The 934,540-nt window shown below is 31.2% G+C and overlaps 33 protein-coding genes, 1 long non-coding RNA gene and 2 other non-coding genes across 60 annotated transcripts; 21 read left to right on the top strand and 15 right to left on the bottom strand.

Annotated features, from left to right (window-relative positions):
• The first annotated feature begins 59,056 nt into the window (after positions 1–59,056).
• LOC130442953 (enhancer of split malpha protein-like) lies at positions 59,057–59,561 on the top strand. The gene has a single exon (XM_056777370.1). It carries the CDS (start codon positions 59,057–59,059, stop codon positions 59,534–59,536), a length of 480 nt encoding a protein of 159 aa, XP_056633348.1. The 3' UTR covers positions 59,537–59,561.
• A 62,303-nt stretch (positions 59,562–121,864) lies between these two features.
• LOC130443181 (enhancer of split mbeta protein-like) lies at positions 121,865–123,098 on the top strand. The gene has a single exon (XM_056777689.1). It carries the CDS (start codon positions 122,093–122,095, stop codon positions 122,720–122,722), a length of 630 nt encoding a protein of 209 aa, XP_056633667.1. The 5' UTR covers positions 121,865–122,092; the 3' UTR covers positions 122,723–123,098.
• A 2,692-nt stretch (positions 123,099–125,790) lies between these two features.
• LOC130443221 (enhancer of split mbeta protein-like) lies at positions 125,791–126,684 on the top strand. The gene has a single exon (XM_056777748.1). It carries the CDS (start codon positions 125,890–125,892, stop codon positions 126,445–126,447), a length of 558 nt encoding a protein of 185 aa, XP_056633726.1. The 5' UTR covers positions 125,791–125,889; the 3' UTR covers positions 126,448–126,684.
• A 621-nt stretch (positions 126,685–127,305) lies between these two features.
• LOC130443220 (transcription factor A, mitochondrial-like) lies at positions 127,306–129,538 on the top strand. The gene is made up of 4 exons (XM_056777746.1): positions 127,306–127,480; positions 127,543–127,924; positions 127,980–128,264; positions 129,030–129,538. Exons 1-4 carry the CDS (start codon positions 127,413–127,415, stop codon positions 129,066–129,068), a joined length of 774 nt encoding a protein of 257 aa, XP_056633724.1. The 5' UTR covers positions 127,306–127,412; the 3' UTR covers positions 129,069–129,538.
• Positions 129,539–129,808: 270 nt separating this feature from the next.
• On the bottom strand, positions 129,809–136,821 carry LOC130443218 (uncharacterized). 5 transcript variants are annotated; one of them, XM_056777741.1, is made up of 10 exons: positions 136,645–136,821; positions 135,922–136,276; positions 135,412–135,872; positions 134,589–134,800; positions 134,304–134,534; positions 132,835–132,985; positions 132,519–132,770; positions 132,126–132,454; positions 131,627–131,908; positions 129,809–130,734 (listed from the first exon to the last, which is right to left on the bottom strand). In XM_056777741.1, exons 2-10 carry the CDS (start codon positions 136,193–136,195, stop codon positions 130,674–130,676), a joined length of 2,253 nt encoding a protein of 750 aa, XP_056633719.1. In that variant the 5' UTR covers positions 136,196–136,276; positions 136,645–136,821; the 3' UTR covers positions 129,809–130,673. The 5 variants fall into 5 exon arrangements, with proteins under 5 accessions (XP_056633719.1, XP_056633721.1, XP_056633717.1 ...); XM_056777743.1 differs by lacking the exon at positions 136,645–136,821 and having other exon boundaries at positions 131,623–131,908; positions 134,589–134,812; positions 135,922–136,195; XM_056777739.1 differs by lacking the exon at positions 136,645–136,821 and having other exon boundaries at positions 134,589–134,812; positions 135,922–136,195.
• A 1,312-nt stretch (positions 136,822–138,133) lies between these two features.
• Positions 138,134–144,008, top strand: LOC130443219 (stimulator of interferon genes protein homolog). Of its 2 annotated transcripts, none has more exons than XM_056777744.1 (8): positions 138,134–138,350; positions 138,402–138,513; positions 138,585–138,626; positions 138,685–138,959; positions 141,574–141,849; positions 142,689–142,869; positions 142,940–143,050; positions 143,197–144,008. In XM_056777744.1, exons 1-8 carry the CDS (start codon positions 138,321–138,323, stop codon positions 143,295–143,297), a joined length of 1,128 nt encoding a protein of 375 aa, XP_056633722.1. In that variant the 5' UTR covers positions 138,134–138,320; the 3' UTR covers positions 143,298–144,008. The 2 variants fall into 2 exon arrangements, with proteins under 2 accessions (XP_056633722.1, XP_056633723.1); XM_056777745.1 differs by having other exon boundaries at positions 138,210–138,350; positions 138,748–138,959; positions 143,197–143,978.
• Positions 144,009–145,655: 1,647 nt separating this feature from the next.
• LOC130443627 (glyceraldehyde-3-phosphate dehydrogenase 2-like) lies at positions 145,656–149,912 on the top strand. The gene is made up of 4 exons (XM_056778416.1): positions 145,656–145,837; positions 146,498–146,936; positions 146,993–147,233; positions 149,371–149,912. Exons 2-4 carry the CDS (start codon positions 146,511–146,513, stop codon positions 149,700–149,702), a joined length of 999 nt encoding a protein of 332 aa, XP_056634394.1. The 5' UTR covers positions 145,656–145,837; positions 146,498–146,510; the 3' UTR covers positions 149,703–149,912.
• A 1,175-nt stretch (positions 149,913–151,087) lies between these two features.
• On the top strand, positions 151,088–151,608 carry LOC130443628 (glyceraldehyde-3-phosphate dehydrogenase-like). Its single transcript, XM_056778417.1, has one exon. The coding sequence runs from the start codon at positions 151,231–151,233 to the stop codon at positions 151,552–151,554; it is 324 nt and encodes a 107-aa protein (XP_056634395.1). The 5' UTR covers positions 151,088–151,230; the 3' UTR covers positions 151,555–151,608.
• Positions 151,609–152,238: 630 nt separating this feature from the next.
• On the bottom strand, positions 152,239–196,941 carry LOC130443113 (uncharacterized). 3 transcript variants are annotated; one of them, XM_056777584.1, is made up of 11 exons: positions 196,804–196,893; positions 192,952–193,064; positions 189,690–189,929; positions 154,874–155,027; positions 154,431–154,656; positions 154,252–154,372; positions 154,024–154,194; positions 153,836–153,963; positions 153,146–153,389; positions 152,916–153,080; positions 152,239–152,391 (listed from the first exon to the last, which is right to left on the bottom strand). In XM_056777584.1, exons 4-11 carry the CDS (start codon positions 154,944–154,946, stop codon positions 152,359–152,361), a joined length of 1,161 nt encoding a protein of 386 aa, XP_056633562.1. In that variant the 5' UTR covers positions 154,947–155,027; positions 189,690–189,929; positions 192,952–193,064; positions 196,804–196,893; the 3' UTR covers positions 152,239–152,358. The 3 variants fall into 3 exon arrangements, with proteins under 3 accessions (XP_056633562.1, XP_056633563.1, XP_056633564.1); XM_056777585.1 differs by lacking the exons at positions 189,690–189,929; positions 192,952–193,064 and having other exon boundaries at positions 196,804–196,941; XM_056777586.1 differs by lacking the exons at positions 189,690–189,929; positions 192,952–193,064; positions 196,804–196,893 and adding an exon at positions 156,112–156,463 and having other exon boundaries at positions 152,293–152,391.
• LOC130443112 (reversion-inducing cysteine-rich protein with Kazal motifs) lies at positions 157,785–208,746 on the top strand. 2 transcript variants are annotated; one of them, XM_056777581.1, is made up of 15 exons: positions 157,785–158,053; positions 164,136–164,188; positions 193,816–193,899; positions 196,198–196,234; positions 203,082–203,246; positions 203,303–203,497; positions 203,550–203,683; positions 204,446–204,701; positions 204,763–204,918; positions 204,980–205,396; positions 205,456–205,828; positions 205,882–206,030; positions 206,673–206,993; positions 207,054–207,288; positions 207,355–208,746. In XM_056777581.1, exons 1-15 carry the CDS (start codon positions 157,963–157,965, stop codon positions 207,590–207,592), a joined length of 2,904 nt encoding a protein of 967 aa, XP_056633559.1. In that variant the 5' UTR covers positions 157,785–157,962; the 3' UTR covers positions 207,593–208,746. The 2 variants fall into 2 exon arrangements, with proteins under 2 accessions (XP_056633559.1, XP_056633560.1); XM_056777582.1 differs by lacking the exons at positions 157,785–158,053; positions 164,136–164,188; positions 193,816–193,899; positions 196,198–196,234 and adding an exon at positions 201,432–201,623 and having other exon boundaries at positions 207,355–208,740.
• A 10,883-nt stretch (positions 208,747–219,629) lies between these two features.
• LOC130442542 (synaptotagmin-15-like) lies at positions 219,630–300,581 on the top strand. Of its 3 annotated transcripts, none has more exons than XM_056776723.1 (10): positions 219,630–219,756; positions 257,308–257,534; positions 269,983–270,163; positions 271,371–271,525; positions 271,594–271,804; positions 272,859–272,952; positions 273,015–273,176; positions 273,834–273,941; positions 298,226–298,430; positions 299,169–300,575. In XM_056776723.1, the coding sequence occupies exons 2-10, from the start codon at positions 257,342–257,344 to the stop codon at positions 299,294–299,296; spliced, it is 1,437 nt and encodes a 478-aa protein (XP_056632701.1). In that variant the 5' UTR covers positions 219,630–219,756; positions 257,308–257,341; the 3' UTR covers positions 299,297–300,575. The 3 variants fall into 3 exon arrangements, with proteins under 3 accessions (XP_056632701.1, XP_056632700.1, XP_056632702.1); XM_056776722.1 differs by having other exon boundaries at positions 219,677–219,756; positions 298,226–298,436; positions 299,169–300,581; XM_056776724.1 differs by lacking the exons at positions 298,226–298,430; positions 299,169–300,575 and adding an exon at positions 275,234–275,613 and having other exon boundaries at positions 219,677–219,756.
• LOC130442928 (uncharacterized) lies at positions 227,469–237,478 on the bottom strand. Its single transcript, XM_056777337.1, has 2 exons — positions 237,090–237,478; positions 227,469–232,577 (listed from the first exon to the last, which is right to left on the bottom strand). The coding sequence occupies exon 2, from the start codon at positions 232,401–232,403 to the stop codon at positions 227,469–227,471; it is 4,935 nt and encodes a 1,644-aa protein (XP_056633315.1). The 5' UTR covers positions 232,404–232,577; positions 237,090–237,478.
• On the bottom strand, positions 271,916–272,031 carry LOC130443630 (U4atac minor spliceosomal RNA). The gene has a single exon (XR_008909870.1). It is a non-coding gene; the product is annotated as a U4atac minor spliceosomal RNA (small nuclear RNA).
• LOC130442539 (aldehyde dehydrogenase, dimeric NADP-preferring-like) lies at positions 275,997–284,208 on the top strand. The gene is made up of 4 exons (XM_056776719.1): positions 275,997–276,276; positions 279,494–279,722; positions 279,892–280,146; positions 282,535–284,208. Exons 1-4 carry the CDS (start codon positions 276,037–276,039, stop codon positions 283,395–283,397), a joined length of 1,587 nt encoding a protein of 528 aa, XP_056632697.1. The 5' UTR covers positions 275,997–276,036; the 3' UTR covers positions 283,398–284,208.
• On the bottom strand, positions 284,726–296,337 carry LOC130442540 (aldehyde dehydrogenase, dimeric NADP-preferring-like). 2 transcript variants are annotated; one of them, XM_056776721.1, is made up of 7 exons: positions 295,781–296,337; positions 290,075–290,268; positions 289,560–289,806; positions 288,857–289,045; positions 288,118–288,333; positions 284,961–285,117; positions 284,726–284,907 (listed from the first exon to the last, which is right to left on the bottom strand). In XM_056776721.1, the coding sequence occupies exons 1-7, from the start codon at positions 296,151–296,153 to the stop codon at positions 284,796–284,798; spliced, it is 1,488 nt and encodes a 495-aa protein (XP_056632699.1). In that variant the 5' UTR covers positions 296,154–296,337; the 3' UTR covers positions 284,726–284,795. The 2 variants fall into 2 exon arrangements, with proteins under 2 accessions (XP_056632699.1, XP_056632698.1); XM_056776720.1 differs by lacking the exon at positions 295,781–296,337 and adding an exon at positions 292,358–293,166.
• A 14,515-nt stretch (positions 300,582–315,096) lies between the features above and the next one.
• LOC130442875 (uncharacterized) lies at positions 315,097–322,702 on the bottom strand. The gene is made up of 2 exons (XR_008909802.1): positions 322,588–322,702; positions 315,097–316,262 (listed from the first exon to the last, which is right to left on the bottom strand). It is a non-coding gene; the product is annotated as an uncharacterized LOC130442875 (long non-coding RNA).
• Positions 321,327–322,501, top strand: LOC130442874 (troponin C). The gene is made up of 4 exons (XM_056777261.1): positions 321,327–321,496; positions 321,805–322,082; positions 322,142–322,290; positions 322,347–322,501. The coding sequence occupies exons 1-4, from the start codon at positions 321,494–321,496 to the stop codon at positions 322,373–322,375; spliced, it is 459 nt and encodes a 152-aa protein (XP_056633239.1). The 5' UTR covers positions 321,327–321,493; the 3' UTR covers positions 322,376–322,501.
• Positions 322,703–323,230: 528 nt separating the features above from the next.
• Trnap-ugg (transfer RNA proline (anticodon UGG)) lies at positions 323,231–323,302 on the top strand. Its single transcript has one exon. It is a non-coding gene; the product is annotated as a tRNA-Pro (tRNA).
• An 18,578-nt stretch (positions 323,303–341,880) lies between these two features.
• Positions 341,881–344,054, top strand: LOC130442760 (trypsin-like). Its single transcript, XM_056777112.1, has 3 exons — positions 341,881–342,270; positions 343,298–343,583; positions 343,637–344,054. The coding sequence occupies exons 1-3, from the start codon at positions 341,904–341,906 to the stop codon at positions 343,899–343,901; spliced, it is 918 nt and encodes a 305-aa protein (XP_056633090.1). The 5' UTR covers positions 341,881–341,903; the 3' UTR covers positions 343,902–344,054.
• A 2,551-nt stretch (positions 344,055–346,605) lies between these two features.
• LOC130442549 (uncharacterized) lies at positions 346,606–722,512 on the bottom strand. 5 transcript variants are annotated; one of them, XM_056776740.1, is made up of 9 exons: positions 722,271–722,512; positions 719,509–719,879; positions 712,450–712,772; positions 690,434–690,479; positions 349,322–349,524; positions 348,518–348,875; positions 348,239–348,449; positions 347,936–348,170; positions 346,606–347,874 (listed from the first exon to the last, which is right to left on the bottom strand). In XM_056776740.1, exons 3-9 carry the CDS (start codon positions 712,654–712,656, stop codon positions 346,735–346,737), a joined length of 2,400 nt encoding a protein of 799 aa, XP_056632718.1. In that variant the 5' UTR covers positions 712,657–712,772; positions 719,509–719,879; positions 722,271–722,512; the 3' UTR covers positions 346,606–346,734. The 5 variants fall into 5 exon arrangements, with proteins under 5 accessions (XP_056632718.1, XP_056632720.1, XP_056632717.1 ...); XM_056776742.1 differs by lacking the exons at positions 690,434–690,479; positions 712,450–712,772; positions 719,509–719,879; positions 722,271–722,512 and adding exons at positions 403,597–403,631; positions 478,408–478,435; positions 536,437–536,482; positions 557,512–557,772; XM_056776739.1 differs by lacking the exon at positions 719,509–719,879.
• LOC130442550 (clavesin-1-like) lies at positions 445,207–449,894 on the top strand. 3 transcript variants are annotated; one of them, XM_056776747.1, is made up of 6 exons: positions 445,207–445,532; positions 445,585–445,744; positions 449,189–449,234; positions 449,291–449,401; positions 449,455–449,557; positions 449,675–449,894. In XM_056776747.1, exons 1-6 carry the CDS (start codon positions 445,397–445,399, stop codon positions 449,821–449,823), a joined length of 705 nt encoding a protein of 234 aa, XP_056632725.1. In that variant the 5' UTR covers positions 445,207–445,396; the 3' UTR covers positions 449,824–449,894. The 3 variants fall into 3 exon arrangements, with proteins under 3 accessions (XP_056632725.1, XP_056632724.1, XP_056632722.1); XM_056776746.1 differs by having other exon boundaries at positions 445,334–445,532; positions 449,024–449,234; XM_056776744.1 differs by having other exon boundaries at positions 445,334–445,532; positions 448,982–449,234; positions 449,675–449,893.
• Positions 722,513–725,333: 2,821 nt separating the features above from the next.
• LOC130442810 (uncharacterized) lies at positions 725,334–737,957 on the bottom strand. 2 transcript variants are annotated; one of them, XM_056777166.1, is made up of 5 exons: positions 737,817–737,957; positions 727,491–727,674; positions 727,346–727,426; positions 727,085–727,276; positions 725,334–726,914 (listed from the first exon to the last, which is right to left on the bottom strand). In XM_056777166.1, exons 1-5 carry the CDS (start codon positions 737,883–737,885, stop codon positions 726,634–726,636), a joined length of 807 nt encoding a protein of 268 aa, XP_056633144.1. In that variant the 5' UTR covers positions 737,886–737,957; the 3' UTR covers positions 725,334–726,633. The 2 variants fall into 2 exon arrangements, with proteins under 2 accessions (XP_056633144.1, XP_056633145.1); XM_056777167.1 differs by lacking the exon at positions 737,817–737,957 and adding an exon at positions 728,707–729,121.
• Positions 737,958–738,625: 668 nt separating this feature from the next.
• Positions 738,626–743,532, top strand: LOC130442715 (interleukin-1 receptor-associated kinase 4-like). Its single transcript, XM_056777052.1, has 7 exons — positions 738,626–738,938; positions 738,990–739,310; positions 739,911–740,317; positions 740,609–741,174; positions 741,945–742,100; positions 742,582–742,788; positions 743,091–743,532. The coding sequence occupies exons 1-7, from the start codon at positions 738,754–738,756 to the stop codon at positions 743,298–743,300; spliced, it is 2,052 nt and encodes a 683-aa protein (XP_056633030.1). The 5' UTR covers positions 738,626–738,753; the 3' UTR covers positions 743,301–743,532.
• A 1,006-nt stretch (positions 743,533–744,538) lies between these two features.
• Positions 744,539–754,100, bottom strand: LOC130443192 (cyclin-dependent kinase 5 activator 1). Its single transcript, XM_056777706.1, has 2 exons — positions 753,226–754,100; positions 744,539–751,598 (listed from the first exon to the last, which is right to left on the bottom strand). Exons 1-2 carry the CDS (start codon positions 753,973–753,975, stop codon positions 751,194–751,196), a joined length of 1,155 nt encoding a protein of 384 aa, XP_056633684.1. The 5' UTR covers positions 753,976–754,100; the 3' UTR covers positions 744,539–751,193.
• A 1,669-nt stretch (positions 754,101–755,769) lies between these two features.
• On the bottom strand, positions 755,770–857,355 carry LOC130443245 (glutamate receptor ionotropic, kainate 2). Of its 4 annotated transcripts, none has more exons than XM_056777779.1 (19): positions 857,226–857,355; positions 854,814–855,070; positions 792,581–792,742; positions 785,947–786,198; positions 782,432–782,607; positions 780,713–780,766; positions 780,311–780,475; positions 779,206–779,361; positions 776,375–776,578; positions 772,657–772,860; positions 771,375–771,479; positions 761,926–762,216; positions 761,220–761,423; positions 759,738–759,935; positions 759,351–759,443; positions 758,824–759,121; positions 758,507–758,760; positions 758,198–758,349; positions 755,770–758,121 (listed from the first exon to the last, which is right to left on the bottom strand). In XM_056777779.1, the coding sequence occupies exons 2-18, from the start codon at positions 854,890–854,892 to the stop codon at positions 758,284–758,286; spliced, it is 2,961 nt and encodes a 986-aa protein (XP_056633757.1). In that variant the 5' UTR covers positions 854,893–855,070; positions 857,226–857,355; the 3' UTR covers positions 755,770–758,121; positions 758,198–758,283. The 4 variants fall into 4 exon arrangements, with proteins under 4 accessions (XP_056633757.1, XP_056633755.1, XP_056633759.1 ...); XM_056777777.1 differs by having other exon boundaries at positions 857,230–857,355; XM_056777781.1 differs by lacking the exons at positions 761,220–761,423; positions 761,926–762,216 and adding an exon at positions 764,809–765,066 and having other exon boundaries at positions 857,230–857,355.
• LOC130443249 (uncharacterized) lies at positions 853,418–887,719 on the top strand. The gene is made up of 3 exons (XM_056777786.1): positions 853,418–853,541; positions 880,391–880,549; positions 887,300–887,719. Exons 2-3 carry the CDS (start codon positions 880,409–880,411, stop codon positions 887,510–887,512), a joined length of 354 nt encoding a protein of 117 aa, XP_056633764.1. The 5' UTR covers positions 853,418–853,541; positions 880,391–880,408; the 3' UTR covers positions 887,513–887,719.
• LOC130442924 (uncharacterized) lies at positions 867,184–872,991 on the bottom strand. The gene is made up of 8 exons (XM_056777333.1): positions 872,835–872,991; positions 872,440–872,775; positions 871,797–872,073; positions 871,471–871,717; positions 868,683–868,773; positions 868,286–868,621; positions 867,586–867,865; positions 867,184–867,497 (listed from the first exon to the last, which is right to left on the bottom strand). The coding sequence occupies exons 1-8, from the start codon at positions 872,913–872,915 to the stop codon at positions 867,247–867,249; spliced, it is 1,899 nt and encodes a 632-aa protein (XP_056633311.1). The 5' UTR covers positions 872,916–872,991; the 3' UTR covers positions 867,184–867,246.
• Positions 875,091–876,415, top strand: LOC130443248 (uncharacterized). The gene is made up of 3 exons (XM_056777785.1): positions 875,091–875,426; positions 875,793–876,069; positions 876,149–876,415. The coding sequence occupies exons 1-3, from the start codon at positions 875,214–875,216 to the stop codon at positions 876,397–876,399; spliced, it is 741 nt and encodes a 246-aa protein (XP_056633763.1). The 5' UTR covers positions 875,091–875,213; the 3' UTR covers positions 876,400–876,415.
• LOC130443247 (cathepsin L-like proteinase) lies at positions 878,124–879,474 on the bottom strand. Its single transcript, XM_056777784.1, has 4 exons — positions 879,300–879,474; positions 878,904–879,236; positions 878,477–878,756; positions 878,124–878,391 (listed from the first exon to the last, which is right to left on the bottom strand). Exons 1-4 carry the CDS (start codon positions 879,378–879,380, stop codon positions 878,141–878,143), a joined length of 945 nt encoding a protein of 314 aa, XP_056633762.1. The 5' UTR covers positions 879,381–879,474; the 3' UTR covers positions 878,124–878,140.
• LOC130443246 (cathepsin L-like) lies at positions 881,220–885,714 on the bottom strand. Of its 2 annotated transcripts, XM_056777783.1 has the most exons (7): positions 885,581–885,714; positions 883,289–883,498; positions 882,984–883,091; positions 882,619–882,836; positions 882,210–882,560; positions 881,784–882,024; positions 881,220–881,677 (listed from the first exon to the last, which is right to left on the bottom strand). In XM_056777783.1, exons 1-7 carry the CDS (start codon positions 885,624–885,626, stop codon positions 881,346–881,348), a joined length of 1,506 nt encoding a protein of 501 aa, XP_056633761.1. In that variant the 5' UTR covers positions 885,627–885,714; the 3' UTR covers positions 881,220–881,345. The 2 variants fall into 2 exon arrangements, with proteins under 2 accessions (XP_056633761.1, XP_056633760.1); XM_056777782.1 differs by having other exon boundaries at positions 882,619–883,091.
• A 171-nt stretch (positions 887,720–887,890) lies between the features above and the next one.
• LOC130442732 (trafficking protein particle complex subunit 5) lies at positions 887,891–890,286 on the bottom strand. Its single transcript, XM_056777080.1, has 4 exons — positions 889,975–890,286; positions 889,788–889,914; positions 889,542–889,724; positions 887,891–889,466 (listed from the first exon to the last, which is right to left on the bottom strand). The coding sequence occupies exons 1-4, from the start codon at positions 890,127–890,129 to the stop codon at positions 889,368–889,370; spliced, it is 564 nt and encodes a 187-aa protein (XP_056633058.1). The 5' UTR covers positions 890,130–890,286; the 3' UTR covers positions 887,891–889,367.
• A 152-nt stretch (positions 890,287–890,438) lies between these two features.
• Positions 890,439–893,613, top strand: LOC130442456 (serendipity locus protein alpha). Of its 2 annotated transcripts, none has more exons than XM_056776576.1 (10): positions 890,439–890,670; positions 890,723–890,899; positions 890,955–891,242; positions 891,458–891,779; positions 891,836–892,032; positions 892,325–892,523; positions 892,588–892,746; positions 892,906–893,037; positions 893,208–893,324; positions 893,419–893,613. In XM_056776576.1, exons 1-10 carry the CDS (start codon positions 890,548–890,550, stop codon positions 893,469–893,471), a joined length of 1,767 nt encoding a protein of 588 aa, XP_056632554.1. In that variant the 5' UTR covers positions 890,439–890,547; the 3' UTR covers positions 893,472–893,613. The 2 variants fall into 2 exon arrangements, with proteins under 2 accessions (XP_056632554.1, XP_056632555.1); XM_056776577.1 differs by having other exon boundaries at positions 890,439–890,634; positions 893,419–893,612.
• Positions 893,486–896,522, bottom strand: LOC130442457 (uncharacterized). 2 transcript variants are annotated; one of them, XM_056776579.1, is made up of 7 exons: positions 896,053–896,311; positions 895,683–895,867; positions 895,491–895,631; positions 895,253–895,432; positions 894,471–895,196; positions 894,288–894,408; positions 893,486–893,820 (listed from the first exon to the last, which is right to left on the bottom strand). In XM_056776579.1, exons 2-7 carry the CDS (start codon positions 895,806–895,808, stop codon positions 893,510–893,512), a joined length of 1,605 nt encoding a protein of 534 aa, XP_056632557.1. In that variant the 5' UTR covers positions 895,809–895,867; positions 896,053–896,311; the 3' UTR covers positions 893,486–893,509. The 2 variants fall into 2 exon arrangements, with proteins under 2 accessions (XP_056632557.1, XP_056632556.1); XM_056776578.1 differs by having other exon boundaries at positions 895,683–896,522.
• Positions 896,523–896,682: 160 nt separating this feature from the next.
• On the top strand, positions 896,683–897,036 carry LOC130442923 (SOSS complex subunit C homolog). Its single transcript, XM_056777332.1, has 2 exons — positions 896,683–896,713; positions 896,768–897,036. Exons 1-2 carry the CDS (start codon positions 896,683–896,685, stop codon positions 897,034–897,036), a joined length of 300 nt encoding a protein of 99 aa, XP_056633310.1.
• Positions 896,885–898,046, top strand: LOC130442455 (rRNA N6-adenosine-methyltransferase METTL5). Its single transcript, XM_056776575.1, has 4 exons — positions 896,885–897,170; positions 897,383–897,597; positions 897,698–897,838; positions 897,896–898,046. The coding sequence occupies exons 1-4, from the start codon at positions 897,036–897,038 to the stop codon at positions 898,044–898,046; spliced, it is 642 nt and encodes a 213-aa protein (XP_056632553.1). The 5' UTR covers positions 896,885–897,035.
• An 11-nt stretch (positions 898,047–898,057) lies between these two features.
• LOC130442454 (transcription initiation factor TFIID subunit 3) lies at positions 898,058–903,050 on the top strand. The gene is made up of 6 exons (XM_056776574.1): positions 898,058–898,270; positions 898,872–899,067; positions 899,307–899,692; positions 899,750–901,105; positions 901,476–902,151; positions 902,651–903,050. Exons 1-5 carry the CDS (start codon positions 898,058–898,060, stop codon positions 902,148–902,150), a joined length of 2,826 nt encoding a protein of 941 aa, XP_056632552.1. The 3' UTR covers position 902,151; positions 902,651–903,050.
• Positions 903,051–934,540: the final 31,490 nt, after the last annotated feature.

Genomic DNA, 934,540 nt, shown 5'->3' with positions numbered 1-934,540 from the left:
GTTGTTAGATAAGAAAATTCGGCGTGTAACTTTCGGAATCAATTCGAACGAAGCTGATATTTGACAACAGACAAAATAAAAATAAATTCCCGAAACTGTTTGGATTAATTAAAAATATTAACTAATAATATTGTTAAGTTGGTAAAAAAGGCGCCTTGTACGGCAGCATCTTCTTGTAGAACTCCAACGGCAGGTGGTTGGTCTTTAAACTGAGACCCTGGGAAACTGAGTTTCAGCAGAGTTCCCACACATCGCACGCACCTGGCGTACGTCGAGGACACGGACTAGGACGATGCCATTCAATAATAATAATAAAAAAAAAATCAACCCACTTGGATTTACTGATTATTACTTGCACGTGTAAGGAGGGTGGCAGTTAAAAACGGTTAATTTGACAATATTACATAAAATAATAAATTTTTGAAATACATTTTCCGAATTATTTATTGGAACATTACGTAATGATCTATAACTTTTATATGGACAACCTGTACAATCTAAAAATAACTAAAATGTATTCTCTAATCGATTTTCTAAACCCTCTCCCGTGTTGGCCAGATACTTTTGGGACCACCCTCGTAAACTGCAATTGATAACACAAAAAGACGAACCATAATTTTGTTTCTTATTTTTGTATACTTTCCATTTTAATTTTACAGTATTTGTTGCAATTTCAAATTAAAATATCAAAATTATACGTTAATTTTATTGGTGTGTGTATTATTAATATTTTCATGGTCTGCGCCTCCTATAGAATTTAACTTAACACCAGTAGCAACATCATAAAAGATGACTAAACATTGTAGCGACGTTGCCATATATAGCGTATTCCTTAATCACTGATATATAATAGTAAAAATACAAAAGTAAAAACATATATTTCCCTATACAATTATTACATAATATATTATTTAATTTTATATTATCACTGTATTATATTTTAAAATGTATTAAAAAAAAGAATAAAAACTTGTCGATCGTATTTATTTATCCGTAGCACTGGCAACGCTGTATTGTTCTTTAAACTAGACTTGTCCATGCATCTTTTTCTCGCGAATGAGATAAAAAGAAACAATATATTTTGTATACTGACATCGAAAGATTTCAAGATTATTGTTTATAGAACAAGTTTAAAATTATATGTAGTTTTATCAATAATTTACTTTTTATTATTTCAAAGGTATGAAACTAAAAAATGGATTAATATTTTTGTAAATTAATATAGGCGAGAGATATTGTCATAATTTAATCAGCGAAAATGTGTTTTACAATTGATTAACCCCACTCTTTATTGTATAGATCAACTAAATGAAATCTAGACTATAATTGCTACCAAATAAATTTTTTCATGATCCAACAAGTTTTTGATCTTCAACAATGATTTTCAGTATCATTTTTTGAGCCCAAAACGTCACAATTTTGAGATTATTTTGATTTTTACACAGTGCATAATCAACTTTAATACGAGGGCTGCTACATAAATTTTGAGATAGACAAATATTTATAATTCGATTAGGCTTTATTATTTTTAAAATAGTTTCCATTGAAATCTATACACTTTTGTATAGGTTTGAAACAATTTGGCTCGTCATAGAAAATCATCGAACGAAAATGTTTCCGATTTGATTCCAATTGTTCACGAAAATGAATGTTTCGAGTAAACAACTCAAATAACACTCGTACTAAGTACTTATTAAAAATGTCAAACTTTATTATGGCAATGTCAGATTTGACATTTTGCAATTTTAGGTTAAGATTGATCGACAAATTAATTTCGTATATATTTCAAGAATAACAGCGACCTCTATTAGCATAAGAAATTATCATTTCTATAGCTTCTAAACTTTCCCGTTTATTAATATGACAGATGACAGATGACCATAGAATAATGAATTTAATATTTTTAAAACTTCTAACGAAAAAAACGAAATAGTTCTACTATTAATAATTAAATAAACCCTGTATATGATGTAAGAGATTCTCGAGTTTTGAAAGCCTGAATATATTTCACAGTCAAAGTTGGTTAATTTAAAATCAACTTGTATCGCCTACCGAATTAGCACAAATAAAAAAATTAAACTCTTCTGGCAACTAAAAAAGTTCGTTACAATCTTGAGAAGCAACAAAAAGAGAAGATGGAACAAATTTCCATCTCAAATCGAAAAATTTAATGCAAAGACGACAAAGGATATAAAACGAAAACTAAAACAACCTTATGAAGTGAAATGGACGGTGTTTAAATGAAACTAAGTGTAAAGGGTCTTAAAGGCGAGTTTCGATATTCATGATAACGTCAGTAGTTTTGTACAGATTTTATAGTGCAGTTATTTTAAGAAGTTTTTATTGTTAAGTTTATAAATATAAAGATAAATAGATTCAATTATATTAGTAAAAGAATGTATGATAAAGAAATTTCGATAAAATCGGAATATTTATATTGTAGAAACACTTTTAAAACAAAATGTCTACCAACGCGATAACCAATGAAAATTTGACACTATTTTTACAATAACAATTTTTAGCGAGGAAAAAGTTTATACAGGTGATAAAGATATTATACAGGGTAAAAAAATGTAGAATGTAGAACATTCCGATTTGATTTAAAATTTGAAAACTCCAAGGAAAATATTTCAAGATTTAGACATTTAAGCGGGGAATTTAATTTTACGATTGACACAGCGTTGCCAACTATTTAAAAATTTAGTTATTTTATATTTCAAGTGATACAGTTATAGTAATAATATTCTGATTTGAGAAAACATTTTTTGCGATGATATATATACAGTATGTCCCGTCTAAAACCTAACATAGAACAGATGCGTATAGGGAAGCTTAAAATATGTCGATTGGGAAATTTTGGGCCCCAATTTGAGTACCTTCAATTCCTCAGTGTTGCAACTTGGTTTAGACGTAAATCGATTCTTATTATCATATCTTTGATTATACGCTTCTGTTTTGTTCGGTTATTAATAATACAAATGTATTTATATTGATAAATGTTTATATAATTTCGAAAATTTGTCTGTACTATAACTGGTGAACGTGACGGAAAAGGACGGGGCTATATCTTTGGCTTGGGCTAAGCGTACGCCTTTTCAGTCGCGTGTATAACGCGCGCTAAAAATCGTACATGCGCGGATCGAATATCAGATACGAGTCGCTTATATAAACTACGAGCTGTACCATTTGGGCACATTCACCCTTCGAACTTAACTTAAAGTTAGTCGTACTGTGAGTTTTCGGTACGTCGTGAATATATTACGTCGTAATTTGACAATCAGCTGATTTCTGTTTTGGAAAAATGTGTCTCTGCAACAAGTTAATCGAGATGAATAAAATTAAATCGCCGTATAGACGACAACAACGAGAGGTAAATAATATATTTTTAAATACGAGTTTGTAGATTAATTTTAGTACGTTAGCTGATGGATTTTTTTTTTTATTTACAGCTTCTGAAACCTAAGCTTTCGCGAAAAATAGTTCCTAGCGCTAGAGTCAATTTGAATAACTTCTGGGATAAATTTGCGGAAATTTCTGAGGAAAATACGTCTCTGGTTACTTTTGATTCCGGTTCAACTGCTGGAATAATACGGAGTATTTCGTATTCTACTTTTAACGATAACGAAATTAATGAAAATTTGGTTAACGAACTTTTAGAACTTGGAAAATTGTAAGATGTTTAATTTTAGTATAGTTTTAAAAGTAGGGTTAGGATAAATTTAGTTTGCATGAGAAGTAATCAATGTCTTCCAGTTAGGTTAGATTAATATTATGGTTTTCCGAGCTATTGATCTTTTTTTTTTATATATATATATATATTTTGGTTAAGCTGACTTTTTAAAAGTGCAATTTCAATACGTGCAATATTCAATAATTTTAAGTAAAATATATTGTGATATTAGTGTAGGTTAAATCTGTGATAAAATTTTTTTTAAAATAGCTTACAACCGCTTGTTTATTTTTTGTACATTTTTTTTCGACACCTTTAACTTTTGCTCAAGCTTTAAACGATGCTTTGAAATTTTTAAAACTTGGCTTTAATTAGTTTTAAATATTTTTATCTGTGATAAATTCGGAGCTTTAATTTTTTTTAGTTTAGTTATGCTTTTTCGCTTCAACTTAAAATAATACGATCGTCGTATTGTTTTTTGTAAAGCATAGGCCGAAAAGTGTCAATTTTGATGTATATAAGACTGAAAAAAGAAATTTAAATTTTAGTTTGCACATATTCTTTGATCCTTAGCTTTATAAATAAATGTAATGCTCTGGCATGCTATGTGATAGGAATATGATAAACTTTTTGTACATTTTTTCTGTGATATCAGCTTAACGAATGATTTCTTCCATTACTGTTTTATTGATAACGAAATTTAGTTGATAATTTTTTTCGTATCTTAATCTTTAAGTCTTTTTTCGTAGTTTTTCGATAATCTCTCTCCACAAATCTTTCATTAGCTTTAAGATTTTTCGTCTAGTATAGTGTTTTGTAATTATACATTATTCAAAATAAAAGTTTGTAGTTTCAATTTTTTCATTTTTATTTATCTCCATATCCATCAAAAAAACCGACACAAACTGGATAAATCTTGTTTTATCTATTCTGCGCATGCTTGAGAATGCGCAGAACCGACTTCCTTAGTCAAAACAGCTTCCTAATATAGAAACTGTCCATAAAGAAATACTACATATATGAAAATAAGCAAGAGGAAAATAAAAATTTGATTTTCCGTATATACAAACGAGAAAAGAATTAATTGAATCGATTATTGAGATATTGCATCATGTTACGAAATAATTTTTTTGCTTTAACGTAAAATAAACTACAAGGCGTTAATTTATGTACAAGTTGTTTCTAAACGTATCCATATTTCATAAAATACCCTTTATGAATACCCATAAATCATATATTTTTTTTTTAAATATATTTTTATGCCCATTTCGTGAACTGTTAATATTTTTAAAAATCGTAGTAACCGCGTCTCGATAGTTGAGTGATTTGTGTATTTGCCTCTCGCCAAGGATAAGAAGGTTCAAATCCCAGTAACACCATTTTGTTTTTTTTTGCATTTAACGATATTTCTATTGATTCCAATCTTATAAAAAAGATTTATGCTTAATAAAAACCGATAATTATAAAAATTTTATACCAAAAAAAATCCGGGCAAGTTATAGTTTAAAAAATATGATTTATCTGTTAATAGGTCAGTTAAAATTTCTGAAACCGTTGATGATATTCATACTAAATACTCAGAATTACAATTAAAATATCTGAAGACGATAATTTAGTTAATACTACGAGGGTTGTTATTGAAGTTTTGAAATGTGAATACGTCAAATCTGACTTAATGACATTTGACATTTTTAATGGTGAATTTAATCAGAACGTGTCGTCATACGAGCTCAAAAACAAGTTCGTGTCTGTAAACTGAACAACGATCAACTGTATGAACCAAATCCAATAAACGTTGTTTATTTATAAATTTAAATATGATATATTCCAAAAATTTCAATAAAGAATTTTTTTTAAATACATATAAAAGCACCTAACATTTCTCCTACCTGTTTTAAGTGTTTATACTTATCCTTTATAAAAAAAAAGAATTTGTCACTATATAAAACAGCCCCTCAGGTAAGTTGGGCAACCCTCCGAAATTACGACATATTGCTAGTAGGTGGCGGTACTGGTTCAAACCCGTCGAACAATGTGGATCGTCTACTTTCGTTAAAATTTTGTTGAATATTTTCTTTATTTATGTCAAATCGTCAGTAAAATAAATTCTAGATTTTGTGGTAATATTAAAATAAAATACAAGTTATGTTACGAGAATGTGGACAGATAATCAAACAAGGAAGCAAATTGTATTAAAAAAAAACTTACAATGTACAAATTACAATTAAAAAATATCATAATCATATGCCTGTATATATTCTACGGGATTAAAAATACATCTCTTTACATATACAGCAAATATACTATAATAAAAAAAACCTTTGATTCGATTCTTAACCTCAAATTTTATCTCTTGAATCTTACTGCGTATGAATTATTGAACACCAACATGGCCGCGCCCATCGACTACTAACTGTAATAACAAATTATACCTTGTCAAAAATAACAGGCCGTATAAATTAGTCTTCAAATTATGCATACTCTATTTAATTGCAGATTTTATTGTCCACCACATTTTATTTACTCATAGGCAGCGTTTCAAATGACAAGTAGAAATTAATGCACAGGGTCGAACTCGCTCTCGATGTTTAAAAAAATCTTACAGTCGGGCGTAGTGTATTAAAATGTTTGTTAATTCTAATTTTGGAGTGATTATTTAAATTTTGTTATTTTTAAGCAAATAATTACATACAGACAATTTTTTTACGAACATTTCGTAGAAAAAGATGATTATATGATTATAAGCATAACTCAACATAACCTCAAATTTTTAAAAGTCTACAATTCCATCTAACAAGAGTTGCGGTTATGTCAAAACATGATTGTCATTTGGGAAAGTTTCTTATACATATGACAGTTGTTTACAGATACTCGAAACATTCGTCTTGATAAAAACGTGGAATTCAAACGCATTTTCAATTATAATCTGTGACGTGGAACAACTTCGATATTTTTTGATGACATAGTATGACGTTTAAATATCTTGAGGACCAAGATTATTTTGTATATCATGTTTTTATGTTATTATTAGTTGTATATAATGTGACATCAAAAAAATTAATGTCGTTATCTTTGATTCATGTCTTCAACTTTCAAAAAAGCAGTTTCCTCGAGATCCTTCAATACTAACTCTTTATACGGAAGCTTTCATACCACTAGCGACACGCCACGCCATCCCACGCCATGCGACCTGGGTTCACGTGTTTTGTACATATTTGTAACAAGCCAAATGACGATACGCTCATTTGATTTTATACTTTGGAGAGTAGTGCGTTTGGTGACTAGGAATTTTTAAAAGAATCAATAAAAATAAACCAGATGCTATAAAAATTTTCCATACATTGGTATATAAAGGTATTTACGTGTCTATTACATCTGAGAGAATTGATTTAAATGAAAAAACATTTGTATACATATTCGATACGTGGCGTGGAGTAGCGTGGCGTGGGGCGGCGTGTTCGATTCATGTCTGCAACTTCATTTTTTTCTCAAAAAATCAGTTTCCCCAAGATCCTTCAATACTAGTTGTGCTATAACTCTTTATACGGAAGCTTTCATACCACTAGCGACACGCCACGCCACCCCACGCCATGCGACCTGGGTTCACGTGTTTTGTACATATTTGTAACAAGCCAAGTGACGATACGTTCATTTGATTTTATACTTTGGAGAGTAGTGCGTTTGGTGACTAGGAATTTTTAAAAGAATCAATAAAAATAAACCAGATGCTATAAAAATTTTCCATAGATTGGTATATAAAGGTATTTACGTGTCTATTACATCTGAGAGAATTGATTTAAATGAAAAAACATTTGTATACATGTTCGATACGTGGCGTGGAGTAGCGTGGCGTTGGGTGGCGTGGCGTGTCGGTAGTAGACGCTGCGTTTATCTGGATTATTTTTTATTTAGTTTTTGTAATGTTATATATCGAACAAACAACCCGAATTCGAAACTATTCAACCACGAAAACTTCTCATAACTTATCAGATAATCAACTAATACGGTTTAGGAAATATTTCTTCAATTATCTACCCCAAACACGGGATAAAATCTATTTTCAAACCTTCTTAAAATATTTGCACTATAACTAAGAAATCTTATACCTGCCATCTTCCAACAAAAAGTATCTGGCGATGGTTGAGTGCATCTTAACTCAAAAATTTTGACAATTTTCAAAATAGAGATGACACATGTTTATCTTTGTGTACACAAAGATTTTGGTAACATAATATTTTGTGTAATATTACGAGGGTGGTGGTGGTATTATCAAATCTCGAAGATTAACCGATATGTTTGTATAGTAGTTTTATTTTTTTTTTTTTTTATAAAAGTTCATCTATGCGCAAGCAATGGGATTCGATATTTTTGATATTTGTTAAGATATATTCAACGACGTATGTAACGATATATAAAAATACCTACACAACAAAGATACGATACAAACATGGATTATAATATTGAATTACAAAAGCTTTCTGTTGGTTTAGTAGATCGCAATTCGGTAAACAAATTATAGGATCATATTTTACATTTTTCTTCGACGTTTTCACTTGATTTTTGCATTCGAACAATCCAAAAACTTTCTGTAGTCTTCGCTATTGATTGACTCCGAAGCCGTAACCTTCCCAGCTGACTTGGTGGCTCACCGACTGCAGTCCACTCGTGACAAAAATCTGAGATAGTTCAGACAGACATAACCAAATTTGGATCCACTACTGTACACCAGGATTCTAAACAGTCGAATACGAACTATCGTATTTTCCAGATTTAACACCTTGCGATTTGTTTTTGTTTCCAAACGTGAAAAAATCCCCGGACTAAAAGTAAAATCCAATTAATCCAATCCAATTTGCAATCCTTAATATCCTGGTCGGAAATTATGGTCAAGTACAATATAAAAATATGTTAAATACTATAAAAATGATAAAAATTACTTACATTAATTAGTTGACAATTGTGGTGATTTAAATTGTACATAATATCGGAAATATATTAGAGTTAGTACATTTTGGTGTTTGATTTTGTCACAATCCCATTTTTCTCGAAAACGGTGAGTATTATCGTGAAAATGTATTAGAAAAAAATTGTAGATCGTAAAATTTTCCACAAAAATAGTCCAGTCAATTTTTCTCCTACGATTCACCATTCGTGAGATATCGCGGTTTTAATCATTAGAAAATTTGTGTTTTACATAATTTCTGTTAAAAGTAGTAAATTGAGGTTTTTCTCATTTTTCTCTAAAACGGTGAGTATTATCGTGAAAATGTATTAGACAAAAATTGTAGATCGTAAAATTTTCCACAAAAATAGTCCAGTCAATTTTTCTCCTACGATTCACCATTCGTGAGATATCGCGGTTTTAATCATTAGAAAATTTGTGTTTTACATAATTTCTGTTAAAAGTACTAAATTGGGGTTATTCTCATTTTTCTCGAAAACGGTGAGTATTATCGTGAAAATGTATTAGACAAAAATTGTAGATCGTAAAATTTTCTACAAAAATAGTCCAGTCAATTTTTCTCCTACGATTCACCATTCGTGAGATATCGCGGTTTTAATCATTAGAAAATTTGTGTTTTACATAATTTCTGTTAAAAGTAGTAAATTGAGGTTTTTCTCATTTTTCTCGAAAACGGTGAATATAATCGTGAAAATGTATTAGACAAAAATTGTAGATCGTAAAATTTTCTACAAAAATAGTCCAGTCAATTTTTCTCCTACGATTCACCATTCGTGAGATATCGCGGTTTTAATCATTAGAAAATTTGTGTTTTACATAATTTCTGTTAAAAGTAGTAAATTGAGGTTTTTCTCATTTTTCTCGAAAACGGTGAATATAATCGTGAAAATGTATTAGACAAAAATTGTAGATCGTAAAATTTTCTACAAAAATAGTCCAGTCAATTTTTCTCCTACGATTCACCATTCGTGAGATATCGCGGTTTTAATCATTAGAAAATTTGTGTTTTACATAATTTCTGTTAAAAGTAGTAAATTGAGGTTTTTCTCATTTTTCTCGAAAACGGTGAATATAATCGTGAAAATGTATTAGACAAAAATTGTAGATCGTAAAATTTTCTACAAAAATAGTCCAGTCAATTTTTCTCCTACGATTCACCATTCGTGAGATATCGCGGTTTTAATCATATTATGTAAAATATGAATTAAAATCGCTATATCTCAGGAATGGCGAGTCATAGAAAAAAAAGTGACTGAATCATTTTTGTAGAGAATTGTATGATCTACAACTTTTGTCTAAACTATTTTTACGATAATACTCGCCGTTTTCGAGAAAAATAGAAAAACCTTCAATTTTGTACTTTTAACCTTGAATAAATTTTTTTTCAAAAATAGGATCGAACTGGATTTTTGACATTTCATTTACAATGATGTATTCAACGTTTCTACCAATTTTCAGCTCTATACGAATTTTGTCAAGTCAAATATCTATTTTGACCGGACTAACAAGTTATGAGATAAGGATATTCATCTATTCATTACCGAATTTTTTGCAGTTGAACCCTTTATAAACTTATTTAAGTTCATTTTTTCGTGTTGGGTGTTTAAACGAATCAATTTTTTATATTTTTTTCATTAGAATATAAAAGATGCAATCGAGGCAACGACCCCTCGAAGCTCTTTAAATTTTTTAATGAATAGATACCAGTCTTATGTGGCGGCCATTTTTAAATGTCTAAACACCTGCTCTTTGGGCTTTACTACCCGCTACAGGTTGTTGTTAAAACAATAAAAAATTTATCGTATCTCATATACAAGTTCAACGAACTCTCCCAAGTCCATCTAAAGTTGATATAAGTACCGCTCAATATACTTGAAGTTGGGATGGACACGCTCTTCGAGACTCGGACAATTTCAAGCGATTCTGAGGAATATTTCAATAGTTAAGCGAATCAAATCGATTTTAATGACAAAAATATTTCAATTTTAATTATTGCTTGTAGGTTAGGTTAGGTTATGTTAGGTTAGGTTCGTTGAAATGCTTGATTTGTTAGCTCAAACAATACAATAAGTTCGTAAAACACACATCGTGGATAATTTTTCCTTTTTTTTACTATAATCAATGAAAATTATCCCAAAAAACAGACGCCATGAACTTGTTTGCAAATGAAACAGTCTTTGCATTCTTTGGAGCCGGTTCTCCCTTTTAATTTCATTGTTTTTTTTTGTTTTAGGTGTGGAGTGATGGATCAAGTTATATATTACATCTTTTGCTGAATTAAAATAATTAAATTTCTGCATATATACAGGATGTCCCACGACGAGTTAAAACTATCTGTATATGGCAAAATACTCATAGTAGAATCGTGAAAATTTCTACGTTTGGGTTTTCGGATACGATTTTTTTAACTAAAATATTTTCAAAGATGGCCGACTTCCGGTAGTACCGGAAGTCAACTATAACTTTGTTATTTTAAATAGAACACCCTGTATATTAATACATTTTTGAAATCGACGTAAAATTTTACTATACTTTTATCTAAAAACTTTTTTCGAAAAATGCATATTTTTCGAGTTATTAATATTTTCGTAAAAGATTTGACCTTTGTAAATTATTTTTTTACTAGGATACCCTTAAAGATATGAAAATAGTTTTTATTCGGTCGCTTTTAGCAAAATCAGACGTATTTCAATCTATATTGAAATTTTTTCTATTTTATACAGGGTGCGTATAAAAAGTGTTCAAAGTTTAACTTTATGAATATCAATTTTCTCATTTTTTTAAATAGAACACCCCATATATTAATACATTTTTGAAATCTACGTAAAATTGCAATGTACTTTTATCTAAAAATTTTTTTCGAAAAATGTATACTTTTTGAGTTATTAATATTTTTGTAAAAAATTTGACCCTTATAAATTATTTTTTTACTAGGATACCCTTAAAGGTATGAAAATGATTTCTGTTCGGTTGCTTTTAGCAAAGTCAGACGTATTTTAATCTATATTGAAAATTTTTCTATTTTATACAGGGTGCGTATAAAAAGTGTTCAAAGTTTAACTTTATAAATATCAATTTTCTCATTTTTTTAAATAGAACCCCCTATATATTAATACATTTTTGAAATCTACGTAAAATTGCAATGTACTTTTATCTAAAAATTTTTTTCGAAAAATGTATACTTTTTGAGTTATTAATATTTTTGTAAAAAATTTGACCCTTATAAATTATTTTTTTACTAGGATACCCTTAAAGATATGAAAATGATTTCTGTTCGGTTGCTTTTAGCAAAGTCAGACGTATTTTAATCTATATTGAAAATTTTTCTATTTTATACAGGGTGCGTATAAAAAGTGTTCAAAGTTTAACTTTATAAATATCAATTTTCTCATTTTTTTAAATAGAACCCCCTATATATTAATACATTTTTGAAATCTACGTAAAATTGCAATGTACTTTTATCTAAAAATTTTTTTCGAAAAATGTATACTTTTTGAGTTATTAATATTTTTGTAAAAAATTTGACCCTTATAAATTATTTTTTTACTAGGATACCCTTAAAGATATGAAAATGATTTCTGTTCGGTTGCTTTTAGCAAAGTCAGACGTATTTGAATCTATGTTGGAAAATTTCTCATTTTATACAGGGTGCGTATAAAACGTGTTCAAAGTTTAACTATAAAATTTTTTTATTTTTATCAATAGAACCACCCTGTTTGTTCTATTTTAATACATTCAGGTACATATATACATACCGGTAGAACGGCAAGTTAGTCATCTTTGAAATTATTTTCGTTAAAAAGATCCCAACATGATTTTTAGAAACAGTTGGGGATACCCTGTATATACGTCAACGAGGACATTTTTTACACCCACAAATACAAACAGGAACACGTGGTATTGACTTTTGGCTAAAATTATTTACTCCGTCAGTCAACTTTATATTCTCGAGGCAATAATCTTTCCTGAATAAACAAAACCGAAAAAATGGGTTCTCGAAATGTTAACAACGTGTCAAAATAGGGGAATCGTCGACGTTTTACAATATTTCAAGATGATTCTATGAGGGCTAAAAAAAATTTAAGAAACTGAATATAAAAATTGCCAAATCATTGCACTCTAGGTTTTTTGCTTGTAGCTGGTAAACGGTGCGTCGAATGAAAAATTTCAATATATTCAAAAAAATACTAGACTAAATTCCCCGTCGATTGACATATAAAACTTTAAATTCGGTTAAGTAGTATAGCCGAAATCGAATGTTAAAAACCAAAAAAAAATCGTATTTGGAAAGCCACTTATTTATATAAATCATGATATAAAATATAAATTAATATACTTAATTGACAAAATATATTTTGATTTGATTTAAAAACAAATATTTGTATTGATATAGCTGAGAAAAGACGTAAATAAAAATCACCTAGATCCGATCTCCCCTATTAAAATCCCCGACACCAAAAAATTAAAATATAAGACACGATCCCAAGTAGTCTAACAAGGATAATACATCCTCAGACAAGCTGAAAAGCATGAGTGTAAAACGATAATTTACACTTTATAATTACACAATAATTAATTAACATTCAGCGCCATCTTACAGTTGTTATATTTACAAAATTATTTTGTACTACGTAAATTTTGTATACAAATATTAATTAATTAACTAGTCATTCAAATAAGACGGACGGAAGACTAAACTGAACGATCATATGATATGTCGTCTGACAGGGACGCCATTTTGGTCAAATTTTGAATTATAATTTACCGTCTACAAGCAGACAGTTTTTAAGTTAAGCCCCCATATGAGATATTCCTCCTTACTGAAAACTTTATGTGTCTAGTGTACCGTACAAAGATCTACCTATTCTAGTATTATATTCGTTTCTGGTGTACCCACAAAAGAAGTTTGTCTAATAGGAATAGTTACAGGATGGGTATAATATCGAGCTTAATTTTTTTCTATTGTTCGGTTCACGGTTAACAACAATCGGTGGTGCTTTTGAGGATTAAACATCGTGTATAATATTATTTCATGCCTATTTCTTTTTGATTATTCAAAAATACAATTTGTTTGTTATAAGGAACGTTGTGGTACTCATAGTATTTACGAATAATTATATTGATACGAGGATCGTTCCAAAAGTATCTTCAAAATTATTTCGTAAATACTATGAGTACTCTAAGGCAATTAGAGGTATTTCTCGTATATTTTCAAGTATTTTAGGATTGTAAGGCATGTCTCTGAAATAGTTAAGAATTTTCTACAGCCAAAAAAAAAATAGTTGGTCAATAAATATTTATAAAATCCCAATTTTTGACACTAATTTCACATCTAGAATATCGGAGAGGAAGTAATATTTTTTATTACTATGTGTATTTTGATTTATATACAGACTTTCGACGTTTCCTCAACAATCATTTATAAAAAATTTGACCTCCATTTCAGGTGGTCTGCTTCCTTATATTTTTTTCCCCACACGCCTCTAAGCAAACCATATGTTGCCAATTTTTGAAGAATTCGCGATTTTATGGAGATTAAAAACAAGGTTAAAACTTATTAGGTCAATAATGTGCCAGATGACGTACTATTGAATTTCTGTATACAATCAAATTTGTCCAATTAAGAAAATTAGTCCTAATAAGAGGGAAAATTTTAGAAAGTTTGAGTATATTATATAAAAAAACTTTTTACGGCAACGGTTTGATGAAAAAATGAGCTTTCAATTCATAAAAAATTATTAGTATTAAAATCTTAACCTACAAACTTAGTATAACGAGAACAGGGTCTGATTCAGGGGCAAAAACTACAATACTACAATTAGTGAAGAAAGAAAATCTAAGTCACAAGAAAAGAGATAGCGCAGGAAATAGTGGGAAATAATCAAAAATAGGTACAAACAAAAACAAAATAGAAATTTTGATCGATGATTATTCGAAATATGACGAAAAAAAGTGTCCCTTGGCGTATTTCTTCGAAATATAATATATAGTCTGGGATAAACAGTGGCGTAGCTCGGTGAGATTCGTTTAAACCATAAATTTCTTTAAATTAGTAGAAAGATAGGTAATTGTACTAATAATGGTTTACATATACGAACACAACAAGTTTTTCAGGACGATTTAATTATTTTGACAACTAAATCATCGAAATTGGTGTCTATAAAGTGATGAAATTTCTTTATATTTGAGAAAAAACTATTTGGCAATACCGTAAACTCCGAAAGCTACTACGAGGGGTATCTAAATAGATTTTTTTAAATGTCAACTGTCAAATTTGTAAAATTTTGTATAATTTCGGGAAAAATCGAATTTTGACAACTACTCCATCTAAATTGGTGTCTATAAAGTGATGAAAGTTCTTTATATTTGAGAAAAAACTATTTGGCAATACCGTAAACTCCGAAAGCTACTACGAGCGGTATCTAAATAGATTTTTTTAAATGTCAACTGTCAAATTTGTAAAATTTTGTATAATTTTGGGAAAAAATCGAATTTTGCCAACTACTCCTTTTAAATTGGTGTCTATAAAGTGATGAAATTTCTTTATATTTGAGAAAAAACTATTTTGCAATACCGTAAACTCCGAAAGCTACTACGAGGGGTATCTAAATAGATTTTTTTAAATGTCAACTGTCAAATTTGTAAAATTTTGTATAATTTCGGGAAAAATCGAATTTTGACAACTACTCCTTTTAAATTGGTGTCTATAAAGTGATGAAATTTCTTTATATTTGAGAAAAAACTATTTTGCAATACCGTAAACTCCGAACGCTTCTACGAGGGGTATCTAAATAGATTTTTTTAAATGTCAACTGTCAAATTTGTAAAATTTTGTATAATTTCGGGAAAAATCGAATTTTGACAACTACTACATCTAAATTGGTGTCTATAAAGTGATGAAATTTCTTTATATTTGAGAAAAAACTATGTGGCAATACCGTAAACTCCGAAAGCTACTACGAGGGGTATCTAAATAGATTTTTTTAAATGTCAACTGTCAAATTTGTAAAATTTTGTATAATTTCGGGAAAAATCGAATTTTGACAACTACTACATCTAAATTGGTGTCTATAAAGTGATGAAATTTCTTTATATTTGAGAAAAAACTATGTGGCAATACCGTAAACTCCGAAAGCTACTACGAGGGGTATCTAAATAGATTTTTTTAAATGTCAATTGTCAAATTTGTAAAATTTTGTATAATTTCGGGAAAAATCGAATTTTGACAACTACTCCTTTTAAATTGGTGTCTATAAAGTGATGAAATTTCTTTATATTTGAGAAAAAACTATGTGGCAATACCGTAAACTCCGAAAGCTACTACGAGGGGTATCTAAATAGATTTTTTTAAATGTCAACTGTCAAATTTGTAAAATTTTGTATAATTTCGGGAAAAATCGAATTTTGACAACTACTACATCTAAATTGGTGTCTATAAAGTGATGAAATTTCTTTATATTTGAGAAAAAACTATGTGGCAATACCGTAAACTCCGAAAGCTACTACGAGGGGTATTTAAATAGATTTTTTTAAATGTCAACTGTCAAATTTGTAAAATTTTGTATAATTTCGGGAAAAATCGAATTTTGACAACTACTCCATCTAAATTGGTGTCTATAAAGTGATGAAATTTCATTATATTTGAGAAAAAACTATGTGGCAATACCGTAAACTCCGAACGCTTCTACGAGGGGTATCTAAATAGTTTTTTTTCAAATGTCAACTGTCAAATTTTGTATAATTTCGGGAAAAAATCGAATTTTGCCAACTACTCCACGGTTAAATTCAACTCTAAAACACATTTAAATACAGTTCTATCATCGGCGGAGAATATTTGAAATCAAATATACCGTAGGAACTTTGGAGGTTATGGGAAAAGTTCAGTTGTTGGCGTAAGGACTACACCAGGACTCAACGTGTTAAGATCCTCGTCGTAACTCATATTAGCATTTTTAATTGATTCGAGACAGTAAATAAACGCAATTTAAATAAGCGAAACCTGTTTAAAATCCCTAATAAAACTCCAATCGATTACAACATCTTTTTGTTATAATTTGCCACAAATTTTTTCAAATATATTTCGACGGTCTTTTGTATACAATTTCCGTTACAAAAAGACATCGAATTTACCCAGATATCGTCGCCTCGGAAGAATATTTGCCGTCCCTTAACAGCTTTCGAATTCAACTGAAGCCTCGTTCAGATGTTGAATAGAAAAATTGACATTTTTAATTGTAGCCGTGGCACACGTGTTGACAAAACCGATACTTTTCAAAAAGCGTAATTTATAACTATTATAAGTCAAATTGAAAAGATTTCTTTACATATTTAACACTAAAGAGCGAATGTGTCGAAGAAAACGCATTCGAAAAGATTTTGAAAACCACACCGACCGTAACGCGATTGTATGGGGGATTCCTTTAAATTCCGGCCCAGTTCGCCCTCGGTCCTGCCTTTGTCAAACCTTTTTCCATCAATACAAAAGAACAACTTTTGATTTTCGATTCAAAACGTTTCTTATATTCAGTCCGATAGTTTTCTACCCGCAAATACGATAAAAACGATAAAATCTAACTAATAAATTTGATGTATTAATCAAGGATTTTCTTAGAGCTACGTCCGCGTCAACAAACGATTTAAAGGCTTTACCGACCTTCCGAATAATTAACAAATAAGTCAGTTTCGTCCGAAAACCACCCTTATCCGCCCTATTTAGACCTACTTAACCAATATAAAAGCCATATGTATTTACTAATGTTTACCACATGGGTGACATTCTCTAATATTTACCGAAGACAGTCACAGACTAAATCCTCAAAGACGCCCTTTCACTGAAAACTAATGATGGAACGTCAATTATGCCCTTTGGTGTTTTTTTTCTTTTTCTTTCGGTCATGCGTATCGAATTTCTTTTAAATTTCGAAGATTCCAGTGTAGTAGCCTTTATAAGGGACGAAATAATTATCAAAATCGATCCGAATTAAATTCAACCCCTCAACGTTGTGAAAATAAACGTCGTTTACAGTTCTGAAGCGCCTCAAATCATCACGAAATCCGTGGACAAAATAATAACGATTCGGTATCAATCGGCAAATGATTATGCACCTTTTTGCGTTGTAAAATATCGAGCCTTATAGGCGTTCCTAAGTGGATATGTGTGAAACAAATGATTCTGGAGAAGTTAAAACCAGGAAATTAGAGTCGCTCCAGAAGGAAAGGGACTTTTAAGGTCGGTTCTTTAGGAACCGATCTCAACCCCTCAACGTTGTGAAAATAAAAGTCGCTTACAGTTCTGAAGCGCCTCAAATCATCACGAAATCCGTGGACAAGATAATAACGATTCGGTATCAATCGGCAAATGATTGTGCACCTTTTTGCGTTGTAAAATATCGAGCCTTATAGGCGTTCCTAAGTGGATATGTGTGAAACAAATGATTCTGGAGGAGTTAAAACCAGGAAATTAGAGTCGCTCCAGAAGGAAAGGGACTTTTAAGGTCGGTTCTTTAGGAACCGATCTCAACCCCTCAACGTTGTGAAAATAAAAGTCGCTTACAGTTCTGAAGCGCCTCAAATCATCACGAAATCCGTGGACAAAAGAATAACGATTCGGTATCAATCGGCAAATGATTGTGCACCTTTTTGCGTTGTAAAATATCGAGCCTTATAGGCGTTCCTAAGTGGATATGTGTGAAACAAATGATTCTGGAGGAGTTAAAACCAGGAAATTAGAGTCGCTCCAGAAGGAAAGGGACTTTTAAGGTCGGTTCTTTAGGAACCGATCTCAACCCCTCAACGTGGTGAAAATAAACGTCGTTTACAGTTCAGAAGCGCCTCAAATCATCACGAAATCCGTGGACAAAAGAATAACGATTCGATATCAATCGGCAAATGATTGTGCACCTTTTTGCGTTGTAAAATATCGAGCCTTATAGGCGTTCCTAAGTGGATATGTGTGAAACAAATGATTCTGGAGGAGTTAAAACCAGGAAATTAGAGTCGCTCCAGAAGGAAAGGGACTTTTAAGGTCGGTTCTTTAGGAACCGATCTCAACCCCTCAACGTTGTGAAAATAAAAGTCGCTTACAGTTCTGAAGCGCCTCAAATCATCACGAAATCCGTGGACAAAAGAATAACGATTCGGTATCAATCGGCAAATGATTGTGCACCTTTTTGCGTTGTAAAATATCGAGCCTTATAGGCGTTCCTAAGTGGATATGTGTGAAACAAATGATTCTGGAGGAGTTAAAACCAGGAAATTAGAGTCGCTCCAGAAGGAAAGGGACTTTTAAGGTCGGTTCTTTAGGAACCGATCTCAACCCCTCAACGTGGTGAAAATAAACGTCGTTTACAGTTCAGAAGCGCCTCAAATCATCACGAAATCCGTGGACAAAAGAATAACGATTCGGTATCAATCGGCAAATGATTGTGCACCTTTTTGCGTTGTAAAATATCGAGCGTTATAGGCGTTCCTAAGTGGATATGTGTGAAACAAATGATTCTGGAGGAGTTAAAACCAGGAAATTAGAGTCGCTCCAGAAGGAAAGGGACTTTTAAGGTCGGTTCTTTAGGAACCGATCTCAACCCCTCAACGTGGTGAAAATAAACGTCGTTTACAGTTCAGAAGCGCCTCAAATCATCACGAAATCCGTGGACAAAAGAATAACGATTCGGTATCAATCGGCAAATGATTGTGCACCTTTTTGCGTTGTAAAATATCGAGCCTTATAGGCGTTCCTAAGTGGATATGTGTGAAACAAATGATTCTGGAGGAGTTAAAACCAGGAAATTAGAGTCGCTCCAGAAGGAAAGGGACTTTTAAGGTCGGTTCTTTAGGAACCGATCTCAACCCCTCAACGTGGTGAAAATAAACGTCGTTTACAGTTCAGAAGCGCCTCAAATCATCACGAAATCCGTGGACAAGATAATAACGATTCGGTATCAATCGGCAAATGATTGTGCACCTTTTTGCGTTGTAAAATATCGAGCCTTATAGGCGTTCCTAAGTGGATATGTGTGAAACAAATGATTCTGGAGGAGTTAAAACCAGGAAACTAGAGTCGCTCCAGAAGGAAAGGGACTTTTAAGGTCGGTTCTTTAGGAACCGATCTCAACCCCTCAACGTGGTGAAAATAAACGTCGTTTACAGTTCAGAAGCGCCTCAAATCATCACGAAATCCGTGGACAAAAGAATAACGATTCGGTATCAATCGGCAAATGATTGTGCACCTTTTTGCGTTGTAAAATATCGAGCGTTATAGGCGTTCCTAAGTGGATATGTGTGAAACAAATGATTCTGGAGGAGTTAAAACCAGGAAATTAGAGTCGCTCCAGAAGGAAAGGGACTTTTAAGGTCGGTTCTTTAGGAACCGATCTCAACCCCTCAACGTTGTGAAAATAAAAGTCGCTTACAGTTCTGAAGCGCCTCAAATCATCACGAAATCCGTGGACAAAAGAATAACGATTCGGTATCAATCGGCAAATGATTATGCACCTTTTTGCGTTGTAAAATATCGAGCCTTATAGGCGTTCCTAAGTGGATATGTGTGAAACAAATGATTCTGGAGAAGTTAAAACCAGGAAATTAGAGTCGCTCCAGAAGGAAAGGGACTTTTAAGGTCGGTTCTTTAGGAACCGATCTCAACCCCTCAACGTTGTGAAAATAAAAGTCGCTTACAGTTCTGAAGCGCCTCAAATCATCACGAAATCCGTGGACAAAAGAATAACGATTCGGTATCAATCGGCAAATGATTATGCACCTTTTTGCGTTGTAAAATATCGAGCCTTATAGGCGTTCCTAAGTGGATATGTGTGAAACAAATGATTCTGGAGAAGTTAAAACCAGGAAATTAGAGTCGCTCCAGAAGGAAAGGGACTTTTAAGGTCGGTTCTTTAGGAACCGATCTCAACCCCTCAACGTTGTGAAAATAAAAGTCGCTTACAGTTCTGAAGCGCCTCAAATCATCACGAAATCCGTGGACAAAAGAATAACGATTCGGTATCAATCGGCAAATGATTATGCACCTTTTTGCGTTGTAAAATATCGAGCCTTATAGGCGTTCCTAAGTGGATATGTGTGAAACAAATGATTCTGGAGAAGTTAAAACCAGGAAATTAGAGTCGCTCCAGAAGGAAAGGGACTTTTAAGGTCGGTTCTTTAGGAACCGATCTCAACCCCTCAACGTTGTGAAAATAAACGTCGTTTACAGTTCTGAAGCGCCTCAAATCATCACGAAATCCGTGGACAAGATAATAACGATTCGGTATCAATCGGCAAATGATTGTGCACCTTTTTGCGTTGTAAAATATCGAGCCTTATAGGCGTTCCTAAGTGGACTGTTAAGTTCAGTTCTTTTTTGAACTTTGAGACAGAGAAGATGATTTGAATGTGAAAAAGCACACCCCCAGTCATCTGAATACTCCAACTGAAGACTAACACCACTTCCAGAGGGAGAGTTTCCCGCAGGGGAATTTGAGGTTATAATTTTTTAGATTTGTCCAATGGAATACGTTGTAAAAGTTTTAGAATGAAAGTTTCCAGGGATCCTGTGACTGTTTTCGAAAATTTTCGGTGTATATATGTCGAAGCAAATTGTTATTTTGTTTAACAGGGAAAGTTCGGTTGTCCTTGAATTAATTCGAGTCGCACCCCCTTGTATAGGGAACAAACCGTTGCCTATAATTTAGAGGAATGTTCTTGGCGACTGAAATTGATATTTTCACCAGGAGAATGACGGTATCGAATTACCGAAACTACGTTTCAAAAAACACGTGTTGTTATATAAACACGTGTCAAAAATTGAAAATGATAAATGAAATATAACAAACGGTTTAGTGTTTTTATCTGACATCGTTGGGAAAAAAATGTCCGTCGAGCGGATACACATTAAATGGAATTTCAACTTGTTAAAAATTAATGTATTCCGGAATTTCAGGGTTCTCCGATTTAGGGAAAGGTGGACCAATTATAAATAATAGTGTGGCATGTTGAATGTTTTGCCAAATATTTTTCTTCTTCTGAATTGGTACCATATGTTAAAACATTTTTTTTTTTTAATAATTCCAGAGATTTATATAAACAATGACATGACTGTATAAAAAATTCGATATATTCGAAACTATTCGAGATATCGATTCATTTTTGACACGATCGATCAAATAAACTTGTGTCTAAGTAACTTTTTATATAAAAAAATGACATGATTATATAAAAAATTCGATATTTCCTAAATTATTCGAGATATCGATTCATTTTTGACACGAACAATCGAAAAAACTTGTGACTAAGTGACTTTTTATATAAAAAAATGACATGATTATATAAAAAATTCGATATTTCCTAAATTATTCAAGATATCGATTCATTTTTGACACGATCAATCGAATAAACTTGTGTCTAAGTGACTTTTTATATAAAAAAATGACATGACTGTATAAAAAATTCGATATTTCCTAAATTATTCGAGATATCGATTCATTTTTGACACGAACAATCGAAAAAACTTGTGACTAAGTGACTTTTTATATAAAAAAATGACATGATTATATAAAAAATTCGATATTTCCTAAATTATTCGAGATATCGATTCATTTTTGACACGATCAATCGAATAAACTTGTGTCTAAGTGACTTTTTATATAAAAAAATGACATCATTATATAAAAAATTCGATATTTCCTAAATTATTCGAGATATCGATTCATTTTTGACACGATCAATCGAATAAACTTGTGTCTAAGTGACTTTTTATATAAAAAAATGACATGACTGTATAAAAAATTCGATATTTCCTAAATTATTCGAGATATCGATTCATTTTTGACACGATCAATCGAATAAACTTGTGTCTAAGTGACTTTTTATATAAAAAAATGACATGATTATATAAAAAATTCGATATTTCCTAAATTATTCGAGATATCGATTCATTTTTGACACGATCAATCGAATAAACTTGTGTCTAAGTGACTTTTTATATAAAAAAATGACATGATTATATAAAAAATTCGATATTTCCTAAATTATTCGAGATATCGATTCATTTTTGACACGAACAATCGAAAAAACTTGTGACTAAGTGACTTTTTATATAAAAAAATGACATGATTATATAAAAAATTCGATATTTCCTAAATTATTCGAGATATCGATTCATTTTTGACACGATCAATCGAATAAACTTGTGTCTAAGTGACTTTTTATATAAAAAAATGACATGATTATATAAAAAATTCGATATTTCCTAAATTATTCGAGATATCGATTCATTTTTGACACGATCAATCGAATAAACTTGTGTCTAAGTGACTTTTTATATAAAAAAATGACATGACTGTATAAAAAATTCGATATTTCCTAAATTATTCGAGATATCGATTCATTTTTGACACGAACAATCGAAAAAACTTGTGACTAAGTGACTTTTTATATAAAAAAATGACATGATTATATAAAAAATTCGATATTTCCTAAATTATTCGAGATATCGATTCATTTTTGACACGAACAATCGAATAAACTTGTGTCTAAGTGACTTTTTATATAAAAAAATGACATGATTATATAAAAAATTCGATATTTCCTAAATTATTCGAGATATCGATTCATTTTTGACACGATCAATCGAAAAAACTTGTGTCTAAGTGACTTTTTATATAAAAAAATGACATGATTATATAAAAAATTCGATATTTTCAATACCATTCGAGATATCGATTCATTTTTGACACGAATCCATCGAAAAAACTTGTGTCTAAGTGACTTTTTATATTAGATTCCTTCATTATCATATTTGTGAGATATATACAGGGTTAAATTTAGAGTCATTTTTTTATATACATACTTACTTATAAATTCCCTAAATTAAGCGATAAAATCTTTATGTTGGCAACACTTGAGTGGAACGTAGTTTTCAATCTAATCGATCGGAGTAGTGTTGCCACATCAGTTTTAGTAATAGAAGCTAATACTAAAGCCAAAAAGAGCTAAATCGAGCTAAATGGAGAGCAAATTAAATATAATACATTATTTTTAATTTGAATTACAATAAAACTAAATTGATACCGTTATCAGTGAACGACGAGTTCTCCTACTATAAAAAGTGCTAGATCTAGTTCCAAAAGTACTAAGGTGGCAACACTGGATTAGTTCATTCGTTAGTTCCTAAGATATCCATTCATTTTTGACACGAATCAATAGATTTTGAATTTAAAATAGAAAATATACTTTTTACTTGTATTTTGAATATAAAAATACTGAAAATTATTTTTATCGGATTAAAATTTATTAAATTTTTGACAGAAATGATTTGTCCTTTTCATCGTTTTCCAATACAACGATAAAACCTTCTTATTGATGCAGGAAATTTTTTGAACGAATTGAAATTAATCGTAAAGACAAAAATTTTACAATACGTTGAGTTTTTCACAACACCCTGTTGATTTTCCAACAAATCTTTCGACAAATCCACTCTAAAACTGGTTCTCTATTAGTTTCAACTGATTGACTGTACGAATTTCAAAATTTAGGTCTAAGTTTGTGATTATAAACGAAGCATTTTCTAACCTTCTGATTATTTATTCAAATTGATTATATTGATTAAGTTATTTATGTCGTGATACATCTAGTCGCGTAAACTTGAAGAAAATATAAATTTGCTATTTAAAATTAAACGTAAAATCGAAATTTTTCACATTAACAACCGAACACGTCCGACAATACCCAAACGACAAGACGTCCAATAAAATTTTAACACAAAACTTTTGTATTGGACGTAATAGATTTAGCTACAAGCACCTGGTTTCTTTTGCTAAATTCTCAATGAAAAATTCGTCTCGCAAGAAAGACGACGATTCGTTCTTTTTGACTTTTTTTGTCGAAGGATTATCAATAACCCGTATCGAATTTGCGAAGTCGCTTTTTTTGGACTTTTTATATCAACACGTGAATTCTTAGAATGGTACAGGGATTAAACCTTCTATTAAATTTCGTTCTTCTTTTTTAAATCGAAAATCTTTTCACTACACTGACTATATTAACAGGAAGTGGACTTACTTGCAATTTTTTCATCACGAAACGAAGAATATACAAAATGTCCATTTAATCCCACACAATTAATGTAAATAATAAAAAAAAGTTCTGTATGATGGAAAATAATATAAAAATTAACACTTCTGTTGTTCATATACTTAATGAAAACATATTTCAACTGAAAGACTTCAACTGGAACTTCTTAATTGTTTTAAAAACGACAACCTAACCTTCAATTCAATGTATTTGAGGTTGCATAAGTTCCAGGCGAAATTTGACTTTTTCGAGGAGCGAAAACTTTATATATCGTTGATTTTTCATATTAATTATAGGACCTTTTGATTTCATTTTGATCAATATCTAATCAAACAGTATTTGAATCAAACTGCGTCTGTTCTCGAACTGACGAAATCAATCAGCCAAAAACATTCAAGATATACAAGTGTTGATTGCTACGTAAATAACTTTTATGTGTGCGTGTTTTATGAAGGTTTTATGAAGATCTAGAAGCTTCTCTATAGTCGCGACCTGATTCTGAAGCTGATAAAACAGATACTCAATTGCTAAGTCCTTTCATTCGAGCTTGAATGTTTGTAGATGTTTTGAGAAGACATAAAGATTCTTCGTGAAGTGAGAAGAAGAAATTCAGCACTACAGGGTGCATCTGCAAAAGCCGACAGAGGATGTGATTGACAATAAAGCAATTTTTTTTGTTGGATGTCACTGATTACCGACAAAGGAACCGTTTCACGTCCACCATTATTCTTTTCACCGACTTTTGGTATTTAAAAATTGGCACAAAACCCTATTCAGTCAGATTTTAATTAACCATGAATTCTAGTGAATGCCCCTTATATCGATTGAGCATTGTATTTAAAAAGTGCGTGTAATTTTCAAAATATAAAGTGCAGCAGTAAATTTTTTGGTAATAAACCATAGATAAAAGTCAATTACACATATAAAAAATCATTTGAAAGGACTATTTACGTTTAATTGATGAGATATAAATCGAGTTATAAATATAAAAAAGAGAATCAAACTTTTGTACTTTAGCTATGTTGGAAATTGATTTTTTGATCGAAAGTTTTAACTCACAATATTTAAAGAAGCATCAACTTGTAATACAATATTTTTTTAGTCGAAATCAACTATCAATTTTGAGGTTAGTTTGCATACTAAAAATTTACGTATATTTACAATAAAACAAGGATTGTTTTAGCAAGTAGAATTAGTGAATTCGTGAATAAATATCATCTGGAACTGATTAATTGACGTTTTATTTCAAAATGGCACCCCAATTGCTATAATTAAACCTCTAAAGTACAACTAAAAAAAAAATTTATGATGCTAGCACATTATTAAATAATTGTTGTACAAGAAACTATTATTTACAAATAGAGATGGCAGCTGCTTTTCTTCGTATTTGTTAAAATATTTCAAGTTATTTACGTTTGTTTTGCATTTAGTTCGACACGTTTTGGCCTATAGCTTTATTGTGCAAATAAAAGCGACGCGTGAGGTAAAACTTTTCGAAGGCTTAGAAGTCATGTCGAGCGCCCTATTTATTAGATTAATTGTTAGAGACCTGTTAAATTTTCGAAAATACTCTATACAAACGACTAGTGACAAATATATTTTAGGTTTTGAAAACTTTTTTCGAACTTGAACTTGAATTTAATGTTAATCATTAGGTTTACATTGCACTTGATGTTCGTTGAACTAAGAACAGCTTTCGACACAATCCAAATAAACAACGTGTGGAAAATATTGAATAAACTATATATAGGGACAGTTTAAACCTAATATTGTTCATACTAACAATGGATAAAGTAAAGTTTGGTTATTTAAGAAGCATAGATTATTAAAAAGTATATAAAAGGCAACAACTACAGAAAAAAAGAAGAAGAAGTGACAGACCAAGAAAAACATTAAACTAACAAATAGCAGAGATTAAAAAAGTGACAGGCCATAAATGAAATGATGATACTGACATATGGCAGAACAAGATGGAGGAAATAAGCAAATGTGTAAAATAGTGATTAGCAGTGTATACGAGGTGACATACTCTTTATGTAAAATAAGGGTTAAGAATTTTTTATCTACGGGGTGAGTTGATATAACTAAAAATTTTAATCCGATTGGGTTAGGTTATGTTTTTGGTCATAAAATTTCAACTAATCACTTGTAGTTATTCCAATATTAGAGGGGGTCTAGTGATATTTAGAAATCGATATTTTTTTAAGGATAATTAGCTTTCGGAAGTATTTAGTACCACAATTCTTGGAATATCTTCGGTAGAATCGAAAGTCGACTGTAACTTTGTTATTTTAAATATAACACCCTGTATATTAATGCATTTTTGAAATCTTCGCGAAATTTTAGTATGCTTTTGTTTAAGAATTTTTTTCGAAAAATTTTTACTTTTTGAGTTATTAATTTTTTTGTAAAAAATTTGACCGTTGCAGACCTTTATAAATTATTTTTTTACGAGAATACTTTTAAAGGTATGAAAATGGTTTCTATTCGATTGCTTTTAGCAAGGTCAGATGTATGTGAATCTATGTTGAAAAATTTTTCATTTTATACAGGGTATGTATAAAAAGGGTTTAAAGTTTAATTTCATAAATATCAAAAATTTTTATTTTTTTAAATAGAACCACCCGGTTTTTTCTATTTTAATGCATTTTAATGCATTTAGGGGTAGAAAATAATGCAAATTCATGTATATTTTTTTATACCTAAACCTCACCGTTATCCAGATATTAAATTTTTAGAAAAAAATAAAGAAATTTATTAGTATTTATTTGAATATTTTTTATAGACGCCCTGTATAAAATGAAAAATTTATCAATGTAGATTCAAATACTTTTGACCTTGCTAAAAGCAATCGAATAAAAACCATTTTCATATCTTTAAGGGTATCCTCGTAAAAAAATAATTTATAAAGGTCTGCAACGGTCAAATTTTTTACAAAAAAATTAATAACTCACAAAGTATGCATTTTTCAAAAAAAAGTTTTTAGACAAAAGTATACTAAAATTTTACGTAGTTTTCAAAAATGTATTAATATATAGGGTGTTGTATTTAAAATAACAAAGTTACACTCGATTTCCGGTAGATCCGGAAGTCGGCCATCTTCGAAAATATTTTAGTTATCTCGTCGTGGAACACCTTGTATACATAAAACACTAAATGTGTATTTTGTAAAATAATATTTAGTATTTTCGTTGTGAAACAAAATCAAATTATATAAATAATGAAATAAATGATTTTAAATCCGATCCTGTTAACCACATGTAGTCGGTTATTAAGTTTGAAAGACAAACTGCAGATTACAAGCTTTAATTTATCTCTTTGGGTATTCGACACTCGAATATATCATCAGTCGACCCATTATGGTAGATAAGTGTAGTAATAAAGAAAACAACCGTCTAATAAGATCGAACTAAACATTTTCGGTTTTTTCAGGAAATAAACAAAATATTTGTGGCGCCCGATAACGGACAGACAGACTACCCTATATTCGAGTGGGTGGTTATTGAAAGGAAATTATAATCCGGTCAATTTAAACATTCGAAGTTACATAAATTAAATGTTCCCCGCCATTTCCTTGTATGCAAAAAAATTTTATTCAAGGTCAAATGTGAAAAAAATGAGTTTTACGTAATTTTCAGCGAAACGGTGAGTTTTATCATAAAAATACTTCAGATAAAAATTGTAGATCATAAAATTATCTACAAAAACCGTATCAATACTTTTTTCCTACGAGCCACCGTTTCTGAGATATAATGATTTAAATAATAAAAAAACAAAAATTTGGTTATTTCACTTTTTCACATAAAATTTGAGGTTGTGGGAAAAAGTTGTAAATACAAAAGTTGTAGGTCTTTTTATTACCTACAATTTCGTTATTTGACGTTTTCCCGCAGGACTTTTAGTTTTTCCGGAAATCGAGATAAACAAAAATGATCGACCCTGGTATATAGCTTCCCTTATGTATCATAAAAAGATATAATCCGGTCAATTTAGATATTCGAAGTTACATAAATTTCCATCAAGCTGAAAATCAGTAAAATTGTTTTTTTAATGTTCCCCGCCATTTCCTGGTATGCAAAAAATTTTATTCAAGGTCAAATGTGAAAAAAATGAGTTTTACGCAATTTTCAGCGAAACGGTGAGTTTTATCATAAAAATACTTCAGATAAAAATTGTAGATCATAAAATTATCTACAAAAACCGTATCAATACTTTTTTTTCTACGTGCCACCGTTTCTGAGATATAATGATTCAAAAAATAAAAAAATACAAAAATTTGGCTATTTCACTTTTTCACATAGAATTTGAGGTTGTGGGAAAAAGTTGTAAATACAAAAGTTGTAGGTCTTTTTATTACCTACAATTTCGTTATTTGACGTTTTCCCGCAGGACTTTTAGTTTTTCCGGAAATCGAGATAAACAAAAATGATCGACCCTGGTATATAGCTTCCCTTATGTATCATAAAAAGATATAATCCGGTCAATTTAGATATTCGAAGTTACATAAATTTCCATCAAGCTGAAAATCAGTAAAATTGTTTTTTTTAATGTTCCCCGCCATTTCCTGGTATGCAAAAAATTTTATTCAAGGTCAAATGTGAAAAAAATAAGTTTTACGCAATTTTCAGCGAAACGGTGAGTTTTATCATAAAAATACTTCAGATAAAAATTGTAGATCATAAAATTATCTACAAAAACCGTATCAATACTTTTTTTTCTACGTGCCACCGTTTCTGAGATATAATGATTCAAAAAATAAAAAAATACAAAAATTTGGCTATTTCACTTTTTCACATAGAATTTGAGGTTGTGGGAAAAAGTTGTAAATACAAAAGTTGTAGGTCTTTTTATTACCTACAATTTCGTTATTTGACGTTTTCCCGCAGGACTTTTAGTTTTTCCGGAAATCGAGATAAACAAAAATGATCGACCCTGGTATATAGCTTCCCTTATGTATCATAAAAAGATATAATCCGGTCAATTTAGATATTCGAAGTTACATAAATTTCCATCAAGCTGAAAATCAGTAAAATTGTTTCTTTTAATGTTCCCCACCATTTCCGTGTATGCAAAATTTTTATTCAAGGTCAAATATGAAAAAAATGAGTATTTCGCAGTTTTCAGCGAAACGGTGAGTTTTATCATAAAAATACCTCTGACAAAAATTGTAGATCATAAAATTATCTACAAAAAACATATTAATACTTTTTTTCCTACGAGCCACGGTTTCTGAGATATAATGATTCAAAAAGTTGTAAAAACTTTTACAACTTCTTAAATCCTTATATCTCAGAAATGGTGGCTCGTAGGAAAAAAAGTATTAATATGTTTTTTGTAGATAATTTTATGATCTACAATTTTTGTCTGAAGTATTTTTATGATAAAACTCACCGTTTTGCTGATAATAGCGAAAAACTGATTTTTTAACCTTCGACCTTGAATAAAATACAGAATATTTTATAAAGAATAACTTTTTTCCGTAAAATTAATAATAAAAAAGTTTCCCATATACCGCCGACTTACGTGGACACACTATATACAACAACTTTTAGATTCTGTATTATCCACCTTTTTTGATATCTTCTTAAATAATTTCGTTATTCACGTAACAGAGATCATTAATTATATAAATATCAATTCCGTTTTGTCGATTTTATTCAATCTTCCTCGAGTCGCCAAATCATTTGGTCGACCACTGTGCTGCTGGTCTTCCCAAGTCGTACCGTCTCGTCTAAACTTTGCTACCCAATATTTTATTGTAAATCACCCAGACTAATGATAAGAAATTCGATGAAAACGTTCATTATTGATGACAAAAACGTCTTCAAACTTGATTAAATACTTGTGGTATTATTCAACAAACTACCGCCATCTCTATGTCAAGCCAGGTACTTCCTGGACTAACCTCGTACTTTGTATCTACCCCAGTATGAATGGTAAGCAAATATTTATTTAATTATTGCCTTTTAAACCTCATTTTATTGATTGGAATTTGATATCAATTCGAAAACTTCCAAAATATCTTTCTTTGAATTATTTCTCAATAAAATCCGTGAGAAAAATTTAGTGTTTATATAAATAATTATGAATCTATTAATCACATTTTTAATATTATAACATTTTTTTCTGTTATTAGATAATCTTGAAAATAAACCATAACCTACAATTTCTAAATCTAAACTTATAAACCGAAGTTTATTTTTTGTCGATGATCTGATTTCCAAGAAATAATTTCTGTATGAACCACGTTAAAAAAATGTAAAAACTTCCACATAAATAACTCACTTTGTTATTTTAAACACTCTTGAAAGACGTGTACCGTCTTTTATACCATATTGTCCAAAAAAAAAAAAAAACCATAAATCTATACATATTTAAAGTGATTGAGTTCATTGATGTGGTACCACACAGACAAGACCTTTCGGTGTACGAAATTCGCCACGCAAGATTAGAAATCCGTAAGTTCGATCCGTTTGTCAGAAAATCCGAGTCCGTATCGAATCGAAGGTTTCTATGAAAAATTATTAAATCTATACGGAGAATCAGCTGTCGCATTATGAGTTTAGAAAACTCGTTATTTTGTAACCTACCGACGAATTCTCATTGTGTTTTTGGATATAGCGTATAAATTTTCGAAAAATTCTGATTCGTCGCGTGAAATTTTTTTTAGTTATGATACTCGGTGTTTATTAAACGGCCATTTAAAGTGGGTAGGGCACTTCGATGTGGATAAATACTAAATACGTTTTGTGTTTGATTTAATTATTATGTTACTATCAATGTTTATATGAAAATAGTTGTTTTTTTACGATTTAATCGCTTTATAAGGTAATTTTCAAACCAAATTATCATAATTAGTTTTAAACTACGTTAAAAAAGTTAAGCTTAGAACCAGCGCTAACTTTTAACGAAGTTTTTTATTGTGGACTCGAATATAAACGAAATTTGCTGTATTAAACTCAATCAGATCACATCCAGAATGTTTCCAAGATGGATATTGAAGCTGCCCGCGGATTTTAGTCCGGTCAATCGAGCTTAAAATCGAACGAAACTTCTCAATTTTAAACACCTTCGTCGATCTTCTTGAAAATTTGGAATTAAGTTCTTCTTACCCTCCTCTTCGAACCTGACGTGGTAGCAAGGTATGCTTTTTATTTTTAAGGGGTGAAAACCACCCTTTACACCGATAAATTGAAAATTAATGAGTTAAAGCGGTATTGGGCTATAATTATGTTCAAATATAATGAATGTCGATTGTTTTGTATCATGACTTTAATATTTCGATATTTTACAGCTTATCTACCCTTAAAAACATCCCTTATACGAAGATTGTTTAAAAAATGTGGTAAAAAAACATGGAATTTTTTTTATTTTCGGAGAATTTTTTATAAGAAGTTTGACCCTCAATATTTTTGATAATGTAACCACCGAAAACCACCCCTCGGGATGGAAAAACATTGAAAATTACTAAATGGAAGCAGTTATATTGTTGTTTTTTAAAATGTAGTCATATTTCTATGTTTTATGTGTAACTACCCTTAATAACTACCCTAATACAGTTATTATTATTTTTTTGCATGTATTTATACATGTGGAAATCCAGATATATTACATATATTACATTTTTTCTTTTTCAAATTCGCGTTACTCAACTTATTTTCGTCATAACTCCCTCAATTTTTATGTTAGGTGGTTTTGTAAAAACTCATTTTAAAGGTCTCAAAAAGTACTTTAAAAATGCTCATTACAGTTTTTTATGAAAAATTGATGGTTTTTCCGTTATTTGAGATCAAACTTCTGCATAAATTTACGTAAACAAAAAATTGACTTTTAGTGACTCATAAGTTGCTGAATATCATTTTAAAAAATCAAATCAATCTGACTAATTTCTTTGTTTTTTTATAAGCTTCAATTTTGATGAGAATAATTTTTTCCAGAAAATGCGTAATTTTCGAGTTTTTCATGAAAAACTGTTGAAAACGTTTTTTTTTTTAATTTTAGTCATAACTCGCTCAACTTTCATGCTAGAGGGTTTTATAAGAGCTCATTTTAAAGGTCTTAAAAAGTACTTTAAAAATGCTCATTACAGTTTTTTATGAAAAATTGATGGTTTTTCCGTTATTCGAGCTCAAATCTCTGCATACATTTATGAAAAATAATACATTTTCAATGACTCATAAGTTGTTGAATATTATTTGAAAAAATTAATTTAAACTAACTAATTTATTTGTTTTTTTATAAACTTCAATTTTGATAAGAATAATTTTTTCCAGAAAATGCGTTATTTTCGAGTTTTTCGTAAAAATATTGAAAAACGTGTTTTTTTTTAAATTTTCATTCGCAAATAACACAGAAACTATTAAGTTAAATAAAAAACTTCATTCTGCATTTTCTTCATAAAATTCAATTTTCTATCGATTCCCGGTGTTATTTGGAAATTTTAAATTCCCACCCCCGAGTAAGGGTGGCATTCACCCCTGGAGTAGAAGCATACAACGGCACCAAATCAGGTTTGTTATTTGCATCATTTTTGAGCTTCTATCAAAATTTCAAATGAATCCCTAAAAGTGTTTAAAATTGCGAGGTGATTCACTGTACTATTGGGTGTTCATTCGAATTGAATAACGTTTTTTCTAATAGCACATTCAATCTTCTAATTGATTTATGTCATAAGTTAATCGATGTCGTAATTTTAGTTCGCGAATATCCCCGTAAAAGATTTACTAATAATTTACGTACACCGAATCGAATGGTCGAAATGATCTAATCAATCAAATTAATTTTTTCGGTAACTGAAATTAATGATTCCAAAATTAATTTGTTACGTTTTTGAATATCAACCGAGATTAAATTTATTCCATATCGAACGTGCTTTTCGGTCGAGTGAACAATAACCCATCAAACTATTGAAATGTTTTTTTTTAACCATACTGCAACTAATTTAGTAAAAGTAAATTTTAGATTCAATTCATTTATACATTTTTTTCTGTATACTCTAGATATCTCCTCGTATTAATTAGAAAAAAAAACAAGTTTTATTAATAATACAAATAATTACACTTGTCATTTGTCATTTCTAGACATCTGTCACCATAGAGATATAAATTGTAACAAGTTTAGAAATGACAGTTATGAAATTATACTATACAATAAAAATCGATTCAACTCGAAATTCACTCGCATTTTTAATCATTAAGTTATGCCATTCATAATTAAATATTTTCTATAAAATAGATAATATTGAAGGTTAATCACTGTAATTGACCTTGGCCAGTGGATTATGGTTGATGTAGCTCAAAAAACAGCTGAAAGAGCGAGATTTAAATACCGAAAGTAATAGTATTTATAAGAATTGTATTCCAAGCGTATTACGAATAATGTTGGCTCAAATTTGAAGAAACGATTCCTTAAAAACGCCGGTTCTAAATGGACAAGTTCGATACAAATAATCCACGCAACGTGTACAAGCGTTGTAGGGATTGTGGATTTTTTAATAGGCGATCAGGAAAAAGCAGAAGACGATTTACAACTTATTAAAACTCATCGACAAGCACGCATGCGTTTTATACAGGATCATTTGTATTGAATAATTCGAATGTAACCTGATTATACGCCTAATAGTGTACGAGATGTTATCAGGATAACAGAAGATTGTTGAGAAATGAAGTGTCAAGTTATGGTCAATAACCTTATTTATAATATAATATTTACAATATAAATTCGGAAAGTAGTCTCGTATATAAAATTGTTGAAATAAATCATTCTGAAAAGTATAGTCGTAGTAAAAGCGGTAGATGATTATCATGGAAAAAAAATTAACTCGAATTACACGTTGATAATTTTATCTACACAAGTAATTAAGATCGATAATCTTGAAGATTGTGTTATACGACACCGTACGTCAAGTTGAATACGCTGCGAGTACAAAAAGAAATCCTTTTGTTGCCTATACAACTCGTTATCAGCATCTCAGATCGATAGAGATTGAAAGGACTAGAGTTTTATCCGTACGGGATATCGGCGCGCCATCTGCTGATTGAAGATCACAATCGAATCGGATCTAATCGGAGATCTGATCTCGGATCTTTTGATTTTTCTTTTTTGAAAGACGTTAAAAGGGACATTATTGTGTTGGTTAAAGCCACGGCAGCTAACCAAACATTGGCCTGTCTTTTAAAAACTTTGAATAGAGTTTTGGCTCGGGCTCTTCATTGTTAAGATACAATCTTTTACAATTTATAGTATTTTATTTTTAGGGTTTGTATTGCTAACCATCTAGTCGTGAAGAAATTATTTCTCTATAATAATATAATATAACACATTTTTTTCTTTTAGTTGAAGGAAACGAAATGCCTTTAGGGGGTATGTTTTCAATTTTCTACCTTAGAAATGTACGTACGCATGGTTAGGTTAGGTTAAGTTAGGTTAGAAAAGAATTTACAGATTTGTATACTAGTTTTACAATTGTGCCTTTTCGGATTTGCAAATTTACGGACTTGTGAGTTTTTTCAAACGATTTTTTGGATTTCGTGATGTGTATATAGACGATTTAAAACTTATTTGAGGGATATAATCGACAGATTAATAATTACAACACCTCAAATACGTAAATATTTGTAATAAAAATCGTTTTGATTTTATGTTAACTGTACTATTTCAATTTTAACTATATGTTTTAATCTGACTATAAATTAATAAAAACTCTAATTTTGTTGTAAACTTTGTTTCTAGAATACAAATATAGGAAAAATGTCATAGAAAAAACGGGAGGCATAAATAAAACTTCCAAATCTAAATAAAATCGTTGACACTCAATTTGTATCACGTGCTTAAAATCTGTTCAAGTTCAAGAGCTTTTTAAAGCATCCTCTTAATCGAAAGATAACAGGAAATTAGCACTTTAGTTTACCCACGATAATTATCGTTTAGTTTTAAAAGGATCAGGGACTCAGAAGTGTCGATTGGTTTGTAAAAGTATTGAAAACATTAATGATTTGAAGCATATAAACTAAAATTATCTCAAATTTTTAATGATTTATTAACGGGACATCCTATATAACGAATTCCTTTTGAAATTCTATACCGCAGAAATATATATATATAAGAGCACACGTGTTGGTTTTGCGATAATTTTTTAAATCCTTCGGTAAATTTGTTGTTTGGTTGAATGGAAGGCCGCATTTGTAACATGACACTCTAAAAAGGCACAAGAAGCAACAGCAAGGTAGCATTTTAGGTCTTGTTTCGTAACAAAACCTTAAAACCAACCGTGCGAATACCAGATCATTCGTCAAATTGCTTTTCTCATTTTCTTCTTGCTTTCAAAAAGAATATAATAAAACGAAATAACATACTTCCTATTTATAATACATGACTGGCTTCTAGTGAATATTCAATAAAATAGAAGGTAAGTTTTGTCCGAAAAAAAGAGGATGTATGCTTTTTAAAGGGCGTATGACTTGTCGGAAGTAGTTGTGATAAATTAATTCAGTGCTTAAAACGCTGTATACATGATAATTACTACAAATTCAATTTATAACTCTTTTAAATTGTTGTATTGATGGTTGCCTATACTACTGGGGTATAATAAATTAGTATCATTATTTATTTATTTGAAATAAAGTTTAGATGAAATTTAAGAATGACTGACACCGCAAAAACAGAAAAATAAAAAATTGTTTCAAAAGCTATTGCGAGTTGAATTTCAATTTTAATAAATATTTTTAAGTATGTATGTTGACTTGTTACGTAAGAGACCAATTCAACGACATAACTTGTCGAGATTGACATTTGGTTATATTTTATTAAAAACAACTTTAAAATTCTATAATGGTCATAATAACATTTATAGGAATAAGTTTTATCTTTTATATGATCTACAAGATTCTGAAAAAAATCCATAAGGTTCTAGAAAATCAGATATTTCGAGAATTAGTTACTGAATTATATCTTCAAGAAGATATTGTCGTAGAACGTGGAGACGGTGATTGTAAATGTCTGTTTATAGATTTTCCTTTGAGTACAGTTCAAATGGAATTAGAAAATGATGAAGTAAAATTACCGAAGAGGACGAGAAGTTGCTTAGAATTTTTAAATATTGATCATATTCCGTTGAAAAGAAGACCCAGTGAAGTTAGTGGAATTTAAATATCTTATTTTTTATAAAAGAAAGAATAAAAACATTAGTTCGATAGTTATTAATAAATTTTTTTATCAATATTTGTTTTAATATAATAGTATTTAGTAAGTAGTATTTTTTTTGCATAAAACCTCACTTTATATACGAGTTGTGTAAAAAAATTTCTATATAGTAACAGCGTTAAATTTCATCAAAATTCACCGTATTTCTCCCTTATTTTTTTGAATTATATTGTTTATTATTCAATATTACCGATAACAAAATAAATATTTTGATTATTATCCAACAATTTGTGATTTAAGTACGTCAAAAAATTATAAATGGCATTGTAAAAAAAACTGATAAAATCAAAGTAAACATTTCATTGAACTTGAAAACGTATCGCTGATTTATACAATCTGATAAACCGCAAACCAACTCTTAAAACAAAACAAAAATTAACGTCTAATTCCAACCCGTATAGAATTCGCAACGGTGGTGATTTGTGATAACGTAACATGAAATAAAAAGACCCTGTGTATAAATAAATGGTAAGTACGTACTACGCCAAGAGGCATTATAATAATAATTGATTGGGCAGTTGTTTTCCGTTTTTTTTTATTTCTTTTTATTCAGTATTTCTACCTCAATAACCCCCTTAAGGTTTAATACATTTTCATCTACAATTATCACATTACCAAGAGGACATTGACGAGTCACGACAATTTTTTTAATCAATTGTCACGTCAAAATTAATTTCGTAAATAGGTGACGACATTTTTTACCACTTTCATGCTTAATTTAATCTTTGACATCTGTCAAATGTCGAGTTATCTGATTAGAACCACTAGGATTGATAAATTATGAATATTTTCAGTAGTTTGACTAATCTTATTACAAAAAGGGTTATTGAAAATCGCTGGGAGAAGTGTTTGTTTTCTTTGTTGGGTCAGGTACTTTTGGAACCATCCTCGTATGTCTGAAAAACCGGTAAACAGCCATTTTGAAACTAAAATAGTGTACGAGTTGTCTTAGATATTTATTATTTGAACAAATTAGTTTTTACAATAGGTTTTAGTTTTAATGATGAGTATATTTTATTTAAGACCACCCTATTTGTAGATACCTACAAGTAGAATAGGTTAGGTCGTAGGAAAATAAAGATTGTTAACAGTGTCATTTCATTGTATTGATATGTTGCAACTGACTTCTCTACTTTAGCGAATATTTTCTATTATTTTCTTGGGGACTAGTCAAACAAAGAACGTCAAAAATAAAGAGACCCACCGTGTCGACAAAAATCAAATAAATACAAACATGATGGCCAGTTAGTTGAACCAACAATAGAAATTGGGCAGATGGTTTAACAACTAACTTATTATTACAATATAAAGTGACACAGCTATCCGAGAAATCGGACTACCTCAATTATACGACAATGTTTTTTTGACAAATCTTTTGTTGTACTACATCCTTACAATTTTTCCTTCAAATACCAAAGTTGCTAATAATGAAATATTTAAAGGATTTAAACGATGAAAGATAATTGGTTGATTTACATGCTTTCATACGACAAAATTTTCAATTAATATGCGATTAGTTCGTTATTGATGGTTGCCTAATAAATACTAAACAACGTGGTACAAGCGATTACCGCCATCTCTAGGTCAGACTAGGTACTTGTGGAATCATCTTCGTGAATAGTTTTTCTTGATAAATCTTTATGTTTGAGGAAAAATATAAACTATGTATTACGAATGATATAAAAATTAAAATATAATGACTAATTCTTAATTTTATATTTTACAAAAATTTAAAGAAAAATGGAGACAACGAACCGAAGCATTTTTCAAAAAATGCAAATGAAATAAAATCAAAATGGATCGAAACTAATGATCGTGATGCTGTTTACATAGGACAGACATCTCGGTATTTAGAAAATAGATTAAAAGCTCATAAAATCGAACAAAATCTCGAAATAAAAAAGAAAATTTTCGTAAATTGTTCTAGTTAAATATCAATGATAAAAAAGACGAAGATTTCGAGTAAAATTCAATGTTTTTTTTCGTAAATATCGATAAAATGATGATTTAATATTGAAAAAATGACTTTTGATAAAAATTCGATCGAAATAAAATCAAAATGGATCGAAACTAAAGATCGTGATGCCGTTTACATAGGACAGACATCTCGGTATTTAGAAAATAGATCGAAAGCTCATCAAAATCGATGAAAATCTCGAAATAAAAAAGAAAATTTTCGTAAATTGTTCTAGTTAAATATGAATGATAAAAAAGACGAAGATTTCGACTAAAATTCAATGTTTTTTTTTCGTAAATATCGATAAAATGATGATTTAATATTGAAAAAATGACTTTTGATAAAAATTCGATCGAAATAAAATCAAAATGGATCGAAATTAACGATCGTGTTGCTGTTTACATAGGACAGACATCTCGGTATTTAGAAAATAGATCGAAAGCTCATCAAAATCGATGAAAATCTCGAAATAAAAAAGAAAATTTTCGTAAATTGTTCTAGTTAAATATGAATGATAAAAAAGACGAAGATTTCGAGTAAAATTCAATGTTTTTTTTCGTAAATATCGAAAAAATGATGATTTAATATTGAAAAAATGACTTTTGATAAAAATTCGATCGAAATAAAATCAAAATGGATCGAAATTAACGATCGTGATGTCGTTTACATAGGACAGACATCTCGGTATTTAGAAAATAGATCGAAAGCTCATCAAAATCGATGAAAATCTCGAAATAAAAAAGAAAATTTTCGTAAATTGTTCTAGTTAAATATGAATGATAAAAAAGACGAAGATTTCGAGTAAAATTCAATGTTTTTTTTCGTAAATATCGAAAAAATGATGATTTAATATTCAAAAAATAATTTTTGATAAAAATTCGATCGAAATAAAATCAAAATGGATCGAAATTAATGATCGTGTTGCTGTTTACATAGGACAGACATCTCGGTATTTAGAAAATAGATCGAAAGCTCATAAAATCGATGAAAATCTCGAAATAAAAAAGAAAATTTTCGTAAATTGTTCTAGTTAAATATGAATGATAAAAAAGACGAAGATTTCGAGTAAAATTCAATGTTTTTTTTCGTAAATATCGAAAAAATGATGATTTAATATTCAAAAAATAATTTTTGATAAATATTCGATCGAAATAAAATCAAAATGGATCGAAATTAATGATCGTGATGTCGTTTACATAGGACAGACATCTCGGTATTTAGAAAATAGATCGAAAGCTCATCAAAATCGATGAAAGTCTCGAATTAAAAAAGAAAATTTTCGTAAATTGTTCTAGTTAAATATGAATGATAAAAAAGACGAAGATTTCGACTAAAATTCAATGTTTTTTTTTTCGTAAATATCGATAAAATGATGATTTAATATTGAAAAAATGACTTTTGATAAAAATTCGATCGAAATAAAATCAAAATGGATCGAAATTAACGATCGTGTTGCTGTTTACATAGGACAGACATCTCGGTATTTAGAAAATAGATCGAAAGCTCATCAAAATCGATGAAAATCTCGAAATAAAAAAGAAAATTTTCGTAAATTGTTCTAGTTAAATATGAATGATAAAAAAGACGAAGATTTCGACTAAAATTCAATGTTTTTTTTTTCGTAAATATCGATAAAATGATGATTTAATATTGAAAAAATGACTTTTGATAAAAATTCGATCGAAATAAAATCAAAATGGATCGAAATTAACGATCGTGTTGCTGTTTACATAGGACAGACATCTCGGTATTTAGAAAATAGATCGAAAGCTCATAAAATCGATGAAAATCTCGAAATAAAAAAGAAAATTTTCGTAAATTGTTCTAGTTAAATATGAATGATATAAAAGACGAAGATTTCGACTAAAATTCAATGTTTTTTTTTCGTAAATATCGATAAAATGATGATTTAATATTGAAAAAATGACTTTTGATAAAAATTCGATCGAAATAAAATCAAAATGGATCGAAATTAACGATCGTGTTGCTGTTTACATAGGACAGACATCTCGGTATTTAGAAAATAGATCGAAAGCTCATAAAATCGAACAAAACTCGAAATAAAAAAGAAAATTTTCGTAAATTGTTCTAGTTAAATATGAATGATATAAAAGACGAAGATTTCGACTAAAATTCAATGTTTTTTTTTCGTAAATATCGATAAAATGATGATTTAATATTGAAAAAATGACTTTTGATAAAAATTCGATCGAAATAAAATCAAAATGGATCGAAATTAACGATCGTGTTGCTGTTTACATAGGACAGACATCTCGGTATTTAGAAAATAGATCGAAAGCTCATAAAATCGAACAAAACTCGAAATAAAAAAGAAAATTTTCGTAAATTGTTCTAGTTAAATATGAATGATATAAAAGACGAAGATTTCGACTAAAATTCAATGTTTTTTTTCGTAAATATCGATAAAATGATGATTTAATATTGAAAAAATGACTTTTAATAAAAATTCGATCGAAATAAAATCAAAATGGATCGAAATTAACGATCGTGTTGCTGTTTACATAGGACAGACATCGCGGTATTTAGAAAATAGATTAAAAGCTCATAAAATCGAACAAAATCTCGAAATAAAAAAGAAAATTTTCGTAAATTGTTCTAGTTAAATATCAATGATAAAAAAGACGAAGATTTCGAGTAAAATTCAATGTTTTTTTTCGTAAATATCGATAAAATGATGATTTAATATTGAAAAAATGACTTTTAATAAAAATTCGATCGAAATAAAATCAAAATGGATCGAAATTAACGATCGTGTTGCTGTTTACATAGGACAGACATCTCGGTATTTAGAAAATAGATTAAAAGCTCATAAAAATCAATTTCATAGAATTTTATGTTTGTAAATAAAATAGATCAAATTGTCTTTAAATTTTATGATGTATAATATCATTATTAAGTAATAATCTAATCTAAATGATATCTATGAATTTCCTTATAAATAAAATTAATTTTTCACGCAGTTATTATTGAAATTAATCGTAGTTCTGTTACAACAAACATTTATATCGAAGTGGAAAAGAATATAAAGAAAAGTGGACGCGATTAACCTTGGAAGAATTCACAAGCTTAGACCTGTGAATCATCGCCGAAGATGCAGCTGTCGTTTTAAAAAGTTAATAGGTCGTGAAGAGATTGCCTTCGGATCCGTTAAAATCACGCAAATATTTGTGTTTAAATTACCTGCTTAACTACCTAATCAAGAGCTCGCGAAGCTCAATCCGAGCGGTTATTTGTACGCACATTTGCGAGTTGTATAAAAAAATTAACAAAGAACAACTTTTTGTTTCCCGAATTCATCAATTCTTGAATCGTTTTACCAAAACCATTCGTAACATCGAAAAAATCATGCATCGGCGCGCTAATATCAATTACCACGAAATCTAACCTCAATAACTTTATCGTCACTATAAATTGTTTGTATTCGATATTTATTTGTTTTGCGAATGCGACTTTGATCGATTATAAATAGATTTATCTACTTTTTATTTGTTTTTCTTTTTTTTTTAAAGGCGTTCTTCCTTCTGACATTTATGTAAATCAAACTCAACAAAACCTGTCAAGATTTTTTCTCGGTATAACAAATTGACACAAATAAAAAATCCTGCGTTTATAATTAAAAATATTTTGTTGCCACCTACTGATTTTTGGCTATTATATCTGGCATTAAAATGTAAAATAATGCCTTTTCTACCGCTAGCCCTCCATCGTCAAGATAATCTAGAAAAGCAATTTGAACACGTGCAAAAGATCCGACTACAACTACACTGAGAAAAAGCGATTATCGACGTATTATGGGCGGAGCTCGAAATTCGAAACTTTTCATGGACATTTTGTGTTTTTGATATATAAAAGTGAATCACGTGGTGTTAAAACTTCTGTAGGCTGTAATCTAATCGATTATAAACTAATTACGAAGCTATTTTCTATTATCTTTTCCTTTTTTCCTGTTTTACGTCCATAATTTTTTGTGTTGCTTCAAAATCCGCCATTTTCTGTAAAGTTATTCTTTTGGATCTCCTCGTTAATCGAATTTTAATTTTTAGTTTTGATATATAAAAAAAAATAAATCGTTTAATACTTTTTCTTAGTGTAGTACCTCTCGGAACCGTATAACTAAGACAGGTAGAAAGACATTTGAAACCTTTATTTAAGGGCAGTTTTTGTGAAGGTTGTTATAGTCTTTTTGACAGGTAGATTTTTGGATTCGTATAGGTTTATGCTTCACTTGTTGTTGTAGACTCTTTATTAGATAATAGATGAAAAGAGGGTGAAAAGTTTTGGTCATTTTGATTTGTGGAAATGGAGGTAGTCGAAACATTTTTTTAAAGGGATTATTTAAATCAGTTTTTTTAAATATATTAGTCTCGCGGTTACGCGAAATCATCGAAGTGAAACTGTCAACTGTCAATTGTTAAAGTTGTGTACTCTAGAGCGTCACGAAAGTGTTTTGCAAAACGAAACTGTCACTTTCAATACATGGAACTCTCTAAACGCAACTTTCGGTATGTAAATGAATACAGAACGAAACTGTCGACTGTCACATTTAAGGAAATTAAAGTTGTGTACTCCAGAGCGTTCCGAAAGTGTTTTGCAGTACGGAACTGTCACTTTCAATACATGGAACACTCTAAACGCAACTTTCGGTATGTAAATGAATACAGAACGAAACTGTCGACTGTCACATTTAAGGAAATTAAAGTTGTGTACTCCAGAGCGTTCCGAAAGTGTTTTGCAAAACGGAACTGTCACTTTCAATACATAGAACACTCTAAACGCAACTTTCGGTATGTAAATGAATACAGAACGAAACTGTCGACTGTCACATTTAAGGAAATTAAAGTTGTGTACTCCAGAGCGTTCCGAAAGTGTTTTGCAGTACGGAACTGTCACTTTCAATACATGAAACACTCTAAACGCAACTTTCGGTATGTAAATGAATACAGAACGAAACTGTCGACTGTCACATTTAAGGAAATTAAAGTTGTGTACTCCAGAGCGTCACGAAAGTGTTTTGCAAAACGAAACTGTCACTTTCAATACATGGAACTCTCTAAACGCAACTTTCGGTATGTAAATGAATACAGAACGAAACTGTCGACTGTCACATTTAAGGAAATTAAAGTTGTGTACTCCAGAGCGTTCCGAAAGTGTTTTGCAGTACGGAACTGTCACTTTCAATACATGGAACACTCTAAACGCAACTTTCGGTATGTAAATGAATACAGAACGAAACTGTCGACTGTCACATTTAAGGAAATTAAAGTTGTGTACTCCAGAGCGTTCCGAAAGTGTTTTGCAAAACGGAACTGTCACTTTCAATACATAGAACACTCTAAACGCAACTTTCGGTATGTAAATGAATACAGAACGAAACTGTCGACTGTCACATTTAAGGAAATTAAAGTTGTGTACTCCAGAGCGTTCCGAAAGTGTTTTGCAGTACGGAACTGTCACTTTCAATACATGAAACACTCTAAACGCAACTTTCGGTATGTAAATGAATACAGAACGAAACTGTCGACTGTCACATTTAAGGAAATTAAAGTTGTGTACTCCAGAGCGTTCCGAAAGTGTTTTGCAGTACGGAACTGTCACTTTCAATACATGGAACTCTCTAAACGCAACTTTCGGTATGTAAATGAATACAGAACGAAACTGTCGACTGTCACATTTAAGGAAATTAAAGTTGTGTACTCCAGAGCGTTCCGAAAGTGTTTTGCAGTACGGAACTGTCACTTTCAATACATGGAACACTCTAAACGCAACTTTCGGTATGTAAATGAATACAGAACGAAACTGTCGACTGTCACATTTAAGGAAATTAAACTTGTTTACTCCAGAACGTTCCTAAAGTGTTTTGCAGTACGGAACTGTCACTTTCAATACATGGAACACTCTAAACGCAACTTTCGGTATGTAAATGAATACAGAACGAAACTGTCGACTGTCACATTTAAGGAAATTAAACTTGTTTACTCCAGAACGTTCCTAAAGTGTTTTGCAGTACGGAACTGTCACTTTCAATACATGGAACACTCTAAACGCAACTTTCGGTATGTAAATGAATACAGAACGAAACTGTCGACTGTCACATTTAAGGAAATTAAACTTGTTTACTCCAGAGCGTTCCGAAAGTGTTTTGCAAAACGGAACTGTCACTTTCAATACATAGAACACTCTAAACGCAACTTTCGGTATGTAAATGAATACAGAACGAAACTGTCGACTGTCACATTTAAGGAAATTAAACTTGTTTACTCCAGAACGTTCCTAAAGTGTTTTGCAGTACGGAACTGTCACTTTCAATACATGGAACACTCTAAACGCAACTTTCGGTATGTAAATAAATACAGAACGAAACTGTCGACTGTCACATTTAAGGAAATTAAAGTTGTGTACTCCAGAGCGTTCCGAAAGTGTTTTGCAGTACGGAACTGTCACTTTCAATACATGGAACACTCTAAACGCAACTTTCGGTATGTAAATGAATACAGAACGAAACTGTCGACTGTCACATTTAAGGAAATTAAACTTGTTTACTCCAGAACGTTCCTAAAGTGTTTTGCAGTACGGAACTGTCACTTTCAATACATGGAACACTCTAAACGCAACTTTCGGTATGTAAATAAATACAGAACGAAACTGTCGACTGTCACATTTAAGGAAATTAAAGTTGTGTACTCCAGAGCGTTCCGAAAGTGTTTTGCAGTACGGAACTGTCACTTTCAATACATGGAACACTCTAAACGCAACTTTCGGTATGTAAATAAATACAGAACGAAACTGTCGACTGTCACATTTAAGGAAATTAAAGTTGTGTACTCCAGAGCGTTCCGAAAGTGTTTTGCAGTACGGAACTGTCACTTTCAATACATGGAACACTCTAAACGCAACTTTCGGTATGTAAATAAATACAGAACGAAACTGTCGACTGTCACATTTAAGGAAATTAAAGTTGTGTACTCCAGAGCGTTCCGAAAGTGTTTTGCAGTACGGAACTGTCACTTTCAATACATGGAACACTCTAAACGCAACTTTCGGTATGTAAATGAATACAGAACGAAACTGTCGACTGTCATATTTAAGGAAATTAAAGTTGATTACTCCAGAACGTTCCGAAAGTGTTTTGCACAACGGAACTGTCACTTTCAATACATGGAACACTCTAAACGCAACTTTCGGTATGTAAATAAATACAGAACGAAACTGTCAACTGTCACATTTAAGGAAATTAAAGTTGTGTACTCCAGAGCGTTCCGAAAGTGTTTTGCAGTACGGAACTGTCACTTTCAATACATGGAACTCTCTAAACGCAACTTTCGGTATGTAAATGAATACAGAACGAAACTGTCGACTGTCACATTTAAGGAAGTTAAAGTTGTCTACTCCAGAGCGTCCCGAAAGTGTTTTGCTGTCATTTTCAATACTTGGAACACTCAAAACGCAACTTTCATTATGTAAATGAATACAGAACGAAACTGTCAACTGTCACATTTAAGGAAGTTAAACTTGTCTACTCCATAGCGTCCCGAAAGTATTTTGCAGTACGGAACTATGACTTTCAATACATGGAACACTCTAAACGCAACTTTCGGTATGTAAATGAATACAGAACGAAACTGTCGACTGTCACATTTAAGGAAATTAAAGTTGTGTACTCCAGAGCGTTCCGAAAGTGTTTTGCAAAACGGAACTGTCACTTTCAATACATGGAACACTCTAAACGCAACTTTCGGTATGTAAATGAATACAGAACGAAACTGTCGACTGTCACATTTAAGGAAATTAAACTTGTTTACTCCAGAGCGTTCCGAAAGTGTTTTGCAGTACGGAACTGTCACTTTCAATACATAGAACACTCTAAACGCAACTTTCGGTATGTAAATGAATACAGAACGAAACTGTCGACTGTCACATTTAAGGAAATTAAAGTTGTGTACTCCAGAGCGTTCCGAAAGTGTTTTGCAAAACGAAACTGTCACTTTCAATACATGGAACACTCTAAACGCAACTTTCGGTATGTAAATAAATACAGAACGAATCTGTCAACTGTCACATTTAAGGAAATTAAACTTGTTTACTCCAGAACGTTCCTAAAGTGTTTTGCAGTACGGAACTGTCACTTTCAATACTTGGAACACTCAAAACGCAACTTTCATTATGTAAATGAATACAGAACGAAACTGTCGACTGTCACATTTAAGGAAGTTAAACTTGTCTACTCCATAGCGTCCCGAAAGTATTTTGCAGTACGGAACTATGACTTTCAATACATGGAACACTCAAAACGCAACTTTCGGTATGTAAATAAATACAGAACGAAACTGTCAACTGTCACATTTAAGGAAGTTAAACTTGTCTACTCCATAGCGTCCCGAAAGTATTTTGCAGTACGGAACTATGACTTTCAATACATGGAACACTCAAAACGCAACTTTCGGTATGTAAATAAATACAGAACGAAACTGTCAACTGTCACATTTAAGGAAGTTAAACTTGTCTACTCCATAGCGTCCCGAAAGTATTTTGCAGTACGGAACTATGACTTTCAATACATGGAACACTCAAAACGCAACTTTCGGTATGTAAATGAATACAGAACGAAACTGTCGACTGTCACATTTAAGGAAGTTAAACTTGTCTACTCCATAGCGTCCCGAAAGTATTTTGCAGTACGGAACTATGACTTTCAATACATGGAACACTCAAAACGCAACTTTCGGTATGTAAATGAATACAGAACGAAACTGTCGACTGTCACATTTAAGGAAGTTAAACTTGTCTACTCCATAGCGTCCCGAAAGTATTTTGCAGTACGGAACTATGACTTTCAATACATGGAACACTCAAAACGCAACTTTCGGTATGTAAATAAATACAGAACGAAACTGTCAACTGTCACATTTAAGGAAGTTAAAGTTGTTTACTCCAGAACGTCCCGAAAGTGTTTTGCAGTACGGAACTGTCATTTTCAATACTTGGAACACTCAAAACGCAACTTTCATTATGTAAATGAATACAGAACGAAACTGTCAACTGTCACATTTAAGGAAGTTAAACTTGTCTACTCCATAGCGTCCCGAAAGTATTTTGCAGTACGGAACTGTCACTTTCAATACATGGAACACTCAAAACGCAATTTTTGGTATATAAATAAATACAGAACGAAACTTTCAACTGTCACATTTAAGGAAGTTAAAGTTGTCTACTCCAGAGCGTCCCGAAAGTGTTTTGCTGTCATTTTCAATACTTGGAACACTCAAAACGCAACTTTCATTATGTAAATGAATACAGAACGAAACTGTCAACTGTCACATTTAAGGAAGTTAAACTTGTCTACTCCATAGCGTCCCGAAAGTATTTTGCAGTACGGAACTATGACTTTCAATACATGGAACACTCAAAACGCAACTTTCGGTATGTAAATGAATACAGAACGAAACTGTCAACTGTCACATTTAAGGAAGTTAAACTTGTCTACTCCATAGCATCCCGAAAGTATTTTGCAGTACGGAACTGTCACTTTCAATACATGGAACACTCTAAACGCAACTTTCGGTATGTAAATGAATACAGAACGAAACTGTCGACTGTCACATTTAAGGAAATTAAACTTGTTTACTCCAGAGCGTTCCGAAAGTGTTTTGCAGTACGGAACTGTCACTTTCAATACATAGAACACTCTAAACGCAACTTTCGGTATGTAAATGAATACAGAACGAAACTGTCGACTGTCACATTTAAGGAAATTAAAGTTGTGTACTCCAGAGCGTTCCGAAAGTGTTTTGCAAAACGAAACTGTCACTTTCAATACATGAAACACTCTAAACGCAACTTTCGGTATGTAAATGAATACAGAACGAAACTGTCGACTGTCACATTTAAGGAAATTAAAGTTGTGTACTCCAGAGCGTTCCGAAAGTGTTTTGCAAAACGGAACTGTCACTTTCAATACATAGAACACTCTAAACGCAACTTTCGGTATGTAAATGAATACAGAACGAAACTGTCGACTGTCACATTTAAGGAAATTAAACTTGTTTACTCCAGAACGTTCCTAAAGTGTTTTGCAGTACGGAACTGTCACTTTCAATACATGGAACACTCTAAACGCAACTTTCGGTATGTAAATGAATACAGAACGAAACTGTCGACTGTCACATTTAAGGAAATTAAAGTTGTGTACTCCAGAGCGTTCCGAAAGTGTTTTGCAGTACGGAACTGTCACTTTCAATACATGGAACACTCTAAACGCAACTTTCGGTATGTAAATAAATACAGAACGAAACTGTCGACTGTCACATTTAAGGAAATTAAAGTTGTGTACTCCAGAGCGTTCCGAAAGTGTTTTGCAGTACGGAACTGTCACTTTCAATACATGGAACACTCTAAACGCAACTTTCGGTATGTAAATGAATACAGAACGAAACTGTCGACTGTCATATTTAAGGAAATTAAAGTTGATTACTCCAGAACGTTCCGAAAGTGTTTTGCACAACGGAACTGTCACTTTCAATACATGGAACACTCTAAACGCAACTTTCGGTATGTAAATAAATACAGAACGAAACTGTCAACTGTCACATTTAAGGAAATTAAAGTTGTGTACTCCAGAGCGTTCCGAAAGTGTTTTGCACAACGGAACTGTCACTTTCAATACATGGAACACTCTAAACGCAACTTTCGGTATGTAAATGAATACAGAACGAAACTGTCGACTGTCACATTTAAGGAAATTAAAGTTGTGTACTCCAGAGCGTTCCGAAAGTGTTTTGCAAAACGGAACTGTCACTTTCAATACATAGAACACTCTAAACGCAACTTTCGGTATGTAAATGAATACAGAACGAAACTGTCGACTGTCACATTTAAGGAAATTAAACTTGTTTACTCCAGAACGTTCCTAAAGTGTTTTGCAGTACGGAACTGTCACTTTCAATACATGGAACACTCTAAACGCAACTTTCGGTATGTAAATGAATACAGAACGAAACTGTCGACTGTCACATTTAAGGAAATTAAAGTTGTGTACTCCAGAGCGTTCCGAAAGTGTTTTGCAGTACGGAACTGTCACTTTCAATACATGGAACACTCTAAACGCAACTTTCGGTATGTAAATAAATACAGAACGAAACTGTCGACTGTCACATTTAAGGAAATTAAAGTTGTGTACTCCAGAGCGTTCCGAAAGTGTTTTGCAGTACGGAACTGTCACTTTCAATACATGGAACACTCTAAACGCAACTTTCGGTATGTAAATGAATACAGAACGAAACTGTCGACTGTCATATTTAAGGAAATTAAAGTTGATTACTCCAGAACGTTCCGAAAGTGTTTTGCACAACGGAACTGTCACTTTCAATACATGGAACACTCTAAACGCAACTTTCGGTATGTAAATAAATACAGAACGAAACTGTCAACTGTCACATTTAAGGAAATTAAAGTTGTGTACTCCAGAGCGTTCCGAAAGTGTTTTGCACAACGGAACTGTCACTTTCAATACATGGAACACTCTAAATGCACCTTTCGGTATATAAATTAATACAGAACGAACTACTTTTAGAGGGCGTGGTCTAAAAACAATTTTGACAGGTAATTGTCAAAATATATGACCTCTCATCCATACTTTGTGTAATATTAATTATATTTTCTAAATCTAATTAATTTAAACCTTATTATAAGACGTGTATGAGATAATTCTGAAATTTCGGTTTGTCGATTACACAATTTTTGATTTGAATAGATACTTAAATAATTCGAATGCCTTCCAAATTTGAAACGAATAATGTCGAACTGAATATTTTCAACTTTACGTTTATTTTTTATTTTTAATAAAAAAGTTACACTGATAAAAAAACTACATAAACAAGTGGAAGTTTTAAATTTTCAAGTATGTCACTTCATTGTTGAAAGAAACGATTTTTTTTCCAAAATATTCCTAGATCCCTATAACCTACGTCTCTGGTGGATATGAGTCCTTAATTTTTGAGGGCTGCAGAGGGTTGAATTCGATTTGGGATTCTTTTATGTAACACGTACGGGTCCATTATATGTGGGAGAGATTATTTGCTATTGAGGGAAGCTTTGTATAGAAGATAATTGTATTTTTTTTTTTAATATAACGGCCTGGGTTTACAGATATTCGTAGTTTTTTTTTCGTAAGATTTATATAAAGGAAGCGGTCCTCCTATATATTTTTTTTTATTCATAAACATACACTGTTCAAAAACCTTTTCGATCAAAATCTTTTGTGGTATTCAAGAATTTGTTATTTAAATCAGTACTGATCCTTGGATTTGATTTTCGGCAAGTTATTCCACATTTTATACTTTCTTTTTGAGCTCCCAACAGTAACAGACCCATAATACATCTTAAACGACGTCTTACATGGATTCAAACTGAATATAATCCAAATATTTCATTCTAAAGTATTATGGTTGATTTTAAAGCATCATGGTACGTAAATAATTATATTGTACCATGATTTTGACATTTCTTCACTTAAATGGCTGTCCTGATTGATCGAAATGTCATGACATTTGACATATAGTCTTTTGGAAGCTGGTACTTCGTAAACGTCAAATGGATATGTCAATGGCGGCGCCATCTGTGTGTCAGTGATGTAATACTACCCAATAGTCGATATACCGACTGTGTAGATGTACAAAATGGAATTTAGATTGAATAATAAACTCAATTTTGAATAAATAACATTCTAATTAAAAAAAAATCCCAATTCTGAACCATCGTTGTATAAAAAGTTGAATAAAAAAAATCATCTTTTTTAATTGAAGAGCCCCTGCACGTGTACAAGACAGAAACTATCGTTTCAACAGGTTTTTACGTTCGAGCGAGCTTTTGGAAGCCCTACGAAGACCCGCCAGTAAAAAAAAACAATAAATAAAAAACCATCCATTAAAAATTTCGAAACGACTCTGCATACCAACACTGGAAGTCACTTAATGCGATATAATAATATGGTAAGAAAAAAATATATGTATTTAAAAAAACTAAGTAGAAATTCCCAGAAGGGACTTTCAGTCACAAAGATTATTATTAATTTGAAGTTTGTACACAATCTCAACGACTAAATCATCTAAAATTCCAATCGTTTAATTCCCCCCAAAAGCTCAGCTAGTTTTATGAAGTTTCCCCTCGATTTGGAGGCTTTGGTACAGAAATTTGCGTCACTATATAGTATTAGTCTCTTGGGGGATGACTAGTTTGGGTACGGGACAGTGTTTGGACTTGGTTGTGGTGTCCAATACATGTTCAAGTTTTGTCAAAGTTTTTAATTGTTATCTATAACTTAATCACAAGATATTTCAGTATAAAACTAAGAAAATTACCACTTGTACATAAATTTCGGTTGGAAAATCATCAAAAATGTTATAGAAATGTGTTGGGGCCATCCACCAATGTTAACATCAAAGTTGAAGCGACGATCTTTGATATACCAGAGGCTCTCAACATATCAACGTATCAATAATGGACTAGTAGCAAAAGTTTTTGCGAAAATAACAATAAAAGATCAGATTCATGTACTCAATATTCCTAGATCTTTCATCAACAATATTTCAGAACCTAACTCTTTTCCAAGTTTCAAAAAACGCGCCGTGTGCCTTTTGAAGCTTCATAAAACGCGCCGTGTGCCTTTTGAAGCTTAAAAAAACGCGCCGTGTGCCATTTGAAGCTTAAAAAACGTGCCATGTGTCTTTGGAAGCTACAAAAAAAGCGCCGTGTGCCTTTTGAAGCTTAAAAAAACGTGCCATGTGCCTTTTGAAGCTTCAAAAAACGTTCCATGTGCCTTTTGAAGCTTCGAAAAACGCGCCGTGTGCCTTTTGAAGCTTAAAAAAAGCGCCGTGTGCTTTTTGAAGCTTCGAAAAACGCACCATGTGCCTTTTGAAGCTTCGAAAAACGCACCATGTGCCTTTTGAAGCTTCGAAAAACGCGCCATATGCCTTTTGAAGCTTAAAAAGAGCGCCGTGTGCCTTTTGAAGCTTAAAAAAACGCGCCATGTGTCTTTGGAAGCTACAAAAAAAGCGCCGTGTGCCTTTTGAAGCTCAAAAAACGCGCCGTGTGCCTTTTGAAGCTTAAAAAAAGCGACGTGTGCTTTTTGAAGCTTCGAAAAACGCACCATGTGCCTTTTGAAGTTTCGAAAAACGCGCCATATGCCTTTTGAAGCTTAAAAAGAGCGCCGTGTGCCTTTTGAAGCTTAAAAAAAACGCGCCATGTGTCTTTGGAAGCTACAAAAAAAGCGCCGTGTGCCTTTTGAAGCTTAAAAAAACGTGCCATGTGCCTTTTGAAGCTTCAAAAAACGTTCCATGTGCCTTTTGAAGCTTCGAAAAACGCGCCGTGTGCCTTTTGAAGCTTAAAAAAAGCGCCGTGTGCTTTTTGAAGCTTCGAAAAACGTACCATGTGCCTTTTGAAGCTCCATAAAACGCGCCATGTGCCTTTTGAAGCTTAAAAAAACGTACCATGTGCCTTTTGAAGCTTCAAAAAACGTTCCATGTGCCTTTTGAAGCTTAATAAAACGTGCCATGCGCCTTTTGAAGCTTCAAAAAACGTTCCATGTGCCTTTTGAAGCTTCGAAAAACGCGCCGTGTGCCTTTTGAAGCTTAAAAAAAGCGCCGTGTGCTTTTTGAAGCTTCGAAAAACGCACCATGTGCCTTTTGAAGCTTCGAAAAACGCACCATGTGCCTTTTGAAGCTTCGAAAAACGCGCCATATGCCTTTTGAAGCTTAAAAAGAGCGCCGTGTGCCTTTTGAAGCTTAAAAAAACGCGCCATGTGTCTTTGGAAGCTACAAAAAAAGCGCCGTGTGCCTTTTGAAGCTCAAAAAACGCGCCGTGTGCCTTTTGAAGCTTAAAAAAAGCGACGTGTGCTTTTTGAAGCTTCGAAAAACGCACCATGTGCCTTTTGAAGTTTCGAAAAACGCGCCATATGCCTTTTGAAGCTTAAAAAGAGCGCCGTGTGCCTTTTGAAGCTCCAAAAAACGCGCCTGTGCCTTTTGAAGCTTCGAAAAACGCGCCGTGTGCCTTTTGAAGCTTAAAAAAACATTATTATTAATAATCCTTCAATTAAGGATACATTTACCGAATAATTCGTCCTATTATTTTATTTCCCCAATAATAATAACGAGGAGGGTCCTTTGTTGATATTTGATTTGATAGAAATTTGGCGAGCGAAAAGGGTTAACAAAACAACCCTTCGACAAGTGCCGTAGTACCGTAGACGGTACGGGGTGATAGCAGCCGACCCACTTAAATTCTATTATATCAAAAAGGGGTATATTATCGATAACTTCGACGAATCCCTTTTTCCAAAAGTGTAGATCAACAAAGGGATGAATAGAAAATAAAAAGTGCGTGTGTTTAGTGTGTACTAAACACCGAGGAATGTTGAACGACAACCGACACAGCTTTTCGGTAGGAAATAGATCGGGTTTCTTAAAAAAAAAAAAAAAAAAATAGCGGCGAATCGATAAGGGTTTTTTATACTATTTTTTTTACTAAAAATCGTTTTTATTAATCGATGAAATCCCGTTCAAAAAAAAAATACTATCGTTCCAAGGTTTGTGTAACTTCTCGATGTCGTGCTTGTACAAAAATTTGTCTTTTACCTCAAAATATGTTTTAATTTTAACAATTGCTACTATATTTGAGTCACTAGAGGTCAGATCTGGACTATATGGTGATTAAAAAACTAATTCTCTCGATTTAATCATCGATTTATTATAAAATAGTGATTTTTTCTTCGATGTTTTTACTCGATTTTTACATTCAAACAATCCAAAAACTCTATGTAGTATTCTATAATGATTGTGACTCCTTTTTGGACATAATTGATGAATAATATTCCTGATATACTGAACCCAGCTGATTCAGAGGCTTGGAACCTGGTCCACCGGCTGTAGTTCACTCAGATTATGATCGTTTCGATCCAGGAATGAAGTTAGGGATCCATATTTCATCCGTTATCAAATATCGACGCAAAAAATTTGATTTATTACGTGTAAACATGGTAGAAAACTACTTTGAATCATCATGTTGACTAAGAGCGTGGTTACTGTCAAATTTGGTTTCTTCTAACTGATTATGGTGATTACAAAATCCAAAATTTGCATTATACGGATGTTTCTGTATATGTTTTTGAACTTTTTTCAGTGATATTGCCCAACTCTTCTTCTTTTTCCACTTTTTAACCTCCAAAAAAACTTTTTTGTTCAATAGTTTCCATATTGAGCTTCCAAGCGGTTCGTGGTAATCTCTATCATCTCCAGCTGCGACCAAAACTTTGTCCAGCTGCCGGAAATTCTTTTCTAAAAAAGACCCGATGCACCAAGACTGGAAAACAGAAATCCTGGACATTAAATTTGAACTGCAGGTAAGTAAATACTCGAATACAACGGTTCTAACTAGTCCAAATTCGTTTCTTTGGTAATAGCGAACAATTTCGTCAAAGTTGAATCATCCAAGGAGGTTTTTTTCCCGATACCAAGTGCAGTGGTAGCTTCTGGAAGGTCTCCAAAAGAAATAACCTCTGTAATCATGAATAGTTGAGGTACAATCTGGAAAAACGTCTACATCTGCTTGATTTTTGGTTATCCTCATATGGGAACCAAAAAAGATTTACGGCGGTTTCGAGCGATCTAGGTCAAAATCTTTTAAACCTGGTGGTTTTGAAATCTTTCCAAGGATAAGATTTAATGACAATCTTTTGGTTGGTACATATTTGACTGTTTGACAAGTTTGACAGCGAACGGAAATCGGAAGTGTCCTAGAAAATTCGGAACAATTGGCAACCGTGGTATGTATTTTCGGTTTTGCTATTTTTAAACAAAATTTGACATGTTTCACGTTTTTATTTCCAATTAATAAACGAATTCATTTATTTAATCACACTTTTAATGGAAAAAAAAATCTGCCATCTGCTTGTTTACACCTTCCGACTTGTCCGAACAAGTTGACGATACCAACAAAAGCTACTGTTACATATTTTTCGATTTCTTTAACTTAACATCGCAAACAGGATAATAGAAAATGACTCGAGGTATATCCTTTTAAGCAAGGTTGACCTGCTTTACGTTTTTTTCAAGTTTTATTGAATAGATTGCGTCTACAAGCTCTAACTTGTTTGTCTAACATTTTAACGGTGACATTTGACACTTTTAGATATAAAACGAAATGATTTCGGAGTCCGCAAGTTGGAAAAATCGATTCTTAACTGGAATTCGAATGCGACAACTTTGTAATGTAATTAATGAGTCGATTAAACGTTATTAACTTCGATTTTTTGATAAGGATTGGTCTTTATATTTATATCTTGTTGGTTATTTTCTTCTACGACTTTTAACCTGTTTGTCTTTAGCTTGTGGTGTATTTTTGTACCAACGGAATCCCGTTGGATCATATCGAATACTAGATTTCGATTTTTCCCACTATACACTTCACTATTTACTAAAAATTAGTTAATTGGGAATTATTAGTTGTGGGATGTGATTAATAATCGATTAGGACGATGTTTTTTTTTTATTTGTAGGGTTTATTAATTTAAAAACACTTAGGGAATAAATAACGATTGGTGTGTGCTGAATAAATTCGTAATTGAAGTGCAGCTGCAAAAACATCGTTTTTCTTTAAAGAATTCCGCATCCTTTTCTTGAAATCCTTTCAAAAGGATTGTTATGTGTGTGTAGAGTATAAAATTTTGCACAAAAATATTCATTTAACCGAAAAAATCAGGTAAAAATTCCGTAAATATCGAAAACGACCGCTACAACCGAATCCGAAAAGGGAGAAGGGAAAAAAATCGAACGTAAAATGGGTTAAAATCCCTGCTTCAAATATAGGAGTAAATCTTTTTTGCCTAACCTTTTGGAAAGGATTTCATTTTCCAAATATGAAAATAGACTTTTTCAAATTGGGAAAACTGATTTCCGGTATCAATTGGCTTGAAAACTATTTAAATTAGTTTAAATTCGACAGAAAATTATTTATCTATACTCTATTTGGGGAAAAAACGGTTTTTTCTACTTTCAAAAACCGAGATTATTTTGAAAAATGACTTTCCAACTTTAGTTGGATTAAAAATTGATGGTTCAAGTTCAATTTCATTGGGAAATAACTTTTCCAGACACGTTTTGGAAAGGATTTTATTTTCCAAATACGAAAATAGACTTTTTCAAATTGGGAAAACTGATTTCCGGTATCAATTGGCTTGAAAACGACTTAAATTAGTTCAAATTCGACAGAAATTCAATTTTCTAGACTTAAATTTGGAAAAAACGGTTTTTCTTACTTCCAAAACTGAGTTTATTTTGAAAAATGACTTTCCAATTTTAGTTGGATTAAAAATTGATGATTCAAGTGCAATTTTTTCAAGAAATAACTTTTCCAGGCACGTTTTGAAAAGGATTTTCTTTTCCAAATACGAAAAGAGACTTTTTCAAATTGGGAAAACTGATTTCCGGTATCAATTGGCTTGAAAACTATTTAAATTAGTTTAAATTCGACAGAAAATTATTTATCTATACTCTATTTGGGGAAAAAAACGGTTTTTTCTACTTTCAAAAACCGAGATTATTTTGAAAAATGACTTTCCAACTTTAGTTGGATTAAAAATTGATGGTTCAAGTTCAATTTCATTGGGAAATAACTTTTCCAGACACGTTTTGGAAAGGATTTTATTTTCCAAATACGAAAATAGACTTTTTCAAATTGGGAAAACTGATTTCCGGTATCAATTGGCTTGAAAACGACTTAAATTAGTTCAAATTCGACAGAAATTCAATTTTCTAGACTTAAATTTGGAAAAAACGGTTTTTCTTACTTCCAAAACTGAGTTTATTTTGAAAAATGACTTTCCAATTTTAGTTGGATTAAAAATTGATGATTCAAGTGCAATTTTTTCAAGAAATAACTTTTCCAGGCACGTTTTGAAAAGGATTTTCTTTTCCAAATACGAAAAGAGACTTTTTCAAATTGGGAAAACTGATTTCCGGTATCAATTGGCTTGAAAACGACTTAAATTAGTTTAAATTCGACAGAAAATTATTTTTCTAGACTTAAATTGGGAAAAAAACGGTTTTTCCTATCTCCAAAATTGAATTTATTTTGAAAAATGACTTTCCAACTTTAGTTGGATTAAAAATTGATGATTCAAGACCAATTTTTTCAAGAAATAACTTTTCCAGACACGTTTTGGAAAGGATTTTATTTTCCAAATATGAAAAGAGACTTTTTCAAATTGGGAAAACTGATTTCCGGTATCAATCGGCTGAAAACGACTTAAATTAGTTCAAATTCGACAGAAATTCATTTTTCTAGACTTAAATTTGGAAAAAACGGTTTTTCCTATCTCCAAAATTGAATTTATTTTGAAAAATGACTTTCCAACTTTAGTTGGATTAAAAATTGATGGTTCAAGTGCAATTTTTTCAAGAAATAACTTTTCCAGGCACGTTTTGAAAAGGATTTTCTTTTCCAAATACGAAAATAGACTTTATCAAATTGGGAAAACTGATTTCCGGTATCAATCGGCTGAAAACGACTTAAATTAGTTCAAATTCGACAGAAATTCATTTTTCTAGACTTAAATTGGGAAAAACGGTTTTTCCTTCTTCCAAAACTGAGTTTATTTTGAAAAACGACTTTCCAATTTCAGTTGGATTAAAAATTGATGTTTGAAAATCAATATTTTCAAGAAAAAACTTTTCCAGACACGTTTTGGAAAGGATTTCACCGAATGAATTCTAGTATCAATAAAAATTCCGTAAATATCGAAAACGACCGCCACAACCAAACCCGAAAAGGGAGAAGGAAAAAAAAATCGAACGTAAAATGGGTTAAAATCCCTCCCTCGCATATAAGAGCAAATCTTTCTTAAACACCCCTACATAAACCATCTGCTTTTTATTAAAATCGTGGGAACTAAGTATACGACGCGATTCTCACGGACCCAACACCCTACACATACAATTTCCATCTCTGTCTCGCTTTCTAAAAAGTACGTACGTGCGACGATGTTCGAACTTCGAGAAACACCTGTCCTTATACTCGATTTTCATTTGTCGAGGGTGGAACCCCTCTAAGGGTCCGTGACGTCGCAGGCTCGGCGCTATAAAAACCCGGAACGACGCACCGAAATTTCATTCGCTATTTCGAACACGTTACAGTTAAAATGAGTTTGTACGATAACGAAATCTTCAATAATTCCGTCAACGACAACAAAGTCAACGACAAAAAATCCAAATCGACGCTGCATCACATCAAGAAATTGATCAAGTGCGTTTTGAAGACAAACAACTCGAAGAGGAATACGTACGCGAAAAATCCGCAGCCGAATTGTTGTTTCGACGAAGAGATCGCCGATAATTTGGCGAACGAGATTTTGGAAAACGAAATTTTCGAAGATATCGATAGTTGCGAAGAATACGCCGCCGTGGAGGTGTACGAAGACGGGGAAAATAATTTACTGCCCGTCGTTCGAGGTCGAAGGTATATTCCCGTACATTTCGCCAGAACGGACGCCGGGACTTTCTTCTGGACGTCGATCGCTACGCCAGACGCCGATATCTGCTGCCGAGGGGATAAGAACGCCATCTGCAATTACCAGGTACCTCAAAGGCAAGTACCTCGCGACAGATGGGCCCAAGCCTGATCGCTCGACGTTTTTTCCGGAAAATGGTTCTATCTGTGATGTCCCAGTGCCTTTTGAAAGACTTTTTTGTGATGGTATTTGCTCAATTTTACGACTGATGTCGAATGTGATATAATTTTTCCTTTTTTTATTTTTTAAACAGATTCTATAATTGTGATAAAAGCTTTAATTTTTTTTTCGTATCTTTGTATAATCGTGTCTTCCATTTTTATGTAATAAATAAATTTATTTAAAGATTATTTGTTCCGTTTTTTTTTATTTTTCATATATAATTCAAACATTCACGTAACAAAAACGAGTTTTGGAAATGTTGAAATTTGGGTAGTTTTAATTTTATCTACCCTCGCAGGTAAAAATTCTTAATGTGGACGTATTTTTGGTTACCTGTTTTTCGAAATGGTATTTCGAATGACCAAAGGGTGGGTTTTACGTGCTTACAAATATTTATTATTCATTAGAACTTTCTAATATACAGGAGGCTTCGATTGAAATACATTTCTTGGAAACATTTAGTAGAAATCGATCCGAGTGAATGTGGTGGATTAATTTTTGGCTATAATCAATTGATCACATAAAAAATTGACCTAACCTAACTATTATTGAGGTTAGATTAATAACTTAATGGATATACGAGGGTTGTTCTTTAAGTTTTGAGGTAGATAGATAATTGAGTGTGTTTGAATCGATTGTCGAAGATTTTTTTTCCATTTCGATTGAGGTAGTTTCAAATTATGAAAAAGACTTTTCAAATTCAACAAAAAATTACTCAAATTGATTTTCCTACGTCCAAAAGTGAGTTTTTTTTGAAAAATGACTTTCCAATTTAAGTTAGATTAAAAATTGATGATTCAAATTCAATTTCATTGGGAAATAATTTTTCCAGACACGTTTTGGAAAGGATTTTCTTTTCCAAATACGAAAAGAGACTTTTTCAAATTGGGAAAACTGATTTCCGGTATCAATCGGCTTGAAAACGACTTAAATTAGTTCAAATTCGACAGAAATTCATTTTTCTAGACTTAAATTTGGAAAAAACGGTTTTTCCTACTTCCAAAACTGAATTTATTTTGAAAAATGACTTTCCAACTTTAGTTGGATTAAAAATTGATGATTCAAGACCAATTTTTTCAAGAAATAACTTTTCCAGACACGTTTTGAAAAGGATTTTCTTTTCCAAATACGAAAAGAGACTTTTTCAAATTGGGAAAACTGATTTCCGGTATCAATCGGCTTGAAAACGACTTAAATTAGTTCAAATTCGACAGAAATTCATTTTTCTAGACTTAAATTTGGAAAAAAACGGTTTTTCCTACTTCCAAAACTGAATTTATTTTGAAAAATGACTTTCCAACTTTAGTTGGATTAAAAATTGATGATTCAAGACCAATTTTTTCAAGAAATAACTTTTCCAGACACGTTTTGAAAAGGATTTTCTTTTCCAAATACGAAAAGAGACTTTTTCAAATTGGGAAAACTGATTTCCGGTATCAATCGGCTTGAAAACGACTTAAATTAGTTCAAATTCGACAGAAATTCATTTTTCTAGACTTAAATTTGGAAAAAACGGTTTTTCCTACTTCCAAAACTGAATTTATTTTGAAAAATGACTTTCCAATTTCAGTTGGATTAAAAACTGATGTTTCAAGACCAATTTTTTCAAGAAATAACTTTTCCAGACACGTTTTGGAAAGGATTTCATTTTCCAAATACGAAAAGAGACTTTTTCAAATTGGGAAAAGTGATTTCCGGTGTAAATTAACTTGAAAACGACTTAAATTAGTTCAAATTCGACAGAAAATTATTTTTCTAGATTCAATTTGGGAAAAAAAACGGTTTTTCCTTCTTCCAAAACCGAGATTATTTTGAAAAATGACTTTTCAATTTCAATTAGATTAAAAATTGATGTTTCAAAATCAATTTTTTCAAGAAATAACTTTCCCAGACACGTTTTGGAAAGGATTTTGTTTTCCAAATACGAAAAGAGACTTTTCCAAACTGATTTCCAGTATCAATTGCCTTGAAAACGATTTGTACAAGTTCAAATTCAGAAAAAATGACTATTCCATATATGATTCATAATAAAGTGGCTTTCTCAATTTAATTTTCTTCAAGAAATCGCTTCCCTCCATCCTCCAACTTCTATCGTACCAAAAGGAAGCTTCCTTCACCTATTTACAATACCAAAGATTCTTTGAGAAGTATAATTTACCATCAATCAACATCAACTACCAATCGATGCATTTAAACTAATACATAGCAATAAATATCGTTCAATAAAATGATATTTATCTTTAAAAGGGTATATTTCAAAAAAAAAACTATCAAATTGACGTTAAATATTCCAAGTACTGCCCTTTCCCGCATTCCAAACACGTCACACTCCTTTGACATGCGACAACGGTCCTAATTCAACATTCCGCATACCGGTGGATCGCATGTGTTGCATGTGCATCAAGTGTGCAGTACATTACCACCCCTAAAATGCCATCCACCTGCTTTCCCCTTGCCGTAAACAATAACCAACACACACCTCTTCAACCATCAACCATCAACCACCCTCATGTGCAAGTAAAATCCATACAGAGTGTGGGAAAGTTTCGACTAATATGCCACGGAATTTTTTTTTTTTCGGGGTCGCTTTAAGGGTAGATCAAATATGTGGGCTGGCCGAATATCAGGTTGCAGCTTTTATAGGACCGTAATCAACATTTTTTCAATACTAAACTATATTTATATGAAATTAACCGAAAATTTTTCCTAAAAATATAAAAAACGTTTCCCTTATCCGTCGTATAATCCCGATATTGTACCTAGTGATTTTTATTTATCGATATCCGAAAATTTTCTTTCCGCGCGCGTAAATTTCCTTCTAAAAGGTAGTTAAAGCCAATTAGATGGAAATTAGCAATAAAATTGTAAATTATTAAGTCGCAACATCAAATTTCCCGCCTATAATCATCTACCAATAAAAAAAAGTCCATTATAATTAATACCGTGCCGAATATCTTCAAATTGATTATGTCTTTTTAGTTTTAATAGGAAATTACCGCCTTTAGAACACTCGTGAATTGATGTAATTATGGAAAATTACAATGCAATCGCCTTTCCATTTCTATTTCCGCTTCTCTTATATAATTATATATCTGCTACTTCATTTTTAAGTTTAATACAAAATAACCACAAGATCAGATTGATTACAAGACGTGACGGAATCGAAAAAAAAAAGAAATATCGAAATGAGTAATCAGTTTAATCATGAATCAAAAGAATATCGAGTTGAACAATCACTTTAATCATGAATCAAAGAAATATCGAGTTGAACAATCACTTTAATCATGAATCAAAGAATTATTCGAGTTGAACAATCACTTTAATCATGAATCAAAGAATTATTCGAGATGAACAATCACTTTAATCATGAATCAAAGAAATATTCGAGTTGAACAATCACTTTAATCATGAATCAAATAAATATTCGAGTTGAACAATCACTTTAATCATGAATCTAAGAAATATTCGAGTTGAACAATCACTTTAATCATGAATCTAAGAAATATTCGAGTTGAACAATCACTTTAATCATGAATCAAAGAAATATTCGAGTTGAACAATCACTTTAATCATGAATCAAAGAAATATCGAGTTGAACAATCCCTTTAATCATGAATCAAATAAATATTCTAGTTGAACAATCACTTTAATCAAGAATCAAAGAAATATTCGAGTTGAACAATCCCTTTAATCATGAATCAAATAAATATTCTAGTTGAACAATCACTTTAATCATGAATCAAATAAATATTCTAGTTGAACAATCACTTTAATCAAGAATCAAAGAAATATTCGAGTTGAACAATCCCTTTAATCATGAATCAAATAAATATTCTAGTTGAACAATCACTTTAATCATGAATCAAAGAAATATCGAGTTGAACAATCCCTTTAATCATGAATCAAATAAATATTCTAGTTGAACAATCACTTTAATCAAGAATCAAAGAAATATTCGAGTTGAACAATCCCTTTAATCATGAATCAAATAAATATTCTAGTTGAACAATCACTTTAATCATGAATCAAATAAATATTCTAGTTGAACAATCACTTTAATCAAGAATCAAAGAAATATTCGAGTTGAACAATCCCTTTAATCATGAATCAAATAAATATTCTAGTTGAACAATCACTTTAATCAAGAATCAAAGAAATATTCGAGTTGAACAATCCCTTTAATCATGAATCAAATAAATATTCTAGTTGAACAATCACTTTAATCATGAATCAAATAAATATTCTAGTTGAACAATCACTTTAATCAAGAATCAAAGAAATATTCGAGTTGAACAATCCCTTTAATCATGAATCAAATAAATATTCTAGTTGAACAATCACTTTAATCATGAATCAAAGAAATATTCGAGTTGAACAATCACTTTAATCATGAATCAAAGAAATATTCGAGTTGAACAATCACTTTAATCATGAATCTAAGAAATATTCGAGTTGAACAATCACTTTAATCATGAATCAAAGAAATATCGAGTTGAACAATCCCTTTAATCATGAATCAAATAAATATTCTAGTTGAACAATCACTTTAATCATGAATCAAAGAAATATTCGAGTTGAACAATCACTTTAATCATGAATCTAAGAAATATTCGAGTTGAACAATCACTTTAATCATGAATCAAAGAAATATTCGAGTTGAACAATCACTTTAATCATGAATCAAAGAAATATCGAGTTGAACAATCCCTTTAATCATGAATCAAATAAATATTCTAGTTGAACAATCACTTTAATCAAGAATCAAAGAAATATTCGAGTTGAACAATCACTTTAATCATGAATCAAATAAATATTCGAGTTGAACAATCACTTTAATCAAGAATCAAAGAAATATTCGAGTTGAACAATCACTTTAATCATGAATCAAAGAAATATTCGAGTTGAACAATCACTTTAATCATGAATCAAAGAAATATCGAGTTGAACAATCCCTTTAATCATGAATCAAATAAATATTCTAGTTGAACAATCACTTTAATCATGAATCAAAGAAATATTCGAGTTGAACAATCACTTTAATCATGAATCTAAGAAATATTCGAGATGAACAATCACTTTAATCATGAATCAAAGAAATATTCGAGTTGAACAATCACTTTAATCATGAATCAAAGAAATATTCGAGTTGAACAATCACTTTAATCATGAATCTAAGAAATATTCGAGATGAACAATCACTTTAATCATGAATCAAAGAAATATTCGAGTTGAACAATCACTTTAATCATGAATCAAAGAAATATCGAGTTGAACAATCCCTTTAATCATGAATCAAATAAATATTCTAGTTGAACAATCACTTTAATCAAGAATCAAAGAAATATTCGAGTTGAACAATCACTTTAATCATGAATCAAATAAATATTCGAGTTGAACAATCACTTTAATCAAGAATCAAAGAAATATTCGAGTTGAACAATCACTTTAATCATGAATCAAAGAAATATTCGAGTTGAACAATCACTTTAATCATGAATCAAAGAAATATTCGAGTTGAACAATCACTTTAATCATGAATCAAAGAAATATTCGAGTTGAACAATCACTTTAATCATGAATCAAAAAAATATTCGAGTTGAACAATCACTTTAATCATGAATCAAAGAATTATTCGAGTTGAACAATCACTTTAATCATGAATCAAAGAAATATTCGAGTGGAACAATCACTTTAATCATGAATCAAAGAATTATTCGAGTTGAACAATCACTTTAATCATGAATCAAAGAAATATTCGAGTTGAACAATCACTTTAATCATGAATCAAAGAAATATCGAGTTGAACAATCACTTTAATCATGAATCAAAGAAATATTCTAGTTGAACAATCACTTTAATCATGAATCAAAGAAATATTCTAGTTGAACAATCACTTTAATAGTAAATCAAAGAAATATCGAGTTGAACAATCAGTTTAATCATGAATCAAAGAAATATTCTAGTTGAACAATCACTTTAATAGTAAATCAAATAAATATTCGAGTTGAATAATCACTTTAATCATGAATCAAAGAAATATCGAGTTGAACAATCACTTTAATCATGAATCAAAGAAATATTCTAGTTGAACAATCACTTTAATAGTAAATCAAAGAAATATTCGAGTTGAATAATCACTTTAATCATGAATCAAATAAATATTCGAAATGAACAATCACTTTAATCATGAATCAAAGAAATATTCTAGTTGAACAATCACTTTAATAGTAAATCAAATAAATATTCGAGTTGAATAATCACTTTAATCATGAATCAAAGAAATATCGAGTTGAACAATCACTTTAATCATGAATCAAAGAAATATTCGAGTTGAACAATCACTTTAATCATGAATCAAAGAAATATCGAGTTGAACAATCACTTTAATCATGAATCAAAGAAATATTCTAGTTGAACAATCACTTTAATAGTAAATCAAAGAAATATCGAGTTGAACAATCAGTTTAATCATGAATCAAAAGAATATCGAGTTGAACAATCACTTTAATCATGAATCAAAGAAATATTCTAGTTGAACAATCACTTTAATCATGAATCAAAGAAATATTCTAGTTGAACAATCACTTTAATCATGAATCAAAGAAATATTCTAGTTGAACAATCACTTTAATCATGAATCAAATAAATATTCTAGTTGAACAATCACTTTAATCATGAATCAAAGAAATATTCTAGTTGAACAATCACTTTAATCATGAATCAAAGAAATATCGAGTTGAACAATCACTTTAATCATGAATCAAAGAAATATTCGAGTTGAACAATCACTTTAATCATGAATCAAAGAAATATCGAGTTGAACAATCACTTTAATCATGAATCAAAGAAATATTCTAGTTGAACAATCACTTTAATCATGAATCAAAGAAATATTCTAGTTGAACAATCACTTTAATAGTAAATCAAAGAAATATCGAGTTGAACAATCAGTTTAATCATGAATCAAAGAAATATTCTAGTTGAACAATCACTTTAATAGTAAATCAAATAAATATTCGAGTTGAATAATCACTTTAATCATGAATCAAAGAAATATCGAGTTGAACAATCACTTTAATCATGAATCAAAGAAATATTCTAGTTGAACAATCACTTTAATCATGAATCAAAGAAATATTCTAGTTGAACAATCAGTTTAATCATGAATCAAAGAAATATTCTAGTTGAACAATCACTTTAATAGTAAATCAAATAAATATTCGAGTTGAATAATCACTTTAATCATGAATCAAAGAAATATCGAGTTGAACAATCACTTTAATCATGAATCAAAGAAATATTCTAGTTGAACAATCACTTTAATAGTAAATCAAAGAAATATTCGAGTTGAATAATCACTTTAATCATGAATCAAATAAATATTCGAAATGAACAATCACTTTAATCATGAATCAAAGAAATATTCTAGTTGAACAATCACTTTAATAGTAAATCAAATAAATATTCGAGTTGAATAATCACTTTAATCATGAATCAAAGAAATATCGAGTTGAACAATCACTTTAATCATGAATCAAAGAAATATTCGAGTTGAACAATCACTTTAATCATGAATCAAAGAAATATCGAGTTGAACAATCACTTTAATCATGAATCAAAGAAATATTCTAGTTGAACAATCACTTTAATAGTAAATCAAAGAAATATCGAGTTGAACAATCAGTTTAATCATGAATCAAAAGAATATCGAGTTGAACAATCACTTTAATCATGAATCAAAGAAATATTCTAGTTGAACAATCACTTTAATCATGAATCAAAGAAATATTCGAGTTGAACAATCACTTTAATCATGAATCAAAGAATTATTCGAGTTGAACAATCACTTTAATCATGAATCAAAGAAATATTCGAGTGGAACAATCACTTTAATCATGAATCAAAGAATTATTCGAGTTGAACAATCACTTTAATCATGAATCAAAGAAATATTCGAGTTGAACAATCACTTTAATCATGAATCAAAGAAATATCGAGTTGAACAATCACTTTAATCATGAATCAAAGAAATATTCGAGTTGAACAATCACTTTAATCATGAATCAAAGAAATATCGAGTTGAACAATCACTTTAATCATGAATCAAAGAAATATTCGAGTTGAACAATCACTTTAATCATGAATCAAAGAAATATTCGAGTTGAACAATCAGTTTAATCATGAATCAAAGAAATATTCTAGTTGAACAATCACTTTAATATTGAATCAAAGAAATATTCTAGTTGAACAATCACTTTAATCATGAATCAAAGAAATATTCGAGTTGAACAATCACTTTAATCATGAATCAAAGAAATATTCGAGTTGAACAATCAGTTTAATCATGAATCAAAGAAATATCGAGTTGAACAATCACTTTAATCATGAATCAAAGAAATATTCGAGTTGAACAATCACTTTAATCATGAATCAAAGAAATATCGAGTTGAACAATCACTTTAATCATGAATCAAAGAAATATTCGAGTTGAACAATCACTTTAATCATGAATCAAAGAAATATTCGAGTTGAACAATCAGTTTAATCATGAATCAAAGAAATATTCTAGTTGAACAATCACTTTAATATTGAATCAAAGAAATATTCTAGTTGAACAATCACTTTAATCATGAATCAAAGAAATATTCGAGTTGAACAATCACTTTAATCATGAATCAAAGAAATATTCGAGTTGAACAATCAGTTTAATCATGAATCAAAGAAATATCGAGTTGAACAATCACTTTAATCATGAATCAAAGAAATATTCGAGTTGAACAATCACTTTAATCATGAATCAAAGAAATATCGAGTTGAACAATCACTTTAATCATGAATCAAAGAAATATTCGAGTTGAACAATCACTTTAATCATGAATCAAAGAAATATTCGAGATGAACAATCAGTTTAATCATGAATCAAAGAAATATTCTAGTTGAACAATCACTTTAATCATGAATCAAAGAAATATTCGAGTTGAACAATCAGTTTAATCATGAATCAAAGAAATATTCGAGTTGAACAATCACTTTAATCATGAATCAAAGAAATATTCTAGTTGAACAATCACTTTAATATTGAATCAAAGAAATATCAAGTTGAACAATCACTTTAATCGTGAATCAAAGAAATATCGAGTTGAACAATCACTTTAATCATGAATCAAAGAAATATTCGAGTTGAACAATCACTTTAATCATGAATCAAAGAAATATCGAGTTGAACAATCACTTTAATCATGAATCAAATAAATATTCGAGTTGAACAATCACTTTAATCATGAATCAAAGAAATATTCGAGTTGAACAATCACTTTAATCATGAATCAAAGAAATATCGAGTTGAACAATCACTTTAATCATGAATCAAAGAAATATTCTAGTTGAACAATCACTTTAATAGTAAATCAAATAAATATTCGAGTTGAATAATCACTTTAATCATGAATCAAAGAAATATCGAGTTGAACAATCACTTTAATCATGAATCAAAGAAATATTCTAGTTGAACAATCACTTTAATAGTAAATCAAAGAAATATTCGAGTTGAATAATCACTTTAATCATGAATCAAATAAATATTCGAAATGAACAATCACTTTAATCATGAATCAAAGAAATATTCTAGTTGAACAATCACTTTAATAGTAAATCAAATAAATATTCGAGTTGAATAATCACTTTAATCATGAATCAAAGAAATATCGAGTTGAACAATCACTTTAATCATGAATCAAAAAAATATTCGAGTTGAACAATCACTTTAATCATGAATCAAAGAAATATCGAGTTGAACAATCACTTTAATCATGAATCAAAGAAATATTCTAGTTGAACAATCACTTTAATCATGAATCAAAGAAATATTCTAGTTGAACAATCACTTTAATAGTAAATCAAAGAAATATCGAGTTGAACAATCAGTTTAATCATGAATCAAAAGAATATCGAGTTGAACAATCACTTTAATCATGAATCAAAGAAATATTCGAGTTGAACAATCACTTTAATCATGAATCAAAGAAATATCGAGTTGAACAATCACTTTAATCATGAATCAAAGAAATATTCTAGTTGAACAATCACTTTAATCATGAATCAAAGAAATATTCTAGTTGAACAATCACTTTAATAGTAAATCAAAGAAATATCGAGTTGAACAATCAGTTTAATCATGAATCAAAAGAATATCGAGTTGAACAATCACTTTAATCATGAATCAAAGAAATATTCTAGTTGAACAATCACTTTAATAGTAAATCAAATAAATATTCTAGTTGAACAATCACTTTAATCATGAATCAAATAAATATTCGAGTTGAACAATCACTTTAATCATGATTCAAAGAAATATCCAAGGGAGTTATCACTTTAATCAGGTGTCAAAGAAATGTCAATTTATCATTACCAGTGATACATTTTTATAATAACCAATAAAAACTATATTCTGTCAAAAAAATCGAAACAATTTTCAAGTATGTTTGAATAGCATTATTTTTCGCGGGCTTTTGGATGACGCCAATTTATTTACTTTACAAGTTTGACAGTTACTTTATAGGTTATGATAAAAGCCGTGAAAAAAGTTAAAAAAAATCGTTTTATATCTTGATTAAATGCAAAATATGCAGTAATTATGAATGCCAGAATGTTAGAAAAATAATCAGAATTTAAAAACGTAAAAATGAGCAGGATTTTTGTCCCAAACACAACCAACACTCTGTTTGGACCTTAATAAATCCAGGACGTGTCATTAGATGTCACGTTTATTAAGTTTGAACGTCTCTTTAATAATTGAGAACAAATTAAAAGATAATAAAAATTGTAGTTGACTTAAGAGTCATTAAATTCGAGCACTGTTCAAAATTCTAAACGTCGACCAACAGTCCTAACGTTGGTCAAAGATTACCACGTTCCAGAAGTTTATTTTCAAAGTTTTACAGCTCTTGATCTTGCCCCGGGATTTCACGAAATCAAAATGGATCATCTTCATTTCAGCTAGAACGACGACTCAGTCAAGTTTTTTTGAAAAATGGCTCAAATCAAAAACAGAACGGAGGCTTTTTATGGCGACTCGTGTCATTATCAACAATTAAAAATTTGCTGGAGACTGGAAGAAATTGATCGAAGGTTACCAAACATTCATCAATCTTTGTGTCTACTACAGTTTGAGAAAATATCTTCCATCAATTTACGGACGTGGAAGCAACAAAAATTAATTTATCTACCTGTTTCTTTTTCTCTGTCCGTATCTAATCATTTACATCCTGTCCAATATAGGTACGATGGCTATTAGGGTACGCCCACCTTACTTAGCGTCTTTTATGGGTCTTTTTTTACACTTTGGTCTCCAGTGACGGAGCCAAAAGGTTTTTTTACAAACAAACAGTCCTTGTTGGACAACTTTTAACCAAATTTTTCATTTGATCAAATTTTTAACTACATACGAAAACGATTCTCATTGGTTCTCAGTTATAACGTCATAGGTTTAATAAGAACAATGATGATGACGAGGTTATCGTTGCTGGTCATGTACGGTGTGTTGTTATAATACAGCTCTTATTTATAAATAAAATATTTCTTATATAAACGTATGTATATTGTATTTATACGTTATCGGTGATACTAAAATGTTTAAACTACCTACGAAATGTTTGAATTCTCAATATTATTTCTTTCTATAAATATTGATCAAAGAATTATGATATATACGATCCAAAACTATTTTTTTCGCAAAATAATTATGGTTTGCAACCCCCCAATTGTTGATACTAACATTTAGAATCTGATACGGGCTTATACTTACAGAGAAACAAGAAAAAAATAATTTTTTGTATTTGGAGATTTATATTATATATAAAAGTCGAACTAGTTCAAAAATATTTGTTCCAATGTATATATTTGACATGGGCAAGTGATAAATTTAAAATTCGGCGAATTCGCGCGACGCTTTTAACATTTTTTACGTATAAAAACTTTTTATTACAGCGGGTCTATTTATTTATTTATTTCGTTTCTTTTTTTTTCCAGAATTTCTTAGATTTTTATTTGTGGTGTATAAATAAGTGTATCGCGGAAATTATTTAAGTAAATTAGTTCAAGTTAAGTGTATAGTGTGTAAATAAATACGAAAAATGTTAGATTATTTATAAACTAGCATGACTGTGAGTTTAAATCTTTAATAATTAAGTTTTTATCAAATAAAAATTGATATATAATTTTGCCGAGTCGAACTGGTTCAAAAATATTTGTTCCAATGTATATATTTGAGATGGACAAACTTTTTTATTATAGCGGGTCTATTTATTTATTTATTTCGTATCTTTTTTTTCCAGAATTTCTTAGAATTCTATTTGTGGTGTATAAATAAGTGTATCGCGAAAATTATTTAAGTAAATTAGTTCAAGTTAAGTGTATAGTGTGTAAATAAATAAGGAAAACGATGGATTATATATAAACTAGCGTGACTGTGAGTTTAAATCTTTAATAATGAAGTTTTTTTCAAATAAAAATTGATATATAATATTGCCGAGTCGAACTGGTTCAAAAATATTTGTTCCAATGTATATATTTGAGATGGACAAACTTTTTATTATAGCGGGTCTATTTATTTATTTATTTCGTATCTTTTTTTTCCAGAATTTCTTAGAATTCTATTTGTGGTGTATAAATAAGTGTATCGCGGAAATTATTTAAGTAAATTAGTTCAAGTTAAGTGTATAGTGTGTAAATAAATAAGGAAAACGATGGATTATATATAAACTAGCATGACTGTGAGTTTAAATCTTTAATAATGAAGTTTTTTTCAAATAAAAATTGATATATAATATTGCCGAGTCGAGCTGGTTCAAAAATATTTGTTCCAATGTATATATTTGAGATGGACAAACTTTTTATTATAGCGGGTCTATTTATTTATTTATTTCGTATCTTTTTTTTCCAGAATTTCTTAGAATTCTATTTGTGGTGTATAAATAAGTGTATCGCGAAAATTATTTAAGTAAATTAGTTCAAGTTAAGTGTATAGTGTGTAAATAAATAAGGAAAACGATGGATTATTTATAAACTAGCATGACTGTGAGTTTTAATCTTTAATAATGAAGTTTTTTTCAAATAAAAATTGATATATAATATTGCCGAGTCGAACTGGTTCAAAAATATTTATTCCAATGTATATATTTGAGATGGACAAACTTTTTATTATAGCGGGTCTATTTATTTATTTATTTCGTATCTCTTTTTTCCAGAATTTCTTAGAATTCTATTTGTGGTGTATAAATAAGTGTATCGCGAAAATTATTCAAGTAAATTAGTTCAAGTTAAGTGTATAGTGTGTAAATAAATACGAAAAACGTTAGATTATTTATAAACTAGCATGACTGTGAGTTTTAATCTTTAATAATGAAGTTTTTTTCAAATAAAAATTGATATATAATATTGCCGAGTCGAACTGGTTCAAAAATATTTGTTCCAATGTATATATTTGAGATGGACAAACTTTTTATTATAGCGGGTCTATTTATTTATTTATTTCGTATCTTTTTTTTCCAGAATTTCTTAGAATTCTATTTGTGGTGTATAAATAAGTGTATCGCGAAAATTATTTAAGTAAATTAGTTCAAGTTAAGTGTATAGTGTGTAAATAAATAAGGAAAACGATGGATTATATATAAACTAGCATGACTGTGAGTTTAAATCTTTAATAATGAAGTTTTTTTCAAATAAAAATTGATATATAATATTGCCGAGTCGAGCTGGTTCAAAAATATTTGTTCCAATGTATATATTTGAGATGGACAAACTTTTTATTATAGCGGGTCTATTTATTTATTTATTTCGTATCTTTTTTTTCCAGAATTTCTTAGAATTCTATTTGTGGTGTATAAATAAGTGTATCGCGGAAATTATTTAAGTAAATTAGTTCAAGTTAAGTGTATAGTGTGTAAATAAATAAGGAAAACGATGGATTATTTATAAACTAGCATGACTGTGAGTTTTAATCTTTAATAATGAAGTTTTTTTCAAATAAAAATTGATATATAATATTGCCGAGTCGAACTGGTTCAAAAATATTTATTCCAATGTATATATTTGAGATGGACAAACTTTTTATTATAGCGGGTCTATTTATTTATTTATTTCGTATCTCTTTTTTCCAGAATTTCTTAGAATTCTATTTGTGGTGTATAAATAAGTGTATCGCGAAAATTATTCAAGTAAATTAGTTCAAGTTAAGTGTATAGTGTGTAAATAAATACGAAAAACGTTAGATTATTTATAAACTAGCATGACTGTGAGTTTTAATCTTTAATAATGAAGTTTTTTTCAAATAAAAATTGATATATAATATTGCCGAGTCGAACTGGTTCAAAAATATTTGTTCCAATGTATATATTTGAGATGGACAAACTTTTTATTATAGCGGGTCTATTTATTTATTTATTTCGTATCATTTTTTTCCAGAATTTCTTAGAATTCTATTTGTGGTGTATAAATAAGTGTATCGCGAAAATTATTTAAGTAAATTAGTTCAAGTTAAGTGTATAGTGTGTAAATAAATAAGGAAAACGATGGATTATATATAAACTAGCATGACTGTGAGTTTAAATCTTTAATAATGAAGTTTTTTTCAAATAAAATCTGATATATAATATTGCCGAGTCGAGCTGGTTCAAAAATATTTGTTCCAATGTATATATTTGAGATGGACAAACTTTTTATTATAGCGGGTCTATTTATTTATTTATTTCGTATCTTTTTTTTCCAGAATTTCTTAGAATTCTATTTGTGGTGTATAAATAAGTGTATCGCGAAAATTATTCAAGTAAATTAGTTCAAGTTAAGTGTATAGTGTGTAAATAAATAAGGAAAACGATGGATTATATATAAACTAGCATGACTGTGAGTTTAAATCTTTAATAATGAAGTTTTTTTCAAATAAAAATTGATATATAATATTGCCGAGTCGAACTGGTTCAAAAATATTTGTTCCAATGTATATATTTGAGATGGACAAACTTTTTATTATAGCGGGTCTATTTATTTATTTATTTCGTATCTTTTTTTTCCAGAATTTCTTAGAATTCTATTTGTGGTGTATAAATAAGTGTATCGCGGAAATTATTCAAGTAAATTAGTTCAAGTTAAGTGTATAGTGTGTAAATAAATACGAAAAACGTTAGATTATTTATAAACTAGCATGACTGTGAGTTTAAATCTTTAATAAGGAAGTTTTTATCAAATAAAAATTGATATATAATATTCGCAATAACAATTATAATTCCAATTAAAAGTTTTAATAAAAAATAACATTCTATTTTAATAATTTTTGTTGTGTAAGTCCCTCGGGAAAAAAAAGAATGGTTACTACCTTGGTTGCTGTGGTCGTGCACGTGAATTGCCTTAGGCTACTAATAAACGATCGGAGCTAGGCCTACTGAGATAATCTACGGTACTTCATGGTACTCGTATCGGACGTTGGGCACCGATGGGGACAGGGGACTGAAGTACCCTTTTGCCGAAATTAATGGCTTCGACTCGAACAATGTATTGATGTCAAATGCCGTTTGCATTTTTAAGATACAGTAGCCGTGAATTTTTCAATCGATACCCCCGTTTACCGAATAAAATAAATAACAATTGGGGGGCTTTAGATCAAAATTTTCGAAAGTACCTTTTCGAAAGGGTTTTTAATAGTTTTATTACATTATTAAAATGTTGGCGTTTCTATTTAACTTCGGTATAAATCGTTTCACATCTGGCTTCGTAAAAAATGAAAAAAAAAATGGTAAAATTTTTCGTTTTTAACCCATAATTTTATTCGCATTATTCCAATCTTATCTCGAAGCAAATCAAAATGTCATACAAAACGATGAAATTAATAATAATGGTTGTCGTGTTCAGAGACGTATTTTATCAATTTTTATTATATATTTATTGATTTATAATTGAAAATATACGAGGTAGTACACAAATTCAATAATAAAAATTATCGCAATAACATTCAAATTTAAATATCAATTGCAGATTATAAAAACTGAAAAGACGAGTAAAACGTACGGACGTTTGGTTTAAACAGTGTACCAGACCTGTACTGCGCCCTTTTTTTTACCCCATTCGTTTTGTTTTTCGGGAAAACGAAATTACAACGCAAAAACCATTAAAGAAAATAAATTTTCTTCTTTGGTAACATAATCAACACAGTTTTTCCAAATCTCTTAGCTTTCTTCAAGAGTTTTACGACTTGTAATCACAGAAAAGTATGACTCTGTTATTTATACAGCTTGTCTCACTAAGCCACGCCACTGTTTATCCCAGACTATCTATTATAATTCGAAGAAATCGGGTACATACGCCTTCCGACAGCTTCTAACACAATTTACTAATTTCTGATTTAATTATTAGTCTCAGCTTTATTATGAGGGGTTTATGTGATTGAATATTTATTCTTTTGGTAAAAAAATTAATGTATCAAAGTCTTCATGGATAGGATAAGCCTCCACGTGTTTTTCGTATGCAGTACTGCGTGAATCTTTCTCCAAATCTTGCTCGGGGATATCTCAGGACCTGTCTTAAGTCTTTTTCTGAGCGCCCCGGACACTCACGGCCTTTCCGCGTGTTTTTCTTTGGACTTGGACTAGTTATTAACCAAGATTTGTTCCGATTGAGGTTTGATGGTGATGGATCAGGTTTATAACCTTTTATAAAGGTCGATTACAGCTAATTAGCATTCCTGTTGGAGTGTGAAGAAGTGCGCGAACACGACGCTGGTGCTCTAGTAAACATAACCTCAAAATTGAAGTATATAACGTAATTTTATTGGTAGTTTTTGATATATTATGAACTTGATTTAGTGTATGGAAGGTGTAGAGGGGTTTATATCTCCTCCAGGTGTTTTTTTGTTTGCAATATTCCGTGGAAGTCTTGGAGATGTGTCTCTGATTTAGAGATTTCTGTAAATTCCAAAGGACGATAGCGAATTTGTGGCTACGTTTCTGTACGCTACGAAATGATTATTCAAGCACTTTCTCCTTGATCTTGTTTTTTACACAACCCCGACGATTACCTGTAATTACCGATTGAAAGCGTATCCTTGTAACGAGGGTAATATTTACCGTGGAAAATTTGTAATAATGAAGAATCAATTGGGCGTTCGTATATTCAATTAAAAGTGATTTATAATTTGAGCCAGACTAATAAAAATACAGGTGATCGGTCCTTTTATGGTCTTCGAATCAGATAAAAAACGATTATTTAATAATACCTCGTATTTAGTGAAAATTTGTTGTTAATAATAATACAATAATTGCGGAAGGAAAGTGGTATGGCAAATAAATGAAGAGATTACTTGATAAGTCGTCAAAAAATTCTTAAAATCAAATTGTCTAAATGGAAAAACTTCTTTTGGATCTTTTGGTAAGAGCGAGGTTTATTAAATTCATTTATTTATGGAAAATTGAGGAAAATCTGGGATATTTGATATATATACGTGACTAATTTGATTTTTTGTAAATGAATAATAAACTTTTATGTCAATCCAAAAAAGACTGGACATGCCTGTATGAAAAATTCGATATTTCCTAAATTATTCGAGATATCGATTCATTTTTGACACGATCAATCGAATAAACTTGTGACTAAGTGACTTTTTATATAAAAAAATGACATGACTGTACAAAAAATTCGATATTTCCTAAACTATTCGAGATATCGATTCATTTTTGACACGATCAATCGAATAAACTTGTGTCTAAGTAACTTTTTATATAAAAAAATGACATGACTGTACAAAAAATTCGATATTTCCTAAACTATTCGAGATATCGATTCATTTTTGACACGATCAATCGAATAAACTTGTGACTAAGTGACTTTTTATATAAAAAAATGACATGACTGTACAAAAAATTCGATATTTCCTAAACTATTCGAGATATCGATTCATTTTTGACACGATCAATCGAATAAACTTGTGACTAAGTGACTTTTTATATAAAAAAATGACATGACTGCATAAAAAATTCGATATTTCCTAAATTATTCGAGATATCGATTCGTTTTTGACACGATCAATCGAATAAACTTGAGTCTAAGTGACTTTTTATATAAAAAAATGACATGACTGTATAAAAAATTCGATATTTCCTGAACTATTCGAGATATCGATTCATTTTTGACACGATCAATCGAATAAACTTGAGTCTAAGTGACTTTTTATATAAAAAAATGACATGATTATATAAAAAATTCGATATTTCCTGAACTATTCGAGATATCGATTCATTTTTGACACGATCAATCGAATAAACTTGTGACTAAGTGACTTTTTATATAAAAAAATGACATGTCTGTACAAAAAATTCAATATTTCCTAAACTATTCGAGATATCGATTCATTTTTGATACGATCGATCGAAAAACTTGTGTCCAAGTGACTTTTTATATAAAAAAATGACATGATTATATAAAAAATTCGATATTTCCTAAACTATTCGAGATATCGATTCATTTTTGATACGATCGATCGAATAAACTTGTGTCTAAGTGACTTTTTATATAAAAAAATGACATGATTATATAAAAAATTCGATATTTCCTAAACTATTCGAGATATCGATTCATTTTTGATACGATCGATCGAAAAACTTGTGTCCAAGTGACTTTTTATATAAAAAAATGACATGATTATATAAAAAATTCGATATTTCCTGAACTATTCGAGATATCGATTCATTTTTGACAGGATCGATCAAAAAACTTGTGTCCAAGTGACTTTTTATATAAAAAAATGACATGATTATATAAAAAATTCAATATTTCCTAAACTATTCGAGATATCGATTCATTTTTGACACGATCAATCGAATAAACTTGAGTCTAAGTGACTTTTTATATAAAAAAATGACATGATTATATAAAAAATTCGATATTTCCTGAACTATTCGAGATATCGATTCATTTTTGACAGGATCGATCAAAAAACTTGTGTCCAAGTGACTTTTTATATAAAAAAATGACATGACTGTATGAAAAATTCGATATTTCCTAAACTATTCGAGATATCGATTAATTTTTGACACAATCAATCGAATAAACTTGAGTCTAAGTGACTTTTTATATAAAAAAATGACATGTCTGTACAAAAAATTCGATATTTCCTAAACTATTCGAGATATCGATTCATTTTTGACACGATCAATCGAATAAACTTGTGACTAAGTGACTTTTTATATAAAAAAATGACATGATTATATAAAAAATTCGATATTTCCTAAATTATTCGAGATATCGATTCATTTTTGACACGATCAATCGAATAAACTTGAGTCTAAGTGACTTTTTATATAAAAAAATGACATGATTATATAAAAAATTCGATATTTCCTGAACTATTCGAGATATCGATTCATTTTTGACACGATCAATCGAATAAACTTGTGACTAAGTGACTTTTTATATAAAAAAATGACATGATTATATAAAAAATTCGATATTTCCTAAATTATTCGAGATATCGATTCATTTTTGACACGATCAATCGAATAAACTTGAGTCTAAGTGACTTTTTATATAAAAAAATGACATGATTATATAAAAAATTCGATATTTCCTGAACTATTCGAGATATCGATTCATTTTTGACAGGATCGATCAAAAAAACTTGTGTCCAAGTGACTTTTTATATAAAAAAAATGACATGATTATATAAAAAATTCGATATTTCCTAAATTATTCGAGATATCGATTCATTTTTGACACGATCAATCGAATAAACTTGTGACTAAGTGACTTTTATATAAAAAAAATGACATGATTATATAAAAAATGCGATATTTCCTAAATTATTCGAGATATCGATTCATTTTTGACACGATCAATCGAATAAACTTGAGTCTAAGTGACTTTTTATATAAAAAAATGACATGATTATATAAAAAATTCGATATTTCCTAAATTATTCGAGATATCGATTCATTTTTGACACGATCAATCGAATAAACTTGAGTCTAAGTGACTTTTTATATAAAAAAATGACATGATTATATAAAAAATTCGATATTTCCTGAACTATTCGAGATATCGATTCATTTTTGACAGGATCGATCAAAAAACTTGTGTCCAAGTGACTTTTTATATAAAAAAATGACATGATTATATAAAAAATGCGATATTTCCTAAATTATTCGAGATATCGATTCATTTTTGACACGATCAATCGAATAAACTTGTGACTAAGTGACTTTTTATATAAAAAAATGACATGATTATATAAAAAATGCGATATTTCCTAAATTATTCGAGATATCGATTCATTTTTGACACGATCAATCGAATAAACTTGAGTCTAAGTGACTTTATATATAAAAAAATGACATGATTATATAAAAAATGCGATATTTCCTAAATTATTCGAGATATCGATTCATTTTTGACACGATCAATCGAATAAACTTGTGACTAAGTGACTTTTTATATAAAAAAATGACATGATTATATAAAAAATGCGATATTTCCTAAATTATTCGAGATATCGATTCATTTTTGACACGATCAATCGAATAAACTTGTGACTAAGTGACTTTTTATATAAAAAAATGACATGATTATATAAAAAATTCGATATTTCCTAAATTATTCGAGATATCGATTCATTTTTGACACGATCAATCGAATAAACTTGAGTCTAAGTGACTTTTTATATAAAAAAATGACATGATTATATAAAAAATTCGATATTTCCTGAACTATTCGAGATATCGATTCATTTTTGACAGGATCGATCAAAAAACTTGTGTCCAAGTGACTTTTTATATAGAAAAATGACATGATTATATAAAAAATTCGATATTTCCTAAATTATTCGAGATATCGATTCATTTTTGACACGATCAATCGAATAAACTTGTGACTAAGTGACTTTTTATATAAAAAAATGACATGATTATATAAAAAATTCGATATTTCCTAAATTATTCGAGATATCGATTCATTTTTGACACGATCAATCGAATAAACTTGAGTCTAAGTGACTTTTTATATAAAAAAATGACATGATTATATAAAAAATTCGATATTTCCTAAATTATTCGAGATATCGATTCATTTTTGACACGATCAATCGAATAAACTTGAGTCTAAGTGACTTTTTATATAAAAAAATGACATGATTATATAAAAAATTCGATATTTCCTAAATTATTCGAGATATCGATTCATTTTTGACACGATCAATCGAATAAACTTGTGTCTAAGTGACTTTTTATATAAAAAAATGACATGTCTGTACAAAAAATTCGATATTTCCTAAACTATTCGAGATATCGATTCATTTTTGACACGATCAATCGAATAAACTTGTGACTAAGTGACTTTTTATATAAAAAAATGACATGATTATATAAAAAATTCGATATTTCCTAAATTATTCGAGATATCGATTCATTTTTGACACGATCAATCGAATAAACTTGAGTCTAAGTGACTTTTTATATAAAAAAATGACATGATTATATAAAAAATTCGATATTTCCTGAACTATTCGAGATATCGATTCATTTTTGACACGATCAATCGAATAAACTTGTGACTAAGTGACTTTTTATATAAAAAAATGACATGATTATATAAAAAATTCGATATTTCCTAAATTATTCGAGATATCGATTCATTTTTGACACGATCAATCGAATAAACTTGAGTCTAAGTGACTTTTTATATAAAAAAATGACATGATTATATAAAAAATTCGATATTTCCTGAACTATTCGAGATATCGATTCATTTTTGACAGGATCGATCAAAAAACTTGTGTCCAAGTGACTTTTTATATAAAAAAATGACATGATTATATAAAAAATTCGATATTTCCTAAATTATTCGAGATATCGATTCATTTTTGACACGATCAATCGAATAAACTTGTGACTAAGTGACTTTTTATATAAAAAAATGACATGATTATATAAAAAATGCGATATTTCCTAAATTATTCGAGATATCGATTCATTTTTGACACGATCAATCGAATAAACTTGAGTCTAAGTGACTTTTTATATAAAAAAATGACATGATTATATAAAAAATTCGATATTTCCTAAATTATTCGAGATATCGATTCATTTTTGACACGATCAATCGAATAAACTTGAGTCTAAGTGACTTTTTATATAAAAAAATGACATGATTATATAAAAAATTCGATATTTCCTGAACTATTCGAGATATCGATTCATTTTTGACACGATCAATCGAATAAACTTGTGACTAAGTGACTTTTTATATAAAAAAATGACATGATTATATAAAAAATTCGATATTTCCTAAATTATTCGAGATATCGATTCATTTTTGACACGATCAATCGAATAAACTTGAGTCTAAGTGACTTTTTATATAAAAAAATGACATGATTATATAAAAAATTCGATATTTCCTGAACTATTCGAGATATCGATTCATTTTTGACAGGATCGATCAAAAAACTTGTGTCCAAGTGACTTTTTATATAAAAAAATGACATGATTATATAAAAAATTCGATATTTCCTAAATTATTCGAGATATCGATTCATTTTTGACACGATCAATCGAATAAACTTGTGACTAAGTGACTTTTTATATAAAAAAATGACATGATTATATAAAAAATTCGATATTTCCTAAATTATTCGAGATATCGATTCATTTTTGACACGATCAATCGAATAAACTTGAGTCTAAGTGACTTTTTATATAAAAAAATGACATGATTATATAAAAAATTCGATATTTCCTAAATTATTCGAGATATCGATTCATTTTTGACACGATCAATCGAATAAACTTGAGTCTAAGTGACTTTTTATATAAAAAAATGACATGATTATATAAAAAATTCGATATTTCCTAAATTATTCGAGATATCGATTCATTTTTGACACGATCAATCGAATAAACTTGTGTCTAAGTGACTTTTTATATAAAAAAATGACATGACTGTACAAAAAATTCGATATTTCCTAAACTATTCGAGATATCGATTCATTTTTGACACGATCAATCGAATAAACTTGTGACTAAGTGACTTTTTATATAAAAAAATGACATGATTATATAAAAAATTCGATATTTCCTAAATTATTCGAGATATCGATTCATTTTTGACACGATCAATCGAATAAACTTGAGTCTAAGTGACTTTTTATATAAAAAAATGACATGATTATATAAAAAATTCGATATTTCCTAAATTATTCGAGATATCGATTCATTTTTGACACGATCAATCGAATAAACTTGAGTCTAAGTGACTTTTTATATAAAAAAATGACATGATTATATAAAAAATTCGATATTTCCTAAATTATTCGAGATATCGATTCATTTTTGACACGATCAATCGAATAAACTTGTGTCTAAGTGACTTTTTATATAAAAAAATGACATGACTGTACAAAAAATTCGATATTTCCTAAACTATTCGAGATATCGATTCATTTTTGACACGATCAATCGAATAAACTTGTGTCCAAGTGACTTTTTATATAAAAAAATGACATGATTATATAAAAAATTCGATATTTCCTAAATTATTCGAGATATCGATTCATTTTTGACACGATCAATCGAATAAACTTGAGTCTAAGTGACTTTTTATATAAAAAAATGACATGATTATATAAAAAATTCGATATTTCCTAAATTATTCGAGATATCGATTCATTTTTGACACGATCAATCGAATAAACTTGAGTCTAAGTGACTTTTTATATAAAAAAATGACATGATTATATAAAAAATTCGATATTTCCTAAATTATTCGAGATATCGATTCATTTTTGACACGATCAATCGAATAAACTTGTGTCTAAGTGACTTTTTATATAAAAAAATGACATGACTGTACAAAAAATTCGATATTTCCTAAACTATTCGAGATATCGATTCATTTTTGACACGATCAATCGAATAAACTTGTGACTAAGTGACTTTTTATATAAAAAAATGACATGACTGTACAAAAAATTCGATATTTCCTAAACTATTCGAGATATCGATTCATTTTTGACACGATCAATCGAATAAACTTGTGACTAAGTGACTTTTTATATAAAAAAATGACATGACTGCATAAAAAATTCGATATTTCCTAAATTATTCGAGATATCGATTCGTTTTTGACACGATCAATCGAATAAACTTGTGACTAAGTGACTTTTTATATAAAAAAATGACATGACTGCATAAAAAATTCGATATTTCCTAAATTATTCGAGATATCGATTCGTTTTTGACACGATCAATCGAATAAACTTGAGTCTAAGTGACTTTTTATATAAAAAAATGACATGACTGTATAAAAAATTCGATATTTCCTGAACTATTCGAGATATCGATTCATTTTTGACACGATCAATCGAATAAACTTGAGTCTAAGTGACTTTTTATATAAAAAAATGACATGATTATATAAAAAATTCGATATTTCCTGAACTATTCGAGATATCGATTCATTTTTGACACGATCAATCGAATAAACTTGAGTCTAAGTGACTTTTTATATAAAAAAATGACATGTCTGTACAAAAAATTCAATATTTCCTAAACTATTCGAGATATCGATTCATTTTTGATACGATCGATCGAAAAACTTGTGTCCAAGTGACTTTTTATATAAAAAAATGACATGATTATATGAAAAATTCGATATTTCCTGAACTATTCGAGATATCCATTCATTTTTGACAGGATCGATCAAAAAACTTGTGTCCAAGTGACTTTTTATATAAAAAAATGACATGATTATATGAAAAATTCGATATTTCCTGAACTATTCGAGATATCCATTCATTTTTGACAGGATCGATCAAAAAACTTGTGTCCAAGTGACTTTTTATATAAAAAAATGACATGATTATATAAAAAATTCGATATTTCCTAAACTATTCGAGATATCGATTCATTTTTGATACGATCGATCGAATAAACTTGTGTCCAAGTGACTTTTTATATAAAAAAATGACATGATTATATAAAAAATTCAATATTTCCTAAACTATTCGAGATATCGATTCATTTTTGACACGATCAATCGAATAAACTTGAGTCTAAGTGACTTTTTATATAAAAAAATGACATGATTATATAAAAAATTCGATATTTCCTGAACTATTCGAGATATCGATTCATTTTTGACAGGATCGATCAAAAAACTTGTGTCCAAGTGACTTTTTATATAAAAAAATGACATGACTGTATGAAAAATTCGATATTTCCTAAACTATTCGAGATATCGATTAATTTTTGACACAATCAATCGAATAAACTTGAGTCTAAGTGACTTTTTATATAAAAAAATGACATGTGTGTACAAAAAATTCGATATTTCCTAAACTATTCGAGATATCGATTCATTTTTGACACGATCAATCGAATAAACTTGTGACTAAGTGACTTTTTATATAAAAAAATGACATGATTATATAAAAAATTCGATATTTCCTAAATTATTCGAGATATCGATTCATTTTTGACACGATCAATCGAATAAACTTGAGTCTAAGTGACTTTTTATATAAAAAAATGACATGATTATATAAAAAATTCGATATTTCCTGAACTATTCGAGATATCGATTCATTTTTGACAGGATCGATCAAAAAACTTGTGTCCAAGTGACTTTTTATATAAAAAAATGACATGATTATATAAAAAATTCGATATTTCCTAAATTATTCGCGATATCGATTCATTTTTGACACGATCAATCGAATAAACTTGAGTCTAAGTGACTTTTTATATAAAAAAATGACATGATTATATAAAAAATTCGATATTTCCTAAATTATTCGAGATATCGATTCATTTTTGACACGATCAATCGAATAAACTTGAGTCTAAGTGACTTTTTATATAAAAAAATGACATGATTATATAAAAAATTCGATATTTCCTAAATTATTCGAGATATCGATTCATTTTTGACACGATCAATCGAATAAACTTGAGTCTAAGTGACTTTTTATATAAAAAAATGACATGATTATATAAAAAATTCGATATTTCCTAAATTATTCGAGATATCGATTCATTTTTGACACGATCAATCGAATAAACTTGAGTCTAAGTGACTTTTTATATAAAAAAATGACATGATTATATAAAAAATTCGATATTTCCTAAATTATTCGAGATATCGATTCATTTTTGACACGATCAATCGAATAAACTTGAGTCTAAGTGACTTTTTATATAAAAAAATGACATGATTATATAAAAAATTCGATATTTCCTAAATTATTCGAGATATCGATTCATTTTTGACACAATCAATCGAATAAACTTGAGTCTAAGTGACTTTTTATATAAAAAAATGACATGATTATATAAAAAATTCGATATTTCCTAAACTATTCGAGATATCGATTCATTTTTGATACGATCGATCGAAAAACTTGTGTCCAAGTGACTTTTTATATAAAAAAATGACATGATTATATGAAAAATTCGATATTTCCTGAACTATTCGAGATATCCATTCATTTTTGACAGGATCGATCAAAAAACTTGTGTCCAAGTGACTTTTTATATAAAAAAATGACATGATTATATAAAAAATTCGATATTTCCTAAACTATTCGAGATATCGATTCATTTTTGATACGATCGATCGAATAAACTTGTGTCTAAGTGACTTTTTATATAAAAAAATGACATGATTATATAAAAAATTCGATATTTCCTAAACTATTCGAGATATCGATTAATTTTTGACACAATCAATCGAATAAACTTGAGTCTAAGTGACTTTTTATATAAAAAAATGACATGTCTGTACAAAAAATTCAATATTTCCTAAACTATTCGAGATATCGATTCATTTTTGACACGATCAATCGAATAAACTTGAGTCTAAGTGACTTTTTATATAAAAAAATGACATGATTATATAAAAAATTCGATATTTCCTGAACTATTCGAGATATCGATTCATTTTTGACACGATCAATCGAATAAACTTGAGTCTAAGTGACTTTTTATATAAAAAAATGACATGATTATATAAAAAATTCGATATTTCCTAAACTATTCGAGATATCGATTAATTTTTGACACAATCAATCGAATAAACTTGAGTCTAAGTGACTTTTTATATAAAAAAATGACATGTCTGTACAAAAAATTCAATATTTCCTAAACTATTCGAGATATCGATTCATTTTTGACACGATCAATCGAATAAACTTGAGTCTAAGTGACTTTTTATATAAAAAAATGACATGATTATATAAAAAATTCGATATTTCCTGAACTATTCGAGATATCGATTCATTTTTGACACGATCAATCGAATAAACTTGAGTCTAAGTGACTTTTTATATAAAAAAATGACATGATTATATAAAAAATTCGATATTTCCTGAACTATTCGAGATATCGATTCATTTTTGACACGATCAATCGAATAAACTTGAGTCTAAGTGACTTTTTATATAAAAAAATGACATGATTATATAAAAAATTCGATATTTCCTGAACTATTCGAGATATCGATTCATTTTTGACACGATCAATCGAATAAACTTGAGTCCAAGTGATTCCTCCATTACCATATTTGTAAGAACTATACAGGGTTCAATTGAAGTTTTTTTTTCGAAAAATAACACCATATTAATTGTAATATAATAAAATCGAAAAAAAAACGTTAATAATACCATAAAAAAATACAACAACTCTTTCTTGATTATAGATAATTAGTTATATAACATTAAGTTAGAAATTAGTAAAGTTCAGATTCTGCTAAATTGCAAAAATGTTTGAGCTGCTTATAAACACAGTTTTGACTTTTTCGAAGGTCCCAATACTATAAACCAAAATAAAAAGAATAAGAATTTCACAAAAACGCCAAGATACACAATCGTGGTAATTCAACAACATTTTTTTGTTGTTGTTTACTTTTAAAACAAGCCTTGTATTAGTATTATAATCAATTTAAATAATATAATTTATTAGAAACCTAATTTAGAGATCTAGAAACATTTCTGGCGCAGTCAATAGGATTTCCAAATTTAATACGAAAGAAATCGGTGTTTAGAGTCAAAAAATCGTAAATATTATCCATTGAGGACAAATACAATTTTTGTCACAACGTTTAACGTCGAAAATTAAGACTAAAACACCTCAACTTTGAAAAAAAAGCATCCGTATAATTTGAATAAGGAAATTTAGTATTTAAACTGCATATCAGAGTTTTAAACTGTGTTAAAATTGTTAAAAAACGATTTGCGTACCAATTTAACCTCATATCAAGTGTCTTATTGTACGAGGATGGTTCAAAAAGTACAGCATACTGAACAGAACCGGATTTGAAGACAGTTTATCAATAACAAAGTTCCAACTTTCCCCTACATCTTATTGTTCGCATTTGAATCAAACCTTGTAGATTATTTTCACTATTATTCACTAATTGAGAGATGTAGATACATTTCTGGCGCAGTCAATAGGATTTCCAAACTTAATACGAAAGAAATCGGTGTTTACAGTCAAAAAATCGTAAATATTATCCATTGAGGACAAATACAATTTTTGTCACAACGTTTAACGTCGAAAATTAAGACTAAAACACCTCAACTTTGAAAAAAAAGCATCCGTATAATTTGAATAAGGAAATTTAGTATTTAAACTGCATATCAGAGTTTTAAACTGTGTTAAAATTGTTAAAAAACGATTTGCGTACCAATTTAACCTCATATCAAGTGTCTTATTGTACGAGGATGGTTCAAAAAGTACAGCATACTGAACAGAACCGGATTTGAAGACAGTTTATCAATAACAAAGTTCCCACTTTCCCCTACATCTTATTGTTCGCTTTTGAATCAAACCTCGTAGATTATTTTTACTACTATTCACTAATTTAGAGATGTAGATACATTTCTGGCGCAGTCAATAGGATTTCCAAACTTAATACGAAAGAAATCGGTGTTTAGAGTCAAAAAATCGTAAATATTATCCATTGAGGACAAATACAATTTTTGTCACAACGTTTAAAGTCGAAAATTAAGACTAAAACACCTCAACTTTGCAAAAAAAGCATCCGTATAATTTGATTAAGGAAATTTAGTATTTAAATTGCATATCAGAGTTTTAAACTGTGTTAAAATTGTTAAAAAACGATTTGCGTACCAATTTAACCTCATATCAAGTGTCTTATTGTACGAGGATGGTTCAAAAAGTACAGCATACTGAACAGAACCGGATTTGAAGACAGTTTATCAATAACAAAGTTCCCACTTTCCCCTACATCTTATTGTTCGCTTTTGAATCAAACCTCGTAGATTATTTTCACTACTATTCGCTAATTTAGAGATGTAGATACATTTCTGGCGCAGTCAATAGGATTTCCAAACTTAATACGAAAGAAATCGGTGTTTAGAGTCAAAAAATCGTAAATATTATCCATTGAGGACAAATACAATTTTTGTCACAACGTTTAAAGTCGAAAATTAAGACTAAAACACCTCAACTTTGAAAAAAAAGCATCCATATAATTTGATTAAGGAAATTTAGTATTTAAACTGCATATCAGAGTTTTAAACTGTGTTAAAATTGTTAAAAAATGACTTGCGTATCAAAATAACGTCTTATTAAGTGTCAGAGAATAATTATACGAGGATGTTTCCAAAAGTACAGACGCTGCGTTGTTTGAAAATTATCCTGAATCAAATTTACAAGAAATCTACGAGGATTTATGGGAACTGTAGACTTAATAATGTTATTTACAAGATTTTTTAATCATATTATGTTTCATTTTAACTTGTAATATATGCAGTTGTTCATTTTTGAGTCAAATCTTGTCGAAAAATACCTTTTTTCGAGACCGAATTGAATAGTGATTCAAACTTAAGTGCTTTTGTAGTATAGTAAATCGTAAAATTTCTATAGAATCTCCTTAGAATACACCTACAAATAATTTAGGTCCATTCATAAATACTATTCTGATGTTTTCGAGTAGAAAACTATTTTCTGGTCCTTCATTTTGTTGCTCGTTGGAGAACGTTTTGATTTATAGGCAGTATTCAAACGTCTTTTGTATTTCCGCGCCATTAAACGTTTATTTCACCATAAGATATTTCGATATTGTATAATTATAAACTACTAAGGTTAATCCTTACTTTCCAAGTTGAAATTGAGCCAGAAAAATCCGGTTCTTTGGAAGATCGACATCTACGCCGATAAGACCCATATATACCTCGATAATTTATTAATTACTTTGTTAAAAACATTATATTTAACACTTTGTATACATCTCCTCCAAAATTGTAGAAGAAAATTTGTCGCAGTGACTACCACGTCCAATTGGGAAAGCTGAAGGGCTACATTAGACAAGACCACGATACTACGTAAAAAGAAGAAGAGTTTCTACCAAAATTCAACTCTCGACGTTGTCTAGTTGATAAATTATTTAATTTCGTATATAAATTTCAATTCAATAGTTTTATTGTCTTCAGTATCAATAACTTTAACTAGACTTTTAATTTGACGTTTCTGTAGACACTCAAGTTTACAAAATTTGATTTGATACCCCAAACAGGAAGTTACGTAACTAAAATTTGATACCCGAAACTAATTAATCTAAACTTTGATTTAATTATTATCTTTTGAAAGTTTTCGATATAAAATTACGTTCGGATGAATACAAAGCGTAATAAATAATAAATTTCTTTAGAAAAAAATTACTGTTGGTGTTCGAATTAATGCCTATAGGGGAGGCATGCCAAATCGTCCCAAAAAAAGTTTCAAATTCTTCTACAACTGCGGTTTACAAGTCGGGATTGGTGCTTGGTAGTTTGAGTCCTTTAGAAACCTCCAAAGGAAGAAATTACAAAGTTTTTCTCGAGGATTCTGGGCAATTACGTAGCTTTAAATCACCAACAATTGGATAATGGTAAATGGGATAATGAAGACCAGCTTTCGTACCATCTTGGGATCACTGGATACAGTGAATGATTCGGTTCAAACCTCTACGGCAACTTTTGTAAACTATCTTCGTCTTCTGAGACGATTACTGCTTCAACGGTTACGTTGGATGGACTGATTAACCGGTCCTTATATAAAAGAAGAAGTTTCCAAGTGAAAACAGCGACCTGATTGGTGGAAAAATTGAAACCAATGACGTAGCGTCGTAATTATGATTGTATTTTAAATAAACCCGGTTTCGTCGACTCGAAGGTGTATTTAAGAAGCTCCTCGTGACCGAGAGAGGGAATCGGGCGAGAAAAAGAGACGGAAAACGTTGAGATAAAAATGTTTATGTATAATAACGCGTGATGATTCAGAAGGAACACATCTGCCTTTATTCCCACGATACGAGAATCGAACACGTGTTTATCGAGTAGGCTGCGATGAGGCGGGAGCGTGCACGACGGACGCGACAGACACGCCGGACGCGGTTACTGAACGAGCCGCCGAGTAATTTCGTTTACAATTGGATTACACCATCTAGCGGTATTTATATCGATAATTATATTACAATTTATGATATTTTGTATTATCGGACATAAAAATCGACTCAACAGAACCGGATTTGAAGACAGTTTATCAATAACAAAGTTCCCACTTTCCCCTACATCTTATTGTTCGCTTTTGAATCAAAACTTGTAGATTATTTTCACTATTATTCACTAATTTTGAGATCTAGATACATTTCTGGCGCAGTCAATAGGATTTCCAAACTTAATACGAAAGAAATCGGTGTTTAGAGTCAAAAAATCGTGATTATTATCCATTGAGGACAAATACAATTTTTGTCACAACGTTTAACGTCGAAAATTAAAACTAAAACACCTCAACTTTGCAAAAAAAGCATCCGTATAATTTGATTAAGGAATTTAGTATTTAAACTGCATATCAGAGTTTTAAACTGTGTTAAAATTGTTAAAAAACGATTTGCGTACCAATTTAACGTCTTATTAAGTGTCTTATTGTACGAGGATGGTTCAAAAAGTACAGCATACTGAATAGAACCGGACTTGAAAACTGTTTATTCATAATAAAGTTCCCACTTTCCCCTACATTTTATTGTTCGCTTTTGAATCAAACATTGTAGATTATTTTCACTATTATTCACTAATTTTGAGATCTAGATACATTTCTGGCGCAGTCAATAGGATTTCCAAACTTAATACGAAAGAAATCGGTGTTTAGAGTCAAAAAATCGTGATTATTATCCATTGAGGACAAATACAATTTTTGTCACAACGTTTAACGTCGAAAATTAAAACTAAAACACCTCAACTTTGAAAAAAAAGCATCCGTATAATTTAAATAAGGAAATTTAGTATTTAAACTGCATATCAGAGTTTTAAACTGTGTTAAAATTGTTAAAAAACGACTTGCGTATCAATTTAACGTCTTATTAAGTGTCAGAGAATAACTATACGAGGATGATTCAAAAAGTACAGCATACTGAACAGAACCGGACTTGAAAACTGTTTATCAATAACAAAGTTCCCACTTTCCCCTATATCTTATTTGAAAGATATACTAAAATTGTTTTTTTTTTTTAATAAAAAATACGTAAAATTTGTTACAGAACTCGAATTGGACGAATCTAATACGTTTTTTAGTAGTATAGGTTAAAAAACCTCGACCTTTCCTTTTAATCCCTTTACGACCTTCGTACAAGTGAAATCGACCTTACAAGGACTTTTAAAATCCTTAAACGACGTTTCGAAAATGGTAATAAATCGATTGAAGTATACAAAAATGTGATTCCATACGAAATACGAGGGTTGTTGCTTAAATTTAAAAGAGAAACAAATATTAATTCGATGTTTTGACTGTTCGTGGTGAAAAATTATTCGTTTCCCCGATTTTTCCAAACATTTTCGCTAAAAAAACCATTCGGAATTGTTTGCGATTTAAATGTTTCATATATCTGTAACTTGGCATACTCAACACCCCTCGTATACTGTTTAATTCGAGTAATACCGTACTAGAAATTATCGAAAGTGTTTGTAAACAATTCCGTGTGAAAATTTTTCTTTACAGAATATACCAGTCGATGAAACTTCCCACATGCCTAATTTTAAAAACATTTTTTTCCAGAAAAAAAAAACGTTTCTTCAAACTAAACATATTGGTACCAGTTGCCGAACTGTATGGGAAGCGAGTGCGATTCTCGTCGCGTCGCTACGTCTTGAGAATGGTAAAAATCTTAAAACTGCACTAAATGATAAAAAATAATCTAGTTCTAATAGTTGGATACAAATGACTGATCCGAATCGTGATTAATTCACTTATGTAAACAATTCGAACACGGAAAATCGGTAATTAGACGGAAAACTATTGCCCGAACACGTCCCAAGAAAAATTTCATTCGAACAAAAAGTCTTGGTACTAAAATTATGAGGATTTAGTGAATGAAATTATGAGACACCCTCTATAGGTGCCATTCCAATGCTCAGTTAATCATCGACTAGTTTTTTTCGAATTCAAGCCTATTTCAAAGTTGTAGTTATTGAAAATTTTCACTTACCTTCCATTTTGTTTGGGTTAGGTATTAGGAAACAAATTATTTATAAAAAAAAAACTTTTTGATTTTTTTTTATCAAAATGTGTATATTAATATAAAAAATTTATAAGAAAAAATAAATGAAATTCCAAGGAAATAATTGTATACTTATTTCAATATCAATTGGAGATTATAAAGATTATTTACAACTTCTCGTTTGCAGTTGATCCGCGTACGTTAATATGAATTTTGAATTTAAGTAATTTATTTAGTTAGCGACATCGAGAGTTTGTTTAAAGTTTTTAAAATGTGCAACAGCTTAGTCGGGAGTCAAATTGTTGTTTGCTTTCGTTGGTATTTTTTTTGTACGGCGTGTGAAAGAAAGTCGCGGGAAAATATTTTCGTCTAAATTTAGTTAAGGCGCGAGAACATTGGTATGAGGTATAAATAATCATATGGTTCGTCGAAACTATATAAGATGATTTTCGAATTAATTGAAATAAACACGTGTGTTGCTATAAAAAACAAAGATTTCATTTTTATATAAATGATATTAATAAACTGTTTTCTATTACATAACTAAATCTTACCTAAAAAACAAATAAACGATATTTAATGTTTATTTCTTCATCTCTTTGTTAAATAAGCAATATTTCTTGAAGTACATTAATTAACTTCTGGTATTTTATTTTAATTAATCAAAATTGACACTTGTGACAGTGACATTTGTGACATCCATGACAGATCTATCATAGACATCATAACCCATAGATAAATAAAGTAAACGATATTAAAAACTAAAGAAGTGATAATTGACATTCAGCGTTAAACAGTAGCTTTTCTAGGTTATATTTACGAAATTATTTTGTACTACTTGAATAGTTTAGATTTTTTATACCAATATTTAATTAACGACTCTAGTCATTCAAATAAGACGGACGGAAGACTAAACCGAACGAACATATGATTTTAGTTTTATATACGAGGATGAATTATTTTACAAATTGAAATATGAACTATCATTTTCGAAGTGATTTCCTCAAATTCTTCATTAATTACAACAAAAATCTGTTATAAAAATCGAAATTGAGTAGACGCATAAATTAATTAACATTGTTTAGTGTCAAAAAGGCAATTGACTTGACGTGTAATACATAAAAAGCGGAAATTCTACGTTGAAAAAGTAGTACTTAATTGAAATATTGAATTGTACACAACATAACTTGTCCATTCTAATTAGGAGAAAATTGTAATTAAGCCTACAACATTCTATGACATCTTTTTATACTTATTTTACAAGGATACGAGGGTCGTTGTTTATATATAATGGAAATAAGGATAGATCGAATGAGTTTCGTCAAAATTACTTTTCTAAAATGTCTAAATTCCATCGATAGTTAACATCGATTCAGTATTATATATTTGCAATCATCTGTTAGCTAGTTGGAGTTTTGTGTTGAAAAATTTGCGTTGGCTGCACTGGCAGTTCAATTTTAACCAATCAAATGCCAGTGAGTTGACGTTTGACGGGCAGACTGTGTCAATCAAAGTATCGGATGAATCAATTTTTGATTCAAAATAATATATAAGTTGAGTATATCGAGTAAAAGTCGAAGTAAACAAAAATTGAGGTTAGAAAGTATCTTTCAACACCCGGTAAATACTTTCGTTATGATTGAACCAATCCACAGTCAACCACTCGTTCCAGTCCTGGCTAAAGTTTCGACGACGTCATTTAACTACCAAAAATTTGACGCCATTTGTTGTTATATATAATCCGAAATACCATTAACCTCAATCACCTCAGATAATGACGATTTTAACTGTAAACATTTGACTCCTGAGGAGGTAAAAAGAGAAAAGAAGAATATCCAATCGAAAATATTATTTTGAAACAAACCAAATTTATATAAAATATGTAGTAGATCGCGCCTTCTATATCGGTATCGTTATCAATAAATCTCACTTTCCAATATAATAAAATATATTATCAAGATTTAAGTGCCTGTCTCGTCGATCTCCATCGTTATTTTCCGGTGAATAGATCAAGAGATCCGTGGTACCCGTGCCCAGCACGCGTGTAACTAACCATTCACCGATTTAGTGATTACCAGTCTAGCAAGCCGTGGTCGCATACCTGTGTCCTGAAGCGTGTCCGACACTCGATTTTCACTTGTTTCCCACGGTCCCACGGATCTTCCCTCTCTCTTTTCAAACTCAATCTTCTTCTTTCTTTATTTTAACTAATGAAATTCGACAGTACCGGACTCTGAATATTTTTCCTTTGTTAAAGCGAATTTCGATCGATCGATAATTTATTATAATTATAATTATTTTACTGTTTTAATGTTAGTATCGTTTTTTTTGCGTCATGTGTGGTTAGTGTAAATATTTTTTACCCTTTTTAAAAGTAACACGCGGTTTTTGGACGTTTTTCTAGACAGATTTTCTGGATTTTTATCTACGTATATAAGGAATTGAAAGTCCTTCTCTGTTTCGTGTCCTTCTCGTTCGTGTTTTCGAAATATGATTGCGTAAAAATAGAAATATAAAAAGTAATCGATGTTTTGTTGTACGTACGTTGACAATAATTGTTGCCCATGCACGTTCGTCGATTGTTTATCATCAATACCGGTCATAGTCTCGACGAAACGTGGGAAAACAATAAAAAGAAATCGTAATCGTGTTTTACGATGAAAAAAAATCTATAAACTAGGTATTATCGTTTTGGCAATTGATTTTCTTATAAAAAACCATATTTTTTTAATTAAATACAAATTTTTAACCACAGAATCATTTTTTTAAGTCTAGGAACAGGAAATAAACCAAGGGAATTAAATCTGGCAAATATGTAGCAATTCAAACTCTAATTCATTAATTTTGGTGATTGTGGATGTGCGAGCTGGTGTTTTGTCTTGATGAAACACCATTTTTCTCGAAGTTTTCTGCTTGATTTTTTCGCTAAAACGCCAGGTAATTCTGGTAGTACAGTGAATCACGTCGCAATTTTAAACACCTTTATGGATTAGTTTGAAATTTTGATAGAAGTTTAAAAATGATGCAAATAACAAACCTGATTTGGTCCCGATGTATGCTTCTACCCCAGGGGTGAATGCCACCCTTACTCGGTGGTGGAAATTTAAAATTTCCAAATAACACCGGGAATCGATAAAAAATTGAATTTTATGGAGAAAATGTAGAGTGACGTTTTTTATTTAACTTGATAGTTTCTGAGTTATTCGCGAATGAAAATTGAAAAAAAACACGTTTTTCAATATTTTTACGAAAAACTCGAAAATTACGCATTTTCTGGAAAAAATTATTCTCATCAAAATTGAAGCTTATAAAAAAACAAAGAAATTAGTTAGTTTAAATTAATTTTTTCAAATAATATTCAACAACTTATGAGTCACTGAAAATGTATTATTTTTCATAAATGTATGCAGAGGTTTGAGCTCGAATAACGGAAAAACCATCAATTTTTCATAAAAAATTGTAGGAAGCATTTTTAAAGTACTTTTTGAGACCTTTAGAATGAGCTTTTATAAAACCACCTAACATGAAAATTGAGCGAGTTATGACTAAAATTAAAAAAAAAACGTTTTCAACAGTTTTTCATGAAAAACTCGAAAATTATGCATTTTCTGGAAAAAATTATTCTTATCAAAATTGAAGCTTATAAAAAAACAAACAAATTAGTCCGATTAAATTAAATTTTTTAAATAATATTCAGCAACTTATGAGTAACTGAAAATGTATTTTTCATTTTTCGTAAATTTATGCAGGTTTGAGCTGAAATAACGGAAAAACCATCAATTTTTCATAAAAAATTGTAGGAAGAATTTTTAAAGTACTTTTTGAGACCTTTAGAATGAGCTTTTATAAAACCACCTAACATGAAAATTGAGCGAGTTATGACTAAAATTAAAAAAAAAAACGTTTTCAACAGTTTTTCATGAAAAACTCGAAAATTATGCATTTTCTGGAAAAAATTATTCTTATCAAAATTGAAGCTTATAAAAAAACAAACAAATTAGTCCGATTGAATTAAATTTTTTAAATAATATTCAGCAACTTATGAGTAACTGAAAATGTATTTTTCATTTTTCGTAAATTTATGCAGGTTTGAGCTCAAATAACGGAAAAAACCATCAATTTTTCATAAAAAATTGTAGGAAGCATTTTTAAAGTACTTTTTGAGACCTTTAGAATGACCTTTTATAAAACCACCTAACATGAAAATTGAGCGAGTTATGACTAAAATTAAAAAAAAAACGTTTTCAACAGTTTTTCATGAAAAACTCGAAAATTATGCATTTTCTGGAAAAAATTATTCTTATCAAAATTGAAGCTTATAAAAAAACAAACAAATTAGTCCGATTAAATTAAATTTTTTAAATAATATTCAGCAACTTATGAGTAACTGAAAATGTATTTTTCATTTTTCGTAAATTTATGCAGGTTTGAGCTCAAATAACGGAAAAACCATCAATTTTTCATAAAAAATTGTAGGAAGCATTTTTAAAGTACTTTTTGAGACCTTTAGAATGACCTTTTATAAAACCACCTAACATGAAAATTGAGCGAGTTATGACTAAAATTAAAAAAAAAACGTTTTCAACAGTTTTTCATGAAAAACTCGAAAATTATGCATTTTCTGGAAAAAATTATTCTTATCAAAATTGAAGCTTATAAAAAAACAAACAAATTAGTCCGATTAAATTAAATTTTTTAAATAATATTCAGCAACTTATGAGTAACTGAAAATGTATTTTTCATTTTTCGTAAATTTATGCAGGTTTGAGCTCAAATAACGGAAAAACCATCAATTTTTCATAAAAAATTGTAGGAAGCATTTTTAAAGTACTTTTTGAGACCTTTAGAATGAGCTTTTATAAAACCACCTAACATGAAAATTGAGCGAGTTATGACTAAAATTAAAAAAAAAACGTTTTCAACAGTTTTTCATGAAAAACTCGAAAATTATGCATTTTCTGGAAAAAATTATTCTTATCAAAATTGAAGCTTATAAAAAACAAAGAAATTAGTCAGATTAAATTAATTTTGAAAAATGATATTTAGCAACTTATGAGTCACTGAAAATCAATTTTTTCTTTTTCGTAAATTTATGCGGAAGTTTGAGCTCGAATAACGGAAAAACCATCAATTTTTCATAAAAAACTGTAATGAGCATATTTAAAGTACTTTTTAAGACCTTTAAAATGAGCTTTTATAAAACCATCTAACATGAAAATTGAGCGAGCTATGACGAAAATAAGTTAAGTAACTCGAATTTGAAAAAGAAAAAATGTCGCTGAATTCGACACCACGTGCGGCAAAATTAAAATTAATCGTAGACCATGTAAAATTATCTTTGTTTAAGCCCTAACAACACGTTTCAAAAGTTTGAATGATTTGGAACACGTATATTTTGAAAAAAAGTTGTTTAATGTGAAATTTTTTTTTTCGATTTAAAAAAAAACGTTATTTTTTCAAAATATCTCAAAAACTATTGAATCGACGAAAAAATTTTAACTAACTAAAATTTAGCTTTTATTTTACTGAACATTTTACATTTTTTTAAAATCACGTAGCTTGAAAATTAAACGAGATATAAGTATTTAAAGTATCGATTTCAATAGAGAGGGTTTTTTACCCTTAAACATCAAATTTCTCCGAAGAAAAAGGTCTAAAAGGGTTACAACTCTCATGGTTTTGTAGCTTATGAAATTCCCTACAAAATGATGTATGAACAAATGCAAAAAGCTTAAAAGGAAGCCGAGTTATTATTAAAAAAACCGAATACATTTTTCTATATCTGGATTCCCAACAAAACTCTCAATATCACTGATTGGGGATGGACAAAAACGAATGGCACCAAACAAAATGATGGATCTTTTTGAACCAGAAGACCTACCTAAAATGATATTTTGCAATTTTAAAAAAGCATGTGGCAAACTTGGATTATATTGCAATCAATTTTGCGGTACTTGATCTGGTGAGAGCTGCCAAAATTTTCGTCCTGTCGACCAAGAAGAAAAGGAAGTTGATGAAGAAAAAATAGACGAATCAGAAAATTAAAGTTGAATTATTGATATTTCCTTTAAAAATCATGTTAAATCAAAATTTTCAAGAAGATCGATGAAAGTCTTTAAAATCTTTCGATTTTAAGCTTGATTGACTGTACTATGGGACAATGAATTTTCAGTTGTTCATTTTTTTGTAACAATCGTGATAATACGCAATCTTCAAAGAAACATATGCCTAATGTGAAATTTGTCTTTTACTTTGCAGTAACCTGACAATCAAATGTCATCTTGCAAAGGCCAAAATTTGAAAATGAATTACTTCAAAGTCAATGGGGGTTAAATTGTTAAAAATTATTCTTTTCAAAATTTTTCGTTCGTGGTTTTACAGCCGTCAATTTCGTTCTTTGTGTTATAAATTAGTTGCCCAAAGGTTCGAAAAGAGAAAACTCTAAACGGCAAATTATCATATACATATATATACAGGGTGAGTTTTTAGTATCTATAATTGGAAACTACAGCTTGACGTTTAATCGAGAAAAACACACAATTATTTAGTTTAGTTACTTCGAATTCCATAGATAAAGATTAATTATTATTATTAAACTAAAATATGATGTAATCGAAAACTTTTTATCATCTCACACGTGCACTTAGATCGTATATAGTTTGATTAAATCGTTTTTTACGAGATATTCGATACAGAAATCAGATCTCGAGTTTTTTTTTATGAATATTATTATACGTACGATGAAAATAACAACGCTGTATGAAAAGGATTTATACTTCAATAATTTCATTACGAAAAGGTTTCAGTATTGATATTAAATTTCGATTTATGTATAGATTTATGAACAGGAAACGAAAATCAACTAGAAATTTTCTTTTTTTACGTTAGAAGTTCATTTTGGTTGACAAAGTCAAATGTCAAAGTTGATTTTTCATGTATTGACTGTCAATTACTTTATTTTCATATTTCATATCGATCTGTCAACTTCAGAACGTTTTATAGTCGATATTCGATGGAACAAAACCATAGAATAACATGACGTGCAACTGTCAAAGTTTCAAAGTTAATTTTTCGTGTATTTACTATCAATTACATTTTTTTCATATTTCAAAGTCCCGTTTATTCATTACGAGGTATGTAAAGCTTTAAACATTTACTAAAAAAAAGTTTTTAATACATTTTCACCCAAATAAATTTACCAACTCGACTATGAAATTATTTATAAAGTACAGTCAATGTGTTTTAATTGTATTTCGACTTTTGTCGAGATAAATTCGATTATATTCGTTACGATATCGATCTGTCAACTTCAGAACGTTTTATAGACGATATTCGATGGAACAAAACCATAGATAACATGACGTTTAACTGTCAAAGTTAATTTTTCGTGTATTTACTATCAATTACTTTTTTTTCATATTTCAAAGTCCCGTTTATTCATTACGAGGTATGTAAAGATTAAAACGTTTACTAAAAAAAAGTTTTTAATACTTTTTCACCCAAATAAATTTACCAACTCGACTATGAAATTATTTATAAAGTACAGTCAATGTGTTTTATTTGTATTTCGACTTTTGTCGAGATAAATTCGATCATCTTCGTTACGATATCGATCTGTCAACTTCAGAACGTTTTATAGTCGATATTCGATGGAACAAAACCATAGATAACATGACGTTTAGCTGTCAAAGTTAATTTTTCGTGTATTTACTATCAATTACTTTTTTTTCATATTTCAAAGTCCCGTTTATTCATTACGAGGTATGTAAAGCTTTAAACATTTACTAAAAAAAAGTTTTTAATACATTTTCACCCAAATAAATTTACCAACTCGACTATGAAATTATTTATAAAGTACAGTCAATGTGTTTTAATTGTATTTCGACTTTTGTCGAGATAAATTCGATTATATTCGTTACGATATCGATCTGTCAACTTCAGAACGTTTTATAGACGATATTCGATGGAACTTAACCATAGATAACATGACGTTTAACTGTCAAAGTTAATTTTTCGTGTATTTACTATCAATTACTTTTTTTTCATATTTCAAAGTCCCGTTTATTCATTACGAGGTATGTAAAGATTAAAACGTTTACTAAAAATTTTTTAATACTTTTTCACCCAAATAAATTTACCAACTCGACTATGAAATTATTTATAAAGTACAGTCAATGTGTTTTAATTGTATTTCGACTTTTGTCGAGATAAATTCGATCATCTTCGTTACGATATCGATCTGTCAACTTCAGAACGTTTTATAGTCGATATTCGATGGAACAAAACCATAGATAACATGACGTTTAGCTGTCAAAGTTAATTTTTCGTGTATATACTATCAATTACTTTTTTTTCATATTTCAAAGTCCCGTTTATTCATTACGAGGTATGTAAAGCTTTAAACATTTACTAAAAAAAAGTTTTTAATACATTTTCACCCAAATAAATTTACCAACTCGACTATGAAATTATTTATAAAGTACAGTCAATGTGTTTTAATTGTATTTCGACTTTTGTCGAGATAAATTCGATTATATTCGTTACGATATCGATCTGTCAACTTCAGAACGTTTTATAGTCGATATTCGATGGAACAAAACCATAGATAACATGACGTTTAGCTGTCAAAGTTAATTTTTCGTGTATTTACTATCAATTACTTTTTTTTCATATTTCAAAGTCCCGTTTATTCATTACGAGGTATGTAAAGCTTTAAACATTTACTAAAAAAAAGTTTTTAATACATTTTCACCCAAATAAATTTACCAACTCGACTATGAAATTATTTATAAAGTACAGTCAATGTGTTTTAATTGTATTTCGACTTTTGTCGAGATAAATTCGATTATATTCGTTACGATATCGATCTGTCAACTTCAGAACGTTTTATAGACGATATTCGATGGAACTTAACCATAGATAACATGACGTTTAACTGTCAAAGTTAATTTTTCGTGTATTTACTATCAATTACTTTTTTTTCATATTTCAAAGTCCCGTTTATTCATTACGAGGTATGTAAAGATTAAAACGTTTACTAAAAAAAATTTTTTAATACTTTTTCACCCAAATAAATTTACCAACTCGACTATGAAATTATTTATAAAGTACAGTCAATGTGTTTTAATTGTATTTCGACTTTTGTCGAGATAAATTCGATCATCTTCGTTACGATATCGATCTGTCAACTTCAGAACGTTTTATAGTCGATATTCGATGGAACAAAACCATAGATAACATGACGTTTAGCTGTCAAAGTTAATTTTTCGTGTATATACTATCAATTACTTTTTTTTCATATTTCAAAGTCCCGTTTATTCATTACGAGGTATGTAAAGCTTTAAACATTTACTAAAAAAAAGTTTTTAATACATTTTCACCCAAATAAATTTACCAACTCGACTATGAAATTATTTATAAAGTACAGTCAATGTGTTTTATTTGTATTTCGACTTTTGTCGAGATAAATTCGATCATCTTCGTTACGATATCGATCTGTCAACTTCAGAACGTTTTATAGTCGATATTCGATGGAACAAAACCATAGATAACATGACGTTTAGCTGTCAAAGTTAATTTTTCGTGTATTTACTATCAATTACTTTTTTTTCATATTTCAAAGTCCCGTTTATTCATTACGAGGTATGTAAAGCTTTAAACATTTACTAAAAAAAAGTTTTTAATACATTTTCACCCAAATAAATTTACCAACTCGACTATGAAATTATTTATAAAGTACAGTCAATGTGTTTTAATTGTATTTCGACTTTTGTCGAGATAAATTCGATCATCTTCGTTACGATATCGATCTGTCAACTTCAGAACGTTTTATAGTCGATATTCGATGGAACAAAACCATAGATAACATGACGTTTAGCTGTCAAAGTTAATTTTTCGTGTATATACTATCAATTACTTTTTTTTCATATTTCAAAGTCCCGTTTATTCATTACGAGGTATGTAAAGCTTTAAACATTTACTAAAAAAAAGTTTTTAATACATTTTCACCCAAATAAATTTACCAACTCGACTATGAAATTATTTATAAAGTACAGTCAATGTGTTTTATTTGTATTTCGACTTTTGTCGAGATAAATTCGATCATCTTCGTTACGATATCGATCTGTCAACTTCAGAACGTTTTATAGTCGATATTCGATGGAACAAAACCATAGATAACATGACGTTTAGCTGTCAAAGTTAATTTTTCGTGTATTTACTATCAATTACTTTTTTTTCATATTTCAAAGTCCCGTTTATTCATTACGAGGTATGTAAAGCTTTAAACATTTACTAAAAAAAAGTTTTTAATACATTTTCACCCAAATAAATTTACCAACTCGACTATGAAATTATTTATAAAGTACAGTCAATGTGTTTTAATTGTATTTCGACTTTTGTAGAGATAAATTCGATTATATTCGTTACGATATCGATCTGTCAACTTCAGAACGTTTTATAGACGATATTCGATGGAACAAAACCATAGATAACATAACGTTTAGCTGTCAAAGTTAATTTTTCGTGTATTTACTATCAATTACTTTTTTTTCATATTTCAAAGTCCCGTTTATTCATTACGAGGTATGTAAAGCTTTAAACATTTACTAAAAAAAAGTTTTTAATACATTTTCACCCAAATAAATTTACCAACTCGACTATGAAATTATTTATAAAGTACAGTCAATGTGTTTTAATTGTATTTCGACTTTTGTCGAGATAAATTCGATTATATTCGTTACGATATCGATCTGTCAACTTCAGAACGTTTTATAGACGATATTCGATGGAACTTAACCATAGATAACATGACGTTTAACTGTCAAAGTTAATTTTTCGTGTATTTACTATCAATTACTTTTTTTTCATATTTCAAAGTCCCGTTTATTCATTACGAGGTATGTAAAGATTAAAACGTTTACTAAAAATTTTTTAATACTTTTTCACCCAAATAAATTTACCAACTCGACTATGAAATTATTTATAAAGTACAGTCAATGTGTTTTAATTGTATTTCGACTTTTGTCGAGATAAATTCGATCATCTTCGTTACGATATCGATCTGTCAACTTCAGAACGTTTTATAGTCGATATTCGATGGAACAAAACCATAGATAACATGACGTTTAGCTGTCAAAGTTAATTTTTCGTGTATATACTATCAATTACTTTTTTTTCATATTTCAAAGTCCCGTTTATTCATTACGAGGTATGTAAAGCTTTAAACATTTACTAAAAAAAAGTTTTTAATACATTTTCACCCAAATAAATTTACCAACTCGACTATGAAATTATTTATAAAGTACAGTCAATGTGTTTTATTTGTATTTCGACTTTTGTCGAGATAAATTCGATCATCTTCGTTACGATATCGATCTGTCAACTTCAGAACGTTTTATAGTCGATATTCGATGGAACAAAACCATAGATAACATGACGTTTAGCTGTCAAAGTTAATTTTTCGTGTATATACTATCAATTACTTTTTTTTCATATTTCAAAGTCCCGTTTATTCATTACGAGGTATGTAAAGCTTTAAACATTTACTAAAAAAAAGTTTTTAATACATTTTCACCCAAATAAATTTACCAACTCGACTATGAAATTATTTATAAAGTACAGTCAATGTGTTTTATTTGTATTTCGACTTTTGTCGAGATAAATTCGATCATCTTCGTTACGATATCGATCTGTCAACTTCAGAACGTTTTATAGTCGATATTCGATGGAACAAAACCATAGATAACATGACGTTTAGCTGTCAAAGTTAATTTTTCGTGTATTTACTATCAATTACTTTTTTTTCATATTTCAAAGTCCCGTTTATTCATTACGAGGTATGTAAAGCTTTAAACATTTACTAAAAAAAAGTTTTTAATACATTTTCACCCAAATAAATTTACCAACTCGACTATGAAATTATTTATAAAGTACAGTCAATGTGTTTTAATTGTATTTCGACTTTTGTAGAGATAAATTCGATTATATTCGTTACGATATCGATCTGTCAACTTCAGAACGTTTTATAGACGATATTCGATGGAACAAAACCATAGATAACATGACGTTTAGCTGTCAAAGTTAATTTTTCGTGTATTTACTATCAATTACTTTTTTTTCATATTTCAAAGTCCCGTTTATTCATTACGAGGTATGTAAAGCTTTAAACATTTACTAAAAAAAAGTTTTTAATACATTTTCACCCAAATAAATTTACCAACTCGACTATGAAATTATTTATAAAGTACAGTCAATGTGTTTTAATTGTATTTCGACTTTTGTCGAGATAAATTCGATTATATTCGTTACGATATCGATCTGTCAACTTCAGAACGTTTTATAGACGATATTCGATGGAACTTAACCATAGATAACATGACGTTTAACTGTCAAAGTTAATTTTTCGTGTATTTACTATCAATTACTTTTTTTTCATATTTCAAAGTCCCGTTTATTCATTACGAGGTATGTAAAGATTAAAACGTTTACTAAAAAAAATTTTTTAATACTTTTTCACCCAAATAAATTTACCAACTCGACTATGAAATTATTTATAAAGTACAGTCAATGTGTTTTAATTGTATTTCGACTTTTGTCGAGATAAATTCGATCATCTTCGTTACGATATCGATCTGTCAACTTCAGAACGTTTTATAGTCGATATTCGATGGAACAAAACCATAGATAACATGACGTTTAGCTGTCAAAGTTAATTTTTCGTGTATATACTATCAATTACTTTTTTTTCATATTTCAAAGTCCCGTTTATTCATTACGAGGTATGTAAAGCTTTAAACATTTACTAAAAAAAGTTTTTAATACATTTTCACCCAAATAAATTTACCAACTCGACTATGAAATTATTTATAAAGTACAGTCAATGTGTTTTATTTGTATTTCGACTTTTGTCGAGATAAATTCGATCATCTTCGTTACGATATCGATCTGTCAACTTCAGAACGTTTTATAGTCGATATTCGATGGAACAAAACCATAGATAACATGACGTTTAGCTGTCAAAGTTAATTTTTCGTGTATTTACTATCAATTACTTTTTTTTCATATTTCAAAGTCCCGTTTATTCATTACGAGGTATGTAAAGCTTTAAACATTTACTAAAAAAAAGTTTTTAATACATTTTCACCCAAATAAATTTACCAACTCGACTATGAAATTATTTATAAAGTACAGTCAATGTGTTTTAATTGTATTTCGACTTTTGTAGAGATAAATTCGATTATATTCGTTACGATATCGATCTGTCAACTTCAGAACGTTTTATAGACGATATTCGATGGAACAAAACCATAGATAACATGACGTTTAGCTGTCAAAGTTAATTTTTCGTGTATTTACTATAAAAAAAGGTTTTCACCCAAATAAATTTAGCGACTCGATTATGAAACGTGTTTCAATTCATAAATCATGATCGAATGATTAAATTCAACAATGGATCATACTACAAATAAAATTTAGTTGAGAAACAGTATATTTATGGAAGAAGAATATGGCGACCATCCATCATCCATTAAAAACCATCTGAACGGAGATCGAACGCTAAATTTAAATTATTCCGATGCGTGTAATCAATAAGAATGTGCGCCGACTAGAAATCTCGAGATTAAATTATCATGTCCATCGATACTGAACGGAAGCAGTTGCGAAATTAACACAAAAAGACTTTAAAAAAGAAGAACCGTGATGCTCGATGCCGTGGGAACGTATTAGTTGACCCGAGGCAGAGCGGAGTACTCTACTGGTGTCACAGGAAGTACGTAACTGATTTAATGACAGTGAAAGTACGGGACTTTAATGTTGGCAATTACTAACGATATTTGTGACAAGGAAATAAATGTAATAGACGAAATTAAGGTACTTTATTCATGAAAATATTGTTAATTAAGTACAAAAAATGTTTATGCATATTTAGTATCGTATATATAGTTAGTTAGTTAGTTCGAACAACTAGGAAAACCAAAATATCAAATAGAAAATTATTTGGAAGGAAAACTTCGGAATTTCGGGCGTTGTTTTTTCGAAAATGATTTCTATAGTTGACAAAGTTATTGTTAAACTATGAAAAGTGCACCACGAGAAGGTTAGGTTAGGTTATGTTAGGTTAGGTTAGGTTAAGTTAGGTTAGGTTGATTTTTCCAACTTCAAGTATCGATATCTCGAAAACGAAGCGAGATATCGAAAAATTTTATTCTTCATTTTCGACTTATTTTGAGTCGATTTACAAAATGACAGTCGAATCCAGGCGCCACGGAAATCGTTCGAGCCAATTTTCAGAAATATTTTTTTTTGAAAAAGTGTAAATTGGATACTATTACTGATAAAACGATCTGTAAATATCGGTTGGGGTAATTCATCCCCTGATCGATGTTACCATCGAGTGTTTCACAGAAATAAAACTATTCAGAACCATGGTTGAAGCTTCAAAGCTAAACAATGAACTGAATCGGCTCCAAGAAAGACAAAAATCGTTCCATCTTCAGACAAGGTCGATTTGTTGTTGTTTGATCGAAGAAATCAAACCAAAATGGTCGAATTTGGCTTGTTTCATCAAGAGAATACATCGACATGTCCAAAATTGGTCGAATTACTACCTAATACACCACATTCGCCAGATCTACTCCCTTTGGATTATTTTCTATTCCCGTATAGAGCTAAAATGGATATATTTTTGAACCGTCCTCGTATATACCGTAAAACGCAGACCACAATGAATCGAATCCGACATTTTATTAATCGTAGTTACGCAACTTTTCACGCATCATTGATCAAAGTATAGTTTTTTTTTCATGAAATTATATAAACAACATAATTTCGACGGTTTTCGGTTTTTTCGATCGATTGCAAACCATCCAAACGATTCGCTTTTATTTTAATTCACCGTAAACTTTTCGCAACAATTCATAACACCCCGTATAATCATATCGCGTTTTTATTCGTTACGATACGACTAATTAATTTAACACCTAATTAATTCGTATAATTTCGGCGCAATTAAAACCTAGTTGAAATCGCTCGACCCCCGTAATTGTTATATCAAACAACACCCCGAAAGCGATAAATTATATAATCAAATTAGTGAAAGGGAAATAAAAATTAGGTCCTTCGAACAACACACACGCCCGAAGGTCAACAACTATTTTATTTTGATGCCCAATTAAATGTCCCTTCCAGCTGCCCTATATTCAAACAACAGGATTGGATCTGGAGTTATTGACAGATATATTACAAACCCTTTGTATTCGTTTAGAAAATTGATTCCCAAACCTTTTTGATTCGCAAGAAAGCAATCAATTCGGTCACTAACATCGATTTACTTTCTGTATATTATCTGCCTACATTTTTTACGATTGTGGACCCCTATTTTTGTTATTCCCCTCGTAGAAGCCTGTCGAGTCTTCGGTGGACCCCTGGTAGTCCGTTTTATAGACAAAAATTCAAAGAAAAACCAAAAAAATAAACAAAAATCGAAGAAAAACCATGAAAATAGACAAAAATTCAAAGAAAAACCATGAAAATAAACAGAGATTCAAAGAAAAACCAAAAAAATAATAAAAATCGAAGAAAAACCATGAAAATAGACAAAAATTCGAGGAAAAACCATGAAAATAGACAAAAATTCAAAGAAAAACCAAAAAAATAAACAAAAATCGAAGAAAAACCATGAAAATAGACAAAAATTCGAAGAAAAACCATGAAAATAGACAAAAATCGAAGAAAACCATGAAAATAGACAAAAATTCAAAGAAAAACCATGAAAATAGACAAAAATTCAAAGAAAAATAAAAAAAATAATAAAAATCGAAGAAAAACCATGAAAATAGACAAAAATTCAAAGAAAAACCATGAAAATAGACAAAAATTCAAAGAAAAACCATGAAAATAAACAGGGATTCAAAGAAAAACCAAAAAAATAAACAAAAATCGAAGAAAAACCATGAAAATAGACAAAAATTCAAAGAAAAACCATGAAAATAATAAAAATCGAAGAAAAACCATGAAAATAGACAAAAATTCGAAGAAAAACCGCGAAAATAGACAAAAACTCGAAGAAAACCATGAAAATAGACAAAAATTCAAAGAAAAACCATGAAAATAAACAGAGATTCAAAGAAAAACCAAAAAAATAATAAAAATCGAAGAAAAACCATGAAAATAGACAAAAATTCAAAGAAAAACCATGAAAATAGACAAAAATTCAAAAGAAACCCAAAAAAATAAACAAAAATCGAAGAAAAACCATGAAAATAGACAAAAATTCGAAGAAAAACCGTGAAAATAGACAAAAACTCAAAGGAAACCCAAAAAAATAAACAAAAATCGAAGAAAAACCATGAAAATAGACAAAAACTCAAAGAAAAACCATGAAAATAGACAAAAATCGAAGAAAACCATGAAAATAGACAAAAATTCAAAGAAAAACCATGAAAATAGACAAAAATTCAAAGAAAAATCAAAAAAATAATAAAAATCGAAGAAAAACCATGAAAATAGACAAAAATTCAAAGAAAAACCAAAAAAATAATAAAAATCGAAGAAAAACCATGAAAATAGACAAAAATTCAAAGAAAAACCATGAAAATAGACAAAAATTCAAAGGAAACCCAAAAAAATAAACAAAAATCGAAGAAAAACCATGAAAATAGACAAAAATTCGAAGAAAAACCGTGAAAATAGACAAAAACTCAAAGGAAACCCAAAAAAATAAACAAAAATCGAAGAAAAACCATGAAAATAGACAAAAACTCAAAGAAAAACCATGAAAATAGACAAAAATCGAAGAAAACCATGAAAATAGACAAAAATTCAAAGAAAAACCATGAAAATAGACAAAAATTCAAAGAAAAATCAAAAAAATAATAAAAATCGAAGAAAAACCATGAAAATAGACAAAAATTCAAAGAAAAACCATGAAAATAGACAAAAATTCAAAGAAAAACCAAAAGTAGAAACCAAAGTAGAAAAAAACTTGTACGTTATTTTCCAAGTTATTATCAAAAAGCTGCTGTCTAAACTTTTTTTGAATGAATTTGTCAACTGTAGAAAGACATTCACGTCATTTAAACAACTCCAGGTCCAAACAGCACCGGTAAATAAACTCTGAAACACCTGATTATCAACCTTAAAGTCCAGACTTTTTCCTATGTGATTTTTACTTGTTTAGATCTACAAAAGTAACTTTTATTTACATAACAAATTATGTTTTGTAGTAAAAATATTGTAAATACACTAGAAATTCGTTTTTTGACAGTATCTTTTTTATAAATATTAAAAACAATAATCTATCAAGATAGTTACGACAAAATACGGTCCTGTATTAAAAGAAAGAGGAAATATACGGTGAATTTCGTTTTCTATAAGGGTATTCATAAGAATAAGGGGTAACTAACCCAATCTTCGGGTATTTGAACAAGATTTCGTAGCTTCCCACGGTATTCCAAGTGTGCTATGCCCGTTGCCCATATGTCGTACGCCGTGCACAAGGACGGTGACAACAGGACCGTACCGAGAGAATTTCTATAAAATTTTTATCAAAAAATCCACTGTTCAACTAAAATAAAATTCATATCGTTAAATACGTTATTCGAAAATATGATTTACCACAAATATAAAAATAATGGCAACGTTAAACAATAAATTCGAAACTTTTGTGGTTTTTTTCATAATGGATCATTTTACAAGTAAAAATATTTAAAAAAAACCACCAGAGGAAGCAATAATAGATGAAGAAACACCACATAATTATTGAATGAAAGATATTTCACAAGGAAATCAAACAAATGTATAAATAAACAAAGAATTAACGTTTTCTAACCTCAAACTTTTACTTGCGTGATATACTGAATATCGAAAGGCGCGTTAGACAGTGTAATGTCGGTGTAGTTTTAGTGTAAACAATCTGTTCGGTGTGAATATGAAGTTTTATGTTTAAAATTTAGCGGATTAATTCTAGGCGCCGGTCCTGTATAAACCAAAAGTGATAATCAAAGAAAAGGTGTTTCCCTACCGTGGGAAACAACTTTACACATTAATATTCCGCAACTGCTCAGCTGCGCCCTCCATCTTATGCTCGTAGGGCTTATCTTATGACAACAAAGATAGGTAGGAAAAAGGTAATTTTGTATGTGTGGCAGACACACGTATATTGTTCGGTAGGTATTGGGACGCCGAAAAAGAAAAATAGAAAAAAAAAAGAAACGGAATTTGATAAGTGTGGTCAAAACGTGGTCTACACGATTCTGAGGCAGATGATGGAAATTTATTTTTATGTCCTAACAATTGAAATTGATTTCGTTCAAACGGAAGTTGTGTTTTCGAAAAATTTACAGAAAACGTTTAATATCTGAATAACGGTGAGGTTTAGGTATAGGAAAGTATACATGAATTTGCCTTATTTTTTATCCCTGAATGCATTAAAATACAAAAAACCGGGTGGTTCTATTTAAAAAAATGAAGAAAATCGATAGTTATAAAGTTGAACTTTGGACACTTTTTATACACACCCTGTATAAAATGAAAAAGTTTTCAACTTAAATTCAAATACGTCTGACTTTACTAAAAGCAACTGGATAAAAACCATTTTCATATCTTCAAGGATGTAGTCGTAAAAAAATAATTTATAAAGGTCTGGAACTGTCAAATTTTTTACAAAAAAATTAATAACTCAAAAAGTATGTATTTTTCGAAAAAAAATTTTAAACAAAAGCGTATTAAAATTTCACGTAGATTTCAAAAATGTATTAATATATAAGGTGTTCTATTTAAAATAACAAAGTTACAGTCGATTTCCGGTAGAACCGGAAGTCGGCCATCTTTGAAAATATTTTAGTTAAAAAGATCGTATCCGAAAACGTAAACGTGGAAAGTATTTTACTATATACAGTCGTGGAACACCCTGTATATCTAATTTATTTATAAACAAAGTATATAATTGAATAATATTGCGAAATCGAAATAAAACTAAAATAACAGTTTGTCGCTAACTCGGTATAATTTCTCAATAGAGAGTTGCTTGGCTTCTACAAACGTTAATTCGAATGATAAATAATACTGCGAAAGATAAAATTTGTTTTTAAAAGTAAAAGATGATAAATAAAAAAAAATTCCTATGCGAGAACGAGATTGGATTAACTAACACCTGCTTCATTTTCCCACAGAAGAGAGGAAGTGTGCGAGCGAGATGAATATATACAATAATAACGCGTACATAACAAAGATAAAAGCACATCGACGATTATGTTTTATAAAAGATACATTTTTCAGAATACGGTAGGTCATACATATATAAAAAAAATTGTTATGACGCGAAATATTAATTTTCCACAACTTGTACGTAGATGGATACAGGGTGTTTGTAGAATTTCATATGCTAACAATATAGACATTTCCAAACGAATTTTTACAACGAAAAACATGTTTATTGGTATTGTATAATACATGTTGGGATAGTTTAGACCTCCCTCCTACTTTTCAATATCTTCTTTATGCTTGAGTGGTTGATAGTACAGACAAATTAGGCTAAAACCTTGAATTGAATTTCCTAACCTCAAAGTTTACGTTACAAAATGGATTTGAACGCTCATAAATATTTTAAGTTTTATATACCTACTACAAAGACAATTTTTTTATGTAGAGTTGTGTAGTTATTTAAAAAAACTAATAAATTAGAAGAGTCATCAAGGACTACGAAAAAAAAATAATTTTAAATCAAATTCCTCGTAATAATTATGATTATTTGAACATATTAGTGACAATATTTGAAAAATAGTAACAAGATATGACGAATAAAATAAAATTTTAATAATAAATCGTGAAATTGTAGAAAAAAATTGCATATTTGTGTATATGACAGAATTAAAGTAGTTCCATTAGTGATTAGTTATTTATAAACAAGCCTACAAATCGCGATACAAAATGAACATAGCAAGGCACTCTTTCTCATTGAGCACGTGCTTTGCAAAACGTTCCCACGGTAGTTTACCGCCCCTCCCGCCTCTCACCGCAACGCCAACAACCTTTCGTATGACGTCAAACGTGAGCCACTCACTGATTGTGACTGTATCGCCGTTGTTGTCAGATCTACATACTCGCAACATATTTTTTTAAACAATATATAGTCTTATTTGAAATTTGAAAATATCTGTTACCTACATCTCTAATTTAATAACTACTTTTCTATTTAATTACTAAAGCAATTGATGAAAAGTATCCTGTAATTTCAAAGTAGTTCTTAAAATGAAAATAGATCAATTTGTATGCACGGGTCAGTAACAAGTCTCAACAAGATTTACACAAATTTCATTTCATCAAATAAGTTGAATTCGTTGCCCGAAGCAAAATCGAATGAAACTTATCATTAGAAACTCTGACTTACTAAGAAACGATTTTACGTGAACGGCGCATGTTATATTAAATTTGCATTTGGCAACGCTGTAACGATAATATCCACGACCTACTGCTATCTGACACCGAACTGGTTCCCAGATCGTGCTGTGCATAATAACAAATGAATGATTATTATTTACATGTAATACACTCCGCTACCCACATTGCTGCATTATTGAGAAGCTGGAATTGATTATGTCCCTCAGATGATTATAGTTTCTTTATTCTTCTTTTTTATATCGATATATATATATATATATATATATATATATATATATATATATATATATATATATCGTAGATGGTAAATAAAACCGGCATATGCACAAAAATTGAATTCTTTAGTTGTCGATGTAAAAAAATTTCATATTACTCGTTAATTTGTCATTTGTCAGAAGTCATCCGTTGTTTCAAATACTTCTAGAACACTTATATATAACAGGAGTGCAGAAATCATACCGTAATATAAATAAATTATGGAGTACTGTTGAGAAAGCAACCAAGAAAGATTTCTATTATTATTGAAAGCTTTGCGATGTGATGGGAAAATAAGAAAAAGGCATTTGAAAATTCAGTACAATTCAAGAAACGTTTGAAGACTTCTACAGCATCCGAGATGAGATGCTAGAATCATTTGAAGGGAAATATGTTTCGATAATATATTAGTATCAATGTGGCAACTCTGGACCATTTGTAGTCACGTGTTTAGCCCCGCCCATTTAAGGAATAGGTAGAAATATCATTATACATAATAATCAACGACACATTCCAGAAGGGTTTAGAGATAAAAGGAAGACAAAGAGTTAGTAGTAAATTTGAAATTTTCGAAAACAATAATTTAGTATCATATTATAATCTAATATGATAAAAAACGAAATATTATGAACAATTTTGTATATTTAATTCAGCCACGTGCTGTCTGCTTTTATAACATGTTTGTGTAGTTCTAAAAATGGAAAAAAATTACGTAAAACGTCTGATACGATAAGGGTTTTAGTAATAAAATTATTTAAAGTATAAAACGCCACGTTCTAAAGATATTTATATAAACAAAATTTCAACGACAATCCAAAGTTCATGTCGAGAGATAACATTGAAATTCCATAAAATATTTGTTGTATTTGGACTAGATATTTTTAATTTTTGATTATGACCAGGGCCGGTTTAAGATTTATAATGACGGGGCCCTTTTAAGGAATTCGGAAAACCGGAAAAAGTGAAAAAAATATATCAATACGTTAGATTTACAGAAAATATAGAATTTTTTCCAAATGAGGGGGCCGGGGGTGTAGCCCCCCAAGCCCCTAGCTTAATCCGGCCCTGAGACTATGACGATACGATTCAATAAATATTGTTTCTGTGTAATGGGTACAAAAAGACATTGTATTTGTGGGTGTAAATAATGTCCTCGATGTATATACAGGGTGTCCCACGACGAGTTAAAACTATTTGTATATGGCAAAATACTTATAGTAGAATCGTGAAAATTTATACGTTTGGGTTTTCGGATACGATCTTTTTAAGTAAAATACTTTCAAAGATGGTCGACTTCCGGTTCTACCGGAAATCAATTGTAACTTTGTTATTTTAAATAGAACACCCTGTATATTAATACATTTTTAAAATCTACGTAAAATTTTAGTACACTTTTTGCCTAAAAACTTTTTTCGAAAAATGCATACTTTTTGAGTTATTAATTTTTTTATAAAAAATTTGATCGTTGCAGACCCTTATAAATTATTTTTTTGCGAGGATACCTTTAAAGATATGAAAATGGTTTCTATTCGGTTGCTTTTAGGAAGGTCAGACGTATTTGAATCTATGATGAAAAATTTTCCATTTTATACCGGGTGTGTATAAAAAATGTTCAAAGTTTAACTTCATCAAAATCAAATTTCTTTATTTTTTTTTTAATAGAACAGCTAAAAGTTGGAATAGGGTTAGTAGATACAATTTGATTTGATTTTTTCACAGACCTTGACAAGAGAAAAATAGTTAATGCTTGTAGACAACACCTGCAGCTCTAAACATTTAAAGAAAACATTTAAAATCTGGATAACGGTAAGGTTTAGGTATAGGAAAGTATACATGAATTTGCCTTATTTTTTATCCCTGAATGCATTAAAATAGAAAAAACCGGGTGGTTCTATTTAAAAAAATAAAGAAATTTGATTTTGATGAAGTTAAACTTTGAACATTTTTTATATGCACCCTGTATGAAATGAAACATTTTTCAACATAGATTCAAATACGTCTGACCTTGCTAAAAGTAACCGATTAGAAATTATTTTCATATCTTTAATGATATCCTCGTAAAAAAATAATTTATAAGGGTCTGCAATGATCAATTTTTTTACAAAAAAATTAATAACTCAAAAAGTATCCATTTTTGGAAAAAATTTTTTTAACAAAAGTATACTGAAATTTTACGTAGATTTTAAAAATGTATTAATATACAGGGTGTTCTATTTAAAATAACAAAGTTACAATCGATTTCCGGTAGAACCGGAGGTCGACCATCTTTGAAAATATTTTACTTAAAAAGATCGTATCCGAAAACCCAAACGTATAAATTTTCACGATTCTACTATAAGTATTTTGCCATATACAGATAGTTTTAAATCGTCGTGGGACACCCTGTATAACAATTTCAAATTATATTAACGATTGCTATATTATGTATGTCTCAACTATACTTTCTCTTATCTACAGACTACTCATAACATGGTTTTTCAATTTAATTGATTCGTAATGAATTTTATTTTTCAATGGTTATTGACGAAAAATATTTTTTTTATTAACAAATCGTGATAAAATAATAAATTATTGACAATAAGGAAACAAACCGAGATTACCATGTTTATAAAACGATTTTCAAAAACAACTATTGAACACGTCGATATACATTTATGTGAATAATCTGAAAATTTTCTTTCCTTTTTCATTTAATGAACAATATCTATTATACGTGGCCTGTTACTTGAGTTCTAAGACAAATAATAACAAATATTTATAATTGCAATTGGTTAATATTAGTAATTCAACTAAATTTGATACGAATCGCTTTGCAAAACGCTTTCTGTTCTCCTGTCACTATCTTTGCTGGTATCGCGTGACATTGACACTTATGACAACTGTTTGAGTTGTTCTTTGACATTTGACATAAGTAAATACGTTTTTTCAAAATTACAGATTCTCTTTGTATAAATATATATATTTATATATAGATTTATAATTCCGAACGTATTTTTTATGTATTCTAAGCTATGTTACGTAAAGGCGTTAATGAATTACCACTGATTGTTGTCAGTGATTCTAACTAAGGCAGGCACCAAATGACTAACGTCGCGGACAAGTCATAAACACACAGAAGTCGTTAAGTCGTTGGTAGAGGCCGTGGGAAAGTACAGAAGAATGTTTATTATATTGTTTGGGATGTATCGCATGGCACACGTTCCTAAACTCTCTTTTTTTATTTTATATTTCGGTCTACATAGCCCGAAGTTAACTTCGATGACTGCTAATGACGATTGTCGGTGTAGGAAAAAACAATGACTACTTTAATTCGAATTATTCATGCAAAAATAAATTCGACGTTCGCAAATAGTTTTTCCTTAAATATAAAGAAATTTTATCACTTTATAGACGTCAATTTAGATGGAGTAGTTGTCAAAATCGATATTATACAAAACTTGACACATTTGACATTTGACGTTTAAAACATCATAAAGTTTTAATGGTGAACGTACTCAGAACGTGTTTTCATAGATTTTTGGTGATGAAGCATCGTGTTTTGAAAAGATTTTTTCGCTCAAAAGCCATATCCAATTATATTGTATTATTTTATCTTAATTAAATGAAATATTCCAGTCGTCTGTTAAAATAATTGTTATCGTCAGACGATTAACGGTCAACAATTCATCCAAAATAATTATCAACGGAACTCGTGATAAAACTTATTTAGAATACGTACACTTCGAAGTCAAACATTTTTTATTTATTCAAGGTTTTCATTATATATGAAAAAATAAATATATTTAAGTATATATTTTTAACCACGTATATATCTCGTTTTTTATGGGTTTTACGCTATTTATGCCCTTTATCAATATTGTAGAGAATTTAATTTTCTACAACTTTTGTATTCAACATTTTTTTATACTTCGAACTGTTTTCGAGATACAGGGCGTAAAAATTGACCCCAAATAATTCTCTGATCGCGCGTTCTACGCCCTCTATCTCGAAAACAGTTAGAGGTATAAAAAAATATTGAATACAAAAGTTGTAGAAAATTAAATTCTCTACAATATTGATAATGAGTATAAATAGCGTAAAACCCATAAAAAACGAGATATTTGCAAAAACTTGCGACCCACGAATTTTGGCCGAATTTGAAACGGCGGCATATAGAATTTAACTGGAAGTACTAAGATTCCTATTGGTGCGATAAATCTCAGTAAATCATCGAATATTTTGTGTTTTGTTGACCTAAATCCTTATCAAACAATAATTTTGTAATCATTAACACGTGTTAAGATAAGTCTAGACGCTAGATGGTCGATTTTTACGGAATCTATCATCAACTTGAGACGTGTTCGTTCAATTTTTATCATGTAAATCGACTAAAAAAGTTTAATTTGTTTTATGTAAGTACCTATTTGATGTTTATCTATACGCGACATTATAGTAAATATCAGAATTTACGACGCAGTTTAATGAATCAAGATTCTATTTTATTGATTATAATTTGAGACTGAATGATTATTTATTTATTAATCAACATGGCGTCAATGAGTATTAACTAATGTTCAATACTCATGTTAACATAAGCTGCTGATAACAGGAGAGGAGAAACTACAGGAGTTGCTACCATTATGAAAATATTTTGAAGAAAAGAACTGAAGAAAAAACAACGTCTTACACTTGATAGGATAGAGAGACATTATAGTGCAGGCAAATTAAGCGAATTTGAGCTGAAGCCTTAAATTACATTGGGCGGTTTTGATTTTTCAGATTCTGTTGTTCTCAACCTCAAAATTTTCACCTCAAAATGGGTTTATACGCTCAAAAATATTTTTAATTGACAATAACTCGAAAACTACGAGAAATATGAAAAAAAGTGTGGAAACAGAAAACATAGAGTATCAAATTCTCTACAGATTGGTTCGAAAAAATTTTTTCCTAACCTCAAAATTATCACCGGAAAATGAGTTAATGTACTCAAAAACATTTTAAATTGCGGATAACTCGAAAACTATGAGGAATTCGAAAAAAAGTTAGGGGTCAAAAAATGTAGAGCACAAAATTCTATATAGATAAGTCTTTAAACATTTTTCCCTAACCTCAAAATTTTCACCTCAAAATGGGTTTATACGCTCAAAAATATTTATAATCGAGAATAACTCGAAAACTATGAGAAATTCGAAAAAAAGTGTTGGGACAGAAAATGTAGAGCACAAAATTCTCTACAGAATGGTTTGAAGAAATTTTTTTCTAACCTCAAAATTATCACCGGAAAATGAGTTAATGTACTCAAAAACATTTTAAATTGCGGATAACTCGAAAACTATGAGGAATTCGAAAAAAAGTTAGGGGTCAAAAAATATAGAGCATAAAATTCTATATAGATTGGTCTTTAAACATTTTTCCCTAACCTCAAAATTTTCACCTCAAAATGGATTTATACGCTCAAAAATATTTTTAATCGAGAATAACTCGAAAACTACGAAAAATTCGAAAAAAAAGTGGTGGAACAGAAAATGTAGACCACAAAATTCTCTACAGATTGGTTTGAAAAAATTTTTCCCTAACCTCAAAATTTTCACCTCAAAATGGGTTTATACGCTCAAAAATATTTATAATCGAGAATAACTCGAAAACTACGAGAAATTCGAAAAAAAGTGTTGGGACAGAAAATGTAGAGCACAAAATTCTCTACAGATTGGTTCGAAAACATTTTTTCCTAACCTCAAAATTATCACCGGAAAATGAGTTAATGTACTCAAAAACATTTTAAATTGCGGATAACTCGAAAACTATGAGGAATTCGAAAAAAAGTTAGGGGTCAAAAAATGTAGAGCACAAAATTCTCTACAGATTGGTTCGAAAAAATTTTTTCCTAACCTCAAAATTATCACCGAAAAATGAGTTAATGTACTCAAAAACATTTTAAATTGCGGATAACTCGAAAACTATGAGGAATTCGAAAAAAAGTTAGGGGTCAAAAAATGTAGAGCACAAAATTCTATATAGATAAGTCTTTAAACATTTTTCCCTAACCTCAAAATTTTCACCTCAAAATGGGTTTATACGCTCAAAAATATTTATAATCGAGAATAACTCGAAAACTACGAGAAATTCGAAAAAAAGTGTTGGGACAGAAAATGTAGAGCACAAAATTCTCTACAGATTGGTTCGAAAACATTTTTTCCTAACCTCAAAATTATCACCGGAAAATGAGTTAATGTACTCAAAAACATTTTAAATTGCGGATAACTCGAAAACTACGAGAAATTCGACACAAACTGCCGAGACAAAAAATGTGGAGCACAACATTCTGTACAAAAAAAGTTTCAACTTTTTCCTAACCTCAAAATTTCCGTTATAAAATGGGTTTGAAAGCTCAAAAATATTTTAAATCAAGAATAACTACGTAGAATTCGAAAAAAAGTGTAGCCAAAACTGTAGAGCACAAAATAAGTACCCAAATTGTTGTGCAAGAGAAACTATTGCTCTACATTTTTTATTCGAGTAGTTTTTTTCGAATTCCTCTTAGTTTTCAAGTTATTCTCGTTCCAAAATTTCCAAAGCCCGCGCCAGTAATTTCGTTGCTAGGCTTATTCAGTAACCTAAAACCTTCGAGAATCTAGAAAAGCAAAAGCGCCCAATTTAATTTCAGGTTTGATCCTATTTTACCTGTACTATTAATATTGAACAGCATTTATGACAGATTTAAAATTGCTTCCACACAACACATACATCTTTTCTTTTTGTTAAGAATTAGTTTTATTCAATTTCGCGTCTATTTTGCAAAATTAACTTTTTTCTTTGCCTATTTTTATATATTTCGAGTCCGTTATCTACATATATCCTTTTTTCATATACGTAAATGTAAACAAAACTCCATTTTGTAATCCACTGGTTGGAATTAATATATATTTCGAACAATCATTCAATCTCTTATAAAAAACCACCCTAAAGGTCATCAAACAAAGTCAAATTGATAGGGGACAAAAAATCAGAACACTTCAGTACGAAGAAATCACGAAAATAACAGCACGTTACAAGCACGAGCTTGCAGACGGAGATAGAGATAGTTTTATACTGTAATATAGAGGAAGAAACAATTATGTTTAACAGGTCTTCATAGATAGACCCATAGGCGTACGTATATAAATTCATAGTTTGTTCTTGCTGCTAATTCAAATAATAATTTTCGTAAAATATAAATTTATTGTACTCGATTTATATACATAAACTTCTCTTATTAATAGAAATAATATGCACAGCAAAAAAATAGTTACTTGTTATTTTAAACAAATAATTATGTGAAATTAAAATAACTTTAATTACACCTTATCATTAGCCTTCGTTGAAAAAAAAACGTTTAAATTCGATTTATATAAACAGTATTATAAATAAACAAAAAAAGGTGATACCAGACGCTGCAACGTGAAAACTTTTTGTATTACGTGGTAAACGACTAATAAACTTGAAAAAGAAGAATTATATTTTACGAAAAAGAAGAAATTATGTTTACTAAATTCAGATTCTAACTTTAAAATATGGTCAGGAAATGTAAAACATTAAGAGTATTGGTGAGAATAAGGAACTGGAGAATTGGTTACAAAAATCTTATAACATATTCTACGCAAAGTTTCTACTTGCTATACTAGTTCTATTAAAATCATAATATCACGAAACAAACTTCATTCTAGTCATTTAACTCCTAGCGGGAGAAAATGGTACTATTTACATGTTAAATTTTGTAACGTACTTGGTATTTAGAAGATATAGATATGTATTTTCATATTAAAAAATAACAAATTATATAAAAACCATCTACAATTAATAAAAAATTGATTTCAACGATTTGAATTACATCGTATAAGATAGTGTTGACGTAAACGCCGCCATTTTACTTTAACTGTCAAAAACAAATTATGTCATTTTATTAGAACAACATAGTAATAAAAAAAAAAACAAATTTTCCATTTAAAATCTTGTATTTTATTATGCATAATGAGACCCGTTGAATAAATTTGGCGCCGGCGATGTGTCTGACGTCAACTAACTGAGAAGAGAGAGCACTCTTGAAAGCGAGATGGAAATAAAGCAGCTGCACGCGCTCGAACAGTCACAGGTGGCTGAAGTGTGGGAACACCATAGCCTTTGAGATTCCCACGATCAAAAGCGCACAGCACAGGCCCGTTTAACTCACTCTACACACCTGGGTGAGTTATAAAAGCCGAGCCCCTTCCATTTTCACATTCATTCACGGTTTAACCGTCGAGTTGTTCAGTGCTAAATAACATTCTGTCCGCTTAGCGCGCGTATTAAGTTTTGACGTGTATTTTATTTACTATGTCTTACGAAATGATGACTGCGACTAACGTCGAGGAATCTCAACCGATTTCTCGGACGTATCAATATAGAAAAGTGATGAAACCGATGCTGGAAAGAAAAAGAAGAGCCAGAATAAATCGTTGTTTGGACGAATTGAAGGAACTTATGGTAACCGCTCTACAGAGTGAAGGTGAAAACGTATCGAAATTGGAAAAAGCCGATATTTTAGAATTGACGGTTCGTCATTTACATAAACTAAGAAAACAACAAAGATTATCGACGAATCCAATTATAGACGCTGACAGATTCAGAGCCGGTTATACACATTGCGCTAATGAAGTTTCTAGATGTCTGGCTTCGACTCCTGGCGTCGATATTCAATTGGGTACGAAATTGATGACGCATCTCGGACATCGTCTCAACGAAATGGACAAAGTTTCACCTTTAGTTATACAAGTGAGTTCCCCTTACACGCCTCCTGGTTCTCCGAATTCAGAAAGTGAAGTGCCTCATCATTACATCATGCCTTTGACTCCAGCTTCTTCGAGTTCGTCAAGATGTAGTCCATCCCCTAACCAACCTATGGATTGTTCTACGGCTGGGTTATTAAAAGTTGCTAAAAAAGAAGAAGTATGGAGACCGTGGTGAAATTTCGACGACTTATTTTTTTGTAAATATTCAAAAAATCTCACTTCTGTTGTCTTTCGTTTTTCATTTTTTCGTTGAAAGAAAAAAAATCAATTGCTCAATTGCTTTAAATATAGTTTTAATACTTAGTTTAAGGAAAGATCTCTAACGATTTTTGAAAAGCTTTAACGTTAAGAAGTATGTAGATTTTAACATTTTTCTATAAATATATTTGTGATATTCTTGTTGGTACCTGTGATTTTGAAAGCAATTTTAATCAAAACAAAAATGTTATGACAAGTTCGATAGTTTTTCTTTGTAATAGCGCCACTGTGATACAGTTTTTTTGTATTTTCATAAAAAAAAAAACTTGAAAATAAATATTATTTGTTACAATTATCTTCTTGTTCCTTTTTTTCTCTTTCTTTTTCAGGTGAAACGACACGAAAAATAATGAAATACCAAAAAACTTAAAACAATCAATATTTAACCTTCAAATCATATTAAATTCCATTCGTCACTATAATAAGGCGTGCAGTGCCACCTGTTGCAACAACTTGTAACTACGTTATACAGTTAAAACAGATAACGCTACAACACAATTAAAAAAAAATGTCATAAAAGATTCTATAATACTACTAAAAATTAATTGAATTATAAATAAAATTTGATTATATTCGAAATGTTATGATAAAATTTACTTTTATTACTAAAAAAGTCATATTTGAAGCGAATTAAATACATTCGTTTTTATCCCCAAGGTCACAATGTATTTAGTCAAAAAACTGAAAATAAAAATACTAATTTTACAACATTGTATTTAAAGTACCTGCTACTACGATTTATCAGCAACACCCTAAAATAATTCAAGCTAGGGGAGATCCCTTCTACCCTAAACCTTTATAAAAAGTCAACAAATATATATGCTAAATACTTTGAGTCATAAAATACAAAACATATGTTTTGAATAACTGTAAATCTTATAGAAATGGAGAAAATGTTTATTAAGCATTTTGTTCAAGTAACCATATTGTATTTTCTGGTTTTAGTTATCGTTGTAATTAGTCGAACGCGGGTCATAGCCCCGAATCAGACACACGAAAAAAAAGGGACATTTGGTGTAGGTTCATGGGAACGTGGCGGGTCACGAAACACAATGGAAACGAGACGGGGATGTGAAAAATGCATGGGAACGTGACTTACGCGCGTTCAACTTGAAATATTTCACCCATATGGTCGGAAATAATGAGAAACGGGAGCCACCATGCAAATCGAGGGATTTTTTTTTATAAAAAATTAACTACAATAAAATGTTTGTTGTTTAATTGGATTTTAAAACTAACGAAATGTTTTTAAAAATAAATTATTAATTTTAACTTGTATACGAGGTGATTTAGAAATGATTTTGACTATGCTCTAATTAAAAATCATATTATTTGAAGAGTTTATCTATTGGTATGGTGATACATATACAGGAACAACGAAAAATGCGATGTCGCGGATCAATTAGTGAGAAAGATGAAGAAAAACACGATTTTTTTAACGAAAAAATGAATTTCAAAGGTATTTTCAATTTTTCAGAGAAAATAATGGATTAAAATCGATATTTGTTCATACAATCACTGTGTATAATAATAAATAGTGTTATTTTTTTCTGACTTTTTATTAAGCAAATTTTTTTTTAACTTTTTTTAACATTTACGTGATGTTTTTGCTATTTTTTTCACCTATTAGTCAAAGATGTAAATATACTTTTACGAAAGCTTGCGATTTACTTACTGAAATCAAAAATTTATTCGTATTTTCATGATTTTGCATTACTAGGTTATGTGTTTAAATAATTGTGATGAAAAAAATAAACTTTCCGACTTTTTCGTTGAATCTAACGACTGTTGATAATATTTATCCGTTTTTACTTGTTTTTTATTATTATAACCAAATATGGATGATGTTCACTGCTGAAAGTATGTGGCAGAAAAGAAAATTGGGTATTTTTGTTAGTTTCAGCCATTTTGCGGTAGGAAAAACCTTACATAATGTCAAACAATAACAAGTATTATTCAATGAATGCTAAAAATTTCTCGTAATTTAATGCAGTTGCCTTTTCCCCCAAAAATTTCATGTTTCAAATACTTTTTCTTAAATTTAGTGAGAAAAAAACTAAGTTGGCATCAATGAATCACCAATACGTATATCTGTTAGCAAATTAATGTACTAAAAGCAATTTTCTCTATGATTTTACAATTTATCTATGCCAGAACTATATTTTAATTTCATTTAACCTGTAAAATATTATTAATTAGTTTAATACTTCCACATTATCAAACCATTTAGTTTGATTTTAATAGAGGTTGTCTTTTCCCCAAAAAAATTCAAGTTTCAAATACTTTTTCCAAAATTTAGTGAGATAATAACCAAGTTGGCATCAATGAATCACCAATATGAGTAGTTGTTGACAAATTAATGTACTAAAATCAATCTTCTCTACGATTTTACGATTTATCTATGCTGGAAACATATATTAATTACATTTAACTCGGAAAGATATTGTTAATTAGTTTAGTATTTTCAGATTATCAAACGCATACTTTTACATATCATTAATTTTTGTTAAATTATATATAAAAATATTTGACATTTCGTCTAAATCTCTTGTGTGATAAATTAATAAAAAACGTGTCAACGGCGTGGTTAATTACAAAGTCAAATTATTTTGCGGAATTATACCATAACCCTACTTTGAATTAATAACAAATTTTAAAATGAATATCAGTATAGAAATAATATTTAATAATTACTAAAAAAATGTTCCAATACGTGTTTCTTTATTCCAAACAATTATTTGTATTTTTTTTCTGACACGTCTTGAACGTAAGCGCGCCCGTCACGTTCCCATACACAATCGCCCAATTATACCCACCATAGACCCATTACATTCCAACCATATGGACATATAATCGTTCGACCGTCCTTTTAACTATTCAAAATAGACTCAGATCGACTCTCAGTCACCCTATTTCCCACGATCGCGTAGAACCGCCCCTACACACCACCTGGGTTCGCCTTCTATAAAACGAAGCGCTACGCCCATACCGAAACCATTCCAAGTCGAACTTCGAGAGAAGTACAACGTTGCCAAGTGCCTTGTTTTCAAAAAGTTTACGTTTTTATAAAAGTTTTTTGTGAAGATGACGAATCCCGTTGTTATATGTCAAGATAATCAACCGATTTCTCGCACTTTGCAATATCGTAAAGTGATGAAGCCGATGTTAGAAAGAAAAAGAAGAGCCAGAATAAATCGTTGTTTGGACGAACTTAAAGATTTAATGGTATCCGCTTTAGCTACCGACGGCGAAAACGTTTCCAAATTAGAAAAAGCCGATATATTGGAATTGACTGTTTCGCATTTAAGAAAACTCAAAAATCAACAACGTCTATCTGCTAATCCCATCGTAGAAGCCGACAGATTCCGTTGCGGATATACAACGTGTGCCAAAGAAGTCTCGAGATGTTTAGCTTCTATTCCAGGGGTAGATATACATTTAGGTACTACATTAATGACTCATTTGGGTCAAAATTTGAAAGGGATGGATAATTTGGATTTACCTAATGCGTATACACCGCCAGCATCGCCAGTTTATGAGGAGAGTATCCACTATTCTTCGCCTCCATCGCCTGCGTCGTCCTCAAGGAGTACGTCTAGCCCTGTTTATACAGAGAATAATCCCGTTTGGAGACCTTGGTGAAATTTTTTTTAAATTTAAAATTTATTTTTGTAAATTTTATGCTCATTTTTCAAAGCTTTAATTATTATTGTAAGTATCATTAAATTTTGTCTGTGATAGTAGTATTTGTAATAAATATAATTATAGGTCTCGACGTCTTCCACTGATTGATTTTACGTATCTGTACTTTTGAATTTTATCTTTGTATCAGTTTATGTTTTTGAACTATTTTATATGACAATAAATGAATTTTATTCAAAACTAGTCTCACGTTTTAGTGCTTGAACAAGGTTTCTAATTTTCATACATTTACATACCTATTACATGATTTTTTTTAAACGGATTCAATAAAAATATATTAAATAGGTATTGATTCGTTCAGTAAAACATTACAAGAATCAAATATTTCATATTAACTGAAATATATTAAAACTAAAGTTCAATGCTAAACTTGTAAACAAAATTGTCATTTAGTAAAAGTGGCGACACCTACTATAATATAAGTGAACATTATGTTTAGTAATCTGTAATTTCTAACCTATACTTTTTAGTTTCATACATAGATGACGCCACCATTCCTTTAGTTTAATTTCTTAAACAATTATTAGTGATAAAAAAGTATTATTCACAGTTTGTTATAAAAATAAAAATACTGTTGAATTCATTAATTGTATACAATGTTTCTCACTTTATACAAAAAAATAAGACAGAGTTTAATTACTTCGTGAATATATTTCATAAAATAGGTAATTGTGGTAAATGAATCGTAGAGTTTGCTATTGATAAAAAATTTAATAACATTTTACTCAATTGCATATTTACTATTAGATAGAAAACATCTTATACATCAATCTGTATGAGCTGTTGCCTAATTGAATTGACAAATGACATTTTACTTAACCTTAAGAATATAGTTTTTTTCACATTCTACAATATATATTTTTAATTCGATAGTTTTTAAATCCTTGTAGCAGTCCTAAAAAATCATGGCTGGTCAAGGATTTCTGTTAAAAACCGCAAATTTTATAAACGGATGGCTTCTGTCTACCAATAGGTAAACAAAATAGTTTTATTTTTATATATGGATCTATTCCGAAATAGCGGTCTTTATTTTAGGGTATGTTTAATAGCAAATCAAAATTCTGTTAGGACGTTAAAAGCAGAAACTCGGGAGAGGTTAAAATCTCTCAAAATTCCAGATAAACCAAAAAAACCACTAAATCCTTATATGCTATTTGTTGTTGAAACAAGAAGTAATTTAATAAAAGAAAACCCGAATTTGAAACCCGTAGATGTATTTAAAAAAGTCGCACAACAATGGAAGACAATCACGGAGGAGCAGAAAGCGAAATATCAGGAAATATATAAAAAAGAACAAGAAATTTATGATCAGGAAGTATTAGATTACAATATAAGTTTAAGTGAAGAGCAAAGGGAAGCGTTACACGCAGCGAGTATGGAAAAGAGAGAAGAAAAGAAAAAGAGAAAACTCACAAAGGTTTGTAATCAAATTTTTATTTCATAAGTGAATGAAAAATTTTTATTTTATCTAGTTGATAAAAGAAAATCACAAACCGAAAAAACCTCCCGGTCCTTATTTATTATACCTCATAGAACAAAGCCAAATAAAAAATATTCCGATTAACATTTTAATGAAATCTTCGAAAGATGAATGGTCGAAGGTACCTGAAACCGAGAAACAACGATTCAAAAATGTTTATTTAAAAGAAGTCGAAAAGTACGAAAAGGAATTAAAAAATTGGGAACAAAAAATGTTGGAAGAAGGTCATCCAGAATTGGTTAGGACCAAATCAAAAACTCCTGAAAAATCTTCAAGGGTACGTACTTTTCTTAACATTTTTCCCATTAAATTTAAAAAAAAATATGTGATTCTATTAGAGCAGTGATTTTTCATTTCAGTGTAATTTAATTTTATCTTATCTACCATAGTGGGCAAAAAATGAGTTTTGTACACTGAAAAACATACTTTTCCACCCTTCATTTGTCATTATACAGGGTTTGTCAAGAAAATAATGCATCAATTTTTTATTCTATGATTCTGGTATTGTAGTGATTATTTTTTTCAGTGTAGTTTAATCATAATTTTTGTCTCTTTAATCGTATATTGTATCAATTGGGACATTTTTAGAGGTTCATTTACTTCATACTCGTTCTATATCATACAGGGTTTACCAAAATGTATTGATTTAACAGGTACATTCGAAATTAACATTTTTATTGGAATAGGTCGAAATGTCATGTTTTATCTGTTTTTTTGATGATTTTCTATGTAAAGAAACTTGAAATCTTGATTAATTGTCAAGAAAAACATAGAAAAAGGTCTAAAAAGTCAAAAGTTGACAAAAAATATTATGTAGTGGTATATGTCGATAAAAGGTACATAGGGTTTGAAAAATGAGTTTTGTACACTGAAAAACATACTTTTCCACGTAGACTTAATCAATTCTTCACCCTTCATTTGGTAATTATACAAGGTTTGTGAGAAAAATAATGCATCGCTTGTCAAATTTTGGTTTTAAATACATTGATGACTGGTTTCAATTCCAGTACGTCCTTGCCAATTTCTCTGTTTTCTTTTTTAGATTTTGGCTGTAAAACATAAAAAATCTGATAAAGAATAGGGAATCGAGTGTCTTCACTCAAATTCATCCGCCACTGCGGGTGAAGACACGTTGTTTCATATTGAAACTACATCGAAACAAACTAAAGATTCATTAACGTTAAAAGAATCACGTGGTACTAGATCTGGTAATAAAAATGGTGACGTAAATAAAGAAATCATTTTAGAAGATTTAGGTTCTTGTTTAGTTTCACGAGATGGAGTTAATTCAGTGGCGGAGGAGGACGAGAAGAATTTGACGACCAACAAATCGGAAAATGGGAAAAAATGTAAAAAATCCAGTTTGGTCGACAAATTTTGGAAGTTCTTTAAAAAGTTTTAATTTTTTTTCCTTAGAAATTCGTAGATTTTTGTTGTTTCGAATGTTTAATCGACCCTTTTATACATTTTTAATTAACTGGGTTTTCATTATGAATATTATTTAAGTTTTACGATTTTAATTAAGAAAAAATTTGATAAATAAACAGTTTCAACAAGTACTAGCTTTTATTTTATCCTTTTATCCTTATTTTATGAGTGTTTATAATTTCTAGTAACTTTTTAGTGATGTAATTCAAGCTCCTTTTGGTTAAGGAATTGAATTAAGACTGAGGCTTTTTGATTAGTCGAATCACAGTCAGTAGATGCTCCTAACGAAGTTTCTTAAAGGATATTTCGTGTTTATCAATTTGATTGAGTTTGTGCTTCATCGTTTCCTTACCATATAAGTCATATTTATAGAGGTAATCAATAAAACAACAGTTATTTTTAAACAGATATGTATATATTACAATATTCATTGTATGCCCTGTAACATTCATTACAACTACTGGAAAGTCGTTTTCATTACATAAATATGTTTCTTCACTTTTTTTTTTAAAGAAATAACACAGTTTAATATATTTCAATTCGACAGAAAATTTCGATAGGGAATAACTAGGCCTACATTATCATTATTTTTTGGCTCAAGTAATTTTTACATGACATTATTTTTGAATAAAGAAAATATTTTGATAAAGACTGAAAGTAGTTGAAACGTAAAATTTTTATCTGTTTAACGAAAATTATAAAAAAACTAATTTGAAAACTGCAAAGACCTAAAATAAACAAGATTTGGAAACAAATATACATAAAAGGTTTGAAAAAATTGAAGAAAAAATATTTTTATAGACAAATATTCAATAAATCTATGACTAAATTGGTCAGTTTTTTAAGAAAAAATGTTAAGTCAACATTTTTGGAATTTTAATTCTATTTATAATCAATGTAAATTATTTATCACCATAAGACTTGGCTTATAGATAGGTAGAGATCATTTAATGTTTGTTTTCGTTTTTAATTAAAAATTGCATATAATTGGCGAACATATTAATATTAGCAAAATAAATTAGAGCATTGTTACAAGATCATTCAATTTTGAGAATTTTTTCAATACCCTGCGTATATTATCTAAAAAATGTTTGCCGCATATTGTGAATAATTTTATTAACAACAACACAGAGTCGAAAAAAATCCTTAACATTGACAATGGAATCGCTGAACTCCCATAAATCAGTTTATAGTAGTGAGATCATAATGAAGTTAATATAAAGACCAAGATGTACACATATATTTACTAATATATTCACTATGGACGCCAGCCCATTATTACCTTCTTGAAAGGAACGAATATACCATGATACGGCTCACTATAAAATTAATAAAACACAATAATAATACAAACCTTTCAAGACAATAGTTTTTCATAACCTATATTTACTTTACTTCAATCAAATTATATGACAATCTACTGTCATGACTGTAGCGCCTCAAGTGGAAAAAATATTAATTAGAAACCATAGAAATATAACACTTCGTTTTAAACTGAATTTTTACTGACGTTTATGTAAATTCTTTTATATGAATATACATAAATTGAAAATATTATAATTATATTTCCGAAATCGAATAATTTACAGTTAGGAAGTTTAATAAAGTCGATGAAACGAAATTAGTACAAACTACTCTAGAATCAAATTAATAAACATTGAAATGTCAAACGAAACGTCAAAATTCAAAACGAATCTGCTACAGAGCAAAGAGATCTTACTCAGAGTGTTAAAAAATGTATATAGCCGAACGCGAACCAAGTAGTGACATCGAAATAAAGTAGATTGCAGAACGATTCTGAACAGTTAGAGTCATTAGATGTGCATAGCCGAACGCAGTAAAAGTTTCATTGACAGTCATGACAATTACTTCTAAACAGTAGTTCAAATGTATTTAGATAAATAGTTTGATGTACTAAAATTCGAAAATTAAAAGTCGAAAAAAAGTGAAAATGGAAAATTAAAGGATAAATATGAATTAAATAAAATTATGTAAGTAGTTCTATTACGAAGTGTATCAATATATGAAAATAAAAACAATTTTATAATGTTGCTCATTCAAAGTTACAGTTGTTTATTTTTTTTAAATTACTAAATTTGTTGATATTGGTATTGATAAGATTGTTGATATTAGAATCAATGTTATTATAAGTGTTTTAAAAAATTTAAAGATCTAAAGTACACAAATCAAGTTATTTTACTACTTACTTACCATTGAAAATATCTCCTATTATTATAAGTTCCATCACAGTACCCATCCGGACAGCTCAACTGTACTCCAACAAACTGTTCGGTTTGGGAATGAACAGGTCCTATATACCTCACCCTACCGCCTTTAACTCTTCCCTCCGACGTAATAACTTTCACCCAATTGTCCAACTTTAGGTCCCTGGAAACTCTTGGTAAAAACGGTAACCATCCTGGAGGAGGAACGTTGTCACCAGACGGTTCAGGAGCAGATGCACGTCTTACACCCGTTTTAGGCCTAGAAACACTAAAAAAATTGCAAGATACACCACGAATACCAAAAATTTTCTACATTTAGTGACCGTTCATTGGATGAGTTGATTTTCATTGTTCACGTCCCAGTAAAAATACGAAATTAGATAAAAAAAAGGTTATAAATTCAAGATTTAATACAAATGTCAAAATATGTGATCCTGTCAAAGTATTAATACTGCCCCAGTTCAAATTATATATAATATAAATACCTGTAACTTGAAGAAGAATTTTCTCTGCCTATGATACAATCGATAGATCTCCGCAGATAATTCTCGGCTTCTTCTACTAAACTATCTGTGGAATCTCCGCTGTCGATAGTGGTCCAATCGCTTCTCAATTCCGGCAACGAACCATTAGCAAATCTGACTTTGGAAGGCGTGTGTTTCAACAAGCCTCTTCTAGATGGAGATACCGGAGCCGAGCATCTTCTTGATGGTATCGGAAGCGACGTCAACGGGTACATACTGTTGTAATGGGAATGAGACTGACTGCCTTCGCTCGGGGAAGCGGTTGTCGCACTCCAAGTGAACTTCTGCGACTGAAAAACAAAATTCGTCATTAACAATTATGTGATATTAAATTTGAGGTTATAAAATTATCACCGTATAAGCTGGAGAATAAAGATCGGTGGTTTTAAGAAATTGTCCGTAAATAGGCGCCACTCCGCCTGTTGGTCTCAGAGTCGGTGGAAATAAATGATCCGCTGATCGAGATAGTTCAGGTACCATACTGGTAAAACCGATGTCTGATAGTAAAACACGTCGAGCTTCGACAGTTTTTTCGGATAGACGTAACCGAGAACCCGGTAGTGGTAATTTCGAAGGTAAAGTAGTGAAATTTTCACCTAATCTTGCCTAAAATGAAAATAAACTTGGAAAACCTCATTTATTTTTCTTTCACTAGTCTTCAATAATTTACCTTGTTTGCTAAACTACTTTCTGATCTCCAATAAGACCCGGGAAGGGCAGAAATATCAGTTTGAGCTCCAGAATCTTTCCTAATGGCGTTGGAATGCGTCAAAATCGGTCTTGTTTTTCTAGTAGGACCTAAACCTTTCGAAAGGGCTTCCCTGAACACATAAATATCGTGCAAACGTTTACTTTGTGTATCAAAACAGTAAAAATGTGAATATAAATGTAGAATAAGAGTGCAAAAAGATCAGAATTATTCTGAGCCAAATAGTTCTCATGAAAAATGAATAAAATGTGTAAAAAATTTTTGAAGATAAAGCAACTCAACATGAATTGAATATTTTAAACAATGTCGAGTGAATTCAGATGAAATATAAAAGCTAAGAACGTCATAAATAAAAAAAAAAGTAAGTTCTTCACGAAATAATCTATAAATTCATTTTGTCCCAATTTCCCCCATTTTATATTTCTTTCTTCAATAACAATTCGTTGAGAATCAACTGTTGCTTTTTGGTTATTTTAAATATCTTTTTAATGAATTTCTGAAAATTATACTTATTGTATAGCCAACATAAATTCATAAACAAATATGACGGTTTTTAAGATATAAATTTCACTTAATTAAAAAAAAAACAGAAACGTTTGAAAAAATTGCTACGACCAAGTCTGTAAATAAAATAAAAACACAAATAAAAGAAATTAACTGTTAATTCAGTTGTGTAATAATAATTATTAAACAGTTACCGCCAATTAATCCACAAATAAGTAGTAAATAACAAATTTCTACACAAATTCTTAATTTTCAAGTTTAAAGAATCCTGTCATATATCACAGCTTCGTTCGTTTCCGAACGTTAATATCGTGATCGGGTTAACGATATCTTTGGTTAGTTGATTTTCATTGGATAAATCGATGTTCGAATTGGTATCAATCGAGCTTACCACAGAACTATTTTTAGAAAGATAATTGAATGACGTCTAAATGTTATACAATTTTTAAAAGTATTTAGTAAAATTTTCATGTATTTTATTAATGATACTGTAATGATCGAGTAGTTTTTTAACAAGATGAAATCTCAAATTTGTAAATTATGTTTTACAACAACTTGTTTAATTTTGTTCATTTTCTGTTCCTCGATGGGAATGTAGTAATCGAACAGATACTATTAATTGACAGCTTAAAGAATCAACGGCTTTATTTAACCAAGAAATTTTGTTTATGCATTTTATTGTATATAAAGAAATATTACGAATTAAGCAAAAATATTATATTTTGGAGAAATCAGACACAGTTTCTTTGAAAAATTTCGTTTTTATATAAAATTATACGCACATTTTGTATATAAATATGTGTATTAAATATTTGTTTAGACTGTCATTTTGAAGAAAAAACAAGATTTATAAGAAGAAAACTATCAAGGTACTGTAATTTATTAGCAAAATTTAAATTTTTTAATTCGATTGTTAAAATTCTTACCTGTGTAAGAGTGGTTTGTACTGCAACGGATTAGGACAAGTATTTCGTCTTCCTACGACATATTCTACGTCGTGTATCCCACATTTAGAAATATCAGTCTCCACAATTCGAATCCTCTCCTCAAATCTATCGAAACTTTCATCCTTTTCCAAAGATCTGTTCTCAAAACTAGAATCTTGTAAAGAATAATAACTTTTTAAGCTCTTTTCTTGATTAATCGAATTATCAGATCTACAAATCAATTTTTTATAACAATAAATATGAAATGTATGCAATAAAATTAACCTAGAATCGCACAATTGTGAATTATCTCTTTTCATATCGAACGATTGAAAATTTGAATTTTCTTGATTCTCATTTTCGAAATTATCGTTGAACACGTCGTCTTCCATTTCCTCGCGATCCGAAAGACTTTGATCCATTTCGCTTAAAGGTAATTGCAATTGATTAGACGTTTGAGCCACTCCCTCTCTGGCATCTATGGAAACCAGTTGCTCCTGAAAGTTCCTCTTCAATATCAATTTAGGTACAAATCATACTGTATAATATAAGAGGTTCATAGTGGTAGGCCAATGACCGTTAAGATCGGCTATACAGGGTGTTCTATTAAAAATTCAATACGTACATACATCTTTGTAAAAAAGGAACAATTTGAGGAGTTTTGGTTAAACTTTAAATTATGGGTCGTCGATTTATAGATTTTATACTAATAAAACCCCAAAATGTTAAATTTGTTGGAAATTTTAATTTATCAAAAAAGTGCATTTATGATAACAGACATAAACCTATATGAAATATTTAAATAAAATAGTTTTTTTCTGGATGATTTCATGACAAATAAACACGGAAAATATTATTTTCAGATTTTCTTTCTTGAAATTTGACACAAATGCACTATTCGTAGAGATTTGGTAATAAAATGAAATTTTACCAAGATATGTCAACTAATTTTCAAATACAGGACTGTAAAATTGTCATAAATGGCCCCTAAATCATTTGAATTGAGATACAGACATGGGATTGGTAACATTTTATAACATTATCAGTGCCCATATGTATAATATGCGACACATGGTATATAATTAAATTTATTTTTTGGCATAATTACCTTAAAATCTGAATCTTTGGTATCGTCTGTAGTAAATATCAGTTCGATATCATCGACTTCTTCAGTTTGATCCTGATCATTTTGAGGACTCGAATCTCCATCTTGCTCATCCACACTGTTATTATACTGTTCAGTATTCTTGTTACTCATGTCTTCATTTATATCTACGTTGAATTCGCGATTTATTTGACTGGATAAATTAGAAAAACTGAAGGTTTTTGAAAATGACAATTTATCTAAAGGAGATTTCAGTATTGTTAGACTTTCTAATGATCTGGATACATTTCTGGGACTGGTCGTTTCCGATTTTATAGATATCCTGGCTTCTATGTTACGGGTTCTTTTTGGACTTACTTTTGGTGTTACTATTGTCACTTTTTTAATTTTTGGTTCTCCTACATCATCATTCAACAAACTTCTAGGGGTTGTTGTTGAACTTTCTTGATTAGAACCGGTTTCGTCTAAAACAATCAAAATTCAACTTGTACTTCCCATTTTAATATTTTGTACCTTCTACGGCGTCAAATTTATTTAATTCTTCCTTATTATGCCCATTATCTTCAGTTTTTTTCAACTCGGCTTCTAATAATTTTCGTTTCAAACTCTGATTTTCCAATGACAGTATTTCAAAAGCTTCTTGAACGGAATCTATAGGCCATACTTTGCTTTTCAATTCCAATATTTCAGTTTTACTTTCTTCTAGAGCAGCCCTCAATGCAACAACTGTTTGATGCAGCGCTCTTACTGTTTGTAATCCTTTGTGATACTCCCCTCCATATTCCATTTTAAAATTATCTCATCCATACTGTCTTTTCCTGTCTAATACTTTTTTCCCTACATTATCTCTTAACTATCCTAACAAATTCTAAAAAAATATAGCTTTCTGAATAATCGAATATATAACACAGAAGGATAAATACAATAAAAAATAATTTCTGTAATAATAAATAAAAATTATATCAATATCATATGTTTTTTATTGAAAACCCAAAAGTATAAATTTTTAATTAGTAAAAATAAGTTTACACCAACATTTTTTCAAACGCGTAACCTTAATACACCCTATATACAATGTCACAAATATTCTCCATCCATAAACAAAAAAATAACTATAAATACAAATACTTTGTTTACTAACTTCAATATTAATAGTGGTTAAAGCAAATAATATAAATTTTTTATTTGTATGTACACATATATAAATATATATTGAAAAAGATTATTAATACGTACCTTAAGTATAATAAAGAACTCTTGTCCTTTTGGAAGCACTTCGTTTTACTGTGCTTGGCAACGCGATAAACAAGGTAAATTAGTCAAATCACTTAATTTTAACTCGGGTACCCTAAAATTTCTATTTCAAAACATTACAATCAATAAATGTAATTTTGTACAACCCCGGGAATTACTAAATGATCGCGGACGTACGGTTTAATAAAACATATGTTCCTGAAAGGTTAAACTTATCAAACAGTTGTCGTAACTTCATACATATAACTACGAAACGAAATCGTTCCATCTCTTATTGTATTGAGGGTAACATATGTATATCAGTATCCTAAATAAAGAAAATTTTTATCAACACAACAATTGTTTAGTAACAGTTCTACGTAGAAATAAAATTAGCGAGACGTATTATTTCACTATTTGTTTATTCTATGTATTATTTAGAAATTTTCATTCATTTTGAAAGTAAGATCACATAACAGTTTGTAATTCACAGCTCATTTTATATCCACATCTTTAGGCTTTTAAGTAACAGCTTTATAGAGTATTTAGGTTGTGTCACAAAACATACCCAGACTTGTGTCCAGTGTCTATATCATGATTTTCACAACTCGTCAATTGTTTCAAAATTTATTTTTTCTATTTTCCCTCGTGCCAAATAGATTTATATAGAACTATTAAACAATTTCATTTCAAGGAATAATTACACCCACCATTTTCTATTGATATTATTTCCTTTTATTTTTATTAGAAATTTAATTAATTTTATATGATCACATAACAGTTTCTAGTTCACGGTTTATTTTATATACACACATCCCTAAATTTTTACCGCTTAATAGAGATGGGTTTATTAGGAAAAACAGTTTACAATAACTGATCATTTATACTAAAATATTGAATTTTAGTGTCTTATTTCGTTATATGGAAATTGTTCTAAATAGATTAGTACAAAACTATCTAACAATTTCACTTTAAGGAACTATTACATATTCGAGATCAACCATCATAATATCAATATCCTATAAGTATAAATAAAGAAAGTTCTCATTAACACAACAATTTTCAAGTGATATTTATATATATAAATAAAATTAGTGAGATATACTATCTCACTATTTGCTTATATAATGTTTTATCAGGAAATTTAAATAATTTTATATGATCACGTAGCAGTTTTTAGCTCACAGTTTATTTTATATATCCACATCCCTAAGGTTTTAAATAACTGTTTAATAGAGATAGGCTTGTTAGGAATATGTAGTTTTCAAGAACTGTTAATGTAAAGTAAAATAGCTGGATTTCAGTGTCTGAATGATGATTTTAACAGGTCTGCTATTATTTTGACGTTGGATATTTTTTTTAGTTTTCTCATTTCATTTCGTTATGAGAAAATTGTTCCAAATACATTAGTACAAAACAATTTCACTTTAAGGAACTACTACACATTAGTTTGAGATCACCCATCTTTAAGCTGTCAAAATAATCATTCGTTAGAACCAAAAAGTGTGATTGTTTTTTGAAACGTGCTAAATTACTATTTTCATACAAACAAACTTTTTAAATATCTTAAATAAAGCATGACGTACTCTGTAACTCAAGATAACTGCATACAACTCGTGATAGATCTAGAAGCTTTATTAAAACCGATAAATGTAAATTAGTATTTTGAGTTTGATAATATGACCAGGAGTAGAATCGACTACAAAAAAGTGAGTAATAATGAATTTATTTACATTATTTATAAGTGATCAAATTTATAGTTATGTGTAAGACCGTATAAAGATGGTTTTATTTACCCAAAAACAATTCCAAAGGAAAGAGGACCATTGACCACTTATATTAGTATTTGTTTGTGCATCATTTTATTTATCTGTACGTATTTTAGTCCAATTTTATTCATAATGAGTATTTAAACAAAATTATTATGTATCATTATGTTTTAGATGACGTTTTATCTAGTAAAATATTATTTAAAGTTAGATTAAGTAAGTTGAATGATTCATTTGAAAAATCCATTATCTAATTATTTGCCATTTATTTCAGTGGAATATATTTTATATGTATTTTTTTATTTCTTTCTTCAAATATTTTATCGGATGATATTAGTTTTTGAGGAATGTCGTCATTTGAAATCACGATATGAAGGTAGTTGGTTTATTTTGTTGAGGGATGCTTTCCATGTTGAATATTATCAATACTTACTAATTCCAAGTATTGTTTATGTTGTATATTATTGGTCTACTGATGGAATACACGGTATATCAGTTTCCTGTATTCCCGTTGTGGTCATTTTCCTGCTCGGAAAAATTCTAATACTGGTGAGTCTTATTTGGGAAAATAATAAATTTTATATGAGTAATAGTGTGTTTATAAAACTAGCATTCGTGATAAATAAACCAGGATTTAAAGGAAATTATTTATTTTTCGTGATTAAACTAAGGAAATAAATTTCCACCACCACAGTATCAGTTTTGTCATAATTTGAGGTTATGTTCATAATTGTATCTAAGCCATAGAGTTAATATCAAACATAGTGGGAGTGGTATGTATCATAGCGATCCAATCAGAATAGAATACCAGGTTTAGTGGGTCTCTGATTTACGAATTATGGTGTTCCGATCCTGTATATAAAAATCTCTTATCACGATATGTATTTGGAATGAACTTTGAAACTACTGCATCTATTTTGATCAAATTGATCAACGACCTGTAATTTGGTTCGATTTAAAAAGATAAATTAATTTTATCTTATCTTCTACCTATGAAAAAATATATATTTTTCATTGCACATAAAACGATTATAATAAGAGTAGTTCCTATTTATCCGTTCATTCGATGAATTCTTAATAGATGGCTCTGCAGGTCAATTTATCATACAGTGGCTTGGTAGAGACGGAGTGGCCGTCATGTTTAATAATAAAGTTTATAAAATCCTAATTTATATTCTCGAATACGTAATAAAAAACTTTTCAAGTCTCGATGGTATTTTTAACTAAAAAAAAAAAAAAATGAGAAAATAATTTATTTTATGTCGTAGTTTGGATTAAAAATGGCGGCCACTCTCTATCTTTATTATTATCTTTTCTATCAGAAGATATCTAAAATCAAGACGATTCATCAAGAATTAATGATGTACCCAGTTCTTTCAAGTTAACAGTAACTTCGTTTGTTATAAAAGTTATTTAATAACAATTACTTTTTAACAATTTATTTCTTTTACAAAACAATAATACTGCAAATAATTTCGTTCGTGTATAAATAATACATAACCTCAAACTATGACACATCAATATGGTAATAAAAGAACGATACATAGATGAAAAACATGTGTCAGATGTAAATTCATGTAATTCGAAATCATTGAAATTATTTTCCAAACTATTAAAAATTTCAACGCATTCCTAATTATATTTCCAATATATTCCCACTAATTTAAATATAGGCTTTATTAAAGTTACTTTAAATAACAGTGACATCTCTAATAAATGGGGTTTAAGCGAACTCTGAACGTCCAGGACCGAAATAAGGTTAAATACCCTAAAAATTTAATTAAGTCAGAATCAAATTTCATTTTGGGATTACAATGATGTTGATTAGGTTTAATTACAAATTTCATCTCAATTTTTGTTATTGTTTTAATACTTAGAGTCACTTTATTCGACGAAAACAAATAGAAGGCATGATCTTAGCTTTTTGATTTTCCTCCCTAATCATATTCAGACATTTATTTATGCGAAAAAATGATATTTCCCAGAATTTCTATTTTGTAGAATCAAATATTTTTCAAAATTCGTTAGTTTTGATTGCGTGCCTTCTATTTTTTTTTTTTCATTAATTAAAGTGTCTCTAAGTGCTAAAGCGAAATATTTAGACGATATATGTGATAAAATCTAATTAATAAATCATTCTAATTCCAATATAAGATTTAGTAGAGCGTAATTGAATTTTTCGGATATTTTCGTAACAAATTTTGATCAAGGGCATTTCGATCGTTTCGACCCTGGATTTTCCGCGTCCGACTGATTTCTGTGAACAAGGGTTCCAGCTCCATCTCTAATAGTTATGGAAATATTTGGTTTATAAAGTATAAAATTGTTACGGTAATTAAAAGTTCAAAAATATTATCTTTATATAAAAGATCTACTTACTTACTAAATGTATTGTATCTTTTTTTAAGTAAATAACTGACACTACACACGCACACACACACACACATATTTGTATAACAGAACCAGACAAAATGATCAAATTTCTTGCTTTAATCATTATCTAGTAGTTTTCTGGGACTCCCCTAAAATCTTTTGTTACGTGAAACTTTGTATAAACACTTTACCGGTGTAAATAATATATTGAGGTAACTTATATTTAAATCACTAATATTACTTTAAATTTAAGTTCTGTTTAAATAACCTTATCTGTGAATGAAATATTTGGTTACACATCGACTGACACTATTAGAAATAGTGAGTGAAAAAGACATACAAATATCTAGGGCTAATGGGATTCGGCGTTGCCACATTTAAATAATTCACCGATATTTAGGATTTATTTTTATTGAATTGAAATAGAAAACATGAATAACATAATTTCTTGTTTTTCAATTGATTTTTTGTACAACGAAAACTACAATTAGAATTGTCATGATAATAATTGAATTGAATAATTTAAAAAAGTTGTTTTAATTAAATATTCTTTTTATAACACATCCAGTATACTTGTAAATCTAATATGGCTACTAATAAAATGGCGGAGTATAAATTTATTTGCATAACTCACAACAACGCAAATCAAATATGGCCGCCCACAAAATGGCGGAAACTATTTATTCGTAAATATTTCGATATAGTATTAAACGAAAGGGTTTGAGTAGTAGAATAAAATGCACTATCCAAACAAATGCAAATCAAATATGGCCGCCCACATCTTTTTTAGGATTCTAGCCCTTTAAACGACTCCTTGTGGGTCGCCGAAAATAATGGTTTAGATTATGGTTCGGGTATGGCATATTCGTTCTTTCATGGTTATTTGAATTTAGTGCTGCCCAAATCGGGCGGAGAAGAAAAACACCTCAAAGAACTCATGCAAGATTACGAAGATAAAAACCATATAAGATTCGCCGAATATAAATTATTCATATTGATACCGAAATCGATGAGGTGTTTTGTTAGTTTGAAAAATGATTATTCTCCATCGATAGAAGAAAGCACGGTACGTATCCGAATTTATAATTCGAAAATTTTTGTTTACATTACAGTTTATCAGTAGCTAAAATTTATTTACCTATTCTCCCCTATAACTTCCTACACTTTCTCTTACAGAAGCGAGAAGACATTAAATAAAGACAGATATATTCTATCTCCACAATAAATCACCGATCTCTGGTGGTCAGTGTAGTTATATAACATCGTTCACCAGTCTGTATCTTTCTCTATTCGTTATTAAAATCAACACTTGTTATATGTCTTCCTCGTTATTCCCACCTCTCGAAACAGAGTAGAGGGACATAAAGTGGTGTACCGATATTCTTTTGTTTCTATCTCTATCTATTACTATTTGAACAAGCTCTCATATATCGCTCTTTCTTTCTATAATATTAGATAGATATCCCGAACGTGTTCTGTCATAAGATTCATACGCGTCCTATTTGGTATTTACCATGAAGTGGTAGTTAACTTCATATTTACAAATGTCAAGAATTAATATTAATAAGTTAATTATGTAGTAAAGTGAATATTATATATTTTTTATTCTAATAGTTTTTAATTCAAATTATGAATTTAGATGTTTATAAATCCTTCGCAGAAGAATGTATATTCCAAACAAAGCATGCGCATTTGACACATTACATACCGCGAACAATATAAAATAAGTTACAATGTTGCCAAGATTATAAATATTGTCGTTATATTATAATTATGTCAGAGTGTGTTTTATATGTTTTTTTGGGAAAAGAATGACATAATTCGATCAATAATTTTTTTTTTTCGGTACGATAAAAGATATTTTATATTTCTATTTCTATATAAGTTTCTTCTTCCCGTTTTCAGTCGTTGGATCCAAAAATAATAACAGTGGCGGGTGTACAGAACCGGGTTTATAAAAATGCTGTTTATAAAATTGTGTCTGGTGGAGTTGGTAGCAAAAAAACTTACATTTACGTCAGCGCCGAATATGCAACTCCATTGAAAACATTCAAAGATGTATTCGACTCGAGGGGTATACATTCAGGTAGTTATTTTACAACGGGGCGAATAATTATTATTGAGGTTAAAAAATAAAATTTATGTTATTATTTCAGAATATTATAATAAACACAACAAGGACATTATTTTGCAATTTTACTTGACTTTGGGTAAAGTATTGAAGGAGAAAGGTTTAAGTGAGGCTTGCGAATTGATATATTACGAAGGTAGGAATGAATTTTTTTCTGTGGTTATTTTTTGGAAAAAAAATCGACGCACCCTTCAAGTTTTAACTTTAACTACCGGTCAAAAGTTCGTATATGAAATATTTTCGTTTTAAAATTGGTGAAATTATTTAGTTCCCACTTTTTAGATTGTTACCAGAAAGATGGCAGCACTTATTATTATGACGTAGGAGAAATAATTCAAGAGAGGTTAAAGTCATTGAAGGAACTAAAAAAAAAATTAATTTAGGTTATGTGATAGTTACCAGATTCGTTTTGTAAAAAAAAAATATTGGGTGGGGAGAAAAGTGAAAGTGCCTATTCAACAAACTGATTTTTCAAAAATATTGTTTTCCAATTTGATTTCATATTAATTGTCGAAACGTAGTGTATAAAATTTCTTGAAGTATTTTGAGATAAAAATTGATCGCGTCGGCAACACTGCGAGTATGGAACACGGGCGTTTGGCCGCGTGTATGGATCGTTCTACTTTGACGTCATGATGATCCAATCAGAATGTTGTACCATATATGATTCGTTTTCTATCTCTATTAGTAATTCGAACCGCTCTCTCTATCGTTAATATTAATTGTATGATGAATTTGATGAAATGACATAGCGATGTTGTCACGTATATTTACGTGAATTTCTTAAACATTTTTGGAAAATATTTATTTAAAATACGATGAATATTTTGATACATTTCGTGACAGGGGCTATTCGAAATGTACATTTATTGACAAATATTTTTTTAAAAATCGCTTATTTTACATAACTTAGTATTTCACGTTTTTAGATTTGTGCGAGGGCTGTTTATTATATAAATATTCTGTTTATCTGTATTATTGTTTTATTTTCTTATTTAAAAATTTTTATTGTATCTACCCGTAACACGAAACTAAATAAAATATTTAGAGATTTATAAATCTGCGTATTATTTATTAAAATTAAATTAGGGGAGGTGGGGTAAGTTGAGTCTACTCATTTTGGTCAATAAAAAATTCAAAAACCGTAAATTTCTCGATTCGTGTCCAAAAACTGCGATTAAAATTTTTTTTCGCGAAATTTCGTTTTTTTTTTCGAAAAGTACATAAAAAATTAACAATTTTTACTAAAATTGTAGGTTATGTTAAATTAGAATTCATTTTCCTCATGTTGTTGATTGTTTAATAAAAATAAATCTTATTTTTATTTATCAATCAAAAAAGTGTTGAAATTTTGATTTTTACACTTAGGTGCCATAGTCATCTTAAATACGTCAAAAAATGAAAAAAAAACTATTGAAAAAGCTATTTTGTCGAGTTATGACCAAATTTTCATCATTGTCATAATTTTTTGAAATCCCCCGTAAAAACAGACACTTCCAAACATTTCTCACTTATTGATATCGATATCTAAAATAAGAAAAACAATTTCGAACAAAATGCATAATTAACAAATTCGACATTCCTAATGAATCACTCTGTATAATTAATTTTGTTCAATAAAAAACAGACGTCACAAATTGATCAAGTTACCGTATATTAAATCACATTACAAGAAATTGCATCACGATTGCGTGATACAAATCACAAAATTAAATGAGATGAGGTATGAAATGATAATCACTGACTACAAATTATGATTTTTGAGAAATGTTTCCAAGTTGTGGGGTTGTTCTTTTGAACGTAATGACCGCGTTTAACCCCAGGACGCGGCCACTTTGTTCCTTGCTTATATGCTCGATGTCACGTCAGGTTTTCATTTTATACAACGAAACGCATGCTCCATTCTCTGATAATCGATACGACAATGTTGCCAAATCAATTTCAAATAAGCGGTATTAATGGTTGGAACGAAATTTAATGGGGGAGACTAGAGTAAATAAGTAAAATGTTAGCTGCTTTAAATTTAATAATCACAATTAATAGGAATTCAAATCACAATTTCGCGAGTAAAAAGTACCAATATGTCAAAAAATGAAGTTTATGTATATGAAAACAGCCAAAAAACATTACTAGTAGATTAATCTAGCAAGAATGAATTAAATATTTATACATTAATGTAATTTACTAATATATTGAAATTACTTGAATGGGGATAAAGTCAAATACAAACAGCTCCCTCTCTCACGAAATCCATGGATAAAGTACTGTTTCAGAGTGCTGTTTTGGCACAACTACACCCCTGCACATATAGATTATGGAGAAGAATCTGTATGTATAGAAATTGTTCTACGAAAGACCAAATTGGCTAAAGGGTAAATTTTAAAGGTAGCGCCAATTATAATTATTGCTTTGAACAACTTTTGCGCAACGTAAATAGTTGAAATTCTAAATAACAAATTTTGATTTCAAGTCAGCATACTTCAATTCGTCAGTTTTTCAAATTTTCTTCTACTCTCCATAATTCAGCCGCAATTTAAAACTGTTTTTCTATGGCATTAATTTTGAGGTTATAGAAGCAATTAACATTTATGTCATATACAAAAAACTAACCGTTCTTCGGACACTAATAAAAACGTGAGGTGAACGTTTTGATAAGTATGGTTGTTTTCCTAATTATATCTATATCCATCCTTTATCTATGATCGTTTCATATAAATGCTCAATATAATGATATAAATATCACTCGTTTCCCCTACATACTCGTGTTCTACAGCCGAAACAAAAATTTCAGTCACCTTGGCAACACTTCGAATCCGCTTTATCACGTGACACATGAATTTTATTTTTATGTCAAGATTTTTATTTAACTGACACTTTCCTAGTGGATTCCGAGTTGGTTTTTGGTTTCTGTAGTGTATAAAACGTAAGTAATATTACAATTATTACAAGTAAATCATGAATTATTATAATAGGTACATTTTCAATAGATTATCAATTAGATTGAATAAATTTACGTTGGATATTTTTAGAACATGTCTGTCTATTTTTAGTAGATGAAGTTTTTATATAACCATTTTTTTACTGCAAGAAAAAAAAAACAGTAGTTATCATAAAATAACATGTTAAGTGATAAAAACCTTGTTTTTTATAACAGTAATTGTTAAAAAATTACGAAATGTCGTGATTTGAAGTAATGAAGCGACCGGTTTGACCTTCTCTGACCTTCATTTGTACACACCCTGCTACAATATAAACCGAGTTTAAATAATTTCATATATGATCTGTAATCAACAAATTTGGATAAATTTGATAATTTATTTACATTATACTAAAGTTTACTACCTATTACTGATAACGAGGTCAGTTTATTAATTTAACTAACGATTATGTTTTGATTAAACTATTTTCTATAAAGAAAATTAAATATATTTAGCGATATACGTCTGATAAGCTATTATAGTACTAAAATTAAACTTTTTTTAACATTTCGGCGCATTAAAGGTCAGTAAAGGACATCATTTAAAATAACTTTTCATTCTTATTATAGTATATAAATATTGTACAGCCATTTATATATATTTAGATTTTGATTCAAAATGGCGAAAGTAGGAATAAACGGTTTTGGACGTATTGGTCGCTTGGTACTTCGCGCTGCTCTCGCTAAAGGCGTAGACGTAGTAGCCGTTAACGACCCATTCCTCGATGTCGATTACATGGTCTATTTATTCAAATTCGATTCGACCCACGGTCGTTACAAGGGTTGCGTTAACAGCGATGGTAAAAATTTGGTTGTTGACGGTAAGGCAATTGCCGTTTACCAAGAAAAAGATCCCGCTCAAATTCCATGGGGCAAACACGGCGCCGATTACGTAGTAGAATCTACCGGAGTCTTTACTACCGTCGAAAAGGCGAAGAAACATCTCGACGGCGGCGCCAAGAAAGTTATTATTTCCGCTCCATCCGCTGATGCACCGATGTACGTTTGCGGAGTAAACCTCGACGCCTACAATCCAGCCGATCCTGTAAGTACCGATGTTGAAGGTCGTTTTGTGGTTTGATTGTAATTTATGTTTTAAAGGTCATTTCTAACGCTTCGTGTACCACAAACTGCTTGGCTCCTTTGGCTAAAGTCATTCATGATAATTTTGAAATCGTCGAAGGTTTGATGACGACAGTACATGCCACAACTGCCACACAGAAGACTGTCGACGGTCCGTCTGGTAAATTGTGGCGTGACGGTCGTGGTGCAGGACAAAACATCATTCCAGCGGCTACTGGAGCCGCCAAGGCTGTCGGTAAAGTTATTCCAAGCCTTAACGGTAAGTTAAAATCATTAACAATAATTTTTCTTTACTCTTAAATATCTTTTTTCTCTTTCTGTAATTTAAATGAGCCTTTTAATTAATTATATTTATAAATTTTGTTAATTTCCATAATAATTTCAAAGTTTGGCAACGTTGTTGATTTATTTCAACCTTGGAATATAGCGTCCCCTACACTACTCTCGAAGTTAATCGAATAATATAGTTGTGTAAAGATGAAATATTTTAGTTCTCTTCACGCTATTATACTTTTTTTTCTTCAATCTCCGGTTTTTGCGCCTGATTCAAAGGATTTAAGTTCGAACACGGTGAATTCCTCGCGAGGATTATGCGTTTCGAATTTCGTTCAGCTTTGTCGAATCATTGAACGAGTAGTGTATGGTACAACTATAGTGTACTTTCTCGAGTTCCTGTCATTTTAATATATGTAGTTCAAAAATAACCTTTATTTCTTATATTAATTGAGATCATTTTGTTATAAGTTTACTCGTTTATGGAATTTTTAGTTTTAATAATACGGGGGTAGTTTGAAAAATTATTGTGTTTTGATTACGTTTCGAAATTATTTGATATTTTTTTCATTAACGTTGTTTAATACATTAATACGGGGGTAATTAATTTTTTTTCTCAATTGACTTAATAAAATAACAGAAAAATGTGCGGGGGAAACTAAAAAATAAAATATTTCGGTGCTAATATAAGAAATTCGTTTTATCATTTGAATTATTTCTAAAACGATGATAATACTACAGGGTTTAACGTATAAATTTGTTTTTTTTTTAAATTAATGTGATAATTAAAAAAATAATACGAGGGTAATTAAAAAAAGTCGCGTTAGAATTGAAACATAATATGGTGGTTTAGAAATTTCCTTCCTATCAGTTTATTATAAAATGTTGAGGCTCACTTCAGAAACTTGTTTTTTTGTTGAAAATTAACAAAGTGTTATAAGGGTAATTCAAGAAATTAGTTTTTATCACTTGAAATACGGGTTATATGTATAGTTTCTTATTAGTTAACATTAAGTTGTACGAGGGTAATTTGAAAAATTATTTTCTACCAGTTTGTATAATAGTTAAAATATAAATTTACGAGGGTGATTTTTTTGAGTGATAAAATTGAAAAAAATTTGAAATGAAATATTACGGGGGTTATTTCAAAAATTCGTTTCTACCACTTGGTGTGAAATATTCATATTAACATGAGGGTGATTCGAGAATTATTCAATTTAAGTTTCGATAAACTTGAAATATAATACGGGGTAATTCAAAAAGTTTCCATTATAGTACTACGAGAATAATTTAAAAAAAATTTTTTTTAAATTGTATTAAAATGAGAGAAAAAGTATGTGTCGTTTATGTTAAAGTGACCTATTGGAGAGTTACAGGGGTTATTTCAAAAATTCATTTTTACTGTTATTTTCAAGCTAATTTTAAAAATTCGATTTTATTTTCATACAATTTGATACAATTGGAAAATTTCGAAAAGTCATCGACTTAAAAGAATAATTAGAATTGATACGGGGGTAATTTCAAACGTTTTTTTTTTAATTTCGTAAAAATTCACAATTACCAATTGATATAATTACGAGGGTAGTTTTAGAATATCATTATCATTTTCTAATCGACGAAAATTGAATAATACAAGGCTTTTTTTTAGGTTATGTAATTTCAGTTATTAATTTTTTTTCCCCTTAAAATTTGTTAAATATTTACGTGGTGTATGAAAAAAATTTAAAATTGAAAATAAATTTTCTTTTCAACTAATGTAACAAATTTTGAAAAATCGAAATGTATAAAATTGTAAAATATACGAGGTGATTTCAATAATTCTTTTTTGCTAGTTTATATGATTATATACAGGAGCAATTTCAAAAATTTTCATCAATCAATTAACATGATAAAAAAAATTAACAATGATACGAGGGTGATTTCAAATATTCGTATTTGAAATACCATTTGATATAATAAAGTAGTTACGAGGGTGGTTTTAGTATTCTATTCTACGGGGGTAACTTTAAAAATTTACTCGATACAATTTATTATTATTTGAAAAAAAATACGATTGTTTTTATTATTTTGGTTATGTTATTATTTTTCGTCGTATATTGTTTGACGTTTGGACCCGATTTCAGGCAAATTGACCGGTATGGCTTTCCGCGTACCAGTTCCGAACGTTTCGGTGGTCGATTTGACCGTTCGTTTGGGCAAATCGGCGACTTACGACCAAATCAAAGCCAAAGTAAAGGAAGCCGCCGAAGGTCCCCTTAAGGGCATCTTGGGCTACACCGACGAAGACGTCGTTTCCAACGATTTCATCGGCGATACCCACTCATCAGTATTCGACGCAAAGGCCGGTATTCAATTGAACGACAAATTCGTCAAACTCATCTCTTGGTACGACAACGAATACGGATACTCGAACAGGGTTATCGATTTGATCTTGTACATTTCCACCAAAGCTTAAGATTTTCCTTTCTTTTTTTCTAATAGAAAAATCTCGGCAGGTTTCGATCGGTGGAGACTTTTTAGCGTCTCGCGGAATAAGTGAAAAAGTAAAGGATTAGTTAGTAGTCCTTTGTCGGTAAAAAAAATAAAAAAAAATGTTACTTTTTTCGATTTTACCGTTTATTTTCTTTATTTAAAATATATGTGTCTAAAATATACAAGTTCCGACAAAATATTCTCATATTTATATCCTTTCTCTGTTTCCTTTTCCACTTTCTTTTCAGGCGAAGAAAAAAAAAATACGCGTCGTTCTCCGGATAAAACTGTCGAAAATGAAATTGTAGTACTAGATTTTCATTTTTTACAAATTTTCAAAGAAAATATCGACGAAAATGAAAGTCAAACTTTTTTTTCAATTTCACGAAATTATAAGCTAATTTTTTCCCGTTTTCTAATACTATTTCAGATCCTAGTTTTTCCTTCCCGTTGCAATTTATTCCTCCGTCTTGTTTTCCCCAAAATTTTCACTAAATTTTTTGTTTCTCTTTTTCTGATGTTTCGAGATCCATTTTTACCACTATCTCCGGTTCTTTTTGCCCTTCCTAAATTCCTACACGTTTTTCCACCATTTTATCACTTTCTTTTCACCGTAATGTTTCCATTCCAGTTCTTTTTCTCTTTTCCACTACTTCCTGTTCTATTTTCATCGATACTTTCAAAGTTTTCCTTATTTCGTTTTCAGTTTCTTGGTTTCTGAAGAATTTCAGTTGCTTCTATTCCCTTTCTCCTATTTTAATCACCTTTTTGCCAATTTCCCATCTTTTTGTACAAATATTTTGCGATGGGTTTTGACTTTTCCATTTTCACTGCTTGGATCCCAATTATTTGCTTTTTTTCTGTCCCTTACCATCCCTTTCTTTATTCCGGTCTCTTTCATACGGTTTGTTTCCACTGTTTTCTGTTCTATGTCCATCAATACATTCGAATTTTTCCCTAAGTTTGTTCTTTGATCCTTATCTTCGTTTCTGAAGCATTTCTGTTTTCATTTTTTCCAAATTTTTATCGTTTTTATAAAAATGTTTCCCTGGTTTTTGTACTTTTCTATTTACATCAATACATCCGAAGTTTTTGTTGTTTTCGTTCCATCAATTTGCTATTCTCTTTCCATCACCGATTTTTCCATATTTTCTTATTAGTCTTGGATCCATAAAATTTTCATCCATCTTACCACCAAGGTCTTTAGTTGACGTACCTCTTCTTCTTTTAACGCTCCTTCTTCTATTTCGTTGTCTTCTAGCTTCATATTTTTTGTAGCTATTTCTTCCATTGGCTTGTACGATATTTTTTAATCCGTTACTTTTTTTAGTTGATGTTTTCGGTCATCTTTCGACACTTTCTTAGCTTCACCTCCTAATTGTCGTCTTTGTCTTTTCATTTTTCGCTCCACAACTCCCGGTGTTATTAACTAGTACTAGTACCACAATTTCTCGTGGGACAACTCGGTAAAATATTAATGTGCTGATTGTATCTTAGGAAAATTGACGGGAATGGCTTTCAGAGTACCGACTCCGAATGTATCCGTGGTAGATTTGACTGTTTGTTTAGGAAAACCGGCGACGTACGACCAAATAAAAGAAACTGTAAAACAAGCATCGAAAACGACGATGAAGGGAATTTTGAATTATACCGAAGAACAAGTCGTGTCGTCGGATTTTGTCGGCGATTGTCATTCGTCGACTTTCGACGCTCTAGCCGGAATCGCCTTGAGTGATAAATTCGTCAAACTCATCTCTTGGTACGATAACGAATACGGATACTCGAACCGAGTAGTCGATTTGATTACGCATATAGCGACAAAAGACAAATTTTAGATGAATGGAAAGTTGAAACTTGAAATTTTTCGTTTCATTATTAAAATGTATCGTTAAAACTAATCAATAATGAGTTTTATTTCACAATTACTATCATATTATCCCCAAGTTCGATTCTATTTACCCTATCGATCGTTTCCACCAGGGATTGGATCGAAAATAATCAAAAAAGTTGAAAATTTAAAAAAAAAAAACTTATCATTTTAATAAAAAAGAAGCAGTTTTCGGTCTTTTTTTTGTTTTGTCATTGCAAACAAATTCCAAAAATCAACAATTGTCATGATTATAACCTAGAAATACTCTACCGCTAAACTGATTCTGAAAACAGTTGGTGTAATAGAAGCAATTTTAAGTCTATTTTTTTGATTTTCCATCAAAAACGAATTCCAAAATCAACAATTATAACCTAAAAATGGTTCGTTCGCGGTTCTGATTCCGAATCAGTTCAGCGTCCGATCGCATGCGCACTTTTAAATTGTCGAACGCGAGTCGATGACTTGCCGCGAACTAAATCAGAATTCGACTTTCGAACGAAACTACATTCCCACTAGTTCTAACCAAGAATCTAAAAGAACGCGAATACATTTGAGTAATTTAGAAAAAATATGAAGAAATTCCAACATCAACTGTCAGGATTATAACCTAGAAATGCGAAATCTATCGATTCTCAAAAAACTCATAAAATACTTTTGTAAAAAATGTTTTATTTCTAATAATACACGAATTGTAATTCGGAGACGAATGATTATTTTCCTGACATTATCATTCGTACACAATCGTGTCGAAATGTATTCGACATCTGGTTCACGTAGATAAATGATTATTCTTTTTATAATCCTAAAAATAAAATTTATTAGATATTTCGAATTGTTTTTAAAATAAATAAATAACAAAGCACTTGAGTTTTATTCGAATACTTAAAATTATTCGATTCCAAATCTTTCATTATCATTTAGAAGATATAACGAAAATAAAAAAATAATTTTCACTTTTTACAAAAGAATCTGAAACTATTCGATTTATAAAAACAGCTGTAAGAGAATATAGAATCGTTAATATTCGTGCAAGATCGTTAAGGCCACTTCTCGACCGAAATAGTAGTCTATGATCCGCGATATAAAATTTATGATTTTAGTATTGTACCGCCATCTATTATAGAGTAGAGTAACCGTATTACATGAAGTGAAGTTTTCGACTACAATTTTTCGATTATTGATATAAATAAGTAGATTCCTTCCTCATTTGTTTCAAGTCGGTTCGAATTTTCGATAATAGATGAAGAACGGTTGTGTTTTAAAAGAACGGAGGAATTTAACTAAATAATATAAAATGAAATATTAGTTTAATAAAAATTTAAATACCATAATAGCTTTTATTGTAGGATAAGTAGATCTTTTAGTTTTCGTTTGCTTATTTAAAATTTCATCGGCATAAGCAAAGAATTTGTCATCGTCAGTTCGATTTAACGATTCCATTATCATCCCGTCAATTTCCTTTTCTTTCTTTTGCCGATTTTCATTTTCCGCCTAAAAAATAAACAGTACAATTAATTGTGTATATTGTAAATCGTTAACCTAAAACGTATACTTACGATTTGTTTTAGTAAATCGTCTCTGTATTTCAACATTTTATTTTTACGTTCGTTCGCACTGTTATTGTCCAATATTTTAACGGCTTCTGCGGTTTTGTATCTGTTCAGCATCTCCCATTTTCTCAATTCCGCTTCTTTCTTCAAACGCTCTTCTTCTTTTTCGAGAAACCGTCTTCTTCCCTCCAGTTTATCGCGCACCTCTCGTGCGTGAAGCTCCGCTTTTTTTCTTTCCTTTTCAAGTTCCCTTGAAAAATATACGGATAATTATTTAGATTGGGTTACATATCACCGATTTCGTTAAAAATTTAGTATGTTGTAAAGAAAGTAACGCTGAACAAGAATATATTTAAATATAGGGCGCGGAAATGATCCCTTCGGGTATTTTTTTCCGTTTAAAGATTCAAATAATCGTTGAAACCTAACCTAACCTACATCTCTACAAAATAAAAACCGATCACGATAGATAAATGAACCGTATGTTGAATCATCGCGCTTATTTTATTTATTGTCGACCATTTTAACAAGAAAAAACCATGGAATAGTGATTTTGTAATTACGTTTCAACGATTATTTGAATTTTTAAACGGAAAAAAGGACCTGAAGGGATGATTTTCGTTGGGGTTTAACCTAAAAAACCGTGTTTGTCAAGTTTTGATCGGAAATTTGTCGATATTTTCGATTTTTACTAACTTTTCTTCATATTCTTTTATCGCTTCTTCTAACGATCTTTGTCTCTTTTCTTCTTCTTCTTTTTCCGTTGATGCAGCTTTGGCCGTTTCAGATTTTTCTTCTCTATATCGAATAGCTTCTTCCCGCAACTAAAAATAGTTACATTGAGTAAGTGATTTTCTTGTATAAAAAAGATTTGTTGAACTTACTTGTTTTTCTTTAATTTTTCTCATACAATCGATTCTATCTTTGGCGATTCTGTAAGCTTTGATAACATCATCCAATTCTTGTTCTTCCGTAGCTAACAATATGTTTTTCTGGCGCTCCTTTTCCAACATATCTTCCATATCTCTGGCTATTTCTTGTTTCTTCTTCAGTTTCTACAATTTCATTTTCGATTTGTTACAAAATTCAATTAAACATATTTGACGTTTTACCGTTTCGAAATCTTTCCGTTTAATGCAATTCATTTCGTCTAAAGCATCGTTATAATCTTTATAATCTTCCATTCTCCTTTTTTCCGCTTCTTCGTTTTCTTTTTTAATTTTGTCGTCCAACCTAAAGCCAACATCGACATATATAGTTTTTTCAAATAATCCCTCGTATACAAACTCACTCTTTTCTTATTTGTTTACTGGCTTCGATTTTTTTGCGTTTTTCGTTTTCGTTATGAGCTTTTGTTTCTTCAACGAATTCTTTAGCTACTCTTCTAACATCCTCCACTTCCTTCGCGTATTCTTCGGCTTCGTGCTTCATCAGAAAATCTTTGAATTCTTTTTGTTTTTCTCTTTCGTACAAAACTTCGCTCAGGATGTAAGCGCTGGTCAGCTGTTTAGCATTTCCTAGATTCGTACAAAAATTTAATAGAATTTAATATAATCCATCTGCCGCTTCATATTTCATCTTTGGGGTTTCTGGTTCGAGTAAACCTTTGCAAAGGTCCTGCAGTTTTTTTCCCTCCAGTTCTTGTAGGACTTTCTGACATTTCAGTACAGGACAACGCGTGCGTAAGTTACAATGTGGCATTAATTATATATCAAAAACAATAATTTTGTTTACCTTTGTTCATGAATATTTTTTTATTAGCTTTTTCTACGAAAACTTTACGGATTTCTTCTTGTTCTTTGCGCATTTGGTTGAATTTTATCGCTCTTTCTATTTTTTCATTTTCGATTGCTTTCAGACGGTTTTCCTCTTTTCTCTTACGTATATTCTGAAATATTTTTCGTATGTTCTATACGGGATGTCCCACGACGAGTTAAAACTATCCGTTCTATCGGAAGTCGATCGTAACTTTGTTATTTTAAATAAAACACCCTGTATATTAATACATTTTTGAAATCTACGTGAAATTTTAGTGTACTTTTGTCTAAAAACTTTTTTCCAAAAATATATTTCGAGTTATTAATTTTTTTGTAAAAAAATTTGAACTTTGCAGACCTTCATAAATTATTTTTTTACGAAGATACCCTTAAAAATATAAAAATGGTTCCTGTTCGGTCGTTTTTAACAAGTTCAGACGTATTTGAATCTATGTTGAAAAATTCTCCATTGTATACAGGGTGTGTATAAAAAGTGTTCAAAGTTTAATTTCTTAAAAATCAAATTTCTTCATTTTTTTTCTAAAATATTCAATATCTGGAGCTTTAGGTATGAAAAATTTGCCTCATATTTTACCCCTGAATGCATTAAAATAGAAAAAACGGGGTGGTTCTATTTAAAAAAATAAAAAAAATTTACATTTATTAAGTTAAACTTTGAGCATTTTTTTATACACACCCTGTATAAAATGGAAAACTTTTCAATATAGATTAAAATACGTCTGACTTTGCTAAACGCAACCGAACGGAAACTATTTTCATATCTTTAAGGGTGTAGTCGTAAAAAAATAATTTATTAGGGTCAATTTTTTTACAAAAAAGTTAATAACTCAAAAAGTACGAATTTTTCGAAAAAAGTTTTCGTACAAAACTATACTAAAATTTAACGTAGATTTCAAAAATGTATTAATATACAGGGTGTTCTATTCAAAATAACAAAGTTATAGTCAACTTCCGGTAGTAACGGAAGTCGGCCATCTTTGAAAATATTTCAGTTAAAAAGATCGTATCCGAAAACCTAAACGTAGAAACTTTCATGATTCTACTATAAGTATTTTGCCATATATACAGATAGTTTTAACTCGTCATGGGACATCCTGTATAATTTGATCTTGAATTGGTGGTTGGGTTAAGTTAGGTTAGAATCGAAAGCAGTGTTCCTTAATATCCGTATACAAATTGAAATTTTAGACTTACTTCTAACGAGTTTGCCCAATTTTTTATCATAGATTTAGAGCCTTCGGCCAAATAAGCCTTGTGTCTCTGCTCTTTCTCTAAAGCTTCTCTATTCAATTTATTCCTATCCAAATGTTTCAAAAAACTATTCCATTTTTCCTCGGTTATGTATAATACTTGGCTGTCACTTATATTTTCTGCAGACTTTTCATTTAAATAATTCATCGTCGAATATTTTTTTTGTCACTGTGAAGTTTTTTCTCCAAAAAAATAACAATGTGTCATCTGGCTAAAGTAACTACCATGGCAATCGATCCAACCGTCGTCGTTTAGCAACGGTTAGAAATATACAGATGGATTCAATAACAACCGAGACATTTTTTAACATAACAGGTGAAAATTTGGGATTAGTTACAAGAAAAAAAAAAAAAAAAAAAGACTGTGGGGACAAAAAATCCGCACCAACTGTTTGGTATGATTCAAATCGGCCATTCGATCGTTCCACGTCTTTCGATCCGTCTATTTGAAACGTTTCTATTTGATTTTGAATATTTTTTACATGTCCAGTTCCACGAAACTCCTTTGAAGATCTTTTTGAACCACATTCTGTTCCTTTAGAATTTCGGTTGACATATTTTTCAACGGTTTTGATTATTTTGCCCAATTTTCGCAAACTGACTCCCAGTATTACGTTTTATTAGATTAAAGCTCTTGCCAAGAAGTTTTTTAGCCAAATATAACATTCCACTGTTAGACCACCCTCCTTATTTTCCAGATCTTGCACCGTGCGACCTCTACCTCTTCCTACTGTCGCGTCACGTGCTTGATTTTCTCTAGAGATTTTTCCTTCAAATATAAGCAAAGTTCTGGTCGGCGTATTGAAGTTGACGATGTCAAAATTGTAGAGGAACGCGAAAAACTCTTAAAAAGTCTTGGATTGATTAAGAAACTCGATATTTCAGTACCAAAGAATCAAAGTTTGCGATAAGCACCTTGAACGAATCGAAATTGTTCCTTTTTTGAAAAGAATCATCTCTGGCGATAAAAACTCTTGGAGAAAACACGATGAACCAGCACAAACCACATCGAAAGTTGAAAAACAACAAAAATAAAAAATCGTGCTGTCATATTATGTGTTTTTTGAGCTGCTTCCAAGGAACCAAATCATCGATTCCGATGTTTGCTGTGCAACAATTAATGAAACTGGATGAAGCAACTAAAGAAAAACGTCAAGAATTGTCAAATCGGAAAGGTTTAGGGTTTCACCATGATAATACAGTGTCTGATATATCCGGGAAACTATTGGAGCTTGGCTGGGAAGTGACGCCACGTCTCCCATACAGCCCCGATCTGGCATCATCCGATTATCGTTTATTTCGCCACTTGGTACGGTATTTGACAACTGGCGGAACTAGCGGCGTCGTACCGGACAATTTTCACTCATTCAACAATCTCCAAGTATTTGGAAAGAAAGTTTCTTCTAAAATTGCTTATTTCCTGTCGTTACAACGAACATTTTTCAATACTACAATATCTCATCGGTATTTAAAGTTTTGGCATCGATATTTATACTTGGACTCAAAATTTTTCCCATTAGATACACCTAGTAATTTATCGAGAGTCATTTCTTTGGAATTCGTGGAATTATCTACCAAGGCACGCTTTTCCCCAAGATCTACAACCTACAGAAGTTTACAAAACCGATTGTTACTTTCAATATAACCCTGTATACGCATTTAAAATCGAGATGAACACCTCCGGTCGCTCAACGGCCGCGACGCTTCGTTCGCTAGTCAGTTAACATCTCTCGCCGGAGATGGATCTGTGCTAGCGAGCGTAGTGACCGTTTCGGCACGTGTTTATATCGTCAATATGTCAAAAAGGATTCGATTTTGCGATTTTTACATTTTTGGCGGAGTTTTGTTAATAATTTGTTGGGCGTTGCAAGGAATCACGACTCAAGGTACTCATTTGTATATTTTTAATAACAAAATCCATTCGTATTTGTATAAATATCACTGTGGTGGTTTATTTTTTGATTTGGTTACAATTTGAGGTTAGGAAAATATTTTGGTTTCATTCCAGAATCGTTTTTAACTAAATATATAAATATTTATATAACTTAGGTGTCTTTTTATATAAAAAATCATACAGAAAAGGTCTAAGATTTGAAAAAATTAATATTTAAACTTTCTAATCGAAGACCCATGAAATTTCGAATGTACATCAGATAAACTGCGTCTGTACTCCGACTGATTAAATTATATCTAAATTTAGACTCTGCCTTCTTGATAATTTCAACTGTTATTTCAATTTATCTTAATTGATGTATGGGTTCAAGTATGTATAAAATTTCAATTGGGATAACAAAGTTAGTAGTCGTCGAAAGTGTTGTTAATTCGAGAAAAAGATATAAAAATCACTCGGAGTTAGATCGGAAGTGTACGGTGGGTGGAGTTGCCGCTTTTCGTTCTAAATCGAGCGATATTTTCGTATTTATAGAAAAAACTAATAATTGGAAAAGTTTATTCGACGCATCCACAGTTTTTTCGACGACGTCGCGGGTCAATCGAAAAGAAAAATTTGTTTTTCATATCGGGATTCATACCCAAACAATTCTGGAGATTTCTGAGAATATTATTACGCTTTAATGAGAATGTAGTAAATCTGAACCAAAAATAGAACCATTCGTTTCATTAATAGGACATAACCTAACCTAATTTAACCTAACTTAACCTTTATCTATGGATTTTTCGTGAAAATAACGACTTTTCGCACACATATAGATCTTGATGAACCTTCGAGTTCATCAAGACAAAAATCTTCCAAAACAAATCGAATTTTCGTGCAAGAATCGATAATCGCTACAATTCGAATTCAATTCTCGTCGAAGAATCGATAATCGCTTCTCGATTATTACGGAATCATTAATAAAAAGATTTTTGTCACTTTTTTAGTCAAAATAACAGTTTTTGTATGGTCTAAAAGCGGTATCAGTACAATTTTATTTGTTTCCAAGTGTGGAATGTGGAAAATCATCGATATCAATTATATATTATAGCAAACGTAGTGAAATTCGATAGTTATTGGTTTCGTCGTAAGCAAATTTGAAAGTTTCATGTATATAAAACGTGACTATTTAAAAAGAATGCGACAAACAATGTTATTATGTCATTCTGAGTAAAGCCTGTTTCATACGTATGCGGTAAAACACCCTCGACACGAACAGGCTTAATTTTTCCCTTTCTGTACAAAACAAACAAAACCATCACTTACCTTCTTTCTAATTACTACACTACAAATCACGATAATGCATTTAGTCTCAATATAAACCGTGTTTTAATTCGTTTCCGGTTCCTATCGGAACCGAACCGCATACGTATAAAACAGGCCTAATTATTCCCGTCGATTTTTTCCTCGAACTTCTTTGTTTGTTTTGACAGATACAGTCACCTCTTAAAAAAAGAAGAAGAGTGCGTGTTCTGTGTGCGTTTCGAAAAAAAGAAGATTCTTTGTACCATACTTTGTTCGGGGAACTTTTTTGATCAAATTTTACTAGAAATAGGCGATTTTGGGTTAAACTAAAAATAGAACAACCACTTTAAGAACGGGAAAATTCATTATTGACCAAAGTAGATTGAGAAAAACCAAATTTAACTTGAAAAAATAAACTTTGACAGAACTAGAAGTTGGAAAAGCCTTTTTAGACAAAGGAAATGTCCGTTATTGACAAATTACTCATACAAAAGTCATTTTTGACTGAATTAAGTTGGAAAATCCTTTTTACACATTATTGAAATCCATGTTTCATTTTGTTTATTGAACCAATTTGTAGTTTATTTATAGACAATTATAATATCTGCTTTAATTCCGTTTTATTTTATATAATTTCCAATTAACGATTATGTTTATAACCGAGTTGGATGAGTTGTTAAACTAATTTGCTTTTCGTAAACAAATATTGTTTGCGTTATAATAATGGATACTGGATTTATTGTTTTATAAATATTTATTTGTTCGTTAGTACCGAAGCATTGTTTGAATATAAATTGCAAATTTAAATATCCGAAAGTTAATACGTCCTAAATAACAAAGGAAATATTTTGTACAATGTATTAACCGACTTTCTATGGCCAACGCTTGAAAAATCATCGAAATGAAACTGTCAACTGTCAACATTGAAGTTTTCTACTCCGGAGCGTTCAGAAAAGCGTTTTGCAGTACGGAACTGTCATTTTCACTACGTGCAACACCCGAAACGCAACTTTCGGTGTGTAAATGAATACAGAGAGTTTAAAGTACCGTAGAATGTTACAGCAACATCTGTTTGTCAAAAGTGTTCGAAATAAACGTCAAAATAGAAGCGGTTGATACGTGCAAATTGAAATTTCTCAAAAAAAATTTTGTTCAAATGAATATTCAACTTATTTACATCGATATTATTCAATATATTTTGCAAATTTAAATATCCGAAACTCCGAAAGTTAATACGTCCTAAATAACAAAGGAAATATTTTGTACAATGTATTAACCGACTTTCTATGGCCAACGCTTGAAAAATCATCGAAATGAAACTGTCAACTGTCAACATTGAAGTTTTCTACTCCGGAGCGTTCAGAAAAGCGTTTTGCAGTACGGAACTGTCATTTTCACTGCGTGCAACACCCGAAACGCAACTTTCGGTGTGTAAATGAATACAGAGAGTTTAAAGTACCGTAGAATGTTACAGCAACATCTGTTTGTCAAAAGTGTTCGAAATAAACGTCAAAATAGAAGCGGTTGATACGTGCAAATTGAAATTTCTCAAAAAAAATTTTGTTCAAATGAATATTCAACTTATTTACATCGATATTATTTAATATATTTTGCAAATTTAAATATCCGAAACTCCGAAAGTTAATACGTCCTAAATAACAAAGGAAATATTTTGTACAATGTATTAACCGACTTTCTATGGCCAACGCTTGAAAAATCATCGAAATGAAACTGTCAACTGTCAACATTGAAGTTTTCTACTCCGGAGCGTTCAGAAAAGCGTTTTGCAGTACGGAACTGTCATTTTCACTACGTGCAACACCCGAAACGCAACTTTCGGTGTGTAAATGAATACAGAGAGTTTAAAGTACCGTAGAATGTTACAGCAACATCTGTTTGTCAAAAGTGTTCGAAATAAACGTCAAAATAGAAGCGGTTGATACGTGCAAATTGAAATTTCTCAAAAAAAATTTTGTTCAAATGAATATTCAACTTATTTACATCGATATTATTCAATATATTTTGCAAATTTAAATATCCGAAACTCCGAAAGTTAATACGTCCTAAATAACAAAGGAAATATTTTGTACAATGTATTAACCGACTTTCTATGGCCAACGCTTGAAAAATCATCGAAATGAAACTGTCAACTGTCAACATTGAAGTTTTCTACTCCGGAGCGTTCAGAAAAGCGTTTTGCAGTACGGAACTGTCATTTTCACTGCGTGCAACACCCGAAACGCAACTTTCGGTGTGTAAATGAATACAGAGAGTTTAAAGTACCGTAGAATGTTACAGCAACATCTGTTTGTCAAAAGTGTTCGAAATAAACGTCAAAATAGAAGCGGTTGATACGTGCAAATTGAAATTTCTCAAAAAAAATTTTGTTCAAATGAATATTCAACTTATTTACATCGATATTATTTAATATATTTTGCAAATTTAAATATCCGAAACTCCGAAAGTTAATACGTCCTAAATAACAAAGGAAATATTTTGTACAATGTATTAACCGACTTTCTATGGCCAACGTTTGAAAAATCATCGAAATGAAACTGTCAACTGTCAACATTGAAGTTTTCTACTCCGGAGCGTTCAGAAAAGCGTTTTGCAGTACGGAACTGTCATTTTCACTACGTGCAACACCCGAAACGCAACTTTCGGTGTGTAAATGAATACAGAGAGTTTAAAGTACCGTAGAATGTTACAGCAACATCTGTTTGTCAAAAGTGTTCGAAATAAACGTCAAAATAGAAGCGGTTGATACGTGCAAATTGAAATTTCTCAAAAAAAATTTTGTTCAAATGAATATTCAACTTATTTACATCGATATTATTCAATATATTTTGCAAATTTAAATATCCGAAACTCCGAAAGTTAATACGTCCTAAATAACAAAGGAAATATTTTGTACAATGTATTAACCGACTTTCTATGGCCAACGCTTGAAAAATCATCGAAATGAAACTGTCAACTGTCAACATTGAAGTTTTCTACTCCGGAGCGTTCAGAAAAGCGTTTTGCAGTACGGAACTGTCATTTTCACTACGTGCAACACCCGAAACGCAACTTTCGGTGTGTAAATGAATACAGAGAGTTTAAAGTACCGTAGAATGTTACAGCAACATCTGTTTGTCAAAAGTGTTCGAAATAAACGTCAAAATAGAAGCGGTTGATACGTGCAAATTGAAATTTCTCAAAAAAAATTTTGTTCAAATGAATATTCAACTTATTTACATCGATATTATTCAATATATTTTGCAAATTTAAATATCCGAAACTCCGAAAGTTAATACGTCCTAAATAACAAAGGAAATATTTTGTACAATGTATTAACCGACTTTCTATGGCCAACGCTTGAAAAATCATCGAAATGAAACTGTCAACTGTCAACATTGAAGTTTTCTACTCCGGAGCGTTCAGAAAAGCGTTTTGCAGTACGGAACTGTCATTTTCACTACGTGCAACACCCGAAACGCAACTTTCGGTGTGTAAATGAATACAGAGAGTTTAAAGTACCGTAGAATGTTACAGCAACATCTGTTTGTCAAAAGTGTTCGAAATAAACGTCAAAATAGAAGCGGTTGATACGTGCAAATTGAAATTTCTCAAAAAAAATTTTGTTCAAATGAATATTCAACTTATTTACATCGATATTATTCAATATATTTTGCAAATTTAAATATCCGAAACTCCGAAAGTTAATACGTCCTAAATAACAAAGGAAATATTTTATACAATGTATTAACCGACTTTCTATGGCCAACGTTTGAAAAATCATCGAAATGAAACTGTCAACATTGAAGTTTTCTACTCCGGAGCGTTCAGAAAAGCGTTTTGCAGTACGGAACTGTCATTTTCACTGCGTGCAACACCCGAAACGCAACTTTCGGTGTGTAAATGAATACAGAGAGTTTAAAGTACCGTAGAATGTTACAGCAACATCTGTTTGTCAAAAGTGTTCGAAATAAACGTCAAAATAGAAGCGGTTGATACGTGCAAATTGAAATTTCTCAAAAAAAATTTTGTTCAAATGAATATTCAACTTATTTACATCGATATTATTCAATATATTTTGCAAATTTAAATATCCGAAACTCCGAAAGTTAATACGTCCTAAATAACAAAGGAAATATTTTGTACAATGTATTAACCGACTTTCTATGGCCAACGCTTGAAAAATCATCGAAATGAAACTGTCAACTGTCAACATTGAAGTTTTCTACTCCGGAGCGTTCAGAAAAGCGTTTTGCAGTACGGAACTGTCATTTTCACTACGTGGAGCACTCGAAACGCAACTTTCGGTGTGTAAATGAATACAGAACGTTTAGAGTAACGTCAAAATAGAAGCGGTTGATACGTTCAAATGAAAATTCAACTTATTTACATCGATATTATTCAATATCTTTGATTGTGCATTACTTCCATTTCCTTTTTAATAACAAAATTGAAATAACCTTCACTTTCATTATTATCGAATTAAAAGTATCACTCTGTATAGTTCTTTGCATACATTTTCTTCCCCTGAAGGTTGAATCTACGTACGTGCATCCAACTGGTTATAAATGACCTGCAGCTTATTTATATTTTATAATGGTATGTCAATCATTTTATAGGGCTTCATATTCTACTTTTATTATTTTATTTGCACGGTTAAAATCGTAAATTACGAAGGGTCTATATACCGGACGGACCAATAAATTTGTGTTTGGAGTTTCATTGACAGTTTACGCCTTTCTTTTGTAGTTTCAATGACAGTTTGTATAAAATAGTTTCTTTTTGTCTTTCAGATTTGATGTGTTGTTCCCACGCGACTGGATCATGCAGAAGTATTTGCGAAAAGGTAATATTTTCAAGGTATATCGCATTAGATTTGGTACGACCCTTGTAGTACATAACAATTGAAAAAATTATGTCCAATTGTCGAGTGTTTAACGCTAACCACCCACTAAGTAATTTCAATTGAGGCAGAGACAAAAGTCGACGACACTACGACGATACGTGACAGGAAACAGCCGGGACATCTCGCGGATATTATAGGAAATATGCATCCGTTTTAAAACTTTTTAAGAATAATAATTTTGTTTCTTGAGGTATGGTCAGTTTTGTTGGTAACTTTTTAAAAAGAAACATCTTAAATCTCATGTGAATATTTTTTTTTTTCATCTTAGGTTTGTTCTTGGAAAAACTAGTTCGGGAAGTGTACACTAGAGCGCTGGATCAAAAGTACTAAATCCTTTTCTATTATTGGCCTAAATCAAATCAAATAACCTCAAACACAACAATCAACAAATGCTTCAATTCTGTCTATACGACATCGTTGTTTGTATCCGGTTCCATACACTCATGAACTAGCCTGCACTGGTGCAGTTCAGAACAGTTCTAGTGCAACTACCAAGAACAAAATTTTGGTTATAGAAAACGTTCGTGGTGTGTCGAATTAATGAATCAAGGGATGTTGATCTCATTTGGGGAAGATTGAAAGAAGCTGGTAGTGGGGATAAGTCAAAGTTTGAGTTTTTTGGGTCTAAAAGAAGATTGATGATGTTTTGGAGGAACGGCGATTGGATAAAAATGATTTTGAAGAAAGAATACGGTCGAAATATTAAAGGAAAATGTCGATTTATCTTGTGGTGGTTTAAACGAGGCTCGCAGTGGTCGAGAAATCTCGAAGGAACTGTGTTTTTTTTAAAACTTTTTTCTTTCGATTCCTAACGAGTCGTTTCTTCATATAAATGGATGTTTTTTCGCCGCAGGAGTGTACAAATTGATGCGTCCAGTGAATATGATATCCTTTTGAATATTTCATTAGTCACCAGGTGAGAAGCTCGACGGGTACGAAGTGATGAAAATTATTTACGATCCAGGGGTATGATTCGCGAAATGAATATTAAAACGAAAGGAATATTGTCGAACGGTTTTTCGACGCTATTAAATGACAGTGTCTCAAAGAAAACGATTCACGGTGACGGAATGCTTTGTGTCGCAGCTGCCGACTTGGTTTAACAATAATAGTTGTACTAGAATTAGAAAGAAATCTACTTGAAAGGCAGATCTGCACGTTTCCGTCTTAATTTTTGAAAAGAGGGCGTATTAGTACAAGAAGGGCACCATGCGGAGTCCTATTTACGTTTCCAGTTAAGCGAGTAATTTGAGAACAAACGCGTTTGATGTGGGATTTTACGATGTTGACATCATTTTGACAACGTTAAGGGAATATTTTCGGAGCTTAACCTTCTCACAATTTGCCACTTGTTATTTCATAATGCTGTATATTAGAAGAATTATACATTTATTATATGTTCTATGAGGTTTTTTTGAAAATTTTAATATTTATGATACGTTAATACAATTGTTTTATGACATGGCTGTTATTTTCCAAATTTATGACCCTAGAGTCTTGAAACAAAGATTAATCGTTTTAAAATTTATTGCTTTATTAACTGTAAACACTTCTCATTGTAAATGCTATTATTTTCTGAGATATAAGGCGCCAAAGTTCAATTTTTGGAAAATTATAAAATGATCCCATATAAATGCTGTTATTTCCCATACTAATAACCATAGACAATTTTAACATAAATCAATCAATTAAGGAGTTATTACCTCATGAACATTGAAAATATCAAATGTTTATTATCATTATTTTCGGAGATACAAGGCGTCAAAATTCGATTATTGAACTTTGACGCCGTGTATCTCCGAAGATAATGATAATAAACATTTGATATTTTCAATAGTTATGAAGCAATAACTCCTAAATTGATTGATTTATGTTAAAATTGTCTATGGTTATTAGTATGGAAAATAACAGCAATTATATGGGATCGTGTCATTTTTTGTAATTTTTAAAACATTGAACTTTGACGCCTTGTATCTCCGAAAATAATAGCATTAAACACGTGATATTTTCAATAGTTATGAAGCAATAACTCATAAATTGATTGATTTTAGTTAAAATTGTCTATGGTTATTAGTATGGAAAATAACAGCAATTATATGGGATCGTGTCATTTTTTGTAATTTTTAAAACATTGAACTTTGACGCCTTGTATCTCCGAAAATAATAGTATTAAACAAGTGATATTTTCAATAGTTATGAAGCAATAACTCATAAATTGATTGATTTTAGTTAAAATTGTCTATGGTTATTAGCATGGAAAATAACAGCAATTATATGGGATCGTGTCATTTTTTGTAATTTTTAAAACATTGAACTTTGACGCCTTGTATCTCCGAAAATAATAGCATTAAACACGTGATATTTTCAATAGTTATGAAGCAATAACTCATAAATTGATTGATTTTAGTTAAAATTGTCTATGGTTATTAGCATGGAAAATAACAGCAATTATATGGGATCGTGTCATTTTTTGTAATTTTTAAAACATTGAACTTTGACGCCTTGTATCTCCGAAAATAATAGCATTAAACACGTGATATTTTCAACAGTTATGAAGCAATAACTCCTAAATTGATTGATTTTAGTTAAAATTGTCTATGGTTATTAGCATGGAAAATAACAGCAATTATATGGGATCGTGTCATTTTTTGTAATTTTTAAAACATTGAACTTTGACGCCTTGTATCTCCGAAAATAATAGCATTAAACACGTGATATTTTCAATAGTTATGAAGCAATAACTCATAAATTGATTGATTTTAGTTAAAATTGTCTATGGTTATTAGCATGGAAAATAACAGCAATTATATGGGATCGTGTCATTTTTTGTAATTTTTAAAACATTGAACTTTGACGCCTTGTATCTCCGAAAATAATAGCATTAAACACGTGATATTTTCAATAGTTATGAAGCAATAACTCATAAATTGATTGATTTTAGTTAAAATTGTCTATGGTTATTAGCATGGAAAATAACAGCAATTATATGGGATCGTGTCATTTTTTGTAATTTTTAAAACATTGAACTTTGACGCCTTGTATCTCCGAAAATAATAGCATTAAACACGTGATATTTTCAACAGTTATGAAGCAATAACTCCTAAATTGATTGATTTTAGTTAAAATTGTCTATGGTTATTAGCATGGAAAATAACAGCAATTATATGGGATCGTGTCATTTTTTGTAATTTTTAAAACATTGAACTTTGACGCCTTGTATCTCCGAAAATAATAGCATTAAACACGTGATATTTTCAATAGTTATGAAGCAATAACTCATAAATTGATTGATTTTAGTTAAAATTGTCTATGGTTATTAGCATGGAAAATAACAGCAATTATATGGGATCGTGTCATTTTTTGTAATTTTTAAAACATTGAACTTTGACGCCTTGTATCTCCGAAAATAATAGCATTAAACACGTGATATTTTCAATAGTTATGAAGCAATAACTCATAAATTGATTGATTTTAGTTAAAATTGTCTATGGTTATTAGCATGGAAAATAACAGCAATTATATGGGATCGTGTCATTTTTTGTAATTTTTAAAACATTGAACTTTGACGCCTTGTATCTCCGAAAATAATAGCATTAAACACGTGATATTTTCAATAGTTATGAAGCAATAACTCATAAATTGATTGATTTTAGTTAAAATTGTCTATGGTTATTAGCATGGAAAATAACAGCAATTATATGGGATCGTGTCATTTTTTGTAATTTTTAAAACATTGAACTTTGACGCCTTGTATCTCCGAAAATAATAGCATTAAACACGTGATATTTTCAACAGTTATGAAGCAATAACTCCTAAATTGATTGATTTTAGTTAAAATTGTCTATGGTTATTAGCATGGAAAATAACAGCAATTATATGGGATCGTGTCATTTTTTGTAATTTTTAAAACATTGAACTTTGACGCCTTGTATCTCCGAAAATAATAGCATTAAACACGTGATATTTTCAATAGTTATGAAGCAATAACTCATAAATTGATTGATTTTAGTTAAAATTGTCTATGGTTATTAGCATGGAAAATAACAGCAATTATATGGGATCGTGTCATTTTTTGTAATTTTTAAAACATTGAACTTTGACGCCTTGTATCTCCGAAAATAATAGCATTAAACACGTGATATTTTCAATAGTTATGAAGCAATAACTCATAAATTGATTGATTTTAGTTAAAATTGTCTATGGTTATTAGTATGGAAAATAACAGCAATTATATGGGATCGTGTCATTTTTTGTAATTTTTAAAACATTGAACTTTGACGCCTTGTATCTCCGAAAATAATAGCATTAAACATGTGATATTTTCAACAGTTATGAAGCAATAACTCATAAATTGATTGATTTTAGTTAAAATTGTCTATGATTATTAGTTTGGGAAATAACAGCATTTATATGGGATCATGTCATTTTTTCATAATTTTTTAATCATTGAACTTTGACGCCTTGTATCTCCGAAAATAATAGCATTAAACACGTGATCTTTTCAATAGTTATTAAGCAATAACTCATAAATTGATTTATTTGAATTAGAATTGTCTACGATTATTAGTTTGGGAAATAACAACAATTATATGGGATCGTGTCAATTTTTATAATTTTTCAAACATTGAACTTTGACGCCTTGTATCTCCGAAAATAATAGTATTAAACAAGTGATATTTTCAATAGTTTTGAAGCAATAACTCATAAATTGATTGATTTTAGTTAAAATTGTCTATGGTTATTAGTATGGAAAATAACAGCAATTATATGGGATCGTGTCATTTTTTGTAATTTTTAAAACATTGAACTTTGACGCCTTGTATCTCCGGAAATAATAGCATTAAACACGTGATATTTTCAATAGTTATGAAGCAATAACTCATAAATTGATTGATTTTAGTTAAAATTGTCTATGGTTATTAGTATGGAAAATAACAGCAATTATATGGGATCGTGTCATTTTTTGTAATTTTTAAAACATTGAACTTTGACGCCTTGTATCTCCGAAAATAATAGCATTAAACACGTGATATTTTCAACAGTTATGAAGCAATAACTCATAAATTGATTGATTTTAGTTAAAATTGTCTATGATTATTAGTTTGGGAAATAACAGCATTTATATGGGATCATGTCATTTTTTCATAATTTTTTAATCATTGAACTTTGACGCCTTGTATCTCCGAAAATAATAGCATTAAACACGTGATCTTTTCAATAGTTATTAAGCAATAACTCATAAATTGATTTATTTGAATTAGAATTGTCTACGATTATTAGTTTGGGAAATAACAACAATTATATGGGATCGTGTCAATTTTTATAATTTTTCAAACATTGAACTTTGACGCCTTGTATCTTCGAAAGTAATGATAATAAACAATTGATACCTTCAAGGTTCATAAAAAAATATCTCGCAAATTGACTAATTTTAGTTAGACTTGTCTATAGTTATTAGTTTGGGAAATAATAGGGATTAGGTTAGGTTAGATTAGAATTAGTGTAGGGATAACTTTTATTGGATTTGAATCGTCTTGAAAAGCTAAATATCTTTCCGTTTATTTTGAGCGGATTGTCGAATTATTCGATATCCAACGCGACCAAATTTTTATGAAAACCAAATATTCATGCAATGTTGAATGTATAAGAGTGGAATTTTTTCCTAAATTGTCAGTTTTGCCATAATTTGAAATAATTTTGTTTTGGAGAGTTGCCTTTATTATAATCGTTATTTCCTGTAGATTGTTCGTTTTGATTGAATATTTTAGGAAATCAAGAATGTGCGAATGGCAGCTATTTCGAGAAACATTAATTTACGTGAGAATGAAAATAGAAACAAAAACAATAATTTAGATTTGGCGACGTTAGCCACTGGCACGTTCCCAAGTTATTTACATCTCGACTTGAAAGCGTTTCATCTAAAGCACTCATTTCTACAATCACTAATCACGTAGAAAGACTCCGTTCTTTCGATAACTGGGTAGAAAATTTTTCAAATAAATCAAAACTACAATAGATTTATTTATTTTTGACACCAAACTTTATAGTTTCTCCCTCGGTTATTGGCAATATTATTAAACTATTATTTATACATCACGACTGTTTAGATAAGCAGATTAATTAGATGAAAATATAAATGTACACCCTATTTAAATACGTGATATTTTCAATAGTTATTGAGCATTAACTCCTAAATTGATTTATTTGAATTAGAATTGTCTACGATTATTAGTTTGGGAAATAACAGCATTTATTTGGGATCCTGTCATTTTTCATTATTTTTTAATCATTGAACTTTGACGCCTTGTATCTCCGAAGATAATAGCATTAAACACGTGATATTTTCACTAGTTATTAAGCAATAACTCATAAATTGATTGATTTTAGTTAAAATTGTCTACGATTATTAGTTTGGCAAATAACAGCATTTATTTGGGATCATGTCATTTTTCATTATTTTTTAATCATTGAACTTTGACGCCTTGTATCTCCGAAGATAATAGCATTAAACACGTGATATTTTCAATAGTTATTAAGCAATAACTCCTAAATTGATTTATTTGAATTAGAATTGTCTACGATTATTAGTTTGGGAAATAACAGCATTTATTTGGGATCCTGTCATTTTTCATTATTTTTTAATCATTGAACTTTGACGCCTTGTATCTCCGAAAATAATAGCATTAAACACGTGATCTTTTCAATAGTTATTAAGCAATAACTCATAAATTGATTTATTTGAATTAGAATTGTCTACGATTATTAGTTTGGGAAATAACAGCATTTATATGGGATCATGTCATTTTTTCATAATTTTTTAATCATTGAACTTTGACGCCTTGTATCTCCGAAAATAATAGCATTAAACACTTGATATTTTCAATAGTTATTAAGCAATAACTCCTAAATTGATTTATTTGAATTAGAATTGTCTACGATTATTAGTTTGGGAAATAACAGCATTTATTTGGGATCCTGTCATTTTTCATAATTTTTTAATCATTGAACTTTGACGCCTTGTATCTCCGAAGATAATAGCATTAAACACGTGATATTTTCAATAGTTATTAAGCAATAACTCCTAAATTGATTTATTTGAATTAGAATTGTCTACGATTATTAGTTTGGGAAATAACAGCATTTATTTGGGATCCTGTCATTTTTCATTATTTTTTAATCATTGAACTTTGACGCCTTGTATCTCCGAAAATAATAGCATTAAACACTTGATACTTTCAATAGTTATTAAGCAATAACTCCTAAATTGATTTATTTGAATTAGAATTGTCTACGATTATTAGTTTGGGAAATAACAGCATTTATTTGGGATCCTGACATTTTTCATTATTTTTTAATCATTGAACTTTGACGCCTTGTATCTCCGAAAATAATAGCATTAAACACGTGATTTTTTCAATAGTTATTAAGCAATAACTCATAAATTGATTGATTTTAGTTAAAATTGTCTACGATTATTAGTTTGGCAAATAACAGCATTTATTTGGGATCATGTCATTTTTCATTATTTTTTAATCATTGAACTTTGACGCCTTGTATCTCCGAAGATAATAACATTAAACACGTGATATTTTCAATAGTTATTAAGCAATAACTCCTAAATTGATTTATTTGAATTAGAATTGTCTACGATTATTAGTTTGGGAAATAACAGCATTTATTTGGGATCCTGTCATTTTTCATTATTTTTTAATCATTGAACTTTGACGCCTTGTATCTCCGAAAATAATAGCATTAAACACGTGATCTTTTCAATAGTTATTAAGCAATAACTCATAAATTGATTGATTTTAGTTAAAATTGTCTATGATTATTAGTTTGGGAAATAACAGCATTTATATGGGATCATGTCATTTTTTCATAATTTTTTAATCATTGAACTTTGACGCCTTGTATCTCCGAAAATAATAGCATTAAACACGTGATATTTTCAATAGTTATTAAGCAATAACTCCTAAATTGATTTATTTGAATTAGAATTGTCTATGGTTATTAGTTTGGGAAATAAAAGCAATTATATGGGATCATGTCATTTTTTATAATTTTTCAATCGATGTATAACTTGAAAAAATTCAACAAACAAATAATACCAAACCTATCTGGTAATACTATAATAAAGTACATCCCTGTATAAAAAAATTTCATTCAATTTACATTCATTCAAAGTAAATTTTCAGTATATCTAGCGAGGTGTTCGAATTTCTTCGAAACATTATTATTTTAAAATATGCAAAACACGAAAACCTCGTAAACTGACATCTCAATATTTCGAAAAGAAGAAGAGGAAGGAGAGGCATTCAAACAATGAAACTTGTATCGGACGCATCACATTATCTATTAAAATTAATGTGTTTTTATCGTAATCAGCCACTGGCAGCGGTCAAAGAACTTAATTAATAAGACTTTATTGATGTTAAGTATCCGTTTTGAATAATGTTTGTCTAAATTGACTCGAACACTCGAACGAGATCTTCTAATTATAATAATAAAATTTGAATAAAAGACAGAATTATTTCTAGTAAAACTATAATATACTATACTACACACATTTCAAACGTATAAAACATCTAACAAACCGTCAGTCCACGTGGACTCACCATCTCCACTATATAACCAATGAAAACATCCAAAGATCCATGATCCAAAGATCCATGAAGATATTACAAAATATTTATTTGAAAAATGGTTTAATCAACAGCTTTTATCTAACATTCTACCACAGTCGGTGATCCTTAAGATACCAAATAGTAGTAGGACACGATTCAAGTCTGGTACACTGTTTAAACCAAACGCCATTACATTTTACTCGTCTATTTCTAGCTCATATTTTTTGTCCATGAAAAATGATGACTTACCAAAAGTTTTTCCACATTTTAGAATATGGAAAGTTCGTTGTGTGTTTGTATTGATGTTTCGATGCAGGGACTGGGTGTTGAACATTCTCTTTGCGTGATTTTTGTGTACCAGCGTGATTATTTGGGTTTTTTGAATAGAATAAAAGAAAAAAATATGCGGGAAATTTCGTTAGTTGAAACTGGCACGTTAACAACCATAAATTCGATGTTTAAACTACGTGAGGATGCTTTTTGTGAAGACCTCAATGAAATCTAGTGTGTATTCAATAATTTCAAAAGGAAACTATAAAATTTCAATCTGTTTGCACACTCATTACAAACTATAAATATAATTTTAATGATTTCCATTGAAATTGTTTATTTCAAAAAACACAGATTTATCTACTAGACGTTTAAGGATTGGATTTTGTAGTCTTCGTATATTTTACGAATGGTCGTTGAATGAAAGTATGTTAATGGAAATAATATGAAATATGAAGAAACAAAAAAACATTATAAAAATTTATCAACGAAATAAAAGACCAGACAAAAAACAAAGACTCAGGTCCAATTACACTTTATCGACAAATTTAACTTGAATCAATCAATTTAGGAGTTATTGCTTCATAACTATTGAAAATATCACGTGTTTAATGCTATTATTTTCGGAGATACAAGGCGTCAAAGTTCAATGTTTTAAAAATTACAAAAAATGACACGATCCCATATAATTGCTGTTATTTTCCATACTAATAACCATAGACAATTTTAACTAAAATCAATCAATTTATGAGTTATTGCTTCATAACTATTGAAAATATCACGTGTTTAATCCTATTATTTTCGGAGATACAAGGCGTCAAAGTTCAATGTTTTAAAAATTACAAAAAATGACACGATCCCATATAATTGCTGTTATTTTCCATGCTAATAACCATAGACAATTTTAACTAAAATCAATCAATTTATGAGTTATTGCTTCATAACTATTGAAAATATCACGTGTTTAATGCTATTATTTTCGGAGATACAAGGCGTCAAAGTTCAATGTTTTAAAAATTACAAAAAATGACACGATCCCATATAATTGCTGTTATTTTCCATACTAATAACCATAGACAATTTTAACTAAAATCAATCAATTTATGAGTTATTGCTTCATAACTATTGAAAATATCACGTGTTTAATGCTATTATTTTCGGAGATACAAGGCGTCAAAGTTCAATGTTTTAAAAATTACAAAAAATGACACGATCCCATATAATTGCTGTTATTTTCCATACTAATAACCATAGACAATTTTAACTAAAATCAATCAATTTATGAGTTATTGCTTCATAACTATTGAAAATATCACGTGTTTAATGCTATTATTTTCGGAGATACAAGGCGTCAAAGTTCAATGTTTTAAAAATTACAAAAAATGACACGATCCCATATAATTGCTGTTATTTTCCATGCTAATAACCATAGACAATTTTAACTAAAATCAATCAATTTATGAGTTATTGCTTCATAACTATTGAAAATATCACGTGTTTAATCCTATTATTTTCGGAGATACAAGGCGTCAAAGTTCAATGTTTTAAAAATTACAAAAAATGACACGATCCCATATAATTGCTGTTATTTTCCATGCTAATAACCATAGACAATTTTAACTAAAATCAATCAATTTATGAGTTATTGCTTCATAACTATTGAAAATATCACGTGTTTAATGCTATTATTTTCGGAGATACAAGGCGTCAAAGTTCAATGTTTTAAAAATTACAAAAAATGACACGATCCCATATAATTGCTGTTATTTTCCATGCTAATAACCATAGACAATTTTAACTAAAATCAATCAATTTATGAGTTATTGCTTCATAACTATTGAAAATATCACGTGTTTAATGCTATTATTTTCGGAGATACAAGGCGTCAAAGTTCAATGTTTTAAAAATTACAAAAAATGACACGATCCCATATAATTGCTGTTATTTTCCATGCTAATAACCATAGACAATTTTAACCAAAATCAATCAATTTATGAGTTATTGCTTCATAACTATTGAAAATATCACGTGTTTAATGCTATTATTTTCGGAGATACAAGGCGTCAAAGTTCAATGTTTTAAAAATTACAAAAAATGACACGATCCCATATAATTGCTGTTATTTTCCATGCTAATAACCATAGACAATTTTAACTAAAATCAATCAATTTATGAGTTATTGCTTCATAACTATTGAAAATATCACGTGTTTAATCCTATTATTTTCGGAGATACAAGGCGTCAAAGTTCAATGTTTTAAAAATTACAAAAAATGACACGATCCCATATAATTGCTGTTATTTTCCATGCTAATAACCATAGACAATTTTAACTAAAATCAATCAATTTATAAGTTATTGCTTCATAACTATTGAAAATATCACGTGTTTAATGCTATTATTTTCGGAGATACAAGGCGTCAAAATTCAATGTTTTAAAAATTACAAAAAATGACACGATCCCATATAATTGCTGTTATTTTCCATGCTAATAACCATAGACAATTTTAACTAAAATCAATCAATTTATGAGTTATTGCTTCATAACTATTGAAAATATCACGTGTTTAATGCTATTATTTTCGGAGATACAAGGCGTCAAAGTTCAATGATTAAAAAATTACAAAAAATGACACGATCCCATATAATTGCTGTTATTTTCCATGCTAATAACCATAGACAATTTTAACTAAAATCAATCAATTTATGAGTTATTGCTTCATAACTATTGAAAATATCACGTGTTTAATGCTATTATTTTCGGAGATACAAGGCGTCAAAGTTCAATGTTTTAAAAATTACAAAAAATGACACGATCCCATATAATTGCTGTTATTTTCCATGCTAATAACCATAGACAATTTTAACCAAAATCAATCAATTTATGAGTTATTGCTTCATAACTATTGAAAATATCACGTGTTTAATGCTATTATTTTCGGAGATACAAGACGTCAAAGTTCAATGTTTTAAAAATTACAAAAAATGACACGATCCCATATAATTGCTGTTATTTTCCATGCTAATAACCATAGACAATTTTAACTAAAATCAATCAATTTATGAGTTATTGCTTCATAACTATTGAAAATATCACGTGTTTAATCCTATTATTTTCGGAGATACAAGGCGTCAAAGTTCAATGTTTTAAAAATTACAAAAAATGACACGATCCCATATAATTGCTGTTATTTTCCATGCTAATAACCATAGACAATTTTAACTAAAATCAATCAATTTATGAGTTATTGCTTCATAACTATTGAAAATATCACGTGTTTAATGCTATTATTTTCGGAGATACAAGGCGTCAAAGTTCAATGTTTTAAAAATTACAAAAAATGACACGATCCCATATAATTGCTGTTATTTTCCATGCTAATAACCATAGACAATTTTAACTAAAATCAATCAATTTATGAGTTATTGCTTCATAACTATTGAAAATATCACGTGTTTAATGCTATTATTTTCGGAGATACAAGGCGTCAAAGTTCAATGTTTTAAAAATTACAAAAAATGACACGATCCCATATAATTGCTGTTATTTTCCATGCTAATAACCATAGACAATTTTAACTAAAATCAATCAATTTATGAGTTATTGCTTCATAACTATTGAAAATATCACGTGTTTAATGCTATTATTTTCGGAGATACAAGGCGTCAAAATTCAATGTTTTAAAAATTACAAAAAATGACACGATCCCATATAATTGCTGTTATTTTCCATACTAATAACCATAGACAATTTTAACTAAAATCAATCAATTTATGAGTTATTGCTTCATAACTATTGAAAATATCACGTGTTTAATGCTACTATTTTCGGAGATACAAGGCGTCAAAGTTCAATGTTTTAAAAATTACAAAAAATGACATGATCCCATATAAATGCTGTTATTTCCCAAACTAATAATCATAGACAATTTTAACTAAAATCAATCAATTTATGAGTTATTGCTTCATAACTATTGAAAATATCACGTGTTTAATGCTATTATTTTCGGAGATACAAGGCGTCAAAGTTCAATGATTAAAAAATTATGAAAAAATGACATGATCCCATATAAATGCTGTTATTTCCCAAACTAATAATCATAGACAATTTTAACTAAAATCAATCAATTTATGAATTATTGCTTAATAAATATTGAAAAAATCACGTGTTTAATGCTATTATTTTCGGAGATACAAGGCGTCAAAATTCAATGTTTTAAAAATTACAAAAAATGACACGATCCCATATAATTGCTGTTATTTTCCATGCTAATAATCATAGACAATTTTAACTAAAATCAATCAATTTATGAGTTATTGCTTCATAACTATTGAAAATATCACGTGTTTAATGCTATTATTTTCGGAGATACAAGGCGTCAAAGTTCAATGATTAAAAAATTATGAAAAAATGACATGATCCCATATAAATGCTGTTATTTCCCAAACTAATAATCATAGACAATTTTAACTAAAATCAATCAATTTATGAATTATTGCTTAATAAATATTGAAAAAATCACGTGTTTAATGCTATTATTTTCGGAGATACAAGGCGTCAAAGTTCAATGATTAAAAAATAATGAAAAATGACAGGATCCCAAATAAATGCTGTTATTTCCCAAACTAATAATCATAGACAATTCTAATTCAAATAAATCAATTAAGGAGTTATTGCCTCATAACTATTGAAAATATCACGTGGTTAAAGCTATTATCTTCGGAGATACAAGGCGTCAAAGTTCAATGATTAAAAAATTATGAAAAAATGACATGATCCCATATAAATGCTGTTATTTCCCAAAATAATAACCATAGACAATTTTAACTCAAATCAATCAATTTAGGAGTTATTGCTTCATAACTGTTGAAAATATCACGTGTTTAATGCTATTATTTTCGGAGATACAAGGCGTCAAAGTTCAAGTTTTAGAAAATTATGAAATATGACACGTTCCCATATAATTGCTGTTATTTCCCATGCTAATAACCATAGACAATTTTAACTAAAATCAATCAATTTATGAGTTATCGCTTCATAACTGTTGAAAATATCACGTGTTTAATGCTATTATTTTCGGAGATACAAGGCGTCAAAGTTCAAGTTTTAGAAAATTATGAAATATGACACGTTCCCATATAATTGCTGTTATTTCCCATGCTAATAACCATAGACAATTTTAACTAAAATCAATCAATTTATGAGTTATCGCTTCATAACTATTGAAAATATCACGTGGTTAAAGCTATTATCTTCGGAGATACAAGGCGTCAAAGTTCAATGATTAAAAAATTATGAAAAAAAGACGTGATCCCATATAAATGCTGTTATTTCCCAAACTAATGAGTTTGAAGTATTTTTTTTGTATACTAACACTTCATTTATAAAAATTGTTAGCCATTTCATACTTGAGTATCAGTTTCCACGTTAGTATTACATATTTTACCGTGTGTGAAAGACAAAAATAAAAATCAAATAAGAAACCGTCGATGGCGATTATCTTTCATTATGAAATGTACCTCGTACATTCACTTTATAACAATGATGGTATCAACGAGTGAAATATTAAAAGGAAATGGAAACGGTCTTTTCGCCAAGACAGGGAATTTGCATGACAAACACAGAATAATTCACTATGCTAATATACAAAGGGAAACATATCTAAAACTACCATTTTTCAAACAAAATCGAGGCAATTAAACGAAAAACCAACGACTGGCCTGTGAATAACTATTTCTATCACAATTTTATATCATCTTAAACCAAAGAAAAAGCTAAAGAAAGTCGAATGGATACTTACGACGAGGATCTTCGAAAAACCTCGTGTAAGCAACCGGAAACCTAAACACCATCAACAACAAAAAATAATAACGACAACTGGAATGGAAACGTTAAAAATTATTTCTCAGGTATAGAATAATAATTCAGGATGATGAGATATAGATTAGAAAGACGTAAACGAGAAGGAGACCACCGATCAGATCGTCAAAAAGATTGCGATGCAAAAGATGCTCTGGTGTGCCACAGGGAACCTTACTAGGACCGGTTATGTGTTTATTACATCCCACTAATAAGAATATAGATACTAGGATATATGCAGATGATACTGCCTGCTTGTCCTCTCACCAAGACCCAGCTGCGGCATCTTAATCGCTGGAAATCAACCTTGGGCGCTTTTAAGTCAATAAACGAAAGTTTATCCACATTATTTTGACATAGAGAAGGGTTTAACTGTCTTATAAAAACAAAGAATATTTTGGAATACAAAATTGAGACGATTCTAAGGCGCAGCGTCCAACTTCTACATGGAAATTCTTGAGGTTACCGTCCAAAGTTTGTACCTAATAATTTAATTGCTCAAGTTACCTAATCTATTCCACAAATACTCATAAATTTAGTAAAGTTTAAGGTTCTATTACAAAAAAACAATTTTCCTTTCGAAATTTTGTCATATCAAACCGTTTTTTCGATGCGTTTCTCAACCAAACGCTCTAAGCTGATCAAAGAATAACGAGAAACATCCTGTATGATATATGCGGTAACTACATGTTCGGAATGAAATTTTTTTTATGTATGTCAACGTTGTGCATGTTTTTATTGATATGAAAACACATTTTACGAGTGTGTCGACTGTTTATTTTTATTTTTTTTTTTTCCGTTTCATCGAATTACCCATCCGTGTCGTGCTCGGCGTGAGAACTCCGTATATTTGCATATATAAATATATTCGAAAATATATTTTAACGTGTTATAAATTTATTGTAATACATATTTTAAACTGGCGCGCAACTTCTTAGAAGTTAAAATATCCCGTTTGGAATATTTCGAAAAAAAGAAGAGTCGATATGTTTTAAAATATACACGGTTTCGGTTTATAAATAGTGATTGAATAAATGACTCCGGGTTCGCCACCTCAGCGGCACGAAATTCGTTCACATATACTTCAAAAAAAATATACGACTCGTCGTTCAATAAGGTAAAGATTTATGGAAACCACCGAAGTTGACGTTTCCGCAATGCGTTTGTTTATGGAATTGGATACAAAAGAACGCACCTACCTCGTGACTGTAAAACGCATTGTATTGAAAAACGCTTTCAAACTAGTCAATTTTTAGAACGAAATAATAATATTATATATAAATATTTTGGAAAAGAAATCTCATGAAATAAATTTATTCACTTCGAATCTGAATATCTTTTTGAGCTTTCAAAAATCAAAAAAACTTGACAATAAAAACGATTATCGTGAGATCTCGTGATAAATCGTGAGATCCGGCATCCCTGGATTAAATTCTCGATTGACGTAACCGATTCAACTATCTTTTGAGACGTCTTGTATGTTTTTGATAATAAACGGTCTCGAATTTAGTTACGATATGAATTTAAAAATTAAAATCTGCGTTAAAAACTGTATTTGCGTTATATACAAAACTACCGAAGGTCTAGTAGACGAATGGAGTAAAAAAAGGGCGCAGTACAGGTCTGGTACACTGTTTAAACCAAACGCCCTTACGTTTTACTCGTCAATTTACGTTTTATAATTTAATTTTCAATTGTAGCGAGCTAACGACTAATTAATATCGAAAAAACTATAAAATTTTTGTGAATTAGATTCGATAAGTTTATTTTAGACTGTCATGGACGTACCAAACATTTAATAAAAGGATATAAAAACTCAATGAATTGATACTAACTGTTTTGTTAAAAGGATCCTTTCAAAAATCAAAAAAATCTTGACAATAACAACGATTATCGTGGGATCTCGTGATAAATCGTGAGATCCGGCATCCCTGGACTAAATTCTCGATTGACATAACCGATTGAGCTATCTTTTGAGACGTCTTGTATGTTTTTTGATAATAAACGGTTTCGAATTTTAATTGGAAATTAATTTTTCCATTTTAATTTCCTTACAATATGAATTTAAAAATTGTATTTGCGTTATATAAAAAACTACCGAAGGTCTAGTAGACGAATGGGATAAAAAAAGGGCGCAGTACAGGTCTGGTACACTGTTTAAACCAAACGCCCTTACGTTTTACTCGTCAATTTACGTTTTATAATTTAATTTTCAATTGTAGCGAGCTAACGACTAATTAATATCGAAAAAACTATAAAATTTTTGTGAATTAGATTCGATAAGTTTATTTTAGACTGTCATGGACGTACCAAACATTTAATAAAAGGATATAAAAACCCAATGAATTGATACCAACTGTTTTGTTAAAAGGATCCTTTCAAAAATCAAAAAAATCTTGCCAATAACAACGATTATCGTGGGATCTCGTGATAAATCGTGAGATCCGGCATCCCTGGACTAAATTCTCGATTGACATAACCGATTGAGCTATCTTTTGAGACGTCTTGTATGTTTTTTGATAATAAACGGTTTCGAATTTTAATTGGAAATTAATTTTTCCATTTTAATTTCCTTACAATATGAATTTAAAAATTGTATTTGCGTTATATAAAAAACTACCGAAGGTCTAGTAGACGAATGGGGTAAAAAAAGGGCGCAGTACAGGTCTGGTACACTGTTTAAACCAAACGCCCTTACGTTTTACTCGTCAATTTACGTTTTATAAGTTAATTTTCAATTGTAGCGACTTAACTACTAATTAATATCGAAAAAACTATAAAATTTTTGTGAATTAGATTCGATAAGTTTATTTTAGACTGTCATGGACGTACCAAACATTTAATAAAAGGATATAAAAACCCAATGAATTGATACCAACTGTTTTGTTAAAAGGATCCTTTCAAAAATCAAAAAAATCTTGCCAATAACAACGATTATCGTGGGATCTCGTGATAAATCGTGAGATCCGGCATCCCTGGATTAAATTCTCGATTGACATAACCGATTGAGCTATCTTTTGAGACGTCTTGTATGTTTTTTGATAATAAACGGTTTCGAATTTTAATTGGAAATTAATTTTTCCATTTTAATTTCCTTACAATATGAATTTAAAAATTGTATTTGCGTTATATAAAAAACTACCGAAGGTCTAGTAGACGAATGGGGCAAAAAAAGGGCGCAGTACAGGTCTGGTACACTGTTTAAACCAAACGTCCTTACGTTTTACTCGTCTATTTACGTTTTATAATTTAATTTTCAATTGTAGCGAGTTAACGACTAATTAATATCGAAAAAACCATAAAACTTTTGTGAATTAGATTCGATAAGTTTATTTTAGACTGTCATGGACGTACCAAACATTTAATAAAAGGATATAAAAACTCAATGAATTGATACCAACTGTTTTGTTAAAAGGATCCTTTCAAAAATCAAAAAAATCTTGCCAATAACAACGATTATCGTGGGATCTCGTGATAAATCGTGAGATCCGGCATCCCTGGATTAAATTCTCGATTGACATAACCGATTGAGCTATCTTTTGAGACGTCTTGTATGTTTTTTGATAATAAACGGTTTCGAATTTTAATTGGAAATTAATTTTTCCATTTTAATTTCCTTACAATATGAATTTAAAAATTAAAATCTGCGTTAAAAACTGTATTTGCGTTATATAAAAAACTACCGAAGGTCTAGTAGACGAATGGGGCAAAAAAAGGGCGCAGTACAGGTCTGGTACACTGTTTAAACCAAACGTCCTTACGTTTTACTCGTCTATTTACGTTTTATAATTTAATTTTCAATTGTAGCGAGTTAACGACTAATTAATATCGAAAAAACCATAAAACTTTTGTGAATTAGATTCGATAAGTTTATTTTAGACTGTCATGGACGTACCAAACATTTAATAAAAGGATATAAAAACCCAATGAATTGATACCAACTGTTTTGTTAAAAGGATCCTTTCAAAAATCAAAAAAATCTTGCCAATAACAACGATTATCGTGGGATCTCGTGATAAATCGTGAGATCCGGCATCCCTGGACTAAATTCTCGATTGACATAACCGATTGAGCTATCTTTTGAGACGTCTTGTATGTTTTTTGATAATAAACGGTTTCGAATTTTAATTGGAAATTAATTTTTCCATTTTAATTTCCTTACAATATGAATTTAAAAATTGTATTTGCGTTATATAAAAAACTACCGAAGGTCTAGTAGACGAATGGGGCAAAAAAAGGGCGCAGTACAGGTCTGGTACACTGTTTAAACCAAACGTCCTTACGTTTTACTCGTCTATTTACGTTTTATAATTTAATTTTCAATTGTAGCGAGTTAACGACTAATTAATATCGAAAAAACCATAAAACTTTTGTGAATTAGATTCGATAAGTTTATTTTAGACTGTCATGGACGCACCAAACATTTAATAAAAGGATATAAAAACTCAATGAATTGATACCAACTGTTTTGTTAAAAGGATCCTTTCAAAAATCAAAAAAATCTTGCCAATAACAACGATTATCGTGGGATCTCGTGATAAATCGTGAGATCCGGCATCCCTGGATTAAATTCTCGATTGACATAACCGATTGAGCTATCTTTTGAGACGTCTTGTATGTTTTTTGATAATAAACGGTTTCGAATTTTAATTGGAAATTAATTTTTCCATTTTAATTTCCTTACAATATGAATTTAAAAATTGTATTTGCGTTATATAAAAAACTACCGAAGGTCTAGTAGACGAATGGGGCAAAAAAAGGGCGCAGTACAGGTCTGGTACACTGTTTAAACCAAACGTCCTTACGTTTTACTCGTCTATTTACGTTTTATAATTTAATTTTCAATTGTAGCGAGTTAACGACTAATTAATATCGAAAAAACCATAAAACTTTTGTGAATTAGATTCGATAAGTTTATTTTAGACTGTCATGGACGCACCAAACATTTAATAAAAGGATATAAAAACTCAATGAATTGATACCAACTGTTTTGTTAAAAGGATCCTTTCAAAAATCAAAAAAATCTTGCCAATAACAACGATTATCGTGGGATCTCGTGATAAATCGTGAGATCCGGCATCCCTGGATTAAATTCTCGATTGACATAACCGATTGAGCTATCTTTTGAGACGTCTTGTATGTTTTTTGATAATAAACGGTTTCGAATTTTAATTGGAAATTAATTTTTCCATTTTAATTTCCTTACAATATGAATTTAAAAATTAAAATCTGCGTTAAAAACTGTATTTGCGTTATATAAAAAACTACCGAAGGTCTAGTAGACGAATGGGGCAAAAAAAGGGCGCAGTACAGGTCTGGTACACTGTTTAAACCAAACGTCCTTACGTTTTACTCGTCTATTTACGTTTTATAATTTAATTTTCAATTGTAGCGAGTTAACGACTAATTAATATCGAAAAAACCATAAAACTTTTGTGAATTAGATTCGATAAGTTTATTTTAGACTGTCATGGACGTACCAAACATTTAATAAAAGGATATAAAAACCCAATGAATTGATACCAACTGTTTTGTTAAAAGGATCCTTTCAAAAATCAAAAAAATCTTGCCAATAACAACGATTATCGTGGGATCTCGTGATAAATCGTGAGATCCGGCATCCCTGGACTAAATTCTCGATTGACATAACCGATTGAGCTATCTTTTGAGACGTCTTGTATGTTTTTTGATAATAAACGGTTTCGAATTTTAATTGGAAATTAATTTTTCCATTTTAATTTCCTTACAATATGAATTTAAAAATTGTATTTGCGTTATATAAAAAACTACCGAAGGTCTAGTAGACGAATGGGGCAAAAAAAGGGCGCAGTACAGGTCTGGTACACTGTTTAAACCAAACGTCCTTACGTTTTACTCGTCTATTTACGTTTTATAATTTAATTTTCAATTGTAGCGAGTTAACGACTAATTAATATCGAAAAAACCATAAAACTTTTGTGAATTAGATTCGATAAGTTTATTTTAGACTGTCATGGACGCACCAAACATTTAATAAAAGGATATAAAAACCCAATGAATTGATACCAACTGTTTTGTTAAAAGGATCCTTTCAAAAATCAAAAAAATCTTGCCAATAACAACGATTATCGTGGGATCTCGTGATAAATCGTGAGATCCGGCATCCCTGGATTAAATTCTCGATTGACATAACCGATTGAGCTATCTTTTGAGACGTCTTGTATGTTTTTTGATAATAAACGGTTTCGAATTTTAATTGGAAATTAATTTTTCCATTTTAATTTCCTTACAATATGAATTTAAAAATTGTATTTGCGTTATATAAAAAACTACCGAAGGTCTAGTAGACGAATGGGGCAAAAAAAGGGCGCAGTACAGGTCTGGTACACTGTTTAAACCAAACGTCCTTACGTTTTACTCGTCTATTTACGTTTTATAATTTAATTTTCAATTGTAGCGAGTTAACGACTAATTAATATCGAAAAAACCATAAAACTTTTGTGAATTAGATTCGATAAGTTTATTTTAGACTGTCATGGACGTACCAAACATTTAATAAAAGGATATAAAAACTCAATGAATTGATACCAACTGTTTTGTTAAAAGGATCCTTTCAAAAATCAAAAAATCTTGCCAATAACAACGATTATCGTGGGATCTCGTGATAAATCGTGAGATCCGGCATCCCTGGATTAAATTCTCGATTGACATAACCGATTGAGCTATCTTTTGAGACGTCTTGTATGTTTTTTGATAATAAACGGTTTCGAATTTTAATTGGAAATTAATTTTTCCATTTTAATTTCCTTACAATATGAATTTAAAAATTAAAATCTGCGTTAAAAACTGTATTTGCGTTATATAAAAAACTACCGAAGGTCTAGTAGACGAATGGGGCAAAAAAAGGGCGCAGTACAGGTCTGGTACACTGTTTAAACCAAACGCCCTTACGTTTTACTCGTCAATTTACGTTTTATAAGTTAATTTTCAATTGTAGCGACTTAACTACTAATTAATATCGAAAAAACTATAAAATTTTTGTGAATTAGATTCGATAAGTTTATTTTAGACTGTCATGGACGCACCAAACATTTAATAAAAGTATATAAAAACCCAATGAATTGATACCAACTGTTTTGTTAAAAGGATCCTTTCAAAAATCAAAAAATCTTGCCAATAACAACGATTATCGTGGGATCTCGTGATAAATCGTGAGATCTGGCATCCCTGGATTAAATTTTAGATTGAGTTATCTTTTGAGACGTCTTGTATGTTTTTTGATGATAAACGGTTTCGAATTTTAATTAGAAATTAATTTTTCCATTTTAATTTCCTTATAATATGAATTTAAAAATTAAAACCTAAAATTTTTTTTATTGAAATGAAAATTTTCGTTGTCAATATTGGGTGATAAAAATATGATCAATTATTAACAGACTCGATACGGTTCTTCGAAAAATGGTATAATGGTGTCATTTAATTTTATAAAAAGGAAACGTAGCCCATTAATCTTTCAGCAATCGCTTGAAATAGCTCAGATGGCCCCATATGCTGATGAAGACGCTTCGACAAAAACCCAAACTTCAACTTTCAGGCCACTTAACATACACTAAACACTTTCTAATATTTTTCAAGCGAATTCCAAAATTAAACGACTACAATTCGCTTCTAATTATTTAATTTAACGTGTATTGTAATAATTTTATTACTAAACATCTGTTTGTGATTTAAAAATAAACAATTCTCATCAGATGTGGCAATTGTTTTAGAAAAAATAATAACTAAAACATATGACGTTAACTAGTTCACTCTTATTAATTAAATTAATTGCCAATTCATCAAGAAATATACAGAGTGACGTTTTAATCTTAAAAGTTTTTTCATTTTCTTATTTTTAAAAATGAATGAAATTTACAGGCGACGTCGATATTTTTGAAATTCCCGCGATCTCGCAAGGTCGAAAATCGCGACCAATTCGTGCGCAGGTTAGTAGAAGCGGAAATATCCGCCATTTTGTTCGTACATCGAATTAGTGGTAAATAAAACGTTGCAAATATAAAACGTGTTTTGTGGTTTGGTTTTTTGAGTTAAAATTAAAATGAATAGTAAGTAGTTTTTAAAAAATCCAACGATTCGTCAATTGATTATTTAAATGTATTCCAAAGACTTTTCCGTCATTTCTAGTATAATATGAATCAAATTAGTTTTCACGAAACGTGTAACTTGTGTAACGTGTAACGAAATGAATTAATTTGGTAATTGAACTTAATAATACGTTTACAGGGTTGTTTATAAAAACTAGACTCAATAAAGAATATGTTACAAGGTTAAACTAGTTACTAGTTCTATAATTAGATAAACGGTTGATGTGTAAGTTTACATTTTGAAAATGAAAAAGTGTCAAAAGATGAAACACGTTTACTTCCCACACCAGTTTTCCAGATAAGTAAACAAAGTTTTATTTTCTGTCTTTGATCTTCAAAGAGTCGAGATTTGCGTTTGGATTCGAGTTTTTCAAAGCGTTTAATTTGGATAAATAACGAAAATTATCACGCGGTTGTATCGCAAGTTTTGTACTATCGCGGTCCCCTCGTTTTTTGGATCTAGGTAATCGAAAAATCGTCCGATTTCGATGAATTTTTTTTTAAAATTTTCGTTTTTACCGCGGATTTACGAAAAAAATTATGGAAACGAAAAAAAATGAAAACTTATATTAGTTTCAGCGTTTTAAATGTTCATGAAAATGAACTCATTCATATATAATTGATGATAACTTTTTTCTTGATAATCAAATAGTGTTTTTATAATTTTTTTCGTAATCTACACAAAAAAACGAACAAATTGAAAAAAAATTTATACAAAAATGTTGATTTATCAAGTTTTTACAACTAAAAATAACAACAAGTTTAAACTAATATTAGTTAGGTTAGGTTATGTTAGGTTAGGTTGGGGGTTGGTGCTAAAAATTCAGAACAAATATTCACATTTGGTCTGCTTTTAAAACATTAAAAAAAACTTTAATGATTACTTAATAAAAAACGATTATATGTGAGAAAAGGTCAATTTTACAAAAATTTGTTATTATTTTTAATTGTAAAAACTTGATAAATCAACATTTTTGTATGAATTTTTTTTCAATTTGTTCGTTTTTTTGTGTAGATTATGAAAAAAAATATAAAAACTTATTTTGATTATTTGGAAAAAAATTATCAACAATTATACGTATATTAGTGCATTTTCATAAACATTTAAAACCCTGAAACAAATACAATTTTATATTTTTTTTCATTCCCATAATTTTTTTCGTAAATCCGCTGTAAAAACGAAGATTTAAAAAAAAAAAAATTCATCGAAATCGGACGATTTTTCGATTATCTAGTGCCAAAAAAGTATAAAACTACCGAAATGGAAATAAAACATCACTAATCATAATAGTTTTAATGTAAAAAATCAATTTTTTAAACGTTAACTTTGAAAAAGTTTATTATTAAGCCTTACTAGTATGAATTTGTACAAAAAATATTGGTGGAAATCATATTTTGTATGAAGTAAACTTTTCTCAATCAAAATAAAATATAAAAAACAAAAAAATTCATTATAAACAGAAATATTATATGTATAACAAACAAAAAATAAAATTAATCAGCTACATTATTAGTGCATCAACGTTTGCACCGTCTTGAGTTGCCTACGAAATATAATAATGACACATCAACATCATATTTCCATTCCTTCATTTTCTTAAATCTATAACTTTAATTATTCGCTGATATATAATAATTATTATAACATAGAAATTCCCAATAACAATAAATTAGAAATTACCATGAGATGGCGCCGATTTTCAGTACACAAATTTTGAAATACGTCAAATCTGTCATTGTCATTACAAGTTTTGACATTTTTAACGGTGAACGCACCCAGAACTAGTTTCGATTTTTGTCTTGGACATTAGTTCCATTCGCATACATCCAATATTGCATAGACATTTAGTTGTCAAAGATATTTGTTCATATTCGAAGCTCTTGCGAAGAAATGCTTAAGAAATTCAAACCGAATACTTCAAAAGATCGTGACAGGAGAAGAATCATAGATCTATGTTTAAGAAAAAACGTTTTTGAACTGTCAAAACATAGAATTGATTAATCATCCACTGGAAAAAATGCTTGGACTATTTTGAAATACCTTTATATTAAATTTATATCAAAAAAATAATCTAAGACGCCTCTGTAAAGCCATTAATTAATTTCGAACCACCATGTTTGTTAAATTTGTGAGTTTCGGTATTGCTTTAGAGGGTTAAAGTTTTTTTTTTTTTAAAGATGCCGACATTCAAAAGGGGACTAGGGTTGGTTTATACAATTTGTCACATATATTAAAACATAAATATTTTTTAAATAGATCTGGCGATCGAAAAAGATTGAAATTCAATCCAATATGGCAACAAAAATGAACATTATCTTAAGTAGAACGATTTTTTAACAATTAAACAATTTAAAAAAACCGAAAAAATTGAGGTTATGAAAGTTATTAGAAAGAATAAGAATGCAACGCGATCTAGAAACGTTTTGGCGTGAATTCAAAATAGAAATTTTTCAAAACAATTATTTTTTGTAAACAGAAACTACTTCTAAACATCGTAAAACAATTTATTGGTCGACTAGAATTGTGAATCCATAAACAAATCATCATTTAACTGAAATACTTACTAAATTAATGTTTACTCCTCGTATAAAACATCTTAGAAACCGTCAGTCCACTTGGACTCATCATTTCCACTGTTTACCAATTAAAACATCGAATCTATTGACCGAAAGTGTCGGAAGGCGTATGTACATAATTTCTTTGAACTATTCCTGTTAGACAGTCTGCGATAAGCAGTGGCGTGGCTTGATGAGATTCATTTAATTAATTAATTAGAAGTAATACATCAAAAGGTAACAGATTATCTGAAATACGATTATACCAGTTTAGAAACATTGTGTTTTATCAGCATGTGGTTTTGAACATAAAAAACTGAATCAACGGATGGCAATAACCGAATCGTTAGATGTCGATAAGATTATTAGCATTAGATAAAAGACTACCGAAGTTCTAATAGACGAATGGGGTAGAAAAAGGACGCAGTACAGGTCTGGTACACTGTTTAAACCAAACGTCCTTACGTTTTACTCGTCAATTTACGTTTTATAATTTAATTTTCAATTGTAGCGACTTAACTACTAATTAATATCGAAAAAACTATAAAATTTTTGTGAATTAGATTCGATAAGTTTATTTTAGACTGTCATAGACGTACCAAACATTTAATAAAAGGGTATAAAAACTCAATGAATTGATACCAACTGTTTTGTTAAAAGGATCCTTTCAAAAATCAAAAAAATCTTGACAATAACAACGATTATCGTGGGATCTCGTGATAAATCGTGAGATCCGGCATCCCTGGATTAAATTCTCGATTGACATAACCGATTGAGCTGTCTTTTGAGACATTAATTTGTATGTTTTTGATGATAAACGGTCTCGAATTTTGTTTGGAAATTAATTTTTCCATTTTAATTTCCTTCCAATATGAATTTAAAAATTAAAATCTGCGTTAAAAACTGTATTTGCGTTATATAAAAGACTACCGAAGGTCTAGTAGACGAATGGGACAAAAAAAGGGCGCAGTACAGGTCTGGTACACTGTTTAAACCAAACGCCCTTACGTTTTACTCGTCTATTTACGTTTTATAATTTAATTTTCAATTGTAGCGACTTAACTACTAATTAATATCGAAAAAACTATAAAATTTTTGTGAATTAGATTCGATAAGTTTATTTTAGACTGTCATGGACGCACCAAACATTTAATAAAAGGGTATAAAAACCCAATGAATTGATACCAACTGTTTTGTTAAAAGGATCCTTTCAAAAATCAAAAAAATCTTGACAATAACAACGATTATCGTGGGATCTCGTGATAAATCGTGAGATCTGGCATGCCTGGATTAAATTCTCGATTGACATAACCGATTGAGCTATCTTTTGAGACGTCTTGTATGTTTTTTGATAATAAACGGTTTCGAATTTTAATTGGAAATTAATTTTTCCATTTTAATTTCCTTACAATATGAATTTAAAAATTAAAATCTGCGTTAAAAACAGTATTTGCGTTATATAAAAGACTACCGAAGGTCTAGTAGACGAATGGGGTAAAAAAAGGGCGCAGTACAGGTCTGGTACACTGTTTAAACCAAACGCCCTTACGTTTTACTCGTCAATTTACGTTTTATAAGTTAATTTTCAATTGTAGCGACTTAACTACTAATTAATATCGAAAAAACTATAAAATTTTTTTGAATTAGATTCGATAAGTTTATTTTAGACTGTCATAGACGTACCAAACATTTAATAAAAGGGTATAAAAACTCAATGAATTGATACCAACTGTTTTGTTAAAAGGATCCTTTCAAAAATCAAAAAATCTTGACAATAACAACGATTATCGTGGGATCTCGTGATAAATCGTGAGATCCGGCATCCCTGGATTAAATTCTCGATTGACATAACCGATTGAGCTGTCTTTTGAGACATTAATTTGTATGTTTTTGATGATAAACGGTCTCGAATTTTGTTTGGAAATTAATTTTTCCATTTTAATTTCCTTCCAATATGAATTTAAAAATTAAAGTCTGCGTTAAAAACTGTATTTGCGTTATATAAAAGACTACCGAAGGTCTAGTAGACGAATGGGACAAAAAAAGGGCGCAGTACAGGTCTGGTACACTGTTTAAACCAAACGTCCTTACGTTTTACTCGTCAATTTACGTTTTATAATTTAATTTTCAATTGTAGCGACTTAACTACTAATTAATATCGAAAAAACTATAAAATTTTTGTGAATTAGATTCGATAAGTTTATTTTAGACTGTCATAGACGTACCAAACATTTAATAAAAGGGTATAAAAACTCAATGAATTGATACCAACTGTTTTGTTAAAAGGATCCTTTCAAAAATCAAAAAATCTTGACAATAACAACGATTATCGTGGGATCTCGTGATAAATCGTGAGATCTGGCATCCCTGGATTAAATTCTCGATTGACATAACCGATTGAGCTGTCTTTTGAGACATTAATTTGTATGTTTTTGATGATAAACGGTCTCGAATTTTGTTTGGAAATTAATTTTTCCGTTTTAATTTCCTTCCAATATGAATTTAAAAATTAAAATCTGCGTTAAAAACTGTATTTGCGTTATATAAAAGACTACCGAAGGTCTAGTAGACGAATGGGGTAAAAAAAGGGCGCAGTACAGGTCTGGTACACTGTTTAAACCAAACGTCCTTACGTTTTACTCGTCAATTTACGTTTTATAATTTAATTTTCAATTGTAGCGACTCAACTACTAATTAATATCGAAAAAACTATAAAATTTCTGTGAATTAGATTCATAGACGTACCAAACATTTAATAAAAGGGTAAAAAAACTCAATATTATTAAAAATTATTGATATTTTTTTTAGTACTAGTCATCAAATCATAATTGTAAACCTAATTTTAGTATAAATTCAATTTATATAACCGGAATGTATTTTTGAAATTGAATTATGAAAATAAATAGAATTCATTGCAATAAAGATTAAATTTCAAACGAAGTTGACGTGATAAATGACGGTTAACGAAGTGTTTAATGGAACTCAATATTTTTAGATCTATAACAGATGCTAGTAGTCAGCTTTAAACAAATTATATTGAAAGTTGTGACTTATTGACACATTAGAGTATAAAAAATAAAAAAATTAATATCCACATCAACTGTATAAACAAATAAATTTATTGAAACTGTAAAACTGAAAATTCCGATATAAAATCCACTTTCCATAAGTATATATCTTATTATAAATTATTTGTAATATGTTAATGAAGATTTTATTTAAGTTACCACGTATAAATCTCAAGTTGATGTATAAATCAACATATACATACCTAGTATGACTAAAAACGACTGAATAATGAATCAAAACGGAGATCGGTCGAAAAAACATGTCAATATGATGGACGGTCCGTGTAGTGCCTCCTGAAGAATAACCAGAGCCGGACTACGAAGAAAATTATACATATCTAATAAATCAAAAATTTTAAATTATGATTTTGGCGAATGAGATTTCGATTTTTTTTTAACAAGGAATCGAGGATCATCGCCAAAACTTCGTCCTAATACAATATAATGCCAATCCACATACAGCAGTTTTAATTACAGGAGTGGATCGGCCCGGACTCAAATCCTATCGAGAATTTATATTATAAACTTGCGCCAGTACTAGCCACGACTTCAGACCACAAAATGGCGCGCACTGGAGAATATGTAAAAATAACACGATATATAGAAAGGACTAGAGACGCTTGACCACGAACGTGCTACTTAAATCGATTTTTTTTCGTTATTATGATAAACAGTACTCTAAAGTATATTAAATACGCCCCTGGAAATATATATATATATGATGTACGATTCAATCGTTTTCTCTTGTAAAAGACACCAATAAATATCAACTGGTCACAGCGGGTAACACACCCTGTAGGGAACCCAAACATGTTATATACAATCATCCGTCTTGGTTGTAGTCGCTGTACCTTGAATTTTCGTTTTTTTTTTAGTCTTTATCGCTTCTACAGCCACCTTTTAATAATTCAATTAACTGCTCCATCGATATTTATAACAGAATTATCAGTTTCGTTAAAATGCGATTCCTTATCGTACCAAATGCGTTCGCCAAATCTACAAACTATCTATTTCAGTCTAGAGTCCCTCATATGTTGATGTTAATTTCTTTTTCTGCATTATTACAGATTTCTTTGGTCCATTTAGCCGCGGATATAGAACTGAGAAACCATACCATACAAGAAGTACAAACGTATTGTTCAACTCAGCTGGTAAGTCGGTTTATTACATTTTCCTATCTTCGAAAAATTGTCCATGGGAATACTGATTATATTGTTGTGTGACCTAGAGATGGTGGTAGTTGCTTGAAAAATACCCACCCAGGCTTTAGCTCAACTAATATAAAAGCTGTAGGTGAGTTATTAACTGTAAAACATTGGGTAGCACAGTTTAAACGAGACTGAACGACCTGCGAAGACCAGCAACTCAGTGGTCGACCAAATGAGGTGACGACTCCGGAAATATCGAAGAAAATCCACTGGATGATCGTCGACTGATAGTGCGCGAGTTGACAGACATTGTAGGCATTCCAAAAAGTGCGGTACAACTGAAAATTTGAACATGAGAAAGCTGTGCGCAAGATGGATGCCGCGGTTGCCCAACATTTAACAAAATCAGCGTTTCGAAGATGTTTCCATTGAGTGTTTCAAAGAAATAAATGACCTTGAAGGATAAAACTTAAGTCCAAACTGCTGCTTCGTTATTAACTGTAAAACATTGGGTAGCACAGTTTAAACGAGACTGAACGACATGCGAAGACCAGCAACTCAGTGGTCGACCAAATGAGGTGACGACTCCGGAAATATCGAAGAAAATCCACGAAGCGTTGGGGAGATGTTTCCATTGAGTTTTTTGTCAATGTTTCACAGTAATAAAGCAAAATTTTTGCGCCGTTTCATTAATATAAAAGGAGAACCGGATCCAAAAAACGATTCTACAACTATTGTATCATGTCTCTCTTTATAGGATCGTTTGATTGCCTACATATGAAGCGGTTCATAAAAAGAAAACAGAACAGAGTTTTCGGCGGGCAGTTATCTCACTAAAAACGTCGTTTTGCTAAAGATGAAACGTTTTAAAAAAATATCTGCTTATTCGAACTGTCATAAAAACAAAATTTGGATATTCTATAAATACCAAAACCAAAAGCATTTCGCCCACATAAAAAAGCTACTCGAAATCACGCAATTTCCGGTTTATGTTTACATTAGCTACAAATTTTGTACCACTAATGTGTTTTTCGAAAAACAGTCGATCCCTTACGACTTCGTGTTGTAATTTTTAGATTTTTTCACATTCTGATCTAAAATTCACTGAAAAATATGTTCTATTTGTTAAGTGCTTTTCTAATCATACAGAATGTCCCAAAGACGTTGAAATTTTTCGATTTTTCAAACTTTCTGTTTGATTCCTTTTGAATTTCAATTCCACGAAGGTAAATATCAAAAAGAATATCGATTGCCACAGTCCCACAACTTTAAACTTGGAATGCCAACAGTTACCCAATTGATTTTACTGAAAAAATCCCAATTTGGAAACCAATATTGTGGAATTTATAAATAATATCAATTTGAGAATGTGTTTTACCTTTTTCAATTGATCTAGTCATCGTAATATAAATTCTGATGAAGCCACGTTTTGATTTATATCTGTACGTCTGGTAATTTTCCTGGTGCTGAATAAATTTGCCAAGAATTGATACAAAACTACTTCATGAAACATTGACACACATAACCTCATTCAAAGATGATATAACTTTCTATGTAGAACTCAATCACCTCCACGTATCGTTAAACTGAGTTGAAGATCGAAGGAAAATATAAAAACAAATGAATAGACATTTCAAAGATGACAGCTACATGAATATTTTATGAGTACAACAAAACCGCGGCCATATTCTGCTCAGTACTTAATATCTACGTTCCGCGCATGAGGAGGTCATTGTTGCGTGGCGCCATCTACAAACCACGGTCCACACCCAACCAACTCGGCCGGTGCAAAATAATTTTATTGATAGGATGGAATCTGTTTTTCTTTAACAATGATAATTGACACTTTTTAGAAATTCACAATAGTTAATTAACATTCAGCGTTATCTCACAGTAGTTATATTTACAAAATTATTTTGTACTATGTGAATAGTTTAGATTTTGTATACCAATATTTAATTAACGACTCTAGTCAATTAAAATTTTTTAACACTTACAAATAAGACGGACGGAAGACTGAACTGAACGATCATATGACATGTCGTCCGACAGGAGCGCCATTCTGGTCAAATTATAATTTACCTCTACCCTCCATAATTTTTGTATTATATAAATCACATTATTGATAAAATTAATTATTGTAATTGTTAATGTATATTGGAAAGCCACTGGACTTTCGTGATATGTTGAAGATGCGTAGGTACATTCTATGTACAGAATGTACTATAAATTTTCAAATAGATACTATCAATACTGTTAATTGGATACTAAATTTGTTTGTTTTTTTCTATCTGTTTGCAGAATTCGTTTTGGGAGTGTTTGAATGCCACTTTCAAAGGTAAGTAAAACTTTTTAATGTTCGAAATTTTCGTTAAATAAACTGATTAAAAATTAAGTTATATTCAAATTAATAAAATGTCAAATAGCTTTGAATACATAAAGAAAAACTGGCTAATCCAAGGGTTTTCTTTAATACAGCTTCGTTAGTATTCTGTTGAGTTTCACAGTTTTCTATGCATAATACAAAAAATGATTATAAAAACGAAAATGTCTAGTCAAACACGCCGCAGTTGCCAAACTTCTTCCGACAAATTCTGCTATATTTGTGAAGAATTTATGATGAAATTGCAAGCCTTCGTTCCTCTGGGAAACTAAATAATAACTTGCAAATTGTCTGTTATTAACAATGTCTACTTAATAAATTATTCACCCCGGTTACTTCTAGTTAGTGAGGTTATATTTATTGAATAGGGGACAAATTCATATGTTTTCCATTAAATGAAAATACAGAAAGGTTTTAGAAATCTACTGAATCTGCTAACTACTAAAATATAAAGAATAAAAATTCGTGAGTTATAATAAAAAACAAAATATAGTGGTAAAAGTTTTTCTTAAAAATAAACTTACATAGTTGTTGAAACGTCACTCCAAATTCATCTAAAAGTTTTTTTTTAATACGAGGAAGGTGTTTGAAGTTGTTTGGCTCTAATGGAACTTTCGAGACGTATATAGAAAATTATAATAACAAATCGAACACTTTGTCACGCCTTAATACGTTTAACAATTGTCATATTCCGGAATTAGAAACAATTGATACCGACGATGAAGATCTAAACAGGACCGAACTCATTTCAGTCATCAAATAAGTATCATTTCACTCAATTTAAATTTAAAACATCAACTTTTTCACAACCTAACCTAACTTAATAATAAAAGAGTTACACGTAATTAATAAAGACACACGAAACCTCCGTTATTTTCAACACGAACAGCGACATCTTTTATAGAACAACTTTTATAGAAAGAAATCCAAAAAAAAAAATCAACTTCAAAGTGTTTTTTTTTTAAATAAATCGTAAAGAAAAAACTGTTCATGGAAACTAATTTTTAAGATTAAGTTTTCGATTTACAGAAGTACTTAGAAAACGGTCGAGTTGTGACAGTATTCTGGAAAAATTAATAATAATTTTCAGACTTAAAACAGTGTTTATAACAAGAAAAAACAGTTTCAAACAATCAAATATGTATTAAGGCAAAAACTTAAAAATAAATTCAACTATTTGGATAATATCTATCGAAACTAATTTAAAATTATTGAAAAACTCAATTTTACCTTTATTTTTTGCCTCTGAGACTACGGTTTTTGATGAATAAACTTTTTGCAGATATTCCTCTTGCTTAAAACCAGCCTTTGTTCGGTTTAAATTAAAAAAAAAAAACATTAAATCTATCATCAATTGAATTATTAAGTTATTCACATATTTTAAAGTCTTTTACAATGTTAAAATAAATCCACATCAACACGTTTGTTTTCTGAAATTAACTTGAAGAAACGAAACAAAAACAAAATGGCCTGTCAAAATAAAATGACGTTATATATACACGTTACAGATTTCTTTGTACTGGTATTTCTGCGCATGTACCTGCGCAGACAATCGACGCGAAAACAATTCTGCGCATCGCAAACGACGTGATTGTTGCTCGATTTTATAACCTTGAATACTTTAACAACAGTTCCACCAGGATCCAAAACGAAGATTAACTTATTTCGGGTTTATCCAATTTATGTTTTATCTCAGAAGTAATTTATGGTAGATGTTCTAGTCCATTGGGAGACAGTTTTTGAAATCCTTTAGTTCGAATAACAGCCTTTTACAAACTATTCAGGTTAGTTTAATGGAGGTTAACTGATTCGTGAAGCCGTATCTGAATTCACTTCAAAATTTATGACCAGTCATCTGTTATGGTAAACCGAAGTTTACGATTTCTATATGAAATCGTTTATTGTTAGTTGTACGGTTGTCATTTTTGTATTATAAAACTACCCACGTGCCTAACACAGAAACGGAATTTTAAAATAATGAAAAGTATCACGAATTCGAATGTCGAAAAATCTTATCATATACCGAGTTTATAATAGGTTTGTTTCCACTAAGAATAAATCAGATGGCTATGAGTTTCTAATGATTAACTGTGATAATTAGTAAATAAAAAAACAACTTTTCTACGAAAATAATAGAAGATTAATAATATTTTTGGAAAATTAAATCGAGAAAATTAGGCGTTTAATCACGTGATATTAAACACGAATCGGAAAAGTGTGACGTCACACCTGTTGTAGCTGTCATTTTCTATAACATGACCAAGTTATTTCGAGTTTTCAATAATTATTGTCAAATTAATAAAGTTCATTTCTAGTTTAATCTTGAAAGATAGTTATAATTTGCAATGGAATCAAGATTTAATAAAGCAAACTACAGTAATTTACCCAAAATTAACGCCGTTAGCTCGACAAATTTTTTACAATTAACAACTATTTTTGTTCATCGAAAATCCGCAGAGTTAAAACTAAAAATATAAATATTATGTGAAGAATGAACAAATACTTATTTAATTAGCAGTTACGCAGTCAGAGAGTCGAATTTACCCACTGTATAATAAAAATACTAAATTTGAGGTTAGCGAATACAAAGTTTCAATAACTTTAATTTAATTAAGTCGTAACATTTTATATGTGGTATATTATGGTAGATTTTGCAAAATTCATAACTCTTACTATACGTTTATAAATAAATACATCAAGTTTTGTTAGGTACTTACATCAAAATGATCTTCACAGAAACAATTTGTGGAATTAGTTGATAAAGTAACAGCATTTTACCTCTTTGCCCGTTTTAACCACTTTCTTCGTATTTCTTTATTGTTTGGAACGTGTATGAATAATTTGTCTGGCGTTTTTATCGTTGTATTTCCACATTAGGGCACTATACAGTATTTATAATACGAGGAGTTTATTATTTATTAAAAAACACGATTTACTGTCATAAACAAACACAGCTGTTTCTCGAATTGTGACATAATTAAAGACGCCATGACAGTCTTGGCCTTTTTCGCGGTCAATTTAAAATTTATTTCTAAAAACTCAAAATACTAACGTATAAAACCTATTTTTTCTTAAAATAATATATTTTTGTGATGAAATAGATGCTAAGCTATAGTTTTAAACTAATCGTCAACTATCCTATTAAAGTATTCAATTGAAATGGGTGTTGCCTGATTGGTATTCAACTAAAAAACATTTAAAGTGCAACTATGTAGATTGAATGAATTATCACTATTAAAAAATATATTGCGAATACTGATTCACATTATTTGAATAATATATGCCGATAACAAGTTACTATTACCATACGTAATTATGTTTTTTATTAAAATTCCTACTTTTTGTACCCAAAGAAATGTAATTGCAAGATGTTCGTATTTTCATTGGATTTGTTAAAATGTCCAACGTAATAAACAGTCAAACGAAGAACTTTTTGCATTTGATTGTTTTCGTTTCGATACTAAATCAATTAAGAAACTCTTTTGTTTAAAAAGATGAACCCAGTTAGTCTCTTTAGAAGTTTTATTAAATTTATTTTCGGTTTTTAATATTACCAATTTACAATGTGTCCAAAAAAAGTAACAGCTGTGCAGGCAACCTTAAAAGAGACATCCAGATAATTTCAAGACCCACCCTGGTATAATGACAAAGGAAGGAAGCAGGATGGGGGAGAAGATGAAACCATAGAATATACACACTTTCGATGAATCACCAATCAGATCGTTTATAAAGACAAGAAGGTTGCGATGAATAAATCACGAATGGACGAAGACAGACTCTGAATGTAAGATACCAGAGGGCAAGAGAAAAAAGATCTTAGGGATAAAAACATCCAGAGCTGGAGAGAGAATGCAAGGGATCAAAAGAACTGGAGAGAAATTACATTGTTATGGACTTAAATAGTTTCCAAGACGTAGAGCTCGATTGGTATTGGACAAACAACATTATACGATATATGAAAGCTTAGTAGAGATTTTTGAACTAGTTCCAAAACTAAACAAGAAGAAAACATAGTGAAAATGGATTAAAAACATCGAAAAACAAATTTCATGATCGTTAGACGATATTTCTAATGACAATAACATTAATGGAAATGAATTCGATGATGTTTAACAGGAATTTTTTCATACCCGCAAACTTACATATCTTTTTGAGGTTATAATAGATATTTTCTACACATATCCTGTTTCCATTTAGAATATAATTTAAGTACAAACAAATTATTGATGTCAACACAAAAATTAAACGTCTTATTCGCAAATCAAATTTGTTTTTATTATTTCTAGATATTTCTAAATCTAAAAACTCTAAATTTGATCTTTTTATTTTTAATATTTCGTGTGTATATAGATGGCGCTACCCAATGAACCCAAATGATTTTCAGTTAGCCGGTACGTTCGAAAGACACTTGTTTAAATTTGACAGCTGTCATACTATTTGTTTGTGAGCTAATATCATTTTGAGTATTTTAAGATAATTAACCAAAATCCCACCTGTTTCTCGGTCAATTTTTTTGTTATCGTTTCATTTCTAAATTTTCTTCTTATTCAATTCCAAATAATTTATTTTTACTTTTTTCGTGGAATAATATAATTGTTCAGTTTATTTTGGATCCTATTTACCAAACACTCCCGACGGACTTGTGTAGTCTCGTACTATCCTCAACCAGTTTGGTTTAATTTACACTCGCTTAATGATACAAAAAGTAAAAAGTGAGAAGCGAAAATCCCATCGTGAATTCAGGACCATCAAATGTTGTTTATACTTTTTCTTTCCAACTTAATTAACACCCAAAAATGATTACTACAAAATTTATCCATTTGATTGATGATTCATTTAATAAAATGATTGTTTCGAACAAAAACTATAATTTAATTTCGTTCAAATCTGTAACTCAAAATAAACTTCAATAGACTAGTTGACAAAATTTGGAAATTAGTTTAAAACTATAGCTTAGCATCTATTTCATCCCAAAAATATATTATTTTAAGAAAAAATAGGTTTTAAAAGTTAGTATTTTGAGTTTTTAGAAATAAATTTTAAATTGACCGCGAAAAAGGCCAAGGCTGTCATGGCGTCTTTAATTATGTCATAATTCGAGAAACAGCTGTGTTTGTTTATGACAGTCAATCGTGTTTTTTAATAAATAATAAACTCCTCGTATTATAAATACTGTATAGTGCCCTAATGTGGAAATACAACGATAAAAACGCCAGACAAATTATTCATACACGTTCCAAACAATAAAGAAATTCGAAGAAAGTGGTTAAAACGGGCAAGGAGGTAAAATGCTGTTACTTTATCAACTAATTCCACAAATTATTTCTGTGAAGATCATTTTGATGTAAGTACCTAACAAAACTTGATGTATTTATTTATAAACGTATAGTAAGAGTTATGAATTTTGCAAAATCTACCATAATATACCACACATAAAATGTTACGACTTAATTAAATTAAAGTTATTGAAACTTTGTATTCGCTAACCTCAAAATCAGTATTTTTATTATACAGTGGGTAAATCCGACTCTCTGACTGCGTAAATGCTAATTAAATAAGAATTTGTTCATTCTTCATATAATACTTATAGATAAGTTTTAACTCTGCGGATTTTCGATGAACAAAAATAGTTGTTAATTGTAAAAAATTTGTCGAGCTATCGGCGTTAATTTTGGGTAAATTACTGTAGTTTGCTTTATTAAATCTTGATTCCATGGCAAATTATACCTGTCCTTCAAGATTGAACTAAAAACGAACTTTATTAATTTAACAATAATTTTTGAATTAACCTTGTCAAATTATACGAAAATGACAGCTACAACATAGCGTTTCGCGAGATGTGACGACACGCTTTTCTGATTGGTGTTTAATGTCACGTGATTAAACGCCTCGTTTTCTCGATTTTATTTTCCAAAACTATTATTAATTTTTTATGATTTTCGTAGAAAAGTTGTTTTTTTTTATTTACTAATTATCATGGTTAATCTCAAACTCAAAGCCATCCGATTTATGTTTAGTGGAAACAAGCCTATTGTCAAAAATTTATATTTTTGAATATGTTTTATTCTGAAAACGTCTAATACAAAAAGAAAGTGACAAAACATAAATTATGAGTTGCTAGTGGAATCGTGGTACTATTCCGCACGAGTTTTACCCTATACATACAGGATGTTTCGAAAAACATTTTCCATGATTTTGCCGAAACATATCTGGAAATAGTGAATAGAGATTACGTTGAAAAATAAATATATTTTTTTTGTTTTCGTATCGTCTATAATTAAAATATCTTTTATATATTTTTGTTGATTTTGACTTATGTACTTCTTAAATGATTCAATTTATTCTATTATTCGAGCGTTGGGGTTTTTGTTACAATACACGTATGTGATTTTCTCGCTTTTTCATTTCTGCATTCTCCTCTAACATATCAAATATTTTTTTAATACCTTTTTGAATCTACTGTCCAAAATTACGTCATCTGTCATATATCTTGTTCTCTAATTGTTTTTTTAATCGATTAATATATAATATCAAGTTATTTAATATAAAAATGTATGAAATTTATCGATATCCACCTTGTATATTCCCACTAACCACGACTACGACCACGAACTTGAGGACCAGCCGTGGCGACTAACCAGCCCATAAATCTAAGTATATCGTGGACATCCCAGCACGGTGCAAAATCAAGTAGCCTCGTATCGCACATCTTCCCACTAAACAATGTCAATTGGGATCATTGGCGTCGACGGGGGTATTAAAAAAATATTTAATCATTATTAGTTTACTTATTTCTTTCTAGATATGTCGAGAGGTGATTCGTGGTCGGGTAGAAAATGTTGTCCGTTACCTCACAGCGATAGCTGTAGACGAGCTTGTATTACAGCTACTTCTAGTTTCGATCTTACCAAAGGCTGTAGGCATAGCGACGAAATCGCTTTCTTCAGCTGCCTCGAACGCCAAGAAGGTAAATATCCATTTCATTATATCAAATGTGATATTAAGATTATCTTTTGGTTTCAGCTGGTTCGGATTGTTGCAATAATGCAAGAAACGAAGACTGCAAATCAGCTTGCGTTGATTTATTCCACAGAGAATTATCACCTAGTAAATTACAAAGACAAAAAGTGAAAGAATATTGCGAAAATGACAATCCTCGCGTTACCGATTGCATTAAGAATCTTATTAAAGTGACACCTGTTAAAAGCACTCATAGACGTAAGTAATTTACCTACAGTTGTCTTCTTTTTATAACAAACCATTATTTCAGATCTGCATTGTTGCGATAAATCGAATATTATGAAATGTAGAGATTCTTGCAAAAAAGTATTGACTACAATGACAACCATTCAAGAAATTATTGATGGTCTTCAAGTTGGCGGTTGCGGTTTACCAAACCCTCAGGTAACCTTCGAAACGTACCTCTGAAAATTGTAGCATCTTATCAAAATATTTAGTTTTTGATTTTTATTATTTATGTAACTAAATAATGAAGGATCAAGCTTTTACCAAAATGAGTTAAATCGTCTTGTTAAAAGCTGTACTAGAAATCAGTTCATGAACAATCAAGTTCGTTTAACCAATGAAAAAAAGGTTTATTCCTACCCTTTAATAACTAGTCCTTTATTGGGCGCAATTTGAATTATCCATATCGTTTCTTGTTAATTTTACCAAGACTTAGGGGTGAAACCGATTACCTAAAGGTACCTAGAGGTTCCGGTACACTATTACCAGATAATATCTGCTGAATGTATCAGCCTTTTAAAGTATTTAAGACACAATAAGACACTTTCGAAATTATGTAATTGCACAACTTACAACCACATTGTCGAATCTCTGTTTTTTCTATACTCTACTCTAACCTAACAAAATTCCAGAACGAAATTTGAAATTATTAATAAACTGAAGCGTACGCCACCTATCGGCCAATAGCGCAATTACAAACGTAAGTTCACAAGTAAACTGTAAATATAATTAATGTTTTCTTTTTCACCAAACAGCATTTTTAAGAACAAGTGCAAATATGACTAGGAAATGACGTTTCCGATTAATCCAAATAGTACAAACCAAACGAAATCTTCGATGCATATTTTTGAAAGTACCTTCATGTAGTCAATAACACGAATTATTGTGAATATCTTGTTAAATATCGAAATTATTTTCTAGGAATACTTCTGGCAATGTTTTTTAAAACCAGAAATCGGATCTGAATCGTCCTCGAATTCCGAAAAGATATCCAGAATCGATAGAGTCGGAATAGACAGCGCCAAATGGCATTGTTGTCAAAGGGCCGCCTCTTCTCACTGCGCTAGATTGTGTTCGAAGACTTTCACGAAATTTTGGTCGACGTCTTGGGACGAATTTAGAAATAAATGCCTCAGTCAAGTAGCCGAAGAAAGTTTGAGATCTTGTATAGATGAAGGTGCGTATCGATAATAATAATAATAATAATAATAATATATATACAAGTTGTTGATTTTTAGTTGACGAACCTTGTGAATTGGGATGCGATGGACTAAGTTTTTGTACTAATTTTAATAATAAACCAACGGAATTGTTTCGCGCTTGCACTTCGCAAGCCGACGAAGCTGCGAGGAACGACGTCGCTTTATGGCAACAACAAAATAATATTTCTCTCGGTAAGAAAACCGAAATACGAATCAATATTTTGTTCGTAATGTATTTTTCTTTTTGTTTTAGCGCCAGATTTGACGCTTCCTCTTAAATCGACATCGAAATGTTCTCCGAATATTTGGAAAGCCGTCGCTTGTACTCTACAGATAAAACCGTGTTCGAGGACATCACACGCTAACCAAATTTGCAGAGATGTTTGTTTGGACATTCTGTATCAATGCGTGGATTGGACTAGAGTATCTCCCGCACATTCACCTGAATCTATCTGCGAAATTTTATCTCCCGAAGATCCGGACGATTCCTGCGTAAGATTACAAACGTATCTGAATCCTTCTTCGTACAAATCCTCGAAAATCACCGGACAAGTTTTTAGTCCTTGTAAAGGAAATCCTTGTGAATCACATGAAGTTTGTATGATAAACAGGGATTGTATGAATGGACATAATTGTAAACCTTACATATGTACTCCAGGATGTAAATTAGGTAATTTACCACATACTATATATGCATATACATTTTTTTATTTATATATTTATATTCAGGCGAAGTTTCACCTTACATGGTACCCGACGGTACTTACGTTCGAGTACCTATACCAAATCATCCGGAAGGTTGCGTGAATATTTGTAAATGTACCAAAAATAAAATAGAAGAATGCAAACGGTTAATCTGCGTGCCATTAACTTCCTGTCTTCTCGGTAATACTCAGGAGCTTCACGGAGCTGTTTTCAACCAGGATTGTAATAAATGCAGTTGTTATGCGGGGGAAACTATTTGCAGTATAAAACAATGCGAAAGTACTAGTTTAAGCGGTAGGAATACGGCTTACACTACGTTACCTTGTAACTGTCCTCCCCATTACGTACCTGTATGTGGAAGAAATGGAGTCACTTACGCTTCGACATGTTTAGCCAAGTAAGTTATTTCGATGAATTTTATTCAAATACATTCGTGGTTTTATTATTAAGGTGCGCCGATTTGAACGATGCGGATATTGAACATTATCCTTGTCAGAATCCTTGCAAGATGAATACGTGTCCTGTTGGTCAAAAGTGTGTTCCGAATCCACAAGTTTGTTTGACACTAATGCAAAAACCTTGCAAACAATACGAATGTAGTAAGTATTCATATTTCTTCTATTATTTATTTTTTCAACTATCACTGTATATTGTATTTCAAATATTTTAAAACCGATCTCGTAATGACCTCTTTCGTCGGATATATTAAGGAAGGAATAAAACAAACCTGTAAAAACGCAGTTAGGAACAGATTTAGCTATTGTCCGGAAGATGGCGCTGTAAACGTATCACTATTTTATTACCACAAATAGAATTTAAACCACGTGCTATTCTAACACATTATTATATCAAAAGCTATGAATTATAGTACGAAATAAATCTAGAAAATCTCTGATATTGAAGTATTTCAACGATATAAGTTTAGTTGTTATGCAACAGGTGGCGCTTATACAGAAGTTTCATCTTTCACTCTTTTTATATTTATGTTGTGAATAGTATTCCAATTCACAATCATTATTTCATTTAATAATCAACAATCAATAATTTAGTTAGATATAATGTTGCGCCCTCTCTGTCTAAACGGATGAATTACGATTCAAAATGTCTGTAAAATAGGTAGCTGCAACAAATAATATTAGTTTGTCTATTTACCGTAAGATGGATTATGTCATAATGTATACAGGAAGTTAATTTTCCTATAAATAAATTGATTTTCATGAATCCTACTTTTTTTTTTCCAGTAAATGGTTCGGTAACGTGTTCTCTCCTTCCAAAAGACCCCGTATGCGACGTAGATAATCAGGAATACGAAAATTCATGTCTACTAGCTCACCATAACGCAAAATTAGCATACAGGGGACCTTGTTTAACAAAATGCAAACACAAATCCGAAGTATGCGGTTTTAATGGTAAAACGTATCTATCTGAATGTGCCGCGTCAGCTGATATGGTAGCGGTAGACTACGAAGGACCTTGCGTAGCTATGGGACTCATAACAAATGTTAAAAGTAGACAGTGTCCTGGAGTACAATGCCCTAAATTACAGAATCCCAACTGTATCGGTAATTATTTCGATTTAACTAACATTTATCAAAAAATAATAATTTTTTTTTAATTTATAGGTGTTACACCTCCCGGTGCTTGTTGTCCTATCTGCGGAGGTGCTCTTCGTTTACTTTACTCAAAAAAACAAATAGATAGAGCTTTATTTGCTTTACATAACGTCACAACGAAACCTTTGAATTTACAATCGGTACTACAAGCGTTAGAAAGACAAATACAAGTGGCACAATGTACTTTGAAAGGATATTTAACAGTTGAATCGGATATATTCGTTATAGTACAAAGTACGGAAAGGTAAAAAAACAAAAAGTATATTTAAAACTATTTTTCTATATGTTTAACGTCGTTTTTTTTTAACAGGAATCCATCGGATCTTCAACAAGAAGCTTGTATAAGAGAAGCGGAAAAAATATCGAGTCTTATCACCATTCAAAGTCCTAGAATAGTTAGCGAATTGAGCCTCAGTTCCTTGACCGTTGCTAGTATAGTACATACACAGATAAACGCATCTGCTAGTTATCGTTTTATAAATTTGAAATTGTTACTATTACTTATTATATTTAATGCAGTAAACAAAAAATTATTCACAATTATTTGATTGTAATAACGTCGATGGTCACTTTTAGTAATAGTTTGTTATCGGTGAAATAGGTGACCGAATATTTTTGTTATTACCTGACTGATCCTACCAAAAATATATCGTGATCATGCTCAAGAAACTGAGGCCAAAGCAGTAATATTTTGATTTAAAGATTTATCATATATATTAAGAAAATTATCTGTGATACGTTATTCATTAAGAATTGTCTATCTATTATTATTAATTTAGTTGTAAATATATAAATAATATGGAACCTCATTACTGTATAAAATAGTTTAGATGGATTAAATTTCCTTTGCGGAAAGAACAATTGGTATGGAAGTTATGTCGATCCTTATTTTGTTTTACAATCATTTATTGTATTTATTTAATTTTTTCTAATATTTTTAATCGATACAGGATACGGCAGTCGATCCTGATTTATTATAATCACATCACGATTACTTTTAAGGAAATTAAAATCGATTCTGGAAAATCTTATAAACAGACTGTTTTCGATAAAATAACTTGACCCGATGAAGACATGCCACACTAAATTATTACCTTGGTTTAATGGAAAGATTGGTGAAGAAGTTGATGAAGATTTTGATCGGTCCAGTACTTTTGTTTGTTCAAAAATCCCTAGAGATGAAAATGTATCTGAATTTTTGGAAAAGAGACTTTAATCTGACACTTATTTTGTTCGCTGTTTTCAAAAATCTTCACCCACAACTTTATCTGGTTAGACTAGGAACTTGCTAATTTCATATTGAGTTCGGTTTGATAAAACGCTTTCACAGTAAACGCTCGGTGTCTCTAAATTTAGGTGGGAAACCCCAAAGTTGCAGCTCTGGGGAAGAATATAACGTTAACCTTGAAAACTCACCCCGACCAGTTTTAGAAAGATGCAGAATTGACTGTCGCACCCTGTACTCGTTTATTAAAATGTTACCTACTCGAAAAGTGTCTGAACGAATTAAATATTTCTAATGTTGCCAAAGAAAAATTTCTTGATAATTACAATCATATTAAAAAAAAATAATTTCATCGCGTTTTTACCCAATTGTACATTACATACATAAACGTCTATTTTATTTAATTTTGTTGTTTTGTATCTTAATTTTTTATCGAAACATTTTCCGTAAAATATAATAAAAAATTTTAACGTTGTTTACTTTTGTTTTATTTTAATAATAATAGACCCAACTAACATCCCTCTGAACAATATAATTACTACGAGGAACAGATTCAAGATCTATAAGGTTTGGGTGTGATCTTCAAAAATTGTAGCCTTGACAAGATCGGTTGTACGAGCAGACAGTAAAGGTTACAACAACAACTGGAAAGTGGGACTGTCCCAGAAAAATTGAGGAAACTGTAGATAGAGAACAAGAGGATACAAACAGTACAACAGCCTTTGTGTTGAGTGAAACTAAGTGAAAGCTATTGGTGACCTATTCGAAAGGAAAACTGTCTTTCCAGACGGAACAAAAGATGAATCAACTCTCGAAGGGGATTATTCTACTAGCAACCATCAATTTAGTAACAGACAGCTGCTTCAAGGAATAAGAAATGGTCTAAGAACTAATAAAGTATTTGCAGGATCAGTACTAAAATTAGTTTTAAGATTTTTGGAACGATCAATGAGAATTTAGCAAATAATAAAAATTTGTGGTCAGAGGTTCTTTGTGTTAAACTTTGTTTTCCTCATTTTGGAAACCTAGTCAACTATCAATCATCTTTTTCTATTTCATAGCTAATTTTCAAGTTTTTTCTTTCTCTATTTCCAAATTCTATTATTTCTTTGTCAAAATCTAGTCGATTTCCCGTCAATGCAGAACATGGACAAAGAAAATGTTCGACAACTTTTTATTTTTTTTTTTTTTCGTTTTCTTCTTATCAATCCTTGGTGATATATCCTGAGGTTTGGCTCTGATTCCCGTATCAACAGCACCTTCAATTGGCGTCTTTGTATTACAGTTTGATAAACCTAACCTAACTTATCATTATTTAACCTAAACTAACCTCATTTAACCTGACATAACGTAACCTAACCTTATTTAACCTTCAATTGGTGTTTGTGTGTTACTGTTTGATAAAACTAACGTTATTTAACCCAAACTAACCTTCAATTGATGTCTGTGTGTTACTGTTTGATAAAAATAACCTAACCTAACATTATTTAACCTAAACTAACCTCATTTAACCTGACATAACGTAACCTAACCTTATTTAACCTTCAATTGGTGTCTGTGTGTTACTGTTTGATAAAAATAACCTAACCTAACATTATTTAACATTCAATTGGTGTCTGTGTGTTACTGTTTGATAAAAATAACCTAACCTAACATTATTTAACATTCAATTGGTGTCTGTGTGTTACTGTTTGATAAAAATAACCTAACCTAACCTTATTTAACATTCAATTGGTGTCTGTGTGTTACTGTTTGATAAAAATAACCTAACCTAACCTTATTTAACATTCAATTGGTGTCTGTGTGTTACTGTTTGATAAAAATAACCTAACCTAACATTATTTAACATTCAATTGGTGTCTGTGTGTTACTATTTGATAAAAATAACCTAACCTAACATTATTTAACATTCAATTGGTGTCTGTGTGTTACTGTTTGATAAAAATAACCTAACCTAACCTTATTTAACATTCAATTGGTGTCTGTGTGTTACTGTTTGATAAAAATAACCTAACCTAACCTTATTTAACATTCAATTGGTGTCTGTGTGTTACTGTTTGATAAAAATAACCTAACCTAACATTATTTAACATTCAATTGGTGTCTGTGTGTTACTGTTTGATAAAAATAACCTAACCTAACATTATTTAACATTCAATTGGTGTCTGTGTGTTACTGTTTGATAAAAATAACCTAACCTAACATTATTTAACATTCAATTGGTGTCTGTGTGTTACTGTTTGATAAAAATAACCTAACCTAACATTATTTAACATTCAATTGGTGTCTGTGTGTTACTGTTTGATAAAAATAACCTAACCTAACATTATTTAACATTCAATTGGTGTCTGTGTGTTACTGTTTGATAAAAATAACCTAACTTAACCTTATTTAACCTTCAATTGATGTCTGTGTGTTACTGTTTGATAAAAATAACCTAACCTAACATTATTTAACATTCAATTGGTGTCTGTGTGTTACTGTTTGATAAAAATAACCTAACCTAACATTATTTAACATTCAATTGGTGTCTGTGTGTTACTGTTTGATAAAAATAACCTAACCTAACATTATTTAACATTCAATTGGTGTCTGTGTGTTACTGTTTGATAAAAGTAACCTAACCTAACATTATTTAACATTCAATTGGTGTCTGTGTGTTACTGTTTGATAAAAATAACCTAACTTAACCTTATTTAACCTTCAATTGATGTCTGTGTGTTACTGTTTGATAAAAATAACCTAACCATACCTTATTTAACCTTCAATTGATGTCTGTGTGTTACTGTTTGATAAAAATAACCTAACTTAACCTTATTTAACCTTCAATTGATGTCTGTGTCTTACTGTTTGATAAAAATAACCTAACTTAACCTTATTTAACCTTCAATTGATGTCTGTGTGTTACTGTTTGATAAAAATAACCTAACTTAACCTTCAATTGATGTCTGTGTGTTACTGTTTGATAAAAATAACCTAACTTAACCTTATTTAACCTTCAATTGATGTCTGTGTGTTACTGTTTGATAAAAATAACCTAACTTAACCTTATTTAACCTTCAATTGATGTCTGTGTGTTACTGTTTGATAAAAATAACCTAACTTAACCTTATTTAACCTTCAATTGATGTCTGTGTGTTACTGTTTGATAAAAATAACCTAACTTAACCTTATTTAACCTTCAATTGATGTCTGTGTGTTACTGTTTGATAAAAATAACCTAACCTAACATTATTTAACATTCAATTGATGTCTGTGTGTTACTGTTTGATAAAAATAACCTAACCTAACATTATTTAACATTCAATTGGTGTCTGTGTGTTACTGTTTGATAAAAATAACCTAACTTAACCTTATTTAACCTTCAATTGATGTCTGTGTGTTACTGTTTGATAAAAATAACCTAACCTAACATTATTTAACATTCAATTGGTGTCTGTGTGTTACTGTTTGATAAAAATAACCTAACCTAACATTATTTAACATTCAATTGGTGTCTGTGTGTTACTGTTTGATAAAAGTAACCTAACCTAACATTATTTAACATTCAATTGGTGTCTGTGTGTTACTGTTTGATAAAAATAACCTAACCTAACATTATTTAACATTCAATTGGTGTCTGTGTGTTGCTGTTTGATAAAAATAACCTAACCTAACATTATTTAATATTCAATTGGTGTCTGTGTGTTACTGTTTGATAAAAATAACCTAACCTAACATTATTTAACATTCAATTGGTGTCTGTGTGTTACTGTTTGATAAAAGTAACCTAACTTAACCTTATTTAACCTTCAATTGATGTCTGTGTGTTACTGTTTGATAAAAATAACCTAACCTAACATTATTTAACATTCAATTGGTGTCTGTGTGTTACTGTTTGATAAAAATAACCTAACCTAACATTATTTAACATTCAATTGGTGTCTGTGTGTTACTGTTTGATAAAAATAACCTAACCTAACATTATTTAACATTCAATTGGTGTCTGTGTGTTACTGTTTGATAAAAATAACCTAACCTAACATTATTTAACATTCAATTGGTGTCTGTGTGTTACTGTTTGATAAAAGTAACCTAACCTAACATTATTTAACATTCAATTGGTGTCTGTGTGTTACTGTTTGATAAAAATAACCTAACCTAACATTATTTAACATTCAATTGGTGTCTGTGTGTTACTGTTTGATAAAAATAACCTAACCTAACATTATTTAACATTCAATTGGTGTCTGTGTGTTACTGTTTGATAAAAATAACCTAACCTAACCTTATTTAACATTCAATTGGTGTCTGTGTGTTACTGTTTGATAAAAATAACCTAACCTAACATTATTTAACATTCAATTGGTGTCTGTGTGTTACTGTTTGATAAAAATAACCTAACTTAACATTATTTAACATTCAATTGGTGTCTGTGTGTTACTGTTTGATAAAAATAACCTAACTTAACCTTATTTAACCTTCAATTGATGTCTGTGTGTTACTGTTTGATAAAAATAACCTAACTTAACCTTATTTAACCTTCAATTGATGTCTGTGTGTTACTGTTTGATAAAAATAACCTAACTTAACCTTATTTAACCTTCAATTGATGTCTGTGTGTTACTGTTTGATAAAAATAACCTAACTTAACCTTATTTAACCTTCAATTGATGTCTGTGTGTTACTGTTTGATAAAAATAACCTAACTTAACCTTATTTAACCTTCAATTGATGTCTGTGTGTTACTGTTTGATAAAAATAACCTAACTTAACCTTATTTAACCTTCAATTGATGTCTGTGTGTTACTGTTTGATAAAAATAACCTAACTTAACCTTATTTAACCTTCAATTGATGTCTGTGTGTTACTGTTTGATAAAAATAACCTAACTTAACCTTATTTAACCTTCAATTGATGTCTGTGTGTTACTGTTTGATAAAAATAACCTAACTTAACCTTATTTAACCTTCAATTGATGTCTGTGTGTTACTGTTTGATAAAAATAACCTAACTTAACCTTATTTAACCTTCAATTGATGTCTGTGTGTTACTGTTTGATAAAAATAACCTAACTTAACCTTATTTAACCTTCAATTGATGTCTGTGTGTTACTGTTTGATAAAAATAACCTAACTTAACCTTATTTAACCTTCAATTGATGTCTGTGTGTTACTGTTTGATAAAAATAACCTAACTTAACCTTATTTAACCTTCAATTGATGTCTGTGTGTTACTGTTTGATAAAAATAACCTAACTTAACCTTATTTAACCTTCAATTGATGTCTGTGTGTTACTGTTTGATAAAAATAACCTAACTTAACCTTATTTAACATTCAATTGGTGTCTGTGTGTTACTGTTTGATAAAAATAACCTAACTTAACCTTATTTAACATTCAATTGGTGTCTGTGTGTTACTGTTTGATAAAAATAACCTAACCTAACATTATTTAACATTCAATTGGTGTCTGTGTGTTACTGTTTGATAAAAATAACCTAACCTAACATTATTTAACATTCAATTGGTGTCTGTGTGTTACTGTTTGATAAAAATAACCTAACTTAACCTTATTTAACCTTCAATTGATGTCTGTGTGTTACTGTTTGATAAAAATAACCTAACTTAACCTTATTTAACCTTCAATTGATGTCTGTGTGTTACTGTTTGATAAAAATAACCTAACTTAACCTTATTTAACCTTCAATTGATGTCTGTGTGTTACTGTTTGATAAAAATAACCTAACCTAACATTATTTAACATTCAATTGGTGTCTGTGTGTTACTGTTTGATAAAAATAACCTAACCTAACATTATTTAACATTCAATTGGTGTCTGTGTGTTACTGTTTGATAAAAGTAACCTAACCTAACATTATTTAACATTCAATTGGTGTCTGTGTGTTACTGTTTGATAAAAATAACCTAACTTAACCTTATTTAACCTTCAATTGATGTCTGTGTGTTACTGTTTGATAAAAATAACCTAACTTAACCTTATTTAACCTTCAATTGATGTCTGTGTGTTACTGTTTGATAAAAATAACCTAACTTAACCTTATTTAACCTTCAATTGATGTCTGTGTGTTACTGTTTGATAAAAATAACCTAACTTAACCTTATTTAACCTTCAATTGATGTCTGTGTGTTACTGTTTGATAAAAATAACCTAACTTAACCTTATTTAACCTTCAATTGATGTCTGTGTGTTACCGTTTGATAAAAATAACCTAACTTAACCTTATTTAACCTTCAATTGATGTCTGTGTGTTACTGTTTGATAAAAATAACCTAACCATACCTTATTTAACCTTCAATTGATGTCTGTGTGTTACTGTTTGATAAAAATAACCTAACTTAACCTTATTTAACCTTCAATTGATGTCTGTGTGTTACCGTTTGATAAAAATAACCTAACCATACCTTATTTAACCTTCAATTGATGTCTGTGTGTTACTGTTTGATAAAAATAACCTAACTTAACCTTATTTAACCTTCAATTGATGTCTGTGTGTTACCGTTTGATAAAAATAACCTAACTTAACCTTATTTAACCTTCAATTGATGTCTGTGTGTTACTGTTTGATAAAAATAACCTAACTTAACCTTATTTAACCTTCAATTGATGTCTGTGTGTTACTGTTTGATAAAAATAACCTAACCATACCTTATTTAACCTTCAATTGATGTCTGTGTGTTACTGTTTGATAAAAATAACCTAACTTAACCTTATTTAACCTTCAATTGATGTCTGTGTGTTACCGTTTGATAAAAATAACCTAACTTAACCTTATTTAACCTTCAATTGATGTCTGTGTGTTACCGTTTGATAAAAATAACCTAACTTAACCTTATTTAACCTTCAATTGATGTCTGTGTGTTACCGTTTGATAAAAATAACCTAACTTAACCTTATTTAACCTTCAATTGATGTCTGTGTGTTACTGTTTGATAAAAATAACCTAACTTAACCTTATTTAACCTTCAATTGATGTCTGTGTGTTACTGTTTGATAAAAATAACCTAACTTAACCTTATTTAACCTTCAATTGATGTCTGTGTGTTACTGTTTGATAAAAATAACCTAACCATACCTTATTTAACCTTCAATTGATGTCTGTGTGTTACTGTTTGATAAAAATAACCTAACTTAACCTTATTTAACCTTCAATTGATGTCTGTGTGTTACCGTTTGATAAAAATAACCTAACTTAACCTTATTTAACCTTCAATTGATGTCTGTGTGTTACCGTTTGATAAAAATAACCTAACTTAACCTTATTTAACCTTCAATTGATGTCTGTGTGTTACTGTTTGATAAAAATAACCTAACTTAACCTTATTTAACCTTCAATTGATGTCTGTGTGTTACTGTTTGATAAAAATAACCTAACTTAACATTATTTAACATTCAATTGGTGTCTGTGTGTTACTGTTTGATAAAAATAACCTAACTTAACCTTATTTAACCTTCAATTGATGTCTGTGTGTTACTGTTTGATAAAAATAACCTAACTTAACCTTATTTAACCTTCAATTGATGTCTGTGTGTTACTGTTTGATAAAAATAACCTAACTTAACCTTATTTAACCTTCAATTGATGTCTGTGTGTTACTGTTTGATAAAAATAACCTAACCATACCTTATTTAACCTTCAATTGATGTCTGTGTGTTACTGTTTGATAAAAATAACCTAACTTAACCTTATTTAACCTTCAATTGATGTCTGTGTGTTACCGTTTGATAAAAATAACCTAACTTAACCTTATTTAACCTTCAATTGATGTCTGTGTGTTACCGTTTGATAAAAATAACCTAACTTAACCTTATTTAACCTTCAATTGATGTCTGTGTGTTACTGTTTGATAAAAATAACCTAACTTAACCTTATTTAACCTTCAATTGATGTCTGTGTGTTACTGTTTGATAAAAATAACCTAACTTAACATTATTTAACCTTCAATTGATGTCTGTGTGTTACCGTTTGATAAAAATAACCTAACTTAACCTTATTTAACCTTCAATTGATGTCTGTGTGTTACCGTTTGATAAAAATAACCTAACTTAACCTTATTTAACCTTCAATTGATGTCTGTGTGTTACTGTTTGATAAAAATAACCTAACTTAACCTTATTTAACCTTCAATTGATGTCTGTGTGTTACCGTTTGATAAAAATAACCTAACTTAACCTTATTTAACCTTCAATTGATGTCTGTGTGTTACCGTTTGATAAAAATAACCTAACTTAACCTTATTTAACCTTCAATTGATGTCTGTGTGTTACTGTTTGATAAAAATAACCTAACTTAACCTTATTTAACCTTCAATTGATGTCTGTGTGTTACTGTTTGATAAAAATAACCTAACTTAACCTTATTTAACCTTCAATTGATGTCTGTGTGTTACCGTTTGATAAAAATAACCTAACTTAACCTTATTTAACCTTCAATTGATGTCTGTGTGTTACCGTTTGATAAAAATAACCTAACTTAACCTTATTTAACCTTCAATTGATGTCTGTGTGTTACTGTTTGATAAAAATAACCTAACTTAACCTTATTTAACCTTCAATTGATGTCTGTGTGTTACTGTTTGATAAAAATAACCTAACTTAACCTTATTTAACCTTCAATTGATGTCTGTGTGTTACTGTTTGATAAAAATAACCTAACCATACCTTATTTAACCTTCAATTGATGTCTGTGTGTTACTGTTTGATAAAAATAACCTAACTTAACCTTATTTAACCTTCAATTGATGTCTGTGTGTTACCGTTTGATAAAAATAACCTAACTTAACATTATTTAACCTTCAATTGATGTCTGTGTGTTACCGTTTGATAAAAATAACCTAACTTAACCTTATTTAACCTTCAATTGATGTCTGTGTGTTACTGTTTGATAAAAATAACCTAACTTAACCTTATTTAACCTTCAATTGATGTCTGTGTGTTACTGTTTGATAAAAATAACCTAACTTAACCTTATTTAACCTTCAATTGATGTCTGTGTGTTACTGTTTGATAAAAATAACCTAACCATACCTTATTTAACCTTCAATTGATGTCTGTGTGTTACTGTTTGATAAAAATAACCTAACTTAACCTTATTTAACCTTCAATTGATGTCTGTGTGTTACCGTTTGATAAAAATAACCTAACTTAACCTTATTTAACCTTCAATTGATGTCTGTGTGTTACCGTTTGATAAAAATAACCTAACTTAACCTTATTTAACCTTCAATTGATGTCTGTGTGTTACTGTTTGATAAAAATAACCTAACTTAACCTTATTTAACCTTCAATTGATGTCTGTGTGTTACTGTTTGATAAAAATAACCTAACTTAACATTATTTAACATTCAATTGGTGTCTGTGTGTTACTGTTTGATAAAAATAACCTAACTTAACCTTATTTAACCTTCAATTGATGTCTGTGTGTTACTGTTTGATAAAAATAACCTAACTTAACCTTATTTAACCTTCAATTGATGTCTGTGTGTTACTGTTTGATAAAAATAACCTAACTTAACCTTATTTAACCTTCAATTGATGTCTGTGTGTTACTGTTTGATAAAAATAACCTAACCATACCTTATTTAACCTTCAATTGATGTCTGTGTGTTACTGTTTGATAAAAATAACCTAACCATACCTTATTTAACCTTCAATTGATGTCTGTGTGTTACTGTTTGATAAAAATAACCTAACTTAACCTTATTTAACCTTCAATTGATGTCTGTGTGTTACCGTTTGATAAAAATAACCTAACTTAACCTTATTTAACCTTCAATTGATGTCTGTGTGTTACCGTTTGATAAAAATAACCTAACTTAACCTTATTTAACCTTCAATTGATGTCTGTGTGTTACTGTTTGATAAAAATAACCTAACTTAACCTTATTTAACCTTCAATTGATGTCTGTGTGTTACTGTTTGATAAAAATAACCTAACTTAACCTTATTTAACCTTCAATTGATGTCTGTGTGTTACTGTTTGATAAAAATAACCTAACTTAACCTTATTTAACCTTCAATTGATGTCTGTGTGTTACTGTTTGATAAAAATAACCTAACCATACCTTATTTAACCTTCAATTGATGTCTGTGTGTTACTGTTTGATAAAAATAACCTAACCATACCTTATTTAACCTTCAATTGATGTCTGTGTGTTACTGTTTGATAAAAATAACCTAACTTAACCTTATTTAACCTTCAATTGATGTCTGTGTGTTACTGTTTGATAAAAATAACCTAACTTAACCTTATTTAACCTTCAATTGATGTCTGTGTGTTACTGTTTGATAAAAATAACCTAACCATACCTTATTTAACCTTCAATTGATGTCTGTGTGTTACTGTTTGATAAAAATAACCTAACTTAACCTTATTTAACCTTCAATTGATGTCTGTGTGTTACCGTTTGATAAAAATAACCTAACTTAACCTTATTTAACCTTCAATTGATGTCTGTGTGTTACCGTTTGATAAAAATAACCTAACTTAACCTTATTTAACCTTCAATTGATGTCTGTGTGTTACTGTTTGATAAAAATAACCTAACTTAACCTTATTTAACCTTCAATTGATGTCTGTGTGTTACTGTTTGATAAAAATAACCTAACTTAACCTTATTTAACCTTCAATTGATGTCTGTGTGTTACCGTTTGATAAAAATAACCTAACTTAACCTTATTTAACCTTCAATTGATGTCTGTGTGTTACTGTTTGATAAAAATAACCTAACTTAACCTTATTTAACCTTCAATTGATGTCTGTGTGTTACCGTTTGATAAAAATAACCTAACTTAACCTTATTTAACCTTCAATTGATGTCTGTGTGTTACTGTTTGATAAAAATAACCTAACTTAACCTTATTTAACCTTCAATTGATGTCTGTGTGTTACTGTTTGATAAAAATAACCTAACTTAACCTTATTTAACCTTCAATTGATGTCTGTGTGTTACCGTTTGATAAAAATAACCTAACTTAACCTTATTTAACCTTCAATTGATGTCTGTGTGTTACTGTTTGATAAAAATAACCTAACTTAACCTTATTTAACATTCAATTGGTGTCTGTGTGTTACTGTTTAATAAACTACATTCCATTGTAGACTTCGTAGTCTTAATTTTTAGTTTATCTATTTCAAAATTTTTCATTTAATAAAATCATAAATATATAAATTGAAATTCGGGATGAATTTAGTATCTTGTCTATCAATTTAAACAGAACGTGTTAAAATCCAATTCATATATAACTGATTTAATTCCTAAATGAGAACGTAAAATAACTGGGAATCGTCGATTTTCGTTTATTCCCGAAGGAGTTCGCACCGACACACACTCACACACATACATGTGGGCGGTTCGGGTTCAGTTTTCCGTTGGAAGTTTATGCGAAGTTTTACGCCGCGAGTCGCCGGCGAAACTTCGGTATTTTCGTGATGTCGAAAAAAACTTTTTCTCTCCGAGTTGTTTCTCACAAACTTCATTGAATTACTGGTAAGTTTGATGTGAAATTTAGAAAAAAACTTATCGGAATCGATTACAGATTAAGTTTTTAGAAAGAATTTAATTCAATTTTCGTATTTATCATTATATCAGTAAATAAATTCAAAATAGACTCGGAAAGAAAACTGCCGATTCTATTTCATTATTTTCCATGAAAAGAAAGTGGAAAAATCTTTTGTACTGTACTTTTATTTATTATTCAAAAGATGTATATCGAAAATTCACTTTGATGGAAGCACTCAAAGACGCGGAAATCCTTTCGAACGATAGTTTGTCTCAAATATAATGAATAAGTTCAAAAAGAAAAGATCATAAAGACATCGACATCGCATACAGTCTCAATTTATTTAATTCCAAGCTAGATCCCCTTTCAAGTTGATCCAAAGTTGACCAAAAACTCGGAGCATGGTCCAAAGATAGATGACCTGACTTTGTCTACCAAGGTAGACGTTCTTCCAAGGTCCAGAATCCCACCCAGACATTTGGAAGACCTACTTCGGAATCACCTACGTCTTTCCCGAACACCACAACTTACAGAAGCTAAAATAAATGTTATATCTTATAAATATTTGACGCAAGTTCTGAAGTTTTGACTTCAATCGATGCTAGTTCGGATGATGACATTTCCATCGTCACAGCGATCGATATTCCGGTCGAAACTCTAATGGATGCAATAAAGAAATTGAATCAGCTTGGTGCTATGAGTTAGATCTGTTAAATATTAACCTGACCTAACCAAACTTTTTTCTTTAGTAAGAGTTTAATCCATCTTCGGTTGGATCTTAAAAATACCTTCAATAGACGTAGAAAATCAGGGGCTTGCCGTAATTCGTGTGATAATTCGATATACATATAGTCGAATTAACGACTCGATTGTTACATTATTTAGTGCAGAAGTCCCGTCTGCAAATGACGAATTAACTAATTAAACATTCCGCCCTTTGTATTAGTTAGTCCCTCGTCAATTATGGGGTTCGAAATATAACAGGCGTCGGTGTTTAGACAACAGCCGGTTGTTTGTTTGGATTGGTTTTAACATTACTACAAAATTAATATTATTTAAATGATGTGGATTAAACGATTCGATTTGGAATTTTATAAAATAAAAATTCACCTCCACAAGATTTAGCTTTTACAGCTAACGAAAAGACTTGCTGACAAACTTCTGCTTTGGTAGTTACGTCCAAGAAGTCACAAGGGACTGAATCTGTCACTATGATTGATCTTCGGGCCAAAAGCTCAAGCACAACAAACTATATCTTGATCCAACTGTTTTCTTGTACCAAATCGTGAACCATGTCCGTAAAGTTACTGAAAACAATCTTATCTTCAAATTGGACGTTGATTTTCGCTATTTTTTTTTGTTTTCTTTTCTTTTTTTGAGATTTGAACTCTCATCGACTCGTCCTAAGTGATGAATCGGTTCAGGAAGTTTAATTTAAACGTTTTTGTGCAGGAATTTCTTAGTAAGACCCTCAGTATTGATTAAAAAAAAAACCCATTCGATGTGAATTTATTATTCGTTGTTTTACATAACGTTTTATTTACGGGTCCCAAAAACGGAATCGCCGAAACGTCATCAAAAAATAATTTGATATTCCACCAACTGAAAAAGTCGCACCGAATAAAAAAAATATCAGTCGCAATGTATTTTTGATTGTTTATCGGCATTCGTGAAAATTTATTTTAAAAAACGAAAAGATACGAGGTGTAATGAGAAAATACAATTAATTTTGCTTGCGGTGAGATTTAGATCTTAGTTAGACCCTTCACAAAAGTCTTGGAGATTAAAAACATCGACGGGAGATTCGTTTGAATTCCGAATGTTTGTCTTTCGGTTATATTTTAGTTTGTATCTACAAATTATCCAAATTTTATGATTCCCCATGCTCTGTATCTCACTTTTAGACGTTTTTCATCTTCCACGAAGTTTTTTTGACAAGTCTTCGAGAAAAATTGATAATTTGCACGAAGGAGTCATTGACAAAAACATTATTTTGAAGCAGTGTATTGTCGTTTCCTATTTTTTCGCTATAGCAAATTCAAAATCAAACCGTCAACAGAAATGGTGTTGAATTTCAATTACCAAATTTGACCCAAAAAAACATCGGCGAGTTAAATGGAAACGTTTAATATTAAAATAGCCCGTAGCTGGCAAAAGATTGTCAATCTGTGAATTTAATTATAGAGATATCAATCAAACGAGAGAGTTTTATCGCTTCCGGTGCATCGAAAAGATTTAGGAGTATAGAGACTAACAACTTTTCGATGTGTAGTGGGAAAAGTGTTTTCATCTATCTTTGAGGGAATTTGGAACGTTATCGTTGATTGTATAGAAATGATAAACTAATAGATTTTTATACGTGACTCTCGTAATTCATATAAAAATAAATGAACTGTTCCAAATGTTGATAAGTGTCTATAAACACAATTTGCATGATCTTGTCACCGATTTGGGTCCTTAGACCAAAGAAAGCTGGTGTATTAGCACTTGCCAAACAAAATGAATTTTTTCTGGATCAATTACAATAGTTTTCATTCATTTTTGAACTGTCTAGATGATTCCAGAAGTTTTTACCAACTTTATAAAACATTCTGGATCGATTACAATAGTTTTCACTCAATTTAGAGCTATCCAGATGATACCAGAACTTTTTACGACTTTATAAAACATTCTGGAGAATCGATTACAATAGTTTTCATTCATTTTTGAACTGTCTAGATGATTCCAGAAGTTTTTACCAACTTTATAAAACATTCTGGATCGATTACAATAGTTTTCACTCAATTTAGAGCTATCCAGATGATACCAGAACTTTTTACGACTTTATAAAACATTCTGGAGAATCGATTACAATAGTTTTCACTCATTTTAGAGATATCCAGATGATTTTAGAACTTTCTACGACTTTATAAAACATTCTGGATCGATTACAATAGTTTTCACTCATTTTAGAACTGTCCAGATGATTCCAGAAGTTTTTACGACTTTATAAAACATTCTGGATCGATTACAATAGTTTTCACTCAATTTAGAGCTATCCAGATGATACCAGAACTTTTTACGACTTTATAAAACATTCTGGAGAATCGATTACAATAGTTTTCACTCATTTTAGAACTGTCCAGATGATACCAGAACTTTTTACGACTTTATAAAACATTCTGGATCGATTACAATAGTTTTCACTCAATTTAGAGCTATCCAGATGATACCAGAACTTTTTACGACTTTATAAAACATTCTGGAGAATCGATTACAATAGTTTTCATTCATTTTTGAACTGTCTAGATGATTCCAGAAGTTTTTACCAACTTTATAAAACATTCTGGATCGATTACAATAGTTTTCACTCAATTTAGAGCTATCCAGATGATACCAGAACTTTTTACGACTTTATAAAACATTCTGGAGAATCGATTACAATAGTTTTCACTCATTTTAGAGATATCCAGATGATTTTAGAACTTTCTACGACTTTATAAAACATTCTGGATCGATTACAATAGTTTTCACTCATTTTAGAACTGTCCAGATGATTCCAGAAGTTTTTACGACTTTATAAAACATTCTGGATCGATTACAATAGTTTTCACTCAATTTAGAGCTATCCAGATGATACCAGAACTTTTTACGACTTTATAAAACATTCTGGAGAATCGATTACAATAGTTTTCACTCATTTTAGAGATATCCAGATGATTTTAGAACTTTCTACGACTTTAAAAAACATTTTGGATCGATTACAATAGTTTTCACTCATTTTAGAACTGTCCAGATGATTCCAGAAGTTTTTATAACTTTATAAAACATTCTGGAGAATCGATTACAATAGTTTTCATTCATTTTAGAACTGTCCAGATGATACCAGAACTTTTTACGACTTTATAAAACATTCTGGATCGATTACAATAGTTTTCACTCAATTTAGAGCTATCCAGATGATACCAGAACTTTTTACGACTTTATAAAACATTCTGGATCGATTACAATAGTTTTCACTCAATTTAGAGCTATCCAGATGATACCAGAACTTTTTACGATTTTATAAAACATTCTGGATCGATTACAATAGTTTCCACTCAATTTAGAGCTATCCAGATGATACCAGAACTTTCTACGACTTTATAAAACATTCTGGATCGATTACAATAGTTTTCACTCATTTTAGAACTGTCCAGATGATTCCAGAAGTTTTTATAACTTTATAAAACATTCTGGAGAATCGATTACAATAGTTTTCATTCATTTTAGAACTGTCCAGATGATTCCATAACTTTTTACGACTTTATAAAACATTCTGGATCGATTACAATAGATTTCACTCAATTTAGAGCTATCCAGATGATACCAGAACTTTTTACGACTTTATAAAACATTCTGGATCGATTACAATAGTTTTCACTCAATTTAGAGCTATCCAGATGATACCAGAACTTTTTACGACTTTATAAAACATTCTGGAGAATCGATTACAATAGTTTTCATTCATTTTAGAACTGTCCAGATGATACCAGAACTTTTTACGACTTTATAAAACATTCTGGATCGATTACAATAGTTTTCACTCAATTTAGAGCTATCCAGATGATACCAGAACTTTTTACGACTTTATAAAACATTCTGGATCGATTACAATAGTTTTCACTCAATTTAGAGCTATCCAGATGATACCAGAACTTTTTACGATTTTATAAAACATTCTGGATCGATTACAATAGTTTTCACTCAATTTAGAGCTATCCAGATGATACCAGAACTTTTTACGACTTTATAAAACATTCTGGATCGATTACAATAGTTTTCACTCAATTTAGAGCTATCCAGATGATACCAGAACTTTCTACGACTTTATAAAACATTCTGGATCGATTACAATAGTTTTCACTCAATTTAGAGCTATCCAGATGTTACCAGAACTTTTTGCGACTTTATAAAACATTCTGGATCGATTACAATAGTTTTCACTCAATTTAGAGCTATCCAGATGTTACCAGAACTTTTTGCGACTTTATAAAACATTCTGGATCGATTACAATAGTTTTCACTCAATTTAGAGCTATCCAGATGATACCAGAACTTTTTGCGACTTTATAAAACATTCTGGATCGATTACAATAGTTTTCACTCAATTTAGAGCTATCCAGATGATACCAGAACTTTCTACGACTTTATAAAACATTCTGGGTCGATTACAATAGTTTTCACTCAATTTAGAGCTATCCAGATGATACCAGAACTTTCTACGACTTTATAAAACATTCTGGATCGTTTACAATAGTTTTCACTCAATTTAGAGCTATCCAGATGATTCCAGAACTTTTTACGACTTTATAAACATTCTGGAGAATCGATTATAATAGTTGAACATATTCCAGAACTTTCTAGACCATTCCAGAAATTTGGAGTTCTTTTCGGAAGTTCATATGCGTTAGAAAAGAACCGAAATATATATTTTTAACATTTTCCCCATCCACAACCATCCACTACCATCCACCCCGATCAAACTTCTTCAATATAATCGGGAGATCGAAGGGTATTTACCACCCCAACGGGAATTTGATTAGGATTCAACATCTCGGCCATTTTATAAACGCTTAAACCACAATCTGTTTATCTATTTTCACGACAAAACAAAAAACATCCTGTACATAAATGAAAGTCACGGTTTCGGACACGATCAGTGTTCCCAACTTTTAAAAATTTATCTCTCTAAAGCCCCAATCAAAATCCCCTAAAATAACATTGAGAATTATACAAATATATATAAAAATCACTAAAAATATACCATCCCGCATTCTCCTAGGGGGAAAAAATACTTAAGTTGGTAACCCTTGACACGATAGACATCGCATTCGAAAAATTAGGCTTCAGGTTAAACATCTGTTGTTAGTTCACTTTCGACGCATGTTATTTAATAACCACACCTCGTACGTTTTTCGGTGTTGTGTCTTTTTTCCCTCAGAAGCTTCGTCAGCCGTTATTTTGAATATTTATGGGTTTTTTTAATAAGATATTGTTTACTCGGATAAAATTATGGTTAATTCAGAATATTAATAACGGCGTTATATTTTAAAATTGAGCTGTGCATTAAAATTTACGACCCTCTCAAAAGATTTAAGAAAGAATCGTTTCTTTGCCACTAAAACTTCGAATATATTTATTCGTTCAACCGCAGTCTTTCTAAATCTTTTATTGCGTATATAAATTTTCTCTTTTTAGCGGGATTTGAGATTGTTTCAATTCACAAGAGATTGTCCAAAAAGTCACTTACTGAAAACGAAGTAAAATTAGATCTACAACAACTTTTCAATTAGTAATATCATCGAAAGAAGTTTTTAAGAAATGTTTTAAATCTGCTAGATCAGATAGTAAGTCAACAGCCCTGCGTCGATCAACATTTTGGCGACGAACCGTCCTATCCAGCTACAGGATGAATTTTGTGGAGATGGAGGAAAAAAAATCGATGGAATTGATGCATATCACGATGTTTCGAAACTAAACAACAATCGTTTCATTAGAACAACGTGGAACGGTTGCTGAAGATTAATTTGAACAGTCGAATTGATGGATCAACCGTCGTACGGACCTTATTTTACACCCAGTGATTTCTTCCTATCCCCGCAGGTCTAAAATAAATACAATCAAACGTTTATTGACTCGAATGAATTATAAATATTTTATTTTATTCGTTTCAAAAGTTAAGAACGCCTAAATTATCTCGATTTTACTAATTTACTGACAGTGGAACTTGTTGTGGGATTTCGGTTAGGATATAAATCATTACACGTTTATTTTTGTCTTTGTGAAAATCGTACAAGGTGTTTACGATATAATTGAGCTGTTGCATACATAAAACTCACTCTGTATATACGAAGTATTAAAATTCTACACATTTTTTTGGTAAAAATATAATTGGACAAAACATTTTGTTTCGTTATTTGAATTTTTTACTACAAATCGAAATTGCTTCATATCGAGTACTCGTTTTGGGTATTTTTTGAAAAATTCTAACCTAGAACAATAATTATTGAAAATTTTCCGCAGGAATGCTTCTCAGATTCCCGCTGAAGACTTTGTAAAGCCTTTTGGAAGATTTATCTTAATAGTCAGGGCCGGATTAAGCTAGGGGCTTGGGGGGGGGGCTATAGCCCCGGGCCCCATCATTTTGTATTTTTTGATGTGTTGATACCACAAATCTAACGTATTGATATTATTTTGTGAATTTTTCCGGGTTTCCGAATTCCTTAAGGGGGCCCCGTCATTATTTTAGCCCCGGGCCTTATAAATCTTAATCCGGCCCTGTTATTAGTAGTTGTTTCTACATTTTCTTGTCGTACTATGAATAGGTGTCATCATCTGGCGTATTTTCAAAGAAAAATTTGATTCCTCTACCGGAAATTGTTGCCCGTACAGTTATTTTATGACTAATCGTGATTTTTGGTGCTTGAGATCAAGCGTTTCATTAGTAAATGTCAAAATATCAAAATTTAATATTCAATCCAAACGTTTTTGTTTGTTGTATACATGTTGAATCAGTTAAATTTACGATTGTTGTCGTTTAATGTTTTAAGCTTCTCGTCGAAACGGTGGTAAACAAAAAGTCGCATTAGGAATATAGAAATACGAGCAAAACCAAATGGGATTCTTGAATCTATTTATTAAACAAATATATAAAATATAAATATTTACAAAAATCTATTTAAATAGGGGCGTAATAATACAATCTTTTGCTAGGATCTTTTACGATATTTGGTTTGTTTTTAAAAGCGAATTTAAGCATTTTTTCGGGTTCTTCATTTCCCTCAATTTCTTCATTTGTGGGTTTACTGTAGCTTTCCAAAGTATTTACGGATTTAGATAAATTTGGATCTTTGTAAAAAGATTCGGGTTTAGGAACGATGTCAGTTAAACGAGTCGGAGTAGTTTCATTAACTTGTTTATGCTTGTTACCTCTCGATGACTGTTTCCTGCTATTTGGTATTAAATCATCTTCAATTTTGGTAAATTCCTTCGGCAAATTCATCTTCATAGTCGTCGTTTCTTCATTTTCTTTCGATAAAATCAATTTATCTGATCTATTTGCGATTTCTTCATTATCGGCAACTTTATTTTCACTCGGAGCTTCTTCTATACTTCTATAATTACCACCGTGTTTTTTATCTGTATCATAATCTGCGATAATTTCGACGGTTGCGTTATTACAAGATTTTTCCGTATTTCTGTTATTTCCTTTTTTATTCCTGCTGTAATTCTCGACGACATTTTTAGTTTCATTAGTTCCGGTATTATCGGATCTTCTTTTAACTATTTTCGTTGCATTTTTTTCATCTTCATCCGAATGAAGATGAATAATCGGACGTCTCCTTCTTAATTTATTCGCTACTGGTTCCGTAGAAGATGGAATAGGTGTAGTTGTAGTAGTTGTCTTCATCCGTCTCCTTTGTATAGTTATTCCTTCATTTTCTTTTATTATACTTGGTTCTTTAACGTTGTCGGTTTCTTCGGTAATGATTAAAAATTCTTTTTGAGTGGTGGAATCTGCTTCATCTTCCTTTATTGGTTTAGATGTCGGTCTAGAAATAGTTTTGTATTTACTCGTGTCGTAAGAAGTTTTTGGTAGATAATTTTTCAATTTTGGAATAAAATCTGATACGTCGAATATACCTAGTTGTTCGTAATGTTCATTTATAGAACCGCCTGGAGAATTTTTTATATTTTCTTCTTCGTTAACAATTTCTTCGTAATTTTCCGTAGTAGTTTTAATATCTTCTATTATTTTGTAATCACTGTTTTGTCTAATTTTATTCAAAATATTTAAAAACGGAGGTGGAGTAGTAGATTCAGCTTTCGCTATAATATTAGTAGTAGTGGAAATTGTGTTAATTTCTTCATTTGTTTCAGTAGTAGTTGGATCTGGAATATTTTTATAACCGGATTCGTCATGGAGTTTATTTACGAAATCTACGTAACTTTTACCTTCAGGTGGAGGTGTAGCCGTAACGAAAACGGGATCTTGTAACGGTTTTAAAGTAGATGAAGGTTGTTCTGTAATTTCTTCATATTCTTCTTCTTCTTCTTCTTGAGATTCAGGTTTCTCCGTAGTGATATATACGATTCTACCAGTTTTTTCGTCGTAATAATAACTTTTCGATCGATGCGGTTTTTCATCTTCTTCGTTATCGACGACTTTTGATTTTTTTTCTTCTTCTTCTTCTTCTTTATTCCTCGATAACGTTGCGTACGTAGACGTACTCCTTTTAATTCTAACCGACATACGTTTATTTTTGATAAAATCCGAATACGAAGTAACTTTTTGTTTCGGAGGCGGTTTCAATCCTATAACGAAGTATTTATTCATTTTTTTTATAATAGAATTCGATATTTGAAGGGAATTATCTCGTTTAGGGTGCGAAATTGTTTTATAACGTCGCGTACTGGGCGGCATCAAACCCATTACTTCAGTAGTTTTATCGATATAATCGTTAATATTTTCTGTAACCGGTATTGTTATACCGTAATCTGGAGTAGTGGAATTTTTTTGTCTTTTCTTAGCTTCTAAAAGAGATAAATACAATTTAAGTTTTTCTTCTCTTTCTTTTACCACGGCCGGATCTACTGTTGGTCTAACTGGTTGTTTTTTCGTTTTTCTTTTAAACGTCGCAGGTATTAGCGTAGTGGTACCGATTTGAGGACGATAATTGTCATTTTCGTACGCTTGCAGATAAGTATCAGGATAATAGAGACTAAGTTTGGGATTCAAATTGAAATATACAGATTCGGACGATTGAATCGCAGCATCATCTGGTGATTGTTGTTGAGAAGAATTTTTGATGTTATTCAAAATATCTGTTAAAACGTACAATTGTTCGTTTGGTTTGATTTCGTCTTTGTAAGAAACTTCACTTTTCAATTCTGTATTTGTTGGGATCTTTTCGTTGAATATTGGGAAAGGCGTCGTAGGTAGGAATTTGTTTATGTCGAATATTTGAAAGGGCGGTCGTTTTCTTTTGATTTTTCTTCTTCTCAATTCCTCGGCTTGCGGAAGGATTTCTTTTTGATCTTCGTTCTCGTCGGGTACAGATTTAGATTGTCGGGAAATTTGTTTTTCTCGTCCTTTATCAACGTCTCTTATAGCAGAATTCGGTATTGCCGATACAAATTGTTCATATATGATTGTCCCCTTTTCTATATTAGTTTCTTCGGGAAGAAAATCTTGTAATTCTGTTTGACGATGTGTATGTTTGGGTTTTAAAGTTGGTGTATATGTAGGTGTCGTTAATAATTTGTTCGTTTCGATATTATCATCGTTTATATCGTTTTTTATTGAAACTTTATCAATATTTCGTTGTTTATTGCCATTTTTCTCGTTGCGACGTTTTAAAATATCAAAAATAGGCACCGGCGGTTGTATACTATCTTCTTTGAAAATAGGACTATCCAGAGGATTTTCTCCGAAGTATCTTATTTTCAAACAATCGATTTGATCTCCTAAACCTGTTAATCGAGGTGTTTTCGGTTGTTCGGCCAGTTTTTTTGGTTTTGGTATATTCTCTTCGTCGTCGTCGTCGTCTTCTTCATCCTCATCGTCGTTTTCGGCTTTTAGTACTCTTTCTGGAATGGCGTCGACGGTTTCTCGTACTTCCGGACATTTTACTTTACGTTCGGCTTCTTCGTAGAAAATCATATTTTCGCCAGTTTTTTTTGGAATGTTTTGTAAATTTTCCGCGTATCTAAGAGGCGAATTTTCGTTTAAACCTTTCTCTTTATATTTATCGTAATAAGGAAATTTTATATTATTTGTGTCGTCTTTTTTTACTTCACCTAATTCGTGGTTAATCGAAGGAACGAATTCGGAATTTAATCCGAGATTTGAGAAATCGTTCGCGTATCTTTTTACTCTTTGTTTCGAATGCAAAAAACCATCGAATACTTCTAAATCATTGTCTTGATTTGGTTTTGGTATAGCTGTAGTAGGAAGAGTTGTTATTGGTATTTCTTCTGGTAAATCTTCGGTAGGTGGAGTTGGTGTACTCGATATAATTTCTTCGATGAATATACCGCTAAAATCAACTGTTTTCGGAATATTTTCCGTTTTAGATTTCTGGATCGTTTTGTAAACTTTTGGATAAACCTTTTCGTATTTGTGAGTACCGTTATTCGGTTTTAATACCGTATCTATTCTACCGGAAAATTCCGTTTCCGTATTACCGTTATCTTTCTCTTTAGTCATCGTAGTTTTCGTTTCTTTGGTACTGATGAAATTTTTGTTTTCTTTTATAGGTTCACGCGTCGTGATTTCTTCGAATTGACTTCCCGCCGTATCCGTATCTTCTATATTAAGTTTTTCTTCTTTTAATTTTTCTATTTCTTCGTCGCTTAAAACGCCGTTTCCGATAGAAAATTTCGCGGTGGTAATTCGCGGCGAATGAAGATTGTATTTGCGATTAGCGGGTCTATTTTCGATTTTTTCCCTTTCGATATCTTCGAAACCTTCGTCGTTCGCCGCTTCTTTTTCGTGTCCGGCGTGATCGTAAGCGCTATCTTCGTAACCTTCCTCCGTATAAACGGTATGCGTTTTGGCTTCTTTAATCGCTTCTCGCAATCTTCCATCATCTTCGTCTTCCGGTAAATATTCCGTATTTTCGATTTCTCTAACTTGTGCGTACAATTTCGTAGGAACAAATTCGTTTTCTTCGTCGCTTTCATCGTTATCTTCGTTAACCTCATCGTTATTTTCACTAAATTCTTGTTGTTTTGGAAAAAGTTTGAGATTTCTTGTAAATTCTTTATTTTGTTTATCGAATAACTTTTGTCCGTTTTCGAAGGTTTCGAAACCGTCGGGTTTTACTTTATCTTCTTCTAATTCATCGTATTTTTGTTTACTAACGAAAGGTTTATGTTTAATACCCGGTTTAGCCCACAAACCTTGTCCCGGGTAAATAGGTTTGGTAGGAATATCGGCTGGAAATTCGTGGGAGCTCGTAGGGGCATTTTCATCTTCTTCTCTTTCGATTTCGGTAACGTCTTCGTTTTTATAATGAGGATCGTATCGATTCGGTTCGTGGGTTTTATCGTCTCGATAATTTTTGTCGAGATGACTGACGTATTGCGGTTTATTGTTAATGTTGACTTGTTTTAATTCTTCCAATGGTTTAAAATCATTAAAATTATCTACGTTTGTTCGTTTCCGAGGGATTTGATCGAATTGAGGTTTAGTAGTAGTAGTGGGAAATTGGAAAAATCGATTATTATCGAATGTATAAACCTGCGGTTGGAAATTTTGTTTTATCGGTGCGACGTTATCGAAAGGATCGAAGTAATTATTAATCTGTGGTTGCGCTTGCGCAAAATTATCTATTTTTGTACTAATATAATGAATTGGTTTATCGTAAATATTATTTTTACGGTAAATTTGTTTCGGTGGCGGTTTTTTATAATTCAAAGTATTAATTATTGGCGTTGATGTAATTGGGGACCATCTGTTATTAGTCGGTGTCAACAGGATATCTAATTCGTGAAAAGATCGTGGTTGGTTTGATCTATTATCTTTATAATAAACTGCATTCCAAGTTGGTACTCTTATAGTAGTACCGGTAGCAAATAAACTACAAAGTAGTATTATCAAATTATCCATTTTTAAAATGTTTTTTTAACGTATAACAACGTTTGAATGTGCAAATAAAAATAAATCGCCGATAAATATTTCGAAATGGCTGCCATTTTCTTCTTCTTCTTCTTCTTCCTCTAACGGGTTTATTTTAACGACATTTTCGTTATTATAACTTGAATCGGACTCTTTCTGAATATACTGAAACAGAAAATGATAAATAAATTAAATGAATTCTAATTGTTTAGTTCGCATTTGGGTTTATACGGTAAATGTTTTTATACGCCATTTCAAATAACGTTTCATCGTTCATTTTCCACTTGATTAGATTAACCAACTCAGAAATTGTCGAGAGACAAGGAATTACTTCGAAACTTACTAATATTAAAACAGAAAATTGTTGATTTTAGAATTTAAATTCGCGCGAAAAACTCCGGTTAACTTTTCGATTCAACGCGTATATTGTATCAAAAATTTGTTTTCCAAAAAGTTAGAATTGAAAATGAGAGAAAACCTATTTTCAAAATTAGTCCTTTTTGGAACAAATATGCCTTCCTAGTACAGAAATAAATATGGAAAGAGGTAAAATCGAAAATTTAACGAATACACTCACTTTAGAGGCGAAAAAATACGACACAACACAAAAACAAACAAATACAGAGCACGAGGGAAAATTTAGGTACAAAACTTAGATATAAATCATGTGACTGATACACAGATGGCGCTACGATTGTCCAATCCATATGACGTTTACGAAGTACCAACTTTCCAAACACTATATGTCAAATTTCATGACATTCATGACATTTCGACAAACTCAAAACAATAATTTCTTGTTCTTAGAATAATTTGAAAGTCCACTAAATAAAATGAAGTTATCTACTAAAAGAATGAGGGATTCTATTCAAGCCATCACAAAATTGTTGTCAAAATTATATTTTCTCGCTGTTGGGATTAGTTTTCGAAGTCTAAAATATTTCTATAGGATATCGAATAGTAGTTTTTAAGATTGAGTTCAAAAAAGTATCTAAATCGGTTTTCGATAACAACCAAAATCAACTAGAAAGATTACGAACCCTGTATATCATTTTATTTTTATTTTCTAACGTCTAATGGCAATGGGAAACTTTTTCGTAATATCAAAACTACTTTTCATATAAAATAAATGTACATGAACCTAACGAGAGGGTCCAAGGGTGAATAATCGTCGGGATTGGGAATATAAAATACATTTTCAGAAGATTACGATTGGGATGAGAAAGACTGAATCAAAGTTTTATTTTTTCTTTACTATTTCCAGACAAAAGTTGGGAAAAGGGTAAATACTGGATTATTTAATTTGTTTGTCTGATGCTACGTTGATGTATATACGAGATTATTCGATATAAAAGACAACAAAACGAAAAAAAATAAATTTCGACAACTAATTAGTCAAAAAAATACGATTACTAGTAGAATTTTATTTAATTTGTATCTTTATTTAGTTATTTTATAGTTTTATCTACAAATTGTAACAATTTTTTTATAATAAAGGATTTCTCTCTATCTGTCAAGGTTGTTCAATGATTTGTAGTGTTGAGGAATACGCTTGACATAGTACCCAACAATTACTCAATGTTTGGTGTTAATTGTAGACCATGACTGATATTTACAAATGAAAATTTGTGGTTTTTTCTTAGTTCTTATGAAGAACGTGTCCCGTTGTTGTTTAAAACCGTTTAACAAACGCGGTCGATTTCTAATTATGTTAATATTAATTATAACGTGATACTTAGTTTCATATTATACTGTATTATTACGAAAATAATGAAATTATGATAACTCCAACATTAAGAAACCACACCAAAAAGATATAAAGACAATACGAACGAAATTTCACAATAAAAACTTAAAATAAATATCAAATAGTTGTTGCAAATTAGCGATTGCTAGAAAATATCTTCACAAAATGTTTTATACAAATTTATTATCAAAAATTTCATACCTGCAATGATTTTTAACACTTGGTATGGTGAACAAACTTGTTGTGAACTCAAAAAAACAAAACGTTTCAATTTGTATGAAATTGAAAGATTGTCTTTGTACAAATTCCGATTTTATTGCTGAAATAGTTACTGAAGATGAAATATGACTTTTGAGGTTATGTGCCCGAGAATAAAATATAAAATTTTATATATGGAGAACCATCTCTGTACTACAGAAATTGTCCATCAAATTCTTAACTTTCGCATAAGTGATAATTGACACTTTCTTTCTAGAAATTCACAATATTTAATTAACATTCAGCGTCATCTCACAGTTGTTATATTTACAAAATTATTTTGTACTACGTAAATAGTTTAAATTTTGTATACAAATATTTAATTAACTAGTAATTTAAATAAGACGGACGGAAGACTAAACTGAACGATCATATGATATGTCGTCTGACAGGGACGCCATTCTGGTAAAATTTTGAATTATAATCTACCGTCTACAAGCAGACAGTTTTTAAGGTAAGCCCCCATATGAAATGGTCCTCCTTACCTCTATATATATATATATATATATATATATATATATATATATATATATAAAATAACCATTAAAAAGACACATTTTGATTTAATTCTTTTTACCGAAAAAACGATGATAGATCCATTTCAAAAAAACTACGTCTCGTCAATTTTGATTGAATTGAATGTTAAAAAATTGTTGAAAATAAAAAAAAATCCCGTGATTACTTGAAAATAAAGGATATGCCTACATTATTTCCTGTATATTAATACTATATTCTTTATTGTTAATACTTTCAACTCACCATATCAATTATTTGTTTTCTCATATAACAATTTTCAGTTTCTTGTATATATAATGACCTATCCTATATATATCATCACGATTATTTCGCAATTACTCTTATTGTTAGTTTGTTTACTTATTATAACGACTGAGTTAATGAGAAACTGTATTTAGGGCATGAAATTTAAAATGTGGAAAAACAAAAATTTGAAGACCCAATTTTTAATGTATCTCGTAGATAAGCATTACAGCATAAAAAAATAATAGACTATCAAGATAAAACCATTAGAAATAATATTCATAAGATGAAATAGCGAGCTAGTAAAAGTCCTATTAGAGTTTTGAGATTGTTTTCCAAAATATACTTTCGCATGAATTTAAGCTTCTCAATTCCGATTGAGGTACCTTCAAAATATGCGATTTGAACTTATCAACTACTTCTTCGGGTGTATTAAAACGTTGAACTCATAATTTTTTTTAATCTGTGTGGAAAAATAGCAAATCATTGAGTATCAAAAACGTGTATCCGGCGAACTACAGGGGGTGATGGAAAAACCAAAAAGAAACAGAAACGAAATTTGCTGTTGGTTCAATTTGTAAACAACAATCAAATAGTAATAGTATAAAAATATGTTTATTATAAAAAATATCAAATTTTACGACTCAAAAATTGAATACCAACCCTCGTATTTAATTTATAATAATAATTTTACAAAAAACTTTTCAATACTTAATTTAATTTCATTTAAACTGTTTATATTATCATATAAACTAATGGTACAGTAAAAACCGATTTATATTGATTAGAAAACTTGTTTGAATAAATTACTTGTTAGATAACCTCGACATTTTCAGCATAACTTTGTAGAACGAATAAATTCTAATCTAATAACTTTCTCTAATCGAATAGTTAATAATATACTTGGTAATTTATTTATTGGTAACTTGTACTGTTCAATAACTGAGTTAAATATTAATTTCAATATTCATAAGTTTCCTGATGGAATTGGTTTCTATGAGTAATACATACAATGTCTAAAGTCTCGGAAACTAATTTGTATATTAAAGGAAATGCTGGAAAGTACCAAGAAGTCAAAATAGATCAAATTTTTATTATTAAACAACTTCGAGAAAATGGTTACAAAGTCTGCATATGCTATTCATCGATTACATTCAAAAGAGTCAACGTGAAAGTTAAATATACTTTCAAGATTAGTTGGGGAGACTAGTAGAAATAATTAATCAAAACATTAAAAAATCGCAGTTTTTTCTTGTCTCAAAAGTACCTGGTTTGATTTTGAAGTGATAGTAGTTGTTAGAAAAATACCAGACTGAATACAAAGTTTTCATCACCAATACTCACAACTATATGTTTCGATAACCAAGTTATCATCTTCATAGACTGAAGGTAAACTGAAACTAAACAGTTTACAATGCTGAATTAACTAGAGTGAATAAATGAGTAGTTATGAAACGAAAAACATTTCATTAAAAACTGAAATCATTTTACAAAGCTACTTAAGATTTTATATTTAAATTTATAGTTTATATAAGATGCCAGTGGTTTTAAACACAAAAAACTGAATACCTAGTTTAAAAAATGACGTGTGGTATCTACGCCTATGGTAGATCAAACAAAATTATCGGCAAGGGTTTTTATAATTTGCAATTGATATTAGAAGAACTATAGAAACAATCTATCCAAGAATTTTGATGTATAGTGTATATAGAAATAATAGGAACTTATACTAAAGGGGAAAACGATTAGTTTCCTTTCTTTTTGTGTAGGAAGATCGAATACAAAGATACAATACAACATTAATCAAGTATTGGATGAAAAAGGTGTAAATCAATTTCTGTTGATCTGATATAATTAGAAATAAATTGTCACGTTGAATTTGATTAAAATAATATATTGATTCTAAATCTCACCTTCATTATAATAGCATCAAAATCACTTTGTTGATAATCCTGTTTGTCAGTATATTTTAGTTTGATAAATTGTTTTTGTTCAAAATCTACTTTCTACAAAAATTTTGTCAATTTTCTCATTAACTAATATATTAAATGAACTTTTTTAAATCTCTCCTAAAATGTATACGGCACGTATTTGGAAATCGATTTTCGCTCAATTTAAATGAAAAATATGTTACCGTTTTAGTATACTCGATTCGGTTAGAGAAATATCTAATCAAATCTGCATTGCAGTTTCCAATTATTCCGTTAATTCAATATCAAAATCAATTAGTCGAAAATATTTATCGCGTTAACCCAAATACAAACTTCGTATTATAAAATTGCTGTTTACATCCGCTGTGTTTGTACACTATACAAAAAAAAAAACTCACTTCACTTTCACGATCGACTGGCCCACTTCCAGTTGCTTCGATAGTCAACAATGAACTGATTTGTCCAACGGCACCATCGACTTAACGAAGATTAACCGTTAATAAGAACTATCACTTTCACACAGATAAGATCCAAAAAGTGTAGTTGAATAATTCGTCTCACTTTTTCTTAGGTCGTTGCTATTTCAATTCTATTTTCTTCTTGGTATTTCGCCGTAGAGATTGCATCTAACAAATGGTAAATTTCTTTGCGTTTGTTTAGTTTATAAGTAGGTACGTTCGTTTGATGTTATGGTACTTGTGGGGGTCTACGAGTTAAGTGTTAAGAATTGAATAGTAAAAGTAAAACACACTTAGAAATGTATGAAATTTGAGTTTTTTTTCACTACATAATATATTATAATTTGTTTTAAATTCGAAAGAAAAATCTTTTTATAAATCTTTGTGGTTTACCAAGAAAAATTCTACAAACAAACTACTCGTACTAAATAATGAATCATCGTACACTCTTTTTGTTGTGATATTAGCGTTTAGCGATCTCAAAAACCTCCAGGATGTTAATATTGGGTCAAAATGGGGCTTCAGGAGGCTAGTATAAACCAGATCTGATATCATTATTAAAATGTTCAAAATATTGATTCATTTTAGTTTTTTTTTTGTGATACAGACACTGTTAAAACCCAGTTTCCATTTGATTCATAGTTTATGTTGAATTGTAAAATGTTTAATTCCATCTTACATTACAACAGTTTGTGAAAGTTTATCTAACAAGGTCGAAGTTTCATTTTATTTTGTACCTTCATATCAAACAACAAACATTTCATAATAAATAAGTTTTAGAATAATTAGGTAAAAACGAAAATATTAAAATTCAGTTAAACTTTCAAGTTTGGATATAGAAATAAACAGAAAAATATCAACAATTATAAAAATAAACTTCAAAAATTACGAATTATTCTGCCAACTGCCAGCTGTCAATTGTCAACTGTCAAGGGTTAACTGTCAAGTGTTAACTGTCAACTGTCAACTGTCGACTGTCGACTGTCGACTGTCAACTGTCAATTGTCAAATGTTAGCGCCAATTGTATATCTTCGACATTATCAAGTTTTTTTGTTAAGCCCTTGTATCCAATCGACACCAACCCCTCGTGAAATTTAGTCTTCTTTGAACTGTCACGGGATGATGTCTTTCTTTGAGTAGATGACTGGTATCAATCCTCATAAGATGTCGTCTATAGAAAAAGTGTTTTTCCAAAGCTTTCGATCTGGAGGTTGCACCATCCACTTGTCTTGCAATTGCGTCTAATGCTTTTTTGACAGCCTCGTTTGGAGTATTGTGAGAGACGCTTTCTATCTCTAATAAGACCTTAATACACTTTCTTTATTGGTTCTGAATTCCAGAAGTCAATTGTACCAAACCTAACCTAACCAAATATTTGCCTATTTGGTATGTTTCAACTTTAGAATCTTTACAAAATGTAGTTGTCGAACTTTTCCCCATAGACACGACTAATTTTCCGATGGATTTCTGCACGGCCTTCATCGCGTAGAAAACGTATCACACTTCGCAATTGACAATTGGCGGGAGTATCAATAATGGCGGATATGTTTACGTAGTTTTAGCACAACGCCGACTGACGTCTGAATGTCAACAATGGCGGAGTGGTTTCTTAGGCCAGCGTAGCGTCTGCACGGAGCGATCGGAGGTTGAAAAAAAAACGGCTCTCGTATCAGAACGATTTAAACAACAACAGAGTTTCTTTCTTTAGAATAAACAATAAAAGCTGAAATTCTTAAACAATTTTTGTCAAAAGTAGTAAAATTGAAAAGCGGCCTTTTTGAGTTCTTCTAGTTTAATGAATAATGCAGTTCTTCTTTTTTATATCTGACATTTTCTTAACCTAAAAATTTTCATCAAACTAACAAACTAAATTTTTTAAATTACTGCTTGAAGACGACGGTTTGGTTAGGATCTGACTATCGAATTCACTTCTGATTTATGGTGGATTAAAAATGACGTAGAATAAAGTTCATTCGTTAAAAAAGGAATATGTATCAATCGAATCGATTATCGATATCGATTATATAAATCAGTTGCACGTCAAGTATAGTAATTCATTAGAAAATAATACAAAAAGTCGATGGTTGTTTTTAAATTGAAAAAAAGATATTCGCGCTTATCTAATATTATGAATAAAAGTGCAAATTAACATTGTTCTCAATTTATTTATAAAATCATTTTGTGGTAACATTAAACTGGAGAAACTTACTTTTACTTTATAGGCTTAAAATCTATCACGGATTTTATCCCATAAAATTATTTGTAAAGCGGAAACTGTACGGCGTCACGTTCCATTGGAATATATCTGAATAAAAAGTGGCTTAATAAATAAGCGCGAAATTTAAAAACAACTAGACTTTAACTAATTTCTAATTGCAAATATATCATGAAGTTCGAGGTCGCCAAATGTGCCAGGATTTGTTTCTGGTAATGGATACAATTAGAAATTCAACAATATCATGTTTAGTGATGATTCCGCGTTGTTTCTTGAGTTAATTAAGTGACAAATGACATTCATAGACAAATAAATCATTTTCGATATAAATATATTGAGTCAATTTTGTTGTGTACTTACCCAAATCAATGTCTAGTAAAGTAAATATACTTTCAAATACAATTGTCTAATGATTGTGCATTATTTTGCATTGTACAGTATTGAGCCTTGAACTGAATGTGCAAAACTCCACGCCACGCCACGTCACGCTTATTTTATTCTCTAAATTTAAACAGAAAAACTCTCAATAGCTTCGAGACTACTAGATTTTTTTAGATTAAAGTGCTGCCGCGACTGTGATTTTACACAGCACGAAAAAAAGAAGATTTTAGGTCAATAAAATTAAGAAAAAAACCTTAATATACATGATGAGTTTCGTGTATTAATACAAAAACGCGGTGTGGCGTGTAGTGTGTACGCAGATAGTTGAATCAAAAACATTTACACGCATATTCGATACGTGGCGTGGCGTGGCGTGTTGCTAGTAGGTTTTGAACTTGACTAAAAAATATCTATGATAAATCTCGAGGATTTTATGTTAATGGTGGTGTTATTTAGTACAAAAAGTTGCAACGTATCCTCGTATATGATAAAATTTTGATTTTAGTCTCATTTAAAAACAAAAAATTAGAATCGGAGCAGGGATTGTTCCAAGAAAAACTGGTATTTACTCGAGATCAAATACAGCGAACTATTCCAGTTGAATGACGCCATTTTATATTACATCGAAGGTCATGGAAAGAGCTCGCAGAATTCGTTTATGTATATTCCATATTTTTAGTATAGAAAAGTTGTAGGGAAATATTGGATTAGTTCAGATTATTATTAATGAATTCCGTGTGTGAATTCTGAATAGAAAAATTACTGTTTCTGATCCTGGTTATGATATTTCGTGGTAAATATTTGTTTCCAGTGATTCAATTAGGGTAAAAACGAGGGTAGTATTAATTTAATTCGTGTTTAATTCGTAACAGATTGAAAACTACATTCGTTCATAATAATTTTTTATTTAATCACTTCGATTTTTATCCATCGATAACCTTGGAGATATTCAGTTGAAGATTCAGCATCGTTTGCATTTTTCCGTTGTCTTAAACTTCTAACTACTTTCCAGACACTTGAAACAAGCCCCGATCTAAATCGATTGATTAGATCTAGTCTAGTATTTTTCGTACAGCACCGGTATGGCGATTAATTACTTCGTTGATTTTAATTGAATATATTTTCTCCACTACTGACTTCGAATTGTTTTTAAAACTAATTTATATCGTATTATTACAATTTTTTTTTTTTTGTTTAAAAGTTAGTTACGAAACATCGGCGTCAAGCAAATATTTAAATGTTTTTATTTTATCGAGCGATATATGGAATTGATGAAAACGTCTGCGGCAGACAGAGAAAATCAAGTTGGAGATATTCGTGGAGAATTTTCAAGATTTTTTAGTGTAGTGAACACGCACATTAAGTCGTCAACAAACTTTTACGCAAGTTGGATTTGACGTTGGAAAAGGGTTTACGTAATCAAATTTATGTGTCCAGATCCGATTCCCTAGGGATATTCATATGTCCCGAGGAATAAAATACGAGATGTTTAATCAATAAAAACGCATGGATTTGAATTTATAATACTGAAAACTCGATTATTTCACTTTATAGCATGGAGTTTTGTCGATGTTTCATCGTGCAAATCTGTCACAACTTTCCCAGTGTTTAAGACATTATTAAGAGATCCCAGTGCTCTAAAGCCATTTGGTATTCAATTTTCTAACCCTTTCGTCTAATTTTACGCCATTTTTACTAGTTTTTTGTTACTCTAAAGCCCCATTATATCGTAAACTGATGTAGTTCTAGATTTTGATTTTGGTTTTCGCCCTGTATATTCTTTAAACTGAAAATATGTTAGCAAATTTATTTTGAGCTTGTTTTTTCGCGTGTTTGAAATAACAAGAAAAAGCTATTTTGAGAATATTCCACGAAATTTTGAATAGGAAACCATAAATAAATTTCGAATTTCAATCGATATAATGATTTGTGTACTTGACCCTTTCGAAATTTATACGAATCATAAATTTAAATTATATCAAATAAGGTTTCTCAATAAGGGTGCGCGATATTTAAAAATTCTTCTACAATAAAACGTTTGATATTTAATTGAAATCATTTTAAAACTTTGGAAATTAACGTATCAGACACTAATTAAACTTATAGTCCAGTGAATAATGGTAAAAATATGGTATCGCCTCTAAATTGCATCAAAACGTCATGGATTTACGTTAAATTATATATATACGGGGTGCAAACTACCCCTTATTGTCGAAATTACATGAAATCAAAGTTGAAGCATTTAAAAAATTGTTTTAAAAACATTTATAATATTAAAATGAAGATCGAATGATTTTTTATGATACTACAAATGATTTTCAACCCTTAATTAATGTATTTCAACCCTTATTATAACCATGTATATGATCCGAAATTTGAAAAAAATATATGTTGGTTTGTTTCTCTTTAATTTTTGAGTTAGTTTATCGATTAAGAAACCATTTTGTAATCTATTAGGATAAAATGGTTTGGAATACATTGAATCCTTTATTTATAAAAGGATAACGGTCAAAGGACTATTGTGAAGTTTGAGGTTAACGAAATTTTCATTAAAAAAACCAATTTTTTGTTTTCCAGCACTTTGAAAGGTTTTTCAAAGGTTTTTCCCACTTTTTCCCAATTTATCAAAATCACTAAATAAGTTCCACCCTTAATAAATCATAACTCGGGTTTTTGATATTACATTTTTTACAATTTAAAAGTTTTTGAGTTAATAGCGACAAATATTTTTTGTAACAAAAATTCGAAATTTCAATCACGAATAAAACAAAAAGTATCGATTTTTCGAAAAATCTCCATAGAGTAATTTTTGTTTATATTGTTTTTTTATATCGATTTCTATACAAAAAACTTACCACTTCCTAGCCAGGGTGGTATTTACCCCCAAAGTACGAATACACATCGGCATTGAGTAGATTTATCAATGAAATCGATTATGGAAAGCGTGATTTGAAAAAAAAAAAAACTTGTGTAAGCATTTGACGTGATATTTTTTTTATTTTTCAATAAAGTTCCGTTACATTTTCATTTACACGAAACTATATTTGCTCACCGAAACCAATCGAAATACCTTAATATCGTTTTATTTTGCGAGAGCTGGTAATTGATATTGACATTTTCGTAGGAGTTTTATTTGTACAATATAAATTTATATAAGAGTTTGTGTCATAGGACATTTCAAGAACACTCAAAAATACTTACAAATCGACCAAATTTGTTGCGCAGAAACTTTTCTATGAAATAAACTTGCGTTTTTTCATTAAAACAAATGAAAAAAAAATGTTTTATTATTAATTACACATGATGTTGTTTACTTACAAAACAGAGTTTTCCTAAAAACTGACTATTTATAAGGTTTCAATTTGATATTGACAGACATACATAAATACGATACAGATTCGTAAATCTATACGTGAAATTATCCAATCCAAGTTGATTCCGCAAACTTCTACCTTCTTGCCTTGCGATTTATTTATGGTTATCGCAAATGCCAGACGTACCGAAAATTGTGAACGTTTAAAATCGGTATAAGCGCTGATTTGAAGGTAACTAACTGTCCCGGAAGAAAACTCTGATTGGTTGCATTGAGATCCTCGACATCTTTATTTCTCGCTGCCAATATTGCTCGTTAACTCAGCCAATTATGGTTATTGAACTGGGAAAACACGCTGAGTCTGTGATGTGACAGAAATCTGTAGGTAATAAAAATCATCTAGAATATTCTAGACATATATAGAATGGATGTACGACGTTATTGTCTAGTCTAGACGCTTCCAGGTTGAATAGGAAGCATCTAGAATACTCTAGACATATATAGAATGGATGTACGACGTTATTGTTTAGTCTAGACGCTTCCAGATTGATTACAAAGCATCTAGAATACTCTAGACATATATAGAATGGATGTACAACGTTATTGTCTAGTCTAGACGCTTCCAGATTGATTAGGAAGCATCTAGAATATTCTAGACATACATAGAATGGATATACGACGTTATTGTCTATTCTAGACGCTTCCAGGTTTAATAGGGAGCATCTAGAATATTCTAGACATATATAGAATGGATGTTCAACGTTATTGTCTAGTCTAGACGCTTCCAGGTTGATTACAAAGCATCTAGAATACTCTAGACATATATAGAATGGATGTACGACGTTATTGTCTAGTCTAGATGCTTCCAGATTGATTAGGAAGCATCTAGAATACTCTAGACATATATAAAATGGATGTACGACGTTATTGTCTAGTCTAGACGCTTCCAGATTGATTAGGAAGCATCTAGAATACTCTAGACATATATAGAATGGATGTACAACGTTATTGTCTAGTCTAGACGCTTCCAAATTGATTAGGAAGCATCTAGAATATTCTAGACATACATAGAATGGATATACGACGTTATTGTCTATTCTAGACGCTTCCAGGTTGATTACAAAGCATCTAGAATACTCTAGACATATATAGAATGGATGTACGACGTTATTGTCTAGTCTAGACGCTTCCAGATTGATTAGGAAGCATCTAGAATACTCTAGACATATATAAAATGGATGTACGACGTTATTGTCTAGTCTAGACGCTTCCAGATTGATTAGGAAGCATCTAGAATATTCTAGACATACATAGAATGGATATACGACGTTATTGTCTATTCTAGACGCTTCCAGGTTGAATAGGAAGCATCTAGAATACTCTAGACATATATAGAATGGATGTACGACGTTATTGTCTAGTCTAGACGCTTCCAGATTGATTAGGAAGCATCTAGAATACTCTAGACATATACAGAATGGATATACGAAGTTATTGTCTAGTCTAGACGCTTCCAGGTTGAATAGGAAGCATCTAAAATACTCTAGACATATATAGAATGGATGTACAACGTTATTGTCTAGTCTAGACGCTTCCAGATTGATTAGGAAGCATCTAGAATATTCTAGACATACATAGAATGGATATACGACGTTATTGTCTATTCTAGACGCTTCCAGGTTGAATAGGAAGCATCTAGAATACTCTAGACGTACATAGAATGGAAATACGACGTTTTTGTCTATTCTAGATGCTTCCAAGTTGATTACAAAGCATCTAGAATACTCTAGACATATATAGAATGGATATACGAAGTTATTGTCTAGTCTAGACGCTTCCAGGTTGAATAGGAAGCATCTAAAATACTCTAGACATATATAGAATGGATGTACAACGTTATTGTCTAGACTAGACGCTTCCAGGCTTAATAGGAGGCATCTAGAATATTCTAGACGATCGAGGTGTATAACTACTTCTCAAACACATTCGTAGTTTTATTTTGTTGCAAAAATATTCGCAATTTAGAGGTGAAGTGTCACTATCACAAAAGATTAACATCGACAGATCGAAATATTAGTTGGTTGTCAAATGTCGAATATGTCAGAAATTTCATTTGTGATAAAAATAAACCGTTCATGGACTTCTACGAATAATTTAAGACCAAAATTAGACAAATCGGTCCATTTGTTCTCGAGTTTTAACGAAAATAACGAACAGCAATTTATTTATATATACAGGGTGTCCCACAACGTGTTATAACTATCTGTATAGTAAAATCATGAAAATTTCCACGATTGGGTTTTCAGATTCGATCTTCTTAACTAAAATATTTTCAAAGATGGTCGACTTCCAGTTCTTCCGGGATCAGAAAGTATGCCTTATTTTTTACCCCTGAATGCATTAAAATAGAAAAAACCGGGTGGTTCTATTTAAAAAAATAAAGAAATTCGATATTTATGAAGTTAAACTTTGAACACTTTTTCTACACACCCTGTATAAAATAGAAAATTTTTCAACATTGATGTAGATACTTTCGACCTTGCTTAAAGTAATCGAACAAAAATCAGTTCCATATCTTCAAGGGTATTATCGTAAAAAAATAATTAATAAGGGTCTGCAACGGTCAAATTTTTTACAAAAAAATTTATAACTCAAAAAGTATGTATTTTTCGAAAAAAATTTTTAGACAAAAGTATACTAAAATTTTACGTAGATTTCAAAAATATATTAATATACAAGGTGTTCTATTTAAAATAACAAAGTTACAATCGACTTCCTGTAGAAGTTTTAATTCGTCGTGGGACACCCTGTATATATATAGTTTTTGTGATACTGGTTCAATTCAATGTTTTTTCGTAATACTATTATTTCATATCTAATGAAAAATGTGAAAAATATGTCAGGAGAATGTCTTTCTTTGGAATTACGTTTCTAAAATACATTATTAACTGTATTTTTCATACCGAACCGTTTGCATGAGTTATTTTTTCAAGTTGAATAAATTTCTGATCTAATTCCAAATTATTTTGTTGTCAGATGCCCGAGGGACATTTTCTTATTTTGATTTTACCGTATATTTGGTATCAAGATACCCTTATAATTGGATATAACGAGATCCAACAGTGTTTTTTCTTTCTCAAAATAATTACAATTATATAAGCGTATACGAGGTGTGTCGGAAAAGTTCCCAATCTCAACCTGAACATATTAATAAAAATTATGATAATTTCATACGCTTTATGTTTGATAATAGTGTAAGTATGTATTCTTAGAAGGAAAAAAATTGATTATCGAGTCTCAATCTAATATATCAAAAGGTATAAGAAATTAAAGAAATATTAGATATTTAGACCTGGGTCGATAATTTTTTAAAAAGAAAAAAATTGCAAAGGGAGGGGAATATGATAAAAATAAAAGGAAAAATAATTTACGGGCGATCTGTGATCGTCAAGAGAAAGGGGGTGAGTTTTTAAGGACAAAAAACGGTTTATCGCGATTTCCGGTTAAACTACAAGTCCTATGAAAAAAAGTTAAATAGAAAAATTGTAGATAATGAAAAGATCTACAACTTTTGTATGTATCGTTTTTTCACATAACCTCAAAATTTATGTGAAAAAATCAAAAAACCGAGTTTTTTATTTTTATCTTTTACAAATAACGTTTTTTTTACAAAATTTCGGGAAAAGTTACCTTTTTGTCTCTCATATTCACCAAATACTTATTTCTAAACCTTATTTTGGTCTAAATTTCTAAAAAACATCTCGATTTTTAATCGAAAATTCTCCCGTCAAAATATCAATTTTGTTTTTAAATACAATTTTTGGTTATTTATTGAATTTTTCGACTCTAATTACACGAAAAATATTTTATATTGATAAAAATGAGTAATTAGAATGTTAAATTTGAATAAATAACCAAAAATTATGCATAATGATTAGGAAAAAATTTGAATGCTAGTTTTTTTCGTCTTATTTTTTGCATTTTCCGGAAAAATTTACCAATTTACTTTTTTAAAAAAGTTATTTTCACGAAAATTGGGGTACTTTTTCGATATTATATCAAAATAAATAATAAAAAAATGTTTTTTGTGAAAAATAAAAAATCGATTATTTAGTTTTTTGAATTTTTCACATAAATTTTGAGGTTATGCGAAAAAATTGTAAATACAAAAGTTGTAGATATTCTTATTACCTACAACTTTTTTATTTGACGTTTTTCCATAAGACTTGTAGTTTTTCCAAAAATCAAGATAAACCGTCTATCATTTTTCCTCTCGTTTTTTTTTATATTCTATTATTTTTTTTTCACTTCCAACGCTTCCATCCTGGTCTAATTTGTTACTAATTCGACATCATTTAGAAAATATAAACTACGAAAGAAAGTACGTTCAATTATTTTATGTTTACCAATTTAAAACGAATTTATTTGATCTAAGTAGCCTCCGGTATAACTTTCTTATTCCAGATGTTTATATTTGTGAAACAATGTAGACTTGACTTGGAAAAAAAAACCGTTAAACTACTTTAATATATACGAGGTTTGGCCATTAAATAACGAGATATTACTCTACATCTTTCCATACGTTTTATCCATTGATGGAACCAGTGCTGGAAGTCTTCTTTGGTGAGGTTCTTTAGGAACTCTGCCATTTTTTGCTTCAACTCTTCCTTGGACTCAAATTTCAAAACAGATCTTTCTTTCAAAGGAATCCAATCAGACCCGTTGACGCAAAAGCTTTTGGTCAGTGTCAAATGTGTTATTCCTCGTATGAAATGTTTCTAACCGTTTCTTTATCGGTGTTAATAACCTCGGCAATGATCCTGATGCTCCTTCAACAATCTGGACGCACAATTTCGAAGTTGAAACACTCGGGCTTCGCTAGAGCGCTTACACCACTCAAAAACACGCGCACTAGATAGAGAATTGTCCCCGTAGGACTCTTACAACAATTTATAACACTCAGTCGTAGTTTTTTTCCAATTTAACGAGAAATTTGAGATTGATACGTACCTCAATTGTTTCTCTCAAATCTAGCATCGTGTTTCAAAAAAAATGACACGTAGAAAACTTGCGTGTTATCCAAGGGATTAAAATCGCGTGTCCGAGAAGGCCAATTAATCGAAGTTTCTGCACCTTTACCAATCAATCGATTCGGAAAATGATTATTCAATGAATTACCACATTTTTAATCAAAGTACGACGGAGTTCCTAGCTTTGAATCTTCTAATATCGCGAATAAGTTATTTCTTAAAAAACCCAGGCACATATCATAAAGTTGCTGCTCAAAAATGAGTCAATTTAATCGGTAGATCGTCTGGTAAGCACTGGAGCTTCCTAAGCAATCATCTAAACTTTTGATTAACATTATCTAATTCAACGAATAACAAGTTTTATACTAAGCTAGTCGTAGTACGGAACAAACAACAGTTTGAGTCCCAGAACCCGTCAAACATAATCAACGTCGATTTTAATTCACTTAATGCTTATTAAAAGTTCAATACAACTTGGTACGAACCGTGTAACTAGCTCCCTCTATGAGAGTCAGACATAAAAACAAATTGAAAAAAATGTATGTTTGGATGGCGTTGCGAAAATTATTTACTCGAGGAAACCCCAAATAGTTTTCAGATTTCGATGTATACTAGATACGGGATTCACTTGTTTATGAAACACCCTGTATATGGAACGTATTATTTTGTTAATGTCATAGTTAATAAAATATAGAACGTGAAATGGGACTGTTATATCACAATCGTGATTTTGAAAAAAGTGTTTTGATTCGACTTACTTAAGTCATATTAACTTTTTGCTAATATGTTACAAACTGATTACGTAAAAATTTGTTTACAAAAAAAGAAAACTGGCATTCGTGAGTCCCGATACAGTTCACTAAAACCGTTAATATAATATTGCAATTAATAATTTTTTTGTAACAAAACATAGAATTCCATTCAAGCAGAATTAAAATTCGTCTTAGTTAGAAATTATATCGAAAATATGAAAATTTCGTAATTTTACTTTTCTTTAATATTTCATTCAACTTGGTTTTTATCGTGGTAGCTAAATTACCTCCACAACGTCTTTGCTATACGCGTTCAAATCTTGCAGTTATCCAATAAGAGGTGTTATTTTGAACGGCCCGCCATTTCGGTAAATGTCACTTTTGAAGCTGTCATTTTTTTGACATTTGACAAGTAGAAACTACGCCATTAATCAAAACATTCACTATAAAAATGGTGAAAGTTTAGCAGAGACGGTTCGTAAAACTAAAACATTTTTGGGTCGACGTGAAGCACCTTCTCGGACCGCGATACAGAAATTGGTGGAAAAATTTGAGCTGTTCGGACAAGTTAGTGATGTGAAGAATAAAATCCGTGCACGTCGCTCGAGAAAATTCGAAAATCAAGACGTGGAACAGTTTGTGCAGACACAGTCTAACAGGATGTGATAATCCTTGTTTTTGAACCATCGTCATCATTTTGAAGTACTTCTTTATCCTCTAGGTCAACTCCGAATACTTCGTTTTGTACATTTGCGTCAATTTGAAGATGACGGACAGTATTTTCTGTATTCGTTTTACATTTAGGGTCCCAAGTATCGTGGTCATGATGTTTCTACGTCAGTTTTCAATATCTACGTTAAGGATTTCGTTAATTACGACGGTTATCGATATATTCCTTCGTATAAATTCTCATAAACACATAGAACCAAGCAGATGTTGTAAACTGATAATTGAATTTTCAATTTTGAACGAAATATCTGGGTGGTAATTTTATTTCTGCAGTTTCGTACACGTTCTCGTGAGGTTTCAGGAATGTTTTATAGCCTAACGCGGAACAATCTGGATATATATGAATTAACTACAATGTAGCAAACATCGGGAAATGAATTTTCCAGTTCCAACACTGAAAAAGAAAATGGCGGAATGAATTATAATTGCAACAGACGGGAAAAGCTCCTACCATAAAGGCTTTCAATCTTTCATCTTAATGTAAATCATATATTTGAATAAAAATTATATAATCGATACCAAGCAATGTCGAAGGATATAAAGGAACTGCCTCAGCTATCCTTGTGACCAAGTGTCTGGCCGAAAGCGATAGAAATAAGTTTAAGAACAGAAAAATAAAATGTGGTGTCATTGGACAAACACCATGGGAGTACAACGAGCTCTGGTGCATAATGGAGTCTTAAAAATCAATTTAGGATCAGGAAATAACAAAATAAAAGCGTATAAGGCAGTGAAAACGGTTAAAGAGAAGATACTAATCATAAAATACAAGCGACATACAAATTCTCCATAAATTTTAATAGTTATAGTGGAGAGAGTTTAACAAATTATATCGGATCTGTTAATAATATAGTTAAGCGATTCAAAGTGTCCTTTATATATATCTAGACACTTGAACCCAATTAAAAGTATAGTTATTTAGTATTTAAGGTAGCTTGTATACTGATACTGTATTATTAATAGTTTGATATTCGATTTTAGCAAATAACTCGGAATCTACGCCGAATTTCGGAAAAAGTAAAGATATCAAAAATAAAGTTTAGGAAATTTTCTACAAAAAAGCTTCTCTGTAATTTTTCCTCAAGTGCTGTGGTTTCTTTGTAAAATGCGCTCAAACTTCGTGGTCTCAATTTACTAAAAAATTTTCGCGCCACGTAGATTCTGACGCTGAAGAAGAAACTGCTGTATCTTCTCGAAAACTCAATATTTCGAAACGAAATAAAATGAATTTTACTCTTTAGAGTCTCTATTTTTTAACTGCATCGGCAAAAGAATCAAAATTTTCTTGGAAAATAACACGAACGGGATTGTTTTATTCAGGTTGCCTGGGCGAAAACTTAAAACACGTGTATCTTTGATTTTGCTACACCCAGCAGCGAACCGTTGCTTGAGGTCGTCAATTACCTCTAAAATAAGACCTATCATACCTTTGAACTTACTCTGTGATAGAAAAAAAAACTACTTTTACTAATATTAGATTTTTTATAGTAATCACAGTAAAAGTTAACATCAAAATTTTGGCCGCTTAGCGATTTTAGCAAATAACTCGGAATCTACGCCGAATTTCGGAAAAAGTAAAGAAATCAAAAATAAAGTTTAGGAAATTTTCTACAAAAAAGCTACCCTGTAATTTTTCCTCAAGTGCTGTGGTTTCTTTGTAAAATGCGCTCAAACTTCGTGGTCTCAATTTACTAAAAAATTTTCGCGCCACGTAGATTCTGACGCTGAAGAAGAAACTGCTGTATCTTCTCGAAAACTCAATATTTCGGAACGAAATAAAATGCATTTTACTCTTTAGAGTCTCTATTTTTTAACTGCATCGGCAAAAGAATCAAAATTTTCTTGGAAAATAACACGAACGGGATTGTTTTTTCTGGTTGCCTGGGCGAAAACTTAAAACACGTGTGTCTTTGATTTTGCTACACCCAGCAGCGAACCGTTGCTTGAGATCGTCAATTACCTCTAAAATAAGACCTATCATACCTTTGAACTTACTCTGTGATAGAAAAAAAAAACTACTTTTACTAATATTAGATTTTTTATAGTAATCACAGTAAAAGTTAACATCAAAATTTTGGCCGCTTAGCGATTTTAGCAAATAACTCGGAATCTACGCCGAATTTCGGAAAAAGTAAAGAAATCAAAAATAAAGTTTAGGAAATTTTCTACAAAAAAGCTTCCCTATAGTTTTTCCTCAAGTGCTGTGGTTTCTTTGTAAAATGCGCTTAAACTTCGTGGTCTCAATTTACTAAAAAATTTTCGCGCCACGTAGATTCTGACGCTGAAGAAGAAACTGCTGTATCTTCTCGAAAACTCAATATTTCGAAACGAAATAAAATGAATTTTACTCTTTAGAGTCTCTATTTTTTAACTGCATCGGCAAAAGAATCAAAATTTTCTTGGAAAATAACACGAACGGGATTGTTTTTTCTGGTTGCCTGGGCGAAAACTTAAAACACGTGTGTCTTTGATTTTGCTACACCCAGCAGCGAACCGTTGCTTGAGATCGTCAATTACCTCTAAAATAAGACCTATAATACCTTTGAACTTACTCTGTGATAGAAAAAAAAACTACTTTTACTAATATTAGATTTTTTATAGTAATCACAGTAAAAGTTAACATCAAAATTTTGGCCGCTTAGCGATTTTAGCAAATAACTCGGAATCTACGCCGAATTTCGGAAAAAGTAAAGAAATCAAAAATAAAGTTTAGGAAATTTTCTACAAAAAAGCTTCCATGTAGTTTTTCCTCAAGTGCTGTGGTTTCTTTGTAAAATGCGCTCAAACTTCGTGGTCTCAATTTACTAAAAAATTTTCGCGCCACGTAGATTCTGACGCTGAAGAAGAAACTGCTGTATCTTCTCGAAAACTCAATATTTCGGAACGAAATAAAATGCATTTTACTCTTTAGAGTCTCTATTTTTTAACTGCATCGGCAAAAGAATCAAAATTTTCTTGGAAAATAACACGAACGGGATTGTTTTTTCTGGTTGCCTGGGCGAAAACTTAAAACACGTGTGTCTTTGATTTTGCTACACCCAGCAGCGAACCGTTGCTTGAGGTCGTCAATTACCTCTAAAATAAGACCTATCATACCTTTGAACTTACTCTGTGATAGAAAAAAAAACTACTTTCACTAATATTAGATTTTTTATAGTAATCACAGTAAAAGTTAACATCAAAATTTTGGCCGCTTAGCGATTTTAGCAAATAACTCGGAATCTACGCCGAATTTCGGAAAAAGTAAAGAAATCAAAAATAAAGTTTAGGAAATTTTCTACAAAAAAGCTTCCCTGTAGTTTTTCCTCAAGTGCTGTGGTTTCTTTGTAAAATGCGCTCAAACTTCGTGGTCTCAATTTACTAAAAAATTTTCGCGCCACGTAGATTCTGACGCTGAAGAAGAAACTGCTGTATCTTCTCGAAAACTCAATATTTCGGAACGAAATAAAATGCATTTTACTCTTTAGAGTCTCTATTTTTTAACTGCATCGGCAAAAGAATCAAAATTTTCTTGGAAAATAACACGAACGGGATTGTTTTTTCTGGTTGTCTGGGCGAAAACTTAAAACACGTGTGTCTTTGATTTTGCTACACCCAGCAGCGAACCGTTGCTTGAGGTCGTCAATTACCTCTAAAATAAGACCTATCATACCTTTGAACTTACTCTGTGATAGAAAAAAAAAACTACTTTTACTAATATTAGATTTTTTCATAGTTGACGAGTTTGGTTACTTTTTTAGTTGTTGAATACCAGCCATTTTCGCAAAATAATGAGGAAACCAAAGCATAAATTTCGTAGCTGAGTTGTCGAGCCTCAATTTTCGCCAAGAGCTCCAAAACTGCCAAAAAGTTTGAAGTAAGTTGTGTGCAAGAAGACTGGACTGCTATGTAGAAGCCTGTGCGGGTCGTGTTTACAAAATTTATAGACAAATCTGATTCCTGCTGACTTGGGGAAGAAAAATTTAACTTTTGGAGAGACCAGTCCTGCAGGAGAAGGCAGTGAAAACACCCTGATGAGCACGGAATTGGAAGAAATGAAATCGACGAGATCGCTATTGGTTTTAATATTATCTCTATTTTTAATAAATGTTATCCGCGCCGTTGAAAAAATCCAGTAACTCTAAATTCACTTTTTGTAAGAGTAATTTTGATATTAGGAAAAAATTACAAGAAACCTTTTTTGTAGGAAATTTTTCGTACTACATTTTTGATACCTTCACTTTTTTCGAAATTCGCCATAGATTCCGAGTTATGTTGATGTCAACTTTTCATTTTTCGCTTCAATTGTACCGTACTCACTGGACTATATATATTTTGAGAAATATCGTAACTAAAACAAAAAATCAACGACTAACATTCCTTTTGTCGATAGTTTAAAGCAAACACCATGTGCGAAGAATATAATAAAAAAAATGATAATCACTGACTTCACTTAAGTAGGTTACAGACAAAAACGATGATGATGATGATGATTCTGTTTAAGTATGTTTATGAGAAACAAATCAAATTAGATTTAAAATATCAAAACACAAAGAAAATACGTTTCTATAGTTGTTTTTTAAAACAAATTTCCCGAACGAACCCAGAGCTAATTAACATATTGAGACAGAAGCTTTATTATAATTTTCAAAGAGCAGACGTTTTATACTTGACGTAATTTCGAACTAACTGGTTATCAAAAGATAATATCTCGGCGAGAATAATTAGATCAAAATGCCGTAATTATCTCACCAAAAATAAACCACCAAGTCGATTATACCAAAGTAGAACATGTCAATTTTCGTTAACAATCAACAATAATTATAAAAAAAGAATAGATGATAAGAGTTGATTAATTTGCTTCATCTCTAATCCATTTATGGTACAAAAATAGACAAATGCGGAGATTGGTTTCCAACGGACCTCTAAAATAGAGGTTCCGGAATATAGAGCTCAGAAATCGAGCTTGAAATCTCAAGGGATCAAAACTTTCCATTTCTCATGAAGAAACGTATTCTAGTTTCATAGTCTCTGTAAAGTTATTTATTCAGATAGCAAAACGCAAGATTCTGGTAGAATTGGATCAAAACTTGTAGAGAATTGCACCCAAACTTTGAAACTCATGGGTTTTGTACCAAATAGGAATGCAAGGCTTATCATTCTTCCAACTGGTTCCAAAAGGCACTTCCATTAAGCAAATATGACCTAAAAAGATTAATTAATATGTTTACTGGATGTTTGGTACGATGGTATGCTGAAAAAGTAGTTAGGAGTTGGTCTAGTTCTCCTCCAAAACCAATTTGCTAATTGCGCACCTCCTGGACCGAGCTAAGACGTTCCAGATATCTAAGTAACCACACACCAACCCAATCATCTTAACCGAAAAGATCCCAGTTTAAGTTTTCTAATGCTTATATCACAAGTTTCAGGGTATCGGCTCATTAATGACAAAGAAAACTGAGCGGGAAATTAAGAAGTTTCACTCCTATAGTTTCCATCCTCTTCAAAACAGATGTTTTTCTTATTAATTCATATGATTTTTATTCGATTCTGACGTTGTTAATTTATTTAAACACTATACACTACACTATCTTATAATAATTCACTTATCACTATCACTTAACTAACTTAAATAATTTATATTCCACTACGACTATTTATTATAAACTGAATTCAAATGCGCTACAGAAAATCTTTAGATTTACAAAAAAAAGGAACAAAACAAATAAATAAATAGATTTTCTTAGAAATTATTCGAAAAAACAATGTAAATAAACCGCTTGCTATGAAAACTAATATACACACAAGGATCAAACGAATTCCGGGTATTTCATCAAATGTAGCGCGTTCGCCGAATTTTAGCAGGACCGGATCTAGGGCGGAGATGATTTCGAATTATTCGGCGATATGAAGAAAGCGATATTGGTGGCTTATTTAATGGATCTGGATAAATGTTTAGACTGAATCTAAGTAAGTCCAGAAGCATACCTTAAATTGTGGAATCTGGTGAAAGTATTGGAAGAGTTTAAATGTGTACCTCTTCAAAACAGATGTTTTTCTTATTAATTCATATGATTTTTATTCGATTCTGACGTTGTTAATTTATTTAAACACTATACACTACGCTATCTTATAATGATTCACTTATCACTATCACTTAACTAATTTATTTAAATTCTTCGATTATTTTCCATTTCGGTCTGTCCACTACGACTATTTATTATAAACTGAATTCAAATGCGCTGAACCTGAAGTTTTTTACTGATTTTAACATATATACGTTGTATGTTTTGAAAAATACGGTACAGATAGCTGTACAAATATTTATATTATAGAAAGGTTGTTGATATTTGTTTATGACTCTAATTTATGTAAAATTTATGGAACCGTTTTCAAAAACAAACTTCAGCTCGAGAAAAAGCAAATTAAGATATCCAGACATGCAAACTTTGGCAAATAAAATGTTCTTTTACATAAATTACGAAGAGGAAAATAGATAACAAGCTGCTATTCCAGCGATTACATAAAATTAGTCTGAAGTAACCTTGGACTTTCATTTATTTTTAGATAAACTTTGTGAATACAAAAAGAACAGAAAAGGATGGATTGGAAAGACACGCATTTCAATAAAATATCGACAATTAAATTCCGAAAGACCAAGACCAAGTTTAACTTGACATTATTGACCATATTATGGCGATTTTACAATTCATTTTGGAGAAATCGCTGACCATACAGAACCATATGGATCTACTAAATTATCAAAATTGTCCCGTGTAATCATCTCCATCAACTTTCCCACCAAGTTCTCTTGAATTAAACCCAATGGATTCATATTTTTGAGGATATCTTATATAAGCAGCACAAGGAACGTAATTATTGATAGAATAAACTTTCATTGTGACCCTTTAAGGCAGAATATTGGATAGATCTTCCAAGTTCAAAGAAATATCCAAGTGTAACAAGTCCCTAAATGACTTTAACTTGTCTTTGGTAGATTGTGGATCTATTTGGTACTTCCCGAAGAGTTCTGCGTCTAGGATTCAATCCATTTCATGCTTCAGTACTATTTAGTAAGCACCGAAATGGGAATAGCTTCTCTGCAGAGCTGGGGTTGTGGCGGTTGCGTGGAGTTGCGTTTCTGAAGGAAGGTTTTGTCCAGAAGAAAACCAAATTGAAACAAAAACGATTTTTTTTTGATTTTTTAAGAAATTTACGTATCAAAGATAAACGGCGTTGAATACGAATATGTTTTACAAGCTGATACATTCAATGAATTTGTTTTTATATCTGACTTTCATAGAAGGCGGTATTATCTAATTCCTTTTCGTCCTTTTTACAGCTAAGAAAGAATATTTTATGAATCTACTCCAGATATGGATAAAGACTTCTGGAAACGAGAGTTGTTTCCATCAAGGCAACGCGGTTCAATAGACGTCAACTGGGAATCATTCGATCGACCAAAATCAACTTCGGCACCTATGGATAACGATCGTTCGAGTACAAAGAGCGACGTGAAGGAAGGAGTTATGTTCGAGCAGCAACCCCAAGACGGAGAAATTGAAAATCGTGAGTAATTAGTTCGTTATATTGTAAGGGAAAGTTTATTACCACATATTTGATAATTCTTTGAAAGTTTTCTTCGTTTTCTCCGATTTTTAGCTCGAGAAAGTTTAAGAACAACAATTTACGAGGGCTTACAAGAAAATTCATTTCAACCAACTGATTATTTATGATACCAGTTTATATTAAATGGTGCAGGACAATACAGAATCGATCTCAAACAAACATATCTCTCTTTGTGTCATGATGATAATTTTTTGTTGTATGATAGTTTGGAAAACGTTCACAAAACATTTCCAGGCGATTTTTTCCAGATCAATCAACTATTCCTCAAAGTTTGGTACCAATAAACTTTTACCTTCCCGAATTTGGTACTTTTCTGACGCTGTTGTTCTATTCGAAACTTCAAGTTAGTCTTTCAGAATTCGTTGAACAATCGCCAGTGATCCTAAGCTGAAGGTTCATAACTTGGATCACTTTTTGAGATAAATTATAGAGTTGATTAAGAAATTCCTGAGTAGAAAGTGTTTCTGATTGATTCGGAGGCTTTGGCTCTGCACAATGTAGGATTGGTCATAAAGAATTTGATGCTTTGCCAATTAATAGACACCATGGAGCTCAACCATAAGAACGAAGCATGCTGAAAGGCCAAATCGCGAGATAACACGCAAAAACTAGGAGGTAGTGCATTTTATAACAAAGAACATCGTGTCCAAGAAGGGGATTTGATTGATTCGGAGGCTTTGGATCTGCACTATGTAGGATTGGTCATAAAGAATTTGATGCTTTGCCAATTAATAGACACCATGGAGCTCAACCATAAGAACGAAGCATGCTGAAAGGCCAAATCGCGAGATAACACGCAAAAACTAGGAGGTAGTGCATTTTATAACAACGAACATCGTGTCCAAGAAGGGGATTTGATTGATTCGGAGGCTTTGGATCTGCACTATGTAGGATTGGTCATACAGAATTTGATGTTTTGCCAATTAATAGACACCATGGAGCTCAACCATAAGAACGAAGCATGCTGAAAGGCCAAATCGCGAGATAACACGCAAAAACTAGGAGGTAGTGCGTTTTATAACAACGAACATCGTGTCCAAGAAGGGGATTTGATTGATTCGGAGGCTTTGGATCTGCACTATGTAGGATTGGTCATAGAGAATTTGATGCTTTGCCAATTAATAGACACCATGGAGCTCAACCATAAGAACGAAGCATGCTGAAAGGCCAAATCGCGAGATAACACGCAAAAACTAGGAGGTAGTGCATTTTATAACAAAGAACATCGTGTCCAAGAAGGGGATTTGATTGATTCGGAGGCTTTGGATCTGCACTATGTAGGATTGGTCATACAGAATTTGATGCTTTGCCAATTAATAGACACCATGGAGCTCAACCATAAGAACGAAGCATGCTGAAAGGCCAAATCGCGAGATAACACGCAAAAACTAGGAGGTAGTGCATTTTATAACAAAGAACATCGTGTCCAAGAAGGGGATTTGATTGATTCGGAGGCTTTGGATCTGCACTATGTAGGATTGGTCATACAGAATTTGATGTTTTGCCAATTAATAGACACCATGGAGCTCAACCATAAGAACGAAGCATGCTGAAAGGCCAAATCGCGAGATAACACGCAAAAACTAGGAGGTAGTGCATTTTATAACAAAGAACATCGTGTCCAAGAAGGGGATTTGATTGATATGGAGGCTTTGGATCTGCACTATGTAGGATTGGTCATACAGAATTTGATGTTTTGCCAATTAATAGACACCATGGAGCTCAACCATAAGAACGAAGCATGCTGAAAGGCCAAATCGCGAGATAACACGCAAAAACTAGGAGGTAGTGCATTTTATAACAACGAACATCGTGTCCAAGAAGGGGATTTGATTGATTCGGAGGCTTTGGATCTGCACTATGTAGGATTGGTCATAAAGAATTTGATGCTTTGCCAATTAATAGACACCATGGAGCTCAACCATAAGAACGAAGCATGCTGAAAGGCCAAATCGCGAGATAACACGCAAAAACTAGGAGGTAGTGCATTTTATAACAAAGAACATCGTGTCCAAGAAGGGGATTTGATTGATTCGGAGGCTTTGGATCTGCACTATGTAGGATTGGTCATACAGAATTTGATGTTTTGCCAATTAATAGACACCATGGAGCTCAACCATAAGAACGAAGCATGCTGAAAGGCCAAATCGCGAGATAACAAACAAAAACTAGGAGGTAGTGCATTTTATAACAACGAACATCGTGTCCAAGAAGGGGATTTGATTGATTCGGAGGCTTTGGATCTGCACTATGTAGGATTGGTCATAAAGAATTTGATGCTTTGCCAATTAATAGACACCATGGAGCTCAACCATAAGAACGAAGCATGCTGAAAGGCCAAATCGCGAGATAACACGCAAAAACTAGGAGGTAGTGCATTTTATAACAACGAACATCGTGTCCAAGAAGGGGAAAGAAGATTAAGGGCTGTAGGTTCAAGGAAAACCATCGATCTATTAAATAAGCTCGATGCGTTTGAGGTTATAACTTGACTAGCGCCTTTAAAAAAAATGTTTTACCATTAGGAGTCGAAGCTTTCCGAGGATAATCGAATAACGAACCTTTTTTTTCCAAATTACAAATTGATATGCAATCAATTTGTAATTGTGAAGTATGCGTGTTTCGTTTTTCTATTTATGATTAAATTATACTATTCGGTTGCGTGTTCAACTTGAATATTTGTATCTTCCGAAATTTAATTACTTCTTCATTGTTCGTCTTGGCGGGTATATTCGTTTATAATTCGAAATAACCTTGGAGTAAATCGACGAAATTTATTTACTCGGAGCGTTATGTATTCACAGCAGATAAATAAACGCCGCAATAATTACATAAATTCATACAATTTTTCATTATTTAACTAAAACCTGAAAGAATTAACGTGTTATGCGCGCTCTTTCGATAACCGCTTTCGCTGATTTTGATACAGCAAAAAGTTACATAAGATTTTTCATTCATTTTTCCATAATTTTGTTAAAATTACGGCAAAAAGTCTTAATCTAACGATTATTTGAATCCAGTTTTATCAATCGCGATCACCGGGTATCGATATCCATGATTCGATCCGTATCTTTGGAGATCTACCCGCTGATCCTCTAGTGGTTGGATAGATATGCGCTATAACTCGGAACTTATTGAATTTTTTAGCCGTTTTCAAAATTCTGAAGGTACGTGGATGTGTTTAAAGATCCACCAGTCGACCAGCACTCAGAAGTATAACCAAGTTATCGTCTTCGGGTTAACCATGAATATCACCAAACGGTTCCGGAAATTCTAGCTGAGGTAGTCCAAAATCGCAAGGAAAAAGACTGTAGGAAGTTATTTGGGACTACAACCAAAAGTATTATATCGGGGAATCACTGAAAAGTACTGCACAAGAAGTTATAAAAGCGATAAATAAGTTTACAGCTTGTGGAGTTGTTTATGCGAAGCGTAAGCTCAAAATGGATTCCTACAAGATGAAAGACTAGAAGCGGTAATCTAAGTTACAAAGAAAGGAAATTGGTGAAGGATTATCCTGGATTTGGGCACCGGAGTAAGCCTCTGGTGCTTACCTGGACAATCTGTTTTTATTTGGTAGACGAAACGCGATATGAAATCTTTTCATTATTCAAAATCCCATATAAAATTTATGTTTAATTAAGTTTTATTAGCTGTCGAGTATAAAACTATCTGGTTATCAAATAGAACCAACGTTTATAGGTCATAACTTGACGTTTAATACGGGTGATCATCAAAACTTGTTTTATCGAAATACTCAGTTTATTACTAGGAAACCCTAACTTAGAATATTTCATTAGTTTTACGAATATTTTTCTATTTACTGTCAATATAGTAGATACGAACTCGTCCACAACTTGGACCGTGAAGCCGGTTATAATAGAATGCAAAAATTTAACGAATTAGACAAGCCTACAAACGGCGACGAGTTGTTTTTGTTATTTGTTGTGTTTATCTATTTTCCAGAAGCTTCGATACATTCGTTTTAGGTATATAAACGAGTTTAACGACGTTTAATATTATTTATCGCGTAATTTTAATTCTGATTGAGATATTTTTGCGGTAGAAATTTCATTCCCTTGTTAGATAACTTCTCTACCTCGAGATTAACAAGAAAATCCTGTTGTAGCTAAGACGCGAACGTGTTGGGAATCACTAAATATTAATCAGAAATAAACGTTCGGATTTTATTCAGAATACAAATACAAAATTATAAAATATCAAACAAAAAATGACAAAAATCGATAAAAATTGATGTTTTAGCTAATCTCGCGCACAAAAGTCGTACGAAATAGACTCAAATTTCTTCATTTTGGTACCTGATCTAACCTGGTACCCCTGCGACGTATTCTCGTGGTGTTAAGGGTTGCATACGGCTCCGACTGCTGAAAATCACACAGAAAGTTGAGCCCTTTGTACTCCAAAAGTGTTATCCGGAATCTGATCCATCGAAAAGAACAATTTGTTGATGGTTTAATGAATTTAAACGTGGTCGTACAGACCCCGATGATGGTTAACGTTCTGGTTTTACTCCAGAAAATATCAACATCAAAAATTGGTTAAATCTAATCAATAAATTTCAATTACGAGATATAGCTGAGGTCCTAAAGATATCAAAAGGCAATGTGGTTATATTTGACCGTGAGAAAACTTTTTCAAAATGGGCACCACCGCGTTCATTCGTAGTCGAGCAAAAACAACAACGACTTGATGATTCAGAGAAGCTTTTGACAATGTTCACACGTGATAAATCAATTTTTTTGCGTCGATATGTGATAATTAATAAAGTATGGATCCATCACTATAGTCCAGAATCAAAAATATCGTCATCTAAGTGGAGTGCACCACGTCCTAAGCGTCCTAAGTCAATTGAGAAAGTTGTGGCTTCAGTATATTGGGATACGAATGAATATTTATTCATCGATTATCTCAGAAACGAAGAGATAATCAATAGCAAATACTACTTAGGATTATTAAATCGTTTGAATGCAAAAATCGAGTAAAAACGGCCTCATATGTCGTAGAAAAAACCGCTTTTACACTAAGATAAAGCGACGATGTTAAATTGAACGAAGTACATTTCAAATTGCTTCCTCATCCACCGTATAGCTCAGATACGATACCCAGTGACTACTGATTTCAAAAAAATTGAAAATTTTGAGTCGAAAAACAAATTCTTTTACAAGCACGGCGTCGAGAAGTTAGAGATCGTTTTTTTTTGGCAAAAAAATGTACATGACGCAGCTAATTTATAACAAAACATTGTTCGATCTGAATATATAATAAATTCAATCCAGTGCTGCTTGAAGAATCCAGATCTAATACACAATTGGATGTGAACGTGATTTTTATAAAGTCGGAATACGTAACTAGATAATTTGAATATTTTAACAAACTCATGTTTCGTTTTTTAAAAAAAAATTACTACCAAAGGCGTTGAATACGAAGTATTTTTTAATTATTAACAAATTTCAAATTTTTTAGAACGTTTACCAGATTTTATGGAAGTCGAATTTTCTAGAACAGGTAGTAGGAGGAATAGACAAACGGAAAAGAGTAAAAAGGAGCGTAGAAAACTATTAAAAGAAGTAAAAAAACGGGTATGAAACGTGGGGAAACAAACGATAATAATAAAAATAATAATAAAGACAAAAACGAAACATGGAAAATCTAATTAGCCAATGAAATAGGAGGTAAATCAAATACTGGATAACTAAATTACTGATAAAACCAAAAATTAGATTATAGTGAAAAGTTGGGAAAAACAGCAAGAAGAAGAAGTGATTACATAAAAAAACAAAGTTAAATTGATTATTTATGGTCCAGTAGACAGAATAGCAGATTAGGAAGTGGTAGATTTTCAATTGGATCTGCACAATTGGATTTACACGTTTTTGTAATGAGAATCGGAAAGTTCCTCATCAACCGCAGACATCTACTCTCCATTGCTGGAAAATATTTGACCTCCGAACCGTTTTTTTTTAAATCTGGAAACAAAAAATGATCCCAGAGTGCTAAATCTAACGAATAGATTGTATAAAATAGCAATAATAACGGATTTGTGAGCTGGTGCATTATCTTGATGAAACAACAGTTTTTTTTTAGCCAAATTCTGATGGTTTTGATTGTTTTTTTCGCTCGAACGTCGCATAATTCTCTTTAGAGTCGATTCTCCCTTCGCAATCCATTCTTTTAAACGTTTTTTTGTCTCGAGTGTGAAATTATTGACCCATGGTCTCCATGTTACATCAAGAGCAAACGCTGCACGCATTTAAGGTCCAATTGTTCAATTTCTATGCGTTGTACTGCAATTTTTGAACATTAACTTCAACATTTCTGGTATCGTCGACCACTGTCGATGCTGCTACCAAATATTTTAGTGTTGATAACGAAGGTTCAACGAATAATAATCGAAACGTTGCCAGTTCGAATTCAATATCGAAGTTTTTAATATAAACATTTAGCGTATCGTCATAATTCGATATTTTCCCAAGTGGATTTTCCATTATCAAGGTTACGATAAACATCAAATAAGGAAAGCGAAGAAGAGAAAAATATTTATTTAGGTTTATGTGCGTATTGAACATAAGGGAAGTTTATATAGTCCATAAAATATATAAATTGATATCCTTGTGTGAAATATATTAGCGTTAAGGTTAGAAAAGAAAATATGTCAGGGTAAAACGCGTTGCTATACTTAAGGGATGGTATATCTCGACGATATGGATGACATTCGAAGGGATAAATTTTGGAACGCGGGAAATAATTGTAAAGGTTCAAATATTAAAACCGCAAATATTGAAAATCTGAAAGAATTAATCAGAAAATTATGTTTCAAAAATAATCTACACGCTACGAAAATTAATATCGAAATAATAATGTTGTCGTTTGATAAAATCAACTATGACTTCATTTTGTGTAAGAGGACGGTTCCAGAAGTACCTGGTCTGACCTAGAGATGGCGGTAGTTGCTTGAAACGTACCCACTGTACCAGAAAGTCCATCAGCACGTAGTTTAGTATTTGTTTGGTTTTTTGGGATGTGCGTGTGAAAATTTTTATTATTATGTCAACTTATTGCAGCTTTGGAGCGAAAAATTCAAACTAAAATGGCCGATTTTGGCCAAAATTAATAAATTATAGTTTGAATTACTACTTAATGCACCCTACACGCCAGAATTAGACCTTTCGGATAATTTTTAGTTACCAGTTTTGAACATTTTTCTCGTATAGAACTTATTGATATTGCTGCGAAAAGTTTATGGAACTAAAAGTTGAAAAATATATTTTTTTCCAAAATTTCCGCGTTTTCTTCGTTGGGCCGGGTCACGACGCCGGTTTTTTGGGTTGTGCGCGGGAAAATTTTCAAAAGTATGGAACTAAAAGTTGAAAAATATATTTTTTTTCAAAATTTCCGCGTTTTCTTCGTTGGGCCGGGTCACGACGCCGGTTTTTTGGTTGTGCGCGGGAAAATTTTCAAAAGTATTGAACTAAAAGTTGAAAAATATATTTTTTTCCAAAATTTTCGCGTTTTCTTTATTGGGGCAGGTCACGACGCCGGTTTTTTGGGTTGTGCGCGGGAAAATTTTCAAAAGTATTGAACTAAAAGTTGAAAAATATATTTTTTTCCAAAATTTTCGCGTTTTCTTCGTTGGGCCGGGTCACGACGCCGGTTTTTTTGGGTTGTGCGCGGGAAAATTTTCAAAAGTATTGAACTAAAAGTTGAAAAATATATTTTTTTCCAAAATTTTCGCGTTTTCTTCGTTGGGCCGGGTCACGACGCCGGTTTTTTTGGGTTGTGCGCGGGAAAATTTTCAAAAGTATTGAACTAAAAGTTGAAAAATATATTTTTTTCCAAAATTTTCGCGTTTTCTTCGTTGGGCCAGGTCACGACCCCGGTTTTTTGGGTTGTGCGCGGGAAAATTTTCAAAAGTATTGAACTAAAAGTTGAAAAATATATTTTTTTTCCAAAATTTTCGCGTTTTCTTTATTGGGGCAGGTCACGACGCCGGTTTTTTAGGTTGTGCGCGGGAAAATTTTCAAAAGTATTGAACTAAAAGTTGAAAAATATATTTTTTTCCAAAATTTTCGCGTTTTCTTTATTGGGGCAGGTCACGACGGCCGGTTTTTTTAGGTTGTGCGCGAGAAAATTTTCAAAAGTATGGAACTAAAAGTTGAAAAATATATTTTTTTTCCAAAATTTTCGCGTTTTCTTCGTTGGGCCGGGTCACGACGCCGCCGGTTTTTTGGGTTGTGCGCGGGAAAATTTTCAAAAGTATTGAACTAAAAGTTGAAAAAATATATTTTTTTCCAAAATTTCCGCGTTTTCTTCGTTGGGCCGGGTCACGACGCCGGTTTTTTGGGTTGTGCGCGGGAAAATTTTCAAAAGTATTGAACTAAAAGTTGAAAAATATATTTTTTTTCCAAAATTTCCGCGTTTTCTTCGTTGGGCCGGGTCACGACGCCGGTTTTTTGGGTTGTGCGCGGGAAAATTTTCAAAAGTATTGAACTAAAAGTTGAAAAATATATTTTTTTTCCAAAATTTTCGCGTTTTCTTTATTGGGGCAGGTCACGACGCCGGTTTTTTAGGTTGTGCGCGGGAAAATTTTCAAAAGTATTGAACTAAAAGTTGAAAAATATATTTTTTTCCAAAATTTTCGCGTTTTCTTTATTGGGGCAGGTCACGACGCCGGTTTTTTAGGTTGTGCGCGAGAAAATTTCAAAAGTATGGAACTAAAAGTTGAAAAATATATTTTTTTCCAAAATTTTCGCGTTTTCTTCGTTGGGCCGGGTCACGACGCCGGTTTTTTGGATTGTGCGCGGGAAAATTTTCAAAAGTATGGAACTAAAAGTTGAAAAATATATTTTTTTCCAAAATTTTCGCGTTTTCTTCGTTGGACCGGGTCACGACCCCGGTTTTTTGGGTTGTGCGCGGGAAAATTTTCAAAAGTATTGAACTAAAAGTTTAAAAATATATTTTTTTCCAAAATTTTCGCGTTTTCTTTATTGGGGCAGGTCACGACGCCGGTTTTTTAGGTTGTGCGCGAGAAAATTTTCAAAAGTATGGAACTAAAAGTTGAAAAATATATTTTTTTCCAAAATTTTCGCGTTTTCTTCGTTGGGCCGGGTCACGACGCCGGTTTTTTGGGTTGTGCGCGGGAAAATTTTCAAAAGTATTGAACTAAAAGTTGAAAAATATATTTTTTTCCAAAATTTTCGCGTTTTCTTTATTGGGGCAGGTCACGACGCCGGTTTTTTAGGTTGTGCGCGGGAAAATTTTCAAAAGTATTGAACTAAAAGTTGAAAAATATATTTTTTTTCCAAAATTTTCGCGTTTTCTTCGTTGGGCCGGGTCACGACGCCGGTTTTTTGGGTTGTGCGCGGGAAAATTTTCAAAAGTATTGAACTAAAAGTTGAAAAATATATTTTTTTCCAAAATTTTCGCGTTTTCTTCGTTGGTCCGGGTCACGACGCCGGTTTTTTGGGTTGTGCGCGGGAAAATTTTCAAAAGTATGGAACTAAAAGTTGAAAAATATATTTTTTCCAAAATTTTCGCGTTTTCTCGTTGGGCCAGGTCACGACCCCGGTTTTTTGGGTTGTGCGCGGGAAAATTTTCAAAAGTATTGAACTAAAAGTTGAAAAATATATTTTTTTTCAAAATTTCCGCGTTTTCTTCGTTGGGCCGGGTCACGACGCCGGTTTTTTGGGATGTGCGCGGGAAAATTTTCAAAAGTATTGAACTAAAAGCTGAAAAATATATTTTTTTCCAAAATTTCCGCGTTTTCTTCGTTGGGCCGGGTCACGACGCCGGTTTTTTGGGTTGTGCGCGGGAAAATTTTCAAAAGTATTGAACTAAAAGCTGAAAAATATATTTTTTTCCAAAATTTCCGCGTTTTCTTCGTTGGGCCGGGTCACGACGCCGGTTTTTTGGGTTGTGCGCGGGAAAATTTTCAAAAGTATTGAACTAAAAGTTGAAAAATATATTTTTTTCCAAAATTTCCGCGTTTTCTTCGTTGGGCCGGGTCACGACGCCGGTTTTTTGGGTTGTGCGCGGGAAAATTTTCAAAAATATTGAACTAAAAGTTGAAAAATATATTTTTTTCCAAAATTTTCGCGTTTTCTTCGTTGGGCCGGGTCACGACGCAGGTTTTTTGGGTTGTGCGCGGGAAAATTTTCATCGAAAAACGAAAAACCATCGATGGCGATTATTATGTCAACTTATTGCGACTTTTGAGCGAAAAACTCAAACCAAAATGGCCGAATTTGGTTGAAAAGAAAGTTTTGAACTCGCTTTGAAAAGTGTATTGAACTAAAAGTTGAAATATTTTTGTGTTTTCTTTGTAGGACCAGGTACTTCTGGAACCAACCCCGTATATATAAAAAATACCAACCGATAGTTTTAACAAAACTATTGAGATTATCCCCGTACGCTGAAATTATAAAATATTCTATTTAGGATAAAGTTTATGTAGTGAATTAGATTTAATTAAAAAGAAAATAGTTCAAGGTAAACTCTCTCGTTTCAGTTACATATTTTTTCTTATTCAAGGAAAGAAACTTGTCACTGACCTATTTTTTCCACGATTCGACGTCTATTCTACGTAATATATTGAAAAAGTTTTCAAAATTTCATACATATAGAATGAAAAGTTTAACCGGAACGAATTCTATAACTCAATAAATAGTTTTGTCAGTTTTTTTTTATTATTTTCATAATGCAATGATTACTTTTCCGTTTCCAAAGTTTTCCACATACAAAAAATGCCGAATTCCCCAAACTTCGTCCAATTTGTTGTCTATAACCTTAAATGATAATAAAAAGTTTGTACTGGATTTTTTGCAGTGTACTTTGGAAAATCCAAAGTTAACTTCATCACAATTTCCATTGTTGAGTATTATTCCCTAATAGCCCTTAATGGAAACAAACGATTATAGTGTCAGACACTTCTCAATAGATATAATACTGCGTTTTGTTATTTCCAAGGGTTGCTTTTGAAATTTTTAACATTGAAACTCGCACGGTAGCGATATTTCGAAAATATTTTAATTTTTTATTAAATAATTTATCAATATTGGATTGTTTTTATGAAATTTTGTATTTCCATGTTTTATATAACAAATAATTGGAGTTCTTAATCACAAATTCATCTAATTTTGTATACGACAAATTAATGAAATAAGTTTAATTTCGAAATACGACCCTGTACATTTAAATTTTCAAAATCGCCGGTATCTTTTCGATTAATTGTTCAAAAACTTGTTCTTTTTTGAGTTTCTACATCTTTATTTTCTTTGCTGTTTACCGTTTTGTAGTTTTCTGTGTCAAGAAAAAATCTTTTCGACAAAACGACGATAATACTAATAACGATGACGATAACGATGACGAAAATTATTGAATATTTTAGAATAAACAACTAATTATAACCTGGAACATGATCAGAGGTAAATCGCAGAAAGTTACAATGTGAATTTCATCCCTTAATTACTTTTAATAGGAAAATAAACCACATGTTGTGGAAGATACAAGATAAGTTTGAAGAACTTGGTGGTATCGCATCCACCAGATCAGTATTTACAAAAATTTGAACCCTAAGAAGATGTTGAAAATGCAGTGCTATAATTTTTTATATCCGAGCTCAAATAATGGTTTTACCAAGGTCTCAAAGATTTCCTTGAATACTAAGGATTCCTTTTTATATTTACTTGTATATTTTTCCCATTTTAACCCCTTAACTTGAATCTTGAAAATAAAGTTCGTCCCTTAATGGGAGAAGATTACTTTTAAAAATGGATTCGATCTTATTTTTTTCCCAAAACTCTATATTTAATTATAATATCTAAACGACGCCACATAAATTTTATATTAAAACCAAAATTGATTATGATCCATCATATTTTTATCTTATTTCGCAACTTCCAAGCGAATATTTCGAAAAAACCTTTTTCATGATAAAAAGCGATTAAGTATACGAGGGAAGCTACTCAAGATATTTTGAAATATTCGTACGGTTCATGGAAATGGAATGGTTCAAACACTTGCAAAAGTATATTGATATTAATGGAAAATATTTTGAAAAACAGTTATTTATTTGAAAATTTAGCATCCCTCGTATATTCCGAGACTCCTTACAAATAAGACACTCGATATTTCTTTAGGAAAAACCAAGAAATTAATATCTTCATCTTCGTTTTTACGCGCTGAACTTTTTAGTTACACCACAAAGATTTTTCCTTCGTAATAACCTTCCTGCTGTAACCAATTAATTATTATCTATGTGGAAAATCCTAAAATCGCGGTTTGAAAAGTGCAAAGTTAGAGAAAATTAGTTTTTCCTCGCATATCAAACAACCATCCCTCAAATGTTGATTGGATTTACTTGGAATTTCAGATCTATTCTACCCTTATTCCTTAGCCATTGGTGCAGCTTGCGGGCTATTGATTCTCACAATCTTATTGGTTTACGCCATTCTAAGAAGAAGCAGAGGAAAAAATAACAACGAGGAAAGACAATCTTCGACAAGTATATTAGTATACCCGTCCAAACAGACCGGATCGCCTCCACAATTTTTGTAAGTATTATTTTCAATCATTTTTATTTTACTAAACTTTCTACCAAACAAAAGTTTCAAAGATGGAAAGAAGCATCGAACCCAGAGGACTAAGGAAACCAAAACGATCAGTCGTTGGATCAATGAGTTGATCTAGATCAGTACAAGTACAAGTACAAGGCGAAGGACTAATCGGATTAGAGTTCCTTGTCGAAAAAGGATATAAAGTTGAATCACGACGACGAATAACTTCACGACATTTTGGAATCTCCTATAGAACTAGAAACACGATGAAGATCTGTCGAAATGACAGTTTGGTGTTTATCGATTTCTCCAAAGCTTTGGACAACGTCCAACACCAAAAACTTAAGTTGATAGTAAGACCAGAGATCTTTAAACCGAATAAACAAGATGAAGTTGGTCTTGTTAAAAACCAACGTTCGTAATGGATAAGAAGAAGAGTTTTGTGGTAATATTAATACGTATCTGAATTTCGGTATTTGTTTGTCACGAGTTCCCGTTGAAATTGAAAAAAAAAGTTTTGGGAAACTTTCAATCTAATATCGAATAAAAGTTTCACAAGATTGTATTAAAAAAGAAAAATTTTCATGGAAATAACTCATTTGAAATAAGAGTTTTTACTAAGCAGGGGCGGCTTTTCCCTTTAGAAAAAGCTGGTGATAAAAAATCTGATGGGAATCAAAACTATTTCATATTTTTTAATCTCGTCCTCGGGGACAAAGTAGATTGGGTCGTAGGCGTAAACAAATGGATAAAAAATAATGCAATTTAACGATTTAACGATTTAATTATCGATGAATTTATGTTTCAAAATCTGTTGTTATTGGATTGGCAAGAAACTTTTCGATAATTTGATCAAATACGTCATTTTGTCAGGTGTTATCAAAGATTAAATCCTTAACGGGGAAAGGTCGCAGACGATTGAAGGAAAAATAAAACCTCCAATGGTTTAAATGGCGATTTTGAGAGAATTTTTGATTGTCAGACGATTGATTCTAGCTTTTTCTGAAACTCATGTTCAACATAACCAACAATCGTCAAAAAAAATTAACATTTTCGCTTAAATCGAAGCTAAAACAACCGCGAACTCTTCGAAAATTATCGCAGATTAAGTTTTCAGTCTATTTTAACGTTTTTATAAGTAGAAACACACAAGTTTCACCTTCTACTAATATGATATATGTTTTTTTTTTATAATTTTTTACAGGACCAAAGAAATAAACTTCAGTTTACCTCCTTTACGAAGTAATTCTTTAGGAGACATCGTTCTATCTTCCGAAGAAATCACCTACGAACCCGAATTAGGAACTGAGTCCCTGCTTCTGCCGTTTGTACCGCATAACGTTAGATCAAACTCGTTCAGTAAGTCGATCAAACTACAATTTGTCCTCTTCGAAATTTCAATACAACTTTTTTTGCGTACCCCGTAGGTTGTTACGGTTTAGGAGTCATTGAACCAGCCCTATACAAGAGTACTTTGGATTTGGACGAGATACAATGGCCGGAAGGGCATATAGGACGATTGTGGTTTTCTCTAAGATATGAACCTTGCACGGAAAAATTACTTGTTTCTCTCCTGAAAGCGAAAAATCTACCTTCAAGAACCATCGGAACTGTTAACAGTTGCGATCCATTCGTGAGGTTAGTTTTGTTAAATTATTCATCGCATCTCGTATTTTTTAAAACGAAATCATATTTATCCTTTTATAGTAATGTTATTTTATTATTTCGGCCTCCATTAAGTAGGGAGGCACCTCCAAAAATTGCACTCGTAAATATATACGGGTGCGAGCTTTTAACTGGGCTCCAGCAGGGACGGTCTCACTAAACGATCATTGACACGTCTCGCTCCCATTGACAAGGAAGGTAGAATGTAGTTAAAAGCCGTGAGTTGCCTTAATATCTCAATAAGAAATCGGTACAACGTTCTCAACGGCACCTAACGACGAATACTTCAACTCTACTGGTTATAGTAGAAAATGGCTGACGTAACAAAGAGAAATCTTTATCCCTATGTGCTAAAGTGACATAGACTTCACGTATAGATGGCGATACTATTCAAAATATTGTATTTTGACAAATTAACTTATTCTAACAAAAGAAATTATTCTACATAATTGTCAACACCTTTTATTCATATTTTGAGTTTTTTATACTATAATTTCTATCATCTAGTTTCGAATAGTTTAATTAATATTATATATATTATGTTTCAAAAAGAGAAATCTATCATTTACTACTTTTATTTAATCGAAGTATTTCTATTTATCTATAGATGGCGGAAGAGTAGTTGAATGATTATATTCATAAATCATCTAATTTTAAAAGAATTATATAATAATATCTAATAGTAATTAATTTAAATATTAAACGTTGCAATATTAGACATCTAGCGTTGGGTAGTTGATTCATTTACTTTTCGTTGAATTACATGTAGTAGGATATAAGAGAAACCTGTTTGTAAACTTCTTACGTTTCGATATAGATGGCAGAGGTATTCGAACTACGAGAGAGCTTTATAAAAAAGCAATGAATGTACGTTTTTAAATACATTTTTCAAATAGATAAAAGAAAATAAAACTGATATATTTTATTATATATTATATCAAAAAATCTATCACATAACATTGCTCTAATTCTAATTGTACAAGTCTAGTACAATTTTGAGATATAATTATCGAATTGTTTGTTACAGACTGTACTTGATGCCGGACGAAAGAAGATATCTACAGTCGCGCCAAAAGAAGAAATCCTGTAATCCATATTTCGACGAAACTTTAGTTTTCCAGGTAATCGAATGGAAAATAATAAAGATACAGTGAATATTATCACAGATGATTAATTATTTCAGGTATCTCCTAAAGATATGGCCGATCATACATTGAAACTAACAGTCATAGATGGAGGAAGAACGAAAAAGAAAGGAGAAATAGGTCACGTGTCGTTTCCATTAAAAGATTTAGAAATAGGAGACGGTTTGGAGCAACAACTTTTCAAAATGGATTTAGAGAAAGTGAGAAATATAATTCAATATCATTCTTACCATTATTTGATTGATTGATTATATATTTATATATATGTATATTTTAAAAAATTATTTAATATAGTATGTTGCGTGTGAAAGTAGTTTGATCTAATTTATATATTACATACAGTGGTATAACGAAAACAAAATTATCTTTAATGGTATCGTTGTTACTTTCACTAGGTAATAGATTCAATATTATTTAAATAAATCTGTTGAATAACAGTCTAAGCGGAAGTATGTTGTTTTTTGTTCAACAATTAGTGGAAAAATTGTTATTTTGTAGGAAGAAAAATGTTTTATCTTCAATATAAATACGTTACCAATTTCTGGAGTAAGAAACGACTGTAAATATATTTTTGAAATTAGTTAGAGGTGTTTTTAGTATGACATGACTTTTTCTGCAGATGAAACGTTTTTTGGCCTGATTTTAGCCAAATTTTCGGTTCATTGATGCAAGAAACGTAGGAATTGGAGAAGGGCTTTCACAGATCCGAGAGGGATTCAAAACTATGTTGAAAAAACGCCGATATTTTCATTTTTGTTTGAAAATATTTAGAATTGAAAATTCTAATCAACGTTATTATATTAAATACTTTCTTATACTTCTTATATTTTGAAAATTTATATTTTTCGTTGTTTCAGGAAGCTCCAGAGTATAAGACTGATTTAGGAGAACTGTTAATTTCTCTAGTTTATAATGAGAATATTGGCAGACTTACTGCGACAGTTATAGAAGCCAGAAGACTTAAGGTAAGTTAATAATAAGAATTCATAAATTGTCCCATCGACAAATTTTAAGAAAAGCAAGTTGTTTATTGAAAAAATATTTCTTACATATTAAAATACTTTACTTTAAAATATATCATATCATCATAAATCTGAAAGTTACCTCCGAAATTGTCTGAAATAATTCCACGAACTTGAAGTAGAGATCTATTGGACGTGGTACCGAGTTTTTCTGTTATAACCATCAAAAAACACTGATAGCGTTTTGAATTGATTGTAGGAATTGCAGATGTTTGTATTTTGTATTGTTTGCACTTTAGTAGTGTCCATTAAAATAAACTCATCAACCAAGCAACGTCCTGTAGCTTCAATTCTTGCATCAACTTAATTTTGTAAGGGCGGAGCCCTAAATCTTTGTGTAAAGTGCAATACAAGTCTAAAAAAGGACATTTTGGTACTTTTCGTGCATTATTTGTACAAAAATTTTGCATTAAACATGTAAAACCTTCAATAAACACAATTAAAAATGATAAAAATAATTATTTAATCGAATAATTGTAACGAAAGACTTTTAATTATAAACTGACTTCGCGGCTCATAAATAAACTCGTTTATATACCCAAAATGAATTTCTGACTAATTCCAGATAACGAAGAAACGATAAATAAATGAAAAGGTCTTTCTAGAAAGTTGATAAATCGCGTTAATTTAGTTGTGACGATGACGAAACATCGAACTAATGAAAAAATCACATAAAATCCATTATTCAAAAAGTGAAACCTTCTTTTCAATTAATTTAATGATTACCCTCGGAAGTTATTTACGATTTATGGTTATTTATATTTTCCGAAAGTGAACTGAAACATCTGGTCGAATAAGGAAAATTAAATTGTAGTTTGTACCTCAAAGTAATAAACGATTTTTTCAATTTTACATGAAAATGTAAATTATAATTGCGGATAGACGGATATTTTAAATTGCAAGTTACCTTTCATAATAAAGCGAGCGAGAAATAATTTTATTTAAATATCTTGGAAAAGACTTTTTAATTATAGTTGTTATATAGTTGCCGGGGGTTACAAATTACTAGTGTCACTAGGTGAAAAAAAAAAAAAAAAAAAAAAAAATACTTTACGCTTCTGCTTCAATCACTTAGAGAAACTGCCATTTCGTTATTTGAATTTTTCAAGATTTGTACAAGGACGCTTAAACAAGCTTAAACTTTTCATTTTTATATATAAAAGGGTTCGATTGTCGAAAAACTTTTCTTTATATCATTCCTTTCTATAATAAAATATCCCACGCGTATTTTGTAGTTTTTTCAACTCTGGAGAACAGAAAATAATCCGAGGGAGTTAAATCTTGCGAATAAGCTGCATGAAGTAACGATTTAAACTAATTTTGGCCATTGCACCAACACGCGAGCCAAATGTGACCGTTTCTGCGTGATTTGTTCGCTCAAACTTTGCAATAATAATCGTCGTTTATATTTTATCGTTTTTCAATGAAAATTCTCCCGAAAAACCGACGCCTTGACTTTGTCTTCTTTGGATTCATCACTCGATTGTTTTTCTGTTGTGTGAAGTGATGGATTCACATTTTATCTGCCCAAACACTCGATGGAAACATCTTTCTCGACGCCGTTTTTGTTCCGTTACGAACAAACATGAAAAAACCTCCGAGAGTGAATTAAAGGGCCGGCGAATCAACCAGGTTCGGTTTCTATAAACCGACCGGTGCTGAAATGAGTGAATTTCCTGGTTCTAGTCTGACTCGTCGCTCCAATTTTTATTTTAAGCGATTCTTATAAAATTAAATTTGTTGGACCGATGAAAATAATTAATAAAACTTTTAAAAAATCCTTACCAGGATCTTTGATGAAGAAAAATTGTTTTTAGTTTTTATCGTTAGGTAAAACACGTCTCATTAATATTATAAACACCCGATTATTCGAAATAAAAATATAACGTGAACTCTTATTTATTCATCCCCTCTTTATATCGACCCCCTTTTTCCCATTACCGCCCCAAAAAACTTGTAGCCGAAGCGATGCGCCGGCTTCGATCCTTTCCATTTTTGTATTAACGACATCGTCGGACGGTTGTTGCGATATCCGAAAATGTCAAAAATCGAAAGTGAAAATAACAACACTAGTGTAGATAAGAACGGTAATGCTTGGGAGAATGTCATCGACATCGAGGAAGATACTAAAAAGTCGGCCGTCGAGGTCGTAGACATTAGCCGCAGGGCTTTCGCTACCGGAAAATCGAAATCTTTGGAGTTTAGAAAGGATCAATTGAAACAACTTTTGACTTTCTTACAGAAAGAAAAAAATAAAATTATTGAAGCTCTACATAAAGTAAGTACAAGTTTTTTTTTACTTAAATTGTTTTATAATTAGATTTTGAAAGAAAAAAAACCTTGTGAATATTAAAAAATACGAGGGTTGCTACTTAAATTACCAACATTTTGAGTTCGTTGTATCAAAAAACTTCGATGCCGTGCCTAAACTGATATTGCAAGATTTTGAGATTCTGCATTAGCTTCACTCCCATACAATTAATATCGCTCAAACATCTGACTATTAAATAGATTTTCTCCCATTGGAAATCGCTCAAAAAAAACCTCGTTTCGATTGACGCAAAGCTCAAACATCTGACTGACGTTCCTCTAATTGGAAACCGCCCAAAAAAAACTCCGTTTCGATCGATGCATAGCTCAAACATCTGACTGACGTTTCTCCCATTGGAAACCGCTCAAAAAAACCTCGTTTCGATCGATGCAAAGCTCAAACATCTGACAGACGTTTCTCCCATTGGAAATTGCTCAAAAAAACCTCCGTTTCGATTGACGCAAAGCTCAAACATCTGACTGACGTTTCTCCCATTGGAAATTGCTCAAAAAAACCTTGTTTCGATCGATGCAAAGCTCAAACATCTGACTGACGTTTCTCCCATTGGAAACCGTTAAAAAAAACCTCGTTTCGATTGACGCAAAGCTCAAACATCTGACTGACGTTTCTCCCATTGGAAACCGTTAAAAAAAACCTCCGTTTCGATCGATGCAAAGCTCAAACATCTGACTGACGTTTCTCCCATTGGAAACCGCTCAAAAAAGCCTCGTTTCGATTGACGCAAAGCTCAAACATCTGACTAACGTTCCTCTAATTGGAAACCGCTAAAAAAAACCTCGTTTCGATTGACGCAAAGCTCAAACATCTGACTGACGTTTCTCCCAATGGAAACCGCTCAAAAAAACCTCGTTTCGATTGACGCAAAGCTCAAACATCTGATTGACGTTCCTCCAATTGGAAACCGTTAAAAAAAACCTCGTTTCGATCGATGCAAAGCTCAAACATCTGACTGACGTTTCTCCCATTGGGAACCGCTCAAAAAAACCTCGTTTCGATCGATGCAAAGCTCAAACATCTGACTGACGTTCCTCTAATTGGAAACCGTTAAAAAAACCTCGTTTCGATTGACGCAAAGCTCAAACATCTGACAGACGTTTCTCCCATTGGAAATTGCTCAAAAAAACCTCCGTTTCGATTGACGCAAAGCTCAAACATCTGACTGACGTTTCTCCCATTGGAAATTGCTCAAAAAAACCTTGTTTCGATCGATGCAAAGCTCAAACATCTGACTGACGTTTCTCCCATTGGAAACCGTTAAAAAAAACCTCGTTTCGATTGACGCAAAGCTCAAACATCTGACTGACGTTTCTCCCATTGGAAACCGTTAAAAAAAACCTCCGTTTCGATCGATGCAAAGCTCAAACATCTGACTGACGTTTCTCCCATTGGAAACCGCTCAAAAAAACCTCGTTTCGATTGACGCAAAGCTCAAACATCTGACTAACGTTTCTCCCATTGGAAACCGCTAAAAAAAACCTCGTTTCGATTGACGCAAAGCTCAAACATCTGACTGACGTTTCTCCCAATGGAAACCGCTCAAAAAAACCTCGTTTCGATTGACGCAAAGCTCAAACATCTGATTGACGTTCCTCCAATTGGAAACCGTTAAAAAAAACCTCGTTTCGATCGATGCAAAGCTCAAACATCTGACTGACGTTTCTCCCATTGGGAACCGCTCAAAAAAACCTCGTTTCGATCGATGCAAAGCTCAAACATCTGACTGACGTTCCTCTAATTGGAAACCGTTAAAAAAACCTCGTTTCGATCGATGCAAAGCTCAAACATCTGACTGACGTTCCTCCAATTGGAAACCGTTAAAAAAAACCTCGTTTCGATCGATGCAAAGCTCAAACATCTGACTAACGTTTCTCCCATTGGAAACCGCTAAAAAAAACCTCGTTTCGATTGACGCAAAGCTCAAACATCTGACTGACGTTTCTCCCAATGGAAACCGCTAAAAAAAACCTTGTTTCGATTGACGCAAAGCTCAAACATCTGACTGACGTTCCTCTAATTGGAAACCGTTAAAAAAAACCTCGTTTCGATCGATGCAAAGCTCAAACATCTGACTGACGTTCCTCCAATTGGAAACCGTTAAAAAAAACCTCGTTTCGATCGATGCAAAGCTCAAACATCTGACTGACGTTTCTCCCATTGGAAACCGTTAAAAAAAACCTCGTTTCGATCGATGCAAAGCTCAAACATCTGACTGACGTTCCTCTAATTGGAAACCGCCCAAAAAAAACTCCGTTTCGATCGATGCATAGCTCAAACATCTGACTGACGTTTCTCCCATTGGAAACCGCTCAAAAAAACCTCGTTTCGATCGATGCAAAGCTCAAACATCTGACAGACGTTTCTCCCATTGGAAATTGCTCAAAAAAACCTCCGTTTCGATTGACGCAAAGCTCAAACATCTGACTGACGTTTCTCCCATTGGAAACCGTTAAAAAAAACCTCGTTTCGATCGATGCAAAGCTCAAACATCTGACTGACGTTCCTCTAATTGGAAACCGCCCAAAAAAAACTCCGTTTCGATCGATGCATAGCTCAAACATCTGACTGACGTTTCTCCCATTGGAAACCGCTCAAAAAAACCTCGTTTCGATCGATGCAAAGCTCAAACATCTGACAGACGTTTCTCCCATTGGAAATTGCTCAAAAAAACCTCCGTTTCGATTGACGCAAAGCTCAAACATCTGACTGACGTTTCTCCCATTGGAAATTGCTCAAAAAAACCTTGTTTCGATCGATGCAAAGCTCAAACATCTGACTGACGTTTCTCCCATTGGAAACCGTTAAAAAAACCTCGTTTCGATCGATGCAAAGCTCAAACATCTGACTGACGTTCCTCCCATTGGAAACCGCTCAAAAAAACCTCGTTTCGATTGACGCAAAGTTCAAACATCTGACTGACGTTCCTCCCATTGGAAACCGCCCAAAAAAAACCTCCGTTTCGATTGATGCAAAGTAATGTCTTTCAAAACCAACCAAATCCGAAAAAAGTTGTATCTGGACATGGCAATCCAACTCCCCCACGATTAAAAACGATTTTGAAGAATCAAAACATGGAATTGATGAGACAAATCCAATCTATTTGAAAATTTGAGTAGCAACGGTCGTAGGAATAAATAAATTTTTTGGTAATTATTCATAATTTTAGGATTTACGTAAACATAAACTAGAAACAGAAATTTATGAAATAGAAATTGTGGCAAACGATATAAGACATTCTTTAATTGAATTAAAAAATTGGGCAAAACCGAGCAAACCGGAAAAGAGGTTGATAAATATTTTGGACGGCGTTTATATTTACAAAGAACCGTATGGTGTTGTATTGATTATAGGAGCGTGGAATTATCCAATATTGTTAACTTTAGGACCGGTTTTACGTAAGTATCGTCGAAATATTACATTATACAAGTTCTACAACCGAAAAACAAACTTAGGAGGAACTAGGTCGAACTAATAAGATTATTAAGATATAATTAAACGATAATCAATATCACTAATTATTCATATTTTAATACCGAATGAAATATAATGATATTATCGTTTCAGATGCTATATCAGCTGGAAATACGATCGTTTTAAAACCATCGGAAATAGCTCCACACACGGCAACTTTATTGGCGACTGTGCTTACGAAATATTTAGATAAAGAATGCTTCCAAGTTTATCTTGGTGCGGTTCAAGAAACTACCGAATTGTTGGATCAAAAATTTGATTACATTTTCTTTACCGGTTCAACTGCTGTCGGTAGAATCATATACAAAGCTGCGGCGAAGAATTTAACACCGGTGACGCTAGAATTAGGTAAAAAAATCAATGGAAACACAGTTTTTTTTAGCTCACGACCCGATACGATTCCATAACTTTCGATTATTATCGATTTGACATATTTGAAATAATCTCTCGTTCTTTGACAGGAGAAGTATGATTCGAAGGTGTCGATCTGAGTTTGCAGGGATAAACTGAAGTCTTTTAGCATCTTCTAGGCCTTCTTCGGGTGTAAAAAAACGTGGACCTCGCAATTTATTGTTGATTTGGAAGAAATCGTCGGATGGGTATGCAGATGATCCGTCGATTCGTCGAAAACGTTTTCGTTTGACTGATTCGACTTCTGCGATTGGTTTCCTTACTTTTTTCGGACATTTCTGGTAAACAAATACTGTTGTACCATTCGGAATTGACAGTTCCACGCGGCTTCGTCGCTCGTCAATGCGAACAAATCTTCTTGGTAGCCGAATGTGCGTGCAAAATTGAATGTGGACGAATGAAAGACAATTTACCCATTGGAAATCGATCAAAAAAGCCTCGTTTCGATTGACGCAAAGCTCAAACATCTGACTGACGTTCCTCCAATTGGAAACCGCTCAAAAAAACATCGTTTCGATCGATGCAAAGCTCAAACATCTGACTGACGTTCCTCCAATTGGAAACCGCTCAAAAAAACATCGTTTCGATCGATGCAAAGCTCAAACATCTGACTGACGTTCCTCCAATTGGAAACCGCTCAAAAAAACATCGTTTCGATCGATGCAAAGCTCAAACATCTGACTGACGTTCCTCCCATTGGAAACCGCTCAAAAAAACCTCGTTTCGATCGATGCAAAGCTCAAACATCTGACTGACGTTCCTCCCATTGGAAACCACTCAAAAAAACCTTGTTTCGATTGACGCAAAGCTCAAACATCTGACTGACATTCCTCCCATTGGAAACCGCTCAAAAAAACCTCGTTTCGATCGATGCAAAGCTCAAACATCTGACTGACGTTCCTCCAATTGGAAACCGCTCAAAAAAACCTCGTTTCGATCGATGCAAAGCTCAAACATCTGACTGACGTTCCTCCAATTGGAAACCGCTCAAAAAAACCTCGTTTCGATCGATGCAAAGCTCAAACATCTGACTGACGTTCCTCCCATTGGAAACCACTCAAAAAAACCTCGTTTCGATCGATGCAAAGCTCAAACATCTGACTGACGTTCCTCCCATTGGAAACCACTCAAAAAAACCTCGTTTCGATCGATGCAAAGCTCAAACATCTGACTGACGTTCCTCCCATTGGAAACCACTCAAAAAAACCTCGTTTCGATCGATGCAAAGCTCAAACATCTGACTGACGTTCCTCCCATTGGAAACCACTCAAAAAAACCTTGTTTCGATTGACGCAAAGCTTAAACATCTGACTGACATTCCTCCCATTGGAAACCGCTCAAAAAAACCTCGTTTCGATCGATGCAAAGCTCAAACATCTGACTGACGTTCCTCCAATTGGAAACCGCTCAAAAAAACCTCGTTTCGATCGATGCAAAGCTCAAACATCTGACTGACATTCCTCCCATTGGAAACCACTCAAAAAAACCTCGTTTCGATCGATGCAAAGCTCAAACATCTGACTGACGTTCCTCCCATTGGAAACCACTCAAAAAAACCTTGTTTCGATTGACGCAAAGCTTAAACATCTGACTGACATTCCTCCCATTGGAAACCGCTCAAAAAAACCTCGTTTCGATCGATGCAAAGCTCAAACATCTGACTGACGTTCCTCCAATTGGAAACCGCTCAAAAAAACCTCGTTTCGATCGATGCAAAGCTCAAACATCTGACTGACGTTCCTCCCATTGGAAACCGCTCAAAAAAACCTCGTTTCGATCGATGCAAAGCTCAAACATCTGACTGACGTTCCTCCAATTGGAAACCGCTCAAAAAAACCTCGTTTCGATCGATGCAAAGCTCAAACATCTGACTGACGTTCCTCCAATTGGAAACCGCTCAAAAAAACCTCGTTTCGATTGATGCAAAGCTCAAACATCTGACTGACGTTCCTCCCATTGGAAACCGCTCAAAAAAACCTCGTTTCGATCGATGCAAAGCTCAAACATCTGACTGACGTTCCTCCCGTTGGAAACCGCTCAATAAAACCTCGTTTCGATTGACGCAAAGCTCAAACATCTGACTGACGTTCCTTCCGTTGGAAACCGCTCAATAAAACCTCGTTTCGATTGATGCAAAGCTCAAACATCTGACTGACATCATTCCTCCCGTTGGAAATCTTCTTGGTAGCCAAATGTGCGTGCAAAATTGAACGTTGACGAATGAAAGACAATTTACGCACCAGCATCGATGTTTGTTATAAAATTTCATTATTTTCCTTTCGGATATTTGTTAGTGTTGATTTGAAAAACATTTTTTTTCTTTAGGAGGCAAGAGCCCGGTTTATCTCGACGATAATGTCGATATGGAGAGGGCGGCTAGAAGAATTATTTGGGGCAAAATAGTGAACAGCGGACAAACTTGCATAGCTCCGGATTATCTCCTATGTACGAAAGCGACGGAAAAAAAATTTTTACGAGAAGCTCAGAAGATATTAACGGAATTCTACGGATCGGATCCGAAAAGATCGACGTACATTAGTAAAATAGTGACGGATATGCATTTCAAGAGGTTATTGGATTTTATAAAAACGGAAAATGTCGCGATCGGCGGGAAATTCATCGAGGACGAAAGATTGTTGGCTCCCACTATTTTGATCAACGTCAATCCCGATGATTCCGTTATGAGGGAAGAAATTTTCGGGCCGATTCTACCGATAATAAATATAAAAGATGTAGAAGAAGCCATCGAATTTATAAACGCTCGCGAAAAACCTTTATCTCTCTACGTCTTCACTAAAGATAAAAATATCAGGAAAACCATTTTAGAAAGGACTTCTTCGGGTGGGGTTACAATTAATGATACAATCACGCATGTGATTACGGAAAATTTGCCGTTCGGGGGCGTCGGGGGTAGCGGTATGGGATCTTACCACGGACAAGAAGGTTTCGATACTTTTTCCCATAAAAAAAGCGTTTTGATAAAAGATTTCAGCGGATTTAGCGAATTGGGTTTATCTATGCGGTATCCGCCGTACAACGACGCCAAAGTTACTTTATTGAACTGCATATTGAAAAAAAGAAAAAGTATTCCAAATTACGTGTTAAAAAATGCGGGATTATTTTCTGCTGGATTCATTTTTTCCTATTTCTTTCAATACGTATCTTGTCTTATAAACGGATGCGAATAATTAGTTTCCGAGGGACGAAATTCATTCCCTCGATTGCAATTTAGTTTCTGGAGCGTCCAAATTTCGTTCCGGTCACTCATTAGATCATAATTAAATGTTTTGTACGTCGCGAAAACCACGTCAACAAAAAGTGTGAAAGAAAATAACCTTAAATTCGATAAACGAACTTTAACTAGTGAAAAAATGCGAATTTATATGATACCTCGAAAATACTCGGATGTTTTTATTGATTACCTTATCGTTTTAAAGCGTCGACGTCGATTTTTTAAGCATTTTTCAACACGATATTCATTGTGACTGATTTTTTGGCTAAATACGAAACAATAGTTATCATTCAGCCAACGTATCTGCCAGATATGGTTCCCTTTTACTTTTTTCTATATGAAAAATTCAAAAAATCTCTTCTAAGCCACGAATCACGAGGTTAATAAAGTAATTTCATTAAGGTTCCGAAGTTTGTCTCATACTAGTGTCGATTGGTTCGAAAATAGCCAATTTTGAAAGCAAATTTGGCAAAAATGGCCTAGTAGAATTAACTATTTTAATGCTACTTTCAAGTATTATCTTTTCATCAGCTGTCTATGTGGAAATAAAATTTTTAAATCCCTCCAAACATGCACGTCACTGTCTTTTTCTTTTCTAAGTAGTCGTAATACAATTTATTTTTTTATTATTATTATTAAAAATGATCTAATTTTCCAGAAAATACGAATTCACAAATAATTAACAACAAAATGTGAAAATTATTTTCATATGCAAATATTTTGTGTGTAAACTTTTAGATTAGAATAAAGAGTTTCTTGCCTTTCAATTTTTTGTATCATCCCCTTCTCTAAATTCCTAAAAAATTCTGTAATTACTGTTTTTCAAAAACCGTAACCAACTTAAACTAGTAATTTTTAATTAGACAATTGGCAGTAAGTATATTCATTAAAAAATGTTGAATTGGTTTCCAAATCTGACTCGACTACGTTCAATTCTATAATAGATAACCTCGTATCGATAGGGGGCGCTAATTTTAGTGAATACCGAGTAAAATCTTCTCTGAAGAACGTGATGTCGATATTAACATCCCCAATAGCTCGCAGTTGCAAGGGTTTGTAACCACTGACTAGTTTCGACGTTATTACGTCTCATCAGAACGGTGTAACAAACTATCTGATCGATTTCCAAACGCCTCGCCTGGATTTGTGCAAATATGGACTAAAGAACAGGTAGAAGGTCAGGTATATCGTAGAGAATTAATCTAATTTAATGATATTCGTACCTTGTAATTCATTTTTTATGCCAAAATAACAGGTCGTGGGATTAATAATAATAAACAATAATAAAAGTATATTTTTATTATTTAAAACAAAATTTCCTTCGGTTTATATATAAAAAAAAATTTTTCTAATCTCATTTTTCATTTAATTTTTTATTAATATAATAACTGGATACTGTTACAGCCACCCCTAAAGCAAACATGAGCGCGTGCGTTAAATAACGCGTCGATATAACTATATTAGACCTTAAAAGAAAATTTATTAGGGAAAAAATTTAATTAGAAACGATTGTACTTACTTAGCTACATCGACAATGAATTTCGCTGAAGCTGGTGTCATCGGTGGATATTTCACTGACTCAATTTTTTCTTGTAAAGGATTGAACGATTTCGACAAAACAGATTTTTTATGTACGAATGTATCGAACGTATATTTGCCTTTATATGCACCAATTCCTACGAAAAAAATTTTTCAACAATTCCATTCCACATTAATTCATCTTTGAGTCTGTATAAATGTTTTGTTAGTTCACAATTTTCTTATCTAATATCTAATCTGTAATATATTTAATATTGTAATCTGTAATATGTGTAATCTGCGTAATCTGTAATCTGGAATGTGTAATGTGTGTAATCTGTAATGTGTAATCTGTAATCTGGAATGTGTAATGTGTAATATGTGTAATCTGTGTAATCTGTAATGTGTAATGTGTAATCTGTAATCTGGAATGTGTAATGTGTAATATGTGTAATCTGTAATGTGTAATGTGTAATCTGTAATCTGGAATGTGTAATGTGTAATCTGTAATGTGGTATCTGTAATCTGGAATGTGTAATGTGTAATCTGTGTAATGTGTAATGTGTAATCTGTAATGTGTAATGTGTAATCTGTAATGTGTAATCTGTAATGTGTAATGTGTAATCTGTAATCTGTAATCTGGAATGTGTAATGTGTAATCTGTAATCTGGAATGTGTAATGTGTAATGTGTAATATGTGTAATCTGTAATGTGTAATCTGGAATGTGTAATGTGTAATATGTGTAATGTGTAATCTGGAATGTGTAATATGTGTAATCTGTAATATGTAATGTGTAATCTGTAATCTGTAATGTGTAATGTGTAATCTGTAATGTGTAATGTGTAATATGTGTAATCTGTAATCGGGAATGTGTAATGTGTAATCTGTAATGTGTAATGTGTAATATGTGTAATCTGTAATCGGGAATGTGTAATGTGTAATGTGTAATGTGTAATGTGTAATCTGTAATCTGTAATGTGTAATCTGTAATCTGGAATGTGTAATGTGTAATATGTGTAATCTGTAATGTGTAATCTGTAATCTGGAATGTGTAATATGTGTAATGTGTAATCTGGAATGTGTAATATGTGTAATCTGTAATATGTAATGTGTAATCTGTAATCTGGAATGTGTAATGTGTAATCTGTAATGTGTAATCTGTAATGTGTAATGTGTAATGTGTAATCTGTAATGTGTAATCTGGAATGTGTAATGTGTAATATGTGTAATCTGTAATGTGTAATCTGTAATCTGGAATGTGTAATGTGTAATATGTAATCTGGAATGTGTAATGTGTAATCTGTAATCTGGAATGTGTAATGTGTAATATGTGTAATCTGTAATGTGTAATCTGTAATCTGGAATCTGTAATGTGTAATGTGTAATCTGTAATCTGGAATGTGTAATGTGTAATCTGTAATCTGGAATGTGTAATGTGTAATATGTGTAATCTGTAATGTGTAATCTGGAATGTGTAATGTGTAATATGTGTAATGTGTAATCTGGAATGTGTAATATGTGTAATCTGTAATATGTAATGTGTAATCTGTAATCTGTAATGTGTAATGTGTAATCTGTAATGTGTAATCTGTAATGTGTAATCTGTAATGTGTAATCTGTAATGTGTAATGTGTAATATGTGTAATCTGTAATCGGGAATGTGTAATCTGTAATGTGTAATGTGTAATGTGTAATCTGTAATCTGTAATGTGTAATCTGTAATCTGGAATGTGTAATGTGTAATATGTGTAATCTGTAATGTGTAATCTGTAATCTGGAATGTGTAATGTGTAATATGTGTAATCTGTAATGTGTAATCTGTAATCTGGAATGTGTAATGTGTAATATGTAATCTGGAATGTGTAATGTGTAATCTGTAATCTGGAATGTGTAATGTGTAATATGTGTAATCTGTAATGTGTAATCTGTAATCTGGAATCTGTAATGTGTAATGTGTAATCTGTAATCTGGAATGTGTAATGTGTAATCTGTAATCTGGAATGTGTAATGTGTAATCTGTAATCTGGAATGTGTAATGTGTAATCTGTAATCTGGAATGTGTAATGTGTAATCTGTAATCTGGAATGTGTAATGTGTAATATGTGTAATCTGTAATGTGTAATCTGTAATCTGGAATGTGTAATGTGTAATATGTGTAATGTGTAATCTGGAATGTGTAATATGTGTAATCTGTAATATGTAATGTGTAATCTGTAATGTGTAATGTGTAATCTGTAATGTGTAATCTGTAATGTGTAATGTGTAATATGTGTAATCTGTAATCGGGAATGTGTAATGTGTAATCTGTAATGTGTAATGTGTAATGTGTAATCTGTAATCTGTAATGTGTAATCTGTAATCTGGAATGTGTAATGTGTAATGTGTAATATGTGTAATCTGTAATGTGTAATCTGTAATCTGGAATGTGTAATGTGTAATATGTGTAATCTGTAATGTGTAATCTGTAATCTGGAATGTGTAATGTGTAATATGTGTAATGTGTAATCTGGAATGTGTAATATGTGTAATCTGTAATATGTAATGTGTAATCTGTAATCTGGAATGTGTAATGTGTAATCTGTAATGTGTAATATGTGTAATGTGTAATATGTCTAATCTGTAATGTGTAATATGTGTAATCTGGAATGTGTAATATGTGTAATTTGTAATATGTAATCTGTAATATGTGTAATCTGTAATGGAAACGTGGAAAAGTTTAAGAGAGATACGAATTTTTTTCTAAAAACCCAAATTAATATCTAGAAAGTAGATATTAGATTATAAACGCCACGGAAACTATTCGAAAAAATTAGAAGAAACCGTTCAAATACACAAAATAAAAATATTAAAAGCTACTAAAAAAGATAATGGATAAAATAGACAAATTAAATTTATTAAATTGTTCTCCAATAAAAATTAAAAAAAAAATGTAGACTAATTGAAAGATATGTCAAAAGGACGATCTAGAATAAGATAGAAGCTTCAAGGAGCTATTTAATTTCCCTTTAATGAGCTGCCTTCGTTTTATAAGTGTAATAAATCTTCGAGGAAGTTTTTACTAAACAACAAATATTGTAACTAAAGTTGCAATTCGATTTAAATATTTATCGATTGATCGAAAAACCAAACTGAACAATAATCAATAATTTTTCATTACCTGAATTTCCAACTCCACCAAATGGTAATCCATCAGCAACGATATGCATTATAGTGTCATTTATAACCATACCACCGCTAGAAGTTCTCTCCATGAAATCTTTTTTAACATTACCATCATTAGTGAATAAATACAGAGCCAGCGGTTTTTCTCGCGCGTTTATAAAGTCTATCGCTTCTTGAGCGTTTCTTACGTTAATTATAGGTAATAGAGGTCCTAAAAAACATGTCAAAACATGTGATTTCAAAAGACAAGACGGTTAATCAACTAACTACAATTTTTTGATGACTGTATTAAGGACGCTTTCAAGAACCATGACCAAAAAGCAATATGTTACTGGATATAAAATGAAAAACATCTTTCTGATTGGTTCAATAGCAACCTGTACATGTCTTGGTGTGGGGTGGACTTCTGGTAGAACCCACATCGTTGTATACTCCCATTCCCATCTACTTTTCCAGTTATTAGATCGAAACTTACGTTTATTGACATTTTGTAAGTTCTTCCTACCTTTCAGGGCGCCTTTTGACTTCTCGAGTTAGGTTAAGTTAGGTTAGGTTAGGTTAAGTTAGGGTAGGTTAGGTTAGGTTAGGTTAGGTTAGGTTAGGTTAGGTTAGGTTAGGTTAGGTTCCATCCATAACTATCATTAATCATTATTTTTTGTTTAATTACTTTGTTTATGAATAATAAGTATTTGATTGCAGTTTATACGGTTAGTAAATTGAAGTATTTCACTCACCGAATATTTCTTCTTGCATTATAGGATCTTCTGGACGGACGTCTATCAAAATAGTGGGGGAAATAAAACGTTCCGCGGCGTCGGTATGTCCACCGATGGCTATATTTTGATTTTTCAATAATTTTAACAATCTATCGAAATGCCTTTGATTAATAATGCGTCCGAAATCTTTAGAAGTCTTAACTGATCCTAAAATAGTTTTAATAACAAAAACATTCAATTATACTTATTACCCGAAACATACGGTTTAGAAAAACTCGATTGAAATCTCCAAAATCTAAATATGGGGTTTTCTTTGGTTTAAATAAATAAATTTTCTAGTAATATCAGTTTATTTATCTTACGATTTGAAAGAAAAAATCTCGAAACACTCATTTTTCTACGATATTTCGATATACAGTACAAATACGAGGGTCATTACTAAAGTTCTGATATTTGTAATGAAGAACGTGTTTGAATTGAAACGTCCAAACATTTTCTATGACTTTAGATTAGCGGATTAACCCGATATCAATGTGAAAATCAATACTCAATCAATAATTGATTCGAACGCGTGCAGAATTGTACAGAACTTTCTTCCTATTTGTTTATTTCTTCGTTACATCTTTAGAATGCTTCTATTTCATTTTTTATCGCCTTTTTCCTTTCATATTAATCGAAATTTATATCTATAAGACTTCTAAATATCAATGTCAATACTTGCCGTTATAAAATTCTTTGATTGCATCTTCCATGAAACCTAATAACTTCGCTTGAACTTCTGGTGTACACAATACGTAATCTGGTGCTATACAAACTTGTCCGCAGTTTTGTCCTTTACCCCATAATATCCTTTTGGCGGTTAGCTTCAAATTTGCCGTTTTATCTACGTACACCGGACTTTTGCCACCGAGTTCGAGCGTAACCGGAGTCAGATATTTACTAGCAGCTTCGTATATAATTTTCCCTACCTGTCAAAAATATTAAAGACGTTTCGGATGATGTTGTTTTTGATGTTTTGATTGAAAAAAAAAGAAGCTTGGAATAAAGGATATAAAATATGAATGCTTGATTCTGAAGAAGTATTTAGTACGATTGTTAATGATATAGAAACAGTTTTTTTCCATGGAACCATTCAATAATGTTATAAACAAGATTTGAAAGCTTCGAAAGTCATTAAATTCGTTTATACGTAGCTAATTTGATACACCAAAAGAGTAATGACAGTTTTTTACTTACTTGTGAAGATCCTGTATAGAAAATATAATCGAATCTGTTTTGAAGAAGTTCGGTAGTTTCTTTAGGACCACCGGTGATGACTGGATAGCAATCATTGTCGATGTATTTGGGTAATAGACGGGAAATTACTGAAGAAGTGGCTTCAGCTACCTCGGATGGTTTGATTACCACACAGTTTCCACCAGCAATGGCACCTTGAGTATCATATACAAATTAAACTATTACTTGTCGAAGACATTTTCGAAAATCTGTATCCAAACTTATTGTTTTAATTGAAGTATCATATCCAACTGTTTGTTTGTTGATTGCAAATCAATTTGGTTCATTATTGATGACGAGACTTTAGTTTAAGCACGTTTAATCAGTTTTTTCGATTAGCTCGATATGGTTGACCATAAAATCGTTCCAGAAAGTGAAATTGTTAATAAGGAATACTACTTAATCGTGTCGAGGCTTCTACGTGAAGCATTTCGACAAGATATTCGCCAGATTTAGCTCCCTGTGACTTATTTTTTGTTTCACAACTCAAAAGACAATAATCGTTTTAATGAATAACCGATTTCTTGATTTTTAGTCTTAGGATATGTCAGAAGTGGATTTTTTATAGTTTTATTTTTAAATTTTCCTTGACTATTTTTTAACCTTTTCGTTTGTTTGTTAATTCGCGATTAATGCGATGAATATGCCAATATTCGATTGTATATAAGTTTTTTAAAACATGCAATAACAGGAAATGATGTATCTCTATCGAAATACGAGGTGAGTGAAATAAATAACGAAATTCATTTCGATATTCATCTTAAAATTGTATTTTTCGATATATCGACCTACACGTTATTAATAATTTATCCAGGTAGTGGTTATAGACGTACCACTACTTAAAGATGGCGGTTATTTCCGGAAAAAATCGATTCTTATAACAATTCGAACGACATTTTAAAAAATCGATTTCCAAAAAATCGATTTCTGTATTTATATTGTGATTACGAATGTATTTTATGAAAAATACCGTGATAAACAATCCCTGCGGTCTCTTATGAGTAAAATCTGGGATTTTATAGTTAAGGGAATTCGATAATAAAAAGTCTACAAATATCCGAGCGGTTCTGCTCAAAATATAAGATTAAATCTGCCCGCGATAATGTTTAAAATATTTCCATCGCAAGTGTATCAGCTGATTGTAACTAATTTTTGAACAAAATCGATTATCAACTGTCAAATATCGATTTATTTGGTACGAGGAATCGATTGTTCGATAAATCGATTTCATTTCGCCATGTCTAACTACTACAATAATCCCATGACTTAAAACTAATTATATAACATTTTTTTTGAGACTTTTAGTCATTTTTTCGGTATTTGAAACGTTTTTGTGCACGATTGTATCTTTTGTTGTTGTTAACACCGAAAAATAGTCATCATATTAATAACTTTTATTCTTTTTCCATATAAAATTGTTTTTTTCCAATATACTTCTTTTTAATTTATTTATAATTATCCACTTTGACCTATTGATAAATTAAAATTACTTTGCGACATTGAAAATAATGTTTATATCTTTAAACAGGTTTTTTTCTTAATGAACAAGCTTTATAATTAGATATACATCAGAATTTTATATGTAAAAAACATAATTCATTTATTTAATCGGGAACTGATTAATAATTTGATTTTTATAATGAAGTTTTCGAGTGTTTTTGGTAGTTATTGAATTAAATTATTACTCAAATTAAAAGTAATTCGCCAAATTTTAACTTGTTAATTTAATTCATGGATTTTTTGAGGTTATGACCGCAGGTTTTGAGGTTATGTCTACTGATTTAACAGTAATTTATAATTACCCTTAATTTGGGACATAAAGTAGAAAAATTGTTAAAATATTAATTTTAATTTAACTTAAATTTCATTTCATTTACATAATTCACAGATTCATTTTTTAAAAATGTAATGAAATAATAAAAAAATACGCGTTTTGGCTAAGTAATTATCTGAAAATTTATTTTCGTATACAAAAAATATCACGATATCGTATTGTTTTTTTTTTGATAATTTTTGAAAATCGAAACGCGTCAATTGTATATGAATCTTTCGAAAATTATTTGAAAAAACTAATTTTAAAACAGAATATACGTAAAATGAAGATGTTTTATGAGAAACCAAAAAATTTTTTATCAATCATTCAAGAAATTAATTGATTAAAACAGTTTACGTTTAAGATATAATCAAGTTTAGTAATTTTTTTCGTTAAACTAATAAATTTTCGTGGTATGAAACTTTACTCACCGACTACGGGCATAAATAACACAAACACAGGATAATTCCATGCACCGATCACCAACACGACCCCATACGGATCACTAGTAATCAACAAATCATCAAAAAAGTTTGCGATACTTTTTTTCACTTTTTCCGGCTTTATCCAATCGTCCAAGTTGTTCAAATGATTGCGAATTTCTTTTTTCACAAGAGAAATTTCCGCAATAAGCGCTTCCTCGTGAGATTTTTTCAAATCGGCGTACAGAGCTTCGCAAATGGATTTTTCTTCTTTTTCAAAAAAGTCCAATAGTCCTTTCAATTGTTCCTTCCTGAAGGACAACGGCAGCGTTTTGTGGCTTTTGAATATTTCTCTAGTACATTCGACAGTTTCCGATATAGATTTATTTGTCTTGACACCATCATCTACGTTTATTATCGACGACTGGGTGAGTTTTACCCTCGGGAGAAATTGTCCGTCCATATTCTCCTCGGATTGTAGTGATATCATTTTATTTGGTGTTGTTTATATATATATATAGTAGTTGATTCTTGCTGACCTTGTACGGAACTCAAGTTCGGTTTGTTTATGTGTGTGTGTGTGTGTGTTTTTTTTTTGTATTAATTGGAAAATATCAATCCAAAAAATGTATTATTACTAGTAATACACGTAGTTTACGAAACTCGACGACTATTATCATAAAATTTTTGTTTTTTCCCTGCCTTATCTGCGTCCTAATATTTATTTCGTTCTCTTATCAAACAGGTCGAAGATCAATGAGTTCTGATATGGTACATTTCATACTTTATAAAGTCGAATTAATTAAAATCTACGAGGGCTACTATTTATCTTTTACAATTTTTTTGATTTTGTTATTAGTAGAAAAGAGTTTTTTTGCGCAAATGTTTCAGTTAACACAGTGGAAACTCGATTCACCGGACTAAATGTTGTTGTTAGGGATTCGGATAATCAAAAAGTCCGTATTGGTTATTGAATTTTCATTCTTCTGTTTAAGTACTCAGTTCCAAACCTATTCCGACTCGTTAGTGCTTGCACAAATTCGACTTTTAGTACAAATTATTAAACATTTTGTAACTTGATTCAATATTACTCAATTATTCAATTGATCGCAGTTGATAGTGCGGATAATCGCGAATCCGTATAACTTAGAGCCGGATAATCGAGTTTCTACCGTATATTCTGATTATATAACCATATACGTAAAAAGAAATGTGTTTTTTTTCAACGCTCGTTGTGTACGACAGTTGGTTTTGATTAGTAGCAGTTGATAGTGCGGATAATCGCGAATCCGTATAACTTAGAGTCGGATAATCGAGTTTCTACTGTATATTTTGACTATATAACCATATACGTAAAAAGAAATGTGTTTTTTTTCAACGCTCGTTGTGTACGACAGTTAGTTTTGATTGGTCGCAGTTGATAGTGCGGATAATCGCGTATCCGTATAACTGAGAGCCGGATAATCGAGTTTCTACTGTATATTCTGATTATATAACCATATATACATAAAAAGAAATGTGTTTTTTCCAACGCTCGTTGTGTACGACAGTTGGTTTTGATTAGTCGCAGTTGATAGTGCGGATAATCGCGAATCCGTATAACTTAGATCCGGATAATCGAGTTTCTACTCTATATTCTGATTATATAACCATATACGTAAAAAGAACTGTATTTTTTTTCAACGCTCGTTGTGTACGACAGTTGGTTTAGATTGATCGCAGTTGATAGTGCGGATAATCGCGAATCCTTATAACTGAGAGCCGGATAATCGAGTTTCTACTGTATAAAATATATTTTTTATCTGATGAATAACTTTAAGAAAATATAATTAAAGTCAAAAATTTATGGTGGATAAGTATAAATATTTTTCAAAAACGGACATTTTATATATGTTTTTTGACTTGAACACAATCACCCTTTATAATTTCACATATATAAATATTCATATTTTGGAAAATTTTTATCTAATCATATATTTTCTTCCATAGTCCAGGCAACCAAAGTAAGAAAGATCCGATTTCCATAAAAATTATGAATTAAGTTTATTTTACCCTTATTTTCAAAATCTACTTTTTACCGATATGTGCAAATTACTCTTAGGGGTGAAAACTACCCTTTATTGCGAAAACTCAATAAAATTAAAAGTATTTAATCGGGAGAAAAAAATATTTGAGGGTTGAATAAAAGTTGTTTAATGCTACGGTATTTATATTTTTTTAAAACCCTTTTTAATGTATTTCATCGCTTATGAAGTATTATCTTTATAAGGGATGATAATATAAAATTAAAGACCCCCTTTACCAAAAAAAAAAAAAACGGACGAGGCAGCTGCACGTGTATCTACGATGTATACTTTAAATTTACACTTTTTTGTTTTTTGACCAAATCTCGGTTAATTTTCAAAATATTCAGTCGTTAAAAACGTAGTTTTATAGGGAATTTCATAACCTAAAAGTTTTAAATTTTCTTAGCTTGTTAATTTTAAAAGGGTAAAGTTTAAATGGTGCGAAAATGGTACTAGTCATACGTTAGGACAAGTTTTGTAAAGTCATATCTTGGTTATTATATAAGATAAAAAAAATTAAAAAAAAGGAAAATGTTTGTTAAGAAAAATACCAACTTTTTGTTCTCCACTAATTTTTACGTATATCCTATAGTTTTTCCGAAATTTTGGAATAAAAAGAGATTTTTAAAAATTTCGAAAATAATTTTTCGACTTTAAACATAATTTTTTTCGAAATTGTGCATTCTAAATCGTTCAAACTCCCAGAAATCTTTTTTATTACGTAAATAAAGTAGATCGACAGTGATTTATCTTTTTATTGCAATTTGGGTACTATTGGTAAAGGTGAAAATGTGTTTTTGTTCTAAAAAAAAAAAATATAAATCGATTTTATTTTGGTCATAACTATCTTAGTTTATATGCTAGAGAGTTCTATTGAGCCTCATTTCAAAGCTTTTTAAAAGTTCTTTGAAAAAGATTTAATGCGATTTTCTCGAAAAATTGACCGTTTTTCCGTTATTCGACGTGGAATTTTCAAAAAATTTTCGTTCGAATACAAACTTTTTATTAGACCTACAACCAATTAAAAAGCAAAAATCTTTCCGTTTTTTTTAAAAACTTAATTTTTGTATTTCACACTTTTGATAAAATCGAAAGTTTTCCATGAAAAATTGATTAAAAACGTGGTTTTTCAGAAAAATTTTCAATCGCGCATAACTCAAAATCTATTGATTTTAAAAAAAAAAAATGCTAAGAACAATTTTTGTTCATAATTTGATTCTCTATCGATTTCCGTTGTTATTTTCTATATAAAAATTTCCCAGGAAAAAATGACACATTGAAATAGGGTAGATTTTACTTTTTGATGTATTACCTAGTCAAAATTTAATTAAAATCGATGGAGGTTGACAGTTATTCGGTAACTCACCTGCCAAAGGCATCAAAATTGTCATCAGAGGATAATTCCAGGTTCCAATTAACAAAACAACACCATAAGGTTCACTAGTAATAAAAAAAACATCCTTACAATTATTAGTAATATTTTTTTCGTTGTTGTGTACATCGATCCAGTTATCAAGATTTTTTAATATGTGACGAATTTCTCTTTTTCCCCCTTCTATTTCGAAAATTTTCGATTCAAAATACGGTCTTCTCATGTCGGTATACAGAGCATCGCAAAGTGCATTTTCTTCGTTTTCGAAAAAATTCAATAACGCGCTTAACTGCTTTTTTCTAAAGGCAATAGGCAAAGTTCTGGCGGAGTCAAAACTTTTTTCTGTTTTCGCCACGATAGTTTTCATGTTTCTAATAATTAGGAAACCTTGATTTTACGGTTTATGGTTCATGATAATTCCTAATGGTCTAACCCACCTCGAATTTATTAAATCACCAACAAATTTGTTAATAAAAAGAAATAAGAACTTGGTTATTTTTTAACTACTTGAAACTTGAGTAAAATCTAATTGATTGCAGGAAAAACTAATGAAGTTGTTAGCGTATATACAAATTGCGTCAAATAGCGAATTACACCACAGGATTGTATCGCAAAATTTCTACCCTTTATTTAAACATGTCTAAAGTCTAGTTTCCTCTAATAATAAAATATTGAAACATTATTGGAAACGAAAGTTTAAAAGAGTCGCGGTACCAAAGAAATATACCAAAGGAGACGGTAAATAGGAGAGATTTGGTGAAATTCAATCCAGAAAGACTGTAAACCACTCCTTGGCCTGTCGAAAGACCAAGAAAAGTCTTTTGTACGCGAATTGCTCCATTACTTTCAACTCCAATCACTGTCTCCAGCGATGTTCAATAAGTTGAGAACAGAAAATAATCCGAGGGAGCCAAGTCTTGCGAATAGGATGCTTATTTTGGTCATTGCAATAACGAATGTTTCAGCTGGTGGATTGTCTTGAAGAAACAACCCTTTTTGGCTCGATTTTTTCGCCTGAACGTTGCATAATACTCGCCGTTGATTGGTTTTTTCTTTTTCAACTTCCTTTTCAAACCGACGCCATGACCTTCACTTCACGTGGAACAGTCTTTGCATTGTTTGGAGCTGGTTCTCCCTTTTTAGTCACTCGATTGAAACATCTTCACGACGTTGTTTGTTGTATGGTGACATTTTTTTAACTACCTTCGACATTTCTGGAGTCGTCCGTCGCCTCATTTGATCGATCAGTGCGTTGTTGGACTCCGTAGTCTCGTCTAAACTTTGCTACCCAATATTTTAGTGCTGCAGCCTCACCCAGAGTAGAATCTAGTTCAGTTTTTTTATTGGTTGGGCTAGACTAAGGCCTTTTAAATAAAACGATGTTTACAAATTCACTGAAAACGTTTCGAGCAACGACCGCCATTTCTAGATCAAGCCAGGTACAATTCCGGATGAAATGAATTATTGTCAAATTTTTTCAAATGTCCATGTCTAAAATTGTTTAAATAAAATCTTTTAGACCACATACAGTGGTATAAAGATGGATTCAATTGACTAGATTTGATATGTTGAAAATAATTGATTGTCTCTTAATTTAATAGTTTTGAAGCTACAAATCATAATCAACTACAAAAACTAATCGCCAGATTTAATCCCCTCGGATAATTTTTCGTTCACGTACTCGAAGAAATCGCTCGGTGGTTTTAGAAGCTTGACGGTTCTCATTAAGAGTATCAAACTTATTGAACATCTCTGGTAAAAGTGTTTTCTTCGTATTTATGTAAATCGAAAACTTTTTTTTGAGATTCTGACCCCTTATTAGGCATATTATGATAAATACTGACCTGGATTTCAATTTTACAAACTGCACATAACAACAACGATTGTTATAAACACTAATAGCATTAATGAGAAAACAGAATGAAAAACTTGATACTTTGGACTTTAAAACGGAAAAATTTTCACTTATATACAAGGAAAGTTCGATAATTAAACAACATATGAAAATAGTTTTCTTTTAGTTTGTCGTGACTTAAAATCCGAAGTGCGAAAGCGTTACGTAAATAATTATCGAGCTGCCCTCGTAATTAAATGTTAAAAATTATAAAAATTAATAATATAAATGACAAGAATAAGTTTATTTTTGAATTCTTGAAGGTAGGTAACCCTATCGACCGAATTATTAAACAAAGAAACATAATTGTTTATATATACCGGGTGTATCAATAAATAGGTGTATTGAAGGTAGTAAAAGCGCCGAAATATGTTGTGTTTGTGTTATATACACAGCGATCCAAAAGATCTATTGTATTATGGGGGATTTTTATCGGAAATTCCATTCGGTTTAACATATTTGAAGCATTTTGACAGTTCGATATAACCCCGAACTTTCTGACTATATTACAATATAATCCGCAAATTTTTTTTTTTTTTTCGCAGTTTTTGGGGGATAAACTTGAAGCTTACGTCCGATTGACTCTAAGTCACCACTACAAGACGGTCAAAGAAAAACGTACCGAGATAGCGAAATGTTCGAATGACAGAACTGTCACTTTTATAGAAGGATTTAATTTTAAAGTCGGAACTTCGCAAGTTGAAACTACGAGTTTAGCGTTTCACGTATTCCAATCGACCAGTGGTTACGGTAGGGGTAGGTGTTCGGTAAAATAGGATGGCGGAAATTCCTTGTTTGACGAAAAAAACAAATCATTATACACATTTTTACTCTTTATCGACTTTTAATGTGATAAAAAACCGTCATTTTCCACCGCGTCAATTTTTTTTAAGCTTGTTTCGGTTAGGATATAGATTATTTGAGATATACTCAATAGTTATATGATGTTTAAATAGTTTGACATCCTTATAATTCATCATCATAAATTCATCAAAGGATCTGATGTGTTTACAGCTCCCACTTTTTTCAAAAAATTCAGGATATGGAATTTATGGTGCCAGATCGTAAACTTCCTGACGTAGTTTCGTAAATATGTGGATAGATTCCTCCAGTAATTATTTTTTCCGTACATATTTCTTTTCTCGTGTTTCCTGGGGTTGATTCCACAAAAGGGGTCAGTTCCTACGGAGAGTTTCTTCACCTCTGCTGGAGCTACTCCATTGCTCTCTATTCCTATGCGTTCTGGAAGACTTTGAACTGTCATTTGAAGTTTTGATGGTTTTTTTTTAATATCCGAAGATTGATTATCGATCGAAATTAAATGATATTTTTGATTCTTTATGTTGTCAATTATTGGAACAAGGAATTTTCGTTGCAAGCTTATAGATTTAGAGCTAAAACTAGAAGCTGTAGTTCGATAATGATTTAGATGAATGTTTTTTGGAAAGAGAGCGGCAGGATTGAGACTTTATGCTGATTTTATTTCAGATAAATTGATCGGGAAATGCGTGCTGGGTTCGTATATGTTCGCCAGAGGTAAAGCGCTGATCCAATGGAACACAGCTTTCGTTAACCCCATGGAACAATGTCAACAATGGCAAGCTCTATCGGAATAAATTTAAAATTTGATGTATGAATGTAGTACAAAGAAAAATTATTTATTCGTTGTTCGATGTATGTTTTATATTGTATCTAATGTATAAAAAACAAAACATACATACTAGGGATGCTAGGGAAACATAAAGCTTAGAAATAAATGGAGATGTATGTGTTATTTACCATAAAAAATAGTTCTATCAAACTTGTAAGTACTGTATGAAAAATAATTCAACAGTTTTTGTTAATTAACGTTTTTCGTATTGTTTCTTAATTCATTTATACACTTAACTTTCATTAATTTACTTATAAATATCACTTTGTGCGATTATTTTCACTAATTCGTTCCTTTTACTACGACTATTTATTTAAAAACTGACTAACCGCGTTTACGCGAATCATTTATATATCTAAAGCAAAAATAAAATTATTTAGAAGAAATACTGCAAATAAACCGCTTGCTACTAAAGAAATTTATACGTCATTAATGAAAAACGTGAAAAGCGCCGCGCGAAATTAAAATTTCATAGTAGATCTACAGGACCGGCTTAGGGAACCATTTTGCCAACAATTGGCCAATGAAAAGGTTAAATGATTCTTGTAAAAGATAAAAATTCAATACATCTTTGCATAATTTATGAATAAATACGTTATTTCTATAAAAAAAAAAAATAGACCGGAAGGGATTGGATAAAGGATTGTTTTCTGATTCCAGCATATAAGCTCGGAAAACATTTTTATGAATGTTCATACATATTTTGGATACTAAAATCGATGATAAACATGACAGGAATGAAGATGCTGCAATATCAATGGAAACTCGAGGAATTTTCCACTAATTCTTTGTACGTTTTACGCTATTTTAATACTAAAAAAGGCAGGACTTTGATCCAATTCCTCTCGATCTAAATTTTTTTTAAATATTATTTTCCCGCTTCAATTACGTAATGAAGATTTGTGGTAAAAGTACTTTTGTCAGAAAAATTAATCAATTTATCGAAATTTTTTGGTTTTTTTTTCCAAATTAGATCCCTTAAAGACAAACAGAGCTTCAATCGCCTAGCTTTAACCAAAAATCTAAAAAATGAATATTCAAATCGAGATTTTTTCATTTTTTGAAGGACACAGTACAGAAAAAATAATTTCCAAATCAGTTCCATGATTATTTTTAGTTGTTTGTCTTCAAGTATGATCTAAATAAATCGGACCAAATGCATTGCATGAGAAACAATTAGATAATGATAACGATTAACGTTATTGCGTTGTTGTGTGTATAGAAATAAATAAATAATTTGTATTAGACACCCTCCGACTTTTATTTACACCCTATACATCCTAATATTAAATATTTAGTTTAATTTTTTCACTACAACAAGTTCCGTCCTCTTTAGATTTTTTACCGCACGATACTTTTGGAATAAACCTCGTATAACAATATTATTAACAATTAAAAAAATTTGCGAAATATAAATTTCAAAATAATTTCCCCATTCATTTATTTCCATTTTTTCGATGTTACCCCTCGTATATATTTCTTCTTTGGTCCACCTCTTCTTCTTTCAATTCCCTCTACCTCAAATTTTGTTTATATTCCGTCTGCAGACGTGTCCCAACCATCTGACTATATTTTAAACCACTCAGTATAGTAATAATAATTTTCGACGAAACACCCTGTATATATTTAAAATAGAATTGTTTCTAAACGCCGTTTGCCCAGCCAAAATTTTCAGAGCATATAATAATGTGTTTCTAAATTATGTTTTTGTCTGGAATTTTTAATTAAGTACATACAAATTAACTAAAGTTATTACTAATTGTTTTGGTAGTATTCCAATGTGTTTATTTTGTGTTTTGAAAAATAAACGAGATCATGTGATGGTTTTTAATAGAAATTTCGAAAAACCTCATTCAACTCAAATTCAAAATCGAAGAATTGACATTCTTATATTGAAAATGATGAATCATTTTGATTAGATCAAATCAGTGTCTTTCATTTAAATCGTGGTGCGATTCGTTGGATCGGTGGAATTCTCAGAGCTTGTTATGGACTGCAGGGACTTTTTTAAAATACACCTCTACCTACCTACTCCACGTTCAGAATTACTTGCCTGCTCTATATTGTACAATGCAAAAAAATGCACAATCATTTGCCGATTGAGAAACCTGGTTAAGTGGGACCTGGATAACCTCTCTGGACTTTTTGTATTTTGTTAAATGATATCTGAATTCTAAGACTTTTTCGATGTTTACCTCTATAATTAAGACTATGCAGCTCAATTATTTGTATAAGTGAGACAAAGACAAAGCTGGAGATCTGCGCGACGTTCCCAGATTATTTACCACATGTAGGAATGTCTTAAATGAAGAAAAAGAAGAAGATTGTGAAGAGATTCTTGTGAAAATTTCAAAGCGTGAGTCAATGGAAGCTTTAGAAACTTTACACAAGTGTTTCGAAATTTCGAAATATTTTATTTGGTTCAGTTTTTACAAACTTTCGTCTACTAATCGTACCAATTTCTTTCTGTATATAGAGTCTTGAAATATTTAAAAGCTGGTATAGATTCCAAAGACATTAAATCTATATTTAGGCAAGGTAAAAGTTTTTTAAGAAGATTATTTCGTTGGCTGCAGTAGGCGTTTGCTTTATATTCGATTTAGTTCGTTAGCGCGCGAACTATAGACTGACAGCTGACAGCTGTCAGTTTTATACAAGTGTCTTTTGAAGGTTAGGACTAACTGAAAATCATACAATTTGAATTGTTTAGTTCTATGCTTGCTACGAACTTATATGCTAATTTTTACCTATAATTTTGTAGTTTCCTTCTGTATATTGAAATTTTATTATATTTGGTTTAGTTTTTACAAACTTTTGTCTACAAATCGAACCAATTTCTCACTCTATAGAGTCTTTAAATATGAATTGTAATATTTAGAAGGTGTTCTAAATTCCGAAGACATTAAATCTATATTTAAGTGTAATTAGGAAACTGTAATAAGATTGTTTCGGTACATGTCATCGTCAAAATTGATTATACGACTTAATGACGTGCGAGATGTCGGACCCGGTTGTTCTCACCTCATTTCGTTGCCACAATTTTCTAACCCGTTATGAGATTCCGAATAAATTTAGAGAAGCAAACCAGTGTACGAATATAATATTTGGTTTTTTAGTAACGAGATTTCGGTACGGTGAATAAAATGGTAATTATTTCATTTTGTATATAAAATTACCATTTTCACTATACCTTCATATATATATATATTTTAGAATGACCAATAACGAAAATTGTCTATACTAAAAAACAGTTTTAAATAAATTTTTGACGAGGCTGAATTGAATAATCGAATTACCAAAAGTAATCCCGATCAAAATGCGTTAGCTCACGAACTAATCGAGTGACAGCTGTCAGTTTTATACGATTGTCTTTTATTCAAAATGCGTTAGCTCACGAACTAATCGAGTGACAGCTGTCAGTTTTGTACGATTGTTTTTTGAAGGTTAGAACTAAGTAAAAATCAAATTGAATTGTTTGATTCTACGGTTACTGAATGGATATTTCTATTGACAGTAATCGTTTGTTTTATATTCGGTTTAGTTCGTTTTTTACTCAAAATGCGTTAGCTCACGAACTAATCGAGTGACAGCTGTCAGTTTTATACGATTGTCTTTTATTCAAAATGCGTTAGCCACGAACTAATCGAATGACAGCTGTCAGTTTTATACGATTGTCTTTTGAAGGTTAGAACTAAGTAAAAATCAAATTGAATTGTTTGATTCTACGGTTACTGAATGGATATTTCTATTGACAGTAATCGTTTGTTTTATATTCGGTTTAGTTCGTTTTTTACTCAAAATGCGTTAGCTCACGAACTAATCGAGTGACAGCTGTCAGTTTTATACGATTGTCTTTTATTCAAAATGCGTTAGCTCACGAACTAATCGAGTGACAGCTGTCAGTTTTATACGATTGTTTTTTGAAGGTTAGAACTAAGTAAAAATCAAATTGAATTGTTTGATTCTATGGTTACTGAATGGATATTTCTATTGACAGTAATCGTTTGTTTTATATTCGGTTTAGTTCGTTTTTTACTCAAAATGCGTTAGCTCACGAACTAATCGAGTGACAGCTGTCAGTTTTATACGATTGTCTTTTATTCAAAATGCGTTAGCTCACGAACTAATCGAGTGACAGCTGTCAGTTTTATACGATTGTTTTTTGAAGGTTAGAACTAAGTAAAAATCAAATTGAATTGTTTGATTCTATGGTTACTGAATGGATATTTCTATTGACAGTAGTCGTTTGCTCTATATTCGGTTTAGTTCGTTTTTTTACTCAAAATGCGTTAGCTCACGAACTAATCGAGTGACAGCTGTCAGTTTTATACGATTGTCTTTTATTCAAAATGCGTTAGCTCACGAACTAATCGAATGACAGCTGCCAGTTTTATACGATTGTTTTTGAAGGTTAGAACTAAGTAAAAATCAAATTGAATTGTTTGATTCTATGGTTACTGAATGGATATTTCTATTGACAGTAGTCGTTTGCTCTATATTCGGTTTAGTTCGTTTTTTTACTCAAAATGCATTAGCTCACGAACTAATCGAGTGACAGCTGTCAGTTTTATACGATTGTCTTTTATTCAAAATGCGTTAGCTCACGAACTAATCGAATGACAGCTGCCAGTTTTATACGATTGTCTTTTGAAGGTTAGAACTAAGTAAAAATCAAATTGAATTGTTTGATTCTATGGTTACTGAATGGATATTTCTATTGACAGTAGTCGTTTGCTCTATATTCGGTTTAGTTCGTTTTTTTACTCAAAATGCGTTAGCTCAGGAACTAATCGAGTTACAGCTGTCAGTTTTATACGATTGTCTTTTGAAGGTTAGAACTAAGTAAAAATCAAATTGAATTGTTTGATTCTACGGTTACTGAATGGATATTTCTATTGACAGTAGTCGTTTGTTTTATATTCGGTTTAGTTCGTTTTTTACTCAAAATGCGTTAGCTCACGAACTAATCGAGTGACAGCTGTCAGTTTTATACGATTGTCTTTTATTCAAAATGCGTTAGCTCACGAACTAATCGAATGACAGCTGTCAGTTTTATACGATTGTCTTTTGAAGGTTAGAACTAAGTAAAAATCAAATTGAATTGTTTGATTCTATGGTTACTGAATGGATATTTCTATTGACAGTAGTCGTTTGCTCTATATTCGGTTTAGTTCGTTTTTTTACTCAAAATGCGTTAGCTCAGGAACTAATCGAGTGACAGCTGTCAGTTTTATACGATTGTCTTTTGAAGGTTAGAACTAAGTAAAAATCAAATTGAATTGTTTGATTCTACGGTTACTGAATGGATATTTCTATTGACAGTAGTCGTTTGTTTTATATTCGGTTTAGTTCGTTTTTTACTCAAAATGCGTTAGCTCACGAACTAATCGAGTGACAGCTGTCAGTTTTATACGATTGTCTTTTATTCAAAATGCGTTAGCTCACGAACTAATCGAATGACAGCTGTCAGTTTTATACGATTGTCTTTTATTCAAAATGCGTTAGCTCACGAACTAATCGAATGACAGCTGTCAGTTTTATACGATTGTCTGTTGAAGGTTAGAACTAAGTAAAAATCAAATTGAATTGTTTGATTCTATGGTTACTGAATGGATATTTCTATTGACAGTAGTCGTTTGCTCTATATTCGGTTTAGTTCGTTTTTTTACTCAAAATGCGTTAGCTCAGGAACTAATCGAGTGACAGCTGTCAGTTTTATACGATTGTCTTTTGAAGGTTAGAACTAAGTAAAAATCAAATTGAATTGTTTGATTCTATGGTTACTGAATGGATATTTCTATTGACAGTAGTCGTTTGCTCTATATTCGGTTTAGTTCGTTTTTTTACTCAAAATGCGTTAGCTCAGGAACTAATCGAGTGACAGCTGTCAGTTTTATACGATTGTCTTTTGAAGGTTAGAACTAAGTAAAAATCAAATTGAATTGTTTGATTCTATGGTTACTGAATGGATATTTCTATTGACAGTAGTCGTTTGCTCTATATTCGGTTTAGTTCGTTTTTTTACTCAAAATGCGTTAGCTCACGAACTAATCGAGTGACAGCTGTCAGTTTTATACGATTGTCTTTTGAAGGTTAGAACTAAGTAAAAATCAAATTGAATTGTTTGATTCTATGGTTACTGAATGGATATTTCTATTGACAGTAGTCGTTTGCTCTATATTCGGTTTAGTTCGTTTTTTTACTCAAAATGCGTTAGCTCACGAACTAATCGAGTGACAGCTGTCAGTTTTATACGATTGTCTTTTATTCAAAATGCGTTAGCTCACGAACTAATCGAATGACAGCTGTCAGTTTTATACGATTGTCTTTTGAAGGTTAGAACTAAGTAAAAATCAAATTGAATTGTTTGATTCTACGGTTACTGAATGGATATTTCTATTGACAGTAGTCGTTTGTTTTATATTCGGTTTAGTTCGTTTTTTACTCAAAATGCGTTAGCTCACGAACTAATCGAGTGACAGCTGTCACTTTTATACGATTGTCTTTTATTCAAAATGCGTTAGCTCACGAACTAATCGAATGACAGCTGTCAGTTTTATACGATTGTCTTTTGAAGGTTAGAACTAACTAAAAATCAAATTGAATTGTTTGATTCTACGGTTACTGAATGGATATATCTATTGACAGTAATCGTTTGCTCTATATTCGGTTTAGTTCGTTTTTTTACTCAAAATGCGTTAGCTCACGAACTAATCGAGTGACAGCTGTCAGTTTTATACGATTGTCTTTTGAAGGTTAGAACTAAGTAAAAATCAAATTGAATTGTTTGATTCTATGGTTACTGAATGGATATTTCTATTGACAGTAGTCGTTTGCTCTATATTCGGTTTAGTTCGTTTTTTTACTCAAAATGCGTTAGCTCACGAACTAATCGAGTGACAGCTGTCAGTTTTATACGATTGTCTTTTATTCAAAATGCGTTAGCTCACGAACTAATCGAATGACAGCTGTCAGTTTTATACGATTGTCTTTTGAAGGTTAGAACTAAGTAAAAATCAAATTGAATTGTTTGATTCTACGGTTACTGAATGGATATTTCTATTGACAGTAGTCGTTTGTTTTATATTCGGTTTAGTTCGTTTTTTACTCAAAATGCGTTAGCTCACGAACTAATCGAGTGACAGCTGTCACTTTTATACGATTGTCTTTTATTCAAAATGCGTTAGCTCACGAACTAATCGAATGACAGCTGTCAGTTTTATACGATTGTCTTTTGAAGGTTAGAACTAACTAAAAATCAAATTGAATTGTTTGATTCTACGGTTACTGAATGGATATATCTATTGACAGTAATCGTTTGCTCTATATTCGGTTTAGTTCGTTTTTTTACTCAAAATGCGTTAGCTCACGAACTAATCGAGTGACAGCTGTCAGTTTTATACGATTGTCTTTTATTCAAAATGCGTTAGCCACGAACTAATCGAATGACAGCTGTCAGTTTTATACGATTGTCTTTTGAAGGTTAGAACTAAGTAAAAATCAAATTGAATTGTTTGATTCTACGGTTACTGAATGGATATTTCTATTGACAGTAATCGTTTGTTTTATATTCGGTTTAGTTCGTTTTTTACTCAAAATGCGTTAGCTCACGAACTAATCGAGTGACAGCTGTCAGTTTTATACGATTGTCTTTTATTCAAAATGCGTTAGCTCACGAACTAATCGAGTGACAGCTGTCAGTTTTATACGATTGTTTTTTGAAGGTTAGAACTAAGTAAAAATCAAATTGAATTGTTTGATTCTATGGTTACTGAATGGATATTTCTATTGACAGTAGTCGTTTGCTCTATATTCGGTTTAGTTCGTTTTTTTACTCAAAATGCGTTAGCTCACGAACTAATCGAGTGACAGCTGTCAGTTTTATACGATTGTCTTTTATTCAAAATGCGTTAGCTCACGAACTAATCGAATGACAGCTGCCAGTTTTATACGACTGTTTTTTGAAGGTTAGAACTAAGTAAAAATCAAATTGAATTGTTTGATTCTATGGTTACTGAATGGATATTTCTATTGACAGTAGTCGTTTGCTCTATATTCGGTTTAGTTCGTTTTTTTACTCAAAATGCGTTAGCTCACGAACTAATCGAGTGACAGCTGTCAGTTTTATACGATTGTCTTTTGAAGGTTAGAACTAAGTAAAAATCAAATTGAATTGTTTGATTCTACGGTTACTGAATGGATATTTCTATTGACAGTAGTCGTTTGTTTTATATTCGGTTTAGTTCGTTTTTTTACTCAAAATGCGTTAGCTCACGAACTAATCGAGTGACAGCTGTCAGTTTTATACGATTGTCTTTTATTCAAAATGCGTTAGCTCACGAACTAATCGAGTGACAGCTGTCAGTTTTATACGATTGTCTTTTGAAGGTTAGAACTAAGTAAAAATCAAATTGAATTGTTTGATTCTATGGTTACTGAATGGATATTTCTATTGACAGTAGTCGTTTGCTCTATATTCGGTTTAGTTCGTTTTTTTACTCAAAATGCGTTAGCTCACGAACTAATCGAGTGACAGCTGTCAGTTTTATACGATTGTCTTTTATTCAAAATGCGTTAGCTCACGAACTAATCGAATGACAGCTGTCAGTTTTATACGATTGTCTTTTGAAGGTTAGAACTAAGTAAAAATCAAATTGAATTGTTTGATTCTACGGTTACTGAATGGATATTTCTATTGACAGTAGTCGTTTGTTTTATATTCGGTTTAGTTCGTTTTTTACTCAAAATGCGTTAGCTCACGAACTAATCGAGTGACAGCTGTCAGTTTTATACGATTGTCTTTTATTCAAAATGCGTTAGCTCACGAACTAATCGAATGACAGCTGTCAGTTTTATACGATTGTCTTTTATTCAAAATGCGTTAGCTCACGAACTAATCGAGTGACAGCTGTCAGTTTTATACGATTGTTTTTTGAAGGTTAGAACTAAGTAAAAATCAAATTGAATTGTTTGATTCTATGGTTACTGAATGGATATTTCTATTGACAGTAGTCGTTTGCTCTATATTCGGTTTAGTTCGTTTTTTTACTCAAAATGCGTTAGCTCACGAACTAATCGAGTGACAGCTGTCAGTTTTATACGATTGTCTTTTATTCAAAATGCGTTAGCTCACGAACTAATCGAGTGACAGCTGTCAGTTTTATACGATTGTTTTTTGAAGGTTAGAACTAAGTAAAAATCAAATTGAATTGTTTGATTCTATGGTTACTGAATGGATATTTCTATTGACAGTAGTCGTTTGCTCTATATTCGGTTTAGTTCGTTTTTTTACTCAAAATGCGTTAGCTCACGAACTAATCGAGTGACAGCTGTCAGTTTTATACGATTGTCTTTTGAAGGTTAGAACTAAGTAAAAATCAAATTGAATTGTTTGATTCTACGGTTACTGAATGGATATTTCTATTGACAGTAGTCGTTTGTTTTATATTCGGTTTAGTTCGTTTTTTACTCAAAATGCGTTAGCTCACGAACTAATCGAGTGACAGCTGTCAGTTTTATACGATTGTCTTTTATTCAAAATGCGTTAGCTCACGAACTAATCGAATGACAGCTGTCAGTTTTATACGATTGTCTTTTATTCAAAATGCGTTAGCTCACGAACTAATCGAATGACAGCTGTCAGTTTTATACGATTGTCTTTTGAAGGTTAGAACTAAGTAAAAATCAAATTGAATTGTTTGATTCTACGGTTACTGAATGGATATTTCTATTGACAGTAGTCGTTTGTTTTATATTCGGTTTAGTTCGTTTTTTACTCAAAATGCGTTAGCTCACGAACTAATCGAGTGACAGCTGTCAGTTTTATACGATTGTCTTTTATTCAAAATGCGTTAGCTCACGAACTAATCGAATGACAGCTGTCAGTTTTATACGATTGTCTTTTATTCAAAATGCGTTAGCTCACGAACTAATCGAGTGACAGCTGTCAGTTTTATACGATTGTTTTTTGAAGGTTAGAACTAAGTAAAAATCAAATTGAATTGTTTGATTCTATGGTTACTGAATGGATATTTCTATTGACAGTAGTCGTTTGCTCTATATTCGGTTTAGTTCGTTTTTTTACTCAAAATGCGTTAGCTCACGAACTAATCGAGTGACAGCTGTCAGTTTTATACGATTGTCTTTTATTCAAAATGCGTTAGCTCACGAACTAATCGAGTGACAGCTGTCAGTTTTATACGATTGTTTTTTGAAGGTTAGAACTAAGTAAAAATCAAATTGAATTGTTTGATTCTATGGTTACTGAATGGATATTTCTATTGACAGTAGTCGTTTGCTCTATATTCGGTTTAGTTCGTTTTTTTACTCAAAATGCGTTAGCTCACGAACTAATCGAGTGACAGCTGTCAGTTTTATACGATTGTCTTTTGAAGGTTAGAACTAAGTAAAAATCAAATTGAATTGTTTGATTCTACGGTTACTGAATGGATATTTCTATTGACAGTAGTCGTTTGTTTTATATTCGGTTTAGTTCGTTTTTTACTCAAAATGCGTTAGCTCACGAACTAATCGAGTGACAGCTGTCACTTTTATACGATTGTCTTTTATTCAAAATGCGTTAGCTCACGAACTAATCGAATGACAGCTGTCAGTTTTATACGATTGTCTTTTATTCAAAATGCGTTAGCTCACGAACTAATCGAATGACAGCTGTCAGTTTTATACGATTGTCTTTTGAAGGTTAGAACTAAGTAAAAATCAAATTGAATTGTTTGATTCTACGGTTACTGAATGGATATTTCTATTGACAGTAGTCGTTTGTTTTATATTCGGTTTAGTTCGTTTTTTACTCAAAATGCGTTAGCTCACGAACTAATCGAGTGACAGCTGTCAGTTTTATACGATTGTCTTTTATTCAAAATGCGTTAGCTCACGAACTAATCGAATGACAGCTGTCAGTTTTATACGATTGTCTTTTATTCAAAATGCGTTAGCTCACGAACTAATCGAATGACAGCTGTCAGTTTTATACGATTGTCTTTTGAAGGTTAGAACTAACTAAAAATCAAATTGAATTGTTTGATTCTACGGTTACTGAATGGATATTTCTATTGACAGTAATCGTTTGCTGTATATTCGGTTTAGTTCCTTTTATTCAAAATGCGTTAGCTCACGAACTAATCGAGTGACAGCTGTCAATGTATGTATACGAAATTTCTCAGCCAACTACGAGTGATAGCAGTTTACACACATATTGTGGACGATTTTTTTAAGTAAATATTTTATTTCCATAATTCATGTAGATGATGACATGCGATTTAAAAAGCAATGCCAAATTCTACTGCATTTATTTATAAAAACAGCCTTCGACGACATAACCTTGTCTTTATATATTCGCCCAGACTAGTTTCTTACTTAAAATGTTACAATAAAATATTGAAACAAAAAGATTTTCATTTTAATAAAAAATCAAACAAATCTAACGTTACCTGTATATTGAATTCAAATATACAAAGTGATTTAAAAATTATAACCAAATTCGATTTCGTTTGATGATACAGTTGATTAACGGGAAATAAACTACACAAACAAAAATTTGATTTGGGCTCTATAAATATGAAAATTTTGATAATTAATGTCTCGTTGGGTATTATGAAAAATATGTTATAACCCACTTGGCAATCATAATAGATTTCTGAAGATAATGTATGCGACATAATATATACGATAAACGCGTGATTTTAGTTGTGTGAAATTTGGAAATTTGCCATTTCAGTTTCACCTGAAATATCAATTAATTAATAATAGCTAAAAAGAACAGTTTATAATGAAGTAATTATTTAAAAATAGAATTTTTTTTTATATATACTATGCAGGTTGTTTGAAACGCTCATTCCATAACAAATAAAACAATACGAGGGTTTTACTAAAAGTAAGATTTCCAATGAGATACGACGAAACCACCAGAAATATTTATCGACCATGGAGGTTGGGGTTTACGTTGAAGGATTCAAGTTTTTTCAACATGGTGCAGAGCTTTTGATCGAACGGATATTCCATGGAAATTTGGATCGGATTGTCCAGATTATACACGTAGCTCAAAGGTTCCAAATTTACGGAAAGAATTCCTGATGGCTCAATTGAAAAAAAACTTTGTGAGGCAGTTAAGGGCAAAGAACAGCTCTTCAACCTCAAAAATAGTGCTTAATATTTGCCAAATTAAATTTCTAGCTTTTTTTGAAAATAGTAATGGTCCTAAAAAGTGAGGTGTTATAACAGAATTATTAATATTTACAAAATAGTTGAAAACTTTTCGTTATTTGTCTGATTCGTTATTCATTGTCTGATTAGATATAACGAATTTGTGGAATTTTTTGATGTTTTCTGAAGTAACCATCTCAAAAAAATTGACGAAATATTTTAATTTCACTCGAATGAGTGGATTTTGGGAAAGGGGAATGTTAAAAAAAGGAAATTTCAAAGGTTATGTAACCTTGGGTTTTCAAAAAATGGAATTTTATCGAAAAAAATCAAAATTTTATCAAGTATGTTGATTTTTGGAGACTTTAAGATGAAAATAAATAGAATTTTGCGTTAAAAATTGCAGTTTTACACAAAAATTGTCATTGTACATCCAAAATTCACATTTTTAAGTCTATAATTGTGGAAAAATAATACAAATCAAATCAAAAGTAGAATTTTGTCGAAAAAAATGAAATTTTCACTAAAAAACTCAATTTTTGTAGACTTTAAAGAGAAAATTAATCAAATTTGTATTAAAAATTGCAGTTTGTCTCAAAAATCGTTATTGTACATCTAAAATTTAAATTTTCGTGTCTATAATTTTGGAAAAATGATACAAATCGAATCAAAAGTGGAATTTCGTCGAAAAAAATGAAATTTTTACCAAAAAAAATCAATTTTTGTAGACTTTAAAGAGAAAATTAATGAAATTTGCATTAAAAATTGCAGTTTGACTCAAAAATCGTTATTGTACATCTAAAATTTAAATTTTCGGGTCTATAATTATGGAAAAATAATAGAAATCAAATCAAAAGTGGAATTTCGTCGAAAAAAATTGAAATTTTCAACAAAAAACTCAATTTTTGTAGACTTTAAAGAGAAAATTAATCAAATTTGCATTAAAAATTGCAGTTTGACTCAAAAATCGTTATTGTACATCCAAAATTAAAAATTTCGTGTCTATAATTTTGGAAAAATAATACAAATCAAATCAAAAGTGGAATTCCGTCGAAAAAAAAAGGAAATTTTCACCAAAAAACTCAATTTTTGTAGACTTTTGAGAAAAAATTAATCAAATTTGGATTCAAAATTGCAGTTTGATTCAAAAATCGTTATTGTACATCCAAAATTCACATTTTTAAGTCTATAATTGTGGAAAAATAATACAAATCAAATCAAAAGTAGAATTTTGTCGAAAAAAATGAAATTTTCACTAAAAAACTCAATTTTTGTAGACTTTAAAGAGAAAATTAATCAAATTTGCATTAAAAATTGCAGTTTGATTCAAAAATCGTTATTGTACATCTAAAATTTAAATTTTCGTGTCTATAATTTTGGAAAAATGATACAAATCGAATCAAAAGTGGAATTTCGTCGAAAAAAAATGAAATTTTCACTAAAAAACTCAATTTTTGTAGACTTTAAAGAGAAAATTAATCAAATTTGCATTAAAAATTGCAGTTTGATTCAAAAATCGTTATTGTACATCCAAAATTCAGATTTTCGTGTCTATAATTTTGGAAAAATGATACAAATCAAATCAAAAGTGGAATTTCGTCGAAAAAAAATGAAATTTTCACCAAAAAACTCAATTTTTGTAGACTTTATAGAAAAAATTAATCAAATTTGCATTAAAAATTGAAGTTTGACTCAAAAATTGTTATTGTACATCCAAAATTTAAATTTTCGTGTCTATAATTTTGGAAAAATAATACAAATCAAATCAAAAGTGGAATTCCGTCGAAAAAAAAGGAAATTTTCACCAAAAAACTCAATTTTTGTAGACTTTTGAGAAAAAATTAATCAAATTTGGATTCAAAATTGCAGTTTGATTCAAAAATCGTTATTGTACATCCAAAATTCACATTTTTAAGTCTATAATTGTGGAAAAATAATACAAATCAAATCAAAAGTAGAATTTTGTCGAAAAAAATGAAATTTTCACTAAAAAACTCAAATTTTGTAGACTTTAAAGAGAAAATTAATCAAATTTGCATTAAAAATTGCAGTTTGATTCAAAAATCGTTATTGTACATCTAAAATTTAAATTTTCGTGTCTATAATTTTGGAAAAATGATACAAATCGAATCAAAAGTGGAATTTCGTCGAAAAAAATGAAATTTTCACCAAAAAACTCAATTTTTGTAGACTTTAAAGAGAAAATTAATCAAATTTGCATTAAAAATTGCAGTTTGATTCAAGAATCGTTATTGTACATCCAAAATTTAAATTTTCGTGTCTATAATTTTGGAAAAATGATACAAATCGAATCAAAAGTGGAATTTCGTCGAAAAAAATGAAATTTTCACCAAAAAACTCAATTTTTGTAGACTTTAAAGAGAAAATTAATCAAATTTGCATTAAAAATTGCAGTTTGACTCAAAAAAATTGATATTTTACATAGAAAATTCATTTATTCACATAAACTCAAATTTCCACACTACAAAATTACAATTTTTTTGTCTATAATTTAAAAATGACGCTATTCGAAAAAAAAATTACCTCCTCCAGTCATAAAAGAATCTGGCATAAAAGCACTAAAAAATTTAATGATGCAACTGATGTTTATCGATCCGACTCAATTCCAAATCGATTGCTTTGACATGATGACATGAGTTTTTATAAAAATCTACTCGAAATCGATTATTCTCAAAGACCAGAACGTTCACGTAATCAAAAATCAATACACACCTCGCTGAAAGTCGCTAAAACGAACGATTCAAAATGTGTTAGGGGTCAAAAACGCCGTGAATAATTGAAACCAATAACTTTGAAGAAAGAAAAGATGAAAAACATTTGCAGAAGGGGGGATACAAAATAAGTAGATTTTGGAAAAATCCCGGAAAATCACGAAATACCCATTTTCCTGATAATAAAGGAGACTGAAGTGTTTTCAACATGGAAATGAATTAGTTAAGGACGTAGAATGTTTTTAAATAATCAGAGACAATCTCAACAAATGATTTTTTGATAAAATTTTAAAAAGGTGTCAATTTTAATAATAATTTTTGAAAAACTCGAAAATTATATAGTTTGCACTTTGAAATACGCACATTAGTGGAAACTTTTTAAAAAAATATTTTTGTTATAAACTTTTTTCGTCCGTTTCTCAAACTAAAATATTTTTTAACACATAATTTGTAAGTATATTTATATCTAGGCTAATCCAAAAAAAAAACGTACGTCAAACAACAAAGAATAATTAATTTATTTTGCCTCATGTAAATATATTTTTATCTTGTAGTCTTGTAGGTGAAGGTTGGAAAGTCGAAAAAACGATATAGCGAGGAAATTGAACAGCCGCTCGAATTTTTTAATTGAATTCCATTCGTTGACGTCATTAAACAAAAATGTTTACTATAACCAAAAAGAATGTTCAACATTAGCGGAGAAAAAACACAAAAATATTAACTCAAAAACTGCATCAAAATCTATAATTCAAAAATATTGAATACCAAAATCTAGTTGCAAAATCAAAATATATATATAATAAAATAAATACCGAGCTTACAAATGATTATTTTATAAACAATTCCCACTGAAATGAAGATGAAAATAATCAAAATCTATAGAATTTATTCCATAGAAAACAGTCAACACAAAATATAATAAAAACATTTTTGAACAAAAAGGAATTTCGACAAATTGACATAAAACATGATAATTATTGAAAGATAGTCCTAGACGTTGACAATAAATCATGTGACTAACTAAGAAAAACAATTTTTTTTTACCAAAAATCCATTTTATTCATCGATATAATTTTCTTCAACATCAATACCTTCATTCCAACGCTTCCATAACTTCTCAATATCGTGTTTGTAGAAGGATTTGTCTTTTGCCTCATTACAAGCTTTTTTAAGATCAATAGTTACTGGAGACCAGATCTGGACTATACAGTAGCTAAGGAAGCGATTCGAATTGTGATTCCTTCAATTGAACCATCGTTGTCATCGACTTTTGAATCGGTGCTTTGTCTTGGTGGTTTTTTCTTTGATTTTTACATTTAAACGATCCAAATAATCAATGTATTATTAGTTATTGATATTTTCATCCCTTTTGGAGATAGTTAATGAATAATAATCCACGCGAATCCCATAATACTGAAACCATAACCTGTTGTGTCTTTGGACGCTACGAACCTGGTTCATCGGGCGCAGGTTACTCAGATGATGACCGTTTTGATTCCAGAGTGACGTACTGGATCCATGTTTCATTCTTTGTCACATATCGACGCAAAAAATCTGATTTATTACGTGTAACGAAGGCCAAACTTTTTGGAACGAATACAGAGAACCAGGAAGTAGCAAACTTCTGATAGTATTGAATAAATAATAATATTTAAGTGTATTTTCGAGGACGTTTACGATCCTTTTGACGATGTTTTTTCTACTACCATGGCGTTCATTCATAACACTGCCTTAATATGTTTATTTGAATAACATTCTGTTAAAAACTCGGAATATTTTTAGAAGTAACTAATATAGTCGTTTGCATCCCATACGTTATTTATAGTTAGTTGTTTATTACATACACGTATTTTTAACTGTAATTTTTGTCGTCGAATTAACTGCCATATCTAATTGGTAATTTTATTTTTCTTGCCGTGTGTACCGATTTCAAATTTTAATACGAATATTCGACAGGATTTGAATCGATTCAGTTTGCAGTTGCCGTTCCAAAAACGGGGACAATTAAAACTATGCAAACACAAAGACGACGAAATTCTAAAAAAAAAAAAAGATTTAGATCTCTTCTGATTTAGAATTAGTTTTTTTATAATTGATAAAAATTTAACGTATCAACTTGTTTTAGTCCGTGTCAAAGTATGATATTTTTCGTGTCTATAATTTTGGAAAAATAATACAAATGAAATCAAAAGTGAAATTTAGTCGAAAAAAATGAAATTTTCAACAAAAAACTCAATTTTTGTAGACTTTAAAGAGAAAATTAATCAAAAATGCATTAAAAATTGCAGTTTGACTCAAAAATCGTTATTTTACATCTAAAATTTAAATTTTCGTGTCTATAATTTTGGAAAAATAATAGAAATCAAATCAAAAGTGGAATTTAGTCGAAAAAAAAATGAAATTTTCACCAAAAAACTCAATTTTTGTAGACTTTAAAGAGAAAATTAATCAAAAATGCATTAAAAATTGCAGTTTGACTCAAAAATCGTTATTTTACATCTAAAATTTAAATTTTCGTGTCTATAATTTTGGAAAAATAATACAAATCGAATCAAAAGTGCAATTTAGTCGTAAACAATTAAAATTTTCACCAAAAAACTCAATTTTTGTAGACTTTAAAGAGAAAATTAATCAAATTTGCATTAAAAATTGCAGTTTGACTCAAAAATCGTTATTGTACATCCAAAATTTAAATTTTCGTGTCTATAATTTTGGAAAAATAATACAAATCAAATCAAAAGTGGAATTTCGTCGAAAAAAATTGAAATTTTCACCAAAAAACTCAATTTTTCTAGACTTTAAAGAGAAAATTAATCAAATTTGCATTAAAAATTGAAGTTTGACTCAAAAATTGTTATTGTACATTCAAAATTTAAATTTTCGGGTCTATAATTTTGGAAAAATAATACAAATCAAATCAAAAGTGGAATTTCGTCGAAAAAAATTGAAATTTTCAACAAAAAACTCAATTTTTGTAGACTTTTGAGAAAAAATTAATCAAAAATGCATTAAAAATTGCAGTTTGATTCAAAAATTGTTATTGTACATCCAAAATTTAAATTTTCGTGTCTATAATTTTGGAAAAATAATACAAATCAAATCAAAAGTGGAATTTAGTCGAAAAAAATGAAATTTTCAACAAAAAACTCAATTTTTGTAGACTTTAAAGAGAAAATTAATCAAATTCGCATTAAAAATTGCAGTTTGATTCAAAAATCGTTATTGTACATCTAAAATTTAAATTTTCGTGTCTATAATTTTGGAAAAATGATACAAATCAAATCAAAAGTGAAATTTCGTCGTAAAAAATGAAATTTTCACCAAAAAACTCAATTTTTGTAGACTTTAAGGAGAAAATTAATCAAAAATGCATTAAAAATTGCAGTTTGATTCAAGAATTGTTATTGTACATCCAAAATTTAAATTTTCGTGTCTATAATTTTGGAAAAATAATACAAATCAAATCAAAAGTGAAATTTAGTCGAAAAAAATGAAATTTTCACCAAAAAACTCAATTTTTGTAGACTTTAAAGAGAAAATTAATCAAATTTGCATTAAAAATTGCAGTTTGACTCAAAAATCGTTATTGTACATCTAAAATTTAAATTTTCGTGTCTATAATTTTGGAAAAATAATACAAATCGAATCAAAAGTGGAAATTCGTCGAAAAAAATTGAAATTTTCACCAAAAAACTCAATTTTTGTAGACTTTAAAGAGAAAATTAATCAAATTTGCATTAAAAATTGCAGTTTGACTCAAAAATCGTTATTGTACATCCAAAATTAAAAATTTCGTGTCTATAATTTTGGAAAAATAATAGAAATCAAATCAAAAGTGGAATTTCGTCGTAAAAAATGAAATTTTCACCAAAAAACTCAATTTTTGTAGACTTTAAGGAGAAAATTAATCAAAAATGCATTAAAAATTGCAGTTTGATTCAAGAATTGTTATTGTACATCCAAAATTTCAATTTTCGTGTCTATAATTTTGGAAAAATAATACAAATCAAATCAAAAGTGAAATTTAGTCGAAAAAAATTGAAATTTTCACCAAAAAACTCAATTTTTCTAGACTTTAAGGAGAAAATTAATCAAATTTGCATTAAAAATTGCAGTTTGACTCAAAAATCGTTATTGTACATCCAAAATTTAAATTTTCGTGTCTATAATTTTGGAAAAATAATACAAATCAAATCAAAAGTGGAATTTCGTCGAAAAAAATTGAAATTTTCACCAAAAAACTCAATTTTTCTAGACTTTAAAGAGAAAATTAATCAAATTTGCATTAAAAATTGAAGTTTGACTCAAAAATTGTTATTGTACATTCAAAATTTAAATTTTCGGGTCTATAATTTTGGAAAAATAATACAAATCAAATCAAAAGTGGAATTTCGTCGAAAAAAATTGAAATTTTCAACAAAAAACTCAATTTTTGTAGACTTTTGAGAAAAAATTAATCAAAAATGCATTAAAAATTGCAGTTTGATTCAAAAATTGTTATTGTACATCCAAAATTTAAATTTTCGTGTCTATAATTTTGGAAAAATAATAGAAATCAAATCAAAAGTGGAATTTAGTCGAAAAAAATGAAATTTTCAACAAAAAACTCAATTTTTGTAGACTTTAAAGAGAAAATTAATCAAATTCGCATTAAAAATTGCAGTTTGACTCAAAAATCGTTATTGTACATCTAAAATTTAAATTTTCGTGTCTATAATTTTGGAAAAATGATACAAATCAAATCAAAAGTGAAATTTCGTCGTAAAAAATGAAATTTTCACCAAAAAACTCAATTTTTGTAGACTTTAAGGAGAAAATTAATCAAAAATGCATTAAAAATTGCAGTTTGATTCAAGAATTGTTATTGTACATCCAAAATTTCAATTTTCGTGTCTATAATTTTGGAAAAATAATACAAATCAAATCAAAAGTGAAATTTAGTCGAAAAAAATGAAATTTTCACCAAAAAACTCAATTTTTGTAGACTTTAAAGAGAAAATTAATCAAATTTGCATTAAAAATTGCAGTTTGACTCAAAAATCGTTATTGTACATCTAAAATTTAAATTTTCGTGTCTATAATTTTGGAAAAATAATACAAATCGAATCAAAAGTGGAAATTCGTCGAAAAAAATTGAAATTTTCACCAAAAAACTCAATTTTTGTAGACTTTAAAGAGAAAATTAATCAAATTTGCATTAAAAATTGCAGTTTGACTCAAAAATCGTTATTGTACATCCAAAATTAAAAATTTCGTGTCTATAATTTTGGAAAAATAATAGAAATCAAATCAAAAGTGAAATTTCGTCGTAAAAAATGAAATTTTCACCAAAAAACTCAATTTTTGTAGACTTTAAGGAGAAAATTAATCAAAAATGCATTAAAAATTGCAGTTTGATTCAAGAATTGTTATTGTACATCCAAAATTTCAATTTTCGTGTCTATAATTTTGGAAAAATAATACAAATCAAATCAAAAGTGAAATTTAGTCGAAAAAAATGAAATTTTCACCAAAAAACTCAATTTTTGTAGACTTTAAAGAGAAAATTAATCAAATTTGCATTAAAAATTGCAGTTTGACTCAAAAATCGTTATTGTACATCTAAAATTTAAATTTTCGTGTCTATAATTTTGGAAAAATAATAGAAATCAAATCAAAAGTGGAATTTCGTCGAAAAAAATTGAAATTTTCACCAAAAAACTCAATTTTTGTAGACTTTAAAGAGAAAATTAATCAAATTTGCATTAAAAATTGAAGTTTGACTCAAAAATTGTTATTGTACATTCAAAATTTAAATTTTCGGGTCTATAATTTTGGAAAAATAATACGAATCAAATCAAAAGTGGAATTTTTTTTATCATTTATAGCTTTTTTTATAGTTTTTATTTGAAAAATAGTTTTTTGATGGTTCCAATTCTTTTCATTATTGCCGATTACGTTCCATAAATTTTCAATCCGGAAATACCGATGATCCTTTAGTCTATTTTATAAATACTGAGTTGTCTGTCCTACGTAGACAGCGTACAAAGTACTCGATATCTACTTCATTTGTTTTTAGGTGTTTTAGATTTCAGTTTAGTGAAATATTTTGATATTTGTTGGGAAAATCCTTGTGGATATGGCAAGGAAAAAGGTTTTATGTTTTGACGTTTCGTTTCTATTCCGTATTAATTATAAAGTTTCAACTACAATTTCAATCATCCTTAAACACAAAAAAGATCGACGATAATTAGTTTAACCGAGAGATTTATCCAAATAATCAGATTTTAATTTAGATGATTAACTATTCAAAAAGCACAAACACCATTGAAATATGATAATAATCCGGAAGAAATTAAAATATTTAGGGGACTTTTGACTTATTGTCTTTTCCACTAAAATTGTAACAAAAATTATATCAAATGCTTTAAAAAAAAATGATTATAGTTTTATATATTGTGAGTTAAAAGTTGTTATAACGAACTTGAAACATTGCCAAGACATTAGAAGTGAATATTTCAAGTTGATGTCGCAGATATTTAGCGATAATCACGAGAGTGAAATATTTTTTTTCGTAAACGATCTACTTAATAATTATTTATAGGTTAATACGACGTGACGATGTTAAATATCAGTTATTTATATAAAGTATAAAAATTATTGAATTATATCTGTATACAATCGTCGTTTTCTTCATTTTCTATATAGAAATTACAAACCAAATAAAAAAAAACTACATAAATACGTCGTCAAATCAAAGAATAATGTTCATTAAGCAAAAAATTAGAAACTCAATTTATTTTTATTCGGTTCTAGTCTCGACGTATCTCGAAAAGTGTTTGGCCGAGGAAATTTTGTCCGAGATCCATGCGAGCTGAATTCAAAAATCTTTTCCAAACTCCATACGTTCTGAACTTTGTTTTTTTCGATGGCCCGGATTTAAAAATACACGTAAACGAGGACGAGACAACTTTTGAACAATCATTACGGAAAACCGCATACCAGTCAACTTAATTTTCTCGACATAGTTGCCAAAAACATTATGAAACGTTTTTCGCGCTAAAATATTTCCAAAAATACCGTTCAATTATTCTCAATTGACAGGATAGAATGCGCTAGAACTTTTGTAGTAGATTAAAAACACGAAATGCCGAAAATACCTCGCAATCATTTTTCTAAATTAAATAACTGGGAAGAGTGGGAGAAATATAAAGTGCTTACATTCTGTTGACGATTGTAGTTTTCTAGCTGTCATTAAAGTGACATTTTTAAAAAAAAAAAAAAACACAATGGTACGTCGGTTATTTGTTATTCGACAGTTTTTGTTTGTGCTGATGATCATGTGAAGTGAAAATAGTGGATTTTTTAAATTAATTTTACAAAATTTCGATTCCATATTATTTTCCTCGTAAAATTAATTCATACCTACCCCAAATTAGAATTACACCCCTTTGTACACCACCATTTATCAATCCATTCGATCTTACCAATAATCCAATCGAATTTTAGCTTTTTAAATACTTAATCCTTCGGGAAAATTATTGCTTTTAATTAAATTACAATTTCTTTGATTCATTTGAATGTAATTGTTTTTTGGTAGAGTGGAGACGATGACCAGAAGATGCTCATCATCCGTAAGGCCTTCACGATGTTCGATACGGGCAAAACCGGATTCATTGAAACAATAAAAATTGCTACAATCCTCAACACGATCGGTCAGTTATTCGATGAAGTGGCCCTCAACGAACTTATAGCAAAAAATGATCCCGATAGAACCGGACAAGTGAATTTCGACGCCTTCTCCGAAATCATCCACCCGTTCCTTGAAGAAGATTTAGATGAAGCCGAAACACAGAACGAACTAAAAGAAGCCTTCAGGTAACTAATCGAATATTATAATTAAATAGATTTGCGATGAGTTTTTCTTTATTTTTTAGATTATACGATAGAGAAGGTAATGGTTATATAACAACGGGAACTCTAAAAGAAATTTTAGCTGCACTCGATGATAATCTTACTAGCAGGGATTTAGATGGAATTATAGCGGAAATCGATACCGACGGTTCGGGAACGGTAGATTTCGACGGTAATTAAAAAAATCTTGGTAAAAAATCTTGTTATTTACGCGTTTTTTTTTTTCAGAATTCATGGAAATGATGACAGGAGATTAATTTATCAATAAACGATATTTCAATTCTGGGACATTCTTTATAGTATTGATCAAAATTCCAATCACAGTATACGTCTGCGGTTTATGTAAACACATTTACTAATTAAACTGTTATTTTTACAATAAATTCGTTTTATTTCATTTAATTCAGATATACATATGGAGATTTCGAGAAAAAAATTTTGTCTCGAATTACTGGACTATGAAACTTACCCGTGGAAAACTTTCCATTATTTTTTTGTAATACACATAAATCTGTAGCATTTTCAACTTGGAAACCACAAAATTTATAATAAATTTTGTATAAAAATATATTCTCGTTTTAATCTATCTATAATTGATTTATTAAAATTGTTTTGCACTGCCATCTATCAAAATAAAGCAAAAACTTTACTTCGACTTAAACTGTTGGTTAAAGGTAACGACAAAATTTGACAGAAAGCTGCAAATAAACTATGACATTTTCCGATTATCTAATAGATGTCACAACAAGACATAACGATGTATTACATCGACATTTTATATCCATTAAATTGATTATATTTTAGAATGTCTAATTACTTGTAGATTTAAATTTGAAACGTAATATTCATTATAAACAAACAATGTTTTTTTTATTATTGAAACAATTATTGAACTATATCAAATTATTAAAAATTACTTTCTCATAATATCATTTTAATCTAATCGAATCCAACTGAATCATTTGTATTTCAAATTATTTAATAATCTATATTACGATAATTACTATTTGAACAATGAAAATAATTTAAAATTGTATATAAATTTATTGTTTTAGTACAAGTTTTCTTTTTACGTATATTGGATTTGATTTACTTCGAAACAATTATCATGAGGCTCAATGGTCTAGGGGTATGATTCTCGCTTTGGGTGCGAGAGGTCCCGGGTTCAAATCCCGGTTGAGCCCATTTTTTTAATTTCAATTAATACATTTTTTTGTAAAGGAATTAACATAATATTTTAAATTCGAAGTATTGTTTGATTTTGTTATATCATTTTGAGAAAACATTTCATACAATTCTGGGTTATTTTAAAAGCAACATGGAGAATTTCGAAAGTTGGGTTAGAATTAAAGTGTAAAATTATGATATTTTAAACAAATAGGTAAATAAGCATCCATTCTGTTGAAACTTAAGTTAATCTTACTTTTTTCCGTTAATAAACGATAATATACAAGTACTTTTATCAAATTATTAGTAATAAATGAAAAAAAAAAGTGAGGTTATCATATGGAACGGACTAAGAATCTAACGATGGTTCCAGTAAATATCAATAAATTTTACTGAATTTGTTTTTACATCTTTTATTAGCCAACCACATTCCAATTTTTAATTTATCAGTTTGTAAACTAATAAACGTGGTAAAATTCAACACCAACGTCTACCAGTTCAACTATCATCTTTGTATCTTGTTATATAACATGTCCAGTACCTTTTAGTGGATTAGATCTATTAGTTAAGTCTGTCGGTTTAATCCTTTTATGATTTTTTCGTTTTACCGAATGTCCTTCGTCGCACCATAAACCTGATTGGGCTACTTGGAATTTCCTCATGATTTCTTGTTCAAACGTTACTGTTTCTTTAACAAATTTTTGTAATCTAAATCAAACATCGATTCGTTAATTAGTTCATTAAAAAATATTCGAATAAATATGAAATATTTAACACGTAGTCCTGACCTGGTATTTGCATCTGCGATAAAATATAAATATTAGCAATGTCCCAACGAAACAATAAAAAGATAATTACTGAAAATAATGTCAATAATACATTTTAAGATTTTCAGAACATAACCTCTACATTGTTATTGACCCATTTATCATACAAAAACAAACGCCAACCGCAAAATTTACATAAAAATATCTATAACCCACACATTACAAATTTCGAATGTAAATTTTCACACCTTTCATAGTTCTACGTATTAAAACGTATTAATCAGTCTACTAGCTCAAATTTTAACAAAACCTTTCGATGAATTACTTTCCAACACAATTTCCATTACAATTCCGGATCTGCCTCGTTTAGAATCATAATAACAACATACGAAAAATTCATGGCAATTCTCCAACCAAATCACCGTTTTTTTTTGCCCTGAGATACGGTGGAAACTTATGTCTTCCTCCTCGGCGATCTGTGCAAAGCTAAGATTTTTCTTTGGAGCTTTTCCTTGATCTTCGTGTCTATTGCTTTTCTTGATCACAGATCATTATTTTATTCTTCGATCATGAGATCTATTAGCGGGAAATTGTCTATTACTTGGACCGCTTCTGAAGATGCCGTCCTGTAAGTAGTGAACCTCTCAAACCAAGGTAGCCCAACCAAAATTATCCTAAGAAGAAAACGATTTTTCAAAGCTTAAAGGCCGAAAAGTGGTGATAAAATGGTACAGATGGGTGCCGAGACTTCTGAATTTTGATCAGCAACACATTGGGAAGATTTCACTACGAAGATGTAGGACATATAGTCCCGATTTGTCCCCATTATTTGGTCCACTGAAAGGAACACTCGGCGAAAGTCTTGGTCAATATTTCTTCTATATTATAAACAGCAAAAAACAATTTATTTACTATTTATTTTTCGTGGTCTTTGTTATTATATAATAAGGAGTTCGTTAACCGGAATATTATTCATTATATTCAGATTTCTAAAGAATGCAATCAGCGGAGATCTTAAATAAACAAATCCGGTATATTTATGATTCATTTTAAGCTTAGTAAATATACAGGTTGGATGGTATTAAATAAAACGCAATTTCCAAATCGAATTTAGACCAACCAAGCTCTAATACCAATCAACCATGTTCGTAGATCTCCAGATCAGTTCTGGCACGCTGGTGTTGTTCTGTTCCATTGATATAAAAATCTCCAAATTCAATTTTCGAATTTGTATTATCGCTGGATTAGGGAGATTGTTGAGACCTCCGACACTCCGCCCAAAGTATTCAATAATCTTCTCCGAAGGTTCTTGTTTTGAAAGCAAGCAATTCCCAATCAATTACCACCTGGAAGATTGATCAATCTGTAATAACGAATCAAGCAATAGCTTTGTTGTGTTTCGTGTCGTTTTCCCGTAGCCTGATTCAAGGAATTCCGGAAAAGCGCAGGCACCGAAAAATTGTTTATAGTGGATGTAAATAGGGATCTGGATCGTCCTGGTGATTGCCAACACCAGGGGAATTAGACAAGGCACCATAAGAACAAGCTGCAGTCTTAAATGCCTGTTGGAAACAATCTGTTTCATTTTATGTGTCCTGGTACAATTGACAAGGATTCTAGCAGCCATACATTTAGGATAGCGATAAAATCGGTGGTATACGGGGACGGTACGATAAATACCTATCCCAAGAAAGAAATTTTACGAAAAAGCTTCACAAAATAGCCGTTAACTGCCCAAATTACCTCTTATTTGACCACAGTGTGGAGTTTTTTCTAGTGTGGAAATAAAAGATAATCAAAGGAGACTAAATCTGGGGAATATAATGCATGAAGTAGTACTTGAAACATATGGTGTGTAGACGGTGGTATTTTTGAAGCAATTTTTGCAATCTGTATGCTAGGCCAGGTACTTTTGGGACCGTCCTCGTGTTACTAAACTAAAATTAGTAGGAATGATTATGAATAGCATACCAGATAGATGGAAATTCGCCCTTTGAAACCGTGGAAATAACGCAGAATTATAAACAGAACGAAAAAGACTATTTCTAATGAACGATTGAAATAATTTTCTTGGAAATAATCAGCTAGAGTTCTACAATTTTCTTTCTTTTCTGAAAAAACAGTTTAAAAACGAATGAATTGGGTGTTGGCAACACTTCATATAGCTGTAAATTTTGATAATAATCGCAACCATTCAATAATAAAAATTCCACGCCTATTTCTTTATATAGAGATATTAATCTTGCACGTGCTCTTTCACAATTACAAATTACTATCAAGAATAATATTATATAATACAATCAAAGTCCGTTGTCTTGTTGAATCACGAATTTCAAGAAATTCAAATGCGTAATCTCGAATCTATCTCCCGAATTTCTTGGATATAAGAAAAAAATCTTTTAACCCCGTTTATTTCACAATTTGTCCCTGCCGAGGACGAATTACAAGGAATATAAAAGATATGTACAAACCCGTCGTTGAACTTCATCTTTTTAGCATATTTCTTTCTAATTTTGTATTCTATCCACATGAATATCATTTGTAGATAACAAATAAAGTGTAAGTTTTATGATAAAAAAAATCACTTGAATTTCTAGCATTCAAAACAGACTCTAAGATGTTTTAGAAGAAGGAAGATAACACGTGAAAAAGGACATAAAGATTGAGCCAAGATAAGATTAAATACATAATTTAAATGATTGTATAAAAAAAAACAAAATACATATAATTAATTTGTTTTTATATATTTTATACAATTGATATCGATTTTATGGTATTGATTGACACCCTGTATGAATATAAAAACTTTTGATCGGAAAATAACGCGATAATAATCTTTGTAATTGATCCGCGATTTTAAAAAATTTAATTACTAACTTTTATTAATTATTAAAATGAAGTTACCGCCCCGCTATTTCTCGTCGTACTAATGAAAATTTTTAACGATGCGGTTTTACGTAACCCCAGTGATACATAAACAACAAAAAGCCCACCAAGACCATCATAATTCATACTTTCGATGATACAACTGACAATGATCTTTAGCCAGACCCTGATCGGTTCGCTTTCAATATATATACATACCCTTACAGGCCAGATCAATAATAAATAAGTTCAAAAAAAAATGTCTAGTACATTATATTCTAAACGACGATGTTAGCGAAGAAATTAATAAATGAAAATTTACTTTTTTTGGGATCGTTAGTTTGTGTTTTTCGTTAATTAAAGTCAAAAGACGGTTTTTGCTATTCAAAAACACGCTGTACATCCATTTAGTTCTTAGTTTCCATCTTGATTCGGCTCTTTGAAGGTCCGCCTGCTGATTTTCTGGTGATTGGCTTCTTCTTGAATGATTTTTTCACCAGCTGATCCATTAGTTTGTGTTTTTCGTTAATTAAAGTCAAAAGACGGTTTTTGCTATTCAAAAACACGCTGTACATCCATTTAGTTCTTAGTTTCCATCTTGATTCGGCTCTTTGAAGGTCCGCCTGCTGATTTTCTGGCGATTGGTTTCTTCTTGAACGATTTTTTCACCGGCTGATCCATTAGTTTGTGTTTTTCGTTAATTAAAGTCAAAGGATAGTTTTTGCTACTTAAAAACACACTGTACATCCATTTAGTTCCGAGTTTCCTTCTTGATTCGGCTCTTTGGAGGTCTGTCTACTGATTTTCTGGCGATTGGTTTCTTCTTGAACGATTTTTTCACCGGCTGATCCATTAGTTTGTGTTTTTCGTTAATTAAAGTCAAAGGACAGTTTTTGCTACTTAAAAACACACTGTACATCCATTTAGTTCCGAGTTTCCTTCTTGATTCGGCTCTTTGGAGGTCTGTCTACTGATTTTCTGGCGATTGGTTTCTTCTTGAACGATTTTTTCACCGGCTGATCCATTAGTTTGTGTTTTTCGTTAATTAAAGTCAAAAGACGGTTTTTGCTACTTAAAAACACACTGTACATCCATTTAGTTCCGAGTTTCCTTCTTGATTCGGCTCTTTGGAGGTCTGTCTACTGATTTTCTGGCGATTGGTTTCTTCTTGAACGATTTTTTCACCGGCTGATCCATTAGTTTGTGTTTTTCGTTAATTAAAGTCAAAGGACAGTTTTTGCTACTTAAAAACACACTGTACATCCATTTAGTTCCGAGTTTCCTTCTTGATTCGGCTCTTTGGAGGTCTGTCTACTGATTTTCTGGCGATTGGTTTCTTCTTGAACGATTTTTTCACCGGCTGATCCATTAGTTTGTGTTTTTCGTTAATTAAAGTCAAAGGACAGTTTTTGCTACTTAAAAACACACTGTACATCCATTTAGTTCCGAGTTTCCTTCTTGATTCGGCTCTTTGGAGGTCTGTCTACTGATTTTCTGGCGATTGGTTTCTTCTTGAACGATTTTTTCACCGGCTGATCCATTAGTTTGTGTTTTTCGTTAATTAAAGTCAAAAGACAGTTTTTGCTATTTAAAAACACACTGTTCATCCATTTAGTTCTTAGTTTCCATCTTGATTCGGTTCTTTGAAGGTCCGCCTGCTGGTTTCCTGGTGATTGGCTTCTTCTTGAACGATTTTTTCACCGGCTGATCCATTAGTTTGTGTTTTTCGTTAATTAAAGTCAAAGGACAGTTTTTGCTACTTAAAAACACACTGTACATCCATTTAGTTCCGAGTTTCCTTCTTGATTCGGCTCTTTGGAGGTCTGTCTACTGATTTTCTGGCGATTGGTTTCTTCTTGAACGATTTTTTCACCGGCTGATCCATTAGTTTGTGTTTTTCGTTAATTAAAGTCAAAAGACGGTTTTTGCTACTTAAAAACACACTGTACATCCATTTAGTTCCGAGTTTCCTTCTTGATTCGGCTCTTTGGAGGTCTGTCTACTGATTTTCTGGCGATTGGTTTCTTCTTGAACGATTTTTTCACCGGCTGATCCATTAGTTTGTGTTTTTCGTTAATTAAAGTCAAAGGACAGTTTTTGCTACTTAAAAACACACTGTACATCCATTTAGTTCCGAGTTTCCTTCTTGATTCGGCTCTTTGGAGGTCTGTCTACTGATTTTCTGGCGATTGGTTTCTTCTTGAACGATTTTTTCACCGGCTGATCCATTAGTTTGTGTTTTTCGTTAATTAAAGTCAAAAGACGGTTTTTGCTACTTAAAAACACACTGTACATCCATTTAGTTCCGAGTTTCCTTCTTGATTCGGCTCTTTGGAGGTCTGTCTACTGATTTTCTGGCGATTGGTTTCTTCTTGAACGATTTTTTCACCGGCTGATCCATTAGTTTGTGTTTTTCGTTAATTAAAGTCAAAGGACAGTTTTTGCTACTTAAAAACACACTGTACATCCATTTAGTTCCGAGTTTCCTTCTTGATTCGGCTCTTTGGAGGTCTGTCTACTGATTTTCTGGCGATTGGTTTCTTCTTGAACGATTTTTTCACCAGCTGATCCATTAGTTTGTGTTTTTCGTTAATTAAAGTCAAAGGACAGTTTTTGCTACTTAAAAACACACTGTACATCCATTTAGTTCCGAGTTTCCTTCTTGATTCGGCTCTTTGGAGGTCTGTCTACTGATTTTCTGGCGATTGGTTTCTTCTTGAACGATTTTTTCACCAGCTGATCCATTAGTTTGTGTTTTTCGTTAATTAAAGTCAAAAGACGGTTTTTGCTACTTAAAAACACACTGTACATCCATTTAGTTCCGAGTTTCCTTCTTGATTCGGCTCTTTGGAGGTCTGTCTACTGATTTTCTGGCGATTGGTTTCTTCTTGAACGATTTTTTCACCGGCTGATCCATTAGTTTGTGTTTTTCGTTAATTAAAGTCAAAAGACAGTTTTTGCTACTTAAAAACACACTGTACATCCATTTAGTTCTTAGTTTCCATCTTGATTCGGTTCTTTGAAGGTCCGCCTGCTGGTTTCCTGGTGATTGGCTTCTTCTTGAATGATTTTTTCACCAGCTGATCCATTAGTTTGTGTTTTTCGTTAATTAAAGTCCAAAGACAGTTTTTGCTACTTAAAAACACACTGTACATCCATTTAGTTCCGAGTTTCCTTCTTGATTCGGCTCTTTGGAGGTCTGTCTACTGATTTTCTGGCGATTGGTTTCTTCTTGAACGATTTTTTCACCGGCTGATCCATTAGTTTGTGTTTTTCGTTAATTAAAGTCAAAAGACGGTTTTTGCTACTTAAAAACACACTGTACATCCATTTAGTTCCGAGTTTCCTTCTTGATTCGGCTCTTTGGAGGTCTGTCTACTGATTTTCTGGCGATTGGTTTCTTCTTGAACGATTTTTTCACCGGCTGATCCATTAGTTTGTGTTTTTCGTTAATTAAAGTCAAAGGACAGTTTTTGCTACTTAAAAACACACTGTACATCCATTTAGTTCCGAGTTTCCTTCTTGATTCGGCTCTTTGGAGGTCTGTCTACTGATTTTCTGGCGATTGGTTTCTTCTTGAACGATTTTTTCACCAGCTGATCCATTAGTTTGTGTTTTTCGTTAATTAAAGTCAAAGGACAGTTTTTGCTACTTAAAAACACACTGTACATCCATTTAGTTCCGAGTTTCCTTCTTGATTCGGCTCTTTGGAGGTCTGTCTACTGATTTTCTGGCGATTGGTTTCTTCTTGAACGATTTTTTCACCAGCTGATCCATTAGTTTGTGTTTTTCGTTAATTAAAGTCAAAGGACAGTTTTTGCTATTCAAAAACACGCTGTACATCCATTTAGTTCCGAGTTTCCTTCTTGATTCGGCTCTTTGGAGGTCTGTCTACTGATTTTCTGGCGATTGGTTTCTTCTTGAACGATTTTTTCACCAGCTGATCCATTAGTTTGTGTTTTTCGTTAATTAAAGTCCAAAGACGGTTTTTGCTATTCAAAAACACGCTGTACATCCATTTAGTTCCGAGTTTCCATCTTGATTCGGCTCTTTGAAGGTCCGCCTGCTGATTTTCTGGTGATTGGCTTCTTCTTGAACGATTTTTTCACCAGCCGATCCATTAGTTTGTGTTTTTCGTTAATTAAAGTCCAAAGACGGTTTTTGCTATTCAAAAACACACTGTACATCCATTTAGTTCTTAGTTTCCATCTTGATTCGGCTCTTTGGAGGTCTGTCTACTGATTTTCTGGCGATTGGTTTCTTCTTGAACGATTTTTTCACCAGCTGATCCATTAGTTTGTGTTTTTCGTTAATTAAAGTCAAAAGACGGTTTTTGCTACTTAAAAACACACTGTACATCCATTTAGTTCCGAGTTTCCTTCTTGATTCGGCTCTTTGGAGGTCTGTCTACTGATTTTCTGGCGATTGGTTTCTTCTTGAACGATTTTTTCACCGGCTGATCCATTAGTTTGTGTTTTTCGTTAATTAAAGTCAAAGGACAGTTTTTGCTACTTAAAAACACACTGTACATCCATTTAGTTCTTAGTTTCCATCTTGATTCGGTTCTTTGAAGGTCCGCCTGCTGGTTTCCTGGTGATTGGCTTCTTCTTGAATGATTTTTTCACCAGCTGATCCATTAGTTTGTGTTTTTCGTTAATTAAAGTCAAAAGACGGTTTTTGCTACTTAAAAACACACTGTACATCCATTTAGTTCCGAGTTTCCTTCTTGATTCGGCTCTTTGGAGGTCTGTCTACTGATTTTCTGGCGATTGGTTTCTTCTTGAACGATTTTTTCACCGGCTGATCCATTAGTTTGTGTTTTTCGTTAATTAAAGTCAAAAGACAGTTTTTGCTACTTAAAAACACACTGTACATCCATTTAGTTCTTAGTTTCCATCTTGATTCGGTTCTTTGAAGGTCCGCCTGCTGGTTTCCTGGTGATTGGCTTCTTCTTGAATGATTTTTTCACCAGCTGATCCATTAGTTTGTGTTTTTCGTTAATTAAAGTCCAAAGACAGTTTTTGCTACTTAAAAACACACTGTACATCCATTTAGTTCCGAGTTTCCTTCTTGATTCGGCTCTTTGGAGGTCTGTCTACTGATTTTCTGGCGATTGGTTTCTTCTTGAACGATTTTTTCACCGGCTGATCCATTAGTTTGTGTTTTTCGTTAATTAAAGTCAAAAGACGGTTTTTGCTACTTAAAAACACACTGTACATCCATTTAGTTCCGAGTTTCCTTCTTGATTCGGCTCTTTGGAGGTCTGTCTACTGATTTTCTGGCGATTGGTTTCTTCTTGAACGATTTTTTCACCGGCTGATCCATTAGTTTGTGTTTTTCGTTAATTAAAGTCAAAGGACAGTTTTTGCTACTTAAAAACACACTGTACATCCATTTAGTTCCGAGTTTCCTTCTTGATTCGGCTCTTTGGAGGTCTGTCTACTGATTTTCTGGCGATTGGTTTCTTCTTGAACGATTTTTTCACCGGCTGATCCATTAGTTTGTGTTTTTCGTTAATTAAAGTCAAAGGACAGTTTTTGCTACTTAAAAACACACTGTACATCCATTTAGTTCCGAGTTTCCTTCTTGATTCGGCTCTTTGGAGGTCTGTCTACTGATTTTCTGGCGATTGGTTTCTTCTTGAACGATTTTTTCACCGGCTGATCCATTAGTTTGTGTTTTTCGTTAATTAAAGTCAAAAGACAGTTTTTGCTATTTAAAAACACACTGTTCATCCATTTAGTTCTTAGTTTCCATCTTGATTCGGTTCTTTGAAGGTCCGCCTGCTGGTTTCCTGGTGATTGGCTTCTTCTTGAACGATTTTTTCACCGGCTGATCCATTAGTTTGTGTTTTTCGTTAATTAAAGTCAAAGGACAGTTTTTGCTACTTAAAAACACACTGTACATCCATTTAGTTCCGAGTTTCCTTCTTGATTCGGCTCTTTGGAGGTCTGTCTACTGATTTTCTGGCGATTGGTTTCTTCTTGAACGATTTTTTCACCGGCTGATCCATTAGTTTGTGTTTTTCGTTAATTAAAGTCAAAAGACGGTTTTTGCTACTTAAAAACACACTGTACATCCATTTAGTTCCGAGTTTCCTTCTTGATTCGGCTCTTTGGAGGTCTGTCTACTGATTTTCTGGCGATTGGTTTCTTCTTGAACGATTTTTTCACCGGCTGATCCATTAGTTTGTGTTTTTCGTTAATTAAAGTCAAAGGACAGTTTTTGCTACTTAAAAACACACTGTACATCCATTTAGTTCCGAGTTTCCTTCTTGATTCGGCTCTTTGGAGGTCTGTCTACTGATTTTCTGGCGATTGGTTTCTTCTTGAACGATTTTTTCACCGGCTGATCCATTAGTTTGTGTTTTTCGTTAATTAAAGTCAAAAGACGGTTTTTGCTACTTAAAAACACACTGTACATCCATTTAGTTCCGAGTTTCCTTCTTGATTCGGCTCTTTGGAGGTCTGTCTACTGATTTTCTGGCGATTGGTTTCTTCTTGAACGATTTTTTCACCGGCTGATCCATTAGTTTGTGTTTTTCGTTAATTAAAGTCAAAGGACAGTTTTTGCTACTTAAAAACACACTGTACATCCATTTAGTTCCGAGTTTCCTTCTTGATTCGGCTCTTTGGAGGTCTGTCTACTGATTTTCTGGCGATTGGTTTCTTCTTGAACGATTTTTTCACCAGCTGATCCATTAGTTTGTGTTTTTCGTTAATTAAAGTCAAAGGACAGTTTTTGCTACTTAAAAACACACTGTACATCCATTTAGTTCCGAGTTTCCTTCTTGATTCGGCTCTTTGGAGGTCTGTCTACTGATTTTCTGGCGATTGGTTTCTTCTTGAACGATTTTTTCACCAGCTGATCCATTAGTTTGTGTTTTTCGTTAATTAAAGTCAAAAGACGGTTTTTGCTACTTAAAAACACACTGTACATCCATTTAGTTCCGAGTTTCCTTCTTGATTCGGCTCTTTGGAGGTCTGTCTACTGATTTTCTGGCGATTGGTTTCTTCTTGAACGATTTTTTCACCGGCTGATCCATTAGTTTGTGTTTTTCGTTAATTAAAGTCAAAAGACAGTTTTTGCTACTTAAAAACACACTGTACATCCATTTAGTTCTTAGTTTCCATCTTGATTCGGTTCTTTGAAGGTCCGCCTGCTGGTTTCCTGGTGATTGGCTTCTTCTTGAATGATTTTTTCACCAGCTGATCCATTAGTTTGTGTTTTTCGTTAATTAAAGTCCAAAGACAGTTTTTGCTACTTAAAAACACACTGTACATCCATTTAGTTCCGAGTTTCCTTCTTGATTCGGCTCTTTGGAGGTCTGTCTACTGATTTTCTGGCGATTGGTTTCTTCTTGAACGATTTTTTCACCGGCTGATCCATTAGTTTGTGTTTTTCGTTAATTAAAGTCAAAAGACGGTTTTTGCTACTTAAAAACACACTGTACATCCATTTAGTTCCGAGTTTCCTTCTTGATTCGGCTCTTTGGAGGTCTGTCTACTGATTTTCTGGCGATTGGTTTCTTCTTGAACGATTTTTTCACCGGCTGATCCATTAGTTTGTGTTTTTCGTTAATTAAAGTCAAAGGACAGTTTTTGCTACTTAAAAACACACTGTACATCCATTTAGTTCCGAGTTTCCTTCTTGATTCGGCTCTTTGGAGGTCTGTCTACTGATTTTCTGGCGATTGGTTTCTTCTTGAACGATTTTTTCACCAGCTGATCCATTAGTTTGTGTTTTTCGTTAATTAAAGTCAAAGGACAGTTTTTGCTACTTAAAAACACACTGTACATCCATTTAGTTCCGAGTTTCCTTCTTGATTCGGCTCTTTGGAGGTCTGTCTACTGATTTTCTGGCGATTGGTTTCTTCTTGAACGATTTTTTCACCAGCTGATCCATTAGTTTGTGTTTTTCGTTAATTAAAGTCAAAGGACAGTTTTTGCTATTCAAAAACACGCTGTACATCCATTTAGTTCCGAGTTTCCTTCTTGATTCGGCTCTTTGGAGGTCTGTCTACTGATTTTCTGGCGATTGGTTTCTTCTTGAACGATTTTTTCACCAGCTGATCCATTAGTTTGTGTTTTTCGTTAATTAAAGTCCAAAGACGGTTTTTGCTATTCAAAAACACGCTGTACATCCATTTAGTTCCGAGTTTCCATCTTGATTCGGCTCTTTGAAGGTCCGCCTGCTGATTTTCTGGTGATTGGCTTCTTCTTGAACGATTTTTTCACCAGCCGATCCATTAGTTTGTGTTTTTCGTTAATTAAAGTCCAAAGACGGTTTTTGCTATTCAAAAACACACTGTACATCCATTTAGTTCTTAGTTTCCATCTTGATTCGGCTCTTTGGAGGTCTGTCTACTGATTTTCTGGCGATTGGTTTCTTCTTGAACGATTTTTTCACCAGCTGATCCATTAGTTTGTGTTTTTCGTTAATTAAAGTCAAAAGACGGTTTTTGCTACTTAAAAACACACTGTACATCCATTTAGTTCCGAGTTTCCTTCTTGATTCGGCTCTTTGGAGGTCTGTCTACTGATTTTCTGGCGATTGGTTTCTTCTTGAACGATTTTTTCACCGGCTGATCCATTAGTTTGTGTTTTTCGTTAATTAAAGTCAAAGGACAGTTTTTGCTACTTAAAAACACACTGTACATCCATTTAGTTCTTAGTTTCCATCTTGATTCGGTTCTTTGAAGGTCCGCCTGCTGGTTTCCTGGTGATTGGCTTCTTCTTGAATGATTTTTTCACCAGCTGATCCATTAGTTTGTGTTTTTCGTTAATTAAAGTCAAAAGACGGTTTTTGCTACTTAAAAACACACTGTACATCCATTTAGTTCCGAGTTTCCTTCTTGATTCGGCTCTTTGGAGGTCTGTCTACTGATTTTCTGGCGATTGGTTTCTTCTTGAACGATTTTTTCACCGGCTGATCCATTAGTTTGTGTTTTTCGTTAATTAAAGTCAAAAGACAGTTTTTGCTACTTAAAAACACACTGTACATCCATTTAGTTCTTAGTTTCCATCTTGATTCGGTTCTTTGAAGGTCCGCCTGCTGGTTTCCTGGTGATTGGCTTCTTCTTGAATGATTTTTTCACCAGCTGATCCATTAGTTTGTGTTTTTCGTTAATTAAAGTCCAAAGACAGTTTTTGCTACTTAAAAACACACTGTACATCCATTTAGTTCCGAGTTTCCTTCTTGATTCGGCTCTTTGGAGGTCTGTCTACTGATTTTCTGGCGATTGGTTTCTTCTTGAACGATTTTTTCACCGGCTGATCCATTAGTTTGTGTTTTTCGTTAATTAAAGTCCAAAGACAGTTTTTGCTACTTAAAAACACACTGTACATCCATTTAGTTCTCAGTTTCCATTTTGATTCGGCTCTTTGGAGGTCCGCCTGCTGGTTTCCTGGTGATTGGCTTCTTCTTGAATGATTTTTTCACCAGCCGATCCATTAGTTTGTGTTTTTCGTTAATTAAAGTCCAAAGACAGTTTTTGCTACTTAAAAACACGCTGTACATCCATTTAGTTCTTAGTTTCCATCTTGATTCGGTTCTTTGAAGGTCCGCCTGCTGGTTTCCTGGTGATTGGCTTCTTCTTGAATGATTTTTTCACCGGCTGATCCATTAGTTTGTGTTTTTCGTTAATTAAAGTCCAAAGACAGTTTTTGCTACTTAAAAACACACTGTACATCCATTTAGTTCCGAGTTTCCATCTTGATTAGGCTCTTTGAAGGTCTGCCTGCCGATTTTCTGGTGATTGGCTTCTTCTTGAATGATTTTTTCACCAGCCGATCCATTAGTTTGTGTTTTTCGTTAATTAAAGTCAAAAGACGGTTTTTGCTATTCAAAAACACACTGTACATCCATTTAGTTCCGAGTTTCCATTTTGATTCGGCTCTTTGGAGGTCCGCCTGCTGGTTTCCTGGTGATTGGCTTCTTCTTGAATGATTTTTTCACCGGCTGATCCATTAGTTTGTGTTTTTCGTTAATTAAAGTCCAAAGACAGTTTTTGCTACTTAAAAACACGCTGTACATCCATTTAGTTCTTAGTTTCCATCTTGATTCGGTTCTTTGAAGGTCCGCCTGCTGGTTTCCTGGTGATTGGCTTCTTCTTGAATGATTTTTTCACCGGCTGATCCATTAGTTTGTGTTTTTCGTTAATTAAAGTCCAAAGACAGTTTTTGCTACTTAAAAACACACTGTACATCCATTTAGTTCCGAGTTTCCATCTTGATTAGGCTCTTTGAAGGTCTGCCTGCCGATTTTCTGGTGATTGGCTTCTTCTTGAATGATTTTTTCACCAGCCGATCCATTAGTTTGTGTTTTTCGTTAATTAAAGTCAAAAGACGGTTTTTGCTATTCAAAAACACACTGTACATCCATTTAGTTCCGAGTTTCCATTTTGATTCGGCTCTTTGGAGGTCCGCCTGCTGGTTTCCTGGTGATTGGCTTCTTCTTGAATGATTTTTTCACCGGCTGATCCATTAGTTTGTGTTTTTCGTTAATTAAAGTCCAAAGACAGTTTTTGCTACTTAAAAACACGCTGTACATCCATTTAGTTCTTAGTTTCCATCTTGATTCGGTTCTTTGAAGGTCCGCCTGCTGGTTTCCTGGTGATTGGCTTCTTCTTGAATGATTTTTTCACCGGCTGATCCATTAGTTTGTGTTTTTCGTTAATTAAAGTCCAAAGACAGTTTTTGCTACTTAAAAACACACTGTACATCCATTTAGTTCCGAGTTTCCATCTTGATTAGGCTCTTTGAAGGTCTGCCTGCCGATTTTCTGGTGATTGGCTTCTTCTTGAATGATTTTTTCACCAGCCGATCCATTAGTTTGTGTTTTTCGTTAATTAAAGTCAAAAGACGGTTTTTGCTATTCAAAAACACACTGTACATCCATTTAGTTCCGAGTTTCCATTTTGATTCGGCTCTTTGGAGGTCCGCCTGCTGGTTTCCTGGTGATTGGCTTCTTCTTGAATGATTTTTTCACCGGCTGATCCATTAGTTTGTGTTTTTCGTTAATTAAAGTCCAAAGACAGTTTTTGCTACTTAAAAACACACTGTACATCCATTTAGTTCCGAGTTTCCATCTTGATTAGGCTCTTTGAAGGTCTGCCTGCCGATTTTCTGGTGATTGGCTTCTTCTTGAATGATTTTTTCACCAGCCGATCCATTAGTTTGTGTTTTTCGTTAATTAAAGTCAAAAGACGGTTTTTGCTATTCAAAAACACACTGTACATCCATTTAGTTCTCAGTTTCCATTTTGATTCGGCTCTTTGGAGGTCCGCCTGCTGGTTTCCTGGTGATTGGCTTCTTCTTGAATGATTTTTTCACCAGCCGATCCTCTCCCCCCTTTTTGTCCACGTGTGCCTTCCACTTTTGTCTTCTGTCCATTTTTTTTATATATCTTAAATAAGACTTCAGTGACTCAAAGACTCAACTGCTCAATGAATCTTTAAGTCGTTTGTTTTTGAGCGATGTAATATCCGATGTCAATTTTGCTATTTAGATCTTAAAAATTTGCCGGTATATAAACAGCCAAAACGAAAAAGAAGAAGAAGAGACACTGGTTGAAAGAGTATTATAAATTAACTCCATCCATGGATCTACTACAAGTTCAAACTTGTTATTACCAACATTAATATGGTCACACATGTTGCATCAGTTTGTTATTCCTCGACAAACATTGGAAATTATCATAAACTGAGGGATTATCTAAAACAGGCGGCTGCGAAGCTCTCCGCCATTATTGACATTCAGGCGTCAGTCGGCGTTGTGCTACAGCCACGAAAACATGTCCGCCATTATTGGTAGTGTGAATTGCGAAGTTTGATTCGTTTTCTACAGCCTTAAGGTAGATAGTGCCGCGAAAATCCATTTCAGAATGAGTCGTGTGTATGAGGAAAACTTCAGTATGTACGTGGATGGTATTGAAAGTTTAAAAATGGCTAATTGTTAATGTGTCGTCTTTACGAAATATTCATTTCCAAAATATGTGGATATTAGCTTTAAAAATTTGCGTTTTTGATATTGAATACCGGCCTAAGTATTTCAGAAGGAAGTAGGCCAACACGCGAAAGTGAGATGCTCTAGGCCAAGGTGACCGGCCCGATAACTAAATGTGTCGCGACGCATAAAACAATTGAAGATCGTGCGGGATACAAAATATGACATAACATGACATTAATCATTATAAACAATCATTTTGAAATAGTCTAGTCGCTGATTTTACTTTCGAGTCAAATTCTCTAATTTGTATTTCGTAATAAGTAAACAGATTTCTCGAAATTTCAAGTTTGCACAGTATAAATCGACAATGATTTATTAAATTGTTTTCACAAATGAATACTAACTGAAAAATCTTGTAGACAGGATTTTAATTCTCCTTTCGTAATTCTTCGTCGTAGGTTTAGCTTTTGGATTTTTGCTTATCTGTTCTACCTCTCTGGTATCTTCCAATACTGCATCCGATATTTTTTTCTGTCGCTTCTGTCTTCTTCTATTACCCACTTCATCTTCATCAACATATTTTGTTTCTTCGGTATTTGCTACAAAACTATTTTTACTTCTGTTAGTCAAGGTATTTAAGGTCATTCACATCGGAAAATCGAGATAATCGGCTATAAAGTCGTTTAAATTGGTTCATTTGACATCCTGAAACTCCTTTTAAAACTAACATATAACTCGATGTGAACAAATTTAAAAATCGGGGGTCAAAAATGGAAAAAATCGATTTTTTGTACATTTTTTGCAAATAACTCGTTTCCTACGGGTTTTACGATATTTCTATTTATTATCAATATTGTAGAGCATTAAATTTTCTACATCTTTTGTTTGAAAAATTTCTTCGTACGATGAATCGTTTCTGAGATAAAGGGCGGTTAAAATCCCGTTTCAAATAAACTGGTATTTCCGATCAAAAAAAACTCTTATAAACTATTGCTAAACATATAATTATCAATAATTTTGATTTTTTATCAACAATTCATTGCCCTATAGTATTGATATAATATAGGAATAGTGTAAAACCGATAAGAAACGAGTTGTTTGAAAAAAAATGTGCTAAAAATCGATTTTTTGCACAATTTTTGCAAATAACTCGTTTCCTATGGGTTTTACACTATTTCTATTTATTATCAATATTGTAGAGCATTAAATTTCCTACAACTTTTGTTTGAAAAATTTCCTCGTATGGTGAATCGTTTCTGAGATAGAGGACGGTTAAAATCCCGTTTGAAATGCAAATGTGCAAAAAATTGATTTTTTGCACAATTCTTCCAAATAACTCGTTTCCTATGGGTTTTACACTATTTCTATTTATTATCAATATTGTAGAGAATTAAATTTCCTACAACTTTTATTTGAAAAATTTTTTTATACGGTGAATCGTTTTTGAGATAGAGGGCGGTTAAAATCCCGTTTGAAATCAACTGGTATTTCCGATCAAAATAATTTTAACAATCACAAATGTTTCGAATGACATTTTCTAACAATTCATTTATTTCCTATTATTTTTTATTTATTCAAGAATAATTCCCATAAATAAGATTTGAATTATAATATGATTAAAATTTTTCTCTAAACTATTTTGAAACTACACTGGTAGGTAAGTGCTATTAAATGAATTTATACTAACCGTCCTCTATCTCAGAAACGATTCGCCATACGAAAAAATTTTTCGAACAAAAGTTGTAGGAAATTTCATGTTCTGCAATAATGATAATAAATAGAAATAGCGTAAAACCCATGGGAAACGAGTTATTTGCAAAAATTGTGCAAAAAATCGATTTTTTGCACATTTTTTTTCAAACAACTCGTTTCTTATCGGTTTTACACTATTTCTATATTATATCAATACTATAGAGCATTGAATTGTTGATAAAAAATGAAAATTATTCATAATTATATGTTTAGCAATAATTTATAAGAGTTTATTTTGATCGGAAATACCAGTTGATTTCAAACGGGATTTTAACCGCCCTCTATCTCAGAAACGATTCATCGTACGAAGAAATTTTTCAAACAAAAGTTGTAGAAAATTTAATTCTCTACAATATTGATAATACATACAAATAGTGTAAAACCCATAGGAAACGAGATATTTACAAGAAATGTGCAAAAAATCGATTTTTTTGTGTTTTTTATAAAACCTTTTGATAGAAAATTAGTTTCAAAGAACGGATTAAAATTGACATATATCGGTTTTTTTAAAAAAATCTTATTATTGACTGTCCAAAAGAAGTATTAACTTCCTTATTGATCTCGAGGCTTTACTTCCTTCAGCTACAATTTTATTTATTTCATGGTTGATCCATTATTTCTTTTAATTTCTTGAAAACTCATTGGTATTCATCCAATCTATCTACTTCTGGGATTATCGTCGTCTATCTTCCCTATTTCATTCCCTATATCATTTTCTCGTTTTCTGTTTCAGTTCTTCTCGTTTGTTCGGCATCTTTTCGAAGTATTGAACTCATTTTCAAACTTTTTCTTGTACATCTGTTAGAAGTCTTCTCTCTTCATTCCTTATAAAACCTTTTCTCGGTAATTAACTGTCCACTATCATACCTCAACTAATAAAAACTTCTCCTTCCCTTTTGGCTTCTGCCGAATCGATTTCCAGTGAACTGACCTAACCTAGCTTTCGTTAAATAAATTTTTTCCATCAATTCTTCCACTTTAATTTCGTGCAAACGTCTCCACAAGTTTCTACTTGTTGCTTCGTTCCAATTTTTGACTAAAGAAAGATTAAAATCGAAAACAAAATGGAGGAGACAATTGTGTCCGACATTTTGGACAGCAAGTAGACTTTTAAATATGGTACGCGTTTAAAATTAGCTCCATTACTAAAATAAATGCAAGTGCATCGCGAAATGGACATGAACTTCTCGAGTATCAAAACAATAACATTGAATTTCGGCAGTAGAGTGGGACGATCCCCGGCCATAAAAAGATACCCGGCCGTCCAAACATCGAGTTCTATCGCCATGAAACTTCGGTGCGCATTCGTTGATTTTTTTCTCTTGATCACAATAGGCGGCGGCGTGCGTCTCGACAGCTTTCATTTCAACCTCCTCTCGTCGCAAACTCAAAATAAAACCAACGATGAATTAGCGGCCGATTCGGATAGTTCGTGCGGCAAAAGAAGTTTTCAATGGAAACCAGATCGGCAGCCTAAGGTGGTCGGAGGACAAGAGCCCCCGATAGGGGCTATACCCTGGCAGATCGATCTAAGGGTTATCGACGATAAACATTATTGTGGGGGAGCTTTGATTAGTCGAAGATTGGTTTTATCGGCGGCGCATTGCTACAACGATGGATTGAGAGCTGTCGCTGGAGCGCACGGCTTTCCAGGTGAGTTTCAATATAATTAATTATGCTTATAAACATTTCATCAACCCCAAACATGTTTTGACAAAACAAACAAACAAATTTTCGCAATTCGTACCAATTTTCACCATTTTCAGAAGGATATATCAACAACTTTTTATCAAAAACAAATTTAATTTATAACTGATTCAACGGTATATCGAGTTTTCCATTCCATTCCATTCCATTCCATTCCAATGAGCTTACAATTTACAAGCTCAGTTTAGAAAACTCAAAAAACTTTTATTTTCTCTACAAAAAAATTGTGTGAAGTCGATTCCGGAAAAATATTTTCAAAATGATTAATTCCGACATCTGTTTTGTATCGAATGGCAACATGGAATTGGGAAAAATAGTTTCTCTTGACTTTTATGTCTTGAGTGAATTTTCTTCAACCACTTGGTTGCTGGTCTTTGCAGATCGCACCGGTCTCGTCGAAACTCCGCTACCCAATATCGTACTGTTGATAACGAAGGAGCAGTTTCACCCAGAGTAGAATTTAGTTGAGCTTTTATATGCTTTTCAAATTGTAGAGTAAATTCTTTCATGTTTGAGCATTCATTAAAACTATTCGTATGGCTACCAAAGAAATACAAAACAACGCGACGTCTTCAAATTTGAAACATATTCTTGTATTTTCCACCATCTTTAAGTAAGGCCAGGTACTTTTGGATCCATCCTCATAAGTCACAGAGATCTGAGAGTTTGATGCACTTTTCTTGTTACCACCGATTGCATTTGATACATTTGATAATTTCTGATTATTTTTCTTTATCATCTGAAGATTCGTTTGATCTTTTGTCCTTGCAGTTTCGATTTTTCTCATTCTTATGTTTCGGAATTAACTTTTCCTTCCTCATTTAGAGATTTTAAGACTTTTATTAATTATTTTATCGGTAGATCAAAACTTGCTTTATATCCAATACATTAGATGAAGAAATTAGAGAAAATACCAACACCAAAGTTTTCAAATCTTTCTATATAATCCACCATATACATCTTTATCTTGAAGGATCGTCTCCTCATGAACAAACTCTTCGAGTAGAAAAATTCATCCCGCATCCAGACTTCAGGAAGCTGGGAGCCTATTCCCACGATCTGGCTGTATTATTAGTAGAAGAGCCGGGCTTCGATTTCAATCAGTTCGTTAAACCAGCCTGTTTCTCTGATGATTCCCCGCCGTCTGGAACTTGGTGTGAAGTATCTGGATGGGGGGCCGTCGATCCCAACGACGTCGATACCAGTTCGTTAATTTTGAAAGTAGCCGCTGTACCGGTCATATCCTTGGATACATGCAGGTGAGTAACATCGAATTGATTCAAGTAGCGAATTCTGCGTTTTATTTTTTTAGATTGAAAGCTATTTACGGAGGCAAATCCCAACAAATATTAGACTCTATGTTGTGCGCCGGTTATTTGAAAGGGGGAATCGACGCTTGTAGCGGAGATTCCGGCGGTCCTTTAGTTTGCGAAATCGAAGGGAAAATGGAGGTAACGGGAATCGTATCTTGGGGAGAAGGATGCGCGAAGAAAAATAAACCGGGAGTTTATACGAGAGTTTCCAGTTTCTTACCTTGGATAAAAGACTGCGCAAACGATTTAGGTGTTGATCTTTAGTAAAACAAAAACGAAAAATTACAATTCGAACTAGTCATTAATTATTTAAAAAAAATATATATCGATCTCAGATGACGCTTTTGTGTATGAGTAGTACTAAGTAGTACTAACTTTAAACTTATATATTCGTAATAAGAACAAAATTTATGTGAATTTCGATGATTTTTATTTTTTAAACCAACCATTTACTAATTTGATCCAGAATCATTACATTATTAACTATTCATAAAAGTTAACAAGTTACGGTCCTGGACCAAACAGTACCGATGATGTAATTATAAGAATTACTTTCCTGCATAATTTTACATTGGTACTGACGTGTGTAACCAGCGCCACCTATTCGTTAGTAGTAAATTCAATGTTTCTATGTTTCCTATTTTGTCGAGAAAATAGAGATTCCTACAAACTTTAATGTACTTTACGAGCGCCATCTGTAGTTAAATATTCGAATAAAATAAAAATGTGTACAGCCAGCGCCACCTATTCGTTAGTAGTGAATTCAATAGCGTCGGTTTCTATGTTTTCTACTTTGTTGGGTACATAGAGAGTTCTATAAACTGCACGAACGCCATCTGTAGTTAAATATTCGAATAAAATAAAAATGTGTACAGCCAGCGCCACCTATTCGTTAGTAGTAAATTCAATAGCGTCCGTTTCTATGTTTCCTATTTTGTCGAGAAAATAGAGATTCCTACAAACTTTAATGTACTTTACGAGCGCCATCTGTAGTTAAATATTCGAATAAAATAAAAATGTGTACAGCCAGCGCCACCTATTCGTTAGTAGTAAATTCAATAGCGTCCGTTTCTATATTTCCTATTTTGTCGAGAAAATAGAAATTCCTACAAACTTTAATGAACTTTACGAACGCCATCTGTAGTTAAATATTCGAATAAAATAAAAATGTGTGTAACCAGCGCCACCTATTTGTTGGTAGTGAATTCAATAGCGTCGGTTTCTATGTTTTCTACTTTGTTGGGTACATAGAGAGTTCTATAAACTGCACGAACGCCATCTGTAGTTAAATATTCGAATAAAATAAAAATGTGTACAGCCAGCGCCACCTATTCGTTAGTAGTAAATTCAATAGCGTCCGTTTCTATGTTTCCTATTTTGTCGAGAAAATAGAGATTCCTACAAACTTTAATGTACTTTACGAGCGCCATCTGTAGTTAAATATTCGAATAAAATAAAAATGTGTACAGCCAGCGCCACCTATTCGTTAGTAGTAAATTCAATAGCGTCCGTTTCTATATTTCCTATTTTGTCGAGAAAATAGAAATTCCTACAAACTTTAATGAACTTTACGAACGCCATCTGTAGTTAAATATTCGAATAAAATAAAAATGTGTGTAACCAGCGCCACCTATTTGTTGGTAGTGAATTCAATAGCGTCGGTTTCTATGTTTTCTACTTTGTTGGGTACATAGAGAGTTCTATAAACTGCACGAACGCCATCTGTAGTTAAATATTCGAATAAAATAAAAATGTGTACAGCCAGCGCCACCTATTCGTTAGTAGTAAATTCAATAGCGTCCGTTTCTATGTTTCCTATTTTGTCGAGAAAATAGAGATTCCTACAAACTTTAATGTACTTTACGAGCGCCATCTGTAGTTAAATATTCGAATAAAATAAAAATGTGTACAGCCAGCGCCACCTATTCGTTAGTAGTAAATTCAATAGCGTCCGTTTCTATATTTCCTATTTTGTCGAGAAAATAGAAATTCCTACAAACTTTAATGAACTTTACGAACGCCATCTGTAGTTAAATATTCGAATAAAATAAAAATGTGTGTAACCAGCGCCACCTATTTGTTGGTAGTGAATTCAATAGCGTCGGTTTCTATGTTTTCTACTTTGTTGGGTACATAGAGAGTTCTATAAACTGCACGAACGCCATCTGTAGTTAAATATTCGAATAAAATAAAAATGTGTACAGCCAGCGCCACCTATTCGTTAGTAGTAAATTCAATAGCGTCCGTTTCTATGTTTCCTATTTTGTCGAGAAAATAGAGATTCCTACAAACTTTAATGTACTTTACGAGCGCCATCTGTAGTTAAATATTCGAATAAAATAAAAATGTGTACAGCCAGCGCCACCTATTCGTTAGTAGTAAATTCAATAGCGTCCGTTTCTATGTTTCCTATTTTGTCGAGAAAATAGAGATTCCTACAAACTTTAATGTCCTTTACGAGCGCCATCTGTAGTTAAATATTCGAATAAAATAAAAATGTGTACAGCCAGCGCCACCTATTCGTTAGTAGTAAATTCAATAGCGTCCGTTTCTATGTTTCCTATTTTGTCGAGAAAATAGAGATTCCTACAAACTTTAATGTACTTTACGAGCGCCATCTGTAGTTAAATATTCGAATAAAATAAAAATGTGTACAGCCAGCGCCACCTATTCGTTAGTAGTAAATTCAATAGCGTCCGTTTCTATGTTTCCTATTTTGTCGAGAAAATAGAGATTCCTACAAACTTTAATGTCCTTTACGAGCGCCATCTGTAGTTAAATATTCGAATAAAATAAAAATGTGTACAGCCAGCGCCACCTATTTGTTGGTAGTGAATTCAATAGCGTCGGTTTCTATGTTTTCTACTTTGTTGGTTACATGGAGAGTTCTATAAACTGCACGAACGCCATCTGTAGTTAAATATCGAAATAAAAATTACGCGTTTCGGGGAAACAAATGAGTTGGCGATTGATTTGAATAATTTATTTATAAAGTAAATACCTTTATACAGGAAAAGATTACAGACATAAGATAATATTAGTAATATGTAAATTGTACTAGATCCTATCAATTTTTATTGCTTCTAAATAGACTAGTTTAATGTCGCTCCTCTGGAACCGGAGCGATAAGTCGCTGCATGCTCAAATATTCGTTCCCGGATCTCGGCCTCAAAGTGCAACTCGGTGGTGGAGGAGCGTCGCTAGAGCTGTGAGACGATAGGGATAGAGTCTCGAAATAATCCGACATGTCCGAAGTGCCGCTACTCGTCGAACCCGAAGGACAAACCGGAACTTCCGCTTCGGCACTAGCTGATTTGGTTTCGGTTTTGGTGAATTGGAAGGTTAAATCTCTGAGAGGATCCGAAGATTTCGATCGTCTCGGTAATGTTTGATTAGCACATATCTGCGGTTTTCTCGGTAATTCGAATACACCCGAATCGTTCGAGCTGGACGAATCTCTATTAGATTTACAAGGAACCGAAGACGATCGTCTGACGGCTATGGCGGTGGTACAGTGGCACGGCGACGTTTCCGGTTCCGGTTCGGGTTCGAATCGACCTGTCGACGAATCAGCCGAATTAGATCGTCTCCTTTTAATATCCAAATTATCGACGTTGTCCAATAATTGTTTCCTCTGGTAGATTGTACCTTGGAGCATCGACGAACCGGATGGTTTGATGGAACGATCCGGCGCCGGACCGAGATTCGGATTACTATTAGATAAAACTTTTCCTAATCGTTGCTTTACCGCCGGAGACATCGGAATGTATCCCGGATGAGGCTGTGACGGTTTATTGGAAGGTTCCATCATGAGGTAGTCTTCTTGAGCGTGTCCGCATTTAGCGCATAAACTCTTCGCTTTTTCGGCCAATTCTTTACTATTTTCGTATAATTGGAGAGTTTGAGCAAATTCCATGTTTTCGTAATTGGTGGTGAGTTGCGCAGCCGTCGTGGTTACGGTCGGCATCGGGGCTAAATTCGCGTAATTAGCAACGGTAGCCACCGGTTGTTGGCGTTGGGTTTTCTTGGAATAATCGATTGTGGCGTATATGGCGTGCACGTCTTCTGTACCCGACCAGCAGGACATTAAACGTTGACAAACACAAGGTCGTTCCGGTTCCGGTTGACGTATACGCACTATACAACCGCAAGGCTTTTGAACTGTATCAAAACCGAAACCTTGTATGCATTCTTTGAGCTTCCTAGGAGTGTCGTAGTGGTCGTCTCCTTTGGCTTCCTGTAATAATAATATTATATCGTTAATATTATCGATTTTTTATATTAAAACTTTTATTTACCACTGGAAATGGCATTTTAGGAATGTCGTAATTATCGTAGGACGGTTGTGGCGGAGGTGGCGCTGCCGGTTTTTTCGGCGACGGTGATGTAGTACCCGGTTTCGGAGGTCTCGCTGGTGGTTTGGTAACTGCTTGACTCCAACCACTACTATCCGAGCTGCTGCTGATTGAATGACGATCACAAGTATGCTCCCAGCAGGGCGGAGCTCCCACGGTTATAGTGGCGGTCGAAGATCTAAAGAAAAAACGAACTCGAGTTATTTTAACGAAACCTAATAAACCGTTTCGTTAAGGTGTAATTACCGAGACATGGCTCCTAATTTACTGATGCAACTCATGCATCTTTCTATCGGCGGCGGACCCCAACCATCGTGGGATATACTATCCCCACAGCCGTAGTTACTTTCCATATCAGTATAAGGTGAATCTGCTCTAGAAAGAAGCGACGTTTCACTTAATTCTAAACCAATACCTCCGGTTGCTCGCATAGGACCTCGACGTGGACTATCCATCACTAAAAATAATAAAAAAAAAATATCGGATAGTATATATTATTTATCGATCGATAAGTTTCGTATTTACCTGACATATTTCTCGATACGGGTCTTCTTCTCGACGAATGTAAATTACCTACCGAAGCTGCTTTCAAAGTTGATGTTATTTCTTCACCTTGATCGGTGAGTAATACGTATAGCCCTTCACCTTTTATACATCTCGAACCACCCTCGAAGCAAAACCTTCCCTCAACTACCCCATATCTTCTTAAATTACTAATAAGCCACTGACCAGCTACTCTGGGAGGAACCCCAGTTGTTAGGCAGAATCCCCTTTCTTGGACGTGTAACCGAGCCGGACCCGGAGGCAATCTGGACTTTGGTGGAGCGGAAGACACTAAGACTAAAAAATGGGGACCGTCGTTGAGGTGCGAACTCAATTTTACCTATAAAGAAAGCAGATATTAATAATTGGTCGACCAAATAAGGGGTGACGACTCCAGAAATGTCGAAGAAGATCCTCGACTTTGTTTACAATGGTGTAGCGTCGTGAAGACGTTTCCATCGAGTGTTTGGTAATTCATAACGAAGGATGAATCGTTGGATCATATATTCGCATCCGAAACAATGGACTGAGAAGGACGAATCGGCTCCAAAGAAGACAAAGTCTGTATCATCTGCAGGCCAAATTATTGCGTCAGTTTTTTGGGATAATTTTCATTGATTATAAATTCAGAAAAAACGCCTTCATTGGGTTAAGAAGGAAGTGTTAATTAATCGGTTAATGCAATGACCAAAAGTTTGATGTGGTACCTCGTGCACCCTATTCGCTAGATTTAGCCCCGTCGGATTATTTTCTGCTCTAAGACTAATATAGATACGGACTACGTACCTGCCATTGCATAAGTCTTTCCCGATTGTCGAATGCTAGGACAACGACGACATCTTGACATAAAATAGCTACGGTATTCGATTCTTTATCTAACGTAAAACCAGTCTCCAATCCCAAAAAGTGTTCCAGAGATAGCGAAGCTTTGGTTTGACCCTGTTTATATCTGTCTTTAGAATCTCTGTACAGCTGCAGGTGTAGACAATCTGAAAACAAACATAAAACTTCATTAACTACATTAAATAAAAATTATTCTTGAAAACTGTGATTCTAATTTCGCCCTTATGTCCTTAATGATATACACAACAACACATCTCCTTTAAGTCCTTTTCTCTCCGCTAGAAAATCCTCTTATCTGTCAAGGGAAAACGTTAGTCTGGACGCGAACATATTAGAACCAATAAACTTGTTCGAATAGACGGAGTAGTGTTTTCGAAGAAGAGCGAAACGTATTTTATTTGCCTTCAACATTCACATTTCACCATTCGTCTTAATTATAATACCGATATAATCAATGTTTAGCAATATATCTACAAGAATATTCATCCTTACAAATCCTTAATCCTATTCACGCCACGAACAGATTGTTTTATGTTCATAAATCCTATTTTTCTTTAATTAAATTGTTTGTCATATATTTACACCGGGATCCGCGGCGAGATTTCTACAAACGTGCCCGTGACTCAGCGATTTTTATATCATTTTGTAGGTTATGTTCTTTATGACGAGATAATTTTGATAAATTTCTGATTCTTTGAGTGACCAAGTTAAAAATGATATTCTAGGTCCTGGTGATTCGGAAGTGCCGAAGCTGTGGAAACCCATGAACGGAGATTGGAAATTGAAGCTGGTGAAGAAGTGAACGACGAATATTGAGGTACTGAAAAGAATTAGTCGGTTGAGAAGCGGGTGCTAAAAAAAAGTACCTCGACCAAATCTTAAAATCAGCATATGGGAGGGGGCGGTCTTCGAAATTGGTTAATAATTGATATGGTTTTGGATTTTAGAAAGACCTTATTTGAAACTCAACTGCAGGGGTAGTTCCCGGCTTTAGGTTCGACGTCAAAAACTGTAAATCTCTGAGTTAACCTTAATTAACAATTTTACTGATTTTAAAATATAAAAATTTATGGGGTGTTTCAAAATAAAAAGGTGATTCCGTATCTAGGATAGATAGAAAACCGAAACGTATTTGGGGTGTCGTAAAATAATCCGTAATCAAGATAAAGGGCGTTGGAGAAAAAAAATTATAGATTTTGCCGCAACTACTGACAATTTATGTGTCTAATTTTTTTTTCTTCGACCCTCTTTATCTTGAAAACGGGTGGCTTGAAATATCCTAGACGGTTTAACTTTTTTTTTCAAAATATTTCACTAAAAACAAACTTATTCATCGAATGTCTTAAATAAAATTAATGCGTTTCGGAATAATAAAAAATCCTTCTTCAACTTTTCTCTCTTTGTATGAATAATGAATGCGAGTCAGTAATTGAGGTGGCTGTTTCCAACTATATTTCATTCGAAACTATATTCAAGTTCTTTGTCGTCACGGCTGATAAAGAAAAATGATCTGGCTTGTTTGTTCCGGTGCCGAATTTGTCGTTTATCTTTTCCGCTCCAATAGGAAAAACTTTTAGAAAAACTTCGCACCTTCAGACGATATGTTTATTTGTAATCCATTGTAGGCCGGTTTCGCCAAACGTAAAATTTAATTTGACCGATTCTATATTGAATATACGAGGTTCGGTTATTAAATAACGAGACCGCGCGCCCAGATGGCGCCCTAGACGTTTCGGATATCTAAATATCTCGTCCCGAAACACGTTTCCGTCACTATTATAGTATTTGTGCGTTGGCGGTTTAGAAAGAACGTGTTAAATTGGAAAAAACTCCGGCTGAGTGTTATAAATTGTTGCAAAAGGTCTATGGGGACAATTCTCTATCTAGTTTTGAGTGGGTAAGTGTTTTAGTGAGAGCACTTAAAGATGATCAACGTCCAGATCGCTCTGTGATTGTTTCAACCCCGGAAACAGTGACCAAAATCAACCAAATTGTGTGTGCAAATCGTCCATGAATCCGGGCAGATTTCCTTGAAAGAAAGATCTGCTTTAAGGGGGATCCGATTTGATTCGATGGAAGCTGTAAAGGAAAAAACGGCAGAGCTCCTGAAGATCCTCACCAAAGAAGACTTCCAGCACTGCTTTGATCAATGGAAAAAATTTATGGAAAGGTGTGTGGTAAGGAGAAGGGAGTATATTGAAAGGGAGCATTCTAATCTATAATAATTTTTATATATAATATACGGATATGCGAAGTTCTAGTTTAATTTAGTTTTAAAAACTCTAAAAGTTCTGGCCTAAAGAAAAACAATTCACGAGGATGTTTATTTGCGACATGGTGGTTGGTGTTAACAGCGTTGTTTGTCTACAACTTTCTTTTCAACAAGAAACTAATGGGATTTCTGCGGGGAACTATGGGATTTTTTCCGATAACTTTTTTTTTTCAAGTTATCGCCGAAAGTTGATAATTTAGAAGACGCTTTTTTATGTTAGACGAGAAAAACGCTTATCTATTTACGAAAATACTTTTAAAAGTTACACATTTCATCCAAATCTTTAGAAGGAACTCTACATAAGGCTCCTAAGGCTCTCCAACTCAAGTTTACTCAATTTCGACGGTTTCGCGGCCATATTTGAACGATTTTAAATACATCAGATGTACTAAGGTATTTACTACCGAATTAATTTCGTAAATTGCGTGTTTTTGATGTATTTTCACACCAAAAAACTAATGAAAATACGTTGTATAACTCCGATAACACATAATCAAAATTTACATGTGATATGTAGGACAAACAAGTTGATTGTTTCCGTATAGTATTAAAGAGCATTCCTCCGAGAAAATATCGAGTTTTTTTTAAAGAAAAATTATAGTTTTGACGTAAATAGTAAACAATTACATTTGACATAAATTTCGTCGTACCAGACTTTGATTTTGTATGAACAATAACATCATTAGGAATTGTTGTAATGAAACTGCATTTAAAGATACGATGGGAGGCTTACAAGATGAAGAAAATGGAACCAAATTTTTCGATTCTAGACTAGTACCAAGGAAATGACAATCTGTTTGTTTTTTAAGATTATTTTTCACATATTTTTCACATTACATTGTACCGAACGTCTTGTTGTAATGAATCTGACCTTTAATGAAAACATCCTGACGTTTAGGTATACATTACAAATTACCTTGTAACCCATTAAAGAAACTTTGTTAATTTTGTAGTTCCTGAAACCCATCAAACTTGTAAAACGCAGCCGTCATCTTCCATACTAAAACCGCTCCCTTTATCCTTCGTCGGTAATATCCTGTCCATCTTTACCAAGTCCAACCCGAGGCGTTCAATATCATCGATGTGAATAATAGGATATTTAATATTTATTATTAATTAATATTTTAATAGGAAGGGGGGTGAGTTATTTCGAAGGAAGGGTGCTTGTTGAAGCTTTTTTAATATTCAAATAAACGCATGCAGTCCTGCAAGATGTTTTAAAAGTTGTGGATGTTAATACCATCGATCTACAACTCTTGTAGTTATACAGAGTGATCAAAAAAAAGCGAAATTTATTTTATTTTTCACTAGAATCACCATTTTTCATAGCAATTTTTATAGTGCGAGAGTTAGTTCCAAAATGTTCTGTAACTTTGTGTTAAAAGTGATAAAATCAAGTTTTGTTTTGTCGAATAACGCATTAAGTGGTTGTTAGATCTGGTACATTATACAAATATGAGATTCCGATCGCTGGGGTTGTCTATTATAACTTCTCAGAACTCGAGTCGCGAAAGTTATTTTGAGTTAGCTGTATATCATGGAAAATGTGGTGCCAAAATATCCGTTATCCTCCGCAAAACACTTTTCAAGCAAAAGTGGGAATTATAAAATTCGTCATACGGGTATCAAAAGTTATATGACAAAATACTTATAATAAAATATTTTCGACTGTAATATTGTTATTTTAAATATAACACCCTATATATTGATACATTTTTGAAATCTACGTAAAATTTTAGTATAGTTTGGTCTAAAAACTTTTTTCGAAAAATACATACTTTTTAAGTTATTAATTATTTTGTAAAAAATTTAACCGTTGCAGACCCTTATTAATTATTTTTTTACGAAGATACCCTTAAAAATATGAAAATGGTTTATATTCGGTTGCTTTTAGCAAAATCAGACGTATTTTAATCTATGTTGCAAATTTTTCTATTTTATACAGGGTGCATATAAAAAGTGTTCAAAGTTTAACTTCATAAATATTAATTTTTTTAAATAGAACACCCTATATATTAATACATTTTTGAAATCTACGTAAAATTGCAGTGTACTTTTGTCTAAAAACTTTTTTCGAAAAATACATACTTTTCGAGTTATTAAATTTTTTGTAAAAAATTTAACCGTTGCAGACCCTTATTAATTATTTTTTTACGAAGATACCCTTAAAAATATGAAAATGGTTTATATTCGGTTGCTTTTAGCAAAATCAGACGTATTTTAATCTATGTTGCAAATTTTTCTATTTTATACAGGGTGCATATAAAAAGTGTTCAAAGTTTAACTTCATAAATATCAATTATTTTTATTTTTTTAAATAGAACACCCTATATATTAATACATTTTTGAAATCTACGTAAAATTGCAGTGTACTTTTGTTTAAAAACTTTTTTCGAAAAATATATACTTTTCGAGTTATTAAATTTTTTGTAAAAAATTTAACCGTTGCAGACCCTTATTAATTATTTTTTTACGAAGATACCCTTAAAAATATGAAAATGGTTTATATTCGGTTGCTTTTAGCAAAATCAGACGTATTTTAATCTATGTTGCAAATTTTTCTATTTTATACAGGGTGCATATAAAAAGTGTTCAAAGTTTAACTTCATAAATATTAATTTTTTTAAATAGAACACCCTATATATTAATACATTTTTGAAATCTACGTAAAATTGCAGTGTACTTTTGTCTAAAAACTTTTTTCGAAAAATACATACTTTTCGAGTTATTAAATTTTTTGTAAAAAATTTAACCGTTGCAGACCCTTATTAATTATTTTTTTACGAAGATACCCTTAAAAATATGAAAATGGTTTATATTCGGTTGCTTTTAGCAAAATCAGACGTATTTTAATCTATGTTGCAAATTTTTCTATTTTATACAGGGTGCATATAAAAAGTGTTCAAAGTTTAACTTCATAAATATCAATTATTTTTATTTTTTTAAATAGAACACCCTATATATTAATACATTTTTGAAATCTACGTAAAATTTTAGTATACTTTTGTCTAAAAACTTTTTTCGAAAAATACATACTTTTCGAGTTATTAAATTTTTTGTAAAAAATTTAACCGTTGCAGACCCTTATTAATTATTTTTTTACGAAGATACCCTTAAAAATATGAAAATGGTTTATATTCGGTTGCTTTTAGCAAAATCAGACGTATTTTAATCTATGTTGCAAATTTTTCTATTTTATACAGGGTGCATATAAAAAGTGTTCAAAGTTTAACTTCATAAATATTAATTTTTTTAAATAGAACACCCTATATATTAATACATTTTTGAAATCTACGTAAAATTTTAGTATACTTTTGTCTAAAAACTTTTTTCGAAAAATACATACTTTTCGAGTTATTAAATTTTTTGTAAAAAATTTAACCGTTGCAGACCCTTATTAATTATTTTTTTACGAAGATACCCTTAAAAATATGAAAATGGTTTATATTCGGTTGCTTTTAGCAAAATCAGACGTATTTTAATCTATGTTGCAAATTTTTCTATTTTATACAGGGTGCATATAAAAAGTGTTCAAAGTTTAACTTCATAAATATCAATTATTTTTATTTTTTTAAATAGAACACCCTATATATTAATACATTTTTGAAATCTACGTAAAATTTTAGTATACTTTTGTCTAAAAACTTTTTTCGAAAAATACATACTTTTCGAGTTATTAAATTTTTTGTAAAAAATTTTTTGTAAAAAATTTAACCGTTGCAGACCCTTATTAATTATTTTTTTACGAAGATACCCTTAAAAATATGAAAATGGTTTATATTCGGTTGCTTTTAGCAAAATCAGACGTATTTTAATCTATGTTGCAAATTTTTCTATTTTATACAGGGTGCATATAAAAAGTGTTCAAAGTTTAACTTCATAAATATCAATTATTTTTATTTTTTTAAATAGAACACCCTATATATTAATACATTTTTGAAATCTACGTAAAATTTTAGTATACTTTTGTCTAAAAACTTTTTTCGAAAAATACATACTTTTCGAGTTATTAAATTTTTTGTAAAAAATTTAACCGTTGCAGACCCTTATTAATTATTTTTTTACGAAGATACCCTTAAAAATATGAAAATGGTTTATATTCGGTTGCTTTTAGCAAAATCAGACGTATTTTAATCTATGTTGCAAATTTTTCTATTTTATACAGGGTGCATATAAAAAGTGTTCAAAGTTTAACTTCATAAATATCAATTATTTTTATTTTTTTAAATAGAACACCCTATATATTAATACATTTTTGAAATCTACGTAAAATTTTAGTATACTTTTGTCTAAAAACTTTTTTCGAAAAATACATACTTTTCGAGTTATTAAATTTTTTGTAAAAAATTTAACCGTTGCAGACCCTTATTAATTATTTTTTTACGAAGATACCCTTAAAAATATGAAAATGGTTTATATTCGGTTGCTTTTAGCAAAATCAGACGTATTTTAATCTATGTTGCAAATTTTTCTATTTTATACAGGGTGCATATAAAAAGTGTTCAAAGTTTAACTTCATAAATATCAATTATTTTTATTTTTTTAAATAGAACACCCTATATATTAATACATTTTTGAAATCTACGTAAAATTTTAGTATACTTTTGTCTAAAAACTTTTTTCGAAAAATAAATACTTTTTAAGTTATTAATTATTTTGTAAAAAATTTAACCGTTGCAGACCCTAATTAATTATTTTTTAACGAAGGTACCCTTAAAGGTATGAAAATATTTTCTGTTCGGTCGCTTTTAGCAAGATCAGACGTATTTGAATCTATGTTGAAATTTTTTTTATTTTATACAGGGTGTGTATAAAAAGTGTTCAAAGTTTAACTTCATAAATATCAATTATTTTTATTTTTTTAAATAGAACCTCCCGGTTTTTTTCATTTTAATGCATTCAGGGGTAAAAAATAAGGTAATTTCAAGTAGATTTTTTATATCTAAACCTTATCGTTATCCAATTATTTAATGTTATTTATTACAAAGCCTATTAAAAGTATACATAAAAAGTTCAATAATAATTTAAAAACTCAAATATCTCGGAAACGATTAAAAGTTGGAATATGATTAGTGAATACAAATTAATTTGATTTTTTAACAGGCCTTAACAAAAAAAAAGAAAAATTTTTTATCATAGGGTCAAAATAAAATTTAATCCACACCTGCATCTCCAAAAATTTACAGAAAACATTAAATATCTGGATAACGGTTTAGGTATAGGAAAATATACATGAATTTGCTCCATTTTTTACCCCTGAATGCATTAAAATAGAAAAAACCGAGTGGTTCTATTTAATAAAAATAAAAAATTTGATATTTATGAAGTTAAACTTTGAACACTTTTTATACGCACCCTATATAAAATCAAAAGTTTTACAACATAGATTAAAATACGTCTAACTGTGCTTAAAGCAACCGAATAAAAACCATTTTCATATCTTCAAGGGTATTTTCGTAAAAAAATAATTTATAAGGGTCTGAAACTGTCAAATTTTTTACAAAAAAATTAATAAGTAAAGAAGTATGGATTTTTCGAAAAAAGTTTTTAGACAAAAGTACACTGCAATTTTACGTAGATTTCAAAAATGTATTAATATATAAGGTGTTCTATTTAAAAAAATTGATTTTTATAAAGTTAAACTTTGAATTCTTTTTATACGCACCCTGTATAAAATAGAAAAATTTTCAACATATATTAAAATACGTCTAACTGTGCTTAAAGCAACCGAATAAAAATCATTTTCCTATCTTCAAGGATGTAGTCGTAAAAAAATAATTTATAAAGGTCTGCAACTGTCAAATTTTTTACAAAAATATTAATAACTCAAAAAGTATGCATTTTTCGAAAAAATTTTCCAGACAAAAATTTACTAAAATTTCACATAGATTTCAAAAATGTATTAATATATAGGGTGTTCTATTTAAAATAACAAAGTTATAGCCATCTATAAAAATATTTTAGTTAAAAAGATCGTATCCGAAAACCCAAACATGTTTTACCGTATACAGATAGTTTTAACTCGTCGTAGGACATCCTGTATAGGTCCACAGGATTCAGGATTGGTTCTTACGTTTTGTGATTTTATTATGAGAATTATCGTGGATTCATACCAAGCATGTTAAGGATGTATTCGTGAGTTACCGAAGGAAGATATTTTAGGAAAACAACTGGTCCTGGTGCATTCCTTTGAAGCTGAAAAAACTTTCGAGTATATGTATAAGTTCGATTTACTAGAACTGTATCATTATCTCATTATTTTCTTCTATTTTTTTTGTAAGTAATTACATGTGCTTTAGGTACTAGCTAGTACTGAGACTATTTTGAAAAATAATTAGAAAAAACTGCAAAATTAACTGAATGGAGTATTAACTTGATGATTTGAACGAACCCATAGCACTTTTAGTCGAATAATTAATGTTTTAATAAATTTTCTTAAAATGTTAATTACGGAAGAAAAGATGATTTGTTTCGAGACGAAAACGGGGTCTTTCTTTGTATGCGTTACTAAAGAAAAATGGTAATTAAGAACCGATTATAATTCCGAGAGTGTTTTCGCTTAATATTCGCGAATCGCCCCTTCTGGAATTGGACCATCAGTTAAAGTCGTCGATTAATATTCAAGTGTACAAACTGCCGTTAACACTAATAGAAACGATCATAGCTTACTTGAAATTTATATTAATGTTTCAGGTCTTCGTCACAGAATTTTTTCCAAAAAAATAAAAAAAACAAGTTATTTTAATAATTTTAAAAACACCTTTCTAGAGTATGTGATATCCAGTTTATTCAAATTCGTATTCCCAAATAAATACATAAAAAACATTTCCAAAAAAACTTGTAAAGAGTTTCTTAAAAGGAACACCCTTTTTGGTTGCTGGAAATAAGTCAAATCTTTAGATTTTTGCAACTATTTCATCTTTTATGATTTAGAGTAGAATTCAGAAATTGCGATTCCAATTATGTGCCCTTTCTGTGAAAAAAAAAAAGAAAAGCACCAAAAAATAATGTTTGCCTCAAACAAACCCATTAATCTGTATATTTCTATGAAAACAAGTCATCGGAAACGACTTTGAAACTAACGAAATTAATGCAATTAAAGAAGATAATGGAAACAAGACTTCTTTAATTGGATTTCACCTGACCAAATATGTAATATAAAGATTAAAAAATCCCGATGAATTGCTCTTCGAAAAACTTTTTTTCAAAACGAATAATGTCTGACAAAAAAAGTTGATCATAAACCTTAGGAAACATCGTGACCTAACAAACGCATTAACTTTGAAATTAAAAGATACCGCAGAGAAGCTTTCATAGATATTAATCGAGCATTTGATAAGGTCCGAGTTCTTTATAAACTAAAGTAAAACTCCTCCTCAAGGAGCATTCTCAAAATAGAAAAATGAGAGACTCTACCAAATACCTGGATGCAAAGTGAAGTTGGAAGACACAGCTTAGGTTCAAATTGCAAAAAATTTACTGGATAATTGGCAGACAATCACGATTATCACTTCTTATACCATATTAAAACTAATATCGACCTACTGGGTCTTTAAAACTAAGTGGCTGCTGCTTTGTACGTTTTTTTATATAATAAAAAAGAAAGTTTTTAGCATTTCTGGCAAGAAAACGACAAATACAGCTATAAATAGCAAGAAAAACTAACTGTACCCAAACTTATTGTTTTTTTTTTTGTATAAACTATTATTTTAATCAGTTAATAATTTTTCAAAATGAAGCTTAAGCTAGATTAGGTTAGGTTACGAAACTGGAAATCAGTAAGTGACGCAGATTGTTAAATAAACTAGATTTAAATATAAGAAAAAAATCTAGTACGACGAAATTCATAATATCAGATGTATTTGTTTACTATTTACGTCAAAACTATAATTTTTCTTTAAAAAAAACTCGATATTTTCTCAAAAGAATGCTCTTTAATACTATACGGAAACAATCAACTTGTTTGTCCTACATATTTGATATTGAATAATGAGTTTAAAGCATTATTTGTTATAAAATTATTGATGTACTTCAAAATTTGATAATATTTCAACTCCTCCAACGATTTTTGTACTTAAATGATTGGAAAAGCGCAGAAAAATCTGGTCCCATTTCCTTTTTGTAAACTTCTTATCGACGATGTATTCAAATAGAAAAAAAAAATGTGAAACCTCATCATTATTATTAATAAAAAAAATTTCTTGGGTATCCAGGGGTTTGTTGGACAGGTTTCATTATACGAGGGTGGTTCAAATATCATCGAAACAAATGGTATAGATGGCGGGCCTGTAAATGTTTAAAGTCGCGCAAATTTTTAAATAACTTAGAGTTAAATATAATCTAGTGCGATGAAATTAATCATATCAGATGTAATTGTTTGATATTTACGTCAAAACTATAATTTTTCTTTAAAAAAAACTCGATATTTTCTCAAAAGAATGCTCTTTAATACTATACGGAAACAATCAACTTGTTTGTCCTACATATTTGATATTGAATAATGAGTTTAAAGCATTATTTGTTATAAAATTATTGACCTTCTTGAAAATTTGATAATATTTCAACTTCTCCAACGATTTTTGTACTTAAATGATTGAAAAAGCGTTTGGGGATGAAAAATAATTGACAGGACTATAGATCCGGCGTATAGGGTGACTGTTAGACTCCAAAAAATTGAATTTGCGTCCGAAAATTGTCAACTATAAATTCATTTTTACGTCACTTTTCTCACTCGATCGTTAAAGACTACAATAACAAGAGTTTTACCCACTCATTTTATTTTGAAATAAAAAAAGAGAGGCCATTGAACAAGTTGGTATGCGGTAAAAGCGATGTTTGATTTGTATTGTTCGAAATAAGTGCCCGACAGATGTAAAGAGTTGATGTATAAAATGTGAACACAGGATTAAAATCAAACATTGATTCTGCGGCGTTATGAAATTATTTAGCCCGAAGCTACATCGTGTATACAATAAGCTTCGCGAAGTTGATTAACTTTATGTTTGCTTAGAGCGATATAATGAACAATAAATTATTCATACGTCTGTTTTTAAATAGAAGGTGTACCCGTCAAGAATTCGGAAATTTTTTTGTATTACTTCTTAGTTTTGAATCACTTTTGCACTATACAGGGTGTCTCGCCACGAGTTAAAACTATAAAGTCGACTGTAACTTTGTTATTTCAAATGAAACACCCTATATATTAATATTTTTGAAATCTACGTGAAATTTTAGTATACTTTTGTCTAAAAACTTTTTTTGGAAAAGGCATTCTTTTTGAGTTATTAATATTTTTGTAAAAAATTTGACAGTTGCAGACCTTTATAAATTATTTTTTTACGACTACACCCTTGAAGATAGGAAAATGATTTTTATTCGGTTGCTTTAAGCAAAGTCAGACGTATTTTAATCTATGTTGCAAATTTTTCTATTTTATACAGGGTGCATATAAAAAGTGTTCAAAGTTTAACTTCATAAATATCAATTTTTTTTATTTTTTTTAAATAAAACACCCTATATATTAATACATTTTTGAAATCTACGTAAAATTTTAGTATTCTTTTGTCTGAAAACTTTTTTCGAAAAATGCATACTTTTTGAGTTATTAATTTTTTTGTAAAAAATTTGACAGTTTCAGATCCTTATAAATTATTTTTTTTACGAAGATACCCTTAAAGATATGAAAATGGTTTATATTCGGTTGCTTTAAGCAAAGTTAGACGTATTTTAATCTATGTTATAAAACTTTTGATTTTATACAGGGTGCATATAAAAAGTGTTCAAAGTTTAATTTCATAAATATCAATTTTTTCATTTTTTTAAATAAAACACCCTATATATTAATACATTTTTGAAATCTACGTAAAATTGCAGTGTACTTTTGTCTAAAAACTTTTTTCGAAAAATCCATACTTTTTTACTTATTAATTTTTTTGTAAAAAATTTGACAGTTTCAGACCCATATAAATTATTTTTTTACGAAGGTACCCTTAAAGATATGAAAATGTTTTTTATTCGGTTGCATTAAGTAAGGTCAGACGTATTTGAACCTATGTTAAAAAATCCTTCATTCTATATAGGGTGTGTATGAAAAACGTTCAAAGTTTAACTTCATAAATATCAAATTTTTTTATTATTTTAAATAGAACCACCCGGTTTTTTCTATTTTAATGCATTTAGGGATAAAAAATCCAGATATTTGAGGTTTTGAATTATTATTGTATTTTTTAATAAAACATTTATGTATATTAACTACCATTAGTCAATTGTTGATAGTTTTGAAAATCGTTAAAATTCTCAATTTAACAAACATAAATGAAATTTAAACGGTAAAGTTTAGGAAAGTATACATGAATTTTCGTTATTTTTCACCCCAGAATGCATTAAAATAGAAAAAAATCGGGTGGTTCTATTTAAAAAAATGAAGAAATTTGATATATATGAAGTTAAACTTTGAACACTTTTTATACATACCCTGTATAAAATGAAACATTTTTTAACATTTATATAAATAAGTCTGACTTTACTAAACGCAACCGAATAAAAATTATTTCCATATTTTTGAGGGTATTCTCATAAAAAAATAATTTATAAAGGTCTGCAACGGTCAAATTTTTTACAAAAAAATTAATAACTCAAAATGTATGCATTTTTCGAAAAAAGTTTTTAGGCAAAAGTATACTAAAATTTTACGTATATTTCAAAAATGTGTTAATATACAAGGTTCTATTTAAGATAACAAAGTTACAATTGATTTCCGGTAGAACCGGAAGTCGGCCATATTTGAAAATATTTTAGTTAAAAATACCGTACCCGAAAACTTAAATATAGAAATTTTCATGATTTTACTATAAGCATTTTGCCATATACAGATAGTTTTATTTAGTCGTGGGACAACCTGTATAGAAAAAGAGGTTACTAATATTGGAAAAATTTTAGTGGATACCAAATAGCTTCAATTATAAAAATTTTTATAATATCAACATTTTTTTGAGATTATTGACACGTTTTTATCACTTTCACCTTATCTTTGATTTAATTTAAACTTGTCAAAAATTGACAATATCTGAATATCCTGATTAGATCTGCCCAAATTCCCTTTAGGATGCAATCCAGATGCAACCATCAACAAATCTGTACGGTGTTAAAGACGAATTTAAAATAGCAAATTCAACTAAAAGGCAAAAAATAAAAAACAGTTTGAAAACATTGAAAAACAAGTTTTTAGTTATACTAAAATGAAAAAAAAAATGCTTGACTTGATTTTTTATATATGCGCCAACTTTCAGGTAAACGAAAAGGTAGACCGAATAGATAATACAACTCTTTGATTTTAGTATTACAAAAATTAGAACAAAGAATTTGTAAATCTTTTGGGTTACGTCAAATTACTCAGAATATGAATTTGTAAAACAGGTTTCTGAATAATATCATTTCATTGTTTAATGTACAATATTTTTCATTGAAATACACTGTAAATATATTTTTTATGGTTCTTAATTTCATGATTAAAGCCCAAGCCGCATAATTTTCCATCAAGAGTTGTCTAATCTTTAAGACAACCACAATCACGAGTTGGTACATTGCAAGTTAAAATTTAATGGCCGGTATGTGTTATTCAAAAAGAATATCAGTAAGAATATCAGGGAGTTCATTTTTTTTTTTGTCTCAAAGACCTTAAACAGGTTACGACGGGTTATATTCCGAATATCGAAGTTTTCTTTTTATATAAGTATTTAATAAAGAGGTGATTGTTTTCGAATAGTCCTCGTATATCAGTAATACTTTTTTTTCGAGTATAGGAGGCGAATCTCGCCACAAGATTGATGAGTCCCAAGACTCACATTAATGGTTACGCCATCTGGTGCCTCCATGTCATATTACACGGTTATAAATTAATTTCCAGAGAAAAATATTAATATATAAACAACCCCGATTGGTTTACCGGAGGGTTTATTTCAATTTTAATACTTGAACGAGTCGTATTTTGATATTCGTTTTTTCTATTAACAAAACCTCACATATTTAACATTTTATTTAGTTCGTTTCTGGTACCCCAACAACTTCGACCACTAAATATTTATCTTCTGGTAATAGCTCGAGCTTTGTTGCGGCAATATAGTAGTATCACTGGCTTAAGCTAGCGACCCTGTGCAATTTCATGGACCGCTGGTCCTACAGGATTTACGCCAAAAAGCCTCAGCTGTTATTGTGGAAGTTTTGGGAGTTTTCGAGGGATAAACTCGAATTAAAGTTATCCAGAGACGATGCCAGAAAGGAGTACAAAATAGGTTAACACGTGATTAGAGAACATATGGTGGTAGGTGGTTAAATAAATACAGTTTTGCACTCGATAAACGTTGCCACGAATTGTTGAATACTTTAATTGTGAAGTGGAGTTTTTCCTTTTTAATATCAGCAGATCGTAGCAATATTTGGGATCCATCTTGTACTGAATTGCAAGCGATTTCTCGTCATTGCATCACGGCCGCCACTAACCTAAAATCACGAGTGGAAATCGATAAATTCCTAACCTCAAATTTCTCCATTTAATCGTACGAAAATGATTTTAAAACGGATGCAGTAGAATAAAACAAACGCGATACAATTTTGAATTCAATAACGACTACTCGTGATGTTATCATATTAACAAATATCGAACGTAATAATAACAGACGATGAAAAAAAGGGGCGTTAATTATAAATATATTAATACCCTACACATGCTAAGGTTATACTAGATCGTAAGTCTTCATTATATGAATATTTACAGCGTATTCTCATTATCGTATAGTCAGCTTCGAGTAATTAGGGAGAGAAAATGAAAATCTTCAACCCTTTGAGCTGTTAGTGTTGCCCTACGACAGGTTCGAACTAAGCACAATTCGACGAAACCGAAAATTATTTTTAACCCATAACTTTTTATTGAAATAAAATAATGGTACCGGTTTTTCGACGTATTTTGGTTAAAAAAAGATATTTTTTTCATAGTTAACGAACCATTTATCTGAAATATTGTTAGTTCTATATGATATTTAATGTTCAATTTTATATAAAACGTGAAAAATATATTTTCGATTGGTATAGCGTAGGGGAGTCGGTACGGTCCTGTTTCCATCTTTGTCAAGTGTGAGAGCTAAATGGAAGGGTTGAGGAAATCAGTAGCTCATTTAGTCAAGAACAATAGACGATTCTGTAATTAACAGGGAGGACCAGATGACTTGGCAAATATTGATATTCTCCGAAAATGATTAGAATCGAAGCGGACAAGAAAAGATCATAAAAGGGATTGAAAACGATGTTTTTATGTATAAAATATGTTTTATTTAAGTTTTAGGAATCATTTCGATACGTTAAAGGTCGCTAATTTAAATAAAAACGCATTTTATTGTACGAAAAAAAAAACAGTAAATCATTTATGGGTATTCACCTAAGAAATCAGAAATTTTCTTGCTGCCAGAAGACGTAATCCTTCGCAGATTCTTCGTCTCAACTGTTTCGAATTTATCCGGATCATTCTACGTATTTCCTGGCTATTAATTGATTGATTTCCCCATTAGAACGGTTCGCATTATGTAACGTCATTGTTCAATTAAAATTTAGTATTTCCGCGACACTCAGCAAAATTTTCAAACTCTGGACGTTCTCAATACTTCCTTGTATCGAGCAGTAACCGTTTTATACAGTTCTAAAAAGATAAATAAGTTCAAAAGCGTTCAGTGCAACCTCTAAGGGTCATGCCACGTATTTTTCTCTGAGTATAAACTGTTTGGTATCAGATCAAGATTTCCTGGGTATTAATTGATCAGAAAACCGTCGATTTCTATATCAGAACGGTTCGCATTATGTAACGTCATTGCTCAATTGAAATTTAGCGTTTTCAAAATTTTCAAACTCCATATAAAAACTAATAACATCCATATCATCACTTCGAGAGTGCAGTGGTCTTCAGAGTACCAGTATCTTCTTGTATCAGACCACATATTTTCAGGATTTTTGTTGTCTGAAGGGTTATTTTATTTGTCTATGGTTTTTTTTTTAAACTCTTGAATAGTTTTGAACATCATATCCAACAGATATGCGAAACGCCTTCGTTCACGAAACAAAGAGTTTATTTCGAATTTTCCGCCTTGATTCTTTAACGTACACGTCTAATTCTAAACCCTATTATGGTGTTTTACCCTTCAAGGGACCTTTGTTTTGATGTTTTCGAGTACAAAGAACCGTATTTTCCAGTTTCAATTTACACCTTCGACGTCGAAATGTCCGGTATTATTCAACGTAAACCTATTTCACTGTCAAATTTTACAATTTATATAATTCATAGCTAACCTCTGAAATTATTCACAAAAGCTTGTTATTATCCGGAATACGGAAAATTCAACGCTTTGTATAACTCGAAATTAAGAACTTAATAGTCACGAACGTGTTTCTTTTTCAGTTTTTGTAAAATTCCGCAGCTATTGCAAGCTGCCAGCTACGTTATTACAAAGTTGAGGAAGGTAAATTTTGAGATTTTTCGACAAAAAATTGTTTTATATCGCGTAAAACATATTTTTTCATCATAAAAAGTATCGTATGTTGGTTCTAATACCTCAAAAAAGCAATTACCTGTGTACCTACAATAGTATATCTGTATTTTTTCACCACGCCTCGTATATCAAACCACCCGACGAGGTGTTTTCGATTTATTAGTGGTAATATCTTATTTACCAAATAATAGCATCCTTCGATTGATACCGAAGCAGACCGAGTGAATTTATTTACTGAGTGAATTTGTAAATCCCCAAATCTGGGGTTTACGAACCCCACAACTTTGTCAAACATCGATTTACTCCCATAATCGTATTATTATAGTTTAATTTTCCAATACCAAATATTTTGATGATCGAAGGTAGGTTTGTCGTCGGTCGAGTTGAAAATTGATTAAGAAGGGTTTCGGTGTCAATTAAATTTATTATTATCCAAATACATTTAATTATTACGGTACGGATAAACGATTTTTTATTCATTATAACCAGATAATGGTCGAAATATTTACCAGATATAGTCTCTAGCGACATTTTTCCATTTCCTAACCTCAAAGTTTTTCAACATTAACGCATATTGTGACGAGAAAGACCGTATGTAGATTAGTTTTCGGATAACCCTCGTATAAATGAATAGAACATCAATTTTGGTGTTGATATGAAGCTTATATAATATAAAATAAAATTTTTCGGTTGTGAGTTGAAATAATTTGTTTTTTCAGTGTATTTTTCCCATAAGTTGTGATAGTGTAAATACATTTTTCACTAGCAAAAATTTTCATTACTTATAATGCCAAGATCTATACAAATTCAATATAAAACTATTCTTAGTTTTTTCGCTGTTGTTGTTTGTTCCTAGAATCATCAGATGGGGGAAACAGAAGCAAAAGACTAATTGAAAAAATTTCGATTCCAAAAAGCTGAAACAACTTTACATCGAAATTAACATTCCTAAAAGGCGGTAAAGGGATGAAAAATATATCATAAAAGATGAAGGATCGTTTGGGAACAAAAAAATTGAACAAAAATTTGTTTCCGAAGTCGTCTAGACACAAACCTGGATGTAATACCCTTCCGGCAGCAACGTCCACGATAGGTAAAGCTTCCAAACTGATAAAAGAAGGTGCTGTATGTCACCAAACGCCCAATCCAGAAGATTACTGGATATTATACAATTGACACAAGACTCCAGAAGACAACGGACAACCATCGCAAAGAACAAAGCTCCATTTTGAGTTGGAAATGCTTCGGAATTGGCTTCAAAATGAAAGTAAATTGAATAGAGGTTAGGTCGTTGCCAGATCGAACAGATATACTAAATAATTTATTTGATCCATGGTTAATTTTTGAAATTTTTATAGACTAGAAATTTGTTTCGGCACAACTCTACCCTACAAGAACGGCTCGTCGGTTGATAGACGATTCTTCCAGGGTAATAAATAAGACATTGTTTTCCGTTTTGGTGTTTTTAAGGGACCATCTCTCGGAGACTCTGGCTGAGAGCCTGAAAGTAAAGGGTGGATCCCAGACAGGGAGAAATAAAACGTTTTTCAGGACGATTTATAATCCTGGGAAAATTAGAGGTTAAATAGGGAGTACCGAGCGGATTGTCTTTTGTTGTTTTCGTATAATTCATTCTAGACTTTTTAAGAGCTCGAAAAGTGTTTTTTTCTATATATAACTCTATACGAAAAGTATCCAAAACAAAATAATCAACAGATTTGTCATATATAATTTCCATCTCTTTAATTTCCTTGTAAAGGGTATTGGAAGACCAAAAATATATATAATTATACAAAAAACACAAAATACGATTTATAAATAAACGAATAATCGAATCGGATCGTTTTAAAACAAATAGAACAGGTCCGGAATGACTAAAAAAAAAAAAAGAAATCACGTATTACGAATTTTGTACCAACATCAATTTCAAAGTTTATAATCAAAATTTTTCGAAAAAAACTGTTGAAAATATAAATTTGTAGTGGTTTTCAAAGATATACACGAAAATGAGACCTAATGAGTCGCATTGGGACAACAAAATTTTCTTAACAATCAGGAAATTTAGGGAAATCATAATTTTCCCATACTAACATAACCTAAAAACAGGAATTGGTCTTTTTCTATCTTTAACCAGCTGTCAAAACATAATATCAGGTTATGATTGCCTCAAACTTTAAATTCGTCCAGCTCTAAAATGTTTAGAAAGTATCGAACCGTTGAAAGGTGTTGAAGATTGAGTTTTCATCTGAAACTCCAAGTAAAACTGAAAAAGCAAAACTCCAAGCGTACAACAAATCTGCAGCTCAAGCTAAAATTATTATTTCTCGGTATATTAGCCACGATCTTCAGCAAGTAGCGTGGAACGTTCTGATTGAGCAGTTCGACAACAAAGCTGAAGATCAGTTGTTAAATAAGTACCTTGATTTTTATATAGAAGGATTTTCTTGAGCTGCAGTAAGTCTCCAAGGTGGTAGAAGATTTCTCGTCTGCTTTGATTTTGAATGAACTTAATGTTGCACCAACTTCGATATATGGTGCTGTGAACAGTAGAAAAATGAAACAAAACGTTCCAAATGCAAATACTGTAGTTCTAAGGAATTTATGTTTGCCAAGGAAACTCAGAGTTTCATTTTCGCGCCAAGCATATTCGGCGAAAGTATTTTTTCATTCGAGATCGAATCAAGAGAGGAATGGAGCAAATTGGAACTGACTACCGATTAGTAGACATTATTAGGAAGCCCATACCTCGATATTTTACGTTATATTTTTTTTTTAAACTGGAAAGTTTACGGTCATGTCAATAATAAATGAGAAGAAAATGTACTGTAATGTGTTTGTTATTCGTTTTAATTCGATATAACGTCAAATATTTTCTTTACCAACCTCTCGATTAAAAAACAAATGTTTTAACACTGCGAGCACTATCTTCTAATTGTTCTCTAGATAGAGACGAGGTGCCTTTGAAGATGTCAACTCAAACATCAAAAGCAATTGGATCCGGAAGGCAAGGAGTTCCGTCTCGGCATCGCTTTGATACGGAATCCCTCGTTGTGTAAGTTGAGACCGATTTTTAACCCTCTTGTTTCCTTGTTGTCTTCAGTCTTAATAAAATTCATTCTCTATTCATCGTATAGATAGAAAAAAATGTTTCTGATCGTAACGAACCAACGGAAAGCGTTTTTATGGGTTTATTGTAATATAGCGAGAGTCAGTTACAGTTGAATCCTTTTCTGTATCGTTCAATAGGTATTTTTGTCTTATGTGCTTAGCTTTCAAGTAAATACGATAAAAAAATTTCGAATCTTCGGGCTACTACATACTAATTATCGTTTTTCTCTCTTTCTTTGCTACATGTTTTAGCAAAATTTTCATTTTCTCATTATCTTATATCGAATTGCGTCTCTTACTATGATTTGTAATATTTCTGTATCTATACCATCTTTAAATTGTTTTGTTTCAGCTCACCTCATTATTCTCTATCTTTATTCGGTATATTTAAAAGTATTTTTTCATTTTTTGCGAAAATCACTCACAATGTTTGGCGTTTATTGAAGTATAAACTTTTCCTTCCTTTTCCTTAAACGTATCTACTATTTTTATGTCATTCCCATATACTAAGCTTCCAATTTTCATCAGCTTTAGATTTTCGTTTCCAATTATTGTCTCCACTTTATAGTTTTCCTTTTTTTCCATCATCCTATCCATGATTAAAGTCCACAACCCTTCCACTACATTAGGCAACCCAACTTACAATTAGACAGTTCTGTGTTTTAATCTTAGATAAATTTATTCTGTGAAAGATAAGTGACAAGTGACAATTGACATTTCACATCATCTGTTTGTCGATGTTAAAACGTGTTAACCAAAGCTGCGTATTAGAATCGTCTTTTTTGAAATACAAAACACCAATTAACTGTAACTTTTAATTGACTCGTACAAAGGTGGCGGCATAACTATGAAATTTGAAGAAAAATACCAAAATATATTTCTTCAGTCATTAAATTAACTAGAGAGCTTCGAAACGTATTTGATCCGATATTATTTTCGACTCTAACAATTGATGAAGCTTCTCATCTATACAAACTAGTTAACGTACGCATTCTTTGGTATGATTCAGCAGAAAATAAAATCGAATGGGGGATACATAATAGAGTTCATAAAATTTTATGATGTTCTTATTTGGATGAAATAGTATTTTGAAGTAAATACAATACGAGAACTAAAACAGGAATTTGGTTATCACGAGGATAGTCCAAGAAGTATTAGGCCCGAAATTACAGTAAGTTCGATGCACTTTTTATAATAAGAATCGTCGAGCTGCTCAAAATAGTTCTATGTTGTGTTATTTAGACTTTATTTCTGTGAAACAAGGTCTTTAATACCAATCTATATAACCGCAGAAACACACTATAATTTTGAACTTGTCGAAACGAAAAGTCATAATGGATTAATAACTAGAATAAATATAAATTTCGAACATACCATGTTGTTTAACGATTTTGAAAGTATATCAAAAAATATAAGAGAGCTTTTATGTGGAGCGTTTAATTTTATATGGAAAAGAATTTTTCTCATGTTAATTTTACCAGAAATTAAAATTTATCATGCGGAATGTCTTAATATTAATATTAAATTCTGTAGCTTTCACAGGATTTGTTTTTTGTAACGTTTCCAATAAAGTTTTTTCTTGAATCAGTCAATATTTTGATTTAATAGAATTGAAACTGTAGTTTAAACAGACAAGACGGTGTAAACACTATATTTTGTTAAATTTATGAGGAAAACTATATGAAAATCTCATTATTTGGAATTTTTTCAACGTTAAAACATATATATATATATATATATATATATATATATATATATATATATATATATATATATACTAGAAACTTTGTAATTGATACTTTATGTTAACCCGCTATGGAATTTCCCATTAGTTTAGCATCCCTATAACGTCGTGCTTTTATGCATACTTGAATCAGATATCTCGTTAATGTCCTTTTCCTTTGGATAAGGTTTCAAAATTGTTGAGACATAGTTTCGATAAGCTGATTACCTTCATTGGATCAGAGATATAAGGAAAGTATGATACCAATTCAAATTTAAAAGACATCGACTAATTTGTACTTCGAATTGAGGCTGTCCAAAGAGACTTACATCTATTTAACAATACACAATATTGATATTATGTTGTTTTAACAATCCTGAAATTCAAATTTCAGCCCTTATCATAGTTCTAACTCTGTCAGTAACAGTGAAAGATGATTTATTGAAGTCCCCCTACACAAATTCAATTTGTGAAATTTCCCTTTAGAATTCTCAAAAGATTTCATATTAATTAGTTGGTGCTTTTATGACATTTGAATAGAAAAAAGTTGAAATTTAAATATTCTAACTGTCTAAAAGTCAGATTCTTGAGAAAAATCTTTTATTTAATGTGATGAAGCTCGATATTAGTAAATGAAATACCTATTCCTAATCGTGCTGAAGAGAAAACTGCTTATTCAATACAAATCATGTGATTATTCAATATTTTTATGTTATGAATCTTCTATTAGATCCATTGGAGAAATTCCCATATAATCTTATTGTTTTTTTTTAGACACAACATGGAAAATCAGTTAGACAATTACCAAAACGATCGAAATCTAGATGGTAGATGGTAGATTTAATGTATGGGGATTTATTTAAAGCTTTTTCAAGTTTCCCAAAATAAATATCTTGGCGGTATATTTCTGAACGTGTTCACAACAAATCAAATCAATATTTCATATTTGAAACGTAATATATTTTTTGTTATATACCAATTTTTATTGGTAAAAAAAATCTGTAGATAACGAAATTTTAAATACCTGAGGATATTTCATTTGGGAATGTTTTTTTTTATTATTTTTCTAGCTGAAAGGCATTGAAGGTTTCATGGCTAATAAACTCGCAACGCAAATGACCCGTTCGTCCGTAGAGGGCGCCCCGTTCGTTCTTTTATAAAGGAAATCGGGGAGCCAAAACAAAAATTTAATGTTTAGAGAGTGAAGGGTGAATGTTTAGAATGTGAGGGCGCCTTCTCAAGAGACTGTAAATCATTTGGGATTCGAATCGAAATGAGGGAAATGTCTTGGAATTGAGTTTTTCCAGTTTTCTTCAGTGGAACTTATTCACTGCTCATATTAGAATATAGTCAATAAAACGGAATTTACAGATATTATTGGTATAACTTCTATTTTGATTTTTATTCAAAATTTTCTTATTTCTTTTTGGATTCCTTTTATAAATTTAATGAGATACTGTACAAATATAATTCAAGATGCTATCCACCGGACCGGTTCGCTTTTGCAGCAATATATTTTCAATTTAGATCGAAATAAAATGTCTTTACAATCAAAGAACCGGTATCGGTGGTTATTATCCTTTTTGAAATGAATCGATATAAAAGGAAATTCAGTGGTCAGCAATGGTCAAGTTCTGTTTGATGTGGAAAAAGCGATTTGCCAATTTCACGATAAATTTCTTCTTGTACAAGAAAAATAGTTTTTTTTTCCATACGTATATACACGAGGTGTTCGGAGTTCCTACACCAATTTTGGATTTGGTGGTAGAATGTAAAACTTTCGCCAAAATTTGAAAAAATTTAAAATCTTGGTGAACGTGCGAATATGAAGCGTTTTATTCACGTAAAAAATCTTCTCGAATTCGTTGAAATTTTTCAATACAAATTCTCATTATTGTAAAAATATTGATATTTATTTCCAATATTTCACTTTTAATACGTTCAAATTTTATTTCCAACATGATAATACTTTAATAAATGACTAAATAACCAAATCTCAATACTTTTTTCTGGTTATTTTCGAACGAATAGTTTTTCTTCAACGACAAACCGTAATAATTATTTGTTTTAAAAATAAATCCGCGCTCTTGTTATTACAGATTATCCGAATGGCCGCTAGCTGTAGCGCCTTCTTGGATCTGTTCCTATCGATAAGGATTATGGTCCGATTTGATCCCGGAGAGTTTTTCAGTTGTTTTGGGGGAGATAAAATTGATTTACTGTCGTCATCTGTAATCATCAGATACAAGATATCTACAGTGTGTTTATCTGGAATGATGATGATGAACTATTCTTTTATCTAAATCTATATTCAATTGTGTATTAATTGATCAGTTTTGAAGAAATAACCGTCAATCGTTTTCGAAAATTGTTTTTTCAAACCGTCGACTGTTGCTAGAGATCTTCTTTTGCAAAATAAAACGTCAATTGTCGTTAGAGACTCTCTATTACAAGAACAAACCATCGATGATTGGTGGAGGGTCTCATTTACCCGAACAAATCATCCGTTGTCGTTAAAGACACTTTTTCACAAGAACAAACCGACAGATTCTTTTTTTACTTGAACAAACTCCCAATTTTCGTTAGAACCTTTTTTATAATTTGTTTCAGACTTTCTTTTACAAGAACAAACCACCATTGATCGGTAGAGGCTCTCATTTATCAGAACAAACCGTCAATTATCGCCTAAAGACTCTTTTTTAAACGAACAAACCGCCAATTGTCGTTCGATATTCTTCTTTAAATGAACAAACCTCTAATTGTCGTTAGAAACTTTTTTAGAATTTGTTTCATACTCTTTTTCACAAGAGCAAACCATCTTTTGACATCCCGTTTAACAGAAACAAACCGTCAATTGTCCTTAGAAACTTTCTTTTAGATGAACAAACCGCCAATTGTCGTTCGATATTCTTTTTTAAACGAACAAACCGCCAATTGTCCTTAGAAACTTTCTTTTAGATGAACAAACCGCCAATTGTCGTTCGATATTCTTTTTTAAACGAACAAACCGCCAATTGTCCGTAGAAATTTTCTTTTAAAAGAACAAACCGCCAATTGTCGTTCGATATTCTTTTTTAAACGAACAAACCGCCAATTGTCCGTAGAAATTTTCTTTTAAAAGAACAAACCACCAATGGTCGTTCGATATTCTTTTTTAAAAGAACAAACCACCAATTGTCGTTCGATATTCTTTTTTAAACGAACAAACCGTCAATTGTCGTTAGAAACTTTCTTTTAGATGAACAAACCGCCAATTGTCCTTAGAAATTTTCTTTTAAAAGAACAAACCACCAATTGTCGTTCGATATTCTTTTTTAAAGGAACAAACCGCCAATTGTCGTTCGATATTCTTCTTTAAATGAACAAACCTCTAATTGTCGTTAGAAACTTTTTTAGAATTTGTTTCATACTCTTTTTCACAAGAGCAAACCATCTTTTGACATCCCGTTTAACAGAAACAAACCGTCAATTGTCCTTAGAAACTTTCTTTTAGATGAACAAACCGCCAATTGTCGTTCGATATTCTTTTTTAAACGAACAAACCGCCAATTGTCCTTAGAAACTTTCTTTTAGATGAACAAACCGCCAATTGTCGTTCGATATTCTTTTTTAAACGAACAAACCGCCAATTGTCCGTAGAAATTTTCTTTTAAAAGAACAAACCGCCAATTGTCGTTCGATATTCTTTTTTAAACGAACAAACCGCCAATTGTCCGTAGAAATTTTCTTTTAAAAGAACAAACCACCAATGGTCGTTCGATATTCTTTTTTAAAAGAACAAACCACCAATTGTCGTTCGATATTCTTTTTTAAACGAACAAACCGTCAATTGTCGTTAGAAACTTTCTTTTAGATGAACAAACCGCCAATTGTCCTTAGAAATTTTCTTTTAAAAGAACAAACCACCAATTGTCGTTCGATATTCTTTTTTAAAGGAACAAACCGCCAATTGTCGTTCGATATTCTTCTTTAAATGAACAAACCTCTAATTGTCGTTAGAAACTTTTTTAGAATTTGTTTCATACTCTTTTTCACAAGAGCAAACCATCTTTTGACATCCCGTTTAACAGAAACAAACCGTCAATTGTCCTTAGAAACTTTCTTTTAGATGAACAAACCGCCAATTGTCGTTCGATATTCTTTTTTAAACGAACAAACCGCCAATTGTCCTTAGAAACTTTCTTTTAGATGAACAAACCGCCAATTGTCGTTCGATATTCTTTTTTAAACGAACAAACCGCCAATTGTCCGTAGAAATTTTCTTTTAAAAGAACAAACCGCCAATTGTCGTTCGATATTCTTTTTTAAACGAACAAACCGCCAATTGTCCGTAGAAATTTTCTTTTAAAAGAACAAACCACCAATGGTCGTTCGATATTCTTTTTTAAAAGAACAAACCACCAATTGTCGTTCGATATTCTTTTTTAAACGAACAAACCGTCAATTGTCGTTAGAAACTTTCTTTTAGATGAACAAACCGCCAATTGTCCTTAGAAATTTTCTTTTAAAAGAACAAACCACCAATTGTCGTTCGATATTCTTTTTTAAAGGAACAAACCGCCAATTGTCCGTAGAAACTTTCTTTTAGATGAACAAACCGCCAATTGTCGTTCGATATTCTTCTTTAAATGAACAAACCTCTAATTGTCCTTAGAAACTTTCTTTTAGATGAACAAACCGCCAATTGTCCTTAGAAACTTTCTTTTAGATGAACAAACCGCCAATTGTCCTTAGAAATTTTCTTTTAAAAGAACAAACCACCAATTGTCGTTCGATATTCTTTTTTAAACGAACAAACCGCCAATTGTCGTTAGAAACTTTCTTTTAGATGAACAAACCGCCAATTGTCCGTAGAAACTTTCTTTTAAAAGAACAAACCACCAATTGTCGTTCGATATTCTTTTTTAAAGGAACAAACCGCCAATTGTCCTTAGAAACTTTCTTTTAGATGAACAAACCGCCAATTGTCCTTAGAAACTTTCTTTTAGATGAACAAACCGCCAATTGTCCTTAGAAATTTTCTTTTAAAAGAACAAACCACCAATTGTCGTTCGATATTCTTTTTTAAAGGAACAAACCGCCAATTGTCCTTAGAAACTTTCTTTTAGATGAACAAACCGCCAATTGTCGTTCGATATTCTTCTTTAAATGAACAAACCTCTAATTGTCCTTAGAAACTTTCTTTTAGATGAACAAACCGCCAATTGTCCTTAGAAACTTTCTTTTAGATGAACAAACCGCCAATTGTCCTTAGAAATTTTCTTTTAAAAGAACAAACCACCAATTGTCGTTCGATATTCTTTTTTAAACGAACAAACCGCCAATTGTCGTTAGAAACTTTCTTTTAGATGAACAAACCGCCAATTGTCCGTAGAAACTTTCTTTTAAAAGAACAAACCACCAATTGTCGTTCGATATTCTTTTTTAAAGGAACAAACCGCCAATTGTCGTTCGATATTCTTCTTTAAATGAACAAACCTCTAATTGTCGTTAGAAACTTTTTTAGAATTTGTTTCAGACTCTTTTTCACAAGAGCAAACCATCTTTTGACATCCCGTTTAACAGGAACAAACCGTCAATTGTCCTTAGAAACTTTCTTTTAGATGAACAAACCGCCAATTGTCGTTCGATATTCTTTTTTAAACGAACAAACCGCCAATTGTCCTTAGAAACTTTCTTTTAGATGAACAAACCGCCAATTGTCGTTCGATATTCTTTTTTAAACGAACAAACCGCCAATTGTCCGTAGAAATTTTCTTTTAAAAGAACAAACCGCCAATTGTCGTTCGATATTCTTTTTTAAACGAACAAACCGCCAATTGTCCGTAGAAATTTTCTTTTAAAAGAACAAACCACCAATGGTCGTTCGATATTCTTTTTTAAAAGAACAAACCACCAATTGTCGTTCGATATTCTTTTTTAAACGAACAAACCGTCAATTGTCGTTAGAAACTTTCTTTTAGATGAACAAACCGCCAATTGTCCTTAGAAATTTTCTTTTAAAAGAACAAACCACCAATTGTCGTTCGATATTCTTTTTTAAAGGAACAAACCGCCAATTGTCCGTAGAAACTTTCTTTTAGATGAACAAACCGCCAATTGTCGTTCGATATTCTTCTTTAAATGAACAAACCTCTAATTGTCCTTAGAAACTTTCTTTTAGATGAACAAACCGCCAATTGTCCTTAGAAACTTTCTTTTAGATGAACAAACCGCCAATTGTCCTTAGAAATTTTCTTTTAAAAGAACAAACCACCAATTGTCGTTCGATATTCTTTTTTAAACGAACAAACCGCCAATTGTCGTTAGAAACTTTCTTTTAGATGAACAAACCGCCAATTGTCCGTAGAAACTTTCTTTTAAAAGAACAAACCACCAATTGTCGTTCGATATTCTTTTTTAAAGGAACAAACCGCCAATTGTCGTTCGATATTCTTCTTTAAATGAACAAACCTCTAATTGTCGTTAGAAACTTTTTTAGAATTTGTTTCATACTCTTTTTCACAAGAGCAAACCATCTTTTGACATCCCGTTTAACAGAAACAAACCGTCAATTGTCCTTAGAAACTTTCTTTTAGATGAACAAACCGCCAATTGTCGTTCGATATTCTTTTTTAAACGAACAAACCGCCAATTGTCCTTAGAAACTTTCTTTTAGATGAACAAACCGCCAATTGTCGTTCGATATTCTTTTTTAAACGAACAAACCGCCAATTGTCCGTAGAAATTTTCTTTTAAAAGAACAAACCGCCAATTGTCGTTCGATATTCTTTTTTAAACGAACAAACCGCCAATTGTCCGTAGAAATTTTCTTTTAAAAGAACAAACCACCAATGGTCGTTCGATATTCTTTTTTAAAAGAACAAACCACCAATTGTCGTTCGATATTCTTTTTTAAACGAACAAACCGTCAATTGTCGTTAGAAACTTTCTTTTAGATGAACAAACCGCCAATTGTCCTTAGAAATTTTCTTTTAAAAGAACAAACCACCAATTGTCGTTCGATATTCTTTTTTAAAGGAACAAACCGCCAATTGTCCGTAGAAACTTTCTTTTAGATGAACAAACCGCCAATTGTCGTTCGATATTCTTCTTTAAATGAACAAACCTCTAATTGTCCTTAGAAACTTTCTTTTAGATGAACAAACCGCCAATTGTCCTTAGAAACTTTCTTTTAGATGAACAAACCGCCAATTGTCCTTAGAAATTTTCTTTTAAAAGAACAAACCACCAATTGTCGTTCGATATTCTTTTTTAAACGAACAAACCGCCAATTGTCGTTAGAAACTTTCTTTTAGATGAACAAACCGCCAATTGTCCGTAGAAACTTTCTTTTAAAAGAACAAACCACCAATTGTCGTTCGATATTCTTTTTTAAAGGAACAAACCGCCAATTGTCCTTAGAAACTTTCTTTTAGATGAACAAACCGCCAATTGTCGTTCGATATTCTTCTTTAAATGAACAAACCTCTAATTGTCCTTAGAAACTTTCTTTTAGATGAACAAACCGCCAATTGTCCTTAGAAACTTTCTTTTAGATGAACAAACCGCCAATTGTCCTTAGAAATTTTCTTTTAAAAGAACAAACCACCAATTGTCGTTCGATATTCTTTTTTAAAGGAACAAACCGCCAATTGTCCTTAGAAACTTTCTTTTAGATGAACAAACCGCCAATTGTCGTTCGATATTCTTTAAATGAACAAACCTCTAATTGTCCTTAGAAACTTTCTTTTAGATGAACAAACCGCCAATTGTCCTTAGAAACTTTCTTTTAGATGAACAAACCGCCAATTGTCCTTAGAAATTTTCTTTTAAAAGAACAAACCACCAATTGTCGTTCGATATTCTTTTTTAAACGAACAAACCGCCAATTGTCGTTAGAAACTTTCTTTTAGATGAACAAACCGCCAATTGTCCGTAGAAACTTTCTTTTAAAAGAACAAACCACCAATTGTCGTTCGATATTCTTTTTTAAAGGAACAAACCGCCAATTGTCGTTCGATATTCTTCTTTAAATGAACAAACCTCTAATTGTCGTTAGAAACTTTTTTAGAATTTGTTTCAGACTCTTTTTCACAAGAGCAAACCATCTTTTGACATCCCGTTTAACAGGAACAAACCGTCAATTGTCCTTAGAAACTTTCTTTTAGATGAACAAACCGCCAATTGTCGTTCGATATTCTTTTTTAAACGAACAAACCGCCAATTGTCCTTAGAAACTTTCTTTTAGATGAACAAACCGCCAATTGTCCTTAGAAATTTTCTTTTAAAAGAACAAACCACCAATTGTCGTTCGATATTCTTTTTTAAACGAACAAACCGCCAATTGTCGTTAGAAACTTTCTTTTAGATGAACAAACCGCCAATTGTCCTTAGAAATTTTCTTTTAAAAGAACAAACCACCAATTGTCGTTCGATATTCTTTTTTAAACGAACAAACCGCCAATTGTCCTTAGAAACTTTCTTTTAGATGAACAAACCGCCAATTGTCCTTAGAAATTTTCTTTTAAAAGAACAAACCACCAATTGTCGTTCGATATTCTTTTTTAAACGAACAAACCGCCAATTGTCCTTAGAAACTTTCTTTTAGATGAACAAACCGCCAATTGTCCGTAGAAATTTTCTTTTAAAAGAACAAACCACCAATTGTCGTTCGATATTCTTTTTTAAACGAACAAACCGCCAATTGTCCTTAGAAACTTTCTTTTAAAAGAACAAACCACCAATTGTCGTTCGATATTCTTTTTTAAACGAACAAACCGCCAATTGTCCTTAGAAACTTTCTTTTAGATGAACAAACCACCAATTGTCCTTAGAAATTTTCTTTTAAAAGAACAAACCACCAATTGTTCGATATTGTTTTTTAAACGAACAAACCGCCAATTGTCGTTAGAAACTTTCTTTTAGATGAACAAACCGCCAATTGTCCTTAGAAATTTTCTTTTAAAAGAACAAACCACCAATTGTCGTTCGATATTCTTTTTTAAACGAACAAACCGCCAATTGTCCTTAGAAACTTTCTTTTAGATGAACAAACCGCCAATTGTCCTTAGAAATTTTCTTTTAAAAGAACAAACCACCAATTGTCGTTCGATATTCTTTTTTAAACGAACAAACCGCCAATTGTCCTTAGAAACTTTCTTTTAGATGAACAAACCGCCAATTGTCCGTAGAAATTTTCTTTTAAAAGAACAAACCACCAATTGTCGTTCGATATTCTTTTTTAAACGAACAAACCGCCAATTGTCCTTAGAAACTTTCTTTTAAAAGAACAAACCACCAATTGTCGTTCGATATTCTTTTTTAAACGAACAAACCGCCAATTGTCGTTAGAAACTTTTTTAGAATTTGTTTCAGACTCTTTTTCACAAAAACAAACCATCTTTTGTCGTCCCGTTTAACAGGAACAAACCGCCAATTGTTGTTGGAGACTTTCTTTTACAAAAAAAAAAACATCGTTAACTAGAATATTTACCATAAACATTATTTTGCAGAAATTTGAGCGCTTTCTCGTTTATAATCAAAATATAGGAAATAAACAATTTTTTTTACGAAAATCTTGCTATTAATTAACGCGAAGGAAAAACAATTTCATGAAATTTCTATAGGAAAGTGCGAATGTTCATTCCCCCACAGTGGTTACCAATAAATAACAAAGTAGTTTTCGACAAACATTAACATATAACTTGGCTTTGTAGGAACAGTCGACCCGCCTCCGGTCTTTCATTTTCAGGCAGACACTAAAACACAATTCCGGCAATTTAGTTATCATTTAGAAATTTCAGGTGACTTTATGTCCTAAATAAAACAAGAGCTACACCGTACGCCGAATATTAAGTAGCAGACTAGTTGTTACGGAACGAAATTAGTCCAGCTCCCGGTAATTAACAGAACTTGATTAAACGTTAAATAACGTTTCATTATGTTGTTCCACCGACTGTTTTATATTTTGGATCGAATTATACCGCTCAAAATGCAGTGTGTCGGCGTCAAAAAATTCGTTATTATCCAACTCAAAACGGAAACGGGATTAAATCCATTTTTTGTTGTACAAAAAACACAAATTTCAGATAAGATATCGTCGAACCCTCGTATAAACGAAACGCGTGTTAAACCCCGTAAATCTGAGTATTTGTATTGAGATTCAAATACTACTCGCCGTTTTACAAATTTTTTAATAAATTTGATTGCAATAAAACGTGAAAATATTCGGAGTTGGAAACCTAATCGAAAGTTTTATATAAGACGCAATGATTTTTTTATATTTCTTTTTAGAAAATTCTTTCAAAATAAACCATGAACAGTTTCTCGATCATATCAATTTGAAATTTTCTTCTTCGAGGACTGTTTTGCTTCGCTGCTTATATACCTAAATCTCGTCGAAACTTGTCTCGAGTCATAACGGTGTAGTTGGTTAGGTTGTCTTAAATATAAATTAAGCAGATTGTACGGATATATTTGTATCCGATTGCTTAAGAAACTAACAGATAGTCAAAAAAATTCTATATTACTTATTGTTGAATAAAAACAATTTTTATTTCTTATCTCAGAAGTTTTGAATGATTGAATATTCATTTAAATCTATTTGATTTTCGAAAATTATTTCAGTCTCCAATAAATAAGCTTTTCAGTGGATTTGAAGCAAATTTTTTCGCAATTTTTTATTGTTTCGAATCACGAATTACCGAATCGATTTTCTGTCTGAAATTATTTTCAGTAAAAATACTCTTTAAACGCCATGAACAAAGATAAATGAAAATTGAAGCCCCGATAGAAATATTAAATTGAAATTCGATGTACGTCTCTGAAATATTCAGAAATTACATACGAATCTTTTTCTTCGCGGAATCAATATAATTTTTCTACAAATCTATATCAAAGATAAAAAAAAAATACAAGTTGGATGTTTTTTTTTTTTAATTTATTTCTATTGAAGTTCGTGCTGGAGTTAAAACTTTGAAGTTAACTATAATACACTAGCCGGAGGAGTTTTGTCAAGTTTGATTTAAATAATTCAGAAGTTGTAATGTCATAGCGGATTATTTGCATATGAAAAAATTGGTTACCTGATATTGCACGTTGTCACTGAAGTTTTAAAAGCTAATTCGAGATTTTTTTCAAAACTATAAATGATCGAAATAACGCGATATAAATGGCTAAACTCTTTTTTTGATCTTAATGGGACTCTGAGATGAAAGTTGAATGATTAAGTAAGTACTTAAGATTTTCTAAGACATGATATTTCTATTGTCAAACTTCCCGACTGCCATCTGCCATGTCGTTTGGAAAGTTTTTCTTCCTTCAAGCACCTAATTTACATCTCGAACTTAATTCCTACGTCAAGTTTTCGGTTTGTTCTGACGAGATAAGGTTTAATAAGGAAATTTTACATCCGTTGATAAATTGATCAAGATTTTGAGAGAGAGAGAGCTCCTCAAGGCTGTACGCATTTTGGAAAAAATTCGTCTTCGTAAAGTTTCATTAGATTTTTAAGTTGAAATCTGCAGTATGTTGATAAAATAATTGAGCGTCGAACGTACATCACATCTTGACATGCTTCCAATTAAGTTGTCCGCTAAATTTTATATGATTTCTATCGAAAGTTGTGGACGAAGATTTTTGATCGGGAACGGTGGTGGACGACTGGATTCGTCGCGCTAAAACTGGCAAATATTTTCCTTTTTCCAAAATATGTGAATTCGTCGGTTGTTAATTAGGTTTTTCTCTATGGTCTACAAACTTTATATTCGCCCCATAACCAAAAATGGCTCTATCAAGCTCATTATACGTGTTCTTTTGGATACCTCAAAGATTTTACGGCTTCTTATGGAACCAGCAGTTTATATACAACGTTCTGATCTAATTTATGTCTTTCTAGGATTCCGCGTAAGTTTTAGGCAAATATTATCAATGGAGTTTGGTATCATGAGTTCTTTGTCTTTGCGTTGAGCTCGCTTCTAGTAACCTAATTGCCCGAGAAAACTTATTGGCATGAATCAAATTTTGTACAGTCGATTGATAACAAATTGGAAAAAAGTTTCAAAAAACAACACCAATATAAAATCAATTTTTCTTCTAAAGATGGCAGATTTCGATGGAGAATTTCAAATACATAGATCTGGTTCCGAATACGGGGGAAAAATATTAGTACAGGCAAATTGGGCGATTTTCAGCTAAAACCTTAAATTAAATTGAGCGGTTTTTATTTTCTATATTCTGGGATGTTTTGGGATACTGAATAAGTCTAGTAGCTTTTAACAAAAACGATGTAGTTTTCCAAGAGTTAGAGCGGTTTCCATATTTCGGCGTTGAGGGAGATTTACTCAGAAATAGTGACTCCAACGAAAAAATGATTGGAGATCTTTTTTATAGAAAATTTTGTGCTCTACATTTTTTGTTCAGACAATTTTTTTCGAATTCCTCTTAGTTTTCGAGTTATTCGGAATTCAAAGTGTTTTTGAGTACTTGAATCCATTTTTCGGTGATAATTTTAAGGTTAGGAGAAAATGGTTGACAATTAATTTGTAGAGGATTTTAAGCCGAACATTTTTAGTTCTATTACTTTTTTTTGAATTCCTCGTAATTTTCGGGTTATTCGCGCTTCAAAATATTTTTGAGTGTATAAACACATTTTAAGGGGAAAATTTTGAGGTTAGGAACAAATGGTTCAGAATCAATTTGTAGAGAATTTTAAGCTGTACATTCTTTGTTCTATTACTTTTTTTTGAATGCATCGTAATTTTCGAGCTTTTCGCGATTCAAAATATTTTTGAGTACTTGAACGTATATTATGGCGAAAATTTTGAGGTTATGAAAAAATTGAAACATTTTTTGTACGGAATGTTGTGCTCCACATTTTTTGTTTCGGCAGTTTGTGTCGAATTTTTCTTAGTTTTCGAGTTATTCGCGATTGAAAATGTTTTTGAGTACTTGAATCCATTTTCCGGTGATAATTTTGAGGTTAGGAGAAAATGCTTTCGAAACAATCTGTAGAGAATTTTGTGCTGAACATTTTTTGTTCCAGCACTTTTTCTAGAATTCCTCATATTTTTTGAGTTATTCGCGATTCAAAATATTTTTGATCAAATAAACACATTTTGAGGTGAAAATTTTGAGGTTAAGAACAAATACCTGCGATACTTTTTTGTAGAGAATTTTGTGCTCTACATTTTTTGTTCAGACAATTTGTTTCGAATTCCTCTTAGTTTTCGAGTTATTCGGAATTCAAAGTGTTTTTGAGTACTTGAATCCATTTTTCGGTGATAATTTTGAGGTTAGGAAAAATTAGAACCTTTTTTGTACAGAATATTGTGCTCTACATTTTTTGTCCAGGCAGTTTGTGTCGAATTTTTCTTAGTTTTCGAGTTATCCGCAATTTAAAATATTTGTGAGTACAAAAACCCATTTTACGCTGATAATTTTGAGGTTAGGAAAAAATGCTCTCGAACCAATTTGTAGAGAATTTTGTACTCAACATTTTTTGTTCCAGCACTTTTTTTAAAATTCCTCATAGTTTTCGAGTTATTCGCGATTAAAAATGTTTTTGAGTACAAAAACCCATTTTACGCTGATAATTTTGAGGTTAGGAAAAAATACTTTTGAACCAGTTTATAGAGAATTTTCTACTCTACTTTTTTTGTTCTAGTACTTTTTTTCGAATTCCTCTTAGTTTTCGAGTTATTCGCGTTTCAAAATTTTTTTGAAATAACTACTTCCCAAAACTTCGAAAACCCGTTCGGTAACGGAAAATTTGAGAATCTAGAAAATCAGAAGCGCCCAATTCAAAATTCGTGCCCGTAATTTTTGAACAGTTGCTAGGCTTATTCATAAACGAGAAACCCCCAATTTAATTTAAAGATTAATACAATTTTACCTGTACTATATCGTCAATTTTCGAAGACGATGTTTTTTTCAGTATCTCCTGTATATATTACAGTCACCACATCCTTAACTCCAAAGACCTGATATGTACATTAATAAAACATATTTATGCTTTGAAGTTTCCAAGGAAAATTACCGATTTTCATATATGATCGTGCATTAGTTCAAGCTGTGTGTATTCAATAATTTAAGATGAATTTTTGAAATCAACGCATCCAATGATTCCTGCAAGGAACATCCCACAAGCGGTTACATAAATATTTCATTACTATCTAAGAGATTATTAAACATTCAGGAAATCATCGGAATGGTTAAGTAGACGTGAAAATTCAAGTGAAATTTCGTGTATAGAACTCGCTGCGGTTAAATGATTGTTCCGGTGGAAATTGGGAAAACAGTTTTGTCGTGATTCCTGTTAAATCTGAAGGATATTGGAAATTAGTTTTCATTAGTTTTGTTAACAAGTTCGTAATCTAGTATTTTATCATAAATTCGATTTTATTTCGAAATTATCTACGTCCAAAGTTGAATAAATACTGAATTGAAAATTCCTTTAAATCCTTTACAGTCTTTTCATTTATTTCTAAGAGGTTAAGGGGCAAACAAGTTGTCACAAGTAAAGTTGAATACCTCAAAAATCGAATCTCGGAAGGGGCTAAATCAGTCGTGCTATGAAAAAATGATAAGGTAGAAGGTTTTTGGTTTTTCCCAAAGTCGGGTATATCACGGAGGTTACTTGGAACTTTGTATTTTTATTTCATACAACTTTCCACGGTACTTTTGTAGTTATTTCAAGATCCGTTTTCAATAATATTTCTAGTTATAAATTTATCAGTTCATCCGCGAATGAATGTTCCCGCAGATTCATAGCTTCCTCTTGGAAGTAAGTTTTCGGAGTTACAAGTATAAATTACTTCTGAATTTGTATTCATTATGCCATTTCTAGCTGGAATATCTATTGTTGTGTTTCCCGCAATTCGCAATGGAAAGGGTCCCACGAATATTCCTTAATTATGATTTTCAATAAGCGTTTCAAAGTGATTATTACAATGATGGTAGTTTTTGATTGACAAGCCCAAATAATAACATCTTATTACTAATTTGGAAAGAAACTTTGCTATTATATTTAATTATTTAAATATACTGTTTAAAATCACGTAATTTCCAAAATTCCACTCAACAATTTCCGACAAACATCTTGAGACATAGTTTATTCATTTTCTCATCCAAATAATTTCACCAAAAATGTTATATTTCCAAAAAGACCGATCGGAAACTCTGTTTAACAAGCTGAACTATATGTGGCAACCACGCCGTGTGTCTCGGGATTTAAAAAAACTTAAACCTGGTACACGTTTCTCAGACCAAGCCCAAGAAATTCCAAGTAACTTAATAGCATCCAACTGATCTAATCCTCTTGGATATACCAGATACATTTTTAGGCAAAAACCAAATACCTTCTATCTGATCGTACGATACCCATTCGTGGGGTGATTTAATTAACACTACACTTAATTATTATTTATTATAAACTGAACTGAATTTCAAGACACGAAACAAATAAATATATAAAACTTCCTGGAAATTATTCGAAAAAAAACATTGTAATTGCTATAAAAACTGGTTTTCTCCGAATTTTAGAATTCTAGGGCTCCAGGGCGAGGACGAGTTCGTACCAATAGTCACGTGAACCCAGACGAGGCGTTTGGAATCGAGGAGAAATTCATTCTCGAAGCCGTGAAGTGTTTGGATCTCGAACAACGAGGTTGCACCGGGTTTAGAGATTAGGGCTAAAAAGAGAGCTGGAGACTCCAATTTTCTGCGTTTTGGTGATGTTAAGAAAGAATTCGATTGATCGATGCTAATGGAAATAACTAATAAAGATCAACAATGAAGTTTTTATTTTATTTTTGATACTTTTGGTGTTTGAAATGAACTCATTCAATTCAAAATGATTTTAACAAGTTTTGCAACTAACAACGGTCGTTTATTTCTGAAACCTTAAGGCCATTTGAACTCTTTATTGATGATTAATTGGAAGCACTCAGAAAAGGCGTGTTCATAAATCTAATGCAATTTAAAATCAGCGCTGATTTTCTACCGTCTACATTTTCTTGCGAAATTGGTATTTTATGGAAAACAAACTTCAAATAGCGAATTACTCTTTTATACAATATCAGACGGAATTATTAGGATACAAATTTGATTTTAATGAACAATTAGTTCATTGTTAATATTGGAAATTTGAAAATATTGAATATAAAATCTAGATCCGGGGCTGATTACAATCTGACTTGAAACACGCTATTTCTAGACGTATATATATATATATATTAAACTGTTTCAAAATAATCGACTATTAGAATTAGTGAGAGTTCGAAAAATTCTTTATGATCATATTTCTGAAAAAAAAAATTCAATTTTGTACCACAACTTGTCATAAAGTTGACGGTTGCTTTGGAAAATTACAAAAATGTAAAAATTTTAAATCCAACCATCTTTAGAGTTAAATAACTTTTGAAAAAGTAAATATATCGAAAAATCATAAGAATCTTTTTTTGTAGAGCATTCAATTCTCCACAAAAATATGTTTTGACCCAAAAAGGTCAGATGATTTGTTGAAGAGTTAACGAGTTCCAAAGAATTTCCGACGTCCATATTTAAATGCTTCTGAATGTTCATGGTTATAAAATTAGTTTTTTTTTTAAATAATTCTTGAGAGATTGATAAAAAATTAACACCAGTCTTTATCGTAATATTTTTTTATTTTCCTCCAATATGGAATAAAACATATTTACATAGGATTACAATTTGTCACTTGTACTAAGAAGCCCCCCATTTATACAAGAGTTCAAGTTGAATATTCAAATCCTACATAGTTCGAATCACCTGTCGAAATATAGCTTATCGCAAAGTCCAGGTTCTTTCTGTAGTAAACTTCAAGGGTGAGATTAACCCTTTCGAAACGTAAATTTTATTCACCCCCTTAGAAATATTGAACCGGATTCAATTGACACGTTTGAAATTTATTTAATTCATTCAATTAAAAACAGTATTTAGTACTGGAAAGTCATTTGTTTTTGTTTCAAAGTCAATAAGTATACAGGGTGTTTTTAAATTCACGCCACAAAATTCAGGAGGCTATTGTTGAAATTACGATTCTTATAATAAAATTTCCTCAGTCCATCCCTGTCCGAGATAAAATGTGATGACTTAAATTGAGTATTTATTTTTTTTTTTTTGATTTTAACTCGCAAAGGACTGAGGATTTTTTTCATACAACAATCTTAATTTCATACGAGTAGTTACCTTCTGAATTTTGACGCTTGTTTTTAAAAATACCCTGTATGTTATAATTTTTTTTTGAGCGCTAAACCAGGGGGACTCTATCCACCAGAATCATCTTCAAATTTCAACAAGGTTTAGAAACGATTTGAGCTCGGGATAAATAAAAATGTAATGGCAAGTACGTCAGACTAGAATTTTGAAAAAGTAGTTTCGATCCGATAAAAAATGGATGATGAGCAAAAAGTTAGACCACAACTACAAAAAATATTTTGAAAAATCTAACTAACTAATGTTTGTTCAACTTTAATTTGAACTTATAAACAAAATTTTTGAAATTTGATTATGATAATAATACCTAATCCGATCCTGTCTAGCGTACACTAATTTATAAAGAATTACATCCGGAAAAAGGTGGTCCTGATTACTGTATTATCTAAACTTCCGACATGGGGACATCCCAAACTCATTTACTTCCCTTTTCCAGGACAAATTATGCATGGAATACTATTTAGAAATTTACATCAAATTCTCCGACGAAATAATTGCAAGACTGAATTCGAATTCATTATGTTGAAACAGCTGTTGCCGTTGTACCTTTTGATGTTCCCGTTAATTTTCGAAATTTTACAAATTCCACGAAATTTTCAATTAATAGCCGCTTGTCCCGTGTGCAAGTATCCATTTTTAATGAAAGATAAATTCCTCAAATTTCTAAATATTAGTCTATCTCGATTGGAATGTTCTACATCTTAATCAAGTACTTTAATATTGACGTAATGACGTCGGCCATAACATGATGCAGTGACAACTGACACGTGTAAGAATTGTGACAGCTGTCACAATATAAGTGTGTAACTAATAGATTAGAAATTGTTTGAATTAATAAATATTATTCGGAAACATCAAAAAAGTCACAGTAGATCGAAAATAATAAGAAATTAAACGGCGTATAATTAAAAACTAACTGTTCACATCAAAGCATTTACATATTATCCATCATGTATAATAAAAATCAATTTATGAAAATAGAGCAGCAACATATACAGGGATTCCGTTGGAAAAATTTTATAATTCATATCCCAAAATTATTTAAATATAATGAATTGACATGATGTAGTGACAACTGACACGTGGAAGAATTGTGACAGCTGTCACATTATAAGTTTGTAACTAATAGATTAGAAATTGTTTGAATTGATAAACATTATTCGGAAACATCAAAAAAGTCACAGTAGATCGAAAATAATAAGAAATTGATAATTCTGAATAGTATTTGAAGCTGTTAAATTTAATGAACGCGAATTTTCGGCAATGGATGCCTCAAAAGTCGACTGGTAAGTTTACTGTATTGGTTTTTGAAATGTTGCAAGTCCAAATCACATTAAAAAATAGAATATATTTGAGATTCAAGCATTTAAAGTTTGATATTCACAGTTTCTGTGATTTTTCACAAAATGTGTCACAATTTAACAGCTTTAAGCTCCATCAAATACTAATACGTTATGTATTGCTCTATATATATGAAAATGAGTGCTTTGAAATTCGTTCAAAATACCGCAATACATACAGCGATATAATATTGCTTTTTAAACGGCGTATAATTAAAAACTAACTGTTCACATCAAAGCATTTACATATTATCCATCATGTATAATAAAAATCAATTTATGAAAATACGGCAACAACATATCATACAGGGATTCCGTTGGAAAAATTTCATAATTCATATCCCAAAATTATTTAAATATAATAAATTGATTGTTTGTACTACTATTATTTTTTTAAAATTAACAAAAAAAAAGTTGGCAAGTGATTGTGCATTTTTTTGCATTGTATAATATTGAGCCGTTAACTAATTCTGAACATGGAGTAAGTGGATAGTACAGCAACGATTTTCTGAAATTGCAGAAGCGTCTTTACGAGTTTTTACGAAAAAAAAAATGGTAGAAATAATATATGGACAAACTATTTGTAAAATAACAATTCTGATTAGCAGCTGACAAACGATTTGACAATTCTATTGGTGCAGTAGTAATTAATTCCAACTGTTTGTCCAGCCAATATTTGTTCGTGATAACATAATCTCCGGGGCAATTGTACAGTACCCTTTCTATGGCATATCGAGCATTAATTATGTTACAGTTACATGCGACACTGGTTCGAAAAATTAATGGACCACAAATGATACCAAAAGACTTATCAATTCCGTTGGGAAACAAACACGATTACGTTTAACAAGAATGAACTATTTTGATACAAAACTAGCTAATGTGAAAAATTAAAATGATATAATAGTATAGGCGATTTTGAGCTAAAATTTTTTCTAGATTCTGTGAGGTGCTGGGATACTGAATAAGTTTAGAAGCTCGGATACGGATTTTCGAAATTTTGGAACTTGAAACTCAATAAAATTTTAAAACACGAATAACTCGGAAACTGTGGGGAAATCGGCAAAAAGTGCTGGAACAAAAAATGTAGAGTACAAAATTCTCTACAACTTGGTTCGAGAGCGTTTTTTCCTAACCTCAAAATTATCAACGTAAAATGGGTTTATGTACTCAAAAATATTTTGAATTGCAGATAATTTGAAAACTATGAGGAATTAGGAGAAAACTGTTCAAACAAAAAATGTAGAGTACAAAATTCTCTACAAAAAAGTATTTCCGGTATTTGTTCCTAACCTCAAAATTTTCACCTTGAATTAAGTTTATACACTCAAAAATATTTTGATTCGCGAATAACTCGAAAATTACGAGGAATTCGGAAAAAAGTACAAGAACAAAAAATGTTCAGTACAAAACTCTCTACATATTGGTTCGAGAGCGTTTTTTCCTAACCTCAAAATTATCACCGGAAAATGGATTCAAGCACTCAAAACCATTTTAAATCGCGAATAACTCGAAAACTTAGAAAAATTAAAAAAAATTTACCAACAAAAAATGTAGAGTACAAAATTTTCTATAAAAAAGGTATTTAGTAATTTTTTCGTTGGAGTCACTATTTCTGAGTAAATCTCCCTCAACGCCGAAAGTTCCAAAATTTCGAAAACACGTGCACGTAATTTTCCTAAACTTATTACTACAAACTTCTAGAACACAAAAAACACAACAAATGAATAAATAGACTTCCCTAGAAACTATTTAAAAGAAATACTGTAAATAAACCGCCTGCTTTAGCATCACAGTCACAAGCGCGTCCTCCATTTATAAAAAAACCACTGTAACTGAACAGGACCGGTATATAAAAACAATAGGAAATATTTTTTTTTACAAAAAAATCCTTGCATTCTAAATCAATACATATCGAGTATTATAGTTCCTTCGGGATCTAAATCTAATCGTCCTTTTAGTATGACTTAACCTATACAAGTGCCTCTAGTGTCTCGCAGTACATTGTTCCTTGATTAGGGTATTAGCAAACAAATGTCTCCCCTGTCGATTAGCTACATCAAGAAAATTTTCTGCATCCCTTACGTATTACCCTACCACTAAATTAGAATCCGAATTATTCAAATCACTGGTTAGGTTAGGTTAGGTTAATATATTTAAATAAAATCTGTCAGATATATTATTTGTTTAATAGTTATTTGTATGCCAAGGACTGAAAGTAGTATTTCAACCGCGGCGTACACAACATTTTTTACACGACGCACAAGATCCAAAACTTTTTCAATTGCACTGAGAAAAGAAAATGAATTATAGAGAATTATAAACATCAGGTGGCGTGGATTCGGGTAACTCTTCGTCGCCGATGTTTTCTTTTTCATCATCATTCATTGTTATCCATTAATTTAGACAAAACTTCGGATAAAACGAATGGAAAATCATCGAAATGAAACTGTCAAATGTTAACATTGAAGTTTTCTATTCCGGAGCGTTCCGAAAAGTGTTTTGCAATACGGAACTGTCATTTTCACTACATGGAACACTCGAAACGTAACTTTGTGTACAGAAGAACAACCCAAATAATTTTGAGGATCAAGGACGACTACGAAAGTTTGAGAGGGTTAACTAAGGCAACGCTGTAACGTGGGAATGAATCGATTCATGTGATTACTTGGTGGCTTTATGGATTTCTGTTTTATAAGGATTGAATATTATGAATAAAGGAGTTTCTAAGATATATACCGAATTTTCCCAAATACCTATAGAATTTCTACAAACTACCTACGCATAAGGATAAATCAGAGATTTAACTAAACTTAGGGAATTTTACTAATTGGAAGTTATGAGTTTGTATTGAGGGGAGTTTTAATGACCAAATTTCAAGATTGATGAAAATATTTACAAGATAATCCAAAGTTAGATAAATTAATTTTCAAACTCAAAATTGAAGATATTTCTTAATATATAATGTTTTTCCTATATATGAATGATAAGTAAGATACACGAAGATTGAGGTGAATGTAAAACCTTTAGATTTTTTCCTAACCTCAAAATTTTCCACTTAATACGCGTTCAAGTACTCAAAAATATTTTGAATTGCGGATAATTTGAAAACTATGAGGAATTAGGAGAAAACTGTTCAAACAAAAAATGTAGAGTACAAAATTCTCTACAAATTGGTTCGAGAGCGTTTTTCCTAACCTCAAAATTATCAACGTAAAATGGGTTTATGTACTCAAAAATATTTTGAATTGCGGATAATTTGAAAACTATGAGGAATTAGGAGAAAACTGTTCAAACAAAAAATGTAGAGTACAAAATTCTCTACAAATTGGTTCGAGAGCGTTTTTTCCTAACCTCAAAATTATCAACGTAAAATGTGTTTATGTACTCACAAATATTTTGAATTGCGGATAATTTGAAAACTATGAGGAATTAGGAGAAAACTGTTCAAACAAAAAATGTAGAGTACAAAATTCTCTACAAATTGGTTCGAGAGCGTTTTTTCCTAACCTCAAAATTATTAACGTAAAATGGGTTTATATACCCAAAAATATTTTGAATTGCGGATAATTTGAAAACTATGAGGAATTAGGAGAAAACTGTCACAATAAAAAATGTAGAGTACAAAATTCTCTACAAATTGGTTCGAGAGCGTTTTTTCCTAACCTCAAAATTATCAACGTAAAATGGGTTTATGTACTCAAAAATATTTTGAATTGCGGATAATTTGAAAACTATGAGGAATTAGGAGAAAACTGTTCAAACAAAAAATGTAGAGTACAAAATTCTCTACAAATTGGTTCGAGAGCGTTTTTCCTAACCTCAAAATTATCAACGTAAAATGGGTTTATGTACTCAAAAATATTTTGAATTGCGGATAATTTGAAAACTATGAGGAATTAGGAGAAAACTGTTCAAACAAAAAATGTAGAGTACAAAATTCTCTACAAATTGGTTCGAGAGCGTTTTTTCCTAACCTCAAAATTATCAACGTAAAATGTGTTTATGTACTCACAAATATTTTGAATTGCGGATAATTTGAAAACTATGAGGAATTAGGAGAAAACTGTTCAAACAAAAAATGTAGAGTACAAAATTCTCTACAAATTGGTTCGAGAGCGTTTTTTCCTAACCTCAAAATTATTAACGTAAAATGGGTTTATATACCCAAAAATATTTTGAATTGCGGATAATTTGAAAACTATGAGGAATTAGGAGAAAACTGTCACAACAAAAAATGTAGAGCCCAAAATTCTCTACAAAAAAGTATTTCCGGTATTTGTTCATAACCTCAAAATTTTCACCTTTGAATTGAGTTTATACACTCAAAAATCTTTTGAATTGTGAATAACTCGAAAACTACGTAAAATTCGGAAAAAAGTACAAGAACAAAAAATGTTCAGCACAAAATTCTTTACAGATTGTTTCGAAAGCATTTTTTCCTAACCTCAAAATTATCACCGGAAAATGGATTCAAGTACTCAAAAACACTTTGAATTCCGAATAACTCGAAAACTAAGAGGAACTCGAAAAAACTGCTCAAACAAAAAATGTAGAGCACAAAATTTTCTATAAAAAAGGTATCCAGTCATTTTTTCGTCAGAGCCCCTATTTCTGAGTAAATCTCCCTCAACTCCGAAAGTTCCAAAATTTCTAAAACTTAATTTTACTTTATTTATTCAGAGACTCTAGAAAATCAGAAGCTTTCAATTCAATTTCGGATTAATCCTATTTTACTTGTACTATAATACTTCGTATTTATTTACACACTATTCTCTACTATTTATTTAAAACTAAACTACTTAACTTCTTATATTTTCTAAATAGAATTCTACAAAGTTCTAGAACACAAAAAACACAACAAATAATGAATAAATAGAAATTATTTAAAAGAAATACTGTAAATAAATCGCCTGCTATAATAAAAAGTTTCCAAAAAGTATCATGAAAGGCGCGTCCGCCATTAAAACAAAATCCACTGCATCTGGACAGAGCCGGTCTAAGGTACTTGTAATAAATAAATAAAAATCAACATTTTCATACTTTTTTCGATATATTTCAACTTATATATATCATTAAACCACCATTTTACGACGCTACCCATTAATTACAATTACCTTGGATAATTCCGGTGCTAAAAAAGTGTATTGACCCTTCGAGTAACGTTCACGGGGGCGGCGAAAGACGGCGGCTTCCCTTTTGTAATAAAATCTGGACCACCTGGAACTTGGAACCGTTACCTGTCATTCCTTACAAATTATACCTTCCCGCTTTTCACTACGTCCACAAAGTTTAATTAGGAAAGGACTAAGCGACACGATCTTGTACAGTGGCGTCCAAAACATAAATTCAAACCGATTTTTTCAAAATAATGTTTTAAATAGAAATTCAACGCTGATTTAGTCCCAGCCAAAGTCACTGACACATCAAATTCTGCACTCGGTTTTCCTTTTTACATTTTCCGTGACTCCTTCTTTCGAACTTGACTTTTGTGTTTTATCGAGTGATCGAATTCATCTCAATCGATTTTCTCTATATTTTCAACAACTTTTCCTTCAAGTGTTTATTCAAATTCCTTTAGATACAACACTGGCCGCGGCCACTGAGCTTTCTCAACAAAAAAAAGGTGAAGGGTGTAGGGAAATATACAAAGAGTGAAAGTTTGTTGAAAAAACTGTTTATTTCTGAGTAGATTTTCAAAGAAAAAACTGCGTTAATTGTATTCAGAATTTTGTATTATTTAATTGTGATTTCAGTCGGCAAAAACACTTTTCAACTTCGAAAAATACAATGAAACTAATAATAAAAGCTTTTGTATCATGGAAGTTGTCCATCCGTCTCTTAGGAATCAACTCAACAAATTTTGTTTTGGCATGAAGCTTGTTAGATACAAATCAGAAGCCCTGAATCTAGTCTAATGGAAACTGTTCAAAAACCATTAAATGGTACTCGAAAGAATCGGAACCTTGTAGTGGTTCCAATGGGTCAAATTGTCGCCATCTCAGCCGAAGCTTGTAAGCCAAAATTAAACTTTGGAATGCTTGTAGTGATTCGAAAAGAACTTTTGAAGTTTTTTAGTCAGTCGAGGTCAATTTTGCCCAAATGGTAGGTATATAGATTGTACTTTTGCTAATTTCGATATAAACAACTTAAAAATGATGTTGATGAGGTGTCTTCTGGATTTTTGACAAGCTTCTGCTGAGTACCTGCATACTATGAAGTGGAAACAACTCCAAAGCAGATAGACATGCAGAAATCAAAATAGAAGTGATTGCATGTTGTCCAGAACGATTTGGCTAAAGATCAATGAAGAGAAAAGTAACAGAAACGATGGGATACCCAATACAGAAGATCAAGTGATGAATGGTGTGTGTACTAAAGAAGATTCCACGTCAAATGCCGCGGAATAATATAGTAGATTGCCTCTGGAAAATAGAAGAAGTGGAAAACTTTATTATAGATTGGAAATTATTAAGAAAAATGAAGCAGATAGAAATGGGATGTTACTAGCTTTCCAAATCCTAACCTATATCTTTTTATTTTTGTCGATTTTTATAAAGTTGATTCGATATTATAGCGTCAGATGGTACATCCTGTAAACAATCGTTTATAATATTGTTGACGATACGAATAAAAAAGCCATTTCGGCATCTGTTTACATAATGTCACGTGACCTAGTTATATAACTCTAAATCTACATTTGTCACGTCTAGATAAAGCATATTAATTTACCAAATCCTAGCTTTAACCTACAGTCACCATTTGGTACGGAAGGGATTTATCTAACAAAAGGGTCGAAAATTTCGAGGTATGTTTCATAGAAAATTATTCTCGCTCGACGCCATATTGTTCAGTAGAGAGACATTTAACATTGATATATACGGTATTATTTTCCAAAAATTAAATATTGCGGATTCTACCCCGATGAATCATTATTAAGGAAATTAAGGATATTAATGAATTTTGGGCTTACGATGATAATAATTATAATAATAACAAACACGCGTTTAATATAATTAAGTGGGAGTATTAAGATATCGGTTGAGTGGACATATCGATAAATTTATAGAACCTGCAACTTCTAACAATATTAGAAATGATGTTGTGGTTATGGAAATGATAATATAAAGTAACGGACGGACAATATCATTCAGTATAGTACGACGTAAATTATAAGACTTACTATGAATGTATTTCATCAGATATAGATGAAATTTTGACGTATATGACATCATCAATATGACGGAATAACTGACATCTGACAGTTTGTTATTCAAGGTTTTAAATATATGAGGGTTGTCTTAAGACTTTCAATTTCAATGGCGTCATAACTTATCAATAAAAATATTCGCGAAACTGGATGGATATCTCCACGAAAACGTTCACTATGTGGAGTCTTTCTAGTACAGTGATATTTTTCAAACAACTACTTCCATCTCAAGGTCAAGCCAGTTTCTCCTTGGACTATTCTCGTATATAAATCGCCTAAAATGTTCATTGCAAATAACGTTTGACGTACAATTCGATAGAAATGACATTTAGTGAATGACTTTTTACTCTGTAACTATTTTTTTGTCTCCTTTGTATACCCTATATTCTATGTATGAAGTTAGACATTTTACCGTTAATTTTCTGACAGTTTGTTATTCGAGACTTTAAATATATGAGGGTTGTCTTAAGACTTTCAATTTCAATGACGTCATAACTTATCAATAAACTTAAAACTTTTTAGACAACTGTTGTAGTGAATGTTTTCAACGCAAATCCCGTTGTGGTGAGATCCTAATTCAAGTGTGTAAATTTTATATCAAAAAATTTCTCTGGGAATTTCTGGCAACCCGCAACATTGATATATATGCTATTATTTTCCAAAAATTAAATATTGCGGATTCTACCCCGATGAATCATTATTAAGGATATTAATGAATTTTGGGCTTGCGATGATGATAATAATAATAATAATAATAACAAACAGGCGCGTTTAATATAATTAAGTTCTATTTGCGTCCGACTTCTTCGATATACCGGGTGTCATTTATCAACCGAGGGCGATCCGCCTTCCAGACCAAAAACGTCACGGCCTGGACCACTTACTTCGTCATTTTTGAGTTACCCCATGAAATGAGTGAGTCATTGGTGGTGGCGACCGTCGCTTAACGATCACTATGTTAAATTGAACGCGATACATTAAATTGTTTTTGATGTATGGAATAGAGGTATGTGTTCAGGGGTTGGTGTAGGGGAATCGGGATGTTCGGCTGAAATATATAACACTGAAATTGACGGTTTTCAAGAGGATTTTTAATAAATATAATGCAGTAGGAAACGAATTTATCAATTAATCGTAGATTCGTCAATTTCGTTCACTAGTCAACGACGATTTTTCCCCACATACGACTCACCTCTTCATTGTTGGAAAATCTTCGACCACCCAATCATTTTATCAAGTGTTGGAACAGAAAATGATCCCAGAGGGCTGAATCTAGCAAATAGGGCGTTTGAGATGACGATTCAAACATTGATACATTAATTTTGATCATTGTAATAACGGATGTTTCAGCTGGTGCTTTGTCTCGATGAAACAACACTTTCTTCTTAGCCGTTTTTGCTTGATTACTTCGCTCAAACTTTGCGATAAGTTGATGGATTTCTCTTTTCCAAGATAATCAATGGAAATTATCCCAGAAAAAACGACGCTATGACCTTGCCTGCAGATGGAACAATATTTGCCTTTTTTGGAGCCGGTTCTTCCTTTTGCAGTCCATTATTTTGATTGTTCTTTTATATCAAGTGTGTAGTGATAAATCCACGTTCCATTGTTATGAAATACTCAATGGAAATCCCCACGAAAACGTTCACTATGTAGAGTCTTCGAACTTGAAACACATACTGTATAGGTCATCTCAAGGTCAAGCCAGGTTCTTCTTGGACTATTCTCGTATATAAATCGCCTAAAATATTCATTGCAAATAACCTTTGATGTACATTTCGATAGAAATGACATTTAGTGAATGACTTGTTACTCTGTCACTATTTTTTTTGTCTCCCCTGTATATTCCATATTCTATGTATGAAGTTAGACATTTTACCGTTAATTTTACATCATACATTCACTTTTAGTTACTAATGTTAAGTAGTGGAGATTTTCGATAGACGTGGAACGCTATTCTATACATTATATTCAGTCCGATGTGCTTTAAAAGTATGTTTTTCAGTTTTTTCTTTTCCTCTTTGTAGTTTTTCAATTGTTATCAACCTCGTATAATGGCTGCGCTTCTTACATACCTAAATCTCGTCGAAACTTGCATCGCGCCGTAACGGTGTAGTTGGTAAGGTTGTTGAAGTGCCACTTGCTCTTAGTCCAATGGAAAATTACAAATAAACAAACAAACTCACATACAGGTGAAGCCGATATTTGATCGTGCGAAACGATCGGTGAAAAAGTTAAAAAGATCGCTTGTTATTTGAATTTTTTCGATTTACTTTCTGTTGTTTGAGTGTGGCGAATCGCAAATATACATTGATGATAAATTGAATTAACAAAACGTGACAAAAAACATGTTTCTACTGGTTATTGCGGTTGTGACGTAGAAAGTAAGTAAATATTGGAACGTTGTCATCGCGTGTCGCCTTTCAAACGCCGCCATTTTGTTGTTGTTGTGAGTAGAAGTAAGGGTTTCAAAGACTATTTTAATTAAAATGACGCCAGAATTAGGATTTACCGTCTAGATGATAGCTTTGAAGGTTTTTTTGTCGTTTTAATGTCAACGGACCAAGTGTTTCACGAAATGCCATTTTACGGTTTTTCTGGCAATCGAGCTTTTACTCTCGAGGGACATGCACAATATTTCATCTTGTATTCTACAAAATTGAATACTCGCAGCCGTGCCAACAACTCTGTTTAAACTGCATTTATTTCTAACCTCACTTAAGTCTGTTTACTTACTTTCTACGTCACACAACGTCACAGTCAGTCATGTGATAAGAAATGAGTTTTGGCGCGTCATTTAATTAATTTTTTATGAACTAATATATCGTTTAAAAAAAATAGTAAATTGAAGTATCAAAAAAAAGTATCCAAGGACCTTATTGTCTGTTACAGGTTAGTTTTTATCACATAATCAACGATAAATTTTTGAATACAACGATTTGTTTTGCTTTTCTTTATACACCCTGTACAGTTTTAATGACGGTGACGTGATTAGTTTTTTTTTTATTTTCAAATTTATCCGTTTTCAATTCGGTCGAATTTCATATGTTTTGTAATACACACCTTCGCGAAAAAAAAAAGTTAATAAGTAGTTCGATTTCCAATTTGCGTTCCTTCTACAATTTTCTATGATATTCTCGTTACAAACTTTTAATGAGATACTCTTTTTATATAAATATCAAGTTTAGATAAAAAACGAACTCATTTTGTAAATTTAAAAGCAGAATTTCTAGCATCGAACAATAAAAGCGTTACCTAACGTATTATTGTCGATAAAAACGAAAAAAATTATACAGTTAACGCATTGTGTATTTCATACAGACTGTTTTGTGTAAATTAAACAAAATAGAAAGCACCGAATAATGTAAAAATCCTCAAATCTTTTAAATTATCTACCGTAAACCTGCTGCAATTACAAATAATTTTTATTTCACTCTATGATGTGTCCCTGGATCCCTAGTCCACTGAATTTTCATATAAACTTAAATTTAGGTACTACTTAACATCTATTTCAAAATGTTCCCCGTGCCGAGGGTTGTGATTACCACCCCTTTTCTATGGGGAGTAATTTTTCATTAAAAATAAACGCGGAAACCGATAAACTCAGTAATTCTAAGCAACTTTTTGTTTTTTCTGAAGGTTTTTTTTAAATAAAAACTTAAACGTACCCGCCACTGGTTAAACTCGACTTGATTCGCGTGACACAACAAAAAATCTTTTCCAAATCAATCGTAATTGTCTCCGACTCGTGATTCTCCAAACGATAATTTTAGGTTGTTGATTTGACATAATATATATCGTCAACAATTAGCAGACTGTGTAAATGGTCGTCGTCATTTCAATTCCAGCAGAGAAATAGATTTCCTTCGGTAGAAATTACATTATGGGAGTATTAAGATATCGGTTGGGTGGACATATCGATAAATTTATAGAACCTGCAACTTCTAACAATATTAGAAATGATGTTGTGGTTATGGAAATGATAATATAAAGTAACGGACGGACAATATCATTCAGTATAGTACGACGTAAATTATAAGACTTACTATGAATGTATTTCATCAGATATAGATGAAATTTTGACGTATATGACATCATCAATATGGCGGAATAACTGACATCTGACAGTTTGTTATTCAAGGTTTTAAATATATGAGGGTTGTCTTAAGACTTTCAATTTCAATGGCGTCATAACTTATCAATAAAAATATTCGCGAAACTGGATGGATATCTCCACGAAAACGTTCACTATGTGGAGTCTTTCTAGTACAGTGATATTTTTCAAACAACTACTTCCATCTCAAGGTCAAGCCAGGTTCTCCTTGGACTATTCTCCTATATAAATCGCCTAAAATGTTCATTGCAAATAACGTTTGACGTACAATTCGATAGAAATGACATTTAGTGAATGACTTTTTACTCTGTAACTATTTTTTTGTCTCCTTTGTATACTCTATATTCTATGTATGAAGTTAGACATTTTACCGTTAATTTTCTGACAGTTTGTTATTCGAGACTTTAAATATATGAGGGTTGTCTTAAGACTTTCAATTTCAATGACGTCATAACTTATCAATAAACTTAAAACTTTTTAGACAACTGTTGTAGTGAATGTTTTCAACACAAATCCCGTTGTGGTGAGATCCTAATTCAAGTGTGTAAATTTTATATCAAAAAATTTCTCTGGGAATTTCTGGCAACCCGCATGGATACTTCTGTAAACGACACCAATTAATCCCGTTGTTTCAGCTGTCATTTCCGGATTTTATGTGTATGTTTGTGTATTTATCTGTACTCCCTTTTCTAAGGCCGTTTTTACTTCGATCAAATGGAGTGTACATCAAAGACATGCCATTCTAAATATACTCCGCACGGAGTTTGTTCTGAAAGAGATATTTTAATTAAGCCACATACCCCAGAGTGACTGCTACAATTATGCGGTCATATGATTTAATACTTAGGCGAGTGTGTAGGTTATGTGTCATATTTCGGTTTAAAGGAAAATGGCGGTTATCATCACGTCGATGAATTATTTTAATCGTTACAATTTTTGTGAAAATATAGAAGTGCGATACTTGAAAGGGACTTTTTATAGAAAATTTCGAAGCGCTTTCTAAATATATACAGTTGAAAATGTAGCGGAATCTATATAATTGAGTCATAACCGCAATTCACTTGGAAAAGCGAGAATGTTCATATACCGGATCGTATAACTGGAAATTTATTATAGTCGAGTGTTTCTTAATTAACTGTTTGTTACCTTGTTATTTCTACGTAATTGGAGGCTTTCGTTGAACAAAAAACGGTTTAAATCGGAATAATTGAGTCTGTCTCCAACGACATCTTGTGTAAACGTTGAAATACTGATAATGCAGTAAATCTAATGAATGAAATATAAAGGGTGTTTATTAATTGTTGGTTTCCAACGTTTATTTAATTAGCATATAAGACAAAAAGGCTTAATTATCGAAGTATAGCACATCGTATTTTATGATTCGAACCCAACGCATTTTGAAACTTTGGTAAAACCATTCCTTTCGTAAATATATAAAAAAACTTTATTTATAATCTAAATTTTCCAAAATAACGTCCAAATTTTTATTCGAAAAGTTCTCATTGTACGAGGTCTGTCCATAAAGTATCTGCATTGGTATACGTATCAGTTTAACACTTTACAAAGCTTCCTAGGACTAGGTTTTTGGAATCATCTTCAAATATGTAGTTTTTCGTCATTTATAGGGGTTCTTTGAACGTTTAATATTGAAAAAAGTCATTGGGAGACTGCACGGAAGCTGTCAAAGCTGTACGACTGTCCCAGTTTGTATCCTATCGTTGTGAGAAATTTCAGATTTTTGAAATACGTTTTCGAAACATTAACATACGTACACACACGTTTCAAATAATATCAAAGAAAATGTTTATCTATCGTTTGAAAGACACCGAGTGTACAAGATGTTATTTCAAGGCAACAACAAATAAAAATAGTCTCGTATCTTTTAGAGGAAAGCAAGATTCCAAAGAAAAGAAAACTCTTTAATGGTAGTTAAAATGCTTTGTATCAAATAAAACAGACCGGAAAGGCATTTAACGACTTTCGTTCTAAAGTTCTTCTTTCTGTTAACAACCGGCTAATTGATAAAGAAACAGCAGTAAAACATTGTTGCCAATTTTATCGGATGTTTTTCACGACACGCGATATTTAGAAATGACGAATACTACTACGAAATTGAAACAATTTATCGGATTTTCTTTATAAATGTCAACGTTTTCAATGAATTTGCGTATTAAGTTGGACATGAAAAAGTTGTGTACAAGATGGATGCCGCGTTTGCACACAATTGAACAAAAACAGCGTCGTTAAGATGTTTCCATCGAGTGATTCAAAACGGGAACTAGTTCTAAAGATTGTTCCGTCTGCAGACGTCGGTTTTTCTGGAACAATTTTCATTTATTATCTTCTATGAAGGAAAAACTATCAACGACGAGTATTATCCAAACTTATCGCAAAGTTTGAGCGAAGTAATCAAGCAAAAACGGCTAAGAAGAAAGTGTCCTTTCATCAAGATAATGCGACAGTTTGAATTGCTACCTCATGGACCCTATTCGCCGGATTTAGCCCGCTCTGATTATTTTCTGTTCTTGGAGTTAAAAAATTAGATCAAAGATTTTCCAACAACCCCCTTCTACGGTCCTACCTATGATATTTTTCAATATTTCTTAGGATATTTCCTTTCTGTTCATATTTCCATTGTTGAGGACAAAGTATATTCTATGGAAATGATTGGGAGTCATTTAAATAATAATTTTTGGTACTTACACAAAATTAGAATTATTGCAGTCGAAATTACGTACCTGAAACAAAAAGGAAAAACAATTATTAATAATTTTAATACACGAATATATCGACAAAAAGTTTCTCCCTTTTTTAAAATGGTAGTTATTTGAAAATATTAACGATATTTTGGAAAATTTTCATATTTAACCCCTAAATATCCAACTACACCCCATTTTCGTTATATATAAAGGGGGCGCGAGCGCGACGGTTACGTTTATTAAAGTTTTATTAAACAGTATAACAAACCTTGGATGAAAATTTAGTTATTACAGACAACGGCGTATCATAAAATCAAAATCTCAACCCAATCATTCAATATATATCGATAAAAACAATCAACATTAAATAACTACAAATCCTACACGTACAAATCGGGTGATTAGAGTGGATATTCAATTATTTCCACCCAACATTCGAATTGTATGATGTGAAGTATGTTTTTTTTTTCGATGTGGAGTGGAAACCGTCACCAGCTTATACTACCAACCAGTATGTAGCTCGCATGCACTGAAACTCACTCCATTTCCATGCGGAAACCATCGTCAGACGTTACTTCTTGGAGTAGACGTTCGATAATTTGCTTTTTCTTCTTTACTTCTTTTCCTGCGTTCCCTAATCGAAGCTGATTGATTGGGGATTCACTATGATTAGTTCAACGCGTCCTAGGTCCTGGAAAACTTTTTTTACAGCTGCGATACTTTCGTGGTTTACGACTTCCGACTCTTGTCGATATAACTCAAATCTTGGGGTTATAAAAAAGAAAACTCGGCGTCTTCGTCGGCTCCATTGCAAGCTGGTAATTCTGCTACTTATATATGTACAGGTATGCTCGAAAACAGTGTTTAAAGAGTCCCAGTTCCAAGCCTCGGATGACTTCTCCGGTAACTCAATATTCCCTTGGAATTATTCGTAGTCTGTTGGTGAGATTGGCACCTCCATGATGCCCAGCGTTAGCACCAGAGATCATCGTGATGCGATCGAATTAAGAACTGCGAGCTGGAATCACTATTTAGTCGATATTTTTGTACTTATGTTACAAATTTTGAATTAATTCGATATATAATGATGCTCCACCACTGTTGAAAGTGTATAAAGGAGTTGCTACGTCTCCCTAACTTTTCCCGCTCTCCATTCGTATCTGATTAGGATGATAAATATCATGTTACTGGGAGGAAACGTCATCGAGCCGATATCGGCGAGAATAGAAAATTTTCCCGGCCAATTTGAAAATATCTACACCGAAATAAATTTATCGTTCAATATGTATTAATTAAAATCTAAAAAGTACATTTCAATATGTTCAATTAACTTAATGATCTGATCTATTCGACCCCACCACTTGTAAAAACAAAAATGGGGTGTTAAACTATCAGCACCCTCTGTTTCAATAATATAAAAACACGCAGTACGCGTCTGTCGCCCCATATAGCAGCAAACAATGGATCCATTTTAATTATGAAACTTCCACCCTTGTACAAAAAATAATCCCCTTTCCGTCATCGCACTACATTTATTATGAAACGAATTGTTCGATGATTCGGAACATAAACGACACCTGGTTATTCAAAAAACAAATAATACGTTATAAGTTAATTGTTGACGCGCGTTTCGATAATTAAGTTATCGTCTTCAGAGACTGAAGGTAAACTGCGAATAATGTATTCAGATACATTCTACGGAATTGTGGCCGTTTCCAAGAAGGCGGATACCGTCTTAGCCTGACCCAGAAGCCTGCTGTATGAAGAAGTTTTCGATTAATCAATCAAAAGAATCCCTTTTATTAGACACGGTTATTTTCTAAATGTTGAACAACGAAAATCCCTCTTTTATTTTGAGAAAAATTTTGGTTTAGTTTAAAACTGCATAAAAAACTAACAATACTGTCAATCTTTTCGTTTAGTCGAAAATGATTCGACTTTATCGAACGGGTTAATATTTTCCGTATTTTCTAATAAAACGAAAAAGTTTCTATCGAAGGATTTATTTTTTGGACCTCCGTTGCCAAATACGCCGCTACCGAGGGCGTCCATCCGACCATGAAAGAAGATAATGCCGCCATATTCGCGCCCCGGATTAACAGGTTTATACGGAGAGATCCCTATTAACGAACATCAAAGATTTTTACAAAACGAGATATGAATTTAGTGACCATATTTTCAAAATTAAAAAAGAAACATTGAGTGGTGTCTATTGAGAATCAAACAGCTTGGAGAAGTCCAGTACAACGGCCTTAGGTTGTGTGGAGAATTCCACAATAATTTCCAAAATAATTTTAGTTATGAAATGCTTTGGAAATTTTGAAAAAACCTTTTTTTTTATAGCATTTACTTGTATTTCGAAATGTATTACCAAACGCACATTTTCAATAATAGATTATTGAAAATTTTATTGATAAAAATTTCCAGTTTTCCCTACAAAACAACGCAAAAAACATATCTTAATATTGAGAAACAGAGCCGCAATAAATTGTTTAAAAAATTGTTTATAAATATTTCTTTACCCCTTTTTTGAACACTTTTTTGAGGTTAAAAAAAAAGAAATTCAAAAAACTGAGATGAGGGATTCTTAGTTCAATTCTTCTTCTTTCCAACGCAACTTTCAAAATAATGGTAGGACCTTCCGGTGAGCAAGAATGGCCCTTTGAAAAAAAGGGCCTCATATGGTTTAATTGCCATTTTGCAAAAAACTATTAGGGCCACAGGGCCCATCTTTAGAGCATTGATTAAGTACATCGAGATCTCGGTTTTCAGTGAATAACAAACCTTTATATTAAAAATTAAACAAATTATAAACAATTTAAAAAATTAAAAATTTTCTTCTTTCGGTTAAATTATCTAAGCAACGAATTATCGAATTTATAAATTTATAAAAGCTTATTTTGAAGATTTTTCAATGCTCTACAATATTGCCCATAGTAACAAAAACGAGTTTTGCATAAATTCAGCGCAAAACGCAAAAAAACAAAATTTGTAACGATTTTTTGGTGTTTTTATTGTTCAAAAAAATAACGCGTATACAAAAAATGTTGAATTTTATGCGCACAACTTTTATTTAAACCCTAGTTTTTTCTACTATTAATTTTGTCACCAAAAGCTTTTTTTTTTTCGTCTAACTAGCATCTTTTGAAAAGAAACGTTCTCATTTTTATCAAAGTGATTTTTGAAACGCTCGGTATATGATAGATGAATTTATATTTATCTCAATTAATATTAAATCATATAAGCAGCTTCAATTATCGTTTTTTTCACCATCTAACTTCGAAAATATCACGTGGGCTCGTATAAGTGTACAACTCGACATATATTTGACATCTACATCGCCTTCCCTACTATTTTTAACGCGAAACAATTTGCTACGTCATTATTAACAAAACACGCGTACATAACTTTTTCACCCCCGATATTCCGATGTTGCCGTTATCGCCTTACAAAACGCGTACGTCATGTCGACGTTGCCGTTATCGCAATCTGCGGTTAGGTACTCGATACTACGAAGTTGTGTGTATACGTCACTTCCGTCATGGTATACTTGTAGCTTAATTTGAAAAGACAAGTCCGATTTCCCGAATCCACCCCTTTATCCCATTAAACTTACCGGTGGCGGTTTTCGTGCGAAGTGCGAAAATTATATTTATGGCGGTTCCATTCAAAGGCGTTTTGGTCTTTGTGTGAGGGTGATTACTAGAGATCGTTTGAAATTTTTGTGGAGGGCCCTTCGAAAAGAGTAATTTTTTTTTGCCGAATGATTACTATCATTTAACCCGGAGGGAATAATTTTTTGACATTCAGGGAAGTTCGTAAATAGAATTATTAAAAAGATAAGCGATTTAACTGACCAGGTCTGCGAAAAACAGATTCGAAATTTCGAATAATAAAAACAAAATTTATTATTTATCGCAACAAACCCGCAGCATAATATTTATTCTTCAATGTTTTTCCTTCTATGGTTCGTTATTTGAACATCTGCCGAATTAGCGGCCGAATTTTCAGGAAAATATTTAATATGGAAGTGATTTTTCAAACTCATTTCGCATCCTTGAGCTTTAAAAGCTGTTAGCATCGGCAGTACCATAGTTTTATATTCGCGGGATCCTTGGTATTGCCCAGAAACTTCTGCAGTACATTTTTGATTGATTCAGGAGAATGTGGAGGCCAGTAACAACTCTTTTAATCATTTCGAAAACTTGGAATATTCTTTCAATAACACCAGGTCCTGTTCAATCCTGAACGTTTGGCCATTTTTCCTCGATATTCCTGAGAAGCTGAACCCCAGCTCTCAGGAATATGGTGTGCAAAATGAACCTTTACTAATTAGATTTATTAATTTGAAATTTGAAACGCCATCAAGTAGGTATTCAAGATGTTATCGATTGAAACCACTAATCGCTTTATTAAACTTTAATTCGCGAAGACCTCCGATGAATTGGATCGGTTTCTCTCGACAGGACCCCAAATCGGCTCTCAGCTAAATCGAATTAAATAGTTTGAATTAAATCCAAAGATAAAGTAGTGATATAATTGAAGTAATAGATAGATAATCGGATTGATTTATTTGAAAAATATTTTCTATTTCGTTATACGAAATACCGGAGTAAATTTTATATGTATAAAAGAAATCTTGGAGAATATCTATTGGTATTCACCCGCGTTGTCGAATTAACGCAATTCCAGATCGTAATCGACTATATGGCCTCGTCAAATAAACCTGACCGGCGACCAAAATTAAATTTTGCCAACCAATACCACAGTCGAGTGTGTTTCCTCAATTTAATTCCACCTCGGGCGGCAACTATTCTCTACAAAACGAAAACGTACTAATTTAATAATTTCTCTATGTATACCCGCATCTCTATTTCAATTTGATCCAAATAACCAACACAAATTTGTCAATAGTTTACTACATTTGGTAATAATATCCGCAACGAAATATTTTCTAGGAAATTTCTGTTTTGATCCATTTAAAAATAAGCTCGCAACATAGTTTCCACCGGGATTTTATCAAAGTTTCTCTTTAGTCGATGCCTTTTTTTCAATTTTTCGTTTACACGAGTCAATTTTTTTAATAAAATTCGTTGTAGTCGAAATAAAACAAAAAATACAGGACAAAAAAACAATAAAACTGTCGTGGAAAAGAGATTTCACTTAATGACTCAATTCCATCATGTTTTACACGTAAAAAGAAAGTCAACATTGAGTAGGTAAAATCTAAATTATTAGATACCAAGTTTTGAAATATGTCTAAGAAGTCTTAATCTCAGGGTATTCCACATGACGATTGCTAGTTCATTGGTTCCATCCACAAAATCATAGAAAATCGTCGCACGAAAATATTCGGGATTTAATTCTATTTATTGCCCAATAGCCCAAAGTTTTAAAAATCCTAATCGATCCTATGTGCGCTATGAGTTTTTTTGGATTTTTCTCGAACCCGGTAAGTTTTATCAAAAAAAACCTCGAATGAAAATTGTAGATTTAAAAATTCTTTACAAAAATTGTAGCTACGATTTTTTTTCTAAAAGTTACCATTCCTGAGATATCGCGATTCGAAAAGTCACACACAAAAACGTCAAAATTTAACCGCGATAATTTTTATAGCACACAAAGGATCGATGGGGATTTTTAAAACTTTATTTGTAATAATAAACATTTCCACACTGAGTAAGTCCACCACAAAAAATGCCAAACTTTATGTCGGTTTTGACAAATTTACATGAATCTCGTTGCCAAGACATGAATCTTTCGAAAAATTCCAATTTTTAATCTTGTATCGACTTATTTTTTTCCAATTTTTTGTTTATCCCGAATCGGAGTGAAATATTCGTCGTCGAATATAAACCAGAAAAGTTTCCAAAAGACATTTACCCTGAAAAATGTTTCTTTATTTAAGAAACAACCGCAGTTTTCTCGATTTGCGTATATAAATCGTCTGGAGGTTTCCAGCGAACGGTTCCGACGTTATGTTTCGGTTACAAAAACTTTTCACGTCATATTTCAACGCTCTCGACTCCGAAATAACGAAAAACACCAGTTAACATAAATGAATAATCATTACGTAAACCTAAAGGTACAAAGAAAAAATTGCGCGTTCATCCCAATTACGGTACGATTTACGGCATATGTTTTACGCATAACTCGTTACGATTAGAAACGGAAACAGTGCAAAATAAGCGACGTACGAAGTGGGTGGTGATCTTGTTTGATGTATTAAAAACGCCACAGGAAATAGGACGCGTGTTAAAGTCGTAAAACATAATTTTCACAAGTACGTATATACCTCTTAGATGTTTCATTTTAAAAATATCGAAAATTATTGCACTTACATTGTACATACATTAAATAACGAGACTGGTTACGACAAAGCGTCGCCACTCATCTTTCCATACGTTTTTTCCATTGATCGAACCAGTGCTGGAAGTTTTCTTTGATGAGGGGCTCTAGGAACTCTGCCATTTTTTGCTTCACCGCTTCCATAGACTCAAATTTCAAAGCAGATCTTTCTTTCAAAGGAATCTAAACAGATCCGTTGACGCAAAAGCTTTTGGTCAGGGTCAAATGTGTTATTCCTCGTATGAAATGTTTCTAACCTTTTCTTTATCGATGTTAACAGCCTCGGCAATCATCTGCACCCAAAATTTGATTGATTTTGGTCACTGTTTCCGGAGTTGAGACACTCGGCCTTCGCTAGATTGTCCCCGTAGGTCTCCTGCAACAATTTATGGCCTCTTCTTCTTTTTTTGAAGTAATGAGTTTCAAAAATTTCCTTATTTTGGAATTTTGTTTAGTTGTTAGTACAAGGATTGAGTTTTTGTATTTTTTCTGATTAATTATCGACTTCACAGGCCTCAAAGACTATAGAAATTTATTTTTATCACTTTTAGTCACTATATCTTTGCTTTCTTTATATTTCCATTCTTTGTTAGCTTTTTTTATCTTCAATTCTATTTTACTATTTATTCCATTTTCGTTTTCATTAACTCAAATTACTTTAGACGATTTTTTTTTGGTTTTATTCCCAATGTTTTCATGTTTAATTTTTTCATTTTCTGTTTTAAGTGCTAAATCATCGTTAATGCCCACATTTGAATCATATAATCAACATTATACTGTTGATTTCTTATATTTAGGGATTAGTTTTTAAAAATAAATTATGTAAAAGGGCAAAATCCACCCCAAGAAAGTCTAAAAAAGTACAAAATCGCGCAGTAGTTAAGCAGGAAAGACAAAGCTATCGCAAAAAAGATAAAAATTCCACAATTTCAATTTAAAAAAGCGAAATAATCGATCAAAAAACTTCCTCAACGTGGAAAGTGATATTGTAAAGTGGATCAAAATCGATTTAAGACAAAAATCACCACAAGAATCATGAAAAAAGTGCTACACATCCCCGAAAAGTAACAAATCAAGAATTTAGAAAAAAGCAACCCTATGAAAAAGTGAAAAAATTTCTAAGAAAGGAATAACGAAAGGGAAATAAAAAGAAAACTATTAAAAAGTAGTCAATTCAAGACAAAAATATCCCAAAAAAAGATAAATAGTGATTTGAAATGTAAAAAATCATCATTTTAATCAAATAAATCCACTTCTCCGGAGTGTAAAAATTAAATAAACTTTCTACAAAATTAACAAAGTTTTTTAACTGCAAAAAGGAGAGAAAAATAAATTAATCTACGTCTAATTAAAACGTCGACGGTTTAAAAAATAAGGGTTAGGTTTGTCGAAACAAAATCAACATTATTTCGGAAAATTTAAGCAAAAATTTATTCATTTCGAACCGTATAATGTTTTCGTTGATTTTTCTTCGTAATTTATTTATTCAGAATTGAAATTATGACGAAAGAAAACAAATTATAAAAGACGTTTAAGGGCGGGTCTCTGGAGGGTGGAACAACTATATTAAGTCGGTTATACAGCCCTACGTGTACGATGAAAGTGCGTATTTAATAGGGACCAAATAAATAAAGGAAACAGATACGCACACATAAATCTAGTGGTTTAATGGTGAATAAATAATAAAGGTTATTCGTCGACCACAATATGCGAATATGACACCTGCGTCTCCGTTCAAAATATACATTTATGAATTTTTTTTTTATTATATTTATTGAAGCATCAATTTGAAAAGTTGTCACTTGTTCAATATTTACGATACAGTTAGAAACGACTGTTACTTTGTTATTTTAAATAAAACACCCCGTATATTAATACATATTTGAAATCTGCGTAAAATTTTAGTACACTTTTGTCTAAAAATATTTTCCGAAAAATGCGTATTTTTCGTGATATTAATTTTTTTGTAAAAAATTTGTTCGTTACAACCCCTTATAAATTATTTTTTTACTAGGATACCCTTGTAAATATGAAAATAGTTTTTATTCGGTTGCTTTTAGCAAAATCAGACGTATTTTAATGTATGTTGAAAATTTTTCTATTTTATACAGGGTGCGTATAAAAAGAGTTCAAAGTTTAACTTCATAGAAATCAATTTTTTTATTTTTTCAAATAGAAAACCCTACATATTAATACAGTTTTGAAATCTACGTAAAATTGCAGTGTACTTTTGTCTGAAAACTTTTTTCGAAAAATATATACTTTTCGAGTTATTAAATTTTTTGTAAAAAATTTGACCGTTACAACCCCTTATAAATTATTTTTTTACTAGGATACCCTTGTAAATATGAAAATAGGATTTATTCGGTTGCTTTTAGCAAAATCAGACGTATTTTAATCTATGTTGAAAATTTTTCTATTTTATACAGGGTGCGTATAAAAAGAGTTCAAAGTTTAATTTCATAAATATTAATTTTTTTAAATAGAACACCCTATATATTAATACATTTTTGAAATCTACGTAAAATTGCAGTGTACTTTTGTTTAAAAACTTTTTTCGAAAAATATATACTTTTCGAGTTATTAAATTTTTTGTAAAAAATTTGACCGTTACAACCCCTTATAAATTATTTTTTTACTAGGATACCCTTGTAAATATGAAAATAAGATTTATTCGGTTACTTTTAGCAAAATCAGACGTATTTTAATCTATGTTGAAAATTTTTCTATTTTATACAGGGTGCGTATAAAAAGAGTTCAAAGTTTAATTTCATAAATATTAATTTTTTTAAATAGAACACCCTATATATTAATACATTTTTGAAATCTACGTAAAATTGCAGTGCACTTTTGTCTAAAAATATTTTCCGAAAAATGCGTATTTTTCGTGATATTAATTTTTTTGTAAAAAATTTGTTCGTTACAACCCCTTATAAATTATTTTTTTACTAGGATACCCTTGTAAATATGAAAATAGGATTTATTCGGTTGCTTTTAGCAAAATCAGACGTATTTTAATCTATGTTGAAAATTTTTCTATTTTATACAGGGTGTGTATAAAAAGAGTTCAAAGTTTAACTTCATAAATATCAATTATTTTTATTTTTTTAAATAGAAAACCCTATATATTAATACATTTTTGAAATCTACGTAAAATTGCAGTGTACTTTTGTCTAAAAACTTTTTTCGAAAAATATATACTTTTCGAGTTATTAAATTTTTTGTAAAAAATTTGACCGTTACAACCCCTTATAAATTATTTTTTCACGACTACACCCTTGTAAATATGAAAATAGTTTTTATTCGGTTGCTTTTAGCAAAATTAGACGTATTTTAATCTATGTTGAAAATTTTTCTATTTTATACAGGGTGAGTATAAAAAGAGTTCAAAGCTAAATTTCACAAATATTAATTTTTTGATTTTTTTAAATAAAACACTCTATATATTAATACATTTTTGAAATCTACGTAAAATTGCAGTGTACTTTTGTCTAAAAACTTTTTTCGAAAAATATATACTTTTCGAGTTATTAAATTTTTTGTAAAAAATTTGACTGTTACAACCCCTTATAAATTATTTTTTCACGACTACACCCTTGTAAATATGAAAATAGTTTTTATTCGGTTGCTTTTAGCAAAATTAGACGTATTTTAATCTATGTTGAAAATTTTTCTATTTTATACAGGGTGAGTATAAAAAGAGTTCAAAGCTAAATTTCACAAATATTAATTTTTTGATTTTTTTAAATAAAACACTCTATATATTAATACATTTTTGAAATCTACGTAAAATTGCAGTGTACTTTTGTCTAAAAACTTTTTTCGAAAAACGTATACTCTTCGAGTTATTAATTTTTTTGTAAAAAATTTGACCGTTACAACCCCTTATAAATTATTTTTTCACGACTACACCCTTGTAAATATGAAAATAGTTTTTATTCGGTTGCTTTTAGCAAAATCAGACGTATTTTAATCTATGTTGAAAATTTTTCTATTTTATACAGGGTGCGTATAAAAAGAGTTCAAAGTTTAACTTCATAAATATCAATTATTTTTATTTTTTTAAATAGAAAACCCTATATATTAATACATTTTTCAAATCTACGTAAAATTGCAGTGTACTTTTGTCTAAAAACTTTTTTCGAAAAATATATACTTTTCGAGTTATTAATTTTTTTGTAAAAAATTTGATCGTTACAACCCCTTATAAATTATTTTTTTACTAGGATACCCTTAAAGATATAAAAATAGTTTTTATTCGGTTGCTTTGAGTAAAATCAGACGTATTTTAATCTATGTTGAAAATTTTTCTATTTTATACAGGGTGCGTATAAAAAGTGTTCAAAGATTAACTTCATAAATATCAAATTTCTTTATTTTTTCGAATAGAACCACCCGGTTTTTTGTATTTTAACGCATTCAGGGGTAAAAAATGAGACAAATTCAGTCATCTAGATATCACATATTTTCTGTTAGTTTCCCATTTCCTAAATTGTGTTCACGTATAGCGTTTCTATCAATTTTACAGCTTTTTCTAGAAATATTCTTCTTAAAATAAGATCCCACGTTTTATTATACGTTTCCCTTATGTTCAAAAGACATTAAAAGTATTTTTATTAACCGTCTAAAGGAACAGCATCTTTCACAAACCGTGGAATTGGTCATAAACGTTTGTAATTTAATATCTACCATCGATAAGATATAAACCATACTATAAAAATCCGGCAATTAATTTAATACAAATTTAATTTATTATTAAAGTCGAATTTAATATTTTCGTTTTGAAAAATGCGAACCATCGCGGGTATTTCCAATCATTCTCTATTGAAGAAATTATACGTTTAATATCAACAAAAACCAATGTCCTGGATTATTAAAATTGCGATAAATTATTATATAAGCACAACAAAGAACCACCTTTAAAAGATGTTGGAATACACATTCAAAGGTGAAAAAATGTGACGAAGAGAACCCCAAGAGGAGTACAGGAGTGCAGCTGCCGAAAAGTAGACATGAAATGCTCAAGAATACACCTCAGGTGTAATGGCCGGTCATGCTCGAATTGAGCATCCTTCGAAGACAAAGATTTGCCTCATGTAAGCAGAAATTGGCGAGGATAAGCCCCGTTGAAGATAATCCCGATGAAAAGGACCGTTTTCCAGTTTTCCAGCTGCAAGCAAGAAACCTAAAATACACCAGAATGGTGCAAACGCATTCAGAAACAATTCCTCGAAACGGATTATTTTTCAATGTAATTTTCGAATGGGAAATTTTTATAAACCATCTAATAAAATAAAAAAAATGTATTAATGTAAAATAAATTAAGATACGATGAAAGATCTGAACCGGTATGTATCCGAAACGTTTCCAAAGTAATTAGATCTTTAATTAAATTGATTACTTCAAATTGGATGTAACTCGATTAAAGAAATAATTGAAGCCTTGTCATTTCGCACGCGGGGTTGTTCTAATTAGTACATTTGACCCTTAGTCATTCTCGGTTGTATTAAACCTTCAAATTTTCATTACGTTACAAAATAATGACGAAATTGCTTTGTAGATGGTCCACGTTCGTTTAAATGTCGTATTTGGTAGGATTTTCATCAATATACTAAGCCTTTCATAGTTTTGTAATAAAATGATTAAGTTTGTGATCAGGATTCTCGAATTTAAAGATTTTAAAAAAGCATCAGATACAACTGACGATGGAGTCGTTGAATCAAGATGATTGAGAATCAGATGAAAATTATAATGTTACTTATACAACATTTTTAGCTATAGTTTTTAGCTAACAATTTTTCTGGTAGAACAGGGCGGATCCAGGTCAGTTAGTAGCAATCAAAACAATGGACTGAGAAAAGGGAAAACCGGTTCCAAGGGAAGCAAAGACCGTTTCGTTAGCGGGCAGGATCATAGCATCGGTTTTTTGGAACTCTTCTCTTGAACTATCTTGTAAAAGGGAAAACTATAAACTATGGCGACGTTTAAGCAAGGAAATAAAACAAAAACTGCAGCATCTGCTATCACAATGGCCAAAATCAATTAATCAAAGTTTGAATTGATACTTTATACATTCTATTCGTCAGATTTAGCCTCCAGAAACTATTTTCGTGTTTTCTTCGTTGGCCCCAAGTACTAATCGAACAATCTTCTTATCAAAATCATTTTCTTGTATCTAGAATTATCTAGATTTTTTCAAAAGAATACGAAAAATTATATTAACCAAAAGAATTGACATTGTTTGATGGATAAACAGGATAAAAGTGATAAAACCCTTTGCCACAAACAAACCCAGGTTATCCTACGAAGATTTGATCCGATAATGGCGAGAGTTCTACAGAATTGAGTAGTATAATCGACGGGAATCGAATGGTGCGTCCTTCGGGAATTCAATGATATCCAGGGGTGCTACTGGGAAAGTTTAAAGGGATCCATCAATAATTCCGTATGCATGTTTTGCAATGATAAGGAATATCGTGAAAATAAATAGTTTCTCGTACGTCTTTAGTTTCTTATTTCGTAGATCGTTTTGTTGTTAAATTTATTTATTTATTCCTTTTTATATTGTCCTTAAAGAAGTGATACATACGCCATTGCCTTTTAATATACCGAATAGGGAAATAATTTGATGGAAATTCTGTGAATTTTTTTGCTTTGAAATGTAAAATGCATCATGGAGAAGATGCAGGAGCGAAAGTGAGTTTGGGGTATTTTCTAAAGGGAATGAAATATCTTTCGTCGAGGGATATTTATAAATGTATTGGGTAGATCTATCGGGATCAATATTAGGTTAGTTGAGTTGAAGAATAACTCTATTCCTGTATAAATTTCATTAAAAAAATTATCGAAAGGGATGATAAAGATATAAAATCTTTCAAGCAGAAATTGAGTAATTGTTAGAGCAAAACAAGCAGAAGATAATGTACAGATCATTGAAGTGCACCGTCAAGAAATTTGATCGAATTTGAGTATCGTATTGAGTAACTGGCGAGTTTTAGAGCTGGTTTAACTCATTTATAAGATAAAACTGAAATAGAACCAGGATTTAATAGTAACGAGATGGTAGAATGTAAAGCTGGTACATCTGGACCAAACCACGTTAAATTGGAGCGATCCAGGAAGTCTTGTTTTGAATTAATTAAGACTGAAATCATTAATCAATTCAAATATTCAATTTTCTCTTCGACGATTTACCGCATTATCGATTTAATTTAAATTTGAACACATTGTATATATATATATATATATAGATGTGAGGAAATATTTTTATTTTTTCGTTTTCGACGTAACGAAACAATTCTATGAATTACGCGTCTTCGCATCACTCAAATTCCGATAGAAAAATGTGGAGATGAAACATCTGGATCGAATTTTATTTCTTTTCCAGAATATCAGACAACTTCGAGTATATATACATAGAGTGGAAATAGCGCGTGTTTCTAATTTAAAATCCTCGCTGTCTCCTGAAGATGCACCTGAAATAATTCGGTACCTGGATCTACCGCCGCTGGGAGAGGTAACTCTGTATTATTAATGTAAAAATCTTTATAATTTCAATTAAATGAAATTTTCTTCTGGTACACTACAAAATATTTTGAAACGCAAAACGCACGTGGAGTTAGACACTGCGTTCGGAAGATCTGCACCACTGTAAAATTGCGTTCACTTGAAATCAAACGTTGCCATATCAGGTTGAATGATGACGGGCGTTCTTAACGTCCAAAAACAACAACAAACATCGGTATTATTGGAAAAATGTAGAGTACAAAATTCTCTACAAAAAAGTATTCTAGATGTTTGTTCCTAACCTCGAAATTTCCATTATAAGATGGGTTTGAACGCTCAAAAATCTTTTGAATTGTGAATACCTCGAAAACTACGTGAAATTCGAAAAAAAGTGCTAAAACAAAAATGTGCAGCACGAAATTCTCTACAGATTATTTCGAAAGCATTTTTTCCTAACCTCAAAATTTTCACCGGAAAATGTGTTTATGTACTCAAAAATATTTTGAATTGCGGATAATTTGAAAACTATGAGGAATTAGGAGAAAACTGTTCAAACAAAAAATGTAGAGTACAAAATTCTCTACAAATTGGTTCGAGAGCGTTTTTTCCTAACCTCAAAATTATCAACGTAAAATGGGTTTATGTACTCAAAAATATTTTGAATCGCGAATAACTCGAAAACTATGAGGAATTCGAAAAAAACTGTATCAACAAAAAATGTAGGGTGCAAAATTCTCTACAGATTAGTCATGAAGCATTTTTTTCTAACCTCAAAATTATCAACGTAAAATGGGTTTATGTACTCAAAAATATTTTGAATTGCGGATAATTTGAAAACTATGAGGAATTAGGAGAAAACTGTTCAAACAAAAAATGTAGAGTACAAAATTCTCTACAAATTGGTTCGAGAGCGTTTTTTCCTAACCTCAAAATTATCAACGTAAAATGGGTTTATGTACTCAAAAATATTTTGAATCGCGAATAACTCGAAAACTATGAGGAATTCGAAAAAAACTGTATCAACAAAAAATGTAGGGTGCAAAATTCTCTACAGATTAGTCATGAAGCATTTTTTTCTAACCTCAAAATTATCAACGTAAAATGGGTTTATGTACTCAAAAATATTTTGAATCGCGAATAACTCGAAAGCTATGAGGAATTCGAAAAAAACTGTCTCAACAAAAAATGTAGGGTGCAAAATTCTCTACAGATTAGTCATGAAGCATTTTTTTCTAACCTCAAAATTATCAACGTAAAATGGGTTTATGTACTCAAAAATATTTTGAATCGCGAATAACTCAAAAACTATGAGGAATTCGAAAAAAACGGTATCAACAAAAAATGTAGGGTGCAAAATTCTCTACAGATTAGTCATGAAGCATTTTTTTCTAACCTCAAAATTATCAACGTAAAATGGGTTTATGTACTCAAAAATATTTTGAATCGCGAATAACTCAAAAACTATGAGGAATTCGAAAAAAACGGTATCAACAAAAAATGTAGGGTGCAAAATTCTCTACAGATTAGTCATGAAGCATTTTTTTCTAACCTCAAAATTATCAACGTAAAATGGGTTTATGTACTCAAAAATATTTTGAATCGCGAATAACTCGAAAACTATGAGGAATTCGAAAAAAACTGTATCAACAAAAAATGTAGGGTGCAAAATTCTCTACAGATTAGTCATGAAGCATTTTTTTCTAACCTCAAAATTATCAACGTAAAATGGGTTTATGTACTCAAAAATATTTTGAATCGCGAATAACTCGAAAGCTATGAGGAATTCGAAAAAAACTGTCTCAACAAAAAATGTAGGGTGCAAAATTCTCTACAGATTAGTCATGAAGCATTTTTTTCTAACCTCAAAATTATCAACGTAAAATGGGTTTATGTACTCAAAAATATTTTGAATCGCGAATAACTCAAAAACTATGAGGAATTCGAAAAAAACGGTATCAACAAAAAATGTAGAGTACAAAATTCTCTACAAATTGGTTCGAGAGCGTTTTTTCCTAACCTCAAAATTATCAACGTAAAATGGGTTTATGTACTCAAAAATATTTTGAATCGCGAATAACTCGAAAACTATGAGGAATTCGAAAAAAACTGTATCAACAAAAAATGTAGGGTGCAAAATTCTCTACAGATTAGTCATGAAGCATTTTTTTCTAACCTCAAAATTATCAACGTAAAATGGGTTTATGTACTCAAAAATATTTTGAATCGCGAATAACTCGAAAGCTATGAGGAATTCGAAAAAAACTGTCTCAACAAAAAATGTAGGGTGCAAAATTCTCTACAGATTAGTCATGAAGCATTTTTTTCTAACCTCAAAATTATCAACGTAAAATGGGTTTATGTACTCAAAAATATTTTGAATCGCGAATAACTCAAAAACTATGAGGAATTCGAAAAAAACGGTATCAACAAAAAATGTAGGGTGTAAAATTCTCTACAGATTAGTCATGAAGCATTTTTTTCTAACCTCAAAATTATCAACGTAAAATGGGTTTATGTACTCAAAAATATTTTGAATCGCGAATAACTCAAAAACTATGAGGAATTCGAAAAAAACGGTATCAACAAAAAATGTAGGGTGCAAAATTCTCTACAGATTAGTCATGAAGCATTTTTTTCTAACCTCAAAATTATCAACGTAAAATGGGTTTATGTACTCAAAAATATTTTGAATCGCGAATAACTCAAAAACTATGAGGAATTCGAAAAAAACGGTATCAACAAAAAATGTAGGGTGCAAAATTCTCTACAGATTAGTCATGAAGCATTTTTTTCTAACCTCAAAATTATCAACGTAAAATGGGTTTATGTACTCAAAAATATTTTGAATCGCGAATAACTCGAAAGCTATGAGGAATTCGAAAAAAACTGTCTCAACAAAAAATGTAGGGTTCAAAATTCTCTACAGATTAGTCATGAAGCATTTTTTTCTAACCTCAAAATTATCAACGTAAAATGGGTTTATGTACTCAAAAATATTTTGAATCGCGAATAACTCGAAAACTATGAGGAATTCGAAAAAAACGGTATCAACAAAAAATGTAGGGTGCAAAATTCTCTTCAGATTAGTCATGAAGAATTTTTTTCTAACCTCAAAATTATCAACGTAAAATGGGTTTATGTACTCAAAAATATTTTGAATCGCGAATAACTCGAGAACTATGAGGAATTCGAAAAAAACTGTATCAACAAAAAATGTAGGGTGCAAAATTCTCTACAGATTAGTAATGAAGCATTTTTTTCTAACCTCAAAATTATCAACGTAAAATGGGTTTATGTACTCAAAAATATTTTGAATCGCGAATAACTCGAAAGCTATGAGGAATTCGAAAAAAACGGTATCAACAAAAAATGTAGGGTGCAAAATTCTCTACAGATTAGTCATGAAGCATTTTTTTCTAACCTCAAAATTATCAACGTAAAATGGGTTTATGTACTCAAAAATATTTTGAATCGCGAATAACTCGAAAACTATGAGGAATTCGAAAAAAACGGTATCAACAAAAAATGTAGGGTGCAAAATTCTCTACAGATTAGTCATGAAGCATTTTTTTCTAACCTCAAAATTATCAACGTAAAATGGGTTTATGTACTCAAAAATATTTTGAATCGCGAATAACTCGAAAGCTATGAGGAATTCGAAAAAAACTGTCTCAACAAAAAATGTAGGGTGCAAAATTCTCTACAGATTAGTCATGAAGCATTTTTTTCTAACCTCAAAATTATCAACGTAAAATGGGTTTATGTACTCAAAAATATTTTGAATCGCGAATAACTCAAAAACTATGAGGAATTCGAAAAAAACGGTATCAACAAAAAATGTAGGGTGCAAAATTCTCTACAGATTAGTCATGAAGCATTTTTTTCTAACCTCAAAATTATCAACGTAAAATGGGTTTATGTACTCAAAAATATTTTGAATCGCGAATAACTCGAAAGCTATGAGGAATTCGAAAAAAACTGTCTCAACAAAAAATGTAGGGTGCAAAATTCTCTACAGATTAGTCATGAAGCATTTTTTTTTAACCTCAAAATTATCAACGTAAAATGGGTTTATGTACTCAAAAATATTTTGAATCGCGAATAACTCGAAAACTATGAGGAATTCGAAAAAAACGGTATCAACAAAAAATGTAGGGTGCAAAATTCTCTTCAGATTAGTCATGAAGAATTTTTTTCTAACCTCAAAATTATCAACGTAAAATGGGTTTATGTACTCAAAAATATTTTGAATCGCGAATAACTCGAGAACTATGAGGAATTCGAAAAAAACTGTATCAACAAAAAATGTAGGGTGCAAAATTCTCTACAGATTAGTAATGAAGCATTTTTTTCTAACCTCAAAATTATCAACGTAAAATGGGTTTATGTACTCAAAAATATTTTGAATCGCGAATAACTCGAAAGCTATGAGGAATTCGAAAAAAACGGTATCAACAAAAAATGTAGGGTGCAAAATTCTCTACAGATTAGTCATGAAGCATTTTTTTCTAACCTCAAAATTATCAACGTAAAATGGGTTTATGTACTCAAAAATATTTTGAATCGCGAATAACTCGAAAACTATGAGAAATTTGGAAAAACTGCCAAACCAAAAAATGTGGAGTACAAAATTCTCTACAGATTAGTCATGAACATTTTTTCCTAACCTCAAAATTTTCATTATAAAATGGGTTTGAACGCTTAAAAATATTTTAAATAGCGAATAACTCAAAAATTATGAGGAATTCTAGAAAAAGTACTGGAACAAAAAATGTAGAGTACAAAATTCTCTACAGATTAGTCATGAAGCATTTTTTCGTAACCTCAAAATTATCAACGAAAAATGGATTTATGTACTCAAAAATATTTTGAATCGCGAATAACTCAAAAAATATGAGGAATTCTAGAAAAAGTTCTGGAAAAAAAATGTAGAGTACAAAATTCTCTACAAATTGGTTCTAGAGCGTTTTTTCCTAACCTCTAAAATTATCAACGTAAAATGGGTTTATGTACTCAAAAACATTTTGATTCGTGAATAACTCGAAAACTACGAGGATTCCGACATAAACTGCTGGGACAAAAAATTAGGGGCACAACCTTCTGCACAAAAAAAGTTTCATTGTTTTCCTAACCTCAAAATTTCGATAATAAAATGGGTTTGAACGCTCATAAATAGAAAGTTAGTTCACTTTAAACCAAGAAGTAGTTTATGTGTGTTACATACATGAAAATATTGATATATACTTGTTTATATCACGAGTGATTAAATATATCCATTGAAACTACAAATGCATAAATCGATTATTAATTCGCGAGCCGATGCTCCGGCTTTCGGCGTTGAGGGAGATTTACTCCGAAATAGTGACTCCAACGAAAATTTACTACAGACCTTTTTTATAGAAAATTTTGTGCTCTACATTTTTTGTATGAATAGTTTTTTTCGAATTCTTCTTAGTTTTCGAGTTATTCGCGTTCCAAAAATTCGAAAACTCGTGCCCACAATTTGCTAAATTTATTTAGTAACCGAAAACTTCTGAGAGTTTAAAAAATCAAAAGCGCCCAATTTAATTTCGGGTTTAATACTATTTTACCTGTACTAACCCATGGTATTAAGTAGATCTAGCCCCAAGGGTACCATTTCTTTATTTCTGACTAGAATTTTCATCAGTAGAGAACGTTGTCGCTGGAAAAGAAACTCAGGAAAGTCACAGACATATTTTTCCGATTTTCGTGGAAGTTTTTGAAAACGGAGTAACCCGTGAAATGTTTGTTACCTTCATCTATAAACACCCCTAAACAAATTCCATATAAAAGCGCCATATATTTCCTCGCGCCTTCCTAAATCCACTTTCTTTTTCGATCAACTCCCCTTTTATTCCGAACCATTCTATTGTTCCCCACCGAGTTCTCTTGTGTCGTTCTTAATCCTTAACGGGTCGTTTTTCCGCGCCCGCCTCGCGCTTTCCTTTCTTTTACAATCAATAGCCCAGTTTTTCCATAACAAGATTAATTGAGAGTTTAATTTATAAGAATTTTCATAAAATATCAGACTATATAAGAACAGAAGAAGAATCCAGTTGAATGAAAATAACGAAAAAATCCTTAATGAACCTCTGAAACATTGTACATAGTTTATTATAATAAAAAATAAATTGATTGATTTGAAATTACGAATTTCAGGAATGTAGACAGCAGGTTTTTACTGGACTAACGTAGAGTTTCTTTATCTCAAATAAATTGATATAGTCCAGTCATTTTAGGTAGATTTGGGCAAGAATTTCGAAAAATCGGGAAACCCAGTTGTAAACTCGTTCCTTTGACATTCTAAAACTTCCCTTAAAACTCACATATAATTTGATGTGAAAAAACTTTGAAAATCGAAGGTCAAAAGTAAAAAAAATCGATTTTTTTTACATTTTTTGCAAATAACTCGTTTCCTATGGGTTTTACGCTATTTGTATTAGTTATCAATATTGTAGAACATCAAATTCTCTACAACTTTTATTTTGAAAATTTTTTCATACGGTCAATCGTTTCTGAGATAGAGGGCCGGTTAGAACCCCGTTCGAAATCAACTGATCGTATAAAGTCGATTTTTTCGACTTTTGACCCCCGATTTTTAAATTTGTTCACATCGAGTTATATGTTAGTTTTAAAAGGAGTTTTGGGATGTAAAATGAACCGGTTTAAACGAGTTTATAGCTGATTATCTCGATTTTTCCACGTGAACTACCTTAAATGACTGGGCTAACTTAGAGTTTCTTTATCTCAAATAAATTGATATAGTCCAGTCATTTTAGGTAGATTTGGGCAAGAATTTCGAAAAATCGGGAAACCCAGTTGTAAATTCGTTCGTTTGACATTCTAAAACTTCCCTTAAAACTCATATATAATTCGATGTGAAAAAACTTTGAAAAGTAAAAAAAAATCAATTTTTTTGTATATTTTTTGCAAATAACTCGTTTCCTATGGGTTTTACGCTATTTGTATTGATTATCAATATTGTAGAACATCAAATTCTCTACAACATTTATTTTGAAAATTTTTTCATACGGTGAATCGTTTCTGAGATAGAGGGCCGGTTAGAACCCTGTTCGAAATCAACTGATCTTATAAAGTCGATTTTTTCGACTTTTGAACCCCGATTTTTAAATTTGTACACATCGAGTTATATGTTAGTTTTAAAAGGAGTTTTGGGATGTAAAATGAACCGGTTTAAACGAGTTTATAGCTGATTATCTCGATTTTTCCACGTGAACTACCTTAAATGACTGGGCTAACTTAGAGTTTCTTTATCTCAAATAAATTGATATAGTCCAGTCATTTTAGGTAGATTTGGGCAAGAATTTCGAAAAATCGGGAAACCCAGTTGTAAATTCGTTCGTTTGACATTCTAAAACTTCCCTTAAAACTCATATATAATTCGATGTGAAAAAACTTTGAAAAGTAAAAAAAAATCAATTTTTTTGTATATTTTTTGCAAATAACTCGTTTCCTATGGGTTTTACGCTATTTGTATTGATTATCAATATTGTAGAACATCAAATTCTCTACAACATTTATTTTGAAAATTTTTTCATACGGTGAATCGTTTCTGAGATAGAGGGCCGGTTAGAACCCTGTTCGAAATCAACTGATCTTATAAAGTCGATTTTTTCGACTTTTGACCCCCGATTTTTAAATTTGCTCACATCTAATTATATGTTAGTTTTAAAAGGAGTTTTGGGATGTAAAATGAACCGGTTTAAACGAGTTTATAGCTGATTATCTCGATTTTTCCACGTGAACTACCTTAAATGACTGGACTAACAGTTTTTTTTTCAGGAAGTAAAGTTATACGACCTTTCTCACTTGCGTTAGAAATATGCAAATGTCTTTAAAAATCCTCAAGAGAATTATTTGCTGGATATTTTCACGACATAAAATATACCGAGAACAGATGTAGAATGAAAATTAATTCTAAAAATTGCAATATCAACTCCAATGGGATTTTTCGTGATTATTTTTTCAAATCAACAAAAATATGATTAGATATATGTGTTTAGGATATATATTTTTGTAGAAACGTAAATTGTACTTCAAACAAACAATTTATAAGGCGCACCATACAAAATTGGATACAAAAGTCAAATTATTACGAATTAAATTCATAGTTTGACATTGACTGAATTTTTTATGAAACATCCTGTATATATATTTATATATATTTTTCGTTATTTAACTATTTCTGTTACAGCTTATACTTGAACGTAAATAAGTAATTGATAATATTTTATTGCACATTGGGCAACAATGTTTTCTAATTAAATCGTTAGGTAATTAACTTATTTCGCCCATCTAGACGACAATTTATTTCACTTTTATTGTTTTATTTCTATTCTATATTTAAAGAAAGATATAATCTGTAAGATGAGGCGGTGAAATAAACGTTTCTATTTAAACGTACGGAATTATTCACCGAGAGATTTAATCATGGGACGTTCACCTTCGCCATTTTTATTTTGTAATTTTAGTCAGGAGTTCGCCAAGCGTGCGATACGTTGTCAAAAATATAAAAAAATCACACTCGGAATATGTGGCGTCTCATATTCGCTCCGAAAAACACAAGAAAAAATCTCGTTGCAGATAAAACTTTGTGTTTAATTCGTTGTATAAAGTTTCTGATATACATTCGGAAGAATATTGATAACCAGTGTTGTATTAGGTCCCTGTATAACGAGCAATCCATATTTGCCGTTTTATCAATCTATTGAGGTCTCTGTATTTAATTTGCGGAGATCCTGCTGTCGCGTATTGAATCCGGAGTCTCTGGATTTCTGGAAAGCAAACCAAAGCGGTTGTTTGGGGATTTGCTTTAGAATTAGCTGGGAATAAACACACAAACAAGTGGAAAATTGAATCGTATCTGGTCGAATAGTCCTTGTACCCAGCATAAAGGATAGTTCCACAGATAATACGTAGAAATTACGTCATCAAAATCCATTATGACTTTTTCTAGTTGATCGTAATCGGTTTTTTCTTATTCTCTCTTTTATAATTTCATAAAATTGTTGAAATTAAATCGGATTTTCCATGTTCAAGACAACGTTCTAATTATTTCATTAATTTCAAACTATTTAAAGATGATAGTTTAAGGCGGTGGTTCCCCAAGTTCTACGAAATAGCCTGGGAACAGAAAATCATCAGAGGGGGCTTAATCTGACGCGTGTGGTAGTAGCAATTCAAATTTTGGCTACTGGAAGTCAATGAAAGTTATTACAAAAAAAAAACCGACGGTTTTTGCGTTCTTTGGAGTTGGTTCTCACTTTTCGGGTTTATTTCTGTTAAAAACTCGATGGAAACCTTTTTACGAGATGCCTTTCAAGTCGCACTTTCAGTCGACGATCATCCAGTGGATTTTCTTCAACATTTTGGTAGTAATAACCTCATTTGATCGACCAGTGCGTTGTTGGACTCCGTAGTCTCGTCTAAACTTTACTACCTAATATTTTAGTGCTTATTACGAAGTAGCAGTCTCACCCAGAGTAGAATCTAGTTCAGTTTTTATATTGGTCGGGCTAAGGTCCATCAAACAAAAGAATATATATATATATTGATGACCAATTTTTTCCATGTCCACTGTAAATATTCGTTATTAATGTCTTGATACTTAACAACGTGGTTTCTTTAAACTATTTTTCAAGCCACTACCGCCATCTCTAGATCTAAGATAGACTATTAAAAAATAGAAAAGATCCACCGGCTCATCGATCAAAAACAGGATTAACTTTTAGATTTGTCGAGTTGTGTTGCAATCCTGGACAAAAGCACGTAAGGACTAGATATGACTTACAAGGCAATACATCCTTCCGATTTCAACTATCTATCGATGTGAATGAGTATTTTAGACACACAATCGGAGAAGTTTAGAGTGAACTTCCCATTCGTAAGTTCATTCTAATCAAGAGAAAAAATTAGGAATCAGCTGCGGTGTTTGTCGCTTACAACACAATATTAAATATCTCTGTCTCTTCAAATTGATTTTATTCTTTTTATATTATTTTCTTTTTACTACACCAGTGGTGAGATGGAATTTCTGTTCAAAGCGGTGACAAACTTTTCACGATTGGAATTTCTCTTCCGGAATGGTCACGTTTAATTGCAAAAATAAATAGATCTTTTTTAATTCGGCACTAAAAGTGCGATTATAAAAGAAACTTTCAAATTTCAAAAACATATCCGTGGAGCTGAATGTTCAAAATTGCATTACGCAAAAGATTTTGGAAATATATTTGGAATATCCACTTTTTAAAGATCCAGATCGACAATCTTCAAATAAAAACATTCTTTCAAATATTCACCACCATGTGAGAGGTTTTAAGATGAAGAAGATAAAAGTTTTAAGGAATGAACTGGACCTCATAGTTCATAATAGGATAGTGGGCAGACAATGACCACCGCTCTTTGCAACTTTGCTCAAATGCAACCAGTTCTTGTAGGATTTTCTAGTATGAGCCTAGAACCCACCGTTGCAACCTTTATGGCTTGTATGACAGCTCTGTTGTCTGAACAGATTGATCTATGGCGTCGGTTGAGGTTGGTTGGGTTCTGTAATTCATCCTGTATTGTATTGCGCAACTGGACCTCATTTTTTTAGGTAGTAGCTCAAAATAAAGACGAGAAAAGGATGTAGAAAAGATGTAGCTTGCTGGAAAGAACAATTTTGTAATGTAATTCAGAAGTGAGTTGGTTCTGAAGAATCCAGATTAAAAAAATTGAATCGGTTGTTTTGGTGGTTACAGAACTATCTTTAGGAAACCAAATACACTCTGTATATTAAGTCATAAAGCCAGATTTTATTTGTTTTATATATTGTATACATTTATCTATAGTTTTTGAACTAAATATTAAAAGAAGGATGTGGTATTTTAAAAAAAATGAAGTTGCTTTTATTTCTTATCCACCCTGTTTATGTTGTGATGAAAAATTTGATTAATGTAGTGCTTCTTTTCCATAAAACATTTTTATTTATTTCTATTTGTCGTAAAGTCAATAAAAGATGTCAATTAATGGTGAAACACATTTGGTTGATAGTACAGGCAAATTAGGCGATTTCGAGCTAAAACTTCAAATTAAATTGGGTGGTTTTGATTAGATTTTGGAAGATTTTGAGATACACGAGAAGTTTAATAACGCTTAATAAAATTACGGGCACGGATTTTTGAAATTTTGGGATTCTAAAACATTTTGAATTGCGAATAATTCGAAAACTACTTAAAAATCGAAACAAAAGTCGAAAATTATGCTAGGTTACCCTAGTAGAAAATAGAGATCTTAACCATCAAGATGCATTTTGATTTTTTGAAAAAGAAGTAGTTTTCCAAGAGCTAGAGTAGTTTCCATGTACACCTGAAATGTAAATTAACTTGAATTCACGCAGAAATAATGACTCCAACGAAAAAATGCTTGAAGACCTTTTTTATAGAAAATTTTGTGCTCTACATTTTTTGTCTCGGCAGTTTTTTCCGAATTCCTCTTAGTTTTCGAGTTATTCGTGATTCAAAATATTTTTGAGCACTTGTACCCATTTTCCGGCGATAATTTTGAGGTTAGGAAAAAATGCTTTCTAAACAATCTGTAGAGAATTTTGTACTCTACATTTTTTATTTCAGTACTTTTTTTCGAATTCCTCGTAATTTTCGAGTTATTCGCAATTCAAAATGTACAAACTCATTTTTAGATGGAAATTTTGAGGTTATTTTATACTCTATATTTTTTGTTAAGGCAGTTTTTTTTCAAATTCCTCATATCCGCAACGCAAAATGTTTTTGAGTACTTGAATTCATATTACGGAGAAAATTTTGAGGTTAGAAAAAAATTGAAACCTTTTTTTGTACAAAATGTTGTGATCCACATCTTTTATCCCAGCCATTTATGTCCAAATCTTCATAGTTTTCGAGTTAGTCGCGTTTAAAAAATTTGTTGTAGTCAACACCGGAAGGGTTGAGGGAGATTTACTCAGAAATAGTAACCCCAACGAAAAAATTACTGGAGACCTTTTTTATAGAAAACTTTGTGCTCTACATTTTTTGTATGAATAGTTTTTTTCGAATTCTTCTTAGTTTTCGAGTTATTCGCGTTTCAAAATATTTATGAGTGTATAAACACATTTCAAGGTGAAAATTTTGAGGTTAGGGACAAATACCTGGAATACTTTCTTCTAGAGAATTTCGTACTCTATATTTTTTGTTATGGCAGTTTTTTTCGAATTCCTCATAGTTTTTGAGTTATTCGCGATCCAAAATTTCGAAAATCCGAAAGCCGGAACGTCCGCTTTCGACGTTGGGGGAGATTTACTCAGAAATAGTAACTCCAACGAAAAAATTACTGGAGACCTTTTTTATAGAAAACTTTGTGCTCTATATTTTTCGTATGAATAGTTTTTTTCGAATTCTTCTTAGTTTTCGAGTTATTCGCGTTTCAAAATATTTATGAGTGTATAAACACATTTCAAGGTGAAAATTTTGAGGTTAGGGACAAATACCTGGAATACTTTCTTCTAGAGAATTTCGTACTCTATATTTTTTGTTATGACAGCTTTTTTCGAATTCCTCTTAGTTTTTGAGTTATTCGCGATCCAAAATTTCGAAAATCCGAAAGCCGGAGCGTCCGCTTTCGACGTTGAGGGAGATTTACTCAGAAATAGTGACTCCAACGAAAAAATTACTGGAGACCTTTTTTATAGAAAACTTTGTGCTCTACATTTTTTGAATGAATAGTTTTTTTCGAATTCCTCTTAGTTTTCGAGTTATTCGCGATTCAAAATTTCGAAAATCCGAAAGCCGGAATGTCCGCTTTCGACGTTGAGGGAGATTTACTCAGAAATAGCAACCCCAACGAAAAAATTACTGGAGACCTTTTTTATAGAAAACTTTGTGCTCTACATTTTTTGTATGAATAGTTTTTTTCGAATTCCTGTTAGTTTTCGAGTTATTCGCGTTCAAAAACTTCGAAAACCCGTACACGTAATTTTGCTTAGATTTATATAGTAACCGAATTAAATATCAGCTTTAATCCTACTTTACCTGTACTATGAAGATAGAAAAATCTTATTGAGAGAGCATTTTGATGATTTAGTTTATTACATAATCTGATACATCGAATCCCAAATGATTTTCAAAATAAATCTAAACATCCCTTCCATTTTTTGTTTATTAAAATCACTACTTCCACGCCTAGTTTATTTTAAGACTAGAACATATACAGAGACACATTTTATAAAGACAAATTAGTATAATTTCGTATCAAGAATGTAAAGATTCATCTCGCATTTTAGAAATACCGAAAAACAAATAACTACATATTTGTGAGCTTAAGTATAGCCATTTTTAAAAACGTCAACAGCTTGTTGTGACAAATACGGATTAGTAGTTTATTATGTTTTGTTTTTAGACATACGAAAACTATACTGGAAGTTTTTATTTATTATTATTGTATTTATAAGTAGAAAAATCTAGAAAATAACAACATTTCTATGCGATATTATCATTTTTTCTATCGATTACACAGGAATTTTATGCCTGGAGCTTGTAAAACAGATAAAATTACAAATAATTTTACTTATAATAACCCAATTATTTACTAAAAATATTTTAAAATCATTCAATGATTATTGAAGATCTATTAATATGATTTTACTTTTAGGATCGCCTTGTTAAAATAATTTTCTTCCTTATACGGTTTAACCGAAAGTTAATGGAAGCCCAGAAGCTTCAGAATAGATAATTGGTATGGATACCGGTCATCTACTTCAACTTGGATTAAAATGATTTATATAAAGTGTTTTCCAATAAGGACTCGACAAATTTTTTTCGAAATAAAACGAAAACCATCAGAGATATTTCAAAAACTTTATTAACGAGTTTAAGTACGTTCGAAACTTTTATAAATCGAACTCGACTTTGCTCATATGGCCACCGCGGGCCTTAGCGGCTGCTATTCCGCGTTCAATGTTGGCTTTGGGCTCTTCCAACGTCGTCGGCTTATCAGCATAGACCAATGACCAGACGTAGCCTCAAAGAAAAAAATCTGAAGATGTCAAATCGCACCAACGAGGCGGCCAATCGATCGGTCCGTTTCTTGAGATAACACGCTCATCAAAGAATGGTCCATCGGCTTCGATTCTTGAGTGAGCTCGATCTTTTATGGTTGTAAAGTAAGATCCTTACGCAAAATTCGTCATAAAGTAGTCTATGGTCTTGAGAACGCCGTGGAATTGACTGATTTGATGAAATTGATCCTCTTGGCGCAATCGGAGAACGTACGTCGCTTCGAATGGTCCATCGGCTTCGATTCTTGAGTGAGCTCGATCTTTTATGGTTGTAAAGTAAGATCCTTACGCAAAATTCGTCATAAAGTGGTCTATGGTCTTGAGAACGCCGTGGAATTGACTGATTTGATGAAATTGATCCTCTTGGCGCAATCGGAGAACGTACGTCGCTTCGAATGGTCCATCGGCTTCGATTTTTGAGTGAGCTCGATCTTTTATGGTTGTAAAGTAAGATCCTTACGCAAAATTCGTCATAAAGTGGTCTATGGTCTTGAGAACGCCGTGGAATTGACTGATTTGATGAAATTGATCCTCTTGGCGCAATCGGAGAACGTACGTCGCTTCGAATGGTCCATCGGCTTCGATTTTTGAGTGAGCTCGATCTTTTATGGTTGTAAAGTAAGATCCTTACGCAAAATTCGTCATAAAGTAGTCTATGGTCTTGAGAACGCCGTGGAATTGACTGATTTGATGAAATTGATCCTCTTGGCGCAATCGGAGAACGTACGTCGCTTCGAATGGTCCATCGGCTTCGATTTTTGAGTGAGCTCGATCTTTTATGGTTGTAAAGTAAGATCCTTACGCAAAATTCGTCATAAAGTAGTCTATGGTCTTGAGAACGCCGTGGAATTGACTGATTTGATGAAATTGATCCTCTTGGCGCAATCGGAGAACGTACGTCGCTTCGAATGGTCCATCGGCTTCGATTTTTGAGTGAGCTCGATCTTTTATGGTTGTAAAGTAAGATCCTTACGCAAAATTCGTCATAAAGTGGTCTATGGTCTTGAGAACGCCGTGGAATTGACTGATTTGATGAAATTGATCCTCTTGGCGCAATCGGAGAACGTACGTCGCTTCGAATGGTCCATCGGCTTCGATTTTTGAGTGAGCTCGATCTTTTATGGTTGTAAAGTAAGATCCTTACGCAAAATTCGTCATAAAGTAGTCTATGGTCTTGAGAACGCCGTGGAATTGACTGATTTGATGAAATTGATCCTCTTGGCGCAATCGGAGAACGTACGTCGCTTCGAATGGTCCATCGGCTTCGATTTTTGAGTGAGCTCGATCTTTTATGGTTGTAAAGTAAGATCCTTACGCAAAATTCGTCATAAAGTGGTCTATGGTCTTGAGAACGCCGTGGAATTGACTGATTTGATGAAATTGATCCTCTTGGCGCAATCGGAGAACGTACGTCGCTTCGAATGGTCCATCGGCTTCGATTTTTGAGTGAGCTCGATCTTTTATGGTTGTAAAGTAAGATCCTTACGCAAAATTCGTCATAAAGTGGTCTATGGTCTTGAGAACGCCGTGGAATTGACTGATTTGATGAAATTGATCCTCTTGGCGCAATCGGAGAACGTACGTCGCTTCGAATGGTCCATCGGCTTCGATTTTTGAGTGAGCTCGATCTTTTATGGTTGTAAAGTAAGATCCTTACGCAAAATTCGTCATAAAGTAGTCTATGGTCTTGAGAACGCCGTGGAATTGACTGATTTGATGAAATTGATCCTCTTGGCGCAATCGGAGAACGTACGTCGCTTCGAATGGTCCATCGGCTTCGATTTTTGAGTGAGCTCGATCTTTTATGGTTGTAAAGTAAGATCCTTACGCAAAATTCGTCATAAAGTAGTCTATGGTCTTGAGAACGCCGTGGAATTGACTGATTTGATGAAATTGATCCTCTTGGCGCAATCGGAGAACGTACGTCGCTTCGAATGGTCCATCGGCTTCGATTTTTGAGTGAGCTCGATCTTTTATGGTTGTAAAGTAAGATCCTTACGCAAAATTCGTCATAAAGTGGTCTATGGTCTTGAGAACGCCGTGGAATTGACTGATTTGATGAAATTGATCCTCTTGGCGCAATCGGAGAACGTACGTCGCTTCGAATGGTCCATCGGCTTCGATTTTTGAGTGAGCTCGATCTTTTATGGTTGTAAAGTAAGATCCTTACGCAAAATTCGTCATAAAGTAGTCTATGGTCTTGAGAACGCCGTGGAATTGACTGATTTGATGAAATTGATCCTCTTGGCGCAATCGGAGAACGTACGTCGCTTCGAATGGTCCATCGGCTTCGATGGACCATTTGCTACACAACGAATATGTAGACTCAAACTTTTTCACAAAACTTGTTACTAGGTCGAGAATTACGATCGAAAATCGGAGTTGACGCTCTCAAAGTAGCGGTCACCGACTCGGAATTTCTGTAGTAAATTTTTTAAATTTGCAGACGTTGTTCATTCGTGTACTTCACCATGATGAAGAGGTTCTGTCTTCTGAATAAACTGACAGTGACAGTTCGATGTTAAGTGAAGTGAGTTGCGTTCAAAAACTAAATTAAAAATTGTCAAGTCCGTAGTTTTTGTTGTACAAATTCCAAATATAATAATTACTAATTTCAATCTAGAAATCCCTCGATCAAAAAGCATCTAAAGGATGCACCATCGGGATCATTGTAAATGTAAATGGTAGTCAAGCAAATCGCCGTAGTATTTTTTGGAATAATCACACATTCACATCTACTTGCCGCACATGATTTCGTCGGGTATTTGCAGTGAATACAAACAATGTCACATACTAGACCGCATCTAGATTAGTAGGTACTCTGCACACATATTAAACATCCCATTTAGGGTGGCGTTTAGATACAATGGTCGAGATTTAGTATAAATAATTAGAGCTGTTAAGCCTCTATCAAATATATACGACGACCACTGCTGAAGTAAACAATTTTCCTACGAAATTATCAATTTAATCACGAAAATGACGTTTTCATTTTCCTATTTTTAGTTTTTAATTTGCCTAATTTGCCTGTACTATTATGTCATTTAATTTTTCGCCGGAAGCGTTGAGGGAGATTTACTCAGAAATAGTGACTCCAACGAAAAAATGCTTGAAGACCTTTTTTATAGAAAATTTTGTGCTCTACATTTTTTGTCTCGGTAGTTTTTTTCGAATTCCTCTTAGTTTTCGAGTTATTCGTGATTCAAAATATTTTTGAGCACTTGTACCCATTTTCCGGTGATAATTTTGAGGTTAGGAAAAAATGCTTTCTAAACAATCTGTAGAGAATTTTGTGCAAAACATTTTTTATTCCAGCACTTTTTCTAGAATTCCTCATATTTTTTGAGTTACTCGCGATTCAAAATATTTTTGATCAAATAAACACATTTTGAGGTGAAAATTTTGAGGTTAGGAACAAATGCCTGGGATACTTTTTTGTAGAGAATTTTGTGCTCTACAGTTTTTGTTGATACAATTTTTTTTTGAATTCTTAGTTTTCGAGTTATCCGCAATTCAAAATATTTGTGAGTACAAAAATCCATTTTACGTTGATAATTTTGAGGTTAGGAAAAATTAGAACCTTTTTTGTACAGAATATTGTGCTCTACATTTTTTGTTCCGTCAGTTTTTTTCGAATTCCTCTTAGTTTTCGAGTTATTCGCGTTTCAAAATATTTATGAGTGTATAAACACATTTTGAGGTGAAAATTTTGAGGTTAGGAACAAATGCCTGGGATACTTTTTTGTAGAGAATTTCGTACTCTACATTTTTTGTTATAGCAGTTTTTTTCGAATTCCTCATAGTTTTTGAGTTATTCGCGATCCAAAATTTCGAAAATCCGAAAGCTGGAACGTCCGCTTTCGACGTTGAGGGAGATTTACTCAGAAATAGTAACTCCAACGAAAAAATTACTAGAGATCTTTTTTATAGAAAACTTTGTGCTCTACATTTTTCGTATGAATAGTTTTTTTCGAATTCTTCTTAGTTTTCGAGTTATTCGCGTTTCAAAATATTTATGAGTGTATAAACACATTTCAAAGTGAAAATTTTGAGGTTAGGAACAAATACCTGGAATCCTTTTTTCTAGAGAATTTCATTCTCCACATTTTTTGGTAAGGCAGTTTTTTTCAAATTCCTCATAGTTTCGAGTTATCCGCAATTCAAAATGTTTTCAAGTATTGAATTCATATTACGGAGCAAATTTTGAGGTTAGAAAAAAATTGAAACCTTTTTTTGTACAAAATGTTGTGATCCACATATTTTATCCCAGCAGTTTGTATCCAAACCTTCATAGTTTTCGAGTTAGTCGCGTTTAAAAAATTTGTTGAGTTTAAAGTTCCAAAATTCGTGTCCGAGCTTCTAGACTTATTCAGAATCAAGGAAAGGTTTTACCTCAAGGTGGTGTTAGCTACGTCGTTTACATCTATACTTTAATTTGCCTAATTTGCCTGTACTATTGTGTCATTTAATTTTTCGCCGGAAGCGTTGAGGGAGATTTACTCAGAAATAGTGACTCCAACGAAAAAACTACTACAGATCTTTTTTATAGAAAATTTTGTGCTCTACATTTTTTGTCGGAACAATTTTTTTCGAATTCGTCTTAGTTTTCGAGTTATTCGCGTTTCAAACTTCGAAAACTCGTACAAGTAATTTTGCTTAGATTTATTCAGTAACCGAACATATAAAATCAAAAGCGCCCAATTTAATATCGGCTTTAATCCTACTTTACACGAAAATGACGTTTTTATTTTCCTATTTTGAAGAAATTAGTCATAGGTGTACTCAAAAACATTTTGAATTGCGAATAATTCGAAAACTACGTAAAAATCGAAACAAAAGTTGAAAATTAGTTACCCTAGTAGAAAATAGAGATCTTAACCATCATGATGCATTTTGATTTTTTGAAAAAGAAGTAGTTTTGCAAAAGTTAGAGTTGTTTCCATATACACCTGAAATGTAAATTAACTTGAATTCACCCAGAAATAGTGACTCCAACGAAAAAATGCTTGAAGACCTTTTTTATAGAAAATTTTGTGCTCTACATTTTTTGTCTCGGCAGTTTTTTCCGAATTCCTCTTAGTTTTCGAGTTATTCGTGATTCAAAATATTTTTGAGCACTTGTACCCATTTTCCGGTGATAATTTTGAGGTTAGGGAAAAATGCTTCAAGACTAATCTGTAGAGAATTTTGTGCTAAACATTTTTTGTGTCAGTACTTTTTTTCGAATTCCTCGTAATTTTCGAGCTATTCGCGATTCAAAACATTTTTGAACGTATAAACTCATTTTAATATGAAAATTTTGAAGTTAAGGAAAAATACCTCAAATATTTTTTGTAGAGAATTTCATTCTCCATATTTTTTGTTAAGGCAGTTTTTTTCAAATTCCTCATAGTTTTCGAGTTATCCGCAATGCAAAATGTTTTCGAGTACTTGAATTCATATTACGGAGAAAATTTTGAGGTTAGAAAAAAATTGAAACCTTTTTTTGTACAAAATGTTGTGATCCACATCTTTTATCCCAGCAGTTTGTGTCCAAACCTTCATAGTTTTCGAGTTAGTCGCGTTTAAAAAGTTTGTTGAGTTTAAAGTTCCAAAATTTCGGAAATCCGTGTCCGAGCTTCTATACTTATTCAGTATCCCATTACCTCACAGAATCAAGGAAAGGTTTTAGCTCAAAATCGCCTAATTTGCCTGTACTATTATGTCATATTAGCTAGTTTTATATCAAAATAGTCAACGCCGGAAGCGTTGAGGGAGATTTACTCAGAAATAGTGACTCCAACGAAAAAACTACTAGAGATCTTTTTTATAGAAAATTTTGTGCCCTACATTTTTTGTCGGAACAATTTTTTTCGAATTCCTCTTAGTTTTCGAGTTATTCGCGTTCCAAAACTTCGAAAACCCGTACAAGTAATTTTGCTTAGATTTATTCAGTAACCGAACATATAAAATCAAAAGCGCCCAATTTAATATCGGCTTTAATCCTACTTTACACGAAAATGACGTTTTCATTTTCCCATTTTTAAGAAATTTGTCATAGGTGGTGCTAGCTACGTCGTTTACATTTATACTTTAATTTAGAATACTTAAAATTTTCTAACCTTCTTTTTATATGAAAAGAGGGATGATTTTGAATTTCTATGCATGGGGATGGAAATATTTCTCACGTGACAACATTTCGCAAACGATCAAATCAAATAAAAACTCATAAAATAATGTATGGGTATAAATCTGGTCAGTAAACTTCTTTCTCCTCATATATGTATCAACGAAACTATGTAAACGTGCTCAACCAGGATATTTGTAATGACTTGGTGATAGAACCACTTCATCAGCGAATCTTCCTAGTACTACAAGAAAGATTTCGATGCAGAGGGGGCATCTGGAAAAGAATAACTCTAGTAGATGCTTCCAGAATTTGAATACCTACAGGACGTTGCTGTTTAGAAAGTACTTGGTAAACTTCGTTCATGTTTACCGCTGATTACTTGTCCTTCAGCCCCCAATCGATGCTGTTTGATTCGAGTGTATCAATGCCCAAATAGCATCTGCATAAATTAACAACATAATCCCAGTGAAAGTTCCTCGAAAAGTGTTTGTTATAATGAAAAAAAAAAAAAAAACTGTCGTTTTAAATTCGTCGTAAGTCTTGTAATAACGGTTGTTGTTTGTGCCCCGGCACTTATATTAATATATGCGTGGAGTCAGAGAAGCCCTACAATCTGCCAACACCATTCTTGCTACAGAGATATCCATCATCTTTAATAGCTTTTCTGGCAAATAAAGAAAACAAACTAGCTGTGCACTTAATCGCAAATTCAAATAGAGGACTGACAAACGAAAAGCCAAACAGGACTGGAATTAGTAATTTCGAGTTTAGTTAGCACAAAAACTTGATTTAAAGTAAAAAAAAAACATACAAAAATATATAATAACATAAATTTTAACGAATTGTAGATGAAATATCGTTCCAATATTTTTTTTATTTTTGATTGTATAATGTAATTAGTTATTATGCAATATTCGTGTTTTATTGTTTAAAAATTTGAAAGAGTACGGTCCTGCGCGGGTTTCAATTGAAGAGAAATTTCTACTTTCCTCTTCCACCATCAATTTGTCATCAAGCTAGAGCCTAATTTCGCGTTATTCTGCGCAATATATGCAAATTACTAACGAAAACCGACCAAAAAGTGTATAGGAGAGAGACTGCTTAAATTCGAATAGAATTACGGTTTTGTTGAACACTAAACTCGTTTTATTGCGAAGAATAATAAAATTGACGTACTATGTAACCATATTTTTTCATTTTTCCTTTAAATACACGATCATAGATTAATTTTTGAGAATTTAGGGTTGATTTAAATTTGTACAACGCCCTCGATAAGATTCGAAACCTGATGTCACACCAATCAACCAATGCCATTAGTGCCACGAATAGAAAATCCAATCTTTCTGTCCTTTCTTGAGGTACGGTTTTCCGTATATCTGCTAAATCTAGCAGATAATTCGTCGTCTGAACGTCGAGATTAAGAAACGAGCTTTCAACTATCAGAAGGACACTTTTGTTTGGTCATCATTCTGGAAAATGTGGAAAGGAATATAAAAAGGATCAAACACTACGATATCGGTCCTTTTTATAATCCATTTATAATTCAATCGCACTAAAGGAAACTGGGAAAAGAAAACAAACATACAAAACATTTCAAATCTATTTTTATTGATACGTAAAAATACAAATATTAATATTTTATTTAATTTTTTATAATTACCTAACTTTTTATTATTTTATTTCGTACAATTAATATGTAAAATACGATTTACGGTGTATACTAAGTTGCAGCTGTTTCCAAATTGAAATAATTCACTTGTATGCAATCTAAATAACCGCGATACTTAAATAGATCCACGTCGAATGCAGTTATTCGGCGTATTTCATCCATCAGCCAGCAGAGACACACATCGAAGACATATGCTTGTATTTCGGACAGACGGCCTTGAATATGTGCCAAAAATTTTTTGTTCTGGGGGAGTGCCGCAATATTATTTGTAATATTACGAGGGTTGCCGAAAAGTTTCCCATCTAAACCTGATTGAAGAATTAGATACCTTTAGACGTCCAAAAACAGTTATATCATTGAAAAAATTCACCAAATGGTAATGGGCGATGGTCAGATTTGAGTTGAAAAGAGAGAAGAGGCTATAGGTTTAACAAAAAATGCGTGTACTGATCTAAAAATGATGCTTGCTCATTTTAAATCAAAACCGCACTCAACGATGCGGTTTGAACAAAATTTGACGCACTACTATAATCCCGAAACGCAAAAATAGTCAAAACACTGAATTACAGAGGAAAAAATAATTTTCTCAACTGAAATTCTACTTCTTGTTTGCATATTTCCATATTTTCGTGACCCATATACTTTTCTCAAAACCTAAAAAACTTCAACAACAAAATGAATAAACCTTCTTGGAAATTATTCGAAAGGAACAATGTAAATAAACCGCTTGCTATAAAAAATTGTTTATACTCAAACATCAAACGGATCCCGCCATATGCGCCTTCGCCAAATTTTAAAATTCCATTGTAGCTGAGCAGGATATTTCGCGAATTTGTTGTTTGTATTTGAAGGAATTGTTCAATTATTGACTTTTGGATTATACAGAGTGTCCCAGTTCTTCGGTATCGACGTCAGTCCTAACTGGCATCATTTGCAAAATGAATTTTGAAACTAAAAACATAAGTTTATCGAATTTTCGTGATTTCTAAGTATAGAATAATACTGAGGTTCTTTTTTACTGTATGAGTTGTGAATTTTGTGAATAATAAAGTCATTTTTTTAAATGGTACACCCTGTATATTATAATTTAAAAAAAAATCATAAAAATCCTCAGAAATTACAAAAAAATGAGATTTCGTTGCTTGTGAAATTCGAAACTCGATTTAAAAATCATGAAAATTCTATAAAATTTGAGTTTCAAAATTCATTTTGTAAATGAGAAAATAAAATAAGGAAGTCTCATGAAACTTACTAATTGTTGTTACCACTAAATCAAAAAACGCACTAAAACATAGGGCGTTCCATTTAAAATTCCACAGTTTATGTCGATACTGAAGAATTGGGACACCCTGTATAATCCAAAAGTCGATAATCTGAAAATTCATTTAAATACAAGGAACTGATTCTAATAAGTTCGCGAAATTGGTCCGTAAGCCGGCCCTGTCCAGCTACAATTGATTTTTAAAATTTGGCGAAGGCGCATGTGGCGGGATTCGTTTGATGTTTGAGTTTAAACAATTTTTTTATAGCACGCGGTTTATTTAACAATATTTCTTTAAAACAATTTCCATATGTATTTTTTTGTTGTGTTTTTTCGTCGTGACAATGTTGTAATTTTTTTTACTTACCGCGTTGGAAGTTATCAAGTTTGGCTTGTGTTTTGTTATTGAATTAACTTAGGAGAAGTGCCTCTGAATATTTATGAAATTCTCTCCATTCTCTGTGCAGTACAAGACTTAAATCATAAACCGTTTTCCTATTCGTGTCTTTACGTTAAAATTTGTCGATTCAAGACTTACAGAATGTTAAGTACTTATAGAGAAAACTTTCAGAATCATTTATCTAAAATAGGAACACGGATTTTCGAAATTTTGGGACTTGAAACTCAAAAGTATTGGATTGTTCGTCGGATTTGCTTGTGCGAGTGATGGACTGTATATCGCAGGATTTTCGAAAATTAAACTAGCTTACCCTTATACAAAATAGAGATCTCAACCATCATGATGCATTTTGATTTTTTGAAAACGAAATAGTTTTCCAAGAGTTAGAGCAGTTACCATGAGCGTGTGGAACGTGAATTGGATTAAATTTTCGTTTCGCTTTCAGCGTTGAAGAAGATTTACTCAGAAATAGTGACTCCAGCGAAAAAATTACTGGAGACCTTTTTTATAGACAACTTTGTGCTCTACATTTTTTGTATGAATAGATTTTTTCGAATTCCTCTTAGTTTTCGAGTTATTCGCGATTCAAAATTTCGAAAATCCGAAAGCCGGAGCGTCCGCTTTCGACGTTGAGGGAGATTTACTCAGAAATAGTGACTCCAGCGAAAAAATTACTGGAGACCTTTTTTATAGAAAACTTTGTGCTCTATATTTTTCGTATGAATGGTTTTTTTCGAATTCTTCTTAGTTTTCGAGTTATTCGCGTTTCAAAATATTTATGAGTGTATAAACACATTTCAAGGTGAAAATTTTGAGGTTAGGAACAAATACCTGGAATACTTTTTTCTAGAGAATTTCATACTCTACATTTTTTGTTATGGCAGTTTTTTCGAATTCCTCATAGTTTTTGAGTTATTCGCGATCCAAAATTTCGAAAATCCGCTTTCGACGTTGAGGGAGATTTACTCAGAAATAGTAACTCCAACGAAAAAATTACTAGAGACCTTTTTTATAGAAAACTTTGTGCTCTACATTTTTCGTATGAATAGTTTTTTCCGAATTCCTCTTAGTTTTCGAGTTATTCGCGATCCAAAATTTCGAAAATCCGAAAGCCGGAACGTCCGCTTTTGACGTTGAGGGAGATTTACTCAGAAATAGTAACTCCAACGAAAAAATTACTACAGACCTTTTTTATAGAAAACTTTGTGCTCTACATTTTTCGTACGAATAGTTTTTTTCGAATTCCTCTTAGTTTTCGAGTTATTCGCGTTTCAAAATATTTATGAGTGTATAAACACATTTCAAAGTGAAAATTTTGAAATTAGGAACAAATACCTGGAATACTTTTTTCTAGAGAATATCGTACTCTACATTTTTTGTTATAGCAGTTTTTTTCGAATTCCTCATAGTTTTTGAGTTATTCGCGATCCAAAATTTTGAAAATCCGAAAGCCGGAACGTCCGCTTTCGACGTTGAGGGAGTTTTACTCAGAAATAGTAACTCCAACGAAAAAATTACTGGAGACCTTTTTTATAGAAAACTTTGTGCTCTACATTTTTCGTATGAATAGTTTTTTTCGAATTCTTCTTAGTTTTCGAGTTATTCGCGTTTCAAAATATTTATGAGTGTATAAACACATTTCAAAGTGAAAATTTTGAGATTAGGAACAAATACCTGGAATACTTTTTTCTAGAGAATTTCGTACTCTACATTTTTTGTTATGGCATTTTTTTTCGAATTCCTCATAGTTTTTGAGTTATTCGCGATCCAAAATAACGAAAATCCGAAAGCCGGAACGTCCGCTTTTGACGTTGAGGGAGATTTACTCAGAAATAGTAACTCCAACGAAAAAATTACTACAGACCTTTTTTATAGAAAACTTTGTGCTCTACATTTTTCGTACGAATAGTTTTTTTCGAATTCCTCTTAGTTTTCGAGTTATTCGCGTTTCAAAATATTTATGAGTGTATAAACACATTTCAAGGTGAAAATTTTGAGGTTAGGAACAAATACCTGGAATCCTTTGTTCTAGAGAATTTCGTACTCTACATTTTTTGTTATGGCAGCTTTTTTCGAATTCCTCATAGTTTTTGAGTTATTCGCGATCCAAAATTTCGAAAATCCGAAAGCCGGAGCGTCCGCTTTCGACGTTGAGGGAGATTTACTCAGAAAAAGTAACTCTAACGAAAAAATTACTGGAGACCTTTTTTATAGAAAACTTTGTGCTCTACATTTTTTGTTGGAACAATTTTTTTCGAATTCCTCTTAGTTTTCGAGTTATTCGCGTTTCAAAATTTCGAAAACCCGAGCCCGTAGAAACCTCTGAAAAAATAGAAAATCAAAAGCGCCCAATTACCTATACTATTAACTGTTATAGAATCGTCTTCATTATTATTGATAAATGTGGAGTAAAAGTTGAAAAAACCATCGAAAAGGCGTTATAAAAAATAAATACGTCGAGGAATCGCTATAACAGTTTACTTGGACAGTATTAAAATGTTTTGAAAATGCGTTTTCGGTTAATCTACGTAAAACATCGCTTTGGGCCCCCAAGTAGAGGCGCTCGACAACAATCAGGATGTTTATTTTAAGTTTTTGAGTCCCATGCATTTGCTCTTCAACACCACTAATTTAAAAGCCATTTTTTTCCTGTTCAACTGTCAACGCCCGCCAAAAGTTTTAAATTTTCTTTCGTTTCTATTCAAAACCGACACTTTCTCACCGTCATTAAAACTTAGAGAGGACATTTACTTTCAGGCAGTACGATGTTTTCTAAAGCGACGAAAAATGTACGACCTTTTTTTCGGTATCGATATTTTTTCGAAATTAATATCGTTGAAGTATTGATCTCCGATTAATTTTAAGTTTGGAAACCGTCCAATTATCATTATAGTTATTTAAAATAAGAAATTAGATCAATTGGATCGCTAGACATTTTCCAAAATTCAAATATTTAATTGAATTGAGAGTGTATAACATTTTTCAACATAGTTTTCCACTCAAAAATAAAGAATAAGATGTCAAAATTTGATTTTTTATCGAAACTATATAAAATTTGACACATTCGACAGTAGTACACGAAACTTACCGAAAATGGAGTAACTAACCTAACCTAAGTTTTAAGATATGGCAACACTGATATGAATATGTCAAATCTGACATTGCCATACAGTGAGATTAAAACATATTTGAAGACTTTATCTCCACTCAAATACATTCAATATTTCATTGTTTTGGACGGTACGCCCACGATTAAAAACGTTTTTAAACAGTCAAAACATCGAATTGATGGGTCATCCACCGTACAGTCCTTGTTTAGCTCCCATTGATTTGTTCTTATTTGGTAACTCAATCGGGATGGAAAATTTGTAAAAACGCATACAAAAGTGTATCGATTTTAATGGAGAATATTTTTTATCCAATTATAAATATTTGTTTTCCAAAAATTCAGTAGCAACCCTCGTTAAAAACAATCGTTTTTTCAACTTTCAGCGAATTAAAACAAAATAGAAAAAAAAAATAGAGTTTTTCAGGAGTTGTCGGGTGGTTCGAGTTTCTTGTCGGGATCGTTGAACAGCTGTGTGGAAGATGGATAATGAATCATTCCGCAAATATTGGATATTTCACCCCTCAAAAGTATTGGTATTGAAAAATGAAAATTACTTCACGTGGAATCGTTTAAATTTATCTAAAGTTTGATATTTACATTATTGTAAATGTTATTTTATGAAGGAAACTGTTTGGAAATCAGAATTTTCATCTTGTTTGGTTAGGTTTGCTGACTCTAAGACAAATTATCGTGTCCTAGAACTTTTCAACTACTTGTCCCTTCGGGATTCCTACGTGAATTTAATCCCGCAGGTAATTCAAAAACAATAAAACCCCGATTTCGATGTTTAATCATCTCTATGTACCAATCAGAAGAAAATTGTAATGAAATATTAATTTGAATTTGGATTCTAAGCTTTACCAACACAATCGTTTCTTATTTTTTTCACAGAAACTGTATCCCAACTCAATGTATAGAGAAATCAACTTTTTCCAGACGAAACTGAATTCGGTTTAGTTACCGTGGCCAGCAACTCGCCAGACATGATTCCCATTGACCAAGTGCGGGATTTGGTTTGGAAAAGCATCTAATCCATGGATTTTAATAATTTTTTTTTATTTGAGTTATCATAAAAATTATAACGACCCGTTGTAATAATTTTAAACTGAAAAATATTTGTATTTTTACGAACTTTTCTGTATGTACAAGTTTATTGATATTTTTGATTATTGCTTAGCGATAATTTTAATGATTGCAAATTTTTGAAAACGTGATAAAAGTCAATATGATACAATGTTTGAGATTACAACTAAATTTAAATAACACGCGTTCGCAATCGATATTAATTTTACTTCAATTTTGACTCGAATGAGATGGATACGGATTTTTTAAAAACAAATCGCGACCAAGTGCGAAAATTTTGGGGTAAATCTAAAGAAGAAGTTTACAAAGATATTAAAATCGTTCGAGAATGGGTGGAAACTCAAAAACATCTCCCAGAAATTCCGAGTAAGTGGAAAATTAAATGGAATTTTCCAATTATATCGTTTGTTTTTTACAGATGACTGTATGATAGAATTTATTTTGGTCAATTGCAAGTTTAGTATAGAAAAAACCAAACAGCATATAGATATGTATTATACGTCACGTGATCTTGTACCAGAAGTTTATCGTAACCTACACCCATGTTCGGATAAAATGATATTGGTAGATAATACAGCGTGAGTACTTATTTTGGTAAATTCTTGAGCTGAATTTCCTATTTCGAAGATATAAACTAAGATTTTATCTCAAGTATTCCCGCAATTGATATATATTTGCTTCTATATAGTGAACATTTCGTAAATATCTGAAAATTTTGAGGTTAGGAACAAATACCTGGAATACTTTTTTCTAGAGAATTTCATACTCTACATTTTTTATTAAGGCAGCTTTTTTCGAATTTCTCATAGTTTTTGAGTTATTCGCGATCCAAAATTTCGAAAATCCGCTTTCGACGTTGAGGGAGATTTACTCAGAAATAGTAACTCCAACGAAAAAATTACTAGAGACCTTTTTTATAGAAAACTTTGTGCTCTACATTTTTCGTATGAATAGTTTTTTTCGAATTCTTCTTAGTTTTCGAGTTATTCGCGTTTCAAAATATTTATGAGTGTATAAACACATTTCAAGGTGAAAATTTTGAGGTTAGGAACAAATACCTGGAATACTTTTTTCTAGAGAATTTCGTACTCTACATTTTTTGTTATGGCAGTTTTTTTCGAATTCCTCATAGTTTTTGAGTTATTCGCGATCCAAAATTTCGAAAATCCGAAAGCCGGAACGTCCGCTTTCGACGTTGGGGGAGATTTACTCAGAAATAGTAACTCCAACGAAAAAATTACTAGAGACCTTTTTTATAGAAAACTTTGTGCTCTATATTTTTCGTATGAATAGTTTTTTTCGAATTCTTCTTAGTTTTCGAGTTATTCGCGTTTCAAAATATTTATGAGTGTATAAACACATTTCAAGGTGAAAATTTTGAGGTTAGGAACAAATACCTGGAATACTTTTTTCTAGAGAATTTCATACTCTACATTTTTTGTTATGGCAGTTTTTTCGAATTCCTCATAGTTTTTGAGTTATTCGCGATCCAAAATTTCGAAAATCCGCTTTCGACGTTGAGGGAGATTTACTCAGAAATAGTAACTCCAACGAAAAAATTACTAGAGACCTTTTTTATAGAAAACTTTGTGCTCTACATTTTTCGTATGATTAGTTTTTTTCGAATTCCTCATAGTTTTTGAGTTATTCGCGATCCAAAATTTCGAAAATCCGAAAGCCGGAACGTCCGCTTTCGACGTTGAGGGAGATTTACTCAGAAATAGTAACTCCAACGAAAAAATTACTACAGACCTTTTTTATAGCAAACTTTGTGCTTTACATTTTTCGTATGAATAGTTTTTTTCGAATTCTTCTTAGTTTTTGAGTTATTCGCGATCCAAAATTTCGAAAATCCGAAAGCCGGAGCGTCCGCTTTCGACGTTGAGGGAGATTTACTCAGAAATAGTAACTCCAACGAAAAAATTACTAGAGACCTTTTTAATAGAAAACTTTGTGCTCTACATTTTTCGTATGAATAGTTTTTTTCGAATTCTTCTTAGTTTTCGAGTTATTCGCGTTTCAAAATATTTATGAGTGTATAAACACATTTCAAGGTGAAAATTTTGAGGTTAGGAACAAATACCTGGAATACTTTTTTCTAGAGAATTTCATACTCTACATTTTTTATTAAGGCAGCTTTTTTCGAATTCCTCATAGTTTTTGAGTTATTCGCGATCCAAAATTTCGAAAATCCGAAAGCTGGAACGTCCGCTTTCGACGTTGAGGGAGATTTACTCAGAAATAGTAACTCCAACGAAAAAATTACTAGAGACCTTTTTTATAGAAAACTTTGTGCTCTACATTTTTCGTATGAATAGTTTTTTTCGAATTCTTCTTAGTTTTCGAGTTATTCGCGATCCAAAATTTCGAAAATCCGAGAGCCGGAGCGGAGCGTCCGCTTTCGACGTTGAGGGAGATTTACTCAGAAATAGTAACTCCAACGAAAAAATTACTAGAGACCTTTTTTATAGAAAACTTTGTGCTCTACATTTTTCGTATGAATAGTTTTTTACGAATTCCTCTTAGTTTTCCAGTTATTCGCGTTTCAAAATATTTATGAGTGTATAAACACATTTCAGGGTGAAAATTTTGAGGTTAGGAACAAATACATGGGATACTTTTTCGAATTTTGGGTAGTAGATTCAAAGAAATGTTAACTCGAAACATTTCAAAAAAATAACTCATATAAAACAGTGTTAAAACCTTTAAGAAGTGAAGCCCGAGTTCTAAATAAGACACAACATACCAAACTCATTCAGCAGATGTATTTATGAAGGAAAAAAGTTAGATAAAAGGTTATTATTATACATAATAACGGATTCAGTCGAAAGAATGAATCCGAAGAGGAAAAAACCAGTAGAATCTGCTTGACCTTGACCACAATTCATGCGAGAAACTTGTTCAAAAAAAAGCTCCAGGATTCCGGAGGAAAAATATTTATTTATTATTTAAAAACGCTTTTGAAACAATAAGTTTTGTACCATCCATTGTTGTAATAAAATTAAGCCCAACTGCATTAGAATTCATTGATTTTGCTTCTCACTATTATTTTCTGGAAAACAGTTTACATAAATTTAGTATGAGTAGGTGGTAGCATCCTCAAAGTGGTCCAGATGGGTCACTAGGAGTCCACAGGAGATGTGACAAACAATGGAGATTTCCAATCGTAAGTTTTAACGTGCACTAACAACGATGATGGCTCACAATATATGGAAAGCCGTACACTCAATCAAAGGGATTCTTTAGGGTAACAGCACTGTATAAAAACGTTTTGATGAAATGAGATTCCATGTGGAAAGTTATCTGCAATAAAGCATTATTATTGGTATCGATTTGTTATGGATGAAGAAATTGATGAAAAGCTATTGTTCGCGAAAACTTTGAAAACGAATTTCTAGAGGTGAATCGATATTTAATGGACCTTAGTGATTTTTTTAAGGAAAAATCGATTTCCAAACGTCATTTCGTTGGCTATGGATGGAGCTTCTGTCATGGTTGGACAACATCGTGGGTTTATAAGCCAGAGGTAACTGGTGTTATCAATCGACATCATCTAGTAGCAAACAATTCGAGTGATGGATTACAAGCAATCAATTCAAACCTTTTTTCTTTCGAAACTCAACTTCAACGCAAGTTTCTGTTGATAGATCTGAATCTTCTTTTTGTTTCGTTGGAAATTGGTAGTAATAGAGCTGCAGAGGGGGTTCACCTATCATTTATTTATTAATTTCTTTCCGAAATGGAGAAGCTTGAACGAGGTTAATTCCAAAGTGAAAACAACAGTTAATGACGAAAAAAATGTTTGTTTATTTTAGTTTTATTGTTCTTATACCCGAATTGACACCAACATTCTTCAGAATATTTGTGACAAAGACTAAAGATGGGGATGTTAACGAAATGGACGTGGTTAAAGCGTTTGCGAGCGGTTTGAATCATATACAAGAAATAAGGTTGCATGAGGATTTGGTGATGGGCGATGTATATATTTTCGATTATTCAAACGTCAAATTATCTCTTTCCAGACAAATAACTCCAACTTTATTGAAAAAATGGACCTTCGTCGTTCAGGTACTTGGACTCTTTCCACAACTCGCGTAAATTACTATAATTAATTATTATTTCAGCAAGTTCAAAGTAACCGAATACAACAGGCACATTTCCTGAAACTTCCGTCATATTTGGAAGGTTTAATGACAATTTTCAAAAGTTTGTTAAGCAAAAAACTGAGAGATAGGGTAGATATGTATTAAAAGTGAATTCTTCTCGTTTTATATAATATATATTTTAGATTTATCACCACCAGAATATTGAAAGTTTGACCAAATACGTTTCTTTGGACTTACTGCCAAGCGACTATGGCGGTAAACAGAAATCTTTCGAGGAACTGACAGGTGAATAACCTTTTGTCGACCGAAAATAGTTTTCTGGTCCTTCGAGCCTTCATAACCGGCTCAAAGAACTGGATAAAGTATTGGCGTACTAATAGTTTTTCAATCATTTTGTTACAGAGATGATGAAAGCAAAGTATTTCCAGTACAAAGATAGATTCGATAAATTAGAAACGATGAAAGTAAACGAAGCGCTCAGAGCAGAAAAACTTGACAACGATGAACTGTTGGGTTATTACGGCAATTTCAAACAACTAGAAACAGATTAAATATAAAGTAAAAAATTGAGATTTTTCAATAAATTCTGAATAGATCATAAACAAAATGCTTTTTATTATCGGAACCTCAAATCTTAGTTTTTTAGACGCCCGCACATTGGGAAATTGTGAGATTGAAGACGTTTTGAAAATAGAAAAAAAATTAATTCAGCTCATAATTGAATATTTGGTTCTTAATCAGTCAATAATCTCCTGGATACCGTATACGAAGTCATAGTTATCAAGTACTGCACGGTCAAGCTAAGATGGGTCGAATGGAATCGACCACCAAGCTAATTTTTTAAGCCTAGGAACAGAAAATAATCCGAAAAGGATAAATCTAGCGAATAGGGTGGATGAGATAGCAATTCAAACTTTAACTAATCAATTTTGGACATTGCAATAACTGAAGTGTGACCTGGTGCATTATCTTGATGAAACTCTTTCTTCTTAGCCAAATTTTTGTCTTAGATGGGACATACAGACTGAATTGACGAAGGAAAAAGGGCGTCCACGGAAAAAATAAGTAGAAGCATGTAGAGAAGATTCAGAAAGAATAGAGAATTGACGATTGATAAGGAGAAAACACCTTCTACACCGAGGTGTAGTATGACGAATTTTACTGCGAATTGATTCACCATCCACCGTATTCTCAAGATCTGACCCCCAGAGTTATTTTTTGTTACATATTTTTACCGTTTCCTATTCTGATCTGGAATTATTGATTCGGGAATGTTTATAAGACTCTATCGATCAAAATATTTTCGGGGTATATAATTTTTTGTGTTCTCAATCTTGAGTGACAATTTCGGGCGATTTTTTCGTCGAAAATTCTATATTTCGATTTAATCCGAACGCGCTATGTTATTTTGAAAAATGTAGTGCTAAAATTGAATGTTTTTCGCAATAATTTTCAAGTTTTACTTTTCGAACAATTTCCGGCCTGTTATTCACGTGAATTACACGTGCATTTAGAAGATAATGGCACGGAGATAGAGTTTATTATCTCGAAAATGAATACAAAAGTACGTAAATGTTTTATGTATGCCCTGTATAGTCCAGTTATTGAGAAATTTCGATCTAATAGACGTTATTTCGTTATAAAAATATTATTTCTTCAATGTATGTCATCCATTTTAGTATTGTTGATAATAATGGATATTTTTAAAAATTTTCAGCTTCTTCAATTAATCCGAAACTCTTTTTATAATAAGAAACATCAAGCTCCTCAAAATCTTTGACCCCCTAGCTAATTTTTCAAGTTTAGGAACAGAAAATAATCCGAGGGGGCTAAATCTGGTGAATATAGTGTATGAAACAGTAATTCAAACTTTAGTTAATTAATTTTGGACATTTCAATTATGAATATGTGAGCTGGCGTATTATCTTTTTAAAACTCTTTCTTCTTATCCAAATGCTGCCGTTTTTACTTGATTTCTTCGCTCAAACATTCAGGTAATAAACGTCGTTGATATTTTTTTCCTTTTACAAGATAATCAATGGAAATTATGCCAAAAAAACCGAGGTCATAACCTTGCTAGCACATGGAATAGTCTTTGAAACCTGTTCTCACTTTTAATTTCATTGTTTTGATTGTTATTTGGTTTGGGGTTTCTTCCGTGGTTATAAAACTTGATGGAAACATCTTCATAATTGTTCCGTTGAAGCAAGCGCGGGATCCATTCAAGAACCGTCTTCGTACGCATAAATGGGACGAAGAAAAGCTACCAAAAAACTCAATATGGTCGCTAAATTCAGAACATAACCTCAATAAATAATTATTATCTGGAATTGAATATCAATTTCGTATCACTAGACTGGCCTAGATTTTGTTGTGCACGAGAGGAAAAAGATTTAATGAAACATGTGCAGAATTTCACAATGAAAGAAGAATCGGGGGAACGAAACTAATAACTTTTTCATATGATGAAAATACACGCGTGTATATATATGTACGGCGTTCACAATTCCCGTAGATTCGTTGAATAGTTATTTCACAAAGGAAGAAAAATTCTTTTTAGTTATTCATATATCGTATAACATATTACGAAATAAATGCATCTCGATATTTTTCTTAAATTAAAAAAAAATACGCGCATTTAGTATATATAAGCGTAATATAGGAAAAAAAATCGGTAAACAGATTTGAGGTTAGGTTACAAATACTAAATAACGTGGAATCCTCGAACTTCAAACACATATTGTATAGGTTATGTACTTTCTGATACACTTATATTTGTCAAGAAACTACCGCCATCTATAGGTCAAGCCAGGTACTTCTGGGAGCGGTATTAAATGTTTAGTGAAAAGAAAAGCTATAAAACCTCGTACATTTGAATTAATATGATGGAAATTATTACTTTGGGATATTATTCTGAACGAAAATCGTATTAAAAGTTAGATGAATTCAATTACATAAAAAATGATGGGAAAATTTCAAAACATATGTAGTAAGAAAAAGCAGCCATAAATTGTTGAAGCTATACGAGGTCTGGTCATTAAATATCGAGACTGCGCGCCTAGAGGGCGCCCTACACGGGGTGGGTTTCGTAAAATTGAAAAAAACTTCGACTGATTGTTGCAGGAGATCTACGGGGACAATTCTCTATCTCGTGCGCGTGTTTTTGAGTGGTGTAAACGCTCTAGTGAGCGCCGATAGAGCAAATCAAAATTCAAAGCAATGTTGAACGTTTTTTTCGACAAGAATGAGTTCCAGAGGGTCAGACTGTCAACCAGACTTACTATTTATCAGTTTAGTCAACACTGCGAGAACGAGTTCGTAAACAACCACCCGATTTTGCATCAGGATATCTGGTGAAGAAGCTAACGTACTCTAGTGCTCAAACACTCGCCGTACTCACCAGATTTGGCGCCGTGCGATTTTTTTTGTTACCAAAGATAAAATGAGCATTGAAAAGAACCCGATTCGAGTCGATGGAAGCGGTAAAACAATAAACGACAGGACTTCCAGCACTGTTTTGATCAATAGAAAAAGTTTATGGAAAGGTGTGTGGCGAGGGGAATAATCAGACCTCGCAGTAGTTGTTGTTAGAATTTTTTGTACTTGCTGATAATTATGAAGCTAGACAAGATGACGTTAAACAATTCCTACAGCGGAGTAACAAGCCACAAGGAATTGTAGTGAAGAAATTTAGGATATTTAAAAGGAATTGAAACAGAAAGATTCAACATTGACATTGGATCATCATCATGATCATCAAGCCTTTCAATCTCTTCGACATTTTGTCCTCCAGTTCTCTATATTCAATGCTGATATATCCTCCTCGGCGGACGTCTTCTCCTTGGCCACCATTGGGTCCATTGCGTCAATATTTCAATTGGTTTTCTTCTCATCATATGTCCAGCTCAATTGAGTCTTTGGACTCAGATAAATAAGGTCTATTTATTTCCATGAACATCAAGTAGTTGATAATCATAATAAAAAGAGGAGTTAATCAGCAAAAAGTTTCATAAAAACTCAAGAATTAGATGGTTGGGTCATTGAAGAAGGGAAACGTGGTAAAAGAAAAAGAAGATGAAGAAAAACTGATTTGATTAAATGTCGAAAGAGATTAGAATCACAAATAACGAAAATAAGTCATGGGTCTTGCAGAATTTTCAATATATTTTTATATAAACAGTTCGAAATTTTCTTTTTATCATTTTTGTAGAATTGAAGCTTTGCAATCCTTACATTCCCGTATAATAATTAGATGGTTTGAAAGTGAGGTCTTCATGGATTAGATCAACGTAAAAAATTATTTCTAGATGAAGAAAATTTAATGAAAATATTGTAAATACGCTTCAACATTCTTATGAATAAATAAATTAACACCAATAAAAGATAACCACGGATTGACCCCGTAGATTTTATCGACCCAAGTATACAAACGGTAATTGGAAGATGGTCCATTTAAATTGAACCCGGAAGACATGTAAATACATAAAACCCCCGTCGATCGAATAGAAACATAAACCATTTTAAATAGTAACCACATTGTAAGAAAGCTTCACTGTTGAATCCTTCAGGAATGCACAATGGGACGCTTTGTGTGCCTTTAGTGAGAACCGGATTTTATTTTGATGGAAAGTATGATTATAAGTGAGAACAAAATGTGTGGTGTGCCTTTGATAATACGACATTAAATATATACAGAGTGTATCGATGAAAAAAACAAACACTTTAATATAAATAAAGTACTGGATGACTTTTTTATTATCAAATCTTTAACGCAAATAATTAATAGCTTGTTTTATATAGAAAAAAAAAAAAAACATGATCATGATTTTTTTCATATTTAATCGTATATATACTAGAAAATAAGTCGAAACGTGCCTGCCAATTTCCAAAATGTTCAAAAGTAGTTAGTGCAAAAATACAAATCACTCATGAAGCTTTATTATTATTTTAAAATAATAATAACCGCACTGCAGACTCCACTTCCACGTGCCTACAACTTAATATTGAAGTTAAGAACAACTACGTGTCCACTAGCTCATGTCGAGTTGATCTTTGTAGTGATCAAGTTTTTCGTCATTCGTCTACGAAGCTGCTACGTCGGCGTAATCGATTTTTTCTTATCTTTCCCGCTTATGTAAAGGTAGAAGTTGAAGATCGCGCGTGCCTAATCTCTAGAAGCAGCGCGGCTCCAACTAAAAGCGACTAGATATTCGATCCGAACCGTCTGACCTTGATTCGTGTGAATAAGTAATAAGTAGGAATGTAGGTTTGTTGATTTGTCCTAAAACGTGCCATCAGACATATAAATTAATAAAATAAATCAGCTTGGAATTCTTTAGGCATGGCAACTGGTTGAATGGTGGAAAATCTTTTTTTTTTTTTAATTCCATGGTGTCCATATCGAATTGATCGATCTAATAATCGATAACGTTGTTCGTATTAATATATTTGAATATAAAAAAAGTTGTTTGTGGGATTAATTAAATAGATGAACGGCGAGAATGTTCACCTGGGCGCACGGAAGCCGCAATACATATTAATTACATTGTATGCAAATTGAAACTATGCGTTCAATATTCAAGATCCCCATTAAAATTACTAGTAAATGATATTATCGGGTAGATATTTTTTTAACCTGCATCGACTACTGGTTAATATTCATATTTAATAATAATATTTCATTAATATGAATATTGGATACGTCAGTGGATTTTGCCATGAGATTGTCTGAATCGTTATAAAAAAGCGGAAATATTCCACGACCACCTTTCGAAGAGCCCTTAAAAATTTTTTTTAACGGTAAAAAAACTAATTTCAAACAGCTAAAAGTACCTCGACTCCGAGTTAATGTCACTAGCCTCGAGGTTAGGACGGAATATTTAAATGCGGCTTGAATTTCAAATCCCCCGTGTTCTAATACATGAATAAAAAGTTAGTTAATGTCATGTATATTTCGAGTATTCGGTAGACGAATGGATTCACACGGGTCAATTGAATTTATTGTCATACTAGGGGTTCGCTTGAACCCACGATCAGATAAAAAATTGCTTAAGAACAACAAAGTCCACACTCGACAACACAAAATTATTAGTTTCAATCGAAAAAGTTCCAAATATTTATTTATTAAGAAAATAAGCTCCGTAAACTAAATTAGTTGCATGACAGCGAACACTAAATGTGAATGAATTTGATTTGGACCGGACTGATTAGAGAAAATATGAATGAATCCATTCGACTTTTCAAAAAATGTGCGGACGTTGCCGCGGCCAGTCGAGCTCAAACGCAGACTCAACAAATGATGGAAAATATCGAAAAATGTGCGGACGTTGCCGCGGCCAGTCGAGCTCAAACGCAGACTCAACAAATGATGGAAAATATCGAAAAATGTGCGGACGTTGCCGCGGCCAATCGAGCTCAAACGCAGACTCAACAAATGATGGAAAATATCGAAAAATGTGCGGACGTTGCCGCGGCCAGTCGAGCTCAAACGCAGACTCAACAAATGATGGAACATATCGAAAAATGTGCGGACAATGGCGCGGCCAGTCGAGCTCAAACGCAGACTCAACAAATGATGGAGAATATCGAAAAATGTGCGGACGTTGCCGCAGCCAGTCAAGCTCTTACGCAGACTCAACAAATGATGGAACATATCGAAAAATGTGCGGACAATGGCGCGGCCAGTCGTGCTCAAACGCAGACTCAACAAATGATGGAAAATATCAAAAAATGTGCGGACGTTGCCGCGGCCAGTCGAGCTCAAACGCAGACTCAACAAATGATGGAAAATATCGAAAAATGTGCGGACAATGCCGCGGCCAATCGAGCTCAAAAGCAGACTCAACAAATGATGGAACATATCGAAAAATGTGCGGACAATGCCGCGGCCAATCGAGCTCAAACGCAGACTCAACAAATGATGGAACATATCGAAAAATGTGCGGACGTTGCCGCGGCCAGTCGAGCTCAAACGTAGACTCAACAAATGATGGAAAATATCGAAAAATGTGCGGACAATGCCGCGGCCAATCGAGCTCAAACGCAGACTCAACAAATGATGGAAAATATCGAAAAATGTGCGGACAATGCCGCGGCCAATCGAGCTCAAACGCAGACTCAACAAATGATGGAACATATCGAAAAATGTGCGGACGTTGCCGCGGCCAGTCGAGCTCAAACGTAGACTCAACAAATGATGGAAAATATCGAAAAATGTGCGGACAATGCCGCGGCCAATCGAGCTCAAACGCAGACTCAACAAATGATGGAAAATATGAAGATATCGACAACAAATGAACGAAAAATATGTACTAAAGTATATTTTTGTTTGGATTTTACTGAATTTCGACAAAAACTTATTTATTTTTTTATTAAGAACACCTTTTGTTGAATATCATGGATTATGTCTATGGGGGAAATTATCTAAAAAGAACGCGCTCTACTCCGGAAACGGTTGATTTTACAGGAAAATGCAATAAACATTTTTTGTAGATAATTTTACTAAGAACAATTTTTATAATAATCATTATTGACCTCAGAGCGATAGATCGCGAAATATTTGCGAAAAACTGATTCTAATGACCTTTTGACCTTTATAGCTTTTTTATCCGATACGATGTCGACGTAGATTTTATCGTAAATCCATAACTAATAAAGATGTATAGAAAAATTCAGTTTCCTAGGGATTTTTCCGCAGGTAAAACCTAAAATGACTGGACTATGTATGTACCTGATGTTTGGTTTCAACTTTAAGCGATTAGATTTATCAAGATTCTTTTATTAATTGTACAAGTATGTTTTTCAATTACTTTGTGGCCTCAATTGTGCCCTATATTGAGCTTAAAATAGAGAAGCAACCGTCCACACATCTGTACACATTAATGATGGGTTTGAAATAGCTTATAAAACTAAAAAGTCAAACTAAAATACAGTTTAAAACCATTGGGAAAGAAATTTTTACTGTTGTTATATTATTTTGTATTAAAAAAAGGATTAAATCTAGTAATTGTTTCACATAAACACCTTAAAACGAACCAGACCACGACTGACTTAAGACCATCGACCTTCTACCATATCTAGTGCGTAATGGTGGTTAGATTGAGATTCTGGAGAATCGAATCATCAAATTTTTGTACCAGTTTAGTGAAAACGAGGGTCGAGGATCCAAAAAAAATAGTATTGTTGACGTTTTGACGTGACCATACATATCTATGCAGCTGAATTTCGATGCTATGGTCGAAGCGATGGTTTGAAAACCATTTACTAGATTTTTGGGCAGTTTGAACTTACCACTTCCATCGTTAACTTTAACTTCATACTAAAATATCAACCAACATATGCTTAGTCGATCCAAAAGAGATGTTTCGTAGCTTTGTACCATTAAGAGATAAAATGGACTATAGGAAACATTTCTACAACATTATTAATGATTTCGTAAACGTTTTTATAATAAAATTGACTTGAACGAAGAGGCAACGCTGGGTTACCCGACCTAGGCAAACCAATAATGGCCCAAGCATGGTTGAAGTTTGGGTAACTCGACCTCGGCCATCCTATACTTGATTTTAAAAGTAATAATGGGATGTAGATCAGTCTTGGGTTTATCTGGGCAACCAGGATTGGTCTAAACTTGTAAACCAAGCGAAGGGAGGTTGTTATCGTATCAGAATCCCACCAAGTCTGAGTCAGAGCTGTACATACTCGGCCCAGGTGTGGGTCTTTACTTGACCCATCGTGAAATCCTACATGGAAGTGCTGAAACTTTAAAAAAGCTTGTACCGATTTGGGACAAACTTGATCAGACTATGCAGTTTATTCATCACTGTCCAGGTAGTAAATTTTGTATATAAAGTATGTCTCGTTTTATTTTATAGTTGTTGTCATAAGAAGTATAAATAATTTGAGACATTTCTATGGGTCGGCGTAAAAAATTATCACCTTTTCTAAATACACTTAATCAGTTGCGATGTGTTTGTCTCTTATTCAATGCGTAAGACGCCGACTATAAAATTTATGGTGAAACTAGCGACATGTAGTTTTTGTTCAATATATTCTATACAGGGTGTATACAAGACATTTAGAAGCTATTTTACAGCTTGGTTTAACAAAATATTGCAGTTTCATTTGTGAATGGGACAGCTGCGCCATAACAAAATCTTACTCCATTGCAAAAGAATATTGAAAATGATTATTTAAAGACCGTTGCATATGAAACTCGGCATAATGAAAAAATTTATAAAAAGGAATATTCCAAACTCAGCGTAGCAAAAATTAAAGAGGGAATTTAGTCCACAAATACGAGGACTAATGAAGGATATAAACTTTGAAGGATTTTATGAATGTTCTCAAAAATTAATAAACAATAAATACTTGAATCGATGAGTTTATAATTTGATATGAAGCTTTGGGATGTAATTTGTATTTAAACATACATATCCTGCACTTTCATTTGGATTTCTTCCCCAAGATTTTGGGAGGTGCGATTGATAAACAAGACGAAGGATTTATCAGGATATATCGTTAATAAAAAAGCGTTATCCATAGAAACAAATCCAGGAATATTAGTAAATTACTGGAGGGAATTATCAAATGCCAAATATAGCGCATAAAAGTTTATTTTTAGTTATTTTATAAAAATATGTGTTTTGATGTCACAAGAAAACCCGATGTGTCGATTATTTTTTATTGTTTGGTGGCCGTAGTACATTGAAAATTTGTAATAAGTTTTCGTGTGTCAAAAAAAAGCTCAAATTTGGTTGACCAGTGTAATTTTTATAAAAATTGACAGTATAAAGTACACAGAAAGGAATTTCGATAATTTTTTGGGTTGTTCTGGAAGATTCTAGTAATTTTTCAAAAATTCAACAACTTTTGTGAATTTTTTTAAGGTTAGTTCAACGATTTGACTATTTCCAGAAAATACAAGAAATATCTCAAGAGTTCCTGCTCTTTCTAGAAAATGTGGGAGCTGGATCTTTTTTAACTATTTCAGCAACTTTAAAAGTTATCTATAATCGTAAATATTCATGGAAAATATGAGAAATATCGATTTTTTTTTTGAAAATTTGATCTGGTCACATGTTTAATAGTATTCTAAACGTTTCTAAAAACTATGAGGAAAATCACGTATAGGGATGTTGTAGAAGGGTTGTTAAAGTCCCAAATCTAGGAAATACGAGAAAATTCTCAAAATTTTGGTGATATCACAGACATTTCTAGATAATTTAATCTATTTATTTTCGTTCTGAATCTATAAAAAATAAATCAGTAAACTCGTCTTAATTTCAGGTGTTTTTAAATAAAAAAAAGTAATTTCAAAAAACAGAAATATTTACGTTTCAACCCCTAATTCCGTCTTCTTCAAAATATTTTGGTTTCTTAGAACAAAATTTCCATATGTTTTAATATTTAATAAATCAAAAGGTAAATATAAAAAAGAAATTAAAGAATTATGAATATATTAACGATTTTTCATTATAAATATATGAAAAAATGATAAAATATTAAAATAAGTTATGGGGGAAGATACATACACTTTCTGAAAAATGATTGTTTCCAAAAGATTCGTTCGATAGAGCAAAAATATCACCTATATCAATCAGTACCGATAAATTATCTCGAAAACGTTTCAATTTCAATTACGAATCGAAATTATGTTTTTTGCCAACCAATTTGCATATTTTTAATTGACGTTTTAGGTAATTGATTCCACAATAAATAAACGCGGCTGAAACAAATATCAGATTAGTTATTAAGCGACGTTGCCTAATATATATATATATATATCATTTTTCCAAAAATGCTGATATTTAAATTGATTTCACGACTCTGAACCCTTAGAAATTAGAGATTTAAATCTGAACAAACCTCAGAATTTTTAGAAAGTTATCAAACACTTGTAGCCTAAAATTTATTCCAATTACATAATGGAATAGTTTACTTAGTGCCCACAGTACAAAAGTAAAAAATAATGATCACGAGTTGTAAAGTTATGTCGAATTGAAAAAACTGTTTTCCTGATTAAAACGCGCGAAGAAACGCGCCCCCCAAAGAAAATATGGATCTTGGAAAAGCATATATAACATCACTCAATAAGTCGTGTGACTGACACAAAGATGGCGCTACCATTCTTAAATCCATTTGACGTTTGTGAAGTACCAACTTTGAAAAGTGTAAAATTTCGATTAGTCAGAAAAAAGTGACAGCTATTTAAGAGAAACTATTGTACAAGCTCAGGAATGGTTTCGAAAGTATTGTCCATCGAAAACAACCATTTGCTGATGGTTTGATAAATTTAAACGTGGTTTCACAGACACCAATGAACGTTCTGGTCATCCAATTGAAGTTCTTGGATATATCTAATTGTAAAATGAAATTATACTTGAATACATCAATCACAAATCAAAAAGAATAAAAAACAACGTGTCGATGATCCAGAGCAATTTCTAAATGGAACGAAAAGTGAAGTGCTGCAGTCGATGTGGCAATAATGGAGAAAAATATATATATATATATATATATATATATATATATAGCAGAGACCTGTCGTTTATTTTCAATTCAGAATGTTATTTTCATCATTATTTACACAAGAATTTAACGAGATACGGTCAACTCCGGTATATTTTTTACGATTTATTTTTTTCGTATGTGACGTGCAGTATTTACATAACAAAATGTAATATTTATAAGGGTGTCAATAATAAACGTTAAAAACGATAAATGACGCTCGAATTTTCGTCAAAACAAATAATATAACGAACTGAATATATATATGAATTGATTGGATTTTTACTAATATTATATAGATTGAGAATATGTTTGATGATTGAACTTTTCCCCTGTATACGACTGGAATTTATGTATACTATTTAAATTAACCGTTCTAACCTCAAAAAGTTTTAGTCGTTAGTGATATAGATGTTCCCACCAGGTCTGGATGTTTCTTTATTGCCGTACTTGCGAAAGGAAGTAAGCGGAACGCCTCTATTCAATTCATGTTTTTTTATTTTTCGAATTTAAAAAGGCCGAAGAGAAAAGTTTGTGGTCGAGCTGAACGAACTTGTCAATCCTGAGAGGTTGGGTCCTTTTTATTTCTTATAGTTTATAGACGCAAATAAATTTTTGTGAATGTTTTTCCTTCTTAAAAACAAATAGAAAGTTTTAACAACAAAATATAATAGAAAAACGGTTGCTGTAACTAATTAAATTGATGTCTATCTTGATCAATGCGTTTTTCAACGAAGAGTGGTCCCTACGAGAAGAAATCACAGATACTAGTCGTCCAGAACACAGCGCATCGGCAACAGAGCCCGTTTTTAAGAATTTCTAGTGTCTGGAGCACGAACATTCTTCGTTTCCGTTTTTTTCGACAACGTTGCCAGACTTTATGTTGATTACAATCATTATGTTTGATCTTTTCTTTTTTTCTGATAATTATATAATAAAAATCATCTTGGAACGGTGGAAAATTGATTGTGGAGAAGTGCTTTGTCAATACATTGACACCTAATACATACTTGAATAGAGACAAACTGTATTATCGTCTTAGTCCTTTCGTCTTTTCCGTAAATAACGACGACATTTATCAAATATTATTACCCCAGTTAATTGTACAAACATTGGACTTATAAATTACTACACGTACAAACATTGAGAAATGTCTTAGGTAAATATTCATTACATTCATTCACCATCAAGGCTCTAATCGTTTTGAGACGATAAAATTCTTTGCTTACAAACATAAAATACGAAGACAGATCAGTAAGAACGGATTTTCATTCATAAAATTCCAAATTAGATAATACAAAAAAATTTCGTTTGAAATACTTCATAGATAATGTTTTTTGAATGATACTTTCTTTAATTACACAAGATCACGAATTCGGATCTACTTTTGCATTTTAATAACTGAAAAAGTTTGAGAAAACACAATTCGGAATTTGCTTACATCGTGTAAAAATGAAAAAACAATTTTCGAAAGTGTGTTTTAATTATATTCGTGAATGTTATATGTTTAAAAACGTATAAATACGTATTACTGTAGAAAACATTGACAAGTCTCATATATACAGGGTGTTTTCAAATTCATGACATGAAATTTACCGGGTGAAACAAAACAACACAACAAAGTTTCATCAGCCCACACCTTTCCGATATTAAACTCCTCAAAGATGACTTAAATTGAGTCGCATTTTTTTTTTCTAAACGTTTCATTTCATTTCAGTTACCTCCTTTTAAGAATTATCACTGAAGACATTTTGTTATAGAAAAGAATCCATCGTAATTTCATATAAGGAATCACCTCCTGAATTTTGTCTCATGGATTCAGAAGCACTCTGTATAACAACGCAAGAAATCCGCGTCTCCCAATGGCTACTTAGTTTAAAGGCCAAGTCACCCAATGGCTGCATACTTTAAAGGCCACGTCTCCCCATGACTGCATAGTTTAAAGGACAAGTCTCCCCATGACTGCATAGTTTAAAGGCCACGTTTCCCCATGACTGCATAGTTTAAAGGTCACGTCACCCCATGACTGCATAGTTTAAAGGACAAGTCTCCCCATGACTGTATAGTTTAAAGGACAAGTCTCCCCATGACTGCATAGTTTAAAGGCCACGTTTCCCCATGACTGCATAGTTTAAAGGTCACGTCACCCCATGACTGCATAGTTTAAAGGACAAGTCTCCCCATGACTGTATAGTTTAAAGGACAAGTCTCCCCATGACTGCATAGTTTAAAGGCCACGTTTCCCCATGACTGCATAGTTTAAAGGTCACGTCACCCCATGACTGCATAGTTTAAAGGACAAGTCTCCCCATGACTGCATAGTTTAAAGGACAAGTCTCCCCATGACTGTATAGTTTAAAGGACACGCAGATTTCTATTTTTGACCTAGTTAATAATTTCTGTAGTAATCTAATGATTTTTTCTTATATTTTCTGATAATATTATACCAAACAACGACTAGGATATTCTATTATCTTGATTTGATAAGTCGTGGATATCGAAATGGTGAGGCATGCAGGATAAATAACAGCTTAGATTTTATTGTATTACTTTTTTTGATACCCTGTATATAATCATACAAGTTTAACAAGTTTTACAATTGGTCCATTAAAACCAGTTTTATTATTCATAAACCGGAAGAGGCTTCTAAGGGATGGTTAATTAAATTCAACTGGACGAAGGGGATTCCAAAACAAAAGAGATATTTTCAAGGCCAAAAATTGCGTCGACCAACATGAGAAAAAATAAGAAAAATGGTACTCGATGACCGCTTTATAATACAAAGTGAAGAAATAAACTATGTAAGGTGTCAATCGTCGACAATTTACCTCCTGCCACTCGCTCATTAAATCCAGCTGAAGATGATTTAGCGGATGGACATTATTTCGAGTATAAAACGTGTCAACGTTGGAGTCGTATCAAAAGACAAGAATCTTCTGCAAAAACAACATTAAGAACAGGTCACAAACAAGATGCTTCGGACACTACAATCATTGAACGCATTATTAAGGTCGATTCATAAGCTGGATTTTCCGCTTGCCGTTGATGGTCGCTGTTGCAAAATTAAAAACATTGAAAAGCGTTAAACCATTCGTAGTTACCGTTTGCCGATCGGTCTGTTTATTGTGGACTTTTGGCATAGCTTGATTTCTCTTTGTTATTTTCCATAATCGCGAAAACAAACAGCGTACGTCGAAAAGAATAACAAAATTTTTAGGTTAACGGCAACAACGTCAAGTTTATGAATCGGCCTTTAATAGTGACAAGACGTAGGTTTAAGAGTGCGAAATTACTCAATAATTTAGCAATAGGCACGTCAAAAATCAAGGTGACGCTGTTCGTTTGCTTTTTTTTTTTTTATTGCCGAAGTGTAGTTGAAAATGATTTCAGTCCAAAGAACGGTCAATAAGAAATACCACTCGACTGTTTTGATGCATATACGTGACAAAAATCGTTGTAAACCAAATTTGTGAAAAGAAAATCCACTACGACATAACGCCGTCATATTACAGTATGATTGTGACTGATTTTTTTGACCAAACACGAAACGAGTCTTAGCTCAACCTCCGTATTCGCTAGATTTACTTCCCTGTGATTTTTTTTCGATTGAACTCAAAAATTTTCGTTGGGGAACTTGTGTATTGAAGCCACGATAGGTAATTGGCATATGGTACCAGGCCAAATCGTTTTTTTCACGTTTCATGGGTGGCGTTTATTGAAAAACCTCAGTTTAAACCTCAAACGTCGGTTTAAGCTAAAAAAATCGTTTTTTTCACGTTTCATGGGTGGCGTTTATTGAAAAACCTCAGTTTAAACCTCAAACGTCGGTTTAAGCTAGAAAAAATCGTTTTTTTCACGTTTCACGGGTGGCGTTTATTGAAAAACTTCAGTTTAAACCTCAAACGTCGGTTTAAGCTAGAAATAATCGTTTTTTTCACGTTTCATAGGTGGCGTTTATTGACAAACTTCAGTTTAAACCTCAAACGTCGGTTTAAGCTAAAAAAAATCGTTTTTTTCCCGTTTCATAGGTGGCGTTTATTGACAAACTTCAGTTTAAACCTCAAACGTCGGTTTAAGCTAAAAAAAATCGTTTTTTTCACGTTTCATGGGTGGCGTTTATTGAAAAACCTCAGTTTAAACCTCAAACGTCGGTTTAAGCTAAAAAAATCGTTTTTTTCACGTTTCATGGGTGGCGTTTATTGAAAAACTTCAGTTTAAACCTCAAACGTCGGTTTAAGCTAGAAATAATAATTTTTTTCACGTTTCATGGGTGGCGTTTATTGAAAAACTTCAGTTTAAACCTCAAACGTCGGTTTAAGCTAGAAAAAATCGTTTTTTTCCCGTTTCATAGGTGGCGTTTATTGACAAACTTCAGTTTAAACCTCAAACGTCGGTTTAAGCTAAAAAAAATCGTTTTTTTCACGTTTCATGGGTGGCGTTTATTGAAAAACCTCAGTTTAAACCTCAAACGTCGGTTTAAGCTAAAAAAATCGTTTTTTTCACGTTTCATGGGTGGCATTTATTGAAAAACTTCAGTTTAAACCTCAAACGTCGGTTTAAGCTAGAAATAATCATTTTTTTCACGTTTCACGGGTGGCGTTTATTGAAAAACTTCAGTTTAAACCTCAAACGTCGGTTTAAGCTAGAAAAAATCGTTTTTTTCCCGTTTCATAGGTGGCGTTTATTGACAAACTTCAGTTTAAACCTCAAACGTCGGTTTAAGCTAAAAAAATCGTTTTTTTCACGTTTCATGGGTGGCATTTATTGAAAAACTTCAGTTTAAACCTCAAACGTCGGTTTAAGCTAGAAATAATCATTTTTTTCACGTTTCACGGGTGGCGTTTATTGAAAAACTTCAGTTTAAACCTCAAACGTCGGTTTAAGCTAGAAATAATCGTTTTTTTCACGTTTCATAGGTGGCGTTTATTGACAAACTTCAGTTTAAACCTCAAACGTCGGTTTAAGCTAAAAAAAATCGTTTTTTTCCCGTTTCATAGGTGGCGTTTATTGACAAACTTCAGTTTAAACCTCAAACGTCGGTTTAAGCTAAAAAAAATCGTTTTTTTCACGTTTCATGGGTGGCGTTTATTGAAAAACCTCAGTTTAAACCTCAAACGTCGGTTTAAGCTAAAAAAATCGTTTTTTTCACGTTTCATGGGTGGCGTTTATTGAAAAACTTCAGTTTAAACCTCAAACGTCGGTTTAAGCTAGAAATAATAATTTTTTTCACGTTTCATGGGTGGCGTTTATTGAAAAACTTCAGTTTAAACCTCAAACGTCGGTTTAAGCTAGAAAAAATCGTTTTTTTCCCGTTTCATAGGTGGCGTTTATTGACAAACTTCAGTTTAAACCTCAAACGTCGGTTTAAGCTAAAAAAAATCGTTTTTTTCACGTTTCATGGGTGGCGTTTATTGAAAAACCTCAGTTTAAACCTCAAACGTCGGTTTAAGCTAAAAAAATCGTTTTTTTCACGTTTTATGGGTGGCGTTTATTGAAAAACTTCAGTTTAAACCTCAAACGTCGGTTTAAGCTAGAAATAATCGTTTTTTTCACGTTTCATAGGTGGCGTTTATTGACAAACTTCAGTTTAAACCTCAAACGTCGGTTTAAGCTAGAAAAAATCGTTTTTTTCCCGTTTCATAGGTGGCGTTTATTGACAAACTTCAGTTTAAACCTCAAACGTCGGTTTAAGCTAGAAATAATCGTTTTTTTCACGTTTCATGGGTGGTGTTTATTGAAAAACTTCAGTTTAAACCTCAAACGTCGGTTTAAGCTAGAAATAATCATTTTTTTCACGTTTCATGGATGGCGTTTATTGAAAAACTTCAGTTTAAACCTCAAACGTCGGTTTAAGCTAGAAATAATCGTTTTTTTCACGTTTCACGGGTGGCGTTTATTGACAAACTTCAGTTTAAACCTAACCAGCGGTTTGGGGATAGGTAAAACTTTAGATTATCATGAAACGGAAGATTTTTGCACGGTTTTGTTTTGTTCATTGTTAATTTTTGTTTGTAATAGTTTTTTAAGCAATTAAAAAACAAATATCATAGAAAAATTTTGGTTATAATTATAACAACTGACAGAAAAATGTGGGTGACCTGTAAAACAGAGCAATTTTGTTATTTCTTGGTTTAAACTAGAGTTTAAATCATACTTTAACTTTAGTTTAACCTCCAGTTTCACCCTTAGTTGTAGAATTGGCCTTGTTATAATTGTATCAGCTCGTAAGAAGTCTAGTTAAGAATATTTATATTAAAATATTTGTTATTGAACGCGAACAGTATAAAACGCAAAAATAATAATTAAATCTCGCACACTTGAATTCGTACAAACACACCCTTGATGTTTTATAAATTATATTCCGAATAAAACAATAAATACTCTTATTTCATTTTTACCTTTTGTATAAACACAATTTCAAAATGGCCGATGTGCACGATTACTTTGTTAACAGTACGACGATCTTATCAGTAGAAACGGTATTATGTTCTAAATAATAATTATTATATGAGGCAAATATTATTTGTATGACGTTGTAATGCAGATCGGAAATCTGAGTCGGTTTAACAAAGCGATCTGTATCAACGAGATATAGGTATGTGACATATAAAATATTTTTGTTCCACACTGGCGGTGTACAAATTAGATTTGCGCATTGATAATAATAAAAATGAGGTTCGTACTTTATTTTACGCAGTGGTGCGTGAAAAAACGCATTATTAAGGTCTTCCCATCAACGACAAATTTTATAACTCCCAAAATTCGTTTGTTATTTTGTAAATTTGTTCTAATCCTAATATATTGTATGCAATTCACTGCGACGTCTTTTTATAATCGGCCAGTGAAGCTTTCCACGACTTTAACCCATTTTAGAAGGTCTAAACGAATGTTCTGTGCTTGCGGATCATCCCTAAGGATTTTCAACCTTTGATTGGCTAATTACATGAATAACTATTTGTTGTATTGTCCACAGTATTCGTAAGATTTAACTCCCTTCGACATTTAGGTTGTATCAAAAAATTTTGAGCTTGGGAACTGAATTTTTTACTGTTTATTCTCTCTAATATTTCCAAAATAACTTTGTGTAAAATAAAATTGATATTCATCGGACTGATCGATCGTAAAAACTAATAGTAACCATTCGAAAATACTACGACCGTTTTCGTAAAGTTAGCTTCCACTTTTCGCAGGCATATTCTCTTCAGGTCTCAATTCCCATCAAAGTTTTAACCATCCCGAGGGATGTCTGAGATGGAGTTTTCCTAAAACATAATCCGGTAGGGGTCAGCATTTAGTGGTAATAAAAAAAAAACCCTCAAGCAGAAGCCACTCCCTCTAGTCGATGTTGGGAGAAAAAAATCCCTTATCCGATCGGCAGGTAAGAATATCGATACGTTTGAGTGACAGAATTTGGGAAAAAAATTTGAATTAAAACTGTTTACTATCGCCCGGGAAAAGCCGATAGTTATAACAACAAAATGTTTGAATTATCAAAATCAAATCATTTAATATTCACGGAGATATTTCAGGTAAACGAAAAGGTGGTCTGCCGAAACACTTGATGATTAATTGAATGTAACTCTACCCAGTCGCTGGATTAGTAGCTTGTTCTACACCAAATCTAACACCATGCGATTTTTACCTTCAGGTTATTTAGAGACGGTATTGGAGCAAAAACTTTTTGAGCTTCTAGTTGAAACTGTTTAATGTAATGAATATTATGAAGCGTTGATACATATTGAAACGCCCGCAAATGCCAGGTAACGCGAAACATTTTCGGTGTCTCTTTTTCTGTAATTTACCTCTAAATGGACGTTATTATCTAAAATTGCATCCAAAACTTGTTCGCAACGATGCTTTGAAGTCAACTTTAATGCTCAAACGAAATATGCTTTTGGTGAAAAACCACGAAGCGCATCGGTCGAGCGCATCGTTATTGCAATCCACGGTTTATTCGAGAACAATGAAGTTATTGTAGATATTGGAAGTTGAAAATCCGGTTACCGCCGCAACTCGGCTACTATGATAGAAATCCAAGAGAAGTTGGAAGTTTCGGTGAGTTTTGGAGCTTCTTCTATAGGATAGAAAGGAAGAATTTACATAAAACTAGTCCGAGATGCGTTTGGAGTTTTAACAAAGTTTTCTCTTGTCTATTCGGATCTATATAATCGCAAGAATGTATACTTACACATAGATTCGTTTCGTTAATGAAATTTTAGTTTATTCGATGATAGTTTACTAAATCAATAATACGTCAATATAATGACCTCGCGAGGGACCGAATCAAATAAAGTTTTTAAACAAAAGGATTAAAGTAAATAGAATTCCTCGTGAGTAATGAGTTAAACTCGAAGGTTTTTGTAACATTTATAAGAATAGAACTTCCGTAAACTGTCATTGCGAACAATTTATCAAAAGTTTTGATAATAATAAAAGTTGTTTCATTTATATCTGTCCCATTCGGCGAAAACTGATATATAAAAGTTAAGCCAAAACTAGAACAAAGTTTTAATTACTAAATGAAATTCAAAAATATTTATTTAAAGGTTGATATAGTTACGTAATTATCATAATATTTCAAACAAGAATATCTAGATAATTAATTAACTACCAGAAGCTAGAAATACTTTAAAAATATTCTACGAAGATGGTCCCAAAAGTACCTGATCTGACCTAGAGATGGCGGTAGTTGCTTGACAAATATAAGTGTATTAGAAAGTACATAACCTACACAGTACGTGTTTCAAGTTCGAAGACTCCACGTTATTTAGTATTTGTTTAGTAGCCCAAACAATCTAAACGATGAGTTTTGTTATCGACGGTAAAATATTGGGTTTAAAAAACCAAATGAGAGTGACGACTGCAGAAATGTTGAAGAAAATCCACGAAATGAAACTGGAAGATCGTCGACTGAAGGTGCGCGAGTTTGGCAGACACAGTAGGCATCTCAAAAATTATGATACATCGTATATTAATTGAAAATTTCGATATGAGAAAGCTCTGCGCGAGATTTATAACCATAGATGAAACGTGCGTCCATCATTTCACGCCTAAAATAAAAGAACCGGCAAAAATCATCACGACGTCGTTTTTTTTTGGAATGCGCGTGGAATAATTTTCATTAATTATCTGGTAAAAGGAAAAACTATCAACGGCAAGTATTATTGCAACGTTTGAGCGAAGAAATCGAACGAAAATGACCGAATTTGGTTAAGAAGAAAGTGTTGATTCATCAAGATAATGCACCAGGTCACCAGTCCTGGTCGCCAGTAGACAAAAATTGTACTCTTGATAGAATTAGAAGTTGTCAAAATCCTTCGTCATGTTTGAATGTACACCGAAATTTTCCTTGAAGCGCGAAGAATTTCAATTTTACAATTTGACAGAAATTTGTACAATGGAGAATCGCGAATTCTTGTTGGGCGTTGATTTACAATCGTTAAATATACACTTTTACACAAAATAAAAAAAAGGGAAATTCTTTTTCCGATGGAAAATATTTAATTTTCGGTTCACGTACAATTCCGCTCGGATGTACATTCTCCGATCCCCCCTTGTTATTCGTGACCTGGAGATAGTCGGTTCCCGCGTGGGATACTTGTCTGAACCAAAACCGTTTCCACAGAACAAAAACAACCCTTGGCGTTTTCTTTTGTTTATCGAGGTGCAAGATTTTTTCGTTGTAATTGTTGACCGTGAGGATATTTGATTTTGATGGGAAAGGTTAAGGGAGAATGGAAAGTTTTCGTCGGTCTTTGTTTTTAGATTTTTCAGAGAAATACGAGTTAAGTAGATATACCGCGGTCAATAATTTTTGAAAAATAATAAAAGGGGGGAAACCCATCGGAGATAATCATAAAATTTAAAGGAAAAATTATTTACGGGTCGTCTAATGGTGGAAAAGGGAAGGGGGTGAGTTGTTTTTGAGGTTAGAAAACGGTTTATCTCGATTTCCGGTAGAACAACAAGTCCTATGGAAAAAAGTCGAACGGGAAAATTGTAGGTAATAAAAAGATCTACAACTTTTGTATTTACAATTTTTTCACATAACCTCAAAATTTATGTGGAAAATTCAAAAAACCAATTATTTGATATTTTATTTTTATCTTTTACAAAAGACTTTTGACTGTTTCATGTAATTTGATAGTAAAACTCACCTGTTTATGTCATTATTTAATCTATTTGATTTGTAATATTTATTTTTCCATCTTATTATGAATTAATATCGAATAAACACGATAATTTTGAATAAAAAATTCTCCCTTCAAAATATGAGTTTTTTTTAAAGTTGATGAAATTTTTATACGTTTAAATCTCTACTTTCTGACGGTGTGAAAAATATTAAAAAATATTACCATCACCACGGTAAATTTTCTCAGAAAATCCAGAAAAAAAAACGAATTAAAACTCGCATCTTAAATTTTAACGTAAGTAATTGAAATTTTATATTCTAATTACTTATGTTTTTCAAAGTATAATGTAATATCGCGTATTTTGTGTAATTAGAGTGTAAAATTGTAAAAAATTACTAATAATTGTACGTTTTACGAGTCAAATAACTTGAAAAAATTTTCGGATGCGAGTTTTTCCGTTTTTTTTTGTCTTTTCTGAGAAAATTTACCGTGGTGATGGTAATATTTTTTAATATTTTTCACACCGTCAGAAAGTAGAGATTTAAACGTACGAAAATTTCATCAACTTTAAAAAAAAAACTGATATCTTAATGGGATAATTATCAATTAAAAATTAGGGCGGTTTTTCCGTTTTGTGTCAAAATAGGTTGAAAACATAAACAATTCTTTTTAAATAAATTATAGTAGGAAATTAGAAGGTAGTTTTCGCCAAATTTCGTGAAAAAAAAAACGTTTTCCTTAACAAATAAAAATGAAAAACCAAAATTTTGTTTATTTCGATTTTTCACATAAATTTTGAGGTTATGTGCAAAAAGTGTAGATACAAAAGTTGTAGATCTTTTTATTATTTACAACTTTACCCTTCAACTTTTCACTATAGAACTTGCAGTTTTGTTAGAAAACGAAATGAATCGTTTTTTACCCTTAAAACCACTTCCCGACCTCAGATCGCCCCCCAAAATTATTTTTCCTTCCAATTTTATTACATTCACATCCTTTTTTGTATCATTTTTGAAGGTTTCTACACCCTGGTCGATTATAAAATGAAAAATTTTGAATTTTAGTACAATAAAATTGACACAATTCGGTTATAAAATGTTAATTTATTCATTAGCTCTATCAGCTATTTTATTTATCTTTATCTTTTTGTTTGGTAAAGTTTTTCAAATACATTAAGTGACGTAACTTTTTATTGATTGCGTGCCCGCCACCAGTTGCATTAGTTGCAATCTTTTCATTCACAATGAATCAGCTAAACCGTCAATCAAGTAATTGAAATATTATGCTAATTGACGCATCAGGAACCGAGCACTATTCAACGCGTTCGATCGAAATCGATAAAAAAAATAATTAAGTTTTTCTCTGTATGGAAAAATAAATTACATTTTTGATAGCGGGTGGTGTCGACGTTGGAAATTGAGATGTTAAGTGATTTAAATGTTATTGAACGTCAATAAATATTTGAAGGGAGAATTGGACGGGTTATAAGGAGAAAGCGTGTCAAGATGAAGGTTTTAATACCAATTTCTAGTACCATAAATGATAATTTCATAAAATATTAGTATATAAAGTTAGTTTGACCTATTAAAAAAACGTGAAACATCTAAAATCTTTTTCTAGGATTAAAATTCACGATACCATAGATCTTAAGGTTTATTTTAAACGTTTAAACGTTTCGATTTGTATTGCGCAGAATCATCACCGTACCGAGGACTGTTTGACGGTTCGGAACGACGATAATAATCGATCCGCTCGTTAAAATTTTAATCTGTAAAAACTGAATTTGTGTATGTGTGTGTTGAATTTAACAAACATTGTTATTAAAAACAACTATTTCACTTAAAAATTTGTGATTTGCAACGAAAATCCTCAATAAGGAAAACAGAGAATCGTCTCGTCCAAAAAAGGTCCCACAACATCGAATATCAAGGTCACAATCATGGTTTTTTTTTTATTGTAAAGGCATAAAGTTGTAGCTTCTTGTTTACAAGGGATTCCCGAAATGTAAAGATCATTAGTTCCAAAATTTATTAGTTTCATTGACCATTTTCAAAATTTTTATGGACTAGATCTATTTATTGAAACTTTAGGTGATCCATATCTTCAAATCTGATTTTAAAATCATCATACAGGGCAATCAAATGTTAAACGTATGTTTGAATATCTCCATCGAGGCATTCTACCTGCGACGAGTTTGAAAACTGTGGAAATTCGCGTTTTCATACAATATTTTCCTGCGTAGATTTCAATTTACCAAGAAAAGCTTTGTTTTTATCAAATTGAGGTTATACCCTTGTAATTATTGATTGAAGTCATTAAATTTTCTGATCTGCTTTAAATTTTCTTTTCAATCAGGATCTTCATTTTCCAGAACCTCTAAAGCTGTGCCAAAAAGTGAAATCTTTGGAAGTCTTCATGATTTTCATCGTACAATTGTGCAAATAAGCGTGTTAACTGCATTCATCACAAATTGACGACGTTAAAGCAATCAATTACTTAATTTTTTCACTACTAGATGTCGATAGATAAAACAGTTACCTCCGGTATAATTCTTGCAAGACCTTGACATCAGCTCCATCCGTTACCATCGAAATAACGAATTTCGCTTTAAAAAAATCACTCGGTACATTAAAAAATATTGATTCTACGTCCACAACAAATCGAATATATGTTAGTAATAATGTTTCATTACCAGGTGTACTAAAATAGGTAAAATGATATTTCATAGACCTCAACGTAAATCTCGTGGAGTCTCCAGTGGACACTGGGCTTAAGCCAACCGCTTTCTATTCCAGAAAAAATTCCAGTCGTTGATGATAAGTTGAAAATCTAAGAATATAAAAAATTAATCGTGCTCGAATTGATTTTCCAATAAGTTCGCGCTTATTCAGTTTTTTTTATATTTTTTTTTGTCAACGTTAATTTGGGAATTTGAGTGGACGTTTTGATTTTTAGTTATTTCCAACAAATCGAATCCAATATGAAGGCGGTTTCGAGCTGTGTACGATGGTGTGGAGACGTCTAAAATATTTCCAAACGTGCTACGGAAGAATTGCCCAAATCGCACATAGGCGCGCTACGATTTTCCAAACCGAAAAAATATCTGACGAGTCAAAAAAATTCGTATTACAAAAAAAAACCGTACTAGATACAAATAAATTACGTTTATTTGCGTTCGACAGTTTCTGAAAACTGTTTTTTCTGCTTCTACGCCAATAGCAGACCATTTTAGAAGAATTTTTACGATAAAAAAAAATATTAATAAAGTCTATTGACGATTTCGAAATATAGATAAATTCTATTTATTACTTGATATATAAGAAACTTTAGCGACGAGCCCCACTGATGTTTACCCTTATCGAAACGAGAAAAATCAGAAATAGGAAAAGCTGTGGAAAAGGAGAGAATTTCGGAGCAGTGCCAAAGAGGCTTTATTATCTATTTGTTATGCATTGCGTTTCGCCGAATTGAATAGGGTTATATTATTGAATAAGTTTTTGTGGGTAAAAATTGACGAAAAGTTCGAAATGATTTGTACCGGAGTTTCGACGTGATTTTTTTTTTTTTTTTTAACGGAAATATACTAGAATGAACTGTTTCAATAATCTGTTTATATACCCTACTGTTTATAACACGAAACCGATGAATTGTAGATCGTTTTTACCACACATGATCAAACAAAGTTTCAAACGATCCTTTCTACCTTGTAAAAACCAATAAATGTGATACATTGTAGCTGAAGTAAAACTCCTTAAACGGATAATATACGTTTCATAGATTTTTTCCACATTTTATGTTGCATAAAATGATAAACCTCAGATTTAAATTCCAGTACAACATTTAATTCCTTTAAAGAGTTTCTAAAACTGTGATTTTATATTATAGAATATGGAATATAATCATCCGCAGGACGAAAATATATTTTAAAATAAATTCTAGTGGTGTCGCAGAGCCTCCAATTAACTTGAGTTTATCACCAATTGTCTTCAAGCTTGTGCATCATCGTCAAAATCAAATTTTGATAATAAATTTGCCAGGAACACTCAAGTTCTGACCAGAAAAACTTTGTCCGACAACAATAGTTGATTTAATTGTTTTTCTACTGATGGTAATGGTTACAGAAACGTTCAAGATACCGTGGACAGCTTTGTAAACAAAGGATGCAGTCCTTAACGGAGCAAATGCGTTTCGTGATTTACCGGATAACATTAAATCCAGGAAAAAAGCTTATTTGGTACTCACAGTATCCTCCAGTTGATTGTGATGGGTAAAGTTGAAGGTCGTAGATGAATTGGAAGGAAACAAACCTGTCGTTTGAAGGATATTGAAGAATGGATTGGAATAAGAAAAGCAAGGACAGTTATTTAGACTAGAAGATGTCCCAGAATTGTTCTTAGCCAGTGGATGCGACATTTTCATATGTTATAATAACCCTGTTGTAGAATCATTCATTTTCCAATAACGAACCATCAATTTCTTCTATTTCGAAAACTAATTCGATTGGATTTATGAACGAGAGAGTTGGTTATACATCAATCGCGAAATTCGACAAAACAGTGTCATGTCGTTCGATATCCGTTGAAAGTTTGAACTGCACTTAGTTGATTGATAAGCGACTATAAATTGAAAAGTGATGTTAGAGACGGCGGTTTACGCCTCGCGATCACTTAACTGCGTCGTATGCATTTTACCTATTACCTATTACCATGATAATTTAGAAAGTATTTGCTTTTGCTATTTCAAAGCGACAATGATGAAGCAACTTTGGATTCGGAAATCTATCGAATATTAACGGCAATTTTGTTGGGGATTTGCTGCCTTAAAGAATACCTGAAGATGATTTCGCTTATGTACAAAACGATGCATTTATTCACTTTCAATGTGAGTGGGAAATACCACTGAACTCCGGAGCATTACAACGTTTGAAATAAAAGAAGAAAATGGTTCTAGTTTGATCGCGAGCGTCCAAGGTCATCTAGAACAGTTGACTGGGTCTGTTCGAAACGATCCCGAACGATCCATCAAGCAAGATTGCAATTATGCACAGTTACAGCGAATCCAATGCGCAGATTTAACGTCTTCGCACTTTTTCCTACGAGGTTATGTCAAATATAAAGTTTGCAATAACAAAATCTTGTAGAATCGAAAGAAAATAACCGCCGCGAACCTTCAGACTCGATTTTTGAGAAATAAACTTCCAGGCAAATACATTTCAATATTTTGAATTCCCTGCTTGTCTAAAAAATGTTTTTGTAAATGTGAATTTTGTTTTGAGACATTAAATACAACTTTTTATTGTTTGTATACTAATCAAATCAAATTCCTAACGTGGACAGACGAAAATCAGATCCCCCGAATATCCTTGGAGTAATAATGTATTTATAGGTTAGAAAGGACGAAAGCAGTTAGTAAATAAAGTGGTCGGGTGTTAATTATGATCCTAAACGAAAAAATAATTGATGCGTTTTTGATTATCGAGTTTGTTTGTTCATTAAAAGATTTAATAGTCAGTTTTTTATCTTGTACTACAAGCAAATATATAAAATTGAATGAAAAAAATTGTCCTGCTATCCTGCTACGTGTCTGAAATAGCTTTTCGGTTGCGAAATAGACACGCTCATCAGTGTCTCATTTATTTATTTCGTATACTGAACGAACAATCGTTTCTATTCTTCGTGAAAATAGATTTTGGGATAAACACCACCTGCGACTATTCGGGTGGACATTTGAAAAATGCCGAATGTTTGAGACTGGCGCTGCTCACCAAATAATGGAAAGGGTATCTATAAATTATAAATGTACTACTATCGTTTGAAATCTACAGTCATGGACTGACGCCGAATCGTCAAAAATTCAATTTTTCGAACTGTTTACAATAAAAAATATGACCAGTATGCAGTATATCAAAAATATCATCTTATTTAACGGATTTATACGAAAAATAATTGGAAAAAAGATACAACACTTCAAATGTACAAACTGGAGGAAAAATTTGTACGTTGCACGGTTCAGAAAGATTTAAAAAATCACAATCAACTAGTATATATGTTAAGAAGACTTGAAGATAATGCATGTTGAGAAAATTTACCAAACAAACGATAAGATAGAATGTCAAAAATCGACTATGTCAACGATAAAAATCGATTCAGCACGAGTTCAAAAAAAATTACAACTAAAATTAACTCTGCAGATTCTTGGGCTCAATTATGGAATGTCTTTATTGTTATATTAGATCGGACAATATTTTCTTCATTCTTGGTTTTCCAAATGTGGTTTCTCTTGTCCAAAGAACTTTGTTAACAGTTTCGCAACATCCTTTGTTTTTACAGTTCTAAGGCAAATTTAGTTTGACAAGTTTTAGTCCCATAAAAGAATTCACCCTGGAGCAGAATGTTAATTTTCTCCTTGGTCTTTTTTAGCACAGATAGGTTGAAAAAATATTTATGTAACAAATGTTCAAGTGACCTTGTAGAATTTAATATGGTACGAAAAGTTCGATTTTTTTCTGCATTTTTTGATATTCCAGTCTTTAACCGGGACAGTGACCCCAACATAATTTCCCCAGAACTTTTTTGGCTTAAGAATAGTGTCCTTGTTTTACAAATCTTCCTCAATCCAACCAAATACCGCGTGGAAAATAAAATATAACTTGCAGAGGATCATGGATAGTGAAGTAACGATAGCCGATTTGGATTTAACGGATTTTCAAACTAAATATCATTTTTGATCTCAAAATTCACTAGCATGTCGCGGGATTTGATACAAAATAACAGTTGTACTGAATCTATAACAAACAATATCAAACTTGACTTCGAAAAAATATGGTTTTTGATTCTAGGCACCTCAAATATTTAATAATATCTGATTCCTCATGGTTTCTGCCGATCTTTTTCAGTAGCTTTGTTTTTACATGCTAGATATCGATGTTTGATTCTATTGATTTCCTAGATGTTGTGGAAAATGGATTTTCCTATCCCAAATCTTTTGAATTCTGATTTCCATTGCCTTTTTAATTTGTTTTAGTCCAGTCTGTAATCAACGAATAGCATATACAGACGTAGATTTTATTCTAGAGTATTATTCAGAAGTTATTCGTCATAAAAACTTTTCTTGGAATCTTTTATGTGAATCGTGTGACAAATATTATTAATAAATGTTCGGTAATCGCTTTAGAATTAAATTGTATAAACTAATAATAAATAAATTGAAAGTATAGTTGGAAATGTTTCGGTATCCGTTTGGGTGAGTCCTGTACTGATTTAATGTCTCTGTTGCGCTCCTCCTGTTTCGAATTGTTATTCATCTGTTATTCATCGCTTGTCGATGAATACCGAGGAAGAATATGTGTTGTCAGTCATGTTGGTATTAGAATTTACGCGTTGTAGTTTCGATGCGTTAACAATGGAATGGTTAAATTGTTTGCGAACTAACAATTTTGAAATTTTAACGTTGATAGTTTGAATTAAATCGCATTTATCGAATTTATTTACTTACTAAATAAACTAGTAGCAGTTGCACATACCTGGAACAAAAAATTATTAATTATAGTCCGGAATGATGAGAATCAATTATAAGATTATTAATAGCTTGTAGAGAAAAAATTTGGTGATAAAAATGAATAATTGCATTCGATTTATGTTAAAATTCATTGAGATTACTTTAAAATTCGTAAAAAATTGCGATAAAAACATATTTTCTATTAATTTAAATAATCGTATTACAATAAATTTTATATATTTGTATCGGTGTCAAATAATGAATCGATTTCTTCAATTTCTTATTTCTTAAACCTTTTTTTATATTAATGCATCTAAATGTTTTTCATTTTTGTTCTATTTTGTTTTAAAATTAGTTCTTTTTGATAATGTTTTCGACTTTTCCTAAAGCCTTTATCAAAATATATATTTTGAAACGTCAAAATTTATCTTTCTTTTTAAAAATTATTTAAAAGAACTAATTTTAAAACAAAATAGACCAAAAATGAAGAATAGCTAGATGCATTAATAAATCTTTATTAAATTTAATTGGGATTCAAATTTCATTAAAACTTTCCGAGAGATTTCTGTCTTAAACATGTAATTTCAGTGATCAATTCAATTTATAAATATTAAAAATTATGATTATTACATAGGGGGGATTAAAAATTTTATAATGGCATTTATTTTAAACCAAAAAAATGAATTGGAACTAACTTACCGTAGTACCAGAGTTAACAGGTATAAATATAAGTTTATGAGATAAGAAATTTCCAAAATTCATATATAAAATGAAAATTTTTCAAAAATATCATGTATTAAGTGTAATTTCGAAAAGATGATTTGTCGGAAACTCAAACCAAATTTTGGTTTTATTAGATTGACCAGGCCCTCTTCAAAGTTATAACAATATCTTCGTAAATATGGATTTCGGAGAAAATAGTTTCGAATAAAAATTGAAGCTCAAAAAAAGCTCTACAAAACATGTTATATACACTTTTTATGTAATCCTATTATTTTGGCCATTATGATAATATCTTAATGCCAACGACAAACCGAAAGATATTTTCAAATTGAATCAAATAATCATCTACAACATAATTATTATTTGTCAACGTTAATGACGCGAAATAAAGATAAAAAGCTAGTAAATTCTGAACAAATCTCGCGAAACCATCATTAATAAATGAGCCATCGAGTAATTAATTTAAACCCAACACCCTCGCGGTCTCTCTCGTACATACATTACACATTCTTTAGATCAAGTTTGAGGACTGAATCAATAACTCAACTACAGTTTATCTAATTTCACTTATCTAACTGCTCTTATGAATTATAACTACTTTCAAACTTGACATTCGAGCTTTTGCCTTATTTAAAATATTTTGTTAGTATTTTCTACTAGGTACTTAAATACAGATAATGATCGCGTTTTTATTAGAAACTTTGCCGAGAAAACTAATTCATTATCCGTTATAAGGAACTCGATTTTTTTTACATTTAATGTTTTTTGAGTAAAAAACGACGACATCTTTGTTCCGAGTTCGGTTTCCAATTCTCGCGTATCTAAGACCTAATTTATCGTCGTTTTCTACACGGATCATTAATTATTTTTGACCACGTTGCTGATATCTTTCCTTGAGCTCGATACGGTGCATTTCGTCGCTCGACTCTAACCCAAAGAAAAAAGTAGTGAATTCAAAACTAACTAACCCAAACTTTAATCTTCATAACGAATTGTATCAGTTTATATTTCGTAAATATTGTAATACGTCAACACGATATTTTATTTTACGCTTTCCAAATTTCCAATGTCGTATTTTACTTCTTGGTTGGATTTTTCCTTGGTGTCGGTGTAGTAGACACTACCGAAATGATAAATTGACCAGTAAATGGCATTTCTGAGGTCACTCAATATAATTATTTGTTGCTGGCGGAGATTCTGTCGAAACTCAAAGTCGTTTATAAGGAAAACTCTCAATTATAGTCGGAAAAATAAGTTTATGAGCTGTCTTCGGCGTAGATACTTAACTCATCGTTAATCATAAAAATCCCAGACATTAATAAATGTCTTCCCCATCTCGATCTACACGTCAAGAAAGAAATTTCTGGTTAGATATATGAATCGAACCAATAATTTCGATATTTCAAATTAACCAAACGATGTTTTTATATAAAAAGAAATTACTAAAAACGATAAAGTTGTTTTTCAAATTAGCAGAAAATATTATATATGAAAAGTGTCCCGACTATTCAACATTACATCCGTTTAAAAAATTTTATATTCCGACTATAACACACTGGATTTGTTCAAAACAACCGCCCCAATAAACTCCCAGCACCCAAATCTATCTACAGATCACCACCATCAATACAGATCTCGAAAGAAACGTTTTGTAGTGGGTTAAAAGCAATCTGATTGAGCTCGATGTGGCAAAGACACAAGCTGTTATTTTTGAAATAACTGCAGCTCAGGATTTAGCAAAGACAACTTCACAAAAACTTGGAGTCCAACGGCTTTTAAACTTCTACAAGTCCCAAAATCGTCTATTTTCGGAATACATTTGGAGTTCGGTTTCCAAATCTACCCTGAAGATGCTCTATCCAATACAGTTCGACTTATAGACTATCCAGAGTTGACCAGAAACTTGGACAGTTGATACAGCAAAGCTTTGTTTTACTGATATGGCAAATGCTTTTCCAAACTGTCTAACATAATCTCAACTAGAGCAGTTTTTATCAGACTTATTCAATAGGCAGACACCCATAACTTTTGGAGAAGTACAAACTCATGGAATTATCTACCGATGCACCTGCAGAAATGCAAGGTAAATATCCACAGGCTTCTCCACACGACAAACACCACTCCAACTAATCGAGAGCTTGTTTTTTTGAATAAATTTCTTATCTTTCTTATCAAAATTCGAAATTTTAAAAATTTTTTAACATTTCGCAGCACTAATAAAGCGTAGAAATTGAAGATATACAAGAATAGCTTACTCGACATTAATTTGCATGACCCTAAGTTTGGTTCCAAGTTTGGTGGTTAAACATTCTTGAATTATCCATTTTTCGACGCAGTTTTTTTGAATTTTTTCTTTCTCCAAACAATAACGAACACCACAAAAAAAATTTTTTTGCAAAATCGGTGCAATCGTTGACGCGTGATCAAAAGTTGGTATGTTCCTAAAACTGGACTCCTCTCCAAAAGTGATTAATTACGTCGAATCACAGTTGTGATAAAACGAGGAGCGTGGAAATCAACCGCGGTGGACGAATGTTCAAACGACAACATAAATAACATGTTAGAACAAACCGGAATAAGCATCATTACTCGCTTATTGAATACGCCCATCATAAATTATCAGATTGTCCCATTCCATTCAAATTTAATGGAAGAAAATATTTTTAGTAAAAGAAAGTTGTTGTGGAATCCTTACTTTGAAAAATGGAATGCAGATGAAGAAATATTTCGATTCTTTGTAAATTTTTGATACATTACGCAAAATTAGTGTGAATCCTTTAAATGTATGATGAAATTAAAAAAAAATGCAGGTTTGCCTTTAGATCGCGATTTAAATTTTTATTTCATTGGGTCATTGGTCTAATACCCCGACGTTGAATTTCATTAATGCGTTAAAAAATTGAATAATCCTCTTAAATCCTCATGAATAATTAACACAAAACACATTTATCTAGTACTTCATTAACATTCTGTCAGGTTTTGAATTTAGCAGTTCAACCCTTTAGATAATTTATATAAAACTCAGGTGGAAAATTTCACGCATTTCGTCTAATTTTCTAAGTAAGCTTCTTAAAAGATTTGGAAACGCAATTTTTAGTTTAACTGGATCCGGTAATAGGGGATTTATTGAAATTTGTTGCTTTTTTATCGTTTTATTCATCAAATATTCTTATATTTAATACTGAATGTACAAATATGAAAAATTCTATTTGAATTTTTATATTCACCTCACGCCATGATAACACGTCAGTATTTACCAACTTTCGTATAGTTAATTCATTCGATTATTTATCTCCCAACTCTCCATCTTTTTCCTCCAAGTTTTTTCAAATTCAATTACCTTCTATTCGAGAAGAATCGTTCGGGATTTTCTTATCGATACATCTACAGATAATTTACTATTGATTTCGAATCAAATAGTTCCCGATATGCTGTTCACGTACTACTCCCCGTTTATTATTAATAATGACTTTACCACACAACTCCAACGTTGGTTATATTCAGAGAAAAGCAGAAAACAAAAAAAAAAAAAACGAATTCATATATAAACAATTTCAGCGTCCTAATTTTTTGACACTCATTCTTAGGGTTTAAGTGCATTCTCAACATGTCGTTTGGATCAAAATTTTATTTCCATGCATCATCAATAGTGACTGCAACGTTTGAGTTAAAAAATCAAGCATAAACGGCCGAATTTGGCTAAGAAGAAAGAAAATGTTGTTTCAACTAGACAATGTACCAGCTTAAGTTTGAATTGCTACCACTATTTGCGTCAGATTTAGCCCCCTCGGATTATTTTCTGTTCCCAGTCTTCAAAAAGTGGTTCGGTGGTCAAAAATTTTCGTAGTGCTTGACGATTAGAAAAAAGGCATCGAACTATTTTATAAATAATACAACTCTGTGTTCTAGCGTGTATTTTGGTTATAACAAAAGACAAATCCAAGTTACATCCAGAAATATCTTCGAGGGAATTTGCGGTATGGAATAAGGAGTTTCCAAAGATAGTTAAATTTAACGCACCAGACGCCGACCTCAAAATGGGAACGGTCCTTTCTTATACCAAATAATTAATAGATTTTTTCAATTGAGAAAATTGTTAACCTATAAACTTATATTTAAGCTTTAATACATGTTTTTGAAAACTATATTTTACCCGTTTCAATTGAAACAAGCAATGACGAAGCTTGTGACTGAATGACTGACAATTGAATCAGTCCCAATTTTTATGTAATTGTCGAATCTTCAGCTCAAAGTCCACCTTAAGCTGTGTCCACACTATTTCGATCGACACGGCCCTTAAAAAAATGAGTCATGAAGAAGATTTTGTGGCAACTGCTACTGTCGGTAACCAGCTGAACCGAAGATTGCCTTCCAAGGAAGTTTAAGATACGATCTAGCCTTGTTGGATGGATGATCTTATTAGAAGCCTAATGCTTGTTCATTTCCAGGAAGACGAACCCCTTCTGGGTTATCCATTGGACTGTCTTCAGTTGTTTTTTCTTTCCTGTCTCAATCATATTTCATTTTGCTGTTTGATATTCGTTCTGAATTTTATCGTGAAGAGTTTTCTACTCCTATGGTTCGTTCTTCCAAGCTAAATTTGCTTGCACTGCGTCTTAAATAAGATGAAGTTTATGTATGAAAAACGGACGGAACGTTAGAAGGTTTTCAATTACCTAGGATGCTACATCGACCAGCAACTGAACCGGGATAAAGAAATTAGATGCAGGATCGAATGGAGTGGAGTTTGGACATTGAGGCAGCCACGATCGATCGTATAGAAGCATTTGAATGGTAAGAATTGATAATAAAATACACAATAAGGGAGCTGCAAGAGCGTAGATTGAAATAGAAACGTTTGGTTGAGGAATATTCATAATATACAGGATCCAACAACTTAATTTGATAAATAACAAGAGTTGTATGTCAATATTAGTATTTCGGTAATTTCGAAACGTCGAATTTGACAAATTAGAACCGAAAAATGTCCATTACTCAATATTTATAATTAATTATAGTTTCGTAACGAATTATCCGGTGAACAACTTGCAGCAAATTGCAACACCCCATGGCGACAAATTAAATGGCATTCAATTTGAACACGAAGCACGGAAAGGATAAGATTACATTCTACATTATTCAGTTGTGAATATTTTCCGGAAAGCTTACATCTCATTTCATTAGCGTAAGTGAGTTACTAATCACTGAGAGTACTTATTCGGGGATTCTAATTTAATTTTTAAGATTATTGTAGATTCTGTTCGAAATTGGATGTAAGCAAAATTAGATCGTGCGAAATATTTATATATATATATAAAGTCTCCAACACTCACACGTCTCAATTCAACAACAATTAGAGCATTAAAAAAGAGATTCTCAATTATAAATGAAACTTGTGTCGTCTTCGAAGACTGTTAGGATTCAGAAATCAGAGAAAAATGTGTTTTCTAGGATGCATTATCTTCCTTATACATTTAACTATATTTTGCATCCATAAATTATAACAAATTTATTGAACAACCAGGTATATGTGCTGAAAACTCAAAATTTTTGTTTAAAATCCAAATATTCACGATTCCATTTAGGATAAAATTAATTTCTGATGTATAAACAGAATATTTGAACGGTAATATTGATCCGGCTTCTTCGTGGATATCTTTTCAATCCACTACTATTTTTTTATACACGAGGGAATGCACGAATTTCGTTTAATATTCCTTTTGAGAGTTGAGTTTGCTTTTGTGAATATCCACGAGTTAACTTTTACAAATTTGCATTTATAACTTTTTCCAAAATATATTAAACATTAATTTGACAACTTTCCATTCTTAATATTTTTTAAATTAATAGTATGCGATTGAAAAAAACAGGAATATTCTACCTACGAAGTAAAGTATCAAGAAGTCATCCTAGATAGAAGACTCAATTGGAAAAATCGACTAGATGAGGTAATTTTCAAAGATATTGGAGACTTAGGGTCATCAAACCCATAATCACATTTATACATCGCTTGTTGGGTGTCAAAAATTGAAAGGCTGATCACGGGGGCAATTTCACAACACACTACAAACTGCCAGAACTTCTGCAAGGTCGGAAAGCATGGTTCCACTATTTTTCGAGTGAAATTGATACCACAAAGTGCTAAGAGGCTTGAAAGTATAAGATGAAACGCCTTATCGATTCCCAAACGATTTATAAACATCTTTCAAGTTTCAAATCCTAAATTTTTGATTAGAAAACGGGGTCAAAATAGAAAAAAACAAACTAATTATGGTATTTACCACATCGAATGTTATGAAAAACGTTTTTTAGAGATATAAAATGTGATTTTTTCGTTTTTCTGATCAACGAATCAACAGATATATATATATATATATATATAAATTTTCTTCTTATGAGGTTAAAAGTTTTAGCTTCGTCGACGTCGAGGTTTGAATATATATCATTTACCGACATAATCACCAATTTGTGTTTCCGTTGAAACAACGATTTCGTTATTTTTCCTCGTTAGTTTCGTAGACTAGGTACAAACGCGATTATTGTAAACCTATAAAGTAAAATAACGAGTTTAAACGATCGTCTATTAACTGCAAACGGTACTATAACAATTTTTTCCATCTCAACCACATTAAAATACATTAAAAAAACAATATTACAAAACTTTAAGCTTCTGTAATAAATAGTTTCGTGTATGAAAGCGAGAAAGCTCAAAATATATCGATGAAACAACGTATTTTTATCTATCAAATTATCTAAGAACAAAATCTAATAAAACTTATGTATGTAAAATCGATTATTTTCTGTTGAAATAAACATTAATTGCATAAAATAGCAGGATATTTTCAAATAATGTATGTTGCGGTAAGTTATTAGAATAAAGATTATATTCTTGAAATAATCAGCGTTCTCAGAAATTCCCAGTCGTGAATATATATCCTCAATTCGTATTCTTTGAAGAAACTCATCAATACGCACATCTGAAGGTAGTTTTAGCTGCATTCGCAGACATTATAACACCTATAACTTATGAAAACCTGTCAGACGTATCGTGTTAACAAATTACTAAACAACCATCATGAAATAATGATTCCACATTAAATATTACATCAACTTTTTTATCCAGTGCTGGTTTTTATATAAAAATATTTTAGAAATAAAAGAAAATTTTGAATTTTTGAATAGGAATGGTCCAGATGATTAAGGCTTTAAGGTAGATTTACGAAAAAACTTCATAATGGAAATAAGTCGTCAAAATCTCTTAGTAGGTGTTTGATGAAGGTTTAAGAGTTGTTTTGAATACTCCACCTTCAATTTATAATCTTGGAAAAAGGGAATCGTTTCAATGCATTAAGTGTCGACAGGGTAAAAATCGCGATTTTAAAAGAAAAGGGGTGAAGCTAGAAATGTGATGGTCTTTCCATTGTTGTAAATCCAGGCGAGCCAAAATCTAAAGATCCTTATCAAGTGAGGAATTATTAACATTAACCAAACGAAAATTATTTGAGTTAAAGCCCCGAAAGAGGTTTTATATATCAAGTTTATTTTGTTGCTGGAAACTTCAGCCAGAGGTACTCCTCGTGGAACATCTTTCAGCTATGTTTTTTTGGAATCCTGAAACATTTTTTGTACTGTTTTGGGTGTCATGGAAGGCCTTCCAGTCAGCATCGAATCTCTGCCTTACGCAAGAATGTACGTGTGATTTTTTTTTTTTTTTGGTATTTCTCCGTAGAATGATTCCTAAGTATTAGCGGCGTCTTTTCAAGGATTAATATGCAAAAAATTGAATACAATCGACAGTAAATCGATTGCACGGACAACTAGGCGATTTTTTTTGGAATATATGACATAAAAACATTGTAGTTTATATTTAAAAAGTACAACAAAAGTAGGATAATACTAAATCTAATTAAAATATAAACAATTGACAATCATAATTTTCTAAGAGACTTCAAAGGCTACAAATTAAACTTCCGAACGCAACTATAATATTCGACAATTTCCAAAAAAAAAAACTTGTAAATTCAATATAACGTATTCTAAACTAATCACGTAGTGGACTAACCAATTACGATATAAGCGGCATCTAGTGGAAGTTTTGTACGTTAGGAGACAACTTAACAAACCAGAGTTAAGCCTGTCGGGACGTTTTGATTAAATTGTTGGGTCTCGGAGAGTGGTAAAACAAGTTCATTTGTAATGCTAGGACATGCTTTAGCTAGAGCTATAGGAGAGACCGCCGTCAGCAAGCAGTTTTTGCTAACCCTTTCTGGGAGGCGGTAGTTGGAAACTGAATTGACAAAACATGGAAGTCATCGAATTAAACTAACTGGGCTTTGAGTAACTTTACCTAACCGAGCTTTACACTTCCAATTTTAATCAATTAAGATAATACGTCGTATTATCAAACAAAGTAGAAAAATTATTGTTTAAATCTAGATATTGATACGAGGTCTGGTTATTAAATATCTAGATATCTATTATAGTATTTGTGCAGTAGCGGTTCGAAACGAACGTGTTTTTTTCAGGATCGACGTATCAATCTCAAATTTCTAGTTAAATTGAAAAAAAAAAACTTCGACTGAATGTTATAAATTCTTGGAAGAGGCCTACGGGGACGATTCTCTAACTCGTGCGCGTGTTTTTGAGTGGTGTAAGCGCTTTAGTGAGTGCACTGAAGATGACCAACGCCCAGATCGCTCTGTGATTGTTTCAACTCCGAAAACAGCGACCAAAATCAACCAAATTTGGAGTGCAGATCGTCGAATGATTGCCGAGGCTATTAACACCGATAAAGAAACGGTCAGAAACATTTTATACGAGAAATAACACATTAGACCCCTGACCAAAAGCTTTTGTGTCAACGAGTCTGCTCAGATTTCCTTGAAAGGTTAGAAAGACAAAAAGAAGAAATTAATACTTTATCATCAATTATTTGAACCAAAAAGTTGCAATACGTTATCCGGTAACCTGTGATTCGTAACAGTTCCATGTCTTTGATGTATAGATATCAGGATAAAACTGGTTTCCCTTATTTTCCCTGTACATTTTCGTTCAACTATAATAAACATTACCAATAACATTCTAGTGATTATGTATTGATGAAACTATTATTAAAGTTTAATTGAGAAAAGTTGTCGCACTGCATTTTGACTACCTCCTTCGGATTAAAATTCTTATTTTTCCAAATGTATAAGTAGTAGGTTAAATTATGATTTGAACATACTTTCGTTATAAATCAAAGTACATTTCCCAATGAACCTCTCACTCTTTATTCGAAACGAAAATAATGGGAATGTACAAACAATGAACGAAACAAATCTTGATTGGCTGCATAGTTATTTTATTGTGGAAAACCCTCATCGACGCTCTATTGACAAACAAACAATGCTTTGTTCAATTCACACCATATCTAATACTAAAATTTATGTATCGTTTTTTAGTCAGTGAGCAGATAAATTTTTGTTTTAGTGGATCAAATTTCGCGAACGATTTAATATAATTATACCCCAGACTTATCTCACTAAAAATAAAAGAAACTTCAAAATTGTTGCAATTTACACAAGAGGATATACAACGGTGAAAAGATACCAAGAATGACTGACGTTTTCAGGATATATACTGAAAATATATTTCCTAGATACAGCGTGGCAATGTCAGTTAACGTCATATCAATTTTGCAAAGTGATAAGATTATAAATGTCATGAATTTCCTCGTATAACTTAGAGTTTAAGGCAGAGGCAAAAATAGATAACTTTGAATGAAATATTATGGCATCTCAATAATTACTTATCAGTTTTTATACGCCAGCTGAAAGTATCTTTAGGTAATACATAAGGTTTTAGAAACAATTCGATATATTATATTACCCAATGCCATTTGTAAAAAATATTCGAATCTCGATTAAAACGCATTTCAAGTTCATCATTCATCCTCAGGAAACAACGTAACGACATCCACGTTATCGCGCAACCTATCCTCCACCAACCTTGATTAACGTCACTAGATTTTGACAGTGACGTAACGACATCCACGTTATCGCGCAACCTATCCTCCACCAACCTTGATTAACGTCACTAGATTTTGACAGTGACGTAACGACATCCACGTTATCACGCAACCTATCCTCCACCAACCTTGATTAACGTCACTAGATTTTGACAGTGACGTAACGACATCCACGTTATCGCGCAACCTATCCTCCACCAACCTTGATTAACGTCACTAGATTTTGACAGTGACGTAACGACATCCACGTTATCGCGCAACCTATCCTCCACCAACCTTGATTAACGTCACTAGATTTTGACAGTGACGTAACGACATCCACGTTATCGCGCAACCTATCCTTCACCAACTTGATTAACGTCAGTTGATTTTGACAGTGACGTAACGACATCCACGTTATCGCGCAACCTATCCTTCACCAACCTTGATTAACGTCACTAGATTTTGACAGTGACGTAACGACATCCACGTTATCGCGCAACCTATCCTCCACCAACCTTGATTAACGTCACTAGATTTTGACAGTGACGTAACGACATCCACGTTATCGCGCAACCTATCCTCCACCAACCTTGGTTAACGTCAGTTGATTTTGACAGTCGGCCATTTTGCCTCGAATACGTACATAGATTTATTTGATTTTAATTCAATACGGTTACGAATCAAACCTAAACACCGCTTATTTATCATTTATTTTTCATCAAAAAGCAATGATAAATTAACACACGAAATAGTTTTGAAAATAACAAAATTAGTTTGACTTAAATGGCTGTGTTAACAATTTTTAATAAATGAGACACACATAATGATCTGCAGGTAAACAACATAAAGGGGGAGGAATAATATTGTTTGCATCTACTATACTTCAAAGTGGACGTTATTCTTAGCTTCCATTACTATTTACTGAGTGTTTTACTGGTATAAAAAGTTTCTAATTCCCATGGATTTCAAACTGAATATTGGAGAATCAACAAGTAAGCTCCATTTCCAATTACTCTAGAGTTTAAGGAAAAATACAATATATAGTACAAACTCTTTTATTTATATTATTTATTCAGTTTATTTAATGTCATGTTATAGTATTGTAAATAATCTAATAGACTATGAGTACGATTAGTGGTGTTTCGGTGTAGCAGCTGCCCCTAGACTATTCTAAAAATTACAAACGATACACAATAGTTGTAAAATAAGACAAAAACAAATCACACGCTTACTAACAGCCGCTGATATTTGTAGAGCATTGCTGAATAATAATAGGTTTCTACAGTCAGCGCTGAAATATAGCGGAATATCAGTAGGGAAATAAAGGAATTTTTAACAATGGAACCTACACTCGCATCGCAGTTATTATGGAGATATTTTGGTTATTTAAAAGGACGGCTATGTGTTGAACGAATACATCGTTTTTTTAACGACAATTTTAGATACCAAACGGGTATCTAGAAAGCGCAACCTATTAGTGTACTGAATCGTGAGTTTTTATAATCATTCTGTATATATTTCGTGATTTCTTGAATGAAACTATAAGGTATAATGGCAGTTTTTGAAATCAACTACAAACAGATCAAAAAAATTTGCCGAAAATCGATTTTATTCATCAATATAATAATTCCAACATTTTTGCCTCGAAATATGTTTAATTTTCAGCAATTGCTTCTACGTTTGAGCTGAATTTCTCACCAGCAAGCATTTTTTTGAGATCGGCGAATAACCAGTAGTCACCGGGAGCTAGATCTGGACTATACGATGGATGAGGAAGCGATTCGTTAAATTTAACTATCGTTACCATCGACTTGTGAATCGGAGCATTGTCTAGGCCGTTTTATCTAGATTTTCGCATTCAAATAATCCAAAAACTCCATCTAGTATTCACTATTAATTGCGTTTTGAAGATAGCTGATGAACAATCCCAAAATACTGGAGCCATAATCTCCCTAGGTAACTGACTGGTCTTTGGAGGCTTCGGATATGGTTCACCAGCTGCAGTCCACTCAGATGATGATCGTTTTGATTCCGAAGTAAAGTTATGGGTCTATTGTAATATTTCGTCGCAAAAAATCTGATTTATTACGTCTAAATATAGCCAAAAACTGCTTTGAAACATCGACAGCGCCTCAATTAATCGACCAGAACGTTAACCATCATCGTTGTTTGTACGACCACGTTTAAATTTATCAAACCATCAGCAGATGGTTGTTTTCTATAGAGCAGAGTCCGTATAATACTTTTGAATGCATTGCTCACCCTGTACAGTATTTTTTTTCATCAAGAAGCGATGATAAAGTAAGAAACGAAATTTTTTTGAATCCATTGTTTTGACAATAACAAAAGTAGCTAACCAATCGAAATGTGATGATATTTCACACATATTATTCGGAAAGTTGGTACTTCGTGAACGTCATATGGATTTGATGATGACAGCGCCATCTGTCCATCTGTCCATCCAACTAAATTAAAGTTAGTGATTATAAGCAACTTTTTAGAATGTAATAGTTTGAAATTAATACAAAATACAAATTTGAATGAAGTAGAAAACTTTTTTTTAAATCCAACTTTAGATATTTAAAGTTCAATACGTACATCAACCATTTAGAAAGTTCGATGAAATTAAATCTTGAAGCGTATGTACGCGAACTCGCAATTTTCAAATTATCGAATGGAAAAATAATATTATCAATACTACCCTTCACTTTGAAAACTTCTTTGAGAAAATATCCCATTTATATAAAGATTTCCACCCTTATATCTTTACATTAATTAATTAAATTACACTAAGAAAAAAGTGAACTAGTTAAAGCAATCAGTAAACTGATAGTTTTGGTAATTTGATGATCTGAAGAAGGCAAAAACTTGATTATACTAAATTATTTAACTAGGGCACGTGATAGATAATATCGATGATATGATTATAAAATTAAATTAATTGATTCTATTATGGTCTAGTAAAAATGTAATGGAAGAATAAGGCCATCAAACAAAACTATTATCCTCCACGAAACAAAATAGAAAACGAACTACAACAAATATTAATTGGAAATTAAAAGACATTATTTCAAAAAATTATTAACAGTATCTAATTGAATATTTATTGTAACTACACATGGTACATTTTTCCTAATTTCAAACTCGACATGAAAAAGCTGTCGCTAATACAATTCGTATATGTTTTATTCAGAGGTTGTTGAGAGAGATTTCGAAATGTGTCTTGGAAATTCCGAAGTGAAATTGTGGAAATAATTTCTGTATAATTGAATGCGAAAAGTTTGCTTCGACTTTTCTTTATGCACGAGTTTTAACTTGTTTCGCCAAGTTAAGTTTATAATCTGTCGTTAGCCTCGACGGGTTCTATTTTCTTCGTAAAAAGGTGGAAGATGCTTCTTGACGAAGTCCATTCACGAAAAATTGCATCCTTCCAAAGAAACTTTTTTAATGAATTTATTGATGCGTGAAAAGTTTTCAAAGTTGACGTATCGATTAAATTTTATTTGTTTCGTATCGGAATTTATTTCACTGTACACTTAAATAAATAATTTATTTGAAGATATCTCTCTACAAACATATAATAATGATACGAAAGTTTCTTTTCATTTTCTGAAGACGTCTCCATTTTCTAAACAAGTTGTCACATTTCTATATGGTGTTGAGTTGAGGAAAAACGAAAAAAAAATATATTTCCACGACTACGTATCTTTCCGACGTCTCTACACTTATTTGTATTTGCTATTTTTATCGGTTTACCCATAGAAAGAAATATTTTGAAAGTGTGTGGATTTTTTTTACGTTGTTTCGAAATTAAAAACTTTTAATTTGAATAACAATGAAAAATTTACGGATTTCCTCTTTAGAAAGCCTAAAAGAATGACATCATCTATCGAATAGCAATAAAAATATTTTAAATAATATTATACGAGGATGGTTCCGGAAGTACTTTAATCTCCTGCTGGCTCAAGCAGATTTAATCTTTCTTCTCTTGAAATTCGTTCTTGTAGTTGAGTCTAATATATAAAGAGAGGTCATAAATAAAAAAAAATCGTCACACGAGACCAAAATAGGGCAATATGGTGGATTTTCAATTTCGGTGAAGCCATATTCGTATACAGTAACGAAGTAGTTTTCTACGACAAATCCAGGTTAGTTTTGAGTTTTATTACATTTGTTTTCAGGTATTTCGGTATGAAAAACGCTTGTAAAGCAATATTTTCTTAACTAAATCGTTTCTAAAAAGTTCTTTATTGATTTGACAGAATATCAGCGCTGGAATTGATAAAAATTTAAACTTTGTTTGAATTGTGGATTTACACACATGACTTGCGTGCTTGTAAACAACAATTATTTAAAATGGTGGTATTTTCAATTCAAAAATTAGTATACTAAATGTTGTTTCAAATTGATTAATCATGTCAATGTCGCTTTTATTTAAGACATACCGTTGAACAACGACCAATTTATTCATACATGAAGAACTTCTTTAGTCGAAACACACCTTTTAATATCATTTATTTATTTAAATATTTACATAAATTCCGTTTGCTGATAATCCATTTTTATATTTAAAAGCACGTGGTCTGGTCAACTATATGAATATAAAATATTTATTTAAATGGTTGCAAATTTTGAACTTTACCCCGTGCTTATCAAGAACCGTTTGCAAATTAGTTTAATCGATGAAAATCAGAAGTTAAAGGTTATCGAAATTTAAATATTTTAATTATTATAAACAATCCATATATATGTTCAAAAAATAGCTATTAAAAATTTTTAATAAAACAACCATTCGATTTTTGAAATAATAATTTGTTTAATTGGTTTCGGAAGGCGTATATTTCCCCCAAGTGCTGAAACTTTTGCGACTCAACCGTATTATGGATCTGAATTAAATCTTATTCATTTATCTGAAAATTTAGTAGTTTCTTCGACGTCTTCAATTGCTTTTTCAGATAATATCAATATAATATTTCTATCGAAGCTTGAGACAGATTCTTTGGAAAGGCATTTCTTCGATCAAGAGATCCAGATCCTGTTGATCATGATTGCAATCTTCTTGACGATTTGCTGGTGGAATTTGATAAGACTTTTGCATCATTTATTGATAACTTTCATTTCGATCTTTACTGCTCTATCAACGACTTTCGCTTTTACTTTTTGGTCCGTCCAATGTTTTGATTATTTTGAAAATAACGTCTGCAGGATTCCGCAATCCCTATTATCACCTGAAGAACATATTTATGTATGTAGTTCTTGAGTTTTCAGATATTAAACTACTCATTGCAGCATTTGCAGACTCTATTACTTCAAATGAAAAGTCTGATTCGCTATCTGAACACATTTCAAGTATATTTCCAACATAATTTGATTCCAAATTAATATTTTCATTGTAATTGAAGTTTCTATTCAATATTATACAAACTCGTTATAATATCGTAGGTAAAAATTATTTTTTTAACCGCATTTTTTATATCGATTTCATTTACACGAATCCTCAAACAAATTACTGATTAATCCCAACAACGAAATTAGTTAAATTATTTCAAACCAACCGAATATTTTCAATATCAATTAATTAATGAAGGACTTTAAATAATTGGCTTCTATGACGTTGTTTGCGAATTGAAATCCTGTTCCTTTGAACCTTCCATTATAATTTGGAAATAATAATGTTATTGGATAATGGAGTGATCAATTTCAAGTATAGGATTTTGCAAAATAAATTGTAAAATCGACAATCTGTTTTATCAATTCCTTCAGAACTACACGTTACTTGGTACTGGGTATTTACAATTAGTAGTAGTTGAAGTTTTCTATTTATTTTTTAAGAACAAACGTTAAAAATTTTCTAGCGACGATAAGCACCCCTCAGATAATCCCATGCACATTTCAACGTTATTCATCACATTCTGTTTGACATCAAATCCGCTGTCACACGCGTGTAATTTGTTAATCCTTTCGAAGGTATGGACATAATACAAGCAGGATTAATCTATAAATACCGACTACAAATACTGTATATAACCACATCCTGTGTAAATCACTCTCAGTTAAAAGTGATTCTAAATCTAAAACGGCGATTTCATGGAATATATAATATGCACAGTTCACTTATGGGTGAACTGAATGTCATCGTAATGTATCTTTCGAAACGGGAGAGATAGAATCGAACTTGCCCATTGTTAATTCGCGTAAATTTACTATAATTTGGTGTACAGAGATTCGCAAAATCGAAAATTAACTGACGACAAAACCCAAATGATTGTTTTAAAGAAAACTTCCGGCTTTAAAACATTACAGAAAAGATAAAATCAACTTTGCAGCTTCTGGTTAACGATTAATGCAACACATTTTAGAGCGAAATTCAATTTTAAACAATATTTAAGATGTGAACGATAAAACCTAGACATTCATATAGAAAGAAGATGATTCACTCAATTCAATGTAGAAAACACGTTGTTGTGGTGGAATATCTCCGTGTCGCCTGCTTCTGTCATGACGAAATCTCCAATAAACCTCCATTTTAGCGATATAGATATAAAAACAGATTGTAGTGATTAGTTATAACCGTTTATTTTTATCTAATAGTTTGCAGAAATTCTTATTTTTCATATAAATAGAGAATCCATATTTTATGTTACGGATCTGTTTAAATAGTTTTACGATTTGTTAAAATGAGTGCACATACGTCCGCAATATTTCAGCGGAAATTGCAGATTTATTTTGAAGCTTTTATTATTGTGTGACGGATTTTATTTTATTTTATTTTTTTTTTTTTTTCGGTAAAATGAACAGTTTCATTGAATTCGGTTACGATTTTTCTCTAGAGACACAAATCAATAATTGATTGATAATGAATAATTGCGTTATTCACTACCACGTTTAATATATATTTCGAAAATGTTCGTAAACGAATTATTACAATTAAAAGTTTCATATTTTCATTAAATTTTAATAAAACCATCAGAAAATTATCAAGTAATTATGATTTAAATGGATTTTGATAGATGATACTTGAAATCTGATAAATCGGGCCCTACAAGATCTCAGAGAATCGCCAACTACGCCCCAACCTACGGAGCGGTACATCTACGATTTGCGAACTAACACGTTAATTGAATTGATGAATACTAGGCTCCATTATCTCCTCAGACGAAAGCAGAGTGTATCTACATGGAAAGGACGAGTCTACAGAAGACCTGGAGATAGTTTTTGGAAGATATCCTTTGATGGTTTGGACTGTAATTTCAACGGAAGCAAAAATCGAGTTCACCACGTCGTTATCTACACCAGTTTCATTCACGAAACGTTCACCCTAATTAGGGACAAAGCCCGTTCAGATGCTGCAGGTTCTGTACGGCGGTATATACAGGATGTCGAAATTACCGCTAATTCAAAAGAAACTTCGCCACCAACCACGAAATTGGACCTCAATTTAAGCATGAGTTTTTTGGTGTTAATCCCTTTTTTCATTGTTTAAGATTACAGTTAAGACTAATGACTTTAAGAGGCTAGAATCAGAAAAATAATGGAAGCTATAGCGTGCGATTTAATCCTTAGGACTGTTTATTAATGTTTCAGTAGATACATTTTGGTGTACATCAAATTTCCTTCAATTCGGCTTAAAAAATGAGGTTATTGAATCGGTTCCATTCTAATTTCTTTGTTTGTAAAACAGACTTTCACCTTTTAACCATTTTTTGTGCTTCATCAATTCTTATAACCTATTGTAGAATGCTGCAGTTGTATTAAAAGTTTCTTTCAGTCGATAATTATTATCAATCGAAATTCTGAATAACTTCGTCAATATTCAGTAGGTATAAAGTTTCCAATCAAATATAAATGGAAATTTCGTGAAGTTGAACTTTTGTTTCAATTAATAGAAATGTATAAAGATCAATAGCAATTAACGGTCGGTCATTATAATAACGAAATCGTTAACAATGAGAAACGTTAATGGTTGTGCTCCTTGGGGTCGTTCCGAATGAAATTCCGAATTAACAGTTGTTTCTATTAATGAAAATTTGATAGAAATTCATTTATTATTGCAGATACGGAAATTGGTTGTTGAATATCTAAATCCCGAATTATATTCTAAGCATTTACACGAGATTTTCCGATAAAGAAAAATTCAAAATTTATGTTAACCGAAAAAAGTACGATTAGTTTTTGAACCATAACTCCTTCAATTTTGATGCTAGCACAATTTAACAACCATCATTTTAAAGGTAATTAAAAGAGCTACAACTTTTTCTATTATAATATATAGTGAAAAACCTTTTGTTTTAAAACGGTGAAGGGTCAAAGGGCTCGAGATAAACTGGGATTGCGATAACGCGCGTTCTTTAAACTATCATATCTCCATCAATTTTTGTGTGACAGAAACAAGAAAAAAAACATTTTTTTTGTTAGACAAAGACCTACATTTTTTATTACTATACTTTTTTACATATCTTTAATCGTTTTTGAGATATTATGAAAAGAAGTGGTTTTTAAAAAAATTCGAAAACTTTTTTTTTCTTAAAATCGTGATTTTTTTAAAAAATACGTGACCCAAAGCAGCCAAACTACTAGAATCCATCAAACTCTTCATATTAAAGTTAATACTAGACGAAAAACGATTTTAATTTTGGTGGAAATGGCACTTATGAAACCTATTGATTTAACCTCTTATTTGCATTAAAGCTCACTCATTTTACGTGCAAAAAACTTTTAACAGTGCTCATTTTAAAGCTTATTTCAAGCACTACAAAACCCTATTTCATTAGAATTCGTAAAATGTATCTGCTCGCCGCTAGATGGCATTGAATACATCGATTGAGTTCCACACAAAATAAAAAACGGCTTTGATCTTTAATATCTCGCTTAATATTAAACTTTGAACATTTTATAAAAAACCGATTTATTCAGTTTTTCATCTACTACAATTTTTTCATAATAAAATTTTCGTTAAAATGCATATTTTTGGAGATATTTGCAAAAAAACCGATGAACAAAATTCCGAATTTTCAATTACCAAGAACTTGAAAAGTATTGGGTTTTTTGGAAAACTTTATAAAACATTTTTTTCTCAAAATTAAGCCTTCTATCGATATAGGAGGTTCAGATCATTTTCACTTTTGAAATTAAGGGTAAGATGAGCCTTAGCATCAAAAGCATTCGATTTAAAAAAAACATTGTTGGTTGTAACTTTTTAATTTGAATTTTTTATGTTTCTGTAAATCGTTTTTGATGTGGTATATTTTGTCTATATATTATAAATTCCATCGGATATTTACAAAATTGTTTCTGTTTTCGAAATTTTTTATTGCCTTTCAAGTAAATAGAGATTTTCTCAAAGTTACAAAGTAATATGAAAATATATTCGATCGATATGGAAACTTCGTATAGCGACCACCCAAATTTTATAACATCATAATATGTCCATTCGAAAGTTTCAAACAGTTTGAACAACATAAACTGATTTTATGTTTATCTAAGTATTATATTCGGTTTCAGATTTCGAAAATATTTTGATCGAATGTACGTTTTTGGAAAGAAATCAAAATCAAAAAACAATTGCAAAAATTCACGTCGATTTAATCACTTTTATGAACATTTTGAACCTCGGAAAAGACAAAATATGAATTACATATCCAAGCGGAGTACCAATTATATAAAAAAATAATAATTTGAGCTGATAAAAAATAGAAGATCGCCATAATATTTATTGATAAAAACAAAACAAAATCAAAATCAAAAACACAAAGAAATATAAAATTATCGAAATTATTATAGCAAAGAAAATACAGTGAGTGACATAATCTTTGCTTGATAGTCAAATTCAGAATCATTTTAGAACCGATCGCATGCGCAATATCAAAATTATTGAAAGTTCGGTCCTAAAATGATTCGGAACTATCCAATATCGTCATAATAGGCACAAACATTTCGTTTAATTGATAAATCGGGTACAAAAACCGCAAAAATTTATTAATGAAACCAGAATAACCGATTTCCGAAGTCTTGAACTTCGATAAATGGATTCTACGTTAGGCTCTCATTAATTTTAGTCCACCGAGTTTCCAAATTTTTCAGAATTTCGTCAAAATACACGCTAGTCTCTGCCGTACTTTTTCTAAGACAAAGAACTGAATCAGATTAATACATTGGTTTCTACGGAACACGTCCCCAGTAAAGAAAACATTATAATTCGAGCAGTGAAAGCATTTTTATTTTTCGTTGAACCCTTTTCGTTAAATAATTTAAAATTAAGTTGAAGTAATTTCACATTTTAGGCAAACGCCATATCATATGGTAATCGCACCATTGCCAAGTCTATATATGTAGTAGATCTACTGATTTTTTGAAATTTTCATGAAGAAGATTCGAATTTAACCACTGTAGTTTCTTCCTTTGAATATATTAACATAAAATCGTGATAACTCATCCAAGTACCAACTGTAGATTATCTAATTTGAATGAGATATAAATCTCCAACTAAATGGTCGTGGTTCATAAAAGAAATAAAAAACACACAACAACATATTGTCAGTAAAACAAAGTTTTTACTGTTACAACTTTTAATGTTTATTTTTTTTTTGTTTCAACGATAACAGTTTATAATTTCAACTTAGTTAGAAACTCGTTTTATTGCCCCCGGTATGATAACAATCCTTTTATTATCTTGTTAAATTACTTTTGCTCTTTCGCGGTAAACAACAATGTTGCCAAATCACGAGTTTGCCATAAAATCCGTTTTTTAACTGTACGGGTTAGCTCGACATATTCAAAAATTTGGAACGCGGCAAAACTGATTTAAAAAATATCTTAAGGACAATCTGAAGCGACAATGTGTGGTTTTCTTCCACCAATACTTTTATCTTTTCTTACTACATGTCGACGTTTATTCGACGTTTACAAAATAAAAAAAGAAAATAAATTATTCGAAATATCATGCGATCAAATTTTAACCAGATTGAACTAAAAATGAAGAAAATTTTTCGGATTTTCATACAAATTTTTATCATAGTTTCCAATACAAGTATCTCAACGCTCAATTCAATTCATGTCACGGGTAACCAAATCCGGCGAATACGGTAGCTCCTTTCGTGTTTGGCCTAAAATTAGTCACAATCATGCTGGAATTTGACCCTCTGGAACGAATTCATTCAATAAACCAAACCGCGTAGCATCATTTTGATTTCATTAGTTTCGGATCATATTTAGAGCGACATCTGTTGGATTGTTTCGATAACATATTCATAAACTTCATTAGTAATGATGAGTTTGATAAGGGTAATGTTCTCTAACTTTGTTTTTGCAAAATATTCGGTATCCAAATATCCAAAATATGTAGATTCGATTCATAAGAGACGTCGAAAGCGTCTGGTTTGTCTCAGATGCCGATAAAAAGGTAATTTTTCGATAATTTCCCGCTTTCGTAGCCGTAATTCCATCGGGAACATAAAATTGTAAGATTTCTGTTTTCTCGAAAAAACTTTTGGAACCGTAAATAAATAGTCGAGAAATTGATATAGTGTTTCATTCATTCGATCACACCACGTATATTACTGTTGACATTTTAATTACATATAATAAAATTGAAAGAGATGATAAGAAAACAATAAAGATAAGATTTTTGGAAACGATAAACGTTAATATTGTCTAGTTGTTTTGTTAAATTATTATAGTGCGGGAGCCAGCAACAGAAATACACGATGAACGTCAGTTGTGGTTTCGTGGGAGAGAAACTCCTCCAAACTAAAAATTTTTTAAACTGTAACCATCCCAATATATCGAGGAAACGAAATAATCATCTGACTGTACTATACCTGACGCATTTGACCAATTAACTTTCGAAAGGAAATAATTAACCTAATTTTCACTTGGCCCCCGGACTATTAGTAACATAAGACAAGAATAAAATCGAATTTTTGGAATATTTACTGTTTTTTATTTTATAATTCACTCAAAATATTCTCGTTTTCTAAAGTATATAATTCATTTACAAATTCTTTTATTTCAAAACAAAACAATTGATCGTATGTGTAACAACACCTGTACTGGCTTCGAGGTTAAACTGGGGCTTCCTTGCAGTATTATATTCCAAACTTTGCCCCTCATTTGTTTTTTCTTTCGTAACTCTCTTCTATTTTTTTTTTTTTTCGTATTAACCTTGTTTGTAAAGTCTGAGTTTATTCAAGCATTACCACGTTAACGGAAAGGTCTTTTGCCCTGAATACGGGCGTACAAATACTAGAAACCCAATAAATGCATAGAAAGGTTAGTTTACGTTAAGTCAGTGGCGTAACATGAAATATTTGTTATTGATTCCATTTATATATTTTGAGCTAAGTTTACTTGCAGATTGAAAAATTACCTTACGTCATCTAAAAACAAGTCTTCCTTCTTTATATTTACATTTTACAGTATACCTAGAAGATAATTTGTATAAGAATTTACATCTTATTATTCTGATCCCAAATTACGTAGATTCCTTCCAAAAGAAACTATTTTTTGGGGGGGTTTTCGTGTCCCATTCATCTGATGTTTCCACGATTTGTCTTAAGGTGGTATTTGACGAAGCACTGACCTCAAAAAACTTACATTTCTGGTCAATACGAGACTTCTTAGATGATATGATTCTGAATCTTTTGAATCGTCTTAGCCCCGGAGTATTTCGTTTATATCGCAATATTATATTAAATAATCTGAAATCTCTTTATATTTTAAACTAATCTAAAATTTTACCTTTGGTATTTTAGAATTCTTTTCTACGTATATCAAATATCAACATCGGAAAGTACTACTTAGTTGAATGATTCAATGGGATTCAGTAGCTAAACAATATGGAATTATATACACAATCAAGTTTCACCATAACTGCCCAAAGCCTGTAAATACTTATTACGAACGTACAAATTTTACAACGTATAATTCAAACTCTCCAACATGTACTTTACAAGAACTTAAACATTCATGCTAAAAGTAAATTGCTATGAGTGAAGTTTTGATAATTAATTCATCGTCTTCAGTATAAATATCATCAACGGTTCTAGAAGTCAATTATTAATTAACTATTTATCGCGTCGAATCAATACGTATTTTCTTTTTATTTACTTCTACTACAGATTGAAGTAGTTTTTCATCTTTTGTATCATGTTTTTTCACTTTCTTCAGTCTAGTATTTTAGTTCCGAATCGCGGCCACCAGTACTTATGTTTACTTTTTACTATTTCACTATAACTAATGAAAAATCGTTCATTTAGATTTTATTTAGATACGAAATAATAAAAATATAAATATCAATACTTATTTCTGTTGTAATTTGGAGCAGTTTTTTACCTTTAGTACCTTTTACCTCCACTCTTTTTTTCCAAATCGCGGCAACTATCATTTTCTGTTTTCGAAAAGAACAGACATGTCAAAGATACGACCCGCGGGCCGTTTCCAGCCCCTGAACTATATTAATAACGCCCTCGATCGCAATGTTTCACAGAAAGAAGACTTTTAGTCTTCATTCGATTCCTCTATGGATGTTTATAAGTAATTTGAAGTGTAGTGCGTGTCTAGACAAGCGAAAAGGAAAGACTGTATCTTCCACGCGCTTCGAGACTAGACTAGAACCTTTTGTTAACTGTATAAAACGAGCGCGTCGGCGCGACGTGAGTCAGTTGAGTCGAGTAATCGAAGCGAAGAGTTTCTTTCCATTATTCCATTATTTTTTCTCTCTGTCTCATTTTCTGTACCTCGTCTTCATCTCTTGTTTCCTTCTAGAACCAGGTTGATTCAATTATTTGTTAAGAATACCAAATAACGATGCGTTAGCCAACAACATAAACGTTTTACATAATATGTCAGAAGATTATTTCATTTTTGTCATACATATATTTTTTTATTGTGTCGAGGACCGAAAAAAAATGATGTGACTATTAAAAATTGCCTCATATAATTCCGACATGATATTAGGTAATATTTCAATAACCCTAAAGCCTCGTAACAAATTACGACTGACAAACGAAGTAATTTATCAACAAAAAAAAAAGAACGATTTCACCGCAACAAAACAGAAATGATAAGTGCCCCTCTCTCGTTACACAAAATACTATGATTGCTGTTATAAAATTCCGTCGACTGTTGACTATTTGCTTATTCGTTTTTGTTACATAAATATCATTGAAACTTTGAGGTAATTTAATCGTGGATAATTATTAATGATGGTTGTTCAAATTATACAAAAATAGTCAAGAACGTTTCCACCTGATATTGAAATGTTTTTAACCCTTAAGTAGTCGCGAAGGGGCAACAAATGCGGATAAAATGTAACAAGTCGAACGAAACTTTTTTTGAAAATTATCTCGGATAACGATTTTTACAAATTTGTTATTTTTTATTTAATATTTACTATAACTGAAATACCATAATTAACTACTTTTAAAGTATCTCCACCAAATCAAAATTGTACATTTAGATGGTTACGATTGTAAAAATTTGATATTCTTTAATAATTTATGTGTTAATACAAATCTCGTGACAAGTTCTAGTATCAGTAAGTTAGTAAAAAGTGTAACGAAACTAGTGCAGTAAAATATTTATCCAAATCGTGACACACACATAAAGACAAATCTTTAAATGTTTGCGTTATGTAGATCCAAATTTGTGAAGTAGGAAAATTACGAATTTTAGAAAATATACAGTAAATAAAATAACAGGAGATGCTCAAAATATTGTCCTTTAACTTTTATACAACGAGCCACGCGATTTTTAAAACTTTGCAATGCATTTTACAACATCCCTAATTTATCTTATCTCTGTGGTGATCTTTTAATTCTTGAATATTGGCAGGTTTTGCTTTATAAACGATGTTTTTTAAGTGACCCTACAGGATAATCTAAAGGATTCAAGTCGGGTAATCGCGGAGGTTATTAGATAAAACCACACCTTGAAATCCATCTTCTAGGAAACAAATTGAAAATACTTTGGATTTGAAAATATCTGAGTTAACTCGGGTATAATACCAACTATTATTAGGTGTGGGATTCACGCATCCAACGAGGATGGTTACGTGACTAGTATTTACAATTATGCCGATTTACTTTGTTTAATACAAAAACATCGCATAATATTACTTAAAAAACTTAGATTGCAACATTCTTCCATAATTGGGTCTTCAAAATCTTCACGTCTATCAAAATCGTCATCTGACAACTTTTGAACCAACGTTACTTTGTATAAATGGAATTTATCATCACGTAAAAAAAATTTTCATTACAGTACTCAATTCTGAATCGTCTTCTAACAAATATCTGAAGCTTTGTTTTTCGTTAAACTTTTTTACTAATTTACTGACAGTAGATTTTGTAGTGGGATTTCGGTTAGGATATAAATCATTACATGTTTCTTGTTGACTTGTTATATTTATGATTGATGATGAGTTTTTTTATAGATTCTTCCAGCAAATATAAATTGTTCGGTTGGCAAAAAAGTCGCTGACCGTATTTTCGAATATTTCAATCAAACGTCGATGAATATGTATATCAATTTTATTATGGGATATATATCTTAACACTAAAGAAGATTATCAAAGAACTACCACTTGAAAATCGAGAATGAAGATAATATATGTTTGATTTACGTTTATAATATCAATAAACTGAAGCGAAGTCTGTAGTAATTTTACGAGATACTTTAGATGATTTGTGAATGGATCTTTTCATTTCTGTGAAATTGGGTGGGCCGACTTCCAAACATATAATTGTAGCATTGTGAATGAAACATCCCGGGAACCTTATCTGAAATAATAAAAACAATTTTTATGGCCACCAAAACCACCACATGCTAATGTTTTGTTTTTGTTCACAGGAATTCGTATTCGTGAACGTACAAGGACTTTTATAACTATAAAAACAACATCAATAAGATCAGAAAAAAATTTAACTTTAATTTTTTTATCTTTTTTTCCAGTATTTTGTATTCTCTAAAATGTTTTTTTTTTTCAATAAATAATCCGGCCAATTTAGACATTCGAAGTTACATAAATTCCCATCAATGGAATCGAAAAAATTTTATTCAAGGTCAAAGGTCAAAAAAATGAGTTTTTCGCAATTATGAACAAAACGGTGAGTTTTATCATAAAAATACCTCAGACGAAAATTGTAGATAATAAAATTATCTACAAAAAACGTATCTACACTTTTTTTCTTACTAGCCACCGTTTCTGAGATATAACGGAAGTTTTCGTCATCGAAATCTTTTTTTTTTTTTAGATTTATGCATAATGGAAAAAAAATTTATTTCATATTATAATCATTTTATCATAGTGGAAGGATAATTTTTTCATCTTTTTATCAGTATTTTGTATTCTCTAAAATGTTTTTTTTTTCAATAAATAATCCGGTCAATTTAGACATTCGAAGTTACATAAATTCCCATAAATGGTATGGAAAAAATGAGTTTTTCGCAATTATGAACAAAACGGTGAGTTTTATCATAAAAATACCTCAGACAAAAATTGTAGATCATAAAATTATCTACAAAAAACGTATCTACACTTTTTTTCTTACGAGCCACCGTTTCTGAGATATAACGGAAGTTTTCGTCATCGAAATCTTTTTTTTTTAGATTTATGCATAATGGAAAAAAAATTTATTTCATATTATAATCATTTTATCATAGTGGAAGGATAATTTTTTCATCTTTTTATCAGTATTTTGTATTCTCTAAAATGTTTTTTTTTTTCAATAAATAATCCGGTCAATTTAGACATTCGAAGTTACATAAATTCCCATAAATGGTATGGAAAAAATGAGTTTTTCGCAATTATGAACAAAACGGTGAGTTTTATCATAAAAATACCTCAGACGAAAATTGTAGATCATAAAATTATCTACAAGAAACATATCTACACTTTTTTTCTTACTAGCCACCGTTTCTGAGATATAACGGAAGTTTTCGTCATCGAAATCTTTTTTTTTAGATTTATGCATAATGGAAAAAAAATTTATTTCATATTATAATCATTTTATCATAGTGGAAGGATAATTTTTTATCCTTTTATCAGTATTTTGTATTCTCTAAAATGTTTTTTTTTCAATAAATAATCCGGTCAATTTAGACATTCGAAGTTACATAAATTCCCATAAATGGTATGGAAAAAATGAGTTTTTCGCAATTATAAACAAAACGGTGAGTTTTATCATAAAAATACCTCAGACGAAAATTGTAGATAATAAAATTATCTACAAAAAACGTATCTACACTTTTTTTCTTACTAGCCACCGTTTCTGAGATATAACGGAAGTTTTCGTCATCGAAATCTTTTTTTTTTTTTAGATTTATGCATAATGGAAAAAAAATTTATTTCATATTATAATCATTTTATCATAGTGGAAGGATAATTTTTTCATCTTTTTATCAGTATTTTGTATTCTCTAAAATGTTTTTTTTTCAATAAATAATCCGGTCAATTTAGACATTCGAAGTTACATAAATTCCCATAAATGGTATGGAAAAAATGAGTTTTTCGCAATTATGAACAAAACGGTGAGTTTTATCATAAAAATACCTCAGACAAAAATTGTAGATCATAAAATTATCTACAAGAAACATATCTACACTTTTTTTCTTACGAGCCACCGTTTCTGAGATATAACGGAAGTTTTCGTCATCGAAATCTTTTTTTTTTAGATTTATGCATAATGGAAAAAAAATTTATTTCATATTATAATCATTTTATCATAGTGGAAGGATAATTTTTTCATCTTTTTATCAGTATTTTGTATTCTCTAAAATGTTTTTTTTTTCAATAAATAATCCGGTCAATTTAGACATTCGAAGTTACATAAATTCCCATAAATGGTATGGAAAAAATGAGTTTTTCGCAATTATGAACAAAACGGTGAGTTTTATCATAAAAATACCTCAGACAAAAATTGTAGATCATAAAATTATCTACAAAAAACGTATCTACACTTTTTTTCTTACGAGCCACCGTTTCTGAGATATAACGGAAGTTTTCGTCATCGAAATCTTTTTTTTTTTAGATTTATGCATAATGGAAAAAAAATTTATTTCATATTATAATCATTTTATCATAGTGGAAGGATAATTTTTTATCCTTTTATCAGTATTTTGTATTCTCTAAAATGTTTTTTTTTCAATAAATAATCCGGTCAATTTAGACATTCGAAGTTACATAAATTCCCATAAATGGTATGGAAAAAATGAGTTTTTCGCAATTATAAACAAAACGGTGAGTTTTATCATAAAAATACCTCAAACAAAAATTGTAGATCATAAAATTATCTACAAGAAACGTATTTTCACTTTTTTTCCTACGAGCCACCATTTCTGAGATATAAGGATTCAAAAAGTTGTAAAAATTGTCCTATTTAATGGTTTCGTCAATAACTTTTTTTGCAACATTCAAATGAACTGAAACTTGTGAGTATTTATAAGAAATCATTAATTGACGGAAATTTTGCTAAAGTTCGACGATGTTGTTCTGCAGCTTTGATATTTTTCGTACTATCATTATAGCCATTAAATAATTGACTTTTCTAATTTTTGAATCGTTATATCTGAGGAACGGTGGCTCTTGAGAAAAAAAGTATTAATACGTTTATTGTAGATAATTTCATGATCTACAATTTTTGTCTAAAGTGTTTTCATGATAAAACTTACTGTTGTGCTGATAATCGCGAAAAACTCTTTATTTTACCTTTGACCTTGAATAAAATTTTTTCCACAAACGGAATATTAAAATTTTATTTTCAATTGTATTTTATGAACAATTTTACTGATTTTTAGCTTTATGGGAATTTATGTAGCTTCACTCTTATTTTTTTGATCTTATTTGACCGTACTAAAAACATAAACGTAATTAATTCTGTAATATTTTTTCAAAATGCATTTTTTTGACGATTAGATCTTTTCATATCTCAAATTTATTCGATGAATGATTGCTATTCAACTGATGACATATTCGTTTCACAATTCGAAAAACTTTATTTATAGATTAAAAGTTGAACGCTTCCACGCGAGTGCAAATCACTCTAGACGTGTACAGTTTGAAAAAAAAAAAAAAATAAATAAAATGAGGGATCGCTGTAATAGCAATTGATGGTGATGGTTAATTGGCATGTGATGTGATTCCGTGTTACAGTAAATCGCATCATCTGCTTCGGGCTTAAACATTCGAATAGACGACGTGTACAGGCGCCCGATGGTCCGTCAGGATTATTGACTGGAGCTGACTACGATGACACGATGGGGAATTTAAGTGGAAAGTTAAAGAAATGCCTTTATAAAAATTCGTCTGTCGTATAGAAATCACAGCACATTCAAATGCTAAACTGATCATATTAACATCCATACGTAGGGATTACGCGAATAAATGGTTCATGAACGATCCTGAAAATTGTATCGCAATAAAAAAATCAATTCCGAGCGATTTACTGCAGGCATTTATCGGCTATAGGTTTGTATATATAGAAAAGTGAACGGGCGACGCCAACGCCGCCGAAAAGGGATTGATTTTGCTGCTCGAACCGAACGGAATTCAATTTTTGTCTCATTTCAACGTAATTGAACGTTAGATCGAGATGTGTACGATTTAAAGTGTTACTGAATAAGAGTTTGTTAAATAAATGTCAATTATGTTCAATTTTAAATTCGATATATGCGATATAAAGTCGAATGTAACCATCTAGAACAATAAGAAAAATGTTATACGACTTATTAGATAAAATCGATATAAGCAATCTGCAAGCTATCCTTCAGAATGGTTTTTAATATCAGGATTAGCAGGATTTCTTTTGAGAATTGGTGTAGCATCGAAATTGAAAAGTTCCTGTCAACATGAGAAAGAGAGTGAAATGCTTTATTACCAAAAAATGGTTGCAAGTTTGTAAATACCAAAAAATAATCATACTGAATAGGCACGAGTTTCGATAACCAAGTTATCGTCTTCAGATATTTTCAAATGCTCTTCAAACCGAACAATAACGGATCTCTTAGTCTGCCCAATATACTTTCGATCACAATTACCACAGTTTATTTTCGAAATTTGGTTTCTTACCCAAAAATGTTGGATTTATAAACCAATTTGAAACTCATTCAGCTAAATATTCCTTCCAACTCTTTTATATGAAGAAATTTGGAAGGTATCTGCAGGTGCATAAGAAGTCCTTCATTAATTATGTAGCTGTACTCAACCAAAGTAAAAAACAACAAATATTTGCTCTGATACCTTCCAATCCTAACTAATTCTGGACGTGGAGATCAGAATATTTTGAAAAAGTCTTTGCAGTGTGCCCTGGTGTTTAGAGTAAATTTTTAACATCTTTGTTTTGTAGTTTGGAGATACGCTAAGTTTATGTTTATATGATAAAATATTAGTTAATTAGAAGTATGACGTTTTCATTAAATTAGAATAATTGTGTGATAAAAAGAACAAATAATATTTGCGATATATACATATTGAATTTCTACGAATATTGTGTAAATATTGAACAGGAACTGACTGAATATCTGAGTAATAGTAAATTTCCGTAACATCCACAAGTTCAACAACGCGACTCAATTATTTTCCCACGAAAACCTTTCAAGTAGACGTGCAAACTTAGAAAAAAAAAAGGTTAATTAAAAATAGGAAACACCAGATTTGTTTTAAGATATTTAATGTTTGAGAGATTTGTTCATTTTTATTACTATAAAAATTTTTTCCTCCGGTTGAAATCCAATTAATTTGAAGTCATCTGATTGAAGGAAACAGATCTCAAAAGCTGTTTTCACTTCATCAAATTGATTTATTTCAATTTTGACATTTTGAAATATTAATTGTCAGGATTTAGATTAAGGTAGTAGCCTTTAAACAAGATACAAAGTGAATAAAAATAATAATAGGATTAACCCAATAGAAAAGGAAGAGAATATAATGAAAAGGGAAGGGAAAGTGGGTGAGTTTTAAGGGTGAAAACAGATTTATCTTGATTTCCGACAAAACTACAACTCCTATAGAAAAAGGTTGAACAGCAAAATTGTAGTTAATAAAAAGATCTACAAATTTTGTTTTCTCACTTTTTTCATATAACCTCAAAATTCATGTGTAAAATTCAGAAAAACAAGTTTTTCGTTTTTATTTTTTTTTCTTTTACAAAAAATATTATTTTTTCACGAAATTTTGTGTCTCAAATACAATGTAATTTGTCTGATTTGAAATATTTATATTTTCACGTTATTTAGACATGATATCGAAAAAGCACCCTAATTTTTGAACGACAATTCTCCCGTCAAAATAGCGGCTGTTTTTAAAAAATCATTGAGACTTTGGTTCGTTGAAATTTGTACTTTCTGTTGGTGTAAAAAATATTACCATCACCATGGTGAACTTTTTGAGAAAAGACAAAAGAACGAAAAAAAATCTGATACGAAAATTTAATTATGTACAATTTTTAGATATTTATTTAAATTTTACACTATAATTAATTATTTTTTTCAATGTAGAGTGAAATATTACGTTTTCCACGTAATTAGAGTGCAAAATTTTAATAAAAACGATTAAAAAAATAATTCTGATGCGTCGCTTTATTTTTTGCCTTTTTTTGAGAAAATTCAACATATTGATAGTAATATTTTTTTACACCGTTAAGAAGCAGATATTTCAACTAACAAAAATCACACCGACTTTTAAAAAAAAAAACTGATATTTTGACTGAAGAATCGTCATTAAAAAATTAGGGTGCTTTTTCGATATTATTTCAAAATAACGTTAAAATATAAATATTTCAAATCAGGCAATTTACATTGTATATGAGACATAAAAAGGTAACTTGTCATAAAATTTCGTGAAAAAATAATGTTTTTTGTAAAAGAAAAACATTAAAAACGAAAAACTTGGTTTTATGAATTTTCCACATAAATTTTGAGGTTATGTGAAAAAAGTGAAGATACAAAAGTTGTAAATCTTCTTATTATCTACAACTTTGACATTCTAATTTTTTCAAAAGGACTCGGAAATCGAAATAAACCGTTTTTTACCCTTTAAAATTCACCCCCTTCCCTTTCCCGATCTCAGATCGTCCGTAAATTATTTTTTATTTTATTTTTATCATTTTCTCAATCTTTTCCAATGGGTTCCTTTCTACTATTACTTTTTTGGTTTCAAAGATTATCGACTGAAGAAAATATTAATGAAATTATAGCAAAAAACACCGATAACAGTAAAAAATTTGTATGGAAAACTTTTATGGACTTTTATTATTAATTAGATAGAAATCAACGGGGAGAAAATTGATATTGAAGGATTAAGTTGTGAAAATAAGAAAAAGAATTTGAAGAAACTACGGTCAATGAAGGGCTGTAAAGTGTGGTAAAGTGAGGAAGCTGTTAATTGCTTGGTTCCGTAACAAATCGAGTTGAATGGAACCCTGTATTCGTCAAGACTTACCAAGATGGTTCAAGAACGCATACAACGGCGTCAACGTTTGTCTCATCAGATTATTTAACAAACTAATGCCCAAATATTGAAATTAACAGATCATTCCTAAGAATTAATCATCTGTCTACGACTTCTGTCTGTTTCCAAGCAACAAGCTTTCGAAATTTTTATTAATTATCAATGTCATACAGATAATTGCTACTTATTCCAATAAACGCAGCGTTATTTGTATTGTCTACGAAACTTTCTTAATAAACTCCCTGCAAAAGTTTAAACTCAAAAGTTAAATAAAACACGAGAGTTTTAATGAGTGTAGTTGAGTTGACCCTCAAAAAGAAGTGGAAGGACTCTGTTCTCCACAGTTGTTAAAACTCAATATTATTCTATGCATAAATCATTTCGCTGCCAACTTTCTTACCGAATTTCCACAAAGAAAAACTTTTTATATGAATACAAAGTACGGCAACCATTATAATAATGAGGTTAGGGCAGTTAAATTCTTATCCGAAAATTAAAAAAAAAAAAAAAAAATCCGACTGCTGTTTCATTCAGATAGGTTAAGTTGGAACGGTCAATTTCAATGGTTAGAGGCCCGTTGTTTTATCCTTCATTGACGACGATTTGATAATTTTTTAATACCTTCAACAAGTTTTTCACTTTTTCTATTTCTATTGTGTCCTCCCCTAGCATTTGGCTTGACTTGACTTGACTACACATGGTGTAGTCACTTCCTTATTTTCAATTCTAACTCCTGGGTCAATTATTAGAGCCTTGTTGGACTCTTCTTTTAGTTTCCGGTAAAATAATGCTTGGTAAAAACAAGCCCATCCTTGAAGAAGCTCGATTGGGATGGGTTGTTTTCATAGTCCAACTTATAACAATTTTAACAGAAGCGTCTTTCTTCTGACGAGGAAAATAATGAAAAACATTTCAATGAAAACAAGCAAGCAAAGAAAAATAAGGTTCTTCTCTCAGAACATGTTGAGTGTCGTCTTTAATGCCTAAAGTACCTCCAGCTCCAGGCAAACACTTGGTATGATATTCTGGTGGCTGGTCAAACCTTTCGGGACGATCTTTAATGCATTATTCTTAGATTCAGGCTACATAGCTATTACAGTTATTTCTAAGTCCAAGTAGCAGAACCTTTGAATTAAGTACAGCGACTTCAATCTTCAATATTTTCTTGTTAGGATGCCGTTTTTTTGAGTTTGCTAGTGAGTACAATAAAACCTTGAGATTTCGACCATTATTGGACATGATTTTTATGCCGATAACGTGCTAACAGGCACTGAAACGATTTATCCGGTCATTCAAATCTGCAAAAGTTGCTTTGAACTCACTGTCAATTAGCAGCATTTTCTATATTGAATTTTTTAGGAGACAGCCCGTATTTTTGATGTTGGTTTTGGGCAATATGGCGAGATATATTTCAAAAAATATGGAGACTACAGCTCTATTTGGAAATAGATGTACTGGGGTTTGAGAGAGATCTCATTTTATTAGAGTTAAGCAGCTCTAAATCATTGGTTTCCGGAAAATTTCATTTTGATTTAAAGAATTCATTCAATTTTTCTTCTCAACAATACCGAAATGGCCTCACATATTTAATTAAATTATCCTAGCCCAGTTAGGTCGGTTTCCGAAATAGCATTCCTTCGGAAGCCCTTTGTTTTACTTGAGATTTAATTTCGTAACGGACTCAAAGTTAACGGAACGAAAAATTCTACTTTCTTATTATTTAGTTGAGAAATTATCGTAGGTCGGGAATTAGCCGTCATCGCGAGATTTAATTATTTCTGGTATTAAATACGTTGAATCTTTTTATTTGAGAATGAAATTTTCCTACTAATATTCAATAACGAAAAAATTGATCTAATACTTTTGAATATATGAAAGTGAAAAAGATTTTGTCGGAAATCTAATTTTTAAATTCCCTATTAATGTTTTTTGATGATACCTCGTAATTCATGGATCAGAAATTCTGATACAGAAAGCAAAACTCGTGTTGTTTCATTTTATATACAGGGGTGTCACATAAGAAACGACTCAAAGCAAATGCGTAATTGGGAGCCAAAAATATGATGATTGGGGGTGATTTACACGTTTATTTTTTATACATTTCAAATTGAATGCAATCGTATTAAGTAACCTTATTCATTTAGTATATTTTCTATCTGAATATACTTTTTTTAACTTTAGGCAATCTGAAAAACGTAGCACCAATAAACTTTTCCGAGCTTTTCTCGATTAAAGAATGTTGTCGTCGTTCCAAGTTCTGATCCTTGAGTAATTCTGAGAATCGCATTTCCGTATCTCCTCTTCGATACGAAGCATCTTCTCTATTAACAGGATAATGACGAAACACAGTTTCCGCTTCTTTTAACAGGACAGGACCTGTCAAGGACGATAAAGTCGTTAAGTGGATTTCTTGGTAAGGACGTCTGTCAGACAATTAACACACAAATCAGAACTGAAAATATAATTGGACACTTGGAAATTTAAAGTTCGTTATAATAATTTTTGTCTGTGCTACGTTTGAATAATTCAAATCCTATTTTTGCAAATTTAGCTACAGCTGATTTATTTCACAAACTTAAAACTAATATCGGGATTTGTTCTACATTAAGTGTGTTGAGTCCTGCGCCAACTCAGGACGGAGATTTTTCAGGTAAACGAAAAGGTAGTCCGTGACTGATTTATTAACTGGAATTTAGTACGCAATCCACTGTAAAACTGAAAAAAATTGCAATATCTTTCATTGGACAATGAATAACATACTTTCCACAATATTTTTTGCTATGTAGCACAGTACTTCGGTCACGAGTTGTCTAATCTTCAAGACAACAACAATCACGAGATAAAATACTGACTGGTATACTGAGAAAATGACAGATTTGATGGTTGAAATTTAAAAACTAATGTGTTACTCGCAAAAAATTTTCTATAAGCTCTTATTTTTGAGATATAGGTAGATAAATTCATTCAAATAAGACGAAAATTGAACAATGATTTATCTTTAACGGTCAAAATAAAACTTTACAATTCTAAATTCGTGTCTAATCAACTACAAAAAGTTGGCATAGCATTTTGGGGTTAAAAAAATTTTGAAATTTGTTCTATTTGATTACAAAACACCATAGGGAAGGTATTGAGAAACTTCTATAGTAAATTGATAAAATCTGACACCAAACCATTAAGATATTACGATTTACGCAGTTTTTCTAAGTTGTTCTACGTTTGTTCTAGATTGTTCCAAAGTATGGCGTTCGACAAATAATTCTTAATTCTTCATATTTTTATTTATTATTACCATGTTCTAAGTTGTTCTAGCTCTAGTCTTTTAGAAGTTGTTCTTGATTTATTCTAGAGAAAATTAATAAAAAATCCGATTTTTGAACTGAGAACGAGTTTTCATTCTATATTATTCCAAAATATCAAAAAAAAAATATAAAAACGAGTTAATATGGATTATTCTAGATTTAGAAAATTTGTTCTCGGTTTATTATACTTTGTTCCGAAACGGCGTAGGGCTATGAATGGAATAACGAACATGGAACAAACCTAGAACAACCACCAGAATACTTAGTTGTAATTTAATCAGTCAAATACGTACCTTAAATCCTTCTAAAAATCTTTATTATAAATTATTTATTGTATTTATGAAAGTACATCAATTCCAAAAGCAAAAAAACATTTTAAATCCTCCCCAAAGGTTCACAGCTTATCAAATTGACTTTAAGTAGCCATCAATAATGGAATTAAAACTTTTTTTCAACTTCTTTAATCTCTATAAAGGTTTCTTTTTTCACTTTGACCATCGCAGTGGAAAAACTCATCATCTAACGAATCCAAATCAGATCGTGACTCTCCTATCAGATTATCACAAAAGTTTGAGCCAGAGAAGGACTAGTTAGCATCACAAGTTGGTTCTATAGTTTAGATGGATTTAGATAGTTGGAAACTTGTATGAGGAGATTGAGGTTTACGATTCCTCTTTATCATTATAGAAAACTTTTGATAACACATTCAGTTGAAATAATATTTAGTTAATAACTTCAAGAATATATCAAGTAGAATTAGCAATCAATTTATAATGTTTCGAAATAAGTTTCTTCGTTATTATAAAAGCGATTCAACAATAGAATGAGATAATAAAAAAATAATTACGATAATTACAAAATTGTTGAAAACTTCAGCGGGAATTTGTTGGGTTCACTTTATTTTGATGTAAAGATACATCAAGAAGATGGTTTCCAATCTCTTCCACTGCGATTTTTTCATATTTATAGCGCCCATTTCTTAAGAACTTCAGAGTATTATACCTGGAAGTATATAAAATAGAAGACCAAGATCTCTAACTACTAAATTAATAGATCAGCTGTAAACATCAAGTGCTACAGCATTTGGGAAATGATAGGTCGCAGTATATATAAAATAATCACGAATACATCATCCACAAACCATTAATTAACGCAGCTAGTTTAGATCTTTCGATTCCCAGGATAGAGTCAGTTCAATATGGTAATTTAACATATCAAGAGTTTACACTGAATCCCATGGTGTCTTTCAATTACGATAAGGGCCTTGCCATAATCAACTGCTTGGAAAACATCAACCGGAGTTGCTGTCCAATCTTTGTTTGTTCAAAGTCATAATCGTGGAAAAGTATTATACTTTAAATCATAACACACCAAGTCGTTTAGCGATTTGTTCGAATTGAGCCACCCCTGTTTGTAAATCTTCCATTATCTCACTAACTAATTTAACAAGATACCCCATTTGGAGCCCTTACATAAAACGGTTAATCGAATTATAAGAAGTATTTTCGTGCGTTTGATACGCGGCAATGAACATCGCGAAAGTTGTAGGATGGGGCGGCGGAGGTGGCACGCGTTTTAAATAATAGTGTATTTTTACACAAAATTTTGTACTATATATGAATCTCTGTAGTAGGATGTTGTTGAAAAAAAAATACTTTCGTACAATTTTCTGAATTCATCGATACCGAATGATTTTTTCTTCTAGACGATTATCGGCCAAAAAAGAAAGTCGATGACTACAAAAATCAAGTTTTGTATCAAATATAAAACTACGTATGTAGATTTGAATATTCTCAAACGATACGTTCGATAAAATTGGGGGTTTTTTTTCGTTTATAAATGGAGTTCAACGATACGTTTAGATTGAAATTATTCAATGTATTGAACCATAAGTAAGTTCATAGATCGCTAATGTATCTAGTCATTTTTCCGAATGGGAATTATTCAAAGAAGCACTCATCTGTTTATCGTTATGGAAACCGTCGTTTATTGCGGAAGAAGTCGCGAAAGGTCACCGAGGGCAAACACTTTATGTATTAGTACCGAGAATATTGGAATCGGTCCGTAAATTCAGAAATGCGAGGAGTGTATTGAATAGTTCAAGAAGTGTCGCAGGGCGGTGAAGGAATTCTCAGTTTAGTCGCTAATTTATAGATAATCAACAGAAGCGATAGTTCGATGAACTTTCTCATTCAATTATAAAATATAAATTTATTACATCTTTTAGTATGTTAGTATGTTTTTCTTCATAAATTACGATTAAAAACTAGTTTCGAAAACAAAAATTTTTTTGCTGAGAAACTATTATCTCGCGTAGTCGCCTAGAAGTCCGGACCTAACACCACCGGATATTTTTAATGGAAAAGTTGAGTCTTGACTCTAATATAAAGAAAAGAAATAGCAGATATTCCTCGTGCGATGTACCAACGTGTTTTTACCAATTTTAGATTTAGATTTAGACGTTGCACACTTAGATGATGTTATTTTTAAGAAATGAATTTCCCAGATGTATATTTCAAATAAAATAAAAAATTATATTTCGTTTTCTGTCAACATTTAATAATCAACAATATCCGGATTAGATGAATCCGCGTTTTTATTAAAGAAATTCATTATTAGAACTTTTTATATAAAAGTCAAATTTTCATTTCCTCTTTCTAAAACCTTCATTCATTCGAGACTTGACGTAAAAAACTAGATTTTGCTTGCGTAGTGGAGTGTTTATCTCGATATCGAACGAAAGGCAATGCTTGAAAAGCCAGCGAGATTAGGGTTATTGTAAGGCCCTCAAAGGGCTCAAGAAAAGATTGCTCGTTGCTGGAAAAACAAACAAAAGTTTAATACCCAACTTCCTCCGATATGCTGTCTACTGATCCCAACTCCATAGTATATTCAAAAAGAACTATGGCGGCTTTCGATATATATATATATATATATATATATATATATATATATATATATATATATATATATATTGTGAATAGTTCCGAATAATTCCGAATATTTCTAGTTTTTATTTCACTTGAGATTACCGTGGAAAATCCCATGTATGCCCACATTGACTTTTCTCTTAAATCTCCCGAAATAACTCTTAGGTAGCTGGCATGTTTTCTTGCACGTAATCATGAAAGAATTGCGTCGAATTGATCCGAAACCGACGTTACTGGTATGGTCGGGATTAGGAATCGTTCGAAGGTAATCCCTCTCGAATTTTCCGGAAAAAATGGGTGCATATATTTCAGATAAACGGAAAATCCACCAATACATAATCTACACACAGAAGAAGTCAAGTTGCAATCATTAATACAACACCCTATAATGTGAAATCGATGATAAAAACAAGTGAAAACGTGCATACACTGAGAAAAAGTATTTCGAAATTTTAACGTAACGTTCCTTTCATTCGGAACGCGAAGAATTTTTTTAAATAAAAGACACAATGGAATTGACTTAAATATATATAAAATATACATAATTATTCATAGAAACATTTTCACCAAATATATTGTTGATTTTATCATTTTTTCTCAGTGTAAAATCATTCGTACTATGGATTGAATTGAATAGAAACGATATACGGTTCAGGTTCTTATATTTTAGTATTTACGTAATATATAGGGGTAAAAGTTGGGGTTGCTTATCTATTACTTTACAGTCTTATATATCTCTTGCATTATTGGATGCACATATATATATATATATATATATATATATATATAAAAAAGTTACTTGGGGGATGAAATAATTTTATTTTGAGGTTATGTTTGTTTAAATACGGTATAAAGCGAATGGTAATGTATCTACATTTTCTTATGCAATGTAAATTGACGGACGAGTAAAATAAAATCCATTTTATAAATCTAGACCAAATTATGTACTATCGGGATGCATTAAAAGATATCATTTATCTGCCGAAAATATCTTTAGTATCTATCTTTTGATACCGTCATGAATCATATCAAATTAGTAACGAAACTTTAATTTTCGGTACAAATTAACGATACGTCAAGTCATTATTCGAGTGGCATTGGAAGATTAAAAATTCCGATTAGATATTATATACAGAACGTCCTATACGAGGTCTGGCTATTAAATAACGAGACTGGTTACGGAAAAGGATTTCCATACGTTTTTCCATTGATCGAAGCAGTCGTTTTTGGTGAGGGTCCTTTTCAAAGCAGATCTTTATCAAACCTTTCTGAATAGACCCGTTGAGGCAAGAGCTTTTGGTCGGGAGTCAGATTTTTTGGCACAAACTTCGTACAGACTTCTGTCATGTGTTATTAGTCGTGTCAAATCTTTCTAACCGTTTCTTTATCGGTGTTAACAGTCTCGACAATCGTCCGGATACTGATTCGACGATCTGCATCCAAAATTTGATTGATTTTTGTCACTTAGGCGCTGGTCAAGTTCAGTGCTCTTTCGGTACTCATTAAAGGGCTTATATAACTCAAAAACACGTGCACGAAATAGAAAATTGTCCCCATAGGTCTCCTGCAACAATTTATAGCAGTCATTCGGAGTCTTTTTTCAATTTAAGGAGAAAAAAAAACACGTAAATATCTAGATACCCAACGCACAAACTCTAGACCCATAATCTCGTCATCCAATGAAAAAATTTCAAGAAAAAAATGCGTACAAACTTATATTACAATTATATCATTCTATAATTATTTAACCAGACGATGATTTTTTCAATTAGAATAATTAAAACAATATTGACTAGCTTATCGAATTGAATGAGTTTTCCACATTCGTAGCTTATAATTGATGTCTTTTTTTTAAACGATCCCGCCCTTAGGGACATCGCACATTTATATATTTCTCTCGCATTGTCTGGCGCCCGAGATAAACAACCTGCCCATAATTTTTGTCGTAACCATGGGATGCCACTTTTGAATGTATTAAAACTGTGATTACCATAACAAATTTTATAGATCGACATTATTATCCCCATTGTTTCTTCGACGGAATTTATACTATGATTTAGTACCAGCGGCGTAATGGAAAAGACTAAATTAGAAACAGCAAGACACACGACAATTTTGGAAAAAAAAATAGCCATTAATTGTTGACATCAACTCTTCATTGTTGGAAATCATCGACAAACAAGTTGTGTTTTCAAGTTTGGGAACAAAAAATAATCCGAGGAGGATGAATCTAGCGAATAGGGTGGATGAGGTAGCAATTCAAACTTTAATTAATCGATTTTGGACATTGCAATAACTGAAGTGTGACCTGGTGCATTATCTTGAAGAAACTCTTTCTTCTTAGCCAAATTCGGTCATTTTGGTTCGATTTCTTCGCTCAAACGTTGCAGCAATACTCGTCGTTGATAGTTTTTCCTTTTTCAAGATGATCAATGAAAATTATTCCACTCGCATCACCAAAAACCAACCACTGCAGATGGAGCAGTCTTAGTCTTCTTTGGAACCAGGTCCTCCCTTTTCAGTCCATTGTTTTGATTGTTATTTTGTTTCGGGTGTGAAGTTTCATCCATGGTTATGAAACGACGCTTTTTAAAACTTTTATAGAAGAATTCGAAACCAAAAAGTATAGAGAAACGGATCTTTAGTAAAAAAAAATAACTTTAGTTATTACAAAAATTGCCATGTATCATAAAAATAAAGTCTAGATATTAGATCACACAATATCTTTTATCTTTGCAGCTTTAAGGCCAACCCCCTTGTTGATGGCTTTTGGGTTTTATTACGCCACCCTGTAAATATGACAAATTCCAAAAACACTGCACTGTAACGAGATTTTGAAATAACACTTTTTTAATCCTCAATTATCTTTTGAATGTTGTGGGTGTATAAAATGTAGTACTAATAAATTTATGGTAATCTTAATAAAGTTAAAAAAATTCTTTAGAATTAAATTGTATGTACGTCATTTTTATTCCTACTGTCAAATTCTTCTTCTTATTAACAAATAACAAAATTTATCTTGTGACCAAAAAATCCAGTTTCCGATTTTTTTAACCGACGACTTCCTTCTTTATTTAGTTATGTATCAAAAATTGATTAATTAATTAACATAATAGTACTTAGAGATGGATGATTGTGTGAAGGATGTAACATTATTCAAAATGTATCATAGTCCACCCACTTATAATAATAATATATGAAAGTGCATCGTTAGTAGCTTCTGCAAAACTTCCCATCACAAATAACACAAATAACAATGGAAACGATTAAATAAATCCCATTATACAAGCATTTCTTTACTGAATGTATATCAGCTTAACTAAAAGCTGAAAGAATAAATACTTAAGGTAATTAAAAGAAGTTTATGACTAAATGACGGTCCTTTCGAAGACGACACTCCTCTAAACGCGAGGACGCAAATTTGTAAAAACTCTTGTCAATAAATTTCCGGTGATTGCTGCCATTTCCTGGCAGATATTTTCCTTTGGCTGACTGATTTCCATCCGATTATTCATGTCGATTTTATAATTGAGATGTCTGATTCAAAAAAAAATCAAGAAGTGACAAGTCAGGGCTACGTGGGGGCCAAGGGATATCACCTCTTTTGGAAATTAGACTTGCGGGAAACACAGCTGCCATAGAGTTATTTGATATGTCTTGTTAGAACCAAGTTATCGTATTCGCTATTCTTGATCTCGCAAGTTCTGGAGTCAAATATTCCTCCAACATCGCAACATAGCGGTCGGTGTTAACGATGACGTTTCTGCAGAAAAAAATGTACCAGTAGATTACTCAAATGAAATATACAAATTCTGGGAAGAGCTCCCAATCAAAATGAAAAAAAAAAAATGGGCCGTTCTTTGGCATAACATTTCTCAATAATTTTCGACGAGACTGAAATTAAAAAAAGAGAGAAATATTTGCATTTACAGGCCTTAAAAGATACGATGGAAATCACAATTATGTTTATAATTATTGTTTGGATTTTGTTGATTTTATTTTGTGGTAGAAACTTAATTAAGTTGATTGATTCTCGAGCTACTAGGTATCATAAACTTTATGAAGACTTGTAAAAGATATTTGTTTTATATATCTAAAGATAATTAATAAAAATAATAAAGTTCAAACATGGAAAGTTTTCTTGAACATTTTTTATCAGGTACAGACATTTAAATGCGATTAAAAATCGTGCTCTGTGTGAATAACAGGGTTTTGTGAAAAATTCTCGACTTCTATTACAAAATTATTACCTAGCAAAGTTATGAATAACAAGAATAAAAGTTCAAACTCCACTCGGACTTCGTAACTCCAAAAAAGATTGGATACTGGATCTATTTTCTTTTTAATGTAATTTTCAAATTTAAAATTAGATTGTAAAATTGATTTCACTGATATTTATTATTACTGTTAATAATTGCATTCAAATGATTCCCATGCACTTCGATAGAATTTTTTTCAAGCAAAAAAATATGAAAAATCTGGTCAAAACTGAAAAGAAGTTTTAAATTAAAGATCAACAACATTAATAACCTTGGAATTGATATATAACTTTATTACTCTATGGATTATATGGTAGGTGGCGGTTTTTAGGGGGTAAATTTGTATAAATTCGACATCTAATTCGTAATTAATGACCTTGAAATCCCCGAATCAGAGATTTCAGATGGATAACTTGGTTTTTTTCAATTTTGGACAACTGTTGGTGATTTAGCCCCACTGTGATGTGGTTTGAACTTTTTTCAAGCAACAAAATCATGTGCGCAGTGTGGCCAAATCTCAAAAAACTGGTCAAAACTGAAAATAAGTTCTCAGTTAAGGATTTTTTTTTATAAATTAGCCTAAACTACATCTAGAATGTACGATTGGACTTGATATATAGTTTTTGCGTTGTAAAATTGAAAAATCTTGGTTTAATCGATTTTTTGTTCCAATAATATACATAATAAAATTGTGTCAATTGAACTTTTGCTGAAATTTTTGTTAATTAATTAACAACAAATTCGTAATCAGGAACATTAAAAACCTTGGAATTGATATATAACTTCATTACTCTATGAAGTAAGTGCTATTTAATACTAGATGGCGGTTTTTAGGGGGTAAATTTGTATAAATTCGACATCTAATTCGTAATTAATAACCTCAAAAACCCCCTAATTAGAGATTTTATATCGATAACTTGATTTTTTTTTAGTTTTGGCTAGGTTTTGGATATTTGGCCCCACTGTGATGTTGTTTGAATTTTTATACCGACTAAATCGATGTAATTTTTTTAAAAAATAATTATTATTTCTATAAAAAAAAATTCCGTTCTGTTTACAAAATATAGTAGACGTAAGATGCCTTCATAAATCTTTATGGTTGTTATGAGTGAGTGTAATATAAGTACTTCAATCTGTCGCCTGTTAAATGGAGAAAAAATAATTTCATTTGGGGTATGAAAAGAAGCATCTCGACCACAACAAAAAAATACATAAACCCTTTCGCAGTCTCGGAAAACAGCGTGCCATCTGTTCGACATAAATTCGAGTATAATAAAATTTGGAAACTCTGACACTGAATTAAACCTGAGGAGTATTTTCGAAAATAAAACATGTTTGTTATACCAGGAATCAGAAAGATCGTATAAGTAATAATATAACCTCAAAAACTATTATTTATTTTATGTTCGTATTCATATTCCGCTTTGAATCTTTACGACGGTTCAATAATCAAAACAAACTGTTAAATTCTCGATAGAGTTAAATTTCGAAAACAATAAATAATCAATGTGTAAGCTTCCTGTAGGACAGGTGTCCTCTCCTGTACCTATAGTTTCAGTCTCGATTACCTTTGATATTAATTATTCAAGAATTTCGGATCCTTCCGTCGAGACACGATTCGAAGAAACGCTCGTTTCAGATCCAGTGAACAACATTTTATATTAGTATTGATCGCTTTCAATAATGCACAAGAAAAATGTTAGGTTAAGAAAAATTCTTCGACCCTTTGTTTAAAAAATGAAACTATAACTTGAGTATTTTGATATAGTACATTCATCGGTTTTAAATAATCTGATTACACCACGTGTATTTATTCTACTGTTAGGTTAGGTTCCTCATCTCTTATGATACAAACAGTGGCCTCGATCTACTATGCCTGTTGAGCCAATTAATTGTAAATTATGAATTGTTAATTGCCTCTTACATAGATGCCGGCACAGCCATTTTATTGAATAAATACGCAATTGGTGATTTATATATAATACAGATTTCTAATACTGAACTTGTTATGAATGGGGGTGGATCGTTTACCACAAACTAACCCCTAAAATAGATCGTTCATCGAAGATAATAAATAATTAAGAAAGAAAAAAGTAGTAACAAGAAACAAAAATAAAAAAAAATAGATCAATCGATGCATTTAGATATGAATTTTTTTAATTTCTTATTTCCTAGACGTTTTGATATATTAGTGCATCTAAATTTTCCTGATTTTAGGTCTCTAACGTTTTAAAATTAGTTTTTTTTAAATAATTTTTGAAAGATAGATAAAATAAGTTTTGATAAATACTTAAAGAAAAGTCGAAACGTTAAATTTTATCTTTCAAATGTTTTGTAATCGCCAATATATTCGTTAGAAGTTTGAAGCCGTGCAAGAGGGCGAATTTTGTAATAATTCCATTCGTGTTTAGGAATACGAATACAGCAACTGTATACATATATATACGCTGTCGGTTGTTACGCCCGCAGTTATTTCAGAAAAGGCATAGCACATTGTACAACTTCGAGAGATTTCCAAAGCTCAACTTAATTGGAATACATAATCATCTTAAGCCAACAAATGAGGGGATGATGTAGAACAAACTGTAAAAAATATTCAATAGACAGAAGACGCTGGCAAAATCGAGAATTCTATGAACGTGGACTGGAAATTTTTTTTGAAATAAATCGATAGTTAATTGGCCATATAATAAAAAAGTTTTTTCATAATCACTCAGTTTTCCGTTGTTTGTTTTCTACGATCTACGTGTCTTCCACATTTTAAACCTATCGTTCATCATTATTGAAAGAAAAAATTATGAATTGTAGAATGAAATCGGTTTTTTACTATTTTCTTATCATATCAAACTTGTAGAGCATCTTCAGACCAAAAAATTCTAGTTTTATTTTTGATTTTCGTAAAGAACTACGATTTTTGCTTTTTCCTGCACTTACAAGAAGCCCCAGATTCTCTTTTACATTTGCACGATATGAGTTTCGAAAGTTCAGGTATGAGTTAGGGTGTGCTGCAAATCGATTTCAGCTCGTAATTGCCCTTTCACCAACCCTAGTCCTGAAGATCTTTGAAATATTGGAAACATCTTTGTAGATATTCGAAACAATCGCCAAAAATGATTTTTTCGATCTCAATCAATGTGGCTGGAAAACTACAAAGAAATTACATTCAACAATTCAAAGTTTTCTAGCTCAACATCCACCATCCCCCTAGTATTAAATGTTAGTAGAAGTGGATGAATTATGTACTTTTCTCATTTTTTGTAAGTGTGATCTATACTTTTAGCTATTTCACTTAACTATTTACTTAATTTATCACTTTTGAGTCATATTCGTCTTTTCTATAACTGAAAATTCGATATTGAAAAGATTTTTTTGATGAATTTTTTCCCAAGACCCACTTTTCATTCATCTATAGACTCTTTATTAGGTTTCAGCATTTTTGAACACATTTTAAAATAGTCAATTAAGAAGAACCTCTTTAGCATGTTATGCCATATCAACTGAACAGCACAAATTTCGTAAAATTTGTTTTACAAGTCTATAAATAAACTTCTTCGCATTAACAGCAGCCGAACTTGAAGGCCAAATCCCGGGTACTTTTTTTTACAAAGTTCTAGAGAACGGATCTCGTGAATCGGGCATCGTACGACGAAAATAGTTAAGATCATTTTTATAGATAATAATTTTTGCCATCTTTTTTATTTGAAACTTTTTTTTGTATGACGCACAGGTTTTTAATTATAGCGCTACAATAATTTATCATGAACTAATTTAGCTAAAACAGTATTGTAAAAAGTTTGGTGCGGTGTAATTAAAAATCTATGCGTTATACAAAAAAAAGTTTCGGATAAAAAAGATGGAAAAAATTATTATCTATAAAAATGATCTTCACTATTTTCGTCGTATGGTGCGCGGATCGCGAGATATTCTATGAAACGTGTTTTTCAAGTTCTCTAGAACTTACTCTTTGCTCTGGCTCATTTGTTTTTTTACGGGAACTACTTTTTTCAATCAAATTCCCAGATTCTTATTCTATCCTTAAAAGTTATAAAATTGATTTAGTTCTTTTTGAATTTTTCATAAAACTTTTTCTATAAGAGATTAGCAGTTTATATGTGGCGCCATCTGATAGTTTCAGGTTATATATACCAGTTTTTCATTCGAAAATTCAGCACATAGTTTGTAAGGGATGGAATTATCTATTACTATCTATTTCAATTCATCTAAAACATTAAATCCATAATAAATTTTCTCATATACACCATCACGCGTGAAACATAGAATAACTCTCATCAATAGTCCGGTCAATTTATACATAAAATTAATTCCCATCGATCCTATGTGTATTTTTCGGGGTTAAATTTGCGATTAGGTTAGTTTTATCAAAAAAAACCTCAGACCAAAGTTATAGATCTTAAAATTCTCTACAACAATGGCCCCCATGATTTTTTTCCTAAGAGTTACCTATCCTGAGATATCGCGATTCTAAGAGTAATGATAAACTCCAGGCCTCCACCAATATTTGGTAATAATTTAAATATCTATTTTGACCGGACTATAACGTAACATTTAGAAACCGCTGCTTTTGATCCGCAACCTCAAAAGTAATATACAAGACCTCCTGCAGAGGTGAGAACTGAGGGATGAATGACTTCAGTGATCGCCCTTAGGGTACAACACGGTATTTCGAAAGGGCCCGAATAGTGACTGACAACTGTTTACAATATATACCTGAGGGTGAACAATACATTACAAACATCGTTTTTTTTTATAGTTAGTTAATTGACGAGCTTCCGGGTGGCATAGAAAAAATAACGAACGTAACTCGATAGTTTATTATGAAATATTATATGCTTTAACGATGATGTTGGTACAAATCAGAGGTCCCGATTATGATTTTCATCTGAAATATATTCGATGAAAAAAATTACTGGCAAATGCAAAAATGTAGTACGATATACGATAAATTTTGAAAATAACGAAAAAAGTAGGAAAAAATTGTCACTCACTCACCTTTAAGGGATGAAATCTTGAAAATATTATTTTATAGAAAAGATCCTTCATTATTACTTAGTGTCAATTATCTCCTGAATAGACAGGGTGTCCCAAAATTATCTTAACAACTTCAAAAATTCATAACTTCGAAAATAAACAAGATATTTATATTCTGTCTTTTGCATGTATTACTGCAACTAATAAAGTTTGTTTTGCAATAGACAGCATTGTTATAAGTGAAGATACGGACACCACAACAGAAAGTTCAATGCGTGTCATGGTTCATAGAGACGAAATCAGATACACAGATTGAACGGAAGTTTAGGACAAAATTCCAAAGAGACCCACCATCTAGACCGTCCATCCGTGCATGGCACACAAGCTTCATGTGCACTGGATCAGTAATTCATAAAAGTGGAGCCGGACGATCCAGTACGAGTCAAGAAAATGTGGAGCTAAAACGGCAAACATTCCAGCACAATTCTTTAAGCTTCAAGGCAACTCCAACTGTCTACAACCATAATCGACAGGGTTCTTCATAAACAATTGCGTCTGTATGTTTATGAGGTACAGTTGTTGCAGGCGCTGTTACCAACAGATCGACCAAAACAAGTGAAATTGAGCATATTGAAGATTTCTTGAAAAAGGTGTGTTTCAATGATAGGTACAATAAACTGCCACAACATACAGTAGTGGACCAAAAGGTTAATGTGTGGGCTTATGGACAACAAAATCATTGGTTCTTTCTTCTTCATAGAAACCACAGTTACTGGCTGCGTCTACTTGGATATGATTCAAAACTTTGCTCTTCCTCGGTTGGGAGAATTACAGCCGATTGTTTACTTCCAACAGGATGGTGCACCATCACACTGGTTGACAGCAGTTCTTTAACGATCGGACGGGTTGACCCAATTCCATGGCCACCAAGATCTCCGGACATAAAACCCCTCGACTTCTTCTTGTGGGGTTATTTAAAAGACATTGTTTACGGCGACATGTTACAGCGTACCTGGCTTGAAATTGATTACAGACTGGAATTGCTTGGGGGCCACCAATGGTGCGCACGTCGCACTAAAAAAAAACTTTATTAGTTACAGTAATACATTCAAAAGACAGAATATAAATGTCTTGTTTATTTTCCAAGTTATGAATTTTTGAAGTTGTAAAGATAAATATTTACTTTGTCATTCTGAATAAGATTTTTATTTATATCCTTTATTATACAAATTGCAATTCTGATTGAAATAGTCACGAATCTAACTGACACGTATAGTAGATTAAAATTTCAACGCTAATAAAGAATTTCTTCATTCGAAAACGTGCTATCCTACGGCGGCGAGTTCGTGTTTTATACTGTACCGTCTAAAATTTGTTTTTATTGCGAAAAAAGTAAGTAACTGAATGTTATGAATATCAATATATGTATTAAAATTTATTAATTATTATATTGTAAAAGAACAGATCTGCTATAGATCCGCCAAATCACGGAAAAGGCTATAGAGTTCAATAAGTGGTGCTTTATCGATCTCACCCAAGCATTTGATAGGGTACAACTCTAATAAAGTGAAGGAAGATTCACCTCAACACGAGAAATGGAATACCTGTATCAGACAAGGAGACAGCCTCAGCTCGATCTTGTTCAGCATCATAATAAATGAGATTATAAACGAGGTAAATCAAGCTGTTGACGCAGTTATGTATAGGTTTGAACAAAGAAAATCAGTATCCAGATAACCGAGGAGATGTAAGCTCGCGATATATGATCAGAGTGATGACTTCCAGGAGTAAAATCAGAATATACAAGACCTGTGTGAGACCAGTGATGACAACAAAAGAAATGATGATATAAAGGAGATATGTGACATCCGGGATGTAGTGAAATGGGCGAGAAATCGGCTAAGGGAATAGGGAGACCACGTCAGATGACCGGTTGAAAAATATTGCAAAGGAAGAAAAACCTAATACATCCTGATCACCAGGATGACCACTTACAAGATGGTTTGAAAGCTGGTCTTCATTATCTCAGCCACAGTTGGGCAACCATTGATGCAAACGCAGGACTAAGTCCTAATGTGTCAATAAAATAGTTCGTCCTGATCCCAAAAACTTGTCAATTATAATCCAAAAGTATTTTTCTTATCTTTGAAATAAATTTTCATGTTAGGTATTCAATATTGTAACCGAGTTTTTTTTATCGGAAGGACGTTTTCAGTTCTTTGATGATTTGTTTCAATGTAAAACTATTCCATCAAGTTTGGTACTAAAAGATTCATTGTAGTAAAATTTTATGCATACAAAGTAGCTCGTAAAAAATCCGGTGACCCACAATTCAGTGCTCTATATCCTAAATACTTTTATATTTCGTCAAATTTTGGATTATTCAACTATAACCTCACATCATTTTCTTATTTTCCTTTTTTGAAAACCGCTAGGGGGATGTGCTTGGCGAATATCTCGAGTAGTGATATTTCCACGTTAAATTCATTGTAAACGGTTGTCTATGGTTTGTAAATTAAACTTTGATTAAATCCCGATAGTTTATTGGCTATAGATTAATTTACCCTTTGGACAAGGATTAATTAACTAAAGGGTTTAAGCCCCAGAAAAGTAATTTAACTCGCATTCTTTCGGGTTTTCATTGATACAAAAAACAGTTTGAGATTTTGAAGAATCAACTTTTATTTGTTGTTGTTTTACAATAACTATTTTTGAAAGTTTCCGAATTCTCATTGATTCAATAATAGAAGAACCTGCGTATTTTTCCCTTATCAAATTATAGACATTCAGCAGTATACGTTAGCTATAAAGTTAGCAAACATTTCTTCGATTTTCGCAATATAAACCAACATGGTAGATTAGATAAAATGTACAGTTTGTATTATCCACATTTTGTGTCAATATTTGATTTACTTTCATCGTATTCCACATTCGACTACGTAATTGATTGTAAATTATGAGTGTGTTATAATAAAAATAAAAATCAAAAGGATTTTGAGCTTGAAAACTACTTTACGCACTCGAAACATACTTGAAGCAGTAGTGCCTGAAAAAAATGTATTATTAAGGTCTCCGTAGTGTAGTGGCTAAAGTACGAGGCTCATATGCGGGAGGTCCCAGGTTCGAGTCTCGCCGATGCCATTTTTTATTTTTCTACTTATGTATTAATAATTATTTTTAGATCGCACTTATACATGCTGAAGAAAAGAGTTAAAAATTATATAACTGCATAAATTTTTTTGTTGTATTGTTAATTTATTCCAATATTGATTAAAATTTTCAAAATGGCGCTGCTAATGCCAACGCCAATGTATTAAGAACCAGCTTTCAAAAGAGCTTGTATAAGACAGCAATTTAAGTGAAGTTTCTTTTGTTATTTCGAAAACAATGGATTCAAAACAATTTGATTGATAAAAAAAGTACCGTACAAGCTCTGAAATGGCTTCGAAAGAGTTGTCCGGACTCTGCTCCATCAAAAACAACCATTTGCTGATGGTTTGCTGAATTTATACGTGGAGATGAACGTTCTGGTGGTCCAATTAAAGAGAAAAGTCCACAAATTGGTTAAATTTAATCGTAAAATGAAATTGCGTGAGATAGCTAAGGCCCTAAAGATATTAAAAGGCAGTGTGGTTATAATTGTACATAAACATTTGATAATGAGAAAGATTTTTTCAAAGTTAGTGCCGCGTTTATTCACAGTGGATCAAAAACAACAGAACAGTCTTTGGCTATGAATTATTATCAACTCCGGAATCAAAACGATCATCATCTGAGTGGTCTGCAGGCGGTTAACCACGTCCTAAGTGTGCAAAGACCCAACAGTCAGCTAGAAAGGTTATGGCTTCATTATTTTGGAATGAGTTTGGAATATTATTCATCGATTATCTCCAAAAGGGGTAGACAATCGATGGTGAGTTGTTGTATCGTTTGAATACAAAAATAAGGAAAAAACTGCCTCATATTACATAAAACTGTTTCACCAAGACAATGCACCGATTCACAATTGAAAGAATTACATCCGAATTGCTTCCTCATCCGCCGTATATTCCAGATCCGCTCCCCAGTGACTACTCGCTCTCCGGTAAGAAATTCGGCTCAAACGAAAAAGCAATTGCTGAAACTGAAGCATATTTTGAGGCAAAAAGACAAATCCTGGTACAAGCACGGCATTGAGAAGTTAGGGAAGCGTTGGAATTGATGATGATTGATGAATAAAATCGATTTTTGGCAAAAAAATGCGTTTTTTTTTTTAGTTATTCTGTAGATATTTTCGCCAGTAGGAAAAATATTGTATGCAATTCGTGTGTATACAAAGTTGTTATTTTTTTCAATCTGTGTCATATTTTTTATACAATTGTTATTTAGGTGTTCATAAACTTTTGCCTCATCTATTATAGAAAAATAACTCAAAGAAATGTAACCAATAGACGACGAATAAAGAACGGCGAGTTCCCATATTCAATTCGAATTGCTATAAACCAAATTCATATTAAGCAATAAATTTTTCTGTTACGTCAAAAATGTAATTTTGCGAATCGTAACTTGGTCGGAAAGGCGACAGGCGTGCAAGTGTTTTATTAACGGTTTTTTTTTCACCTTATCTTCAATTAACGGTGTTGAATATCGCTCACAATAAAGCGTGATGACGTAAGTTGAATACGGTTAAGATAAAATGTAAAGTTTGACTACTGGAATCGTTGGAAACGAATCTGCAGATCGCCATGTCAAATAATCCTCCTTAAATCCCAGTTCAACTTGCCAATGATCTGAAAAGTAACTTCAGTGAAGAATCTTGGCGCCTAAACTTTTTGTCCTAATCTAACCTAACCTAAACATAACCTAACCTAACTTAAACATAACCTAACCTAACCTAACTTTGCTTTGTTCTTCTGGTTTGTTTTATATATTTTATTATTTATTTCAAATTTTTCTTGGTTTTTTTTTAATAACTTCTGTTATATTAGGAAATGAGGAATGTTATTTAATGAAAAAAATACCGAGTAGTCAATACTTTTATTGATATAACTTTTTCTTACAAAAAAATAACAATTCAACCTTCGTATGTTCAATATACAAACGTACAAGGAGACTTTTAACTATTTTATTCATTATTTTGTTGATGATGATGTCATTATTCTAAGAAAAATTATAACGATAACGGCAAAATTATCGTTTATCTTTAATTCACAATATTGCGCGAACGAAGGTTTTTAGAAAGCATTACGAATTGTAAATTTATATAGCGAGTATGTAATTTGTAATGGATTTTTCATTATTTTTATTTTCAAAATATCTAGTTCGGAACATTAATAAAACCGTAAATAAAGACAAGAAAATAGAAAACGTTCATTAAAAATTTAACATGGATTTTTATTCAACCTAACCTTTTTTATCCTTCGACAGTTTCCCTAAATAAAACAATATTTCTTCACCGCTCGACTGACCAACGTCTGATCCAACTGATAGCAATAAATTAACCTAATTCTCTTCGATATAGTTGGTAGCACGTTTCAGGAAAAACCAAGATACCTACGTCACTAACAAGAACCAAAGGGAGACTCTAGCGGAACTAGGCTACTTATAGAGGTTAGGTACGGGATCATAATGACTTCAACTGTTTCCCGTGATTTTTTGATGGCATTTTTGTAGCATTTTTTGAATTGCAAACACGTTTTGATTAAAATCGAATCGAGTTAAATGAATGTACCCAATAAAAAATGAAAAGACCGATTCCTAACTTAATTATTTGCCTGAGTTTCTGAATTTCTAAAAATTGAAGGTTCGTTTATAGTCCGGTCAAATTAGACCAAAAAAATAAAAGTGAAGCTACATAAATTCCCATCAAGTTGAGAATCAGTAAAATTGTTCATAAAATAGAGTTGAAAATGAAATTTGAATGTTCCCCGTCATTTCCGTGTATGGAAAAAACTGTATTTATGGTCAAAGGTGAAAAAAATGAGTTTTTCGCTATTATCAGCCAAACGATAAGTTTTATGATAAAAATACCTTAGACAAAAATTGTAAATCATAAAATTATCTACAAAAAATGTATCGATACTTTTTTTCCCAAGAGCTACCGTTTCTGAGATGTATTGATTCAAAAAGTTCTGCATGAAAAATACCAAAGCTGCTTCGTTATATCTCAGAAACGGTGGCTCTTGAGAAAAAAAATATTGATACGTTTTTTGTAGATAATTATCTGATCTACAATTTTCATCTGAGGTATTTTTATGATAAAACTCCCCGTTTTGTTCATAATTGCGAAAAACTCATTTTTTTGACCTTTGACCTTGAATACACGGAAATGATGGGGAACATTCAAATTCTATGTCCAATTTTACTGATTTTCCGCTTATGGGAATTTATGTAAATTCGAATGTCTAAATTAACCGGATTATTAAGTAAATATTTCTTTTGAAATTCTAGACGGAGCTCATTATCTGTATGTTATAAATCAACCCACTTTTTGGACTCGATCGGGTGTCGCCAGAAAAGTGACAAAATAAGAAACACATGTTCTACCAAAGATGTTTATTCGAGATATAGGAAATAAAAAAGTCAACAGTGTTGTCACGTAATCTTAATAGATGGTAAACACCGGAATGTTGTGATAAACTAGTTTCATTAATATTATAACCTAAAAATAAATCGTTAATAAGAAATTAAATGAATTGTATACCGATATATTTTCTTGTTTTTTTTTTTGTTAAAATTTATCATAAATACAAATAAAATGTGTAATTTGTTTTCATGCATTCAATTTCTTATTTTTCATATTGCAGGTGCACGAAAATTCTTGTTAAATGATGCAATGAATGCATTTATGATACTCACTAAAAACGAAAGAATTATTTAATTATTTCAAAGTAAGCCCCAGATGAGACATAACTAGCCAAAATATTCCAAGATCAATATGAACAATATTTTCTGTTTCAACCTCAATTTTTCTCGTTTCACTTAAATAAACTATATCAAATTTTTTTCTCAGAAAAACTGACTTAGCTATTGTCCAAATATCAAAACTTGATTCGGCATCAAAATGACAAAAAATTTGATTGATTTCAAAAATGTATTTGATAAAATGATATTTGAAGATGTTCCCAGAATTAACTGATCCAATAAAGAAAGCAAATTTTGATCTCTTTTGAACTTTATACCCAAACGGTTCGATCCCCTTTTTATAATAAAAATCTTCAAGCTCCTCAATATAGCCAATAACTGCCGACATCACCTTGCCAAAATCCTAAACCACTGAGACATTTTTTCAAACCTAGAAACAGAAAATAATTCGAAGGGGTTAAATCTGTACACGAGATAACGATTCAAACTTTTTTTCATTAATTTTGTCCACTGGAATAACTGATGTGTGACCTGGTGCATTGCACTTTCTTCTTAGCCAAATTCGGCCGTTTTCGCTTGATTTCTTCGCTCAAAAGCTGCAGTAATAATCAAAATAGTCAATGAAAATTATACCACGCACATCCCAAAAAACCCATTTGTTTTATTTGGAGCCGATTCTCCCTTTAAGTTAAGACCTCTGCGACTATGGTCTTCGCAGGTCGTACAACCTGGTGTAAACTCTGATAGAGTATATTCTAGTTCAGATTTTATATTTGTTGGGCTGATGCCTTTTAAATTAATATATTGTATCACATACAATCAAAAATTCCTCGCAAAGAAAATGGGTTTTTACATTTACATAGAGCCGTTAGATGGAGCTCGATTGATGAACAAAGATGTAGTGTTTTGTACACATCTAGAAAAGCAAACGATGCATATTTCTGTCTTCTTCATCATCAAGACAACATGCTGCTAGGAGAAATAATCAAATCTTCTTCACTTGGGGAACTCCCTACCGTTTTCCGAGTCGCTGCGAGAGAATGCGGACGTGCAATACAAGTTATAACAGCTGGAAAGGTATGCTCTAGACTAGTGCCGGAGTGTAAGAGAATCCTTCAAAATCTGGTGAGTGATGGGTGCGAGATACATCTCGTTTGGATACCCGGTCAGCCGGGCAACAAAGTCTACGATGAAGCGGACTCGCTCGCCAGATTGGGATCGGCGAACCCGCCAATGGACCCAGAACTCATGCTTGGTGTGACCAAAAATACTGTCATAACGTCTCTCAACAGAATTCTAACCGGATACTGCCACCTTCACACCATGGGCATCACGGATGATCCGGAGTGCCGCTGGTGTATGGAAGAGAACGAAACTGCAAACCCCGGCCTAACGGCATCAAAGGATTCAACCCAAAGCGCCTATCGGCTTCTCAAAGGACATCGGCTTTTTAGTATTTAGTTGTTTACTTAGTTTTCTGAATAAACAAATTTTTGATTCAATATTTCATTTTTTTTTAAATTGTTAAAATATCAAAATCACTATCAGCTACATTCTTTTATATTATTGGTCTATAGTTAAAACGATTCGAGTCGTGAGTAAACTTGGTCGACAAATTTCATTCCCAGGTACATTAGTTGCATTCCTCTCGGTCGAGTAATTTGATAGGGAGTTTTAACACGGCAGATAGATATGAATATACGAAATGTAAACTAGCTCGGTAAGCAAATTCATATGTTTCCCGGACGCAAACGTTCATTTTGCAATTTGGTCGATTCCACATCGGATAAATAGTCGGTGTTAACAATTGGTTATCAATTATCTAGAAGAGTATTTATAGCGTGTGGACAAATTTTAATACATCAGGAAGTTCTGTCGAGGTTATTTTGTTTAGAAATATCATCATGGACGTGGAGGGGCCTAATCCAAATGACGTGAAATTGTAGACATAATCTGGTACTTCATATACGTCATATTAATTTGATAAAGCTGCGCCATCTGTGTGTCAGTCACACGTATTATATATGAAGTTTCTAACAATCGGCTTTAGTATAATAGTCACGCAATAAAAGCAATCCCTCTGATATTAAAGATAAAATTTAATAAAACGTTCTTTTTTTTTTTTTAAAAAAAGCACCTGAAACTTTTCTCGAATTCAACATAATTCAAAATCCCTTGAAAGGTACGCCTTTCTAACTTATATAAAGTTTTAAGCGAAATTGTGAAGTTCCAGAGAGAAATTATATGACCCAGTTTATCTCATCGTCAGACAACTAGAAAGATTTTCTTTTGTAGAAAGTCGTTTCAGGATATGTTCGACACGACATCATTTTATGTTATTCTTGAAAAGTGTCAGATCTATCATTGTTTCAAAATTTAACGAATCAACTCGTATTCTCGCAACGTTTTACTAGGCGTCAATTTTTTTGAAACACAAATTTTATAGATTTATTAATATGACTTATAATTGCCTTTTGTTCATTGTCTTTTCCATAATCGTGAGCGGAATATATGAACAAAAATAAATAATAGAATAAAATGAAGATATTACCTGCCACTGGCGATAATTTTCTCATCACACACCATCTTGATTTCCACTGAAAAAAATTCGAATGAATTGCAATAATTTATCGTAAATAATACCACGACGCTGCTGATGAAGTTCAATCGCTTCAAACTATTTTTGGTACTTAATATTCCTAAGGATTATCTTTAATGAATATACATGAAAAGTTTTGTTGAAAAATCAGTAGTAAATATGAAAAGTTATACCCTAAATTATGTTTTTGAAATATCAATTCAATTTTTCGATATAATAATATAAAGAAAGTTTAAAATTCGAGGTATATCCTCATGGACGGAACAAGTTTATAAGAGAAATTGAAATTTTTATAGAAAATGAATCATCTCAGTTGATTTTCTGCATTTTCTAACGAATTAATTACTAAATTACATTGTATACGACTTTCCATCCCTTGATGTGAATCACTTTGTAATTAATTCAGTTCTCTCTGATCATGAAGCTGTATTCGACGAATTTGTAATCCCTTAAGAAACATTCTCAGTTGTTGAGTTTTCATTCTAAACAAAACTTCGTCAAATTTCACTATTTACGTCTAGCAAATGATTGGATAGATCTTTCTGACGATATTGACTCTAAATTCTCGAACTTTCTCGACTATTAAAGAAACACGTACTTCATCCAAGAATATGAGATCACTCTTGAATAAAAAAAAGATCGCTGAGCTTGGTCTGTTATCAATTATTTGAAATTTACGAATATTAGCTCTAAAATATCCACGAGCCGAGATGTGTCGTTCAGCCACTGACAATCTCTTCCTAAGACCTGTAAATAAATCTGAGCTGGAGCAAACCATACTAAGAATCCTACGGCATCGATGAATAATCACCTAAGTTAATAAATTGCCAAGTGGTGTGCTTCAGGGTTCAGTTCTTGTATCAATGGTCTCACAGATCTATGGATCAATGGCCAATTCACTTTATTCGCACCAGTTTAACCTGGTTTGGTCCAGATAGACAAGCTTTACCACAAGCAAACATCTCGTAACTAGTCCTGGTCTAACGCAAACGGTTTCTGTTTAAAAACTTTAGTTTTATCTTATAAAGAAGGTTTGAAACCTCTAAAACTCAACGACGACTGCGATCTTCAAATTAAACCAAATTCCTTGGTCTAAATATCGACGCTGCTTTTCGATGGTCTGTAATTAACCTTAAAATTAATTGAATTAACCTCTGATTGTTACAAAAAAGAACTATTTGTTATATTTATGGTTTGAGTATGTAAAAAAACACAAAATTCTAACTCTAACACTTCCACAACTCAACTTAGAGCCCCATTCATACTTTCCTCTTCTAGTAAAAAGATTTACTTGACTATACCTAGGGCCTCGGTTTCGATAGATTTTTTTTCTGTTTCAAAAGCATGTCAATGGTATTTTCTCCGAGTCGCGTCATTGGTAAATTTTTATTTTTTTTAGTATAAAAAGTTGGAAATCGAAATAAATTATTTTATATTATGAGGCGTTTGTGATTCATGAGGTTTACCTTTATATTTATCGCATAAAATAAGTTTGCATCCTTAATGAATTGATTATAAATAAAATATAATAGATTTCACCATTGACGATGGAGAATTCTTCGCGAAAAATCTTCTAAATAATATGTAAATAAACTTATCAGTATTCAAATACGTATACGAAGATTTTGGCAATGAAATAATTATCATAATTTGGCTATAAAATTTTTAAAAATGTATTTATTAGATATTTGACCCCAGGAAAAGTTTCTTTTGTAGAACTACCTGCGATTAATCATCGTCACATGCAAACTTTGTCATTCATTCAAATTCATTTTATTGTTTGATGTTCAATAAATTGAGAATCAGAAAAAAATTTACTTCCGTACTGAAAAATGCGAAAAGTCAGAATGGAAAATAACCATTTTCTTTTCGGAGAGGAAAATTATGTTCTAAAGGAGAAAATTTTTTGACTTCCGCTGTCAAATATATTTTAAACTCTTAATATTCGTATTTCTTTTGATTTCGTTGGGAGAAGATTCAATGCCACTGCTTTCGCCTCTTCAACCATATCGTTAACTTCGGCTTCATTTATTTATACGAGGTCTGGCTGTTAAATAAGGAGCCTGGTTACGGAGTCTTCTTTGGTGAGGGCCTTTATGAGCTCTGCCGTTTTTTACTTCACCGCTTTCATAGACTCAAATCGGGTCCTTTTTAAAGCAGATCTTTGTCTAACCTAACGCAGACCCGTTGACGCAAGAGCTTTTGGTACGGAGTCAAATTTTTTGTACCAACTTCGCACAGACTTTTGTCATGTGTAATTAGTATCTAAAAATTGAAAAATTATTTTAAAAAACATTTTTTTGGTTATTGAATTCACAAAAGAAAAGTGTGTTGGTCTGTATTTGATTGTAAAAGCGAAGCTTGTCGTTTTTATGAGTGCTAGTAAATTATTTACAAGCTTGCCAAATCATTTCTGTTAAAATAAAACTCACTGGTAGTAAATAAACTGTTTTAATTTGACATAATAATCAAAATAGGTTATGTAAATGTCAAAAAAACCACTTAAATCAGCATTTCATATCAATTATTCGATTTTCTGTTATTATTTCGTGCGGATTATGTTTAATATGTGACGTTTGGGAACAAAAAGTCATAATATGGTATCACAATCTGTTTAGAACTTGCCAACACCGTATTACAAAGAGTGTAGGGAATAAAGCATTTTTCAAGTAGAAATCTATGCAATTAAAAACTGCATTCAGTTTCATTATTATCCTAGAATAGATTCCGGGACATAGACAACATAAAACCAATTATTGGGTTAACCTACAGGGGCAAAGACTGGGAAACTGTAGCCAGAGTAGATCAAGAACGACGTAGTTCTATCTGAGCTACATTTGATTTTTTTTTTAGCGAAATTCAGTAGGAATGATATACAGAACATCGTTTGCATTTATTTGTGAATACATACTTTTATGTAATCTATAAATTATCTAAAATTATCAGTGATGATTTATTTATATCTGAGACATGAGAATGTTTCAGTTAATAAATCATTTTACTAGGGACTGGATGGTTTTTATTATCTTCTTCCTGCACATAATAAGTTTGTGTATAGAAACAAGTTGTAGATTTAATAAGATATAAATGACATAATTCAGTTGTTTGCAATATCTTTTATTCGACTGTTTATTAAAGCAAAGTAGATCGTGCTTTACAGGACTGCGCAGCACATCACTATTATAATTTACGTTTCTTTATTGTATTGACTATTTCTGCAGAGCTTCGGTGTCTGTAGCTCTCGCCTCGGATATCAAGATCAATATTGAAATAGCTCGAAAGGCATTTGCCAAGTTTACAAACAGAAATCTAAACCTCCACGTCAGAATAGGTTTCATGGAATGTTAGGTGTGGTAAGTACTCTTGGTAAGGAGTGGGAACTTGGACCTTGAAAGCTCAAAAGGTAAAAAAAACTTGAGATGTAGCTCTATAGACACCTTTGTACCTTTTGGATCGTTATATAAGCAAAATATTGAGATTTTTTTCTTCTATTCATAACCTGGATCCACTATCATAAATTAAAGCAAACATACCGGGAGCGAGCTTACTCAAAAAAGGCAAAGACACTCTCATCAGCCAGAAAAGTGGTGGAGACCATCAATTGAGAGTATTAAGCATCATTATTTGATAAAGTTGAAGGATAAATCGTTTTTCCATCAAGACAACACACCTTTCAACACTTGGGTGATCACCGTAGCTTAAATTTACGAATTCGTTGACCGATTTCGTATTCACCAGATCTGACTTCCAACGACTTTTTCCCGTTTCATAACCTCAAATTTTCACTTCTAAGAAAGAGCGTTTTTTTCCTATTAAAACGCTTGTTTTGAACAGAAAAACTTAATTCAACAATAAAACTGAATTTCATCCAATTATTTCGAAGATAATGAAGTTTTTATTTAATAATTTAATATATTAAAATACCGAGAAATCATGAATAATTTTACCAGTTTTAATTTATGTGGAATAAATTGGTTTTTCGGTATTTGTTGCTTTTTGTTTAAATTAGTTTCGATAACGGAATGTTTGTTGTCTTCATTTATTTGAAGATAAACTATAAATATATATTTAAAAACAATAATGAACTACCATTTGGTTGGCCGTCCAAGGAAATATCATTGCTGACATTGGGACACGACTTGTGCCCCATTTTACCCCAAATTCCAACGAGCCTCGAGGTCGACAATGATATTTTCAAAAACGGCAAATCCGTTGGTAATTATCTATTTGTTCTGAAGAAGGAACTAATGTACCAGGGGGTGGTTCGCTACATTGATTGAGTTAAGTTAGCTGACCACTTATGATTACAAGGGTAGAAAATACGAACCCCGAGGTCGGGGATTGCTGATACATAATTGGAAACAACGGAATGAACGCATTAGGATTATTTTGCAAGCATTGGACATGCTTATCAACTTGACTCATAGATATCACCGATCAACAGAGTTCAGAGCTCTTGGTATTTGTTATTTGATAACTTACCTGTTGCGGAATAGAACCCGCCAAGCACAGGGTAGTAGATTCGTGCCTTCTAAGCCGTAAAATGATATATCAGTTTTAGTTATTGTAGAAAGGGTAGCATTTATTCGATGGGGTTGCCGGCTATCTTGATAATCAAGCTAACGATACATTCTGGGAATTTTACGACAAAAAATCGGCAGTTTTTGAGCTTGTCTAACTTGACAGACCTCAAATGTATCTTTATTTGATCACTAGCAAACTTCGTACCGCCTAATAGTGGATTATTTAGTTTTTTTAATACTTATTTCGTTATACGACATATTGAAACGTAAGTTTGAAGGAAAATACTGTTAAATATGCCGCATTCCAATGATTCCGGACTGATTTACAATTTGATTTTAAGCGACTGTAGTTTCCAGTAGTTGATTTCGCTATAAACAAATCCCAGAGACAATTCGTGTTTATTAGAAGATATAAAAATGTTGTTTATAGACTTTATCAGACAATTCTTTTCATATTATTATAGTATATACTAAAATTTGATACTAAAGTTTTAAGATGTCTTGTATAAACAAGAAGGCCACCAAGGAATCCATCTCTTTAGGCTAATCAGACCTATCGATCATAAACCGTCACTATTTTAAGAGAAAAATCTTTATGGGTACTCATTAAAGCTATTTCAAAGCTACTACTATAATTCAAAAAATTTTGATTTTATTTTGATTCGGTTATTTATATGGTTTCGCTCGAAATGCATTAATCTTAACATGATTGCCGCTACTTTGTACGTCAGATATGATACAACTCTGTTATATTAATAATCTGATACAATCTGACACGTTTTTCTATATACTGTGAACACGCAACCAAGTTTAAAATATGATTAGAAAAACAGCCGCATTAATTGAAAAAGAAATTCTAATTACTGTATCTTATTTTCATCAAATTATATATTATAATAAATACTATCTCTTACGTTCAATAATTTATTTACACACTATACAACGCACTTAACTTATACTAATTTCTGCGATTACTTTTACTTTGCTATTTCTCTGTTCACTACGATTAATTATTTAAAACTAACTGAGTGTATACAAATTATTTATATACCCAAATAAAATTCTAGAAAGTTCTAGAACAAAAAGAAACAATAGAAATACGTGTCACGAGGGGGAAATGCGTTTGGCAACAACAATATTTCGATATATTACAGAAAATATCTAATTTTTGACAATTACCAACATTTGGCAACGACATAACCTCTGAATGTTAATGTTATACCAAATAAAAAGTTTTTACGCGAAAATTTTTCCTCATTATTGCTCTGAGCGAGGAATGCGTTTGGCAACAACAAAATTTTCATATATTTCCGTAAAAAGTATTCCCAAGTTTCCCTAGAACTAGGAAAAATACCTACGTTTGGCAACGACGCAATCCTTGAACGTTTGAAAGTTTTAAGGTTTTAGAAAAATCCTACGTTTGACAAGAGCGGAATCCCTAAACTGTATAACAAATTAATACATTTGGCAACAGCGTAGTTCTCCGATGATTTCGGGCAGTTTTTTACAAGTATATGTTCCGAGGGAGGAGGTTTTTTGAAAAAATAAGTTTGATAACAACATTAATGCATAAAAACCATCAAATTTCAATACATTTGTCGATAAAGCAGTTTCCATTATTATTCTGGACATTTTTATCATATGCCTCGAAGAAATGATGGGTTTGAAACAACAAAATCTGTATTTCAGCGGAGAATAATAAAATTTCCAGAAAATTAAAAGAATTATAAACACTTGAAGCAATCCCCGAACTTTATTCTATAAAAAATCAACAAATTTCATTATATTTGGAAGTTTTCACGTCAAATTTATTTCTCCAAAGCATAGTTTCTTTAGAACTAGGAAAAATACCTAAGTTTGGCAACGACGCAATTTCCGAACGTATAACAAATCAAAAAATTTTCAATTATAAACCAAAGTTTCGAATATGCCGCAAATTTACACTGAGTACATTTGCAAATTTGGAATTTTCAAAACCGATTTATATTGATAATTGAATTTTTGAAAAATGTATAATTCTTCCCACAATTTGTTGTGGGCTTTTTCAATAATCACTGTATATTGTATGAAAAAGTAAAATTACATTTCTTTGTTCATAGTGGATATCTAAAAAAAAAGCTAATTATATTTAATTGCCAGTTGAAAACCGATGGAAAATGAATGTAAAATAGAAATACTCGCTAAAGATAAGACTTTTTTTTTATTGATAACATCGCTAATTTATTCAGTTACGTTATCAATTCCAATTCAATACGCTATGTTTGATTGAAGCAGTGGCGCCGGTTAGATGTTTACAATAATAATTGTCTGCTTAGCGATAACGATAATGGATTCGGTTAACTGTATGTTTCATTGTAGGTTATGTTATCAAATATCAAAACACGAACTAGCATTATTCCTTTCAGATTGAGGCTACATATTTAATAAACATCTAACAAACAGTTAGTCCACGTGGACTCATCATTTCCACATAAAAACATCGAATCGAAGCTGTCGGAAGGCGTATGTACACAACTTCTTTGATAGATAAAACAAGGTTTATTATAATCTGCAATTGATATTATACGAGTAGAAATAAAGATCCAAAAATGGTAATACGATTTCAAGGAATTATCAAGAAGAAACTTTAGTTAGTTTTTGAAACATTTAGAAGTAAATATATCTGTTTATGACCGCAATATTGTCTACGTTGCAGCAAATATACACTTTATCTGATTCAATTCAATAACTATAGTTGTTTATCTGTTCGTAACAGATCGAAATTAAAAAAAAAAAAAAAAAGAAGAGAGATTCTGTACACGCGAACTGATTTATTTTATTTTTATTTGAACGTTTTTATTTTCAGTTAAGCGCTGGATAATTTGTTGCGCTGACAGTTTCACAGGTGGCACTTAAATGAAAAAAAAAAAAAAACCTGTTTTTATATGTCCGCCAAAGGTAATGAGGTGTGATATAATTAATTGACCGATACGAGGATATCTTTTAACGTTTTAAATCGTCGAGTTTGTTATCTAAATCGTGGATATTCACTAAGCAGATTCTTAAAAAAATAATGGTATAAAATCACTAGATTTCTGTTAGTTTTACTATTGAAAGTTACAAACGTTCAGAATGGTTCAAATTTCTTAGCAAATATTCTTTTCCAGGTTAGACTGGCTATTTTTTAAATGTAAATATCTCTGCTGAAATATATTCAGTGCGTTGCCCTTGTTTTTTACGTGTTTGGTTCTGTAGATTGCCCATGTTTTCTGGGTTTTTGATTCTGTAGATTGCCCATGTTTTCTGGGTATTTATCTCTGTAAATTGCCCTTTACTTTCAGGGTATTTGTCTCTGTAGATTGCCCATGCTTTCTGGGTTTTTGATTCTGTAGATTGCCCTTTACTTTCTGGGTATTTATCTTTGTAGATTGCACATGTTTTCTGGGTATTTATCTCTGTAAATTGCCCATGCTTTCTGAGTATTTGTTTCTGTAGATTGCCCTTTACTTTCTGGGTATTTGGGTCTGTAGATTGCCCATGCTTTCTGGGTATTTGTCTCTGTAGATTGCCCATGCTTTCTGGGTTTTTGATTCTGTAGATTGCCCTTTACTTTCTGGGTATTTGGGTCTGTAGATTGCCCATGCTTTCTGGGTTTTTGATTCTGTAGATTGCCCATGCTTTCTGGGTTTTTGATTCTGTAGATTGCCCTTTACTTTCTGGGTATTTGGGTCTGTAGATTGCCCATGCTTTCTGGGTATTTGTCTCTGTAGATTGCCCATGTTTTCTGGGTTTTTGATTCTGTAGATTGCCCATGCTTTCAGGGTGTTTGGTTCTGGACAAAGCACCCTGTATATCCAAGACGAATAATGGTTTCTCTAATTATAATAATAAAATGATCATTAGAATATATTTGTTCATACTCGATGTTAATTTAAATATTTTCTTCGGTCCAATCGAAGTGTTATCGACGATATAAAATTATATTTATATGTTTGCGTGAGGTCCATATAGTCAGACGACATCCATAACTTCATAATTCATTTGCTATCAACGGTGGCGGTTCGTATCTATTCAAAACAATTGCCGGGAAATGTTTCTTTTGTTACAATGTTTATGTACGTTTCTGTCGGAACTTTTTTTTTTTGTTGTATCTCGTCGAGTATTGTTTGTGACCGTGTTTTGTTCACCGCTTTAGGCGCCGCTCTTTCAAACGAGAGGGTATCGCTTCATCACTCACCCTAACCAAAATACAAACTACAATTGTACTATTACAAATTTACTAACTTCATATAAATGTAAATCTACAAGTATCTACAATCTAGAAGAAGTATGATACAGATTATAAAATACGTTGGCAATAACTAAGAAAGCATCAACCACCACCTGGTTGTATCAATTTCTAATGACGAAAAAATCCTGAATCGATAATCGTTCGGGTTCGGTAGAATTGTGAAGAGTGTCAAACAGCACGTAAAGTTCCAGAAAATACAAAATGTCATATAGAAAAGTGCATTTCCTCTATAAGATTTGATACGCCTATGGATTACGAATGCTTTATTATTTTAATGCTCTCGCAGTAATAAAAACAGACTATAGTATCGTGAATACGTCACAGATAAGAAAAAAGAAGAAGAAGTTTAACTTTAACGCAATCTAAAACTAAAACTAAAATTAATTTAAACGATATATTATTAAATCATGAGCAGAAATACATAAAAACATCCCCTATTCTCTAAATTTGATTATATGATATAAAAACTTGCTAAATAAAAAAAATCGATAACGTCTTGAATACCGATAAAAATGACACCATCCCCCAAGATGTTTATCTTGCTGTTCTCATAACGGAAAACGATGAATAACCCTTAACAAAGAACATGGGGAGGTGAATGTTGTTTTCGGTTGTTGAATACACCTTTGAATCCATAGACACAGAAATATTTTGAACCATAAAATATAATTTTTTTTCTATTATAACCAGTTCCAAATTAAAATAAATGACGTATTTGCTCGACAACTAGCAATTAATAACAATAAATAAAATCATAAATATGGAAAATTAATAGTCATTATATCAATGACAGTACCATGATTTTTTTGTTTGGCATTATAAACTTACGTAACTACGAGATTTGTCTAAAAAGATTTCGAAAGCGACATGAAGATGTTAAAAGTTCTTTTTTTCTTAGAATGGAAACCTTCTGGGGGTTTTTATTTCGCCAGCTACTCGTAGAATCGACGTGGATACTAGTATGGTAAACTACCCTCGAAAACCATCTAGAACAATGGGCACAGAGAAAACTGGGACTCATTGCAACACTTGAAGAAATCGGAAAAGATAAACTGAGCTGTGTGGCCATTTTGATCTATCTGAGTCGCGTTCGGGATATCACATTTGGACGCCTGGAATAATGTTTGTATCTAGGTTACAATTCAAGATAAATATTTAATTCAGAGAATGATACTGAACTATTGTCGGATCAAGGTTAGAATTAATTCGCAAGATATGACTGTCAACCCTCGTAGATCTTGCTTTCCACCGACTATTTTTGTATAAAAATATCAAGGTTTCAACGTGACAAATCACATTGTGATTGTATAATCGTTGCTGACTTAAAATGGAGAACGGATTAATGAAGATTGTATTGACCAACAAGCTCGACTGACTTGAGTTCGTTTGAACAAATTTGATATTACGTTGGTCGGGCGATTTAGTAAAGAAATAATGTTCAGAAATTAATCCGTGTAGTTGGATAAGAATGTAACGGCATGCCGGTAAACATCATTAATCTTGTTGCGTTAATGCATAGGCGGGTCAATGCCTTACTGGACAATAGAGAAAAGAAAATGTTTTTATCATAAATTGTTATTCTTTTACATTAACTGTTTATATTGAAATTAGAAGTTATTTGTGAATTATATGAGGTTCATTTGAAATGTAGTGACACTAAATTAGTTATCCATAAAAGGTGGATTTATAAACTTTAAGTAGTATCAGCAATATCGAAAAGAACAAACATCATAAAGCACAAAATCAACAAACTGAATGACCAAGAGATATGATACATGATCAAGTTCCTTGCCACGTATCTCCAAAACTGTAAGACTTACCAAAGTTTTGATTTTTTTCTATCTACATCTTACCTTCAAAAACGCTACTTCAAAATATCAACTCAATTCTTCCATTATTTTGGAGTAAGTGATTTTTTAAACATGGATAACTTTTTCATCAATACATGATCAAGTTCCGTGCCACGTATCTCGAAAACTATACGACTTACCAAAGATTTGATTTTTTTCTATATACATCTAACCTTCAAAAACGCTATTTTAAAATATCAACTCAATGCTTCAATTATTTTGGACTAAGTGATTTTTTAAACATGGATAACTTTTTCGACAATAGTCGACTAAGTTCCGTGCCACGTATCTCCAAAACTGTACGACTTACCAAAGTTTTGATTTTTTTCTATCTACATCTTACCTTCAAAAACGCTATTTTAAAATATCAACTCAATGCTTCAATTATTTTGGACTAAGTGATTTTTTAAACATGGATAACTTTTTCGACAATTGTCGACTAAGTTTCGTGCCACGTATCTCCAAAACTGCAAGACTCACCAAAGTTTTGATTTTTATCTATACACATCTAGCCTTTAAAAACGCCACTTCAAGATATCAACTCAATGCTTCAATTATTTTGGAGTGAGTGATTTTTTAAACATGGATATCTTTTTGACAATAGTCCACCAAGTTTCGTGCCACGTATCTCCAAAACTGTAAGACTTACGAAAGTTTTGTTTTTTTCCTATATACATCTAGCCTTTAAAAATACTACTTCAAGTTATAAACTCAATTCTTCCATTATTTTGGAGTAAGTGATTTTTTAAACATGGATAACTTTTTCATCAATACATGATAAAGTTCCGTGCCACGTATCTCGAAAACTATACGACTTACCAAAGATTTGATTTTTTTCTATCTACATCTAACCTTCAAAAACGCTATTTTAAAATATCAACTCAATGCTTCAATTATTTTGGAGTGAGTGATTTTTGAAACATGGATATCTTTTTTGACAATAGTCCACTAAGTTTCGTGCCACGTATCTCCAATACCATGAGACTTATCAAAGTTTTGATTTTTTTCTATCTACATCTTACCTTCAAAAACGCTACTTTAAAATATCAACTCAATGCTTCAATTATTTTGAAGTGAGTGATTTTTGAAACATGGATATCTTTTTTGACAATAGTCCACCAAGTTCCGTGCCACGTATCTCGAAAACTATACGACTTACCAAAGATTTGATTTTTTTCTATCTACATCCAACCTTCAAAAACGCTATTTTAAAATATCAACACAATGCTTCAATTATTTTGGAGTGAGAGATTTTTGAAACATGGATATCTTTTTTGACAATAGTCCACCAAGTTCCGTGCCACGTATCTCGAAAACTATACGACTTACCAAAGATTTGATTTTTTTCTATCTACATTCAACCTTCAAAAACGCTATTTTAAAATATCAACACAATGCTTCAATTATTTTGGAGTGAGTGATTTTTGAAACATGGATATCTTTTTCGACAATAATCGACCAATTTTCGTGCCGCGTATCTCCAATACCATGAGACTTATCAACATTTCCAAAATTTATTTACGCAATTAATAATCACTACGTCACTGTACGACATAGAAGGGCATCTGTTCTCAGTTTTCTTAAGATCCTAGCAAAGTACACTGTATGTGACAGCTTGAGGAACGCCCTTAACGATCCGCCACCCTTAAAATTTATTACGGGACCTTTTGGCTTCTTTTATACCACCACAAAATGTGGAGCTGAAATAACAGGAACAACCAAGAAAAAAAATGTGGGTTTTGGTTTTGTTCGAGATCATGTTACGACAAGAAAATCGGTTATTACCAACGCGAACTATACAAAGAAGGATAACGGCGTTTAATAACATTTTTTTTGACTATGTTAGATCGCTCCAGAGATTTCAAGATAATTTCTTGTTATATAATTTTGTTTCTAATCTTTAATTAATAAATTTCGTTAATAAATAAAAAAAATAATTAGATTAAAAATGGAATTAACGCCAAAAAAACAATGTGGGATTGGAAAAATGTACTATAAATTAATCGGTAATAAATTTCGAGACACCCTGTAATATATCTCGTTTATTGGAATTAGCAGACGTGTGTCAGTCGTCAGTCCTTAACTGCAATGTCGCGTGCAAGGATCATAATCCTGGATCCTTAGCGAATTTGTGAATTGAAAGCAGCACGTGTCTGAATTCTCAATTTATTACTGAAATATATTTTAGTTATTTTGTTATACAGGATGTACCATAAATTTTTGACTGTTAGTATGAATTTAAATTCATTAATGAACGATTACATTCTGAAATTTCAACTTATTTGATTCCTTCAAATATATTATGGAGTATAACAAATCAACAATGGATTTTTTATGCGCTTGGGCCCAAAAGCAATCTGAATATATTTATGATTTATATTCTCGCTGACAAATTTCAGATAAACCAACTCTCAGTTGAATTTAAATTTCTTCTTGCTGTTTTTTAAACTCTGAAATATTCATAGTATCGTGGAAAATACTCCAGAACTCATTCTAGTTAATCCTTAAAATAACTGAAGGAAAATTATCATATTATGAATATTACTTTATTTATTTTTTTATTTTCATTAATACAATTTAGATAATGAGGGATATTTTTCGGAAACTAACCTATAAATTCGTAGTACTGTAGTTTCTATTACTAATTTCAATAGTTTATTTAATGCTGGTCATTGATCTATTTTATTGAATCCGTCTCTGTAGACATCTTATTAGACATCTCATGGTTCAGCTTCCTGTTTATTTTCGAATCAATGATGGATCTCTTTCTTTCTCTCTTCGAGAGATTGTCGTGTTAATAAAAAATGATATATCTAGAATACAAGCGATGTACAACACTAGTAATCGAAACGCAGAACTGTAAAAGCTCCATCTGGGTGGCCTTCTGGGACTTTGTACTCGAGATAGTTGGGAATTGGGACCAGCTTTGTATCCAGAAAATATAGAGAACGGTCAATTTGGAAGGGCTTCTGTCGTTCAATGTATAATATAGTTTCTCTCTATAAAAGTACGATTCAATGGACAATTTAAGTGTTTAGATACCTTCTTTTTGTTTTTATATACAGTTCAATCTGGTTAATTCGAAACTCGAGGGACTTTTAAAATGTTACGAATTATCGAGTGATATAAATTAAATATTTGAATGTGAATAAATTAATTGCGATTCTAAAGAAATCTGTTATATTGCTTCAAAGCATAGAGCTGATCAAACTGCTCAATAACTCAATACCTGGAATGCTTTTTCATCACTTTCATTTCGTTGACAATACTTTTGTAAGGTATAGAATGAGGCTCTCGCTTCCTTAACTGACCACGTCTGCCAAAAATTTTGATGTGTCGTCTTTATCATCATCGTTAATTTCTTTATTTTTATATATCGCAACATCTTCATCCACTCGATTAAAGTCGGAAAAATTGATTTTATCAAGTGGTTCTAGTGCCGATTCTTCATCATTCGTAATTGTTGGAAGATTTGCTTTTATGTAACCAGATTTTAGGAAGCTGTTAACAGTTAGCTGATCGTGGAAAGACTCTAAAACGAGGTCAACAATTTATTTACGATTGAAATTATGAATAATCAACGAATAATTGCAATTTGGAAGTTGGAAAAAAGTTACGTTCTATGTATGACAATGTAGAAGGAAAGTTGTGAACTATAAAGATTAAAATTTTCCCATTTTGACGTTCCATGTCTACATTAACTGTTAAACAATTCTATCGTCAACCAACTATCCAAAACAACGTGATTTAATTGGTTTTTCTATTACTAACAGTTTAGGTTTCCTTGATCCCGTCAACCTCTCTAGGTAAACAGTCTCTGAAGACGATAACTTGGTTATCAGACTGTATGATTACATGTGTTGGTGTAGTGGTAGTGTGAACGCAGTTTCTCCTTTTTTCTTTGGGTGCCTTCTTCTAACAAAAGTTGGTGATAACCCCAGCAAAGTCATCTCATTCTCCGGCTCCTCTTATCAGCGTTTGAGAGTTTAAATCGGTCCACTCACGAATATTCTTCAGCCATGAAGCCTGTCGTCTACCATGACCACGTTTTCCATCGATTTTCCTTTCGATCAGAAGCTGCAAAAGTCCAGGGAATTCTTAGCATCTTCCGAAAGATTCCGAAGCTCTCTAAGTGCCTTAGTGAGTTCACCTTGAAGGTGCAAGCCTCCAAGGTGCTGTATACATGACATTTCCCCATCCAGTACCGGATTTTAAGATCAAGTGCTCGGGATGTAAGCAATTGTCTCAGACATTTCCTGCTTGCTCGACGCGTGATGTTATTTCTATATCTGGGTCTATATTTTTTGTTATCAAACACCCCATTTACGTTGATAGACATGGGGAGATGATTGGATGTTTTGGAGATAATCATAGTTTTGATCTTTTTTATATCGATGTTATGGTCACAAGCTTCTCCTATAATTTTTATGCGATCTAAGGATGATTAGAGATCCTGTTCGCTGTCTGTAATTGAGTCCGTGTCATCAGCTTTCCTTATTAAGAATCTTTCCATTGATTTTAACAGTAGTTTCATTAGAATTAAAATAGTTTCCGAATAGAGTCTTCAGTTTACCAATCTGTGTAAACTTCATCATTAACACTTCCAATTTCTCTACAACTACATTTCTCTTTTTTCGAAATTTGTAAACCACATAAGATTTAGTTCGAAATATGACGAGATTTTCTAGTAAATTAGGAATAACTTTGAATAAACGAGAGTCGATGGTATTCTCTTTTAAAATTTGAGGTTAGTTTTTCTTATAATATAACGTAATATTGAGGAAAGTTTGAAACAATTTTAATTAAAAAAATCCTACAGTACTTTTAGAAGTTTTCAGGAGAGACCCCACTTGATACGTTTCCGTTCAAATATTAGAATGAATAAATGATCAAATGCCTTTCACAACGTTTCGAAACTCCCAACTTAAGTCATTAGATATTCATAAATGCAAACGGTGTAGCATTTATGTACATTCGAAAGCATGTCGGTGGCAAATACATGTATTATTAAAACCGATCAAACAAACAGCATCTTGTAAATAGTATATCATTTAGTTTTCTAATTCCGTATCTACAAGTTGGTGCTCTATCATCAGTAGATAAGATGCTTACGCTTTCGAAATTTCGATTACGTATTGATATTTTCACTTATCGTAAATCTTTATTATACGCGATCTACTCGGAAATTTAGATCAAGGATATAAAACGTTTATAACCCCAAAAATTTTATATTAGAATAGCGATTATAAAACTAGAACAACTTTTATTCAACCATATTAAATTAATCAATATTTAAAATCGACAGGATTAGTATTATCGTTTCAAATAGGTGGTACGTCATCAGCGCCGATTGTGTAGGAGCGTCTGACGTGTTTGATAAATATGTCATTGGTAAAATTGGTATTTTGATTTGTAATTGGTAATCTCTTAATTTTGAGATACCGAATGTTAAAGTTTAAATAACTATATTACGTTTAATTCGTAGCAAATCGGTTTCGTTAAACTTTTAGTTTCTTAGAGAATTTTTCTTCTTTAATAACTGTGTAAATCGTAATAAATCAACATTTTCTCATTTTGTATCAATAATAAAACTATTTTTCGTGAAAATTTGCCGGTTTTACACATCAAAAACAATTTTTTCAGTTTTATTGAAACAAATAAAATAATTAGTTAGATATAAACAAACTGTACGTATCTCGGTCAACGAAATACAAAATGAGAAATTTCGACATTATAATTTGAAATGCAAATATCGTAATACCAAAATTTGTCATCTCTGTAACAAGGTCATTTCTCAATATTACGTCATCTTATCAAAAGAAATCTAATCTTCATGGTTTAAAGTTAACACATTGTGAATATCGACACACATGCAGATTATTTTGTAAAAAAATTAGTTAAAATAAAAAATTTACATTAATTTTTGGATATTTCAATTATTAAATTATTAATTATTGTTTAGTGATAATTTCTACTTGAATTTTTATTTTAATCACGCGGGGTTATCAGCAAGTAATTAAGATTTAAAACATTTGATCGTTAAATCTAAATTTTACTACTTAGTTTCCAATTTTTCAGGTAATTCGGAAGTTTCTTTTGGTTTTTTTGAAGTAGCTTTTCCATTAAATGTGGAATTTGATTCATTTTTCGTTCATTGTCATATTTTAAACAGTCAATCAAGACTGTTGGTTTGTAATTTCCCGCTAATAGGTTAGAAAGGGTGAGTTTTTTCTTTTTTATCATACTAGCGTCACGATTGGTAAGTGTCGAACTAAATTTGTATTACTGAACTCTAGATGCAAGTTAACCTTTTAATTGAATATATTTTGTATACAAATATACAAAACATTTTTCCTAAAAATTAATTTAAGTACTTATTACTGTCGCAAAGGGGTAGGTAACTCGTATAGTTTTCAGACCCCGTATAATATACAAATAGATAATTCCTGATTAACCTGACGTAATTCCACGTATAAAAGATATTAAAAAGTCAATTTTATTGACAGACAGATTGACGTGGAGCATAATATCATCACAAAAGGAAAAAAAAACAATATTCTAATGCCAAGGGCGCAAAACCGAGAAGAGATTTGTAGAATGGCCCTTTTGTATCGATTAATCTGTAATGGCATTGGTAACAGAGCGATCCCTTAATGGTTTTGGGGTGTGGGACAGAATTGGACAGTTGCTGGGTCTATTTAGTTCTTAATTTATGCCCGAGCGTGGATTAGGAAATCTATTAAAATCGGTAGTTCTTTGTGTCACACAATAAATCGAAAAATAACAACACCATATTTTTATAATACCGTGAAACAGGTTTTTTTCTACGACTATTAGTGAATGTAATAATTTAAAAATAAATTTAAATAATAGAATAAAAAGTTTTTATTAAAATGAACTAGTTGCAAGACCGGTAAAGCGAAACAAATAATTTTTCTTAGTGTACGATGGTGACATAAATTTCAACATAGTGTTTACGTTCGACTACATTTAATAATTCGATTTTTTTATTTATCACATCTGCGATATGTCGTTTTTTAAACAAATCTTCCAACGATTTTGATTAGAAATAGAAAATAAACTATCATTCATGTTTATTATTTTCTCGACGTCTGATATTAAAAATACCATAAAATCAACATGGCCATAAAAACAAACCTGATACGGATCTGACGAAAAGAAAAAATCTACACTGAAAAAAATACTTGCCAAATGATGCTGCCTGAGATAGACGACTTTGGTAAGTAAGCCAATCAACAAAACATGAAATATTAGATCGGGCATTAAGAAAACTAAGATTTCTAACCTAATATACAATAAAAGAAACAATTAGAGTCCGTTGAAGCTAAGAGAAAGCGTCCAGAAGAAGCTGATAAAAGAATACGTTGTTGGTAAACATCATTTAAACAAATTTCAAAGTGGATTTGTTTCATTAATAAAAAAATATCTCGCCAAAGTTGCTCAATATTTTGAGTATTAGCCTAACCTAATTTTCAGTCTCGAAAAAATATGTGAAGGAATAATTTCCGCGCCCTACTTATATATTAAATTAATCAGCGTAATTTTCTCTACAACATACTAAAATTTCGAGAAAATCGGGCGTATGCAACCTAAACTAAATAATTACCGAAAATTTTAGTACCAAATTAAATTATTTTCAAACACGTATTTTTGTAAATATTTCACTATTCTGAATCGAAGACCCGGAGAAAATTATTTAACTATTAACTACAAAAAAAATCATTCAAGTTTATGTTCCAGTGCTGAAGTGAATCGTTTGTTTCGAAATCGGAGCCCCAAAAATAAAAGAAAATTTGTAAAAATTTCAATACGAACGATTCGCTTTTTTTACGTTATAAAAAATGATTAAAACACAATTTTTGGTAAATTGTTTTATAATTAGGTGAACTTGGTATAAATTGAATAATTTCTTTTTATTTTTGTATTTTAGATTCAGAATCGTGAAGTATGTTTAGTATATATTGTAAAGAAATAAAACTTTTAAAACAAAACAATGCACGAAAGTTTCGTCGGCGCAAATTTTTCTGTCAGCAACCGATGGTTGGTTTTCAAACCAATTTTTTTTTTTATTTTTAAGATCTTTGTTTTGTACGTCATGCAATTTTACGAAATCAATTATCAAAACTGATCTATTCGAGTATTGCATTCCATGTATCACGATTTCTAACAAAGGTATGTATAAAATATTACAACACAATAATGTTATTATCAATATTATTTATTATTATAGATAAAAATATTTATTCTAAAGTACAAAGTCTATTTTACAAACACTTCAACCTCGGTATTGAGTAAGCATTTACGAGCTTATAAAATCAACACCAATGCATTTTTTTTACATTAGTAATAATCGAAATTATGTCGTAACCTTCATCATTAATGTATTTTTTTATAGAATGAAAATGATTTCAAGTTATTGCTTATTTCTACTACTACGGTCGCGGTATAACTTCATCATACATCCTTAAAAACAAATTTATTAAAAGAAATTACAAAAGAGATTCCAAAAAAGTTTACTGGAAATATTCAAGTCGATGCATTTAGGCAACGTTAAGGCAAGTTAAGTGAAATATGTCAAGACTTCAGTTCGGGAAGAGTTCGTGGTCCTCTTGCAGAAACGCAGTCCTCGAGAATGCTCCACAGGAAGAAATCACAGGGTGTCAAGTCAAATATGGACTCACGAGACTTCCCGCATGGATATCTGCCGATTTATCGAAAGTACGTACTACATGATCAGTTCTACAATTAATTTATAACAGTGAATAGTTATTCCTTATCGAACTGATAATGTTTTTTCATGTTACTTCTTTACTAGTCATTTTTTTTTCATTTTTTATTTAAATAAACAGTAGTTTGTTGATTTTTATATAAATCCTATTGACAAACGTTTATTTTTGATATTTTTACAGTTTACAACTCATTGGAAACGATCGAGAAAATTCGTCGATTCGTCTCCAAGATTTTTTTCGTAATTATGTGTTATAGGATGTAAATTTAAACTGTTGGATATAGAGGACTTTTCAGATTGAGATTAGGTTAAAAAAAAGGATCAAAGATTTTTAGAATACCGCCTCGAAAATTCCTAAAATCATTCACTCGTGCAAACCGCCAAAGGCCAAACCTAATTCGTAGAATTGAACAAGCGAATACGCGAAGTTCGTCGTACTAAAAATCTCCCATTATTCAGTCATCGTCGACGCCAGACGAATGAAAAAAAAAAGAAGAATTGGCACGTACCTGTACACATATCAGATTTTAATTTATAGGTATAAGAAAAATGGTTGTAAGATCGTTTTAAATTTTTTTTAAGCTTTCAATCCATCATCCGCCCGATACTAATTATAACGCTAAAATTTTAGGTTATAGTTGCAGTTCTACACGTTCATCCTTGAGTTATTATTAAAAAAAAAAAAAGAATTTGTATATTTTGTGTTATTTTAAAACTTATTAATTTCTCGTTAAATTGAAAAAAACTCCGACTGAGTGCTATAAATTGTTGTATCTCGTGCGAGTATTTTCGAATGGGTAAGTGTTTTGGTGAAGATTACCAACGCCCAGGTCTTCCTGTCGTGACCAAAATCGACCGAATTGTATATGCAGAAGTCTGTGCGAAATTAGTACCAAAAAGTCTGACTCCTGATCGAAAGCTCAGGTTAGACAAAAACGGAACGGCAGAGCTCCTGAAGGCCCTCACCAAAGAAGACTTCCAGCATTGTTTAGATCAATGGAAAAAATTTCTGGAAACGTATTTGGCGAGCGGCAGGGGAGCATTCGAATGTTGAGTAATTTTTATAATAAAAACCTTTTTGGTAATTAGTCTCTTTATTTAATAACCAGACCTCGTATTGAAAGACTCTGTATAACAAGCGAACTTTACAACCGAGTGAAAATAAAGGTGTGCAATACTAATTTCAAATTACACAATTAGGTACGTACATAGGAAGACTTTGCCCAATGTTTTTACAACGATAAAATATAAGTGAAAAAGTAAAAATTTATTTTTAATTATGATAAATTTAGATAATAAATATTTGGGCAAAATTCGAGAAAAATTCATTGTTTTTTTAAGCAATTCCGAAAGATAAAATTTTTATTCCAAAAATACTTTTTACTAAATTAACGATTAATTAGACATTCGTTTTATACGAGACGTTTTATTGATTTTAATTGGTCCTCGTACAATAAAATTATGATTGACATCGGCCCTTTTTAACGACAGATAAATTTCCAAGAATAATTTCAATTAAGAGACTATAATTGTGAACCCTCAATTATCGAATAATTTTTATATAGAATTTTGAGGAGAAGCGAGAAATCAGCAGCGTCTGTATTTTATTAAAAAAGAATAAAAATTGTTAACTACCTTTTTACCGTCCCTAAATTTTACAGTTCCTTCAATGACGCAATTATTATCAACCATTTTTCACAAAATTCAACAGAAGAAAATCACATTTCAATCATAAAACTACACAAAATACACAAAACACCATCAAACACCATTTAAATAAATAAATCCAAATGCTAACAAAAGTTTTTATAGGTTATGTTTTTTTAATTTCGAGTTTCGCGTAATTTTTCAACAGCGACAAGCATTAGCCCCTCGCTGCATGAAGTCGTCGCGCGACTGACATGCTTGTGAACGAATATGGCCTATTGCCTACCAGGTTTTCGGTGAATTATCCAGTTCGTGGCGGCTCGAATATTGCCGAACGTTATCGCAACCTAACGCTAACAATGGGATTCGCACTTGCCGAGCGAAAAACGAAAAATTTATATGGGGAAACTTTTGAGCACCATCGAATTTACACAGTGAACGAAACAAATTAGAATTTGGAAAATAAATAATAATATGTTATAATTTCGGATACGCTATACAATATGTAAAAAAAATTATTATACAAATAGTAAAAAACGAAAAAGTGGAAATCGTGAAAAAATGAAAATTTTCTATTTATAAAACATGTATAGGGCGTTTCGATGCACTCGGAAGTGAGTTAAGGACGTGAAAATAAAGTTGTTATATGAAAAAACATTTCTCACACGATCGTTTCTGAGTTATAAGCCTTCAAAGTTGCTAAATCACAATTTATATTCAAGTATAAGAATTTTTAATGGATGATTACTTATGTCGACGAAATAAATGATTTTACGCCACTGAAAACCAGGGACGGCTCACGCCCAATGGTTAAAAATCCCTAAATTTTCACAAAAAAGTTTTTATTGAAAATACTTGATTGGTTACTAGATAAACACAACGAGTTGATGATACATTAGTTGTGAAAGTACCGTTTACTAATGAAGCCTGTTTCACACGAGACGGTTTTATTAATTCCAATAATTTACATTTATGGGCAGATAAAAATCCTCACGGTACAATTCAAACAAAGAATCAACATCGATTTCGTATTAAAGTGTCAGCAGGAATAGTTTCTAATAATTCACTAGATCCATATTTTTTTCAAATGATATTCCTCTAAATGTTCGCAGGAATAAGTGGCTTAAGCACGATGGAAACCATCCCCGCTTCCTAAATGACGTAAAAAATCATCTTAATACAATGTAACATAATTCCTCACAGTCCGAGTTGCTGGAGGTCAGTCTAAAACTTCTTTTTGATGGACTGATGACATGGGGAAGCATAATCATGCGTATTGAAGGGGCATAAGCAATTTTCCGTCTAATAGTACCAATTCCGTGTGATATGGTGGATAGATTTGATGTTGAAGTATCAAATTTTTCGAATTTCCAAATTAAAAAAGTTAACATTGCAGATTGATTTTAATTTTCTAATGGAATAAACGATTTTCTTTCCACTTGTGAATAAAGTTATATCGGGTAATCGTATTATCAATCCATTTATGTTTCTTTAACCTTATAAAACTTGAAATTTACATAATAAAATACGGCAACGTTGTAATCGTTATTCTATAAATAACAAACAGTTTCTTTATTCGTTAGATTAAGATAGTTTATTATAAATGAGATATATTAGCATTTCGTAATGATACTAATGAACTTATGATTAATTATATCAACTAATGAAAAATAAATTCAATATCATACAATGTTGTCAAATTGTACAAGTGACAAGTAATTACAACTTATTATTATTAGCTGTTTAAAATAAAAAAAAATCTATTACAACATGCGATACAATCTATGACTTTCTTCATTTCCTTGAGGTTGGTTTTCACTTTTGAAAGACGTTGACAAAACTTCAGATCATCGGCAAGTTGAACTGGGATTCCAGGAGGATTCTTTGCGGGTTCTTTGGCATGACGATCTGCAGATTCGTCTCCAGTGAGATGTTATATCAAGAGCAATGAGAATTTGTAAGATGTCGTGAATGTTTTTGGACTATTGGATGGTACTGATACTGTATAGTTCGCCAGTACACGTCGAGGGTAACCGGAAAGAAGTTATGAGTTCGTGGTTTGGAGTGACCGACCAAGGATTCAGCTTTGGAGGCATTTTTTATGCAGAATTTCTAAGAATGTTTTGTAGATTAGAGGAGACAGGATTAGAAGAATTGAAAGATACTTTACCGGCGTATGAGAGAAGAAGAGATTGTCGTCTTAAGCATTAGCTTCAACATTGATACTAGCGGCGGGGATTTGGCGGTTTTATGTACAGACTTCGATGAGTTTGTTTTAGATTTGGAATTTAAACGTTTAAATTAGTGGAATATAAATTGAAATTCCAAGTTATTTGAGCCACTCTATACATCATCATAGGGCGCCCTTTAAAACTAGCACCTGAAATGTTTCCCTTATCTATAGGAATAAATTTTGCTTACAGACCCGCTTATTATTGACACAGCCGTTTACTAATATTTATGTTATTAATAAAATTAGTTGAAATGATACCATCTTCTACAGGGTGATGAAAAAATTGTTAAACGTAAATTATTTTCGTATTAAAAATCTATAATTTAAAATTGGATGTACGGCTTATTAAAATTATTGATATAATCCGATATAACTCACCTTGAACTGACTTGGATTGCATACTGTACATTTAAGAATGAAGATTCTAGTTTAATCTACGAAACGAGACGAGAAGGAGAATAATCTCGTCAAGTCTCGTAAAATCTCGTCCAGTGTATCGCGTAATAGTCTAAAATCTACTCACGAGTAAAGTTTCGATTTGTTTCTATCTTTAACCTCTGCTTTTTTAGAATTATTTCTATCGATTTTTGTTCAATATTTTATATAATATTGAACATTTTGCTTGTTTTGGGATATCTTAAATGTAGCTGATTATTTTTCGTTTTGTTTTAATGATAATAAGTTTGTATGTTTGACCATTTCTTGGACTAATTTCGGCAGATCAAATTTTGCGTCGATAGAATCGTGTAAACTGTGTAAAAGAGCCTTTACCTAAAAGGGTTGTTGCCCTTTTTAATAAGGACATTCGGTTTATTAATAAATTATTTATCTACCTAACCAAATTATCTGTTTTCCAGGAAGTTTCTTTACGATATGAATGGACTATAAGTATTTCAGTCGTTAATTCTCAAAGGTATAAAATGGAAATTGTATCGAAAATAAATCCTGATAATTTTTTTTTTTTGGAATATGTGCGTTTAGAGCTTAATAGAGTTCGTTTCTCAAACTCAAACAGGAAAAATAAATATTGGCGAAACAAATAAGCTTAACGGCACCAAAAATATTTCCAGTCCATATTTTTTCACAGATATAAATTTGGAATGTCGTTTACATCTAACAAAACCATTTTTTTTAAAGAAACCGAATTTTGAAATATTCTTTTCCACGTAGACTGGAGTCTTCGACATTCGGTGATAAATATCCTCGGTGAGATTTTGAAAGTATAAAACAAATGTACTTTCACTATATAGCACATTTTAGGCCAGTTTGAATACGGACGTTTGAAAAAATATCAACATTTCCTAAAGTACTGAATACACTGTTTACATCAACACTCACAATTACTGTTTACCTCCAGTCTCTGAAGACGATAACTTGGTTATCGAAACGTGTATCAGATAATATTTTCAATTGGAACGCATACTATTTTGGCTACAATTAAATCTTGTATAAAGTTAGGTTAGGTTAAATTTGATTATTATCTTTTTGTTTATCGAAGACTTGGAATATTTTCTACTTTTGTATGATGATTTTATAAACAAAGCGAGATATTATTTGTAGCATATAACTTGGAGCGGCTTATTTTGGAATATCAAGTTCCTACTCGGAAGAAATAAATTCGTTGGAGGCGTGACGATGGAAAATAAAATTTGGTCGTTTTTATATTTTGGTCGACGTCGTTTCCAATGTTATGGCCGATAAGCAAGGTCATTTTTTTTTTTTTCGAGAAATAGTGACCCGAAGAATTTAAATCAAAATTGTTGGAAAAAAACGCTGTTCGAAATCGGGCTTTTTAGACATATTTACGATTCTGTTGGAACGATGTAACTTCAAAAGCGGCCGGTAGTAATGAGTGAAAAATAGATTTCTGGAGGAGATATAATTCAATGGAATAAGGTAAATAATAACAATAAAATATTACATATAAAGAGCACGAATTTGTTGGAAAAGATGTGTATATGTGTAATAAATTAGAAACTAATTCAACATAGATTTCATCGAAATTCGACCATGTACAAAAATGGTTTCAATTTCTTTTCAAAAACAATTTTCATTTTGAGAAAAATCTGTTACCTACCTTTCCAAAAATACACATTCCACAAAATATTCTCGTTCTCAGATTTCCATACATTTCAAACTGCTTTTATGATATGGTTTTGTATACTTATACTCTTCAAGATCAATTATAAAATGCAAGATTCTTGCAGCAACACCAAGATCATATGAGGCTGCAACACCAAGAACTAGATCATATGAAGCTGCAAGACCAAGAACTAGATCATATGAGGCTGCAAGACCAAGAACTAGATCATATGAGGTTGCGAGACAAAGAAATAGATCATATGAGGCTGCAAGACCAAGAACTAGATCATATGAGGCTGCAAGACCAAGAACTAGATCATATGAGGCTGCAACACCAAGAACTAGATCATATGAGGCTGCAATACCAAGAACTAGATCATATGAGGTTGCGAGACAAAGAAATAGATCATATGAGGCTGCAAGACCAAGAACTAGATCATATGAGGCTGCAACACCAAGAACTAGATCATATGAAGCTGCAAGACCAAGAACTAGATCATATGAGGCTGCAAGACCAAGAACTAGATCATATGAGGTTGCGAGACAAAGAAATAGATCATATGAGGCTGCAAGACCAAGAACTAGATCATATGAGGCTGCAACACCAAGAACTAGATCATATGAGGCTGCAATACCAAGAACTAGATCATATGAGCCTGCAAGACCAAGAACTAGATCATATGAAGCTGCAAGACCAAGAACTAGATCATATGAGGTTGCGAGACCAAAAACTAGATCATATGAGGCTGCAATACCAAAAACTAGATCATATGAGGCTGCAATACCAAGAACTAGATCATATGAAGCTGCAAGACCAAGAACTAGATCATATGAGGTTGCGAGACAAAGAAATAGATCAAATGAGGCTGCAACACCAAAAACCAGATTATATGAGGTTGTGACACAAAGACCAAGACTCAGCAGGTCTTGCGCTTATCAATAATGTTCGTTCTTTCGAAATATTTGGTGTATTAGTCCTGAACAGTGTTAATTTTTGATCAATATTTCGACAATTTATTGATCGTCTAGATCGAGATAAGTTAATTTGAATAAAACCCAATAATTAGGACAATTACCTGTATAGTTTTTTAAAAACAAACATTCTTTCGTCTATATCACTATTTAAACGTTGTTGTTTAACAAAAAAAAAAAAAATAAAATAAAATGCACACTATTACCAGCATTGCGTCTAATTTCGAATTCAATGAATAATTTGCTGGCATATTGACCCTAGCACCAGCCCCAGGCACTTTTATGACGAGTTTTTGTATAATATTCTCATTGTTTAAAGCCATAATACGCATATTGGTCTTTTATTGAATCCAGTTCTAGGGTTTTTAAGCTGGGTTTCGAAACGAACGCTATTTTTTCATATAAAAGTGGAATTTTTTAGTTGTTTCGCTATTTACCCTAAAAATTTTTATTATCCGTGTCATAATTGTTTTGAAGATTTATCGAAAGACGTAATAGACAATGAAAATCAAGATAAACGCATCAACTATGTCATGGGAAAACTGAAAAAAGTAGAAAAATTTATAGTTAAACATGTTTCGTTCAATATGGAACTTGTTTATATTGATTAATACCAAGTTAGTTATCTATATACTTTTCTGAGGGAAGTTCGATACCTTTTTCATAATAATTGTTCATTGTTGGAAAATCTTTGATTACCGAGCTAATTTTTTTAGGTCTAGGAACAGAAAATAATTCGAGAGGGCTAAATCTAGCTAATGGGGTGGTTAGGTAGCGATTCAAACTTTTATTAATCAATTTTGGACATTGCAATAACTTTTGTATGAATTGGAGCCAATGTTGATTGTTTTTGCTTGATTTTTCCTTTCAAACGTTGATAGTTTTTCTTTTTTCAATATAATTAATGAAAATCATTAGACCGAAAAGACAAAGCAGGAATTGAAGAACTTGAATGATGAACAAAAGATAAGATCCAGAGGACTAGGATCTTTTTCTAGGAAATTGGATAAATTTTACGGATACTGTAAATTAGAAAACTTCATTGAAAATATTTGTCAAGGAAAATTTGCCTAAAATCACAGACCGAGTGATGTACGTACGTATTCAGAATTATTTCTCTTTTAGATCGATATTAAAATCTAATTAAGTCGAAAAAGGTGAGTTGTAAGAGCAGGACCCATCCCGAATATATCCATCAAAAGCACACATGACTAGATTTTTTATGGTTTTCGGAAATTGGTAGAGGGCAGTGGAAAAAAGGGACCTTTTTGGTGAATAATAGCGTGACATAGACCGTACATACTCACCCCAACTTGTGCATTATCACAAAAACGGGGATCATGACGTGTTTACCAACATTAAAAAGATAAACTTACTAAAGCACAACGATAACTTCCCTCGGTCTATATACGTGGAAAATATTAATTTCGGAAGAATTCCAGATTATAACTAAATAAAAAAAAAGTTATGATGTTATTATTAAAATTATCGGATCCGATATTAACAACATCTTGTTTTTCAACTAAATCAAACGATCCCAAAGGGATTCACTTGTTATGTAAATCGCGAATTGATAAAATTAGCGACCCCAAATTTTTTTCTTTCCCTCCCAAACGCGAATCCCGGAATGCTCCTACATCATTAACTTCTGTTTTATAACCCTAGCGATGACGTCATCTCATTGATATAAACGTGGAGACAGTCGATCAGTCGTCATTTGTTAGAAATTTTCATTTATAATGGCGGGTATACAATGCGAGGCAACGGCCCGTGAAACATTCTATTGTGGCACGAGGCATGTCTGGGGGCCGTCTTTGTCTTCGACAATCTCTATTACTATATATTGTGCGTTGTTCCTCCAATTTGTGTGCCCCGTGTAAATTTCTGGCACGATTTCTTCGTTTGGAGACAAAAGGCTTCGGTATATTTTAGAGTGTCAATCAAACCGCGTCTTTTTTCTTTTTTTTTTCGTATAATTCTCGTTGGAGAGTGGGCGAGATTTTTGCCGCCGCGTTTTAATAAAGACAGCAGGATATTAAAAAAAATATAATAGGACGCAAAGGGGTGAGAAGGAACAAAAAAAAACCTTTCAATCAATTGATATGCCCAAGGAATATGATTATTCACAATACAAAATCGAAAACAGAGACATTGATCATTCTTTTATGAAACCGCGATCCGGAGGCGGTTTAACTCCATTTTTAGGATAAAACCTGTCAGAATATGAAGGTTTCCCCCAATACACACACACACACACACACACAACAAACAATATTTCAAAGGAAATGCCGTTATACCCAATAAGTGGTTTCAAAGTCCCTGTTTCAAACGAAAGTTGACGGTACCAAATGGATAGTTATCTAGATGCAAATATAATTTAATATTTCATGAATACACCGTGTGTATTATAAAATTTTTTCAATTCAATAATAAGAATTAAGAAGCGATTAAAATCTACATGTTTATACAGTAATCAATTAGTTATATTTGCGATCGGAATTATAATTGAATTAACAAATTTCTGAGCCGCTCTTTGAATTTTTATAAGCTGAATTAAAACCGTGATTTGAATTGGGAATCGTTGGAGTGAAAAAAAAAAACGATCATCATAACATGAAATCTCAATTAATTTCTATCGAGGCGTTCAATTCGTTTATTATAATCAGGGGGTATTTTTAGATATTAAATCTTATATTGCAACAACTAGTTTCAGTTTTTTATAGAGATTTCGACTAAAACACAATAAAAAATGTTTCAACAAGTCAATAAAAATCTTACACCATTCGATTGAAAGAAGGGATGAAGGGTAGTTAATATGATCTTTAAGGACCTTAGAAGTTTGAATCTTTAGACATGAAATGAAACACTTTGAAATGTAGTTCATGATTTAGCGTATAGTTAAAGTGCAGCACGCTTTAGTGCTTTTATTCTCACACAAGAAGTATCTTCTTCTTGTCTGTTGGTATGAGAATCGTTTTTTTTTTCAACCCCTGATAAGTTATAAATAAAAGACAAGTGCATATAAAACGATAATTTAATTAACAATCAGTGGACAAGCTTTTCAATACCCTCTTCGAAGAATGTATTCAAGTAGAGTACAAAACAGAGTTTAAAACTTCCAAATATTCCGTAGACGTAGCAGTAATGGTGAGTTTTATTTGACCATTCAGTCAACTAGTTCAACCAGATCATGTAAACGACAGATTTGCGTCCTCACGCACAACACCATCATTCATAAAGTTTTCCCTATACATACGATTCAATCTCCGATGGATATCTGCAGGATTATGGCCTTCGGACTGTAGAAAACGAATCACTCGTGGCTGTAGCACAACGCCGACTGACGTCTGAATGTGGACAGTGGCGTAGTGTGTACTGCGAGTGCATTTTAAATTATTTTTGAATATATTTATCCACATTTCATACTTCCTTTACCCGAAATGTATCTAGTTACTTCATTTCTATAGCCCTAGCTTGATTTTTTTGCCCTTGTGTTAAGGGAGATTATGTATATTTTGGAAGAATTTGAGAAAAAACGTTATTCATTTATATCTTACTCAAATGGAATAAAATGCAGATGAATTTTGAAAAAAATAACGCGAAAGATACTTACCAATTGAGGTTGCCAGGTCGCACCCCGAAAAAACCTGCCAATTTGGTGAAAAGACCAGACCAGACCAGATCCAGTTTAAGTATTGTTAAATTCTAATGAAATATGCATAAAATCAGTCTAAATTAATCGGTCATCAGTCATTATTAAAGTTTAGATAAACATTTAACAACATTTAAGAATTTTTATTAAATTCTATTGAAATGCAATTACACAAATAAGTCTTGTTGAATTGCTACTATTTCCCGAAGCAAATCAACATAAAAAACTAATTTAAACAAATCAAAACTCCTTTTTAAGAGCAATAGAAAAAATTAGAACAATAGAAACCTGCTTCAAAAACTCTCTTTAAAAATGCAGGTCAAATGTTTTAAATCAAATTGTACAACCAACCAAATTTTAACTAATGTCAACAGGTGTAATCTGTTGTGTTCTTTTGACCGTTGCTATTTCCTGGGAATTCCGAAACCTTGAAACCGACGATCTCTTTGTTAGGAAACCTTCAAGGTTTTACAGTTCAAAACATCGAAACCCCTGCGCTCGATATCACCAATAAAAGTTATTTATTTTGGTGATTTGCAACATCTCCAAACACGTTGCAAAGCAAATACGTTTTGGATTCATTTTTAGTTTGGGGATTAGTAGATTCAAAATTTTTTCTGTCATCAAATACTTTGGAAAGCTTCTGTTTGGTATTATATTAATTTGGAAAAAAATATTATTTTACGATTAACAGTCTAGTAGTAACACAAGTTACTGCTTGTTTAAGGCGTTACTTATGAGACACCCGTTTTGTTTTTGTAAGAAATACGATTCAAGTCAACCAAAGTTCTCTTTGTAATCAAGTTTGAGTTCATCTCCTTTCTTTATGGTAATTGTGTATCAGTTAACTACCCCAAAGTTAAACCAGATAGAAGGGAATGTCTAACAAACCACTTGAAGTTAGTTGCGTCTAGCAAGTTTATTTGCTTCCTCGTTAGAGGGTTGCGGAGTAACGGCGATCTACCTTCTTAGAAAAACATGAGAATAGTCTGACTGAGGCTGATTTATTCAACAGAATTTCGATAAAAAAAAATCTAAGCTCGACGATATGACAACCGCATTGTCTCCGAATGTACATTATACGCGTGATTTGTTTCGGATGCCATTCTGGGCGTCGAAAACGACCCATTATTTTTTTCATAAGTGCGAAGTCACCGGGGGTTCAGAATACGAGATGAATTGAAAAAATGCGAGATCAATCATACCAATTGTTTGTTGGGTAAAATCAATAATGAAATATTATGGAAGTTCGTTCAGTTTTATATTATAAAACATTCAAAATAATGATGTAGAATAGTTTGGATTGAATACTGAACACATTTTAAATAAAAGTAAAAAAATAAAAATCGGAATAAGCTTCTAACAGACAATGGATTCAACTGTGGAGATCGAGGAGCCCAATGCTGGGGACCTCCTCGACCAATCCAACGATTGGTATATATTGACATCGCACTTCAAGGTCTTTTTCGAGAAAACTGATGAAATCCATCAAATAAATGAGACAGGAAATCCCATATAGGGATTTTACGATGTACCTAGTATAGGCCCAGACTTGGTAGGATTCTGAGACGATAACAACTTCCCTCGCTTGGTTTACAAGTTTAGACCAGGCCTAGATAAACCCAAGACTGGTCTGCAACCGTAGGTCCAGGCTGGTTGCTTGTAATTGAATGGGATAGCAGAGGTAAAGTTACCCAGACTTTAACTAGGTTTGCAAAGACCGGATTTACCAGCGTTAACCCAAGCTAAGCCCCGTCGTTCAAGTTTGGGGCCTCCTACGCGGCTTGTAGTCCAATTAAGTTATTTCCTACAATACCAATCCATACGTTAACTGAAAAAACATTTTGAAAATGGTACTCTATAAGCTCATGGGGATTTTCGTCTGCCCATACGTAATTTTTGAGAAAACTTATGATAGAAACTCTTGTGAAAATTGTGCCTTGTAAGTAAACAAATACATTAACAAATTGGAATGTGTTAACACAAAATATAATTCGTTGAGGCAAATATTTAGGTAAAAAATCTTGAACTACAGACATGAACCAATTTTATAAATGAACTTCGATTGGTAAACATCAACAACAGTGACATCAGCTAATTACATTTTGTATAAAGTTTCGAACTGACAGCGGCTTACAATTATAAGCTGGATTTTTTGGAACTGGTATTCATACTGAACACACCACATCAACACTCACAATTAAACTGTCTGAAGACGATAATTTGATTATCGAAACGTGTAATTGAGTGTTTATGTAGTGGTAGTGTAAACATTGTGTTCAGTAAGCCTTTTATTGTAAAATATTGTGATTAAAAACTTATTTTCATTGCAATTATTGGGAAAAGGAGTTAAGAATAAAAAATATTTTCAAATAAAACAAGTACTCATTTTAAGTTGCACGAAAATTACAGAATTTCCAGTTTCTAACTAGAAATTTTCAAAAAAAAAAAAACAAAAGGCACATAATTTTTTGATCGATTATTCAAAATTTGAATTTGGAAATCTAGGATTTGGAACAAGACGAAGTTTCTGGAGACCCCATTCAATTCATCAAATATAATTTCGAGCAGTATATATTGTTTCCTACATACCTAATAGTCAACTGAAACTGATCGTGTTTCACTAATTATTTCAGCAGAAAGCTTCGATATTCAAGTGTTTTAACATCGTTATCGTTGTCTGAATACCACGGATACATTCATGGTATCGTGCACATCACTGAACAATTTTATTCAACTTTGAGAAATTCATGGATAAACCAACATTGAAGAGACTATCCAGAAACAACTGAAGTTTTTCGAAACACCACGGGAGAATCGAGGGAATCAATACAAGTTTCATACAACTGAAAATATCTAAAAGGAATACATATTTCAACATTTCATAATTTGTTTTTTTTTAAGTAGTAAATAAATCATCGAGATCAATTTCTTTACAACTTCATGGACGATAATAATAATTCTATCGGAACCATTACTCACAACAATGGAAGTTACGATCCTTTTAGTAATAGTCTACAAAAAATGTCTTCCCCCAGTCCATAACTCTATAATGTACACGAAATTTCAACATTCGACAACCCCAATTTGACCTTTCTCTAGGAAATGTGCGTCACATCCTCTATGGGATTTACGTCAAGATGGGCGCGTTAGTTAAATAATAACATATGTTAATAAAAAATTGATTATCAATCATTTTTCTGATGTATTGATCAATAAATACGATGGTTCTTGAGGAATCTCATTTTGAACATTCACTACACGTATCGTTGCTTCGTTAGACACAACTAATCACCTCATATTTCTTTAGTTAATTAGTTAAATTAAAAGCACGAAGTTCCTGGTAATCAAAACTGCAGTAGATACAAGATAAAGGCAAAAAAATCAACCCTAAAACATAAAGTACTCAGTAATCGAATGGTCAACGTATGTCAAATCTACTACTCGGTACAATATCTGAAATTTTTGAAAATAAACACAAAATAACCTCAAAACGATCTTGATTATGGACTTGATACTAATAATCAACTTGTAATCAATCAATTTTTCGAGGCATAGTTTGATCATTTCTATGGTAGTTGATACTTAATGCAAGTCTAGGTTTGTCCAAGCCCCAAATGGAGGAGAATATTTGTACCAGTTTCTGGAGCCGCCCAACTCTAAACGCAAATATTGTCACGCATATCATGGCCTTTTTAAAACGAATGTAGTGATAAAAATCCCTTAGACTTACTGTCAAACAAATTATAGTGTGCTGAAAATTAATATTCGAAAATTTATGACTGTCTGGATTCTCGGCAAAAACAGGGAACGTAACAGACATGGAAGCGAAAACCATCGACACGGAATAACACCTTTTTATATGCTGTTAAATATTAATAAATAATAAATGTTTTGTCATTTATAGAATTGAAAAAATCAGAATCCAGTAGTCGTTGTTGAGAAAATAGGGGCGCGAAAAGATACAACAGGGAAAAGTTATTTATTCCAAGAGATATTTCAAAAAGAAAATTGAAAATAATTGGTCCGGAAGCTGGTAAATCAGTTAGCATATTTCAGGACAACAATTCCAGACAAAAATAGGAGGAGAATATTTTTAAAAATATTAGGAGTAATCGCCGACAAGGGAAAATAAGATTTTCTTATTGTATTATAAAAATATGTTAACTTTTATTGGTATTAACGATTATAAGTGAATCGGTTTCATCTATGGATTGTTGTTTGATTTCTGGACCGTTATCTGCAATCAGCTATTTCTGTTTATTGTTATTATAACCTTCAAAATATTGTAATGAATGTTACTAAACATTCTTGTACATTCTTTGTCGGCTTACTTACTATCATTCAAAAATTATTTTAAACCAGAACTAAAATCATAAATAAATTATTCAAGTTGGTTAAGCGATAGTGATAAACGAATTATTATAAGTTAGTGTAGTGTAGTGGACTTGTACTTGTACCTAATTTATCGTTGGAAATGATTCGCTTTTGGAAAATAATGATCTCTAGTAATATAACAATAATGATCATTCCATTATCCATTATTCCATAATCATTCCAATTTCCCACTTCACGCGAAATCTAAATCAACACTAGGGAAAACTTTCTTTTCGGCACGAAACATTTTTTTTTTCTTAAAAACGTTACTAAGAGGCAATAAATTATTGAGAGTCTAATTGAAGAATTTTGTACAGGAATTACGTTTGAAAATGCTTCAAGTTTTAATTAACTGGTAATGAGAAAAGTTTTTTGTGAAATCTCGAGGCTACCATACGGTCCCTTCTCGTTTTCAATTAATTTATATTTTTGTATTAATTTAGCTGACGAGCTGTTATCGTTAGCGGCAATACAATTGAAGTAGGACCCACGGTTAACATTTTTTTCTAATTTCCACCCGAATCATACCAATTACAGAGAGTTTCCATTACGTAAATTTGCTTTTCATATACAAAAATTCCTCTAATTAAACATGTCGTAACTAGTTTACATTTCTGCTGTGAAACCAAGTGTTTACAGACTTTCAAACGCTTCCAGGTGTAGTGATCTACAGTCTAGTACCTCCAGGCTGTTGTCTTCCAGAAGGGTCTCTGCCTGTCTCAGCCCCTGCAGGTCGTACGAATAATTGCTTTTGCTACTATCTACCTTCTTCTCCAATATTGTTCTGTAGCTGATACCACAGAAGGGTTCAGGTCCTATGAAGGGCTTGTTTGTCACCGCTTGTTCTGGAACCTTCGACTTCTATCCCACTTCTGTCTGCTGTTTAAGATCCGTCCTTACACCATTTAATTGGTATTTCTGTATGGTGTTATGATCCCAATTACTTCTACAGCTTATTATTGAGGTAATTTTTGTTCTCGAAGATAAATTCTTTCGACGCCTTATCCTGAAGCAGGTACCAGGTTTGGTCATTATTTAGAGACGGTTTTTCTTCGGTGATTACGTCTCCGAATATTCAGTAAGGAGACTATTTATTACGCTGAGCTTTGTACCATTTTTGATTTGAAAACTTACCATACCATACCATAAGTTTTTTTTGCTTGTTTATTTATAGCGATTACTTCAAACGGAATTTTTGTCATACATCGAATGCACCCCGTGATAATGAACATTAGAGCCATAAAGTCCCCATAGGAGGTGAATGCATGTATATTTTATACTACTGTTAGGCTTATTGCTATAAACAGATGTTGATTCCTATTTAGGGGATGTCATCCTTTATGAAAAGATATTGATCGACGTTTATTATTAGTTTAATATTAATGTTAACGACACCATCAGCAAATTAGTTGATAAATAAATATGATATATAAAAAAACAAGCGTTAATTATAACGATTCTATAACTTTTACTACTACTGTTTTTTTTTTTAATTAGGACGATCTAAATTCCTTATTCTTTCTCTAATATTTGAGGAAATTCATACTTGAACTAAAAATAGTATATCTGGTTAGTGATAGGAGGCTCTCAGACGTTTTGGTTTCTACTGAATATCCATGATGTCATATTTACTATAAGGATCTTTCATGGTCAATATTTGGAAATGTGGATTCTATTTAGATACTTTGGAGTTCAGACTTAAGATAAAATGTCCTTGAAAACGGCCATCGTCTAATCACATCTCAACATCAAAATATAAATCTCCGATGTATCAGTTTTATCATTTGAAGTTCTTCCAATATCAATTGCAGATTATAAAAACTGTCCATTAAACCACAGAAACTATCTTTGCTTCCAGCTTGTACTGTTTCCTTGGCTCATTCAAACTGCAATTTTTACTATTGTGCGTGTCTTTTATCTAATCGTTTCGCCATCTAACGATTCGGTTATTGCAATCCGTTGATTCAGTTTTTTTGTTTTTAAAACCACATGCCGACAAAACTTGACGCAGTATTTCTAAATTGATATTTTTGTCAACTCATTTCAGTTTTTCTTTACATGTTTTTTGATCCTGTGAATGATCCACAGCAACCTCTTTCATGACTAGTCGATAAAAAGAAAATTTATTTACTCTAGTTAATTTAGATATTCCTATTATTATTACTGAATATTGTCTTTTTCTTAATCATTCAATTATATTCAAAATAACTGTGTTTCAATATCTAGATCTTTGTTATTAAATTCATACCTGTCTACAAGTATACATACACTACACTGTGCGATTTCAATGTCTTCATTCACCTATGGTATAAAAAACGTCCGTATTTCTATGTATTTAAATGAATTTATTAATTAAATTAATCTCACCAAACGACGCCACTGCTTATCGTAGACTATCTAGCAGAAATATTTCAAAGAAATTGCTCCGGCCAATAGAAACGCATTTATGTTCACGATTCGATGTTTTCATGTGGAAATGACGAGTCCACGTGGACTGACGGTTTGTTAGAATTATGTGCGGGGAGTAAACATTATTTTTCATCGATTGTTCTTGGCATAACTGTCTTCTGCAATTGATAATGGAACAGCTATACTCAAATAGGATATTTGGATAATTAGGAAATACATTATTTAAAACAGTGATAATTCTCCTTATGTTTTGCTTTCCATTAAAATAACGACTACAATTTCATCATAATATGAGAAAAATGGGAACTAGTGATAAATTTTATTTACTATTTACCATAATAATTCGCAACAAGTTTTATATCGGAAACGTTTGAATGATGTGTATGTGCGTAAGGAAATTACTGCAATAAAATCAAACATATTTCACAGTAAATAAAAAAGAAGAAACATTATAATGTTGTGGGTGATTGACGGAATCATCATAATATATTACATCATCGTAAAATGTCATAAAGTCTATTGAGGAGTCAAATATATCAATTCAGGAAAATCCAGTTCCGGTAATATCAGTTTCCACTTAGTTTTCAATCAATCTTAATTTGTCAGTCCCCAATTCAAATAGACAGGACCGTATTCATTAAATATTTAAGAGAATATGTATTTCGTAGATTTGTAAATAATTTTTTTTTCACACTGTACTGTACAGTCGATTTTTCAATACTAATTTGAATCCACCTTTGTTTACAATTTTATCTTAGTGGTTTTCGTTAATTTTTAGAGAATAATCAAAGGAGAAATCTTCAAATATCGTCAAATATTACATTTCATATTCATATTTCTTGACTCGGCTGCTTCGTCGCCTCGTCCGTAAATATCTATCTCTATTTTTATTGTTTATAGATCTGGATAATGTCAAATTAGAATTTTGTTGTCATCAGATCTCAAATTCCGTATTATAAAAGATACTATATGAAGAATAAATTGATGTTTTGTCAAAATGATTCCAAGTTTATGAGATTTAGATGTTATAATATTTCAAAAAACCAATTACTACTCAAACGAATCACTTTATTAAATAACAAGGAATTGAATATCGATTCCAATGAACAATAAACTGTTGAAAGACTTATAAGTATGTAAATTGTCGTGAAAAATCGTTTTCAAATACCTAAATTACGGCCTAAACGAAATATCTGTTGGAAACATAACTAAACCATATTCTTTACAGAAGTTAATAGTTAATGATGTTGTATTAGATTCATAACTGTCCAATAGTTATAGTACTTTGTTATATTTTAAGCAATACAAGCATGATACATGATTCTACGTAAAAAAAAAACAAAAATTTGTACTAGGAACAGCAATTTCAATCGATTAACACGAATGTGGTTTCACGGATATTGAATACCCATCATATAGCCCAGATCTGGCACTATCCGACAATTTGTTTGTCACAAAAACTTTGGAGGGTGAAATATTTAATAGCGATGACGAAATTATAAAGGCGATGTACGAAACAGTTTAGAAACGGAAAGATTTTGAATATCTTATCATATTATATGAATCGTATTGACCCGGATCTGTAAATGGAATTAGAAAAAGATTCCAGACACGCGACATTACTGCCACTTATTTTTGGCATCATTTTTAATTATCCACCCCGTTTCTTCCGGACCAGAAGCGTATCGTTACTATTCCTAGTTGAATTTTTTTTCGGCGCATCATCATAAATCAATTATAACTGTCAAAAATAACGTATTTTCCGTGTCTACTATGGTATATTTTCGAAAGGGGGTAAGATAGTTTAATTGATTGATTTAAAAGAGTGTTAATTGCTTGCCACGTGTACTTGGCACTGAAACAAAATTACGAGACAATATCTAAAAATTGTATTCACTCGAAATTTCGTCAATATATTTTCTGTACGACAGTGTCAAATAGAAAACGATTTTTAATTATTTCAATGATTCAATTTGTATGATAGGGATTTAGAAATATTATTGTCAACATACAAAGGAATGAATAATTTTCCATTATACAGGTTAGTTGATAAGAGAATTTAAAAAATGGGCTCGAAAGAATTCTTTTATAAATCTCTTCATACACGTGCGGGTATCTTTTTATTTTTTGGAAAACGGAGATCAACCTCCATGATGTAACGGAGTTTTATCGAACACGTGCTACACTTGTAGACAGGTGTGCTTTTTTATACTTTCACTCGGGAGTGATTTGAGCTTTTGATACATTTTTTTAATAGCGATCGTTCTTAATGAATGTTTCATGTAAATTTCATGTACAGACCATTGAGGGGCGTCAAGACCAAGATACTTGATCGATTTTTAAGATCGTATTAAATCATTGTTGAGTTTTAGCTCGAAAAATTGTTAGACAAAAGCTTGTATAAACTAAAAAACAAACATAAAAATAACTAAAGATAAAAGAAATAAAACAAAAATGATGGGAAACCAGAATTTTTCTAAATACTTTAATTCATTTAACAGTATTAATCTTTTTTCGAAATACACGCTATTCTTTTTTGATATCTCATTAAAATTGTTAGTAAAAATTGAATTTTTCAGAGAAATATGTATTGAAAACAAACTTTTTTCATTTGTATTAACAAAAAAGCGAATTTCATCAACTTTTTAGACCTTTTTATATATTTCTTTTGATGAAACAGTTTGATTTAGATCTCTTTAGATATAAATAAGTTTTGGAAACAGATAAAAATTGTCAGTTCTGCCAAAGAATAGAAAAATAAATTAAAAACACTTAATTTGGTTTCCGAAATGGCTCAATTAGGTTCAAAACTCAATCGCCTATACAAAGATGTAGGAATATAAACCACGACGTTAATTCATTTTGAAAAAGCTTTCGATAAAGTAAAGACATAAAAAGATGCTGAAAATTTCAATAACATCACCTGTAAATGATATATAATGAAGTTTTTAGAGCGCTGTTTCCAAATTAATCGAAAACTTGTCAACACTATACTTTACTCTTTTACTCTTTTAATAACCAGCTCGTTGGAAGAACTACGTTAATTAGAATAAGATAGTGATGATAACAAACGATTTTGATGACGGTCACGTTTAAGACACATCGTTTTCGGATCCAGTCTACACGCGTTAACATGTCAGTTCGGATTCGAAACAAAAATAAATTGTAGCTTTTCTGAATGTTTCCAATCAATTAGTATAAAATTACCGAATAAATACATTCACACTTAAATACGCAATTAATTACAAATATTCGATCGGAATTTCACTCTCATCGACGAAACAACTTTAGATTGCGAGCTTTTCAACGATTAATTAGAAAAGTTTACTCGAGTATACAGTCACCTTTTGTCAATGGATAACGCAATGCAGAAGCACCTTTTCGTATTTAATTTTCCAAAAAACGAATCAATGGAGTTTATATTTAATATAACAAATTTTTTTATTTTACGACAAGCTTCACTTGAACTCCCTATAAGGTCGCAGAAACAGTTTCCAACCTGATTTTTACTCCCATGGGCTCCGGTAAATTGGTATTCTTTTACTAATATTATACTTTGAAAATTAGATCCAATCGACCGTAACTTAAGAGGATGGTTCCAGAAGTACTTTGCTTAACCTAAAGTTGCCGGTGGTTGCTTGAAAAATATTAGAAAGAACACAAACTATGATGCAGTATACGTTTCTTTCAAGTTTGAAGACGCCACGTTGTTTGGTAGTGAACGTTTTCGGTGAATTTGGAAACGTGGAAAAAATTCGTCATCGTTATTTGAAAGGCATTAGCCTAATCAATATAAAAGCTGAAAACTAGTGAAACTGTTCTTTTGACCAGCATCGCAGTGTTCTACCAAATGAGGTAGCTCACCAGAAATGCTGATGAAAATCCACGAAACTGTACTGGATGATCGTCGACTGAAAGTGCGTGAGTTAGCAGATATAGTAAGCATTCCAAAAAATGCGGTACATCGATATTAATTTGAAATTTTGGTATGAAAAAGCTGTGCGCAAGATGAGTGCCGCGTTTGTTCACAATAGAAAAAAAATCAGCGTCGTAAAGATGTTTTCATCGAATGTTTCATGGAAATTTTGGCGTCGTTTGATAACTATGGATGAAACGTGGTTATAGAAACGAGAATAACAATCAAAACAATGGACTAGAAAGGGAGAACCAGCTTCAAAGAAGACTAAGACTGCTCCATCTGCAGGCAAGGTCATGGCGTCGGTTTTTTGGTATTCGTCTGGAATAATTTTCATTAATTATCTTGAAAAAGGAAAAACTATCAACGACGAGTATTATTGCAAACATTTGAGCGAAGAAATCAAGCATTTGGCTAAAAAGAAAGTGTTGTTTCATCAAAGTAATGCACCGACCCACACATCCGTTATTGCAATGGCCTTTGTTGGACTTGGTACTTCTGTGTCCATACTCTTACATCAAAAAACGTTGAAGACGTCATTTTTAACTTTCAAATTATCATCTACAGTCACTACGAATCGAATAGTGTGTCTTAAAGTGTCCACCTTGCTCAAATTCTTCGAAATTGTGTATTTTTTACGACTAAAACATAACAAAGAGAGCTCCAATTGAAATAGTCACCACATCTCCGAATTGACAACCATAATAAGTAAAAAAATGTATTCCAATGTTGTTTTCGATATAAAGGAATTTGTACTTAAAACAAACAATTCTCTGTAGTTTCTTTGTTTTTCTAACTGTTGAAATACCAACTGAAATTATTTTCGAATGGAGTTTTAATTCATCACAATAGTAATAATCTACCCTACAATCCTCAAAATCTTTTTTTTGTGAGCAACTTTTTCAAAAGCACGACGATTTGTCAACTTCTCGACCATACTTTCGAAAAACAGAAGACACAAACTTTTAATTAATTGCAACTTTTTTGGGACAGACGGCTTGTACCACAAAAAATAAAATTTCAAGGTTGTATGTGATATAGATGGAAAATCCGCGGAATTATCTTTAGTTACTTTTCACCATATTTTAGTCATTGATAAATCTAAAACTTTCTAGTATGATTCGTACACTTGTTATTAATATGAATCTAATTTGTTTGCAAAAAATCTTTGATCCTACATCATTTAGCAGCGTATAGACTAAGCAAAGCATTCCGATAGGTCTAATGGTCATTTTTGTCATCTTTACTGATTTTTTTACGCTTTTGTTGGCTAAATATCATTTCAAACATCGAATCATGCACGTTTTGATCTTGCTCAGAGTCTTACAGGGTTTTCCGACAGTCTAGTATTTCATTTCAATCGGCCTCAGATCTGCAGCTCGCTATTTACTTCACTCAGTTTTCTTTGTCACATTTTCACACTTCACACATCAATACGATTCAGCTCGTCGTGTATATAAATACATAATGTAGCGCAATTAGTTTAGTTTTAAAAAAAAAAAAAAAGTTAACACAGAAATTATTCAAATAAATTATTATAAGTTAAGTGTATAGTGTGTAAATGAATTGATAACGAATAGAAAGATTGCAAATAAATACGAAAAATGTTAAAATCAAATACATCTGACTAATTTCGTTTTTACTTTATTGAACTATGGATAAATTGAATTTTACAATGATTCGGTTACAACAATCTGGCAACTACCACTTTACTTAATTAACCGAAACTGTTAGATTCCTCATTAGATAATAACTAACGATAATTTCCGAAACGTTCAGGCGGACGTTCATCGAAAGCTTGGTAAGTCTAGATTTGCAAGGTAGGTAATTAAATATGATTTCGGTTATATGGCAAGATTTGGAAATGCAAAATGTCGAATTTTGGATATTACGTGGAAGGGGAGGGGGATAGAAAAGTTCAAATTGTCGACCAAAATAACCGTGTGGGCTTTCCGTAATCTTGAACAAAGGGTTAAATTCAGTTTTTTCATTATAACTCGGTTCCCCGTAGAGATACGAAAATTTTTATACGATACTTTTTTGTCGCTTTTTATACGATCTACAATTAAGATCATATACATTTTTCCCGTACCGATGATCGTTATCAAGATATCGATCAAAAAATCTATAAATTTTGGAAGAAAAAATAATTTTTCGCTATTTCCTTTTTTCTCGTGGAAGATATGGAAAAATGTCTCATATAAAACTTGTAGAACGTGTTCAGATCTACAAATTCGTTTCTTTATTTTTTATTTTCGAGAAAAACTACGACCTCTAGCGTGCCGCAATATCAATAAGACTGTGCCCGGTTTTGATTTATCCGCTGGCACGGTTGTATCCACACGTCAAAATGGTTGAATTGTTTTTCAGGGAATTATCGCAATACAAAATAAATTAATAAATCGACCGAATTATAAATCAAAAACATGAAATTTATTATATACATAAATTATACCGTATGATATACATTATAAACATACGTACGAACATTTTGACACATTTTGATCAAATTTTTTTATGATTTTTGATTTCAACTCATTGATATCAATACGTTTTGAATTCCATTTTATAAATAACATTGATTCTTGTACTTGAACTTTTGGCAAACAACGAATAAATGTCTAACACCGTAGAAGAATCATTTACACGGAAATTAGATTACCTAACTAGTTTAGTTTCAACCAGAGACAGTTTTACCATTGAAAGAACCAACATGTGGAAGTAGCAAGAACAAATCGTTCGTATTTGTATGAAACAATGCAGGCTGTGTGAGTAAATGAGGGTTTCTAAGAGTTTGGTTAAGACGAAATAATAATTAAACAAATTTCGATTGTATTTAAATAGTTAACATAATCAAAACCTCGCGAGTTTTGTAATATAATATATAAAAAAGTTTATCGTAAATTATTATGCAAGTAACTATTGCATTGAGGCTGCCACTAACAAAAATCCCCTTAGTAAAAGCAAACAAATTCCTAACCTCAACTTTGTTTAATATTTTGTGGCTGGTTTGACAATGAGAATTACAAAATTAAGTAAGTAAAGAAGTGAATAAGTGGTCAATGAATCGCCATCGATAATTATACCTGCTGTTGTCTTAGTTTTGGAGCTTCACGAACAGGTTGGTTGTTAAGTCAAAATTAACTAGATTTTTCACTAGAACTGCATCTTGCACGCAATGAAAATCACACCAAACCTATAATATTGCAAGTGCGAGATCTTCCATGGAACATAACTTCATCTGTGTACGTTTTTGTTTAACGAACTTGTAGTATACTTAAAATCAGTACCCAGCACGTCGTAACCTTCTAAGGAAGAGCTCCCGGTATATCCTCAGGACGACTTAGTATATTACGCTAACCAATGTTTTGACATATATACTAAGAACAAATTGAAACATTAGGTTTCCGAACTATTTAGTATTTATCAACAAGATCAAATAAATTGTTATAATAGGGGCTTCGGGTATTTTCCTTTTGTAGAATCAAATTACGTTTATTAATCAGCAACGTATATATACAACATATTAAGACAAAAGCTCGAGGTAAATACGAAATTTCGAAATGAACAAAGACGAAGAAATATGTATAATAACCTCAATAATACGAAATTTATTTATAATTATCGTTTAGTTGTATACTAAAAAGTATTTATATCTAGTTTTTAATTTTCCACCACGTCTGACTAGCACTTATTTTTGCTTGATATGCTACGCCCTCTACAAAAAAAAGGGAAGATAGTTAAACTTTTTAAAAAGTGGTTTAACTTATGCATACAGTTATTTCATCTTCAGTAAATCGTTTTGGCTGCCAGCGGGACTGCGTCACTTCAAAGAAATTCACGGTTGTAGGATGATAGTGTTGATGTTCTTTTTCTTATAAAATATTTTCGTCAAGTGTAAATATAAACAGAAAAAAAAATTGATATTCCTCGAGTTTATTGGTTCGGGAAAAAACTATATAATAATTATATATATATATATATATATACCGGGGTAATTTTTAACAAACTTTTCGATATGATAAAAAACTGGATCGTACAATCATGAAATTTGGACTAAGGAAGATCAATTTTTTGTGTGCCTAGACCAGTTCCGGATATGTTTTAGTGCTAGTTCCGTTTTAATTCTACTCCAGTTTCGGTTGTGTCCAGCGAAGGTGAAGTTCTGGTTCAGCTTTAGTTTTGGTAGCTGCAGATCTTTAATATCAGTTTTGTTACTGTTCAGTTCCAGTTGATTCGATTCCTGAGTGGTTTAATTAGTTCCATACCTCTCACCTATTATTAAAGTTTTCACAAATTGATCACAGGAACTAAATTCATAACTTTCAACATGACCAAAAATAGGAAAATAAATTTCAGTTCTATAATACACGACTAAATGTATTTCTCTTTATTGGTTACGAAAATATGTTGTTTCAGCAGTTGTTGAGTATCTCAGCTGATGTTTATTCACGGAAGGGAATCTCCTTTTTAATACTTCACATCCTGTATATATATAGGGAGACGTAGTTAATTTATTTAATTTAGTTAATAGGTCGTAATGTTTTCTTTATTCGTCATTCGATAATTTGTGATTTATAAGTAATTCAATGTAGGTAATATTATTTTTCTACGTCCGTTTTCTTTCTAATTCATTTGCGTTTATAAAGAATGCAATTTCCGAATCTGTCAAAAAGCTTGAGTTGAAGATTTTACTTTTGAAAATCTTTTTTTAAAAAAAAAAAACTTTATTGTTACAAAAGTTACAATTTCATAATTGAATTAACAAGATTCATTGATGAATTACATTTATTATTTTGATGTTTACAAAATTCTGAGAGTTGTTTACGTAGGGCATAAACAGCTTCACAAAAAGAGTGAAACATTGAAACTAAATCCAAAATGTGGAAGTCTTCAACACTTTGGTCGACTTGTTCAAAACTGAAAGGCACCCTAGTGGTAACTAACGACGTTGACATCAGTAAATACTCAAAACTCATTGCATTTTTGAAAAATAAATCAGATCCAAAAAATCTTGAAAAAATCTGTGAAGTTTCTGTTGCAAGTTCCAGACGATCATAAGGTACGACAGCAAAAAAATTTAATGTAAGCTTAGATATTATTTGTAACGTCTTTCTGGTTGCTTTAATATTCGGAATCAACTGTAACGATATTAATAATACCGGAAATGTTTTAATTATCACAGTACCTTTATTTTGTATTATAGAAATGGAAAATGCAAAATCCAAGTTGTGGGTATCAATATTTTATTTGAATTTACCTAATCGAAAAAACTAGACTAGACATACATTTCGACGTTTTCCGGCGTCTCTATTAATGGATTCCGGTGGTGATATAATTCAACTAAAGATGTACGATGGGTGGAAATCCAACACAGTTGCGGAGGGTTACGAAGACGACTCGATAACAAACAAAATGGATTCCGCAGTGAAAATTCCAACAACTAGTTTTACTTCAAGCAATTTTGTAATTGTTCACGATACTACCAATAATCCAATAAGTTCTAATACAACTTTAAACTCGTTAAATGACAATTCAAGTACTAATAGTGATGTAACTTTTTCTTAACGTCAAATTAATAATGCTTATAGTTGTATTTTTAATATTACTAAAAGAAAATAAAAATTGATGAAAGTTTTGTCGACTTTTTTCAAGTCTACGAACGTAGAATAAATTTTGTATGAAAGTGGTGAGTAAAATAACTTTTTTTTGTTCGTAGGAATTGATTAAACCGTCCTATTCGTGAAAAAAGTATTACTTTACTCACTAGTTGAATAAATAACTCTTTATAAATATTATTATTGGTGTAATAATACTTATTTTATTCAATGATTCAATTTAAATTATTATGATTATTACGGATATATATCAAAGCAGATATTTTCAATGAAAAAACGGAATTCTTTCTGACCCTTTTTCGACGAAAAAACGTTAAATAAAAGACGTACTTTGTGGACGAAATCTAGTTCGTCTTCGGTCGAATAAATTGGGCTATATATAAAAATTTTTTTCTTCGTATAACTAGGTTTCAGGAGGTATCGCAATTTTTTCAAGTTTATATAAAGATGTGATGGAAAGGAACAATAATTCGACGAAAAACGGATTGAGGACAAAAAAAAATTTATATCCTTCGATATACGTATATAATGGAATAATCTAGATAACATATTCAGTATATTTTGGAGATTTGAAAATGTCAATCGATCGGATAATTAGATAAAAACTATAAGCGAAATCTAGGCGTTAATATTATGTTTATAAATTTTAAGCAGGCTTAATGACACAGTAAATAGAAATAAAATGTATGAAGCCTTTAATAGAGATACCAAGATACAAACTACAGGGCTAATTTATCACCATAAATAGACCCAAGCTTTAATAACAAAAACAAATGGGAAGAACGTTGTGTAAACTTGAAAATGCTTCAAAAAATTATGAATTAATAATAAACCTTCGACAATATATCCTATTACAGCTGGCGTGCCTCACGGAAGCGTCCCGGGATCCATCCTCTACCTTCTGCATCCTTCCAATAAGGACTCAAAAGCTGCAACTTTTGCAGACGACCCTGCAATCCTAGCTTCACATCCAAACTCTAGAAAAGCATCTCAAAATCTCCAAAATAATCTTAATCAAATAGAAATTTAATGTTAACCTGGTAAAAACACATATTTACCAAAAGGAATCAAATGGGACTTAAATTCAGGCAGATCTACTGGTTAATTGGTAGAAACTCAGGATTAACCATTGAAAATAAGTTCCTAGTAAATGAGGGTTATCCTGCGAGTAATTTCAATATCAGTATTTTACAACGCTTCCAAAACAAAACCCCCTGATACGTTACATCATCATCAATAGAAAATAACCTACAAATTCGTGGTTTTTCAAAGAAATCTGAGCAGATCCGTTGACGCTTTTGGTCAGGAGTCAATCTCGTTATTCATTAGCCAGACAAGATGCATAAAATATCAAAGAGTAACATGGTCAGGGCATACTAAAAGGAAGCCAGGAAATATGTACAAGAAGGCGGTAATCAAAGAAAAAATGGTTAGAAGCAGTTTTGAAGGATTTTTATTAGGTTTTAGACGGGCTTTGGAAAAATGAGACATTGGGTTACTTTCAATTCCCGATTTTCTCTATTTTAACACGGAAAAGGGGGAACAAACTCTGCCTCTGGCTACCAAAAGTCTCTCGGCGGACCTGCACCGAGCCTTTCGGATAAAATTCACGCTAAATACAAAATTCATCGGATTATTTGATCTACATTATAATCGAGCTTGAAGTTAATGCTTTAACAGCATATATGAAGATAATATAATATTTTATTAAACTGATTTATTTGGTGTATTCTCTCTCTTTTTTCTTATTACTCGTACCTTTAACAAAGCAAAGCGACACAAACCAACTTTTTTTTTTTGGATTGTCATGATATATTCCACTCTGCCATTAGAGAACATCCACAAAAGTTAGCCCCGTTAAATGTTTCTAGTCGGCTAGCTTCGAATTCAGCTTCCGTTGCTCGTATAAGATAGAAGTTGTAGATGTTGCCAAACTGAACATTTTTTTCCGAGATTTCGATGGAATTTGTGTGAATATTGATTCCTTTAAACCTCTATTTAGAAATTCATTATTCTTTTATGAAACAGGATTCAATTTTTGAATAAATATTTCCCGTTTGTAGATATCTACATATTTGTAAATAAATATAAATGAAATATACAAAATTTTGAATTTTAATGGTTTTTTTAAGTATATTTTGTAATTTTTCGTACTAGAATACTGGAACACTTTGAAAATCAATAGTCCATTGGTTAAAACAGATATTCCAACATAATATTCGTGAACCACTTAAAAAAAATAAAAACTAGTGGCAACGTAGTCAAATAAAAAGCACGAACTCGTCCTTGCCGACTATCTTTTAAATTATCCTCGTGACTTGAACTTCCTCTCTTCCTTTTCCGAATTACAGTCATATTTTCATCAGTCACATTCACGCGAATTAAATTGCAATAATGCTAATTTCATAAAGAAACTTTTCACTAAAATGAAACAGATAAAAGTTTGATCTGACCACAAAATGAATTGAGGACACAGGTGGGCGATCGGACTTAATTGAACAACGTCAAATTGACGCGACGCCCGGCGTCGTTGCAAATTGCAATACGACGAACACGATAGAGTAAATCTCTAGAAAATATGTCGACTGGCAAAAGGCCAAAAGTTTCTTTGCAGTAAAACAGAATTTACAATTTTTTACGTGCGAATAACACGTTTATAGGAAAAAAGAAATACTGTTTTCTTTTCAATTTTCGTTATTTTTGATTCAATCTAATCTTTATGTACTCAAATGAATTAGTTCCAGTTTCAAATTCACGTATATTCCATCCCTGAATTCGAAATAACGTTTCCATCTCTCATAGAAATCACAGTGGATCAAATCTGTTAAACGAGGTGGTGTTTGGTCTTACTTTTAGTCACCGTCTTTTACCTTAATCATGGTATCAATTTACCGATGTATTCTATAGGATTTATGGATTGGAAATATTGGGTTTACACCATTCTTGAAGATCTAGTTTTGATTCAATATTATAATATAATAATGTAAAGTTTTGGTGGTTCCAGGAAAGCGGATGCCGACGCGAATCATGTTCTAGTGATAATAAAAATCAAGCAGGAGGCTTCAAAATAAAGGATGTTGATATAAAAGGATTTGAGAAATGATGTAGATCGATGCTGAAGAAGAAAAATCATGCAAGATACAGACTAATGAATCGAGATGCAGTTAGCAATAACTGAAGATAAAGTGGAGCGAAAAAACAGGCGAAAACAGTACATAGAAGAGAAACTAGTAGCAATAGAAGTAAAGTATGGGAAAAAAGAAATAAGAAATCTTGATCAGGAGATGAGGAAAGCACAAAGTAAAAACCAGAGAGCAGTTTGGAACTGTAGAGATGAAGATATCATGGAATAACAGGCAGCGAAACAGATACAGGGATAAAACATCAAATATGGGATATTGTTTGTTGGGATATTCAACTGCGTCAAATGAGTTTTTATATCAACTAAATACAGTTAGCGATACGAGAGTAGAAAAGTGGATTTTTAATTAGATATTGGACTTTAATTTCCGGAAGAACGTCAACAAAGCTAGTCTCGAATTTTCCGTCATACAGACAAACAATAATATAAAATTATCATACAGGATCGAATTGACCGACGTGGAAATATGGTTTTTCTCATAACATCGAATTTTCTATCGAGGAAAATACGAATTCTTATGGATTTGTATTTAGTGACGTTTCTGAAACTATGTCCGACTTAACTCTCCGGAGAATTACTCGACTCAATAAAATTCCCTCGACAAAGGATAACCGACACCGGTCCGGCAGATTTCGTTCAATTTACCGGAAGATATTCATTATTTATATAGCATAGCGCATAGAAATTTTACTCATCACTTTTCTAATTTTCTACTTCTCTCTCATTACGGGAATTTTTCATAACATTTCAAACTAATTTTCATACTATGGCTGTCCGTGGCTAGTCATGTCTTGAACGATAGAAATTGTCAGTAAAAAGTCGATGCCGTTTCAAAAAACAAACGCTAAATAAGAAATTTTTCATTCTAAAAGTGATATAAACTTTGAACCAAGAAATTGAGAAATTACGTTATAGAAAATAAGCATCAATACTATTTATACAGAGGGCTACGCTGTAGATAATACATCAACTATTTTAGCGTTAAATTACGACCAAATAGTTTTTTCCTTTTGGTCGCAGTATGATGATTTTGATGAAAATAATGTCGAAAACTAGATAAAAATCATTAAAGACGCGTTTAAATTATTTCGAAATAGATTCTCCCTAATTTTTCCTCATCTGAAATCCTTCAGAGGAAAAGAGAGCAATTTAAAATTAATCACTTGGGACCCGCATGAGTCACCATTTCCCTGTTTCCAGCTCTCAAAATATATTGATATGCAATAGGATTATCTGAAAATTCAACACAAACGACATAGCGTAATGAACTTAGGTCCTTAGCCTATCTTAAAACGACTAATCCTTGTACAAATAGAAAAAACCTTTAGAGGGTCAGCTTTATCAGTGTAACCCACGTTATTATGACGCATGCTGCATAAATTTACTGATGACTCTGGTAAAACAGTGGCGCGCCAAAAAAAATCTTCCTTCATATAGAAAAAACGATAAAATACGATACAGATTTCGGAAATAAAAACTGTATTGTATCGATACAGTTCATCATTTAATTTAGATTCGAAAGTATGAATTAAGCAATAAATGATTCTTTCAAATATGACATTAACAATTTAGTTATGTTTCTAGGATTTTTGCTACTACTGCATCAGAGTAAAGAGACACAAGACACAGCAGAAACACAGAGATGCAAACCGTGCAGCAAGCTCTAGAGGAACTTCCGACGTATAATTTAGAAAACGCAAAGCGGTTGAAGCAACCATTGAACTCATTGGTAAACCATGCGTAACCTCAATGCCAAAAACAGGTAAACTTAAGGTATCTCAATCTAGATATCAAAAAAGTCAAATATCGTACTGGATAGCACTCTGCACGGACGTTCCTAACGATCTTTGAAGACTAGGATACTACAAAATTGTACTATAAAACATAAGGCGAAAAGACATCGACGAATTAACCTGTTTTCATCGCTTAATATAACAAGAGAAGAATTAAAAATCTAATGAGTTTGAAGGGTGGAAACGTCGAAGAGTTTAGCTTGTGAAAGGAGGGTCGTACAAGTTTAATACATTCTTGCATGTCGATTGATAGTTAAAAAGTACTTAATAGCTTGAAAATAAATCAAAATATAATCCTGATCGTCTCTGTCTCATCATTTAAGCATTCAACTTGAACATTTTTTTTTCAAATTTAAATTTGAATCTTATCGTATGTTTGTACGTCTATGGTGATTATAATTTTCTTTATTAAGGGTTGCGAATACCAACGTTGGTTTCCCCGAGGGCAGGTCCTGTGACTAAATTATCATACGATGCCTTTAGGTCTCGCATCCGATATCATTATTCAACGTAACTGAATAATCATTGCATTTCAATTTCTGCCTTTGATATCATCAATTAAAACCCGCTTCAGTTTTACATTATACTAATTAATTATTGAATCTATCTTTTTACTATTTGTGTTAAAGTTTTTTAAGCATCAAAAAATACTTTTATAAATATTTACAATTCTTATTTTGACAGTTGGTTCTTTGAACTCATTTCGATATCGCGATATTTCGAAAGATCTTTGTTTGAACTGGAAGGAATCATTTCAGTGAATTTACTAGAGCTGACAGACTAAGAAAATTCAAAGGAAACGTTTATGCTCCCCCGACATCTATATTTTAATAAAACAATTGCTGTAAGCTGGATATTTCAGACGATTACATGCTTTGAGCTTTGAGCTTTTAGAATGTCTTGTATAAATAATTTTTCCATGTTTACATAGTACCAGTTCACCTTTTATGTATCATTTATTCTGTCCTCATTTCTTTCTGTTGTATATACGTTCCGTTGTGTATAATGAAATGTCAAAAACAGAACATTTGTATTGGAATCTCAAACAAGTTCATACAAAACAAAAATTTTGTACTGAAAGATTGATACACACACATCGAAACTTCGGGAAATTCCGTAGATAAAGCAGTAATGGTAGATCTGCGGTATTTTTAACCGTTCTGTCAACTAGTTGAACAAGGTCATTTGAAACTACAGATTTTAAACTTTCGACATCATTTCCCCATACACTCGACTCATTTCTGCGTAACTACGGCCTTCAGCTTCCAGAAAACGATTCACATTTCGCAATTCACATTTGGCGGGAACATAAATAATGGCGGGCATGTTTATGTGGTTGTAACACAACGCCGACTGGCGCCTGAATGTCGAAAATGGCGGAATGTGTAGTGCAATCGCCTACAGCGCTTGCCCGCTGTCCACGTAGCGTCTGCTTGGAGCTATCGGAGGTAAAACTAAAGATAAAACTAAAAAATGTGGTATTCAAACGGTTCGGTTCGAATTTTGTCACAAAACAGCGTTCAGTCAAAGTTTTAATCGCTCTAAATACTTTTCCTGTGCTTTCTGTTATTTCTTTTTCATCTTCTAATATCATTAAGATCATCATCTTAGTTTTAACTGTGTTTATGTTAATACTGTATTTTTTGATTGGTTGTACGATTCGAAATTTTCGTTTCTCTGCATCATCATCATATTTCTGTTGATTTTTACATTTTTGAAGTGGTTTTTGTCTATAGAACTCAAATGAAAACATCGATTAGAGTTTTTTTTATTCGGCCAATCATTGAATACGGACACAAAGCTTAGTTCAAATCAATTTCTTCCCTCTAATTTCTATTTTTGTTTTTCGCATCCGCCAGTCAGTTGATTCAACTTCGAAACCATCAAAAACGTATTCGAGTTTAAGTCGTGTTTTCATCAATTTCGATTGACATATTTACCATAATTTACTGATGATAAAAACCAAGTTTTTGTATTCTCCGAAACGATTTTGGCAAGTTCGCGCCGATTAAAACTTTTCATAACTCAATCAATATTGATAGCTTTACAAATTTTCAGTATTAACCCCGTTCCAAATTAATTTCTCCCTCAAACAAGAAGACATTACCGTATATTCCACGGATATCGGGTTTCGGGTAAATGCGGACACCAAGGGTAACAGACGTAGATATATACATTTAGGTCACTCTAATCTAACAGTTTCAATGACGGATACGAAATATGAGACATTAATTCAATATGTATAATTTACCTCATTTTTTAATAATTTTAATATATATAACATGTTTTTTTGACGTACAGTTTACGTTCAATATTTCTTTTATACGAGAGTTGTAGTAAAAATACGATTCCCATTTTTTTTACCAAATATAAAACATTTTTTTTTTTCGTTATTACTTTATACATCGTTGAAACACATTGTTGTTTGTTTTTCAAAATAGTTTTTCGACATACTTTTCGCCGTTTTTGAAACGTTTTCTACCTAAGGATTTCGGATCTGAGTCTATGCTATACGACAAACGGGGCATAACAGTCCAACCAGTGGAATCAATTTGTCACGATCAATCAAAATTGGGTCCGATCCCAATGCACAGGTCCCCTGATATCTTTCCTGATAACTGCGTTTCTTTGAATCTTCGGAAACTTCTCCTTGTTACTATTAATTTGAAATTTCTGGAACCGTAGTAATAGTGACTATCTGAAACGCGTTTCGATAACCAATCTAACCTAATCTAAACAAAAACTGAAAGTAAATTGGCTCTGAAGACGATAACTTGGTTATCGAAACGCTTTAAGTGTTTAAACAGTGGATTTTCTGGATAATCGCATCCAAAACATGCAGTTGTTGATGGATTTCCTTCCAATAAACCTTTTTATCTGTAACGGCTACGAAACTAACGTTATGCAACTAGGATTTAGTTTAGCACCTTACCTTGAGGACGTAGCTCGTTGTTAACCTCACTTTTGGTACAACCCTCGTATTTTTTATGATATATCCTGAATGTATTTCGAAAATAATATTGATGGGTGGCATTCTCACGACGTTCTAATCTGAAGATGCATTACCAAAATACAATTCCATCATCGGATCATTTGTTCTGTTTGAAATCTAATCTTTAAACATATTTCTATGATATTCCACAGTCATAACTCATGTAGAGGCAGTGTTGATAAGAATGGATAGGATAAAAAATTGGAAACGTTTAAAATTGAAGTGAAAAGTGAAAATGAAATCATTAAATTTATGGAATATATGATTTAATCTTAGTTTTAATTTGTATATTCCATAAAACAGAACGTTAAATTTAAAAATATCGTTTAAAAACCGTACAAAAAGTTTTGCTCAAACGACTAATTCGTTTTGAGATACACACCTATATAATAACAAAAGAAAAAATGATAATACTTTTTCATCAAATTTCAGGATGTGAATTAAATGCGTAGATTCGTCGATCAATAAGTAATTATTCCTGGTAAATTGGGCATATCGCAATTAACCTTTACGCTGTTTCACCCAAACACAATCGCAGTAAACGAATTGACCGTTTTGAACAAAAAATAAAAAAAAAATAAAATAAAATAAACGTTTATGCCGTACATCAACCCGACCCAAGGTGCGCAATTTCGATATTCCGTCTGAAATAATCACCCGCATAATCTAGTCTATTCTGAACATTATAACCCTCCATTAATTAGTTGTGACGCAACTATCACGACAGTTCCATCCAGTTATCGGTGGTCATGGCCTGCCCCTATTTCCGCGTACGTTCGAGGATTACATCGAATGTTTGTTTTATCGTCAATATTATGGGGCTCACCTTGACTAAAAATTCACTTGAAATATCCGACACCGGTAGAAAACGCGAAATTCGTTCCATCTAAAGTTATTGTCGATCTCATCCGTACAAGGTTTAGAAAGGACGAATCACGTGACCTAAATACTTATACTTACACACGTATAAATTCAAAATGTCACTTATTTTCTCGACGCAAGGCTACAAGCCATTTTTTTCACTAGAACTTGAATAAACTGTCGTTGGAAGTTTTTTATTTTTAATTTAAGCTTCCGGTTAGATCACTGTTTTATATTACGACATATAAATATTTCATAAAACTTTACATTTTCCAAAATCTAACATGATTTTTGAATTTTTCGAATAATAATACATGATATGTTTTTTAAATATCGAGTAAAAAATGTACAAATTCAAAACATTTGACGTGCTTGTATAAAAAATTATATATTTCCGAAAAAATTCGAGATATCGATTTAATTTTGACATAAATCAATTAAGAAAACGTGTGCCTAAGCGATTTTTCATATTAAAAATTTTAAGTTACATATTTTCGAGAAATATACAAGGTTAAAGATAAAGTAATTTTTTTTTTGAAAAATAAAACTACAATTTTGGAATAGCACATCGTACGAGGGCTGTTACTCAATTTTCGAGATAAATAAATAAGAAAAAAATATTTATAATTGGATACGAAATATTCTCCATTAAGATCAATACACTTTTGTATGAGTTTTTACAAATTTTCCGTTCCGATTGAGGTCCCTCCAAAAACATATGATTTGAACGCATCAATCGCTTCTTCAGGTGTTGATCTCGCAATTCAATTTTGATTTGCGGGAATAAAAACAAATCAATGGGGCCCAAACAAGGACTGAACGGTGGATGATTCATCAATTCGGCGTTTTGACTGGTCAAAAACGTTTTTGTTTGTACTGACGCGTGAGAGCTCGTATAGTATAAAAAATTATATATTTCCGAAAAAATTCGAGATATCGATTTAATTTTGACATAAATCAATTAAGAAAACGTGTGCCTAAGCGATTTTTCATATTAAAAATTTTAAGTTACATATTTTCGAGAAATATACAAGGTTAAAGATAAAGTAATTTTTTTTTTGAAAAATAAAACTACAATTTTGGAATAGCACATCGTACGAGGACTGTTACTCAATTTTCGAGATAAATAAATAAGAAAAAAATATTTATAATTGGATACGAAATATTCTCCATTAAGATCAATACACTTTTGTATGAGTTTTTACAAATTTTCCGTTCCGATTGAGGTCCCTCCAAAAACATATGATTTGAACGCATCAATCGCTTCTTCAGGTGTTGATCTCGCAATTCAATTTTGATTTGCGGGAATAAAAACAAATCAATGGGGCCCAAACAAGGACTGAACGGTGGATGATTCATCAATTCGGCGTTTTGACTGGTCAAAAACGTTTTTGTTTGTACTGACGCGTGAGAGCTCGTATAGTATAAAAAATTATATATTTCCGAAAAAATTCGAGATATCGATTTAATTTTGACATAAATCAATTAAGAAAACGTGTGCCTAAGCGATTTTTCATATTAAAAATTTTAAGTTACATATTTTCGAGAAATATACAAGGTTAAAGATAAAGTAATTTTTTTTTTGAAAAATAAAACTACAATTTTGGAATAGCACATCGTACGAGGGCTGTTACTCAATTTTCGAGATAAATAAATAAAAAAAAATATTTATAATTGGATACGAAATATTCTCCATTAAGATCAATACACTTTTGTATGAGTTTTTACAAATTTTCCGTTCCGATTGAGGTCCCTCCAAAAACATATGATTTGAACGCATCAATCGCTTCTTCAGGTGTTGATCTCGCAATTCAATTTTGATTTGCGGGAATAAAAACAAATCAATGGGGCCCAAACAAGGACTGAACGGTGGATGATTCATCAATTCGGCGTTTTGACTGGTCAAAAACGTTTTTGTTTGTACTGACGCGTGAGAGCTCGTATAGTATAAAAAATTATATATTTCCGAAAAAATTCGAGATATCGATTTAATTTTGACATAAATCAATTAAGAAAACGTGTGCCTAAGCGATTTTTCATATTAAAAATTTTAAGTTACATATTTTCGAGAAATATACAAGGTTAAAGATAAAGTAATTTTTTTTTTGAAAAATAAAACTACAATTTTGGAATAGCACATCGTACGAGGGCTGTTACTCAATTTTCGAGATAAATAAATAAAAAAAAATATTTATAATTGGATACGAAATATTCTCCATTAAGATCAATACACTTTTGTATGAGTTTTTACAAATTTTCCGTTCCGATTGAGGTCCCTCCAAAAACATATGATTTGAACGCATCAATCGCTTCTTCAGGTGTTGATCTCGCAATTCAATTTTGATTTGCGGGAATAAAAACAAATCAATGGGGCCCAAACAAGGACTGAACGGTGGATGATTCATCAATTCGGCGTTTTGACTGGTCAAAAACGTTTTTGTTTGTACTGACGCGTGAGAGCTCGCATGGTATAAAAAATTATATATTTCCGAAAAAATTCGAGATATCGATTTAATTTTGACAAAAATCAATTAAGAAAACGTGTGTCTAAGCGATTTTTCATATTAAAAATTTTAAGTTCCATATTTTTGAGAAATATACAAGGTTAAAGATAAAGTAATTTTTTTTTTGAAAAATAAAACTACAATTTTGGAATAGCATATCGTACGAGGGCTGTTACTCAATTTTCGAGATAAATAAATAAAAAAAAATATTTATAATTGGATACGAAATATTCTCCATTAAGATCAATACACTTTTGTATGAGTTTTTACAAATTTTCCATTTCGATTGAGATACATGTGATTTGAACGCATGAATCGCTTCTTTAGGTGTTGATCTCGAAATTTTTTTTTGATCTGTGGTGATAATTAGGTGCCAAACAAGGACTGTACGGCTGATGTCCCATCGATTCGATGTTTTGACTGTTCATAAACGTTTTTGTTTGTACTGATGTATGAGATGTGTCCCAGTGGATAACGATAAATCTTCTGCAACTGGTTTCCATGGCGAACAAATGCTGCTATACCATTCAGAATTGACCGTTCTGCGTTGATATAATATAATCGCAGTAAAACAGACGATAAAACAACAACTTTTGCTGTATTTGGTTCTTTTTGGAAGACAACCAAATTTTCATGCGATATCGAATGTATACGATAAGATTAATGCCTCAATCTTTCGCACAGCATCGATGATTTCCGGCACAATAGAAATTTCAGTATCCGTAAACTTGTAAAACACTCAAATTTTATAAAATAAAATTTTCCGAAAACTTGTGCAGATGATTGTAGTTGAATTGGAGTTTTATGTTCATATTCCATCCCTTATTTTTTAATTGTATCTGATGGTATTTCTAAGAATTTTCAGATATTCTTTTTTCGAGAAACTTCTGCTTCACAGAGACGAAAACTGTCGAAGCCTTTAGCTCTAATTCTAATAATACAATTTCTAAATTGAGCATCTTTCGTAAATCGTTTAATCTTTAACGTAGTGAACTGAAAAAGTTTTTTGCAAATGTAAAGTAAAGCATTTTATTAACAGTATTTACATTATTATTAATAAATTTTGAAGGTGTAGTTTCTTCTTTTACCAAAGACATTTAATACAGGGAAAACTTAATTTTCTATTACAATATTCTTGAATTTTGTAAATTAGTATAATAAATTGTCGTATCAACGAAATTGGTGAGTGGAAATTTCAATTTTTATCAACGATTTCGTTTGATCGAATCGTTACCGTCGTTACCATCCATTGTACGAAGAAGAATTAGTATTTTTTAATCCCACCAAAAACATTTCAATAGCATTGAACGTCTTAAAAATATAGAAGTGATTACCTCGAAATCCCGCTGAATAGGACCACACCTTTCACCAATCAAAGAGATTTGTACAAAACGTCGTCGTTTTCATAGAAATCTTCGGGAAAGCAAGCAAAGCAAAAGTACGAAACGTCGAATCTCCAAAGAATGAAATATTAATTGTCAGCCGGTGATGAATTTTCTTGTGGCTTTTTGGCGAGAAACGAGACTTTCTGACAGAAACACTCATAATTCATACAGCAATTTATAAAATGTTCTTAATGCTCATTATCTCGGGGGTGGCGTCCCGGTTAATGAATGCTAAATGACAGACCTTCATGAGGTTGTAATTTACTGGGGGGAATTTTTACTTCTTACAAATTCTTTTTATCTTTGTCGACGTAGCTGACGCCGAACGTTGAGTTTACTTCAATAATAGAGACATTCAGTGGCGTACAACGATCTTAACTCGATTTTATTTATAAAAATTTATTATTTTTCATAATTAACGAAACTTATTCGATTCCAAAATAAAAATATGTTGAAGTAATTGAGTCAAAACGTTTATCTTTTAACAAATAATCGGATGACTTTTAAGCACAAACGAAAAAATTTTGGACATCATCATCAAAACTATCGGATTTCAACATTTCGAGGGTTGAAAATTAATATACATGATCAAAAGTGATCACAGTAACAGTAATGACAAATTAGATCAGGTTCAAACTGGTAATGGCATGTGAATATGAGATTCTCATGCCTAATTGCCACTTTTTCATCGGTTAGATCTCGTAATTTTGGTCTGTGGGATCTATTATATCATTTTCTTTGCTAACTTTCTTTCCTTACCCTTTGCACGTGTCCGTATTAGGTCCGTTGCTCTTTTTTTATATGTGTGTCGTTTCTGATGATTTAACTTCACTTAAATGGCTGTCACTTTTTTCAAAGTTGGTACTTCTTGACCTTCATATGGATGTATTTAAGTCACCACTTTAGAAATTAAATGACAATTATCTAAAACTTCTTACAGCGAAAAAAAAAAACTTTTCATTCGTTACCAAACAATTGAACAGGAAAAAGGTTATGTCGATAAAAAAGGTAGTGAAAATCTAACAAATTCCGCCACCTATTCCGGTTTCAGCTGGACCATTACGAGATTAAATTGAAATGTAAGTTTTCTTTAATTTAGAGATTTCCTCCGACCAAAAGTACATTTTAATCATTCTGCCGAGAGAAAAGAATCAACAAAAGAGAGTGGGGAACGTAAATGAGGAGAATGCGGCTTTCGCGAATTTGCAAAAATTAAAATCAAACGCGAGTTTCATACAGTGACGGCACCTGAGATCTATTTGAACCCCGATGAGATCAATTTTTTTATATATATATATTTTTTGATATTATAAGCTTAGAGTATAGAATCGATAACATATATAAGTGAATTTCTCTATTTTCAAATGATATTTATCATTGAAACGTCTAACATAAACTCAATTTCGAGTTACCCCAATTAAGTAGTTACCATTGAAATTTATAATCCCATATTAAGCCCTCCAAGGTTTATGTCATTTATTATTCGTCTTCTAGAGGCAGAAACTTATTCTATGTTAGTAACTTCTTGAAATGTATTACATTAGCTAATGAAGACTTTACGCTCACTTGGTAAGACTGTCTATTAATATTTCAATTAAACAACACTGTCTATTCATCTACTTTAGACCAAGAAAAGCCTTATAAATTAAAATCGAATTGAATATAATTGATGATTGTACTTCATTGTTTTCAAATTTGGAAATGTGTTTTAATTGTGGAATTAACAAGTTGAAAAATTACACAATTGTTTAATAATAAAAGTATAATAAAGCAGAAGATTTGATGTTTGTTTTGTTTTTTATTGTCGTCGTTTAACGAGTTTCATAATTTTTTGGTAGAACAAATCTACACAGAATCATCCACTTGAATTTGAAAAAAACGTCTGAAACGAGCGGCGCGACCAGCCATCTGTGATGTAACGAAACCCAGATTCAGTACTAATTAATTTCGAAAACACACAAACGTGAAGCACCAATTAATATCGTGGACGTCGACGCCGAACGGCGTCGCGTCGGGTAGAGAGAGCGTCGGAACGCTCACCAGCCCGAAAAGTACATAGCGTCGACTCGAGGGCCATCGGCAATAGATTTACGACTGGGCCATTTGCATTTACTATAATGTTATTGCCTTCGTTTGCATACGAGACGAATTTTCAATCCGGATCTTTTTAGAATGAGGATGTGCCTTTAGGCGGAAGGTGCCCAATAATGAACGTATTCTCTCGTTAGTTTCAGGAAGTTTTTACTTTCATTCTACAACCGTATCTTGCTTTTGTTTTCATTAGAACAAAGAATTTCCTTTTGGATCCGCACATTTTTATTGTTATCGGTCAGCTCTTTTTCAAAAATATCACCTCTCAAGTTTACTGCTGACATAAATTTACTATGTATACATAAAAAAATTAATATGCACGTTCGTGGCGCGTGCCGAAATCTCAAGAAGCAGCGTTTCCAAACAGAATTTATTTCTTTTCGATTTAAAACGTGTTTCCAGGGTTTCGTGTAAGTATGGATCAATTAGAAGGTAGAGAGACGCAGTTATATTGGTTTTTCATAGGATTTATTTAATTGTGTGCTATTAGGACATTAAGAAGGATATAAACGAATGGAGACTTGGAGAAGGTATATTATTATAAACGAAAAGATCGTTTTGAAAATTTAAATAATGTTCATTCATTATAAACATGATATAAACGCATATAAATAATTTTCCATCTATTATATACGAGTGTTTTTCTTCGACAAAACAATTTAACATCTATGCGGTCGTTTCCAGAAAACGGAGGAAAAAACTTAGTTGAAAGGAATCGATTTGCGTTAATTTATAGTCACCTTTTTGTCCTTTCCTCATTTCCTCAGAAATTGGGTGTTTTTAAGGAAGGCTGCCGAAGACGTCAACACCAGAAGAACGCCAGAAGTGCCCGATGACGGATGCTTCTTACTATCTCTAATGGTTGTTATAGAATCGAAAAGAGAGATGGGAACAGTTGATAAAAAAAAAATAACTAGATATTCGTTATTTAAACACTTTATACCTAGTATAGAAGAAAAAAATAATATTATATGTATACAATATTAAAAACAAAATCAAATATTTGCTATGTAGAAATTGAATATTTAATCTATAGATCGTAGCAGCTTTTTAAGTGTGTTATTTAAACATTTCCATCTCTACATCGCGCGTAAAAAGCATACGCCTACTAATGAGTTGACTTTAACCGGATATTGGCATTGAAAAATTCCGGGGCGATATGCAATCTTCACTTTCACGGGTGTGCAAGTAAATTGTCGGGTTTTTATGGTTGCCGAATATTTAAGTAAACGCACGTGGCCGACACACGTCCCCTGCCACGTAACGCGTCACTTGAATTTGTTACTTAAATGGCCGAGGGGGTGTCATCAATTTAGGAACATAACTAAATACATTCCGGATAATTCAGGAAAAAAATTTGTGTATTGAAGTTATTCTATTTCAATTTATTCAACGGAAATGACATTGTTAGATAGATAGTGTGTATCGAAGGCTCGGTTTTAGCTATAAAAATGTTACCGTAAAATTTTTATAGACCTTGTTTATTGCTTTTTTTTAATTGGCAATTCATTGCACTGGCTATTATTAGACAACAGCAACAAAGTTTCTTTTTCTGACATGTAGAATAAAACTCGACCCCATAATATGCTAAAATATTTATATTGAAAATTGGAATCGATAAACAATCAAAACTTTATCGTGGTACACTCCACTTGATCCGGGAAGTTTCAGTAAAGAAAATAAAATACTCCAGGGGGTCAATATGGTGATGTCTTCGCTGTAGACTGCGTTGGGGACTGACTGCTAGTTCTTCGAGAACTGCCTTTTCTTACCAAGCCGCCGGACCAGCGCGAATTCCGGTCATGATTCAGAAAAATTATTCTATTTATAAAAGTAGAAATGCCGTCGTTCTAAGCATTCACCTCCGGATAAACTCGCGGATGGGTGCAAGGAACAACCGCCATCACCCCCTGTCATTTTGAAAGGTTAGGTTCATCCTAAATCGCGTCTCAGTTTCGCGCGTAAACTAATTCCTAATTCTATGAGAGATCTTGGGAAGCTTTACCACTTCTATCGACTCAAATCGGGTCCTTTTCAAAGCAGATTTTATCTTCGGAAACAAAAAAAGTCTCACGGTGCAAAATATCGAGTGGAGTGCGCTTACTGGCCAAATACTTTTGGTCAGGAGTCAAATTTTTTGGCACCAGCTTCGCACAAGACTTTTGTCATGTGTAATTAATCACGTAAATTTTTTCTATCGGCGTTTACAGCCTCGGTAATTATCCGGAAGCTCATTCGACGATCTGCACGTGCAATTTGGTTGATTTTGGTCGCTGTTTTCGGAGTTGAAACAATCACAGAGCGACCTGGACGCTGTTCTTCTTCGGTGCTTTCAGTAAAGCGCTTACACTACTCAAAAACACGCGCACGAGTTAGAGAATCGTCCCCGTAGGCCTCTTCCAAGACTTTATAACATTTAGTCGGAGTTTGTATTTTTGTGGATACTCGGTACCATCTCTTTGATTGTTGTAATCACTTTTCTTTTCCTAGCGTCGCCTTGGCTACGGTTCCTCGAGTTTTGAATCGCGGGGGACAATACAACCCTTGTAAAATCAACCGAATTAACTAAAAATAAATGACAAATAATGTATAAATGTCACATAAAAAAAATAATAAATAGCAATTTTTCACGTTTTATTATTTTTTATGCACGATTTGTCAACAGGATTTTTATTTACACTTTTCCATCTTCGCATCCACTTTACGAGTAATTTGTAGTAGTCGTAAAAAAGCGTCTTCTTTCAGGAAAAGAATGTCGTATAGAAATGTAAATTTAGAAATTTCGAGTATGTGGAGAAAAATAAAATTAGTTGGTTGTCGGAAATAATCTAAATTTCAAATGAATCATGGGAAATAATGGGTAGACAGTTTATTTTGTTGGTAGTTTTGTTATTTCCTATATGGACGACGAATTGTTAATGGATATAGGAAATGGGTGTAAATGAGTGTTTTCATTCACTTTTCCTATTTTCGTTCCCGATAAAAAAAAGATGCTACAACTACGGGGTGGTTAAAAAATTAATCAAAACTACGTATATGTATGAATTATTCAACTTGAAGTTCACAAAATTTTACACAAACTATGGAACATCTACAACAATACTATTTTTATAAATAATTAACAGTTTTTATCTATCAACCAGTATAAATCTCTTAATTTTAAACCCAGTAGTTTACTTAATAAAAATGTGTTGTCTCCAGGTTAGGCGTTTATTTAGGTGCATACCTAGATGTTTGACATCTTGACATTTCATTTGATGCTACAGTAGGATCTTTAGAAAATGAGTCCGCAGTTTATTTTGAACAATGGCGTTTGTTCGTCAGAGTATTGAACTAGAATGCAGCGATCTTTGAAGGAGGAATGAAGAATTTGGTAATAATTGATTGCTGGTGAATACTTACGTCTAAATCCAAATTGATGATTCGATAGTAATGACTGCTTGCATCTTTACACCTTCTAGTAGCTTATCCTGTTTAGGCGGTAGTAAAAGGATTGTTTTCGATGGGATCCTTTAGGAACCGTTGAAAGGATGTATCAAAACAATTTTTTCTCTACTAGACTCAAATCATTTACCTTTTTTATCAAAAAAAGTAGAGGATTATAATTGTAGTTGATTTATTTGTTTAGTTGCTCTCGATAATAAATTTTTGGTCAAGTATTTTTGTATCCCAGCGTTTTTGTGTCCCATTAATATTCTTTTTAGTTCTTATTGTGATCGATTGAGTTTTATCTCGTGTAATTTACCAGATTTCCCTATTTAATTCGTAGTTTTTTTTATTTCCAATGAAGCAGATCTATTCAAGATGGAAAATAAAGTAGCAATCGGTAGTCAGATCAATGAATTTTTTTCTCCGGATTAATATGTTTCTATATTTCAGTTGGTTATTGTAGAATCGCATTAAATGAAAGCGCGCAATTTTTTCTAGTAATTCGGTTTCGGTGATTCAATTGCCAATGTTCGGTTGGTCAAATAAAAAGATTATTGACGAAATGATTAAAGCGAATTTTTGTTCATTTCGACTGTAATGGCATTAGGGCGGGTATTCATTGTTCTCTCAAATTTGAAGAGGATAACTGTAACGAATATAAAGTGGTTATTTTAATTTACGCCCTCTCGCGGCGTTTTCATAGTCGGGATTTGAAGCATTCAGCCGGGAGATTCTCCAAACCGCGTAATTTTATTAGCGAAGTATGTTTAGGGGGACAATCAAAATAGGATAAACTTCCACAAAGCAGATATTTATAATATGCAATTTGTTTTTTGACGTAGTTGTTCAATTGAGAGGACAGCGAATTCCGAAAAGGATGTTATTAAAATTTGAACTTCAAAGGGTTTTCAGTAATTATAGTGAAGTTAAATAAACGCGCGAAATATAAAATTCACTCGGACGAATATCGCTAAATTTTGAGAATATTCGAACACACAAGCAAATAATTGTACATTCAAATTAAATATATAATTTCATAGTAAAAGTGGAAAGGTCAAGAATGGATTTTTGTTTATAATTGTTTCAAAGTTAATTCGATTCAACCAAACGTTTTGCGTGCGTGGTGTGTGTGTGTGTGTGTGTGTGTGTGTGTGTGTGTGTGTGTGTGTGTGTGTGTGTGTTAGTCAATTGAGATTTAACAAAATTAACATCGAAAATATTTATTTAATCGGCAACGAGCGTGTTACAATTCTAATCGGTCATTATTTTCAATTCAGACGTCATTTCGGGAATAATCGGAAAGCAATTATAAATTTCAATGGTTTTGTGATTATAATTTTGAACTTTATTAGACAATGTCGAACCAATATAATATGTAATAATAACGGCAGAACGTTAAAATTATCATGGCGAGATTTGGTGTTTGATTGTTAACAGTGGCTATTATTACGCTACCGTGAACAAACATTATGATGCAGTCTAGTTCAATTTGAAATAAAAAGGAATGAATCGAATTCCAATTAGTATCGCTACAACTATTATTCGCACATAATGTATGAGTGAGCTACAGAAAACGATTCATCTGGATATTCATTAGATTGAACAATTTATGTACGGCAATACCTACGGTTTGTTTATGTGCCAATCAAAAACGAAAATGCAATGCGATGATACGAAAATTAACTTTTCTTTTATATTCTTCGTTACTATACTAAGTTTCTTACAAAGTAATTAACAATGTATTTGTTAAAGAACTAATTAAGGACGAACATTGAAGTCCGTCATTAGTATTGTTTATTTAGAACGCATTTTTTATTTGAAACAATGTTGTTTTCGATAAAACGATTGTCAAAATGAAAGATGTGCGAGATTGTACAAGTTTTTGTCTATAAGTATCAAGATCCTTAATTTTTTATTCATTAAACCTTTTGATATGTTTATGTTACTGAATCTTCTTGATTTTAGGTCTCTTCTGTTGCAAAATTTTTAAAAAATAGATAAAAATTTTCGTTTTCACATTTCTATAAGTCTTTATTAAAATATTTTGATTATCTATTGTAAGAATTAAAAGTTGATTTCAAAATTAAAGTCTTTAGTAGTGAATATGATATAGAACAAGAATTTTTCACTTTTAAATAAATTTGTGTATCTAAAAATAAACTTTGAAACATCAAAAAAGTAGTTTGTATATACTTCCAGAAGACCCCAACTTCAGAAAGACAGAAACGTCGCGCTGGGATTTATTAATGAAATTAATGAAATTAAAATAAAAAAAGAATAACTTTTATTGAAAAAATCCTAAAAAACATTATGTTTTATACAGATTGTGGTTATAAAAAACTAATAAAAGATGGAAAATTTCTCTTAACTCATAATATTCTTTATCTGTAACAATCTGTAACAATATTTTAAATTAGTATACGAAGTTTTGCATTGGAAATTAGGTTTTATTAATAGAAATAGATTATAATAACAATTATTACTTAGTATAAACCAGGGATTCCCAAACCATTTTAGGCAACAGACCCCTTTTCCTAACTGAACTGATATCTCAGACCCCCGTAATTACTTTACAATTACTTTACTTACAAGAAAAAAGAAAAAAAAAATAGATATAGAATTTTTTAATTATTTACCCAGAAGAATTACCAATTAAGAAACTTTGCGGTTGGTTAAGTGAGTTGACAATATTTAGTCATCGAAATTTATCAAATTAAATACAATAAAACTCAGTAAATATCAAGTGTAATTGATAATTATTAATACAAGTTACGTAAGAATACTTGAGTAGAAATTTAAATCGCAAAGTGAAGATAAAAAAATGAAAAATTCAGTGCGATGGATGAATCTGGTGACTTTCTATCAATCTAACTAAATTCGGTTCAATATTGGTGAGTTGCAGCATTAAATCACCACGTTCGTTGTGATGTTTGTTGTGTCAAAATGTTTGTAACCACACTGAAACCTTTTTCGACGAGGTAAGTTGGTGGAAAGGTATGGATAAGGTATTTTTCAGCAATGTTCCACAATGTAGGATACTGTGTTTTAATGTTGCGTTGCAACCAGAATGTCTGATAGCCTTGGTTGAACTTCTCCTTAAATAAAAACTCGGGTTAGTTAATACGAGCCGATTTTTAGACGTCGTCGACCCCCAAAAACAGTTTTCGTTTATGTCGATCCCTTGGAAATTGATATTGACCACAAGGGGTCAATATCGACCACTTTGGGAATCTCTGGTATAAACATTCGAGATTGACGATTTCACTATTTTTCGTGGTCTATTCTGTATATGTTTCCTAATGTAAACTCACTATTCGACCCGGCTTTCACATTATAAAGAAAGCAACAGCCAAGTTTTCAGCTTCAGTTATTCGATAAGATCCTCTAAGTCGTTGTCTGCTACAAAAAGAATAAGATTCGAGATATCTTTTCGAACGCACCCGTTTCAATTCACCTAGTAATTCTACAAAATTGCACCGATTAAACAAAGAAAATATTAACATCAACGGGAAGAATTGAAAATAGTCCATAGTCGTAACATCTTTTTGTGATAATAGAGACGTAAATCAACTTCAATCAAAATTCACACAATCACACAATTCCACTTGAATATCGTCTATTCTTAGCTCCGGTGGTAGTCTGCATTTTTATTTATTTTATTATTATTTATTATTCCCTACAACTAATAATTGCTTTTTTTTTTTCAAAAATATTCGAAACGTATTAGATTTTAGCTCCGTTAAGGCAAATAGAGACATAACTAAAACATTATTATCACCAGTCGTCCATTCAATATAAATCAATCAATTTATATTTAATTCACATAGTCCCTTTAATGGTTATCGAGAACGCGGTAAATGAAATGAACATTATTTATGTGGAAACGATTAATTATTACCCATTGTAAAGAGAATCGGTGTTTTCGACGATTGTATATTGCTATAAAGAGGATATAATAAAATACATTGAAAGCGATATATCATAAAATATTCTGTATTTGATAACTTGCTGTAAAAAACCATCAGCCATATTGATTAGTATAATTTTCCCCCTACTTTGCGACTTTTAATTACAACACTGTATTTCCAGTGTCATTGTATACCGTTTCTGATTCATTCCCTATATGCAATATATCTCCACTTTAACACGTGTTCCTTTAATCTTGCAAGGGTTTCAATCAACGGACTTTCTCTTGAAATGCACCGCATTATCACCCCTGTCACTCCATATCGACGGACCTAAGTGCCAAACATCATTTCATCCCCCAGATATTTATTACTTAGATACACCGACCCTTATATCTGATGACAGGTACTGAAATAGAAGACGTCGATTTACTATATTGTATATTTACTTTGATCTATACGTAAGATTATGGAAAATAGCGAATACTAATATTTCATGTGTTTCCATTTGGTGCATTGAAATTTTGAATAAAATATATATTGACGACGCTCAATATAAGCTTATAATCAATTCGATTCGTTTGAAAACCCTCACTACTCACTAATTCATTACCGAAAAGGGGTAATACAATAAAGATATTAACCGCAATAAAAAATATGACAACCGTACCTAAATAAACCCACCAGTTACTACCCTCATAATGAATATATTCTTTTTTAAGTAATTTAACGTGTTGTTTTGAAATTGGTTCATTAGAAGTAGTTGATTAGTTAAATTACTCGTTGAAATTAGGTATAAAACCATAATTTTGAAATAAAATTATTATTATTCATTTGTTTTAAAAAAAAAAATGTATTGTTACAAAGTATAAAGAAGATTAAATCGACAATAGATACGCCAAATTCTAAAATTTCTATCTAATAATCGTTTTAATACTTGTCGCGCCACCTTTTAGCGAATAACTGAATTTCTTTATTCCATTTTCAAGCTTTCAAGTAGAATACTACTTTAATTTAGTACAGTTTCCTATATCTCACTTCACCCTAGATGAAGTCTCGGTTCAGCTACTCTCTATTAGATGGCAGCACAAAACTTACTTTATATTAATAGAAAATTAATAAACGATTATTAATCTAGAGTTGAAATAAAATCAAAACGTATTAAACTATATGTTAATTTTTATTGATATTCAGATAATTAGAATGATTTAATGACTTGTAGAAATATTTCAATTCGTAGTAAATAAGCTAAATTTTGAATTGTGAACATACTTATGGTGAAACGTTTTTTTGGTTTGTGTATGACATCTGACATTGTTTGAAAAACCGTTTTAATGGCGCACTAACTTAACAGATGTTGAAGGATAATTTTCAAAAGAAAAAATAGTTTTTTTGCTAGGCTTCTAATATAAGGGATTCGTTAAAAAAAAAAGGAAAACGATCGGAAAACATCCAACAAAGAAAAATTGAGGAAGCAACCATAAATGTGGTTTAAGGAACAAGCATTCAATATCTTATTTTTGAATGGTTGTTAAGCTTTGAACGTCCTCTCTATTTGAGCGGGTTTTTCAAATGTTGAACAGTGCCGGGAATGCGTTTGATGTACAGTGCAAAGTTTCACGATTTGCAAAGCTGATAACTTTGCACTCAAGTGGAAAATACGAGTGGTACAACAAGTGAAAGAACTGTTTTTACTTGTTAAATGTTAAATGTTTTTGATCTTAAGTCTCTTTTGTTTTAAAATTAGTTTTTTAAAAGATTTTTATTTTATAAATCAATTTCCGTACTTCTATGAAGCAGTTAAAGCAATACTGTGCTTGATGGTCCGTTAAAAATTATGGTAATTGATTTTTTGGTGAGCAATGTCCTGATAAAAAAAATGTGGGTCAAGGCCAATATTCTCAAATCAACGAAAATTCCACAAAACATCGAAAATCGTCATCGATATACCACCTCCCCTTTCATTTCGACTGACAATCCACTTATTTCACACAAAAGGATATTTTTTGTTGGAAACCACGCCTTCCCCTAAGTGGTCGGACAAGAGGACATATCTTCTTATATGTAAGCGATATTTTTCTGCTACATTAAGGGTCAATGGGACCAGAGATTTCTCAATAAAATTTACACGCACGACCGATTGTTCGATGTCTCTTGGGAACTTCGCAATCGGCGTTGTTTTTTCTTAAAAGAACTCGGAAACGGGCTCTTCATTCAGAAAAAATAACAAAAGGTTCCATAAAATCTCATTATTGACATTAATAATTAATTATCTCGTTTGAATTCATCATTTCTCTATTATAAAATTCGTATGCTACAAATAATGCAGTTTCAATATTACAACCACCGGATCCTTCTCATTATTTCTCTAATTGCGATGATTTGATCTTAGATATATAGAGAAAACATTCCATAATTTAAGAAAAAATAGATTTTTGAACATGTATAAAACAGAAGTAGTTTTAATATTTATCTCGAGGAAGTGAATTCGCGGATTCACACAGAATCGTTCTGCGGACTCAAAACTTTTAGGACGAGGCAAACGTAGTAAAAAAATATCATGAAACTCAAAATTTTTGTAACCATTTGACAGAATCCTTACTAGACTTGGCAACGCGGGATTTACTAGGCCACGCGGATGATCTTGTAAGGGACAAAAATGAAGGTGTAATCTATATCTGGATGCAAACGGCTCTAAATATAATCAAAACCTGAATTAACGAATAAAATACTTTTCGATCAAACAAAATCACCTCGGCAAGGTAATTGCGAAATCCACTGTGGCTACAAGGACTTAACGTAAGCTTGCTGGTAAGGCATGAGGACTAAAGCCAAAATACCAAATAGTCATCAAACCCATGATTACAAATACAGCGTTTGTTTGACGGTCGAAAATTGTAGAAATAACGGCTCATATAAAACTAAACAAGAATCAAACAAAAGCTAATATAAATCCGCTCCAGACTTAGAGGCATTACTGCCTTGTCTTCAGCAAGAAATCTGATAGGTCACCCAAGGATTCTAGAGCTAATAAAACTCGAAAGCCGTGACGAATCGATAGTATTGTATATTGGAAAATGATATCCCATTCGTGGTGATTAATTACCGCCAATCATGGGTCAAAATAAATCTTCCGTACGTCTCTGGTACACGGGTGGTAAGAAGCTAGCGCAAGGAGTTGGACTGGGCATTTCTGGACTAAAATACAAACTCTGCATACATTTCTCGTTATTTTTCAGGTAGAGTTACTAGCAATAAACAAATTTGGTCAGGTATGTTTGGATAGAAACCTGTCTAAATCTCTCAGATGTCTAGTTCCAGGTCCAAGACAATCCAAAAGATTTGTAACTGTATCAGAACTTCTCGTGACGACTGGAAATGACATGAAAATGGTCGTCGTTCTTTTGACAGGTCACTTTCTCATTAAATTCCAACTCAAGACGTAGTAGTAGTACCTGGGATAGTTGGAGCCGAACCTTAAGATGTAGAATCGTGTATAAAATATCTTCTAGGTATAGGTGCAGAGTGGTTTTAAAGGCAAAACAATCTACAATTGCTATTAATATTCTCAATTGATATTAGTACTAGTCAAAATAATAACCAATTCCTACAATCACAAATAATGATCCTAATGGTACACGGGTGGTACGAAGCTAGCGCAAGTAGTTGGACTGGGCATTTGAACAGGTATAAAACAGAAGTACTTAGTTTTATTATTAGAGAACGGGTACAATTATGAGATATATAGAAGCGTCACCTCGATTATATTCATTCGATTTGGAAACCATCTCTGAATGCTCCTGGAGGGCGAACTTTAATAAATGTTTGAATTGCGAGTGGGAGGATAGAGGAGCAGGTTGAATTGGAACTTTTTTTCACGGAATGTGAGAATTGGAAAGTGAATTATTCTCTTTTTCTTTTCCGAAGGATAGAATACTTATAAGTAAGGTTGTTTTTTTATTGTTTAACACGGTTCTGGTTTTTTACGTTACAGTCTTTTCAAATTGGAAGTGGAGTGAAAACATTTGTACCTTAAATATTTATGGATCCCACATTTTTTTGAAATGCTAAATACATTAGGAAAAAATATCAAAGGGACGAAAATAAATATTTCACTTTAATACGTTTATATTACAATGTGACATCATGATAAACGAAATAACATTTATACGAGTTTTCTTTTATTATTTTTCTCCAGCAATTCATTCGTAGTATATTTCGTTTGAAAGGAAATTACTATCATCGTAACGTTTAAATTTAACAGCTAGTCATTACTTTTATCAATAATCCGACAAATTGTATTTGATTGTACGCATCGGTCATCATGTTACAAAGAAACTTTGTAGTTTAACGGTGAAGGGGAAATAAACAGAGCCGTGTCCATGAATTTTATCACACCATCTAGTATTTTCAAAATTCTGTTGGATCCGGTGGATTCTAAATCTCGAAAAAAGTTTAGATCAGATCTTGCGTTGTGGTTAAGTTTCAACGACGAAAATAAAAGTGAGAATTGATTGCTCGATAGAGTTAATTAATAAACTTTGTGTCTTACATTCTTAATTTATTGTTAAATAATTTATTAAATTCTTCGATTACTTAGATAATTCGTTTTGTTCACTACGACTATTTATTATAAACTGAATTAAGCTACGTACAGAAACTTATTTATATAAAAACAATCAATGTAAATAAAACGCTTGCTATAAAGAAAACGAATTCCGCAATCTGTAAAAAATATGCGTCTTCGCCATTGTAGCTAATTAGAGACGGCTTAAGGACCCACAAATCATCTAAACAAATTTTCAATTAAATCTTAATTGGTGGCCAATCTAAAAAGTGATTCCATCCAATTTAGAGTTTTTTAAAATCAAGCACAAGAACCAATCAATTCTCACAAATTTTTTTTAGAAAACTCCCCATTCGTAGTGGATTTCTTGTGTTGTATTTATTCAAATATATAAATTATCAACACAATCAACACTTATCTCGTAATATAATTACTTCAATGGCAATTATTTTAATGAGAGAAATGTACTTGATGGATTAACAGCAAATTATCAATCTTCGTATTTATTTTGGTGAAGGTGCAACCAACAGTACCAATCATAGAATTCGATGAAAGGTCCTAGGGACATTTACAGAGCAATTTAAGACAAGTAAAAAAAATTTGGTACAACAAAAAATAGAAAGAGGAAGACCAAAAGAAACGTAAGAAGTTTTGTATAAGATAAAGCTGATATGGAACGATGCAAAGAAAGTTGATATGAATTAGAAGAAATGGACCGTTGAAAGGTAGAAGGGAATGTCTCTCTTTCTTTCTTACCTCTAGTCAAAACAAAGTGAATTTGTTGAAATACTATCCTGCTCTTTAATAATGATAGGTAATTAATTTGTTCCATATTTTATTATCTACCTATCAGATAAATACTATATCAAGCGATACTAGTTATATGGGCGTTTCAAACTAGGTTAGTAACAACTTTCAGTTAGTTCAGTTCCTATACTATAATTTAAATTATAGTACAGGAACTGATATAAACTGAATATACATTCATGATTCATTTCGATTTTCGTCAGTTTTTACTCATTTTCTAAAAGGAACTTAAATCGTTCCCTTACACCAATTCAAAATATATTTCTTTGGCTTAAAACCGAAACTAGAGTCAAAGATCAAGATTATTTCACAATTCAGATCCATTCCGATTGAGGTACCTCCAAAACATGTGATTTAAGCGCACTTCAAGTGTAAAAAAACGTTGATCCCGCAATTAATTTTTGATCTGCGGCAACAAGAAGAAATCATTGTCAAACTGTACGCCGGTTGAATCATCAATTCGATATTTCGATTGTTCAAAAATGTTGTGTGTGAGTTCGCATTGATTCGTCTTCTGCGATTGGTTTCCCTGATTTCATCCAACACTTATAGGAAACAATCGCCGGTGTACCATTTAAACTTGACCGTTCTACGTTGTTCTGATGGAACAGGGACGATATGTCGAGTTTGTTTCGTGCGTGAACAGCTTTTGTTGGATATTGTTGGTTCAATTCACGTTTCACTCAAATGTCACTCGTATGACAATACGTTCACCATTAAAAATGTCAAACTACATGAAGGAGATGTCAGATTTGACGTATTCACGTCAATGTTGCCATATTTCTGTTCCGAATCACTTTCGCAGTTGGACTAATTTTATTGAAGGGAATTTCTTGATGTAGTTGCAATAAATTGTCTACTAAATGTGATTATCGATATTGATTGAACTTTGACAGTTCATTGACGCCAAAAAAATGGAAAAGATCAAGTAAGTTTTATCAATTTACGACGAATTTTAAATTAGCATTAATAAACGTAAAATAGGATAATAATGATGCCGAAGCTCTTCCTCCCCGAAATATATTAAGAGCTTTAATGGCTGTTGCATGTCATCGGTCTCTCTAACGGATCGACCACATTTCGATTTTTGTGAATAATAATATCACAAGTTAACCAAAAGCTAATCAGGAAATTAAAGTAGGCCGGTATAGGAAGGGATTCATTTATTTTCATTGGAATGGTAGTAGGGATTCATCCAAAAAGGCACCTCGGGCGATTGGATTGGTTTGTGTTGTTTGATTTAAACGGGAACTTAATTTTGTTCAATTGGATTTCTCGGGGAAAGAGAGAAAGTGACACGTTGAAATATTGTTTGGATGAGAACATAACAGGACCGTATTTATATTTGACGTTGAAATAGTTACCAATAGTTACCGATAGATTCAATTTAATCGATGAAATATACTTTAATTGATTAGTGTACATTTTAATTCTAAATATTTCAGTGATACCGATTTAATTATCGGGACTAATAATTACGCAAATGCATCTGAAAATGAGCGGGTAAATAACCCACGTCGAACATGATCTGTGAGTAAACACACGTTATCGTGATCCTATTAGAGATTAACAAACACTCGTCATGCAACAAATGTAACCGACTACCTTTAATCACCAATTAGGTTAAGAGTTGGTAAACCTCACGTGTCAATTTGGATTTTAGCAGAACTATTAACCTCAAATAAATTACGTCAGTCAGCAAAACTAAATTATCTAGAACGCAAATAATTTTACATATATGCGTTGGTAATAACGTTAAAACCAAATTATTTTAATAAAACATTATTTACAATTTAAATTGATTTACCTTGAGGAAGTAAATTCGCGGATTCACACAGAAACGCTCTGCGGCCTCGAAACTTTTAGGACGAGGCAAACGTAGGCCTTGAATAAAAGCACAAATTGCCTTGATCAGCGAGTAGATTATGTCCAGTGTGCAGTGAAAAAATATCATGAAACTCAAAATTTTTGTAACCATTTGTCAGATTCCTTACTAGACTTGGCAACGCGGGATTTACTAGGCCGCGCGGATGATCTTGTAAGGGACAAAAATGAAGGTGTAATCTATATCTGGATGCAAACGGCTCTAAATATAATCAAAACCTGAATTAACGAATAAAATACTTTTCGATCAAACAAAATCACCTCGGCAAGGTAATTGCGAAATCCACTGTGGCTACAAGGACTTAACGTAAGCTTGCTGGTAAGGCATGAGAACTAAAGCCAAAATACCAAATAGTCATCAAACCCATGATTACAAATACAGCGTTTGTTTGACGGTCGAAAATTGTAGAAATAACGGCTCATATAAAACTAAACAAGAATCAAACAAAAGCTAATATAAATCCGCTCCAGACTTAGAGGCATTACTGCCTTGTCTTCAGCAAGAAATCTGATAGGTCACCCAAGGATTCTAGAGCTAATAAAACTCGAAAGCCGTGACGAATCGATAGTATTGTATATTGGAAAATGATATCCCATTCGTGGTGATTAATTACCGCCAATCATGGGTCAAAATAAATCTTCCGTACGTCTCTGGTACACGGGTGGTAAGAAGCTAGTGCAAGGAGTTGGACTGGGCATTTCTGGACTAAAATACAAACTCTGCATACATTTCTCGTTATTTTTCAGGTAGAGTTACTAGCAATAAACAAATTTGGTCAGGTATGTTTGGATAGAAACCTGTCTAAATCTCTCAGATGTCTAGTTCCAGGTCCAAGACAATCCAAAAGATTTGTAACTGTATCAGAACTTCTCGTGACGACTGGAAATGACATGAAAATGGTCGTCGTTCTTTTGACAGGTCACTTTCCCATTAAATTCCAACTCAAGACGTAGTAGTAGTACCTGGGATAGTTGGAGCCGAACCTTAAGATGTAGAATCGTGTATAAAATATCTTCTAGGTATAGGTGCAGAGTGGTTTTAAAGGCAAAACAATCTACAATTGCTATTAATATTCTCAATTGATATTAGTACTAGTCAAAATAATTCCTACACTAATTCCTAATTCCTACCAATTCCTACAATCACAAATAATGATCCTAATTTTCTCCAAATTTTTACTTTTTATAGCTTTTATATGTTTTTCATGTCTTGATTTTGAATTTCGTCGAGAGAAAATTCCAAAAAACGAGTAAAAATCAACGTTTCGACCTATTTTGGTCTTTATCAACTTCTTGATTTATCAGAAATTTTCTAGAAACTGATTTTTTGATTTTACGTAAAAAAAATAAGTTAATTGATATATCTATCAGTGAATTGTGATAAATTTGATACGATAAGACGTCGAAATTCAATTATTGATGGCAATTTATTAATTAAACAAAAAGTTTATGATTCAATCTTATATGACGACCGTGAGAACACGAATCATTAATCACTCTACGTATGGGACATACGTTGTAGTTATACCATACTCAGTAAATTATATGCAGTTACATGACAATCGATACAATTAAGACTAATTAGAATATGTGCATAATTCTAAACATATAATGGGATAATAAATAGGTTTATATGTGATTATATTTGACATATAACGTATCAAAATCGATTAAAAACTTTTCCGAACGCTGACAAATCAGCGCAAACTATTGAACATAATAAGTTGATTATTTTCGCTTTGAAAATAACTATGTTATCGGTATTGCAAGTTTCGTAAATCTGCTGCGGTTAAAATGAGAATTGTCAACAAAACAAAAGTATTTTATCAGAAGTTAAACCCAAAAAAAGCTTAAAAGTTCGAAAGAACCTAAAGTTTTTGTACTTGGGGAATTCGACTTCGTTTCTATTAAATCCTATTTGTTTCAACTTTCGAGAAACGTTTGCGGATAGACCAGAAGAGGTGATCATTCAATTAAATCGGTTTCTTGAGAATTTTCCCCCAAAAAGGAGGAACCTTCGAGAATATATAGTAAAAATATAGTTTGAAGTAATTTTCAAACAAAATTCGACAAAACGGAATGCGGTCCATATGGATGGAATAAATTCAATTTAATATTATGCCCCTCCGGCATCCCCTCTGAATTATAAGGGGGTCGTGTCGCATCTTGTTGGAAAGGGATTTTACTCCTCTATTTAGCAATATCGAGTATTTTAAATTTGGTACAATAATAATTGAGAAAATTAATTTTTAAAATGGAAAATTTTTTCTTTATCACGAAACTTTACGTAGAATAAAGATAATAATGTCATATGATATTTAGAATCCTCCAATGTACTTTATAATTAAATTAAATGTTTTTTCTTCTTCAGGAATTATCGTGCAGCATTTTCTATGACCTCGGGGGTTATTTTGTTAATATCTTCCGTTATACTAACTTTTTAATTAACAATATTGTCTCGTCTATTTAAATATACTTTAGATTTTAATAGTAACGGAGGATCTAGCCGTTCAATTGATTGTTCTTCCACCTCTTGGGAAAAACTTCGCTGTGGAGATCAGTTTTGTCTATCTCATTTGGATGATTAACATCAAGAAGAAGTTTTTGTAGTGTAGTTAATAAAATAATCTAGATAAACCTCAAAAATATAAGGACCAGTAAGAATTTTCTCGGCTCCAATATATTTAGTTCTGTTTTTTAACTGCTAAATGAAATGTCATCAGAAAAAAAAACTATTCTTTCTATGAACTTTATATCTGCGTATAAATCAGGATCATCTTCATTCAACTCCTGAATCAACTCAAGTTTGTAAGGGTGGTATTTTTTTCATGCAAAGCTATTGGAGGCAAGTTTTCGAGTTTACGAAGTTTCTTCAATATCTAGAAGTACATTCAACTTTTTTTCATCAGAAAATTGAATATTTCTACCTGGTTTTTCAATATTTTTTACATGTCCAATTTCACGAAACTTATTTTCAATTTTGCCAACTGCAGATTGAGGTACGTGTTGACCAGGGTATTTATCATTAAAAATTTGATAAACGAAACTATTTCTAAAGTTTATTTGAATAGATCAGACAATATTACTGATTTAAAACTTATGATAACTGGAGAAATTAACAAAATAACCCCCGAGGTCATACAAAATGTTGTACGAGAATTCTAAAAACGCCAAAAAAATTTCTAATAGTACACGAATGTTTTCTGAGAAACGGTGACTAGTGGTTCGCAGTTGGAAGTGAAGATGTCGTTAGATAGACTCTGCTGGGGAATGTTCAACCACACAAACCAAATAGAAGAAATTCCCAGAAACTTATAACTTATAAAGATCGTCACGCCACGAAACTTGAACCTTCGAAATTTCCTATTATACAGGATGATCTCGAGATCTATATAGACATATAATTGAAATGATATCAATTTAAAAAGATTGCGAGCAAAGTACCGAAATGTAAAAATGGTTTGTAATAACAACATCTAGTTTAGATTATATATGCAGCACTACGGTGATGGTTATTTTTCTTAAACACTATATTTTATCATCGTTACGAAAAATAAAGCCGCAAAGGATTGAAAATTGTTAGTTTATGTCTATACCTAAATCAATTTCAGTTCGGAAATGAAAGTAAGTATCCGGAGAGGTCTGAAATATGTGTCCAATTTAGCGGTAGATTGAGATCTGCGGTTTTAAATTAGCCTACATCTACCGCACAGGCCGAAGTTATTGAATTTTTTTCCTCAAACACGTCCTTAATATAGTGGATGAAATAGATATTCACAACATTTCAACAATATTATTTTATTTCCAAACTAATCAATCCTTTTCTTTTCAATAAATATAGTTTGAGAAGTATGACATAACCTAATAAAGTCATTTTATGTTTTTCTTTTATTTGAGATACTAAAATCGAAAAAATTCTAGGACACTTAAATTTTTAAACTGAAATACTCGTTATTTGTACATTAAATCCTAATTTATTTCCCCGCAACTACCCAAATAAAAAACAAAAATCATTTTACATAAAAATGCTTATTTCATTTTTGCAATGTATTGTTACGAACTCATCCACGACATGGACCGTGAAGCTCGTCCTGTCCGGTTATAATAGAACTCTAAAATTTGCAGATTACGCCGGCGCCATTGATATTGCCTTTTATCTACGTTTTTATAAACAGTGGCGAGTTATCTTTCGAGAACCAATTTTTTGGAAGGTTATTTTGTTTATTTGTTTTCTTTTACCTTCTAGAAATGTCCGTTGTGGCTTTTTTAAATGAGTAAGATACAGTATTTATCAATTCACGTCACATTTTGATGTCAACTAATCTAATCACAGTTAAACTGGGATTCCTAGCGCTTCATAGTGGGTTTGTATCAGGAAACCATCAGCATTGAATGGAGACGTCAAACTAGGGGAATTAGATCGGTATCTAGCAGGTTAGTACGTCGGAATACAGCGGAGACTTGTTGGTACAAATTGAGATCTAAGAGACCATTGAGAGTATGTAGAGTCACTCATTAGCAACTGGCTAAACCAAATTTAGACCGGAGAAATTATCTCTGACATCATTGAAGCCATTATTTGATGGCTAGAAATGAAAATGCAGTTTAATTTTTCATTACGACAATGATAAATGACTAAATTTATTAGTAATTCACGTCATCGTTATCAAGGAATTGCCAGACATGAATCACGTTGAGTTTATTGGAGATTTGGTGGGACGAGTTAGTAGCACCCTGCAGGATCTAAGACTCGTGGCCTAAGAAAAATTTTATAATATTCTATGGGACACTATTAATACTTGAAATTGAGCTCGACCACTTTGTATTGGATACTTAACAAAGTTAACTTTGTAATACGCTTCTGAAAGGATCCGAGATTTTTGGCGATGTATTTGTATAAGGCTGAGCAACGTATTATTATTGATCATAGTCGAATATCGAATATTTTCTGTACTTTTCGCCTAGAGTTTTTAATAAAATAAATTTGATAGACGCTATGATTCATCTCTCTACTGTTGGCGTCGTCTGACAAAATTGGAAACGTCCGATTAATGCCATGTCTATTTGCGGAGTGCGTTTTGAATCGGTCCAATCAGTTCGACCAATATTTGCGGGAACGGTAAGCGGCGGCGGCGGCGACGGCGGCAATGGTAACTGAGGTGGCTGGTTAGGTTTACGCGTCCGATTCATCCGTTATTCCGTTATTTGGAGAAAGGCTTCTGCATTATTAACGATCTCGAACGCGATCTATGCCATCGTTAATTATTAATGTTGCTTGATTAGATCATATCCATATATGGACGGTTGGGTCGTTCGTTCCGTTGCGGCACGTCTTTTTGTAAACAGTGTCGGATCGGAATTTACACAAGAAAGTTTAGGTACGTGTAGGTAATAGTTAACTTAATTCCCTCCAACAAAACTATGTTATTGTTTCAGAACTAGATCAAACTATTGTTTAACTTGAATTAATTATCTATTATGAAGGTCTTGTAGTTTCTAATTTCTTTATTCTGGGAAACATATTGCCAAGAAAACGCAATTAAGTATATAATCATTTTATTTCCTTATACCTATAGTCGTATCGGTCTATTACATCTATTGGACTCTACTTGCAAAATATTTTAGTTTTTCCGTGATTGTTATGTAGCATATTGGTTTTGATTTTATTTTTTTTTTTTTTGGTAGATTCATTATTGCTATTAAATATCTAAATCAATTGCTTTCTGTTGAATTTTTGTGTCTATTGGTATATCTCCTTCCAGTCTATTGAAAACTATTAGATCATATGGAAGTTCTGGTGTCTTTTTATGCCTATTGGTAACTATCCTTTCTTTCCATTAGATTTTATTAAAATTTTTTGCTGCTTTACGTTGAAGTTGCGTTGCTGTTTTTAAATTTTTGTGTCTCTCTGTACTTATTGGTACTTCTCCTTCCTGACCATCGGAGTATATTGGATTATAAGAAGTTCTCTTGTTTATTGTTGCTTTTATTGGCCTGTGTCGATGTTTCGTTGCCTTTTTTTGCTTTCTGGAGTCTTTCCTCCCTGTCTATTGAAGTCTATAAAATTATATTGAAATTATGTGTTTTTTCTAGCTTTCTAACGCCTTTTGACGCTCATTTAAATTCAAATTTGCCAAAACAAGCTTTTTTATGTTGTAAATTCTGCCTAATAAATTCCCTTTAGTAGAATAATAACGCTGAAAAGCCTACTGCAATAATTGCAATAAACTAACAGACATTTCTCCAGGGATCCTGATTAATACCACCCAAACATGGAAAAGGGAAATCTCGTATCCGGCCTTAGGCCACAGTACACAAATAATATACAGATTGTTTGCTTGTTACGTTAGAACCAGTTTATGAATAATTTTTATTATAAATTGTACATATTTTTCGTAGAATAACATTTCGACTTGAAAATTCATCAATGTGAGATTATATTTTGATAAAGACTTAAATTCGAAACGTCAAACATCAACATCAAACTGGACAGGAAATAAAAAATCTGGGAGTACGGGATTGCAGCAGACGGATACATATTTTTGCAAAAATATGCTGAGCTTGCCTCTTACAAAACATAAGCTCAGAAGGGCTCAATTTGAGCAGCTAAAATGCGAAATAAAATGTATAAATATAGCGAATCATGATGATTTATTAAAAGAAAACAAATAGAAAGTGTCTAAATATACAACAATTTGCATAATTCAACATAAACACAAAGACACCAAAAGACAACGTACTAGAAAAACAATTTTTGAAAATGATTTTGTTGGATAAGCGATTCAACGATACGCGTATTAATCGTAATTATTCTCCCAATGTTAACATGAATTATACAAGCTAATTTCGATGTACATATTCGTAGTACGGCAATTATCCTGTCAACGCCGAATGTTTCCATTGTCCACTCCCTGATTTCCACGAATTCCATTTTATTATTAAATCGAATATAAAATAATGCTCGCGGAATTGATCCACGACGAAAATCCCGAAACGAATCGTCGTTGTTTCCGAAAGAAGATTTATCTTCGTAATAAAACCAAACCGAATAATTTCAAATAATCCATCTCCCTATGCACCCCATGTGAAATTCCTATGGCTACGTACTAGACAAGGGACGGATCCTGCTATTCCCATCTGATAAGACTCGTTCTGTTTCAATAGACTGGGTAGTTTGTAATATTCAAATAATTCTGACATAGATTACTACGAATTGATATTTTATAGATGTGATAAATCAACAGTTCAAACAACAAAGCAGATTTAAGACATAGATAAAGAAAACAGACCAACTGTTGATCTTCGGTAATAAATGTTAAACATAAAAACAAGCGATTGAAGATATTTTCTTCTAATTATAGTTGTACATTCAAAAGTTACTTCGGATACAATCTATTTGATGGTTTGAATTGTTAATTAGAAGAAACTGATCGAATTAAAGGGAGCCATATGGTTTTGGTGAATAAATACGATCAACTGATAGTTTTCTTTTCATTTTTATACGGTTTTTTTTTTAACTTTAAAAATTATTTATTACTAAATTGCTAAATTACTGAAATTTGCGGTGTTTACACGTTTCAATAACATTTATTGAATTGTCTTTGAAGAATTGACACCAAAAAAAAAGTAATGAACCTCAAAAGTTCTTGTAAATCATGGTTTCAATATAAAATTTCCATCGAAAATGTACAGTTGGGATCCATAATCAGCTGATAATATCAGACCAAAGTTTCCGAAAAGCCTTTTTGTGATATATTTATTTGAACTCTATTTTTGAGCAGTTCAAAACGTCAGAGGATGATCCCAAGAGTACCTGGTTTGATCTAGGGTCCACCACTTCACAACCAAAACAACTAAAGAGTGGAATGAAAAGAGGGAAGCGGATCCAAAGAAGGCAAAGACCGTTCCGCCTGCAAGCAAGATCATGGGGTCGGTTTTTTTTGGATACGTATGGTGTAATTTAGTATTTTGAGGACTTATTGCAACGTTTTGGCGAAGAAAACAAACAAAAACCGTCGCATTTGACTAAGAAGAAAGTGTTGTTTCATCAAGACAATGCACCAGATCGTTCGTTCATCCGTTAATTCAATGGTTAACATAAACGAATTAGAGTTTGAAATGCTTTCAAATGAACGTCATTCGGCAGATTTAGCCCCCTTGGATCATCTCTGGGGTATCGAACTTATTGAACATCACAAAATGAGATATATTTAATTTTTCGAAATTTTGTTGTTGGGCCAATTACTTCTGGAACCGTTCTTATGAGGCTAGTTTTTTTTTTCGAGATAGTTAGTACCAAATATATCAAAATCATCATTTGTCTAAATTCTAGACATCAAATATTATTGTATATTACGTTATTTTCAGTAATTACTGCTTGGGCTATAGACAGGACATGATGATGAAACGGTAGTAAGGGATTTTAATTGAAAGGACTCTCAGGGGCGTCTTCATTTGTATTAGTTGGCAACGTTTCAGTCTATTTAAAATAGAAAGGAAAGTAAGAACGGTTGAACTTGTAGATGGTGAGTATTTGCATATTTAATCCTCCTTTGCAGAATAGTCATTGCAGCAAGGAAATCCATTGTATTAATCTTTATATTTGGACAGAATTACAGAAAATTATACGTTTAATTTCGTTATAAAGGATACAGATGAATTATTAACGGTCGGAGACAATTGAATTTAATTGTAAATTGTAAAATACTTGAATAAGAATCATTTTCTATTCTTGTGTTATAATTGCGTTATAGTTACTTTGATAATACGAGGCGGATAAGTTTCAATATTTTTTTTAAATTTCTCCCAAACAAACTTTTGCCATTTTTCTTTGAAAATACCCTGTCACCTGAAGGAGGTTGATTTTAGGAATAAAAATTTTACTTGTGAACAAAATTGTAACCGAAAAATATCCAATTACGTAGTGACAATTCATTAATTTCGAAGTATGCCCTGTTTATAAATATAATGTATAATTTGGGATCAATTGAATGTGAAATAAGATTCCGTTTCGTCTCAGATATAATTTTAAGTAAATATTAATTTTGAAGCACCCTTGACATGTGACTGTTCAAATCAAGAATCACACACACAAACAACTTCCATCTTCTCGACATACGTTGAAGCCGAATTTCACTAAGTAAATAAATGTTTACATCGGGGATTAATTCATTGATGTCAAACATTAGCTGAATTTGAATTTTTTTAATGAGGTATTTCGAGTACATACAACTAATTAAAAAAAAAGTTTAATACGTTTCTGATTCAAATACACTTTACGGGAAGCTTTTAAACTTTTCATAGAGTTGAGAAGAAACATATTCAAATAACGATTAGATAGGTCATCCCTGTTAGTTTGTAACATTCTGTCGACGAAATGTATTATTTCCATTACAAATTTGGGATGGAAATTTCGTTCGTTTTACATATTTCACATTATTATCAACTAGCTGTCAAACAGTCAACGTGCACAGTTTATATCAATCTCGTTTCTTTTATTACATTTACGCATTTTTTATTTTTGTATTTATAATTGATTATATTGTGATACAATTTGTAAATGACTCGATTCAATGATTAACCTAACCTAATTACCAATTTATAACTAAAGAACAAGCTGTTAAACAAATAATCTACAAGATATTGCTTGGTTGTTATTTAGATAGACTTCGAAAAGGTGTGGCACAAACGGAATACAAAAAATTACACCGAATCAAATCTGGAAGTCTGGAAGGTTAGGTCTTGTCTTCTATTTAACATAACATAAATACTTGTATCGTAACAAAATCCAAACACATCTTCAATTACATCTAAATACATTGACAAAATCGTTCAAGACATGAAAAATTTAAGCGAACGAAATGAAAATTGTGCATGTAACTTTCACCCTAATAAAGATTCGCGTCCAACGGTTTTGTTCTACAATCAAACCCTCGTATAAATAAAGCGAAATACTTTGGAATCCATTTAAATGGCAGGCTAACGTGGGGGATTTTCATATTTATAACAAGGAAACAGTTAGGGATGGAACTAAAGCTATTGGTTAATGGGGAAACAATCTTAAATCTGTTAATTTACAAATCTTCAAACGTTTACAAAGATAACAAAAATATATTTAGTTATTGTTCAACAGTAGAGTGGAAAAAGGGAGAAAATGTCGAGAAGGAAAAAATTAACATGCGGTAACTTAAGTAATAAAAATATACGGTACAACAAATGATAAACGTATAATATTTGCGACTGGGGATGAAACACATATTTCGAATTCATTTCACATTCTGGTATATACACACATAGTGCAAACCTCGCAGCTATAAATGAATGAAAACTAACGGCTGTTCTCCGTAATAAAGATGAATTATGGCTGGCGAGCGAACGAAGCGATTGAAGAGAGGAGCCTAGCTAGAGCTAGCTCTGGAGGTGAAACATCGAAATGCACTCAGTTCAAGCCTACTCTGATCCAAAATCTACATGCGACGCCTTGCGACTCTCGAATTATTCCACTTTATATAATAGTACGATAGAATTAGAAAGTAGAATTATTTCGTTCACTACGTTATTAGATTTGTTAATCTTCCACTTTTTGGTACGGATTAATAAATATATTAATCAATAAATCGTGTCACTGACGTGGTTAGTCCAGAAAACTTCAAAAAAGTGCACAAATCGGTTATGTACCGTATGTTAAAATGACTGATATAAAGTTGAACTTTGAACACTTTTTATACATACCCTGTATAAAATGAAAAAGTTTCCAATATAGATTCGAATACTTCTAGCCTTGCTAAAAGCAACCGAATAAAAACCATTTTCATATCTTTAAGGGTATCCTAGTAAAAAAATAATTTATAAGGGTCTGCAACGGTCGAATTTTTTACAAAAAAATTAATAACTCAAAAAGTATGCATTATTCGAAAAACATTTTTAGACAAAAGTATAATAAAATTTTACGTAGATTCCAAAAATGTATTAATATACAGGATGTTCTATTCGAAATAACAAAATTACAGTCGATTATTTTGCCATATACAGTTAGTTTTATCTAGTCGTGGGACATCCTTTATATATCGATAAACCCCGCGAGACATTCCCACAGAGACGTAAAATAAACAAATGTTAACTTATTTCAAGTATACCAATGACGCGGGCGACTATTGGGAATAAGTTAAGGGGTAGATATGTTCCCCTTATTTCCATCAAAATGTACACCGACCCCTTTTTGGTAGCTGTTTAATTAGACGGTAAATAGAAACGGTGACGTTTGACGGACGTGTCATGTATTTGATAATTGAATTCGAAAAAGGCGTGAGGAACGAGACGAGATAAAACTCTTAGAGGGGTTCTTCCAAAGGAAATATCAACTACACTAGATAAATAAAATAATAAATGGTTTCAATATTAAACAGTTTAACGTATACCGGTAAAATAAATATGAAACGATTACAGTTATACCAACTCAAAAACCTGTCGAGCGGTTGTTTTAATAAGTATTATTGAGACTGTTTAACTGAGAAAAAATTAACGAAAATTCCATAGTCCAATTGATACGGCCGGCGCGGCGTCCTACCAATATCTAACCAATATAAGCGAATATGTTCCCTTTTACACAAGGAAGAGTGGAAGTAACAACATGAATAAGGATAGGGATATAAGGGTAAATAGAAACCGTAAGGGAACAATAAGAGAAACGCGATTTCGAGGTTGCGAATACTCGAGTCACGAGGATGGATGCTTGGGCTGCCTTCACGTTTGTCATATGGGGTGTTCTTGACATTAAGCAGAGTCGTTCCCAGCCGTACTGTATAATTCCACGAATTTTATAACGCAAATATTACTTTTAATTGTAAATTTAGATTTTTTATTACACTTTATTCCACAGAAAAATCATCGTTTATTTTTGACGATTGCGTTTTAGATAAATTCAATTTCTATCTTTGATATTATTAACATTGCAATAAATATTGACAAAAATTATGAAATGAAATTACGTATTTATTCAATTTGATTTATAAATTAGAGCAAATGGCATTTGGAATTGAAGTTAAAAATTAATCTCGATACCATTGCTGTAAGTTCTTAGTCTAAATTATTCCATTCTGTATTCAACAACTGCTATAGGACTTTTTGAAATTTTGCATTGAATTGAGAAAACTAATAACGAGTACGTTCTACAGGGATTGAAGCTGGTTTGCCTAGTAGCCAGTTTCTAACCTTTCAAATACAATCATTCCAACGCTTCTGTATCTTCTCGATACCGCTCTTGTAGAAGGATTTGTCTATTACCTCAAAATAAGCAAATTCCTTCTCCATTTCCGCTTAATTTCTTTCTTTTTCTTTCTTATTTTTGATATCAGCGAATAGCCAGTAGTTACTGGGTACCAGATGAGGAAACAAAGTGTAATTCGTTCAATTTAACCATCGTTGTGAATGTGCATCGTCTTTGTGAAACAGTGAAGTATTTTTTCCTTGATTTTCCTTTCCTAGCTGACTGTTGGGTCGTTGCACACTTAGGAGGTGGTTGGTTCACCGGGTGCAGGCCACTCAGATGATGATCGTTTTGATTCAGGAGTATAGTGATAGATCCATGTCGCATCCATTGTTACATGTCGACGCGAAAAATCGAATTTATTGGTACAGACATTGCTTTGAATCATCAACACGTTGTTGTTTTTGAAAATACTTTGTGAAAGTCTTATTTTCATGCATAATTGATGAAAAAAATGTTTTTTTGGATTACACACCTCAATTAAACGACCAGAATGTTCACCATCGTCGGTGTCTATAACCATTGAAACCGTTGCTAAACTTGTACAGTGTTTTTTTTCCAACAAGAAGCAAAATACGAAATAATTTTGAATCCATTTCCAGCTTAACTTAAGAGACCGTCAATTTTTTTCTGACTAATCGAATTGTCATGAAATTTTGCACGTAGTATTTTGGAAGTTGGTACTACGTAAACGTCAAATGGATTTGTCAATTGCAGCGCCATCTGTGTGTCTGACTTTGTTCATCTTCAATGAAATTAATGAGAATTTTTGGATTTCGAATGATTGTGACGGTCCTGTATCGAGGTGAAAGTGATGTTGATTTCAAGTATGTGGCATTCTTCCAACGAATTGTGTCACATTCTTCATACCAATTATGTCAGTGAATCACTGGAAAAATATAATGAGGAATTTTCATTACATACTTTGAGGAATTTTCTTAAAAGAAATCAATAATTCTATAACCTTGTCGATGTTTTCAAGGTTATCGTGAATTAGAAAGATATATCGAGGAAAGGTAATAAGTAGTAGCAACTTTTTTCTTGTAGTAGATGTGAATAAACATTTTCTTGAATTAATTTACTACAAACTATAAAATCAAAAAAGATTGGTACACAAAACAAATGGTGAAACTGGAATAGGATAGTTCATGGGAAACCACATTGAAATTTTGAAAAACGTCCTTTCCAGTAGAAAATTTATTGCTACTGTAAAGGAAAGTCCAAGGGTATGAGTGACTCTTATTGCTCTGAAAAGGCCTTTTAATAAAATTCATCATACATCAGGGTCATAGTCAATGTTTTCTTGGACTATGAGGAAACAGTTTATTTTACAAACGTTTGTACTGAAACATTTAAGAAACGATGTTGCTGAAAGAAAGCTTCGCCTCAAGTCTCTTCACGTCCATTATATTTTCGAGATACAGCACTATAAAACTGCTGGTTTTTATCGAAGTAAAAAGGTACAGATTAAAAATTCCTAATCGGCGCTATTTCAAACTGACACAAATGATATTTTTTCCGTTTATTTGGAAGATACAAATACCAAACAATTTCCTGAATTTCCTTTTACGCGTTTAATAAAAATATTTTGTCATCCGTACCCCTATTTACTATACAATCATAGGTATGTCAACGGCGTGAAGTAAATGGCACGGAGGGGTTGAATTTGTAGATGTACTTTGACGTTCGAACAATGTATCTCGATAAATTGGGGTTTAAAGCGGGCAATAATTTAGTTCATTATTGTACCCTCTACTTAGTTCGAAAGGGATTTCTATGTATACGTAGTACAAATACAAGAAATTCAAATTACTCATGTGTGACTAAACCATCGATTAAAATGGAAAGGGATACTGGAAATATTTAAGTAGTAGATTCAACTTAATCCCGAATGTATTAGTATTAACAAATATTATTTTTAATGAAACGATTTTTAAATAAATTTAAGAGATTTGGTGATTAGATAAACGTGAATATTCAAGTTACTACATTCGATCAAAGTTGCCAGTCTGTTGATAATTAATATTTTTTGATATCTGATTCAATTAAAAGTGATTACACAAACGAAATATTGTAATAATTAGGTTTAAATATTTATGATGTATAAACGAAGGGTTGTATTCAGTTGCTGTGTATATTTTATGATCACAACGTTTTTTGTGAGTGTAATTTTTCCAAATAGTGAATGAAACGTGTCAAAAGTGCACGGAAAAACTGAAAGATATCAACTTTCCATTTCAATCAACTCCGCGTTTTTATGAAAGATAAAAAAACGTATTCGATGAAACCAAACAACGAAATCTCTTGCAACTATGTGAAAAAATACCTCGTGCAATGGCCTTTGTAACAAAAACCGATTTTCAATCCACGCATTCTCTTAAAAATTGTTCATTCAGTGTTTTAATGAAGATGAATAACGTTGAACATCCATCACTGGGTAAATAGGAGATGGAATATGGTCGCGGGAAATTTTGCGTCATTTAGAGAATGAAAAAAGTTTTAATTCGCTTATTTTTAAACGTAATTAATTTGAGATATTGGCCGATATGCAACAAATCGACAGATTTTGGGTTGAAAATATCTTGAGCGTTTTTATAACTAAGAAAACTCTAAATAAGCCACATGTATATTAACATTAATGAATAAAATAAACGTCAGCTGTCAGCTTTAAACTTAAATAATTTTCCACCAATATTTTTCTATTTAACATCGCGTAAACATGAATTAATATTCAAATTTCAAATATCGTAAAATAAACTTTTGGTGACATTTTTTAAATGATGGACAACTTACTTGTACAGTGATTATTTAATTAATTGCAAGTCTCGTAACAAAATATTTTCGTTCGTATATTGTAGATTGATATTTGCGGATGATTGCACCGTGTTCATTTTTTGAATATCCAACTTTTTTAAATTCGGTTCAACGTATCGATCTTTTCAAGCTATTTGTGTCATTTCCATGCCGCAGCACTCAACTGGACGGAACGGACAGCCGATTAAGTAAATTTTCCTAATCATAAAATAAAAGTCGGACTCGTCAGCGGAACAATCAATCATTTTTCTCTCCTGATTGAGTATGACAAATATTCACCGTGAAAAATGTAAAAGGTGAAATGTTTGTTCGACGAATGTAGCCGATGAAAAATGGACGATTCGTCGTTGTCTTGCAGTGACAGACGACATAATGAAAAGTGCTTCAGACCACAATATGTGTGTTTACCACACATGGTCTGAGAATTATTGATAATAATTGACAATCAAGTAATTTGAGAATTAGAAAATAACCGCCATGGAAATTATTTTAAATTAGACGAAAATTAATAACACGCTCTAGTGGAATTATCAAACGTACCAGTTAATTTGCGGCATATCACTACGTTTTATGACACAAATTATTCCCGGTAACACATTCCGTTATGTCATCGTAATTGACAAGTAACTTGAAACTCGATTTAGCTTCCAAATAGACCGAACCTTTAAAATTAACACTGGTCGACAAAAAGATTTTTTTGTAGTTACACAAGAATACATATTGTGATAAAGACCTATACAAATTCGAAAAAATCACTTTTTCCTTTTATGAGGAACCCGTCGTCCTTTAAACCGAATTTCCATTGATGTAATATCTTGGTGGAACTTTTCAACCTGCCAATCACTGACAGCTCCCAAATTTTCTCCCAAATGGATAAAATGAATCAACTTATCACTATATTATAAATCAAAAAAGTTAATTATAGTTTCGACGTCCAAAACATAATTTTAATAATTTGCGATAAAATAATATATTGAATAAGTTTTTTCCGATGATAATTTTTTTGTCTAATCCATGGTATTTCGAATCGGTTCATGTGATTGTGATAAATATACGTAAACGGTTGATTCTTACAAAAGATTCCAGATATTGCGAACAGTTGCAGAGAATTTATCGTACACCAGCAAAAAATCATGAAATACGGGCATACGAAAGAACGAACTCTAATGGTGGGATTTCAAAAGAAAAATCAGTGGCTTGCAAAATAATGAGATGATAGGGGCTTCCCAATCAACATTCATCTATCAAATAGGATAGAAGAATAAGTATCGGTAACGAGAAACTGATATTGTGAAAATACAATCATCGAAAGCATCAACCAGAAATATATTTTCCATTTATATATGTACACTTCGAGACCATCGAGAGCCTCAGAAATAAATTTATTGTGATTTGGGAGAGTGTTTAATTCATAATAACTTATTTTATTATAAAATTTCGAATTCCAATCCATATTTTTTTAAACAATAATAAGAGGTGTGGCTGGCTACTAAGAAACTATTGCTCCAAGCGAATTTTCCATTGTTCGAAACAATTCAGGAAGTGATTTCCTTCAGGAAACGCATCGTTTTTTTCTTTCTCGGCGTTAACAGACTTGGATATTTTTCGTTTTAATACAGATTTGACCTTAAGGAAGAAGTAGAAGTCGCACGGTGCGAGATCCGGTGGATAATGTGGCTGAAATGAGGCACCAGTTTGACACAAATTTTTCGCATATTGAAATATTTTGCCGACAGTCAAATCGAACAAGTCTTTCGACTAATTTGATATTTTAAGCACGTCGAAACGACAAACATTCATAGCCATACACTTGTTTGAATAAATTACGAATTTTAGTTGTAGTTTTCAACCAATCCGATGCCCTATTTGTATGTCAATTATTTTCACGACAAAACAAAAAAAAGCCGTTATACAAACGAAGGTGACGGCTACACAGATTTGTCTACAGATACGATAGATCGTAAACTTCAGGATAAGCAGCTGACGGTCTATATCCTTTGGCGCATGCGCGCTTAGTTCATTTAACTGAGATACACGAAATTATTTATTTATTCTAATACCTACTGATCTAATTTGAATAAAAAGAAACTTGTGGACGTTTATTTTTGTGTAGTGTTGAGTTTTTCTATTTCTAACACGGTTTTGTGAGGTTCTGTCACTGAAATCGGCAATCAATATGCCAAGGGAGCCGCTCAACCGCAACTCTAACGATAGCTTATCAATTCCAAATGAAAGGGAAATTCGCCCAGAAACTCCTATCAGGGAATAGAAAGGAAATTAATATCGTATTATTCCTATTGATGAATTATTGAAATTCGCTAGGTATATGATTGGATTTTTGTAAAGTAGGATAAAGAGGAAACTCACAAACTTCACAGTTGACACACTATATCGTATACATCAGAATAGAACATCATAATTTTCCTACTAATTATATATTGATAAATGACGAAATTTAACTGAAAGTTCATAAGTCTTGAATAACCGATACAAGTTCAAGCTTTAAGAAAAAGTTTTTACGTAACTAAGTTATGTTTATAGAATTTCAATTATTTCCCGCTACTAAATCGTCCAACACCACTAGAAATTCTTAAAAACGGGCTCTGTTGCCGACGCCCGACGCCTGGATCACTGGTATCTGTAACAACTAACGAAAATATGGAAGTTGCGTTGGTATTAGTTAAGCAGTCAAACGACACGTACCAGAATCCTCACGTCTTCATTGAAGAAGAATTAAACTTTCCCGGGGTGTGTTCGTTTGGTAGAATGGATAGGCTTTCATGGGATCTGTCACTCTGCGATTTCTTCCTGCGGGGCCTTGTCAAGGACCACGCAACCTAAATCCTAAATCAAGATACAGATTTCCACATTATCGTGTGAATTTTGTCTACTAAAACAAAAAATTTCAGTTAAAATTTCATGATACCCATGCATGTATTATGTTTCGTTCGATTTTGGAAAGCACCAAGAGAAACAGGGTACATTTACTGCCACCAAATTACAGTAATTGATTGGAACTAAAATCGATTAATTAACTGGATATCGCATATTGAGCCGGAGTGTCCTTTAATACGATTTGGTCATTCGGTCATTTACATACAAAGGAAACTACTATACAGTACATAGTTATTTTTCTTATTACAAATAATCTCGATGGGACTCAAATTATTAAGTAGGTAAATTATTCGAACTTACTTTTGAAATGTTGCGAGGATATTATGAAGGATTGCGAGAAAAGTTTCCTTCGCATTAACTCGGAAACAGAAAGAGGAAGGATAAAACAAAGTTTGTGGAGATTTAAGTTGATTACTAGATTTTGTAGAATGACTTTATTCAACGAAAATCAAGCAAAGAGATCGAAGTGGGTTGGATTAATAAACGAAATAGTTTTCCATTACAAAATTAACCAATTATTCGAGGTGAATACTGATCATTAAATCTCTGTACCTGTGAGGAATCCAAAACTTTATTTAAATGGGTCTGAACAAGGAAAAAATTAATAAAAGAACCGCTGAGTTACTAGATAGATGCAGTGCTAGTCTTCTATGTAAAAATGGGAACCTTCCATCAACTACCACACTACCTGTCTATCGTTTATAATGAATCTATCGTAGTAGAGTCTAGAATTGTTATTTTCAAGCATCGTCTACGACCGTTACTTGTATGGGTATTGAGAATGTTGAACGTGGAGATTGTACCAGCCACAGAAACAAATTTGTATGAAATTTCGATACAATTTTGTTAGTAAAAGATGTGTATCAACTTCATTTTTTCATCAAGCAAATCACAATTATTTATTATTCAGTTTTCTACTTATCTTTTACTCTTTTCCGAACTGATAATTAATGTACGAGGTCTGCGCAATATTAATGAATATTTTCGCCTTTTCCAATTGAATTTCTGGAATGATACGGTACAAAAAGTCGTTTCAACCGAGAATACAATGGATTTCCGTTGCGGTTAGATTCGCGATACTGAGATGCTCTCGCAGCACGAATACAATTTGAACAAGTCCATTCATAAGCAGATTACCAAAGTGGCTAAAGCAAACATAGGATAGATATGCCTAAGTTAATGTCCATAACCGAAACTAACGTTAGTTTGTATAGTAGATAAACATTGTATATGTTTTGGAAACTATTTGCGAGTCCACATAGAGATTTTCTATCAACGCGAACGTTCGTTCTTATGATACAATTAATACAACTTTCTATTGTATTTATAATAAGATTTTATCGGATATTGCATAGATGCTAAAGAAAATTCATTCCTCTATCAAACTGTGTATAATTAGATTAAATTAAAATGTAAAATCGCAGATAGTTCAAGTTGAGTTGACAATTATCAATAAGTCTAACTACAACTAACCAAATTCTATTCTATAATACACATTATTTTTTACTACAACTCAGCTTTAATATTGAATGTATTGGTTGGATCATCTCTCCGAGATCTAACACTGAAAGAGATTCTTTTCTATGATCATCATCAAGGTATATTTGTTTGCGTTGGATTAGTTCCCAACCAGGTAATTTACCAAAAGATCAATGTTAGAAAATGGGATCTGGAAGACAAAAGTTGGTTCTGGTCGCGTTCCAAAATATGAATTCAGCATTTCGGTTGGTCAAGTATTACGGGAAGGCGTAAAGAATCAAAATTTTGATTCCGCGAAGTTTTCGGAAGAGTTATTCGCGATCCAAATACAAGTTTCGTGAAACTCAGTTGACACCGGCCTCTATCGAGCCCTCATATGTAATATTAAAGGACCTAGCAATTCTGGACAATCAATTTTATTTTGTTAATAAGAGTTTGGAAAGTAAAGATTCGGTAGATTGTCTAAATCATGATTACTAAAGACATTTTATTGGATTTTCAAGAATTTTCGTTATTTTGAATTATTTTATTGTACTACCAAGATCTTACTACTAGAAACGCGACAATTGAAGCAATTAAGCAAGTAACAGGTAAGAATTAATATTTCGGACAAAAATTTATACCCTAAAAAATTCTATTTCCATTTTTTTTTTAGAATATGTGATTGTCATTGCCCTTAGTTGGTGTGATATAAACTGGTAATTTTATGGACTATACTGAAAATATTTATCTAGTTTTAACTAGATTCCTTTTATAGATAGTAAATTTTAATTAATTCAAAAGGTAATTAACTTGAGAATATTGCACTAAGAGAAAAAGAAGACAAGATCTCATCAAATGAACTCGAGGAGTTTGACCCGAAAGTTTTGTCGTTAATCTGTGAATTACGATCTTTTTATACACTTTAACGCCCATATACGTTTCAGAAAACTGGTCATTAGCAAAGTTTCACCTAGAAAGATACTAAAACTTTCACAAGGGGTGAATGAAGCATATGCGACACTAACGTGATCTAGTGGGTGATAAAGGAAAGTTCGAAGAATGCGATTATTTCTTTAGTTGGTTAGATATTTCTGTTGATTGTTTTCTTTTGTTGCCGAAGAAAAGATTATGCGATGTGAAATATTTAACCTTTCTATGAACAAGCCGAGATAAATACCACAAATTTCCCTCTATTTCATTACAACATAAACCTGATAAAACAAGTCTGACACTAAAAACAAGGTGATTCTATTTGAAAAAACAAAGAAATTTGATATTTATGAAGTTAAACTTTGAACACTTTTTTCACACACTCTGTATAGAATGAAACATTTTTCAACATTTATTTAAATAAGTTTAACTTTGCTAAAAGCAAATGAACAGAAATCATTTCCAGATCTTTAAGGGTATTTTCGTAAAAAAATAATTTATAAGGGTATGCAACAGTTACAAAAAAATTAATTACTCAAAAAGTATGCATTTTTGGAAAAAAGTGGTTAGACAAAAGTATACTAAAATTTTACGTAAATGTCAAATGTATTAATATACAGGGTGTTCTATTTAAAATAACAAAGTTACAATCGATTTCCGGTAGAACCGGAGGTCGACCATCTTTGAAAATATTTTACTTGAAAAGATCGTATCCGAAAACCTAAATATAGAAATTTTCATGATTTTATTATAAGTATTTTGCCATATACAGTTAGTTTTATTTTGTCGTGGGACACTCTGTATATTTTTGGAATTGCAACGTTGTTAAACAAAAAAATCGAAAGAGGAACGACGATTTTATCATATACCGTGATCATACAAAGTGAGTTATATTACAAATTTTTTAGACAACCAAAATGGAAAAAAACAAACGTTTCCAAATCTAATACAAACAATTAGTATTAGAAAAATTGTTTGATTATATATTTCTGTACATTTCTCTACCAATTCTCAAAAACGAATCTCTTTACGTTGATAGCTTTAATTAAGTAACGTTTCCCCTTGAATATACGGCAGCGGCGGTTGCTCCGGAGTTCTCTAAATTGATTCTCGAACGCAGATGAGCTGCGTTTGACCACCACACACCGTCTCTCGAGTACGTACGTTAGTACCCCACTCGTTATAACGGGGGAAAACATCGAATAAGAGAAGGGTAAGAAATTATATTATTCTGATTCGTTAGTTGGGAGAGGTGGTTCGTTCGCGTTTAAATGCAATTTTTGTTTGCTGTTGCAGCACTTTTTTACCTAAAAAACGAACAGTGAAGTGCGCAAAATATAATAACGGCACCAGTTCGAAGAAGTCATCAGAAAGATAGTGGAAATATTTGAAATCACGACCATAAACGGAAGAATTAGGTTCTTGGATTGAACCGCGTTGGAATTTTGAAAATTCTCGACGTTTCGATTCCCACTTTGAAGACATTATAAAGATAGGGTGGTTATTCGTTTATTGGTAAGAAATGATCCGGCTCCACGCAACGAATCACCCCTTTTTTTGGTTGATTCCAAGGCCTCGATCTGCCTAAATGGTGCCAATTAGCAAATTTTTATTTCTATTTTATTCGTTATATATTTTTTTTCTTATACCAGCTTTCCCAAGCTCGGAATATATTAGATTTAGTACACTTTGGTGTTTAATTTAGCCACATTCCCACGACGAAAACGCTTATATATTTATATATAATTGATTGTGAGAGATTTTCGTTTTCGATTAAAAAATTATATTGCGAAAATCCGTCGTGTGTTCGTTTAAAAACTTTTTCAATTTAAAATTCTGTATATATATATATATATATGTATATAGGCGTCGGCCTTATAGTTTTTTGTCATGCAACCAATTATGATTCTTAATAGTATTTGTCGTCGGAATAATTGTTAAAGTTACACACGGTTCCGAAGGAAGGAAATTTCGAAATCAAGTTGTTTCGTTCGCATTTCGTTGTCGTGTTTCATTACAGTTTCGCCACGAGTTTTTCAACGATCATGCCTCTGATTGAAATGAAAAATGTTCACTCGTTTATTTCATGTTGCGACATTTCCTGATTACCTTCCTGTAGAATACAACCAGTTTCATCAGATAGAATACCAACGGCGCATATTTTTAATTTTAATCAGACTGTGTATGTGCTATGCCAGAGCACAGTCTAAATATTATTTACAATGCTCACAAATATGTTCTAATAATTATTTTGAGCAGTGTAGTTTGATTATTTGTGCGGACTGATATAACTCGTAGTCTGTTTAGAGATTATTATTTTTATATTTTATAGAATCTTATTTTCAATTTATTGTGGTCTACAATTTGATTCATGCGGGTTTTTTTTTCAAAATTTGAACGTTTATTTAAGAAAAACATGTACAAAAGTATTGCCCATCTGAAGCTATGACCTTTTACCATCTTTCTGACAAAAGAAATGCGCCGGCTTGGCAACCAAGAATGAATCGAACCAATTTTCGATGTCTTGCTCTGATGTGAACCGTATTCCAGTGAATCGACCGGAAAAAATGGTAGTTAGAAGGGGCAAGTTCTGGGCTACAAGACGGATGAGGTATAACTTCCCATCCACTGTTTTCCTAATAGTTCTTAACCGGAATAACAATGTGGGACCGAGAGATGTCTGGTCGCATATTCTGGGCGTTTTTTGACTACTGCTCTCTTCAAACGGATTAATTGTGTTTGGTGGCGTTCACCATTGATCGTTCCACCCGGATTTAGCAGCTCATAATACAGTACATCCTTCTGATCCCACCATTACCTTCGCGCCATGGATATTTGGCTTTGTCGTTGAATTGGCCGGATTTGACATATGATTTCTTGCGCTCGGGGCTGTCGTAATGTATCCAGGTTTCATCACCAATAACATGCAAAAATATGGCGTTCCAGCAGCATTTCGGACATACAAAACCGCCTTTCGACGTCTCTCGACGTGAATTCATTTCCTTGCTTTTGATTATGTTCAGCTGGTTTTAAACGTTTTGAAATGGCTGCTTAAGTGACACCCAAATGTTCTGCGAGTTATTCTTGCGTTTGGCAACAATCTTCATCGAGTAATGCTTCCAGTTCTTCATCTTCGAACTTTTATTGGACGTTCATAGTCTTCCAAGCCAAAATAATCACTTTTAAATTGTGCAAACCACTTTTGGCACGTTCGCTCATTTGGAGCATGTTCACCATAAACTTCCACCAAAATACGATGACTTTCGGCAGCATTTTTCTTCATATTAAAGTAATGAAGAAAACACTTTTCCAGGAACGTGTTTGAGTGAAAAAAAATTATTTTTGTTAGATTTTTCGTTACCTTTTTTTTATAACAAATGTTCTGTTTTTGAGGATTTTGAGCCGTTATTGTAGTAACTTTAATATTTAATCCAGCTTTAGAACTAGCTTTAACACGATTAATTTTTATTGTATACAAAAAATAACACGATGATTTCTAATAAAGAAATATTAATTTACAAACTATTTTGTTTCAAATTCTTTTGAAATACTGAACGTTCTCTATAGTTATAGATCAGAAAATAGATTTTCAACAAGCTTCACAGTAGTTGTATGAGTGCATATATATTCCAAAAGAAACTTCGTAAAATAAAAAGTTTGATTGGAAAACTTTTTCTCAGTAGGAAGCAGCTAAACAGCGAAAGAGGCTGCAGAATCGGACTAATGCACAATGGGCTCGATGAATTTGGTTGTGATTTCTTCTTTCAAAGAGAACATAATTGACTCAAATATCATCAGATGGTGTTAGAAACTCCGGTGATGGTGTGTTGTTGTTCTTGTGGTAGTTTCCTTAAGCTAGTACTAACTACTAAAAAGATCTGCATCGGTAAATTGCTTTGACGATTTTCTATGGTTTTCAATGTTTATTTCTAAATTATTTTGTTCCTTCGGATAGAAAAAATTGCAAAAGAAATCACACGTGATCAATAATTTAATATTTTGTGCATTGTATCTGACTAAAAAATCATTATAACCAGTTTTGTCACGATTTTTCCAAACTGAAGGTTCTCTTTGGCATAAGATTAATAACTTCTGTAATCAGTATCGATGTATCCAAATTTTTTATTTGTTCTTAAAGCTACGACTCCCATCAGTTACGAAAATCAACTCTGAGGCGCTCGATTCTTCTTTAACAGATTTGGTTTTTCTTCTTTTGGTTCTCTCGTTACTTCGGAAGAAGTTGATGGTGTTCCAACAGGCAAATAGTCAATAGGTAATAAACCAAGCAGCATATTCTTCAGAAATATTTTTTTTCTATTAGCGATTAGCCACCTTTTCGAAAATGCTAATCACAGCTGGTAAATTCTAAATTTTACATGTCGCCAAATGCTTAGAAACCTAATTGGAGATGGTGATAGTTATTTTCGTAACAAATTATGAAAAGAATTACAGAATAATATCGAACAATCAGCACGATAAGTTATCAATATGTAATTTGATATGGTTTGGGTCCTGTACTGGTAAAAACAAGTTTAATTTGTGAGTGTTGCAGCGCTGGAGTTTCGCAAAATTTATAAACGTTCGAAACCCGCAGAGCTAACTTCGGCTTTATTAACTTGTAACAATATTTTAAATTGAGTTGGAAAGAGCAATAATAGAAACGGATTCATTCGTTTCCTCTTTATTTGTACGTTTTACTTTTGTAGCTGTTTTCGTAGCCTATTCGGATGATACACCTGATGCAATCCAATATACTCGAATATCCTCGGCCGATGCATCCGATGTAATTTTCGAGGTGTTCTTTCGATTGTATCAAGCATTTCTCTCAGATCTGCCGCAGAAATAAATTACATGGAATATTGAGTGTTCTAGAAACACAGCACTGAAAATATTTGCGGTAAATTCAGTGTTCAGAAACTTGAAGTAAAAAATTTTATAATACCACCCCTCGTTTCTTAGTTATTGAGTTCGAGTTTTATTTTATTTTATTTAATTTAGTTATAATTTAGTTATTTTTATGTTTGTTATTTACTTTTTGTCCACAAATTGTAAAAATTTTTTAAATGTTTATGAATATGTACTCATATACGTATAATTGTTGATAACTTTTTTCCAAATAAAAAAATAATGTTGGTAAATTTTTTTTTCATAATCTACATAAAAAAAAACGAACAAATTGAAGAAAAATTCATACAAAAATGTTGATTTATCATGTTTTTACAATTAAAAATAATACCAATTGATTTTTATTAAGTAATCATTAAAATTATATGAACAAAAATATTCTTAAAATCATTTTTTGTAAACAAGTGTAAGTTATTGAAAAATTAAAAATTTTTACCATTAAAAAATGGTATCTTAATAAGATTGACAGTTAATTAGCATTTAAAATCATATAAAATCTTCAAGTGAAATATGTTTTCACATAAATCTGTCTTGGCAGTCAACGTGTTAAAATATAAGTTGGCTTATAACAAAACAATATGTACAGGACGTTATCTAAAAGTTAACAACAACTATCAAAATTGTTTTACGAAGAATGAAGATGGTTTATTGAATAAATTATCGTTAATTATGTTTTAAAACTTTGAAAGTTGGCACAATGATAGTTCAAAGTAAGCTGATTAAAAGTCTCACAACTTCCAAGAGTTCTTGTCCAAGCCTTAGATGTACATTTACCTCTTCATCTTCTACTGAATGAACTATCTACAGCTGATGTTTAGACCTCTTTGAAAATCTTGAATAGAGTCAAATTCGAAAAGAAATCGGATGATTTTTCGATTTTCTAGAGCGTTTTAGATAACATTTATGATCAAAAGAACCATATGAAATCTGGAGTTAGATAAAAAATGAATAAACAAACAAAATATTCGTTTTTTTTTGTGTGTACATTACGTTTGTAAAAAAGTTATGAACGATTATATGTGAAGAAGTGCGTTTATAATCACATTTAAAGTCATAAAACTATGTGAAATCTCCATGTGAGTTATTTCCCATATTTTTTTTCATAAATCCGCCGTAAAAACGAATATTTTTTGAAAAAATTCATCGAAATCGGACGATTTTTCAATTTATTATATCCAGTATAAGATTACCGTGATTAGATGAAAAGTTTCAACGTTATCTAATGGTATTAACGAGAAAACAACAAAAGTAAAACAACGATTCATAAAATGAAAACACAGGTGCTTGTAAAGCATTCATAAAAAAATAGGTAGAGTAACTGTACGAAACATAATAATAAATTCCAAAGCTACAGACTTATTTGCTAATCCTCCGTTAATTCCAATTATCTACAACCCCTTTCGCATAAAAAAAAAACGTCGCGCAACCTAATTGTGATTTATGTGACTGAAATGATGATAAAGCTTAACAAATTGTTAAAATTGGATTATATACATTTAAATTTTAAAAGTTATGACTCACCCGTTTCCGATGTGTCTCTGATGATGTCCGATAATTTAAAATCGCTTACCTGCAATAAAACATGGAATATTCGTTAATATCATTCGCAAAATATAACTAAATATCATCATGAAATGTATATTCAATAATAAAAAGACATAGAGTCAGATGAAAACCAATTTGTTGAAACAACAACAACAAATAAAAATTTTGATCGAATTTGACGAAAATGTAACCAAGAAACAAATTAATGACCAGCCATCAGTTTTCCATGTGCAAATATCTAAAAGATTATTTCCTTTCTTTCCTAGCGAACAAGATTAATGAATTATTTAAATTTAAAGACATTTGGCAACAAAGAAGTCTTGCTATCGTGAATCCGATCCTGTTCTGATATGTTAATCGAAAATTTGGTGGTTGCGCCCGGTAACTTTTTGTATTTCTTAGAAGGTCAGTTTGATCGTTCGTCACTAATTTATATTGTTTTCGTGACAATTTTCATAAAAACGATTTCTAAGAAAGAGAATAATTGAATATTCTGCAATTTGAGATAATATATAAACCGTGACGAAGTCGGTAAATAATTTGACATCGGCATAGTGAAAAGTGAACCAGTAAATTAGTGAATAGTTTAGTGTAGATGTAAATGTGAAAAAATCACTTCAACTCACCGTTTTGTGCATGTAATGTTACCATATTGAACTGCTGTTTCAAATATCATGTCAAATAGCAATTATATGATATTATTAGAAGTTGATAATTAACTTTATATATTTAATTAATGTCGAATGGACGAGTTAAACGTTATCGATAATCTGAATTATAAATAATCAGACAATATTGATTTTAATCGTCTATTATTATGGAGTGAATTAAATTAAACTCATTTATCGAAAAATTAACCTCACAATATGATTGTTTATTATACAATTGAATTTAACTAAATAAATACCGTCTACTCTATAAATAAAGTTTAGAGGTTATTTAAATGTTTATAAACAAAGTGTTATCCAAATAATTTGCTACATATCAACGTTACAGCCAATAAAAACAATCCCTACCTACCTACTTTTTCAGATTATCTTTAACGATTTGACGTAATGTATTTCATTTTTGGAAAGTATCACTGCTAGTCTCATTTCATATTTTGATCAGTAGTTTTTTGTTGGTTAAAAACTTTCGAATTCAAATGTCGACTTCCATTTTACAATAAAAAGTAAGTCGTATTGTTTCTTTTGTAGGCACGTTCTTCTTGAATATACTAGAATCTACGAGGGCTGTTTTTTTTCAACCTCCGATCGCCCCGTGCAGACGCTACGCGGGTAGAAGAAACCACTCCGCCATTGTTGATATTCGAGCGTCAGTCGGCGTTGTGCTAAAACCACGTAAACACGTCCGCCATTATTAATGCTCCCGCCAAGTGTGAATTGCAAAGTGTGAATCGTTTTTTACAGGATGAAGGTCGTGGTGCTACAGAAATCGATCGGAAAATGTGGGGAAAACTTCATGTGATAGTGTTTTGCGTGAATGGTGTCAAAAGATGGCCGTAGGACGCAAATCTGTCGATACAGATGACCTGGTTCAAAGGAATTTTCATAAGTTTTCTCTTTTTTTCATTTTTCGTCTATATTTTTTATATATTTTTATTGTGCGAAGCTTAGTGGAATCCAATGAGGTTTTCCGAAAAGATTAGGGACATAAAATTCGTTCTTTTCACAACGTTATCAGAAAATATACGACGAACGAACATAACTTCAATAATCAAAAGCATCCAGCGACATCACAAATTTCCGCTTGTCCGCCATATTGGTATCGTCTTTTCAAATACAGACAAAAACCAACAAGACTGGAGGACCATACACCAATATAACTAACGGTTTTCCACTCTGTTTGAGGATCAGGCAATAAAGATATGGTTATGGGTCTTGTATATATCACATTACACGTATAATTCAAACTAAACGGGTCGCTTTAAACGTGGAATACTCGCGTAGATTTCTGAATCATGCCGCATGCTGCAGTAAATTTGTAAAAGATACCAGGGCTGAACAATTTCATACAAACAATATTATATTCGTAATCTATCAGTTTATAAAATTATTTCCAATCTATCGATCTAATTTGAATAGATTTCTATCGATAATATACGTTGATATTAAATGGGACAATTATGGAAAAAGGAATTACCATAAATCGATTCCAATTTCTTCTTATTACCAATTTTGGTAATAATTTCATGAAGAGAACCATTTTATGGAGTTCGTGGCATGAGTGACCCAGCGTGAACACACATATATACGATATATCTGTCAAAAGTTTAATCTGATTTGAATTTGTAAAATGAAAGTTGGCGCCTTGCTACGTTTCGAAATCGACTTTATAATCTGTACAAAAAAACATCACTAATCTAGTTTATCGTTTCCATAATATCTTGAATGCGTTGTAAAGTGAAAAAATACGGCGAAATTTCCCATCGGTCCCTCGTAGTATCGAATGTTATACAGTAACAGGTCGCGAGAATGTTGTGGCATTCATTGTGGAAAAATATGTTGCGGTGGCGTATTAAAGCAATGATATTTAATGAAACGGAAGAATGCGGCAATAAGATTATAGCGAATGCCGAAATTTATATTCGTGTACATAAAAAAAAACCAGCGAAAACCATTTGCGGCTTTAATAATTTTAATTTGATACTAACAGTGTTTCCGTGACTTGTGAACTTTCGAATTTTTTTAATCGTACGTTAATTCTGTCATTCGTGGTCTTACGAGGATGGTTCTAAAAGTAACTGGCCATTTTTATAATGATAATCGTCAAGCTCCTCAAAATACTACCATTAACTACCGTTTATTCAAATTTAAGAACAGAAATAATTTGAGTGCATTAGATAGAAATTCAGACTTTAATTCAATAAATTTGATCATTGTAATAACGGATGTTTCAGCTGGTGCTTTGTCTCGATGAAACAACACTTTCTTCTTTGCCAAATGCGACTGTTTTTGCTTATTTTTTTCACTGGTTTCTTCTTTTTCAATATAGTCAATGAAAATTATCTCAAAAAACCGACGCTATAACCTGCAGATGGAACGGTCTTTGCCTTCTTTCTTTTCAGAACATTGATTTGATTGTTCCGGTTGTAAAATGATGGACCCGCGTTCCATCCATTGTTATAAAACTGTACAAAAACTGTGCTTTATTTCTGTGAAACACTCGATGGAAACAAATTTTTGTTCCATTGTGAACAAACGCGGCACCCAGTCCAAATTTTCTGTTAATTTGCGATGTATCGCACTTTTTGAAATACCTACCGAGTCTGGTAGCCCGTGCACTTTCAGTGGATGATCATCCAGCGGATTTTCTTCAATTTTAATGACTTTTTAGCAAACACTCTTCACTTCGTTATTTTTAATTCTCGTACTATGTTAGATTTCAATTGAGTTTGAATTTAAAAAATTAGGTACGAACATAATTGTGATACAAAATATGGGACTTTATTCAAATATCGTGTAAATATTTTGAAAATATTATACGCCTTTCGTTAATCAACGGAGGAAAGCTTACTAATGCAAGTCGGAATCGGAATTTTAATGAAAATATATTTGAAATGGTAATATTATGTATAAATTTTACGTTGATCATACGCAAAAGTTTTGAGAGATCGCAAAGAATATTGACACAACTCTATTGCTAGAAGCGAATAAGGAAGAAGAATTCCGAGGGTAGGTATAGTTGATAAACGTTAATGGACAGTTCTAATTCGAATTCGAAAATTATTTCTCGATGCTCGTCATATCCATTGTTATAATTTTTATTTTACAGCATGACCATCCTAAATTTCTATTATATTACTTGATTTAACGTTTCCGTTTTAAACAATTCGACCCCGTTCTTCCCTTATCTAAAATCAACTGAACATACCAGAGATGTGCAATAAACACAGAGACCCTTTTCATTTTCAACTATTGTTCTTACAAATTGAAATAATGGACTTGGGGTGAATCCGTTTTGCTTGACGCTGCCTTTATTTCAACGCTGATTTTCAATAGCGTATCCAAAACATTTTAACACGAGGCGTTTTTATATTTCAAAAATTTCAATATTCCGAATATATTTTTACTAATATTTCCCAAAAACTGTGAGAAATAACAATCCCTTTGGAATTTTATGTGGTAAAAAAATAAATTGGTACGAAATCGAAAGTCTAAAAGCGTAAAAACATTTTTTTATTAGAAGAATTAATTCACGATTGATGTATAAATTCACAAAAGTGTTGGGAATTTATTGAGGAAAAGTATTAAAAAATTTGTAATTAAAAAAATAAAGTTCGAGATGAATTTTCATACGATATCCCCAAGCTACTTCTCTGAACATCTTTACTTTGATAACAGAGCACTTTGAATGATGCCTTTTGTTGATATTTTTCTATGAGAAAGATTAGTTCAGCCGGCGTCACCGTTCTGGAATCATTAAAATCTGTGCAATTTGTAAATTGTTTCAGAGTTTCTTGAGTAATTATTATTGAAACGAAACAGACTGCTTCCAATTTTCTTCGATATTGTTAACGACGTATTTTTCCTCAAATTTCGTATACTAACGATTTGCAGTTAATACACGTTGAATTATTCACTAAAAAAATAATATTTCAATGAACAAATACAATTTTTCGATTCCTTACTCCCTTTTATAAGTCTCTTTAGATTGGAAATTAGTTTTTAGACACGAAAAAGATTGACATTTCAATATATGATCAATACTGGATAATATAATAAGATATTTGTAACTTTTTTGAACCCGTCAATGCATTTAAATGGAAAAAAAAACCTTTGATATACTGGATATTTCATTTTTACATTAGTCGGTCAAAGCTGCAAAATAGTTTCTTTATAGTCCAGTCATTTTAGGCCAAATTAGGTGAATATCTCGAAAAATCGACATACCCAGTATATTACCACGTGAAAACTTGTATTTTGGCATCCTAACACTATTCTCAAAATTCACATATAATTGGATTGTCGCAAGTTTTGAAATCAAAGGTCACAAAAATTTTTTTGTACGTTTTTTGTAATATCTCGTCTTCCATGAGTTTTACGCTAATTGTATTCCTTATCAATATTGTAGAGAATTTAATTTTCTACAACTTTTGTATTAAACATTTTCTTATACCTTTAACTGTTTTCGAGATAGAGGGCGTAGCACGCGCGGTCGGTGAAATATCTGAGATCATCTGGTAGTTTCCATCAAAAACTAATATTGAGGTTTATAGATTTATTATCTTCAAAATTAATGAAAATTCCTCTTCTACTTCATCATCGTCGTCATCGTCCCTCTGCTATAAAGTTTGACTTCTTCTTTTTCAACGACATTTGTCTCCAAGTCATTCATGATTTCTGAGTCAAAGATTCTATCATCATTAATATCGGTCTGATATTTCCTGGTAGATTCCATAGTCCAAATCCATTCGCGGGGTTCTGAATCATGCCTCAACCAGGTTTGAATTTGATAATGAACGCAATTGAAATATTTGTGAGCTGCCCCACTTTTTGGTGGAATAGATTTCGGAGCATTATAAACTGCTAATGAGGTTTGCAGTCTCAAATAATCTCTGAACAGGTTTACGGATTTTAAATAAGATGTACTTAGAATTGTTAGAAAGATTGAATCTGAAAGCTGGTGAAAAATGATATTTAGCAATTAATTATAACAATAATATTAGTTTTTCATCGGGACTACCTTAGATAAATCTCTGACCGCGTGCTCTACGCCCTATATCTCGAAAACCGTTCATGGTATAAAAAAATTTTGGATACAAAAGTTGTAGAAAATTAAATTTTCTATAATTTTGATAATATACACAAATAGCGTAAAACTAATAGAAGACGAGATATTTGTAAAAAATGTACAAAAAAATCGATTTTGACCACTGACTTTAAAACTGACTGGACTATAAAGAAACTATAAATGCATCGATGTGTTCGAAAAATTTGTCGTTTTTCCGAGGTCAACCCCCTATAATGACTGGACTATTGATGATTCCGCCAAGTTGATAAACGTTAAGTCCTCAAAGTTGACAATACGCAATAAAAAGCAAGTTATAACTGAGAATATGATAGCAATTCGGAAGGAAATTCAAGTTTCGTGACAAATTTTCACTTTATTCACTAAATTCCTTGATGTTGATACAAAAAATATCTCTGTGATCTAGTAGGAAAAAGATTTATTTTGAGAACCGAATTTATTTGTACTTATTCTAGTACAAAAACATATAGTTTGATCATGATTAATCATATTATGAAGAAATTTAGTTTTAAGATGTGTTAAAACTCGCAATTTTCCAATCAACGTTAGTTTAATGATTGATACAATCTTATAGTTTATTATCTTTCATTCTGTTTAAGCTCAAATGACTCTATTATTAATTTCCTTGTCGCAATTGTTGGAATACGAATTCTTAATATCAGAATAGATGTTGATTTTTTCTAAATTGCTTTTATATAACTAAAAAAATCGAATTTAATATTTTCCAACTTCTAGGTTTGGTATAAATGAAAATTAATATTAAAGTCTCTTTATCTCCAATGCATTCGATCTTAAAGCAAGTAAACATTTCTCCTTTGAGCTTAGACAGTAGTTCAAACAAGATGAAATTCCAAAGAAATTCACTACGTGATTATTTCTACGGTCAATTGAACAGCATCGATAATTAGATATCCTTCGAATCGAATCAAAGCGGAGTTAATAGACAGTGAAATTGACGAATCAATTTCACTTCGAAAAGAGAAGCAACATTTAGGAAGACAGAACTGCGAACGTCGGCGAATTATTGAAATTTGCGCTTTATGGAAATGATCCCGGGGAGGAAGATTCTCAAAATTGGAATTAATATAAAATCTTTATTTACGTGAACTGAACTGCGAAATTTATTGTGTTCTGTCTTTTATCTATTAGTAAATTAGTTCTGTGTATCACTTTTTGCATACCATCAGATTCATCTGTAAACTATCTCTTAAGAAGACACTCAGCTGCGCGAAAGAAATCAATAAAAGTTCTTTAAATTTACCAAGCTTCATCAAAAAGCAGAATTCATTAATGGTCCTGGCCTCAGAAATATATTTATTTTTCAATATAATCTACTTTTAGCTCAATACACTTTTTTCTTACCTAAATGCTGACGCTTTTGCTTGATATCTCCGCTCAAATGTTGTCTAATACTCGCAGTTGATAGTTTTTCTTTTTTTCAAGATAGTCAATGAAAATTATCCCGCGTGCATCCCGAAAAATCGACGCCATGACCTGGCCTGTCTTCTTTAGAGCCGGTTTTATCTTTTGATTCCATTGTTTTGTTTTGGGTGTGAAATGACCCACGTTTCATCCATGGTTATAAAACGGTGCAAAAATTCACGACGCTATTTTTGTTCCATTACGCACAGCTTTCTCGTATCCAAATTTTCAGTTACTAAGCGATGTACCGCACTTTTTAAAATGCCTACTGTGTCTGCTAGCTGGATTTTCTTGGTGTGAAGACTGCATTGTTGGACTCCGTAGATCGTACAGTCTCGTCTAAACTTTGCTACCCAATATTTTACTGCTTATTACGAAGTAGCAGCCTCACCCAGAGTAGATTTTAGTTTAGCTTTTATATAACGATAACCAATTTTTTCCATGTTGTCAAATTCACTGAAAAAATAATAAACTAGAAGCAAATACTGTACACATTGTGTACTTTCTAAAACAGGGGTATGTTTCAAGCAACTAACGTCATCTCTAGGTCAGGCCAGGTATTTCTGGAATCATTCTCGAATTATAATAACAGATTTTTGTGTAACTTCCATATTTTTGGACGTCGAAGCACCAAATTGGTGAAAAATTTCGAAAAGTATCTTTTTCTCATCTTTTCAATTGATTCCCCTAACCATGGCGAATTTATATCTGTTTCCACCCACCCTCTTTATGTATATTTGATTTTTGATATAGAAATGGAAATATATGTAAAAAATTTGCTTATTGTATTTTCTATATTGTAGTGGAAAAGAAATTAAACATTTTCCATCATAACTCTCCATAATTAAACAATATTCCAAAAGCTCCTAATCCATGTCGGTGATATTTTCTCTTTGTTTCGCACAGAATGTCGCGCGATGTCCTTAGTCAGTTCCGGTGATTTCGGAGTTGGGTCCGTGGGTAAATTAAAAAGAGTAATTTTGAGTTGCGACTGGGGTTCGCTTCATTGGTCAACAGAGGCAAAAAACTTCAGATTTATATTGTGGGGATAGAACTGAGACAAAAGCTCGAAGCTTATCGTCGATTTTTTTTATCGTTCCTTTTCCGTTGTGTTTGCTTCGGGTACAATGTACAATATTTTCGTCACCCAAGTTTTTTCAAGAATTTATCATGATATAAAGCACCGTGTTTTTTACCATTCTATTCCATTCATCCATTCATTTTATTTACATTTCCATTTTGGTAAATAATATCACACATTATTTCGGGTAGTTAACAAAAAAATTATCTCATTTCAAAATATTGATAACAAATTTTTAGTAAAAAATGACATTTTATCCTTGCTCGCAACAGATTTTATCGAAGCAGGGCATCCATTGTCTCAAATCCCGATAGGAAAATTTCGTAGCTTCTGAAAAACAAGCACAATTACTTAGATTTCCGATGCGAAGGGGGATACTCCAGCTTTTTATGAAATGAGTTGGTTTGTTCGACTTCTAAAATATTAATCAACAAAGTAGAAGTTGATCGATTGGTTGATAACACATTTTAATGATAATTAAAAGTTATTCTTGACATAAAAAGAAGTGATAACAAATATTAGTGATATAAAATGAATAAGTTAGTATTGACACACCCTATTAGATATTTTTTTGCGTATCCAAAGCGTTTTTCCCAACAAGCCCTCATTTAGAACTAGCTGACCCGACTGCCTTGATCGTTAAATGAAAAACTAAACTTTTATATAAAATAAACTCAAAACAAACAAAAGCAATATTGTTTTTATTAAATTTACCAAACAGTTTTCCAGAAATACTGACTTTCCATAAGTTTCAATTTGATATTGACAAACACGCGACGTATAAATATCCAACGACTGGCCTTGCGATTTATTTATGGTCAACGCAAATACCAGACGTACCATAAATTGTAATAGCTTGAAATAAAATGGATGGATCGACATATTAATTGATTATCAAATGTCAAATATTATGATCGAGTTTAGAAATTCATTTTAATGATAATAGCTCAAGACGAAAATTAACCAAATCGGTCCAGCCGTTCTGGAGTTTTAGCAATTCATTATTCCACACTGTATACAGAGACTCTTTGACATCGGGTAATAAATAGCCCACTTAGTTTATATGTATGGTAACGGGCACTAATTAATCCAGTCCGAGCCTGATGCATAACGCAGTTTCATATCTGTTCTTAATTAGGGGTGTCCCGAATGAATCACGGAACGGTGCGATGCGTGTGACTGCCGCCCCGATCGCGGACCCACCTCCTCTGTATTGTTTAATCGACTCGAGCTACGAAAACCATCCATTGTCTGTATTTAATAGTGTGTTATGATCGATATTGATCAGTTAACGGCCTGCGAAATTCCATTCGAGTTACAGTTGTAAACGAAAGTAGCGTGAAACTGATAAATTCCTGGGTGGATTTCTACTACACCGCTGACTTTATGAATCGACCTAATGGAATATCGAAACTGATGAGGGACGATTGATACCCATTACGTTAATAATGCTAAGGAATCAATAGTTTGATACTGCGCTTACAAACTTGATATTGTCGTATCAGATAAAGTGATCGCGAAGTGGATTCATTACAATCAATTAACGATGTTAACGATAAAATAAAAGCGCGGAAATTCGCAAGTTTTCACTTAAATAGATATATTCCAGGTGTAATAAGAAAATTCCGTCTTATTTTATCAAAATTAATAACCTTTAAAGTATTTTTTTTTTGTTTAGACAATGTAATTATTCTAAAGTTAAATCGAAATAATAATGAGTAACTTCCAATACTATTAATAGTCCAGTCAACAACGATTTTTACCCCATCAAAACGCATCCATTTGCTTAGAACTGAAACCATAGATGGAAAATACCTTAAAAAACAAAGTCTACCTCATGGTACCTCATTGGAATTAACTATAGTAAAATCAATACAAATCAAAACATAGAATGTTTTTTTTTTTGACCCCGAGTTATGATTTATTGAATTTAGAACTTATTTAATGAACTCTAGATTTTGGAAAATTGAAATTTGAGTAAATGGAAAACGGTAAGTTTTAAGAAAAAAATGTATTGAATCTTGTTTGAAGAACTTCAAAAGTCGATTCTAACGAGACTTCATCAAAGTTTTTAGTACATGAAATAGGGAAGTTATGATGAAAATAAGATAGAACCCCCTAATTTCAAAGTAAAAACCATTTCTACCCTTGACGTTGCCACCCTAATTGAAATGAATTTGCAAATCACTTTAAGTGAATCCAAAAAATAGGATCAAGAAGTTTGAATGGTTTAGAGAGCTTGATTCTGAAAAAAAATATGCTTACATTGAAGAAAGCATTTTTTGATTGACTTTCATTACCAATATTTCGAAAAAATATATTAAAATTGCTACAGAATAAAAATTTAGGTTTTTTATTTAATAAAAATTTCATTTCATTTTCAAATGTTCAATGTATTTCATACCTTATTAGCCTAATAATATGGGTTACAATACATTAATTAAGGGTTGAAAAATATATATAGTATCCTAAAATATCATACGATTTTTATTTCAATCCTACAAATGTTGTTTTAACTTTTATTTCATTGAATTTTGACAATATGGGGTAGTTTTACCCATTACAATGAATTGCAGATAGAACTAAATTCCAAAATTTCAAGCAAATCCATGCATCTCGATGGAATTATGAGAACCAAATTTTTACCATTGTTCACTAAACTATAATACATAATTCTAAATACGTATTCCAAAATGTTTCGTCGTTCATGGATGATTTTCCAAAGGAAATAAAACAACGAAAGCCGAATGGACAATATCGTGGAGTGTTTGGTGTTTGGAGTGGAATGAAGTACAATTTTCAATAATTTCGTGAAACGTGCGTGTGCGTGTCGGCATAGTGCAGGTCCCAACGTCGGCAAATTTGGCGAATACTCGCCAATAACCTGCCGTAGGCCCTCCAAGAATGGATGGACGTGTCACGGGAAAAGAATGGAGTACGGAAGTAGAACGTACAGAGATGGAAGATCCGGAGGTACGAAATTGAAGTGCAGAGTCGGTTTAAACGTATTTCAACATCATCATTATCTAACTATGGATGGGAAGAATCAATTTCAATATTTTCTAATACGCTTTTTTTTTAATCGAATATGTATAAAGTGTCTACTAAGTATGATATAATATTAGGAATAAAACAGTTTGGGAGTTGGAAAGGCAAAGTCGAATCGCGAATTTAGTACGTAGAGTATTCTAAAGAAATTTGTTCTATGTTGTTGTAATAATTTTATCAAATATTTTTATTATGAGAATTTTTATCCTAGAGCCGATTCTGTACTAGGGGGAAAAGTTCTGATAGCACTCATCGACTATTTTATGGGTTATATCGTTTACGGTAATATTCTCATTTTTCTACATTTCCCTGAAAATATTGCTTATTATTGACTTTCATGATTGTTTCATATTTTCATTGTTTCTTATATTTAAGTTCGTCAGATAAATAGAGATAATTTACACTATACAGGGTGTCCCACGTCGAATTAAAACTATCTGCAGATGTTCTACCGAAAGTCGACTGTAACTTTGTTATTTTAAATAAAACACCCTATATATTAATACATTTTTGAAATTTACATAAAATTGCAGTGTACTTTTGTCTAAAAAATTTTTTCGAAAAATGCGTACTTTTTGGGTTATTAATTTTTTTCTAAAAAATTTGACCGTTGCAACCCCTTATAAATTATTTTTTTACGAGGATACTCTTGAAGATAAGGAAACGGTTTTTATTCGGTTACTTTTAGCAAAATCAGACGTATTTTAATCTATGTTGAACAATTTTTCATTTTATACAGGGTGTGTAAGAAGAGTGTTCAAAATTTAACTTCATAAATATCAATTTTTTTACTTTTTTAAATAGAACCACCCGGTTTTTTTCATTTTAATGCATTCAGGGGTAAAAAATAAGGAAAATTCAAGTATATTTTTCATATCTATACCTTATCGTTATCCAAATATTAAATGTTATTTATTACAAAGCCTACTGAAAGTATACATAAAAATTTCAATAATAATTTATAACCTCGAATTTCTTGGAAACGATTAAAGTTGGAATATGATTAGTAAATATAAATTAATTTAATTTTTTAACCGGCCTTGACAAAAAATAGAAAAATATTTTTTTTATTTCTTAGTGGTTGTATCAACGGGTCAAAATAAAATTTAATCCACACCTGCATCTCTAAAAATTTACAGAAAACATTAAATATCTGCATAACGGTTTAGGTATAGGAAAATATACCTGAATTTGCCCTATTTTTTACCCTTGAATGCATTAAAATAGAAAAAACCGGGTGATTCTATTTAAAAAAATTAAGAAATTTGATATTTATGAAGTTAAACTTTGAACACTATTTATACGCACCCTGTATAAAATCAAAAGTTTTTCAACACAGATTAAAATACGTCTGACTTTGCTTAAAGAAACCGAATATAAAACATTTTTATATCTTCAAGGGTATCTTCGTAAAAAAATAATTTATAAGGGTCTGCACCGGTCAAATTTTTTACAAAAAAATTAATAACTCAAAAAGTACGCCTTTTCCAAAAAAAGTTTTTAACCAAAAGTATACTGAAATTTCACGTGGATTTCAAAAATGTATTAATATACAGAGTGTTCTTTTTAAAATAACAAAGTTACAGTCGACTTTCGGTAGAAGATATACAGATAGTTTTAACTCGTCGTGGGACACCCTATATAAGGAGGTGGGAAAAAGATGTTTCTTCTACAAACTGCAGCAGAACTTGACGTATTGTTACGAATGAGCTCGCGAGTTCAGTCCTTAGGTCGACCATATCCAGCTACAATTAAATTTAAAAATTTGGCGAATTCGCACTGCGCTTTTTATAAATGGCGGACGCGCTTGTGATGAACTTTCTATTGTAGTAGACGGTTTATTCACAGTATTTCTTTTGAATAATTCATAGGAAAGTCTATATATTCATTTCTTTTGTATCTTTTTGTTCTGGAATTTTGCAGAATTTTATTTAGATATATAAATGATTTGTATAAACACAGTTAGTTAGTTTTTAATAAATAGTCGTAGTAAAAAGAACGAATTAGTGAAATTATTTGCAGAAATTACTTATAAGTAAATTAATATAAGTTAAGTGTATTGTATATTGTGTAAATAAATACGAAAAACAGTACAGTAAATTCGTCACTTCGATTTGATTTTTTATAACTTTAGAAATGAATCAGATTTTATATAAAAATTGAAAAAACTAAATATATTTTATTTTTTTCTTAATTCAAAACGATATACGTTGCAGTTTCGAATATAGGGAACGAGGAGGAGAAGTTGGAGAATTGTTAAAGACATAAAATCACATCTAGGTTATAATTGCGTGTTTTCAGACGATCTTGCAGAAAATATCAGTCTCGGAATTAATTTTTTTCTTGTATATTCCAAAACGATCAACATCTATATGATTTTTTACCATAATATTTTAGAAACCCCTACAATATATCATTGTTAACTGGTATGTGGCGTAAAAACGGACAAATCTGATAAATGTATAACGGAAATTAAGTTTATTTCCATTTTTTGATACAGTAAATTTCATATCATTTCTCTTCTTTCTTATCGCACCAACTGATTATTGAAACATATATTTCTTTTGCCTTATACATGTCCATATATTGTTATTTGCGATATTATTGCGATAAATAATCTTAACAAATACTTCCACATTTAACGTTAACAAATAATAAACACTAAAACTATAGCATCATTCAATAAGTCATGTGACTAACTAAAGAAAACACATTTTATTCATCAATGTAATCTCCTTCAAGGGAAATACAATAATTTCAACGTTTCTCTAACTTCTAGATGACGTGCTTTGTCTTATGCTTCAAAATAAGCTTCAGCGAATAGCGAGTAGTCACTGGAGATCACATCTGGACTATACGGTGGATGAGAAATCAATTCGAAGTGAAATTGGTTCAATTTATCAAGCGATTTGTAATTCTGTGCATTGACTTAGAGAAACAGAGGTTTTTTCTTCAACATATGAAGCCATAACATTCCCAGCCTTTGGACGTTTCAGACACGGATGATAATTATTATTTTGATTCTGGAGTGAAGTTATGTTGCATCCGATGTCAAATAACGACGAAAAAAATTGTTTTATTACGTGTAAATATGAGCAAAAACTGCTCGCAATTGTTTTTGATCAACTGTGAGAAAACCCACTTTAAAAAAATTATCCCATGGTCAAATATCAATTTACGATTCGATATGACCAAGTCGTGGATTCAATTGATATGTTTAAATTCGGGAAAATAAGTTTTTTTCGATGGTTCAGAATCCGGATAACACTTTCGAGGCCATTGCTGAGCTTGTACAGTATGTTTTTCATCAAAAAGTAATGATAAATTAACACACGAAAATAACAAAAGTAGCTGCACTTAAATGGCTGTCACGTCATATGGATTTGACAAAGACAGCGCCATCTGTGTGTCGATCATGCGATTTATTGAGTGATAATATGAAAAAACTGAGTTGCGACCGTAGAGAAAGTTCTGTTCGTTTTTCGAATATAAAGTAAAGTAAAATCGCAACATTCTTTCTCAAACACTACTCTGTTTTATTATACAAATAAAAATTTGAGAAAATGGCCACTGTTTGGCTCTTTATAATCAAATTGTAATAATGACTTTATTCGTAGAGTTTGACCTATAACATGACTCTAGTTATTATTCTAATTGATTTTTATATATGAGGACGTATCTATAGAACGAAAATCTTTTCAATCATAATCGTTTCTCATATTATGAATTATATTTTACTTTTTATGTTTCTTAACCGTATTTGGATATAGTATTTCATTTGAATCGAATGTTTCTCCATCAATACATAATGTTGCGTGACCAATCTATGATAAAAATCCAATGAAAAGCGGTATTTTCGCTACCCTTTCCATTACCAAAAGTAAGTAGATTTTCCTATGATAATAAACCACGCATCAAGGTTTTCCCGAAAAAAATCCTATTCGCTAGGTCTGTAACGTAATAATTCCGATGCCGTTGTGATTTTTACATCCCCTTTCATACTTTGTAAATAATATACAGAAGCGACAACGTCATAATAAAACAAGTCATAGTCAAATGATTTCTAATCCCGCACATAAACTGGAACGTATCATACAGCGTGGAAATATGAAAGTTTCGCGTTAAAACCAATAACGGTGCATCGGCAGACTAATACCATAAATTAGGGAGAACCCGAGTGGGTGGGTAGTTTGGTTCAGCTTTAATAATTCATAATATTCGATGACTGCACGATGTTTTACTTTATGATAGTATATTTCATTCCAGGTTAACACACGAATTATCCCGTATTAACTTTTTTATGATCAAAATAATAACAGAATGCACTTTTCTCTCTTATATACTTTTTACTAACTAGCTTCTGGAAACTAATAATAAAAGTCGTTATATTTTCAAGAAAAACATTTCGCGTGTTGTACTTTGTTCCAAAAATTTCTATCAACAAATAATATCTAAAACTGAACACTCCAATTTTGATAAGATCAAACAATTATTATACAACAAGTAATTTCTACATATCCGAGGGCTGTTTTAACATCATATTTAACGAAATTTTGAAATATCTACTTGAGCTAAATGACACTTGAAATCCTTTTTGATCGTGTAAAATGTATTTAAATTGACCGGTTAGCTTTCTATATCGTTCGTCATGACTTTTAATTATGAACTAACTTTCGCTGCTTAACAAGCTCGAATATATATATCAGAAAGGAATTACTAGACTTTTAGAAAGTAAACAAACAAACAACTAAAATGACATAAGGACCGGCGTATTCGCCAAATTTTACAGTTCTATCATAACCGAACAAGACCGGCTTCACGGTGCATGTCGTGGATGACAGCAGCATTAATATGAGGTGCGACATTTGTACATCGTTAATTATCTATGAAATTAAATCATAAATAACATTAAACTTGTATAAGAAACTTATATGGTCGCTCAAAGTATGACGATTAGAGGCAATTAACCTCTAGTTCCACTCCTGAGTTGTAGTGTTTCAAACAAACATCAATTTCTTTTTAATCTTTCTAGTAATTTGATACACTGTATGAAACTGTCGAGATTAGATAAATAGAAGGCGATTTAACCATTCTGGAATGTTAATTAGGGATTACCTAACCTTAAAATGTCACATAAAAGATTTTTATGCGTCAGTTCATTTAGGAAATTTCGTACCACGGACAATTAATGTATAAATTCGACTTTTTTGTAACTTTATAATAACATCGTTGAAAGAATAAAAAATTTAAGACTATAAAATCAAATTTTCGCAAATCAACTGATGATGATAAAAAAAGAGAATTTTGAGTTTGGGTCACCTATTATTAACCCACCTACTAGAGCTGCAAAGGAATCATCAAAAGTATCTGCTTTTGTCAGAAGTTTCTGTCTGATATTTTGTCACTGATTTTCAAATTTTGTTCTGTTTTCTTTGGATATCGATGCTAGAATTTGGAAGGTACTAAAGTCAACTCAATAACACAGCATGACGAATCATACTCAATACCAAATATAACTGTTAATATTACAGGAAAGGTAGACTTCCTTCGAGTTTTTTTTTTCATACCTGGATCCATAAATAACCGTGATTAATGAATATATTAGTAAATGACGAGATATTAGTTTTTCTAGTGCAAAATTTAAAACGATCCCAGATTATTATTTCGCGTGTAAACGCCGAAGCTTCATTCTCGTGTATGTTTGATTTATATAATCTGTAATACACGTGACAAGATATTATAGATTAAACACGATAAAATTTCGACATAATTAGGTAGAAATGCTTGAATAGATAAGAGAATTCCAGGAAACGATTTAATTTGAATATTCCATTTTGGATTCGGTGTGAAATTAATTCAACCCGACGAATATTTGAACGTGTCGTTTTGTACAGCGTATTGACCTCGCATTATGCTATGAATTTGCGCCTCCTATCTCGAAAACGTTCGAATATTATTAAAAAAAAAACTCGTCCAACAGAAGTCGTGAATTATTTTATTCTCTAAAATGTTTATAATCATTATAAATGACATTAAAGTTGAGGAAAGCGAATTATTTTTGTGAAAAATGAAATTTGTGTCCTCCAACTTTGAATCTTTCGAATTTTCGAAATATCATCCATTTTCAATATAAAGGGCCGTTTTTACGATTCTTACGAAGGCAAACTTTTGGAATTAAAAGTTAAATAATTATGGGTATTCAGCTATTGGGGCCCGAGTATGAAACAAACAACAGTTTGAGTCCCAGAATTGCAATACTTGATCATCAAATTGTAGTTTGCTTCAAACTAATGTCTCTAATAGCTCCCGGCCCATTTTTATTTAATTTTGGAAAACAACGAAATCCGTCAGTCCCAATTTTTTAAAATGTATTCGTTCTATTTATAATAATAATAATTAATAATTAGTAACTGTAAACAATTGGTAAAATGTTAAGAAAGTACATATTTTTCAAAAATACTGTGGCCACTATTGAGATCTAATTTGGGATAATCCTGATAAAATTTTAACGTGGTTTATAGCCACTGAACTTTTCGATAATACTATCCAAATAATAATCTCAATACAGGTGATTAAATTTGCTTAAAAGGTGTGTGAGGTTCCTTGGATGAGGGATTGTTTTTTAAATTAAGGTTTGTTGGAGTTGGTTCTGATATAGGGGATGCTCCTCTGGAGGGCTGAGGTTGTGGAAGGTTGTACACGCTGTCCTGGATGGAAAGAAAGATAAACGATCCAGCATTAGCCATAAAAAGACGAAAAGAAAACTCTGGTGTTAGTAAAAACGACTATTCTCAATTTGGGGATGATTTTTATTTTGTTTTCTATGGGGGGCTGAGGCCGCAGTAGAGCAAATTTGATAATCGGTATTCCAGTGTTTCTGCTAGGGTTACATTTTATTTATTTTTTTTGCTAATTGATTATCGTTTCAAAAAACCATTCATGAGTAGAACATTTTTTTTTTGAATGGTTCATAAGATATTGATGATATAGTTCTTGAACTATTATTTCCGGAGATAATTAATTTCTGTTTCTCTAATTGATGAATTCCGGAGTTTTCTTAGACTATATTTAACGTAAAATTCTAATTTTTTGTCACAATTTCAGCGGATTTTAGTTAAAAACTCCAAAAGAGATAAACTGCTTTTTAATGGTATGAAAACTACGCCACAAAGAAACCCGGAAGGATTTCAAAAGTTCGAGACTTTTTCCAAGTCTCCACGAAGCTCAAATAACTTTTATACATGTATACGTCATATTTCTTTGGTACTCTTCTCCCCTGATAGCGGTGGCGCAGACATCGAAATACAAGCAAACAAACGAAAATCGAATTAAAAACACAAATATAAATACCGCGTTTGAGAATAACGTCAAGATAAACATTTCCTGCGATGCATTCTCCAAATCATATTTCTTCTTTCTGACAGCCACACACATACTTAAATACACATAAACCCAAACGTTCACTTTAAATATTAAATTTCAGACTAGAAATTTGACAACAACTAAAATGTGACGATCGATTTTAGAAATAAATTTGAAATTTGGGAGAAATTTATTGAATTGTGGGAGATAAACTAGAAAACACAAGATTTGTATTGTGACACTTTTCTAAGTGAATATTCTCTCGGACATTTAACCTTCCGACTCCGAAGAATCCAACTAAGTATGAACCATGCAACATCAGTTGCTGTTGATGAAAATATTAACACACAAACAACTATTCCGTTTTATTGAAGAATTCGCCAATACACAAACGCAAGCACTTGAATTACCAGATTTCTTACCAACCAACATAAACATCCACCCTCCTTGGACATTCCCTATTCCCACCATCCGTAAAATCTTTCGTAATGCAGAAGTTTCTTCTTCTACTTTTTGAACCGCTGCTTCCACGTGTTTCTAGAAGGTTAGTTTGTCATCGAAAGTTACTCCCAGCCGTTTTTTGTGTCGTTAAGATCTGAGATCAAAATGAATATGATCCCGGTCTCTAGGTCTTCTTCATTGTGAGTTGTAGGTCCAGCTTTTTATTTTTTTCTAGGTTTTCATTGACTATATTCGTGTCGCTTTCATCATCAGTGTATGCGATCGTTTTGGCACGTCCTGCGAGCTTCAGCTCGAGTATCCCGTTGTATAATATGTCCCAGAGAGTCTGTCCGAGCACCGACCCTTGGGGTACTTCTGCTGTTAAGTTTTGGTGCTTTGTCTTCCTCGATACGCATACCACTTTCTCGGTCAGGTAGTCCTATGGCCCATCATCAAAACTGCAGACTCCATGAGCTCAATATAAACCATTCAACAACATTTTTTCAAGATTTACATCTTATCCACCAATCCAAGGCTAACGTTCCATCACACACAGGCATACCATAAAGCGAAAAAGCAAAGGAATGTGTCAAAGTTATAGCAAACGACTATAAAGGGACAATCAATGTTAATTTCATTTGAAGCTGTGATATCTTATATTATATTTTTATTCTCTAATAAACTCTCAGTATAATCTTAGGCTACACTGTTGGATTTACATCTTCCATGTTGCCTTATTTTCAAAATGTCCGCTCCCAAGTCTGCCAGGAGAGACGCTAACGAGCGTACGAAACAACGTCCTGTATATCCTTCAACATTAGGTAGATCCAGGTACTGCTGGTATTAATACCCAAAGGTTGTTACCTAATTTTTCATTATAACTAATGCCAGCTGATTATTGTTGGAGACCTTTCAGAGAAGCCAAATAATCACAAAAATCAAATGTATTTACTCTATATTAAGCAATAAGAAGAAACTTTTCCAGGAAACCATCTCTAAATTCTATGAAATAAAAAAAATAGATTCAGAATTTGTTGGCATATTATACTAAAATTTCTAGAAGTAAAAACATCGAAATAGATAGCGACAATGATAAAAGCCAAGATGGATTCGGATATGAATCAACCCTTGTAGAACGTTCTGGGGTAAATAGCGAGAATGTTACGACTTTCCTTGTTGCATTGGGGTTCAAATGATAGAATGTGAAACATAAGTTTAGTTAGTTCCATGATTTATCATCGGCCCGTGTCAGGATTCTTCACCTAATACTACGAAGCCTCTAAAGAAAACGATATACTCAGTTTTTCTCACGTGATATATTACTTAGATAGAAATGTTTCTTTGAAAACCGGGTTGGATGAGCTCGTGTGAAAACGGCCGTTTATTAAACATTAAGAAACATCAATTAATATAATGCTTGATTATCTAGAATCATGATAATAAAAAAAACCAAGATAGGAATCATTAGAAAATTTAGAGTGTTCTAATTTGATAAATGCACCGTTTTATTCCCAGAAACTACAAGACAGTTTGCAATTTCCATCTATGTTCCCGTTTTTATCCCAATTTTATTTTTTTCCGCGGTTCTACAGCTGCTAGATTGGGAGTTTCAACCGCTAGACTACAAATAAAACTCACTGCAATAACTGGGAATCCAGTTGAGGGCAGCAACCATCCCGAATTGGATAAGATACGTCTTCTTATTTCGATAACCTTCGTTATAACTTCATTTCAATTTATCAAATATACCAAGATGTCTCAAACGAAATATGTTTGATTAATTTTTCTTCCCAGTAATGACTCATTGACACAAAAAAATTTAAAATAATAATAAATCAACGAATCGTGCAGTTTTTCATGTGACATCACGAGATAAAATCCAAAACTATGAGCTGCATAAAAGATTAAAAGTTGCGGATGTAATTGAAAGAGTCGCATATTTGAAATAGTTAATAGTTAGATAATAGATAGACATAGAAAATGCTAAAATGGCTTCCCAACAACATACAAAAACAGATGATGACCACCGAGACGATGGATCTTCCAACTGGTTTCATGATGCTCAAAACCGAGTCAAATGATCTAGATTAAGAGAGGATCGTGTCGAAAAATGGACGAGATAGATCGTCTAATTACGATAATGATGATAATAGTGATGATTACTGAGCTATCTGATTCCAAAATGTTTTGAAGGCACCGTTTTATTCCCAGAAACGACCAGAGCGTTTTCAATTTTCATCTGTGTACCCGTTTTCTTCCCCATTTTATTTTTTTCCGCACTTCTGTGGGATTGGAAGTTTCTACAACGAAGAATCCAACCACCAGACTCCATCCAACAACTGGGAATCCAGTTGAGGACCGCAACCATCCCGGATTTCCACAGATAAGTCCCAGTCTTATCTTTAATATTGTATAAATAAATCTGAGTGTTATTTTTAATTTAATTCAAAAGGTATTTCCGTCTTTTTTACTAATTGTTAAACGTCGTTCGTTAGAAAGCTGATGGCGTTCAATTTAGGATTAATTGTTCATCCCATCTGAGTACCAGGTATTCATATACTTTAACTTTAACTAATACCCGAGGGTGAGGTTATAGATTTCAAAATGCGATAAACAAAAATTCTAATCTTGATAATAAGTGTCTAGTATTTCTTGAGAGTGTGGATCGCCGATATATTCTAGTTGTAAATTCACTTTAGCATCGCACAATTATTTGGGAATTTTAATCTAACTCAGTTTCGGTCATCGAATGACATTTAACTACATCGAAAACCGACGTTCGAGGGTATAATTACAATTATAATCGTACTGATAAATAATATAATGGGCAACCCCTAAACGGTATGCACACAATGATTACGACGAAATTCACATTCGGTGAAATCGGCACCGATTACCTATCCAAGTATAATAACCATTAGCTCTCTTCATTAGAGGCAGTCGAACGAAGCAATTTGTGGTTAAATGACGCCGACGCCGCTGTCGAGGACGCCGTGTCACAGATCGGGTTTTAATCGCTACCGACGGACGCGAACGGTTAGCGTCCCCGTGTCCATGCTGTGCGATGATGCGTCGTAGTTAGGGCGAGGAAAATTTACTAAATATACCTCGTAGGTACTGCATACAAGAGAGTGTGTTTTTGTTTGCAAGGATACGCTCATCACAATACACAATGTATGTCTTTAAAAATATTTTCTCATATCAAAATTATTAAAACATCATCAAAATGGTTTCAAACTTTCGAATTCTTTAATGCGGCTCCGATTTTCTTGAAAATCTTACCCTCCATATCAAGATCTATTTGGTCGCAAGGTGTGCAAATTGTTTTTAAAAGGTAAATGTTTTCCGTTTATGCAGCAAAAATATCTTAACATATCGTTTAATAGAAAATTTATATATTTTGTAGTATCAACCCTTAAAAGTTTTTAAAAACTACCATTCTCATGAAAATAATATGGGAAAAAATCCTTTATCGATTCAAAACATCGCAATTTCATTTTTACTATGAAAAATTCATGGCATTTTAATAAAATTTAATTGGTTATTAATTTTTATTATTCAACCCTTATAAACTACTCCTTTGTAGAGAATGAAATAAAAATGAATCTAATGACTGCCAGCTTTCAGATTTTACATTCTTTTTGGTATTAAAGTTTCCCTATCAACCCTTAAGAACCACCCCTTTGATAAATAATAAAAAAAAATTTAATGACTCAATGTTTTGATTTTGAATTCTTCATTTTTCATATCCTATAATTCACAAAAAAATGTGAAATTCTTATTTTTTATGTAACTCCATTAATTTTGAAGATATCACATCTTACAAAAAACCATTTTAAAGGTAATTTTTGGGGCTATAAGCCTATGTATGTTGAAAGGACTTGAGATCCTACATATTTTATCAATAAGGGGTCAAAGGGCTGTGTATAAGCAATCCTCGCACTACAGTGACAGATTAATTTGGTTATAACTCCGTCAATTTTTATGCTACAAAAAAAATTAAAAAAGCAAAATAATCGTCATAAAAAATGCTTTAATTTGATTGTTTATTTGTTTTTGTATCTTTTATAGTTATGTAGAAAATCGAGCAAAAATTGTTTTTTTAAAAAAGTATTATATAATGCTCATTTTTTCAAAATTATACATTTTTAATCGGCCAAACTTTCAGATGTCATTAATAACATCCAAATAAAGTATTTGGTACAAGGAATAAGTTTAATTTTGATTTTCGATGAAATGGCATTAGTTTTAGTGCAATTTTTTTTAGCTTTAACTATTTTACATCATACCTCACTGAAATTCCAGTCTAAACGACTTTTATCAGTAGTCATTTGAAAGATCTTTTTAAGAGTTCTTTAAAAAGTAGTTCATAATTTTTTGCTGAAAAATGTACCATTTTCCCGTTTTTTGAGGTTAAATTCTCAATTGCGTAAAACAAAAATTATTCAACTATCTTTAGTTTGCTTTAGATAGAACATTAAGATCTTAATATTTAACTTAATCTCTTTATTTTTTTATAAGCTTCATTTTTGTTCATCGCACTTTTTTCGATAAAATGCATCTTTACAAAGTTATATGTAAAAAACCAGTGAAAAATGCGGTTTTTTTGACGAAAAATCGTATTTTTCAATTGCGAATAACTCAAAAACTATTGAACTGGCGAAAGAACTTTGTATGACATTTTTCACTTTGAATTTGCTGATCTTTCGATTTCTCGGGTTATTTTCGGTGAAAGATTTTCCACTCCCTACGTATAACTATTAACAAAATACGAAAGTAAAGTTGTCTACTAGTGGCATTATCAAATCAAATGGATTCCATACAAGTACGACATTCAGGAGCGCGTCACCCTAAATTTTCACATTCCATTTCAGCATCCTAATCCTCGTGCAATTTAGTTTGGTGGTGAATTTGGAAGGCACAGCACGCCTCTTTTGTGACCAGATTGTCAGCATCGTTACGCCGTGGTCTACTGAAAGATCAAAAAGCTTTCCACCGGACTATGGGTTATAATTACTACGAAGACCCCAAGTCGTTAGGACTGTCGGTTCGGCGGAGGTAGAGAAATTCGGAAGAAATTGTCCGCTGAAAAAAAAAGGATAATTGAGAGAGTGGATTGTTTTATGGGGTCCTTTATAGTTCCCTTTCAACACACTCCAAGTGGCTATAAATTAGATGTACTGGTTGAAATAATTACAAAGGACTATGTCGAAAGCAGTTTTTAGGAGAAAAAAAATTCGTTTTTATATAACAAATTATATTTGAAATATTCATGGGCGGCAATTATTAAGAAGAACGTCCTTGGTTAATATAACTGACTTTTGGGCTTTGAAACTTTTATTATGAATAAACTGGAGAACAAACCTTGAAGAATTATACGATCTTTTCGGTCGACTGCCACCCAAATATTGAGACTATGATTTAAGGTGCTTTTTAGGGGTGTTCGAGAATGAATATAAAATAAGAACTGAGAGAATAAATATATTACGAAATTGAGGGAACTTCTAACAATTCTTCACGATGCGATTTAGGTAATTTACGTTTGGAATGATTGTGTGTCTTTTAAGGGTGGAGGCACGTAATTAAATTACTCAAGGGTGGGTAAATTCCAACGTAATTGATTATTTACAATCGTTATTTAAAAAACTCGCTTCAATTCGACGTAAACGGAATTTTAACTGAAAATTAAACTGCATATGTAATCACTTCAAAAACTCATGACTTAATTCTCCTTGTAGAAAATTCCTTCTTCTTCAACGTTAGCGCTACGGTCCTTTGAGACCCGGGGCGGTCTTCCAGGAACTGTATCCATCAGAAAGTATTCTCTCAGACACGCCATCAGCTCAGCATTCCTCCAAATCGTTCTAGCAAACAGGATAAACCCGATCGCATCCGTATGTGACTACGGAACGGATTATTGTGCTGTAGCCCTCTAAACTTGAGTACTCTCTAGACTGCCCAGAAGCATATGTTTCCCTTGTCACTTCATCATCTTTAGTCAGGCTTCAAGATATGTGAATAGGGGATGTCGTGGTTCTCTTGGAGCTTCTCATGTACATGGTTTTCTGTTCATTGATTTTGAGTCGTTTTGATTCAGCTGCTCGCTCTAATTTCTCAACCGCGCCTTAAATATCTGTTCGTACAATGATGTAAACATCATTCGCATAGGCGAGGTGCTATGTAAACTTATTGCAAATGGCTCCTCCGGGCTTTGTTCGGATGTTCCTCGTGGCATCTTCCAGTGTTTTCGATTTTCTACAGGGATATTAAGCTGCATCTGAGATCACTTTAAAAATGACAAACCATAATCTATGTGACTTAATTCCTCTTGTGTAAACTTCCACCAAATAGAAATAAACATGTTAATGGGAAAAAGTATAAAAATAATGAACACCGTACACACGTTATCACCAATTATTCCATGAATAACACCCATGTTAATAAGCGTAAGTATATAACAATACACAAGTTAACGAAAATGCCGTTAATCGCTTCTTGTGGCACGCAAATCGGTCGTTAAGATACTCGTTAAGATTAGAGATCCCTACCACCAACTGCCTTGTTTCTTGCGCTCTTTCTAAAATTTAAATCTAAAAATAAAAACGTACGTATATAAAAAGTCATTAATGCGGTTTAGCTTTTAAGGCGTTTTTTGTTTTGAGGTTATTCCAAATTAGAAGTTCGAGTTTGATTTCTTTTGGTAAATTTAGTGATCGTCCGGTCGGGAAACTCAAATAGATTGTCAGGATCTTAAAATTGTCTCAAGTGCACCCGAAACCTTTGCCGGAGGTGTGCCTTGGCCTAACCTAGGGATGGCTGTAGTTTCTTGATATATACCAAAGTATATATAGCATATGTTTCAAGTTTGAAGACTCCGCGCTGGTTAGTATTTGTTTGGTAGCCATCAATAGTGAACGTTTCCAGTGAATTTGTAAATATGGAAGGCATTAACACAACCAATATAAAAGCTGAGCTAGATTCGACTCTGGGTGAGACTGTTTCTTCATTATCAACAGTACCAAACAAACAGTACCTGCAAAGAGCAGCATCGTAATGGTCGACCAAATAAGGCTCCAAAAGTGTTGAAGAAAATCCATGAAATAAATCTGGATGATCATCGACTGAAAGTTCGCGAGCAAGCAGACATAGTACGGTTCCAAAGTATGTTACGTCGCATATTAACTGATAGAACGTTGAAAGAATCCAATTTTCGAATATCCAAGATGCTACATCTCCAAACAATTGGAGTTGGATCAGAAAATTAGATGAAGGATTGAATCGGATCGTACCACTATTCAGAAGATGGTATCACTGTTTTATAACGTTAATCTAAACTCAAAAGAACAAAACAAAGAATGTCATATTTGGTTTTTGCTATTGTACAGAGCTAAAGTCTGGACGAGCAAATCTGGTTGAGGAACATCCGGGACTGGACAGACATGCATTGCATTGAAAAATTGTTTGAAGTGGCTGAAAACAGGCATCAACTCGGTATTATGATTGCCAACGTCAAGATAACTTAATAAGAAGAAGAATTGTATAGAAATAGTCTTCCAATTCCAAACCAAGTGATACAAGACTTTTTGATGTATGTGTATTTCCCATTGTGGTTTTATAATTTGATTTACAAGGTAATCAATGAAGAAGTTGCAAAAGGAAGACAATTTCGCTGTTGATGAAGAATCCTGTTCCTTATCGGTTGTTATAAAATGGTTATTTTTCTTCTTGTTTATAGCGATTACTTTCCTCGTAATTAATATTAAACTTCCTGAATTGTGTTTCAAAATTTGTTACTTTCATGATAAATGTATTGTAGTTAAAGTTTCAACCTCTTTTGTCCTTTCGTAGGTTTCAATCAAATCGACAATCTCACTTAAAATTTCACCTGGTAGAAGTGTGGCACCGTCAGTAGGACTTACGGATACGAGAATGATAAATGAATCATCTTGCACTGATTGTACACATCAGGCTCATTCCGCTTCAATTAATATCAACCCTAAACGGCAGACAGATGTATAATTCAGAGGAATAAATTTCACAATAAGTAATGGCTTTCGATAAATTCCGTCTGAATTAATTGCCATCGCGCCGAAAAACAAAGCAATAATGTGCCACACGGTCGCTAGAAAAGAGAGATGGCGCTCGCAACAGCATTCCAAATATTAGAAATTGCAAAATCAAATTGCGAAAGGCATCACCTCAGTTTCTCCTTCGGCGTATTGTCTGTGCAAATTAAATTTTATATAGTACAGGAGATTGATTGTCACTTTAGAAATGTACAATTTCATTTTGTACGATTTATTGATACTGTTAACGAAACTATTGACATAATAAATAAACGAAATTATTATAGATTTAGCGAAAGTGAAGCTAAAAAATCCTGTTGCTACAAAGACAGACTCAAAATCAATTTTAACAACCTATCGAAGGGTTTCCAATCATTAATAATAATAGGGGACTAATTTTCGATTAAAACTTAAACTTATGGATAACGAGATGGTAAATCACGAGGCAAAAGAAGCTTGCAAATTAGAAAAGTACTTTATCAAAAAATGGAGCCATGGTTGTTATAAATTGGCCATTTTGAAGCTGCGACAACGTATCAATCGGCGATACTGATCATATTTTTCAAGGTCATCCCTACTCCAACGTACATAGACAACGCTCGATTGGAAGAGGAAGAAGAAGAAGAAGACGAAGTAGTAGAAGGAGAGGAAGAAGAAGACGAAAAAGAAGTAGAAGAAGGTGTGAAATCAATTGTGTTTATCGATAATATGTGATATTTCCTAAATAATTTTTATTAAGCTTTAATAAAACAAAGAGGGAAAGTGTTTATAAGTAATAATAATCCGGGAAAATCGAGTAACCATCATCAATTTTCACCCATGAAAAATAGTATGGCCCTAATCCATATGGATCCACGATGATTTCTCTTTAGAGTCTCTTCACAGACTCAAAAGAGGCGCTTAGCATCCTGTTTTCCCAAATATAGCGCAACAGTTCAATAATTAGCTTCCGAGACAGTTGATTTCCTTTTAAATTCACTGGAACTGACTGGATCACAACCTTACAATTTGCAGTTAAAAGTAGGATTTGTCTTGATTCCGTCATTCGATTTTAAACGTTCACAATTTCTGGTACGTCTGGCATTTGCGTTGACCATAAATAAATCGCAAGGCCTGTTGTTAAAAATTTGCGGAATGAACTTGGAGCTTCCCTGTTTCGCGCATGGACAATTATACATCGCGCCTTAGAAAATTTGCAAAACTATGTATTTATCGATTGAGGCAGTACGAATAAAATGTGAGAAATCTACTGAAGATTATGATGCAAAACTGAGAACTACTTGAAAAATATTAGAGTTTAGTATTTGAAATATTTCAGTTCGCCACTCGTATTCGAAAATAGCGAATGTCAATTTCGAAACTCATCCACGTATTTACCTTGTCGGGATAGGAATTTTGAAAACTTCATTAGAGAATCCTGAATTGGATAGTCAAGAACCGAGTTGGCGATCAAAAGTATATTTTAAACGGTTGCTTTCTCAATATGATTTATTGATGTTGGATGATTCAGCTGGTGGCTCTTTTGCCTTTGACTCCTCTTTCTTCTTTGTGTTGCTTTCGGGTGCGGAAAAGGTCCATTCAAATCTGTATTAATGGATTATTTTAGGAGGCACTTCATTTTACATCGAATCTGACTGTTCATGAGAGCTGTTCGCCAGATTTACTCGAAAGGGATTTTTATTACAACAAAATTTCATGAATATTGAAATTTTCTACCGTTTGAATTTGTAGATTTACGCTCCGTGTAAGAAGATCAAAGAGCGGTAACTTCGAATTTGAATAGAGTGGAAAAACGAATGAATTTAATTTTAGAAAAAATTATTGAGCAAGTGAAACCATTAACAAAAATTTTATTGAGAAAGGTCAGTGAAAAATGACTTATTTATTTATTAAATCAATTTTAAAAAATATTTTCTCGCTCTATATAACAACGTGATCTGGAAAATGAGAAAATCATTTTTTTCTAATAATTTTCAACTCCCCTAATGAATAATTTTAACTTTATAGCAGAAGTTCCATTATCAGATGAAAAACTTGTAAACCCACAAGGCCTTCGGTTTTTTTTTGGAGCTTATTCCTCTTTTGTGGGATGAGTGGTGTGTGTAGCTAAGCATCTAATACTTGGCTTTTCTCTCGACTTCTAGTTAGGATCTTTTTCCGTATTCTTTCGATTTTCCAGGTCCGTATCACAGGATAACGATTAATTTTCAAAAATCCGAGGATTGACCAAATCAATTCTCAATCTTTCGATTAGGATTCTAACCAAAGCATATTTGTAACGATTCAAATAAAAATTAAGATTATATTCAGATTTTTTTTATGTGATAAACATTTTTTAGTTACTATAGATTGTTGGAAAATAATTATTAGAATGCAAAATTACGTTATTGTCATAATAGAATGAAATTCTAAAAACTATATGTGTTGTAGGATTTTTTCATAGTTTTTGTGAAACGCCGATCCTGTATCCTATCTATTCCCAACACTTCTATCCAGATTTGGGAAATTGAGCTGTCAGCTATGTGAGTAAAACGTGTCACAACTGAATTAGCGACATTCTGTTTTCCAGGCGACTTGATTTTTGCAGGATACCAAATTAAACATTAAGACACAATATTTGATTGGAAAAAAATTGTGGAAATAGAGCGATTGTTAGAAATTTTTGTCAGTACCATAGAAAAATAATTAAGAAATAGATTAGACACAATAAATTATGTTATAAGTCTATTCATTAATATAATTATGAAAATTCTCAATGTCATATCACATTTTGGTAAATACCGAAAGATATCGAATTGGTTTTTGAAAAAATTTTCTATTAAATTTCACCTAACATCAAGACGATTTATCAAAAACAATTATTATTAATTCGATATTTTTTTGATATAAATAATACAGTTTAAGGGTTGGGTGTGGATCAATTGTATTTTAGAGCTTTCCGAGTTTATAAAAAAAGTTTTTAAAGAGTCTTCTGGTTCACCAAGTAATAGAAGTGAAACAGCACATTCTAATAGTTTCATATTTCCATTCGAAAGTGACATTTTCAATTCATTGGACCAATAATAACAATCAAAGGATGATCATGATATTAAATTGAAAGATCACATTGAAACCTAGCACCATTAAATACCGATTAAATCTTACGCATTAAATTTCGTCGGCGACTTGTACCTGAAGAGGAGTTTCAGCTGCTCTCGAAACACTTTGTCGCTTAACTTGTTGTTGTCTTCTTATTTCCGCGTGAACCGAAGTGCAACATTTGGTACACGGGGTTTTTGCTTACGAAGTTAGGTTAGAGTAAATAATAAAACCAAAGAGTAAAATCTAAAATAATGAATGACAGAAATGACACCTAACCTCAAAAATTCAAATTCCAAACAGTCGAAATTATAGTCAGTGGGATATTGACGTGACCGTTGGTAATACAGTAAAACGGTTTTACAGAGTTGGAACTCCATTACTGGAATTCTAGATGGCGTTGAGGAAGCTAGGTTTTGAAATTTTCGACAAAAAATCGTTTTATACCATGTAAATAATAATTAAAGTTCCATAAAAATGTTATTTCTAATATATCCAAGATATATATTGATGTTGTAAATTGTTGGTAATATTTGTATGAAGCTCTTATTGAATGTAAAATTTGCAGACAAGAAAAACCGCGTTTCGTCTTGGATAAACCGGAAATTTCTTTTCTGTACGCGTCGTAACGACCGACTTATATCCCTTTTTATCATTCATGTTGAAATAAAGTCATATTTCTAGTTGCTTTTCAACGATTTTCTTATTATACGAGAATGCGCTTTTTGTCATGTAAATTTTCGGGGATGCGTTTTCTTTAAAGATACGTGACAGGAACACTACCACGGTTCTAACCATTATAAAGAATATAATGCTGAGCGGATAATCAGTCATGCTACTTTTCCGACGAAGAGATTGATGTAAGGACCGCCACATTGGAATGAAAAGTCGAAATGGGCTTTTAAACATACAGAAAAACTTACATACAAATAAACATCATCAAAATATGAAGCAAAGTATTCGATTAGGAGAATATACTTATCAAATAAGTTGTTTTTTATTTTTTTAACATAACCTCAAACCATTAGCTTCTTCTTTCGGTTATCTGTTCTTTTAGACATCCCCAGACAGTTTTCTAATCTATTCCTTTTTTATCTTTATCAATACTTTGTATTTTTGCGTTTCTTTGCGTCGAAAATTTAATTAACGTTTTTAAGAACAAACTTTTGCATTAACTACAGATAAATTATCCGCAGATATCCAATTTTCATCAATTTCCACATAATTCTTGGATAAAACGACTATTCATATTCATTTGTAGCCATCTGGATAGCAAAAAGTTAATGAAAATTGGTTGGCCCGTTTCTGCGGAAGTTTATGAAAAGGTCAGTCTGGCGGAAACTTGAATTTTTCGGTTTTCCCATGTGGTCTTGTTCCAAAAAGATGTGCAGTGATATCAAGCGCGTACGATCTTCGATTTGTGACAGGATAGCGTTTAAAGAAAAAAATTAAGTAATAAAATTATTCATCTCCAGTATAAAATATTTTTTTTTTGTGATTCATTCATCTGGAATTTAGCAAAATTCACCATTCGCCATATTTTCATGATAATTCATGAAAATCGCGAGAAAGAAAACTGAAATTATGCGTGTTTAGAACTACCCCTAAGTGGTATAAATTAATATTTCTATTTTGTCGGAGTGAAAATGAAGATTTTGTGCAGTTTAAGATGATTTTTAGTATTCCATCAACTCCGATAAAAATTCGTGCGTCTAAGAAAATTTTTGAAAATCAAAAACATCATTTCTTAAACAGAATATCCAACCGTTCTATTTGAAATTATTACTTTTTATAAAAAGCAACCCCTTAACTCATACAAATTGATTCAAAAGTATCCAATAAAATCAAAAGTCGAGTTATTTCAGTTGTAAATCTTAAATTTTCCAATCAGTTCTCACTGAAAAAATCAAGGAAGCTATGATCAGATAACCTAGGTAACCACTCTGTCGATCCACGTTTTCCAATGCATCTATCTGCAAACTGATTATCCAGATATCTTGCTGGGAACTAAGTTTTCTTTATTATTTGTATACGGAAACGTCGCTATAAGGTCCAGAAGCACTAAAATGTTTCAAATATCGCCTAGCTGTAAATTCCCACGAACGAAATAAAAACTATTAACGATTATTTTTTTTTTAGGGCGCTGGGGGTGTTTTCCTCCAACCCAGTGGGGATGTTCCCGAGCCTAAAATCGTCGATTTAGTTAAACAAAAAGTTGCCTCTTCTGAAAATACTACGTTTCTGAAAAAAATTGAATTTTCGTCCCAATGCCTTATGAAGAGTCAAAAAATTTCAAATAGATTATCTCAGAGATCTTTCGAAATGTGTTTTTTCGTGATTTCAAAGCTACTATCGCAATCTACAATCATAAGAATCTTTATCCTTTTTTCTTTTCTTTTAAAGAAGCCATAATTATAAAAACAAATGCTCTGACATAACTTAGTTTTCCAATCGATGAAACACCAATTTATAAGATTAGTTTCGTACAAATTAATACAAAATCCCTCAGCTATTTATATTGTTGCACGCCATTGATGACTTCCTAGTTTACGACGATAAAATCGTGGATTCAAGCGAAGATAAAACCATTTCGTGTAAAATTTTATTGATACATAAAAATAGATCAGACGTCAAAGGGTCTTTTTGAGGTATTCCATAGGAAATGCGCATATTTATCAAAAATGTACGTTCATAGTATCATTTTATAATATATTACCTACGAATGACTGATCCTATTTTCATACGCGTCGGAAAAGAAGTTTGTTTACAATGTATTATTTTAATGAAACACACTGTAACGTTTTTCGTATTTATTTACAAACCTTGTATTCGTAAACTAATTAATATCAATGAAATAATTGATTAATTGACTAAATTGCGTTTACACGAATCATTTATATACCTAAATAAAATTCGCAGCGTTATTCTCTTCGAACAAACCATTTTTGAACTGTTGCTTTACCTGGTGTAAGCACGAAATAATCTATGGCTTCAATTCTTTTTAGTAGACGGAATTTTTTTATCCACTGTCAAAATAATTGTATGACAGCTGTCAAATGTCATCACGTGTCTTTTGAAGGTTATTGCTAACTGTAGTACTGTACTAGTAGTGACATCTACGAACTTTTAAGCCTACTTATAAAAAGAAAACATCACAGAGGTAATCTTGTAGTTTGCTCTATATAACTTCAATTAGCAATTAAAAGAAACTATGGAGAGAGCGAAAAAAGTGACTCGAGATGGTGCTTCATCACCAACAGTCGAAATGAGTTGATCGACACACTGTTTTAAACACTAATAGCACGAAAATGTTCTTTGACCAAAATAAAACAATCTGTATACAATAGCACTAGTATGACAACAAGTTCTATAATGGCAAATTTTGAGTAGCAACTCTCTTAATGGTTATATCATATTATTTTTCACATAGATATAAAAGTATATTCTAATATAAAATCCATTATTTCATTCTCAAGATACAGTCATTAAAATTTCTCGTCGTATTTTTCGGTTTGTCCCTTGAGACTTATGTAATAGAATTTCTTTTTGATGAAAGATATCTCCGAATTAAACCAGGATTAAGGTTTCCGCAAAGTAGAGGAGGTAATGACAAAAAATGATATATTACACAAAGACAATCAATTTATAACATTTTTTTTTTCAAGAGAAAAACTAAATAAATTAACGATTGTAAATATAAAATAACTATCGAAAAGTGATTCTTTATATTTGGGAAAATAAATTTGAAGAAACTGACTTGTTCCATGTGATCATTTATTCGATGCAAAAAGGCGACAATTTCAGATTGGTACGTAGCTATCGGAAACAACCCAAACCCTTCGCAAAAACTTCCTTATCGTATACTTAGCGTACTACAACCCTACGTAATATTTAATGTAGAGTGACAGGGATGAAATACGGTGGTAACATTCGTGATAACGAATACATCATGGCCGCTGCCTTCAACAACGTCTTAACTGTCTATTATGAACAAGTCTTCAGTTTATATAGTGACTCTTAATTCTCATTAAAAAATCGATGAAAATATATTTCCACCCTCGATATATCTCATAGAGAATGTATGAATGGAGGCGTCAAACTTTATTCAATTTCATACTTTGAAAAGGTATCGAAATATATTTTTTTTGATATCTTTCAAAATAAGAAATAGGAAAAATGTTTTGATATTTCTTTTTGCCGCGTTAAGATATTTGCTGACAGATCTCAAAGAAGTTTTTTACCGATTCACTTTTTCACCTGTTACCCAAATAAATCGTATCGATAGAAAAAAAACTGTCTTCTAAGACATTGAGATCCACCCTCGGCATTTATATTTCATAAAAATTCTCGAAAGATGATGGAAAAGAAATATTCACCAGCTGGCGACACAACTTTCATGATAATCAAGTTATACGTATATTTTATATAAGGGAAGATTTGGTCCCTTTTGAATGGACAGCTGTGAGTCCATTTCCGTATTTCCACTCACCGTGCAGAGCTGTTGGACGGGGGAATATGGTAAACATTACCCTTTTATGATATATTTATGCAAAATACGAAAGTGGTCGTTTAAACCGGAAAGAAGAAAAATAATGTGGACAGCCAGGCAACAACTTTGACGACACCACGTGAAATGTTATTAAATACTTATACGAAAAAGGGGATATTTCTATTCGAACCAAGAAATTATAGAATGTAAATGATAGGGTGTTTCAAGATCCCGTCTCTGGGATAGATAGAAAACTGAAAAATATTTGGGGTAAAAAATTGTATTGTATTGAAATTTACGCTATATTCAGATCGACGTATTTGAAAACGTTGCCTTTTGTGAAATCAGACCTTTGATTCGTTTTTCAAATTTAAACTTAGTTAAACTGAAATTTGCGAGGTTTACGGATAAAATGCTAATCAGTGATTAGAAGATTTGTAAGGTACTACATGATAAGTGCTTTTGTTATACAATTTCCGCAAATCTCACGATCACTAATCCATAATTCATGAAATACCTTGGGAACCAAAAATTCTTACTAAACAATAGAAAAAACAACCGATGGGCAATGCATTCCAGCTTCTAGAAACGCTACAATAAAACGGGGATGATTTTCTCTATCAGATATTTGCGAGGGATCAAATTTGGAAAAATTAAGACACTCCGGAATCTAAGCAAAAGCTGAATATTCATTTGTATCTTTTTTAAAATAGAAAAGGCGTTTTTCTGATTGATTTCTTACCACGAAACCGAACAACCAATGCACACGTTTACTGAAAGATAATAAGATTACTGTCATCAACTCGTTCCTCCGTGATTTTCATCTTCTATTTTTTCTGTATCTATTCAAAAAGCAAAAACTGCATCGTAAGAAAACAATTATTCGAAAAAATGATAAATAACATGGTCAAAAAAAAGGATAAATAGATACTATAATAAATTAAAAAACAAAACATCAAAACATAAATCATTTTTCCTTGCCATTCGTACAAGTACTTTTCCAATAATTATCAAATTATTTCAATAAATATGATATCAAATTATAATAAATTAAAACACCAACAAATAACAGAATAATATTACATATCAAGTGCCTTTTACTAATTGTGACGCTGTCTACATTGGGCAGACATCACAATATTTAGAAAACAGATTAAGAGGTCATCAATACCATAAAAAAATAGAACTGCATTAACGAACCATGAGATATCAAAAAAAAAACATAAATTCAAGTGTAAAGATTCAAAAATACTTGAAACGTAATCTAATACAGGAAAAAGGGAATTTTTCGAAATGGTTCACATTCAAAAGATCGAAAAGCTATAAATAATAAAAAAGGTCAAAATAATTTAAATAAAATTTTATAAATTCTAATTAAACCACAAAAAAATGAATCTTTCTTATTAAAACCAAGTTCTAGTTTGATCTTATTCTTATTTTGATAATTATGATGAAGGCAAATAAGCAAATTGTCAGTGTTAATATCATATTTTGATAGAGACAAATTATTGAAAAAATTTTGAAACAGAAAAAACATAAAATCAAGATCATTTAGATGCATTAATATATCAAAAGGTCTAAGAAATTGTAGAAATTAACATGTTTTTTTTTATATAAACAAACGAAACTTTTACTTATTGAATATACCTCGTAGTATCTGGAAAGTTTCAAAATAAGAAATTGTGTTAATTGAATATTTAGTATACAGAAATATAAAATACGGTTGATAACATGTTTATTCGAGGAATACCAAAAAATTTGTCGCTAGTTATAATTACGGAAAAATTTTTTTCAAAACAATGTGGATATTATATCCGACGTATTTTAGTGAAAATATTAAAATTCAAAAGCCTTATTGACTCATGAAAGTAATCGGCTTTTTTCTCAAACTTCTCAAATACCCTTTTGACTTCGTTATGTTCCACCCTCTCTGATCTAATACTGAAAATTCAGCTTATAATGATGTTTAATTCGCCATGGTAATTTAATGCGGTCATAAAGCGTTTCCTGAATGCTTCAAACTTTCAGCCACGCACAGTTTTCAATAAAAAATATTTTAAATAGGCCAATCCGTTGGTATATTTCAACTTTTAAAAATTGCGACATACTTTTGATACCAAGAAATAAACAATGTGGAAAATTCAACGAATAATTAACACTGTTTATGTATTCGATTCTTATTTGAATTAAGAACGATAAATTATCAAGCTCATAGTTCGTTTTTCTAGTTTATAATCATATGCGAAAATTGAACAATAATTGTAGAGCAAGTTTAAGCTGTTTATATGCTAACATGTCTATAAAATTATCAGGTAAGGTAATAAAACGGGCACGTAACTTCTTACAAAATTACTTTTAACTTTGTAACTACCTAGAATAATGATGAGGGCAAGCAAAGCTAGTATGAAATATTTACTATAAAATCTCGCTTACGAACCAAACATAAAAGTAAATACAAAATTACATTATGCTATAAAACATGATGTTTTTTTTTATGTAATAATAAAAAAAATTCATCTTTCCATAGAACAATATTACGTTAGATCAGATAAGCTTCGAAATCATCCATTTTCTAAATATTATTAATCTGAGAAACGATGAAATTATGCATATCGTTTCTGTATTGAATATATAAATGTTGGAAAGTTTGTTTTGATAAGTTGATGTTTAGGATCGGCGTCTGGATTTTAGTGTTTAGAGAAATAACAAACTTTTAATACCACCACTTGGCGGGTAATCTTTCTCTCGCAGAATAAGCTTAAGGTAGCTCAGGAAAGTTAATTATTAGTTGGAGATTGGGAGAGTCATTCAGATTCATCAACAGATTCGCTGAAAAATATTTTCAAGTACGTTAAAAGGGACGATTTCATACCTACGAATATCGTATATCATATTACGATAGAAATATACTAAATGTATCATTTTATATGTCAGCTTGAACCCTAATCAAGAATTAAACAAGAATAAATATGGAATTCAACTATCAAAATGTTTCCAAGTCTAAATCCTCGATGCAAATTTGTTTATTCTTTGCTACTTTATAAAACTGCTTTTAGAACGTTTCAGACGTTTTCAAATTTGCCCGTTCAATTGAATATTATTAAATTATTTATAACGTTTTTCATCCAAGTCGGTCAAACGACGTGAAAAATTTATCAGACGTCAATCAAGAATCTTACAATGTATCAAATACAATTGAATCTGTTATAAGTGGCGCCACCTACCGAAAATTGGCGTTCCAATCATTTTTCTTCATCACATGATCGAATGACATACGTACTTACTGGTTTACTTCTTCTGTTTCTGTCAATCTGACTTTTTTAGGTTATTGATTCTCAATTATTTCTATGACTTTTTGTATATAGATATATATCTGTGATCGTGATTGTTTTTTCAATGTCGATGGTTGTGAAACGTTGTTTGAAGAAATAGATGCGTTCGAAAAGCAGTTCATCGATTAAAAAATCTTTGAATTTTAACTGAAAGTGCATAAAACGAGAACGATAATTTTATAAGACGAATTTTCTGTATTGGAACGAAGAATTGAGATAATAATCAATAGAAAATTACGAGTAATTGTTCAAATCATTTGGGAATAACTGAATTGGATTGAAAATAATTGAAATCAGTTTTAAAATGAGACAATTTTATTTTAAAATGGCATCACCGTCATTCTAGGGAATTTGATATATTATCGTGACAGTTGCTGATGGCAACATATGAAATTTCAAGTCAAGTTTGTTCATAATTTTCATGACCCAAAAGTATGGTTAGGTTGCAAACTCGTATTAGATTATAAAGAATGACAGTTACGTCAATTTTTGACAAATGACGCAACTGTTATTCCAATTAATTTGACATATCGAATTGAAACGTAAACAACAAATAAAGGTGAGGAAACTATGTAATTAAAACGTTATTGAATGGCTGCAACTCTGTGTTTGAACGATCAAATACATATAAAAAGGATAAAGTAACGTTTGAAATTAGAGGCCTATCTCGAAATATAATGAACAAATAAAACCCTAAGATATAACATGGTCCAATATATTTATACTGATATTTTTTCAACAAGCAGAATCAGCAACGAAATGGAAGGAAATAAAAAACTCGTCGAAAGTTTTTCCATTGACCTTATCGCCTATATTCTTAGCAAATATTGACTTATTGGATAAAATCAATATTTTTAGAAAATACAAAATCTAAAGTGCTCTCCTGTGTTTTTAGAACGACAATATTTCCACACCAAAATATTTGTCAACATGTACAATTTAATAAAGAATAAAAAGAAAATTCGCCGAATTAAAACTTGAAACCCTATCGGTAAACAATGAAATGAGAAACTTTGTTTCTTATTCAATATTCTGGAGTTATAAGAAAACTTTTATAGTGAAAGGATAAATATTTTATTTCCACACATTCGATATTCATCCAGTCGAAAATCCTTCTTGGCCTCATTTACAATTTGAAATCATTCCAGTTGCAATAACGCTACGTTTGTACGTGATTCAATATTACGAAATTTTGGTCAGTTGTTCACTTAGAAAATCCGGAATATTACAATCAATAAAATTTTATGGTCTCCAATATAAAGAGTTCGACAGTAGGGCAGATCAGGATTCTTTCCAAAGGGATCAAAACATCATCACAGATTTCTTATTTATAGTTTGAAGTACAATTTCACGTTTTATTTTGTATTCAGTAGCTTCGACTGAACATGACGTTTTCTGTTTTAAGTTTTCTAAAACTAAAATTCCATAATTCTGTTTCTTTTTAATTAGTTGGGGACATATTAAACTTCAATCAATCTATTATCATATTCTGTTCAAAATTGAATGCGTTCTATTCATATTCTGTTGAAATTTACGAGTTATAAAAATTGGCAATACCTTCGATTTGATTGGTTATTGTCATAAAATAAAAGAAGCGTTTTATTCGTGTTATACATCAAGAATTTTCCGCAGTGTCAATACGGCTTTCAGCCATGTTAGTAGGTACACGAGGGATTCTCTCAATATCTTGTTTTATTATCTGAGCAAAATGTCAATTTATATACGTTGTGCTCTACTGAATTATATCGTTCGATTTTTTAATGGCTGTACGTCATTTCTATTTTTTTAAACAAATATTTCACTACATATTACTATACTATTATCTAATCAAGTCTCAGGAATAGGATAACCACTAATTTTATAATTTTTTTTGGTAAGAAAAGTATAATTAAAACTTTTTTGTCGCTCGATATTCGAAAGCTTCTAACATCTCTGCAACGTTCTGTTTTGTATTGAAAGTTTGAAGAGTCGTACGGAAAGTCCTGCCTTGTTAAATATTTCATCCAATTCCTACAGTTTGAATCGAAATTTTGTCAAAATGCTTGAAATTCAGTGCAATTAGTGACTTTTATAATTTTATAATCAGGCTTTACTATCTAAACTTAAAGATACATAATTGAAAAGCTGAGAGTGTTACCTGAAATTCTAGGATATTTTAATCATGAATAACTCAGTTTACTCCTTAAATAAACCTGAAAGGTGATAAAATATGAACCCAAAAGGCAAAACTGTTTAAATTAGTTCAACTAATTTATTTTGAAATTTGAATGACAAAAGACGTTATTCCACGTTTATTCGAATTATTATTAACACTACCTGTAAAAAAAATCAATAAATTCTCACCACTTGGTACAAAATATCAAGAATTAAACTGCGAAAAATTACAAGTTTTCCTGTAGGGACACTTCTAGCTAGATTAATCAACGCGCTTTCTGATTTGTTTTCCCTAGCTAGTCATTAATATTTTTTATTTTCGTCTTTTAAAGGTCGTAGATTTCCTTTCACAAATTTTCTATTACATCGAGATCCGAGATAAGGTCGAGCCAATCCAAAATGTTGCTTCCGAAATCCTTGAACATTGTTTAGTTTAGTCGGAGCTTTATCCAAGCAATAAGAACTCTTCCAAAGCACTTTGATACATAACTGCATTCATTTTGCAGGAAATATTCGTGATTTCCATTAAACCCTAATACAACCTTTTGGACAAACATTCATTTCCTTTCCCAAAGTCATACAAGTAATAATTTAAATTATTTGGACCATCGATATCGAACTTTTTCTTCGCTGAAAATAACATTTGATCATTTTTGGCTATTTCCAATGGAGGAACCTACTTTAAACAAAGCAATAATGGAAAAATTGGAAACCTTTGAAATGTGGGGACAAAGATACAAATTCTGGAGATTGATTGATACAATCTTCGTCCGAAGATTTTTCTAGTAATCGGTTTGGCTTTCTAGCAATTTTTCTTTGGAGCAAACCAACTCGTCTTAAGTCCATAGTTCTTTGCAGTTCCACGCTGTTGAATTGAGTTCAGTTCCACGGGACATTATTTTGAAAAAAATTGCTAATTCACATGAAACATCACATATAAAACTCAAGGATATCTATTGTATCTTCAACAACTGAGGTGGTAATCATTGTCCAAACCGTCTCGACTTTTTGCACTGCACTAGTTTCTTCATTACATTCGTTATTTTTTTCGGTATCTTCATTTCACACTTAGTCGTGTTTTGCTTCAATTTTTGTTTGATCTTCATTTTTGTAATTAGCTAAATACTTTTATACACGAATAAACTTAGATCCGTAGCTCGTTGAAATCGTATTGTATTTATAGTACTACGAGTTTTTGTTTTTTATTTTTATTATGAATATAGATTTTTATTCCGATTTTATTAAATACGAATTTCAATATTTCTAATTCACTGTTTTATATGCACGATAATAAATTCTGCAATCCAATCATTTCTGAACATCTAACGATCACATTCGAAATGAATGGGATTTTGAAATATTTCTGTCCATCCGATTTCAAACAACGTCAGCGTTTTTGATAACGATGTTGTTAAAGTCGGAACAAGATGAATTGATTTTTTTTTTTTTTTTCAGAATAATATACCGGCGTTATTGACGTATAAATAGAACTGAAAATAACAGAAATTCATATGATCCGTGAATAAATAACTTGCTTGCAGTAAAAAAAAAAGTTTAAGAAGATCCGAGCTGGAAAATAAATTTAAACTGTCTGATATATTGCCTTATGTGTACATTTCGATTTTGAAATAAATCTAATTAATAATCATTTGAAGTTTTTGTTCGAATGAATGCGATTTAAGTTGATAAATAAATCTACAGCTGTTACTCGACAAATGCATTTCGGATTAAGAGAATTAGTTGGATGATGTGTGTCAGATAAATTGGATTGTTAAATCTGTTGAAAGCCTAAAATGCATCGCATGCCAATAATATATTTTCGAGTCGTCGTTTTTATATTGTAAACTGACGAAAAAAAAAACGATATTCATTCGAAAATTTCTGCCAATTAAAAAAAAAAACAATCAAATTTTGTAATATTTTAAATATTATTATTGTTGTTATTTTCTTCTCTTACTCTTTGGCTCCAAAAGTTGCACGGAGTGAAGAATGAAGAATAGAAGCTGAAACTCCTCTTCAGGTACGAGTTCGTTCAGAAAGTCAAAAATTCATAATGCAGACCACGCGACGTTGAAATTTCATGCGTGGTTTCACTTCCATTACTTGGTGAACCAGAATAGTTAGTAATATTAATTTTAATACCTAATTGATCTCCCACTTTGTTGAAGAGCTTCTGATACAACTGGTTTTGAATAAATAATAATCAAAAATATATTGTTCGAATCGATCCAATGCAATTTTCTTTCAATTTGCATCGAAATTATTTGATTGAACTTATAGATGTGAAAGTTGGTAATAACTAGTTTATATTACATAAACAAACCGAAATAACTGAATGGCAAATATTTGTACAAGTGTAATCAGGCATTGAATTGTTATCCGGAATTGAAAATTGAATTTGGTTATGGATATCAGCACGCAATGTTGTGTTATCTAACTCTAATTGATATTTTTTTATATTAGATCGAATACAATCAATTATCAGTGAAAGCTTGATTATTTTCTTACAATAAATCATTTGATCGTTTCATATAACAATATCCGGGTTATTCGGATAATTGTTTTCAAAATACTGTTGGTTATATGTGGGAGATTCATCCATCCATCCATCCATCAGCACTGCATATTTTATATTATTCATGAAAGAACTATCAAAAAACTAAAGATGTTGCGAGTAAGATGAAAACTAAGATTATTCTTGAAAAAATTAAACGTCAGTCTACACAAAAATCAAGATGGATTCAGAATTGGTTAAGAGACTGCATCGCACACTTCTTCCAATTTATGGGCAGTTTGGTCGGCCTATTAAGGGAACAATTGGGAAGCTTGTGACTAAATTTCGAACCCAGTTTACACTATTGGACATTAAGCCACGAACACGCAAACTTACAGTACAGGACAAAAGAGAATATTGCGAAAGGATTTGGGTATAAAACCTTGAAGCCACACGATCTCCCACAACGTTTTGCGCTGGCGAAGTTGGAGGGTGATCCACTTGTGTTTAGCGACGAAGGTCATTTCTGGTTGAATGGATACGTCAACAAGCAAAATTCCCGCATCTGGAGTGAAGACCGGCCACAAGCATTGCAAGAGCTACCAATGCATCCCGAAAAAGTCACTTTTTGGTGTGGATTATGGGCCGGTGGCATCGACTTCAAAAGCGACGATGGCCGGAACGTTAATGTGAATGGCGAGCGCTTCCGTGTGTTGATTGACGATTTTTCTTTGTCCAAATTGGAAGAATTGGACATGCCTGATATGTAGTTTCAATAAGACGGTGCCACATGCCAAACGGCACGCGAAACAATGGCCGAATTCAGAGCCGCCTTCGATAAACAGTTCATTTCACGTTTGGGGCTCGTTAATTGGCCGCCTAGATGGTGTGATTTAACGCCTTTGGACTATTTTTTGTGTAGTCATGTTAAGGCTAATGTCTGCAGGGTTAAACCAGCAACGATTGACGAACTGGAAGCCAATATTGAAGTATTTATTCGTGAAATACCGGCCGATATGTTGGAAAGAGGTTGCCAAAAGCGGAGCCGAAGCCAACATTTGGATGAAATCTAATCTACTACTGATCATTCCAACGATTTCAATGAAGATTTCATCGATTTTTTCAAATTTTCTGTGTTTTTTTCTTCAAAATCAAATCCTATATCACTCAAACAATCACTGAAAGTTAGATTATGAGAAGCCTACGAGATATATGTCAGATTTTGTGGCTCAACAGGATAATTCATTTCAACCTTTGGAACATAGTTGAAGGAAAGAAAACATATGTAACGATTACGAAGCAAAAATTGATATATAAATGGCTCATACATTACGATAAACAACAACAAACACAACCAGATTAAATAAATTAAATTATAATGCAACAAGTAAAAAAAAAGAGTCAAACCTCTACGAATATGGAGATGAACCGATAAAATTGATATGGAAAGGGTATAAAAGGACAGAAAGAAATTGTTGAGGGTATCATCGTTTTACCACAACCAGCGGCTGAAACACCTTTTGCTTCACTGAAAGTTGTACGATGAATATCATGATAAATGGCAATGATTTGATAACTTTTATATTTAAAATAATATGATCGATGTGATATTACGGTAATTACGGTTAAATTTCTGACTTAATTTTGTAAATTATGATATTGCTTAGTGAAACCTTCAATAATTTCATGATATTTAACTAGACAGACAAGATACAAGATCAGTTTGATATAAATAAATTTAAATTTTTAAGATCGCATTTTTAGGAGTTAAACTCTTCATTTTTCCTTAAAAAAGAATCTTAATTCCCTTTAGAATTTTTATTCTTCTTCCTTTTTATCTGATTGAACCAGCAGTAGTCATTAATCACGAACCGATTGGGTCCAGATTAAAAAACAATGTGTTGTTAGCCAATCTATCGATAGGATTTCGAACGGTGATGTCAAGTTGAAAGTACAAATAGAGATGGAAAAAGCGGTAACGTCTCAAAAATTTGAAATAATTTCAAATAATAAACAGGACTATATCGATTATATGGGAAATGGGTGATCGATTGGTTCGTAATTTATGTTTAGATTCGATTTGATTTCACGCAATCGAGCAAAACTTATCGGATATTTCTAATTACTGTTGAAATATGTTTCAACCACCTCTAATATTCATTTCCTCCGTTTCCTATAGCAGAAAAGTTATTGAACCCCAGAGAATCATTTGTACGCTCACAAATATAAATAATGATTTATATAGTTTTAGAAAATATTGTTATTTATGTTAGTATAACATATCAATAAAAATAAAGTGATCTTGAATTGAATTCTGCAACGTTTCAACTTCTACAACGAACGTATCCTTATCATGTAGATCTCGTCTCTTTTATCCTGACAACAACAAGCTCAATTGTCTAGAGTCATTCAAGTGTCGACGATAATTAGCCATCAAGTTGAGATACACGGCTTTGTAATTACTTCACGGTCGCCCGAGGGGATGTCGGGATCTCGAAGGACCATCCACGGGACACAAGAACTGTATAAGACATACAACTTTTTACCGGCTTAAAATGTAGCTGATCGTTGAAAAGTAAAATTAGTATGTACTTTTAATTTTTCTCAGAATGTGTTGAAAAGAAAATAATTATTACATGAAGTTTTATGCTTATACATAACTAATATAACAACTAGATTGTAAACATATTCATATTATTCTATAGGTTCGTTCTAGAATCGTCCTTGGTACGGTTAGGATTCTGCGCAATAAAAATTACTTGTTTACCGTTCCAAATACAGTCTCCGCTAGCATGTTGGAACAAACCTTATGTTTTTGTCACTATTCCAATAATTTTCTTATTTATTTAAAGTTTTTCTATCGTTTGGATGAATTCAAATACACTCTCTTTTACGTAATTAATTTATTTAAACACTTAAACTATACTTAACTAACTTGTCACCAATACTTAACTTATATAATTTATTTAAATTCTGTTGTTCTATTCATTATTTATTATAAACTAAACATGCTCGATTTCTATAGCAAAAACGACATTTCTAGAATTCTAGAAAGTAAAGAAAAGAAATATCATGATTTTTCTTGAAATTAGTTAAAAAAAACAATGTAAAACGCCTGCTATGATAAAAAACATATATAAAAACAAACCTCGAACGGATTCCTCTTTATGGAAGTTCTGTTCTGTTTCTGTTTTAAGAGTTCTGTTGTAACTGGACAGGACTAGCTTCACGATCCATATCGTGGACTCGTTCGTAACACTATATTAAAACTATTTCAAAGGATATTGGGTGCTCAGTCAAGGAAATAATTCAGCCTGGAGTGATTTACCAATAAGAATAAGAACAAAATAATTTTGTAATTTTTTTATTAAAAATAATTTAGGAATTTTTGTACTTTCAGAAAACTTAGTATCGTATATCCATCGATAATTCAAATTTGGAAAGATTTCGATAATGGTAATGCCATTCCCATAAGCCATTTATTACAAAATTCTAACAAGAATCCTTTGAGCTGCGGTTTAAATTTACCGCAAAATTGTACCATTATTAATAGTTCTAGTTGCAGTTATTGGTAGCGTAATCTTCAAAATGGCCCATAAATATAAGAAACAAGTCGAAGTTTAAATCCTAACAGCACTTCGACTTATATCGAAATATAGTTTTTAAAATATTGACAATAAACGGATTTTTAAAGAATACGATTTAGAACGTATTTATTCCAATTTATAATTTTTAGGAAGTGACCGGTTAATTCGTCATTTCACCACTTCAGTGACCGTTAGTCAATCAATGTGAACATTTAGATTTTCGGTAAAAATATTTTTGCTCCTTAGTACAAAATGCCGAAGGACAATTCGAGCCTCATGAATTATTTATACGATTTCTATTCGTTCTCAATTTATTTAAACACTTTACACTACACTAACTTATAATTCATTTATCACTATCACTCAACTAACTTATTCAAGTTCTTCGAGATTAATTTGTTAATTAAAATAAATAAAAACAAATAAATAAATAGATCTATCTAGAAATTATTCAAAAACAACAATGTAAATAGACCGTCTGCTACGATAAAAAGTTGTATAAAAAACAGACAACCGTCGAATTTTAGAATTCCACCACAGTACCGGCTCCAGGTAATATTTTATAAAGTAAAGTAGTAAAATGGTAAAAGTTCTCGGATATGTAAAATTCTGACAGCTGCAGACAAATGCATGTTCTCATTCTAGATACCATAACAGCAGAAATTTTCTGCGACACATGTCGGGACAGACCTACAAAAGTCAAAATGCAGGAATATTGATTCGTGCTTATTTTGAGCATTTTGTCAAAATATTTCGTATTGCAATGTTTCTCTCATTTCATGATTCATGATTTAAACGTTTTTTCAACGGTGAGGTAAATTTATATACACTGTCTTTTTCGTAGATTCAACCAAATTCCTACAAATTAGTTCTAAAAAAATAAAATGAACAACCCGCTGCTGTTTATAAAAAAGCGTCGAATCGAATCCGTCAAATTTTAGATTTCCATTATAACCGGGCAGGACCGGCTGCATGGCCTATGTTGTGGACGAGTTGATAACAATATATAAACCTATAAAATATAAAAAAAACTATTTCTGTATTGAAGAAAATAGATTCATTCTCACTTTAAACAACGACTACTCAACAAAAACCCTTGTTTTAGTTAATGCAATTTTTCTTAGTGTGGAGTATTTTTCCGGTGTCGAATGCCATTCAGAAGTGGGATAATTGATGTCAGGATAACGTCACGAGATTGGCGAGATCCTCATTTTCTAGTTTTTTTTTCTTTGTTCAAACGTTGAGTGAACAGATGAAATTGTTCTTTATTGTTCGGATGTTTGTATCGAGGATGATAAGAGTCTTGGGAAAACATCAGTATTCTTGATTAATTGTGCCGCACTTCGTTCCTTCCTTTCGGGGGAATTGTTATTTCTGTACTTAGATCCTGTCGTTACAAATTTAAAGACGAATGGATATTTCATTCACGAAACCGAATTCGATATGATGAACCGATAATCTGAAGTAATCCTTACAAACTGCCAGATTATATTTCTTAATTGCGATTTCCCAATTCTTCGACAATAATAAATATGCAAAGCGACCCTCACCTTTTTTCTTCAACTCCCTTACAGCTCAGGAATAGACTCTCCAAGGACGTTCGATGTAATAATCCTGGCCATCAAAATTCAAAGGATACGTCCTACGGAGCCATTGGTGATTATTTATGGCCTACGTCGTGGACGTCTTACCAAGTGCATTTTCGGACTTTACGACTCTGCGTATTGTGAGAAACGACAAAAATATTTTATCGTTGTTGCTGCTTTTCTTGAAATACGATACTACATTTTACTTCAAAGATTTTTATGTGTGTATCCATTTTTTCCACGATATATCAGACTTTGAGAATTTGAAATTCTGAATTCCACTCTTATTATGCGAAAGGACTAATTTTTGAAATTTCAACGACTAGGTTCTGTTTCTTTCAGCTTTACAACTTCACTCAATAATATTTTCATAACACGGAAATACTTTTTGCATCTCTTAGATATTTGTTTATTTCCAAAAATGTATTTTACAATCGGACGTGCCCTGCATTCTCGACGTTATTTCTTAACAATCATATTTTTATTTATTTATTTTTTTTTTTTGAAATCCAAATTCCGGCATTTTTAAACAGCATTCTTCGGCTGAGAACGAACAGATCGTTAGTATTTTGTATATAAATATAGGGGGGGGAATTTAATTCTAAATTCCGCATACGCCATAGGGTGATTTGTCTGTATTTTCACACATTGCCTGTGACTTGGGATCAGCATAATCTCGACGTTTCATTCGAGTTTTCCGAATACATTATGGACCAGAATCATCTGAATGCGAAGACTTCTTCTGTACACTCAAAAAAAAATCTCCTTTTTACACATAAAATAAACAAACATATAAAATTAAAATAACATGCTATGAAAATGCATTTAAGAGGAACGGGGGGAGACGAAAATTTTCACAATAATAGATCAATTATTCTAGACAGGGAGAAAAATGCTTTGTTGTCAAAAAATTGTGACAAATTTGTATGTAGACGAAAGCTTGTGAAAACTGAAGAAAAAACATAAAAATGAAACAGTAACGAAATCAAATTATTGCCAAATACGGGAAAAGATAATATAGATATATTTTCAATTGGCGAGTGATTGTGCATTTTTTGCATTGTAAAATATTGAGCTCTTAAGTAATTCTGAACGTGGAGTAGGTAGGTAAAGGTCGTGCAACTAAAATTGGAAAAATGTGCTTAAGAATTAGTCAAACGGATTCAAAAATGGAAAAGAAAGTCCGAATTTTTAATCTTTTAAAGAAGTTCTCTCCTTTGTAGTTAAAGATTCGTTCAAATTGAGTCGCACCACACGTACCCCAAAAAGGGAGGGCTAAAGGAGGGAGATCTATGATCTTAGATAACGTGGGAATTAGTGCAATTGGGCGATAATTCGATGCTTGATTTTCATCTCCTCCTTTATGCGCATTTGGGAAAAGTACCATTTTATGTACGTAACGCGAAAATATTGTGGATGCAATCCTTTATCTTCGTGTATCCATCTAAAATGGGAAAACTTGTAAACTGCACAAAATGGCAAATGAGAAAACCGAAAACGTTGGCGGGAAAAGTTTCTTCGGGAAAAGTTTCGCTGGTATAACATACGGAAAAGTCGTGATTTCCATATCGAACTTATGTTAATACATATTAAATTGGATATAAATTAAAAACATAAATTGAAGGAGAAGCGGAAAATTGTTCAAATTTGCAGAAAGATCGACTTTTCTGCACTTGGTGACGTTTTATTATAAGATTATTATGTTCTATAGACACAAAATTTATAACATAAATACTGTTATGCAATTAGTTTAGCTCTATTTACAGTTAATATCGAAAGTACTTGTAAAATAACAAATCTGGCTGTAAAATAATCATCTACGTATACTATTTATTCCATAATTCTATTTTTTAAACAAATAAATCTCTATTTAAATCTCCAGCGGGTTGTTTCATTTCCATATTTTTCTTCGTAAATGTGTTTAACTGCAGCATCCGTGGTAGAACGTTAAAGTCTTTTTTTTTTTTAATTTCATTCACACTTTCATCCCCCTTGATGATGTAACTGTCTACCTCATTAATATTCCCGTCGTAAAGTTGGTACTTAAACAAACACCATTTAAGCTGTGTAATGTTCGGTTGTTTCAAATATATATAACAATTCGAAACATATACAGGGCGAAATAAAATGAGGAAATTTCATTTATTAAGATCCTCAACGTAAAATGTTGTCTAATTCATTCACTCCTCATATTATTTTATCGGTATTTTCGCTCTCGTAGTCATTATCGCATATTATTGAATAAAATATTTTAATGAAAACTTTCTCGAAAAATCTGACAATCGATCGAGGTAAAACAAAAAAGTGGAAACTTCCTTGTGAACTAATCGTTTGGAGAATGTCCAATAAATTCTCTCAAAGCTCTTGCCAATATATCAAACGACGCCGTTTTAATATCAGCGCAGTTTTAAAATTCGTGGTACAACTTTTTTCTATACACCTGAGTAAAACGTGCTGAAACTTCATTGGCTTCTACCACCATTTCATTCAATACTTAATTGTCTTTATGTCTCAGATAAAATTTCAAAAACGTTCGGTCATTATGAACACGACGATTGTTTCATTAATAAAATCGGGAATAAAATAATTTTTAAATACTTACTTAATCATCATATCTATCTGCCTAAGACAAAGGGTTGAGTTTCTTTTTCCATAAACTTTTTCTCCAAAAATTCTCTCTTTGTTTGCAATAGGACATCATGTAGTTTTTAACTTTGCTCTCAGTACTTTTGTTGATTTAGTCCATTCATTCCGATTTTTAATATTTTTCTTGTCATCATTTTATTCAAATTTCCGAATCATCTTTTTCGATTTTCTTCGATTTATGTTTCTGCAGGTTTTCTAATTAATCTCGCTGTTCCGCAAGAACAGGTATGTATATGCAAAAACATCAACTTTATAGGAGAGAGCAAAAAGGATTTACCCCAATTTCAACCCCTAATTGAGGATACTTGTTCTTTGTTTAAGAGGATACAAAATTTCGTCTGTTAGTTCTTTAAGTAGTTTCATAAAACTTTCGCCACCGAATAAAATAAACATAAAAAAACTTTGAAAACTTTTTTATTAAAATCGTACATTTGAATATTGTAATGTTTTTGTTATTTATTCACACGATTTCTATTCATCACTACACTACACTAATTTATAATAATTCACTTATTAGGTACTATCACTAAACTAACTTAAATGCCAAATTTCTGGTATTTAAATCGTACATCTAAGGTTGTAGTTTTCGCCGAATTTGAGAATTCCATAATAGCCTTTATTACATTTTCCTTGAACACGTACATATATTGTGGTAAAGTTCGTCCATTATAATTGATTTGAGTGCACAGTGTCTATATTTAACAAAGGTTATCTTTAAAAAAATTGCTATTTTCGTTCATTAAGTTAAAATTTTTCGATTCGATTCTACCTACGAGATTATTTTCTGGCCACCAGGTACAAATACAAAACAAGACACTTTCAATTATTTCTATGATTTAAAATTGTTTCTGCAACTTTATATTTAAGTGATCTTGATATGTAAATGAGAAGAACCGTCCAGCAGCCGTTATAATATTATGTATGTTGGTGTGTACTCACCTGCAGCCGGTGACAGTTTAGTGATGACGCCCCATCTCTGTTTCCACTGAAACAACACACCACAAATTAGTTATAAACCCATAACTAATGAACTTCGGTTAAAACTCAGTTTGTCATCTAACCCCTTGAGTGTGAATACGAATCGCTTTGTTTGTTCATGAAATTATATGAATCGTGAAAAGTTACGGTAAATTAGAAATTTAGAATGACAATTATATATATATATATATATATATATATATATATATATATACATATCACGTTGCTTGACTATTATTAAAAATTGAGAATGATTTTTGGTAAGGAATGAAATATTGTGGAATCATTTTATCAATGAAAAACCGTCCGTTTTCCATTATACAAATACTAATAGCGCTTGAACGGTTTTGAAAACCATGAATCATAATTCGCTATGAATAGCAAACAATATTGGATACCGCCTTTATAATTTCATTCATAAATCAAAAGCCCCAAAATATCATTTTATCGATGGTTTTGCTGATGAAGCTCTATGTCGATGTCGAAGCAGTCATCTTTAAACTCTCGCCGAATTTCCCGAGAACGGCGTTGGCAACAAACATTCTCATTAAAAATAGATGTCGCATTCTATAATCAATTTTCTTATTTTCTCAACAAAATCGAATTTATATGAGTAGTTTTCAGTTACTTGGAACATTCATGAAAATTCGATTTATTGAAAACCTTCACAATCCGAAAACTAACAAGATATTATTTACGAAACATCCACTATTCCTAATTATTTTTATTAATATTTAAGAAACTCGAATTGTTAAGTGTTGATTTTTTGACCTATTCAGCTGAGCTAATATGAATCTGTCTGGATGCCGAAAAGTAAAAGGCCAAATAAGAAGACTGAAGAAGTAGACGATATGACTTTTTGAGGTTATATTAGTGAAGTTTGTTGTGATTTGTGTTCAAATACATACTAATGTCTGCAAGTTAATATAAACGTTAGAATTAAGTGTCATTACTATTACTAGGTAATTTATAAAGTAGATAAATGAAAATATAATGGATATTTTGTAGGATTTTTGAAACTTTTCAGCACACGTGCTTATATACATTTAAACACATGTGTGATATCGTTTAATTGATTTTCTTATTTAAAAAATACGTTTTTTTAAAGAATTTTCCACTTGGAGGATTTTTCTAGATTTTACGATTTACTTGATATTCTTAATTTTTTTTGTATTCCAAAGCTTTCCTTTGGTCAAACGCCAAATTCGATGCACTTCTCTATAGTAAGCTAATTTGAAATTCTCTATTCCAAAATTGTCTTTATGTTCCTAATATATTGGAATTTATGCTTTTCTTCTTATAAATATTGACCTACTTCACGATCAGAATTAGTTGAGGGCTCAATATTTTACAATGCAAAAAAATGCACAATCACTTGCTAATCGATTCTTATTTTCATAAATTCAATTCAAGTTTCTGCTTATTTCCACAATCTTCTTATGCCCACGACAATTATATATGTTATTGAATTTGAAATCGTGAACTATGAAATATTGGCAACACTGTTATAATGTTCAAACTGTTGAACAATGAAGTCTAATAACGTTCTGCATAAAACTAATAGCTTCTACTCGACCTCATCGCACTCTCTCGCTATCTTCTGCCGTTGCTGTTCATTTATCAAAAGTTATTGAACGCGGTCCGTTGTTTTCTCAACTTTGATTATAAAGAATGATTACCATTTTTATCGAGACCATGAGGAATCGTTCTTCCAGCATTAGTTTAGTAGACGACTAATCGGAGAGAAAAAAGATTCGAACGAAAAAAATTTTGTCGAAAACTTTTACAGAGATTCTATATTTTATTGGCAGTTTTCTCTATCGGAATCATTGACATAAATATCGATAGATAACAAGATTTTTCCTAGGAAAAAGTCTTTAGCCTACAGGAAAGTGATAACAAGCATAAAATCTGAAGAATTTGGATTTGATTGATGACATTATCATTATCAGAAGTGTTTTAATTCATGTTGTATCACACTTTTCTCGATTATTGACCAAATTATTAAGAAATTAATGAGCTCACAATCAACTTATGTTTTAAATACTAGATTTGATGCAGTAAAGCTCGTTTTGTTATCTCTAAGTGAATAAACAAATAACACTTCATTAACCAGTGCTGGATCATTTTAACTTTTCCGACGATAGCCAGCTAGATAGAAACTATAAATGGGTAACCGATTGTATTGCCATGCTTTCATTGTCTTCCATTCAACTATAGAAAATCGGTTCATCGAGTTCGATTTGGACTATTCGAAGTTACAAAAGCTAACCTAAGTTTGCTAGAGCATACGTAATGATGATAATTCACAGATAATTGTGGAATTCAACGTTCAGATACGAAATCAGAGTTGAATGAGCGCTCAACAAATATTTCAATCAAACAACATTTTCGTCAAAATTTTCGATATGTCATATACATAATATTAGAAATTTAGACAGACCCTGTGCATTATTTATATCAAAATCGAATCTGCTTGGTTTCTAACGGAAAGTTTTTATTAGTTTACCAGTAATTTTTCTATTTGTTGTTGTACTTGTCATTTCCTTCACATAACTTTTGCGTCAAAAACGAGACTACTTCCTTGAGCTCTAGTTTGAAAATTATTTATCATAATTCGCCGGAAGCGGATGATGTCGCGCCGTAACAAGATGCGGTCAAAGTAGCAAACAAGATTTTCGACAAAAGCCACTTTGGAACCGTTCTCAAACGACGAATTTGGTATAACTAACCATCTAAATTTACACTATACATCGAATTATAAACTATATATATAATATATAAACATCAAATTTCGATTTTCCATCTATCATAGTGAAAATTCAGCTTAAATTTATCGAGAAAAAAATCCATTTTGATTATCATTTTTTGGTTTTGGATTTCTACATGGTTCTTGAACACGCGAACACTACATAGATTTTGTAATATTTGTGTTATTATTTTGAATAATTCAATCTTTTTATATTTCACCAGAAATTTTCTTTATATCTCTACAAATACGTTCCGGTCGTATTTTTCTCTGAGTTTGAAGGCATGTAACCAATGAAAAGTAGGAAAAAAAAACAAATCCATAAGAAGAGTTATGTAGTCGATACAAATGTAAATTTGCGCTGTGCATATTTATATGCAAATTTTACTGAGAGAAATTGTTGCGCGTGTGTATATAAATGCTCTGGCAGACGCTGTACTAAATTTACCGACAAAATAAGCACCTACAGGAGCTCAAAAATTATTATTCTCGAAAAAATTCTACTTAAATTGAAAATACCCGAGCTAATTCATCATAAATTCACTGATTATTATGAATATTAATCTTTCCTTTATCGTTGAAAATATAAATTAGGGAAATTACACCGTAAAGTAGGTAATCAGTTGGTAGTATTGATTCATGTTTGACAGTTGACTTTAGAAATACTATTTGATTATAAAGTTAGATCTTTCCAAGAAATATCTTCGTTGTGGTTTTGTTTATATTTCATATCTACTTTGTCTAAATATTCGTTATAACTAAATATAAACAGTATCTTAGAATTGAAATAACGAATAATGCATCGTTCTGTCAGCTGTCAAAATGAAACGTATTCAAGATCACTGAACCACTACAGAAAATTACCAAAAAATCGTTTAAGATTGAGGTACATTAGTACAGGAAAATGTCTGCCTATGATACTCATTCGAATACATTAAAATGTTTTGTCATCGTTTATAGCTGAGTCAATTAGGATAATCTATTCCTCAACGGGAATATAGAAACGATTTCGTAATATGAATGGCATCCCCATAAAATGTTTACATCCACGCGAAATACCACAAACTCCTATACGTCTCAAACAAACAATTTCCAAGTTTCCAACTAATTTCAACGAAATACATCCATTGAAATATTCAATTCGCATCCATCGAGGAAACCAAATTGACAAAGTATATTTAGTTAACGTATGCCTGTGGAATTAATATGCTCGATTACCAAATCTTTCGAAATATACAAGGATGAAAACTTAATTTTGTATTCAAAATGAGTGAATCGATTGTAAGTACAATTAATATCTATTATGTACAACAAAATGGGTCAGACCAAAACATTTCAGATTTATCTTGGCGATTTTTCGTTTATTCCCTTTCCTTTCTTTGTTCATTAAATTTGTACGTTCTCTATTTTTGTTTTTATAACTCTAATATATCAAACAACAACACCAATTGGAAAGCTTAAAGATGTGACATCATATTACAAGTTCATATATTTAAACGATCTCAAGAGGATGTTGAACTTCTAAACCTTACAATTGTAATGTCCCAACTTCTCGCAAAACTACCAGAACTTCACCCAAATACCAAACATTGCAAACGCGGTAGCTATTAAAACTAAGTCAATAATAATCATGAGTTTATTAAGAGTTGCTTTTCGGAAACAATTACAATCAAACGGAAACTCACTCAACCACGCGAGAATTGTTGTTATTTGTCAGGTGTTTTAGACAGTAGATAATTTTAATATATTCACATTTTATCATGAGATATATCATTAATATTAAGCCCTGTCTGACGAAAACGGGCACTGTTTAAATATTGAGATACAACCTCATCTTGCTAGCGCCAAAAGAATGCGGAGTGAGTGCAACAAGGCTCAGTACTAGGCCCTATTTTTGTTTTATGAACGACTATCCAGACATCAATGGTAAAATACCAGTTTGTCTTGGAGCAATCATGGCACTTCATGGGACCACATTTAGTGATTTTAAATCATGGTGAGAAATAACACCATTATTGACGTCGTTCAATCTTGTAAAATTCTTATGCCTTGAAATGGGAGTTACATATTACCAACTTGAGTTCCTCCTGTTTTGCGCTGAATCGGTTTCTAAAGTTTCTTTGTCTCAACACCATCTCCGATAAGCAGTTCTCTTTTTGGGGTTAGTGTGGTGCGACTCAATTTGAGCGTATCTTCTGCTAGATATGCACTTGGACTAAACAACAGGGCTTACTACAGAGTATTCTTAAAAATTCTGAATCTTATTTAGCACGCTTCTCCAATTTCAGAAAGGTCTATACACTTGGGAACGCGTTCTAAGTTAGTTTGCCCGCATTTTGCCAATAATTTGAGGGCATGTTTACTGGAAAATACCTTCTACACTGTAAACGACTTTTATTCTAATAATATTTAATTCAGGACATGCTGCGTACTGCTTTAATTTTGCTATTGACTTGTATACTAATTATTACCTATAATTTTGTTACTTATTGAGGTTTTCTTTTGTATATTGGAATTTTATTATATTTGTATCTTTGTTATGTTCGTATTTCTTGGTCTTAACGCCCTTCATTGGTTTGTACATATAGAAAACCTTACAAAAAAATCAACCTTCGTTTGTTTTGTCATTAAATCTGTGTCTAAACAGCTTGATTGTCGAACTGTTTTAAAAGTTTACCAAATTACAAAAAAGAGTTATTCGTTATTCTATTTTAAAAAATACAAAATTTTCAACTCTTCCCGCACTTTTTAGAAACCGTAATAATCTTGAGTGAGATTTTATCATAATTATTATCAAACCAAATTGTAGAATTTTCTTGTGACAATCTGATATAAACGTGATAGTTCATCATAGTTTTCTTTTAAAAAAATCTGTAATTTAACTTTTAAAATAATTTTCCACGGCAGAATACTTATTACCAGCGATGATTTAGTAATTGAAAAAATGTATTAAAAGTCAGTGTAATCGAAAAATAAAAGTATGATTATAACCAAATTTTCAATTAATCGCTATTCATTTCGACCCTATATATTTAATTTCATCCATTCAAAACCGCTTTCTCCCCTAAACTACTTTCTCCTACATATGCGTCGCAAAAGTGATTTCGTGCATTCTTTTATATATTAGTACGTTTTTGTTGGATGCAATAAATTCCATTCGAAAAACCCACAATCAACACGTGTTGGCAATCATTTCGCACCACTACAGACGAATAGGAGATATGAATGGGGTGACAAAAAGATTCGAAAATTTCCCTTCCCTTTCTTTACGATTTGTTTTTATGTTACATTTAGTAGCAATCAATTTTTTTATATTCAAATTTGATCTCCGGCTATTTTATTATTTATGGGTGGTATCTTCCGATGAAACACTTCTAGACATTAAGTTGTATAAAGAACGAAAACTTCTAGTTTAAGAGGGCTATTTCAAGTTAAAAGTTCCACCATTAACATTTATCAGTCTCACCGTACGCTAACATCAACATATTGCGGTTAGTTCGATACATTTTCAAAGTTAAGTCCGTATGGATTCGAAACGCGAAGCGTGAAACTCTATGAAGCGTTACTGATTTCATATCTCTTTGTGAATCTTTGTATTTCGAAAGTTACCTATATTGTAGTTGAAAAATGATTATTAAGAATTTGGAAGATGCCCAAATATTAAATTATACGCGTTAAATATAATGTTAGTTGTTTGATTTAGCACTGCTTTTCCTTTCCCCATTTCAGTAGATAATAACTTGTTACGGTTGGTAGATATCTGGTTGTTGGTAACTATATTGTAACATTGATCAAAGTTACAAAACCGCACATAAAACTCAATTATCTCATCCATTTTAACAAGTATTTCCAGACATAACTGAACGACTCATTCAAGAACCCCATTGGAGTAATTTCTAATTAATTAAGTCAGACTCATTCAATTTATAAATTGGATAGCTAGGAGCTGGTTAGCGAGGAATTCAAATTAATGTTAACCCCGGTATTTTGAAAAACATTAAACTCACCACGAAATATACAACTGCTGGGACTTTCTTTTGAGTGAAGGTTTCGGCCCTTCACGAAAACTTTATTTCAGATTGATGTAGAATTAACAGACGAGATCATTCACAATGATATATTTCTATTACAATTTGAAATTCGTAACATAATAATAGTGAAACTTTCGTTTTTTGCGAAAGAAATAGATCGAAGCATCAAATTTTTACCTGTTTATTGATTTTCTATCAAAATTTATACTATTTACAAAATAAAACGAAAAATTGATATCAGATAATGAATATGAAAATGAAACGAGCACAAAAATCAAATAAAAGGAAATAAATTTCTTTAATTCCTCATTTCTTAAACCTTTTGATATATTAATGCATCCAAATGTTCTTGATTTTGAGTTTCATCTGTTTTAAAATTAGTTTTTTTAATAAGTTTTAAAAGATAGATAAAAATTGACGTTTCGACGAAATCTTTATCAAAAATGATTATTAATTTATCAATTTTCTTAATAATTTTCTCTTTACATTTATTAAAAAAATGACTCAGTACGTTCTCGGTATTTTTCCTCAAATTTTTTTAAAACATTGAGAGGAATTACAACAATTATTTTAATTGTTATGTTTTTTAAGTCATTTTTTAATTTTCTTATTAGGGTAATTGATAATAATTGTAGATAAATAGATAATTGTATTATTTGAAAAATAAACTTAGATAAAAAGTGATTTTGATATTCATGCTGTAGGCGACTATTTGTAAACTTTATTTGAGATAATTTTAAATTTAGAAATATTGGTCATCAACTTATCTTTTTTGCATCTCAGTAGAAAAATTCATCGGTTTAACTGTTTCGCAAATTAAACCGAAATATATAAAAAAAATTGTCATGTTCATATTGACATATGAACCAGAGACAAAAAAGCAGAAAACAAAGTACAAAAATGAAATTTTTAATCAAAGAATAAATGAATATTCGAAAAAATAATTAAAATAATGTCATATCATGAGAAAGTGAGAAAAAACACACGTTTAAAGAAAATAAAGCACAATTTTAGTCACCACATTTTAAGGGTGAAATCTTGGAAAGATATGGGCTGAGGAAATTTCGTCGCGTGAATTTCGAATCACCCTGTATACGAAGCATAACATAACACGAAAAGATCGAGTAGGAGCTAAACAGATAAAAAATAAGATAGCAAGGAAAATTCTAAAAATAAGTTGGCAGGACTTAAAAGCTGTGAAAAAAGGAACCTACGTAATAATTCAGGTCCAACAAGCATTACACCAGAGAAGGTAATAAAAAAAGGATACGTATTAAGTAAGTAGTTGATATTAGAACTTGAATTGAGAATTGATATAGCCCTCAATATATTTTAATTCGGATTCCTCGATATTCATATTTCAAATATTGGTGGGCGCGCCGGTTTCATAACGAAAGCTTTTTAAAAAATCTACGAGATACTCAATATCACGCATTCAAATTAGGTCTTGGAGCACGTTTACTCTTTTATCGAACCGTTAAGATCTTTTCTTGACGTATTTTTCAGCGCTTGGGTAACAATTTTTTTATGAAAACTGCAATATATTTTTTGGACGGAGTAATTTTTGTACGCTGATTGTATTTTTAGCCAATTTGTACACACTATACAATTATTAAGGGTTGGCGACAATTATATATTCTCCATTTAATTTATGAGCGATTCCGCGCTAATAAAATCCCTGGTCCTCATCAGCAAAAAACTGAACCAGCTGCGCCTGAAGATCTTGATCATCTGTGGAAGTTTGATGAAAATTAGATCGTGCCAAATCGGGGCCGTATGGGGGATGTGGCATCACAGCCAAGCTCCAACAGTTTCCCACCAGGTGCCAAATTGAGTCTTTCTATCAATAAAAAGTTAAAGTACTTAATTGCCGACCATAATTTAAGAATCATTAGAAAACTAGATTAAACTAAAAAAAAACTAATTTTACCTTTTGTTTATAATCAGGATTAATCGCACACAGAATTATTTTGGTAAATTTAGTAAAAGATTTCATCTGTTCTGTTATATCCATTGTTGTTTATCATCTTTTCAGTCTTACAAAAACAATTTGGCATTCAACGTTTATATGAAAATTATTCCGCGCTATTCCGCAAAATGAAATCCTCATTACTAGGAATATAGGAAGCTAAATGTGAATTCATACATCAGATGCAGACTTCACATACCGGCATATTTTTCTCCTTGTTTTTTATTTTGCCTAAAGTGCTCGAATAATGTGTTTGGTGGAAATGTTCATTCAAATTATATTTACTCAAAAATACGATACGGGAATCCATCACAATTTTTCCCGACGTTCCATAAATCTTTCGATTGTTATTGATTTCATTAATACACTCGAAAATATTTAAAATTTTTCACGAAGCCCGCAATTACCTATAAAATATAAAAGTTCTTGTTCGTTCGCCATATAGTCATACAAGAACTCATCCAAGGTTTGCTCAAAATGGCGCTGATTTAGAATAAAGGCACAAACGAGGCATTGAAACGTCCGAGGGTTCGTCTGACCTGCGGTCTCTAACTCACTTGGTAATAACAGATTCAAGTGGAAGTTCTCGACCCAAATTATACCGGGATTACTTCATTTATAGTAGGATTTGAAAAGGTTACAAGCTAAATTCAGTGATTATGGTAATAAAATGATTCAAAATCAAATATATCGAACAGATTACGGGGAATATTGAAAATAGAAAAAGAGGAAGTTTCACGATAGTTGTAAACATATCCAAAGAAATTTCCACTGCTAAAATTTGATGGAAAGTGCGCCGAACTTACCGAAAAGTCTCAGCATCGTTACAAAATCATCTTGCAAACCAAATTATAAAGTTCAAAGGTAAGTAGAATGTAGATAAAAAAAATAAAAACGAGGAAAAAACACTCCAAAGACGTTACCTTTTACTTCAGAGGAAATAGATGGAGATGCGAAAAAACGAACTTTATTTAATTAAGAGTAAGGTCTATCTTAATTTCTTAATTGGATATTTTAGAGTCAGTTTTATGGAAAATTAGCTAAAACTCCATATAAAACGAAAGTAAAAAAACAATGTAAGAAAAAACTTTTCATTACAAGTTTTCATACAATTTCAATTCGGCGGTTTTGTATGAGTTCATATATCGACTGACAAATTACTCATAAGTAGTTTGATCGTCAACGAGATATTTCAGCTATAACGTCTTGAAAGTATACAGTATGTTCGGTATTACGGAAAAGTTACAAACATTTTTTAACTAATCTAATTTTCTATAACTGGTTTTCTTGTATAACACATTCAAAACATTAAAAAATGATACTATAATCAAATGAACCCAACATTCATTCAATATATTAAGGTAAAATCATTAATTTATTAGATCCAGAAATGATTTAGTACTTTGTTGAAACAATTATTACTAAACTTTTATTATATCTATTCATCTACTTTTCAGTAATTTATTCTCTCTCAATTTTACTGCAATGTTAATAAAATCGATATTAAACGAAATCCTCTAGTATCCAACAATTGAACAGCATTACTAAAAACTGTAGCGCAAAGTTTCAGCAATTACTAGAAATCCCCTTTTCATCACGAATTATTCATTAATAATACTTAACTTTGTCATCTGTAGTTCAAATGCTAATAGTTTCTAGATGAAAATCACCGCTTAGCTATTTCGTAGATAAGTTAGGATATGGGGTATATTTGAAGGGTTGGGTTCAAATTAAGATTCCTGGGATAAAAATAAGTTACTAAAATTCAATATTATCTTGTTGAATAAAAACTCAAGTATTGAATCAAACTTTGTACGACTTTCCGCAAGTTTGCATTATAATCTTATTTATCAATTAAAAGGGTTGATCTTCCCCTATATGATAAATGATCGATGATATAAAATTTATATATAAGAGTTTCGTGAGTTTATTAATGTTATCATTGTTTTTTTTTTTTTTTTCATTAGCTGCACGTATCAAAAAGGCAATTTTCTGTTACAATTCCTTAATCCGGCATCTGTATACAAGTAATCACTTAAATAGGATTTGTCACATCAAAAGGAACAATAATACTTCGAAAGGAAAAACCTACAACGCCCTTTCCCTTTATTAAGTTTCCAATACACTATTAGGAAAATCTTTTTGTCGGGATTATCGTAGTCACTTAAAACAAGTTTCTCTTGAATATCTGAAAGATCTACGATGTAAGGAGATTATATATTTGTGGAAGAATAACTGCAAATGTCTCACCGGTGGAAAGCTGTAACCGAATGACAAAAAGTTGGTTCTAGAGACATTATCAACTAAATTAGAATTAGAAATAAGAAATTCTGTATAAAATAGAATAAGAACTATACTTTCATTTGATTTCGTTAGATTTATTTTGAATTATGTGAATTGAAAAACTATTTTCGCATATTTGATTTGCGAGTTTATAAGATCGGAATTTTAGAATTTTAGAATTTCATAAAATCCTGTATCTCAAGGTTTACCATTCCCGTAACTGTCTTATCGGATTTATGCCTGCACCACAAAGAAATTGTATAAATTATACGGAAGACTTCTTATTGGGAACTGATATAATTGACGTTTATTCGTGTCAAAAACTGCCATTAAGACAAATTGTTATGAATTCCTACCACATCCAACTTTTAGTCCAGACCTTGACCCGTCCCATTACTATTTATTGAGATCTACGGGGAATGTCTTGCGTGGAAAAAAATTGAATCCAATCGAGATGTAGGAAAATGCAGTACGACAATATTTTGTACCGATATTTTAGCAAAGAACTTGCTGAATATTAAGGTTTTCTTTTGCATAATTATTTAATAATGTGAACATGTGAACATTGGAAACTGAAATTATATGAATGTTTATATTTCAGAAAATTTCTTAGCTAAACTATTTTTCTTGATTTTGGGTGCATCGGCCTCAATCAACAACACATGGAGTAGCATGTTTTGCAACATAACGAAACAATTTAGTAAATATTGATTCGTGTTTCGTGACAAAAATACATTTATTATATTTTCCCTGCGCCAATCACTTTAATGTATTATTAATACGGTAGTTATAGTAGAATACTCAGAGCTAATTATCGAAAAAAAATTGCTACTACCGAAGGTGCTGTAGGAACTCGAAGCCGTACACAATATTTCTGATTTATCACGGAACAGATTTATGTTCAAAACAAGTGGAATTCTACCATGATTTGTATCATTTGTATAGTTCGTTCACGAGACAGTTAAATTCGATATTTCTCACACAAACAAACGTCATTTAAATATTGTTAAAATAATAATTTTTCTTCTGAATCTTTGAAGTTTCATGGTAAATTATTATATAGAGCCTTCCATGCTAATAGAATAAAAAAAAAATAATTAAACTACTCACAAAAATAACGAAGATCAACAAATATAAAACGATGATTGATAACAAGAAATGATTAACAAAAATACAGCAGAAAAGATAATCAGGACACTAATAGGACCAGTAAAGGATAAGAACGAACCCAGCGGCGAAATTATTATAAAAAAGTCAAATTTAATCGACTTAAGTAGTTAGGGCATTCGATATGTTGCAACGGGATACCGTTGGTGGAAAAATACACGACAAACTAAGGACAAAATGCTTGAAAGAAGTGGAAGGAGACTTAAGCAGAATAGGAGTTATAAACTGACAGAAAAAGATGTAGACATGAATTATTGGAAGGATCTAGACTCTAGATAGCATGTTTGCGGTGCAAGCCCATAAGGGATGCTGGGCCATCATTATTATAAACTCAATTCAAACGACTGTATTAGTACGCATTTAATTAAATTACATCTTATATACGTTTTTTTATTCCGACAACATGTCCCGAAACAACCCCAATAGTTTTTTATGTGTGTGAAGAATTAACTTTTACAACCAATCATGTAATTGATTGTTATTTTTGTTTGACTTAAACACACTATTCAGAATCCAAAATTATCTTCGGAACTGCCTGTATCAAACCTTCCAAATCGATAAGAAAAGCAGGATTCTACTTCGTAACTTGTTTTGAATCACTAGGATAAGAAATCTGAAGATAGTGATCTGCCTAAATAATCTCCTGAAACGGAAAATTTTTGATATCGTGACATAAACCGTTTAATTTGTAGTGATATTGAATTTTGAATATGATGATACTAATCGCTAATGGTTTTGTGGATTTGAAAAAGACGAAAATGTGACATTTCTTGTTGGAAAATTTGTAGTAATTGCACTTTCGTTTGAAATATAGTTATAACTGTTTCATTTGCGAATGGGATGGTAAAGGATAAGAGTTTTGGAAAGAAACTAACCTAAAAATGTTTTGTGAACGTTGTACAAAATTTTTTAGGTAATCATAACTCGAAATATTACCAAGATTTTATAAAAGAACTTATCAAATGGAGATTTGAGATGTATTATGTTCTGGGTGGAAAATAACAACGCGAAAGATATTTCCTTAATGTATAAGTACTATCAGAAGAAATAGAGTCCAGAAATGCATGTATATTATCATGAAAAACTTGAAAAAAACCTTCCAGAACCCAAATTTACGAAAATTGTAAGGATTCAATCAAGATTGAGCAAAAATATCTCTAAATGTAGTTGGTATTTGTAGTTTTCACCGAGTTTGTTGAGGTGGAGATATTAATCAAATGCGATATAAGAAAAGCAGTAATAAATATTTGATACAACGCATATAAATATAGGAGAAAATGGAATGTTTTATATGTAGAAGGTCGTTCCAATTCTAAAAGATAAGAGGATGATCCGATCAACCGATGAAATAAAAACGCAATTCTTTAGCTACATCAACAACAAAAAGTGACGAAACTTTATTCAACCTCTATTGTACTAAAGAGAAAATCTTCGATTGAAAACCTGCTTCGTAAGTAAAATTAAAAATTTCCTTTTGTGTTTTTTCTACTTATTTATTCCGATTCGATAACGCAAATGTTCTCGAACAGAATGAGTCGGAAAGTAAACAATATTTTACATTTAACTATTCAAATAAAATTTCTTCTGAAGAACAATGATATTGTTTAACAAATAACACATTAAAACGTTGGGATTATTTGGTTTAGCAGTATACAAAGCGTTCGTGAATTTTTAAACTGTAAATTACAAGTATATCGTGATAATCTGCAATCGCATGTCTTGTGCAGCTTTGGATTCTAACCGCAATTGTTTTATGTTGGTCGTTTCGATGCGGTTAACTTAACTTTTAAATTATTTATGTTTGTTTTATCTTTCTATTACTCGAAAAACCAAAAGTTTAAATCACGGAACAACTATCAAATAAAAACAACTAATTAGAACAAATATTTTCATTTTCGTTTTAACAGGCAAATATCCCTGAAGAAAATTAAATCTTTCCCATGACATCCAGGATGTAGTGAGATGGGCGAAAAATCGCGGAATGGAGAGTCCATTGATGCAAACAAAAAGTCTTAACGTACAATGGAGAAAAATAACAAACAAATCTTATCACTGATTGGATATTTTGTCATTAAATTCACATTGTTGAAATGTTATTATACTTTATCTTATCATAAAATTATCTGAATTGTTAATTTTGTATTCAAAATATAAACATTAGAAAGTTGATTGAAATTCGTTGTCGATTTTACGCCGTTCTAATCGCAAACAAAAGTCTTTCCAGTCGCTTTTCTTAAGAAAATACAGAAATAAAGGTTATGAATATGAAATCAGTTGTTGAAACATTTTCAATTATCTCGCTTCGACAGTTTCGTGTGTGTGTATATAAAAGGAAAGACATACATACGTACAGAGAGAGCTGGATGTGAAGAGTTGTATATTATAAGGTTTGAATCTTCCATAGTAAGTGGAGATGGAGAGTGGAGAGCAAGTGCAAACGCGGAAACGGAATCAAATAGAAGAGAAAACAATGGGAAACCCGTTTAAGAGCGAAAACGAATTCGTTCTTCTTGAGATAATGGAAAATACAAGTCGCGAAAATTCTGCGGAGGCTGATTTCGAAAATTAAAAATCTTCTCCATTGTTATTTATATTAATTTTAATTCGATTTATGTTTTTTCTAATGCCTTATTCAATACAAGGATGATTAGAAACGAAATCACATTCATATACTTCAAATACCAACTTAACAAACGGGAAACGATGTTCAACTTGAGTGAGACCCTATATTCTCTTTTCCCACTCCTGATACTGTGTTTGTTTCAATTTATTGTATGAAATTAATTTCGTCGAGTATATGGATGTTTCGCTACATATTTGCAGTTCACAATTTCTCGTAATTCGAATTGTAGTGAGGATTTGTCGTGGTTAGAACCCGAATGGTATAACGTGGCGTGAATCAGATTAAACGCTACAATTTCAAGTAAAAGTTACATGCTGCGATGCTTTCGATTGTTTTAAATCATCGTACAAGATATTTCTAATTTACTCAAAATCTGGTTCGAAATCATTCTTCCCTCTCTCCAATCACAAAATATCGATTGAAGTCTTGATAATCTAATTGAATTTATTCAAATATTAATAATATATGATTTATACTATATGAAGAATGGAAACAAGGTTAAGAAACATTGAAATTGCAGAAGAAGCGTGAGAAAGCCAGAAAAAAGACCACCAATCCCATGAGAATGCTCTATAGAGAAAATTCTTGCAGATAGAGGGCTGACGATGGCAATAGAAAAAAGTCAGTAGAGAAAATTATTTATGAAATTGATAAATGTCCGGAAGAAAATTTGTCTCTGGACGAATTACTATTACTACTAGATCGTGGACACCAAAGCTTCTAAGAGGGAGAACTTGGGATGCAAACATGGAATTTTGAAAAGAAATCGATTGTAATAAATAACTTGAAATGAAATTGTCAGATGGTACAAAAAACTAGATATTACACTTGGCAAACATCGAACATTTGTTGATAGCGGAAATTCAGTTTACTCTAGGTTCCTACTTGGAGAATAAAAAACACGCAACGGTGACCTGATTTATCAAGAAAGGAGGAATGACCAAATTAGAATCAGTTACAATTCCTACTAATGATCCTCTAATATTATACGGCGTGGATACATCAAAAAGAATCAGGTTCTTATGCAAAACCTGCCCCGAGAAGACCCCTCTATGTGCAATGCTGTTTCTAAGACTATAAGTCGAAAACTTGTAACTATCTCTTTGTATCGATTTTTCAAAGAAATTTGTTAATTTGTGCTTAATTTTTTTTTCATTTCTACGAATTCTGCAGGTCAATACCGAAATAGAACGGGATGTCAATTTTCGATCAGAAGAAACCTAAAACCGAAACAAAAATTAAACCATTTTACCATGCCATGTATTCATAAATTTGGCGTACGCGCTATCTCCTCCGCCAAATATTAGAATTTTTCCTTTCTAATATATGGGACCGAGGCGGTGCCTCCGCCAAATCGAGAAAAAAAGCAGCAGAAGCATTTCAGGCTATTTTCGACCCCTATAACATCGTACAACTAGAAGTATTTCTAGTAACCAAGCAAGCATTGTATATTTCATTCAATTTGAACTGGTACTTCAAGAATTATAACTAATCACTATCTGACCGATCATCAAAACTTTAATGTACCTCTAGAAGACATTGAAGCTTCAAATTATGAATACAATTGCTGTTTAGTGTGGAAAAACTGAAATATTTTGCAATTTCAATCCAGTTTCTTAGAAAGACAAACTACATAAATAACTTTGTAATCCTATATGATAAATAAGTACGTAGCTGGCATGGCAGCGTGTTTAAAAGTGAGGTTATGGTAAATAACACCCTCGGATGATGAAGTTTTCGTTCATTATTATATTAGTTTGACGATTGAAGATAATTTTAAAATATATTATCACGTTTTAAGTACTTTAAAGTCCCGTTGCGTTGATAGATATCGGTTCTGCAGTATTCACATCCGACCAAACTTACGTGGCACTTTCGAGAGTTATTACTCTAGGCGGGTTACATCTAATTAATGTCGACTTTGGAAACATTAAAGCTCAGGAACTCTCAATTTGTGAATATAAAATAGAATAGGAAGCATTTACCTTTCGGAATTGTCAAAAATCAAAACCTCCGTAAAATCCATAGAGACATGGAGTGGGCTTTAAGAATATTCGTTGTTTATTTATGAAAAGAAATGAGATGCCAAAACAAAACTTGTAGATTAACGAACCGAATATTAATGTGGTCAACCGACTTTTTACGGTCGATGAATTGAGTTGCGAAGTTTTGATTTCTACGGTATTTCTATTAAACCTATATTTTCATCATAATTTAACATTCTTTCAATTAATACCTGCTAATATTTTCGTCGTACGTAATACCCTTTGACGTATTTTTTTTTTTTTTTTTTCGTCACGTTCTGGGAAATGGTATCGCATTTACTGAGTTTCAATTGAATCCCAGTATCGTATTTTTAACGGTAAATATTTCAAGTTGAATTGTCGTCGGCGTTTTATTTTGTCAGGGATCTATTTAGTGTTTCCATGGTTAACACGGAAGCGTATTTCGAATCCTGTAAATTGGTTGAAAAGTTTATGGTCTGATCGTTGTTGGACTACCTGAAATACTGCAGTTCTATTGTGCGAATGAATGTTCGGAACGGCGTGTAATATACAATGTCTTTTACATTCGGTGTGTGTCAATTTTGAATCACAATACGTTTAAATAGTTTAAATATAAATGTCATTTATCAATTTGTGTTGCTTCGATCGAAAAAAGAGAAATTTCAATTAGATCATTTCATACTTTCGAGGTTTCTTCGTTTTTTTTAACTCTAGAAAATCGAAAAATCTACATTTTTCATGGTTTTTTCTAAATATTCATTTCCACGGTGGGATTAAGGAAAAAACGCAACTTATTTTGACTTAAGTGCTTTAAATGTTCATGTAAACGCACTCGTTTGCATATAAAGCGATTAAAACTATTTTTATATTGATGTTTTCTCATATAATCATGAAAATTCTATTAGAATATGAATTTCTATCTTATTTATTTATACTACTTCTACTCGTGGGGTGAATTAATGAATACTGTCTATTACGATCTCAATTTATTCAAATATCCTACACTACACTTAACTAACTTATAATAATTCACTTATCACTATCGCTTATTTAACTTAAATAATTTACTTAACTTTATATTTCGATCTGTTCACTACGATTATTTATAATAAAGTTACTGAACTTCACCACAGAACATCCTTATTTACATATATATCTCAAAAGAATTCTAAAAGTTCTACAAAATAAAGAAACAAAATAGATCTAGAAATTGTTTAAAACAAACCGTATAAATAAACCGCTTGCTGTAATAAAAAGTTAAAAAAAACATCAAAGTTCACCGAATTTTAGAATTCTTCTAAATTCAGACAGGGCCGGCTGCAGGGCGGAATCACATCATTCTAGTTTTCAGATGTACTGAATTTTTGAATGATTTATCGTATATTTTACAAAAAATTCAATAATTTATGCGTATTTATTGATATAGAAATAATACTAAGAAAGATCACGACTCTAATATAAATTATGGAACCAAGGAAGTCGAGTCATTGTGAATAAAGCGGAAATCCAACTGATATTCATTAAGCTTTGAGCACACAAAATTAAATACGTTGTTACATTGAGTAAATAAAGTTGAGATTAGTCACTTAAATGAGATGTTGAAAGCAAATTTAGCTTCGAAAATTTGAATAGACGAATCCAATCGCGATATTTTAGATATTAATGCATCTAAATGTCCTTGATTTTGAGTGTCTTCTGTTTTAAATTTAGTTTTTTTAATAATTTTTTGAAGAAAGATAGTTTGCGTATCTATATTAATCAATAGAATTAAAGAAATTTATCAGAACATAATTTTAACCTAAGAAAAAACAATTTTTTCCACCAACAAATATTCCAAATCGAATCTATCCGTGTTTGGACTATTAATTTGGTATCAAGTTATTATTTGTTGGAAGAATTTCTTTTTTTTTTTCGAAATTATTGTCGCTCCGATACTACGTTTCGTAATTTCCCCTATCCCCTATATTTGTTTTCTTTGCGCAAAGTTTCCCAATGCGAAATTTCTAATGCATATTTAATAAGAATGTAAATTTATTTATGTATTAAACATAATCGCTTCTAGTCTCCTATCAATGTGTCACTAACTCGTACATTTCACGTCGAGTATCATGTCGAAAAGACGAGACTCTCGAATCAGAGGTGTCGCTAAAATATTGAATCGGGGTATAATTTTCGAACCCTACAGCATTCTGTCAACGTATTAAATACCGATATTGAATATTCGATTCATATTATTCGATTCCTCTAGTAAATACGAATGAAAAATTACGTTAGAAAATAATCTTGTCTTCGGGTTAATCTAGATTCACTTTTAATCGAAGGGAATGTCGTTCAAGGACTACGAAAAGGGCGTCGAGTGCTTTTATCGTATCATTATTCGAGAAATTCGAAGGATGTTTCTCAGATAATTGAATATTCGAGTCAGAATAAATATAACTGACATACAATAATATTGAATGATGATATAGAAAACCAAAAATTGTCTTCGAGCTCTAACAATATTCACACATGGAATCCAATAGTCATCTATCATTTTATATTCTATAAGTTTATCTGAAGTGAATTTTGGTGTTTTAAGAAGCGAAATGTTTTATTTAGAATTACCGTAAACTGAATGAATCAACGTGAACTCAACGTAGATAAAATATAGGAAAGTGCACGTCGACCGAATATCCTGTATCTAATCTATTTTAATTAAAATTTTGAAATAAAGCTCGAAAACTCCATAGATCTCATATTTACTAAAATCCCATCGTGAATCGTGTTGTTTTTTTTTTCGGGGCAACTATTGAATTATTTTTTTACAAATACATTTCAAAAATGATTTGATTAAAGAACGTTTTCAAGTGATACACAAAATTTGGATAATAATTTGACACATTCCTGATATTTTTTGCATCATGGGGTACATCAAGTTTGATGTACGAGGTCTGGCTATTAGAGAGGGCGCCCTAGACGTTGCGTAACTCGATATGTTGTCTATGCACGTTCAAAAACACGTTTCCGTCACTATTATAGTATTTGTGCAGTACCGAAAAACTTGACCAACGTATCAATCTCGAAATTCTCGTTAGATTGAAAAAAACTCCGACTGAGTGTTATAAATTGTTACAAGAGGTCTACGGGGACAATTCTCTATCTAGTGCGCGTATTTTTGAGTGATGTAAGCGCTTTCGTGATGTGCGAGAGAACACTGAGGATGATCAGCGTCCAGGTAGCCCTGTAACTGTTTCAACTCCGGAAATAGTGACCAAAATCAACAAAATTGTACGTAAGTACAGATCGTCGAATGCCGAGGCTTTAAAGAAACGGTTAAAAATTTTGACACTATGAATTACACACGACAAAAGTCGAAACTGGTGCCTAGAAATCTGACTCATGGCCAAAAGCTCTCGCGACAACGGATCTGCTCAGATTTCCTTGAAAGGTTATAAAGGGACCCGATTTGAGTCTATGGAAGCGGTAAAGCAAAAAAGGCAGAGCTCCTGAAGTGGTATGTGGCGAGCGGAGGGGAATATATTTTTAAATTGAAAACCTTTTACGTAATCAGTCTCGTTATTTTATAGCCAGACCTCGTATGTGACATTCACTCGTCTTATTCCTATTCCGATATCTCCTGTGATTTTAGTGTAAATATGAATTTTAGTCTCGTTTTTAAAAATCTTTTCCTTCAAATCTTCGGAAATCCTTTTTAAAGTGAAAGTTGTGTTGAAAGTAGCTCATACTTTTCGAGAGTATACTTATCTGTATCTTCTTAGGGAAGATACCATAAAATCTACTTAAAGCGGGATTAGATTAAGTCTTAAGAGTAAAAATGTAGGACTAGGATGTATATGCAGTGGAGGTGGATATTTTTTGAATGTATTAATCAATATATAGGGCAAGTCATACGAGGATAGTCCCAGAAGTACCTAGTCCAACAAAAAATTTATAAATTTATCAATATAATTTACTTTTAGCTAGCGTTGTTGGATAAGTTTTGTGGTATGAGCTGGTACATTGTCTTAACACGTTCTTTTTAACGAAAAGCGGTCGTTTTTGCTCGATTTCTTTGCCCAAACCTAGCAATAATACTCTTCGTTAATATTTTTTCCTTTTTCAAAATAATTTATGAAAATTATTCCAGAAGAATAACAAAAACCGACGCCATGACCTTGCCTGCAGATGGAGCAGTCTTAGTCTTCTTTGAAGCTGGTTCTCCCTTTCTAGTCCATTGTTTTAATTGTTATATTCGTTTCTATAGCCACGTTTTATCCATGGTTATCAAACGGCGCAAAAATTTCTATAAAACATCTTCCACACAGCTTTCTCAAGTACAAATTTTCAGTTAATATGGGATGTACCGCACTTTTTGACATGCCTAATATGTCTGCTGGTTCGCGCACTTTCAGTCGACGATCATCCAGTACCATTTCGTGGATTTTCTTCTTCAACATTTCTGGTAGTCGTCACCCCATTTGGTCGACCACTACGATGCAGGTTTTCGCATGTCGTACGGCCTCTGCTACCAAATATTTTACTATTGATAATGAAGAAACAGCTTCACCCAGAATAGAATCCAGCTCATCTTTTATATTGGTTGGGCTAATGCCTTTCAAATGAAAATATTGTATCACATAAGGATGATCAATTTTTGCCATGTTTACAAATTCACTGAAAACATTCACTATTGATGGCTGCCAAACCGAAACCAAACAACTTGGCGTCTTCAAACTTGATATAGGTTATGTACTTTCTAATACAGTGGTATTTTACAAGCAACTAACGCCATCTTTAGGTCAAGTCAGGTATTATTGGAGCATTCTCGTGTGTGTGTGTGTGTGTGTGTGTGTGTGTGTGAATCTGCCACTCATGAAAGTGACTGTTTATCTCAATTTTTTTCGGAAGTCGCAGACTTTTAATATTAAACAGTTATCCTTCAATATCTCAGAAAGATTTTCTATTGAATAATCATCTTTTATATTAGTAGAAATAATATTTATTTTGTATATTCTTGCTGAAATTAGAGTACTGGTATGTAGAATCAATTTTAAGATTATTTTTTCTGTTTTACGCGAAATGTAGTACTTATTGATAAGATAGTTAATTTAAATGATTATTGGAATACAGTAATTTCGAATTAATACAAAAAAAAATAGTTTCGACTCACTTTTTTGTTATCTCTGAATTTCAACCAGCCTGATATGATGGTTTGATCTGGAGTTCCTGGAATTTCCGTTACCAATACTTCATTTTCTCCTTCGGAGTCCGACATGTCTTCCGCATTGTGGCTCCTTATACTCCTAGCTGGAGAGCTACAACACGATTCTGTTAGTCTCCTGGTGAGCAAAGGGGAGTTGTACGCGCTTTCTGACATGTTTCGTATTATTTGGCACTTGATAGGTTGTGTGTAAATATTTATCAAATAGTAATAATGTGGAAGTTACTTCGTATTGTATTCATTCGTTGATCAGAAATCGATACATCACATGTCTGAAACGAAAAAATTAAATTAAAATCCCAATAAATGAAATTCACTTCGCTTTTACTAATCATATATTCATATTTAACTATTTTCTAATAAACGCAAGAACGAATAAAAGAATTGTCAATAAATTTCATACTCTATCACAACTGGGTTTTTGTTTTTGTGGCTTGGAAAATGTGGAACAAATTTTTCTATTAATCTAAAGTATAAAAGAAAATTTACAAAAAAACCTTGCTTCATGAAAAATGAATATTTTAACGCCAAGTTCACTTTGCAGTTTTAATATTTTTGAGACAGCAGGATTATGGAAAAACAACAAAACGTTTGATGAAAATATCGGGCGTCTGGAATTAATTCAGGTACATCGCAGAATATCTAAAAATTACAGTGTTTTGGTTTGAAAAAATCGATAAATCGGGTCAACACTTTATAAATTTGATACCGACAGAAAGAAAATTCGATACTGACGAAATTTTTTTTCAATTACCGCAAATTCTACGGTTATTAAATAACTTGGTCTTATCAAATCCACCCTCGAGTTTTTTTGATCCTATACATTAATCGTATAATACTGTGATGAAATTAAATCCAAAATTTTTTGACGTGGTTCAAACTGTCCAAATTATTTTTGTTATATATGCAGAGAATGTGGGTTTTCAGTGAAGTTTTTCTTAGTAAACACATTTGTTTCTGTTTCGCGCCTATAAGGCTGAAGCCCAGAAACCAGAGCTAATAAAAGTCTTCTGGTCATATTTTTGAAAATATCATGTCACATGTAGTCAGCAACAGCTAAAATTTTTTAATATAATGAAGATTATGTTATTAACGAAACTCTAAGCTTTATTATTCAAATTTATCCAATATAAATAAATATTTGCGAATATGGATGATACCATTAAACTAGAACTGGACTAAATTATACGTAAATATGAAACCTTTTCGAATAGATCACTCAACTTACTAAAAAGCTAATGCATTTTTTTATCAAAGATTAAATAGCTTTCTCTCTAACGATAAAACTTCATTAAGACCTAGTCCTTCTCATCCAGTGATACATTCATTCTCTGCAAATTCAAAGATCTTAATTACTCCTTTCATAGTTGTTTACGTCCGGAGTTTAGAACTAAAAAAACCTGCATCGGCTCCGTATTACAACGACCGAGCAACGATCCGCGATCCACTCGTTTCGCTGGTGTATGAGTCTCATACAAAAGATGGTTTTAGTAAAAAAGAGTAATTAATTATTGGTAGAACGATAGGGGAGTGAAATTAAACAAAATCTTGTAGCGAATGTAGTGATTAGTTACATAGTTTTGGCGGGAGAAAGTTGTAAATTGTCGTTAATAACCGCTTTACAAAAATATGTTAGATTATAGTCTATCTCGCGGATTATGAACATATCGCTTACTATTCAATCATTTTTCGGTAGTAATCTATCGAAATGCAACTTTTAAATCACAATCTTACTATTTTCAAATTGTCAACTGTCCCTGATTGATCGGTATTACTTTATCCTAGAGCTATGAGTTATTATCAACACGAAATCAATTTACATTTACCAAATCACTGTTTGTTTACAATATGGCGGCGCGGGGCACATGCCTTTTACCTGCTAGGTGCGATCCGCTTCACAATTTAACAGTTACGCTTCGATAAATTACATTCTACCCAAAAATAATTGAATAGTAACCAATATGTTGCAGTGTACGAAACTAGTTTATTTAAAATTTTACGATGACATAAAAGTTATTGGGACAACATTGGAAGCTAAAGTTTAAAGCAGCTGTGACAGAAAGTGTAATTGAAGGTGAAGATACAATTGATGAATAAACGCCGCAGCGTTGATTTAACTATTTTATTGTGATTCATCTCTTGAAGATCTTCCACCTGTATGGTATATTGAGGTTATACAGAAATCATTAGAAAATCAAACTTGCACCAAAACTCGCCAATTATCGGATTCTAAAGATACTATATGAATTATCCGAGATTCAAGCAAATAGGTTGACAGTCAACAGCCAAAAAATGTATTCAAACAACCCAACAAAATGGAAATGAGAAGTTAAGTGAAGGTAATTTTATCGGAATCCATCGCGGATAGACCAGAAGGTCTTGTTGTGCACATGATGGGACTATGAAAGTTTAGTGTACTTAAAAATCAGTCCAGATGATCGAGCTATCAACGCTGAGGTATATACTTACCACTTGATGCGAATGTATGAAGTATTATCTCTAACAACAAACCATACCATGCGCTATACTTCGATTAATGAGGTTTTCTTATTGAATTATTATTTAGAAAATGACATTAATGATGACCACATTCTTCATATTCTACTTTTTTACTTAAAAACTTAAAACTTAAAAAAACTTAAACCTAACCTAACCTAACCTAACCTAACCTAACCTAACCTAACCTAACGTAACCTAACCTAACCAATTCATTACTTTGGAAGAAACTATTAATTGAATTTGGTTTAAATAATCCGACTACCGTACTCGACGAATATCGAACTATTAAGAACCCACTGTGTATATGCTGTCTTAAATATCAATCCTATTGTATACGAAAGCTAAAATTGATTATAGAAATGTGTAGAGACACTTGGAATCACTCAATTATGACGTTGGTTCTCATCAGGTCAGTGTACAACTTGGCTTAAGTTATAAATATTAAAGAATAGAATAATAACTGGAAATTAGGTATGTAAATCTAAGGTACCTCACAGTCACATTAATTTGAGACAAAAAATAGGTAATCCGAGACGATATGTTAATAGGGGACACTTTGTATCACTATTTCTTTCGATATCTTTACCTCCATTTTTTTTCTTTTTTTACTTCTTTAGCCAAGAACGTGCTCGTAGCTGTTTATAAGATATTTTCTGAGGTATTTTTGTTTATATAACATCTTGGTAGTAATTAACCTCTCTTGGTGAACTTTCTTTTGCTAGCACTTCATTGTGTAGCATTTCTGTCTCTGCAATACGTCTGCCCAAATGGCAGATTACGAATGTAAAATTCAAGATTTAGAAAAATACGTACCTGGTAAAAAACTGTCCGACTCGACGACTCATTAATAATTTACTCACTTTCCGGAAAACACAACTTTATAAACGATGTTTCTAGAAGCTGATGAATATTTGATAGTTTTTTTTTCTGTCCAAGCACCGGAAAAGCGAGTTATTAATACTTCAGGCTATGTCTTTGTTATAACGCCAAGAACTATTTAAAATATTTGTCGTACGCTACAGGCAAAGAGTGTTCAAATAACTCAAACAGCCTTAAATCCATATTTCAAAACATCGGAGCTATTTTTTTTTTTCAATTAAATGGAATAATTAAATAAAAGCAAATTAAATAAGTGATACCCCTTTTTTAGAAAATATTCCGCTCCTATATTTTCCAAGTACAAAGTGATCATTACGTAGAACGACATCTATAATTGTTGCAAACCAAATATGTACCAAGAGACATCAAATACAGAGCCCCCGGAGTATTACACGTTTAAATACGAGGTGTATTCTCAATATAAGTGATGGAATCGCATTTACGAGCAAGCGCTGACTTCATTAGAAGAAATGTACATCTAGCCTTAAATCGGACTGTTCAATGGAAAGAGCAAAAATCGTAAATTAACAATTGATGCTCTTGCTCTGAAGTTTTCGCAAATGGAAATGGAATTGTTATTGAAAAAGCGAAATTTCGAAAACTTTGCTCACTCCTACAGGGATTTGGTGGACGCTTGGTTGATCGTCCTCCTTAAATCTTTCAATCATCGATGATCTTATAATTTCAGAAGCTATTTATTAGTAAAACAGTTGTAGATATTTCCAAATCCGAAATATTTATCTGTTTTTTCATATAACCAAACTTACTTTCTGAATATACCTCGTAGAACTTGTATATAGTTGGAATATTTTGATATTTATAGTTTAATTCTCAATTTTAGACGTTGAATATAGTTTGAAATGATCATTTGGCCTAATATTTTACCAACATAACTATGTAATACCAAAACCGAGCCAAATGGGAAGCCCTATTTGAAGTTCGGTGGCGGCGTTGGTCAAATTATTGGCAGTGTTTTCAAACTATTATATAGTACGGATATACATGAAATGGGAGAATTTTCTGTAATATGGCGTAAACCACTTCAAAGCAGTTAAGCCACTTAAGATTAGTTTGCATGCTTATGAAATTTACTCGAACAGCGTTCATAATTATATCGAAGCTTTTATTACCTTCCATTCACGGAGGAACCTTAGAACTCATGGAAGTGACTACGAAGACGACTTAAGGATCGAACGTATTAAGTTTTAGATCAAGTTTTCGGAATTTTCAGTTTCTAATAGAACGAATGTTGAATGAGAAAGAAAATGTCGGCTAAAGATCCATAAAAAATATGGTTTCCAATTATTTTTATGTCAATATCATCGAAAACAAATAATCACATGTTATCTCAGTTATAGATCTAGTACATACTGCTAGTTATCAACTGAAAATATGCTCGGAATCTCTTGGAGATGATACTAAGTAACGCTTGAAATTTAGTAAAATCTTCAGATCAAAATATTCTGGAGTCGACGTTTTATTTAAGTGGTACTGTGAATTAACACAATTCTCGGTACTGGACTCGGGTAAATAATCATCCAAATAATAATGAATACTTGGATACAAGTATTTGGTTCCGACAAGATAGAAGATGAATTGTAAGACGCGGATCAATTGAGTTTCCATTTAGGTCACTACAGAAGTCTTCGTTAATCCTATATATTATTCAGGAATCTTGAAAATTATTTGAAAAATCGCTTTTAATAGGTTGTATATTAATTTAGAAAGTTGTTTAAACCCAAAAACGTATTGTTTGGTTCTGTATTAATATCATTTAATTTGATATAACCTCGTTTGATAATATGGAATGTCAAGTGATTCGAATTCCGTTAGAATTATTTCAATGTTCCAAGGTGCAACTCTATTCATCTTCATCCAATTTCCATCCACTTTCTTTTTCATCCTACGAAAGCACTCAGCTGCATACAAAAAAAAACTTTTCTTTTTAATAAATTTGAGGTTTGGAATTTTGAGACAACTTCTGGCAAGCGCAGGAAGTTTTCAACGAAGTTTTTAATAATAACTTTTTTCCAGTTTTTGTTGTCACAGTTCTGCTGAATGACCGCGTCGAATACCAGAAGGCTGTGCATTGAAAAGTTGCAAAGGAGACTAAGGCTTTTAGTTTTTTCTTTTTTGCTTTCTGTTTTAATTCCAAAGATTTCGCGAGTTTTTCATTAACGTTCGTGAGAAATCCTTTAAGAACGCGGTAATCTGGGAATTTTTTGCTTGGCTCGATTCAAGAATCATCAAGAGAAATTCAGCCTCGTATACATTCCAAAATAATCATATTTATGATGTACATAGTTAGGGTATTGGAAATATAAAATAAGCTGAGAATTCTAAGAGAAAACTTGTCTTTTTGGCTTTAAATATACACTAGCAAGCTGGAAGAAAAATACAAAGAGCAGCTGTCAAACATTCTGCATAATCTGTTGGGTTCTTAGTAGCTCCATCACAACTGGGAAAGAAAAAGGTTCTTTTTGGTAACTGGAAATGGAAATCGCAGTAGTTTTGTCGGCAATCAAGTCCGCTTTAATGTTAATACCATGTTTTACTCTCAAATCTGCTCATTTGAAATGAAAACAAGAAACTTATGATGAAAATAATACACAGAAAATGATATATTATATGAGAAGGTGGAGTGTTAGATAATTCGATAGAAAACTATGAAAATTTAATAATCAATTAAGAATAAAATTTTATTTGTTGAATAATATTTAAAACTATGTAGATACATATGTCAACATTTCTTTCCATTATTGTCATTACATTATTAGTTTCAAATCACTTGTTAATTTTGTCAGTTGGAATTGGAATGAAAAAAAAACGCTTTGTACACATATTTGTACGTTTAAATAAATGAAAACGTGAAAAGAGTTGTTTTGTAATGATCGTTCAAATAATCGTTTGAAATATAATTATTTTTCAAAAATTTCAGGACTATATGAAGGGTACTAGAAATTTAAATTAAAAACTCTCTGCTTAACCAAACTGGTTGAATATTTTCCTATATATGGCGTTAATCGAACGAAGTTTCGCGGACACACGTTTTGTTTTATCGAAAAATAGAAAAAAAAAAATAATATTCCGATGTGATAAGTTTAAAAAATTGAAAATATTTAAATAATATCCACAATATTTGTTTTATTTATTAATGTCATTACTTTTTGATATATTATTACTGCTTTAACCTCTAATTTTTTGATAATTCGGAAACATTCCTCCTCCCATTCCATTGAATTACATCCCCATTTCTACCTTTCAGAAATTCTAATCCTAACTGAAAAAAACACTGCGTGCAATGCTACTTGGTTCATATGAAAGACCTTCTTTTATAGAAAATCCCTCCAACAATCATTCCAATGCATGGAATTTGTTGCCTGAATGGACACAAGCCATAACGAATTCTTTTTTTCGACATTTCCGTCATTTAATCTGGAAATTGAGTTACTTGTTCTCAGTAATTTGTAATCAAACTTTTATATCGAAAATTATGAAGAACGTCAAATCACAATTTGTTTCAAGGTGACAATTTGCGTGTACTCTAATTTAAAAAAGGGTTTTAATAGTTATTAAATGAATATTTTCGAACATTCTGTACATGTAACCGTTTAATTTTTAAAAACTCACCTCCAACCATTCCGAAATGAAAATTTAATAAGAGCAGTATCTTCCAGCAAAGGCGGTTAACCAATAAAACACCCCTGAGCACTTTTATTATTCAAAAACTTCCAACAGTATGTACACAACACACAAAACTCACATATACATCGTTGCACGATTTTTCGGTTTTATCAGTATCCCCTTTGAAAGATTTTCCTTCAGTTGAGAAATGAAAGCTTGGAAGCACGAATTTCGCTTGTTTTACTCGAACAGCGTTTTCGATAAAGATAGTGGACAGAAAAAGATATGGAGACTGAAGGATATGTTTCAGTGGCTCGTAGATATGGAAAAAGGACGTGGAAATGTCTGTTAAAGCCACCGCAGGAAATTCAGTCGACCTAAAACAAGAAGTCGAGATGTTAAATCCTATTTTATTAATATTTATAAATAATACAAGTTTTAAAAGGAATTTGTAATAAACAGAGAACTTTGACGTGAAAAAATCAAATTTGAAATTATGTATAATTAGCAAATAGGAAAGTCTACCAAAGTCACGAGTTTTTTATGCATACAAATAACCTCCATAAACCTAAAATTTCTGCAAAGCTTGAATAGGTTTCTCATAGAAATTTGAGCAAGTTTGAAGTTTCTTGTTTTTAGTACCAGCAAACCCTATCAATTTTCTGATTCTTTTCTACGCCGAACTTATTTTCATAAAGACTTTCCCGGAATTCCAGCACGAATAAATTATTTTTAAAAGATGCTTTTGGAAATTTCATCAAGTTTGTCCTGATTTTTTTCTATATACCACGGAAAAGAATCTGACGAGTATACGAAGCAAGCATACAAAACATATTTAACTTAACCATACTTAAACTTAAACGAACTTAAATGCGTTTTTTTTTTCCAAAACTGTGTATTTCAAACTTCATCCTTCATCGTATCTCAAAAATGGTTCGATCGAATGAGTTCAAATTCAAATTCAACACATAAATTGAACTGTTATTAATAGAAAATTCCTGAAATTTTGATTTCTCAGTGCAAAAAATAAAAATAAAACGCAAAATTCGCAACTTCAAATGTCTACCGAAAGTCCAATTTCCAAACGGCGCTAATTTTTTTTTTGTTTTCAGAAAAGCCAATCAGTCGGAATCGTGGAAGAAATGCGTGGGTGTTCAGAATACTTAAATTTTTAGCTTAAAATTTATATTTATACTGTCGATATATATGTTAATAAATAATAATAAAAATAAAAGTTCTATCTATTTACAGATAGTAGAAAAATCTCTAAAAAACAGGAAGTCGCACGGGATTCTGTTAAGATTTATTCTCACGTATACAATAAAAACAAAAGTAGAAACATCAAATACAAAATAAAGAATGATAACAACAACACGAAAAGACCAGAAGCTAAACCACAAAAAATATGATAATGACTTTTATTATATATTTTCTTGGGAATTATATTGAATACCAAAACATCGTAATTGGTATAATTTGATATACAAAATTTACTGATTGATTACGGATTCTTCTACATCCGTTTTATTCACAATATTCGTCCAGTCAGTCTAATGAATTAATAATTTGTTGAGGAAGAATAATTTCAGAAAAACAACAAGAATCAAATTCAAAACTCGGTATAAATTAGTTTTGGATCGTATTATCGGCGAATCTACATTAAAAATAATTTTCAGTGAAAATATCATTCGGTAAAAAGTTTACAGATCTGAAAGAACATTATTTCGTGATGCAAATTTGAAACAATTTCGAATCGTGTAAACGCCGATTCGAATGTGGTTATTCTCTCTATATAAACTATTATTGCCCCGGGACTATTACTATATCTATAGGAACATTAAATCCACCCAAATCTCTATTAGATCGACGACAAAATGATGAGAATATATCCATATGGAAAACACCAATGGAAATTCAGCCAATGTGTTGAATTTAAATATTATCGATGTTAAAGTACAGTATGAACTGAATAAAAAAAACTTTATACTCGATTTTGAGATCGATTATAGAAAATAGAATATATTTTGCAAGGAATATACCCCGAACCATATTTTACTTAGACAAAATCTGTAAATACTACATTACTCAAATCTTGAACATTCCACTTCGCAAATTCTCGAGCGAATTTAAACTTGGTTGTACGGTGTTTCCTGGTCAGTTGTGCTGCAGCGTCAGGGATTCCAAAACTTCTTAAAACTTTCTTCACGGTTTGTGAAGGTACTCTTACATTTAGAGATTCAGCTTCTTGTTAAAGCTTTTTGTTACAAGTCTTCTCCATTAAATCTTTCGATATCTCGCAACTATTCGATTCACAGACTGATACGAATATAGAAAATATTCAAAAATAGATTATGACTGGAAGGTTTCAGTTGATGCTCTTTCAATGCAAAGCAAACACCTCATATTGGTGGAGTTTGAATAAATACTTGGAATTTAGAAGGATTTTTGATGAAGATATCCAAAATTTGTCGAAAACTACAACTACTCCAGTTATTTATCAAACAAATACACAGTTACCTTTAGTGAAACTACTATTGTATTGTTAATAAAGTTAATAGATAAATATGAACGAGAAATATCTTTTAGTAAATAAATCAGATGTTTATTATAGCCCCCCAACTGAATAGATAAAATATTGATTAATTTATTTACTTCGAAGCTATTAAAAAATCTATGATATTACAGCAGTTAATTAAATCGAATAAAAAAATTTATTTTCTTAATATTATCTAAATTTAAATATATTTTTGTAATTTATCACGACTCACTTTATTCAGCAATATATAGTTGATATTCCACATGTATAAAAATTACAAAAAAGCAGCCTCACTATAAACCACAAATTCAACACTCAAAAAAGTATTTTTTTCTTCTAAAAAAAATACTCATGTCAAAAATTACACTATAACATATGTTCGTTTCTCGTAAACATAAAAAAAAACGTGATACTCCAGAATAAAAAAGGGGGCAACAGTGGGGATGATCACGCGATCGCGTCGCAACCCGGAATGAGCGTCTGCCGGCATCGTTTCTCCAGAGACGTCGTCGTGCGCACAGCGTGTTACTATATCACCCACAATTGACGTCGTCTGTTATTAACATTTATAATAGAAAATTTTTCCAAATATTAGAGTTGTGAAATTATAGATAATACTTAAAATCAAGTGAAAACTATTTTTTATAATATAATGTAATGAAAAGTTGTTTTTTAAAAAATACAGGACAGTACATAACCTGAAAACATTTCGAAATAGTAAGGATTAGTTCAGGATCAGCTACTAATTACATGAAGACGTGTTTTATCATACATTAACACTAATCCGTTAATAAGACGTAGCTCTAAAATCTCTTTAATTTATTATACGTAATCCCATATCTAATAGTACCAATTCCATGTGATCTCTTAAAGATATTCCCCTCACAACATGATAAATCCTTCTTACCATATGTAGTACTTACATCTGGACTCCTCGTCCACATTACACTAATCTTAACCTAGCAGGAAACACCGTGTAATTCCCTGGTCAGTTGAGCTGCAGCTTCAGGTACTTCAGTTCTAATTCCAGAATTTCTCGAAACTTTCTTCACGGTTTGTACTTTTACATTTCGCGCTTAAGCTAACTCTTGTTCAAGCTTTCTGTTACAAGTCTATTGTCTGCAGGTGTAGTTGTTTAGATTGTCTTATTAAATCTTTCAGTCTCTCGATGTTTCGGAACTATCCGAGTCACATTTGACTGATACATAAAAACTTGTAGTTTTATTTTCACTAGACAATATTAATTAATTTCATGTTAAAAGTAATGGCGTGCAATGTCGGTTTAGAGTAAAACAAATCTATGTATTTATCGTAATTTACATTTAAACACGTTATATCTCGCGACACATTTTAACTCAAACAATGAGAGAAAAAAAGTTGTTCCATAAAACTTCTGATGACAACTTGGGTTAAGGTAGAATAATGGTGGAAGTTTTTGTAATTTGGATCGAAGAAATTGTTCGCAAATTACCGTATTTCGGAAAACTTTTCCCGCAGTCTTTTCCTATCTGTGTCACGTCTTATATTCTTGAATAGTACATAATGTGATTAATTTCGACGTTAATCAGAATATAACTGATTTATTCAAGATCCGCAGCTATAGAGAAGAGCCAAAGTACAAGTTTCTACCTATAAATTATTAGAAAATAGTAAGTCGCATCGAATAATATAGATATACACAGAGGGAGAATTTTAATTAGATTTTTATATTCTTCTATACGAGGTTCTCAACGAATTTTTCCATTTCCATTTCCAATGGTTATCACCGGGTACCAAATCTGGGCTGAAAGGGAGGTTTGCGACAGTATTCCATCTATCACTACTCCAATATGTTACATAATAATACACTTTTCTTCGTATACCTTGAATGGCTACTGGAGGAACGTTTTTTGCATACAAAAATTAATCACGGAGCGTAATTCGTGTGAAAATCGAATGGAAGCGTCCGCAGCTCGTTAGGAATTTTATTTTATGAACAACCCTCGTAGATTTTACGTTGATCATTTAGCATGAATTATAGACTAATATTGTATTCGATCCAAACATTATATCTAATATTGAATATTGATTTTTGTGAAAAAAAAAAAAATGTTAAATTGCCTATTTAGTAACAAATGTATATCTTTAACGATCCGTCTATTATTTCTGTATAAAAACATCAATCTGTTTTGTATTTTCGACACCTATTTTCTATTCACAAAAGCAATGTACAATAGATTATAATAAAATTCTAAAGCAACCCTACTAGATACTTGGCAATTTCTCTCTCTATATTAGTCTGCCGTTCTTTCGAATAACAAGTCGAAATCGGTATAAATTTAAATTTTCGTGGACTTCCAGAAGACGTACTGTTTCCCTATTACGAATACGAACAATAAATTTAGAGCATTAAGAAGGATTCAGTAGTTGACTCGAGAAAAAATATTACAATATGTGAAATATCGCAATGATGATTTGGATTTTAATTTGAATCGTATTGAATCGAAAATATATTCCTCTTCTAGCGACGATTCAAATTATCTGATTATGAATTAATTCTAAAGATGGCCCATAGCTTGAAGTCTCTTCTCCGCTTTTCTCCAAATCCTGTTGTTCACGGCTACATTGCACTCATTCGCTATCCTTAACTTCTGTAAGTCTTCCTTCTTCTAGGAGATAGCCCTTTTCTTCTTTTTGCACCTTATCCGTTCTGGCTACATGCCACAAACGACGCAATCTCTGCAACTCCATTTATCTTGTTCCAATAGTTTTTCTTAACAATCCTGTCTACCATGCAATTAGCCCGTTTTCCTCTTCTTCATTCATGACCCAGCAATCACTACCATATAACATCTTATGTTGTATAACTGTCCTGTAAATTCTACATCTTTGGACCTTAATAAGTTTCCTTGAACACCAACTGTTTCATTGTCTCTTGCTAATCTCTTATCGAATTCTTTAATTTCGTCACTTCCAGGTGTTCAAAATCTTGTACTCTTGTCTTTTCAACTAGTAAAATTTTCTGTAGTTCCTGCTTTGTTCACCAGATCATCTGCGTATGCCAGGATTTGCCTTTTGCAATTAAGAATCATTCCTTGGGATCGTAATCTACTATCCCTTAGAATCACATCCAGTAGAAAATTGAACAAAACTGTTGATAGCGGGTTTTAAACCATTTTTTTTTAATTTTTTGGATAAGCTTCCTTCTTTGATGGTTAGTATGTTTTCGGTTTTGTTCAGTGTAGTATCGCTTGTATAGTTAAAATTTTTGAAAAGTTTATTGAAAACTAATTTTGATAAAATCAAACATCGAGTGTCTTCTTATTATTTATTAGTCAAAAAAAACTTTCAATAATAAATTAATAATACAGTAATTTTACTGATAAAAAAGATAATCAAAATAATGAGGAAACAAATCTATATATTTCTTCGTAGTGGGTTTCATGTCCGTTATCGTTCCATCTCCCCTTAACAAATATTTGTATGTAAATGATTTCGCTTGGCAATTATAAAATTAAAAGCTACCAAAATTTATTACCCAAAATATGCACGGGGAGACCTATGGGGAAAATAATCAGAGACATAGGGTGAAAACGTTTACAAATTTTATAATTAGTTCCATGAATTTGTGTATGCAAGTTATCATACAAATGATTTTTAATTTTGACTAGCTGACCCGGTAGACTTTGTACCACCCCAATCGATAAATAAAAGACTAAACTTTTGTTTAAAATAAACTTAAAACAAACAAAAATAATCCTGGAATTTGATATTGACTGACACACACAGTTACAATAAAGTATGTGTATATTCAAAGCTTTCTGATAAACTATATTCTTTGTTTTGCTGTGCCTAAATAAACAAATATAATCGTCCATGCGCGAAACAGGGAAAATCCAAGTTCATTCCACAAAATTTCTAACGACAGGCCTTGCGATTTATTTATGGTCAACGCAAAGGCCAGACGTACCGAGAATTTTGAACGTTTAAAATCGGCATACGCGGGATGAAGACATCCTATCTTTTGTATTTTTTCTTTATGATTGCTACAAACAGAAATCTAGACCTCCACTTCAGAATAGGTTAGGTTAGGTCATGGAATGTTATGTGTGGTCAGTACTGTCAGTAAGGGGTGGAAACTTGGACATTGGAAGCTCAAATGATGAGATTATTTGAGGCATTTGAGATGTGGTTCTATAGATGCATCCTGACGATACCTCGGACTGACAGAATCACCAACGACGAAGTACTAAGACGACACGACGATAAATAGTGAATTTAGAAACATCACCCTGGTCCATAACTTTCTCTGGACTTCCACAAATAATTCAAGATCAAAATTAAACAAGTCGGTCCAGCCGGTTTTTACGAGACTATTAAACAGCAATTCATTATTTTATATATGATTCAATTATACCCAGTAAATTATAATATAGTTTTTTTCAAAAAATATAAGAACTTGTGATTATGACAATTACCATTGTTATCATTAAAATATAACTATGAACCACCAACAAAACTAACGTGAATAAGCGCTTGAAAAACATTGAAAAGCGAAAGGACGAAAATATTATTTAACGTATAAATTTTTTTTATTATAAAATCAAATTTATTTTCTAAGGTAGAATTTCTTCGACATCGGTTTTCTTTGACATCTGTTGTGACGTCGATAATATAGGCCTCGGTTGAAATTCACTAAATTCTTCTGTATAAGGAGGTCTCTTCAATACATCACTATAGTTTGGTATTTGAAAAGGCTCCTCGCTGAAATTGTTAGGATTGTCTGAGGGATAATCTTTTCCTAATCCCGAGGGTTTCACAAACGGACTGTCTACTTCGTCTAGTGTTCCCATGAAAGAATTATTTCTATTATTACTCGTACCATAATTATTCGAACCTTGAACAAAAAATTTTATGGTGATAAGATCATTTCCGTTAAATCTATTAATTAGAAGAAATTCGTAATCCGAATATAAAGCAGCTTGACAAGAAAGTTATTTCACCAGGAAAACTCATGACATTTAAAAACTACTAATTACTTTAAATCAACAGGTAAAGCAAATTTACCTCGTCGGAATTGCAACTCAAACGGACACGAACACATTTCGCTATTTGGTAATGGCTTTACACCCATATTCGCGTAATACCTATATATTCTTCGAGGGATTCTTCGATAATTATGAATCACGCTCAGTTGATTATAATCATCCCCTTGTCCGTAATTCAAGTTTTTATTCTCAGAATCAAGTATATCTGGAACTAAAAAGTTTCATAACAATCAAATTTATTGTCATTCAATACTTTAAATACATATATTCAATATATTACCTACAATATTGTCCAAAGCGTTAAAAATACCTTTGAAGAATCTGAAGGGTAGTGAAGGACTTTCTTCTTGAGCACCAGTACCTTGAAATAATCAAAATTTCATCTCTTATTCCCATTAATAAGAATATAAGACATTGATACGCACCACTAATTATTGGTTTATCATTTTCCGAATCTACAACTAGGGGTTGTTCGTTTTCTGAACTTCCAACAATCGATTCTTCGTTTTCTATTCCCAATGTTCTTACGACATGTCCTGTAATCTTATTAATAACGTCACCTAAGAAGCCTGGTTTCGCCGTAGCACACGCACATATCATTATTAAAATCTATAATAAGTAATTAATATATTAGCTGGAATTTTACTTTATAAATAATCAATCCTCTGATTGAAGATGACCAGTCAGTAATACTGACGAGAATATTAACGAAATTATAGAATCAAATATACCACATACCAAAAAATAGCGTTTACAGTAAAAAAATTGTATGGAAATCGTTTATTGAGTTTTGCTATGATAGATAGTATCAATTAGATGGAAGGAAGATTTTAAATGATTGGTTTGTGAAGATGAGAAGAGAAAAGAAGGTACAGAGTTTGAAGAAAGTTATTATTGAACCATTCAAAAGTGTTTCATTTCAGCTATTCTTTATCACGAATACTGCAATCAAATTCCTGTGAAAGATAACAAAGTTGGACAGCATCAAGTTCCGTAGAAATAACGAAAATGATAAAATTACGAAATGAAAATATCCCTGAAGGAATACAACGGAAATTCTATCATATAGCTGTGGTAAAATCACCTTGGCGAGGTGGAGAAGATGCCGATTGCTTGTCTGACTTTATCCAGTCAAACAATCGAGTTAAATACAACCCTGTATTTAACCAATGGGTACTGAAAAATTGAATGTCAAATGGGGAATATTTATAAGAATAAATCCTCATTGAAGATACGAAAATGATGATTATAGTGATGATATGCCCATTGGAAGAAATACGATTCAAAATTGAAAGAAATCAAAGTTATTGGTTCGAGTACCAAGGAAAAAAGTTACTTATTACTCCTCGGATAGTCGATTAACCGAAAGGGGTGTACAAGAACGAAAGCTCATAAAAATTATAGATCAAAAAACTCAATAAAACCCGAAAACCGAAAAACATTGTAATCAAATTATTAACAAGTACATTTTAATTTCAAATAAATTGTTTTTGCTTGTTTATTAATGACTTTGACTTATTAATACTGATAAATTACGAGTATGAGCTTCCAAAAACGGCCTTGAAATGTCTTAAGATTTACAATATTATTGTCGATCATCAACTGAACTTAAAACTTAAATATTTAAAATGAAAAACTTACTAGTATCCTCATTTTACTTTGTGCATAAACACCAATCACCAATAATCTATCTTTCGATATATGTTTTTTTTTTTATTTATATATGTTTATTAAGCAAATTAGGAAAAAGATCTGATTTGAATTGTCGGAAATTCGTTGTGACACATTCGATAATACCGATTCGACATGAAACTGATATTAAGAAAAATTGGGTTTATTTAGAACTGAACCACACGATATATAATCAATAATTTGAGTTTAATTAACATTATGATTATTGAGAATAGTATATTAAAAATACATTTGAATTAATGAATATTTTTTCAGAAACATTCCTATTCAAAAATTTTTATTTCTCGTTGTTTCCAACAACACGTAAAAAGTATTTTCACGTTATTATCAATTTGCTAATGAATTAACGCGAGTTTTTACAATCGAACAATAGGTGGCGTTAATAAGTTATATCTGTGAGCAATGACGTTTTGAATACACTGTTTACACCAAAACTCACAATTAAACTGTCTGACGCGCGTTTCGATAACCAAATTATCGTCTTCAGAGACTGAAGGTAAACTGAAATCTAATGACCTGTTTTATACTAAATTTTCTCACCAATAAACCTTCTCCCAAGACGATAACTTGGTTATCGAAACGCGCGTCAGACAGCAATGACTCAGAAATTACTGAGTAAGTTGTTGACAGTAAACGTTTGAAACAAGCAAGTTTCTGGAAAATTGGAAATCGTCCTTGCTTATGTTTATTCGAAAAAAATATATCCTAAGTCGGTTAGTCGGCTCATTTTAAAAACTGCTAGGACAGAAGTTTCTAAATTTCAAGAAAATCACCCTGATATATATGATCATGCAAATTGTCAATGTCAAATCAGACCCAAATAGATTGATTGACGTTAATTCTAAGCTTGTTTTAATCAGAAGATACCTAAAATTAACACAATTTAACCATAAAAACAGTCTAAGAAATAAGAAAATAATTGAGTATATTGAAAAACATCCTGTATTGTACGTCCATAATTTGAACAAAGGAAATGGAGAAATGCGAATTTCACGTGTATACCATTCAAATTCGTTTCGAAAGTTAATTCGTAATTGAACGGAATTAAATCCCTGTCTAATGGATTAGAACGCTACCACTGAAAAATTTATTATATTAGCCGAATGTTATAAATAACCAAATTAATTAGGGAATCAATTCAATTATTCCATCGGATTTATCCGTTTTGAATCAATTTAAAAATTTTATTGTATCATATCAACTAAATGCAACGAGTTTGCTTGACAGTATTTTTTATTCAATTTTCTTTTTAATATAAATAAAAATAATGAAACAAAATTTATTTTATGGTTATTAATCTTAGGATTGTTTTCATAATTTTCTATTTTTAATTGAGACTCTATTTTGAGTGAGTTGTTTTTTTTAGCATACGAGTTTTTGTTCATTTTTTGAACAAATAACAAAAAATTATGATATTTCTTTGCCAAAACTGACGTACGGAATGGAGATTCGGCCCGTTTGCATAAATCGACCTTAATTAAAATATCTTGTAGGGAATACAACGTCACACTTCAAGGGCACCGGACAAGTTTCTTTCGAGGGACGTCTTCCCCTAGATCATTAAGTTCATCTTGGAATTGTAATAATTCCTCCCTATATAAGTAGGGACTTTTGGTTTATCCCTTGAGAAACAGAGTAGGGCTTAACGATTACGTTTAAAATCAAATTGTCAATTTTGGAAATGTCAAACAATCGATGGTAAAATTTTGATAACTACGTCAAATGTACAAGAATGTTATATAAGATTTACAAGGAGAAAAAGCAGAGAAAGTACAATAATACACCAAATAGTTGGCTAAAGGAATTCAACTGATCAACGGAAATAAGTTTATTACGATCATGAATTTAATTATTTTTTTTTTTATATTTTTTGTATATTTTTCTATAGGGAAGTTCGAAAAAGATATCAGTTTTCTTAAAAATGACAAAGATTTATAAAAATTACGAAAGTGAAAAGTTTTAGATTCAAATTAAACATTTAATGAGAAAATAAGTAGCCCTCAATTAGTCCCTAGAATAGTTCCAGTGTACTAAATTTTATAGTAGAAAGGTTGCAAAGAAATGACTTTTTTTCGAAATTTTAAATCCTAATTCTAGACTCTATTATCCTGCTCGGGGATGTAGCTTGGTATATTGATATTTTTAGGACCCCTATACGCATCTGTTGTAGTATTTTGATATCAAAATTAGGTCGTTAGGTTAGACGTAATTTCTATTGAAAAAAGTCAGTAAAATCCGGACGATTCAAAAACAAATATAGTTTTGGAAATTCCACAGTGTGACAATATTTAAATTATTATGAAATAAGGAGAAATCGATAATTATTTTATTTTATAACAATATATTTCGCATTTAAAATATTAAAAATCGTTCCATAATAGGTGGACAGTGTTGTCGAATCGCATTGGAAAATTTGTTTATGTAATAATGTATGAAGCATTGAATAAATCGAAGAAATAATTATTCGTGATTGTTTTAGAAAATCCAGATTAAAGCGAGTCCATTCCTGTGTAAGTACGATCACAAGTGAAGTTTACGTACGTAGACAAAGGCATTCCAATAGTTATAAAGGAGGATTTCCAGTTGTATTTTATGTTATGATGAGAAAAGAGGCAGGAAAAGTATAAGTAGTGGGCGGATTTCGGAACCATTGTTCTGATTTAGTAGAATACTTAATGTTTTTTTTTTTTTTTTAATAATAATAATAATACACATTTCAATTTGACTCCTTTCCGAGTTGAAACTTGTTATAAATATGTGGAACGTAACTTTGGAGCAGATCTACATCAAAAAAAATATATTTTAGACAGTTTTGTATTCAAAATCATGAAAATATACATTTAATTATTTGTGCTGCTTCAATTTTCCCGAGTTCTATATTACGAGGTATATCAAACACAAACTAAGTTCCATTTAGGTATGTGCATTGCTCGGCCTCGTGGTAAAAAAATCGATCAATAAAATGCCTGTTTTTGCCAAAAATCTAACTAAAATCATCACTGTCTTCATTGCAACATGTCAAAAACCCAAGGTGAGTCAAGTTTTGCTAGAATTCCATAGCAAAAGCACTAATTGTATACATACGGTTTTGATTAAGCTTATTTTCAATTAAGTAAAGCAGTAATCAAAAACGGGTATCCACGTTGTTCTTCATCATGAACTCGATCGATTGTACCGTCTTCTTCCGTTTTAATCTCATAGCATTTTGGTCCGTAAAACTCAAATTTACCGATCAATTTTACTTCGGTTAACCTTTTTTGTATTACGGAAAACGGACTACAGATCTGATTTTAATCAAAGCTGACATCATAAATAAAGAAAATGTCCTACATTTCTTTATATTAGGAACAGTAATCGCCATGGAAAGGAACTTACATTGTGAATATACCTCGTATATATCCATACACTACTACAATAATTTTCTAACTAGATGAAAGAAGAAATAAATATCGAGAGAAAATCTGAAATAAACCGGTTGGAATATAAGTTTTTTATGGGTTTCCGAAAACGGATCAGTAAAAATGTAAAAATCTTGACTTGAATGTTTTTACATCTACTGGCCGTCAAACTATTGCTCGTAATAGTAATAAATAACCAAAGCGTCGTTTCAAAATCAATTATTTTCTTTCTCTTTGGTATAATACCGTCCCGAAAATAATTAGTTATCCTTAGTAAGTTTTTACTAGAAAATCGGCAACGGCGTGGCCTCAGTGTTCTTTAATTTGGTGCGTGCCAAGGATGACGTGATTGATTATCTATTGTAAGGCTAATAGCAGCATCCTCTATATCTTCCTTTCCTTTTTCTGTCGAATTAATAGGCCGGTGTATATACGCAATTCATTACGTTTAATTCAAAACAAATTATAAATCTATCTTCTCTTTATAAAATTATAAATTGTCTCTATGTAAGTCGTTTGAATTTGTTCGAACTAAAATTTTGAAAAACTAATTAATAAAATATCTAAATTAGTTTATTTTTACAACATTAGAACATTAGAATATTTCTCAATATTTATTAAACATTTTCCATTTATTTGATTGATCGAAATATCTCGAATATCAAAAGAAAATACTTGAGTCTCACTTTCCGGGCCTAATTTTTCCGTTGATTGCTATTGGATTGTGAACAGTGCGAACTCAGCAGGACAAGAAACTCAGAAATGAGCACGCACAATTTTCCCAAAAAAGTAAATTGGATTTTTTAAGAGGATTTGTTCGCTGGCTTTTTGTAATTGACAAGGTTCTGTAAATTATAATCTTTTATTCAAGCTTTCGATATTTTCCATAAAACTTAACTATGTCCTTTTATTATTTGCCAAGTTTCCGCCTCTGCTTATACCGAAATAGTTGCGGTATTTCTACGTATTGAGGGTTGTCCTCATGACTAATGTATTTGTTTAAGACTTTCTGGCATCTGTCAGTTAAATATCGTGGATCGACTCCTGACTCTCATAAATTTTCCAAAACTCACTTTGCGGCTTTGCTTAAATTGTTTGGGGTGTACGTGAAGGAAAAGCTTCATTTTTTCCTATAACGACATATTATGAATGGGGTTTGTACAAACCGATCGAAAAATATATGATGGTGCATTTTTAAATTAATAGCTTGTACAGTTTTAAAAAACCAATAAAATCGGTTTTGGTCCAATTTTTTCTGATCCCTCTTACAGAAATACAGAAAAGTACAGCTTCCAATTTTCTAAAGATTCTTATGATAACATGGAAAGTCTCTCTGTTTAAACATGATTCCAAATTTAGTTCATGAATTTACAGCTGCAAAACTAATTTTAAAATTATTACAAATTACAATTACAAATAGAATTCTGCAAAATATAACAAAAGAAATAAATAAATAGACTTTCCTGGAGATTATTAAAAAAGAAATACTATAAATAAACCGCCTTCTATAATAAATAATGGGCGGTAAACTTTTGGACCTATTTCTTTCTCTCGGGACAAGGGAATTTCATTATGAAAATGTTGGTAATACTGTTTTACGACTAACGAAAGTTATAACAACATTTATTTACAAAAACTTTCAATTCTCGAAATTTTTAGCTGAATAACTTTAAATCTCACTACCCCCTAAAATGGCAAGTTATCATATACGATACACTATGGTTAAAAAATTGAAAAAAAATTGATAGGAAATTATAAAAACAAGAAAAACAGTCATTGGTTAATATCTAGCCAGTTTAATGGTTAATGGCGAATACGCCGAATTTTAAAATTCCTTTGTAGCTGGAGACAACCGACCATATATCAATCTCCGGTATGTCAGATCTCTATTTCCTATGAAATAATTATAAACGTGATATTTTTATTAAAGTATTTTACTCTGCCGATAAAAAGACGTGACCGTTTTTAATTTTTTTGTTTTGCTCCGTCTCGGCCGAACCTTGTCTGGAATTTACAACGTTCACGTTCCGTTTCTATCTTCTGTCCCTAATCTCGACATTTATCAAGTCGCGGTGGTAAAAACAGAAACATACGCACTTCATCATCGCATAATAAAACGTCTTTGTAGAGGATAGAATACAACAAGCACTTGAAGGAGTCAGAGTCGGGATTCAGAGAATAATCTCTTGATATAACAAACATTAAACGATTAATTAATATTTTTAGGTTGATTCAAGTGTTTCTTGGAAGAAAGTAGGTCGTTCATTATGATATTGAAAATAAATAAAACGTATAATTATTTCCCACAAACACTTTTGTTGAAATTTATACATCACACGCCATTTTTCAATCAGAATTAAGAACAATATGTAGAGTTTACAGAGTTTGATGTTCCAATATATGAACCAAGCCAAAGATTGATTTTAAGCTCCAGAAAAGAAATTAAAATGCTTGTTTATATTGGGTAACTCCAACTTCAGCTCAACATAATCTCATTGCCTCACATTTTTTTAAATAATATTTCCATCAAAACAATTGAATATCGATTTTGAAGCAGTCAGAATGCTTCTTCTTACGACGCTTGGCGATCCAAATGGGTATTGTCGAGAAACCGCAGCTCTGAAAAGACTTTCAGCCATGAATTTTATCCACTGACCACCGTTTTCCTTCGATCTTCGGAGAATTTCATCTCGCTCCTAGGTCCTAGGTAATGCAACTTTCTCTCCTTGATTGTCGTGAGAAATTACCCATTCGCTGTAAGACCTCCATGTTTGTCTTATGTTCCGTCCAAGATATCCGCAGCATTAGCCCGTAGACGTACATTTCGAAGCATCAATTTTCTTGTATGCGGGCGTATCCATGGTCCAATTTTCGCATCTGTAGAAGTTCCAGGTTGAGATTGCGGTTTGCCAGAAGTGTCCTCGTGTTGTTCAGAGTTTTCCGCGCTTGCTGCATTCTTGATGTGATTTAGAGTTTTGGGTCGCATTACTGAAGACGACACTTGTTCAATGTATAATATGAATGAATAATCAAATATAATTAGCCTTTATTTATAATACCGAGATGTTCAAGAATTATAACTAAAATATAAGCATGTTGTTGTCAATTTTTAATTCAGTCCGTTCCTGATATTTCGGAGGAAAATAGTAGGCCATGGTAGAGGCTTTGTTTTGCGAAATAATACCGCCTTTCAGCTTGGAAATCATTCATATCTTCCAGACGGTTTGGCAACAATGAGATGCAGATCTGGATTTGCATATAATTTTCGCTTTTGCAAGAGATCGCTTCCGTAGTTTCACTTTTAGTCGGTTTTGTACATAGTTTTGAATAAAATATCCCCTGTTGAATGATATCTTGATAGTTACATGACTGTTGATATTTCAACATACGAGGATTCATTCGAAAATTTCCAAAATTATTCGGTGTTCATAAATCTAAACAGAATAATAATACAATTCGAAGGCAAAAGAGAATTCGGTAGAATGGAAAATTCGGAAAAATACCATTAACTACAAATCTCTTGAAGTGTATCACGCATCCCACTTCTTGAATCGAGTAGTCTTTTTATATCTGACAAAAACCATTAAAGCGGACTCATCACTTACCCATTAACAAAAACTCTAGGGAAACCTTTCTAGAAATCACCAAACTGAAAAGAACAGTTCATAAAAAACCCATCCATTCAAGTTAACAAAACATCGTTGCATGAACTGGAAGAGCCCTTCAAATAAATAGTCGAAGGACAGCGTCGTGTACAACCATCAATAAAGATTGGAAACTACTATTTCATCGATTATTATTTTCGTACAATTATAAATTGAAATTGTTTACGAAATTTTCAATAATAAAATTTGAATGGAAAGTTTGAAATGTATCATACATTTGAAGAAGTTTACTAGTTTCGAAAAGCGTGTCTGCTAAATATCAACTACATTGAAGGGAAAAGGGAAAAAAGCTTTACATGCATTTGTATCTTTGTATCTTCCTATCTCAACCAATCTTCATTTTAGTATATCATTCTTCTATCTCTTTCGCTCTGTTTAGTTCATTCTCTCTTTCAACTACTACGTATTTTTCCTTTTTTCTTGATTCTATCTCTATCCGTTTTCCTACGGGATAAAAAACTACTTTTATCAATTTTCTTTTATCGCGTTCTGCCACTGACTATCTTTAGCAAAAATCGTGTCTATCTAGGGAGTTCTGTTCCTTATTATGCCTATTGCAGAAATCAAGTGACGTACGATGTGACGAAAGCTTTTTGGTCATTATGGTGGTCAGTCAATTTCTACCCTCGGGAAGTTCCGGTTGTCCTTGGGGCGCTTCTGGATGCCTTTTGTTTTCTACAATGCATGTAATTCATTATAAGTCAGTGACAGGCATACAAAGGGTTCGGTATGAACCCTACGGGGCATTTTTTTCTTTTCGAATATTCAACAAACGACTAATTTACATATTCGGCTTTTGCGGATCAACACACGGTTAATTTTATTGCTAATTTCGTTTGAATTCAACCATTACCACAATTTATATATGTCGATAGCGCTTTATGACATTTACAACGATGTTTTCCTAATGTAATAAAAGGTGATTCATTGTATGTTTTCAGGTTTTTATAAAAAAATTATATTGACCTGTAGTTATCTCTTGAAACTATTAAAGAAATCTTTTAATTGTTGGTAGGTACTTCCAAACACGTTTGTTTCCAGATTGAGAAACAAAGTTGTTGAATCCACGTGTCTAGAACTCTGTCGTGCTAAAGAATGTTCGTTCCATACCATACTTTCATCAAAATTGAGATGATTATCCTTTCGTTCATACATCAACCGATTTCCACTAGAAAGATAGATCATAATTGTTGTTTATACAAATATAATAATTATCTAAAGTTAATTTTCCGTTAATTTTATATTTCCCAGTATAATTTCCAGTGTTTCATCGAATAATATCGATAAAATAATTAAACTCGTTAAACTATTTTAATTTTTAGGAAATTTTTTAAAAATACATCAATGAAAACATTAAAAACCATTTGCGATGACAATTACTGCTCGAAATGACTATACTTATGAATAAATTGAACATTTTCATGGATTTTAAAACATTACTGTATGGTTTAGTCCAGTCGGCGAGCAACGTTCTGCAATATTATTTCTCATATGCTTTCCAAGGATATTTCAGTCGAGAATTTTGTAATTCAAGTACGAGATGTTATGGAAAATGTTTTTTATAAACAACTAACCACAAATTTCTTGCCACTGATTCATCAAATCATCAAGAATTTAAGTAAAACGAAACCAACGGCTTAAAACTACTTCTGCTACATTCGATAATCTTTTTAATTTATTATTTTCGATTACCGATATTTTTGTTCATTTCTTATAAATATCCTACATAAGAGTAATCGATTAATTTCAATAGTTTTGCAACTGAATTAATTAAGTTGTTGGTTTCCGTAATTATTAGATTAGATAACTAGAATTAAATCATTTTGGAGGATTAAACTGAAACTATTTTAAAAGCTTGGACTATTTTTAAATTCCATAATGGTCTTTTTTACATAAAATTCTGGAATACCACGAGTCCCAGCCACTATTTATCGCTTCGTCATGGAAATGTTTTTGAATTCGAAGTGATAAATCAAGTTCTAGAATTGGTTATTACCGCGATTGTGATTGTTTGTCCTATTCGGGGGATTGTTTGAACGCCACGCACAAACTTTAATTGCCCCATTCAACTGTATAAAAGTTTGGTTTTATTTTCCGTGATCTATTACTTCCATCGAGAACTATTTGAATATTCACATACCGGATAAAACAGAAGATATTTAGTTTTTTTAGTTTTTGTAGAATATACCTCAAAAATTCCAAATAGAGACCCAATTTTCTGTAGTCTATAAACCATAATTTCTTTATTTGTTATTTAATAAAGACAACCCTGTAAAATTACCGATTTAAAAATATGTAACGTGCCAAATCAAATGCCCAAAGCAGAAATGAAATGTGTTTACATTTATGATATATTACAAAATCCAAATTTCCCGTATCTCCCTTTGAATTCTACAAAACAATTTGTTCGTCATTTCGCAATTTGGAATTCAACGTAATTTTTTGTATTATAGCATTTAATTGCTATTCTAAACAAATTCAAAAATGTGGATAATCGTCTCTTTACTTATCGGTATCAATTATTAGTCATTGAACATTTGTTACTTGTCATATTTCAATTCTTCTAAAATTGCTAAATTCATCGTGTACGCCAGCGCCATCTAAAAGGTTTTTGAACTATTATTATTTATCGTATAAAGCTGGACATTTTCTCCAGTATTTTATCCAATGTTCTTGAATATAATACCCACCTTAATTTTTACCAAAAATCTACCATAACAGTTTTCTATTTTCTTTTTCATAATTGTTTGATAATTTATTACAGATAACTCCATTAATTTCTAAAAGTAGCGCGATCTACCATTTGGTGCTGTACCTATTAGAAATCTGTAACGTGTCAAATAGAAACGTCAGAAGTAGAAATAAAATTAAACAAAAACATTTATAATGTAATTTAAATACTTATGTGAAATATGAAAATCTAACATACCAATATGGATTCTTCGTTAGAAATAAGAAAATTACTACCTAGTCATGTACGAGAATTAGCGTCGATTCTAGAAACTCATGATTTATGGAAAAGACTAATGAGTATAATACCAAAAACGTTAGAAAAAACGAATTATAAATGCGATTTGACACCACAGAATCAACATAAATATATTTCAAGACATTTCAGGTAATTAATTACTCGATTTGTAATATCAATAAATTCATTAAATTGTTTTAGTTTGATTGAAAACGAATCGAAAAAATCTAAAAGAACTTGTACAGAAATTTTATTTGATGAATGGGGAACATCAGGTAGAGTACGACCTGCTCTAGGACATCTTTTGTATCTCCTAACCAAGGCAAATTTATATAGAGCAGCAGATTATGTCGCTGTTAATCTGCTTCAACAAGAAAAACCTTGTAGACCAGACGTTGGTCCCGAAGCTGAAATAACCGTCGATTTAAGTCAACTAATCAAGGAGAAGGAAAAGGATGAGGAAATTGAGAAAATTTTAGATAATGTGAATTATGTTGCAGAAGCGGTTACATTAATAAGAACGTGAGGAATATTATCTCCATATTTATTAAATATATTGAATTATTTATTCATTTTGAACATTTTTTGTATCGACGCAGGGTTAAAGTTTGATTTCCTTCCGATTAATTGAAGGATCGAGAGAAATTACGATTTTTGTGGTCCCTAAATTTGATATAGTTCATCCTTTGAAGTATGGGGAAAATAAAGAAAACTTTCCATCACCCTTACATTTTGAGATGTCAAAATTCGAAAAATTTGCTTTAGTTGTTGTATTTTAATAATTTTAATCTTGTTTTTACGTTTTGACAAGTGAAGTACATAAAAAAAATTGTAGGTTACTTCATTTCAGATATATTGAAGTTTGAAAGTGAAACAATTAATTTTTTCTAATTTATTTAATATTATCGAGCTTGTGGACTTTTTTACTACTCAGTATGCACCAAAGGGATGTAAACTTGCAAGCATTCCATGTCTATTGGTTTGTGTATTTGTGAGACTCAGTGTGTGTAGTATGTGGTGCATTTGAAACATTGTGGGGTCGAAGTCTTTGTTGCAGTCAAGTTGGGTACCTCAAAAATCGAAATCATGCCAAAAGATCAGTTATATACTGCTCTTTTTTAGGCACTCAAATAAAATTCCTAAAAAAGATAATAATATACCTAAAATTGTCATCACGCCTGATGAGGAAGAAATAAACAGTACAATAGAATCCAATACACCAAAAGAAATTTCAGATATGATAGAATTTTCCAATACGGAAAATCCAGTGGATGTTAATATACCAAATCTTTCGCTGATAATGAAATCAAATGGTGAAATAACAAATGGGACATCAGATGTCACGAACAGCATATCAGATAGCTATTCTCAAACTACTAATAGTTCCGATTATTCTTATAATGATACCTACAATCCGGCTTTCAGTCAAATATTAGATTCTACTGTTCGAGTTGATGGGGAAATAAAGGAGAACATACCCAATTTACCGATTCTGAATAATTCAATCACAACAGATGAAAATATTCAAAGTTAGTATTTTATACAGTTATTTATTTATCAGGTGTTTTAGTCGTGGCACAAAACACGATATATATACCATTTTTCAAATTAATCAAAGATTTACTTTGTATCATATGGCGCCCTTACTGAAATGTTTTAAACTACCTACAAAATTTTTAAATTTTCATTAACTTTTTTTCTATAAATATTGATCAAAGAATTAAAAAGAAATTACGATAAAAGTTGAATATAAATTATTTTTTCTCAAACCAAGTGAATACCATATACTATATAATTTTTTGAATCAATTTTATTTATAGGCAACCGGTATGAATTATCAGATTCCGTATTACCGGATTTCACTGTACTGCATCAACAATCGGATATTCCATCCAATATACCAGATCTGAGTATGCTCCAAGTAAACAACTTGGCTACTCAAAACTCAAATTCGACGAATTTTTCTTTGGAAACGAATTCGAAAAATCGTTCTTGCTCTTCACCTCTACCGAATTTATCGTTAGATACGGTACTTCCTCACTACTGTTACCAAAATTTGGAAATATCCACGAATAATTTCAACGATGGAATATACAGAGGGCATAACTTTGAAGGAAGGTTGTTAGGTTCCGGTGAATTCGGTACCGTTTATCTGGCTACGGATCTGTTGAATGAACCGGTAGCCGTGAAGAAATTGCATATAGGTGATGTGGAAATTGTTAACGTCGACGACGAAGTAACCAAACAATTTAGATACGAAGTCGAGGTATTGAGTAAATACAAACACGAGAATTTATTATCGATATTGGGGTATTCTTGTGATGGAAGTACGTATTGTTTGTTGTATGAGTATATACCGGGTGGAGCGCTGAGGGATCGACTACAGGTGAGTATTTTTTTTTTTTTTTTTTTTCAAGTCTCCTTTCCCAAACATCCTGTAGCTCCTTTATTTTCGTGAATATTGGTAATATTTGTGAAATTGTTTGATATTGTGTCTTTAAAGCACTATTAAATATTAATATTTCTATTAAAAAAAGGAAAATTATTATGTAGTATACACCTAACCTCAAAATTGACGAGGAAATGCGAAAAATTTGTTGTATTGGTTTAGATTTTTTCAAATTTAATGAAAATTGTTTTAAACAATTGACCTTTCTTACTATTTTACGTAACCTAGGTTAGGATATTATTATTTGATAATTTAACCGCACCTAACCTGAAAATTGTAATAATGTTTAGGTTAGGTAAAAAAGAACCTGAAGGAACCCCAACCCCACCAAATTTGAACCTAACCTAAGTTAACCCTTCGATTTCGATAAAATCTCAGTATGTTAGGTTAGGTTAGTATCCCTTCAGGTACTTTTTTTCGTTTGAAGAATCAAATAATAACAACCTAACCTAGAAAGTTGCAATAATTTTTAGGTTAGTTCACTATTTTTATTCATATTATGAAAAAAATACCTGAAGGGATCCTAACCTAACCTTAAATCTTAACTTAACCTAACATATCGAAATCGGAGGGACGCAACCCAATTATTATTATTGTTATATACTTTTATCTCTATCTACTAAGTTCTAGTTCCTTTCTTTGCAGTTTTTTTGTTAATTTCTTTGTTTGATATCGACGATTATATTATTAGTTGTAACACATTTCAGAACGCGCCTAATGAACTTTCTTGGAAATCGAGATTAAACATTGCAATGGGAACATCAAAAGCTATATCATATCTGCATTCCGCATTTCCCACTCCTTTGATTCACAGAGATATTAAATCTGCAAATATTCTTCTCGATAACAATAATCAACCAAAGGTAAGTGTTCGACAGTACCTCGTGAAAAGTATGAAACGAATAGTTGTGGTATTTAAAGAAAAATCAATCAACTAACCCCGGGGTAGTCGATAATAAGTTTCGCATTTTGAGGTTATGTTTTTGACGATTCTTCGCGTCCTAATTCTTTAAGGTTAAAAAATAGTTTTTCTCGATTTCCGACAAAACTACAACTCCCATGGAAAAAAGTTGAACGGAAAAGTTATAGGTAATAAAAAGATCTACAACTTTTATATTTACACTATTTCGACATAACCTCCAAATTTAGGTGAAAAATTCAAAAAACCAAGTTTTTTGATTTTTATTTTTTTTTCTTTTACACAAAACATTTTGTCTTCACGAAATTTGGTGGAAAGTTACCTTTTCATGTCCCAAATATAGTATATTCCATTTGATTTGAAATATTTATTTTTTAACCTAATTTTTCACACATATTTTGAATGATTGTAAATTGAAATTTTAGTTGGGCGATTTTGGATTGATCAAATTGATACCGAACCAAAAAAATAACACAGCGACAACCGTATTCGGTACTTCCGCTTATATGCCCCGGGAAGCTTTCGCAGGTGATATTTCCGTCAAATTAGATACGTTCAGTTTCGGTGTCGTTTTATTAGAACTTTTGACTTCATTACCGCCCATTGGCAACGGCGAAGACGGGGCTGATTTGGTACGTATTAATAAAATTTGTCGCCAAATAAAAAAAATTTATCCAAACAACTGAAGAATCATTATATTGAAACCTCATCTAAGGTTATATAGATCTAGATAAATCGAATGATTGTTTTATATTACTCTTTACATTTTGCGATGTTGTCAGATCTATTATCTCTAAATGTAGGAAATTTGTTGTGTTGTTAGACGACGACAAAAAAACGTCATGTGTATAAGTTAGTCGCGGCGTTGCTACATTTATGAAATTTCCCCGTAAACTGTTTTTTCGTTATCAAGATATTTTGTGACGTTTTATAGGTGACGTTCGTAGGCGAAACGATTGAAGGTGATGATATATCGAATTTGGTTGATTACAAAGCTGGTTGTTGGACGGAGGGCGCGATAAATTACGCGAAAAATTTTTATAAAATAGCCCAAAGTTGTCTGGAAGAAAAACACAGACGACCGACGATGTTACAAGTGAAAGTACTACTCGACGATCTCATCAAAAATATTGATCTTTGGTGAAATATCCCAAATTCTCGATAAAGCTACGAATTGAATATTTTTTTGTGTTATCGACGATTAAAATGGCTCTATTTTTTCTAATTGAAATAATTTGTGATAAAATATTGTTAAGTAAAAAAAAACTTATTTTTATTTTGTTATAAAGTGATTTAAAACTTGGAATTATTCAATATATTGAAAAAGTTTTATTATAAAATTGTGAAAAATATAAATTTTTGGCGTTTTTTAAAAATTCTTTTGTCAAATTTCCTACTTCTTTTTAGCGAATTCGATCTTGAAAACCCTGTATACGCTACCACTACACCAACACTCAAAATTACACTGTTTACCTGCAGTCTCTGAAGATGGTAACCTGGTTATCGAAACGCGCATCACTTCGACATTTAGCGATTCGTCTTTAAAACTTACTTAATTCTAATTCTAATTAACGAAAAAAAATATTTCTCACATTTTTTTATACCCATTGTTAATTTCCAATTTCAACTTCCCCGGTATTCTCTTTTACCGTCTCGATATGTTTTTGAAAACAATTCTTTTTGTAACTTAATTCTCCATCGCCCCTCGTATCCTAACAAATTACATCGTAATTAATTTCTTTGTTAATCCTCTAAGGTACTATTTATATGAGAATCGCCACAGTTTCGATTAATAAAAGTAATTGTCGTTTTTATGTAAGAAAACATTACAAATTTGAATTTCGCGCTTTTTCTCGAATTGACTTTTTAAATGCTTGGTTACTGTTTAGCGATGGACAATCAAATCGTATCGAAGCTGGCTATCAATGTGTGACATCTGAAGATAATATTACTCAATCATTTCATACGCATTATGAATAATAATATTTATTTTATATATACACAAAAACAACTCAAAGATACAAACAACTATCGAAAAAAATTGCTAATTGATAAGTATTGAAACGTCAAAAGTCAAAACAAAACTCTTTTAAAAGAGCGAAGAGATCCTACTCCGAGTAGTGAAATCGAAATACTTGAAGCGCATTGCCGAACGATACCGAACAGTCAAAGTCATTAGATTTACATATTCGAACGCAGTAAATACCAGGAGTCTATAATAATTTTAAGTATTCTCTACGCTACGGAATAAAGGGATTTTTCAAGTGGCTTTGAGGGACGAAAAAAATATATATAATTTCAAAACGTTCTTTTTGTAATGAGTTGAAATTATAAATAACAATACTAAAATCCATGTTATACAGGTTGAAATAAAACTACTGCTCAGATCTATATTTATTATCAACGAGGATCAATCAAAAATCACTAGACAAATTTCACATCATACCAAAATTTAGTAAAAAAAAACAATTACTTTGAGTGAACAAAAAACAAATAACATATCGAAAATTGTATATACAGGATGGTCATTATTACTCCCAACTCTTGAATGCAAAATTACACAGATATCAATAGTTCAAAAAATTTTTATATTGATAGAAAATTACTTGAAAAAATATCATTTGAACCACGGAAATTGAATTTTATTTTCGTAGTTACTTGTGGTTCTCATATTTATCTTAATAAATTTTCTTTTTTCAAAAGAAAATAGTGATTATTTCCATTTTTTCATTATCGTATATCGATGAAAATGAAATCTATAAAAAAGTTAACGTATTAATATGATGAAAATTAGATGATTCTAAATATTAGTTTGAAAGTGGACATCCTGTACAAAATAAATTGCTAAAAATCAACATGGCAATCTCAAACGTCACACCACAAAATGTGGCTAACAACAAATGGAACGCTAACAAAAAAGAAAACGTTAAACAATTATTTATATAAGCATTCAACATAATATATACTCCTTCTTCGGGGGGTAAACGTAAATAAAACCATTTCAAATCGAAATTCAGCTCAAATACTGTTTTCTAGAAAATTATGTTACTAAATTCAACAAAAACGACGCTAGAGGTTTGATATGGACGATGGAATGTATAGGTGAGGCGACAAGTTGAATAAATGTCCAGCTGGATAAAAGTTCAAAAATCTTCTATACATAGAAGAAGAAGAAGATAAATAGATAAATGAAAAAACATCTAGTTCCTTTTGATTTAACAACCAACGAAATGTCAGATCAATCAGACCGACTGGAACGCTTCATCTTCTATGATAAATTTACCATTTTGTTGATTTTTGTTTTGAAATGCATTCAATTTCAACTTCGGTTAGTTGCTGCCACGCATTGTATCTACAATCAAACAACTTCCATTATATTTTGACTTGTTGTTTTATTCCACGTGAAGCGGGACTTTTATGTTATAATTCTAGAATTTTATTTGTTTTCGAAGTTGTAAGTAACAAATTAAGTAAATTCAGTACCACGTCGAGGTCAGAGAAACCAGTTGCAACGATTTATTTATTTTTAATACATTTACAGAGTTGTAAAGTATGGAATTTGTGATGAATTTCATATAATAGAAAATGTTGTCATCGTTGTTTTGAGGATAAGCTTATTTTTCCAAAAATCCATTAAAACACTTTCAAATATGATTAATGTCAAATCATATTTGACATTAGACATTTGACAGTAGATATACGCGAGACGTCGAAAATCTGTTTTAAGACATAATTTTCAAAAGAAAATTACACCTGATTTCTTAAAAAATATTAGATTTAAAGCTTTTCCGCTACCAATATTTTCTTTCTGTATTATATCGTAATAAAGTATGTTGAATGCTTCTTGTAACAAATGAATAGCTTATCACTATCTAAATATTATTCTACGGTAGATTTTTCTTTATCGAAAAACGTATTTTCAATAAGTTAAAACCGATTTACAATTTAGAGAGCTTTATTACTACTCCTCGGATTTCCTAAACTAATCGACTTACTTCGTTTTTTTTTTTTGTAAACTTATTATTAATTATTTCCAAGTTACGAAAGAATAATAATTACTGTACAATTAATAAACATTATCATTCAAACTTATCGTATTTCTTCATTTTTATGTTAAGTTCTTACCATTTCATGACGTTATCTAAAAACTTTTCGAAAAATGTATCTAATTTTATTTATATTTAATCTCATTTTTCATTTAATTAATTCCTAGTTTATCACGCATCTAATAAACCTCACGAAGTTTCAATACATTTCTTGAAAGAAATAACTTCGTATTCATCTAAATCATTTTTACAATCTAATTTTTCTAAATCGATTTTTATAGAAATTACTGTTTCTATCATATAAATTAATAATTTCTTTTCGTAACTTGGAAGAAATATTTAAAATTGCACACACCCCGACCGATTTTATAACTACTTATACGATAATATCTACAGTTTTTTTTTTTTAATTTATAATAGAAAAAACATTTCATTTACCTCTAACGTCCATTTTCCATTAAATTTACATCGAGATTTATCGCTATAACAAATTATTAAAAAAAAAGTATGAAAATATCCATCGGCATTTAGTTTATTATAAAAAAATGTCGAATATACGTGAATATTTTTGTCAGATATACAGGGTGTTTCTAAATTCATTCGACAAAGTGCACGAGTTGATACATGCCCTTTAACAAAATTTTCTGACCTCACTCCTTTACGAGATATCACCTTTAAAAGGTGGTAACTAGAATTGAGTTTTTATTTTTTGTCTAAAATTTCAGTAATCTTAGAAACTTGAAATTCTGTAATTTTCCTCGTGAATTTAGAATCATCCTGTATATCTAATTATAAGAGTTAATCGGGAAAACAACAAAAAAGAAAATTATTTTGAAGTATTAGAAGTATTACAAGAAAATTTGATCAACTGGAACCAAATATTGACAGAAAACGATGTGAAAACTAAAGTTAAGGTATTGGCGAACCGAAAAATCGAAATCAGGATTGAGGAGGAACCAGTTGGGAATTGTGTTGGAAGAAAGGGGATTTAGAATTAATAATAAGGATAAAAAAAATCTCTAAAGGAACCAAACTGAAAGTGTTCAAAGCAATTTTCACATACGGCTGTGAATCTTGCGTAATGACGGAAAGAAACAAAAATAAAATTGATGCAGAAGAGATGAAATAACTTAGACCAATGAAAGGAAATTCGATTATAAGAGAAGATTTAAAATTTGAATCGAAACAAGAATCCGTACGGAGGAAACCACTAAAAAATTAAGGAAAGTAAAATTCTCAAAAAAATATAAGACTAGATAACACGCAAGGAAAATTTTTAAAAAAGGGAAATTCATGGGTCGAAACGAAAAATTTGATAGGGAGGACTGGAATATAAAAAAAATCAATATATTGCGGTTATAGCAAATTTTGGAAAATGAAAACTGTATCAAACTATAAATCCAAGATTTGTAAAAATATTTAGTAGAAAAAAATACATGAATGCCGTAGGGTAGAATACGATTCAATAATTTAAAAAGTGAAAGTATTCAATTATTCAAAAAACGTGTCTCTATTGGTACGTATCAAAATTCAAAAAAATAACAATACGGAATATGCATGTGGTTTAAATATACTTGATAATTTAAAACCATCATTTAATTTTTTCTCCATTGTATAAAATGAGGAAAATCTCAAAATAAGCGAGCGAAATTTAAATTTTATAAACGCAAAATCATTTGTCGTGAGGTCAGATGACATTTGAAGAAAATTCCTGTTTATTTTTGTGATCCCAAAGTGTTTTTACATTCTGATTATTCTTCTGACGATAAATTTCACTTTTTCCGTGACTTTTAGAGATATCATAACATTAAATATGTATAAAGTCACACTTGAAGTAAACAAATACTGGACAAACAAGCCAAACTCAACAGATACTTTTATTTTAAAAATTATTTTGACTTCTTTGACAGAATAAATTATATTATCTATAGAGTTATAGTAAAAAGTTGATCGAAAATATAAAAAAAATACGTGCATATTCCCTATTTACTGAATTTTCGGTTTAATTCAGTAAAAAATGATACACCATCAGTTAGAAATTTACTTTCTGCGACTTATAACGCAGTTCTTCCATCGGCGATTTTTAAATGAAGCAGTTACATCTTGAAAACTAAAATATAAGATACTGTAACTTATCAAGGCGGAAATTTACATAGTTTCTGTATTTGTCGAAAGATGGACATTTCAAAGAGAAAAAGAAATTTCTAAATTATCGTGTATACGTAATATTATAATCTGGCTCAGCTTAATTTACAATAATCATTTCACACAATACTCATCTGAAAACGAATGGTCGTTAATATGTATATATATATATATATATATATTATCAATTTACAAAAACTCTTTTTTTTTTAATAATATCACTTGTCTACCACGTACATTACTATAATAACCGCGTTAATACTGTTCATTTCACACAATTTTCACGGAAAATAAATCAAAAATAACAAGTATTCCATCAATTTAAAACAATCTGTACAATCATGAACACATTTACGTCATATCTCAAGTTCAATATTATATCCAGCCAATAAATAATTCACAAATAATACATGGATTACGATTATTAGATTTCTAATAGAAATATTACAGTTTATATTTCATTAATGTAATATTTGCCTTTATTTATTTTCAAACTCAAAAACTGTTTAGTAATTTATAATTAACTCGACGAACATACGAAGTTAAAACACTTCCATAACATATAATTTATTTCACTATCGATACCTTTTACTTATAAATAAATAAATTAAAACCTCGATAACGTAATAACCTCTGTCAATTCACAAAAATTTCGAATGAAATTGCAAACAAAAAAAGTTTTTACCAATTGAAGCACTTATATATGCTGAGAAGATGTGAAAAATGGCTTAAAGAGAAAAAGACGTTGCAGTAAAGTTTGGAATACACGTATTACAAACAAAGTTAAAATTATTGAAGAAACAAAAATCGGGAGAAAGTCTTTTATGTAAAAGACTGGATGCCCTGATTTAGAACAACGTTTTTTTATATGGTTTAAACAGTGTTGCTGACCCATATGGACGGAAAAAGTCACTACGAATCCATAATTTTGAATCTAGCAATGGTTGATTGAAAGGTTTCAAGAAGCTTGTACATCATGGAATCAATGATTTTTCTTCTTTATTTAAGATTGAAAATAAAATGGATGTAGAAAGGGTGAATTGTTCGAAACAAACTTTTTTATTTATAATAAAATAAACTTATAAGATTTCAGAGTTTCATTTGTATTTAACCTAGTTCTAAACAAAGCTCTGTAAATTAATTCCTTACTTAAATCCTTAGTATGTAAAAACCCCAAATGATTTAACGTTTAACTTGGTCTTTATCTTATCGAGGTTCTACTGTATACTAAATTTTTCTATATTGCTAGATATAAACAAACGAATGTAATGACAATCAAACCATTTGCTTTAACGTAATTCGAGAATTTCAAATATGATTAGTACAAATTATTTTCAACTATTAAAATTGTAGTAATTATATTTTGTGAAAATGTTCAGCGTCAGTAGACTCCTTACTGACAGCAAAAAGCAAATGGGGAGTAGACCCAATTTAGGAAAATCCAATTAGATCGTTGTCCTATCAAAACAGAGCATCAGTAACACGATGTCACCAGAGGGTGTTTCCTACGTTTATATCCTTTGAATATCCGCTTATTGCACATTAAAAATATCTTTCAAGTTTCGATTTTTTGTAACCGAATTGATTACAGGATCTGTTGAACTTTTTTTGAATTTATTTTTTTCTTTCTTCATTTCAATGCAGTTTTTTATTTTTAAATTTAACATCTGATATTGGATAGCTACTTCAGCCAAAGCATATTTTGGTGAAGATCGAAATATAGAAATAGTTTGTTTGACATCTGGAAACATTGGAGTGGCATTGTCCACTAAATTGAATGTAAAAAACATCGTGGTTATGGTGGAACAATTACACGTTTGTGTCATATGGAATTTTGTTGTTACATTGCTTTGGTGGGTCAAAGGTCTTATAATTCAAACTTAACTTAATCAAATATTATGTGGACTATTGTAAAATATGTATCTATAGCTTTCCGTTTTGAATGCATAATAAAAAAACGTGGAATTTAAATTTACCAACTCATCAATTATTATCTACTTCAATTTAAAAAACTGGTTATTAATTTAATCGATGAATCATCATATTAATTAATGTGCGGTTTGCGTGAAATATATGATTAATTTCGGGTCGCCAGTTTTTTTTTTCCGCAGATCCATTGGATTTTTCTCGATAACGAAAAACGACCCATTTCCAACGGTCTTATATAATATATAATCAAGACGGTGAAATTTATTCAAGGACAAAATATAATTACTCCTTCAACAAAGCAAAAAGTATTTCAAGGTTACGAAATATTCATTCATCGATCTGTGAATAAGGATAAACGTTTTCTATAAAATCAGTTATAGAAAGGATATCTCTATATTATATGTATTTATTTTACAAGAAGAGATAAATTTCATTTCTACGTCTTCGAGAAAAATATTAACGAAAATAATTAGGTACCACGATTCAATCGAGAATTTGACAGATCGATCAAACAGGTACGCACCTTTTGTCTATAAATATATTCTATCTGGAATTAAATTTACTATTTACGAAAAGTTTTGAAATCATTAGGTTCATCCCAAGTTTGTAAATTTAATTTAAGACTTAAAATTATCAATTTCATAAATTACTTAGTAATTGAACTTAGTTCCCAAAGAACTTTAGAAAAGAATCGTTCTTCAAAGTTCCTCAAAAATCTCTACTAAAACTACAACCGGTATTATCCCGATTTCGACGACGGGTTTTTTATCTAAAAATTTGGCCTCACCGTATGACAGATTTGTCAAATTCCATCTAACTACAGTAACATTTGGAAGATACAAAATATTTATTCAAACTTCACATGGTACTGTTGGTAAATCAGCCAAACTCAATTTCACTATTGTAATTTCCTTACGTCAAGCTGGCGTTGTTGCACCAGAATTACACGAAACTACAGATACGGGTACAGTTTGACTACCCACAGCAGCCATATTGTTAGCTACAATATTACCAATACCGCAAGCTTTCAATTCCGTAAATATTTCGGTGAAGTATCCCGGTTCTGCGTTGATTCTCAGCATGCTGGAGGAAAGCCTATCGACGATATCGAGGCATCTGTCCCAAAATTTTTCTTTAGAGTCTTCCACTAAGAACGGTTTCAGAGGGTACGATATCTCGTTTCCCATATAAGAATAGGAGAGGTAAAGACAAGTGAGAACAACAGCTTGAAGATCCTGTTCGCATTCTATGTCAGATTTCACTAGATCTCGAACCAGCATATAGACGAAAACTACGTTGGCTGGATTGATAAAAGCCACATCCTAAAATCAAACAATCATATAATCTATTGCCGACAGCGAATTTTTATGTTTTTCGCTCAATCATTTTAAATGCAATAAGTGATATGGACGAATAGACTATTTATTTTTTGCAAACCGAACCCACTGACCAACGGACTAAATGCATAAATTCGAAAAGGATATGGATATCTGAGAAAGAATTAACACATTTATAATAAAAAATAAAAAACAGGATTGTAAACAAAAATTTCCTATGCCCCTCCCAATTTTCCAAATATGTAGACCTCATGCTTACTTCGAGCATGGTTCATACTACAGTTGGACGATTTGTAGTAGGCTAGGATCGATGTCTGGTAATCGGCGCCGCCGTCTAAATAATCAGACGACTATTTCTGAACTACGTCGAGCGTCGGTCCTTAGCCTCGAGTGAGAAATTTTTATGGTCGATTTTATTGGATTAATAATGAAATCTCAAGTTTACACACCTGAGAATTCTATTTATTTTATTGGATAAAACTATTTTGAGAATATTTGTTATCATTTGATTGGAAAAAATTATTTATTACGATCTCTAACACAAATTTCATTAAATTTTTACACCGTTCTTCCATAGTAAATTATTATTTACAAAATTTTATACAATAACTAAGACGGTTTCTATTTCAATCAGAGGATAACCGTCAAAAGGTTATTTTTTTTCCATGATAAATCTCGACACTATAAACGTGACAAAAAAACTACAAGAATTTGACAAATATCTATAAAATTAGTTTAACATACGTAGATTTTTGTATAATAAATACTTTTCCTGTATCCGCACACGCTTTTTTATATATAACAAACAAACTTTGTGGATATATAAGCGTTAGAAACTAAATTTGTTCAAATCAGAAATTAAAAGCATGAAAATACTTTTTCTGAGTTTTTCCTAGATTCGGGATAATAAATGAATCGCTATATAGATATAGCAGCTCCGCCGAGCGTCTCTAGAGGCCGGTGATGATTCTTGTAATTGTTTGCGTGCACAACTCGATGAAACATTCAATTGCTCTAGATGCAGCGCATTGAAAAATGACGTACAATACAGAATTCAATCTACCCACGCTTAGCAATGAAAAAAAAAATGCTCCGAAATTATATTAGTTCGAGTTAATTGTCTTTCGCTTCTATTACAATCTTCGTTTATTTGTGATCTAGCGAAATAAATTGTGAATGAAACAAAATCAATAATAAAATTCCCATTGAATATACAAGAAAATTTGTTAGTGATATTCTTGAATTGATTTGAAATTTTATTGTATTTTCGACAAAAATTCAAGTTACTTGACAAACACGTGTTGATTAAGGGCTCTTATCTACAATGAACGTCATATAGAGAAGCTTTAAGAAATTTAGTATCGAAAATTTGGGATACGTAAATTCAGATTTAAAAATACGTAATTGACTATATCTGGAAACTATTTAGGAAAATTCTTAGCGAAATCAAAATCATAACGCTTTAATATAAAACATAAAATAAGAATAGATAATTCCTAGGAAGAATAGGTTGCAATTAGAGTTCTCTATACATCTTGGATCCCTTCAAACTAATGCTAAAAATATATTTTCTCATATAAAAAAATCATGCGCGATAACCGATTGTATTTACCTGCCATCCTTGCAACAATAAACTTCTATCAACAGTTCTTAGCCACATGACGGCATCTCCAGCTTGAAAATCTCTCAATTTGTAGCATTTGGCGTGTAGGAACATCCCCAAACACTTCAATAATTCAGAGGTGGAAGCTTGGATGACAGTCTTTTTGGGTGCAGCAACGGGAACAACCTGATTTTGCGAGTTGATCGAACTCTGGTTTAATATAACTTGTTTATTAACGACTTTCTCGCAGTGTAAATGATTATTAGTATTGTTATTTGCGTTATTCACTCTAACAATGTCTAAGGCTAAAGCTGACGTGCTCTTCGAATTCGAATAATACGAGCCATGTTTGTTTTGATGGATATTTTTGTTTTTGTCTATAACCGGATGAACATTATCGACAAGAGGTTGTCTGAACACTGTTATGTTCTTGTTTTTGTTGTTGTCTAGTTTCTTTTTGTTGTTGTTTGTCGTGGAGAATCGCTTCCAGGATAGCGCGTTTATGAACAAGGAATGTTTTCTTAAATTTTTTTCCAAGGCGTTTTTTTCCGATATAATCCTCGCGTTTTCATTATTATTAATATTGTTGCACAAATTGTGGTTGTTGGAATTTGTTACACTGCAGTTACTTTTCGAATCGCGATTTTTCACGTTATTCAATTGTTCGTAGGAAAAGTTATTTAATGTGAAATCGCCCGTTGTACTCGATGCATACACGGGACGTCGCTCGCGCGGTGAAAAACTAAGCACGGTGCCCATTTTTTTTTTTTTTTTTTTTAACTAAACTTACACTACTTAACAACTAACACATTTTTTTCATAATATGGGAGTTAATGTCAATGATTCTCTCGTCTGCAATGCTAGCCCAGGGTTCGATCTTGTGTAGGCATCGTGGCGCCGACGCCAGAGTTTCCTAGCAACCCCCGTGATGTCATAAGAAATCAATATAACCACCCCCTGATTCGAGGCGAAGTTTTATGCGATTCTACTCCTTGCAAAGTTATTTATTTACTGTCGCGTAAAATTCCTATAATGACCATACGTGATTATACAGTGAAAAAAGTCTTTCTAACAAGTTTTTTTTATTGAAAAATAAAAATTTTTTATAGGTAATATTTGTTAAAAGCAATAGGATAAACGACTTGAAAAACTAACACTTTTCGTTTACCCCGAAGCGACAGACATTGTAATATTAATGATTTATGATAATTTGAGGTATTCCATATATTAAGAACCATTATTATACCCCAATAAGAAATGTGGTGAAACAATTCACGTTTTTTTTTTTATTTTGCGGTACATTGCAACTAAATTGTATTCTTAAGAATACAAAACCTCCTTACTAAATGAAAAAACCTACAAACGTACTTTCGGTAAAATTTGTTTGGAAGAGATTCTTCGAATTAAAGTTTTTCAAAATTTTCAACATTTATTGGCAAATAGGTACAAATGAAAGACTTGTATTAGCTCAGGTAGAATTATAATAAATTTAGAAAATACTCAGATGATTTTTTGATAATATTTGAAATAATCGCACTAAATTTTGCGTTATTAATATAAAGTAGGTACTTTTGTATAATTAACGATGTCAATTTTTATGAAACAATATCAACATAAAATATTTAAACTTCATAATCATTATTATCTAAATCTTTAGAAAACGACGTTGACTATACTATTTTATGGAATTATAAATTTTCTTTATGCCATTTAAACTACTGACAATATTTTATGAAATAACAAGATCCATCTGAATTATATATACGACCAAAAATTCCTTGTGTACTTAATGTTTACTGATTCTAGTTTTCAATAGCAGGTAGCAGTGAAAACAAGTTATCTGTAATAAGATAATAAAGGTTACTATAAATATAGTTCCTATATAGAGATCTATGTCTCTTTACTACTTTTCAACAACAGGTGGCAGTGTAAAAAAGTTATCTGTAATACAATAATAAAGGTTACTATAAATATAGTTCCTATATAGAGACCTATGGCTCTTTACTGCTTTTCAACAACAGGTGGCAGTGTAAGGAAGTTATTGGTACAGTGGCTATTAAACTTATTTGTAGTAATATAGAGGACTCAAAACAATTTTTAGCATAGAATATTTCGTAATGGATTTTACTTATTCACAATAATATATTTAATATACGAATTTTAGTGATTATTTGCTCAAGCAAACTACTTCTGCCATCTATAGGAGAAATGATTATATCAGTTATACATGATGTTAGTTTTCCTTTTTATCCCAAGTTGGGTTTACATTAATTGACTTCTATTATTGTTTTCGTTTGGACTATGGTTTTGTTATAATAATTTAGTCAAAATTAATAGCAGTACTATTAAACAGAATTATTTTTGTGTAATTCATATGAGGATTAATTGATTGAAGAAAGTTATCCATTAGGAGTCATTATGAGGCTTTTTTAAGAAAAGTTACTACTTAGAAAATGAAATCATAAAATGAGGTTATGTGAATCCTTAATCATCTTCCTTCAATAATTTAAGCTTAGCAAAGGTTATTTTGGTTAGGTTAAATAATTGGTATACTTCGATTTTATTCTATTTATTAGCAAATTTATTTACATTCATTATAACATTTTCGAAATAATGATAAACAGCTAAATCATCAACAATATAAACACTGAAAACCTGAATCTGAAATCAGATTTTACTGTATAACAATATATATCTCATAAAAGTATTGTTGAAGAGAAATATGTATTAAAAACAATAATAATCGAAAATAATTATTCAAAGAATGTTTTCAATAGATATCACTGTAGTCATATATTAAAGACATCACTATTTGGTCAACTCATTATAGACTTCTCTTGCATGTTTTGCAGTCACTCGTTCGGCTTCACTTTACGTTATCTATCTTTCTAATGAATATTATGTTTCAGTGAACAATCTCTTAATAGAGCTAGATTCATATAGTTTGAAAGTAATGAAATATCAATTATGAAAAGTCGCTCATATTTGTCACTTGGTGAGACCTTCGGAAAAGAAACAGTTTGTTGTTTTTATAACTTACTATCATACAAACAGTACTTAATAAATTAGGAACTTGAGGAATTAGGACATTTACAAAAAAATCTGTAAACGAATTAAATTTATGACGAATCGATGAGGAAATCATGCGGAAATGGTAAAAATTTCGAATCCCTATAAGGGAAGTTTTAAATAAATATACATGGGAGGTGTGAAAGTCTTTAATATATGCTATATAAATGGAATGAATAATTTTAAATGATCAAATATGATATATGTTTATATAAAGAATAAAGACGATTTTTGCTTTCTCTTTAAATCACGTGTATTTACATTCACAAAACATCTATAATTTAGTAGGTTCACATAAAAAGTGTTTCGACGAAAATATATCACTATAATTATTCAAGTTGAAAATAATTTAAAGCTTTATACAATAAGGCAGAAATTTAATTTTATGAAATATTCAATTATTTTCTTAACAATTGAAAACATACAGATAATAGGACTTTTTGAACAGTCGGTTAGGTGTTGAGTTACCAAATAAAATAAGTTCAAATAGTTTATCACAGTAATCCTTTTAGATGAATATTTCAAAAACCATTTTGAGAAACAACTATTTAATGCTGAGTGTAATATTGACAATAACCTTATTTGAATATTTTTATTTGTTAATCATTCATATATATTTCGAAATATATTTACAAAATATTACATTTCGAAATTTCATGAACAATTCTTCAATATTATAAGCAAAAATCGTCTCTACCATGTATTAAATTATATTGGGGTTTTCACGTTAACTGACGATCAAAAATTACAAAACAAAAAGAATTCTAAAATAATACGAGCTCAAAATTTTAAATTCTGCATAACATTATAAGTAAAATATGAAAAAATACATGGTATTTTATTAGGAAGTTACAATTTTATCATAGAAAGTATTTTGGGATTCCAATGAAAGAGAGTTTTTTTTTTGAAATAAAAAAATTGTATCGACTTTTGGTACAATCGAGTGGTGTGAAAATAAAAAAATGTGCATGTTGAAAAGTGCCTGAATAAACAATTTCATATTTCATCCTGCTTCCTGCTTCGTAATTTTTGAATACGTCTAATGGTCGGTCGTCGCAAACACAGAAAATGTTAAATGGACGGTGAACAGGTAACAAACACATCCTTCCAAATATCAAAATTTTATTTACATTTTCAATCAAAATACTCTGTTTCGAAACATTTCCTTAATTTCAAGATGCACCTCATATTTACTGAATTCGTAATAAAAACAAAACACGTAAAATGCTAAAAAAGTTAATTGGACACAAATATTTTTACATATATTTTAGTTTCAGAAATTACTGCTCGAGTTGAACATGAAAAATGTAATAAAATCGAAACTTGGATTTCCATATAAAACCCATAAAAAATTTGATTGAAATTTGACATGCATCTTGATAATGAAAAACCATCCAAAATATTCGAAATATCTAATCTTAACGTGTAAATCCAATTGGTACAAACATCAGTTCGTTTTTGATTTGGTTTAGTTTGTAGGTACTCAGAAAAAGAAGAATATTTCGATCGATTGTGAATCATCGTAGAATTCTTCCTTTTCTATCTTAGAATCATTAATTTTATTCTTCTATCTAACTTTATCACAAAGTGGTCGTCCTACTCTGAATAGCATCTGGTAACGTTCTATTCACCACATCTGGACTATTTGGACTACCGATATCACACTCGAACTTCCAAAGGATTTTATCAGATACGTTTAGTCCGCTTTGAACGACGTCGCATGTATTTTGAGGCCCACCTCCCGAACGACTACGACCCAATGTAGCACTTTTAGTATTGATGTCTGGGCAGTGAAGTTCCACTTTATAATTCAGTGTTGCTGATTTTTGTTGTGGTCTAAAGATATAAAAATGAAGATTTAGGTATAATATTTCGATTTTAACTATCTTATGAAGCTTATTTAATGTATTACCTGGAGCATACTGGACCTCCACAACAATCCCTTATGGCACTAGAAGGGCAAGTGAAGGTCGAATAGCCTCCACTTTGGAGTCGTCGCTAGGTGTCCACTTCATAATTGATAGGAGATCGTTTTACGTCTAACATTGGTAACATAACACCTTCCTTCAAATAAAAAAAAAATATGATAAAATCGAGAAATAATAGACGTATTGAGAAAATAGATGTTTTTCAAATTTCTGTTCAACTACAAAGGCCCTAATAATTTCCAACTATATTTTCGACATAGACCGTCAAATAAATAAGTTTGAGAATATGTTACCCCATTGAGATGTGGTAGATCGAGTGCCGCTGGTACATAAGTCGTCGCTGGACTACATCTAGTGCAAGATCTTCTTAAAGCTGGTCTCTGTCTAGATCCATGGCAGCGTACGGCAAATCTGAGCTCCTCCGCCATTTCGGAGCACAAGGATTGTCGATCTGTTTGGGCATTCTTCTTGCTGTTCCAACAAAATTCCAAAATAGCAACTAATATTGCCAATGCTAAACCGCAAAGTAGAACAACGAAAACCCCACCTAAAACATTTCTCACATGTATTTATTCGTAACTTATTATTAATTATTAGTTAATTATACAACCTATATTTTCAACTCCCAAAGCATTCGCTTTAGATTCTTTACTTTTGTCATCTCTTGTGCAAACGTCTCCGGTGTTTTTCCACCATTTATCGTATAAGATTTGAATGACTCCTTTTTCTTGTAGTTCTAAAATAGCTAAAGAAATTTTGTCCCTCCAAGGACTACCTTTAGGAGTGGCAATGCCGTATCCTTTCGAATCTAATAATCCACCGATTTGTGTTAGATTACAGTCTCTTTGTACCGCATAGTCTAGCATAGTCGATTCCATTAGAAAAGCGTAATCGCCTTCCAGAACTCTCTGAAAAATAAAAATGAAAAAAATTCAATTTACCAAAGTATGTTTTCAATTTATTATAACATAGTTCTAAGTATATAACATTATTTTTAGTTAGTCGTGAATAGATAAGAGCGTCTATTCAATTCCCTTTGGCGAATATGTTTTCTTCGCGTTCTCACCGATATGATTTTTAGTAATATGACAGTAGATCGACGCTTCTAAAACATAATACTTATTTCCAATCTCTTACCTTTACGCCATCCTCGTAAGATTTAACGAATGCTGGGGGATTTCTACTTTCCATAAATCTCCACATTTTTTGATAAATACCAATTTTTGAATCCTGAACATAATAAATATACATATTAATCACTTTGAATGAGACAATAAGCTATTTTATTAGCTTCTAGATTAGTTATGGATTTTCATTCGAAAATGTATTTTTCCAACAGTTTTGCAAATAAGGGAAAATGTACAGCTTGGGAACCGGTTTCTTTTCATAACGCTTATGTTTTAGTCTTTATTTTAAAGTAGCAGTAATTAACCTGCTCTTAAGTTTTTCCATTCGATATAACGTTGCAAAATGGAAATCCGCACAAAACCAGAAAGAAAAATCTAAAAAATATGATTAATTTACCCTGAAAAAAGTCATAGTGCTTCCGCCTTCCAAAGTTCCATAAGCGATTTCCGTTTGCTCGGCCAAGTCCTGGGCGCTCTCTATGGGGGTAATCATCCGTTCCACTGTGAGGAAGGCCGCCAAATTCGCCGTATACGACGATATTATAATGAGAGTGAAAAACCACCAGATACCGCCTACTATGCGGGTCGACGTGGCCTACGAATAAAAATCTTATCGTGTTTTAAACTACGAAAGGAACAGGATCGAACCAATGATCGTTAGCTAGTAATGTTTATAATGATAAACAACAATTAATTCTACCCCATTTAAAGCCGCTAAGTGTCCTATAATAAATTAATAAATATCCAACTTCTAACTCTAGTTCTACTGTTTATGAATATGAATAGTTTAGGTTCAATATTTACAAGCTAGTAGGAATAACAAGATTCTCGGACAGGTCGATATCTATTTTTAATTATATTGAGACGTGAGAATAATTTATTGCTTCTCATATTTATTTACTCAAATAAACTGAAAATTATTGAATCCTGGCATATCTAATCAGGATAATGGGATATTTCGATCAAATTATTGCATTGTAGTCAGTTTTTGATAAGTGTCCAAAGTTTAATCGAGGCCGAAAAGTCAATTATAAACATAAAGGTGAAACTAATGAAAGCGTATAAAGTATTTTTGAGTGCTTCAAAAACGAAATTTTCGATTGTAGAGAATATTTTTAAAGTTTTATTCAATGATACACATTTGTTTCACTTCCGCGTATGTTAATCGCGTATTTTTTTATCTCCGTTTACAGCGACGAACCAAATTTAGGGTTTGTTCTATAAGACATTGAAATACATGTATGAAAAAACGTCGGTTCGGTTCTGTATAGGAAGTAAATTTTTTATTTTCTCTCTCGGGATTTGACCCTTTTTATCAGTTAATTGAATTGTAGGCATTTTTAAGATTAGTACTTGCTCCGTACAGACTCACCCTCTAATTGTAAGAGTGATCTTATTTTTTCTTATCAGTAAAAAAAATAAGTTTTATAATTAAATCTTTTCGTATTCTCAAAATTACGTATTTAATCAATATTTAGTCCATTGTTAATACAAAATATCGAGATACATACGCATAATTACGATAGAAACTAAGTTCTATAAACTATTTTTATGAAACCTAATATTTTTTTTTTGATCCGTTCTTTATGTTCTAAGTCTTTGCGATGTCCTTTCATAAATTTTTCGTTATTAAAATACTAAAGTATTTCTTTAGTATTACTTGACGTGAAGGGTATGGAAGTTCTGATCTCTTACATGTCTATACCTGTCTATACCTTTTTCCAAAGTCTATATAATATTAAAAAAATGATTTAAAATATTTTTTTTCATTTTCCTTGCCATAAAAAAAATTTATATCGGTTACACGCTAATCTCTATTGGACCTAACTTGTAAGCAGCTAGCGATTGATAACGAAAACAGTGATTTTACGGTTAATACCTTAGGATTAAGATCAGATCCTTGTTGCATTAAGGACCCTATCGCGAACCAAAAACTGTTTCCTAAAGTAAATCCATTTTCGAGGACGTCCAAACTTTTACCGCATTCCTCTAGTTCGTATTCGCGTTCCTGTTCGTGTTCATGTTCGCAAATAAAATCAACTTTGTCGTGTTTGCAGGAAATATTGTCTACTGGCGAAAGGTTCTAAACGTAAAATATGCAAATTAAGCATCTATAGGTATAAAAAAAGTGTATTAAAAACAATATCAATTAAATAAGGGATTGAATTTTGAAATAAATTATCGAATTCAAAATATTGTGGATCATTAATTTAGTTACAACAACTATCTAGACTAATGCTGTCTCAAACAGCTGTAATTTTCAATTATCCCTCCTAGTTCTATGATAACAGAAACCCTTAGAGGCCTACAACGAAGAGCTGAGTGACAATATCCGGAAAATCCGGGAGCAACGCGGATCGACAATGAAATTTGAGACTGCTGAAAATTTTGAATTGACACGAAATTATGGGAAAATAATTGAAACTAAACATTTTTCTTATAAGTAATTCATCAGTTTTCGTATTAAAATCATTTTACGAATTTTATGTCTACAGAAAAAACTAACTAAATTAATAATTAAGCGAATGAAAGAATATGTTTTAATTTATGTTTTTGTCGTTTAGAGTAGTTGAAAATTTTCGCACCCTGTGCATTTTATCGATGAAGTAGCCCTCGGAATCTTCGTCGTCTGTTTCGTCGCTGCATATTCCAGAAGTGCCGTCGCCGTCGTAAGAAAAATGTTCGCACTCCTCTCCATATTTTTTCCATAGACACTCATCGCACGGCTCGATTTCTCTCCATTCTTTGGGAGACACTCTGGCGGCTATCCAAATTGTTAAAGAGACGAGGACGTATCCGCCAACCATGTATAACCAAATTTCTATAGCCAATGGTGTGAGAAAAGCAAAAAGTTTTGCCGGTGCTCGAGCAGATACCTTCGAAAATAAGTTACACAATAGTTAATTTCATAACGTGTTTACGTTCAACGATTTATCTAATTCCGCGCTTTTATAACATCAAATAAACAATAAAACAATAAACAAGTCAGAAGTCAGACTTTCCATTTGAAGTAAGAGACTCTGCAAATGCTGGGTAGTTTAATATCCGAAAAATTAAGAAGTAGATACGTCCTGACCTACCAAAAATTTGAACAATGGTGCGATTTGAAAAATATGGAGAATATTACGAAAAGGCACTATTCACTTGCTTAATTTGAAAACACTACATAATCAATATTGAGATTTGAACGCGCACCGTATGCAAAAATATCAATATCAAGAAGTATACTTTTGGCTTTACTCAGGGACAGTCAGATGGATAACAAGAAAAAAATCGGAGATTTTGAAGAAGGTGGAAGCCTGCGTGAAGGAGACGTATCTTATAAAGGCAAATTTTTCAAAATTACATATTCAGAAATCAAAACACATGTTATTCGCGAATTTGTGGTCACTGCTGGAGATGTCGCTGGTGTTAAATTTTGTTTACTTCCTGCTGGAAAGTATGATAGATTTTTTTGTGCGATATTATAATGAAAAATGTATCCGTGGACATAAATACTATTGGAAAATTACCACCAAATATTGCTCAGTACCTTGGTCTACCTAATGTCAAAAGATACTCAGGGCATTGTTTCCGACGCTCGTTAGCTCAGAAGCGGACATTTTGAAAATAAAGCAGCACGGACGATGGAAATACAACAGTGTAGCCGAAGGCTATCTTCAAAGTTCATTAGAAAATAAGAGGAGAATTTCAGAACATAATCTGGGCCAAGCCTCTGGCATAGATGTACATATCACAGCTTCAAATGAAATTAACATCAGACAAGAAGTTCAAGAGAATATTCATATTCACCCAGAAAATGGACTTACTTTAAACAACTGTGTCTTTAATAATGGTATTTTCAATGTTTATGAATCTTAAAATACTATTGAATCGAAATAACGAGTTAATTGTCAGTTTTTACAATAATTAATAAATTATTCTTGGTACCTAACTTATACAGCAGATAGCGGAATTAGATAAATTAAATAAATATGAAAGATCATTCAAACAAGTCTTTAAAAAAAGTAGATATGAATTTATATGGAAGTGATTAGGATTTTTTGCAGTAAATTCTGCTTCCTTGTGACTGGAATAGAGAGAAATTTCCTTTTCAAGTGATTTTCTATTCGATTTCAAAAGAAGACAACCAAGCGCATGGTCTAAACGATGTTATAGTCTTTTGCATGGATCAACATGGAATGACTTAATGGAATTTGTTACTCTTTTTCCCATTGGAATTATAGAAAATAAAATGATGAACGATGTTATTTACTAAAACGGAAAATTGGGTTTATGTGTGGAAATGGTTTTCATTTTTTTTTGGTTCGAGATGTTTAAATTCCCTTCAACATTTATTTCCTTTCGAGCCTTCTACACAACTATTTTCAAGGACGATGATGATATTACCTCTCTCATACCCTCATTGGGGTAATTATCTCATTGTAATTTTTTATTTAGTGAAAATTCTTTATTATAGAGTAGAGTGCAAAAGAAAGAAAAACATAATTATTGGGAAATGGATAAACGAGAATGTATAGAATTTTGAAAATCAAAACAACGGGAAAGCTTTTCTCTTAGATAATTACACAAAAACAAGCTCTATATTAATCAAGCAGAGTAATATACCTGACTGTAAATTTCCATTAACTTTATATACAGTTGTATGAATTTGTCGAATTTCAGTAGAAAAGGCAGTCGTCGAGCACAATAAAAGCAAAATTGCTTTGTGGAAATTCACAGAGAGTTTTCTAAAAGGAAAATTCTCTTTATATACGTTTTTTTCCTATCCATACAGTCGTTAAATAATTACAAAATAAATGATTTAAACAATCTGAGCGTGACTTGTTAAATGTATGATAATATAACAAAGTCACCACATTTTTCAATTATCTTTGCTGTTTGTTTTATCGAAAGTCTAGGAGACGGAACTCTGATGCTTTAAGGGTTTTAAATTTGAATGCTTCTATCTTTTGATGGTTTCTCAGAGGATAGATACTGCACAAAGTCAAAAAGAACTGGAAGTAGAAACATTACTCAAACAAAAAAAAGTTTAATCTTGTTCTATTTTGTGAAATGCATTTCTTAGTTGAAATCGTTTCTTCTGGATCGAGTATATAAAAAAATTGATCGGCATAATTAAATGATTACCCTATGGTAGAATTTTCATTTTTCACATCTCATATACCAAGGCTTACCAAATCGTTAGAGGTGAACCCCTCTCAGCAGCTTAAATGGTCTACACGAAAAAAAAGTTCGGGAACTTGTGTTGCAATTCAATCGAAAACTATTCAATTTTTAAATAAATATTGACATGTCCGCGAATTTGTTTGGAATATTTTGATAATAATTAGTGATTTGATTACTCTATAAGTTAACGCTTGATTTTATACAAGTCGAAATTACCCATCAAAATCAATATGCCTATAACTTTTTAAATTTTAATATTTCTACATGTTGCATGCAGGAATCATGCAAATATATCAAACCTTGGGATTCAATCCGGATCCTTGTCGTAAAAAAGTACCGGTAATGAACCAGAAGCTGTTCGAAACAGAAAACTGGTTTTCAACTATATCAGAATCCTGGTGACACGGATGAGGATTATTCCATTCGTATGGCGAAAATCTCGCCATTACGAATAAAGTGAACGATACCAAAATATATGCGGCTAAGACGTACAGCCATATCTCCACCGCCAAAGGATTCATGAAAGAAAATAACCTCGTAGGTTGGCTAGTAGGAACCTATAAAAAAAGCTTCTTGTATAAGTGAAACATTATCACTACACTATCGTAGGATGATAAATCTTTTATCACATTACATTAAGCTGATTGTATTTTAAAGAATTCAAAACTCTCGTATAATATATTGGTCTGATTTTTAATCGTTTTAATTATTTTGCATTCCATTTCGAGATTTGTTCTCGTACTTACATAAAATGGAAGTGGAATATTCGACTCACTTTTTTGTCGATAAATTTTAAAGCTGGCCAGTGTTACCGACCGACCAGACTCCGATAAATTGACTTAACGATCTAAAAAATCATAAATTTGACGATAAAGGAAAAGCTAGCAAAGACAGTCGGTTTATATTTTTCTATTATTTCTAAAAATTATGACTTTGTTAATTAAAGTTTTGTTTCACTCAATTTAACTCGATATTTGTGAAAGAAGTAATACACAGAGACGTTCAGGAGTATATTCTATAAACTAATTATACTGGGCGAGACGAAAAAATAATTAGTATCTTGAATGAAACGCGCTAGTAATTTGATAGTGCCCTAATAGATCTTGAGAACCTTTCAGGACTCAGCAATGCGTTTTATATTATAAAAATCAATAAAATGTTTGCATTGTAACCGGTTGATGAGAAGAAAAATATATAATCGTTGCAATGCTTCTCTAAATTCTCAATTCCGTCTTTGTAGAAGGATTTGTCTTTTGTCTCAAAATAGGCGTCAGTTTCAGCTGAATTACTTACCGGCGAGCATTTTTTTGAGATCAGTAGTCACTGGGGGCCAGATCTGGACTATACGATGGATGAGAAAGTAATTCGAAGTGTAATTATATAAATAAATAAAAAACAGAGGCCGTTTATTCTCGATTTTTGCATTCAAACGATCCGACAACTCTATGTAATATTCGCTATTAATTGTCTCTCGCTTTTAGAGATAGTCAATGAACAATATTTGAATCCATTGTTTTGAAAATAACAAAAGCAGCTCCGCTCAAATGGCTGCCACTCTTTTTAGACGGAATATCATAAAATTTTACACATAGTCAAGTTGGTACTTCATAAACGTCATATAGATTTGACAATGGGAGCGCCATCTGTGTGTCTCTCACACTACTTATTGAGTGACGGTTTTTCGACTTGTCCGGCCGTCATTGGTTGTGTCTTACTTTTGACATTAAATTGATCACAGCTACTGAAGATGCCAACTTCAGCTTTCCACAATGTAATATGTGCAAACTAATTTGTTATATATCGATAAAAGTAAAAACTACTACCTTTCATATGAGATAATTATGTAGTCGGCTTAAGTCACAAGCTACGTAACTCTGTTTTTTTAGTATATCGTTAGATAGATAATTTCTGAAAACAACTAACGGGAAAACTTGTAAAGGTTCAAAAAATCCGAGACAATTTGAAAATACAAATAGAAAACTCCAGACCCCCATTTTGTTGCTAACCGCAATTCGTGTTAATTTACTTGTACTGCTTTTTTTTCAATTATTTTTTCGAAATTTGATATCTGGTCACTATTTCTATCCTTAATTTGAAAACAATACTCTTAATTGAATTTTGTATCTGACAATTTGTGTGTAAAATTTGGTGCTATGGCGTTACGAGGTTTGACCATAAAGTTTGAAAGAAATTTTACAATTTTGAACGTATTTTAACAAAAATGACTAAATATATAGATATAATAAGTGAAGAAATTTTATGAATCAAATTAATTGTCCATAATATAAACAGAAACAATTCAGCAAATTAGTCATATAATAATAGAGCTGTTATAAGTTGTGATAGCATAATGACCGACAGTTGACGTGACCTAATATATTAACAAGATCATAATTCTTGTCCCTCGGTAACTCTCCATCATTTTCCCATGATTATCTATAAATTAATCAAGATTATATACACGTTTGTAGAGGAATTTTCAATTAATCATAGAATCCCAAACCTACCCTTGTTCTCACATGGGAAACAATTCTATCCATCTCTTTTTCTCTCAGATTCTCTATCTCTTTCTCTCTCTCTCTCTCTCTCTCTCTCTATATATATATATATATATATATATATATATATATATATATAGAGTCTGTGGTTTAATGCTGACGTCAATTTAAACGTCAAAACAGTTTGTGATAACATGTATGTGTCTACGCCGACTGAACTCTGGTGAATCGAAATGGAAGGTTACGCAGTAAATTGTTCATAGTGTGGAAAGATTTCTACACATACATCAGTAATTTCTATTGGTCTACAGTGTGTGTAATACATTCAAATGGTCTACGTTCCAAAGTAAAATTAAAAAAAAATTACGAAGGGACAGAAAAAAAGTTTCGGAGATATTATATGATTTGTGCCAAATAAAAATTAATGAAACATTCTTTGAAAATATATATAAATTCTTTTGAGTGAAAAATTTTAATCAACTTTTAGAATAAGTGATCTAACATGGGTTTAAACCCTAAATAAAGATGGATTCAATCTCTAGATTTTCGGTTGAAGTTTAAAGGTTGACCCACTTCTTTAAAGAGTTTCTCAAATTTCATCAATTTTAAATTAATATCTATTCCACGAGATTGTCATTTTGGAAACATCGAATGTAGGATTATGCGGACTTTATGGTTATATAGGGGGTGTCTCAAAAGTATTGTCGGTTTTAAAATTTTTACGCGTCAATTTAAACATGTCTTAAATTGTTAAAACTAGTCTTTAATATTATATTGCTTTTTCTTTCTATAATGAATATTATAGAGTATCATAATCAATCATATCATATCAATTTTCTGTATTATGTTTGAGACACCCGTTATATATATGATTCGATAGATTATGAAAAACTCAAAATATATAAAAGGAGCATTATTTGAAAAATGTTATTAAGTCGTTACGAAATAACGATTCTATCTGTATACTTTTAATCAATATTTAAAAAAAAAAATTTCATTCAACATATTTTAAAAAAATAAATTCATACGTTGAATTAACGATATTAATTTTTTTTGAAGAAGATGCTACTCGAAATGAGAATTTATAGCTTGCTCACGTACCTGACATTACGAAAGCATGAAAAATTACTGACTTTATGAGACTCGGAACGATAACGAGAATATTCTGCATAGCATGTAACATTTGCAAATAGACGAAGCTACATCACATGACTTTTTTCAAAATCTATACAGAGTAATTCTGTAAATTCTAGCACATTGAAAAATAATATATATATTTACAGTACCAGCGTCTAGTATTTATTTTTTAAATTTATAAAAGTTGATAGTTTTTGAGTAATTTATTTTGCCGTTTCTCCGAAGCTAGTTAACCGACCCGTCAATGTACATTTCCAAAGAAATATTGAAGACAAGTAAATTGATACAGAAGAACATCCCGATACAATGCAAAAGTTCAAGTCGCAAGCTTATCACGCAACTTTTTCTGATTTCAAATTCGGGAGTGAATCGTGAAAATACTGACAATATATGTGAATGTTTCTATCGGCAAATGCATCGGAAAACCAATAAAAACTTTGATCGAGTTAAAAACAGTTTCATAATTCAATTGGTTCAGTATATAACGTTGACATAAATTGACAACGTCAAACAGCGCAGGACCGGAGCCTTGGAAAAAAAAAACGAAAAGGGAGAAGACACTAATAGAGTTTGAAAACGTGCACGTTATGAATAAACTCCAGGGTTTATTATTCAAGAAGTATATTTGCATTCATAAAACCTATTTGCTTGCAATTTACGTTTATAACCTTAAAAATAAGAATATAATTAATCTTATTTTCATAAAAAATATGTATAATGTGATGACATATAAATAAATATTGAATAATTACTGAATCCAGCTCAAATAGAAACTAGAATGAAGGTATTTATGAAGGTAATATCGCAAAACGAACTTGTGGAATACCCTGTACATCCAATACCGTAGTTTGTTAAGAACTGAAGCGCTGATCCATCTCTGGAATCCCGTGAGTTAGGTTTGTCAATAAAAAAGGAAATAGAATGCGACACATGCGAAAATAAACATATATATAGTTGCAGCCGGGTAAAAGTTTCGGAACGAGTTTGGCATAAACACAGTAAACTGGAAAGTTGTCACAAATTGTCCGTATTGGAGATTTTCTTCTCGTCAATCTTACGGTTATTCGTTGGTAGAATTATTGATTGTATTTATAAAAAGAGAAAGTACTTAAAAGAATGGGGAGCGAGTATCATTTTTTTGGGATACAAAATGGATTCAATTTGTAAATAATCATCATTCCGCAGAAACGGGATAAATTACTCAGCCGAAGCCGAAAGATCGTTAGCAGAATTATTTGTATTCATTAAAATTATATTATGACCAAGATGTTGATTAAATCAAATAATAATAATCAAATTCTAATTTTTCATAATCATACCTCAAAATATGTTATACATTTTGAATAAAAATTTTTTTTTCTATAAATAAATCCAAAAAGCAAGTTGATGTTCCAAAATATTTTTTTGAAGTCTTAATACATACCTTTCATCTTTTTATTTTTATATATAGCTACAACTTCCCTTTTAGCGATCCATCAAATCGGAAGAATTGTTAAAAGCCTTTAACTTTAAGAGACCATTCAAAAACATATTTTGCTTCTAGTCACACACCTGAGCATCGAATTTTTATTGTATATGTCGAGAAAAAGATATTCAATAATATTCAGTAATTTTTAATCCTCTATTCTACTCATAATTTTATAACTGTTTTCTTCACTATAATTAAAGATTATGTTGACTAGACTATTTTTTTGAACACGTATCACATTCTGATTGTAACGGGTATCAACACATTCACACAAACACCCCAAACATGTAACAAAATACGAACTGATACGCCTTGTAATAGCTATCAATGTATGTACATAGCAGAGGAAATTGGACGTTGATGAGCAAGTGTATCGGGTAGATATTCAACAGTGGATATACTGATAGAAAACGTTTTCCCTGTGGAGATATTTTTGGTTACAGCGATAGTTGGAGCGATAAAAACTTTCACGCAGTTCCTGGCGTTTTATCGAAGGTTATACACATACTTCTATCGGTATATTTTCAGTCAATTCATCGTTTTGAGATTTAAATTCATTGATAAATTTTTAATTTATAAGATTACTCTCATAAATTGGATAGAAACAAAATGCTAAAGAACGTTAATTTTTATGACACATAAAGCAGTCATTTTCAACTTTCTCAAACATGCTAGTATGGTCTTTATAAGTTTCAACTTGCTATGTCTAACCATTTTATTATAGTAGAGCTCGAAACGCTGAATAAAGTTGTTTTGAAAATCGTATTATAAAATTAGGTAATCGGTGACTTGTGTCCGTCATTTTCAACAATTGAAAATTGGTCTCGGTTGTTTTTCTGTGGACGAGAATCATTAGACGATGACCCACGTGCGGAAAGTTCTAAGTGACATGATGACAAAAATCTAGAATTCGATTTTTATAGTTTTGCCTTAATAAGATCAATTGTATCAGGTGATGAAACTATGGCTTTTAACGTTAATTCGACATCCAAAAGAGGTTGAGCGGAGTGGATTTGGAAAGGAAAACCCGTGCAAAAAAGCGAAGATCGCAAAAAGAACCCAAAAGTGATGGCTACAATATTTTGGGACTGCAAAGGTATTCTTTAAATTGATTTTGAGGAATCGTTAATGCGGTGGCACATTACTTTGACTTACTAAGACAATTGCGACAATATTATCGACAAAAAGAGCAGCATAAATCAGCCGAAGTGAGAGTTTGCTTCATGATAATGCTCCATCGCTTCGTACGTGATAAATTATTAAAAATGGAATTTAAATAGAGTATTTCAACAAATTATCATTGATAATTGATGAAAATTTCAACACCTTTTCAAAATGATACGGAACGCCTATGTTTTGATGAAGTGTCAATTACTTCTGTCACACCAAAAGCGAACTAAGAAGACATTCAAATGAAATGATGTGGAAATATAACTTGTAGCATTGAATAAGGAATTAACATTTCAAATGATCAAGATATAGATTTTATTATTGATAAATTCATAATTATATTAAAGTTATTTTTGTCATAGAGCTATTTTGTAATTTTGTGCTCGAGAGCTTCTGAGTTTTATGAATATTCATTAAAACTTTAATGGCGTTTATCGCTTATTGTTTTTCTTCATTTTTCCCAGTATTATAGGTAATTAAAAATTATTACCGTCATAATAATCAATCGAAATAAATAGTTCTATATTAATATTATTATTATTTATTGGTTGTAAAAATTTATTCATGATATGGATCTTTCTAAGGATCTTACCTTAAAGAGAATTCCAATTCCGAGATTCATGAAAGGCTTCGTGAAGTCAATTACGCTTTCTCTAGCGTAATTTATCGTCATCGAGGCTACAGCGAGATCCGCTCTCTGAAAATCAAAATACCTTCGTAGAATATACGAAATTTTTTTCCATCTTCTTCTCAATATCGACACTTGACTAATAATGTCCATTGATTCTCTATTAAGGATCTATCCGAAGAGAAGAAGAAATATTCACAAACCTATATTATACAGAGTAAAAAGTCTAATTGGAACTAATGATGTTACTCGATAAAGGTTGAAATCTAAAGCACGTCAAATTTTAGTTTCTATAGAAGAGGATCGTTAATTTTTTTTAATCTAACTTTTTTTACTTAAAAGATACCGATAAAATTAATATACTCCCCATCGTATTCACATTCTAGTGATTAATTTAGTCTCTGGAAATTATGTTATTTCAAATATATATAAATTGTCTTCGTATTTTCTTGACCCTGGTTTTTATTGTCCAAATTTCAAGGCTGTAATAATCATTTATTTTATTTCTTTTGAAAAGGAAATGAATGAGATAGTTGGAAACTATTGAAAAAAAAGTTGGGCAGCGAGGCACATGAATAGGTAGCGTAGAAAAGTAAAAAAGAAGTAGATTATCTTTCATTTGTCTGGAGGTGACAGAAAGGATGGTAAAAAGAATTTGCGGTTATCACGTCTTGTTTACTGATGACGCAAAAAATGTTCCTTTTACAAAGAAATAAAGGGAAGTTTGGTTTCTAACAAAACTCGGAAGAGAGGATTCGTCTTTTCTCTAATGAAATGTTTAATAGGAACAATTTAATTATTTCTAACAAGTATCGTTAAAGTGAATGTGCAGTGAAATTTTTCTTTTTCTTTAACGGAATTGATAAATTCTGTTTCATATTAATCTATGACTTAAAAGCTAAGAAGAATTGCTCAAATTAAGCTCCAAGGACAAGCATATGTTTTCTATTACCAATACCGTGACCTCAACTATCGTTATGATTTTTTTCCACCGAAAACTAACCTTCTACAATATTTCTCTACAATTTCAGCTCCATATTCCAATTATTTTGGTCTTAGCGGTTTTTTAAACAAGCATATGTTTTTGATTAATATTCAAACAAGTCTCACACCTCCTATTTCCAATACCTTTACTTAACTTTGTGAATTTTTTGTGAGAAAATAAATATTGTGTAGTTTCATTTCTATTATAATTACTCTAAACGTATTAAAAACGATTTTACCTCGTATATTAATTCGCACTCACCTTTTCCATTAATTCTCTAACGATTCCGTTCCATTCCTTCGTATCTGGATCAAACACGCCATACATGTGATCAGGAACTAGTCTAATTGTATATTGGAAGCCCACTTGAGCTGCTATCCATTTCAATAGGTCAATGCAGAAACCTTCATAGCGAGCATTGCCCGTCAAATTCTTTTCTTCGTTTACCATTACATATGGTCGTTCCTGGAATGAATCGAATATTAGATTTAGGTAACATAAAGGGCCATAAACGATTTCTAATATTGGAATTAATTGATTGAGCTGAATGTTTTAGGTACAAACATGCAGATTAATTTCTCTACATTATTTTTTATTGCTTTTCCAATTGAAGCGTTCAATACATAAAACTCACACTGTATAATTGATATATATCTAAGTTTAATAACGTCGCTAGATTGAGAACTCGACATTCTGAATTCTATCTTAACATATTAATGGTATTCGGTGAGATTGCAGGATAGTTAGTTGGGTTAATCTTCATACTGATAACGTCGTATCCCTAAAGTTTCTCGTAACGTTTGAATGTGGACTGATTATTTGTTTGTCGTAAAGTTAGATAAATTTCTAACTACTAAGATCGTAGTTTGATGCGTACACTTGGGAAATTAAATCGAATAACTAGTTTTTCTACAAAATATCTTTAGGTAAGTACTTACAAATATATAATAATAATATTTGTATAAAGTTTCGCTTCTTCTCCATTAATTAAAGAGATGCTGTGCCCACAATTGTGTGTCCAGTTTCAAATTACAAAAATATGAAGTTTGAATTTCCAAGGACACAAACCTCAAGGCCAGATCAATCAAAGATCAAGGCAACGGGATATATACTATGATAGTAAACTTAAGTCGATAATATTTCCATGAAAAGATACTTTTGTTTGGAAAAAATATGCGAAATCGTGTTCTTCCGATTGTTTCACTAAAATTGTGACGAATTTTAATATTTATTTTATTATGAACGAAAACAAAACACACTGCGTCACAATTAAACATATTGATTTGGTCTTTTGAAGTACCGCTAGAGGTTGTCTCAAGTCAAGAGACAAACTTCAAAAGATTAAACAAAAATAAATACGGATGCACTCGACATCAAACGTGTTTAAAGTTTCTATAGAAATGCAACCGAATGAAAGAACATATTGTGAAGGATTTCAAACAAGAGGTATACGAAAGGAAATTCTGCGAAAGCTATTAAACGGCGTAAATAGGTCGACAAAGAAAACAAGAATTTTTCAAGTGTTTTGAAAATAGTTTTTTCACAATGTTACTGGAAACAATAATTTTTCTCACAACGTGGTGAAATTTGATTTACTTTAAGTGTGAACGTGATTTTAAATTGAAAAAATTGTGCTATGCGTTTTATATCTAATTCGCAATCAATGATTTAAAAAAAATGAGAAAAAAATAAGTGGGGTAATCTTTTCCTACTCACCGGACATATCTACAAGTACTAACGGGGCTAGGATCTTTTAAAGATTCTCAGGAATGAGATTGGCGACAGATCAATTATAATCAATGGAACAAAACAAATTCCACTTCCTAAATTTATGATTTGTTAGATCGATATATCAATAATTATGAACGATAGATGAAAAATGTGGAGGACTTCCAATTAAAACAAGCGACAAAAACCTAGCATCACAACGGAGATCGAGTTACTATGATTACACTGAATTTTTTAACATAGCGGAAAATCCACGAATAAATTTTGGTCGAAAATTCGGAGTTTATCTTATCTATGCCTCCCCCATACTTTCTACATGTATATTTTTGTTTGTAACAAACATTGAAATTGATTGTTGGTCTGCAAAGTCTACATACAAAATCAAATCAAATAAAATCTCGATATTTCAACTGGTATTATCAAATTATTTTTTTGGAAATGAGATTTCTTTATAATATAAATTACTATATAAGCTTGACTAATGAGATTTTTTTTTTGTTTCTATTCACCGCTTGTCAAATTCACAAAACTCAATTTACTGAAAGTATTTTTCCGTTGCAGTTCTTGTAGTTAATTAAACGTTTGTGTCAACTTCATGTCGAGCCGAAACAGCCAAGCAGCTACTTATAATTTCATAATAAAAAGAACATGAAATTTAATTGGTAGGTAATAAGCAGGGAAGGTGGTAACACCTCTAAGGTACTTTATTACTAGATGACAGATACAGTAAGCTCCTGAAAACGTACACTGCAAAAAATTTCTTAAACTTCAACTGAGAGTAATAGAAAAGCTCATTCATGTCAACAATTTTCATTGCTTTATCGAGTAATCGTGTTTAGTATATTATGTAGTAAAGGTTTCAAAAGAAATGCACTCATACAAAGTTAAATTTGTACACGAACACTCTGTAGATGATTCAGAGGGACGTTCGAAATTTTCTCAATTGTAGTGTATCAGTTTCAGAGGAATTTAACAGCTTAACGACGTATTGGAAGACGTAGTAAATCAATAGAGCTGCCACCTATGTCAACTGAGCTTACCCTCCTTGATTTTTTCTGCGGAGACATGGGCTTACGTTAGCTGACCAGACAATTTGTAAGACTTAATGGGAGGAATTAGACATGAAATGACGTGTACAACATTGCAGAAGATCACAAACAGAAATGACAATTGTATCCGTTATGAATTTTGTGCATTCGATAGTTGTTCGAATTTTTGAGTACGTACGAATGAATATTGAATAAAATTTGCAACTGGGAGCTTAATTGCTGTTCATTAACAATGAAACGACGACAAGTGAAATAAATGATTGATGTTGAAATAATTTTTCTTATCGGTTGAATTTTTTGATAGTGTAAATTGAACGTGTTGACAGAATCAGTCAAATGGGGGCTAGATGCTGAAGCGAGCGATGATGAAAAATTATTCATAAGAGGAAAACCAGGAAGGGAGAGAGAAAGAGAGAGAACGGTAAAATGGTACGCGATCGGGATGTTAATTGATTATTCACCGGGACCGGAAAAAGGTTGTTTGGAATTAAAGCCATAATGAAGATCATTCTGTTCGATTTTGCGGGCATGTACAGTAGTCGGAAGGGTGACTAGAGGTTTCAACCCTTTTGAGAGTTGTTCGAATTTACACAAGTTGAGATATAATACAATAAAACCTGAAAATAAACATTACGGATTGAAGTAGAGTGTTTTCAGACTGATCGTATTAAATTATCGATGTTTCTAATTCTATTTGCAGTTGCAAATAACCAATGCAATTTTCAGTTGTTTAAACTACAAATGAAATATATACGGTTAAAACTAAATTTTTTCGTTGGATCTTTTTTTATCGAAATGAAAATTAAAAGAGTGAGTGAAAAGTATGTGGATATATCCGAGTTTGAAACTTTGTTTATAAGTCAATCTATTAGAGAAATTTATAAGGAAAACGCTAGTTTCGATATTATAAAAGCAGCTGCCCCCACTGTAATATATTAAAAATATGTATTCATTGCTTTGAACATAACGGCACTTGAATATTAATGGAAAAATTATCTGATTTTGTTAGCGTCAAATTACTTAAATCTGTGCATAAATTTATTTGTAAAAGTATTTGCGGAACAAAGCGTACTTTTAACCTATAAAATATCAAAAAGTTAATCTATGAATAATAGAATTGCATACCACATTCAACGTTTAATCGAAAGCGGCATCCCATTTTGTACAAATGGTCCAATTAACGAATAGGTAACATCACTAACCTCTCTTGTCATTACGATAAGCGTCACATTCGGTGTGTGGTTTTCATAAAACGCATTCGGATCCGTTATATTGATGCCATTAGTAACCGTCCATTCGCCGACTTTACGAATTTCTTCTTTCTTTAATTTTAGCAGGTCCACTTTGAAGTTGGTCCTTTTGCCCTCGCTAAATTCCAAATTACCCGTCAGTCCATGGAGACCGCTCTGAAATCAAAGCAAATGAGCGTAGCATATCGATTAAAACTAGTAATTTAATTTTTGAAATAATAAATCGATTTATAGTTAAATATATTGAATTGACAATTGAAAGAATTTGACAATTGAATTAGGCAATTGAAGTTTACAACAAAACATTTTCCATGGGATACATCTCCCAGCAAGTCTTCAACCCTGACGAGAAAGAGCTTTTCTTCTGGAAAAGGATACTGAATAGGACTAACATAACGGCTGAGTGGAAGATCATGTCAAAACAAAAAACTATGAAGTATATATTAACTCTAGCACTTTCCGCCAATGCGAGTGGTGACTGAACAAGAGATTTAAAGTCACATAAGTTTTTATGTTATGTTGAGAGAAAATACGAAGGCGTGGATCAATGGAGTCAATTGTTGTTTTTCCATTGTTTCAAGTTTCAAAATGAACAATTGTAAATATTATTCGAACAATTCGAATAAAAAAAATAATTAATCTTATTTCATAGATAATGTAGTGCCCACGTTTCTGTACAAGAAACGAGGAAATTTGTTTGGAAATTCGTTTGGGCGTATGCTAAAGAAGAGAATATGGTGATTGATGAATTTAGTTTGGAGGGTCCGAAAAGGTCAGTAAGAAAGTTGACCCTCCAATATTCTGGATCTATTGATGTCAACAAATATATATTTTCATTCTGAATTTCGTATCGTTTTCTTCACGTCAGCGTAGGATTTTAATATTGTAAGGAGGAGAGTTTTTTTTTGATGTAATTAGTGATTGATTTGAGAAAAGTTTGTCGAGTAATTAACGTAAATATACTTTTTTAGATCGAAGCGATATTAAATTAGGTGACAGATATTTAGCAAACCTTTCCAGTTAACTGCCGTTGATTTTCTAAGTTGCCAATCCTTTAATTATCCGCAGACATTCAATTTTCCTTGTCGCAGATGCCAACAGGTTTATTGGGAAGTTTGTCAATATTAGATACCAGCTATTGAAATTTTGATATAATAATTATCTAGATTCTACTTTATACAACAACAAAGTGTATTCGAGGAGACACTTTTGGATTATTTAATTTATGAACTACATTTTTCTAAAAACAATTTTTTTATTTATATTTATTGTCGCATCAACATCAAAAGTTATTAGCGACATGTCAGTTTTTCACAATTTATGATACAGTTGAGTGTCTTTTAGATATTTGATTAAGTTTGTTGTATTACAATTATTGTTAAGTTCACTGAAGTGCATTGGAAAATAAAATCATAGATTATAGCATTCAACTAAATCTCTTTAGATATACCTATAGTTAAGAAAATATGATGTAATGTATAGTTATTTCAGATAGTTTTCAAAAAACTCACATTTCAGAATCATTATGTATTGTTCGAAATTTTCTTTGTTATTAATGTCAAGTATAAATCGTCATCAAGCATCAATTAAATATTTGTTTAAATTTGTTTATCTTTTTTATGCTTTTTATTTAAATCTTCCCATGCCAGCAACAACTATTTTTAATTTTTTAATTTTTATCTACTCGTAATATAGATTAGTAGATAGTGATAATATAAATTCCCGAAATTTGGCGAAGTATACTTTGTGATACCAAGAAATCATATAACAAAAAAGAAAAATTCATTCAAGAGAATTAAACTGTATACTACGAACTAATATGAAAATGTTCTAAAAATCTCACGAAACAGTTTTATTTCCAGTGCAGTGAAAAGATATTGCGACTCTTATACAACCGTAAGAGGATTACATTATATGTAAAATGAGCTCAGCGAGTAAGGAAATTTCAGAATTTAAAGTATTTGTTGCAATAAATCGGATTTTGCTTATTTTAAAATAGATATATAATTGTAAACGTTTTCGATTCATTATATCGAAAATTACTTAATAATTCATTCAAAACGTGTCAAATCACGCATAAATTCAAAGGATCGTCGAATCGGCTCTGTCGTAAGGGCTCGACACATCAAAATGCAAACATCTAAAATGCTAATGTCCTCTTAATTGTCATTTAAGTTTCCCATAGAGTGCTGCAAATATTCACGAAAAGGAAGTGAATGGCTTAGTGAAGAGAGAAGTAGTTCAACTTTAAATCCCTCGAATTCCATCTAGTATACACTGTTAAAAATTCTTATTTAAAACAAGATTGATGTAGAGAATACGAATAGGTTCTTTAAAAAACTTTCTTTTTGTTGTACGTATCATCAGTATTCGTATATATATATACTGGATCTAGTAGTTCTCGAAACTTTGAAAATATCTTGTAGTTGATATAAGTCATTAGACATGACGATCAGATCGGAATCAATGATTTATCGTCGTTATTGAGATTCAAGTTTTACTATTGAACGTTGTTATTATTTGTGATCCATTATTAAAAAATGTTATTTGCATTAAAACAATTTTTATTTATTTATTGAGTTTCTGTATAAATGAAAACAATACTACTTGAAATCAAAAAATGAACAGATACCTTTTATCAAGAATTTATTGTATTACGAGAAACACAATTTAACTAAGTACAATTTACATACCACCGTAACTAAATATAAATATAACTACAAGATAAAAGTGTGAAAGGTCGATTTATTTATCCATACGGTTTTTGTCAACAGTTGACTTACCACGGAGTCGATGTAATCGTACAGTGTTAATCCATCATCCCATGGCTTTTCAATGTCACAGGATAAATTCGTAGGTCTAATAGACTGCATGTTCTCCATACCGGATAATCCCTTTGCAAATACGTATACAGAATCAAACATCAGAGCCGGCTCGGCCTATAGAAAATTATTTGATAAAATTTAAAATGCGATATGATAATTATTAAATGATATTAATGATAAGGATTAATATGATATTAATCATGTAAATATGAAATTCTATGTCTATTTTTCTGTATATGTTTAAAGGATCTAACATTATATCGAGAAGATACACCGCATATTCAGAGAACGCTCAATAGACTAATAGATAAATAAGATACGTAAACATTTGAAGGAAAAGAATAAACTAAATTGTATAGTTAAAAATATGTGGTACGAATAAATACGACACTTTGTATATCATTTTCACGCGCTCTTCTGTCCTGTATGTACACATCAAGTTATGACGTTAAATATATGGTCATTATTAATGTAGGTCTCCTTGGTAACGTATATTATTAATTCACTAAAGTTATAATAGTTTCTCAGCTAAACCCTTAGCTTCAGGAAATTCTCTCATCAAAGACCTATTCGAAATTTTAGTACACATATACAAATAATAATATACAAAGTTTCAACTTCAGAACAATACACCTCTTCTATTTACAAAGTCAATTGTTAGCGAAAGAGAAAGCGATATTCTATAGAAATCATAATTATTCTGTGTCAGTTAATAGATCGATAAATATTTCGATAAATTGTTTGAAGAGGGGATAGAACGACGTGAATGAATCAATACTATGGTGACAAATCATGATAATTTTATAATAGAAACAAAATTTTGTTAAAATATTGAATATTGAAACGATTTAACAAATTAAACGATTCACAAAAAGTTTTATCGCCTTTTGATTTATCTCCTTACTTGAATCGTATTTATGAATGATGAGTAAATACCTATAAGCAGAATTATACGAAGAAGAAATTAAATTTTGTTTTTATCGATAATGAATATTTATATCTCAGGTTCAAAGTTCATCGAGTAAAAAGTAAACCTTTCCCGAACCCATTTATACCTCCTTACCTGAATAACCCCACTTCTATTGAGAATGGCATGGCCAATCGGTTGAAACTTTTCCATAACTTCCAAAGTTTCTTTGACTTTTGGATGATCCACATCAACTACTCTAAAAGCAGTTATATTTACGGAATTGTACTTGAAATCTTCCAAATCGAACGTCTCCAAATCCTTGAATCAACATAATAAATTCATATTTGTCTTTATTTGAAACTTTTACAGTTTTAGTATACCAAAAAGTACATTAACCGACATTTTTTATTCAGAATACGGTAACAGTCCACAAAGTTAACGGATAGTGTAAAAAATTTTGGTAATGGAATTAGATAGATTATCATTAACGAAATTAGCGAGAATAGGAAATGATTAAGTTTATTTTCGGTTGGATACTGATTATTTGATACTTACAAATGTTGTGAACATGTAATGGTATCTATAGTCATTCATTTGTAACTGCAATATCTGAAACAAAATATATCTAATTAGTTTGTTATTCAGGATGATCATCAACACCTATACATTTTGTTAGAGAGGAGAGAGAGGGTCGGAATTTAAATTTCTGATCAAAATCATCGTCAGAAAATTCGTGAGGAAATGTTACTTTGTATGAATGGAATGTGTGTTGCTTCCAACAAATCCTTACTAAGGTCACAGTATTACGGATTCCTCGGATTTTCTATTAAAGATAACAGATCTTTTAAGGATTCTTCATTTTCAGTTCAGATAGTTGACTGAATACTTATACGACTATTCTAATTCAGATCAGCTTAAATTATATGAAATCCTCATTTATATTTTATATATGAAAGTAATATAGTATATCAGAAACCCCGGTTAAGCATTCTAATGTATCCCCTAAATATTTCGGAAACCTGTCCAGGTGACTATGGAAGAAGTGCACGTCAAATTTTTCAATTTCAGCTAAAAGTCTTTTGCAGTTTAAATATAATGTTTGAATTTCTTATTTCCGAGAAAATTCTATAACTGATAAACGAAAGTTGTCCAAGCCTGTACTGTGGGCAATACTTTCCCCGGCGTATTTATTTCCATTATGTAGTAGAATACATTTTAGGCTGTCAACAAATAAGCTACGAATAGCCGTTTGGTTTGTCTTTTTCGGAATTATGATAAACTTACTAAGCCGAATACTAAAAAATTTTTGAAAAAACTCATGATTTGTGACTGTAAGCAATAGCAACAATAAATTTCATTGATGAATCATCGCAAAAGAAATTGAAAATGAATTCCTATCAAGTTATTTACTTTTATATTTATTTTTGTAAAACTATCGGGAATTAAATTATGAAGATTGAAAACGATGTCTAAACCAATTATTTTCAGTTTATTCTCTGTAAACTTGAAATCGATTCTCAGGTATATCTGTTTTACGATCTCATTTAGTAAATTGCAGTTCATAATGGTGATGTCCTTGAATAATGAGAGTTGTAGTGCAGAAAAGTTGAGCGATTTAGAGTTGTTTAGTTTATTTTGCGTCGTTTGAGCTTCAGTTGGAATGTAAAATAGGACACATAAATTCGATCTCATTACGACAAAAGTAAACTTGAGTTTCTCTATACTTACTATATTCAACAATAAATCGAGAAAGTTGTGTATAAAATAATAAAAAACAATGTACCAACTATATTTGGAATAAATGAAATTTTTGGTTCTTTCCACGAAGAATAGAACTATCGATAATATTTTTTTGTGAATATTAAAAGCTTGGAATACTATCTAAAATAGAAGCTTCTATTATAACTTTGAAATGTGTGTAGTTTCCGGGGCTAATCAATCATAGAGATTTTTCTGTTTCCAAAAAACAATGAAGGTTTTTTCTATTTTTATTCGCCGAAGAAGTTATAATTCAAATAAGAAATTTATTATTTGTCAAATTCGCTTCCTAATTTCACCGAAGTACTGCTAAACTTAAAAACCTTCATAAAATTCCCAAACACATGATTTATGATCAGTTCATATTAAAAAAAATACGTTCACGATAAGCCAATCAAATTTCTATTTTAGGGTTGTCAAATATTGTTGATAAAATCTATTAAAATTAAATTTGAAACTATTTATCGAAGAATTCAAAGTAAATTCGATTCATACCTTGTATATAAATTTACTTACCGCTCTAAAAAACTGATTGATATTTCTCGGATTAGTATCGACGATAAGCTTATAGAGTTCTTTCTGCCTGACTTCCCGTAGGACCTGTCGATACGATCCAGGACCTGCTTGCCGGATATACATTTCAGTTCGGGCCGCTCCCGGCGCCTTCACCAATTCTTGCAGCTTGAATAGACCTGTAACAAACAAGCTTCAACACTAAAGTGGGCCTAAGTCGTAGGTCCTTTTTTGTTTATTCGAGAGATAAGAAAGCTAAAAATGTATGGTCCTTTTTTTTTTGTTAAAATGTAGTTTCCTATATTTATTTAGGATGTGTTTATCTGATTTATTGATGAGATATTTGTTGAAAGTTTTTATTTTTATTACCTTTGCCAACATAGTTTAGTCTTTTCATACAATAGTATGATAAAACTTGTTTCATTTAGTTATGTTTTCTTTCAAAAATTACTGTGAAATGTACTTCTCATGAATCCAATCAAAAGTATTTTTCAGTTATGAGAATGGAGGAAAATAATTTATTCATAGAAATCGTATCTCAATTCTACAAACATACCCTCAATTAATGATTCAAGTAAAAATATCGAAGCAATTCAGGGACCTGCTGATATTGATTTATATTCAGTTTTGTTGTATGTAAGTTATTACAGAAAATTTACTTTACCGATTTTCGATGTAATAAATCTTTAATAATTAGTTTTCTCGCTAAACAATTTTCAGATATTATCTATCTGTGAGCCTTATTGAAACCCTTTGTTGAGTACAACAATAAATTTAATTAAATTGATGCATGCTTTCTATGAAATGTATTCAATTCGTTCAATATTACAAATGATCTATTTGATGTTCGAGAATATTACAAGCCCTCATATTATAGATGAATACTTTAGATCAATAACATGCTTCGCTTTCATATATTTTTTGCTTATCAACATGATTTGACTAAGTCCCTGAAAATATTTTCAATTATCGATAGATTTTCTTTGGAGATTATATATGAATGTTATTTCTCATAATTTTTTGCTAAAAATTGCTGTTCTATTGAATAGAAAGATTTGAAATCTTAAAGAATTTTCCATTTTATAAATAAGATTATGTAAACTGAAAGCAATAACAGTATTAATTCGGAGGATTAGCTCTTTATGTATCTGGTAGAGTATCGGAGCTTTAGAGATTAGTCTACGTGTCTTCATGTTGAACGAATACATTCTTAATTTTCAGGCTTGCTTTTCGGCTGAATTTTCATTGTTCTTTGTAATAAAATTTGAATACACCATTGAATTTGTTTTACTAATAAAAAAAAAAGAAAAATGATTCTTTCCAGAAATTCTTTTCTCACTTCAACGTAATCTGATTTCGTGTCAAAATACCTAATAAAGTAAAACTAAAATTAAATTATAAACTTGGTAAGAGGACTATTCTCTCCGATTTGTAATTCTTTGGAGAAAAGTTGTTTGAAAAGACTGAAAGAAAAAGAGAGAACAGTAAAAAATTAGATTTGATAATTAAGTCGCGAAAATGATATACGAGTGACAAATTGTTAAGAAAACTCGTTTGGAAGTAGGAAGTTACGTTATACAGCTCGTTTTTTATAATGAAATATAAACCACGCTTTAATAAATTACGCTAAATGGTTTAAAATGTACATCACAAGCATAATATGATATTCGAAAACTGGTAGTACATTTCCAGTTACTAACATCAACAATAATTGGATATTTTATTAGAGAATGAATTGGAACAAAAGTCACATAATTAAATTATTTTGTAGTTCATGGAAACAGTATTTATCTGTCGGAGTCTCTAAAAGTAAAAACACACTTTTTCGCTATAAGGGAACTATATCTACTCATCACAAAACAGTGATTAGTCATTTAGAAAGTAGTGGCAACCAATTTTTTCTATTGTAATTCTTTTCAAAATTGTTATACAACAAATATTATGTTTTTAATATTAATTTTATCGAATTTCAAAAATATATAATAAATAAAATAGAACAAATAAAGGTAAGTCCTCTGGTCAAGGATAAGAAGTAACGAGTCATATAAACAACCAAAAAAAAAAACTATAATTGCTTCAATAAAAGCACCGTACAGGATTTACGTATCTTATTATCGAAATCTAAATGAGGATTGATATAACATTGCTTCGACCCGTATATGTCACAATATGTAACAAAATTATTTTTTTTTGTCAAACTTATTCTATGTCATGTACGTGATGAAATAATAATGTTGTTAATGAAGTCAGTCAACCAGCTCTCGCAAACTTCATTAAAATGTCATTAATTTCATTTATATTCATTCTCATTCAAATTTGGAGAAGTTTCAGGAAATCAAATTAAATTCTACAATCGTAGTAAGTCTTCGTTACTCAATAATTATAACACTGTGTGTGTGAAGCAAAAACAATTAATTCCCACCTGTTGACAGTTTAATAGATTTCCCGTGCTTCCTTATTTTCTGAGAAACAGCAGTGATGTAACTATGGTAATTTTTAGTAAAGTAGCAACTAGAAAAATCACAAAACTGTATGATACATTACGATGATTTTCATCAATTATTTGCCTTGTTTTATTCAGTTTTGATCGCTTGCTATTTCTGTAATTAATTGTAATTTTTCTGTAACTTAACTTTCTCTTAATTGTTCATTTATTATCACTTTTCAACATTTTTATCAATGTTTGCCACTATTTGTTCTTTGACCGAAGCCGTAAGGAAATTTGCTGTATATAATAAAAGTGAAAGTAATAGAAAAAATTTACGATGTATATCGCTTAAGTAAGTAAGTTACGTTTGGTCATATAAAAATCGTGTACAAATACAGACAAAAAAATTTTTTTACAAAAGCTTCCTAAATTTTGTCTTTATAGAAGATTGCCCCATGAGTTTTGAATGATGTAGCAGTTGTGAAGGTTGTTTAGGTTCAGTTATTGCAAGAATGACATCAGGTATAATTGATATTATTGTATCCTACAACCTTTACGTTATTTACTAATTTTGTTATTATTTAAATTATACTTTAGAGATATATAGCATGTCCCCCGCCACTGAAACTACTGTTTTTTGTTTTTTTTTCGCTACCGTAGCACAATAAATCACAACCTAAAGTTCATTAGTTCCTCCTTTTTATCTGAAGCATAAAAAACAGTGTTCAGTCAGTCAGATTGTTCTGTTTTATTTGTTCTTCCATTAACACCCTCTATTTTATTTTCGTTAGACATTACTGACGCGGTCAAGAGGAACATCCCTCTTTGTATCGATAGTATAAACGGGATAAAGTATAAGAATCTCTTTCGGGATGACGTGTAAAGTAACCGATCGAGGCAAGCTATAAAGTTTTATGAAAAAGAGAATCGATTTTTGATATTCGAGAAAAAGCTCTAAAGTCGAATGTATCAGATCATGATATTATGGAAAAAGATTTTGTCCATCTTGTTTGTAAAGAATGAGAAGCTTTCGTGAGAATTTGAATATTTATTCCTCGATGATTTATATTTCATTCGAATGAAAGCTTACCATAATCTTCTTCGTAAATAATAGCCACTTTAGTCCAATTGAGGAAGGCCATCAGATCCTTAAAGGCTTTATTCATGCTTTCCTGACTGGGGTGTAAATTAATAGATAACTCCTTGGAGGTCGGCTCGAAATCCACCCTTGCTTCTATATGAGGTACATCGAGAGCTTCACATATACTCTGAATATGTGCTCCTAGAATCGGATCGGATGGACCGAAAATGGCTTGAACTCCGAACTCTACCTGTCGACAAGCTAAAATAAATAATATAAAATATTAGAAAATATAATTATTTATATTTATGCAATATAATAATGATAACTAGGAACAATTGAAGACTTTTTTCATCTCTTTTAAATGGTTCAAATCCCGAATCATATAGATTACAGAGTAATATTTTTCAATTTATTTGTATGATGATATTTCATTTTGAATTGTTAAAACAAAATCAAAAAAAAAAAATTCCAATCATTACATAACAATACCATCTAATTAGACGAAAAGTAAAACACCTCTTCAATTGAACTTCTCGATTCTTTTTGGGAACTTCCAAATCCCTGCGGAGTAGACTCGAAGACGTGTTTGGGTGGAAGTAATTTTTATCGGAGAACTTTGTACCTAAATTAATACACGTCTACGTGAACAGTTTATTAATTTGTCAGAAACGCTAGTTAACTATAAGCTATTTCACAAGTAATGACGGGAAAAATTCAAATTGGAATATTGCCGTTACTTCTGTTCTCTCTAGCTCGTTACGAAAATAAGTGGATAAAAAAATTAAACAAACATTTAAAAGTAGTAAGTAAAGTATCCCAAAATAATTCGACGAATCACCCCACTCCAATCGGGAAAGGAATATGTGATCAGGGAAACATTGAAATTTTCATATCGAAAAAAAAATCGTGGGGGAGTTGTGTTGTTAATTCATCAATTTATTATTCGATCCTGAGAATATACGTCAGCCTAATTGAAGTGAGTAAATTTATTAAAAGAAGTGGGGCATATTTTGTAGTCTTCGATCAGTATTTTGTCGTTTAGAACGGTTTCATCTTCTTCCTTCTATAATACATCTCGCGCCTGCTTTCGTTGTCGTCCTCTACTTCGTTTTTCGATTGGAGAGTTATGCCTTGTCATTTTTACCAGTCTATCATTTGTCTTATATATCGGTTTCATTATTTTTCACGCTCTGATACTCATCCATTAATTTTATCTACGTCATATGATCGTCTGATGTGACTTCTTTCTTGTTCTAAAAGTGTTTTTTCCAATATCGGCCCGAGAATTTTCATTTCTGTTATCTCCGAAAGTTGTTTCGTCGTTGATGTTTCTGGCCCTGTTTCTGATGTACACGTCTGATGGTTGCTTTGTAAATTCGTGATTTTGTTTATTCTTTTTGGCGTTTGTTTAGCCATACTACGTTTTGAAGATATTCTGCAACCTTATTTACCCTGGCTACTACTTGTCGTCGTCCTCTACGACCCATACCTTATCGGTTCATTATTAATTATATTTTTTGTGGAAGGTTAACTATTTTTTAAAGTCTATAGGGCTTGATCGACTTCTTGAATAACGACCTTCACGTTATACTTTATCTTCGAAAAGTTCTGTTAGGTTCGCAGAGCTCAATTATGTCTTTCGACTGTTGTTTTATCACCCTCTATATTTCGGTGCTATAATAGTATCCGTTAAATTTGTTTCCCAATATTTTATTCAAATTTTTTTTTATTTGAAAAACCGATAAATCGTAATGATGTAACCAGAATTGATAATCTCTATTGATGCATTCGTTTGTTTGGAATGAAAATATGAATCTATATTCATAATATGGCACGATTCCAGCCTCATCTCACGTGAAAAGAATACACGATTCGTAGTGGAGTTTCATTTTTTTGTGTCATTTGCAATGACCGGAAAACTTTCAAAGCATTGGAAATTTTATTACTGGCTTCCATAAATTTTCTTTTTAAAATGTGAAAACTTTTGTTCGCTCTTTTCTTAATTGAAACGGTGTCGGAACAAAAGATTGTGATTAGATCTGCGAGACGTGACGAACTTTTAAAAAAATGCAAGTCACAACATGGCCCTTTCAATTGAAATTTTCGTCTTGGATCCAATTTGTATAAAGTATATTTCATTATATGAATAAATAGATCGAGATCCAAAAAACATACTTCCTAGAAGTAAGTTGAAAAATGAATTTGAATCTAATAATTATAGATATTCTCACAGTGTATCAAATTTCAATGTCTCTCACCTTTCTTCCGAATATAATAACTTTATTTTCCCTTTATTCAGTTTCAGTGTAACTTATGGTTCAATTAATAGACGGAAAGGAGAGCAAAGTGGAAATGAACCGATAAAACGATTCGAGCAATTGAAGTAAAAACCTCAGCCACAACCACAATAACTGTCCAGGACATAACTTTATGTGCTACATTTTCAGGAAACAGTCTCAATGTGTTCCTCGAGTTATCTGTCTTTTTTTCTCTACGGCAAGGTTATCTCCCGTATCATTGTTTCTATTAGGTCTCAGAAAACTCCGAGAAATTGTACGATTATCTTTAAGAGCGGGTCTATTTCAAAGATTACACTACACATTACACAAAATTTAACTTTTTTGCCTATTGCCGCGAATTTTGTGGATGATAATATCCAATTACGACTTGTTTTGAACAACTCGAGTTACTTTGTTTTCAATTTTTATCATTTGAGCGTACATATCAATAGATAACAGGTGTATATACTCTGTTAAAATTAGTATCTGAACTTTTTGCATCGTATAGACGTAATTTAAACAATCCATCCATCATTTTTTGTATATATTTGGAGAAGAGAAGATTATAGAAAAGTTGTATGAGAGTTGTTGGAAAATACTTATTTCAAGAATTATTTTGAAGTATTATCTACTTTTTGTTCGGATATAAAACAGAGAATGGGTTTGAAACCGTAGAATTTAGGAAATATGAGCGACGAACAGGGAGACCGTATACATCAGGATTTATGCGTCATGGAAGAGTACTACCAGGGTTTTTGGGAAATGAATATAATATCTGACTATTGTTTGTCTCTTGTCTCTGGTCATTTTGGAAAGTCTACATGCCGGAGAAAAAGTTTTTTAGAGCTCGATGATCGATTTTTTATTAAAGTGATTACATGTTTTTTTCTGTTTTATACCTACATGGCTGCTACTCCGAAACTCTTCTTAATTCTTCCAATTACAATTTTGAAAAACCGTATATCATATATTTATTTAAATATATTATCAACGTATTTCTCGCGTAATAATAGAGTTGAGAGACGAATTATTATAACACAAAAACTAATGATCTAATTTTTCCGGTAGTACAGATGGAGGAGAATACACTTTAAAAGTGAAAGCTCCTTCCATGCAGATACTTTGAAATTAAACTATCCATAATTCAGGAATCATCAATTTTTAATCTTTTGATTAAGAAAAAAAAACACAAGTGGATAATAAATTCATGTGAATGAAAATTTCGCTGTACCTGTCATGGAAAGCACCTACCATTCGCTTCCCCAAGGATCTTGTGAAAATTCGAGTAATTTTGCTAAATTTTTTAATCGCTCTTTAATTTATAAAACAAATTCTTCCGCTGGGGAAATATCTTCTGATTAAATTTAAATATTTTCATAGAGACCAATTTTTTTTCGAGGAAAACGCCTCTTATTCTGTAAAATCGTATAACTAGAGATGGGATTCTAGTTATATTTTCTAAAATTATTCTTCAGATGCTTATTTACATCTCCTTGATATTGGTAATTCTCTCATTTAAGATTTTTATTTCCATCTACTTATCTACACCTTTTGTCTTCGATCATGAGCTGTAGAATTTGATATTTCTATTCATTCGAAAATATTTTGGTTAGATAACCCATGGCACTATCAACATCCGATGATAGGACAACACCCCATAAGAAATAAAATTGAGATTCTGTTATATTTCAGCATACACAGAGTGATTGCTCAGTCGTATTTAGATATCGGAATCTAATATACACTCAAAAAGTTTGATAATAATACAAACATTGTAGTAATTGAGTAATTTCGCCGTTGTCGAAAATAACAAATTCTACTTGTTGACATTTCCACAACTTGTGGAGTTGCCATCTTCAATCTTCAGAAGTTGCCTGTTGTACCTTCTAATTCCGATTAAGTGTGAAACCCAAGAAACTACAACAACAACAGTCTGTTGTTGTTCGAGACATTGTGTGACCCTATAAATGTGGACCTTTCAATTGAGTTATTCGATTTTTTTATTTTATCGACGGTATAAGAAATATATAATTATCATTTCATGAATTTCCTTAATTTTCTAATAAAAGGATCTCCACCTCTGCGTTTTACTACCTAACATCCGAAGTAATGAAATTTTCTTGGGTTCGCATCAATAGATTTAAATAATAAAAGTGCTTCCGAGCCCATCTCATTCCCATTATTTACTTTCATCTTGTCGTTTCTGATGGAATTTAGCAACCACACTCATATTCGGTTCATGGGATTCAATATTGGAAGCTATGTCGTTTAAGGGCGATACGTAGAGGAGATCTTTTCAATACCCCACACCTGAATCGTTTATCGAACACTCGTGATACAAATTTGAATATGATATTCTGGTGTATTCGAAGATATTAAATTTTATTTTTATTGTTTTGCTACTTGGTCATAACAAAGAGGAAAGGGGAATATGTAAATGATATATATTACGTTTGTCGGTAATTTACATGAATATCTAACAAGATGCGACAAAAAATACAAATCATTCTTTTTTTATGACATTTCAAATCATCATGCAAATTTTACGTGTAGTGTGTTAGAAAGAGGGGTTGAAAAATCGAGGGTGTAATTTCATATTAAAAATATCGGCTATTGAAGTTGGTTTGTATTCATACTTAATTCATTTAATCGAAAAAAATTATCGAAACAATACCGAACGCTGCCTATGAATTACGCTACGCTTTAATTTTAAATTTTGTTTGTTTATTAATATGTAATGAGATGTAGTAACTTGAGTGAATTGATTATTTTTGTTCTTATATTATCTTCATTTCTATACACGACAAAGAACATTTAAAAATAAATTGATCATCTTGTCGGAAGCTAAGAGGATTTTATAATGACAACAATTGCGTTTCGTTGTTTCCTTGTGAAAGCAAATAGTCGACCATTTGTAAACAGAATTAGAACTTCCTTTTGGAAAACTTCAGTATTATTTTAAGCACTATATATCTTCTTTCGCATTTTACTCTGGAACTTTTACAATGGAATAATGTTTTCCGCTATTGTGTGCAATCAGTTCTTTGTTTATACAAGCTTCATAATAAATATTTGTAAACTTAGATAAAAATTACTATGCTAGTTACAAGATGATGGATTATTATCTATTGCTTAATTGGTTTAGAATAGCATTTTATTCGCTCAATACTGTTTGCTCTACATTCGTTTTGAATAAGAAAATTTCCTTAGATCCTTATATGACAATTATCTGACACAATTAATTTTAAGAATCACCCAAATATAGTACATGTCAAAATGTTTACAGAAATTTTTCAAAATTCCGTACTATTTGTGTAAATTCTGCAGTAATATGATTGGTTTAAATTATGTAGATTTGTATAAAGTCCATTTTTCATTGAGTTTAGCTCTCGAGCGACAAAATAAATATCAACATATTCGAGAGGGCCTAATAATTCTGACTTCAAAATTATATAAGCTTAACTAGCGAATTCGGCTTCAACGTGACCTGTGGAAGGAGCACGTTTTACTACCATGAAAGTCGCAGAATTTCAATACAATTTGGAAATGTTCTACCCATTCTTATGAATAGTATTGATTTTTTTGTACTATATATCAATTTCTTCAACGTTTGATGTATTTATTCGATTTGGCTCAGTGGTTTAATTGTTACAAATAAATACTATTCAATAACTATTGAATTGAATTTTTTTGTATTTTACCATCATATTCAATCGCAAAATAAAAACCATAGACCCGATTCTCTTATAATGAATTTCCCAAAATGCCAATAAACATTACAACACTCATTGAATTTGAAAATGGGGAAAACATGACATACTCTGAGATCTATTTTGCCAGCTCCATAATTCATGATTTATCATTCTCTTTTTATTGAAGGGTAAAATATAAATATCTATTTCAAATGGATAATAACCACCAAAACGGAAAAGTGACCTAAAAATTTTATGAGACCCGTCAACCCTCATGTAACAATTTTATATCATACCATTAATTCTGAATCAAAATTGTGAACCCAAGTGTAACCTACCCTCCTAACATATTTGATACCTATAAATTAGTAATTCATGACGAAAATGTTTCTTGTTTACTGAATAAGATTGTAATTTATTTTTTTGAGGAGTTGGCGGTTTCTATTTACTGATTCTATTTCATTATTAATGGTTGAAAATCCCAAAAAGAACAATGATTTTATCGATGTCTTGACTTTTAATCAAAAGAAGAGATACATGCTGGTTAGTAGTTATTTCTTGAATTCGAAATAACAATTAATCTTATAAGTTTTCGTTCTAATAAAGTTATTCCGTTGAGTTTCAAGATAAAACTAACTCTATCATCGTTTCTCGGTAAATTAAACTCACCCTTTTTGGATGTTCTGAAACTGTCGTCCCTTGGCACATATTGGATGTCATAGACGAGTGTAGTATTAGGCAACAAATCTCTTTCCTTGTTTATCTTGTAAACTGCGTATTTGAAAGCCAATTCGACGCTGCTGTTTTTTTGATCTTCGGTAAAAATTGCTCCTGGAACAAAATTCCATTTGTTAACAACTTTTCATTGAAATTCATTATAAAAATAAATGATAATTCCAGACCAAAATCATTTTGCTAGATTCGAAATTAAATGTGAAATTCAATTTTATTCAATTTAAATTTTTAAATAAAACGACCTGTCGTTAGCCTTAATAGATGATCCTATAAAATGGATGGGATTATATGAAAAATAGTTGGAGGAGTAGCTTCCAAAATCTAACTAAGCTTCACATTAGATTCCAGTAAATACGATGTTATAAACATTTTAACTACACGTCAAACGCAGAATGGATAAAAACGTCGTCAAGAATTGAATAACTTTCTATACGTGACATACAAAATATATATATAACGAACTCCCATGTCAAATTTCGATCCATTTTCGAAGTAAATGAGTAACCCGTCGTTTTCAATATATGATACCGAGGGCTGGAAAATCGGACTCGACACTTTAATCATTCATCCAAAATATAGTTCATCACATCTTCGTTCATTACTCAAATTTTCATGATAAATTGAACTCCGTTATCGGTTCCTCTCCACAACTTCTCGATAGAAAGGAAGTTACTCGTATTTTAACAATCCTATAAAGCGATTTTTCGTATCTCATTTTTTGTACGTATAATCCATATCACCCAATAATAAATACTAGAAAAGTGATTAGAAAATATTTCCTTATAATCAAAACCGTTATCTATTTTTCTAAATAATTGTTACAATTCAGTTACCAACTTTTGCGTGATAACAAATTTGGAAAATTTATTATGCAATTTCTTTAAGAGGTTGAAATTAATGAAACTACTTCAATGTACGCCAGTACAACTGAAAAGAAAAGACCAAATACGAGTAGAATTGATGTTTATATTCCGTTGGATCGTTGGTCACATAATCTCAGATTTATAATGTTGAAACGCTTTCATAGCAATCCGCTTAAAGTATATCAAGTTTGCCATAAAATAAATAACATTTTAAAAACAAATTAATTATTATGGTTCAGAAATATAAAATAGTGGTTGAGTGTTGTTTGTAATGTTATTCGATTATGTCCAAGTTGTTTCATAGAGACGGATCGAGGAAAATTTCATGACGCACATATTTCATAATTGATTTTAAAAATAGATTTCAGCTTGTCAGAAAAATTGACGAAATGCTGAAATATGAAGCAAAATGTACCAACAAGAATTATGAAAATAAGTACCACAAAAGGATGAAATCATGTATTGGGAACAATTCGCAGATGATTAGGGTAGAATCGAGAAAATTACTTGGAAATTGGAAAATTATTGATATAAGGAATTTACAAGTTCCGAGATTCGAAGTCGATTTCTTGACTTGGAGAATAAACTCATCATAAGTAGAAATAAGGTTAAAGGAAATATGCTACAATGCCTGGTGATTACAATCAATAAATACTTAGAAACTCAAAATATGTAACATATATAAATATTTGAAAAGTTTGAGTAAAATTAAAATTTATACGAAATTCGTGTAAATATTCGTTAGGAGGAACCAACGCAAAGATTGATCAAATCGCATCTTCTAATTGGGTTCGCTATCAATACACAACTGAAATAGCAAGTTTTTTCTAATATTTCATTAAAGTACAACTGAGGAATCACTATAATAACAATTTTTTTCACAAACAAAAGCAATTCTGTTTCTGCATAAATGAATCTGCAGTTGTTGTTTTTCAACCAATATACTCTAATTGGGCATTTTCATTTCGCATCTCTATCCCTGGTTATTTCTTCACATGTTGTAGGACTATATTGAAATTTTTATTTGTTTAACTTAGATTCAAAACTCACAATGATTTATCTGGATATTTACTAAAAGAACTTATATATCAAATTAATGGTTTTATGGGACATTAAATTGAGAATTTTCTTTCATAAAAATTATTGATATCATCTTACTTATTACTAGGAGCATTCATCTTACTGAAAAAAAATATTGAAAATATATTTTCAAAGGTTTCTCTGCTACATTGGTTGATATGAATGAGCTCTTTGAAAATATTTCACAGATATTTCGCATAGGTACTTATATTCATTGATTTATTGCTGTTTTTCAATTAAAATAATGGACCTCCGTATATATACAGGGAAAATTTTTTGGTTAGAATCGATAATATTCCTAAGTAATCAAATTTTAACGATCTGTTCATTGTAAAAATTTCTTTATTTCTTTCTTATATTTACTAATTCACATTCGGGACGACTGAAAAACCCTTTTTTTCTCATTTTTATTATTGTAAGTTACTTGCAAGTACAGTTTTTTATCAATATCAAAAGAAAGTGGACACTTTTGAATAAATTCTCTTAGCTGTTGCGATTTTCTTTCAATTATATTTGAATAGCGTCAAACGGCATGTGGTGTTTCTTCAAGATTAATCATTCGTCGTTCTAGCAGAGCTATACCTACAGTTAATCGTAGTTCCAGAGATTAGACAATTAAAAACCTTTAATATCCGAAAATTTATTATTGATGAAAGGTGTCTATAAATCATGTTTGAAATATGATCGTAGGAAGATAGGTTCATTGCCAAAATCCTTCAGTGATATTTGCGCAACTATGTACTAAAAGTTTGATACGAAATCTTTAAAAATGTTGTTATATTTCAGTACATATTATTGAATACAAAATGATAATAAACAAGCATCGCACTTAGAATGATTCGAGCATAATTAGAAAACATTCGCAAACTAGAAAAACAGCTCTATATAATGTTTAATTTAGAAGGTTGGCTAGACAGCGAAAAGTTGAAAATTTATAATTAGTTTTTGGGTTCATTTATCAGTGCTTTTAAGGTAATTATCGGTAATAAAATCATTGTTTTGAAAACTCTCTCGTATTCTAATTGTTTTATGAATTAATTTTCAAAATCAGATTTTAGTTAGTGATATCAAAATCCGGGAAGGCGCCGAAAATATTTCAAAAGAGCATCGCATCAGCACTGTGGTGTCGCAAGAATTACATAATTTTTAAATTTGTATTCATAGAACTACAAGTAAAATCGATATTTTAGCAGCGAGGGTATAAGAGATGTAGAAGTTAGATAAAAACCCACAAGTTAATGTACGATAAAGGGCGGCACTTAATATAATAATTCTTAAAGTAATTACCGGAAAATTGCTACAAAAATCTGGAACTAAAAAATAATTTTAGGATAATATCTTGAACGGTATTTCTAATTAATTCAATTAACTTTTGATCTTTTTGCCCACATCATTCTCTCTTTTTGCTTTTTCTTTTCTTCAATATTTGTTGTAATTACTTTTCCATTTTGTTTGTTCGTATATTGATATAATTATCATTTTTCAAGATGTTCATATTATCATTCAGCTATTTTTTCTAATTTATTTATTTAATTGAAGAAAACTAAACTCAAACTTATGTGACTGAAAAAAAGTATTAAATATACGCTTGAGCTTTTAGTTTGTTTATTTTAAAATGTGGACGATATTTCCAAATACCTGATTAATTTTAACCAACTTCTTCAGTATATTTAACAGCAATATGGTTGTGGTGCACATGCAATTAACTTGTTCTATTTCAAAGCGTGTTTGGTTAATTCTATTACTCAAAACCCTTTTTGGTATCGTCAATTTTTAATAGTTAATAACACTGAATTTAATCAAGTGAATGTATAAACCACAAAATATATATTTACCAACCGTTTATATGGACTAGGTAGTTATTAATTTATATTTTTTTTTTTTCATAAAAATAGAAATGAGTGGAGAAAGGCGGAACGAAAAATCTAACAGAATTCGTTTGGATTGCATTAACGTTTCGGTGCTATTTCTACATCCTCCTTGTTCTTCCAAATAATTGGCGCTGCTCGATAAAAGTGGGAGTTTTTTTTTAATAATGTTAAAAGGACTTATTTTTTAGATAAATTTACATCGATACATAAAGAATTGAGCACCTTAACAAAATCTAATCTATTGTTATATCGAGTATTCTGTTTCAACTATTTTGTCAATATCTTTAATATAATAAAAAATTGGCAGAAGTGATGACATAAAATTCAGGAAAACATCAAAATTTATAGTAGAAAGTGGTAATTCTTGATTTTTGTGTAATAATTCATATAAAACTGCCGGTGTTCCAAAATATACACTTTCGTAAGACAATCAATGATTAAAATGAAACTGCAAGGTATAACTTCAAGTTCAAACTAATTTAAGAATTATATTTTAATTAGTTGCATAATGAATTCATGCCTGAATATAAATGTAGAAGCTATTAGATTAAAGAGTGAACGTGAATAATCGATTTTCATTATTGAAATATCAAAATTTGCTCAAGATTCAAAAAGTATACTTTTATATGGAATATTTTTACTTTTTCAGTTATAAAAAACAGTATCGAAAAGTGATAAAAATAGAAAAGGTATAATGTATTGAAAATATTTTACTTGAAATAAGGGGTGGTTCAGAAATCAGCGACAAATAGACTAAAATGTTAATGAGAATATTCCTTACTCTTACTGTTTTAATCCGATTGGCCAATACCAAGTGCGAAACTTCTATTAATTCCAACAAATAATGAGGTCCCCGAGATCTGGATAACATGAAGTTATTACGAATATGGAGCTAATCCCAGAATAATAACTGATGGCGGAAGTAAATGGGGAAAACCGGATAATTATTTGGGATGATTGTAATAATACAAGTATTAAATTATACCTAGAAGCTCGGTTTAGGAGATAGTTGTAAAAGGGAAGTGAGAGTTTTCGAAAACCGACCGAAATGTGTGTGGATTCGCATACAATTACAAATACAATTAAGTTGGAATTTTTGGAAGCCGTTGTTGATATTCATACTGAACACACTGTTTACACTACAACTACACTACACAACTCACAATTACACTGTCTGACACGCGTTTCGATAGCCAAGTTATATCGTCTTCAGAGACTGTTTACGTCAGACAGTGTAATTTTGAGTGTTGGTGGAGGGGTAGTGTAAACAGTGTGTGCAGTATAATTACAAATACAATAAAAATACAATTAGCACTTTTTAAAAGGCTTTGGAATAACTGGAGCCCAAGTTAAAATTAGAATTGTCGAAGTTTTTTGAAATTTTGAAATTATTCGTCTCTAAAAAAGATAAATCAGTAAATTTTTCTTCTTTAATAAAGTTAAATTAAACGAATCGGAAACGAAAAATACTATTTGTATACAATCAAAAACAACAGGAAAAATTGAGGAAGTAATTTAGGAGACACAATTCAAAATACTGAAAAAAAATGTTTTGTTTGGAATGGCAATCAATTTACTTGACTTTTTATTACGAAATTAAAAACAATATGTATGAAACTAATCGTCATAAACGGATTTTATACTTGGGCACTTCTATTAAAATAATATAAAAATAAGTAATATAATTATTTTACGTGCATTTGATTGCAGATTTAATATTATAGTTTCGAGATTAAACAGTTAGTCTGAAAACGTTTCTACTTTATTTTTATTTTCGATTTTGAAACTACAGGTTCCATATAAAGTGCTGTTAAACTTTATATAGCCTTTTACTTCTTTTAACACTTTATCGTAACCATACACACTTCGAAAGTTATAAAATCTATTTGAAACTGTAAAATATTTATATTCACTATGTGTTATGATGAATTTTTCTGTTCAAAAAATCTTTAGTTAAAATCTTATTATGATGGTTTCTGGTTTTCTTTTTATTTTAAGTAAATACTTTGATGTATAATTAGCAATAGAATTCACTACCTAGAAATTCATTGTATTACTTGAATATTCATCAAAATTATTCGTCTGCTTTAAAGTGAATCTCTTTTATGCGCCTTCATTTTCATGTAATCTGCATTTTCGTTTTCTGTATATGAATTGTCTCTCTGGATATACATCCATATACAGATAAACTTCGTTTCCTTTGATAAAAATTAGCATAAAATGAAATATTGGAATTATAAATGATGATGATGATGATGATTTCAATAGAAATGACTACTTATCGTTTGTACATAAAAACAAAATGCATAAATTTGATTGAAATTTGGCTTATTATTATCTATTACCGACACTTTTGAAATATTCCCCATAGAATCAAACGTTACTTCAGTATTGCCTCCACAATACAGAATATTGTAAGATAAAAAAAAAGGTGCACTGAATATACACCTTTTCACAGGTGGTCGATAATTCAACAAATTTTATTTAATCTCCGTTTTAAAATTTCTGTTTAATTTCATTTATATGCCAATAAATTTTTGCGGAGGACATGGTTTAAGTACAACTGTCTCCAATCTCGTGACAGAAAATTATATATTACACAAAAAATCCGTTTCCAGTTATTTCCAGTTTTAACTAGGGAAAATTAGTTTTCACGAATCCTTTCCGTTGAAACTAGTTTTTACTCGACAAAACTATAGTTAACTATATCTTTTTATTGGGCAATGAAAACTAGTAACAATTGAAATTAAATTTAATAGTACGTATTATATTGTACCGATACATAAACATTTATGTTAGAGAGCTTTATTACCTGTTTACATTTGAGTAGATTTATTTCTCATTGTTTGCATACTAATACGTTCTAATCGTAGTAATCAGTTTTTTCTGATCAAAGATTTACGTGAAATTTTTGAATTCAACTAACGCGCAAAATGAGTGATTCCGTGATGAATCTTAGAGAAGTTTTTATTAAAAAATTTCGAGATACGACCGAAGGAAAAGAAGATAACTATAAAATTATCACGAAAAATGAGTATAATTTATTGATCGTGGAAGTTGAAGCAGCAGTGGCATCTGTAAAAAAGAGTTCTATTCAAAAAAGAAGAGTTGAAACTTTTAATCTAATATATTACAATGAAACTGGAAAATTAGTAACTCGCTCTGAGCTAGGTAAGCAGTTTTTACCGATCTTTTTGGCGTTAACGAAGTGGCACACAATACTATCGGCCATTGTGGTAGAGGCTTAAACTTCAACAAAATATGAGATGATGAAGGTTTTTCTGGGAATGTCTAATACATCTCAAAAATAAAAAAGAAAAAGGGGATTGTGCTGAAATCAATTTTATATTTACAATTCAACCGCATATACTAAGATGACTTAATAAAATCTTGAAACGATGGAGATTTTAAATTCATTGAGTATTACAAGGACCATTTTACGAAGTGTATTTTGCTTCGCCCTTTGAAAACCAAGCGGGCTGAGAAAATTCGAGTGAATAGATAGATGTTTGACTTTTGACTTACTCTTAACAATACTTTGATAAATCAACTTATCTTCGAAACAATAAGTATTGTGGTTGGATGCTTCTTTTTTATCAGTAGAGAAACCTACTTTCAACTAACAAATCTATCAAATAAAAACAAACACCTCTAACTAGTAAATTCTAGCATTTCTAGTTTCAACACCAAGGGTTCTAGACAACCCTAGTTTTTACTAGTAAATAATAGTTCTAACGAAAGGAATTTGTGAAAACTTGTTTTTACTAGTCAAAACTAGAATTAATTGAAAACGGGTTTAAACTATAACAAATATATGTATGTATAAGAAAACTGGATCCTTATGAATTTGTTTGTTCGCGCTACTGTAATCTGACTATGATACTCAAGGCACGAGACTGTGAGCCGCCAAAAATCGATTGAATCCCGTCAGAGTTAAAGTGTGCCAGCCAGCAGACACTGTAAAGAGGACAGATAAATTGAGTGTATCCTAAAAATTTGCTCTTCTTGTTAGAAAGAATACAGAACGAAATATGTCGGAATATGGAATTTCAACTTTATGCGGCTTGTGAAAAGATTGACAAATTTTATAGTCGTAGTGTCTGTGTATATATGCCATGATCGTTTTTATCACAACTTGTGATACGTAAGATCCGCATATAAAATGGATTTTATTAGAATTTTCTTATGTTATATTAGAATGTGTTGTTGAGCTTTGGCAAAACAGTCGCACAACGATTTTTATACGAAAAAGAAACAAAATATTGTTGCAATTAGAAATTTATTAAAAAAGTGAATTACTGCATCTAAGGAGATGTCAAATATAGAATTTTATATTTTATATCTTGAAAAATGTATTTTCATAACAAATTTTCATTATCATCAATAAAAGAAAAATAGAAGGGTACGTCAATGTAACCGGATTCGTTTCCTTACAACATTATCTACCATCTGATATTGTATTATCTTGTTAGAAAAATGAGGTTATTGGATGTCGAATTTTTAAATTTTGATTCTTAGAATGTTGGGTAGACACCTGTGATCCTCAGGATGAGAGTGGAATGCAAAGACTACATTAGCATCATCTTTTTGAATTTGACTTGCAAATGACGAGACTAGTAGCATGAAAACTTCTAGTGCAATATCGGTTTTCTTAAAGTTTTAATAAATCCATAAATTTCAGAGCAAAAGAATTTATAATATGTGATTAAATTTACTTAAAAAACTTGAATATGGACTTTAAATTTGAGGCATATTGTGGAAAGACATATTTATGGAAATAATTAAATGTTTGGTATTCATTGACAAAAAGCTGAAACGGTATTTTAGTAAATGTCTATTCTATTGATAAAGAAAAAACTATTTTTTTTTTCTAAAACTATAATAACGTCTGGTATTTGTAACATACTTATACTTGCATCTTGAATTCGTTTTTATATGTAACGACGTTGTAATAATTTTTTACGTCAAAAGAAAAAAATGTACTTAGTTCATTTACGAGTTTGTTATTTAAATGTCTAATCTCTACCGACAAAATTGATGGTGAAGGACGGTGGAGGACGCGTTTACTGTGGCGGTAAATTACAAGACGCATGCATAGCCATAACTATCATAACCTTCTCTACCTCATTTCATTGCAACGAACACACTTATATGTGTATACATATATACACAATAGCATATTCTACAGTCTCCTAGTTTAGTATTATTTCACTATAATTTTCAAAATTAACTCCATGTTTCTTTATATCCGTGTTATGAAATTTAAGTATAACCTGTTTAGTACGCTAAATATTTTCTTTTTCAATTTGATCGACATATTTTTCTGAATAATTGTTTAGTTAATAAGCGATTTATAATGAACATATTTTGCATAATCGTCTGGTATTCGAATCGGTTTTAAAACTATTCAAGTCTATGCGGGACATTCAAAGCGTTAAAGATTAAATCTGAGAATTATCTTTTATGAGCGATGGTGATTATGTATCAAAAGCTTTCCTGCAAAATTAGTAATATTGTAAATGAAATGACTCGTGAAAGGTGAATAAAATTTAATTTAAAATAAGTGTTCAGTCAGTCAGTAATTTTATACCTTACGTATTTAAATTCAGTTAGCAAATTTTCTTTTGAAAAAAATGAAAATTGATAGAGAAACTGAGGCATATGTCTTGAAGTTACGATGAACATTAGAATCAAAAGAGTATGCTGCGATTTCAAAGGACCCAAGATTGATATTTGTTAGCTAAAAAAAATTTTTTTAAGTAAAAAATGTATGTGGGTAAAATTGCTCATTTTAACATGTAAGGATGCTAGTATTTTAAATTGAATTAATACTATAAGCTTTTGAAGCATTTCAAACAACATAATCAGTATTGATATGCTTTGAAATATAAATTAAACTAGGTTTATATTTCAAAAACATCATATTTTCGTTAAAGCGTGTATTTACCTAACGGTAGTAATTCACAAAATTCACATCGACAAATATATTTATGAAAATTGCTGAACAGATTTTACTAAATTGTAATAATGTTATTCTCATGACTGTTATACGCAATATTATTTCATATAACATGAATACATTCAATAACATAAAAATAAATTTGTTTTAGTTAAATATTGAACAAACGGTAAACGAATGAACTTTTAGTTAATCGTTACCACCTTTCTCTATTTCATTTTCCCAACACTGATGATTTACGTAGTGATCTTTTGAGCCCCGCACTAGACAATAAAGAGACCAAATGGAAATTCCAAAAACTTTTCTATTTCGACTTTTCTGAAGCATAATCGCGTGTTGTCCGTATGAACTTCAGAGCTCGACTGTTTTTTTTATTATTTTTATAAGATTATTTTTCAAAATAGTTATGATAAGCTTTTTTGCCAGTAGACTCCCTAAGTACGCCATTTAAAAAGCTAGTGGGAAAATTTTCATTCAGAATTAGTATACAGTTGAAAACAAAATGGATGAAAACTTTTTCTATGCTGACAAACGTTTTTTTATAAGAGTTTCACTTTAAAAAGTCGTTAAGGAGACTGGAAGTTATATAAGAAACAACGGCTCGTCAAGAACTTTTCTTATAGCAAAAAGACTGATAATTTGATTCTGAATAAAAAAAATTATAAATGCTTTCGTATGAAAAATCAGAGTTCCATTCGAATAAAATAATATCGGTATTTGGAGATCAAAAAATCGTAGCTTCCTTCACGTGTAGAGAATTTTTAAGAAATCTTTTCATATAACGAATCCACAAAGTTAATTTGTCCAAATAAAATTCTTTTATATACAACACATGACACTTTTATAAAAACTGGACAATACAAAATCAACTGTAACTTAGGTGTGTTTCCTACTAAAATTTATACCATATCGAGGAGAAAATCTTGTTTGGAAGAATAGTACACAAAGGAGCATAATATCTCAAAGAACTATTTTGTCAAATATTTTCTTTATGAACTCTATTTTTATTGGATATGGAAGCAGACTTCAAAAGACAGCAAGATTCCGCAAAAAATCGTGAGATTGATTTTGATCTTGTATGACGGATTCAGCATGATAATAACATATTTTACTTCAATTAACAAAAAAAAACCGAAATAAATAAACTAGATATTTGATCATATTTACAAGATAAACCATCACGTATTTTTTTGCGCTCGAGGCTTTGTTGGTATTACAGAAAAATACAATATTTACAAACGATAATTTCACTTTGCATTTTATGAAAGAGTTTTATTTACTGAATTCGAGATAAGATAAGCGGAAACGCTAGTGTTAATTTAAATTAAAGAAATTTATTACAAACACGCTTTCGGGTTCTCACGAGGATGTTTATCCAAATTGCTTTTAGACTACAAACTTGCACATTTTGCTTCGAAATAATTAACTTGCGTTCCGTTTACATGCTCTCGGCGTTTGATTGTAGATATAAAAGAGATGGAATAGTCATGAAATTCTGACAACTATATACATTAAGAAAAACTGAAATATACTAAATGACAAATAAAACGCACTTTATTATAAACTAGCTGACACGACAGACTTCGTGCTTCTCAATCGATAAATAAGAGACCTAAACTTTTGTATAAAGTAATTTAGAACAAACGAAAGGAATTCTTTTTTTATTGAAACTAATAAAAAAAATGTTCGGTATGAATAAAGTTTTATTATTTTCGATTAATTACACATGATGCTGCTTACTTACATAACAGTTTGATATTGACAGACACCCAGTTATGATACAGTTTATTCATTAATTTGAAGCTGTCCATGCGCGAAACACGGAAGCTCCAAGTTCACTCCGCGAACTTCCAACGACTGGCCTTGCGATTTATTTATGGTTAACGCAAAGACCAGACGTACCAAAAATTTCAAACGTTTAAAATCGAATGATGAATCCGATGTATTTTCCCTTTATGATTGTTACCTCAATGACGTTATTCATCACCTTTTTAACAGCCAGTCTTGTTACATTGCACAGTTCGAGGTTGATTAATGTTAGTCAGCGTGATGACAACTCATCCTACATTTAACTGAAAATTGTGAGGTGGAAATCCAGGCAATTCCAGTAAATTTAGAAACGACGGGGGATAGTTGACTACGTCATCCTGGTTTATAACGGTTTCCGACTGATTTGAAGGAAAAGGATGATTGTATGATTAAAAAAGATGAGACAATGTGGACAATATTACTAATGTGACCTACTCATTATGAATATTGGTTCAGATATAGGAAGGATTTTACTAACAGGTTTTTTTCAAATTACAATGAAAGCAATGGAACTTACAAACATTCACAAATAAATAACAACAAGATCAGCATTATATTTTCTGTAGATTAATCATTAACACAAAGTCGTTATCATCTAAACAATACCTTCTAAATCTATTAAAACAACATTTTCATTCGTACTAAATAATTGTCATCGTTGAATAGGACGCGATCTCTGCGGGAGAAAACTCATGAAACATTTATGTTGTCAGAGAAAATATTACAAAACTTCCTCTTATTCAAATTGAAATACACGAGTAACTTCTCGCTTTAACGGCTTATTTGTGATGTCAAGTGGTGTAGAATGTTTGCCAGAAAATCGTGACTTATAATTGGTAATATAACTCACAGTAAACGTTCCTACGTCTTTCAAATTTATTGGCGTTTCAAAATCAACGCATTCAAATATGACGGTTTTTCTATCAGCATGATATTTATTTCTAATGGTTTTAAATTATATTTCATTTGAAGTTGCAGCTTAATACGAATAAAAGCACAATTTACTGTGTAAATTAGTTTGAATATTTTCTTAGACTTGGGTATCAACGTAATCAATTTATTTCATATAAATCGCTTTTAAAACGCTCAATTTTCTTTTCTTGTACGTTTCTACATTTTCAAATGACTTAATTAAATTAATTCAAAGTAAATCCTTTTAGTTACTTGAACTAATTACAAGGTTCTTCTGCCGCGTCAATTAATTTCTACGTCAACTGTGCTGTGCTCCTTCCGGATGTCGCTCGAGATCCTTTGTAGAATACTATCAAAATGGCCTACTGCTTCAAACAAACTGTTGATTAATGGTAGTAATGCTTCTTAATAATGTTCCAACTAATATTCGGGTATCTACTTCATTAAGTTAAGTTGGTTATGTTGCTTTTAAGGATCAGCTATCTTAATCAGGAATATTCTCTCTAATACTTTCATCCGATTATTTTTATTTTATGAAAAAATGCTGTGATGCTGCACTACTGAGAATAATATCACGATTATATATCAATTTTAATGTCGTAATTTGAAAAATTTTGCTGATAATTCTAATTAGTAATTGAGGTAACGGAAATTGGACTGTTTCATCTAGTTGCCTAAATCGCAAATTTCTTGAAACATTTGACAAAACTGCGCACCGGCACAGGCACCCCCTATCGTTTAAATCTTTACCCAAAACAATCTGTTGTCATGTATTGGAAAACTTTTCAAGAAAAAAGGAAATGTTTTATTTATTTGTTGTGGGAAAGTTTACTAGTCGATCCTCGTAATATTTGCTCGCAGTAAATTTAAATTTTGTTTTAGGTTCCGCGAGGAGAAAATAGTCTAGGAAAATCCCATTGACAAGAATAAAATGTCGGTTGAAATTAGTTTCCCTTACAAATTTTCTATCTGATCTATAATATTCAGGATCAATAGGAGTAAATAGCCTATGAGTGAATTCGTTACAAAAAAAAATCAGTATTACAACATACTCGCGACATATTTCAAGGAATTAGTATTGTATATTTATTTATATGATTTCTATTCGTAGGCTTAATAAATAAACACTGTCTCTTACGTTCTTGATCCTATACCCTACACTAACTTATAACAATTCAACTATCACTTAACTAAATAAAATAATTTATTGAAGTTCTTCGATTAGTTTGTTAATTCGTTCTGTTCGCTACAACTATTTATTATAAACTGAACTAAACTGTGCTACAAAAATTCCTTATGTATATATTTCTAACGAATTCTAAAAAAATAAAGAAACGAAACAAGAAAATAAATAGACTTTCTTAGAAACTATTGAAAAGAAACAATGTAAATAAACCGCTTGCTATAAAAGCCTATATAAAAACAAAGATCAAACGAATTCCGGGTATATCATCAAAGGCGGCGCTTTCGACTAATTTCAGAATTTCTCTATATTCAAGCAGTACCGACTTCAGACCGGAGATGAGTTCGTAACAGTATTAACGATCTTCTTTCTTTAGAAAAAATAACTTTTACCGACTCCATTATATTTATATGTTTCTCTTTGGCAGTTTCGCTATATTACATTAATTACTGAACTCATAACTCACATCAGTGTAAAAAAATTTTCTTTCTTCATCTAGGGTTGTACAATCCAAGTATCACCAGAGTAAGATACCTATAAACGCGACGACATTTATAATTCTAATAAAAGAAAATTTATATGGAGTAATTAGTTCGTTTATATTATGATGAATTATTATAACGTACTCAATACTGGTCTATAAAAAGGAAACAAAAATGAAGAACCGCAATTGAGCAGAAGATTTCCCTCCCGTTCGTATTTCCACTCGGTAGGCTGAACTAAGGCAGTTAGCTACTAGCGACCCAAATAGTTCCAGCCCAACTTACAGGAAGGATCAGAGGTAGCTATGAAATATTCATGCGGAGTTCTCGTCGAGTCATTCCGCTGCTTTTTGGTCGCCGCTCTACGCCATTGCGAGTTGATTTCGTAAGTTTTCTTTCTCGACTTTCGGAGATACCGCCAACTGCTAGATTAATAAAAGTTTTATTGTCGAGAACTTGTTTACGTTTACAATACAAGAATTTATGTTTTAAAAGTCAACAGAATCTGTTAACGTCCAGTTATGAAACTAAATTTGGTCAAAAGTTTATGTAAACTATACCGCGATGTGAAAAACGACATTCCAGACTATTTCCATACTTTTAATTGATAATTAATCAAACTGAAGCAGTCATCAGATTTTGAAAACATAATTTCTGTCAGATATGAGTCTATCTACTTCATATATTTGAATTGAAAATAAGCTCATACTAACATATTTGATATATACTATAAAATGATTTCATGTTATGTGCTTAACAACTATAATCTTTCTATTAACTTTTAAAATTTCTATGTATGTCAGTGCCATTGAGCTATTTTATAATATATGTAATAACATAAAATGTATTTGATTGGTCTCAAATAAACCTATGAGTACAATGATTTATAGATCTCGGTATACTGTTTGCCATAAAAGGCTCGTAAAAAGAATAACACAATATAGTAAAGATGTCATGAATTATTCAAGACGAGCTTCTGACCACGCCATCCTCAATCACTTCATCATACCGTGAAAATATCGAAAAATGTGACATTTTTCAAGCGCTGTTTTTTTACAATGCCTCGATAAAGCAAAAAAAACATATCATAATAAGATAGTAACAAAACTACTTTTTCGAAAAAGACAATATCAATTCGCTGTTTCTGTATTTTATTTGAACAATATATATATATATATATATATATATATATATATATATATATAATCACTCAACGAAAATCTTTTTTATTAGTCATATCTATCATAATATGAAGCTCTCTGTCTGGTCATTTGATGATTCGATATCGTTTCTGACATAATTAATTCTATATAAAATAGCGAAGCTCTCTTTAGTATAATATCTGTCCTTGAAATTCGCGATTTTTCTAATCAATGGTGGAATTAGCAACAGATCTATTATGTTTGATATTTCAATATAACAACAGGACGTCACTGTCATAAATGTCGTTCACCATTTCAGATTGATATCCAAACAGAAGTCGAAATTTCAGTAATGACTGAACACTGTTTACTTCTAGATCAGCAAAACTCCCATACCATAGACCAGAATGCTTGGTGGAATATGATATCATCTGTTTATAATTTTTTAAGTGCTTCGACCGCCTTAGCACAAGCTTTGGATCACAAATATAGACATCCCGAGGAATTCAATCGCTATTATCCAAAAAAACTTCCGAATCTACCAGAAAATGAATATAATATGACGTACACGTCTGTGGTAGAGGATGACAAAGTCCAAACAGCCGAATGTATCGAAAACGTCCAAGAAGAAACTAGTGATCTACCTACTACTGCAATTATCATGGAATCTAATTGTGAAGGAGATAACGGAATAGTCGAAAGAGAATTCAATAATTTGCATGAATTAGAAAGTAAAATCAATGAGAATTTCGAGAAACGACAGGAATTAATATATTCTGAAATGATTAAAAATAAAGCTGGCGATTGTAATGTAACCGAAGACAATAATTTTACTGTAAATGATGTCAATGCCAAGAGTAATACAGATGAACTTGAAACAAAAGAAACTGAATGTGAAACCATAGAAAATTTATCAGGAAGCAGCTTTTCTCTTTACAGTAATCTAGATAGTTCAGAGCAAAAATTAACATTACCCAATTCATTAACCAACCTCAAAAAAGAAGAAGTGAAGGAAGAAAGAAAAATTGAAGAGCCTTGCTGTAGTAAAATTGGAGTGAGCTTAACTTGTAATACACCCGAAGAATTTCCTCTATCACAAACTGAAATTAAGCCAAAAAGTTCAGAAAAATCTGGAAGTAATCGATGTTCTGTAACATGGTTAACAGCTAGTACTCCTTACACCAAACAACCTACTCAAAACTCTGAAAATCTTCCAATGAAAACTGAAGAAATGCAAACTATAACAAACCGACGATTCAACGGTATGCTCATTACACAGATTACTAAATCGGCAGGTTTGAACAAACTGAAAAATGAAAATATCGAAGAAAATGATCGCATCGTTCCAAAAAACTTGGAAGAATTACGTAATCGGTTTTGTAAAGAATATTTTAATAAAAAAGACATCAATAGTCAAGTGAAAAAAATTACAAAAATGGTGTCCGACTTGGAAAAAGAGACCAAAATTATTCAACAATTATCACGGAAGCAAAAATTATTAACAAAAAAAGAACCGTCTAAAATTATACCTAAAAAAAAATCAGTACCGGTAGTTACCAGTAAATTCAAAACAGATCCCGTGGAAACGTTATCGTTAATATTAGCTAATAATATGAAACATAAATCAGAGCTCCGGCAATTTGACACCGGTCAACAAATAAAGAGGCAGGTTATTATAAACACATCTAAGGAAAAGCCGAATTTTAAAGAATTGAGAAAATTCGCAAATCTTAATAAAAAAGAATCTAAATTCGAAACTTATGCTATAAAACCAACACCTTTTCCTTCTGCTGTTAAAATGAACAGTACTACTAGCAAATTAACAAGAAAGAATGTACCAGTTTCTAAAAGTCAAAGTAGCAAATTAGCGTCGCCAACATCGAATATTGAAAAAAGTAGAACTCCTGCCACATCCCGATCACCAAGTAGGATTTCGGAATCAAAGAATAAACGACATGGAGACACAACAAAATCTACTAAAAATAATTCCAAAATTAATGATAATATGAAAAAACCAATTTCATTCTAATTAAAAATTATGAGAAATGCCACCTATTAAGGCTGACGACAACTCTTCTACGAGGAATATGAAGAAAGATTATGAAAAAATTAAAATTTATTTGTTCGCAATAATTTTTACGAGATAAGAAATTTACTATGTTAAAGCTGATAAATAAAACCAAAACAGATATCTCTGATTCTACATTATTCGAGTTATTAATTTTTAAAATGATTAGATCCTCAGTCTTTCGTTCTAATCGGTATAATCACCTGAAATAATTAAGACAGAATCATAATAAAAGTGAAATACGATTAGGGCCACTTCGCACAATATTTTCTACTGAAAAGTAATCTGCCTCTTGAAAATCAAGAGTTAACCTTCCCTTTAAAACCCATTTATCATCTCAAGTTATTAAAGTTGGTTTTGTGGTTTAAAAACCACCAAAGTATGCAGAGTCGAACTAGCATTTTAAATAATATTTGGAAACTTGTTATCATGATATTAACTGAAACATATGACAACATAAAAGGTATATTTATATGTTATGAGGAACCTAAAAATGATTCGAAATGATGATAATGATTCAAACAAAATTTCATTTCAACGATTTGTTGTTACACTTGTCAGTCAGTGATTTGAACGTTAATATTTGTAACAGCTTAGCAAAGATAAAGTTGTTTCTGAACCATTTATGAAGCACTGTAAAGCGAGTGAGAAACATGGAAGATAGAAATAAACAGTGACAAAAGCCAAACCTTCCTCCACAAGAAAAGAACAAACCACCGACACGATTAGAACATAAAACTCGGCGACCAAAAAATTCAGTGGATAAATAAGGCCAAATACCTGGACGTGACAGTTAACCAAAGGCTAACTTTCAAAGAACATGTTAAAAACGAGGCCGACAAAGTGATACAGGCTAGCGCAAGAATATGAAAATTAATTGGTGGAAGAAACAAACTGAAGACTTGACAACAATCAGCGGAAAATGGAGCCATAAAAAGGAGGAGCTGGAAGCACACCCGAACGAGGAATCGAGGGAACTCGTTAAGTTTAATATGACTTATCAAAAATCAAAATATTTGGATAATATCAATGAACAATTATTCTCTAAAACCGTTCCTGATAATGTACTGTTTTTACCGGGCTAAATATTTCAGTAATTGTACAATTTTCGGCCTGTTATGAGTCAGTTCTCCATTTACCAATTCCTGGAGTAAATTATCTGAATTTACAGATTTTCACGACTTCGGCGCAGATATAATTACTTTTACAGACTCAATGAGATTCTTGAAAAATCAAATTTTATGAATAAAAATTGTTTACAGAGAGAATTCGCAACGTATGAATGGTAATGGTGTAAAAAATAAATGTTGTAATTCAATTTTCGATCGAAATTGGTGTATTGAAATTGAAGAAAAAATTTCCTGACATTATCTTTCATACTCTATTTAGAGCCTTCCATTGTTAATCAAATTTTCGCAAGTCATTCAAAATTCCCAACAAAGTTTCCCAGTATAATGATCTCTGGCAATACTTGGAAAATCTTTGAAGTATTGTTAACTGCTTGGTATTGAGAGCTGTGGCCGTAATTAATCGTCTCGGATCACAAGTGGAAATCGAGGAGGTAAAAGTGACAAGAAATATTTCAAACAGAATATAACGAAGGTTGAATATCATAATTATGTTTCTCAGAAATTGTAAGGAAGTTTCTTCATTGACTGGATATTTTACATGGAACAGTGAATATTATGAATATTAAATTTGTGGAATATTCAAACATGATTATTTTTTTGGATATCCTCGCAATCATTTTAAAAAATCGTAATTGATTTGAAGTGAAATATTTTTCGAAATTCTTTAAAACCAAGGGAACGTGAAAAACTGCACTGCGAAAGTAATTAAGAATCACGATATCATTAATATATCAGTTAAATCTGTAAATTAGAACTATAAAACAATAATTCACTATTAACACAATTATAAATTATTGGAAATTTCTATTCTTCCTTAAATAATATTTCTGTCTATTTCACTGACTTAAATGAAATTCCATCTTAAAATGTCACTTTCTCACTAAAAAGTCACATCGCAGCGTATTTCTAATGCTTGGCAACTTATCACTGGAAAGTCATGTCTTTACGACGTTCGCAGTATTTGAAATCGTTCAAATTGATCGCATTAGCAACTGCCGATAGCATCTGACGCATTTATTTTCCAAGTAGATTTTCACACAACATATCTGCCAAAATATCGTCTTTCTCATTGGTTGTGTTTTTAAATATACATATATACTGATATGACAATATAAATTTAACTTTCGATATTTAATTGAAATCGAAATTCATGAATTATAAGAGGAAACTCAATATTCATTGAATAATTAAACGCAATGTTTCATTTGGATGCAAATGGTAGAAAAATTTTTGATATATAATTTTTTTTCAATTATTTAGATTATGACCCATATTTTAAGTTACTTCGATGGAAAATCAGTATCAATATTTCTTTTGGTTTAATAACTAAAAATATGCATATTAGAATATAAATGAAATACATAGTTACCTTAGACACTTGGGAAATGTGCCTTCGTATTAACAGGCAAAAAAAATTCATATTTTTGGTGGATCCGCGACCGCTACGCGGCCACCAAATTTGCAAATAGTTTTCCCACCAAATAATTAAATTTTCAATTGTATTGAAATGCATATTCATTATGCTTTGAAATCGAATGAGTATGTGATGCAAATTATACAAAAAAATGCAACAAGAAAAAAATAATTTTTAAAAGTTCAAATTGTATTTCATATTTTTAAAAGAATAAAAATATATAAGAAGTTTTCTTATATATTTCACTCTAATAGAACGCGGTTCCACTCGTATAACATTCATGTATTTGTTAATAATATTATTGATATCACATAAAAATTTTTGGTGCAACTAAATTTGGAAATAGGCTCGATTCATTCAGTAAATAATTAAATTTTTAATTGTACTAATATGCATTTGGCGCCTCTCGTTATAATCAAATGATTATTTGATGCATAATATAGAAAATATACATACAAAAAAATAGATGTAGAAAATAATTTTTGAAAACTTGGTATTTTAAAATTGACTTTTCGAAATTTTGGACCCTATATTGAGACCCTATAGCTCTTAAGGTATATAATTTGGTTTAAATGTAAATTTCCAGTTATTTTTGCGATACAGAAATGATATATTGAATCAGCTCCTCATTTCGTAAATAGATTATGTCCAATAAATTCACTCCCATTCTATCGATAGGCGAATAGAAATAATTAGATTACAAAAAAATGAGCTCGGTCCCTTATCCCGTAATGTTTGTTTTTCCTTTTAAGAAAATCGAAAGTATAGAGATCCAGTCAACTTTTACGATGGTTCGCATTTTATTCGGTGTTGATGTTGTAAGTTAAAGGGAATATCGCCTATACAATCGAAACAACAGCTTCTCTTGTTAAAACAGGTGTTCCACACGTGACATTTTCTATTCAGTTCGTACTCGAAAGTTTTCTAACTGAATGTTTCACTCTACCGGCTTTACGAGACAATCTGAAAATTGGAAAAAGAGATTGTGCAGTATTCATCCTTACGATTTCGTTACGGCAAAAGTATTATTGGATTACGCATTCTATTTTTGCGTTATTTATTAGTTTTTTAAAGCAGAAACTTAAGAATACCATGGAAGTGCAGAAAATGATTCTTTAGAGATAAATATGGATAGTTATGAGTTATATAAAAAAATTCAGATATATTTATATATATAGTTATATTAATTGTTCGATAAGGGATTCACGAAAATTGGATAAAGTAGAAGTAATTAAACCTTTTGGAATATTATTTTCCAGTGATAGATGGCGAATAATCTCCATAATGAACACTTAGTTGTATGTATAGATTAATTTCTCGCTCCTGTGGAATTTCAACTGTACACTTTATCTTTTAAATTGTCATAAAAATAACGAAGTTCGTTTCAGAACATTCTTTTTTTTATTTCCCGTGCTAAAAGCTTCTCAAGAGGCCTATTCTCAAAATTGTTCGCAAATTTACTTAATTCCCATTCCCATTTTGAATTATTGAGGTCGTTACGTACATAAAAGATAGATAATAATCCTAAAAATTGCCTAATATTCAAAGGGTAACTACTGAATAAGAAATAAATGCTATAAATATGTATATCCTGTCAGAATTTCAATATTTCGAAATTATCAGACTCCAACATTTTATATTAACTACTTGTTAGTTTTGCAGTAGGTATAAAGGTGAATATTTAAATTAAAATATTTTTTTCCAATCGAGTAAGCTTTGATGCCATAATTCTATTTAAATGACATACTGGTGAATACTGAAACATTTTGATTAACATTTTGAAAATTGAAACGAATTGAATTACTCATTCTCCATCTCTAATGATCTTGGTAAGGATTTTTTTCTTAGCAATAATTAACATAATCAATTGATTTATATTAATGGTTATCATTATAATTTCATAACCACTCGAACGTGAATTGTTTTTTCTCATTTAAGATCGTTGACGTGAACTGGTGTGATAGAACAATTATTAGTATGTTTTTGTTGGATGTTAATTAATTAAAATCGTTGTACGCCAATCAATGGATATTTTATTGAATCAATTGGTGGAAAATACAGTCAGATCAAATACTCCATTCGAACAATTTATTTTTGCGATAGCAGAAATTATCAATCTGTAAAATTAATTAATTCAGAACAACTTGATGATATCAAGAATTTAGAATAAAGCCATTTTGTTTCTGTCACTGTCACTTTTATTCATTAAATTATTTTTCTCTTTAAATTTGCCGGAATTTACGGTGGATTCCCTCGTACATACGTTTGTTTTCCCTTTGTCGTGAATAATTCACTTTTCTCTTTTATTCCTATTCAACAACGGCACAAAAATGATTTGTTTCTTGGTAACCTCGTTTTATTTATTAACCGGAGTCTGTAATAAATTCGGTCATTTGTCATTTATATCAAGATAAAATTTTAATGAGGGCCTAAGTATTATCAGGAGCTTGCCAATTCTTTCATCAACATTATTTTCGCCTTACTACATTCAATTAATTCTCAAAATTGATATCAAGCAGAATATTTTTTAATGATCTGTTAGAAAGGAAAACGAAATTATGCTCATTCCCCTTTTTATTATTTCTTCTTGATTTTGTTAAAATTGAAAAAAGTTACGTTGAAATTATTCGCGACAATTTCATTCTAATGTTGTTGAGACCGAATTATATTTTATGTAATAGAATAATAGATATTTATTATATCACATCATTATCAAATCAAATATTTGTCTAAAATACGCTAATTAAGCAAGTTGTGAATAAGGTAATATCCACTAACTCTAATATAAGATAAGAGTAAGTTAGCTTTTCATAAAACAAGTCTACATACTGTGTTGAAATTAATAAACTTTCTGCGTGAACACCCCTTTTGTTAAATTTTCAAACGATAGACAATGTGCGCCACTACGAAAGTGGTTAGAAGAAAATTAGCGTGTCACTCCTACCATTTCATTGCTGGCATTGAAACGTCAGTTTTCAGGGGCTGTACGTAAGAAACAAATAGGCTACCAATTCACCTGTCAAAACTTGTACCCAAAATATGTGCGAAGAATTAATAGCAAAATTACATGACTTATCTTTAATATCGTTCAGTGTTTATGTTCAATAGGGATACTTGAAAAGCACATTTTATTATAGTAGTCAAAGGCTCATATGAAATTAGTTAATTATTCAATCATATTTTCGGAGAAAACTTCATTATCAATTACGCATCAATAAGGTAAAACTAATATTCTTAATGATTGTAATTGTCATTTAATATATATTCCGTATATATAATCCCCGTCGGTACTCCTTTGGCTGTAAGAGACAGTCTCGAAGTAATGTAGGACAGAAGCTTTGTTTGTGGATTTTGGATGCGTGAATATTTAAATAGAGAATGAGAATACCTCAAAAAGAAATAGGATCTTTTCAACGTAATGGGAATATATAAAAAGACAAATAGGTTAAAAGTGATGTTTATCTTCAGTTTCGAACGTATACATTATGAATACATTAATATACAAATATCTTCCGAGAAACATACTATTAGAATACTAATAAGATTTTTTCTACATCTGTTTATTTCGAAGATTTTTCCTGAGGGATAAAACTGTGAGCTCAGCCGCTCATGTAAAAGGGATTTGTACAAAAGAGAAAAAGTAGCAGATTAAACATCGGATATTATTTACGTTAGTCTAAATAAATTCAGATTTTGTATCATTATTTATTACTGATAGTTTACAAAAGATAATATTTCAAACATAAAATATCAATAAAATTCGTATATCACTTCTAAAATAAGGTTTTTCTGAAATCGTGCATTCTGCTTATGATACAAAATTCAATAGAGATGAATTCACGGAATTTAGCACTTCGAGTATAATGGCGAGACAAAAAAATATGAAAGCTTTCTAGTTAGTTTTTCTAAATGATCGATATCGAATGCTTTCTTGATTTTATATACTTCTCTACCGTTCTGTATTTCTATTTCTTACCATACTAATTCATTCACTCTGATTTAATTAACAATCAGGCATTCCCCATTTTGTAAGGACTTCGGTACTAAATTGTCCAAATTTGAATAATTAATAGCACCAGATGGCACCCTTGGGTTAATTAATGTCGAACAATATGTTTTATGCATAGTTGACTTAATTATCTTGGAAGGAAATGAAACAATCTATTCTATTACATGCAAATACGAAGGTTTCTGATGCCGAAAGTTATAACTGATAATAACACTTCAATATTACGTTACTAAAATTACTTGAAAATAACGTCTATCATATTTAGTTAATCAAGTTAATTTTTCTGAACAAATTTAGAAAGAAATATAGTACTGGAAAGTGTGACGGAAAAAACTTCCCTCAGAATGAAAATTAGTCCGATAGCTAAGCAGCCCTCTAAGCTCCAATATCATGAAATCCAAATTGGTTTGGGAATGCCTGGATGAGCAAAGCGAGCCAGGTAAAAAGAATAAAGTTCCTCTCCAATTGATTCCGAAAAACATTGGAGTGGAAGGAAACGAAACATTTGATAAACTGGCTGAAATAAGGACGAGTAAACCCTTTACAGGACCTGAACCCTTTTATGAAATCAGTTACAAAATACATAATACAAAAGAAAATAGCGGAAAAGAAAATAGATTAAAACCAATTATTGGATCAATCTGCGAGGGCTAAGACAAGCAAGTATATTGCTAAGAAATTATAATCAGGAAAGAGCTGTTGAATATCCTGTCGTCTTAATGGATACCTGAAATAAAAGACAGCAAGAGCAGTACCACATTCTGAAATTTTTGAGAAAAATGGATCAGCTGTAAACACCGAGTCACAGTAATGAAAAAAGATAAATTAGATCCTTTGGATCGCAGTTTACATAACACCCTATACTACATACATACATACATATTTATTTATGTGTGAATTTATGTCTATTATGGGAACTAACTGCTCGCGAAGTTCCTTTTTTCAATCTGTATATCTTCAGGTATTTGTTATCTATTCCTGTGTTAAAGCTCAATACTATTATTTTCATATCGGTACAATTGTGATATAAACATCGTATGGAGCAATTTTGTTGATAATAAGTATATACTATAACATCACAATGGTGTTGGATATATAGCTATGTCAATTGTTATTCCTCATACTCCCGAATGATTTATATAGATTATTTTTTTCCAAACTATATTGTACCTGAATTGTATCAATTACAATATAAATATGCTGCATTGCAGTTCAATATATGTGTGTACAAATATGATGGTTCCCGATTTATCTGAGTTCGTTCAAAACGAACATTGTTTATGTTCACACAATAATTTGTATGGTATTTCGTTTCATATGGAAATTTTAGGATCATAATTTAAGCCGAGTGCTGCGTATCCCAATTAACTATTTTTTTTCAGTCATAGCCAGATTTTTCACCCCATTCGTGATTACAACGTTTTCGTGCTCTTTTATATCAAATTTTTTTCAATTAATAATTATCAGTGATATTTTCGAAATAAAATGAAAAAAGATGGAATACAATGTTAATTATTCTAATTAAACCTCTATAGAACATTATTTTTGTATTAAAACCTTCCAGGATCCTTTGAAAACAATTTACTGATACATTTTTCATCTGAATGTACCTCTTAATTTTCATCTCACACAAATTACTTCAAATACGTCAAAAGAAGAGATTTTTCTCAAATTCTCTCCAGTCTTTAAAACTGTCTTCATTACTGCACATCGTGATTGGCACGTGTCAGGCTTACTAAGAAACAGTATTTTTTTAGATGAGCCCTTATGATGTTCCATTGATTTTTCAATATTTTAATGACGTTCGAATATTTTCCATACAAAACTAAATAAACAAAAATTTCATCAAATATGTTCAAATTTATTATTTGTAGTGGGAGATCATAGTTGACTCATATCAATTAAGTAAGTTGATTTCGAATTATTTTATTATTATAATAAACAACAATTTTTATTTAATAAGAATTTGTAAAAACGAGAAACCGCAGATAAAAAAAATTTGGTAGTTATGTTGAATTTTGTAGTAAATTTATTATTAATATATATTATTGATACATAAGTGTATTATTAATGTATTAGTTATATAACTTTGTAGAAACATTTCAACACAGTTCAACTTGTTTGAGATCATATGGACATTAATACTTGTTTGAATAATCTAGAATAATCATTTTTATTGTCAATAAATGATCGATCAGACAGTGTTTATCATCCATTTCTTTCTGCAAGGTACGTACAGAAACGTGGCTCTTTCAATCTGAAATCATAAGATAAGTATTCGAAAGATTTTCTTTAATATTGTAAGAAAACGCTTATAGTATTTATCAATATCAATATAATAAATAGATAAAAAATCCGATTACTCATTGTATTGCAGTAACAGTTACAAACAAATAATTATAAATATAAAAAGAGCGAAATTATCTTATATTTTAAAATATTCTTGGACACTGATTATTCCTTCTATTTAAAAATTCGCGTGGATGAGAAATAAAAATGATTTTCCAAAGAGCTCTAAAAGTCCCAGTGGATACTGGAAACCAAGCGTTCCCTTGTTTTTATAAACGTAAACAGCCTTCGAGGTGCATACTGATGATGAAAATAAATAGGTCGCCGGACGCAGAATAACATGAAACAATGGAATAATGATTAGATTATATTCTATCATCATATAATTTCTGTCTAATGAAATAATCACTATTAGATATAGTGATGAATATTTCTGTGAGGAAATATTGATTTGGAATTAAACAATATAAAAAATATTGGTCTCGGAAACTGATGTATTAGTACATGCAGTATTAAATGGTTGAAATACCCCATGAAGCATCTATTTTTGTTTTGTGTCGTCGTCCTTCAACTATTGTTCACATTTCCTGTCGGTTCATTTGATGCTATATATCTATAATATTCTGCTCCTTAGTTGAAATTATTCAAAGTGTAGTTGTAAAATTTATTATTCTGTTAAAATAGTTATAGGAATACACCTAAAACTGGTAATTGTAGTTATAAATATCGTGTATGAGTTTTTTTAATATATATGCAGTACAATCTTTTGAATAAATATTTAGGTACTGATGGTAAAGAAGCCTTGAAATTTATTTAAATGACTAAATGAAAGGAAAATTTAACAATGACTAGTTTTGAATCCTCAGAAAAGTTTATTATGTTTTAGACTCTTAATTGTTACTTCGTTGTACCTAAAACAATTTTCTTAACTTCGAAACTTAAATGTACGTTGACATAATTTTATTACCGTAAACCGGGCACTTTATGAAACTTTACTTCCACTAACAAATTATAATCCAAAATTCCTTGTCAAGAGGGAGTCCGGCTCTTCAGTCTTTCGAAGTGTACCAGCTAATGAGTGTAATGAGAAACGAGATAGTTTATTCTGATTAACAATAACATGCGAATGACTTGATAAGAACTCACGAAAATGATACTATATAGGAAAGTAAAACAAACGTAAACAATTAATGTTTTTTTTTTGCTTTGTATGTGTATTTATATTTTAGTAATTACGTAAATGTTAAAATTCAAATATTGAATCCATTTTCACATTTGAACGTTGATAAAGCAAATTGAATGTATGTTTATAAAATAATCGCATTTCTTTGATGTTATTTTTTTTTTCACGACAATACTTTATAGTAAGAATGAAAAATATTTTTGTTTCAACTGAGAAGAGTCAACCTTTCTCTTCTTTATTAATTTAAATACTATTGTAGATATACTAGGAAAAAGAAATTTCTCAATTTTTCGTGTCACCAGCTTCTTTCCTCCATATCAATCTTCCTCTCGCGAATTTCCTGACTCTCGCTGGACTAAAATTACTCCAACTTCAACTCGCTAGAAATCGGTTACACTAAAAGGGTGTTACTAGATGAAGTAATTCAACTGATTCAATCTGTTTTGTAAGGTTTTAATGTATATAGAGGTCTGGAATTTCTTGAAGTACGGCAACATTTATCTTTGCTCGCGTTTTACTCGTATACAGAGCTCTTTCTTTTTAAAAAAATTTGTTTGTTTAAATAATTCACAACTCTTTGTTTTTATAGGCTATTTTCTAATTCCTTAAACAAATTCTTTTGTTGATAATACGTATCTGGATCAAAACTTATTGCTCCTTCGTATCACAACAGCTTCGAGCAGTTTTTAATTGGATTTGATTTTCCCTCTTATTATCAATTTAGGATTATGTTATTCAAACTTGTGAGTAAGCATACTTGTTTACTATTACAAATTTGCTTATAATGAGTAATAAATATTATCTACTTCATAATCATTAATAATATTTATTTAATTATCTTTCGTAGACATCTAGTTTCTCGAAAAACGTTTATAAAGATCTTATCTTTAATTGAAATAACATGTTATCTAACCGTGATTGTTCTCAATCTTCAACGAAAATTTTATCAATGGTTTTATTTGACTTATAACAAATGCGTCTAAGTGGTAGAGATTTTCAAAATTATCAATCATATCGATATTTTCTTATGTAATTTTTAGTCTAATTTATATAGGCATAATCTTTAACTTTATTAACATTAACGACAAGTTACATAGACGTATCTTATTTCGTCCTGATTTGGTGTTTGAGTTATGATGCTACAAAGATTTCTTGTTTCTCTTCTGTTGGATTTGCTTACTTAGGATAGTTCTCAATTCATTAAATGGAAAATTTAATGAAGCAGGAAACTTTGATTTCTTGCTTGATGTAATAAATACACTTTATAGAATTGCATCTCAAAAAATCATCAATAATTGGTCAATAAAACATCCATATTTATTTGGGGAGTACAAAATGGTTTTCAGGATTTGACTTAAGTACTTGCTGAATGTTATGATTTGTGTATTTTATAAAGTGTTCAAGTGCTGTCTCAAGAATAAGCTGACAATTCAATAAACTTGGAAGACTAGATTTTCAAAACATAATACTCGATTCGCAATAACTAATATGAAATTAGGCATTTTCCCCCATGAATTACATAAATATATAATTGAAAAAAAAAACTGGCACACTGAGCAATTTGGAAATAGTGAATCATCTTAAATCGCTGGTAAAGAATTTATTATATTTTTCAAGTGAACGGTGAAAATCGCAGTTTTTCTTGGAAACTTACTTGAAATACTATTTTTATCAATTCAGTGCGGTCAGCGATGTTCCGATTTCTAAGCCAAACGGCCAAAGCTAGTTACAAAAGTGGCAAAATTGCATGCGACGTTAATGTCTTTTTCTATCAAATTTGGCAAGGAACTCTTTCTTACTTCGATCTTATTTATATATCATTTAGACTACCGCTTATCCTTTTTCTAATCCATTAAGCTTAACGAAAGGATATAGATAAAACGGTGATTAACAGGTCAATCCAAAAGGAAATGGCCGAATTAGTTAAAATTTCTATACGATTCTGAAATATCACGAAAGTTATTAAACGTAGTAAATATGATATATATAACTGAACGCGGTAGTATGAATTTCTTCGGAAGAAATCAATAAATGATTATGAAGTTTATGCTCGCAAAAACCACAGTTGTTGAAAATTCTGAATATTTTTTGTAATAGTAGGTGATGATAAATGGAACAATAAGCTGCTAAAGGATATACGGATTATTTTTAAGAGACTTTTGAATTAGAATAAAGATTAAAATGAAGTTTAATCAAATTTTCTATCCATAATCTGAATTTTTGAATTGGAAACACGTGGTGAGGATTAAAATAAACTATTTTTCCAATTGTTGAATAATACGGGCATATATTTTAAAATTTATTCATCGCAATATTTCGAATAAACAAAGTTTTGCCGTCTACTAACAGCAATCATGCGCTAGTAATGTTGACGTGTGTGTGTGTGATATAATTCACAGTATACACTCAATTTATGTTTAATCGAAGTTACGTAATTTATCCTTTAATGTTCATTTAATGGGTTACTATATCAAGCAATGATGTGTTAGGAAAATAATTCTCACAAACTGGCGAATTAGCATAAAAGGTTGAATTCATAACTAAATGATTATTAAATTATTATTTCAGTTCACTCACATTTACTGCATTTTAGTCAGCAAGTTGTCCTCCTCAGAAATCGAACCTCTCAACAATATTTCTTGCCTCTATGAACTTTTTTCGTATTGTGAACTCAAGTCAATTTATGAAAAATTTGGTCCAACCAAGGTGTACCAGTCCCTTGAAGGCGATAGCGCGAAACGCGCATCAGACAGTGTAATAGTGAGTATCAATGAACTGATTTAGTGAACACTGTGATTAGTATTGTAAACAAGATATTTCAGAAGTGCATTAAATTGATGATATATTTTGTTTACTTTTGTAGGTTCTTGCATTGGAAGTTTTCGATCGAAATGTTCTGGAATTTAAATTTAATCTGACTAATATAAACACCGAGATTGATTATTTTGGTAGTGTGTTAAACTAACAAATTTGATGATACGAGAGATGTTTAGTTTTCGATGTTAGCCCCTGGCTAATATTCTGCTGGTAATTCTCATAGGATAATTTACCAATTTTTTTTTGGCCTAATTACTTCTGGATTGATCAAATAAAACGGTCCCCCCACCCATATTTTCATCATTAAAATACGAGTATTTCATTTTGAATTAAATATTTTGATTTGTTTGGTCTAAGAAATTTACCTATTATATACATTTTTCTGAAAATCTGCACCCAGTTGACCTATGATGAATATAAGGTTAAATAATTTAGAAATCCTTATGTAGCAGAATCGAATCTCAAAACCACAAACCCGATGATAAAGTGAATTAAAATTCCAGACAACTATGGCAAGATTGAATACTCATTTACTATATATGCTTGGTTATAGCTCAAACACCAAATTTCCATTAGAGATATATCGATAAAAAGAAGTAGTTCCAGAGTGGAATTCGTTTGATACATGTGTCAATATTTATAAAATATTTAATAACTTTAATGCAAATCAACATTTTCAAATTCGTTAAAACAAACAACGTAGCAGGTTTGAAATAGGAGTGTGTGTGAGTATGTAAATAAGAATTATCTGAGTTTCCGGCAAACTTGGAGGTTTAAATATTACAGTATTTCTTAATACGGTGAGTCATAATGTATCATTGTAATAAAATGCGGAATATTTATATGTAATATAATGTGGTATTCAACAAAATAGGAAATACAGTAATTAATTGAAATAAGCGGAGTTCTTCTCATACTATACCAAAACTTATTCAGGATTCTAATGAAATTCCAGTGCTCCAGGCAGTTTAACAACAAAAGCAATAAATATAAATATCTCACTGTTTTCTATGTGAGTCACAAGTTTCAGAAAATGTATACAGCAGCTAAAATAATTTATTTGCTATTATAATCTCGAATGATTGAATAATAATAATAATAATAATATCAAAACAAGTTTTTATATATTAATATCAAATTTCAATTGATAACCTAGCTCTTCACTTCTATTTTTGATTCGTAGCCACTTATTCTCAATCAATTTTTTGCCATTTAATATTGATTTACTCAATTTTCTAAATTTGCGAAGTTACTAGAAACATAACTATGATTGTCGAACACTAAAAAGATTGACAACATGTATTACCTCCAGCTATAATTTCGAATTTTTCAATCTATAGTTCAAAATATTGATCTCGAAGAATAATTAATACTTTTAACAATATTTGAGATTATCCGATCATTAGTCATTATTGTGAATGGTATATATTCAAAATAATTTTGAGCTATAGTTAGAACGTACTTGATTTATCTTGTACGTGAAATATACATGATTTCATATCTTGTACCATTAAATAATAAATATTGCTTTTGCCAGCATAAACAAACAGTCAGTGGTGCAAAAGAATTGTTCGTTCTGCGTGAAAAAACCCCACAGATTTTCATCTAAACCCGTTCAGGTGTAGAAACTATTCATTCAAAATTCAGATTTTATTCCCGTAGCTACTAAAGAGAGCCAGCGGCGTCGAGCTATAAATCAACATAAGCACATCATAAATTCAGATTTCATATATTTTGCCGAGCATACACCACTAGAATTTCATTGTAGGTCCCGCTCCCAGTTTCCTTTTGACTCACTGTATTCGCCGGAAAACGTAGAAAGACCTCCGCACAAAACTGGAAATCTGCAACCATTTAGTAAGGGATTGTATTTATTCATCATAATAATCCGAATGTCACAAACGTATAACGTATCAAACAAAAAAGTGAAATAATAAATATAGAACTTCTATATATATCTTTTTTTTAACTACAGTGCCACCATATTGTTCACCAATCTACTGGTTACTTGAAATGGAACTGATTTATCTTCGCATAAAATAAACATATTACACTCCGTGTTAATTTTTTCTAGCAGTTCCTCTTCAAAAATTTATTACATTACCGCGAAATATTGCCGCACATACGAGGGTTGCCTTTTAATGAATATTTGAAGCAGACAAGCATCGAATTGATGTTTCAATGTTTCTATTCGCCTAATGATTATTTCTTGTCCCCGCTGTCTAACGAAATGCGAGGGCGGCGATTTTCATCGCCTCAAGAACCTGCTAAAGATTTCAAGGCGTCAAAGAGGACAATATGTTTCCAGAATTATTAGTTTGAGCGTACATAAAAATGTTTCTTAAGTGCAGATATTTCGAAAAAAAAATTAGAACACTTCAAGAATCAAGTTTGGTGTCTCAATTATACTTTTGTAAGTTCTTTAGAGCTAGATATCGAATATAATTAAATCCTAGCACGCAACACCCTGAGGTGAGTACAATTAAAAATGTACTCATAAATTATATTAATCCAGACAGATTTCTATGTTCGTAAAGAAAAAGGTAAAGAAAAGGCCTGCGAAAAAGAGAAAGAGAACTTTTAGTCGTGTGTTTCGAAAATAACCTCAAGAGACTAAAAGTTTTTTGAGATCTTTTTACGACTTGTCTCTCCTAAGTTGTGCTCAACTAGGTAGTAACTTTTTTTAATTTTTTTTGCTTTTTTTAAATGTACTGAAGAAATTTCCAGAATTGAGCTTGAATTAATAAACATTTATCTCTTAAGTTTAACTGAAATCAATGTCGAGGGAAGAAAGTTTTACACGGTATTGTATCGTTTAATCACTATATACAAAAAAACGTTCATACTGTTTTGATTAAATAATGAATTCTCAATTAATAATCTAAAATTACTTACTGAAATATATCATGTTTAAATTCAGATGATTATACGTTAATCTAGTATAACTAATTCTTCTTACGCTAACCACTGAAGCACGTAACTCTGATGATAAGGAAGGGCAAGATTTATATCTTACACATTTTCTAGTAGGATACAAGTTCTTGACACAAATTAATTATATAAAGGACTTTAGAGCGGCTTTACTAACATTTGCACGTATCAACGTGAATTTAAGAGTGTTTCGGGAGAGTTCTCTGAATATACCTTCTTTCAATTTGCTTGAATAAATATCTATGAGAGTGATTTTAGATCTTAGTTTCAATTTGTAAATTTATTCACGTTGGCGGGTTGATAAATTAGGATCTTTTCGAATGAAATAGCATAGGATACCTTAAGTTTAAATATTCAAATATAAAGTAATTATTCTTGCATAGAATATATGTTATGTTTTAGCACATTTTACAGGGCTCTTTTATTATGAACTAATCCTTTGATGTATATTTCGTCATTTTCATCAAAATATTTTTAGATTTCTCCTATAATAATAACTTGTCAACAACGAAGATTTGTCATTTTTTTTTCTTGAAGTTATAAATCGAATTATCAATCTTGAACTTCGTTAGATTGAATGATGTATTTTAAGCACAGGTTTTATTGAAAAATTTCATAAAAAATTGAGTCATTTATTAAGACGGATGATGAATTAGATTTTATATTAATTTGAATCCAGATTAACTTGAAATGAGGGAGGAATATCTTTATCCTTTCAAAATAATATAAATTGGATCTTCGCATATATTCAGTTTTAGCAGAGTTCCTGTTTAGAAATATTTCATCTTCTCCAGAACCACGTATTCAATGGGCTCACAAATTGTGTATAAAAAAAATTTCCAACAAAACAATATTACTATAAATTCAATCAATAAAAGATCTGATGAAATATGATACTTTTTATCTCAAAACAAATTTTCATTTATATATAAAAGAACACAAACACACAAAGAAGAGCAATTTCTTCCACAAGCTTATGAAAAATGATTATATAGTCTTTGAATATATCTTTCTCCATAGAAAAGTATGATGAGAGGACCTAAACAGGAAAAAGAAAAGGATCGATAATATGATGTTACAATATATTCACTAGATTAAAAAATAATTTTCGAGCAATCCATTTCAATAATTTATAGTAACATTGAGAGTAGAAATAGTGAGTGTCTAAACCCCAAACAGCTATTCAAAGAGATTCAGATAAAGCGTATGATACATACAGCCTTTTCCATATCAAAATCGAATAAATCTCTATTAGTATCGATCGCACTTCCGTAGGATAACTGTGTGGAGTTACAAACGACGATTACTCTCTTATAACGTTTAAATTTATTACATTGAAGTGACATTACCCATTAATATCATCGCCGACGAGGTTGTGCCGTCGCGATGTTGATTTCGGTACGTGCTTAATCGTTGCAAACTGCGTAAATTCATAGTTTCAAGTATCAGAAACGTCAAACATCATTAAACTTTTGACACAATCTATTCTGATTGAATTTTGTGCTATTACAATTTGATAATAGAACTTCGAAACTTCAATGGTACCTACTATAACTATTCCGAAACTATGAGAAATGAATTGATACAAAATAAATCTAGTCTATTATTTTTGACATAACCTAAAATGCGATTTCCTTCTCTTGTTTCATTAATCATTGTCTTATGTCTTTACAACCATGGCAAGTTTAGTTTCTCAATTATTCTTTTAAGACTGTTGCATGGGGTTTCCAATGTTTACTCTGGGCTCAATTCTACAATAAAGAGTGAAATTGAAGGTTGAACTAAAACTGAACTATGGTTTAAACTCTAGTCATTCGGGCGAAAATATTAATAAAAATAAACACTTTCCAGTTAAAATAATAATCGGATTATAAGGGTGAGAAACGATGGACTAAGAAAAAAAAATTCACGTAGTTTGTGCTTTTAGTCAATCTAGAAATACTTACAGAAAGAACCAAAAAAAGCGATGCTGTGACTTAATAGCGAAAACAACAATGTTAGAAGGAGTTGGCAAGAGAATTGAGATAATTAACATATTCATAACGGAGTTAAGGCGGCGTTTACAATAAAACTTGAATTAACCAACACGGTATTCACCTCCTAATACTGCATTAACATTATTTGTGACATGCTTGTGTTGACCCGTCGACAATGTTTATAGTTTCATACAGCTCATCAAATATATATATTGGGATCCCCTGTTTCATGTTTAACTTAAGTTTAAACTACTACCAAAGTTTGTCGCTAAACACCATACATAAAACGCGAAACAGTCTGTTGTTTGAACTGACTTCATAGGTTTAAACCTTATTACGCCATTTACACTAAAGCGAAAAAAAATTTTCTCGCTTACAGAGATAGGTTCTCAAAGTTATATAAAGTGCAAGTATATTTTGTTTCTTGTCTATTTATGGAACAATAGTTTTTGTATTAAACTAAAAATATTAACATTATCTGAGGAACAATTGGCTGAACAATAATTGCACATATACTGGTTTGAAATATAAACAACAGAAATACTGTGTAATCATTTCTTAGAATCTCATAAACTTCGAAATTAAATTCTTGGTATATACACTACCTCGCTCCGTTGTGTAACCAATTCCAAACTTAGCTCCGTTATGATCCTTCTCGAAAAGTTCATTAAAGAATTGTTAAACTCGATGGGAGAAGCTATTATCTACCAACTAATAACAAGAACCCCATACTTCTATTGTTGTTTGTCAAAGAAAAATGATGCGTCGTAAAAACACATTTTAGGAAAGTAAGTTCTCTCGATGATGCTACTCTTTCTAACTTCAATCGCACTCCGAAAAATCGTTTCTCTTTGTAGTGTCGATGTTTCCTGGACACGCTAACAGAAAGATACTATCAGAAGACCCGAAGGACGAATTAAAGAGTTTAATGACTCAAAAATAAAATGAATAAAACCAAAAAAAAGTTTCAGTATTCAGAAATGGAACTATACAAATCAATTTTTAACAATAGAGATATCAAAAAAGAAAACTCTTCATATTACATAATAGTTTTATCGGTTATTGAGTATTCAGTACTGAAAAAAAAAATAGAAAGAGTAAAACAATAAGTATTCGATATTAAAATACTTTTTTATGCCTGAGTATATTTCCGTTACGATGAGAAAATCTTATTTTATCTCTGTCTAAATTCGAACACCACATTCTGCGGTTTTAAAACGTCCTCCTTCTCATTTCTATCACCCTTACACTATCAGTTTTCTTGAAATATTATGCAAATTATCGCGAGCTCTTCGGTCGCAACTTCCATTATCTATCCAAACTTCTCAGGAATATTACGAGTTATAATTTTAAAGAGGGTTAAGATATTATATGGTATTTCAAAACAACGTGACATAATTGATAATGTAATGTATATGTTGATAGGTAAGTTTAAAAATAATGTTTTCAACCATTCTTCTCTCTCACAACAAATGTGTCAAGTAGGTGTCACATGTATAGATACAAGTACGACTTTTTCAAGTATTCTTCTGTTTATTGTTCTTGGGTCTGTTCCATTTAGTCTATTAGTTTTTGGGCAGATATTATACACGCCGTGGAACAATCAGTCTATAGCAATTATAAACTCAATTTTAATGCGTTCCCAATATTGAAACTTGTTGTTTCGTATGAGAATCGATATGGACAAAATTATGGTTTTAATCTGAGGGTGGCTTAATTTTCTACTTGACCGTGGCTGACCATATCAGTCATGAACTCCCAATAGACTTGCACGTAACATTGTATAAGCAAATAACCGCAGTACGCTGTATACGTAATTTGTGGTTGTGGAGTGGTTTAGCCGTATAGTGCAGCCACTTTTAACTCAGCTGAGGGAAATGGTCGATTTCGTTATATCCAGTGGTGGGAATAAAGAGAATATCAAAAAGACGTATAATGTTAATTTACTTTTGTTCTCTAACACTGTTTCCGAACGTGATGGAATCTGGTTTAGTAGACTCTAAGCGAAAGAATTCATTATTACACTATTTAAACGGATTAAAATTCATTCATTTTGATAAATTAAAAATTATCCTATTTGTTAGTTAGTTAAGACATCGATCATGAATCTAATAGATAATAATCCCTTTGGCAACATCGATGAAACGATCTATGGTACCGGATTTTGGTGGAATATGTTTTTGTAGGACAGATAACAAAAACTATTTCAGTGCGCTACTGAATGCTCTATTAAAAGCAGGAGCTCCCTCTCTCGAATTTGCGATAATTTACACAGTGACGTTACCGCCTTGCCTTTGGGACTAATGATCATTGATACACATGAAAGGATGGTTTGGATCTTCCAATGGATGTAAATTAAACTTCGACACAAAGTATCACTTAAGATAATGAAATTACAACTCGTGGTTGAAATATTCAATCGATTTACACAATATTATTGTTCATAATTTATCATTCAATTTATACACAATTATGACACCCTCAATGATTTAGAGTAGTTTTAAATGACCCATGTAACGAAGTCTCTTACGTTTTCACATATTTTTAGCAATAATAGGTTTCAAGGTTATAATTTTTTTATTGTAGTATCGAGTGTATTAAGGTTTACAATCTTGTGTGTACATAGAAAAACAATGAAACCTGGTGCTATCTTTACTTGAAGAAACAAATAAGTAAACCATGTAATCAATTATTCATATTATGGCAGTTAGACTAGGTTTCTTGGAACGTTGTTTAAAATTTTATGTTTAAAACTACAGTAATACTGTTTAAATGGAATAACGGATGATATTCAGAGAGTATAAATCAAATTATTGAAATTTTATCCACATGAAACTGACATAGGGTGAGATTTATTAGAGGGAGAATATTTTTGGTGTTCTATGAATGGAAACAATAGTTACTGAGAAACTAATGTTAAAATATGCGACATCATTTTTGATTTATTAAAAAGAACAATACATACCGGAAATCAAGCGAAAATTTGAAAATATCATGTTAAGCCAAACAAAAGAAAATAATAATTTAATAAATAACTACGAAGTTTATACAATAGAACAATAGGTAGTGCTTATGACTTGTGGCACTACTCTATTAGTGATCATCAACTTTTGTTATTGGAGGCTGGACGCAAGTTGATAATAGTGAACGTTTAAAAGAAGTAAGTTTCTATAAAAATGAAAAGCACCCGTGAGGGTTTACGTTGGTTGAGTTTTTATGATTTCAACTCGACCAAAGTGAATTGAATCGCTTCGTGGTTTTCAAAATTCCATTTGACCGTACTCACTTGATTTATCACTTTTTTATGTTTTCCACTGCCGAAGAAAAATGCGTGAATAGAAGCTGTTTAAGGATCTCTGCTTCATAGTAGAGAAAATATTTATAGTATTCTTGTGAGCGTAATTAAAAATGTGAATATTTCGTTAAGCAATAAAACATTTTATTTGGAACTTGAAAGACAATCTCGTACAATTAATGAAAACATTTGAATACAAAGTTTATTATTATCTTTTAATTGATACCACCAAATCTTACAATATTTTAATAGTACTCGTAAAATAAAATTACGCTTGGAGCTGACTCTGTAATAGGTAATATCACTTGGCAACTCCCTATCCATCGACAAAGTAATTTTATGTCTAAGCATAGAATCTTGTATGTATAAAATTGATCTATATTCATGTTCACACATCGGTTAATCGGTAAATATTGATAATAACACTGCTTTAATACACAACTATAAATTATACGAACATGGCAACATGATATTTAATAGAATATTCATTATAACAGGATAAGCCGCTAGAAATTAACTCGACGAGATGAAGACGCGTATTAACGTAAACCTTTAATGGATTCTCGGTTGAAATTTTAAAACTAAAATAAGCTTTCTGAAAAATATATTTAGCTTCGAATATGAAGAGTAATGCATAAAATCCATAAAACGTACGTTCATTTTCTGGAAAAAATGCAAAAACACACTACACATTAATAAATAACCAAATAAACCTTTTTTTATCATTTATTCCAAATTCGTAACTAAAAGAATTAAGACTTGATGTTACCTAGTTAGAACATCTCTTTTTTTTTCAATTTTTCCAATTTTGTTAATAAAACAACTATTCGTCATTGCCATTTTCACAATTAGCGTCATCCCAATTTTATTATTAAGGCTCTGAAAAAGTCTGAATAAAAATGGTGATAGACTCCGAAGTTATGATAGAGCATGTAGTTTATTTGAGGAAACGCATTTTGAAAGATCTCCAAATGCTGTAAGCACAGTAAGCGGAATTTTTACATAATTTTATGAAACGAAAAGCGTGAGGGATGCTTCAAAGACTAAAAATAAACGACGATGCAAATTCCTCATAACACAATGTTTTACAATGTTTCTTTTTAAATGAGTGAATAATAATCATTAAGGTTTATTGTGCTTTATATTTAGTTACATGCATGAGTAATTGATTTGTACGTAAATATCCGAAGCGAAAACCTTTGGGTAAATACTATTTATTATTAGGAAAAGATACCAAAACATTGCAGAAAACATAATGAAAATTCGTTACGTTGTTCTGTTCCAATATATTGTGTAATTTTAGCATTTTATTTTCCAATAAAAATTTATAGAAACGACTACATCTGGATAAAACACATATTCTCTGGAAAAGTTTTTTGAAACAACAAATTGTGTATTTAAACTGTCTTATACCAAAAGATTGGAAATACATCGAAAAAAAGATGATGCAAGGTTAAACAGGCTGATCTTATCGCCGAAATGACTGAAAATAACATTTCCGCAGAAACAAGATCAGTCTGTTCACCCCGCTCCCGCCCTTTTTCACTCAGATTGTTTCGATTGACTTTCCCTTTTTCCAGTTTGAGTTGATGATGTCACGTTCCACCTGAAAATCGCTTGAAGCTGCCCTAGAATTTACCATTCGTTTCGAATTTGATAATAACGGAAAGGCCTTAATGATCGAGATTGGTATTTGTTATGAATTGAAATCATTTCCACAAGGATTTTGTTACTGAGAATATAGGTGGGTGTGATTTTTTTTATAAGAAATAGAGAATCTAATTTTACAGTACTACACATACAGAGTTACATAGTAGAAGTTTTTGATTGCTTTGTTGGTTTTGTAATTTCAGAAAAATGGTTGATTGAAAGGAAAAGTGTTTCAATAATAATTTTGTCATGTCTAGAATATCTAACATATATGCCAAAATATTTGATTAAAATAACCTCAAATAGCTCTGCTACTTATTTAATTTCCTCAACTTATTTATCTATTGTGTATCCCAGACTTTTTTGCAATGACTTTGCGAAATGGGCTGGTGCCTTTCGGTAAATTTCTTCAATTGTTTTAGACCTTCTAATTTCTTCTCGTTTTCCACTCTTTTGTGTATGACCATGACTCAATGAATTTATTGGAAAAAGGTTGTGGTCCTATGAAACGTCCCGTCTTTCTTTTCCAGATGATCAGCATCTATCTGATAGAATAAATATATTTACATTGCGGTAGTTACATTTTGCCCAATGAGCAAAACATCTAAGAATGTTTCCGCCTTTAAAATGGAAGGCTCTCAGCTCATTGGGACCACGAATTTGGTTCCTGGACCATATATTACTGCCCCTACAACGAGCGTAGAGATCATCACTGTGTGTAGTGAGATTTTATACGTCCATTTTAATAATTCACATCATATCAATAGATCTTTAAGTTGATAGATAGTAAAGAAAAATATGTAAACAAATAATTGAGAGCAAATGTGAATTTTTATTTGTATCTTATACAAAGTATTGTATTTAATACATATACTTAATCCGTATTTCATATGAAAAATCTTTTCTTCGAACCTACTTTGTCAACATAAAATGATATACACCATAAACTCCAATTGTAGTTTCATTGAAACAGAATTTACACCGTTTTCAGTATCCTTACGTCAAGTAGAAGGTAGTAACTTTACAATAAACTCTATTATGATGATATACTACAGTTGGCGCTATACTAAATCTTTCCAATTACGTACTAACAGCGACATAAGAGTGTCGTCTACATTATATAGGGTTATACGAATATTGCATAATCTGAAATATTTTTTTAAGAGTAACTTATATTTTGCTTAAACTTAATTTCTTCGTAATTGAAACTTCGTAACTGACCCTTATTGCACTTTTACAAGAATTTCATTTCTATACACCCAATACTAGGAAACCTTATTAGGTATCAGTTATCTAATTATCTCACAAAACTGTCAACTCCTGTCGACATCTTCTAACGAATCATTGTGGATTAGTTAAATCACCCTACAACAACAGTTGTAATGTTCAGCTATAAAACAATGGCCAAGTTAGAAAAGAACTTGAATATCTGCGTTGTTTCGCAGTCAACTTTAATGGCATGTGAATTTGCGAGTGTTATCTGGGAAGTCGATTTTATGGTATTGAAAAAACCGAGACAAATGTTCAGTGAATAAATCAAAATATATAGCTCAATAAAAGTAATATTGTAAATTCTTAGCTATAACTCAGGATATACGTTTAATTTTAATCAACTTCTTTTGACTTCATAAATCTGCTATTTTTCTCAAAAATATTTAAAAAATTTTTTTGGTGACGATCCATATCTATCTAAAGTTTTTACTGTCATCAAAGTATCAACAAACAAAACTACATCACAACTCAAACTCATTTCATTTCAATCTCTCGTGTATGTTGGAATGCGTGAGAAAAACAAACGCTATCATCACGTACCTATTGATATTCATAGAATATCTGAAGTGGGTTTTACAAAGAGCTCGCAAATTGAAGCAGATTGCCGTGAAAGATATACCTTGGTAACCCTCTTACGCAAAGAAGTATGCTATAAGCTGTCAGGTAGATATTCTGATACTACTGTCTAGTCTTGCTGTATTAGAAAATGGAGCTTTCAATTTAATGCTATACAATTTGTACATTGTTACAGGGTAAGTTGAAAAGGTGTGAATATTGAGTAAAATTAGCGATATTGATTACAAAATCAGCGTTATACTACTGGGAACTGACAAAATACAATCATACATCAAATCAGTTTAAATTTCTGAGAAAAAAAATGAAAAAATGTTAATTGGATTTTGCTTTTTATTAGTATTGGGTATGCGTGGGACAATATTGATATAAGAGTGAGATGCTTATATTGGAGTCTAAATACCATTCAACAACTGCAAGAAGTTTAAAGACTGAGTGGGAAAATTTGGACGGAAATTAAATAAATAAAACAATAGTTATTCTATCTCATAGCAATGATCGAAAATCATGGTGATGCGATACTTCTTTGGGGAAATGTATTTTCACAAAATTGTGTCTATAAGTATAATTAATTAATTCCATCGTTTTTACAAATACATTCTAAAATCTTTTATTCACTGAGTTCTATACATTACAGTTTCAGTCCTTCCATATTTTATTCTGAAAATTTCTCTGTATTATGAGTATCAAGATATATTGTTTATAAGTTTCGATACATGTAAAGCCGAACGTGTTTTTCTTTTATCTAAAATCCTTTCATCAATTTTATTTCGAATTCTACTATTCGAATGACTACAATGGAATTTTCCAATTTCTACCTATATACTATTCGAGGTTCCAATCAATGTCATTCTCGAGTAGATCCTAACTCATTTAATTCAAAATTTGCATTTGTCTGCAGTAAAGCGATTCGAATATACGCTGCAGGTGCAAGTGGTGTGAACTAGATTTTGTCGTATCATCTCAATAAACCCTAGAATATCATTCCGAGGTATCATTTGGTTGCAATGCAGACAAAAATAAAGTTACAATATCAATTTTGTCTATTCGGATTTCCTACAAATTCTGTTCTGTTTATTAGAGATAAAAGTTTATAAAGTACAGAAGTGTAGTGACCGTATTTCGGAACACGATTTAAAACATAAGCGTAGATAATACTAGAGGGAAAATCAGAATCATAGAACACGCTTCAATGTCATAAAAATTACATTTCATAGATAAAACTAAATAACTATAATCGATTGGTGAATTTTTAATTTAAATGCCTCTCAAAATATGTAAAATAATCCTGTGTTAACATGTGGGAGGAAAATGTATTAGTATCCGTAGAGATTGAGGAAGTTGTAAACCATGAATACTTTTGAAAAGAAAATTGTAATGTTATGTATGATTAACTAACGAAAGAAAGTGTTTCTTTCTTCTCTATTTTCTCTGAGTAGAAGAATAAATATTTATTTGGGTATTTTGTTATTTATCCTAAAAATTAATTCCTGATTAATTTCGCCTGTGGATTTAAAAACCGCTCTACAGGTGTAGTAACTGAAGGATTTGTTTTTTTTTATTTGCTCGACGCCAGTTTCATTTTTCCATTGAAAACTATATATAAAAAAAACGAAATCGATGTAAATATTTCATCACTGTTAGTGAGTTAATCTAAAAGGAGGAGAAATAGGGAAAGGAGATGTACCCTATCAATCATTGTACACGAACAGATGTTTTTCTAGAGTTTCGGCGCGATTGATCGAGGGTTTAATTGTTTACCTCATAGTGTGTCATTTGAAAAATGAACCTATTTCATTCTATAAAAATTTATAACCATGTTCAGCACCGTAAAAGTTCATTAATTTCAAATTTCTATTGAAATTAATGATCGAGAATTGTATGACATATTTTATATAACAATTCAAATCACTAGTATATATGTTTTGTTTAATTTGACTGAATAAAGTTGAAAAAAATCGTTATAATAATTAATAATGATTATGTTATATAATATCTATTGATACTCTATAGAGATTGAATACATATAATTAAAATTATCAATTATGAAAATTAATGCTCATGAAAATATCAGCCACCACTAATTGCATTTGAAACGTTTGAAATTATTGTAATAAATATAATTTTGTAACTTTCATGCTATTATAACTTATTCTTGTTATATATATGCATGAATATCTCGGTTTACAACATTCTACGCCGATTTCTTTCCGCAATCTATCTCTATTCTGCCATAGGTCTTCTTTTCTTATATATATCCGAAGTTATTCTCTTCTCCATTGTCCTTGTAGTGTCCACTTTGGGACTTGTTTCAGTATCTTGTTGTTTGACATTTTTTGTATATATTAGATTAATTGTTTTTATTTCATTAATGTGTGTACGTATATAAACTTTTTATTTTTAACATTTTTCAAGATAGCTTTGAGATATATACGAAATTATTATATATATAATATATTAAAACTGAATGGCTTATGTTGAGCGTTTTATTTTCTTGAAGTTGGTTGAAGATCTAACACTAGAAAACTTATACTGAAAAATAGTGTAAAAGAAGTCGGCAAATACAAAATCGTAAAGATGAATTTTGATATGGGTGCTACTGTCAACACTAAAATTAAGGGTTGGTTGTATAAAGAATGAAATCTTAGAATTAAACTAAACATGAAAAATACGTGTCGGAAAGGTTTCCTGTCGTTAATAACGCCATCAAACGACCATGTTGTATTTTCAGTTAACGTAGAAAATTCATTTATTTTCTTCCTTCCTTCATGCGAAGAGCTTCCAGTTCTAAATACCACAATATATACAACGTAAAAGCGGTTTCATAACATACATATTTTTTTATTAAACAATATGAAAAAATCGTTATATTGTTTGGAATAAGACAATCTCACTCCGAAACGAGTGGTTTAGACATTCCGAATTTGACTTTCGAAATGTTGGTTAATTTCCGTTTTTATTACCATATTGTAGAATGATTAATGGAAACATTTCAATAATATAATTTCCAAAAGATTTGAATTGCATCTCTATTTGAACGTTTCAATGTGAGGCTTCCATTTGAACTGAGTCCTAATTAATTTGAAATTTTACATTTTGCACAAGTTAGTTAGGCTAGTTAAGAGAATACGGAAACTGGATCAGAGGTTTACTTATTAAAGCTGAATGTTATGGACATACGTTGAAGCAAATATTTGTGTGTGATTAAATTCATATCAGCTAAAGTCTAATTACTTTTCGACAAAATTGTTTTAATCTCATTACTTATTTATTCATTTTGATGTTATCTAAATAGTTTTACTATGATATATTTGAGGTTTAAATTTATACGAAATGTTCTGAAGCTGGGAAATGCATTCACATTGATAAAATCGATTCAATGTTCTATTGCTCTGAAATGATTGGTTTGCCTAGTTCTTAAAAATAGATATTAATTGCAGTAAATACTTTTTTAGTTTCTTTAGGCTTGGAAACGGGAATTAGTCCAATTTATGGGTTTTCACCATGATAAATATATGTACGTATCTGGTTCGAATTATTATAGAATTTATTTAGAAGATACTAGATGCTTTCGTCTTCTATGATTTCCATCAAAGGAACTATCTTTATTGTTTCTTACATTTCCGATAAATTACTCCATACTTCTTTCACGATGATAAGCAAACAGAAAAACTGGTTTAAACCTCTTTGAAGTGGTCCTTTCAGGACAGCTACTCGATAAATTCTTTCTCAACCATTTAAATTGATGTCGACCAGCCCCCGCAATTTTTCCATGATAGATTTTCACGCGATATTCACATATTTTGACATAAGCATTTATAATAACAAACGTTCTTTTATATGACCCTTAACATTAATTCAGAATACACACATTTGAAATTTGTTATTTGGTAATAATAATAAGTAGTGAAATTGACGAATTGTAACTAATAAGTACTACTCAATACACGTTTTTATATTATTCAATATTAGTGCTTTTGTTTCTTTATGATAGATTTTAACCTCCATTTGGACTCCTCCCTGAAGTTTGGTTGATGCACCCCGCCAACAAGTTTTGATACTAGGGCAAGTTGCACCCCTAGTTAAGAATTGTAATGATTACATATATATATATATATATATATATATATATATATATATATATACAAATATGTATACATTGAAATTTTAAATATTGTATGTGTTTATAATATTTGAAAACCTAAAATTTTTTAGAATCGACATCTGTGTCGAAGGAAAAAGTTGTTAGTCATCTGGTTGCTATTTTTGAAAGTTTATTGGAAGTATAACCAAATTCTAGTAAAATATAAGATACGAAGAAGGTAATAAAAAACCTTTTAAAATTACCGTACTTATGTGTAAATTATAATAATTCAAGGAATGTTGAAACTAGCCTTTTCTAGAATCGATATCTGCGACGGTGGGAAAAATTGTTAGTCATCTGGATACTATTTTTGAAAGTTTATTGGAGATATTGCCGAATTCTAGTAAAATATAAGATAGGAAGAAGGTAATAAAAAACCTTTGAGGATTACTGTACTCTTGAAATTGATGGATTATCATAAAAAGAATCGTGCCGAAAGATTATTAGATATTTTTAGAATACAAATGTATTGCAAAGACACAGTTCATGGAATAACAATAAAAGGGACCATCATAAAATGATCTAAGAATATTAAATAAAAATTTGTCAAATAGCCAACAATAAAAGTTTTGCAAAAGAGCGGTTCCTCAAACAAGAATCAGGTAGTAATCATAAAATTTCTTCGAAAATATCAAATTCATTACACTATACCTAGGTACAGTCGATTCATAGGCTCCGTTTTTCAAATTTAAAATTTAATATTAATTATTAATATTAATATAATCAGAATAGAAATGTGAAAATAGTACGACAATCATTTAACCATCTTGATTTTCAATTAGCATGGAAAATTTATTTGTTTTTCCTTCCTCCACGCTTTATGAAAGCTTCCAGTTTGTAAATACTGTAAGCTGTAAAATTGGTTTCATGAGACACTTTTTTTATTAATTTATCACTTTATTGTTTGAAATGATTCAATATCTACGAAACGAGTGGTTTAAGGTGTTTCGGGTTTTGTGGACGACAAATATATTTTGGTTATGTTGCAATTAAGTTATTAAACGTATAGGAACAATATTCCACATTCAACTCAAAATACTCTGGATATGAAATGAACGTACATTAAACCACCCTACATGTAACTCATTAAGAAAACTTTCGCAAGTATCCTAATTATGCCAGCAACGATATGACTAGACTGAAAACTACTTATGTTGCTATAGTAGGTAATTACTTCAGTTTAGAATAATACCTTATCCCCAAATAATTTATGATCAATAAGTCCGGAGTGAATAATCTAGAAATAATTTGAACAAATAACTTGATACTCGGGAAAAAAGTTTTTGTAGAATTGATATTTATTGATAATTATTTTTATGGTATAATTTATAGATCAGGCGATGGGTATTATCGAAATACTAGACTATAACATTCGGCTAAAATTCAAAGAAAAATGAAGTTTCCGATACTTAATGATCACATGAAACGACGAAGAAGGGCTTAATTGAAATTTTGAATCCAATGCCAAAATTAATTGAAACACCCATCAGAAAATCAATCGACGTTTTGATAACTTCCGGATGATTTAGTAAGTTCATTAGAACGCTGCTAGCAATCAATCACGTTCTACGAGGGCTGCTACTTAAGTTTTAAGATATGACAACACTGATGTGAATATGTCAAATCTAACATTGCCATCATAAAGTTTGGCATCTTGGTGAAAAAATCAACAACAGTGTGTCAATCAACTCGCTTCGACTGCTGGTAATGCAGCATTATCTCGTGCCACCGTGTTTTGCTGGTTTTCCGAATTCAATCGTGATCAAACTTCGCTACGGAGTAAATTTCGTAAAGGTCGTCCAAAATCGGCTATTGTGCCAGAAAACATCAATGCTGTGCGTAAACTGATATTGCAACATTGTCATGTGAAATACCGCGAGATTGAGGCGTACTTGGGCACAGTTTCACTCGCATTCGTTCAATATCGCAGGAACATTTGGCTGTCAAAATAATTTGTTCGCGTTAGATACCGCATAATTTGACAATCGCTAAAAACGCTCGCGTCAGTTGGTACAAAAAAAATTCAATCCCGGTACTTCAAAAGACGTCTATAAGATCGTGACAGGCGACGGATCATGGATCTATGCAAATAAACAATAATGAACTATATAGGTTTTTCAAGAGGAGCTTGTTTCTTCACGAATCATTCTCCACTTCGACAAAGCGAACTCTCACACATTAGATTAAACAAAGACGTTTTTGAACAGTCAAAATATCGAATTGATGAGTCAACCGCCACACAGTCCTTGTTTGGCACCCAATGATTTCTTATTATTCCTGCAGATCACCTACACTTGATTGATTCAAACGCATGCAGAAGTGTATTTTATCGATGTTAATGAAGAAAAATTTCGATAACAATAAAGCCATATACAAATATAAATATTTGTCTATCTCGACACTCGTATACTTTGCAAGAGATACATTTTTTAATTGTTCTAACATTAACTCTGTACAATGTATGCACTGTATTAATGAATCATAACAATAATATAGTGAAAATACTGAGAAATTAACAATATTACTGTAATTCGAAATAAACAGAATCTGCTGCATAAATAATATATATTTAGTAGAGTGAAAAATTGGTTAACATAACTGGCTAGATTTTATTTATAGAAATATTTCAAAAATAAATATTATTGGAAATTGACGTTCATGGTACATTGAAAATATTGCAACAACAACAACCAGTAACAATAAAACGAATTGTATCGTTATATATGAATTTGGATTATTTATGATTATATCTTCGTTGGAAATAATAAATGGCGTTGATTTTCATATACCATATTTTAACTTAAGCATTTATGATAACAAACGATAACGTTATTTTATATATTTCGTAACATTCATTCAGAAAGTACATATTTTAAATTTGTTATTTCAGAACCAAACATTTGAATATGAAAACTCATACGCACAATTGCATTAAACTTAAGGGCTACTGTATACATGAAAATCTAAGCTTACCAAGTCACAAATTAATATATTAAGATTTGTCTATCAAATTATGCAATTAAATTTTCTATTATATTCAAAAATATGAAGGAATCGAGTTTCCCGACAATAAATTCTGGATCCTGTCATTAATAAAAATGACAGATAGCCAAAAACTTAGTATAAATTGATTCCAATCAGAAACTTGAGAGAATCTATTTATCTAAATTCAACTAAGTTGATTAAACTAATAGCATAAAAAAACGTCTTATCTAATTCCGAAGTAAAAAGGCGACGTAAAATAGTAAAGTTCTTATCAACTAATAGAAGTACCTAGTTGTATATTTACATGAGAAAACATTACAAAGAAATATGAAATGTTAATTCTATTGGAACATAAAATGTTTCTTAACTAATTACAGTTATTACTTTCATTAATTAATTTTTACACATTTATCAAACTATCATAGTTCAGTTAGATTGAAGTGCCCCCCAACAAATTTTGATACGGAGTCCACCTAGTGTAACTTACACCCCTGGTTGAGAGTTATGATGCTTAGATTTATGACAATAATTCAAAGCGATGATATTACATTCGTAATCGAACATGAAAGTTTATACATTGCGATGCAATGATAATTTTAAATTTTGTATGTGTATTATTATATATACACGAATTTTTTAGAATCGACATCTGTGACGGAGGAAAAAGTTGTTAGTCATCTGGTTTCTATTTTTGAAAGTTTATTGGAGATATTGCCGAATTCTAGTAAAATATAAGATAGGAAGATGGCAATAAAAAAACCTTTGAGGATTACGGTGCCTATGTGTAAATTATAATAATTCAAGGAATGTTGAAACTAGCCTTTTCTAGAATCGATATCTGCGACGGTGGGAAAAATTGTTAGTCATCTGGTTACTATTTTTGAAAGTTTATTGGAGATATTGCCGAATTCTAGTAAAATATAAGATAGGAAGAAGGTAATAAAAAACCTTTGAGGATTACTGTACTCTTAAAATTGATGGATTATCATAAAAAGAATCGTGCTGAAAGATTATTAGATATTTTTAGAATACAAATGTATTACAAAGAGACGGTTCATGAAATAACAATAAAAGGGACCATCATAAAATGATCTAAGAATATGAAATAAAAATTTGTCACATAGCCAACAATAAAAGTTTTGCAAAAGAGCGGTCCTCAAACAAGAAGCAGAGTAATCATGGAATTTCTTCCAAAACACTCAGTATTCACTAAGCCGATTTTAAAGGCTTGATTTTCAAATGTGTAATGACACTTTAATTATGGAAATGAAAAAATAGTATAACCTCGATTTGGTTACTGGCAATGAAGAGTCAATTGTATCCAAGCATAATTAATAGATTTGTTCAAGTTGGCGATGTCAAACAACAAAGATAAATTACAAAACTTGAGTCGTTGTTCGTGGTACAAACGGTTGAAAAACTTTTTTTGCCAAAAATATTGTTTTAATTTGAGTATATAGGATATTAAATCAGACTTGTTCCTAATATAAGTTTGGAAAATATGTCTTATGGTATACAATCCAATATAAATATGTTAAAAGTGAAATTTGCGCTTGGTAAGGAAATAATTCTGTAACTTATTTTGTTCTAAACCCAAGAAACATGATTTTATAAAAATAAAAAAGCAAATTTAAGATGTAAAGGTATAATTGATTAGCATTAATGTTTTCATAACAATATATATTTTGCAAAAATGTTGTAACTACAAGTTGTCAAAATATCATATTTGGTATTAACTTGTATACATTACAATTTATTTTCAATAGTTTCCATACTGTTTCTAATGAAATCATCTTTATTATTAATTATAACCAAAAACAATATTTTTTGTTTGCTTGTTGTTTATTGAGTAAGACAATATTTCAAGAGTAATTTCTATTTTTTTTAGTCTTAATACAGTAATCAATCTTCTAACGATTTATTACATCAACTTTCTTATCTTTTGAGTAGTTTTGACATTAATCTATTGAAAATTGTTAACGCGACGACAGAAAGTCGATTTTTGGTAAGCGAAATTGTTGATGGGTTTTTGTTTGATTATTGAGTGAATTAATGCAAAAAATTATGATTCAACAAAATTTGAAATACTCTAGGATAATAAATATCCCTTTTATACAGACAAAGTATCGCGCAGTTTCGAAATTACTACTACTACATTTATTCCCGAAACTAAAACATTAATTAGTTCAAGGATGCTGCTCCACATTTCAAACTACTAATTTTAAATTGGAATAAGTATTATGGTGTTCGTCTTTTCAACATGCAACTATTTGTAAACTTATCTAGCTATTCGATTGTTTTCAGAATATATACTTTATTAAGGTAACCACGTATAATTTAAACGATTTGCTTAATCCTCTTACATGCACCAGTATAATAATAAGCAAACCGGGACGAATACATACCCCGACATAATTAACTATATCGTATTATCTGACAGTATTCATTGTAGTGGAAAGAGCCTTTGTGATATTCCTTATCCTCTTTCATTTAACGGTAGTCGGTGTGACAATGTTGGTTGACCACATAATTAAGGTTTAAGAGCTTTGGAAATTTTCATTAGTTCGCAAACATTCAAAACCGCTTGATAAAATACGAACGAGAGGAATTTCAGAGATTACATAAATTTCGTATGAAAACTTTATTGATGCGATCGTCATTTCTGACCACATGATACACTGAAACAGTAACAGTTTTTTTGGAACTCAAACTCGCACAAAATAATTCATCAACTACTCATTTTAATGAATTATCTCCTATCAATGTAGTGGTAAATATTATTCGTGATAATGATGCTAGCGGCTTATTTATCTTATAAAAACGGCTCAGAGTTATTTGTATTTAATTAACATTAACCCTTGATGCTGTTAATTTGTGCCTTATATCAAAGCAAAGAAAACTTGGAAATTTCAAAGCAGAAATTTTTTTGCAACATTTGAAAATCAACAACTTAACGATTGATATTTCAATATAAAACTGTTAGAATTAAATTTCTAAATCAATTACAAATAAGTTTTCATATGTGGAAATTCCTACGCCGTTTGAAACCAATGGATAGAATAAAAAAGAAATGTATCATCTTATCTGCGAATGATTAAAAATTAAATTGATTTTCTGTTTTGCAAACTCAAATTCCTTATGTTTCGCATAAAAAAGATCGTAGAAAATTCATGAGGTTAAAATATATATGAAAACTTAATTCATTTTTAGAATGCTTCACGTGCTTGTTTTATAAACTTAAAACAATAATAGCATTATCTGAAATACGATCCGGCTAACACAAGGAAATAGTAAGTAACTTTTACGATTTCTGCAGAATCAACCATTTGCTTTTAGGGCTTTAATCCAATCAAAGTTAATATTTTTTATTATAAGATTAAAGTAGATTGAAAATAGAAGAGTATGTATATGTTGTTATCATTATGTAACAATTCGGATTGAAGAAGACTACTTGGTTATTTCAATATGCATATTTTCTTTAAGTAAATTACATACTCAGAGAATATTGTTAAAATGTTTTTCAAGGAATGCACATTTCTGTATTATATACATTTTTCAAGTGTCTCAAAAATTCTGGACTCGCATTTCTCTAGAATTAATAAACATCGAATAGAAAGAAGGCTTTAGTTTTGTAATAAGGTTATTAAAACATAATCCTTATTTTATGGTTAATTTATTTTTTTCTATTGTCAGTCTTTGATCCACTTTTATACTTTATACTCTAATATAATTTTGATATATCGATATTGATATATTATTACAAAATAATGAGTGTTACTAATAATAAAAAGATATCATATTGCATGTCATAAGGATGATATAACTTTTATCGTACGTGTTCTAATGATCTGATGCACCTTATCTGATGAAGTGAAGTAGAAAACGATTTCTAATTTTAAAAATAAGCAATAAACAAAAATTTAATTGTAATTAAAATGATAAAAATATAAAAATAAAAAATTTCCACGAAGCACAGCAACCGACCAGAACGGCTTACAACACATGAAAATAAAATATATTTTATATATTGTAATAAATAGACAAGATGACGACCATGGTCAATAAATAACATCCATCAATAATACTCATTGTAAAAGCTTTCAAATATTGTTAGAAACTGTAATGCAAATAAAAGAATATCCTTCATAAACTGGTATGGGTATATTGTTAGAAGCACGTACCAGCAAAGGTATATGTAAACATCTGGGAAGAAATCCCACTTAAAATGTTCCAAACATGTGATACATTCATGGCCTGAAGGAACTTAAATAATAAAATAAATTTATCCTAATATGAGGGTTATACCAAAAGTAAGATTCGCATTGAACAACAGCTTAAAGAAAAGTTGCTAGACTAACTACCACATCAATGTCATCGGCGGCCGTCAAAGATGGAAGTGTTAGCCTCCAGCGAATATCACCTTTTTCTCAAACTAAAGGTGGCATAAGCTTCAAGCAGAGGTTGCAAGCTTCCTCAACGGATTTGCTAGCGACTTCTTTAATTTATTAACACACAAGCTGGAATATCTTCTTTCAAAGTGTGTCGACAAAAATGGAGACTATGTTGAACAATAGACAACAGTATAAGTTACTTAACTATTTATAAATTGGTTATAATAAACAATGGTTTCTATTTGTAAAATATATGGTACAAATCTGATACTTCACAAATTAATAACGAGAAACATATGAAAACGTTGTATCACTTATTGATTAAATATTGTGTAGAGACCATATCCCGTAAGTGGTGGTTAGTCGTCCATTCGATTTTGGATTATATGCCAATACACATCGAGATCAATCACATAGTTTGAATAGAAATTAATGGTTCGCTAATTTAGTTGCGACGATAAGACAAGCACAGGATGAATTAACGTTCTAGTGGCGCTACTGTTGAGTATTATTCCAGGTTTGCTTGGGATATACATAAGCGATTGGTGGACGTAAGTTACAAACTGCATAAATAGTTATTCAAAGTACAACCATTTCAGTTTAACTGAATCTAGTCCTACCAATTTAATCAACAATGCAACTGCAAAGAAAAACGAATTTTATTGAATTATCTCATCTTATTTCGAAAACAAAAACTTATCGAACAATTTTTCAATGTATGGTCCATATGACGTACAAGCTTGATAGCTTGGAATCATTATCATATCCACAGTATTGATAAAAGTATATTTACTTGCAGTATTAATTATTTCTATTTTATGTATTGTTTGTACTAAGTATCTAGTGATCAAACCATAACCTTTTAATGAAATAATTCACCATTAAAACAGCTATTTTCTTTTGACTTTGCCTTCACAATAATTGTTGCTTGAAACGTGAATGTCAAGAATGAATGAGATATTTCAGTATTTTGGGTATGAAAACAATATAAATCAGAACAATTTTTAAAACTAAACACGTTATAGCGAGCATATGAATAAATTTAAAATAAAATAGGAAGATAAATTTAATATTTTTTTCTCTCTGTTGCCCGTTAATCATCTAAAGCGAAAAGTTACCAAAAAGTTTAACCGATAATCAACTATTTAAATATGCACGACCGGTTTTACCAAAATTTCGTAGTCTTGGGAAGAAACTTTAACAACGATCGCGATAGTCATTATTTATTCTATCGCTTTAAGATTCTCTGACGTAGTTTCCGCAAACAATTTGCTCCACTGATTTCTAGTCGTGATCGATTCAATGCAGAGAAATTTGCGAAATTTGTAAAAATCGATTTTACAAAAATGTGACACAAAAATTATTTTATTACTAACGGCAATTAGATAGATTCCGAGTTATTTATTTAGTTCATATCCGATTAGTTTTTTAAGTAAGTTCCAATCAAAAAAGAAAGTGGACCTGCACTATTAATTATAAAAACGTACTGCATCGTCAATAAAAAAGAGAAATGTTTAAATTGAGGCGTAGGAATTTTTACATATGAAAACCGACATTATTCAAGAGATTCCTTCTGTAAAATAAAAACAGAGACAAAGTCTAGAATCTTCTGGTTACTGCCTTTTCTTGATATGTAATCGATAAGGTTTCAAAGACAAATTACGATTTTGAGAAACATTATTTCAAATAGACCTGTACGAGTAACATTTTAAACAATTTATATGTTTAACACATCTATTTTTCCACTGTTGAAGATTTGTATGTGATATTCTGATTCTGTTTAAAAGATATCCTTCTTATGTGAAATATATTTAGAATTCGTCGTTCTCCCCCAATTCCAGAGCGATAAGAATGCAATAATATATATTTCTGTTCACTTATCAATAAAAAAATAAACGGATTTCATATCTTAATTTTGTTTTATGTCCTGAAAGCACTTTCATTTTATATATTTTCTTCACATCATTAGAATTCGTGTTTAATCTGATATTAAATATTTGAATAACACATTTATTTTTTAACGTAATACCAAGCTAAACATGAAAAGAAAAGATCAAAGGTTTATAGATTTCCTATTAAGTTTAGATGAAACGACATGCTGCAGTTTGGCGCGTATTTAATCACGAGATGTATATATAGATAAATTTTTAGCTGGTCGACTATTCTACGCTTTTTCACGATCCGATCTAGACAGATTTATGAGTTGGTGCTGTGGAGCCAACACGACGGCTGAAAGATCGTCCTATAAAATACTTTCCTACTTCGCTTTATCCGCAGAAGTCTTTTATACTCTATATTGTAAGATTATTTAATGGTACCCTCACTTTTTGAGAATTTTGCTGATATTCTAATATCTGTTTATAGAACTCATTTTAAATATTATATTTGATTGACGAATATATCAAAATAATACTTTTCAAAAAGAAATTGTAGCCGCTTTTAAAGGCTGAGAATCAAGAAGATAAGAGATGAAGAAAATAAGACATTTATTCATTACTAAACGAAATTCAAAATAATGCCATTGTGGGGGATAAAAGTTTCTTGGAATAATTAGAATAACCCAAAATTGTAGTTTATAATTAATTTTCCTAAAATCGTGAGAGTTACTATCAGGATATTACGTATAGGAATTTTAATTAAAGAAATCAATAAAATTTCAACGCAGACTTTATTCAAACAGTTAAATCCAGCCGTCGATGTTTTTTCACCTTATTCGTGTTCCACACACTTGTCTTCATATTGATTAGTGAATATAAATCAAGACTAAAAGCCTTAATTCCAGGCAATTTCGGAACGTGCAAGAAACTAAACAAATGGAGTTGCCTATTACCGTGAAAAATGACCGTGGTGTTTTCTATGTTCCGCTTTTTCTAATTGTCAATACTGATGGTGAGTTACATCAACAAAAAAGGCAAATAGGTAGAACGATAAAGTGCAGTCGAGAACAGGCTTAGCATTTTTGAAAAAATGAAAAATTATGGACACTGACGATACAAATAAAAGTATGAAAAAGTGGCTGATATTGAAAGGTTTGCCAAAATGTGGAGACTCATTTCGCTACAATACTAAGCAAAAACCGGAAGTGAAACCACCACACTATATATATATATATATATATATATATATATATATATATATATATATATATATATATATCAAATATCCACGCTCAAATTTAAGATCCTCCCGGTCGAGCAAATTATGAAAAATCTACTCAGTATTCCTTTCGTTTATCGACGACTAACGGTCCCAGTTTAGAGAAATAGCGAGATCAGCAATCCGGCATGTAAGAAATGGAGAGCTCACAGCAGAAGATTTTTAAAATTCTGAGAGGTATTTTACGTAAAACGCACATTACAATTGTGTCTAAAGTCGTTTTCTAGTAGTATGTTGGTAATTTTTCTCATTCTATATAAAATATTATACATTCTATTTGATTTATGTATCTTGTTGAGTCTCAGATGTACATTCGTAATAGGATTTTGATTCTTTTTATGCATTCAAATCCTTAGAGGAGCCTCGTTGAAATATGAGGATGCATATAAAAAGCGGCAGTTCGCACGCTTTTTTGAACGAAGCAATAAAAAATCTTAATAAAACCATTCGTAACGGAATTTTGGAAGAAATAGAGAGACATCATATAAATAGAGCGTGAAAAATATGTAGTAAACAACTTACTCCACTCGCTCGATTCGATTTCCTTGTGTTTACTCCACTCCATCATTATTTATCGAATGTTATATAAGTGTAATGAAGTTATACTTATTAAAACTTCAATGCTGATTTAAGATTCTTTAGAAAACCTATCTTAAAGTATACAATGTGGAATGAAAAAACGGTCAATTAATTGGAAGTCCGAACACATAAAAGGTAGTAGAACACATATGTGATAGTAGCAATATTGCAGGATTTACTCTTAATTCATGAAAGACCTATATCGAAAGTTTTTCTAATGGGAATAAAACTACTTGCCATAAAAGTCAATATTTATAGGAGTGCCTTTACTATTATAATCTTGTTCGTATTTCCTGTATCATAGATTGTTACTGCTTTTTGTAAAGTAACTTTATGATTAGTTTATTCCTGATCAAATTAATTTTGTTGTTTACTCCAATTTCTTATTAAAAACTTAAAAATACGGTTTCTGTTCCTTTCCCATTAATAAATGGAATCAAATTAATTCTATGAATTGAATAATAGACTCTTTAGCCCATATTTTGATCACGGAATCATATGAATTCACGGTTGTGAAAAATACTTGTGAATTCCATTAACCAAAGTTTTCCTCGAGAATTGCATATTTCAAATTCTCATTCTAAGTTCTATGCAGCTGAGCTCTATAACCAAATTACTATAGAGTGTAATAAAATTAATTGAATTCAAATTTAGTCCTTTTAAAGACCTAGAAACACCTGTAGAGGTATTGCATTCAATTTGTATTCTGAACATAATTGTATCCAAACACCAAAACTTATTTAACCAAAAAATAAATTGTCAATCACTGATTCAATTATAATATACCTATATGGACTATTCGCAACTTAACTTTTATGAGCGGCAAAAACTGTATATTTTCTAATATATTCAATTCAAGGTTATGTTATTTAACTAACTACTTCACCCAACTCGTATAAAATCAATTAGTTTCTTGAATGCACCCTTCAGCATGTAGGCTATTTCATTGTTTTCGTTCGAGGTCTTATCGGAACTCTCAAACTTTCAGTTAGTTTGCATTAGCATGGTAGAAGTTAAATGTAGCGGCTAACAACAGAAACTCCGGAATTAATCCAATGATGGTAGAGAATGGATATAGCCACTTCTCATTGTATTGTCCTATTGTAGTTAAATAAAAATCAAATGCCGAATTTACGTAACAGAAAAAGTATTTTAAATATTCTACGAACAGGTTAAATTTGTAGCTACGTGAGTAGTAAAATTTCAGTACACATTCAATTAAAAAGTTTTTCTCATTTATCAACCGAGCAACATCAAGATTTTATGGGTAATAATATGATGAACCTCAATACTCCTGTAAAAAGCAACTCTAAATACCGTTGTATTTTTCATTTCATGTATTAGGTACATTGTTGTAAATCCTACAAGATCTTACAACGAAATTCACTTGACAACATGACGAAGCATTAACTTGAACATATTCTTGCATGTTTAACAAGTTAACTGTGGTAATTACGAGAGAATGTAACATTTAGTACATTTGCATACTATATTATTACAAGCTTAAATAGCATATTAATTACAATTCTAAATTGCAAATTAAATTGAGTGAGATCGTTAGTAACATATAACTTGGTTAGTGAGAGAAATTTTGCTGTGACAAGATCCTTCAAATTATTTGAGATCCACTGAAATTGAACATCTTGGGAGTTAGTTATGTCTTTTATTTATTTTCTTACTTGTATTTCTTTCTGAATAAACATATTTTGTTCAAATTCTTATATTGTTTCTTGGAAAGATATCCAGATTATCAACGAGGAAGGAACTAATCTTTCTGTAATGCTTGAGAAAGAGACAAGTAGCGATTTGATTTGTTCTGCAAAACGTTCTAGCTACGATTTTGTCCGAGAAAGAACAAAAGATTGATCGCTTTCGTATTCCCTTAATGATTTACATTCGCTTCTATTAGACAGTGATGGACTGCAATAAAACAGTGATTTTACCAAAATACCAATTAACATTTAATTTTGCGCTAATAAAAAAATAGATGAGAGTAATTGTAATTAAAAACAAAGCAACTCAATTTACGACGATATCAAACATGACCTGGCTTAAAATTTTATAGAAAGAATTTTTTACTATCCTTAATATTTACAACTAATGTTTCTTTTAACGTTATTATAGCATTCTTACGAGGTACTTTCATTCGGTAAAATGTTAGCGTAGCTCAAGAATATCTGCCGTAGTAATTCAACCTTACACCTTCTCTGTCTTTCAGATCATTTAGATTCATTTACTGGTTTTTACCATTGGAAAAGCAGTTTGAATTAGTTTCGCAAATTCACTAACGATGCAATTTCGTTTTCCTGTGTGCTTTTAAATTTAAATTGAACTAAATTCTAGCCACTTCGTCTAAGAGACAAAAAACATTTTATATTCAATTTATCATAAATCTGGTAGTATAATCTATATTAATTGAGTATAATCAAAATGAAAAATTGACAACGAGGTTCATCCCGTCAAGCAGGTTGACATTGAATTGATATCTATCTCACACGTAGAGAACTGACTTGAGTACTACCAACAATTGTTTTATTAGATTATCTCTTTCAGATAATTTTTCATTCAATAGAATTTAATATGAAAAATTGTTGAATTACATATGATTTTTGTTTTGGTTTATTTGCGAAAATAATAAAAAAACCCTTCTATAAATCCAACGAGATAGGTACAAAGATTTTAAAAACTTTACAACCACTAAATTTCAAATAGAAAAAGTCGAATAGTCAAAGTCTTTTACAAAGTATTAGTCTTAGATTCTACAGAAGTTTGTTCAATTTATTTTGCGCGAATCAGTTTTAAGCGGTTACATTTTTTCTCTTGGGCTATTTAGAAAGAAATTAATTTGGTTTTATAAACACTGCACCAAGACATTCTTGCTTCGTTTATTCTAATGAGAAATGCCTAAACAATTTGATGTTAGTCCAGTCACTATGCAAGTTCATTTTAACGTTAATAGAAACGTTAATTTCTGAAGGAATATTGTCATGGTTTTTATACTTCAACTGAAAATTGTTAATTGTTTAACAAGACAATAGTTACATCAAGAAAATGGAAAAGTTTCTGCTAAATTCGCAATGAGAAAGATTCATTCATTTGAAATTGAAAAAAAACGTTATTAACCGTTCTCCTAAAATGAATACACAGTAATCTCCATTCCTACATACTTACTGTTTTTTGTAAGTTTGCCACTTAGGTTTTAGGAGAAGACCCTAAGTTAAAGTAAAAAGTCTTCATAATATCGAACGAGAGCTATAAATATAATGAAAATTGTATCACATAATCTACTATTAATACTGCTGCTCAATTTCTCATCATATATACGTTAATACTCAAATAAGATAAAGTTTACTATTTTTGAAAGAAAGAGTGTTCATCACTATTATCGCATATATTAACGTTAATCGACTAGAATGGAGAAAGCATGATAGATCTGCTACTGATTTTCTATCTCTGAATGAATTTTGAATATTTTCCACTTTTGGAACTCTGATTTGAATTGAATTAAAATGTTCATTTGTGAGATGATGTCAGTGAAAATCGGATTGGAGTGAAAATGAGAGACGGTGAAAGCTTAGAGAAAGTTTCAAATTATTCCAATGCTTTAGAGGGACTGTGTCGTCAATTTAATTGAGTCACATTTCATTATCCATTGTTTTCCGTAGATCCTTCTGTTAACATTGAAATTGGAGAACCGAAAAGATTTATTTTCCAAATTAATTCGTACAACATGTAAGTACAAATATTTACACTAGTCTCTTCCGTACCTAACTTTATAAGTAAAGTAACATTGATATTTTCTTGAAAAAATGCTGAAGCCATTATACTGATATATATTATAATTTTAAAGACTCATTAAATAATATGTTAAAATCTCTCAAACCGTGAATACTATACCAATAAATATTGAGATAAGATATGATAAGCTCAAAGTTTCGCAATTTCTGTACTATTATTAACCGGTTTATATAAATCGATAAGTTGAAACAATTTTCAATAAGTTTTAAGAAAGTATGAGGTTGCATTTAAAACAAATATATCATCAATAAGAAGGGGATTTTTTATTTCTATATATTTAAGAAAACGTACATATTTGAAAGAATTTTTGTCGAAATGACTAATTTTTACCTGCATTTAATTTTATTGAAAATATTCACTTCACTTAATCATCCTTTTATTGTATTATTACAAGTTATTTCATTCGTAGATTCTATTTTTACAAGAAAAACAGTATTTGATTATACAGGGCACATATCGTAAAAGCAATTAGTAAGTTTGTCTTACTTTCCAGAAATCCCGATGATGAAAGCAATTAAATTCGTTAAACTCATCTACCGTCTGCTTCGTTTCCTTTCCAGATTAATTGAGTTTTTTGTCTAAAGAATTATTAATTATTCCTCGAACTTAGTTGTTAGATACTGGGTTCAATAGAATGTTTTACCGTAAATTATTTAAATTGAGATTACATTGTGGATCAAAACAGATTTTTTTTAAGTAATTAAAGCAAATATAATTTTACATACCTAACGTTTTTATAGAAGTGGATTTGACGTTATTGAATTTTAAATTAAGAGATGCAATAGCAAATTGGTCCCCTACATCTTAGAACCCAAACTCGCGTGTTTACATCGATAATTTAACGTGGAATAGATTTCGATTGTCCACGACAAACTATTTATTTTAATTTCCAACTCAGATGTTTCTATTAGCACCGAAATTAATGTCCTGTTTTCAATTAACCAATAAATGCTTATGAAGGATAATGAAGCTAAAATTGTTGGTATTATGATTTCAAATGTCCGCTTTCGAAAATAATAATTATCTAAAAGTGATCAAATCATGTGAATTTCAATGGCAGTAATTAATTCCACTCTGAATAGAAAACTCTGTATGCCGTTTATTTTTAAATGAAAGAAACATATAAATTTGAGATCATAAAAAGGACTTTCTCCTTTTAATAATTGCTTTGTTTTTGTAGCAATTGAAATATATCCAAAGACTTACCTATTCTGATAACAGGCGGCAATCCCGCATATCCAAAGTTACTCCAAAGCAATAAACTAATTAATGTCACAATATGCATATTGTTGCTCCCAGACTGTTTCTACAATTCACAATCACCCGTACACAAAGTCATAGTGCTAAATTAATTTTCAGTCATTTGCACAGTTCTAGTCAAATTTATTCACGCAACAATAAATTATTGTAGAGGCGGATCATACGTTAAATTCTACTGTAGTACAAAGATTGTGACTTAATATCTGGAACAAAAAAATTACTTTGTGATATTGTTAATTTTGTTTATCTAACACTAGCAAAACAACAAACTAAAATCCAATACGCCATTTTCATTATATTTTTGATGTGGCACGCTTTTATTAGTTTCACCTGTATGTTGAAAATAGAAATAGTCAAATAGTAGTCTGTATCCTAGATAAAGTGTAATAATAAATTTGTATCGAATTAGCATTCCAGCATCTACTGAAAGGTAAGCTTAAACGGGAAATTCTCGACTTTCTCGAATATTTGAAAAGATGTTTACATAATGCAAGACGTTCAGTATAGCTCAGATTACGCCTTTAAATTATTCAGAGTCTTACATTGTGGGAAATTGCCCTATTTTTAGGGATTGTACGTGTTCAGATATAAACTAGTCTAGGGTATAGTTATATATGTACCTGCTGTTTTAGCCGCGTTATATTCAATTTTCAAATGTACATTCAACAGAATATATTCGTAAACATTTTATTGTTTTACCAAAAATTCTGTTATTTATGAAATACCTAATTTCGGGCGTACCTAGTATAATGTTTTACAAATTAACATTTGAAGTTAGTTTATTATAATTTAAAAGCTACATTCAACGATTAATTTGAAAGGGAAATACGTTGGTTTAATATATACAAACATATTTATGAACATTTCATTCAGCAACATACATGTTTTTATTAGGATAATGTCATATGCAATTTCATTTGCTAAAATTATTAATCTCATTAACATTTCGTTGGAAATCAATATGATTAAATGAAATCAAAGGCGGGTTCCGCTTTTTTATTGACACACAATTCAATTGAAAACGAAAAGTTCAACATATAAAAAATAAAGGCGATTTGACTGTATATAATTGAAGTTTATTTTTATGATTGAGAAGAAGGTATTAAAATAATTAAGGAATTTGTAATCCATAGGCATATCACTTCTTTAAGTAGATAGTTTAAATATTTTTTGTTTTACGCGAATATTATCGTATTAAATTCCATTTGTATAAATATAATGGATATATAGAGTGTACATTTATACATATCCCCTAATTAACTTTATCTAAATAAAATATCTATCTAAATTGAATATTGATTTTTCATTTATTCTATAATCTTATAGGTAACTTCTTGTGCATACAATATGGTCCATTTCCATAGTATGCCTTGATTTATTCCTGTGTAATCCTCATCATTTCCTAACGTACCAAGAACATTGTGTACTGTCTATTTTAAATAATATGATTTTTGTAGTTCCTCGCATTTTTCATCTTCAATTACTTTCATTTCCCAAGCGTATTACCAACTATTTCCACTATGTAATAAACACATAAAATGTTTTAAAATAATTTAATATTAACGTTTTCTGATTATTGTTAAAGGACCGATTTATTGTGGTTTACGCGGCCCTTCCAAATTTTCTATTATCACACTAGAATTCGTAATAGACTGCATACTGAACCTTGCTACTAAACTATACTAAAAAATACACAACTTGGACGTCTCTACTAAATTGAAAAACCTACAATCATATTTTGGGTAAAATTTGTTGGGATTGGATATTGCGAAGTAAAATAAAACAAAAAAGCTTTATTGGCAAATTGGTTGTTATTGGAAAAAATCTTGGATATAACTACTGTCAGTTAAGTACAGCCTATTCTTGGTGAAGTAAATGTAGTTATCAACCGGGTCCTATTTATTAAAGTAAAAATTTTTATTGTAATGATTAAATATCTGGAAACATAAAACTATACAACATATCTTCGATCAAATTCCAGTAAATTTTTCATTTATTATGAAATAATACAGGAATGGTCATTTTAATATCAAATTCCATTTTTTATATGCTTTGATGGAGGCAATTTTATTGGATAGTTATTTCTACTAATGTTACTATATTTTCGTAAAATTATTTGGAATGCCTAGAGTTAATTACTTTTATGCTACATACAAAAACGTAGCAATGAATTCAAATACGACATGAAACATATTCCTTTTTTATCTAAATATATACATACAAATGAAACTTCATAAAAAACTATAATAATGTAAATTATTCAGAATTTGGAAAAATCAATATTTTGTGATTAAAAATTTTACAAAAATTATATCAAAAAAATGGTGGGCGGATGCGTTTCTAAGAGATGATAGGTACCTACATAACTATGCACTTTTTTATCCAAAAATTATCCATAATCACTTTTCAAAACGTTTCTATCCACGCGATTACATTCCTGAGCGCCGGAGCGACACGTGACGCCTTTGGCTGACGTCCCGGATCTACTGAATGGGAAGCGACGCTCACCATCGGGACGACTAAATTCCTTGACGATGATGCTCCGTTACGGTCGACATCGTCATAATAGAAACAGCATGGAATTAATTTTTTATATCCTGGCCAAAGCATGACAGTAGACACTAGTTTTGGATAGTTTATTGAATAGACTAAATATTAACAAAACAAATACATTGATTTTTGCACTTGCTAAGATATTCAAATTGGATTGAGAGTACAATTCAAATTTTAGTTCCAATTTTTTATGTTTACAGTAGGTTTCGCATATATCGATGCTGATGGGATTACTATAATGTCTTCTTTATAATTGGGCAAAAGTAAAAAGATATAGATATTTGCACTGATATCATTGTTTGATTCACGGTTGTTAATTCGAGCACATTTCGAATAAATTCTGAATATCTTCTAAACGCTTTGCTCCACGTCTAGTTTGAAAATCACATGTTCTGCGGAATATCTACTCATTTTCTATGATATTTAGTATCGCAAGATAACTGATTGTTAATAGTTTGCTCTGATCTAAATCCCTCGAGGATGTTGACGCTTCCTAAATCTACTGTAAACATGAATAAGTAAGTCAAATTCCAAGAATTATTTTTCTACAAGACTAACATCTATTGATTCATGATGGTATATCTAAATATATTCTCATTTTCCAAGACCATTTTCGAATAATTGCTAATAACCATACAAATGATTAATCAATCTAGAAGGTTCGTTCGCATTCCTCTTAGGAAAAACAATAATTAATTTCTCCGAGAAATGCTAATAGATGAGATGGGAATAAATTATTCTTATTCTTAAGGACCAGTATGGCGCGATTTTTTAATTGATTTTTCAATAAACGATCATATTATTCCATACTTAATCAATAATACACATATTTAGTGAGAACTTTTCATAATAATTACATTTAACCATCGGTTGCGGCATCCCTAACTAAATCTGTTTTTAGAATGAGCCTGTTAATTAATGAATCTTTAGTTCATAAAGTCCTGAGTTTAAAGTCTCTAAACATTATAATCTATTTATAAAGGCACAAACTGGACTCGTAGGCCAGTAGCCCTGTGCGTATTATCTTTAAAGTAACTTACCACACCAGATCATCTCGTTACATTCAACAAATAGAATATTTAAACCAAATGAGCTCAATTGTTTGTCTTCTTATAGATCGCAAATAAAGTAGACATATATTTAAATGATCGAAATGATAAAATTTTGTACTTGTACAATTTATATAAATAGAAAAATTTCGTTGCTTCTTTCCCATAAATAAGTTGATCATCTTTATTTAAGGTTACATAAAGAGATTATAATGGAAAAAATAAAAAATGCGAGTAATTTTATGTGTAAAAGAGAATTTTAAAGTGCCTGGCCTAAAAATCCGCTTAGAAAAGCACACAGGACTTGTCAACTCTCACCCGACCATTGTAAAACAAGAGTACGACGCGTCGTTCCTTTTATGTGCCTACTTAAGTTTGTTACATTCGGACAACTTTTAACGCTAACCTTAATTATTGAAGTTAGTTTAGAACGACAAAATTTGTAGCGCTAACTCTGTAATTAGACTGTGATAATATTGTTATCCTATTATATTCACTGTAACTTTTTAATTATGTATTTTTTCCATCTTTAAAAGAATTAAATGAAATTGAAATGTATATCGAATATTCTATATTTATCGCTTAAATAAAATTAAATTGAATTTCACTTTATACAAGGAACATTCACAATGTAAGTTCCATGTCTATTTCTATCAGCGTCAGCGTTGCGATCCCAGTTCCCACCATACACGGTTGTTACCTGAAAATACCGATGCTTGTGAAATCAGATTCGACGAAATTTGAGCATAAGCAAATATTAACATCTCGAAAACTCATGTGCGCCGTTTTTTAGGACAGACATTTAGTTGATCGATTCCTTGGCACGAGGCCAAATAATAATCAATAAACATGTTTACTTCAAGTGCAATGCAATGCAAGACGCAATATTTCTTGATCAAAAGCATGCAGATCAGCTGACTGTCGTAAAACTTAGCTCTGTTATTTTCATTGTTAAACTATTTACAAAATCTTAGTTAAAATTTGAGATTACGAATTTATGTTTACTTTTACTGTTTACAGATACTTGCATGCAATTTCTTGTACGTTTATTGCGTTATGTTAAGCGGTCTTAAGAAATTGTGCTGCGCAATACGGGACAATCATAGGTGATTACTGTCTAACGATGTTGTTTTTCTTGCGATATCGCTCGACCTCACACTATGAACGTGAAAAAAAACTCAGGAATTTGGCTCGGACGTGTTTGATCAATCTCCGTGAAACCTGGTACTCGCTCCTAATTTATTATACCCGAAATTCTTCCTTGGTGGTTATGGTGAAAGAACATGTTACCACATAGTTGAGCGCAGATAGCAAGCTTCTATGAAAAAGGGATACAAAAACTTGAGCCATGCTATGACACAACAAAAATCTGTACAGCAGTAGTAGATTTTTGTAAAATAAATATTTTTTCTGCATCTGTACACGTTTTTTATATAAACAAAGGGAACTTACCTTCTGGATATATCTCGTATTTTACTTTCAGTGGTTTTTGATTTTTGGTTTAAAAGATGAATAATAAAAAACAACAAAATTTCGAAATATATTTTAATACATAAAAACGTAGTGAGATAGAGTGAGACAAAATAAGATACTGAGATACCCTGTTAAGAAGAAGTTTTAAATAAAGATAGTAACATAATATTCTTGTGTTAACAATTATCGTTTATCTTAATGTAGAATTTTTTCTACTGAAATACAATATTACGTCTTAAAATTAAATGATATATATTCGCTTAGTTGCGTAAGTTCATTTGTATGCAAATAGCAGCAATTCTCCTTTTTGGTCTTGAACTAATTCTCGTTCGTGACATATGCAAAAATAAAAGTACATGTTTCAAGACTATAACTCACTTTATCCTAATTCCGGACATTTAGTAAAGCTATTCAGAAATAACTCGCTCATTCTAGGCATAATAATTACATTTCCTGCATAATTGCGGAGGTTTCAACGGGTATGTAATTCATTTTTAATTTCAATTGAAATCCGAATAGTCGAAATTATATAAACGAAATTAATTGATGGATTCTTTAACCGAAACTTCAGTTTCTTTAATATTTCTGCAGTACGGTAGTCCAAATGCCAGCAATACATCTTTCTTGTTGTTATTGTATCTTGATAAATTCAATTTATAGTACATTTTCAATTTTGATAACTGTAGGCTCCTTGTAAGATTTGATAGAAATTATTTGTTGGTTCGGCCATGTATATATATATATATATATATATATATATACTACCCACCAAATAAGAGAAATAGTAAATTACAGCTTATTGGACTGACTGAAAAATATTCGAATTATGATTTATTCATCGATGAATGGAATAGTGAATGATCACAATTATATTACATCAGGCGTTTATAAAGAAAATCAACTATGGGAGTTGAAAAAAATGTTGAATAGTGTTTCGCACAGTCTAAACGTGTGGTGGACTGTTTTCAATAGATTAGTTATATTGGACTTAATAAGAGAAAAATAATGAATATAGACATGAGCTGTGCACAAGATATATAATAAGAATTAAAAACAGCAGAGAATATGGTCATTTCCCCAAAGTGAGAACATTCGCATACGTTTTTGAAATTTGCATAACAAACAAAACTACTCGTATTAAAATTCTAGTTTGGTTAAGTTAATTTGTTAGCCTGAAGTACAGAATTTATGAGTTACGTACTTCGTTCATAGTCTACAGTCAATAATTTTTATGATTGGTTTCATTTATTGGTACGAGTTTGAAAGAAATTACTCACATTATTAGTATATAATTTTTTTGTTACGTACATAATAATCACTTGGTTCTACCAGGTGTCGACAAAGCAATATCTTAATATTTCCTTTGTATACTTTATTTGATTAAACAGTAAAAAAATTTAACAAATTTGCAAAAAAAGTCAAAACAATCGTTAACAACATAAAATCGATCTCTATGATTAATAGTGACAAGCAAAGCTCCGCAATGTTTGCGTTATGGCACATATTCCAGTGTTTTTGGCAAAGCTCTGGTTAGCGAATAACTTTGTTCAACATATATATACAGCATCTCATCAATTGAAAACTATAAAGCAAATACTGATTGCTTCATTTTATTGACACCCACAATAAAATGATCATTTTGCAGATCGATAGTGTTTGGATATAAAGTTTTTTGGTTATAATTTTTTTTTAATTCTATATACATTTCTAGTAGTAGGAATTAGAATTATTATTGAGCGTAACAGTTTCCATTAGTACTTTTCCAAACTGAATCCAATTAATACGAATTTTAGATTTTCTAAGTGTAACCTAGAGATAGATACACTCTATGTTCCGTTAATTACAAACATTAATCAAAGCAAACAGGAATGTACTAAAGCCGATAGTTCTATTTGAATTTAATGCAAGCTTGATGTCCATACTTTACCCTTTAATTTATATAGTTGAATATTTAATTGTACTTAGCATTTCTTCTTCTCGCTTTAGTCGATATCCATTGTGAAATTTACCTGATTATATTTATTGAAGTAGAAGCTATGATTATATTTTTTGTACTGAGGTTTTATTGTCATTCAGTGAGATTTTGTGACATTTTCTTTTGGAAGTAAAAATTCTCTTGTTCGAGATTCAATCTAAATATAGATTGGGAGTTAAAATGTTTGGATTAAAAAGGTGGGAGGTGAACCTTGGCAATTCAACATCCATTTTCCTTTCAGTGCTTTCAGATATTGAATCAGAACAAAAGATTTTTAATTGTAGATAACTTTGAATAATCAACAATATCGAATTGTTAATTAATATAAAAATAGTATAAAAAGTTTTAATGGAATTAAATATTAGTTTTATATAGATTAACGATAAATTATAATTTAATCGAGTAGTAAGTTTTGGAAAAAGTAAGATGAATGCAACAAATTAAAACACAAGTCACACATACTTCTATTGTTTGAAATATACGTGGTATATCCACAAAGTAAGTTCCGTTTAGTAATATAAAAAATCTGTTCACATACAGAAATTTATTGTTTAAAAACCTACAGCTGTTGAAGTAATTTTCTACAAAACTTTCGGAATTTTGTAGACATTTGTTTTAGCGTGGTAAAAGTTTTTATATGCCTTCTTTATAGAAGGTTCCTGCCTGTATTCTCAACCGTGTAATAACAACAACTCGCTATCATTGTTGACGTGTTGACCACCAAGGAAATATTTAAGGTGTATGAACTATGAAAAGATGAAAATTGTTAGAAGTGAGGTCTGGATTGTACGGAAAATGATTAAATACGTCCCAGCCAAATTCCTGTAAGTGTTTTTTTATCACGTTGGTAGTGTGAGGTCCTCGGTGTTTGTTCTGTATTGCACAGCAGCAGAGATCTGAAAATGATACACATGTCTTCTACTTCAGTCAGAGTAACTGCCATGCAGCATTTCCGAAGACGAAATAATTCACATTGTCAATATACCTCGAAAAATTCAATTTAATGATCTTAATCGATCGAAAGTTAATTTTTTTGACTTGTTCTAAATCAAAAGATGCCTATATATATTCACCCAATTCATATCATGTTTTATTATTTCTTTTTTGTTATTTTCCCCTATTGACATCAATTGTTCTTGTTTGTTTTGTCACTTTGCAACGGTAGTAACTTCCAACGTTCACATTATGAGGTTCATAACAGCTGAAGTATCCGTCATATAGACGACGTAGTCGTCACCCGTTTCCTATCTACAACGCATCACATTGTCACAGTTAGTTCCTGTTTGTACGTTTCCTGACAACAACGACAACAACTAGCATGTAAATTTATACCCTAAAATGTTACTACACAGGTATTATAAAATTATTAGTTGTTCAATTATGGATAGGATAATGGAAACTTTTCCTTCAGCACCTATACAATTTTTAGTGAAAAATTGTCTTGATTATAGGTTTGTTCTAATTCAAATTGAACTTATAAAAGGATCTGAAATATAAGAAACTACAGAAATTTACCAGTATCTTCTGTTTACATAAAAATAGAAATAAGTGAACATTCTATCCACAAATATGAAATTGAAACTTTCTTAACAAAAAAGCAACGACTCACCTGTGTCGTTAGCTAATGATAAAGAATGAGTTCGAAAAGTTGAAGGAAACTTTTTGCCATACCATTTTCCGACAAACCGAAAAGAGAACATTGACTGTATGAAAATAAAGTTTAAAGCAAAACTCTATCATATTTTATGCTGCACCTTAAAGTATTATCATATAACATAAAATTATGTATTTTACGATTTAATATTGTCAACTTCAAAGTAATGTGTAGAACTCATATGTCAGAGAATAGCGGTATTGTATATTTTTCAGATCATTTTTTCAATTACCTTACCTCACTTACTGAAGAATCAGTTTTTGTAAATAATAATTACGGTAACTCCTAATAATTTCATGCTTTTCCACCTATTAGAACATTCTTATATAGTTCCTTCCGCTTTTTATGGAGATACTGGATTAAAATCTGGAAAAAGCAGCCTAAATATAACTTCTTGATGGTCTGAAAATTTTGTACCATCTCTATAATTTATCCAGTTCAGCTTATTGAAGGTAGAATGGAAGATTGGAGTAATTCATTCTTGAAAGACTAGAAAGACTAATAACTATTTGAAAATAGTGAGCACAAATCTCTTTCTTAAATGGTAAATATCCATATTTCCGTTATTTCAAGGATATTCATTTCGATAAAATATTTCTATAAATCCCTGAATAAGATTTGTTGAATTTCAAACACAAGAAAATTCACCTTAATCTGACCGATAAGAACGTTTTTAGCTGCACAGCCTAAATTCAATATTTACTTTCCATTAAATGTGTTTGAAGAATTCTTGAAATTTGTCTACTTCGAGTTTGATATTATTCCAACGTGGTGTTGCTAAAAGTGTGATTGTTTTTTTAGTAAAAAAAAATATTTGGAATTTTGTCTTTTGGCATGGATTGGAAATATTAGATAGAGAAATGATATGTTTCTAAATGAGAATCAAATATTTAGAAATAATTTGATAAGAATCAATATAAAAAATGAAAGTGATTTCAAATTTTGTTTATAGAAATAGTTCCAATATATTCTCAAAGCTTACCTGAAATACGAGGGTTGCCTTATAAACTCTTATAAACAACAAGAATCGACAGAATCAAGCAATGATGTTTCTCTTCTCCAGATATTCAGTTCTTTTGTGTGCTTCATGAGAATCCATTTGGAACATATATTTTATGTGTATTACAGTCCGTGATATCATAAGAGACGTCTGTATCTGTCTGCAAGTCACATGCTGATCAATTATCATGTTGCGCACGGCATTGATTTTTCTCGAAATGGCAACCGATTTTGATACACTCTCTCGATTTCAGCATTGACGGATGCACGACGAAAGGCTGGAAATCAATTCTAAACAGTCTTCTCTAATGGTGATTTATTACCAAAAGTTACACAAGGCTAGTCTATGTTATTGAGTGAGGCCTTCTTTAAAATCATAAAAAATCATCCATCGTAACCAATTACTTTATTTTCGGTTTCATATGATAAATTTTTGAAGATGAATTTTGTTTAACTAACTTTGAATATAACTAGATGTAGTTATATTGTTGGATATAGGATTGGATTGGAATATAGTTGGATACTTGCAGATTTACAAATTACATGTTATGCATTATCGCCTTCTTCAAATCCGTTTAGTGTAGCCTAGAAATACAGGAGTTTTCAGATTTATTCCACTTTAAGTATATCACAAAATTGTTGTATCACTTCTGTATATTATGTTTTCAAAAGATGAAAATATATTCCCTTGTTACAATCAATTCTCGACACCTCTGAGAGATGAAGCAACCGTAACCTTCAACGTACGTTGAACGTTTCCGTAAGGTTTTCCGGAATACAAAGCGTCATCACAAATCCTTCGTTAATTCACTGAATTATGAAAAACGTTTAACTTTAATTGAGTTAGCAACACCGTTAACTGGCAGTAAATAAAATTTGAATTAGGTTGTTAGATGTGGACAGCCATTTTAAACTACTTTAATAGTATTAGATGGACACAAATAGGAATATTGAGTAATAGAGTATATGGAATTTATTAATTAGGTAGCATATTAAATTAAGTCTCAAAAATTAATCAATGTTTTTTAAATTGATCACACTATTTTATATAAAAATATTAGCAGCTTAAAACCTATAATAAAAACACAAAATTATTTAGTATGAAGTCACGTTAATTAGGTCGAGAAGATTCAAATATCTAGAATTATTTACTTCTAGGTTCACTTGTAATTGTACATTCTAACAGAATCTCCCCCTCAGTTTGTCATTATACAAGCAAGCGACAAAGTTTACATTCATCCAGTAACGTTACAATCAATTAAATAAGTGAAATTAACTATTAATATCTTCATGAATTCTGGTGCATCAGTTGATAGTAAAATCGTTAATCGTGTGAATTAAAATAAAAAAAAATATTAATACAGCAAAACGTTGTAAGGCAATGAGATTTTGATACGTCTTTTATTAATTTATGTGCAAACTACGTCAATGGTGTATGAATTCTGTTTGGAATAGTCAAAGTTTACTCTTGGTTTGTCCGTGTAATCAAGCCATGCAACAACTAAATTTATTATAACAGATTCATAATAATGTTGATTTATATACCTACGTTTTAATGAATGTTTAAAATGCTACAAAGTAAAATTTGGGAATTTTTAAGAGAATTCTATATTTGTCGAAAATTCGGAGCAAAAGTATTTCGATACTTAACAAGATACTGTTATCGATGTAGATATACGTAGTGATAAGCAATTGAAAAAAATTGATACATATAAGAGTGGTTTCATTCTTATTTTGGAAAGAGAAAAAAGCACAAAAGAAAGAATTTCAAATAACTTATTTTTAAATATAAGTAAAAGTATTTTTCAATAATCGATCTTGATATATGCCTTCATAATAAACAGATCCAATAGCCATTCTATGCAGTACACACCACAATTATGTTATTAAAATAATAAACAATTCTCAATCCATAGACATATCTCTTGATTTAGTAGACATATATGGGAAATATTCTCTCGGATGTAAAAATATTTTCACCCAATCAACCTGTTCATAACTGCCAAAAAGTGTACTACAATTCGCAATAAACTGTGGTGAAATTTGTTGGAAACAGATTGCTGGAATTATGATACAACAAAATGTTCAACCTTTATTTTCAAATAGGGAATTAGAAAAAATCTTATGATACGATATGATACCTCCAATACACCGGCCTTGTGGCCTCTTAAAACCTTTTTTTATTTGTCTGTATAATTATATTATAATTTAGAAAAATTAATAGAAGACCGAAAATTTGTATAATATCAGATAAATTTATGAAAATTTTTAGGAAATATTTAGATAATTCTATACTATTTAGATTGACCGTACTAAGTGTGTTTAGAAACTAGGATTTATTAGGTACTCTCTCGTATATATAATTATAAATATAAACGAACGATTGATCAATGAAATATTATCAGTAATGTTGATACCTTAAATAGTATCAACAAATTTTGACTAATTCATTTCCTTACAATTGACAGCACGAAAAATTATTAAAGTTGATAAATTATAAAGAATCAAACACAGTAAGAGATTGATATAAAATTGAAATATATTACTTTAATAAAACCTCATTTCATGACAATATTGATAAAAGAAGATAAATGAATAACCAAGTATCGAATATATGCGTCAATGTTTTAATAAACGATTTAATAATTACAATACATCCAATTTCCTTTAGCCAAATTACAATTTCGGATAAGTACAGTAAAGACTAACACCACATTGGTTTTTACCACGGACCAAGCGAATGTAACCTTCTTCTCCCCAAGATGTACCCCAAGAGTTCTTGATGATCCAAGCCTCTGGGGTATAACCAACGGCAAGAACACCATGATTGAGATCATCGTCACAAGAGAAATGATCGAAAATACCTCCTCCATAAAACTGCCAGTCGAAATCAGCATTTAGTCCAACAGAAATTGGACCTACACTAGCTATAAATTAAAAATATATCAAGAATATAAAGTAAACTTTTCAAACTACGATAAATTGTTTTTTTTTTTTTTTCGTTATGGAACTCACCAACAGCATCTGCGAGAGCTTCTTCAGTTGGTCTAACAGGAACGTATCCTGTGATTTTTGAAATAACTTTATTAGACGAGGTTTTGCAAGAACCTGAGTAACCAACATATGGATAATCAGCTTCTGACATAAGACCATTATTTTTAACGAAATCTAAAGCGGGTCTCATGTCACCACCATCACATCCCATATCTGAAGTATCGCAATCGACCAATTCTTGTACACTCAATGCAATGTAGCTTTTCCGTTGAATGGCTAACTGTCCTTCTAAAGTTCCCGTCTAAAAATTGAAGAAAGACTCATTATTTTGATAGTTGTGGAACTCTGTCAATAAAAAACCAATATGTACTATTTCTAATATTTATTGAAAGATCTCGAATATGTGTATATTCATCCTCAGGGATAAATAATATTAAATTGTTTTAAGAAATATTGAATTCATTTTATTCAAATAAGAACCTTTAAATTGACAACTGACATAAACATAAAGTTTCTTCGTTTTGATTTATATTCAATTGTTTTTTCTAAGCGAAATCCGTTCAATTAAAAGGTATGTTAGTTTAGGTTGTTTTCAATAAATTAATATATAATTTCAATCCCTGATGATAAATACATAGTTATCCTTCAATCACAACAATCAAGTTGACATACTTGATTTCAATGTATTTTTTAGCTTCTCAGGTCGAATTTAAACACTTACAACACTAAAAGCCCAACAAGATCCACAAATTCCTTGATCTTTAACTGCTGATACTGCACCCACTTGTCTCCAATCAATGGATTCTGGGCGAACAAAGTTGGAATCTACTTCGAATACATCAGTATCCTCAATATCTGGTTTTGATGATATTTGAGCTTTCAGTATTTCACTGAATTCTTCTTTAGTCCAGTCGGCGAACTTATTTACTCTCATGTAGTACGATACTTCTCCTTTGTCGTATTTAGCATTGTGCTCTTCTATTTTACGCAGATTATTTATAAAAATTTGGAAACGGACTTTTTCCTCTTTTAGTCCGTATTGTCTTGAAAAGTTACCCTAGGCAAAAATATTTTTCAATTAATGTTGTTCTGCAACAATCAAAACATTTATTACTTACTTTGAATTCAGCCCACTGTTGATAGTCTGAAAGTGCAAAGGTAGCTGCAATAAAAGTGGCCAGTAAAAAGAAGAGCTGCATTTTGATTTTTCTGTAATAATCACAAAAAGGTAGTTCAATTATGATTATTGTAATGAAAAGAACTGAACACTTAAAGAAATTCTGTACATTAAAGAATGCGATATTGTGTAAATTAAATATTGTGTAAAATAAAATATAATTAAAATAGAAATCAATTGTACAAAGATTTAATAATTGACATGAAATCTTCACATTATTGGATTAGGCTGTTTGAAAATACAAGATTTTTTAGAAAATGTGTTTTAACTAAGTTAGAATTTTTGATCCATCAAAATTGTTGCTACTTGCTATGAATGTACTCGCTTACCTTTAGGAAAGAACAACAAAATGATGTAGGTGCTCATAAAATTTTGATCTTTTATACTAATTAATTGATAATTGATGATATCAGATTGACAAGTAAATTCATTGTTCTCTCGAGAGCTCATATTTATTCATTTTTGTAATGAGAGAAGTGCGTAAAACTCTAGTCATTATATACATATATAAATATATATATATATATATATATATATATATAATATATATATATATATATATATATATATATATATATATATAAATATATATATATATATATATATATATATAATATATATATATATATATATATATATATATATAGGATCTCCAATTTCCTCAAGTCTGGTTAAAATTGTTATGTAATTTGTAAATTTGTAGATGGGAAGATACTGGATGATATGGATAGATTCAAATTAACACATACAATACATTTCTTTATAACTTTAATAAATTTAGCCCAAGTATCCAATTCACTTAGGAAATTAAAAGCAAAGAGAAAATGAATTTTTTTAGACGTGACGTTTATTAAAATAAATAATAAAATAAAAACTAATATAATACAAAAGACATCTTTAGATCCGAAGGTTTGTCTAATATTAACGCATCTCCCACCTCCAGATATAAATTATACATGTCAAAATGTGTACCTACACAATACAACGACATTAGTTTAAAGCGAAATATACTAACGAGACATAACAGAGTAATGATAACAGTTCCTAATTTAATAGGTAATATGGTCATATTTCCCCTTATCTTGACACTTTGTGTACATCCCAAGTAGGTTGGTATCGTAAGAAAGAAGATGCACATAATATCTCGAGATGTATTTTCTTTGTGAATTGATATATGCTATACTAGTACTATGGAAAAGCTAATATGACTGACAATATTATATAGGTGAAATACTAAAGCTAAAGTCTTATCAGGAATTTTAGATTGAAACTAGTCACAATAATAATGTAATAATCTCTGAATCAGAACCGCATAACCAATATAAATTATTTTTACCCATAGATTTTATGAATAGCTTTTTTAATTTACAAAATGCATGAACTAATTAGTAACGATGTTAAGTTACAGTGAAGATATTTCTACTAATTTTGAAAGTTCTGTCTATTATTTATTTCTGATATTGTTACTTTTTAGATTGTTCGAAAGTTGTGTGAAAAGGTCCTCTCTGAGTATTTGTCAAAATACGAGTATGTGGATGCACTGTAATCGCTCATGTCGTAATGTACTAGAATCTAATCTTCTATATTTTTTAAATATGTAGTAAAAATAGTTATTTTTGAAATATTATCCTATTGAATACTTCTTCAATGTCCAAAGTCACTTTCCAATAAATTTATTCAAAAGTACGATTATAGGTTGTTCCATTTAGTAAAGACATTCATGTTATGTATTCTTAACAGTTTTAGTTTGCCAGATGCAATGTGCACTCTATTGTAAATTCTAGTGTGATTATAAAAAATTTAAAAGAATCGCATAAACATCGAAAAATTGGACCTTTAAAAGTAAATGAAAAAATATTAATATCTATTTGTTTTAAATCATTTACAGTTAAATATTTATATAAAAAATTTAAATAATAATATAGGTGATTACGTACAGTTCAGTTTTCAAAAAATTCAGATGTTATCAGACTTTGACTTTGAATATAACACAGGATTGTTGTATTACTTCTGTATATTATGTTTTTAAAAGATGCAAATATGTTCCCTCGCTACAAACAGTTCTCGACACCTTTGAGGAATGATGGAACCGTAACGTTCAACATTTCCGTAAAGTTTTTAGGAATACGAAGTGTTTTCACAAATCCTTCGTTAATTCACTCGTGAATTATGGAAAACAAAACATTAATTGGAGTTAGCAACACCGTTAACTGGGAGTAAATAAAATTTGAATTAGGTGGTTGGATGTGGACAGCCATTTTAAACTACTATAATAATAATATTAGATGGACACAAATGGAAATATTGACTAATAGAAGTAAAGTGAATTTATTAATTAGGGAGCTTATCAAATTAAATATGAAGTCTCAAGAATTAATCAATCAATATATACTCGTATAAATGAATATGAACCAACGATTGATCAATGGAATATTATCAGTAACGATGATGTATATCAACTGTTTTCTTGACGTAGTATCAACAAATTTTGTATAATTCATTTCCTTACAAAGAAAATTTATATAAATTAAAAAATAAATCAGTCATGAAAGTGTAATGTAATAATCAAACATTGCAAGGTATTGATATTGAACTGAAATATTATTTTTTAAGTGAAACCTCATTTCATGATATTATTTATAAATGAATAACGAAATATCGAAATTATGCGGGTATATTTAATATTTGCAATACATTTATTTTTCTTACATGACATTTAACCAAATTACAATCTTGGAAAAACAGCTTGGATAATAATACCGCATTGGTTTCTACCACGGACCAAGCGAATGTAACCTTCTTCTCCCCAAGATGTACCCCAAGAGTTCTTGATGATCCAAGCTTCTGGGTCATAACCAACGAGAAGTGCGCCATGTTTATAATCACGACCACAATCGCGGCTATCGAAAATACCTCCACCATATAACTGCCACTCGTCATTAACACTCAGGCCAACAGAAACTGGACCGACTCCAGCTAAAAATTATGAATATATCAAGAATAAAAAGTGAACTATAAAACTATGATACATTTTTGTTTTCGTTTTGAAACTCACCAACAACTTGTTCGAGTTCTGATTCATGTCTGACACGGACGTATCCTGATATTTGTGAAATTACTTTATTGGACGAATTTCTGCAAGAACCAGAAACACCTTCATATGGATAACTAGCTTCCGACATAATACCATTTTGTCTAACATAATTAAGAGCGTATCTCATTTCACCGTACACACATCCATTATTTGTAGTATCACAATCCACCAATTCTTGTTCACTCAATTCATTATAGTTTTTCTGGAGAATGGCTAGTTGTCCTTCTAAGGCTCCCGTCTAAAAATTAAAGAAATACTTCCCTTTATTTTATATATAAAATAAAAGAAGAAACATTATATATCAAGTATGTAATCTAATACGCGGAAAATAGAATTTTTGGAAATAATCACATACATTACGAGAAAGCTATCAATGATAAAAAGTACCTAAATAGTAAAATTAATTGTTCTATTTCACAAATTTTAATATAACAACGAAAAATTTTATAAATCATATTTGATTGAATAAAGACTAAAATTACTCGCAACGTCAAATTTTATGTGTCTTTCAAAAATTGAAAAAAAAAACTAATTTTAAAACAGAAGATACCTAAAATCAAGACGATTTAGAAGCGTGTAAAATTTTCATTTAAAGGACACTTACAGTACTAAAAGCCCAGCCAGATGTGCAAGTTCCTTGATCTTTAACCGCTGTTACTGCACCTTTTTGTCTCCAATCAAAGGATTCTGAACTAACAAAGTTAGGATTTATTTTGAATTCTTCAATATCCTCAATATCTGGTTTTGATGATATTTGAGATATCAACAATTGATTGAATTCTTCTTTAGTCCAGTCGGCGAACTTATTTACTCTCATGTAGTACGATACTTCTCCTTTATCGTATTTAGCATTGTGCTCTTCTATTTTACGAAGATTATTTTGGAAAATTTCGAAACGGACATTTTCCTCATGTGGTTCATATTGTCGAGAAAAGTTAACCTTGCAAATAGATATTTTTAAATTAATATCTATTTATTATTTAAATATATATTTCTTACTTTAAATTCAGTCCATTGTTGATGGTCTGAAAGAGCGCAGGTAGCTGCAATAAGAGCGGCCAATAAAATGAAGAGCTTCATTTTGATTTTTCTGTAATAATGACAAATAGGTAGTTGTAATGAAATAAACTGAACAGTTAAGAAATTCTGAACATTAAATTATACAAATATTCAATAACTGACATGATATCTTCACACTATTGGATTAGGCGGTTCGAAAATGCGAGAAGAGTTTGAGACAATTTGCTTTAACTAAGTTCGAGTTTTTGAAACCGTTAATATTGAACAGACTGGTCATACTACCCTCACATGTACACTCACAATTACACAGTCTCTGAAGTCGATAACTTGCTTATCGAAACACACGTCAGATAGTGTAATTGTGAGTGATAGTGTGAACAGTGTGTTCAGTAAAAATTTGTTTTGATTTATCATATTTGTTGGAACTTGCTTAAAACAGAATCCTGCGAACACGAAACAATTAGCCCGAAATAAATGGATGGAGATTTTTGAATATTGAAGTAATTATGATATGTACCCACTTACCTCTAAAAAAGAATAATAAAATGATATAGGTGTTCCTGAAAATTTATATCTTTTATACTGAAAAATTGATGTTATCAGTTTGACTAGTAGATCGATTGTTTTTCGAGAGCTCATATTTATTCATTTTTGCACTAAGAGAAGTGCGATAAACTCAACCGTTCTGTTTGCCAGCTATATTATGAGCGGTTTCTTATTGGGAACGTGGCAAGGAAACACCAAAGTGGACTAACTTTGATATATTTTCCAATCTTTCCAATTCTTATGTATTCAATGTCTGGGACTGAAATTATGATCAAATATAATATAAGAAATATGTATAAATGTATAACAATAATAAAATTTCACTTACAATAATTAATTAAAATTTTCGGTCATTTTTGTATAGTTAGTTAGTACAAGGTATAATATTACTTTCTTGTTTCTTGGTGTTTTGGATTTTATTTTAGTGAAATATTTGGATAATGTCCCTTATGATTCATACTAATTTTATATTTATTGAAATCATTCGTAGGTTCTTTGGAAAGCCCTTGTACATATGGTAAGGAGGAATGTTATGTTTTGATGTTTCGTTTCTGTTTTATTTCTCAATTTATTATAGTATCTTTTCTTGAATATGTTGTTTATCCTTTTTTCCGGATGATTATTTTCTTTCAATGCAGTTTTTGCTTTTTGAATACCTACTAAACTAAACTAAACTTCTAAATTCAGGATCTGATAGTTGGATAGATAGATCCACAAACCAAACTTAATATCACTGATCTTTTTTATGACATAGGATGTCACGAATTGAAATACCTTGAGGACCAAGTTGGTTTCGTATACCATTTTGTTTCTTATGTTATTGTTAATTTTATAAAATGTGAATTCAATTCACAATCGAATAAAATAATAAAATCAACTTTCTTGATGTCACATTATATAAAATTACCAATAACATAAAAACAGAACGGTTGAGTTTATCGCACTTCTCTTAGTGCAAAAATGAATAAATATGAGCTCTCGAAAAACAATCGATCTACTAGTCAAACTGATAACATCAATTTTTCAGTATAAAAGATATAAATTTGCAGGAACACCTATATCATTTTATTATTCTTTTTTAGAGGTAAGTGGGTACATATCACAATTACTTCAATATTCAAAAATCTCCATCCATTTATTTCGGGCTAATTGTTTCGTGTTCGCAGAATTCTGATTTAAGCAAGTTCCAACAAATATGATAAATCAAAACAAATTTTTACTGAACACACTGTTCACACTATCACTCACAATTACACTATCTGACGTGTGTTTCGATAAGCAAGTTATCGACTTCAGAGACTGTGTAATTGTGAGTGTACATGTGAGGGTAGTATGACCAGTCTGTTCAATATTAACGGTTTCAAAAACTCGAACTTAGTTAAAGCAAATTGTCTCAAACTCTTCTCGCATTTTCGAACCGCCTAATCCAATAATGTGAAGATATCATGTCAGTTATTGAATATTTGTATAATTTAATGTTCAGAATTTCTTAACTGTTCAGTTTATTTCATTACAACTACCTATTTGTCATTATTACAGAAAAATCAAAATGAAGCTCTTCATTTTATTGGCCGCTCTTATTGCAGCTACCTGCGCTCTTTCAGACCATCAACAATGGACTGAATTTAAAGTAAGAAATATATATTTAAATAATAAATAGATATTAATTTAAAAATATCTATTTGCAAGGTTAACTTTTCTCGACAATAAGGACCACATGAGGAAAATGTCCGTTTCGAAATTTTCCAAAATAATCTTCGTAAAATAGAAGAGCACAATGCTAAATACGATAAAGGAGAAGTATCGTACTACATGAGAGTAAATAAGTTCGCCGACTGGACTAAAGAAGAATTCAATCAATTGTTGATATCTCAAATATCATCAAAACCAGATATTGAGGATATTGAAGAATTCAAAATAAATCCTAACTTTGTTAGTTCAGAATCCTTTGATTGGAGACAAAAAGGTGCAGTAACAGCGGTTAAAGATCAAGGAACTTGCACATCTGGCTGGGCTTTTAGTACTGTAAGTGTCCTTTAAATGAAAATTTTACACGCTTCTAAATCGTCTTGATTTTAGGTATCTTCTGTTTTAAAATTAGTTTTTTTTTTCAATTTTTGAAAGACACATAAAATTTGACGTTGCGAGTAATTTTAGTCTTTATTCAATCAAATATGATTTATAAAATTTTTCGTTGTTATATTAAAATTTGTGAAATAGAACAATTAATTTTACTATTTAGGTACTTTTTATCATTGATAGCTTTCTCGTAATGTATGTGACTATTTCCAAAAATTCTATTTTCCGCGTATTAGATTACATACTTGATATATAATGTTTCTTCTTTTATTTTATATATAAAATAAAGGGAAGTATTTCTTTAATTTTTAGACGGGAGCCTTAGAAGGACAACTAGCCATTCTCCAGAAAAACTATAATGAATTGAGTGAACAAGAATTGGTGGATTGTGATACTACAAATAATGGATGTGTGTACGGTGAAATGAGATACGCTCTTAATTATGTTAGACAAAATGGTATTATGTCGGAAGCTAGTTATCCATATGAAGGTGTTTCTGGTTCTTGCAGAAATTCGTCCAATAAAGTAATTTCACAAATATCAGGATACGTCCGTGTCAGACATGAATCAGAACTCGAACAAGTTGTTGGTGAGTTTCAAAACGAAAACAAAAATGTATCATAGTTTTATAGTTCACTTTTTATTCTTGATATATTCATAATTTTTAGCTGGAGTCGGTCCAGTTTCTGTTGGCCTGAGTGTTAATGACGAGTGGCAGTTATATGGTGGAGGTATTTTCGATAGCCACGATTGTGGTCGTGATTATAAACATGGCGCACTTCTCGTTGGTTATGACCCAGAAGCTTGGATCATCAAGAACTCTTGGGGTACATCTTGGGGAGAAGAAGGTTACATTCGCTTGGTCCGTGGTAGAAACCAATGCGGTATTATTGTCCAAGCTGTTTTTCCAAGATTGTAATTTGGTTAAATGTCATGTAAGAAAAATAAATGTATTGCAAATATTAAATATACCCGCATAATTTCGATATTTCGTTATTCATTTATAAATAATATCATGAAATGAGGTTTCACTTAAGAAATAATATTTCAGTTCAATATCAATACCTTGCAGTGTTTGATTATTACATTACACTTTCATTAATGATTATTTTTTTCATTTATATAAATTCATCAGATGGGTATCTTAGAAGGACAACTGGCTTTCAGACGGAAGAATTGGAAGTACACAATCATTATTACAATCCTGTATCAATTAGGTTTATAATACATATATTAACTCTAATAATTATTCGTGCTGTCAATTTTAAGGAAATGAATTATACAAAATTTGTTGATACTATTTAAGGTGGCACGGAAATTTTACTACGATGTTCGTCAGAAGGCGATTGATACCTACATCAAGAAAACAATTAATATACATAATCGTTACTGATAATATTCCATTGAACAATCGTTAGTTCATATTTATATATACGAGAGAGTACCTAATAAATCCTAGTTTCCAAAAGGACGGTCATTCTAAATATTAAAGAATTACCTAAATATTTCCCAAAATTTTCGTACATGTACCTGACATAATACAAGTTTTCCAACAAGTCCCTATTTTCCAATAAAGGTTGGAAATTTTTTTATCCTAATTTCAGCAATCTGTTCCAACCAAAACTACATTGTAGGTTTTCCGTTCCATGAGTAGCTTGTGAATTCTTTAGTTGCAACTTGCAAGGTCCAGTGTACAGTTTATTGCGAATTGTAGTAGATTTTTTTTATCCTAGTTGTTTAAAAGTTATAAACGGGTTGAGTGGGTGAAAATATTATTATACACCCGATATATTCATTATTTATGAAAATAGTCGAGGTATAACTTCTCGGAATATTACTACTATATGTCTACTAAAAGAAGAGTTATGCCTGTGGATTACGAATTGTCTATTATTCTAATATTTTTTAATTAATAAAAATAGACTTTAATTGTTAGATATAAAGATCTACAATCCTTAGTGAAATCTTGTCAAGTATCGAGATAGTTTCCTACTTTTTTGGGCAAATTAGAATTTAAATGATTCTCTTAGAAATTGTGGAGTTTTGCTTTGGATCATTTAAAACACTCACTGAGACTAATATAAATCAACGTTTTACCGGATTAATATTTTTTTTTGTTTTCGCACGTTATAACGTTTGCGTCCAATTATTATAATTTTTGTGAAAAAGAAATTCAATTTGTCGTATTTAGAAGCATTATATAATGATTGGATTGGTACTATTATAAATTTCTAAAAAATTATTATAAAAAGGGAGGTACTTGCTGAGATAATTTACTATATATAGAAATATCTAGTTAATAAATTTTAGTTTACTTTCAGTCTCTGAAGACGATAACCTTATTATTGAAACGATAGTCAGTTAGTGTAATTAATAATATTACTGTTGTGTTATTGTAAACAGTAAGTTCATTAAATCACCATGTGGGTTTTCATAAGGTTTCACTAAAAATTAATGATTGCAGCAGCACATATACTCATTTATGAGCAACTGCAACTGTATATGTAGTTTCCAAATTTCACTTAGTGTATAACCTCTTACCAAATATACAAACCTGAAATGTACTATTGAACAGTACTGTTTTGCAGGAAAAGGTTCTTTAATAAAACAAAATTAATATTATCAATTAATTTATTTTCCTATCATACGATTTAACCTAATTACAACTTAGGATAAGTAGAGTAAAGATGAACACCACATTGACTTTTACCACGGACCAAGCGAATATATCCCGTTTCTCCCCAAGATCCACCCCAAGAGTTCTTGATGATCCAAGCTTGTGGGGTATAACCAACTGCAAGTACACCATGGTTAATTTCACTACCACAAGAGGGACGATCGAAAATACCTCCTCCATAAAACTGCCAATCAGCATTAGCATTCAGTCCAATTGAAATTGGACCAACGCTTCCTAAAATTGATTCAAAGTGAAAATTTATACAAATAACTCGAAATAATGAAAATGACTAAATAATTAAGTTTTAGCTCTAACTCACCGACTGCATCGGCTAAAGCATTTTCAGTTGCTGGAACTGGGACATATCCTGAAATAGTTTGAATAATTTTATTTGAAGAAGTTCTGCATGCACGTTGATAACCGACGTAAGGATAGCTTGCTTCTGATGCGATACCATTTCTTCTAACAAAATTGAAAGCTAATCTCATGTCACCACCATTACATCCCATATTCGTTCTGTCACAATCGACCATTTGTTGTTCGCTTAGGGGTATACGAATATTTCGATGAATGGCAAGTTGTCCTTCCAAAGCTCCCGTCTAAATATCGACAAATTTATACGTGAAGATTAATGGAATACATTATTTATAGCGCTTCATAACTATAAACATTTTTTATAAAAAGTAATAACGTGGTGTATATAGATTTTTCAGTAACAATTGTATATCAATATTAATAAAACTTACAGTACTGAAAGACCAGCAAGATCCGCAATTTCCTTGATTTTTAACTGCCAATACTGCACCTTTTTGTCTCCAATCAATGGATTGTGGACGAACAAAGTTGGAATCTACTTTAAATACTTCATTTTCAAAATTTGGTGTCGACGATACTTGAGCTTTCAGCATATCAATAAATTCTTCTTGAGTCCAGTCGGCGAAGTCGTTGACTCGCATGTAGTATGATACTTCTCCTTTCTCATATTTGGCATTGTGATCTTCTATTTTACGAAGATTATTTTGGAAAATTTGGAAACGAACATTTTCCTCACGTAGTCCGTATTGTCGAGAAAAGTTACCCTTGCAAATAAATATTTTTAAATGAATATCCATTCATAGTTCAAATATTTACCTACTACTTACTTTGAATTCAGTCCATTGTTGATGGTCTGAAAGGGCGCAGGTAGCTGCAATAAGAGCGGCCAATAAAATGAAGAGCTTCATTTTGATTTGTCTGTAATGATATTAACCACAAATATTTAAAAATGCCCAATATAATCATACATGTTTTTCATTTGCAGTCTACAAATTTCTAATTTTCTATCTTCGAGAATAAATAGTACTAGCAATGCACGATATTTTTAAAAAATATTTGGAAAAGTTTATTAGTCGTATTATGTAGAAAAATTAGGATGAAAAAAGTTTGCTTTCACGGAATATTGGTATTACAAATTAAAGATAGATTCTATATCATAATTAAAAGTCAATTGAAATTTTTTCGATGCAAAAATAAATTTTATTCTGATAAATTTATAAGAATAGTATAGAATGTATATTTCATAGGATTCATGTTGTATTTGCTTACCTATCGAAAAAAAAACACAACAAATTAATATCTTGTCTTGAAAATTTCAGTATTTTATACTAAAAAATTTATGTTATCAGTTTGATACATACATTGTTCTTTGAAGAGATCATAACTATTCACTTTTACATTAAGAGAAGTTGAAAAACTAAAGTGATGATAACGAATAAAAGGACTATCGTTTACATAATATATTACACACACATAAACTACTCTCCACTTTTTATTTACAAAATTGCTAGTAGGTTCACAATTTTATTAATGTATTCAGGTTTTTATGGGGACCAACTATATTTTCCTCTTGTCCCTATACCCTATATGTAGAAAATGTATCAAAACGATTTTTCTTCAATAAAACTCTTTCAATCAAGCAAAAAACTAACAACAAATAGTTGTTCAATAGAATAGACGTAAGCTGAAATTATGAAACCACTCGATAAGGAAAAAAGGAAAATTATCTACATAAAGAAATTTTGATTTCCCAATACATCATTTCGATGATAATCTTGATAATTGTGGCCTAACAACTAATTAATTCAAGGCCAAAAAAATTTTTTGCCGTGAAGAAAATTGATTCAAAGCAAGTGACCTATGCAAAATTGAAATGTCATTCACGAAAATAATTTTTACGTTTCTACGTTTTGTGTAGAAGGTTTCAGTGTAAAAAATGGATCTAATTGACGGAGACGATGTATGTAAAAAACAAGTATTAGCCGAAAAAGCAAAAAGAAGAATGGAATTAAGGGAATACTTCCTTATGCAAAAGTCCTATCCTTTTAAACACATGGCGGGTGAGGGAGGCACGGTTGTAAGTATTAATTATGTATAAATTCTATAATTATTATTCAATTGAATGCGAAAAAATATTTTGAAATTTGTTACAAGATACCTATATTGGCGAAGCGATATACTGTAGTTTTTAATCAGGTATCGCATTTCTTCATGAAGTTTGAATAAACAAGTTGCTATTTCCGAAAAAAATAGGAATTTATCACAAGTATTTGCATTAGGATGCAACGAAACCGTAACACTGATGCAATAGAGAGTGTTTTAAGTCTTATGAAGTTTGTAGTGAATTTATTTTAATTTGTCTGACAACTGCCCGGAAACTAGCTTCCATTACATCACCCCTTCAATATATTAGATGGTAAAAGATAAGTGAAGCTGTAGTTAGTGAAAACTTTTCAGATTATCTGGCGAAAAGAGATACTCATGCTCGATAGATTACTTGCGCAAACCGGATATTGAAACTATATGTTGCTAGCGACATACGTTGTAAAACTATACGTCCCCTCATTGTTCCGTATGAAAAAACACAGTTATATACTGATGCAGCTAGTTACAGAAGCTTCGTTGTCAAGATGTGGCCAAATAAAAAGAGACTACTAAGATCTGGAACAAAAAATAATACAAATTTCAAAACTACCTTACCATTGGTTGGACGGTAGATTGGGAGTCGTGAATAATATAAAACGGCATAAATAATTTTAGTATATTTGTTGAAAATATTAATTATATAACGTAAAAGTTTATGAAAATTTTAAATTTGATATTTTATGGGAAATGAAGAAACTTGGAACAAATATCTTTTTTCAACGAGAACTTCACACTAACGGATAACTCGCTTGTATTGCAATACCACATTGATTGTTATTCTCCTTGGCAATTTTTATATACCCGCCGATGCCCCAATTTTGTCCATAAGAATTTTTAACCAGCCAGTATTTCCTGCCATCTGCTTCTTGACCGTAACCTACGATAAGTACGGCGTGATTCATTTGTTCTGGTTTGTTACCACATTTCGGATCATCATATATCCCTTCTGAATAGAATTGGAATGTTTCCTGACTAGCATCTATTGCTGCTGTTACTGGGCCTAAAGTAGCTAATGCTATTTCAATGCCCTTTTCGTCATTTTCTCCAATGTCCACGAACCCTACAAAAAATGTTGCTCAAAAACTAAAATACATCTATGTAATTCCATTGAAAAGAGAGAAAATAAATTATTTTCTCACGAACTGTTTATTAATCGAATTACCTACCTGTGCACGTAGCCACTACGTTTTCTCTCTTAAACCTACACTCTCCATTTTTTTGTTCGAACGGATACGATGGTTCTGAATCGACTCCATTATTATCACGAACATATTCGAAAGCGGGATCCATAAGTCCTCCAGAGCAACCATTATTTCCATAGGGTTGTGTACAATCGATCAAATTTTGTGGGCTCACTTCAACTAGTGATCCAGTTTTTCTAAAATGATGACCTTCCAATGCACCAGCCTAAAATGATCTCACAGTTTTAAGTTTTCTTAAAAACAAGAATCTGCGAATAAAAATGAAAAGACTAGTACTAATTTTTAATTTTCAATTACTATTTTCGTTTAAATCATATAATAGAAGCATAATAGCAGAAGCTAGTTTTCTAGGTATATTTTTTTACGCCAAAATGAATAATACCTACTTACCGCAGCAAATGCCCAACATGCAGCGCAATTTCCCTGACTCTTTACCGGACCCACAGCCCCGACTATTCTCCAATCTACGCTGTCTGGGAATACAACATTAGCGCTTGGCAAAAAAGTTGTAGCAGGTTTCAAAGGTACCGAAGGTGCTCTTGTACTTCTATTAAATCCATTTAGGTTTTCTGAAAATTCGTGCAAAAGCATATCTGCAAATTCATTGATTTTGTGGACAAAACTTCTTTTTCCTTCGGCATATTCAGCATTAAATCTCATTATTTTTGCCCTATTTTCGATGAAGATTTCTCGTCGGTATCTGGCTTCTTGTTCCGAAGAATATACTTTGTTAAATCGTATCTAAAATGAAAATTAAATGTAAAACTGTAGCGCAGAATTGGTAACAGAAGTAACTTACCGTAAAATCATTCCACTCTCGTTCTATGATCTGTTCAAAACGTGGTACCGATGAAACAGGAGCAAGTGGTTGTAATTGTCCAACAGTTACCTCAGGTACTTGGTGAGATATTGAACCATCAAATGTATCATGAGTTGAAATGTATCTCTGAGCTAAATCATTCACCATTTGAACGGAATTATCACTTGGAGGGGTTGGGGCTTTGTTTTGAAAATTTTCTAGTAAATGTGAGTTATATGATACATTAACGGGTATAATAGCAAATGGTGGAATATGGTTATTTTGTTCGTGTAAATTGTGATTAAAAAATTGCAATGAATCCACGGGAACTTTTTCTCCAGCTTCAGATGGAAAAGAATACGTACCACCAGGATTGTTATTGTCACTACGGGAAGAATAATCATATCCGCCAGTACTCTTACCATTGCTGCTGCTACTTGCATATGAAGAGTGTTCAAAACCAATACTGTTACCTATTTATAAAATAATTTAAAAATTTTATAATTTACAATGTGAATTTCAAACATACCACCGCTTGCACGTTATTTGTACAATTTTGAGTGGTCTTTTTAGATGAATTTTTTTAACTATGTGAATATGGGTGGAACGAAAAGTTAGATAATACTAAAAAATCCATGTAAACCCAAATTTATAATCTAAACTGAATTACCTTTGGAAGATAATCCAACATTTTCCGCGGTGCGGGATGGAAAACCGAATGCAGGTGTGGAAGGTATTTTAGTCACCCGTATCGCTACATTTTCATTATTTGAAGGCAAAAAACTGGCTACGAGTCCTAAATTTGGTAAACGACTTCTTTCTGTCACGACTACAGACACAAAAAGTGTCAATGAAATGACAATTTTTAATTTCATTACTCCTAAGATATAAAAAATATGTCAACACATAAATGAGAATAAAATGAATTTGTTGGAAATTTTGAAAATAAATTATCGCGTTTATAATTTATTTTCTAATTTAATTATATATATATATATATATATATATATATATATATATATATATATATATATATATATATATATATGAATGACCATGACTTTTATAAGATTTATAAGAATATCATCAGTCACAAATAATATCTCATTTTTTAAATGTTAGAATCTTTTCTTGTTAATTCATCATGATTATTTTGGAATTAAAGGTCAAGTATCCTGTCAAATAAGGTTAGTTTGCATAAAAATGCTGCACAGTGGGTCAGGGTATATGTTAGGCAATAATATTTCATTAAAATATATTTATTATTTTTAGTATTTATTGAACCTTGTAATTTAAATTAAAATACAAAATTATCAACTTGTTCATGAATGAATTCATGAATCTACAACTGTTTTCATATTCGATAGAATTAGATATTTATACTTTTATCCCTAGCCTATGATGCTAAATGGGAATTAATTCGAGCGTCGCGGAAACTCATCAGTCGTCAGTTTTTTATATTTTCCATTCTCCAACATGTTAATCAAATAAAAAACAAGTGAATCTGACGATTTTCGTGGTGGAGGTGGTTATGCCGGAGGGGCGAAAAATGAAAATTACTGTATCAGTGCCTCAGTAACCAATAATTGAAAAATAATCGCAAGACAATGTTCATAAATTATACCAGTTAGATATACGAATAGTAAACAACTTGATTTATCAAAAGGTACCAAGGACTCGGATAGTTGTGTAATTTTTTACAAATAAAGTACTCGAGTTTATCATCAAAATAAAATTCTGATAAACTAGTTGTCAAAAGATTTCTAAGCGTGTGACTGACTTATCAGATATGACTAATTATTTAATGATTATATAAAGTATCTCATAAGTAATGTTAGGTTTCATATGTGTCAACTCCTTCTCTTTAATTCTATAATGAGTACGATTGTTTCACATTATTTCAATTTCTCTTTGTCTATTGACGACGTAGTACGTTTTTATAATAAATAGTACGGACTGCGATTAATATGACACCATAAATCGCCATTTTAAATAATTTTGTAATATCTATAGCGCGTTACACGCTACCTGATTTGGTCGGGCCGACAGGATACCTGACCAAATCAGACGTTGCGTACACAGAGAACGACCACCACACGATTTAGTGGTATGGTATGGCCACCTGACAAGACCCGACAGGATTAAAGTCAGACGACACGTCTACACACTACCTGATAAGAGGCTTACTCGCGATGAAAAATGAATGTATCTGACTAAACAACCTAAACATATATAATCAGTGGTTATAAAAAGAACAATTACCAGAACTCGTTGCAATGAGAAGTCGATTCGAGTCTTTTTGTGTGTCTGGTGGAATTATGAAAGTTAAGTGTACCTCGAAATCATTCCAGATGGCCGAATTATCAATATCGAAGCATATAGTGAAGAAGACATTGCTAAATCTTCAGTAATAAAAAAATTGAATTCAAAGAAAATGTTGAAAATGCGGTACAACAAAATTTGACTCTCATCTCAAAGAAGAACTCTAAGACCTCGCTGAATGTTGGATTAAAACCCCAAAATCCGATAGGCAATACTTTGAATATCAAGGTTTCTTTTTGTATGATTTTTCAATAAACAAAATGAACATTAAAATCTGACAATATTTATGAAATATCCTTAACAGAATATTAAATATAAATAATAAAAAATGTGTTAGGTAGCTTGAATATTCAAAGACCTTTAGAACAAAAATACCATCTTAATAATATTTGAAGATCGGAATGAGAAAAAAGTGTTCAACACTATCCAAAAATCCTATATATAAAAGGGTTGTTTATACTAACAAATATCAATTGAATTTGCACTCCTTTTCCCACATCTTCAGTAACTGATAACAAGATTTTGAGTTGTTGATATAAATAAAGCCCAGAAAGTTAGTAGTTCATGACTTTATGAAGTAGTAACACTGGTTAGTTATTTAAATTAAACAAAAAAAAGTACATTCCAATTTTTAACTTACCCATTTTATTTTTATTAAAGTCTAACCGATAATTTCCACTCCACATAAAAAATTGGTAACTTTTTATGGATACTGGAATTATTATTGTTTAAATTATGAGTTGTAGTAAGAGACTGGTGAGTATGACATCAACTGGGTACATTATCTAGTACTTCCAATGATGCTTCGAGCCTGAGGCAGTTAATGCAAAGATCGAAGAGAAGGAGATTCAAGTCATTCGAGATCCGAGTTTTTTATTCATTTATTTGAATCGCATTCCATTTGTTGAAATTAGTCAAGTGAATTTCAATAGTAACAATAAAATCTTGTTATTCGGTGATTAGTTTGGAGAGAATCAAAAATTTTCTGGGCAATATTATAGCGTAACCAAAGATATCGAACATTACAAATATTTATAGATATGAAGGAAAATACTAAAAGTTTTTTTTATATCACTCAAAACATTTTCGAATCTATTCAACTCTTAAGAGTAAAACAAAAGAATTTTTTAAAATTGAACTCTCCAAAAGTACATTCAGAAATGATTTTAGCAATTAGGTTGGGTTGTCGTTTGAACGTTATCTAAACCCGTTGTATGTTAACAACAATTGAACAACGTGAACAAAGTGAACATACGAAAATAAACTGAACATTGAACTGACTGAACTGACGCCAATGTTAGATATTCGGTCTTCAAGAGTTCAAGTCGATTGAACACGTACTCGTATAGGGAATTATTATTGAAAATAGCAGCTATCTAAAAAATGAATTAGTTTTGGAATTTCTAGAACCATATCAAGCGGAACCGATTCTATGGAACCTCAAAATTTTTAATACAAAAACAGGAATGTCGTGATATATGTATGGCTACGTTTACGAGTTGCCATGAACTCTCAGTTTACAAATGCCGTAATGAAAAGAATAAGTGTCATAGTTGCTCTCTTATAGACAATTACCAAAAAAAAACTAAATCGACAATTAATTAGTTGGCAATATACAATTAATTGATTTGCATGTTCTCTGATTCTTGTTGGAGAATTAAATTTAAATAAACATAGTTGCTAGCAAATCATCACGGCAATGCACAAAACGCAATTTTTTTTCACGCACCAATGTATGGGCGGGCACTCTATTAAAATGCTCTACGAACATAGTCGAGTTAGTTCAAGCGTTAGACTCAATAATAACTCTAATGTGTGTAGCCAGTGTTACTAATACGTAAAATATTCGTAGCTGGTTGAATAAAAATTATAGTTTCCTCAAGAAAACTATGTACTCAAAGGTTATCAAATATAATTATTTCTCAGTTTAATAAATTCCGCGATATTGTTATTTGATTTTATTATAAATCCCTAATATAAGCTGTTTTTGATATTGTTTTATTTTTATCTGATTAAAATCGACAGCATTATATCAGATATCAATATGCAAAAAAATTGAAAACATTCATTTTTTTCCTTCATAAAAATATTTCTTACGCATCGCTTATATTTCAAGTGGCTTTTTGAAAACAACAGAAAAAATATCAAATGATACATACAATTCGAAATTATCATTTTTGTTAAATACTATTAAGATGTATAGGTTCAGAACGAAATTCTTATTTGAAGTAAAGGTTTTATATAAAACAAAAGAACAATTATAGAATAGACCTCCAAAAAGAGAGGAGCTGTGATGTTAAACTGTAATGGTTTTGTTTTGAAATTTCGCGCACATTACTTTAATTTTTTTTTCTTGTAGTTTGATCCCGCTATAATAAGATACCACTCAATGATAATGTATGAAAGAGATTGGTTTCGCCCTAGCTTCTCTAACAGCTTGAAAGGAATTTGTTTCTTGGTGTTGCCGATGTCGTTACTGTATTACGCTATTAGAAAAACTAAACTATATGAAGAAAGAAAAATAAGAAGAGGAGAAGTTGCTTATAAGGATAGACGATTTAAATTTATATGAAACCAAGAATTTGAAGGGATTAGTTACATAGCTGATAACTAAAAATATATTTTATTTGTTTATCTTGCTTTAAATCTTGTATTATTTTGAAAACATGGGATATGGCAGAAATAATTATAAACATCCGCACATGAATTGATATTTCAAGTACTCCATTTACTATCATATCTTGCATGCGAACAATGCATCAACTTTCACTTTAATTGAGAAAGAAAGTAAATAAAAAATTAATATACTATACTATACTTTCCAATAAAACACACAATTTACTATAATTGTTAAGTGTGCGCAGGAAACGAGAGAAAAAAAAATAGGATGCGTGGATATAATAGAGTTTAACCCACATTTTTATAATATATATCAAATAATACGCTCGAAAAGGACTTTATCAATATGTATATTTATGTTGCATGTTTCGTTTTATAAAATAAAATCAAGGAACACGCTTCGATAAAACGCAATTTCTTTGTTATTAACAGTAAGTTATAATAAGTAATAACTTTTTATATTTTATAAATATATAAAAATAATGATATTGCTATCTTCTTCTGGAAGAGGCTTCTAGAGGCAAATTCGCATAAGTAGATATCTCGAATTTTCTAAATGTCGTTGTAAGTATCATAATTTATATCCTCGACTGTTGTATAATGTATCCATTATACGTCTACTTGCTCGGCCTTAATGATATCCATTAATCACTGCCGTGATTAATGAATCATTAATAACTACTGTCAGATGGATTCTTGATTTAGCTATATTATATTGTTTTCTTACAAAAAAAATCGGTTCTCATGAATTTACCATGTAAAACACTGCCAAATATTTTCAATTTAGTTCTGTACACGTAATAAAATCAAAAAAGTAAATTTTCCTAAACCAGATTCGAAGCTGGAACTTAATTTTGAAGATATGCAACATTAACACTGAGCTGTCAGGAACATGAATGTGTTTGACGTATATCTATTTCTTAACGTTTCATGATTTACGAAACGATTTATAAATTGAAATAGCCTTTGAAACAAAATAAATTTGACTCAAAATGTTGAAAAACTAACTAAAAATAGTCAAAGGAAATGAAATTAACTTTTTTTAATAACACCAATAATTAGAGAAGCTGCCTAAATATAGAGAAAAAATTATTGCCAGATAAGTTAAGGAAAGTTTTTAATATGGCATATGAATTTTGAACTGGCAACAGGGATTATTATTAACTATAAATAAAAACCGCCAAATTGTAAGATTAGTTATCCAATATTTGTCAAACTGATACATAGACTTTTGTGTTGATTATTATTAAGAAGTATGATTATTATAGTTTTCTATAACTATGGAATATGTTATAACGAAATTTTCCAACAAATAACTTCAATAAATATATTCAATAGTCGTGGATAAAGTAGTTTATTATTGAAAATTTCAACGACTTGCGTTGTACAAAATAATTTAGTAAGTACCTATAACCCTAAAAGAAATTTACCCTGATGCTAATGTGGTGCCTCCTTTTTTTAACACACTTCGACGGATACCTTTTTGTATATACTGATGATTCTTCTTACCTTTACCCTCCATAATTTTTACCATTCTAGTAAGAAGTAAATTTGAATAATATCGCATTAATAAGCCCCCTAGAATTGTTTGATGGTGTTTTACTTACAAAATAAAATTTTTGGCCCTATTACTCCTTTCACAATACTTGGAATCACACTCCCAAATTAAAAGTTAATTATACTGAACATGTTCCAAAGATTAAATTTTTTACACCAAGTGTACACCTATTATAAAAATTGAAAAAATAAATAAATCTACAAAACACATTCAACAATATATTTCATAAACAAAAGTCTAATCAAAGTACCTAACGTTCTTCTAAACTTTTATCTCTAGCCACAACAGAATCTTCAAATTTCACCATATAGGTAGTTCCTTTGTGCCAATGAGCTGTTACTTTTGCAGGCTAAAAAACATGAGGAATGTCATAGTTGGATTAGCTACTCATTTTTCAGATCAACATTATGAATAATTCACTTACAAATCCAGTTCCTGTTAGTATCGATTCTACAATTCCAGCAATCATAACTGCACAATTCAAACTACTCTTATCTCTAGGAACTGATATATATCGATTGACCAAGGGCTCCTTTTCCATTAAATAATAAGTGTTTTCGTCATCATTAGAATGTTCGAGTTTATCTGCTTCTTTACCAAATAAAGCCTATAAAAAATTATAAGGTCCAGAGATGTTAAACATTAATATTGAATATTTCAATGTACATACTTTCCATAAAGTAGATTTTACAAATAACAGTATGTTTAATAGCTTAATCTCTCTTTTGCCTCCTCTTTCCCTAACAAAATACAAATCAATAAGTTTTACACCTATTCGTTTTCCAAGTTCATGCAGCCTATAAATTTAAATTATACAGTTATATTATTAGATATTTATTTTTTGTGATACCTTGTACCTTGTTTGTAGTTCTGGCACTGTTTGAGATTTATTTTGACAATACTGAACAACTTCTGAAAACAATAGGGCAAAACAACTGAGGGATACTTCTCCTTTACCTCTACTCAAAGGTTTATCCAAAATACTAGTTCGATTTCTGCCTGTTAAACTCATATCTGTTTTTTTAAATGTTTATTTTCCTCAATAATAATGGGAAAATTTGACATTGAAGTTTATTAATTGACATATCTTTGACAGAAAATTCAATGGAAACTAGAGATGTCTTGATTGATCGTTTTAATGAATTCGTTATTACGAATTAATTTAAGATAATAAACTAATACCTCTAAAATCAAATTAACTAGAAAAAGTATCGTAAAAAACTATATCTTTAATGATTATTTTCTATTCATTTTTTCGTGAACTAAATTTGGCAACCTCGAATATTTTCCCCACTTTTACTCTTACCGTTTGCCGCTTTGTAATACGTTAGAGAATTAAAATTCAAAATTCAAAACAATAAATCATTACCTAACCTAAAACCAATCATATTCAAGAGAAAAATAGAACAAAATACTTTATACCCTTTACAATGGAATGCCAATTAAAAATTTCAGCAGATCTTGTGTCTAAACAAATAGCATTGATTAAGGAATCTTTATTTTCTTTAACTGTTTACGTATGTCACCGAAACGGTTTATTACATTGGTTTCAAGTAATAACATTATAAGTTTGTAGTTCATTTGTTATTACATATTATTTTTTAGCAATTATGTAACCAAATCACAAAACTAATTTTGTATTTAACGGATATTTGTAAGAATGAGAATACGGAAGTTGCTTTTAAAGAAACGATTCTGGTGCACATTCAACAACAAGTCACATTCTTGTCCCTATGCATAAATGTGTTCGTCAAAGAATCTGAAGTGAATTTGATATTTTCTGTAAGAAAATACTATCAGTTTAAATATATTTTCTCTTTTTAATACATGTTTTTAGGAAGTTAGAAATTTTTGTAAAAAACAGATGTTGTTTTCTTTAGAAGAAATTGATAGAGCTTTAAAAGGAATTTTTAGGAGTGATTTTCGCAAAGGAAATTTCATTAAATGCATAGATTCTGCATTGGAAATGATAAATGATATTGATTATGAAAATAACAAACAACAGGCCAAAGCTACTTTTCTTCATTCAAAAATTTTATTTGAAGAAGTTCTCAGTCATGCAATGACAATAGCCCAAGTTACTCTACCGGATGATTACCAAAAAATAAGGGGCAGTTGTAAATCTGTATGTAATTTTGAAACTTACTAATTCTCATGCACATCTACACATGTAGTGTTGTAAAGTAGAGCATCTTTATTCCAATCCTTTGTAGTAATACCTCTTGTAGTTTCTTTTCTCTATTGTCTGTCCTATTTCTTGCTTCTGGTGTCTCATATTCTTCTTGTTATCCTTTTCACATGTCCAAACCTAATGGGAAATTATCAAACTCATTTTTGTAGGTAATAGAAATACTGGAAGATCTCACAAGTGAATTCAACAAAACTGATCCTAATACAGCTATGTTAAATCTTTTTATCGATAGTTGCACTTCAAAATTATGTAATCTAGAATACAAAGTTAATACTGCTGTTCTAAAGTTGACTCTTAAAGTATTCTCTGAATATACTTTACCATTAGAACACCTTCAGGAATTCTGTTTGTGTGCAAAAATAAAGGGCAAGGAAGAGGAATTTGATCATATAGTAATGGATTTTGATATACACGTTGATAGAATTATACAAATAGGATTATTTTCTGTTGCCTGTTCTAATTATAGTGATAGTAAGTGATATAACAATATAACTAACAATATAAAGTTACAAATAATATTTTTTTAGATTGTGTTAAAATTCGAAGTTCTTTACTTTGTTTGGAGGGAATGGAAACAGAATTGATACCAGCTTTTACTGCAATTTATAAAGATATAACTACAAATCATTATCAGGTGCTATTATTTCAGGATTTTTGGTTAAGTCAAGCTCAACGTTTGTTTGAAACTATTTGCCTTATTATTAATCCATTTGCGTTTTGTGAGGTAATTTTAATTTTTATTGTCGATACTGTTAATTATAAAAATGATATAGAATATCTTGATTAATCAACATTCATTACATTATACTGTAAATAATTTGTCAACTTGGCAATAAATGAGATTTTTGTCAGGTTGTGGCATTAAAATACCAAAGTATATTATTTTTAATATGTTTCAAGAAATTTGAATAATCACATATTCATCATCGGGGAATTATTTAGACGTGTATTTTGTATTCATAAAATGGAAAAAACAACTTCTAAAATATCAACAAACTTATTTATTTCTTTTTTAGGTGATATATGAAGAGAATAAAATTATTGTAAATGATCTTTCAGAAAATGTTAAGGTTGGTTCTATAATTCCACAAAATAATTTTAACAAATTGATAAAACAGTCAAAAGTATTGGAAGATTTTATCAAGATCGTATTAAAAGAGGTGAATGAAAGTAATAATGAAGAAATTAAGAAAGCTTTCCAAGATTTCCAAAATGGTACCTACATATATTTGAATATGTTTGTTGTAAAATAATTTACATTTGCAATAATATATTTTAGTTTTGCAAGAAGTCAAATCAGCCTATGAAATATTACCTGATAATATATATGGCCATCAAAGAGTAATAAAACGGTGTAAAATTCTTGTAACCGCCATCAAAACGCTCTTGAATTGTTTTAAAGAAGACAATAGCAAAAATGATAATCTGCCTGGAAAAGGTAGTATTTACATACTCCTAACTCTTGTACTAAAATAAATAAAATTCTCTTTTTACAATTAAATTTGAAAACAAAAATATATTCGATCATATGATTATGCAATTTAGTATAGAGTTACTGTTTGAAAAAAATTAAACTATTTAATTTTTCCTATTTTAGGCATAATTGAAGCTACATCGAGATTAGAAGACAACAGGGATAAAGTACTGAAAAATATTACAAATAGTCGGGTCGATATAAATGGAGATACCACATTTGTTATTCCCCAGTCTACTACTTACAATGTTACTAGTAAGAAGTATTTCAATGTTATTTTTTTATGTTTAATAATAAAATTGATACGTATGCACCATTCCCCATCATTGAATTCTATATCAACTTGTACAATCTAAATTCAAAACATTGTATTGTAGTCATAAATATTATGAAATTGCTTTCAAATAATATTAATTGTATTTCAGGTTCGAAAGATGTTTGGCAACCATCAAGAGTAAAATCCGCTAAATTTAATCAAATCAGGGACAGATTTATCAATGAATCCATTAAAGATAACAGAAGTGCGGAACTTCAAATGACTGGTAAGTAATTATTATTTATGATTGAAAAAAAAAATCTTTTGAAGTAAATGTGAATGACAATGTAAAATGTGATAATTGTTACTTTCTGTTTCAGATATACTCAATGAGTTGAATGATTTAAAAAATACTAGTATAGATGGAAATTAAAACTGCATAAAAAATTATATAAATAATTTATTAAGTCCTTATATATTATAAGATAACAAAGAGTGATCACAACATTTTGATATTGCTTTATTGTTATTATTTCCATTCAATATTGACAATATTAAACTTGTTTTTCCAACAGTGACGTTTGATTCTTTTCTATTAAACATTTGTCTTCCCATTCTGGATTCCTGTATTTTTCTACTGATGTGACAATCATAAGAAGGTAAATCGAATGTTTGTTCAAATACACATTTGACTCTTTTACTTTCTTTAAATTCAATTTTTCGTCTGGTTTTTATTAATTTTGATTTTATTTTGATGAAATTCATTTCTATTTTGTCTGTTCCTAAAAAAAATAAAATCAAATTTCTATTTTTGTTAAAACAGCGTATTCTAAATTGATATATATTCTATGTATACAGTAGAGGAAGTATCAAATACCTAAACGCTGTTTTCTAATATGGATAAAATAATGATAATTAATAATGAGCTCAATTCATAAATATGAATTTGTAAAATGTTGTAATTGGATCATTTGTATTATATAAAAATAGGCCTATAAATACGATATAATATTTTTGGATAATTGGAACATGATTTACAATCTTTTGAACTATTCTGGTGAGTAATGGCATTAAAAGTTGATAATACAAAAATTTTAATTTATTGTTCTGGTATTTATATCAAAAGTATCTAGAATTTTTCATTAACACTAATTGAAAATTTTATGAAACAATCGTTTTACATGTTAAGTATATGCCAAAATAGATATGCTTCAATTTTTTGTTTCTTTTTCAATAAAAAATTACATACCTTCAACTTGATAATATTTGGGTTTCCAATAAATAACTAACTCATTAGGAATTATAACATTAAACCAATTATATATGTAAGCATCTTCCAATGCTGCCTTACAAATTAAACCATAGATTGCCTACAACATGTTGTAAATTGAACACCAAATACCTAACAAATTTCATCTAAATTTCCACCCACCTGTGCAATATAAACCATTTCAGTGTTACTCTCATTCAAAAGCCTATCAAGGAAAAATGTAATACGTGGTAAAAAAATTCCTATTATTCCATCAATTCCCAAATAATAAACAATGGTCAAAATAGGAAAGATTGTTCCCTCATTCAATGATTCTAATTTCCAATTAATCTTATCAATTACAAGTTGCTTTAGAGGTACACGTAGACACATTATACTTAATGTAAAACACATTCTACTCAACAAATCTGTCGAGGAAAATGACTCTAATAACAATTTTTCTAATAATAATTTTATCAAAAGTTGGAGGGATTTTGTAGAAACATTAGCACTACCCAAAGGGCTGTTCTCTAAAGTTTCTATCAACTCTAAAGATCTTAATGTTAAGTAATCGTATGAAACATCTTTTACAAGTAAAAAATAACCATCTCTTAATGTAAGAGAATCGTATCGAATATTTTTTAGAAGCATTAAATAAGCAAAGTTGTAGAACCATTGTAATATAGGTCCAACATCAGGATTTTCACTTATATCTTTCAATACGATTTGACACAACTCATGATCTATACCCATAATAGATTCACATGCAACTCTAAAATATTCTTTAAGAGCAGTACTAGGATTCGTTAAATTTGGATCAGGGTACCATTGCTTAATCAATTCTACATCCCCATATTGGACATATGTGCTTTCATCTTCAGCTAATTCTATGAGGTTTATCAGACTATCCTAAAAAGTCTTGAAATTAAATAAAAAATAATAATTTTATATACTAATTAACTTACATCTAAATAAAATAAAGTTTGATCACTACTACTAGTACTTGGTAAATCACTAAATGGAACCCAGTTGGGATCTGTTTTTGCCCCATATACTTTTTCAATAGATAAATTACTGAAAGTTTCTTCAATATCTCTCGATGATATGACATCTCTTCCGCATAATCTTGCTTTTAAAAGTGCATCCTACAAAGTAAAAGTATAATATTACATTAGATCAAATAAAACAAATTCATATACTCACATTAATGATATAACGTAATTTATAATTAATATCTTCACTAAGAGTGTTACAAACATCTTCTGTTAGATGAGATTCAAACATTGACTGCTCCGCACAGTTTCGAATAATATCTGGACCGATTCCTGTATACATTTTACAATCCTAAAAAGTATTTGATAAAATTTGTTTATTAAACTACAGCTATTCAATTACATTTTCGATTAGAGGTCCTTTGTCATTTATATTATTATTGTCACTGGTACTCGGTTGTGGCAGAAACTTCTTTTTATCACCATCTTTTGAGTTCTTCCTGGCTTTTGTACTGTTACTGGTAGACATTGGCTTGGTAAAAATTGTACGTGAGTGTTGAAAATCGAATTTTTGGGAAACAGTTGCACCTGTAATCGACCTTTGGTGAAATAATTAAGAGCAAAGGAGTCCTTGCAATATATTCAAAACCCTAGACATTTTGTCTGAACAACAATTCAAGTAAACAAACTATTTACTACACTTTAGTGAGTTGGTGAAAAAGACTGTCAGAAAATTTTAAATTCTCTTAAAAAATGTAAGAAAAATAATTTACTATTTATAATTTTTGATTCGGAAACATCTTGTATTTGGAATATTGGAAAATTTTACATATTCATTTACGTTAAAATACAAATTTTCCGTTTTATAACCTCAACTACATTAAATTAGACATTAAGGCTTATAATCGTTTTCTATGTCATCTCTCATTATGTGTATTATTTGTGATAGCGTCGGGGTATTCCAATACAACGTCAATTCATGTTGATAATGACGGATTATTCTATATTGTATTTCAATAAACATACATTACAAAATATTTAAGGAGCTTTTATTACACTTATATGATTGGTGTAATTTATGATATAGATTTAAGCCCTATGTAAAAAATAATGGAAATAATGACAGTTTTGCCAATATTATTAATAAAATGTATTCTAAAAGTTTTCGAATTTAATTATTATCTAATAATACCGGAATATATGGATTATCGATATGTATCCGTAAAAAAAAGGAATTTAATTCGTTTGTCACCGAATTTTTTTTGACATTTTCCATGTCATTTTGAATGTGTGGATTCTATGAACGGATGTTCTTTGATTATGGTTGGTTTGACTTTATAAATAGAATTTGATGGAGAAGTGTGGCGCATGTTTATGTTTGAAGTACCTTTTAGTAGATTTTGATGGCTTTTTCACAACCAAATGCTCAAAGAGGTAAAAAATTTAGAATATTTTTAGCTAAAAGTTTTATGTACTGTTTTATTTTAGAATTAGCAAATCGTAAAATTTTAGAAGAACTACAGATAAAGAAACAATTACTTCTGAAACAAGGGGTAGCATCTACTCTAAACTCCGCAGCCCTACCTGTTTTAGGATCGACAACAGTTCAATCATCAGATGGTCATTCTATGAATCCCCTCCAAAGGACTGCATTACAAACAGCAAATGCTCAATCCACTGGTTACTTTATAACTCAAGATTCTTCTTTTGGTAATTTAATATTACCAGTTTTGCCCCGTTTTGATTCAAAGTCCTAATGTTCCCGTGTTTAAAATTAAAGTATTTAGAAGAACGATTGCAGTGTATTTCGGAATTTGAGAAACCTAAAATTTTACTGGAACAGTATATTACACCTCCACATCTTAGTTCTCATATACTATATACTGTGCAGGTATAAATAAATTATTTTAGAAAACGTATCCAACACTTTCAACTAATCTTTGTAATAATTTCAAAATAAGAAATAAATAAAGATTTTTATATTGAAAAAAAACTTGTTTACAACTTCTCAGGAGGAAAATAATGAATCTAAGCATTGATAAAATGGATCTATTACCATTCAGTCTCCACAGTTTGGTTATATAATATTCAAACTTGTTTTAGTCTCAATATGGGGACATTGACAGTAAAATAGTGGCTGATTTAGGTAGCGGTTGTGGAGCATTAACAATTGGAACTGGAGTACTTGGTGCTTCTTTCATAATTGGTTTTGAGATTGATAGAGAAGCTATTGACATCTGTTTAGAAAATATTGCAGAACAAGAATTAACTAACATAGACATTGTGAATTGTGACGTCATAAATGGAATTCCTTCCAGGTAAAATATTTGAAAAGGTTGAAACAATATATGGTATAAGTCAAGTTTTCCTATATTTTTAATAAATCTTATAGATTTATAATTTTCTTTTGCATTTTAGATTTTACAAATTTTTTGATACAGTTTTGATGAATCCCCCTTTTGGCACAAAACATAATGCTGGTATTGATATAAAATTCTTAGAAACAGCTTTCAAATTATCCAAAAACGTTGTTTATTCATTACACAAAACATCTACTAGGTAAATAGTTGATTATCTTGAAATAATTTTTGTATGTGTAACTGAAAATGATTTTAGGAAACATATTTTAAAATACGCTGAATCTTTAGGACACAAAGCAGAAGTTTTAGCGGAATTAAAGTATGATCTATCGTCTACCTACAAATTTCACAAGAAGAAATCTGTAGATATTCAAGTGGATTTTTATAGATTTATATTGTTAAAGTAATTTACTGCAAGATGAGTGCACAATTTGGAAGGGACCATTGCAAAATTGCTTTGGTTAAGATATTGCAAACTATTGGATGGCACAGCATTAATTCGACACCATTAGAAGTTCTTACAGATTTGCTGGTGCATTATATAAGGCAGATCAGTAAAACTACAAATGATTTTACCACTGAATTTGGAAATACTGAAGCTAATCTAGACCACTTAGGACTTGCTTTTCAGGTAAATTTGTAAGTTGTTAGTTATGTTTAGTTTATGCTTATTGTAAATGAAAATAGCATCTCTGGAATAGATCAATTGTTTAAACATCTATTGTTACGAATGGACTGCAATTGTTTGTCTACAACATTTAACTGATTTCTTGTCCTTTTCAGTTTTCCTCTTGTATTTTTTACATTACACTTTAAATTTCAATCAATCTCTTTTAGATTTTAGGCAACTGCAAACAGTTGTTTGTTAATTATAGAATATTCTACTATTGTATGTGCTTCAATATTTTTTTATCCGTTGTAGTATTTTCCTGTTTCCAAGTTTAAATGTAGTGCTTTAGCATGTTTATTACTTTTGGTCATTTCTACTTCTTATCATTATTATTGATCAGAAGTCTTCATTAGGTACATTATCTAGTTAACTCTCCATTTTATTGAGATAGTATAATAACTGCTTTAATTTTATTATCTGGCATTCTTTCACTTTATTTCATATCTCTTTTATTTATCAATGTAAAATAATGTTAATCAACGGAGCCAAACTTATTATTTTTTTATTTTGGTTTATTTATATTTATAGTATTTCTGTTTTAATTTATAATATGCCTTTTTAGGAAATGGGAATTAATTTAAATGATTTAAGTGAATATGTGACGTACGTTAATTTTTGTCCGCCAGCTCAACCGGTTCCAAAATTTCCATTACCTAAAGAGGATAATTTGAATTTCTTAAAACCAGGTAGTCAAGAGGTTGTAACAAGACCAGTTCACATCCATGAACATATGCCACCAATGTTTCCACTACTAGAAGGTAAATAATAAACTTTTTCTATAATTGTTCAATAAGTAATTAATTCGAAAATCTTGTTTGAAGAACATTATCTTTATTTCAATAATCCTCAAATACGGACGTTTCTTATTACATATTGTGCTAATTCTATAAGATCGATATAAAAGATGAATGACAACTTATATTTTAATATTTGGAAGAAATAAATAGGAAGGTCATTATTTGTACAATGCTCTTAACATATATGTTTCCATTTATAGAAGCTGAAATTAAAGTAGAAGAAAATGAGATCATCAAAAATGATACGATTGACGAAAATGTAACCTCTAGTACACCACAATTCAAGAAACCATCAGAAGTATTGCCGGAATTTCGTCGACCAAAGAGAGAGGATGAAGGTGGACGTCCAACACGTGAAATTAGTAGTGTAATGATGACAACATCTGGTTTTTTATCGCCAGCTCGTGAAGGAAAACTTCCAGAAGCTAAAGCTCCACTTCCTCCTCCTCCTCCACCACCCGTTGAAACTCAACCACAGCCACCGCTTGCACCTCCAGTCTCAATCGGCGGCTCGGTTCATCCTGCATCCTTTAATGAAGCTACAAATAAGAAGAAAATGGAAAAAAGGGAGAAAAAGATGAATAAGGTATATTTGGGTAAAGTATTAATTTGCATTATTTACTGTTATTTGTTTACATTTCAGGAACTGTTCAAACCTGGGATGGAAGAAAAAATTGTCAAGAAGCATGCTTCCATGAAAGATGTGGTAAAGATGAAGAAAAAAGCAGCAGCTGCAGCAGCAGTAGCTAGCAATCACCAGTCGAATCTATCTGCTTCAAACCTATTACCAAATGTGCCATTACCATTTTTCCAACCTCCTAGGTTATCAGAAATTAAAGTAAGTCCTGTACCTCCCCAAAAAATATTTAGAGAAACTCCCGACAAGACATTGGCTGCTGCCAAGGCAAAAACTGAAAAGTTCAATACTACAATAACTCCAATTCCCATTAAAACAACAAATTCTTCAGTGTCTCAAATGACAATACAACAAGTAGAAAAATTATTCAATGAACCCGACAGAAAGAAAATTAACATATTGAGGAAAATTTCAAATGTAAAAGAAAATAAATCAAAAAAAGAAAACAAGCAAAGTACGATCGTCGACGAAGGAACTGACATAGTAAATAAAATCAGTCTCTCAAGTGATATAACTATTGAACCAATACCAATGAGAAAAGGTAATAGTCCCCATAGTACTTATTTTGATGATGGTTCTCCTCCGGGTACACCAACTAAACCTAGAACGCCAGATATTATGTTACATCATCAACATCATCCTAACCCTCCTCTACAAAAAGAAAAGAGGAAAAAGAAAGAACCGAAGCCCAAAATTAAGAAACCAAGAAAATCCCAACATCGTCCAATGTTTACCGAATCTGAATTAATGGATATAATAGTAAATAGACCTAAAACCCCCGAAGCTCATCAAATGCGAAGTCAGTTACCTCCACACATGGGAATGCCTGCAATGCCGTTCCCATTTTTGGCAAATTTTGGTGGTCCCGGTTTAATACCCTCTCAATTAACTACTCCAATGTTTCCATTTTCGCATCTAGGCGGAATGCCGAATTTTGGTAAAAATCCTTACTTTCCTTCTCATTTACCTTCCCAGATGGATGTTAGTCCAGCACTACAAACTAAAGTCAAAGAAACAAAAGATGCTAAAGGACTGCCACCTGTACTTGAGGTTAAGCAGCCACCACCACCTCTTCCTGTACCAGCTGAAGTATTACCTCAGCCTGCGTCTATCCCTCCTCCTTCTCCCCCGACTGCCTCAATTCAACAGCAACCAATACAAGTACCAGAGACTAGCTCCAGTACCTCTATATTAACACCTAGACCCAAAACTCCAGTACCTCTTGAAATCATACAAAAGAAAAATAAGGAACACAAGAAGGATAAAAAAGACAAAGTCAAAAAGAAAAATAAGAAAGATAAGCTCAAGGACAAAGAGGAGAAAAAGAAGATAAAGGACCTGAAGAAGGAAGGTAAAGATAAGGTAAATATATTTTTTTCAATAGTTGGTTTAATTGTAGATTCTTTATTATTTAGATCTTTGTAAAAAATTCTTGTTACCTTATTCAAGATTTTCAATACCTCTTATAAATACGTTTTGGGTCTCCTATTAATGGTGGGTTTTAATAATGGATGGGGTGCTATTATCGAGAATTTGTGATGTTATGTATTTATACTTTCTATGTATATTAATCAAAGATATATTCTTAGATATATTGTGGTGGAGACTATTCAATTTGAATTTTTTTAAGTAACGATTGAGGTTTGTTGATCTTTTCCCGAGGTAAAATAAACTCTTCCAAATATTCACTATGAGTTGTTAAAAATTCAATCTAATCATGTTTATTTTCAAGGTGAAACGAGAAAAGAAAATCAAGAAGAAAGATAGAGAAAAACTCGATAAAGAGAAAGAAAGATTAGAAATATCCGAGAATCCCTTAATACCTAAAATACTTCTTAAAGTAAATTCTCCATCGTCGAGACCAGAGACTCCTGAAAGGAAACTGAACATCAAACCAATAGTAAATAAAGACGATGACGACGAAGACAACATTCAAGTCCACGAAAAAAAGAGGGAACCTTCTCCTGGTGGTTTAGCAAAAATATCGGCGCTCGTTACAGGCCCGCCTAAACCTAAAAACACATTATCACCTATACCTCCAGCCGAAGAACCTCCACCTACACTGATGACTCCTAGAACACCAGGTAGACCTCGATTACATCCAATTAAACCGAAATCGACGCCGAAACCGAAGAAAATCGAACAACAGCAACAAGTATTTAAAAAAATCGATGAACATGGTAACGAAGTGTGGATATGTCCATCTTGTAGTCAACAAGATGACGGTAGACCTATGATCGGATGTGACGGTTGTGACGCTTGGTATCATTGGGTGTGCGTCGGCATACAAGTACCACCAGACGAAAATGAAAATTGGTATTGTAAACCTTGTTTGGCAAGGAAAAATGAGGATTTTCAAAGTGACAAAAAGAAAAAAAGAAAAAGGAAAGAAAAGAAAGAACACTGAAGTGAGTTGATATTCGGTGTGAGTTTACTTTTTTATTTTTAATGTTGAGAACTCGTTAATTTTATTATTATTATTATTATTAATTAGTTTATTTAAGACGCATATTATGTGACATGAAAAGTATGAACCTCTTAAAGTTGGTCAAGATTCATACAATGGTTAAAATAAAAAGTAAAAAATGGTAGGATATGAAGAATTTTTAAAGAAATTGGTTTGAGTTTTTTTTTCAGTCTCTTTAATCACTTTTAAAAAATATTTGAATATTATTATACAATCACTACTATATTGGAAGTAAAATTTTTTAGTAACTCTCACTACATTTTCATGAAATTTCAAAATAATTGATGGGTTATGAATTGTATATTCGTACTTTTTTAAATTTCTATATGTGTTCTCAATTTAGATATTTTGCATTTTAATTATTAATTTAATGAGAGTACAGTAGTAGATATTGTCAATTTCTTATGTTAAACAAGGTTTATTTTAATTATTTTTTTTAGTTTTACAAATTTTTATTGCAAGTGATTTACTAAGAATGGAAGGTCCATGTATGTTTTAAACCAAAGTATCAAGTGCAGTTTTTAGGCCAACTAAATAGGGATACAAGTCAATTTTTATTGTCTCATTCATTATCGATAAACATTATGAATATTTTGTTGTTATTGTGCTAATTTGTAAATCATAAACACTTTTTGTATATACCACCACATTGTACATAACTAAATGTAAAGCTATTCTTTATTCAATAATTCTACTGATTTATATTAAATTTAAAAATTACTTTAACTTTTTATCCAATATCACCCTTTATTTTGTCTTACAATTTTGGTATAAGGAAAAGTAAAATTTTATTATATGTTATATTGAGCTGATAAATTATTATACAATAAAGGTGATGCAATCCATAAAAACTTTCTATTATTTTATATGAACATATTAACCCTTGGGACAAAATATGGTAACATCCACATACGATATATAAAACATTTTAAATTCATTATAAACATTCAAAATAGGTGTTTATCCAAATCCATACGATTCACTTCACAATTATAGTAAACAATTCCAAACATTTCAAGAGCGTTGAATCTGGGGATTTTTTGGGTTTCATGACTTTCGTTTGTAATAAGATTAATCTCAATTGTTTTTTCGTGTTGGACACTTTGGCTAATGGAATATATGAAATATGGATATGGAGATTCTCCTTCATGGATGATAATATGTGAGTACAATTTTTTTACTCATTAAATTAAATTTCATTTTCTAACGACTGTAACGTTTTAATAAGACTTTGATAAAATTTTGTCTTATAAAAATATAAATTGAGCTATTTTCAAGGTAGCCGTTTAATATAGAGGTGTAATCGTGGGGGGATGCATTCTTATACTGGTTCAAAGAATACTCGTATTATTCTGTTGGAAATCTGTTCGGTTGTTTATTATAGTATTTTCTTTCCATGTTAATGATTGAGTTTATGTGCGGAATAATAGTATCCTTTATAAATTGCAAGATTTTTTCCAAACTCAATCATCTATGGAAAGTTTGCTTGTGTAAAATTTTCATTTTTGCTATCTCTACATCGATACCCTCTTCATTTGTTATGAATTTCCATTTTTATTTTCCGATTTGCGACTTGCAATTTTAATTGATGTCTGTATGTTCTATTACATGTTAAAAAATTTGAAATTTCTGTTTCTTAACAATTCCAATTAAAATTTAATAGAAAAATTTGATGTTGGTATTAGAAAAAAACGAAAATTGTTTCATTTCAAATATATACGTATTTTTTGAGAGACTAGGGACAAGGGTTAATCATTTTTAGATGCCTACGAATATTAATAAAAAAAGTGCTTATATTTTTTAATCTATTTAAATAATTAGCATTCTAATAACTATCTTTCATTACATAATAATCCCTACATATAAAAAAATTATCTTAAATTTGATTATAATATTTTGGAACTTGAAATAAATCTCAATAACATTATTTTAAATTCTACGTTCTTCAATTAATAAAAATTTTCATGTGCCTACCTGCAACCAATAATGTAATTACTAACTCGAAAAATGAAGATATGGCGTAGAAAGGTTAAAAGTAAATAGAGTCACAAACTATATATAGACGTTGCGTATGATATTTAAGATATCAAATGAGATGAATTTCAGTAACATTGTTTCAAATTCTACGATCCTTAATTAATAAAAAAATTTTCATGTACCTGTAATCACTAATTAAAGTACTAATTCGAAAAACGAAAGTATGTCGGAAAACAGTAAAAGTATACAGATTCCCAAAAGGAAATTACTATTATTAGCTGCCCATAACCATAACCTCTACTTATATAGCCATTTAATAATATAAGTTATTGTGAATTGTAATAATTAAATCAAGGCCATGTTTTATTGTATGTATTATATCTTTTATCACTAATTATTTAAAACTTTCTTAGAAATATTATTAAAAATATATCTTGCTTTATATTGCTTTATTTATTTTATCTTTGAAAACACTATTTTATTCAATATGGAAATTATATAACAAAATATGCAATATTTAATTACTTATTATTTAATGAATCAAAACTTTACCTCTTCTCAGTTCATTGACCACTTTCGAATTCTTTGCGAATGTCTAGACTTGTTTTTGACTTGCGCACTGTGAATGTTGAAGTCACAAGCTTTAAACAATGCATTTAATTATTTAGATAATGAAACTTTGACAGTATTACAAATTCGGGCAGACATATTTGATGCTAAATTTTCTATTCATAAAATTTCGTGTAATTTTGTTTTCAATTGTGAAGTGAAAACTATTTTGTTATTGATATAGGTAAGATATAATTCTCTTTATGTAAAAATTAACGAGATTTGTCCAATTAAAGTTTCCAGGAAAATGAACGATTTCAGTGTATTACATTTTATGGAATGCTAAGGTTTTATTATTATTTTTTTAATATCTTCAAACTAATTAAAATTAAGCATATTCTTCAGATAATTTGAAATTGTGTGAATCATTAATTTACTTATAAACATTAAACAAACGATAATCTAAAATATAGCATCAAAAAGTTCGTTGCCCTTGTCTGTCTAGACAGCATGTCGGCCATCTTTGTAGATCGACGCAATTATTGGTCACGTCAAATCTTTTCAACTGTAATGTGTTTTTTCATATAAAAATATATATGGATATTAATATTAAAACACCTTATTTCGATTGTAGTACAAAATAGTTATTATTAGATAAATAAAATACAGAGATACAGGATCTGTTTAATAACGACAAAAAAATCTTTCGATTTCTAGTTTTAAAAATGTGACTAATGTTGAAAATTTTTATTATAACCTTTTAAAATTTTCAAAATATCGATAGAAAGTAGTTTTTATTTTAAAATTTTCGTGAAACGGATTTAAAATAAACATTAAAAGTGATTTGTTTTTCTTTGATGTTCGTATTCGTGGCGTGTTTCCACTAATCCGATAAAAAATTTTCCGTGTTTTAATACAATATTGTTTTATGAAAATTATGGATACCCGAAAAATTCTCAAATACCAAGATGGTCATTTCCTCATTTGTGAACTGGTGAGTGAGTTTTTGTCTTATTTATTTGATTTTAAATTTACTACCTAAAATATTTCTTGTCATTTGGTCTCAGATTATGGAGTGAAAACTATTTTCTTTTGTATATCGGTAATATGCGGCCATTCTTTTGGTTTTGGAAGTTTCAAGTGCATTAAACTAGGGATCCTTTAATAAAACAAACTCAATCTAATCGTTTTTCACATATTTTTTTTGATTGATAGATACTCAATACATAATTAGCTAAAGAGTTGTTACTAAACTAATAATTGAATTTTCTGTTTCATAGAAAACTTTCCAAATTAAGGTTTCAAATATTTTTTTTCTGGTATTTGTTCGTCTTGTTCAATAATTGGTCGGTATATATAAGAGAAAATTATTTGTTGTTTGAATTCAGTGCTTAGCTGCTTTAATATCTTTCAAAATTCCTCCAAAGTATTTAGCCCATCTTTTAATTTTTCTTGTGAATCAATTGAGGACTCTTCTCTCGTTGTCTCTGATATAAGGTACTCTGTAATTAACTGTGTCCTCTCGTGTTTTTTTGTTCTATTGGTAAAAATTTCTTAATTCTTTTTTTTTTTAAACTTGATGGTAAATGAAACTTTTCACAGAGTTGACTTTAGTTTCCGTGTAAAATTCAACTAATTTTGGTATACACCGTATTATGAATAAACTCTGAATTTGTGCACACTTTGTGCACTAGAAACAACTGAATTATAACATGTAACTCACCCTATACACATGATCTGCTGTCCAAAATGTCCATATCAAATCAAGTTAATTGTCAATAAATCAATAATAAAAGTATTCTTATTACGATCAAGTAATGCTATTTCTCAATAGTCCTTAATAAAAGTGTTGTACACTTTTTCAAAAATAGACATTTCAGAGTTTGCAAAAATACCCAAAATTATTTTTAGTATACTGATAGTTTCGTTCTGTCGATGTCGGTATTTAGTTAAAAGAATTTATTATTTTATGACGGACTTCCTTTTTCTTATTTGAGGGTTTGCAGCTTTATTATACTTTTATTGGTGCCGAAATGTAAAATTATTTATTTTCAAGGAACATCACGTTCAATTGAACCTTTTTTGATCCTTTCATGTTTATTATTTTACAAAATTTTATATCCTCTCAATTGTTATTTAAGAAAGATAACCGCCCGATACTTTTATGATCGTTGGGAAAATTCAAATTCATAGTATCAACATTACATTGTCTTTTTTCTATTTTATTATCGATAAACATTCAAAATTAGCACAAGATGACAAAAATTTTTTGATTTGTCATATATGTTTTAAAAATGCCCAAAATTAGGTATTTGTTTTTCACAACATCATTTTTAGTTCTTTTCATAAATTCCCGGCTATATTTGTTCGAACTTTTCGATAAATTCAAGTGTAATGTGTCTAAATTCTACGTTGACCAAGCAAATAATATCTTTATTTGAAATTACTTGTAATCATTAAATGAAAATAAGGTTTTAAAACAAAGTAGTAGGAAAAACTAAGATGTGAAAGTACAAACAATACCGATAAAGTTTGATATAAAGCGGGGTTTCCTCAAATTTCCCGAATTATTATGGAGGTGTATCTTTACATGGAAAATAACCATTTTCTTCTCTATAATTTGAATGAATTTTTATAAAAACTGAAACACATTATGATGTTTCAAATACGGGGTAGCGCGAAAAACAAATTTGGTGTAATCTTAGTGGTAATCATCTAAAACGAGCTTCCCGTTTATGAATTTTCCGAAAATTATTACAGATACTTTCCAATATACGTGTCGACCCAATAAATGTGTTTCGAACAATTTTACCATATTTTCGTAAGTTATTGAAATAAAAATGATGCGAAAACTTTTTTTCTGATACTAAGATAGGGACGAGGACCTCATGATATTTTTGAAAAATTTTCAAATCACAGCATAAACATTATACTATCATTCTTTTACTATTATGTTTTGAAATATAATTGCTAATCATCCTGTATATTCGGCAACACCAATGTTACTCTTGTGCTCCATTCTTTCAATTTAAAACAAAATCACTCAAGATGTATTATGATATAAGAACCAATTATTATGAGATTTGTCAAAAACTAATGAAATAAATGAAATTATTGAAATTTTTCTTTTTTTATTTATCATGGAAATTTCCTTTCGGCGAACCTACACGATGATAAACGAAATTATATTATAATTTCAAAAGATGCCAGATCTGAAGGCTAGGAAGGTTATTCGTATTATGCTTTTGGAATACAAAGTTTGCTTTCTAGCTTCCACAGCCTTAAGTTTTGACGGTTTATTTTTCAAAATGTTGGATTTTCTCAATTTAATAACCACAAACCAATTACCTATTATGAGAAGTTTAAAGAAATAATGAAATAATTTTTGGTTTAGATTTTTAGCACTAGCAACGCCATCTTTACAGAGAAGCTCATACTGAGCTTATTTTAATATTAATTTCTACTATTTCGTATGTCTCGGCTCCATAGAGATATTACCAATCTATAATATCTCTATGCTCGGCTCTCGACTTTTTGTCACCTATTTACAAAACTGAAAGGAAGATGGCGTCCGCTATTTTCACACTAATTTTTTTCATTAAAACTAAAGTTGTATCGGAGTGTAGAAACATATTTTTTATTGAGTTAATAAGTTAATTATGAAGAAAATATAAATAGATAAGTCTAAAAATTGAAAAACACTCTTCGAACTGTTGATGATGGTCGAATACCCAATAGTGCCACCTCTTATTGAAAAGTTGTATTTCATTACTTTTCAGTAGAAAATATTTTTTTTAAGTGCCCACGTCTCTTTGTATCCGATATAAAATTATATTGATATACAGGGTGTGCCAATGCTGCTAAAAAGTTGAATATTAGGGATTCATTTTAAAACGTATCAAAAACATTTTTTCTCAGATGTCTTTGAGGTCCATAATTTGAAATTATTTCGAACAAGCGAAACATAATTTAAAAAAAAATGAGGTTGAGGTTTTTTTTTTAGTTTTTTGAGTGGTGGGGGTAAATTTATGTGATAATCGTAGGTAAATAAAAGAACGCTCTGTACTTAATTCAACTAGACATTACAACAAAAACTTAAATGACAAAAAGTAATGTCCATGGAAATAGATTAAATAAATTGCTTAACGGAAATTTTGAAAAAAAAACGTATAATAATTATGTATTATAATTATTTGCTTTCGTATTAACGTTCAAGTTATTTTTCAAACAATTTTAACAAATGGAAGGTTTGAATTTATTTTTTTTGTTTCAGGTGTTTGTGCGCGATTCGACGCGAAATTTTAACCCGTTAACGAAACGAAAAATATATAGTGTGCGAATCGATAAAGCGGTATGCCAAAAGGTAGGTGATTGTTGAATAAATAACAAAAAAACATATTTCTTCAATTTTTGTAACAAATTAAATATGTATTTTAAACTACAAATATATGTGTTTCTAAAATGGAAATGCTGCTGCATCAGGAATATATAAATACATGGAAAATTCTATTTTCTATTATCGTTTTTCTGTGTCACGTTTCTTTCCAAAACTTAACCTGTCTGAAAAAAATTTTTTATGTAATAAATTTTTTATAAATTAAATGTAAAACAATTTTACATCAAATAGGAATCAAACTTGTGTGAAAAATCAAGTTTTCCAATCTTCATATCGACAGCTATTTCATTTGTTATAAATTTTCGTCTTTCTTTCCCAAACTGGACCTGAAATTTAAAAATATAAAATGTTGTAAACTTCGGATCTGTGGATTACTTTGATAATTGATTGATAAAATTATTATACACTATTTTGTTCTTATGCAGAAATTGATAAAATTGAATTTTTCGAAACTAATATTCCATATTTTTAATGATCATTTGAAAAAAAAAATCATTTTTTGGACTATTTGATCATATAAGCGACTTGGAAAAATTTTTCAAAGTTATTATACATCGTTTTTTTCTAAAACAAATTTTTATAAAATTGAATTTTTCGAAACTAATATTCCATATTTTTAATAATCATTTGAAAAAAAATCATTTTATGGACTATTTTATCATATAAGCGACTTGGAAAAATTTTTCAAAGTTATTATACATCGTTTTTTTCTAAAACAAATTTTTATAAAATTGAATTTTTCGAAACTAAAATTCCATGTTTTTAATAATCATTTGAGAAAAAAAATCATTTTCTGGACTATTTTATCATATAAGCGACTTGGAAAAATTTTTCAAACGTAAATTATTTCTAATTTATATCATTAAAAAAACAATGAATCTATTCATTTTTAATATTCTCTGGTGAAGTTAACAGAAGAAAGTATGTATGTAATAATAATAAATACCTTTCGCGAAATGGAAATTTTCCCAAGTCCATCAAATAGGAATCTAACTTGTGTGAAAAATTAAGTTTCCCAATCTTCATATCGACAGCTACTTCATTTGTATAAATTTTCATCCTTCTTTTCCATTTTCGACTTAAAAACTTGAAATTTGAAGATATTAAATCATGTGATAAATATCTAACTTAAACTCCGAAACATTTAATTAAATTATAAAATTATTATACACTGTTTGTTTTCAATATAGAATATTATAAAATTGAATTTTTGAAAGCTAGAATTTTAATATTCTCTATTAATTTTTAGGAGAAACGGTCTTGGTGTTCAGAATTTTGAACCTTTCACCACAAAAATACTAAGAAGAATGAAAAATGCCCCACCCCATATGTTCTGATCGGTTTGTTGGGATTGGCTACATCTTTCGAACCCTTGTTTTGATTGGCCGAGAACAAAGTTGGGTGAAGTAATAAGGGACTCTCTTATAAATACGTCGTTTCTCTCAGTTATAGGTCATTCCATTATAGATTTTCGCGCCGCTTAAGCTTACGTTGTAACTTATTATTAAAAATCCTTTTGAATATTATTGTGAATTGTGAAGTGCATCATTTACAAATGTAAGTAATTTCTGTCTTTTCTATTTTCATTTTTGTATTATTGATGTTTAATATTTTTGTGAATATAAAATTTATTTATTTTTATTTTTGAATTTATTTTTTAAATTATATTCTGGTTATATTTTTATCTTTTGGACTTGTGATATTTTAAAATTGTTTTTTTTTCTTTAATTTTTTTTTCAATCTTCAATTATTTTCTTATATTTAAATTTCAAGTGTAATTTTGTGGATATATGTTAAATTTTCACTTTATAATTATTCCAGATTTTCAATTGTTACTCTGAAATTAGTTATTCATCGTTACTGTATTCTTGCATAAATTTTATTTCCCGTAGAAGATCTTGTCATCTTCGTTTTGAGTTCTTATAATATTTTTCATTATATCTGTATGAAATTTCTAAAATTTCTAACTAAACCATCATTCGAATTTATTAAAATTTATTATTTTCTTGTATCCAAATCCAGAAGTAAATTCACAAATTCAAAATTTTCTCGTAATTCAGTAATTGTCTCATACTGCATGTTTAATATCTTTTTTTTTTATTTTTGAGAGGTGGTTGTTATAGAAACGTTCAATTTGATTTTTATAGTTTTCTCCGTCCAAGATTGATTGGTAAAAAATTCCCTATGTTGAGTTTAATTTCTATGGTTTCTATTTTTTCTACTAATGTTTAAAATTTATCTGAATATGAATAATTAGAATGGTCGACAAAAAAAATGTTTTTGTAGTAACACAAGAATGAATAGCATATTGTGATAAAATGGAAAATATGAAAAAAATAAATAAAATAAATAATTGTAACACGTAAGTTACGTTTTTAAGTTACATTTTCAGAATCATATTCATTTGTAAAATATTTAAAATATTGAAAAAAATAATTTCACGTTTTTTAAATCTTGTATATCGACAATATTTATAGTTTACATCTAGTAAACATGCTTCACATCTATTGAAAACAAAAATTTCAAAAAAAATCCCTTTCAATATTATAGCTCTACTTTTTCCTTTTATGTTTGAAAAACAAACCGTAATCACCCATGTCAGACGCGAATAGAGATGATGAATTTTCAATGACATTCGAGCACTAAGGGATTTGTAGGCGTACCCTCACTACACTTACAAATGCATTTCACGGTATAAGTTTCTGCGTAGTCATCGTCCGGCAATTTTCTTATTTGTGGCTCAATAAAAATACCTTCCCTTAATTTGACATCGCCAACTGGCGAAAAATTTTTGGTATTTGAATCTATCACGTGCTAAATCTTTCAGCGATTTCACGATAAATTCTCCACAAATATAGCAAAATTTGTGAATGTGAAATTTTGCAACCGCGGTGCGTTTGACTCTACAATTTCGTCTTTATAATCACTTTTTGCACTGTGAACAGAAGAGAACCGCTTACCATGAAACTCAACAAAATACTAATTTTTAATGTTATTTTTATGTTTATTCTGAATAATACAGTTCAGGTACTTTTTCGGCCATAAAATTTACCGATTTTATAAAATTATCTACCTGCTAGTCAATAAAAATGAATATTTTTTTTATTATTAGAGGGGTATTTCCATTTAAAAAAATAATGTCCACCTGTGTTACGAAATTCTTGTCGACCATTGTTATTATACATAAAAATTTAGGGATATAACATAAAATATTGGGGTGCAGTAAGTTTTATTTTTATATAAATGAGGGTAATGAATTAATTAAAAGGCTCTGTAATGACGATAAATAGCGACTTGTGATTAATTGATCCGAGAATTAACTTTGGACGAAATGCTGCGTTTCTTTACTGACAGGCCATTCTGGATTTTGAGCTGCTGGTGCTGGTACTTGTTTGATTTGTAGGTGCATAGTCAGTCGTCTGGTGACGTCTCGTTTCGAAGGTTAGCAGTTTTCAGCCGGTCTATAGTTTCCATTTTTCTATTGCGCGGATTTGAAGATGATGGAAGTTTTTTTATCATCATTTGTCGTAATATTTATCGTAGGGCATAGCATGTGAAACGAGTTTTTTATCATGTCGTGGCGTGAAAAACGTGACTAGGATCTTGGAATAAAATCTGAAAAACGGTCGAAGGATGAAAAATGTCGTGAATGAGGGAGGGTGTACCTGTTTAATGCATTTTTTACGCGAAATGAATTAATTAAAAGATTAAAGACGATAAATAGCGGCTTGTGATAAATAAATCCCAGAATAGCTTTGGACGAAATATGGCGGATCGCAGAAGAAACTTAACCATCTATCGTTGACATAGCTGAAGTTTTCTTTCAAATATTAGAGAAATTTGGGATTTATATTAGACAGATTAAATTTCTATCAACAATTTACCTCTCAAATTATGTTGAAATAAATTTGAAAATAAGTTTTATATTCACAAAGCTCATAAACGATCCAGGTCCTATTTTTTTATGCACGCACATAATTGCGACAGAGTAATAATTGTTAGCGTTGTTCCTTCCAAAACTAATACATGTTCATTAACTTGGCAAATTAGTAATTTGCTTTTGGTAATAAATAATCATCGCAATAATTTTCCAATCAAGACTTTGATTAGACTAGAGAATAAATCGTGGGGTGCATGAAATTTCTATCAACAATCCAACCGCTCGTATTACGTCACACCAGTATTTTTTACACAGTACACACAGATTTCTTTATGACCTACTATTTTGTTAATATTAATTATTAATCAAAGTTATCTTTTTCAAGAGATTTGTCAGATTTAATCTTTCATTTTTAATTTTTAAAACTTTTATTATTATTCACACAATCATTAATTGATTAACTTGGAATATATACTCAGAAGGCATTAGGATCTGTCTCTGAAGCAACCAATGACAAAACTAGGCAGTTATGATAATTAATTACAATATTCAATTTGAGGCCTCAATAACTGCATCCATATATACATATATATATTAAATAAAGATGCACTATCTTACGGTTCGGTCTAATCAAGGGTTAAATTTCGACTAGTTACTTAGGATCTAGCTAATTATTTTTCAACCTCGATACGTTTCTTACATAATTCTTAAATAATTCAAATCATTTTATTCAAGTTTTTAAGATTTGTCCTCAAGACATTCACCAAAAAATAATTAGTTAGATGCTAGATATCGAGCTAAACACACTATGTAAAATTTCGCAGCTAAAAATTTATAAATAATTAAAAAGATTTTTATAAAGAACTATTTCTTGACTTGAAACAGATTTATTAATGCTCTGTTGCATTTATGAATAACTTACTGTGTCTACTTTCTACTCAATTATTATCTGGCTTTCATCACATTTTTTACATTATGATTATTTTTTATTTTCAATGAAACTTTTCAGTTTTTCCTTATTTTTTCAAGGCTTGAAAATATGATCGATTAGTAAAATTTTGTAATGAATCGTACTCTTAAAAATTTGTTAGGTGGTTAGGTCTCAATTCCAAGAACACAAACACACATACACAAGATAGGAGGGATAAATTAAATTATCTTTATTAAACATTGAATATAAACATTTGATTCATATTAGAAATGAAATAGAAAGTTCATTCGCGCGTAGTCGTCGACCGTTCCTATGGTCACATAGTTATTTACATAGTAATCAGAATTCATGATGACCTACTACTTAATTATTTGAAGAATCTCAGATTAATTATCACTTATCTGAATTTATTTGGGTTTTCATTCGTAACATTTCATGACACCCTGCTCAATCATGAAATTGAAAGTTTAAACTGAATCGAAAAGTTGTAGGTAACAGTCACACACCTCTTAGAGTATAATCACATTATCAATAGTATTAGGCTTGGGGCGCGTGAAATTTCTATTTATATTTATTCAATTTGGTTCATTATATCCCTCTTTTAAATAGAAATGCCCAATTTTTAAGGTTTCTATCTTTATCAATTCCCATACCTAGAATCCATACAGCAGGCAAAGCTCTCTATCTGACAACATCCAAGATAAAGTCAATCTAATTGTGTCTCTCAATAAATAAAATTTTATTCGTTCACCTCACAATAAATAATCATCAATTTCTTTTATTCGCGTCGATTAAATTGGAATGTATTAATCGGTTATACGCATTATCACAATACTCCTCATCAATTTAGGGTATTGATTAGACTAAAATGGGATGGGGTGCGTGAAATTAATATCAATACTCTATCGCTCGTATATATTAACTGCTATTTACATAAAACATATCAAATTATACTCAATTAGTATTAATTAGTTGTGATTATTGCAGATTGTACCTTTTCAATCTATCAACAACTCTATGAAAAACATCATTTTCGTTTATTATTTGTGCTGAAAATCCATAATTAACACTTTCACATTTTAATCTTATCAATATGCTAGATTGATGAGGAGTGATGAGATAAGTGATAATGAATAATAAACTATTATCTTTCTACATGATTATTTTAAAGAGAGAGCCGCTCAATTCAATTTTTTCTCCAGCTAATTTTTATAGTTTTCTTTTTACATACAACCATACAATACCCATACACACAACTTACACACAACTACTTTTTATAATTTTCTTACATCTTACACACATCTTATTAATAACATATTGGAAATATCCATCATCATTCTAGTGCATTAATAAAGGCAAGAAATTAAATCGCGGGGTACACCATTTTATCAGTCAGATTAGGAATTAGTAACAATTGACCAATAATGTAATTATTGATATTTAGTCTTCTCTATTCATTTCTTATTAGGTTGAGTTAGGTTTTCAATTAGCTACACATGGATACACAAACATTTAAAACTTCACTTCACTATTTTTCAGTTGATAAAGTTAACAAACATATTCTGTTGATTATATTTTCAAGTTTTCGGGGTAAAAAAATTTTTCTAGAAAATTTGTACGCGAAATCCAAATCGATCACTTTTTAAAGATGTAATAAAATTGGATATAAACATTTAACTTATTTAACATACATAAATTGAAAGCTTGATTATCATTGAGGAGATATGATAAAGTAGATACCAACATAATTTATATAAAATTGGAAAACAAAATAATAAGTTACAACCCGCGTACCGGTCTTGATTCATTCACAATCGAGTGAATGAGTAATCGAACAAAGTGTTGTGCCGCGAACACTATCGTGATCAACATGTCTCAGTAGGAATGTCAACGGCGTTTATTAGCAGCCCGATCAAAAGGTAAGTTTTTTTTAATTATCCGCATGATTATGCAAAAATGTATAAAGTCATCTAAAAAGTATTTTGCCCTTCTCGATTAAAGTTTGTTGAGATATTTGTTTCCTAAAATCTATGTAAGTACATAGGCGCTTTCATTTCTTATCTTGGATATTTGTGGACATTTATTTTTATATCAGTGACGGAGTGGAAATAAATTTAAGGTCATGATTTTCGACGAGTTTTTATTTTGTACATTGAGGCTTTTGTAAGACTTTGCAGTATCAGGGCTGTACGATTTGATACGATACGACACAACAAATGATTAATTTTGGATGCTGGTCTAAGGCCTGGCCTGATTTTCTTTCTATTGGCAAACTCCGGAAGCTCTAGTCAGTATAGTAACCAATGGACCATTGGACCAGACCAATGCCTACGGGCAGTAGTTATTCTGTTTTCATTTATCAAAATTCCTACGTTATAATTTTTAAAAATGCGACTTTTGTTAAGAGTTTTTTCAATAACTCACTTTGTTTATTGGCGATTTTATACTTAAAAATCGATCGGATCGCGCTCAGGTTGTACACTTGCGTGGAATATTCTGGTTACAAGAGAAGCAGGAGAAAATTAAGCTAGTATCATATATCGTCATTTGAAATCATTGGCTAGGATCTATGAAAGTTATGGAATAGTGCTACAGGTATAACCGATATTCAAGCGAAACTTCGAATAGTTGTGTATAAACAGCTCCTTATCTTGGCAAAAGATGATCGATTATTTAGTCAAATTGCTCTTGCGATTGAAAAATGGATTTATCGAAACAACCAAAACGTGAAAACCAGTGGTTAGACAAAGGAAAATTACCAGAACCCGCTGCAAAAAGAGATCGATTTAAGCGAATAGCCTTGTTGTATGTTTGGTGAAATTATGAAAGATGGCGGAGTTATCTATGCCGAGGTATATAGTGGACAGCTGATTCAAGAGTATGAGGTTTTATGTTAAGTTCTCAAAGATCCTGCTGAATGTTGGGTTAAAACCATAGAATAGGAACGATTGGCTCTAATTTTGAATACTAAGGCTTTCTTTTAGTATGATTTATTAACAAACGAAATGAATATCGGAAACGGACATTATTTATGAGACATCATCAATATTTTCTATCGTATTGAGAAATGGCTCCTTTCCCTTTGCTTCTCAATACAGCATCCTCTTTGTAAAACGGGAAAATACTTTTTAGGTAACTTTATAAATTTTTTATCAATGTTTTGATGCGAATAAAATAGAAATAAACATTGTTGTTTATGAGACTGGTACTTGAATGCCAGCTAATTATTTTCCAATGTCCGTATATATTATCTACATAATGATTGTCCTCTTTTCAATAGATTTGACACTTTCTTATATTTTCAATTTTAACCTTATCCAATCATTGATATTCAATGGGGTATTTTCTTTTAAAAAATTATACGCAGTTTATTACGGTTTGACTCTGTTTATATCTCTGAGTAATTGCATCATTGTACCACTCAATCCAAGACATCAATTAGACTTGAAATAATTCGTTGGGTGCGTGAAATTTCTATCAATAATCAAACTGGATAGGAAGAAGACGACGGACGCGGCTCGTGAATATCGAGCTCGTCTGCAGACGCCCGGAACTTTGGAATTTAACGGAGCTCATTTCTTTGGAGAAGTGCAAGCCTGAGGAATCAGCTACTAAGGCACGTTTTTCCGAATAATACAATTTACATCAAAATTCAAACCAATATCAGCTCTACAATCGAGGCGCGCACCACACTCGAACTACTCGAGTGTAATGGGGTTTATCCTCTTGTGCTTCATTTTTACATGAAAGGAAAAAAACGCTCATATCAAATTAACTGCTATTTACATTTTTTTGCTTTGGATTCAAATTTTAATGCAATTTTATTTTTTGTCCAATCAATGCTTTAGATTGACGTGGTATGATCAGTAGATACCTAGAAGGTAATCAAGTATATTCTGACTTGAAATTCATTCTTTTTATTAAATTTTATTATATTATATATTACTATTATATTCTTTTCACCTGTTTAATTTTAATAGTTTTTATTAGAAAGCATAGCATATTTCTAAAATATGTAGATGAATATTATTAGTGAATATTTATTCGCTCAAAAACGTTAAGAAATAACTAGATCTAGCCACTTTATATCAAAAACAAAAGTCAACCGACTTGTCTTGTTAAAAATAGCTCGAATTAGTTAAAACTTTAAAATTACGTAGACTTATATATATTACTAAATTTAAAAGTTGGAAAATGATTAGGTAAATCTTAGGTATCAGTCATCACAACACTTCCCAAGTTCCAGCCTTACCATAATCGTAGGTAATAGGTAGATATCTACCAATTATTTTCGGGATCGGGGTAGCGTGAAATTCCTATTAAGAATCAATGTCTCATATTAATTTAATTTGGTCTTTTATATAGAAAAGTTTCAATTGTTTGGGTTTCTTTCCTTATCTATCCCTATGCTCATATAGCAAGGACAGCTCTCTATCTGATAGTTTCCAAGACAAAAGCCAATATAATGAAATAATTTTTTTTGTTGTGTATCTTAAAATGAATAAATAGTTTCTTTTATTCGCGTCCATTAATTTGAATAATATCAATCAGTTATACGAATTATCACAATGCTCCTCATTAATTTAGGGTATTGATTAGACTAAAATGGGGTGGGGTGCGTGAAATTAATATCAATACTCTATCGCTCGTATATATTAACTGCCATTTATATAAAATATTTCAAATTATTCTCAATTAATAATAATTAGTTGTTATTATTGTAGATTGTACCTTTTCAATCTATCAACAACTCTATGAAAAACATAATTTTCGTTTATTATTTGTGCTGAAAATCCATAATAAAGACTTTTTCACATTTTAATCTTATCAATATGCTAGATTGATGAGGAGTGATGAGATAAGTGATAATGAATAATAAACTATTATCTTTCTACATGAGTATTTTAAAGAGAGAGCCGCTCAATTCAATTTTTTCTCCAACTAATTTTTATAGTTTTCTTTTTAAATACAACCATACAATACCCATACACACAAATTACGGATAATAAAATATTCTTGGAAATATTTAGCCCTGTCAACAAAATTTCTTTGGAAAATACCCATCATCATTCCAATGCATTAATAAGGGCAAGAAATTAAATCGTGGGAAATTTGGAAGTTCTATCAACTATCAAACGGTCATATATACTTTTATTTCTTTCTCGAATTTATCACATTATTTTATACATCCTTTTTGTCTTGCTTTTCAATTAGAATCCTCCGCTTTGTTTTTGCTAATTTTATTTACAGAAATTATTAATTTTCCTCTATCATATATTCGTTGGACTACAAGTAGTTTTCTTTTACTTTCTCCTGAAAAAAAAGCTAACGTGCAATTAGTTAAACCAATTAAGTAAAAAATGAAAACTTTGTGTTATCAGAAATTGGCTGAACTTGGGAGATTAGTTAAATCCTAGTTATTAGTAATCTTATAACCGGCATCTATCAGAAAGAAATCGCGGTGTGCGAATCCACACATATAAAATCATATATATATATATTTAATTGTATTTAATCATTCATAACAATCATCGTTTCGATCAGACTAAAAATTAAACACTAGAGTCACGTGATATTCTATTAAAATATTATATACATTAGTATTAGTACTAAAAATAATTTGGATGGTAGTGGTGAAGAAGAACGACTTGCAAAAATTTTTGATTTCATATTCTAATCAAATTTCCTAAATTAGTCATGCCATTAGTACTCATGTAGAGTTTACCCAACTATTATCTTTTTGCTCGATAAAATTATTTTTATTCTCAATAGAAAACTGTTTTGAATTATCAAATTTTTGTGCAGTCGAAAAAAGATTTTTTTCTACATCTCCATCTCTCTAAGTCAACAACCAATAAAATAATTTCTATCAAAGTTTTAGCTAACCCCTTATGTTCATTTTTTTTCTTCAAAAACTTATCTAATATCTAACTAATCTTGATAGATATTCTATTCTAAGTTATCACAATACTCGTCATCAATTTGGAGTATCGATTAGACTGGGGTGGGGTGCGTGAAATTAATATCAATATTTTATCGCTCATATATATTAACTGCCATTTATATAATAACCAGATTTCATTATTTATTTCAACCAATTCATATTTTGGTCTAATCAATACCCTAAATTGATGTTGAGTGGTATGATAACCGGTAGTTAGGTACCTACTCGGGACCTACGGGGAATATCTTTGTTCAATTACTCCATTTCAAAAAAAATGAACCATTTCAAGTTATTTTTTTATGCATTAGATAACAATATTCACGGAATTTCACTTAATTTTCAATTATTATATTTTGAAAATTCATACGGACCTCTCGATTTGAATAACATTTCAGACAATATCAATGGATTAGGCATTTTATGCCAAAAAATGTCATTAACAAATTCATCACAACATGAAATTTTTCTTCATGAAATTCGAAAGCTAGCAAATACGTAATTATTTAAATTTCAGTGAATAGTCTACTACAAATACCATATAAAAATATTCAATTATTAATTTGAGGGTAAAATATACTTGATTATTATTATCACAGCAATTCTTTGAAATATATGGATGATTGATGATTGTAGTAATGTCAATAAACATGTATACAAAATAATTTAAATACTAAGTACTAGGGTTTAAGAATAATGACTTGGAATTTTATTATATATTGTATGTAATCAAATTTGCAAAATTGGTAGGTGGAATCTACAGAACTAATTACTCAATAAAATGATTTTTCTTCTCAATAGAAATGCGTCGTCATTTCACTTGAAATTATTGGAAAACTACCAGGTAATTTTTTAATGTATAGTCAATAAAGACAAGCAATATGTATGGGTAGTTAGTCCTTTGTATTACTCTTCGATATTTTTTTCACCACTTAGGCTTACGATAAAATGAAAAATGACTTACTCATATTATGAGCGGTCAGAATGATGAAATTATAACGCGCCAAAAGACAAATTTTTAGTCTGATCAAACGGATTTGTTTATCTTTCAACTTTTATTTATTTGAAATTTCCTGCTTCAACTTTATTATTTGTATATGTACAGTAATTGAATTGTCAAAAATAAGGAATCAAACTACTGATAAATTCAGGGTCTCACATTCTAAACTTTTTTTTTCGACTCCTCTTTTGTGTCCTCTATGAGTGATTTCATTTCTCATTAATCTACGCAGTCAACTAAGGGTTGTAGTTCTCCCCCCTTTTCTCATACGCAAAATACAAGTTTTTCTTCATTATATTGAAACCAATTGATTGGTGATTCGTGTAGGATTATACCTGCTTTTCATCCATCACCTGCACTATATCTTTCCTCTCGATCAAACAATCAGCTGAATAATTTTTCTATTCACATTAATTAATTCAAACTTTCCTGTCTCGATTCGTTTTTTGTGTCCTCTAGGTGTGATTCCATTTCTCATTAATCTACGCAGTCAACTAAGGGTGTTGTTCTCTCTCATTGTTTCTCGTTTTGATTCGTCATTTGTGTCCTTAAGGAGTGGTTCAATTTCTTATTCACCTATGCAGTTAATTAAGGGTTGTTTTCTCTCTGCTTTTCTCGTGCGGAAAACACAAGATTTTCTCTATTATATTGAAACCAATTGTGTTGGTGGGTCACCTCAAATCATCTTTGACATTCGTCAAACTAGTCAACTAAGGGTTGTAGTTCTACCTCCTTTTCTCATACACAAAATACAAGTTTTTCTTTATTATATTGGAACCAATTGTGTTGGTGGGTCTCCTCAAATCATCTTTGACATTAGTTTCCAATACATAAATCCCAAAGTTTTCTCCATTATATTCACGTTGATTGTTTTTATCGGGAATACGGATGGGTGATTCGTGTAGGATTGATGTAACAAAAGCAATATGGGTAATTCGTCATTGGTATTATGTTTTACACTTCTCTCTCATCGATCTTAGAGCCTTTTGAAAAGACTAAAAATGGAAATCGGCGTAAAATTAAAAGTAGCAGTTAATATATACGAGCGGAAGGGATTGTTGATAGAAATTTCACGCGCCCCACGACTCATTTTTTAGTCTGATCAAAAGAACTCGATTGATGAGATAGTTTAGTGAGGCTTAGTACCTGGGATTTCACCGATTATACCTGCTTTTCACCCATCACCTGCACTACATCTTTCCTCTCGATTAAACATTCAGCTGAATATTTTTCTTTTCACTTCAATTAATTCAAACTTTCCTGTTGCGATAGGCCTTCTGTGCCCTCTAGGAGTGATTAAAGTTCTCATTCATCCTCGTAGTCAATTTAGGGTTATTGTTCTTCCTGCTTTTCTCGTGCAGAAAACACAAGATTTTCTCTTTTATATTTACGTTGATTGTTTTTACCGGGAATACGGATTGGTGATTCGTGTAGGATTGATGTAACAAAAGCAATATGGGTAATTGGTCCTAGGTACTATTCTTCACACTTCTTTCCATCAATCAAGGATTTTGAAAAGACTAAAAGTGAGATTCGGCGTAAAATAAAAAATAGCAGTTAATATATATGAGCGGAAGGGATTGTTGATAGAAATTTCACGCGCCCCACGACTCATTTTTTAGTCTGATCAAAAGAACTCGATTGATGAGATAGTTTTGTGAGGCTTAGTACCTGGGGTTTCACCGATTATACCTGCTTTTCATCCATCACCTGCACTACATCTTTCCTCTCGATTAAACATTCAGCTGAATATTTTTCTTTTCACTTCAATTAATTCAAACTTTCCTGTTGCGATAGGCCTTCTGTGTCCTTTAGGAGCGATTAAATTTCTCATTCATCTTCGAAGTCAATTTAGGGTTGTTGTTCTCTCTCATTGTTTCTCATTTTGATTCGTCTTTTGTGTCCCCGAGGAGTGAACTCAAAACATCTTCTATATTCACGTTGAACGTTTCCATCGGGATAAAGGATTGGTGATTCGTGTAGGACTGATGTAACAAAAGCAATATGGGTAATTGGTCCTAGGTATTATGTTTAACACTTCTCTTTCATCGATCTTAGAGCCTTTTGAAAAGACTAAAAATGAAATTCGGCGTAAAATAAAAAAAATAGCAGTTAATATATATGAGCGGAAGGGATTGTTGATAGAAATTTCACGCGCCCCACGACTCATTTTTTAGTCTGATCAAAAGAACTCGATTGATGAGATAGTTTTGTGAGGCCTAATACCTGGGGTTTCACCGATTATACCTGCTTTTCATCCATCACCTGCACTACATCTTTCCTCTCGATCAAACAATCAGCTGAATAATTTTTCTTTTCACTTCAATTAATTCAAACTTTCCTGTTGCGATTGACCTTCTGTGCCCTCTAGGAGTGATTAAATTTCTCATTCATCCTCGTAGTCAATTTAGGGTTGTTGTTCCTCCTGCTTTTCTCGTGCGGAAAACACAAGATTTTCTCTATTATATTGGAACCAATTGTGTTGGTGGGTCACCTCAAATCATCTTTGACATTCGTTCCCAGTACGTAAATCGCAAAATTTTCTCCATTATATTCACGTTGATTCTTTTTATCGGGAATACGGATTGGTGATTCGTTTAGGATTGATGTAACAAAAGCAATATGGGTAATTGGTCCTAGGTATTATGTTTAACACCTCTCTTTCATCGATCTTAGAGCCTTTTGAAAAGACAAAATGAAATTCGGCGTAAAATAAAAAAAATAGCAGTTAATATATATGAGCGGAAGGGATTGTTGATAGAAATTTCACGCGCCCCACGACTCATTTTTTAGTCTGATCAAAAGAACTCGGATAAATGAGATAGTTTTGTGAGGCTTAGTACCTGGGGTTTCACCGATTATTCCTGCTTTTCATCCACCACCTGCACTACATCTTTCCTCTCGATTAAACATTCAGCTGAATATTTTTCTTTTCACTTCAATTAATTCAAACTTTCCTGTTGCGATTGACCTTCTGTGCCCTCTAGGAGTGATTAAATTTCTCATTCATCCTCGTAGTCAATTTAGGGTTGTTGTTCTTCCTGCTTTTCTCGTGCAGAAAACACAAGATTTTCTCTTTTATATTTACGTTGATTCTTTTTATCGGGAATACGGATTGGTGATTCGTTTAGGATTGATGTAACAAAAGCAATATGGATAATTGGTCCTAGGTATTATGTTTAACACTTCTCTTTCATCGATCTTAGAGCCTTTTGAAAAGACTAAAAATGAAATTCGGCGTAAAATAAAAAAAATAGCAGTTAATATATATGAGCGGAAGGGATTGTTGATAGAAATTTCACGCGCCCCACGACTCATTCTTTAGTCTGATCAAAAGAACTCTATTGATGAGATAGTTTTGTGAGGCTTAGTACCTGGGGTTTCACCGATTATACCTGCTTTTCATCCATCACCTGCACTACATCTTTCCTCTCGATTAAACATTCAGCTGAATATTTTTCTTTTCACTTCAATTAATTCAAACTTTCTTGTTGCGATAGGCCTTCTGTGTCCTCTAGGAGTGATTAAATTTCTCATTCATCTTCGAAGTCAATTTAGGGTTGTTGTTCTCTCTCATTGTTTCTCGTTTTGATTCGTCTTTTGTGTCCCCGAGGAGTGAACTCAAAACATCTTCTATATTCACGTTGAACGTTTCCATCGGGATAAAGGATTGGTGATTCGTGTAGGATTGATGTAACAAAAGCAATATGGGTAATTGGTCCTAGGTATTATGTTTAACACTTCTCTTTCATCGATCTTAGAGCCTTTTGAAAAGACTAAAAATGAAATTCGGCGTAAAATAAAAAAAATAGCAGTTAATATATATGAGCGGAAGGGATTGTTGATAGAAATTTCACGCGCCCCACGACTCATTTTTTAGTCTGATCAAAAGAACTCGATTGATGAGATAGTTTTGTGAGGCCTAATACCTGGGGTTTCACCGATTATTCCTGCTTTTCATCCATCACCTGCACTACATCTTTCCTCTCGATTAAACATTCAGCTGAATATTTTTCTTTTCACTTCAATTAATTCAAACTTTCCTGTTGCGATTGACCTTCTGTGCCCTCTAGGAGTGATTAAATTTCTCATTCATCCTCGTAGTCAATTTAGGGTTGTTGTTCTTCCTGCTTTTCTCGTGCGGAAAACACAAGATTTTCTCTATTATATTGGAACCAATTGTGTTGGTGGGTCACCTCAAATCATCTTTGACATTCGTTCCCAGTACGTAAATCCCAAAATTTTCTTCATTATATTCGCGTTGATTCTTTTTATCGGGAATACGGATTGGTGATTCGTGTAGGATTGATGTAACAAAAGCAATATGGGTAATTGGTCCTAGGTATTATGTTTTACACTTCTTTCCATCAATCAAGGATTTTGAAAAGACTAAAAATGAGATTGGGCGTAAAATAAAAAATAGCAGTTAATATATATGAGCGGAAGGGATTGTTGATAGAAATTTCACGCGCCCCACGACTCATTTTTTAGTCTGATCAAAAGAACTCGGATAGATGAGATAGTTTTGTGAGGCTTAGTACCTGGGGTTTCACCGATTATTCCTGCTTTTCATCCATCACCTGCACTACATCTTTCCTCTCGATTAAACATTCAGCTGAATATTTTTCTTTTCACTTCAATTAATTCAAACTTTCCTGTTGCGATTGACCTTCTGTGCCCTCTAGGAGTGATTAAATTTCTCATTCATCCTCGTAGTCAATTTAGGGTTGTTGTTCTTCCTGCTTTTCTCGTGCAGAAAACACAAGATTTTCTCTTTTATATTTACGTTGATTGTTTTTATCGGGAATACGGATTGGTGATTCGTATAGGATTGATGTAACAAAAGCAATATGGATAATTGGTCCTAGGTATTATGTTTTACACTTCTCTCTCATCGATCTTAGAGCCTTTTGAAAAGACTAAAAATGGAAATCGGCGTAAAATTAAAAGTAGCAGTTAATACATATGAGCGGAAGGGATTGTTGATAGAAATTTCACGCGCCCCACGACTCATTTTTTAGTCTGATCAAAAGAACTCGATTGATGAGATAGTTTTGTGAGGCTTAGTACCTGGGGTTTCACCGATTATACCTGCTTTTCATCCATCACCTGCACTACATCTTTCCTCTCGATCAAACAATCAGCTGAATAATTTTTCTTTTCACTTCAATTAATTCAAACATTCCTGTTTCGATCCCTCTTTTGTGTCGTCTAGGAGTGATTCCATTTCTCATTAATCTAGGCAGTCAACTAAGGGTGTTGTTCTCTCTCATTGTTTCTCGTTTTGATTCGTCTTTTGTGTCCCCGAGGAGTGAGCCCAGACATCTTCTATATTCACGTTGAACGTTTCCATCGGGATAAAGGATTGGTGATTCGTGTAGGATTGATGTAACAAAAGCAATATGGGTAATTGGTCCTAGGTATTATGTTTAACACTTCTCTTTCATCGATCTTAGAGCCTTTTGAAAAGACTAAAAATGAAATTCGGCGTAAAATAAAAAAAATAGCAGTTAATATATATGAGCGGAAGGGATTGTTGATAGAAATTTCACGCGCCCCACGATTCATTTTTTAGTCTGATCAAAAGAACTCGATTGATGAGATAGTTTTGTGAGGCTTAGTACTTGGGGTTTCACCGATTATACCTGCTTTTCATCCATCACCTGCACTACATCTTTCCTCTCGATCAGACATTCAGCTGAATAATTTTCCTATTTCCCCTTCAATTAATTCAAACATTCCTGTTTCGATCCCTCTTTTGTGTCGTCTAGGAGTGATTCCATTCTCATTCATCTACGCAGTCAACTAAGGGTGTTGTTTATTTCTCGCTTTGATTCGTCATTTGTGTCCCTAGGAGTGGTTCAATTTCTTATTCACTTACGTAGTTAATTAAGGTTTGTTTTTCTCTCTTTTTTTCTCGTGCGGAAAACACAAGATTTTCTCTATTATATTGGAACCAATTGTGTTGGTGGGTCACCTCAAATCATCTTTGACATTCGTTCCCAGTACGTAAATCCCAAAATTATCTCCATTATATTCACGTTGATTCTTTTTATCGGGAATACGGATTGGTGATTCGTGTAGGATTGATGTAACAAAAGCAATATGGATAATTGGTCCTAGGTATTATGTTTTACACTTCTCTCTCATCGATCTTAGAGCCTTTTGAAAAGACTAAAAATGGAAATCGGCGTAAAATTAAAAGTAGCAGTTAATATATACGAGCGGAAGGGATTGTTGATAGAAATTTCACGCGCCCCACGACTCATTTTTTAGTCTGATCAAAAGAACTATATAGATGAGGTAGTTTTGTGAAGCTTAGGACCTGGGGTTTCACCGATTATACCTGCTTTTCATCCATCACCTGCACTACATCTTTCCTCTCGATCAAACATTCAGCTGAATAATTTTATCTTTTCATTCCAATTAATTCAGATTTTTTTGTTTTGGTTCGTCTATCGTGTCCGTGTCCCCAAGGAGAGGTTTCATTCCTCATTCATCTACATTAATCATTGGTATCTAATTTCTAGCTACACCCTGTATTATTTTAAATTCTTGTCATTCGCATATACTTCGTACTGGAATGTGGTCTTCACTTTCGTACACACTCCGTACAGGATAGGTGAGACTAGTTAGGGGACACGATTGCCACTTTGGTTTTTTTTGTTAGTAGAATAGAATAGAGTAGAAATAAGTAGAGTAGAGTAGATTTATGATTCTCAGTATTTCTTATTATTTGTTCCATCATTTCAGAGATTATTATATACCGATAAATCGAGGGATTTAATGTCAAAAAACATTCATTCACTGATGTGTATTATATAATTGGTAAAACTGAAGAGAAAGGATTTTCTAATTAAACACAAAAATATCACATATAATAAATAATTTCATAAAAACAGATTTACGAACGCAAACCGTAAATAACCATTTTTTTTTCTGTGCTGCAAACAAAAAATTCTCTTTATTATTCATTCATATTCATATTGTCATATTTCGAAATTTCCAATTTTCTACGCAGTGTTTTTCAGTACCATTATTTCCTTTTCATCCTCCATTGATGTGGTAGATGTGACCCACTCGCATCGCCCGGTGAAATACCACCGCATCGGATCGAGGCAACGTGAATTGGACTAATGGTTTCCAATTTCGTCGCTGTGCCGATGCGTCCGGTTTCCAAAATGGGAGTAAATAATTCTATTGTTTTGCCAATTTTCCAAAATTGTTGGTCATACACATAGTCCCGTTTTTTGTTTCTTGTTTTCTGTGCTGCGAAATACTCGAAATGTATTATTTTTAAACTAATCGAATTCATTTAGGGCTTCGAATCTTTCCGAAATTCTCGATTCCAGAGTTCTTCAGTTCAGTCTAATCATCTCGTAAACGTAAAACTCAAAATATCCGCTTATTTCATCATATTGAACATTTTCATGGGACATACGTATTGTTGCTACTTTTATATATTTGTTTTCAAAATGATCTTGATACTACTGGGGTTCAAGAACTACTTACATTTTCATGTCATAATTTAATCATATCTTCCAAATTGGTCATGATATTTTATTGCCGCTCTCTATTTTACATAACTTGATATTTTCTTCAGTTCAATCTCTATTTAACAACAAATGAAAAATATCTATGAACGTTTTAGCGAACTCATTTTGATCATTTCACATTTCACTCTTCAAAAACATTTATCTTGATCGAATTTCCATGTGCCTACAAATCATCATGATATTCGTCATCAGTTTGAGGTATCGATTAGACTAAAATCGTGGGGTGCGTGAAATTAATGTCAATACTCTATCGCTCATATATATTAACTGCCATTAATATAATATACAGATTTCATTTTTCATTTTAGCAAATACATATTTTAGTCTAATCAATACCCCAGATTGATGATGAAATGTTATGATAACCGGTAGGTACTTGAGATCTAAGCATTAACTCTCTTAAATTTAGATCAATTATTCCATTTCCGGAAGAATGGGGCACATCTTAATTTATTTCTTCATGTTCTGGATTCCAAAATTTAATCAATTTTAAACAATTCTCAATTATCATGTACCAATTGAAATGTTTAACCTCAAAATACTCCTTATTTTGATTTTATTTGGAAGATAAATGAAAGTAGTTTATTGAAGACAAAAAATGTCCCTATAAAACTTTTGACTGAACTGAAGAATGGGTTTTTCTTTTCTTTTCACTTTTATCAATTGAAAATTTCCTGGTTTAATTCAAATTTTGTATCCCCCCGTGAAGTAGGTAATTTTATTTCCATCTGAAATTAGAATCGTTGGACTTGCTTTAGGCTCTCTTATCTTATCCTTGCCATCGTCCCAATATTCTCGGTAATCTACGTAGTCGATATAGGGTTGTTCTTTCACAATAAATCATATACCCCAAAATTTCTCTATTTTATAAAATCAAAACTAATTGGTTGAGGGTCTCAAATCATTTTACATCAATTTACATAAATTGTCCTTTTCCTTTTCAGTTTCATTTCCTGGGCTATAAACCCAAAAAAACTTCTATATACCGTTGAACGTTTCCATCGAGAATAAGGATTGGTGATTCGTGTAGGAATGATGTAACAAAAGCAATATGGGTAATTGGTCATAGGTACTATTCTTCACACTTCTTTCCATCAATCAAGGATTTTGAAAAGACTAAAAATGAAATTCGGCGTAAAATAAAAAAAATAGCAGTTAATATATATGAGCGGAAGGGATTGTTGATACAAATTTCACGCGCCCCACGACTCATTTTTTAGTCTGATCAAAAGAACTCGATTGATGAGATAGTTTTGTGAGGCTTAGTACCTGGCGTTTCACCGATTATACCTGCTTTTCATCCATCACCTGTACTACATCTTTCCTCTCGATTAAACATTCAGCTGAATAATTTTTCTATTCACATTAATTAATTCAAACTTTCCTGTCTCGATTCGTTTTTTGTGTCTTCTAGGTGTGATTCCATTTCTCATTAATCTAGGCAGTCAACTAAGGGTGTTGTTCTCTCTCATTGTTTCTCGTTTTGATTCGTCTTTTGTGTCCCCGAGGAGTGAACTCAAAACATCTTCTATATTCACGTTGAACGTTTCCATCGGGATAAAGGATAGGTGATTCGTGTAGGATTGATGTAACAAAAGCAATATGGGTAATTGGTCCTAGGTATTATGTTTAACACTTCTCTTTCATCGATCTTAGAGCCTTTTGAAAAGACTAAAAATGAAATTCGGCGTAAATTAAAAGATAGCAGTTAATATATATGAGCGAGAGGGATTGTTGATAGAAATTTCACGCGCCCCACGACTCATTTTTTAGTCTGATAAAAAGAACTCGATTGATGAGATAGTTTTGTGAGGCTTAGTACCTAGGGTTTCACCGATTATACCTGCTTTTCATCCATCACCTGCACTACATCTTTCCTCTCGATTAAACATTCAGCTGAATAATTTTTCTATTCCCATTAATTAATTCAAACTTTCCTGTCTCGATTCGTTTTTTCCGTCCTCTAGGTGTGATTCCATTTCTCATTAATCTACGCAGTCAACTAAGGGTGTTGTTCTCTCTCATTGTTTCTCGTTTTGATTCGTCATTTGTGTCCTTAAGGACTGGTTCAATTTCTTATTCACCTATGTAGTTAATTAAGGGTTGTTTTTCTCTCTGCTTTTCTCGTGCGGAAAACACAAGGTCTCCTCTATTATATTGAAACCAATTGTGTTGGTGGGTCACCTCAAATCATCTTTGACATTCGTTCCCAGTACGTAAATCCCAAAATTTTCTCCATTATATTCACGTTGATTGTTTTTATCGGGAATACGGATTGGTGATTCGTGTAGGATTGATGTAACAAAAGCAATATGGGTAATTGGTCTTAGGTACTATTCTTCACACTTCTTTCCATTAATTAAGGATTTTGGAAAGACTAAAAATGAAATTCGGCGTAAATTAAAAAAAAAGCTGTTAATATATATGAGCGGAAGGGATTGTTGATAGAAATTTCACGCGCCTCACGATTCATTTTTTAGTCTGATCAAAAGAACTCTATTGATGAGATAGTTTTGTGAGGCTTAGTACCTGGGGTTTCACCGATTATACCTGCTTTTCATCCATCACCTGCACTACATCTTTCCTCTCGATTAAACATTCAGCTGAATATTTTTCTTTTCACTTCAATTAATTCAAACTTTCCTGTTGCGATAGGCCTTCTGTGTCCTTTAGGAGTGATTAAATTTCTCATTCATCTTCGAAGTCAATTTAGGGTTGTTGTTCTCTCTCATTGTTTCTCGTTTTGATTAGTCTTTTGTGTCCCCGAGGAGTGAACTCAAAACATCTTCTATATTCATGTTGAACGTTTCCATCGGGATAAAGGATTGGTGATTCGTGAAGGATTGATGTAACAAAAGCAATATGGGTAATTGGTCCTAGGTACTATTCTTCACACTTCTTTCCATCAATCAAGGCTTTTGAAAAGACTAAAAATGAAATTCGGCGTAAAATAAAAAATAGCAGTTAATATATATGAGCGGAAGGGATTGTTGATAGAAATTTCACGCGCCTCACGACTCATTTTTTAGTCTGATCGAAAGAACTCGATTGATGAGATAGTTTTGTGAGGCTTAGTACCTGGGGTTTCACCGATTATACCTGCTTTTCATCCATCACCTGCACTGCATCTTTCCTCTCGATCAAACATTCAGCTGAATAATTTTTCTTTTTTCCCTTCAATTAATTCAAACATTCCTGTTTCGATGTCTGTTTTGTGTCCTCTAAGAGTGATTCCATTTCTCAATCATCTACGCAGTCAACTAAGGGTTTTGTTTGTTCTCTCTCATTGTTTCTCGTTTTTATTCGTCATTTGTGTCCCCAAGGAGTGGTTCAATTTCTTATTCACTTACGTTGTTAATTAAGGTTTATTTTTCTCTCTGCTTTTCTCGTGCGGAAAACACAAGATTTCCTCTATTATATTGAAACCAATTGTGTTGGTGGGTCACCTCAAATCATCTTTGACATTCGTTTCCAGTACGTAAATCCCAAAATTTTCTCCATTATATTCACGTTGATTGTTTTTTTCGGGAATACGGATTGGTGATTCGTGTAGGATTGATGTAACAAAAGCAATATGGATAATTGGTCCTAGGTATTATGTTACACTTCTCTCTCATCGATCGTAGAGCCTTTTGAAAAGACTAAAAATGGAAATCGGCGTAAAATTAAAAGTAGCAGTTATTATATATGAGCGAAAGGGATTGTTGATAGAAATTTTACGCGCCCCACGACTTATTTTTTAGTCTGATCAAAAGAACTATATTGATGAGGTAGTTTTGTGAAGTTTAGGACCTGGGGTTTCACCGATTATACCTGCTTTTTATCCATCACCTGCACTACATCTTTCCTCTCGATCAAACATTCAGCTGAATAATTTTTCTTTTCACATTAATTAATTCAAACTTTCCTGTTGCGATTGACCTTCTGTGCCCTCTAGGAGTGATTAAATTTCTCATTCATCCTCGTAGTCAATTTAGGGTTGTTCTTCCTGCTTTTCTCGTGCAGAAAACATAAGATTTTCTCTTTTATATTTACGTTGATTGTTTTTATCGGGAATACGGATTGGTGATTCGTGTAGGATTGATGTAACAAAAGCAATATGGGTAATTGGTCTTAGGTACTATTCTTCACACTTCTTTCCATCAATCAAGGATTTTGAAAAGACTAAAAATGAAATTCGGCGTAAATTAAAAAATAGCAGTTAATATATATGAGCGAAAGGGATTGTTGATAGAAATTTCACGCGCCCCACGACTCATTTTTTAGTCTGATCAAAAAAACTCGATTGATGAGATAGTTTTGTGACGCTTAGTACCTGGGGTTTTACCGATTATACCTGCTTTTCATCCATGACCTGCACTACATCTTTCCTCTCGAACAAACATTCAGCTGAATAATTTTTCTTTTCACATCAATTAATTCAAACATTCCTGTTTCGATCCCTCTTTTGTGTCAACTAGGAGTGATTCCATTCCTCATTGAGTCAACTGAGAATGTTCTTTCTCATTGTTTCTCGTTTTGCTTCATTTGTGTTCCCTAGGAGTGGTTCAATTTCTTATTCACGTACGTAGTTAATTGAGGGTTGTTTTTCTCTCTGCTTTTCTCGTGCGGAAAACAAAAGATCTCCTCTATTATATTGGAACCAATTGTTGGTGTGTCTCTTTAAATCATCTTTGACATTCTTTTCCAGTAAGAAAATCTCAAAATTTTGTCCATTATATTTATATTGATTGTTTTTATCGGGAATACGGATTGGTGATTCGTGTAGGATTGATGTAACAAAAGCAATATGGGTAATTGGTCCTTGGTATTATGATTTACACTTCTCTCTCATCGATCTTAGAGCCTTTTGAAAAGACTAAAAATGAAAATCGGCATAAAATACAAAATAGCAGTTAATATATATGAGCGGAAGAGATTGTTGATAGAAATTTCACGCGCCCCACGACTCATTTTTTAGTCTGATCAAAAGAACTAGGTTGATGAGGATAGTTTTGTGAGGCTTACTGCCTGGGGTTTCACCGATTATACCTGCTTTTCATCCATCACCTGCACTACATCTTTCCTCTCGATCAAACATTCAGCTGAATAATTTTTCTATTCACATTAATTAATTCAAACTTTCGTTTGTCTCGATTCGTTTTTTGTGTCTTCTAGGAGTGATTCCATTTCTCATTCAGTCAACTGAGAATGTTCTCTCTCATTGTTTCTCGTTTTGCTTCATTTGTGTTCCCTAGGAGTGGTTCAATTTCTTATTCACGTACGTAGTTAATTGAGGGTTGTTTTTCTCTCTGCTTTTCTCGTGCGGAAAACAAAAGATCTCCTCTATTATATTGGAACCAATTGTTGGTGTGTCTCTTCAAATCATCTTTGACATTCTTTTCCAGTAAGAAAATCTCAAAATTTTATTCATAATATTCAAGTTGATTGTTTTTATCGGGAATACGGATTGGTGATTCGTGTAGAACTGATGTAACAAAAGCAATATGGGTAATTGGTCCTTGGTATTATGTTTTACACTTCTATCTCATCGATCTTAGAGCCTTTTGAAAAGACTAAAAATGAAAATCGGCGTAAAATACAAAATAGCAGTTAATATATATGAGCGGAAGGGATTGTTGATAGAAATTTCACGCGCCCCACGACTCATTTTTTAGTCTGATCAAAAGAACTATGTTGATGAGGTAGTTTTGTGAGGCTTAATACCTGGGATTTCACCGATTATACCTGCTTTTCATCCATCAACTGCACTACATCTTTCCTCTCGATCAAACATTCAGCTGAATAATTTTAATCTTTTCATTCCAATTAATTCAGATTTTTTTTTTGTTTTGATTCGTCTTTTGTGTCCTCTAAGAGTGGATTCCATTTCTCATTAATCTACGCAGTCAACTAAGGGTTCTAGTTCTCCCTTCTTTTCTCATACGCAAAACACAAGTTTTTCTTTATTATATTGAAACCAATTGTGTTAGTGGGTCACCTCAAAACATCTGTGACATTCGTTTCCAATACGTAAATCCCAAAATTTTCTCCATTATATTCACGTTGATTGTGTTTATCGGGAATACGGATTGGTGATTCGTGTAGGATCGATGTAACA

The sequence above is a fragment of the Diorhabda sublineata genome, chromosome 4 (genome assembly GCF_026230105.1).
Source record: "Diorhabda sublineata isolate icDioSubl1.1 chromosome 4, icDioSubl1.1, whole genome shotgun sequence".
In the NCBI taxonomy this organism is placed as follows: Eukaryota; Metazoa; Arthropoda; class Insecta; order Coleoptera; family Chrysomelidae; genus Diorhabda; species Diorhabda sublineata.
This window is presented reverse-complemented; position numbering and strand designations above follow the sequence as displayed.

Coding starts and splice junctions, on each gene's coding strand:
- LOC130442953 (XM_056777370.1), top strand. CDS start 59,057: ATGAGTTTGTACGATAACGAAATCTTCAATAATTCCGTCAACGACAAC.
- LOC130443181 (XM_056777689.1), top strand. CDS start 122,093: ATGTCTTACGAAATGATGACTGCGACTAACGTCGAGGAATCTCAACCG.
- LOC130443221 (XM_056777748.1), top strand. CDS start 125,890: ATGACGAATCCCGTTGTTATATGTCAAGATAATCAACCGATTTCTCGC.
- LOC130443220 (XM_056777746.1), top strand. CDS start 127,413: ATGGCTGGTCAAGGATTTCTGTTAAAAACCGCAAATTTTATAAACGGA. Junction 127,481..127,542: donor TGGCTTCTGTCTACCAATAG/GTAAACAAAATA, acceptor TCTTTATTTTAG/GGTATGTTTAATAGCAAATC. Junction 127,925..127,979: donor AAAAGAGAAAACTCACAAAG/GTTTGTAATCAA, acceptor TATTTTATCTAG/TTGATAAAAGAAAATCACAA.
- LOC130443218 (XM_056777739.1), bottom strand. CDS start 136,195: ATGGAATATGGAGGGGAGTATCACAAAGGATTACAAACAGTAAGAGCG. Junction 135,873..135,921: donor TAAATTTGACGCCGTAGAAG/GTACAAAATATT, acceptor TGATTGTTTTAG/ACGAAACCGGTTCTAATCAA. Junction 134,813..135,411: donor CCAAAGATTCAGATTTTAAG/GTAATTATGCCA, acceptor TTGATATTGAAG/AGGAACTTTCAGGAGCAACT.
- LOC130443219 (XM_056777744.1), top strand. CDS start 138,321: ATGACCAGGAGTAGAATCGACTACAAAAAA. Junction 138,627..138,684: donor ATTATTTAAAGTTAGATTAA/GTAAGTTGAATG, acceptor CATTTATTTCAG/TGGAATATATTTTATATGTA. Junction 138,960..141,573: donor TCGGAAAAATTCTAATACTG/GTGAGTCTTATT, acceptor CATCTTTTTTAG/GATTCTAGCCCTTTAAACGA.
- LOC130443627 (XM_056778416.1), top strand. CDS start 146,511: ATGGCGAAAGTAGGAATAAACGGTTTTGGACGTATTGGTCGCTTGGTA. Junction 146,937..146,992: donor CCTACAATCCAGCCGATCCT/GTAAGTACCGAT, acceptor TATGTTTTAAAG/GTCATTTCTAACGCTTCGTG. Junction 147,234..149,370: donor AGTTATTCCAAGCCTTAACG/GTAAGTTAAAAT, acceptor ACCCGATTTCAG/GCAAATTGACCGGTATGGCT.
- LOC130443628 (XM_056778417.1), top strand. CDS start 151,231: ATGGCTTTCAGAGTACCGACTCCGAATGTATCCGTGGTAGATTTGACT.
- LOC130443113 (XM_056777586.1), bottom strand. CDS start 156,315: ATGAATTATTTAAATGAAAAGTCTGCAGAAAATATAAGTGACAGCCAA. Junction 154,373..154,430: donor AGTAAACAAATAAGAAAAGA/GTGAGTTTGTAT, acceptor TGTTGGCTTTAG/GTTGGACGACAAAATTAAAA. Junction 154,195..154,251: donor AACGGAAAGATTTCGAAACG/GTAAAACGTCAA, acceptor ATGAAATTGTAG/AAACTGAAGAAGAAACAAGA.
- LOC130443112 (XM_056777581.1), top strand. CDS start 157,963: ATGTCAAAAAGGATTCGATTTTGCGATTTTTACATTTTTGGCGGAGTT. Junction 196,235..203,081: donor TTTGAATGCCACTTTCAAAG/GTAAGTAAAACT, acceptor ATTTCTTTCTAG/ATATGTCGAGAGGTGATTCG. Junction 205,829..205,881: donor GCTTCGACATGTTTAGCCAA/GTAAGTTATTTC, acceptor TTTATTATTAAG/GTGCGCCGATTTGAACGATG.
- LOC130442928 (XM_056777337.1), bottom strand. CDS start 232,403: ATGGATAATTTGATAATACTACTTTGTAGTTTATTTGCTACCGGTACT.
- LOC130442542 (XM_056776722.1), top strand. CDS start 257,342: ATGGATAAAGACTTCTGGAAACGAGAGTTGTTTCCATCAAGGCAACGC. Junction 271,805..272,858: donor AGTTGCGATCCATTCGTGAG/GTTAGTTTTGTT, acceptor TGTTTGTTACAG/ACTGTACTTGATGCCGGACG. Junction 273,942..298,225: donor TAGAAGCCAGAAGACTTAAG/GTAAGTTAATAA, acceptor TTTTTTTCGCAG/TTTTTGGGGGATAAACTTGA.
- LOC130442539 (XM_056776719.1), top strand. CDS start 276,037: ATGTCAAAAATCGAAAGTGAAAATAACAACACTAGTGTAGATAAGAAC. Junction 279,723..279,891: donor AACTTTAGGACCGGTTTTAC/GTAAGTATCGTC, acceptor TTATCGTTTCAG/ATGCTATATCAGCTGGAAAT. Junction 280,147..282,534: donor ACCGGTGACGCTAGAATTAG/GTAAAAAAATCA, acceptor TTTTTTCTTTAG/GAGGCAAGAGCCCGGTTTAT.
- LOC130442540 (XM_056776720.1), bottom strand. CDS start 292,838: ATGATATCACTACAATCCGAGGAGAATATGGACGGACAATTTCTCCCG. Junction 289,046..289,559: donor AATCAAAGAATTTTATAACG/GCAAGTATTGAC, acceptor AAACTATTTTAG/GATCAGTTAAGACTTCTAAA. Junction 284,908..284,960: donor TTCATTGTCGATGTAGCTAA/GTAAGTACAATC, acceptor TTTTCTTTTAAG/GTCTAATATAGTTATATCGA.
- LOC130442874 (XM_056777261.1), top strand. Junction 322,083..322,141: donor GAACTAAAAGAAGCCTTCAG/GTAACTAATCGA, acceptor TTTATTTTTTAG/ATTATACGATAGAGAAGGTA. Junction 322,291..322,346: donor GGGAACGGTAGATTTCGACG/GTAATTAAAAAA, acceptor TTTTTTTTTCAG/AATTCATGGAAATGATGACA.
- LOC130442760 (XM_056777112.1), top strand. CDS start 341,904: ATGAAACTTCGGTGCGCATTCGTTGATTTTTTTCTCTTGATCACAATA. Junction 342,271..343,297: donor TGGAGCGCACGGCTTTCCAG/GTGAGTTTCAAT, acceptor TTTATCTTGAAG/GATCGTCTCCTCATGAACAA. Junction 343,584..343,636: donor ATATCCTTGGATACATGCAG/GTGAGTAACATC, acceptor TTATTTTTTTAG/ATTGAAAGCTATTTACGGAG.
- LOC130442550 (XM_056776744.1), top strand. CDS start 445,397: ATGGATACGGATTTTTTAAAAACAAATCGCGACCAAGTGCGAAAATTT. Junction 445,745..448,981: donor ATATTGGTAGATAATACAGC/GTGAGTACTTAT, acceptor TGTTTATTTTAG/TTTTATTGTTCTTATACCCG. Junction 449,558..449,674: donor ATCTTTCGAGGAACTGACAG/GTGAATAACCTT, acceptor ATTTTGTTACAG/AGATGATGAAAGCAAAGTAT.
- LOC130442549 (XM_056776740.1), bottom strand. CDS start 712,656: ATGTCAGAAAGCGCGTACAACTCCCCTTTGCTCACCAGGAGACTAACA. Junction 348,876..349,321: donor AAAGACTTATGCAATGGCAG/GTACGTAGTCCG, acceptor CTTTCTTTATAG/GTAAAATTGAGTTCGCACCT. Junction 348,171..348,238: donor AAATTAGGAGCCATGTCTCG/GTAATTACACCT, acceptor TTTTTTCTTTAG/ATCTTCGACCGCCACTATAA.
- LOC130442810 (XM_056777166.1), bottom strand. CDS start 737,885: ATGGGGCAATTAAAGTTTGTGCGTGGCGTTCAAACAATCCCCCGAATA. Junction 727,675..737,816: donor GACAAACAATCACAATCGCG/GTAATAACCAAT, acceptor TACTTATTATAG/ATTTTAATAATGATATGTGC. Junction 727,427..727,490: donor TGATAAACCAATAATTAGTG/GTGCGTATCAAT, acceptor GATTATTTCAAG/GTACTGGTGCTCAAGAAGAA.
- LOC130442715 (XM_056777052.1), top strand. CDS start 738,754: ATGGATTCTTCGTTAGAAATAAGAAAATTACTACCTAGTCATGTACGA. Junction 740,318..740,608: donor AACAGATGAAAATATTCAAA/GTTAGTATTTTA, acceptor TTTTATTTATAG/GCAACCGGTATGAATTATCA. Junction 741,175..741,944: donor CGCTGAGGGATCGACTACAG/GTGAGTATTTTT, acceptor AACACATTTCAG/AACGCGCCTAATGAACTTTC.
- LOC130443192 (XM_056777706.1), bottom strand. CDS start 753,975: ATGGGCACCGTGCTTAGTTTTTCACCGCGCGAGCGACGTCCCGTGTAT. Junction 751,599..753,225: donor TATTGTTGCAAGGATGGCAG/GTAAATACAATC, acceptor GTTTGATTTTAG/GATGTGGCTTTTATCAATCC.
- LOC130443245 (XM_056777779.1), bottom strand. CDS start 854,892: ATGCATATTGTGACATTAATTAGTTTATTGCTTTGGAGTAACTTTGGA. Junction 772,861..776,374: donor TTATCGTAATGACAAGAGAG/GTTAGTGATGTT, acceptor GATTCATTCCAG/GAACGACCATATGTAATGGT. Junction 761,424..761,925: donor TCATCGATAAAATGCACAGG/GTGCGAAAATTT, acceptor TTTTACGTTTAG/AACCTTTCGCCAGTAGACAA.
- LOC130442924 (XM_056777333.1), bottom strand. CDS start 872,915: ATGAAGCTCTTCATTTTATTGGCCGCTCTTATTGCAGCTACCTGCGCT. Junction 872,776..872,834: donor AACAATGGACTGAATTTAAA/GTAAGAAATATA, acceptor TCTATTTGCAAG/GTTAACTTTTCTCGACAATA. Junction 871,718..871,796: donor AGAACTCGAACAAGTTGTTG/GTGAGTTTCAAA, acceptor CATAATTTTTAG/CTGGAGTCGGTCCAGTTTCT.
- LOC130443248 (XM_056777785.1), top strand. CDS start 875,214: ATGAGAGTAAATAAGTTCGCCGACTGGACTAAAGAAGAATTCAATCAA. Junction 875,427..875,792: donor CTGGCTGGGCTTTTAGTACT/GTAAGTGTCCTT, acceptor TTTAATTTTTAG/ACGGGAGCCTTAGAAGGACA. Junction 876,070..876,148: donor AGAACTCGAACAAGTTGTTG/GTGAGTTTCAAA, acceptor CATAATTTTTAG/CTGGAGTCGGTCCAGTTTCT.
- LOC130443247 (XM_056777784.1), bottom strand. CDS start 879,380: ATGAAGCTCTTCATTTTATTGGCCGCTCTTATTGCAGCTACCTGCGCC. Junction 879,237..879,299: donor AACAATGGACTGAATTCAAA/GTAAGTAGTAGG, acceptor TTTATTTGCAAG/GGTAACTTTTCTCGACAATA. Junction 878,392..878,476: donor TGCTTTAGCCGATGCAGTCG/GTGAGTTAGAGC, acceptor AATCAATTTTAG/GAAGCGTTGGTCCAATTTCA.
- LOC130443249 (XM_056777786.1), top strand. CDS start 880,409: ATGGATCTAATTGACGGAGACGATGTATGTAAAAAACAAGTATTAGCC. Junction 880,550..887,299: donor CGGGTGAGGGAGGCACGGTT/GTAAGTATTAAT, acceptor TTTTTCTTGTAG/TTTGATCCCGCTATAATAAG.
- LOC130443246 (XM_056777782.1), bottom strand. CDS start 885,626: ATGTGGAGTGGAAATTATCGGTTAGACTTTAATAAAAATAAAATGG. Junction 883,499..885,580: donor CTTTAATAAAAATAAAATGG/GTAAGTTAAAAA, acceptor TTTATATCTTAG/GAGTAATGAAATTAAAAATT. Junction 882,025..882,209: donor CATGTTGGGCATTTGCTGCG/GTAAGTAGGTAT, acceptor AGATCATTTTAG/GCTGGTGCATTGGAAGGTCA.
- LOC130442732 (XM_056777080.1), bottom strand. CDS start 890,129: ATGAGTTTAACAGGCAGAAATCGAACTAGTATTTTGGATAAACCTTTG. Junction 889,915..889,974: donor GTGCCAGAACTACAAACAAG/GTACAAGGTATC, acceptor TTAAATTTATAG/GCTGCATGAACTTGGAAAAC. Junction 889,467..889,541: donor TACTAACAGGAACTGGATTT/GTAAGTGAATTA, acceptor CATGTTTTTTAG/CCTGCAAAAGTAACAGCTCA.
- LOC130442456 (XM_056776576.1), top strand. CDS start 890,548: ATGGAATGCCAATTAAAAATTTCAGCAGATCTTGTGTCTAAACAAATA. Junction 892,524..892,587: donor TTTCCAAGATTTCCAAAATG/GTACCTACATAT, acceptor AATATATTTTAG/TTTTGCAAGAAGTCAAATCA. Junction 892,747..892,905: donor TGATAATCTGCCTGGAAAAG/GTAGTATTTACA, acceptor TTCCTATTTTAG/GCATAATTGAAGCTACATCG.
- LOC130442457 (XM_056776578.1), bottom strand. CDS start 895,808: ATGTCTACCAGTAACAGTACAAAAGCCAGGAAGAACTCAAAAGATGGT. Junction 895,632..895,682: donor AAGGACCTCTAATCGAAAAT/GTAATTGAATAG, acceptor AATACTTTTTAG/GATTGTAAAATGTATACAGG. Junction 895,433..895,490: donor AATTACGTTATATCATTAAT/GTGAGTATATGA, acceptor TTTACTTTGTAG/GATGCACTTTTAAAAGCAAG.
- LOC130442923 (XM_056777332.1), top strand. CDS start 896,683: ATGGCTTTTTCACAACCAAATGCTCAAAGAG. Junction 896,714..896,767: donor ACAACCAAATGCTCAAAGAG/GTAAAAAATTTA, acceptor GTTTTATTTTAG/AATTAGCAAATCGTAAAATT.
- LOC130442455 (XM_056776575.1), top strand. CDS start 897,036: ATGTTCCCGTGTTTAAAATTAAAGTATTTAGAAGAACGATTGCAGTGT. Junction 897,598..897,697: donor ATAAATGGAATTCCTTCCAG/GTAAAATATTTG, acceptor TTTGCATTTTAG/ATTTTACAAATTTTTTGATA. Junction 897,839..897,895: donor TTACACAAAACATCTACTAG/GTAAATAGTTGA, acceptor AAATGATTTTAG/GAAACATATTTTAAAATACG.
- LOC130442454 (XM_056776574.1), top strand. CDS start 898,058: ATGAGTGCACAATTTGGAAGGGACCATTGCAAAATTGCTTTGGTTAAG. Junction 899,693..899,749: donor GGGAGAAAAAGATGAATAAG/GTATATTTGGGT, acceptor TTTACATTTCAG/GAACTGTTCAAACCTGGGAT. Junction 901,106..901,475: donor AGAAGGAAGGTAAAGATAAG/GTAAATATATTT, acceptor TTTATTTTCAAG/GTGAAACGAGAAAAGAAAAT.